The sequence below is a fragment of the Sorex fumeus genome, unplaced genomic scaffold (assembly GCF_029834395.1).
Source record: "Sorex fumeus unplaced genomic scaffold, SorFum_2.1 ptg000128l, whole genome shotgun sequence".
Classification (NCBI taxonomy): domain Eukaryota; kingdom Metazoa; phylum Chordata; class Mammalia; order Eulipotyphla; family Soricidae; genus Sorex; species Sorex fumeus.
The window spans coordinates 20,898,869-22,007,021 of record NW_026606185.1 but is presented as its reverse complement, the minus strand read 5'-3'; the positions used below and the strand labels follow the sequence as shown (position 1 = coordinate 22,007,021).

The following is a 1,108,153-nucleotide window of genomic DNA, read 5'->3' as shown; positions in this document are numbered from 1 at the left end:
TCAAAACCAGAACCCCATATGGTCCCCAGAGTGAGCTCTGAGGGCAGAGACAGTCGGCCATGGGTGTGGCCCCAAACAAAACCCCGAACAAGCCAGTTGTGGCAAGAACAGAGGGGGGAGAGCGTTTGCCTTGTTTGGTCCCAGCAAATAGGGTTCATGGAGCACCATCAGGTATAGCCCAAACCCCAAACACTTCTCTTCCCTGCCCTGGCCAGCGGTAGAAAAGTAGCACTGTCCTCCCGTCGTTCATCGATTTGCTCAAGCAGGCACCAGTAACGTCTCACAACAAATTGTTAAGAGTTTGTTGCTACTGTTTTTGGCATATCGAATACATCACGGGTAGCTTGCCAGGCTTTGCCGTTTGAGCAAGATACTCTCGGTAGCTTGCCGGGCACTCCGAGAGGGGTGGAGGAATCGAACTTGGATTGGCTGTGTGCAAGGCAAGTGCCCTACCCACTGTGCTATTGCTCCAGCCCGTAGAAAAGTAATTGACTTTATTTTTGGTCCATGCCTGGTGATGCTCATGGCTTATTCCTGAGTAAATTAATCACTTAATCACTTAGTAAATTAAAATTAAAAAAAATTTTTTTAAAAAATTGAATCACAGTGATAAACACATTCACAAAATTGTTCATGACTGGGTATCAGTCATACAATGTCCTAACACCTGTCCCTTCACCAGGGCACATTTCTCACCACCAATGGTCCCAGTCCCCCCTCAACTCCCCTTGCCTCTATGGAAGGTTTCTCTCTTTTTCTCCCTCCTTCCCTCTTTCTCTCCCCTTTTGGACCTCATGGTTTGCAATAGGAATCAATCTTGGTGGGACATGGGGACATAGACACACGAGACCAATGCTCAATTTGCTGCCCTATCTCTCTGCCCTTGGTAGTTGACTTTAAACTGTCTAGAAAGACAGTGAAGTGTTGTCATTAATCTAAACTACTGGTTGATAGTTGCAGGTCTGCAGGGGTAGAATGTTCTTCTATATTGGTCTAAACCATCCCTCAGCATCCAAGCTGGGCACTTGCGTTTCATTTGGTTCTGGTTTGTAAAGACACAATTTGTCCTCCTGGGTGGGGGGTCAAGACCCCCATATAATCCTGCAGCTGAAGTGGTGCCCCTTCCTGGCCTGCTGGAGACCCCACCTTCCAGCTGCTGCACAGGTACGGGAGGCAGTTGGGGGCTGGCTCACTGCAGGTGCGGCCCTAAGAACACGCCAGTTCCCAGCCACACGGCCACTTTAACGCTGCTCATGCAGCACCAGGCACAGCAGCCCTTCCTGGGAGTGAGCTCCGGGCCCGCTCTCACAGAAGCTGTTTCCTCTTCCCGGTCGCGGTCTATGCAGGGCCCGGCTCCACACACATTGGGTTAATTGGATCTATTGGCTGGCAGGGCCATAGGGGGGAAAGATTTCAAGTCCCCTAGTCTTGGAACCTCCGCCCCTCTCGGAAAGCCCGGCAAGCTACCGAGAGTATCCAGCCCACAAGGCAAAGCCTGGCAAGCTACCCGTGACGTATTCGATATGCCAAACACAGTAATAACTGTCACAATGGAGACATTACTGGGCCTGCTCGAGCAAATCGATGAACAATGAGAGGACGGTGACAGTGACAGTCTTGGAACAGATAGTTGGTAAAAACAAGGTCTGCTGGCACAAAAATGACTCAATCTTTTTAATCTCCAAGTCAGTTTGCAAATGCACCGAGCACTTTAGGGGGAGCCTCTCAGCGAGGTGGCACCTGCTCCTCCCAGCTTGGGAGCTTTGTGGTGCTTGAGCATCCAGGCCTTTCTGTACAGCAGGGACAGGGACTGACATTGCAACTCCACTTCCCCAGCTGGGAGCTGGTTGGGAATGACACAGGGCCAGCCCAGTGCAGCAGTGCACTGTCACAGAACCCTCATCCCCCCACAATCCCTCCCTACTAGACTCAGGGCCAAGGGGACAGATTCACGCTCAACAGCCGCAAAGGTAGGTCATTAATCCTCTCAACCCTGCACCCATTCCTGGACATTCCAAAACACCAAAACCTGGTCCTCTTAGTGGATCTGGACTCCCTCTAGGGCCCTGCTTCCACTTCAGCCTCCTTGGGGACAGTGTTCTAAGGAGAGAGGCGTCTCTGGCACAGGCAGAAAAACACAAGGTCAGCGGAGCTCTGTTCACACAGTCAAGACGCTCCAACGCACGCTGAGACCAGGTTATGAACCAAGCCCAGGCGCCAGGTCACAACTGTGAAATCTGGAAGGGTTGCTTAGAAAGTCAGGGTGGTTTCTAAGCAGACAGGACCAGAAAATTTCCCTCACATACAGTGTTAGCAAACAGTCTCACTTAAATGACTAAGAACAGCAAGAAATGCAGCAACATTATAGAAGGCAGATTAGTATATATCGTACTTGGAATTATTCCTATTTAAGCACATTCATCATTGGAACAGTTCCTTGCAGTGTGAAGGAGTTGTGTGACCAGAGACACACCCAAGTCCTTCCTTGCTGGTGTGGAAACACCAGTAACACACACACACACACACACACACACACACACACACACACACACACACACACCTCTTTCTCAAACACATATTTCTCCTGTACCATTTTATCAGTGGGCAGGAGGAAGAATATCTGCAAAGTTAGGGGTGCTGCGTAGCAGGAAGACACTGGCCGAGCTGGGCCCTCAGAGCAGGGAGGAAACCCCGCCAATGACCCCAACTTTTTCCTGCAGAAACCCATTTGCAGTGAAAACCATTTCCTTCCTAGGCACCTCCCTGCCATAGCTCTGCCTACTGCTCATTTCACCCTAAAGGCCTGGAGCTCAGACCTCCCTGCAGCCCTGTCTTGGCCCGCAGCCCTGGAATCAGCCTCTTCCACATCCAACACAGGTCACAGCTGCTGGCCCAGAGACTTAGAGGGAGGCAGTGAGGGCAGGACACTTCCCCCAGCTCTTTTATGGAATATGGCTTTTGATCCAAGATCGCACTATCTTTTCTAGGCTGGTGAAAACATGGAGACTGGTAAGTCCTGTTCCCCCTGGGGAAGGGTCTTATGAAAGATGGGGTGATGAGGGCTCTGAACAGGGTTCTCAGAGGACCCTGGGTGGGAGTAAGTAAGCCCAGAGACTAGTGAGAAAAATATTAGAAATCACATATGTATGAATGAATCATTCCCTGGCAGAACCTACAAAGTGAGAGAGGTCACATCCTGTTGGTGGAGTCTCACTTTCAGAGTCAGGTTTTAGAAAATGAAGCCCCGAAAGAAATACTATCTCAACATAGATCTGAGTGTCAGCAGTGAGTCAAAATGCTAATTTATGGAAATGATCCCTTTCTGGCAAGAGTACAGAGAGGATGGTTTTATAATATCTGAAGGAAAGAGTCAAACATAAAGTGTTGCTTTATGTTTATTTATTGTTGTAACATTTTGTTTTGAACATCAAACACTGCACCAAAAAATGAACCATTCATTTTAAGACAACCGTCTCTGCCATAACTAAGAGTATTGAACCGGTGTTACAATTAATTTCTGACAACTTAAAACTTATTAGTGAGGTTGCTAATAATCAAATACTTCATCAAAGACTGTAATCATTAAATTAAAAGAGCAAAGTTCCCCACTCCATTTCTCACTGAAACAAACCCTTCAAAAAGTCATTTCCACCTGGAGAGAGCACTTAAAGAAAAACTCCATCAAACTGAGAGTGCTGAGCTGGGTGAAACAGCGTCCCAGGGAGCCCAGGGTGACACCGGGCAAGGCAGACGGAGCTCCCTGCAGCATTCTCTTCTGGCCAACTTGCAGAACAAGAAAGCATGGACTTTCTACCTACTTTTTAAAGGCCTTGCCTGCACCTTCTTGGACACATCCTTAGGGCCATGCACATCCTGTGTGGTTTGCTGGCAGCTCTGAGGCCAGAACTCAAGTGAGTTTCTGAGAGCTACACGGATGTCTCTTAGCTCAACTGATGCAGCGCTTACACGGGCTGAGTGTGTGTGTGCTGACCCCCCAGCTGCAAAGCCCGGAGCACGGACATGGAGGCACATGGTAAAGTCAGGAGGGGGCACTGGAATGTGGGACACGGCATGGGGAGAACACCTTCCAGAGCCTGCTCTGCTTGCCCTCGTGCCTGGCGCCCAGAGCACAGGCTTCCTCTTCCGAGCTGGCTGCCGGGAGGGTCTGTGTACAAACACACTCACGGTCATCTCTCTTTCACAGAAAGAACAAACGTCATTTGTACCAAATGGCAATGAATTTTCAGCACAAACAATACTTTCATAACACTATAGTAATAGTAATCATCTACTTTCAGCAAGAGGAACTCCTTTAAATAAGGAAAACGATTCATGTTAATTAGCATATGTACCCACTGGATCAATGTGCAGAGACAAAATGACACAGGATAGTGCTTCTGGACATAGGGACAAAGGTTGGGGTCCCATGATTCGGGCTTAGGCAACCGGGGTCACCAGGCTGGGGAGAAGAGTTCATCAAGAACAAGAAAGAAGTGAGTGAGACCCTCCAGAGGACACCTAAAAGGGAGCAGGGTATGGAGAGTACCTCCCGTGATACAGAGGTCAGGAGCCCAGCGGCGACACTGGGGTGGAGCACAGGAAGTTCAGGTGCACTGGGGGCCCTGAGACAAGGTGCCTGCTAGGTCCCCTCGGGGCACTTCCCACCACTGCCCTGGAAGAAGCTTTTAGAAACTGATCCTCCCCTGACTCCCAGAAACGTGTGGGGTCTCTAGCACTCTTGACTGCAACAATCACCACTCCCAACTGCTGGCTTCTCAGGGGGCTGGGGGGCACCTGACAGCATGAGACGGGCCCCCGTGCACGGAGAGGAAGGCAGAGGGGAGGGGGAATGCTCCAAAGTGTGGGCCATAGCTGAAGCCTGGTTCTCCCCTCTCTCCCCACATTGAAGACCTAAGCCTGGTCATCTGTGGTCCTCTGGCAGCCTCCAACCTCTCTGCCCAGGTGGCCATCAACACCTGGCCTGGAATTCCTGGTTCTCAATACCCTGGAGGGCCTAGAGGCCACAGCCTGCCCCAGTGCTGTCTGCGGCTGCGTGCAGCTGGCCGATCATCAGGTAGGGACAATGAGTGGCAGGCAGGGGTCAGAGAAAGACTCTTCTAGGACTCAACTGCCCACCAGCATTTCCCTGGCTCCCCTGAAAGCACAATCTTGTGCTGTGGTTTAGCCGGCGGCTAGAACTGGCCCCTCGGACATCACGGTTACCCTGTAAGATCTGTTCCTGCCAACTACATCCAAGAAGGGCCTCCAGCAGTGCATAGTCAGAGAAGGCCACAGCCGAAGGGGCTGGGGCCAGCAACCCTGGGGGTCAGCGTCCCATTTTAGGGTGGCAGGGGAGGCCACAGAGAACCGTGCGCAGGGGGTGTGAACCTGCCGCTGGCCAGTGCAGCGCAGTTCCGTGGACAGCACCCTCCTGAAGGAAGGCCGGGTTTCCGAGAGAAATACTCTCAACTGCCCAGTGGAAAGAACACTTTACTCGGTGCACTGCTTTGGCCCATGCATGATTTCCTGTTCCATCCTTTTCAAGCACGCAATTCAAGGAGCACCCGGCACACAAGCTCCCCACGCTGTCCCTGCAGGCCCCGAGCCGCGGACCCCAACCAAGCTGCAGAGCTGGAAAGAAGAGGGATGTGGCGGCTTCCAATCCAGGAGCTGGCCCTGTTCCTGCCCCCACCAAGCTGGTGCCAGGGTGTCAGCGTGCGTCCAGTCCTCTGTCCAGCAGAAGTGTCAGTCCTCTTCCCTGTGGTGGGACGGGTGACCCAGCACCTCACGGAGCTGCTGTGCCTCAAGCCAGGTCGTACAGGTCCACTTTGGGGATGGGCTCCCGCCAGTAGCAGAAGGAGCTGAACTCAGGGCACGGGAAGGCAGAATTCTGCTCCTTGTTGAGCAGCGGGAAGACGTGCTCCACAAGCTCGCTCAGTCGGTGGTACCTAGGGGGGCCGGGGAGAGACCACGAGCTGTGTCTCTGCACACAGGCTGCGGGGACCAGAGCAGCGGGCCTTTCCCTGGCACAGCCTGGCCCCCTGCCCCCCGCCCGGGCTACAATGGCCTGCGAGCCTGCCGGGGGGAGACTCCAGGCAAAGGGGTCTCCAAAGGCAGGAGCCTCCCAGTCTGTCCACGCCGACTGGGAAAGGAGGATGCACTTACGATGATTTGTTTCCTTTCGTCCTTTCTTGGATTAATTCACCCTTGGGGTTCACGGTGAATATTCTGCAGTCTGGAACCCCAACCTGTGTATAAGCGTACACATCCTGAAACAGAAGGGACCAGGCAGCAGCCATTAGGTCACGAGCACTGCAAAATGCTTCTCGGGCCCCTGGTGAGCCAGAGGAATGACAGAGGTACGGGAAGCCCTGGAGTGTGCTCAGGCCCCCCTGCTCATCAGGGGTCAGTGGGCAGCACCTTTGGAGCTTCAGTGGCTCCTCTGGGAGAGCAAGTGGGGAGCACTGGTCAGGGGGGAGCACTTGGGCTCCTGGGTGAATGCTGGGACACCGCTTTGAACTGCTTAGAACACGCATTCTCAGAACTGTCTAAGAGCCAGGACAGAACCATCTGGAGAGACAGAGTTGGAGCAGTGGGAACAGAGGGCTCTTTCCTCATGCCAATATTCTGACCCACCCTCAAGGATTCCCCTGATTGCTACTGATACTTGGAATAAAGTGAAAAATGACTTAGCAGAACCCTAGTTTTGTCTATCAGGCTGCTGGTGCGCAGCCCCGTCAGAAGTGCCTTTCTGAGTCTCGCGCATGTCAGAATGTGTGAAGACACTTACATTTGGACGGTTTCCAAAGGCAGCATAGAAGGGCTGCTTGGACGGGACAAAAAGATTCTTGATATCATTCAGACACTCAATTTTGAACTTCTCTGGCTTCTTTTCTATCACTTCCCTAGGGGGGGAGGGGGGAATACAATCACCAAATTAAAAATAAAGGGTTTTCCCTGCTGCATGGTCCTGCAAACTTTTTTTTTTTTTTAAATTAGAATTGTGATTTTATTTTCACTTTCAAAAGAATGTTTGTCACTTGAAAAGTTCTGTTTCATCTACCTGGTTTGGTATGCCTCAAACTTTTTTTAAATTTAATTTTTATTACTGAAACACCATGGGGTACAGTTGTAGACTTACAAACTTTCGTGCTTGGGTTATACAATGATCAAGTACCCATCTCTCCACCAGTGCCCATTCTCTACCACCAATGTTCCCAGTAACCCTCCCACTCCCAACCCCATCCTCCCCCCACCCTGCCTCTGCGGCAGGGCATTCCCTTTTGCTCTCTCTTTCCTTTAGAGTATGTGATTCCTGCAAACATTTTAATACTCATAAGCACCCTAATTAAAAACAAACACAAAATGACTTCTTGCGAGCTGGCTGTATTTCTTTCTCCTTCTTGGCCAACCTGGTAACTAGAAAACTGTGAGTGACAGGATTTAGGGAAGGAGAAGAGTTACACATCGTGCTTTATTTTCACTATGTCTGACACAGGCCCGGTAAGGCGCTGAGAGACACAAACCCCTGATGAATCTGTACCTGCGCCCCATCCCAGTATCCACCACACATACCTGTGGAAGGCAGAAAACAGGCTGCTGGGCGACAGCATCAGGGGGCCTCGGGGCAGGATGGTGCCCTTGTCGTTGACCCAGTGAAGGTAGCCCCGTGTCATGTCGGCCATGCCGATGGCACGGGCAGAGCAGTACAGAAACTTGTAGCCATTTCTAAAAGAGAACACATCTTCTGTCCAGGTGCCTTCGTTTCATTTTGTTTTTTGGGCCACAACTGGTTTTGCTCAAGGATCCCTCCTGGCTCAGCACTCAGGGATTACTCCTGGTGGGCTCTGGGGGACCATATGTGATGCTGGGGATTGTGCAAGCACGAGAAGCAAGCACTCTGCCTGCTGTACGATTACTCTGGTCCCACTTAGAGTTTAAGTTCTGGAGATGGAACCTGGGGCATCACACGGGTGCTCTACTGCTGTGCCACACTCCAACACCGTGTGGCTGAAGGGAAAATGGGGCATTTTTCTTTGAAAAGATCCAAATATATTTTCTATCATTTTCTATAAAAAATTTTTTTGAATTTAACAGAAAAACTGAAATAGAACTCACCTTCCATGGAAAAATATCATGGGGAAACTGGGGGTTTACACAACTACAGATTATTCTAAATGTGGAAGTTTTGATATACTTTTAGGATAGAGTTCATAAAGTCATAGTAAAGAACATATTCCCCATCCCCACAATAAAAGGATCCTGAACCTCCTTTAAATTACCTCCTACAAAGGAAATATATTATAAAAAGGGTCTGAAGACTAGAGATTGTTCTGTAAAACTGGAGCAAAATTATACTTGGGGGGCCGGAGCGACAGCACAGTGGGGAGGATGTTTGCCTTGCACGCGGCCGACCTGGGTTCGATTCCTGGCATCCTATATGGTCCCCCAAGCACTACCAGGAGTGATTCCTGAGTGCAGAGTCAGGAGTAACCCCTGAGCATCATCGGGTGTGGCCCAAAAAGAAAAGAAAAAAATTATACTTGGGTAACTGACCATTTTCGTACAATGTCATTCTCAACTAATGCTTAATGAAATTCGGCAATTCACTTGGGCTTGTATGTTTCACAGCACTGTTTTCCATCAGGCATGCCATGTACTACCCATATAAAGAAACACAAACATGGCAATGCCAGGCACACAGTCTGCTTTCCTAACAGCGGCTGCACTTTTCTTTGTGTGAAGCTCCAAAGGGATGGGGAAGAGGATCTAGAAGGGCCAGGTCACACGCACAGGACAGCCAGATACCTACTCATTGATGGAATGGTAGAGCTTTGCGATTCCCTGATGAGTCCAGTCTTTACCCAGCTGGGGAAGAATCTGTCCCAGAGCATCAGACCTGAGGGGCAGAAATAGGAAAAGGCATCAGGAAATAAGCACATGAAGCCAAGTGTTTCCTATCTGGTTAAACACCAGCTGCCCAAAATGGAGGAGGGACAGGGAGGCTCTATGAAGCCATTTCACCAGGGCCTGTGCCACAGTGATGCGGTGGCAGGAGCCAGATGAGCATTCCAGAGAGAATTCAATCCCCATCACCCTGTTCCCCTCCCTACTCTCCACAGCTTTGTTTTCAAACATCAGAAGTTGGTGGTTAAGTAACTAGGTTTTTCCGAAAGTTATTTTTGACTTTATACTTGTAAAGCTGCACTCATCTACTCCATCCTTTTACGGATGGGAGTTTCTGAGAAAGACTCATTGGTGGCCAAGGCAAGTGTTCATGAGCTCCTGCTTACTTGGTAATTGTCCCATCGATGTCGGAAATGATGATCTTGTCATTCCAGTTCCACAGGTAAATGGTGCCAGCACAGCGGCAGGTACCTTGATACTGGGTTGTGATACTAAATACAACATCATTGGGTCCATCCTGCAGTTTCAGTTTTGCCTTTTGTAGTATGATAAAGAGGAAAAACACTTGAGGGAGAGGTTTGAAATTGAATGGCCCATCCCTGATGAATTATATGCACAATTAAAAGTCACACTTCCCAATAATATGCAGTAACTGAGATGCTGTTAACGATGTAACATGAAGTAAAAAGGCTCCGAAGCTGAAATCTAATATCTGAGTGAACGCACAGAGAATGGGAAGAATTATATAAACATAACTTAGACTAAAAGCAAAGCAAAGCAGCTGGAAACAGAGGGTGGCAGTGTGAGAAAATTCACACACTGGAAGCGTGTCCCAGGGCCCACGCAGCCCAGCGCAGTGCAGTCTTGGCCTTATCGGCCAGTGTCGGCCGGGCTCAGCTGTGCTGAGAAAGTCTTTGACCTGCGCCCCTTCACACAATCTCCCTGCTCCCCCTTCAAGACCAACTCACATGGATAAAGGGGGAAAACCAGGGAGTGGGCAATCAACAGGAAAGTGAGACAATGTCTGTTCTCTCGAGTGGATCCCCGAGATAGCCAGGGGCTGGGGCTGGGACAGCAGTGTAAGAGTCCTCAGGGACCAGGGGGATAAGACCCATTTCTTCAGTTCACTCCCGAAGACCGAGGCAGGAGGTCTGAGTGCCTGTGCTCAGGTGACCCCAGTGCTCCTGGGTGCGGACAATAGTCCGTGATGAGAAGACAAGGCCACACACAGCTGGGGAAGCACATGCACAGAGACTCACGATCTGCTCTGACGAGAGTCGCAGTGACTTCTTATAGGAGGTGGCACTGCTGTGACTCGGGGGCTCAGTGGGTGCAGGGTCCACTTTGATGGATTCTTCCAGTTCCTGTGAGCCGTCGTCACTTGATGAGTCATCCTCGGCTGGCCTATTCAACACAGAATCAGTGACTGAAGAGGCAGCAGCTTAGGTCCGATGAGAACCATCACCGAGGCTCAGCTCCAGGCTATACCTGCTCTGACAGGACACTCGCTTCCTCAGCTAAAGTCTGGCTATTTACGGTGCCCAGTAAAATAAGGACACTCTGCTCCTCTCAAGCTACTTTAACCCAGAAGAAATCCCACTCCCGTCTCTGATATCCTTCATAGTCTCTCCCCTGTGAGCCTGACAGCGGGGAAGTGAGAGCACAGGAACAGCACACAGTGGAGAGCAGGGAGAGCACACAGTGGGAAACAGAGCATAGGAACTGCACACATGTGTGTGCCTCGAGGGCCCTCTCCCCCTCCCCAAGGCCTCCGTTTGGGCACCTGAGAGGGCGTTTCTGGGATGGGAGCACAGTGCTCGGTAAGCCTTACTCCTATCTGCTGAAAACCAGTCTTAGAAAAGCAGATGTTATCAGCCACGACTGACGTGAAAGAATGCCTTACTGCCATGAATTTCCTTAGGTCTTCTTAGGTGAGAGTGACTTTCAACTAAGGATTAAAGTTGCTCAAGTCAACTTGAACTTGGAGCCACCTCGAGTAGCCGAAGTGGAAGGACATGCCTCACCTGCCACTGGCTGGCTCCTTCTCACTGGGCTGCAGCTCACTAGCTGGTGGCACTTCAGATTTCCCTTCCTTGGCCTCCGGCAGCTAGAACAAGATAATCATGGCAAAGCGCATAATTCCTTACTCTGCAGACATGCAGCAAATTCATCAGAAGCCCTCCTCAGAGTTTGATCTTTGACATCGTGGGAAAAGAAATAAACAGGTATGTATGTAGATTAAAACAAAACAAAACTTTTCAGGAAGAAAAACTGCTTTCTCTGGCTTGACAAGCAAGGAAGCTTGAGAGAAATCTTATGCTGCAATGCAGAAAACAGTTACAAGGAGCAACATTCTGAGGTGGGGATTTGGCACAAAGGCCCAGAGCTAACATTCTGCATGAAGGAATCAGTCCCTGCACTCCATGATCCCCAGGACCATGGGAATGGCCGCTCCCGGTCAAGACAAATAAATAGAAAGAGCACCCCTTCAAGTCTGGAAGTAGGGGACCCAGGGCCAACAGGGATTGGAGCAGGGAGGGACTGTGCCACTGCTGCACGAGGGCAGCAAGTCTGGGTTTCTATCTGGGAGGAGACACAGAAGGTGGAGAGAACAGACTTCCCAGTCAGATTCCAAATCAAACCCCAGCAATAGCCCTCACTGGTCAGGCGTCCTTGGTCAGGCACTTGACCAACATGTGCCTGTTGCTTAAAAAAAAATTAAAAACAATTGAATCACTGTGAGATACAGAGTTACAAAGTTGTTTGTGACTGGGTTTCAGTCATAATATAGACAGTGACTGTCTTCTTACCAGTGAAGTGAGAATTCACACATCTCTACTGTTAGGTGAAGGTAAAGGGCGAAGCGTGTTAGGAATCTACACAGTACCTGTAGTGCAGGAGTTATTAGAAAACGGTGACTGTTATACATGGGCATTAGAGACAACCAGACTGGCTAGGGGAAACGATTTTTTAAATTAATGAAATACTCAAGGGAAGGGAAATACTCAAGGTCCTCAAGGAAAAAGCACCTGCCTACATATGAGGCTCTGGGTCCAATCCCTGGCTCCACTAGGTTTGACCAACAAAACAGCAACAGTTGTATGCGTGTGGAGTGGGGCAGGGGGGCTTGCTTCTCCCATGGCAGTAATCATCCCTGTGCGTCTTACCTGTTTGGTCATGTTTTCTCTTTTACGCCAAAACCACCAGCGTCCAGATTTCTTTGGCATCTTATCTTTGACCCAGGACTCAACTGTGGCCTAGAAACAATCAGCGTGGATTAGTCTAGCAATCCGATGGTGAGCATCACTGGACTCCTTCCTACCATCAGCCCACAGGAGGGTGCTTGGCCACAGACAGTGAACAATGCTGGAGAGCCCTGACCTCTGAACACTGGCCAGTGTCCTTCTTTGCAGTGGAACCTGCTGGCCGTGCAGTGCAGGAACAACTCAGTTCAGCCATGTAGTGCAGGCTGTGGTCAATTTTCTGCCCTTAGAATTGTGATTCTCATGAGGACCAGCTAGAATGCTTAGCCATGGCTTCAACTGATGGAACCAATGTCAATACTTCCTCTCTTAAGAGAAAACAGTCTTTAATGCTTCTATATTCTCCTATTTAGATTTTTCCCTTTAAATTTTTGTTGCTTTTGGGTTTTTTTTTTTGGTTGGGGGGAGCACACCCTGCAATGCTCAGCAAGGCACATGCCCTATCTGCTCCTTCCCTTCCCCTTAAACTATTCTTAACTTACTTCATTCTTATTAAGTTTTGCATTTGTAGGATCTATTTCATGTAAATTGTAAAATATATTAGCACAGAATTATGGTATGAATTTAAAAAAATTATACTTGTAAGAAAGTGTAAAATCTTATCACGCCGAAGGTTGTATGTTCACGGGCTCACTGGACGGCACTGTTTCACCGCCTGCGTTTGGTGCTCTTGAGCCACTGTGTGTGGCCTGGATAGGAACGGCTGTTGGCCAAGGGCAGACGGAAGAAAAAACGGGGGCCAGGCCGGTCTATATCAATAGCAGTTTATTCCAATCCTCTTCACTCCTGTCTTTCTCTGCCTCCTTCTCTCCTGGGCCCCAGTCTTGGAAACCCTCTCCTTCTGGCTCTGACTCTGGATCTCTGGAGCCCGAGCTCTCTCACTTCTCACCCCTTTTCCGAGCTTACGTCTTAGTTTATATAGCAGTCACATAAGGCGGTGACATAAAGGTGGGTTGAATACTGACGAATCAACAAAGAGAGGTAAGACCACTCCTCCAGGAGATTAACTCAAGGATAAAATCTCATCTACAGAGATTACTTCAGATTACTAGGAGATGCACCCAAGGGTGGGATCCCAACAAGGGTGTGTTCTTCCTTCAGTTAGTAATCTACTTAAATAGTTGTAATAAATCTACTTCTAATATTTCTAGCAATGTCATTCTGTATGAGCACAGTAAGAGATATAAATTTAGTTTGGTTCTTCCTGAGAACATCTCACTATACATTTCGCAGTCCTCAGGCCAGGTTAATCTTACTAGCTCCAGTAGGGTCCTAGTCTCGTCGTTACTTACTTTTGGATTATGACAGCATTTGTCCATGATCATGCCCTCAACTTATAGTTGAGTATCGTGGCTCTTTGGCCTGGCCCATTTCGATGCCAGGGTAGCTCACTGCTTGCCCTGGGTCCATTCAGTCCCTCGTCAGGACCCTGCTTTTGGGGTGCTAGGAACTAAGGGCAACTGAGTCAAGAAATCAGATGCCCAGGAGTAAATATTATTCGGAGTCAATCAACTCCCAAGTTACAAAGCATAATATTAACTGTCTTCCTGTGTCCACACAGAAAGGACATTGCTTACAATACAAGTTCAGTGTTCTTTAGATGGGTGTGACCTGACAAACCTAAGCTACCTGAGGAAGGACAAAAGAGTGTTATCCTACAAGAAAGATCGCTTCTAATTTTTTAAATAATTTATCATTTACAATGATAATTTATAAGTATCATTTACAATGATTTACAATTTTGTAGAATTCCAGTTTACTTAGTTCTGTTTACCTATGTGTGTAGGTTCATCACCTCCAGCATTAAAAAAAAAGAGTGAGAGATCTAGCCCAATATGGATAAAGAAGAATTTAGGAAGGGGACACAAATGGTCAAAGTCTGGGGACGGTGCAGTAGTAGAACAGGTAGGGGGTTTGCCTTGCACGTAGCTGACCTGGATTCAATCTCTGGCATCTCATATGGTTCCCCAAGCACCACCAGGAGTAATTTCTGAGTGCAGAAGCAGGAGTAACCCTGTACACACTGAGTGCGACAACCGCACCCCCCCAAAAAATTCAAATGGCCAAAGCCATCAGAACTAAAGATTTTGTCGTCAAGACAAAAAAACTGATGATTTTGTCTTCAAGACAAGAACTGAGCTTACATGTGGGAGTTGAAGGGAATCGGTCTTTTTGGTGGTGGGTGTGGTGTTGGAATGATATATCATGAAAAATGAGTAACAATACTGCAAATCCCAGTACCTCAATAGAAACAGTTTAAAAAATCACCACCCCCCCAAAACTATATATGTGTGTAGAAGAAAAAAATGACAAAGATGAATAACCTAGCTTATTTTCAAGATTTTGTGCATGGTATCACTTGAGTGGGCACACAGAATTATTGAATTTTTAAAAATATTAAATTCATTTTATAATATTAAACTAAAACTTGAATAAAAACCAGTTAAGAAATATGTACATTTTTTTTTTTTAAAAACCTAATACACTGTAGATGAGTCAGAAGATCAACAAATGGTGGGTCACCTCACCTTTGGCAGACTTTTCTGGAATACTTGCAAGCTGAGGATCATGGGAGCAGCCAGAGCCCAGTTATAGTAACTGTGAGGAATAAAAATCATATAAAATCATAAGAGGAGAGAGCAAGAGATAAGACAGTAGTGGAAAGGGAGACACACACAAAAAGAGAAGTAGAAACAATAAAACCCCTTTATTCCTTTGTTATTTTCAGTAAAAGGATCATCAGCTCAATTTTTGTTACATAAAACACTTCTGCTTCAAGCAGATTTCTCTGAACAGAAGCAGAATACAAGTAACACTGCAGTGCTTCCTCTGAAAATAAAGGCTTGCCTTTCACTTCAAAATCATTAGCTTACTGTACAGCAAGAGAAACTCTCATTATTAAAAGCAGTACTTGGGAAAAAAACTCGCAAAAGTAAAGTACTTACCGGTTATAGATCCGAATCACAAGGTTAGGATTGTCTATAAGCCCAGGATTTTCTGCAAACTCATGGTAAGTAATAATATGTTCCATGAATTTTTCTGCAAATGATAATTAATTTGATTAGAGATTACACAAATTCCTATATTTTATCAAAATAATCCTGACATTTAGGCTGGAACGATAGCACAGCAGGTAGGGCATTCATTCGCCTTGCATGCAGCCAACATGGCCGACCCGAGTTCGATTCCTCTGCCCCTCTCGGAGAGCCCGGCAAGCTACCGAGAGTATCTTGCCCTCATTGTAAAGCCTGGCAAGTTACCCGTGACGTATCCGATATGCCAAACACAGTAACAACAAAGTCTCCAATGGAGACGTTACTGGGCCCGCTCGAGCAAATTGATGAACAATGGGAGGACAGTGACAATCCTTACATTTAAGGGACTATGAAACAAACTTAAAAAAAAATAAGACATACATCAAAAGTAAAGTATCAGATATACATATATATACTTTTAGTATATAAAGGAACAATTTTTTTCTATTCTTCCTTCTCATTCTCCATAGCTCATCCAGGTTCAAAATATAAAAGAAAGGGACATGCTAGCGATTTTTCAGAAAATAAGACTAGAGATGTGGTTGGAGAGGGGTAGCAACACACAGACTGGAACTAAAATTACATTTCCTTATCAAAGGAACAAACTGCTGGCAGACAACCTCCTAACAAGGCAGGGTCCCCAGTCTTACAGCTCCGGGCCCACACTACGCCGCTTAGAGAACTTGACAAGTGCTTGGGGAAACACACGTTGAGTACAGGGTCTTGAGTAATAAACTCCGAGTTCTTACAGAAAAAGTAGAGTCTGCATGTACTTCTGGAGTCTCTTCTTAAATCTGCAGACCCAGACCTCGAGTAATCTTTACTACTCTGACTTGCCCTCACAAGCAGTAAGCTTTTTTTTTACTTTTTTTTTAAATTCCGACTCCTCCAGGAACAATCTCTACCAGACTGTTATCTTTTACTGAAAGAATAAAAGGTAAAGGTAAAGGCCCTCCCGTTGATCGTCGATTTGCTCGAGCGGGCCCAGTAACGTCTCCATTGGAGACTTTGTTGTTACTGTGTCTGGCATATCGAATACTCTCGGTAGCTTGCCGGGCTCTCCGAGAGGGGCGGAGGAATCGAACTCGGGTCGGCCATGTTGGCCGCGTGTAAGGCGAACGCCCTACCCGCTGTGCTATCGTGCAAATTTTGTATTTTATATACATTGCATTTTTCCATTCCTTGTAGTCATTTTTTTTCCTAAGTGAGGACACAGGAGAATTAGAATATAACCTACTTAATTTTGTCCCTGTATAAAGACCCTGATCATCACAATTTCTTGCAGAAAATAAACAAGAAATAAGACAGGGATAAGAAAGAGGCATAATGAGCATCTTGTGATGCTAAAAGGAAAAATCAGGGATGAGGGAACCAGCCCATGCTGAGGGCAAGAAAAGGAAAAAAAAGATGCTGGTTATGAGGGGAAAAAAAAAAAAGCTTTCCCATAGTAGAAAATTATACCAGAACCAGCAGACCAACTGAGACATATTAGTGAGAGTTTCACTGAGAAGGGAAGGTGAAAAAGGCAGAGGAATTTGGGATACACACACACACACACACACACACATACACACACATACACACACACACAATGGTCTTAAACCCACACGAGGGCCTATGTGTTATGTAGTGACCCCTCCTCCCCCCTGGTTCTTGAGCAACTTGACTTTTGATTCTTCTAGGCTAATCATCAAATTCGAAACAGAGTAGCAGTTCCTTCTACTTTTCAGCCAATGTGATCAGGTACTCCAGGATAGGGAAGTTCGTATGCTTAACCTCTGCCCTCACAGCCAAGGCCCCGTGCTGTTGAGGAGGGCACCCTGACCCCAGTCTCACAAATATTTCAATGACTTTACAGACAGAAATGAACACTGTCCAAATCCAAATACGGGCCAGCAGGGCAGCCCAAGACTCAACCTTCTGCCAGGAAGTGAGAGCCTCCCGGCACCTAAATGAGGGGCCAGTGACCTGGAGCTGCTACTATACAAGGCTAGGAACACAGTGCCTGAGGGTCAGCAGGAGGTTTCAGCCAGGCCATGACAGGTGAGTGTAAGTTACCTTTAGAGATTTCTCCATTCTCACTGAGGCCCCCACAGAGGGAGAGGGTGACGTCCGGCAAGTCCATGGCAGAATCCGAGAGGCACTCGGTGCCACTGTCAGCTGCGGCACTGCCCACAGACTGTGGGGACTGGGAGCCAGAGAATGTGTCCGACTCAGGCCACTGCCTGGAGCCAGGGTCGGATTCACTGCAGGAAGGAGGTGGGAGAAAAGATTTGTCTTGTCATGACTTCTTGTATTCTCTGCTCTGGACTAGATATAGCTCAGCCACCTTGAAACAGAAACTTCATAGCAGACAATCTTTCTCAGTGTTTAAAACTGGATCATAAAGGACTTCTACACAAGCCAATAGCAAGAGTGAGAAATGAACTGTGAACACATTCATGTCATAAAAAAAAATCACAACACTGAGTTCACAATTACATAAACATTTCAACTATGGCCTTTATGACTTTAATTGGAGAAACGCATGGGGCTGGAAGGCAGGAAGGGGATTAGGATGTATGCCTTGCATGGGGCTGATGCCAATCTGATGCCCAGCCCCACATGGCCCCATTCCAGCACTGCAGGGGTAGTCTGGAGACTGCAGGGAGGGTCTGGAGCCCATAGCCCTTCACAACCTCAGCAATCAATTGTAGTCCCACCCATCTGATGGACAAGGAGCATCCTGAGGGGACCCTGGAGATCCTGAGAGCTTGCTTGGGAGTTATCCTCCAAGCCCCTGCAAAAGAAAACCCCAAACTAGGGTAATGAAGAAAAATGTGGTATTTGGAAATTACTAACTTCCTAAAAAAAAGCTACGATACTATATACATCGTGTAAAAAATAATTATAGTTCAAGGCTACATTATGCTTTAGAAACAAGACATTTCTTAATCCACCTGTTATATCACAGGAAGAAAGTAAAGAGAAGATTCTAAGGAGGAATCCCCAGGAAGAGCACTGCACTGAGAGATGAAGAGATGAAGCAGAAGTACTTCGAGCAGTGGTTGATGCACTAGTGTAAGGGGTGGACAAAAGATGAGGCTTGTCAGTGTTCTTGGTTTGAGTAGCTAAAGCATAGAAGGTCATCCTATTTTTTTGTAATGGATATAACTCTGCGACAAAAACAAAAAGTACAGGGTTTGGAAAAAAGTGCAGTGCATGCCTCGAGTGCAGCCAAGCCCGGTTCAACCCCTAGAACCACACAGTCCTCTTCAATCAGGTATGGCCCATTGGCTGGCAGAAAAGCAATGGACAGGCTCTGGGCCTCCTGAGCTCTTTTTGTGAGACCCCTCCAAAACCAAACAATACCACCCAACCCCTCCAAAAGGCACTGGAAGTCCCTCAATCCTCACACCGGATAAACAGCACTCTGTGAAACCAATCAAGCACACCAGAGGACGCTGGCCACCCCTCCTGGAGAGCAGGACGTGGGACTGGAACAGTTCAGTGGGGTGGCAATAGTTTCTGTTCAATTCTCTGTTCAATTAGAGAGGGGAACTTTCTAGGAGTCTTATTATTTTTCTTTTGAAAAGGGGACAGTAGACCAAAAGGTTCAGGACCTCTTTTTCTAGAATTTCAAATTACTTTATGAAAACAGCCAGTGTATTTAGTAATGTTTGTGACCAGTGTTTTTAGTAAAGTTGTGTTCTTAAGGGAAAGATTCAAATCAGAGCAGTAGGTGGCAGCAGAGTATAGCTGTGGCACACAGAAATGAGTTTCAGAACTGTACTTTGGATTTGCCAATAAAGATCAGGTTTTTTGGAATTTTTTCTTTTCATAGCAATGTACACTCCTGTACTCCAATATTGAGATTAATTGGACCAATAATATTCTCCTCATTAGAAATGATGAACAAGCCAAAGACAATGTAAAGAAGCAAAACTTTTCTTACATTGGTGTGGTGGGTAAATCTGATCCTTGGATAACCAGACCCCCCACCCCCTTTTTTTTGTTTTGGACCCATACCCACCTATGCTCAGGGATTCTCCTAGCAGGGTTTGAGGGACCATATGGGGTGCCAAGGATCCAACCTGGGTCTGCTGTGTGCAAAGCAAACACTCTACCAACTGTCCATTGTGTACAAAATTACTCTTACAAAATTAGCTCCAGCTCCGAATCAGACCCCTTGAGATGAAAATTTTTAAAGATCTACTCTTGGCAATTTTCAAATACAAGATATAGTATCATATACAACATAGGCCTTAAGCTTTATTAACAATTTATCCTAACAACCAATGCAACCTCTAACTACCTGGAGGATACACAGACTCTGCAGGGCACAATTCCACAACAGTGACACAATGCAGAGCTCAGCTGCATGCTCTGACACTGTTTGCTCCCCCTCAGCCTCACTGGGGGTAGCTTCCAGGTCCCAGAGTACTGTTGGGGACAGTACCTCAGAGTACTTTCCAATAAAACTTTAAAAACAATATCTGAAAACAAATTCTGACAAAAGTCTACAAGCATACTGCACAGGCATTAATAACTGCGGTAAGTGCTATAGGACATATCCTCTGATATCCCTTATGCAGATTTAACCAGTCTAGCTCTTTGAATGAGAATGAATAGTTTTCATAAAGACAGTGGCAAATTTAGTAGTTTCAAATCAATGAAGTCAAAAATGCGTAATTTTGGCATTTTTCAAAATAGTAAGTGATTATCCAGTTTAGTCAAAGGACACCATCTTCCTAGTCCTTTTATTTTTTTTTAAATCAGAGATGTTTTGCCAAAGAATTAGCTTGCATATTTCAGAGTTAATTTGTTATTCAATATACACGGAAGATATAACTACCTTTTAGGGAAATAGAGTGCTGCTACTTCAGGTTCCAGAGCCTTTAAGTCATCTAGATAAATATCATCAGGCCCCTGGTGTTGACTTCTTTTATGGACACCTGTTTTTACAAGATAAAAAAAAAAGACAAAAACTTAATTATTCCTTGTTTACAACTCATAGGAAAATAAAGGTTTGCAAAAAAAATAAAACAGATCATGATTCAAATCCAGATCCTCCATATTCCAGTAGGCGGGGGTCACACCCACCAACTGGCCCCCTGGCACCATGTAATCCCATCAACGGCCAAAACTCAGAGACTATAAAAACCTGCTCCCGGAACTGCACGGCGAATGCGGCCGCGCTACATCTTATTATGACATCTTATTATCTCATTCCTACTTTGGACAAACTGGCAGGCTACCGAATGTAGCCTGCCCACACGGCAGAATCTCGCAAACTCCCCGTGCCGTACCCAATATGCCACATACCAGTAACAATGATAGGTCTCATTCTCCTGAAGAGCCTTGAATATAACCTCAGGGCTAGGATGAAGGAGACGTTACTGGGGTCTGCTCGAGGCAATCGGTGAATAACAGGATGGTCGTGATTCGTGATGATTCAAACTGGGCTTTACTAATTACATTTTTTTCTTTTTCTTTGGGTTTTATTTTTAAAGGTGACAATGCTTTCACTTGTGTTCAGTTCATTATCCATGTCAAACAATGGGAAATTTAGCATTATACCAACACTGCAATTATTAATGCTGTTTGAATAGTATTGTGTGCTAAGGTGCTGCTGGGCATTCCCTTCTGACTGTAAAAGGACAAAGCCTGAATAAGGAATAAATCTAGCAGTTAATACCTTAACTGGTTTTACATTACCATCGCAAATAGTGGGGTATTAATGTGATACAATATTAAATACCCAATACCAATAAAGTCATCTTTAAGTGATAAAAAACATTTAACTCAAATCTAATCAAGCCTCTAAGTCAGCATTGCCCACTCTGGTGGACATCACTGTCCTGTGGTTAGCAAGCACTTGACCTCATGGGAGAGAGGAATGTGTCAAAAATATGTAAAACATGCACCAGATTTACAAGATACTATCTTCAAATTTAAGGAAACAGAGATTCCTATTTCTCAAAAAACCTATTAGATACACCCAGAAAGTGAGAGAGTATGCACGCCAACTAGCCTTGGTCAGTATCACAGAAATGGAAGCAAACAGACAGGAGAGGTAGTGTGGTTTGAGGTCTGCCGCCGTAGCTCTGGATGTATGGGGCTCTGGGTGCCACCTCACAAGAGCAGAGTCACCACAGTTGGAGGATCAAGTTTGGTGCAAGCACCCTGGCAATCAATTCTTTAAAAAAATATATTATTTCTGAGGGAGCCTGGAGGTCTATGCTGGTAGTAAACATATATAAAATCAGTTTTTAGTCTCTAACCTTTGTTATTAGGATTCTTTTAATTTATATCTGTGGGGGCACTACGCTTGGATGGAGCTTGGGGGGCCATGTAGTGCTGGAGATCAAACACAGAACTTCTTCATGCAAAGCATATATTCCAACCCTAGAACTACAGTGTGGTCCTGGTGGTTGCATTTTTTTTTTTAAATGAAGCAAGTCTATACATGGATGGACATGGAGAGTATCATGCTGAGTAAAATGTGTCAGAGAGAGAGAGGGAAAAAACACAATATGAAATTAATACCCAAGGTCAGTAGAAACAAGGGCCAGGAGGACTGGTCCATGGTTGGAAGCTTGTCACAAGTGGTGGGGGCAGAGGGCAGTTAGGATAGAGAAGGGACCACTACAAGGATAGTTGGAAATGATCACTCTGAACAAGAAGTAAGTGCTAAAAGTAGGTAAGCATGATAACCTTTCGGACCTATAGTGCAAACCATAATGCCAAAAGAGGTGGGTGGGAAGGGGAGAGGAAAGAGGAGAGAGAGGGCAGAGAGGAGGGGGGGGGAGAGAGAGAGAGAGAGACAGACAGACAGACAGACAGACAGACAGAGATGAGCAGAGAGAGAGTGGAGAGAAGGGACAGGAGGGGGGAGAGGGGACACAGAGAGAGAGAGAGCAAGAATGAGAGAGAGAGCAAGAACAAGAGAGAGAGTGAGAGAGAGCAGGAGAGACAGAGAGAGAAGAAAATTGCCTGTTGGGGTTCGGGGGAGGGAAACTGGGGACATTGGTGGTGGGAAATGTACACTGGTGAAGGGATGGGTGTTGGAATATTGTATGACTGAAACCCAATCACTAACAACTTTGTAACTGCGTATCTCATGATGATTCAATTAAAAAAATTTTTTTAAAAGGAAGCCAACTGACTATATATGACAATGAGTACCAGTAGGTAAAATTTTGTTTCCATAAATAGAAAGGCCATGGCACATGATCAGATAGCAAATGTGTAAGCCCTGAGCACTGCCAAGTGTGGCAAAAACATAAATTCTTCCTAATCCCATCAGCGGCCAAGACTCAGAGACTATAAAATCCAGATCCCGGAACCGCGCGGCCGCATTTGCGGCCGCGCAACATCTTATCAGATTCCTACTTTGGACAAACTCGCAGGCTATCGAATGTGGCCTGCCCACAGGGCAGAGTCTGGCAAACTCCCCGTGGCCTACCAAATATGCCAAATACCAGTAACAATGATGGGTCTCATTCTCCTAAAGAGCCGTGAATATAATCTCAGTGCTAGGATGAAAGAGACGTTACTGGGGCCTGCTCGAGGCAATCGACGATTAACAGGATGATGAAATGAAAAAAAAAAATGAAAAATCCAAAATAGTACACAAACACTGACAGTTGACAGAGTAAAAGCAGAGACATTTGCTCTCTGTGGGGACACCACACCACTGCACACAGGGTAGTGCATAGAGGACAAAGACCAAGAATAGCCACCACACGGTATATGAAAGAGACCCAAGGAACTTACTGTCTAAACTTAAACACGCAAAGGCATGAATGAGGCAGTTACCTTTCTTCTTGGATGGCGAGTCTACTTTAGCTGCTGGTTTTGAGTCCGAGGGTGCCTCCACAAGGGACGGGGCAGGCAAGTTGTCCACATCTAACATAGATGAAATCAGAGGTGGCTCCGGGGGGCATTCAAGCGGGTCTGCTGCAGGAGCCGCATCACTCATCTGCTTACACAGGGCTCTGGGTTTGGGTTTCACTATGGTACAGACGGTTTCTTCCATAAAACGATCTTCAACTTCACTAATGAGGTTGTCTTCAGGGGGAATTACCCGAAAATGGGTATTTTCCGATGGTGTAATTGTAGCTGTCCTAGGATGATGATCAGCAGGTTTCTCTCTTTTGCTGACCTAGAAAAAGGTTGAACAGTTTAAAAATCAAACTTTTCTTTTCTTTCTTTCCTTCTTTGGGGCCATACCCAGCAATGATCAGGGGTTATTCCTGGCTCTGCGCTCAAGAATTACTCTTGGCCATGCTCGGGGGATGACAAGGGGTGCCGGGTGCTGTGGGGAGGCCACATGCAAGGCAAATGCCCTACTTCTTGTACTATTGCTCCGGCTGTAAAAGTCAAATCTCTGGAGCTAGAGAGAGAGTCCAGCAGTTTAGGTCCTTGCCGGTCCAACCGGGTTGATCTCTAGCATTCCATATGGTTCCCTAAACTCCACCAGAAGTGATCCCTAAGCACAGAGCTATGAGTATGAATACCCTGCGGCCCAAAACCTCCCCCCAAGTAAATAAAAAAAAAACCCCAACTTGTAAAGCTGTTTATTATGTTCTATTTCTTAATCTGAATGCTGCTAAATGTAATCATTATTAACGCATCCATGAACTCATTAAATCTATTCTAAATGTAAAATATTTAAGAAGTGAAAAAAATTGTTATTTTGTTAAAAAAATTTGTTAGATGTTGCCTACTATGAAGAGTTAACACTGGAGAGGAATAAATAAGTATGACAATTTTCAGAAACTAAAAGGGAAAATACAAATGTTCAAATTATTTCTTCTTTCATTATGAGGTAGCAAAAAGTACATATATTGATTTATATCTTATATGTTTTATACACTGATTTATAATCAATATCCTGTTTCAAATTTCAGAGTGGAAATTTTAGTTACCAAAAGGAAAGCAGATTTTCCATATTAAAATATTAGAGAGGTTGGAGCGATAGCACAACGGGTAGGGCGTTTGCCTTGTACGTGGCTGACCCAGTTTCGATTCCCAGCATCCCATATGGTACCCTGAGCACTGCCAGGGGTAATTTCTGAGTGCAGAGCCAGGAGTGACCCCTGCACACTGCCGGTTGTGACCCAAAAAGCAAAAAAGAAAAAATATATATACATTTAGTAATTAGCAATCAACATTATTTATTGAATAGAATTGCACATAAAATATGCCGTAATTTAGTTGTAAACAGTGTAAAAAAGATTTAAGATGTTAGAGTTGGATTTATTCTATAACCACAAGAGGGCACTATCATTTATCTTCACAGGCGCTTGCTCAGCAACTGCCCACTTTATTCTTGATGACTGGGTCACACAGGGCAGAGCTGGGCACAGCCTCGCCTCCTGCATGCACTCATTGTGCTCCGTGAGCCGAGTGTTTTCCCGTCCAAAGCTGCTCACTGTTCACAGACATATCACAAGACAGTGACTCATGGTACCTTAGTGGACTCCGGGAAGCCTCCCCAAGTCCATTCCATGTGTGACTCTGATCTGAGCAGGCTCTCGCCGGGTTTCACTTCTAGCTCGGAATCGCTTTTAGGGCAGGGCACAGGGGAATAGGCACTGCAACACAGGACAGAGAAATGTCATGTTTTATATACTGATTTATAATCAATATCCTGTTTCAAATTCCAGAGTCAGAAACCAAAGTCTTGTTGAGCTAAACAGACTAAAAAACTGTCTTCTGGGGCTTAAGCAGTAATAGTACAGTGGGTAGGGCGCGCATTGCACATGGCTGATGGGTTCGATCCCCAACACTCCCTATGGTCCCCTGAGCACTACCAGGCTGAGCATGGCTAGGGGTGTGGCCCCCAAACAAAAACAAACAACCCCCCCAAATCCCCATCTTATACCTGAATAAATAATAATAATTAAAAAAACCCCGAAACTCTCTATTGAAGATTTACAGGATTCTCTCTAAATGAATTACAAACTTTATCCCATTTGATTCTCATAAGAAACAAGAGAATGTCAAGAAAAAAATGTGGGAAATTAGTCTAATACATGAAATTGGAACAAGCCTGTCAAAAGGTTTAGCAATATTACTACAATTACAATATTAACAATAAAATGAAAAATACAAAGGGCCAAATTCTAAGCTGATGTACACAAATCTACCCTGACCAACATAATACAAGAACCAAGTTTAATAATTACAGAAAGAAAAGGTCCACATACAGTTTAAAAGTACTCTTCAGTTTAGTTTAAAAGTACTATATGAAGACATGGGAAATATAATTTTTTCATAGAGATAAAGGTATCTCTATAGAGATATCAAAGAGATAGAGTAATTTTGAAATTACTCACCTGTCTAAAGAGGACCAGTCTCCATCAGATAAGGGGTAGTGATCCCCAGAATGGAACAGCAAAGGTTCCTTATATTCTTCTTCCTTTAAGGAAGCATTTGAAGATCCTCTGCAAAAGGAAAAAAAAAATAGAAATAATTTTAAAACATCTCCAAATTGACCAATGCCTAAATAATACAAATGAAGATGGTCAAATGATTAACAAATCCTTTACAAAGGAAAATATGAAAGAGAAGGGGAATTCAGTGAAGCCCCCCACCAAACACTACTGCAATCATGACTTAAAAGGGGTTAGAGGAAGAACGGAAAAGATAGGAGTGTAATAAGAAAATTTTAATTACCAATTCAAAGGCTAGAAAATGAAGGCTTTACATATATTCATTTAATCCTTACACATTTGAAATAGGACTATGCCCTTTTAGATATTAGGTAATCAAGGTCCAAGGAATTTCATATCTTGTTCAAAGTGAAAACGCTAGTGAATAGATGGGTTTGAAGTACATCGTCTTTTCACTTATACTCTCATGAGCACTGCAGAAACCTGAAGACTCTCAATTGATAAGAACCATGGCTCAAAGAAACTCTGGAAACTTGGAAATCCCAGAACTCCTTTCTTCGTCTGGGTCAAGCATTAGTGGACAATGTTCCCTTTACTTATCATCAACGTGAGGTGGAGGTGTGGGCAAGATGGTATGAGAATGCTCTAAAAATTCATACGTGGCCTGAGAACTGGTCCACAGAACTAAGCCTGCTAGAACAGGCACTTGGGTGGAGGTGGGGAGCGGCACTGAGACAATGGAAGAGGGAAGCAGGTATCTGTGGGTGCTATGATCCGTGCAGCTGTATGCATGAGTCTGCTATTAGAATCATGGTGCCTCAAATTAAAAAATAATCAAATTTATACATGGATCTTGGAATTATAGGAAGCTGAAATGTTAGTGAAGTCTTAATAAATTTACCCTTTGATTTTCTTGAATTTTCAGTTAATTAACTTACCAAATAACCTTGAAAATATCCCTCAGAAGCTCTGTGGGACTACTTCTTGTTCAGCTTTTGGAGATTACCTGGCAGTGCTCAGGCTTACTCTTGGCTCTGAGCTCAGGTTCACTCCTGGTGAGGCTCAGGGATGGAACCTGGGTGAGACATGTGCTTTGCATATGCCCTATCCATTGTACCCTAATTTTTCATCTTAGTTGGACATTTATCACTTGTCCTACTACTTCAGAGTTGATGTGAGATATTTGTGGTGTATTATGTTGAAAACTTTAAAAAAGTATGAAATAAAGTATAAAATAAAAAATCTGAAAAGTATAAAGAACTCTTATAAAAACCAGATAGAAGAATAACCACATCACTCATATATTCCATTAGCTGGGATTACGTATACAGGATGTATTAGAAGAAATTTTAATGCATTCTATTGGCAGTAACAGATTAATGAAAGTGCTAACTACTTGACTGAAGATCACTAACTATATAAAGTGTCTGTTGATCTCGACTTTAGCACACTATTAATCAGCGAATTTCAGTGTGCCTTGGCTATAGGACATGTTCTTAATGCTCCATTAAGATAACTCATAATGAACAAGCTGGAAACTTGCACTATTCTTCCGTGACAGTATCAGAAATAAATGGGAGGAAAGCCAGAAGCAGAGCTTCTCCGTGAAGCTTCATGTCATGGAGAACATAGAGAATTCTCTAGTGGCAGTTAGAGATCAGATGAAGTATGCAGCTTCTGGATGACAAAAATTACTGGTGAGAAATCTTAGCGTCCGCATATGATTTACCAGTAAGTCTGTTTCGGGGAATTAGAAATAGAGATCCCTTTCTGATGGTACAGGATTCGTTTTCCATTTCTTCTGGGCCCAGCTACCTACAGTATTTCCTTTGCCACCATGCTCTGTGTATCTGTGTTCAATTGTATACCACTGTGCAACCTGGAAAACCATCTCCTTCCGAAAGAACTTACGACTAGAATTAAATGTTTAAATAAATATGCCCATATATATCCACCCATCCTCTGGAATGACAACAAAGCTTTCAGACTATATTCCAGTTGAAAGTTCATCAGCAGGAGAGTAACTTAATACAGTTTACACAAAGCCTGTGTAGTTTCCAAAGAGTTTCTTCCAAATTGGCAGTAGTAATATGCTATAAAGAATAATTCTTTCATCTGCCTCATTCAAAGAGTCCTAATTAATTTTATTTATTATCAATGAAATTCTTTACAAGTAGACATTCTTTAGGACCAGGAAGATGCCTCAAGGGCAGAAGTTTATGCTTTGCATGCAGGAGCCCTAGTTTTTCTTTTTTCTTTTTTTGTTTTTTGGGTCACACCCGGTGATACACAGGGGTTACTCCTGGCTCATGAATTCCGGAATTACTCCTGGTGGTGCTCGGGGGACCATATGGGATGCTGGGAATCAAACCCGGGTCAGCCGTGAGCAAGGCAAACGCCTTACCCACTATGCTATCACTCCAGCCCCAAAGAGCCCTAGTTTTAATTCCAGTACCGTAGGGTTACTCAAGCACTGCTAAAGTGACCCCTGTGCATCATCAGATTTGACCCTCAAACCAAAACACATGTTACTCCTGTGTTTATGAGTTGGAAAATTACACATTAGTAAACAGCCATCTTACTGAAAGCAATCTACAAATTTAACCAATGACTATCAAAATACCAATGGCTTTTTCTTCATCATTTTTGAAGCTTGTGTGGAATGTGGTGTTGGGCTATACCAACTGTGGATAGTGCTTGGCTTTATGTTCAGGGATCATTCCTGCTCAGGAATTGAACCAGGGTTTTTCTCATGCAAGACAAACCCTGTACTATCTCTCTGCGCACCCTTCCTCCCCCCATGGATCTTCCAGGAAATGAAATTATTATAAAGTTTATATGGGAACACAGAAAACCCTGGAGAGCCAAAACAATTGTGAGAGAAAAGAAAAATGGAAATATTGTTTCACACTATATTACAAAGCAACTGGAATTGAACCACACAGGTCTGGAACAAAAACAGGCACATACCAATGGAACTAGGTAGAATGCACAGAAATAGTCTCCACACATAGAGACTTGGTTGCTTAGTCATAAGATTAGATTTCTGTCTATAATAATATGAAAATAGGAAAAGTTCTTGAACAAAAGATGCTGGGAAAATTGGATGGCCACATGCAAAAAAAAGAAAAGAAAAAAGATCACTATTTAATGCCATATACAAAGATCAACTCCAATTAAGGTCATGAGACTTGAAATCAATAAAATACAGAGAAGAAAATTCAGGTAATACACTTCTGGACCTCAACTTACTTTTGGCTCTGTGCTTAGGGATCATGCATGGCAGGCTTGGGGGATTATATGGGATGCTAGGGAATCAAACCCAGGTCAGCTGTGTACCAGGCAAGTGCTCTACATGCTGTACTGTTGTTCCAGCCCCCATCTATCTTTTATCACACAATTGTTGTGCTTTGTGTCTCTTTCAGTTCTAATTGCTATTTTTTCTTCTCCATCTCTGTTTCTTTTCTTTCTTTTTTTATCACATCCAGGGCCTCACACATGCAAGTAAAGTGCTGTACTGGTGTCTATGTTCTAACTTCTTTTGGTTGGGTCTTCATTTAAGGACATTTCAGGAAAGAGTTCCTGTAAGGGCATCATATGATTCACTGATAACTTAAGAGTGAATAACTCAAGATTCTAAAAATTATTCTAAATTACAGTTTTCATGTGTTCAGACATGCCTGCTTGCCAGGCTGTGGCTCAGAGAGAGAAGTTGACAATCATTTCTGTCAACCAAGTCAATACTGCAGATCTGGCTGATGCTGCTTTTCTCAAAATCCTTTAGAAAAGTCAGGCATATATAAACTATTTCTGCAAAGCATTCACTCAACACTCATTTACAAAATTCCTTCAGAATAATGTTTCTTATGCATCAAGCAGATGACTTCCATATACTTTAGAAATGTTTTAGTCAATGTTGAAATTTCCGTAAGTTGTTTGGGTATTCTGAACTTTGCTTTCCTGTATTTAAAGACATATCAATAAAGCCTTATATGCAAAAGTGTTACTTTAGTGCTTTCTAGCAGATATGAGAAGATCTTAGTTGGCAAAAGTATCTGTAGAAATTAAGATACTTTAGGGAGTAGTATAGTGCTAATCAAAATAAAATTTGGATAACTGTATTTCAAGTTTTTCTCACGTTTCCTTTCCATATTTCATTAAACTCGGCGAAATCTTCTGAAGGAATCATTTACACTTTCATAACAGCAATGAAATCTGATAATGGGAGATCTCAAAGAATTGCCTTGTATAGTTTATGAACTGAAAAGATAAATAACCCTTTAAGAAAGCAAGAGAAGGTGATGGTGAGAAATTTTTTTCTAGGAAAAAAATGACAGTATTTAAGAAAAAATAGTTTAAAAAAATCTTTGGAAAAAAATTACATAGTATTCAAATCATTAATTTTTTTTTAGTTCCCTTTTTTTTTTTTGGCTCTTCTCAGGGCTTACTTTTGGCTCTGTGCTCAGGAATCACTCCTGGCAGGCTTAGGGGAACATATGGGGTGCCTGGGATTGAAGCTGGGTTGGATGCAACTTACCTGCTGTACTATCTCTCCAGCCAGTATTTAAATCATTTATAAATAAGCTCTTCTTGTTTAATAATTTGATTCTTACAAAACTTAGTCAAATTTCTTCAGGAGTTTAGAATTTTGTAAGTATAGTTTACAGTGAACTCTGGAGGCTAAGGCAGAGATTTTCACTATTGACTCTGGCTTTAATTGTTCAGTTCTAGAATTCTTCACCCTCTCAGAACTGAAATCAAAATAACATATTCAAGTGTGGGAGGAATGAGAAAGAATGTCACAACATGACAGCTGAGCAAAAAAAGGTTAGAAAAAAAATTCATGTAAAGAATTACTACCAAATGTAGGACTTTGTTACAAGATTTATAATTCAAATTTCAGAAAAAGAGAAATTTTGCTCTATAAGGGACTATTAAGCCATGCTATTAAGTACAACATACTAGCAACTTTGCCGGATTATTTTATTTATTTGGGTTTTGGATCATACCCAGCAGTGCTCAGAAATTTCTCCTGGCTTTGTACTTGAGATCACTCCTGGTGGGCTAGGGGATCATATGGGAAGTCAGGGAGTAAACCCAGATCGGCCATGTGCAAGGCAAGCCCATACTATCTCTGTAGACTGCCTGGTTATTTGAAATAAAAAGCTTGAGAAATGAAACACATACCAGGCAGTTTTTACTTGGTATACATCTGGTTACTGTCACTAAAGAAGAAATAATTCCCCTTCTTTTTCATGATGAAGAGAACTTTAGCTGCATTAGTTTTCCCAGGAGGTAGGGCACGAGCTGCTTTGGCACACCTGGGAGGAAATCAGACATGATGGCCATCATCTACCTTCCTCCAACACAACTCAAAGGGTCGGGCACCAGCTCTACATGCCAGATACACAGAATCTCTGGGTTTGACACTTGGTACCACATGGTCTCTGTGCACTTCCAGGAATGGCTACTGAACATCATACAGGGAAATGTCTCCAGAGCAAAGCTGGATATGTCAAACAAACACACAAACAAACAAAACAAAACAAAATAAAACAAAACCCAGAACATAATTTCGGAAATTCGTGGTAATCTGTGGACAGCAGCTTCTTATCCAACCAAGCAAGAGAATAGACCCACACACATGGTCCTTCAGTGTCAGAGATCTCGTGTAGTAGAGAAGATTAATTTTAATTTTTTAAAAAAAAATCTTAAATTTGTGAAAACAAAAACCCCACAAATGCTACTTGAGTGTAATTTTAATTCCTGGGCAGTGCTCACTTGGAAACTGGCATGTATTCTGAAGAATGAAATGGAATCAGCAAGGGTTTCTTTGTATTCAGACTGTTTATCACGTGGGCCTTGGCAGCAGCTCCTGTGTACTTAGAACGTGGATGGGAGCCTTGTTGTATGAATGAAACTGAGTTCAGCTGGTTGGTCAATTAGAGGAAAGCCTTACCTGCTCAGTTTTTAACACTGCTACATATGGTCAGTCTGTGTGTGTGTGTGTGTGTGTGTGTGTGTGTGTGTGTGTGTGTGTGTTTAACATTAGATATGGTCTGTCTGTAGGGGTGTGTGTGTGTGTGTGTGTGTGTGTGTGTGTGTACACGCGTTCATGTGGTCATATGGTAGTGGTAAAAACTCAGAGGTACCTCTCCCCACCCAGACAAGAACCCGAGTTGCCGCCCACAAATGGCTCCTCCGGCTTCAGAATGGCCATGATCCCAGAGGCACACAAACCAGTCTCGGAACCCAGCAGCTTCTGAATGTGAATTAAGCTACGGCCCCGTGCCATCCCAGGTGGGAAAGGGTATTGTCCCTTCCGCCTTTTCCCTTTGGCAGCAGCATAGTGACCACCACCTTTCAGAGCCTATTGGACTGAGAGAATGAGCCTGCAGTGAGGACAGACGCAGTGCCTCATGGGATGGGGGATGAAACTGGCCCCTCTCCTTGCCCAGATGAGACCCCGAGTTGCTGCCCATGAATGGCTTCTCTGGTTCCTGAACAGCCAGATCCCAGAGGCACACAAACCAACCTCAGAACCCAGCGGCTTCTTGCAGAAATCCCTCTGGACTTAATTACTAAAATTATCAGAAATCCAAAATTGCACGGCTGCTGTCATGGCTGTGCGACATCATATGCTCTTCATTATTAGCAATCAGTCACTGTCACTGTCCTCCTGTCGTTCATCGATTTTCTCAAGCGGGCCCAGTAACGTCTCCATTGGAGACTTTGTTGTTACTGTGTTTGGCATATCGAATACGTCACGGGTAGCTTGCCAGGCTCTGCTGTGCGGGCAAGATACTCTTGGTAGCTTTCCGGGCTCTCCGAGAGGGGCGGAGGAATCGAACTTGAGTCGGCCATGTTGGCTGCGTGCAAGGCAAACGCCCTACCGCTGTGCTATCGCTCCAGCCCATTATTAGCAATAGAAAACAAATTATCTAATGATGACTTGTTTGGCAGGTCTGATTGTTAGGGGAAAATTCCAAATAATAATGGTGGGTCTTTTGTTGAAAAATTGAATGTAATCAAAATAGAGAGAGAGTGAAGTGGAAATCATCTGCCACACAGGCAGTGGGAGGGGTAGGATGGGGAGATACTGGGGTTCTTGGTGGTGGAACATGTGCATCAGTGAAGGGATGGGTGTTTGATCATTGTTTGACAAAGACTTTTAAACCTGAAAGCTTTGTAGCTGAAAGCTTTGTAACTGTTCTCAAGGTGATTCAATTAAAAAAAAAAAAAGAAAGCTCAGGGAGTAGCTCTTGAGCACTGCTGGGTCTGGCCTCCACAAAGCAACCATTCTAAAAAATAGGACTCTAAGCCTTAACTTTTCTAGAGTTAATATTGTGTCACTTAGTTTAATATAAGCAATTTGCAATCTTGTGGGCAACTTTATTTCCTGCTCTTTTGTTATAGTAACAATATGCATGATCAACACACTACTAAATGATGACCTGATGATTAACACATTACACTATATATGATACAATGTTACAGAGACCTTATGTATGATCAACACATTACATATATGTAATACCAAGATTTTTTTAAAAAAGAACTCCAGAAAAAGTTAAAATTTAAATACTTCATAATGAAAAAAAAAATCTCAGGAGAGATTAAACCCACTCTGCAGTTTTTACAATATCTCCAAGGTCAGGAGCCAGATAACCTCTTTTATGTTAAACTGCACCTCTGGAATTAATTGTGGGGGAGTTCTCACCAGATGAATGGAAACTGTCACAAGCTTTAACCCCATCATTTCTCCAGGAAACCAGACACAACTTAATTGTGCTTTCTACTACTTCATGATATAAATTTGAGCGATTTGTAAATATTTTTTTACTATCTTATGTGCATGCAAATCTGTCACTGCTCACTTACTTGATAATAAATTGTGCTCTTTCCTCTAAAAAAAAAAACAGAAAAACAACAAAATCAGAGGTAGCGGTGGTAGTCACTCAGGAAGCCAGTACCATTCTTGTGGGTGCTTGTGCCTGGTTGTGCTTGATGGCCAGCAGGGTTCCACCAAGTGGTGCCCAATGATCTGGAGCCACACGGTGCTGGGTTTGCACCCACAGCCTCCATGCAAGACACATGCCCATCAGCTGTACCTCATCCAGCCCCTGTTGGTAGCCTTTTCCTTTTTTTCCGGTCTTGGGCCCAAATCCAGGGCCTTACACATACAAGATAAGTTCTCAGCTGATGAATTCCACCTGTAGCTTTCCAGTTTGTAACTTTGAGCTTGTATTTTAAAAAAAGATTTTGAGAAGCACCGCTATCACAAAACGATCACGTTGCTAAAATGTACTTCATCATTTTCTAAGAGGAAAAAAAATAACAACTTCAAAAGTATTTGCCTTTGAAAATTAGTTTGAGAAACATTTCTGAAAAGCATATTGAATAAAATCTGTCACTGTCACTATCCTCCCGTTCATCAATTTGCTCGAGCGGGCCCAGTAATGTCTCCATCGTGAGACTTCTTGTTACTGTGTTTGGCATATTGAATATGTCACAAGTAGCTTGCCAGGCTTTTGCCGTGCGGGCGAGACACTCTCGGTAGCTTGCCGGGCTCTCTGAGAGGGGCGAAGGAATCGAACCCGGCTCAGCCGGGCCGGCTGCACGCAAGGCAATTGCCCTACCACTGTGCTATCACTTCAGCCCCATTGAATAAAATAGTTAAAATAAATTGATAAGCAGTGATCAAGTGCTTATCATTTGAATTGATAAGCACGACTAAATTAATCAGCAGTGATCTAGAGCTCACATTTACAGGCCACAGAACAGCTAGTTAAGATATAAGACTGCATAAAGCTTATCCTTATTTGATCCTCAGCACTGCATGGTTCAATGAGCACTGTGGAGAATAGCCCCGGAGATCCCCAAGCATAGCAAGGGGCATCTTCTTCACCTAGGGGTCTCAGCAGCACTCTGTCCTTTGGCCCTCTCATGAGCTATTGCCTGGCTGGCTGAGCACTGGAGGGAGAATGCTTTGGCACATGAGTCTGTATACATCTGAGCACCAACCACTTTGGGCCATTCCCCCCTTTCCTAGCATGCAAAAATTCTCTTTTAAGTGGGGTAGGGGTAGAGGGGAGAGAAACACCCAAACTTCCTTCCTTTCTTCTTCAACTTCCTAAGATGTTTTGGTCATAAACTCAAGACAACTCTAAAGTTCTTGGTAATGGGGTAAGACAGCAAACCCATGAACAACAGGTCAGAAACACTCCAGGTTGTTTCATCTGCTCACCCAGACAAGTCACTAACTGGGATGTTCCTTTTGCTTATGATTTCTTTGGCTTATGGAAACTCATCAGACAGAAAGAGATACAATGCCGGTCTGTTCTGAGTAGTACACAAATCAGTGCCTGAGTAGGACATCTCTCTGGTGGCAAATGTCAAGTTGCAGAAAGGAATAAAGAAAACGTCTTTCCCATTGGATTCCAAAATGAACTATGAAATGGAAAAACAAGTCCAAGTATCACAAAGCAGATTAGCTACAGACAAAGCCTCTCGCTGACCCAGGGCTGTGCCTGCAGGATGCACGGATATGGACATGGGTATCCACACACAGAGCCCTCACGAACCTCTAAGGGCCTACCTTACTGCTGGGGTGCCCTTGTCTTCATCAGAGCTCAGCTCCACGTCCACGGCATCTTCTGCAGCTGGGGAGATGGCCTGGTCTTCCTTCTTACTGTCCTGTTTACACTTCTTTCTCCTCCTCTTTTTCTTTTTCACAGAACCTGGAGTGAAAACTGTCTCCGATTCTAATTTGTGAGAGATGTCTGAACTCTGCGACGGTCTTTCACTTGCCCCTGGTTTCACCAAAGGTGTGTCCATATCTTTAAAGAATTGATTTTCAGTTGGAATTGGTGAAGTGGCAAGGTAAGCAGGAAGTTTTTCCTTAAAGAGAACATGAGATAGAAACGTTATCCATAATAAACTGAACCACAAATCAAAATGATAAATTCATTGTATATCTAGATTTTCTTAGTGGCAGGAAAAACACTTAGTTGATAAAGATGAGAAAGTCTCACTGAATTCAAGTCACTACTGCTCTATTCTGAATATATCTTTTCAATTAGCGCAAAGTGAAGTGCTAGCCCATATGACTGAATACATTTGTTGGAGGAACCAACAAGCCAAGTAGCACAGAACACAGAAAGCTACAATTAAAGCACAATCAATTAAATCTCTGTTAAGGGAAGTTCAAAATGGTAGCAGCATCCCAAGGATTTCTGTTATAAAACAATCTGTCAAAACTTACAAAGGACAGTAAGAACAGGATAATGCAAAAGGACAGTAAGAACAGGATAATGCAGAAGGCAGTCCCTCAACAATGGGGAGCAGGACAGGTAAGTGAAATGAGGAACTGCACTATTGTCTAAAGTGATTGTCTGTGCTTATGAAATTATTTTGTATATGGAAAAAGGCAATTAAAAGAGAAATAGCCTGTATCATAAAATTATTGGATGTTAAAATCATAAAGTCTATAAGATACATTTTCAAGAATTCAAAATAAAACACAAGGCCCAAAATTTAGAAATACTTAAACTCTTAGCAACCAAATAATCAAGTTTGGTGTTCTAGGAAATAAATCTCTTAGTCATCTGCTTCGTATCTGTGCATCATGGGGGTAATGAAAGGTAAATGATAAAGGTTTAAATTAATTTAACATAATTTGGAATACATGACTAGTCACATGAACATAAACAGGTTTCTACAATTAGTTAACATTAAACTTATGAAATGGACTTTTATAAACATTTAATCTCGGTGAGGTTTTGTTTACTGAAGCAAAATCTGTTTACACCAGTAACAGCAGAGAAAATATGATGGCGGGGTATTATCTGTGCACTTTCAAGGCACCACATGGTAAGTTAGCAGATCTACGTTTTAAGTCCTTTAAATTCAGCATCCTTTGTTCTATAAAGTTTGCTTGTATATCTTGAAAGGTGCTTTGGTACTGGTGCTTTTTTCTGTTTCCATTGATCGCTTCTACCAATGGTTGGGGGCGGGGGGGAATATGTGATCATAGGATGTAGCAAATAGAAATCAGCTGAATATCTATTAATAAAAGAAAGAACAAAGGGTTCAACTACTTACGGGAACAAAAATCAGATCAAGAGTTACTGATTTGAAGCAAATGCTGATGACACAGTTTGAGAAAAGTCTGAGAGAAGTTAGGAAGGTGTGGTAACGTTTAAATCCCTTTTAAACTGTCAATTCCTAAGGGGGGGGGGGGTGATATTTTCCCACACTATGAGATACTGGTAACTATCAGTAATTCAGTCCTCTCACTTCTTCCACTTATTTACATAAAACTCAATCACTGTTTTAGATTATGTATTTTTTTAAAAAGACATCAACATGTTTTGCTTTATTCCCTCATTTGTTGTTTCATTCTGTCATTTGCCTTTGTCTCCAATAAGAAAAAACTTTTTTCTTAGCCCAGGTACATGCAAACAACAATATAAAGACAACCAATTAAGACAGTAGGAAAAACACTGATCTGGTAAAGATTCCCTTAGTAATCCTACAGTTTCAATATTTCTTCACATTATGGGTCACTGGCTTTTAGTCAGCTATCTAAACAAGAAACAATCTCATATTTTTGTTTTTTTTCTTTTGTGAATTTATTCAGTCTATCAGTCTGTCTTTGAAACCAAGAAACAGTCATCCAATATCCTTACATGAAGCTAATTTTTATCTTAAATCTTATTCTTTGTTGATGAAAGACATATGATGCTTTGAAAAACATTGGGGGAAAAAAGATTAGTTTACCATCATTGGGTCACAATAGTGGGGGGCAAAGTGCGCTCCTAGTGGATGAAGTCAAACACTAGACCATTATTTATACAGGGGAGAGGCCAATTAATTTATATCCCTTGAGGCCCTAATAAACTGCTCCATATTACTATCAAGGTTAGGCAAGCAATGTTCCTAATCCAAACGGTAAGCATGTTTTCCAAGGTTAAAGGCCACATGTGGATAGACACGGCCAGAAGAGATATGGCTTGATGACGGAGGTGGAACTAAGAGTAGCCAAGTCAGGATATAAACTGTAACAGACATTAAATAAGGAAACTCATTAGGAAAAAAGAGGTGTGTTCCATTCCAGAAAGAGCACGTACAGGCTTTCTTCGTGTTCTCGGTCCCTGAAATGAGCTGGCTTGAAGCCGTCCTCATTTCTCTAGCTCCTTTTGAACAAATTAAGTTTTCCACCTAAGACTAAAATGTTTATCTAACAACCAACAATCATCTGTACAATTAAATTTTTGTTTGGGGACATACAGCACAGACATGAATAACCCATATGTACAGAAACTTACATATTCCTCTTCGGTCTCCTCCACAAAAAAAGCTTCTCCATTATCGCCTAATTTCATGTGAAGATCCACTGCATCCCCATTAATTTCTATGTCAATCTAGGAGAAGACATAAAGTTTAATTTAACACCAGCAGCTTTCCATTCATACTAAACTGTAGTACTGTCCTGTTGTTCATCGATTTGTTCGACCGGGCCCAGTAACATCTCCATTGTGAGACTTATTGTTATTGTGTTTGGCATATCGGATATGTCACGGGGGGTTTGCCAGGCTTTGCCATGCAGGTGAGATACTCTCGGTAGCTTGCCGGGCTCTCTGAGAGGGGTGGAGGAATCAAACCTGGGTCTCCCTGGTGGTCTGAGTGCAAGGCAAATACCCTACAAGTCATTTTAAACTAAGGCTAAATTTTGGGTCCATATCCTGCCCCCAAAACATCATGACAGACTGGATGGGGAGGGCAGGAGAGGAGCTGGTTAAGCAGGTCTGTTCCCTGCAGGTCCTCACCTGTGGGAGGCACACACTCCATCACTAAGCCAGACCCCAGTCCTAATCTACTTTTAGCACATCTAGGTTTTAAAAATTATTTTAGTTTGCTAAACATCATAGAATATGAGAAATGTCAACATCAACAAATATTTGCACATTAAATTATTTTCAGTTACAGCATAGGCAGACTTCACTTTACACAGTTTACAAATTCCAGTTAAACTGTGACTACAAGCGTCCAAACCTCTGTGCCAATGCTTGCATCCAAAGATCATTACAGAAATCTATGCCGCCCTTCATGACCAGTAACCTACAAACAACACATTCTCTAATCTGCCAGACTGGTCCACGCATATCTGTGAGTCAGCTGAATCATGAACTGCAAACCATGAACTGGGGCTGCCTCCCCATTTCCCAGAGAAAAATGCATGATATTTGTAAAAACGGATCATTGAAAAGGAACATGACCAAGATTCAGATATAGTAAACAAAAACTCAAGATGAGCACCTTCAAGTTAGAGAAGAAAAGTGAACTGTGGGCAGGGAAGTTGGCGAGGCTGCACGTCAGAGCACAGTTGTGATGCAAAGGGTCGATACTGAGGCAGTGACAGGCAAAACTGCCCCACTAATGGAAGTCAGACACTTGTGTCACTAGATGCTCAGAGGATTAAACATTAAATGTGTATACAAACTTTGAAAAGAAAATGTCAATTTGCCAAGACATGAAAAAGAGATGTACTCTGTAAGTTATACATTAATAATAATGCAAGTGCTGCTCAAACTCTTTAAGAAAGAAAACAATTTGGTTTTCAATGTTGTGCCTATATGTTTTTAACTGACAATAAAGATGTTTATAAAGTTGTAACAAAAACTTGTAAAGATCATGTGAAGAATTCTAATTTTTCTCAATGGTCACTAAGCTTACTTCCTGCACAGATGCAGTGTCCCCATCATTTTTATTTATTTTTCATTTTCTGGGTCACACCTGGAAGTCCTCAGGGCTTACTCCGAGATGGGCTCAGGGGACGATACTTGGTGCCAGAGATTAAACTGCAGTCGGCGAGTAAGCATCTATCTCTCCAGCCACCCCAGTCTTTTTTATGGTCGGTCCTACCTTGAAAAGTGAGTATTTATATAATTGCATATAAGTATATATTATTATATGTATATATTGTACTAATATATTACTTTAAGATAGCCTAATTATCTTTAGGCTGTGAATAGTTTTACATATCTTATATTTAAAAATTAACTAACAGCTTTTGAAACTCTTATGGAAAAAAGAAAGCACTGGCCAGGCGGAAAACTGCAGTGGCAAAGAGCACCTGCCTTGCAAGTATGTAGTCCTGACCTCAAATCCCTGGTGTCCACATGCACCAAGTATGATTCTGCCAGATCTGCCCTGCTGATTCCTGGCACAACAAAAAGAGGTACAGGCCAAGTGAGTTCTGCAACTAAAGGGACATGCAAGTGCCACTCACACTGGGCAATCATTACACTGTGACTTTCCTTACCCCAGAGAGCAGGGTGCAAGCACTGCAGCCCGACACATGGAGCCCAGAAAGCTGAAATTGTGCAAGAGCCAACACTAAGTATGTGTTTGTATGTGTGTGTGTGTGCATGTGTGTGTACAACCTTCGTTCAGTGGAAACAACATCAACAATGAAAAGAGGAAGGGTGGTAGGAGAGGGAATGAAAAAGAACTTCATAGAGGAGCCAATCCATCAAGTTACCCATCTGTTCATATGAAGAAAAATTTCGAAAACAGAACAAAGAACTGCATGAAACAGCTTCCATATAATGAGCCTCTACTCTCAGTCATTTTTCAGCTAGAAATTTTAGTGTCTTATATACTGCTTTAAAAAAAAGCCGGGGGTGACATGAAATCAAATTCTTCTAAAACAAAGTATGGCAACAAATTCCCATAGTAAGGAAAAATAAACTATTTTAGCAGATGGAGTAAACACCTAGAGTGATCTAAAATTTATGAAGCAGCTTTTTCCATAATCGTAGGAAGAATGTTTTTTAACTAAAGTTATGCAAGGGGTCAGAGCTCAACAAGCTGAAACTAAAGCTGGTACTCTCACATGCGAAAGCCTCACTCCCCTCTGAGTAATAGCCTTGGCCTTTATCCTTCAAAAATTTCATCTTTGGTGGTTATCCTTTGATCTACAGAATAGCTAGAAGAAAAAAAAAGAACTAATGCTTTAGGAGGCAAATTCAGAAAGATCGAATATGAATTTCTCAAGATGATTAATTTCCTGTATGATAAATGGAGTCTGATTCTTCCATAAAACTGTATCTACTACCACCTGTTCCCCCTGGCGGCTCAGGGTCTGCCATCTTCCAGAGGTCAATGGACAGCCAGGTAGGGGCCCTAAGTGATGAGACACACGTGGCTTCATAGGATGGGGGTGGGTCTGGTCCTTTCCTCCCCCACCCCATGAGAACCTGAGTTGAAACCCATGAACGGGTCCTCTGACTACTCAACAAGCAGCTTAAGACTTGATCCCAGAGACTCAGAAAAAAATCTCAGAACCCAGCAACTTTGGGCAGAAATTCCTCCAGATTTAATTATTAAGATTTCAGAATTCCAAAATCACACGGCCACTATTGTGGCCACATGACATCGTATGCTATTCATAATCAGCAACAGAAAACAAATTGTCTAATGTTGCCTTTTCTGCAGATGTGAGTGTTGGGGTAAAATCCCAAATAATAATGGTGGGTCTGATGTCAAAATACTGAATGTAATCAAAGTAGAGAGAGAGCAATGTGGAAATCATCTGCCATACAGGTAGGGGGAGGGTGTGGGATGGGGGCATACACTGGGGTTTTTGGTGGTGGAAAATGTGCACTGGTGAAGGGATAGGTATTTCATTATTGTAAGCCCGCGACTTAAACCCAAAAGTTTGTAACTGCTCTCATGGTGATTCAATAAATAAATTTACACATAAAAAACTAAACTAAACTTACTATTAAACGGTGTCAATATTAAGAATATTTAGCACAGTATGTCATTAACTCTTTAGGCAACAAATGAAAATTATTTTGAAAGTTTAAGTAAGTACTTCCCGAGGTGCTTATTTTAAACAAAACTTCCATTTTGGTGCACAACTTCTAGAAAAACAGTTCCTGAAAGAACCACTCATTTCCAGAGAGTCATAATTCCTACACTGTACATAATCTTCCTCACAACATATATGAACAAGATACTGAAACAGAACTGCTTTACTTTTGGGAAATACTGGCTGCAGTATACATGCTTTAGCATGCGATTCTGAGCAAGAATATCTATCTGAATGGCAGTTTTTAAAGATTGATTCATCCTCTACTTTAGGAAGTGGAAGTACAAACTAAGTAAATCAAAGTATTCAACTCCCAGCTATGGTGACTGTTGTCCAAGATACGAGACCCAAATATAATGAAAGACTAAATAGTAATAGTTCTGCAGAAAGGAAGATCTCTTTCCCTGGGGTTGTTGAATTAATAGGAAGTAAGCCAGGAGAAAATGCTTTCATCTATATGCAAATAGATTTTACACAAACAAAATATGTACATATGTATGTACCTATATATTAAAGGCCCTCCCGTTGATCATCGATTTGCTCGAGCGGGCCCAGTAACGTCTCCATTGGAGACTTTGTTGTTACTGTGTCTGGCATATCGAATACTCTCGGTAGCTTGCAGGGCTCTCCGAGAGGGGCGGAGGAATCGAACTCAGGTCGGCCATGTTGGCCGCGTGTAAGGCGAACGCCCTACCCGCTCCAGGCCTTTACCTTTACCTATATATTACACACACAAATATATATATATATATATATATATATATATATATATATAGCACTGTCCTCCTGTTATTCATTGATTTGCTCGAGCGGGCACCAGTAACGTATCCATTGTGAGATTTGTTGTTACTGTTTTTGCCATATCGAATATGCCACAGGGAGCTTGCCAGGCTCTGCAGTGCGGGCGGGATACTCTTGGTAGTTTGTCAGGCTCTCTGAGAGGGAACCCGGGTTGGCTGTGTGCAAGGCAAACGCCCTACCTGTGCTCTCTCTCTCTCTCTCTCTCTCTCTATATATATATATATATATGAAAATATATATGTACATTTATATATATCTTCCTACAGGCTCAATTGAAAAATTATGGCAGTATTGGTGAGATTAGTCAATCTACTAATCAAATACTGACATCACAATTAAAAACACCACCTGCCCTGTACCACCAACCTCTCAAAAACCTCTGTCATTTTATAAATACACAGAACCTGGTACAATTAATGAGCTATATGAGAACATGAGCAGTTTGCTCTTAGGTCTCCCAAAGAAGATATAACCTGAAAGCACTAGAGGTTAGTGTTAACTAGAAAGAAAAAAATTCCGGAAGTAGAACTGTGGCTAAATAATAATGCTTTGCAATGGAAAATAAAGTCACTAAATAAACTGCAACTGGCATGGGTTTCCAAACTGAATCTCAACAGAAGTCAAACCACAGAAATCTGCCATCTTGTTGCGTGGTGAAAGTAGACTATAGACCAAACACAATGGCCACTCAATACCTTTAATTGCAAACCACAACACCCTAAAGGAAAGAGAGAGCAAAAGGGAATGCCCTGCCACAAAGGTGGGGTGGGGTGGGGGGTGGAATGGCTTCTGGGATCATTGGTGGTGGAGAATGGGCACTGGTGGAGGGATGGGTACTCAATCATTGTATAACTGAAACCCAAGCACGAAAGTTTGTTAAGTCTACAATTGTACCTCATGGTGTTTCACTAATAAAAAATAAATAAATAAAAAGAAATTCTGCCATCTTGAAAAGTGGATCTTCGGTGGAAAACTGATGGCAAAACATCTAGATATGAAAGAGACATGCAATGTTATTTTGGGAGTGGGGCGGAAATACCTAGTTTGTGAAACACATTAATCTTTTCCTTTTATTCTCAAAATAATATGCTTCATATAGATAATTTTTTTTCTTTTTGGGTCACACCCGGCGATGCACAGGGGTTTCTCCTGGCTCTGCATTCAGGAGTTACTTCTGATGGTGCTCAGGGGACCATATGGGATGCTGGGAATCCAACCTGGGTCAGCTGCGTGTAAGGCAAACACCTCACCTGTTGTGCTATCTCTCCAGCCCCCATATAGATAATTTTTTATGGATAAGAATAGGTAAAGGTAAAGGCCCTCCCGTTGATCGTCGATTTGCTCGAGTGGGCCCAGTAACGTCTCCATTGGAGACTTTTGTTGTTACTGTGTCTAGCATATCGAATACTCTCGGTAGCTTGCCGGGCTCTCCGAGAGGGGCAGAGGAATCGAACTCGGGTTGGCCATGTTGGCCGCGTGTAAGGCGAACGCCCTAGCTATGTCAAACAGCCAAAACCAGACATAAAGCTGTTTTCAATGTGCCAATGTTCTGATATCTACTTCTAACACACCTCAAAATGGTCAGGAACTTTCTGAAACTCTGAGAAAATTTCCTACACTATTTAGACACTGTGGGGCAAGAACAAAAATGAAAATCCTATTTATGTAAAGTTTAATTCTTAGTTCAACTTTCTAACTTAATTGGACATTAGTCACACAAACCTTACAGTTACTTTGAAATAATCAAGGAAGAGGATGAAGAAAAAGGAAGGGTCCAGAGTGACAGTCAAGTGGGTAAGGCACTTGTCTTGCATGCGGCTGACCTGAGTTAGATCCCTGGCACCCCATATAGTTCCTCAAGTCCCACTAGGAGTGATCCCCAGAGCACAATGCCAGGAGTAAGCCTTGAGCACCGCTGGGTGTGGCCCAAAAACAAAGAAGGAAAAAGAAGAAGAATGTGATGAAGAAGAGGAGGAGGATGAGGATGAGGAGGAGGAGGAGGAGGAAGTGGAGGAAGAGGAGAAGGAGGAAAAGGAACAACTGGAGATTATACAAAGGTTAAGCCAACTGCCTAGCGTGCAACAACTGGTTCCAGTCCTGGCATGGCATAAGGCCCCCTGAGCAGAGCCAGCTGTGTGCCCACACCCCCATTCCCCAAAGAAAAGATCAATAAAAATATCACCTTTCTGAAAAAATTTCCTATAAGAGAAAACAAATACTAAACAAATACCAGTCAGTTTACATTTTTAATCAGCTGGGGGGATGAACCCTGATATCAGTAAAAACATTTAGACCATAAGTAACATGTTATAGTTTAATGTCAACAGGTAGTTGACACTAATTTAGACAAATGCAGCATATTCTTAGTTACATCCATATATTCTATATATATTTTGCATAAAGATATTAGCCTAAATATTCCAATATACTTTTAAAAGGCAAAGAAACTTTTCTTCTTTTTCTTTTTTTTATTGAATCACCATAAGATATACAGTTTCTTTCTTTCTTTTTTTTTTTGCTTTTTGGGTCACACCCTGCGATGCACAGGGGTTACTCCTGGCTCATGCACTCAGGAATTACTCCTGGCAGTACTTGGGGGACCATGTGGGATGCTGGGAATCGAACCTGGGTCAGCTGCATGCAAGGCAAATGCCCTACCCGCTGTGCTTCACTCCAGCCCCCAAGATATACAGTTTCAAATTGGGTTTCAGTCATATAATGTTCCAACACCTGAAGGAACTTTTTTTCTAAAAACACTCAACTTCCCACTGTAACCTTAGTTTTCCTATTTTGGTCTTGAGCTGCAATAGAACAGAATTATCAAAACAAATGCGGTTTTTGTATCTCTCAAATTTCCCACAGTGGGGCTTTTCTGAATGTAGAAGCCACTTTGAAAGCCGACTTCTCATAATCATTATCTTCAACATTGTGCAGGTTTAAAATCTGTTTCAAAAATCAGAGTGCCATACTGTTGGGTTCAAAGCCTTTATCTCCCTTCCAACCCACACTTACCACTTTCTCCTTGGACCGCAGGACGCCCAGCTTCCCAAAGCGCACGTGGAAAGGAGAGCACTGATATGTGCCATCCTGCTGCCGCACCACAATAACGTCAATGCACCCGGACAAGGTGGCCTGGTTGATGCCCTTGTAGAGTTCTTTCACGGTGACAATCACCTGCCCTGCCAGCTGTCCCACGTAATTCATGGTCTGAGACTAAAAAAACAAGGGCAAAGAAAGAGGTTAGACGTTAACACTGAATTTGTGACTATGACAATGACAGAGGCAGCAGTGACTCAAATGATTCCATTCAAATTATGTACCTGCACATAACAATCACATAACACTCTTCGCTAACCTTGCTGATTTTTTACACATTTCCACCCAAAGGCAATCCCGGACTTTCCTTCTTTAAATGAGAGGTTTTTTCTAGTCCAAGCCTGGGGAATTCCTTTTCCTTTTTCATTATGCATTCCTTTCGCGTTATGCAGATAGAGCCAGGTGTATTAGGGAATTTCTTCTGAAGCAGAGACCCTGCAAAATGCCTGATCACTGCTTCACCCTTCTGGCCCTAGGCCTGGGGGAACCAGCGACTTCTGTGTTCACTATGGCTACGGAACCCAAGCAGAACACATGCCCAGGAGAAAAATGAAATCACACTCTGTTGGAAGACTAGTGAGTGAAAGGGGCCAGGCAGGTACATCAGTGGGTAAGTCTCCTGCTTCAACTCCTTCTCTAATTAGAAAAATGAAAATAGATCCCCTTTAGTCCCAAGATCATAAAACTTTATTTCCAACTATCAAACAGCACATTTCACTTGCCAGACACTTTGACAGTTGAGCAAAAGTCATTCTCCTTTGGCCAGGAGGGAAGCAGGCCAAACAGTGGAGATGTCCTTCACTATTGGGACTAATCTAGGGTTGACTTGGGTGAACCAGAAGTGAGACTCTTCCCTAGTAATTCACCACAATGCTGCTTCCCCTGACCTGCCTTCTATTCTGCCTTGTGCTTACAATTATATTCTTGGAAAGTTCCCAGAAAGCACATTCAATGCTATCAGGTGAGTCCAGAGCTAACCTGGGAGAAAGAGTTCCATCTCCTTAGGAATACACTGAGGGAGACTACAGAAGACCTCACCCTCCCCTCGAAAGAGAGTGAGAGCCCCTGGCAGTGCCTGGAGCATATGTAAGCATTCTCTTCTACTCTTAGAGGAGCGAATGTGTCACACCAATACTCATCAGTTTTACACAATAAAGCACAGCACAATAATTTCACCTTGGGGAAATTTTTTTTTTACATTGTTTTGTTTGGGGGGTCATACCCAGGTGCTCAGGGGTATTTATGGTTCTGTGCTATAAAACCAGGGGTGTTCTTGGTGGTACTCAGGGGACCATGCAGTACTGCAGGCTAAGCATGAGCTTGACCCAGTGAACTGTCTTGCCAGTCCCAGCCTGGAGAATCTATATCAAAGCCCATATTACCAACCTCCCAAAATGAATGTACAGGGAAACTAACGGCTTTATGAAACACAGGTAACCAGACAATGCAAAACAAAGAAGTGTCCTTTATATGCCAGTGTAGAATATTTACACTTTGGTGAACGTTTTCTAGAATAACTGATTTGAACTTGATAGGTCAAATTAAGTATAATCAAGTGAACAATTATTTCTTTAATTAATCAAATGAACCATCAATAATGAGCTTAAGAATCATGGTATACAGAGGAACTATTCTTTCATCAGATTATTCATATCTTATTTTTAAAACATGAAATCTTCTGAAGATAATTACTGATTCATAAACATGCAGTTGTAAGAAATGACTCATGTGTCCTTTGTCCGGTTTTCCCTAATACACCTAGCAAGACCAGTGCAGTATCACAATCAGGATATCAACAATGATTCAGCTACAATTCAGTACATTTATCATCACAAAGGCCCATCCTGTTGCCCTTTTACATACATACATACATACATACATACATACATACACATACACACACACACACACCCCTGCTTTCCTCCTATCCTCATTTCTTAAGTCTTAACCATTAATGTAGTGTTCATTCCAGTCATTTTACAAAAATTTATAGCAATGAAAGTATAAAAGGTAAAGGTAAAGGCCCTCCCGTTGTTCATCGATTTGCTCGAGCAGGCCCAGTAACGTCTCCATTGGAGACTTTGTTGTTACTGTGTCTGGCATATCGAATACGTCATGGGGAGCTTGCCAGGCTCTGCCGTGCGGGCGAGATACTCTCGGTAGCTTGCAGGGCTCTCCGAGAGGGGCGGAGGAATCGAACTCGGGTCAGCCATGTTGGCTGCGTGCAAGGCAAACGCCCTACCGCTGACCTTTCAAGATTTTCCGCCACACATATTTCAACATGTCATCGTGTCATCGGCTGGGTTGCTGCATGTGCCAATTGTCAGTTTGCATGCTGTGGTAAGGAGGTAGCACAGCAAACCCCCTTCATTTGCTGAGTACTTTCAAGTTTTAGCTATTACAGCAAAATCTGCTACAAGCACACATGTATGCATTTTTGTATGAAAATAAGTTTCATCTGAGTGGGAAAGTGACAGCTGGATTGCAAGGGAGGTGAGTGCTTGGCTTGGACAGACTCTGCCACCAGAGCTTCAGTTACTCTTCAACCTGCCGACATTAGCACTGGCATTGCCGCTAGTTCTCCCTGTGATCATGAGGATAGGTGTGAAGAGGTACTGGTTTTGATTTTACTAGTACTGGTACTGGTTTTGATTTTCATTTCCTAATGAATAATGATGCTGAACATCTTTTCACATGCTGATATGCCATGTATCCCTTTTTGAAGAGTCACTGTATCACTGTCATCCCATTGTTCATTGATTTGCTCGAGTGGATGCCAGTAATATCTTCATTTGTCCCAGTCCTGAGATTTTAGCTGCCTCTCCCTACTCGTCTATCCCAATGCTGCCGTATTGGAGGCTCTTTCAGGGTTAGGGTCTACTTCTTGAAGAGTAGCACTGTAGCACTGTCCTCCTGTTGTTCATCGATTTGCTCGAGCGGGTAACATCTCCATTTTAAGACTTGTTGTTTGTTTTTGGAATATCGAATATGCAACAGGGAGCTTGCCAGACTCTTCATGCAGGCAGGATACTCTCGGTAGCCAACTGGGCTCTCCGAGAGGGACGGAGGAATCGAACTGGGTCAGTCGCATCCAAGGCAAATGCCCTATCCACTATGCTATTGCTCCAACCCAGTAGAACAATTAATTGTATAACTTCTTGAAAAATAGTAAAATTAATACACAGAAAGGATTATAAACACCTTCTTGTTGTTTTTCTTATTTCTGGGGTCATGGTACAGAATTTTTACATAGTAAGAATGTCCCTCCATATACAAAGTACTGGTTGAACTCCACAAGAAGAAAACATCCAACCCCATTAAAAAATGGGGCGAGGAAATGAACAGAAACTTTCTCAAAGAAGAAATCCGAATGGCTAAAAGGCACATGAGAAAATGCTCCACATCATTAATTATCAGGGAGATGCAGATCAAAACCACAATGAGATATCATTTCACACCACAGGGATTGGCCCACACCCAAAAGAACAAAAGCAACTGGTGCTGGCGTGGATGTGGCGAGAAAGGGACTTTTGGAAAACAGTATGGACGATTCTCAAAAAATCAGAACTTGAGATCCCATTTGACACAGCAATACCACTCCTGGGAATATTATCCCAGAGAAGCAAAAATGTATAGTCGAAGTGACATCTGCACTTGTTTGTTTATTGCAGCACTCTTTACAATAGCCAGAATCTGGAAAAAACCTGAGTGCCTGAGAACAGATGACTGGTTAAAGAAACTAGTACATTTACACAATGGAGTACTATGTAGCTGTTAGAAAAGATGAAGTCATGAAATTTACATACAAGTGGTACTACATGGAAAGTATTATGTTAAGCAAAATGAGTCAGAAAGAGAGGGATAGAACACAGAAAGATTGCATTCATCTGGGGAACAAAAAGTAACAAAATAGGAGACTAACACCCAAGAATGGCCGAGATTAGTACCAGGAATTTTGCTCCATGGCTTGGAGGCCAGCCACACATGCTAGGGGAAAAGGCAGCTCAGATAGAGAAGGGAGCACCAAATAAAGGGTGTTGGGAGGATCCTCCCAGGATGGGAGAAGCATGCTGAAAAGTAGACTATAGACCAAACATGATTGCCACTCAGTACCTCTTTTGCAAACCACAGCACCCAAAAGGAGAGAGAGAACAGAGGGGAATGCTCTGTCACAGAGGCAGGGTAGGATGGGGGGGATGGGGGCAGGAGGGATACTAGGATCCGTGGTGGTGGGAAATGGGCACTGGTGGAGGGATGGGTATTTGATCATTGTATAACTGAAACCCAAGCACAAAATTTGTAAGTCTACAACTGTACCTCATGGTGTCTCATTAATAAAAATTTTAAAAAATCTTCAGAATTCAAAAAAAAAGAAATATGATTAATTAATCCAACTAAAATATAATAAATTGATATTTTATAATTGTAAAAAAAAGAATGTTCCCCCAAAACAGTAATAAAATATTTATTTTGTGTAGCTCACTTTTACACTCTTGTACCGAACAGCATTTTCAAGCAACTTAAGAGTTCATAAGAATTTGCTTACAGTGTAAGTAACATATGTCCAAAATTTTCTTGACACTGGCAAGTATATTGATAAAAGTCAATCTCTATATTAGTGCTTGACTAATGGCAGCAATTTCTAAACAGGGTTTGCTACAGTTTTTTTTTTTAATCTAATTCATTGCATAGGTTTCTTTAAAAAAAGAAACTGAAAAATAGTAACTTGTAAGAATCCATTGTCAAAAGACATTAGTTTTATAAACAAAATGCACAATAAGCTAACATCAACTAAAGCACAGAATCCATACTTAACTGTAACTACATCTGTTCAAGATGGTTTTAATTACCATGGGTAAAGAATATGCTGTTATACAAGAAAGTCTACTGTGTAAATGCTAGTTACTAAATGTAGAAAAATACAGGCTGTCAAATAACTGGTTTTCTATTAGCAGATATGAAACAATTCTGCTTATATTACAAAAGCTGGAAAAACAAAAGTAAAGGGAGGTTCAGTGCCTACAAACACACTTTCTATGTCCAAGAACGAGAAGTTCTGCTCTGCCAGGAGGATTCTCCCTCAAAACTCGGGGAGCAGGGGGATCCATGCTGCTTATGTCTTGCAGAAAGCAACTGACCCCCAAGGAGATATGCTAACTGGCTTTCTCTATGAGCAGAATCTAGTGTCCAGATGCATCCAGCACTGGCTGGAACAAAGCAGAGGAACACTAGCCAGACCTTGGGCAGCTCTTGACAGCACTCACAGCGTGGGTAGGACTAGAGGACACCTGAGGACTAGGGGACCCCAGGCACAGAGGGAGATGTGTCATTTTATTATTTGGAAATAAAACAAAGATTCAAAAAATTAAGAAAAATATATACTTAATTGTAAGCATTATCCTATTTTATAGTGAATGATGAGGGGCAAGTAGAAAAGGGGGAAATAAACTGAAGAATGGAGAGTCATAGAGGCCAAGAAGAGGAACACAGAAAGAAGACAGGCGTAATTCAGAGAACAAGCAAAGGCATACATTATCAGAAAGCAGCTGACATAAAGATGCTCACAGAGGAGAAACATGGAACTAAATATAAGGAAGCATCCTTATTTTCAGGATCAGGAAGAGAAGGAATAATAGAAAATCGCATTTACTGATACTTAGAACTGGAGTTTATTTACGCTTCAACCACATCTCTGAAATATGGTAGCATTAACAATGATTGCAGTAGCAGCAACTAAGTTTTCAAGCAATTACACGTACCAATTCAAGCTGCTTCTTTATCCCAAGCATTACAATTTCCATTCTTTGGGGTGGGGGTTGTGGTGAGGTGCCAGGGATCAAACCCAGGGTTTGTACATTCAAAGCATGCACTCTATCACTGATGCACATCCATGGCCAACTACTTCTACTTTTAAAGATAATAAAACTGAGACTTAGAAAGACAAAGCATTGCTGTGGACTGAATGCTTCCCCAAATTCCAGTGCTGAAGTCCTAAAGCCCTCTATGACCCTATTCGGAGGAAAAGCCTTGGGAATCAGGCTTAGATATGGTCACTGGGCATGGCCACATGTCTGGATTAGTGTCCTTACAAAGCGAGAAACAGAAGGGCACTAACACTGCTAGAAGATTCACTCACTTGGCCCAGCTCTCCCCACAGTGCCCTGCTCCATGTGAGGACACAGTGAGAAAGCAGAATGTCAGGAGGAACTGAATCTGCCAGCACCCTGATCTAGCCCCAGTGTTACAATAAACAAATAAATATATTTATATATACATATGTGTATATGTGTAACAACACTACACATTATACTTTATTGTACAACCACAATTGGACTTCATTACCTTGGAATAAGCATTCCTATTCCTTCACATATCTGAAAAGAGCCAGGGATGTGGCCCAGCTGCTGAGCACAAGCATCTCATGTGTGAGGCCCTGAGTTCAATGCGGGTGGGTGTTTGGGGAAGTGAGGGGAGAAAGAGAGAGAGAGAGAGAGAGAGAGAGACAGACAGACAGACAGACAGACAAAGGGCTGGAGTGCATGCCTTGCCTACATAAGGACCTGAGTTTAATCCTTGGCACTGTAAGGCCCAGTATTAAACTGTACAGCCAGGCTGGCCAAGTATAACTGAGTATGGCCACAGGCCCCCAACACTGGAGCCCCTCCTCCAATCCCCAAATCTGATATGGCTGGGTTTACCTCTTGTTTTATTACAAACTGTAAAGATGTTTGTCTTTCCAAAACTATACACAATGGTGTGACCTGACTGTTGTATGCAACATAACAGCCAGGATTTGTGAAGGACCACACACCTGCCTCCCTTGGGGGTTAATGTTAGGTGTATCCAGCATAGGGATACACTTACTGAATACAAAATGGGAAGAACTAGTAGACAGCAAGTAATTACTGGGGGCCAAATGGCCCTTTCTACATCCAATCAAAAGACCAAATAATCTACTGAAATAATCTATACCACTGAAATTAAGTAGTGCCCAATGTCAATTTTTTATATCAAATATTTTAAAGTAAACATATACCAGTATCTAAAGTAAGTGGGTAGCTCTTTTTATGAAGCTATCTATTAAATGATTAAAGATTTGCCCAATGGCTTCTCCTGAGCATTAGAAAAAATATAACAAATCATGATCTGCAGTAATTTATTTTGAAAAGGATCAATCAATAGATTTAAATACAGATCCACATTTTATAAAACTGCCCAATTTAGTTTAAAGTGATATGCTCAGGGAGCCATTAAAATATAACAATTTCTCCCCAAAGCACTGTACAAATTCATTGCGATCCCTATAACAATACCCATGACATTCTTCAAAGAAATGGAGCAAACACTCCTGAAATTCATATGAAACAATAAGCCCCCACGAATGAATAGCCAAAGCAATTATTGGGAAAAAGAAAATGGGAGGAATCAACCTAACTTCAAACTCTACTACAAAGTAGTAATAATTAAAACAGCATGGTACTGGAACAAAGGCAGAGCCGCAGACCAATGGAACAGGGTTGAATATACTGACATCTCCCCCCAAACATATGATCATCTTATCTTTGATAAGGGAGCAAGAAATGTGAAGTGGAGCAAGAAAAGCCTCTTTAACAAATTGTGCTGGCAAAACTGGACAGCTACATGCAAAAAAATGGGCTCAGATCTCTACCTAATACCATGTATAAAAGATAAAAATGAAATAAAGACCTCAATATCAGACCGGAATCCATAAGGTACATTGAAGACAAGGTGGGCAAAACCCTCCACGACATTGAAGCTAACAGTATCTTCAAAGATGACATGCCACTGGCCAAGCAAGTGAAAACAGAGATAGACAAATGGGACTATCTTAAACTAAGAAGCTTCTGCATCTCAGAAGAAACAGTGACCAAAATACAAAGACAGTCTACAGAATGGGAAAGGATATTCGCCCAATACCCATCCGAGAAGGGGTTGATATCAAGGATATACAAAGTACTGGTTGAACTCCACAAGAAGAAAACATTCAACCCCATCAAAAAATGGAGCAATGAAATGAACAGAAACTTTCCCAAAGAAGAAATCCGAATGGCTAAAAGTCACATGAGAAAATGCTCTACATCATTAATCATCAGGGATATGCAGATCAAAACAACAATGAAATATCTCACACCACAGAGACTGGCCCACATCCAAAAGAACAAAAGCAACCAGTGTTGGCGCGGATGTGGCGAGAAAGGGACTCTCCTTCACTGCTGGTACGAATGCCGACTGGTTCAGCCCTTTTGGAAAACAGTATGGAAGATTCTCAAAAAATTAGAAATTGGGCTCCCATTTGACCCAGCAATACCACTCCTGGGAATATATCCCAGAGAGGCAAAAAAGTACAGTCGAAATGACATCTGCACTTTTATGTTCATTGCTGCACAGTTCACAATACCCAAAATCTGAAAAAAAAAAAAAAACCTGAGTGCCTGAGAACAGATGACTGGTTAAAGAAACTTTGGTACATCTACACAATGAAATACTATGCAGCTGTTAGAATAGAAGAAGTCATGAAATTTACATACAAGTGGTACTACATGGAAAGTATTGTGCTTGGTGAAATGAGTCAGAAAAAGAGGGACAGACATAGAAAGATTGCATTCATCTGGGGAATATAAAGTAACAAAATAGGAGACTAACACCCAAGAATAGCTGAGATAAGAATCAGAAGGTTCACTCCATGGCTTGGAGGCCAGCTGCATATGCTAGGGGAAAAGGCAGCTCAGATAGAGAAGGGAGCCAAGTAAAGGGTATTGGGAGGATCCTCCCAGGATGGGAGATGCATGCTGAAAGTAGACTATAGACCAAACATGACTGCCACTCAATGCCTCTTTTGCAAACCACAGCATCCAAAAGGAGAGAACAAAAGAGAATGCCCTGCCACATAGGCGGGGTGGGATGGGAGGGACACTGGGATCATTGGTGGTGGAGAATGGGCACCGGTGGAGGGATGGGTACTCGATCACTGTATAACTGAAATTCAAGCATAAAAATTTGTAAGTCTACAACTGTACCTCATGGTGTTCCACTAATAAAAATTAAAAAAAGAAAATAAAGAAAATATAACAGTTTCTAGGAACTATTAAAATATTGTATGTTTCTAAATTGTTCTCAATATAAAAATGAATATATTCTAAACCATTAGAATCTGTTTCCTAAGTTTAAGTTGATCTTCATAGGTGTTCTCAATACTAGTATTACTAGTTAGCAGTTCTAACAACAAATGCCACTGGCTTTTACATGTCAAGTGCTAGTAGACCTATGCATTAACTTGTGTAATCTTCAAAATCACCCAAAAGTTTTAATCAACATTTCTGTTTAGGAGGTTCAAAAGTGCTGAGTCACTTAGTAGAAGCAATATTCAAACCTGGGTTTTGAACCTAGAGCCGAGGTCTTTAACTCCTCAGTGAACAATGATGGTGAAATTCTTACACACCTCCTGTGCCCCCCAACCCAACTGATTTTTTGCTCCAAGCAGGCTGTATTCGACAACTGAATACTGTCATTGCTGACTGTTATTCAGCCATATACATATAAAATAATTACTGTGGGTTTGATGAAGCCTCACCTACCCTCCATACCTCTGCATAGCACAATGAGCACTGGCTCTGAGCCCTCCTGCCAGCTCCATGCTGCAATATCAGTGAGGTTACAAATGGCTCGGGCTTGCAGACAGTGAGGAATCGTTTTTATAAAAACCTGGCATTTCCTCCAGCTGTCTGCTCACAGACATGAGGAATGTGCTAAGCACAAACGAACACTACTATGTACTTCAGAAAACAGACACTAGAACAAAATGGTTAGCTGGTTCACATTCCAGCTTACACTGTGCTCTGGGAACAAATTCCTCTAGGTACTCAAGCTTATATAGGCAGGAGCAGCAATCAGCACTTTTCAATAACTTTCTGTAACATACTTCATCTTCAAAAAAATCACTGCAAGTCTTGCAAGGCAGATGTCATTCATTGTGTTTGAGATTTAGATGGAGACAAGTGATGCTTACCATCCACTATTGTTCACCAGAACTCAGTTCCTCTCTAACTCAGGTTCCAGTCTTCCTTCTTTACTGACATCATCTTACTCTCAAGGTCAGCTCACTACCTTGAGGCAAAAGACCTGAGGGCTGAAATCAAGTAGTTCGAAGTCCCTTTAGTTGTCCCTGAACCCCTGAGGACAGCAATAAACCTTAAAAAAGGGACCATGAGGGCAAGGAGATGGGTCAATGGGCACAGAGCACACTCTGCATGCAGGAAACCCAGATTTAATCCCTGACGCACGTGGCACACCAAGAACCAACAGGCGCAACTCCTGAGCACAGAGTATAGAGCAGTCCCTGAACACTCCTGGGTGTTACCCCCAAACTAAAAGAACATGGGAGAGGAAAGGGAGCAATGGTACCCAGAAAAATGCCTTCTACACGTCTCTCTCTGGAAATGAAAATCTTGTGTCTGCCCACAAACTTCCTTAATACACCAACTTCCCCTGCTGGTCACCTGTCAGAGTGAAAAAGGAAGTTAGTGAGTCTTACATAGGGAAGGACTGTCAGTGTAATACCGCTGCAGACACTGCAGCTCAGAAACACCAAAGGAGACTGTGTAATTCCTTTAAGGACAACACAGAAGGTTTGTGATGGAGAGCTGTCAAAATAGCTGTCATACTGGCCTGTATCATTAAGATTCATTTCCATACAGTCAAAGCAAAATTGAGTACCTGCTTCAACTCCAGGTAGCAGAGTAAGATCTTTCAATATAAATATAAAATAAGTAAAACACTGCCCTCCTTTCCATGAAGGGTCTAACAACAGAAAGGCAATATTGCCTGACTAAAACTTTGTGAAAGTGTTATTCTGAATAGAGAATTTAGAATAGAGAAAGTGAAGGGGGGAAAAAGCTGCCTGTGAAAGTCAAGGAAGACTTTGGGGAAGACACATTTGTTCTACAACACAAAGGCATGTGACAGGACCAAGGAGGCAAGAAAATGAGCTTCCCTTGGGCAGGGTCAGGCTTGGGAGCACATGTGCAAGAAGAGGAGATGCTCTGGCCAGACTGGGAGCGGGGAGGACGCAGAGCAGAAGCAGAGGCTGCAGATATGCATATAAGGGGACACTAAGGACTAACTAATTTCTGTTTCCTAATTGAAGAAAATAGGCAAGGACATGAGGGATGAGTATTTCTCAAAGCACCCTTTTACCTTGCAATACAATTAAGTTTTGGTGGTTAAGATGCAGATTTCCTGGGCCCCAGGTCAGATCTGAAAACTGGAAGTCAGCTGGTGTGTAAGAATCTGTCCTTTGATTTTGATGGCTCTCCGTGTGGGAACACCCCCAGTTTCTACCACACAGGAGGACTTTCTCCTCCTGATGTTGATGCTTGTTGAGGAAACAGACTAGTTATGAGCCAAAATACATATTCCCTCCTCTAAGGCAGCGTTTCTCAACCAGGGGTCATAGGTGGGCTCCAAGGGCATTCCAATGGGGCCTTCCAATGTGGAAAAAAATCATGAAAATAAGGGGAAGGGCCTCAGACAAGGGCCCAGCCTGTTACAGGGGCCACAGGAAAGAAAACAAGGTCAGAGAGGAGCGATGATTGACAAAGGCTGGCAAATGCTTTTTGAAGGTGTATTTATTACCTCCAGGTCTGCTCCAAACCTAGCAGACCTTGAATTTTACACATCTTAAACAGCAGACCCTGTTTTATTTCGTAAGGCTGGGAAGACTGCTTCCCAAGGGGTTTCTTACCTAACTATATATAACCCAGTATCTCACTTAAACCTTTGATGTTTCAGGGGTCTGTAACGGAGGAGGGTGGGTTTAATTTGAACAGCGATGACAGAATGGCTAGCTCTGAGAGCATTAACAGGGCTCCAGGGACCATGATGATTTTATCTCAGAGAGTTGTCCTAACTGCCTTCTCCATCATGCCCTGTGAAACATCTGACCCAAGCAGGGTGAACTGAACATTTTGAGTGTATGGCACCAAAGTGAGCAGAAAATGAGGCAGCTGAGCCACTGGGGATGCTGGCAGGGAAAGTCCTGGTTCCTCCCAGCACATCCATTAGCTGTGTGATGAACAGTGTTACTGAGGGAGAGACAGCTCAATGGACAGAGCACTTCCTTGCATGCATGAGGTCCTGGTTCAATCCCTGGCACTGCATGCGGCCAGGAGTGAGCCCTGAGCAACAAGTCAGAAATAGCCCTTAAGTACCCCCACCAGGTTGGCCTCCGAACAAACGTAAACAAAATCTCCATGTTTGCCAACAATGGACTTCAAACAGGCTGATACTGATTTTGACTTGGTTTGGAAATTTCCATTACTCTCCCCATGAAAACATACTGAGGAAATCAGCAACATAATGCCTCAAATAAGGCCAAATGAAAGCATTCTTTTACTGAACACAGACTTCCTTTCCCTCTTTTTCTCTTTATTTTTATGAAGAAAGGACCATGAGGCTGACCTCAACATTGTCAACGTTATTAAGCTGATATCTCAAATTTTGAACACCAGAATTTAACTACAGAAGTACAAATTTCTGCTTACTGGACTCATGCCACTATGAGTTCACCATATTATCTACAGAGTAGATAAACAATTATCTTGGACTGTGTAAGGTTCAGGCACTTTGTCACATGGCCACACTGATCTTTAATGCATGGTAGCCCCAGTTTTTACAACTGGTTTTGCCTTCCTAGTGAATAACTATATGAAAGTCTGTAAATGCCCCCTGTTGCATCTATGAGTTTCCTGTCCTGCATACCAGTCACTGAGGCAGTCATTTCCAGGACTTCAAAAGTCAACACCAGGCCTGGAGGGAGAGGGCAGGGCTCCAGGCAGCAGCCCGGCAAACGTATGGCCTCAGCCTGGTGCCTGCTGTCAGAACGTGGCAGTCAGGAGGCAGTCCTATCTACAGCTCCTAGCACCACAAACGAGGTATGTGATCCTTGGCAAGCCCCCAAACCGAAAGATGTACAAGAGCCTTGACCAGGAGGCACGACCTTTGGAGAGCAGGAGTCTGAGTACCACAACCACCATGGAGAGCACAGGCGCCAGCACCACAAACTGATGTTTGACCCCTGACAAGCAGAGCAAAGGAAAATGTGTGAGCACCACTCTCCATCCTAGCAACCGCAGGACAGCACTGAGGGAGTAGGGGGCTGGGGCAGTGATGAGGGGGAGGGGGCTGGGGCAGCCATGAGGGAGAGGGGACTGGAGAACAGATGTGGAGGAGGGTGCTAGGGCAGCCATGAGGGAAAGGGGTGTGAGGCAGTGATGGGGGGTTGGGGCAGTGATGAGGGGGAGGGGGCTGGGGCAGCCATGGGGGGCACTGGGGTAGAGAAAAAGAAAATTAAACACCAGCGTTCTTCTCAATTCCACAAAGACTTCCCTCAGGATCTCAGATTTCCGAAGAGGAGCAAGGCTATTCTCAGCTTCCTGATGTGGAGGTGGACACAAAAAGGAAATTAGGTCCACAACAAACATGACTCCACAAAGCCTAGCAGAGAAGCGCAGAAGGAGCCATGGGGGGAGGGGGGGAGTCCTTGTGGGCTCTGGGATGGAAAGAAAGCAGGAAGCATCAGGAGGCTAGGGATGCCCACAGGCGAGCACGCTCCACAGGATGTGGCTTAACTCACTTCAGAATTCTAAATTCTGAGAGGTAAGAGAAGCACCGTTGTATTGATGAACTCCCCCAAAAGCCCTGCAAAGTGCTTAGCCATAGTAGGTTCTCAATTCATGAATCACCGAATGAAAGAATACAAGCTTTAAAGAACAGAATGAGCAAGGAGATGGAGGACTTGCAGACTACTTTGTTTTGCAACCTGAATGAAAGGACAACTTAAGAGATAAATAAAATACTTGGCACTGAGTACTTAGGAAAATGGCAACATAGCAGAGGCCAACCAATGTTCCAAATATGAGGTTCAGACCTGAAGCAGCCTTTTCCTGGGGGCTTTAAGACCTTGTAGAGGGGCTGGAGCGAGGGAGCGAGAGTACAGCACAGAGAGCACTTGGCTTGCACACAGCCAACCTGGGTTCAATACTGGGCATCCCCTATGGACCCCCAAGCTCTACCAGTAATGATTCCTGAGTGCAGAGCTAGGAGGAAGTCCTGAGCACAGCTGGGTGTGACTCAAACAAACAAAAAATAACCTTGCAGAGGGACTGGAGCGATAGCACAGCAGGTAGAGCGTTTGCCTTGCACGCCGCCAACCTGGATTAGATTCTCAGCATCCCATATGGTCCCCTGAGCACTGCCAGGGGTAATTCCTGAGTGCAGAGCCATGAGTAGGCCCTGTGCAATGCCAGGTGTGACCCCAAAGGCAATAATAATAACAATAATAATAATAACAATAATAATAAATAACCTTGCAGAAAAGATTGCATAGATTGAGGCAGTGTGAGTGACAGGAAGGATATCTTCCTCTGCAGGGGAAATCTGAAACTTTCTCTGTGAGAACAGACTGTGAAGACTGATGCACACTGGGATACCTGGGAGCCCTACCTGGTCCCCTCAGTGCCTAGCAGGGGTTGGGGTGGGGTGGGGCATGGAGATGGCTGATCTGCCAGGGTGCCAATGGAGGCCACTCCGAAGGCAACAAGGTGCAGTCATGGCTGGACACCCAGAAATCAAGAGAAAAAGCCCCAACAAGGGAAGCTCTTAATTACTAGCCAAGCCCTTTCCTGCAAAGGCCCCCCATTCTAGCCCCAGACTGCACAGTTCTGAAGATAACCTACCCACAAAAATGCTTTCACTTAATGCTCAGCAAGAGGAGTCAGAATATTCATCTTCTCTAAAAAGAAATTTGGGAGAGAGCAAGGAAAACCAAATATTCAATTTATACTTTGTACTTCACAAGTTCACTGAGTAAGTCCTAAGTGGTCCCCATCTAGTCCCCCTACCTCTATGTCTCAGTGACTAACGATCAAAGTTCTCTAAAATTAAATGGCTCCTACTTCTTGGAAAGGCTATGTATTTCTCCTCACTACTTCTGCTCTTATTTCCCAAATGCAGAGTAACACCTTGTCACCCAATTTTCAGAATCCAATTCTTATCTCTTCCTCTCATGGCTAATGCCCAGTTCTAATCTACTTGAACATGAAGTAACAGAATGGAGCATAATTTTACAGAGACCCTTTTAGCCTGAAAGGAGACTAAAGAAAAACACAGAAGTCAAGTCATTAGAAAAGGTAATGAGTTTAAGACTGTTTAATTAACCACTAAAGAGCGTGAATATGTAGTCAACCTTTGTATAACAATTCCATCAGCATATAAAATCTGGATGTCCATGCCAACTCTGCTATGAATTGCAATATTTAGACATCAAATATTTATACCTTGAATTAGTCAAGGTTTTTCTTTTTTGGTTAGGGGTGATTTGGGCCCCCAGCAGTGCTGGACTCAAATGGGGTCTACTGCATACAAGACAAGCACCTTAACCATTGGACTATCTCTTGGCCTCAGGTTTTTCTCTCTTTGAAAAATTTAAGGTAGGGCTGGTAGACCCTTTAGCACCAACGGGAGTGATCCCTGAGCAGGAGAAAGCCCCAGGCTCCCAAAGGGTGTTACCCTGAAACAAAATAATTAAACAAAAATTAAGGTATACTTTATACACAATAAGATTAACCTTTATGTAGTATACAATTTTAAACATACAAACATGCAAAAATGTATACAATAAAGATCCAGTACTAGGTCACCTATTAAAATGTCCGTAGGCACCCCAATATTTTTCAGACCTGTGCTCAATGACTACTTTAAATTGGTGTGTGGGGGTCATTCTGGTGATGCTCAGGGGACTATGCAGTGCTGGGGATGGAGCCAGGGTTTCCTACAGGCAAAGCACGTGTCAAGCCCTCCAAACTATCGCTCCAGTCCCTCATGTCCTATTCTAGTCAGACCATTCACTCCATCCTCTTCTACGCATGAACCTATTTTCTGTCCCTACAGTCTTGTCTTTTTAAAAATCAAGTTATATGTTTAATGCCATTTTTTAAACTTGGCATACACACTTTAGATTGATCAACATTACTAGACAAATCAGTAGTTTCTTGGTGGTGTAAAGTAGTATCCTGTTTTACAGACAGATGTACCAAAGTTTGTTTATCCACCCATGGCCACAAAGACATCAGGACTGTGTCTGGATTTTGATTACAATAAAGACCACTACAAACCCTGTGACCAGGCATGCTTTGTCTGTGAACATAATTTTATTTGGTTGAATGCTGAGAAGTGGGATTATTTAGGAGTGGAATTACATGTATTTGTGAAACTTAATTTTGCAACTATTGTTTAAAGATATCTTCAAATGCTCTTACAGGAGCCCACTATGAAAATAAATCCCTCTTGGGGCTAGAGATAGTACAGCAGGTAAGGCCAGAAGAGATTCCCCAGAGCAGAGCCAGGAATACCTCTGAGCACAGCTGGGTGTGGTCCCAAATCAAACAAAACCCTATTTAAGTTATGTACAAACTGGTAATAATTTAGCTGTTCTACTAAGTGTGAATTTCATGTGTGAGATTTGTTTAATAGAGATTGACTTACACTGGTGAAAAGTCAAATTCTTCATTTACCTGTCATAATATTTTAAACTAAACATATCCTAAATAAAGCCACAAACCTCAACTACAAATTTTCCTCCAAATCCTTCCCATTGTCAGTCACCGCAAAGAAACTGGGAAAGAGTAGGACATTCACATTTAACCTTTTAAAACACCATTTTACATTGACCTTGGATTACAAAATTTATCAACAGAGCCTTGATGTCTATGACTACTATTGTGTTGCTACCAATGTCTCTAAGTCTATTAGCAGTTTGTTTCAAGTATTTTACTGCTCCTTCATTAGGTGCACATATGTTTAGGAGTGTGAGTTCTTCCTGATATATGTATGTATCCCTTTATTCTAAACATAGTAATGCTAAATTTATAAACTATTTTGAACAAGGTGTAAGGAGTTGTTTTATAGGACCTGTAAAAGGTCATGATGATCTTCACCTGCAATGTAAGTGGAAAATGTTAAGCTTTTAGATAGACTTAGCATATTATTACACTAGCACTGTAGCACTGTTCTCCTGTTATTCATTGATTTTCTCGAGCAGGCACTAGCAACATCTCACAACAAATTGGGAGACTTGTTGTTACTGTTTTTGGCATATCGAATACGTCACAGGGAGCTTGCCAGGCTTTGCTGTGCGGGCGAGATACCCTGGGTAGCTTGCTCGGCTCTCCAAGAGGGACGGAGGAATCGAACCCGGGTTGGCTGCGTGCAAGGCAAACGCCTTACCTGCTGTGCTATCACTCCAGCCCATTATTACATTATAAAATCATAAACGTTTGGGGTCAGAGTGATAGTACAGGGAGTAGGGCACTTGCCTTGTACATGGCTGACCCAGGTTAGGTTCCCAGCACCCCACATGGTGACCCAAGCAACTCCAGGAGTGGTCCCTGAGCACAGAGCCAGGAGGAAGCCCTGAGCATCACTGGGTGTGGCCCCAAAACAAAAATATATAACAATAAAACCATAAAAGTCTTAAGAAAAATGTTATCTTAAGATTTCTAATATGATAAATATGTAGCTAACTCTTTAGTTGGTGACCATTAACAACCATAAGTAACTTTTAAAAAAAACAGCAAAACAACAAGAAATCTATCAAATGGTTCCTATATGAAAAGTACATGATCTTAACTATCTATGGAACCACAGACAGTATTTTCAGTGATGACCAAGTCTTATTCAGTGTAACACATGGTGAGTAATCCAAGTAGGGAAAAAGACGACAATTTACCAAAAGACTGTTCATCAATGAAAGGTTACTAAACAAAGCCGCACAGGGCTTCGTGAGTCCATGCTGCACCAAACAGGCATGTATCTGAGCCGCTGTTCCCCAAGCTTGGTTACTCAGACACATCCGGGAATTTTCTAAAAATACAACTGCCTAGAAGGAAAGCTGAAATAAACACTGGTGCTGGACTGAAATTACAAGTCTCCAAGAACAGATACCCAAATGTAAATGTGTTTCTACCAGGGTTAGAATACATACGTAATATCCTAGCTCTCTCTCTGTTAAAACCAAGAATCACAGGTCCTCTTAAAAGCAAAAAGCATCCCCTCGAGTCCAGATTGTGGTTTCTAACTGCCATTCTTCAATAAAGGGAACCAGTGGTTCTTGAATAAGGTTCTGATTCTAAGGCTGGAGGAAGAAAATGCAATTTGAGGCTGGCACATTTAATACTGCCAGAAAATTGAAAAGGATTTCAAAATTAAATAACAGGTCATGCTAAAAGCAGTCAACATAAATAAGCTCCTAATACCTAAAGCTGGAACAATCTGAACAATGAAACAACAGGTTTAGATAACAAACCTACAGAGTAAGTTACTTGTGAGTTTACACTGAAATAAATTAAATTAATAAGTAACTAGGGTGAAAGGTCAGTTTTAGTTGAAAACAGAAATAAAAATTCACTTTTAGAGCATGAAAGACATAAGTGTGGTAGGCAAAGGATGTTGAAATATAGGACAACAGTGTGAGAACAAGATGTTGGCATGGCCTCAAAACATATTTCCCCAACACATACATACATACATACATATAAAGGAAAAATACTAAAAACTTCAGAGTGAAGAAACCTGTTAAATACACCTTAACCAAATGATCAACACAAACTTTACCAGAATAAGACCAACATCAGGGACACCTAGTAGGATTCTTTGAAAAGGGAACATGACTTCTGGGGCCTTCATGACACAAACACATAACCTCTATCAAATTAGGAGAGAGTATCAGTCAAAACCAAGTTGAGGAAAAAAATAATCAAGGCTAAAATTATTTACAAAAGTTAAAGGTAAAGTTATTAACAAAATAACCTGGCTAAAGGTCATCACAAAAGACTGAGAAGAACAAGGAACTGTCTACTCACTGTCAGACAAAGTTGCTGTATGTCCTAAGTAAGGTGGGGTTCTGGATTGGATCTCAAAACAGAGAAAGGCCTTTAACCAGGAAAAAAACTGAGTAAAGGATATAATTTAGTTGGAAAAACAAAACAAAACAAAAGCCAAACAACCCCCGAACCCCTGTTCTCTTCCATTCTGATTTAGTCTAAGGCACTGGGATTCTAGTTAATTCTGAGACTCTAGCCTGGGAGTCCAACTTGGGAATCATTCTCCCTGGCTGGCATCAGAATCACCACAGAGCTCTGAGGACTCCCAATGCAGGACCACACCAAAGATTACAGGTACAAGTACTTTTTACAGTCCTTAATTGGACCCTCAGAGAGCATCTGTTGACACAGGTAAGTGGACAATTCCTAGTCTCTTGAAAACCTCAGAAAGCGAACAGAAAGGAAGATGGTACATCTTGTTCTCCCATATCATTCCTCTGAAGGAATTATTTTTCCAAAATAATTTCAATCTTATTACTATCAATCTACAATAACTAAGTCCATGTTTATGGGCGGGGGGAGGAGGATAGCAACTGATTTGCACAGGTTTAAAGGTTTAAATACTGCCCCTTGACTGTGTGGAAAATCAGCTGTCCCCAATTAAGTCTCAGAGAACCCAACAACACTCAGTAGGCAACTAAGCTGATTTCTAAAAACAAAAATTATTACCTATGGAATGAATGCAACACAAAGAGAAGTGTTTTCCTAAAAGAGGGTTTATTAAATCCTTTAAGAAAACTTCCCAGTTTATTTAGAAGAGACCTTATTTGACTAGACATCAGGTAATTGGACTATGATTTATTTTCTAATGCTCAAAACTGACTGACCAGTTTTACAAGGAACCAAACCTAAAATCAACAGAGTGGTTTTAGTTCAGCTAACCGGGACTATGAAATCAGAAACAAGTATCTGGGCAAACTAAAGAGGTACATTGATACAGGCATTTAGTAGAAAACTGTTGAGTTGTGTTACAAGCATACAACAGCAAACTCTTAAGAAATATTAGCAAATACAAGCAAAATATCTACCTGTGATTCTTAGCCAATTTAGTATGGCACAATAAATATTTGCTCAATGAAATAAGAATTTTGTTTTCTTTCAATTACCGATTCTATCACGATCTCTGCACACAGTATAGTGGAGTGGTTGTATCCGTACATGTGTTTTAACTGAGAGCAACCTCAGATTTCTTCCTAACTAAAAACAGAAGGGGGCAAAAATATAAAATTGGACAAAAGACAATTTTCCAACAACCCAGACATGTTTCTGGAAACAATTTAAACTACCTGTGACCAATTCCTGAGATCAATTGTGAAGCCAAGGTTAAAAGATTAAGTTATGAAAACAGAAAGATTCTAGGAAAACTAATGCCCCAAACTGCCCTACTAAATTAATATCCAACATTATTTCTGAAAAAAAATTCCATACAACCGGATATTTAATTTTGCAGAAACTATCCATGCTCTAGTGGAGGAATGATCTAGTGAGGGGCCCACCCACAGTGTGCTGTTCTAAGCAAGGAGAACTGACAGGGTGGGTACTTTTTCATTGCCCACTAGGACTTCCTAACTCAGCATGACGATGCTGACTCAAGCCCTAAGCCTTGACTAAGGGACGACTAACTTGCTATCATCTACCACCTTCTCTGTCACTGAAATCTTACCCTAAATAATATATACAATTTTGTGTCCAGAAAAAAACTTTTCTGGACTTAACCGCATAGATACCAAAGTCCCGAGAGAGAATTCAGAGGGTCATAGGCAGAGAAGCATGGCCTTCAGAGGCACGGGCAGGGCTTCCTGGAGTCCCGGAAGACACAATCCCAAGTGTGCCACAATCGGACTTGTCCATGGATGCCTCACCTCTGTTCTTAGTAATAACTGCCAGATGCTCACTAGAGTATTCAAGTACCTGTCCCACCTGCGTCCTGGTACTGGTCCATGCCCCACCGTGGAAAACCTCAGAGACCTGCTCTAGAATCCCTATTTGTCCTAAAGCACAGAAGAGCTCAAATAAGAAGCATTTCATAGAGTTATAAATTTGGCTAAGTGCTCCATTAGTACATTGTGTCCTCATTTTAAAAATGTGATCAAGTGATTTAAAATAAGTGGGTGTTTGTGTGTGTGTGGTGTGTGGGGGGGGGGGGTGGTGGAAGACCAGTAGAATCTTTTATAACTTCAGAGTATATGAATACAAAGTAATTTGGTCCTTCCATTACCAAAAAAAAAAAGAACAATCTTTACTTGATTAAAATTTATGGAAACAATTTTTAAAGTTTCCTATTTCAAAAATTGCTTGAGTCTTTTTTTTTTTTGCTTTTTTTGGGGGGTCACACCAGGCAATACACAGGGGTTACTCCTGGCTCATGCACTCAGGAATTACCGCTGGTGGTGTCCGGGGGACCATATGAGATACTGGGAATCGAACCTGGGTCGGCCGCGTGCAAGGCAAATGCCCTACCTGCTGTGCTATCACTCCAGCCCTTAAGTCTTTTTCTTGTTTGTAAAACAATGAAATTTATACATTCCAAACATACAACGTCATGAGTAAAGAGCTTTCTAAGATGGAGACTTTCACCTCTCAACAAGTGGCCATGCCCAGATAGCATAAGAAGAGTAAGGAGTGTCCAGGTCACTGAGGGCCTGAACCCCAAGAGCCAGGATGCCCCCTCTCTCCAGTACACACACCCAGGTTACAAAGTCTAACTCCCATATTATCAGCACAGCTTATTAAGCAGACAAAAAAATCCAGTGTCCTTAACACTAACCACCCAGAAAACCTACTTCTCCAGAAAAAGAGGAAGTGATTCATGGGACTTCAATGTTCTAATGTGAACTTAAAAGGGAACTTCTAATAAAATCTAGTCAAGTCAAATACTCCCTGACTTCCCTCTAGAATACACAAGCAGGAGGAAGAATAAGAACTTCCAGTGATGGGTAATTTGTGAATGTGAAAGCTACTCACCAAGTGAATTTTTTAAAAGCATTTTATAAAGCATCTGAAACTTTTATGTTCACTATTCCCCCAATGGACCTTCACAACAATGTGCATGGAATGAAGATTTGCAGGGTGCCTCACAGGAGCACTTATTTCCACTCACATTTAGACAAAATGTCCTACCAGTGCCCAAGAACTCTGAAAACAAGCACATGCACACCAAAAGGTCCCCAAAAGGTAACAATATTTGATGACAATTTTTTTTATAAGTCAACCTCACTCTGAACCACATTTTTTATAAACTGTCTAGTTATTATCTTATTTTACATTTATTTTCAAAAGAGCACATACTCCTCACTTCCCTAATAACACCTCCACTTTACTGTACTTCATGTTACTTTGGAGGAAAAATGTTCCATAGGCAGAATTATATTATCCTTCACTCGCTAAATTTATTTAATGCAGCCTTCAAAATTTACACTAAGCTCATCTTTTCTTTATATCTTTTATATCTTGCAAGAAGAGAAAACTAGATAAATTCAGATCATATTTTCTCCCCCACACATTTCAAACTTAACATTGTTTAGTTTTCAAACCTTTGCGACAGAACAATAAAAACCATAAAACTTGCAGATGTCTTTTAATCCCTCAAACCACTGCCCTGGTTTCACATTCATCAAAATGAATGTGAAACTGGATACATTTAGTTTGAAAGCTAGTTTTTAAAATAATCTGCTTAAAGCCCCAATTTACTTTTTTTCTAGGAAGCAAGTTACTTGATAAACAGAAAAAGATAGAAAGATGTACCTTAAGGAGGAAAAAGCAGAGAACCCATGATTTCTGTTCCACATAGAAGACCTAATAGAAAACATCAAGACCACATTTCCCCAGAAGAGGCCCATAGCCTCTTTCTTTTGGTGGGTGTCCATCTCTGCAGCCCCCAGACTGCAAACAAAGGGGAGTGAATATTAGTGGGTGACACTCACCAGGATACCAGGAGGGGCCTTCCCATGGTAAACATCTTCTGTCTTGCTTAAAGGGCTTTCATGAATCTTCTCCTCATCTTCACTATCATCTTCTATATAAAACATTTTAAAATGGAACTAGCTTATCAAGCATGTCCCTCACCAAAGAAGTGTATCTAAATCATCAAAACTGAAAGCTATTTTGCTGACAAACTGAATGCAAACTGTGTGCAGACACAGTAATATGGTTAAAACGGAAAGGAAATGGTTCTCTGAAAAAATTAAAAGGGCAAAACATGCACAACTTTACCAATAAGATTTGCTCAAAATGCCTCAACCCCTCTCTCCAAAGTAGATAAGCAGAGGCACGGCCTGCTGGGCCATGTGTTTACGCTGATAGGCACCGAGTCCTGCCCAATCACATGATGGCCACGCAGCTTCCATCTCAAGGGACAGGGATTGAGTTAATGATTCTCTCAGTCAATCACAACTTCATTTCAGAAATTAAAACAAGTCTATGTATGGAAAAGTAATCTCCTATAAACCCGTCATGTAAGGGAAAGCTTTACACATCTTTGGCATTAGAAACAGTCTGGTTATATATGCTCTACTGAACTAAAATGACCCAAGACTGTGTGTGTGGTCAGACTGACATGACCCCAATATAGTTTCATAAAACAGATGGAAGGAACTTCAGTGGATTTTTCTAAAAACCTGAAACATACCACACACAAAACCAAACTAGGTTTTTATGTGAAATACCCTACTTCCACCTTCAAGACTTTGCCTTGGGTTATGCTATCCACTACAAATCATCAACAACCAGAGGGGCTCTATCTGACAGTGCCTGGCACCCATGGAAATATGCTGTATCAAACACACATTTAGAATGAAAACAGAATTGTAAGAAACTCAAAACATTTTTATATACGTTACATGCTGAAGTGTTCCAAATATACTGTTGAAGACACATTTAAAATTAACTTTAAATCCTGTTAATGTTTTAAAATTTGGCTCCTGTTATTAGGCAGGGCTACTCATAGGCCTGGAGACCATCTTAAAAGCATCAGTGGGGGAAAGGGGAGAACAACTCCTAATGGAGAAACAAAAATGACCGAAATTTCTGTCACTCCATAGAAGACATTAAATTCATCAATGATATACTGGCAGCTCAACTATTTAATACTGCTTGCATTACAAGGTGTTTTTCACCTCTTGTAAATCTTCCTCTTCCTCTAAGCATCACACAAAAATGTCAAAATTTGCAATGTTTGTCCAATTAAGACAAGGGAGAAGTAGGTAACATTTTGTACAGAAATATAGCAAACCAAGGGGCTGGAGAGATAGTACAGTGGGTAGAGCACTTGCCTTGCATGCAGCCAACCAGGGTACAATCCCCAGTATCCTATTATATGGTCCCCCAAGCACTGCCAGAAGTGATTCCTGAGCACTGCTGGGCATGGCTCAAAACTAATATAAATAAATAAAAATAAAAATAAATACAGCAAAACAAGATACATATAATAAAGATGGCAAAATGAAAACAAATCTCACCACAATGGAAATGGGGACATTTTTCTTGCATTCAGCATTTCACTGCTTGCTGCTCAACCTACCAGATCTTGATGTGAACCTGAACTATAGACTGCCCAAGGGTATTCTGAGTCCATTCCAGAGCTTAGTGGATAGCACAGAGGGCTGGAAGCCTCCCAGCATCCTGAGTGTGGTCCTCAAGGCCTCAGTACTATTGGGCTCAAGCAGTATCATCTTGGTAGACCAGAGCATTCACTAGTAGTGCTTCTGGGCCCCCCCGAAGAATGACTGAGAGGGCCCCCAAATAAACCTATTCAATATACAATGTGCACATAAATAAACTCCTTCCAAATGAATTAAAACATTTTGACCTAAATGTCATACAGTATTTAAAAATTTAAGCTTTTTCCTCTATATCCTACTGGTGCTATGAACCTGTATCAGACAGAAGTGAAAAACAAAACAAAAATAAACAATGGTACTGGGATGTTGGGAAAAAAATAGAAAAAGTGAGAGGGTGGGGTGAAGAAGAAGTGAGCAGGAGAGAACAATATTAAAGAGATTAAGAAAAAACTAAAGGTTATGGAAGAGGTGGAAGAGATGAGCAAATACATAAAATGAAAGGAGGAAAGGAATAGGTAGTAGAGGGATGAGGATATTTAAAGAGAAAAACAGAAAATGCTTTCCCAGTTTATATATTTAAATAATACTTTTACCCTTTTAAAAACATTTTTCTTTCCCTCTCCACATTTGCTGGGATACGGGGGGTGGGATCATACTTGTCTGTGGAGTCCTCAAGGCTCTGGAGGTCCCAAAGGCAACATGTGGCTCACACGCAGCAAAAGCTGGGGACCGAACTCACGGCCTCCTGCTCTACTACAGAGTCACATCTGAGACTCTAGGTTTGGGAAATTAGCCAAGTTCATACCTAAGTTCAGCATTTTTTTGCACTAAGAAAAAGAAAAGGGAAAAGAGCTAAGTGGGGAGAGGGGTTGACAAGAATGAAAGAACACATCTAGCCAAGAGATGACTCTGTTCAGGCCATTTTTTACCTCAAACGCCTCTTACACAAGCAGCTGAGATGGCCTTTTTGCTTTCCTGCTCACTGTGGTACTGTTTCACTGTTTAGATCGATGATTCACAAAATGTTCTGACCACAAGGGGCCATAGGCCAGACAGCATGAGCTCATCTCCCCAACACCGATTATGACACCGGCACACACCTCCAGCTTCCCCAGCAGTGACGTGTGGCCCAGCCCCCCCACCATCTGCATGGGACACTTTGCAAGACTTGGTCAATGAAAATTAAAAATGACAACCACTCTTTCATATGACTTCTCCAAGAAAAATGCTACATTCCTGTCAAACTTCTTTCTACATGCTAACAAATGGTTGAACATGAAGGAAAATCACATTTCACTTTTACGTAATGATCTTAATAAACTTCAAAAATTTTTAATCAACTTATTGATTTACAATTGGAGCTTAGCTTTACTCATCTATATGTGTGCAGGTATCATCATGTCCACAACAGTCAACAAAAATGTCTCTTACATCTGCTGGGTATAAAAAAGTATAGTAAGGGGGACAACAGATGGCAACAGGAGGCATGCAAGAACTGAACTCACCTGGGAGTGAGAGTACGAGGGGACGTGTGAGACACTGATGAGGTGAGTGGGCACTCTGGTGATGGTGTGTGTTGGGACGACATCTTCATCAAATATTATAAATCATGGTATATTATAAATCAGTAAAAGTGGTAAAGAAGGGGTCAGAGAGACAATACAGTGGGCAGGGTGCTTGCCTTGCACACAGATGACCCAGGTCAATTCCTGGTAACCCCTATAGTCCATTGAGCACCACCAAGAGTGAACCCAAGTACCTCCAGGAGTGATTCCTGAGCACAGAGCCAAGAGTAAGCCCTGAGTACCTCTTGGGGTGTTGGGGGGGAAGGGAAAGGAAGGGAGGGGCTAAGAAAAAGAAGTAGTAAAGCTTAAATTTTTTCCAAGATTCAAGTCTTTAGGAAAAAATATATATATAGCTTAAGTAAAGCAAAAATGCTTATAAGAAGAAAATCTTATTCATATTCCATAGCTGATATTAGTTGCTAAAATATATTTCTGATTCTTTTTCTACTACTATTCCTGGAAAGATAAGAATTTAAATACAAAGTGTAAGAATTTCTTTAAAAATGACCTAGAAGTAGTACAGCGGATAAGGCTCTTGCCTTGCACGCAGCTGACCCAAGTTCAATCCCCAGAATCCCATTTAGTCCTCTGAGCATCACCAGGAGTGATTCCTGAGTATAGAGCCAGGAGTAGGCCCTGAATTTTGCCAGGTGTAGCTCCCCCAAAAACACACCAAAAAAATCAATCAATCAGAAATGACCTATCTGAAATTTGCTAATTAATTCAGTAGAATACCTTTACAACACAAACTATGGTATGATTTTACCACAAAACTAGAAAGGAAATCACACCCTCCAGTGGCCACACTGTGGAATACCACCATATCTACTGGAATATCAAAGAGAGATGAGAAAACAAGTTGTTTTGATTAGTAAAAGATAAAAATTCTTTTTTAAAGCCTGGGTTGCAAAAATTTCATATACTTCACCACAATTATTCTAGAGCAAGGGACTTAATTTATATGTAGTTCTGCTTTTTTGAGGAGAAAATGCAGACAGTAAACATACAAGGGATCAGAGCGCACCAGAAAATAAGACCGGTTTCATTTAGAGATGGATGGGTTTTTGATCTTCCACACATTAAAGGTTTCTTCCCATTTTTATAACTGTAATTCAGCTTACCTACAAAAATAATCCTAAAGAGGCTGATACGCTTTCTTCAAAACTAAGAAAAAAAAAGTCTTGATACTAAGACATCCTTTTTTTTTTTTTTTTTTAATTTTTATTAGTGAAACACCATGAGGTGCAGTTGTAGACTTACAAATTTTTGTGCTTGGGTTTCAGTTATACAATGATGAAACACCCATCCCTCCACCGGTGCCCATTCTCCACCACCCAGTATCCCTCCGACCCCTCATTCCCCCCATCCCACCCTGCCTCTGTGGCAGGACATTCCCTTTTGTTCTCTCTCTCCTTTTGGGTGCTGTGGTTTGCAAAAGAGGCACTGAGTGGCAATCATGTTCGGTCTATAGTCTACTTTCAGCATGCTCTCCCATCCTGGGAGGATCCTCCCAACACCCTTTATTTGGTGCTCTCTTCTTTATCTGTGAGCTGCCCTTTCCCCTAGCATGTGCGGCTGGCCTCCAAGCCATGGAGTAAACCTCCTGGTACTTATCTCAGCTATTCTTGGGCGTTAGTCTCCTATTTTGTTACTTTATGTTCCCCAGATGAATGCAATCTTTCTATGGATACTAAGACATTTTTGAGGTTTCACAACAAAAATGTAGTAGTGTAACTTACTACTGAGTTTACTGAGGTTTCAGTGTTTCATTATATCTTCACACAAACCCCAAACTTTGAACAGGATAATATCAAATACACACAATTCTACAGAGAAAAATAGGAACAGTCCCTTGAGTTGACTTTCAAGTATATAGTGACTTCCCCTCCTAAAGATAACCCTCCAATCTTGAACACTTATATTAGCTCCTTAAAACTAAAACATTTTGCTTTCTACTCTGGTATGTTCATTCTTTTTCACTTATGATAAAGTGATGTGTTTAAGTGGCGGGGGGCATTTATGGTTCTGGTATAAATAATTATCTCATCTTCTGATAAACCAAATCTTCTAAAACTACATTGTAAAAGTGTTTTCAACCAAACCCACCATTAATATTCAACATTTACTACTCTTTGGCTTAGAATATCCTCTGCATGCACTTCAGTTTAAGGAATCTGGGTCTAAGCCAAGTTCTGACCTCTAATCCTCTGGACAGTAACATTGCAGGGATACTCTCGCCCAACACTGTGACACCCCGGGAACAATACTCTGAGTGAAGTCCTAGGTTCAATTCTGGAAACCCTCAAACTGAACCAAACCCTGAACCAAAAAAAAAAAAATTCCAAATATGGTGCTACAGTGATAGTACTGTGGGTAAGAGGCACTTGCCTTCTTGTATGCAGACAACCCTGGTTCAATCTGCAGCATCTCATATGGTTCCCTGAGCAACACCAGAATTGATTCCTGACAGCAGAGCCAGGAGTGAGCCTTTGACTCAACATCCTGTCCCCCCCCCCAATAATAACACAATACAAAAAAAATTTCCATGTGAATGCTTTTCACATGTACACCACTAAGTTAAATCCCCAGCATGGGGATTCTGTGGCAGCACACACACAGAATTTCTAGATTACTGTCTTTCAAAAGCTCAATGTATTTACTTCAATCTACAATTCGCCTATGAGGTACAAAAAGTGAGATGATATTTTGTTTATGTAACATCAGTAGTCTTTGCAGCATATTGACTGCCCTCAGTTTTTCAACATGCAATTTTGTATAATGTATAATTTTTCAATGTATAATTGGTAATATATAATTACCAATAAGCAAATATTGATAATTCAAGCTAAATGTTCATAATAAAACTGCACAGTAACTCAGTATTTATATTAAAAGTGTAAGAAAATGTAATACTGGTAACTTAGCACTGTTATCTAGTTCTTAACTAAGTCACACCCCGGAACTAGTCTTTCATATATTATCACTGATAATATATTCACACAACTCTTGTGAAAGAAATATTTTCTAATTTTACAGAAGACAGAGATGCAGACTATGTGATTACCTGAGTTACAAGGTCACCAGATAGTTATTTGCGGGGGGAGGGTTGGGAGGTGGGCCACATATCCAGTGTGGGGGAAACATGGGCTGTGATGGGAATTGAACCTGGAGCAGCCATATGCAAGGCTGCCTTCGCCCCTGTTTTATCCAGCCCAAGAGAACTTTTTAGAAGTTACAAAGTTCAAATCTTTATTACAAAGGTACAGTAATCAAAATAGAGAGGCCCTGGCAAGATCAAAGGAATCAAAATACATGCTCAGATATAAACCCATCAATGGTCAATAGGTTTCTGACAAGTATTCCAAGTCTATCAAATGGGGGAAAAAAAATAATTCAACAAATGATGCAGAACACTGGATTTCCAGATACCAAAACAAGAAGCTTAATCTCAGAAAGAAAGAAAGAAAGAAGGAAGGAAGAGATAGGAAGATAGAAAGAAAGAGAAAGAAAGAAAAAGAAGTCCTCCATATGGACCAATAAAGGCCCAAACTCAATAAGCCCAGAAAGTAGGTATAATGGGCTTAATTAAGATAAACAAACCTTTTTAGCATCACAAGACATTATCAAGAAAACATCCAGAAAGAAAGTATTTGCACGTCCAGTTAAGAGTTTTTCATCCACAATTATAAACTCTGAAATTCAACAACAAAAAGACCAACAATTCAATTTAAATATAAACAAAAGACATGAATAAACATCTCTTCAAAGAAATCAGTAAGTACAAAGGAAGTATGTAGCCAGTAAGTACATAGGAAATTCAAATCAAACTAATTTAAAACCATCATAACACCAATTCACAGTCATCGAAACACTATTAAATGAAAAACTAAATATTTTTTTAATTTTTGGATTTTTTCAAAGAAAAAATCTTTGAGAAAGAATTAAAACCTTTGAAAAACTAGGTGAAAACTAAAATGGTGTGTTCAGTGTGAAAAAAAATTTAGAAGTTCTTCAAAAAACTAGCATAGGGTTGGAGAGATAGCACAGTGGGCAAGAATAAGACACTTGCCTTGCACTAAATCACTAGGGTTCAATTCCTGGTCCTACATATGATCCCCTGAGTCCTGCCAGGATTCCAGAGTGCAGAGTCAGGAGTGAGCCCCATACACATAAACATAGCCAGGAGTGGTCCAAATCACAAAACAAAAAGTGAAAAGTTGACACAGAATTACCATAAAATTCAGCAATTCCTCTCCTAAGGCCATATCCCTAAATTTAGAATGAAAAACAGAGACTCAAACACATTATTCTATACCGGTGTTCATGGCAACTTTATTTCTAATATAGAAAAATAAAAATAATCTAAGGATTCCTCAACAGATGAACAAACAAAATGTAGCAGTCAGGTGATGCTTAACAGAGAGAGACTCTGAGCCTGCGTCATTAGACTATTTCATCATCATGCATATATTAAAGAGTGAAATTACACAAAGCTAGCTGATATAAGGTCAGTGTTGTTCAGTCTCTGGTTCATGAACCACTACCAGTCTGCAGATACAGAAAGGCTGAACACCACTGGTCTGCTGCTTTGGATCTAACTGCTGGTGACTGACCAGTGTAGGGCAAGGTGCTGGTCCACAGGTATAAAAAGATAAAAGAACACTGATACAGTTTACTAGCCCATATAAAGCCCACCCTAGATCAAAAGCTAAGCTATTCGTGACTTATGTTTTATATAATGAAATATTATTCAGCCTTTTTTTTTCTTTTTAAACCTGCTGGGGATATGCCAGGGGATGGGGAGGGGGGAGGGGAGGGGGGATTGAGCCACACTGGGCAGAGCCCAGGGGTTGTATCTTTACTTCTCACTCTGAGCTCAGGGATCACTCCCTGGAGTGTTCAGGAACCAAAATGGAGTCAGCCATGTACAAGGCAAATGCTTGGCCCTTCTACTAACGCCCCTGGGGCCTCTATCTTAAAAAAATAAGTTTTAATAGAACTTTGAAAACATGCTAAAAGAAACAACCCTAGACAAAAATGGGCAAATACTGTATGATTCCCCTTGTGTATCAACTAGACAAATTCATACAGTAAAAAAGATTAGCAATTGTCAGGAGCTATGGGAATGGGAATTAACGGCAGAGTTTCTGTTTGGGATGCTTTTGGAAACAGTACTGATAGTTGCGCAACACTGCAAATGTAACTAATGCCACTGAATTACACTTAAAAAGCAGTTAAACAGGCAAACTTCATATTATGTTTTACCACCAAACATATGATGCAATTAAATTCAAATTGAAACTTGAAGCATTGTCAACAAAGCCCCAAGGTAGAAATAAGAATATATTCACTATTAACTATAGATATCACCATCTTCTAGTCAGTGATTATCATTAGGCTTAATTTTCTCATCTAAAACAGGTCTTTTCGGAGTCCCTGGGGCTGTGTGCCTGATCGCTGGCCTGTGGTGAGTGAGGCACTGGGACCTCTGTCACCTGTGGTCCTGGGTCACAGCACCGTGTGCACTCACTGTCTGGTGAACTCAGCCAGCAAGGGGATTTAGCAAGGGACCCAGGAAAGTTTGAAAAATGCTCTAAAGAGCCAGAGTCATAGTACAACAGATATGGCGTTGCTTTGCATACAGCCAGCCTAGATTTGACCCCTGAGCATCAGCATGAGCAATTCCTGAGCAAAGAGATAGTAATAACCCCTGAGCATTGTGGAGTGTGCCCAAAAACCAGGGGTAAAAAGCTTTAAAATCCAAGTCTCACTTCAATTGTCAATTCTTTTCATTTGCTTTTGCTTCCCATGAATAAAACCCATTTAGCTGAGGTACACCCTTCAGCTTATTTGTGTAAAAAGTACAAATCTAATTCAAGTTCTAGCCCCAAAGACTCCACACAAGACTATCCTGGGTCAGAACTCTGTAAATACAGGGAACGGTCTTAACGTAAAAATTACTGGCTACAGCTACCTAGGTCCAAATCAGACTGGCCTCAGTAAGTTTTGGTATAAAACTTTAGTTCTGTGACACTCTACTTAACTCCATTGGCACGTGGGCTATCTTTAAGTCATCTCAGAAGGCTAAAACATAGCAAAACCATTTGCCACTACTCAGCATCTTAGTATTCTTCGCCCCCCCCCCCCCCGAACCATCTTAAATTTAGGTGCTACACAGGACAAAAATCAGTATTAGAGGACTGGAACGACAGTATAGTGATGGGGAACCTGCTTACCATATGTGGCCCAAAACCAAGAAATAAAACTAAAAAAGTTCTGGAGGATTCAACTTTGAAAAAAATTATGTAATATCATTAACAGGGGAGGTAAAGCACTAGGATCTAGCTGATCATGTATCTGATAGAACATTGTTTAATTTATTTTACTTAACATTGCATTTTCCAAGAATCTGTGGAGTTCTACAATAAAGTGCAGATTTACTGCAGTCAGGATTTACTTTCTTGAAACACTACTGCTTTCTTTAATTTTATTCTGCCAACCTTCAAATTACTTTAGAAATAAAGCAAGAGTAGAAAATGTGGTGACTCACAGTTTTACAAGTTATTAAACATGCAGGAAATGAGCAGAAATTTAAGCAGTCATACAAATCTCCAGTTATAACCTAAAAATTACTTTCCAATCTTCCATGAAGTTAAAAGCATCTTTAAAAAAAATTACGATGACTAGACAATCTACTAAGCACAGAGGATGTCATACATTTTATACTCATTCCTCTCTCACTTTCACAATTGAACTGTGGTTCTCAGAAAATTGGAACAATGAAGTTCTAACCCTCAGCACCTTAAAAATGTGACCTTATTTGGAAACAGGCACTTTACAGAGTTAATCAGCTGAAAATGAGGTCACTCAGACCTTATCTTAACCTAGTATAACTGGTTTCCTTATAGAAAGTAGAAATTTAGACAGTCCCCCCCCCTTCCGAAACACACAGAGGGAAAACTCTGTATAAGATAAAGACAGGCTTCCATGTGCCACCCAGAAGTCAAGCGACACTGCCAGGAGCTGAGAGAGCAGCGTCACTGCTGTCCCTCACCGCACTCAGGATAAGCCAGCCTTGCCTGATGATACCTTCTGTATCCAACCTCAGGCGTACAGTCTGGGAGATTGAGTTTTTGTGGCTTAAACTCTGCAATTTGATGCACTTTGTTACAGGCAGCCCTAAGAAAGCCACGTACTCACTGACTTAACTGTAAAGCAACCTACAAGAAATCATTTACAGAAGTACAAAGAAGATGGTTAGAGGACATGATGGGAAATGGAAGAGCTGTCAAGTTTCTGAAGACGGGGAAAAAAAATCAGGCAGTACTGGTTTTGTTTAGACCAAAGCCTACCCAATGGGGCAGGTGCATCAAAGCTCCAAGACAGAGACATGCATCTCCAAACGGAGAGCTTCTGCTAATTGTCCTCATCATAAAGCTCAGCAGCAGCCTTGGGCCACCGCCTCCCCAGCTGTTTGTGAGCAGAGCAACTCTGCAGGAGACTCGACAAGGAGAAGCACCCACTACATTCTCCCAGTGCTTCTCTGCCCTTCTGATCTGCACTCTGGCCTTCAAGCCAGGTGCAAGTGTGCAGGACAAAGCCAGGACCACAGGTTCATGGGTCAGCTAGGTGTGAGGGCACTTCCCTGGCATCCCCGGAATGGTGTGGGGACTGCCTGAGCTGGACCAACACAAAGAAAGGCAGTTCATTAAAGATGAGATGAGACAGTAAGAAGAATCTATAATGTAAAACAGGGAGGGAGAGGCAGGGCAGAGGACAGCATGAAGCATGCATGAAGCCCAAGCTTCACTTCTGCATGATAGGGCCCCTCCCCCCCAACTCCAGTACCACCAGTAAAGGGCCCTGAGACTTCCTTCCGCCAGCTCCAGTGGAGAAGGCCTCTATTAACAGAAGTTAACCTAGGGGGCCAGAGAGCTAGTACAGGGATGAAGGTGCTTGCCTTGCACACTGACCCAATCCAGGCCCAACTCCGCCTTCCCCCACCCAGAAAAAAAAGTCTACGTTGGAAGGAGAAAAAGCATGAAAAGAAGTAAGGAGAAGGAAAGAACTGAACTTTTAAAAGCTTGGGATTTCCCAAAACAGGTAAAAATTCTAAGGAAAAGCAATTTCCATTCTAGCATTCTAAAGTGGCCCCATCAATTAGGTTTGAAGCCAGACTAAAGGAATGAATGTTCAGACACGTGGAAACTCAAGAGTTGAACTCCTGTGATCCCATTTTCACAAAGGTGCTGGCAAAACAAGGAGGCATGAGGAAAAAGGAAAATGCAGGACACAGGTGGGAAGTAAACGAGTCAGGGGAGGCTCTGTGCTCTGGAGAGTGCAGCTGCCAGCGAGAGGCCTGGGCTTGGGGCTGTGAGCACAGAGCACAGAGCGTGGGCAGTGCTGGAGTACTTGTCAGCAAAAACAATTAGTTCCAGAGAAAACCGAGTTAAACTGAAGAAGAAATAAACCCATGATGCCTCCTTAGTTCTAAGCATTATTCATAAAAATATAAATACTAAATATTGTGAAAATTAAAAATTCTGCCAGGCATATCTAGAGGGTAAAAGAAAATGAGTGTGAGAAAAGTTATACAAAAGACAAATCTTCCTAAGAGCACAGAATGGAGGAAGGAAACCCTCTTGAACAGTTACTGCTCGAAAAACTGATTCCTGACATGCGAAAGAATGAATCTGGACCACTATCTCACACCATAAACAAATTTGGATTCCCAAGGCCCAAAAATTTAGATATCAGACTTGAATCCTTAAAATATATTGAATGAATACAGCCAAAAACTCCCATGATATTGGTTTTAGTGGTATAGGTTTAGTGATTCAACTCCATTAGCAAAGAAGGAAAATACAAAAATAAATGGGATTACAAACTAAAAACCTTCTGAAGGAATTTATCACTACAACAAAAAGCATCCTGCTGAGTGAGAAAAGATACTGGCACTCCATGCATCTGAAGAGCTAATATATAAAACATATAAAGCATTTACAAACTCAATAAACTGACCCCCCCCATGCAAAGAAGAATTGAACAGACAGTTCTCCAAATAAGGCAAACAAATGTACAACAGGCTTATGAAAAAATATTTCAGCATCACTGATGATCAGGGAAATGCAAATCAAAACAATGAACTATCACCTTACACCAGTGTGAATGTTTTATGCTTAAAAACCCTCAGTCACAGGAATTTTATAGGATTCCTATATGAAATCAATAGAGAATGTCAACATCGGTAGGAATGAAAACTGATTCAGTCTCTAAGGAAAACAGTGTACTGTTACGAAAAGATTAAAAAACAGAATTACCATGATTCAGCAACCCCACCCCTACATATCTACCCCAAAACACTAAGTCAAAAAGATACGTGCACACCTATGTTCATTTACCACAGCCAGGATCTGGAAATGACCCAAATGCCCCTTAGACACGTAAATGGGCAAATAAACTGTGGTATATCTACAAATGCAGTACTACTCAGCTGTAAGAAAAGACGACTTCTTGTCTTCTGCAACAACACAGAACTGGAGGGGATCACGCTAAGTGAAGTCAGAATGATAACAACCACCATGTGGCCTCATTCATATCTGGTAGGTAAAGAAACAAAGCAAGAGAATAAACCGTGCCCAATGAAAGCAAACCCTTAAACTCTTGACAACAAAACTGAGGTTACAGAACAGGCAGGGGGTGTTAAGAGAAGGGGCCTACGGGAGCAGAACAGTAGGTATTGGTGGGTGTGGGTGTGGGTAATCACAATTCAACCCAACAAACATATGAACATTAATACTCTTGTAAACCAGTATTACTCCCAATAAATAATTTTTAAAAGAGATTCTTCACATGGTATAGTAGAAAATCTATCGAGAATATCTAACAGAAAAAACGAGCCACAACAGTTTAAGAATACAAACATGGAGTTAAATCCTGCAAGAAAGAGATAAAATAGTTCCAAGAGGCTGTTTCAGGAAGCAGGCATCAGTTAACAGAACAAACAAATTAGTGTTTTCATTATATACCCTCAGAACACTGATTTTTTAAAAAAGAGTCTATTAAAAAATTATATATATATATGTATATATATTTTAAAAAATAAAGATCAACAGAACTGTTAGGTGGTAATGCTCCATAAAAAACATTACAGGAATGAAAGCAACTAGGGAAAAGAAACTGAACATCAGACAGATATAAACATGGAATGGGGGTATCTGCTGCTGTTTCACTGATAATTAGGAAAAACTCTTTCCAACTCTCAAGATAGCACCTGCTAGTCCATGTGAGTTTCAGGTTATCTCATTAAAGAGACAAAAGAACCAACTCAAACTTTAAATTAATCTCTACTAAGGCATTAATTACTTGGGGGAGAGGCTTTTCTAACATAATAGGCATTTTACTTCCTTTGGCCAGAAGACAAGTAAAAAGATTGAGCTTTCAATTAAACATTACAGTCTTGCACTAAAGTATAAACAAAGCTCTGCCCATAATACATGCTTTGACTCTTTTCTAATCACTCACGTAGTACTTCCTTATCAATCCCCCCCTGCTCCAGTTTCATAATATTCTGCTTTAGGGAAGTAAACTTTGCCCTACAGAGCTCTAAGTTATTTCAGAGAAAGAGAGATTTTTTCCTGTTTCCCTTTTTATCCAATGCTCTGGGAACTAGACATTGGTGCTACAAGAGACCGCCCAGCCTTTGACCCTGCACCTGGTGGTGGTGGGGGGGGGAGGGCGGGTGTGTCACTGATCCCATCACGAAACCTCACCAGATCCTGAGAAACAGTCCACCAGATGTATTATTCCCTTACTCAAGATGAAAAATGAATTAACAGTATATCAAAAGTGTACTTGTGAATCTGGGAATTCCTAAATATCTATGAAAGCATTTGTATCATGAGTGGTTCTTCCTATTGACAAGTTCATAAATACCGAATTCAATACACTAATTCAATAACAGTATAAGAAGACCATGGGAACTCCAATAAAGAGGCAAGAGACAAAAATAAACAAACAAACAAAAAAAAAAAACTCCACTGGGACAGATCTTATCTGAAGATGTGGTGATCAAGACAGTCCAAATGAGTAAAGAAAGAGAACGACAACCTCAGAGCCTCGACAGTATTAGCCGTTTTATTTATTTATTTATTTATTTTTACCCGTTTTAAAGGGTCACACTACAGGTATTGTGACGAGCTCTGTGAGCAGGCAAGAAGCTGGAAGTGCAGACCAGCAAAGAAATACTAAGTCAACACTGGCACAGTGCGGTCCTGCACAAAGCGGAGTTTAAAAAGCTCATCTCTCTCTCATTAGCAATGTCAAAATCACCAGGGAAAGCCCTGAAGATCACATGTCGCACACCAAGGTACCAAGTCTCAAATAGTATCCTAATATTCTAACACTTTCCCCAAATGACACAGAACCACCTTTCTCTCACACAAACCTGGGCAGTTGCATCTGGCCTGAGTTTAGTGGCTGGCTGTGTTTACTCCAGACTTGGCCAGCAATATGGTTGTGTGTTGGAAGGTAGATACGGAACAGTGTTGCATCATCTGGCTTATTCCAAGCAGGGTGCACAGAAGTCTTAGCCAAATTCCTTCTACTAGTTTCTTGGCTAGTTTTTGTCTGATATAGTCTGAGTGTCATTCAAAGAAACCCAAGGCCTCTCCTATAGAGCAGCTAAAAGATGCCCAGCCCATAGTATGAATGAGCTGTTTTCTCTTATGAGATCAAAATAAAACCTTGAAATTGGTTTAAGCATGCCAAAGGGTACTTATTAACAACCAATATTTATGAGAACTTTTCTTTAGTCCTTGGTGTGGTGGGAACAGGGGTAATGGGGTCAATGGGAGTCAAAGGTACTACACGGTTGTATGGCTTCAATAACTTTTCCAGTTTCAGTGTCTTCCTGTAGAAAATGCAACTATTGGGGCCCAAGAAGTTGTTCAGCCAGCAAGGTGCTTGCCATGAGTGCAGCTGACCTGGTTCAATTCCCAGCGCCACCTGGAGTTTCCCAAGTCCTGCCATGAGTGATTCCTGAGCAGGGCCGGGTGGGGGGGGGGGGGGGCGAAGCATAATTCCCACCTAGCTCAAAACAAACGTCCAAGAATATTTACCTGTAACAGTAGAAACCCTTACAATAAAAATTAGTTGTTTCTGATAAAATAATTGCTTAACATATATTAAGTGATAGTTCCCTACATAAGCACTGTTCCTGTTTAATTCTAAGGTAAGAAGATGTTATGATTATAACCTTCAATAGTTACCATTACTTATACAAAATATGTTGAGTATTTTTTAAGAAATAATGTAAATCAACATTTTAGAGTATTTTGCAAAGAAAAATAAAATGCACTTGGCATCCAAAGAAAACAAAAATTGTATTTCCTATGTTCTTCAGTAATCCCAATCATTCCTAGACTCAGGTTCTTTAAGAAGACACAGTGCTACATTAAGGATGTCCACTTTAGAGACTGGACTGGTAGGTAAGACACCAGAACCCAAGGAGCACCAATTCAGAGTTCTTAAGTACCTGGTGATTTTGCTTGGCTTGTTTTCGGGTTTTTTTGGTTTTGATTTTTGAACCACACCCACTATGCTGCTCAGGGCTTACTCCTGGCAGTTCTCACGGAGTGTATGCAGATGTAGGGATCACATCTGGGCAGGCCTAGTGCCAGGCAAGCATCACACTATCTCTCTGGTTCCTACGTCAGTCTACATCAGTGGTTTTCAATCACCATTGCTGACCAGTGTTGGTCCTGGGGCATCAAAAGGGCTAACACTGCAGGCCCTGACTGGAGTAATAGCATAGAGGGTAAGGTGGTTGCATCGCATGAGCCAGGTTCAATCCCTGCCATAGGATCTGTACACGGTATCTGGGGCCTCGTCAGGAGTAATCTCTGAGCACAGTTGGGTATGCCCCTTGTCCCTCCCCCCCAAAAAAAGAAAAGAAAAAAAAAACCGCAGGCCTAGCTCTGTAGTTATTAACTGCTGGTTCTTTGGTCAGTAAAGTAGGGCCTGTCAAAGGTGGTCTGCAGGTAGGTTGAAAGGACAGGTTGAGAACCACGGCTTTAAACTGTTTCAACAGGCCTCCAAAAGTCAGAAAAGAGCAATCCACCAGGCATCCAGAACATCCCAAGAAATGATTTTCTGTTAGTGTTTCCTTGTAGAAAAAACTGGTGTGGACATAAAGGTAAAGGTAAAGGCCCTTCCGTTGATCATCGATTTGCTTGAGCGGGCCCAGTAACGTCTCCATTGGAGACTTTTTTATTACTGTGTCTGGCATATCGAATACTCTCGGTAGCTTGCCGGGCTCTCCGAGAGGGGCGGAGGAATCGAACTCGGGTCGGCCATGTTGGCTGCGTGCAAGGCAAACACCCTACCCGCTGTGCTATCGCTCCAGCCCTCAGGTGTGGACATGCTTATTGAAAATGTCACATGACTGGGACTTGGCTCAAAGGGCTGACGTGTGAGCTTTGCATGCAGAAGACCCAGATGATCTCTTCCAGCACCCTCAGAAGTTCTGCCAGAAGCAACCTAAGCACCATTGGTTGTGAGCACAAAACAAAACCCAAAAATACAAAGAAAATGTATGATACTAAAAATGGGTATAAACTGTACACAATGAAGTTCAAAATTCAAAGATGACAAAAGTAGCGACCCTCCTTCCACACTTCTGTAGGTGTTGTGGACAGAGCCCAGGGCTGCACTCACCGAGGTCCTAGCCCCAGACGCAAACAGGTTGAGTCCACTTTCTAGCAGACCCTCCTTTCTTAAACACACTTGCATAGTCACGCAACTAGGAGATACTAGACATAAGTAACTAAAAAAGTTCACATTACTAACCACTGTACCAACCATCTTGCTTTCTGGTCTTTTTGTATAGCTCTAAAATGAAGGTAGTGGGCTGGAGCAGTAGCACAGCGGGAAGGGCATTTGCCTTGCACACGGCCGACCAGGGTTCTATTCCCAGAATCCCATATGGTCCCTCAAGCACCGCCAGAAGTAATTCCTGAGTGCAGAGCCAGGAGTAACCCCTGTGAATCGCTGGGTGTGACCCAAAAAGCAAAATAAATAAATAAATAAATAAAATTAAAAAGTTAAATGAAGGTAGGAAAAGGAGTTGATGCTCTGTTCATTTGGTAGTTTTATTAATTTCTGGCTCTTTTTTTTCCTCTCTTAATTTTAATCCCACTCTTGGGGAGCCAGGAAAGTTAGCTTCTAAGGCTGGGGGGGAATGAATGGAAAGGGCCGTTGGCAATTCAGGCCGAAAAGGAGTACACTGTGTCACTCTAGCTCGAAAGGGCAGAGCAAGAGCTGCTTTATCTCACAGCACAGCATGGCTTATCTCTGGACAGTTCTTTTTCTCTTCTCCCACTCAACAGAGGACAAACTAAGGCATGACCATCCAGTCACAGGACTTCAGGGCAGGGTGTAGCCATCTGGGCCACGGCTGGCTGTTGATCAGGAAGGGACAAGGGCTGAAGAGGACAGCAGAGGCTGGTAGTAACCCAGCATACACATGCTCGCATCTGACTCCTGGGAGGGAGGGAGGTCACTGCTTGGCTGTCTTGAGTACATGGAAAAGCGGTGGACAGAAGCATGGACAGGGCATTCAGCGCCTGGTGTTAGCAACAGTGCCACCAAAGAATCAGCTAAAGGCCAGGGGAGGTAAATTCCTCAAACCCCACAGAGCTGCTAGCTAAATCACCAAGAAAGCAACTCACTCCAATACTCTATTACCTACATGTGACATAAAGCTTACTACTCCTGTCTGTAATAAACAGTGTCAAAGTTATAATAAGACAATATATACAGGATTCTGCCAACTGGAGACCGCCTACCACGTTCTGAGCAGTTTCACCATAAAGAAAGCAAAAGGCAGGTCAAAAAAAAAAAAAAACCTCAAGGGCTCTGTCTGAAATATGACTTACTTAGCAATGAAGGGAATGTGAGGTAAAAGAGGAATTTCAAAATTAAGATTCCAAATCACCACGGAGCACAAACAGTGACAGCCATTAAAAGGAAAAATATAGGACATCTCAGGTCAGACTTGGGTTGCCAGTCACCTTAGAGGTATAAGCCGAGTCTATCCCCAATATATTCAATGTCTATAAGTATGCATACCAAGATACTGACACAGGGAACCAAGCTATATTTAAAATTAAACCCAAGATTTTCATTGTAATGCTCACTGGCTCCACTTAACCTTTTGCCACCACTAAAGGTAAGGCTGCTGCCAGGATTATTCACCCAAAGTTACCAACTCAGGAAAAGTTGAATGAACTTATTCAGGAAGTGCCACCAGCGCTCATGTCATAGGCGAGGTCACACTGCCGCCTGGATTCTATGGACCTCTATGAAGGTTCTTGCAAAAGTGGCTCCGCATCTGCCATGGACAGCTAGATTTGGCCTTCAAGGGCCCCATCAAGTGCATGAGGCAGGGGGGCCAGTAAACCAAAAACTACAAGGTGATGAGTATCTTTAATGCTACAAGGATGCAGCAACAAAGGCCATCAAGTCCCAGCAGACCCCGTGATTTGGTTTTGTAACCGTGGCTTGATTTTAGAGTTCCATGGTTTTCAGATGCTGCCATTTCCCAGCCCGTTAGAGTTCCTCTGCAGGTTTCAACCACACCATCATCTATTAAAAGACCCCCACTTCCAGACTCTCATCCTCAGCTTCCGAAGACCAATTTCTCCATCAACATTTGGGTGTGCAGATGCTTCGGTAGGGTACAGCAGAATCAAACGGAAGCTGCCCACACTGCCCAATCTCTCTCACACCCAGCCTTGGCCTGTGCTGTTCACAGTAGAGCTTTTTAGTACTAGGGCTAGGGATGGCCAGCTCAAGACAAGTCTACAGGCAAAAACTACGAGAGAACTTCGGGCAGGGCGCGTGCTGTGCACTGGGTGATCTCGGTTCCAAACCCAGCAAGCCTAAATAGTCTCCTGAGCCCTGCCAGGAGTATCCCAAGGTGCAGAACCAGGAAAAACCTTGAGCACAGTCGGGTGTGGCCCCCAAACCGAACCAAAACAAACCGAAAACGCTGCACTAGAGGAGCCGCCCAGTACAGACTGCACCCTCAGCCTTCCACACATCACCCTGCCTCTACCCACCTGGCTCCACCTGCGACTCTTTCTGCCCTGTGCCGGCTTTCAGCAACACAATTCCATCAGAGCACCAACACAGAAACCATTATGCGCCACTAAATACTTTGTAAATATTCTCGGCAGACTCCGTATAGTCAGAGTATCAAGTAGCCGAGTCAGATTTTTAATAAACCGTAAGGCCTGGTTCAACACCAAAGCAAACATTTTTGCGTGCGTGCGTGTGCGCGTGTGTCTCAATCAGAAAATAAGTGAGGGGGGGGGGGGGGGAAATGATGCCCAGACTGGTGTTTTCAAATTAGCCTTAAGTAATCCTGCGGGGCATTTCCGATTATTCAGAATTCCAGCATTTTCGGAAAAGGCAGGGTGATCTTTCTGATTCCGTGGGGTTATTCCCCCCCCCCCCCCCACTTTTTCTTAAGAATGCCTTCAAAATGCCATTCCAATTTTCCAGCGAGGTCAAGTGTCTTCGTGTGCGAGTGAAGGAAATGGAGAGGCGCCGGGGGCTTGAAAGTTGGGCGAGACGCCACGGCCGGCGAGCACGGGGGGGGAAGGAGCCCCCGCCGAGGCTTCCCCGGGTCGCCCACCCCTCCGCGGGCTCTGGGCGCCAACTGCAGCGGGCAGCCCCGCGCGGGTCCCGGGCCGCGGCGCCCTCCCCCCGGGACGGGGGCGGGCAGAGGCGCGGGCCGCGCGTCTCGGGGTGAAGGGACGGTGTCCCCGGCGGCGTGAGGGGACCCGACTCCCCGAGAGCCGCCGCCGCAGCCCTCCCCGCCCGGCCCCCCCCGCCCCTCCGGGCCCGCCCGCCCCGGCCCCCGACTCGCGCCGACCCGGCCCCCGGAGTCCCCGAGCGGCCCCGGCCCGCTCACCTGAGGCGGCGGCTCCGCTCCCGGCCCGAGCCCGCGTCCCGCGGGCAGCTGCGGAGAGACGGCGGCGGGACAGCGACGGCGACCAGCGGCCGGGCCGGGCGGGCCCGCGGGCAGCCGAGGGGGCGGGGCCGGCCGGGGGCGCGCGCCGAGCCGGGGCTCCCGCCGCCGCCGCAGCCTCCGAGCCGCCTGGGCCGCAGCCGAGCCGGGCGGCCCTCATGAATGGGCCGCGGCGGCGGGATCCGCGCAGGCCCCGCCCCGGCCACGTGACGCCGCGCTCCGCCGCCCCCTGGCGGCCGCTGCCCGGCCGCCCGGCGCGAAGCCCTCCCCCCTCCCCCCTCCCCCACCACCTCCCGAGACTGGGAGCGGGCCAGGGCGACGCTTCTTGAAACAAGTGTTTGTGTGAAGTTTCTTTTGGGCCCCGGGACAATCACGTGAAACTTAACGGCCCAGTTGCCAAAAAAAAAAAAAAAAAAAGAAAAGAGGCTCAAGTGCAAAAATATATTTGCTATCATTAATGTATAAACATTACATTTTTACAAAGTTTTATGTATTTTATATAAAATATATAACACAAAACTATAAAACAAAATAAAATGTATATATGATATATATTAAGGGGCAAATGTTTTTTTTTATTTTGCTATTGATCACCAAGAACACGTCTGCATTGTTTGGCTAATTCTCTACCCAGTCCGTCCTTTTTCCCTTCCCCCGCAATGCTATTACACACCTCATTTAAAAATACATTTGTAGGCCCCAGAAAGAGCCCGAAGGACTGGAGCATCTTGGAGGCCAGGCTTGATCTTTGCCCCTGGCCCAGGGTCACTGGGCATGACCCTGAGTCCTGCCAGGAGCAATCTTTAAGTACCACCAGATGAGGCCCAGAAACTATATGTATACATATATAGTGAGATATGGATTGCTGGCACAAGATAAAGGAATTTTTGCCTTCAAAAGCAAAAAAAAAAAAAAAAAAGTAAGTGCTACTCTTTACAATAGCCAGAATCTGGAAAAAACCTGAATGCCCGAGAACAGATGACTGGTTAAAGAAACTTCGGTATATTTACACAATGGAGTACTATGTAGCTGTTAGAAAAGATGAAGCCATGAAATTTACATACACGTGGTACTACATGGAAAGTATCATGTTAAGCGAAATGAATCAGAAAGAGAGGGATAGACATAGAAAGATTGCATTCATCTGGAGAACATAAAGTAACAAAATAGGAGACCAACACCCAAGAATGGCCGAGATTAGTACCAGGAATTTTGCTCCATGGCTTGCAGGCCAGCCACACATGCTAGGGGAAAAGGCAGCTCAGATAGAGAAGGGAGCACCAAATAAAGGGTGTTGGGAGGATCCTCCCAGGATGGGAGAAGCATGCTGAAAGTAGACTATAGACCAAACATGATTGCCACTCATCGCCTCTTTTGCAAACCACAACACCCAAAAGGAGAGAGAGAATAGAGGGGAATGCCCTGCCACAGAGACAAGGTGGGGTGGGGGGGTGGGGGGTGGGAGGGATACTGGGATCCATGGTGGTGGGAAATGGGCACTGGTAGAGGGATGGGTATTTGATCATTGTATAATTGAAACCCAAGCACAAAATGTGTAAGTCTACAACTGTACCTCATGGTGTCTCACTAATAAAAATTTTAAAAAAAAAGAGTAAGTGCTAGCACTTCCCCTCCTCTTTAAAAATATTCTATTTATTCCAATATAGATGTATGGTAGCGATGCAAGAAAAAGAACTCCAGCCAACAATAAATGAAAATGGCAATGCCTTTCTCATGGGGTTTGGGGATCCAGCAGGATTACCTGCAAAGAGTCTTGGTTAGCTTCGTGTCTGGAGCCTAGGCCTTGCAATAACTGGGGCTTGCATTCCTTTTGTTCATTTCCCCAAGTAGAGTCCTCCCCCTCAGCTATACACTCCCTTGGCAGCAACGCTGCTGATCACCATTCGGCAAGTCCTGAGCATCCTGAACACCCCTTCTGCTGCACATCCTACGCTTTGATGCTTGACTCTGAAGGACCCTTTGTGACGGCCTCATCCTCTGCCTGCCAGTTAAGCAATGCAGGGACTCATTAAATATGTGTCAAATGCAACTCCTTTGCTTCCTGACCTTGACACCACAGAAGTGTGTGGAAATCCTGAAATTCCCTTCACTCCACAGGGATGTCGGGGGAGTCCCGCCACCTTCCAGCTCAGCACAGTGGAATCTCGTTCCTCCAAGTGTCATTTTTGTTCTCCCATCCCGGATCTATCTCAGCTATGGCAGGTTGAGGCTCCCACAACATAAGAGGAAGCAGAGGAAAAGCTAACGTCTCTTTCTCTCTCCCTTCACCCATGGACTCTCCTCACAGCTTTTCCTCAGACAGGCCATTCTGTTCTTCCTCATCTTCAGATTCTCTTTCCCTCTCCTCTACCCCTGAAACTGCTCAAGCTAAACCCAACCAAGACTTTCTGTTTTGCTGAACACCCGGGACCCTTTTCAGATCCTCTCTCACTCCCTTCATTTGGCTTGACGTGACTGTGACTGACCACAGTTTCCTTCTTGAAACTCCCTCTTCCTCTCATTGGCTGGAACTCTTCTGAGGAGCAGGGCCTGAGCCCCAGGGCTTCACACAGCGCCACAAGCATCAGCCACAGTGAAGTCCAAGTCTGACCCATCCTGTTTGTGCTTCAAACCTGCTCCTCCTGAGTTTCTTCCCTGACACACTGCACCATGTGCCAGTTAGTCATCCTCGCCAGAAATGACTCTTTCCCTCTCCTTCTAGGACACAAGTTCTTCAAATCCTATTTTCCCTTTCACTCATTCATGCTCTCCAGAGCATTACTGGCTCAGCCTTCGGGGTCTTCCATGCTTGAACCCCATCGTGGCCTCAGAATGACTCCAGAATACGGACATCCAAGCTGATCTCTGACCTTCCAGATCTTTGGTTACTTTTTCTTTCGAAAGGTGCTATGCGCCAGAGTGCTCAAGGGCCACTTCTGGTTCTGCACTCAGGGATCACTCTTGGCAATGCTCAGGGGACCACAGGCAGTACCAGGGATTCAACAAAGATCAGACACATGCAAGGCAGAGACCTTACTTGCTGTACAATCTCTTCAATTCACAGTCGACAGTTCTAGTCACCCTCCATCTTGGATTGCAGATCTGACCCTGAAACAAGTTATTGGCAATCATTTGCTTAAAGAGAAAGGTCCAGGTTCGCTAGCACCATATCTATGACACATTTTCTCCCCATCTTTTTCTCCTGCTCCTTCTACATATATGCTTCAACCATTCCCTTTCCAACAGGATTTTTAAAATATTGACTTTTTTTTCCTTTGCATTTCTACCTTTCTTTTCCCTCAATAAGTATTCATCCAGGCATTCTCCTTGTCTCATGCAGCTCTAGAAAATAGAAATTGCCAGTAAGACATTTCCTTCCTATCTTTAATTTCCAGCTCTCTAAATTTTATGAAGGAGTCTAGTTAAGAAGGAGGGTCTGACCTTCTTTCACTGCCAGTATGTTCACTGGAATGTTCACTGGTCCAACCTTTTTAGAAGACAATGTGAACATTCCTCAAAAAATTATAAATTGAGCTTCCATATGACCCAGTAATTTAAGTTTTGGGAATTTACTCCTATAGGACCCAAAAACTCAATGCAGAAAATACATCTACACACCTATTTTCAGTGAAGCACTGTTCACAGTACCCCCATCTGGAAACAACCCAAATGTCCAAGAACAATGACTAGATAAGGAAGCTATGGTCCACAGATACAATGGAATACTCCTCAGCCTTACAAAAAGATGATGTCATGCAATTTCCTGATTCATGGATGGATTTGGAGAGTATCATGCTGATACATCAGAGGAAGAGGGACAGACCAGAATGACTTCACACATATGTGGGATATAGCTACTAAATGCCCAAACGCAATAGAAATAAAGAGCTGGAGAACTGGTCCTTAATAGAAATCTTGGGACCTTTAGGGGAGTTGAGGGGTAGCTCAGGGAAGGGGCCACTATGGCAATGACAGAAGGAAGTCTGGACGATAAAAGAAGGTAAGTGATATGCATGATATCCTATCAGTATTGTAAACCTATCAGTATTGTAAATCTCAGTGCCTCAAAGGAAAAAAGAAAAATTAAAAAAAGTGCCTGCTATAGTGAGGCAGGCTGGTGAGCAGAAGGAAAACTGGTGACATTGGTGGAGGGAAGTGGATACTGGTGAAGGGATCAGTGCTGAAGCATTGTACAACTGAAATCCAATCATGAATAAATTTGTAATTCATGGTGATTCTTTTTTTTTTTTTAAGTTTTCTTCAAAAGAAGGAGGGACTAGAAAGATAGTAAGAGGTCAGGCACTTGATTTAGTGATGGCCTGGGTTCAATCCCCTAGCACCCTACATGGTCTTTCAAGCCCTCCAGGAGTGCTCCCTGAGCACCAAACCAGGAGTAATCTCTGAGCAGAGAACTAGACCCAAGCACCACCAGGTATGGCCCCCAAACGAAAACAAAGCAAAACAAAAATGAAGAAGGAGAGAATCTGAGAGTTGAGGTTTGTTTGAGGAAATCCTGAGTGGGGAAGGGTTTTCCCTAGAATAAGGCTGTAGTGTAAGGAGTGTGATTTCTATTTGGCAGCCAGAGGGGAGGTGATTAAATCTGAGAAAACTAACATTTTTGTTTCCAGTGTATGTATTTTTTTGAACAACAAAGATCCATTGGTCCTAGGCTTCCTCCCCAGGCCTGTGGACTTTCAAACTTGTGTTCTTAAGTACCAGTTCCCACCATCCTCCCTTAGTTGCTGCTACTGAACTACCATTTTGAGTATGTCCTTTTCTTGTGCCATTTACTTACAGACGACAATCACAGCACTTGTTCTATACATAGTATGCATTCAATAAATATTTAATAAAAAACAAACAAGCATTTTCATCTTTTGCAATATGGTTTGCTCGGCAAGTTTCCGCTGAAAACAATCACAAAAATACCGGGTCAAATGTTTAAAATATATGCTAGATGCCACACAGGACAGAATAAAGAGAAGAACCTGGAGAAGGAAACAGAACCTAAATCTGGCATCTACCAGGAGGGTTTTTCCTAAATTGAACCTATTTTCAATGAACTTTGGTAGCCTTGAAAGTACCGGGCCTTAAGTGGAGGGGTTAGTAGATGACTCAATGAAGGTGGGATGCCAAAAAGGGAAACTGGAAACTAAAGAAAACATTTTTTGCTTCTTTTTATTTTTTGAGGCCACACCCAACCATGCTCAGGGATTATTCCTGACTCTGTAGCAGGAATCAGTCCTGGCAGACTTGGGGAACCATATGGGGTGCCAGGGATTGAATCCAGGTCTAATGTGTGCAAGACCAAAAAGCCTTCCTCACTGTACGATCCCTTTGGTGTACCCCCCCCACACACCCCACTGTCCCATCACTGAAACATTTATTTATTTGTAATTTTAAAAAAATTTTAATTTAAATTGAATCACAGTTATATACAGAGTAACAAAGTTGTTCATGATTGGGTTTCAATCAAATAAAAACATTATTTTTTAGTTCACCTAGAATCTTTACACAGCTCACCTATACTTGATGTTTTGGGGTCACTCTTGATGTGTGACTGAACCTAGGTTTGTAAACATGTAAGGTTTCTGCCCCTCTAGCCACACCTCTGCCCCAAAGTAAGTACTAGATTGAGCCATAAAGCAAACTGTAAGAAATTCTAAAAATTTTGTATCATGCAGATCTTATTCTGTGACCACAAAGCAATGCAAAAGAAGCATTTCTTTAGGAGATCATTGGTCAAAGAAAAATCATGCAAATGTGAAAATATTTAAATGCTATATATCATTACATTTGATTCTAATATGTCAACGTTTGAGAGATAGAACTACTAAAGTAGCTTAAAAGAAATTTTTAGACTTAAAATTATGACGGAAGACAAAGTAGTTATACCACTCCTGGGAATATACCCCAGAGAGGCAAAAAAGTATAGTCAAAGTGACATCTGCAATTGTTTGTTCATTGCAGCACTCTTTACAAAAGCCAGAATCTGGAAAAAACCTGAGTGCCCGAGAACATATGACTGGTTAAAGAAACTTTGGTACATTTACACAATGGGGTACTATGTAGCTGTTAGAAAAGATGAAGTTATGAAATTTACATACAAGTGGTACTACATGGAAAGTATCATGTTAAGCAAAATGAGTCAGAAAGAGCGGGATAGACACAGAAAGATTAAATTCATTTGGGGAACATAAAGCAACAAAATGGGAGACTAACACCCAGGAGTGGCTGAGATTAGTACCAGGAATTTTGCTCCATGACTTGGAGGCCAGCCACACGTGCTAGGAGAAAAGGAAGCTCAGATAGAGAAGAGAGAACCAAATAAAGGGTGTTGTGAGGATTCTCCCAGGGTGGGAGAAGCATGCTGAAAGTTGACTATAGACCAAACATGATTGCCACTCAATGCCTCTCTTGCAAAACACAGGACCCAAAAGAAGAGAGAGAGAACACGGGGGAATGCCCTGCCACAGAGGCAGGGTGGAATGGGGGTATGGGGGGTGGGAGGGATGCTGGGACTCGTGGTGGTGGAGGATGGGCGCTAGTGGAGGGATGGGTACTTGATCATTGTATAACTGAAACCCAAGCACAAAAATTTGTAAGTCTATAACTGTACCTCATGGTGTTTCACTAATAAAAAATTTTTTTAAAAAAGTCACAAAAAGAATTTCCAATATGATTCTCAAAAAATTAGAAATTGAGCTCCCATTTGACCCAGCAATACCACTCCTGGGAATATATCCCAGAGAGGCAAAAATGTATAGTCGAAGTGACATCTGCAATTGTTTGTTCATTGCAGCACTCTTTACAATAGCCAGAATCTGGAAAAAACCTGAGTGCCCGAGAACAGATGACTGGTTAAAGAAACTTTGGTACATTTACACAATGGAGTACTATGTAGCTGTTAGAAAAGATGAAGTTATGAAATTCACATACAAGTGGTACTACATGGAAGGTATCATGCTAAGAGAAATGAGTCAGAAAGAGAGGGATAGACATAAAAAGATTGCATTCATCTGGGGGACATAAAGTAACAAAACAGGAGATTAATACCCAAGAATACCCGAGATCAGTACCAGGAGGACTACTCCATGGCTTAGAGGCCAGATAGAGAAGGGAGCACCAAATAAAGGGTGTTTGGAGGATCCTCCAAGGTTGGGAGATGCATCTTGAAAGTAGACTGTGACTGAACATGATTGCCACTCAATGCCTCTTTTGCAGACCACAACACCCAAAAGGAGAGAGAGAACAAAAGGGAATGCCCTGCCACAGAGGCAGGGTGGGATGAGGGGGTGGGGGGTGGGAGGGATATTGGGATCCATGGTGGTGGAAAATGGCCACTGGTGGAGGGATGGGTATTTGATAATTGTATAATCGAAACCCAAGCACAAAAATTTGTAAGTCTACAACTGTATCTCATGGTGTTTAACTAATAAAAATTAATAAAAAAAGAATGTCCAATAAAGTTCAATACAATTTGTTATATTGTTTTTATATTAATAAAGTAATAAAGATAAAATAAAATAACAAAGCTGAAAATAGAAAGAACCATAAGCCAAACAAGGGATTTATGAAAACCCAATAAATTAATAAATTAATAAAATTTTAGTGAAAAATGATAAAGAAAGGGATGCAGGACCTAACTCAGTGGTAGAGCATTTGCTTTGTATATGTGAGGGCCTGGATTCAATCCTGCTCCTCAATAAAAAATTGTTGAGTAAAGAAGCAAAGATTAAAATATGAGGAACAGAGAGATAGTACAAAGGGTTGGGCACTTGATTTGAGTTTGATCTTCAGCATCCCACATGGTCTCCTAAGGACCTCCATGAGTGATTTCTGAGTGCAGAGCTGGGAGTAATTCCTGAGAATCACTGAGCCTGGGCTTATTTTATTCTCCAGATTATTTTTATTTTATTTTATTTTGCAATGCACAGGGATTACTCCTGGCTCTGCACTCAGGAATTACTTCTGGCATTGCTTGGGGGACCATATGGGATGCTGGGAATCGAATCGAACCCAGGTTGGCCACATGCAAGGCAAATGCCCTACCCGCTGTGCTGTCGCTCCAGCCCCCAGATTAAAATTTTTAAAAAATAGATTGTTGCTGAAGGATTAAAAAAAGGAGATTAAAACTAGAAATAAAAACAGGAAGAGAGTAAAAGAAATTGAGTATTAGGTAGATTTTGATAAGAAATTAAGAGCAGTGCATTGTGAAAGGAGGTGTCTTTGTCAAGGTAATATGCTATTTCCTGGATTCAGTAATAGGTACATAGGAGTTTGTGTATCTTCTTTTCATATTTATAATAAAAATAGATGATGGACAAATGGAATTGAATTAATAAGTGAATACATCTATATGTTTTGTAAATGTTCATGCCTAAAAGCTTTGTTAAGTTTAACTTCAAGCCTTGTGAGATAAATTTAATAAGTTTTTGTCTGTTGAATTTAGTAAATCTTTTTTTTTCCTTTTTGGGTCACACCCGGCGATGCTTAGGGGTTACTCCTGGCTTTACACTCAGGAATCACTCCTGGCGGTGCTCGGGGAACCATATGGGATGCTGGGAATCGAACCAGGGTCGGCCGTGTGCAAGGCAAATACCCTACACGCTGTGCTATTGCTCCAGCCCTAGAATTTAGTAAGTCTTTTGAATTTCAGTTTGTTTTGCAATAAATTCTTCTAAATGATGAGGAAGAAAAATTATGTAAGATTGATCAGAAGTACAGAAGGAAATGGTAGAAGCATGAAACTCTCAATACCTTGTAGACAGGCATATCTATGAGAAACCTTCCTGAGGTCTTTTGGTATCACTTTGGAGAAAAGATCTCTCCCCAAACCATTATCTTCTTGAAGAATCCACCATATTCTATTGTTTTCAATTGGGCAGTTTAATAGAAACTTTATAAATTCAGCAAAAGAAGGACTTTATCATCAATAAGGTAAAAGGTAAAGGCCCTCCCGTTGATCATCGATTTGCTCGAGCGGGCCCAGTAACGTCTCCATTGGAGACTTTGTTGTTACTGTGTCTGGCATATCGAATACTCTCGGTAGCTTGTCGGGCTCTCCGAGAGGGGCGGAGGAATCGAACTCGGGTCGGCCATATTGGCCGCTTGTAAGGCGAACGCCCTACCCGCTGTGCTATCGCTTCTCGGCCTTTATCATCAATACCTCAATATTTTCTGCTTCTTGGTCATGCCAAACGTTCATTAGCATGCATTCTATACTACAATCACACAAATAATGACAGTTGCATTTAGAAGTTTGACTTTTCTGTTTGTTTTGTTTTTCTTTTTTGGGCCACATCTGGTGATGCTCAGGGCTTATTCCCAACTCTGTGCTCAGGAATTACTTCTGGCAGTGCTCAGGGGGAAACCTATAGGCTGCCAGTTGAAACTAAGTTAGCCCTGCGCAAGGAAAGTGTCTCATTCACTGTGCTATTTCTTCAGCCCCTTAAAAGTTGCTTTGTGATAAGATTTCTCTTTCACCTTTTACTAATGAAACCCACCACCTTCTTTTGATACCTGTCCAGCCTGCCTCCCAAAACTGCCCTTTTCTCTGCAGATAAGCATAGCTCTGTTATCAATGTTTTTATTTTATTTTACTTTATCTTGTGTGTTCATGAAGTTTGTATCATATTGTACTCATGTTTGAAAATTCATTTCAATACTTTCTATTTTTCTTACAATTTATTTTCTTCCTATAATTCCCTTGAGTTCCTTTCATTTTGCCACCCATGGCAAACATGTATCTTTTCGATAACTAAGGAGTATTCCATTGCATAAATGCACCCATTCTCTTTATCCCATCATCTATCAATTACATTTAAGTTGGTTATTGCAAACAACACTGCAGTAAACATGGTTGTGCATAGAACTCTTTAAAAATGTTTTTAAAAGTTTTATCACTGAATTACAAGGTTATAAAAAACTGTTATTTGTAAAACTCTTAACAAATTTAAGTTATTCATAAAGCTTTTAATAACTTTCTGTTCTTCTAACAGGTACTCATAAATGGTATTGCTATTTCATACTAGTTCTACCTTTAGCTTGCTTTATTTATTTTTTTGGCTTTTTGGGTGCTCAGGGGTTTCCCCTGGGGCTCTGAACTCAGGAATTATACCTGGCAGTGCTTGGAGGACCATATGGAATGCTGGGGAATTGATGCTGGGTCAGCCATGTGTAAGCCCTGCTCATTGTACTATTGCTTCGTCCACCCTCTCTCCCCCCATTAGCTTCTGAGCAAGCAAGTTAGTCACTGAGCCATCTCACAGCCATACTTTTGCCTTGTTGAAGAAGCTGTATACCAATTTCCAAAATGATGACTGCTTCACAGTACATTTTCACCAACAGTGAAAAAGGTTGCTTTTTTCTACACCCTTGCTGACATTTATTCCTTTTTTTTATTCAGCCACTGATTAGCTGATTTAATTGTACATGAACTCCACCTTACTCTTTTTTCATTTTTTATAATTTTATTTATTGAATCACCATGAGAGCAGTTACAAAGCTTTCGGGTCTTAGTCTCGGTCATACAATGAAACATCCGTACCTTCACCAGCGCCCATTCTCTACCACCAAAAACCCCAGTATACCAGTATACCCCCATCCCACACCCTCCCCCTACCTGTGGGGCTGATGATTTCCACATTACTATCTCTCTATTTTAATCGCATTCAGTATTTTGACACCAGACCCACCATTATTATTTGAGATTTTATTCCAACACTCAGATCTGCTGAAAGGAAACAGTAGACAATTTGTTTTCTATTGCTGGTTATGAATAACATATGATGTTGCGTGGCTGCAGTAGTGGCCGTGTGATTTTGAAATTCGAAATTTTAACACTTAAATCTAGAGGGATTTCTGCCAAAACCTGCTGGGTTCTGAGATTTGCTCCTGAGACTCTGGGATCATGGCCGTTAAGCAGCTTGATCAGGCCAGAAAGGCTGTTTGTGGGCGATGACTTGGGGTCTCCTTGGGATGGGAAGGACAGGACCGGCTCCATCCCCATCCCGTGAGGCCCTGCATGTCTTGTCACTGCAGGCCCAAACCTGACTGTCCAGTGGCCTCTGGAGAATGGCAGCCACCGGGCCGCCAGGGGGAACAGGCCAAGGCACCGAAACCTCTTCCCACCTGAGTTGGCTCAGCACCAGTAACCTACTGCAGGGACCGGACACATTTCTGCCAAAGGCCACTGGGTTTCAAGGTTTGTTTCTGAGTCTCATTAAGCAGTTCAATTAGGAGCCAGAGAGGACATGCCTCCAATTATATAGCTAACCCGGAGGTGGTTTGTGGGTGTGTTTTCCACATACCTAACTTTTGACTGTTTACTTTCTTGGTAAACTTTGCCCCAAGTTTTTGGGGTCTGGCCAAAGGCACAGCAGCAATTTTGGGGTATCTGGAAGTCTGAAGGTAGCCATCAGACTGCTGATGCACTAGCCTCACAGGTACAGATTGACCTGCTGGCGGCACCATACCCCGGGACATTTGATCCTTTTGATGTAAGCCATTCATTCTCACAGATATGAGAATTTCATTGTAGATTTTGCTGGGAGTTGCTATGGTGCTCACACATGTGCTCATTCACTGGGTGTTGCACTCCTAGTTCTAGTGGTCACACATCTGGTTTAGTTGTGGTACTTACGGGGGGGGGGGGGTCACAGACATCTGCCCTAAATGACAGAAGTAGCAAGAGACTCCTAGGCACTAAGTTAGGAGTAGCCATTGGGCACCAGTGGCAAGATGTGACCCCAAAACCAAAAATCAAAACAAAAAAACATAGGACATGGGATACTCCAGAGTAGAGTGATGGGAAGTGCCTTCCTGTTTTTCCATATTTGAGCCACAGCCAGTGGTGTTTAGGACTTAACCTTTGCTCTAGATCAGGACTTGGCCAGCCATATGGGGTGCTTGGAATCAAATCCAGGTTAGCTGCATGCAAGGTAAGTGCCTTCCCCTCACTATACTGTCTCTCCAGCCCTAAGTTGTGCAGTAAAATGGAGACATTACACAAACTGGGATGAGGGCGACCTGGGGGAGTGCTGGGAACAGGAATTTTATTTTTTTAAGATTAAATCGGGCTGGAGCAAGAGCACAGCGGGTAGGCTGTTTGCTTTCCAAGCGGCCAACATGACCGACCCGAGTTCGATTCCTCTGCCCCTCTCGGAGAGCCCGGAAAGCTACCAAGAGTATCACACCCGCACAGCAAAGCCTGGCAAGCTACCCGTGACGTATTCGATATGCCAAACACAGTAACAAGTGTCACAATGGAGACGTTACTGGGCCTGCTCGAGCAAATCGATGAACAACAGGAGGACAGTGACAGTGACAGTGAAGATTAGAATCATTTTATTGAATCCCAAATTGTGTATTTTTCTCTTTTTCTCAAATTTTATTTTATGAAAGCACCATGATTTGCAAAGTTATTCTTAGTTGGGTTTTAGGCATTAAAATTAAATTCCATCACTACCACCACTGTCAGCTTCTCTCCACCGGCATTCCTAGGCGTGGTTACCAAGAAGAGCTCTGTGTGCAAGCATGTTGGTGGCCCCCAGGAACTCGGTCACGTTGGACCACAGATTCTGAAAGCGGCCTGGAAAACTCCCACAGCGTGAGGATGAACATTTCTATGCTTTCAGATTATTTGGGCAGTCACTGTCCTTATTTCCTTGCAGAAGAGCCACTACTGTGACATGACTGTCCACAGGCGCACACTGCTCTGAGCAATGTGGGCAGAGGGGTCTGGGGCCCGTCTGCCCTTCATTCCTTCTCAGCTGGGGAATACTCACTCCCAAAGTGAACCTTGAGGAAACACACACACACTCCTTCCCTTCTTTTGCCCTCTTCCTGTTTTCTCCATTGTGAGAGATCTCCTAGTTAAAATAATTTTCTTGAGGACATAAAATATATTTCAGAATTTCTTTGAAATTTCTCTAAATGACTTACTAGCATGAGGTACATTTCTCTTAATGCTAGAAAAATCAGGGGAAAGTGTAGGACTTTGTAGATTGTTTTCATTCTTCTTTAAAAAGATTTTTTAATTATTAATTTTTGGTTTTGGGTCACACCTGGTGATGCTGAGGGCTGACTCCTGTCTCTGTGCTCAGGGATCAGTCCTGGCAGGCTTGGGTGACCATATGGGATGCCAGATTGAGCCAGTTGTTTGCAAGGCAAATGCCCCACCCATTGTACTAACATTCCAGCTCCTGTGGATTGTTTTCTTGTTAAAAATTGGGTTTCAATGTTCTTGTTGGGAGAGTTTTCATCATTAAGCAACAATCTCCAGAATTTATGAATAACACTCAGCAAATACATAGCTCAAAGGGTGATAGTGATAGTTATTAATTAATTAGCTAATCTATGAAGCACCCCAGGAGCTGGTTAGCTGGTATGTTTCCTGCACACACTTTTATGTAGAAAGTGACTACTTGGGGATGACAGGTGAGTTTATGAGTGTTGACTTCTGGGTGGAGAAAAATGCAGTGAATGTGGAAAGGAGGAAAAGGGGGGGACAGAAAGAAGGAAAAAGAGAAAGAGGGAAGGAAAGGAAGAAGGAAGGGGAGGGAAGGGAAGGGAAGGGAAGGGAAGGGAAGGGAAGGGAAGGGAAGGGAAGGGAAGGGAAGGGAAGGGAAGGGAAGGGAAGGGAAGGAGGGAGGGAGGGAGGGAGGAAGGAAGGGAGGGAGGGAGGGAGGGAGGGGGGAATGGGGAGAAGGAGGAAAAAAGGGAGGAAGGGAGGGATTATATGGGGGGCTGGCAATGAGTTATCAGAAACTAATAAAAGCAAGATGTGATTCAAAGAAGTTACTCTGTCACTAGCACTAAAGTAGCCAAAAAACATGAAGACCAGACCCACTCTGTGGACACAGGAACAGAGGCCAATAGGACTCTGACTGGTGCCAATACCAGACCTAAAGAAGGCTAAACTGACCACCAAAGTTTCAGGAGGAACAAAAAGCTGTGATAAGGACATGGAGAAATCCACTAAGAGTTCAAAGCTTTTCCCCAATGGTAGTGTTCTGATTAACTCTTAGGCCTATATTAAACTCCAAGTCAAGGCAATTTAAAAATATCTCTATATAAAACCCCAGTCTAAAAGCCACCCAAGGAGGGGCTGGAGCAATAGCACAGCGGGTAGGGCATTTGCCTTGCACGCGGCCGACACGGGTTCGATTCCCAGCTCCCATATGGTCCCCGGAGCACCACCAAAGGTAATTCCTGAGTGCAGAGCCAGGAGTGACCCCTGTGCATTGCCGGGTGTGACCCAAAAAGCAAAAAAAAAATTAATAAATAAAGCCAGAAGCCACCCAAGGCTCTCTCCTCTGAGAAGCTTATGTTCTGTTAAGTCTTAAGTGCATTCTCTGTTTGCCCTTGAATGTATTCCTCTCATGTCTTCCTTACAATCACCAAGTAAAACGGTTTTGTTTCACTATTAATCTCATCCTGAAATTCTTTTCAGGAAAAGTGACAGACTGGTACAGAACCTGGGGAGGGTTAGAGCTGCTTTTCCTGTAAGCTAGAGACATAGTTCCAAGGGGAAGCCATTTGTCTTGCATGCAGACCACCCAGATTTGATCCTCAGCGCCACAAACATTCCACAGGAGTGGTCCCTGAGCACAGTACTAGGAGTAAGTACTGAACACAGTAGTGAAGTGTGGCTAAAACAACAACAACAACAAACAAACAAACAAACAAACAAAAAACACAAAGCAAAGTTTCCTTTTCCTGCAAAGAGCAATTCCTCACTCCAACCTAAGTTTCACAGCTCCCTGAGAAATCAGGTGGCAAAGATTAACCCCTACATGATACATATCAGGTGGGACTCAGGTGCAGTCTGACCATTGGCAAGGGGAACTGGTGGGGTGTAGGGGTTCTGGCAGTCTTTCTCAGTCCTGAATTTCCCAGGTAGGGTGGAAAGGAAAGTGGTAGACTCCCCTCTCGAGACCACAATTTCTCTTCTCCCCACTTCACATAAGTTACCTGCAGTGGAAGGAAGAGGAAAAGGGAAGGGAAGCGGGGAAGAAAGGAAAGAAGTAATTAAGGAAAGAAAAGGAAAGAAAGAAGGAAGGAAAGGAGGGAGGGGGAGAGGGAGGGAGGGAGAGGGAGGGAGGGAGGAAGAAAGGGCAGAAGGAGAGAGGGGACTCTTGAGCACATCATTATTGGAACATCTGCTATTCCTCCACCTTCGCCGACACCTCCCACCCCCTTTTCATTCTCCCTGCAAAACACACCAGCATACTGGGGCTTTTTTGTTTCAGCCTAGAAGGGAAAAGATAAAGGAATCTTTCAAACAGAGGAGTGTAAAGAAAGAGAAAGCCAAGCAGGCCAAAATCAGTTTTGATACATAATACAATCAGAATGCCAGGGCCAGCCAAGTCAAGCAGGTACTTGCAAGGGGCTGTTTGGAAATTCTTGATCTGAAGTCTGAGCTGAGGAGATGTCTGGGTGACCTTGAGAGCCTGGGCTGTGAACTAGCTATGGAACAACTTTTCAGGAAAAAGGAAGACAAAAAAAGACAAGGGCAAACCTTTGACTGATGGGAACTACCAGGGGCATTTCAGGAAGAAATGTAGAAAATGCTCAGGAAGAAATGTAGAAAGAAGTGTAGAAAGAAGTCTCCGTAGAAAAATAAAAACAGTTTTATTTAAAATAAAATTCAAGGCCAAGCCCGAAGAACATTAAAAAAATGTCAACTTTAATAACTGACAGCCCCAAGAAACCAGTGCAGCTAGTGGGTGAAGGAAAGATTCTCCCTGTGGAGAAAACCTATCCTAGAATTGATATTATATATCAATTGCCCACTTTCTTTTTTAAATCTCATGGCCTCTTGGACTTTCTATAATGGTTTTAGGATCCTCCTCCAGATAAAATCCTCAGGCTGGAAGTAGAGGTAGCCTGTGGTAGTTGGGGTGGGGCCCCCTTTGGAAGGATTCTAAAGACAGCAGAGGAAATTCAAACTGGAAGGTGAAATTCACCATGGATTTGGGTTTAAATTTAGATGCAGTGTAGAAGAGATGGTGCAGGCTTCACCAGCCTTTCCCTTCCAGCTTCTCCTGACCTCTCCTATTTTTAGCCTCACAGAGAAGTTTTATGATATATAGTTTTTTAATGTTTTGGAGATCTTAAGAGTGGTCTTAAGCATGGCTGTGACTGGAACCGAAGGTCTTCAGCTGCCGGAGCTCTGCTCCGGGTTGGGAGGGAAACTCAACCCACCCTCCTCCAAAGGGTTCTGGTGAGGACAGCCAGACACGGAGGCAGGAGACTCTGCGCTGTTCTCTTCTGGGAGCTGGGTTTTATAGTCTCTGGGTCTTGGCCATTATGGGATTACACGGTGCGGGGGGGGGGGGGGGTTGGTGGGGGGCAGTTGATGGGTGTAACGCCTTCTTACTGGAAGATGGGGGATCTGGTTAAGACCACTCTCCACAAGTTTGGATGAGCCTCATGCATGAAGGAACTAGCAGAGGAACCCAGGTGTGTGGGATCCAGGCATAGATCTCCAAGCCTGCTCGAATTGGGACTGGGCCTCCTCCACCCAGATCCCCCATCTTCCAGTATGTAGGCATTACACCCACCAACTGCTCCCAGCACTGTGTAATCTCATCAACGGCCAAGACCCAGAGACCATAAAATCCAGCTCCCAGAAGTGCGTGGCCACATTCGTGGCTGCTCAACATCTTATTATCTAGTTCTTACTTTGGAGAACCTGGCAGGTTACCAAAATTATCCTGCCCACACGGCAGAGTCTGGCAAACTCCCTGTAGCATATTCCATATGCCAAAAACCAGTAACAATGTTGGGTCTCATTCTCTCTCTTTTTTTTAATGTATGAGTACTGCTATTTATTCAGCCACTGATTAGCTGATTGATTTGGGCATGCACTCCACCTTACTTTTTTTTTCATAGTTTTATTTATTTATTTTTCTTCTTATATTTATTTATTGAATCACTGTGGGAAAAGTTACTAAGCTTTCAGGTTTAAGTCTCAGTCATACAATGATCAAATACCTCTCCCTTCACCAGTACTCATTTTTCACCACCAAGAACCCCAATATACCCCTTCCCACCCCTCCCAATGCCTGTGAAGCAGATGATTTCTACTTAAATCTTCTCTACTTTGATTACATTCATTATTTCGACAAAAGATGCACTATTATTGTTTAGAATTTCCCTGCCAACAATCAGAATTGCTGAAAATGCATTGTGAAATACTTTGTTTTCTATAGCTAGTTATGAGAATCATATAATATTCCTCGGCCGAAATAGTGGCTGTGCAATTTTGGATTTCTGCAAAGAGCCAGATAATTACGAGATTGGTTTCTGTGTGTCTGGTGTTATGTCTGTGCTGGAGAGCCGCTCATGGGGGAGCAACTTGTGACCTTGGTAGGGCATGAAGGACGAGCCGGTACCGCCCCCCCCTTCCCATGAGACTGCAGTTGCCCTGTCACCACCGGCTCATACCTGGCTTTTCTATAAGCTCTGAGGCGGCGGCCACCGTGCTGCCGGGGGGGTGGTGGTGGTGGTGGTGGTGGTGGTGGTGGTGGTGGTGGGAAAGGCGGAAAGGAGCAACACCCTTTCCCTTCTGGGAAGGCATGGTGCCATAGTTTAACGCTTGGTCCATTCACTTTTCTGCCACAAGCTGTTGGGCTCTGGACTAAGTCCTTTTTCCTCTGGATCCATAGCCGTGCCAGAGAGCTGCTCGTGGGGGGCAACTAGTGACCTCAGTAGGGTGTGAAGGATGAGCCGGTACCATCCCCCTTCTCATGAGACTGCAGTTGCCCCATCACCGCTGGCTCATACCTGGCTTTCCAATATGCTCTGAGGCAGTGGCTACCTTGCTGCCGGTGAGGGGAGAAAGGCAGAAGGGAGCAACACTCTTTCCCTTCTGGGGAGGCATGGCACCGGAGTTTAACTTATGGTCCATTCATTTTTCTGTTGGAAGCTGCCGGGCTCTGGACTAAGTCCTTTTGTCTCTGGAGCCATGGCCGTGTTGGAGAGCCACTTGTGGGGGGCAACTCGTGACCTCGGTAGGGTTTGAATGACGAGCTGGTATGGCCCCTCTTCCCATGAGACTGCAGTTGTCCCTGGCTCAAACCTGGCCTTCCTATAAGCTCTGAGGCGGCGGCCACTGTGCTCCTGTGGGGGAGGTCTCATTCTCTTGACCCTGAAAGAGCCTTGAATGTGGCACTTTCTAAAATCTCAGGGCTAGGATGAAGGAGATGTTACTGGTGCCTGCTCAAGGAAATCGATGAACAACAGGATGACAGTAATATAGTGATACAGTTTTGGAGATAGACAATGCCAGAAAAGCCAGCCCCCACGTACTTCAGGGTCTTAGCCACTCCCTGTGAGCTTGCAGAGGGAGCACTCACAATCGAGTCTGCTCAAACTCTACCAATAATCCTGTGGGAGAGCAGGCTCCAAGAACGTTTATGTGGGCAGAGCCAACACAATTGTTTGATACCAACCATTCCTGGGGATCATTGCCTTGCAGGCGGCTGACCTGGGTGTGATTCCTCCATCCTTCTCGGAGAGTCCAGCAAGCTACCACGAGTATCTCGCCCGTATGGCAGGGCCTGGCAAGCTCCCTGTGGTGAATTAGATATGTCAATAACAGTAACAACAAATCTCACATGGAGACATTACTGGTGCCCGCTCGAGCAAATCGATGAACAACTGGACAACAGTGCTACTCTCACTCCAGCCCCTGAGCTGGTTTTCAGAGAAGAACCAGCAGCCTGGACATAGATGCAGCAGCACCCAAGAGGAGCCCGGTGGGGGAGGCTTTGGAAATCCAGGGGGTGGAGTCAGCCTCCCTGGCTCTGTCTTCATCTGCCATTCACCCTTCCCTACCCTTCCATGGAGGTTCTCCCAGTTCTGTTCAAGTGGTTCCCTCTTGCCTGAATCTTCTCTTCCTTCATCAGTTCTACTTGTTCTTGAGGTTGATTGGTTTTTTTCTGTTATTCACCTCCCTCAATTTCCCTTACTCCTGACCACCCTGAGCTGGGAATTGAAATCCAGGGTCTCATATATGGAAGGCAAGTGCTTTACAAGCAGTGACACACTTACCTTTTCACATCTAAGCAAATGCTGCTTCTCTGAGGTTTCCCTAGTCTCATTAACTAGCCTTTCTCTTCTTCCATTGAATGACAAAGCATCATGTCCTTATCTTCTGTAAGTGTCACACTTTGATTATTTTTATGTAAATGCAAGTCTCCCAGATTATCTGACAGCTGACTGCCTGATACATAGCCTTATTTCTTATCTCTTCTTCTATATTTTCTAACACCATGTCAAAAGCATTGCAGAAATAAGCTAAATTAATATTTAACATACAAATTCATGAATGTAGCTTAAACAAGAGCAAAGATGAATCTACTACACACTCAGTTAATTGTGCCTACAGCAAGTGTCATATAGGAAGAGAGTGCATAGTGAACCCAGCCCCATCCCCAAATAGAACTTAGAGCCCACCAGGTTTTCCTCCGTAAGTCCAACTTTGTTTCCCAGTTTTCTCAGCAGAATGCCAGACTCATCTCCTCATTACTGGTAAATTTGCTCATTCCAAGATACACAGGTTTATTATGAGTTTCTATTTAGCTGAATGTACTACTTCTCTGCTTCTAATTAAGTCTTAACCTTTCTTTGAGGCTCAGTTTTAAGTCCATCTCTTTCAGAAAGCCTTATAGATTGGCTGTTGGTAGCATAATATTCTGGAAAGGACAATAGATGACAACTCACTGTCTCTGAACTCTAGTTTCTGCTCAACTGTTGAGCAGAATCAAGTGGCAAGCAATTGATTTAATCTCTCTTGGCCTCTTATTTTTTTAATCTATAAAGTAAGTACTAAGTAAGTACTTGGATTATATGACCTATACAGTCCTTTCAGGATTATTACAATCTTAATACTAATCACTCCAATTTTAGAACTTATAGCACATATAATATTGCAATCACTCATTAAAACTAAACTGTAGTCATGTGCATTGTTTATATATATATATTTATATACATACACACACACACACACACACACACGGGCTGGAGCGATAGCACAGCAGGTAGGGCATTTGCCTTGCATGCAGCCGACCAGGGTTCTTTTCCTCTGTCCCTCTTAGAGAGCCCGGCAAGCTACCGAGAGTATCCCACCCACACAGAAGAAACTGGCAAGCTCCCCATGGCATATTCGATTTGCCAAAAACAGTAACAACAAGTCTCACAATGGAGACATTACTGGTTCCTACTCTAGCAAATTGATGAGCATTGGGAGAATAGTGTGACAGTGCATATATATAGATATAGATATCAGGTCTGGTTCATTCAACTAATTTGTAAATCCCTCAAAAAATGTGTTCTTTAATTATTTTAGACCATGCAGTTTAATATAGAAGCTTAAAATAATGACAATAACAGAAAATTACTAATGTCTATTCTATGACTTTTTCCCTTGATGCTACTGCACTCCCCTGTCCATCCTTCTTCCCCTTTTCCTCCACAAAAACCCTTGAATGTCAGGAACTTGATAGAATGAGAAAATTATCTGCCCACACAAGAGCAAAATTGTTTCTTAAAACCACAAGAATACTTATTTTGTGTGTGGGGGGGTTTGTTCCTTATAATTTAGTTACTTAATGTAATTGAATTTCCTTTAAAAACTCAGAGAGAGCTCAATGCACTGAGAGTGAGTTTTGCACGCAGGAGGTCTGGGTTTGATTCCTGGTAGACCTAGACCCCTGAACACACTCAGGAGAGTCCTTGCTGAGCACAGAGTTCAGAGGAGACTGAAACACTGTCAAGTGTGTTTAGATGTCAAGCAATAAAAAAAAAAAACCAAAAAGGTCTTTTTTTTTCTCTTGAGTCTTATACAAGATATATAATCCTAATATTGGCAGATAATATTGGTTAACCAACCTGGTCTTGACGTTTAACTCCCTTCTCTTTGTTTACAGCTCCTTCACTGACCATAAATTGTGGTACATTGCATTGCAGCTAGCGTTGGTAGAGGGTCACAGGTACCATCATTAAGACATATATGGAAATCTGTAGTGTTGTCACTCTCTGCTTGTTCCTTTGTCCTATGTGTAACACACCAGAGCTAAATAACTAGACAGCGAATACTAATAATACTAATGTAACTTATACTAACAGTAACTAAATAGCTAGATAACTGTAACAGCTATTTTATGAACAAACTAAGGGAAAAACAAAAAATAAAAACCAACATGATGAAACTGACAGAGCAGACATGTGGAGAGATCCTGGTTCTTGGAAAACATCATTGAGCAGCTTTCCTAGTCCTGGACTGGAACTCAGGGAACTTCTTGTTCTAGGAGGAAGACACCCCCTCTCCATCAGTTGCACTACTGTTTTTGAGGTTTCCTATATGTTTCATCAGGACACTACTCTACTCTGTATGTAATTGATTCATTTGTTGTAAGGGCAGATGAGATCATGTAAGTCCCTTAAACTTTCCCATAGTATTCCCTCCACAGATGGCTGCTATTCTTCTTCTTATTATTATTAATTATTAAAAATATACCTCTGTTACCACCTCCTTTCTCCCTAGCCTCTACCTGCACAATATGAGTCTCATAAGGAAGGCACAGAGGTGCTAATAACCTTTTTATTTTTATTTTTCATTAATCTTTGAATTCCCATCTGTCTCTTCAGGCAGTTATAACTAAGCACTACAGGCTGGGTTGCTTATAAACTGATTTCAGAGCTCTGGAATCAGTACTCAGCATGGTGTCTGAAGCTCTCTCTGAGTTGGAGACACCAATCTGTTGTTTTCTTACATGCTGGGGAAAAAATTCTGATTTTCCTTTATAAGACATGAACCTTGTTTAGGAGGACTCCATCCTTGTCATCTATTCCCCTCTTATACGTCCCAACTTCTAAAACCATCACCTTGACGGTAATGATTTATCATGTGCATTGAGGGGCATGGCACAAAATTCAGGTCACGTACCATGTTTCAAAGATGACATCAGCAGCGGCATCTTGTTAGAAAGTAAGAGAACTAGAACATTGAGTCAGGACATCAGCCCCAACTGTCTGTTTCAGGACTGTGAGAAAGCTCATGCCCAGCAGAAAGAATCCCTTCTCAGTTCCTTCCTTTACTCCTGCATTGATAGCCTTTCATCCCAGACCACACCTGCATGTCCTTGCCCAGCCCTTCAGAAGCTGGTTCTCTCTCAGCCTTCAAGCCTCAGCCTGACTGGACCCTTCTTGGAGACAGTTGCCCTGGCGACCTTTTCTAACGCTGCTTCCCCACTTACTCTCCATCTCGCCATCTGCCTTGCTGCTGTAATATCAGGTTATCATTTCTCTTCCCTATGAGGGTGAGCACTTAATTAGAATGGCACCTTGTTTGTCTTGTTCACCACAGTGCCCTTGTTTACCACATGCCTGGCTCTAACTAGGTGCTTATTATGGACCATATGGAGAGGACACAGCAGGAAGGTGGCTGCATGAAACCAAAATGAAGACTCCCATAACTCAACTGCAATGCCCTCTGATCTTAGTTCTGGTCCCCAAAAGTGTGAGAAGGAAATTTTTGCTGTTGAAGTGATCTGGTCTGTGATACTCTCTAATAGTATCCGTAACTAAGGTCAGGTTCAATAAATACTTGTTAGTTCAATATACAAACTTCTAAGGGCTCAACATAGTTTAAGTTTTTGTTAAAATTCTGGAGAGATGGCACAGGGGTTAAGGCACTTGCCTTGCATGTGGTCAATATAGTTTAATCCCTGGCACTACATAGTGTCCCATGAGTACTGCCAGAAGGGACCCTGAGCCAGGAGTAAATCCTGAGCACTGTCAGGTGTAGCCCCCAAAATTAAAAACACAAAAGTAAATAAATAAAACAAAACATGTGCTGAAGAAAGGGTTAAAACATTGACTTATTTTCCACATGTGAGAATAATTATATTTTTGTTTTGGGGTTATACCTGGAGTGCTTGAAAGCTACTCCTGACTTTCTGCTCTGGGTACTGGGGATCAGCTTCCTCATGCCAAGCATACTCTCAGTCTGTTGAGCTCTCTCTCTGGCTCCAGAAAAATTATTTATTTTATAAAAAGAGTATAGAGAGACTTTAAAAAGAATTAGACTGCTTTTAAAAATGCCCTTTATGTTCATAATTTCAGGAATATGGCAACAATATTACATGAAGCAGAGTACATCTGTATCTCTCCCACACATGCAATATTTAATTTGCAAAGATTAGCCAAGACTCTTAGGACTTCAAAATTTAGCATCTTTCTGGGACTGGACAGATGGCTCAAAAGGGGAGAGCATGCATGTGCGCAGGAGGCCTAGGTTTGGTCCCATGAGCACCAAGATTCCTCCATTTTTTTCTGAGCACTGCCAGGGGTGACCTTTGACCCCTGAGCACTGAGGAGGGAGTGACCCCCAAACCAAAACAAATAAGCAAAATCCTCGCAAGTGTAGGAGACTCACCCAACTCCACTCATTGTATTGGAACACCGATAGATAGCAGGTTTACTGGAATCACATCACCACGACTTTAGAGATAAACACATGTATGGGGAACAGGTCTGCTGCATTTCATGATTATTTTATGACAGCAATCTCAGAGATGGATGAATGTACAAATGAAAGCATAAGTTGAGAGTTGTCTCTGTATGTGTGTCTTCTGAATGTGGTATATATGTGCAAGCATGTTAAAGGAGAAACTTGGTTTATTCAACCTTGGGTCACAAATTTTAAAAGACCTGGGTTCTGAAATAGAATTACAGGCATCTTGGGAAATATTAAATCCACATTTTTTTTCAAGAAGGGCTGCTTACCCTCTGGCAGTACCTCTAGGAAAAGCAATGGGGCTGGGCTGGGGGTATGGCCCAGTGGGAGAGGGCATTTTGTGAGATCCTGGACCCAATCCCTAGCTCAAAGAAGCAAAAAATGAAAACAAGCATGGAAGCTGAATATGGAAGAAAAGAGTAAGAAATATACCAGTTACTAACTTTTAAAAGGAGGTAACTGTTAAATATTTTTTTAGCTAAATTAAAAGGAAAATTGATGAGGATGGATATTTCCTAAATGTCCAAAAACTGTAGTTATGGAATTTGAACACATGGGAGTGATTTGTCTTTCAAAATATGCGAAGGATAATATTAATTGTTTGTAGCAAGATATCATTTAGACATCTATCTATCTGTAGGAGCTTAATTACACCAATCTAAAAACAGTTATAATAGGACTACCATTTTTGAGTTAAACTCATTTTTTATCTTTCTATCACTTATAGAAAAAAAATTTTACATGGGTATCCCTGGCAAATTTCCAGTCACTGGTTAATTAATGCTTCCAGTGTTTCAGTTAAGTTTATTTACATTTTCAATACACGGATGTAGGAAACAGTAACTGACTCAGCAAGTTGTGTGACTCTCAAAAAGATGGTCATTTAGTCATGGTGAAGCCCCTGGGGAATATGAAACCCTGACTCACAGTATAAACTTTCCTTGTTGTGAAACGGTTCTTCTTCCTGTTTGTGTTTTTGCTGAAGCGCATACATTGTCCACCTGGGAGTTTCTTAACATGGCTCAAGGCTGAGAGAAATAAATAATTGTTCTCTTTCTGACTCCTAAAAAGACTCACGGAGTGGGGTCGTTCCTGAACATAAAATTTGGAGCCTGGGGCCAGAGAGATGTACACTGAGGTCCTTCCCTTGGATATGCCCAGTCTGGGTTCAGTCCCAGGCACTACCTATGGTACCCTGAGCACAGTCAGGAGTAATCCCTGAGCACAGAACCAGGAGTAAGCCCTCAGCACTGCAAGAGGTGGCTCCAAAAGCAAAACTAAATAGAGGTTTGAACGTTGGACCGAGAACAGATGAAAAATGTTTGTCTCAGGGCTGAAACTCTTAGCAAATTTGAAAGTAAAGGCGAATCTTTTGCTCCTTGAAAGCTTTTTTTCATTGGCAGTTGATGCCAAATACATGTTACTTCTAGCTACTGTGTAAGCTGAGTAGGTTTCCCATCAATCACATTGCTTGGTATTTTTATATTTGGACTCTGGGGCAAGTTTCTTGCAAAAGAAATGAATAGTTTTACATAATGTTATTTATCCCAGTAACATTAATGTATATTAAATCATATGTTTACCTAAACTTTGTCTTCTAAATATTAAATTGGTGTATGGGTCCAGCTTCCAGTGCTTGCTTCGGCAGCACATATACTAAAATCGGAGTGATACAGAGAAGATTAGCATGGCCCCTGCACAAGGATGACATGCACATTCGTGAAATGTTACATATTTTTAAAAGATTACGTAGATGAAATAAAAAAACACAGTGGGTCCAGCTTCCAGATCCATGGCAGGGTGGGGAGGAGCTTAGTGGTGGGGGCTGAGTGGTGCGTTTGTGGGCTCTGCCCTCCCTTTCCCATCTGGGAAGTGGAGATCGTTCCTGGGGAGTCTCTGGGTGTGGAAGATGAAGCAGTCAAAGGAGCAGATCAGCCGACAGGGAGGAATGCTGCACCCTTTATTGGTGTCACGCACCTTCCAGCTGTCTTACACCGTTGTCTCTGCTCTGAATAAATAGTCTCTGTCCACTTTTTCCAGGGTCAGAGTGGCCTACGGCTCTTAGGACTCTCCCAAGATCTTCCGGAGCCCAGATAAGCAGTGATCTTAATTGACAGTAATGGTGGTGATGGGTGTCCCCTCTCCCTGTTCTCTCTGAATCTGTCTCAGAGGCGCCCACTCCTAGCTGCCTCGCTGCTCTATCTTTTTGCACTTTGTCCTGGCTTCTATGACCCTGCATTAGACTTGCTTAAATCTCTCCTAGTTTCTCATCTTTGAGGCTTTCCTGCTTTGCTGCCTCTGCTTTCTCTTTCTCTGTCTCTCTCTATCTCTCTCTCAACAAGGCAGTTTCCCCTCCTTCCCCTGGCTCTCCAGGCTCATCTAGATGGCCAGGGGCTGCGTGCCAGCACCCTTTAGCTGCCTGTGATTTGCTATCTTGTTCACTCAGGAGTTCTTTCTCCCTCTGCCTTGAACATTCTCTGCCTGTCTCCCCCTCCAGTCTTGGAGACTCTTTTTTTTATAGGGAAATAGGACAAAGGCATCCCTATGCTCAAATCTCTTTCCCTACCAATGCTCTGACAGTCACGTACCCAAGTGCTCAAGGCTCTACTGTTTCGTGCCCCTGCTAGCTCTCTGGCCCCAACATACTATAGTTAAAGTGGTAAAAATAAACATAAGGAGAAACTACCAAAAGGATATAGAGGGAAAAATATGCAAAAGAACTTATATATGATTATCAATGGATTTCAAAAGAACTCATATATGATTATCAAGAGGAATTGAAAGAGCTATGCTTGGAGTATCACATTTCACTCAAATGAGAGAAAGAATCCGGAGTTCCTACCTCCATTGATGATCAAGAATCAGGGATGCTGTCTTGTTTGCCAAGACATTTTTGTCAAAAATCAGATGGGCTGGACATGTAATGAGATTTAGAGATGACCACTGGACTAGAGCCGTTACTGACTGGATTCCACAGGACTTTAAAAGACTACGTGGCTTCCCACCTACCAGATGGTCAGACTTCTTCATCAAGATCATGAACGATCAGTTTGAGGCTCTTCATATTCCTAGAATGAACAGACGCCGTTGGGCTATACTAGCACACGACAGGGATGGATGGAGACGTTACTGGTGCCCGCTCAACCAAATCAACGATTAACGGGAAGTCAAGTGATCACTGTTCTGTCCTGTCCTCCCGTTGTTCATCTATTTGCTCGAGCGGGCCCAGTAATGTCTGCATCATGAGACTTGTTGTTACTGTGTTTGGCATATTGAATACGTCACGGGTAGCTTGCCAGGCGAGATACTCTCGGTAGCTTGCTGGGCTCTCCGAGAGGGACAGAGGAATCGAACCCAGCTTGGCCGGACTGGCTGCAAGCAAGGCAAATGCCTTACCACTGTGCTATCGCTCCGAATGGATTTCTTGGGAAAATCTTGCAGATCAGAGGGGAATGGTGCAATATATCCAGAGTGTGTGTATGAATATATATATATATATCTGATTATCATTCATAACTGAAAGAAGGGAAAAGAACTTTACAAACAAATTAATAGTGTGTCACCCTAAAATTGGCTTCATAAGAGCTCGTAAGGAGTGTGACAAAACATTGGATGATTTCAATCATGAATACAATATAAAGAAATAACACAGAGAAATGGACAAAATTAAGAACCATCCACGGGATACTGACAAAAACCTGAAGTTACCAGAAGAAATAGGGCTGTAGTAAGGACAAAGAGGAGGAGTTCTAATAGGCTGCAGTGGGGTTTTGTTTGCTTGTTCATAATAAAAAATGTGCACAGCTTTTCAACACTAAGTAGAGCACACCTGGTCATCTCTCTCTGCATTTTGCAGTCAGGGACTCACCCTGAAGGTCTATCTAAGAAAAGTCTGCTCAACCCACCACAGGGTATGTTCAGAAACTTCCCATGGTTTCCCCATCTTGCTTCTAATTCCACTTCCTTTGTCTGAAGTTGCCCCCGCCCCGGAATGCTGGGCGGCCATCTTCCCATAGTTTCTTTTTGCTATTTGTGCTTATCGATCTTTTTTTACTCATTTTGGTGGGTGGGAAGCCAGGGAAGGAACCCACAGTCTTGCACACTGGAAGCAAGTGTTGCATCACTGAGCCATATCCCTTTCTTAATCTTGTCCTTAGTTTGCCTCTGGGTCTTTGTGACCCAGCTCTTGTCTCATTATGTTTCAGTCATTTGTGTTGGGCAGTGCTTTGTTAGGTGACACATCCAGTGTGAGTCGGATGAAGAGACACTCTTGGCTTAAGCTGTGTTGCCAGCAGGTGGATTAAATGTCACTGTCTTCCAACTGCCTGGGAGCTCCTCCGCCACAGACCAGATCAGATATAACAGGATAAACCATACAAGAGAGCCCGCATGGGCATGGCCCTGAAGGCCAAGGCTTTTGGAGATGGTGTCCATGCAGAGAGAACTGTGCTGGGAAAAGTGGAAGCCAAATGACCAAGTGCTACAAGGAAGTGTGTCAGAGTTCAGCTCATCAAGAATGACAAAAACAAACAAAAAATAACACCACAATCAGGAAGGCAATAAAGTTATTGTGACTGAATTATATATACTAAGGCAAGAAGAAAAGGCCAACACACTAAATTTTGACAGTGAAATTCAGTAGTGGTGAGTTTCCATGTGGAAGGAGAAGAAGAGAAAGAGCAGAGGGGAGAGGAGTGGAGGGGAGGGAAGGGAGAGAGGAGAGAAGCGGAAAGGTAAGAGGAGGGAAGGCAAGGGGATCGATCAGAGAGAAGAGGAAGAGTGGAGGGATAGGGAGGAAAATCTCTTGACAACTGTCAGTCAGAGTGAGGTGGTCTCTAGATTAGGAGGTGGTTTGTGGGGTGTGGGGAGGGAGGTTCTCACCATTTGTTCTCCAGCAGTCAATCCCACAGAGCAGTGTGACTAGAATCAAATCATCTGTCTTCCCATAAAGCATGTTTCCTACTGTGGCCCCAGATTTTAATAGGAGCCATTGTCAAAATAAAACTTTTTTCCACGAGGTTTATCTATTCCTCTGAGAGCCTCATGACTGAACTGGGGGACAAAGAGGGGATGGCGAATGGAGCTTGGGCTGGTTTTGGGGACAAGTGGGCTGGGAAGAAGACACATTGCCGTGTCTCAAAGCCAGAGGGGCTGTCCCTGCTTCTGTCTATGCATGGTCTCTTGGTAGGATGCACAAAATGAAGATGTGGAGTTCAAGAATGGAAGAAACATAAAGAAAATTCCCTTACTTGATAAACTACTGGGGGCTAACTCTGATTAATTCTATTATACTGGGAACAGTTACTCTTGAAGAAACATATCATGACCTTTTCTCTCTGCCTCCCCAGCAAATCTCAGAAAAAAAATCAGAGTCAATCTTGCTTTGCTGAAAGAATTTTATTATTTTATGTAAAGCTAATGGAGAGATTTATGAGGGAGCTTATTGCTATGTCTAGTCCAATAGGCAGAGAGAAAATATAATCAAATCTATGTATATATTTGCCTAAACCTTTGTTTGGTTTTCACAGTAAACCAAAATGAAGAGGAAAGGAGGATTTGCAAGCATATTTTATAGACAGCCACCATCTGTTTTCAGGAAACTATTAAAGCCTCCTCAAGAATAAGACTCTTGCCCTGATTCTTATCTCCTACTTATCCCCTCCCACATTTCCTCTGTCCCTTTGGAAAGAAAGATTTCACTCACTTCAAATAAGAGAGATTACGCAAACAGTGCTAGACACATGGGAAGTTGGATTTTTTCAGGGGAGCTTAAAGAGGAAATCTTTGGGAGTTCAAGGCAGTTGACATTCACGACTGCCATTTCTGTTCCAAATGTTCTCTTTATGATCTACTAGTAAGTCATGACTTCATCTGTCTGAGCTCAGTCACCCTTTTGAGTTTCTGGGCTTTCAAACACCAAGTACCTCAGGAGGGAAATATCCAGGAATGAGGGGCTGAGAAATGAGGTTCATCCTTCCTGCTCTAACTTGATCTGACCTTGAGTAAAGTACTTTACCTCCCTGGATATTAGCTTGCACATTTATAAAAATGGGCACAATAACTTGAACCTGAACAGTCTCCCAGGCTACATATACAGATTAACATATGGGAATCAAAGTGCCGTCCTGATGAGGAGTCTCTTAGCACATATTTCATACAAAAATAAGAGTTCCAGTAAAGTTTTTAACTAAGCTAAATAAAAAGTTTTATAAAAAAGGAAATATAGATTTCATCCCTTAAATAATTTTGATTTTTTGTTGTACAAAAAAAAGTGGTGGTAACAGAGTAAATGGAAAGCAAAATTTATAACACAAAGTACTTACTTTTTGGATTTCATGGTCTTTAACTAGTCAAACTTCTAGGAAAAGACAAAGAACTTTTGATTTTGTGTGGCAACAGTCATTTGACAGATTCAGTTTAATGAAATGGATACTCCAGCTATATTGCAATATTTAACAGAGCAGGATGTGATGTAAGAAATCTCATAAACCACCTCTGCCCCAAGTCCAGATTTTTAGTCCAGCCTGGTAATAGACTGTATAAAGTATCTTTTTCTGTGCTACCTTTCAATAATCATAATAGCAGGATTCCTACTCAAAAAACCTAGGATGTTCTTTCTAACACTGTTCAGCCTCCAGAGATAAAGGTATACTAAAAGACTTCACAAATGACCTCTGCTAAAGCAGCCAGCTCGTCTGTTGTGCTTTCCTTACATGCATATTATAAATCCTAAAAGCTTTATCTAGATTGCCTCTTAACAGTCTGAAACTGTCTCCTTGAAAGGGCCTCCCCAGAGGAAAGCAGTCAGTAAAATCAGAATAACAGATTGGAAAGGGTTGAGAATTAAACTAAACAGGTCTGGTCTAGTTTCTGTTTTTGAAATGGGTAAACTGGAATATCCACAGATGTCTTAGGGTTGGGTTGAAGAGGGGCAGGTATTTACTTAAGAATGAGCTTCCTACAGGGGTGTGGCTTAAATAGACTCAGCCAAAAGCAGTATTAGCAAATAATCTACAGTATAAGATTCCTGTTATCCCTTAAGGGAACATGGCACTGCCCAGGGTGCAGGTTTTGTTGCTGTTTGTTTTTAGTTTGTTGCTTTTATAAATTCAAGCCATTGTCTTACTTTTTGTATGATAATAAATAAATAAAACCCTTAAAAAATGTTCAAAGCCCAAATCCAGGTGGAATATAGTCAAGATCCAGAGGAGCCTCTTGTGCAGAGAGGGCAAAGGCCCTGTCTGTGAGGAAGGATGGTGGGAAACGTCTCGCAGGATGGAAAATGGGCTGCACCAGTGCAGAAACATATAGGGCACAAATTGTAAGGTCTGCGTATGGTCCAGAATGGAGGGATTATACTGAGTCTGCTGAGGCAAGTCTGAAATGAGCAGGACGGGTTGCAGAATGAGGCCAAGGAGATAGACAGAAGCAGAAACTCCTGTGTTTCTCGGGCTTCAGGCTCCCAATCCACAAATAAATAACCACTACCAAAACCCAGTCATGGCTTGGCTTGCATTCAATCCTGTACTATGCAGGTTGAATAACTCTTCTGTATAAGACATGATGTTAGATGCCAAAAGGAGGAATTAAATAAGTCTATTAAAGTCACAAAAAGACTCTAATATAAAGTCTCAAGAGAAAAGACAGAAGGGCAAACACCACCAGTGAGGGAGGAAAGCCAAGAGGAAGTCTATGCAGCATTTCCACAGCTGCCTGGCCCGCCTCTGTCCCAGTGACCTCTCTGCCTCTGGATCTATTACCCAGGAAGCATGTGTTTGGGGTTATAGATTTTTTATACTCAGTGCATTCCCTGATAGTAAAATACTTACAGAAAAGCTACTGTGTGTCAAAATTGGAGGATATCCAAGACCTCATTACGCCTTGGACGCAGTTTCGGTCCTCCCAGGTGGGTCTTCCCTGGTGGTCCCTCATCTTTTCCTTCCTGCCTGGCTCCATGGGTCAGGGACACATAGACTTTTCAGCTAAGTTTATGGCTGGAGACCTCCATGCCATGTCAGGAGACACAGAGATGATTTTTGGGCTCCCTACCTCAGTGTTCACACATGGCTGAGACAGTCTCACTCCACATGGGACTGTCCTTGGCTTGCCCATGGCTGTTCACCCTCCCCACCCCCTCTATTTACCGTGTTCCCAGCTTCTCCCATACTCCCCCAGCCATAAGCACTCTTTTGTGCACTTTTATTTCATTTACCCCCTTCTCAGATTCCTCGAAACCCAAATAAGAGAAACCTGGTTTTCTCAGTTTTCTCTCATCTTCCTCCTGCCTCATTCTCCTATGTCCAGTGCCAGAGGATAACTTTCCATTCTTTGTCTTTCGTCTGGCTTCTCCACAGCGTTCTCTCTGCTCACCAAAAAAAAAACCCTCAACTGAAAAGGAGAAGCTTTCCTCTGTTGTGCAACTCCTGTCTGGCTTCCTTCCTCCCCCTCCATCTCTATGGGCATTTCCACTGGAAGGGTGTCCGTTCACCAGGATCTGCTCCTGGTTCTTTCCATCTCTGTGGGTTCACTGCAGTTCAGTCCATGAGGCTCTGAAGAGCATTATGGATAACGCTCCAACTCCAAAGCAACCGCCACTCACTTTTGGGTTGTCTCGTGATTTCTGCGAGGTGGTGCATTCCTGTCGCTCTTCTCATTTTCTGACAGTCCATGCCCAGGCTCTGCCCTACTTCCTCATCCATCTCCCACCCCTGGAACAGGGGCATTTCTCTGTTGCTTTCTGGCCATTTCTCTGGCCATTTCTCTTACCTCAGGCTTCTTGAGGAATCTCAAGCACTGCACGACTTCAATCACACTCACACTGTCTGGTAGCTTCTTGAAGATATGTTTTCCTCAATTTCACTCCAGCTTGAATGCTTCTGTGGAAGCTGCTAGTCAAACATTCCATCTTGTCTTTCTTGTTCCATCTTGTTCCAACTGACAGATTGAGGCTTCTGAGTGAAAATAACCTTACTTTGTTCTTCAGCTACTAAGGCAAAAAAAAAAAAAAGAGCATCTTTTGATCATAATTGCAAAACCTCCACACTGCAGCCTTATGCCCAGGGACTTTCGCCCGCCAATTAGAGAGAGACATAGGGACTTAAGGACCAATCCAAAAGTTTCACACCAGTGACCTTACCTCAGACTACCACTGCTCCTGGTCCTTTATGCCCTGACTAACAGTCTGTTCCTTGGTTATTAATCCAGATGTAAATAAATCCTCTTGTTGAATAAAGGCCCCATTATTTATATCCCAGTTTGATTATTCCTCTTGGGCTGACTTGCTGGACATAAATTTTAATGCCATAAATCCAAACTCAAATGCATTCTGACCCCAAACCTTTTTTCTTTTTCCTCATGTCTGGTATATTTCAGTTTAGTCTCTTCCTAGTGCTCAGGCAGAGGGCTTCGGTTATCTCTGAGTCTTTTCCTGGCCCTTGCGCTTACCCATTCACACCACTTAATTATCCACCACAGTCTTTTGTTACAGAGCATATTAATATCTGAACACTTTTCCCTATTCCTTTGACTATTCTTATCCTTTTGGACTTGGAAGCATATGGTAAAATCAAAGTATGGAGTCTTTGGAGGCCAGCAGAGCAAATTCAAGTTCTTTTTCAATTCTCTCTCTCTCTCTCTCTCTCTCTCTCTCTCTCTCTCTCTCTCTCACACACACACACACACACACAGACACACACACACACAGACACACACACATCAAGTCCAGGCAAGTCACCCAGGAGCCTTTATTTCCTTGTGTAAAAATCAAGGTGATTTTATACATCTAAACAATGGAACACAATGCAGCTGTTAGAAAGGATGAAGTCATGAAATTTACAAACAAGTGGTTCTACATGGAAAATATCATGCTAAGTGAAATGAGTCAGAAAGAGAGGGACAGACATAGAAAGATTGCACTCATCTGGGGAATATAAAGTAACAGAAGTTGGAGATGAACACCCAAGAATAGTTGAGATAAGTACCAGGAGTTCTGCTCCATGGCTTGGAAACCAGCAGCACATGCTGGGGGAAAAGGCAGCTCAGATAGAGAAGGGAACACTAAGTAAAGGGTGTTTAGAGGACTAGCTCAGGATGCGAGATGCGTGCTGAAAGTAGACTATAGATTGAACACGATGGTCACTCAATACCTCTGTTGCAAACCACAACACCCTAAAGGAAAGAGAGAGCAAAAGGGAATGCCCTGCCACAGAGCTGGGGCGGGATGGGGGGGGGATGAGGGGGTGGGAAGGCTACTGGGTTCATTGGTGGTGGAGAATGGGCACTGGTGGAGGGATGGGTACTTGATGATTGTATAACTGAAATCCAAGCATGAAAGTTTGTAAATATGCAACTGTACCTCATGGTGTTTCACTAAAAAAAAAAAAAAAACCAAGGTGGTAAAACCACCTTTTGGGATTGTGATGAGGATTAATGTAGGATGTAACATATGGAAGCCCACAATGTACACATCACTTATATTAGTTCTATTTTCTTTCTTAGTACTCAGATTATTTTGAATGAATCCATTTTATTATTTAATTTATTTTTATTTTATTTTCCTCCTCCCTTCTCTTCTGCTGTGGCTGTATTGATGACTGGAGTTTACATACAAGATTGGCATTGGGGTCTGCTCCTTTGCTGGTGGTGCTTGTTAAGAGTCTAACATTTAATGTGGGTCTCACATACCTGGTCAGGGTGCACTCAAGGGTAGTGGTGCACATTAGATAGATGATGACAGGTTTGCACACCAGCTCTCACACTCCTTTAGTTGCAGTGTTTGCAGGTCATTTGATTTAGTGGTGGTGCGCATGAACACCTGGCTCAGGAGCTCTTGGGAATCAGACACTCCACCCACAGGACTGAAGTTTCCACATACAGAGCTGTTGGCATGAAACTTGGCACACGTGGATGGCATCCCTTGAATTCATGGACTTAAGCTTGCTAGGTAAGTGCTTGGGTGCTCTCTATGAATAGCACACATGCCAGGCCTTTGAGTTATCTCCCTGGCATCAAGACTCACTCCTGGGGTCAGAGAGATAGTATGTGAGTAAGGCATTTGACTTGTATGCAGCCAACCTGGGTTTGATGGCTGGTACCACGTATGGTTTCATGAGCTCTGCCAGAAGTGATGTCTGAGTTCAGGGCCAGAAGCAAGCCTTAAGCATCGCTGGGTGTGGTCCAAGATAAAAAACAGAAAGAACAACAACAAAACAACAAGAACAAAATGCCCATTTTCTTCTATGAAGTTTTTGGCAATTCTTCTCATTTTATGTTTTGGTTTTGGGGCCACATCTGGTAGTGCCCAGATCTTACACTTGGCTCTGTGCTCAGAGATCACTCTGGAAGGGGCTCAGGGTCCACTTTGGTTCCGGGGATTAAACTTGACCCCAATTATTCTCATTTAAAATTTATCTTTTGCTATTGTTGACTCTACCCAAACCATCTTGTTTGCTATTTGCACAGCAAGTAGGGTGTTTGCCTTGCATGTGGCTGACCCGGGTTCGATTCCCAGCATCACATATGGTCCCCCAAGCATCTCCAGGAGTAATTCCTGAGTGCATAAGCCAGGAGTAACCCCTGTGCATCGTCAGGTATGACCCAAAAAGAAAAAAAAATAGAAGTTGAAGAATAAAATAAAAGCACATTCTGAAATCCTTTCTGGTTATAATCAGCTAAATGCAAAGATGTTTTCCTTTTTTGCCATATCACAAGGCCTGCATCTTTGTGAGAGGCCTAATGTGCATTTGTTGTAAGAATGAATAAATAAGTGAACGTATCTTTTATAATAAGTATTATTACCCTCTCTTCTTTATTTTAACAAGATGCAATAAATTACAAGGCTTTATCTCTCCCATGTTTTTCTTTTCAAAAGTCTTTTCTGCTTTTCTACTTTCTGATTCATTGCCCACCTTTCTCTCTCTTTCTGTCCATCTTGATCTGTTTGAGTCTAAAATAGAAGAGCAGGAAATGAGATAGAAGGCAGTGCAGAGCCTGCTGCTTCCCGGGGCCAGCAGGATGGATGGCAGTTACTCAGTTATTACCTGCCATTTCCTCCCACAAATGTTCCTACTCAGCTCCAGAATGATGCCAGAACAATTAGTTATTGGAAGAAGCATGTTTTGGAAAAAAGAACGTCGTATATTTTTGTTTATCCATGGATATTATTTCCTGATAGGCATAATTTCTCCTTCCAATTAAATACTTTGGTTTGAGTCAGTTACTCCGTTGTAATAAATGATGTAAGGATAAATATTTTGGAGGGAAAACTTTGTCAAAGTTAATTAATTTCTATTGTAGGATTTTAAGACTGATTGATAAATTAATTTTTGCATATGACAGGGAACAAAATCATATCACATCTTTCCATATTTTCTTTGGTGACTAAGTATACTCACATTTAGTTTTGCTTTTACAAAAATAAAACAAAGAAAGCACAAAGATGAGGGAAAAAGCAAAGTGTCTTCCACACATAATCATATCATTTGTAATATGTCCCTTTTACTTTTTCTCTGCCTTTAAATCACTGTCACTCTCATCCCGTTGATCGTCGAACTACTTCAGCGAGCTCCAATAACGTCTCTATTGCTCCCAGCCCTGAGATTTTAGCAGCCTCTTCTTACTCATCTTTTCTCAATGACTGGAGGCTTTCTCAGGGTCAGGGAAATAAGACCTGTTACTGAATTTGGCATATCAAATACGCCACGGGGAGCTTGTCAGGCTCTGACTGTGCCAGCAGGATACTCTCACTAATTTGCCGGGCTCTCTAAGAGGCATATATTTATATATTTTTCTCTATTATTTGTTGCCTACTCTCTGAACACCATCAGATATGGTATAGTAATAGTGGAAAATGGGTAGGAAGTGTCTTATGTGCCTTTAAATATATATTTATAATTTTTAAATTATGATTTATATGATTTTAAATTAATTATATGATTTATATATACATATATATGATTTTAAATTTAAAATTTCACTTTATTGTCCAATTAGGCAATATATTGTGCTCAATGATCAGACGTTGCTCCTGGCAGTACTTAGGGGACCATGCAGTGTTATGACTCCAACAATTGAAATAGCGGCTGGAGAAACAGTCAAGGGGTTAAACTCTTGCCTTCCATCCCATTGACCCTGGTTTGAATAACCGATACCATTGCTTTTCTGAGCAATGATAGGAATCACTCCAGAGCACAGAGCCAGGAGTAACCCCCGAGGATTGAGAAGTGTGCCCCCCACAAACAAAACAAAATCCACAATAAGCTTCTCAGAGATAAAAAATAGTAGAGGTTAAGGAGCTTGCCTTAGGCCATCTAGCAATAAAAATAAAATCTGTGATGTAGCAGAACATGTTTAAGGAAAGAAATTTGGGGGCTGCAGAGATAGTACAGAAGATAGAGAAGTTTGCCTTGAATGCAGACAACCCTGGTTCCATCCCTGGCACCACTTATGATCTCCACAGAACTGCCAAAAGTGGCTCCTGAACATAGAGCCAGTAGTTAGCCTTCAACAATACTGGGTGTGGCCCCAAACCTAAGTTAATAAATATAAAAATAACAATAAAAATGTTCACTAGCCCCGTGAACCATCTTTCTGACCACTACTGCTATAGTTTTCTTAACTAATGTATTTTTAGCATACATTTTTAATATTTTGATATCAATATCACTGCGATGGACATTATTACTCAAATATTTTAGCACATCATGTATTTCCTAAAATAAATTGTTGATTTCTCTCCACATTTCTTATTTTTATTTCCTGTTATAAAATTTAAAGTTAGGGGAACAATTTCAGGCCAGGAAAATTGTGAAAACCAAACTAGGTGCTTTCCCAGCTAAAAATCTGTTCTCTGGAAATAATCTGACAAGTTAATTCTCACCAGGGGTGAATTTTTGAGGACAGTTGTTACAAGACTGGGAGTAGCATCAGTCTTAGAAGTGGCTATTCTCACAGATCAGCTGCACATGGCCTTTGGCTGAGAGCTTCTGACTGAATACTTACTGCAAGGAAGAGATGAGGTGGCCTTGCTGACAGCAGTCAACTCGCTCAGAGGATTTAGTAGGAAGTTTCTTGATGATGGAGGAATGTTTTTCTAATTATGTAATTTTATCCAACTGTGAGGAACTAAGAAGATATATTCTGGTCAAGGCAAAAGCATTTATCCTTTCTTGTATATAGCTTGAGAAAACTAATACCATGATACAGTGATAAAGAATGGGTAAGTTTTCAAGAAATGTTTATTGTTCCCTCTGATTTTTTTGCTCCCAGCTCTCCCAGACCTCAGGCTCGGGGCATGTTGGAAGAAGACTAGTCATAATGTGTGCCCATGTGGCTAAGCTGCGCTGTGATCTGGAGCAAGGTGGGGACTCCAAAAACCAAATCAGCTTCAAATGACAGAAGTGTCTGAAATCTCCATGGTGACTGTTTTCTGGAGCGACCATAGCAAATTACCTCAGACTGGGTGGGGGCTAGAAGTACAAGATCAATATATCATCACAGTTGGTTTCTTTTGACGTGTTTGTCCTTGACTTAAAGAGGACTGCTTCCTCCCTGTGTTGTTCTCCTCCTCCTCCTCCTCCTCCTCCTCCTCCTCCTCCTCCTCCTCCTCCTCCTCCTCCTCCTCCTCCTCCTCCTCCTCCTCCTCCTTCTCCTCCACCTCCGCCTTCCTCTTGCTCTCTTCCTCTTTCTCTTTATTCCACCTTCTTCTTTGGCCTTTCTCTTTGATTTCTGGGCTACACCCAGAGATGCTCAGGTACATATGTGGTATCATGGCTCAAACTCATGTAGGCCACGTACAAAGCCTTATCCACTGTACTATTTCTCTGGTCTCACTGTCTTCTTACTAGGACATAAGTCACATTGGATCAGATCTTATCCTAATAATCTCATTTTCTCTTCGTCAACTCTTTCAAGACCCTTTCTCCAAATACAGATGAACACATTTGATGGTACTGAAGATTAGCATAATTAGTGGATGATCATTTTTTAAGAGTGCAATTCAGCCCATGACAAGGACAGAGAGAATTCTGCTGGACACTTCTTTCTCTGGAAGCATTTCCTCCATCTCATTTCTGTGTAGACTTCTCCACACAGAATTATTTCGCAGTGCCTTGTAATTTCTAATAAAAATATTCATCCCTTATTGCAGTTACAAAATGGCTAGAACCTACCTGTTCACCAATGCACAGATAAAATGTTTTGGGCCCCACTCTTGAACTATTTTCTTGTGGTGTCTTTGTTTCCTTTTGTTATTAGAGAGATATGAGCTTCATAGAAACTGGGAAAGTTTCTGTTTCTTCAATTTCCTGGAAAAGTTTGAGAAGAACTGGCAATAGGTCCTCTTTAAACGTTTGGAAAAATTTGCTAGAGAATCCATCTGGACCTGGACTTTTGATTTTGGGAAGACTTTTCATTACAGTTTCAATTTCCTTGATATTAATAGGACTATTCAGGTATTACAGATCTTCTTGATTCAGCCTTGGGAGATTATAGGAATCCAGGAGTTTATCCATTTCATCTAGGTTCTCTTGTTTCGTGGAATACAGACTTTCAAAGTAGTTCTGATGATGTTTTTAATTTCTTTGGTTTCTGTTGTGATATCCCTCTTCTCATTTCTGATTCAGTTTATTAGGGTTCTCTCTCTCTCTCTTTGTGAGTCTTGCTAATGGTTTGTCTATCTTGTTTATTTTCTCGAAGAACCAGCTCTTGGTTTCATTGATCTTTCGAATTGATTTTTGGTATCCATGTCATTGATTTTTGCTCTAAGTTTTATGATCTCTTTCCCTTCTGCCTGGTTTGGGCTCCTTTTGTTGGTCCTTTTCTAAGATTTTGAGCTATGAAGTCAAGTTGTTTATGTGGGCCCTTTCTTCCTTCCTGAGAAATGCTTGCAGAGCTATAAATTTTCCCCTTAACATGGTTTTAGCTGCGTCCCACAGATTCTGGTAGCTCCTGTCTTCATTCTCATTTGTTTCCAGGTATCTTTTGATTTTTTTTTTGCTTTTTTTTTTTTTTTTTTTTTGCTTTTTGGGTCACACCCGGTGTTGCACAGGAGTTACTTCTGGCTCATGCACTCAGGAATTACTCCTGGAGGTGCTCAGGGGACCATATGGGATGCTGGGAATCAAACGCAGATCGACTACGTGCAAGGCAAACCCCCTATCTGCTGTGCTATTGCTCCAGCCCCTCTTTTGATTTCTTTCTTGATTTCTCCTGACCCACTCATTGTTCAACATTGAGTTGTCTAATTTCCAGATGTTAGATTTGGCTTTCTTCATCTGTCCATGATTAACTTCTATCTTCAGTGCATCGTGGTCTGAGAAGATAGTTGATACAATGTCTATCTTCCTGATTCTGTTGAGGTATGCTTTGTGGCCCAGCACATGGTCTATTCTGGAAAATGTTCCATGTGCACTGGAAAAGAATGTGTATTCTTTTTTTTGGGGGGGGGTTTATAAACTCCTCTATAGATCTATTATCCCTCTGTCTTCTATTTCTTCCTTCAGAGCCATTATTTCCTTGCTGAGTTTTAATCTTTATCTATCCAGGGGTGATAAGGCATTGTTGAAGTCTCCCACTACTATTATGTTGCTTGTAATTTCCTTCTTAAGGTCCGTATGCAGTTGTTGTAGGTATATGCCTGGACCCACATTGGGTGCGTATACGTTTAGGAGTGTGAAACGTATACGTTTCTTCCTGCTGTACATATCCCTTGATTAATAAAAAATGGCCTTCACTGTCCCTTCTAATCTTTTTCAACATGAAATCTAGGCCACTCAAGCTTTTTTGAGGGTGTTGTTTGCTTGAAGGATTGTTTTCCATCCTTTGACTTTGAATCTGTGTTTGTTCTGATTGTTCAGATGTGTTTCTTGTAGACAGTAGAATGTTCGGTTCTGTTTGTGAGTCCATTTTGCCACTCTGTGTCTCTTAATCGGTGAATTTAGACCATTGACATTGAGAGAGATTATTGTTATGGAGTTTTGTGTCATTTTTCTGTAAGGGTTTGTTGTACTTGTAGGGGTTTGTCTTGTCTTACAGTGGTCCCGTTAGCCCTTTTTAAGGTTTGGTTTTGAGTTTATGAAGTTCCTGAGCTGTTGTTTATCCAGAAAATAGTGTACCATTCCTTCAAGTTTGACTGAGAGTTTAGCCGGATAAAGTATTCTTGGTGAAGTATTCTCAGTGAGAATACTTGGTGAAGTATTCTCAGTGAGTTTTTCACTATATCCCACCATTGCCTTCAGGCTTGGAGGGTTTCCTCTGATAGATCTACTGTGAATCTAAGGGGTGCTCCTTTGTATGTGATTTCCTTCTTTGACCTTGCTGCTTACAGTATTGTGTCTCTATCGGTGGCATCAATCATTCTAACTATGTCTTGAAGTGTTTTTGTTAGGGTCTCTTTTAGTTGGCACCCTTCAGGCTCCTTAAATCTGGATGCCTGCATTATCCAGCTCTGGGAACTTTTCAGCAATGATTTGTTTAACTGTGGCTTTTTCATTAGGATTGTTTCCCTGACCTTCTGGTACTCCAATGATTCTAATGTTGTTCCTCTTCTAATCATCCCCTAGGACTCTGATTTGCACTAGAGCTATTTTGAGGTCTCTTGCCATTGTTGTCTGTAGGCTTTGTGCAGCTCATCTTTCAGCTCACTGATTCTGTCTTCAGCTGTAGCCATTCTACTGTTGAGGGCACACACTGAGTTTTTTATTTCATATACTGAATCCTTTATTCATGACATTTCTGTGTGTAGCTTTCCAATTTTTCCTCTCATTTCTTCCTGTATTTTCTCAATTTTTTTTAATGTCCTCCTTTAATTTACTGGATATCTGTCTCACTGTTTCATTGAGTTCATTGAACATCTTCATTACTTCATATCTGAATTCTTTATCAGAGAGCTTCCTTATGTGAGTAACACCTATTGAGGCTTCTGGACTCTTTCCATCATCCTCTCGTCGTGGAGGGGATTTGCGTTGTTTCTTCATTTTGGTGTGATGGTATGGAGACTGAGATGTTACAGGAGATTGCTGGGTATGGGTACTTTACCTGTGACTGGGAGAGCCCCAAATAGGCCACGCCCACTCCATCATAGGCCATACCCACTTCTGTAGAGGCCACGCCCCCTTTGGGAACCTGGTATGTGTAGGGGTAGAGACCTGGAAGAAGGAGAAAATCGGCGCATGATTGGGGACGAGCAGGAAGAGGCTCAGAGATGGTGGGCGGCCCAGGGTACCAGAGGATGCCTAGGGCCTGTGCGCTGGGGAGGCAGATTCCCAGGTTTTAATTTTGACTGACCTGCCCACCCCTGAACTCAAGCAAATCTTTCCCTGATGATAGCAAGTTGCCTGTGCTGCCCTTAGGAATTTCTTGTTTGTATTATGATTCTTTGTATTTCAGTCATTACATCAACCAGAAGGAAGAATCCTGAGGACAACTCTCCATCTATTTTTATCTTTATATTCTCCCGATCTCTGCTTTATAAATGTTGTAAGAATAAATGAAAATAGCAATTAATCTATATTTCACATCTGAAGTATTGAGAAGTTCTAAAAAATCTCTGATCAATAATTGATCACTCAAAAATGTTATATTCTTGGCAGAATATTTACCAGTTGTTCAAAGTGAGCACTTTGAAAGCCTGGGTGAAGAGGTATGAAACTGATTGAACTGTAGGAGGAATCTTTAGTAAAGGAGGATTATGTGATTCTCATAGTTTGTATGAAAGGGCCATAGGAGAAGAGGATTGAGTTAGAAGTATTTTGGGTTTTGTTTTCTAAAAAAATTGCAGTGATTTGCCTAATTTATTTACATAACTACTCTAAAATATTAAAATAAACACCTTTGACATTTTTCATTTCATTTTCAAGGGCATTTCTAGAGTTTGACTCTTGTTTTGAATGATCTCTTTGTAAAAAAACAAAATTTCCTATGTTAGCAAGGGATATGTTTCAGTTCCAAAACTACCATAGAACAGTGAAGCATTTACAAATGTTTAACTATTGTGAGGATTTCATGCATTTTTTAAGTCCAAGTGTTATAAAATTTATCATATTTGTATCTCTATAATATATAACTATAACATAATATGATATTGTTAATATATAGCTGTACCTATATAAAATAAACATATATTTCTATATTATAGGCAAATAATAAAATTAATAAATTTTATGTCTGTAACATACCATTATAATGGACAGCTCAAATAATTTTTTTAACTTTCTCTAGTCTCTTGACTTACTTTATTTTAAAATATCAATTGAGGTCTGAACACTTATGGAACATCTTGGGAATTCCAGTGGTAAGTGCTTCCATTTTTTAATTTTTATACTATTATTAAAGGATAGTGGAAATAGACAAATTAACTCTGCATCTCTGCTCTGCAGATGATTAACCTGCTTCCAATTTATATATGTTGTTCAAATGTCATTGGTTTTTATTCTAGCAGAACTAGGAATACTCAAGTGGTTTTGGTTTTAGTTTGGGGGCCACACCTGGCAGTACTTAGGTCTTTCTACTGGTTTTGCACTCAGAGGTTACTTTTGACAGGGCTGGATAATCGTCTGGTGTACCAGGGATTGAACCCAGGGCAGATGTGTGCAAGGTTAGCACCCTACCCACTGTACTGTATCTTCCACCTTGTCTTTATTTTACAAGAGTGATTTTAGCATGCATGACTGCATTTTAAAACCCAAATAACAAGTTTTGTTTTTAGTTTGGGGGGTCCACACCCGGCAATATTCAGAACTTCCTCCTGATTCTGTACTCAGGAATCACTCCTGGTGGTGATTAAGGTACTACATGGGGTACTGGGTATTGATCAAACCCCGGTCAGTTATGTGCAAGGCAGGCACCCTACCCACCGTGCTACAGTTCTGGCCCCCAAATAAAATTTTACTATTAATTTAAGAAAAACTTTGCTATATTGTTGCTCACAGTTTGTATATTTCTTTGACAACTGAGATTTTAAGGCAGTAGCTTTTTATTTTATTTCATTATTTTTGGTGAGGGGCAGTGACCTTTAAAAATACAGTTAGAAGCAATTTTAAAAAAACAGTGAACACCCCTAAGACAAGCTAGATAAAAAATAAAAGTTAGAGTATAAACCCAAAGAAATGCAAATTTGAAAAAATCCAATAAAAACCTTTTTCACAAAATATCCCAATTCTTTCCAGATATGATGTTTATGTATGGAAGCCAATGCTTTTCCCCCCTGTCTTCTCTCCCTTCACTTTCCAGCTAACAACCACCAAGTCTCTTTCATCACACCTGACAGTCCATCTAGTGAGGCGGAAAAAACAGTTCTCGTTCCAGCTCAATCCCATGACTTCCGGGAGTGTTCAGAGGTCAAAGCTGTCTGTGATTTTCCACTTATGTCAGACATAAGCCCAGAAAAAAGGCAGGAATTTGAGAAACTGAAGGTACTGGGTTCTACGTGTCTAGCTGAAGGACCTCTGGGGAACAGGATCAGTTTCAATCCCAGACTGAATAAACATTTGTTGAATAAATGAGTAGAAGCCACAGCTTGGATTTTCAACTTGTATAACAAATAGGTAAATGTCTTCTCCTTCAGTTCTGAGAGCAAAATAATGTTTTCAATTTTCATCATTTCAAGGTCTTTCCTTCAGTACTGCCGAAACCTTCTTTGGAAAGAGGATTTTACATTTTGTGCTTTGGTCCAAGTAGTGACTTATTCTCTTCTCCCTCTGTGTGGTTTCTTTTTAGTGCAGTGAAATGCTTCTTTTGGTAATGCTCTTTCAGGTTGTGGGTGCCACTTCTCATTTGACGTTCAGCTGACAGGGGGCTGGCCGGTGTAGTAGCTCCTGAACTGGAGGTGTCCTGGTTGACAGAAGCTGGAGAGCAAAGGTCCGATGTCTTGTTAGATTTCTCCAGATGAACAGATTAAGCAGTACAGACAGAAGGGAGTGGATGGGGGACACACTTTCTATGGACATCTGGTGGCACACTCACTCACTAGGAAAGTGTGTTTAGAAAACTACTATCAATCCTGGGACAAGCAGAATAGATTCTACATCCTGAACTCTCTGATGCAGAAAGGGTCATGCTGGTGCCTGAAAGGAGACCTTCACTCGGGCCCATTCCACCAGTGTGGCTCCTTGCCAGGCATCTTTCCTCTCAGCATAGACTCAGCTCTGGGGCAAGCAGAATAGATGCATAACATGGGATATCGCGGGCACTAATAGTAGCTGTACAGTCATGACTTATATTCCTACAGGCTATATAACTTATTCTTATAGACTATGCACTGTAGCATTGTCCTCCTATTGTTCATCGATTTGCTCAAACAGGCCCCGTAAGGTCTCCATTGTAAGACTTGTTATTACTGTGTTTGGCATATTGAATGCATCACGGGTAGCTTACCAGGCTTTGCCGTGCGACCGAGATACTCTCGGTACCTTTCAAGGCTCTCCAAGAGGAGTGGAGGAATCGAACTTGGGTCAGCCGAGTCTGCCTCATGCAAGGCTAATGCCCTACCCGTTGTGCTATTGCTCCAGCCCTCCTATAGACTATATAGACTTTTATACAGTGAGGAAAAGAGACAAGAGAATGTAGAGACTTTAATTCAAGGGAAACACTACTTTCATCATTTTTTCAAAGCAGGGTCTATGTTAGTGCCAAAGTGCCTTCAATGATACTTTACTCTATGTTATTCTTTACCCTTTTCAGAATTAAGCATTTTCCCTTCAGTGGAGACAACAGAGCAGAAGTCCAGAGAAGGGTTTCCAAAGCATGTGTGTGAGTTTTGTGACACTATTATTCTCCCATCTTGACACAGAAAGACAATAAAGTGTATCTAAAAATTGTGTGAAAATGTAACTTCAATGTTAATAACTTCATGAGAAGTCATATTGGAAATTTTCATGGTACATTTTAGAGATTAAATTGGCTCTCTCCATTGTTTCTTGATAAGCATTTTAAACATCTAAGACTTTTTTTTTAACATAATTTCATCTCTAAATCCCAGTGAGGTCAAAATGCAAATACCTAAAGATCACAGGATGTCATGCTCAATGAGTGTTTAATCTTGAATACAATTTATGGCTTTTATCTAAACAGTCTGGCTGTAGACAAGGGAGTAGGGCACTGGAATAGAAAAAAATAAACTGTTTTGAAATTGTGCTGGTGATATTATGCCATTTATTTTTCAGTTGAAAGCAGTTGCTACTTAGAATTAATAAGAACATACAGTTTGTGCTAATAATACAGCATTAGTTTGTACCACAAACAATCAAGTGCCAAAACAGTAAAGAAAATTTTTGATCTTTAAACTAAGAAAACTGAGTTTTAATCCCTTGGAGGCTCACTTTTAAGCTCTGTTGGTGCAAAGAAGTTTTCAGACTGTGGTTAATTTATCTCTAGGACTAAGGTGAGACACCTCCCATAACTCCATACTTTGTTTCATGTACCTCAGTTTTTTTCTTTCTGGCTGGTGGAAATGGAAACTGTTTCCAACCTGGGTGAGCTCGGACAACCAGCTGTCTACTTCCCAGAGGCCCTTTCTCCAGGACTCACAAAGCTGAGCTCAGTGGACGGGCTTTTTCTCAGTCTAATAACTCCCTTTCAGGACCCCTTCCTACTCATTCTAGCCACCTCAGCCTCCTGCACTTCCATTCCTCTCTTCTGCTGAGTGATAAGATGGAACAATCACAGATCTCTCATTCCCAGGACCTCTTCTCCCAGGGATTGTCATTCTGCATGTCTGCAAGCCAATGCCCCCATTGTCTTCCCACATTTTCTTGATTTTCTAATTATTTATGGTAGGAGGACAATTGCTGGAAGAGGAATCCTCTGTGGACAGATCCAGGGTCCCTTTAAGAGTTTTCCATTTGCTTCTCTGGGGCCCCAGACACCAACCTTATTTATTGGAACTCTTGGCTTAGGATTCCTCTACCAGTCCTATGGACTGGGACCCTACAAGCACGCAGTGCTGGCGAAGGAGTCCGGTAACTCTGTTTTCCTGCCTAGAACACCCTTACACATATGGTGAGCTTCACATAACTTCTCTATGTCAATGGTTGGTGTTTTCATTATTACAATTTTTTGGTTTCTGATTAAGACACACTTTATGGAGAAATCTTGGTACCAGCTCCCCATCTAGAGCAATTTGAGATAATACCTATTTTTCTCTTCGATAGCAATGTCCACCTGCCCACATACCAAATTCCACAGGATGGATATGTCATTCCCAATGTTCTCCCTTCCAAAATCCAACGCGCCATTTCGTCAGTAAAGAAACGAACAGCACCCGGCCCAGACAAGGTCAGACCAGAACACCTGAAGAACCTGCCGTCAGTACTCATCAATATGCTGGCTCAGCTCTTCACATGCTACCTGTCTGAATGCAAGGTTCCGTCCCAATGGAAAACCAGCAGGACTGTACTACTGTACAAGAAGGGAGACATCCACGCATTGGCAACTATTGCCCGATCTGCCTATTGTCTGTCATCTACAAGTTGTTCACTAGAGTCATCCTGAATAGGATCAGCAGAACACTAGGTGAAGGACAACCATGCGAGGAAGCCAGGTTCCGCAAAGGATTCAGCACCATTGACCATATCCACACAATAACCAAGCTCATTGAGGTTTCTCGGGAGTTCAAGATGCCGCTCTGCCTAACGTTCATTGATTTAAAGAAGGCCTTTGATTCTGTTGAGACGGAAGCTGTCATTGAAGCCCTAGCCAATCAGGGCATTCAAACTCAATACATCAGGATCCTCTGTGAGCTGTATTACGGATTCACTACCAGGATCTCACCATTCTACAAAGAAGTAATCATTGATGTCAAGAGAGGGGTTCAGTAGGGTGATACCATTTCACCGAAACTCTTCAGTGCCACCCTCGAGAACATCATGTGATGACTGGAATGGGAAGGAATGGGAGTGAAGATAGATGGTCGGCAACTACACCACCCCCGCTTTGCTGATGACATTGTTTTAATAACACCAAACATTAGCCAAGCGGCACAAATGCTGGCCAACTTCAACTGTGAGTGTGGAAAGATTAGACTACAGCTGAATCATACAAAGACAATGTTTATGAGAAACAGCCTCGTTCCTGACACTCCATTCACTCTCAACGGAACGACCATCTCCGAATGCAACAGTTATGTGTACCTAGGTCGAGAAGTCAACATGACAAATGACCTGGCACCCGAGCTGCACAGGAGGAAAAGAGCGGCTTGGAACGCCTTCAAGATCGTCGAAGAAATAGCTAAGAGGACAAAGAACCTCCTGCTCTGGGCACATCTCTTTGATTCCACTGTTCTTCCTGCATTAACATACGTCTCAGAGACCTGGGCCGTATGCAAATAGAATGAGAACGCTATTCGGGTCTCCCAAAGAGGAATTGAAAGAGTTATGTTTGGAATATCATGTTTCACTCAAATGAGAGAAAGAATCCGGAGTTTCGACCTCTGTCAACGATTAAGAATCAGGGACGACGTCTCATTTGCCAAGGCATCAAAAATCAGATGGGCTGGTCACGTAATGAGATTTAGAGATGACCGCTGGACTAGAGCCGTTACCGACTGGATTCCATGGGATGTCAAAAGACCGCATGGCTGCCCACCTACCAGATGGTCAGACATCTTCATCAAGACCATGAACGATTGGTTTGAGGCTTTCCTAGAACAAACAGACGCCATTGGGCTACAATAGCACGCAACAGGGACAAATGAAGACGTAACTGGCGCCCACTCGAGCAAATCGACGACTCATGGGAAGTCAAGTGATCAAGTCAAGTGACCTATTTTTCTGGTATAAGTATTAGACCTTTATATCACAGATGCTCTAAGGAGGCAAAATTAGGAATTTTACAGCACAGCAAGTAGGGCGTTTGCTTTGCACGAGGCCAACCCGGGTTCGATTCCTCCGTCCCTCTTGGAGAATCCAGCAAGCTACTGAGAGTATCCCGCCCACACAGCAGAGCCTGGCAAGCTCCCCGGGGCATATTCGATATGCCAAAAAACAGTAACAAGTCTCACATTGGGGAAGTCACTGGTGTCTGCTCGAGCAAAATTGATGAACAATGGGTGGACAGTGCTACTGTGCTACATTTTTATAGTATGAAATTTTATATCATGGAATCTCTGAATATTTTATCTTTATGTAATGTGATAGTTTATTTTGTATCATTTCCGTTTATGGTTTTAATTAAAAAAATCAATTGATTGTGATTCTATGTTGAAGTCTTACTAAGTCTGTATATAGAAATTATTTTTTTGTCTGTGGGCCACTCTGTACTCAGGCCTTACTGCAGACTCTGTACTCAGGGGTCACTCCTGGTGGCACTCAGAGGAACATATGCAGTGCTGGGGATTAAACCAGAGTCTCCTGTTTGCAAAGTACTGTTCCTAAAATGAGAATGTTTATGAGAACTTTATCACATTTAAATACTTAATTTACAAGGGTAATTAAAGTGACTTAAATTTTTAGTAAATTTTTGTTAAGTCAGTTAATAGTAGTTAAAATGCAAATTAACTTATAACTTACAACATTTTCACAAGTCATAGAGAAGGCAGTCGTGTTTTTTAAGCATTCAAAATGAATTTTTTTGATGGCCAGAGTTTTAAATAGAAGATGAAGATGTTTTAAAGAAAAACTTCAAGGATTTAAGAAGGCCTAGGGCTTATTTTTTCTTTAATATGTTGAATACTAGTGTTAAAAATTAAATTATGAATTAGGGCTGGAGTGTACAGCAAGTACAGCAAGGAGAGGGCTTGTCTTGTGCATAGCTGACCTGGACTCAAACCCTGACACCACATATAGTAGCCTGAGTCCTCCACGAGTGATCCCTAAGCATCTGAGCATCACTGTGAGTGGCCCAAAACCAAAACCAAAACAAAAAATTGAATTCTGAATATTCTGTATGTCTGTATGACTAGTATTTTCAGCATAAGGAAATCTGTTACTTAGAAGGTGACAGATTTCAAAATTTTTATCATCTAAAAGCAGTTTTAGCCTTATTAAACCAATAGATCTATAGCTACTAGTCTATTTTCCTCTGTAGAAACAGAAGATGCTTACCAAAGTCATCAAACCATGATCTGTTGATTCAGTTTGGTCATTATAATGACTGAAATAATTTTCACCCTCATTTCATTGAAGTGGTTTAGCTTATAGAGCTAGGAATATGAGAGTGGTTTCTCTCTCTTATCACTACATTCCATCAAGTCTTTCTCTGTGGGACGACTGACAGGAATCCTAGTGATAACACATTTTAACTTAGGACTCTTTAACATGTTGTCAGAATTTAGAGCATACTGTTCAAAAATTAGATTCAAAATTCTGCTATTCTAAACTCATTAGACCTTGCTCTGGCTTCATTCCTTTATCTGCTTGCCATGTGGGTCCACTCATTCAGAGAGAAAGGGAGTTTGGAAAACCTGAAGTTTCTCAAAATCAGGGTCATTTTTAGGGTCTATTTGACCCTTGGGGTGCTCAGTACCACACTCATGGTGCAAATATAGTGTTTTGCTCCTGCTGAATGTTCAATGTCTCTGCAATAGCATGCGGTAGATGTCTGAACAAGAGATTAGCAAAAGTCAGATAAATGGCATTTCCAGCCCTGGACTTTGCAAAGGAGAGTGTAAGTCTGTTGTCCTATCATTGACTCTTGATAGGAGGAAGGAGTAGAATAAGTCTTTTACCCTTTCTTCTTCCTTCTATTACAATTTTCTCCATGGTATGCATGAGTGGTTGTGTGTGTGTGTTTGTGCGTGTACAACAAACACGCTTGTGAGGAAGGGATGGGAAAAGACCAAATATCCTAAAGCAGAATGATCCTCTCAAAAAGCTCTGCAAGGAAGGACAGGTCATGAACTTAGAATGAGTATTCTTAGTACCTCTTATTCTAATTTTATTCTGAGCTGTGGAACCCTAGTTGCCAACTCTTTCACTTGACATCCCACACTGCCTTGTTATTTATTCTTAAGCAGAACTTCACAGTCAATTACTTTGGTTATCTTGACAATGGAACTAACTTAATTGATATGGTACCAGATGACAGTGATTTCACATCTTTGAACATCCATATACCTGGAGTGCATTGGATCATGTGACAAAAGTGCTGCTTGAACCAAAAGGATGCTTTTTTGTGCCACACCCAGTGGTGCTTAGGGCCTATTCCTGGCTCAGTGCTCAGGGAGGGCTCACTCCTGACAGGCTCGGGGAACTATATAGGGTTTTGGAGAGCGAACCCAGGTGGGGTATGTACGAGGGAAGTGTACATACTATACTATCTGCCCAGCTCTAAATCAAAGGACTTTAAATCAGAAGTCATGGTGCATGAAGTGGTGAGAAAAAATGGGGCAAAATTTCCCGACTTAGAAATTAAAGAGTGAACTGAAAGAAAGACAGATGGGGAAATGGAAAGTGTGTCAACTGTTTATTAATACTGAGGGGTTCCACATTACAAGAACACCAAAAGGAAGCGCATCACAATTGTACAACACCTGAACCACACTGGTTGACTTAACAGCTTATCTCTGATTTGACAGAATGCTGATGCCTAATCCCAAACCACAAGATTCCACTAGTGAAAGTCTAGCACATCCAAACCCTTCCCAATACATTTACCTGCTTCCTGCTACCATCATTCAATGTCCCTCTAACTCAATCCCAATCTCTTCCTTAAAACCCTTTTTTTAAATAGTTATGCTACCAGGGATCTTCCTTAACACAGTTTATGTGTGAATAGTAACAATTAAAATATGGTTAATTGGTGCACTTTAAAATATGTAAGATAAAGATCTGACCATTTCCCCCACACACACCCAACATCATCACAAAAATGAGTAGAAAGCACAAAAATTGACTTCTACTGTCCTCAAACCATCTGCACACCAGACCCATCAACACTGCCCTCCTCCCATGCCCTCCCAGGGACCCAATCTCTAGGACTTCTTGTTCTTCTGGGGCTCCGAATTGGCCTTCCTCGCCTCCTCCTCTGGGATGAACACACTGACAGTGAAGTCACTTGTCTCTGAGCCATACTTGTTCTTCACCACTAGCCCATATTTGCCGGAGTCAGAGGTGCTCACGCCGCGGATGGTAAAGTAGGCCGTCTTGCCATTCTCGAACGCAAGGCTGCAGTGTTCATCTGGTTCCAGAGTCTTCTCATTCTTCAACCAGGAGATCTCTGGAGTTGGGTCACCCCACACGTTGCAAGTGAGATTAAGGGCCTGCAAAACAGGTTTTAGGAGACAAAGATGGATCAGCTGTAAGGATCCAGCTTCCAGGCCCCTTCTAGGGGTTGGAAGCAAAACAGGAAGGAGCCTCCGAGACAGAGGTTTACAGTGATACGTTCATGCACTTGTGTGTGATTTCTACTCATTTTTGTGATGATGTTGGGTGTGTGTGTGGATGGGGGGATGGTCAGATCTTTAATATATATATATATATATATATATATTTAAAGTGTACGGTGTGACAAAAAACCCAGAAGGGTTTCTTTAGTACTCAGATTCCTGGCTTGATGAATTTGTATCGTCAAAACTATATGGAGGAATAGGTGTCCACTTACCATCCTAACTTTTGTTTTCATAAACACAGAAGGTATTTACTCATTGTCGCATTTTGGGTTCAGTCTCAGAAGAGAAATCTCTCTGCTGTAATCACCACCAAATCACTTGCATTTATTTAATTTGTGTTCTAGAACCTACTGGCAGAATCTAAACAACTACTTGAGATCATGTGTCAATTTTCAAACCCCATCTTTCTCCTTTTAGTTCTCCCCCAAATGCCACCCAACCTGTTGCAGTTGCAAAGGTTTTCTACCAAAATGCATTCCTATTTCCGAGTACTATATATTCCCATGCATGCTAAAATTTTATTCTAAAATATCAATGTTTGGGCATACAGTTTTACTTTATTTGGTAGAATTCATTTTTTGATAATTGTTGACTTATGAACAGCTATAAAATATAATAGAGATTTTATGTCTTCTTACCCATCTCCACCCACTAGTAACACTATATAAAACCACATATAATATATAACATTACATATTAGCATTAATAAAATTAATCTCATTTAGATGTTTCCATTTTTTTCATGTTAGCATTTGTGTTTGTGCATGTATTCAGTTCTAATTCTATCCAATTCTCTATTATTGTGTATTTACCATCCCTTGCCCTCACAAAAAAGATCCATCATTTTCTCTTTTAGAAACACAAACTCTTCCCCCTCCAGTCTCACCTGATACTAATTCTGGTAGCCACTGATCTGTTACATGTTTCTAAAATTTTGCAATTTCAAAGACATATCAATAACATTTCATACTATACAACTTTTGGGGTGGGTAACCTTTTTCACTCAGGATAATTCCTTGCAGATTCACCAAGTTACTGCATAAATTAGTATATCAATCTTTTTTTCATTGCTGTATACAAACACTGTGGGTTCATGGAACTGTTTATAGTTTGGGACAATTACCAATAATGCTTACTTGAACACTTACATACATGTTTTCATGTGATTGTAATTTTTCTGAGATAAATGTCAAGGAATGCAGATGTTAAATGGTACAGTAAATGCATGTTTCATCTTTTAAACAATCACTAAACTCTTTTCCTGAGTTACTGTACAATTTTGGTTGGCATTTCTGCCAGCAATGTAAAATTTATCTGTTTCTCTGGATCTCACCAGCGTTTATTGTTTCTAGTGTAGCCCCATCAACGGCCAAGATCCAGAGACTATAAAACCAAGCTCCCGGAAGAGAACAACGCAGCCTCCTGCCCCTATGCCTGGCTGTCCTCACTGGGGCCCCTTGGAGGAGGACAGGTTGAGTTTTCCTCTCCGCCCTCAGGACCCAGCCACAGCCATGCTGACACCACTCTCCACACGCTAGGACAGCCTCACGCATGAAGGAACCTGCAGAGGAACCCAGGTGTGTGGGACCTGGGTCTGAGATCTCCAAGCCTGCTGAGTTCGGGATTGGGCCTCCTCCATCCAGATCCCCCATCTTCCAGTAGCTAGATAGTTATACCCACCAACTGCCGTGTAACCCCATCAATGGCCAAGATCCAGAGACTATAAAACCCAGCTCCCAGAAACGCGTGGCCGCATTTGCATTTGCTGCCCTGTGACCTCTTATTGTCTAGTTCTCACTCTCAGAGAACCAACAGGCTACCAAGAGTATCCTGCCCGCATATATGCCTGACTGAGAACACCTGTAAAGGTGATTAGAGGCTTCCCCAAAAGTCTCCATCCCTCTCAGAGAGCCCGGCAAGCTACCAAGAGTATCCCGCCCACACAGCATAGCCCGGCAAGCTACCCGTGGAGATGGTCCCCATTCCTCTGACCCTGAAAGAGACCCCAATATGCCATTGGGCTACACTAGGGATGAATGGAGACGTTACTGGCACCCACTCGAGCAAATCAATGAACATCGGGGTGATAGTGATAGTGATAGTTTTTATTTTAGCTGGGCCACACCTGGTGGTGTTCAGGCTTACTCCTGGCTTTGTACTCAGGGATCACTCCTAGCAGTGCTTGGGGGATCATGTGGGAGGCTGAAAATCTGGGCCAGGCTCATACAAAGCAAGTGCCCTACCCACTGTACTATTCTTTCCCAACCTTATGTTGGCTTTTAACAAAACCAAACACATTTCCAAGCTCTTTTGACATTATGGAAAATGATTTATACCCAGATAGAGTTAGAGGTCACAAAATGTTTTGCCTATATTTTCTCTCTTAATTCTCACGAATACAGTAAATTGAGTTGCATTAAGTGAGGATAATGTAAAACAGAGTTTAAAAACAAACAAACAACCCCCCCCAAAAAAAATCCTGTAAAAACTGAGCTTAATGTCAACTGTGCTTATATTTTCCACTCATGAAAAAGGAACAGAGCTCAATAAAACCTACTCCCACCAAAGATTTCTGGTTTTATTAACCTATTTCCCACCAGTCACCATATGTCTTCAATCCTTTTTTGAAGTGGGCAAAGAATTTGTTTCACCACAAATACTCTGCCTTGATGACTTGTATATCAAACTTATCTTAATAAAATAGAAAGATAGGGGCTAGAGAGATAGTACAGCAAATAGAGTGCTTGCCTTGCAAATGGCCAGTCTGGATTCGATCCTGGGTATCCCATATGATCCTCTGAACACTTCCAGGAATAATTCCTGAGTGCAGAGCAAGGAATAACCCCTGACCCCAAAACAAAATTTAAAAAAATAAAGGGATAAAGTGAAGCCAGGGCCAGGGAGAGAATATAGGGGGAGGCACTTGCCTTACAAGTGGTCTCCCCTGATTCAATTCTCAGCACCGCATATGAGGCCCCTTAGCACAGCCAGGAGTGATCCCTAAGCACCGTGGGTTGTGGCCCAAACCCCTGTACCACAAATTATATTTGTCATATTATTTTGATAAAATATTTTCCACTTCTTAAGATTTTAAAAGTAGACTGGAAAGATACTAACATGGGAATATACCAACTGATATATGTTCATCTCAGTAAACATGCATCTTCATGCTTGGCTCATAAAACATTATAAGGATTAGAAAATGAACTGTGTTTTGATCGATGACTTTGATTTCTGAAATCAAGTATGAGGAATCATGGCATAAGGTGGAGAGGAATTAAGTATGTCTTAAAAAGGTGAGTTGCAGGAGTGAAGAGTATCAGATGATACAGGGGGTAAGGTGCTTGCCTTATACATGTTATTACTCTAGTTTGATGCAGCACCCCATACAGTCCTTCAGACCCTGTCAGAGGTCATTCTTGAGCACAGAGCCAGGCAAAGCCTCTGAGCACAATCAAGTGTCCCTTTCCCACAACCAATAAAAAATAAAAATAAAAAGAAGAGTTTGAGGCACTAGAATCCACTCCTAATATGGCAGGAGTGGGAACCCCTGAGCTCCCAGCTTACCTTGCCCTCCTGGATGGTGACCACATCTGGGAGACCACCCAACACCCGGGCACGATCTGCAAGCAGAAGCATTTCTAGTCAGTCACTGAAGGGATTGAGCACCCGAGGTCACACTCCCCAAACCATCCCAGGGAACTAGTGTCCAGTGGAGTTCCTCTCTTCTGTCATTATTTTACATCCATTTTTTATGCAAAGGAAGGAAACAACCCAGTGATCTGGGGGATACTCTTGCAAACACCTGCATTTTGCCGTTTGGACTCTCTGTCCTAAGAGATCAGCCCGAGACTGGTTGTAATCAAGAGCCGTGTTCTCATTTTCATGGTGACTTTTTTGCCCTGGCTCTTCTGCAGCTCAGCAAGGATGGGTTTGATATTGCACAGTGGATCTCTATGGACAGACTCCAAGCCTGCCTTGGCTTCTCTTATGGGGTCCTTTCTGATTAAAAAAAAAAGTTGTACAGAGCCTGACTGGCAGGGTGATCTGGAGGTTCATGCAGATGAGGGCTTTCTTTGAGAATTTCCCTTGAGAGCTTCCCCTTCTATTCTGTTCTTTATGGTGCTACACTACCTATGGCTGTTTAGCACAGGAATTTCTAACTGTGGGGACAAGACACAGGAAGGACACCAAAATCTGGGGCTAATTCCTGGACCACACCATGTGCCCTGCATCAGCCCCAGGGAAAGATCTTCCTGTAATTCACTCCAACCCAATCTTTCTGGCATGAACTCAGTTGCTGCCATGTTCTCGTTTTAGGTTCACTTCAATCAGTCTGTTACTCTTGACCTTTATTTCTACATTTCCCTTCTCTGCCAAGTCAGGTTCAAGTTTTGACCGAGTCTTGACAGCATTGCGCCGCTGATTCTGAAACCCACCCAAAGAAATTAGTAACAGCACATGACTAGGCAAAGACAGTCTCCTTGTCTCATTTTGTCCTTATTTTGTTAAAATTTGTAGATAAGATGAGGTGTGCCTCAGAAAACCTGCCCCTGAAGGGACACTTTGTTCTGGAGCCTGCTAATCTATAACTCTCCTTTTCTTCCATACTCTCTTTTTCTACAGAATCTCCTTTTGGTGGCACAGGATGGTTGCTTTGAGATGTGAGTCCAGCATCTTCCTGCCTGCATGTTGCCAAGAAAGCCCCTTCTTGACCTGTGTCTCACATTTGATTGGCCTTTGAATGTCAGTGGAACCAATCCTCTATGTTTATATCACTTCTAAGTCCAGCTTGTCCTTTGGCTCCTGATATCACTTGTTGTGTGATAACAGATGTTACTTCCCTGTGACCTCCATCTCCTAATCTGGAGAACAAGTGGAGAGGGTGGCATGATCCCTGCAAATGTTCAGTTTCCAAACTCAGCTCTACAGCATCCACAGAATTCCTCTGTGGGGCCTGAGAGGAATTTGAGAGGGAACTGAGTCAGGCAGCAAGGCCCAGGCAACTTCTGGAAGAGAACATCCTTGACCTAGTGTGCACAGTGTGTCAGTGGAGAAGACTTTGCTGGAATGAAGAGCTCCATAGCTGAGAAGAGGTTACAAATACAGACGGCAGAGCTCTCAGGTTTCTTCCAATTCTCAACTCTCCAATGCAGAGATCTTGGAAAAGATTTCATGAACTGCAGGGGGATCAGATTCCTCACCCAAAGAGACTTTGAGAAGTGCCAACAGCTGAAGATATTGGCTTTGTTCAGGATTAAAAAGGAGGGAATACTCCTTCTTGACTTGGGGACTCCTTTGACCCTGCCTCCATGCTGGCCTTAGTGGACTCCAGAGCCAGAGCATCAGTGAGGAGTGGGAAAGAGGAGAAAAGAGAACAGAGCAGATCGATGGTGAAAAGTCCCGTCCTAATGACCCAGAGTCAATGGCTTGGTTTCTCTGTTTTTTTGCTCTCCTCTCCTTCATCCCAGCTCGGGACTGACTCAGTAATTATAGCCCTGAAAAGGAGTCAAAGTTGACCACCCACACTAAGAAGGTACATGCAGGCTTAGGTTGCATTAATCCTGGCCGCCTGTAAGGACGTGTTCTGGAACTCCTTTTGCTTGCAGTTGGCAGTTGATAGTAAGCATACTCCTGGGTACCTGAACTCAACAGTTTGGTGTTTATTGACTTTACTCTGATTATGTGCCACGGAATGAGGAAGGCCTTATTTGTCATCTTTTCTCCTACTAGGGTTCTCAAGAAAATGAAGTAGTGCTTGGTGTGTGTGTGGGGGGGGGGGGGCAGGGGGAGGGGAGGATGAGGGGGGAAACTTCTGATATTTATAGATCTCTAATTTACAACATTTCCTCCCTTCCTTTTCTTTAATACATATACATTTGTCTGATAAATTGGTGCTTACTGCAAACGAACACCCACTTATTCTGCGATCTGTAGCCAAGACATTTCTTACAGTCTTATGGGGGTAGCTCAGTTCAGAGTGGGTGGCTTCTTGGGTGACCTGAGACCTTCTTTCATTGACATTCTTATACAAGAAACTAAATGGAAAAAAACGTGTAGAACACCTAGCATTTAAAAAACAAGAGAATTGAAATAAAAACTGCAGAAATCCCACTTTTACTCCCTTTAGTCTTTCTATTGTTAGACTAACAAAATCAATGTTTCATTTTGAACGTGTGCCAGGAGTAATTGGGAAGGTTGTCGGACTTACTTTTCTCTGCAATGGCAGCTTGTCTGTGGTTGAGAGAAACAAACAAACACACAAAGAAAGAAGAATCTTGGTTTAGTGTTACTTCAAAGTCCGCTAACCTTGACTGCATTTCATTGCTTGACAAAGCAGAAGGAAGCACCACTTTCCCAGAGCTGGTTGGAAACACCCCCCCCCCCCCGCCCCCGCTTTCCCTTTTGAGGGAGTAGCATCTTAATTTCAGAGAAATTAATGCAAGCAAGTCACATTCACTGGAAAGGGGGACTTACTTTAATCTCTCAAACTCAGCGAAGGCTTCGTCGTAAGCTGTAGAGGGGAAATGAGAAGTTAGAACTTTCTCATCCATAATATGACATAGGGACTGATTAAAATTCATACCACAGGGTCAGTATGATCAATCCAGGCTCAAATAAAGCTGTTTTTGAGAAAAACTTGTGCCTCTGTGTCCATTCTAGAAGTTTGGGGGCTAAAAAAATAAATACTTTCTGGGTAGAAAAAGTGGATTTTATAAACTTTAAACTCAGCAAGAGACATTCCTTCCAATAAAAAGGTCAAAATGAGTTCCACTAAAGATAAAGTGGACATAAAGGTCTGTGGTAAATAAAAGTTATTTCTCTAGTAAGGAACCTGAGCCTGAGAAAAGTGTTTAAATCACCCCACTCATCCTAGCTAGCTGATTCCATGGTTATACGTGCTGCCTGGCTGCTGTTAATTTGGGTCAAAGAGTGAAGTAAGAGCAATCACCTCAAGAATCAGTGTTCGCCTGTAGCAATGCTTCTCTTGTGCAAAAAAAGAACATAGAAGACAGAGATAAGATGAGCAGTTTAGAGTTCTAGCACCCACTGACCCTCATCCTGCCAGCCTGCAGTGTAAGTCACTTTGACGACGGGTTAAAAAGTCAGACTTGTTTTGAAATAACTGGTTTTTTTCTGTTTTTTTTTTGGGTCACATCTGGCAATGCACAGGGGTTACTCCTGGCTCATGCACTCAGGAATTACTCCTGGTGGTGTTGGGGGGACCATATGGGATGCTGGGAATCGAACGCAGATCAACTACGTGCAAGGCAAACACCCTACCTGCTGTGCTATCACTCCAGCCCCTGGAATGACTTTTACCTAGTTTTTAAACTTTTTGGTGGGCCATGAATATTTTAAGTTAAGCAAAAAAAAATGGATGTAATGTGAGACCAGGGTCCTTCTTTAACAGATGGAACAAATCAACACAAAGTTAAGCTTAGTCTCTGCAGCTCAGGCAATGAGACTCTCCTGCTGGCCCTCCACACAGAGCAAGAGCTGGACATGGTTGAAGGCAGTTGCTATGCTGAGAAGACTATCTGCACTCTTTGCGTAAGGTGACATTTAACAGTGGGATAGTTAAGAAAGTTTTGGTGGGCTGAAACATAAAAGTGATGATTTTGGGAGCTCTCAAGCACTGTTTAGGAAGCCTGGGGTCCCACTGATGATTCTCAGATAAACAGGCTGAAGGCTCAGTGCAAGGACCTCAGGATGCTACCCTACCTGTGTTGGGGGCTCCCTGAAACACGCCAGAGGTTGTGGGGGCCTCTGAGGCTACAACTGGAGGTGCTGGAGGTGGGTGGGGTTGGATGAAGAGCTACACCATGCTCAGGGGACCATATGCTGCTGGGTCCATATAGCTTTTGCCAGGCATATGCCCTGGTCACTGACCTATCTCTAAGTCCCCAGAGTGATTTTTCAAATAAGTTAGAATGCATCTACCGACTTCTTATTTCTCCTTGCTATTGTGTCTCCAAACCAGCAGCAGTGGGCTGCAGGTGAAATCCCCGTAACTGCAGATGAGACAGGCCCATCACTGGACAATCCTAGGGGAAGCTGCTGCCAGCCCTGAGGAGACCTTTGGATGGGCAGGGTTGAGGGGAAGGGGAATCAGCACAAAATAACTCACTAAAGGTTTAGAGATGGCCCTCTATGCTATGACTTATTCTGAGGATTGAAAACACAGGGAATAAATGACATAGGCCAACAGCGGAGGGTCTTGGACTTTGGATGCCTGTGGTGCAGAAACTATCCAAACTAAATTGCAATAAAACTGAAAATCAGTGAAAAACAAAAACAAAAAAAACAAAGCACTGAGTTCTATGTTTCTAACTATGTGTATCTTTGAGAAAATCTAATGATTTATTGAACATCACTTTCAGAACTACGTTCTCAGAAACGTTTTGTCTGAATCACTCATTCTTTTCTTCTCTTTTCTGTTCTCCCCAGAGCACCTCCAGCCCCTGCCATCAGCTCAACAGACCAAGAAATCTAAGATCAGACAGATCCTCCTCTCCTCTTCTCTGTCTTTGTGCTCTAGTTTCTGGAGTCCCCCTTACTCCGCCACAAAGTCAACACTCTCCCCTCTGTCCTGGGTCATAAATTTTACATTCTTCAAATTTTTGATACTTTAACTATTCCTTTTCACTCAAATCTTCAATTTTACAGCTCAACAGATTTCTTGAACTCTGTGAATAAGCTCGAATTTCAATCACCAAAGAACAATTCTTTTTTCCGATGTTTGTTCTTACTCACATGATTGTAAATGAATCTGCCCTTTTTGGTATGTCTTCTGAAAGAGAAGTAATTTATTTCTGTTTATTGTTTCCACTAAGCTTTCCACTGACTCTCCACCCACTGAATTTTCGCTTCTTCCATGACCTGGCCCTGTTGAATTTAACCTGCTTACTTTATCAAAATCTTCAATCATTTTTGAGTAGTCAAACGTAATGACGTCTTCATTCTTTCTTAAAAATCCCATTCCTTTAGAGTAAATTTGAATCTGCAGAATGTCCATTTACTTACCTTGTCCAGAAAGATCCACACTCTTCAGATGTCCAGTTTTGCCATCAAAGAGCTCCATGACATATTTCCCTTTGTCATTCGGAGTGGGCTCATTAATTTGCAACCAGATCTGCTCTCCAGTGACCCCACTCTTAACTCTGTCTGTGTACTTAATAGGAGTCCCGCTGTTCAAACCAAAGAAAATTTCATCAGTACTTGCTGCTATCCAACACTGATTTTCATTTACTTTGTCTCTTATTGACCGTCTAACCATAAAGTTTATAGACTTTCAAATAACATGGAATCCACATACGTTATTCTTTTGCTACAGAGCAATCCTGGACCCTGAAGCACTTGAATTCTAAGATTTTCGAGGGGGTGGGTGGGCATTGGGCTCTGCAGGGAGAATGGAGTATCAGGGGGTCTAATGATCCACACATTTAACTCAAAATAGCAGTTTGGGTGTCCAGAGCAGATGGCAACAACAACACTGAGCAGTGGTTTTAATTATCTTTGTTTTTATTAAGGATTATTTGTAGGACTAAGGGAATCTTTATGATCCATGACTATAAATCAAATTTTACAAGAGTCAGAAACAGATGTAAGGAAGGTATTCATCTTGGCTGACAGCAATTGACATACGTGGTTACAATACTATTTAAAACATATGTGTATGTGCATTGGATAATAAGGCTACAAGTAAATTAAAAGCACATTGGCTGCAAAAAAAAATAAGGCATATTCTTTCCCCTGGAATGTGACTTTCCTCACTTTTCTATAGAATATCCAGTGCAAACCCATATACAATACTCTTTATAAGAGAATAAGTAGCACTGTAGCACTGTCTTCCCATTGTTCATCAATTTGCTCAAGTGGGCACCAGTAACGTCTCCATTGTGAGACTTGTTATTACTGTTTTTGGCATATCGAATACACCATGGGGAGCTTTCCAGGCTCTGCCATGCGGTCAGGATACTCTCAGTAGCTTGCCGGGCTCTCTGAGAGGGACAGAGGAATAGAATCCTGGTCGGCCGCGTGCAAGGCAAACACCTATCTGTTGTGCTATCGTTCCAGCCCAAGAGAAAGTAGTAAATACAAGTAAATAGAGTCCTTTGGCTGTGAGATTAATAGTAGAAGTGTTACTATTATGGATAAAGTGAGACAAAGGCAAATGTAGATGTGCTTTAAGTGGTATTAAAAGGAGCTTTATGAAAAGTTTCTAAAACTGGAGGGGAAAAAAGATGCATGGGAATGATTTTAATACAGATCATTTTAACAGTTATAATGATCATTATATTATCAGTTAATATAACAGGTATACAGAAAGACTGAATTATTCCAAAATATTCATACACTGTCTAGGAAAACTGTAAATAAACAATATCATATTTTATTTCTTATTTGTTACAGGCTATTATAAATATATTTTCTAAAATAAACATGCATTTTAAGTTTGCAGTTCTAATAAACCAAGTCACTGTCACTGTCACTGTCCTCCCGTTGTTCATCGATTTGCTCGAGAGGGCCCAGTAACGTCTCCATTGGAGACTTTGTTGTTACTGTGTTTGGCATATCAAATACATCACGATAGACTTTTAAAAAATAGGAAAACCAAAATCTCCATAAAAAATTTTAAATTCAAAAATAATCAGTATTTTATTATTCACTAAATTTTTTAAAAATAATAAAATTTGAATATTATAAAATATAATTGAAGGAACCCATCTGTGCTGATAGCCCAAGCAATATATTTATCTTGAGCATTAGAAAGATGGAATTTTCTGCCTTGCTCTAATGAATTTGCTTGAATTCTTTAATCTCTGCCAAATATGCATAATAGGATCTTACATTTATAAAGTACTTCATGGTTTACAAAAACCCATTTATTCATTCATTCTGTCATTGGTCTATCAGTCTTATGAGACAGAACAGGCATTATTACTTCCATTTTAGATGAGAAAAACCTGAGATTAAGATAATGAAACTAGCTTTAGACAAGAGAAAAATAGGAGTAAAGACACAACTAAAACCCATCTCAAGGTTTTTCTTCTTTACCACATACCTACCTAGACAGAGAAGACAGTCTGATTTCTGAATCTTTCATAGGTACAAGGATAGACAAAACACTGATTATGTCAACTAATGTGAGAACCTTGTGCTTTGCTAATAGCAATTTCTTTAAACTTTAATGTTCTAATCACTTAGGGTTGCTTGCTTGTTTGTTTACTTACTCAGGGCTTACTCCTGATTCTGCACTCAGGGTTCAAACCTGGCAGGTTTGGGTGACCAGATGAGGTGCTGGGGACCAAACTTGGGCTGGCTACATGCAAGGCATGCCCCTGACCCACTGTACTATGTCTTCAGCCCCACAATATTCTAATCTTTTTTTGAACAAGTAATTCTTTCAGAAGTGATATAAAAGTTTTTGACTTATGACTCAATTAATTTATGTTTTTTTCTTCAGACAGATATATTACATGTCCTAGATGTCACAGAGCAATTTCCTAGAATTTGATATTTTAAAATTTATAATTACTTTCCTAAAATATATTCTGAAAGAAATAGATCAGAGAATTGAAACTCCTAGTCATTCTACATTTTACACTGAAATTTTACTTCATGATTGTTACTTATTTTTTTAAAGAACCTGAGAAATAAATGATGATGATAATAATAACGAATGATGATAATAAAAAAAACCTGTTCGATACAACAGTAAAACTATTCTAAAGAAAATACTAAACTGTTTTGTAGAATGCAGTAATGCAGTTTTTCTTAAATAGTTTTTCCATTTAGTTTTTTGAGTTTGGGAGGGCATGGGAGGGCACATCCAGAGGTACTCCTGGCTCTGTGTTCAGGAATCACTATTGGAGTGCTTGGGGGAGCACATTTGGTGCTGAAGATTGAACCTGGGTCAGTCACATGAAAGGCAAGTGCCCTACCCTCTGTATCATATCTTCAGTCCTGCAATCTGTAGTTAGAAATGAGAGTTGGAGCCAGGCTGCCTGGGCTCACCTCATACCCACCATATAGATGGAGTGACTTCAGGCAAATCTGAGCCTCCTCTTCACTAAAGTATGTATCAAATATATCTGCAATTGGTCCAAGAATTTCTGGATTCAATGGCTTTAAAGCAATGCCCAAACACAGCAGGTGCTTGCTGGTGGGTAGCTGAAAGCAATCATCATTATCTGCCTCCCCTATCATTGTCACTCCACAGTGACCTCAGTTCAGCAGGACCCTTCTTAAGAACGGGTGCCTTTCAATGGGATCTGGGAGTGGACATCCTCCTCCCATTTCCCCCAGTCTCCAGAGACCCGGAGGTCACATCCAGAAGCCACCTCCTGCTGGCGCCAGATAATTTCATCATCGGTCACCATCCAGATCACACGGCTACTTCTCCCAGAAGGGAGTATAGCATGAGGCCCCCATAGCCATGCCACCAGACTCCATGCCAGGCTCGGGGCGCCCTAGAGGGGGTCAGGTGAGAGCCCTCCCTGCCACAAAGGACCCAGCTCCAGCAGCCGAAAACCTCCACAACTTAACCACCACCATGCTCAAGGTAACTCCCCACACTCTCAGCTGAGCCTCACATATGAGTAAACATATTCTTGGACCGCACAGCCATAAAAGCAGCTGCACAACACATCATAAGACACTCTCTAACCATACTCCATAATTACCACACCATATTTGATGGGGTTCAGATAGTAGGCAACAACTCATAGAGGGAAATATATATATGTGCATATATATACATATTTTCAGATACATATACAAAAGCTCACATCACCCAAACTTTAACAACATGTTATTGATATCCTATAGAATGCCTTAATGGCTCCTGCCAAAATAGAACAATCTTCACACTGTTTCCCATATGAACACTTTTTTGTAAGCATGTTCAGCAGTTCTTCATAACAGACAATAGAAAATATATTATTTTGGTTGTAATTTGGGACAGGGATTGGGGCTTGGGATGGAAACATCCCGAATTTGGTGGTGGGAAGGTGTAATGGTGGTGGAATTAGTGTTTGAATATTAAATGTAATCAAATATTGTGAACTAACTTATAAAATAAAAAAAATTTTAAAAAAAGGAAAAGGTTTGTGGGTATGACCTCCTGGGTTCTACGAAAAATAATAGAATAAAATTAACATACTGAATAAAAAAAAAGAATGGGTGCCCCAGGAGTGGCTGAAGGTGACACTGTTGCCTCAGATTTCTCTTAGTACATGCTATGTTAGGGGAGGTTGGGTTTGGAGGCCAAACTTGGCAGTGTCCAGAGGCTATTTCTGTCTCTGTGCTCAGGAGTGATTCCTGGCAGTGCTCAGGGGACATGTGTGGCACCGAGAACTAAGAAAAATGTAGAAGAAAGGACAAGGATCTGATGCAGGGTGCCTTGCAAAGCTGAGAGAGTCCATCTGGTGGCAGAGTTCAGATTATAGAGGGTTTTACTAAGAATGACTTCCCGGGCATGTTCTCTCTGGCTGTCTCAGGCTTCACCATGGACATGCTGAGGGGCGAATCCAAACTTGGTGCAAAGGGATTGATGTTTGTTTCATCAATGTCATCCTTGATCCTTGTCAATGTTAGAGGATTTCTTTTCTGAGAGGAAAACAAAATTGTTTTTCCCATTTTTTCAATGAAGAATCTCTCCTTCCTTCCTTCCTTCCTTCCTTCCTTCCTTCCTTTCTTTCTTTCTTTCTTTCTTTCTTTCTTTCTTTCTTTCTTTCTTTCTTTCTTTCTTTCTTTCTTTCCCATACCTTGCTGCACTCAGGGTTTACTCATCTCTGTAATACTCAGGGATCACTCCTGCAGAAGGTTGGGAAACTATACATAGAACTGGAGATTAAACTCAGGTTGGCCATGCGCAAGCCAAGTGCCCTACCTGCTCTACCTGCTGTACAATTCCTCCAGTCGTCTTTTCTTTTCTTTTCTTTTCTTTTCTTTTCTTTTCTTTTCTTTTCTTTTCTTTTCTTTTCTTTTCTTTTCCTTTCCTTTTCTTTTCTTTTCTTTTCTTTTCTCTTTTCTTCCTTCTTTTAGGGTCATACCTGGTAGTGCTCAGGGTTTAGTTCTTATTCTATGCTCAGGGAACACTTCTGGCACTGCTTAGGGAATCATATTTGGTATCAAGGATTGAACCAGGATAAGTCGCATGCAAGGTAAGGACCCTATGTGCTATATTAGCTCTCCAGTCCTCATAAAGAATTTCTATGCAGCGAAGAAGTTACCAATGTACTTACTCGTGGGACCAGTTAACTTTCAGATCATCCAGGTAATAAGTAACAAAAGAGTATAGACGGATACCCTCAGCTGTGCTCTGGATTTTCAGGTCTGTAGCAGACAATGCTGTAAGAAGAAAACAACATATTTCATACACCTGTAGCTTTCATGAAACCTTGGACAAGATAATAACAAAGCATTATTGTGAGAACATTTTAACTTACCTATTATTTTACATACTTCACTCATCAGTTCATTAAAGGCTGTGGATAGAGATTCAAAGAGTAAACTTTAGCATAAAATGTTAAATGTATAGACAAATCTCAAGACGTTAATTGGTTTTATAGTTGTCACAAGGTGAATAAGTGATCTTTGATGGAATAACTGAAGTTTTAAAATCAAGGTTTAAAAGGTTGCTGACTTTTCTTTATATTCCCCCACCCCCTCTATTCTTGTAACTGTTAACATATTTACGTTCTAGAGAAAGAACTACCTGAGATTTCCAAGAAGGTTCTTGGCTTTAAGTCCCAGGAAGTTTAGAGAAAGCATGTTCAAATTTATAATGGATTAACCATGTAGGCTTCTGATGTGTCAGTCTAATAATGCCCTTTGCCAATAAGCTTATTTAGTCCTGCCTTTCCCAAGAGTAGGGAGTTGAAATTTGGAAGCAGATTTAGGCTCTTTGTCAGCAACACCATTCAAGATCTAGTATAGAAAGAAAATTGCAAGTCTGAGGGGCATATATAGGCTTCATTATCATGACGAATTCATCCAGAGTAGTCTCTAAAAATGAAAATTGTTCTCTTGCTCTGCTAATATTGGAGAGGGCTTGTGTTTCATGCATAAACCTTTATTGCCACCTTTTAAAAGTGGACTATTCTGTCACATGCTTTTCATAGCAGCTTTTGATTCTGGCACATTTTTATAGACTTGAAACAAAAATAGTGATATAATTGGAAACAGACCCCTTGTGAACTATGGTCTGCAAATTCCCAGGGAATCAAAAGTACATATCTGATTTCTAGGAAGATTTAAAGTGAAGCATTTTTGAATAAAAAGGCAGCTCACTCAATTGAATTTCAATTAAAACAAGTCTGTGGACCAAAAATGTCAGCATGATTTCAACAGCAGCTCAGCCCCAACAATAACTCCATGTTCGGTCTATACAACACAGAAGTGCACTTCAGCAATTGGTGCACTGACCTTCATCCACAAGCTTCAATCTGCTTTTATCTTTTCCTCGGTCATCTTTCAAGATAACTTCATAAATTCCAGCATCTTTCTTGGAAAACTATGTGGGGATGGGGAGAAAAATAGAATATTTTATAGCTTCTTGTGGAATCAGGCATTTGTATTTTTCCCTTCACATTTCCCTTACCATTTTCCCATTACCATCAGCTATCACAACTTACAATATGGTCAATCATACTTTTATGCATACGTCATTCCAACACCACAGCCACCACCAGAGTGCCCACCCCTCTCTAGTGTCCCTAGGGCTCCTCCCTGTTACCTTCCCTTTCCAAGTAAGCTCAGGTCTGTAGAGTCTGCGTTTAAAATTGTAATTTAAAATGTGATTATGAAACTGCCATTAAAACACACTGAACAAACATTTAGTGACATGAATAATGAACAGTTCACATAAGAACCTTTCAACCAGAATTTGGTCAGCTTGCAGTTGTGATTTTTCACTGTAAGCTTACACTGAATTTGAGACTTACAAGTCCTCCTTTGCTCTGCCTTATTAAAACTCATGATGACATATATTTGGAAGGTAGGCTCCTGCCAACACAAACTAGATAAAAATCTACACTTAAGGTGAATAATGTATCTGTCTCTATTTTTATCCTCAGGCTAAAAAGTAAATGTAGAAGGAGCCACTCACCCACCTATTAAAAAAAAAAAGCAAGTGGACCAGAGGCAAAGTGGTGGTGTCAAGCCAACAGGGGCTGCACATCCAACAAATCCATGCATATCACAAGGTGAGGGAAACTTTTGTATATGTACAGTTAATCTGGGTATGGTGGGTGTGTGGAGATATATGAGTGCAGGGACCTCTGGAGTTAAAAGAAAGTAAAGTATTACAAGTGTCTGGGACAAAGGAACACTGCATCTAGTCTCTGTTTCAGAAGAATGGAGTGTATATTCTTACTTAGTTAGAGTCACCTACCTCTGTTATCAGCAGGGTACATATTCCATCCTTAAAGTCATGCTTTTCATCCACTGATATCTCCCTCTCATCTTTGTACCATACAATATGAGTCTCCTTTGTAATATTTGCCACCTAGAACATATAATATATAGTTATACTATATAGTTATATAGTGAATCATAGTTACACTTCTTGAAATATGGGAAAGATTTATTCATTAAATAGTTCTTTTTGATGGGCAGGTATGAATCACACTGGGCAACACTTAGGGGTTATTTGTAACTCTATGTTCGGAGTCACTCCTGGTAGTGCCAGGAATATAACTGGGTTTAGCCACATGCACGGTGAACCCTAGTACTATCTCTTAAGCACAATAAAATAGTTCTGAATGCAGCATTGATATTCTCAAAGAAAAAGCACTGAATATTGAGTCAGAAGATTTCTAACAGAATTTCTAAAGGATTTCTAAAGGAATCAACTAAAGCCATTTGAATTGCTAAAGAATCCCTTAGCACTATTGTATGTGGTAAATTCCCCAAAGAGAACTATAACTATACAACAGATGAAGAAAATGTCTTGTCTCTTTAAAAGATTTCAAAATGCTTAAAAAATATTTTTAGCTGGTACTTTAATATAGGAACAAGCACTGGTAACTGCAGTTAAATCGGTACACCCTCTAAAAAGGTTTTATTAAAGAAACAGAAATAGTAAACCTCAACCTAACTTCAAAATTTTTCTTAAAGATTAAGGGCATTTTACAAAGAAATCTAATAATATTACATATAAAAATAGTATTGCTTACATACATTTTATAATGCTATTGAACTATAATTAGCAAACAACTTTATATAATTTAAAAATTTGGTATGTGAAAAATAATGTTCTAAAATGATGAACACAAAAATGTTAGTTAATATCCATTACATATGGCTTAATAAATTAACTGGGTAGCACTTTTGAGGAAGCTCATTTAAAGCCAATAACCACATGCCATGTATCATAAATCACAAAGGCTAGACAACTTCATTTAGTGAAACGGTTCTTGAGCTTCAGCTACTGAATTTTTTATGGAGACCATATTAATGTATTTCTTGTGTAATTAAAATTTATGAAAGAGTAAAGACCATGAAGATCAAGAAACAGTGATAAATATTCTAACAAATTACTGGATAAATATACATTAAATTCTCCAAAGAGAACTATAACTATACAACAGATGAAGAAAATGTCTTGTCTCTTTAAAAGATTTCAAAATGCTTAAAAAATATATTTTTAGCTGGTACCTTAATATAAGAACAAGTACTGGTAACTGCAGTTAAACCATACACACACAAACCTTCTTTATTACCCTGCAACCTGGTTTCTGAATTACAGAAAGGAACGGTGCTACAGTTCCTTGTTTCTGATAAAAATGGGTCTGGATTAGAGACTCCATTAGAACCGGAAGAAAGTAGAAGTGGACTCCATAGGTTTGGGCTTGCTTCAATATAATGACCAGTATAATTGGCCACACCTCTTGTGGAGACCCTGAAAGAGGATTACTGGCTCCCCAGGTTTTCATTTTTTAAAGCCACACTAATTTAGGCACTTGCCTACAGTACATTTTGTCTCCTTGCACCTGAGCTATCATCTGGAAGGGGCCAAAGGAACTGTTCCTGATGTAGACTCTTGCAGGAGAGGAATCCCCCGCACTGTCTAACAGGCAGTATTATTGTAACTGAGACCAGAGAGCTAGTAGAGTGGGTAGGGTGCCTGTGCTGCTTATGGACCTCCGAGCCCACCAGGAGTAAGACCTAAGCACAGTTGGGTGTGACTCCTCTCCAAAAAAAGGGGAAAAAAAAGAACCACACCCCCCAATGTCATACACATATATAAAATTGTAGTCAAGATAGCAAGGCTACAGTGGTGTTTGTACTCATGCTTATGGGGACCATATTGCTGCCCTCTAGCACTAGCTAAGCACCCAAGGACTCTCCACCAGTGTCTTCCTGTCGTTTCTTGTTGACGTCCCTCTTCCTGGCTTCTCCTTTGGTTGCCTGGTAACCTCAGTTCTGTATTCAATGTTCAAAGGGTCTAGCAGGGTCTTATGCAAAAAACTTGGATGATAACAATTTTTTTATTTTAACAATAACAATGCTTAACAAAAAGGAAGAGAAAGAGCCATTGGCTTTCTCTTATTTTTGTTTTTTATAATCAATAATTATAGCATCATTTAACAGTAAATAGGTATCACGCTAAATTGTGATTCAAAAGAAAATAGCAAACTGATCTCTTCCACATTGTATTTATCTTTGTATAATATATTAAAATTTTATCTAGTTCTTACCTTGCATTTCAATAGTACATTACATTCACCAGTCACTTCCCAGCTCAAATACTCAGCAAAATGTGGACCTATGAAATTTCAATGACATCAGCGATTATTATTAATCACATACATAAACATCAAACTTTACTATTTAATTCTCAGGTGATTAAAGTGTGGTCAATTAAAAATTTAGTTTTTTAATATTTTAATAAACTTGGGGGCTGGAGTGATAGCACAGCAGTAGAGCGTTTGCCTTGCACGTGGCCGAATGGGCGAACCTGGGTTCAGTTCCTCCACCCCTCTCGGAGAGCCCGGCAAGCTACCGAGAGTATCTCGCCCGCACAGCAAGGCCTATCCGAAGTTTCACAATGGAGACGTTACTGGGCCCACTCGAGCAAATTGATGAACAATGGGAGGACAGTGACAGTGACAGTAATAAACACATATTAGCAAATATTTTCAAATCTTTTTTCATACCAGGTATTATGAGCATAAACATTGATGCCCATTTTAATTTTCTTTCAAGATAATATAGTATTTTGTTCAAGAAATTAAAGATTTTCTCTTATTCATTGCCTATGTTTACCTTGTTTCCTGATCCATTCTTGCCTCTGGAATTCAGCTTCTTTCTGGAGCTGTTTATAAACTAAAAATTAAAAAAATAGGGATGTATAAAATTGAACTGACTAGTGTAACTATTTATGTCTATCAGCATGCAAAGGATTTACGATAACCATCTTTCTAATTTTCAGACCTTATAGTTGAAAAAAATTAAGTAACTTGCTAAGTCAAGAGACTAAGTAATAGTGAAGTCATTATGGAGATGCATGGAGCAGGCCAGCCTTCTCAGAGCTTTGTTAATGCCTCATTTCAAATCTTCATGGTTTCCATTTCAGCTTATGGAAGCTAAATTATTGTAACTGCGTTATGATGTATGATTTACAGGCTTGGCATATTCTACTTTTGTACATTTTTCTTTTCATTTAAATAATTTAGAGTAAGAACTCACTATAACAGATGCTTAATTTGCTTTTGATACCTACTGGTATTTTGCAACTTCATTGAAAACTTCTAATAATAACTACCTTCTTTATCTATAATTTAAGTGGAATCCTGCCTGTGGGCCAGGAATAAATTTGATATTCTTTAAAATTAACATTCATTTCTATGAAATTAAGTACTATGAAAGTAATAATTAAAAGTATTAGCTGAAAATTGTATTCTAACCCAAACAAGAAACAGTTCCTAATATTTTTTCACAGAACATTAAATAAAGTAATAAAGGCTTCTAGTCAAAGTTCTATAGACTTCTTACCATCTCCAATGAGAACCAGAGTTGAATGGCCAGTTGCTTTTCCATCTTGAATTTGGAAAGTATATGTTCCCTCATCCTCATCCTGGAGCTTTTCCATAAACATTTCAATTATCCCAGTGTTTCGATCAATATGCATCTTGTATTTCTTCAATATGAAATAAAGTGAGATAAATTGGTAATACAGACATTTTTACTTGGGTGATTATATGCCCAATAATGTAAAAACAACCCTCCCAAAGAAGCATAGTTTAGTAAGATTTCTTGGTAACACTCTTTTAGAAAAGCACATCCTCAAAATCCCTGTATTCAGAAAAGGAAAAATATTAGGTAGAGTATATGGATTTGGCCAGAACTGATTAATAATCACGGTCACAGTCCTCCCGTTGTTCATCGATTTGCTCGAGCGGGCCCAGTAACGTCTCCATCATGAGACTTGCTGTTACTGTGTTTGGCATATTGAATACATCACGGGTAACTTGCCAGGCTCTGCCTTGTGGGCGAGATACTCTCGGTAGCTTGCCGGGCTCTCTGAGAGGGGCAGAGGAATCGAACTTGGGTTGGCCATGTTGGCCGCTTGTAAGGCAAAAGCCCTACTGCTGTGCTATAGTTAAAAATATATATTTCTTGTAAACCATCACAAAATTTTGCTGAAAAGTTGTTTTTAGCTTCCCAATTTACCTTCAAGATTACATTATTTTTAATTAGTAGAATACCCGAAATAGGCATTATGAGAGAAGTTGATGGCATCATTCAGTGCTAATATCCCTCATACCTGCTACCTGCAAGGTATACAGCAGGCAATAAATATATGCTGAATTAACATGTGAATAGAAGTGTTTCCAGGGGCCAAGTTCACTTGCTTTATATATGAATCCTAGGTTCGCTCACCAGCACCACTTGGTCCTCTAAGACCACTGTGTGGCCCTGTTGGATTCCAAGAACCATCCAGTGAGCCATTTTGCTAAAAAATAAATGCTTCTAAACCATTTGAAGTCAATTTTTTCCTAAAGAACTGAAATTGTGCTATTAGAACTAAAATTGTCCTATTATGCTTGTATTATCATATTATCATTTTGCTTTAACCATATATATTTTTCGTCTTTAAAAAAATAGTGTAAAGCTAAATCTCAGTTCCAGGGCACACAAAGACAAATTCCATAACAGATATGAATTGATGAAGTTTCCCTATAAAATAGAATAAAGGCTCAGCTTTGGATCAATTCTGCAGTACAACTCATGTCCCAGAACTTGCCCTGAGGGAAGCCAGACTCCAACTGAGACCACATTCACCACATTTTTATTTAGTTTTTCTTTACTTTGTTGGCTTGTTGCCAATCCTACTTCTAAGAGTAGACCTATCCTCACTCTTCACCCAGCCCTGACCACCCCCCACCCACCCACCTCATACATACACACACTCACACAAATCACTTGAAGGACAAACTGTTCAGAGGCTCTTTCCAGGTAATTTGACCTAAGTCAGGAATGGCTTCCCAGCAAAATGGATGATTAGATCCAACTGTAAGAACTGTAGACTGCTCTCCATGTTTAGTCTGTGTGTCTATGCTGTGTGTACACAGCAACATGTCAGTGTGCGTGGACACAGAAAGGGGTATGTTTCTGCTTGTGTTTATGTGAGTGTGTTCGCAAGGGTTGTGAGGCTGAGAGTTGCTGTTGGTGCTTTGCCTTCCACTCCACAACCACATGGTGAATACAGTCAGTGGTTGTGGAAAATTTTAAAGATAAGTTACAAGAAGGAGAAGGGCCACAATAGACCCAGGTGTGACTTTTGCCAGCTCACACACACAATTACTATGTGGAAAGGAATGTATTGTGCAGTCTTCTGTTGTTAATCTTACTCTTTCTTTCCCTCACTATACTTTCCTCCCATGGTCTGATTTCCTTATACACCTATGATAGCACAAATAAGAGCTAGAAGCCCTAAAGCCAACTTCTTTAGTTCCATTATGTACGGATCCATTACTATATTAGTGAGCAGTGCAAAGCTCAGATATTGTTTATCTATAGAAATATATTTACATCAAAGATAATAAAATAGTTGATATAGACAATCAATTATATAAATAGACACACTAAAAGAAGTGTAGAAAAATACCCCAAAATATAAGATGTTATTGTGTTCTGTTTTTCTGTGTGTGCATGTTTGTGGTACGATGCATGACCTCTACCCCCTGAGCCACAGCCTCAGCCCTTGAGACCTGGTCTTAAGATGAATGCAGGTATCTGATTCGAGAAGAAAAGATGTGCAGGCTCTCTCCTAATTACAAGGAAAGTGGTGCTGAGTTGAATTCTGAAGATGAAGTCGCATCAAAGAATTCTGGATTTAATTTACAGGGGAGGAGGAGGAGGAAGTGGAGCAAGAGAAGGAGGAATTCTCAACAGAGGAGGAGAGGGAGAGGGAAGGGAATGTGACTAGAAAAGGAAGTGTGAAGGGGAGAGGGAATGTGAAGGGACAAGGTATGGAGAGGGGAGGGGAAAGGAATGGTGGGGAGAGGGAGAGTGTAAGGGGAAGAGTGAGGGGGAGGAGGAGAGGGAGAAGGAGGAGAAGGAGCAGATGGATGAGGAGAAGGAGGAGGAAGAGGAGGAGAAGAAGAAGGAGGAGAAGGAGAGGGAGAAGAGGAAGAAGAGGAAGAGGAAGGAGAAGGAGAAGAATACTTGCATGATGGGAAATCAAAAAGCAACAAGAAATACATGTAACTTGCCAGTGTTCAAAATATTTGCACCCTTACTTGACTATTTACTTGAGTCTTCAGTTACTCAATTTACAGAAAATGTTTTTCTGCTTAAATTTAATATAAATAATTTATTTATATAATTCTATAGAGGGATGCAAACATAAGCATAAATTTGAGAGTTGATTATCAATCTCTTCGGCCTTTTTCTAAAGCATTCGTCCTACTGGCATGAATAAAATGACAGTCTATTACTTATACAAACAATTTAAGTATATATTTCCATGGGGGCGATAGACAAATGTTTATTAATTTATTTACATAGACTTCCAGTATAATAGCAATTTTACTTTTGTGTAGCATAGTCAGTGAGTTATTTTACTTTCTTATTAGTACCCTGTGTAAATACACTTACTCTTAAAATGTGTTTTTAAAATTTGCATTTTGTTTCTAATGGATTAGTCACAAATACAAGAAAATCTCAAGTGCTAATTGTCATTCCAAATGAGTTTAATGATTATCATGTAATAAAAATAATGTTTTTTTAACTTTTTATTTATTTATTTTTTAATTTTTAGTAGTGAGACATCATGAGGTACAGTTACAGACTTACACATTTTTGTGCTTGGGTTTCAATTATACAATGATCAAATACCCATCCCTTCACCAGTGCCCAAAAAATAATGCTTTTTTATTGGAGGCAGTTAAGTTTGTATTTTAGTCACCAAGGGAAGCATTGATTAATTTTTGTGTACCTTTAGAAAAATCATAAGAAGAGCCAGAATATTATATATAAAAATGATATATACCAACATATACATCAAAAGATTGTAAGAGTCTTTTGTCTAAAAATGTCATAGATTGTCATTTCTGAGTTTTTAAAGATCTATTAAATTGTTTAACCACAAAAGTAGTGCATTCATTACTTTTTTCCTGCATATTTTGGAGCCATTGGAATACCAGAAACTATTTTTTTGCTGATTCTTCGAGCTATGTCCCTATTGGAGTTTCCAAAGCAAGTATACAAGTTCACTTTTCCTGCATTTTGGAAAGTTATTGGGATAAGCATATAAAAGTGGCTATTTTTTCCTGGGCCTTCAAACCAGGTCCTAGTTGGGGTTTCTAATTCGTGTATTTATATAACTCCTTGACTTCTCAAGAAAGGCAGCTCTGTTTGCATGGGCTGCTATATTTCCTGATATGCTTAAGAGAGTTTGGTTTATGGCTGCCGTCCTGGAAAAATTATTATTAAAACCCCTTTCATTCTCAAAAGTCTTCCAGTTTGAATATGATATAATCAGGCTATACTTTTCTCTACATTTTCACATGTGAAAATGATTTAAATTTCCCTGCCACATATCCAGTGGTTTTCATAACAACATATGTGTTAGGACTTCTCCAGTGTATTAAACAATGATAGGCTTAGAAACCCAAAAAGTACAGAACTTACCGGCCCTTCAAAGATTTCTTGGTCATTAAATACGAAGTTTACTTTGGCATTGCTGGACAGCTTTTCAGCCTGCATCCAAAACCGTACCTGGCCTTTCTCCAAAATTTCAACTGCCAACTCTGATTTTGCTGGGACAGCTATGAAAAACAGAAATAGGAATGATAATTACACTGGTAGCCATTTTTTGGGTGCAGATTTTCCCAACTCAATAGAAATGAACGGTTAACACCTTGCAGTGAGAAAGCATTGTAGGGAAAGCATCATATTGAGAGACAAGAGATTAGAATCCGAGTTCTAATACTGTCAGCTTGGGAAAATCATTCGCTTTCTCCAAGTCATAGAAGTCTTCACTGTATAAACAAGGAAAATGAGGATATCTCCCAAGTGTTTGGTCATGAGTGCAAATTCCTACTATCTACATCCACTGAACTCAGTACTCACAGTTTTGCTGCTTGTGTTTGGCAGCTCTGCAGGAAACTCCATTATTAACAGTACTATAAATCATGGTGCTTAAATAACAATTAGAGAGGAGAGAGGAACACGGGAACACTTATGGAGGGAACTGACACTGATGGTGGGATTTGGTGAAACATTGTATGTCAAAAACCCAACTATGAATAGCTTTGTAATTCACAGTGCTTTGATAAATTAAAATTTGAGGGAAAAAAACCTGAAGAGGACAAAAAGAGTCTGACTTCTGTTGAGTATGTGAGTATTAAAACCCCTTTCATTCTCAAAAGTCTTCCAGTTTGAATATGATATAATCAGGCTATACTTTTCTCTACATTTTTGTTTGTACATCACAACTGAAGGAGTGAAGGAGTGCAAACCTCAGTGAACATCTCTGCAAGGCAATGTGCAATTCCCAGGAAGCAGCATAGTCAAGCATATTTGGGACCCCAATCACTGCAACATAGACAACAACAATGAAAGGAAGATTTTTTGTTTCCTCAGCAACAAAAAAGCTGAGAAGAGTGAATGTGTCTTCTGTCTATGTCTTTGTGACTCTTTACTGTGACTTGGATTAGGTTTATTTAGGGACACTAACAAATGTGATTGATTTTTTAAGATGAGCTTTGGAGGACTGGAGCATAGATCGAGTCTGCTCTTAACAACTGTGATATCAGCAGGTTACTGATCTCTGAGTCTTAATTCGCTTGTTTGCATATAAATAGAATTGAACTGAATGTCCTTATTGGACAACACATTTTCCAGCTCCAACATCCTATTATATTAATTAATTCAAAGTATTTGGGAAGGAATCACATTTTGTTTTTCAACACTTATACTCACTTTAGAGGTTTTAAAAATGGTTTAAAATATCCATCTAAATAATTGATTTTTCTTACATATACGAAATAAACTAGCTTGTCATTTAAATCTTATCCTACAATAGTATTTAACATTCATTTACTTCTTCGAACAACCAAAATTTTCAGAGGCAAATAATGGAGTCCCAATCCAGAAACAATATCAGCACACAGCATTGCCTGCATCTCATACAAAACAAGGAAAATCTCTGATTTATACCTGTGTTGGTTAAGTTGTTTGTGTCTGAGTGAAATTTAAAGTACTGACTGACAACTCTCAAAATCAGTTTCTGAATTTCTTACAACTTGGAAATGTTCTTCACAAAGTCTTGACCTCCAGCTTTGGAGCCCCCTGTCAGAGGTGGTTCCAAGACATATATTATAGAAATACAAGTTTCTTTTCAAGTTTAGAAATCCTAAGCTTCTTGGTGGTTCAGAGCAATAGTACAATGGGTAGGGTGTTTCCCTTCCATGAGGTTGAACCAAGTTTGATCCCTAGCATCCCCTATGGCCCTCAGAGAAGGAATGATTTCTGTGCACAGGAGTAAATCTGAGCATCATTGGGTTAGGTCCAAGTCTCTCCCCCTTTCCCCCAAAGAAAACCTAAGCTCCTGTCAGGAGCATTTATGAAGGAAAATTTCATCAACCTTTGCTTTTAATGTCACCTTAAATTTTTTAGCACACACTACATTTTAAACCGTAAGGTTCACAAACTTGTACCAAGTGTTCATTTTTCATATGTTCAAATAACCCTTTTTGGAGCAATAGCACAGCAGTAAGGCGTTCGCCTTACAAGCGGCCAACATGGCTGACCTGAGTTCGATTCCTCTGCCCCTCTCGGAGAGCCCGGCAAGCTACCGAGAGTATCTCGCCCGCACGGCAGAGCCTGGAAAGCTACCCGTGACGTATTCGATATGCCAAACACAGTAACAACAAGTCTCATGACGGAGACGTTACTGGGCCCGCTCGAGCAAATCGATGAACAACGGGAGGACAGTGACAGTGAAGCTTTAGAGAGTATTTTCCTTTCACCATAGTGTTTTCATTGTTTAATTCTGCTATAGCATTGTTCCAATGCATAATGAAAGGAACAGACATCATCTCCTGAGCAGTGCATCCAGGTGGGCGGATATGAACTCCTAAGTCGCACCTTATGCTCTGAACATTGATCTCCTCCTTACCCTAATATCACTCACTTGGTGATAGATGTTATTGTTCCTGTTACAGGCCACCAAGGAGAGTGAATATAGCATCAGAACACACTGAATATAGAATCACCTATCACCTATCATCCTGCTGCTCATCAATTTGCTCAAATGGGTGCCAGTAATCTCCACTTGTCCCTGTCGCGTGCTAGTGTAGCCCAATGGTGTCTGCTCGCTCCGGGAACATGAAGAGCATGGATTTAGAATACTTTAGATATTATAAATGATGACCAATACTCAATGAAGCCAGATTTTCTTCCTCTCCCACCTTTGTTGATAACAAACTGAATTTCAGGAAAAAGTAAAAATATCTCTGAGTCCCCAGGTTGCAAAGCTAGACAGGTTTTGTTAATGAAAAACTTAAATAAGGCTTCAGCTCTCTAGGATCAAACTCAAGAATATTTCATCACACTTTTTCATTATCCCTAAATAAACCTAACCAAAACCACAGTAGAGAGTCACAGAGACTTACCCAGAGAGATAAATTCTTCCTATTTATAAAATTTTTCCCCACCCCACACTGCTTTCCCTTTGTTGGTTGTGATGTTGTTAGAATAACAGGTCACTTGCCTGGCTATAGTTGCATGCACACTAATTGTGGTGCTTTCGGGGATGGAACACCAGGTCACACAATTGGCCAAAATGTTCATTGATGTTCCAATTCCTTTAGTTGTTGTTCCACACTTAAAATTCACATGGTTTGCATTCTGCACTTATACCTCATGCTCTGCTGTGCTGTTTTGGTTGAATAAAGTTTGTTTTGAAAATATTATAGCTGAGACAAAAAGTCACCAGTACTTGGTAATATACAAAGGAGTCAGGCTACTGGTTCTAGGGCAGTAAGTTTGTTTTGAAATCAGTGCTGTTGAAATTTTGGAAGAGTGATCGTCTTCCTAGAAAATTGCATATCTATAGATGTAGAAAGCTTTGCTAATAGTCTGGATTAGGATATAGCTTCTGGATCCCTGTGTTAGAGAAAAAGCAAGTAGTGAAAAAAACTAAAGAGTAAGGAGTGAAAAAAATTCTGAGTTTAAATAATAAATATATAATGTTAACCTTCTATTTATTTCTCAAATACAGTTGAACTTTCTCAATAACCCACTACTTTGGCCAATGAGAACAGATTGTATCAGCTTAGTGGAACTTTCCAAGTGTCATTTCAGACTTTCTCATCTTCTCACAGTTCTTAAGTGAGAAATTTAATCATTTATGTGGAAAGTGCTCTATTGAGGGGTTTATAGAAAGTTCAGAGGTATTATTTTTCTGACCAAGGCTTCTTTACCTTATTTTCTAGGTGTTCAAAATAGAAGCAACTATCTTTATGTCACTTATGTAAACTGATACTTCTTTATGTAACAGAGCATGGAATATATTTTGTATGTGGTATTTCTTATGTCAAAAAACAGTATTTCCAGAAAATACATCTGTCGCTAAGAATATGTATGTCCCATTGAATGTTCTCAAGAGCCTCTGAATTTCATTAGCATTGCCATCTGACCAATTCCAGAAGTCACCACCAAGCAGGAATTCTAAATGGTGAATTCTAAATGGTGAATGCACTGTGAATACTTACTTGGGAACTTGTGCTCCTGGCTGAGAGCAAGTAAACGTTTCATTTCTGTAGGAAAATAAAATAACAATTAGGGCTAGAGATGTGACTCAACAGTAGAGTAGTTGCCTTGCATGCATGAGGCCATTGATTCAAGTCCTTGGCACTGTACCCCTCCAAAATAATAAAACTAAAACAAAAAAATAAATAAGATTTATAAACTTTTAAAATGGTTAGAAGATGGGACTGGAGGAATAGCACAGCAGGTAGGGCATTTGCCTTGCATGTGGCCGACCCGGGTTCAATTCCCAGCATACCATATGGTCCCCTGAGCACCGCCAGGGGTAATTCCTGAGTATAGAGCCAGGAGTAACCCCTGTGCATAGCCAGGTGTGACCCAAAAAGCAAAATTAATTAATTAATTAATTAATTAAATGGTTAGAAGAATAATTATACTGTACTACTGAAATGAGAGTCATCTGATCTTGGGGAATTGTTCAGGGGGAAAAAACAATATTAGACTTGTGAATTAACTGGTTTTGGACTTACCTTCTTCATCTATCAGGTAGCTTGATGCTATTCCATCAGTGTCTGTTACATCACAGGAGTAAATGCCCAGGTCCTCCGTACCAAGGTCTTTAAAGGTCATTTTTGTCCTTCAGAACAAAACACTTTTTAAAATGGAGGCACTCATGTGTATAGCCTGGGGCCCACCCTCCTGAGGCCTTTACATGTTTTACCCCCTCATCAGGAGTACTTGTTCCTATCCCCTTTCTCCACCTTAAACTTACTCACTATCACTACTTCTGGGAAGACTTTTCTGGCATCCTCCCAGGGGTGCTGAGTACACTAGGGGATTCTGGTACAAATCCTCTATCCTCATAGAAGATATCTATCCTCATTTATACTATGTGGTACATTGATTTTCATCCACATAAAGACACTTGGTTTATCATCTCTTATTGAGAAGCTGGAAATTGTCGTCACAAAGCAGTTTGCTGTTGCTAAGTATGGGTGGGTCTATAAGTCACCACCTGCATTTCCCCCTTCACTCCCTAATTTTAGCACTTCCTCTATTGTCTTCCTCACTATCTGTACATTCTGCACTCCCTCATATATAATTACAGTGCTTTAGGGACAGGTTAATTTCATTTATTGTTGTATCTTTGTCTGACATAAAACGTATAATTAATACATATTTGTGGAATGAATAAGTGAATAGGTCAGTGGTGCAGTTTTTGATATAAATTTGGTGACTAATATGGCAAATCATATTGCTAGTCAGTCATTAAGATCAGCCACACACTTAAATGTTACTCAAGTGGACAAGCTAGAAGAAAAATTCATATTTAGTTTTTTTTGGCCAAATTTATATTTTTCTCAAGGGACTTTTAGAGCCTAGTGGCACCAAGATGTCACTAAGTTATATTCAATATTTCCTTGTCATTCATCAACATAATTATTATTTATTTTATTTCTGAGATATTCTAATAATAGAAATACTTATGAATATTCTGCTTTACCAAATATAATCCAATTTGTTGGTTTTATATAAAACATAAACCTTGATAAGCAAAGTGAAAGAAACTCTTTTCTAAAGCAAAAAGAAAGCAAAAGAACATAAAATAATACCCTTTCCTGTCTCCATTTTTATTTAAGGAAAAAAATCCAAAACCCATTAAAAGTGGTTTTATAGGAAAGGAAGGGGAACTGGGGTTGAAGAGATACCTCAAAGGGCTGAGTGCTTGCAAGGACTGTAGGAAGCCTGGCTGGGTTCCACCCAGATCCCAGGCACAGCACCTTATATTCCCCAAGTAGTGCTAGCAGTGAGCACAAAGTCAAGAGCAGCCCCTAAGCTACTCTTTCCCCCCAAGGGTACCCAGTATGCCCCTTCACCACCAAAGGAAAATGAAAGAAATGCCAACTGAGTACCTCTATTCTGCGCTTCTGAGATAGAGTTCTTGTTTTGTTTTGTTTTGTTTTGTTTTGCTTTTGGGTCACACTGGGTGGTGCTCAGGACTTATTACTGACTCTGCACTCAGGGTCTCCCAAGCCCCACTGCTGGTCTCCCAAGCAGTGGGGCTTGGGAGACCCTAAGTGGTGCCAGGGTTGGTACCCAGGCCAGATGAGTGCAAGGTAAGTGCTCTACCTGTGTTACTATTGCTCTAGCCTCCAGGTAAAGTTCTTTCTAATGTTTTATTCTTTACTGTATATTATTGTGGTAGTGAAAAAAAGCATAAAATATTCCTAATCCCTTTAATTGACCTTATCTTACTTAAACAAACAGTAAGTTCTTCCTTGTCCCTCAGAAGAATCTTTCTTCATCATTACTTTCATGTTTTCAAATTCTTATAGGATAATGAGAATAATCTTTGGCTTTTATGTCAATAAAGGTTTTCCTAATTTTTTTGGTTTCAGGGTCATACACGGAGGTGTTCGGGGACTTATGAGAACTTTGTACTTAGGGTATGCTGTGGTGCTGGGGATGAACTTGGGCTCCTGCATTGAAAGCAGGCACTCTAGCCAGCTGAGCTCTTTCCCTAGCCACCAAGCTTCTCTAATAATTTAAATGATATAATATATGGGAAAGCACTAATTTGTTTGTGTTTTAGCCCATGCCCAATGGTGCTCAGGGCACCATGCAGTGGCAGGGGTTGAACTCAGTGTCCCTGAATGCACGGCAGCCTCCTAAGCCATCTCCCTGATTTCTCTGACAAAGCCCCTTAAATGATGTGGGAAGTACTTTATAAATCTAGGAAGTATTTTATAAATCTAATAATTTTTAAATATTTATACAAGTTATTACTTTTTGTATTACCAGACATAAAATATTTGTGATTTTACTTGCTTATACCAATTACTTAAAATGGAAATCAAAGAACTTACTTTGTTTTTCTCTAATAAAAGAAAGCCCCTCCCTTATTATGATCGAGACAGTTCATACTTGTTGCCTTTGCTTTCCGTTTCTAATCTTGGAGAGTCTTTTGTGGATACATAATCTTTGGACCAAACGAATTCAGAATTTGGACCCATCTGATCACATTCGTAGTTCAAGGAAATGACTCCATCATCATCGACAGTGACAACAACCTCTTTGGTTCCTAGGTGATCAAAAACAAGATACATTTTCAGGTTAAAAAGCAACCTTTTAACTTCAGATTGAAAGGGAACAACCCAATTTTTCACTGAGGACTTCTGCTCTACAATTTAATTTGATACACTAACATGGAATTACACAAAAGAATGTTTCTTAGAGGTGATGCTGTGGATAGTATTGTTTGTCCACGAGTAAATAAAAACTGGTTGGTGTGACTGATGGCACAGCTGTGGGATTGGGTTGATAAACAATAATGGTGATGACAGCCTGAAGAAAGAGGAACTCAGTGATTCTCCTCCAAAACCAATTTACAACATTTGCTTCAATGAAACTCTATCCAACTAATCATCGAGGGAATTTGAAGGGGAAAACGCAGAGGGAATAAGAATTTATCTATATTTACATGCTAAAAGTTTGTAAATTATTTTAGAATGAGAAAATATATGAAAATACACCAGGAAAGATAAATCAACTTAAGGATGTTCTTCCAGAGACTAACAATAGCAACGGAGAAACAACTGTTATTAAACTATATGGAAAGTCAAATTAACATAAGATTCCAGTGCTTTGAGAAGATTGATATTAGATTAAAATATACCATTCAGTTGATGTTTTGAATTCATTTTTTAGCTTAATAAATTATAGCTGCATCTAACAGTGAAATTCTGAGAGTTTCAACTGCATATAAAACGTTCATTTTTATGCCTAAACCTGTTTTGAAGGGTAAAATATTCTTTCAAATTGACACTCATTTAATTGCCAGTCTAAACTTGATTTGTTAAGGTAGGTTTATTTTTGTATGCTTATTTAAATATCCATTTGGAAAAATAAGCTCAATCTCAGAAGTGTACAACTTTACTTTTTAAAAATGCATAAAAATCTTCCAATACATACTCCCCAAGTGATTTATAGCATTTTCTCAAGATTGTATTGTAAGAAGCAAGCAGATTAGCTTGCTGTTCAATGTCCAATAATACTTGTATGGGAAATAATTGCAAAGCTCCACTAAGAGAATGCCCAAAGGAAATGAGTGCCCTCAGATAGTGAAGAGTCCATGAGAGTCTTCATTCTTAGTCTGCCAATTCATTAAATTTATGCACTTACTCTCAGACATGTGTGTTTCAATTGTAAATCTTCAAAATGTGAAATTACTTTTTGGCTGTGTAATATTTCCAGCCATATCTGGCGGTGCTGAGGGCTAGTCCCAGTTAGGTGCTTGGGGTATCTGACCTGGGTCTCTCACATATGCTCCAGCCCTTTGCATCAAGCTCTCAAGCCCCTGAGAACAGAACCAGGAACAAACAGCCCGAGTACTGCTGGATGTGATCCCCCCCACACACACACACACAAAAACCCAAATTCTTAAAGCGTTATTCTTGTATTTATCTATATACAGATTTTTTTATTCCTTATGTGACATGTCCACCAAAAACCAAACCAAGCAAAAAAGGGTTATAATATGGGATAGGCACTGCTAACTCGAAGTGTCAAGTGCAATCCTGCATGCAGGAAGCCCCGTTTGATCCCTGGCAGCCCAATGGTCCCTAAAGCACCATTAGAAGCAATGACCTGAGCATAGAGCAGGAGGTGCTCTGGAGCATGGCTGGATGCGGCTTCCAAACGAAAAATAGAATTTTACCGAACGTGAGTGCTATTGAGTAATATTTTGTTGTTTCTGTTTTAGTTATTTGTTTAGGAGGCCATACCTGGTGGTGTGCTGAATTATCACTCCTAGTAGTGATCAGATGATATGGGTTGGCCATGCAGAAAGCAAGTACCTTATCCCCTGGGCTATCTCTCCAGCTCCATTGAGTAATATATTTAAGTAAAATGAAAACAAAACCACATTAATTTTGAACTTATAAAATCAAATACTCCTTAAGCTATTTAGTTGCATTTTAATTTTCCAAAAACTTACACTGGATGTTTAACTTTATTTAAATTTAATTTTTTTTTTAGTTTAGGCAGTGTGATTTACAATACTTTTAGCGATACAAAAGGATGTTTAACTACTTAAACACTTTACTATAGGGTGAAAGGCAGAAATTTTGTCTTCAATATTTTCTGTAAGTGACAAAGACTAGATTTAAAAACAAATTTAAAAGAAAAAATAAGTTTATAATTAGAATGTTTATTATATTGGAGGGCTGGAGCAATAGCACAGCGGTAGGGTGTTTGTCTTGTGCGTCGCCAAGCTGGTCCAGCCGGGTTTGATTCCTCCGCCCCTCTCAGAGAGCCCGGCAAGCTACTGAGAGCATCTCACCCACACGGCAAAGCCTGGCAAGCTCTCCGTGACATATTCAATACGCCAAACACAGTAACAAGTCTCACAATGGAGATGTTACTGGGCCCGCTCAAGAGGATGAACAATGGAAAGACAGTGCTAAAGTAGACAGTGCTAAATTATATTGAAACTTGTTTTACAAAACTTAAGACCAATATTTGATAAATAGACAAGTTAGAATAAAGCTGTCAACAAATAAAATATTATAATTGAGGTGTATTTTCTATTTATAGTGAATTCAAAGTTTGATTTTCTCTCTGACAAATCAATATTTCTCTCAGTTGGTTAAAATATAACTGTAAAGGCACATTTCTAAAAGGTGAAAACTTTGTAAAATCAAATTCATTGAAAATATTTAAAAGCAAATTATTTAAGCTAATTTTTGAATGCAAATAACAATTTTATTAGAAAATAATGTTTAAAACACAACATGGCAAAGAAGGAGTGCAATTTAAACAATAATTGTGTATATATATGACAAAATTATTGAATTAAACTCATCAATAAAAATTTTACAGCTTCCCTATTATCATGAATGTCATTACAATGCTATTGTCATCAGACTCTTTCAATATCGTGTTTCAAATTTGAAGCCTTGTTTTCTCAATTATTTTGTGGGTTTTTTTTTTTTTTTGCTTTTTGGGTCACACCCAGCAATGCACAGGGGTTACTCCTGGCTCTGCACTCAGGAATTACTCCTGGCAGTGCTCGGGGGACCATATGGGATGCTGTGATTCAAACCCAGGTCGGCAGCGTGCAAGGCAAGGCAAACATCCTACCAGCTATGATATCGCTCCAGCCCCTCAATTATTTTATCAACACAATATTTTGAATAAAGACAATTTAGCTTCCTACAATCATTATTTGGGCTCCTGTTGCTGTAATTGTGATGACCAGATCCCTTGGTGCTCAAGGATCACAGCTACATCCAGCTTACCCAACCAGGCAAGGCATGTGCTCTCATACTTGATTCACATTCTCAGACCCCCAGTAAGGACATTTTTTAAAAGTGGCTCATTCTTTGACAATAATATCTATTATAGGAAATGGTATGGGGGACTGAAAGACAACTCAGTGGCTGGGCATATACTTTGCATGTAAAAGGCCCAGATTTTAACCTGTACTGCATGGTTCTCTGAGCACCACGAGGAGATGGAAGGAGAAGGGAGGGGAGGAAGGAAGAAGGGAAAGGAAAGAGAAAAAATGAAAGAGAGAGGGAGAAAAAAGAAAGGGAGAGAGGTAAAGGAGAGCGAGAAGGAAAGAGAGAGGTAAGAAAGAAAGAATGGGAAAGAGAGAAAAGAGAAGAAAAGAAAGGAAGGAAAGGAACTGAAGCTGCCTTTGAGAAATAAAAGCATACTTTTTGTATTCTGCATCTACAAAGAGAGAAGGTGCAGTGGTTTTGGGGACTACACAGAACAAATGTGAAAGGTTTAAGACAAAAGACATTACTTGGAAAATTTAAAAGTAAATAAAACTAAAAATAAACTCAGAGTTATCTTCTTTCTTACAAGGAATGATATGTTGGATGGTAGGTTTCTTTTTTGTGTAATAAAGGGTATTTCACAATTTATTTTATTATCCTAATCTTAACAATAATAAATAGTTGTTGATAACTAGGCAATAGTAAGTAGTAGTTATAAACAATGCTAGTGATAAGGGAAGTAGTTTATTTTTTGGAGGACGAATTTTTCCACATACTAAAATCTATGAGGAAGTAATGATAGAGTTACTTAATTAAGAGATTTGGGGTTAAAAAAAAGTTCTATCACTGTTTTGCAAAGGATAAATTATATCCAATGGATGGATTTTAAAATCTACTCAAGGAAAAAACTGAGAACAACCTATGAATAACCTATGAATTAATGACAAGTCTAGCTAACAGCTCCCAGGTTCATCTGCTAAACAGTATCTGTGGAGATAAATCTGGAAAAGAGGCAGAGACGAAAAGTAGAGCATTCTCAGATTTTCTTTTTAATTTCCTGCAGTCTAACTGAGCTCTTGCCAAGTGCTGAGTTACTGTCAATCATGGTTGAATTCTGATAAATACCTAAAGTATCACATTCTGTAAAATTAATTGAATGTTATGATCAAGATGGTTCACTTAACCAAGTTTGAGTCTAAAGTACAATTCACAAGCTCAATTTCATTCTAGAGTAACCCAGGTAGCTAAATAAGCTAACAAAAATAAATCTAGGTAACTAAATAAGCTAACAAAAATAAATCTAGGCCAGGGTTAGTCCTAGAGATTCCCATTTAATTGCTCTGGAATTGAATCAGTGTTTTTCAAGAAGTTCCTAGCATGATTCTAACATGCTGAGAACAACTAGCTGAATGAGATAGGCTAGTAAGCAAATATAAGTGCCATTTTCTAAATTGCCACTTGAGCTCATCTGGCTTCCTGGTGCATAATCTCTCTAATCTCTGTCACTAAGCCATTGAGCACATATTAGCATTTTGGACTATACCTGCTACTGGGACCAAACAAATTTTTAGCAACTGGGATTGTTATGGGTCCTTATTTAGTAGATCAAAGTATTATATTCTTCTAACCTATCTTATTCCAAGGTGGACCCCCAACCTAATTTCCTCTGGCCAACTATCTGCTGGAGCCTCAGCCTGACTTTGCCTGCCTGCTGCTGGGTTTCTGCTAACAATGCCTACTATTCTTACTGCCAGTGATGTGTGGTCCTTCAGACCAACTGCCACACCTGGTTCATCCCAGCTCTGCTCTACCATCTGATCTGGCTCAACCTGCCTCCACTTACATAATACTCTTAGACCTGGGCGACCAATATATTCTGTTTCTGAAATGTCAAAAATAAACTATTGAAGTGTATTTTATATAGCAACAAATCCACACTCAATATTTTAGCTTATTTTTCAGCTTATAAATTTCTTGGTAAAACCTGACAGAGACTGATTATTCTATTACTTGTATCTTCTTTACTAGCAAGATCAGATTTTGCATCTGTGGCTAATCTACATCTGCTAACATATTCAATGACTTCAAAGAGAGACTACTAACTGAAGTGGATTGGGTTAATTTTTAACTGGAATTCAAATTATACTTGAGGTATCTTGTTTGATGCATCTGAGGACTGCTATTATGTGAGCTTTATTTTCTCTCTGTGTTCCTATTAATGTATTATAAAATGTATTATAAATAAATTACTTTATGAAAACACTTGATCACTTGACATTCCATTACTCATTGGTTTGCTTGAGCAGGCGCCAGTAATGTCTCCATTCATCCCTGTTGAGTGCTAGTGAAGCCCAATGCCGTCTGCTCATTCTAGAAACACAAAGAGTCTCAAAACGATTGTTCAGGGTCTTGACGAAGAGGTCTGACCATCTCTTAGGTGGGCAGCCACACGATCTTTTGATGTCCCCTGGAATCCAGTCGGAAACGGCTCTAGTCCAGCGGTTGTCTCCAAATCGCGTTACGTGTCCTGCCCATCTGATTTTCTATGCCTTGGCAAATGAGACAGTGTCCCTAACACTTGACCGTCGACAGAGGTTGGAACTCCAGATTCTTTCTCTCATTTGACTGAAGTGTGATATTCCAAGCATAGCTCTTTCGATTCCTCCTTGGGAGATCCGAATAGTGTTCCCATCCTGTTTTCGTAGGGCCCAGGTCTCTGAGGCGTATGTTAATACAGGAAAAACAGTGGAATCGAAGAGATGTGCCCAGAGCCAGAGGTTCTTCATCCTCTTAGCTATTTTTTCGATGCTCTTGAAGGTGTTCCAAGCTGCTCTCTTCCTCCTGCGCAACTCAGGTGCCAGGTCATTTGTCATGTTGACTTCTCAACCTAGGTACATATACCTGTTGCATTCGGAGATGGTAGTTCCATTCAGAGAGAATGGAATGTCAGTAACGAGATCATTTCTCATAAACATTGTCTTCGTGAGATTCAGCTATAGTCTGATCTTTCCACACTCACGGTTGAAGTCGGCCAGCATTTGTTTCACTTGGCTAATGTTTGGTGTTATTACAATGATGTATCAGCGAAGTGGAGGTGGTATAGTTGCTGACCATCTATCTTCACTCCCATTCCTTCCCATTCCAGTCATCGCATGATGTTCTCGAGGGTGGCACTGAGGAGTTTTGGTAAAATGGTATCACCCTGCCAAACCCCTCTCTTGACATCAATGATCACTTCCTTGTAAAATGGTGAGATCCTGGTAATGAATCTGTAATACAGCTCATGGAGGATCCTGATGTATTGAGTTTGAACGTCCTGTTTGGCTAGGGCTTCGATGACCGCTTCAGTCTCAACAGAATCAAAGGCCTTCTTTAAATCAATGAACGTTAGACAGAGTGGCATCTTGAACTCCCAAGAAACCTCAATAAGCTTGGTTATCCTGTGGATATGGTCGATTTTGTGGAATCCTTTTCGGAACCTGGCTTGCTCGCATGGTTGTCCTTCATCTAGTGTTCTGCCAACCCTATTCAGGATGACTTGAGTGAACAGCTTGTAGACGACAGACAACAGGCAGATTGGGCGATAGTTGCCAATCAATGTCATGGATGTCTCTCTTCTTGTACAGTAGTACAGTCCTGCTGGTTTTCCAATGGGATGGAAACTTGCATTCAGACAGGTAGCGTGTGAAGAGCCGAGCCAGTGTATTGATGAGTACTGACGACAGGTTCTTCAGGTGTTTGGGTCTGACCTTGTCTGGGCTGGGTGCTGTTCTCTTCTTTACCAACAAAATAGCCTGTCGGATTTCGGAAGGGAGAACATTGGGAATGACATATCTATCTTGTAGAATTTGGTATTTGAGCAGGTGGATGTGACTATCAAAGAGATTTGAGTAGAAATCATGGATAATCTCCATTGCCCTTGTGGAAGATGAGATGGATCCATCAGGATGTCAGAGGGCAGTCATCTTGGTCTTATAGTTGACGAAGGACAGGCGGGCATTGCAAATGCTTTACCCGGCCTCTGCCGCATCTGCCAGCACTTCTTTCTTTGAGGTCTTCCTTTATCACTATTCTTCACTGCTTTGCAAGCTCGAATGTTCGCTTGTGGTTGCCTGAGGCTTGTGCCAAGCCACTTTGGGGAGTGAGCGCGAGAGTTTTCGAAGACAGGCATCTTTTTGTGGCTATCTCTCTCTGCGTTCCTCGCACAATCATGGAGGTGCTCCACCAGTCAACTGTATTCCTTGTCAATGTTGTCAACAATGGCATCTTCCCATGTTGCTGCAATAGTGCCAAAGAGCTCCCAGTTGGTGGTTGTTCTGTGAGTTCTCTTCTTAAACTTTGCAGCCCTTTCTCTCTGCTCTGTGAAGTATAATTTTGCATGAAGGAGACAGTGGTCCAATCCTGTTTGGAATTTTGCAACAACAAGCAACATCAGTCAGGCAAAACCATCGATTGAATATGATGTGGTCAATTTCATTGTGAAACCATCCACCAGGAGACTCCCATGTCTAATGTTTATATTCGGCCTTCTGGAACTGTGAGTTACCATGGATGGTCTTGGTTGACATGATGAACTCAAACAGTCTCTCACCCTGTTCATTCCATTCTAGGCCATGGGTCCCGATGTGGAGTTCTTTGGCTGATCTTCTCGGTCCTATCTTGGCATTAAAATCACCAACAATGATCTTGTAGAAGGTGTGGTCTTCTTTATAGAACTTCTCCAGCTCCTTGTAGAACTTCTCAATTTCTCCTTCATCATAACTGGATGTTGGTGCATAGACAATGAAGATAGAAACTGCCGGCAGTGAGCCACATCTATTCAAGTGTAATCGTCCAATTCGAGTTGTTAGGCATTCGAATGAATCAATGCTCATGGCCAAGTTCGTGTTGACAAGGACACTGACACCACCAACTCCTCTTTTGTTGCATGTTCTGAGGAACAGTTCTTCTCTAGTGTCGAAAACGGCGTGATGTGATTGATGCCTTCTCGTCTTGGTCAGACCAATGATGTCGTACTTGATCTTTTGTGCTTGTACCATCAGGTCTTCCATGGATGCATCTGATGCCAGTGTACGTGCATTGAAAGTACAGTCATTTTTGTCCTTCTTTGTTTTACCACCTAGTTTGGCCTTGAGATTTTATCAGCCTCTCCTTCCTCATCCTTCTTAATGCTGCCTTATTGGTGGCTCTTTCAGGGTCAGGGGAATGAGACCCATTGTATTTACTGGTTTTGGCATATCAAATATGCCACGGATAGCTTGCTAGGCTCTGCCGTGGGATATTCTCAGTAGCTTATCAGGCTCTCCGAAAGGGAGAGAAGTTTCTAGGGTGGCTTCTAATAACCCTTGCAGGTGTTCCCACGGTTCAAAGCATATTTGAACCCTATCAAATATGGTGCAGTAATCTTGTATTAAGTGTCTTATGATGTCTCCAGAAAGTGTCCTGGAGCGTGGTGGCGACTGGGTGGAGGTAGTGGAGGTAATGGATGTTTGCCAATGAGGTATTTATCTGGTATCAGTAGGGTGGGTCTTCTGTTTATAATCCCTGGATCATGGAGGTTGGTGGAAGCAGACAGGGACTTCTTTATGGAATAACAACCCAAATTTCATATCCCATCTCTTGAAATTGATATGCACCCATTCTCATGCCCCATCCATTCTAACACAAAATAAATATCTGGGTAAAAATAATATATCATATAGTTAGCAAAATCAGTAAATACAGATTACCATAGACTAAATATATATATATATATATATATATATATATATAGTTTTTTACAGGGACATATATAACTTTGGTACTTAGTTTATAGCCTATTCAGCCATGGGAAATATTTTATGAAAAACAAGTTTAAGTGTCTCCTAATTTACATGTTTCTTATTTTATATTACTTTATTTTATTTTATTTGGGGGCCATACCTAGCTTCACTTGGTGCTTACTCTTAGTTCTGCACTCAGAGGTCACTCCTGGCAGTGTGGAGATGGGGTGGGATGGAGAAGCATTTGTGGTGCTGGAGAATCCTGGGATTGGCTTGTGCAAGGCACTGGACTTTAAACATCCCAGGATCTGTTTTTATATTATAAGCTCTGGGTGAATTAATTTAGAATCATACCATATAGATGTTTATGGGGCTTATTTGTCCTTACATACTAAGAATAGAATGGTCACAGTCTGATAGGTGTCTTACTCCAGATCAGTAAAACAAGCCTTTCACCTAGGAATTTGCTAGTAGATTTATAGTGATGGATTTGCTATTGGCATGCCTTTCTGAGACAATAGCTGTATACATAAAGAATCAGCTTAAGTTTTGATTTTTTTGGTCACTCAAACTTGGAGTATGCTGCTGACAGGGTGCTTTAAATTTTTTAGTAATTAGATTCAAAGTTTAGGATTATCCAAATGTTGTTCTTTCATTCTGCAGTTTTAGATTTTGCATTTCTTTTGCATGTCCATTAGGTGCCTTTTATTTCCTCTCACTTGACAACTAAAGTCTCTGATTTATATAGAAATATGTGCTCTGTAGTCTTCAGCACCACTTTTCCTTAGAATTTATGTTCCTAGCATTTTTCTGCTCTCTTATGAAAGTTTGCAAAGGGAAGTTGTGGCGTGGCACTCTCTCTAGACATGCCTATCCCAATTCTGTATAGCAGGGCCCACTCTAATAGCACCTAGATCAGAGGGTAGTTAAGGGTGTGTTGAAATAGGGCTATGAAATAATTGCGCAAAAGGCTAAGGTATGTTCTCAAAGGGTGCATAAAAGTGATACTCTTTTTTAGCAGATGAAATGGGAGTAGGGCTTTGTGTGTTTACATTTTTTTCTCATCATAAAAGCAAACATTTCATATGTGTCAGTTCTTCATTTAAGTTTGAAAATAAAGTAAAAGAGCTTGGGTTAGAATGGATAAAACAAATAAGTGGTTAATATTTTTTAAATCCTCTTTCATTTCTACACTTCTAGGGTATTCTCTTATGTATCTTTAATGAAGTGAAACATATATCTTTATAAACCGATAGAGATTAGACTAAATAAATATGATGTAACATTCTGAATCTATTTTTCAATGACCACTATAAACTTTGTTTTCGTAACAAAGGGAAGATTGTCTTCTCTATTCCAAACATGGCATGGACTCTATAAATGATTCAGTGAAGACTGCTGTTAGTTTAACCCAAGAGTCAGCAATCTATAGCCTGTGAGCTAAACCTGGCAAGTTGCCTCTTTTTTATATGACCTGAAAACTAGCAATAGTTTTTCTATTTTTAAGTATTCAAAATAAATCTGAAGAAGATTAAGACTTTAAGATTTGAAAATCATACATAATTTAAATTTTACAGTGCATCACATGATATAATGCATATAATATGCACAACAAAGTTTTATTGGAATAGCCATTTTTTTAATCACTGTGAGATACAGTTATAAATATTTCATGTTTGAGTTTTAGTCATACAACAATTGAACATCCATCCCTCCATCAGTGCACATTTTCCACAACCAATGTTCCCACTATCCCCCCACATCCCACCCCTCCCTCTGCCTCCATGGCAGACAATTTGCCCCATACTCTCTCTCTACTTTGAGGCATTATGGTTTGCAATACAGATACTGAGAGGCTATCATGTGTCATCCTTTATCTACTTTCAGCACACATCTCGCATCTGGAACTATCCCTCCAATCATCATTGACTTAGTGATTCCTTTTCTATACCAGTTGCTTTCTCCCTCAGCTCATGAGGAAGGTTTCCAAACATGGAGCAATCTTCCTGGCCCTTGTCTCTACTGTCCTTGGGTGTTAGTCTCATGTTATGTTATTTCATATTCCACAAATGAGTAGAGTCATTCTGTCTGTCCCTTTCTTCCTGACTCATATCACTTAGCGTGATACTCTCCTTGTCCATCCACTTATAAGCAAATTTCATGATTTCATCTTTCCTAACCACTGCATAGTATTCCATTGTGTAGATATACCATAATTTCTTTAACTAGTTGTCTGTTCTTGGGCACTTGGGTTGTTTCCAGATTCTGGCTAGAGCTGCAATGAAAATACAAGTACAGATGTAATTTCCACTGTGCTTTTTTGCACCTTCAGGATATATTCCCAGAAGGGGTATTGTGGGATCATGTGCAAGGTCAATTTCTAGTGTTTGAAGAAACTCTCATAATGTTTCCAAAAAGACTGTACCAGTCAGCATTCCCACCAACAATGAAAAAGAGTCCCTTTCTCCTCACATCCGCACCAGAACTGATTGTTCTTGTTTATTTTTTGATGTGTGTCAGTCTCTGTGGTGTAAGATGATATCTCATTGTTGTTTTGATTTGCATCTCCCTGACAATTAGTGATGTAGAGCATTTTTTCATGTGCTTTTTAACCATTCGTATTTCTTTTTTGAGGAAGCTTCTGTTCTCCCCATTTTTTGGTGTGGCTAGATTTTTTTTTCTTGTGCAATTTTACTAGCATCTTGTATATCCTTATACAAGATGGATATTAACCCCTTATCCGATGGGTATTGGGTAGGAGCAGTCATTCTTATCAATTTGTTTATCTATGATGGTTTTTGTGTCACAGAAGAGTTGAACATGTGTGTCACGGGCTTTCAAGTCTATATAGAACTGTAGAATTGAGAACACTGACTATCTGGGCTTTCAGAGAAAATGATTGTTTCTTTCCAGTATAACTTAATAACCACCATTACTTAAATCCTACAATTGTTCAGGACTGACTCTACTAATTGGGCTGTCCCAGTTTGCCTGAAGATTGGGGAGAAACTTTGTGAAACTTAAAAGACACTGAATAATAAGAATAATATTTTTAAAATGTAAGCTTAACATAATTGGTTCAGGAAGCATAAGCTGAACAAGAACCTCTGTTTCTTAGGAATGAACCAGAATATCCACAGGCCACTTCAAACCTTACTCATACTGTCCTGAAGAACTTGTGACACATTAAATGATATCATGTGCTTGCCCAAAAGTAGAGAGAGAGTAAGAAGGAAGGTGCCTGCCACAGAGGCAGCGGGTTGGATGAGGTGGGGGTGTCAGGAGGGATACTGATACACTGGTGGTAGAAAATGTACACTGGTGAAGAGATGGGTGTTTGATCATTGTTTGAATGAGACTCAATCATGAAAGCTTTGTAACTGTATTTCACTGTGATTCAATTAAGAAAAATGAATAAAATTTAAACCCTTGGGAAAAAATTGTCAAAAAAAATGATATCATGTCCTAAGGTCATGCTTACTAACTCTTTGTATAGCACAGCTTGATGGTTTTAAAAATTAGGAAAAGCACAGGAAGTTAGGTTGTATCTTATAAAGGAAAGACCCACCTGGAAGGGTTTCTGCTACAACAGGCCCGGCAAGATCTGAAGGCTTCCCAACCCCTGCCTGGTTTATGGCTCGGACGCGAAACACGTAGCTGATACCTTCCTTGAGGTTTTGCACCTGAAAGAAGCAGGTAGAGAAGGATGGGTATTTATGTGTCATTTAGATGGTGGTGATTTTCTCTGTAGTGACAATTTAAGTTATACAGAACAAAGGGTCCAAGACTTGCTGTCTAGGTCTGATTGTATTAAAGACTAGACTTGTGTCTTTAGCTTTAGACTTTCTTTGCTCTGAACAATGTAGATGAGGTGTTTCTTAGAACTCTTGATTCTATATCCCTTCATAGGAAATTTGTTGGCCATTAAGTATCAGAAACAAAAGGCTGATGCATATGCATTATATTCACATATACATGTATATGTATCTGTTCTTACTATATATATTCATATTTATGTGTGTATGTGTATACAAAGTACTCATAAGTGTCTTCTATACTTACACATATGCATACATACCAAACATATATGAACACTTTGTATTTTGTTTAAAGTATGGGCTTTAAACAAGTTAACTACCTTATTCTTAGGTGAAAAAAAAACAATTTTTTTAAATAACAAAACATTTTTATTCTATATTTCTCCCCAAAGAATAAGGACTGTACTTTAAACAAAATACAATGTGCTCATAGGACTTCTATATGATGCATTTTTTTATTTTTTTGAGACACGTCATGCATAATTTCAGCTAAAATTCTTGACAAGAAAGGGGAATTACAAACATAGACATAGACATTTCTCATTAATTTAAAATCATTTAGAGCAACATATTTCAAATATTAGTCCCAGGACTGCTGCAGGTTCAAAGCAGTAAAAAAAGGTTGAAAAATACCAATTTAAAGCCCTGAAATTAAAATGAACAAAAATTGTACCAATTGATTTAACAGATGAATGTTCCACTGAATATACAAGTTACTTACAGATTTCTTAATTTTAATAATCTGTGAATAATCACAATGGTTTCAAATTCTATAACATCATATTTCTAATAATCAAGGTACTTGATGAAAACATATTACATGTGTTCAATTAATGAGAGTGTGGTTTATAAAAATCATTCACAATCTGTTTTCCCTAATTTTTAAAACAGTCATTTTATTTTGGGGGGCACACTGATGATGCCCAAGGGTCACATCAGTGGTCCTGGGATTTTAACCATTGTCATGGCTGCAGCCACATGTAAGACAAGTGCTTTAACTTCTGTACTATCTTTCTATCCCCTAACATACTGGGGCTTTTGGTTGTTGTTTGTTTGGGGGGCCATGCCAGGTTGTATTCAGGACTTATCCCTGGCTCTGTACTCAAGGATCACTTGTAACAGTATTCAGAGGACCATAGAGGGTGCCAGGGTTTGAACTCAAGTAAACCACACACAAGGCAAGTGTCACACCCACTGTTCTCTCTGTCTCTCTGTCTCTCTGTCTCTCTGTCTCTCTCTCTCTCTGTCTGTCTTTCTCTGTGCATGTGTGTGTGTGTGTGTGTGTGTGTGTGTGTGTGTGTGTGTGTGTGTCTGGTCTCGTCCCATGATTTATTTTTATAGGAAAGTTCTACTTCATAACTTCTGACTTTCTTTGGGCTCAGCACCTTTTCATTTCTATTATGAAAAGTTAATATTTTTTTTCTTTTAAAAACACGTCTGGGCTAGAGCAATAGCACAGCGGGTAGGGCGTTTGCCTTGCATGTGGCTGACCCGGGTTCGATTCCCAGCATCGCATATGATCCTCTGAGCACCACCAGGAGTAATTCCTGAGTGCATGAGCTAGGAGTAACCCCTGTGCATCACTGGGTGTGACCTAAAAATTAAAATTAAATAAATAAATAAAAACATGTGACTTCTGGGGCTGGAAGGATAGTAAAGCAGGTAGAATGCTTACAGGCATGCTGCCAATCTGGATTGATCTGTGGCACCCCATTTGCTACCCCAGTACTGCCAGGAATGACCCCTAAGCACAGAGCCAGAATAAGCCCTGAGCACTGCCAGGAATGGCCCCAAATTCAAAACAAAACAAAACAAAAATCCCACGTAACTTCCAAGGATGGAGAGACAGTACAGGAGACAAGTTGTTTGCCATCCATATGGCTGACCAGGGTTAGCCCCCAGCACCCCATGTGGTCCCTCATGGACTATCTAAGGTCATTCCTAAGCATAGCACCAGAAGTAAAGCTCTGAGCGTTGCCAGGTTTGGTCCTAAAACAAAATAAAAGTGACTTTAAAATGCAGTATTTATATATTTCCCCCTTCATAGTGCAGGGAAACAAATCCAGGGTTTCACAGGTGTGATGTATCTGATCTGTCATTAAGTGCCATCCTTGGCCCTGTATTTTAATTAATTTATTTATTTTTAGTACTTACTGATATTTTTGGTACACAAATGTCAGTTAATGCTCAGGACTTACTCTTGTCTCTGTTTATGACCATGTAATTAAGTGACTATAAATTAAGGGACTTCTTTGAGTCTAATTATTTGATTGTATTGCATTATGACAACAGGACATAGTTCTTTCTGTGATAGCTTTCACTAGCGCTTCTGGCTTTTAACCCGAAACAAACTTGAATTTAGGCATGGGTTAAATACACAGAGTTTGTTGTATTTAAATTCCATGTTTAGAAATAATGCTGGTAAACTGTGAATTTAAGAGAGGAACAAAAACATTCCTTGTCCTGATAAAAGCCGATCGGTTTCCAGGTGCCTGCTTTACCTGCACCTGCCACGTGAGTAATAAGTGGTGGGAGTCCACGGCTGCAAAGCAGAGCAGGAAGTGACTCCACAACTCAGTGTCCAGTTGCTTGGACAATGGTCACGAGCCTCCCAGCATCAAAGAGGCATAATCCATGCAAATCTCTTTTCCTTTCTAAAATTTGCTCTCAGCAGCCCACTCCGCTCCCCTTCCCCTTCCCCCCCCCCCCCCACACACACCACATACATACAATCTCTTGTGTAATTTCTGAAGGAACTGCATTCCCTTATCTTCTCCATCCATGTTCCCAACCCGTTGACTCTTCCCACCACATTATCTCCTAGGCTGTAATTAACGCCAACAGCACACAAGGAGCCTGAGGAAATGTGAGCTATTTAGTTAAAAAGGCTTGTGCCTCTGACTCCCTCTAGGAACCCCGGTGAGATGCTTGGTACAGAAATAAATGATTATGGGTGCTTCCAGCAGGAACCAATGAACCGATATGTTCTGACAGTGATGGTGTGAAATGCTCCTATTCACAGAGCTCTCTGTCCTGCTGTTAGTGTCACCAGGCTATATTTTTCTAGCATGTTCATTTATTTGAATCTATTTTGTGGTTGAAATCTAAGTATAAAAAGTTTGGAATAGGGGGCCGGAGAGACAGCACAGCAGATAGGGTGTTTGCCTTGCACGCTGCTGACCTGAATTCAATTCCCAACATCCCATATGGTCCCCCGAGCACCTCCAGGAGTAATTCCTGAGTGCATGAGCCAGGAGTAACCCCTGTGCAATGCCGGGTGTGACCCAAAAAGCAAAACAAAACAAAACAAAACAAAAAGCAACAACAAAAGTCTGGAATAACAAATATCTATCAAAATGACCGTGGAAATTATAGTACATCGTTGCTTTTTTCCTTTAGGCGTTTTATCTGAATTTTTCATCATGACTGCCTGCACGTTGTATAACAAAAAAAAATTCTATTTTCATTTCGAAAACTGTCAACACGCATAGCACATTCCAGAGTTCCCCAGAAATACAGCTCAGGATGCCTGATTTATATTTAATTATTTTGTAGGATTCTCTGTGTCTCTCATATTTCCTAAATAAAACTATTTGCCAAAAAAACTAAAAATAAGGGCCAGAAAGATGGTATAGAAGGTAGGGCACTTGCCTTACAGATGGTTGACTCAAGTTAAATTCACAGCACCTCATATTGTCCCTCAAACCCCACCAGGGGAGATCCTTGAGCACAGAGCCAGGAGTAATCCTTGAGCACAACCAAGTTTACTCTGATTATCTAATAAGGCCCACCACCTGGCAGCCGCCTCCTCTGCCAAAAGAGAGGGCTACACACTGAATCTAGCTTTATGTTTTACTGTGATGACTTTATTCTAATTTGGTGAGTTTCAACTTTTTGACACCTGTATACTGGTAAAACAGAAATACTCAGTGACTGCTAAGGCAAAAATAAAAATATTATTTACAATAGGATTTTGTGTATTTATTTTAAAAATCTAATTTATAAAATGAAATTTTTATCTGGGCATACCATGCGTAAAGCAGCAATAATTTTTTCAGAGACTGGTGGAAATTTCTGTGAACAAATATCATTATGTGCACTAGTGGTTGAAATCATTTTTCCAAGCAATAACAACCAGAATCAGTCTCCACAGTTTCTACAGCGGATTCCAGGTCTCCAGTTACCACTATTGGTAACAGGGGAGCATGTTGTTTGACATTTTCATTTGGTGCAAGTGAGAGAGTCAATGGCTTGAGCTGAATATCTTGTAGAGCTCAATTGGGGCACTCTAGAGGAATCTGAAAGCTAGTGACATAATAAAAATGAGGATGCAGCCAGGCATTGAGTTAACCTATTTTACTAAGCTCTAAGAGCGTACAAGCATGGGGCAAGCAGGTGAAAAAATACAGGGTATGGATTGAAAACTCAAGAGTTAGACTTACTGGTGTGAACAATAAAAGTAGCTCCCTCAGAATAATTGTGGAAGGGTTATGAAAGTCACTGCCTTTTGGGAATAGTCATCAACCACATCTTAAGACAGAACTCTTAAACTTTTTCCATTGTGACCTTGTTTCTCTCAAGAAACTTTCACCTGATCCCAGGTATAGTAGGTATACAAATAAAAATGTGTTGACAATGAGAAAGAAATTTAATTTAAAGTTTGAAAAACTTGCACACTCCCATATGAGGACTCCTCTCACAGTCAAGAAAGCTAGGTCTTAAGACTGCCAATAACAAAAATGTGAGGTGAGTATGAGAAGGCAGAGGAAAAGCAAAGCAAAGAGGGAGGCTGTGGATATTTTCAAAGCTAGGCTCAGCAAATAGATTAAACATTACCATATTGCTTGCTTGCTTTCTTTCTCTTTTTTTATTAGGACACCATGATTTACAAAGTTATTCATAGTTGAGTTTTAGACATATTATGTTCTAGCACCTGTCCCACCACCAGTGACCAAATTACTTTAAACACCATAAACCTACCTTAAACCTTCGTTCACTGGCAAACAGAATCTTACCAGGGGCCGATCTATACAGTGAGCAAAGCAGCAGTGTTGCTTTATCTTGCTAACCTGAAAGCTTCTACCAGTAGATATAAACTTTATATTAGATAGAACATTTTTTTCCTCTTTTAGAAATAAAATTGTTTTCAAACTATGTGCATCCTCTTACCTTCAGATACTTGTTTTTAAGGACTATCTCGTTGAGACCTCGCCATTGGTCATCTTTGGCACTGGCCTCCTTCATATCCACAAAGTACCCAGTGACTGGAGTCCTCCCAGAGTAGGTTGGAGGTTCCCACTGCAGAACCAGAGAGGTATTCCTCACCTCACTGTACTTGAGACTATGTGGTGGTCCTGAGAGGGGAAAGGGAGGGTGTCAATGAATAGAAACCAATGTGTGGATTAGAACTCAAACATGCAAATCTAGAACAATAAGATCTTCAAGCTGAACTTGATGTTAGTGTATTTTTGTTTTTTGTTTTTTAAGAAATCAATCATTTTCAAAGAAATAGGTATTTTGTGGTCATTTCATATCAGGTTTCCCCAATTGTCCCTCTGTGGATTAAGGCTAGTTAAAGGTGCCTTGCAAATGCTTGATGAAAACATAGTTTGTCTTGTTTTGTTTTTATATTTTCTTTATTCTAGCACTTAAAGCATCTCTGCAAGAAATACTATACTTCCCTCAATGCATAGGGAAGGAAATTAGTGCTTGTACAAGAAATATTGTCTGTCCCTTGGTCATAAAAATAGCCTATAGCATTACCAGGATATGGCATAGTATAGAGAACTGTTTTCTGAGGCCTTTAAAATGGAGTAAAAAGAACTACTAATTTTTAATCATAAAATTTGAAAACATATTCTTGGGCTGTCTTCAGGCCTGTGTTCAGCACCTCTGATCAGAATAGTTTAGTTATAGACTCAGTTTTAAGTTGATTTTTAAATAATATTCTAAACAGTCCCCCAAGTCTCAATTGAACAGGTAACTCTACTCAGTGATACATAATAAAGATAGCATTTCTTCAAAGAATAGCACTGGAGCACTGTGGAATGCTCATCGATTTGCTTGAGCAAAAGTCACCAGTAACGTCTCCATTGTGAGACTTGTTACTCTTTTTGGCATATCGAATATGAATATGCCTTGGGGAGCTTGCCAGGCTTTGCCGTGTGGGCAGGATACTCTTGGTAGCTTGCCGGGCTGTCTGAGAAATATATATATATATATATATATATATATATATATTACTGTCTGTCATTCTGCATGATTTGCCCAATGCAGAAAACAGACCTGACCACTGCGTGGGGGAGGTGGCGGGGGCAGGATGTGCTCCCCTGTGTCCTCCACTGTCCTCCTGGACACCCCCTGCTCCTCCTCCTAAGGTAAGGGAGGGGTCATCTCGGCTTTGGTGAGAAGACCATTCAGACGGAATGACTGGTGTGGGGCGGGGAGCCAGCCCTAAGCCCAGCACCCGATAGATCCCCCAGATCAGGATGATGATCTGACTCCAGAAAGAAGGCGAAGCCTCTGACCAAGGGACCAAGGGACCAGGCCAGGCACAGAAGGCAGATAAGGGGACAGGGCGTCTGTCCAAGGGGCAGGAATATATTACAAAATAACTCCCCACTGAAGGAAAGCATTTCCCAGAAAGCATACTTCCCATATGTGGCTAAAACCACAGATACAATCAAGCCCTTGTGTCCTGGATTCATGCTAACCACTACCAAGAACTTTTACGTTCTTTTATTTCACTGAATCTTAAGAAAGTGAAGGTTCAGAAGAGCCAACTAACCTGTTCAATCTCTTTAGGAGAAAGACAGCTGGTTTCTCTGTGTATGATCTTTGCATTTCTGGTAGCGTCTAAACTGCTAAATTATCTATATATCTGCAGGAGCACTAGCTACTATGCAGATGATTCAATTTTCATGTTTTTTCTTCCTTTACTTATTTAAGTGACAAATAAGTTTTAGCCAACCAATCAAATCACCTGAATTGACTTGCGGTGAACTAAAAGCCAACTATAAGCATAGTCTCTATCATGCTATGCTTTGGTATTTTTCAACTAATAGCTCAATATTTCTCTGGCTCTTTGTCTTAACAGTCACAAGTCTTAATGAATCATTCTTGTCTTTTGATTGCATTTGGTTGAAATAGTATAAATAATAATGCAATATGTTGCACCTGTGGGGAACGTTCAGCTTGGAATGGTCTTTGATGACCATTTTGTAGTGCTTAGAGAACCCTGTGAAGCATTCAAATAGCTGGCAACACACCAGACACACAAAGTAAGAACTCTATATTACTGGTTGCTAATGCTGTTTAACTAGAAGTAGACTAACTTCCACTTGCTACTTGAAGGGACCTTTCAGGTGTCATTTCATCGGAGAATCAGCTTCTAAAAAAATTTGGAAGCGAAGTAACACGAAGGTCTTACTCCTGGCTCTGTGCTCAGAGACCACTCCTGGTGGTATTCAGATGATCATAGGCAGTGCCAGAGATCAAACCTGGGTCAGCAGCATCGAGACAAGTGCTAGCACTTGTACTCTATCTCCAGTCACTGAGATGATAAGCAATTCTAAGAAATTATTTTTTCGTTAAGGTACGTAGAGCGATAGCACAGCGGTAGGGCGTTTGCCTTGCACGCAGCCAACATGGCCAACCCGAGTTTGATTCCTCCGCCCCTCTCGGAGAGCCCAGCAAGCTACCGAGAGTGTCTCGCCCCCATGGCAGAACCTGGCAAGCTCCCCGTGACGTATTCGATATGCCAAACACAGTAACAACAAAGTCTCCAATGGAGACGTTACTGGGCCCGCTCGAGCAAATCAATGAACAACGGGAGGACAGTGATACAGTGATAAGGTACGTGGTGTTTTAGACAATATTATTATTGTACATCTAATGGATTATAGCAATGGTTTTCATCTTTTACACCTGTGTAGCGGCTGTTGACAAGTGGATTAAAAACCACTGGATTTTGGTATAATGAAATCTTTTGTCTGCTCTGGGAACTCAAATAATTTATGTACTTTATCTGGAGTGGAAACCAAAATATTCCTAAGGTGTGCTTGTCATGAGGAACTAAAGGTCAGGGTGGAAGAGATAACAGAGAAGAAAGTCTATCTTGGCTGGGTTTGAAGAGAGATTTAGTAAGGCCTCCTCTGGGCTGGAGCGATAGCACAGCAGTGGGGCATTTGTCTTGCATGAGGCCGACCCAGGTTCGATTCCTTTGCCCCTCTTGGAGAGACTGGCAAGCTACCGAGAGTATCTCACCTGCACGGAAGAAGCTAGCAAGCTCCCCGTGGCATATTCAATATACTAAACACAGTAACAAGTGTCACAATAGAGATGTTACTGGGCCCACTTGAGTAAATCGATGAACAACAGGAGGACAGTGCTACAGTGCTACAGTAAGGCCTCCACTCCAGAGCAATGGAGAAAGTGAGAACAATGGAGAACAGAAAAATATTTTTGATAAATTTTGTTGAGGTATATGGATTGGAAGCCCTTTAAGAAACAAAAGTAAAAAATTGACCTTCCTTTTTATTCAAAAGGGGTCTCACACATGGCAGTGCTATACCCTACTAGTAGGGTTCATGCAACACCAAGAATGGAACTTATGGTCTCCCAAATGCTCTACCACTGAGTCATACCCCTGTTCTCTGGAATTGTTTTCAATAATCATGTAGCCCTAAGCTATGTGCTTCTATCAATCTCATTCCATGTACAAGCATAATTATGGGGCTTCTACAATTTACTTAGAATGCAAGCATATTTTGTTTTACATTGGTATCTATTGTTCAACAGTACTGTAAAATATTATATAAACATTAGAGGCCAAGAGAAGTCACTTATGCAGAACTTAAACTTTTTTCCCTAGTTATTGGCTTATTAAAAGAAACTTGGTTCCTTGGTGCTGAGACAGAGTTTACATAACTTACCTGGAACAGCAATTGTCCACTCTTCACATTTGAAACATTCACTTACTTCAGAGGGCTGTCCCACCCCGGCCAGGTTCATAGCTGACACTTGGAACTGATATACCATGTTCTCCTTCAGGTTGCTAATCTACAACATGCACAACACATCACAGAGAGTGAATTTTTCAGGTTGGTGGGGTTTTTTTTGTTTTTGGGTTACACCCAGCAATGCTCAGGGATTACTCCTGGTTCTGCACTGAGGAATTACTCCTGGTGGTGCTTGGGGGACATATGGAATTCTGGGGGTTGAACCATGGTCTGCTGCATGCAAGGCATATGCCCTATTTGCTGTACTATCACTCTGGCTCCCAGGTTTGTTTTTTCAGATGTCTAGTTGTCCAGCATTATATTGATTCACTTCCAGTGTCAGGCACCCTCTTGATGATTCAGTCAGTCACAACTTTTTATATATCCCCAAGCTTCTTGGGTGTGTGTTGAACTTGTGACCTGTTACTATCCAACAGTTTATGGCAAAGGTATGGGCACATCAGTTCTGTGACTGTTGGTATATAATATGGCAAAGGAGAGTCATCGAGATGACATGGGGGTTAGGGTGCATGCAGGGACTGAGGTTGGATCCCTGGCACTACATCGTCCCCTGAACATTTTTGTGTATAGCCCTAAAGGACCTGCTATCTCTGGGTGGCCCAGGTGGTTCCTATCAACTCGGGTCCAAGCATAGTACATCCTCAGACCCTACCACTAAACTATTAGCCTAGTTGACTGGGTATCACTGGGAATGATAACCCTGCTCAGGCTTCTAAGCAGAAAGCCCATAGGTCTCCCACCACCCCGAACAACAACAAAACATGGCAAAAGAGGAGGGATAGTTATATCAATCAAGATTGTAATCAGTTGATTTTTAATTACTCCTCAGGGGGCATGTGTTTATGTGATATATAGTAAGAAGTATCAACTGATCACTTGACTTCCCATTAATCATCGATTTGCTCGAGCGGTCGCCAGTGACATCTCCATTCTTCCCTGTCAAGTGCTAGTGTAGCCCAATGGCATCTGTTTGTTCTAGGAATACGAAGAGCCTCAAACCGATCATTCAGGGTCTTGGAAAGGAAGTCTAACCATCTTGTAGGTGGGCAGCCATGCAGTCTTTTGACGTCCTGTGGAATCCATTCGGTAACAGCTATAGTCCAGCGGTTATCTCCAAATTTCATTATGTGTCCAGCCCATCTGATTTTTGATGCCTTGGCAAACAAAACAGCATCCCTGATTCTTGACCATTGATGGAGATCAGAACTCCTGATTCTTTCTCTCATTTGAGTGAAGTGTGATATTCCAAGCATAGCTCTTACTCTCATTTGAGTGAAGTGTGATATTCCAAGCATAGCTCTTACGATTGCTCTTTGGTAGATCTGAATAGCGTTCTCATCCTGTTTTTGTAGGGCCCAGGTCTCTGAGGCATATGTTAATGCAGGAAGAATAGTGGTATTGAAGAGATGTGCCTGGAGCCAGAGATTCTTCATCCTCTTAGCTATTTCTTTGACACTCTTGAAGGCGTTCCAAGCTGCTCTCTTCCTCCTGTGCAACTCAGGTGCCAGGTCATTCATCATGTTGACTTCTTGACCTAGATACACATAACTATTGCATTCAGAGATGATCGTTCCGTTGAGAGCGAATGGAATGTCAGGAATAAGACTGTGTCTCATAAACATAGTCTTCGTGAGATTCAGCTGTAGTCTAACCTTTCAACGGTCACAGTTGAAGTCGACCAGCATTTGTGCCGCCTGGCTAATGTTTTGTGTTATTAGAACGATGTCATCAGCAAAGCAGATGTGGTGTAGTTGCCGACCATCTATCTTCACTCCCATTCCTTCCCATTCCAGTCATCGCATGACGTTCTAGAGGGTGGCACTGAAGAGTTTCGGTGGAATGGTATCACCCTGCCGAACCCCTCTCTTGACATGGATGATCACTTCCTTGTAGAATGGTGAGATCCTGGTAGTGAATCCGTAATATAGCTCACGGAGGATCCTGATGTATTGAGTATGAATGCCCTGATTGGCTAGGGCTTCAATGACCACTTCCGTCTCTGGCAGCTTTGAGAAGGATGAGGAAGGAGAGGCTGATAAAATCTCAAGGCCAAACTAGGCTGACAAAATGAAGAAAGACAAAAATGATTGTCTGTACTTTGAATGCACGTACGCTAGCATCAGATGCATCCATGGAGAACCTGATGGTACAAGCACAAAAGATCAAGTACGACATCACTGGTCTGACCGAGACGAGAAGGCATCAATCACATCATGCCATTTTCGACGCTAGAGAAAAACTGTTCCTCAGAACATGCGACTAAAAACGCGTCGGAGGCGTTGGTGTCCTTATCAACACGAACTTGGCCATGAGCATTGATTCATTCGAATGCCTAACAACTCGAATTGGACGATTACACTTGAATAGATGTGGCTCACTGCTGGCAGTTTCTATCTTTGTTGTCTATGCACCAACATCCAGTTATGATGAAGGAGAAATTGAGAAGTTCTACTGGAGAAGTTCTATAAAGAAGACCACACCTTCTACAAGATCATTGTGGGTGATTTTAATGCCAATATAGGACCAAGAAGATCAGCCAAAGAACTCCACATCAGCACCCATGGCCTAGAATGGAATGAACAGGTTGAGAGACTGTCTGAGTTCATCATGTCGACAAAGACCATCCATGGTAATTCACAGTTCCAGAAGGTCTAATCTAAACATTGGTCATGGGAGTCTCCCAGTGGACGGTTTCACAATGAAATTGACCACATCATATTCAATCGATGGTTTTGCCTGACCGATGTCGCTGTTGTCCCAAAATTCCAAATGGGATCGGACCACCATCTCCTTCATTCAAAATTCTACTTCACAGAGCGGGGACAAAGGGCTGCAAAGTTTAAGAAGAGAACTCACAGAACAATCACCAACCTGGAGCTCTTTGGCACTATTGCTACAACATGGAGATGATGCCATTGTTGACAACATTGACAAGGAATACGATCAACTGGTTCAGCACCTCCATGATTGTGTGAGGAACGCCAAGAGAGAGATAGCCACAAAAAAAGTGCCTGTCTTTGAATATTCTTGAGCTTATTCACCAGCGTGGTTTGGCACATGCTTCAGGCAACCACAAGCAAACATCCGAGCTTGCAAAGCAGTGCAGAGATGCAATAAAGGAAGACATCCAAGAGAGAAGTGCTGTAGTGCTGGTAGATGCAGCAGAACCCAGGAAAAGCATTTGTAACGCCCGTCTGTCCTTCGCCAACTACAAGACCAAGATGACTGCCCTCCGATGTCCTGATGCATCTATCACATCTTCCAGAAGGGCAATAGAGAAGATTATCCATGACTTCTACTCAGATCTCTTTGATAGCCACGTCCACCTGCTCACATACCAAATTCCTCTGGATGGATATGTCATTCCCAATTTTCTCCCTTCTGAAATCTGTTGGTAAAGAAACGAACAAAACCTGGCCCAGACAAGGTCAGACCTGAACACCTGAAGAACCTGCTGTCGGTACTCATCAATACACTGGCTCGGCTCTTCACGCACTACCTAACTGAATGCAAGGTTCCATCACAATGGAAAACCAGCAGGACTGTACTACTGTACAAGAAGGGAGACATTGGCAACTATTGCCTGATCTGCCTATAGTCTGTCATCTACAAGCTGTTCACTGAGTCATCTTGAATAGGATTGGCAGAACATTAGATGAAGGACAACCATGCTAGCAAGCCAGGTTCTGCAAAGGATTCAGCACGATCGACCATATCCACACAATAACCAAAGCTCATTGAGATTTCTCAGGAGTTCAAGATGCTGATCTGTCTAACATTCTCTGATTTATAGAAGGCCAATAAGAAGTGTATATATATATATATATATATAGAGAGAGAGAGAGAGGGAGAGAGAACTCTTAAAAATAGAATTACTTAAGTGAAGAGAACCATAAAATGAGTCTTTCCTTATGTTAATAAGACAAATATGGGGAAGACCCCAGATAATCTAGGGTTGGAGGATGGTCGTCAAGAGAGCTGACCTTGTGATTTGAGTTTTTTAGCACATCCATGATTCACTTTATATTAAGTTCCATCATCAATGGCTAATGATTTCATCAATCCTGAATATGTAATGAAGAGTCCCTCTGTCCAAAGTGGGGCTTCAAGAAAACACTTGCCCTACATGCAGAAGATTCCTGTTCAATCCCCAGCACAGTGTGTCTCCATTGCCCCAGAGCCATCTGGGGCAATCATGAACACAGAACTGGAAATAGATCCCAAGCACCCCCAGGTGTGGGTTCTCCTAACCTCAGGTAACCTGCATGTAAAACAAGTTCTTTACCCACTATACTATTTCTCTGACCCCACCAAATACACACTTTTATTTATTTATTTATTTATTTATTTATTTGATGGGGCCACTCCCCAGAACCAGTTTAAATTATTACAGCTTGAGGCTAGAGAGATAGTATAGTGGGTAGGGCACTTGCCTACCTGAGTTTGATTTCCAGCACCACAAGGTCCCTGAGCCCTGCCAGGAATGGTTCCTGAGTGCGAAGCCAGGAGTAAAAACTAAGCACTTCTATGTGTGGCCCAAAAACAAACAAACAAATAAGCATATTGAGATAAAAGTAAAGTAAAAAAGTAAAGGCCCTCCCGTTGATCGTCGATTTGCTCGAGCGGGCCCAGTAACGTCTCCATTGGAGACTTTGTTGTTACTGTGTCTGGCATATCGAATACTCTCGGTAGCTTGCCGGGCTCTCCGAGAGGGGCGGAGGAATCAAACTCGAGTTGGCCATGTTGGCTGCGTGCAAGGCAGACGCCCTACCCGCTGTGCTATCGCTCCAGCCCATTGAGATAAAAAATTAAATAAAATCTAAACAGAATAAAAATATTCAAATTCTAATGTTTCTTCTCTTTATATGGTCATATAAGCTACTGAGAGTATCCCGCCCACACGGCAGAGCCTGGCAAGCTCCCTGTGGCGTATTTGATATGTCAAAAACAGTAACAACAAGTCTCAGAATGGAGACGTTACTGGTGCCTGCTCAAGCAAATCTATGAACAACAGAAGGACAGTGCTACAGTGGTATGGTCATATAATAGATTATCATCTAGTAATTAAATCCTGATCACACATATCAAGATGACGAATTTTAAAACCTTATTTTTATTTTATGTATTCTTAGTATGTGTGATATGTCAGAAAATGTAAATGTTAAAATGAAAGAGTATAATGTTGGGTTAGGGAAAACTCCATTATCCAACCTCCTTCTACTCTTACCCTCACAGCTTGGGATTTTATGAGTACTGAGGGTGGGGGTGGGGGGAAGTGGTGATAATGTAATGTAGCTGTTGATGTTCCAACCAGGAAAACCATTGGTTTGTTAAGAGTGAAATCCTTCAAGTGCTCTGAGGTGATCTGAGCCTAGGAGGCCCACACGTAGAAGAGCAATTAGTTAATAGATATATTTGAAGTGTCTGTCTGTGGCCACTATAGTTCCTAAAACATCGAGCATGGCAAAGTGAGTCTGGCCAGCAGGCCCACTTATCCTTTGAGGTGGGAACATGAAAACTAAGAATCCTGAGCCATATTGATTCTGACACTGAGATTCTGAAGCTAGTGTATATTGATTTCAGAAATTTTATGAGTTAATTTCAGGGGAGAAGGCTTGATCCACATGGGGGCTAGTCTGGGCTCTGTGTTTAGGGATTTCCCCAGTAGTGCTGGGGGGTGGGGACAATGCGGTGCATGGGATTGAAATGGGGCCAACCACATGCAAGGCAAGTATCTAAACCCCCGTACTATTTCTCTGGCTCTCTATTGATGTTTACAAGAAATACTGGACCAGAGAGATAATACAACAGGCATTGCACCAGACATGGGTTCAGTCCCCAGCACCACATATGGTGCCCTGAGTCATGCATATTATGTCTTTGGGTATGAACCAGAAAAATATATGTCCTGTCTGGTCAACCAAACTTCTATTTATCTTTATGTTTTCAAAAAAATAATTTCACTGCAGACAACACACATTGGAGAAATGACATATTACAGAAGCCAAGGCATTTGCATGTATGTGCATGATTGTGCATGTAAAACTGTCATAATGCATGAACACTCCAGAATACAGAAGGTTGCACACTTACCTTATATGCTGCATCGCTGACAGCTTTGATGTTGGCTTCTCTCCACATTCCAGGAACCCCATCAATTACTTCACGATAGTTCACATAATAGCCAGTAATTTCAGCCCCTCCAGTCTTATCTGGTTGCTTCCATCCAAGAACCATTGAGTCACGACAACTTTCAAGACAAGTGATATCACAGGGTGGAGATGGTGCCGCTGTAGCAATATGAATAGTTTGTGAGTAGATTTAAATGCATTTATGATTCTACTGATATCTTGTTTCATGAATACCATACTTAAGGGCACTAGGTCTTGCATAGTAGAACTAAAACAGGAGACTGTTAATAAACTTTGGCGTCTGATCTGGTGCATGAGGAAAATATTGACACTCAGTAGAAAGTGATGGCAATTACTACTCCAGAGATATAAAAAGAACCTGTCCCAAACTCCCAAAAGTGACAATAGGTTGAAATATTAGCAGCAAAAATGGCACAATATTCTGAAAAATGGTTCTGTTCCATATGAGAAGATTACTTTCTTCAAGATAAGTAATTTTTGTCTTTATATGGTTTTGTTTTTATGTTCTATTGTGGAAAATTGAATGTATATACATATTTATCAATTTCTGCTTCAATATTGTTATTAAGAAATAGCTAGCATTTTAGCATTACTGATATACCCTTGTGAGACTTTATATACAGATTTGTCTACACACAGGAAAATTCGCACTGGAATTCAATTAAGTTTTACCTTTGGAAATTGTCTGTCATAGAGGCAGGGGGTAGGGTGAGGTGTGGCTGGAGGAATGGATACTAAGGATATTGATGGTGGAAAATGCACACTGGTGGAGGGATGGGTGTTCTATCATTGTATGACTGAAACTTAATCATGAAAGTTTTGTAAATGTATGTCATGGTGATTCAATAAAAAATTTTACCTTTGAAAAACTATTTTTAAATGTAGGTTCAATATGTCATAAGATTTTCTCTCAACATATAATAATTTTTGTCACATTATTTTTATCTAATGTTAGAACATAGTTCATATATGACAAATACTACATAACTGTCACTGTCTTTAAACCTAAACAGAAACATTTTCAGGGATGTTTTAAGAATCTTTCTTCACATATGTGGCTTTGTCAATGAACTTTGCATTCAGTTACTGAAATAAGTTTTAAAAATGAAAGAAAAAGAGTGTTGGGAAAAATCTTTATATAGGTATAAAATATAATATTCTAAATATTTATTTAGATTATAGAAGTTGAAGGAACTATCTCATTCACAGGAAAACTCTCAAAACTATATAATTTTTAAAAGATAAGATGTTTCTCCCTGTCATCATCTTCATTATTTACTCTTTTTTTCATTCTTTACATTTAAGAAAAAAAGTCTCCATCTTCTATCTCCTCCTCTCTTTTCCTCTATTACAGCAATGGTGAACATGAACTCTCAAATGAATATCCCATTTTATTTTGAGTTTAAGTTACAATTGTATCAGAAAAAAGAGAAGATATCACCAAAGTTGGAAATGGTGTAGAAATAGATGACAAATTTTTCAATTTGTCAATATATGCATTCCATTTTTTATTTGATAAGAAAAACATTATAGCCTAAAATAGTTAAGTAACAAGTACCATATATGCCTATCAGAAAATTCTGAACTGGTTTAGAATTTATTTAAACAAATTAGTTATGGCAATGTGAATCATATACCATGGGAGATAGCTAAATTGCAATGCCCTGTTAAACTTGTATTGCAACTGAGAGTAATGTTACTTATGTTAATTAGAAATAAACATGAAGGGTAATTTGAAAACTTGAGGATGAACAAGAAGAGTGAATAACTGTGATTCTGATAGGATGCCACTTTCTTATGAAATATTTATCCTCTACATTCACCTCACATGAATATTTCAAAGAATTTGATAATCAAATTCTTTCTTCTCTCAACTCCAACTTTCTTAGGAAAAAGCCTGAATGTTTGCCTGAGAACCACCCCCCATAAAGACTCTAGAGCCAAATTTCTGTAAATATCCTATTGTCATTAAACACAATAATTATGTAAAGAATTATATAAAATTACTTCCATAATTCATTAGACAAAAGTATCGAAAACATGAAAGTAAGAAAAAACATTGATGAAAGTGAACACAGATGGAAGAATGTGATCCAGACAATGAGGTGAGGACACTGATGGAGACAGATGGAACAGTTTCACTTTTTCAACTCTCACCTAGATCCTTCTTCTGTTTCAGAGGCTCAGACTTACTTTCCCCCATAAGAGCTGTCTGTGGTGGTGGGGTCAGCTCTTCCTGAACTGTTTCACTTACGTTACTCACTTCTGTCTGGACCAGGTTGGGAGAGCTACTGGGTAGTGAAGATTTGTTAAGTTCACTACCAAGCAAAGCATCTTTCTTAAAGGCTGGCTGGGAGGCTTCATGCAAGCCAACCCTGGAGTCTGTTAGTCCAACAGGTGTATCACTCAGTTCAGGCCACACATCTGGAGACACTCCTCCCCCTACAATTACCAGATAACAACAGGAAAACTTTGAGCCTGGACATAATACAAATTGCTCTTAAGAGAACAAAGAAAAACATTAGGACACAAACAGAACAAAAACAATTTTGGTTTAACGAAAATCACTTGACTTTGCGAGAAATATGGAAAGCATACAATTTACATCAGTGACACCAAATAACTACTTCGACTTCTCCATACTTTGGAAGAAGAAGAAATAAGGAAAACAAAAACAAAACTCAACAATCACAGACAGAACAAGAAAATTTTGATTTGCAGAAGCATATGTAAGAAACAGCAAATCCTGGACATTTCTTCAGAAGTATGAGCCCTATTACTCAACAGAATGAGGATGGGGCAAACTATAAAGTATACAAAAGATATCCTATTAAAGATCCTTACTTTATACAGTTAGAATTAGGTACATTTCTAAAATATTAATGATCTGCACCTCCCAACCTCAAAGAAAAATGTGCATTATTGTGCATATTATAAAGAATATTAAAATGTATGTAGTTAGCTGAAGACCATTGATATTTAAAAATCTCTCTCTTTAACTCTGGGCTACTACAGCACTGAGTATATTTTTATTGCTCGAAATGGCCTGGATCACTGCCCCACTTTATTTAAGATTGAGAGGTACATCAGTTACTTAGATAAAATTACTTTACTACTATTTTTATTTTCTTGATTACTTTAGAAGCACGGATGAAACATGACTAAGCAGCCACTAGTGTCTTGCAGGAATTTTAGAGGAGTTAATATGTTAGTGTGGTATTAGTGAAAAGAAGCCAGGCTCTGAAGCAGATGAAATGACTTTCAGTTAAAAGATTATGGGTAATTATGTGTTATGGGTAATATACCACTTCATGGAACAGGTGGCCCTCCATAGTCCCAGGATGAGCCCGAAGTTAGAACAGAGTCTCTTTCACACAGTGGGAAATATCTGAGGATACTTGAACTTGTGGAGATGAAAAGGCTACATATGGATGCACATCTGGATGAGTGGAGGCAATCTGTGAAATGACAGCTCTGAAAGGTTAGATGGCACCTGCAATCAGGGGAATCAATCATCTGAGGACTGGGCAATGTCAGACACTTTAAATGACTTCTGGAGAGGACGTTATCTTCCTCTGTTTCCTAGAATTCCTTTCCTGCTCCAAAATTATGAACCAAGGACTCACCAATAGCTGCTTTGACTTGAATCACTTCTGAATCTTGAGAACATTCACTAAGTCCAGCTGCATTAACCGCTCTGACCCGGAAAATATAACTTTGACCAGCTGCCAACCCATGACAGGTAAATCTAAAAAGAAAATTTTAAAAAAACATTTTCATAGAAGGGAAAAAAAGATTATTGTTAGCTTAACTGAATGATCCAGGGGTAACAGTGGAATGTCTTAATTCATGGTATAAACGTCACAAACTCTTGGGTTCCTAAGAGAATATGTTGGAGAATGTGAAGTTACTTAAGAAATTATATTAGAATTTGAAAATAAATTGACAAATAGACTCAAGAATTTCAATATAAAAATCCAGCAATAAGGTGTGAATACATGGGCAGTTTCAAATAGAAAACAACATTCTTGAATACCTTTTATGGATATAAATAGCTCTTTTCTGAATCACTGCAACCTTTAATCCACCCTAAAAACTATAGAGGAAACAACAGGTCTGTTAATGACTCTAGTACAATTAACATGTTGAACTATTAAATAAAGGCAGCTATAATCTAGGCCAAACCTTTAGGCCAATTCAGTTAGGCAAATATTTCCTAAACCTTTTACAGTGTTCCAGACTCTGAGCTAGGTATTGTGAATACAAAGATGAATAAAAATACCTGCCCTTGCATAGTTCCTATTTATCTGTGGAAAGGCAAATTTTGACCATTTTGAAATATCCATGAAAATTTCAAAATAGACAAGGAAAATTATGGGTGAAAGTGATATGCACAAACAGTAAAATGCTACGTGAACCTCTTCTCTTGTAAAACACACTGCCTTCTGTGATTTACTGATAGGTCTCTGTTCTCTGATATTTTGCAGAAGTACCAATTCATCCTAGAGGGGTCCAGTCCTTGGAGTTAAAAGCGACTCAAGCCAGAGCCCACCCAGCAAGTCTGTTTGACATTTGGGAGTCGGTGCATATTCTCTCAGATTGGTTCCAAATCAAAGGAGGCTCAGTCTTTGGCTGCAACCCAGGATTCACCATCAGCTGGCAGAGTTGATTGATAAAAAATTTGAAATAAGAAAAAATAACCAACCCTCCCACACTATAACATACAAAAAATTTCAAGGTATTTTAAAGGTTCTTGTTTGAGTATTACTGATGTCCTCCTCTTAGTAGGGTGTTGTTTCATCATGCATACGTTCCAGAATTTATAAAATATAGATGCTGAGTTTTTCTCTACACTTAAAATGACTCAATCATTTATGTTAGCTAGTGTCTATCAGATCCTTAAAATATAGTAAGACCAAAAAGGAGTAAAGAGGACAAAGATCATATAGGAACGGAATCATGAAAAAGCTATAAAGTACATTCTTATAAAAGTTGGTATTATGTGTTTTTAAGTGTTTAATAACAGAAGTAAACATTTCTTCAAATGCTTATAGTTGGAACTTCCAATTTTAAATTCACCTGGAAATTTAAAGAATAAGGTTTTAAAGCTTTGCCTCCGTTGGGTGCTATATGGATTCATGGTTTTGTTTCCTCAAAGTAGCTTCTATGACACTAGAGTTGGATCCCCTCAACTCCCAACACCCTGAGGTTACCGTGGGCCCTTTACAGGGTTGTTGTTGCAGGGTTCCCATTTGCCAGAGCCAGCTACACTGGATTCTATGTAGTATCCGACCACCTCTTTGGAATCTTTGGACTCCTCCCATGTAACTACCACCGATGTATCTGTATTTCGGCTTGGGATAATTTTGCCTGGGGGTTTAGGAATATCTGAGAAAAAAAGAAAGTGATGACAAAGTCAGGATAGTTTAAAAAATTTCATTTTTCTACTATATGCACAAACACATATATAGATTCACATACACATGCTTCCAACCACATATATTAGGAAAGTAGTCAACTCAAATATACATTTGCTTTATTTTATATTGGTTAAATCAGAAAATACAAAAATAAATATGTTAGTTTGGGAGCATAATGATAAACTAAATCTTATGGGCACATAGATCTGCTCCAGAAAAATTAAAAGATTAGTAAATACTTTTGAAACTTGTAGAGTTCACATTTCAAAAGTTCATAGTTCATGAGAAATAATTTTTTTTTTCTTTTTGCGTCACACCCGGCAGTGCACAGGGATTACTCCTGGCTGACACACTTGAGAATTATTCCTGGCGGTGCTCGGGGGACCATATGGGATGCTGGGTATCAAACCTGGGTTGGCCGCATGCCAGGCAAATGCCCTACCCACTGTGCTATCACTCCAGCCCCATGAGAAATAATTTTTTAAAAATTATTTGAAAGTTACAAAACAAATTGAAAATATGATAGAAAGATATCTTCATTTGGAGGGAACACATGTGACAGTGCTTAGAGGCCACTCCTAGCTCTGTGCTCAGGGCTTACTCCTGGTGGTGTCTAAGGAGCGACACGTGGTGCCAGGGATTGAACTAGGGTTGACTACATGCAAGGCAAGTGCTCTGTACCAGGAAATCACCATTTTTTATTTATGAATAGATATTTCAGTTAGAGTTTTGTTTTGGGATATTTTCTTGAATAAAAATAAGATTCTAATGGTTCAACTAGACTAGATTCCACACTTACCAAGTTTGTCCCCTACCACAGTCACTTCCGTTGCTTCTGAGGGCTCACCAACTCCTGCCGAATTAGAGCATCGGACACGGAAACGATAGGATTTTCCCTCAACCAAGTCAAAAAGAGCAAAGTGAGGAGACTTCACTGGGAGCTCTGTGTTCACCCGCTGCCAGTTTTCTGTCTCAGCATCACACTACAGCCAGAACAAGGAAAGTTCAGTAAGGATAAGCAGGAGCTTCAGGCCAGGCATCTCAAAGTTTCATTTATCTGCCAACAAACTTCAACCTATTATTAAGTTAGACTGGGAAGACTTTTGGAGGAAATGGGGGAGGAGCAGTGAAGCATCTGAAGTCCGTAGAATTGTCTTAATCAGATATGACTTTATTGCTTGAAAAATATTTGGCTTTACTATGCCAATGCCCTTTATAAATAAATAAGATCATCAGTCTACTTAGGGATGTCGCTCAATTCCTGGCACAGCCCCATATGCCAAGTGCAAGATCATTGGAATCCCAGTTTTCCAGTCAGAGTGAAGAGACTCCTGGTCATTACAAGAAGAAAGAAGGGAGGGGGAGAAAACCCTTCAATTTATTTATAAGACAGTTTGGTATCAGATACCTTCTTAATTCTTAGGATAAACAATTAAATGTACAAACTTTGTAATATTTTGTTGTATTTCCATTTCATTGTTATAAATTGATAATTTAAAATATTTTATTAAGATTCCATATTTTAAAAGTTTTTCATGGTTGAGTTTCAGGGATATAATGCTCCAACACCAATTTTATCACTAGTGTCAATTTCCTTCCACCAATGTCCTCAGTTTCCCTCCTGCCCAGTCTGCCTCCTTGATAGGCACATTTTTGTTTCATTGTAGTTTGAATCTCATGCTTTCGGTTTTATTGGTTTTGTGGTTCAGATATATAGATATATCACATCTCTACACCAGTGATGTGTCCAAGGCTCCACCTCTTGCCCCTGTGCCCTCAGTTTTTTTTCTTCTGTATCCTCAGTTCTATAACTAGGGAAGAGGGTAATATAGATGTTCCTTTTTGATATCTTGCATTCTCTTTTTCTGTTATTCTTATGCCACAGATAAATGAGATCATCTGGTATTTGCTTTTCTTCTTCTGACTTATTTCACTTCACATGATTCCTCTAGTTCCATCCAAGTTGCAGTGAATGATTTTATCATTCCTTCATCTGCATAGTATTCCATAGTATACCACATCTTCATTATCCATTCATCTTTCATTGTATACCTAGGTTGATTCCATAGCCTAATTATCCCTCTAAGTGCTGCAATGAATAAAGCTTGCAAATGTTTTCTTTTAGATGAGTTTATGTATCCTGAGGGTAGATAACAAGAAGTGGAATTCTAGGTTATAACCTAGAATTATATATATATATAACAACTTTATTTTCACTTTTCTGAGAAATCTCCATACTGTTTTTTGTAGGAGTTGAACCAGACAATATTCCTTCCAGCAGTGCAATAAGTTCCTTTTTCACTGCATCCTGGTCAACACAGATTGTTCCCAGACATATATATGTAATTCTCACTGTTGAAATCTTATTGTTATCTTGATGAGGATTTCTCTAAAACTAAGTGATGATAAGCACTTTTTTTATGTGTCTATTGGCCATTCATCTGTCTTCTTTAGAGAAATATCTATCCATTTTTTTCTTCTCATTTTAATAGGATGTTGAATTTTTTGTTGATCTTTGTGAATTCTTTATATATCTTAGATCTTAAATCTTTATCTGACATGTCGAGTGTAAATATTTTCTCCCATTCAGTGGTCATTTTTTAGTTTTATCCTGCAATTAAAGGGCTGGAGCGATAGCACAACGGTAGGGCGTTTGCCTTACAAGCGGCCAACATGGCCAACCCGAGTTCGATTCCTCCACCCCTCTTGGAGAGCCTGGCAATATACCCAGAGTATCTCGCCCACATGGCAGAGCCTGGCAAGTTACCCGTGACATATTCAATATACAAAACACAGTAACAACAAGTCTCATGATGAAGACATTACTGGGCCCACTCGAGCAAATCGATGAACGGGAGGACCGTGACTGTGGACCGTGACCATGATCCTGCAATTATTTTACCGTGAAGAAACTCTTTAATTTAATATAATCCCATTTGTTTATTTTAGTTTCTTTGTCTTCTGCCTTCACTCAGAGAGAATGCTTTCAGTTTTTCACTATTAATAATGATACTGGCTGTATGTTTATTATAGATACTACTATTATCTTGAGGTACCTACCACCCCTATTTTTTGAGCAATTAATCATTGAATCATTTATTTTTTTTAATTTTTATTACTGAGACACCATGAGGTACAGTTGTAGACTTACAAATTTTTGTGCTTGGGTTTCAATTATACAATGATCAAATACCCATCCCTCCACCAGTGCCCATTTCCCACCACCACGGATCCTAGTATCCCTCCCCCCCATCCCCCCCCATCCTACCCTGTCTCTGTGGCAGGGCATTCCCCTTTGTTCTCTCTCTCATTTTGGGTGTTGTGGTTTGCAAAAGAGGCATTGAGTGGCAATCATGTCAGGTCTATAGTCTATTTTCAGCATGTAAAATACTATTTCTCTACTAAGTGACATACTCTAAGTTTACTAGTATACCACTTAGCATATAAATTCATTGATAGTAAATTGGGAGAAACATAATATGGTGAAAATAACCTAGAGTTATCTGTGTGGTCTCATTTCTGTTAATAATGACCTATAGGATATATAGAAAAATACATGATTATTCTTGGACTCAGTTTCATCATTTGTTTTCTTTTTTTTCAAATTAAAAAAATTTTCAAATAAAAAAAAGTAATTCTAAAAGTCCTTTATAGTATCTTTAATGATAACATGTCATTGCATGGAACATCAAGAGGATAAAATCCCCCAAATAGTCAATGTGCTGCCCATTGAAGAATAGAACTCTAATCCTTTATTTGATCGCTTATGGATATCTTTATGCATTTTTCCTCGATGAGCATATAAGCAATTATCAATCTCTCACACTTTTATAAGAAAAATTATAAAAATGATAAACTTCAAAACTTTTTAATCATCTCTATTATGTTTTAAAGTAGAGATTGTAGAGGTAAAATTCTGTTATTATGAAAACTTTATTTTTAATTGAATCAGTGTGAGATACAGTTAAAAATCTTTCATGATAAAGTTTCAGTCATGCAATGATCCAGAGGAAAACTTTAACTTGGGAAGGCCAAATGGCAGAAAACTGTAACGGTTGGCTCCATGAACTGAAGCTAAACTTGTTCATTTGACTAGGTTCAAATCTGAACTCTGCCATGACCTGGTTGTGTGACTTGGGTAAATTATACACACCAATACATGCCTCAATTTTCTCATCAACAAATGGGCACAATGAAAAAGAAAAGTATTCCCTCTTAGGGTTACTGTAGGTTTTAGGGTTAAGAGGTTTTACATTTGTAGTGGCTTGTAACAGTATGTGATCCTTCATAAATGTTAGCTATTTTTACTCCTGATGGTTGAAACAGATTTGTCATGTGATACAATGCTTCTCTTTGACATAACCACATTTGTGACGAAGGAAAGGAAAGAAGAGCCGAGGCATAAGACAATTGAGAGAAGTTGAGGGCTGTAAGGAATATAGGAAGAAAGGGAAACTGGGAATGTTAGAAACCAATTCCTTTGACCCTCTTGGGAAGAAACTCTTCAGTTTCAATCATTTTAGGGAACATGGTTTAACTGCTTGTAAATCTTTAGCTGTGATGTGCAAGTTTGTGTTTTGCATACATGCAAATCCTAGGTTTAAAAAAAAAGTTCAAAAAGATGTCCGAAGCACCAGATACAGAAGACAGCACAGCTTTGGTCTGAACAGTCTGGAGATGAAAATGGCCACAAAACAAGAGCATGGGAAACTCCTCCTTTTTTGAAAATCCAACACTTTATAAGTGGTTTATCAGAAATAAACTGAGTTCAGGAGAATAAGTTAGCAGTTGAATAGTTCTTTCAGCACACATCTTCCATCCCAAGTGATCCCTCCAACTGTCATTGACTTGGTGATCCTTTCTCTATCCCAGCTACCTTCCACCTCAGCTCATAGAAATGAGCATTTATCATTCTATTCTCATCCTCTATTTAAACAAAAATAAATAAGAAAAATTTAAGTTGAGAATGTTACCTAAATTATATTTTATTTGATGCTCTATCCATAAAATATAAATATATATTTTTAAATATAATTTTAGCAATTTGTACTCTCTTGAAAAGTACCCATATAGAATGCTGAAGAGATGATCCATTTATCATGACCAATTCTCCAGGGGCCAGAGAGAATAGTACAGATGATAAGGTGTTTGCCTTGACAAGATAAGGTTGCCCACTTTTGCCACTGCTATGTCATATAGCACTGGAAGCACTTGCCATAACAATTAGGCAAGAAAAAGACATGAAAAGCATCCAGATAGGAAAGGAATAACTCAAGCTCTAATTATTTTCAGATGACATGATACTTGAGAACCCTAGAGATTTCACAAAAAAAGCTCCTAGAAAAAACAGATTTGTATAGTAGAGTGTCAGGCTACAAAATCAATATCCAAAAGTCCATGGCTTTTCTATATACAAATAATGAATGAGAAGAGGGAGATTAGAAAAACAATACCATTTATAATCATGTCTTAGAAAATCAAGTACCTCAGAATCAGTTTAACTAAAAAGTTGAAGTACTGATACAAAGAAAACTACAAAATGGTACTCCAAGAAATAAAAGAGGACATGAGAAAATGGAAATACATCCCCAGCTCATAAATTGGAATGATTAACATTGTCAAAATGGCCAATACACACCAAAGCATTATACCGATTCAATGCAGTCCCTATAAGTATACCCATGACACTTTTCAAAGAACTAGATCAAACAATTCTGAAATTTATATGGAAAAACAAATCCCCATGAATAGCTAAAGCAATTATTAAGGAAAAGAAAATGGGAGGTAACACCATCCCCAACCTTGAAACTGCACTATAAAGTGGTAGTAATTAAAACACTTGGAATAAAGACAGACCCATAGATCAATGGAACAGAGTCAAATATCCTGAAAACAACTCTCAAATACACAGTTACCTAATGTTTGATAGAGGAGCAAGAAATATGAAGTAGAGCAAGGAAAGCCTCTTCAACAAGTAGTGCTTGGAAAAACTGGGCAACTACATGCAGAAAAAATGAACTCAGACCGCTTTCTAACACCAGGCAAAAATTCAGATCAAAATGGATTAAAAACACCTCAGTATCAGACCTGAATCCCTAAGGTTCATGAAGGAAAATGTGGGCAGAACCCTCCATGACATTAAAGCTAAAGGCATCTTCAAAGATGAAACACCATTAACCAAGTAAGTGGAAGCAAAGATAAACAAATGGGGCTACATTATGCTCAGGAGCTTCTGCACATCAAAAGAAAACAGTGATCAAGATACAATGACAGTCATTGAATTGGGAAAATATATTCACCCAATACCCACCTGATAAGGGGTTAATATCCAATATATATATAAGGGCACTGGTAGAACTTACAAGAAAAAAAAACATTTAACCCCATCAAAAAATCGGGAGAAGAAATGAACAGAAACTTCCTCAAAGAAGAAATACAAATGGTCAAAAGACACATGATAAAAAGTTCCACGTCACTAATCATTAGGGATATGCAAATAAAAACAACAATGAGATGTCATCTTACTCTACAGAGACTGCCACACACCAAAAAGAACAAGAGCATCAAACGCTGTCACAGAGATGGGAAGATAGGTCTCTCCTTCATTGTTGGTGGGAATGCCAACTGGTCCAACTTTTCTGGAGAACAATATGGGTGTTCCTCAAAAAGTTAGAAACTGAATTTCCATACGACCCAGCAATATGACTTCTAGGAGTGTACCCCGGGGGCCCAAAAACATACTGCAGAAAACCCATCTGTACTTCTATGTTTATTGCAGCACTATTCACAATAGTCAGAATCTGGAAACAACCCATGTGCCCAAGAACAGATGACAGGTTGAAGAAACTATGGTACATCTACACAATGGAATACAATGAAGGAGTTAGGAAAATTAAGTTATGAAATTTGCCTATAAATGGATGGACATTGAGAGTATCATCCTGAGTGAAATGAGTCAGAAGAAGGACAGACATAGAGTGATTGCCCTCATTTGTGGAATATAAAAAAACAACAACAACATAATATGAAATAGTAGAAACAAGGGCAAGGAAAAGTATTTTATGGTTGAAAGCCAGCCTCAAGTGTCAGGGAAGAAGGCAACTGGAATAGAGAGGGGACCATTATGACAAAGATAATTGGAAATGATCACTCTGGACAGGAACTGCATGCTTAAAGTAGGTAAACAAACACGATAACCTCTCAGTATCTGTGTTGCAGACCATAGTGCTCAGAAGGAGAGAGAGACAGAGAGACAGAGACAGAGAAAGAGACAGAGAGAGAAGGAAAGTGCCCCTCTTAGAGCCACAGAGGCAGGCTGCAGGGAGTAGGTGGCAGGAAGGAAACTGAGGTCATTGGTGGTGGGAAATGGACTCTGTGGAGGGTGTGTGTTGGATCGTTTTGTGACTGAAACCTGATCATAAACCACTTTGTAACTATGTACCTCACAGTGACTCAATTTAAAAAAATGCAAGAAACATACTGCCAAAAAAGAAAAAAAGGTGTTTGCCTTGCATGCAGGAACCCAGGTTTGAGCCCAGCACCACATATAGTCCTGAACATCACCAGCAGTGGCCCCTGAGCACAAGCAGGTGTGGCCAAAAAAACAAACAAAAAAATTGTCAGGGCCAAGAAGAAAATGAGCTATGTTTTTTACATAAAAAGTCACATGATAAAGGAAAACCACGGGCCCCAGAATTTTTAGCTTCTATAAAATTTTCTCAAGTCATTTAGTTGAAATAATTTAAAGTCATAGATAGGTGTGTCTCACTTTTAAAATCTAATTTTCTGGTATTTTCATATATTATGATTTCTAGACATCTGTGGTATCTATTGTCTTGTTATAATTCTCAGTAAAAGTGATCCAACAGATTTTTTAAAATTGATAATCAGAATATCAAAAAGGATATAAGAAGAAACCTTAATTGAGTTCTCTGTTTTTATGGAAAAAAATACAAATAATAAGCTTTTTCTATGATTTTTCTATGAAAGCACAATATAAAGTAAGTGATACTCACCCTACCATAAAATGATTTTCTTATTTGTGTTTTTAAGTTTTGGGCCTTGGCCTCAGTGCTCAGAAATCACCCCCAGTGCTGCTAGGAGACCATATGAAGTACCAGGGATCAAATACCGGTGGGCTTCATGCAAAGCAAGAGCCTTAACCACTGTATAATTTCTCTGGCCCTATGACAAAATTTTGTAAATATTAAAGAAAAGGTACAAACACTCATTTGATTCATTGTTCATAAAATAGTACATATGTCGTTGGGGGTGTGTCTCGGTGGTAACTCTTGTGCCTTGCATGTGTGAAGCCCCATCCCCAACATCTATAATAAGGTACTCTATAAATAGAGAAAGAAGGAAAGTGCCTGCCATAGAGACAGGCAAAGGGCGGGTGGAAAGGGAGAAACCAGGGACATTGATGGTGAGAAACGTGCACTGGTGAAAGGGCGGGTATTGGAACATTATATGACTAGAATGCAACCATGAAGAACTTTGTAACTGTGTATTTTGCTGTGGTTCAATAAAAGTAAAAAAATAAAAGATATATACATGGACTTTACAACCCCCCCCCCATAACCTTCCCTTTTTATTGAGATATAATTTATATACAGTAAAATTTCCTCATTTAAAAAAATAAGGTACGCAGTTACCAAAAACATGTTATCTTATATATAAGATAAACTTCCTCTTTTTAATATTACATCCTGACCAAAACCTTGATAACATATAAATTTTTAACTTCATATTGAGTAAATTTCTTTTATTTTTAAAATATTTAAATATTTTAGGGGTTTGTGGCCATATGTACCTGTATTCAGGGCTTACTCTTGGGCTCTGTGCTCAGGGATCATCCCTGGTGGAGCTTGGGGGACCTTTTGGGGTGCCAGGAATCCAACCAGGGCCTTAAATTATACAAGGCAAGCACCTTACCCACTGTACTATCTCTCCAGCCCAACAAATTTCCCTTAAACACTGTTGCAGTGTCACTCATCTTGTTACTATTCTTCCACCCCTTATACTCTGTTCATTGTCTACACTCCCACCTGTGATTCTGTACTTGTAGCTTTGTCAGTTTCCCCAAATTTCCTATCCAGGTCTTGGAATTTCTCCATTTTGGGGGCATAAATACTTTAAAACTCCTCTCACATGTAGGTATATGTTAGATTTACATGAAATTCTCATCATTTCATCCCTTTTAGGCCTTTACTGCATGTTGCTCTCTAATAAAAAGGTAAGATATTTTCAGTTGAAAGTCAACTAGTAGTTCATGGTGATTGCAATCCCAGAACCCACCCAACCACTTGCACTTAGAGTGCTAGCCAAGCACATGGTAGCAAGTAAGAACTTGTTTTTAACTCTCTCAGCCATTTTAAAAGTACCATTGTTTATATTCTTCTGCCCAACTGTCCTCGCTAATGTTCAATCCCTAATGCAGCAGAGATGAAAAACCATTAGAAGAGCAAGGCATACAGAGGAAGTATCTAGAAAACATATAGGCAACTTTAGGAACATTTCTTTTTCTACAGGATTATGACTTTGGGTCATGACCTCTGAAATACCTAAGCATAAGCCTCAGGGATCAGTAATACCCTTGAACTTTCTGGTAAAGCTCTCTCTCTCTCTCTCTCTCTCTCTCTCTCTCTATATATATATATATATATATATATATATATATATATATATATATGTATCAGTTGAGAACATTCCAAAGTTGTATCTAAAACACAATGGAAATGTTTTGATGTTTTGTTGTTTTTGCATCACACCCAGCAGATCCAGCAATGCTCAGGGCTTACTCCTGGCTCTGAGCTCAGGGATCACTCCTGGTGGTACTCAGGGGACCATATGAGATGCTAAGGATTAAACCTGGGCCAGTCATGTGCAAAGCAAGCACCCTACATATTGCACTATTGCTCTGACCCCACACAATGAAAATTTAATCTATTTAAAAGACATGTTTAGGAAGTTGTGCAAGGTAACATTGGTCCCAGAGTCTTACCTTTTCCACAAAGTACAGAATACCCTCATGGCCACGCTGGCCAGGGGGCTTCCAGTTTAGCACCACATAGCTCCGGGTAGCCTCAGTGACAGAGAGATCTGTAGGGGGGCCGGGAACAATGCCCTCTGGAAAATAACAAGAAAGAGTAATCATATTGTGGAAATCCCAGGAAACTCAGTCACTGGTGCTTTCTTCTACTGGAGGAATGCTTAATGACTATTCCATAGCATAAAGAAGTAACTTGTCCGAAAATTCTTCCAAGTACATTAACTCACTCATTCCAAGCCAAAAATTTAACTTTCCTTGCATGACTATTTGATTTCTTTGTATTGATCCACAGAAGAGTAGCAATGATGCAAATAATGTTTTCTATATTTACAAAGAGAAGTAGAATTATAGATTTCAAGTGCCATTTAAAATGGGATTCTTTATTTCTGTGTCCCTCCAAAATGAAATAATCATATGGTGACTGAGAGATAACTCTCAAGGGGTTTTCTGCACATCTTTTATTGACTTTTATTTCCAAACTATATTTCTGATGATATTTGGATAGCAAACATTCTGGGAAGTGAAAACTTCTCAATAGTTACACAAATCTACTATGTATACACAAATCTATTCTGCTGTGCCATATCCTATTGAGTTGAAAAGAACTAGAATCCCAGGGAAAGGAAAGAGAAACCAAAGATTCATGCTTTGTGCTTTGAGACTGTTGTGCTGTGAGTAGCCAGATATTTGTCTATGACCCGGGAATCTCTAGTCTTTTATGAAATGGTGGCACTGAATTTATCCAGTATAAGAGAAAATTTTAGATCTCCCACAGTTCAAGTCAGAGAACTCTTTCCATGCAAAACAATTCAAATCTGAGCAAAATGTCAAACTACTTTTTGGATCTTGGACATTGGTCAGCATAGAATAGTGGTTCTTAAATAGATGGGAAACAAATGAGGTGAGCCCCACTCCTGGAGAGTTTCAAGGCATCGGTTCAGAAAGAACTAGGGAGAGCCTGAAAATGTTCCTGGGTGGAAGAGAAGCAGCAGAAATCCTAGGGAGGGGAAGATATTCACAGGGTCCCAGGCACCACCCAGAGAGGCTTCAGAGACTGCAGAGCGACCCTCTGCTACCAAGCATATGTGCACAGAAGGAAATCACAAAAAGCCAGGGAAAATCCACCCAAAAGAACTGCAGGGAAGAACCCGTTAAGCTTTTTTAGTGGGAGGGAGAGTTCATGTTCCCACTAGCCAGAGTGGAAATCTAACTCGTAGGCCATTCAGTGGAAAGTTCAGAAGGGCATTGCCTCTGTAGTATTGCCAGTTTCCCCACAAGAACAAAGTGTTTTATCTATGAAAAGCAAACTTTAAAAGGATCAAATTACTTCCTCCAGAACAAACCTCAAGAGTATTTATAGAAATACAAAAATAACAGCCCCCAAAAGGTAAATTCAAATGTATAAATATACAAAATCAAGAAAATAAAACCATGACAAGGGAGAACCAAATAGTAGTAACAAAATTAGAAATTTATGATAATTGAATAATTAGACAAGTATACAAAGAAGTTATTATAAGTATATTATAATAATATATGTTATGTTATAGAGAATAAATAATATATGTATGTTATAGAGAATAAATATTTAACATGTTAATTTAAAATATAGATAAAAAGGACCAGGGCAGGAGAGATAGTACAGCAGGTAGAGTGCTTGCCTTGCTTGACCTGGGATAGATCCCTAGCACCCATTATGGTCCCCCAACCACTGCCAGGAGTGATCCCTGAGCACAGAGCCAGGAGGAAGACCTGAACACAACTGGGTGTGGCCCAAAACCCACCTACTCCCATCCTCCAAAAGAAAATAGGATCAAAGAGATAGCTTAGGATATAGGGATTTCGCATGCAGAAAGTCTGGATTCAATCTCTAGAACCACATGGTCCCCTTAACACCACCAAGAGTGACCCTCAAGCCAGGAGGGTTAATAGAGTAGTCCCTGAGTACCACAGATTATGGCCCCAAAACTAACAAAAAGTATACAAATTAATTTTTAGAGATGAAAATAACAAAATCTAAGGTCATTTTAAAATTTCAATGGCTAGAATTCACAGAATGCTACAATCTGAAGCAGAAAAAAATAGTAAAAGTCAGTGGCAGTAAGAAGTATCCTGAATGAAACACAGAAGAAAGGATGCCCAGCATTAGTGAGCTGTGGTTTCATGTGACATGGAATCAGGATTTTTGAAACAGATAAGAGGAAGCAATGGAGAAAAAAAATACTTAAAGAAATAGCGGTATGGGCCCAAGAGATAGTACAGTAGGTAAGGCACATGCCTTGCAAATAGCCCACCCAGGTTCAATCCCTAACACTTCATAACATTGCCTGAGCCCTGTCAGGAGTTATCACTGAATGCAGAGACAGAAGTAAGCCTTGAGGTCAACCAGGTGTGATCTAAAACAAAAGAGAAAAGAAGAAAAGAAAGAATGGTTTTAAAAAAAACATTCTTTCATCAGATATAAAAAAAAGTTTATATCTGATGAAACAATAATTTTATAGTCTTAAAGACTTTATTAGTCACACATGATGTATAATAGAAATAAAAGATGTATATTTTTATACAAGATGTATAAAAGAAACTAAAAACATGCATTTTATGTTTTTGAATTTTTGAAACAGTGATAAATAGAATATTAAAAGTAGACAGAAGAGGGGCTGGAGCAACAGCACAGTGAGTAGGGCTTTTGCCTTGCACGCAGCCGTGCCCAGGTTCAATTCCCAGCATTCCAGATGAGAACTTCCAGGAGTAACTCCTGAGTGAAGAGCCAGGAGTAACCCCTGTATATCGCCTGGTGTGACCCACAAAGCAAAAAAAAAAGTAGACAGAAGAAAAATATGCACACTGTACTGAGGAACAAAAAAGAATAACAAGGTCTGAGGAATGACTCAGTGGATAATAGCACCTGCCTTGTAAGCTGAGGCCATGAGTTTGATTCCCAGAGTCACCCACCTGTACTGAGCCTAGTTCTAGCAGCTCTGCACTCCAGGAGTCCCAGCACCACAGCAGATGTGCTATCTTGGGTTCACAGCCAGTTGCATGCACCACAACTAAATTATGTAATCCCTGGTGATCACTACCACTAAAATATATGCAATTACCATGGCCAGCAGTGTGACCTATGGTGAGCATATGTGTGAGCACCAGCAACCCACAAAGACACTGAATCCTGACTGTATGCAAACTCCACAAATGAATGTGGTCCTCAGTGAGCACATGTATAAGCACGCAACTAACGTGTGTGAACCCAGGTGAACACTGTGACCAAGTGGTGAGCACTACAACAAGATATATGACCCCTAGTGAGTACAGCAACCAAGTATGTGCTATCATTGTGCAATAACAACAGTGATAGAGGAAAGAGGAAGGGTAAAAAATAAGGATAGTGGCAGTCATTCTTACAAGTGTAGGTGTGCACTACAATGACTCAACTCTTTAGTAAACTTAAAAACATTTATCAACCTAGACTTCTATATCCAGTGAAGATCTATTTCAAAAGTAAAGGTAAAATAGACATACACACACAGAGAGGGAGAATGAGAGAGAGAGAGAGAGAGAGAGAGAGAGAGACAGATTTGTTAAAGTAATTGTCTCGGGAAAAAAACAATCTAGTTTTGTACAAAGAAATAAAGAGCAATAGAAGATAAAAATATGAGTGATTATTTAAAACATTTTTCTTACTTTTTAAACCTCTGAAAGTAAACTGATCCTTAGAACCACAATAATAACATTATATTCTACAATTTAAAAAACAAATAAAACATATTCAACAATGGCAGCAAACAGGCCAGAGAGATAACATAGCACCGGCATCCCATACGGTCCCCAAGAACCTCCAGGAGTAATTCCTGAGTGCAGAGCCAGTAGTAATCCCTGAGCATCGCTGGTGTGATCCAAAAAAGCAAACAACAACAACAACAACAACAACAGCAGCAGCAAGGCTCAGAGTGAAATGCAATAATTCTGTTATATAGAAAGGAAATCTGTATATATTATACAGAATTTACATATAGGATATGAAATTAATAGAACTATTACACCATAGGTGAAAAAATATAATATTTGCTAGAGGTAGGTTGTAAATATTTTAAACTCCAAACTGCTAAAAAGGCAAGACAAATAATTTTAAATTAATAAGGTAACACATGAAAAATTAATCATAAAAAATATTTAATCAAAAATAATGTAGGAAAAAGAAAAGGTAAATCACAGAAATAGAAAACAAATGGCAAAAAAGAAATAAGAGAAAACAAATAACAGCAAGGTATTTCAGTATATCAGTGATCACATGAAATAAATGGTCAAAACATCCTATTTCAGAGACAAATATTAAGAGAAATGATGAAAAAAGACCAAACAAGATGATTCCTAAAAGAGATACAATTTAAGTATTACAAAACTTGGGGCTGGAGTGATAGCACAACAGGTAGGACGTTTGCCTTGCATGCGGCCGACCCAGGTTTTATTCCCAACATCCTATATGGTCCCCCGAGCACCACCAGGAGTAATTCCTGAGTACAGAACCAGGAGTAACCCCTGTACATTGCCGGGTGTGACCCAAAAAGAAAAAAAAACTATAACTATTACAAAACTCACAGGTTTAAAGTAAAAGAAAGCTGTACGACACATTAATGCTAATGAAAAGAAAGTTCAGATGATTATATTAATATCAGACAAAGTAGGTTGACAACCAGCAAAACATTGCCATTTATTAAGGAAGTAGCTCTGCAATAATGAAGTGATTTATTCATAAGAGAATAAAATAATAAAATTTCTTACGTATCTAATAAGACAGCCTCAAAATACATGAAGAAAATCTGAAAGAACTGCAAGAAGAAACAGTAATATCCACAGTTTTGTCTAAGAATTCATCCAAACTTTATCCATAATTGATAGAACTGTAGATAGTAAATCATCAAGAATATAAAGACTTAATTGAAATCAGAAAGTTTTTGTATAAATTGATAAGCTAACTAAAAATTTCTATGTAGAAATGCACAGACTTAAAATAGCCAAAACAGGGGCTAGAGTGATAGCACAGCGGGTAGGGTGTTTGTGTTGCATGCGGCCAATCCAGGTTCGATTCCCAGCATCCCATATGGTCCCATGAGCACCGCCTGGCTAATTCCTGAGCGCAGAGCCAAGAGGAACCCCTGTGCATTGCCGGGTGTGACCCAAAAAGCAAAAAAATAAAAAAGTCAAAACAACTTTGAAAACGAAAAGCAAAATTAGTGAATTTATACTATCTGATTTCAAAACTATGAAGCACATATGAAAGACATTTAAAAATGAAGTTGGGGGGCTGGAGTGATAGCATCGCGGGTAGGGCGTGTGCCTTGCACGAGGCTGACCTGGGTTGATTCCCAGCACCCCACATGGTCCCTCGAGCACCGCCAGAAGTAATTCCTGAGTGCAGAACCAGGAGTAACCGCTGTGCATCACCAGGTGTGACCCAAAATGGAAAAAAAATGAAGTCGGGCCGGGGCTGGAGAGATAGTACAGTGGATAAGGCTCTTGCCTTGTACATGACAGGCTCCAGTTCAATCCCTGGACTCCATATGGTACCTGGAGCCTGCCAGGAGTGATCCCTGAATGCAGAGCCAGGAGTAAGCCCTGAGCACTGCTGGGTGTGGCCTAACAAAACAAAAAAACAAAACAAAAAAATAGATAAAAATGAAGTTGGGGAGCACAGCAGGTAGGGTGTTTGCCTTGGACGCAGCCAATCCAGGTTTGATTCCCAGCATCCGATATGGTCCCCGAGCACAAAAAAAAAAAAATAGTTGGGCTGGAGAGATAGTATGGAGGTTAAGGAGATTGCTTGGTATGTAACTGCTCCTAGTTCAATCCCCAACATTGCATATTGTCCTCCAAGCACCACCAGGAGTGATTCCTTAGCACAAAAACCAGAATTAAACTAAGTGCAGCTGTGTGTGTGGCCCTAAAACATAAATAAATAAATAAATAAATAAATAAAGTCTAATCAGAGAAGTGTGGTATTGATTAGCGCACCTCCCCCCAAAATAATCAATAAAAATTCCTTCCATTTCTAGAGAGAGAGTCACGAGTCCGCAACCTTTAGTTCTAACAATGGTGCCAAGACAATTCAAGAAGTGGAGTTCATGCCTAGTTCAATCAGCCAAAATCAATGACTGAATAAATAGCAATACTTCTACATAAAAAAGACAATTCAAAAAGAAATTGATAATATTTTCAACAGATATTGCTGAAATAATTGTATAAGCATATGTAAAATAACAATAACTTAGACCCTAACTTTCCACAACGCAGAAAAAATAATTTAAAGTAAATTATAAATTAAAATGTAAGAGTTCATGATATAACATATCTAGACAGAGAAAAAATATCTAAATAAACTTGCATAAAGCAGATATAAAATATGATGCAAAATGATAATTAAGCATATTAAAATATTTAGCACTATTAGAAAATTCAAATTATGACTGCTATACACTATGAAATGAACCACCACTATATAACACCGGAAAATAAAATTTTTAAAGACTGAACAGAAGAAAGTTCAGTGATTAAAAAGTCTGTCTTTCAGGCATCAGTACTTGCGTTCTATTCCTGGCACTGTCCCACATGCTGAGTTTGATCCCAGTGGCACTGTCATTTAGGATCCCCAGTACCACAAGAAAGTGTGTGAGCACCACAAGTAGTCTGCAACCCAGAGTGAACACTTCAACCAAGTGTGCAACTCCCAGCCAGCACCACAACCAAAGTGCACAAGCACCACAACTAAAGTGTGAAACCCCTGGCAAGCACTGCAATGAAACTGTGCACAAGCACTGCAACCAACAGTGTGACTCCCAAAGGAAGAGAAGGGAGAGAAAAGTAAAAACTAAACTAATTTTTTTTAAAGAGTTATCATACCAAGGACAGCTGATACTGTGGAAGAGTTGGAACTCTCACATACTGCTGATGGGAATGTAAAATGTTACAACCATTTTGGGAAGACAGTTGTTGAACGGTTCTTTAAAAATTAAACATATATCTAACACATCATCTATCCATTCAACCTCTAGATATTTATCCAACATAAATGATGGCATATATCCACAATAACATTTAACAAAGACATTCACAGAAGCTTTTAATAATCATGGATAAACAAATGAACTGGAAGATGTATCAACATAATAAATTTTAAAATAATTATGCAAATGGAATTAGACAAGAATGAATATAATTCCTTTTCTTTTAATTTATGGACAATAAAACTAGTGACAGGAAGCAGATCAGTAGTGAACTGGAGATGGGAAAAGGTTAAGAGGAAAGAATGATGAAGGGGCATGAGGAAATTTGAGGGGGGATAGATACATTCACTACTTTTATCAAAGTGATAATTTTAATGGTGTTTACACATGTAAATTTTATCAACTGATTATTATGTTATAACATAGAGTTTGCTAGATAACAATTGCACCTCAATAAAGTTTTTAAAAAGTAATTCTCTCAAAATATCTTTATAATTTCCAAGTATTTCAGAAGGTCTTTACCAAAACATTAAATAATCTACACTACACCCTCTAACAACAAAAGCTAAGCCATATGATAAAACATTGGCAAAAAGTATGTGAGAAAACTGTTTCTTTACCTGTAGGTTCTTCTTCAGTGACAATGATCTGTCCAGTCCAGGGTGCTGAGGGACGACCTGAACAGAGTTAAAGAAAAACACACAAGGTTTTGGGGGTTGGAGAGGTAGTACAGCAGGTAGGGCGTATGCCTTGCACACAGTCGACTTGGGCTCAATCCCTGGCATCCCAAATGATGCCCCGAGCACAGTCAGGAGTAATTCCTGAGTGCAGAGCCAGGAGTAACCTCTGTGTAACACTGGGTGTGACCCAAAAAGCAAAAACAAAAAACAAGGTTTTATGAGTATCATTTCCAGTGCACTGCTTAAAAGACCAAATTAATCATACATGCATTGGTTACTAGTTTACTGACATTTCCCCCTAATCAATCTTAGCATATATGTGATATTGCATCCTCAAGGGATTCACAATCTGTTAAAGTCCGGAATCTGCCTGAAGTGAGTTGATATCTCTAGAATTGAAGTCATGCATTGCTAATGACACTTTATTCAATAGACTGCACACACAGTAGGGATCCTAAGAGGTTATACTATATTATCTAGGTATGTCAAAGGCTATACTGGCTAGGTAGGTATAGTTATACTTTAAGAGGTTTATACAAGAAAATCACCTATTAATGCATTTCTAGGATGTAGACCAGTTATTAATCAACATATGATTGCATTAGCACAAGTCATGTAAATAAATAACTCATATTCCTTTATTGCTTGCTATTAATCTTCTGATATATATGCTTTCTTGGGCTGGAGCAATAGCACAGAGGGTAGGGCATTTGCCTTGCACGCAGTCAACCGGGTTCAATTCCTCCATCCCTCTCGGAGAATCCGGCAAGCTACCAAGAGTAACCTGCCCGCACAGCAGAGCCTGGCAAGCTCCCTGTGGCATATTCGATATGACAAAAATAGTAACAAGTCTCACAATGGAGGCATTACTGGTGCCCACTCGAGCAAATCGATGAACAACAGAACAGTGCTACAGTGCTATAGTGCTCTCCTGAAGAAATAGCATGTCTTTAAGTGGAACATTTCTGGAACAAATAAAAACCCAGTAGGTCTTTGTTATAATGAAGATGGAAAAAGTGAGGAATATTGATTCTGGGATAAGTCTCAACTAGAGCAATTTCCATTACATTTCAAATCTATAAAACGTCACAACTAAAGAAACCAGTTATAAATAATAAACATAAATTCAATAAGCTGTACAAAGTAAAGGAAGAAAAATTCATCTCTGTGATATTATTGACACCAGAAAAATTTCAACTCCTGAAAAGATCAAGAGGTTTTTCACAGTAATCTATGCAAGAACAGAAAATCAATAAATAAGAAAATTTATTTTAAATACAATCAAATTTCATTTATATTGCAATTCATAAAAGATGAAAGTATAATATGGAATTTTCAAGCTTAGGGAGATGGAAGGGAAATTGGATGGTAGATGAAAAGTGATAGGAGAGCGATCTTGGAACCTGACCAGACAGTCTACAGAGGAAAAGGTCACATTGCTTCATTTCGCTTACTACAAAGTGAGCTATTACATGTACTTAAGGCAAAGAATAACACTGCAAATAATTCACAGCCAGTACTCTTTAACTAGAGTGAATCTGTTCCCAGAGACATTAGGCAATGTCTGGAGACATTCTGGTTGTCAAACTGGAGATGGGGGGAGGAAGATACTGGCTTTCAGTGAATTAAGTGAGGATGCTGCTAAGACTTCAATTAAGTACACATGTCTAATACTGTAAAATGTTCTATGGGTTCCCAAAAACCAAATACAAAGCATAAGTGCCATGGTTTTTACATTAATACATGCAGGCCAAACCTAAGAAAAGACTATTTTTGACTCTCTGATATGAAAACTTAAGTATAAGAGGATATAATGTTGTAAATGATTTTTAATGCAAAGAATATCATGGTATTGAGATATCCATACTCTAAGGGTGAAATTCAGGATAGAAATTTTATTTTTAAAATTAAATTTTATTTATTCTAAAATTTGAGGCCATACCTGGTAGCTCAAGGCCTTATGAGGTTCCAGGAATCAAAAAGGGACTCCTGAGTGCAAAGTGTTCCTTCCAGTTCTTTGAGCCATCTCCTTGGCTCTCAAGGTTAGGAAATTTACCTTAAAATTTTCACTGAACCAGAAAGAAAAGTGGTCTTGGAGTTAGGAATTATAGAATTCTCAAGATTCTTGACTTTCATAACTGATTTTAAATAGAATCCCAGAATTTGACCTCAGAAGGCAAGATTTTCTGAATCAAATACAAAATTGAATAGGATAATGCCCTTGGAAAGTTGAATCAGTAAATCAAAACTTGGCTTTATCCACTCTGGAGACACCCACCATCTGTCTGTCTCTGGCTCTGCCTCTGGCTCTCTCTGCCCTAACATTTCTCTAAGTGAATTTTTTTAAAAAAACTATTTTACTTCAAAATAAGACACTTTTTATTTATTTAATTTATTTATTTTTGCTTTTTGGGTCACACCCAGCAATGCTCAGGGGTTATTCCTGGCTCTGCACTCAGGAATTACTCCTGGCGGTGCTTGGGGGACCATATGGGATGCTGGGGATCAAACCCAGGTCATCCACGTGCAAGGCAAATGCCCTACCCTCTGTGCTATCCCTCCAGCCCCTAAAATAAGATACTTTTTAATTTTCTTTTTGCCCCTTCCCCAGGATTAGCCATCAATGAGATATTTCCTATTCTCTTCTCCCTCTAGTGGAAGGAGGAGGAATAACCTTGCAGTGTGATCTGTAGTTATTTAAAATAGGTTCAGAGGAGAGAAAACCTGCAAGATTTAAAAGGAAAAAAAAATGCTTACTTTTAAGTCTAGCTTTCTCAGCCGGATCCAGAGCTGCAACAGGCTCCGAAACACGAGATGGTAGACCGATTCCAGTTTTATTCACAGCTCGGACTCGGAATATATAGGAGCGACCTTCTATTAATCCAGTGACTGGAAACCGAGCAAACTTCACAGGTGTGTCATTGCATTGAGACCAGGTCTCTGTGCCCACCTCACATCTAGGAGATACAGTGATTGACAAAGAGATTAAGAGATGTGTGGTTAAATGAGTTTCTCCAAAGGTGCAGTCCTATTCATTTATTTCAGATCTCTACTCTAAAAATATCCTGCTCAAGTGTGGTTCGACAGTTCTATAAGGGTCAGGCATTCCATTCCATCCTATTGCAAAGTGTCTTCAACCACAAAAAAATACCTTCAGGAACATGTGCATGTCTTTGAATTCATTCAAAGAAATCCAGTGAGGGGCCTTAGTAGGGAAGATTCAAGGGGAAAGCAGACGCCTACAATTTTTATATTGGAAATACTAAGGAGGAGGAGAAGCCACTCATTCCATGTTTTATGTCTTCAATTTCACCACTAGTGACTTACTTATTTGTCTTTTTTTAAAAAAATTCATTTTAAATGTAACAACTATAGAGAGCCAAAAGAGAGAGTTAAAAGACTTACTAATTCAGAAGGACATAGGCACTCATGATCAGTGCAGTGCTATTTACACTAGCTAAAGTAATAAACAACAGGTTAGTGTATGAAGACTTTTTGGTATTTATACACAATGGAATAGCCTCTTAATAACAAAAGATAAACTCTTGCCATTTGCAACATCATGGATGGAATTGGAAGTTGTTATGCCAAGTGAAATAAATCAGAAAGATAAAAACCAATACCAAACGATTTAACTTATGTAGGATATATAGGATGTATAGGGATGGAGCAATAGCACAGTGGGTAGGGCATTTGCCTTGCACATGGCTGACCCTGCTGACCCAGATTGGATTCCTCTGCCCCTCTTGGAGAGCCCGGCAAGCTACCGAGAGTATCTCGCCCACAGGGCAAAGCCTGGCAAGCTACCCGTGACGTATATGCTAAACACAGTAACAAGTGTCACAATCGAGACGTTACTGGGCCCTCTTGAGCAAATTGATGAACAACAGGAGGACAGTGACAGTGACAGGATAGATAGAAACAGAGCAAGACAAATGAGGGAGAGAACCTTGGGTTCAAGCTACAGAACTGAGGTGGCAGAGGGGAAGGACCAGGGGCATAAGGTTAAGACAACTCTTCACACTGATTTTGCCAAGTTTCCTTTTCCTGTGCAAATACTATTGTGACCTAAGTCCTGAGTAACTTTAGCTGTGTGCTTTGCCTTATGTGGGTAGAAAGAAAGGGAGAGAGGGACAGAGGGAGAAAGGAAGGGAGAGAGGGAGGGAGAAAGAGAGAACTGAAAGAGAGAGAGATGGAGGGAGGGAGCACTAGATCTAAAGCTCTAAAGACTTCTACAACATGATAGAGTAGGAAGAACAAAAAATTACAACCAGGCTGTACTCTAGTTCTGCCAATTACTACTGGTTTATTGTATCCTCACTAGTATGAGCCTTGGGTTAACTACCAGTTTTATACTGTTTTGTTTCAAAGGGTGACTATTGTTAGTGGTTAATATAGGCAAAGTGTTTCTAACAATACTAGGCACATGACAAATACTTAATAATGTTATCAATAACATTTTCACTGATCAAAGCTGGAAAATACCTTGGAAACTTGCTGAAGACAACAAAGCAGATAATATAAAGATGAAAAAACTACCTATCCAAAACCTCACAGTTCTACATTAAATGGTGCAATAATGACAAAAGCATTTAATTGTACAGTAAAGTAGTACACAGTTTATGATAAGTTTCTCTGGATAGTATTGAGCCCAAAGTTATACTTATGCTATAAATATCAGCTTTAATAACCTTGACACTCTCACTGGACCATAGCGGCACAGATTATCTATCCCCAGTGATTTCACAATCAAGGTTGTATTACCCAAATCTGAAAAGAGAATTGGAGCAATGATTTTAACAAAAATCAAGTCATGAAATAACATATTTAGGTCAATAATCTAAATTTATTGTCTATGTTAACAAAAATAATTAGATGATTAATGTTCAAGATTAACTATAAATATCAGACCTTGTAAGTTTTGGTATAATAAAAGCAGCAAGATACTTATAGATGGAATATAATTTAATATATTTATTTTTGTTATTTCTTTTTATAATATAAACTACACATGTAATGTGAATAAAATTTTGTTAGTATTCCTAAAATAATTTAAAATTATTAGTATAGCAGGAATATGGATATTAAATATATTGAATACTGGCTTTTTTGCTTCCAAAATAACCTCTATTCTATAAATAAATTTACATAATTAATTCCGAATTAGTGACTTGCATCGGTCATCAAAATCAAAGATGATCTTCAGAATTTAGTAAAGATATAACTAGGAAGAATGAATAGTGAATATATAGAGAGATATTTATACACAGAAGTGAGACAGATAATGAGAGAAACCTTAAAAAAGATAAGGGGAAGAGGAAGCCATAAGAAAAACTAATTTGACTAGAAAAGGTAAGAAAAATGGAGCATGCAAATCTAGGGCCAAATAACGCTAATTAAAGTTGAACTCAGTACTAACTTATCAATAAAGTATCCCAGAATAGGACTTCCTCCATCCACAACTGGTTGTTTCCAAGAGACAGTGATATAATCTTTATTGGCATCCAAACAAACAACATCCAATGGAGAGGCTGGGGCTCCTTCTATCTCTGCATCTGCATCTGTAGACATAGAAAGATCCTATTAACCCTCTTAGACTATCCTGCAAGCAAGCAGGTTGTTCTCACTGCACAAATTTCTTCTTTTAAAAAAATTTAATTTAATTTAAAAATATTATACTGTGGTTGAGGTAATATGGTTACAATAGTGTCAAAATTTATGCTTTTGGTGAACAAAGTTACTGGACCTTCACCACTACCAAAGGGCCAAATATCCTCTACCACCATCCTTGTGTCACTTCTAGTCTGTCTCTTCCTTTCCCTCCCCAATGCCCTTTCCCCTACTGCTTAGTAACTTCAGATCTGTGATTATATTTCAAGAGTTGTCTGACATTTGTTTGTTATTTATTTTCTTGCTTTCCCTCTTGATATGCCACATATGAGAGAGATCATCAGTATTTGCTCTTCTCTCTGACATTTTTCATTTAATACAAAACCTTCTAACTTCATTCGAGTTGTAGTAAAAGGTAATGTTTTATCTTTTCTCATAGCTCAGTAGTATTCCATTGCAAATTTGTACCATTATTTTATCCAAATGTCAACCAACATTTTGGATGTTTTGACATTTTTTAAAAACTTTTCATTGAATAACTGTGAATAGACCATTGCAAAGCTGTTCATGATTGGGTTTCAGTCAAACAATGATCTAACACCCATCTCTCCACCAGTGCATTTCCCATCAACAATATCCTTCATTTCCTTCCCAGTATCTCCCAACACACCACCCTAGGCTGCCTTCTACAGCAGGCACTTTTCTTCTTTCTCTCTCTCCTTTTGTGCATTGTGGTTTGCAATACAGATACCAAGAGGTCATTGTGTTTGTTTCCAGAATTCAGTATTTTTATCAGGAAGGTTAAGGTTGAAGTTGCTGGGTAGCAGCAACTGGGTAGCAGCTTTGGGGTATGCATATGACTGCTGAGGCTTCTGAAAGTACAGGAAGATGAGAGGAGGTAGCCCATCCCAATCCCAAGAAATCCTGGAGATTTCAGTCACCACAAAACCCACATACCCGCAAATTTAGCAATTATATCTCAATGAGGTCCATCCAGAAACAATTGAATCCAGCCAGGGGCATAATTGAGATTTTGGATTTGGGGAGCAAGCAGCTGCTTGTGTGGGGCTGACCTGCCCCCCTCCATTTTATCCCCATTTGTTCAGCCTTGCATGGGTCTGAGATTAACTGCATCTTCTGATTTCTTCCAATATTTATTTATGGGTCTCTGAAGCAAGGCCAATAAAAGAGCTTGTATAGCTGAGTCAGAGATGGTTAGTGGGCATGGCTCCAACATACCTAACTTTTGGTCACTTGATTTCTTGGGAAAGTTGGTTGGTCCCAAGTTGTTGGGGTATGGTCAGAGGCACAACGACAATTTCGAGGTATCAGGAAGCCTGAAGCCACCATCAGGCTGCTGATGCACTCATCCCACAGGTACAGGTTGACCTGCTGATGGCACCCCTGTTGTTACTTCTTAACTATAGTTGAGTACTTAGTGTAGTACACTTAATGTTCTTGGTATAGTTGCCAAAGAATGAGATTACTGGATCAAATAGAAATTCTATTTTTAATTTCTTGGGAAATTTCCTTGTCATCTTCCATAGAGGCTGAACCAGATAAAATTCTCACAACAGTGAACAAGCGTTCCTTTTTCATAGAATCCCCTCCAAAAATTATTGTTTTCCAGTCTTTTTGATATATGGCATTCCCACTGCTAAGATGTTATCATTGTTATTTTTCTTTTCTTTTCTCTTCTTTTTTAAATTGAATCACAGTATATACACATTTTATAAAGTTGTTCATGATTGAATTTTAGTCATATAATATTCCAGAACCCATCCCTTCACCAGTGTACTTTTCCCACCACCAATATCTCCAGTTTCCCTCCCAATCTCTTGCCACCTAACACTATAGCAGGTACTTCCTCCCGCCCCGCCCTTCCCCTTTTGGGCCTTATGGTTTGTAATACAAATAATGAAAGGTTATCAGGTATATCCCTTTACCTATTTTCAATACTCAGTTCCTGTCCAAAAATGTTCATTTTCAGCTATTACTGTCACATTGGTCCCTTCTCCATCCTAACTGCCATTTGCCCCTCCCCTCACAAACACTCTTATGGCAAGCTTCAAACCACTGAGCAGTCCTTCTGGCCCCTCTTTACCCTGGCCTTGGATATTTGTCTCATGCTATATACTTTTTATATCCCACAAATGAATGCAGTCACTCATACCAGTCCCTTTCCTTCTGACTCATTTCACTCAGCATGATAATTATTGTAATTTTGATTTGCATTTCCTTGAATAATTGATGAAGAACCCTTTTTTCACATATCTATCGATTATCCACTTGTGTTCTTGAAGGAAGTAGCTGCTTATTTCCTCTCCCCATTTTTTGGATGAAGTTATTGATATTTTGTTGCTGTGAGTGCTTTATGTATCTTATCTAATATATTAACTCTTTATCTGATAGTATGCAAACATTTTTCTCCTATTTAGTAAAGTGTTATTTTATTTTCACTTGGTTTATATTGCCATGAAAAAGTTTTTAGCTTGATACTGTCCCATTTATTTGTTTTCCTTTGACAGTAAAAAATCACTGCTGAATCACTGATGATATCTCAGAGGTCCATATCATGAAGAGTTCCTCCTATGTTTTCTTGAATGTACTTTATTTATTCTGGTATAATATTGAAATGTTTAGTTCATTTTGAGTTTATTTTGTGCATGGTGTGAGAGAAGTGTTTACTTCTAACTGTTTTGCATATAGTTGTACAGTTATTCAACACTATTTGTTGAAGAGAGTTTTCTTCATGCACCCAGTTCCTTTGTCATATATTAACTGTCCATATATCTGAGGGGTTATCTTTGGATTTTTAATTCTATTCCATTGAACTGAGAGTCTGCCTTTATTTTTTGTTTTGTTTTGTTCCTGGGTCACATCAGTGATGCACAGGGTTACTTCTGACTCTGTGCTCAGGCCTGTCACTGACTGGCAGTGCTCAGGGAACCACATATAGTGTGAGGGATTGAACCCAGGTCAGCCCTATTCAAGGAATGTACCTTATCCACTGTTATTATCCTTCTGGCCCCACTGCCTTTATTATTGTATTACACAGTTTTAATAGCTGTAAATTTATAGTATAAAATTGTCCCTCATCTCCTTTTCAATCAGAATTTCTTTGTATATTCAGAGAATTTCATAATTTATACTGCCACAAGAGATAAAATTTTGGCCCCAGTAGAGCAAACTTCAGTCTTGCAACTTGCTTATCAACATAACTATGTGTGTTTCTCACTATGAGTATGACAAACTCTGTTAGAAAGCGCTCTGAAAAGAACACCTAACCTTTGCCTCCTGATCCATGCCTGTACAGTGTTCTAAAGAAAATAAATAAGTCTATGTCAGGGATTTCTAACTAAAAAGTCTAAGGTAAGTTGCACCAGAAGTCTGATCCTAAGGTATTTATTGAGCAATATTACTAGGAAACTGAACGCCTTAAAAGGGAAAAAATAGCTCTTTCTCCTAGACGTGTCTTTAAGCATTTAAGAATCATGAAACTTTGCCCATTCCAATTCAGGGCATTACCAATTTAGAAAAGAAGGGAAAATACTTATTCCAGTGAAATGTTTGTTCCCAAATTGAAGATAATTGTGAAAAGAAATCTGATGTAACACTCATATCTCCGCTTAGTTCATCTGAGTTTAGTAAAAGTGCAGGTTTAAATAAGAAACAGGACTTAAACTGTTTATGAACGGGGATCCTCAGTTAGTCCTCTCAGCAGTGTGTCCTCAGGCTACATTTTTGAGTGAAGAAAGCGTTTGGGAAATAAAGGAGATTGAAAAAAATAAAATAAAATAAAGGAGATTGAAAATAGCTAGTTATAGCCTTTTAAGTGAAACTTAATAAGATGAGAGCCAAGCCTGGAAGCGGGGACGTAGCTCATTTGTCAGTCTTTCTGGCATCTGTTCAACCCTTCTCATAACAGGAGTTAGAAGAGGCTGATACATAGAGGAGTCACTTACCCCATCCCACCCCCCACCAAAAAAGAAAATACCCTCAAGTGCTGTTAGGTGAATAAACACTTTCTTTTCCTATGAGCTAAGCATCTTAAACTATTACTAAAATTTTTGATAACCCAGCAGAACTATTTGTACACTTCTGAATTTAATAGGCTTGCATTATCTATTATTAGCTTAAGTCATTCATCTTGAACATTTTGTTTCTTGCCCCATGGAAGCATGAGAAATATTTCTTGTATAAATACCATAGGACAATATGCTAAATCATGACAGCAAAAATATAATGTAGAATCTCTGTGTGCCATATAGTAGGAAATGAGCATCTTACAGGGTAAAACTCTTTTATTTTTCATATGAAAGCACTGGAAGTGAAGACACTACAAACTAATAATTATAGTTTGTCTTAATAACTATATTGAAGAACTTTTTTTCCTAGTTGACTAAAGCTAAAACTATAAAGAAGGAGGCGAGAGTGATTGAATAAATTTACTCCTTGAGAAGACAGAGATAATATAATATAAGGGTTAAGGTGCTTGCCTTGCATGTGGCCAATCCCAGTTCAATCCTTACCACCAAGTGGTCCCCAGAGTACCACCGTGAGTAACCCCCAAAACAGAGATGGGAGTAGCCTCCTCACAATTCCTGACACTGTTGGTGAGACCCAACCCAACCATTCCGCCCTAACATCGAAATAAATGTTAAGAAGTAAATTCCAAAATAACACATTGCTATAACTTCCAAAAAATGAGAGAGCATATAATTTAGTTATGGCTTAGTGTCTCTACTGGGATATCTACAGAGAACTCTACTGGCGGCTCACTGAAGATGAGAAGTACATTGGTGACAGTGACATAGCCTGGAAACTGGATGCCTTGAGTTGATTCTTTCAGGGCTATCCTTTGGCCCGAGATCCAAATTTTACTAGAAGTTAATATCCCTATATTGCATAATAAGGAAGACTTTTTAAACAGCTCTTTCAATATTATGAAAACCATGTTTGGATAGATTAATCTGGCTTCAGCGTTTAAAAGTCTTGGGAATACTGCTTTTTGCTAGGCCTTACCTCGAACAAAAACATATGCGCTGTACTGCTCATAATAATCCCCCATTTGCACACGTATTGAGTACAGGCCTTCATCTTCTTTGTTGAGATGAGAAAAGGTCAGAGCTGCCCGATCTCCACTCCACTGTGTTTGCACCCATTTGGATGGAGAAACAGGTACACCTAGAAATTAAAACATATCCAAGAAAATTGAGGGTTTTTTTCTTCATTACTTTCTTCTTCCCTTCCTTTCATCTTTTATCTACCTTTTCTTGTAAACTGAAAGTTATTTAACTATTAGTGGAAGTCTCTAAAGTTTTTAACCATTATGACATGTTTATAAGATGAGGGGACATAGGTGATTGAAATATGTATATGTTTATAATGCGCACACACACACACACATACACACACACATACACACAGTGCCAGGCAACTGAAATAGCAAAACCCCACATTTTAAATGCATAGGGGTCTTGTACCCAAACTGGCCCAGGTGCCCTTGTGCACAACTAAAGTTTAAGACAATAGCTTGATGTGTTGTAGCCTACCCAGAGCAAAGAGCATATTTCATTGCCCTATTGAACTTTATTAGACCTCATTTTTTACCAAATAAAATCAAGATACTAAATCAATATATATTTTAGAAAACAAGACCATTTTTGTTATTCTTTCACATTTACTTGGTGATAGGAAATCACCTCTATACATATAGTATTAAAATTATGCTACCTTGATATATATGTATAAAAGCATTTTTACAAAAAAATCAAGTAAGATCAGAGAGATAGCATAACAGGTAGGGATTCCCGGCACCCCACAATTCTGTGAATCCACCAGAAGTGATCCTGAGCACAGAAGCAGGAATAAACCCTTAGCATTGCCAATTGTGGCCTAAAGAACATGCATATATATAAGTATATATATATATATATAAACACGTGCATATATACATGCACGCATATATATATGCCAGGTGTGGCTCCCAAACCAAAAATTCACTACATTAAATAATTCTATTAAATTAAATAATTTAATCTTCAAAGACCTAGGATGTGGTTCAGCAATATATATATACATATGTATATATGTGTATATGTATATATGTAATCCGATATCCAGATTTTGCCAACTCTGAGAAACAGATATCCAGTCCTTTTTTTCCCACTTGGGATCAGGGACACTCGGGGATCATTCCTGGTGATGCTGGTTGTGGGGAGGACCATGTGTGATGCTGAGGATGAACAGGGATTGTCTGCATGAGAATCAAGCATCTTAACCCTTGTACTCTCTCTACAGCCCATATCTATAATCATTAGGATATCCATGCTCTGATGTTAAGCACAGATAATAACCTTCAAATAAGAACACAAAAGAGAATTAATTAAAATCTTACCATTTCTGTACCACTGGATCTCAGGCTGGAATTGTTTAATTTCAGGTGTGATAACTACACGGCAGCCTAGACTCATAGTCTCACCCTCTCTCCCAAAAGACACATCAAACTTATCATCAAAGTGGATCTCAAACTTGGACGAATAGCCGTAAGGAGTCACAGCAACTGAGTACAGTGGAAAACAAATGTCAGTAATTCATTTTTCTCATCAAAAGATACAAACATTTTAATAAACACAAACATAAAACAGTCACAACAAAGAACAATCAAATTATTTGTATAATTGAAACCCAAGCACAAAAATTTGTAAGTGTGCAACTGTACCTCATGATGTCTCACTAATAAAATAAATAAATAAATAAATAAAAGTAGACAGATAAATTTTTAGAAAAAGACTTCTAAAGAAGTATTCAGAACATTCAGATATGCTATGATCTTGAAAATAATGGAAGTTCTGTTTATGTTAATTCTTGGTCAAATAATGGAAGTTCTGTTTATGTTAATTCATTGGTCAAATAATCCGCTTATTTTCATTACTACAATAACTAGAATGTAAAGGTTATGTTAAATGCCTTGCAAAATGTAAATTCTACCACTTTTTAGTAAGTTGCAATATATGAACTCATAAATTTTAGATTCTGAGCTCAATTAAACTGTAGCAGCACTTGTACTCTTAGAAAAAACAGCCATATCAGTTACTCATTAAAAATACATGTTAAAGTTGTTTTTCTTGTTTGGGCTATACCTGGAAGTACTCAAGGATAACTCCTGACTCTCTGTTCAGGAATCATTCTTGACAGTGCTTGGGGACCATATGTAGTGCTGGGGCTCAAACCTGGGTTAGTCGTGTGCAAGGCAACTAACTAACCCCTGTACTATCTCTCCAGCCTCATATTGTTTAAATTTTTTAATGATGAGTAAAAATATTATTTAAAATGTAAATGTGAGGAAATTGAATGCTTAAAATAATTAAATTGTGCTGGAGAGACAGTACAGCAGGTAGGGTACTATCATGACTTTCATGATCTGGGTTCTATCCCCAGCATCCCATATGGTCCCCCATGCACTGCCAGGAGTAATTTCTGAGTGCAGAGCCAGGAGTAACCTCTGAGCATTGCCATATGTGGCCACCAAACAAAATTAAATTAAATAACTTTATTCAGTAAAATAATTTAATCTTGAAAGGCCTGGGATGTGGTTCAGCAATTATACACTTGCCTTACGTATGTGAGCCCTGAGTTTGATTCCTGGCACCACTAAAAATTTAATTAAAAAAAAAAAGTGATTCTTGGTACTACATGGAAAGTATCATGCTAAGCGAAATGAGTCAGAAAGAGAAGGATAGACATAAAAATATTGCATTCATCTGGGGAACATAAAGTAACAAAATAGGTAAAGGTAAGGCCCTCCAGTTGTTCGTCGATTTGCTCGAGCGGGCCCAGTAACGTCTCCATTGGAGACTTTGTTGTTACTGTGTCTGGCATATCGAATACGTCACGGGGAGCTTGCCAGGCTCTGCCATGCAGGCGAGATACTCTCGGTAGCTTGCCGGGCTCTCCGAGAGGGGCGGAGGAATCGAACTTGGGTCGGCCATGTTGGCTGCGTGCAAGGCAAACGCCCTACCGCTGTGCTATCGCTCCAGAAAATAACAAAATAGGAGATTGATACCCGAGAATAGCCGAGATCAGTACCAGGAGGATTACTCCATGGCTTAGAGGCCAGCCGGGCACTCTAGGGAAAAGGGAAGCTCAGATAGAGAAGGGAGCATCAAACAAAGGGTGTTTGGAGGATCCTCCCAGGAGGGGAGATGCATGATGAAAGTAGACTGTGGACTGAACATGATTGCCACTCAATGCCTCTTTTGCAGACCACAACACCCAAAAGGAGAGAGAGAACAAGGGGGAATGCCCTGCCACAGAGGCAGGGTGGGATGGGGGGATGTGTGTGGGAGGGATACTGGGATCCATGGTGGTGGAAAATGGGCACTGGTGGAGAGATGGGTATTTGATCGTTGTATAATCGAAACCCAAGCATAAAAATTTGTAAGTCTACAACTGTACCTCATGGTGTTTCACTAATAAAAATTTTTTTAAAAAGTGATTCTGTAGATTAACTTCAAAACAATGATATACATATTTCTACTGAAAATACAAATTTATAAGGTAACTGAAAGTTCGGAAGATACTTTTCTTAGAAATATTAAAATATCAACTAATGAGTTGTATCATAAACTCTCCTAGATTCTATATTCTCTTCTCAAAGGAAAGGCTTGGGAAAATATTTATTGTTTATTCATGTGATGGACTATTATAAGCCAGGCTCCTTATATTTCCCTCTAATATATGTCCTCTGATACTTATGAAGGGCTGGAGAGATAGCACAGCAGTAGGGCATTTGCCTTGCGCACAGCCAGTCCGGTCAAGCCGGGTTTGATTCCTCCGCCCCTCTCGGAGAGCCCGGCAAGCTACCGAGAGTATCTCACCCACATGGCAAAGCCTGGCAAGCTCTCCGTGACATATTCGATATGCCAAACACAGTAACAAGTCTCAAAATGGAGATGTTACTGGGCCCACTCGAGAAAATCGATGAACAACGGAAGGACAGTGCTACAGTACAATACTTATGAGGATATAATAATAAAAAATAATAAAGATTTTCAAGTTTGTATTGTGCAATTAAAATTCCAACTCACAATTAGCCAACTTTAAAACATAGATCCTTTCTTTCAAATTTCACCCCTTCTCCTAAGACCTCTTATGCAAAATATGAAAATGCAAGCTAACTTTCAGACTATTCCAATTATGTTTCTAAGTGTTTTCTTGAATTTATCTATTAACTCAAAAGGAAGCTAAATAAATGCTCACAATCATACTGCAGAATCACACTGACAGCTGTTTCCAGAAGCTGTGCTCTCAACCAATAAGTGATATTGCCTTGAATTTGTGTGTTCCCAGACAACCACTAGCATAGAAATCCCTTCTCATAACCACAGGTCCCATCAACTTCACTTCTATAGGACCAAAAATGGAAACAACTTGTCCACACCTATCTGACTCTGAGGCTGGACTGGCAACTTAAGAAATAATGATAAGTTGTTTCCAGGAGGAAATTCCTTATTTAAGGTGATTGGCAATTCTACAAGTCAAATCTGGACCTCTGTATTCTACCTTTAAGAATTGTTTTAAAATTTCTTAATTTCAGGTAAGAAAAAAAACAGAGAAATAACATTTTATCAAATGAAAAGTCCCTGGAAATTCCAATATCAGTATTTGGAAACAAAGTTTAGTTGGAACACAGTCATTCCTATTGATTTACTCATGGCTGCTTCATGTTTCATTGGCAGTGTTGGGTAGTTGTAACAGGGCCTGTAGAACTCATAAAGCATAAGTATTTACAATTTAGTCCTGTGCAGAAAATGTATGCCAGGTCTATATATGGTTTAGAATTAGAAAGATCATGGGCTGAAAAGGCAATACTGTGGGTAAGGTGCTTGCCTTGCAAGTGGTGACCCCTTAGTCATTCCATATTGTCCACTGAAAATTGCCAGGAGTTATTTCTGAATGTGCAATCAGGAGTAACCCCTGAGCATCGCTGGGTGTGCCCCTCAACCTCCCAAAATTAGAATGACCAGGTTACAAGTTCTGACAGACCATCATGAGTGGTTTTGACACACTAAAGTCTCCAAACTATTTCCTTATCTACATAGGACAGAATCTTTTTAAGTCACTAATTTATTGGGAAGCATTAAATGAATCAATACATGCAGGTCTGGGACCACAAGGTTTATAGCAGGCCATACTAAAGAGGGGGTTGAACTCTGTGCATGCCTTGCATGTACTTCAATTCTTTCAGATATTGCCCTAGCCCAGACATAGGTTCTATAAGTAAATGATGTTGACCTTATATTTAAGATTGAGTAAGAGTGATCCAATACAGTTCATACTGGAGTGTGTGTGTGTGTGTGTGTGTGTGTGTGTGTGTGTTGGGGGGGCAGGTAATCATAAAAATGAAACAAAACAATTACATTTAGAAAAAAATAATAAGCAAAGAGTTAAAAAATAAAACCAACCACAGATAGATATTATATAAGACTGGCATATTTTATACTACTTTTGTATAACATAAATATTTTTGTCAGCATTATAGAATGGTTTATTAAATGAATTATTTATTTGAAGTAGAGATGCCACTTAACAAATACATTTGTGAACTTACAGCTGGGGGGTGAAGTAGAAGCACGGAAGCGAGTCTCATCATAATCTCCCTTATATCCTAGAGAAAAAATGGAAATGATTTAGATGTCTTCATGTTCATTTTTTATAAAGTTAAATTTCTAATAATGCACATACACACTTTGAATAAAGCATGTTCAGCAAACCTACTCTTTACCACAACTGAAGCATAAGCAGAGAACTCTCCTTTAGCATTCATCGCCGAGGCCCGGTACTGAGCGGTATCTTCGAAGTCACAACTGAAAAAACGTGTAGAAGAGAGTGGCCATGAGAGTGACACTCCTTGTAATGACGAGCTGTGCCACTAAGAACCTCTGCCAGCACTGCATGCAGCGAGGTAGCCACTAACACAGAGCTCTGGGGACCTTGATAAAGCTACACTACCAGCTCCCTGGCTCTTGTACATCATCCATGACAGAGACTACAGTTTCAGGCCAGCAACAGACAACAGGAGAAGAACTCCTACAGCCTACTAGGATCCTAGCACAGGTTCATTTAAACCCTCCCACCCACCAATTTTTAAAAGGGCTAAGCACATAACTAGAATGGGTAGTGTTATGTTGGGTTTTTCCAAAGCTGCATCAGATGCAGAATAAGTCCATCTGTGGCCATCCTCCCTACTCTCCCGCCAACCCTCAGGGGGAGTGCTGAAGGCAACAGGAGACCGTGGTGAAGAGATAGCCTCCCCTTGCAGACTCCCACAGGCTCTCTGAACCACAAACTTGATCCTGGGTGGTGTGACTACCAATTCTGCATTCTGGCCTCAAAGTTTTTAAATTTGTTATTTACCCCCAATGGTACTCAGACTCACATCTGAAGTTTTAGCCCTTAGCATGACACCAGATGTGCCAGTTGGGATTTCCTTTCCAGTTATAATTCACAGAAATAGCTATCTTTATAAAATGGGGTTAGGGTAAAACTCTGCCTCAAACATCTGTTCAACACACAGAGATGAAGGGGTTAAGATTTCAAAGCAGGTGGGTTTTTGTCTTATCACAACTGACTCCCATTTTTGTTATTATTATTAAGGGTTTAGTTTTTTGTGAGAAAATATATTTTCTACTGAAATTTCATATGTATCAATAAAACTCCAGGAAAGTTAAGTTGGTTGCTTTTCTCATAACTAATTCATTACAAGCAATTTTAGAGCTCACTGTTGCCTCCATGGAATCACCAATTGATAGAAATGATGTGACTTTTGTTCAGGGTTGAACTTAGTGGCCATTACAGGGATCCTATTGGAAGCACAGCTTTCACTGTGTCCATGCTTCTGATAGGAGAAGGGTAAATCAATTAGTGTGATCAAAATAATGTCAGTTTTACTTTTACATCTCAGCACATAAAAGTTTTATGTGAAGGAGCTCTTTTAATTTTTTTATCCATATAACTGGAGTTGGATTTTAAAACCATCTTTAGGAGACATGAAAGACCTTTGACATGAGAGAAATATGTTGTGAATTCTTGCTTTCAATTTTTACTTTGGGATTGGCTTCATACTCAAACATCCTAGTAACCTATTCTCTCTCACTTCTGTAGGTGAATAGAGAGGTGCATGGTGCCCCATATTTCCTGGTTACCTGAAGGAAAGAACAATTATCTCCACGTCCAGCCTTCTTTCAATGCCACACACTTCAATCTCCATGCCCTTTACTGATAAAAGGCAGAATGGGATGATAATGATGTGATATTGATACTGATATGGAATGCTTAAAGAATAAATATAAATGATGTTTTTGTTTGTTTTACTCATATGCAGGGAAAACTCTTGAGTATATTGTCACAGTCACTGTCCTCCTGTTGTTCATTGATTTGCTCGAGCGGGCCCAGTAACATTGTCAGACTTGTTACTGTGTTTGGCATATCGAATACGTCACAGGGAGCTTGCCAGGCTTTGCCGTGGGGGCGACATATACTCAGTAGCTTGCCGGGCTCTCCCAGAGGGGCGGAGGAATCGAATTCGGGTCGGCCATGTTGGCTTCATGCAAGGCAAACTCCCTACCCACTGTGCTATTGCTCCAGCCCTTGAGTATATTAAAGGATAAAATTTATAATCTGAATTACTTTTTCCTCATCAACTCCAACTAGATTCAAATATAAGGGCATCTTGGATGGTACTGAGGCATTAAACAATGTGTCATAAACATCACATTTAGGTGAGCACTAAGGGAAGCAATGTATGTGAACATTTCGACTGTGATCACAGCACAGGAAAGAAGTAGGGATGGTGTCTTGTTAACTAGAGTTTTAAGGCTCCTTCCTGAGCAACTAACATGCAACACACATGTTCTAATGTCCTCTTACTCGTTAATCTCCAGCGTGTGCATTCCATATCGGCTTTCAATAACATACTTTCCAGGGTTTGTATGGATATTTATTGGAACCTGGTTTTTATACCTATGAGACAATGAAAAAAGTTGAAATAAGGTGAAGTGCAAGTAGCTTTACAATTAACTTCACAGAGTTCTTATTCCTGTGAGAACACCTGTGAAGACAACAGAGGTTAGCAGCAGCATCTGCCCCATACATGCATATCCAGGGAAGAGGAAATAACATTCATAACAATGAATACAGTGAACCCTATTAACATATGTGCTTTTCTCACATCAATCACAAAAATCACATTTAAGAAGTCACATAAATGTAGATGAATCTCAAATATATAATGTTGAGTAAAAAGAGTTGGTCATAAAAAGGTATCTAGGTATAATAATTGCTTTTATAGGAAGTAAGAAATAGGAAAGACCAATGAACACTTCTAGAAGTTGAGTCTAGGACCAGGAGTGAGGAGACAGCTCAACAAGCTAGAGTGCATGGTTTGCATGTGGAAATCTCAGATTTAATCCCTGGCATCATATGGTCTGCTAAGCACTGCTGAGTGTGTTCCAAAACCAAAACAAAGCAGAAGATCAAAACAACATAATACAAGAGAAAGGGCATAGAACTGGGAGAGAGTTCAAATGATATAGCACATGTTTTGATTGTATAAGATTCTGGGTTTAATCCCTAGCACTTCACGCCCCTTCCCCAACACTGCTGGGTGTTATTCCATTAATCTTTTTTTTTTAAGGACTCGATGATAAGAGATAAGAAGGAATTCTCACCTACTATGATTTGTATAAAAGTGAAGGGTGCTTTTCCATGGGACTGTTTTGCTGGGTGCTTTTAATGTTTGACTTCTTTTTTTGGGTGCCTGTTACCAAGGTATGGTATGTAGTCTACAAACATTCATCAAAGTTCGGGGGTATGGTACCACCACAGGTCAGTCTGTACCTGTGAGGCGAGTGCATCAGCAGCCTGATGTCACCTTCAGACTTCCAGATACCCCAAAATTGCTGCTCTGCCTTTGGCCAGACCCCAAAAACCTGGGGCAAAGTTTACCAAGAAAGTAAAGTAAAAAGGCCCTCCCGTTGATCATCGATTTGCTCGAGCGGGCCCAGTAATGTCTCCATTGGAGACTTTGTTGTTACTGTGTCTGGCATATCGAATACATCACAGGGAGCTTGCCAGGCTCTGCCATGCGGGCGAGATACTCTCGGTAGCTTGCCAGGCTCTCTGAGAGGGGTGGAGGAATCGAACTTGAATCGGCCATGCTGGCTGCATGCAAGGCAAACGCCCTACCGCTGTGCTATAAATGGCCAAAAGTTAGGTATGTGGGAGACACACCCACAAATCACCTCCAGCTCAGCAATAAAATTGGAGGCGAGGCCTCTCTGGTTCCTGATCAAACTGCTTACCAGCCATGATCTCAGAGACTCAGAGACAAATCTCGGAAGCCAGCAGCTTTTGGCAGAGATGTGTCTGGTCCCTGCAATGGGTTACCGGTGCCAGACCACCCCAGGGGAGAAAGGGTGTTGTCCCTCTGCCTACTCCCCCTTGGCAGCTCAGTGGCTACCATCTTCCAGAGGCCATTGGACAGTCAGGTTTCGGTCCGCAGTAACGAGACACATGAGGCCTCACAGGATGGGGGTGGAGCCGGCCCTTCCCTCCCCATCCCAACGAAACCCCTGAGTGGCCGCCCACAAATGGCCTCTCTGGCTCCTGATCAAGCTGCTTAATGGCTATGATCTCAGAGACTCAGGAACAAATCTCGAAACCCAGAGACTTTTGGAAGAAATGCATCCGGTCCACACAATGGGTTATCGGCGCCAGGGCACTCCAGGGGGGAAAGGGTGCTCTCCCTCTGCCTGCTCCCCCTTGGCGGCTTGGTGGCCACCATCCTCCGGAGACCATTGGACAGTCAGGTTTAGGCCCGCAGCAACGAGACACACGGAGCCTCACAGGATGAAGGTGGAGCCAGCCCTTTCCTCCTAGCCCCAATGAGACCCCTAAGTCGCCGCCAATGAACAGCCTCTCTGGCTCCTGATCAAGCTCCTTAATGGCCATGATCCAAAAGACTCGGGAACCAATCTCGGAACCCAGCAGGTTTTGGTAGAAATCCCTCCAGATTTAATTGTTAAAATATAGGAATTCCAAAATCGCACAGCCACTACTGCAACTGCGCGACATCATATGCTATTCATAACCAGCAATGGAAAACAAATTGTCTACTGTTGCCTTTTTGGCAGATCTAAGTGTTGGAGTAAAATTCCAAATAATAATGGTGGGTCTGGTTTCAAAATATTGAATGTAATCAAAGTAGAGAGAGTAATGTGGAAATCATCTGCCCCACAGGTAGGAGAGGGTGTGGAATGGGGGTATACTGGGGTTTTTGGTGGTGGAAAATGGGCACTGGTGAAGGGAATGGTGTTTCATTGTATGACCAAGACTTAAACCCAAAAGCTTTGTAACTGCTCTCATGGTAATTCAATAAATAAAATTTTAAAAAAGGAAAAAAAGTTCATCAAAGCTCTATATTAATACATAATATGCATTTTTGTGTGTATTATGCTCCAAACAAAATTTTTTAAAGAAAAAAATAATTGACCACTACTGACACAACAGAGGAAGGCCTGTGTTGGAGTTTTTAGTGTTAGCTGTATATGTAGAATGAAAATAAAACATTATTCCTCCTAACATGCCTCCATGCCATTAAAAATAAAGCAAAAACAACGCGTTATGTTAAACATGTCATAGTCATAAGAAAATATGGCTCTTAGTATGAAAGTTTTTGAAATATCAATTATGAAATAAAACCTCTAACAAGTTAAACTCAAAGTGACCATTTGCAGAGGAGGGGGCACCTAGAAGCTCAGTCTGGACTCAGGGACCACACTGGAAATGTTCAGGGATCTATATGCAGTACCAATCATTGTAAGGTAGCAACTACATGCAAGGCAGTTGCCTCAATCTCTTTACACACACACACACACACACACACACACACACACACACACACTTTCCCTCTCTCTCTCCTTCTCTCCCTCCCCCCTTTGTGTCTCTCTATCTCTGTCTCTCTGTCTGTCTCTCCCTCCCAAAAGATGCCATTTTTGATGGTGCTACTGCTGGTTGAGCCTCCATCTCAGAGGTAGACGTACTGAGAGGAGCCCTTCCTGAGACTCTGTCTCCTAAATCCACATTGTTCACCATGTCATCCTGACCTCAGCAGTCACTGGATTTGGAGGGGACCAGGCTTTTCTACTGAAGCACAATCTGCACCAAGGAACAGGTTCTTTCCTTTATTTCTCTTTCAGACAGCTCAATTTATATTTACAGATACTGCAAACAAATAACACTGGTAACTCCAGCCCACATGTGCCAGGCCCTGTCCTAAAAGCTCTGTGTCTATATTAATAAATTCAAATGATGTGAAAGTAGAACTATTTTTAACATTATGTTTCAGGTAAAGAAACCACGGCATAGAAAAACAAAGGAACTCCTCCTTGCTCACACAGCTAGGAATAGAAGAGCTGGAATTTTTCAGCTAAGCAGTCTGACTGCTGACAGTGTGTGATGCTTACACTTACCAGTTGTTCTTCATTTAGGTGCAATTTACTCTCCAGATTTTGGCTTTGTTTTAGGGGCCACAGCAAGTGTTACTCAGGATTTACTCCTGGATCTGCGCTCAAGGATCATACTTCATTTTATCGCTGACTGTGTTCTAGGGATCATTTATGGTACCAAGGATCAAACCAGGGTTGGCCACATGCAAGGCAAATGCCTTAACCCTATACTCTATCTGACCTCTTCATATCATTAGGAATGGCTATAGGAGAGAGGGAGAAGAAGAGAGAGGAAGAGAGGAAAGAAGGAAGAAGAGAGGGGATCCTCTGGTTACTCTTTCCCTTCCCCAACTTTCTTTCTCCTCTCTCTCTCCTCCTTCTCCCTCTTTCTTTCACACTACCCCCCCCCCTCGCACACATGCCCTACGTCCCTAAAACACATGTTTATTTTCCATACCTTTAAGGCTTACATCATCTTCCTCCATATAGTAAAATCCCTACTCATGCCACTTCTTCTCTCAACTCCTTCCTGTAATCCTACACATTACTAATGTGAATTTCAATGACAAGACACACATTTATTAGTTTAGTCAGATATATCACTTCTACAAAGCTATCCATGCCCTAAAGACAGTAATTGGGTCTCAGCTGTAATTACTGTTAACTCTCCTCTCAGGGGAAAAAGGGTAAGTCATGGACAAATACTAAATACTCAGTGTTTTTAAGTTGAATTGAACATAATTATTGAATAACACAGTAGATTAATTGTAGCTTCTTAATTTGGGGGGTGAAGGAAGGGAGTACTGACAAACCCATACTTCATGATATGGATGACTTAAAATAAGTGTGTACAACATAATAGGGGAAAAGGGAGCTCAGATAGAGAAGGAAACACCAAATAAAGGGTGTTGGGAGGATCCTCCCAGGATGGAAGAAGCATGCTGAAAGTAGACTATAGACCAAACATGATTGTCACTCATTGCCTCTTTTGCAAACCACAACACCCAAAAAGAGAGAGAGAACAAAAGGGAATGCCCTGCCACAGAGGCAGGGTGGGATGGGGGGAGGGAGGAATACTGGGATCCTTGGTGGTGGGAAATGGGCACTGGTAGAGGGATGGGTATTTGATCATTGTATAATTGAAACCCAAGCACAAAAATTTGTAAGTCTACAACTGTACCTCATGATGTCTCACTAATAAAAATTTTTTTAAAAAAGGAAACTTAAATAAAATAAGTGTGTATAAAGAGAGTAAGTTAAAGAACATTGCATTTATTTCCAAAAATGTGGGGGAAATGGGAAATTGAAATTATCTTAAGAATTCAAGTTGCCAGACCAGAGTAATAGTGCAGATGGTAGGTGCTTCATTGCATGAGACCAATCTGAATTTGATCCCTGGTGCCCTATATGGTCCCCTGAACCCACTAAGAGTGATTCCTGAGCAGAGAGCCAGGAGTAAACCCTGAACACTGCCAGATGTGGCCCCAAAATAAAAACAACAGCAATAAAAAGAATGAGTTACGTAGGAGGCATGGTTGCAAAAGTCACATGCACAGCCTACTAAGTAGCTGTTCCTTTGCTACTCAGAACTGCCCGCAGACAGCTGTCTCACCAGAGGCTTGAAGCACCCCGGCTATTTAATCAGAGATGGTCTATAAAAAGAAACTTGCTGGCTGCTCCTAATTTCAAACATTCCTGATTTTGATGAACGGCAGGGTAGGATATTAATTGGCATGCTCTTCTGAGAGAATTGGTTTAGGTCATTTCACACTTGACTCAGAAGCTCTGTTTGCTCAGTTTTTTCCCCGTACAGAGATGTTTTCAGTAGTCCCTTTTGGCAAAGAGGACAAATATAACACCAAGCATGTGCTACTTGACAAAACAGCTGAGTGACACCTGGCTTGGCCTCTAACAAAAAATGCTGTTCGTTCCTCTATAAACTGTGTGTTAAGACAGTATTTTGCAGCTCCCAGGGTTCCCCAACTGCCCTGCTCTCCAGTACTACCTAACTTGGCACTGAATACTCATGACTTTTCAATAATCATGACTTCTAATTATAAACTGGACAAGTGAAATAGATCTCTCTCTTCTCTCTCTCTCTTTCTCTCTCTCTCTCTCACACACACACAGACACAAACACACACACACACAAGCACATACACACAAAAAGATTTTGAGGCAATTCTACTCTTTACTCTGTAACTCAAGATGTCAGTGTAAGATGTTTTTGTTTTTTAGCGAGGAGGGAGGGAGGGAGGGAGGGAGGGAGGGATTAGGAAGGAAGGGTGGGAGGAAAAGGAAGGAAGGAATGTTTGTTAGTTGTCTCTAGTAAAAAAGAATTTTTGCCTTTCTTACTGAATAAAGTTCTTCCGTCCCTCCCTTTGTCTCTTTCTTATTTTCTAAATTCCAGAATAAACAGAAAATGTTATAGACTACTTCCCACCCTGAAATTTTATCCAGAAGATTCTAATATTCTCCTGAATATTCAGATTTGCATCATTTTCCTTACCAATTTCAGTTGCATCTATAAACTACCACTTAGGAGTTTCTATTATACTTTGAGTATTCTTTGATATTTCTTTGATATTCTTTGATATTTGATATTCTTTGATATTTCTATTATACTTTAGAGTATTCTTTGATATTCTATAATATTTGTAACTGATGTGTAGAAAAAATACTTTATTATTCCAAGCAAATATCTGTTTAAATATAGTGAAAGATTTTTGGCAGAGTAAAAGTATGGTTAAACAAAAAAGCTTCATGCTAAATGGGGCTTATAGCTCTGTGGTAAAGTACTTGCCTTGTATGTGTGAACCCCAGCACCACACACACACACACACACACACACACACACACACCAGGATTTTCTCTAGAGCCTGGAATGTGGCTTAGCAGTAGGGTCCCAGCTTGCAGGTGTGAGGCTGAGAGATCCACCCTCTACCTCATCCCACATTTCTGAGTGCAAACCTGACAGCACTGACATTGGAGTCTCTGGGATCACATATGAATGTTATCCCTTGGACACAGAAAGTCTGTGTGAGGCGAGCCGTGCTGGTGAGCCGTACAAACTAGTCTATGGCCCACGAACACTATAGCAGGCATAAAAGGAGGGGAAGTGGGAAAGACCACCCTCTACTCTTTTCCTATCAGTATTGAACAGTGTATTGTAAGTTACAGGACCTATAGCTAGCCCATCATGTAAGTTACTAGAGAGATATAACCTCTAATAACTATGGAAAGACCAACCGTGGTTTCTTCACCACATGTACATTTTGTCTTCTGTTTGACAAAAGACAGTATCCCCTTCACAATTTAAAAAATAAACAAAGCCCTTTAGTGGGTGTTGGTGGGGAATTTGGGTTGATCAGTGCTACTATGGTGATGGTGCAATGTCCTTCACGGACGTTTCTACTGTGACTGATGCCAGGCACCTGACTGCCTTCTGCTCTCAATGTACTGGACACAGCATGGCTCTCCTCAGAGTTTCTGCACTGGTCACCTGGCTGTGGTGAGTGATATGTAAGCCTGCCATTAGCACTCTGTGGGGAGCCTCTGGATTACCTAGTAACATTAGGAGTAACTTGGGGGGATTGGGTGAAGAGCAGCTGCTGCCTGTTTGTGTCATTTATTAGCTCTCAGGGGCTCCTATGACTTGAGTGGAAACTTGGAAGCAAATCCTGAGGGCTGCAGGTACTGGGGCCACACGTGCCTTTGAAAGACATGGCTGAGGGTTTAACTGGAGAGGAAAGGCAGCATGACTACATGCAACATTTCTGTAGTTCACCTTCCTCTATTCAGGAAGGTCATACCCAATTATAGATGGCCTTTGAATATTATGGGGGTTGGCAGAACCAACCCAACCCCCGCAGTGCAGTACAGAATTTCTGTATAACTTTTTTATGCCCCTCAACCCCCAAATTTCACTATGAATATCCTGCTGTTGACCAGAATCATTACTGATAACATACACAGCAGATGAATGTATATGCTATGTGATATATACATATATATTCCATATAGTATTATTATAATCAAGAATTATAATCAAGGAAGTCACTGTCACTGTCCACCCGTTGTTCATCGATTTACTCGAGCGGGCCCAGTAACGTCTCCATTGGAGACTTTGTTGTTACTGTGTTTGGCATATCGAATACATCACAGGTAGCTTGCCAGGCTCTGCCGTGTGGGCGAGATACTCTAGGTAGCTTGCTAGAGAGGGGCGGAGGAATCAAACTCGGGTCGGCCATGTTGGCTGTGTGCAAGGCAAATGCCCTACCACTGTGCTATCGCTCCAGCCCAAAACAAATGTTATTAAGAAAACCATATGAGAATATACTCACAGGACTGTGCCACAGTACTATGTGCATTTTTATCCACGCCATCACTTTATGTTGTGTATTCACAAGGAAATTCATGCTTTAAGTGGACTGCATAGTTCAAACCCTTTGTTATACAAGGGTCTACTATTAATTTTATACTTGTACTCAAGAAAAGGCCCAAAAATCTACAGTTGGGCATCAAAATGACAAATTCCTGCAAAGTAATCATCAAAAACTTTCCTTTCTACTTGGGTTAGGGAGTTCATAAGGCTTATTGAAGGCCTTATGGAAGTTTGCATACTCTGTACCAGCACTGCAAAGTAAATTAGTACTTCATTTAATGATGGGGAATAGGGGGCTGCAAGCAATGCTCAGGGAACCTAGGAGCCACCCAATGCAATCCTCAGCCAATCAGCCCAGCTTCAATGCGGTAGAAGCACCTGTCTTCCCTTACAAAAAATATACACCCCAGAATCCCCTTCACAATTTAAAAAAATCTATACAAACTTTCAGAGCCTTTCATTGAATCTTGCATATTCATAATGTCACATGTTTCACTAAAAGTATAATTAATTTTGTTTAATGTTATTATGAAAAGTTTTCTTAAAGATAACATACCAGGTGACACGAGGTTCCGGCCAGCCAGCTACAGAGCAATGTAATTTCACACTTTCTTTCTCCCAAACAGTGTGGGAACGAGGTTTAATGATAAACTCAGGAGCATGGAGAAGACCATCTTCATTCAACTTTCTACGAAATGCCCCAGTTTCTTCTAACTGAAAAAGATATATATCAAAATGTTATGAAATTAATGTAAATATAATACAAGCATAACAGAAACTGTAGCACTGTCCTCCCGCTGTTCACCAATTTGCTCAAGCAGGCACCAGTAACATCTCATAACAAATTGTGAAATTGTTGTTACTAATTTTGACATACCAAATACGCCATGGGGAGCTTGCCAGGCTCTGCTGTGAGGGCAGGACGCTCTCGGTAGCTTGCCAGGATGGAGGAATTGCACCTGGGTTGGCCGCATGCAAGGCAAATGACCTACCCGCTGTGTTATCACTCCAGCCCATAAAGAAACAAAGTTTTTTTTTTATTTTTCCATTTGGATTTTATGTTTATATTTAGATCAAATGCCCATCATCCCCTTTGAAAGTTGTCACCATCATTTTTTTTAATTCTTTAAAGGGGGTTGGATCAAACCCACAGTGCTCAGGGATCACTCCTGGCAGTGCTATTCCAGCTGTCTTCTCCTCTTTGTTCATGAGGCAGGCTTCCAGCTATGGAGCAATCTTCCTTTCCCGTGTATCTACTGTTCTTAGGTGTCAGCCTCATGTTATGTTGTTTTATACTCCACAAATGAGTGTAGTCCTTCTATGTCTGTCCCTCTCTTTCTGACTCATTTCACTTAGCATGATATTCTCCATGTCTACCCATTTATAAGAAAATTTCGTTGACTTCTCTCCTAACAACATAGCTAGCCATCAGGTAGATGCAAATCAAAACAACAATGAGATATCATTTCACACCACAGAGACTGGCACACATTTTAAAGAACAAAAATAACCAGTTCTGGCATGGACGCTCTTTCACTGCTGGAGGGAATGCTCACTAGTCCAGCCTTTCTGGAAAACAATATGGAGAGTCCTTCAAAAGCTAGAAATTGAGCTTTCATATGACACTGCAATATCACTTCTGGGAATATATCCCGAGGATGCAAAAAAGCACAGTAGAATGTTCATTGCAGCACTGTTCACAACAGCCAAAATCTGGAAACAACCCAAGTGCCCTAGAATAGATGACTGGTTAAAGAGACTTTGGTACATCTAACGCATAGATTTATTTAAGGTTCTGACTTAATTTTTACAGAACCTTAATTTTCATGGAGTTTGACTAGAAAATTTGTCTCTTTTTATTTGGCTATATCTTTTGATGTCTTCTCCTTTTTTCTTTCATTGTGTTTATCTCTAAAGGACCATAAATTTCTTGTTTTCAAACAGATCACTAAATCAACAAACAATCCCCAACAGGTACACACACAATATAACAGGCAGTCCTATTTTTGTAAGACTATTATTTTTGTCTTACTGTTTTTTTCAGGGACAGATTTTCTGCCTTTTCTCTGATTGCAGCTTTTCTGGACTTCTTCTCAAAAGCTTCTTCCTGGTATAGTGAGGACAGGGACTGTTTGGACACTGTGGACTGTTTGCTTGCCATGATTCCTTCTTCTCTAGCAAGAAGATTCCTCTGGGCTATGTAAGCAGCAGCTTCTTTAATTCGTTCTTCTTCTGTGTCTGTAATACCACTGACATGCACTTGGCTGAAATAAATATAACAAAATATGGTTATTGTGAATGGCAATGATATGACTGTCTCCTGCTACTAAGATCAAAATAACATATTTCAGACAGCAAATCTGACATAGAAAACTCTTGTAAACTAAGAGCTAACCAGTTACATATGGAGATAGTTTTCACCTTAACAAAGGATAGTAATGACAACAATAATATCTATTAAGGCCCTGTGCTTTCCCAAGAGCTTATTGTATATTTTGTCTCATTTAATCTCCATAACAACCCTCTGAGGTAAGCTGTGTTTTGTTTTAAATATGGTGTAACAAGACTGAAATAGTTAGAAAACTTGTCCAAGATGATTTCATCAGTTTCCTTGGTGTGTTTAAATATGATTTAGTTATAATAAAATATTTAGTCATAACTTTCTTCTAAAAGATACTATTATAAAGTGAAATCATTTCTGTGCCTGTGACTGATAAATGATGCATTCTATCTGAATTCTTTAACTTACTGCTAGAATGAATTGGCTATGACAGCTGCATGGATAAATAATTTCTAAATTCACATGAGACCCACTATGGCTATTGAATTTTTTTACAATATTATAAAGGACAGGCGGGGATACTCACCACTATAATAGGGCTGGAGCGAAAGCACAGTGGGTGGGGCATTTGCCTTTCACGAGGCCAACCTGGCCGACCCGAGTTCGATTCCTCCGCCCCTCTCGGAGAGCCTGGCAAGCTACCAAGAGTATCTATCCTGCCCTGAAAAGCCTGGCAAGCTTGTACGGCAAGATGTATTCGATATGCCAAACACAGTAAGAAGTCTCACAATGGAGACGTTACTGGGCCCGCTCGAGTAAATTGATGAACAACGGGAGGACAGTGCCACAGGACAGTGATCATAAAGGACATGCTAGAATGTTGTCTAGTTTTGTCCTTATTTAAACATACCAGAGAAATATTACAACAGGCAAGATGCTGGCATTATATGCGGCTAGCCTGGGTCCAATCCCCAGCACCACATAATGTTCCCTGAGCACCACTAGGAATAATCCCTGAGCTCAGAAGATGGGGTAAGTCTTGAGCACCGCAATGTGTGACCCAAACTTCCCAAAAATATCAAAGAGGGGAATTAAGAAAACAAATTTCACTGTCCAAGTCTTGCCATCTCTTCTAAACATCTAAATAAATATCAAACTAACTGTGAGAGGTCATGTCTGGGTAAACACACTTAGCAATATAAGCATATTTCCCTGAAAAGTTCAGTTTCAAATATCAAAAAATCAAACAAAAAGCTAAAAATATTATTTATTCCCCTTACATTGGACCCAATAGAATAATTCTAGCCTCAAAGAAAATATCAAAAGAAACTTAGAGAAGAGTGAGAAGAAAAACACAGGAACATAGAAGTGGGTCATCAAAACTGAATATCATAATATTGCCCACTGAATTTTCCTCATAATTTCCCTAAGAGAATTACTTCATTTTGAACTCCACCTTAACTCTATGAATAATTCTCTATTTCATTGTCACTGTCCTCCCATTGTTCATTGATTTGCTTGAGTGGGCCCAGTAATGTCTCCATCAGGAGCCTTGTTGTTACTGTATAGGCAAACGCCCTACCACTGTGCTATCACAAACTTTAACTTGGTGTCTTGGTCAAATTTCCTTTTAAGATTCTTTCAGACAAAAGTTTTTAAATGTTCATATTATAAACAAAGGAAATAGACATTAATAGACTTATGACGGGCTGGAGCGATAGCACAGCAGTAGGGTGTTCGCCTTATAAGCAGCCAACATGGCCGACCTGAGTTCGATTCCTCCGCCCCTCTCGGAGAGCCCGGCAAGCTACCGAGAGTATCTCGCTCACACGGCAAGCCTGGCAAGCTGCCCGTGACGTATTGGATATGCCAAACACAGTAACAAGAAGTCTCACAATGGAGACGTTACTGGTCCCACTTGAGACTTATGACTTAGTTGTTATTTGTTTGAAGCTTACCTCAAAGCTAAATAGCTATCTATTTTACATTCAATAAATATAAACCAGGTAGTGAACAATATGATGCAATATGTTTTATTGCAGTTTCAAAATTCTACTTGAATAAGAATGAAAATCACACTTGCGGACAAAATTGTTTGCATCTATATAAACATATCATCTTTTTTTAGTTCATTCAGCATTTATAGTTTAAACTTTCTTCTTTATCTGAAGTTTTTACATATATTGTTCAACTCTATAATCCATCCTGTGTTTAAATTTAATTAGTTTCATGATTAGAATTAAAGTTCCCAATCATGCTCTTGTCATGTGATCAGCCTACAGGAGGGCAAAGATTTTTACAATCAACACTTCTCCTTCACTGTAGGGTTCCCAGATTCCTCAAACTGTTCTCAGTCTGTCCATCCTACGTGTTCAGTGAAAGTAAGACAGATAACGTACACATACCGTCCTGAGAAGATAGGCACCTTGAAGTCACTTGGCAGATTTTCCTTCTCATCACCAGAGAGAAGACTCTTCCTGGCTCTCTTTGTTTGAGGGCTCAAGCTGGATGAATAATCTAACATCATACTGGCATCTGTCAGTCTGTAACAAGGAAAAGTACACTTAAAATTTTTAAAATACTTATCAAAGGAAACTTTACCTTGGGGGAGATATCACTGAATCCTAGATCATCTTTAAAGCTATCATTATCTTTTAACATTAAAATGAAAGTGGAATGAGGAAGACCTCACATAATGGATGCAATTTAGGCACAAAAGAAAAATAGGTCAATAGTAATTTCAGGGCTTTCCAATTCTCTCGAAGTTTCAAGGGATAATAGCAGTACCTTTGTAACAGTTCTAAATACCCTTCACAATTAACACTAGAAATTTAAGAAGTTTATATAAATGGTTTAGATGCATTGTACATTAAGATTCTTTTGGGGGTAGGGAGGGGACACACCCAGTGGTTCTCAGGGGATCATAATATGGTGCAGGCATTTTAATCAGAGTCAAAGCAGCTGCAGTTACATTCTAAGCAAGTGCCTTGCTTTTTGTACTATCTTTCTTGTCCCTGTACATTCAAATTCTTTTAGAGAACTTATTAAAATGCAACCATTTCAGGTAGAAGGTATGGATCAATGATAAAGGGCATGTCTTGTGTGTAGGAGACCTGGATTTAATCCCCTGAATTTAAAAAAAGATATATATGGAGCACATGATTTTCACACTTGGAGGCCTAATTTTGGTCAATGGCACTGTCCCTGAGCATGGGAACAACCCCTGCACAGCACTGGATGTGCCCATCTTCCCAAAAAGCCAAAATCAAGCATTCTGGAGAGGGGTCCAATATTACAATATTTAACAGATAGTCAAAGTGATTCTGATGAAGGGCCCTTAGATCCAAATCTGAGGTTTTTATGTAGAGAGTTCTTGTTGTAGGACACAGGGCAAGCAACAGAGCTCATGTATTTTATGTCAACATCCATAATCAAATGACTCAGAAAATTGCAGGGGTGTGATAAAGAATCCTTTGGTCAGGTCTGCAGGTGAACAAAAAAATGCCCAAAAAAGCTAGTATAGATGTGCATTTGGTGATGGTGAATATTTTAATAAACCAAAAGTCATTAGTTGTGGGGAAAAACATAAAAGAAGAAATTTTATCTAGAGAAAAAGGACTGATAAACGTGAAAGTATGGGGGCACTGTGATAGTACAGCAGGTAGGGCACTTGCCTTGCACTCAGCTGACCCAGGTTCAATCACCAGCATCCCATACAATTCTCCAAGTCCACCAGGACTGATCCTTGAGCACCAGGGGTAAGCCCAAAGTAATGCTGTGTGTGGACCACAAACAAACAAACAAGAGTGAAAGTATAGTGTTGGTAACAGTGATTATTATTTATTTATGGATTTCTTGTTGACTATAGGAGGGTCATTCCACACAGTCCTCAGAACGCCACAGTGTTTGGAATCAAACTCACCATCTACCATAGGCAAGATGTGAGCTCCACAACAAGCCACATTCCCAGCCTTCAATATGATTCTTCAATGAAGTCAAGTGCAATTCCATACAAACATAAACAATTGACATAAATTCCAGGCATTTACAGGCTGTCTAAGATCAACCCCTCAACCAAAACCTCCCTCATCCATTCAGCAGCACGAGATGTCCCCAATAGCAAATTGTATGGGGATACTCTGTGCTACTCTTATAATTTTTTCTGTTGCTCAAGAACAATTGAAATGGCCCTTGGTCTAGAGAAATTTTTAAGATAAAGTGAAGTATGTGGATGGCATGGGTAAAGCAAGATGCCAGTTGAAACAGACAGTTCTTCCAAACTATCCAAACTAAGGCCATTTCTCAATCTTTAAAGCACAAATTACCTGGATGCAAAGCAGAAAACAAGCCAAATGTACCCAGAGAACAAAACAAATATATGTCATCATGCAGGTATTCCTGTCCTCAGCTTTGCAAAGTAGCACAGAACTATAAGCGTTTCTAGGACACGCAGGGTGCAGTGGCTCTGTGTCTGGTGAAGGAGGATGGGCTAATGCCTTTGATCCTTGGGCCAGAGTGGAGTGGAAGCATGGCAAAGACAAACTTTGTCATTCCCCCCACCCCCACCCCAGGACGAGTATCTGGCTCTTACCCAAGATTGGTATTAACATTAAAGGTTATAATCCTGAACTCATGCTGTGGATTAGTTACCAGTTGGAAGACTCAGTGAAATTTGTTCCTTGCTAGCTGTTCCAGGTAGCAGGGAAATGACTGCTATACCACAGCAGATTTCAAAGTACATGTTGTACTTACACAGGTCCATGTTTAAAATGGTATTTTCCTCTACTTCTTTATTCCATTACTATTACCAAGCTAAGTAATTATAGAGTTTAAGAGTTTTCTTTTTTCTTTTTAATTTTCTAATTTCTCTTGCTTTTTGGGTTTTGCTCTGTGGCTTAACTTTCATATTTATGTCTACTCTTCTATTCTCATGACTCATATTTGCAATGTTTATTTACATAAAAGTAGTTATGATCTGTCATTCTTTTTATTGTGTTATTCCTTTTTCTGTCATTTTTCCTTTAGGATAAATGTAGTTTTGTTTTACTGGGTTCTGAATCACACCCAGCTGTGCTCAGTCCTTACTTCTGGTTCTGTGCCCAGTGATCACTTTGGTGGTGATCACGGGAACATCTGTGGTGCCAGGGATTGAACCCAGGTTAAATGGCAAGAATCTTACCTGCTGTACTACCTCTCTAGCCCTAGGATAAATCTTTAAGTACCAGGCTGTGATTATTCTACTCTCACAGGTAAATCAGCAGCATGTTTTAATAACTAAGATTTGCTATCAGTTATATTCACTAAAGAATTCTTTCTAACCCTTAGAGGACCTACTTTCAATCTTTTTCAAGATTTTCCAGGAAATTGAAGAAACATTCCCAAACAGTTTCTATGAAGTGAACATCACTCTGATATCAAAAGCAGACAGAGACACCACAAAGAGAGAGAGAGAGAGAGAAGGAAAGAGTGAGAAAGAGAGAGAGGAAAAGAGAGAAAGTGAGAAAAAAGTTAGAAAGAGAGAGAGGGAAAGTGTGAGAGAGAGAGAAAAAACTACAGGCCAATATCTCAATATCGCTAATGAACACAGATGCAAAGATTCTCAACAAAATACTGCGAATAGAATCCAACAACTCATCACAAAGACCAAACATCATAACTAGATTTCATCCTGGGGATACAAGGATTAAACATTTTCAAGTCAATCAACATAATACACCATCTCAATAAAATGAAAAAAATTAAAATTATATGATCATGTCAATAGATGCAGAAAAGGCATTTGACAAGATCCAGCACCTATTCATGGTAAAAATTCTCAACAATATGGCAGTTGAAGGAACTTTCCTCAATAGAGTCAAAACATCTACCACAAGCTCACAGCAAGCATTACTACTAATGAGGAAAAACTAAAAGTATTCCCTTTTAGGTTTAGGTTTAGTTTTAAGATCAGGCACAAGACAAGGTTGCTCATTCTCACCATTCCTCTCTAATACAGTACTGGAAACACTTGTTAAAATAGGGAAGAAAAATGATATTCGGGTCATCCAGATAGGAAAGGAAGAAGTCTGGCTTCTACTATTTGCAGTGACACGATACTATATTTAGAAAATCCTAAAGGCTCTACAATAAAACTCCAAGAAACAGTAGGTTTTTATAGTAAAGTGGCAGGTTACAAAATCATTACCCAAAAATCCATGGTTTTCCTATATACAAATAATAATTTTAAAAAATGCTTTTTAAAAATCCCATTTACAATTATGCCTAAGAAAATCAAGCATGTTGGAATCAGCATAATTAAAGAGGTGAAGGACGTATACAAAGAAAACTACAAACACTATTTTAAGAAATAAAAGAGGAAACAAGGAAATGGAAACATATGCACTGCTCATGGATTGGGAAGATTAACATAATCAAAATGGTTATACTCCCCAAAGCATTATACAGATTCAATGCAGTCTTTATAAAGATACCTATGACATTTTTCAAAGAAATATATCAAACACTCCTAAAATCCAATATGGAACAATAAACCCTCAAGTATACCTACAGCAATCTACAGAATGGGAAAGAATATTCACCCAATACCCATCTGATAAGGGGTAGATATCAAGTATTTACAAGCACAGGTTGAACTCAACAAAAAGAAAACATCCAGACTGGAGTGAGTAGTTCCTAAGTGCAGAGCCAGGAGTAACCCTTGTGCATTGCCCACAAAGGTGTGACCCACAAAGCAAAAAAAAAGGAAAATAAGAGAGAAAACATCCAACCCCATCAGAAAATGGGGTGATGAAATGAACAGAAACTTTCTCAAAGAAGAAATCCGAATAGCCAAAAGGCACATGAAAAAATGCTCTTCGTCACTAATCATCAGGTAGATACAGATCAAAATAACAATGCGATATCATCTCATACCACAGAGACTGGCCCACATCCAAAAGAACATAAGCTACCAGAGTTTGCATGAATGTGGGAAGAAAGGGACTCTGCTTCATTGCTGGTGGGAATGCCAACTATTTCAGCCCTTTTGGAAAACAGTATGAATGCTTCTCAAAAAATTAGAAATTGAGCTCCCATTTGACCCAGCAATACCACTTCCGGGAATATGTCCCAGAGATGCAAAAAAGTATAGTAGAAATGACATTTGCACTTACATGTTTATTGCAGCACTGTTTACAATAGCCAGAATCTGGGAAAACTTGAGTGCCCAAGAACAGATGACTGGTTAAAGAAACTTTGGTGCATCTACACAATGGAATACTATGCAGCTGTTAGTAAAGATGAAGTCATGAAATTTTCATATAGGTGAATCAACGTGGAAAATATCATGTTAAGTGAAATGAGTCAGAAAGAGAGGGACACGGAGGGGAAAGGGTGTTGCCCCATTCGCCCTCTCCTCTCTGGAAAGAAAGATGGCGGCCGCACGGGAGCCTTGTGGACAGCAGGTTTGAGCCGGGGGTCAGGGGCGGCAGGGACCTCATGGGAAGGGGGGCGTTCCAGTCTGTCCTCCACGCCCGACCGAGGTCACCAGCTGCCCCCCATGAGCGGCTCTCCGGCACGGCCACGGCCCCAGAAGCCCAAGGACTTAGCGCAGAAAACCAGCCGCTTGGAGCAGAAAAGCGAATGGACTATGTGTTAAACCACGCCATCATGCCTGCCCGGAGAGGAAAGGGTGTTGCTCCATTCGCCCTCTCCTCTCTGGAAAGAAAGATGGTGGCCTCCAGGGAGCCTTGTGGACAGCAGGTTTGAGCCGGGGGTGGGGGCAGCAGGGACCTCATGGGAAGGGGGGTGTTCCGGTCTGTGCTTCATGCCCGACCGAGGTCACCAGCTGCCCCCCACGAGCGGCTCTCTGGCACGGCCACAACTCCAGAGCACAGAAACCAATCTCTTAACTATCTAACTTTTAATAGAAATACTTCCAGGGTTAATAAGTAAAATAACAGAAATCCAAAACTGCGCGACCGCAATCATTTAACTCTTAAACCCAGCTGTAGAAAGCAAATCATTTCACAACGCTTTTTCAGCATGTCTGATTGGGGGGGGATCGTAAACTCTAAATAATAATGGTGCATCCTTTATCGAAACAATGAATCTAGTCAAAGTAGATAGAGTGTTAACTAGAACTCATCTGCCTCACAGGAATTGGGAGGGATGGGAGGTGGGGTTCTATTGGTGTTCGCGGTTAAAAACAAGTATTGGTAAAGGGAAATGTGTTTGATATTTACATGACTGAGACCTAAACCTGAAAGCTCTGTAACTCTTCCCACAGTGATTCAATAAATAAATTTTAAAAAATAAAATAAAATAAAATAATCACTTGCTGGGAAAAAAAAAAGAAAGAGAGGGACAGACATAGAAAGACTGCACTCATTTGTGGAATGTAAAGTAACAGAATAGGAGACTAACAACCAAGAATAGTAGAGATAAGTATCAGGAGGATTACTCCACAGCTTAGGAGCCAGCCTCATGCTGGAAGGAAAGGCAGCTTATATAGAGAAGCGACTACCAAGTAAAGGGTGCTAGGAGGACCCACTCAGGATGGGAGATGCGGGCTGAAAGTAGACTATAGAGCAAACATGATGGCCACTTAATACCTCTATTGCAAACCACAACACCCAAAAGGAGAGAGAGAGAAAAAGGGAATGCCCTGCCACAGAGGTGGGGTGGGGTGGAGGGGATAGGGTGGGTTTGGTGGGAGGGATGCTGGGACCACTGATGGTGGAAAATGGGCACTGGTGGAAGGATGGGTACTCGATCATTGTATGACTGAAGCACAAGCACAAAAATTTGTAAGTCTGTAACTGTACCTCACGGTGATTCACTAATAAAAAATTAAAAATAAACCAAATATCTCACATTCTGGGGAAAAAAAGAATAACTAAAGCAATCATTGGAGGGAAAGAAGATCCCCAACTTCAAACTGTACTACAAAGCAGTAGTAATTAAAACAGCATGGTATTGGAATAAAGATAGACCCTTAGATCAATGGAATATAGTTTAATATCCTGACACAGACCCGCAATTATATAATCATCTAACCTTTGATAAAGGGGCAAGAAATATGAAGTGGAACAAGAAAAACCTCTTCAATGAGTGGTGCTGGGATAGCACGGCGGTAGGGCGTTTGCCTTGCACGCAGCCAACATGGCCGACCCGAGTTCAATTCCTCCGCCCCTCTCAGAGAGCCCGGCAAGCTACTGAGAGGATCTCGCCCGCACGGCAGAGCCTGGCAAGCTACCCATGACGTATTTGATATGCCAGACACAGTAACAACAAAGTCTCCAATGGAGACGTTACTGGGCCCTCTCGAGCAAATCGATGAACAACGGGAGGGCCTTTACCTTTACCTTACAAACAAAAAAATTAACTCAGATCTCTTCCTAATGCGAGGCACATCAAAAGTGGAATAAATATCTTAATATCAGATCTGAAACCATAAGGAACATAGAGGAAAACATAGGCAGAACCCTCCATGACACTGAAGCTAAAGGCATCTTCAAAGATGGAACACCACTGACCAAGCAAGTGGAAGAAAAGGTGCAAAGTGAAAGCAAATAGGACTGCATTAATCTAAGAAGCTTCTGCACCTCCAAGGAAATGGTGGCCAGGATACAAAGAAAACACACAGAATGGCAAAAAAATATTTATCCAATATCTATCTGATGAGAGGTTAATATCAAAAGTAGATAATGCCCTAGTAGAACTATACAGGAAAAAAAACTTTACAGGAAAAATGGGGAGAAAAGATGAACAAAAGACACATGAAACACTATGTCTATATCACTAATCATCAGGGAGAGGCAAATCATAACAACACCCAAAGGTAGTAGAAATGAGCACCAGGTCCATGATTGAAAGCTTGCCACAAGTGGCTGGGAGTAAGCAATTAGGACAGAGAAGAGACCACTATGACAATGACAGCTGGAAATGGTAATTCTGGACCAGAACTGAGTGCTGAAAGGAGGTAAAGTGATATACATGATAAATCTTTCAGTTCCTGTATTGCAAACTGTAATGCCTAAACGGAAAAAGAGAGAGAGAAGAAAAGTATTTGCCATAGAGGCAGGCTGGGATGTGGGGGACATTGGTGAAGGAACAGGTGTTGAAACATTGTATGACTGAAACCCAATCATGAACAACTTTGTAACTGTGTATGTCACTGGGATTCAATTTTAAAAATTTGCCATCAGCTTCCATTTTATATTTCACTTGAAATAAAAGACTTTACAAGGAACATTGTATCAAGTGTCATACAGGATTATAGAAAAATCCAACTTATTTAGAAAATACAAATCTTTATTTTGCTCTTTACTTTCTTCATCTTTTTAGATCCAAATGAAAGGAAGTGTGTAGAAAAATTATGTGTTAAAATACTATGCCAACAGATTGTAGATTTTCCTTGTCTTAAAATATGATTACCACCCAGTTGAAAATGCCATAAGTTGAAAAAACATTTAATATGCCTGAGTCAAAGTAGGTTTACATCCTCCTCCAATTCTAATACTGAACAAGGGATGACCTCCTCTAAAATTATAGCTCTAAAATTATTCTTGAAAGAAAAGACAAAAATAAAATCACTTATAGAACGTCAGATCTGGAAGAGATCTCAGATAGTTGTACCAGATATTTTATAGATGTGGAAAACAAAGCCTGGAGAGTCTTCTTGATTTGCCGATGTTCACTTTACAATTTAGTAGCTGAGCTAGAATTAGCACCATATTTTCTTAATTTTCAGGTTACTGCTCTTTTTGCTAAAGTGTGAGCCCCAGAAAGACATGCCTGCTGACACTACATCCTGCAAGCACTATGACTGAGAGAAACTCCCCATGAGTGTGTGTACAACACCACAATGTAGGGTGTACAACTCCTAGCATACACCACAACTGAGTCTAAGAGCATAATAATCAGATGTATGACGCAGTGAACACTACAACCAATGATGTCAATACCACAACTTAGTATGCAACACCCATTCATCACAATAATGAATAGAAGAAATAGGAAGGAAGGGAGAAAATGAATACATACTGATCACCAAAGTTATGTGGACAATGTTTAACTGTGCTTATTATGAAAATAAAATTTTAAAAAATATGAGATATCCTATCACACTTCTGTCAATAACCTATATCAAAAAACACTAAAAACAACATGTATTGGCAGAGTGTGAGGGGAAAAGGAACTCTTGTACACTGTTGGTGGGGTGCATGTGTAAACTGGCACCTACTCTATGAAAAATGCTATGAAAATTCCTTTAAAATTTTAAAAATAGAGCTCGAGAGATCAGACAGTGCTAAAGATACTTGTTTTTTATGAGGCTGACCCTGGTTCAATTCCCAGTACCACATAAAGTCCTCCGGAGAACCAACAGGAGTAACCCCTGAGCACCACACCTTCTTCAGTTTTTTCTTTAATGCTTTTTCTTTTGTGCAATCTCCTCTTTGGGTTTAAGAGTGATTTGTTCATTTTCAGGAAGGATCATCTCCTTGTGCCATGGAGAACTCATGTTGGGTGACTCCACGCCCAAGTCCTGTAAGTTCTGCTGCACATCCGGGAGACTTTGTTCATCTGGAAATGCTCAATGTGCAGAGATTCTTAAATTCAACTTGGCTCTGCATTTTAAAGCCTGCATAGTAGAAGTTCAGAACTTTCCTTAGGCCACCAACCTTATTTCCAGCTCCACTTTTGGCCTGGAAAACCCTTCAGTGCCACTATTGTTACAATCAAATGGCACACATTGCTTCTGGAGAGTGACAACATTCAGAGACTTAGTGACTTTTCAGATATGTGTGACTTTGGTGGCCTTTGCAGTTTCACAAGTGAAATTGAACTTCTTGATTTGCATGGTTTTGTAGGAGTTTCTGGGTCAAGAATAATGAATCCTGTTGAGACCATTTAGGGATGCTTATGGGAGGAGAGCAAAGATTGTTCTGTTTTGATTTAGAGCATTTTGTTCTATACTCATTCTTTGATATGTCATTATAATCTCAGTGCTCTCTACCAACCTCCTTGCCTGAACACTCACAAAGCATTTAGGAAAATATCAAGAGTAGTGAACAAGTATGCAGCTGAAGAGTCCTCTCCCTATCCTCTCCTCCCAAACTGCATAAAATTTCTCCAAAGATACAAACATGAATTTAGTTTGACTAACACTACTCTTGAAATATACAGACATGCAATGGTGTAAGCAACAGCCATCCCTGGATTCTCTTGTTATTCCTTGTTTTTATTATTTTCACTAAGTTTATCTTTTTCTTTATCTTATTCTAATTACTACATCATTATCTCATTTTTAGTTTTAAATGCTTTTCACTATTTGTGGTCAGGGATGTGGTTCAGTGTCAGAGTACTTCTGCTTCTCTGAGGACCTGGGTCCAATTCCTGGCATGCAAGTACCCATGAACACTCCAAAGGGCAACTTTCAAGAACTGAACTGGGAGTAATCTCTGAGTACAGTCAGGTGTGGCCCCAAAAGTCAACAAAACCTAAATTTTTAAAAAAGTATAACTATTAGACAGGAATATTATCACATTTTTTCTCCTTTTTACTGCTTGATTTGTGGGAATGCACACCTAACTGTGCTCTGGGTTTATTCCTGATTCTGCCTCAGGGATCACTCCTGGTGGAGCTCAGGGGACCATATGTGGTGCTGGGAATTTAGCCTGGGTTGGTTGAGTACAAGGAAAGAATCTTACCCACTATAATATTTCTGAGCCCAAATTCTTGGTGCCATTTCTGTTCCCTATTCTCTATTTTTATTTGTTTTGTTTTAGGACCATGCTCAGCTGTGCTCAGGGCTTACTAATGGCTCTGTGCTCTGGCTACTAATGACTCTGGCTACCAATGGCTCTGGTGCACTCATGATAGCAGCATTGGCCACCATACCTCCTATGGTATCTCTCTGGCACATTGCTTGATTTTTCTATTGAAATAGAAATAAATGATTACTTTTATTATTCTATCTTTTATTTCTATTGGCAAATAACATTTTATATTCTCTTTCAGTCATTTTCTACAACTAATACCTAATATTAAGGCAAATATCATAGGGGTGGATGTCCAAGTCACTTCTCAACACAAGTGTAGACTGATCATGTGTTCTAGAAAGAGCTGTTTGGTAAAACACTAATATTTAAATCATCCTCTCCCTACCATTTCTCTCTGTTGATGTGATGATGCAGGGTTGAACACATGCTTGGTTGTGATGTTCACACCATCTACTTGTGCTGTTCACTGGGAGATGCGCATCAGGCTGCAGTGTTTCCACACTCCACTGTGCCACTCTCTAGGGTCAACATTACCATTTTTTATTATGGTGCTCACACAGGAGGTTACACTCATCAGCTGCGGTGCTCATGCACATTCTGCTTATGGGGTTCTCCAGGGGTCATTGCAGTGCTCACACATGTGCCCACCAGGGATCCAAGGATCTGGCTGAGGTGCTCACACATATTTTAAGTACTTTTTACTTATTTACTTGTTTGGGATTCACACCTATCAGGCTTTCTCCTAGCTCTATGCTTGAGAACCAGGTGATGCTCAGGAGACTATACTGAGTGCTGGGAAATGGCTACACTGAAATGAACACCAACCCAAGACAGGTAGGTGAGATCAAGACACAAATGCCCAAAAAGCAGTAGGTTTGTTTTGTGACATCTTCTGAAACCATGCTGGATAGAAGACAGCAAGTTTCCTGACCCCTCTCAGTCAGTCCCTGCTATCAAGAGATCACCAATAGAAGATCAAAGGTTCTCTCTTTAATTGTTTCTACTTTTGGAATTGATATATTCTGTATGAATTATAATTGGTTTGATCACTAGTGTGTTGTTCTCTGAAAACAGTAGTAATTCCAAAAAGAGGTTATTGTTTGGGCCACAGTTTAGCTTCAAGAAACATCTTATGGAAGTGTGATCATGGAAGTTCTTAACTATTATTAGCACTGGGCACCTGTGAGAAAGGTGGTGGACTTAGAGTAGAATGGGCTTCAAATTGCTATTCCACCACTTCTTAGAATAAAGAGGAAAAGTAGGGTGGAGTGGTTAAGTGCATACCTTGCATGTATGAACTTGGATTTAATCCCTGGCAGCACCGTGTGTGTGTATACATATGTATGTGTATACATATACACATACTATATGTGTGTATATACATATGTATATATACACACATATATATAGACAGAGAGAGAGAAGAAGGGGGAAAAAACCCAAGAATAGCACAGCAACTAACATAAATTAGGCATGTGCTGCACCTGGGTTCAATCTCTAATACCTTATGGTTTCCCAAGCATCACAGAACAGAGCCCTGGAGGACTCTGAGTATCTTCAGGGTCTGACAGTCTCCAGAATCAGGAGGCTGAAGCAGCACCTCACCCTTGGGTGCTAGGATGAGGATCAAGTACTGCAGAAGTAGAATCCCCCCACCTGAGCCCCCTGAGCATTGCTTTGGAGGCCTAAAGAAAAAAAATAAATAGAAAAGGTTATCTAATCTAGCCTTCAGTTTTGACCTTTGTAAAATAAGGACAATACTTCCTATTTCTCTGAGCAATCATAAAGATACAGTGTTTTAGAAGCTAAATTGCTTCATAAGTACTCAATTTTAATCAGTTCAAAAGCAGACAATTCAATATCTGCCTTTCCATAGAGGGATGAGGGAACATCTAAAATGCTTCCTTTTGTGGGGGACCAGAGAGATAGAACAGTGGATAAGGCGCTTGCCTTGGACTCAACTGACCTAGAATCCTCATATGGTCCCTGAGTCTGCCAGGAGAGATCCCTGAGCACAAAGCCGGAGGAAGCCTTCAACACAGTCCCACTTGGGACTCAAAAAGCAATAAAAATAAATAAATAAATAAAAATTTTCCATATTCCAAGAACTGTGCTATGTTTTCTGATTTTTGAAAGCTATTCCTTATTGCTCGAGCGGGCCCAGTAACGTCTCCATTGGAGACTTTGTTGTTACTGTGTTTGGCATATCAAATACGTCATGGGGAGCTTGTCAGGCCCTGCTGTGCGGGCGAGATACTCTCGGTAGCTTGCCAGGCTCTCCGAGAGGGGCAGAGGAATCGAACTCGGGTCGGCCATGTTGGCTGCGTGCAAGGCAAACGCCCTACCACTGTGCTATCGCTCCAGCCCAGAATATTTCTTTTATCACTTCTCTCTTAATGTGTATGGGCTGGAGCGATAGCACAGCGGTAGGGTGTTTGCCTTGTGCACAGCCAGCCCAGCCGAGCCAGGTTCGAATCCTCCGCCCCTCTCGGAGAGCCCAGCAAGCTACCTAGAGTATCTTGCCTGCGTGGCAAAGCCTGGCAAGCTATCCGTGATGTATTCAATATGCCAAACACAGTAAAACTAGTCTCAAAATGGAGACGTTACTGGGCTTGCTCTAGAAAACCGACAAACAATGGGAGGACAGTGCTACAGTGCTCCTAATGTGTGGTATAGCTCACTCAAAGGAAAGAAAGGTACCCTGGTTTCACTAATATTACATTTCCCTAATACCACTTTTAAATTTGGTGTTAAGAAAGGAGTCCTCAGGCCTCATGCCACTAAGCATCTGTAGACTTCCCAGTGCATGTGGTGACTTCGCTGAGTCACAGAATTCTCTGGGAATCTGATGAAAGCTGCAGCTCTTCTCAGCCAAAAAAGCATCTGCACCTAATTTCAGATTATCTGAGACTGTGGAAGTTATCCACAGACAGAAGTAAGAGCTCTTGCATATTGGTTACAAAGTGGTCCCAAGTGTCATTTCCCCATTGATAGTATTTGTACATTACAAATTAATTACATTGTACAAAATAATGACCTGTGTTTGTTCCGTTTTCTCTTAATTATTTGTTTAAGGGATTTTTCCCCTCACTATGGTCAAGAGCAATAACATTTAGAGCAAATCTTCCAGAAATTATATTATGGCCTTGATTCAGAACTGATTGAACCAATCTGCACTATATCCACATTGACAATGGAAGAAGTCATTATTTTTAAGACTTACTGAGAAACAGCCAAGTTCAGAGCACATGTGATTCTCCAGACTTCCCTTACTATTGGACTTCTAACTACATAGCAGAAGCTAAAAATAGATCAAGCTCTGGTTTACATATACGCCACAAAACTATACTTCCAAACAACACTGTTCACATTCCAAAAATAAATCTCATTTAAAAAAATCTTTTTTCATTGTGGAAAAAAAGCAAGCTAAAGAAGTGATTATGATTTTCAAACATTCAAAGAATACTTTATACACCTGTTAGTACTAGATCTAAAAAAAGAAAGACTAAAATATCCCAGGATGGAGCGTGCAGTCACAAATGCAGCCATGCAACATCCCATACTCTACACCACTGATGTACCAAGAGTAGCACACCATATCTGATGGGTGTAAAGTAGAAGGTAATTCATTTCAGGGATGAAAAAATATATACATAATATGTATGTATATAAAAGTCCACAAGGCTCAAACTTTAACATGTTTGTAATCTCATACAAGGGTTAATGGCTCCAGGGTGAAATAGAATCTTCACACACCTTCCTCTAAGTAAAAATTTTTGGATTATTTTTAGTGGATTATACATAATTATGGATTATACATAACAAGCTATACAAAATAAATTATTTAGGTGCTTCTTTCGGGACAGGGTTTGGAGGTTGGGGTGGAAGCATTAAAATACAGTGGTGGGTAGGTGTAATAGTGGGATTGGTGTTCAATAGTAAATGTGAAATATTAAAATTTAATAATAAAATATTAACATAATTGTGAACAACTTTATAAAAATAAAATACAATTTGAAATAAATAAATAAATGCCCCAGCATCAGATTGACTTCTTTCCTTTTACATGACATTACACAAAGTGGAAGTTATTGACATTTTCTTCCCTCTCACTTCCAGGTCTACATGATTCTACCAAGAAGTCTGAGTTTTTCAAACATATCAAGTCATTAATAAATACCTATCTATATGCATAAATACATATGTAGTAGGAGAAACAAGATACGAAGTTCTATGTGGAAAAATAATTTTATAGCTCCATTTCCAACAAAGTTTAACAACCTGAACTCATTATTCCTAAATGGCTATATCTTTCAAAGATCATGTAGAGTGTTTTCTTAATAAAATGTTAAAATACTCACAAACTAATGTCTGATATGCTATATCTGGTTATAAATAACATAAATTCTGATGTGCAATTAAAAGAATTCATAGGCCATAGAATGGCTCAACAGGCTGCAGGAGACTGATCCTCTATACCACATGGTCCCTCTGAATACCACCAAGAGTGACCACTCAGCAAAAATCTGGTAGTAGGTCCCAAGGACCACTGAGTTTAGCTTCACAACAAATAAGTAAAAAGAATGTATATAAAAATGAGTAATTTTAACACAGATTTTAGAAAAAAAGTTGAAGAAGTAAGAATCAGTTAAAAATACAAATTCAGGGGCCAGAGATAGTGCAGAGTATAAAGCATTTGCTTTGCATGTGCCACACATGGGTTGAATCCCTGGCACCGGTATGGTCCCTTGAGTACAGAGCTAGGAGAAGCCCCAAACACAGCCACGTGTAGCCCAAAAGACAAATTTTGTTGTTATTGTTGTTTTTTTTTCCTTTTTTTTGGTCACACCTGGCGATGCACGGGGGTTACTCCTGGCTCTGCACTCAGGAATTACTCCTGGAGGTGCTCAGGGGACCATATGGGATGCTGGGATTCAAACCCAGATTGGCGGCATACAAGGCAAATGCCCTACCCGCTGTGCTATCGCTCCAGCCCCCCCCCCCCCCTTTTTATCAGGGATGATGGTGAGAAAGCGCAAAGGACTGGAGCACATGTCCTGTATTCAAGAGGCCCTGAGTTTGATCCATATACCACATGGTCTCCCAGGACTACCAAGTATGGTTCAGATGCTCTGCTGGTCCCCAACACTGCTGGGGAGCATGCCCCATACAAATCCATGGGCAAGAGGATGTGACTAAGTCTCTCATAACTTCACTGAGTGTTATTCTCAACCCTTCAAGTGGGAAAAATTAAATACAAGTGTGCAAACACCACAACTGCACATTCAAACTTTGGTGAGCACAGCAACCACAGGAAAGACCCCCAGATATCACAAAGGGAAGAGAAAGAGAGTAAAGTAGATATTCCTAAAAGAATACACATTCTACAGCACTAGGGAAATAAAACAGGCACTGTCCTGTTACAACTGCACCACAGTAAAAAAGAGCTATCTTCTATAGACTGAGTAAAGAGCAGCCAGGAAAATCTAATCCTTCTCTAACACAGGAAAGCTGATTTCCTAAATAAGGTTATTGAACATATCTATGGAACATTCTTCAGGAAAACAAAATAATGTCATTACATACACGTGGTGTTGAATCCTCCAACTTTCCTTTGGAAGGCAGTTCATTGGTAGCTAGTGCCCAAAGAAATAACTTTTCCTCAGTGACAAGATTTCCATACTTGCAGCCAATGCAAGGTCCTTATGAATATCCCATTGCAGAACATGACCCAGGAAAGTGAGATTGTAAAACGATCTTGTTCCATTTTAAATAAGACTTCAGAGCACGCCATCAGACATTCCAGGTAACCCCCAACAAACTCTGGCTGTTCCTGAACATAGCAGAAACTCCCAAGAGGTTGATGACAGTCCCTCACATAGCAGCTGTCAATCTGGAGCTGCTTGAATCCAAGAGAGATTCTGGAATTTCTGCCTCAAACCTTTCTCATTCCTATTTAAGTCAGCCACTGTATTGTGTCCTCAATAATTTTTCACTGCCAGAAATAAATACATTTTCTAGTTGCACTAACAGAAAGTTTCTGGACTCAGATTTTATAAGACAAAATTATCCCATGCTTAGAAAAAAAATTTGAAACCTGTGCCAGATGGTTATCAGAGAAGGAGTTGAGGTAGCTGGCAGTTATTTATTTTCATGAAACCAAGACATTTTTACATTTTGAAGTTCATATTTATTTCTGTGAACTATAAACAGATTTAGAATAAAATCACATGATTTCAAAACTATTTTATAATCCCTATGAAATATTTTGTCCTGAATATTGAGAAAATAAAAGTTGGCTTGAACAAACCTGCCTAGAATTCATCAGACACAGGAAAAAAATTAACTATAAAGTTCACAGGAAATATTTTTACCCTGAAACTACTGTGGTGAAAATATCTTTGAGAGACGGTAGAGCCACAGATGAATTCTCTTCTCTAAAATCAAGACCAGAAGGAAGTTCAGTGTTTGAAATATTTTCAATGAGCGTAAGATTTCACACTCTTGACTGGAGGAGTTCCAGCACTGCTGGCACGAAAAACAGCCTCAGTTCCCCTTTCTGGCGCTGAGCTCCACATAAGGGCATCTGAATACAAGTGTGAGCTTACTTCAGTTTTTCTGTTTGCAAAGAAACAGAACCCTGAGTTCACTTTTGAGGACAAGCACTGCATCAAAACTCCGATCTCCCTAGAATGCCGTAACTGCCTATTTTCCTTTAGTTTCTAGTCTCCCTCAACACAAGACAAAATATATATTTTATCAGCATAGAGATTTGTTCCTAGTATTGGAAATAGAACCTAGGACCTTATCTAGGAGTTGTGTGCTCCTTCACTGAGCTGTAGCCCTGGTTCCTGTTCCTGGCATTCTTATGCTGACTGAGATAGGGCTATATTTTGTTTTGTTTTTGTTTTGTGTTTTTAGGGCTAGAGTGATAGCACAGCGATAGGGCGTTCGCCTTACAAGCGGCCAACATGGCCGACCGGAGTTCGATTCCTCCGCCCCTCTCAGAGAGCCCGGCAAGCTACTGAGAGTATTCGATATGCCAAACACAGTAACAACAAAGTCTCCAATGGAGACGTTATTGGGCCCGCTCGAGCAAATCGACGATCAACGGGAGGGCAATTTTGTGTTTTTTATTGTTATAGTGGCCACATCAACAGAACTTGGAATCATGTTGTGCCAGAGATTGAACTTAAGTCTCTGTATATACATTAGAGTTGCTCTATCACTTGAACCATATCTGTATTCCAGGGGACATGTTTTTGCTTAAGATAAATGCTTGCTAGGCTGGAGAGATAGTACAGATGTAATGGTTCCTGCCTTGCATGTAGCCAACTCCAGTTTAATTCCCAACACCTAATGGTCCCTTGGGTTCACTGCTGGGTGCAGTCCTGGAGGCGTCCAAGCACCACTTGATATGGTCCTAGAGATTTCTGAGGACTACCAGGGTGACTCCAAAAATTCCAAGCACCACATGCTCAGGGCCTTGCACTGAGCTAACTGTTGGTTGACTAAGAATTTCTGGGACGGGTCCGAGGTACCCTTAGGACTCTGTGTGAATCCTCCCCCCCAAAATGAAAATATTTGTTCAATGAAAAATAGCTCAGAATTTTGATACTGGCTTTCAGATTATTGGAAAAAGTAGAACACATCTGTGCCATAGTTTAGTCCTCTGTGACTTGAGAATTTTAAATTCTATACTGCTTTTTCAATCAAAATTGAAATCTTTCTTTGTGCCAGGAAACCTGCCATGAGTGTTGAAATGGCATGTGCTGGCTCTACTGCTGCTAATGAAAACCTCCTCAGCAGCAAAACTTCTCTACTTCTGGAAGTATTACAGTTGGCAATTCAAGCCAGACACCCCGCTGTGACTGTGCAGCTCTGTGCAAAACTCAACGAGACGGTAATGGGAAAGAGGAAGACAGAAGTCCCAGTTTTATCAGATATGGAGCCTAGTGCTGCAGCTGCTTTAAACATCCTGCTGTACAGAACTGAAGATTTTGTCCCTAGAACTGAGCTGCCTGCGGGGAGGTGGAGTTAGGCGGGGTCCTTGAGACACTAATGGAGGGTAGCAGCTGTGGTATTGGAATAAAAAACACAAAAAGGTATGATTAACCGTAAATCCCAATCCTTCGATAAAAATGGATTTAAATAAATAAATAAATAAAATAAACATTCTGCTATCCTGTCCAAACAGTGATGTGAGTGGGTTATTCAGAGAACATGTCTTTGGCCCAAGACTGAAAAACTGCTTTTGACATACCCATGGGAGTAGCCATAGTCATAAGTGGAGGCTGCTCGCCGATGAGCTGCAGATTGGAGGGAGGCCTGCTGCTGGTAGGAGGCTGCAGACAGTTGGCTGTAAGCTGCCGATTCCTGGCGGTGTGCAGCAGAGGAGCGGCTGCTATAGGCTGTTGAGCCATGGGTATAGATGGCAGAACGTTTCTTCTCCTGCTGGTACTGGCTCATGGTGGTACGAAGGTCCTTACTGCGGTAGCTGCTGTCATAATGCTCGTGGATCTTCTGATAAAATGGCAGTGACATCGTGTGCCCCCAACACAATCAGGCAAGCTATGAAAAAAAAATACTGTTTTTGAGTCAGCTATTATGGAACAAATTCCACAGAACCAGTCATTTCAACCAACATGTAAAAATCAATATTCCAAGGGTCCAGGGACAGCTCAGTGGTAAAATTGCCTTCCTTATTGGCTTTTGGGGTCACTCCTGGTGATGCGCAGGAGTTACTCCTGGCTCTACACTCAGGAATTACTCCTGGTGGTGCTTGGGAGACCATATGGGATGCCAGAGATTGAACCCAGGTTGACCGTGTGCAAGACAAGTACCCTATGCGCTGTACTATCACTCCAGCCCTAGAAAGGTGCCTTTCTTGAAGGCATGTGGCCTCATGTTCCGTCTCTGGTGCTTCCCTGTATGCTGACTACTCTCCTTGTGACACTGCCATTGGAGTTCCTGGCACCAAAACCAAAGCAAATGATCTCCAGCACATTGCAAGCAAAAGGTGTGAGCATTACAACTAAAGTGTGCAACCCCCAGTAAACCCTGCAACTGAAAAGTGTAGAAACACCACAATCAAGTGTACATGCACCCAAAACCAAGTGTGCACAGCCCCCAATCATCACAACAACAACAAAAAGCAGGAAATGGGGGCAAGTATCTGCTATATCTAAGAGTCAATACTCTTGTTTCCCCAAAGAATAAGTGATTTGAACATCTGATTTGCTTGTTACTCAATAAATGCTCTGCTCTGTATTCTAGATGTGTCCCCTTCTGTCATTGTGCCTTCTTCATCTAGGCAGTCATAACATAAATTCTTCTCTCCTGACTCTTATGCTTTCCCCCAATCATTCATAATACATATTCTAGTTTTCTGACATTATATTCAGATGATGATTCCATAAGGGGGAAGGATTGAGTCTGTGAATAGCCAATGTAGTTTTACTGAATAGTCTCTGAACATCTATTATGAGCTAGTACTCTCCCCACACAGGAAATACAGTGATTATCAAAACAAAATCCTGACATGATTATCTTATATGGAACATTATATTCTATTGAAGTAGGTAGACAATAGAGAAAATAAGTAAAATATAAGGTATGTTAGTATATGCTGGATGTTACAATAACAAATAAATGAGGAAAAGAAGATTGAGAGATTTTAGCCAGCCTCGTCAGTGATGACTTCCTTGGAAAGGGAACTCCGAGTATAAGATCATCTGAGGGGGGGAATATCTCATGCAATAGAGCTCATAGTCAGCATTTGCAAAGCCCTTAGTTTGATCCCAGGCACCACATGCCCCATCCCTCACATGCAACCCCCAGCGCACCAAGTAAAAGCCCCTATTCCAAGCACCATTGAGTGTGGCCCTGGTAGCTCCCAGCGCTGCCATGTGGCCTTGTTGGCCCTTAAGCACCTTTGGCCTAAGCACTTCCAAGTGATCCTGCCGGGAGCACCAGATGTCAGAGGAGAGAGGGAAGAGGACGTATAAACACTGTATTTATTCCGAAAGTGTGCAAGAAAACATCAGCAAGTTCTGAACTGAGAATTACACTCAATAAAACCTGAAAAATAGACAACTAAAAATGAATCATCTAGGCCAGGAGACTGATTATAGGACTGCTCTGGGATGAACTGTAACCCCCGAGCCCTAAAATTCCTATATTGAAATTCTGACAATATTTCAGATGTGACTGCACTTAAGTTCAAAAGAGGTCATTAGGGTGAGACCTCGCGAAGTACGATGAAAGCCCCATGAGAAGAAGAAATTAGGACATGGATATGAATTAGATTCATATTAGAGACAAGAAGACAAAGAATATAGCCATCTACAAGCCAAGGAGAGAGGCTTCAGGAAAAACTAGACTTGATCTCAGATTTCTAGCCCTAAGAACTATGAGAAAATAATTGCTGAAGCTGCCCTAGAGTAGTACTTTATTATGAGAGCCCCACTAAGTCAGAACAAAGACTCCAGGCTACAGATGACACTGGAAGCACTGGATGTGTGAGAAGTGAATAACTTTACACATGTTTTTGAAGGTAACCCAAAATCACTTGCTAAAGGCTCTGGAGTAAGAAAACATAAAGAAGAGAGAGAGATGACTCCAAGGTTTTTACCTCAGTGATTTGAAGTTGCTACTGAGTGATATGGAATAAGGGAATGTGAGAAATGAAATATGAGAAAGCAGTGAAGTGGAAGACTAGGAATCTAGTTTGAGATGTTCTACACTGAAGAATCCTGCTGGACATCCAAGTGCAGATGATAAGTTGGATGTTACATATGTGACCTTAGGGTATAGAATGAAGAGCTACATTTAGGACTAATCACTTAGGAATGATTATTCCTAAATATATGATAGTGGTGCGTGGGGGACCATATGGGAAATGCAGGAGTCTGGTTAAAAGAGCCAGGACTGAGGCCTAGATTATACGCAAGCCTTACCATATAACAAGTGCTCTGAAATCTAACAATGTGAAAAGTTAATGTTTCAAACCTAGAAAACTAACTGCTCCTTTAAGAATATGAAGGCTTACTTTAAAGAGTGAGTTTTGTCTTGTATCTAAAGTGGATACAAGTGCATGCTTAAACTGCAAGATTTTTACTTGCTAGAGAATCTGTTTTAATATAGTGGTTTGCCCTCTGATTATTTATAGGTTTTATAAATTTTAGAATCAATTTCTCTTTAAGTTGGCTCAGATTTTTCAACTCTTGTGCACATAAAATTGAGCTGAAGTTCATTGTGCCTTTTATTTTTAATCCAAGTTTTGAGTTAAAGCTTCATATGGTAACTGCATCCTGTATCAGACACTGTAGTCTAAATTTCTCAAACTGTGTGGTATTCACTCAAAGTAGGAATAACAAAGTCAAAGTTATTAAGGTCACAAACTTTGGTGAAACCCTTCAAAGGCCACTGGCCGAGCAAGTGAAAACAGAGATAGACAAATGGGACTATCTTAAACTAAGAAGCTTCTGCACCTCAAAAGAAACAGTGACCAAAATACAAAGACAGCCTACAGAATGGGAAAGGATATTCACCAAATACACATCCGACAAGGGGTTGATATCAAGGATATACAAGGTACTGGTTAAACTCCACAAGAAGAAATCACCCAACCCCATCAAAAAATGGGGTGAGGAAATGAACAGAAACTTTCGCAAAGAAGAAATTCGACTGGCAAAAAGGCACATGAGAAAATGCTCTACATCGCTAATCATCAGAGAGATGCAGATCAAAACCACAATGAGATATCATTTCACACCACAGAGACTGGCCCACATCCACAAGAACAAAAGCACCAATGCTGGCGCGGATGTGGCGAGAAAGGGACTCTCCTTCACTGCTGGTGGGAATGCCGTCTGGTCCAACCCTTTTGGAAAACAGTATGGATGACTCTCAAAAAATTAGAATTTGATCTGCCACTTGACCCAGCTATAGCACTCCTGGGAATATATCCCAGAGAGGCAAAAAGGTATAGTCGAAGTGACATCTGCAATTGTTTGTTCATTGCAGCACTCTTTACAATAGCCAGAATCTGGAAAAAACCTGAGTGCCCAAGAACAGATGACTGGTTAAAGAAACTTTGGTACATTTACACAATGGAGTACTATGTAGCTGTTAGAAAAGATGAAGTTATGAAATTTACATACAAGTGGTAAAGTAAAGTAAGGCCCTCCCGTTGATAGTCGATTTGCTCGAGCGGGCCCAGTAACGTCTCCATTGGAGACTTTGTTGTTACTGTGTCTGGCATATCGAATACTCTCGGTAGCTTGCCGGGCTATCCGAGAGGGGCGGAGGAATTGAACTCGGGTCGGCCATGTTGGCTGCGTGCAAGGCAGACGCCCTATCCGCTGTGCTATCGCTCCAGCCCACCTACAAGTGGTACTACATGGAAAGTATCATGTTAAGCGAAATGAGTCAGAAAGAGCGGGATAAACACAGAAAGATTGCATTCATCTGGGGAACATAAAGCAACAAAAAGGAAGACCCAGGAATGGCTGAGATTAGTACCAGGAATTTTGCTCCATGACTTGAAGGTCAGCCACACGTTCTAGGTGAAAAGGAAGCTCAGATAGAGAAGAGAGCACCAAATGAAGGGTGTTGTGAGGACCCTCCCAGGGTGGGAGAAGCATGCTAAAAGTAGTCTATAGACCAAACATGATTGCCACTCAATGCCTCTCTTGCAAAACACAGTACCCAAAAGAAGAGAGAGAGAACAAGGGGGAATACCCTGCCACAGAGGCAGGATGGGACGGGGGGGGATGGGGAGTGGGGGGGATGCTGGGACCCGTGGTGATGGATGACGGGCACTGGTGGAGGGATGGGCACTTGATCATTGTATAACTGAAACCCAAGCACAAAATTTGTAAGCCTATAACTGTACCTCATGGTGTTTCACTAATAAAAAAAGAAAAAAAGAAAAATAAATAAATAAAAAATTAAAAAAATAAAAATTAAACAATAGGGAAAAAAAACAACAAATCTTCTTGATATTGTGAATTATACCCCTTCCAGTTTAGTTTCCTCTAGACTCTCCATATTTACCAACAGTTACCTTTTAAATTTTGCACACATTGAGATTAAATTGGGCCTCTTCTTACGTCAGTTCCTATTTTCCTTTTGTGTTTTAGGTACAAATTAACATACGTAAACATTAGCATCAAGTAGTGCAGACTTATGTATGCATTTGCTTGATTCAATTTGTTGTGACCTTATCATTTTGGAATTGGAACTGCACCATTTCATAGATAAAGGAAAAGAAGTATTTCGCTGCACTTTTAAATTTTCAAAACAGTGTTGGAAAAAATTGCATTGTTTTTATTTTTTTAAAAAACTCAGTTTAAAAAAAGACTAAAAAGTTCTTTCAAAAGAGGCATCTAAATCTGTTCCTAATTTTGTATATGAGCTTAGGCTTTGTAACCAATTAAAAAAAAGCTTCTATCAAAAAAAAGAAAAAGAATATGGAGGCTTAGGCAAAGAGATAGCCCAACGTGCTGAGTGCCTGCTTCCCATGCAGAAGAACTGAGTTTGAGACCTAAGTATTATCCTCAGCATTAGCACGGTCCCCTGTGAACAACCGTGAGTAGCCTCTGTGTATGGCTGGGTATGACACCCTTTAAAAAAATAATATGAAGGCTTAGAGCAGGGAAGTGGCTCAGTGGGAGAGCATTTCCCTTTCATGTGTGAGCTCTGGGTTTGGTTCCCCAAATGACATACACACAAAATTGAATAGGAAGAAGAAGAGTTAGAATCGTTCAATGCTAAAGCACATAGTTCTAATGTAAGAGGTCTAGGTTTTGGTCCCTGCCAACAAAACAAAATAAAGAGTAAATAAACTCGTCATCATCATAACAGTTTACATTATGAACTTAAACTAATAATTCTAGTGAAAGTAAAAAACATATGTTTGCTTAGCATTGGGAGAGAGAACTTCACATTACATTAGCTTTCCAGCATAACCTATACACGACAGGAACCTATCAGACATATTGACAACTTTGGGTAAAGCAATAATTTCACAGAAGCATGTTCACACCTTGAATCTTTTATGCATTTGTTTGTGCTCTAAAATTCTAGATTTTCTAAGTACATAAAATAAAATGTTAAAGTTATTAAAAATAGCTATAAAGTAATCTATTTTGAATCACTTTTCACTTGCTATTATTTTTATCAAGCTTAAATTCATTCTTTATTTTAAAAGTCAACACATAGTTCCTTAAGAAGAAAGCCAAGCAAACTTTATTTATCTTCAGGCTCATGGAATATATCAGTCTATGTTTGTATTTCTCAAGGGAAAAAAATAGCTACTAGCAAGCAATCCTTAAATAGATCGCTATTTTCCATTCTAAAATATGGATAACAATTATTACATGCAATAAATAATTATTATGCATATTATAATAAATCAGTATTCAAATATAATATTATATAATCATATTATGTTAGGAAGTTAAAAGATACTAGATAAGTTCTGTAATGATACATAAAATATCAGACATGGAACATGTTATTTGAATAATTTTCAAATAAACAATGAATTATTTTCCTATGTACCATGTAATAAGCTAAGTTTATAATTCAGGAAATTTGACATGTTATTTTCAAAAATAAAGTATTTAAATATCTCACCCCTATCTGCTTTTGCTCTTTGTTTCCCCATGTAGTTATATTTTTTAAATCATTTAATTTTACAAGCACATAGATAATGTACCCACAAGAAAACTGAGTTTGGTTTTAAGTCAACAGAACTAATTGTCTCATCTCTGAACTCAGGAACAAAGATACATATATATCTTCTCATCATCAAGTAAGTAAGGATTATCCGTAACATCTGACACCTAGAATCAATTGGGAAGAAAGATCGTTTGATTGCCTCCTGTTGCTTTAAGTCCTGTTATTTCCTTCCTGAAAATAATTAGGGCACGTAAGTAAAAATATTAACTCCAGAGTCATAATCCTGAAATGAAATTTTTGTAATAAAATTAAAGGTCAAATGCTGATTAAAATGATTTTGCACAAAGTGTTACTTTAAGGATCATATTTATTTCTATGTCACTGAAATATCACCTATCCACTTCCCTTAAGAGTATCATAATGCACCCTTACATGCATGCAGATGGCACCATTAGAAATGACTGAGTTATAAAAAGGGACATAAACATTAATTTACCTTCTTTTCAGTCTAATTTGTAATCATGAAGTACTACAGGTATAGGGAAAATAGAAAGTACATGATTGCCTGTCATCTGCTATTTCCAGATTTCAGCTAAAACTTGGAAAGAGTACTTAACTCAAACTCACAGTTCCATCCGACATGGATTTTTTTCCTTCTTGTTCCAGGAACAACAGTAGCTAAATTTTAAAGGAATACAGTGGTTTGAAAGAATAATTGTGCCAGCAAAAACAAGCAACCTGCCACTCTGGTATTCTTTCCCACTTTCTAAATTCTCTGCTATTCTGACAACCCTTGAAAAAATTGCTGAACTTAGAAGAGAAAGAAACCTCATACACACACACACACACACACACACACACACACACACACACACACACACACTGCAGGGTCATTAAGCGCATAAAATCCTCAGTTCATTCTTGTTCCTTGGTATCACACTTACCAGTTTCCAAAGGAATGATGGTGGTAGAGATATTACAAGGTGGTTGTGGAGCTGGATGAGAGAATGTACAACCCACACAGGTTGAATCCAAAGCAAAGTGAAGAGGCTGGGCTAAACACAGGACCTAGAGGCCAGTTCAAAAATAATGCATGTGGTCAGGCAGTAGAATGTCAGAGTCACACAGCCAGCCTTTTAAGGCTACGAAGACAGATAAATATAGCAGCAAATGGAAAGGGAAGCCCTAGCAGGAGGGAGAGAAAGGCCCTCATTGGTAGTCGCCTCAAGCAATGTACAGACAATAATGCCACTCAAACACTTGGGTCTGACTGAACTGAACAGAGGAAAATTTTTATTTGTCTTTAAGAGCTTTTTTTTTTAGTATCATAGTATTCCTAGATATTTAAAAGTGTAATGGAAAAAAGTGGTTTGTGATGAGAACTAAAAATAGTTATAGTAATCTAATTCCTAAATTGGGCTTTATGGAATTTTAATGCCAAGATATGATTCTGAGTGTGCTGTTCATAACATGTACATTTAAAAGACACAAGGTGAAAATAAGAACTTGAGGTTAACTAGATGCAAGCCCAAACAAGAAATGAGTGACAGTATGTGGGTCCCATGACACACAGTCACTATTTTTCTCATCTCTTATAAAGTGATAGCCTTAAGTTTGAATATTTGAATATATTCCGTAGTCATTATTTAAAGCCTTTGGAAAGCAGCATGTTTTATCTAGTCTAAAATTAGACTGGGCTAATCTGTCTAAGCAAAGATTCTCTTTCTTTGTTTTTTGGATTGAATAACAATTTAACAGGAGTAAAACTTGATAGTTAGACACTGCTTTCGAATTCAATTCAGAACTAGATTCCAGCTATCCATGGCACAGAATAGTCATTTAGACTGAAGCAATTTATTTCTCCTTCCTAGTTTTCATTTTCTTTCTCTACAAAATGTGGTTAACAATATACAACCTGTGGAATTGCTGTGGAGATTAAAAGTGATAATGCAGATGTGGTACTTATTCAGTAATTAATACATAATACTGCAAATGTCAACTAATGTTACTAATAAAAAATGTGTAAAAGGTCATCAGTCATCATTCAAATTTTGCGTACTAAGTAGGGTGGTATTCTGATTTGTTAATTTTCAATTCTGAATACATGTCCCTATGTCAAAACATAGAGCAAATACTCTACTTTTAACTATTTTCTTGATAATAACTATGGATAAACACTGTTGAAGTACTATCAAGTGCTACAGATTGTGATAGTTATCTTTTTTTCAAGATCTCATTTAAATATCAAAATACACATCCAGCTGGGTCAGAGAAATAGTACAGTGGATAAGGCTCTTGCATTTCTTGTGGCCAAGCCACAGTCAATTCCTGACATCCAATATGATCTCCTGAACAGTGCCAAGGAGGGCCCCTGAACATCATGCCAGGAGTAAGCCCTGAATGCAGCTGGGTATGGCCCAGGCCCAACTCCACCCCCAAGAAAAGCCAGAAAGATAGTTTTATTACACAGCTGGGGAAGTCAAGGCCTTCAGAAATAAAATCACTTGTCAAAGATCACCACCTTGTAAATAACAAAAATGCATTTTATTCAGAGGTATTTGAAGTTTGACAGAAAAATGTGTGAAATATTATTTAGTCTTCAAAAAGGAACAGAATACTAATAAAGGCTAAAACTTTTTTAAAATATGCTAAGTTAAATAAGTCTGACACAAGAGAATAAGCAGAATAAATATTCCATTTATATAATTATTCAAATGAATAAAGGTGGAAAATAGTACAACAGACAACAGAGGGTAGACTATTATCTAAGAGTTTCAGAGTATTTTGTTCCATTAGAATTTTTTTATTGTTATTGAGGTCACATGGTTACAACAGTGCTGCTGTTAATGCTTTTGGTGTACAACTTAACTACACCAGAACTATGCTGCATCCTTAAGCCCCAGTACTAAACCTTTGTCCTGGCTGGCTGAGTATTATCAGGAAGTCCTCCAAGCTCTCCAAGTACTGCTTGAAAGGTCAAAAATAATAATAGTTTATATATATGTACAAATATATAACAAAATTTACTGCCTAAAAATTAATACATTAAACTGTTTAGTTTAGGGGCTGGAGTGATAGTACAGCAGGTAGGGCATTTGCTTTGCACGCGGCCAACCCAGGTTCGATTCCCAGCATCCCAGAAGGTCTCCCAAGCAGGAGTAATTCCTCAGTGCAAAGCCAAGAGTAACCCCTGTGCATCACTGGGTATGACCCAAATATGCAAAAACAAAAAACTCTTTAGTTTATTAATTTATCAATAGTTTTAGTGAAAACCAAATAGCTTATTTCAAACAAACAATAAGATTTGGCAAAGTAAGTAGCACTGTAGCACTGTCCTCCCATTGTTTATTGATTTACTCAAGCAGTAGAGGCCAGTAATGTCCCCATTGTGAGTCTTGTTACTGTTTTTGACATATTGAATATGCCACGGATAGCTTGCCAGACTCTGCTGTGCGGATGGGATACTCTGGGTAGCTTTCCAGGCTCTCAGAGAGGGACAGAGGAATCGAACCCTGGTCAGCTGCATGCAAGGCAAACGCTCTACCGCTATGCTATGAGGTAATTTGGTAAAAAATTAACATTCAGGATAAAAAAATGTAATGTGGAGTTCATGCCCAATTCAATCAACGTAATCAATGACTAAATAAATAGCAGTACTCCTACATTATATATATTTAAAAAAGTATTAGCTCTAATCTAACTATTCTCCTAAGTAAACTTTTTACTACTATGTCATTTGGATTCAACCTTTTAAAAAATATATTTATTATAAAAATTGAACAATATGATTAAAAAATTACATTAAATATGGGGGATTGGGTAAAATATGAGAGGCGCCTGGGCACCAGCACATGCATCCCAGGTCCCCAATTCTTGTGCTTTGCCAAGAACAATTTCATAGAAAGCATGAAGCCAGAAGTAGGCCCTGAGCACTGCCAGTTGTGGCCCCAAACAAAAGCAAAAGCAAAGCAAAATCAAAAACCAGCATTTATGTCCAAAGGTAAAGCAAACAAGTATCCAGTAGGGTCTAAGTAAAGTGTTTGTTTAAAGGAAAAGAGAAAGTAGCACAGACATTGGGGCAAGAAAGAGAAGGGAATAGGGTCTCAGTTGGGGGAGCAGCAACAATGTTTCTTTGTTTCACATCTTTTCATGGTTTTCCTATGGGGGGATTATCTGAAATCTGAGAGCCAGTTCTTGTTTGGTCACTTCCAGGGGCCATGTACATATTAATGAATGTAAATTCATTAATATACATTTTGAATGGATATTTACATGTTAGTAGTTTGGGGTTATTATGAAAAATTCTATCTTAAAATTTTAAATACATTTTTCCTTATATAATTATAGACTGTCATGGCAGCAATGGGTAGGATTTTGTATTGAAATTTTTCCGTTTTTTACAAAATGGATGGAGCTCAAGGAAATTATGAAAAGGAAAATTAAACAAAGGGAAACTACATATGAAATATACAGATATAAGACTGATGAAGAGACAAAAGAGACAAACAGGTGGATGCTGATAGTAAACTAAGGATACTTGAGAAGGAGTAGGGGATAATAAGGTGGGGGAAGGAGAAGGCATTTCATGCCAATAAAATAAAATAAATAACTTCCATCATCTGCAAAAATTTCCCTCATACCAGTTTACAGTCATTCCTTGGTCCCAACTAGTCCAAGGCAAGACAGTCCTGTTACTGTCTCTGTAGTTGTACATTTCCTAGAAATATAATCATCTAATACTTAGTTTGGGGAGTCTGGGTTCCTTCACTGAGCAACATGTTTCTGAGATCCATCCATGCTGCACATGATTAAGCAGCATGATTCAGCAATTTGTTTCTTTTTATTACTGAGAAGTATTCCACTGGAAAACACAACATGTTTTGCTTATACATTAATGAATGGATAGTTACATTTCAGTGGTTTGGGGTTATTATGAAAAATTCTATCTTGAAATTTTAAATACATTTTTCCTTATATAATTATTAAAATTTCATATGGCAGATAAAATAATCATCAAGACACGAGTTAAGAATAACTGACATCTCGGGGTGTGGTGCCGCCAGCAGGTCAACCTGTACCTGCAGGTTGAATGCATCAGCAGCCTGATGGTACCTTCAGACTTCCTGATACCCAAAAACTGCCACTGTGTCTTTGACCAAATCCCAACAACTTGGGGCCAAGTTTACCAAGAAACTATCAATCAATCACGATCACAACCACCCTGTTGTTCGTCGATTGCCTCGAGCAGGTGCCAGTAACGTCTTCTTCGTCCTAGCCCTGAGATTTTTTTTTTAAAGTGCCATATTCAAGGCTTTTTCAGGGTTAGGAGAATGAGACCCATCATTGTTACTGGTATTTGGCATATTGGGTATACCACGGGGAGTTTGCCAGACTCTGCCGTGTGGGCATGTTACATTTGGTAGCCTGCCAGTTTGACCAAATTAGGAATGAGATGATAAGATGTCGCGCGGCCGTGAATGCGGCTGCGCGCTTCCGGGAGCTGAGTGTGATAATCTCTGGATCCTGGCCGTTGTTGGAGTTAAACGGCAGTTGGTGGGTGTAACTGTCTAGTTACTGGCAGGTCCAGTCCCAAACTGCAGGCTTGGAGATCTCAGCCCCGGGTCCCACACACCTGGGTTCCTCTGTCAGTTCTTTTATGCGTGAGGCTCATCCAAGTGTGTGGAGAGTGGTCCCAGCATGGCCTTGGCTGGGCCTCGGTGGTCTTCAGCTGTTGGGCCCTGGTGGAGACAGTCAGGCATAGGGTAGGAGACTCTGCCTTGTTCTCTCCCAGGAGCTGAGTGTGATGATCTCTGGATCCTGGCCGTTGTTGGAGTTACACGGCAGTTGGTGGGTGTAACTGTCTAGTTACTGGCAGGTCCAGTCCCAAACTGTGCAGGCTTGGAGATCTCAGCCCCGGGTCCCACACACCTGGGTTCCTCTGTCAGTTCTTTTATGCGTGAGGCTCATCCAAGTGTGTGGAGAGTGGTCCCAGCATGGCCTTGGCTGGGCCTCGGTGGTCTTCAGCTGTTGGGCCCTGGTGGAGACAGTCAGGCATAAGGTAGGAGACTCTGCCTTGTTCTCTCCCAGGAGCTGAGTGTGATGATCTCTGGATCCTGGCCGTTGTTGGAGTTACACGGCAGTTGGTGGGTGTAACTGTCTAGTTACTGGCAGGTCCAGTCCCAAACTGCAGGCTTGGAGATCTCAGCCCCGGGTCCCACACACCTGGGTTCCTCTGTCAGTTCTTTTATGCGTGAGGCTCATCCAAGTGTGTGGAGAGTGGTCCCAGCATGGCCTTGGCTGGGCCTCGGTGGTCTTCAGCTGTTGGGCCCTGGTGGAGACAAGAAACTAAATGGCCAAAAATTAAGTATGTGGGAGATACGCCTGCAAAGCACCCCTGGTTCAGCTATACAAGCTCATTTATTGGCCTTAGTTCAGAGACCCATAAATCTCAAAAGAGATCAAAAGCCGCAGTTAGGGCTGGTGGCATGCCGCAATGCAGGCGGGCGAGCCCTGCAGGGCATATACCAATAGTCTATTTCTCTGGAAAAGATGGAAACAAGGGCCATGATCCAGAGACATACAAAAGTATCTCTGAACTGAGCAACTCACTGCAGAGATGCCTCCAGACTTTAAGTCAGGCCGACTTCATCGGGGTGGACTTCATCCACCTGCCCCCTAAAAGCCCTGCCGGCGGCCAACCTCCAGAACCCAATGAGAAGTGCAGGTATGTGGGTTCAGTGATGGCAAACTCCAGGCCTCAAGGGATAGAGTCCCTGGAGGTCACACCCACAAACTGCCTCCAGCCACTACTTGAGCTTCTTAATGGCCTTGATCCAGAAATACACAAAGGGATCTCTGAACCAAGCAGCTAGCTGCAGAGATTTCTCCAGACCCTAATTATCTAAAATTTTACAATTCTAGGAGCTCGTGGCTGCTCTTGAGGCTGCACGACATCTTATGCTATTCATAACAAGCAATACAAAAGAGAGTATGGGGGAGATTGTCTGCCATAGAGGCAGGGGGAGGGGTTGGATGGGGGGAGATAACTGGGGACCTTGGTGGTGGAAGATATGCTCTGATGGAGGTTTGGGTGATTGATCATTGTATGGCTGAAACTCAAACAGGAAAGCTTTGTAATTGTATCTCACAGTGTTGAAAAAATAATAATAATAAATCACGACGATCACGACCACCCTGTTGTTCGTCGATTGCCTCGAGCAGGTGCCAGTAACGTCTTCTTCATCCTAGCCCTGAGATTTTTTTTTTTAAAGTGCCATATTCAAGGCTTTTTCAGGGTTAGGAGAATGAGACCCATCATTGTTACTGGTATTTGGCATATTGGGTATACCACGGGGAGTTTGCCAGACTCTGCCGTGTGGGCAGGTTACATTTGGTAGCCTGCCAGTTTGACCAAATTATAATTAACTGTTCAACAGTGCTTATTCATATTTAAATCATTTCTGGTTTGGAGGGTTGGGCAGAGGAACTGTTCCTAACATTGTTCAGGGGACCATGTGGCGCCAGTGACTGATCCTGGAGCAAAGGATGGACTCCAGTCCTTTGATCTATCTCCTTGACCCCTGCAAACTTCCGCTGGTAAAATTCCATAATTTCCCTCAACTCTATTAATATTGTAAGAAACATTTTAAATCTAAGTAACACATATGTCTCTAAGTATTCATTTGACAACATTTGTTTCCTGGTTTTTTTCTCTTTATACTATGGACATCCTTTCTTCTTTCCCAGTCCACAATGAGGCAGAAAAGAAAAGAAAAATGTTGAAAAAACAAAATAAACCTTCAGACTTGGCAGTTTGAGATATAAACTTACAGAGCTAGTTTTCTCCATTCTGCCCAGTAGAAAGACTCAAAAAAAGAAAAGAGGAAAGGAAAGGAATGGGGTTTCTAATACTAGAAAGAAAAAGAACTTTGGAGAAAATCAAGGCAGTAGAAAGAAATGCAAGGAATAACATATTCAAAAATGAATTCAACTTTGAAAACATTAAACTAAATGAAGTAAGCTTATCACAAAGGACTTGCACTCTGTGATTTCATCTATATATGAATCTTAAGTCAAATTTATAGAAAGCAAAATGATAGTGCTACCAGCCAAACTGGGTTTATTGCTAGTCATAAAGAAGGCCAATCTCACTGACAATGAAGAGATTTCCACAGAGGAAATTTATTTCAGGATTGCCAACATGGGAAAACAGAATTTATAGTTGTGGGTGGGCGGGGGAAGTTACCCTAGTGTAAAGGTACAAAGTGCTTTTTAGGGGTGTGAAAGTTGTGAAGAGGTCCAGGTGTTCCTCATAAAACCTCTTTCATGCCACCTTGCCTGATGAACTCATTCTGGTTTACTTGATTCACTCTCATCAAACCAAATCCCTGATGTTATCAGTTTCTGATTCTGGGAACAAAGACTCAAAAGAAGATTAAAAGTCAGACCACCAGTGAATTGATAATAACAAGGGTGCTGTTTTAAGTAAAAGGTTAACTAGTCTCGGAGAAAAGAATGTGGCTTTCTCAAGGTTCAGGCAGGGACAATCAAAGTGTTGTTAATGACAAGCTTTATCACTACTAATTTCCAAGATTTTCTGACCAGCATTTACCAGAGGTTGGAGAGGTTGGAGCAGTAAGTGGGGAAAATAAAGAATTTCTGTTTAATGAGTACAATTTTTTGTTGAGAATGATGATAAAGTTTTCAAGATGGATGGTAGCAACTGTAGAACAGTGTAAATGTGCTTTGTACCTGGGAACTGTGCACTTAAAAATGGTTAATGGTTTACCTGGAAGGCTTGTGAGATAGTTCAACAGGCTGGAATGCATGATTGCAGGATCCTGGAGTACAATCCCCAGTACAAGCATGGTTCCCCAAGTGCCCCTGAATGCTACACTGGAAGAAGCCCCCCATGCACCACCAGTGTGACCCCAAAACAAAACAAAAGTTACATAAGACAGAAACTTTATTTTATGTATATTTCACTATAAGTTTTTAAAAATGAAATTCTGCTGAGTCATGACCATTTCATATGGACAACTGACCATCCAGCAGTACTGGACACTGCAATGTCTACCCTTGTAACAGATAGGTGGCATAAGCATCTTGTGTAGAAACAAGAGCATGAAGGGAGGATCATGCCCCTCCCAAGAGGAAACTCAATAATCCCAACAGTTGGGAATCTCTCAAGAGGGCAATCTGCACATACCATGGTCACACAGTTCTCAACAAGCCTGCACCATACTCTACCATGTTTGTAGATAATCCTTTACATAAGCTTTTTCATCATTGATAGCAAGTAGTGAATGAAATATATTAATGCAATAGCTCTTGTTTTTATTTTCCATTAAAATCATATTTATATATACAGGGGCCTCAGCCCCTGTATAGCACAGCAGGTAGGACATTTGCCTTGCATGCGGCCAACTGAGGTTCGATTCCCAGCATCCCATATGGTCCCCCAAGCACCACCAGCAGTAATTCCTGAGTGCAGAGCCAGGTGTAACCCCTAAGCATTGCTGGGTGTGACCCCCCAAAAAAGAAAAAAAATCATATTTATATATAAAGATCACTTGATCACTTGACTTCCCGTTACTCATCGATTTGCTCCAGTGGGCACCAGTAAACGTCTCCATTCATCCCTGTCTGTCGCGTGCCAGTGTAGCCCAATGGCATCTATTCCTTCTAGGAACATGAAGAGCCTCAAACCAATCGTTCAGGGTCTTGACAAAGAAGTCTGATCATCTTGTAGGTGGGCAGCCACGTGATCTTTTGATGTCCCGTGGAATCAGTTGGTAACGGCTCTAGTCCAGCGGTCATCTCCAAATCTCATTATGTGTCCACCCCATCTGATTTTCAATGCCTTGACAAACGAGACAGCATCCCTGATTCTTGACCATCAACGGAGGTAGAAACTCCGAATTCTTTCTCTCATTTGAGTGAAACGTGATACTCCAAGCATAGCTCTTTTGATTCCTCTTTGGGAGACCCGAATATCGTTCTCATCCTGTTTTCGTAGGGCCCAGGTCTCTGAGGCATATGTTAATGCAGGAAGAACAGTGGAATTTAAGAGATGTGCCCAGAGCTGGAGGTTCTTCCTCCTCTTAGCTATTTCTTCGACACTCTTGAAGGCATTCCAAGCCTCTTCCTCCTGCACAACTCAGGTGCCAGGTCATTCGTCATGTTGACTTCTCGAGCTAGGTAAACATAACTGTTGCATTCAGAGATGGTCATTCCGTTGAGAGTGAATGAAATGTCAGGAATGAGACTGTTTCTCATAAACATTGTCTTCGTAAGATTCAGCTGGAGTCTGACCTTTCCAAACTCATATTCAAAGTCGGCCAGCATTTGTGCCGCTTGGCTAATATTTGGTGTTATTAGAACGATGTCATCAGCAAAGTGGAGGTGGTGTAGTTGCCGACCATCTATCTTCACTCCCATTCCTTCCCATTCCAGTCGTCGCATAACGTTCTTGAGGGTAGCACTGAAGAGTTTCGGTGGAATGGTATCACCCTGCCAAACCCCTCTCTTGACATCGATGATCACTTCTTTGTAGAATGGTGAGATTCTGGTAGTGAATCCATAATACAGCTCACGGAATATCCTGATGTATTGAGTTTAAATGCCCTGATTGGCTAGCGCTTCAATGACTGCTTCCATCTCAACAGAATCAAAGGCCTTCTTTAAATCAATAAATGTTAGACAGAGCGGCATCTTGAACTCCCGAGAAACCTCAGTAAGTTTGGTTATCGTGTGGATATGGTGAATCATGCTGAATCCTTTGCGGAACCCGGCTTGCTTGCATGGTTGTCCTTCATCTAGTGTTCTGCCAATCCTATTCAGGATGACTCGAGTGAACAGCTTGTAGATGACAGACAATAGGCAGATCAGGCGATAGTTGCCAATGTTGTGGATGTCTCCCTTCTTGTACAATAGTACAGTCCTGCTGGTTTTCCATTGGGACGGAACCTTGCATTCAGACAGGTAGCATGTGAAGAGCCAAGCCTGTGTGTTGATGAGAACTAGCAGCAGGTTCTTCAGGTGTTTAGGTCTGACTTTGTCTGGGCCAGGTGCTGTTCGTTTCTTTACTGACAAAATGGCGTGTCAAATTTCAGAAGGGAGAACATTGGGAACGACATATCCATCTTGCAGAATTTGATATGTGGGCAGGTGGACGTGGCTATCAAAGAGATCTGAGTAGAAGTCATGGATAATCTTCTCCATTACCCTTCTGGAAGATGTGATAGGTCCTTCAGGACATTGGAGGGCAGTCATTTTGGTCTTCTAGTTGGTGAAGGACAGGCAGGCACTACAAATGCTTTTCCCGGCTTCTGCCACATCTACCAGCACTACCGCTCTTCTCTCTTTGAGGTCTTCCTTTATCGCATCTCTGCACTGCTTTGTGAGCTCAGACGTTTGCTTGTGGTTGTCTGAGGAATGCGCCAAGCCACGTTGGTGAATAAGCTCAAGAGTTTTCGAAGAAAGGTGTTTTGTGTGTGTGTGTGTGTGTGTGTGTGTGTGTGTGTGTGTGTGGCTAGCTCTCTCTTGGCGTTCCTCGCACAATCATGGAGGTGCTGAACCTGTTGATCGTATTCCTCATCAATGTTGTCAATGACGGCATCTTCCCATGTTGCAGCAATAGTGCCAAAGAGCTCCCAGTTGGTGGTCGTTCTGGGAGTTCTCTTCTTAAACTTCGCAGCCCTTTCTCCCCACTCTGTGAAGTAGAATTTAGCACGAAGGAGATGGTGGTCCGATCCCATTTGGAATTTTGGGACAACAGCGACATTGGTCAGGCAAAACCATCGATTGATATGATGTAGTCAATTTTGTTGTGGAACTGTCCACCGGGAGACTCCCATGTCCAACTTTTATAATCAGCCTTCTGGAACTGTGAATTACCATGGATGGTCTTGGTCGACATGATGAACTCAGACAGTCTCTCAACCTGTTCATTCCATTCTAGGCCATGGGTCCCAATGTATATACAGATATACAGGGGCAATCGCGGGGCTGATGAATTCCAGAACAAAGAGCAAAAGAAGAACACCTGTCCACATAGGTGAAAGTGGCAGCTGGAGGCTCCCTATGGAGAAATGTTGAGGAATATAAGTGGCGATGCCTCCTGCTCTCCAGGCAGTTACTGACGTGGAGGTGCTGTGTTGAGGGACTATAAAAGGGTAACATGGGGCCCCAGCAGTTGATTCAGAGGGCCAGAGCCAGCCTTCAATCCCTGAAAAAAATTAGCATCCATGGTGGCTCCAAGGCTCCCCAGAAAGTACCAAGTAAGGAGCTCTGGATTACCTCCATCATAGCTCCTCCTACACTGGTCCAGAAGATGGAGGAAAAGGGCCAGGCCTCAAAGAGAGAATAATGACACCTTCTGGTTTCTTGGAAAATCTGAAACCTAGCAGCACTCAGCTTTGCTGAACTGCCCCTGAAAAGACAGCTCTGAGACCAGGAGTGTCTGGGAGGAAACTCCCAGGAGCCATTTGAAGATGCTTCCTGCAGAAGGCTTCTCAGTAGGCTGTATGCTTAGAAAGGGCTGTGAGCACCACCAGACTCCAACAATGGTATAAGTTCAGGGGTCTCACTTACCCTCCCACTCAGGGCCACAGTGGAGCCAAGTGTGCATCAGTGGAAGACAGTGGTGTGGTGGCTTCATAGAATTCTTGCTAGAAACCCATTATTATTGTCCTGCATGCGTGCTTTGTTTCCAAGCTCCAAAGGTTCAGGGAGCAAGTTTTGAATTCCTTATACCCAAGGATACATTACTGAGGTCCATTGCTAAGTAGGTGACTGCATCCAGATGTGCAAGCACATGGAGAGTCAGGAAGTAGGTGCCTCTGCACTCATGGGTTATGATGGTGAGCGGATGACTCACCATCATAACCCACCAGTGGATGACTGATCTGGATGACTGACCTCCTGGCTGATCTGTGTTGGGTTGCGGTTCCTCCAGAACTCCAGTATGAGAAGGCTCCACCAGCCATCAGGTCACACAGGATGGCATTACCAGAGTGAAAGGAGATCACAAGGTGTGCAGGTTTGATGCAGGTGAAGATGGAGAATCCCATGATGGTTATGTGAAAGATACAGAAGTAGTTTGACTTCCAGTGCCAGAACTCCTAGTGCTGACAGTACCATTGGCCAACTGGAGCAACATAGCCCAGACTATGCTAGGTACCAGTTACAGTTTCTTTTCATCCAGAAAGTTGGTGAAAAGTCCTTGGAGTTAGACCTGAGTATTGCAGATTATCTGACTAACTTCAGATTCTTGTGTGCAAGGTTAGAAGCAGGTAAGATTTATAAGCAGTCTATATAATTATGCATCTCAGGAACCAGAATGATAGTACAGTGGGTAGGGCATTTGCCTTGCAGGCAGTTGACCCAGGTTTGATCCCTGGCACTGAAAGAATCCGTATTAGGGCATCAAATTTTTGTGTACTTTAGCTAACTTGCAACATTGCTTTCTGTAAAACTGCTTGGCTGCTTTGCACCTGGGGGGAGAGGGTACTTGGAAAGTGAACAGGGCATAACTTCTTTCTTTTTGTTTTTATAATTTATTTATTTATTTATTGAATCACTGTGAGAAAGGTTACAGAGCTTTCAGGTTTAGGTCTCAGTCATGCAAATATCAAATACATTTCCCTTTACCAATACTTATTTTTTTACCATGAAGAACCCCAATAAAACCCCACCCCCCACCCCTCCCCGTCCCTGTGAGGCAGATGAATTCTAGTTAACACTCTATCTGCTTTGATTAGATTCATTGTTTCAATAAAAGATTCACCACTATTATTTAGAGTTTACCCCCCCCCAAATCAGACATGCTGAAAAAGCATTGTGAAGTGATTTGCTTTCTACAGCTGGGTTCAAGAATTAAATGTTGGTTTTGGATTTCTGCTATTTTACCTATTGACCCTGGAAGTATTTCAACTGAAAGTCAGATAGTTAAGAAATTGGTTTCTGTGTTCTGGAGTCGTGGCCGTGCTGGAGAGCCGCTCGTGGGGGGCAACTGGTGGCCTCGGTAGGGCGTGAAGGACGGACTGGAACGCCCCCCTTCCCATGAGGTTTTAGTCGCCCCCACACTCCCGGCTCATACCTGCTGTCCACAAGGCTCCCATGTGACCGCCATCTTTCTTTCCAGAGAGGAGAGGGCGAATGGGGCAACACCCTTTCCCCTCCGGCAGACTTGATGGCCTGGTTCAACGCATAGTCCTTTCACTTTTCTGCTCCAAGCTGCCGGGTTCTGCATTAAATACTTGTGCTTCTGGGGCTGTGGCCGTGCTGGAGAGCCGCTCGTGGGGGGCAACTGGTGGCCTCGGTAGGGCGTGAAGGACGGACCGGAACGCCCCCCTTCCCATGAGGTTTTAGTCGCCCCCACTCCCCCGGCTCATACTTGCTGTCCACAAGGCTCCCATGCAGCCGCCATCTTTCTTTCCAGAGAGGAGAGGGCGAATGGGGCAACACCCTTTCCCCTCCGGACAGACATGATGGCCTGGATTAATGCATAGTCCGTTCACTTTTCTGCTCCAAGCTGCCGGGTTCTGCATTAAGTCCTTGTGCTTCTGGGGCTGTGGCCGTGCTGGGGAGCCGCTCGTGGGGGGCAACTGTTGACCTCGGTAGGGCATGAAGGACGGACCAGAACACCCCCCTTCCCATGAGGTTTTAGTCGCCCCCACACCCCCGGCTCATACCTGCTGTCCACAAGGCTCCCATGCGACCACCATCCTTCTTTCCAGAGAAGAGAGGGTGAATGGGGCAACACCCTTTCCCCTCTGGGCAGAAATGATGGCCTGGATTAACGCATAGTCCTTTCACTTTTCTGCTCCAAGCTGCTGGTTTCTGCATTAAGTCCTTGTGTTTCTGGGGCTATGGCCGTGCTCCAAACTTAACTCTGATTTTCAGGGAGAAAGATTGGGTGGTTTACTTCTCATTGATCACTTTGTATAGAGAGAGATGTCGCGCGGCCGCATAAGCGGCCGCGCAGTTTTGAGAAAAAGTCCTAGTTCCCGCACACTCGAGCTGTGTTTGTAGAGGCTTCTGTTCACCGGGGTTCCATCTGGGGGAGGCGGGATGCGGCACCTACCCCATCTGGAACTTGCCGGTGATCTCGGCTCTTTTTGGAACCTGTTTTTTTTTTTTTTCCCTCCGGGATCTGTGGTTCCCGCACCCTCCATGTGGTCCTTCTCTTCATAACTTCTTTCTAAACCAAGTGTGACAGGATTCAGGTGTATTTACTGTTCCTGAAATGTATTGTCTCAGTAAAGCACCCTGCAGATTTGGGTAAAGGATAACTCAGGATGCGGGTGGTTGGGGGAAATTGCCCTTTCCTGGAGTGTATTGTCTCACTAAAGCACCCTGCAGACTTGGGTAACTCAAAATGTGGATGGTCAAGGGAGATTACCTAAGGCTTAATGATTCTGGCTATAACCTTGCTTGTGCTGACAATCGATGTACGATGTACGTAAATGCTGATCTTTGAATCTACAGGCTAAGGAGTGAGGTACTTTTAAATGGATTGGTTAAGAAAGATATATGTTGTTACAAATCTATTGGCTATGAAATGTGCGGGCCTTGCTGTAATGGCCAGTGAAGGCCTATATAAGATCCCCTTTGAAGAAGCTCGGGGCTCTCAGCCACTGCCCATTTTGGGGTATGCTGTGGAGCCCCAGCATGCTGGTCTAAATAAACCCCGTTTTTACTCCTGCAGGAATTGTGTCTATTTGGTCTCTCCACGCCTCCCAGGGCTAGGGAACTCCCGATCCCAACAGCACCCCATAGGGTCCCCCAAACCTGCCAGGAGTGTTCCCTGAGTACAGAGCCAGGAATAATCCATGGGCACTTTGGATGGCCAAAAATAACAAAAACAAAAACAAAATTATCGTCTTCAATGTTATAATTTTTATTTTACAGCTCATGTAGGAATATCTCTGCAGTTTGACTCTTTGATGTCAGTGGATCCCACGGGTGGCTCACATGAGTCGAGAGGAGAGAAAGAGAGTCACCCTCTCTCACTCTGCCTTGCCACCCAGGAGTCCCTGGGAAGACTAGGACCGGTAAAGTCTGCAGTGAGCCCTTGCTTGGCACGTGCCTAAGCCCCGCCAGCCCCACAAGGTGGCCATCAGGCCACACCTGAAGTCTTCTTGGTCTTCTTGGCACGGGAGTTGATCCCCGCCACCGATTACTCAGGGAGTCACAAACTCAGGTTGGGGCAAGGATTGGCTATTTGCAGGAAAGGAGAGGCCAGTCCCAGGCCTTACCCAGGGTTTTCAGGGTTCTTGTCTCGCTCACAGAAAAGAATTTCAGGAGTAGACAAGCAGTGAAGTAACAGATTTTATTTGGAGGTTTTTTGGAGAGGAAGAGAGTGGGGTAAGCAGATAAGTGGGGGAATGGAGAGTGAGAGAGAGAGAGAGAGAGAGAGAGAGTAACGCACTCAGGGAGAACGTAGGCTCTCCAAGAATGGAGAGAGCCCCTACACACATTCTAGCATTAGATACAAAAGCACAAAAGTACTCATATCAAGAGGGGAGATGTGGACGATATTCGGCACCACATGTGCACAAGCAGTACATGGGCTCAAGCACCACTTGGGCACAAGCAGCACATGGGCTCAGGCAGCATATGCGAGCCTTTCCTTTGTTCTAGGTGGCTTTTATAGGGTTTCTCCCCTGCCCCCAGGTGCCCGTTGCTAAGGAGGTTACCAGGGGGGTTGGGAAAGGTGATGGTCTTCTTTGAAATTCCTTTCCTGGCCTTTTGTTCCTGCAGGAGCTTCTTTGGTTCTGTTGCTGGAGACAGGTGAGGGTCTTATTAAGCCTTAGTTCCTGTTTTCCTATTTTCTGCAGGGCTGGCTTTTGTCATTGCCTCAGGAGGGGGCCTTCCCTGTCTACCTGCCTACACCATCTTGAATTTAATTCTCAGCAGCTGCAATAATAGAAATCCAACATCAACCCCCATATCCCAGACTGTAAAAGCCCTCTATGTGGGACCTGAGTTTATACAGGTGATACAACTATCCCCACCCTTTGCAATTTGATCAGTTATGTCAATGTAAGAGTTTGTGAAACTGATTAAGCAGGTCAAATACTACCTAAGCAAAATAAGAATTTACAAGACAACATATCTCTCCCTCTCCCTCCTCATTTTCTCCGTATTGGGAAGGCCTTTCCGTTCAGTGCAATCCGAGGAGCTGGAGAGCCTTCATCCTCTTCTCTCCGAGCCTAGAAGCAAACTTATCAATGGCATCCTCATTGTCAAGCTCCACATCCTCATTTCCCACACTAGGGTAGCAGCATCACACGCTGTCTTCCGCTGCACACTGACCAGTTCCGGGTCTTCTTTCCTGTCATCCTATGGGAGGGAGAGCTGCGCCGGCACCCAGCCCAGAAATAGCAAGGCTCTTCACTGCAATCCTTTTGATCTGTGCCTGTTTCACCAGCAGCAAGTCCCTGCTGCTGAACCCATCTTCCCTTCCCATCTAGGGTCCTGTCTGTGCGCCAGGGACTCTAGAGAGAGGCAAAGCAGGAACCACTTGTCCAAGAGGTGTCCATGAAGCCCAGCTCTTCCAGGCTGCCACCCACCTTCACATCAGCAGGCTGTTCCCCTGGGGCACCTCCAGGGCTGGGTCATGGGAGACTTGTTCCACAAATCTGCTTTCTTCCTTTCCTGGCTCAGGTCTCTCCCAACTTGATATACTTGATGCTTTCCTGTTTCCGCTCATACTCGACATTGCTCAATCAGATCTCTTCTTTCCCCCTGGAGCAGAGAAGGCCACGCCTGCCTTCAGCCAGGTGCGCTCCGCCTCCCTGCAGTCCACTCGGCTTTGAAGCGCGCCCTCTAGTGCTGGGTAAAGGTTCCCACGCCGCATTCCTCACTGGACCCACGCTGGCTTACCCAAGCCAGCGCCAAACTTATTCGGCCCCTCCAGGGTCGTGGGAGGGGCAGAAGGAGGCAAGAGGTGGACGCAACAAGGCAGATCACTCCTGGACCAAAGAGTCCTCTCGAGCTAGTTCTTATTTTGGTTTTATTTTTTTTCACCTAGTCTTAAATGTTAGGTGTGTGAATATTTCTATTTATTCTCCACGACCAAACGTCAGAAGAATCATGAGCAGCTTCCTTTTGAACTCAGCCCTTACATCACATCTCTGTGTCTTCCATTGACAGGATTTTTAACCTTGCTGGCTCTGGTTTTTGTAGTTTCAGAAAGGAGTGGAACGGGGTGAGTGGTTTCTTCCTGAATACACATTAGACTCATCTACGTAGCTTTTAAACCCTAATTATGCTCAGGCCATATTCTAGGGCGATTAACTCAAAAACTGGGCATGGGGCATGAGTGCTTTTAAAAGCTTTTAGATGATTCTAGTATGCAGCCCAAGAGGAAAAATAATTTCCTTCAGTCCTAAAATAACAAAAACTTCCGAATTAAAGTGAGTTATAAATATTTTGTACAAATAGAAGTTTACCTTTTCAATTACCTCCTTGATAAGCATTTCCCCCAGTAAAAGGCTATGAACTGAAGAATATGTTGTGTAAGATTGCTATTTAGAACAATTACATGTGGGCTATTTTTCAATGCATTTAAAGAATTATTTATGAAATTCAATGGTTTCTTTTAAGGTTTACTAAAGCTTATCCCCCCCAAGCTCTCTTTTGACTTTGCATAGCATTGATTATTTTTTCTTGCAATAATTATTAATCTCTTAATATAATACAACCAATTATAAAAATAAAACCAGCTGCTATCTGGCTGGAGGTATAATGTAAAGGTTAGGGACTTGGCACTCTGCTTACCCCATCTGATCCTGCACAACATGTGATCCCCTGAGCACCACCAGGTATGACTCCTGAGCACAGAGTCTGGAATTATCTCTGAACATGGGGAGTTTGAACCAACAACACCCTCATCCCCAAATCCCCACTGTTCAGACCTGCAGTGTCTGAACTAAAAACTCTATATGGTATACACATATTATTTAAATTTTTTAAAAATTCTATAAACCAACGGCATCAAAAAATGGGGAGAAGAAATGAACAGACGTTTCCTCAAAAAAAAAAAATACAAATGGCCAAAAGGCACATGAAAAAGTGTTCCACATCGCTAGCCATCAGGGAGATGCAAATCAAAACAACAGTGAGATCTCATCACACACCACAGAGATTGGCACACATTCAAAAGAACAAAAACAACCAGTGCCGGCATGGCTGTGGGAAAAAGGGACACTCATTCACTGTTGGCGGGAATGCCTACTAGTCCAGTCTTTCTGGAAAACAATATGGACAGTCCTTCAAAAACTAGAAATTGAGCTTCCATATTATCCCGCCACTTCTGGGAATATATCCCGAGGATGCAAAAAAGCACAGTAGAAATGACATCTGTATCTATATGATCATTGCATCACTGTTCACAATAGCCAAAATCTGGAAACAATCCAAGTGCCCAAGAAAAGATGACTGGTTAAAGAAACTTTGGTACATCTACACAATGGAATACTATGCAGCTGTCAGGAGAGATGAAGTCATGAACTTTGCTTATAAATGGATAGACATGGAGAGTATCATGCTAAGTGAAATGAGTCAGAAAGAGAGGGACAGACATAGAAAAACTGCACTCACTTGTGGAGTATAAAACAGCATAACATGAGGCTGACGCCTAAGGATAGTAGATACACAGGACAGGAAGAAGCAAAGGTCAGTTGGAATAAGAAGGGATCACTAAGAAAATGATTGGGCTTGAAGTGATGGGGCACATGGGGCCTCATGGGATGGGGGGTGGAACCGGCCCTGCTTCCCGCCCTGACAAGACCCCAAGTTGCCACCCATGAATGCCTCTTCCGGATAATGAACGGTCATGATTCCAGAGACACACAAATCAACCTCAAAACCCAGCAGCTTTGGGCAGTAATCCCTCCAGACTTATTACTAAAATATCAGAAATCCAAAATCACATGCACCAATAGCGGCCACACAACATCATGTGCTCTTCATAATCTGCAATAGAAAACAAATTATCTAATGATGCCTTTTTGGCAGGTCTGATTGTTGGGGAAATTCCAAATAATAATGGTGGATATTTTGTCATAATATTGAATGTGATCAAAGTAGAGAGAGAGTAAAGTGGAAATCTGCCACGCAGACAGGGGGAGGGGTGGGAGGGGGGTATACTGGGGTTCTTGGAGGTGGAAAATGTGCACTGGTGAAGGGATGGGTGTTTGATCATTGTATGAACGACCGAGACTTAAACTGGAAAGCTTTGTGGCTGTTCTCATGGTGATTCAAAAAATAAAAAATGTAAAAAAAAAATGATGCCTTGAGGAACCGGTCGGTATGGGTGTTGTGTGCTGAAAGTAGATAAAGGACCAAACATGATAACCTCTCAGTGTCTGCATTACAAACCATAATGCGCGAAAGTAGAGAGAGAGTATGGGAGGGTGGGAAAGTGGGGGGTATACCGGAGATATTGGTGGTGAGGAATGTGCACTGGTGGAGGGATAGGTGTTTGATCATTGTATGATTGTAACCCAAACATGAAAGCTTGCAACTATCTCACAGATTCAATAAAATTTTAAAAAATTATTCTATAAAGCAGTTATCATTCCCAAGTTATAAATGAAAACAAAAAATAAAGATTTCTGAGAGTAGTATTAGGCAAGTTACACAGAGCTGGAATTTGAAACCAACATTAAAGCTCCATTTTATTTACTGGGCAGATAATGCCAGTCAGTAACATCTGCCAACATTCTATACCACGTAATTCCTGCTCTTTGGATCTCACAAGACTTAGATGTGAGTTACAGAGTTATTGTATACATCACGATCATGATCATCCTGTTGTTCGTCGATTGCCTCGAGCAGGCACCAGTAACGTCTCCTTCTTCCTAGCCCTGAGATTTTAAAAGAGCCATTTCAATGCTCTTTCAGGATTAGGAGAATGAGAACCATTAGCACAGCGGTAGGGCGTTCGCCTTGCACGCAGCCAACATGGCCGACCTGAGTTCGATTCCTCCGCCCCTCTCGGAGAGCCCGGCAAGCTACTGAGAGTATCTCACCCGCACGGCAGAGCCTGGCAAGCTCCCTGTGATGTATTCGATATGCCAGACACAGTAACAACAAAGTCTCCAATGGAGACGTTACTGGGCCCGCTCGAGCAAATTGTTACTGGTATTTGGCATATTGAGTACGACACGGGAAGTTTGCCAGACTATGCCGTGCGGGCAGGATACTTTTGGTAGCCTGCCAGGTTCTCCAAAGGAAAAATAAGATAATAAGATGCTGTGAGGCTGCGAATGCGGCCATGCACTTCCGGGAGCTCGGTTTTATAGTCTCTGCATCTTGGCTGTTGATGGGACCAACCTGGCGCTGGTAGCAGCTGGTGGATGTGACGCCTACCTACTGGAAGATGGGGGGTCTGGGTGGAGAAGGCCCAGTCCCAATCTGAGTAGGCTTGGAGACCTCAGCCCCGGGACCCGCATGCCTGGGTTCCTCTGCCAGTTCTTTCATGCATGAGGCCCGTCTGGACATGTGGAGAGTGGTCCCAGCATGGCTGTGGCTGGCTCCGGAGGTCCTCAGCTGCTGGGGCTCTGCTCGGGGCGGTGAAGGGGGGGGGGCGAGAAACTCAACCCTCCCCTCTCCAAGGGGCCCCGGTGAGGACAGCCAGGCGCTGGGGCAGGAGACTTTGCACTGTTCTCCTCTGGGAGCTGGGTTTTATAGTCTCTGCGTCTTGGCCGTTGATGGGACCAACCTGGCACTGGCAGCACCTGTATACATATGTGTGTTACACATTGTATACATATGTGTGTTATATAACATATATGCCTCTCCTCACCAGGGCCCCTTGGAGTAGGGAGGGTTGAGTTTCCCTCCCCACCCCGAGCAGAGCCCCGGCAGCTGAAGACCTCCAGTTCCAGCCACAGCCATGCTGAAGACTACTCTCCAGACGTTCAGACAAGCCTCACGTATGAAGGAACCAGCAGAGGAACCCAGGTGTGCGGGACCTGGGGCGTAGATCTTCAAGCCTGCTCAGATTGGGACTGGGGCCTCCTCCACCAAGATCCCCCATCTTCCAGTGTCTAGGCGTTACACCCACCAACTGCCCCCCCCCCCGGGCGCCATGTAATCCCATCAACTGCCAAGACCCAGAGACTATAAAACCCTGATCCCGGAAGTGCACAGCCGCAAATGCTGCTTATTATCTATTATCTTATTGTCTAGTTCTTACATCTTAGTTCTTACTAGATATTACTATCTTAGTTCTTTACTATATATTACTTAGTACTTTACTATATATATTACTATATATAGTACATATATATATATATTACTTAGTTATATATACTTAGTTCTTTACTATATATTACTATCTTAGTTCTTACTAGATATTACTAGATATTATCTAGTTCTTACATCTTATTATCTAGTTCTTATTCTGGAGAACCTGGCAGGCTATCCAAAGTATCCTGCCCCCACGGCAGAGTCTGGCAAACTCCCCGTGGCGTATTCAATATGCCAAAAACCAGTAACAATGATGGGTCTCGTTCTCCTGACCCTGAAAGAGTCTCAAATGTGGCACTTTTTAAAATCTCAGGGCTAGGACGCCGGGGTCCCTTGGAGGGGAGCGGGTTGAGCTTTCCTCCCCGCCCTGACCAGGGTTCCGGTAGCCGAAGACCTCCAGGACCAGCCACCACCATGCTGAGACCACTCTTCACACACATGAAGGTACTGGCAGAGGGACAAAGCCACGCGGGTTCCGGGGCTGAGATCTCCAAGCCTACTCAAATTTGGAGTCGAGCATCCTCCACCCAGATCCTCCAAATTCCAGTAGGCGGGGGTCACACCCACCACCTGGCCCCCTGGCGCTGTGTAATCCCATCAACGGCCAAGACTCAGAGACTATAAAATCTAGCTCCCGGAACCGCGCGGCCGCATTTGTGGCCACGTGACATCTTATCAGGACATCTTTTTATGATATCTTATTATCTCATTCCTACTCTGGACAAACTTGCAGGCTATTGAATATAGCCTGCCCACAGGGCAGAGTCTGGCAAACTCCCCGTGGCGCACCAAATATACCAAATACCAGTAACAATGATGGGTCTCATTCTCCTAAAGAGCCTTGAATATAATCTCAGGGTTAGGATGAAAGAGACATTACTGGAGCCTGCTCGAGGCAATCGACGAATAACAGGATGATGAATGAATGAATGAATGAGGACGAAGGAGACATTACCGGGACCTGCTCAAGGCAATCTATGAACAACAGGATGACAGTGATACAGTGATAACATATATGACATTATATATATATATATATATATATATATATATATATCATGATTAGTAACCTGAGCCCAAAAGGTGAGCCAAGCCAATCACATTATAACATTACTCTCATGAGAATTTTTATTTGGAAAATGAAATATGTGTTGGTACTTAATAAAAGGAGCAAAAATCAAAAAGGTTAAACCAAGGGATGGCATGAACATATCTATAATCAGAAGAGAGAGGCAAACTGACATTCTGAGGGTCCAAAAACTAAGGTGAGCAGAAGGTGGTTAGGAGAGAGAAAACAAAAAAGCTAAAGAAGCAGAGGTACGTGCTCGCTTCGGCAGCACATATACTAAAATTGGAACGATACAGAGAAGATTAGCATGGCCCCTGCACAAGGCTGACACACAAATTCGTGAAGCATTCCATATTTTTTGGGGTGTTTGATCATTGTACAACTGAAACCCAAGCACAAAAATTTGTAAATCTACAACTGTACCTCATGGTGTTTCACTAACAAAAATTTTTAAAAAATTGTAAATGATGGAGAATGGGCACTGGTGGAGGGATAGGTACTGGATCATTGTATAACCCAAACACAAAAATCTGTAAGTCTACAACTGTACCTCATGGTGTTTCACTAATAAAAATTAAAAAAAAAAAGGCAGAGGTACATTTTGAACCAAGTGAAACTGGAATCAATCCCTCAGCTACATATGTTTTCAGCAACAGTCCAGTTCATGTATAACTCTAAAGTTAGTATTCTTTTTCATTTTTAGAGGTAATACTGATTTATAACATTGCATAAGTGCACAGCTTTATATCTTTATGCACCACATTATAATCACCACCAAAATTCTACTGACCCCTTTTAACTTTTTACTGAGCTATCCTGATTTATAATAGGTCAGTATTAATATTTTAAGCATAATACATGTTACTGCACTGCACTCACAGCCAGAATGACAATATGGAGCGATAGCACAGCAGGTAGGGCTTTTGCCTTGCACGCACCTGACCTGGGTCGAACCAGGTTCGATTCCTCCACCCCTCTGGAAGAGCCCGGCAAGCTACCAAGAGTATCCCACCTGCACAGCAAAGCCTGGCAAGCTACCTGTGACGTATTTGATATGCCAAAAACAGTAACAAGTCTCACAATGGAGACATTATTGGTGCCCACTCGACCAAATTGATGAACTGATGAACAAAGGCAGGACAGTGCAGACAGTGCAGTGTTATTCTGAGTTCCCTTCATTTATTTATTTATTTATTTGTTTGTTTGTTTTTAAATTTTATTGAATCACCGTGAGATAGTTATAAGCTTTCATGTTTGGGTTACAATCAAACAATGATCAAACACCCATCCCTCCACCAGTGTACATTCCCCATCACCAATATCCCCGGTATACCCCCCTCCTACCCTTGCCCTGCCTCCATGGCATAATCCCCATAATCTCTCTCTACCTTTGGGCATTATGGTTTGCAATACAGACACTGAGAGGTTATCATATTTGGTCCTTTATCTACTTTCAGCACACATCTCCCATCCCGACCGATTCCTCTAGGCATCTTTTTCTTAGTGATCCCTTCTCTATTCCAGCTGCCTTCTCCCCTTTGCTCATGAGGCAGGCTTCCAGCTATAGAGCAATTTTCCTGTCCCGTGTATCTACTGTCCTTAGCTGTCAGCCTCATGTTATGCTGTTTTATACTCCACAAATGAGTGCAGTCCTTCTATGTCTGTCCCTCTCTTTCTGACTCATTTATTTCACTTAGCATGATACTCTCCATGTCTATCCATTTATAAGCAAAGTTCATGACTTCACCTCTCCTGACAGCTGCATAGTATTCCATTGTGTAGATGTACCAAAGTTTCTTTAACCAGTCATCTGTTCTAGGGCACTTGGATTGTTTTCAGATTTTGGCTATTGTGAACAGTGCTGCAATGAACATATAGGTACAGATGTTATTTCTACTGTGCTTTTTTGCATCCTCGGGATATATTCCCAGAAGTGGTATTGCGGGATAATATGGAAGCTCAGTTTCTAGTTTTTGAAGGACTGTCCATATTGTTTTCCAGAAAGGTCGGACTAGTGGGCATTCCCGCCAACAGTGAATGAGTGTCCCTTTTTCCCACAGCCATGCCGGCACTGGTTGTTTTTGTTCTTTTGAATGTGTGCCAGTCTCTGTTGTATGTGATGAGATCTCATTGTTGTTTTGATTTGCATCTCCCTGATGGCTAGTGATGTAGAACACTTTTTCATGTGCCTTTTGGCCATCTGTTTGTTTTTTTTTTGAGGAAACTTCTGTTCATTTCTTCTCCCCATTTTTTGATGGGGTTGGAGGTTTTTTCTTGTACAATTCTACTAGTGTCTTGTATATACTGGATATTAATCCCTTGTCAGATGGGTATTAGGTAAATATTCTTTCCTAGTCTGTCGTCTCCTTGGTCACTGTTTCTTTTGAAGTGCAGAAGTTTCTTAGTTTGATGTAGTCCCATTTGTTTATGTTTGCTTCCACTTGCATGATCAGTGCTGTTTCATCCTTAATGATGTTTTTACACTTGATCTTAGCCAAAAGGCCGAGAAGCGATTACTGGGCCCGCTCAAGCAAATCGACGATCAACGGGAGGGCCTTTACCTTTACCTTTACCTGATGTTTTTAGCTTCAATGTCGTGGAGAGTTCTGCCTACATTTTCCTGTATGTACCTTATGGGTTCATGTCAGATATTGAGGTCTTTAATTCACTTTAATCTGACTTTTGTTCCTGGCATTAGACAGAGATCATAGTTCACCTTTTTGCAGATAGTTATCCAGTTTTCCCAGCACCTCTTGTTGAAGAGGCTTTCCTTGTTCCACTTGACATTTCTTTCTCCTTTGGCAAAGATTAAGAGGTCATATATTTGGGGGTCTGTGACAGAATATTCAACTCTGTTCCAATAGTCTGAAGGTCTGTTTCTAGTCCAGTACCATGCTGTCTTAATTACTACTGCTTTGTAGTACAGTTTGAAGTTGGGGAGGGTGATGCCACTGAGGTCCCTTCTTGTCCTACCCCTTTCCTGTCGCCCTACACTGCCTGAAATTTATTGTTCTCACTCATTTTGCCTAATTTGACACCTTAAGTTCCATCCAAGCTGTAATGAAATGCAATATTTATGACGATCAATGGGAGGGCCTTTACCTTTTACCTTTATTTATGACTGCTGAGTAGCACTCCAATATAATTTATCAATTCATCTGTCATTGGCATCTGGATTGTTTCCCAGCCATAGATCTTGGCTATGATAAATAGCACTGCAATAAACATAGTATATCTTTTCGAGTTAGTGTATATCCTTCTCCTTGAGCCAACTGGACTATGTCTCTGTTCCTTTCTATCAAAGAAGCTAAAATAAAAACTTCCATTTTATTCATTCTAAGTCCATACAAAGCTTTCACCCAAGCTTATAACAAAATAAAATATTTGTAACTATATCTCATAGTTTTCACAATTATTCTCTGCACTTGGCATATATAGAGCTCTAAAGGTTTTTTTAAACTTTCTTATTGAATCACTGTGGGATAGAGCATTACAAAGCCGTTCATAACTGGATTTCAGTCATACAGTAGTCTAATACCCATCCCTCCACCAGTGTACATTTCCCAGCATCAGTGTCCCCAGATTCCCTTCCATCATTCCCCACCCCCCACCTCCTGCCTGCTTCTATGGCCCATGATTTTTTTCTCTTCTCTCTCTCTCTCTCTCTCTCTCTCTCTCTCTCTCTCTCTCTCTCTGCATTGTGGTTTAAAATACTAATACTGAAAGTTATCAAGAATATCCCTTTAGCTACTTTTAACACTCAGATGTTATCCAGCATGATCATTCCCAACTATTATTGTCATACTGGTCTCCTCTCTATCTTACCTACCCTCAGCCCCACATACTGTAGCACTGTCCTCCCGTTGTTTATCAATTTGCTCAAGCGGGCACCAGTAATGTCTCCATTTGTGAGACTTGTTACTGTTTTTGGCATATCGAATACGTCACAGGTAGCTTGCCAGGCTTTGCTGTGTGGGCGAGATACTCTGTGGGCTCTCCAAGAGGGGCAGAGGAATCGAACCCGGGTCGGCTGTGTGCAAGGCAAACACCATTACCTGCTGTGCTATCACTCCAGCCCAGCCACACACACACTTGTGGTTAATTCCAAGCATTGATCAGTCCCCCTAGCCCTGTTTTCCCTGGCCATGGATATTAGTTTTTTACTACGTATATTTTATATACACAAATGAATGCAGTCAGATATAGAATATCTATCCCTCTCCTTCTGACTCATTTTACTTAGCATGACACTCTCCATGTCTATCCAGTTATAGGAAAATTTCATGAGTTCGTTTTTCCTAACAGATCCATAGTATTCTACTGTGTAGATGTGCCATAGTTTCTTTATCCATTCGTCTGTTCTTGGATATTCAGGTTGTTTCCAGATTCTGGCCATGGTGACTAGTGCTGCAGTGAATAAAGAATTGCAGGTGGTATTTCTACTGTGTGTTTTTGGGCCCCCAGGGTATATTTCCAGAAGTGGTATTGCTGGGTCAAATAGGAGCTCAATTACTAGTTTTCTGAGGTATGTCCATATTGTTTTCCAAAAAGGCTAGACCAGTCAGCATTCCCACCAACAATGAGAGTCCTTTTCTTCCCACATCGGTGCCAGCACTGGTTGCTCTTGTTCTTTTGGATGTGTGCCAGTCTCTGTGGTGTGAGATGATATCTCAATGTTGTTTTAATCTGCATCTCCCTGTTGATAAGTGATGAAGAATTTTTTCATTCATTCTCTCCTATCATCCAGGCTTCTGTCAGAGAGTACTCAGGGAGTGATAATGTTCAGGTTAACCCTGCTTCAGAAGAAGTCGTTTGACCATTTGAATTTCTTCTTTGAGAAAGTTTCTGTTCATTTCATCACCCCACTTTCTGATGGGATTGGATTTTTTTTTCTAGTAGAATTTAACCAATGCCTTGTATATCTTTGCTATTAACCCCTTATCAGAAGAGTGTTAGGTGAATATCCTTTCTCATTCTGTAGGCTGTCTTTATATCCTGGTCACTATTGAAGAAGCAGTTCTTGGCAGTACTTACCAAGCTCTGCAGTGCAGTGTTTTGGAAGTTCATCCTAGTGATTTCTCAGGGTCATTGTGTAGGAGGATTCATTTCAGGAACTGACATTTTCTTATGGCTATGGCTGTTACTGAAAATATGCAATCTCCCAGAGTAGAGCTCTACTTCAAATGAAGGGAGAAAAGAAAAGGGAACAGGAAAGAAAAGAGGAGCAATTAGACTCATGTTGACATCCAGTCAAGGCAGGCTTGGGTATCCCCCAGAAGGCAGGTGAATAGGCTTTTAATCTGCATCTCCCTGTTGATAAGTGATGTGTTTTCTCCCTGTTGATAAGTGAACATCCTTTCCTATCCTCCAGAATTCTGTCAGAGAGTGTTCAGGGAGAGCTAATGTTCAGGTCAACCCTGCCTCAAAAAAAGACTTTTCTTTGGGGGTTCAATGCAGTAGGAAGAAAGCCATAAAGCTGATTCTCATCCTAGGCTTTTTTTTTTTTAGGAAATGGGGTTCAGGTGGAATTGGAGAACTTTCATGTAAAATGCCTCAAATTATCTTAATCTTCAGTACAGTATCTTGTAGCTGGTGTCACATCTTGTAAAAGCTGTCCACCAACAACCAGCAACAATACGGTGTTTACCCCCGCCCCCCCCCCCACACACACACTTGTCAAAACTCTCACACCAGCTCCACAGGTCCAGAGCCAGCCGCCATTGTATCTGCAGGGCAGGAGGTGAGAGCTCAGAAAACAGGTGAACATGATGTCTCTACGGTACCTAACTCATATTTGGCCTTCATAACCAGGGACAGACCCTACTGGTGGTCCCCCATGGCGACGTGGTATGGGGGGTAGAAATAGCCTCCTCTAGGAAGCCAAGATGGCTACCTCTTTAAATATTCTTAATTGATCCAGTTTTCATTACTTCTTTTCATCTTAGCATTCCAGAATTTAAATTAATTTAAAATCACAATCACAAAATCACAAATCATCCTGTTATTCGTTGATTGCCTTGAGCAGGCCCCAGTAATGTCTCCTTCATCCTAGCCCTGAGATTATATTCAAGGCTCTTTAGGAGAATGAGACCCATCATTGTTACTGGTATTTGGCATATTGGGTACGACACGGGGAGTTTGCCAGACTCTGCCATGTGGACAGGCTACATTCGGTAGCCTGCCAGTTTGTCCAAAGTAGGAATGAGATAATAAGATGTCATAATAAGATGTCGCACAGCCGCAAATGCGGCCGCGCAGTTCCGGGAGCTGATTTTTATAGTCTCTGAGTCTTGGCCGTTGATGGGATTACAAGGCGCCAGGGAGCCAGTTGGTGGGTGTGACCCCCGCCTACTGGAATTTGGAGGATCTGGGTGGAGGATGCTCGGCCCCAATCCCGAGTAGGCTTGGAGATCTCGGCCCCGGAACCCGTGTGGATTTGTCCCTCTGCCAGTACCTCCATGTGTGCGGAGAGTGGTCTCAGCATGGTGGTGGCTGGTCCTGGAGGTCTTTGGTTGCTGGAGCCCTGGTCGGGGCGGGGAGGAAAGCTCAACCCGCTCCCCTCCGTGGGGCCCCAGCGAGGACAGCCAGGCGCGGGGGCAGGACAAAACAATTCTTTACCGGGGGAGGTTTGAGACCATATCAGAGGTGCTCAGAGGCTATTCCAGTCTCTAGCCTCAGAAGTGAATGCTGATAGTGCTCAAAAAACCCTACATGTTTCTGGTGCCAGGGGCTGAACTGTGGTTGGCCACATATAAGGAAAGCAGCACCTATTTCTTTCTACCACATAAAAAGCAGTTATTTTTACAGAATTTCCTTAATTCATGATTGTATATTTGGTACTTTAAATCTAATTTCTGTGCAGAGTGATTTAATACTTTAACTTCATTTAAAAGAAAGGAGCTACTTTAAGGAAACTTAAACTATGGTATATCTACACAATGGAATACTTTGCAGCTGTTAGGAAAAATAAAGTTATGAAATTCACTTATAAATGGATGGACATGGAGAGTATCATGTGGAGTGAAATGAGTCAGGGAGGGGTAGACAAGAAATAATTGGACTGTGGTGGGATAGAAAGAATCATGATATGAGACTAACACCGAAGGATAGTAGAAACAGGAGGCCAACTTGCCAAGTGCTGGGGTGAAGGCAGTTGGGAAGGAGAAGGGACCACTATGACAAAAATAGTTGGAAATCATCACTTTGAATAAGAATTCTTTCCTGAAAATAGGTAAAGGAACAAACAGGATAACCTCTCAGTGTCTATATTGCAAACCATAACGCCTCAAGGCAGAAGGGGATGGGGGGGGGGAGGAGAGTGTGAGAGAGAGAGAGAGAGAGAGAGAGAGAGAGAGAGAGAGAGAGAGAGAGAGAGAGGAGAGATGCCTACCACAGAGGAAGGCTGGATGGGAGGGATTAGGAGGGTGGTAGGGTGGTAGGGAAATTGATGCTGGTAAATGTACTTGGGGAAGGGATGAGTGTAGGAACATTGTATGGCTGAATCCAATCATGAACAGCTTTGTAATACCCTATCTCACGACAATTCAATAACAAGTTTTTTAAAAAGAAAAATATCAAATCACTCTTCCTTGCAAAACTATTAAAAAAATAATAAAATAGCATGAACCATCTCATCACAGTGATTGGCAATGCAGATGCTGATGAACACCTGTTGATTGAATGTATGAAAAGAAGATAAGCAAGCCAACTATCTTACACTATAGGCGGAAAAGGAAATTGTTACTCTCTTTCAAGCTCAGAGGAAAAGGGAATGATCCATACCACTAATATGGGTTAAAGTTTTCTTTGTTAAGAAGAGGACAATATGAGCCTGGCTCTGTGTGTGCGCCCTTCAAGACACTAGCACTATAACAAGTCAAAGTCCAAGAACTGCAGACACCCCTCAGCCATTTGGAGTTTGAGCTGTCCCTGCCTATTACGCCAAAGCCTGAACCCCCCTTTCATGACCAGAGTCACTCAGGAACCTGGTTAAATTGATGACTTCCCAGAACTCATGCTGTAAGATTCAGATTCAATTGGATTGGACACGATGTACGCAGTAATTTGTATTTTTAATGAGCATCCCAGTGATTCTTATCACCTAAGAAGTTTGAGGAATCAATCATTGTTTCTGTCCTGTTCTACAATCAGGGCAGTTATTTTCTGGTACCTTTGATTTCAAAAGATCTGTAACTTATTGGGTATATTGCACTGCAGTTCTACCTTTCATTTTCCTCTGGATGACTCAAATGTGAGCTTCTGTTTATAAGGCAAGAAGAGGGCACTCCAAATTTCAGGGGTGTTCCGGCCACAGGAGTCACTTAACTTTAATACTAGGATGCGTATTGGTGCGGCAAATTTCATCGCTAAGGTCAGAGTTCAGGTAACCAGTCATCACCAGTCACCAGCCTTGGGAAGAGAATGAATCAGGGAGGTTTCATTTAACAAAGGCCTGTTGTTAATGGCCATTTTAGGTCAAAGAAGCTAAGAAAAAAATAGGCTCTACTTTAAAGTTTGCACCAGTAAGGGGCGGGGTGGGTGAGGGTGGGGTAAGATTAGTAAGGTTTTGTTGCAGTTTGCCTGTTTTCCTTCTTCACTGAATAGAAATCGGGCTCTCTTTGAAAGCAGGGTCAAGAGGTCTTGGTGGAAAAACAGGAAACGCTTCCAGAGAGGAACTCGCCGGCCTCTCGGGACTTTATTAAAGCCATCTGAGCCAACACGGTAGTGGCTGCGTGGCTGGGGTGCTTCTCACTGGGCACTCTCCTTGCGTACACAGCCAGACCGCAGGCACCGAGGCCCGCGTCTCCTCCCCGAGGTGTCACACCCAGCCCCGAGCTCGCGAGAGGCGGCGGCACCGGCGGCAGGGGGCGGGTCGGTCCCCGCGATTCCCTTACAAGGCGCTGAGCGAGCCGGCGCCGCCCGGCCCGCGCCCCGGCACGTCGCGCCCAGCCCCCACGCGGGCCCAACCATCTAGCTGCCGGGGAGGGGGGGCGCGCGGCCCGGGTGGGGGCGTACGGAAAGCCCGGGCCGCAGTCCTGGGTTGCAAAAGGCCAGCGCACACTCTCCTGCATCCGAGTGCCACCCCGTCGGGCTGCCCCCCTGAGCACGCGGCCCACCTAGCGCCCCTCGGCCACGGCCGCGCCGTCGCCACCCCCGTACCACCGCTAGGAGGCGGGACCCGCGCGCGGGCGGGGAACGGGCCGTAGCCGCTTCCTTCCGCTGGGCTCCGGGAGGCCGGAAGTGCTGTGTCCAGGACCGGACGGCAGCGCTCGGGCGGTTCCCAGGACGTTTCTCAGGTGCTCGGCTCCTCGCGTCTGTGCCGGTGAGTGCTGCTCGGAGTCGGGCATCTGCGGGCCCAGGAAAGCGGGCCGGGGGGGGGGGGGGGGGGCAGCCGCTTCCCCGGGTCGGATCCTGCCGTCGCCCAGGCTTGGGGCACGGCAAATGGAGCTGGGCGCCTTGGCGCCGGAGGCCGGGCGACAGCCGCGCCCGCGAAACCCGAGCCGGCGGCGCCGACTCCCCGCCTAAGTTTAGTTGCTCGCGTCAGCTGGTGGGCTGCCTTCCGCGCCCACCCGCCCGCAGCTGTTGCTGCAGCTGTGTGCCTGCATGCTGGAGGAGCAACCAACTCAAGATTAGCAACTTCCTCAGCTCAGGCTCACTTAAGTAATTAGAACAGTGGGGAGAAAGGAGTGACGTGGACGGAGAATTCAGGGTGTAGTCTGCGGCTTGAGAAAAATTCCGTAGCGGGCTTAGCCCAACTGCCCAGAGGTTTCTTTTCATAATGGGCTGAGTAGGTGTGTGAAAAAGCATGGATCAGTTTCACAGACCCTTGGAACACAGGGGTACATTCCGTTGAAATTTTACAGGAACGGTATTTTTATATGTGAGGGTGACCAGAATGACTTACTTCTTTGATAGAGTGACTGTTTCCTTTTCTGTGTTTAATCTTGTGGGAAATGTTAGATAAATCTTAACCCGGAAAGCTTTCTTCTTCCAAAAGTGAGGCTTTGCTGGTACAGTGAACCTCGGGAACCCATCGCCTTTGTCAAAGGCAAAGAACTTTTTGGGTGTGGCAGTCAAAGAGCACCGAGACTGCCTGCCACCGGAAGTTTGCGCAGAAACTGAAAACTTGGTGTAGTTAGAACGTGCCAACCTAAACATGTATTTTTAAGAAACCTGTGGTTGCCATCAATTTACGTACACTTAACTTAGGGAAGAAAAAAAAATAATGATTAAATAAAACTACTTTTGGAATGAATTTGGAAAGCCCACCAAACACTGTGTTATACATAAGACACAGTGAAAGTTTTTCTTAGAGACTAAATGTTAACCCAAATATCCGTTTGAAGTTTCTTTTAAAAAGGCTGTCAATTACTTTATATTTATTATAATTACAAGTGTTGGATTCTAACTAAAGGAATCTAATGTTAGTGTAGATAACCCCATTTTATATTTAAAATATCTAGATTTTAAATATTCTCAGGTTACTCTGTGTGGGGAAAGTTTTTGAGTATTTTAATTTTCCAAATCTTTGTTGTAATTTAGTCTTGTATCCTTCCTTTTGTATAATGATTGTCTTTCTGGCTAAATCAGCCAAAAAAAATTCTTCTATCTCGTCTAAAACTAGAGTATCAGTTTGTAAATTTAAACTTTTTATCACCATAGGGTTTCATTTTCTCATCTAAAATATTACATATTTCGTAGAATGCTATTCAGTAGGTCTGCTTCAAGTTTAATAGTTACGTACCTGTACATCTTAGGATGCTTCAGAGTAGACTCTAGACTAATTCAGAACCAGCAGAAATTCCAGGTTTACATAGGAATCTGGAGTTTCACCCTAATTTTCTAAACTTCTGTTAGAAGTGTGCATTTACTAAAAGTTTATTAGGGGAAGAGAGTACAATCTCAATTTGAGCAAAATGAAAATGAAAAGTGAGCTAGAACTATATAGCAAAGGAACAGTAACAGTATCATAAGTAATCTGCTTTGGGGATCAGAGCACTGGACCTGATTTTGCTTTCTTGTCAGCAGTGTTGATTTCCTTTAAAGATTGATAGGTAAAGGTAAAGGTAAAGGCCCTCCCGTTGATCGTCGATTTGCTCGAGCGGGCCCAGTAACGTCTCCATTGGAGACTTTGTTGTTACTGTGTCTGGCATATCGAATACTCTCGGTAGCTTGCCGGGCTCTCCGAGAGGGGCGGAGGAATTGAACTCGGGTCGGCCATGTTGGCCGCTTGTAAGGCGAACGCCCTACCCGCTGTGCTATCAAAAAAAAAGAAGCCACAGTTTGGAACAACTGTGAAGCTAAACTCCCTAACAATGAAAAGTTCCAGGTTTCTGGTGCAAGACCGACTCCTAAATCTGAATCTAATCCCATTGAACAAATAAAGGCCAGATAATAACTTGCCCAAAATTACATTATTGATTTTGGTAGGATTAAAGCTAGACACTTTGTGCCTTATAAATAGCTCGAGATTATCAAGGTCTTCATCTTTGCTCCACCACTCTAATCTTTTAGAAACATTCAGTGTTCTTTTCTGGACGTACTATATTTGATAATTATGTACCACCGTTAGTTTTTTCTTTGTCACCTGAGAGTCATATCTCTGGAATGAAACAGTAATGTCTAGTAAATTAAACCAATTATCTTACTTTTTAATGGATATATTTACCAACAATAAAACTCACTGAAGATAGAACACTGATTTTACATTTCTTAATTCTTAATAGTATTATACAATAGGGACAATTCGTATACCTAAGGTGCTGCCTTGTCTGCAGCAGAACCCAGTTAGATCCCCAGAACCACATTTGTGCCCTTGAGCAATGCTAGAAGTGATTCCCTGAGTACAGAGCCGGAAGTAAGCCTAAACACCACTGAGTGTGGCTCAGGTTGAGTTAGGTTCAGCTTCACATACCAGGCAGCACCACCCATTTGTGATTTCCTGGCACCCAGCAGCCAGGTGTGTGGTGAAACCAAAGTGTGAGTGAGATCTCACTACTTGTTCCCATGATTCTGGATCGTTGCAACAATAGCAAAGGGGAAGGAAAAACTTTAGAGGAAATACATCAAGACTGAAATACATATATATTACTTTCTAACCAGTATTCACCTTCTGGTTTGTCACTTAGCCCTCCATAGCTGCAGGCCAGCAGGGCTGCACTTGGTGGTGACTGGGGCGTGAGGGGTTTCCCATGGTCCTGGGGCCTCTATGTACAGTGTACCCACTCTAGCACCAAACTCAGAGTTTAAAGAAGGTATCAAGTACCCTCACCAGATTTAGTAGTATTTTATAGATTAAAAGATAGGTTGTCTTGGCCTTTTGTTCTTTTATTCTCATTGTCTTAAAAACAAACTTAAAATTCTGCAGCTTGGGGGGATGAAAGTATCTTCAGGCAGAGCAGACTATTTTGAAAGATGTACATTAGTTTGCAGACATGGCATGCCTAGACTGATAAGCCTCTTCAGGGCTCAACTCTCACAAGTCCTTTGAGCATATATGTATATATGAGATGGAGAAGAAATATGAACCTTATGTACATCCTGCTCTTTTTAAAACTCTATTTTAGAGACTGGGCTGGAGCGAGGGTGTTTGCCTTGCATGCAACTGACCGGGGGTTTGATTCCTCTGCCCCTCTCAGAGAGCCTGGCAAATTGCCTAGAGTATCTTTGCCCTTAGGGCAAAGCCTGACAAGCTACTGCTTACCTATTTGATAGGACAAAAACAGTAACAACAAGTCTCACAATTTGTTGTGAGACATTACTGGTGCCTGCTCAGGGCAATCGATGAACAACGGGAGGACAGTGCTACAGTGCAGTGCTATTTTAGAGACAAAGTACAGCACTACCTAGTTTAGGTATTCAAGGGATTTACTGCCCCCAAGCACAGAATGAAAACATGCTTTCAAGGATGTGTAGGGGGTCAGAGAGATAGCATAAACTTGGTAAGACAATTGCCTAGCACATGGCCAACTGTGGTTCAATCCCTAGTACCATATTATAGTCCTCAGAACACCACCAGGAGTGACCCTAAGCCCAGAGCATTTGCTGGGTGTGGCCCAACCATCCCCATTCTCCAATAACTATAAATAACCTCTGAAAGGATGATTAGAGGAAACTAGGCAATTAGGGAGGAATGTTTATCATGGCTGCTGTGTCCTGTAGTTTATATCTTCGCAAAACATGTTCCAGTGTACCACTAAAGCTGGAATATTGGATGGAATGTGTGACTATCACTTGTGGAATTTCCTGCTAAAATACGAGAACTGATTTGGCTAAAAAAATTTTCTGGGTAGAGCTTCTCTGATTATTTCCATAATTGAATTTAGTCAGAGTAATGCGGTTTATCCCAGAAAGAATCTAAGAAATGTCATATTTAACTGATGTGACAGACACATTGTATTCTAAGGTCACTTTGCAGTGCTGAGATCTAGGTAGCACTTCATTCTTTGCGGTCCACAGATTTATTTATAGAGCAAGGGCTTAGTGTTTTGCTACATCACGGCTAAATGTTGTTTTCAGAACGTAAGCTTTAAAATTGTTAGCTTGGTCAGAGAGTGAAATCAATAGCACCTATTTTAGACCTGCTTGGAAGAATATAACTCAATACAGTGTCTTAGTCTTGTGAGAGGTTTTGCAGACTACCACTCCAACATTAGAAGGATGGTACGGTAAAATTTTATTACCTGATGATTAATGAGATTTTTCTATTTTAAACAAAGTTTTATAATCTTAAAAATTGAATGTTGAAATTGTCATTTTATTATGTATTAGTCACTTTATGTTTAACTTAAAACTTAGAGATAAATATAAATTGTTAGCAATAAGTTTTCTGTTCTTAAAATGTTTCTAAAGGTCTTGAAAGTTAATTTCTTAAAAAACTTCAGCTGATTTTTGTAGAGGATTTAGTTATTTTAAATTATTTAACTTGACTGCACACCGTTGGTTTGAACAGAGTGAAAATAAGCATTTTAAAAACCTTTTCATTAGCTTTTCAACAGATAAGTCTCTTGAAACTATTTTGGTTCCAGAAGTGAGAGCATTAAAATAAATGTTAGTTACAAGTAGAAGAGTGAAATTTGGCAATAAAGATAAGGAGCTGAAGCCCTGTTGTTCCTGTTTCTACTTTCTGTCTACTTGAAAGGGGACAACTTTAATTTAGGGCAGGGCTATTAAAAAAATAGATCTTACCAGATAAATTTGTGTTTCTCAACATTCCTGGCACTCTTCTATACTCAGAAGTATAGATCTAGCACTTTTTCCTCAGTACTTGTGTTGGGTTTTTTATTTTGTCTTCTGTTATATTATTGGGTAGTAGTTTGGTTATCCTTTATTAAATTAGGCTGTATATACACCAGTACTTGGGACATGCAATCTGCAATACGCTCTGAGCTATGAATGTTGATTGTAGTTTGGAATTTGAAGATACTGATGAATTGACTTATTTAATACTAAAGTTAGTAAATGTTAAAGCTACTAAGAATGTTGAACCTTAAAGAATTTTAAGTTAATTTTCTCTATGCAGTTTGGTTCTGTGAGTAATGTTATTATTAACTGTGAAGTTTTTGCTGAGTGCTGCTATCATGAGTAGTTTTTAGACTCATAGCTAACTTACTTACACATACCAGATTGATTCCATTTTTTTGGGTCATACCCGGTGATGCACAGGGGTTACTCCCGGCTCTGCACTCAGGAGTTACTCCTGGTGGTGCTCAGGGGATCATATGGGGTGCTGGGAATCGAACCTGGGTTGGCCGCGTACAAGGCAAACACCCTACCCATTGTGCTATCTCTCCAGTCCCAATTCCATTTTCTTCTTAACCTTTTCTCTTGAAATCCTTTTCCTAGGATTTAACCGCCACCATGTCGAGCAAAAGGGCAAAGACCAAGACCACCAAGAAGCGCCCCCAGCGCGCAACATCCAATGTGTTTGCAATGTTTGACCAGTCACAGATTCAGGAGTTTAAAGAGGCCTTCAACATGATTGATCAGAACAGAGACGGTTTCATTGACAAGGAAGATCTGCATGATATGCTTGCCTCCCTGGGTAATAATCTAATTAATATATTAGAATTTTGTGATACCTTTTATGTTGTGAAACCAATCTAGTGTTGTGGTTGACAGAGTCAGATTTTTAAAGAGTAAATAGTGGCCAGACTGATCGCATAGTGGGTAGGGGGCTTGCCTTGCATGAAACTGACCAGGATTTGATTCCCATCACCCATATGGTTCCTCAAACATTGCCAGGAATATATTCCTGAGCACAGAGCTAAGAGTAACCCCTAAGCATCACAAATAAAGAAATGAATAAATACATTTTAAAAAGTAAAAGGAATGATCTTTTAACAACCTTCAGACTTCTAAGGATGGAGTGGGGATTGGCATTGTGTGTGGGGGGGGGGCGGGAAACACTGATCTGATTATAAAACTGTTATCTCTTGTCACCCTGTAGAATAGTAAATAATCTATAGGCTCACTATAAACCTGGTTCATTGAGAATACTTACCCAAGTATTTTTACATTTGTGAATTCAAGCAGCATAACTGTGTAAACAATATTTCTTGCTAAATATGCATGTGATTAATAATTGATGCATTTTGTGGTACAGTTAAAATTATGACTTTTTTGTTAAGGGAAAAATCCAACCGATGAGTATCTAGATGCCATGATGAATGAGGCTCCAGGTCCCATAAATTTTACCATGTTTCTCACGATGTTTGGTGAGAAGTTAAATGGCACAGATCCAGAAGATGTCATCAGAAATGCCTTTGCTTGCTTTGATGAAGAAGCCACTGGTAAGTCAGAGACAACTTTTAATTACCAAGTGAGCCAATTTTTATAGTAACTACATACATAATAACTAAAACTGTGATATATTACCCTTAATACCGGCCGCTCGACATCTTATCAGAACTTTTTTTTATGACATCTTATTGTCTCATTCCTACTTTGGACAAACTTGCAGGCTATTGAATGTAGCCTGCCCACAGGGCAGAGTCTGGCAAACTCCCCGTGGCCTACCAAATATGCCAAATACCAGTAACAATGATGGGTCTCATTCTCCTAAAGAGCCTTGAATATAATCTCAGGGCTAGGATGAAAGAGACGTTACTGGGGCCTGCTCAAGGCAATCGACGAATAACAGGATGATGAAATTAAATGAAATGAAATACCCTTTTACTTGTTTTTAAGTATTTGTCCTCCTTTCCCCCCATTTTTGCTTTGTTTTGTACTGGTTTTTTCTATGGCATATTAATTACTTCTACCCCCAAATAATATTCAATTTAATGGGTGTATTTTAAAGTTATTTTATAAACTTACTCCTTTATTTGAATAACTTCAAAAGTATTTAATGTTAGTGAGTATGCTGAATGAATAACTTTTAGTTACTCTTAGAACAGTCTTAGAGTTTAAATTACTATGGGCTGTGACACCAGCACAGTCCTTTGTTTAATTATCACATATCTCTCAGCTGTCGTACAACAATTTTAATCTGATATATAACTTTCTTGCAAGCTCCTCTACTAATAATTGTGCTAACTTGAGGGATGGGTGTTAGATCACTGTGTGATTGTAACTGAGACATGAAAGCCTGTAACCATATCTCACGGTGAATCAATAAAATTTAAAATAATAATAATAATTGTGCTAACTTGCGCCTGCCACTTCTGTTTTTCTCATTACACCATAACTCTCTTGTAATGGAACTCTCTAGATTAAGAAGGGGTTAAGGTTGGGAAGGGGCAGTCAAAGAAGACAACTTTTTTTTCTCTTAATGGCATAATCTTTTATCAAGAGATGAGAAGGATGTGAATGCAAGCTGATACAGAGAAGAGCGGGTTCAGAACATGCTGCTAACAAAGGCTGGAGAGATAGTACAGTGAGGGGCTTACTTTGCACTTGGGGCTTACTTTGCACTTGATGACCCAAGTTCAATTGCCAGCACCGTTTTGGTACCTGGAGCACTGCTAGAAGTGATCCCTGAGCACTGCTGGGTGTGACACATGTTGCTAAGTATGTGGAAACCTCATATTTCATATATTTACATATTGATAGAATGTGTTTGGTCTCACATAGATATTCCATACAATTTACTTTCTTGTTAGCATGAATTTTGATTCCCATTTCTTTATTCTTTAGGTACCATCCAGGAAGATTATCTGAGAGAACTGCTTACCACAATGGGAGATCGATTTACAGATGAGGAAGTGGATGAGCTGTATAGAGAAGCACCTATTGACAAAAAGGGAAATTTTAATTACATTGAGTTCACACGCATCCTCAAACATGGAGCGAAAGACAAAGATGACTGAAAAGAACTTCACTTTCCAGCCAAAAGCTCCTTATTGCCAATTTGGGTATTTCTGAGATTTTCTCTTAGAGCCTATTGCATGTTCTTAGCTTTTGCCTTTTCTTATTGTATTTATTCTCAGCCATTTTGGGCACATGCATCTCTATAATCAGACTGGAAACGGGACTTACTGTCATTTACAGAATAGAAAATAGGGTAATTTAACTTACCATCTCCTCTCCCCCAAAATAACTGCACACAAAATCTGTACACAGAGTCAATATATTTTTTCAGAGAAGGTTATTCACCCAATTTTTTCTGAATCATAATTAAACTTTATGATAAAAACTTGTTTGTTTAAAACTTATTTATGAAAACTATCTTAACAAAAAGTCATAAAACTCGTCTTTTAAAAACTCCTAAGTCATATCGTTTTAAAAAATTCATTCTAGAATTTATTTATATATAATAGCTTTGGTAGCTTTAAATCCTAAAGTTTATATCTGCCAACTCTCTTCCCTCTTTGTCTGCTAAAAGCCTTTGTAAATTACTTTATGTCTCATATTTTAAAGTTAGGGTATGCCACTGAGTCTAATTTTAATTTCTCCTAACTTTTAAAAAAATTTTCGCCTTAAAGGTTGTGTTTTAATTCTACCAAAAGGACAGATTTTTATGTTGTGTTTCAAAATGTTGAAAATACAATACAGTATTTTCTACTGTATAAACATAACACATATATACATATAATTTCTCTTTTAAGTAGTGTTGAATACCATGTTTGTTTAAGCAACATCTACCAAGTGTCCATGTATGTACTTTAGACATTGTTTTAACCTGCGACAAGCAAAACCACTAAAATAATATGATGTCGAAAGCAAGATCGTTATTTCAGTCCTAAAAATAACATGTATTGCAGAAAGCGGTAGGGCGTTTGCCTTGCACAAGGCCGACATGGCCAACCCAATTATGATTCCTCCACCCCTCTCGGAGAGCCCGGCAAGCTACCAAGAGTATCTCGCCCGTATGGCAAAGCCTGGCAAGCTCCCCATGACATATTCGATATGCCAAACACAGTAACAAGAAGTCTCACAATGGAGACATTACTGGGCCCACTCGAGCAAATCCATGAACACTGGGAGGACAGTGCTACAGTGCAGAAACACTTCTTTTAAGAGTTGGGAGTTTTATGGGACTGTAAAAATCTAACTCAGATACATTAAGGACACTCTTAAAATTTGGGAGGAAAGTTTCTGTGAGGTCATCACAGAAAATAGTGATGACCTCAAAGATGAGTAATTGACAATTACTGTAATCATGTTTTACCTAGTAAGAAGGCTGATTACTTACCTCATTCAGTAAACAATTACTGAACGCCAGAGGGCAGCAGGCCTTTCTACTTAACTGGATAAGTGAACTAGATCCTAAAACCTGATGGCCACTTTATAGCAGTTGAAAGACTAGTTAAGAGACTGTTTTTGCCCTCTTCGAGACTAATATCTTAGCACCTGTCTTAATTCTTTACCTTTTTTGTGTTGCTGAATTTCCTTCTTTAGTTTAATAAAGAACTTTTGGAGGCTTATTAGCCGTTATGTTAGAATCTTTCAATTAACTATAATTGCACTTTGGAGGAACCTCATTGGCTATGATACTGCCACTGCGCATGGCTTGATGTTAAAATCTTGACTGAATTTCCATTGCAACTGAAATGATTATTTCTGAAGTGTTAAATTTCAGTGCAGAAGAGTGGTATATTTTCACTACAAAGGAAAAGTGGCCTCTTCTAAAATTATTCTCTCATACAATCCCAATTTCCCAAACTTTGGAAATGATTGGGGGGAAAAAGCCTTCATTAGTAATAGTGAGTGGTCTAAATGAAATAATGTTACTAAGTAATAGCTTCCTCTACATCAGTATTTCTCAAAATGGATGATAGTACTATCAGGTGCGGTGTAGGGTGGGGGCAGGTGAGGGAAGTAAGGGGCTGGAGTGATGAGGTATAGAGGATTTGGTTCAGTTAGGGGATGCTTTATTCATTTAGATGGTAGATCTCCAAAGGGTGCTAAGGGTTTTCTTTTTTTCTATAAAAGGGATGATAGGCCAAGTAAGACTGGGAACCCGTGTTTTTACATATTCACCAGTTTTGCTTAAGTAAAGATGTTTGCCAACAAAAATCTCAAACAGTGTACTCCAATAGTAGGTTTCACATGCTGAAAGATAGTTGAAACAAACTCAGAAATTCTGATAAAAGCAATCAAATGGAGCAACATCCTCCCTCACTTGAACTCATTCGTCCAAGTTGGACTCATTGCGCAACTTTTGACTCAGTTGTCATTTGGACTTCTAGAGGCAAAACTCAGGAACATTCAAGCCAGGGCTGGCCTCGTGCAAGGCAAAAGCTTTATTATTCCCTTTCCCATCTCTCTGCCCCCTCCCCCCCCCCAAAGAACATGTATAGTATGTTCTAATATAGGATCAATGAGATAATTCAAAGGGCTGGGACTCTGGTAGGTGCCCCTACCTTGAACAACCCGAGAAAGGACATCCCTGCCCCAAGCTCCAAGCAGGGTCATATCTTAGTGCTGTACACATGCTTCCTGCCATCTAGAACTTTCTGAATCCCAGTATCTATAACTTAAAACTAGGGGCTGAAGTGAGCTGACCCAAATTCGGTTCCCTGCATTCCGTATGGTCCCGAGTACCGCCGGGAGTAACCCCTGTGCACTGCCGGGTATGACCCCCCCCCAAAAAAAAAGAAACCTTAAAACTAAAATTCAAAATTCATTCACCACCACTTGAGGAAATAGAAACTCAAGTGCCTTGTGCTAACGACCCTCCATTATCCAAGAATATCCAGGTCCCCAGGCTAAGGTCACAGACGTTAGAGCCACTGAACGATACCTAGGACAGCACTGGAATCCTGTAGCCGCGCCGTTTCCTTTGTTCTGCCAAGACCTCTGGTGTGTGGGGTCTCGAGTGCGTGTAGCTGTCGTTGCTTTATGGACCCAGGGGAAAGCAAAGCATGTGAATAAAACTGGTTGAAGCGGACGAGCAGTCAGGCCGGCCATGGACGTCGCAACGCCGGCTGTGGCCGGAGACTAGCTAGGGAGAGTCCCGGACGCGTGGGGCTGGAGTGTGGTGGGCCCACAGCTAAAGCCCCCGAGCCGCGGTGATGAACCACACGGGCCCTTGGAGCCTGGTTCGACCCGAGTCGGATCCCACCCGGCGAGCTGCGCTCCCTCTCGCCAGGCACACGACTTCCGGCGCGACGAGGCCCGCCTCCTTCCCAGTCGGGCGCCCCGGGCCAGGAACGCGGAAGGGTCTCGGGAATGCTCTGAGCCGGCGCGGGAGGGGTGCGCGCCGGGGGCCGGCCGCCCGCGGGGAGACGAGCCGCGGCAGGTGGGGGCCGTGCAGGGCCGGCAGCTCAGGAGCAGGTTAGGTTCGGCAACTTCGGAGGACGCTGCCTCAGCTGAGTGAGGACCAGCCGCATCGCCTCCCACCCGCGCCTGGAGTTGGATCCTGCCGCGCCTTCCGGTCCGCCTCCAGGAAGTGCCGGGCGCCGCGACGCTCGCGACCCAGTCTAGCGTTCCTCGGCGTCGCTCGGCGTCTCCTGCAGGGCATCCCGGGTTCTGGCGACTGGCGGCGGTGAGTGCGCCTCGCCCCGCGCGCGACACCCCTGGGACCACCCACACCTGTCCCCCCTTCCCTCACCGCCTCGCGCCCGGCACCGGACCCCGCTGCCAGGGACCCGGGCGGGGACGGCGAAGGGCGGGGCCACCTTTCCAAGGGGGTGGGGGGGAGGGCGCAGCGCGACCTGCGTGCCGAGGGGCCGGGAAGCGCCCGGGGCTGCTGGAGCTAGGCCGAGGGACGCCCTGAGGAAAGCGGCTGCGGGTTCCCGGCAGCGCGGCCGCCGCCCCGCCCTGATGACTTCACCTGCCCGGGGCGTGGGGCGTGCGGCGCTCGCGGTGGGCGCCCCGCGGTGCTGAGGCTCCGAGCAGATCTGGAGCTCCGGTGCCTGGTGCAGGTCGTCAGTAAAGTGCTCGAAGCAGCGGAGAGCACTGGCCCGAGTGCACGCTTGGTACGGTCTCGATGGAAGTGGTGACCGCGCACCGTTCTAAGCAGCTTGTTAATGATGTAAATTTCGCGTTGACTACAAGGATCGATAACAAAAGAAAGGGTGCCCGAAATACTTGGAATTCCAAGGCAGACCTTGAATCCTCACCCCCACCCCCACCCCGAGAAGGGGGAATTCAGTGTTTTCTAGTCAAATCTGCGAAAGGAAAAGAGCGTGAGCGAAAAGCAGCAGAGGCGGGGCAGGGGTGGGAGTAGGGGTGTTTTTCGTGAAAGGTGGGGAGACCAGCGGGGATGAAAAAGTTCTGTAGGGAACCGGTGGAGGTAGGGAAGTAGACCTTTCAATGGGAACGTGAAAACTTTTCCGAAAGGAGAAATAAAACTATTTCGAAAACTTTGGGAAGGAGTCGTAAAATATTACCTGAGAAGCATTAGGGCGCCCCATTGAACTCAGCAAGGGAGGAACAAGAGAAAAGGAGTGTTCAAAGGATTAATCTGGCAGTCTTTGTTTGAGATGGATTTGTAAAAGTGCTTTGGTAAGAGGAGCATTGCAGCATTTTAAATTCAAAAGCACGGTTTGGATTACTGTGAGAAAACAAACCCAGAGGGGTGAGGTCATGTCTTGTCCTAGATCCTCGGAGGTAGGGGCTTCCCATGATGCTCTGGGTTTTAGTCTTAGCACCTGGACCCACCAACTCTGCACGGCCTCCTATTTGTTCAAGCTCTGTGACTTGAAAGTACTGTGGTGACTCAGTCCTCACTAATGCTTTCAGAAGGCTGCTACCGCTGAACAACAGAGCCCTGGTGAGAAAGAAGTGGGACTAAGAGCTTCTAACTTGATCTGGTGCCCCCCTTCTTCCAAGGTTCATAGATGCAGCTGAAAGTGACTTGATTGCCCCAAAATTTGATTAGATTCTTCCTTCCTTGTTATATACTTACTCTGTGCGTAGCTTGTTAGTCCTAGTGAGCTTTCCCCAGATGTGTGGTAGAGAATTTCTTCTACCTGTATTCAGTGTATTGGCTGGAGCAATAGCACAGTGGGTAGGGCCTTTGCCTTGCACGCCGCTGACCCGGGTTTGATTCCTCTGTCCCTCTCGGAGAGCCTGTCAAGCTTACTGTGGCTTATTCGATATGCCTAAAACAGTAACAAGTTTCAGGATGGAGACATTACTGGTGCCCGCTCGAGCAAATCGATGAACAGGAGGACAGTACTACAGGGGCCAGTGGTGCCGTTTCTAAAGCTAGACACTACCAAAGCTCCACCATCTGCAAATCCTTGCTCAAATCCCCAGCTCACAAATTATACTCCTGCTGGAATATCTTGTCTACCATTTGAAAGTAATTTGACTAAAATTTGATTTACCTTCCCTTTGCTTACAAAATCACTTTGTCTTTCCCATGTTGCCTCATTGTGAGTGGTCACTCTAATCACTTTCTCAACCAATTAAGAAAAGCAGAGTCATTTAAGGATTAGAACTTTGAAGGAAAATCCAATTAGGAAGCAGAAACTTAACAAACCAGCACAGGACTACTGCAGTTAACCACATTTTGCCACATAATCATTGCAGATTTTATGTCTATTTTTATTTTTGCAAAAAAGTGTGGTCTTACCATCATGTGGACCTTAAAATATTTTTGGTTGGGATGGGGCCAGGTTGGGTCACGCCCTGCAGCTTTGAGGGGCTATACCTCCTATATGCTCATGAATGAGTCCTGGCAGTGCTCCAGGAAATAAAATAAAAGTAAGTAAAGGCCCTCCCGTTGATCATCGATTTGCTCTAGCGGGCCCAGTAACGTCTCCATTGGGGACTTTGTTGTTACCGTGTTTGGCATATCGAATACGTCACAGGGAGCTTGCCAGGCTCTGCCGTGCAGGTGAGATACTCTCTGTAGCTTGCCGGGCTCTCCGAGAGGGGCAGAGGAATCGAACTCGGGTCGGCCATGTTGGCTGCGTGTACAAGGCAAACGCCCTACCACTGTGGTATTGATATTACACTGCTATCAGGAACTAGCAAGGCAATACCTTAATCATTGTATTATTCCAGCTGTGAGGCTGAAATAACACAAAAGCAAAACAAAAAATTTAGCCGTTGGTATTACTTTAAAACAAGGTGTTGGTGGCTAGAGTGATAGTACAGCAGGCAGAGTGTTTGCCTTGCAGGAGGCTGACCCAGGCTTAATTCCCACACTGCATCTGGTCCCATGAGCCCTGCCAGGAGTGACCTCTGAGCAGTCAAAAGTAAGCTCTAAGTACCACCGGTGTGGATCAAAAATCTAAATAAAACAAGGTAAGAATTTTAGGATAAAAAATGGCACCAAATGAAATAGATTAAACACACACACGCACAGAGAAAGGGAGAGAGGGAGAGAGAAGGACCTGAGAGCTAGAGCAGTGGACTGGAGTCACATTCTCTGCATACAGGTAGCCCAGGTTCTGTCCTTAGTACTGGCAGTCTTGTCCCCTGACCATAGCAGGAGCTACTCCAGCACAGAGTCAGAAGCAGTCCTTGACCATGCTGACTGCTGCGTATGGCCAGAGCCCACTCCTCAAACAGATGAACCCCACAGAACCAAAGAGAAGGTTATTTATCTGATACAAACTAGACTGAAGCTTTTTTTGATCCTTTTTAAATTATTGGGTTCTTGAAATACAGGCCCAACTGGCCCCCTGGCGCCGTGTAATCCCATCAGCGGCCAAGACTCTGAGACTATAAAAACCAGCTCCCGGAGGAGGAGGAGAGGAGCGCAGTCTCCTGCCCCCGCGCCTGGCTATTCCTCGCCAGGGCCCCTTGGAGGGGAGCGGATTGAGCTTTCCTCCCTGCCCCGGCCAGGGCCCCGGCAGCCAAAGACCTCCAGGATCAGCCACCACCATGCTGAGACCACTCTCCGCACACCTGAAGGTACCGGCAGAGGGACAAAGCCACGTGGGTTCCGGGGCCGAGATCTCCAAGCCTACTCAGATTGGAGTCGAGCATCCTTCACCCAGATCTTCCAAATTCCAGTAGGCGGGGGTCACACCCACCAACTGACCCCCTGGCGCCGTGTAATCCCATCAGCGGCCAAGACTCTGAGGCTATAAAAACCAGCTCCCGGAACCGCGCGGCCGCAAATGGCCGCGCAACATCTTATTATAACATCTCATTCCTACTTTGACAAACTGGCAGGCTACCGAATATAGCCTGCACACACGGCAGAGTCTGGCAAACTCCCCATGGCGTACCCAATATGCCAAATACCAGTAACAATGATGGGTCTCATTCTCCTAAAGAGCCTTGAATATAACCTCAGGGCCAGGATGAAGGAGACGTTACTGGGGCCTGCTCAAGGCAATCGACGAATAACAGGATGATTTGTGATTTGTGAAATACAGGGAAAAAAAGAACAAGGCAGAAGCTGGAATGTCTTATTCTGACTGAGTCACACACCATCATTTTTTGCACTGCTGTGGTTATAAAAGGCTAGTAGAATATGTACTTCAGAATAAGGATTACTTGGAGCTTAGGATAATCGAGAAGCTCACACAAGAATAAGCTCTCTTGCCTTCCTTCTCCTGTTGCCTAAAAGCAGACAAAAATTTTATAGTGGTTTTCTTTCATATCAGGACAAGGATTGCTATCAGTAGGCCAAAAATTCTTTTTAAAAAAAATGTATTTTGTTTTAATTGAATCATAGTGAGATACACAGTTACAAAGTTGTTAATGATTGGCTTTCAGCGTTCATATAATGTTCATGTAATGTTCCAACACCTATCCCTTCACCAGTGTATGTTTCCCACCACTAATGTTCCCAATTTCCCTCCTTCCCCCACTCCCCCGCACACAGCTCTATGGCAGATCCTTCCCTCCCTCCCTTCTCTCTCTCTCCCCCCTCTCCACTCTCTCCTCCCCCTCCCTCTCTCTCTTCCTTCTCCCTCCCCCATTCCCTCCCTCCTTTTGGGAATCATGGTTTGCCATACAGATACTGAAAGGTTATCAAGTATATCTCTTTACCTATATTAAACACTCAGTTTCTGTTCAAAGTGATCATTTCCAGTTTTTACTGTCATACTGATCCATTGATCCTAACTGCACTCCGTCCGTGTCGTGTCTGTCTCCCCCCCCCCCCCCCCCCCCCCCAGTCTTGTGGCAAACTTCCAACCATTGACCTGACCTCCTGGTCCCTGTTTTCCCTGGGAGCCAGGAATTCTTAAACTTTTTTCACTAGTTGCCCCTTTTTGCCTAAGAATTTTTATGTGACCTCTGAATATAATTTCATTCAAAAACATTTCTTTTAAAGATGTTAGCATTCTCTGTGGCATCAGGACTCATAGGCTATAGGCAACTGCCTCTACATAGTAAGTCTTAATTTTATTTGTAGTGCCTTTCTTGATAATCTCCCATAACTGGTCTCCCCCTCATATACACACGCTCAGTCTTTTATCTTCAGCTGAAGATGGTTGTATTTTTCTTTTGCTCTGCCAGCAATCAAACCAAAGTTGGTTGCATGGAAAGCAAGTGCCATACTATCTCTTTGGCACCCTTAAGTTGATTTTTCTTTTATCTCATATTTGTTAGCTAGAGGATGATTGTTTTTCTTTCTCACAAGCCAATCAGTATACTAGTATAGTATTTAGGAGTCTCCCTCATTAGTGTGTGAGGTCTTCAAGATTGGGAGCCTTGCATTTTTGTCTTTTCATTGGGACAAGAACTAAAGCCAAGGGTTAGCCCTCTTGTTGAAGAAAAGAGGGTAAAATACAGCAGCTTGGCTCAAGATTTGGGCAGGGTTTGTCAGGTTGCAGTGGAGAAAAGAAAGCCACGTTGTGAATTGTTAAGTGGGAAGTGAGAAAATGCAGACAGCCAAGATAACTTCTCTCAGAGGTAAAGAGAAAGAACGGTATTTGTGAGGGAGGGAGGGTGGAGGAAAGAGCAGAGTTCTTTTGAACTTTATTGTTTTGATACAGCTGTGTTCTTCATATGTATGTACCGTATATAAATTTAGGCATTGCATATAAAGGTGTTTGGCAGCGAGGGTGCTAAACAGGGTTACTAGAGGTGCTCTTGGGAGCTACTACTGGTTCTGGTTCTTTGCTTGGGAAACCATGCAATGCCAGAGATCAAACTCGAGTTGGCTACATGCAAGGGAAGTACCTTAACCTCTGCTCCCTGCACTGTTTTTAAATGAAGGGTTGGGGGGGTGAGTTATTTGTGTGTATGGTGCCAGGGATCAAACTGAGAGCCTGATAGATGCAAGGGAAGTGTTTTACCGCTGAACTACACCCCCAGCCCAATATTTTACATTTTAAAAGACATTACTATGTTCTATTGTGTGTATATTTGCAACATTTTTATTAGGATCGAAAGTAAATTCTCCCTTTTCGACCAAATTTACTTCCCTTGGTAGGGGTTAGGGAGTCAGAATCGCCTGACATAATGGCTTTTCTACACATAACCAGGCTCTTTTTCCCTTTTAAAAATACTTGTACATCAGATTCTATCTTGGCATCAGTTTTTGGAGAACTACAAACTGATCTTCAAGGAATGTTTAAGTACAGTGTGCTTTGGTGTTAGCCATGGCATGATTATTAGCAAGATGCTATTGATTTTTTTTTTTTAATTTGCTGTGTGAAGTTATTCTAAGTGGTTTTTACAAACATCTGCAGCTGTTGATACAGCAAATTCTTGGTTTCAGGAATAGCTTTCTTTTTTATATATATTGTCTTTATTTGTTGCTTTTACAAAGAATATTTGGGGGGCTGAAAAGTAGTATAGTGGGTATACTATACTATCTTTGCATGCATTTGACTCAGGTTCAATCTATGGCATCCCATATTGGTCTCACTAGGCTTGCCAGTAGTGTGCCCTGAGCACTACAGAAACAAAAAGTTAACATTTTGGAGATAAGAGATACAGTACAGGAGTTAAAGCACTTGCCTGCTATTCCTTGGACCCTGGTCTGACTTCATGACACCCATTTGGTCCCTAGAGCACTATCAAAGGTCTCCTGAACACAACCAAGAATAGCCCCAAAGAACCCCCAAACACAGTTTTTATAGATCTATAATAAACAGGCAGAAAACTCTGATAATCCTAGGTATGCATGTTGTTGCATCAGTATAAATAAAAACATACATAAAATCACAAATTTTGTAGCCTTTGTGCACTCACCCTCCCCCCAACACACACACACATACACACATACACACACGTACATCCTCCCTCTAGGCAGTTACTGATTTTTATTTAGTACATTATAAATGGAATCTTACAATAAACTTTGGTATGTCTGTCTTTTGTTTCATTTTACTGAGACTTTTATCCATATTTTATTTAGCAAGAAATCATTTTTGTTACCATATAGTATTTCAATTCTTATATTGAATCGAACTCGGGTCGGCCATGTTGGCCGCTTGTAAGGCGAACGCCCTACCCGCTGTGCTATCGCTCCAGCCATGCAGCGGGTAGGGCGTTTCGCCTTACAAGCGGCCAACATGGCTGACCCAAGTTCGATTCCTCCGCCCCTCTCGGAGAGCCTGGCAAGCTACCGAGAGTATTCGATATGCCAGACACAGTAACAACAAAGTCTCCAATGGAGACGTTACTGGGCCCGCTCGAGCAAATCGACGATCAACGGGAGGGCCTTTACCTTTTACCTTTTTATATTGAATCAGGGCACACTCCTGGCACATGATTTTATTGTCTCCAATTTGGGACTGTTAGGATCATACTGTTGACAAGCATTTTTGTAATTGTTCTTAAATTCATATTTGTATGAAGCTGATTTAGTGAAGCTAAGCTCTTCGGGGAAAAAAAATAGAAGAAGGAAAAAATGTGAAAACAGACAGTGTTAGCTTGTGGTGCAAAAGGAAACCTCATCTTTTGTTGGTGGGGATATTGTCTGTTTCATTCTCTATGGAAAACAATATGGAGATATATCGCAAAAAAAATAGGAATTGATGGGGCTGTAGCGATAGCACAGCGGGTAGGGCATTGCATGTGGCCGATCCAGATTCGATTCCCAGAATCCCATATGGTCCCCTGAGCACCACCAGAAGTAATTCATGAATCTGAGCCAGGAGTAACCCCTGTGCATCGCTGGGTGTTACCCAAAAAGCAGAAAGAAAAAAAAGGAATTGAACTCCCATACAAGTCAGATAATGCTTTTGGCATCTGTCCTTAAAACAAAAGAAAAACAACTGTCCTCCCCTTGTTCATCGATTTGCTTGAGCAGGCCCAGTAACATCTCCATTTTGAGACTTGTTACTGTGTTTGGCATATTGAATACTTCACGGGTAGCTTGCCAGGTTTTGCCGTGTGGGCAAGATACTCTTGGTAGCTTGGCAGGCTCTCTGAGAGGAATCGGACCCAGCCCGGCCGGGCTGGCTGCGCACAAGGCAAACGCCCTACCACTGTGCTATTGCTCCAGCCCACGGCCATTACCACCCTGAACGCGCCCAATCTCGTCTGATCTTCAAAACTTCAAAACACAAAACATTAATTCAAAAAGATAAATGCACACTCGTGTTTATCTTCACACTTAGTACAATAGTGTGTATATGCAATGCAGAGCTATTACAAATTCCCAACTACAATGAATGGATCAAGAGATTGTGGTATGTATGAACTGTGAAATACTATGCAGTTCTCGAAAAAAGAACAAAATCATGCAGTTTGCCACAACATGGGTCAAACTAGAGTGCCAGGAACCAGCTCTGGGTGAACAGACCTGAAGCAGGGCTCCACAAGGATTAAGAAAAGAGACAGAAATAAAAGAAAAGGCCTGGAATCGGGGAGCGAACAGTCTCATGAACTGAGCCCCGACTGCCCTCAGCATGCTGTATTTATTGCTTAGTAAACATTAAAACAACAAACATTTTTAAGTTGGAGTAGACTTTTGCATATCTGAGGGTATTGGTCAAATAAAAAATATAAGCATAAACTATATTAATATGGGTATAGTTGAACATAAACTGATATAAAGCGCTTGCTTCAAGAGAAATTCTTCTAGAAGATCTGCCTAGGGGTGGTACTCCATCTTGGGGCTCTAGCATTCTGGATTCTGATCCCCAACACTAGAGGATATGCTGGGTGAAATCAGAAAGAAAGGGATAGATAAAGAATGATCTCACGTATAGTAGGATCTAAAGATACACAGCAAGGTGGCAACAAAGGGCCAGTTACGACACAATGGGAGAACTGATTGAAACAGTTGAGTTAGTGGGAGGTTAAAGGGGTTTGAAAAGTAGGGTCTTGGAGGGAGGTGAGTACACTGGTGATTGTATAGTACTGGAATTAAGTGCATGGAAAGCCACCAATAACAGTATTGTAAATCACAGAACCTCTATCAAAAAAATTAATTTTAAAAAGTAATATATAAAAAAAGGCCGGAGCGATAGCACAGCAGTAGGGCATTTGCCTTGCAAGCGGCCAGCTCGGCTGACCCGGGTTCGATTCCTCCAGCCCTCTTGTAGAGCCCGGCAAGCTACCGAGAGTATCTCACCTGCACAGCAAAGCCTGGAAAACTACCTGTGATATATTCGATATGCCAAACACAGTAACAAGTCTTACAATGGGGATGTTACTGGGCCTGCTCGAGCAAATCGATGAACAACAGGAGGACAGGGCTACAATATATGAAAAATAAATTATATATATGTATGTATGTAAAAATAATAATAGTAATTCCCATGCCACCACAGATACTGAGAACAAACATGGTGACTTTGCTATTCAAAACTACTTTCAGGTGTCTCTAATCTCTGTTGCTGCCAGTAGTTCCTGGTTGTTACACAGCCAGGTGTGGGTAAGCACCACTAAAGATGTGTAAGCAACTTTGACACATAAAGCAGTACAACCCCTGAAGAGCATCATGTGAACGTCACAGCAACTTCTGGTCAGCACATGTGCAACCCTCACAGTTTAAGGAGTACAACCTTGACAAGCTCTGCAGCCAGGGGTGCAGACACAACAACCAGGCATCTGCATGACCCCCAGGTTAATACAGTAGGGGAGGGAGAGAGGTACTAATATATTTTAAATGAGATCCATTCTGTTCCAAAAGGCATAATTTTATCTCTAAATAAGAATCATATTAAATATTTATAGATACTTTGTGTATATACATATATATATATATACATTGTATATGCCACAGTTTTGTTTTTAAACGCCTCCCTCTTTTTATAACCCTCCTCATTGTTGCAATGACCAGGAAATAAATACCTGACTGTGGTGCTCACATTCTTTTTTTCAGATGTTTTGCTGGCTGTCAAGAGCATCCTTTCTTTAGTTGCAGTATTTGTGCACTTATTGCTAGGGTGCAGCCAGAGGTCACTTACAGTGCCTGGGATCTCAGACAGAGCTCTCATGCACAAACAGCAAGGCCATTGGTGCTGTACTCAGTGCCGCGGTACACCAGGGATCATATACAGCTCTCTTGAACCACTGAACTACCCCCAGACCAGAGCTTCTTTATTAAGTCATCTGTTCATGGGCATTTAGGGTAATACCAGTTTTTTGCTATTGTGAATAATGCTGCTGTGAACATGAGTGCAAACTTTCATGTTTTCTTATCCTTAAGCTATATGCTTCAGTGATGTTGCTGGATATACAGTATTTTAAGATTTCCTCTACTCTTTTCCAGAAAGGCTTCACCAATATGCATTACCAACAATAACTATCAGATCTTAGGGTGATAGAAAGTAATTTTAATTCTTCAGAATGTGAAGTTAAAGCATAGGTAGCTTTGCTAGAAAACCACATTCATTCTTATCTATCCTTCAGTATTCTCAAGATCAAATGATATGCTAAATTATAGGATGAGGAAAATTAACATTTAGGTCAAATATGTGGGGAAAGGAAATGTTAGAGTAAGGAGAGGAGGTTTGTTAGAGAAATATGGGTATGCTTAAACTATACCACTAGCCAAACTTCAAACTTCCTTTGCACTCCTGTTAAAATTGAATGAAGAGAAGTGATAGACCATGTAGTTTTGTTTTGGGGGGCAACCTGGCTATGCTCAGGGCTTCTGACTCTGTGCTCAAGTATCACTTCCGGTGGCTGGGGCGGGAGAGGGGACTATAGGGATGAGATTGGATAGCAAGCACCTTACCTACTGTATCTCTAGTCCTCATCTCCACTGTTCAGACTATGGTTTTGGTTTCTTTTGGTGAGAGGACCAAAATTAAAATCAACTAAGAGGCACACGTGGCAGAGTCCAGAACAGTTCCAAATACAGAACTCCATCTGTCCTTTCTGAGGAAACTCTGAGACAGCATTGATTCTAGCAAGAAGTGTAAAAAATATCCGTGGATTTTGCCAGCCAGTGAAACTCAATTCCTAACTATGCATAGTTCTGTTTTGTTTTATTTATTTATTTATTTATTTTATTTATTTATTTTTATTGAATCACTGTGAGGACAGTTACAAAGCTGTCAGATTTAAGACTGGGTCATATAATGATCAAACACCCATCCCTTCACCAGTGCACATGTTCCACCATCAAGAACCCCAGTATTCCCCCATCCCAACCCTCCCCCTGTCTGTGTGGCAGATGATTTTTATTTTTCACTCTCTTTTACTTTGATCACATTCAATTTTTCGAGAGAAGACCCACTATTATTATTTGGAATTTCCCCCCAACAATCAGACCTGCTGAAAAGGCATCATTAGATAATTTATTTTCTATTGTTGATAACGAAGAGTATATGATGTCACATGGTTGCTGTTGGATTTCTGGTATTTTAATAATTAAGTCCAGAGGTGAGAGGACCAAAATTTCTGCCAAAAGCCTCTGCGTTCCGAGATTGGTTTGTGTGCCTCTGGGATCATGGCCATTCAGGAGTGGAGGAGCTGTTCGTGGGCGGCAGCTTGGGGTCTTGTCCAGGTGGGGAGAAGGGCCAGTTCCGCCCCTCCATCCCAGGAGGCCCCACTTGCCCTGTCACTGCAAGCATGTACTTCTCTTTCCAATAGGCTCTGAAAGATGGCAGTCACCATGCTTACTCCTAGAGGGAAAAGGCTGAGGGACAAACATGTTTCCCCTCCTGGGGCAGCACGAGGCCATAGCCTAGTTCACAGTCCAGAAGCATTTCTGTCAGAAGCCACTGGGTTCCGAGATTGGTTTGTGTGCCTCTGGTATCATGACCATTCAGAAGCGGAGGAGCCGTTCGTGGGCAGCAACTCGGAGTCTCCACTATGCATAGTTTTTATTAGGACTTTATCAAAAAGGTACCCTCTACTGAGCTACATTGACTTCACTCTCTGGAGTCAAACCTGATAATGATATGTCTCAAAACCCTTTGATAAATCACTTTCTGAGACTATCTGGTATTCTGGTGTGATCCAAGACTTCAGATATTGGGTAAAACATTGCAGGAACAAAGATTACTTCCCAGGAGAGAAGGGCAAAAGCCTGATCTTTCTTTGCATAACATTTACTAATTCTTTAGTAATTCTTCATTAAAGGGCCTCCCCGTTGTTCTTTAATCTGTATATTTGTGAAGATTGAGTAAAATTGGGTTAAAAAATTGCTTTGTTGTAACAAAATAGGAGACTAACACCCAAGAATAACCAAGATAAGTACCATGGATTAAGTTTACTCCATGGCTTGGAGGCCAGCTGCGCATGCTAGGGGAAAAGGCAGCTCAGACAGAAAAGGGAGCACCAAATAAAGGTGTTGGGAGGATCCTCCCAGGATGGGAGATGCATGCTGAAAGTAAACTATAGACTGAACATGATTGCCACTCAATGCCTCTCTTTCAAATCACGCACCCTAAAGGAGAGAGAGAACAAAAGGAAATTCCCTGCCACAGAGGCAGGGTGGGATGGTGCGGGGGGGGGGGGGGGGGGGGGGATGATGGGTGGGAGGGATATTGGGATCTGTGGTGGTGGAAAATGGGCACTGGTGGAGGGATGGGTACTTGATCATTGTATAACTGAAATCCAAGAACAAAAATTTGTAAGTCTACAACTGTACCTCATGGTGTTTCACTAATAAAAATTTTAAAAAATTGCTCTGTTCATGTTTTCAATATAATTTGTGGCTAGTAATGCGGAGCTGAGAGTTGAATTCGGGATTTTCTAAATTTCAAAGTAAGTATTTTTTGTTGCAGAGATCAAACACAGCAAGCAGTATTTGGGTGCCTAACAAGTGCTAGAGATAAAACCCAGGGCCCCATATATGCAAGTGACTCTACCATTTGTGTCACATCCCCAGTCTCCCAATAGCATTTTTGTTTTGTGTTAAATTATTTAAAACTTCAAATACAAAACCAAAACTGAAATTCATTTTATTAGGCATTTAAGTGATTGCTGGTTTTAATAACCTCCAGTGCAGCACAGCCAAGTAAATGTAACCTAGTAATGATGGCAATGAAAGAAAGTAGAATTAATCAGTTTACTAGTTGGTGCCTTTCAGTAGAGTATTGGAGACAACTAATTTCAAAGTCATTGAGGGGGCAGAGCCTGGCAAGCTCCCTGTGGCGTATTCAATATGTCAAATACAGTAACAAAAATAGGTCTCATTCCCCTGACCCTGAAAAAGCCTCCAATCTTTGGAAAAGCTGAGTAAGAAGAGGCTGCTAAAATCTCAGGGCTGGGAGGAATAAAGACGTTACTGGTGCCCACTCGAGTAATTCGACTTCAACCGGATGACAGTGATACAGTGATACAGATAATTGATGACAAAATGAGAAGATAGGAAAACAGCCAATTGAGTATAGGCATTCCAAGGTTTTTCAAGAGAAAGGGAGAAGGAAAGATTAAAAGGTAGGTTTGGTCGTTTTTTAAAAGATAAAAGCCTTTTGAACACATACCACAGAATAAGTTTACTAGTCATTGTATGTGTTACCTCATATAATTTTCACCAAAGTAGATAATTATATTGTTTTGCCATGAAAAAAAAATACAAGGCTCAGAGAGGCTACACAATATTGCCAGTTAAACAATTATAAAGATGCTTGTGAGGATTAAATGAGGTAATTCTTATAAAAGTATATGTTAACTTTGGAGTTATTGTTACATATTTCAGAATTGATTTCTATTTAATAAAAAATGGGTCTTAGGGGCTGAAGTGAAAGTACAGCAGGTAGAGCATTTGCCTTGCGCACAGCCAACACGGTTTGATCGTCAGCACCACCCTAAGCATCCCTGGGAGTGATTTCTGATCATCCCTTGAGTGTGGCCCCAAACCAAAATATATAAACAAATGTTTTGATTTTTTTCCTGTGTGTTTTATGCATTTCCATCCCCTCCCCTTAATTCTAGGCTTAAAACAGCCATCATGTCAAGCAAAAAAGCAAAGACCAAGACCACCAAGAAGCGCCCTCAACGTGCAACATCCAATGTGTTTGCAATGTTTGACCAGTCACAGATTCAGGAGTTCAAAGAGGCCTTCAACATGATTGATCAGAACAGAGACGGTTTCATTGACAAGGAAGATTTGCATGATATGCTTGCTTCACTGGGTAGATTTTTATATTTTTATATTTAGATTTTGATATAATAATTTAACACTTCGGAATTATTTCCTACTGTGATATACATATATTACTCTCTACATTAAAGGCTCTTTTAAGAGATGGCCTAATGTGGAAAGAGGCTTTGGCAGGCACTGTGGCCAGCCAGGATTCTATTTGCATTAGCTAAATTTAATAAGTCAGCTAGATGAAAATCTAAGTGATAGCTTGATTGCAAATTATCAGAATTTCACACAAAAAGCACAGCTAATAGGGGCCAGAGCAATAGAACAGTGGGTAGGGCTTTTGTCTTGCATACAGCCAACCTGAGTTTGATACCTCACATCCCATATGGGCCCCCAAGCCCTGCCAGGAGTAATTCCAGAGTTCAGAGCCATGAATAACCCCTGAGCATGGCTGGGTATGACCCAAAAAGCCTCTTCCTCCCCGCCCCCAAATAATGTAGCTAATGATAAAGGTTGAGAATAGTGCATAATTAAGGGGGGAAAATATTAAGATTATGAGATTTAAAGCAAACTACAGTATTTTTAAATTTTATTTTTACGAAGTTATTCACAATAATTCATTACATTTAATATTCAAACACCAATGCACCACCATTGCGCCTTCCCACAACCATAAGAGGATAGTTTGTGAAGATTGTTGTATTTCATCCTGGAGCCATTAAGCCCTTGTATAAGAAATCACAAACATGACAAACTACACTCTTGTTATTTTAGTCAAGTGGATGTTATTATTCCTTGTATGGAATTTTTTTTTTTTCACTTTTTTTGGGGGGGGGTAGGGATCACCGTGAGATACAGTTACAAAGCTTTCATGGTCGAGATTCAGCTGTACAATGATCAAACACCCATCCCTCCACCACTGCACACCTACCACTAGTGTTCCCAGTGTATTTCCTATCTCCTCCCCACCGCCATCCCAGTCCTCATACTGCCTCCATGGCAGACAATTTCCCCAATCCTCTCTCTCTATTTTTGGGCATTATGTTTTGCTCGAGTTTTCCTACCATCATTCAAGCCTGCCTGCCAGGGTCAGATGCTGATCATTTATTGTCCATTGCTCATTTTGAATATTACGGGTGCTGCAGCCGTACACCCAGTCTGGAATCCTAGATTGTAAATGGTTGGGTTCCGTAGGGTACTAATTCATTTGGAATTCAGTTGGGCGTCTCTGGACCAGGGCTGTTGGTGCACTAAGATGGCACCTGGAGGCACATTGTGGGTGTGACAGCCAAGCCAGGGGGCAGGCGGGGAGCAGGGGAGGGACAGCGTGGTACCTCTGCCTCTGTGCAGCATGGAGATTTAGTCCTGGAACCCATATACCTTTTTCACTTTTTGGGGGGGGGGGGGTAGGGATCACCGTGAGATACAGTTACAAAGCTTTCATGGTCGAGATTCAGCTGTACAATGATCAAACACCCATCCCTCCACCACTGCACACCTACCACTAGTGTTCCCAGTGTATTTCCTATCTCCTCCCCCCCGCCATCCCAGTCCTCATACTGCCTCCATGGCAGACAATTTCCCCAATCCTCTCTCTCTCTACCTGGGCCTTGCTTGTGGAAACTCTTGGTCTCCCGGATTTCACTGGAGTAGGTCATGAGACTGCACCTGTTCGTTTGGGGTGACCCAGTGAAATTGGCTTGGTATGGGGCCCAGAGAGATCTCCGGCTCTGTGGTGTCTTTCTGGACTCACTGCTGTGTCTCTCGCTTTTGATCTCTTTCAAGATTTATTTAGGGTGTCTGAAGCTAGGCCAGTAATAGTTTAAAAGGTGGCGCTGGAGTTGATTTGTGGCGGTGACTGCCAGTGTTTCTATGTTTATTGGGAAGTGGGGGCAGGTAGCCCACCCCAACTCTGTGAAAGCTTGGAGATTTCAGTCATAAAACCCGCATACCCGAATTTTCATCAGATTATATCTTGGTGGGGTCCCTCCTGAGACAGCAGAGTAAGGCCAAAGGTATGGTGGTGATTTTGGATTGTGGAAGCAAGTAGCTTCTGGGGGCTCTGCTTGGGCAGGCTCAGGCCAACCTGCCCCCCTCCTATTTACCCCAGTCTGTTCAGCCATGCGCAGATCTGAGATTAACTATGACTTTGTTATTTTAGTCAAGTGGATGTTATTATTCCTTGTATGGAATTTGTATGGTCTCTGAAATAAGGCCAATAAATGAGCTTGTATAACTGAGCCGGAAATGGTTTGTGGGCATGGCTCCCACATACCTAACTTTTGGCTGTTTAATTTCTTGGTTAACTTGGTCCCAAGTTTTTGGGGTCTGGCCAAAGGCACAGTGGCAATTTTGGGGTGTCAGGATGCCTTGAAGTCACCAACAGCCTGCTGATGCACTCGCCTGACAGGTACAGGTTGACCTGTTGGCAGCACCTTACCCCCATTTTTTTTTTAAATCTTTAAAAGAAGAAAGGGGTGGAAGATCAATGTATTCTTCCCCAATCAGCATTGCATTTTCAGTTGGGAAGAAAGGAATGGTAATCATCTGAGTTTGGGGTAGTCTAAAGTCTGGGCAAGAAGTGGGCTCTGGTTAGAAATGGCCTACAGTTATGCTTCACCCCAAAATGTTCTTGTGCTTGACAGAAAGGGCAATTCAGGGGGCAGAGGGCTGAAAGCTTACTACTTTTTTCATTCAATAAACATAAAGTAAGTGGTTTGCTTTGTTCCTCTTTTCCTTTTTCACCTAATATTTTGAAATTTTTTAAATCTATTTTTAAAAAGTTGAAAGGACAGTATAGCACTGTAGCTGTCTCCCTCCCGTTGAGGGACCTCCTGTTGTTCATCATTTTACTTGAACGGACACCAGTAATGTCTCACAACAAATTGTGAGACTTGTTGTTACTGGTTTTTGTCATATCAAATACGTCACAGGGAGCTTGCCAGGCTTTGCCGTGCAGGTGAGATACTCTTGGTAGCTTGCTTGGCTCTCCGAGAGGGGCGGAGGAATTGAACCCAGGTCAGCCATGTTCGCCACGTGCAAGGCAAACACCTTACCAGCTGTGCTATCGCTCCAGCCATAGAACCTACACTTTCAGCAGAAAGGACAGGATAATGAACATGAATAAATTCCTTACCAAAGTTCTTCCAATTCATTCAACTGTTAATATTTTGAAACATTTTTTCCCCTCTAAACATGATAGGGGCCACTTCTGTACAGTGCTGGAGTGCCCTTATGGCCAGGATTGATTCTAGGCACTCATACATTTACAGAGCATGTGGCTGGCACTTGAGCCACAGTCCCACTCCTCAACATTTTTTATAGAATGAGAATAGAATCATCCAGTTAGTTGACATTTTTTTGGGGGGTGGGGGGGTCGCATCTGGTGGTGCTCAGAGGTTACTCCTGGCTCTGCACTCAGGAATTACTCCTGGTGATGCTCGGGGGACCATATGGGATGCTGGCGATTGAACCTGGGTTGGCTGCATGCAAGGCAAACGCCCTACCCGCTGTACTATAGCTCCAGCCCCCAGTTGGCTTACATGGAGGTGTATGGCAGTGTTTTTCACTCAAAATGGCTAAGTATTCCTCTGTTTTTTGTTTTGGGCACCCTCACCCCTCACCCTCCCCACCCCCCAAGATTAGTCTAGCTCTGTGTTTGGGGATTTAGTTCTGGGGGAACCTGCATGTACTGCAACTAGCCTGTTTCTCTTTCTCTGGGCCTAAGTAAGTATATTCTTTTTGAGCATATTGCTACTGAAGAAGGCCACTGAAAAAAATTAAGGTTGTTGATGATGTTCTAAAAATTGAACACTCATGGCTAAATCCTTCTCATTATAGATGCATGATAAGTTTGTATTGAATGAATGGTAATAGACTCATGAAATGATAAAGAGGCAAACTTCAATTTTGAAGAACCCTTTGCCTTGATAGGTATTATCCTTTGAAATCAGCCAATTATTTTGTGCATCTTGAATGGTCCATAGGTGCTAAACCTAACCCAGTTCATTCTAAGTTGGTGTGTGTATTCTGCCTATTCATAACACCGATCCACATTCCCAGTACCCCTTTTCTTGACACTTTAAGTTACACTTTTTCCAAGAAAAGTCGCTGCAAGTCTCAAGGACAGATGACTGGTTAAAGAAATTCTGGTACATCCACACAGTGGAATAATATGCAGCTGTTAGAAAAGATGAAGTCATGAAATTTACATATAAGTGGATCAACATGGAGAGTATCATGTTAAGTGAGTCAGAAAGAGAGAGACAGACATAGAATGACTGAACTCATTTGTGGAATATAAAGTAATATAATGGGAAACTAACACCCAAGGATAGTAGAGATAATGACCAGGAGGATTCCTCCATGACTTTAAAGCCAGCCTCACATGCTGGGGGAAAAGGCAGCTGAGATAGAGAAGGGACCACCAAGAAAAGGATGGTTGGAGGGCTCCCTTAGGATGGCAGATGCGTGCTGAAAGTAGAATGTAGACCAAACATGATGGCCACTTAATTAGCTGTATTGCAAACCATAGCACCCAAAAGGAGAGAGAGAGAGAGAGTAAAAGGGAATGGGTGGGGGGGAGGAAGGGGCTGAATGGGAATGGGGGAGTGGCGGGAGGGATACTGGGAACATTCGTGGTGGAAAATGGGCACTGGTGGAGGGATGGGTACTCAACCATTGTATGACTGAAACATAATCACAAAAGTGTGTAAATCTGTAATTGTATCTCACAAAGATATCAAATAAAAGAAAAATCGCTACAAGAAAAGTAAGGTTAAATATAAAATTAGGGGCTGGAGACATAGTACAGGAGATCAGGCCTTTATGCCTTGATTCACTGACCCTAGTTCAATACCCTCAAACTGACTTGATTCCAAGCACTCAGTATTCTCCAGAAATCACTCCTGAGACAGCTAAGAATAACCTTTCAGCACCAGTGAATATGACTTTTCTTTTATCTTTTTTTAAAAAAAAAAGTTTAGAAGTATCTCTTCCTACATTTCACTTAGCAATTCAAGATTTATTTTTGGTTACTTTTTGTATTGATAATATTGTTGAGTGATGTAGTGAGTGAGGATTAAAGTGCATCAAAACAGATGCCAACTTGGTTCATATTTTGCTTAAATTCCCAGGATTTAAATATGGAACATAATTTGGGATTTCACCATCATTAGCATTTAGTTATTTATAATATCAAGAGGCTTTCTTACATAAGAATACCTAACTTGCAAATGTGCTTTCCGCGTAGAATCCTATGAACTTTTATTATCAAATTTACCCAGGTTATTTTGCAGATTAAAAAAGGTAAACCTAGACAGCTACCACTATCCTCCAGTCAGACAGCCAGTGGCAGAATGAGATTCGAACCTGTTGTTTCAAACTCTTGGTTCACTGCTACTTTCCCACCCGTGAGGTCTCACAGTGCCTGGGAAAAGACAACAGGAACCTTTTGTTACTCCTACCTCACATAGCCATTATTACATGGGGATTTCTCTCACCTTCCAGAGAATGGTCAGAGGATTGCCCTCCCTGTTGTACTACCGTTCTTTTCCTTTTTTTCCCCCCTGAGTGTGTGCTTTTTTTTTTAATTTTTATTTTTTAATTGAGTCACCATGAGATACACAGTTGCAAAGCTGTTCATGATTAGGTTTCAGTCATACAATGATCCCTTTACCAGTGTCCGTTTCCCACCACCAACGACCCCGATTTCCCTCCTTCCACCCCACTACCCAGCCTATCTCTATGACTCTATGGCAGGCACTTTCCTTCTCTACCTCTTGGGAGAAGTGTTCTTGGCTGAAATTGAGATTAAGATTTCCCATTATAAACAATACTAAGTAAGACTGCAGTGTGTTATAGTAATAGTAAACAGTGTTTGGGTTAGGTCCAGGAGTGAAATTGTTTATAATATAATTCAAAATGAGCTTCTATTTATAAACCAATTTAATAGTTTAAACTTAAATGATCAATTTATAGATGACATTCAAAAAAAACATTTTCAGGTCACATCAGAAGGTACTCGCAGCTAAGTGCTTAGGGGCCATAGGTGTTACTATTTGAACCTGGACCCCTGCATGCAGAACATGCACTCCAGTCCACTGAGCTATCTCTTCAGCCCAGTAATTGTTTTAAAAATTGATTTATTTTTTTTGTATGCTGCCTCTCTTTTGATGAATTTTTAATTGAGGTATCATAACCCAGTTACATGTTTAAGGTATACTACCAGTTTACTATTGGAAAATTAATGCTGAGACATTTAAATAGCTGGTTTTAAAATTCTTACTACTTCAGGATGATGGAAGGGAAACTGGGAACAGTTTGATGATGGGGAATATACACTGGTAAAGGGACAGTTGTTGAAACATTGTATGACTGAAACCCAATCATGAACAACTTTGTAACTATGTCTCATGGTAATTCAATAAATAAAATTTAACAAATTAAAATACACAAAATAAAATTCTTACTAGTCTACTAGAACAATAACGAAAAACTACAGAAAGTTACTAGTAAATGAAACCAATATATGCCACGTAAGCCTCAAATGAAATTTTATAATGATGGTTCAATGAGGTTTTTTTATGTTGTTGTTAAAAAATGCCTTTTGTAAGGGGTATCAATGCAAGTTAATTGAAATACTAATTTCATCTGATAATACAACTTTCTAAAATATGTTGGGGTATTACAATAACAAAATGATTATTTCATAAAGAGGCAAAGTTATGGCTCGATGTAGGGCAGAGACCTTGCATGCATGAGGCTCCAGGTTCTATTCCTGGCACTAACAAAAATGTCTTATAAAATAATTATTTGTTAAAATTAGTTCTCTTCCCTTAAATTAAAAAATTTTAAATCTTATAGGGAAAAATCCAACTGATGCATACCTCGATGCCATGATGAATGAGGCTCCAGGACCCATAAATTTCACCATGTTCCTCACAATGTTTGGGGAGAAGTTAAATGGCACAGATCCAGAAGATGTCATCAGAAATGCTTTTGCTTGCTTCGATGAAGAAGCAACTGGTAAGTACTCTGTTTACATTCTGTCTCATGAACACTATATGATACCCATTTTAGGAAATGAGGATTATATTTAAAAGTAAAAACTCATTTACATCGAGATTCTACAACCCCATATGACAAATATTTATATTGTTAATTTTTTAATTTGGTTCTTTCCTAAATTCCTGAAAACCAAAATGAGAATTATAACAGTATTTTTTTTTATATAGTCAAACTATTTTAGGGACTTTAATTGTTACCTAAAAGCATAGTTAGCAAACATAAGCGTTTATAATCTTAGTTATTTTAAAGGACTGGAGCGATAGCACAGCAGGTAGGGCGTTTGCCTTGCACGAGGCCGACCTGGGTTTGATTCCTCCATCCCTCTTGGAGAGCCTGGCAAGCTATCGAGACTATCCCTCCTGCACGGCGGAGCCTGGCATGCTCCCCGTGACATATTCAATATGCCAAAAATAGTAACAGCAAGTCTCACAAGGGAGAAGTTATTGGTTCCTGCTTGAGCAAATTGATGAACTGGAGGACAGTGCTGCTGTGCTACAGTTATTTTCTTTCTTTCTTTTTTTTTTTTTTTTTTTTTTTTTTTTTGCTTTTTGGTCACATCCGGAGATGCTCAGGGTTACTTCCAGCTCATGCACTCAGGAGTTACTCCTAGTGGTGCTCAGGAGACCATATGGGATGCTGGGAATCAAACCCGGGTCGGCCGCATGCAAGGCAAACGCCCTACTCGCTGTGCTATCTCTCCAGCCCCGCTACAGTTATTTTAAACTGTTAGTTTTTTAAAAATTTTTTTAAAACTTCTTTATTGAATCACTGTGAAATATACCCTTACAAAGCTGTTCAGGTTTGGACTTCAGTCATACAGTATCCCAACACTAATCCCTTCTCTCCACCAGTGTACATTTCCCAGCACCGGTGTCCTCAGGTTGCCTCCTATAACCCCCCATGCCTTGCCTCCCTCTAAGGCAGGTGCTTGCGCTCTCTCTCTCTCTCTCTCTCTCTCTCTCTCTCTCTCTCTCTCTCTCTCTCTCTCCCCCCCCCTCTGTCTCTTGCTCTCTCTCCCCCCTCCCACCCCTATCCCTCCCTCTGTCTCACCCTCCTCCCCTCTCTCTCTCTCCCTCTCCTTTTGGGTATTGTGATTTGCAATATTGATACTGAAAGGTTATCAAGAATATCCCTTTACCTGTTTTTAACTCTCAGATCTTGCCAGCATGATCATTTCAAGTTATTAATTGTCATACTGGTCTCTATCTTACCTATCTTCAGCCCCACACACACTTGTGGCTAGTTCTAAGCATTGACCAGTCCTCCTAACCCCTGTTTTCCCTGGCCATATTAGTCTTCTATGATATATATTTTTATATACCACAAATGAATACAGTCATTCTGTATTTGTCCCTCTCCTTCTGGCCACACATTTTTAACTTCTCATTTTGCCCTTTATTTTTATTTACTTATTTTCTTTTGGGCTGGAGCGATAGCACAGCGGGTCGAGTGTTTCACCTTGCACGCAGCCAACATGGCCGACCCGAGTTCGATTCCTCCGCCCCTCTCGGAGAGCCCGGCAAGCTACCGAGAGTATCTCACCCACATGGCAAAGCCTGGCAAGCTACCCGTGAAGTATTTGATATGCGAAACACAGTAACAAGTCTCACAATGTTACTGGGCCCGCTCGAGCAAATTGATGAATGGGAGGACAATGACAGTGACTTTTGGGCTGGAGCGATAGCACAGCGGTAGGACATTTGCCTTGCGCGCAGCCAGCCTGGCTGAGCCGGGTTGATTCCTCTGCCCCTCTCGGAGAGCCTGGCAAGCTACCGAGAGTATCTCGCCCGCACGGCAAAGCCTGGCAAAGTCTGGCAAGCTACCCGTGACATATTCAATATGCCACACACAGTAACAACAAGTCTCAAAATGGAGACGTTACTGGGCCCATTTGAGCAAATCAATAAACAATGGGAGGACAGTGACAGTGATTTTATTTATTATTTTTTCTTTTGCTTTTTACATCACACCCGGCAATGCACAGGGGTTACTCCTGGCTCTGCACTCAGGAATTACTCCTGGCGGTGCTCAGGGGACCATACGGGATGCTGGAAATTGAACCTGGGTCGGCCACGTGCAAGGCAAATGCCCTACCTGCTGTGCTATCGCTTCAGCCCCCTTGCCCCCTTTATTTTAATCCTTTATGCACCTATACCTCCCTGAGATACTCCTTTTATCATTTTTTCCTGTCCTTTATCTGTCAAAACTGTATCACCCATTTATACACAATTGTTCATTGTATCTCCACCTTTTTTCTGGATCTCTGCCCCCAGTAAACTCATTTCAGAATAGTTTTGTAAGCATAGTATTTATTGACAGATTACTTTAAATAAAATTTTTAATATAATATGAATAAGGAAGATTAAAAATATTTAGAAAACACTAGTAAGTTACATCACATTTATTTTGCTTACATAAATATGGCCTTTACATAAATATGGATATTCAGAAATAATTTTTGAGACTAACTTAGTATAGAAATGATACTTTAAAGTGTCTGAAATCAGGGCTGGAGTGATAGCACAGCGGATAGGGCGTTTGCCTTGCATGCGGCAGACCCAGGTTCGATTCCCAGCATCCCATATGGTCCCCCGAGCACCGCCAGGAGTAATTCCTGATTGCAGAGCACCACCAGGAGTAATTCCTGAGTGCAGAGCCAGGAGTAACCCCTGAGCATTGCCGGGTGTGATGCAAAAAAAAAAAAAAAAAGTGTCTGAAATTGTTTCCCTTCTGTCTATTCCCTTCCAGGAACCATCCAAGAAGATTACCTGAGAGAACTGCTTACCACAATGGGAGATCGGTTTACAGATGAGGAAGTGGATGAGCTGTACAGAGAAGCACCTATTGACAAAAAGGGAAATTTTAATTACATTGAGTTCACACGCATCCTCAAACATGGAGCAAAAGACAAAGATGATTGAGAGAACCTTTGTTGTGTCTTCCTCTGTTTTATTTCCCAGAAACTTTTCTGCTCCTTCACAAATCTGTTGCATGCAACTTAGTTCTATAGCTTTGCCTCTCTTTTTGATGTATTTATTCTAGAACTTTCTGCCACTTAGGACTTGTGTAATCAGTTGGCATTTGGGAACAAGTTTGTAAATTGTGTTGGAAAAGAGATTGCAAATAAAAATCAACCAATGTGAAAGCCCAGGAAAATATATTTGGTATTTCTGGTTTTGCTGAATTTTTTAATTTTTATATAATAAAATGCTATTTTGAAGTAAAGATATGCTGACTCAAATGGAATATAATGGAAAGTTAAATAAGTAGTAGTTGGGAGTAATCCTTTATTCAGTTTTTCAGCATAACTCAGAGCTCATAACAAAACCAAATTTTTGTATATGTGGCGTAGTATTTTTAAAACAAGTGTAAGTTAACATGCTGTAAAGGCTAATTATGCCTTGGCTTTTTCACATTTCCAGTAAGTCATTTTTAAACTGTTGAAATATATAGAATCTATCTAAAATGAATCTTAGAAAAATGAGTCTAAAATAATTTAAAATGAATCTAAAATTTTATATTAATCTGGTTCTAAGAAGATGAGACAAAATTCTGAAGAGATTGTCATCAAATCTATCATGTTCAAATTTTACAGTTTCTCAACCTTGAGAGGATGGAATTTTATTAGTCATGCATTTTGTTTGATGATGGAGTGGAGGTGAGTAAGTTCCAAATAGTTGAGCAATTGATCAGAAACACTATTAATTAGAGTTGAGATTCTAGCCTCAAGATTTTGGTGCTAAAAAACCATACTAAGGGAGCAGCAAATGGCTAGAAGCAACATAGAATCTAAGAATTTCTCTACTGAAGGGAATTTATCAGAGAGGTGATATGTGGAGGTTGGGGTGGAATAATGAGGCAAGGGAGTGGGGAGACCCTGAGACAATGGTGGAGGGAAATGAAGGATCTGATATGGAATGTATGCATAAAACCTACCATTGGGATGAGGCCTCATGGGATGGGGGTGGAGCTGGCCTTATCCTCCCCGTACCAAGAGATCCCGAGTCGCCGCCCATGAAGGGCCTTTCTGGCTCCTGATCAAGCTGCTTAATGGCGATGATCCCAGAGACTCAGGAGCAAATCTTGGAACCCAGCAGGTTTTGTCAGAAATCCCTCCAGATTTAAGTGTTAAAATTTCGGAATTTCAAAATTTCGCGGCCACTATTGTAGCCACGTGACATCATATGTTATTCATAACCAGCAATAGAAAACAAATTGTCTACTGTTGTCTTTCAGCAGATCTGAGTGTTGGGGTAAAATCTCTAATAATAATGGTGGGTCTGGTGTCAAAATATTAAATGTGATCAAAGTAGAGAATAATGTGGAAATCATCTACCCCACAGGTAGGGGGAGGGTGTGGGATGGGGGTGTACTGGGGTTGTTGGGGGTGGAGAATGGGCACTGGTGAAGGTACAGGTGTTTCATTGTATGACCGAGACTTAGACCCAAAAGCTTTGTAACTGCTTTCATGGTGATTCAATAAATAAAATTATGGAAAAAAAAAAAAGAACCTACCATTGGGGACTGGAATGATAGTACAGAGGGTAAAGTGCTTGCCTTGCACATGGCCTAGCCGGGGTTTGATCCCCGCCACCCTGAATGGTCCCCCCGAAACATGCCAGGTGTGATCCTTGCAGCACAGAGCCAGGATTAAGCCCTGAGCAAAACCAGGTGTGGTCCAAAAAAAAAAAAAAAAAAAAAAACCATTGACAGTATTGTAAAATTGTAAATCATGGTGACTGAAATACAAGAATAAAAAATCCTCAAATGCCTAAAAGGTGAACACATCTCCATTACTTTTAACATAATTCTGTCATTATTGCCATAATTTGGATAAAGCAGTTTATATGAACATAATGTCACAGAATTCTATGTAGTTTAAAAACAAGACAAGAAAGCAGTATGCCTGAAGGCAGTTCATGTGGCATAGGTTGCAGGGAAGGACAGCACCCTCAAATCAAGCAATATTAAAAGGAGGAAAAATTTTCAAGGAAAAAGCCCATGGATCTAGTTTCCCAATGTTAGTCAACACGAACTCTTCTCTTGAAGTTCTATTAGAGGGGGGTATGGTGCCACCAACAGGTTGCATCTGCGGGGCAAGTGCATCAGTAGCGTGTTGATGCCTTCAGGCATCCTGACACCCCAGAATCACTGCTGTGCCTTTGGCCGGACCCCAAATATTTGTTACCAAGTTTACCAAGAAATTAAATAGCCAAAAATTAGGTATGTAGGAGCCACACCTACAACACCCCTCCAGCTCAGCTATACAAGCTCATTTATTGGACTTATTTCATAGATAAATTTTGAAAGAGATCAAAAGCCACAGTTAATCTCGAACCCGTGCATGGCTGAACAGACTAGGGTAAGTCGAAGGGGGGCAGGTTGGCCTGGTGGCCTACCCAAGCAGAGCCCCCAGCAGCCGCTGCTTCCACAATCCAAAGTCACCACCAAACATACCCTCGGCCATACTCTGCCATCTCAGGACGAACCTCACCAAGATACAATCTGCTGAAAATTCGGATATGAAGGTTTTGTGACTGAAATCCCCAGGTTTTCTCAGAGTTGGGGTGGGCTACCTCCCATCACTTCTCAATACTCCTGGAAGCATTGGCAGTCACCCTCACGAACCAACTCCAGCACAACCTTGTATGTTCTACTCAGTACGCTTCAGAGACCCATAAATAAACCTCAAAAGACATCAAAAGCTATAGTTAAGCTCCGACCCACGCACAGCTGAACAGACCAGGGTAAATTGGAGGGGTGTGGGTTGGCCTGTGCCTGCCCAAGCAGAGCCCCCAGCAGTCACTTGCTTCCACAATCCAAAATCACCACCATACCCCTGGCCTGACTCCACCGTCTTAGAACAGACTTCACCACGATATAATCTGCTGAAAATTCTGGTATGCGGGTTTTGTGACTGAAATCTCCAGGCTTTCTCGGGGTCGGGATGGGCTACTTCCCCCCACTTTCCTCTACTTCCAGAAGCCTCGGCAGTCACATCCATACCCCAAAGCTGCTACACAATCAAAAAGCTACTCAAGCCTTACCATCCCCATAAAAATACCGAATGCCCTGAACAAACACCATGACTTCTTAGTACCAGTATTGCAAACCATAATGCATAAAAGGAAAAGGAGAGAACAAGAAGGAAAGTGCCTCCCACAGAGGGTGGCAGGGGGATAGGGGGTGAGAAGTTGGAGGATGGTGGTGGAGAAACGGGACATTGGTGGTGGGAAATGTACTCTGGTGGAGGGATGGGTGCTGAATCGTGGTATGACTAAAACTCAATGATGAACAGCTTTGTAATGGTCTATCTCACGAATATCCAATTAAAAAATTTAAAACAAAGTAATGTGGAGTTCATTCCCAGTTCAACCAGCTTAATCAGTGGCTGAGTAAATAGCAGTACTCCTACATTTAAAAAAAAATCTATTAGAAACTAGGGAGATAGCTCAAGGGGCCAGGAGCACATGCTTTGCTTTCATTCCATTACTTTTTTTTATTGTTTATCATTATTACTCACTATTTAATAGTGCTCTTAGTATAGCCAGCAAGTACTAATTTGCTATCACTTTATGGAGTGAGGCTGGGGCACTCCCTTTCTGTTACAAAATGAAAGTTTCTGTGCACCATCCCCAGTTGTCCTCATGATAGCCTCTAGGACACTCCAATTTATAAGCTGTTTACATGTTTTATTTCATACTGCCCAAGAGGTAAGTGGATTCCAGAAAAGCCAAGGTAAAGGTAAAGGTAAAGGCCCTCCCGTTGATCGTCGATTTGCTCGAGCGGGCCCAGTAACATCTCCATTGGAGACTTTGTTGTTACTGTGTCTGGCATATCGAATACTCTCGGCAGCTTGCCGGGCTCTCCGAGAGGGGCGGAGGAATCGAACTCGGGTCGGCCATGTTGGCCGCTTGTAAGGCGAACGCCCTACCGCTGTGCTATTGCTCCAGCATCTGTAAAGCCCACAATTAAAGGAATTTATCAATCTTTCAAGCTTACATGTAGGGCCTTATGTAATGCCCCCTTATATACTTTCAAGCTTAAGATCACCATACACATACTAAATGAGGTAGGTCATCACTATGTTCAAGGAAATGGGAAAGTAGAATATACCAATCTTGATAATGAGATAATATCAATCATCTTATGTGCCAGAGACTGTTCTAAGTGTTGGGGGAAATGGGAGCAAGGAGAGAAAAATATGCTGTGCTCCTGGAGTTCACATTTTGTAGCTTGAGCAGAAATAAGCCATCCCAAATAAGGACCAGACAGCCAAGCAAGAGCAATGAGATGTGAGCCTAGGCTAAGATCTAAATAACGAGATCAGGGTGAGAATTGTCACTTAAGAGGTGTTTCCCCTTCCAGGGTTGGAGCGATAGCACAGCTGGTAGGGCGTTTGCCTTGCACGCGGCCAACCCGGGTTTGATCCCCAGCAACCCATATGGTCCCCTGACAACCGCCAAGAGTAATTCCTGAGTGCATAAACCAAGAGTAACCCCTGTATGACCCAAAAAGCTAAATAAATAAATATTTTTTTTTTTTAAAAAAAAGATGTTTCTTCTTCCAAGCCTTGTATAGCAGGGTCCCTGGGAGAGCACCCAGGGAGAATGAGATTTGTTGCACAATTAGCGTTAGGGGCAAGAAATGAGTTTTATCAAAACAAAAAACAAAATCCCTCAACATCGCTTGCTACAGGGAGCAAGAGGAAAAACAAGTACACTGTTAGGATATTCTCTCTGTTGTCCAGGCAAGCCCCTTCGGGAGATGGTGAAGAAGGTTATAAAATATCTCCCTCTCTGTCCTCTCCAAGCCTGCTTTACATTATTCAATTGCATTTATTCTATGCTCTGCTTAAAGCTAGATTTAAAAGATTAGTGGGTGGAGACAGAGATTTTCAATATTCAAAACAAAAGAAAAATTTTAATTTCTTGAAAATTCTGTTATCCTGATGTAGGGTCATTAATGTTATCAATAGAGTAGTTATAAGGCACCTAGGCAATAAATGTGACAACTCTAAGAATAACATAGTAATGTTATCCTAAATTGACAATTGATTCCTTCAGAACTGGAGATAGAGTACAGAGGCTTAGCATCATAGAATGGGTTTAAAGGAGTTCATTACTGCATTTAATCCTCAAAGCTCTAGGAGATGGATAAAGTCGGCAAATATTACCCACTAGGTAAGAATACCAAGTTAAAAAATGGCTGGCTTAGTCAACTTTCTTTAAGTAGGCAACATCCAAGCCAGTACTAGTCTCCAAGCTTTGAGAGTGGGATTAGATGTCTCCCTAAATCTATAACTCCCTAATTAAATAATATTTGTAGTATAACTAATTTTTTCCCTGATTTCTAAATTTATGTATACTATAGATCCTAGTTTTTTTTTTAAAAAAAAAGGTTGCAACTCCATATAAAGTTGGAAACAGTAAAGTTTCTCAATATACAATGACCAAAAATTAATTAAAAATTGGCTGTGCCGTCCTTCACGCCCGACCGAGGTCACCAGCTGCCCCCCACGAGCGGCTCTCCAGCACGGCCATGACTCCAGAGCACAGAAACAAATCTCTTAACTATCTAACTTTTAATAGAAATACTTCCAGGGTTAATAAGTAAAATAGCAGAAATCCAAAACCGCGCGGCTGCTGTTGCGGCCGCGCGACATCATTTTATTCTTAAACCCAGCTGTAGAAAGCAAATCATTTCACAACGCTGTTTCAGCATGTCTGATTGGGGGGGGGGGGGGGGGTCGTAAACTCTAAACAATAATGGTGCATCTTCTATCGAAACAATGTATCTAGTCAAAACAGATAGAGTATTAACTAGAACACATCTGCCTCACAGGAATTGGGAGGGGTGGGAGGTAGGGTTCTATTGGGGTTCGTGGTTAAAAATAAGTATTGGTAAAGGGAAATGTGTTTGATATTTACATGACTGAGACCTAAACCCTAAAACTCTGTAACTTTTCCCACAGTGATTCAATAAAGAAATAAATTATAAAAAAAAAATTGGCTGTGCAAGCCAAAGTACTTTTTGGCAGTGCTCAGCTGTATTTGTATTTCTCTGGTGAAAAGGGGTCACAACTGGAAAACTCTAAGAAGCCCTGATATCAACCTGGTTAAAAGAAATTGATATTTACAAAGGTGGAATTATATTTTATTTATATTTTATTTACATTTAATGTATTTCTCTATCCTGATAAAATGCAAGAAATCATTGTTTTTTTAGTAGAAATATAATTGAATATTTGATAATGCATTTTCTTAAATAGGTTTTTCTTAACATTTTAATGTTTTTGAAAACAAAAGTCTTACAATCAATGTTGTTTAGTCTGAAAAGTAATTGCAATAATGTTGCACCTCAAGATTAGTACATAGAGGGACTAGAGTGATAGTATAGCAGTTAAGGTACTTGCCTTGCACAAAGCCTACCTGGATTCAGTCCCTGCACCCCATATGGTCCCCTGAGCCCACCAGAAGTGATTGTGGGAGCAGAGCCAGGATTAAGCCCTGAGCACAGCTGGATGTGGCCCCCCAAAACCAAAAAGACAAAGATGAGTTGTTGGTTTTAAACAAGAGACAGTCATGAAAATACGTTTTCTTATGTGAACAGACCCCAAAAACAAGTCATCTGGAAAGCCTAAGCGAGGTTATAAAAATTTATCACATAATGAAATTATGAGGAAAGGGTTTGGCGTAGAAATTTGGGGACTTTGCACACATTCACTCTGTTTTTAATCTTTAGTGAAAGTTTGATGCGGTGTCATGTCATTTGAGAAACAAAAACTAAACATGTCACTAGATGGCACTATTATTCTTACTTCTACTTAAGAACTTGAGCGATGATAAAGCTTTTAAAATCCTAAGAAAAGAATTTGTCCCAATAATAAAACTTCGTCAAACTTTTTTTTAGCGAGAATTAAAAACAAAGTGTATAACATAAAGTGTTTGCATTATTTCATGAACCCATAAATATAGAATTTCTAGGACTTCTGTATTTCATTCAATTGTTCTTTCACTTACTTAGATCTGTTTAGTGTTTGGAAAGGGCCTGGATCTTGATGATACTCTGGCTACTTTCACAATGAAGCATGACTTTTGTTGAAAAGAAGATCATGAACTTTATACTCACTCACTGACTGGATTTTTCTTGTGCCAGTCATTTATTACTATTATCACTTTTATTTAGAGATAAGAAACTCAGAAACAGATCCAGTGGATGTGTTTGAAAATGCTTTGTAAAATCATGTTCTGTGTATGAACATTATTAATGACTCAAGAATAATGATAACTGTGTGTGTGTGTGTGTGTGTGTGTGTGTGTGTGTGTGTGTGTGATTTTTGGACCCTCACAAGAGTACCCGAGAGCTATTCCTGGCTCTGCGGGATTGCCCTTGGCAGTGCAGAGGACCATGAGGTGCCAGGGATAGAACTAGGCCTCCCTCTTACAAAGCATGTGCTCAGTCAACCCTATCTCTCCATCTATTTATATTAGGGTCCATTGACCCTATTAAAAATAATATATTCTCTGTTAAGTTGCACCATTTAAGCTTATGAAGATAAACATCAATAAGTATGAACTGAAGAAACCATTTTCTTTATTTATTTTTGCTTGGGGGCTATACCTATTTGTGCTCAGGACTCACTCCTGGCTCTATGCTCAGGGATCACTCCCCATGGTGCTTTGGAAAACCATATGTGATGCTGGGGATCAAACCAGAGTTGGACTGTGTGCACTGTCCAAACTTACCTCCTGTACTGTCTCTCTAGCCCCAAAGTAGCTTCTTAAAGAAACTGTTCCCGGTACTACAGCAATTGTCCAGTGAACTATAAACATGCTTTGCACATAGGAGGCCTGGTTTGAATCCCCAAGTTGCACCACCAGGATTGATCTGGCCCCAACTACTGAGTCAGTAGTAGTTCTTGAAAAAAAACTGAAACAAACTGATAAAAAGAACTATTCCCTGCTTTTACCTACCTCTTGGAAATATAATAAAAAGTGATGTAGATAGATCTAAGTGTTTTGTTATAAAGGTACTAGAAATTTTGTGAGAGCATATGTGTGGGTGTGTTTAAACATTAAAAAAAAAAAAACGGTGTCAACTCTCTGGCAGGAAACCAATCTAATCTGTTACCTCTCCCGCCGTTGATTTGCTCCTAGAGCACAATACTTCCTTTCACTCATTCTGAACGAACATGATGACAATGCACATTTCCTAGCTAACTCAATGCAAAAACCTCATATTTTAGTAAGCTGGGTATAATTTGACAATAGCTCATTTAGGAGTATATGTTCATTGTATGGTTCTTGCTATGTTTTGATGGTTATGGAGGGAATCCCAAAGCAGTATTCAAATGTGGGGCCACTCCCAGCAATTCTCAGCCAACTAGAACAGGGGTCCAACATGAGGCCTGAGGGTGCAGTAGTATTGTTTGTGCCCCGTGGAGCTGGGGATTACCCAGGTCATCCTGGGGTGCTCAGGGACCTCAAGGGTCATACTCAGCATTGCTTGAGTACCTCTAGGGACCTCTAGCCTATACCCAGTGTTGTTCTGGGGACCACTCATCCTGGGATTGAACCAGGTTGGCACATGTAAGACACCACCATAAGTTTGTAGTATCTTTCTGGCCCCTTACTGTCTTTTTAAAAATTACAATAGCACAGTAGTAGGGTGTTTGCCTTGCGCAGTTGGCCCAGACAAGCTGGGTTCAATTCCTCCACCCCTCTCAGAGAGCCTGGCAAGCTACCAAGAGTATCTCGCCCTCATGGCAAAGCCTGGCAAGCTCCCCGCAACATATTCGATATGCCAAACACAGTAACAAGTCTCACAATGGAGATGTTACTGGGCCCACTCGAGCAAATTGATGAACAACGGGAGGACAGTGCTATATACAGTACATACAAATTAGTATTACATTATTTTCTTTTAAATTTAAATTTCAGCACTGTAATTTACAGTATTGCTCATGATATGGTGTTATGAGTACAATGTTTCAATGCCACATCCTCTACCAGAGCTTCCACTGCTCTCTGTATTGACTCAGGGTCCCCTCCCGAACACCCAGCCAGTTCTGTAGACCAGTTTTCAGGCCTTTGGTCATTTGTTATTCCCTTACTTATGTTTCTTTACAGCTCACTTATGAGAGAGATTATTCTGTGTCTTTCCCTCTCTTTCTGACTGACCCTTGCTATCTTTTTATGTGAGATCTATATTTTAATTTGTTATTTATTTGTAATTTCGAGGCCACACCCTGTGGAACTCAGTTACTTGGGGTTATTCCTAACAGTCCTCCAGGGACCTGGAGGAGTCAGGGATTGAACCCAGGTTTCCTGCTGGAAAAGCACCTGCTAGTTCTATTGAGCTATCTCTCTGGCCATCATCTATTATTTATTACATTGAAGTTGAAATTATGTCTGAGTACTATGGCTGATACACAGATTCTAACCCTACTCTCTAAACTGCCTGGAACATTGGACACGTATACCAAAGACTAATTTTCTCCTTTTATCAGAACCCCAAACAGATGTGTGATAGAGCAATGGCAAATATCTTAGTACAATGAAAGACAATGTTTAGTTCACTCTGATAATGATGTCTTCTTTCAGCACTAGTGCTGTTTGCTTTCATATCAACTATATACCTAAGAACTCAAGTAAACACATGGAAAGAAAGATATTAAAACTTATCTAAGATTTTCTGCATATTTTAAAGACAGTTAACAAAATTTAAGAGGTTATCTGCCAGATCACAAACATCTGACAGCTGAGTCCAGTGGCTGAAAGACATCATGATATACCAACTCTGACTTCTCAAATTTGAAGACTGAAAGCCTCAAAGTCTCTCTCTCTCTCTCTCTCTCTCTCTCTCTCTCTCTCTCTCTCTCTCTCTCTCTCGGTATTGCAATATTTTGTCTTCTTGGGAAGGAACGGGCTTCCTAAACCAGGTTTATGCTTGTCTCCCTGGCTTCCTCCTTCCCACCCAGCCTATCAGGCAACAATACCTGCTAAGCCCTTCCAGAGATTTCCCTTTGTTTTAAGTCATCCTGAACTTCAGCATCAACCTTCCTCCATGCAATGTCTTTACACCTTTGGCCCCAAATCTTGAATGTAAATACTGAGAAAAGACAAGTGTCTCTAAAATAAGAAGCAATTAGGGAACAATGCTTATATTCATGGGAATAAACAGAGCAATCTCAGAAAGCAATCAGGTTGGAAAATTTCAATCAATGATTCCAAGGAACTCTTTACCAGCAGTCATTGATATCAGTCTCACCCCAATTCCAGGTCTTAGTTTTCTGTTCTGAGATGGGAAAGGGGGGGGGGGTGATCAACATACTTATTTTTGAATTATATCATAGCAAAAATCACTTGTATCACTTGTCACCCCATCGATCATCGATTTGCTCAAGTGGGCACCAGTAATGTCTCCATTAGTCCCTGTCACCTATCACTTGTTAGTGTAATGGCGTCTGCTCGCTCCAGGAACACAAACAGCCTCAAACCGTTTGTCCAGGGTTTTGACAAAATGTCTGACCATCTAATAGGTGAGCGGCCGTGTGTTCTTTTGACATCCCATGGAATCCAGTCGGTAACAACTCTAGTCCAGAGGTCATCTCTAAATTGCATTATATGTCCATCATAGTAAAAAAAAAAAGTTTTATTTTATTTTTTTGGTTGGGGTCATACCCAGTGGAGCTCAGAGCTTAATCCTGGCTCTCTTCAGGGCTCATTTCTGGTGGGGCTTTGGGGTATATATGCAGTGCTCAGGATTCATACAGCAACAGCTGCATCCAAGGTGTGTCCTTTTCCTGCTGTACCATCTCTCCAGCCCCGCAAATAACATTCACCCCTACTTTATTTGCTATGGTAGTCAACACTGTTCTTTATAAAGGCCCTCTCGTTGATCGTCGATTTGCTCGAGCAGGCCCAGTAACGTCTCCATTGGAGACTTTGTTGTTACTGTGTTTGGCATATCGAATACTCTCGGTAGCTTGCCGGGCTCTCCGAGAGGGGCAGAGGAATCGAACTCGGGTCGGCCATGTTGGCCGCGTGTAAGGCGAACGCCCTACCACTGTGCTAAATAGCAATGCTTGGGGACCACCAGGACTGCACTTGGCAGTGCCCAGGGAGTGTGTAGTGCCAGGATCGAACTCAGGGTCTAGCACTGACAGACCAAGCTGTGTGCTTTACCACTTGAGCTATTTTCCTGTCCGTTCTGCTTTATTTGTGAGCCTGGTTATTTCTTTCTCTCGCTGTTAAAAGACAAAAAGAATTTATTACCCCTTTTCACATAACATCAACCCAACTAGAGCAGGAAACTCCCATTATCTAAGGGACTTTCCTGCAGAGCAGGCAGCTAATAAACAGTAGTTGATGGACTGACTGGGAGTAAATCCATCTGTTGCTTGCTGGAGAAAGGACAAAGGCAGAGCCCTTTTCTGTCCCAGGTGCTTACACTGGGGAGACGCACAAATGCAGGCTGATTCCTTAGACTAGCAGGTAAGTGAATAGAGTGAATGTAATAAAGTGAATAAAGTGAATGCATGTAATCTGCCAGCAAGGTCATTAAAAGAAATGAAGAATAAACATTTCCTCTCCCGCCACAATGTTGGATGTCATTGCAGGTGTGCCTGAGGCAGTTGAAGATATGACCAGACTACCTCCATGCATATGTCATATCATGCATAGGCAGTGACCCGGAAGCCATGCCCAAGGCATTGAAATATAACCAAGAGGAAGGAACTTAGGGATAAAGCCACATGGGTGGATCCTGAAGGAATGAAGTGCAAGCAGATGCCACAGTCATCTGTGGGACAACTATGATAGCTGGTGAATATTTTAAGAGCCCTAAAAAATAGCATGGAACACAAATATCAGTATGGAGGAGGTAAGATTATTTACTACTAGACTTCAGTAGCTGGATAAATAGAAGTTTGTAGAGAAAAGTAGAAGGTTAGAGAAGAAATATTTTTGACAGAAGATGACTTTTGAGTTGTCTGATTATTAGGTTATTGGTGACCACCTGATCCACGTTGACTTTAGGAAGCATCTACGTCAGTGGTTTTCCACTGTTTTCACAGGCAGTTGAAAAGCGCTGGCTTAGGTAATGCAAGAGTTGAGAATCTTAAGTGTCTCAAGAAAAAAAAAGTCATATGCTCAATGAGACAAAATATGTATTCATTTACTCTGACTAGTGGAAATAACTGGTGATCTTAGTGAGGTTTTGAAGTGTTGAAAGAAATCAGATTACAATCACTGAAGAAGGAAGGAGGGGTAAGGAGATTGTTGTCGGAGATGAATTTGAGGCAATGGTTACCTTCAAGTAGAGTGACAAAGTGCTTCTGTTTGCTGGGTTTAGTGAAGAAGATCTTCCCAGGATGCTGGACTTTTTGTGCTAAAACTGGAGGCGTTATGGGCAAATCAAAATAGGTTGGTCACCCTTTTCCCGAGATCAATCTTAAACAGACTCTCATTCACTTGATAAGTTGACATCCTGTTACTCAATTGCTCAAGCGGGCGCCATTACTGGCATGTAGCCCAATAGCGTCTGCTCATTCTAGGAACACAAAGAGCCTCAAATAGATTGCTCAGGGTCTTGAAAAAGAAGTCTGACCATCTCGTAGGTGGGTGGCCACGTGATCTTTTGACGTCCCTTGGAATCCAGTCGGTAATGGCTCTAGTCCAGCAGTCATCTCCAAATCTCATTACGTGTCCTGTCCATCTGATTTTCTATGCCTTAGCAAATGAGACAGCATCCCTGATTCTTGATCGTTGACGGAGGTCGGAACTCTGGGTTCCTTCTCTCATTTGAGTGAAGCATGATACTCCAAGCATAGCTCTTTCAATTCCTCTTTGGGAGACCCGAATAGCGTTCTCATCCTGTTTTCATAGTGCCCAGGTCTCTGAGGCATATATTAATGCAGGAAGAACAGTGGAATTGAAGAGATGTGCCCAGAGCTGGAGGTTCTTCATCCTTTTAGCTATTTCTTTGACACTCTTGAAGGCATTCCATGCCGCTTTCTTCCTTCTGCGCAACTCAGGTGCCAGGTCATTTGTCAGGTTGCGTTTTCGACCTAGGTACACATAACTGTTGCATTTGGAGATGTTCATTCCATGGAGAGCAAATGAAACATCAAGAACAAGACCGTTTCTCATAAATACTGTCTTTGTGAGATTCAGCTGTAGTCCGATCTTTCCACACTCATGGTCAAAGTCGGCCAGCATTTGTGCTACTTGGCTAATGTTTGGTGTTATTAGAACTATGTCATCAGTGAAGTGGAGGTGGTGTAGTTGCCGACCATCTATCTTCACTCCCAATCCTTCCCATTCTAGTCATCCATGACATTCTCAAAGGTGGCACTGAAGAGTTTCGGTGAAATGGTATCACATGCTGAAACCCTCTCTTGACATGGATGATCACTTCTTTGTAGAATGGTGAGATCCTGGTAGTGAATCTGTAATACAGCTCATGGGGGATCCTGATGTATTGAGTTTGAAAGCCCTGTTTGGCTAGGGCTTTGATGACCACTTCAATCTCAACAGAATCAAAGGCCTCCTTTAAATTTATGAATATTAGACAAAGTGGCGTCTTGAACTCCTGAGAAACCTCAACGAGCTTGGTTATCGTGTGGATATGGTCAATTGTTCTGAATCTTTTTCGGAACCCAGCTTGCTCACATGGTTGTCCTTCATCTAGTGTTCTTCCAATCCTATTCAGGATGACTCGAGTGAACAGCTTGTAGACGACAGACAACAGGCAGATCAGGCGACAGTTGCCAATGTCATAGATGTCTCCCTTCTTATACAGTAGTACAGTCCTGCTGGTTTTCCACTGGGATGGAACCTTGCATTCAGACAAGTAGCATGTTCACATGCCGAGCCAGTGTATTGACAAGAACTGGTGGCAGGTTCTTTAAGGTGTTTGAGTCTGACCTTGTCTGGGCTGGGTGCTGTTTGCTTCTTTACCAACGAAATGGTGTGTTGGATTTCGGAAGGGAAAATGTTGGGAACGACATATCCATCTTGAGGAAATTGGTATGTGGGCAGGTGGACGTGGCTATCAAAGAGATTCGAATAGTAGTCATGGATAATCTTCTCCATTGCCCTTCTGGAAGATGTGCTAGATGCATCGGGACGTCGGAGGGCAGTCATCTTGGTTTTGTAGTTGTAGTTGGTGAAGGACAGGTGGGCATTTCGAATGCTTTGCCCGGCTTCTGCCACACTGGCCAGCATTGCTGCTCTTCTCTCTTTGAGGTCTTCCTTGATCGTTTCTCTGCACTGCTTTGCAAGCAAGCTTGGGTGTTCGCTTGTGGTTGTCTGAGGCTTATACCAAGCCACACTGGTGAATGAGCTCAAAAGTTTTCGAAGAGAGGCACAAGGACTTAATGCAGAGCCCGTAAACTTGCGGCAGAAAAGTGAATGGACTATGCCTTAATCCAAGGTACCATGCCTCCCCGGGAGGGAAGGGGTGTCGCTCCCTTCCGCCTCTTTCCCTCTGGACAGCAAGCAGGCGGCCACCTCAGAGCTTTTTGGAAAGTCAGGTATGAGCTGGTGGTGACGGGGCAACTGCAACCTCGGTGGAAGGGGGGGGATGTTCCCGGCTCGTCCTTCACGCCCTACCAAGGTCATGAGTTGCCCCCCCCCCCCCCCCCAATGAGCAGCTCTCTGGCACCGGGCATGGCTCCAGAACCACAGAACCCAATCTCGTAATTGTCTGGCTCTTGGCAGAAATCCCTCCATACTTAATAAGTTAAATATCAGAAATTCAAAATCGTGTGGCTATCGCGGCCACGCAACATCATATCGTTCTCATAACCAGCTGTAGAAAACAAATTATTTCACAATACCTTTTCAGCAATTCTGATTGTTGGGTGTAAATTCTAAAAAATATTGGTGCATCTTTTGTCAAAATAATCAAGGTAATCAAAGTAGATGGAGTTAAGTAGAATTCATCTTCCTCACAGGCATTTGGAGGGGTGGGAGGGGGGCTATGTTGGGGTTCTTGGTGGTGAAAAATAAGTACTGGTGAAGGGAAAGGCATTTGATCATTGCATGACTGAGACTTAAACCTGAAAGCTTTGTAACTTTTCCTACAGTGATTCAATAAATAAATAAATAAATAAATAAAAAGAAAAGAAAAAAAGCAGAATTTTTAGAAGACAGGAGTCTTTTTGTGGCTCTCTCTCTCTCTCCCCCCACCCCCGTGTTCCTTGCATAATCATGGAGGTGCTATACCAGTCGATTGTATTCTTTGTCAATGTTGTCAACGACGGCATCTTCCCATGTTGCAACAATAGTGCCAATGAGCTCCCAATTGTTGGTCTTCTTAAACTTTGCAGCCTTTCAGTAGATACACAGGACAGATAGATTATTCTGTAGCTTTAAGCCTGCCTCATGAGCAAAGAGGAGAAGGCAGCTGGAATTGAAAAGGGATCACTAAGAAAAAGATGGCTGGAGGAATTTGTCAGGATGGAAGATGTGTGCATAAAGTAGATAAAGGACCAAACATGATAACCTCTCAGGGTCTTCATTGCAAACCACAATGCCCAAAAGTAGAGAGAAATTAGTGGTGGGGAATGTGCACTGGTGGAGGAGTGGGTGTTTGATCATTGTGTGAGTGTAACCCAAACATGAAAGCTTATAACTATCTCACAGTGATTCAATAAATTTAATAAAACAAAACAAAACAAAAAAAAACCTTTGCAGACTTTTCTCCTCGCTCCGTGAAGTAGAATTTTGCATGAAGGAGATGGTGGTCCTATCTCATTTGGAATTTTGGGACAACAGCGACATCAGTCAGGCAAAACTGTTGATTGAATATGATGTGGTCAATTTCGTTGTGAAACTGTCCACCAGGAGACTCCCATGTCCAATGTTTAGATTTGACCTTCTGGAACTGTGAGTTACCATGGATGGTCTTGGTCGACATGATGAACTCAGATAATCTCTCACCCTGTTCGTTCCATTTTAGGCCACGGGTCCCGATGTGGAGTTCTTCAGCCGATCTTCTTGTTCCTATCTTGGCATTAAAATCACCAACAATGATCTTGCAGAAGGTGTGGTCTTCTTTATAGAACTTCTCCAGCTCCATGTAGCACTTCTTAATTTCTCCTTCATCATAATTGGATGTTGGTACGTAGACAATGAAGATAGAAACTGCCGGCAATGAGCCACATCTATTCAAGTGTAATTGTCCGATTTGGGTTGTTAGGCATTCAAATGAATCAATACTCATGGCCAAGTTTGCATTGACAAGGACACCGACACCTCCGACGCCTCTTTTATCGCATGTTCCGAGGAACAGTTCTTCTCCAGTGTCGAAAACGGCATGATGTGATTGATGCCTTCTTGTCTCGGTCAGACCAATGATGTTGTACTTGATCTTTCACGCTTATACCATCAGGTCATCGATGGATGCATCGAATGCCAGTGTATGTGCATTGAAAGTGCAGTCATTATTTTCCTTATCCTTTTGGCCACCTAGTTCGGCCTTGAGATTTTATCAGCCTCTCCTTCCTCATCCTTCTTAACGCTGCCTTATTGGTGGCTCTTTAAGGGTCAGGGGCATGAGCCCCATTGTATTTACTGGTTTTGGCATATCAAATACACCACAGATAGCTTGCAGGCTCTGCCGTGCAGGAGGAATATTCTCGGTAGCTTGCCAGGCTTTCTAAGAGGGACAGAGGCTTTTAGGGCAGCCTCTAATTGCAGGTGTTCCCATGGTTCAAACCATATTTGAACACCATCAAATATGGTGCGGTAATCTTGGAAGATGGGTATTAAGTGTCTTATGTGTCTGGAAAACAGCCTGGAGCATGGCGGCTTCTGGGGGGTGTTGGAGGTAGTGGAGGTCTGTCGATGAGGTATTTATCTGGTACTGGTAGGGTGGGTCTTCTGTGTGTAATCCCTGGGTTGCCAGAGATTGGTGGAAGCAGACAGGGCAGGGTAGGGTGGGGCTTCTGGGTTTAATCCCTGGGTCATGGGAGATTGGTGGGAGCAGGCAGAGCATCTCTGTTCCCGGCTCCCATTGAGCCTGGAGTCCAAGGTCACAGAGTTCCGCTTACCTGGTTCTGTGGGGCTTCACTCATGTGTGAGTCTTGGCCCGAGCGTCTGGAAAGCATCCTGGAGCGTGGCGGTGGCTGGGTAGTGAAGGTAGTGGAGGGTCAGTGAAGAAGATCTTCCCAGGATGCTGGACTTTTTGGACTAAAACTGGAGGAGTTATGGGCAAATTAAAATAGGTTGGTCACCCTTTTCCCGATATCAATCTTAGACAGACTCTTATTAAGCTTACAAAATCAGTTCGTAGGTTGAGACAAAATGGAGATGTTTGAGAGCCAGAGATATACTACAGTGGATACGGCACTTGCTACCAGCCGACCTAGGTTTGATCCCTGACACTCCCTGAAACCACCAAAACTAGTCCCCGAGCGCAGAGGCAGGAGTAAACTCTGAGCATTGTTGGTGTGGCCCCCTAATTTTTCTTTTTTTGAAAGGGAGATGTTTGAATCATATTTATTGACTATCTTTAAAATTACATGACAATGGGCCTGGAGAGATAGCACAGCAGGTAGGGCGTTTGCCTTGCATGCGGCCAACCCAGGTTCGATTCCCAGCATCTCATATGGTCCCCTGAGCATCGCCAGGAGTAACTCCTGAGTGCAGAGCCAGGAGTAACCCCTGTGCATCACCAGGTATGACCCAAAAAGCAAAAATAAATAAATAAATAAATAAAATAAAAATACATGGCAAGATGGGGGCCAGAGTTATAGTACAGTGGGTAGGGTGTTTGAGCACCACTGGGTGTGGCCCCAAAACAAACAAACAAACAAATGTTTTAGTAGACAGCAAGAAGTAAAATAGGAGCGAGGATGTAGTTTGACACAGTGAAGAGAGGGGCCAAGTCAGTTGGGTCTTTCTGAAAAATACCTTTGTCCACCAACTCTCACTCCCTCCCTTTCTTACCTTCCTGTCTGATGGTGCGGGCACAAGAGTTAGACTTAAGATTAAAACAGAGACTCAGCGACTGAGGGTGCTGAGAATCAACACTAACTTTCTCTTTCAAAGAAACAGCAGGACAAGAAGCCTGACAACAGCTGACACTCACCAAGACCCTGCAGAGGGATTGGTTATGTGTTTCTGGCATAGGTCACATGAGGCAAAAGTTTATGATGTATAATCTGTGGTTTATTAATATGTTTGGCTTACTCAGTTCTTCTATACCTTCCTGTCTACCAGTAGTATTCTTGTTTGTTTCTTTTCTTTAAATTCACCAAACATATGCTCTCTGTGCGCTGTTTATGCTTAATTTAGCAGATTTTGAACACATTTGCTCTCATTCTGCCACATATTTTATGAGTTACACCTGTTGTGTTACTGTTTGTTTCACTAGCTACTGGTGGAGATTTTAATATTATTAAATAAGATAACAAAATTATAATATAGAAGTGACAAAAATACCAGTAGATGCTCTTGATTAAAATTTAAATAAAAAAAGAAAAAAAGAACAGTAATAAAGTGTATTTGCAGAGGATTTGCAGAGGTATTTATAAAGTCATGAGGAGGGGCTGGAGCAATAGCATAGCGGGTAGGGCTTTTGCCTTGCACGCAGCCGACCTAGGTTCAATTCCCAGCATCCCATATGGTCCCCCGAGCACTGCCAGGAAGAATTTCTGAGTGCATGAACCAGGAGTAACTCCTGTGCATCGCCGGGTGTGACCCAAAAAGCAAAAATAAATAAATAAATAAAGTCATGAGGAAAAAAAAATTGTTTCCATTAACTGAGATTCTGAATCAGAACAGAAGATTTAAACTAAAGACCCAAGAAGTTACTTGATAAATTATATTCCTTGGGAGAGCATAAGAAGCTGAACTTCATCAGATGAAAATTAGTGTGAGAACTCAACCTCTTGTACTAAAAGGGAGGAATAATAGTAGGTGATGAGGCAAATATGTTTCCAAAAATAAGTGAGGTTTACTTTGTAGGTTTCCTTTTTCTCTGTGAAATGGTTTTAAAAATTACTTTTAGAGGCCAGAGAGATAGTACAATGGGTAGGGCATTTGCTTTGCACACAGCCAAACAGGGTTCAATACCCAGCACCCATATGGTCCCCTGAACGCTGCTAGAAGTAATTTCTCAGTAGAGAGTCAGAAGTAACCCTTGAGCATCACCAGATGTGCCCCCCCCGCAAATATTTAACTTTCAGCACCACAGATAGAATGATAAGTGTTTACTTTTAATTAACCATGATGGCCTTATAATGTATCATTTGGCTATACTGAGCTACTTTTCCCAGAATTTTTTGTTTTAAATAAGAACTACACCCAGCAGTACCCAGTGGTCTTCAAAGTCACTCCTGGCACTGCTGAGAGGTGGAATGAAGAAGCGGGTATCAGACGACGCCAGAGATAAATTTCAGAGCCTCACATGTTAGGCATGTGCTTTTTACCACCAGAATTTCATTGCTTCTGTTTCTAGTATAGGAGGGAGATACTGTAAGATTCAGAAAGCAAAAGGCCACCTTTCCTTTGGGTTTACCACCTGACACCAAGCTCCCATATCAGAGAAGAGTATTGCCTGACATTTTGTATCTTACATAAGCTCTTGCCATGTGTTAATGCATCTCATGGTCATGGAGCAGAGTAGGACTGCTCTACCTTCCATAAATCCTCGCTCAGCTACTCCAAACCCTGAATCAGATTTAAAAGTGTGTTCCATGAAGAAGGCTCCTTACCACCAACATAAGCAGCATGAGCTGACTTAGGTTTCAATATGTCCTTCTGGATTCTAACTGGTCCTGTGGGTTCTGGCTGGTTCTCAATCTTTTTCATCTTAACACTCATCTTCCTTTCCTATCTACCACCTAGATGCGAAGATCTGGTGTCAGGTGAGCAGATATTGCTGAACCATTTCCAATGAATGTGTATAGCCAAATCTTTATAATAGCTCCTTGGACCATTCTCGAGTTTATATGAGTGAAATGACTTTTGATGCAAAAGACCAGTCATATGAGTAGAGGATTGGGTTTGAGACACATGATACACACCAGACTCCCACCTTCTGGGAGGTAAGGGGACTGCAGATTGAGTTCATTCTATTGAACAATGATTCAGTCAACCATGTCTCCATAATAAAATGCCAAAAGAAACTTTGGACATGGAAGCTCAGACGAACTTCCTGGTAGTAACATACCAGTAGATCAGGAGGGTCCCAAGACCATGCATCCTAAGAGCATGGGAGTTTCCTGCTAGTGACACTCTTACAACTTTTTCTATGTGTCTCTTCATTTGACTGGTCCTGATTTATATCCTGAACTGTAATTTAAGTTGAGGTTTTCTGAGTTCTGTGAGTCATTCTAGCAAATCATTGATTGAAGAGGGACAACAGAACCAAGGAGCTTATAACTAAGTTGGTGAGAGTGGTGGTTTGGGAATCTTGGATTTGAGATTCTTGTGGCAGGTTATGTGCTTACACCGTAAGATGTGACCCCAAATCAGGTATTTGGTGCTATAAATGCATTGCAAAGATATAATATAATGGATCGCCTCTTCAAGGTGGGCATCACCTACCTACAACATTAATCATCTGGTGGACAATCTTATTTTATCATTAATGCCTACCCCACCTACCCGGGGCCGAGACCTCCACGCCTACTCGAATTGGAGTCGAGCATCTTCCACCCAGATCCTCCAAATTCCAGTAGGCGGGGGTCACACCCACCACCTGGCCCCCTGGCGCCGTGTAATCCCATCAGCGGCCAAGACTCAGAGACTATAAAATCCAGATCCCGGAACCGCGCGGCCGCATTTGCGGCCGCGCGACATCTTATTATCTCATTCCTACTTTGGACAAACTTGCAGGCTATCGAATGTAGCCTGCCCACAGGGCAGAGTCTGGCAAACTCCCCGTGGCCTACCAATTATGCCAAATACCAGTAACAATGATGGGTCTCATTCTCCTAAAGAGCCGTGAATATAATCTCAGGGCTAGGATGAAAGAGACGTTACTGGGGCCTGCTCGAGGCAATCAATCGACGGCCTACCCCACCACAGAAATATTTCATAAGTTTTTTGAGTTAGGACCACCCTTGGTTATAGCTAATGTCAGCTCAGTGTTTGGGGGGGTCACTCCTGGTGGTGCTTGGGAGACCATGTGGTGCCAAAGATTAACCTAGAGGTCCTGCACGCATTCATTCAACCCGTTGAACTATCTTCCTGGCCCATCACAAAATTACTTGGAGCAAATCCCTGGTGGATCACAAAATCTATTAAATCATATTTCCTTTATATTATATAACATAAGTTTTGATCACTTGACTTCCTGTTAATCACTGATTTGCTCGAGCGGGCGCCAGTAATGTCTCCATTCATCCCTGTCACGTGCTAGTGTAGCCCAGTGGCGTCTGTTCATTCTAGGAACCTGAAGAGCCTCAAACCGATCATTCAGGGTCTAGATGAAGAAGTCTGACCATCTTGTAGGTGGGCGGCTATGCGGTCTTTTGATGTCCCAGGGAATCAGTCAGTAACAGCTCTAGTCCAGCGGTCTTCTCCAAATCTCATTATGTGTCCAGCCCGTCTGATTTTCGACGCCTTGGCAAATGAGACAGCGTCCCTGATTCTTGACCATTGATGGAGTTATAAGTTTTATTATAACTATAGTAAATTAATTATTATATGAATTTTATTACATATAATATAAAGTATATTAAAGCAGATATCTAAAAAGTCTCCCTCTTTATTTAACTATAACAGTATTACTTTGGGACTGCAGTGATAGCACAGTAGATAGGGCGTTTGCCTTGCATGCAGCCAACCCGGGTTCAATTCCTCTGTCCCTCTGGGAGAGTCTGGAAAGCTACCAAGAGTATCCCACCCACACAGCAGAGCCTGGCAAGCTCCCCGTGGCATATTTGATATGCCAAAAACAGTAACATCAAGTCTCACAATGGACACCTTACTGGTGCTGGCTCAAACAAATCAATGAACAACAGGAGGACAGTGCTACAGTGGTATAGTATTATGTTCTCTTTAAAAATTATCTGAATTCTTATTATCATCACATATTAATATTCTACCAGTATTCAATGTTCACATTTCCAGTGATTGTCTCAAATTTTTTTTTATAGCTGGATTATTCAAATCAGGATCCAAATAAGCACCCACATTCTGTCTTGTTGATAGATCTCCTAATCTTTCTTTCATCTATTTCCTCTTCTTTTTTCTTGCAATTCACTTGTTGAAGATTCTGTGTCTTATCCTTATAAATTTAAGGCACACACAAATCACCTACAAATCCTTTTAAAAAGAAGTTCTGTGTTAGAAAAAAGGTCTGGAGTGGGACCCAAGATTCTGTGTTTTTAGAAGTCTCCCAGAGAAGGCTGCTGCCACAGATCCTTGGCCCTCATCCTCATCAGCAAGCTAGAGCTTCCTTCCTCCTGTCTGATTTTGGATGTTGTCTTTCCATGATGCCAGTGTATACTAATCTATCCTCTTTCAGCTAATGGTTAAATCTTCTAGATTAACTAGAAATCCTGGTGTATAAAGCAAAGTTTTCTTATATAAGTTTTAGTAGTCTTTTCAAGTGTATGCTGAGACAATTTTAAAGTTTTCCATTGGTATCCTTATGTTCACAAAATTCTTCCATAGTGTCTCCAACTAAGTTTATGACGAATTTATACTAATATCTTTCAGAAAAAAATTATATGTAATTCCTTGTTAGGGAAAGGAAGGAATACATTTGCTAGTTAGTTGTGATGTTGAAAGGATTTGCTAGTATAACAAGAAGGCTTCATTTGAAGATAACAAGAAAAGAGGCGACAACAAGTTTTACTTGGGCAGAATGGAAGAACTCTTGAGCAAGAGAATGAGGCCAAGTAAGGGCTCGGTGGGTCAGTGGGTGGGCATTGGGTCAGTAGGTGGGCACCAACCACACAGTCTCAAGAGCTGGCACCAAACTTTGAAAGCATAAGCATAAACAGAGCTGTTAAAGAATAGTTTCCTATTCTGACCCATCAAATCAGAATCTTTAGAGAAAGATACTCACGAATCTCTGGAATATGCTCAGGTCCCCTCTGGAGATTTCAAGATAGAATAAAGTTGATCAGTGAGTTTCATCTGTTCTCCCCATTTCCACAGGGCCCAGGGATTCCAGAGCACTTCCTGTCTGACATGTGCTAGGTCATCTGGCTAATAGTTATTTCACACAAGTCTGAGACATTAAAGCACAATGGCTAAGCACTCTCATCAGATTTCCCCATAATCTAAGCTCTCGGGGAGGAGTATGATGTTTATATTTTCACATACCAATTAATCTAGATTTTCAGATTAATTATAAGTCTGAGTGTCGCAGGTTATAAGGGAATGGACAAGAAAAATGAAGATAAAATTTGTAAAGTTTTTAATCTTCAATACTTTTTTTAGTCATAAAGCCAAAATTCACCCAAAGAAGGTAAAGGCAGAGGGACTTTGGAACATGATGGGCCACTTCAACCTGTGTGTCCTTGGACTTTCTCCTGCGCTGTCTTACACAGCTCTCAATTGCAGTAACTGCTGACTTGGTGAATGTTATTTTTATATAAGCTTTGGTTATTCACAAGGTCAACACGGCTTTTATGGATTTGAGGTGTGTTAATGTAAATGTTACTAAAACATCTACATTGTTTCCTCTTTGCAGCCACACCTGCCAAACACACACATTGCTTTGGACATCACAGATAAAACTCCAGCTCCCTGACTCCAGCACTCATCATTTCCTTCAGTGCTGCCTGTTGCTTCTTTCCTTTCAGCACATCTGACTCTCCTTCAAGGTTAGCCTGCTTCAGAATGAGTGCTTTGTTGCTATTCCTTAGCCTTCTGGGGAACCCTGTGGCATTTCCCTGTATTAGAGAACATTAAGGTTGGATGAGGAATGGAACTGATGATGTTGGTTTTTTTTCCTCATTACTTTTTTCTCATTATTTTTCAGTTAGCATGTCAGTTACCAGAAGTGATCTCTGAGGACACCCAGGTTAGGCACCCTCACTGCCTCCCAAAAAAAGAGACAAGATAGGAATTGTTATCAACTATTTGTTTTCAGACCATGTTCCTTTGAAAGTAGAAGTTAACCACAAACATAGAGCCAGAAAAAACTCAACATTTGGAAACTGAATACTTCTATAAAAAACCATTGGGGCAAAGAAGAAATAAAAGAAGAAATCAGGGGCTGGAGAGATAGCACAGCAGGTAGGGCGTTTGCCTTGCACGCGGCCGACCCAGGTTTGATTCCCAGCATCCCATATGGTCCCCTGAGCACTGCCAGGAGTAATTCCTGAGTGCAGAGCCAGGAGTAACCCCTGTGCATCATTAGGTGTGACCCAAAGAGAAAAAAAAAAAGAAGAAATAAAAAGAGTCCTGGAAACAAATGACAATGACAATATGACTTACATATGTACACATATAGCACGGCAAAAGCTCTTCTAAGAAGAATGTTCATAAAAAGCAAGCGTTCTAACTGAAAAATGTCTAACTACACAAGTAAGTAACCTAACTACACATCTTTAAGACCAAAGAAGAGCAACAATGGGAGGCCAAAGTAAGCAGCCGGGTAATAATATAAATTTGAGATTAACTCAATGATGTAGATATTTTTTTAAAAGCAGTACAAAACATCAGTGAAACTCAGAGTGGATTTTTTCAAAAGAATAAACAAGACCAGCAAACTTCTTTTTGTAAAGGGCCACACTCACAGTGTTGAGGTGTTACACCTGGCTCTGCATTCAGGAATCACTCCTGGCAGTGAATAGGGGACCATGTGGGAGGTTGGACATTGAATCCAGGTCTGCCACGTGCATGGAAAATGCCCTACCCTCTGCACTAACTCTTTTGTCTGAGACCAGCAAACTTCTTAACTAGATTCACAAAGAATAAAATAGAGAAAACTCTAAAATTAGATCAGAAATGAAGTGAGGAAAATACAACAGACAAATTTCTTTCTTTCTTTCTTTCTTTTTTATTTTTAATTTTTGGGGGGCTTTTTGGGTCACACCCAGTGATGCTCAGGTGTTACTCCTGGCTCTGCACTCAGGAATTACTTCTTTTTTTTAATGCCATACATATATGCAAATCTATATATTTTTAAGATAATCTAAGCTTTTTTTTTTATTAGTGAAACACCATGAGGTACAGTTGTAGATTTACAATATTTTGTGCTTGGGTTTCGATTATACAATGATCAGATACCCATCCCTCCACCAGTGCCCATTTTCCACCACCATGGATAATATCCCCCCACCCTCATCCCCCCATCCCCTCCCCCCGCCTCTGTGGCAGGGAAATCCCTTGTGTTCTCTCTCTCCTTTTGGGTGTTGTGGTCTGCAAAAGAGGCATTGAGTGGCAAACATGTTGAGTTCATAGTCTACTTTCGACATGCATCTCCCCTCCTGGGAGGATCCTCCAAACACCCTTTATTTGGTGCTCCCTTCTCTATCTGAGCTGCCCTTTCCCCTAGAATGCCCCGCTGGCCTCTAAGCTATGGAGTATTCCTCCTGGTGCTGATCTCAGCTATTCTTGGGTATTAATCTCATATTTTGTTACTTTATATCCCCCAGATGAATGCAATCTTTCTATTTCTATCCCTCTCTTTCTGACTCATTTCGCTTAGCATGATACTTTCCATGTTGTACCACTTGTATGTAAATTTCATGACTTCATCTTTTCTAACAGCTACATAGTACTCCATTGTGTAGATGTACCAAAGTTTCTTTAAGGAATTACTCCTAGTGTTGCTGGGGGGACCATATGGGATGGCAGGGATCAAATTCAGATCAGCAGCATGCAAGGCAAATGCCTTCCCCACTGTACTCTAGCAAATGCCCTCCCCACCATACTATAGTTCCCCGCTGTACTATGGCACAGAATTTCAAAAGATCAGATGAGAACACTATGAACAGCTTTATGCTATGAAATGGGAGAATCTAGAAGAAATGGGCACTCTTTTGGATTCCTATAGCCTCTCAAGACTGAATCAGGAGGAAGCAGGACACCTGAAAAGACCAATTGTTCACAGGGAAATTGAAGCTGTAATCAAATTTCCCCCAAAATAAAAAACAGGGCCCAGATGGATTCACTAGGGAGTTCTTCCAAACTTCCAAATAGACCCTTCTTTCTATCCTTCTCAGGCTTTTCTAGAAAGTTGGAGAAATAGGAATTCTTTCAGTTTCTTGGTGGGATCTTGCCTTGCACACAACTGAACTGAGTTCAATCCCCAGCATACCATTGAGTCTTGCCAGGAGTGAGTCCTGGGCACAAGGCTAGGAGTGAGCCCTGAGCACTGTCAGGTTTGGTCCAAAATAAAAACAAAAAATCAGTTTATGTGAGGCCAACTTTACCAAATTTATAACTTTACCAAAAGCATATGAAGATATCACTAAAACAGAGAAACGAAGACTAATATCCCTGATTCATAAAAATACAAAGATCATCATCAGAATCTTAGAAAACTGAATCTAACAATACCTTCCAAAGGGTCATGGAGCCAAAAAGATAGTACAGAAAGTAAGGTGTTTGCCTCCTGGGACTGATTTAACTGACTCTGATTTGATTCTCTGCACTGCACGTGATCCTGAGCTCCTCAGCACCATGCTGTGTGGGGTTTGGTCTCCCCAATATCACCCCAAAATAGAATCATACTATGATCAAGTGAAATTTATCTCAGGATGTAAGAACAGTTCAATATATAAAAGTTAATCAGGATATACTATATGAATACTTGGAAAGATAAAAGCCATATAGTCATGATGAGATTGGAAAGATATATCAGCAGGCTGAGTACTTGCTCTGCCTAACGGAGACCTTGGATCAATCCCAGCAGCACATGGTCCCCCAAGCACTGCCAGGAATGAGCCCTGAGCAAAGAACCCTGAGCAGCTCCAAGCACCACCAGGCATGACCCCAAAACAAAAAAACAAAAAAGAGACAAAAGTTATATGACATGTTGAAAAAGGCAGAGAAAGCATTCGGCAAGATCCAACACCCATTTTTTTTTTAAATTTTTATTAGTGAAACACCATGAGGTACAGTTATAGACTTACAAATTTTTGTGCTTGGGTTTCAGTTATACAATGATCAAATACCCATCCCTCCACCAGTGCCCATTCTCCACCACCACTAATCCCAGCATATCTCTCCACCCCCCATCCCCCCAATCCCGCCCTGCCTCTGTGGCAGGGCATTCCCTTTTGTTCTCTCTCTCCTTTGGGGTGCTGTGGTTTGCAAAAAAGGAATTGAGTGGCAATCATGTTTGGTCTATAGTCTACTTTCAGCATCATCTCCCATGCTAGGCAGATCCTCCCAACACCCTTTATTTGGTGCTCCCTTCTCTATCTGAGCTGCCAACACCCATTTTTAATAAAAATTCTTTTTTTTAAATTTCTCCCCTTCCCCCACTCCTTAAAAAAATTCTTAACAAAATGGGCATAGAAAGAACTTTCCACAACTACACTTTAAAAAAAAATTATCCTTACTGTGTAGGAAAAAATATTTTCCTATAACACATCTAACAAAGGGCTAATATACAATACTTAATACTTATCAATCACTCGCAAAACCATTGAATAAACAACCTTTTCCCAAAATGGGTGATAAAGAGACACTTCCTCAAAGATCTACTGGTGACCAAATAGTTGTATGAAAAAGTGCTCTTCATCATTTATCATCGGGGATGTGCAAATTAAAACTACAATAAGATATCATCTGACACCAATGAAAATAGATTTTTTTAAAACAAAAAAAGAAAGAAAAGAAAAAAGAATGGAAACAACCAGTTCTGGGAGGAATGTGGGGAGAGAGGGTGAAGGAAACCTCATTCTTTTCTTTACTATTGTGGCAACATTGTCTGGTTTAGCTTTTATAGAGAACAGATTTCTCAAAAACTTCAAGGAACCAGTGGTTCATGAGCTTGTGGTTCTATGTCTTGGCATCTACCCCAGAGCACAACAACTTTAATTTGTAAAGATATTTGCACACCTATGTTCATTGCAGTGCTGTTCATAGTAGATGAGATCTAGAAACAACCCCACTGTCCTACAATCCAAAGAGTGGATAAAGAAATTGTGGTCTACATACAAGTTGGAATACTACTCAGGCACAAGAAAAGAGAAAACTTCTATGGATCTAAAGAGGATGCTCGGGGGCTGGAGAGATAGCACAGTGGGTAGGGCGTTTGCCTTGCACGCGGCCGACCCAGGTTTGATTTCCAGCATCCCATATGGTTCCCTGAGCACTGCCAGGGGTAATTCCTGAGCGCAGAGCCAGGAGTAACCCCTGTACATCGCCAGGTGTGACCGAAAAAGCAAAAATAAATAAATAAATAAATAAATAAATAAATAAAGAGTATGCTCAGTGAGTCAAAAGGAGGGAATAATTCTATTGTCAGACTTCTTGTTACTGTGTTTGGTATATCGAATACATCACGGGTACCTTGCTAGGCTTTGCCGTGAGGGCGAAATATTCTTGGGAGCTTGCCGGGCTCTCCGAGAGGAGAGGAATTGAACACAAGAGGGGCGGAGGAATTGAACCAGGCAAATGCCCTACTGCTGTGCTATCACTTCAGCCCTTAAAGACCCAATTGTAAAACTTTAAAATTGTGGGAGCGAAAGAGCTATTCCAGTGAGAAGGCACTGACTTGCATACAGCCCTATGGGTGGATTCTGAGTCCTTACGGTCCCCTGAGCCAGCTAGGAGTGATCCCTGAGCCAGGAGTAATAAGCCCTGAATGTGTGGAGGGCAGTGGGGAAGGAGAGGTGGGAAGAAGGAATGACTTGAATATATAGCTAAAGAGGGGAGGGGCTGAAGATGTTACTGGGCCCGCTCAAGCAAATATCGATGAACAACGGGAGGATAGTACCACTTCTGGGAATATACCCTGGAGGCCCCAAGACACACAACAGAAACACCATCTGCACTCCTATATTCACTGCAGCACTATTCACCATAGCCAGAATCTGAAAACAACCTGAGTACCCCAAAACAGACAAATGGTTAAAAAAAAATCACACATCTACATAATGGAATACTACACAGCTGTTAGGAAAAATAAACTCATGAAATTGTCTATAAATGGATGGACATGGAAAGTATCATGCTAAGTAAAATGAGTCAGAAGGAGAGGGACAGATATAGAATGATTGCATTCATTTGTGGTATATAAAAAATATAGAGTAGAATACTAATATCTGTGGCCAGGGAAAACAGGGCTAGGAGGACTGGTCAATATATGTGGGGAGTGGAAGGTAGGTAAGATAAAGAAGAGACCAGTATGGCATTAATAGCTGGGAATGATCAGGCTGAACAAGAACTGAGTGTTAAGAGTAGGTAAAGGGATATTCCTGATAGCCTTTCAGTATCTGTATTGCAAACTACAATGCCCAAAAGCAGAGAGAGAGAGAGAGAGAGAGAGAGAGAGAGAGAGAGAGAGATACAGAGAGACACAGAGACAGAGACAGAGACAGAGACAGAGACAGAGACAGAGAGAAGAAAATCACCACCCTGCCGTAGAGACGGGCTGGGGGAGGGGTGTGGTGGGAGGAAAATTGGGGCATTGGTGCTCGGAAATGTACAGTGGTGGAGGAATGGGTGTTGGAACACTGGATGACTGAAACCTAATCATGAACAGCTTTGTAAGGATCAATATCATAGTGATTTGATTTTTAAAAAAAAGTTTAAAAAGAAAAAAAGAAAAATCTGCATCTTCTGTCATAGTAGACATACATTCTACACTGTTAAGGTCTCTACGTGCCCTGTCAGCATCTCAAACTCAAGTTCATTATGTGGCAGGATAGTCATGCTAGCTCCAACCATCACATCTGCCTTACAGCCTGAAAGTAAGAAGAAAAGAAAATGGAAATTCCACTCCACTTCATTCTTCGCTACAAGCTGTACACTTTACTTCAGCTTACATGTCATAGCTCAGAACTTAAAGGCTATGGGTCCCATGCAGCTAAAGTGGGTTTTGGAAAAGTTATTTTTTAATTGGTGTGGATTTTTTTTCTTTCGTGACGCTTTGAAGATTCTGAGCTTTGTCCCACACACAATGGCTGGAAATGGAATCCGACTCAGGCTCTCAAAAACATTAGGCAGGTGCTCTTCCCCTTGAGCCATAACCTTTCCCCTGGTGAGGATTTTCTTTTTTAAATTTAACTCAGGAAGAAGGCAGAACAGAGCAGAGTACGGAGTTAGTCACTGGAGTCTGCAGGGAGGACAAGAGCAGCCACCGCTGACCTTGAGTTGTGAGGACTGGTGGACCCTGTCATTGCTCTTTTGCTGTATTTGAATTAAAACTACGGCACCAAAATTCATTACACTTTATTTGCACAGCATATTTACTCTCAGATTGTAGCTGCTCTCCAATTAAGAGCAGAACCACGAAGTCTTTGTTTCAGACCAAGGTGGGGGAGGGGCGGGGGGGACCGTGGGTATTTCTTTTCGCCTCTTCACCTCTCCTTCACCTGCTAGGTCCTCTCGCAGGCAGCCACACCACGCCCTCCAGCTGGAGGGAGGGAAAGATAAAGAAAGGTTTTGATCATCCGCGGTGGAGAAGGAGGGGCTTCAAACCTAGTTTTCTATGTCTTTCTTCTCTTTTGTTCACTTCACTTGATTTTAGGGGGGATTCTGCGGTTTGGCGCTACAGGTTTTTCATTTTATTCCACATCCTTTTCAAATTCCTGTAGCTGGAGACGAAATATGTCATTGTGAACTCAGTGATGAATTTATCAGAATAAGAGAAACTCATCTCGTTAAGGGCTCATGATGCCCATTTCATGGGCATTCTGTCTGTGCAGACTGACATGGAATGGTCCGTCTAAAGATTTACAATTACATTTTTTCCGTAGGAAACTAATTACCAGATCATTTATCAAATTAAAAATTTATCCAGCAGCCAGAATACTATTCTTCCTTGTGCTATTGGCTATTTTTCAACTCCTAACTCTCTTGGTGATGGTTACCCAAAAGTATTTTCACTCAGTAAATAAAGACATTTTATGACATTTTAAAAAGACCTTCAGGGAAAGTTTGAAAATGATCTTAATGATGGATTTTATAGCATGATACTCATCTTTTGTATTTTCTATCTTATACAGCAGTCCATTGAAATGTTAGACTGGTCTCTTTGCTTGGCTTATTTAAAAGATCTGATTATAGTAAAGTAAAGGCCCTCCCGTTGATCGTCGATTTGCTCGAGCGGGCCCAGTAACGTCTCCATTGGAGACTTTGTTGTTACTGTGTCTGGCATATCGAATACTCTCGATAGCTTGCCGGGCTCTCCGAGAGGGGCGGAGGAATCGAACTCGGGTCGGCCATGTTGGCCGCTTGTAAGGCGAACGCCCTACCACTATGCTATCGCTCCAGCCCTGGAGCCCTGATTATAGTGAATAATGATAAATAAAATTATCATAACTAACATTTATTGAACCCTAAGCAATAATTCCCTCGCTTAATTAAGCACAAATCAGTGCTACACATGAAGTAAAAATGTTGATTTCAAAATTAGACTCATACATTATGAAAGTTTCCATCCTTTGTCTTCTTTATTTTAATGGAACATTTATGACATACATATTTTCTAACCACAAACTGTATTAGGGTGCTTAGTGTCCAGAAAGCTGTCATATATTGCATGTTAATTTTGCTCACTCCAGAGGGAGACAAAAATTGCAACTTCCTCATCAGGTACTTACTTCTATTGACTCCACTCCTCCTTGGGTCACCATAACATGGTTGGTGATGGAAGCAATTTGATGTTCCAGTAACGCTATTTAGTCACTTTGCTTTGGGGGATAGGCATTTATACTTTATATCAATCTTTTGAATGTACAGTGGTAGATAAAATGTGTTTTCTTACCTCATGGGTCGGGGGGCGCTCCGGTCCGTCCTTCACGCCCTGCCGAGGTCATAAGTCGCCCCCCGTGAGCGGCTCTCCAGCACGGCCATGGCCCCAGAAGCACAAGGACTTAATGCAGAACCCAGCAGCTTGGAGCAGAAAAGTGAACGGACTATGCGTTGATCCAGCCCATCAAGTCTGCCGGAGGGGAAAGGGTGTTGCCCCATTCGCCCTCTCCTCTCTGGAAAGAAAGATGGCGGCCACATGGGAGCCTTGTGGACAGCAGGTATGAGCCGGGAGTGTGGGGGCGACTAAAACCTCATGGGAAGGGGGGCGTTTCGCTCCGCCCTTCACGCCCTACCGAGGCCACCAGTTGCCCCCCACGAGCGGCTCTCCAGCACGGCCACGACTCCAGAACACAGAAACCAATTTCTTAACTATCTGACTTTCAGTAGAAATACTTCCAGGGTCAATAGGTAAAATAGCAGAAATCCAAAACCAACATTTAATTCTTGAACCCAGCTGTAGAAAGCAAATCACTTCACAATGCTTTTTCAGCATGTCTGATTTGGGGGGGGGGGGGGGAAACTCTAAATAATAGTGGTGAATCTTTTATTGAAACAATCTAATCAAAGCGGATAGAGTGTTAACTAGAATTCATCTGCCTCACAGGGACGGGGAGGGGTGGGGGGTGGGGTTTTATTGGGGTTATTCATGGGAAAAAATAAGTATTGGTAAAGGGAAATGTGTTTGATATTTGCATGACTGAGACATAAACCTGAAAGCTTTGTAACCTTTCCCACAGTGATTCAATAAATAAAAAAAAAAAAAAAAAAAAAAAAATGTGTTTTCTTTCTTTTTTCTCCAAGTAAGTATATATCATAGACCAATGTTTTCATTCAAGTGCCAATCAAGATCCAAGAGATGAATTGCAATCTTGGGTTTTTGACTTAGACTTAGAAATTCCAACTTATAGAAAATTGGTTAGAAACAGAAATCTTTGCAGAAGAGCTGTGATTAATACAAGTACTAGAATGGTCAAACCTGAATGAAGTGGGACAGGAAAGCAAAAACAAGTAGGTAACTCATACCCTCATTCCAAGCCACCTTGGGAGATCAATATGAAGACAAACATCAGTGCTTGCCTTCTAATTTTCACTTCAAGAGCAAACTATCTTTTCCTGTCAGCCTAATTATGAGCATTTTGTTTGTTTATTTTAACCTCTTCAGGTTTGCATTTATTCTTCAACAATGTGGAAAAAAAAATGTATCTGTATAATGATTTAAAGAGAAAAGTAGTTTGGGTTGGGGTAGGGGAGTGATAGGTTTTAAATAAAGATTAGAAGGAGCCAGAGAGAGAGTTCAATCCGTAGGACACTTGCCTTGCACATGTCCAACCTGGGTTCCATCTCCACCACCCCATATGGTCCCACCAACCCCACCAACAGTGATCCCTGAGCTCAGAGCCAGGAGTAAATCCTGAGCACTACCAAGTGTGGCCCAAAAAACAAAAATCAGATCAATATTTCCTTCAATAATTAGAGCTTTTTCTAAAAGTTGTCTATAATGGTTTGACACCAAATCTATGATAAATGTGGCCTTTGCCATTCGCTCTAATCTTGCAAGACTTGTATCTGATTGTTGAGTACATCTGGTCCTGCTGACTGCCTATGGATGGGACCCTTGTCCAGGGAAGTTGTGGCTATTTTGTCCCTCCAGTTCTAACTCCCTAAAATGATCTTAGATTCTTTTAGCATAACTGACTGGGTATGGGGTTGTTTTTCTAATCCTCACACACCCATTACTCCAGATGGAATCTGGTCTGGGCTATAAGATGCCACGAAGTCTGCTGAGAGCCAGGTGATAAAACCCTGGGTTTGATTCTACTCCACTGGGAGCCCCCATCCCAACCCATCCCATACTGGACCTTGAGAGCAGAGTCCAGTTTCATCATCCTTTAGGGCAGTGCTTGGGAACTCTTGGATAGCTAACTGTACTTGACACGAAATCCATTTCAGACCCAACTTTCTCCCAAATAATTTGTGTTTAAACTTGAATGTCTTACATGTTAAATAAGAAAAATAGAATTTTTATATGCACATTCTGAGATATTACACAAATAATTACACAAATATACAAATGTATCCTGGATGAGAGCAGTGAGAAATGTGGCACGCATGAAAAACAAAATTCAAATAAAAGAGTAAATATCCCTCTGTAGTTCTTTTCCTCCTTCCACATTAAGTTTTCTCTGATTTCTAAAGAATTCCAAAAGTTCAAGTAAAAATCAACAATGAGTAGTCTAGAAAAATTCACCCTGAAAAAAAGATGCTTTAACTGTAACATCTTTCCAACAACATTTTTCCCAAGAATACAGTGAAAAAAGAAGATAAGATAAAAGATAAAAAAACCTTTTTAATGAATTAGATTAAAATTAGATTAAAACACTCTTGGCCCCCTTAGGGCTGGAGCGATAGCACAGCGGTAGGGCGTTTGCCTTGCACGCAGCCAACATGGCCGACCCGAGTTCGATTCCTCCGCCCCTCTCAGAGAGCCCGGCAAGCTACCGAGAGTATCTCGAGAGTAACAACAAAGTCTCCAATGGAGACGTTACTGGGCCCACTCAAGCAAATCGATGATCAACGGGAGGGCCTTTACTTTACTTACTTTTACTCTTGGCCCCTTATCTAGTTCGCCACCCTATATCATCATTAGCTACTTCCCTCTCCCACTCCCACTTCTTCTTTCTCTTCCTTCTTCTCCTTCTAAGGCTGCATAGCACTGTAGCACTGTCCACTGTCCTCCTGTTGTTCACCAATTTGCTCTAGCGTGCCCAGTAGCGTTTCCATTGTTACTGTGTTTGGCATATTGAATACATCACAGGTAGCTTGCCAGGCTTTGCTGTGCGGGCGAGAAACTCTCAGTAGCTTGCCGGGCTCTCAGAGAGGGGCAGAGGAATTGAACCCAGCTTGGCTGGGTTGGCTGCGCCCAAGGCAAATGCCCTACCACTGTGCTATCCTATTGAATTTGTTTAAGTCATCTCTAATTTGGGGACAATAGACCAATGATTAACTTAAGATGTGAGAAAGAACTGATTTTTAAAAAGCTTAATAAACATGGAAAAATAATGTAACTGTACAGAAATAAAAGAAATCTACATCCACTTCTACTCAACTGTACAGAAATAAAAGAAATCTACATCCACATCCACTTTACTCAAACATAATTAGTATCAATAATTATTTATCTCCAAAAAATTATTATTCTAGTATCTGTGTATAAGTGTATAGTTTTTCAAATGTTTACACAAGTGACATCTCATAAACACTGCCTATATTTTGCAAAGTTTTAAAAATGTTTATACAATTGCTATCTTACCAAACACTATTGTTCTTTACAAAAAAAAAATGTGCATAATAGCATATTTTGGAGATCTTTCTACATGAGACATGTAAATTTACTTCTTTTTCTTTGTTTGACCACACCTAGAGGTGCTCAAGGATTACTCTTGGCTCTGTGTTTAGGGGATCATACGCAGTTATATATAACTATAAGGATTATATCAAGATCAGTCACATGCAAGGCCAGTACCTTATTTCCTAGTCAATCTCTCTGACCTACCTCTTTCTTTTTAACCAGAGTTAACTAACATGAATAAGATTTATGCACTGAGATAAGAAAATGTACATTCTTTCAGAATTTTCAAGGTTGCCCTCAGGAAGAAGTCAGATTATTCATACAGCTTCTTCACTGTTTAAGCACAAAATTTCAGGTCAATATAATTATTGATAAAACAGAATGCTAGAGGAGAAATTTACATTTGAAGTAAGTTGAAAAGAAACAAAAGCATTCATGGTCTTGCATATGTGTGGCCCTGGGTTTGATGCTGAAACATGTGTATGCACATGTATGCATGCACACACTCACACACACACTCACGACACACACACACACACACACACACACACGAAAAATGAAAAAGCATTTGTCTTTTGGTTCCTGGAAATTCCAGCACCCTAACTGATCAAAAACTGCTTTATTAACGTTTTCAAAATCTGAGGTAGGACTATTCTAGCCATGAGCCAAAAAAACGAATCTCAAGAAAAGAATTTTAGCATTCATAAAATAAGTTCCAAGAATACCAGAGCCCAGGGCCTAGTTAGTAAGCAGCTATTTATCAGAGGAGACTGGAATTATAAATTGGATGGGAATCATACTACCTTTCTCAAACTCCAAAGTGTAAAAACAAAAATCACTTTGCTTCCTTTAAAGGAAGAAAGTCTTTCAGAAAATTTTCATTTGCCCAATGAAGATTTTTCTGCACACATGTATTGAATTGCATGGTACATCATAGTTTCTTCAGCTTACTATCTTACTATTAACAGGTGTTTGAGTTTTTCTTTACAATGAATGCTGTCAGGAACATCTATGTATTATTAATAGACCTATATTCACAAACACATCCTATAAGGCAGATTTCCAGAAGTCAAATCATTTGCTCAAAAAGTAAGTGCATTTTAAATGTTGGTAGACTGTTAAAATTACCCTTCCAAAAGATTTCTCCTCTAATCATCCATGTGTTTTATTTCTTTCCACCCTTGCCAACATTTTTGTCAATCATATATAAAAATATGACGAGAGGTAAATTTTAAGCTAAAAAATAAATAATGTAGAATTACTGACCCCAATGTATTTTCTTGGATATCTACCAATAGAAAGTTCTCTTTCATCTTTGATTGTTTGGTGTTTTGCATTGCTCGGCATGTCAGTTTATTCTATGATCACTTTGAATGTTTAATAATTAGCCAGGTTTGCTTATGCTACAAAGGACTATGTGAAACACACTTGAAATTTGTATTGTATTTCAGTCTCTCATTTATTTTCAGAAAATTGGCCTGAATGGACATATCCACCGTTTAACTGACAGAGATGGAAGCCATAATGTACACATCGCTAGCTACAGTGTCCTGAGACTACAACAGCCAGTGACATGTCAGCACCCACACAAACAGGTTAAAAGGCATAGACAGATTCTTCTTCTTTGCATAATTTTGTCTTAGGCTAACTCATTTAATACTCTGTCTGATCTGGTAGGACTCATCTTAAGAGCTCTCAGCTAATCCTTCCACATGGGGAGAAAGCAACACTCTATCTTGATTTTGTTTCAGGCAGAATTATAATTGTTGAATATCAACAATGTTTTATTTTACATCTCAATTCCCAGTCATAGTGATAAGGAAAACACTCAGCAACAACTGATGACTTTATTATTATTATTATTATTATCATCATCATCATCATCATTATTTGTTTGGGGGTCACAGCCAACGGTGCTTAGGGCTTACTTTTGACTTTGTGCTTAGAGATTACTCCTGGCAGGATTTGGTGGACTATACAGAATGCCAGGGATTGAACTTGAGTTTGCCATGGCAAGGCAAGTGTTCTATCAGCTGTACTATTGCTCAGGTCCCAACAAGTAACAAATAATTAGATTGGATTCACTTGAAATTTGTTTTCAGATTGAGAAACTTAGGTGTTCTAAGAATTATCTCTGAGGGAGGAAGTGCATGACTTGTTTGTGGGAACCAATAATTTCACCACTGGCACCACGTAATTCCCTAAGCACCACCATGTGTGACACTCATAATTTTTTTTTTATTAGTGAAACACCATGAGGTACAGTTGTAGATTTACAATTTTTTGTGCTTGGGTTTCGATTATACAATGATCAGATACCCATCCCTCCACCAGTGCCCATTTTCCACCATCATGGATAATATCCCCCCACCCCCATACCCCCATCCCCCCGCCTCTGTGGCAGGGCAAGCCCCTGTGTTCTCTCTCTCCTTTTGGGTGTTGTGGTCTGCAAAAGAGGCATTGGACACTCATAATTTTTTTTAAAAATTTATTACCCAGGGGCACAGGGATGTGACTCAGTGGCAGAGCACCTTCCTTGAATGTGTGAGGTAGTGAATTTAATCCTGATAAACCCATCACTGAGGGGTTACCACAAGTGTGTGATCCCTGGACATTGCACTGTCCTCCTGTTGTTCATCAAGTTGCTTGAGTGGGCCCAGTTGTTACCATTGTGAGACTTGTTACTGTGTTTGGCATATCAAATACATCACAGGGAGCTTGCCAGACTCTGCTGTGTGGGCGAGATACTCTCGGTAGCTTGCTGGGCTCTCCGAGAGAGGTGAAGGAATCAAACCTGAGTCAGATGGGTCAGCCACGTGCAAGGCAAACACCCTATGGATATGCCATCGCTCCAGCCCTGGACATTGCACCAACTAAAATAACAAAGGAAAGGGAAGAAGGGAAGTTATCACACTGAACTCCTACAAGAGAATTCTAACAACCTCTGGAAATTTCAACTTTCCTTTGATCTATAAAAATAAGCATCGATCAGCCATGAATAAATCTCAAGCACTGTTATAAAATGTCATTTTAAGTCCTCTAAAAAGAATTTGAGAGAATATTTTCCATAGGCATGTTTTAAAGACAGACACTGTCCACTGTCAAACACTGTCCTCCTGTTGTTCATTGATTTGCTCGAGCAGGCCCAGTAACATCTCCATTTTTTTTTTGAGACTTGTTGTTACTGTGTTTGGTATATTCAATATGTCACAGGTAGCTTGCTAGGCTTTGTGGAGCGGGCGAGATACTCTCGGTAGCTTGCCGGGCTCTCCGAGAGGGGCAGAGAAATTGAACCCGGCTAGGCCAGGCTGGCTGCGCGCAAAGCAAACGCCCTACCGCTGTACTATCGCTCTAGCCCAGGACGTGGCTCAGTGCGGGAGCTCATGCCTCGAAAAAATTTAAAGACAGACACAATAAAAATCTGGGAGATAAGAAATAAAAGGAAGAGAAAGAAGGATGAAGGGGGAGTCTGGAAAGGAACTAAAAAAGACATAAAGAAGATGGAGCAAATCAGCAGCTAACAGGCAAAGGTGCAATGATGTTCGTTTGTTTTATCCCGCATAATTATTTTCTTTTTTTGGCCCTTTGGGGTCATACCCAGTAATGCTCAGCAATTTCTCCTGACTCTGCACTCAGGAATTACTCCTGGCAGTGCTGGAGGGACCAAATGGGATGCCTGATATCAAACCTGGGTCAGCCACGTGCAAGGCAAACACACTCCCGGATGTACGTTCGCTCTGGCCTGTCAAATAATTATTTTCACCAGTTACGTAAGGTCATGTGTGTCTATTACAATACCTACTCAAGTTATTTCTGCAAAACAAAATTTGTAGATATTTAGGTAATCTTACTGAAAATAGAAAGAGCACGTGCTAACAAATTGGGAGAGAGAGACTTGCTTCAGAAGCTGTGGAACAGAAGCATTTTTACTTCTTCTCTCACTGTTTTCCCGGGTCCTGGGCATTATATACAAACTGGAGAGAAGTCTGCACTGTGTAAAGAAAGCAGGCCAGCTAGGGAATCTCAAGGTAAAGGTAAGGTAAAGGCCCTCCCGTTGATTGTCGATTTGCTCGAGCGGGCCCAGTAACGTCTCCATTGGAGACTTTGTTGTTACTGTGTTTGGCATATGGAATCTCAAGATACAAGGAAAAACCAGTGGTGAATTCGCTGGCTTGACTTTTTGCTTCAGATACCCAAGATAACAAACAGAAGAAACCACGAATTCAGGAAACAGACAATAGCAAAAAGCCTGTTCTTTCTAATCAAAGGATTAGATTGATTAGTGAGAGTCCTCCTAGAAGAATAGAACATATTTAAATAACAACCATTTGAGCCAACCAAATACTATAAAGTATGTTCTGTGTACATATGTGTATTAGAATACGCAATGGAGTAAACTATTAATTCTTTCCATATTGATTTATAGTCATGCATTGCTTAATGGAGAGGATATGCTCTGAGAAATGTGTCATGGTTTGCACTGGGATGCAAAAGGAAATTAATCCCAGCACTTTCTGTCTATCTTGGTGACAGCAGGACTGAATACAGGAGAACATTTGCAAAAAAAAAAAAAAAGTAAAGAAAAGAAAAGAAAAAAATGTGTCATTAAGTGCTTTTGTCCTTGTGCAAACACCACAGAGGGTAACACACACAGGATAATAATATATCCCACTACACACCTACAGACTTTATGGTGTAGTCAGATGGGACCCTGGCTGTATATGTGGCCTTTCATCAAAAGGTTGTTGAATTGCTAACTGATGTGTGGTTGTATAGCTTTAACATAATTTTCATGAAAACCTCAGTATGATTTTTGTAGATTTTTGTAGAAATTTATTTGGAAGTCTCAAATTTACTTACAAAGACAAAAGAAGGTAGAATTGCTAAAACAACTTGGTAAAAAAGGAACCCTAAACAAAGGAATCAGGCCAATCTACTGGCTTTCAACCTTTTTAAACCGGCAGACCAGAGAAAATAGAAATATTTATAAATTGCTAAGGCAGAAATAAAAATCATAATTTATAATAGCATTTTGTCTATTCATTTTTAAACCTAATATTATTAAACAGAAACCATTAAGAAGTGCAAAAAACTTTCTCTTAGACTGACAGAAATTTCTGCGGACTGGCAATATTCCATGAAGCAGAGGTTGAAAATCATTGGTCTAGCCATTTCATTCAACAGTAGAATAAAGAAATAAAGTGTGACAGTCTGACACGGTGAAAGAGTAAGTCACAGTAAGTGGATTAACTACAGATACAGGCATGAGAAGAGAAAACTCCTTGTGAATGAAAGAAGCTAGACACAAACTATCTGGTGGTTAACATTATATAGAAAAATTAAACCAGCAGGACCTAACTAATACTGTAGAGGGATAAATATTTAGATGATGTAAGTACAAAACGATGCACAGATGCATTTTCATAAAGTCAGGAGCACTGTGAGTTCTGGTGGGAGACTAAGAGAAAGAATTAATTGGTGAAAGAACTGAGGTGACATCTGGAATACTGGCAAAATAATTTCTTTTGGCGATATAATTTTTAAGGATAGTCATGTCCTTTATTCATTATATGGCACAAACTGGAAACTTCTCAAAGGCCTGTTAACAGCGGAATAGGCAAGTTTATTATAATACATATCCACTCAAACCCTGATATGTTTAGCAGGGGATAACAAAATATTTCAGTAAAGGCTGAGACAGTAAAATATTTTAGGTTTTATCAGTCTCTGCTCCAACACTCAACTCAGCCCTTGCAGATGGAAGCAACCATACACTTTAACCTAGGGAGTGAAATCTGAATTTCATGTTATTTTCATGAGTCTTACACACAGAGAGAATTTTTAAACACTCTAAAACTGTAAAAAAAAAAAAAATTTACGTAGTAGAGGTAGGGGGGGTGGGCTCGAGTATTTCCCAGGGTGGGAGCTCTCCCTGTGATTCCCAGCCCACTGGGCTCAGTTCAGTTTGAAGGCCAAGGGATACAGGACTGCTCAGGGTTGCCTGTGGCAGGGAGTAGTTGCAGGAGACGCCACAACCCGGGGACTCCAGGACTCTACTCGGTGGTGCCAGAAATTAAACTGGGACTGACAACATGCAAGAATGTTACTGTCTCTCCAGTCTCATAGAGACATCTTAACTCACTGGCTATACCAAAAAATGGTTGGAACCAGATTTAGTTGACAATATTTTCTTTCTTCCTTTTCTTTTTTTTTTTTTAATTTCCCCTCCATTCTATATTGATTGTTGCAAACAATTGCACACACTTCATTGAGGTGCTCCCACGTTGAGTGCAGGACTCACACACTCTAGGTTAATTTGTGTCAGGGATTGCCACACTCTGCCTTGTGAGGCCTGTTTGGGACAAGGCCAGTCCCAAACAGCAGAGTCCCTGGGGTGGACCCTCAAGCATGTGGGCTGCTTATGGACTCAAACTCACAGTCTCGTCAAGCAGACTTGCAAGGCTTTTACCACTGAGCTGTCCCTGGACCCCAGAATTTTATTTCCTGAGGTTGTAGAAAGACTGCATCATAAATGTTTTACATTATGCATTTATTTTATGCACTTTTCCATATTCAGAATAGTTTTTTCAATATATGATATTTCTTTTTAAGGGTTACTTTGGGCCAGAGCAGTAGTACAGTGGCTAGGGGGTTTGCCTTGCATGCAGCTGACTTAGGTTCAATCTCCAGCACTCTTCTCTTAGAGGAAGAGATTTGGAAGATGACTATAGAGAAACATAAGAACCTCATCCACATGGGCTGGAGTGATGGCACAGCGGTTAGGCATTTGCCTTGCTTGCGGCCGACCCGGGTTCAATTCCCAGCATCCCATATGGTCCCCTGAGCATCACCAGAAGTAATTCCTGAGTGCAGAGCCAGGAGTAACCCCTGTGCAATGCTGGGTGTGACCCAAAAATAAAAAAAAAAAAAGAACTTCATCCACCAAAGAAGTCAGACCTGTTAAATCTTAGTCCAAGCTTTGTCTTCTTTAGAAAAACTTTGCTAGAGTATTCTGTTTTCCAGATGCTAATTATTCCTCACCTACTAATTTGGTAGTTTTTCTAAAATATCCTTTTTATATTCTTTTCCATACTGTCTTATAATGTATAATTCACATGTCTGTCTTCCTCACTAAGTTGTGAAGCCATCTAAGAAAAGACTATTAACCCAATGTCTTTAATTAATTTATCTTTTGCTAAAAGTTGTAAATCTGCAATGGATGAATGAATGAACAAATGAATGAAGAACTGTCTATCTTCTATATTGCTATCAAATAAATGTATAAGTACCCATCAATAAAAAGATTAATTGATATTTGTGGCTTATATTTTATTGAATAAGCTAATATCCCACTATGGTAAAGTACAAAAATAGTGCAGTACATGTAGAAGATAGAATTGAAAAGAATTAAAGATATTTTATTTCTTTTTTTTAGTTCTCCTTTCCAGTGACTATTTCTAATAACATAAATTTATAATCTGTTACTTAAGCAGGAGAGATTTTTCCCACTATGTTTTCAAATTGTATTCTGAAAATATCCTCCTTTTATGCCTAAATTAAGTTAGTAAAAATTTTATAAAAACAAAATGCTTTAAAATTTTGTGAATTACAGAGAGCAATCTTTAAGAGAGTTTAAATGAATTAAGTGGTTTATGCTCATCTTTTATCTATCATATAGATTATTTTAGGAAATTATTAGAACAATCCTACTGTAAAACATTTAATTTATAGAAAATAGAGTACAATGTATTTATTTAACCTAATAAAATGTCATTAATTTATTTAAATTTTAGACATCAGCAGAAGAATTTAAACTATATGTCCTTAACTACCCTATAATTTTAGTTTCCTACTTTTCCCATGAGTAAAGAAAACAGCTGCATTTAGCTGTTCATTGCTACAAAAGCCATCTGCTGGTATTGCACTACCAAAGTTATGTTTATAAATGCAAAATTGGGGCAGCCTTTTAGTTTCAAAGGGTTACTGAAAGTAATAAAATATTCATCAGACTTGAGGTTTGCCAATCACTTGAAGATTCCAAATGCTTTCTCACATTACACATTAGACACAGAAGATTTGAGGAATGTTAACAAAATGACTAGATAAATCAATATAGATATACTTTTGACAAACTCCCACATACTGTACTCTCTCTGGATCCCTCGTTGCTTATATTTTTTGTTTGAAAACTGAACTACTGAAATTGGGAGTTACTATAGCTTTATCTGATGTTAAGGATTGTTAAGGAAGTGTCTAGGTTGGTCAACATAGACTGTTAGTGATCTCTGTTACCATGAAGCTAGTCAGACCTTAGTTTGGAAAACTGGAAGAATGGAGACACAGTTAATGAGTCTCTAAACGACCGCTAAAAAGTAATCTAACTAGGACAACTATTTTGTTATTCATTCTTTTTTTGTTTTTGTGTAATGCTTAAGTCTTATTCTTGGCTCAAGGATCAGTCCTGGTTGGGCCATATGGAGTGTCCAGGTTTGAACCTATGTGAACCTCATGCAAAGCAAGTGATTTACTTATAGCTGTACTATCTCCCTGGCCCAGATTATTCATTCTTTTGTTGTTAGTTGCTCAGGAAAGTGGAGAGCAAGGGAGGTGGACTAGAAAAAAAAAAGTTCTTCCACCTCTCTACTTCATGCATCTTGGCTGCTGGTGCTGAGGGAGATTCCTGACTTGGGTCAGGATTGGTAAAATCTGCTATGAGCAGCTATAGAGCATGGGTGTCCATGTGCTGCCAGCCCCACAAGGCAGCTGTCAAGTTGTGCTTGAAGCCCACTTGTTCTGCAAAGAGTGAGAGATGACCCTGGCCACCTGATTATTGGGGAGCCATGGACTCAGGCTGGAGAGAGGAATTGACTTTCCAGGAAAGGAAAGTCAGTCCTTACCTCAGCTCAGGCATTCTAGGTCTTTCTCTTTTCCTCCGGCAAGCTACCGAGAGTATTCGATATGCCAGACACAGTAGCAACAAAAGTCTCCAATGGAGACGTTATTGGGCCCGCTCGAGCAAATCCACGATCAACGGGAGGGCCTCTTTTCCTCACAGAATGGAATTTCAGGAGAGGGAGAAATAGTAAAGCAAGATAGTTATTACTGAAACTTACTTAGATGTGAAGGGAGAGAAAAAGAGGAAATATTTGTTCAAGAGAGAATACAGCCTTCTCCCGCAAGGAAAAAGCGAGCAAAACATTAGAGACAAGCAAGCAAGATGCTGACACACAAACAAATCTCCGGCCTGAGTGACTTGTTGCAGAGATGGCCCTGGACTTTGCAATATGCCGTCTCTGCTGGGCTGCTCCAGATGGGGGCAGGTGCTGTCCCTCCGCCTGCCCTCTAAGAGCCCTGTTGTTGCCATTTTCTATAAGTCAGAGAGAAGCTCCAGGTACAAGTGGTGGTGATGGCAAATCCCAAACTTCGCGGTACAGGGGAGGAGTGAACCCTTCTCTCCCCACCCCCACCCCGCCCCATGGGACAGTCTCTCAGGTTTTTCACTTATCAGGCTTGCTTGAAATCTCGGATCTGCACTTAAAAGCATCAGCTGTGACATAAGATATCTAAGATAAAACAATCGGACTGCTAAGTGTCACTAGATGCTGATGATTCCCATCTCACCAGTTCTTGCCCAGTATCGGCAGTTGGAGATACATCACTTTTCTAGGAGAAAGGAGACATGAAGACTAAGCACCATGCTTGCTGCCTGTAGTGCTGTGGGTCCTTGTTTTCTCTCTTCTGCCAGTCTCTGGGCATGGGAGTTACATCATCTGAGCAGAGTTGTGACATCTCTTTTATGCATGTTTAATTCATTAAATAAAGCTTGTTGGGGCACTGAAGAGAAATATAGCAGATAGGGAGTTTAATTTGCACATGGCAGACCTTAATTCAATCCCCAGCACTCTTAACACTGTAATGCTAGATGTGATCCCTGAGCTCAGACACAAAAATAAGCCCTGAGCATCTCCAAAAAAAAAAAAAAAAAAAAAAAAAAAAAAAAAAAAAAAAGCAAGTTTCTTGCTTTAAGTCCTATTTGGAACAAGTATAGTCTTTGAAATTGAGCTTTGTCTAATGGTATCTTCAAAGATGCCACGCCACTGGCCGAGCAAGTGAAAACAGAGATAGATAAATGGGACTATCTTAAACTAAGAAGCTTCTGCACCTCCAAAGAAACAGTGACCAAAATACAAAGACAGTCTACAGAATGGGAAAGGATATTCACCGAATACACATCTGACAAGGGGTTGATATCCAGGATATACAAAATACTGGTTAAACTCCACAAGAAGAAAACATCCAACCCCATCCAAAAATGGGGCAATGAAATGAACAGAAACTTTCTCAAAGAAGAAATCCAAATGGCAAAAAAGCACATGAGAAAATGCTCTACATCATTAATCATCAGGGAGATGCAGATCAAAACCACAATGAGATACCATCTCACACCTCAGAGATTGGCCCACATTCAAAAGAACAAAAGCAACCGATGCTGGCGTGGATGTGGCGAGAAAGGGACACTCCTTCACTGTTGGTGGGAATGTCCACTGGTTCAGCCCTTCTGGAAAACAGTATGGACGATTCTCAAAAAATTAGAAATTGAGCTCCCATTTGACCCAGCAATACCACTCCTGGGAATATATCCCAGAGAGGCAAAAATGTATAGTCGAAGTGACATCTGCACTTGTTTGTTCATTGCAGCACTCTTTACAATAGCCAGAAACTGGAAGAAACCTGAATGCCCAAGAACAGATGACTGGTTAAAGAAACTTTGGTACATCTACACAATGGAGTACTATGTAGCTGTTAGAAAAGATGAAGTCATGAAATTTACATACAAGTGGTACAATTTGGAAAGTATCATGCTAAGCGAAATGAGTCAGAAAGAGAGGGATAGACATAGAAAGATTGCATTCATCTGGGGGATATAAAGTAACAAAGTATGAGATTAATACCCAAGAATAGCTGAGATCAGCACCAGGACGATTACTCCATAACTTAGAGGCCAGCGGGTATCCTAGAGGAAAGGGCAGTTCAGATAGAGAAGAGAGCACCAAATAAAGGATGTTTGGAGGATCCTCCCAGGAGGGGAGATGCATGTCGAAAGTAGACTATGGACTGAACATGTTTGCCACTCAATGCCTCTTTTGCAGACCACAACACCCAAAAGGAGAGAGAGAACACAGGGGATTGCCCTGCCACAGAGACAGGGGGGATGGGGGGATGGGGGTGGGAGGGATTTTATCCATGGTGGTGGAAAATGGGCACTGGTGGAGGGATGGGTATCTGATCATTGTATAATTGAAACCAAAGCACAAAAAATTGTAAATCTACAACTGTAAAAAAAAATAAAATAAAATAAAATAAAGGGAAAAAAAAAAGAAATTGAGCTTTGTGTGGAAGTTCCTCCTGACTGTTTTGGAGATGCCTCTGTTCCCCTCACTAATGTCTCAAGGAAACTTCTCAGTTGACTGACACCCTCCCTGTGTCTTGAATCCCTGTTCACTACTGTTCTGCCACTTTGGTGCTAACTGTCCCCTTCCTTTCTTATTGACATGATTTCACTAACAATCATTTTGAATTTCCATGGCCCCTTTGGGAAAGTTAAGATCTCCCTAATTTGTTTCCTCTATGATCTCCCCTTCCTATTATATCCACCCTTCCTTCCTCCCTTTACCATCTTTGATCTTCCCTTCAGCTCCTTTGATATGTTCTCCTTTAAGCCCCTATTTGCTCCATCTCTCTGTCCACCACTACCAAATCTTTTCCTTCCCTCTCCAGCTCCTGAAGTCACTTAACTCTAGGTCACATCCTTGTCTGAGCCACTTGAGGCTGAAAAGACAGTTGGAACCATGCTGGACTTTTTATCCACTCAGATGAGCGCTAGCGACATCAAACAAGCTCTTGGTGTAGTCTTAGTCCTTAGTCAAAACCCTGGCTCTCAGTTTCCAGAAGATATTGTATTAGGGAAAAAAAAAAAATTCTTGGAAGTCTCAACCCATAAACTTAGGTAGAAGTTTTAACCTTCAAATTAAGGAATATCAACTTGCTCCACCTGCCAAAAACATAATTCAGATAAAAAATGTAAAATGGAATAAAAATAAGAAACAACTCTTAAATAAACTAGTAAATTTTGTTTTGTTGGGGCTGGAGCAATAGTACAGAGTAATATTTATACATTATAACAGAGGCTAGGGCATTTGCATTGCATGCAGGGCCAACCCAGGTTTGGTCCCTGACATCCCATACGGTCCCCCAAGCACTGCCAGGAGTAATTCCTGAATGTAGAGCAAGGAGTTATCCCTGAGCATCAAACCAAACAAGCAAAAAACTAAACCGAAATAAAAATTTGTTCTGTTCTGTTAATCCCTGACTCATGACTAAAATTATAGAATGAAAGTCATGAGTTTTTTAATTGTATTTGGAATAAAACCATATCTTTTGGGGGGTGGTGGTGGGATGTTTGGGTGACACCCAGAAGGACTCAGAATTGAATCATGGCTCTGTGCTCAGAGATCTCAGGTTCTCTGAGGCAGGGTTCTGCGAACCACATGGGATGCCAGGAATCGAACACTAGAAGGCGCTCATGCAGGCAAGCACTCTCATCACTGTACTATCACTCAAGACCCTATATCTTTATATAAGTATTTATATTATATATAGGTGACATTTCCAGATGATACTGCTCAGTTTCCCAGATCTTTTATAGGTTCTCCATTCTGGGGTTAGAGTGGTACTGCTTGGATTAAGGTTCTTGGCTTATATGTGGTCCAAGTTCAACAACCAGCCCCTCCTGGTCCACGGGGCCATCACAGGGAATGACCTTGAGCACAAAGCTGGAAGTAACCCCTGGGATATCACTGGGTGTCACCCAGCCCCCTTAAAGGAGCTCCATTCTGAGTCACCTAGAGAGCTAAGATGAATATGAACAAACTGAAATATTACTCACATTTCCTAAGTCTAGAATCTAAATAAAATGTGTTTTATATACTCCTTTCAATAATATTTATACTTTATAATGCATCTACCTTAAAATGGTCTGTAAAACTTAAGAGTTATGTTGTTGATTAAGTTGTAGGTATTCGTTATGTGTATATGTTGGGAGTCCATCCTGGTGGTCCTCGAAGGAGCCATGTGCTGCCAAGAATCAAACCCCGGGCCTTGCCCAGCCATTTAAGCCACACCCCAGCTTATAAAAGAATTGGTGGGGGATGGGGGACCAGAAAGATAGTACAGAGGTTAAGGGACTTGCTTTGCATGCAGCCAACCCTGGTTAAATCCTCAGACTCATGTATGGTGCCTGAACATCACCAAGAATCACTCCTAAGCACAGAACCAGGAATAGCCCCTGAACTCTGCCAGGTAGCTCCCCATTTAGGAAAAATATATATAAATATAAAAATACATATATATTCCTATAAAAGTCTAGATCAGGGTTGGTGCAAGCCTTGCAAGCACCTGACCAGATTTCAATATTGAGGCCCACCATGGCCTCCTGGACATCACTGGATATAACGTGAAGGCCCTGGAGTGAGAAGGTGGCCCTGTAGGTCCCACTCAATGCATGGTCTGAACAGCACCTCAACACTGAACAGCTGACCCAATGAACTGAGCAGCTCTGGGAGCGGCCCCCAAATTCCCTGATCATCACCTAGGAAACCTGCCTCCCAAAATAAATATAAATAAATGATAAAAGGCTAGATCATTTCTATGCAAGACATTTCTGAAACCTTACTTGTTGTCTACAACCATATCCCACTGAACTAAAATAAAACACAGGTTGATACTTATGGTTTCTTATTTTTCAGAGAGAGACATAAATATTTTGGTCTGTTAATAAATATGTTCTTTTCGCCATCAGGAAGCATATAAAATTTTGAAACAGTATTAATTTTGCTAGTCTGCTACATAACATTGGCATAAAATGAGCCATTCATAATTGTCTTCTTTTTAGTTTTCTCTGTAAAAGACTGAATGGTGAAATTTGCTGTAATCAATACTTTCAAACAAAAGTATTAGAAATAATTATAATAACATCTTTGTATGAAAAGTATGCAAGGAATGTAAGACATGTTTCCTTTAATGAAAAAGAAGAGTACTTTTGTCTTAATATAAATGACTGGTTGTTCCAGAATGAGAAAGAGAAAACACAGGACAAAACCTGTGCAGACATAAAAAGTTATAGAAAGTTTCTGAAGAGGGTATTTTATGTATCGTGGTTAAAACTGCCAATGTATTGGTAGGCTTATTTGTAAGATTTTTAAAAATGAATTTCAGTGGTCAGAGTGAGAGCACGTGAGTAAGGCATTCACCTTGCGTGCAGCCAAGCTGGGTTCAATCCTTGGTATCCCACATGGTCCCCTGAGCACTTCCAGGAGTGATTCATGAGTGCAGAGCCAGGAGCAAACCCTAAGCATCATTGGGTGTGCCCCCTCCCCAAACAAAAATAAATGAATTTCTTTTTTTAAAAAAATGGAGTTTCAGGAACTGGAGAGATAGTACAGGGGTAAGATACTTACCCTGCATGTGGCTAACCCAGGTTTGATCCCCGCACCCATGATCCCAGGAGCAACAATGGGAGTGACCAAGAGGACAGAGCTAAGAGTAACCTCCAAGCATCACTACATGTGGTCTACCTCATCCCAAAAGGGTTTTAGTGTTAATGGTACCCAAACATAAAACAGAGTTTCCTCTCTCTCAAAATCATGAAGCTTTTTGCATCAATAGCCTGCTTTTTTCTTATCTCTTTTCTTTCTCCTCTTTCTTTTCTTTCTCTTCCTTCCTTCCTTCCTTCCTTCCTTCCTTCCTTCCTTCCTTCCTTCCTCCCTCCCTTCCTTCCTTCCTTTCTGTCTTTTTTCTTTCTTTCTCCTTCCTTCCTTCCTTCCTTCCTTCCTTCCTTCCTTCCTTCCTTCCTTCCTTCCTCCCTCCCTACCCCCTCCTTCCCTCCCTCCCTCCCTCCCTCCCCATTTAATACAGTATTCAAAATTTTGATAGTTCGCGGGGGTTTGGTTCCGCCAGCAGGTCAATCTGTATCTGTGAGGTGAGTGCATCAGCAGTCTGATGGCACCTCAGACTTTCAGATACCCCCAAATTGCTGCTGTGCCTTTGGCAGACCCCAAAAACTTGGGGCAAAGTTTACCAAAAAGTAAACGGCCAAAGTTAGGTATGTGGGAGACACATTCACAAACCATCTCCGGCTCAGCTATATAATTGGAGGCATGGCCTCTGTGGTTCCTGATCGAACTGCTTAATGGCCATGATTCCAGAGACTCATAAACGAATCTTGGAACCCAGAGGCTTTTGGCAGAAATGCATCCTGTTCCTGCAGTAGGTTACTGGCACTGGGCCACTCTAGGTGGAAATAGGTTTCGTGCCTTGGCCTGTTCCCCTTGGCAACCCAGTGACTGCCACCCTCCAGAGGCCACTGGACAGTCAGGTTTGGGCCTGCAGTGACAAGACACACGGGGCCTCACCAGATGGGGGTGGAACTGGACCTTTCCACCCCATCCCAGCGAGACCCCAAGTGGCCTCTGGCTCCTGATCAAGCTAATTAGCAGCCATGATCCCAGAGACTCAGAAACAAATCTCAAAACCCAGCGGCTTTTGGCAGAAATGCATCTGGACCACATACAAGGTGGCCACCACCTCAGAGCTTATTGGAAAGCCAGGTATGAGCTGGCGGTGATGAAGCAACTGCAGTCTCAAGGGAAGGGGGTCAGTACCAGCTCGTCACACCCTACCGAGGTCACGAGTTGTCCCCCACGAGCAGATCTCTGGTATGGCCATGGCTCCAGAGGCAAAAGGACTTAATCCAGAGCCTGGCAGCTTGCGGCAGAAAGGTGAATGGACCATGTGTTAAACTACGGCGCCATGCCTCCCTGGGAGGGAAAGGGTGTTGCTCCCTTCCGCCTCCCCCCCCCCCCCCCCCCGCAGCAAGGTGGCTGCTGCCTCAGAACTGATTGGAAAGCCAAGTATGAGCTGGCAGTGACAGGGCAACTGCAGTCTCATGGGAAGGGGGGTGGTACTGGCTTGTCCTTCACGCCCTACCGAGGTCACGAGTTACCCCCCACAAGCAGCTCTCCAGCATGACCATGGCTCCAGAGGCAAAAGGACTTAATCCAGAGCCCGGCAGTTTGCGGCAGAAAAGTGAATGGATCATGCCTTAAACTACAGCACCATGCCTCCCCAGGAAGAAAAACGTGTTGCTCCCTTCTCCCTTTTTCCTACCCAGCAGCAAGGTGGCCTCCACCTCAGAGCTTATTGGAAAGCCAGGTATGAGTCGGTGGTGACGGGGCAACTGCAGTCTCATGGGAAGGGGGACGGTACCTGCTCGTCCTTTATGCCCTACCGAGGTCAAGAGTTGCCCCCCACGAGTGGCTCTCTGGCACGGCCATAACACCAGATGCACAGAAACCAATCTCGTAATTATCTGGCTTTATGCAGAAATCCAAAATCACGAGGCCGCTATTGCGGCCATGCGAGATTATATTATTCTCATAACCAGCTATAGAAAATAAAGTATTTCACAATGCCTTTTCAACAATTCTGATTGTTGGGGGGGAAATTCTAAACAATAATGGTGCATCTTTTATCGAAATAATGAATGTAATCAATGTAGAGAAGAGTTAAGTGGAAATCATCTGCCTCACAGGCATTGGGAGGGGTGGGAGGGGGGTATATTGGGGTTCTTGGTAGTGAAAAATGAGTACTGGGGAAGGGAGAGGTGTTTGATCATTGTATGACTGAGGTTTAAACCTGAAAGCTTAGTAACTTTTCCCACAGTGATTCAATAAATAAATATAAGAAGAAAAAATAAATAAATAAAATTATGAAAAAAAAAAGTAAGGTGGAGTTCATGCCCAATTCAATCAGCTAATCAGTGGCTGAATAAATAGCAGTACTCCTACATAAATAAATAAATAAATAAGTAAAATTTTGATAGTTTGAAACTTCTGATGTTTTGCCAGATTCATTCATAAATGAAATCTTGATTTCAAACTGACATTGAGATTTCCTGCTTTGTTTTTTCACCTTGGAAAGAAAAGAAAGTTTAAAAATAGTTTTATTGAGGCCAGAGAGATAGTACATGGGTCAAGGCGCTCGCCTTGCTCACAATCAACCCAGTTTTGATCCCCAGAGCCACAAATGGTCCCTTGAGCCCCATCAAGAGAAAGCTTTCAACATCGCTGGATGTGGTCCCCAAACAATCCCCGCAATAATTTTATTTAAAAGTTTTATTTTATTTATTTATTTTTAATGAAGCCACGATCATTTTTATTGAAAGGAACAGAAAAACATGAGGGGAGAAAGAGAGATCCGTGTTCAAGAAAGAATATGAGCTTCTCCAGAAGGGAAAAGCCAGAACAGTTTTATATGTTGAATTGAGTATAGACATTGCCTAATCTGAAGAGATACTTGGTCTTTAGATTATATTTGTATGGAAAATTTTCTAATACAAACATTTCAGAAAATATGCAAAGTTCCTGGAAATGTGCCCATGTCCTCACAGTCCATGGCTTGTTCTGGTGTAGCTTTGACAGACACCAGTAAACAGTCTAATGTTATCAGCAACCATTCTAGTTATTATTTGGAAGTTTGTATATCACAAAAAAGCATAATTTCATTGTCAAAATGCTTTATTTTTATAACGCTCTCTCAGCAGATCATTACCATGGCCTTTATAAGTCTTTTGTCATCTGCACACTGTTACTGCCTAGTCTTTGCAATCTGCTGTAGATCACAGTTTCTATCTTCAACACGATGAGACTTTCTCAGAGCCACATGAAAACGACTATAGTGGATGCTCTAGACTTTTTGATGGTCCTTCTAAATAACCCAAAGATAATACTAGTGAATTTCATAAAGATTGCCAGAGTCTCCAGAAGAAGCTCTCTCATAAGACCACCAACCCAAGATCAAGCAGAACAAGATGCAATTACAAGAAACTGATGAAGACAATGATGAATTGTTCAGAAAACCATTTCTTTCTTTTGTGGCATAGAGTTTGGGCCACACCAGGTGATGCTTGGGGTGGGTGGAATGTCATTGTTCTGGTGTCACTCAGGAATTTATGTGGAGTTGAGGATAAGAACCCAAGCTTCCTGTAGGCAAAGCATGTGCTAAACTCATTGAGTTATTTCTCCTACCCTCGCTACTGATCTTTTCTTTAATTTTCTATCTTCTGGAGTTTGTTTGTTTGTTCGTTTGTTTGTTTTGTGAGTGACACACCTGATGATGCTCAGGAGTAACTCCTGGCTCTGCACGCAGAGATCACTCTTCACAATGTTCAGGAGTCCACATGGGATGCCAGGGATTGAACCTGGGTTAACAGCTTGCAAGGCAAGTGTCCTACACACTGTACTCTTTCTCCAGTCCCTGATTTCCTATCTTCTGGATTTAAGAAATCTCTCTGATAGAGGAAAGTGGACAATGGTGATGGATTAGTGTTTGAATATTGTATTCCTGAAACTCAACAATGAATAACTTTGTAAATCACAATGCCTTAATAATATATATAACAAAAAATCTCTTTTCTATTAAATTATTTATAACATATTACTTTGGCAGATTATTTACTTTTATATGTAAAAATGAACTATTTATCTCTCTGTCCTATTCCTTTCAGAATTGAGAAACTCTTAGTATTCTTATTTTCATCAACATATATTTTACACATTTATTAAGAATCTTTTCTCCAGGGTCTGAAAATCTTTTCTCCAGGGGCTGAAAATCTTTTCTCCAGAGGCGATACAGCAGGTAGAGAGCTTGCCTTGCATGCAGCAGAGCAGGTTTGATCTCCAGCGTCTCATATGGTTTCTCAAGCACTGACATGAGTGATCCCTCAGCACATAACCAGGAGTAACCCCTGAGGTCGAGGGGCGTAGCCCTCCCAAAAAAGAATCTTTTCTCCAGGTCAGAGAGATAGTGCAGCAGGAAAGGTTTTCGCTTGCATGCTGACCCTGGTTAAATCACCAGCACCCCCAATAAACCCCCAAGCACACTAGAAGAGATTCCTGAACAAAAATAGGAGTACTCCCTGAGCACTGCTGGATGTTGCCCAAAAATAAACTAAAAGAATATTTCCCCCAATAATAGTACATAATTGAAAATATTAGTTACATAACAATACTTAAACTGAGGATCATATTTCAATAATGTGCATAGAATCAGATAAAATCTTGTGTGAGGGTCTCCTCAGTGAGACTAGGTCCAGCAGTGCTGGAGGCCACCAGGGTCATCCGAGAGGTGCTTGATACCTACCAGGACCTTATCCAGCAATGCTTGTAGAACACTTGGTTCCAGGGGTCAAACTCGGGACATCATGTTTGTGTTGCATCGTTTTGAGCTACCTCTCTGCATTTTTTCCACCCATCACAAGAGAGCTTTAAGGATTTCAAATGACTTTACAGAGCCAATACTTAACACATCAATCTTGAAAAGATACTGTCTGGCTTTAAAAGTACCTAGACTTAGAGGTGAGTAAAAAGGCTCACAGGCTCAGGAACATAGAATATTTTATAAAATGCAAGAAGAAATGAATTCAGCCATATCTCTAGTTACTGCGAGCAAAGGTTGATGATGAATTCTTGGTGTCCTTCCTGTGAGAGATTTTTGAAAGCCCCATTTGAAAGCTCTGACTCCTACCACTGCTTGTGCTGCATTTATGTAAATTATCAGGCAAAATTGAATAAGACAATTCATTTTACAAACAGAAATAATATCACTTATATTAACTTTGATGCCTCTCGGAGAGCCAGCAAGCTACCAAGAGTATCGCACCCGCACAAGCAGAGCCTGGCAAACTCCCTGTGGCATATTCGATATGCCAAATACAGTAACGACAATAGGTCTCATTCCCCTGACCCCAAAAGAGCCTCCAATCATTGGAAAAAGACAATTAAGAAGAGGCTGCTAAAATCTCAGGACTGGGAGGAATGGAGACATTATTGGTGCTCTCTTGAGTAATTCGACGATCAATGGGATGACAGTGACACAGTGATGACAGTGACAGTGATATACTTTGATCAGAGTGAGGATGACTATTGAGAGAAAAAATTGTTTTAGTAGTAATATTGTGGATTGTCAGACTCTAGTCTTGTTCATTGAGGTTTTTTCTTTGTTTGTTTGTTTGGGGGACCATGTCCAGCAGTGCTCAGGCTTTATTCCAAGAAATAAAATAATAAATTAACCATAGTAACATTCACATCATACATAAAAAATAAGATGACTAGGACTGTTATTAAAGTAAAAGTTATGAATAGCATTAAAAATGAGAGCATAAATATATATTGCTATTCATTTATTTTTGTGAGCACCATTCTTAAATTCTCACTATTAGTTATTTGCAGGGCTGGAGCGATAGCACAGCAGTAGGGCATTTGCCTTGCACACAGCCAACATGACCGACCCGAGTTCAATTTCTCCACCCCTTTCCAAGAGCCCAGCAAGCTATGGAGAGTATCTCGCCCGCACGGCAGAGCCTGGCAAGCTACCCGTGATGTATTCGATATACCAAACACAGTAACAACAAAGTCTCCAATGGAGATGTTACTGGGCCCGCTCGAGCAAATCGATGAACAACGGGAGGACAGTGACAGTTATTTGCAGTCAGTTTCTTTTTTCAGTCAACAGATTTGTGGCCCCCATCTCATTACATGTGATGAAGGAAATGAATTTAAAACCTTGAACTATAGCCCATGATATAGGACTCAGTGTATGTGTCTATCTTTGCAGTGTAATTCATGGTAGTCTTTTTTTTTTTTTTTTTTTTTTTGGTTCTTGGGTCACACCTGGCAATGCACAGGGGTTACTCTTGGCTCTGCACTCAGGAGTTACTCCGGGCGGTGCTCAGGAGATGATATGGAATGCTGGGAATCGAACCCGGGTGGGCCACGTGCAAGGCAAACGCCCTACCCGCTGTACTATCTCTCCAGCCCCCATGGTAGTCTTTTTAAATTTAAATTTTATTTCCCCATTTGTCATCACTTCCATCAATTATTTTTCTGTTTGAACTTGAAACAGTATCTAAAACTCAACTAGGCATGTTTATTTTAAGAGTGTTTTCAAATAATTGATTGAAATCATACTGGAGTGTCTCCAAGTGCTGAAAATAGATAAGCAAGCCTTCATCTTGTTTTTCTACTGTTGATGAATTTTGAACATAGCTGAATTCATAAGTTTTGCCACAAATGTGGAATAACAGTTTTGTTTGATTAAATTTTTTTTTTTTTTTTTTTTTTTGCTTTTTGGGTCACACCCGGCGATGCTCAGGGGTTACTCCTGGCTCTGCACTCAGGAATTGCCCCTGGCGGTGCTCAGGGGACCATATGGGGTGCTGGGAATTGAACCTGTGTCGGTCATGTTGGCTGCGTGCAAGGCAAACGCCCTACCCGCTGTGCTATTGCTCCAGCCCCTTGATTAAATATTTTTATTAAATCTATAGCTCATCACCTTGGAGCTATAGATTTGTTTTTCCTAATTTATTGAATAAATCTTTAAATAAACAATGCAATTGTTGGAATCAATTGATTGCCTTATAAAGTATCATCTTTGTGATGAAGTCATGAACTTTACATACATGTGGTACAATATGGAAAGTATGATGCTAAGCGAAATGAGTCAGAAAGAGAGGGATAGACATAGAAAGATTGCATTCATCTGGGGGATATAAAATAACAAAATATGAGATTAATACCCAAGAATAGCTGAGATCAACACCAGGAGGATTACTCCATAGCTTAGAGGCCAGCCGGGTATTCTAGGGGAAAGGACAGTTCAGATGGAGAAGGGAACACCAAATGGAGGGTGTTTGGAGGATCCTCCCAGGAGGGGAGATGCAGGTTGAAAGTAGACTGGACTGAACATGTTTGCCACTCAATGCCTCTTTTGCTGATCACAACACCCAAAAGGAGAGAGAGAACAAAAGGGAATGCCCTGCCACAGTGGCAGGGGGGATGGGGGGGATGGGGGGTTGGGGGGAGGGATATTATCCTGGTGGTGGAAAATGGGCACTGGTGGAGGGATGGGTATTTGATCATGGTATGACCGAAATCCAAGCACAAAAATTTGTAAATCTACAACTGTACCTCATGGTGTTTCACTAATAAAAAAAAAAGTATCATCTTTGTTTTCTAGGAAATCTAGTATTGAGCCAGAGTTTATAAAATAGATCCAAACAGGCACCTTTTTGGTAGTCAAAGAATTTCTGTATGAAGCAGCAAGTGATTGAACTCTTCATTGTCTCCAGTACAAAACAATTGGTCATTCAATTAATTTCTTTTGATACCTTAACATCTTTAATGACATAATATAACATATGTAGGTGTTCACTCAGATTTTTAGCAACTAAATGTTGATGATGAATGACACAATATATAGCACTATGGACATTTGGAATCCCTTCTAAAAAATGCAAGAAATCCCTGTAATACCCTATTTTTACTAGAACACCATTAGTAGCAACTAGTAAGATATAATTCAAGGAAACTGTTTTTCCTTTTTTTTTTTTTGCATCACACCCGGCAATGCACAGGGGCTACTCCTGACTCATGCATTCAGGAACTACTTCTGGCCGTGCTTGGGAGACCATATGGAATGCTGGGAGTCGAACCCAGGTTGGTCATGTGCAAAGCAAATGCCCTGCCCGCTGTGCTATCACTTCAGCCCCGGAAGCTGTTTTGTCTTTAATTTTTAAAAAAGAAGGAGGAGGAGGGGGAGGAGGAGGAAGAGGAGAAAGAAGAAAACTGGGGCCAGCGTACAGTGGGGAAGGTGCTTGACTTACACGTGGCCAGTCTGGGTTTGATCCCTGGCATCCCACATGATTCCCCAAGCCTGTTCAAATAAATTAGGAGTGACCCCTGAGTAAAGAGCCAGGAGTCAGTCCTGAGCACTGCTAGGTGTGACCCCAAAACTAAAATAAACTCTAACAATGCATGAAATTTACTTCCATTTTAGCAAGCTTGCAATTGTTTAGCAAATAATAATTCTTGACAAATCTGTTGGGGGGTAGGGGAGCACCAGGTGATGCTCAGTGGTTACTCCTGGATCTGAGCACTAGAATTCTCGTGGCGATGCTGGGGGTACTATGTGGGATGCTGGGATCAAACCCAGGTCTACTGCGTGCAAGGCGAGCACTCTGCCCATTGTACTATCTCTCCAGCCCTGGCAACATTTTTCTTCTTTTATAAATTGTGCTTATACTAAAAGTAGGGCTTCATTTCCTGGCAAATTGACCCATCAAGATGAAGAGAGCATGAATATGTACATTAATGCTGCTGGCAGGGTGGAAAACAGAACACAAATCAGAGTCACCCACAAAATAGCCACTAGACTATCCCACAAAGTCATTTCCTCATTATAATCTCATTAAAGTACTACATCTCTCTCTCTCTCTCTCTCTCTCTCACACACACACACACACACACATACGTACGCATGCACACACGCACTAGCATCCACATCATGACAGTTCTCGGGCAGACCAAAAAATCAGTGAATATCAAATACCAGGAATGGCCCACCCATGAGAGAATTCCTGAAATTCCTATACAATGGTTTGAATAATCCACATCTAAATTATTAGAAGCAAATGAGCTCACCACCTAAATTTCCTAGGTAGTCTCTGAGGTAAGTGATTCTGACAGTCTGGGAAAAGGAACCCCATCAAGAAACAACCTGGGGTGCCAGAACGGTGGTATAGCAGGTAGGCACTTGCCTTGATTGCAGCTTACCGGTTTGATCCTCTGCCCACTATATGGTCCCCCAAGTCCACCAGGAGTGATTCTTGAGTACAGAGCCAGGAGCAGTCCCTGAGCATTGCCAGGTGTTACCCCCAAAACAAAAGCAAATCAAGAAAGAAAGAAGCAGCCAGGAAAATGGCTCTCAGTGGCTAACTTACTTACCAAGTGCCCAGTGCAAATGTGACGACCTTAATTTAATCCCTGGCTGAGTCCATGCCAAGTTGATCCTGATTGTCCAAGTCTGGGTCCCAGGTGAGGGGTTGGGTGGGGGTGTGGTGGGAAGAGTTTTGGTGTCTACTAATATGAGAAGTTCAATGAGCTAGAGCAGGGAAATGGGCAGATATGGATGATAGCTGCACCTCTGTAAAGAAGCCATTCTAATAGAAATACCAATGGCAGGCCAGCAGGACGGCCAGCATTGTTCAGTAAAGGGGGATGAGATGTTCATCTGAAGCTGCTCTAAGACTATGATATCAGAGACTATGATATCAGAGCCATCAGAATCAGATAATGCAGTGACCCACTGGATACTGCTATTTCTTTATTGCCTAATTTGATCTTTCCCAGAATTCTTACACCTTCTGTAATCATTTTTTCATGGGGGAGGAAGGGAGAGAGGGGTACACCTGCTGATGCTCAGGGATAAGCTCCTGGCTCTGCACTCAGAAGTCATTTCCTGGCAGTGCTCAGGGGACAATATGAGGTGCCAAGGATCAAAACAGGATCAGCTACATGCAAAGCAAGTACCTTGCCCACTGTACTATCTCTCCAGCACTCCCTCTGTAGTCTTTATGAGAAGAGAGGGATCCAAACAAGAAAAAAAAAAGAAAAGAAAAAGAAAAAAGAAAAGAGAGAGAGATCAGAAATTGCTCTTTCAATAAGCAAATGATGTCATGGTCTACTAAAAGCAATATTTTAGATTTTTTTGGAACATAATGAAAGTAAGAAATAATCTCTTTCACACTGTGTACTCACATTCACAGAACAGATCTTACTCTTTTATTTAAATTTTTATCTGTTTTTTTCCTTTTAAAGAATATTTTAGCCCTGATTTCTTATTGTCATTTCGGGACCTCTGGGCTGGAGCAATAGCATAGTGGGTAGGGCGTTTGCCTTGCACACAGCCAACCCGGGGTCGATTTCTCCGTCCCTCTCGGAGAGCAGGGTAAGCTACCAAGAGTATCCCGCCTGCACAGCACAGCCTGGCAAGCTCCCCGTGGCATATTCTATATGCCAAAAACAGTAACAACAACAAGTCTCATAATGGAGACATTACTGGTGCCTGCTCGAGCAAATTGATGAACAACTAGAAGACAGTGCTACAGGGCTACAGTGCATTTAGGAACCTCACACTAAGGGAAAGACAAAGGGAGTGGGACCCTGCAGCTGTGGCTATGAGCTGGAGAATGTCCCAGGGGCCCTGGCTCAGCCACTAGCCTCCCTCCTTCATCTCTTGTACACTCTTAAAGGAAGTTCAGCGCTTTCAGGAGATTTCATCGGAGATTTATTTCCAAGGACCAAATGTGCCAATCAATCAACATGAGTATCTATTCCCATTGATACACTGTCCATTCATTAACTGAAATTGTATTTTAATTAACCAATTGGTATTAATTTATAGCCTAGCGCATTCACCTATATTATATATATGATCACTGAACCAGAATTTAAGAAAACAATTTTAAGTGTACTGATAATGTGATACTTTTCTTTTTTTCAATAGTTTTTGTTTCAGGGCCTCTCCCAGTGGTGCTGGAGATGGGCAAATAGGGCTGTTTGCTTGGGGTGGGGACTGGGGGTGGATGGCCACTGTCATTGATGCTCAGGGACTATGCAATGTATTTCAACCCTTTGGGCTATCTCGAGACCCCAACAGTTCCTATGTCAATAAAGAATAGACCCCAAAATGGACACAGAGCAGGTCAGTTCTGTGATGTAAAGGGAACAGTTCTTTGGGGAGAATAAAATGCTTACAGCACTATGTAAAGAGGGCCCAAGATCTATTGGATTTTCATATTGATTTTACTGTAAAACCTTTTGTAAACACAAGTAAACCCTCTTCCTTTACCTAAATAAGAATGTTTTGCAGCAGGACCGGAGAGATGGAATGGCAGATAAGGTGCTTGACTTGCACACAGCTCATGTGGGTTTAATTCCTGCCTTCCTATATAGCCTCCAGGCCCAGCCAGGAATGATCCCTAAACATAGTGCCAGGAGTAAGACTTGGATACTGCTGTTTTCTAATCTCAGAAAGGCCTGAGCACCACCAGGTGCAAAAAAACAGATGACAGGCTTAATGTTTGTTCTCCAAAATTCACTTACAGTACTTGCCCTTGGGGGCTCAAGCACAGAGCTCTTTTCAGTTAATTCAAAGACAGCACACAAACGCTTCTTAGAGCATTGGTCCTTGTCCTTGGAGACTATAAGAAGTGGAACTTCCAGACAGTGCTTCCCAAAGAGGGTAAGACCATGCCTGCAGTGGGGGTCTGCAAGGATCCTATGTGGTAGTGGTTGGTGGGGGAGAAAAGGGGAGAGGGCAGTCTTGGGCACAGTTGGAAGGATGCTTTTTGTTTTCTTAAAGAAGGTGGATGTCTAGGGGACACTCAGAATTTTTTTTTTCTGAAAAGGGGCAGTATGTTAAAATAAATTTAGAACGCTCTGCTTCAGGGCAAGCTAAACTATTAAACAGTATACTGATCTTTATATCCACTTATGTGATGGTGCTTTGCATATAGATAGGGCTTACAGTGCAGACTGACTTATTTCTTGAGAAAAATAGAAGAGGTTGCATTGTAACTGTGATTCTGAAGACTTAATTCACCAAAGGCTGCATCATATTAAGTACACGGAAGGAACAGACAAGCTTTCTCATCAAGAGTTCAGGCCCCTTTCTATGGCTTCACAACAGTATTTGAATATGGTGATTCTCTTCTTAAGGTTTCTCAACCTCGGTCATGTCCAACATGCTCATGAACTTGTCCCAACTTGCTGCAGACCTTTTCTGGAATCTACTCATCCTTCCAACCTTCTGCCTCCTTGCGATGCACACAGAAAGAAAAAAATCTTACTAATTTAGCAGAAAGTCAGGCTCAGAAAGTAGTTCACAATTGTTCATTACAGATAATATTCAAACACCAATCCCACCACTGAGCACCTTCCCACCACAGTAAGAGGAAAACGTGTGAAGGTTGTTGTATTTCATTCTGGAGCCATTTAAGCCGAATATAAGAGAATACAAGCAAGTATGTTATAACCAAACAAATGTGTGCTACTTTCGATGAGTAAGTGAGAAGGCTCAGAAAGTTTTATGCAAAACTATAAACAATGCAGAGAAGGTTTCTTGTGCCAATTTCCAATTTGTCTTTACTAAAACAAATTGAAAAGGGGTGTCTTTGTTCTATTTCACTTCAAGTATCACTTTGCCTTTAGACTGTTTTTTTATAGTCAGGGTTCTGCTAATCTATTCTCTGGGGAAAAAACAATTTCCTCTTACTCTTTGACACAATAGTTCTCACACTAGATGTATAGGATTTTTTTTCCTCACTAGAGAGTTCTCTGACACTGGCTGGGAATCAACTCGATTCAATTCTGACACTAACCTGGAGTTACCACAGACCTCACAGACTTGGTCCCTCAAGACTTCAGACACTAGTTGCAAGAAGTTAGTTCCCAGATTACCCACAATTTCTGTCCAACTTGACTAGAAATCAAAGGTTCCTAAAGCACTTCAGTGGGTTCAATAAATCACTGCAGTAGCCCACAGAAGCCAGAAAAACAATTTAGTGGGCTGGAGAGAGAGTACAAAAAATGCCTTGCACATAGCCAGCACTACTTCAATCCTCCACACTGTATATGGTCTCCTGATCATAGCCGAGAGTGATCCCTGAGCATAGCAAGCTATGGCTCAACGCCTTCCCCACCCCCAAACAAAACCAACAGTTTACTTACTACTGTTGACTGACTATAAAAGATATTTCAAAGACTGCAAATGAACAGCCAGATGAAGAGGGATCTAGAACAAGGTCTGGATGGCCTCCGAGGACAGATACTCCGGCTCTGTGGACCCTCCATATATGCATTCACTAACCTTGAAGTTCATTGAACTTCATACTTACCTTGAGATTTTTTTTGGTTTAGGTTTATTTTTATCTGAGGATGGGGGGAGATCTGGAAAGCAGAGGAAGGGCTCACTCAGCAGTGCTTAGTGGATATTCCTGGCTCTATGCTCAGGCATGACCCTTGGTGGTGATGAGGGATTAGATCCTGCCCACATTTTAAACAAGCTAACTGCAGAGACTAGGAGCTTCCAAGAAAGCAGTTGAGTCTGGGTAACATGATGCATCATAGAATGCCTTTTGGATGTCCTTGTGATGGTCATAGTCTCGCTTTGTAATCTTGGTAACCTGGGATTGTCCTTCAAATGTGCTCATGTCCTTGAGATGGTCTCTCCCTTGCTTGGCAGGTGATATCCTTGAGAATTTCTGCTTCTGTTCTCTCATGCCTACTGCCTACAGATGGCCCACGCCCCATCAGATAGTCGAGAAAACTGAGCTCTAGCCTTTGCTCCGGGTCTAGTTTCTCAAGCATGAGCTCTGCTGGGTCCTGCAACGTAATAAACTTGATTTCTCCCAACTTTCAGAGCCTGTCTCTTGTTATTTTCCTCTGGCACTGAGTTGAACTTCTGTAACATTTGCTGGAATATCCAACCATACTTGTGGGATTTGTGGGGTGCTCAAGGCTTAGTCCTGACTCTGTGCTCAGTGATCGCTCCTGACGGTGCTCAGAGCTCCATGTGGGGTGCTGGGAATGAAACCAGGTAGGCCCTGTGCAAACTCCCTTCCCACTTTGCCATCTCCCTGGCTCCAATGTTTGGGATTTTAAGAGGTTTTGTGAGGTTTTCATGAGCTCATCTATCTTTAATCCAATCTTCCAGTCCTTTTCCTCTTCCTAGAGATAGGTTTTAGAGCTGGAAGTTCCAATCTTCTAATTATGTCATGGACTTTTTGGTGACAAGTTCCCATCTTGAAAGCACCCAAGAGTTGGGGCTGGAGTGCAGTGGGTAGGATGCTTGGCTTGCAAGTTCAATCTCCCACAGCATATATGATCCCTCGAGCCCAGCAGGAAGGGTAAGGGGGTGCAGGGAAGAGAGGAGAGAAAGAGATAAGATGTGGAGGTGGGGGAGATGGGGGTAGAGAGAGAGAGTGACAGAGACATAAGAGAGGAGAAAAAGAGATAAGATGGGGAGGGGTGGGGGATGTGTGTGGGGAGAGAGAGAGAGAGAAAGAGAGAGAGAGAGAGAGAAAGAGAGAGAGAGAGAGAGAGGCTTCTATTATCTATTATTCTATTAAAATTACAAAGGACTTAGGAGGAGCTCTGTGTCAGGAACTGGTGTCAAAGACCAAGCATTAAGACAAAAGATGCTCCCCATGCTCTTATCACTTAGGAAATTACGAGGGTTTTAAGACATTTGTATTAGAAACTGGGAACAGAACCAATATATATGTTCTCCATTATTTCACAAGCTTCAGTTGTCTCCCCTTGAAAAATTGTTTCCTTGTGTCACTAATTGTTTATCTCTGCCTAAAACTACTCAACACAGATTTTAAGGGAGAGGTTTGACAAACTGTTCTGGTGAGCATTTTGTAAACTACTCCCTTCCTTGCTATCCATGAGGGCACTGAACAATCTCTAGTCCCTGCTCAGTGGTTCTTGGCCTGTCTCTGACATCTTTCTGCCACCTCTGAGCTGTGCCCCAGAGCAGACTAGAATGAAGATTACCACAGTATTCCTAAAGTGAGAAAGATTGTCTCCACAGGGCCCAAGCTATAAACAGTTTTCTCTTCATGGGCCTCTGAACAGTCCTTTCTCTGTACCACATTGGGCTTCTTTGGCTGCGATAGAGATGTCCATTTACCCCTGTGCTCTGTCTCAGTCACACCATCACAGTCTTCCTCCAGAGTGGAACTGACTGAAGAAGTGGGAAACCCATGCACTTCACATAACGATCTCACGGGGAGTCAGGGCAGGAATCCACTGGTGGAATTTGCCTGTGATAATTCACATTTTCCTTGGTTTCCTGAGGTTCTCAGGGGAAGATAAATTGAGTGGAACTGATGGGGGAAGTGAGTCTGCGCTTCGCTTGAAAGAAGGCGGGTGACCTTGAGGTCACACAGACTGTAGGAATGCTGAGACAGCGGCCAGATTTGGCGTGGAATTATAGTCTGGGAACTAGATGAAGCTCAAATCTGAGAGCATTCAAAATTAACTCACTTCTATTTTTATCATCTAGTAATTCTAAATCGTACCTAACTCCGCAAATCTAACAACATCATAGAAGCATGGCATATTTTTATTTTATATATGTATTAGGTTTTTTAATTTAAAAACAAAACAAAAAACTACTCCAGGATCAGAGATATAGTATAGGGGTTACGGGTTGTGCCTTATATGCAGCCAAACTCTCTGATCCCTAGTACCACATATGGTCCCCCTGAGCACTGCCCAAGTGACCCCTGAGCACAGAGCCCTGAGTACCCATAGGTATGGCCCCCAAACCCATCTCCTCCCCCAAAAAATACCCTCCCACTCCAGACCACAATTCGTTATTTATGACCAAAAAATTCTATAAAGAAACAAATCTCTATGTAGAATGCTTTTCTTTTTAAGTTTGGAAAATATGAGTCCAAAGGTAGCTCTGTGTTGTTGCCACTTCTTGACATAACCTACATTTCACTGGTGTTGATTAAATTGCCTTCCTTCATGAAGCTCCATGCCTGTCTCTCCCCTCCTGCTTACAGATCACAAGCAATTTCTATATATATATTTTTTACTTTTATTTTTATTTCTTCGCTTTTTGGGTCACATTTGGCGATGCTCAGGGGTTACTCCTGGCTCTGCATTCAGGGATTACTGCTTGCAGTGCTCAGGGAACCATATGGGATGCTGGGAATTGAACCCGGGTTGGCCGTATGCAAGCCCTACCTGCTGTGCTATTGCTCCAGCCTCAAGCAATTTCTATTTATGCTGCAGGTGATGTTTGGATTTTCAACTTAATTATTATCAAGTCTTCTCTTTGCCAGTTTGGTGATAATATCATGGAGGTGAGAAAGGAAAGGTCTCGTGGTAGTCAGCTCTACAAGAGAAGCGGGACAAATTTCAACAGTACTGTCTGTGAGGCCACAGTGCCCCCGATGTGAGAGGCCTACTTCTCTGTGTGACCTGGGAGTGATTCACAGTCAGGGATTCTGCCTCCACCATTGCCTTCTTTGTGACTTAGAAAAATCCTCCAATTAAAAAAACCAGAAAGTAGCCATTCCTGATGCGAATAATAGTGTGTCCCTTTCCCAGAGGGAGTGGCCACAATTTCTAAAAACTGCATTTGAACATGTCTAAGAAAATGAGCTCATTCCCTTAGGAAACTCATAGATGAAGTGAAATTGTTAAAACCACATTGATACAGTTACTGAGTTCCAAATTAAAGAGGGACCATACCTAGAATTACCAAGAGCCTACTTCCACTCACATTCCAAGAAGGCAAGGTGTGATGTGCTGATCAGTGTGATGGGAATTGAATGAGCACTGTTCCCGAAGCTCTGCCTTTACCAACTCCTGCAGCTCCCATAATCACAGCACCTTAGTCTCATTTTATACATGTGAAAACGAGGTAGTGACTTTCAGACTCAGAAGTGGCTGGTGGCAAAGTGTTCCAATGATGGCGGCCAAGTGCTTGGTCCTGCCCTTAGACTACAGGTGCTGTGTTCAGAGCTGAGGAGAGAGCCCCTCCTCTCTGTGCAGAAAGGCAACACATCCCAGATGCTAAGAAAGCAACCGCTCCTAATCTCCAACCCTTCTGTCCCATGGGAAGAGATTAAACATGAAACATTTAATATAATAGAATAATGGGACCTTTGCCTAAACACTGCTCAAAGTCTAGTCCTCCAGTAAAGAGTATGCAATAAAATAAGGAGATCAAATAAGGAGATAGAATAGCCTTATTCAAAGATCTCCTTCCTGGGACTGGAGGAAGGTGCTGGAAAAGACTGCTGATTTAAGAGAGTTTCTAGAAAGCAATATCTGATTACCACTTCCTCTGGTGTCTTGGTAAGTAGATTCCTGCATGAGGGAGAAAGAGAGAAGGTCATCAAATCCAAATAACATCAAACCAACTCAGAAAGTCAGCCTGGCAAAGTCCTGCGCTGGCAACTCAGAGAGTTCCCAGGAGTAGAACTCAGCTGGGCCGTCCCACCAGGGGCTGCCCACACCAGCCAACACAGAAGCAGGAGAGCAGCGGAATTTGCTTTTTGGATAAACAAAGAGTACCATTTTTTAAAATTGTGATTCTGAAGTTTACCAATTCAAATTTAGGAGGTATTTTTTTCTGGTAACCCTACCCTCAACTCAGGAAAAAAAAGAGTGCATAATATAGTTTCTCTAGATGCATTAACCTTCCTTCTCACAATGGAAGAACTAAGTATCTTTTGGCGGAATAGCTCAGCAGTTCACAATGGTTGCCTGCAAATGTAAGGTTAAGAGTTTAACCCCTGGTTCCACCATAGCGCAGAACAGGCCCTGGAAATTGCTATTTGAGCCTGGCAGCTCTGCTGTGTATGGTCCCTGGACTGTTGATGATTTCAGTCAAGTGTGTGTGAGCATCATAACTGCAAGGATACACCCCAGATGAATACCACTAAAAGATGTGAGAACACTGTGGCCAAGAATCAGACTCCTGACAAACAGCTGTGTGAATACTACAGTGAACCCTCAGCCAGCTGACAACTGGAATGTATGTGAGCACCACCACAAGAAGTGTGGCCCCTGTTAAATATGTGTGTGCGAGTACCACAACTGAAAGAACATGGACCTTGCCGGGCACTGTCGCCTTATGTGCAACCCCCAGACTTATCACAACAACAACGAAGGAAAGAAAATGGGGTGAAAGCGGTGGGAGAAGACTGAACTTCTTTCACTAATAAAAATAATTGTTCTTGGGGGCTGAGGTGATAGTACAGTGGGTTGGGCACTTGCCTTGCAAGTGGCAGATCCTTTGCACTTCTGGTCCCCAGCCAGCCAGAAATGAACCCTGAGCACAAAGCCAGAAGTAAGACCTGAGCATAGCAGGTAGGCACCCCCCCACCCGCTCCCCATCCAAAAAAGAAGTTCATGGAGGTACTAGAAAGATAGTATAGGGTTAAGGTGTTTCCTGTCATGTGGCGGATCTCCAATACCATGTGGTCCCTTGAGTACTGCAAGATGCAGCCACAGAAGCTCTGAGTACCATCAGCTGTGGGCCTGGAGGCTCCTGAGCGCTACAAAAAGGCCTGGGGCTCCCTGAATTCTTGGGCCTGTACATTGAGCCATTGGCCCTAGTCACTCAAGAATCATTGGGAGGAACTCACTGAGCACTGCTGGGAGACCCCACCAAAAATATTGTTTATGGGGAACTGGAGAGATAGCTTAATGGGCTGAGTATATGCTTTGCTTATAGGAGACCAGAATTTGGTCCTAGGACTTCATGGTTCCCTGAGCACTACTCCAGCACTATTAGGTATGGTCCAGATACAAACAAACAAGACTTATTAATGGAGTCAGAGTGTGACTCAGTGGTAGAGCACTTTACTTTTATGTGAAAGACACGCGGACATTTCTGGCACTGAAAAAAAATATATATATATATGATTGTATGATGTAGGGGCTAGAGCAATATATGTGAGTGGATTGCTTTGTACACAGCTGACCTAGTCTGATCCCCTGTACCCCATATTGTCCCCAAGACTCTTCAGGAGTGATCCCTGAGTGAAAAGCCAGGAATCAATCCAGAGCACTGCCAGCTTGGCTCCCCCACAAAAAATTTATGATGTAGGGAATTTATACATGTCTGATAGTAGTCAAAGCTAGTACCATGATTGTAGTAATTTTTTTTAATTTAGTGAGTGAAGCAATTTGCTCTTTGCTAGTGAGTAAAACAATTATAAGTTGTTTTAAAACTGGAGCTGGGTCAGAGTGAGAGTACAGAGGGTAGGGCGTTTGCCTTGCACAAGGCCACCCCAGATTCAATCCTCAGCATCCAATATGGTGCCCTGAGCACCATCAAGAGTAATTCCTGAGTGCAGAGCCAGGAGTAACAACTGAGCACTACCAAGTGTGCCCCTCTCACACCAAAAAACAAACACACAAACAAACAAAAAAACCCTTAGAACTGGATGGCCCCAGAGCAATATAGTACAGGTGGTAATGGGCATTTGCACTGAACACTGCAAACCAGGGTTCTACCCCAGGCATCTGATGTGGTTCCGAGTGATCCCTGAGCACAGAGACAGAAGTAAGCCCTAAGCACTGCCCGGTGTGCACCCTCCACCACCAAAAAATACCAAGCCTGGACTGGGTGGGAGGGGGTGCTTGTCTTGAGTGCAGCTGAGCTGGGTCCAATTCCTGGCACCCCACATGTTCTATTGAGCCCCACCACAAAAGGAAAAAAAAGCCCTGAGCACAGCCAGCTATGGCCTCAGCTGTGGCCCCATATCTAAAAATTAGCAAATAAAAATTAAAATTAGAGTAATATTAAGATGTAAAATAAGATGAAGAGTAAGGAGTTCTAGTTATCAATAACCAACTCAACAGCCTCCTGTGCCTTTTTCCTTCCTCAGATCCTGGGGATGCTTTGTCCACTGTTTCTTTCACTTGCCTCAGGTGCCTGCTATGACAGAGACAGAACAGGAAGTGGGGTACTTGCAGCTTGGGAACAAACTCTTGCTTAATATTTAAAAGTATAAATATTTTTAGGAATGGAGAGATGGTACAGTGGACAAGGCACTTCCCTTTTATGTGGCCAACCTGGGTTCAATGTCTAGCACTACATATGATCTGCCTAGCTCAGCAAGGAGCAATCCCTGAACACAGAGCACAGAACCAGGAGTAAATCCTGAGCACTGCATGGTGTGGTACACCTCTCCCAGAAAAGTCCACATCTACTTAGTAAGATATTTTAATTGTTTGACAATAATCTATGTGACTGTTATTTCCGTTAAAAATAAAAATTCCTCATGTCTGTCCTTGAAGAGACCGTTAGAAAGAAACAGGGGTCAACCCAGATCTGTCCTTGGTTAGTTCTGAGAGTTGGATTCCTCTCACTGGACGGGCAGGGCTGAACTGAAGGTCTCTGAGTTCTCCTGTTCTAGAACTTCCTGCTGTGACAACTCTCCAGTAGACTTTTTCAGGCTGCAGAAAAATCTGTAACTCAGAAATGCGCATTAATAGCATTACTTAGCCAGCTGCTGCTGAGGGACAAAATCATTCCAGTTTTTCTGCTGAATTACAATAATAAAATAGAAAAAACAGAACCTTAGGCCAAAAAAAGAAGAAAAACCCATATAATATAATAGTGGCTTTCATTCTTCTGCATTAGCAACAGTTGCCAAAGGAGCATTTGTTGAGAGGCAACCACCTCCCCTTGCCCACTAGGCTACTTCTCAAAGAAAATTAACCCCTTTGAATCATGACCCAAGCATTTTTACACTCTGAGTGGGAAAAGGCTATTGTAAGAAACTATAATCATAAACTTTCTATCCCTAACTATCTAAGTGGATTCAAAGGATTCTGAAGTAACTTGCTTGGGGCTATCTCCATGGTGGGAAAGATATGCACACAGTCACTGAGCTCACCTATGCGCTGTCAGCGTCTGTCAGAAGGATTCAGACCTCCCGGCCTCATTGCTCACTGGGCAGATGGAATGAAATCATCATTCTTCTGTCCACATTTCTTTCTTTTTTCCCTTTCATGTCAATGGCCAGCATTAACAGCAAATGCCACTGATGTCTGCCTACAATAACCCGTTGTCTTTTAGCTGGCTTCTTCAGTTTCCTCTCCCAACAGCGTAGATCTAGAATCAGCTTGGGGGTTGGAGCAGGTGGGGCACTTGCCTTGAATGTGGCTGATCAGGGTTAGATCCCAGGTAACCTATATGGTCCCTCAAGACTGCCAGGAGAGATCCCTGAGTGTAGAGTCAGAAGTAAGTCCTAAGCACCACAGGGAGTAGCCCCCAAACCTAATTAAATTATTAATCATAAATAAATAACAGTGCAGTAAGATGCTTCCATCTGGGGCTCGAGCAATAGCACAGCAGGTAGGGCATTTGCCTTGCAAGTGGCCGAGCTGGGTTCGATCCCTGGCATCACATATGATCCCCAAACCGAGCACTGCCAAGAGTAATTCCTGAGTGCAGAGCCAGGAGTAACCCCTGAGCATCGCCGGGTGTGACCTAAAAAGAAAAAGAAGCTTCCATCTTTAGATTCTTCCAGATCAGATGTTTCCAGGAACCCTGAGGCCAGCCAGGTCAGAGGTAGCGCTGGTCTATCACTTCCTGAGTGTCTGACCCTAACTTCAGTCATCTCGGAACCCTTACCCAACACAGCTAAGATAGCACAGTTGTTCTATGTGATCTTATTGTTCCTTTCATGTGGCCACCAGAATCCAAGGTTACACCGGCCTTTGGTTCTTTTACCAATGTCTGAATCTTTTTATGGCAACAAATCAAAGCGTTGCTAAGATTCGTGCCTGAGAATGGGTTTTCCCAATGGAGGTGTCCAACCCACTCTCACCTGCCCCTCCCTTGTTGTCTTTGTTTTAGCCAACAGCAATCTTTAAAAAGCCTTCAGTCAACAAACTACTTTTTAAAATCCAGTAATTGTGTGAGACCCCATCAGCAGAACATTTGTAGTGGGGGAGATGGGTGCAGGACAAGGGTTGGGGGTCACAGCTGGTCATGCTCAGGACTTACTCCTAGCTCTTTGCTCAGGGATCACTCATGGTGGGGGACCAAGTAGGGTGCTAGGAATCAAACCCTGGAATGAGACATGCAAGGCAAAGATTCTACCTGCTGTCATATCTCTCCAGGCCCCAACAGAGCATTTCTGCTGGTGTCAGAAAATATCTTAACATTAATAAAGTTTTCTCTGCAAACCTAAGAAGTGGTAGTTATAATGGAGCTGGGTTTTCCCCCAAAATGTTACAGATCAGTTGGAACACACAAAATGACAGCCCTCAAGGTCTCTCTGCACTACTGACTTTGATAATAGCAACCTCATATCCACATTCATACCTTGTCCCTTGGTTATGTTATTGATTTATTTGGTTTTGGGGTCACATCTGGTGATGCTCAGGGATCGCTCCTGGCTCTGTGCTCCAGGATCATTCCCTGGAGGGCTTGAGGAACCACATGGGGTTTCAGGGTTTGAACACAGGTCGGCAGCATGCAAAGCAAGTTCTCTACCCACTGTCCTACCTCTCTGGTCTCTATACTTTTTTGGTTTTGTTTGTTTGTTTTGGAGTCACACCCAGTGATACTTTAGGTATGCTCCTGACTCTGTTCTAAGGAATCACTTCTGGCAGGGTTCCAGAGACCATATGCAGTGCTAGAGATTGAACCCATGTGCAAGGCAAGTGCCCTACTCTCTGTACTATCACAGCATTCTCTGGTTCTTGTACCTTGGCTATTCAATTCTAAATATAGACAAGACCTACTAGTAGATGACCAAAACCCTTGGGAATCCTATAACTTCTATGTATTTTATACTATGAGTAATACAAAACATGTGACTGCTTAAATACAGTGAGGCATAGCCAATTGTGTTGAATTGCATATGTATAAAGCTCTACTAAATATAAACTTAAGATTTTTTGTTCTCAAAGTTCTAAATCTAAGAAGTATTTTTAAAATTACTTTTAAAAATTACTAAATTGCATATGAAAGAGTTCAAGTTAGGAAAATGGCATTGTCCTTAAAGTAGCATTAATGTTTAGAGTTAGGGTAGGATTAGGGTTAGGGTCACGGTCCTCCTGTTGTTCATCAATTTGCTCGAGCGGGCCCAGTAACGTCTCCATTGTGACACTTGTTACTGTGTTTGGCATATTGAATACGTCAGGGGTAGCTTGCCAGGCTTTGCCCTCGGGCGAGATACTCTCAGTAGCTTGCCCGGCTCTCTGAGAGGGGCGGAGGAATCGAACTCGGGTCGGCCATGTTTGCTGTAAAGGTAAAAAAGGTAAAGGCCCTCCCGTTGATCATCGATTTGCTCGAGAGGGCCCAGTAACGTCTCCATTGGAGACTTTGTTGTTACTGTGTCTGGCATATTGAATACTCTCGGTAGCTTGCCGGGCTCTCAGAGAGGGGCGGAGGAATTGAACTCGGGTCGGCCATGTTGGTCGCTTGTAAGGCGAACGCCCTACCGCTGTGCTATCGCTCCAGCCCTAAAGGAGGAAAAAAATTAAGTTGCATTAATAATAATAGTATTAATGCAACTCATATAATAAGAATTAAGATGAAAATGTTTGGGGGCCTGAAAGCATCCTTTTTTTCTAATAACTTGAAGTACTTAATGTTTATCCACTTATCTTTATAGCAATAAGAGTAATAGAGGGTAGGGCCGGGGAGATGGTAGAAGGGCATGTGCTTTGCATGTGGAAGTCCTTGGTTTGATCCCTGGAAATCCTTGGTTTGATCCCTGACACTATATGCTTCCTCAAGTATTACAGAGAGTGAACCCCAGGTACTATGCCAGGAATAACCCTGAAGGATTACTGGCTGTGACCTGAAAAAGAGTAAGCAGGAGTAAAAAAAAAATTATGAAAAAACAAAGGGCTTTGGGGGTCAAAGAGATAGTATGGCAATAAGGCCTTTACCTTGCAGATAGCCAACCTGGGTTCAATTCCTGGCATCCCATATGGTCATGCAAGCGTGCCAGGAGTGATCTCTGAGTGCAGACTCAGGAAAAACCCCTGAGCATCACCAGGTGTGGTACACACACACACACACACACACACACACACACACACACACACACACACACAAAATTTTAAAAAAGGAAACAAAGGGCTTTTAGAGTACTCCAACTGTATTTAAGTGCTAAAAACAAAGGAGAATATTTCTATTTTTTTAAAATCAAGATAGCTAACAAACCGTAAAAAAAAAAATCCATAACAAATCTACAGTAGTTCTGTATTGCTCACTTCTTTATTAATTAATTAGCAAGTCTCCCATCCCCCTAAATTGTATTGAGGCACACTTGGCAGTTCTTGCTGCCATCCCTGGTGATGACAGTGTGGAACCTGGGCCTTCTGCATGTGAAGCATGTGCACTGAGCTACATCCCCAGGCCATCCCCCAGATTCCCATACTTTTCCTCCACTCCATCTGAGCTTAATTATCTAGCTTGGGATAAAAATACTGTTAAAATCAAGAGTAGGGTGATGAGTGTGGTGTTGGAAATGATGTATGCACAAAATGTATACTTAATCATATTGCAGATCCAGGTACCTCAATAACAATTAAAAGTAAAGTAAAGTAAAGGCCCTCCCGTTGATCATCGATTTGCTCGAGCAGGCCCAGTAACGTCTCCATTGGAGACTCTGTTGTTACTGTGTCTGGCATATCGAATACGTCACGGGGAGCTTGCCAGGCTCTGCCGTGCAGGCGAGATACTCTCGGTAGCTTGCCGGGCTCTCGAGAGGGGCGGAGGAATCGAACTCGGGTTGGCCATCTTGGCCGCGTGCAAGGCAAACGCCCTACCGCTGTGCTATCGCTCCAGCCCGAACCTAAGAGGGGAGCTCTCTCCTAGCCAATTAACAGTCTCATTGACAAAGAAACAACCTCACTGTTTCTCAATTGTCCAGACCTACTTATGTTCCAGGGGGGCAGGAAAATGTCATTTATACACACCCAATTTTCAGGCTATATTTCATATTAAGATTGTCTTGATTTAGGCACTAGTAAAATGCGACAAGAAAAAAAGCATTCAACACCATCAGAAAAATGGGGAGAAGAAATAAACATAAACTTCTTCAAAGAAGAAATTCAAACGACCAAAAGGCACATGAAAAAATTCTCTTCATCACTACTCATCAGGGAGGTGCAAATAAAAACAACAATGAGATATCATCTCACACCACAGAGACTGGCCCACATCCAAAAGAACAAAAGAAGCCAGTGCTGGTGTGGATGTGGAGAGAAAGGGACTCTCATTCATTGTTGGTGGGAATGCTGACTGGTCCAGCGTTTATGGGAAACAATCCGGACATTTCTTTAAAAACTAAAAGTTGAGCTCCATTTTGTCCAGCAATACCACTTCTGGAAATATACTCTCGGGGTCCAAAAACACCCAGCAGAACTCCATTTGTACTCCTATGTTCATTGCAGCACTATTCACAATAACCAGAATCTGGAAACAACCTGAGTGTCCAAGAACAGACAAATGGATTAATAAATAAATAAATAACAGAAAAAAAAAACCTATGGCACATCTACACAAAGGAATACTATGCATCTGTTAAGAAAAAAATCAACTCATGAAATTTGTCTAAAAATGGATGAACATGGAGAGTATCATGCTGAGTAAAGTGAGTCAGAAGGAGAGGGACAGATATAGAATGACTGCATTCATTTGTGGTATATTAGTAGAAAGCTAATATTCACGGTCAGGGAAAACAGGGGGTAGGAGAACTGGTCAATAGTTAGAATCAACCACAAGTGTGTGGGGGGCTGAGGTTAGGTAAGATAGAGAAGATACCAGTATGATAATAATAGCTGGGAATGATTACACCAGACAAGAGCTGAGTGTTAAGAGTAGGTAAAGGAATATTCCTGATAACATTTCAGTATCTGTATTGTAAACCACAATGCCCAAAAGGACAGAGAGAGAGAGAGAGAGAGAGAAGAGAAGAAAAGTGTCTGCCATTACTGCAGGCTGGGGTGGGGATGATGGGAGGGAAATTTGGGGATACTGGTTCTGGGAACTACATACTGGTGGAGGGATGGGTGTTGGAACACTGTATGACTGACACCTAATCATGAACAGCTTTGTAAGGGTCTATCTCACAGTAGTTCAATTAAAAACAATTTTTTTCAATATTGTCTTGATTTGTTTGGGTCTTTTTTTGGTTTGGAGACCACACCCAGAGGTGCACATGTTCATCTATATGTAAGGCAGCACCTAAATCCTGTACTATCTCTCAGCTACTCATTTTAAGATTTAAAGCTAACTTAAGGTCTTGCACAAGGAGTTGGGGGTCAAAGCAATAATACAGCAGATAGTGCACTTCCTTTGCACATGGCTGGCCCGGGTTTTATCCCTGGTACCCCATATGCTTCCCTGAGCCCTACTAGGAGTCATCTTTGAGCACAGAGCCAAGAATAAGCCCACTTCCCCCGGCAAGGGAGTTCAAACTGACCAGGATACTGAGAGCACCACTATAAACTATGGCAGGTGGTAGCCATTAGGAGACCCACCTTACATGAGTTAAAAAAAAAAAAAAGTTACTAAAATTTGAAAAAAAAATATGCTTACCTCAATCACTTTGGGGAAAAGTGTGGAAGTTTCTTTATAAACTAAGCATAGACCTACCCTATGACCCAGCACTTCCACTCCTAGGAATTTGCCTAAGAGTATTAAAAACACATGTCCACACAAAGCCTTGTTAGAACATTTATAGCAGCATTATTCATGATGGCTCCAAACCAGAAACAACTACAATTATCCATCAGCCTGGGACAGGATAGCAAACTGCAATATACTCATGCAACACAGTTCTAACCAGCATAAAGCAATAAACTGCTGATGCATTCAATGATAGGGAAGATATTCAAACAATCAGCTGGAGACCCCCAGGGTATATCATCCAATTTATACAAAATTCCAGACTGAGAAAAGTTTAACTATGGTTGAAAAGATTAGAAAAGCGACTGGTAAACGGGGATGAGGATTTACTGGGTAGTGTTAGATGATTTATATTCTGTGTCAAAATTCTAGACACTCATTTTCCTACCTGCTTGCTCCAGGAAAACATCACAGGCAGCCAGAGTGTATAGCGTTAGGCACAAGATGAACTACACAGGCATGCACAAACATTTCAGGCTAGAACATTTTTATTTCCTTATTTTTTAAAATATTGGGTACCAGAGAAATAGTACAGAGGGTGCTCGCCTTGCATTTGGGCCAGCCGGGTTTGATCGCCAGCATCCCTTTATGATGACCTGAGTATTTCCAGGCGTGATCTGAGCCCTGAGCACAAAGCCAGGAGTAACAAGATCTTTAAAGTGGTCACCCTTCCTATCGGTGAAAAAGAAGTCACTAGTATAGGCCAAAATCCAGCAAGACCGGTGTCCTTGTAAGGAAAATAAATTATGGGTCAGAGAGATTGTCCAATGGTAAGACACTTGCCTTGCATGCATCCAATGCAGGTTTCACCCTCCACATCACTTATGGTCCCTGAGAACCGCCAGGAGAGGATAAACCACTACAGACTGCCAGGTGCAACCTCTCCTGCCAGGAGGGAAAAAGAAGACCCAGAGGGAGGATGGTACGAAGATACAGGGAGAGGAGAGTTACCGACAAGTCAGAGGGGAGGATAATCCAGCCCTGTGACACCTGGATCTTAGACTCCAGTCTGCAGAAGCAGCAGAAAAGCAATCCTGTTGTTTTAGTCACTCGTATCTTGTTATGGAAGCCCAAGCAAACTAATGTCAGTGAGAAGGCACTGAGTATGTCCAAGTCACCTTAGATAGTTGTTAGTTTTGGTTTTTGTTTTAATGAGGTTAACTAGGGCTGAAGCAATATCACAGTGGTAGGGTGTTTGCCTTGCACGACGACCTGAGTTCAATTCCTCTGCCCCCCTCAGAGAGCCGGGCAAGCTACTGAGAGTATCTCGCCCACAAAGCCTGGCAAGCTACTGTGACATATTCGATCCAAACCCAGTAACAAGTCTCACAATGGAGACATTACTGGTGCCTACTAGAGCAAATTGATGAACAACGGGAGGACAGTGCTACAACGCTACAGAGGTTAACTAGTGAATCTGAAAAGATAGTACAGCTAATAGGGCATTTGCCTTGCACGGAGCTGACCTGGATGTGGTGGTCTCCCGAGCTCCACCAGGAGTGATCCCTGACCACAGAGGCAGCAGTAAGCCCTGAGCATTGCCAGGTGTTGCCCCTCCAAACCAAACACAGACCAAAAAGAAGTTTCCTTAGTAAGCATTTTTGCTATTATCGTTGTATTTCCCTTACATCCAAGGGACATCGGTTGCATGTGGTACAGATTGAAACTCGGAGGACCCTGGCTGACCACATTTCTCTGACCACAAGGATTTCAGTGAGACATTTCTGGCAAATGTCATTGCTAAAATAAGTCATTTCAGACTAGTTGTTTTCCTATTCAACCGCTCGAGTGTTACAAAACTGAATTAAGGTTGGTGGGCGTGCACTCAAATTCCAGGGTCCTCTGGAGAGCTCCTGCAGTCACCACCTTCCTTACAAATGCACACAAAGCCCCTTCGGTCATCCATTCTGGAGACTTCTCAAGCTCAACCTGAAACTTAAACTGTGTGCAGATCCCTAAGTCACCTTTCCTGTTATGTTGGAAAATCTGGAACTCATTTGCCCATCTCGGTCTTTTCCCATTTCCCCCCATCTCTCCCATCCAGATAAGCCTGTGATCACATCTGTGAGTTCTCTCTGGGCTCTGGGGTGTCATTGATCTAAGCCAACAAGTCTGCTCCCATTTTAAAGAGCTCAATGCTCTCTTCGTCAGTCTTGGACGGAAGATCATTCTGCTGGAGAGAGAAGGCAAAGATTTATCACTTGTGCTCTTTTATCATAAATGCAAGACTCATTTTTCATTTGTAATGTAACAATGTTTTTGTTTTCTGGTTCTTCCAGTGAAAAAATTTATGTCACAAACATTCTTTATACTGCAAAAATCTCAGTATGTTGATATCAGTTTAATTTGAAATATATTAATTATTCCCCTTCTATGAGATCCATTGATATGGATGATATAATAATTTATATTTTTATAAACTCGGTAATTCCGGTATAGCCCTATTTTTCCCTCCCTCAGGTTTGGAACTTTTCTTGAAACTTTGTCAGATACTACAAACAATATTCTTAGAAGTAGAAGTTTCCAAAGTAAGGCTGGAGAAGTAGTACAAAGGCCAAGGCACTCAGCTCTGGCTGCAGCAATCCTGCTTTGAATCACAGCACCCAGTATGGTCCAGATCAGCTCCAGGAGTGATCCCTTAAGTGCAGAGCCAGGCATAGTCCCTGAGCACCTCCGGGTGTGCCCCCAACCGCAAGGGATCAGAAGTACCAATTATCATGTACTAACTCATATCATGCTGCTCTCCATTAAATAATTTGGAATGTACATGCTTCTTCCCCTCCATGCTTCCTGTGCATACTAGGATTGCATAACCAATGGCTGGTGGCTTACCTAGCACGACTCTGACACAGAGAAGGCTTGCAAACCAACACATTGGTCCCTCCACGATGGAGCTGACTAAAAACCTGACCTGCCCACCAGATCTCCATTCATGTGGGTGAAATAGTCCTGCCACATGGCATTTGTGTTGCCGGCTTCTTCCAGTGGAGGCTTCTTTTTTTTTGCAGGGAAGGGGAACTTATTGGGTCATACCTGGCAATCCTGGCTCTGCATTCAGGAATTACTCCTGGAGGTGCTGGGGGATCATATGGGATGCCGGGCATGGAGCCCTGGGCCAGAGGATAGAACACCAGGTAGGATGCTTGCCTTGCACCTAGCTAGGTTGCCTAGTTTTACAAAGAAAAATATAAAATATTCAATTACACTTGAATTTCAGATGAACAACAAAATTTTAGTACAAGTGTGTCCTATATACTTCAGTAGAGATTTTTAAGCTGAAGAATAATAAGGGATTAGGGATGGAGAGATAGTACAAGTTGTTTGCAGATAGTAAGATGTTTGTCACACCCAGTGGTACTCAAGGCATACTCCTAAGGCAGTCTTGGGAACCATGTGTTCTGGGGATAGAATTCAGGATGGCTGCATGCAAGACATAAGATACACTGTAAACTATCATTCCAGTCCAACCCCACTCCCACAAATGAGGGAGAGAGGGAGGGAGGGAGGGAGGGAGGGAGGGAGGGAGGGAGGGAGGGAGAGAGGGAGGAGGGAGGGTGGGAAGGAGGGAGGAAGAGAGAGAGAGAGAGTTGTCTTGCACATAACTGACACCAGCTCAATCCTTGGCACTGCATTGGTCCCCCAAGCATAGCCAAGAATGATCCCTGAGCACAGAGCAAGGAGTAAGCCCTAGAGAAGTGCAGAGTGTGGCCCTACCCTCAAACAAAACAAAACAAAACAAAAGAATGATCAGGGATAAGGAAGATATAATTTTTTAAGTTTTTCTAAAGAATAATTTTAAAACATTTTAAAGAATAATTTTTAAAAGAATAATTAAACGGTTTTTGATTGATTTCCGTTTTGTTTTGTTTTTAGCTGCACCCAGCAGCGTACAGAGCTTACTCCTGCCTCTGTACTCAGAAATCATTCTTGGAAGTGCTCAGGGGATCATATGGGATGCCTGGGATAAAACCCAGGTTGGTCATGTGCAAAGCAAATGCCCTACCCACTACTTATCTCTCCAACCCCTCAAGAAGATGGTTTGAAGGGCTAAAACAATCTTAGCATGCAGTTTAATCCCCAGCTCTATCTGGTAATCCCCAAATATAACCAGGTATTTCCTTCCTTCCCCCCACAAAAAAAAAAAAAAAAGAATGAATGGTTTAGGGTACTGGGGAATGGTTTTACAGCTAAAAGCAACGGCCCATCAAGCACCCTTTGGATTTCCCACAGCTCTGAGTACATCTCTCCCAGTTCAGTCCCTGAGATGACTAACAGCTCTGCTGGCTAGGACCTCTGACACTGCAACAGAGGATGTGATCTCTGGACTACTGCAGTCAGGTGGATGCAAGCACTACAGCTAAAGTGTATGACCCTGGGGCTGAAGTAATAAAACAAAGGGTAGGGTGTTTGCCTTGCACGCGCAGACCCGGGTTCAATTCCCTGTCTCTCATATGGGCACCGCCAGGGGTAATTCTTGAGTGCAAAACCAGGAGTAACCTCTGTGCATCGCCAGGTGTGACCCAAAAAGCAAAAAATAAAAATAAAAAATAAAGCGTATGATCCATGACAGCACTATAACCAAATTATCTGCAAGTAAAGTACCATGGCCAAGAGTGTAATCACATGTGAGCACAAATGTAGGTACCCAGCAACCCCCAGCAAACACTACAACCAAAATATGCACAAACACCACCATTAAATGAGTGTATGTGTATAAAAGGAAGAGTCTAGAAAGTGTATTGAGGAAGGATATTGTATGAAGCACCCAAAGCATTTGACACTATGCTTCTAATCATTTTCACCAGTTCTCCAGCATACGGCAAAAGAAAGAGCAAGGCAAGTCCTTGTTTGAGAGACTGCAGGAGCTGCTAAAGAAGCCAGAAGCAGGCTATGGAACTTCTGGTCTTTTTCATCCATGTAATGGGAACCATGTGTCTATTCGGCTGGGCTTCAGCACGCACGGAATTAAATGCCACTTACAGTGGGGCTCTTTTCCTCCTCTTTCTTCCTGGTCTCCAGTTAAATGATTTCATCTGCCCCAAACAAAATAAATATAATAATAAAACTGATTATAGTTTGAAGAGAATAAAATGAGGGATAGGAGTATTAATCCTAAAGAAAATGTTCCAAGGAGACAGAAGAATATGGAGAGATTCTCTCTCTCTCTCTCTCTCTCTCTCTCTCTCTCTCTCTCTCTCTCTCTCTCTCTCTTGCAGCCACATGGTTTTAGGGATGAACTCCAAGCCTCGTGCATGCAACACTTGTGCTCCAGCATCTTTCTCTGACCCTCCGGATATTCTTTAAGGAGAGAACGCACACCTTTACTATTTGGCCTTTCAGAATCAATTGAAATGATGATGGACAAAAGCCATAAGTCTACAGAGAAAGGAGGAACAGGGAAGAAAATTGTAATGAAATCTTGTATTTCAGGACATTAAGATCAAAACTTGGGGGCTGGAGCGATAGTACAGCGGGTAGGGCATTTGCCTTGCATGCGGCTGGCCCGGGTTCGATTCCCAGCATCCCATATGGTCCCCTGAGCACTACCAGGAGTAATTCCTGAGTGCAGAGCCAGGAGTAACCTCTGTGCACTGCCAGGTGTGACCCAAAAAGGAAAAAAAAATCAAAACTTGTGATTTGCATTTACAAAGCGATCCCTCCTAGAGATAGTTGATCAGGAGACAAATGCAGGGCAGGGGCTACTCTTTTTCACTTGAAAACTCAAGAAACCTCATTTCCATTCACTCCTGAAAATGATATAGAGGATTTTTAAATTTTTATTTTCAAAGAGTTGTTCACAGTAATCGATTACATCCAATATTTCAACACCAATCCATTATCATTACACCTTCCTACCACCATGATTACAAATTTTTCCACCACCACCCAAGCCTGCCCCAAAGGTAGGTACCAAATAATTTATTTTGTGTATGCTTGTTATGAATAATTGACTAAAAATGATGCAAAAAGATTTTGTTGTATCTCATATTGGAGCCATTAAGCCCTGATATATAGGATTTTTAAAAGTTTAAACAAAGGCCAAATACTTGGAGATTAGGAAAAAAATAAATAAAAGAGACATTATGATGAGGAACTCACCAGAAAAAAAAAATAGTCTATGTCCAGGTCTTTTGTTGTTGTTGTTGTTGTTGTTGCTTTGATTTTTGGGAGCTTCACAGATGGCAATGCACAGACTTTACTCTTATTCTGTACTTAGGAATTACTCCTGATGGGCTCCAGGGACCATATTGGATACCAGGGATCAAACCCGGGTCTGCAACATACAAGGTAAGTGACTTATCCACTGTACTATCTCTTCAGCCCCAACTTCAAGATTTTTTTTTTCTTTTTGGGTCACACCCAGCGATGCTCAGGGTTTACTCCTGGCTCTTCACTTAGGAATTACTCCTGGCAGTACTGGGGGACCATATGGGATGCCAGAGATTGAACCTGGGTCGGCTGCATGCAGGGCAATCACCCTACCCACTGTGCTATGGTTCCGGCCCAAACTCCAAGTCTTATAACATTACTGAGACTTGAAATTTCCTCACCTATAAAAATTACATATGAACTCTAATTTCCTGGATTGAGTGCAGTGGCGGCTAACTATGAGACAGTGTGTATAGGAAAGGCTTTGTAAATGTAAAAAATATAACGAAAGGAAATGTATTTATTAAGTATGGGGCACTAAATGTAGCACAAGAAAGGTAGTTTAGGGGCTGGAGCTATAGCACAGTGAGTAGGGCATTTGCCTTGCACGCAGCCAACCTGGGTTCGATTCCCAGCATCCCAAATGGTCCCCTGAGCACCGCCAGAAGTAATTCCTGAGTGCATGAGCCAGGAGTAACCCCTGTGCATCGCTGGGTGTGACCCAAAAAGAAAAAAAAAAGGGGGAAGAAAGGTAGTTTAATATAGACAAGTACTCTTTTGATATTTGTTTGTAGTACACTGAAAATGTTGGCCAGAAAATCACTGCTATGGAGTAAAGGCTAATCCTTATGGCAAAGAGAATGCGACCAGGGAAAGAGCTTCAATCCAGAGCACATATCTAGCATATTCTAGGCCCTGAGTTTGATACCCCATCCCACCTTCTCCCCCATCACATTGAGTATCCCTGAGTACCACTAAGAGTGGCCTTGGTGGTGCCTGAAGATTAAATTCTTCAGATCTATACCCTTGGGCCTACCATTGCTGGGAGTTACCCAACCCCCATGCATTTCTGGATCTGATCTCCATGAAAGAAAAAAAAAAGGAAATATTATTTCCTCCCCACAATGCTAAGAAACCTCTTATGGAATGTTCATAGAACTTGAAGCCAAACCTGTGTACCAAGGTGTGTGTTCGCTCTATATTATTAGTGTCCATGTATGCCTCCTGCGGTGGTTTCTGAGACATCTTCTAGTGGGTAACATTGGGTTGTCACTGCTCCTCCCGCAGGATGCTTAGGTTTATTGAGTTACTCCCACAACAGTGCTCCTGAAGCACACGCAATTCCATTAGGCACTCCTAATTCTATATTGCTTTTCTCTTTCCTTTATGTCCTTTGCACGGTTTAGCAATGTCCTTTTTGTATAGACACAGGAAGATAGTTGATGATATGCATCTGTAATGGACTAATTGACTTATTGTCAATTGAAGCTAACTGACTCCGAATAATATTCACTCCTGAGCATCCATCATATTTACCTGAATTAAGCCTCAGTTGCCGAAATAGAGTGTTCTTTCTCCAGATTCTAACACTCCCAAAAGGAGGGACCTGGCAAGGGACAAGGAGAGACCCAGGGCAAGCTGCAAGCTACCCTGGCATCATAAAGGGACAAAGTGCAATAAGAAGTATAAGTTAAGAGCACAGTCATGGAACAAATTCTGTCATGACCCTTAAAAGAAGTAATTGAATTAGGACTGTGCTGGGATTAGGAAAGACTAACCTGGCCTGAGGACTGTAGTCTGGGCTAGATAGTGAGATATCCCCAGGAAGAGTCTATCTTTAAGCTTAATATATCTTTTACTGTGTTCATATAAAATGACTAGAAATATTAGTAAGAAGTAAATTCACTGTGATTGTTTAAATGGATTACTAGCTGAGGAAAGGAGAAAGCAAAACACCCTAGATGGAATCCTACCTTTCTCCTAGTAATCTAGAATGCTGAACCCTCAGATGAGATTTTGAAACTCACAAATAAAATTTTGAAACTCACAATCTTCCCTGGTAACCACACAAAATATCCAAGGATTTTTAATATAGAATTGCACTACAGGAATTTCAGTTTCCTGGTTTTGTGAACAAATTCAAGTGAGATAGATGTTATTATTGAGGGAAGCTGGGGGAAGGGTACATAAGAATGCAGTGCACTATTTTTGCAACTTCTTGTGAATCTGAAATTAATTTGAAACAAAAAGTTTAAAGATAAAAGAATCCACATCCAATCGATGCTCCAATTTAAAGAGAACCCAAGCTACATCTGGCATGCAAATGGGCCATGAACCTTACAAGATCGCTGAATTACGCCCCAGCAAGAAAATGCTGCCTCAACACCCTTGCACGCTGCTCTTCTCCGAAGTGGAGTGTTCTTTCTCCAGATGCGTTTTCCTGAACCATTTGCTCAATGCCTCCCCTCAAATCCTTCTTCTATTCCTGCCATTTAGAAAAATTACCAAGTACATTTACCCCACCTTGAAAAAGAAAGACAGTCTAATTATTTTTGCTGGCTTTCAATGAATAAAGTAGAAAATCAGAAGACTGGGGTAACCAGAAAGAAATTCCACTTCATTTTACTTGAGACATGCCGAGACTCCTTGTGCCACCGGCCTGGTGGGTGGAGGGATTTCCTGCGTGCTAAATCACTAATGCAAGACGCATTAGCCCATCGCTTTAGAAGTTCCAGATTTCTTGGCAACAAAGAGATCTGAATAATCCTCTCCACTCCCCTTGACTGTTGGGGGCCTTTCAACGTAGTTCCTAGTGCTCAGCCCTCTTGCCCTTTGATCTTTTCAGGGAAAATGCAAAATACCAAGTTGTTTATACCCTGAACTAGTGGTAGAAGTTCTCCAGTTTTAACAACACAGGAATAACCTGGTAAAAATAGATTCCCAAACCTCACTTCCTGGAATCCCAAATCCATATCCAGGCTGGAGCAAGTTCTATTCAATATGGACAACAGACAACAGAGATTTACACATTGAAAATCACTGGTAAAGAGTGTTTGCTTGTAACAGATAGATGAAATGAGATGAACAGGAGAAGAGTTAAAGCAAAGCAAAGAAAGTTTGAGAAATAATCATAATGCTAAGAATAGAGTATATGAATAAAAGAAAAAGCAGAGGAACTTAATAACAGAATGGAAGAAGCTGGAAATAGAATCAATCTGGGTTAAAGGCAAAATAGTAGAAACCATTTAAGAAGACCAGCAAAGTAAAAGAAAAAAAGGTGTTTGCCTTGCATGTGGTCTACACTGGTTTGGTCCCTGGCACTGCATATGGTCCTCTTAGTCACACCAGGAGTGGCCCTGAGCGCAGAGGCAGGAATAAGTCCTGAGGACCACCAGGTGTGGCCGCAAACTCTCCCCTCACCCCCAGTTAAGTCAGTATAAGATAACTTAAAAGCTATAGAGGACAGATTCAAGAGGAGTATTTGCATCTCAGGAGTTCCAGAGGAGGTGATGGGAAGAGGGAGGAAGAGGAAGGGGAGCCCAGAGGTGGCTCAGTGATAAGACATCTGCTTTGAAGACAAGTTGCATCCCAGACACTGCCACACCAAGCGCAATGCTGGTGGTGCTGCCCTTTCTGACTTTTAACAGAGCTATGCAAGCACACAAAATCGTTGTGATTTAATTTAAGCAGGGAGCAAGGGAGGTAGCCTCTAGTAAACAGTGCTCTACCTTTGTGCACAGCCTACCTCCGCGACCCAGAAAAATGCCTGACATGAGTCAGAACTGGCAAAGTCCGCTAAGGTGCAGGCGCTCACGTGGCAACAGCTCCACAAGGCAGCCAGGTGCTTAAAGCCCACTTGTTCCAACCAACCAAGATCTAGTGGAGCCATGGACACAGGCTGTAGGGAGCAATTGTTCCCAGCAGCAAAGGCAGGAAAAAAACCTTACCTCACTTGGGCTTTCTAGGAATGTCGCCTTCCCTGCAGAAAAGAATTTCAGGAGGATAAAGTTAATCTGGGTATTGTCACAGGGAAAGTCTTGAACTTGGGATGGTCCTTCTACTTCCATAATTATCAGGACTTGAAGAGTTTCTTTCTTTCTTTCATTTCTTCTTTCTTTCCTTCTTCCCTTCCTTCCTCCCTCCCTCCCTCCCTCCCTTCCTTCCTCCTTCCCTCCTTCCCTTCCTCCCTCCCTCCCTCCCTTCCTTCCTCCTTCCCTCCTTCCCTTCCTTCCTCCCTCCCTTCCTTCCTCCTTCCCTCCCTCCCTTCCTTCCTCCTTCCCTCCCTCCCTTCCTCCTTCCCCCCTCCCTCCCTTCTTCTTCTTTCTTTCTTTCTTTCTTTCTTTCTTTCTTTCTTTCTTTCCTTCCTTCCTTTTCTTTCTTTCCTTCTCTCTCTTTCTTTCTTTCTTTCTTTCTTTCTTTCTTTCTTTCTTTCTTTCTTTCTTTCTTTCTCCCATTTGTGCTTAGGGATAATTCCTGGCACTGAACTCAGGAATTAACTTTTTGCTGTGCTCAAGGGACCATAGGAGGTGCCTGGGATCAAAGCCAGGTCAGGTAGTGCGAAACAAGCAAGTACCTGCTGTACTATTTATTGCTCTAGCCCCACCTATAGCTTCTTTTGCTGAGGGATCCAGCCTTTTCTGAGTGGTGCCTCAGTTTCTCCATCTCCAACAAGCTCAGGATTTGCATCTTAAAGATATGTGATTTTCATGCCTTTGTGCTACTTCAGAGCTGGGCATTTTCTTCTTGCGTTATTAGTTTCAAAAAAACTTATTCCAAGGCCTCAGTGTCTATCTGCCAAAAATAAGTATTTGGAACTCTTGGTTAGCACGAGTGTGTGTGACCCTGCTCATCAAAAGAATAGCACTAAAGGGGATGGGGGGAAATTGGCAAATACCTAAATAAAGAGAGAATCCTAAAAGCAGCAAGAGAAAAGCAAAATCATATAGAAGGACTCCTCTGTAGGACTATCAGCAGATTCCTTCATAGAAATTTTGCTAGCCTGGAAGAGTTAAGAGGGAGGACATGCTTTGTATGTGGAAGTCCAGGTTTGATCCCTAGCATTACATGTTTACCCAAGTACCACACGCGAATAATCCCCAGCACCCTAGCATGGCACATTGCACTCTCCACAGAAAGAATTCAACATGTCCAAATAGAAAGGCAAAGTATTCCAAGTATTGAAAGGGAAAACCAAGAATATTCTCCTCAACTAGGTTATCTCCTCAACTAGGTTGCTCTCATGTGATGGAAGACCCAGGTTTGAATCTGGCACAGCATATGGTCCCTTGAGGATCATCAGATATGACCTCTGAGCACAAAGTCAGATGTGGCCCCAAAACAAACAAGAGACTTTAGCTGAGAGACTGCAGGGAGAAAGGTCGTCCTGGGTGGTTACCTGTGAAAGTACAGTAAACAGAAGTGGAACTGTGGAACTGTTATGCAGAATCAGTTTCTGCTTCTCTATTGAAGACTTAGGAAACTTGGTCTTGCCACAACCTGGGGGGATAATACCCCTTACTGGGCTTTCACAGAAATATAAGTTTGAAAATGTCACTCCCAGGAAATAAGATTTCTATGAAAAAAAATTATATATTTGGGAGACGGGAAATTTTTATTCACCCTAAAAACCTTGAGAGCCTTTATTCCATTTTAGAGGATAGGTTTGATTTTAGTTCTTGTTTTCCAAGGACTGGCTTGAACTATTTAATAGTTTTTTTTTTAATTAATTGATTTGTTTTGAAAGTATCAATAGAAATTGATACTGTCTATTTTTTTGGAATATTGTTACACTTTTTAAAATGTCATCAGTGATTAATTTATTGGATAATTTGTATCTTTGCCCTATAAGGAATAAGAATGAATAAGGAGGGGGCTGGAGCCATAGCACAGTGAGTAGAGCGTTTGCCTTGCACATGGCCAACCTGGGTTCGATTCCCAGCATTCCTTATGGTCCCCTGAGCACCACCAAGATTAATTCCTGAGTGCAGAGCCAGGAGTAAGCCCTGTGCATCGCCAGATGGGAGACAAAAAAAAAAAGAATAAGGAATAAATTTCTTATCTTATATAGTATAGATCTTGCTAACTTTGCCTTTCATATGGTTTGATCTGTATTGTTTTTATTATTAGCTATTAATCATCATAAAATGTCCAAGATAACGGGGTTAAGACAGTTGCCACACAGGTGCTTAACCTTGCTCGATTACCCTGAGCACCCTTACAAATGATTCCTGAGCACACACTGGGAGTGGCCCCAAAACCAAACCAAGACAGAACATTTTTGTTATTGAGGTGGTTTAGCGCCCCTTTTTTTAATTGTTGTCACTTTAACTCTCATCCTGTTGTTCATCGATTGCCTGGAGCAGGCCCCAGTAATATCTCCTTTGTCCTAGCCCTGAGATTTTAAAAAATGCCACATTTGAGGCTCTTTCAGAGTCAGAAGAATGAGACCCATCATTGTTACTGGTTTGGGGCATATTGAATACGCCACGGGGAGTTTGCTAGACTCTGACGTATGGGCAGGATACTTTTGGTAGCCTGCCAGGTTCTCCAGAGTAAGAACTGGATAATAAGATGTCGCGTGACCGCGAATGTGGCCACGCGCTTCCAGGAGCAGGGTTTTATAGTCTCTGGGTCTTGGCTGTTGATGGGATTACACTGCATCGGGGGCAGTTGGTGGCCTACATACTGGAAGATGGAGAATCTGGATGGAGGAGGCGTGTGGAGAGTGGTCTCAACATGACTTTGGCTGGGTCCCGGAGGTCTTCAGCTGTCGGGCTCTGGTAAGGACAGTCAGGCACGGGGTAGGAGACTCTGCTTTTTTCTCTTTCGGGAGCTTGGTGTGATAATCTCTGGATCCTGGCCGTTGTTGGGGTTACATGGCAGTTGGTGGGTGTAACTGTCTAGTTACTGGAAGGTCCAGTCCCAAACCGTGCAGGCTTGGAGATCTCAGCCCCGGGTCCCGCACACCTGGGTTCCTCTGCCGGTTCCTTTATGCGTGAGGCTCATCCAAGCGGGTGGAGAGTGGTCTCAGCATGACTTTGGCTGGGTCCCGGATGTCTTCAGCTGTCGGGCCCTGGTGAGGACAGTCAGGCACGGGGTAGGAGACTCTGCTTTGTTCTCTTCCGGGAGCTATCATTCACTTTTTATTATATTATATCACAGCACTATCATTCACTTTTTATATATGATATCATATTATTGCTTTTCTCTTACATTCTTAAAAATATCCGTATTCATTAATTTATTAATGTTATTATTTATTCTGACAGGCTTTTATTCAGATGTTTGATATCAGGTTCCATAAAATAGCTTATTAATGATAGAATTGAGTTTTGGTGGACCATACCTCATGGTGTGAAGGGGCTAATTTGTACTCTGTACTTGGAGAACCATGTGATGCTAGGAATTAAACCTGGGCCTCCTACATGAATAGCATGCCTCTGTTATCTATCTCTCAAGACTTTAATGATAAAATTGAAATCACTGCTGATAGAGTTAGCAAAAACATGCAAATTAATAGCAATAGTTTCAATATTCATATCTTGCTTAAATATGTTATTTTAAAATTATATATATTTAGTTTAGTTGTTAATTATTCTAATAGTCCTGTTATTTAGGCACATATTAAAAATTCCTTTGAAATTAAAAATGCTTTTGATAAAATGTATGCAAAAATAAATGACTATATAAAGACATGGGTGGAGCGATAGCACAGTGGCAAGGCGCTTGCCTTGCACGCAGCTCACCAGGGCTGACCCCCGTTGTACTCCTCCGTCCCTCTTGGAGAGTCCGGCAAGCTACTGAGAGTATTGCTCCCTCACGGCAAAGCCTGGCAAGCTAACCCTGACGTATTGGATATGCCAAAAACAGTAACAAGTCTCACAATGGAGACATAACTTGTGCCCGCTTGAGCAAATCCATGAACAACGGGAGGACAATGTTACAGACAGTGCTATTTTGTTTCAACAAAATACAATCTCTTCTTTGGAAATAATTTTAAGTGTTCTTTGTGTTGAAATATACATGTATAATAGGGCAGGAGTGTTTGCAAAGAAAAAAGAGTGGGGGAAGTACAACCAGGATCTAGATTTCAAAATGCAAAATGCATCTAGGTTTATGAACTTAAACTTTTTTTATTGGACCATTTTCTTTTTTTTTTTCTTTTCCTTTCTTTTTTTTAAAAATTTTTTATTAGTGAGACACCATGAGGTACAGTTGTAGACTTACAAATTTTTGTGCTTGGGTTTCAATTTTACAATGATCAAATACCCATCCCTCCACCAGTGCCCATTTCCCATTGCAGCACTCTACAATAGCCAGAATCTGGAAAAAACCTGAGTGCCCGAGAACAGATGACTGGTTAAAGAAACCGTGGTACATTTTTTTCTTTTTCTGCTGCTGTTTTAGGGCCACACCCCGATACTCAGGGTTTACTCCTGACTCTGTGCTCAGGGATCACTCCTGGCAGTGGTTGCGGGGGTGGGCACATGCAGGGCTGGGATCAAACCTCAGGGGGGCATTTTGCAAGGCAAATGCCTTATTCGCTGTACTATTTCAGCCCTGACCATTTTTATAAAGCAAAAGGTAAATCCTACTTGCTATATTTTATTACAATAAATAAAGATATATATATATATATATATATATATATATATAAATGTCCCCAGATTCCTCTTAAGACTGAGGAAAAGATCCTTCTATCTTTTCATAAAAAAAAAATCTTTAATAATGCTTGTGTATTGTGTACTGGCTCGGCTCTTCACTCGCTACCTGTCTGAATGCAAGGTTCTGTCCCAGTGGAAAACCAGCAGGACCGTACTACTGTTCAAGAAGGGAGACATCCATGACATTGGCAACTATCGCCCGATCTGCCTATTGTCTGTCATCTACAAGTTGTTCACTCGAGTCATCCTAAATAGGATTGGCAGAACACTAGATGAAGGACAACCATGCGAGCAAGCAGGGTTCCACAAAGGATTCAGCACCATCGACCATATCCACACGATAACCAAGCACATTGAGGTTTCTCGGGAGTTCAAGATGCCGCTCTGTTTAACGTTCATTGATTTAAAGAAGGCCTTTGATTCTGTTGAGACGGAAGCGGTCATTGAAGCCCTAGCCAATCAGGGCGTTCAAGCCCAATACATCAGGATCCTCCGTGAGCTGTATTGCGGATTCACTACCAGGATCTCACCATTCTACAAAGAAGTGATCGTTGATGTCAAGAGAGGGGTTCGGCAGGGTGATACCATTTCACCGAAACTCTTCAGTGCCACCCTCGAGAACATCATGCGACGACTGGAATGGGAAGAAATGGGAGTGAAGATAGATGGTTGGCAACTACACCACCTCCGCTTTGCTGATGACATTGTTTTAATAACACCAAACATCAGCCAAGCGGCACAAATGCTGGCCGACTTTGACCATGAGTGTGGAAAGGTAGGACTACAGCTGAATCTTACGAAGACAATGTTTATGAGAAACAGCCTCGTTCCTGATGCCCCATTCGCTCTCAACGGAACGACCATCTCCAAATGCAACAGCTATGTGTACCTAGGTCGAGAAGTCAACATGACAAATGACCTGGCACCCGAGCTGCACGGGAGGAAGAGAGCAGCTTGGAACACCTTCAAGAACGTCGAAGAAATAGCTAAGAGGACGAAGAACCTCCGGCTCCGGGCACATCTCTTTGATTCCACTGTTCTTCCTGCATTAACATATGCCTCAGAGACCTGGGCCCTATGCAAACAAGATGAGAACGCTATTCAGGTCTCCCAAAGAAGAATAGAAAGAGCTATGCTTGGAATATCACGTTTCACTCAAATGAGAGAAAGAATCCGGAGTTCTGACATCCCTCGACAATCAAGAATCAGGGATGCTATCTCATTTGCCAAGGTGTCAAAAATCAGATGGGCTGGTCACATAATGAGATTTAAAGACGACCGCTGGACTAGAGCTGTTACTGACTGGATTCCACGGGATGTCAAAAGACTGCGTGGCCGCCCACCTACCAGATGGTCAGACTTCTTCGTCAAGATCATGAATGATCGGTTTGAGGCTCTTCATGTTCCCAGAGCGAACAGATGCCATTGGGCTACACTAGCACGCGACAGGGACAAATGGAGACGTTACTGGCGCCTGCTCTAGAAATCGACGACTAACGGGAAGTTAAGTGATTAAGTGATTAAGTGAATAATGCTTATTTTCCTTTTAAATGTATGCTATTTGTTTATTGGCCTTGGGGTTCACAGCTGGTGGTGCTCAGGGGACCTGCTCAGTGCGCAGAGGTTGCTCCTGGAAGTGCTCAGGAGACCAACAGTGCAAGGCACAGAGCATTAGCCCATTAAGATTTCTCTCCAGCACAATTATGCAATTTTTCTCTCCTATTTTTCTTAGCTTTTCTTAATACTATCTCAAAGATATATTAATGGGGGGAGGGGTTGTTGATTATTTTACCTTTTTCCCCCCATTTATTTATTTAAGTTTTTGGACCACACCCGGTCATGCTCAGGGATTACTCCTGGTTCTGCACTCAGGAATTACTACTGGCAATGCTTGGGGGACCATATGGGATGTCGACAAGGCAAACAGTTTACTTACTATCTCTCTGATCTATTGTTCTATTTCTTAAAGTCTGTGTCTTTTTGTTGGTTCTGTTTGTTTGTTTTGGGGACATACCCACATGGGACTTCTTCTGGCATGATGCTCAGAGATCACTCCTGGCAGTGCTTAGTGAGCTAAGCATGAGGTATGCGAGGTCAAACCTGGACCTTCCACATGCAAAGCCAGTGCTCTAGCCCTTTAAACAACCTCTCTGGAGCTGCGTGTCAGATTTTGATACTTTATTAGTTGTACAGCTTCATGACAGGACCTAAAGGAATAGCATAGTGACTTGGAGCTCATGCTTTACAAGCGTATGAACACAAGATGAAATCCCTGGTGTTCCACATACACTAAGCATTATCCTGAGGCGTTGTTTCAGCCTGACAGATGAGCTCTCTGTGATTCCCTCCACCACTAATAATTTCTGGCCACCCAGCAGCCAAGTGTGTGTAAGAACGTCAAAGAAGGACTACGTTTCTAGCCAGAACTATAACAAGCATAAATGGGTGAGTCTCCTCACCAAGAAATACAACCTCCGGGGAGCACGTGTGCACACACCACCGCAACCCCCAGAGCACAACTAGACCTGTGTGCCTCAGCTAACAGTGAGTTAGTATGCAAGCACAGGACAGAAACAGCAGAGCTCGGTGAACACCATGGCAGAGTGTCATGGAGCTGATGTGTGACTCCTGGGGAGCACCAGAGTTAAAGCAGAGCTAGCAGTATGGCCCAGGTGGGCAACCCTTAGGCAGCACAACAGTATCAGCAACAAAAACAACAATGACAAAAAAAAAAAAAGTGGGGCTGTAGTGATAATACAGCGGGTAGGGCTGCACCTGGCAGACTAGGTTCAATCATACATGGTCTCTGCAAGTCTGCCAGGAGTGATTCCCTGAGCACAGAGCCAGGAATAAACTGTGAGCACTGGGTGTAGCCCAAAAACCAAAAAGGGAAAATCTTATCTATCTACTAGCCAGGGGATGTGTGATGATATTTTGTATTTTGCAATATTTCCCTTTATTTTTTGTGTAGTTACTAGCTTTTTTAAAATAATCAGTATTTGGGATGGGGCACCCTGGCATTGCTCAGGGCTCACTCCTGTCTCTAGCTCAGGGCTCACTTCTGAAGAGACTGGGGTGATCAAATGGAATGCTGATGGTGGAACCCAGGTTGGCTGTATGCAAGGCAAGCACCCTAGCTGCTCTGGCCCCAGTCAGTAATACTTCACTGTCACTGTCCTCCCATTGTTCATCGATTTTCTCTAGTGGGCCCAGTAACGTCTCCATCGTGAGACTTTGTTGTTACTGTGTTTGGCATATCGAATACGTCACGGGTAGCTTGTCAGGCTTTGCCGTGTGGGCGAGATACTCTCAGTAGCTTGCCGGGCTCTCCAAGAGGGGCGGAGGAATCGAACTCGGGTCGGCCATGTTGGCTGTTTGCAAGGCAAACGCCCTACCGCTGTGCTATCGCTCCAGCCCCAGTAATACTTAAAGACATAATATGTATTTCTTTGAATATAAGGAGACTAAAATAAAATATGTAAGCTATCTTCTGAAGTATCCCTATCTTTCTTGGTCTCACTCTCTAGAAAAACTTGTGACATTTTTCTCTGTTTAGGGTTTTGGTGTTTTGTTTCTGCTTTTCAATCACACAGAGTAATGTTTGTGGTCTTGGTGCTCGAGTGCGAGGGATTGAGTCTGGGTCTCTGCACGCAGAGCATGCACTTGACCCATCAACTCTCTGATCTGGGAGAATCTATTTTCACTAATTCCTTGGTCAGTTTTCTGTTTGTTTCCCTTTCGATCCTCTTCACTGAGCCCACGAGTCCTCTGTGTTGATTCTGCTTTGTTTCTCTTCACATAAGTGTCATCTCAGATGCTGGCTATCCACAAAGCAGACAGAATGAACTAAGTCACTCCAAGACCTATTCAAGGCCCCAAACATCACTATATCAATATCGACTAAATCTGACTTTTGGAGCTGGGAATGTGACCCTGTGGTAGAGGGGGTTTCTGCATGTGTGAGTCTGGGGTTTGATTCTCAGCAGAGGGGTGGGGTAGGGGATGCACGCACGCACGCGCGTGTGTGTGTGTGTGTGTGTGTGTGTGTGTGTGTTCCTGTTTCTCTCCATGTGCTCATAGAAATACAATTATGGGCAAACAAGACAACCTACTCTTTTTAAAAATTGATTTTCCCAGGAATTTGCTGACATTAATAGCAGTTTTCAGTCAAATTTACGTAATATCTGAAAGATTTGCAGAAGGGTTCCATCACAGGTAGCTGTGCTCGTTACTTACTCTCTCTGGCCAGCAGGCCCTTCTCCCTTCTCCTCCAGAAGAAATATTTTTGCATATTTTCTTCATCTTGAATAGCTATCCCTCTTCCAAACTCTTCCCTCTCTAAAACAGTGTTAGGGAGGCTGGAGCGATAGCACAGTGGGTGGGGTGTTTGCCTTGCACGCAGCTGACTCGGGTTCAATTCCCAGCATTCCATATGGTCCCCTGAGCACTGCCAGGAGTAATTCCTGAGTGCAAAGCCAGAAGTAACCCCTGTGCATCGCCAGGTGTGACCCAAAAAAGGACAAAAAATAATAAATAAATAAACAAATAAAATAAAATAGTGCTAGGTAGAACTTTATTGCTTTTAAGGAAGTTGAGGTAAGGTTGGGCCACACCTGGTGGTACTCAGGGACTAGTTCTGACTCTGTGCTCTGGAGTCATTCCTGGCAGTTTTAGGGGGCCAGGTAGGTGGGTACCAACCACAGGAAGTTACAGGGATCAAACCAGGGCTGGCTACATGTTAGGAAGTGCCTTATCCACTGTACTATCTTCTTTGGCCCCTAAAAACTCATCAGACCTGGAGTTGAAAGTGGGATGGAAGCAGAACATTAGAACTTACTTTCTAGGCTAGAGTGATAGCAAAACACGTAGGCGTTTGCCTTGCACATGGGTTTGATCCTTGGCATCCCATAAGGCCCTCAGAGCACTCAGGAGTGATTGTTAAATGCTGAGCCGGAAGTAAGGCCTGAACACCTCTGGGTGTGGCCAAAACAAAAAGAACTCACTTTCTATTCTGACAATGCACTGACATAGGTGCATTCAGGTGTCTAAATAATGTCATCAAGATTATATTTCCCACTCTCCCTCTCAGGTTATATTTGTCTCTGCCTTTCTCTTTCTCTCTCTCTCTTTTAAGATGGCCTCATTCTCTTCTGATAGAAATAGAATCATTATAGATGACAGTCAGCCCCAGACTTCAGTACGACTTTATAATCCGCTGTACAACAGTGAGATCGCCCTGCCTTTCCTAATATTTCATACACTAACCTCTCAGGAGACATATGACTGCACTTGCTTGGTCCATGCCAACATTTGCATTGTGCTGACAGAGCTGGGGGATCAGAATTGGGTGTAATCCACCCCCATAGCTGCTCCCAAGGAAATCCTATGGGATCTGAACAGACTAATTCCCCACTGTAAAGAAGAGGGCCTTGTGGGAGAGACAAAAGCAGCAGATGTTTACCACACCTCGACTCTTTGGTATGGAAATGTGCCCTCCAGGGCTCCCTTTCTTTCCCATGGTTCATCCTGCCTCTCTTTAAGGATTATTTCTAGGATTTTTCAGAATCTTTTCACTAAAATCTCTGTATTCCTATGCTGTAAAAGATTTAGAGAACTGGCATTAGTTTATGTTTTCATCCCTTTGTGATTTTTTTTTTGGGGGGGGGCTTTCTTCAATAGATCTCAGGGAGAAGGTAACGTGAGAAGTTACTGTTATAAAAGGCCTTTTGTTTTTGTTTTGCTTGTGTTTAGGATATAGTGGAGACCCAAGAGCAAAGGAGAATACATAAGAATAAGGGGAGAGAAGGAAATGGCCTTGTAAATCGCAATCTTTCAAAGGGAAATGATAGTGACTGCCGTGATTACACACACAACAGCTCAGTGAATTCAGGAAAATTTGACAAGGCAATTCCTCCCGTAAAAATACTCTGTCAACTAGGTATCTGAGTGGTCTCAGAGTCAAAGAAAAATCTTGGCTTTGAAGCCCTAATACACCATTTATGGAGCACTTAAGATGTGCCGAGTAAGTACTGAGTTTCAACGTCTTTGATTAAAACAATGTATTAGCAAGTTAAAGTCTAGCTATTGTGCTGTATAAATCCTCTTCTTTTTCTACACAATATTCTTATTATAAGTGATGATTTCAGAAAAGTCTATTGTATTGATTTCTTTGTAAAAAATTCCTTTCATGTGTAATAAGAGTTGCCTTTTGGTGACATCTTATTCTGTAATATACCATTCATGTAAACTATAATTCTCCCAGTAAGTGCAAGCATAACTGATTCATAGAAAGAACAACGTGGTTTGAAGACATCTCAAGTGGCAAATCAAGAATTGGAACTCAAATTTCCAGTTTCGCCAATCTTCCCTGCTCCCATCTTCTACTTGTTGGTTTGACTAACTACTTCTTTTCCACCTGGTTCACACCATGATCTTAGGCTGCCCTTGGCTCTGTAGGGAAGAAAAAATAATTTTGTTCCCCCCATCTATGTTCTTTACTTACCTGACCTCATAATAAGACAAATCAGCGGCTAAAATAATCAACAAAAGTTTAATAATATGTATGCCTCCTGTACACACAGTAGACAAGCTGAAAAACTTCCTGAAATGGCTTTTCATGAAGTATTAAGAAAAAAGTTCCTAAGTTTGTAACTGTACCTCACGGTGATTCGCTAATAAAAAATTTTTTAAAAAAAGACTCAAGGTGTCAAAAACAGAGAAAAGTAGAAGTTGTATTTCATTTTCAATCAGATAAAATTTACCTGTTTGTTATAAGGTTACAAGTTAAAGAGAAACTGTTAAAAAAATAGTTTTGATTCAGTTTGAGTATGACTGATTTTAGTATTATTTGGAGTTATTACAATCATGCACTGATGGTTGACTCTGGAATCAGAGAGATTGTACAAAAATTGCAACTCCAGCCATGACCCTGGTTCAAGTCCCAGAACTGCTTATGGTTCCCCAATCACTGCCAGGTGTGGCCCCTGAACACAAGGTGTGGGCCCTAAACACATACCCAGGAGTCGCCCCTGAATACCGGAGAACATACCAGAAATCTTTGACATTTGCAACCAATTTTAGAATACCCAAATTATTTAATTACATTTATGTTAATAAGTTCTAAGATGTTTGAACCAGAGCAATAAAACCGGTAGGGCCCTTGCCTTTCATGTGGCTGACCCAGGTTAAATCTTGGCATCCTGTGTGGTCCCAGTGGCCCACCAGGAGTGATCTCTGAGTGCAGAGGCAGGAGAAAGCTCTGAGCACCACCAGGTGTGGTCCAAAAACCAAACCCAAAACAAAACAAAGACAGCAGTCTGCATTTTAAACAGACTATTCCCCCCTCCCACTGACCCTCACCCCGCCCTTTTTTTTCCTTCTTTATTCTGTTATCAGTGTAAATTTATTAGGTAGCAGAACCCGTTTTTTGAGACAATAAGGGATCTTGCTGAACTGGCTCCCTCAACCTTAATAGGCCCAATAGCCAGTGTCGAAGTCTTTCAGCTTAATAGTGATTCAACAAATTAATAAACACATTTTTGTTTGTTGAGCCAACAGATCCAGGACAAAAGGGGAGGATCAGCATATCAACAATCTTGGCGAAACCATGGATCTCCTGGAATCAGAAGAACTGTCTGCCTTGGGCTTCCTTAGGATTAACAGGAAAAAAACAGAGCTACAATGACACAACACATGTAACAAATCATGGATGTAAATGGTCAGACACAGGGTTGATCAACTTATCTCACTACTTGCCTGACCAATTGGGAGTGGCTTGAAAAGGCAACTAGTCCCAGAATCAGGAAAGAATGACAGTCCCCAGGGCATAAAGCACCGTCAGTCAAGAGACTTAACCAGAAATTTCTGTTTCTAAGTGACCACTGGTCCCACTCTTGACTGACATAGGCATAGGTTGAGAAATTTTTTTTTCTTCTTTTTTCGGGGTTTGTTTTGGGACCACACCTAGCTTTGCTCAGGGCTTATTAGTGGCTCTGTGGTCAGAGATAAATCCTAGTGGGGCACTGGAAACCATATGAGGTCCTGGGGATCAAACTGGAGCCAGCTATGTGCAAGGAAAGGGTCCTACCTGCTCAGCTATCTCAGGCCCCAAGAAAGAGAATTCTGTATCATTCCAGCTTTAATGAAGATGGTGGCACAAGGAGGCAATTTTATTTAAAGAGAGGAGAGAGAGAGAGAGAGAGAGAGAGAGAGAGAGAGAGAGAGAGAGAGAGAGAGAGAGAGAGAGAGAGAGCATAGGAATACTTTTACACTTTTTGGAAAGGGATCACCAGATTGGCTCCGTGATGAAAAAATAGAACCCTCTGTGGGTTGATGCCTGAAAAACACTCCCCACAAAGGGGAGGTGAGGGAAGGCAAGCTTGCTTTAGGACCCGTGATCTGGGCACCTGGTGATTAGCTACAGCTACGGGAGTGTGATAGAGTCACGTCTGGGCAGCCAGAGGCAGTCAGAGAGAGAGAGGATAGTGGACAATACACAGCATCTCTGGGCAAGTTTAACTGCTCCTGAAACCTTTCATATACAAAATAGGACAGACAGACCAGACACAGGCCTGGGATTTTTTCCAGGGGAACTAATTCAGGCTGGTTGGTGTGGGAAGGACCTGTAAAGCAGAAGTCCCTAAAGAAGAGCATTAGACGTTTGATGAAGTTGACTGTAAACCCAGTGAATCAGCAGGGCATACCAGCCTACTTTCTCTGTCATCTAAAACACACACAGAGAGAGAGAGAGAGAGAGAGAGAGAGAGAGAGAGAGAGAGAGAGAGAGAGAGAGAGAAAACAACTGAATAGGAAATTAAAAAAGATAATGCATTGGTTGGGAAACACGTCTCCTCAGCACAGGATATAGAACAAGCTTCGGAGAGGCGATGGGGTGGGAGAAGGTGGTTTCAAATGTCCTGAAGCACATGCTCTGCATGAAGGAGATCTGGATTGGGCCCCTTGTGCCACGTGATCCCCCAAACACCCCTGGGAGCAACCCTTAAGCTGTGAGCCTCGAGTAGGCTCTGAGCACTTCTGGGTAGAGCACCCCCACACCCCTGACACTCTACCCCAAATGAAAGGGGTTTCCCCATCCCTTCTCCAAAGCTTGTTCTATATCCTGTGCTGAGCAGACCCAGTCTCTTCAGTCTCTCAGTCTCAGTCTCTGCCTCAGTTTTTTTCAGGAAATTATATTTATGACAGGGAAAAATAAATATAATTTTATAAGAATAAAAATAAAAATAAATATAGTTGGGCTGTAGCGATAGCACAGCAGGTAGGGCGTTTGACTTGCATGTGGCTCACCTGGGTTCTATTCCTCCGTCCCTTTTGGAGAGCTCGGCAAGCTACAGAGAGTATCCCTTCCACACGGCAAAGCCTGGCAAGCTACCCGTGGCATATTTGATATGCCAAAAACAGTAACAAGTCTCACAATGGAGACGTTACTGGTGCCCGCTCAAGCAACTCGATGAACAACGGGAGGACAATGCTACAGTGCATGACAGGGAAGAGTGAATGTACATAGTTGAGGAACATAAAATGAACACACATAAACACTCATCAGGTGTGTAGAAAAAGATTGTTTGAGGATTATTTTGAGAAGCAGCAGATTGAGGACTCAGGGGTGGGACACACCAAGGGTTGCTCAATGCTTCCTCCTGTTGGGGCGGCTGGGATCAGAACCTGGTCAGCACACAGCAAGCTCCCTTCTCGCTGCAGGATCACTCTGGCCCCAAGACAAACTAGGTTGAAGAAAAACTCTCTGCTTTCCCCCTAACACCACAAAATAGTTCAGAAATTTGTAAGGCTGTCCTCTTCCTTTTTCTACCAAGAGGTGCAGAAGTTAATCACCAGAGAGTACTCTAGATACTTAACCAAGAGAGTACACTAGAAAACCTACATGACGAACTTCTCTAACTCACCTTCTTTAATTACCCCTAAGCTGCGCCCCACAAAAGCCCATCGTGTCTTCCCTTTGTCACTTCTCTGCAGAATTATTACTCTTTTAGAGTTATTGTATGATGTTATATAAACCTAAATTCTATCTACCCTCTCATATCTACCTACTCATCACTGGACACTACCATGCACAAATGATCCCATATTAATAAACTTGCTTGTTTTTAATCTTCATAATCTGTCACCACAATCTGGTTTGTAATCTCAGTCAATGGACAGTAAATTAGACAAAAGATATTTTTTTCTTCCCTAAAATGGACACATCTGAATGACATGCTCTTACTTACTAATAATATAAGTTTTTCTTTTCTTTTTTTGTTTTTTGTTTTTTGGGCCACACATACCAGTGTTCAGGGCTTACTCCTGGTTCTACACTCAGGGATCCGCCCTGGTGCTCAAAGAACTATATGGAGTGCCAGGGATCAACCCCACATTAGCTGCCTACTGTTCTCTCTCCAATTCCTAATACTATAATTGAAAGTGTTTCACTTCCCTTGATTTTCTTGCTGTGATGATAGGAGTCAATACACTGTAGCTGTGGTGCTCCCCAGAGATCACTCTGTTGTACCTGGGATCCTAGGTGACAGTCCTGTTGACATCATGCTTGACACATGCTGAGCAGGGATCAAACTTGTAGCTTCACGTTTGCAAGGCAGGCATTTGCCATTTTGCCATTTTGCCTGAGCCTCTCTATGACATAATTTTAGGACTGGAGAGATATTTTACTGTAGGTAAAACACTTGCCTTGTATGCAGCTGACCTGGCTTTAATTCCTGCATTGGGTTCCTTTAGTACCACCAGGAGTGAGACCTGAGCACAAAGTCAAGAATGAATCCTGGGCACCACCAGATATGATCTAAAAAGCCAAATTATAATTGTGATAATATGTTTCTTTTTAAACCTGGCAATACACACACACACACACATACACACACACACACACACACACATACACCCACACGCGCGCACGCAGCAGAATAAAAAATTTAAACGAATGTCGTAATTTGTAAGGGACTTTCCTAGAGTTGTCCTACATAGATGAGAGAGCAAGCCAATATCTGGACTAGATGCAATATTGTAAAGAGAGATTTCAGGGGGGCCAAAGAGATAGTAGAGTGTGTAGGATGCTTGCTGTGTATATATGGCCAACCCCAGTTCAATCTCTAGCATCTCATATTGTCCCCCAATCCTTCAGTAGTGATCCCTGATTGCACAGCCAGGAGTCAGCCCTGAGCACAGCCAGGCGTGGCTTAAACACAAATGAAAAGGGGATGGGGAGTAGGCGGGGGGGGGGGGGGGGGGGGGGGGGGGGGGAGAGAGAGAGAGAGAGAGAGAGAGAGAGAACTGAACACATGGCTTGCATGCAAGAGGACCAAGTTCAGTACCTCGCATCTCATGGATATCTAAGCACCACTGGGCATAGTCCCAGAGCATCATTGGCTATTACCCTTCTAAAAAGACGAGTACAGTGGGGGTAGTGGGTAATCCAAATGTTGAAAACTCTGATTAAGCAATCACATAGATAAGGTTTTTGTTTTTGTTTTTTGTTTTTTATCATAACATAAGGCTAGGTCAGATATATTAAGGGAAAAAGAAGTAGAATAGGACCAGGGATTGGCTCAGTGGTAGTGAATTTGCCTTACAAGTTTGAAACCTGCCCCCCCCCACACACACACGCAGCAGAATAAAAAATTTAAACACATGATATATTAAATAAAGATAATGCACATTTGTAAATGAAGTTAAAACTAAAAAGAGGGAGAAAATAAAGTGTGTGCTGCCCTGAAAAAGTGATAATTAGAAATGGGAAGGCAAGAAACACTCAGTTCTTTTCATTAGGATTGAAAAAGGGGTTCCAAGCCAAGACACAGATGATCCCAGAGCAGACAAACATATTACATGTTCTTCTAGTCTGGTAAACATATTAACAGAATTAGCTCCCTTTGTCAAAGTTTAACATAGCAAATGTGAGAATTATTTTCAGTGCTTGGGATCAAACCCAGTGTTTCATATTTGTGAAACATATGCTTTACCACTAAGTCATATTCTTGCTCTAGTTTATGACTGTTTTTGTGGGGAGGGAGGGGAATCACCCCCAGAGATAGTCAGGACTTGCCTTTTGGAGGAGGGAGGAAGGATGTTTGAGTCACACTGAGTTCAGGCTGCTGAGACCACATGAGGAGCCCAGAATTGAACCAGGTTGGTGCCATGCAAGGCAAGTGTCTTTAACCCTTTTACTACTGCCCACTTCCTCACCCACAGCTCGTGATTCTGAAGCTTTCCGCATACTTTGACCAGGATGATAACTTTTGCAGTTGGTCTGCCTGCCCTTTTGAGAACATACCCTTCTCTTATTAGAATACTGGGTTGGTTGTCTGAATTACAAAGCAGCCCCTGTTTAGATAAAGGGAGACAGTTACCTCATTCACCTTGAAGTCCACCAGGGAAGCTCTGAAACTTCAGAGCAGAGAAAGCAAACCCTAAGTGTGGTTACTTTGCTACAGCAAAAAGAAACCAAACAGGTTCAACCTGAAACAGCCTATCAACCCTTCCCATTTCTTCAGTTCCAGAGAGCTTGAGGTCATTCAACTAAGGGACATGCTTTTTGTATATGTAACCGACATTCGGCCCAAAGTAAATGCTTGAGCTCTAGGCTCTCAAGACAGCATATAGGTTGGTCCCGAAATACAACATCTCTACTGTTCGTCCCTGACAGTCACACCCACATACATTTTGAGGTTACGGGGGTAGATTTTTCAGCATAAGGAAGGAATCGATTCCATAAACACAAATTGAGAAACCAATTGTTAGAGTAACCAAGGAAAAAAGTTTAGTAAGAAAGCAGACCACAGTGGGCTATGATTCAACAAAGCAACACACACACACACACACACACACACACACACACACAAACAGTCTCTGTTTCTTTGTCTGTTTCTCTCCCTCTCACTCTCTCTTGCATGTGTGGGCGCACACACAAGGCAGCGTTTAAGACTGTTCAAAGACAGCATTGTTTGCTGCCGCTTCTCTACTGAAGACATGAATGGCAAACTGCTGCAAAAAAGAGCAATGATATTAACATGAAATTTGAGAAATAAACTATAAGGAGTGTATAAGAAATCAGAATAGTTGTGTTTGTTTTAGGGCCACACCCGGCTATGCTCAGGGCTTATTCCTGGCTCTGCACTCAAAGATCACTCCTGGCAGAGCTCAGGGGAATACCTGGGGTGCCAGGATAGAACCCAGGTCAGCTGCGTACAAGGCAACGGCCCTATTTTCACTACTAATTTGGAAAAAGAAAGGTGTTCTATAGAAGTCATGGCAATAAGATACTAGTAATTATATTGAAAGAAAAAGAGAAGATTGAAAGGAAGTGATTATGGAAGCTGGCTTAAAATGTCACAGGCAGAAACATATAGTACAAACATCAAAGTGAAGGATTTTAGTTAAGGTTTCTGAACTTGAGTGAAAAATTTTCCCTACACTGGGATAAATCATCATTAGGCTGTCCAAATAAAAAAGTGGTCAATTTTCATTGAGTTGTATCATTAGGGATCCAAAGTATTAATTTATTTAATCTGCACAAGGGACTGGAGCGATAGCACAGCGGTAGGGCATTTGCCTTGCACGTAGCCAACATGACCGACCCGAGTTCGATTCCTCCGCCCCTCTCGGAGAGTCCGGCAAGCTACCGAGAGTATCTTGCCCGTACGGCAGAGCCTGTCAAGCTCCCCGTGATGTATTCGATATGCCAGACACAGTAACAACAAAGTCTCCAATGGAGACGTTACTGGGCCCGCTCGAGCAAATCGATGAACAACGGGAGGACTGTGATTCCGGACCGTGAATCTGCACAAGACACTATTTACTTTCTTAAATTGCTCTCCTTTTCTGGGGGGAAGGAGGTGTTTGAGCCACACCCAGTGGTGCTTAGAACTTACTCCAGACTCTGTGTTTGGGATCATTCCTGGAAGGGCTCAGGGGAATCATGTAGTGTGCTTGGACTAGAACCCAGTTCAGCCACAGGGAAGGCAAATGACTCTTGCCAGCTGTACTATCACTCTGACCCCAACTGTTCAACTTTTAAAAGATCCTGAATGCAGTCAGAAGCTGATACTATTCTTTCCACTTTGAAGGAGAAATAAGTAAAATTCTGAGAATTGGAGTGACTTGTCCAAGGACACATGTCTAACATGTGAGGGACCCTGGAGTGCGGCCATACCTTCACGTGATGGAAACTTTGAGATGAGAAAAACACTTCCTTTGGGGCCCCTCACATCATTATAGAGCCCCAAATAGATCCTCCCTAATGTTGAAAGATTTTGGTAACAGAAAGAATTTTCAAGAGTTGGTACAACAGGACCAGGATATGAATTTTGTATGGAGACTTGTAAGAGCTTTTGTTTTGTTCAAGAAGGAACCTTTCCGGAGCTCTTTCAGTCCTTTGTTTTCAGGGAAGGCTAGTGGTTGTGTAATCCCCACACACCAGATAGGGATGGAAGGGCAAGGGCTATTGAATGATGAAATGCGGTTATTAGTGTGCCTTTCAGTAATGGAAAAGGACAAGGCCTTTGATCTGAGCAGAGCCTTTTTCTTTCGTTCCATTGTTAGGGGATTTCTGCTTACTTTACCTGACAGTAGTGGAGGTGAAGTGGTTGAAAGGATGAAGAGGGCCCCAGCTAACAGAGGTGGATTGAGGTAGAGAACAGATGGCTCAAAGAGACCCCAGCTGAAGGGGTGTGACCAGAGGAAGACACTAGCAGAAATGAAAGCGAATCTAGCTTTGTTTCCCTTTTCTGCAAAATAGTTGCCTTGGGGCCACAGAGATAGTACAGGGGGTAAAGTGCACGTGGTCAACCCTGTTCCACTTCAGGCACCACACACGGTCCTCTAGCACTGCCAGGAGTGACCCCTGAGCTCAGTCAGGAGTAGCCCAAGGGCACTGCTGAGGGTCCACCCCAGACCTCCTCCTCCCACAAAATTGTTGCCTTGTTTTAGCTTCAAACCTTGGGGAAGTCTATTAAACACGATGGCCTTGCCTTACATCCTCCGAGAGATAAGAGAAAGGGCTCTCACATGATGTAAGAAAAGGGAAGAGATTAGAGAGAGGGCAGTGGTGTAGAGAAATAACTCTGAGGCAGTCAGAAGTGAAGGACAGGGAAGCTGTGAGACGTGCTGAGAGAGACAGCTGAGAAGTGACATCCAGGAAGGACGGGGGAAAGGCTAAGTAAGAGCCCTCTCCTACCCAAAGGACATAAACATAGATGGGAGGGAAACTGAACATGCTGCAGACCAGCCGGCCTTTCAGGCTGTGTGAGTAGATTTGAAGGAGAAGCTTTCCTTCTGTGCCACACACACTCCCAAGTAGGCTCCAGGCTCAGGGAACACGGAAAGTCCTGAGGAGGACTCAGGTTACTTTCCTCACTCAGTGAGTGAACTTCCACATGTCCTGAATCTCCGAGGACTAATGTGGATAACCAGAGAACGATGCAGCCTCTCACTGAAACTGTCTCTGTGGAAAATGGGGGTGGTGAGTGATAGCAAATTATGGGAAATGAAACCACACAAAAGTCACATAACTGCAACCATAAGGAAAACGATTTACACAAGTCACAAGGAAATGTGTGCTTTTTTTTTCTTCCTTCTCCAAAAATGACTTTGTCCCTCTTGATGATCTTAGACATCTGGAAAGCAAGGCTATTATCTGGATCATTGCTCGCATCAGAAGAATTCGGATCCAGTAGGCAGTCTTTTGTCTCAAGAGTACAGTAGGAATCTTAATCATCAAAACAGACTTTAATTACTTACTTTTGAGAAAGTTCAATTTATACCTCTGACATTATCCATGAGGGGAAAAAAAGCCATGAACAGTTGGTGACTACTGTTAATAATAGTGTATTACATATTTAAAAGTTACTAAAAAGTTTTGGGGGGAGGGGTCAGAGATGAAATCCAGGACCTCACATATGGAAGCCAGTCACTCTGGGGCTGAGTCAGTCTCAGCTCATGAAAGAGGTTAGGTTTTTACTTACTTAATCTTCTTTTTGTTTGTTTGGTGAGCTCTCCCAAGTGATACCCCTGAGGAACCTCAGGGATTTTCAGGCCACCAGCCCATTGGTTCAATGGGAGGTGCCCGGGGCTGTGAGCTCCTCAGGCTCTGGTACTGCCTGCCAGGGATCCCCAGGGCTCTCCCAGCAGTGCTCGGGAGACTCCACAGCTGCACACAGTGACACTTGTGTTGAGGATAGATTTGGGGCTAAGAGGTAGCTAGGAGATAGTTAGTACCTGACTCACTGTACTATCTCCTAGCCCCAAACTACCTAAATTGGAGGGGGTGGGAGGGTTGGGTCATATCCAGCATTACTCATTCCTTATTCCTCACATGGTGCTTAGGGATCAAGCAAAGTGCCAGGGCATTCAATCTCTCCAGCCCTATCTCTCCAGCCTAGAGGGAGATCTGAAAAGTTCTCTGTTGGGACTAGAACAACAGTACAACAGGTAGGGCACTTGCCTTGTACACAGATTCCATCCCCAGCACTCCTCAGCACTGCTACGAGTGATTACTGAGCAGTCAGGAACAAACCCTGAGTGCAGTCGGGTGTGGCCCCAAACAAAGAAAGTTCTTTTTTCTTTTCTTTCTTTTTTTTTTTCTGGCCAGGGAGATAACTTTGAGGACTAGTGTGCCCGAAGCCCAGCTTTGACCCCAGGCGCCACTGGGAGTGTCTCCCCTAGGGGAAAGCTTGGTCCACACCCAGAAGTGCGCAGGGCTTCCTCCTGGCTCTGTGTCCAAGGATCAGGGGATTGACCATGTGTGGAGCTTGGGGATAAATCCAGTTTGATTGCCTACAAGGCAAGTACCTTACATACTCTACTATTTCTCTGACTCTATGTGTACATATCTGAGAAATCATCCTCTGAAATAAAACATTTAATTGGCATTATTGCAACATAGATTCTAGAGTTAAAATTCCATTTTTCTGGGGCCAGAGCGATGGTGCAGTGAGTAGGGTATTTGCCTTGCATGGGGCTGACCTGATTTGCTCCCCAGCACCCAATATAGTTTCCCAGCATTGCCAGAAATGATCCCTGAACACAGAGCCAGGAGTAAGCCCTGAGCACTCCTGGGGTGGTCCAAAGACCAAATAAACAAAACTAAACTTCAGGATTCCTTCAAAAGGAATCTTGACTACTTTTAGATATGTGTAAACTAATTTTGATAATTTTTAGCTACTGATGCCATTAAATTAAATCAGGTTTAATACAGTCCTTGTAGGGAAGAAAATAAAGATTTTTAATGGAATTATTAAATATAAAAAAGTTTTGTAACATATAGTAGGCTATCAATAAATGCTAATTAGCATCCTCAGGTATCTGCGCACTAAATGGAGTGTGAACACTCAGCTATTTCCATTGTTTTTTTTGGGTTTTTTTTTTGAGAAGGGTGCCCCCACGCTAGTGCTTAGGGGGCCCAGGAGCTTCTCCCAGAGATTCTCAGCCACTGAGACAGCAGTCAACATGAGGGTCCAATGTTCTTTGGGCCAACCTGGGCTGGAGCCCTCCAGGGCCATGCTGGCCATGCCCACAGCTTCTGGGTTGCACCTGCAGTTCATTGACTCAGCTTGAAATAATCATGGGCAAACTCACATGGCCAAACGTGGTCAACCATCACCACCCTCACATTGAACCCATGTCCCAATTGGAGCAGAATCACTGGGAGTAACCTCCAGACCATAGCTCTCTCCCCAGCATTGCTTGGAGGCTCTTTCCAAAAGGGTCTTTTTTTTAAAATAAAAATAATTAATGGAAAATCAACAACAGGGAACCATCTGGAATAAAAGGGTAATGGGTGGCCAGGAGCAACCCAAACACCTTACCCAATGTGCTCACTCCAGCCCCGTAGACTGGGCTTTGCTGTAACATGCCTTCCTATGGGGCTTTAACTGTCCATTATTTCTGGCTGAGGTCAATGAGGACCTTCCTCCTGCTCATAGAAAATGTCTGCCACTCCTTCAACTGCCTAGACAAAGAAAACTGGTATAGTCAGAATTAGAATTTTTACCAAAAATATTCTTGCTATCAGAGAAACCAATCTATTGGGCAAGTCAAACATCTAATTCCAAAGCATCTGTGGTCCCTGCATCCAGTGTCACCTTCTCATGCTGGGAGTTCCAGTCCTCTCTCGTGGAATCCTCAGTGCATGCCTTAGCTCCAAATGAGTCCCACTTTCTCTTCATTTACTTTAGCATTTACAGCCATGTTGATTCTCCATACATTTATAATCCAATTCATTCTTTTTCTGATATTTTTATTTTGGTGTCTAAGCTATACCTGGAGGAACTCGGGGTTATTCCTGGCTCTGTGTTCAGGGATCACTCCTGGCACAGCTAGGGCGGCCCATGTGGGTTACCTCTGATCCAATCCAGGTTGGCTGCATGGAAGATAAGTGCCTTCCCATTGTCCTTTCTCTCCTCCCCCCACATTCCTCTGGACAGCTTTCATTAGCTCTTGTGGCTTGAAGAAGGAATCAATGAGGAGATTTATTGGCAGCTTCTGTTCCTCTTTGCAAATTCTCACCCCCTCTTTTGTGTGTGTGTGTGTGTGTGTGTGCGGGGGGACAAGAATTTGAGGTCACAAACAGCAGTGTTCAGGGTTTACTCCAGGCTCTGTGTTCAGGGATCAATCATTCCTAGCGATACTAGGGCTTCTTGCATGGTGCTGGGGGTCAAACTGGGTTCTGCTGTGTGTAAGACAAGTGCCTCCAATTCTTTATCTTTTTGGCCCTCCTCTCTTTTTTCTGCTTTTGGACCTTCCCAGAGGTGCTGGGTGCCAACTGGAGAAAGTACAGTAGTGCAGAAAAGGGGGGACGGGGGAGGGGGGGTTAAGAACCCCCCTGTATTCTGTGCATGACAGGTATGCACGCCAGCCCTGAGAGTTATCTCTGGCCCCCAAGTCCTCTTGACCTTCTCTGGGCTCTCATTCACAAGTAGCACACAGCTTTAATCCATACAGATGTTTTCGGCAGAAAATCATTCTTATCAGTCTCTCAGGTCTAATTGGACTACTGAAAATTCGCATCATGAAAATGAAAATATTTGTATCTATTGACCTCCCCCTACGAGCACTGTGTAGATGGTGATGCTAATGTCTTGTAAGAGGGTAAGTGAAATTGTGTGTGTGCCTTTATATTTGGCTGGCATGCTTTCTCTTACCACATCGTCTCTTTTGTGATTTATAGTGTCTGAAATTACTTGTCTAGTAAGTTGGTGTGACAAAAGCTTTGTTATCAACTCCAAGTAATTAAACTGGAAATAGAGAGGCTGAAGTGGTTTGGGATTTGCTTGGTATAGGGTGATGGTTTAATGATTATTTTGGTGGAGCTACTTCTAGGAGGTGCTCCAGGGAGTGGGGTAGATGAATTACTAGTTGATCTCAGCCTGCCTTATATTTGACCCGGGGTGGAAGTGTAAGGGTAGGTTCTAGAAAGAACTTACTTGAAACCACCAGTAAGTGGTTTATTAAACACTGTGAATTAAACATATTGAATAGCTGGCTTTCTCTGTGATTTTTCTTCTCTACTTGTAGCTCAACAACCCCAAGCAGTTCCTATGATTTCTTTGATTGAGTTTCCTTGTAAAATAGTTAGTCCTTGTAAATAGTTTCCTTGTAACTGAGTTACTTGTAAAATACAGATAATGCTTCCACTACATCACTGGATTGATTTTGCAAATCAGATAAATATGATAAGGCTAGTCTCAGAAGAGTTAATATGATTTAATATTGATGGAGAACTACCAGGGCATATTTATATAAATTAGAAGGGCTTGAGCAATAGCATAGTGAGTAGGGCGTTTGCCTTGCAAGCAGCCAACATGGCCAACCCGAGTTTGATTCCTCCGCCCCTCTCGAAGAGCCTAGCAAGCTACCGAGAGTATCTTGCCCGCATGGCAAAGCCTGGCAAGCTACCCGTGGTGTATTCCATATGCGAAACACAGTAACAACAAAGTCTCCAATGGAGACGTTACTGGGCCCGCTCGAGCAAATCGATGAACAACGGGAGGACAGTGACAGTGACAGCTACAGAAAAGCAGTTTTTTAAGGGCTGCCCCCCTGAGCAATGTTGGGAGCTACCCTCAAACTCTAGGTCATGAGTAATAGCCCCTGATGACCACCAGGTGCAGCACCCCCCCAAAAAAAATAACTTTTTTAAAAAACGTTTCTTCCTAAATTGCATTAAATTGTAATTAATTTCTCTAAAGACAATAGTGAGCATCCTGAAATATATCAGCTATATTATACCCTACGTGGTGTCAGTGTCCTTGTCAACATGAACTTGGCTGTGAGCATTGATTTATTTGAATGCCTAACAACCCGAATCGGACAATTACACTTGAATAGATGTGGCTCACTGCTGGCAGTTTCTATCTTTGTTGTCTATGCACCAACATACAATTATGATGAAGAAGAAATTGAGAAGTTCTACATGGAGCTGGAGAAGTTCTATAAATAAGACCACACCTTCTAAAAGATCATTGTCAGTAATTTTAATGCCAAGATAGGACTGAGAAGATCAGCTGAAGTAATTCCACATCAGGACCCTTGGCCTAGAATGGAGCAAACAGGGTGAAAGACTGTCTTAGTTCATCATGTTGACCAAAACCACCCATGGTAATTCACAGTTCCAGAAGGCAGATCTAAACATTGGACATGGGAGTCTCCTGGTGAACAGTTCCACAGTGAAATTTGCCACATCATATTCAATCTCCGATTTTGCCTGACAGATGTTGCTGTTGTCTCAAAATTTCAAATGGGATCAGACCACCGTCTCCTTCGTGCAAAATTCTACTTCACGGAGTGGGGAGAAAGGGCTGCAAAGTTTAAGAAGAGAACTCCCAGAACAACCACCAACTGGGAACTCTTTGGCACTATTGCAGCAACATGGGAAGATGCCATTGTTGACAACATTGACGAAAAATATGATCGACTGGTTCAGCACCTCCATGATTGTGAGAGGAACACTGAGAGAGGGTCTTCAGACAATCTCAAGCTCATTCGCCAATGTGGCTGGGCACGAGCCTCAGGCAACCACAAACTAACATCTGAGCTCGCAAATCGGTACAGAGAAGCGATAAAGGGAGACCTCAAAGAGAGAAGAGCAGCAGTGCTGGCCGATGCTGCAGAAGCCAGGAAAGCATTCACAATGCCCGCCTGTCCTTCACCAACTACAAGACCAAGATGACTGCCCTCCGACGTCCTGATGGATCTATCACATCTTCCCGAAGGGCAATGGAGAAGATTATCCATGACTTCTACTATGGATCTCTTCCATAACCACGTCTACCTGCCCACATACCAAATTCCTCAGGATGGATATGTCGTTCCCAACATTCTCCCTTCCAAAATCCGACACCCCATTTAGTCAGTAAAGAAGCGAACAACACCTGGTCCAGACAAGGGCCGAAAGAACTATGCTTGGGGTATCACGCTTCACTCAAGGGAGAGAAGGAATCCGGAGTTCTGACCTCCGTCAACGATTGAGAATCAGGGATGCTGTCTTGTTTGCCAAGGCGTCGAAAATCAGATGGGCTGGACACGTAACGTGATTTGGAGATGACCGCTGGACTAGAACCATTACTGACTGAATTCCACGGGATGTCAAAAGATCACATGGCCGCTCACCTATGAGGTGGTCAGACTTTGTCAAGACCCTGAATGAACGGTTTGAGGCTCTTTGTGTTCCTGGAGCAAGCAAACGCCATTGGGCTACGCAAGCACGTGACAGGGATGAATGGAGACATTACTGGAGCCCGCTTGAGCAAATCAATGAGTAACGGGATGTCAAGTAATCAAGTGATATTATACCCTCAGCTTCCAAAGACTCACTAAATTGTTTTGTTTTATTTTGGCCATACGCGGGTACTTGGAGACACTGCAGTATCAGAGATCAAACCGGAGGCTGCCATATGTGAAGCCTACATGCGCTGGGCCTTTGAACTATTCCCCCAACCCCGGGACACTTCATTTTTCAGTTCCCACAACTGAGGAAACAGGATGGAGCAAGGAAGTCATGAAATTAGACAACTCAGGTGTGCAGAAGAATTTGTCGTTTATTTTCACCATGACTACCCATCCAAAGCATACCTTGTTGGGCACACCCACCCTTTACCTCTCAGAAAGTAGCGGGGAAAGCTAGATCTCATTCCTTTCCAATATTCCCATTCTTTTCCATTTTTACAGGCGTGTTTCAGGGCAAAGATTTGACCTATTAAAGTTCAACTTTTCCAGTTGAAGAGGTAGCTGAATATGCTGAGTGTATGCTGTGCAGGCAAGAGGCTTGGGTTCATTTCCTGGCACCACGTACTTCTCTAAGCACTGCTAGGAATAGCTCTCAGAGTAGTGCTAGGAGTATCTCCTGAGCATCACCAGATGTGAACACCAAACCAAACCAAACAATGTTCAACTTCCAATTAGAGATGACTAAAATCTTTGTGGGCTAGAAAGATAGTAAAGGATGTAAAGAATTTGCCTTGCACACAGCCAACTTGGATTCAAACCTGAGTTCCCCAAGACCAGCCAGGACCACTGGGTGTAGCCCAAAAGCCAATCAACCAAACAAAAATCTGGTTCAATGAAGGTCTCTCTATTTAATTTTGGGCCTTACTGTACTCAGGGCATACTCTTAACTCTGTGCTCAGCGATCACTCCTGGCAAGTCTCCGGTGGAACTATATTGGGTGCCAGGGATTGAATTGAACCCAGGTTGGGTGTGTGCAAGGTAAGTGCCTTACCCATTGTATTATCTCTCTACACTAGTGATTGTCTTTAAAAAACAACAACAACGCCACTCCTTCTCTTCCTTGAACTAGGAGAATGAGGAGAACCTACTGCTCTCTCTAGAGACCTGTACGATAAAAGGATGCTTACAATGTGAATGATTAGGCTGCCTCTGGTCTTGGCGGCAATGTCCAAGCCTGTTTGGTTGCTACTTGCTCTGCTGGGATGGGTTTGCTGGCCTTGGTCAGTGTACAGTGGGCTCTCTGGAACTGTCTATCTATTGGGCCTATGCCAAAGCACCCTGCTAGGTTCTCACTCGGTGGGTGCATCCAAACCTCTGCTGCCACGTGCCCTCTCCTTTCAACTCACAAAGTCCTCTGGTTCTCAAGCCAGCTCCCCTGTATCTTCCTAATCCATAAGACCTGCAGGATCTTCTGGGCCTGGGAAGCAAGAGCATCAGAGGAAGCCAGACTTCATCCTCCATGATCCCTGCCACAGTGGGTTATCTCACCTCGGCAAGACAGAGAGAAAACAGGGGCATCGGGATTGCTCAGTGACAAAGTTCTTACTTGCTTTGTGCACTTTTGTGAGTGTGAAACTAAGCAGTGCACAACTGGTACTGTCCCGAGTCCTAGCACCAAACCAAGTGCATTACAATCCCCGGTCCCAGCAAAGAAGTGTGTACACACATTGCAACTGAAGTGTACAACCACCAGTAATCACTCATGATAGCAACACAAGAAGGGAAGGAAAGGGAAATTATAGATGGGAGAGAGAAGATGAGAGGAGCTTGCCATTCGTTCCCTCCCCTTCACTTCTTTTCTCTCAGAAAAGACCCCAGAATGAAAGGCTTTGTCCTGCCTCTTCCAGCCTGAAGAACACTCCTCTCCATCATATCCTCTTTCTTCCAAAGGTGACTCGCCTTGGCCTCAGGGTGGGAAGGATTCAGGAAACAGAAGCCAGCTTATCATAAGGAAACACAGGCAGGCAGCTTTCAAAATCATCCTATCTGTTTCAAGGGAGAAAGAAGACACTAGGACAGAGTAATTTCCCTCTGTGGGGAGGTGTCAGGGCCTGAGGGAAGAGAGGGGCATCCAGAGACAACTGGATCCTGGAGCTCACTTTCTGCCACTCAGGCAGGAGGGATTGTTGCAGACTCAGGACCTCAGGACTGTGGTGCTTTGGGCTCTGGCACCCTAACCCACTCAGTCAGTTCTCAGGGAATGTTATTAACCAGGATGGACTAATTTTGGGCTTTGCCCTGACTCATTCTTTGATCTTGTCAAGCTTCCTTGCATAAGTCTCATTTTCCTTCTTCCACAGTAGAGCTGATAAAAATAAAACTACCTTGTAATGTTCATACAATAAGGAGAAATAAAATATATTACAAGGCCCTCAGTGAACTTAGAAATGTAAGAGATAAAAGTTTCCTGATTCATGAGGCTGAAGAGATAATACAGCCGTGTTTGCCTTGCATGTGGCTGTCCCAGGTTTGATCTCCGGCACCTTATATGGTCCCTAGAACCCTGCCAGGAGTGATCCTATTAATAGTTAATTCAAAGGAATATTTCTTTCCTGATACTACACTTGATCTTAGCCAAAAGGCCGACACTACTTCCACTACCCAGCCGTCGCCACACTCCAGGACGCTTTCCGGACCCGCGCGGCCGCTCCAGCCGAGACCCACGCACAACTGAAGACCCACAGAACAAGGAGACCCACCCTACCCAGATAAATATCCCACTGGCAGACTTCCACTCTCGACACTACTTCCACTACCCAGCCGTCGCCACACTCCAGGACGCTTTCCGGACCCGCGCGGCCGCAAGCGGCCGCGCGACACATCATAAGACACTAAATACCCGTCTTCTGGAATTGTCGTACCATATTTGATAGGGTTCAAATATGGTAACACCTACAAGGGTGATTAGAGGTCACCCCAAAAGCCTCTATACCTCTCGGAAAGACTGGCAAGCTACCGAGAGTATTCCGCCCGCATGGAAGAGCCTGGCAAGCTATCCGCTGTGTATTCGATATGCCAAAACCAGTAACTACAACTGGTCTCATTCACCTGACCCTGAAGGCTTCACCGACATGGCAGCACTGAGAAGGATGAGAAAGGAGAGGCCGACAAAATCTCAAGGCCGACCTAGGCTGCCACAACGAAGGAAGACAAAAATGATCGTCTGTACTTTCAATGCACGTACGCTAGCATCAGATGCATCCATCGAGGACTTGATGGTACAAGCGCGAATGATCAAGTACGACATCATTGGTCTGACCGAGACAAGAAGACACGAATCTCACCATGCCGTTTTCGACACTGGAGAAGAATTGTTCCTCGGAACATGCGATAAAAGAGGTATTGGAGGCGTTGGTGTCCTTGTCAACACAAACTTGGCCAAGAGCATTGATTCATTTGAATGCCTAACAACCCGAATCGGACGTTTACATTTGAATAGATGTGGCTCACTGCCTGCAGTTTCTATCTTCGTTGTCTACGCACCAACATCTCATTATGATGAAAGAGAAATCGAGAAGTTCTACATGGAGCTAGAGAAGTTCTATAAAGAAGACCACACCTTCTACAAGATCATTGTGGGTGATTTTAATGCCAAGATAGGACCGAGAAGATCAGCTGAAGAACTTCACATCGGAACCCATGGCCTAGAATGGAACGAACAGGGTGAGAGACTGTCTGAGTTCATCATGTCGACCAAGACCATTCATGGTAACTCACAGTTCCAGAAGGCAGAATCTAAACGATGGACATGGGAGTCTCCCGGTGGACGATTCCACAACGAAATAGACCACATCATATTCAATCGACGGTTTTGCCTGACTGATGTCGCTGTTGTCCCAAAATTTCGAACGGGATCGGACCACCGTCTCCTTCGTGCAAAATTCTACTTCACAGAGCGGGGAGAAAGGGCTGCAAAGTTCAAAAAGAGAACTCCCAGAACGACCACCAACTGGGAACTCTTTGGTACTATTGCGGCAACATGGGAAGATGCCATTGTTGACAACATTGACGAGGAATACAATCGACTGGTTCAGCACCTCCATGAATGTGCGAGGAACGCCAAGAGAGAGATAGCCACAAAAAGTCGCCTATCTTCAAAAACTCTTGAGCTAATTCGCCAGCGTGGTTTGGCGCATGCCTCAGGCAACCGCAAGCTAACGTCCGAGCTTGCAAAGCAGTGCAGAGATGCGATCAGGGAAGACCTCAAAGAGAGAAGAGCAGAAGTACTGGTAGATGCGGCAGAAGCCGGGAAAAGTATTCGTAACGCCCGCCTGTCCTTCGCCAACTATAAGACCAAGATGACTGCCCTCCGACGTCCTGATGGATCCATCACATCCTCCAGAACGGCAATGGAGAAGATTATCCATGACTTCTACTCAAATCTCTTCGATAGCCATGTCCACTTGCCGACATACCAAATTCCACAGGATGGGTATGTCGTTCCCAACGTTCTCCCTTCCGAAATCCGACACGCCATTTCGTCAGTAAAGAAGCAAACAGCACCCGGCCCAGACAAGGTCAGACCTGAACACCTGAAGAACCTGCCGTCAGTACTCATCAATACACTGGCTCGGCTCTTCACTCGCTACCTGTCTGAATGCAAGGTTCCATCTCAATGGAAAACCAGCAGGACCGTACTACTGTTCAAGAAGGGAGACATCCATGACATTGGCAACTATCGCCCGATCTGCCTATTGTCTGTCATCTACAAGTTGTTCACTCGAGTCATCCTGAATAGGATTGGCAGAACACTAGATGAAGGACAACCATGTGAGCAAGCAGGGTTCCGCAAAGGATTCAGCACCATCGACCATATCCACACGATAACCAAACTCATTGAGGTTTCTCGGGAGTTCAAGATGCCGCTCTGCTTAACGTTCATTGATCTAAAGAAGGCCTTTGATTCTGTTGAGACGGAAGCGGTCATTGAAGCCCTAGCCAATCAGGGCATTCAAGCCCAATACATCAGGATCCTCCGTGAGCTGTATTGCGGATTCACTACCAGGATCTCACCATTCTACAAAGAAGTGATCGTTGATGTCAAGAGAGGGGTGCGGCAGGGTGATACCATTTCACCAAAACTCTTCAGTGCCACCCTCGAGAACATCATGCGACGACTGGAATGGGAAGGAATGGGAGTGAGGATAGATGGTCGGCAACTACACCACCTCCGCTTTGCTGATGACATTGTTTTAATAACACCAAACATCAGCCAAGCGGCACAAATGCTGGCCGACTTTGACCGTGAGTGTGGAAAGGTAGGACTACAGCTGAATCTTACGAAGACAATGTTTATGAGAAACAGCCTTGTTCCTGACGCCCCATTCGCTCTCAATGGAACGACCATCTCCGAATGCAACAGCTATGTGTACCTAGGTCGAGAGGTCAACATGACAAATGACCTGGCACCCGAGCTGCGCAGGAGGAAGAGAGCGGCTTGGAACGCCTTCAAGAACGTCGAAGCAATAGCTAAGAGGACGAAGAGCCTCCGGCTCCGGGCACATCTCTTTGATTCCACTGTTCTTCCTGCATTAACATATGCCTCAGAGACCTGGGCCCTACGCAAACAAGATGAGAACGCCATTCAGGTCTCCCAAAGAAGAATAGAAAGAGCTATGCTTGGAATATCACGTTTCACTCAAATGAGAGAACGAATCCGGAGTTCTGACATCCGTCGACGATCAAGGATCAGGGACGCTGTCTCATATGCCAAGGTGTCGAAAATCAGATGGGCTGGTCACGTAATGAGATTTAAAGACGACCGTTGGACTAGAGCTGTTACTGATTGGATTCCACGGGATGTCAAGAGACCGCGTGGCCGCCCACCTACCAGATGGTCAGACTTCTTTGTCAAGGTCATGAACGATCGGTTTGAGGCCCTCCATGTTCCCGGAGCGAAGAGATGCCATTGGGCTACACTAGCACGCGACAGGGACAAATGGAGATGTTACTGGCGCCCGCTCGAGCAAATCGACGACTAACGGGAAGTTAAGTGATTAAGTGATTAAGTGATTTCTTTCCTATAAATATTCCTTAAGTGAGTAGAAAAAAATTAAAAGATTTTTTTAAAAAAGGAATTAATAAGCTATTTTCAGGTTGAAAAGAGGAAAATGTGTTGGAATGGGCATTTGAATTTTTCTTTTTTTTTTTATAATTTATTTCTTTATTGAATCACTGTGGGAAAAGTTACAGAGCTTTCGGGTTTAGGTCTCAGTCATGTAAGTATCACACACATTTCCCTTTACCAATACTTTTTTTTTTTTTTTTTTTTATTTATTTTTTATTAGTGAAAAACCATGAGGTACAGTTATAGGCTTACAAATTTTGTGCTTGGGATTCAGTTATACAATTTTTAACCGTGAACCCCAATAGAACCCCACCTCCCACCCCTCCCAATTCCTGTGAGGCAGATGAGTTCTAGTTAGTACTCTATCTACTTTGACTAGATACATTGTTTCTATAAAAGATGCACAATTATTGTTTAGAGTTTACGACCCCCCCCCCCCAATCAGATATGCTGAAACAGCGTTGTGAAATGATTTGCTCTCTACAGCTTGGTTTAAGAATAAAATGATGTCGCGCGGCCGCAATAGCGGCCACGTGGTTTTGGATTTCTGCTGTTTTAATTATTAACCCTGGAAGTATTTCTATTAAAAGTTAGATAGTTAAGAGATTGGTTTTTGTGCTCCGGGGCCGTGGCCGTGCCGGAGAGCCACTCGTGGGGGGCAGCTGGTGACCTCGGTCGGGCGTGAAGGACGGCCCAGAACGCCCCCCTTCCCATGAGGCCCCTGCCGCCCCCCGCCCCCGGCTCAGACCTGCTGTCCACAAGGCTCCCGTGCCGCCGCCATCTTTCTTTCCAGAGAGGAGCGGGCGCATTTGAATTTTTCTGACCTGGATTTTATGCAAAAGTTTGTTAATTGGCAAAATCCCCACCTTATTTGAGACTTACTCTTTCAAAGAGATTAGTTTAGGTAAAAATTTTCCTCAAAAGCGGAACTGTGATATAATTGGATTTTTGCTAAAACTGACATTTATGGAGTTTTTCCATTCAGGAATATTATAGCTTCATTTTGTGAGTGTGAGGCTGAGCCTTCTTCAAATTGTTGTTTTTCTCCAGTTGCATTTTGGAGTTTTCTATAGAGACCAAATCTTTTTTGCCTTATTCTGTTTTGTTTTTGAACCACACCCAGCGGTGCTCAGAGTTTCTACTGCTGGCTCTGCACTCAGTAATTAATTACTTCTGGAGGTGCTCATGGGACCACGTTGATGCTGGGTATCAAACCCAGTTTGGCAGCGTGCAAGACAAATGCCCTACCTATTGTACTATCGCTCCAGCCCCCTACAAAGTCATTTTTATTACCATATTTTACCATATAATCATTACCAACAAATAAACATGGCACCATTTATTTTATTAAAAAAATTGGTTTCTGACCTCCTTGCATATCATCTTTGCATAATTATGTTCATCAAACCACCTTAAAGGTTCAACAGCCACAGTGGCATATGGGTCCACATTGGTCTTACTACCCCCACTGTTTGGTAATCTCAGTTTTGTAACCAAATGTCTAGAACTTGTCAGTCATGACTGAATACTGTCTATTCCCTTGTTTTTGTCCCTCTGCATGCCACTGATGAGTGAGATCATCTTTGAATGTACTATAATTTATTTAGTAAAGCATTCATTTTGAACTTCTAGGTTATCCTTCGCCAGTGACTTATTTCACTTAACATGATATCTTCCAGTCCCATCAAAGTTGCTGTGAGCCTAGAATTCTCAGTGCACATGCATTGTCAGTTTATTTCCAAAAGAGCACTTATGTGGTTTATTCAGAGCTTTGTAGTACCAACCCATGAACAGTAGGTGCAAAGAAAGCCAGGAACCTGAGTGTCCAAGAATAGACGAATGCATAGAAAAACCAATATGGTACATCTACACAGAGGAACACCACTAGGAAAAATGGAGTCATGAAACTTGCTTATACATGGATGGACATGAAGAATATAATTTTGAGTGAATGAGTCAGAGGGAGAGGGACAGACATAGAATGATTGCACTTATTTGTGGGATATAAAAGAGCATTGCATGAGACTAATGCCCAAAGACAGTAGAAATGAGGCCAGGGGGACTGGTCTGTGGTTGAAAGCTTGCCATATGTGGTGGAGGGGGAGTGTAGATAGGGCAGAGAAGGGAGCATTATGACAATGATAGTTATAAATTATCACTGGAAAAAGAACTGAGTTCTGAAAAGAGATAAAGTGATATACATGATAACCTTTCAGTACCTGTATTGCAAATCACAGTGCCTAAAAGGAGAGAGAGAGGAAAAGTATCTGTCATAGAGGCAGGATGAGACGGTGGTGGTAGTGAAACTGTGGGTGTTGAGGGGGGTGCACATTGGTGGTAGGAAATGTACACTAGTGAGGGGATGGGTGTTGGAATACTGTATGACTGAAACTCAATCATAAATAGCTATGCAACTGTGTATCTTACAGTGATTCAATTCAATTCAATTCAAAAAGAGAGGGTGAGGGGACTGGAGCAATATCACAGTGAGTAGGGTGTTTGCCTTGCACGCGGCCGACCTGGGTTCGATTCCCAGCATCCCATATGGTCCCCCGAGTACCTCCAGGAGTGATTCCGGAGTACAGAGCCAGGAGGAACCTCTGAGCATTGCTGGGTATGACCCAAAAAGCAAAAAAAAAAAAAAAATGAGGGTGAGGGGTGTGGTGCTGCCAGTAGGTCAACTTGTACCTGTGGGGCTTGTGCATCAGCAGCCTGATGGTGACTTCGGGCTTCCTAATACCCCAAAATTGCTGGTGTGCCTCTGGCTGGACCCCAACAACTTGGGACCATGTTCCTGAGAAATTAAACTGTCAAAAGTTAGATATGTGGGAGCCATGCCCACAAACCACCTCTGGCTCAGCAATAGAAGCTCATTTATTGGCCTTGCTTCAGAGACCCATAGATAAATCTTGAAAGAAATGAAAAGCCACAGTTAATCTTGGACACACGCAAGGCTGAACAGACTGGGGCAAATCAGAAAAGGCCAGGTCAGCCTGATGCCTGCCCAAGCAGAGCCTCCAGCAGTCACTTGCTCCCACATACCCCACAAACCAAAATCGCTGCCATGACCCTGGCTAGACTCCACTATCTCAGGAAAAACCTGACGGAGATAAAAATCTGCTGAAAACTTGAATGTGCAGATTTTGTGACTGAAATCTCCAGACTTTCTCAAGGGTTGAGATGGGCTACCATGCCTCACCTCCCTGTACTTTTGGAACCCACAGCAGTCACATCCATAACCCAAAGCTGCTACCCAGTTAAAAAGCTACTCCAGCCTTACCTTCCTGATAAAAATACTGAATGCCCTGAACAAACATAATGACCTCTTAGTATCTGTATTATATTACAAACAATAATGCATAAAAAGAGCGAGAGAAAAAAGAAAAATGCCTACCATAGAGGCAGGCTGGTGTGGGGGATTGGGAGGTGTTGGGAGATGGTGGAAGGAAAACAGGGGACATTGGTGATGGGAAATGTACACTGGTGCAGGGATGGATGTTGGATCATTGTATCAACAGCTCTGTATGGCAGTTCATACACTCACTAACAGCTTTGTAATGGTCTATCTCACATATACTCAATTGAAAAACTTTTTCAATGAAAAAAATTGGGGGGACAGGGGAGAATGAACAAATAAACAAACAAAAGCAACCAAAAAAAAAAGCACAACAGCAAGCAGCCAAAGCAGCTGTGAGATTGCATGACATGGGAATACTTGCATCTTCCTATAGAAGTTAAACTGTACAGTTCATCTGTTGGCAATATGCTGAAACAGCCAACTCTACTCATTTTTGTTTCTGAGGTCACATCAGGAATGAAGAGAAATGAAGCAACTTCTCTGTGAATATGAGATGCAACTGCCATATTACAGTCATTGGAACATATATGTGCAAATAAACCCTTAACACTTATGGGCTGGAGAAATAGCACATCTGGCCTTGCATGTGGCAGACCCACATTTGATCCCAGCACCACATACGGCTCCCTGAGCATTACTAGGAGTGACCCTGAGCAGAGAGCCAGGAGTAAGGCCCTGAGCACTGTTAGGTGGGCCGAACCTTCCTCCACCCCAAAAACATATTAAAAAAAACTACTCGAGCCATTTCTATAAGAGGGTGCTGAGTACTGACCATCAGTGGACATCCATGAGAAATATTAAGTGTCCATCCTTGAAACTGCCATGTGCACAGATAATTATGCACATGAGACTTTACAGATTAGGGGAAAATGGAAACGTTGGGAACTTATATCAAAAGAAACAATTATCAAAAGCTTCAAAAAGACAGGAATTCCGAATGGAGAAGATGGATCTGAGGAGTACACACTACAGCAGAGCCATGAAGTAAACATGTTTTGGCATGAGTGGCAGTAAGAACAGGATGGCAGGTAGCAAAGCCAGTGACAGTGCAGGTCCTGTGCAGACACAGAAGAAAAAATTTTCCAAGTTCCTACTTAACAGACTCCTAAGTTTTCTCAAGTGTAATATTACAACTGTAATGTACAAATCAGCAACAATTAATATCTTAGCTTTTTTTTTTCAGACCACAGAAATGTTCACTGAACTATCATGAAGAGGACCAGAGCTATAGTTCAAAGGGCTGAATACAAGCTTGGCATGTGGAAGTTCTGAGTTTGATTCCTGACACCAATATAGTTTCCTTAGCGTTATTGGGAGTAATCTCCAAGAACCGGTCAGGAGTAGCTCCTGAGCACCACCAGGTGTGGCCCTCCCCCCTCAAAAAAAATATTGAGGAAATGATGTGCATTGATTTAGACTATTCAGTTTTAATGTGTATTCATAAGTATTCCATGCATCCTAACTTGCACAGGACAATGTAGCAATAAATTATTTTTAAGTAATACATTATGTGGGAGAGGAAATAAACAAATATTTCCCTGAAAAAATGACATGGATGACAGTAGGCTTTTGAAAAAGTGTTCATCAGGACTTATTAGCGGGAAAAATCAAAACGACAGTGAAACATCATTAGGTTGGTGAGGATGATATAGGGACAGAGCAAGAGTAAAACAGGTAGGCCTCTTCCCTTACGTGCAGCTAACCCAGGTTTAGTTCCTGGTATCCCATACAGTTCCCTGAGTTGCCAGGAGTGATTCCTGAGTGCCGAGTCTTGAGCACTGCCAAGTGTGACCCAAAAACAACACAAAAAAACAAAAAAAAACTTTACCAATCTGGATGTCCAAAATGTGTGTTTTGTTAGACAAATCATACTTCATTGAAAGGAATATTTCATGACATGGAAAAGTCTATGATGTATACTGTCAGGTAAAAAAAAATCATAACTCTTAAAGTAGAATCCATTTTGTTACATATAACTATTTCCATATAACTGTGGTATAAATATTTTACCTCCCATTGGTATAGATATATAGCTATTAGCTATACATATCTATAAGCATCAATATATATTATTCACCATAGAAAACAAATACATATAATTTTTTAAAAATTTATTTCTTCTTTTTCTTTTTATTCTTTTTTGTTCTTTGTTTGTTTTGGGATCACACATGACAATTTCTGGTAGTGCTCAGGGGACCTTATGGGGTGCTGGGGATCCAACCCGGGTTGGTTACGTGCAAGGCAAGTGCCCTACCAGCTTTATACTATCTTTCTAGTCCCTGAAATTTATTTGATTATGCAATTACTTCTGGATTAATTGTAGCATAACTATGTTTAGTATAATCTTGGGGGATGAGGGAAAATGTGTAAAAATAAAAAATAATCACAATAGTCTTATATGTCACATTCCACTATCTAGTTTTGTGTATGTCCAGCTATAAATTGTTGAGTTGTATGAATGGGATGGTGCTACACTATTGAATAACACTGGTTTGTCCTTGATCCTTTCACAGGGAGCTTAGGTTTATTGAGTTACTCCCACCACAGTGCTCCTGAGGCATACCCAATTCCATAAGGTACTTCTAATCCTATATTGCTTTTCTCTTTCTTCTATATCCTTTACATGGTTTAGCAATGTTCTTTTTGTATAGAAACAGGAAGACAGTTGATGCTATGCTTTTGTATCATGGGAGTTAATTGACTCCAAATAATATTTACTCCTGTGCATCCATTTACTTGACTTAAGCCTCAGTTGCCCTTACTGCCTAACATCCCCAAAAGGAGGGTCCCAGAGAGGGACAGAATGGACACAGGACAAGCTGCGAGCAACTCTGGCATTGAAAAGGAATAGGCTCAATGCCTTAAGAAGTATTTAAGAGCACAGTCATGGAATAAATTCTCTCATGACCTAGAAAGAAGTAACTGAATTAGGACCCTGCTGGGGATAGGAAAGACTAACCTGGCCTGAGGACTGTAACAGCCTGGAATATATAGTGAGATGTCCCCAGGAAGAGCCACTCTTTAAACTTAACGTATCTCTAACTATGCTCATACAAAATGACTAGAAATATTAGTAAGAAGTAAATTTAATATGATTGTTTAAATGGAGGTGTTCGGCTGCCAGAGCTGTCTTCAGGACGGGGAGGGAAACTCAAGCCGCCCCCCTCCAAGGGGCCCCAGCGAGGACAGCCAGGCCAGGGGGCAGGAGACTCCAGAACCAGCCACCACCATGCTGAGACCACTCTCCACACGCATGAAGGTACCTGCAGAGAAACAAAGGCATGCGGGTCCTGGGGCTGAGATCTCCAAGCCTGCTCGGATTGGGGCTCAGCATCCTCCACCCAGATCCTACATCTTCCAGTAGGGAGGGGTCACACCTACCATCTGACCCCCAGCGCCATGTAATCTCATCAATGGCCAAGACCCAGAGACTATAAAACGCAGCTCCCAAAAGTGTGCAACCGCATTTGCGACGACATCTTATTATCTCATTCTTACTTTGAAAAACCTGGCAGATTACCAAATGTTACCTGCCCACATGGCAGAGTCTGGCAAACTCCCCGTGGCGCACCCAATATGTACCAAATACTACTAACAATGATGGGTCTCATTCTTCTAAACCTGAAAGAGCCTTGAATTGGCACTTTTTAAAATCTCAGGGCTAGGACGAAGGAGACTTTACTGGGACCTGCTCGAGGCAATCGACGAACAACGGGATGATTGTGATCGTGATCGTGTTTAAATGAGTTACTAGCTAAGGAAAGGTGAGAGCAATATACCCTTTGATGGAATCCCACCCTTGAGCATATATCCTAGTAATCTAGAGCTCTTAACCCCCAACCCGAGTTCGATTCCTCCGCCCCTCTCGGAGAGCCCGGCAAGCTACCGAGAGTATTCGATATGCCAGACACAGTAACAACAAAGTCTCCAATGGAGACATTACTGGGCCCGCTCGAGCAAATCGATGATCAACGGGAGGGCCTTTTAAACCCCCAAATGAAATTTTGTCCCTGAGTTAATCTCCTAGAAGAACTTCCCCGAAATAGGGGTTTTGCATCTATTTAATGTTGTGATAGTGTTCAAACTCACCTATGTGTACCCCCTTCACAATTTTTGTATAACTAATGCTTTGAAAATAACAAAAGGTCACCAATTCCCAACCAGCCTGTGGCCCTATTTCTTTATTCCTTATTCTCTCATCTGTCCATTGCTATTGCCACCGGAGGGGGTGGGTAGATGGGTGGGTGGGATGGGGAGAGCTGTTCTCAGCCACCAAACGCACTCACACTTTGAACTCACAGTGTACCAGCTAATCCCTGAAACTTAAGCCAGTACCCCTGATATGGTCCTCAAACAAAACAAAGGTATAAAATTGAGAACCAGTGATATTTCTCAGCAGAAGATCACTTGCCTTGCATGTTTGAGTCCCTGGGTTCAATCCTTAGCACAGCAAAACAGTCAAAAAACTATAACAGATAAATTAAAAGAGCAAAAATTGTCAATATAAAATATTTGTTTAAAACCCAAAAGAAAGAAAAGGCAAATGAAATAAAGAATAGTATATAAAGTAGTGATAAATGTGGGAACTATTAAACCAATTATATCTTAATCATTTAACTTTAATTTTAAAATTTAGTTTTTAAAATTAAAACTAAAACTAAAACTAAACCACAGCTGACTCCACCCAGATTTGTTTAGGGATTACTCCTGGCAGTGTTCAGGGAATCCATTACCTAGTTGTACTAGTTATTTGGCCCTTCAGTAATTGCTTTAATATGCGTGGTTTAAAGACATCAATTAAGAGAAAGAGGGTCAAGTCATATGGCAAAGTACATGACTTGAATGCATGAGACCTGGGTTTGATCCTTAGCACCACCAAAAAAGTTTAAAAGAGAGACTATCAGAGTGGGTAAAATAACAAGACCCAACTATATGTAATCTATAATACACTCCAATTTAGTCCTGAGAGATAGCATAGGGGATAAGGGGATAAACCTTGCATGCAGAAGACGCTTGGTTCCCAGCACTGCCTGGTCCCCTGAGCATCACCAGGAGAAACTTCCAAGCATAGAGCAAGGAGTAACTCCCAAATACCTCCAAATATAGTCAACTACCCACAAACAAAACAAGAAAATTCAGCTTAAATACAGAGACAAAGAGAAAAAGTTATGCTGTACTAATACATCCAAGGGGGGGAAAATGCTTATAGCTATGCTAATTTCAAATTATTCGCATAATATCATGAAAAGCAATACTCATGCTAATCAGGCCCATGACTCTAGGAAAAATGTTTGAGGAAAGTAGGAATATCAATGCATGTTGACTATATTTTAGCTGAAGCCTGTGATGGATGAGTCCAGGCAAACATCGGCCACTTTGAAAGCAGTGTGGAATGCAATATGTTTCCAACAAGAGGGTTTTGTAAAGCTTTTCTCAGCATTTTGTAACACAGGATGGAAGCCAGCTAGATTAATAAATTGCTTTCCAACCCAAGTCTGTTGCTTCACATAGCCTCAAGGTATCCTACATAATATTTCTAGTATGACTTAAGAAACTTTCCAGAAAAGATGTAGGTTGTGGTTATTTGAGCAAAGAATTGAAGAAAATATACCAGAAATGATTAAGAATCTACAAAACTGACCTTCAAGAACCCCTAATTCTTCAATCTCTAAAACAATTCTCATGGGTCCTGCAACCAAACCTACAAGAGAACAGTCTTCAGTACCACTTCAGTTGTGGCTATAGAGGAAAATTGATGGAAGAACATCCAGAAGCAAAGCCAGACCACAGAGGACAATGAATTGGAAGATTCCTTGATAGAGTCAGGGTGTAATGGAGACAAATGCTCTGTTGGCAGGGCAGGGAGTCTTCACTCAGTGGAACTTCATTACTGCAGTTTGATCTCTGGCACCCAATCTAGTACCCCAAGCCCCACCAGAAATGATCCCTGTGCACAGAGCAAAGAAAGCCCCGAGCACACCAGGTATGAACCTAAACCAAAAACCTTAAAAACTTAAAAATAAAATAAATCACAATTGTATGTTTTCCTTTGTTCCTTTGCTCCTCCCAGTGGTTGAGGTTGATAGATAGTAAAGCCCTCTTAGATAACAAAGAAGTCATGATGGAGAAAAAAAGTGGAAGGAGCTGGTCCCCAGCACACCTACGAGCTACCAAATCACCCTGAAGTAGCACTGTCCACTGTCCTCCCGTTGTTCATCGATTTGTTCAAGCGGGTACCAGTAATATCTCCATTGTGAGACTTGTTACTGTTTTCGGCATATCAAATATGCCACGGGGAGCTTGCCAGGCTCTGCCATGTGGGCGGGATACTCTCAGTAGCTTGCCAGGCTCTCCAAGAGGGACGGAGGAATCGAACTCGGGTCGGCCACATGCAAGGCAAACACCCTACCCGCTGTGCTATCGCTCCAGCCCCTCCCTTAAGTAATTATAGTCTAATAGTAACAGAAAGGAAAAAATTATTTCAAGTCTATTTAGGTCTGCTAGAGAAACTCAAACTTAAAGCATAACTAATGTATGCTTGTGAGTAAATATGTTATTATTACTATTTTTTCTTAATTGTTCTTTTTATTATTACTAATCACTAATAATAAGAATAAAAGTAACATCAGCAAAAAACAACACGAACAAAGTCTCTACTGTAATCCAAGGGCTGGAAGTTCAGCCAAACGTTGCAGGATATAAAACAGGAAACTGAGACGTCATCAGGAACTGAGGTTATTCTCATCTCTTTCTGCAGACCTGTTTCCTCTACTTGGGTTGGTATATAACCCAATATAACTGAACTAGCCCTGACTTTACATCATTTCCTAACAAGGATAGATAGGGACCTCAAACCTAATTTTTGAGTCCCCAGAATAGAAGGATTAAAGTTTTGTCTAAAAGTCACAAAATTCAGTCAACCCATAGACTGATAGAGGAAGAAAAAGGTCTTAGGAGAGGCTATTTGTAATCACAGGCTAATATGTGATTAATTTATATTTCCGTATTCTGTGTTATGTGGCTGAGATCTTGGGTGGGGGAAGGAATACTCATCCATTGCTGGTAAAATTGGTATTATCATTCTGAAGTGTAACTTTGCAATATCTAAAATCCAAACAAGAAGGGTTAGAAAGACAGCATAGTGGGTAGGGCCCTTGCTTTGTATGTGGCCTACCCAGGTTCGATCCCTTTCATCCCCTGTATTCCCCAAACACTGCTAGAAGTGATTCTTGAATGCAGAGGCAAGAGTAATCCCTGAACATTGCCAGGTATGACTACAAAAAAATTAAAACTGGGGCTGGAGCAATAGCACAGCGTGTAGGACAATTGCCTTGCATGCAGACAACCTGGGTTCAATTCCCAGTATTCTATATGGTCCCCTGAGCACCTTCAGGGGTAATTCCTGAGTGCAGAATCAAGAGTAACCCCTGTGCATTGCCAGGTGTGACCCAAAAAGCAAAAAAATAAAACTACATACGTAAATTTTTGACATATGAAATGAACTTCTAGGGGCTAGATAGATAGTATAGCAGGTAAGGCACTTGCCTTGCATGCAGCCAACCCAGGTTCAAACTCTGGCATCTCATATGGTTTCCTGAGCACCACCAGGAGTGATTCCTGAACAATGCCATGTGTGTCCCCAAAAGTAAAAAAAAAAAAAAAGAAGAAAATGAACTTCCAAAAAAGTTGTTCCCAAGATACACCTTTACTAAATATGAGACTACATATGCTTGATATTATTCACTGCTAAATGGTTTTTGATTGCTGTTTAAATGTTCAAACACAAGAAAATGGTTGAAGTAACCTCATATACACAATAGAGTACTATGCAATCAAAAAAGATAAGGGCAATGCCTATGGACCAATATGGAGTGATTTCCAAAATGTATTCCTTAGGGGTCAGAGCAACAGTATAATGAGCAGGGAATGTGTTTTTCACACAGTCAACGCAGATTCAATCTTGGTACCCCATATAGTCCCCCTAGCACAGCCAGGAGTAATCACTGAGCACAGAGCCAGAGAAAACCCTGAGCAATATCAGGTGTAGGTCCAAAACCAAAAACATAAGAAAACAAACAAAATGTATTTCTTAAATCTTTATTTATGCATTTACTCATCTCTTTACTTATCATTCTTCCTTTCTTCCTCTCTATTGAGGTTGTTGGGATGACCAAGGTCATACACTCCAGTGTGTTTGCAGAGGTCAAACTCCTTTAGTTTTAATGCTTATATCTAGACTCACTAGGGTATCTCTCCTAGCTCCACCCCTAACCAGAGTGGCTGTACTCTTCACTTGTCACACTTACACACCCTGTTCATCATGCTTACTGGGGGTGTCCCACACTTTAGTTGTGGTGCTCACACACGTGCTCACCAAGGGGCCATGCGCCCTCACTTTAGTTGTAGTGACCTCTGGGAGTTGCATCTTTTGGTCGCAGTGCTTGCTCACATCTGGCTGTGCTGTGCCCAATTACACTTTGTATCTGGGGCTGGCAGGCACAAACAACAGAATTGCTACGATGACCCTTGGTGCCTGTGGGAATCCAACAGCACCACCAAGTGTGGCCAAACACCAAATTAAAAAGAATAGGGGCGGGGCCAGAGCAATACTGAAGCAGGTGAGACACGCCTTGCACATGACTGACCCTGGTTCTATCCCTTGCACCACATATGGTCCCTCAAGCCCCTCCAGGAGTGATCCCTACACACAGAGTCAGGAATAAGCTCTGATGACCACCAAGTGTGCTGCTGTCTCCTCCCCCCAGGAGAGATAATGCAGCAGATAAGGTGCTTGCCTTTCTCCCTTACTGATAGCCGACTCAGTTCAATATCCAGCACTGCATATAGTCTCCTGAGTGCCACCAAGAGTGATCCCAGAGAGTAGAGCCAGGAGTCAGTCCTGAGGACTGCCTGAGTGGCCCAACATTTTAAAGCAATTTAAAAGCTTGAATAATAAAATTAAAAGATTATATTTCGAGAGGCTGGGAGGGGATGGCTAAGTAGCTAAGGGGCCTGTTTTACAAGGGTGAGGCTGCAAGTTCCATCACTGGGGCCACCCACATGCACTGCACACAGTCTGAGCATGTCCAGTGTTTGGAAGCCAGGCACCACAATACTGCATGTGGTCTCCAGGGCATGCATCCAGGCATATGAGCACTACAATTAAAAATATGTGAGCACTATGACGAGGAGTCTGACCCCCAGCAAGCACATGTGTGGGCAGAGCAACAACCCCTCCCCCATCCTGGCAAGCACTATAACCTGAGTAAGAATGACCCCAAAGGGAGTACTGCAATCTGATGTGCAAATCTTGGTCATCACAAGGAAGGGAACTGAAAAGAAGAGAAGGGGAGGGAGGGAAGAAAAGGAAGGGGAAGAATCTTTTCGATTGCTTAATTTTTAACAAAAGGTATTCTGACAGTAATTTTCAAAATGTGTTGCAAACATATCTGGGAGTCCCTAAGACACTGTCAGAGACTACAGGTGGTTCAGGGAGTCAAACTATTTTCCTAATAACACAAAGATATTGTTTGTCTCTTTCACTGCACTGACATTTGCACTGCCAATCCAGAAGCAATAGGGGTGAGAACTGCTGGGCTCATCACAAATGGAGGCATCAGCAAGTGCTTTTTATGGTGGGGAGTTGGGTTACCACCCACAGTTCTTGGGGCTCCTCCCAGCTTGATGTTCAGCGGTTGCTTCTGGAAGAGCCCTCAGAACCCTGTGGTGCTGGTAATTGAGCCCAGACTGCCTGTACACAAAGCACACATTCCAGCCTATTGTGCTGATTTTCTGGCCCCTACGGCAAGTACTATTCTCTTATATATACTTTGTTGGGTTTTGGTTTGGTTTGGGGGCCACACCTGGGGGTGCTCAAAGGTTAATCTTGGCTCTGAACTCAGGAAATACACCTGGTGACAGGGAAGAGACCAAATGGGGTGCCAGGGATCAAAGCCAGGGTGAACATGTGCAAGGCAAACTTCCTACCCATTGTACTATGTCTCAGGCCCATAATACATGCTCCTGATATAAAAGACACTGTCACTGTCACTGTTCTCCCGTTGTTCATCAATTTGCTCGAGCAGGTCCAGTAACGTCTCCATTGTGACAACTGTTACTGTGTTTGGCATATCGAATACATCATGGGTAGCTTGCCAGGCTTTGCCATGCAGGTGAGATACTCTCAGTAGCTTGCCGGGCTCTCCGAGAGGGCTGGAGGAATCGAACTTGTTTCGGCCATGTTGGCCTCTTGCAAGGCAAACACCCTACCGCTGTGCTATCACTCCGGACCATAAAAGACAAAGAAGACAATTTCCCTGCCAGAGTCTATTATTACTGATATACACTCTAGGTATAAAAAATAAAATACGAAGAAGACAACTTCCTTACCAGTGTCTTTTTTCTTTTTTCTTTTTGGGTCACACCCAGCGATGCTCAGGGATTACTCCTGGCTCTGCCCTCAGGAATTACTCCTGGTGGTACTTGGGGGACCATATGGGATGCAGGGGTTCGAACCTGGGTCGGTCTTGTGCAAGGCAAACGCCCTATTCACTGTACTATGGCTCGGGCCCGACCAGTATCTCTTATGGTCTGCTGAGCAGCCTTAGAAATCTTTCTCACGATTTTACCAAACATGCCCGCCTAGACTCCAAAACACCTGCTACCCCCAGATTTATGTGAAAGCACAGAGAGGAGCTCTAGAACAGTCTTCAAAAGAAGTGCTAAGATGATCTCTGGCAGCAGTGCATAAACTGTGAAAGTGAATAGGAAATAAAGGCCTCCTGACTAAAGTTTGAGATGTTTGTACGTTTGAAATGCTCCACTTTCAGTGCTACAACTAACACCTGATAGTGTATATTGCTAATTATCTATTGATAATTAGAACTTTTAATAACTTCCATCCACTGTCATGGGCTTTTCAGCTTCTTGATCATTTTCTGATGGGTTGAGAGATGATAGTAAATCAAGGCTCTCTGGTGCAGTGAAGTGTTCTAGCATTTGAAAACTCCTTATTTTTCAGTGAATTACTATTTCCCACCAAATGACCAAAGCATGATGTTATAAAATCAGATGGAGGGCCAGAGTTATAACTCAAAATATTAGTTCATATACTTTGCATGCCAAAGGACTGACAATACATGATCCCTAGCACCTCTAGATCTGACCCCCTAGCCCTAAGTCATCAGAAGCCCCCAAGTATTGCCATGTTTAACACAATTACTAGAAAACAAAACAAACAAAAACAATGAAGAAAACAGTTCAAAGAGTTTTAATGATTTAAGTAACAGAATTTAAAAAAAAAATCATATGATTTATGATTTCACATTACAATTAACTGGTAGGAGGCGGGGCATACACCCAACGGTGCTCAGGGATTATTCCTGACTTTGTATTCAGGGGGTCCTCAGGGGTACCTATGGGATACTAGAGATCAAAACCATGTGTGCCATGTGTAAGGCAAGTACTTTACCTTCTCTGGCACCCACATTAAAACTTTGAAGAAATTTTCACTATTGAGTTTTAGAGTGACATCAAATAGTATGTAATTATCAACAAAGGCTAAAAAATACTCTTTCTCCTTCTTCTTCTCCTCCTCCTCCTCCTCCTCCTCTTCCAACTCCTCCTCCTTCTCCTTCTCCTTCTTCCTTTAATCTCTCTCTCTCTTTTTTTTGGAGGGGGCTTTGCTTTTGGGCCACACCTGGCAGTACTCAGGGCTTACTCCAGCTCTGCACTTGGGATCACTCCTGGCAGACTTGGGGGATCATACTGGGGACTCGACCATGTATAAGGCAAGTGCTCTACCCACTATACCCGAGGTCCTCTTTTCTTCCTTTAAAATTTTTAATTTAATTGTACTTGAGACTGGAGCGATAGCACAGCAGGTAGGGCGTTTGCCTTGCACATGGCCAAAGGGGCTGACCCAGGTTCAATTTCTCCGCCCCTCTTGGAGAGCTCGGCAAGCTACCAAGAGTATCTTGCCCACACAGCAAAGCCTGGCAAGCTACCCGAAAGCCTGGCAAGTTACCCGTGACGTATTCGATATGCCAAACACAGTAACAATTGTCACAATGGAGACATTACTGGGCCCACTCGAGCAAATCGATGAACAACAGGAGGACAGTGACAGTGACAGTGATTGTTCTTGAGGAGGGGCTAGAGCAATAGCACAGCGGGTAGGGCATTTGCCGTGCATGCGGCCGACCCAGGTTCGATTACTTTGTCCCTCTCGGAAAGCCCAGAAAGCTACCGAGAGTATCTCGTCTGCACAGCAGAGCCTCGCAAACTCCCTGTGGTGTATTCAATATACCCAGAACAGTAACAAGTCTCACAATGGAGACATTACTGGTGCCTGCTTGAGCAAATCCATGAACAACAGGAGGACAGTGCTACAGTGCTACAGTGTACTTGAGGTAACATGTTAACAAAACCATCATGTTTATGTTTTTAGTATAAAAAGTTAAGTGCCTCTTTCATCTCCAAAGGGTCAAAGACTGCCATCACCATCCTTACTTTTCCCTTCTTTAATTACATATCTGTTTAATTTCCTGTTTTCTTTTTTTTTCTTTTTTTGTAGGAGTACTGCTATTTATTCAGCCACTGATTAGCTGATTGAATTGTGCATGAACTCCACCTTACTTTTTTTTTCTTTTTCCATTTTTTATAATTTTATTTATTGAATCACCGTGAGAGCAGTTACAAAGCTTTTGGGTCTAAGTCTCAGTCATACAATGAAACACCCGTACCTTCACCAGTGCCCATTCTCCACCACCAAAAATCCCAGTATACCCCCACCCCACACCCTCCCCCTGCCTGTGGGGCAGATGATTTCTACAGTACTCTCTCTCTACTTTGATCACATTCACTATTTCGACACCAGACCCACCATTATTTAAGATTTTACCCCAACACTCAGATCTGCTGAAAAGGCAAGAATAGACAATTTGTGTTCTATTGCTGGTTATGAATAACATATGATGTCGTGTGGCTGCAGTAGGGCCATGTGGTTTTGAAATTCTGAAATTTTAACACTTAAATCTGGAGGGATTTCTGCCAAAAGCCACTGGGTTTCGAGATTTGTTTCTGAGTCTCTGGGATAATGGCCATTGAGCAGCTTGATGAGGAGCCAAAGAGGCCATTCGTGGGCGATGACTTGGGGTCTCATTGGGGTGGGGAAGACAGACCGGGCTCCACCTCCCCCCCCATCCCGTGAGACCCAACAAGTTTCGTCACTGCGGGCCCAAGCCTGACTGTCCAATGGCCTCTGGAGGATGACAGCCGCCAAGTCGCCAAGAGGGAGCAGGCAGAGGGACAACACCCTTTCCTCCCTGGGGTGGCCCAGCGACAGTAACGTACTGTGGAGTCCGGATGCATTTCTGCCAAACGCCACTGGGTTTTGAGATTTGTTTCTGAGTCTCTGGGATCATGGCCATTAAGCAGCTTGATCAGGAGCCAGAGAGGCCGTTTGTGGGCGATGACTTGAGGTCTCGTTGGGGAGGGGAGGACAAGCCCGGCTCCACCCTCATCCTGTGAGGCCCTGTGTGTCTCGTCACTGGGGGCCCAAATGTGACTATCCAGTGGCCTCAGACAGATGGCGGCCACTGGGCCGCCAGGGGGAACAGGCCAAGGCACGAAACCTATTCCCACCTGGGTTGGCCCAGCACCAGTAGCCTACTGCAGAGACCAGACGCATTTCTACCTAAAGCCACTGGGTTCTGAGATTCGTTTCTGAGTCTCTGGGATCATGTCCATTAAGCAGTTCAATCAGGAACCAAAGAGGCCTTGCCTCCAATTATATAGCTGAGCCGGAGGTGGTTTGTGGGTGTGTTTCCCACATACCTAACTTTTGGCCGTTTACTTTCTTGGTAAACTTTGCCCCAAGTTTTTGGGGTCTGGCCAAAGGTACAGCAGCAATTTTGGGGTAGGTATCTGGAAGTCTAAGGCGCCATAAGGCTGCTGATGCACTCGCCTCACAGGTACAGATTGACCTGCTGGCGGCACCATACCCCCTAATTTCCTGTTTTCTTTACATGAGTCTACCAAAATACATTGCAAGATTATTTGTAGAAGCAGAGGATTCAGTTACCTTCTATTAAACGACACATTAGAGAAATATGGGAGGAAAAAGCAATTCTATCTTCTACTCTTTTTTTTTCTTTTTATTTGCTTTTTGGGTTACAACTAGCGATGCACAGGGGTTACTCCTGGCTCATGCACTCAGGAGTCACTCCTGGAGGTGCTCAGGGGACCATATGGGATGCTGGGAATTGAACTCGGGTTGGCCGCGTGCAAGGCAAACACCTTACCTGCTATGCTATCACTCCAGCCCCTATCTACATATTTTTAAATGCAATTTTTTAAATTAAAATATCCACATTTCAATTTCATACCATTATTGTTAATTTAAATGGGCTAATAATATTTCTCACTCTTAATTTCTAATACAGTAAATATAATATGGTCCATATACACACAAATTCTGTGGCTCTTCTATTTTTTTGTTCTTATTATATTTGAGGAGGGCACACACAACGAATGTTCAGGTGGTTCTTTAGAGCGCTTAGGGGACCATTGTGGTGTCAGGGATCAAACTGGGGTCTGAGGATTTAAACTGGAGTAAACTCCAACCAATGCCTTAACACCTGGAATAACACCTGAACTATCTGTAGAACCCTTTTCAGTAATTCTTTTTTTTTTCTTTTTGGGTCACACCTGGCGATGCACAGGGGTTACTCAGGAATCACCCCAGGCGGTGCTCAGGGGACCAAATGGGATGCTGGGAATCGAACCCGAGTCGGCCGCTTGCAAGGCAAACACCCTACCCGCTGTGTTATTGCTCCAGTCCCTTCAGTAATTCTTAATAATGGTAAGAAGTTCTGATTCTAAACTGTTTGAAATTAGTATTCTAATAGAGTGCTATCTATTGCACAATAAATAAGCATACACCTGGGGAGGGGTTGTTTTTTCCAAAATAAAAGCAAGAAGGAGATATTAAAAGAATTGACTTTGATTACCTACATGGCAGGAGCCTACAGAACTAGCATTTCTCTGGGGAATTTTCCGACTTGTAAGACATGAGAGATGGTACAAAGTTGGTTGGCTGGGTGTTGGTGTTTTTTGTTGTTTTGTTTTTGTTTTTGTTCTTTTTTGGCTTTTTGGGTCACCCAGTGATGTTAAGGGGTTACTCCTGCTCTGCACTCAGAAATTGGTCCCAGTGGTGCTTGGGGGACCTATGGGATGCAAGGAATAGAACCTTGGTAACGTGCAATGCAAATGCCCTACCCCCTGTACTATTGCTCCAGCACCCACAAGATTTCATTATGGCACTTGCTTTGCATATGGCTAATTCCATTTCAGTTCTCAATACTGTGTATATTCCCCTAGCACTGCCAGGAGTGATCCCTGAGCACAGAGATAGGAGTATGCCTTGGGTACTGCTAAGTGTTAGACAAAAACCAGACAAACAAAATTTTTTCTCACATTGTATTGACTTCGGTTTCATATTAATGAATGATTCATGATAGGGCCAGAGAGTAGTACAGTGAATAGGGCATTTACTTGCAGATGCCAACCCACTCCACATAGGGTTCCCTAAGCCCACCAGGAGTGATCCCGGAGTGCAGAGCCAATAGTAAGCCCTGAGCACTGCCGAGTGTGGCCCCAAACCAAAAAGATGAAAATCTTGAGAATGTGGGGGAATCATAAAATAAAAAATATATTTTTAAAAATCTAAGTGATTTCAGAAGATTAATAGTCATAGTGAAGAGGGTGGAAGAAAGAACAAACTTCCATAACACTTGAACATAGTATTTTGACCTTATACCCTCAGAATTAAAATTTTAAAAAGAATATTAAATTACAATAGAAGGTTTGTTCTTTGCAGAGAGTCGGCTGGTATATTCTAGGACTGAATAAGTAGTAATTATCCTGGGAGTAAGGGGAAACAGGTTTCTCACTGTCAGATAAGAGAGTTATAAATATAAAAAGTGGGAAGATTGAAATGAGTCCTGCAATGCTGGAATGACATTGGCAAGTATCAGGATGATTTTATGGTTTTCAGCATCTATAGTGATGTGTTGCGTCTGCAAGCTTGCGCATGCGTCTTTCCTTTTTTTCCTTAGAGGAACCAGAAGCAACAACCACGAGTAATAGGCGTACCTACAAATCAGATTTTGGTTTCTAAACAAACAAATGGAGAAGATAAAGCTGTCCAAACAGTGGAATTCCAAAGAGTGGAATGGCAATAAAGAAATATAAAGGAATGGTGTTGGAATTCACCCATCTGTGAGTTATGATAGTATTTGATTCAAGTTACAATCACACTAGCTTATGAAATTAGGGTGACAAGTTTTAAGAAGAACGGTTCATCCCCCTTGTTTCAAAGTGGTTCTTAATTACAGAGGGGAAAAAAAATAATTTCACAGTGGAGACGCCTAGCAGACACCTCCTGACCTAAGGAGCAATTAAAATTAACATTACTGGTAGGGTGACAGGTAAACACTGAAATTATTCACCAGTGATATGATGCACTGAGAAGGGTACAATGCTGCTCTGTGCTGTGTCGAAAATGTTTAGCCTCAGCCCAGCTCTGAGAAAACACTAGACTAACCACGCTGAGGGCAGTTCTAGAAAACAGACCTTTAGGAGTCAGGGGTGTGCCCAGTGGAAGAGCCCTGTGTTTGTGAGGCCCTGGGTTCCACCCCAGCCGCACCACCAAAACAAACAAACTAATGGCCTTTACTCTTCAAAACTGCCAAGGTCGCATATGACAAGACAGACGACTTCAGACTAAAGAAGACTAAAAATAAATGCTGAATAAATATAATATGTGGTTCTGAACTGGATCTTAGCATAGATATCTTTGTTTACTTATGAAGGACTGGAAAAATAAGAATCTGTGGTCAATGTATTTAGGTAATAGCACCATATCAGTGTTAGTTTCCTAATTTTGATCTTTGCATTATGTAAGAGAATGTCCTTCTTCTTAGGAAATTCACACTAAAGTATTGAATTCATGGGACCAGAGTGATAGTACAGTGAGCAGGGCATTTCTCTTGCATATGGCTGACCCAGGTTCCATCCCCGGCACCCCATATGGTCTCCTGAGCGCACCAGGAGTAAGCCTTGAGAATTGTCGAGTGTCCTTGCCAAACCCCCTCCAAAAAACAAAAACAAAAACAAAACACACACGCAGAAAAAAAAAACAAGAAAGGAAAAGAAAGAAAGGAAAAGAAAGAATTCAGGGCACAAGGGATAATATATCTGCAATTTATTCTCCAATAATTCAAGAGGAAAAAACTGTGGGAAAGTTATGAAGGGTGAGGGAAAAGAGAGGGAGACAGAGTTTTGGTGTGTGTAAGGGAGAGAGGCAGAGTCAGAGAAGAGATTGGGAACACCTCTGTCAGTGTTTCGGGACCACTCCCAGCTCAGTGCTGGGCAGACAACATCTAGTTGCATGTTATGGCAAGGATCAAACCTGGGGTTCCAGAATGCAAAATGTGTCTTCTAATTTATCAAGCTATTTCTCTATTTCTCTTTGTTGTATCCTCACCACTTTCTCCTCAGACTAAAATGTTGAAATTTAAAAAGGGGACTGACGCGATAGTACAGCGGGTAGGGCATTTGCCTTGCATCCGGCCATCCTGGCAGTATTGGAAGGTTCAATCCCCTGACATCCCATAGGTCACCCGAGGACAGCCAGGAGTGATTCCTGAGTGCAGAACCAGGAGCAACCCCTAGGTATTGCTGTGTGTGTCCCCCTCAAAGAAATATGAACAAAAGTAAATACAAAAGTGATGAAATTCAGACATGTGCTAATCCATGGATTTTTAAAGGATGCTAAGTAAAATAAGCCAGACACAAAAGGACTGATACTCTATGATTCTTTTACCCAGGATACCTAGAGCAGTCAAATTTATAGAGCCAGAAAGTAGAGCAGAGTCAGATGCTGGGAGCGAGTGGGTGGGAAAACTGAGAGTTGTTTTTTAATGGGTCCAGAGTTTCAACTGGGGAAAAGGAAAAGTTCCAGAGGGTTGGGGAGATGATGCAGGCTTAGCATTTTAGAGGCATGGGTTTGATCCCCAGCACTGTATGGTCTCCTGAGCCCTGCGAGGAAAGATCCCTGAGCAATAAACAGGAATTAGCCCCCCAGCACTGAGCTACAGACACCCCAAAAATAAAACTAAGAAAAAGCAAAGGCCCAGGAAATGGGTGATGATAAAGATTGCATAACGTGAGGTGCTTAATGTCACAGAACTGCACATTCGAAAATGTTTGAAATGATGTTCTATCTTAGAAATATTTTATTATACAAAAAATAAGGCAGGTCACACCTGTCCAACTTGGTCTGGGCTGCGGAGTGGGGATGGGGAGGAAGGTGACTTTTGGTGATGTTTGGGGGCCAGACAGTGTTGGGATGGAATTGAGCTCTTGCGTGTAAAGTGGTTGTCCCCCCAGCTCCCAGATTCATATCTTTATCCTACACATTAGTGTGTGCGCTTGCCAGAACAGATTACATACAAACTGTGGTTTCATTCTACAAAAACATTCAAGGAAGGGCCTCCTTTCCCACCAGTGATCTTGTAACATCTTGCCAATCAAAGTGAGAAACAGCCTATTTAAATGATAGTTATGAGCTGGCACCGGCGGTAATCTTAATCACCACAGTAATTAGCCAACAGCCTGTTTGTAGGATAACGCTTCCCAAGGATGCTGGTGACACCAAGAAATTAAGCATTTTGCAGGCTTTTTCCTTTCACACTCTTTGACCTCTGCAGTGTGAACAAGAAAAATAAAGCAAAAATAAAATAGCTGACCTATGCAATCTAAATTCTGGCAAGGGTTCTGGCCCAACATGGGTTTATGTTCTCATCTAAGTCACTCATTTATTTTTATAGTATAAACAAGAGGAAAATGTTTTCTATACTTTAATTGCCTGGGTAGTATCAAATATCAAGGAACAGTAAATCTTGTCTTATTTTTAGAAATGCGAAGTGTCAAGTGAAAAAATCATTTTTATTTTCATGGGCAAAATGAAAATTTAAAACCTTATTAAACAGACTCTACTAATTTTTTTTTCTGGAGAAAGTTATAAACTTCATCTTCTCATAGTGTCACCCAAGAGTCATTTCCTACAAAATCAGACCCAACCTCATCTAGGTTTAGGAATCTGAGCTTATCAGACCTTTTGAGGTTTACCTTCCATGACTTCCTACTGTATTTGCCAAATTAGATCAGCACATTTAGACTAAGTCTCCAAAGTGTAATTGAGAATAAACCAGTATACCTATTGTCCAGACTTCTAATAAACACTGGGTAGTTGTTCTTCTAGTAGCTTAGAAGAAAAGGCCGCCTTTTCCCCAAATCCTTGTCAGTCCTTGTCAGTCCTTGTGTTTTTTGTTTGTTTGTTTGTTTGTTTGTTTGTTTATGAACTACACCTCGTCCCAGGGCTGTGTTCAGGGCTTTACACCCAGCTCTGTTCCCAGGGATCTTTTCTGGCGGTGCTCAGTGGACCACATCGGATGCTGGAGATTGAACCAGGTTCGGCTGCATGCAAGACAAGCACCCTACCTGCTGTACCATCTCATTCCCGTACACCTTCTCAGTCTTTGAAATTTACAGAATTTTTTTTCTCCCCTTTCAGACTCCTAAATAAATTCATTTTCCCCCCAATTTTTTTTTTCTCTTTTACACCAATTGGCTTAATGCTTCATGGGCAGGAAGTGGGACTACTGGCCAGCACTTATGGGAGTACCACAGTGACCTAGGCAACCTCCACAGCTAAATGTAGGACCATTACAGCCAGGCCTGTCTGCAACCCCTGGGCCTCACTACAAGGACAAGGGGAAAACAAGGGCAAGAAACTGTTTATCCACCCCCTCCTGCACCAAAGTTTGTTTTTGCATTTTCCACCAGAAATTGTTTGATTGCAATTCATAATTTTTTAAATAATTTGTAAAACTATAAGAAGAAACATATTTGGGGAGTGGGTGAGAAACAAATGGGAAAGAAGTATATCTTTAAGTCACATTAGAGACTGAAATTGTCCTGAACTACATTATTAGTAAGAAAAATAGGGAGGCTCTCTTGTGGCCCCAAAATAATAAGTGATCAATCAAATAGTTTATGTATGCTTTTGCTATATTCTTTCTCATGAACAATCTGTCACTGTCACTGTCCTCCCGTTGTTCATCGATTTGTTTGAGCGGGCCCAGTAAGGTCTACATTGTGACACTTGTCACTGTGTTTGGCATATCAAATACATTACGGGTAGCTTGCCAGGCTTTGCCGTGTGGGCAAGATACTCTCAGTAGCTTTCCGGGCTCTCCGAGAGGGGCGGAGAGATTGAACCTGGGTCGGCAGGGTTGGCTGCGTGCAAGGCAAACACCCTACCCACTGTGCTATCGCTCCAGCCCATGAACAATCTAGTAGGATGAAATTATTTTGTAAATAAGAACAAAGTCAGGCTGAGGATATAATTCAGCGTGAAACCTTGAATGTGAGAAGCCCTGGATTTGATCACTAAGATCACCAAAACAAAAAAGAAAATACAAAACAAAACAAAACAAAAAAAGCAAAATGAATCTGACTAGTGTTGTTTGGGAATGGGTGACCAGTGCCATTGCTGACCAAGTTTCTTTTCCATTATTTGCTAGAAAACATAATTCAACTTTATTTACAATCATTATCAATATTCATGAAGACTGAATATCAGTCATAAGTACATACTATAACCATAAATTGCCTCTTGCTATTTCCCAAGTAATAGTTACTCCTGGCTCTGCACTCAGGAATCACCCCTGGTGGTGCTCAGGGGACCATATGGATGATGGGAATTGAACCCGGGTCGGCCGTGTGCAAGGCAAACGCCCTACCCGCTGCGCTATTGCTCCAGCCCCCAAATAATAGTTTTATGTTTGGTTATGAGGATCAATTACCAGAATCAAATTTATTCTTTTCCTCCTTTTCTCTTCGATCTTTCTCCTCACCCTCCCTTTCTCCCTCACTCTTCTCCTCCTCCCCCCATTTTCCTTCTCTCTCTTTCCTCCTCTCTCTTTCTGCTTTTTGGTCACACCTGGCTGTGCTCAGGGCTCCCTCTTGACTGTGCTAGAGGTCATTCCTGATGAGGCCTGGGAGGTCACTCCTTAGTGTGGAACCAGGGTCAGCTGCATAAAAAGAAAGTGACTGGAGCTAGAGCGATAGCACAGCAGGTAGGGTGTTTGCCTTGCATGAGGCCGAGGCTGACCCGGGTTTGATTCCCAGCATCCCATGTGGTCCCCTGAGCACCGCCAGGAGTAATTCCTGAGTGCGTGAGCCAGGGGTAACACCTGTATCGCCGGTGTGACCCCAAAAAACAAACAAACAAACAAACAAACAAAAGTAAGTGACTTAACCCCAGTAATATTCCTCCAGCCCCCCAAAATATTTTTAACAAGCAGAATTTTTATTCTGGGGCTATTCATTTGTAGAAAAGAGCAGAAACTGTAATAAAGTTATGCATATGTGGTCTTATTATTTAAGATAAAGAGAGTGACTTTCACAGGCTGGGAATGAGGCTCAGTGGTAACATGGGAAATGTGTCTTTCATGCCTATGCAATCCCTTTAACCTCAGAAAAGGTAAAAGAAAATGATTTGCAACAGAATTCCTTAGAGGAGGTCATTTGTGCATTTGTCCATTCATGTCCTGGGTCAGCTTTGGCCAGAGAGCCTTGATCTCGGGTGTCCAGCTCTCTCACTAGCTTCCAGCAGTCATGCTCTTGTTAATTTGTAAAGTGCCCCAAGACTCCCCAGACGGTACATAGTTCATTGTACTTCCCAAGATACATCACTTTAGCATGTGTATTCTTTAGACTTGAGGCCATCCAAGGTCCTAGAGAAACTGTAATACCTCCTTTAACTATCTAGAAAAATGAAACTTAAGGTACTACCTTGAATTGGGCTTTTTAATTAGAAATAGACTTTCTAGCCGAATACCCCATCTAAATGGCTGGGTAGGCACCTCATTCCAGCGTATCTAACATCTATCCTATGTGTCATCTTGTCTTTGCTTCTTCACCTTTTCTGTCCTTGAAACCAAGACTCCTCTCCCCTTCCTACTCTCAGGATATAAAACCCATTTTGGGGGCCAGAGAGATAATACATCAGGTAAGGCACTTGCCTTGAAACCTAAGCTTGTTCCCTGGCAACATGTATAGTCCCTGAGTACATCCAGGAGTGAACCCTGATCACAGCCAAATGTGGCATGTGTATTCTTCAGAGCTGAGGCCATCCAAGGTGGTACCTTAATTTTCATTTTTCTAGATAGTTAAAGGAGGTATAACAGTTTCTCTAGGGCCTTGGATGACCTCAGCTCTGAAGAATACACATGCCACATTTGGCTGTGATCAAAAACACTCACAAAACAATTTTTTTCCCCTTTGGCCTCACCAACTCTGGAATTCATAAAAGCTACGTACATTTCAAATATGCATTTGGAATACATATCTGAATAAATTCATAATTAAATACAAATATAATTAAATTTGTTCCTTTTACTAATGTGTGGGCTGGAGCGATAGCACAGCAGTAGGGTGTTCGCCTTACAAGCAGCCAACATGGCCAACCCGAGTTTGATTCCTCCGCCCCTCTCGGAGAGCCCGGCAAGCTACCGAGAGTATCTCTCCCGCACGGCAGAGCCTGGCAAGCTCCCCATGACGTATTCGATATGCCAAACACAGTAACAACAAAGTCTCCAATGGAGACGTTACTGGGCCTGCTCGAGCAAATTGATGAACAACGGGAGGACAGTGACAGTGACAGTGACTAATGTGTGGGATGTTATTTTGAATATTCAACCAGCATATGAAGACCCCAGAAAGATAAGGAAAACTTTCTTTTTCTTTTGGGGAGCAGGGTCAAATATGAGGATGCTCAAGGGTTACTCCTGGCTCTGCACTCAAGAATCACTCCTAGCAGACTCAGGGGACCATATGGAATGCCAGGGATTAAACCTGGGTCAGCTGCATACAAGATAAGCACCTTCTTTGCTGTACTTATGTTCTAGGCCCCCCACCCACATTTTTTTTTTCTTTATAGCCAAACAAGTATAGTTAAAGTAGCAATATTTCTAGAGACCTTAAAGAAGATACTGACTTGGTGAATGTATTTATTGAAAAACAACAAAAGAATCAGGGATCATAGTCCTACAAATTCAAACAGAAAAAAAAACCCCAAAAATAAATATTTGAAGCTTGTACTGTTCCAAAGAGAATCTTTACCTCAGTTAAATAGGCTTGCAGAACTTGAAGTAGTCTTGAAGTATTATCTAAAGATAAAATCTAATTGTTCTCTCTGGCAAGAAGAAAATGTTTAACCACAGGAACAAACGGCTGAAAAGAAAATACAATGGGGCAAAATTCTGGGACTCTTTTAAGCCCCATTAGTAAACAGCCCATTTAGACTAGACAAGCCAGAACATTACCTCTAGGAGTTTATTCAGAAATGACGTGTTAGGGATTTGTTTCAAAATAATACAAAAGAGAAAAAAGCATATGAGGGTATAGAGGAAGTGAGAGTGGTTGCTGGTGATAATGGTTGAGGCTGATATAATAGGTATATGGAAATTCATTATACTAGGATCTCCACTCCAGAAACATTTAAATTTTCACAAAAAGAAAAAAAATTGAGCACAACAAGGTTCTTTTTTCTGAGGTCACACATCTTAACATTTTGCAGATTGTTTAAAATAAAATTTATGTCAGATTAGTAGATGTGTATTGAAATTGTTGCCAAACACAAGCAGAAGGGGAGAGAAAAAAATCTGGATTGATTTAATCATCTATTTTATCCTTAAAGAGAAGCCTGCTAGTGTACTCTGTGAATGCATTGCTGAGGAAAGCTTCCAAAATTGGATGAGAAAATAAATGTAAACTTCAAAAATGAAGTATAGGGAATCCTTCTCTAAGAGATCCCTCCCATAATTTGGGACCTTTCCTACATTCCTCCCCTCCCCCCACCCCCGCCCCCTTTCTCTAATTAGTCTTCTAAATTCAGTGAAAAAGAAATGAAATGAAATGAAACATATCCAAATGGCCTGGGAATATGTCCTCTTCCCCCCCTTTTATATGGTATAAGGGATGGAAAACCAAAAGGCTTAAATATGTAAATTATAGGGGCTGGAGCGTTAGCACAGTGGGGAGGGCGTTTGCCTTGCACACAGCCGACCTGGGTTTGATCCCCGGCATCCCATATGGTCCCTCAAGCACCGCCAGGAGTAGTTCCTGAGTGCAGAGCCAGGAACAACCCCTGAGCATTGCTGGGTATGACCCAAAAAGCAAAAAAAAAAAAAAAAAAAAAAAAAGTAAATTATAGGAATCATGGAATTATGTGCTTACAACTCAATTATACTACTGGACTTTTCTGCTTCTGTATTTTGTTTTGGTTTGTTTTGATTTTTCTCTGCCTCATCTGGCAGCCCTCAAGGCCCACTCCAGACTCAGGGACCAATCTTGGCCCTGCTCAGATAACTACAGGCAATGCTGGGATGGAACTTGGTTTCTTGCATACAAAGCATTTACTCAGCCCTTTGAGCTCTCTCTGGCCCTTTTCCCTCCCTTTTAAGGTAATATGGAAGACTTGTTTTGTTTTTTTCATGACAACCTGCAAGGGCCTGATGAAAACTAGGAGATAAGAGATTTCTGTTCTCTTTTACAAGTCTACTGCTAGGAAAGAAGCCTTTATTTAAATAATCCGTGTCTTTGGTGATGAAATGACTCTACCCAAACACTGGTTGCACTCAGCTAATTTATTTTGGGGAAAGGCATCTTGTCTTGTTTTTATATGTAATACTTGGCCAAATTTTCAATAAAAATCTCCTGCATTGAGATTAACTTCTCTAATTTTGCAGATGTGATTATCTAATTCAACAACGTTAATGATTTCACAGTCTACTTCTTGAAAAAAATGAATAATAAGAAATGAATAATGAGCGATCAGGGTGTCACTGGGGGCTATTCATACTTGCTAATGATTAACCACCCAGGACTCCTGCACAGCAGGCCCAACCTTAAATGTCCCCCAATACAGCTATATCTTATTTTATATTCCCTGCTTAGGTTTTGATATGACTTGCAAAAATCTGCTCTAACTTAAACTAATCAAAACTGGGGCCAGAGTGATAGTACAGTGGGTAGGATGCTTGCCTTGCACATGGCTGACCCGGTGCCATCCCTGGTACTCCTGGTACTTGAGTCCTGCCAGGAGGGATTCTTGAGCACAAAGTCAGAAGTCCTGAGTACTTCTTCATGTGACCCAAATAACAAACATGCAAATAAACAAGCAAAACCTCCCAAATGAAAAAACTAGATGTCTAATAGCCGGAGAATGGTACATAATTATATGGATTATTATGATAGGTTATAATTTAGACATTTTAAATGATGTGGGAAGAATGATCTTACAAAAATTTTTTTAAAGAATTTCTTTAGAAAGAAGGAAAGTAATTTAAGTTAGATATATAAAGCTCATAGAGGAAGAACGCCAAAGAAGGGATAAATGAAGGAAAATAGAATATTGCAGACCCCTGTACTTGTCTATTCTGGGTGCTACATTCTCCAACTCCACCCACACCTCTTTCTTGCAAGTGCCATATGTAGATAGAAATATCTGGAGGGGCTTCCCCTACCCTCCTTCACCCCAACTCTACTCAGTGAATTTCCCTAAGTGATGAATTTTCCATGTAAGTGGTAAAACTTAGTGCTGCTGATGATTGTGGCAATTTTCAAGAAATCCTGTTTGTATGTGTGTTAATAAATGTGTGCTAATAAAAATTACGTTCAATTTAAAGGGGGAAAATAAACATCTTTACATTCTTGCTATTAAATTTTGGTAAAAAGAACAAGTTATATATTTCTTACTTAAGTTTTCCTTTATATCTCTCAGGAGGATTTTAAAGTTTTAGCTATAAAACTTGCACATATTTCTTGTTGTTTTTTTTTTCACTGTTTCATTGCTATTATAGAGGGGACCTCTGTAGGTCCTGAAAGAGGTAATAGTAATAAATGGAAACAAGTGAGTGAATTCACTCTTTGATGAAAAGAGGAAAAGGAATGTTATAAACCATTTTGACTGGGGGAGCGAAATCAGTAAGGAGAGGTGTAGAGATAGTAGAGATAGACACATCTCTCTCCTCTTTCTTTCTTTCTTTCTTTCTTTCTTTCTTTCTTTCTTTCTTTCTTTCTTTCTTTCCCTTCCTTCCTTTCTGTCTTTTTTCTTTCTTTCTCCTTCCTTCCTTCCTTCCTTCCTTCCTTCCTTCCTTCCTTCCTTCCTTCCTTCCTTCCTTCCTCCCTCTCTCCTTCATTCCCTCCTTCCCTCACTCTCTGTCTGTCTGTCTGTCTGTCTCTCTCTCTCTCTCATGGGATATAAAGAAACATAATAGGGGAATAACAAATAACTTAAAGCAACAGAACCTGAGAACTGGTGTACAGAACTGAGCTTATTACCTTGGGGCGACTGGAGTAAGATATTCAGGGGGAGATCCTGAGACAAAAGTAGAGGGAAGCTAACTCTGGTGGAGGGTGTGGTGTTATAACATGATCTGCATGAAACCCTAATATGAGCAATATTGTATATCACAGTGACTAAAACAAAATAAACAGCCCTTTTTTTGTTTTGATGTTCCTGGCTCTGGTGCAGAGATTCAGACTCGGGTCAGCAAGATTCAAGTCAAGTGCTTAAAACCCTGTATTAGGTCTTCTGCACCAAGTTCAAAGAAATTCTGAAGAATTTCATTCATTTATTCATTTATTTGATTTATTTTTGTCATTTTGGGGTTACTGCCTGCAGTGCTCAAGTCTTACTACTGGCTCTGTGCTCAAAGATCAGTCCTGGTGTGCTCAGGGATCTATGTGCAGTGCCATGGAAGGAACCAGAGTTTGCTTGTACAAGGCAAGTGTCTTAACCTCTGAACTACTCTCTGGCTCCTGAAAACATAATTTTTATCATATACATATGGTACTTATTCTAAACAATGAGAAAAAAAAAGATACTGATTCACCTAACTCTGTTCCTTTGATATTAGTTCTCTGCTTTCAGTTCTTTATCACATTTTAAACTAATACAAAATGGAGGGCCCTTAGTTTAAAAGAGAAGGGAAAAAAATGAACAGAAAAACAATCAACATAAATAGAAAGCTTGATCCGAGTTATAAATAGGTAAAAAGAAGAAATAAAAATGATTAATAAATAAGATACAAAAATGTGCTCACAAAGTAAATTAGAAGGACAAACATTCATCTGTTGACTATTAAGAGAGAGATGGTACTGAACAATGACAAGCCTTTGGCTTTAGCACACAGAACCGATGACCAAACAATTGGCGTGGGGATGGGGGAGTAGAAAACATGCAGGGATAGTTGTAGAGGGTCCTGGGCATTTTCATGATGGTAGGGTATAATGACCTTTTATATCAATACAATAAATTTTAACGTGATTATAACTTCTTAAACGATAACTTCTTTTTTTAAAAAAGTGCTCACTTAAGGGGGCTGAAGCGATATAGCACAGCAGGTAGACCCATAAAGCAAAAAAAAAAAAAAAGTGCTCACTTAAAAAAAGATTGGGGCTGGAGCCATAGCACAGCAGGTAGGGCATTTGCCTTGCACGTGGCCAACCCGGGCTCAATTTCCAGCATCCCATATGGTCCCCTGAGCACTGCCAGGAATAATTCCCGAGTGCAAAGCCAGGTGCAACTCCTGTGCATCACCAGGTGTGACCCAAAAAAAGCAAAAAACAACAACAACAACAACAACAACAAAACCCAAGCGCCCTACCCGCTGGGCTATCACTCCAGCCCAATAACAACAAAATAAATAAATGATGTAGGGACTGGAGCAATAGCACAGCTGAGAGGGTATTTGCCTAGCATGCAACCAACCCAGGTTCGAGCCCCAGCATCCCATATGATACCTTGAACACCGCCACGAGTAATTCCTGAGTGCAGAGTTAGGAGTACCCTTGAGCACTGTCAGATATGACCCGGTCACGGTCTTCCCGTTGTTCATCGATTTGCTTGAGAGGGCCCAGTAACATCTCCATCGTGAGACTTGTTGTTACTGTGTTTGGCATATCGAATACATCACGGGTAGCTTGCCAGGCTCTGCCATGCGGGTGAGATACTCTCGGAAGCGTGCCGGGATCTCCGAGAGGGGCGGAGGAATCGAACTCGGGTCGGCCATGTTGGCTGCTTGTAAGGTAAATGCCCTACTGCTGTGCTATCGCTCCAGCCCACACGTCAGATGTGATCCAAAAGCGAAAAAATAATAATTTAAAAACATTTTAAATTTAAAAAATAAAAATAATAAAAGATGTCATGACTTTTCCTAACATATTGTCAGATATTAAATTGGTAATGTGTGTTGTTAATTAGCAAGAACATAGCGATGAAGGGCTTCTCATATACCTTTAGTGTGATTTTCATTTATTTGTGTTTTATTTTTTTGGTTCTTGGGCCACATCTGGCAATGCTGAGTAGAGTTCCTGGCTCTGCACTCAGGCAGCACCCCTAGCAGTACTCCGGGGACTGTATGGATGCTAGGGATCAAACCTGGGTTGGCTACATGCAATGAGAGTGCCCTACTGGCTGTCCTATCTTGCCTGTCCCTAGTATGTCTTTAAATGGAGATATTTGAGAATATTTAGAAAAATATATGAACATTTTGAATGCACATGCCTTTGACCTATCTATTCTACTTTTCAGAGACTTTACAAATAAACTCCCAGAGATTTGCATGCATGAAGACATGCTCCTGAGAGATGAGAATCAAGCATTCTCCACTTCACTTTTTGTTTGTTTGTTCGGGGGCCACACTGCGTGGTGCTCAGGGCTTACTCTTTGCTCCGTTTTCAGCAATCACTACTGAAAGACTCTGAGGACCATATGTGGTGCCGTGATAGAATCTGGGTGGGCCAAATACAAGGCAAACGTCCTACCTGCTGTACTATTGTTCTGGTCTCTACTATCAGAATTCTTTGCAATTGATTGGTGCCCGTGTTCTGTCAACGAATATTCTTTTGAATATTTCCAATATAACTGAACCCTCTTTTGTGCTTAGTTTCAAATTAGAAATTAAATGCTTATTTCTAGGAAAGCTGTTACATAGATAATAAAGCAAAGTGCAGAATATTCTTATTTGGGATACTGACAAGGGATCAGAATGATGGAACCAACTATTTAACTGCCCTAGATTTCAATTTCATTTATTAGGTAGTGAAAATGAATGCTTCTTGGAGTTGTTTTCAAAAAACAAGACAAAACATGTAAAGTCTTTGCACACTGGCATTCAAGAAATGATTGCCTTCGTATTGTTAATGAAAAATGATTGCTTTCTTAATGTTAATCTTAACTCTCCTATTTTTGTTTTGCTTTTTTTGGGGGGGGGCACACCCAGAAGTGCTCAGGTCTTACTCCTGGCCCTTACTCTCCTTTTAATGCATTATTTTGATTAATATATTTTCATTTGGCACTTATCGTGTTTGGGCTGGAGCAATAGCACAGAGATAGGGCCTTTGCCTTGCACGCGGCCGACATGGCCAACCTGAGTTCGATTCCTCCACCTCACTCGGAGAGCCCAGCAAGATACTGGCAAGCTCCCCATGACATATTCGATATGCCAAACACAGTAACAAGAAGTCTCACAATGGAGACGTTACTGGGCCTGCTCAAGCAAACAGATGAACAATGGGAAGACAGTGCTACAGTGCTACTTATCATGTTTGAGGAACTGTGCTAAGTGCATGAAGATTTAAAATAAGCATACATTTTAGTGGGGATTCAAGGAAAATAAGCTAACAAGTTAAATAATAGAAAGAATTAAAAAATGGTGGAGTTGTAGAAGAAATAAAGGCTTTTTCTCTGTCTCTTAACCAGCGATGCCCCCTCCCCCAAACCACCTCCATTTTGTTCCCCCTGGAGAACTTCCTGGCAATAACTGGGGACTTTTTTCATTTGTTCATCACAATTTGGGGGGAGGGTATTACAGTCAAGTATTGGTTAGGAGTCAGGAATGATTCTAAACATTTTACAATGAATAGGGAAACTACCGCAACAAAGAATCATACCCAGATACTAATAGGGTGATTGGGTAAGAAACTCTGGGTTAATGAATGGTCCTATTTGGGGAAAGAGTGAGATAGAGAGAGAGAGACAGACAGACAGACAGACAGACCCAGAGAGACAGCGACAGAGATGGAGAGAGACAGAGAAAGAGAAAGAGAGAGACAGAGAGAGAAGAGAGAGAGAGACAGAGAGAGAGGCTATCCCAGGCAGAGGAGATTTGAAAACAATGAAAAAAATACTTGTATATGTAGAAAGTGAAGGGCACAATTATGGGGTCACTCACATTTTACTTTGTGTACTTTTCCATTTTTTTTTTTTTTTTTTTGCTTTTCGGGTCACACCCTGTGAAGCTCAGGGGCTACTCCTGGCTTTGCACTCAGGAATCACTCCTGGCGGTGCTCGGGGGACCATATGGGATGCTGGGAATCGAACCAGGGTCAGCTTCATGCAAGGCAAACACCCTACCAGCTGTGCTATTGCTCCAGCCCTCTCCCTTACTTTTTCTTACTTGGATTTTTTGAGAACAGTCTTTTTTAAGAAAACAAATAAGGAAAAAGGCACAAAAAACAAGTAGGTTGGAAGACTCCTATAAAATTAAAGGTTTTTAGAGCAGAGATTTCAGAGAGAATCCCCATGTTCCAGACATCCAGGCATTAAGTCTCAACCCTGTGCCACCTTCACAGCCTCAGAAACCTCCATGAAGAAATCACACAGTTCATTTAGAGTCACACAATCTCTGCCTGATGCTTCGTTTTACAGATTTTAGCTTTATTATACTTGGATATGGTATTTACATTACCTTGACATTAAGGAAATAATAACCTCCTCACTAGTCTGAATTACTTTTAGTCTGAATTATCAGAGATACTGTTAAAATAAAGGGAGTTAGAGCTTGCCTTGCATGTCGCTGATATTCTGACTAACGAGTTTATTATTTTTCTTACATGTCGCTGACCAGGGTTCAATTTCTAACCCGAGTTAAATCCCCAGCACTCTATATGGTCCCGGAGCCCTGCCAGGGTGCAAGAGCCAGGAGTAACCCTTGCACACCAGGGGTGTGTGTGGGTGTGTGTGGCCCTCCCACCAACCCCTCCCAAAACTAAAAGGAGTGAAAAGCTAGGCTCAACAGCAACAAATTTTTTTTTTTTTTGCTTTGTCTCCTTGTTTCAAACTCCCCCTGAAAAGACAAATGAGGAAGGGTTGGGAAGTGCAGGACAGAAGAAAAATGATTTAAAGAACCTGACACGATTCAATTAACTAAGAAGAGAATAATCTTTATAGGGTTGATAAAATTGCTAAAAGATGGTTATAGCCTAGTTCTAAGGCCCTGGAAAAGACAATGCCCAGGGCCTCATGCTGTCCCAGGCCCTCAGAAGTGGGATATAAAGGTATCATAGAAACTTATGCAGAACTTCTTGTGCAGGGGCCCAGAAATTTGCATATTTTACATAAATATCCACCCAAAGAGACTAACAGCAAAGGGGATTCAATGATTGTGTCATTTCTCCCTCCACCTAGGACACTGCCATTAATTGGGATTAATCAATGAATGCCATGTACTGAGACACGCTTCTGGCTTAGTTTGCCTTCCTAAACCTCCAGTTGAGCTTTTTGTCTTTGAAGAGTTCACAGGCTGCGAACAGTAACTCACTTAACTGTTTTCTTTTTGTCCTTGGAGCAGCCTCAAATGCTAAGATACCAAATGAAAGGAACTAAGTGTGCTTCCAGGGTGGGGGAAATAGTGAAAAACGCAATCAGCCTTGCTTTCAAGAACAACGCTTTTACTTCACGTTTATTCACGCAATTTTCCAACATAATTTTATTCGCCGAATCGAGCTAATCTAGAGCAAATGTGAATCTATATAATTTATTATTTTTATTAGAACTGGGGAAAATTTTTTATTAGAACTGGGGGGAAAAAGAAAGCCCGAAGCGTAAAGCAGGGGCTCCAGCCCCCCGTTTCCCCTCCCCCCGTTTTAGGAAAGTAAACAAACTTTACTGAAGTTTAAATTGTGGGCTCTCCAATTTTAAATCAACCCATCACAAAGAAACCCTGCCTGGGTCATTAAGGGTCCCACAGAGGCAGAACAGAAACTTGTTTTTCCATCCGGAGCAAAGCAAATAAACAAAAAGTCTCCTAAGCAGTGGCTGGGGCTTGGAGCCCCCTCTGGAAGGTGGTTTTCCTCGCCTAAGTTACACAGACTCCGGGTACCTTCTTTCCAGAACGCATCAACAATTCAAAGGTCCCAAGGAATTTGGGCTTAGACGGGAGTGGGCGGAGGCCTCTGTTCCCACCTGGGGAGGCATCTCACAATTATGCTGCTGTTCCTTTCCCGAGCATCTCCCCAGCTCTGATTACTTCTTCGATATGGTTCGCTGCAGCTTGGAAAGGGAGCATTGGCCAATCAAGCTTATTGATTGCTGCGAGTTTCAAGTTAGACTTTGCCCCCTCCCCCTCCGTTTGAAAGAGGCCTTTCTCTGTGCTCCACCTCCCTCTCCCTTCAAGTTTGTTTTCTAGCTATAAACCCGCTTCGACTCTCGGTTTCCATCCCGGTTGGTTGCCTGAGAATCGCGATCACTGGCCAAGTTCCCTTAGACGAAGAAAAAGATACCTTTGTGTACATAATGAGAGCCACCGCGTGGCCAAGGATAACCACGCGGAAGAAGGAAACATTTTTGTCTCGAGCTGCTGAAAGCGGGCAGGGGGAGGGTTAAGGCGTCCCAAAGGCGTGTTTTGTGGACTGGCGTCGAAAGCGCCGAGGCAGCCGAAGCCGCTTTCGAAGTTAGCAAACAAAGCGTCTCCCCAGTAACCTCCCGGGTGCAGACGAGGCTCCTGCCACTCAAGACTGCCGAGTCGCAGCGACGGCCGGCCCCCGGCTCCACCTCCCTGCGTCTCTCCTCCCTCCTCTCCCGTTCTCCAACGGTTCTGAGCCACCAATCCCAGCAACAAACAACCCTTCAAAAGTAAGGTCTGAGCGGCCTCCAACAGGCGGCCCCCACCCTCTCCCCGCCCCACATCTGTCCTGCACTCGGGCGCAGCAGCTGATTCATCTCCAGCCAGGCCCGGGGAAGGAACTGCGCTCCAGCAAGCTGCAGGGTACCTTCCAGGCTGGTGGGCCTCCCCCAGCCCAGCCCCCAGGACTAGTTTCTTCTTTTTGCTGCTGCTGGAGAGGTGTGTTCTCGGAGGTGCCGACCACAGAAGGGAAAAACAAAACCCCAAACCCCAGCCCCCAGGATTGCTGCCTTAAGACCGACGCCTTTGCTCTTGTTTATTCATTCTAAGTCCTGTAATTGACGAAACCACCCAAGCTTTGTAAACTCTGGCCTTGATTCACTCTCCAGGCGGCGCTGTCTTTTTAGAAAGGATGGGTGAGTGGGTGGGAGGCTGGCTTTAATTTTCGGCGTAATTCTGAAACAGAGGTTCCAAAGTCGAGTTAGTCATCGTTTGGCCGCCTGAGCCCTCCTCGGTTTTAACTTCATTTCCACGGAGCTTCTGCCGTTTTCTCCATCGAGGTTACAAAACGGAACCAGCACAGGGCAGAGCCGAAGCCCGCGGCGGACTCTGGCGCTGACGGCTCCATCGGGCTTATTTAAGTTTTGTTTGTTTTTAAGTGTTAAGAGCCGCCTTGGTGTGGCTGGTGACAGCTCGGTTACTTCACCAGCGGGGCAGAAACTCGGAAAGCTTAGACCTAGAGGAGAGGATAACCAAGGCGTCCCTCTAAGTCAGCCACAGCGCGCCCGGGCTTTGAAAAGGATAGATTCATCAAGAATCCCCCCGCTCGGAGGCCTGCGAACTCCCAACCAAACTCCCATCGATAGGAACATGGGCTGATTTAGGGGCTAGTTTTTGTTTGGAATGCCGGCTGGGGAGGCGGGGGGTGGGGGGGCGTCCTCGAGACAGCTGACCTAAGCAAATCAACAACCCGGGTGTCCAGATCTCTCTTTTCGTTGCCCGGGTCCGGGGGTGAGGTGTCAGGGTGAGTCGCAGCGGGCAGGCGGTGCTACCCGGCCGTCCCCAGGCAGGGACTTTTAAAGAGCATGTGAGCATGACAAGTGTCTGTCCGCTACGTGTAAGATTTCGAAACTGCTCTGCAATCCAGTCCGGAACTCGCAGTTTTAGCCCGGGGAAACAGACATTTGCCCGGGGTGTCAGTGTCTCAGCCCCGGTCCCCCTCCTCCAAGCCCCCCCCCCACACGCACAACCGTCGCCGTGGAAGGAAGGGCCCCGAGTGAAGAAGGGTGCGACGCGCCGCGCCCGCGTGTTAATGGCAGCCGCGCGTTCTGGAAGAAGTTGGTTCTTGTCGGGAAATACTTTTCCTGCGGCGCCCCGCCCCTTGAATCACCCGCGGCCGCCTCCCCGGGCGGCTGCAGCCGGGATCCGGGAGTTTGGGGCAGCTGTCAAAAAGGAGAGGGGAACCTTCCCTTCCCTGGGGGCAAGGAGCGGCGGCGGCGGCCTCCCTCCTCTCCACCCCCCCCCCCCATCTGTTGTCATTTCCGACCCCAACGCTCGGTCGCGCACCCGGGGAGAGAAAGACCCGCGGGAGGAGCCCCGGGGCGCGCGGCCGGGGGTCGCGGTCCCCGGGAGCGGGCGGGAAGGCTCGGGTTTCGGGCCCGCCGCCCTCCCGAGAGCAGCGGCGAGAGCACTGTCCTCCCCGCCGGGAAGGTGCGGGGGAGGGGCGGAGAGCGGCGGGGCGGGCGGCTGGGGGCGGGCGGCTGGGGGCGGAGGCAGGACCTCCTGTACCTTCCCTCCTCGCCTCGCACTGACAGCGCCGAGGTGCGCCGAGCAGGAACCGGGAACAAAGGAGCAGGGTGGGGAGGGGAGCCAGTTGGGCGAGGGAGAGCCCCCGGCCGCTTGCCAGACGATTCCGGCCGGAGGAAGCGCAAGTGTCACTTGAATTCCATCCCGGGAGCGGGCGCCTGCGAGCCGGGCACCTAGTTTAGCAATAACGGCTGGAGCGCGTCCTATAAGTTACGGGAGCGTCGCCCGGGCAGGGGGACGATCGTCGGTCCCCTCCGTGCCCGACTCCGGACCCCAGGGGACGCCCCCCCCCCCCTTGCCCGCCCCCAGCCTCTGCTAGCGCGGGACCCGGAGCTCCAGAATGAAAAGCAAGAAAGGTAAGGCCGGGCGGGGGTGTGCGCCGCGGGCGCCGGCCGGGGACAACGTGCTCGGGCCGAGAGGGACTTGCGGGACTTTTCCGCCCCTCGAGAGGCTCCCAGGCTGGGAGCCGCGGCCGTTCCCTTTGTTGACGCTGCGCCTGCCATGGCAGTGGCTGTTTTCTTTCCAGACACCACACGAGGGGCTGTTGTGGGGGAGACGGGCCGCTCCACGCTGCTGGCACGTTGTCAAGAAACACACTCGCCTCCTTGTTTGTGCGCCTCCCAAGTTTCATTGTCTCGGCCGACACCCCACTAGCCGCCGCGCCGCCGCGTGGCTTCTCCCTTTTTCCTCGTGGGCGGGCGGGATGTGAACCCGGTTCGTGGACCCCGAGATCCACTTTTCCTGGTCGGAACCCGGGGCGGCCGGATCGCGGGACTGGGGGTACCTTTGTTTGAAAGTTGGGACTGGCGGGGGGGGGGCGGGGGGAGGGAAAGTCCCATCTCGCTCCCCACCGAGGCGCGGAGGACGCTCTTCCGTGGGGATCGGGTTCTTTCAGGCAAAGGAATGAGACCTGGGCCCCCAGAGGCTGTCGGGGGTGGATCGCAGGGGGCAGTCAAAGTTGATCCAGTTTCTCAGCTTCGGAAAGTTTTCCCACGATGACTTGGGGGCAGAGATGAAGCGTTAGGATTGGAAGGGATTTGCGGCTTCGGGCAGGCGTGTAGCCGGAGCTGCCCTAGGCTGTGAGAAGTGCAAAAAAGAATCGGCCTGTCATTGTTTCCACGCGGCGTTCTGGAAGTGTTACGACTAAAACTTGCCGGCAGTCTGGTTTCAAAACAAAATACACCGAAGGGGGTGCGGGGGGAAGCCCCACGGCGAAAGGTCAAAGAACGTGAACTCCCTTTGTCAAGTGAAACTTTTGCGTCCGTGCCGGGGGACGGCCCGAGCGTTCCGTGGGGAGGCGAGTGGGTTTTGCTGTTGTGATTTATGTGGAGTGGTTCAAAACAGAAGTTAGTGGCGCGGGGGCGCGCGGGGGCGGGGCGCGCATGCGCCGCGGCTCCGGGCCCGTCGGTAACTGCACATTCTTGCAGGCGCGCCGGCAGCGCCGTTACGGCGGGTGTCGGCGTGGGCCGAGCCGCTCCGCCTGCTCCTCAGAGTTCTGTCCGTTTCCTCCGGGGCCCGCCTTGGAAACTCGCCGACCGTCTCGCCTCTCGGCTTGCCAGCCAGAGTAAAAAAAAAAAAAAGAAAAAAAAAAAAGGAAAATCCTACTGTGCCAACCGCGGGGCGTAGACGTAGTTGGTGGTAACACGAACTCTCCCGTGTCGCCTCCCTCCGGGGGACCGAGAGAGAACGTTGGGGGGCTTCGGGGGTGGCCATGGAGCCGGGCTCTGCCGAGCCGCTCGCGGGGCCGGGGGCCGCGGGAAAGACTGACAGGTCCGGGGTCTCCCCCCCGCCCCCGCGGGGCGTTCTTCTCACGGGGGGAACCGGCGGGGGCTCGGTTGGCGAGTTCGTGTTTTGAGGGGTTCGGCGAGCCAGACGTCTTCCGCCGGGTGGGGAGGGCTGCGGGCTCCCCCCCATTGTTAGGGCACGGGTGGGGGCGTGGGTTAGCTTCTCGGGGTGCCCCCCAGCGTTCTGGGGGACCTTCCCAGGTCCCCTTGTCCGCCCGGTCCGCCCCCTCCCCCCACCGGTTGCCCCTCGCTCCGCCCCCCGGCGCCCCTCAGCCCGGGCCGGGTCCCTCCCTCCCCTCAGCCCCCCTTGACTCTCCACCTCCGCCCGCCCGCCCAGGAACGCGGCAGGGAGCCGCCGGCCGCTCGCTGGGGAAAGTCGGGGTGCGCAGCCTGGCCGCTGCGGGTCCTGCTGCCGAGCGCCGACCCATGGCCACGACGAAAGGTGACGGGGTGAGGGGGCGCGGCGGTGCAGGCGACCCGGGCTTCCCCCCTCTTCCCCTTCAGGCTGGCCAGGCGAGTCTTCGGGGGGTGGCGGGCAGGCCCCTCGGAAGCCCGGGACGCTCCACCTGGTTTCTCGTTTCTTGTCATCGGAAACTCTCGAAAGCCGTCGGGCTGGGCTCGCTGCTGTCGGGGCTGAGGAACTCGCCAGAACAAAAGCTCCTTGGCTCGCTCCTCCCTCTCCCAGCGACCTGGGCCGGGGACTTGGGACGCGCCAGACCTGCCGGGTGGTTTCTAGTTGGTTGGAAAACTAGAAACCACCTTCAGCTCGCTGGCTGAGCCGGGCTTTAAAGGGCTGCTGGGGAGGAGGCTCCACTTAGAAAGCTGCGAATGCCCCCCCCCCCCCCAAGGTGGCCCAGATGGCTTTAAAAGCCGCGGAAATAGAAAAACCTCCTTTCTGCACTGGGCTGCCCCGGCTTCGAATTCCTCGGGGTGGGGGGGGTGTGTGTGTGTGTGAAGCCGTTAAGAGTTTGGGATGGAGGCAGGAGTGGTCCAGTCATGAGAACTTTTGGTCGAGAAACTTTGAGACTTGCAACTCTTTGTGTCTCGGCCCTCTCGGCGATCCCCCCCTCCCGCCCCCCATCTCCTTACTAGCCGCTTCTAGATTTTTAAAAATCCCGACAAGTTCCATCTCTCTGGCCTTCACTGTCTCCAGCCTTCCCTGGCACCTCTTAACCGCCGCCCCCATCCTCGACACCCCCCACCTTCCAATCCGAAAAAAGTTCTTGCAGAGCTGCAGACCTAACCGGCTTTTCCCAACTTGTCCTTGTAAGTGAATACGAGTGAAAGAGGCTGGTGATCTCTGCCTCCCCTTCCCCCTGCCACATTTTTTTTTTTAAGAGTAAGCAAAGCAGAACGTTTGGAAACAAGTCGTTAATCGGGAAACTTTTCAAAAGCTCTGTTACAATAGGAAATGAGTAACGTGGAAAAGTCTTTTGTTTTTCCAAGTTGAGCCACAATCCCTAGCGAGTTTTAATGAAAACAGCCCTGACAGCAGCAAACGTGGTTTGCAGTGAAATATCAGCTGGTGTAGTCAGAGAACTGAAGTCTTAACTTCCTGTTACTTCAGCTTTTGTGATCATATTGGAAATATTTGTCAAGAGGTCCAGTGGCCTAGCACTCATTTATTTAAATGAACTGAGAACAGAGTCAAGTCGCTTTGTAATTTGGTGTTGCTTAACTGAAATCTGCTTTTGTGTGTCACTAACCTATTCTTAAAAAATCAGACTTCTTGTCAGACTAAGTAAGCAGATCAAAGGGCAGGCTTCCGGGTTCTTTTTTGTTGTTGTTGTTTCAAACTCTGTTATCAATTTACAGTAAGGAATTCACTGTTGAATGTGCAAATTTTCACTTTTCTAAAATAAGAAAGGGAAGGGAATAATAACCTTGAAGAATGTTTGGCTTTTTAGACATTAAAGAGTTTAAACACACTACTTAATTCAGACTTGCTTAAAAAGCATTCAATTACTTGACAGATTTTAAAAGATTTCTTTCATTATCAGGGTAAATGTAAAACAGGAACTCCTTTATAATATCTTAAGGTGTTTGTTAATAGCTCTTTAGCCAAATTTCAGCCTGGACTTTTTGTTTCTCATTTTCTCCACAGTGAAAGCAGTTTCAGTTTTAAATGTACCTAGTTTAATTTTTTTCATGACTTTAATGAAGTTTTCCAGGAAGGGAAACATCACATACCTGGCAGTTCAGATTTGGGATTATTGTGTGGTTTTTTGATGACGGACGACCGTTTCTTCCGCTTTGAGCTCAAGTGAATTTGCAAGATCATCCTCTATTGTTAGAACTTGCTTTACTTTGTCTTTGGAAGGCTCTGCCCTTTCAACTGACACTCTAGACAGCACCTTCTGCCCCCTGCAGTCCAAAACTAAAAGTGTGTCACCTAGTAAAGTCATACTCAATTAACTGGCCAGTTATCTCAAGTCTTAGATCTGAGTGGCTTTTTGAGTTTCATTGTGTTAAAGTGCTTGTGTTAAAATGCTTTGAAAGGATTTTTAAGGGAAAATTAAAAATTAATTTCATAGTTTATCTCCGAGGAATGATTTTGGTTTTATTTCCTATCAAGGTGAATCAGGATTTAGTCAAAGCTGAGTGCATGCTTAATTTAACTTTTGTATCAGTTTGAATTCCCCTGATATAGAAATACTGTTGTTCCTACACATTCTATAGTTTGTAAAGTGCTTGTTTTTAAATTTTAGATCGTCTTCTGAAAAGAACACATTTCTTTAGTCATTATACTTGCTTTTTGTAGTTTGGAAAGGGGAGCAAGCCAATAAGTAGCATTTGTTATTCAAATTTTTTTAAGTTCAAAATGATGTTTAAATGCCTGTCTGGGCCAGGTTTTAATTTTTATTGAATTCCGTCTATTTGTGATTTAAAGATTTTCTGCGGCTTGTAAATTCCTCAAACTTCTGGTGGGATTAGGGAGTTCCTCTAGGGGCTGCATATTCAGTTTTCTTTGTCATGTAACAGTTTAGGATTTACTGGCTGTATTTGCTAGTTCTAGGTTGGATAAAACTGCGGTGGGAATTCATGAAATTTTTTGTTTTTTCAGCATTAAGCATCTTTTCAATGATTAGATCAACCATTGTGACTAGATCTCTTTTTAAGTTTAAGTGTCTCCAACTGCAGAGAGCTGAAAGGGCTGAGAACATGGTTTGCAAGTAGAAAGCCCTTAGTACAGCTCTAGGATAACCCAGCACCACGTGTGGCCCAGTATTCACCCTTGACACCCCAAAAGTGTCTAATTCTGAATAAATGCAGTGAATTTGATAGGACTAGTGGAATTGACAGGAAAAGTTTGACATGCATTTTATCTTTAGAATACTGACTTGATTGTGTAACTTTTCTCTCATCTGTGAATGAACATATGAATCTTTTATTTTAAAACTTTAGTGAAGTTGGAAGAAAAGTGTTTAAAACTTATATGGACATTACGGTAGTTATTAAATTGTTTTTTCCTAGTTAATAATGACCTTTAAAAAGGGTATTAAACTTTCTACCCTTGTAGTCTGTGACAAGCTCCTCACCTTGGGTGTTGCAAGCTTTATCTTGAGCTGGGAGACTTTTTGAGCTTCCGTGAAGAATGTGAGTTGTTCATTTCTTTACGGAAATGGATGAGTGGACATCTGAAAATTGTTTGAGACTCTTAACAAGTGCTCTGGTATTTCAGGACAGAAAATGCTGGCTGTTCTCCTAGCTCACGATTAAAAAAAGTTACTTTGGCACTAGTGAAAAGGAATGTGCTTTGGAGAAAATGCTTCATATGAAAAATGTTGACTAGCTGGCCTTGATGCTTTCATAGGTGTTGTTGCGGTGTCTGGCAGTGAGACCGAGGATGAGGACAGCATGGACATCCCTCTGGACCTTTCCTCTTCTGCTGGCTCAGGCAAGAGAAGGCGAAGGGGTAACCTGCCCAAAGAATCCGTCCAGATTCTCCGAGATTGGCTGTATGAACACCGATACAACGCCTATCCCTCGGAGCAAGAGAAAGCATTGTTGTCCCAACAAACACACCTATCTACGCTACAGGTAAGGGAAAAGAACATTAAGTGAATTCTCACAGTTGGTTTGTTTCTCCAAGGTAATTTTCTAGCATTCCTGTAGGTCAGGCTATCCCTCCCCACAAAAAAAAAAAGGGGGGGGGGTACCTTTTTCATGTAAACTTGGTAGTTTTAGAAGCTAATCTTGGCTATTTAAGAAACAGAAACTCTTGACAGTTAACTGTCAAATAGCATTTCCTTTAATGTCTTTCTGTATGTAACAAACATTAAAAAGAGGTTAAGTCTTACTCTGCTGCCCAGGAAGCTGGTTTGATATTTAAACAAGGACAGACTTCAGTGAGGTAATTCATGTTTTGTCTGTTGACACAGTTATTCGAACTGGGAAAAATCAGTAACTGGGAGGAGTGGCCCTTTTCATACAGGAAAGGTTTTTTGTAGTTGATTAACTTTAACTCTGGGGCAGTAGTAGGTAAGAGGTTAATATGGGAAGAATTAAAAAGATAAATTTCCCTTCCTAAAATCAATTTCATGCATTTGAGGATTTATCTTATTCTTCCTCATGGAAAGGTTTAAAGGATGATGAGATAAAGTAGGGAATTATGTTATAAGAAGAAAAGGAGGTTGAGACAAAGCTGCTCTTTTTTTTTTTTAATGAATCACCGTGAGGTACAGTTACAAACTTTCGTGCTTATGTTTCAGTCATACAATGATCGAGTACCCATCCCTCCACCAGTGCCCATTCTACACCACCAACGATCCCAGTATCTCTCCCATCCCCCGTCCCCCCATCCCACCGTGCCTCTGTGGCAGGGCACTCCCTCCTGTTCTCTCTCTCCTTTTGGGTGCTGTGGTCTGCAAAAGAGGCATTTAGTGGCAATCATGTTCGGTCTATAGTCTATACTTTCAGCACGCATATCCCTTTCAGAGCGGGCCCTCCAAACACCCTATTGGTGGTCGCAAAGCTGCTCTTTTGACACCCCCTTCCCACCAGCCCCCCTCACCCCATATGTCGTGGTACTCAGGTCCTACTCCTGGCTCTGCTCAGAGATCAGCTCTGACAGGGGATCAAAACAATGGGCTTCCCAAAAGGCAAGTGCCCTACCAGCTGAAATCTTGAAATAACTGTGTATGGATAAACCTTCTCATGTTTGTGTGGACAGAGAGAGGCAAACTTCACCCCCCACTCCCACCCCATTCCCTGTGTTTGGTTGCTGAATGTTAAAGCCGACTCTTGTGATTTTAGGTCTGTAATTGGTTCATCAATGCCCGCCGCAGACTTCTCCCCGACATGCTGAGAAAGGATGGCAAAGATCCAAATCAGTTCACAATTTCCCGTCGTGGGGCCAAGATTTCTGAAGCAAGCTCTGTGGAGTCAGCAGTGGGCATCAAAAACTTCATGCCAGCTCTAGAGGAGAGCCCATTTCATTCCTGCACAGCCGGTCTAAATCCAGCCCTTGGGGGGCCATTGTCCCCTAAACCATCATCTCCAGGATCAATTTTGGCACGTCCATCAGTGATCTGCCATACCACTGTGACTGCATTGAAAGATGTGCCTTTCTCTCTCTGCCAACCGGTTGGTGTGGGACAGAACACAGAAATACAGCAAGTAGCAGCCAACAACTTTATAGACACCTCCCTCATGTACCCGGATGACACATGTAAATCTGGACCAAGTACGAATACACAGAGTGGGCTTTTCAACACTCCCCCTCCAACTCCACCGGACCTCAACCAGGATTTTAGCGGATTTCAGCTTCTAGTGGATGTTGCACTCAAACGGGCTGCAGAGATGGAGCTTCAGGCAAAGCTTACAGCTTAACCCTTTTTCAAGCAAAACAGTTATCAAACATGATTGCCGGGGTGATGGCAAGAGATGAGTTGCATTATTTTATATATTTTTTTATTAATATTTGCACATGGGATTGCTAAAGTGAAGCTTTCTGTTACTGAAATGTCTTCAGTGGAATACAGTCATTCCAAGAACTATAACTCAAAAGCTACTGTAGAAACAAAGGTTTTCTTTTTTTATGTTTCTTGGTAGATTATTCATAATGTGAGATGGTTCCCAAGATCATGTGATTTTTTTTTTTCCTTTTCCCCTTTTTTGGTTGGTTTTTCAGACTGTGCAATACATAGAGAACCTATAGCATCTTCTCATTCCCATGTGGAACAGGATGCCCATTGTCTAATAAATTTTCCTTTTTTTTTTCAAGCAAGTATGAATCTAGTTGATTTATGATGTCTTTTTTCACGACATAATAAAGTATTTTCTTTAAAAATTACAGTAATGCAGAGTATTTTGTTGAGGGTAGCACTTCTTACAAATGAATAGGAATATAGCACCCCTATGTGCAGGAAGTTGGGGGTGGGTGGGGTGTGACTTGGTGGGGGGTGTCACTAGTTTTTTGAAGAATCATGGAGAACAAGCCAGTTTGTATAAACAGGATGTGTGATATTTACTTTTGATGGGAGGCATGACAGACCCTTCAGCCTTTTCTTAAATTGGATTTTATGGGACTGGAGCACGGGTACAATGGGTAAGGTGCTTGTTTTCCATGCACGCAACTAACCTGGGTTCAATCCCCAGCACTGCATTATGGTCCCTGGAGCACAGTCCTGGAGTGATCCCCAAGCTCAGAGCCCTGAGTGAGCCCTGAGCACAGTTAGGTTTGTTTCCCCCCCCATGCCCACCCCCCAAAGAAACCCCAAAGTGCATTTTATTGGCATTTAACTCCTAAATTCTCCTTTTCTCACTTTTTTCTTTTTGGGTCACACCTAGTGATGCTCAGTGGTTACTCCTGGCTCTGCACTCAGGAATTACTCTTGGCAGTGCTTGGGGGACCATACAAGAAACTGGGGATCAAACCCAGGTCGGCCATGTGCAAGGCAAACGCCCTACCTGCTGTGCTATTGCTTTAGCTCCAACTCCTAAATTCTCTTGGTGATTGGTTGGTCATGTGTATATTAAGACATGGCCAGTGTTGAAAAGAAAGGTATGGAAGTGCCTAATTGATTATGACTTAACTTTTCAGAAAGAAGCAATACTCCAACCAAACTCAGTATTACCTCAGTTTTATGTTATACTTTTAATTTTTGTTTGTTTATATAACACCATTACATTCAAACAGCAGCATAAATTTGTACAGAAATCATATTTTAGGATATAAACATAGTTTCTTAAGTGAGTAAATTTGTGGGGTTCAGATTCCATAGGACTTGATTGCAGCAAGTCTACCATGTTAATTTATTAGGTTTGTTCTTTAAGGTCATGGTTTTTGAAAAATTGTGTCATAAGTGGAGTTCGTTAGGATAGACAATTATGATCGGAGCGAGGATAGCCAAAAGGTAATTGATGTTCCTTTCACTTACATGGTTGAACAAATTGGTCACATCCTATGAAATTTATCGTAGTCATGCTTAGTATGAGGTTTCTCTGTCTTTCTAGTCCTTTCCAGTCATACCCAGTTTTGAGTTATCTATATTTGAGGAGTATCATAGCTTCAGTGTTGTTTGAAAATGTAGAAAAATTCTTTCAAATTTGTTTAGTTGTACACCCTATTTTGATAATTCCTACATTAGAGTTAAAAGATTTTTTTGTAAATAAAAACTGACGAGGACAACTAAAATATATAACAAGTAGGAGGAAAATACATGATGCTTTCAGACCTGGGAGGACGAGTGTGTGTGGTGCCTTGAAGAGCTGCCCAGTGACTGTTAAACTCCAGAGGGTCACAGGTGGAAGAAACCAAGAGAAAAAGTATGTACATGGTACACAATCAGAAGAAAGGTAAATTAAAAATCACTGCTTAAGGAACCGGGGATATAGTTCAGTGTATATATATTTTTTGGGGGGTAAGGGGACAGGTTACCCCCTGTAGTGCTCAGAGGTTACAACTCCTGACTGGGATCTGCTCAGGGATCACTTCTGGCTGACTCAGGGGTGCAGGGTTGGAATCTGGGTTAGCCTCGTGCAAGGCTGCTGTGCCGTTGTACCTTCTGGTCCCTAAAGCACTTGTCTTATATGTTGAGGCTTTAGGTTCACACTTCCATTCCCCATGCCCCCACCAACCCCCAAACCTATTTGGGCCAGGAAGAGAGAAGGCTGGATCTCATGGAGTTGCGTCAGTCACTGATAGCATATGGTGCCCCTAACACTGTTGGTAATGCCTCTCTGTCCACCACGACCTCTAAAATCATTACTTGCTCTAATAACTAGAGTAAAACCTAAGAAAAATTCTCTGAGCACAAACAAGGATCCTAAAATGCTTTTGTGTTTCATGAATCATGAGAGAGAAAAGGAGTCAGAAGTGCCTGTTTGCTTGACTCCATACTGAACCCAGAACCAGGGCTTTCTACGTGTGCTGTATGCACTCCGCCATTGCTTAGATCCCTAGTCAGGCCGATCATGAGTGATTTCAAAGAAAAAGTGCCAAATGAAGCCCTGATGCCCAAAAACAAAATTAAAAAAATACCCAAATTTGCTGTATATTTTTTTCTTTTTCTTTCCCACTTGAGGTTGTATCTTGGTTAATGACAACAGGTATGGGCCAGAGATACAGCAGAGTTCTTTCCATGCATGAGACCAACCAGATTTAATGTTTGACATCACTTATGTTCTCCTCAGTACCAGGAGTGAGCCCTGAACACAGATAGGTGTTGCCCCAAAATAGACAACAACAACAAAATTCTGTATGTAATAAATAGGAGGGTTTTTTTTTTCAAATTAAAAAAAGGGTTAGGAGATGCCATAAATGATGGGTGTATTCTTTGCATGTGGGAGCCTTAGGTTTGATACCCAGTAACTCAAGGTCTCTGTACCACTGGGTATGTCGTCACCCACCCCTTTCCCCCCCCCAAAAAAACCCTTCTACATATTGAAGTTAAAAAAAATGGTTTTTTAAACTTAGTACTTACATAATAAACCGTCTTTTCCCTCTCATTTGTGTATTTTTAACTTATTTGTGATTTTGTGTTTAAAGTTTATCTTTTGGTAGCATAAAAAGGTCTTACTTTTTGTTTTGTTTTGGGACCCGCAGAGCAGTGTTGAGTGCTGGGGAGTAAGGGACCTATTTCCAGCTGTGTGCTCAGTATCAAATAAAGGATCCAGGTATCCTGAATGCAAAGCATAGATGCTCAGTACATTGAGTTGAGTTATTAGAAGAAATAATGGCCAGTATTTTCCAAGCTTGGTAAAAAATAAATATCCTATGCTTGATACATGTGAATATATGTATACACACACATAAATAGGATATATATATATTATATGTATATATAACACCTAAGATCGTCCTGTATGTTTTCAGGACTCTATTTTTCTTAGGTTAGAGATAATGAATTAATAAGTCTAGATTCTGCTATATGCCTCTGAAGACTTAATTTTTGTTCAGTCACATATTTCATTGGCTGGTCAAAACTTCAAATTCTCTCCCCTATAGTGAAAAACAGTCCAAAGATCTCAAGGGGCTGGAGAGAGATCAATGGACTGAGCACATGATCTCATGTAGGCGGCCTCAGTTTGATGCCCAGCACCACATATACCCCTTTCCTACTCCCTGGCACTGCCAGGAGTAAGTCCTGAGCATACCAGGTGTGGCCCTCAAATCAATCGATCAATATCTCATTAATCTTTGTATTTGGTGAGGGAAGGGGCTTACCAGGTTGTGCTTAAGGCTTACTCCTTAAGTTCTGTGCTCAGGGATCACTCCTGGTATTGCCCAGGGGGCCAAAAGGGAAGCCTGGGATTGAACCTGTGTTAGCCACGTGCAAGGCAAATGCCCTACTCATTGGACTATGGGTCTGGCCCCTATCTTACTAATTCTTCAGCCAGTTGCTATTCAGTGGATCACTGGAATCTGCACAGCATTGGTCTGGAATTTAGACCAGTTTAGATTCAGAATCCTTTCCAGGATTCTTAACTTCTCAGTTCTTCTGCCAACCCTAACTGTGTCCTTAGTACTCAAGCCACCACGTCCAGCTCTCTGCTACCCTCACTTTCTGAATAATGAGAGTTCTCTTAGGCATTAAAGCACAGACTTGCATGTCTTACTCAATCCCCTTCCTTTAAGGATAAAGAGCACTGGTTTTTGCCTACCTTACTTTGTTGACTTTTAAAATTATTATCTGTAGGGAAGTAAGTCTGAAAAGGGTTAGCCCTAAAAGGAAATGATTTAACCATTACTAGAAACTAATTTTCCCAGTTACTTTGGGTTGGGGGGTGGGGATGTTGGGGCCGTACATGGCTATGCTTGGCTTACTTCTGGCTCTGTACATAGGAATCACTCCTGGAGGGACTTGAAACCATAAGTGGTGCTGAGGCCTGAGTGAGTCAAGGCAAGTGCCCTACTTGTTATACTATGGCTCTGGCCCCCCCGGAGTTACTTTTAAACTGTAAGTGGGGATCCCCAAGCTTATCTGTACATCGGACTTACCTGGAAAGCTTTAAACATACACAATGGCTTGAGGTTAAGGATTTTTCAAACAACTCTTGGTGAGTTTAGTGCCTAGATAAGTTTGGAATACTGCCTTAAATAATTTTTTTAAACTAGTACTTGACTCATAAGTAGAACATTGGGAAACAACAATTCTCTTTTAAAACCTAAGATATAATTGGTTGGGGCATCTGCCCTGGTTGTGGTAAGGGGACCTTGTCCTAGCCCATAATCTTTTTCCTTTGGTGAGGAGTAGGGTGGGGGTGATTTGGGTCATACCTAGCAGTGTTCAGGGCTTGCTTCTGGTTCTGTGTTTAGGGAATCACTCTTGGCAGGGCTCGAGAGACCATATGTGGTGTTGAGGATCGAACTGGGGTTAGTTGTGTGTTAGGTAAGTGTCTTACCATCTATAGTTGTATTAATAATAAAATACTTTTTATTAGAAAGAAGACCCATAACTTATTTATTTTATTTTTTATTTATTTATTTTTTAAGTTTTATTCGTGAAACACCATGTACAGTTGTAGACTTACAAATTTTTGTGCTTCGGTTTCAATTATACAATGATCAAGTACCCATCCCTCCACCAGTGCCCATTTTCCACCACCACAGATCCCAGTATCCCTCCCAGCCCCATCCCCCGTCCCACCTTGCCTCTGTGGCAGGGCATTCCCTTTTGTTCTCTCTCTCCTTTTGGGTGCTGTGGTTTGCAAAAGAGGAATTGAGTGGCAATCATGTGCAGTCTATAGTCTACTTTCAGCATGCTTCTCCCATCCTGGGAGGATCCTCCCAACACCCTTTATTTGGTGCTCCCTTCTCTATCTGAGTTGTCTTTTCCCCTAGCATGTGTGACCGGCCTCCAAGCCATGGAGTAAACCTCCTGGTACTTATCTTGGCTATTCTTGGGTGTTAGTCTCCTATTTTGTTATTTTATGTTCCCCAGATGAATGCAATCTTTCTATGGAAGACCCATAATTTTTATTAAAAAGAAATTTGCTATAGCTTTATCACTCAGGTCAATTTATCAGATTAAGAGTTTAATATGGGGGGGCTGGAGCAATAGTACAGCGGGTGGGGCGTTTGCCTTTCGCGCACACGGCTGACTCAAGTTAGATTCCCAGCATCCCATATGGTCCCCTGAGCACTGCCAGGAGTAATTCCTGAGTGCAAAGCCAGGAGGTACCCCCTGTGCATTGCCACGTGTGACCCAAAAAGCAAAAACAAAACAAAAAACACCAAACAAAAAAAAAGAGTTTAATAATAGGGTTTGTCTTATTTCTGAAACTATGGGATCCAATTCCACATGTGGCTGCTAAATATGGGGGTTCATGAATTTTTTTTTTTTTTTTTTTTTTTGCTTTTTGGGTCGCACCCGGCAATGCTCAGGGGTTACTCCTGGCTTTGCACTCAGGAATCACTCCTGGCGGTGCTTGGAGGACCATATGGGATGCTGGGAATTGAACCCAGGTTGGCCGCGTGCAAGGCAAACGCCCTACCCACTGTGCTATTGCTCCAGCCCCGTGTTCATGAAATTTTTGATGATAGTAAAAGGTTTCTGAATGCACAAAAATAAATTCAAACTTAAATACATAAATCTGAAGTGTTTCTAGCAGCATTTGCTCATGTTGTATTTCTCAGACAAAAAAAAAGGAGTTGCAAGTAGAAAAAGTTTAAAAGCCCAGCCTGGGGTGAGGGTGGGGCATTCAGAGTGTGACCTCAAGCTACTGTGCTTATGATTGGCATGCAGAGACTCTGAATTCCATCCCCAGACCACCAGAATGGACCTAGTGATCCTGAGCACTGCTGGACTTGAGCTGATTATCACTGAAAGCAGACCCTGGTCCCTGGAGCACTGCTTGGGAGGATAGCCCTCCCTGTCAAAGTAGCCTTTAATGTGGGAAAGGGGATGTAGTTCCGTGGTCAGCAGAACAGTGCATGTTTGAAGCCATGGATTCAGTTCTTGGTAACTGTGAAAAGAAGGGGTTAATATAAAATTGATGTTGATATGAGACCGGACTCATACTAGTACACACACAAAGGCAAATACAAACTATTACAAAAAAAACTATAGGAAGGTGTGTTTATATGAAGCCAAAAGATAAAGTCTTAAATTTGTCTCTGGACACTGGCCAGAGAGTAAAAAGAAATGTTCAGAAATCAGGTTTTAAGTCTCATGAAGCTAATTAAGAGAAGGATGTGTCACGTCTTGACCTTTAACTGAAAACAGGCTTCCATCTGAAAAGAATTTTATGATTCAGAGGCTGTAAAGAGAAAACATTCAACAAGTGTTTTGCGGCTGAAGAAAGGCTAATAACTTAATGCTTGATGATCATAAAGGACAGCTGACAAATAAGGAAAAGATGATAAGGAGATGACTACAGTAGGTACTACAAGGACTTTACCAAATGTCAATAGAGCTTTGGAATGAAATGTTTTATATGCCAATAGAATGTACAGCCTTTGATGTTTTTTGTAAATGGCTTACAAATGGAATCAAATCACATAAGGGGAAATTTATTTAGACCTGGAGAAATGTATTTGTAGAAAGACATTTAATGGCATAGAGGTAAGAAAAACGAATGTATAAAGGAATTTTATGAACTAAATTGTTATCCTAGGAAGTTTTTTTTTTTTTCACTGTTGGGGATCAAACCCAAGATCTTGCCAAGGCCAGACAGTCTTCCACTGAGCCACATTTGCAGCTCTGTAACTAAGTTTTAATAGTCTAAACTATTGTCTTTACAAATTACAAAAACTTGAACATATTTGTATTTCATTGTATTAATCAAATATGTGACAATAGAAATATACACATGCATACATATACTTATACTTGAAAGGCACAAATTCTTTTCATGAAAATTTTAATAAGGTTTTTTAGAGGCTGTAATTAGAACTAAATAATTTCTGACATAAGCTTTTACATTTATCTTGTTACCAAAAAAGTTACCTTATCTTTTGACCTATTACCTAGTTTGATCATTAATGTTTAGTTGCTTTAAAGTTCTTTCTAGTGACTTTTGCTTTAAAATTTTACTTATAAGTGCTTCCATGAAAAACTAGTATGTATTATATTAGCTTACATGTTTTTTCAGTCTCCACGTACAATAATTTTTCACAATCTGGGACTATAATTTCTTTTAAATTCACTATTGATTAAATAGTCTTTCAAGTTACAGTGTTTTTTATTATAATCATAAATCCATTATGAAAATGAAAATTCATTTGAAATGAAAAATTGCGGTTAAATATGTGATTTTCTATTATAATGTGCTATTATTACATTAGAACTTCATATGGCTATCCCATTTTACTCAGACAGCATTGACGAGATGTTATTACCACTGCGTAGTGGAGGAACCCATAGCTCATCAGAGTTGAGTTTGACTCTTCACCAGTTGTATGCAACTGAAACTTCATTCCCTGTGTCTATAAGCTCCCGCTTTCCCTATACTGAACCCAAGAAGGAATAACTTGGAAGCATTCCATGTTCATTACACTGTACAGTAAAGATCTGATGATTGCTTTGGCAGATGGTCATCTACCAGTCTTATTTTTCAAGTAGCTCAACTTACCTTTCTGCTGCTTTTATTATCCTCTTCCTTCCTTCATTCCATCTCTCTTTGGCCACATCTGCTTTCAGGGAATCTTGCAGAATCTGACACATCTTCTTGCATTCCTAAATCTTACTATACTAGTCTGGACCAAAAATAATGGACAATCCAATGCCAAGAAACCTGTTTTCTAGCTTCTCTGTAAGTCATAATATAATACATTATTAATATATTTCAATTTTGTGGGCCAAGTGATAGTACAGTGGATAGGGCATTTGCTTTGCACATGGCCAACCCGGGTTCAATCCCCGACATCTTGTATGGTCCCCTGAGCATTGCCAGGAGTAATTCCTGAATACAGAGTCAGGAATAATCACTGAGCATGCCAGGTGTGACCCAAAAAGAAAAAAAAAATATTTCATTTTTCTTACAAGTATCAGCTTTCTAACTCATCACCTTTAGTGACTCCTTTTATTAAAAAGTTTCTGCTACTTATTTCAATTTACTCTACAAAAAATTAGGTCTTTTGAACTGGGGAGATGGCTCAAAGGACAGGAGCCACAGGTTTGCTGGACCTCCGCAATCTCATGGTCCACAGATCCTCACCAGAAGAGCTGATAGTTCCTGAGCACAGGTGGGTGTGGCCTACAAACCAAAATAAAGTCTTTCAAGCTGTTTCCCAAGAGAGATGAGGACTACTGTGGGATGAAAGTAGAGTTTCATCGAATAACTATCTGTTTTCCAAGGAAAGTGAAGATTTATTCCAGTCAGTGCCTGCCCACCAGTCTCTCCTCTAACTCCAGACATTCACTTTTAAAAAAAAAAAATTTTATTAGTGAAACACCATGAGGTACAGTTGTAGACTTACAAATTTTTGTGCTTGGGTTTCAATTATACAATGATCGAGTATCCATCCCTCCACCAGTGCCCATTTTCCACCACCACTGATCCCAGTATCCCTCCCACCCCCAACCCCCCCATCCCACCCTTCCTCTGTGGCAGGGCATTCCCTTTTGTTCTCTCTTTTTGTGGTTTGCATTGAGTGGCAATCATGTACGGTCTACTTTCAGCATGCATCTCTCATCCTGGGAGGATCCTCCCAACACCTTTATTTGGTGCTCCCTTCTCTATCTGAGCTGCCTTTCCCCCTAGCATGTGCGGCTGGCCTCCAAGCCATGGAGTGAACCTCTTGTTACTTATCTCAACTATTCTTGGGTGTTAGTCATTTATTTTGTTACTTTATGTTCCCCAGATGAATGTCCCTCTCTTTCTAACTCATTTCGCTTAGCATGATACTTTCCACGTAGTACCACTTATATGTAAATTTCACGACTTTATCTTTTCTAACAGCTACATAGTACTCCATTGTGTAGATGTACCAAAGCTTCTTTAACCAGTCATCTGTTCTCAGGCACTCAGTTTTTTTCCAGATTCTGGCTATTGTAAAGAGTGCTGCAATGAACAAACAAGTGCAGATGTCACTTCAACTATACTTTTTTGCCTCTCTGGAATTTATTCCCAGGAGTGATATTGCTGGGTCAAATGGGAACTCAGTTTCTAATTTTTTGAGAATCGTCCATACTGTTTTCCAAAAGGGCTAAACCAATCGGCATTCCCACCAGCAGTGAAGGAGAGTCCACATCCGCGCCGGCACCGGTTGCTTTTGTTCTTTTGGATGTGGTGTGAGATGATATGTCATTGTTGTTTTGATCTGATCTCCCTGATGATTAATGATGTAGAGCATTTTCTCATGTGCCCGTTTGCCATTCGGATTTCTTCTTTGAGAAAGTTTCTGTTCATTTCATCACCCCATTTTTTGATAGGGTTGGATGTTTTCTTCTTGTGGCGTTCAACCAGTACTTTGTATCCCCATGTCAGATGTGTATTGGGTGAATATCCTTTCCCATTCTGTAGACTGTCTTTGTATTTTGGTCACTGTTTCTTTTGAGGTACAGAAGCTTCTTAGTTTAAGATAGTCCCATTTGTCTATCTCTGTTTTCACTTGCTTGGCCAGTGACGGGATATCTTTGAAGATACCATTAGCTTCAATGTCATGGAGGGTTTTGCCAACTTTGTCTTCAATGTACCTTATGGATTCCGGTCTGATGTTGAGGTCTTTAATCCATTTTGATCTTACTTTTGTACATGGTGTTAGTCAGAGATCTGAGCCCATTTTTTTTGCATGTAGCCATCCAGTTTTGCCGGCACAATTTGTTAAAGAGGCTTTCCTTGCTCCACTTCACATTTCTTGCTCCCTTGTCAAAGATTAGATGATCATATGTTTGCGGGGAGATGTCAGTATATTCAACCCTGTTCCATTGGTCTGCAGCTCTGCCTTTCAGACATTCACTTTGTGAAACAAGGTGATGTATCCTGTCTTGACCTGGAGGTCATAAATGGTAGACACCATGGAGACAGAATCAGCTTTAAAATCAATGAAAACCTCCATGTGAAGAAGAGAAAGCAGAGCATTATTTTCCCTTCAGAGACCTAAAATTGAACAGAAACATGCTTAGCTCACTCTGCTTTATGAGAACTGCCACTTCTATGCTTGACTGAAAGATTAACTTGATTTGGTGAAGTGCGTTGTTATTCGCAGGCAGGTGCTGTCCCTATCCACCAGCTCCCTGTTAATTTGAACCTGCAAATATACCTTTGATCAGCTCTCAAAGTGCCTCCCTGGCTTTGAGTTGGCTTGAGAAACATCAAAAGAACTGTAAAGCCTCCTCTAATCTCTGCCTTCCTGTTTCAATGTCTGCCTGCTGGCTTCCCACAACAGCCTGTTTTCCTTGAAGAGAGTTTTCCATGACTATACTTGATGTCGCAAAGCCAAACCCAGGTACATACAGACAGACGATTACTCCTTTTTTGTAAATAATTCTCAGGTTTGCGGTTGCAGTGACAGTTCTGTGGCATTGTAAATTAATGCCTGCTGGCCTGATGCTGAAAATAGCCAGTTCAGTTTAGGGGAGCTCAATTGCCAAGTAAGTTGCAGGTCAATGCAATCTGTCCTGTGCATGAAGATGGGCTGACGAAGCAGGCTTGGGTGCTGTTAATCGAGACCCTGTGGATTGGGAATTCTGAGTCTTAACTGGACACATTTATATTCAGGTGGGGCAGGTCAGACCACATTCAATCTTTTCTGTTTGTTTTGTTTTGAACTGGCCTCTCATCCTTTTTATGCTCTATGGCAAGTCAATACCTGTTCTGGGCTTTGAGTTCCCTTTTGAGGTGGATACAGTTTGGGTCTCCAGAATTTTTACACCCATGTATTTTAATTCTGAAAAATGCTTTGTGTTTTACATTGGTTTGGAAAATATTCCAGAACATCTGGGAGTATAGGGGTGAAAGAGAAATGAACTTATACAATTTTGAGCAAGTTATTTGATTTCTCTAAACCTAGTCTTTATGTCTAAACTTGATAAAAACAATTATGTACATCTCAAGAGTGTTGAGAGGACTGTAGTAACAGTCTTCAGTGGAGTAACATGAGAAATGTCTAAAAAGTTTCAGCACAAAGCAGACTGACCTGCAAATGTTTTTTGCTGTTGCCTCTTAGTCAGAAGGACCCTACCTCTCTCCACAGTTTCCTGAGCTGGGTTCAGAGGCCTGATGCCTGGGCAGGGGAATGTTCTAATCCGTTGCAGCCTTTGATATTTCTTGCTCAGGTCTAATCCCACTGATTCTTCCCACCTTCAGACTGCCTTGCTTTGGTTGCTTGCTACTGTAGCACTTCAGTTCCCTTCCCCAATCCTAAATGCTATCTCTACTTCCTTCTCTCCTAGGGTGTCATCCTAGAAGTCCAGAATGTTCCCCCTTCCATCCCCAGGGCCATGATTGAACCCAAAGCTATGCACATGTGAAGCATGGGTTTTACCATTGAAATCTCAGCTTCTCTGAGGATGGTGGACAAGAGAGTAGCAGTCTCTTCAGCAGACTGGAGAGAGGATGGTCACTGGCATCTCTCCAACTACAGTGCTTAAAGGATTCCCACTAACTTCATTTCTTCTTCCATGAGGTTTTGTTCTTCAGCTGCAAGTTTCTTGCCTTCTGGTTTTGGATTTCTTTCTCTGTTTTTATATACCACTGAAACTGCTGCCTGATGTAGAAGAAAGAGAATTGAAATTGAATTTAGAAGAGTTTAGTATAATACCAGAACAACCTGATCCTTTAGGAGTAAACTTAATTCTCTGAAGTACTTTTCTGGGGGACTGATGTCTGGCTTAGGGACTAAAAGTGCCTGTTCAGTAAGCATAAGATCATGAGTTCAAGTCCTAGTGCTGCCTACATGTGCCGAACATGGTTCTGGCAACTATGTTATCTGGGACCCCTAGTACCACAGTAAGAGTGTGTGATCTCTGGTAACCAGCTGTGCGTGTACAAGCTGAAGTGTTCCACCTCTGGTAAGTGCCTCGACTTAAGATCTGTAAGATTAGACTTAAGTGTGCTGTCCTGGCAAGCATATGTTGGAGCATGATGGTATTCAAGAACCAGCATGCAAGTGAGCACCATGGCTGAGTGAAACTCCCAGCACGAATATATACAAGCATCACAACTACAAAATATTTGATCTTGGTCATCACAACAATGGCACAAAAAAAATAGGGAAATAAACTAATGAAATCTTTTTTTTTTAATTTAAGTTAACCAAAAGTTAGATTAGATGACTTCTTCAACCTCTGGAAATTTAAATTTTGAGAGACATAAATATTAATTCATGTATATTAGATGATAGTGTAAGTTATTTGAAGACAATAAAATTCAGATCATCAGAAGTATATTTGAATGTTTACTGTGTGGGATAATACAAGTAAAAATGTCAAACACTGAGATTTCAAAATGATGACATGACTTTTTCCTTGGCCAAAGTTTTAAAAGGGTGATTGTAAACTTTGGGAGTCATAATTGACCAGGAGTAATATAGTAATATTTCATGATAAATATTAAGTTGGGGGTGCTGGAACAATTGTACAGCAGATAGGGAGTTTGCCTTGCACACTGCTGACCTGGATTCGATCCCTCGTACCCCATATAGTTCTCCAAGCCCACCAGGAGGAATCCTTGAGTGCAGAGCCAGGCATAAGCACAGCCAGGTGTGGCCTCCCTCCCCAAAAGAATTAAATTGGAGAGTTCAGTTGTTTTGTTTCAGGGGAAAGTGGGACCAAGAAAGAATATGGTGGAGTAGAGCCAGAGATAGTATAGTGGGAAAGGCGCTTGCCTTGCACTTGACCAACCTGGTTTGATCCCTGGCGTTCCCGAGCACTTGAGCACTTCCGGGAATAATTCCTGAGTGCAGAGTCAAGAGTAATGCTTGAGCGTCCCTGGGTGTGGCCCCCAAACAAAACAAATAAACAAAGAATATGGTGGAGTGACTTGTCATTATGTTTCTTGCACTGAGGTTGCTTTCCTTCTGGTTGATATAGAGGGGGGCTGTCAGTTCTTCCTATTACTCTATTCTAGACCTGGGACCTTCCCTGGCCCTCCTCAGTCTTGCAGGTCTCAGGCAAGGTGAGCTCCCTGGAAGCTTGTGCCTTGGGCCATGGGGACCACTACAAGAGAGTGAGGTCTTGCTAGACTTTACAGAAAACCTGCACACATATATGATGTGATCTCTTGCTCGTGTGTGACCACTGCTGTACCAGGCAATGCACACATTGGAAGCTACAGCTATTAAGACATTTTAAATGGGATAGGCCCAAGAGATAGTACAGGGGTTAAGGCACTTGCCTTGCTCATGCTGACACTAGTCTATAGCCGATATCCCTTACAGTCCCCGAAGCATCAAAAAGTGATCCCTGTGCATAGAGACAGGAATAAACCTTGAGAACCATGGAGTGGGCCCCACACTCATCTTTAAATAAAAGGAATTTATAGATGAGGTCATGAGATAATACACTACAGGCACTTGTCTTGCATGCCACTCACTCCTGTTTGATCCCTGTCACTGCACATGATCTCACATGATCCCCATTTCGCATCTTGCATGATATTCCAGCACTGCCTGCAACAGCTCCTAAATACTGCTGGATGTGGCCCTCAAACTCCCCCCACCTCCTTCACCCCCATTTTTTTGTTTTGATGGGTATAGAAGTGTCCCATTGCCCTGGCCCTTCCCAGCATGGTGCAAGTTTGTGACACATTCTACACACTTGCACACCTGCTGTGCCTCTATGTCTCCAGGCAAGACTTTGCTTCCAGATGGAGATTTATCTAGATCAGGGCTTCTTAGTCCTTTTGCTGACTTGTTTTCTGACTTCTAACCTTGTTTCCTTTCTGTGGCCTCCCTGTCCTACCAGTTATCACCCTAGCCAAGTGCTGGGGCTCCCTCCACTTATATGGTGTTCACCTATGGTCCCCGTGGAATATCCTGGGGACCCACAGGAAGCTGTTTGACCCTTGGTTGAGAAACGTTGACTTAGATTTCCTTACACTGGCCTTTGAAACAAAGGCAAGGTAACAGATAAATGAGGAGCAGCCAGGTTTCAGGCAGGAAAACCTTCCTTTCCCTGCCTGGCCCCCTGTGCTGTGTCAGCAGAGCTGATTATTTTTTCTTTAAGAAAAAAAATGGGGGGAAGCTGGGCATGGACCCACAAGTGGTGGTGGTCAGGGCTTATTCCTTGCTTAGTTAGTGTTCAAGGATCACTCCTGTAGGGACTTGGGACCATATGATCTTATGGGGTGCTGAGGATCAAACTGGAGTCAGCTGAATGCAAGGCAAGCTCCTCATCATGAAGCTATGGGTCAGTACTGGAGAAAAGTCTGATTTGGCCTTGTAGAAAGTCCCAAGGCTGGAGTGTATGCCTGGCAAACACCATGGGTGACCCTGCTGGTACCCAGCATTGATCCAACCAGAAGTGACTCTAGAGCTCGCTTAGCACTGTGGGAATTTCTCCCAATCCAGTTAAGCAATATTAAAAATAAAAAACCCCTCTGAATAGTTGCTAACATTTTGTAACTCAGAGTTAGAGACAGGACCAGAGTTCCACCCAGGATATATACTTCCTCCTTCCCCTGCATTTTACCTTTGGCCGTTAGAAGCCAAAGGACCATAATAGGAGCTAGGCTGAGTCAGGGGCCATCCCCAAATAGAAAACTCTAATCTAATAGTGCAGTCTAATAAGATTAACCCTAAACCTCACATTTGGGAAAGGTTGGTGAACATTCTGGCTAAGCCTGCTGTCAAAACTACTGTGTACTTTACCCTATATTCAGACTTAAACCAAGATTAGATCATATCCAAACTAGTTTTTCCACAATCTTTTCTGGAAATGGAAATTTAAGATAGTAGAGTAGTTCCCAAAGCTTTACTGTCAGGAGATTGGACAAATATCATAGGGAGATACAGGTAAGGCACTTGCTCTTCATGCAACTGATCCCAGTTCGATCCCTAGCACCACCCATAGTTCCCCATGGTTCCCCCAAGCACCACCAGGAGTGATAGTCAGGAATAAGCCTTGAGCCTTGAGCACTATGTGGCATCCAATCCCAAACTCCCCTCAAGATCCTAAAGAGTAGTACTGTCAGGAGAAGGTGCCTGGTTTACTATTATTGTGAACAAATTGCTTTTATGGAGGAAGAGCAGCAAAACGGTTTGGTTGTGCCATACTTCCCCGTTCTTTATTAACATGGCAGAAGTAGAACCCACCCAATCACGTTTATATTTACAGGTCAAGGCCAGCGAGCCTTCCTGGGAACTCCACTGCCCCCACCTTGCCTAGAGTTTGGAGGTCTCTGAGCATTCCTTAACCTGGTAGCTCCATGGGTGCAGGCACACAGATATGGGAACATCTGTTATGATAGATGCTTGTTGCTTCTTTTCTAATAACTATTTCTTCTTTCTCCTTTCCAACAGCATACATTTTCCATTTGGGGAACCAGATGATTTTGTGGAAAGCAATACTGCCTGTAGATCACAGAGCAAGGGTAAAGTCAATGGGAGCATGCCATTGCTCTAGCTTCAGCACATCCCCCCACCCCCCCGCCCCATGCAATTGGGGTTGAACTTACCTAGTGTGCTGGGACAAGGTTAACCTCTCCTCCTTTAGACATTGTGTTTGTGGGTATGATAGGAGAAATTGATGGTTAAAGGCCCAGAAAACTTACTTTGTATACTAGAGACCTGGGTTTAATCACCAGAACATCAGGGTATCCCAGTACTGCTGTGAGTAACTCCTGAGCACTTCCCTGGAAGTAATCTCTGAGCACTGCCAGGTGTGGCTCAGAAACTAAAACAAAGAAAGTTACTGACTCCATGGAGCAAAAGTCAGACCAAAGAAACCAGTGCTTGGAACTAAGTCTAGAAGCCACAATTCATCCTAAACCTCTGGGAAAATTCCAGAACTGAGGTTGAATGGCTTTTAATCTTGGCACTGAAGAGAATCAATTATTTTGTTGTTTAAGTGAGTTTTAATTGCAATCTCTTCATGTAGTTGACTGCATTCTAACAGACTCATTCTAACCATTCTACTTCTAGCCCAAATAGTAGCAGGATGGATACAGGTATCCTTTTAAAAAAAAATCCATATAAAATTGCTTTTAAGAAGATTCATTTGAGGTGGACAAAAAGATAGCCAATGTTCTGGAACACATGTTCTGCTTGCAGGAGGCCCTGATTCTTCCTCCAAGTATCATAGGAAGCAACTCCCACCCCCACCGCCACAGAAGCAGAAGAAGCATCTGAACACTCTTGGGTGTGGCTCCAATATAAAAACAAACAAAAACCAAGCAAATAAGCATCTGTTTGAAAGATGTTTGACTAAGGTTAGACCCATTGTCACTGAGCATGAGGTGCAGTAAAACAAATGTCTGTAGAGAAAACAAACCACTGACACCGGTGGGTTGAGTCATGATAAGTGGTTGATCTGTGAGACTCATGACCCAGCTGAATTATAGATACGTGTATTATAACAGTCTATAAGTCCCAAGAGCTGAAGGGGTGACTTACTATTAAGGTGACTTATAATTAAAAGCCAGGTGCAGTTAAATGATCTATTTTTTTTTTTTTTTTTGCTTTTTAGGTCACACCCGATGATGCTCAATGATTACTCCTGGCTCTGCACTCAGGAATCACTCCTGGAATTGCTTGGGGGACCATATGAGATGCCGGGGATTGAACCCAGATTGGCCAGCATGCAAGCAAAAGCCCTACCTATTGTACTATTGATCTGGTTTGAAATGATCTAACTCTTAGAACTAGAATATTGGTCGCTGACTCCTGACTGTAATTCCCTTGTCTGAGTTTCAATCTTTTATAAAATAGGAGTAACAGGACCTTATTTGTTCACAAAAACTTTGTAAAGATAAAGCAATAGATGCTTTTGAACTTCATCAACTTTGTGTAAACATGGTAGATAATTAGTAAAGTGTTTTTAGGAGAACTAATAGATATGAAGAACAAGGATTTCCATTTTTATTTAAGAGTAATTAACTGTTATGTGACATTTCGTTTTATTGATGTAGTGTATACATATTGAATTTTACCATTGCAGCCCTTTTTTAATATATGCAGTTCTTTGGCACTAATTATTCACATTATTGTTTTTCTATCATCATCATTCATCTCTAGAACTCCTTTCATCTCACAAAACTGATGCTCTATACTCATTAAGCAACAAATTTCCATTTCCAATCCCCTTAGAACCTTGTAGTCTTCATTCTCCTTTTTGTGTCTATGTATTTGACTACTTTTGGTCTGCCATGTAAGTAGAATCTTTCAGTATTTTTATTTCTGTGATGAACTTATGTTTGACATGATGTCTTTATGCTTCATCTGTGTTGTAGAGTATATCAGACTGTCCCTTCTATGTATGTACTTTTCCATTGTCTATATATACATATTTTGTTATCCCTTTGTCAGTTGGTATATACTCAGGATTCTTACACACTTTGACTAATTAGGGATAATGCAAAATATAGACATGGATGTACAAATATCTTAGATTTTCCACTCCCCCCCATTATTTAGGATAGAGGCCTGGATGAAAAAAATACAGACACTTGTTCATCCTGTTGTTTATTTTTGAGAACCTACCTATTGTTTTCCAAAGAGGAAAAGACACTATTTCCCCCCAAAACTTCTCTATTTTATACACCTGTCCCCAATGCACAACGATTCCAATTCCTCTCCATGCTTATCAACATTTACTCATTTCTTATTTCCTTTTTTTTCTTAATGGTTGTGAACTGTTGGATATTTCACTGTAAATTTGATTTGCATTTCCCCAGTGATTAGGGGTATTACCTTGCATGTGGTTGACCCTGGTTTGTTTCCCCAGAATTGCATATTTTGCCCTGAGCACTGCCAGGAGTGATCCCTGAGCACAAAACTAAAAATAAGTCCTGAGTACCTCTGTATGCGGCCTACACTACCACCACTACCTCATCCCACTCCCGAACCCCCAAAAAGGGAGGAGGAAATGTGAACCTGCATTGCATGTAGCACTGTCCTCCCGTTGTTCATCGATTTGCTCGAGCGGGCCTAGTAACACTGTGAGACTTGTTGTTACTGTGTTTGGCATATCAAATACATCACAGGGAGCTTGCCAGGCTTTACCTTGAGATTGAGATACTCTCAGTAGCTTGTCAGGCTCTCCGAAAGGGGCGGAGGAATCAACTCGGGTCGGCATGCAAGGCAAACGCCCTACCCGCTGTACATGTACTTTAGGAAACTAAATAATGCAAATTAAAAGAAGGAAATACGACTACACACTTACCAGAATGGTCAAAATTTTAAATGTTGACAACACCAAGTGTGGTGAAGATGTGGAACAACAGAAACTCTCATGCATTGCTTCCTTCTGCAGAGGTACCACAAACAGCACTTGAAAATTGATACTTGAAGATTTTTACAATAGCAGGGTTTCTTGAACTTTAGTCTCTTAAACAAAAGCCTAAAACCCTTTGGGCATATCTTAGATTAGCTATTAAATTTATAGCTTTTAAAATAGTTGAATAGATGACTTTGTGTTTTTCATTTTTTCTGCCTCAGTCATGAAGATGGGTTGCTAAATCTCTCATTTTCCCCCAGCATTGCTTAGTGGCATATTTTAACCATACAGCTAAATAGGAAATGTTTACAATGAACACCCTGACACACACCCACTACTGGAATCCCATATTAACGTTTTACTATATTCTCTGTATCACCCATTTCTTTGTCATACATCCCTTTCACCAGAGAGCTATCACTGTATGCAATTCAAAAATCAACTGCAAATCTTTCCTTGTGATTATATCAGCAACTTTCAGTGTTGAGTAGCCATGGTTTATTTATATAAGCTTTTACAAATTGAGAGTGGCAGTGGGGGTGGGAGGAAAAACATAAAAATCATTGAATTTTGACATAACAGGTCCACATCCAACATCCTCATCTCACATTCTTCCTCATACAGATACAGAAACTTAGGCTGGTATGCCTTTTTTTGGAAGTAAGTGAGATTGGGTATGTGTGGGGTGGGGTCGGGGGGAGGCAGGGAGTATAGCTCAGTGGTAGAGCTCTTGCCTTGTGATGTGACGCCCATCCTGGTTCAGTTGCTGATACCCTCCCCCCAAATGACAAATGGCACTGTAGCACTGTCATCCCGTTGTTCATCATCTGCTCGAGCAGACACCAGTAACGTCTCCATTGTGAGACTTATTGTTACTGTTTTTGGCATATCGAATACGCCACGGGGAGCTTGCCAGGCTCTGCTGTGCAGGCGGGATACTCTTGGTAGCTTGCCAGGCTCTTCGAGAGGGACAGATTTGGAAAAATTGTTAAATGTATTCTAAGCTTTCATTTTGTATTTCCCCTTTTTATTGATTAGTTATCAGTTTATAATATTATGGTTTATAATATTGCAGTTTATAATATTATAGACTTCTAGAGGAATCGCTCCACCTATATCTATAAGATCCATTACCAGATTTCCAGCATCACCCATCACCACAGAGACCCAAGTCCCTTTTCTTCCCATCCCTTTGCCTCTGGTAATCTCCATCACTTTTTTTTGTGTGTGCTTTTTGGGTCACACCTGGCGATGCACAGGGGTTACTCCTGGCTCTGTACTCAGGAATTGCCCTTGGCGGTGCTCGGGGGACCATATGGGATGCTGGGAATCGAACCTGGGTTGGCCGTGTGCAAGGCAAACACCCTACCCGCTGTGCTATTGCTCCAGCCCCAATCTCCATCACTTTTACTGAGTCTAGAAATTAGTTTTGTTGGTTTTTGCCAGTTCACTTCTTTTTTTAATTAATTTTTTCAGTTCACTTACTTTATTCATTTTTATTACATATATGATTGAAAAGTAAAGGCCCTCCCGTTGATCATCGATTTGCTCGAGCGGGCCCAGTAACGTCTCCATTGGAGACTTTTGTTGTTACTGTGTATGATTGAAACCATCTAGTGATTATAATTTACTTCTTGACTAAAATTGGTTTACATAGATAGGCGTTGGGGAGAGGGGCGGGTGGAGGGAGCTACTGCCTAAGACAAGGGCCGAACCATTAGGACTGGGAACCACAGGATGTACACATGGTGGCAAGGGTACCATAGCCAGAAAAAAAAAAGCATGAGAAACACTGTTCTAGAGCGTAATCTAGCATCACCCAATATTTCACCTTTGTTCCATTAGTATACAGAATCTCTCCTTCCCTCTCTCTTTGCCTTCTTCTCCCTTCTCCCCATTAAATTGTGATGTGTTATAAAGTTAATTATCTTCTTTGAAAATTAAAGCTAGAAATAATCCTAGAAAAACTCTTTGGAGCTTGATCACTTGAGATGTGCTCCAGTTAAAAGATGAGACTCACAGGAGAGCAAAATTGTACTGCATGGAACAGAGAATCTTACTTGCTTTTTGTCAAGGTAAGTGGTAGAATCTTTAGCACGAATGAAGAGAGAGTAAAATATTTAGCATGAGTGAAGGGAGAGGGAACAGCAAAATGAGTCACTCAGAGTCCATGCTATGAAGTTGATAAACAGCCCTCTGTGGAGGTAGGCTGGATGAAGACTGCTTTAAGAATCCTCTTGGTGGGCTGGAGCACAGTGGGTAAGGTGTTTTGCCTTGCACTCAGCCAACCCGGGTTCGATTCCCAGCATCCTATATGGTCCCCTGAGCACCGCCACAAGTAATTCCTGAGTGCATGAGTTAGGAGTAAACTCTGCATCGCTGGGTGTGACCCAAAAAGCAGAAAAAGAATACTCTTGGTTGGGACCGGAGATAGAGCACAGTGGGTAAGCCCTTATGCTGCAACCCTGTTTGATCCCTGCCATCTCATATGGTCCCTGCCAGGTGAGGCTCTAGGACAAAAAAGAATAAACAATAAAGAATACTGGGTCAAAAAGAACAGAAAGAGCCAGTGTAGGTATGGACGTGAGGAAAAATAGACCTTCACTCACTGCTGGTAGAAATGTCAACTGGTTCAAACTTTTTGGAAAATAATATGGATACCTCTCAAAAACTTAGGAATTGAGTTTCCATATGACCCAGCATTTCTACCCAAAAACATTAATCAGAGATGTTTGTGTTCCTATGTTCACATAGCACTATTCTCAATAGCCAAAATCTGGGAGCAACTCAAGTGTACAAGAACAGATGACCGGATAAAAAAAAAACTAAGGTAAATACAGTGGAATAAAGGAAAACAAAATCATGCAATTTGCTACATGTGAATGAAACTGGAAGGAAGACTGAGTGAAGTCATCTGGATGGAGGGACAGAGAATGATATAAACATAGTAAGGAAGCTAGAGCAATAGTGTTGTAGGTAGGACGCTTGCTTTGCACACAGCCCACCAGAGTTCAATCTCTAGTACCACACATGGTCCCCTGAGACCCGCCAGAAGTGATCCCTGAGTGCAAAGCCAAGAGTAAATACTGATCACCACCGGTGTAGTAAAAAAAGAACAAAAAACAAAAACCCAAAACCCAAACAAACAAACAACTCCTCCTCACCCCCACTCCCGCAAAAAAAAAAAAAAAAGGTAAAGGTAAAGGTAAAGGCCCTCCCGTTGATCGTCGATTTGCTCGAGCGGGCCCAGTAACGTCTCCATTGGAGACTTTGTTGTTACTGTGTCTGGCATATCGAATACTCTCGGTAGCTTGCCGGGCTCTCCGAGAGGGGCGGAGGAATCAAACTCGGGTCGGCCATGTTGGCCGCTTGTAAGGCAAACGCCCTACCCGCTGTGCTATCGCTCCAGTTAACATGGCAATAAGACATGTTGGGAAGAAATGTGTTGAGGTGTGTGTGTGTGTGTGTGTGTGTGTGTGTGTGTGTGTGGCGGAGGAGAGTGGGGGTGGAGGGCATGAGGGAGACCCTGAGAAATGGTAGAATGAAAGGCAACTCTGGTGGGGGGTTGTGGTATTGGAAGGTTATATTCAGGAAACCCTATTGTGCTGAATAGTGGTTACTTAAAAATGAAAGGCAACTCTGGTGGGGGGTTGTGGTATTGGAAGGTTATATTCAGGAAACCCTATTGTGCTGAATAGTGGTTACTTAAAAAAAAATACTTTAGGCCTATAGGAACCATATTTAGGAAACACTTTTGTTCTATGCAAATTTCTTTTTTCTTTGGGTCACACTCAACGATGCTCAGGGGTTACTCCTAGGTCTGCACTCAGGAATTACTCCTGGCGGTGGTCAGGGGACCATATGGGATTCCGGTGATCAGTGATCAAACCCAGGATGGCCGCATGTAAGGCAAATGCCCTCCCTGCTAAACCATTGTTCTCACCCCTTCTTTGCACTTTTTAATCCTCTCTAGGGGTCGGGAGACAGTACAGTGGTCAGGGCAGATGTCTGCCATTCACCTAATCTTGGTTTGATCGAGTACCATGTGGCCTTTTGAGCAATGCCTGGGTGGTCAGCTAACCCCTGGTACCACTGAGTTGAGCAGCACCACATCCTTGGACTCTACACTGAGCCTCTGGTTAGTTGCCTGAATATCACTGGTAATGACCTCAGCTCCCCCTCTTCCTCCAAATTAAATAAACCCACTCTGGGGCCCCAGTGATAATACAAAGCAGGGAATTTACCTTGCACTGGTCTCTCATGTTCTATCCCTGATATCCCATATGGTCCCTGAGTGGTTCCTGAGTACAGAGCCGAGAGTGACCCCTGAACATCACAGGATGTGGCCCTCCCACTCCCTGCCTCCCCAGAGAACAAAAGCCACTCTGTCTCCTTACACCCTGTATCCTGAATTTATGAGGACTTGAATTGCAGGTGTGTATATGTCTCTGTGTGTGCGTGCGTGTAGTTATGATGTAATTGATCTGGTATGTAGAGTTTTTGGAAACTTCCCAGATTGAAACCTACTGCTGGGTAGTGTCTCAGATGTAGCCTGATGATCTGGAGTGAACTTGTTAGAAACATAGATGGACTCAGAGCTGACCTGAGTCAGGATCTGCCAGGGGTGGCCGGGGTGGGGTGGGTAGGTGGCTAAGTGGTTCCTAAGTGACTCTTAGGAAACTGAAGTTGGAGAACTATTGTTCTTGGGGCTATTAAAAGCCTAAAAACAGTCAAGCCACACCTCCCATAAATCTTCGTCTGTCTCCTTCTAGTGAATCACTATGTGTTCTGTAAAATACACAGAGTGTTGGTTTGTTTTGAAGTTTTCACTGTTTACTCCTTCCCCTTGCAGCCTGGGTCCTCTTGTCTTTCCCTTTCCCCACCTCTCACAGAGCAGGAAGTGGCTAATAGAGGGTAGAGACTGTTCAGCCCTGTGTTTCACTCTTTTGTATTAAAGATTTTTGTTGTTGTTCAACGTCAAAACATGCTTGTTTCAGGGTTGGAGCTGAACTATTAGCCAGACCTCAGAGCTGCTGCCATGTGAAGAGTTCTGTCTGCTTCCCCATGCAGAGCAAGAACCCTCAGTCCTGACTTCATTACGTCTGTTTGCCTAACTACAGCCGAAATGACTCTCTGGTCATCAAGGAGGGGGCAGCCCAGATGGAGAGACAGCAGTGTCTTCTCAGTGACTACATGAGAGGTTCTGTGGGGGCTGGAAATGGCAGTGGCTGCTTTTATTTATTTAGGTTTTGGGGCCACACCTCGTTGTACTCAAGGACCATAGATAGTACCAGGGTCGGGGTGGAACCCAGGACTCCTGCAGGCAAAATATTTATTCAGTCCATTGAGTGCTCTCTCTCTCTCTCTCTCTCCTCCCCACTCTGTGCCGCCCTCCGCCCCCCCCGTCCCCCCCCCCCCCCCCCCGCCTCTGGGGGCTGAAACTTTCTTTTTTGTTTGTTTTGAAGCCACACCAGTCCGTGCTGAAGGAATCACTCCCAGTGGTGCAGAAGAACCATATGCAGTCTGCGGACTGAACTCTGGTTGGCTGTGTGCAAAGCAAATACTTTGTCCACTGTACTCTCCCTCCAGCCCCAAAGGCTGCAACTTTTAGTTTGACAAGGGGATGAGTTTGGGACAAAGAGGTTTCAGAAATCAAGTGCTCTAACACGATTCTGTATGAATCAGGAAAAGAGTGATTTGTTTGTCAAGGGTATGCTTAGAAGGATAGTAAAGGGGGAAAACCCCTGTGAAGTGCCGCTCACTTCCTAGAGGGAAGGACACATTCTTGGAATAAATTCCAAAGGATGTCAGACTCAACAAGCATGTTTATTCTGAAATCATTGGTTTGCCAAGAACCAAAATTTGTGCAAACCAGTTCAATCAAAGAGACTTGGTTTTAAGACACATGTGTTGTTCTTCATTCTCTGTGGTTGGTTGTAGTCATGGTGATTAGCAAGGCATTAGTGTTCACACATTGGGTGTGCAACATGTGTAGGAGTCATCTGGCTTCTTGAACATTAAAGGGCTTTTCAAGTTTTGGTGTGTCCAAGCTGAAGACAAATGGTAGGACATGTACATGTAGAACTGGAGAGATAGCAAGCCAGTAAGGCTCTTGCCTCAAATGCTGTTGACCTGGGCTCAGTACCTACTACTGCATACAGAGCCCTAAGCAAGACCAGGAGAATCCATTATTACAGAATCAAATATAAGATCTGAGCACCAATGGATGTGGTACCAAAGCTAAAATAAAATTAAAAAAAAAATTTAGAGATAGTACAGAAGTTAGGGTACTTGCCTGGCACAGGGTTAACCCATGTTTAATCCCTGACACCCATATGCTTCCCTAAGATTCCCCAAGAGTGATCCCTGAGCACAGAACTAGGAGAAATCCGTGGATCCAGCTGTATGTGATCCAAACTTTTCTCAAAATTAAGGTAAAGGCCCTCCCGTTGATCGTCGATTTGCTCGAGCGGGCCCAGTAACGTCTCCATTGGAGACTTTGTTGTTACTGTGTCTGGCATATCGAATACTCTCGGTAGCTTGCTGGGCTCTCCGAGAGGGGCGGAGGAATCAAACTCGGGTTGGCCATGTTGGCCGCTTGTAAGGCGAACGCCCTACCGCTGTGCTATCGCTCCAGCCCTAGAGAGAAAGGGTTTTGTTTTTTGTTTAGTTTGGACCACACTCAGAGATGCTCTGGAGTTACTCCTGACCTTGCTCTAGGGAATTATTCCTGGCGATGCTCAGGAGACCACATGGGATGCCAGGGATGGAACCCGGCTCAGCTGCATGCAAGGCAGGTGCTCTACATACAGCACTACCACTCCTGCCCTAGAGAAAAAGTTTATATTCAGTTGCTGTCACTCAGAACCCCAGGGACTTAAAAGTTTGAAGTTATTAATCCTCATTTATTTTTGGTTTTTATTTGTTATTATTTTTTGTTTGTTGGGGGGCCACACCAATGGTGCTCCTGGCTCAGTACTCAGGAATTACTACTGGTGGTGCTCGGGGGACTATTGGGATGCGGGGATTGAACTCTGGTTGGGGGAATGCTAGGCCTACGCCTTAACCCACTTTACCATCTCTCCAGCCTTAGTTTTTCTTTAAACATTTTTTCAGTGTTTTATTTATTTACTTTTTTGACATTTTGTGTCACACCCAGCAATGCTCAGGGGTTACTCCTGACTCTACACTCAGGAATTATTCCTAGCAGTGTTCAGGAAACCATATGGGATGCCGGGGATTGAACCTGGATAGGCCACATGTAAGGCAAATGACCTACCTACTTACTATTGCTCTAGTCCCAAATGTTTTATTTTTAACCTATAAATTATCTTAAAACCATATTAGGAGTTTCAATTAAAAAGTAATTATAACAATAAAGTTATCATTGCGTAGAAGCTGGTGGCCTTAGTAGGATCCAGTTAACTATCAAAGTGCTTCTACTCTGTTCCCATGCTGACTTGGAACCCTTGGATAAGAGAGAGTTTCTAGGCTTTTATCTAAGGTGTATGCACATAGCCCCAATTTTGGTTGAGTTCTCTCCCCACCAGCCCCCTACATACCCCGAAGGCATTGAGTTTACTTTATTAATTTTTTTTTCAGTTCTAGCATCTTTGTCTAGAATTAAAGGAAGAAAACCTCTATTTGTCTAAGAGAAAAACATTCCTTGCAATTGCTGTGATGTTTCTAGAGACATTTTCCTTCTTCCTTCTTGGAAGCCATTTGGAAAATACCTGGGACTGTCTGTTGTTGCTGTTTAGTGCGACTATGAATTTGCTTTATGAATGCTTTGTTTCATTGATTGATCATAAAGGTAGGTGCCAAGGCACACAAAATGTTGGGTGAATTGGAAATTAAGGTAACCTTTTCATAAAGTCAGTGGGCATTGTTGCCCAAACGAAACTCCATACACTTTCAAACAAAGAATACAATAAGAAACAATTTGCAGGGGCTGGAGCAATAGCACTGCGGGTAGGGCATTTGCCTTGCACGTAGCAGATCCCGGTTCAATTCCCAGCATCCCATATGGTCCCCTGAGCACCGCCAGGAGTAATTCCTGAGTGCAGAGCTAGGAGTAACCCCTGTGCATCGCCAGGTGTGACCAAAAAAGCAAAAAAAAAAAAAAAAAAAAAAAAAGAAACAATTTGCATTGCTGATTTTTGTCACAGCAAACATTGGAGACAGACAAAATGTCCATCAGTAGGGGGTCATCCATAAAATGGAATGCTATGAAATCACTAAAGACATTAGGGATTACAGGCCAGATACTACAAGGGTTAAGGTGCTTTTCTTGACCATGGCTGACCCTGGCTCAATCCCCAGCAACACATAAAGTTCCTTGAGCACTGTCAGCAGTGGTCAGTAAGCACAGAGCAGAATAAGCCCTGGCAGTATTTAGGAGTAACCCCAACCATCTTCCCAAGGCAGGGGGTGGGGGAGGAAGGGATCGGGAGACAGGGAGGAAAGGAGAGAGGGAAGAAGGGAAGGAGGAGGAGGGAAAGGAGGGGAAAAGGGAGGGAGAGGGAGTGAGTGAGAGAGATATTAGGTGAGTTATCATGTTTCCAATACTAAATGATTAAAACCGGTGAGTAGAGGAATGTGTATAGGATACTCTTATTTGGGGGGAAAATATATTTATTTACTTAAGAATACATAAATAGCAGAGTGGTAGGGCATTTGCCTTGCATGCGGCTGGCCTGGCTGACCTGGGGTTCGATTCCTCCACCCCTCTTGGAGAGCCCGGCAAGCTACCGAGAGTATCTTGCCTGCACGGCAAAGCCTGGCAAGCTACCTGTGACGTATTCAATATGCCAAACACAGTAACAACAAGTCTCACATGGAGACTTTACTGGGCCCGCTTGAGCAAATCTATGAACAACGGGAGGACAGTGCTACATAAATAAACTTGAGGAGGTTATACAATAAAGATGTTGAAGATCATAGAAAAGAATCAGATTGATAAATGTGCTTATAAATATGCTTGTTTTCCTTATACTCCCTTTCGTTCTGTTTGAATATTTCATATATGTGCTTCAGCAGCAAAGAACAAAAAGAAAAAAACAAAACCAGAGAGGGGTTGGAGAGATAATACAGCAGGTAAGGTGTGTGCCTTGAACATAGTCAACCTGGGTTTGATCCTTGGCATCCCATATCATCTCCTGAATCCACCAGGAGTGAACCCTGAACAAAGGGCCAGGAGTAAAATTTGAGCACCACTAATGTGCTGCCCCCACTCCTAAAAACACACATACACACACACACACACACACACACACACACACACAAACCAGATTATTGGTGTTGTATGAATTACACATATGAACAAAGGACTTAGTATTAGATTGGATCAAATACTAGCTTTCACACTAATCACTTTGGGGTACTTCCAAATTTCTAATCTAATTTGGAACCAGCAGTGACTATCCGATCAGATTATTATAAGGATTGTTATGAATGCATAGAAAGCACTACAATCAGGGCATAAACTCTTCTCAGTAGGTATAAATGTGCTATAATAGCAATAATGTTGGGGTTAGAAAGATAGAACAGGGATTAAGACCCTGCTGTGCATCCAGTCAAACTCTGGCTCAAATATTAGGCACTACAAAGGGTCCCCTGAGTACCACCAGGGATCACTTCAAAGCACAGAGCCAGGAATAATCCCCTAACACTGCTAGGTGTGGCTTCACTCCTCACCCCTTAAATAATAACAGTAATGTTAAACATGTATTTTGTATTTGCCATGTGCTAAGGATAGCATTAAAAGCACTACATATACTATATATAAGTGAATATTTGTAACAACTCTCGAGCGGGCCCAAGAAGTACTAATTTTATCCTTATTGTACTGATAGGAAAACTAAGGGACAAAGAAGTTGAGTAAATGGCCCCAATAGACACAACAGTGGTTGAACTGCGATTCCCATCCATACAGTCTGGCTCCATAGACCAAGCTCTTCCTTTCTTGCACAATAGCCCTACTGAGCAGACCAGTTCACACATAGCAGGATTTTGAGGCTCGTGAGAGGGTTAGTTTTTTTTAAGAGAATTGCTGGATATATTTGTAGATACCCTATAAATGCATGCAGCACTTTTCTACCCAGTTAGAATACTTCATCAAAATGACACCTGGTGCGCTGGAGAGATAATAGAGTGTATAGAACATTTGCCTTGCACATGGATGACCCAAGTTGGATTTCTGGCACCCCATATGTTCCTTGAGCCCCGCTAGGAGTATACCCTAAGCACTGCTAGGTGTGGCCCCCAAACAAACGAAGACACTTGGCTGTTTACAGAGGAATGTGTAGGAACTTTCCCTTCTGCCTTGTTTTCTCCCAGCAGAATGCCCTGTCCTTGTGAATCTGTTGCCGCTGACCTAAAAACCTTTAGGAAAACCATCACTCCTAAAACCAGTAGGGATCACTGGATGTGGAGGGAGTTGAGGCCTTCCTTTTCTATATAATCTAATTCACACGTTTAGACATTAAGAACCACAGTGGGCCTTCCCTTTTTCATGAGGATCACCTGGGGACTTGGTTCTGTCAGAATAACTTCCCTCAATATAGTATAGTTTCTCAATGCAGTCAAGACGTAGTATTTTCTTTAGGCAAGCAATTCCATAGTATTTAACTCAAGATCTCTCACTTGAGTATTTAACTCAGTTCGAATGTAAGTTTGCTAGAAGGAGATCTGATCGTGAGCTTCCTTATAAGTTATTTAAAAATAAGGAATGCCCTAAAGAACCATAATAATGAATTCATTCAGCCACTGATAGATACTGAATGATCGAAAGCTGAAACAACTTATATCTGAATCAGTAGAGTGTTCTATTGCTTTGTCTCCAGAATTTCATAATTATCTGATTAATGTTTGTTCTTTTCACTTTGATTTCCAAGTATCTAACACTTCTTCAGTATGGAAATCTCTCTGTGCCAGTGGCTCTTCACTGCTCCAGTTTTTTCAACTCTTGATACATTTTTCATTCTTGGTAAATTTTCATTGTGAGCAACCTGCTAGCCAAGGACTCCTTGGTGCTCCAGTTCAAGACTGGACACACCATCTCCTTGGAAAGGATTGCCCTTCAATCATTAGAGACTCATTAGCTCACTTGACTAATAAAAAAACAATTTAGAAGTCCTGAGTGCCTTAACTGTGTTTGCCAAAGCTCTGTGTTGGAAGCTGAACTCACCCAGACCTCCCAGGTTACTGCTCTGACCTGAACCAGGAAAGGGAAAATGTCAATGCCCGCCAGAGAACAGCAAGGGGAGAAGTTCCCTCTGAGCATGGGAGTCAGGGGAGGAGCTCGGTGAAAATGTTAGATTGAATCCCTCTGAGATGAAATCAGGGGTAAATGATTTAAACCATCTATTTCTCACTTTTGTTCAAGTTGCTTCTATTCTTTAGTAATGCTGAATTATAAAGTTATTCCTATTTGGGTTCAAGATGCTTCTTGACTTCTCATATAGGGCATTTTACATTTTATTGACCGAGATTGCAAAAACACATTGGTTCTTATTCTAGCAAGGAAATGATGTGATAGAACTGGTATTTAGAAAAGAAAATTGCAGAAGTAAACATGTTCCATAATGAGGTTATTTCCTAAGACTGTAGGAAAAAAACAACAAAACAAACAAAAAACACTTTTAAATGGGCCTTCTCTTTTCTAATTACTTGAATATTTTAGATTAACATATTTTTGTGTTTTTGGCTTTGGGGACACACCTGATGAATGCTCAGGGCTTATTCCTGGCTCTGCAATCAGGGATCACTCATGGCAGACTGTGGTTCCTTATAGGGTGTTGGGGATCGAACCTGGGCCAAGGTAAGTGCCCCACCTGCTATACTATTGCTCCATCCCTGAATATTTTGATATTCAGGGATGGAGCCATGGGATATTTTTTTTTCGATCGACACTCACCAGCAATGAATGGAGGACCCTTTCTCCCTGCATCTGTACCTGCACTGGTTGCTCTAGTTCTTATTAATGTGTGCCAGTTTCTGTGGTGTGAGACGATACCTCATTGTTGTTTTAATTTGCATCTCCCTGATGATTAGTGATGTAGAACATTTATTCATGTGCTTTTTGACCATTTGAGTTTCTTTTTTGTGGAAGTTTCTGTTCATTTCTTCTCCCCATTTTTTGATGGGGTTAGAGGATTTTTTTCTTGTCAAGTTCTACTAGTGTCTTGTATATCCTGGAGGTTAAGTCCTTATCTTATGGGTATTGGGTGAAGATTTTTTCCCATTTTGTGGGCTCTTTTTGTATTTTAGTCATTGTTTCTTTTGAGGTGCAGAAGCTTCTTAGTTTAATGCAGTCCCATTTGTTTATATTTGTTTCCACTTGCTTGGTCGGTGGTGTTTCCTCCTTAAAGATGCCTTTAGCTTCAATGTCATGGAGGGTTCTGCCTACATTTTTCTCCATGTACCTTATGGATTCAGGTCTGCTATGAAGAGATGTTTCTTTGATAGTTTATAGTGTATCATAATATCAACTTCTAGGACATTTCTCCTCTTTTCATTGTAAGATAACGTTTATTTGTCCTTTCTCCCTTGCTACAGGGAGCTTAGGTTTATAGGTTTATCGGGTTACATCCATTACAGTGCTCCCGAGTCACTCCCATTCCTCTGTGTTTATCTGTAAACTTCTCTGTGCTCTCCTCCCCAACCAGTTAATCTTTCTCCCTTAATCAGATTCTGTTAACTTGTAAGGTCAGATCCTTCTAAGGACACTGAACTTGTATTGTAAGTTAAATATTGCTTTTCCCCATCTTTTGCATAGTTTATTTTAAAGCAATGTCCTTTTCGTATGGACACAGAAAGACAGTTAATATTATGCTTTTGTAACTTGGAAGTTAATTGACTCTGAATAATATACAATCCTGGGCTGGAGCGATAGCACAGCGGTAGGGCGTTTGCCTTACTAGCGGCCAACATGGCCAACCCGAGTTTGATTCCTCCACCCCTCTCGGAGAGCCTGGCAAGCTACCGAGAGTATTCGATATGCCAAACACAGTAACAACAAAGTGTCCAATGGAGACGTTACTGGGCCCGCTCGAGCAAATCGACGATCAACGGGAGGGCCTTTACCTTTACCTTTACCTTAATATACAATCCTAGACCTTGTTTCCTAGACTTAAGCCTCAGTTGCCCTTAGTTCCTAGCACCCCCAAAGCAGGGTACTGACGAGGGACTGAATGGATCCATGGCAAGCTGTGAGCTACCCTGGCATCGAAATGGGCCAGGCCAAAGCGCCACAATACTCAGCTATAAGTCAAGAGCATGGTCATGGACAAACTCTGTCATGACCCAAAAGAGGTAACTGAATAAGGACTCTGCTGGGGTTAGGAAGACTAATCTGGCATGAGGACTGTGGTCTGGAATATATAGTGAGATGTTCTCAGGAAGAACCAGACTTTAAACTTGATGTATCTCTTACTGTGTTCATACAAAATGACATTGCTAGAAATATTAGAAGTAAATTTACTACAACTATTTAAGTGGATTACTAGCTGGGGAAAGAAGAAAGGAACACACCCTGAATGGAATCCTGCCCTTGAGGGGATCTCCTAGTAATCTGGAGTAATCTCTTTAGATGAGATTTTGTCCTTAAATTAATCTCCTGGAGGAGTGACCTTACCTCTTTTTTGTTGATTTGTTAATGCTCAGCCCCACTATGTATCCCCACCCTACATGATTTCTGTATAAACTAGGTTGTAAGCTGAGCTGTGGGGGATCCAGAGAGAGAGAGAGAAGCAGGAGAATCAGAGGAGATTGGAATAAACTGCAATTGATACCAAGCAACCTGGCCCTCCTTCCTTCGCCTGCTCATCGCCATCAGCCTTCCCGGGGTGGGGGAAGCGGAGACCACTGAACACAGGCGGCGAGAGACATAGAGCTCTGCTGTCCTTTCCTATATACACATTTCATAATTGAAAATGCTGGTAGGCAATGGACTTGGGAACCTTTGAAAGAGGAAGAGTTTACTGACTGATGGTTTTATGTGCAAATCTTAGAGGAATAGCCTACAGTAATGTTTTACTATTTGCAAAGCATTGGATGTCAGAAGCAGTCAAAAATATCAGGATTTAGAACTGTGAAACCTGTAAGGTAAAGGTAAAGGCCCTCCCGTTGATCGTCGATTTGCTCAAGCGGGCCCAGTAACGTCTCCATTAGAGACTTTGTTGTTACTGTGTCTGGCATATCGAATACTCTCGGTAGTTTGCCGGGCTCTCCGAGAGGGGCGGAGGAATCGAACTAGGGTCGGCCATGTTGGCCGCTTGTAAGGCGAACGCCCTACCCGCTGTGCTATCGCTCCAGTGAAACCTGTAGCCATTGTTTACAACTCACCCCTCATCCCATGGAGTCAGTAGGTAAAATATGAATTCTACTAGATAAAATATGAAGCCACTGTATAGAAGACAAAATTAAAACCCTGCTTCCCCTCTTCAAAGTGAAAGGGAGAGTTTTTTCATAGACAGTGGAAAGGTGACAGTGGTGAAATCGGTTTTGGAATATTGACAAATATTGAACTGTAATAAATCATCATGAACAACTTCGTAAACCATGGTGTTTAAATAAAGTGGAGGCGGGGAAAGAAGTGTGAAGAGGAAGAACGGCAACCTTTATTGTACTTGTGAAAACATTTGATACAACAAATATAAACAACTCAATTTGCTCAATCACCAATCAGAGTTGACTTTTGATGGTTAATAATTATTGCTTTCAGCTGCTTTCTATAAATTCAGTATTGGCGAATTTACAAAGCTGATGTATAAGAAAATGTCCCTGGCTGGTTAAACAGAGATCCATGAATCAGGTATCCCAATGAGACTTCACAAGTCTGTTGTTTTTCTTTTTTCTAGTACAGAGCCTCATGCAAACTATTGAGTGATACCCACAGCATTTCTGATTTAGTTGATGATGTCTGTGGGCCAGCAGTAGGTTCAGAAGAAAGCAGTTGGACCAGTAAGCAGCTCATTCTTTCTTTTTCTCTTCTTTTTTGTTTTAATTTTTTTTTCTTTTGGTTTTTGGGCAGTACTCAGCCATGCTGAGGGCTTATTCCTGGCTCTGTGGTCAGCTCCAGGGACTATATACAGTGCCAGGGACCCAACCCAGATTATCTGCATACAAAGCAAGGTACTGTCCCTTGGTCTTTTCCATTCTTTTCTTCAAGGGTAGTAATGAGTGATTTAGAGAGAAGTTTAAGATCTATTTTGTAAACTTATTCTAGTGATGGAGTTAGGACCCAGAGAAGGCTTTTTAAACTTTTTGCCAAAAGAGCTTGATCTGATCTTAGTATAGCAGCTTAAAGTCAAAAAGCAAACCTGAGGTAAATTTTGACACCTGTGCACATTAGTGGCATTTGTGAATGAATATATTCAGACACTAAGATTTTTTAATATGGCATTTACTGAAACCAAAAATCAATTTATATTTGTAAGGGGGTGAATTTCAAAGATAGAAATGAAGAATCATGTTCAGTGCAAACAATTTTGTTATAAAAATGGAAACTATATTTGTCTAGGTGGGAGATCCTGGAGCATAGGGAGTTGTTTCACTGGAATCCAGATTTCTACATGCAAAAAATGAACTCATTTTGTTTGGAGACCTACAGCAAAAACAGGACCCCCATGAAATATAAGAATTAATTTGTTAAAAGAGAAGAAATGCAATTAAGCTTCAGGCAATGTGAATAGTCAGTGCATGAACCAAAGTAATGAGATTTTTGCAGCCTTATGAAAATTCAGTGGCATGACCATTTCTCCTTTGAAGCAGTTTCAAAAGTACATTGTGTTATCTTCGTAAGTGGTATAGGCCTTGTGTAAAATTCTGAAAAAGTGACTTAACTTTTTGCTTATCTGTTTAATCTTAACAATTTTCAAGTTTATTGTGTACAGATAGTACATTAGCTCAAGACCTTGGTGAGATTTGAGGAGAAAACACAGTAAACACAGGTGTTGGACCTGTGGTATAACCAGCTAAGTACACATAGACTTCAGAAACATTCCCCTCTCCCCACCTCCAGTTTTGTTATATTATCATTTGGGTGAATAAAATTTATAAATATGAAATATTTAGAAGCCAGAAGTAATTGACACTGGCAAATAATTACCTTTAAAATTTTTGGTGCTGGGGGCTGAAGCCAGGACTTCAGCCCTGGAAGGCTAACAGAGCTAGATCCCTGATCTCATCGGTCTTCAATGTGGAAAGCCTGATAAGGATCTCATTGTAAAAGTAGTTGAAGAAGGTTTGAATTTTGAATCTGTCACTTTAAACTGTCACATTGCAAGTCAGTCATTAAATTTATTGTTTCTTATGACTCTGAAGATGGAAAGACAACCACAGAGGATTATTTTGATTTTCCTTGGGGAACTATGTAGGAAGCAAAATTGAGGACACATTTGCAAAGACATCCACGGGGTTAAAATCTCAACCGTTTTTCATGTGCTTGAGAGGCAGTCATTTCTTTTATAAAATTGCTCTTGACCTGAAATTTTCACATATGTGTAATCATTATTATAAAGTTCTTTATTAAAAAAATACCTTAACTTTTGCACCCCAGTGGTGCTCAAGGCTTACACCTGGCTCTGTGCTCAGGGATCACTTCAGGTGATGCATGGGGAATCATAAGTAGTACTGGGATTGATCCTGGTTGGCCAAGTGTAAGGCAAGCACCTTAGCTGCTGTACTATTTCTCCAGCCCTAAAAGATCTATTTAATTCTGCAGTATTTAAATCTTTCACACAGGATACAGGTCTACCCATCTCCTGATGGTGACATGCACATGTGTTGTTTGAATGAGTGATCTACTTATTAACAGCTTAAAGATTCTCCCCCCAAGCAAATTATACTCTGGAAGAAATAGGACTGTAATTAAAAAACACACAGACCTGAAAGCAGTGCATTAATTATTTTATTAATTTCTTCTTTTTACATTATGGGAAACATTCATCTATTTACAATATTTTTCCACACACAATCTTGGTAAATAAGCCTATGAAATTCCAATTCATAAAGCCATAAAAATGTTCCCCACCCCTCCATCTGATGGCTTTCAAATGAATCATTTTTTTTCAAACCAAAATAATTTTTTAAAAATTACACTTGGGAATTCAGATATGCTAGTGATTTACATTCCATTTATTTAAAATATGCATCTAGACATGTTTTAAAAAAAGAAATGGTAAATTCACAAGGGTAAGGCTTAAATTAAAGTGGTAATGCACAGTAAAACATTAAGGAAACATCTATAAATAACAGAAATATATTACAAATAAATTAGTTCTATTTACCATTTCAAATATTAAAAATCTTTAATCCGTTTCTTCATCTCTCTTTACAAAAAGGTTATGTGAATTGTATGGAAACATCTGCAAAAAATATAATAAATACTTAATTTCTTTGAACGTTATCTTGATGTGGGAGACAAACTTCTTTTGTAAACCCCATCCCCGAGAAAATGCCCAAACACCTTTATACCAAAGTTAAACAAAATAAGTAATTTTCAGGGTACATACTTTTTTCCATTATGAACTAAAAAACATTTCTACAAATCACATCAAAAAGAACAATGTAACAAAGGTTATGTTATGCTGATGGATGTCAGTGTAAGAGTGATTGACAAGCAGCTCTATGTGGGGTCATGTTTTAGCATCAATAATTGACTTTTTATTTTTATAAAGTATTTGTACAATTTAAATTTGTTTAAGGAAGGCAAAGGTCATAATGCCTACAGGCATTTAGCTTAAAGATTTAAAATTCTTACCAAAAATAGCTTATGAATATATAAAGACCATTCATACAGACAAGATCAACAGGTCTTGTCTCTCTTGAAAATATCTTGGGCTAAACCAATTTCCAAAGAAAATATTCTAGGACAGTCTTGAATTTCATTAAAAATCTATTTCTTCCAATCTTATCTCTACCTCAGGGCATAGAGCGGTAGTTGGGAACATGGATCTCAGACTGATGCTACTTCTTTCATGCTAACCTGTTAATTCCAAGTCATTTTCAGTATTGACTGTGACCATGGGCTACCCAAGGCGGCAGTTGGCTTTACTCAATGCAAACTTTGTGTGACTTTCCATTACTGCTACAAAGTAAAGAACAGGTGTGTTCTTTTTAAAACCAGCAAAATTTGAGGCTCAGAATCTCTCTGTACACTCCAAATTTACAAAGCACACAAAGTGCTCTGCTCATTCTAGTTAAAAAATTGGTTGGTTTGTTTTGAAATAAGTTAGTAGCCCTTTTCTCATAAATCACAGCAGTAAACATTTGTGCCCTGTTTATAAATATAGCTCAAAGCATCAATGGCTCTGAGAGGTAGCGAATTCTCTAGTAGTTTTAGAATATGTCCATGAAAATAGTTGTTGCCAGAGCCCAACACGTCTCTTAGTTTCAGAAATAAAATCAAATTAGCACCTGGCTATGAGAATGTTTTTTTGTATTTCTTTTTTTAGAAAAAGCTCCTCTGATGCAAGCATATTTGATGTATGTTTTTAAAAAGCCTTTCAGTTTTCAATAGTAAGCTCTAATGCTTTTAGTGTGGGAGCTGGGTGGAAATGCCAGTGATACTTCAAGATCACCACATTCTAAATGTTTGAACTGCTACAAGTCAGGGCACTGGCTTCAGTCAGACGCAAAGAGCACACCACTTGTCCATCACTACCAAAAACATAGATTATGCCATTGCCAAAAGCCTGGGTTTCTTTTCCTGTTTAGGAATCAGTCCTTTGCCCATTGTGATGGTTCCTGAACCTTGAGTCAAACGTCTTCTCTCACTATCCCAGACCTCAAAAGACTGTTGCAGCTCTTTGGAATGAGGCAGCATTATCTATAGGGGTCGAGAATTTACTTTGTTTGGCGTGGGACAAAATCCTTATGCTGGGGTATGCTAGAACTCTGTTGGAGTGAGAATAAAGTAGAAAGTACGTCCGCACGCCTGAAACATGAACTACTAGGTTAAAACAGATGTACAGCCTTCTAAAGGATGTCAGGAAAACGCAATCGTTTCTCTGAAAACAACCTGGTTGCCCTTTAAAGCGCTCCCCAAGCAAATGTGTACTAATATGTGTGTAATTAGGTAGGTCCCCCCACCCCAGATGGACTAAGAAATTAATAGAACCAACACTTTCCCCTTTAAAGAACCCCCCACCACCACAACAGTAGAATATACATAGTACAATAAAAGTTGAGAAAGCATTTCAGGTCTAAATAGTCTTAATAGGACAAGAGGAAAAAAAAAAACACTTTATGCAGTTTCTTAAACTATCAGCGCTTCCTTTGCCTTGCCTTGCCTTTCTTCATTTTATTGCCTTTCAGAATAGATTAATTTCCCTGAAAGATCGAATTTACAATCTTCTGCTGATTGAAACATTTGAAGCAGTGAACGAGAAATGACAGTGAGGCAGTTTGTGCAGCTGAGTGGGACAGGTGCCCCGCCCTCCCCTCCCGCACCTGCAGGGCTTCGCGTCTCCCTTCCCGGCTCCACGGCCACGATCGCCGCCCCCCCCCCCCCCCCCCCCGCCCCGACCTCCTCCCCACCCTCAATCCGCCTTTCCCCTCTCTTGGTGTGTCACTCTTGGATTCCAGTGAGATGGCGTGATTTCTGAGCTTGGAAATAAAGTGCTCCCTCTGCAGTAGAAAGGAACAGCCACTTGGGGGGGGGGGGGGGGGGACTAGAGGGATGGGAGCCCTGGTTCCTTTCGGGGAGGAGGACGGAGGATGCGCCCAAGGATCACCCTGTGATGCTGGATTTCTGCAATATCCTACGGTTGTATATTGCTGAGCTCTAGGAACGGACTAGCTGGAGAACTGAGGATGCTGGGTGACCTACGGGGGCCGTTTCTACAGGGGCGGGTGGCGTGGGGCGAAGCTCGGTGGAGGACACGGGCCGAGCTTGGGGCGCGGGGGTGGGGCGGCTCCCGCCGGAGGCCCGGGCGGGGCTCAGAGCCGGGTCTGCGCCTCGGGGATGTAGATCTCGATGCTCTCGGCGCTCTCGGTGGCCGAGTTCTGGCGGACGGACGCGGCGCGCTTGGCGGCCATCAGGCGCTTGCGGGCCTCCTGGCGCTGCGAGCTCTCCAGCGAGCGCTCCCGGATCAGCGGCGCGGGGCCCTTCGGCGGCTTCTTGGGCACGGGAGGAGGGGCCCTTCTCTCCTGATCAAAGCAGAAGGGACATTACACAGCTTCTCAGGACAAGCTTGGGGAAAACTGGGAGAGGTCAGTGGTTAGAGCACACTTTTCCTGATTTTTATTGATTGATTGATTGATTGGTTGTTAACCTACGGATGGTTAGTTCTGATCTGCACGCACACACACACACACACACACACACACACTACATTTATTTTAAAAAATTCTTCATTGTGTGGGGCATTCAAAAGATGCAGGAAAGGAAACAACAACAACAAAAACACAAGTAGCGGTAAACTGATGGCCAGGGGTAAGGCTGGATTGCAGAACTAGATACTGGTGGGTATTTAAATTCACCTCCCATCTCCAGGCCCCGCCCGCTGAGAGACTGCGGCTCCCAGCACTTTTTTTTTCCCTTTTCCTTTTTGGGGCACACCTGGCGATGCACAGGGGTTACTCCTGGCTCTGCACTCAAGAGTTACTCCTGGCGGTGCTCAGGGGACCATATGGGATGCTGGGAATCGAACCCCGATCGGCCGCGTGCAAGGCAAACGCCCTACCCGCTGTGCTATCTCTCCAGTCCCAGCACTTTTAAGCTTGGCTGTCTGCACGCTCCGGACCCTCCCGGGCCAGACGGGGAGGATCTGCCGCGGCTGTAGCATCTTAGCATCTGCCTCACGTCTAAGGAGACCAGGAGGCGGTGCACACTTAAGTTTAAAAAACCGCCTTGACCCACTCCTAGCCCGTCCCCGACTCTCAGTCCAACTCCTGGCATCCCTCCTCGTCCCTCTCCTCCCCACCACCCCGCCCTGAAAAGAAGAGATGATAAGAGTGTTTCTTAGCTTGTCTGAAGCCACAGTGCGTTGTCTACCCTTTGCACATCACACACAACACACACAGCAACCTACGGGGGAACGGGAAGCGAGGACGCTGAGATTACTTCCCTCCGCAGAGCTGGGGTGCAGTATCCGCTCCAAAATCCTCTGGCTGGGGCCCAGGTCCCCGCGGTCCAGAAAGCAATTTAAATCACAGGGACAACAGACACTGTACCACGAAAACTGCACACAGGACTGAAAACGTCACCCCACTTAGCAGCGACAAATTCTAAAAAAAAAAAGTTTAGGTGTTTCTTTGGCCGCAGCCCAAACTTCTGGGGTGGGGTGGGGGGGAAAGTGCAAGGGGAAAGAAGGGTATCTAAACCACGAAGTTTTTTGTTTTTTTTTAGGAGAAGGTTGGTTAGTTTCCAGGCTGCAAAAAGATCCACATGAATCTGTTGTTTTCATTTAAAATACACCCCCCCCCCAAGTCTTATGAAGCTAATTGTGAACATGTTCTTCAGATTCCCCAACGGACATTCTGTGTCCTAGCACCTGTGCTCATCATAGCAGCTCCAGCTCCTCCCGCATGCCCGGGTAAAGTGACTAGCTAGACTCATGACATTGCAGTTGCCCAAAGGCTGCTTAAGGTGCCATCTGTGTGGTCAAAAGGATAAAAGAGAAGCACAGAGGCAAACAGTCTTTTGTTGACTCCGAGTGGGCTAGTTCGTTCCTCCCCTCAAGTTCATGGGAATTATGGAAGTCTCTGAGCATAAATGTATTAAAATTTAGAACCGATGAACTAATTTGACTTCTATGTAACCTCCAATAGGCTACCCATATCAACTCTTAGCAGCATGACTCTTTTTAACTTTCAAATCTTCCTGTTGGACAATTCAGAGGATATCTTAAGAAACATGAATATTGGTAATATTTAGTCATAGTTTCCTTTCCTTATATATTTATCTTTTAACAATGATTAAAAAATGAATGAGGAATCAGATGGGACAGCTATAAAAGCTAACACACCAGTAGATGAGAACATCGGAAATGTTTTCTTAAAATAAGGCCAACTTAAAAGCTTATTTAGCAGACAGTTTTAAACAGACATGAAAGAAAATTAAGCTGAGGGCAAATATTTGTCTTCCCATTGAAAGGCTACTACACACACATCAGTGGTACTACTTTGGTGCTTAATACTAAAATACTCAGGTGGATGACCACAGAATTGGAGTTAAAGAACAATGACATTAGCCTTTGTCCATTACTCACCTACTTGGAACTGAATCACTCCTGGGAGCCCACTGACCCCAAGAGTCCTGATATTATCATGAACAGAATGGACTGGGATGCTGTCAGGGATCTGATAGGTGAAGAGACTGAAAGTGGCGGGGCCACCAGTGCACTTTAATAGCAATAATTATACCCAGTTTTTACAAGTTGAATTTCCTCTATTTAACTGCAGGCCATAGGAAAGCAGCCATATTTTTAAAGGCATGCTTGGCAGGCCAGCTTCATGAGGTGGAACTGGACATTTGACATTTGTTTGAGCCTCGTGGAACCGCCATCATCAAATATAAAAATTCCAGTTTATGAGTTAAAGTAAAAGAAATTGTGTCTTTATTTCTAAACTGCTGCATGAGGAACCCAGTGAGCAATATTCCTGAAGGTAAATTAACCTAAAGTAAATTTAAAAACAAACCCAACATTTATGATTACTGTGAAATTTCATGGTGTATATTTTTAGACTTGAACAACAGTCGTTTATTACTATATTTCTGAAATGATCAAAGTTGATTACTTTTCAGGGCTTCCTATTTTTCTCAGAAACACAACCTATGGGTGTCAGGAAGTTGAACTCTTGATCTATGTAATCATGTGCTGAAAATGTCATTTATTTTAATTTAAAAAGCAAAATGGAGGCAATTCCTTCCAGTAACTAAGATGGTTTAACTTAAAGTTTAATTAACAAAAAAGCCACATTCCCAATTTTCCAATTCACAAAGACAGGTTTTTCTTTAGAAATATGCCTGAAACATGTACAGATAATTTCCCAGATGATTACTACGTAAACATCATCATTACAATGAAATTAATATGCTATCAGCTCCATTTCACGTTGTAAACAGCAATACTGAATGCGAAGCCTATTTAGACTGTCCGGTATTTGTGCAGGTTTTTAAATGAACCATACAAAATCTACATTGTTCTACCTTCTTGTCAAGAGGATCCATCTGTTTCCAATTATTGGCCTTTAACTGATGAAGTTCATCAAATTTCATACTAATATTTTCTATGGACAACTGCAGCATGTCCCAGAACCCCGCCAAATCCTGGGAGGTGGGCCTCGGATGAGCATTGGGATTCTGTATGAGAGAAAGGAAAACATCAATGCTTTAGAGGCAATCCATGACAATGAGCACAGGGCCAAAATGATCTTTTCAAATATTTCAAGTGATACCAGGAAGCTAGGTTCTCCTTTTGGTTTTCAAATAGGAGATAACAGCAAGGCAAAAAATGGTAGTTCTATTTTGGTATTTTCAGCTTTCTAGAGGTATAATCGATAAAAAATAATTGCAGCTATTTCAAGTGTATAATATGACTATTTGCTGTATATTGTAAAAAGCTGAGTTAATTAACATATCTATCACTTCATATCTACCCTTAATTTTTCTTGGTGTAAACATTGACATTCTACTCATAATAAATTTCAATCATATAATACAGCCTTATCAATTACTCTATACAGTTTTATCAGCAGCTTATACATACATCTTAAGATCTTATTCCCCTTTTCTTATTTTTGGGTCATGCTTGGCAGTGCTCAGGACTTATTCTTGGCTCGGTGCTCAGGGATCACTCCTGGAAGACTTGGGGGACCATATAGGGTGCCAGGTATTGAACCTGGGTCAGCTGCATGCAAGGGAAGCACTTTACCTATTGTAATATCTCTCTGACCCCTCTTATAACTAAGTTTGCACCCTTTTACCAATCTTTTCCTATTGCCCTCATCCCAGCTACTTTTCTGTTTCTATGATTTTTGCATTCTTTTTAGATTACTACAAATAATAATTTTACAAACTCATTTGTTAATTATTCTCAATTATCAAGATTGTCAAATTCTTTTTAAATCTGACATTGATAATATTTGAGGTGAGATTAAACATTTGAAAATTTCCAGAATGTGTAGTCTATGATAATATGCAGTAACAGCATATTACAATAACGATATTGATCCCCTTTGAGGACTGGGGATGTAGTTCAGTACTTGTGTGAAGCACTGGTATCAATCCCCAGCATTGAAAAAAAGGGTGAAAAATATTATCTTTGAAAAAACTAGTACATTGTTTTTCTAGTAGGTATTTGATACAAGGCAACCAAATTATTCAGAGAATAAATAAGGAATCTAAAATAAAACTTAAGTATAACTGAAACCCAAGCACAAAAATTTGTAAGTCTACAACTGTACCTCATGGTGTTTCACTAATAAAAATTAAAAAAGAAAAAAAAAACATATGAAGTCTTTTAAAGAAAAATAAATAAATAAAATTTAATACTCATATTGTGCATTGTATCTGGGTAAACAAATGATGAGTGATATAACAAATTAATTTTCAAAGTACTTTTCCAATTAAGCTGTCACGTATTTTTTTATATGAAGCTTAACAAAAAAATCATTTGGAAATAAATTGACTTTAAGTTGACCACAACTTAACAAAGCAAATGGGAGAACACAGATCTCACAGTCACAAAGATTCTATGATCACCCATTGCTGGATAATCTTAAACATTGCTATTTGAAGCAAACATTGTTACTTCTTTTATTTTTATTTTTTTGCTTTTTGGGGTCACACCTGGCGACGCACAGGGGTTACTCCTGGCTCTGCGCTCAGGAATTACCCCTGGCAGTGCTCTGGGGACCATACGGGATGCTGGGAATTGAACCCGGGTCGGCCGCGTGCAAGGCAAAAGCCCTACCCGCTGTGCTATTGCTCCAGCCCCAAACATTGTTACTTCTTTGGCTGAAGAAGAGATGGTAGATAGATTTATTGCAAGATCAATTCACAACGTATACAAACATAATTTTGTTATATACCTAAAATAAAAATAATGATGTACATCAATTATACTTCAAAATATGCTAAACATCATTCATGCTTAAGAATTGACTCTCCAGGGGCTGGAGCAATAGCACAGAGGGTAGGGCGTGTGCCTTGCATGAGGCCAAACTGGGTTCGATTGCCAGCATCCCATATGGTCTCCCTGAGCACTGCCAGGAGTAATTCCTGAGTGTAGAGCCAGGAGTAACTCCTGAGCATTGCTCGGTGTGACCCAAAAAGCAAAAAAAAAAAAAAAAAAAAAAAGAATTGACTCTCCAAAAGGGAATGCCCTGCCACAGAGGCAGAGTGGGGTGGGGGTGGTGGGAGGGATGCTGGACCATTGGTGGTAGAAAATAGGCACTGGTGGAAGGATGGGTACTCAATCATTGTATGACTGAAACGCGAGCATGAAAGTTCGTAAGTCTGTAATGTACCTCACCGTGATTCACTAGTAAAAAAAAAGAATTGACTCTGTCTGACCTCATCCATGTATCTTTGACTAGTATTAGAATGTATGAGCCTTGAATGTACAAGATCTATGATGGGAAAAAAAGTAGCTAAGTCATTAAAGATGGTTTTTTTGGGGGTGGGGAGTGGGGGGTTACCCAAATATGTTCAAGGCTTATCTGGGGGGTCTGTGCTCAGGAATTAGTCCTGGCAGGACTGGAAAACCATTTATAGTGCTGGGTATTGAACTTGAGTTGATCTTGTTAAGTGCAAGGTAAAATATATTACATGCTATACTATCTCCCCAGGCCTTATCATGTTCATTGTTTATCACAGGCTAAAGCATAAGCTAATGGCATTTATGGTGAGATAAAAAGAAATTTCAATCTGTCAGAAGTTTCCAGATTGAGTCAGGTTAAGATTGTTTCTGCATATTCCACACAAGTGGACAGCCTGTGAAACCTCATGCTTTATAATTACCTGAAGTCAGTTTGTACTTTTAAAACCAAGTTTGATAAAAGGGGTATCATCAAAATTTTTGTATGGTCAGTGATATTAAGATTAATAGATTGGAAAAAACTTTCTATCCTTTGATGAACTAAATTGGTCTGATTTAAAAATAAATACAAGTCAAGGTGCATTTATAAACTACTCAGAGTTTTGAAATTCATTGAAATAACTAAATTCCGAACTTTGTAAGTGCTTGGTTTAGTATTAAAAACTTTTAAAATAACATCTTAATTAGTGTAAGAGTTTCTCTGAAGAGCTTTGACTCAGAATACTCTTTTTATAGGATCAGAATAAGTAGAGAATAACTTTGACAAATTACCTTTCAGGTTGAGTTTTATGATCTCATAATATATTTCCTTATTTCATTGGTAACTGAACACTAAACTAATCATATTTTGGAGTTCACTAAAGTCTCTTACATAATAAGTACTATTAGCTAGTTAAATTGTTTCAGTGCACCAGTACATGAGCTCAATAGACTGAAAGAGTTTGTTAAACTCTGTATCATGGACAATTTGTTCCCTTTTCACCAGGAATCTCCTTGCTCCCACACCCCAAATGATGTGGCTAGATTTGGGAACCAGATGGGGAAGCAGTGAAACATGGAGGGGGGAGAGAGAGAGAGAGCGAGAGAGAGAGAGAGAGAGAGAGAGACAGAAACAGATAGATGGAGAGACTGAGAGAGAACTTAGTCTCTCCACCATCTTCAGATCTCTGAGTAATGTGACATTCCTTGCATAAGGAGTGGCATCTTGGTTTGAAACATCCACATGGAGGGCAGAGGTGGTGGAAGTGTATAGAGATGAGGAGGACTGGGTTTCTTGGTTTAGTTTTTATTGAAAAAGCAATCCTTATTCACTCATTCTATGCCTGAAAATCTAGTCTGGGATAATGTACAAGTGTTTTAAAATTAAAAAAAAAAAACTATGATTATTGTTCTTTCTTTGGCTTAAAAACCTCAAGAAAGAAGAGGTGAGTCAGGCTGTGACCAATCTCAATGTCACTTCTTTGCAGTTTGTAGACCCAGACAATGCCACCACCCGGTGACCTGTGAGAGCACTTCCTGCTGTAGGAGCTGACTCAGGTCTCTCCCAGAGAGTAAAGTCTGGGATTCCAATCATGGGGTGAGGGGGCTGGAGTGGGTGCAGGTGGTGTGCAGTCAAGAGAGACTGAGTTCAAACAGATGCAGGGGTTGGGGTGGGGGTGTGGGGGTGGGGTAGGTGTGGCCACACTTAGTGCTACTTGGGGGCTTCTCCTGGCTCTATGCTCACAGGATCATGAGTCAGTTAGGGATAGGATGCATGAATTCAAGCACCTTAAACCCTTACAATCTCTCCAGGCCTGGGATTTGAATCTTGATTGTCGCTCGCCATATGACCTTAGAAAATTAAAAAAATTTATAAACCTTTTCATGTATATTTTTCCTTATGGTTAAGACCATCATGAGAAAAATCCATTTTGAGCTCTATAAGATGGCTTTGATTATAAACATAACCAGGTCAAAACGGTAAAAGTTCCTAGTGTGGTGTCTGACCCAAAGTGGGCTCCTGACCTCCTTTCAGGGATGGTTTGACCAGCAATTGCCTTCTGCTTCACTGTAGTTCTGCTTGGCCCTGGCCCTCACATGCTTCTCACATTTTGTCATCTAATTTCCCTGAGTGGGCAAAGACTATGAGCCCATCAGGTCCTAGAAAATATCAAAATCAGCTACAACAAGGTTAACTGTTCCTAGAAGTCTGAACAATGTTCATAACATTTTGTCTATCATTTTATCTTTAGAATCTGTTAAGTGTTGTATTCTGTTCCATATTCTGTTCACTGTACAGTTCTTTGAAAAGGTGTGTTGTTGGCCCTGTTGCAGATACTACTTGTATCTGTTTACCAGTTTAAGGAATATGAAATGTGAGGTGCTGGAGAGATGGTACAGTGGAGAGGGCATTTGCCTTGTGCGTGGCTGACCAGGGTTTAGTACCCGGGATGCCATATGGTCCCCTGAGCCTGACAGGAGTAATTCCTGAGTGCAGAGCCAGGAGTGACCCCGAGCATTTCTAGGTGTGGTCCCAAAGCAGAAAAACAAACTAAATACAAAACCAACAAAAAACCTTGAAATGTGGCTCCCCTCCCTCCCACCCCAGGTGGTGTGGACCATGAGATATCCACCCTTGTAATGTGGTGGATCAACCCAGGACCGGATGGACAGTCCCTTAGGTACTATCTCTCTGGCCCATGTTTTATATGAACATTTAAAGAATAAAGAATTATGCCAAGTAAGATTTGTGGTACTTTGGCAGATTTACAAATTAGTAGCAATTCTATACATGGCATGTAGTGAAGTTCAGTAAAATACTGTTTTATTCACTCAGCAATACACTTACCAATATAAAGTCAGATATCTGGAATAAAATTTGGGGAAAGGTAGAAAAGAGTCAGGAAATTTTTTTCTAAGGGAAAGATTTGGCAAACTGTAAATATGAGAGAAGGAGGTGTGAAGGGAGAACTTCCCAGTAGTTTTCAAGGTGCCTGGAGACCAAGCAGGGAGGCACTAAGCTTGTCAGCCTTTATATTGTTTCTTAGTTGAAAGCTGTCTAGAGAAATCGTGTGTAGTCTATATTTGTGCATATTAAATGTCTAAAATTGTGGGATTGGGGCCAGAGCAATACTACAGCTGGTAGGACACTTGTGAGGGTTCAATCTCTGGTTCTTATAACGTCTCTAGATTCCCTCTAAAGAGTGATCCCTACTACAGAGCCAGGAGTAAACCCCGAACACTGCTGTTTGTGGTCCAAAAGCCAAAATAAATAAATAAAATTAAATCATGGAGCTATAGCATAAGTCCAGTGGGTAAGGCACATGGCTTGCGTGCTTAGTGCATCCCTAGCACCACGTGGTCTCCAAGCATTACAGAACAGGGCTCTGGAGCACCTCAGAGTCTTTGCAGTACCTCATCCTCAGCTCCAAACATTGCAAATAGCCAGAGAACCACAGAGAGAGGCTTGGGCTTCCTGAGCTCTGCTTGGGAGACTTAAAAACAAACAAAAAACTGGTTCAGAGAGATAGTACAGCAGGTAGGGCATTTGTCTTGCATCTGGCTTACCAGGGTGGGCTCGATCCCCGGCATCTCATATGGTCCCTTGAGCACCCCCAGGAATAAATCCTGAACACAGAGCCAGGATAATCCCAGAGCATCACTGGGTGTGGCCCCAAAACAAAACAAACAACAGTCCTGCTCTAAAATACTAAATTGGATCATTTTGATTGCAAATAATCATGGTTTGCTCTTCAGAAAATAAATCATTTACTTTTCCAATATATTTTTTTAGATCTAACTTGTGCAATTTACTATTCTTATGAAATGACACTTATGGGAAGATTAGCTTTTTGATCATTTGGGATTTTTTTAGTCTTAATTTACGTTCCATGATATATAATATTGTTAATAATAAAAGTTTCAGTCATACAGTGTTCCAACTCCAAACCCACTACCAGTATCAGAGTCCTTCAATTCATATTCCAAGGCCCCCTTCCCTCCCATTCCTCCACATAGCAAACTCATTAAATGCACTAATTATGAGAGTTTGCATCATATGCTTCCAATCAGTTGGTTTGTTTTTAAGGCATATGTGAGGAAGCATTTGACTTTTTATTTTGCAATTTAAAAAATATGGTTGGGGTAGTGGTGTTTTTCTTTCTTTTATTTTTTCCTTCTCCCCCCCCCAGCTTGTATGTCCAAGAAGGATAAAATATTCATTTATCTCAGAAAGATTAAATATAGATATTCTTGGTGATGACCCACCCCCACTCTATCCCCCTGGCCCTTTCATGAAAACAGAGAACTCTGGTGGGGAATATCAAAATCACAGATGCCATGTGCAAGTCAGGAAAATGGAAAATTTTACAAGCTACAAAAAAGCAGGAAATGGAGTTTTAACTTGACCGATCTCTTCTTTTAAGATTATGTAACTATCAAATAAATATTTTTAATTTTAAGAAAAGCAGGAAATAAGATTCATCAGAAAACTCCAGTCCAGGTGAGAAAGTCCTTTGGGCCTTGGTATGACTAAAAATCAGCTTCACCGTAAGTGGCCAATGGCCCAAGGCAGAGAGAGGGCAGTGATGGGGAATGTTACCTACCAGGTTTTCTTCACACAGTTCTCTAAACTGGTAGAATTTCTGGGCCATGAGAAGTTGGGCACTGCCCACAGCAGTTCGGATTTTCCCTAGAACTGAAAAGAGCAAACATACAAGAAGTTTACACATTATGCCTCATCAGCGAGATTTAGTCTGGAAAAGTAAAGAGGAAGTTAGCCTATAATAGGAAAACAACACACACATACAGTGTGTGTACACTGACACACCACACACACACACACACACACAAACACACACACACACACACACACACACACACACACACCCATCCAGTCACACCGTGGTCACATAGTTCTCAGAAATTAACGGAGCTTTCCACCACAGTTCTGGTGGCAAATGGGTATACCAGGAGGCAAATGGTTATTTTGTTTTCTTTCTGCTGCAAAGAAGAATTTCAAGTTAAGGGATGGATTTGTGTTAGCAATCAAGGCTGACTAACTTGTTCAAATCGAAATCCAAATGCAGACACAAAGCCAGCCGAACAGGAGTGGGGAGGAACCTCTTGGCACTCACCATGTCCCATCCATAGCCTTCATTATTTGTCTGCAGCTCAGCCACTGGTACTGTCGGGAATGAGCCATGCTAGCTGAAAGACTTTCTAAGGAGTGAACATTTGCAGCCTGTTGCCTAGGGAACGCCAGCACCATCCCAGCTTTTTTTCTCCAAAGACCGGTCTGATTGTTCCTGTAGGTTTAATTCCCTATGCACGGTCCTGGAAATCCTCCCCATCTGCAAGTCACTTCTTGACCGTGGAGCAGAGGAGTTGGGGCGAACCTTTCAAGGGCTGGGCGTGCCGCGACGGGGCAGTGCTGCACAGAGCGGTCCTCGGGTCAGCACTGTCCCCAAGGCGGTCTCAACCCCGCCACCCGGCAGTTCCCAGCACGCCCCCAGTCAGGAAGGAAGGGGGACGGCACCGCGCTTCCCGTCTCAGAGAAACCCGAAGGAAACTGCAGATGGCCCCGTTTGGAAGCCCTCGGGGAAGCACGGAGGTGTCCGATGGAAGCAAAGTTTTCGCAGACGCCCTTTGCTGACTGTATGGAGCCTGAGACTCAGATCGCAATTAGGTGTCCCTTGCTTGACCGCATTCCCCGCAAAGTGTGAGGAGAAGCAGCTTCATTTTGGCTCAGGATTTCAACCCCCCCCCCCCCGCCCCCACCTTCTTCTCTCTCCCCTCCCTTCCTCCTCCCCGCTCTTCCAGCTCTTCTCTTCTCTTTTTATCCTCCCTCCCCAGGCTCCCGGTTTTCTAGGAATCTGCTTCTCTGTTGAGAACCATCAGGTTCAATAAAAGCTCAGTCAAGTTACTACAGAAATGTCTCTGTGTTCTTCATGCACCAGAACATTTAGGAATGCTCTAGACTAGTCACACCAAACAGCGTGTTTGTGTGCACGCGCGCGTGTGCAGGAATTGAGCTTCCAGCCATAACAAGGGGTCCCCTGACAACCATTTGACATTAATTCCAAAGGTCTTTTTTTCTGTGTGTGTGTGGGGGGGTGGTGGTGAGCGGGCACACCCCACATGCTCAGGGCTTACTTCTAGTCTGTGGTCAGGGCTCACCCCTGGTGGAACAGGACTCATGCAGCACTAGGGATGGAACATCAGTTGGTTTGCATGTAAGGCAAGTGCCTTCCCTGCTGTACTATCCCAAGATCCAAGGTGGTTTTTTGTTTTTGTTTTTTTACAGTGAGGTCACACCCAGCAATGCTCAGGGCTTCTTGCTGTGCTCTCTGCTCTCAGGGATCACTCCTGGCAGGGCTATGGGGTGCCAGGGATCGAACCTGGGTCGACTATGTGCTTACCCTCTGTACTGTCACTCCAGCCCCGTGAGGTGTTTTTTATTTATTTATTTTTAATTTTTAAAAACACTTCTTTAAAACCCTTTCCTCTTTGAACAAACAGTTAGTAGTGACCTTTCCTTTCTCAGCACTCCATGCAAAGGTCCTTGGAGCAGTTGAGGATTTAGTCCCAAGGACTTCGATTCTAACACTTCTCAGGCACCAAGGCCCTGGACAAGCCATTCAATCTGCTTTTTCCTCATAAGTAAGTGGTGCTGATTGGCCCGTTTGTAGGGCTACTGTCCAGTCTCAATGCATCAACATGAACGAATTGCTAAGGACAGATTCAAATATGCAATGAACACTCAATAAATAGGTATTATAAGGATCAGGACACCGTACTTCCGCAAGGTGTGTGCTAACCATGAGCTCACTTTCGCTATTGTTCAGAAGGAAGAGGAAAACAAAGTTCATTAAAAGGTGAGCAAACACTGCCTTGGTTGCCTGAAGCAGGCATGCAATGTGGATGACCCGCCACAGATCTGAGACATATCTAAGTCACTTCCCAGTAGGATGTGTGGCTTTTCACAAACACTAAGCTTTGTGGCAACTTTAGCCACTAACTTATCTGACTAAAGGAATGGTCTGTTTCACTAGAAAAATCTCGTGAGATTTACATTCGATTGGAACTCCTCATAATTATTACCTAGGTCTCCTGTTTGCTGACTGAAATTGCATAGTGACTAGGACCTAGAGCTAATGGCTTCTCAAACACCAGAGCTACAGAGCAGGCTGTCAGAATCAAGTGAAGTGGGGAAGACCATGACTCTCATTACACACCAATTTAAAAAATATCCATTCTAGCCAGAACCTTGGAGTCACCAGGGTCACATCCAGTGCTCTGGGGGTGGTTGGGTCATGTTATACAGGGACACTCAGGACTTATAGATGCTAGGTTTGTGCTCAATCACTTCAACTATGTCATTCCAAGTCTATGATTCTCAAATGAGGAGAAAGCCCTGCTCCAAACAGTTCAGATAGGTAGTGCTAACTTATGCCTCTGAAAACAAGGCTGGGCCATCACTCTCTACTCAACAGGGGCTGCCCTAGCTCTGAAATACAAATATTTGGGCTGGACTTGCAGTCTCTGTTTCTCACTTTTTTGCCATCATAGTTAGGTTTGTGGTCACGCCCAGCAGTGCTCAGGACTTACTCCTAGCTCTGTATTCAGGGACACTTCCTGGGGAGGTTTTGGGGAATCACAAACAATACTGGGGGTCGAACCTGGGATGGCCACATGCAAGGCAAGAGCCTATCTCTGGCCCAGCCATCCTGTTTCTTGAGTGGGAATTTCCTACTGTCTCCAGGATTCCTTGTATTTCTCGTGTCCAGATGGTAGACTTTTCTGGACTCAGGTCGGGAGAAGATGATTTAGGCCTAGAGCAAAACCAACTTAGGACAAGCAAAGGAATGTTTTAGAACAAAGAAAAAGGTAACCTCTATGTTCCTACCCTCCAGAGTTTATTTTCTGGAGAAATATTACTTTCGTGGTTTTGTTTTAAGAAGCTCTAATGGAGTTTTCTTTGTTTTGACTTCCCAGTATTTTTCGTGTGGAGATAACTTCCTCTGAAAGGAAATTTTTATATTTGTTACATCAGGTTTGAACTAAAAGTAAAAACAAACAGGAAGTGGTCAACACCAGTGGAAGTAAAAAGTAAGAGGAAAAAGGCTGAAAGTAAAGATGTTAGACAAAGAAGCATATAATGGCATTTTGAAATAGTTCTAAAATATTTCATACCAGCCTTCAGCAGGGAAGATGGGAAGAAAACTAATTCTTCTAAGTCTGCCAGGAAAAGAAGAATAAGGGAACAGCAATAGAGGGTGAAATACATAGGCTACCACTATGATTGTGAGTTTTTCCGAGTGTATAGTGGTCTAGCCAAGACCAAAACAGCTAGAGAAGTCCGAGAGAATACAGGAATCTACATGAGAGCTGGTGGGCAAGGCAGACCTTGACTTTACCTTGTCGTGGAATATGGACAGTCCATGCAGGTTTGGGGAATTCATTAATTCAACAAATATCTATTAAGGGCATATTCTGTGCTAGATGCTATGCTGGATGATTATGACATGAGGGTGAGGGAGGCAAAGTCTATCCATATGGATTATATTTCAGTGAGAGATGGTGGAGGAAATTGACATCAAGTATACAAACACAGGGGCTTGGAGGTAGCTCAGTGGTATATGCCTTTCATATATATATATATATATATATATATATATATATAAATACCACAGTACATTTAACTATTTAGGATTTGCTAGGTTACTTGTATTGGGACAGATAGGACTGAGCATGATTGAACAATTTAAAGGAGAATGAATTATTCAAATGGTGACTAGAGAACATGATGTATTCTGTATCTCTTTCTTAAGAAATACACAGTTGGCGAGTGCAAAGCATGGTTTGGGTGGTTTCAGTTGCAATATTAAAGTTGGCTGTTAAACCATTCATTTTAATAAGAATAATTTGAAAATACTACTTTAAGAAAATTGGAAAACAAAAATATTTGAAAGTATAATGAACTAAATATAGCAAGCCACTATGTATGTCTCCACCCCCAACTCAAATTTTGCTTCTTTTTTTCAAATTTCTTTCTGAATTTGTTTCCTTTCTTCCCCTCCTACCACTCACCAATGAAATGAAGCTCTCTAGAGGTTCTCTCTTCCTGCCCCATTTCCCTCTCCAGAGGAAAGCCTGGATTAGAGGTGGCTATTCCAGTCCTAACCCTGAGCAAATGGAAATTGCTTCTCTGGTCCCAGAATGGTGACAAGCTAAGGGTCTTCTTGAACACAGACAAGAATGTTAAATGCTAACCAACCAGCACAGGTAAATTCCTGAAAGTCAGAATAAAGAGGTGGAAGGCTCCATTGAGCCTTGAGGATGTGCTCCTGAGGTTTTGTGTAATCGATTACCTTCACCCTCACTCACTGTAAGTCCTTCCCAATTGTCCAACCTGAATTTAGTTCATAGTTTTACTATCCATCTCCTTCAGGCACATTCACTCCATCACTTACAATCTCCACATCTATCTCTGCTGCTTTTCTTCAAGCATGTCATTTAACCATGATTTATACCATCGATTTGTGTAATATTTAACCATACACACAATAGGTCTTGTTTGTCTATCTCACTCTTGATACAGTCAGGCTAATCTCTCCATGCAGCTTCTACACATGTTGATACTGAAGTACTTAACTCTCTCTATTCCTTTCCCTTCTTCCCCAGCTCCTCTGTTACTCTCTCTCTCTCTCTCTCTCTCTCTCTCTCTTTCTCAGAAGTACAAAGCAGTCCCCAAACTGCTGAATTCAATTTCTTTATTCATATCCCTCTTATCCTAGAAAATTCTCATCCCCAAAGAGATGTTTACTGAGGTTTACAATTAAGGGGACAGATTTGGTTTAGTTCACCAGACAAAGCCAGGAAGAGAATCTTTTGGAAGACCATCACTCTTTGTGTTCTGTCAAATAAATAAATAAATAGCTTGCCTCCTTAAATTGAATTATATACTCACAGACCGTGCGAGGTAGGATAGATGTCACTTTATTGGAGAAAACTGGGTTCAAACTATGAGGTGCCTTCCCCATGGTGCCAGACTGCCTGTTGTTTGTCCAGTGGAGAAATTTTTCTCTCACCTTTATAGCCAAATCAAGTCACCTGACTGATTTCTTCTTCTTCTTCTTCTTCCTCTTCCTCTTCTTCTTCTTCCTCTTCTTCTTTCTCTTCTTCTCTTTTTCCTTCTTCTCCTTCTTCTTCTTCTCCTTCTCCTCCTTATTCTTCTTTTCTAAATGTAGGAGTACTGCTATTTATTCAGCCATTGATTAAGCTGATTGAATTGGGCATGAACTCCACAATGATTTCCTTTCTTTATAAGGAAGGAAGCTAGCACCAGGGACAGCAGGGGCGCAGCAGCAGCAACCAATGGTGGAATCTGATGAGAGTCACCAAGCCCCCACCCACAGCACAATGGAAGAGCAGAGCGCATCTGTGGTGGTGACTATGGCACGAGAAAGTTGTGCCACTGAGGAACCCGGAGTTGCCTAATAGTGAGGGTGGGTGTAAGATTCCAGCTCTGGATTTTGTTTTTTCAATATTATCCTTAGAATGAGAAGCTGAGAAGGACTACTTTGGATGTTTTCTTTTTACAGAAAACCATGATTTTAAATCACCGACTTGTAGTAAATAAACCCCATTTAGGACTAGAGAGATAGTACAGGGGTTAAGGCACTTGTCTTGCATGTGGTCAATCCTGGTTCAAATCTTTATAACCATATAGGGTCCCTGGAGCCCAACCAGGAGTGATTCCTGAGCACAGAGGCAGGAGTAAAGTCCTGAGCACTGTTGGGTGTGTCTCCCCCAAATCCAAAACAAAGCAAAAACTACACTTAGAAAAGGGCATCCCCTGTCTCCTATTTTCCCACCGACTCTCATGGGTATGGATTTTATTTGGGGAAAAGACAATGCTGTAAAAGGCCCAGAGTTACAGAGAAAACAATTTCCATTGACCCCAATGGTGAATTTACAACCAAGCTCAGTGGAGCTTTGTACACTGTGGGGTAAAACAAAGACGGTTTCCTTTGGGGAAATGCCTGACTTTCTGCTGACTCAAAGTCAGTGTTTCACACCCTGAGGTATAATAAATCTACAAATTATCTCACTCTCAAAGAGGAACTGCATCTCTAGGACTGATAAGGCGGACACTGGTTTTCTCACTACTAATTCTGAAATTGCCCCACACAGGCCCCAGAAACAGAAACAGAAATGAAGGCACATACTTTTCTCTCACAGATGCCCGTTCCAGTGGTGATCTGACCCTGATAGGAAGCTCAGGGTTTAAGCTTGGTGGTGTAGTTCTTGGGGCTACCAGGCCCATACCCGCTGGCAATTGGGGGTTATGCAGGTTGGGCATAGCCCACCTCATATCCACCAGGTCTGTGTTGTAGCACTGATGCTGTCTCCCTAGCTTCCATCAGTCTGATTTCTTAGCATGGCTTCCCTGAAACCATGAATTTCCCTGAAATACTGAGGGGCCCCGCCTGAATTACCACGAGGTGGTGTAAAAGTGAGATACGTTCTGCAGGAAAAGTACTTTGAGGGTTTTATTTTTCCCCTTCAATTTGGAAGCAGCTGTTCATTTATTAACTGACCAGATTACAAAACCATGTAAATATCCTTCTAATCAGTTGGTCGATCTGTTGCCAGCATTTCCACCTTCTACAAAACAGGTAGTCTTTTCCTCCAGCCCACTTCAGGGGGAAATAAATTGAAGGGGCCAGAGGAAGTTACTTGCCTCTTTGAAGCATTTTTCCCAACAGCCAGATCTCATGAGTCAGTCGATGCAATGTTTATCAAGAGTTTGAGCAATCAGTGCAGCATCTTGTAGGGTAATTTGCTTCTTGTGGATTTGGCCATAACCTTACTTATAGATCATTTCATTTACTCATTTCAGATTTGGGTACCCATGCAATATAGGGTTCCACAACTTGTGGCATGTTAACTGAAGCCTTGTTGAGCTTAACAAAGGTGCCACTGAAGATCTAGCGAAGGTGGAGAAGCTGCAGAATCATTAGGGCCTTGGAGCTGATCCCATTGATATGACAAAAGTCAATATGGTTCCTTGGTCAAAGTTTCCAGCTTCTCTACCATTTGAGCCATTTGAATCTCTGTACTGCACATCTGCCTATGTTCCTTGCTTAGCCTTTTCATAGATCAGCTCCCTCTTTGCCTTTCAAAGCATCTTTGAACAAACTTTTTTCCTCAGGTTCTTAATCTTTAACTCTGTGATATTTTTTTTTTCTTGTTCAGGGCTTTCAGAACACCAGTAATCTTCTTTCTCTTCTCGGGTTGCTGCTATAGACTTAGCAGGAACCTTTTTCTTGTCTTCTGCATGCTCTATGGTTCCAGTTGGAAAAGAGTGACTTTGAGATTTGTTTGCTTATTTGCTTGGTGTTTGAACGCACATGATAGTGCTCAGGGATTACTGCTGGCTCTGTACTCAGGGATCACTCCTGGAAGTGTTCAGATTATATGTGTTACTGGGATCAACCCTAGGTCAGCTATATGCAAGGTAAGCACCTTACCTGCTAGTCTCTCTCTCCAACCACTACTTTGAGTTTTGATGTTTTTCCTGTGGTGCTGTATAGTGGCACATAGCTGCTGTTCTCAGTTAGCCACAAGGATGCCAGGGGAGAGGACCGTCTCTCTACTGTGTTGTCAGTATTTTTTTGGATACCATATTTTGCATTTTCTCATCCCTTCCTGAATACAAATCACCCACCCGGTTCTACTGCTTCTGAGATAGTCAATACTCCTTTAGGAAAGAAACTTTCCTAGGTGATTTTTCCACACTAGAGCTAAGACAGTGTCTTAGTACCTAGCCTATGTGTTAGGTAGACTAGGTTAATTTAGGGTAGGGTACAAGAAGGTTTGCTCTATTAAACATACTTTCCAGTGGTTTAGGCTTAGGACTAAAGTGCCTGCCTTGTGAGCACGAGGCCATGAGTTCAACCATGGGTTCTACCTTGTAGTCTGGCTCCATGGCAGAATGAGTCATCCACCAGGTATGGATGAGAACCATCAACAAGCTCCATGACCCCAGGGACTAATATGTATGAGCACTATAGCTAGAAGGGCAACCCATTCTCCCTATGGCAAACACATATATGAGTGCCTCCAGGGGCCCCTTGGAAGCACAGCAAGCAGTGTACATGCAGAGAGCATCACAACCAAGCCTCCATCCTCAGTGGGCACTGCCATCGAGTGTGTGAATGCCACTACCAAGCATGTGAAGACCACTACCAGGCCTCTAAATAACAGCAGCAATAAAGAAAGGGAGGTTCTGGAGCAATTGTACAGCAGGTATGGAACTTGCTAGTGCACTGCCAACTCCAGTTTGATCCCCAGCACTCCACATGGTCCCCTCAGCCCTCTGGGTATGCTCCAAAAACAAACAGAAGACAGAAGGAAAGAGAAAAAGTGTTGAAAAGGGGGAAATATTTATATACGCTTTCAACTTAAAATATTTTCAACTTACATGGGTTTATCCGGATGTAAGCCTTATAACTCTAGGCCATCTAGACAAAGGAGGATGCCTGGCCATCCACTAGGGTCAAAGCTTCCTCCAGTGTTGTGCGGGCGGAGGGCTCTTTCCCCTGGGTCCAGTGCCATGATTCCTATGACCTCACTTCCTTCCTCTGCTCCCTGTTCTAGTTGGTCCCACTATTCATATACTATGCCCTACCCCCGTTATGTGAATTTTCACCTGAGGCGCTCCTTGGGATACCCTGGGATTTCCAGGAAAACATTTGAAACCCAGCTGAGAAATGCTGGCCTACATGATAATTCACTTACTAGGCTTCTCTTCCTGTCAAACTTTCTGTCTGTGATATATGAGAAAGATATTGGCATTGAGTCAGGAATCATCAGCTCTGACATAACATCAACACCACTGTAAACACATTCTCTTCACTATAGTAAATTTTGGGGGGTTGAGGGGTCGGTCATACCTGGTTATGCTCAGGGATCACTCCTGGCAGTGCCCAAGGGACTATACAGGATGCCAGAGATCGAAGTCTGGTCAACTCTGTGCAAGGCAAATGCTATCCCTGGTGTACTATCACTCTGGCACCTTAAAAGTATGAGCCTCATAGGATTTCTGATTGTTTTATGAAATACCATGTGAACATTGTAGAAATCACAATTCTTAGCTCATGTTAACAATCTTTAGTTCACGGATATCTGTTAGGAAAAGTGAAAGTTGACCTGATTCAGAAGACGGAATTATTTCTTTTATTAATCTTGACACTCTGATCTTTTCCCCCAGCAGTGTAGATTGATGGAAAGTACTCCTCTTTTTTTGGGTGATTTTCACTCAGGCAGATGTCCACAAGGGCCAGTGGGTGAATAACGTATAAGGGATAATTTGATCCGTGTGTATGAGGAAGCTGTGATCATTATTCAGGGCCCCAGGCTTTCATGACTGTATAGATTATCCCCAACCAATCAGAGCTGGGACAGAGGCCAACTGACTGCTCAGAACAGAGATACCCTTAAGAGGCTGGTCCGAAACACTGCCGGACGCCTCACCCACTCATCCCGAAACACGCGCAGAAAATACCCTGACTGCATATCCTCATCTCATACCCTCCTGCAAAAGACCTGCCAAAGAAATCCTTCTTTGCTGATGGGCTATATTCCACACTCCATCCAAGATAGTTAAACCTTGGGTTTAGTGCCCCACACAATGGTCTGCTTGCAGCTAATATCACTGCTGCTCACTAGCCCTTTGAGACGGCTTCTTAATTTTCCTCACTGACCCTCACTCCCTCACTTTCTCAAAACTCATTCTCTATTCCCTCTTTTTCACCAAGACCCTTGCCTTGAGGAGCAGAAAACAATGGAGGCAATCAGGCAGGAATGGTCTCACTGTTCTGCTTCTGCTTTCCCAAGGTCACTAAAAAGTGTAAAGGGTTTAGATGACAAGCAAGTAGCAGATCCCTTGGTTATGCAGACAACAGCTGCAAATCAGGGGTCAGCAGAGGTAGGGACATTCACTTGGCATGTAAGCTGTCTGTGACCGTTAGCTACCCACATCCTAAAGACTTTTATAAGAGGGTCAAAAGAATAGTACAGGGGTTAAGGCACTTGCCTTGCACAGCGAAGCCTGATTTGATGATCCCCAGCGGGGCATATGGTCTCTGGAGCACCCACAAGCATGATCCCTGAGCACGAGAGTCAAGAGCAGGCCCTTAACACCACCGGGTGAAGACCCCCAAACAAAAATTCTGTCCTGTCCTCCCATTGTTCATCAATTTTCTGGAGCCTGCCCAGTAACATCTCCATTGTGAGGCTTTGTTGTTACTGTGTTTGGCATATCAAATACGTCACGGGAAGGAGCTTGCCAGGCTTTCCCTTGCAGGTGAGACACTCTCAGTAGCTTGCCAGGCTCTCCGAGAGGGGCAGAGGAATCGAACTCGGGTCGGCCATGTTGCCTACGTGCAAGGCAAATGCCCTACCCACTGTGCTATTGCTCCAGCCCCCAAACAAAAATAAACATGCACATATCCTTGATCTAACTCCCACCTGGCTGCTCTAAGCATCAGCTCCATTGAGGCCGTTCCCCTCTCTGCAGCCTGCTTTGTTATGAGGCATTCGGTACCTGAGATGCCTAAGAGGGGAAATTCCTCTCAACCTCATGACCCCTAACAGTTATTATAAAATTCCTCTTCTCTTCTACTAACGGCTGGATGGTATCCTTCCAAAATTCATGGATTGAAGTCTTACCCTAAATTCTCAGTATGTCACTTTACCTGGAGGCAGCTCCTTTCAAGTCAGTAACAAAGCTGTTGGGTATGTTCTATCACTGGGCCCTAACCCAACCAGGACTAGTGTCCTTCTAAGAAATGGCAATCAGGACATAACACACACACAGAGGGAAGGCCATGTGGAAAAAGGGTAAGGTGAAGGTCATCTGCAAACCATGTGTTGACCTTGATCTCAGACTTCTAGTCTCCAGATTGTGAAGATTTCTTTCTTTTGGAGTGGTTTATTTTATATCCAGCTCTGCTCAGTGCTGACGACTGGCTCGATGCTCAGGGATCATACCTGGCAGTGTTTTGGGGACAACACATGGTACCAGGGACCAAAGTAAGGTTGGCAGTATGCAAAGCAAGTGCCTTAACCCCTGTACTATCTCATAGGCCTGAAAAAATAAATTTCTGTTGTTTAGGTCACTCACCCTTTGCTTTTCATCAAGGCAGTTCTAGCACTCAAACACACTCCCCGCAAAGCTCAGTTCTCCCAAAGGTAGAGTACCTCCTCAACTCCCATTTGCTTCACTCCCAGCAGTGTAATTCTTCACCTCCCTCCTCCTAGCTCCTCTGCAGTTGCCACAAAAGAAATTCATCTCTGCTGGCTCCCACAACACAGCTCTGACTGATGCTACCTTCACTGTTCTTTAAGGACTTGTCTCTTACTCTGTCTTGCAAACACTCAACACAAAATGCAACCTGGAGCTAACATTCCCTGCTCCCCTTAAGGCAGCTCATTCATTCTCAAATAGTGGTTTCAACTTTTTTGGAAAAGCATGTTTATGTTTTTAAAAAATGTAGTCTGAATTTATGCCCAACTCCTTCAGAGTTGCACATCTAAAGCGCCATCCATATATACCTCTCTCTCTCCCAATCCATTTCTCCTCCCAAAACCCCTAGATGAGGGTTGAAGAGATGGAGCAGAGCACCTGTTCATCAATTCTCTAGTTGATTACGCTTAGAGTGAGAGGTCACCACCTCATCCATACATGATGAATACTTCCCCATCCCTTGCCAACCTTAAAGGCTTGCTTTTATTCAGGGAACTTCTTGTGTCTTGTAACTTCCATGTTTGCAGCTTCAACTCTGTGATTCTCGGGAAATAGCTACATACCTTCCTGCACGCACAGAGGCTCACCTGTTTAGTTTTATCTCCATTCCCTCCCTCTGTGGGTCCTGTTTCTCAGTCCATAGAATGTCTTCCTTCTTGGAGTCTTTGCCCATATCAAATTCGAAGTTCCCGCCAGAGCACTGACTCTAAGCCCCACGTACTCAGTTGCACCTCTCCAGAAAGCACAATTTCTTTTCAGGGCTGCCCCTGCACTGCTCCTCAGATTCCCATGAAGAGTTCTGTTTCTGGCTCTCTTCTTTCTTCCTAGCATGTCTGTCTTTGTAACAAACCATAAGGTTTTTTTTTATAGCAATGAATGTGCCCATATAACCCCCAGAATATTGTTGAAAAAGTAAAATTTTGTTTTGGTCATACCTGGTAGTACACCCAGGCTTACACCTAATTCTCTGCTCAGGGATCATTCCTGACAGTGCTCTGGGGACCATATGTAGTGGTGGGAATTGAATTTGGGTCAGACTATGCAAGGCAAGTGCCTTACCTGAGGTATTAACTCCTGCTGAAGGAGTTAAGTTTTGAAACTGATTCCTCTATAAATTCTGTTAACCAGAAAAAAACAAGCAGACAACAACAAACACAATACACAAAACAACATTTTAGGTCTTAAGCATTTTTTTTTAAAGCTGTGCTGTATCTCTGAACACTTTCAGTAGTATGATCTTCAGAAGGACTGGTTAGGGCACTTGCCTTGCTGGTACCCTGAGCTTGCCAGGAGTGATTCCTGAGTGCAGAGCTAGGAATAAGCCTTGAGAATTGATAGGTGTGTCTCCCAAACAAATAAACAAAAAATTAAAAATAAATTTGATCTTTACTAATTAATTAGCTAATATAATTTTGATTGGGCTCTTCATCCTCTTGTGTTTTTCTTTATAACACTAGCTGTGTTAAAAAGCCAAGCGATTTGGAGTTAGTTGAACACATTTATAAGTGAATTCCACCTTATCTTCAACATTTGACTTCTTTTTTATACACCTGGCTTTTTTTCAGGGTTGTAGACTTTAGGGCTAGAAGGGAAAAAATTATTTAAAACTGAATTCCCCTACTTACTTCAAAGTCCTGGGAGTTACTTGACTAAGTCTTTGTGATTTCAACCTGATTATTCATTGGAGACTTTCTTTTTTACAATTGTGGCCTCATGGAAAAAGAGTTTCTCCGATTGACTGTCCAGCTGCTTCTCAAACACATTTGTGACCCAGAGCTGCGGTCGACAAAAGGTCTCTGTAGAAAACATAGATCTGTTTCATTCCTGCCTGGCAGTGGGTGCTCTCCATTTAATAAGAATGGTTTGCCCCATTTTTCCCATTTTTCTATATATATATTTTTAGGAGCTTACACTTGGAGGTTAATGAATAAAGAATAGAATTTTCAAGTAGAAGGCTTCCCATTGTCTAAACCCAGAGCTTCCAGAGAACTAAACATGTGGTAGTGGGGAGACAGATACTGTTTTGTTTGTCAAGAAATTCAGCTACTTTCACTCTCTCCACTCCAAACCCATAATCCTGACCAAAGGACAAACAGATGCCTCTAGCCACATCTCAATTTACTTCAGTTATGAAGTAGTAAATTACATATCTCACACAGATACTGTTCTGTGACTAGAGTTTGAAGAAATAAAATCAGATGACATTTCCCTCAGTGATACAAAAGAAAGGAAGGGAAGACTTTTTGAAGTTTATTGCAATTATATTCCACAGAAGTAGTTCTTGTGAGAGTTATTGCTTGTTTACCTGCCTCTGAGAATCAGCCCTGAGTGTACTATCTGTCAGTCAGGACATGGGACACCAGTGCTTTGGGAAGTGAGAATCCATCTCTTGACCTGATTTGACTTTTTCGTGCCACATCCCTTTACTTCTCCATGCCTCAGTGCTCTCCTGAGCCTCCAGACAACACCCTAGGAAATACACCTCACCAAAGGATACTGGGTAATGTTCTCCTCTTACCCACAACCTTCTGGAAGGTTCTTCAAAAGGTACATTGCATGCCATGTCATTTTTACTACTGTCATTCTCAGAGGCAGGTGAACAGGCTACCATCTATCTACTAATTTTAGATTAAGAAAGAAAAATAAAGAGAGAAACAGAGAAAATAGAGAAAAATGAGAGAGAAAAAGGACGGAAGGAAGGAAGGAGGGAAGGAGGGAAGGAGGAAAGAAGGGAGGAAGGGAGGAAGGAGGGAGGGAGGGAGGGAAGGATGGAGGGATGGAGGGAAGGAAGGAGGGAAGGAGGGAAGAAAGAAGGGAAGGAGGAAGGAAGGGAAGGAGGAAAAGAAGGAAGGAAGGAGGGAAGGAGGGAAAGAAGGAGGGAGGGAGGGAGGGAGGGAGGGAGGGAAGGAGGGAGGGAAGGAAGGAAGGAAGGAAGGAAGGAAGGAAGGAAGGAAGGAAGGAAGGAAGGAAGGAAGCAGTGTGTAATGCGTATGTCTTTTGCAGGAACTGGTATGGGAAGTGAGCTTTTGAAGCTCACCTCACAAGGCAGGTGAGAATGAGAGAGAGGAGGAGAGTGCAGAGGCTTCTCTCCAATAAGAAACACCCAGGAACTTCCCCTGAGGGAGGAGTCTGTCTCTCACTGTCTCACAGGCTGAAGGTGACACTGGGCAGCGGAAGTTTGGCCAATTCATTGTTAGATGGTCACATTGCGGACTGTGCACAGCTTCTGTAACTCAACCTGAAACCAGGCAAACCCCATTTCAGGTTTCATCACCCACCTTCTCTGCCAACTCACACCAGTCTTCATGGACAGACTTGGAGCCAAGTTTCACTAATTTGGATGCTGTTACGCAGCCAAGCGGGGGTGGAATTCATCTGCCCCTTGCACACGTATCAGTTCGTTTCAGATAAAGCCTGAAAATTCCCCATATGACGTGCCCACAATTCAGGAGGCAAAGATAGATTTCCCAGCACAATCAACCAGTATTCCATTCAAAGGCCACTGAAACCCGAGCCCATGTTTTTTGCCTGCAGTGGTAGACTACATTTCTAGTCAGAAGCATTCAGTTCCATCTGGTCATTTCATAGCCATTCAGATAATACCAGACGTATCTATGTAACATACAAGCCCCTGTCAAATAGCACTGAGCCATCTCCCTGAGACAGCTGTTTCACACAAGGGCTTCATTGTTTGGGGAAAGCTTGGATCATTTTACTTCAAGTGTTGCAGGATCAACTGCTCCGTCAGCTGCTGACTAGGAGGAAGCCTCGTACCACAGATTTTCATTATTTTCTTATCAAGCCCAATCCTTTCATCAGTGCCTAAGATGCAAGTTTAAAACAAGTTCTCACTCTGCTTACATTTACTATTTTTTTAGTTTTTGTGCTTGTTTTTTTCCTCAAGGCTTGCCCCTGGTTCTGTGCTCAGGAATCAGTTCTGGCAGGGCTCAGGGGATCATACGGGGATCTCAGGATCAAACCTGGCTAACCACATGCAAGGCAAGTGCCCTACCTGCTATACTATCTCTCTAAACCTCTGCTTTTTAAAAAATTTTTTTTGTATGTTCTGAGTTCGATTCCTCCGCCCCGTTCGGAGATCCCGGCAAGCTACTGAGAGTATCTCGCCCGCATGGCAGAGCCTGGCAAGCTACCTGTGACGTCTTCAATATGCCAAACACAGTAACAAGTCTCACGATGGAGACGTTACTGGGCCCGCTCGAGAAAATCGATGAACAACGGGAGGACCATGGTTCCGTGGTGTTTTTGGGTCACACCCAGCAATGCACAGGGTTACTCATGGTTCTGCACTCAGGAATTACTCCTGGTGGTGCTTGGGGGACCATATGGGATACTGGTAATTGAACCTGGGTTTGCCACGTACAAGGCAAACACCCTACCCGCTGTGCTATCGCTCCAGCCCCTCTGCTTTTATTTTTATGTTTTTGAGAAGCACTTTACACAAAGTACTTATACTTCAAGAGATAGCCCAAGGTGCCTGCAAGCGCTTGCTTGCAGTATGTCCTCCATTCTATGCATTCGTTCTGTTTGGGGGAGAGAGAAAAATGGTTTAATCCCTGGCACTGCAAGATCTCTTGAGCACAGCCAGGATGGACCGCTGAGCACAGAGCACAGAGCAGGGAGTAACCCCTGAGCAACACTGGTTGTTGCCCCAAAACACAGACAAGCTAAAACAATAACATCTAGGAAGCAGTTGTCAGAATTAGGACAATGTAATCATAAAAAAGTGGGCAACAATAATTATTCACATTTAGATGTCACCTTTCTTCTTCAGTTCCCTCAGCCTCCCTTTTCCCTGGCCAAATGTGTACTTCCGGGGACCTGGAATAGCCCACTTGGTAGAGTCCCTGCCTGGTAGGTGTGAGCCTGTGAATCTGACCCCTGACCTCACCCCCACATCCTGAGTGTGGTCCCAGCTTGGCTATGTGTGATCCTAGTACCACAACCAAGTGTGGCTCTCCACCACGAAAGGCATAAGCCCAGCCATCATGTGGTGTGCCCCTGGGACATGATGGCAACAACAGCAACAACAAAAGGAAGGGGAAAGAGGGAGAAATCATTTAACAACAAAAACAGAATACATTAGTCACAGAGTATAGGGGTAAGGGGCCTGCCTTGAATGTGGCTGGCCCCGATTTGGCTGGCCCAGGAAAAAGCTGAGCAAAGAGCCAGGAGTCTGAGCACCAGCTGTTTCACCCACCCCAATAAAAACAAACAAGCAAACAAACAAACAAATGAAAAAAACAAAAAGCAAAAGGAGCAAAAATCCAAAGAAAAAAACTAACACAACTTTGTACCTCCAGTTCCTATTGTACAAATAAATTATATTCCTAACTTTTATTTATTTTTTTGCTACAGATATACTATACTTTGCATTCATGAAGACATTTCACATTCACAAAGACAGTTAATCTTGCATTCATGAAGACATGTAGTCTTATTAACTTGATGAGTAACTATGAACATGATGATAGCATGATTGTTCCATTTTCAGTTACTGCAAAGTTATTTTGAAAGTGATTTTCTTATTATCGCTAAATACACTTCAGTTTTCTCAGGTCTCCCATTTAAACAGAAGCATTAGATACCTTTACCAGACATTGTAAAATATCTTAAAATTGGGATAATTTGGTATCCCACAAAATAAATTAAGCACATATGGTTAGAATCTCCCTTTATTTTTCTCTATCCTGTTTGTTTTTCATGATGACTTTTTTATTACTTATATTTGTTGTTACTTTTTCACCATACCTGGAAATGCTCAGGGTTTACTCCTGACCCTGTGCTCATTCCATTCCTAGAAGGGCTCAGGAGACTATATGTGGTCAGTATTGAACCCACCTCACCTGTTGTACCTATCTTGCTGGTCCTCCAAAATGAATTTAAAGATTTTCTTACCTGGGAGGGACTTGTCAAGAGATTTATTGAGAGGACTCAAAAAAACCCACAAGACGACCAAGAGAGAGATATGTCTGCTTTGACCCATTTAGCAAAGTTACTTTTTCATGTATGTAGATTTTTTTTTGCTGGGGTTCATTCCTGGAAGCAATCAGGGGAGACATTTGGTGTCAGGGATGCACAGGATGAGCCCTGGACCTTTGAACTCTCCGTAGCCCCTATCAGATTGGATTTGAGTTTTTAAAAGCTGTGTAACTCAGAAATGGACTGTGTCTGTCAAGCAGTATTGGCCTCTCTTCCTTACCACCCTCTAATCAAAAAGGAAACAGTTAAATTAAAGAATTAGTAAGACAAAAGCCCTTTGCAGCTCCTTGCCCAGTAATCAAAGAGAGTTGTGGTTGCCAAGGAAGCAGAGAAAGATGTGTTGGGCAAGCCAGGGAGGAGAGCATGAGGGAAGCAGAGGGTATCATTATCTTGTCAAATGTTATTCATGTTGTATCTGTTCCACCAGACACTTCTGTGTTCTGCGACCTTGGATGAGATTCTGCTAGAGAGCAGTTTTGAGGGCAAATAAAACAACACCTGTCTCTAGCCCCCCATCAGGAGTATTATGAGGACAAGGCAGATACTTCTTATGTGCTCATATTCTCTCTTCCTCCTGTGGCACGGAGGCTGATGACAGCTTTCTGGTTAGATTCTCACCGAGATTATAATTGGGGCCTCTGATCTGGGAATTGGCATTTCCTGATACACAGGTTGGAATCTGGAATATTCTGCAAGGAAGCTCCTGTTTTGTGCCTCTCAGAAAGACAGAAAGAACTTCAAGCCCATAGTGAGGAAGAGCATCAGGAGACTGGAAAAGACACGGGGTTCATCTGGATGGTGCAGCTGACCCACCCAGAAGGCCTTTCTATTGTGACTGCGACTGAGGCTGTTTACCTCTCTGACAAATCTACCCTTTGACTAGAGCAGACTAGCACCTTATAAAGAAGAGCATACTCTTCCAGCTGGTGGACACAGTTAACTGCTAGTTACTCACTGAGTAATTTTTAAACTGTGTGGGAAATGAAGGGCTTTGCTACATAAAAGACTTTTGTAAAACAGACTTTGCAAAATAGTTCCAGCACTCAGATTACATATTCACTGACCCCATCTATGATCCAGGAAGAGTACAAGGAACTCTGGGTATAAAGATAAATGAGACAAGACTGAAGTCTCCCCTCCCAGCACTCATATTTCAGTGGAGCAGAGAGAGACATAAAGTATCATAAAGTGATGTTGGAAATATCCAATAGACAAATGTACTGGCTAATCAAAGAAGTCCCAGAGAGATGCACTGCAATTTAGTCAGAGAGGAGGCATTCCACAGGAACCTGGGGAATGTGCAACCCAAATCAAGACTTGAAAGAGAGCCCTATTTTGTAGGCTACTTGGGCTTTTATGAGTAGATGTTACTACTAACTAGAACCAACATTGGATATTTTTTAAAAAATGCATAAAAACTCAAATCTCTGTTAGTAGTTTTATCTACAGTGATTAAATAATGTTTTAAAATATTAATGATTTGAAATTTTCACTGAAGATCACTGACTTTCAAACTGTTGTAGGGATCCTGCTTCATCAGCCCCCTCCACTTCTTTTTTTTTTTTTTAAGCCTTTTGGGTTATACTCAGTAAAGCACAGGAGTTACTTCTGGCTCTGCACACAGGAATTACTCCTGGCGGTGCTCGGGGGACAATATGGGATGCTGGGAACCAAACCCAGGTCGGCTGCGTGTAAGGCAAATGCCCTACCCACTGTGCTATGGCTCCAGCCCCCTGCCCCCTCCACTTTTTTTGAGCACAGCAGATTTATCAGGGATTATGACCCAGGGGTGGAGAGGTCCAAAAATATGACTTAGGGCTTTGTTCTTTCTCTTGTATTTACTATATTTTGTATATATTTTTAATTAGAAAAGAGAACTCTGATATCACTGTCTTTCAAACTACAAAGGGAGACTGACTCCCCAGTGGAGCAGGCTTAATTGCCTCTTTTTCATCTAAGACTAACTTACTCAGTTGGGTACTTTTCAAGCAAAGCATAGAAAACTACTCCCACCCTTAATTCTCTTTGTCTGTTTTCCAACCATAACACTCAAACTACTCCCATGTTCCCCCACAGGAACCTTGTTAAAAGGAAGAAGCTGATAGGGAAAAAATTCATCTCTGCTCTGAAGAAAATGTCCTCAAAAATATGCTGTATTAAAGAAGTGGGTAGGGGGATAGAAAGATACTATAGCTGGTAAGGTGCTTGCCTTGCTCACATTGGTCCTGGGTTCGATCCTTAGATAGCCCAAATAGTCCACAGATCCCTGCCAGGAGTGATCCCTGAGTGCAAAGCCAGAAATAAGTCCTGAGTACTGCTGGTTGTGGCCCAAAACCAACCAAATATAGTAAAAAATAATAAATAAAAAAAGGGGACAGTGGCAGTATTATGGAACAAGATAGCAAATGATTGTACTTCAGAAGCAATCTTATTCTGACAGATACATTACAACAAAATATCTTCATAGAAAATAACATCACAATTCTTAAATTCTGGAACAACAAAGAACTGGAACATCAAAATACATGCATGGGCCTGTTTTCACAATATCCTCTCTCTTGAAGTATGCCTCAGGTTAGAGCTTCCCTGGAGACTAGGGAAACTCACCCAGAGACTTAAATGAAGCCTGAATGAAAGAACCAAAACCAGAACGCAAACTCATCCAAGTCTGGTGGTGGCTCGATCCTACCTTTGACACCAGCATTTTTTTTTTAAAGAAAAATCTAGCAAACTTTGAGTGTGCCTGTATGGAGAGAGATCAGATGATTCCACTGCCAAGACCTTACTGATTTATCCCATCTACAGGTGATGCCCCAGTCACCTCTCACCAGGGCAACATACTGGTTCTCGATGGAGGTCAGCACTCAGATGAGCCCACACTGCACCAGCTCTTGGGGGCTGAATTAAAGAAAAAAGTCGAGGAGATTGACTTTTTTGCTGTTATGTTATTTTCCCCTTGTGATAGGAAGGAACAAAAGAAATGTTCCAGAAACCCATTTACGGATTTTCCAACTTCTTATAAAGGCAACTCCAAGCAGTTTAGCTGCCCAGATGTAGAATCCAGGCAGGGGAAAAGAACAGAGAGAAGGGCTATAAGCCAGAGAGATGAAAACACAGAAGAAAACCCCACTACTGACTTGGAAAGATAGTACAGTCGGTAAGGTACTTGCCTTTCATGGTGTTGACCTGGGTTCAACTTCTGGCACCCTATATGGTCCCCTGTATTCCAATAAGGAGTGATATCTGAGCAGAGAGTCAGGAGTAAGCCCTGCTGAGCTACCTCCCCACATCTCCCTGTTCTTTTGAAAGCCTGGCAGTCAAACCTATAAACTGCCTCTGGCACCAAATAAGTTCATTAATAGACCATGCATAAATAAATCTCAAAAGAGATCAACAAGTTGCAGAGATGACTTCTGGATCTGCACCTGTCTCTGGGACACCCAAAGTCACTATCCTGTTAAAAATATTACCCCATTCAAAATCTTTGAATTATCAAACTTTACACCAGTGATAAACCAGGAGTGGCACCACACATTGGATTGGATGTAAAGTAGAAGGCAACAAAATTCAATTAGAAAATACAAACACACGAAGTTTAACCAATAACATGTTAGTAATCTTCTACAAGGGCTTAATGGCTCCATGGTGAGCTATAACAATATTCACACACTTTCTTCTAAGGAAATCTTTTTTTTGGATCATTTTTAGTGAATTATAACAAGCAATATAAAATCAATTATTCAGGGCCTGCTATAGGGGCAGGCTTGAGGGGTGGTTGGGAAAATTGGAAATAATGGTGGGGTAAAGTGCAGTGGTCGTGGGATTGGTGTTGAAAAATGTAATAAATTATGAACAACTTTATAATAATAAGTTTAAAAAATCCAGGATGGGAGAAATATTTTTTAAAAAGAATAGTGGAAGAATTCATGCTCTGCATGTATATAGTTCTGGGCTCAATCCCAACAATTTCTCCACCAATGCTAATAAGTGGGCAAAGGTAAAACTGACCAGTTGTTGAACTGGGTGATGGATTCATTCAGGTTTGTTAAACTCTACTTTTGTTTAAAAAAATTGGGGGGAAGTTGTGGGGGTTTGGGCCATATCTGGTGGTGCTCAGGGACTATTCTTGGCTCTATGCTCAGAAATGACCCCTGACAGTGCTTGAGGGACCATATGCAGTTCTGGCGTTGGCTGCATACTACTCTACTACTTCTCTGGCCCTTGTTTATGTTTTAAAACTCTGATGATAAAACAGCAAAGGAAGACTTTGAAAGTAGATTTTTTTAAAAACCACATTGCAATAATAATTTTTCAGGTGGTTCCTATACAAAAATGGGGCAGGACTTAATGTATACCATTGCATTTCTTAGATCAAAAAAATATCATCAGGGGTCAGAGCGATAGTCCAGCAGGGAGGGCATTTGCCTTCCACGCAGCTGACTCGATTTCCATCCCTGGCATCCCATATGGCACCCCAAGTCTTGCCAGGAATAATTCCTAAGTGCAGAACCAGGAGCAACCCCTGAGCACTGGTAGGTGTGACCCAAAAAGTCAAAATAAATAAATAAATGTTAAAAATCAGTTGAAAAATCTACCATTTATTTAGAAATAGGTCTACAGAGGAAAATAAATATAACTTGAACTAAAATGAATAAGAAAATGCACACTTGAGTGAGAGAGTTAATACTAGGTTTAAGTGCCAGTCCTGCATGCTGCAGACCCTGCTTCCAACTTGGCATCACTGCACACCCTGACCTCCAACTCTTCCAGTGAACCAACTGCATGGTTGGCAGAATATTCTGGGGGTGCCCCTATGCCTCCTGAGCCTGGGGCTCCTCCCAAAAGGACACTAATTATCAACTGCATTCATCTCAGGATTTCGACAATGTAAGGCATGCTCCAGAATGAAGGCAACCTGATACTTTTTGGTATTGTTAAATAGAATTGTTGTCTTTAGACAGTCAAAGATACCGTCTTCTTATTAAAGATACCGATGTGCACAACCCTCCATTCATTCTTTCACTGATTCATCAATGTGTTGTTGCTGTCATTGTTGCTTTTGTTGCAGTGCCAGCATCAGACCCAGGATTACACATACAAAGCGCATGCTGCACCTGGGGCCCCCACCATATTTTATTTTAATTATTTGTTTCCATATATTAGGCTAGAATTTGTGTTGAAGTTAGTGGCAGAAAGTTGGCCCCACCCAAACCCAAGAGAGCGCATGCATGTTAAACAGCCTTGAGAGTAACAACCAAGGTTGGAGCCAGCTAGCCTAGCTGTGATTAGCCTGGAGTTAACATCATGTGCTCATGAAAAATGCTGTAACATAGCGTATAACATTCCTATGTGAATGCCCATTCCCCATGTATCCGTGGCCTTGGCACCAGTAGGTATTATGGTCTAGTCTTTGCAACTCAACCTCAGGACCAACATAAGAAGAAATGAGGCTAGAAACCTGAGGCCATCCCACGTTGAACTGGGTGGTTTCCAGAGAAGGGATGGCTTAGGCCGAGGCCTGGAGTGAAGCAGTGACATCTGCCTAGTGGGCAGCGGCGGGGTGTCCGCACTCTTCCTTGGAACTACCGAGATCCCCCACCGGGGGTCTGGGCTGCAAACTACAGGAAAGCGAGCGACAGGGCAGGGAGGGAAGGAGGCGTGCACAGACTTACTGTCATCGGGCAGGTTGTTTTCCCGCTCTTCCCGCTCCATCTGCTGGCACCAGCCTTCCATGCGGTCCCGCTCAGCCTGGAGAAGCTTCAGGAACCAGTGGCCGTCCCGGTGGCACACCGACCTCTGCACGGCCTCCAGGGGGTCTTCGGTAATGGAGTCGATCCAGGGATCGGGGGGCGGCAGAATCGACGGGTCAAAATCGGCATCGAAGTCATCGTCGGCAGCGCAGGCGTGGTAATGGTTCCCCGAGCCCTGAATGCTGACCGTGGAGGTGCTGGCGTCCCGGGAGAACTGTCTGGCCATTGGGCCTGGGCACGAACTGTCCTCTAGAGACTCCAGAGAGTTCTCCAGGTTATCGTGGAAGTCCAGGTCGGCCTGGACTGCTGTTGTCACACTGTTGGAGCGAGTGAACCTGCGGAAGCTTGGAGGAACAGAGAAGGAAGATTTAGTTGGAGGATGTTTCTTTTCTCTCTTTTTCTTTTTTGTTTTTTGGGTCACACTCCATAGTGCTCAGGGGTTACACCTGGCTATATGCTCAGGTATCAGTCTTGGTAGTGCTCTGGGGACCACATGGGGTGCCAGGGATCAAATCACCTGCATGTCAGGCAAATACCTCATCTACCCCCTGTACTATCTCTCCAGCTTCCCTGGAAGATATTTCTTGAAGCACAACCACATTCTCCCTTCCCTTGTAGATGTGACAATAATAAGGACTCTCATCTCCGTCTTTTCAGGGAGATCCTGATGTGAACAACCCAGATCAGAGTTGCAATTAGAGAATACTCATCTGCTATCTTTGTCCAATATGGAATATTTGTCCAAGACACGGCTGGAGCAATAGTATGTTTGCCTTGCAGGTGGGTATTTGCCTAGTGTAGGGAATTTGCCTTGACACACCTGACCTGAGTTTGATCCCTGGCATCCCATATGGTCCCAAATGGTCCCCTGAGCAATGCCAGGAGTAATTCCTGAGTGAAGAGCCAGGAATAACCCCTGAGCATCGCGGGGTATGACCCCAAAAGCCAATAAACAAACAAACAAACATCATCAATAAATAAAGTATGTCTAAGAAATTTTAGGAATAGAACAACATGGACCAGCTATCAAGGTCAATGTCCAATTTCCTCTCTTATTCAGGGTGGCTTCAATTTGGGTTGGTGATAGTTAGGCAGCAATACACATATATCTTACTCTGGGTCACATGCTCAGACACAGGGTTGGAGTTGAGGAACCAACTCGACTTGAGCTAAGAGACTCCATGAATCCTGAAAAAACACATTTTACAAAGGGCAGTTTTTTCCAAGACCTCTCGAAAAGAAACTCAAGTGTTATGTAGGTCCTCTTCAAGTTTTTCTTTTCCCTGGATTCACCTGGATCCTTTGACCTTTTGATCAATAGACCATCATTATCATTTGGTACAAAGTCTCTGGGGCAAAAACTGAGCACATAATTCAACATATTCATGTAACCAGAGTTTCTCAACCCAGTAACACTATGTGTCTTGAATTGACCCCCTATAATAAGGTAAGGTAAAAAATGTGGAGAGGTAAGGAAGAAAGGATGAGTATTGAATTCTTTCACAGAAAAGGGACAAAGAATAGGGTGGGGCTGATGGCATTTAAGACATAAGAAAATCTTCTTTGACTTTTTTTTTTTTTTTTTTTGCTTTTTGGGTCACACCCGGCAATGCACAGGGTTACTCCTGGCTCATGCACTCAGGAACTACTCCTGGTGGTGGTGCTCAGGGAACCATATGAGATGCTAGGAATCGAATCCGGTCGGCTGCATGCAAGGCAAATGCTCTACCCACTGAGCTATCGCTCCAGCCCTTTCTTTGACTTCTGGAGCAAGCAGCAACCAAGAATGGGGCTATGAGTCCATTGAAAACACATGTATCTATTAGCCTTTTCTGTATTTCCTTTTCTGAGGTAACTTTCTGATCTGATATGCTATTTTATTATTGTGTGAAATATATAATTGACACAAAATAAACCATTTAAAAAAAGTTTAACTGGGTAGTTCATTTGCATTAAATACACACACAAAAATAATATAATAATTTCAGTGAATATGTTTTCTCTCTAGAGAATAAAGGGCAAGAAACAAAGATGCCAAGACTTTTAAAATCTCTGTTAGTTGTTAGAGTGATGAAAAATGGGGGCTGGAGCAATAGTACAGAGGGTAGGACATTTGCCTTGCACACAGATAATCTAGGATTGATCCCTGACATCCTTTATGTTTCGTCAAGACCTATCAGGAGTGATCCCTGAGCAAAGAGCCAGGAGTAAGCCCTGAGCACTGCTAGGTATGACACCAAAACAAATTGCGGGTTGTGATTTTGTTTATTCATCAAATAAAGCCGAAGTTGACTGATCTCAATGTTTGCTGAATTCGAAAAGTTCCTTCCTGGGCTGGAGAGAGTACCACATGTAGTGTGCTTGTCTGGCCTGCTGCTGGCTGGGGTTAATCTCTGGCACCCTATATAGTCCCCCAAGCCTTGCTAGGAGTGTGATTCCTGAGCAAAGAGCCAGGTGCATTGCTTGGATGACCATGTCGTCCCCTCGCACCCCAAAAAGAAGAAAATGAAAAGAAATCACTTTTGTTAAACAAATTATACCTGGTCATCCTATAAGTTCTTTTGCTTTCAAATGGGACATAAAGAAAAATTATGTAGGATGCTGGGGAGGTAGGCCAAAGGGCAAGAGTGTATGCTGTCCAAGCCAGAGACCTGGATCCAATCCCTGGTCTTGCACCACAGGAAGCAACCCAGGGACTAAGGAACCATGAGTTATCCCCAAGCCCTGCAGAGCGTGGACCCTCCTGCCTTCACTCTCCAAGTCACATATATAGATATAAGAGCAGTATTTCAGATTTCTTTACTAGCAACAAAGATTACTAAAGTAATCTTAATAACCACTCTCTTCTTGACTGCAGTTAGCCATTTCTACATTCTTGTTCATTCCGAAGATGTTCAATGTCATCTCCTAAGCTAAGCATTCTCTTCAGCTGCCTGTGTGTAAATCGGACAACTCTCCCAACCATTGACTTTCTAGCTGTTCCACTAACACAAAATCCCCACTATAAAAACCATTAGGTGCCCCTCTCCAAAGACCATGCACTGCCACACACAGGCATTACATCTCCAAACTTAAAGAAGTTCCTGGGCTATATTGTTTTCAGTGGATACAACCTTGCCAGAGACAGTCTCCTCCACATACAAAGTACAGTGACCTACTTTTCCCAGGCCTGTTTTTATCTATGCAAAACCCTACTACCAGCATTCCTGACAGAGGGCTCCTGGCCATGAATCTTGTAAAGTATCCACCTTCTTCAGAAAAATTACTTGGCAGTAGATTAATAGAAGCTTGCAGTTTAGTCACCCAGAAAGAAATAAAAGTTAAGTGAAATGAAAATGGTTTGGGATTAAAAGCGGTGCCTTTGAACTCAGGTGGTTTGACCAAGCTGCACCATTTCCATTAGTTAAGTTCCTTAAGCAAGTGCCTTTTCCCACCCAGAGCTTTCAAAGAATGTTCTGCTCTGCAAAACTGTTTTATGTCTTTCATGTACAAAGTTCCTCCCGAGTGAAAGGTGCAAGCAGGTTGTCTTATTGTTTCAATGTTTTTTTTTATAGGAACACAGAAGTCACCAAACAAATTTCTGAACTTAAAAATATATATATATTTTTTGGATCAGTTGCTGGTAAAAAAAATCCCACAGCTGAAGCTAGTGACTGGCTCTTTTTGAACCCACAATTTTCCCATCTTGGGAGTTCCTTAGTCTTTCATGCCCTGAAGGTACAATGCATAATTACAACTTCTGAAAAGCACCAGCCAGTATTCTGGCCTTAGGAGCAGAAAACCACGTGAAACTGAACCCACTTGTAAGGGGACAATACCCGGCCTGTTCTAAACAGCAAGAAGAAAGTCACCGTCTGGCCTTCACCTCAGCTATGGCTTGTGCTGCTCCTCTGAAGCAAGTTTATATTTCTAATTAGAGGGCTTTCGGCTCCCCTCCCATGATTTTTTGGTACAGAAGCTACAAGTCCACACATAGAAGTAAATTACAGAGACCCTTGTCCTCCTCTCAGATGGGACTGTAGTTTAAAACAGTGATGAACACAAAGCACAGTTGGTGTCTTTAGAACAGACATGCTTTGGGCCCGGGAGGCATTCAGCCAGGCGAGACTCAAGAAAGAAACTTGTTTGAGGGAGATAAACTCAGCAGTCATTCTGTTACAGAAGTTGCTGCTTTGGTTATCTTCTTTATTCCTCTCATTCATAAATTGGTCGCTATTCAGGGCTAAATCTAGTTCAAAGGGAGCAAGGATTAGTCCTGTGCTATTCTTTCTTGCTAGGAGTCTTCAGACATTTTCTGCTAAGCTGTCTGCCAAAACTGAATATGTCTGGGATCTGAAAATGCTCCTCTTCAAAAAATACAACCAACCTGGTGATATTTCATGAAACTGTGCTGGTTCACTGAGGGGAAAACCAAGATAATTTGTGAAAAAGGCAAGAAGATTAAGGTGCAACATTAAAACCTTCAGAAGCGGCTTTTTGGACTGGAGAGACAGTATTGTAGAAAGGGTACTTGGTTCGATCCCAGGCACTACCCATGGTCCCTTGAGCACCATGAGGTGTGACTCCCAAATTAACAAACACACAAACAAACAAACAAATGAGGCTTGTTTAGGGCTGTGAGAGAACGTAGGGCTTTAGGGTACATGCATGGGACACTGGTTCCATCCCTTACAACACTAGGGCATCTCTGGCACCTCGGGGCCAGAGCAACATTGCATCCTGGGGCCCCTAGCTTTGAGTCTTCCCTTCTGGTTGGCCAAATATCACATGGAGTGGCCCCCAGGTCCTTCCCACAAAAAGAGTTTTACTCTTTGGTCAGGGAATGTAGCTCAGTGGTAAAATGCTTCTCTCCCACCCGTGGAGCCTTGAGTAGGATTCCTGCTGTCAGCCCACACCCTAAATGAGATCCCAGAGCCACTGCTATTTGTGATCCCTGGGATGTCACAGCCAAGTGACAATTACCAGTGCACCACAGGTAGGTGTGCACAATGACTCCAAGTCACTGAAAAAGCAATGATAAAGACAGAGGAAGGGATGGGGGAAGGCCAGAGACTTACTCCTGTCAGATCAGCTCCCCTAGTTAGCATGGCGCCTGGAGGAAGTGACAGAATGCTGCCCTTGGCACAAATTCAGGCTTTACTTACCGTGAGCACTGTCCTAGTCACACCAATTTAAAAGTAAACCAAACATCTATTGGTTACTTAGAGCTTTCTGTGAAAAAAAATCATTTTTTGGTTTGTTTAAAGATCTCTTTGGAGGCTAGGGAGAGTACAGGGGTTAAAATGCTTGCCTTGTATGCAGCCAACCCTGGTTTGATTTTCCAAGACAGCATATGGTACCCCAAAACCTGCCAGGAGTGATCCCTGTGTACGGAGTTAGGAGGAAGCACCGAGGTGTGGCCGTCCACACAAGAAGGATATCCTGAGGAGGACAAGATGATGAGTGAATGTCGTGGCTTGCTGGAGGCCCATGTTTGCTGCCTAGCACTGCATGGTCTTCTGAACACTGATGAAAGTGACCCTAAGCACAAAACTGGGAATCATTCTGAAACATGGCCAGATGTGGCCCCTCAAAAAGATAATCTAAGAAAGGAAGCATTGAAAATAAGCAAGTGCCCTTGCTCCCACTGATAGCACATCCCCAGCATCATTTAAGTAGCAGCTACAGCTGATCAGCTGGCTGGGCTATCACTGTGAGAACGTGGTCCCAACAAAAAGGCATTGAACTGACTTTACCCCAAAGAAACTGCTTTCCCTTAACAACCAAGCTTCAGGTCACTCCTGGTTTCTGCCACCAGGTAGCAAATGAAAGCCCCAGAAGTCGTCTCTTTCAGTCTTTTTGTTGCTTCTTTCTTTGGATCTAATGAGGACCAGAAGCTTGTGACTAAAATGGTCTCTTGTAATTATTTTTGCAAGCTAAGCTATTTGGGAAAGTATGTTTAAAAAAAAATGAAAAAGAGGGAAATAAAGGGAAAGAAACATAAAAGACCAAAGGAAAAATGGAAAAAGAAAGAAAGAAAGAGAGAGAGTGGGAAGAAGGAAAGGAAGGAAGGAAGGAAGGAAGGAAGGAAGGGAGGAAGGAAAGAAGGAAGGAAGGAAGGAAAGAAGGGAAGAGGGGCTGGAGAGATAGTACTGCAGATAAGGCACCTGCCTTGCACGTGGCTGACCTGGGTTTGATTCTAAGCATTCCATATGATCCCACAAGCACTGCCAGGAGTTAATCCTGAGTGCAGAGCTAGGAGTAAGCCCTGAACATTGCCAGGTGTGGCCCCAAACTACCCCCCCCAAAAAAAAAAGAAAGAGAGAGAAGGAAGGAAAGAAAGAAGGAAGGAAGGAAGGAAGGAAGGAAGAAAGGAAGGAAGGAAGAAAGAAGGGAGGGAGGGAAGAAGGGATGAAGGTAAGAAGGAAGGAAGGAAGGAAGGAAGGAAGGAAGGAAGGAAAGAAGGGAGAAAGGGAGGGAGGGAGGTAGGGAGGTAGGGAGGGAGGTAGGGAGGTAGGGAGGGAGGGAGGAATGGAGGAAGGAAGGAAGGAAGGAAGGAAGGAAGGAAGGAAGGAAGGAGAGAAAGACTTGAGTAGTCTATAAGGAGTAATACCAAGTTTCAGGATTTTGAAATTTGAAACACAAGTACCACACCTTTAAAATTCCAGTGTGCATAAGGAACTACTTGGCTAGGTCATGGTATTGTTATTTTGGCAAAGGAAAAAGGCTGTTTTGCGGGATGGGAGCTGGAACCGGCCCTTCTCCCTGCCCTGACAAGACCCCAAGTTGCCGCCCACGAACAGCTTCTCCAGCTCCTGAATTGTCATGATCCCAGAAGCACATAAACCAATCTTGGAACCCAGTGGCTTCTGGGAGAAATCCCTCCAGACTTAATTACTAAAATAACACAAATCCAAAATTGCGTGGCCACTGTTGTGGCTGCACGACATCATATGCTCTTCATTATTAGCAATGCATTATAGCACTGTAGCACTGTCATCCCGTTGTTCATCGATTTGCTCTAGTGGGCACCAGTAATGTCTCCATTGTGAGACTTGTTACTGTTTTTGGCATTTCGAATACACCATAGGGAGCTTGCCAGGCTATGCTGTGTGGATGTGATACTCTCGGGAGCTTACCGGGCTCTCAAAGAGAGACAGAGGAATCAAACCCTGGTTGGCCGTGTGCAAGGCAAATGCCATATCCACTGTGTTATTGATCCAGCCCATTATCAGCAATAGAAAACAAATCATCTAATTATGCTTTCTCAGGAGGTCTGAATGTTGGAGGAAAATTCCAAATAATAATGGTAGATCTTCTGTCATAAAATTGAATGTAATCAAAGTAGAGATAGAGTAAAGGTGAAATAATCTGCCACACTGGCAGGGGGAGGGGTGGGATTGGAAGGTATACTGGGGTTCTTGGTGGTAGAAATTGTGCACTGGTGAAGGGATGGGTGTCCGATCATTGTATGACCGAGACTTAAACCTGAAAGCTTTGCAACTGTTCTCACGGTGATTCAATAAATTAAAAAAAATTAAAAAAAGAAAAGAGGCTGTTTGTTAAATATAATTTCAAGTGTGGGTACTAGGCCTCAGTAGAGCTCTAAGGAAGCTATTGGTAGTGGAGATTGATCCAAGCTCTGACTGGCAAAGAGGAGACGTTTCTGACCATCAAAGCCCTTCCAAACCTATAGTCCCTGAACTATTTTAAACATTCTATTTAACTGAAAGCACAGATCACGAGAAACAAATGTTTATATATTAAAGTCACTATAATTATGTCAAAGAGATACTACAGGAACTAAGGTGCATGTGGTCAACCCCCTTTCAGCCCTTGGTACCAAATATGTTCCCCTGAACACCACCAGGAGTGAGTCCTGAGCACAGAGCCAGCAGGAGGCCCTGAGCACCACAAGGTATGGCCCACCTGCTCCCCTCATACACCAAATAAATAAATTAAATAAAGTCACTGTTATCAAAACATTTTTTATAGTAGCCAATAGCAGCCAAAAGAGAAAACAATATTAACTTTCCACTTGTTTGTTCTGCCTGGTTTAGGCCATGAGTTTTGTTTTGCTTTGGAAGTCATACTCAGTCATTCTGGATGCCTCTTCTGTCTCTTTGCTTTTGGCCAGGGTCTGGGAGTCACACCAGTGGTGTTTGTGGGGCCATTTGGTGCCAGTGCTCAAACTGAGGCCTTCTGCATGCAAAGCATGCACTCAGGCTTTTGAGTTATTTCTAGGCCAAGAGTTTGAAGAGGTGTTGTTTAACTATATATCTGATCCACAGAACCAACAAAACTAAAAGCATGAGACCCAAACTACAGTAACCATACTTAAAACTGTGCCTGTCGAGGAGGCAGGTTGGGGAATAGGAGGGAAAATGGGGACTATGGAGGAAAGTTGACATTGTGATGGGATTGGTGTTGGAAACTTGTAAACCTGAAATTCAACTATGAATAACTTTGTAAATCATGGTGCTTAGATTAAAATATATAAGGCCCTCAGACTTTCATAGAAACAGATAATTTAGTGAAAAAACAAAACCTTATTCATGGAGGCATTTCTTTCTAGAAACGCAGCACCTCTCTTCATAGATCAGTGGTGCCCCCTTCAAGACCTGTGACTTAGTCTGCACCCCAAAAAGGAAAGTGCCCTCCTGTAGAAAGAATGACTTTTCCTTTACATCCACACCTCCTAACTCACAAATCCTGCTACCGATATGCACAGTGTGCCCCAACATCACCTATTAAACAGAGGAATGAGGGGCTGAAGAGTTGATCGCAATGTGACTTCCTATTTAATTTAGGAAAGTCTCCTCCTTTACATCATTGGACCTTGAGGGCCTAGCTCTTGCAGTGAGACTCACTCTCAGCTGGATAAGCTCTGGAGATAACCCAATTGGTTAAGAACTAGTTACAAAGACACAGAGAGAAGTAGATGGACACCAGAAAAATAACACTCCATTCTGGAGTTTTCTCTCCAGAAAAGAGCTGTGAGAGCAATAGCTTCTCTCTAGGTCTCTAGGAACAGATATCAGTTTCTCAACTTCACCGTGTTAATAAATAATTCCTAACTATATATTTGCAAAGCTTTTCAGTCCCCTTAACACTTTCAGTTGCGAAGATCAAAGGGGATTACTTTATAAATTATTCCCCAAAACATCATAAATATCTAACCTTATGAAAGGTGTCCGTGTCAAGTGGAGGGCAAGAGGTCAGAATCTAGCCCATACACATTCCCACACTTATCTTTTGTCTAAGCTAGAGATTATAACAGCAATAAAGCAACCTGTGAAATATGGCCATAAAAAATACAAGTCAAGATCAAGATTGGGTGCAGACCTCAAAGACGAGACTCCAGCTGTTCTAAACTTGAGGAAACACTGCTGAAATGTTGGATCCATGAAATCACACTTAAATGAAGTTCTAGAAAGTCATCGTCTTCAACTCCTAAGTTCCAGATATTCAAAAGTAAAACTGTGGATGATTGACCAGAATGCTCTTTTAAGGCCTAGGGTGCTGCCATGCCCAGTATGTTCCATGACCTTCTGAGTCAGAGAGTTGTGCTAAATGATAGGGTTTTCCCCAACTTTTTATCCCAAATAGAGGCTAAAAAATCCTTGCTGCATGACTCCTGTTCTAGCCAAGACAGAATAAAAACTGTTTAGGGCAGCTCTATACAGAAAGTCCAAAGGTAAAAACAATCTAAATAGTCATAAGTAAGGAATGAATAAACACAATGTAGCATAACTACACAATAGTTATTAAGCCATAAATATTAAAGTACTGATGAAATATTTTGGAACTAGATAGTGGCAACAATTTTTATGTTTTTTACCACAAGTTTTTCCCCAAAAGGGAGGCTAAAGAGAGTACAGGAGTTAACATGCTTGCTTTGCACACTGCCGATGCTGGTTTGATCCACAGCGCTACCTGCTCCCTAAGAACTGCCAGGACAGGTCCCTCTGCACCACCAAGTGTGTCTGGGAATAGAATCGGGGTGAGCATACATGTAAGGTATCATCTTAACCCCTGGACTATTTATCTGCTCCCTAGAATTCTTATATAGGAGGAATAATATGAAACAGCTGTAGTTTCCATGTGGTGGAAATATAAAACGGAAAATTCTTTGGCTGTTCCTCAAAATGTTAAATCCCTACATCCCATAAGCCCCAATCATTTCACTTCTAGGTTTTTACCTGAAAACAATGAAAGCACTTGTACTAAAAGGTTTATGGTAGCAGCTCTATCTATTTCAAATTTAAAATGACCTAACTGCCCATCAGTGAATAAGCCAATGTGGTATAACAGACATCAGAACACTAAACCAGTAGTAGAAGTTACAAAATATCGATGCATGTAAAATATGGATAAATTTCAAAATAAGATGCTGACTGAGAAGAAACAGACTCCCCAACCCCAAATTGCATATTGCATGATTCTATGGAGATAAAATTTTAGACAATGCAAACAAGTGTGAGCTAATAGAAAAAAGGATAGGGTAAGAGACATGATGGGAAAGTGGGGGCTTACTCTATGGTGATACTTTTTGTTGACAAGCGAGGGGGGCCACACTCAGCAGTACTCAGGACTTACTTCTGGCTCTTCACTCAGTGATCACTTCTGGTTGGGTTTGGAAATTATATGGGGTACCAAGGAGCAATGTTCAAAGTGTTATCGTTGTCATAATGATCCCTTCTCTATCTGACAAGCTTCCAACCATGGACCAGTCCTTCTGGCCCTCATTTTTACTGTCCTTGTATAATAGTCTCATACTATGCATTTTATATCGCACACATGAGTTGTCATTCTGTTTGTTCCTCTCCTTCTAACTCATTTCACTTAGCATAATACTCTTCATGTACATCCATTTATAGGCAAATTTCATGACTTCATTTTTACTGGCAGCTTTGTCATATTTCAATTTGTAGATATGCCATACTTCTTTATCCAGTTTTCTGTTCTCGGACACTCAGGTTGTTTCTAAATTCTTGCTGTTGTGAATTGCACTGCAATGAACACATAAGTGTTTCATGAACGCAGATGGTGTTTCCATCCACATAGTTTAATATATCAAATGGTCTTATGGTATCTGGTAATTTTTTTCTTTCAAAAATAATATTTTGATTTTCTGAACTGATTTTTTGAAAGTTTTGGGCCACACCCTGTGGTACTCAGAGCTTATATCTGGCTCAGTGCTCAGGGATCACCCCTGGCAGTGTTTGAGAGATCAGGTGTGGTGCTGGGAATTTAACCCAGCTTGGCCATGTGCAAGGTAGGAGCCTTACCCACTGTACTATCCCTCTGGCCTCTCTGAATCCTCTTAAAGCTGTTCCCCGCCTCCCCCAATTGCTAGGGATGAAATCAAGAGCATCACATATGCATGGCAAATGTTCTACCACTAAGCTATGTCCCATTCCATGCCCATTTTAGGTTTTGTTTTATGGAGCTTGTCTGAACCCTCTGAGTTTACTGATCCTTAGCGGTGTGCACATATTTGAAAGGCACAAAGTCTACTGAGAAGTTGTGCTTTAGGGAGAGGCTGGTCCATTATGATCCTCAATGAATGGCTAAGCAGGCTTTTATCTTCTTTACAGACCCCAGATTTTACTTTCAATGAATTTTTAAAATCAGGCTGGTCATATCCCTACAATTGACTCTCACATTCTTGTCTGGAAAACTGTGCTGTCAGTGGGACTCTGGGAGCTTCATGAGCAGAAGAAACAGGAGCTTCAACATACTGTTTGTAAATTTTCACTTGTTTCCTATTTCCAGTCGAGGTAACTTTGACCTCAATTGTACTAATGTCCTCCAGACACACAAAACCCCTCTGTTTTAAAGAGCAACCTCCAGTTTTTTTTTTGTTTGTTTGTTTGTTTGTTTGTTTTTTTGCCAGAGCAGGAGGGGCTGTGACTAGGCTCTGCAGTTCAAGGTTTTGGCTCCATCTTCATCCCTCCACTGTTGTTCAGTAAAGCCAGTTTTGTTGCTAATGTGGGTTCTTTATTACTATTTTGTTGGGTTTGGGGCCACACTTGAGATGCTCAGGGCTTACTCCTGGCTCTGCGCTCAGGTATCAGTCCTGGCGGGGCTTCAGGGACCATCTGGGCTGCCAGAGATGGACCCTGGTGGGACTGCATGCAAACCAATTCCATGGCTCCCTGTACTATATCACTCCCCAAAATTAAAAAAAAATAAAATGCTGTTTTTGTACCCTCTCTGATTCCATTCATCATTGGCACTTTATGCCAAAACAAATAAACAAAAAAGCCATACTTTTGCTTAGTTTTAGAAGACCTTAAAGACAGATGTGCTGGGGCTGGAGTGATAGTACAGCGGGTAGGGCGTTTGCCTTGCATGCAACCGACCCGGGTTCGATTCTCAGCATCCCATATGGTTCCCCCACCCCCGAGCACCACTAGGAATAATTCCTGAGTGCCGAGCCAGGACTAACCCCTGAGGATCACAGGTGTGACCCCAAAAGCAAAAAAAAAAAAAGATAGATGCATATATTTTTGTTGTCTGCTATTTTTAATCAAAAGTTAATCTAGGGTCCAGAAAGAGAGTTCAGAGAGTTAGTGCACATGCTTTTCATGACAGTGGCCCTGGCGCAATTCCCAGCACCATATGGTACAGAGCATTTAGGTATGGTTCCAACAAGCAAATAAGCAAGAAGTCAGTACTGGGAGGAAGGGGAAACAAATATGGCCCATCCATATTCTTGAATACTGTATGACCACAAAATAAGTATTTTTCATAAATTTATCATAATAACATTTTGTGTTACAGTGATTCTTTAAAATATTAAATTTTATATATAGGATGATTTCACAGCTTTAAAAATGCTCATGGATAAAAGTAGAGTAAGAAATATTAATTCAAGGTTCTAGGAAATTTTATTTTGCTTTGGTAATTTGCAAGTTCTTATAATGTATAAAGATTGTATACTTTTATTTATTAGGTAGTTTAGTACAAAATTATAAGAATGACTGTGGAGTTCATGCCCAGTTCAATCGGCCTATCCAATGGCTGAACAAATAGCAATACTTCTGCATAAAAAAAGAATGACTATAAAAAGTCTTTATAAGACCTCTTATGGGCTGGAGCGATAGCACAGCAGTAGGGTGTTCGCCTTACAAGCGGCCAACATGGCCAAGCCGAGTTCGATTCCTCCGCCCCACTCGGAGAGCTCGGCAAGCTACCGAGAGTATTCGATATCCCAAACACAGTAACAACAAAGTCTCCAATGGAGACGTTACTGGGCCCGCTCGAGCAAATCGACGATCAACGGGAGGGCCTTTACCTTTACCTTTATAAGACCTCTTATAAAGTACTTTATAAGACTATCTACACAAATATAGATTTTTTTAACTACTGAAAAGCTGATCAGTTATAAAATGTTAACATGCTGTTCGTTCGCATGTTTTATCCCAAGTAAATTTATATATTACATTCATAATGAAAACATCATATTCATCTTTGTGTCCAGTACAAGACTGACTCACTTAATGGGCTACTGTAAAAATTTAGTTTTAGCCATCCTTGACACACAATGATTACTTAGAATTAAAGGGAAGATCCCTGGGGGCCCTAAGCCTTTCTCTCACCTATGGAAAGGACTGGTTGAGGAGATTTGATAATTACTAGTTTGAAAGACAGGAGCACCTCAGGTGAACTCCTGAGGAATCATCAAAAGGATAAGTGGGACCAGGATGCTTGGTAGCATTAGGATGGGGAGTTTCTGAGGAAGGTGTGGGCAAGAATTGTCCCCTTTGCTTTAGATCAGTACTGTTATCTGCAAATAAATGTTGTGTGTCAACCAGCGCCTCAAGTTCATCTGTAAAACAAGAATTGAAGCTAACTAGCCCAATGTTTGTTTGACAGAGACAATTTTCTTCACCGACTTAAGAAACACAGTCTTATTTGAAAATCACATAGATTCATTATCTCTAGCTTGAGATTACCAGGGCATTTTAATTAGTGATTTTACATGGCATTTCACTCTGCACTAGTGTGCCATTAAACAGCCCTGGAGGATAGATGGGGCACACCTATTATTAACAGTTTTTGTGTTTTGTTTTGTTTGGGGGGCCATACCTGGTGGTACTCAGGGACTACTTGCAGCTTGGTGTTCAGGAACCATGTGATGCTAGAGATTGAATCTTTGGCTTCAGCATGCAAAACATGTGCTTCAGCCCTTTAGCTCTCTCCCTGACCAGTGATACTTTTTGAGGATGTCCTAATTGCTTATGAACATACCAGGAAGACTTGTAATACTGAGTTTTATTTTCTCCTTGTAGCTGATTGGTTTCTTAGTTATTGTCTTACTCCTTTTGTTTTAAGAACACTAAGATCACCTATATTTACAAGTCTATCTCATAACAGACAGATGATTTGGCTGTGTTAGTTTTGGTAGTAATATTTGTAATGGATTCAAAAGGTGAGAATGAGTCTTTTGACCTGTTAGAGAATCTTTTAACCTCCTTTCTTTTTTCTGGATCTATCTTCTTTTTTTCTCACTTTTTGTTAGGTCACAGTCATTTATCAGTTTCTTTATTTGGGAAAGGAAGAGATGGATTGTATTGGCCATTCAATGTAAAAACATCTTTATCACTCGATAATTAAAAATCCTACCACCCACCTCATTAGGTAGTATTATCTTCTCAATTTTGCATTTCAAAATTCTATCTAAACACTACCAGCAAAATTGTAAAAACAATAATAACTAGACATAGAAAATGTAAGATCTCTTTTTGCTTGGCAATAAATTTCTTTGGGAAAGATAAAAAAATAAACTAAGTTTAAATGCTTGTTTATTTTGCAGAGGTTCACTATAAAATGAAAATGAAATTGTGAATGTTTGGTTTGTTTGGGGTCACATTCAGTGGAGCTCAGGGCCTGCTCCCTGCTTAGTGCTCTGGTGGTAAGTGGTGAGTGGAAGAGATGGGTTCACCTCCCATATGTGAAGCATGTGCTCTAGCCTGTTGGATTATGTCCCTGGCCCTGAGGAATAAATTTTAAGTAAATCATATGAGTTTTCTGTGGACCCGACCATCCTATATACTTCCATTGGTTGGTTCTGTTGGTTCCACTGAAATTTGTATATGACTTATCAAGTATGTACAAATAACAACAAATAATGCAGTATTTAGCATTCCTTAAATAGATATGTGTCGAGTGTTAATTTGGTAAGACAGAATAGCTAATTATAGGGGAAATTTTTTTTTTTTTATAAAATGTTGTTTCTGTTTTGTTCTTGTGTATTTGGTTTGGTGCCAGAGATCTGGATCCCAGACCCTCACATCATACATGTGAGTCATATATCACTGAGCTGCATCCCTGGCACCACCGAATGTACTTGAAGTCAAAATATTAAATTGAGAACAATTTTTGTTGTTATTGCTGTTTTTTGGGGACACACCCAGCCATGCTCAGGGGTTCCTGGTTCCTTACTCAGAAACTACTCTTGGTGTGGCTCAGGGAACATATGAGGGGTGCCAGGAACTGAACTGGAGTCAGCCACATGTAAGGCAAGTGCCACACAAACTTTATTCTCTCTCCAGCCTCCAAGATAAATTTTCTGATCTACTTCTTTCTTCATTCCTGTGTGGTCACATGGCTGTGCTTAGGGTACCCTCATACCATGTGGTGGTGCCTGGGATAGAATCTGGCTTCCACAAGCACTCACACACTTTTGAGTTCTCTTCCTGATCCTAATATTCTTGATTTTAGAAAAGCACTTGCTTTAAGTTCTCCTATTCTTAATTCCCCACATATCAACCATGACCCAAAGACACTCTTGTTTGTAATCCTGATAGTATATGATCTCCAGTGTTTGCAGCTCATGGGCGAACTGGAATACCATGATGAAGTATCTTCAGAGTCAACAACCACAAAATAGGCAGAAAAGTATGGAGAAATACAGTATCATTGCATTTGTGAGCCTTTAATCTACAGAGGTTCTATAGGTACACAGTTAATAACAAACAGAGGGTTTCCAGCGCCTCAGGTATTTTTCTAAAGTTTTCTATATACGAAACAAAGCAGTTCAGGAAAAACTCAGTTAATGTTGTTACAAAACTTATTTTTAGTGAAGGTTTAAGTTCACAGCAAAACTGAGTAGAAGGCATTGCAATTTCACATATATTTTGTCTCCCCTCCCCACATCCAACTACCCCACTAGCACGACACATTTGTTATGGTGAGTGAACATACACTGACACATCATTAGCATCCAAAGTTCAGAGATTAGAATATAGCTAATTCTTAATGTCATATATTTGATGGCAGTGTTCTTCAACCACCTGTCCATAGACCAGTGCCACTCCACAGGTGGAGAAAGATGTAAAAGCCACTAATTTCCTGCCCTGTTATAATTGCTGGTATGAAGAACAGGTGCCAGAGCTCAGGTGCAAAAAGGTTGAAGAACACTGTCCTATAAATTTTGGTACATATACAATGATCTGTATTAGCTATGGTCGTATTACATGGAATACTTTCACTGCCTATTCATTTCTTCCCTGTTCCATTATTTTACTGTCTTTATTGTGATGTATTTCAGAGAATGCTAAATGTAACTATTTGTAGTTGGCATAAAGTCGTTTGCTTTCCCAGATTGCCTTCTTTCATTAAGTAATTTACATCTGTTTCCTCTATGTCTCTTTGTGACTTGGTAGCTTCTTTCTTTATTTTTCTTTCTTTTTTATATTTTGGTTTTGTGGTCACACCTAGTGATTCTCAGGGCTTACTCCTTGCTCTGTGCTCAGATCATTACTGGTGGGCTCAGAGATGGAAGTTGTCATCTGCAAGGAAAGTCCCTGACTCCTTTACTGTTCCTCAGACCCTGAAATATTTTGAAATATAGCTCAATTTGCTAAAGAAATCCTGGTAAGAAGTTCTACTGGGGCTGGAGAACTGGTACAGTAGATAAGGTGCTTGGCTTGCACACAGCTGGGGGTTGGATCCCCAGCACCCATTTGGTTCTCTGAGCCCTACCAGGAGTGATTCCTACTGCAGAGCCAGGAGCAGGCCCTGACTACCACCGGGTGTAGTCTAAAAATAATAAAAAAAAAAAAACAATAAAAAAGGTCTTACTAATGGGGGTGGATGTGGCTCAGCAATAGAGAGAATGCCTTACATGCATGAGACCTGGATTAAATCTCAGGCATTATTAAGCGAATAAAAACACTAATAGAGGTCCTATTTATATTGCTGATAAGTTCCAAAAGGTGAAAATGATTACTGTATTAAAAAGCAACATGGTAGTGGTGGGAAGGATTGTGAAAAACAAAACAAAATAATTAAAGCCAGGAAAATGTCATTCACTGTTGCTCATCCAACTGCATTCACTGGTCCATTTTTTTTTTTTTTTTTTTTTGCTGCCAGCACAGCTCCAGTTAAGCTACCACTTGTAATGAAGAGCTGGATACCTTTTTCTCTGGCCTAAACCATGCTTCAGTCACACAAGGCAAGCAGAGATCTCTCTCTCTTTATGGCAACAGTGAATCCCTGGCTTACATACTTGTCAAAATTCCTCATAGATATGGCTTACTCTCAATAGAAAACTGCAAAAGTGTGTGGAAATAGTAACTGGAAAGTTACTATTACCTGTGTTATCACAGGCATCGCCACAATTATCCATAATCTGTCTGGGCCCAGATCCTGTGCATGCCATCTTGACTCTGGCCGCCACTGTGGTAGGATCTCTCCATTTCTAACAGAGAGATGTGGCAGTTGCCAATTATAATAGAAGATTCACCTTTTTCTCCTTGAAGTGTCTCAGTTTTGCTTCATATATTTGGACATTCTTGTTAGGCCTATAAACATTATGGGTTTCTCTGTCTTCTGGGAAAATTGACTCTTTATCATTATGCTCTTCTTTATCCCTGATAACTTCCATTACTCTGAATTCTGCTCTGTATAAATGACCCAAAACTCTGACAAAGTTTTCACAGTAAGAACCAGGAGGTCAGGAGGGCTCCTGGAAAGGCAGAAGAGAGAGAGAGAGAGAGAGAGAGAGAGAGAGAGAGAGAGAGCGAGAGAGAGGCAGATAGAGATAGAGACAGCAAGACAGAAACAGAGACAGAGAGAGAGACTTCTTTACCAGAAATGAAGCCCACCCCACAGTTGTGTGCTGCCATCAGGAAGAGGTTCCTAACGTGTGGAACCTTATCCTGAGTAGCAGGTGTTGCACTGAATCTCAGGAACCCCAATAATACCACCATATACTTACACTACTGGAACAGGAGGCAAGAAACTATAAACAGGGGTGGAAACATTGGCAGGCGCCACCTCAGTGACCTCTGGCCACCTCACTGAGAGCAGTGCCATTGGTCTACATACTGGGTTCACTCTAAGCAACAGACCCTGAGGGTAAACCCTTGAGACGAGCTGCCCTTACCCTGGCATACAGCTGTTCTAGCTGGAGGCTGAGTGCCAACTAAGAGGCTGGCTTCTACCAGACCAACAGGCCGGCTCCTGCCAGTACTTGTCTGACTGACCAGCAAGAAAGTCATATCCCTACAGTCAGAAAGTGCCCCTGAAGCATATCCAGTTAGCCACTGCTTTGCTCTCCTGTCAGTCACAGTCCCTAGATTCTGCCTTCTGCCAGCTAGGAGTATGTACATCCTTACCACTTCAGATTGAACCTTGAATCTCCTCTTCCACCCTCCCCGGCATACATTTCCTTGTGGCTGGAAGGCTGATGGGTGCTAGGCACTGCTGACTCGGAGCCTCAGATCACTGTCCAGAGTCCTCAAACTGGGCGCACACATGCGTCCAAGCATTTACAATCTCATACCCCTGGTGACTGCCCAGGCAAGCGTGGAGCACCAGACATAATATGGAGATAGAGGAACTGATCCATATCAGTGATCAAGACAACCGTCTGGAAAGAACTCCAATACTACAGACACGCAAGCTCCCCAAAGACTTCAAAGCTATTGTCCTAATGATGCTTACTGAAATGAGGAGATCAATGAACAAGAACTTAAGAAATGCAGAGAAAATATGAAGACTGAACAAAAATTTTTAAAAATCACAGAACAAAAAACGTACACCAGTGGAACTAAAAAATACAATAGAAGGGCTCAACAGCAGATGGAAGAAATGGAAATGAAGTTGCTCAAAGTTAAGAGTGGGGGTAAAACAGCAAAAAGAGAAGGAATTAAAAGCAATGAAGATTATATAGGAGTTATTTGGGGTAGCCTCAAGAAGAGGTCCCAGAAAGTGGGGGGGGGTGGAGAGAGGGAGGGGAGAGAGAGAAAGAGAGAGAGACAGAGAGAGACAGAGGGCAAAGTTTTGCTTGTTGATTTGGTTTTTGGTTTTTGTTTTGGGGCTACATCTGATGACTCTACGCTCAGGCGTTGCTCCCGGCAAGGCTTGGGGGAATCATACAGTGCCAGAGATCAAATAGCCTTTATTCAAATAGAATAGAATATTCAAATAGAATCTTCATTGGAAGAAATAATAGCTGAGAACTTTGAGAACTTCTAGGACTGGAGTGATATTACAGTGGTCAGGGTGCTTGCCTTGCACAAGACTGACCCAAGTTCAATCCCAGGCATCTCGTATGGCCCACCGAGCACCACCAGGAATAATTTTTGAGTGCAGAGCCAGAAGTAACTCTGAGCATCACAGAGATCAATGAACAAGAACTTAAGAAAGGCAGAGAAAATATGAAAACTCAACAAAAATACAAAAAAAACCCCCACAAAAACCACAGAACAAAAAAGTACACCAGTGGAACTAAAAAATACAATAGAAGGGCTCAACAGCAGATGGAAGAAATGGAAATGGAGTTGCTCAAAGTTAAGAGTGCGGGTAAAACAGCAAAAAGAGAAGGAATTAAAAGCAATGTAGATTATATAGGAGTTATTTGGGATAGCCTCAAGAAGAGATCCCAGAAAGTGGGGGTGGGGGGGGTGGAGAGAGGGAGGGGAGAGAGAGAAAGAGAGAGACAGAGAGAGATAGAGGGCAAAGTTTTGCTTGATTTGGTTTTTGGTTTTTGTTTTGGGGCTATATCTGATGACTCTATGCTCAGGCGTTGCTCCCGGCAAGGCTTGGGGGAATCATACAGTGCCAGAGATCAAATAGCCTTTATTCAAATAGAATAGAATATTCAAATAGAATCTTCATTGGAAGAAATAATAGCTGAGAACTTTGAGAACTTCTAGGACTGGAGAGATAGTATAGTGGTCAGGGTGCTTGCCTTGCACAAGGCTGACCCAAGTTCGATCTCAGGCATCTCATATGGTCCCCTGAGCACCACCAGGAATAATTTTTGAGTGCAGAGCCAGGAGTAACCCTGAGCATCACAGGGTTTGGCCCAAAAGGAAAACAAAACAAAACAAACAAACAAACAAACAAAAAAGCTGAGAATTTTCCCCCAAGCTAAGAAAGGAACTTCCAGATCCAGGAAGATAAAATAGTTACAAGCACAGTAAACCCAGACGGATTTAAATGGAGAAAATGAAAGATAAAGAAAAACCGATAAACAAGAAAGAGAAGCAAGCTGTCACAGGGAAGGGAATCCTGATCAAACTAATGTCAGGTTTGTCCATAGAACCTGGTTACAGAACTTGGTAAAGGTAAAGGTAAAGGTAAAGGCCCTCCCGTTGATCGTTGATTTGCTCGAGCCGGCCCAGTAACGTCTCCATTGGAGACTTTGTTGTTACTGTGTCTGGCATATCGAATACTCTCGGTAGCTTGCCGGGCTCTCCGAGAGGGGCGGAGGAATCGAACTCGGGTCGGCCATGTTGGCCGCTTGTAAGGCGAATGCCCTACCGTTTGCCATAGTGGGGATGGTGAGAGATGGGAGTTCATGTCTGGTGAAAGAGGGGGGGAAAAGGGTGGGGAGGAGGACGAGGAGGAGGAGGAGGAGGAAGAAGAAGATTTCTAAAGCTAGAAGGGAAAGACATGATATACACCAAGTGCTGTATGGAAAAGACTGATTTAAAGGAAGAATTCAGTTTTTTTTTTTCAGACAAACAAAAGTTAAAGAAATTCATCACCACTAAATTGGCCCTTTAAGAAATAATTTACAATTTTTGTTTTGTTTTTGTTTGGGGCCACACCCCCCAGTGGTGCTCTGGGAACCTTATGGGATTCTTACCCCCTTGCCTTGCACAAGGCTGATATCTCCCCATCCCCCTAAGTTAAGATTTAAATTTTTTTTTTCTAAAATAATTGAAGGGACCTGTGCCAGAGAGTTGTCTTGGGGGCCAGAGAGATAGTACTGGATAAGGCTTTTGCCTTGAACTTCGCTTATCAGGTTGGATCCCTGGCACCCCATATGGTTCCCAACACTGCTGGGAGTGATCTCCAAGTACAGAGCCAGGACTGAGTTCTGAGAGTAGCGAGATCTGGCCCCCAAAACAACAACAACAACAACAACAACAACAACAACAACAACGAGCTGTATTAGAACCAATGGTTACAAATCTTACAGTTCACTGCAGGTTAATGGAACTAGAGGGTATAAATCAGAAGTCAGAGGACAAATACTGGATGATCTCAATCATCTGTGACATACAGTAAGACAAAACAAGGGAATAAATACAGAATGAGGACAAACCCTTGGCCTTGGATTAAATACTCATCAGTGGGAGGGTATTCTGGGAGTGGGGGGAATGAAGAGGTGGATTATAGGTGACATAGAACAGTGGCCAAGGGTTTTGTGCAGTTTGGTGGTGGTAGAGTGACTGTACATCAACACCACAAATGCTAATAGTACTGTAACCAAGCTACCTTAATTATAATTAAATTAATTATAAAAATTCATAAAACTCATAAAACTAGGCACAATAAATAAAAATAAAAATCATAAAAAATAAGAAAGACACAATAAGTAAACTTCTTAGAATAAAAAACCCCTTAAACTCATCATTTTTACATATTTAATTTCAGTCCTCATTCATCTTCATGACTATTATATATGAGTGTCATGTATTCAAATTCTTCACTTAGCACTGAATCATGGGGGCTGTATCACTATGTCTCGGTGACAGAATGCAAGCCTCATATTTCTGAGGGCCTGGGTTTGATCCCAGCACCAAGAGGGAAAAAAACAAAACAATAAAACCACCTCAAACATTATAACATGAGAATTTCCCTATTTTTGGGGGGTCTGTTTGTTTGGGGGCCACACCTGGTCATGCTCAGGGCTAATTCCTGCTCTGTGGTCAGGAGCCATTCCTGGCTAGGTTCTCGTGACCATATGGAGTGCTAGGGATCACACCCAGGTTGGCCACATGCAAGGCAAACACTCTAACCCTCAAATCCCTCTGTATTTCCCTTATGTTTGCTAATGTAGTATAATTTACAAATAATTATCTTTTAAAATATGATGATCATTTTTACAGTGATAGATAATTTATCGCTTTTTTACCAATGAAGAAAGAAGTAAAGAAGTGACCAGCACCCGGTCCGGACAAGGTCAAACCCAAAACCTGAAGAATCTGTCATCAGTACTACATCAATACACTGGCTCGGCTCTTCACACACTACCTGTCTGAATACAAGGTTCTGTCCCAATGGAAAACCAGCAGGACTGTTCTATTGTACAAGAAGGGAGACGTCCACGATATTGGCAACTATCGCCTGATCTGCCTGTTGTCCGTTGTCTACAAGCTGTTCACTCGAGTCATCCTGAATAGGATTGGCAGAACATTAGATGAAGGATAAACATGTGAACAAGCTGGGTTCCGAAAAAAATTCAGCACGACTGACCATATCCACATCGTAATCAAGCTCATTGAGGTTTCTCGGGAATTCAAGATGATGCTCTGTCTAACGTTCATTGATTTAAAGAAGGCCTTTGATTCTGTTAAGACTGAAACGGTCATCGAAGCCCTAGACAAACAGGGTGTTCAAACTCAATACATCAGGATCCTCCATGAGCTGTATTATGGATTCACCACCAGGATCTCACAATTCTACAAGGAAGTGATCATCGATGTAAAGAGAGGGGTTCAGCAGGGCAATACCATTTCACCGAAACTCTTCAGTGCCACCCTTGAGAATGTCATGCAACAACTGGAATGGGAAGGAATGGGAGTGAAGATAGACAGTTGGCAACTACACCACCTCCGCTTCGCTGATGACATCGTTCTAATAACACCATACATTAGCCAAGCGGCACAAATGCTGGTCGACTTTGACTGTGAGTATGGAAAGGTCGGACTGCAGCTGAATCTCACAAAGACAATGTTTATGAAAAACAGACTAGTTCCTGATGCTCCATTTGCTCTCAACGGAATGAACATCTCTGAATGCAGCAGTTATGTGTACCTACGTTGAGAACTCAACGTGACGAACGACCTGATACTGAGCTGTGCAGGAGGAAGAGAGTAGCTTGTAATGCCTTCAAGAGCTTCGAAGAAATAGCTAAGAGGACGAAGAACCTCCGGCTCCAGGCATATCTCTTAGACTCCACTGTTGTCCCTGCACTAAAATAAGCCTCAGGGACATGGGCCCTAGGAAAATAGGATGAGAACGCTATTCAGGTCACCCAAAGAGGAATCAAAAGAGCTATGCTTGGAGTATCATGCTTCACTTAAGTGAGAGAAGGAATCCAGAGTTCTGACCTCCATCAACGATTGAGAATCAGGGACGCTGTCTCGTTTGCCAAGACATCGAAAATCAGATGGCCTGGACACATAATGCAATTTGGAGATGACTGCTGGACTAGAGCTGTTACTGACTGGATTTCACAGGCTGTCAAAAGAACGCGTGGTCACCCACCTACGAGATGGTCAGTTTCTTCGTGAAGACCCTGAATGTTTGAGACTCTTTGTGTTCCTAGAGCAAGCAGACACTATTGGGTGCTAGCGTCAAGCTACACTAGCACGCAATAGGGACAATTGCAGACACTACTGGTGCCTGCTCGAGCAACTCGATGAGTAACGGGATATGAAGTGATCAAATGATTAAGTGATCAAGAAAATTTATCACATATATCCTTCATAGAGTGATCTTATTCACAATAGTCTCATGACGTGATTACTAAGACAATAAGTATGAAGAGATGCAAAACTATTGCTAACTTTAGTTGTACCAATTTACTTTGTTTTAGAAGTATAAAACCCTATCAAATATAATCATAAAAATATCATGTATATATGTATATTGAAAACCTTTAAGAACAAGTACAGAAGCAATACCACAAGCTGTAAATAAGGACCTCTTCCATGATATTCTTTTCAGAGTTTTAGTTATGCTATGTGAAGACTTGCATGTAGGAGAGATTACATATATAATGGTGATAAGCGATGATAATAAATTGGTAACTGACAGATAGATGGGTGACTCTCATCCAATTATTTGTGCTAATTAACACACAGCAAGTTGGTGGCAATGTTGGAATGGTATCCAATTTATGATATAAAGCTCCTTTTCTCACTTTAAAATTTAGTATATGCAAAGCACATTTCTAGAAGATGTGGGTAATATTATCAATAAAACAGTTCCAACTGCCACAGACTCCAAAACTCAATGAAGAATGTCAGGTAAACTCTCTCAACTAAGGTTTCATTTATTAAACAAAAATACTGACCTCAGAAGTCTCTTCCAACAACCAAATTACACGATCTCTGAAACTCTAAATGTCTTACTTCAAGATACTAAGACTTTAGAGTGATCTAATTTTAAATTTATTTTAAAGAGCAGTCTAAAGGAATCAGAGATCCAGGATAATGATAAAGAATCTCCCTTCCCCTCCTCATTCATTCATCAATTCATTCATTGCATTTAGCATTCATTGAGCATATGCTAAACAAAAGACATTATTAAAGACTAGGAATTTTTTTAAATGGAATATGATAAATCCTATTCTTAAAAAAAAAAAAAAGACCTGAAATCTAAAACTGAGAGATTTTCTTCCGAAGAGGAATAATTTGGCAATATAACTGAGTTTATGTGCATGTATGTGAATGATGTTTGGTTACTCTGCTATTTTAGCTAACTTAAATAGACTGGTATTAAATTAGAGAAGGGAATCAGTAATACTACTTCAAACTTGGGCTGGAGCGATAGCACAGCAGGTTGGGCATTTGCCTAGCATGCAGCCAACATAAGGCCGACTGGAGTTTGATTCCTCCGCCCCTTTCGGAGAGCCCGGCAAGCTACTGAGAGTATCTCGCCCGCACGCCAAAGCCTGGCAAGCTACCCGTGACGTATTCGATATGCCAAAAACAGTAACAACAAGTCTTACATAATTTGTTGTGAGACATTACTGGTGCCCGCTTGAGTTAACTGATGAACAACGGGAGGACAGTGCTACTTCAAACTTACCCTATAAATGCTTGCAAACGGGCTCCTTAAATGGTAGAGCACTTGCCTTATATGAGCAAGGCCTTGGATTTGCTCCCAGGCACCATAAACAAATATATAACACCAAAAGGTAATTGAGAGTATCATTGAATCAAGGAAGTGTATGGGGAGACATATTTGTACCATCCACTTGGCCATTCACTTGGCAATGTTGTAGCCAATGACAACAAATACATCTGAACTCACCACTTTTCTTCTTCTACTTGCACTCCTATGGACTGGAACTTACTGGGCGCTTTATTATCCCCGATTTTGTCAGGTTCTTCAGCATCATCCACCTGAAGAAACAAAGAGTGATGTTCCATTTAATCAACTTGCTTGGAAAACAATATCATATTTTGTCAGACATATCTGTGAGATTACATAATGTCTTGGGATATGTAAGCTCTTTTGTTTGTTGTTGGGCCACACCCAGTAATGCAGTAATGCTCAGGGCTTAATCCTGTCTCCATGCTCAGGGATCACTCCTGGCAGGATTGGGGGAACCATAAGGGATGCTGGGGATTGAACCTGAGTTAGCCGTATGCAAGGTAGGGCCCTATTCACTGTGCTATCACTCTGGTCCCATGGGGTATGTAAATTTTTTGTTCAGTATTTGTATATCTGATGACAGTAACCAGCTTATTATTAGACAGTGCTTTGACTTGCTGACCTTTCTGTTGATGCTTAGGGAGCCTAATTGACATGTATGACTCCTACAGATTGGAGGGCAATTACTTACCTCTGAGCAACATATCAGAAGGGAGCACTATATGATTCTAGGCATTTTTAATTTTCAGATAATAAAATACAAATGAATCAAGACAATTTTTTATTGCATTTAGAATTGTGGATTTTTTGAGATTTAGTATTATATCTTATTAACATAAGGGGTAGGATGGCTCCATTTTCCCCTCCTTACATTAAGAAATTGACTTTGAGGGGCTGGAGGGAGAGCATAGCAGGGAGGCACTTGCCTTGTACATGGCAGACCTGAGTTTGATCCCCGGCACCACAAATGGTCCCCCTGAGCCCATGAGGAGGATCCCTGAGCATAGAGCCAGGCTTAAGGCTTAAGCACAGCTGGGAATGGCCCCCAAACAAAAACAAACAAAAAATTAACTTTGAGTTTCAGTTAATATTCCCTGTAGTTCATCTATTCATGTAGAAAATGTGTCCACATATATAATTAGGAACCAATGTGACAGATCAACTTTGTTATAGATTTTATATATTTTTATTAGAGCAATTAGATTTATTGTTCTTTTTTATATATAATAAATTTTTTTCTAAATAGGAAAGTAATTCAATGCAATTTAGATATATATAATTCACTGTATCACTGTATCAGCCATCCCATTGTTCATCGATTTGCTCGAATGGGCGCCAGTAACATCTCCATTTGTCCCAGCCCTGAGATTTTAGCAGCCTCTCCTTAATTGTCCTTCCCAATGGTGCCATATTAGAGGCTCTTTCAAGGTCAGGGGAATGAGACTCATTATTGTTACTGTTTTGGCATATCGAATACGCCACGGGGAGCTTGCCAGGCTCTGCTGTTTGTCTTCGATATACCCATAAATACTGTGGATGGAGGACTAATTATTCTATAGATTTGTTAAGTTTTAAAAAATATATAATTAAATTATACATATAATTAAATATATAATTAAGTTAGAGGCTGCGCCAAAAGCCTCCATCCCTCTCAGAGAGTCTGGCAAGCTACTGAGAGTATCCCACCCACATGGCAGAGCCTGGCAAGCTACCCGTGGCATACTCGATATGCCAAAAACAGTAACAATAATGGTCCTCATTCCCCTGACCCTGAAAGAGCTCCCAGTATGCTATCGGGCTACACTAGCATGTGACAGGGATGAATGGAGATGTTACTGGCGCCTGCTCAAGCAAATTGATGAACAACGGGGTGATAGTGATAGTGATAATTAAATTAAATAGAAACAAAATATATATAATTGAAATACAAAATTTTTGTGTAATGGAGAAAGCTAAAATCTCCTAAGAATCACTATCAATCTGTTGATGTATATATGTCCATCTCTGAATATATGAAATATAAATTATGATTGGGCTGGAGCAATAGCACAGTGGTAGGGCATTTGCCTTGCACGCAACCAATATGGCTGACCCGAGTTCGATTACTCTGCCCCTCTTGGAGAGCCCAGAAAGCTACCAAGAGTATCTTGCCCGCACAGCAAAGCCTGGCAAGCTACCCATGACATATTCGATATGCCAAACACAATAACAATTGTCACAATGAAGATGTTACTGGGCCCACTTGAGCAAATCGATGAACAATGGGAGGACAGTGACAGTGACAGTGAAATTATGGTTACAATAATAATATTAAGTGTACACAGATGAGATTTAGCTATGCACATATTTTTGCAATCTATTCATTACCAATTACTTCTGGACATTTTATGATGTCAGTGTATATAGCTCTACATTAACCATTTTATGAACCCAATAAGTTATCCTTTTAAGAACTATGTAAACAACATGGCATCAGGGTAATTTTTTCTTAGCGCTACTACATAAAGTATTAGACTTAATATTGCCTCTTAAAAAATGTTGGGGGATTATAAAGAATTTACTTTTTATGGGTTGAGAATGTTGTCAGGTAAGGGTGTCTCATAATATTTCTTTTTTTGTTGTTGTAGTTTTGTTTTGGGGGGCCACACCTGGCAATGTGTAGGATCACTCATGGTGGTACACTGGGGACAATATGTATTACTGTGGATCAAACCCAGGTTGTCCTCATGCAAGGCAAATGCTTTATCCATTGTATCACACCAGTCCCATAACAATATTTCTTACATGTCTTTACAACAATGCTGCCAGTGTCATTTGTGAAAAAAAAAAGTCTTAGAAGCATAACTGTTAGGTAGAAGGTACTGAGCATGTTTAGTTGTAAGGGATATTGCTAAATATTTTTTCACCATCCTCCTATGATTAGCACATGAGAGTATCCATTTCCCAACTTCTCATCAATACTAAGTATTTGCAAATTACAAATACAGGCAAAATATATGTATAGTTCTCTTGTAGTCCTATTTGTAAATTGCCTCTCTTTATATCTCTTACTCTTAATATCACTTCAAAGAAAACCATGGTTTATGGTTTTTTCTATTGAGTTGTTTAAATATTTTATGTATAGGATCCCTTTATTGCATATGAACTTTCTCAATTATTTATATTGCAATTACTTTCTCTCAGTCATATTTCAAACTTTGTCCTTCATTGTAGAAACTGTTTGGTGGAATTTTTTTTGTCTCCTAAACGGTGCTTTGGAGGCCCAGGAGATTCTGGTAATCTAAGCCAGTGGTTCAATAAGCAAGAGCCTGAGTATGCTGTGCTGATCTGGTCTATGCAGTGCCTGAGCCAGCATCATGGAAGACCTTAACCTCATCCTCTCTCTCTCTGGCCCTGTTCTGGAGACTCTTCATTGCTGTGCAATACAATCTAGTATCGTTTGAAGCACTTTTGGTCTTTGCAATTCTGGAGCTCACATCCAAGGCTACACACACACAAGGTAAACACTCTATTGCTGAGTTATATCTCCAAACCCTAGCTTCAGCAGATTAAATTTTTTTTTCTATTTGCTTTTTCACCACATTTAATTTTTAAAACCACTATCCTTTATTTTTTGGCTACATCCTTTATTTTGGCTCTGCCCTCAGGGATCACTCCTAGTGGAAACTGGGGACCTGTGTGAGGTGTGAGATTGTACCTGAGTTGATCCTATGCAAGGCCAGTGCCCTACCCACTGTATTCTCTCTTCATTTCCTTAATCTACCATTCTGAAAAGCTTGTTCATGGTAGAGCTGGGGCCAGAGAGAGTTCAGCGGGCCTCCCACATGGCCTGGGTTGGATCCATGGCATTGCATGGTACCCTGAGCACTGCCCGCAGTGACCCCTGAGCACAAAGCAGGAGTAGCCTTCAAATACCACAGGATGAGGCCCAGGAACACAAAACAGAATAACATTTTCCCCTTAGCGGAGCCACCAACTAATCGACTTCTTTTTGTTAATTCATCTTTTTTATTTTAGATGACTACTTTGTCACACTAAACTTTACTCAGATATTTATTCCCATATAGATACATATGAATGCAATTTTTTTTTTGTCTATTTAACTACTGGTCTTACTGATCCACTCTTATTTTCCTAATAGAGTTTTATAATAAATATTGGTATTTTCTGTGCCAAGTCTTTAGCTACAATTATTTTTAGCATAATTAACTCCTCCCCAAATTTTAGGCTATTTGGAAGATTAAACCTCCTGTAAATATACTTGAACAACAAATTGTCAGGTCCCTTCTACTAGCTTCTGCTAAGGGATTCTGATCACGTTGGAATTTATTTATGGAGCCAAGCCCAGGGATACTTGGCCCCACAATGTAGAGCTTGGGCCCACCAGGAGCAATCTACTGGGCTGGGGGGAGACATGGAGTTGGGGGGCGCATATGCTGTTGGGGATTGAATTTACACGAGTGGATAGCATATGAGGGAAGCATGCAATCTACAACTTGAGTTCTCTTCCTGAAATCCACATAGAAATTTTTATTGGCATTTCTTTAAATATGTTAATGCTATGTTAATTTGAGAGGAATATGTTAATGTTAATTTGAGAGATCATTATAAATACTACATTTTCTTTTTTTTTCTTTTTTTGTAGGAGTACTGCTATTTATTCAGCCACTGATTAGCTGATTGAATTGTGCATGAACTCCACCTTACTTTTTTTTTCCATTTTTTATAATTTTATTTATTGAATCACCGTGAGAGCAGTTACAAAGCTTTTGGGTCTAAGTCTCAGTCATACAATGAAACACCTGCACCTTCACCAGTGCCCATTCTCCACCACCAAAAATCCCAGTATACCCCATTCCCACACCCTCCCCCTGCCTGTGGGGCAAATGATTTCTACATTACTCTCTCTCTACTTTGATCACATTCACTATTTTGACACCAGACCCACCATTATTTAAGATTTTACTCCAACACTCAGATCTGCTGAAAAGGCAACAATAGACAATTTGTGTTCTATTGCTGGTTATGAATAACATATGATGTGTGGCTGCAGTAGGGCCATGTGGTTTTGAAGTTCTGAAATTTTAACACTTAAATCTGGAGGGAGTTCTGCCAAAAGCCACTGGGTTTAGAGATCTGCTCCTGAGTCTCTGGGATCAAGGCCGTTGAGCAGCTTGATGAGGAGCCAAAGAGGCCATTCGTGGGCGATGACTTGGGGTCTCATTGGGGTGGGGAAGACAGGCCCGGCTCCACCTCCCCCCCCATCCCGTGAGACCCAACAAGTTTCGTCACTGCGGGCCCAAGCCTGACTGTCCAATGGCCTCTGGAGGATGACAGCCACCAAGTCGCCAAGAGGGAGCAGGCGGAGGGACAGTACCCATTCCCCCCTGGGGTGGCCCGGCGACAGTAACCTACTGCGGGGTCCGGACACATTTCTGACAAAAGCTGCTGGGTTTCGAGATCCGTTTCTGAGTCTCTGGGATCAAGGCCGTTGAGCAGCTTGATGAGGAGCCAGAGAGGCCATTCGTGGGCGATGACTTAGGGTCTCGTTAGGGTGGGGAGGACAGGCCCGGCTCCACCTCCCCCCCCCCCCCATCCCGTGAGACCCAACAAGTTTCGTCACTGCGGGCTCAAGCCTGACTGTCCAATGGCCTCTGGAGGATGACAGCCACCAAGTCGCCAAGAGGGAGCTGGCGGAGGGACAACACCCTTTCCTCCCTGGGGTGACCCAGTGACAGTAACGTACTGTGGAGTCCAGATGCATTTCTGCCAAATGCCACTGGGTTTTGAGATTTGTTTCTGAGTCTCTGGGATCATGGCCGTTAAGCAGCTTGATCAGGAGCCAGAGAGGCCATTCGTGGGCGATGATTTGGGGTCTCGTTGGGGTGGGGAGGACAAGCCCGGCTCCACCCTCATCCCGTGAGGCCCTGTGTGCACCGTCACTGGGGGCCCAAATGTGACTATCCAGTGGCCTCAGACAGATGGTGGCCACTGGGCCACCAGGGGGAACAGGCCAAGGCACGAAACCTATTCCCACCTGGGTTGGCCCAGCACCGGTAGCCTACTGCAGAGACCAGACGCATTTCTACCTAAAGCCACTGGGTTCTGAGATTCGTTTCTGAGTCTCTGGGACCATGTCCATTAAGCAGTTCAATAAAGAACCAAAGAGGCCTTGCCTCCAATTATATAGCTAAGCTGGAGGTGGTTTGTGGGTGTGTTTCCCACATACCTAACTTTTGGCCGTTTACTTTCTTGGTAAACTTTGCCCCAAGTTTTTGGGGTCTGGCCAGAGGTACAGCAGCAATTTGGGGGTATCTGGAAGTCTGAAGGCGCCATGAGGCTGCTGATGCACTCACCTTACAGGTACAGATTGACCTGTTGGCGGCACCATACCCCCTTAAATACTACATTTTCTATGTAATAATATTGACTAATTTTCCATTTATTCATACTTATTTTATATAAGGAATGATTTTTATGTTGCTTTCAGATAGGTATTATATACTTTTTTGAAAACTCAGTCCTGTCATTTCATAGTTTTGTGAAAGGGTTCTTTTTACTTCATTCCTGTTTGTTAATATGATAAGGAGGGTTCAGCGAGATTGTTTAAAGAGCCAAAGCTCATGTTTTGAACGTGAAAATGAAAGATTCAATTCCCTGATACTGCATAATCTCCTGAGCACTGCCAGGCGTGACCAGAAGTGGCACCCTGTCACTGCTAGGTGTGGCACAAAAAATAATGGTACATAATAATATCGAGAAAAGTTGTGGGGCTGGAGAGATAGCACAGCATGTAGGGCACTTGCCTTGCATGCAGCCAACCTGGGTTCCATACCCAGCACCACATAGTGTCACCCCAAGTCCTTCCAGGAGTGATTTCTGAGTGCAGAACTTAGGAGGAAGCCCTGAGCACCACCGGGTGTGGCTCAAATATCAAAATCCAAACCAAAACAAAATAAGGAAAAGTTTTAATTTTCTCTATTATTATTTCTTTCACACCACTGAACTTGAATGGGTTTTAATTAATTTTTATATTATCTGCAAATAAGAGAAAACTTGTTTTCATTGGAATATTTATACCACATTTCATGTTCTTGCTTTGTGTTTTGGTTAATAAGGGCAAAGGGTTCCAAATAAACAGGAATTCCTGTTTATTCTTACCTGGTAGATCCTTACTAGGGAAATCCTCACCTGGGGGCTGTAGAGCTAGTACACTGGAAAGGAGCTTACCTTGCATGTGTCCAACCTGAGTTCAATCCCTAGCCCACCAGGAGTCATCCCTGAGTGCAGTGCCAGGAATAATCCCTGAGCACAGCAAGGTGTGGCCCAAAACACAAACAAAAAGAAATCTTTACTGGTTTTTGATCTGAATTAGAATATCTATTTTGCTATCATATTTTCACCCTTTATACTAAAATAACTGAAAATATGCAGCATCCACTACCACTACTTAGTACTGGAATGCTTTACACATCATATATCACTCTTCAACAAAGAGTGCTGGAAACACTGGATTGGCACATGTAAAAACAAGGACACGCCATATCCATGAAGTAGCTCAAAGTGGATTAAAGACTTTAAGATTCAACAGTGGGGATTCACTCGTGGGTGAGGTTCAGCTCGAGTGTGTGGAGAACAGCCTTGAGCATGGCGGCGGTTGAGTTCTGGAGGTTTTCAGCTACAGGGGCTGGGTCCCTTGGGGCAGGGAGGGGTCTCACCCACCCCCCTCTGGGGCTCCTTGAGTGAAACAGCCTGAGGTGGAATCCTACGGCATGGTTATGGCGAGAGTTATGTTATGCTCCCTTCCAGGAGAGAATGACATGTGATCTGGATGGTGACCAATGGTGAGATTATCTGGTGCCAGCCAGAGGTGATTTATGGGCGTGACTGCTGAGTTGCCAGAGACAGGGGGATACGGGCAAAGGATCTCCATTCCAGGTCCAGTTGGATAGAGAGTTTTCAGTCACAAAGTACTGCATACTTGGGGGTCAAGCCTTACCCACTAGTGAATCCCCAGAAAATTCAGGTATGCGGGAATGCGCAAATGCAGCCACGTGACACTTCATACAACACTTCATACAACACACCCTACTGTTACTCCATGAGTACTGCACCACATTTGATGGGGTTCAAAGTAGGAGACAACCAATCTTTGAGGGAAATATTTTTTCTTTACAGATGGGCTAGAGCAATAGCATGTGGGTAGGGTGTTTGCTTTGCATGCGGCTGACCCAGGTTCAATTCCTCCATCCCTCTCAGAGAGCCTGGCAAGCTACCGAGAGTATCCCGCCCACAAGGCAGAGCCTGGCAAGCTCCCCGTGGCGTATTCGATATGCCAAAAACAGTAACAACAAGTCTCACAATGGAGATGTTACTGGTGCCCACTCGAGTAAATTGATGAACAACGGGAGGACAGTGATATATACATATATATATACATATATATATATCTCCACATAAGGCTCAACCTTTAACAAAATGTCAGTGATCTCTTATAGAAGAGCTTAATGACCCTTGGGTGAAATACAACAATCTTCACACTCTTCCCTATAAGGATACCTTTTGTAGCATTTTCAGTGGTTTTCAATTCTACTTTGGGCAGGGATTGGGGTTCAGAATGGAAGCACTCGAAATACGGTGGTGGGAAGGTGTAATGGTGGTGGGATTGGTTTTGAATATTAAATGTAATCAAATATTGTGAACTACTTTATCACTGTATCATTGTATCACTGTCATCCTGTTGTTCATTGATTTGCTTGAGCAGGCACCAGTAACGTCTCCATTCATCCCAGCCCTGAGATTTCAGTAGTCTCTTCTTACTCATCCTTCCCAATACTGCCATGTTGGAGGCTCTTTTAGGGTCAGTGGAATGAGACTTGTTATTGCTACTGGGCTTTTTTTTGTTTTTTTTTTGGTTTTTTTTGCATTTTGGGTCACACCCAGCGATGCACAGGGGTTACTCCTGGCTCTGTGCTCAGGAATTACCCCTGGCAGTGCTCAGAGGACCATATGGGATGCTGGGAATCAAACCCGGGTTGTTTGGCAAGGCAAGGCAAATGTCCTACCCACTGGGCTATTGCTCCAGCCCCTATTATTACTGTTATTTGCATGTCAAATACGCCACGGGTAGCTTATCAGGAACTACTTCATAAAATAATTTTCTTAAAGGATTACAACAGTAGACTGGAGAGATAGTACAATGGGTAGAGTGCTTGTCTCGCACAAGCTAGAGCCGGGTTAGATCTCTGACATTCCACATAGTCACCCAAGCACCAGCTGGAGTGATCTCTGAGCACAGAGCCAGGAGTAACTCCTGAGCATCACTGGACATGGACCCCGAACAAACAAACAAAAAGGATTAGAACACAATCCATAAATACACTGAGGAAAGGCCGAACTCTTCAGAATACAGACCTCAGAGGTGTCTTCAATGATTTGACTCCACTGACAAAGAAAACAAATACAAAACAAAAATAAATAGATCCCATCAAATTTAAAAAGGTATTACATGGAAAAAGAACAGGCTAAAATAAAAGATACCCTGTTTGATGGGGAAATAGTCACATACAATACAATAGATAAAGGGCAAATATTAAAGACAAATAAACCACTAGCAAAGCTCAATAACAGCAAATTAATAACCCCATCAAAAACTGTGAAAGAGATGGGGCTGGAGCAATAGCACAGTGGGTAAGGCATTTGCCTTGCATATGGATGACCCGGGTTCGATTCCCAGCATCCCATATGGTCCCCTGAGCACCGCCAGGAGTAATTCCTGAGTGCAGAGTCAGGAGTAACCCCTGTGCATCACCAGGTGTGACCGAAAAAGAAAAAAAAAAAGAAGAAGAAACAAAAAAACTGTGGAAAAGAGGATGAGAAGACATTTGCAGAAGGAGGGCATACAGATGCCAGTAGGCATATAAAAAAGTATTTGTCACTCATTATCAGGGAAATATAAAACAAAACGACAAACTGATATTATGTCACATGCTACCTGTGCTGGTGGGGTTATGGTGAGAAAGAAACTATCATCCACTGTTGGTGAGAATGTCGACTGCTTCAGACTCTAAGGAAAATGGAGGCATCTCAAAAAAGTGAGAACAGAGCTTCCACATAACCTACCTCTGGACATCTAGCTGCAAAATACAAAAACACAAACTAGAAAAGATATATGCCCACCTGTACTCATTGCTGAGCTTAGTACAATAGCTAGGATATTGAAACGATGCATATGTCTGACTGATGACTGATGAATGAAAAAACAAACTGTGGTGTACATACAAAACAGATTACTAGGCAGGAACAATGAAGAAAGAATCTTACAGTTCGCTGCAACTTGGATGGCAGTTGAGGGCATCATGGTAAGCAAAATTAGTGAGAGGGAGAAGGACAAATACCAAATGATCTCACTTATCTTCAGTATATAGATAAAGAAAACAAGGGAATAGACATTATCTAACGATGACAAACCTTGGCCTTGGATTATAAAACTGAGATTACCAAGCAGGTAGAAAAGGTGTTGACTGGAAGCAATATAAAGACGCTGGTGGAGGATCTGTGGTGGTGAGATGCAGCAGTAATTCTAAATCAGAACCATAAACATTAACACTATTATAACCATGTTAACTAATGTAGTCATTTTAATATGGATGTATTTAGATCAATTATCCAAAAGTTGCTAAGATAGGTTTTTTTTACATCTATAAAGTATCCTTTTGTTTTGTTTTGTTGTCATACGTGGCTGTGCTCAGGGCTTAGTGCTCAGAGGACTGAACCAAGGTCAGCTGTGTGCAACATAAATGCTTCAAACTTTATACTTCATCCCAATAAGTATATTTGACTACAATTCTTTTCCCTGTGTTCTTTCAATTTTGGGAATCAGACTTACATTTTTTTGATAAAATAAAAATGCATCTTGACTTTTTATCTTATATTATCTAATATTAAATACTTAGAAATTACTTGCTTGAATGCTGAGGAAAACTTACCTGCAAAATTTTTTAAGTTCATATCATTTTGTAGTCTATATAAAAATGTGGGTTTACGTATGTGTGTGTGTGCATGTGTACATATACATATTTTGCAAATTACTCTCTGGCTATTTCCTCCCCACATTTTATAACTTGTATTTGTATTAGTCATTATATGCATGCTTATTTCATCTGAACTTTACAATTTATTAATATGAAGCTATTATAAAAATCTCAAAGCAATTTTTAAAAGATTTTCCTCAACTCTAATATAGCTGATTAATATTTTCTCTTTTTCTCAATCGGACTTGTGTATTTATTTGGTCTTTTCAAAGAAACAATTTTGGTTTAATTTATCGATTTAATTTTAGTTACTATCACTACTTCTCTGTATATTTTTTCCTGATAAATTTGTCTCTATGGAGAGCTCGGCAAGCTACCGAGAGTATTCGATATGCCAAACACAGTAACAACAAAGTCTCCAATGGAGACGTTACTGGGCCCGCTCGAGCAAATCGACGATCAACGGGAGGGCCTTTACCTTTACCTTTACCTATGTTCATTATTAGAAATTCCTACCTTCTATTACTTATTGTCAAGGGGGAGGCTGAGGACCAGATGTAGGACTATACAAATTTAAATTTGTATAGACCAGATGTAGGACTATACAAATTTAAATTTGTATTACAGAGAAAAAAAACGAGCTCCACTTTAAAGATATCGAAGAGTAGCACTTACAACTAAGGAACAGGGACAGGGAGATTGCTGAGTGATAAATTACTAAGAGAAAACAGAGAGGCAAGGGGGGATGGGGGTGGGGCAGATTCTTGCCCAACTAACCTAACAGGATTCTTGCGGAAGACAGGCTAGAATGACCAGTTATCACCTGGGGGAAGATAGAAGACAAGGAAGCCATCAGATACTGGGTTCTCAGACATGGGGGTCAGATTCTGGCTAAACTGACGTAGCAGGATTCCTGCCAAAATTGTGCAATATAAAACAGTTACAAAATTTCTAGTTGGGAAGAGACCCTTCAACAATACTATTTCCACAGTTTTCCTTACTGGTTTAAGTCAATTGATCATTAATCAAAGTTGATGGTTAATGTGATTTTGGGAGTTGGGGGGGAGACCAGAACCCAGCTGCACCCAGGGGCCACACTTGGTAGTGCTTGGGGAACCATATACTGTGGTGTGAGGACTTAAACCAGTACCATGGGGCAGTCATGTGAAAGACAAGTGCCTTAACCTCCGTGCTATCTCTCCAGTCTTTTTATGTGACCTTTTAGTGTGACCTTTGATTTCTCATTCAAATCATGGCAACCACTTATTTGGTTTCAACTGCTCTAAAAAAGTTCATTCAAATTCCTAGAGACAAGTTTTGCCATTTGCTGTTGGACTAACCTCTTTACATAGGCTATAAAATTGGTCACTTGGTCACTTGGACAGGTATGAAAGGAATAAGTAAATTTCAGGACTAGAGCCATAGCACAGCGGGTAGGGCGTTCGCCTTGCAAGCGGCCAACATGGCCGACCCGAGTTCGATTCCTCCGCCCCTCTCGGAGAGCCCGGCAAGCTACCGAGAGTATTCGATATGCCAAACACAGTAACAACAAAGTCTCCAATGGAGACGTTACTGGGCCCGCTCGAGCAAATCGACGATCAACGGGAGGGCCTTTACCTTTACCTTTACCAGGACTGCAATCTGAAATACACATTTTATTCTCTTTAATTAAAACATAAGAAAGTGGGACTGGAGAGATGGCACAGCAGGTAAGGCTCTTGCTTTATACACTGCCAACCTGAATTTAATTGCTGGCACTGCCTAGGTCCCCTGAGCCCTGCCAGGAGTGATCACTGAGTGCAGAGCCAAGAGGAAGCCCTGAGCAATACTCAATGTGGCCCAAACCAGAAAAACCAAAAGAAAACAATCCAATACCTGGAGAGGGAGAGATTAGGCTCTAAAGCTAGTGTATTAAACTTAAATGCAGTTGAAGTTATTTTTGAGAAACTAAAAGACAGTGCAACCCAAACCCACCAATGGCCATATTTGGGGGACAGAAGTAGAAATAAATGGGAATTGTATGCTTTATTCTGATTGCCTTTAGGGTATACTATAAGTATTTTCCAAGACTACTAAGAATGCTGTGTGCATAAATTACTTGTTTTCAATCTTAAGGGAAAAACAATATCTATTTTAATGCTACCCTTAACATCTTAGCAGATATATAACCAAACTCAAAGAAAACAAGTGCTCCCTCCCTAACACCAGCTCAGCAAAAGAAACCGGGGGCAGGGGGCGGGGAAGAACAGATAAAGTACTGACATGACTTTGAAATTATATTACATAAAGCATATGTTACATATCTTTATTATGTAAATATTCTAGACTCAAAATTAACACTACGAGACATTCCACTAGAAGAACATAGGTGTCAGGGCTACACATACTCATCCTCTATTTCAGACATTTTTAAATAGCACGTTTATTTATTGATCAGATAAAGTGTCTTGTTCTGGCCACTTCTTGCTGGCAGCTCTAAGACAAGCTTTGTCCTAGAACCCATCTGTTCTCAGGCATAGTGGGGGTCAGAACTCCAAACTACATTTCCCAGGTTTCCTTGCTGGCTGGCTTCCAGTTATTTTTTAACAAAGAATGGTGGGAGGAGGGAAGGAACTTCCTGTTTCCACCTTCTGCTGGCATCACTTCAAAATATGAGGGCCACTCTGGCTCCAACCCTTGTGAGCCCAGCATCCTGGACACCAGCTACTCTCAGACGATTCAGCACCATCAGATCACACCTTCCTGTCTATATACACGACTGGCTATAGTGGAGCCTTTCCTCTGAATTCTGAGTTCTAAATACTGCTGAACACACCCTTTTCCAATCCTTGCCCAAGGAGAGGTAAATGCTTACTGCATCCTTTTGTTGCTCTCAGTTCCCCCGTGCCTGTTGAACCAGTTTTGTATATTTAGCTGCCTCATTCTAAGACAAGAATGTCTTAAAGCTTCTGTTTTCCTGAGTTAGGATCTAATTGAGTCCATATGGCTACTTTCACATAAACTAAAAATGCTTAGGAAAAGCCAAAGTAGGGGTAGTACAGAACTAACCACGGAAATTTCCTTCAAAGGAACATGATCTGGGGCTGGAATGATAGTACAGCAGGTAGGGAGCTTCCTTCCATGTGACTGATCTGGGTTAGATCCCTGGTACTCCATATGGTCCTCCAATGGGGCCACCAGAAGTGATCTCTGAGCACAGAGGAAGGAGTAAGCCCTGAGCATCACCAATGTGGCTAACACCCACCCCCACCCCCTCCGTCCCCCCCACCCCCCCAACACACACACAAAGGAAAACATGGTCCTAAAGGTAAGGAAAAACAAAGTTATATGAGAATGAGGGAACTGTATTTTGCAGTGTTACTTACTCAAATCCAAAATAAGTCTTGGTCCAAAATATTGCCAGTGTTGCCATCTTCTAAGTTTTAGCCATTGTATGTAAATTTGTCAGTATCACTTTCACCAATTCACTTAGACCCAAATATTGAAAAACTCTACTTCTGTCATATAGTAGCCATGATAATCTTAGTTTATGAGGAAAACTTTCAAGCTTTCCTTTTTTAAACAAGGACACTCCTGATGGTTCTCAGTTCTGGAGACCACATGATATCAGGATAAAACTCAGAACTGCATACATGCCAGGCATGTACTTGAGCACTAAACTGTGTCTGCGGATGTTTTTCATCCTTTTGTCTTGCTTTATCTTTGGGCTACACTCGGCAGTAGCTCTGTGCTCAGGGATCACTCCTGATGGGACTCAGGGGACCACATGGGGTGCCAGGGATGGAGTCTTGTACTCCATCCTGATCCTTGTACTATCTCTCTGGACCTTTTTAATATTTTTTGGTTAAAATCATAGGGGCTGAGAGATAACTCAAGCATTAGAGCACCTGCCTAGCATGTTTGAATTCCTGAGTTAGATCCCCATCACTGCTTGTCCTTGACCCCAGGATCTGTGGGTTTCTCCCTAGTGACAACCCAGAACCACACTGTAGGGTCTGTACTGACAGGACAAACATCCACAGGAAGAGCCCTAGGCCTCCTGGTATTGTCCTTATTTTAAAAAAAAGAGAGAAGGAAGTAAGGAGGGAAGGCAGGGAGGCAGGGAGGCAGGGAGGCAGGGAGGGAGGGAGGGAGAGAGGAAGGAAGGAAGGAAGGAAGGAAGGAAGGAAGGAAGGAAGGAAGGAAGGAAGGAAGGAAGGAAGAAGGGAGGAGGGAGGGAGGGAGGGAGGGAGGGAGGCAAGGAAGGACAGAGGGAGGGGAGGAGGAAGGGAGGGAAGAAGAGAGGAAAGGAAAGAGGGAGGAAAGGAAAGAAGGAAGGAAGGGAGGGAGGGAGGAAAGAAGGAAGGAAGGAAGATGTTGGTTATTAATTCCTGAAAAAAATTAAAAAGTATAGGTAAGTAATACAATGTAGGGTCAGAGAGTATGGCAGGGAAGGTGCTTGCTTGCATGCACTTGACCCAGGTTCAATTCTCAGCACTACATACCCTGAACCCTGCCAGGAGTAATCCCTGAGCACAGAATTAGGAGTAACCCCTGAGTACCACTGGGTGTGGTCCCCAAAACCAAAAAATACAAAACAAAAAACTTTCAGTGTATTTGATCAATCATGGTCTTTCAATAATAATAATAACAACAACAACAACAACAACTAAATGTGATATTTTTTTATTTTTAAATACCTGTCATGCCAGGCACTATACTTTGAGCTTTACATATTTTGTATCAGCAAATTGCGGGGGGGCACCTAGCTGTTGTCAGGGGTTACTCCTGGTTTTGCACTCAGGAATTACTCCTGGTAATTAGGGGATCAATATGGGATGCTGAGGTGGAACCCAGGTGAGCCACATGCAAGGCAAATGCCCTAGCTGTTGTACTGTCACTCCAGCCCCTCATCAGTCAATTTTTAAAACGGTGTCCTTTAAACGATATGATTTTCCAGTAATTGAACCTGGGTCAGCTGTGTACAAAGGAAATGCCCTTCCTCCTGTCCTAATGCTTGGGCCCTGAAAAGTTGTTTTTAAATAAAAGTAAGAAAAGATTTGTGGAGGATCCAGCTCCATGACTTGGAGGCCAGCCACACGTTCTAGGTGAAAAGAAAGCTCAGATAGAGAAGAGACCACCAAATGAAGGGTGTTGTGAGGACCCTCCCAGGGTGGGAGAAGCATGCTAAAAGTAGTCTATAGACCAAACATGATTGCCACTCAATGCCTCTCTTGCAAAACACAGTACCCAAAAGAAGAGAGAGAGAACAAGGGGGAATAGCCTGCCACAGAGGCAGGATGGGACAGGGAGGATGGGGGGGGATGCTGGGACCCGTGGTGATGGATGACGGGCACTGGTGGAGGGATGGGTGCTTGATCATTGTATAACTGAAACCCAAGCACAAAATTTGTAAGCCTGTAACTGTACCTCATGGTGTTTCACTAATAAAAAAAGAAAAAAAAAAACAGAGGAGAGGCCAGATCAGTGGTACTTGGCACCTTGTTATCTTCTAGCACTGCAGGGTGTGGCTCAAAAACGACACAACACACACACACACAGTAGAAGAAAACAAACATTTCTGTGTATGGATGCCAATTGTGTGCCATAAGTAGTTGGTAGCAGTACAGAAAAAGTACAGGAAAGTAGTTTCATTTTGTTTTGGTGGTAAAATACATGTTACGAAAATTTCCATTTTAACTATCTTTGAGTGTACAGTTCCAGGGACATTAACTACAGGTACATTTTGGTGCCATCATCTGCTCCCATAAATCTTGTTTTGTTTTGAATAATCCCAAATGGGAACTCCATACCCTTATTTTTTAAAAAAGTGAATTTGGGGGGCCATGGGTGGCCTGGGCCACACTCAGCTGTGGTTAGGGATCATATGGGGTACAAGGGACTGAACCTGGGCAGTCATGTACAAGGTCAGTGCCTTACCCATTCTGCTATATCTCCGGCCCAGAGGGGTTGATGTTTATAAACCCAATCCTTAAAATAATCCTGTGAGAGATCAGTGAGGAAACAGGCTCAGAAAGACGAAGTGATTTTCTGGGGACCACACAGAGAATTGACCTCTGCTCTTCCTCCTCCTCTAAATCCTGCAGATGTGGGGAGGGAGCTGCTTCCTGCAGGTGGGTGGATGTTGGCTTAGGGCCCATGACTCCTGCTGTGTATAGTCCTGAGCACCAGAGAGAGACACAGGTTCTTTGAGGACACTTGACAACTTGTGCTATGTCAACCCGCAGGTTACAAAAAAGCATTTGACTCATAGCTTGTAGAGAAAGTGTAACTGCCCTTCAACATGGGCTTTGCAAAATGACAGTGAGCATGCATCACTGTTGTGAAAATGTACCCTGGATCCGGCTTGAAAATGTGCCTCAGTCTTAGTTCAGTGTGGACAGATTTACTGGCTCCCACGTCAGGAAGTTATTATCCAAAGGGCACCTGCTGAATGATGGGGCATTACAGAGATGGTGGCAAGGAATAGCTCTTCTTCATCGAGAGAAGGAATTTTCTGGCAGGGTAACCGGGCTGCACAGATTTAAAAGAAAAATTTTAAAGCAACAAGAATTAGTCTGATCTTATCTTTGAGAAGCAGAAAATAGTGAAATGAACTGAGCGATCTGCTGTATTATCTACCGTTTCTATGAAATGCATGGTTAAATAGACAACAATTACACTGAAATGGCTGCACATTCTTTCCCCATGATGCTGTGCTTGAGAATTATTACTTTCCACACTATCAATCACTCTGGTCTTGCTCCCCCACTCCCACATCTATGAGAAGTGATTCACAGTTTTGTTCTCACACAGTTACTCAGTGATGCTGAACCCACCATAATGCAACCAGATAATCACCATGATTCCTGGACATCCGCTTCGTGTTTGAGAATCAAAAATCAAAATGAGGAGCTGAAGGTAGTTTAGATATGATTGTGTTTGAATTGATCTAATTATCTTATTCTTTAAGCCAACATTCAGTTTAGGGAGAGAGAAAATTGTTAATAAAGATCATACCTTCAGAATGTCTTAAAAATCACATTTAACAATCATAGGGAGTCAGTCAAGACTTGGAAGAGCTGGTTTCGACACACAGTGGTAGCACCTAACATGACAAGGTAATAAAATCCTCTGGCATGTGTTGGAGGACTTTGCATTTCTTACTTTGGGGTTCCTATTGTAAAGGTCAAAAAGGGAGGCTGTTACCTGTATCCCGATAGACAGGCATCGGTTCTTCTTAAAGTGATCCTTCTTCTTGTCCTCGGTGGTGACGGTAGCTATGGTGGTCGTAGTGGTGACAGTGGCAGGGTTGTTGCCCATGTGTTGACTGGCAGGGCCGTGGATCTGGGCGTTTGCAGCTTCGATGGCGGCGGTCAGAGCCTTCATACTGTCCAGGCTCTCCGTGGAGTTGCTCAGTCCGGACTGGCTGATAATATCTCCTCGCTGGCCTTGTCCGTCCATGTAGGCATCCTGGGCAGACTCTGTGCTGCTCTGGGCTGTGATAGAAATGAAAGGTTTCGTGGTAGTTCTGGGTGGGACTGGAGGTGGTGTCTTCTTATATGTTGTAATGCAAGATGACACTGGAAGACAGTGAGAACAAAGACACTGTGATTTCTGCATGGGTGTTCATTTCTGATACCATAACTGACATCCATTGGAAATTAGGGCACACGAAACACACAAAGACATTTAACATGAGAATAGGTTAGCTGAGAGAGTGACATCCCTGTGTCTGGGGGGTCAGCTTCGAGTGAAGAGATTAACCTCCCCTGAGACCCCCCACACTGCTAAGATTGAGGGAAACAAAGACTGGATAACACCACGTCTTGACATGGAAGTTTCAGAAATGGAAATTAATGTTGATTCCACATAGACTAGACATGATTAGTCATTGTAGAAATCTTCCCGGCAACAGTGTTCTAGCCTGAGGTAACCAATCCACATGGATAAGATCAAGCAATCTCAGGCCTCTCAGAAAGATATTAAATACAGTCTATGTTAAACAAAGTCACTCATTAGAGAAGATTCTGGTGGTTAATAATAAACACTGGGGAAAGAAAGAAAGAAGGAAAAATTGTGTGTATGCTTAAATCCCAGGAACTGTGAGAGGTGTTTGGGAAGGAATCCAGCCCCTGAGTTTCCTGGGATCTCTGACTCGCTTTTCTCAACAGCTCCATCCCTCTCTCCCTTTCTAGACAGGTTCTCACTACATAAACATTTGTTATGTTTTGTTGTTTCTGAGCAAATGTACTGAGTGGTAGCACACGAAGCAAAGTGTCTTGTTACAAAGTGAAAATAAACAGGATCAACCAGTGCTGGTGTGGCTGTGGGGAAAAGGGTCCCTCCTCCATTACTGTGGGAATGTGGACTGGTTCAATCTTTTTGGAATGCAATATGGACATTTCTCAAAAGAACAAGGAATTGAGTTTTCATATGGCCTAGCAATTCCACTTCTGATAATTACCCATACAGGTCCCAAACTCCAATCAGAAAAGACATTTGTGCTTTTATGTCCATTGCAGCACTATTTATGGAAGCTGGAGTCTAAAACAAGCTTTCAAGTGTCCAGGAATGGATGACTGGATAAAGTGACTAAGGTATATATACACAATGGAATACTACTCAGCTATAGCACAGTGGTAGGGCATTTGCCTTACAAGCGGCCAACATGGCCGACCCGAGTTCGATTCCTCCGCCCCTCTCGGAGAGCCCGGCAAGCTACCGAGAGTATTCGATATGCCAGAGACAGTGACAACAAAGTCTCCAATGGAGACGTTACTGGGCCCGCTCGAGCAAATCGACGATCAACGGGAGGGCCTTTACCTTTTACCTTTACCTTTATATAAAAAAAACTCATGCAATTTATCATGACATGGATAGATCTGGAGGGTATCATACTGAGTGAAGGTAGCCAAAAGGGGAGAGACAGAAACAGTGGACTCTCTCATGTGTCAAATAAAGAAGCATCGTAGGGGAATAACAAAAGGCCAAGAGCAGCAGAATCTAAGAACTGGTCTACAGAACTGAGCTTACCACGGCAGTGAATTTTGGCAAGAAGTGGAGTGTTGGGGTAAAGAAGGTAACAGGAATTCTTAGACAATGATGGAGGGAGGCAGATGCTCTGGAGGGGAGTACGGTGTGAATACTGTAGTCATGAAACCATACAATTAACAGTAATGTGAACTTGTAAATCATATTGGTTTAAATAAATAAACTTAGGGACTGGGGTTGGGGCCCATTCATGGGGCCTCTCATGAGTGAGTTCAATCCCTGGTGATGCCAACAACACACACATGCACACATACACATACACACACACAACATTTAAAAATCTGTGTGTTTGCAAGAGAGACAGACAGAGAGAGAGAGAGACTGAGAGAGAGAGAGAGAGAGAGAGTGAGAGAGACTGAGAGACAGAGAGAGCATATGAACCTACTCTCTAAGATTTGTCCTTCAGGGCAAATGGAACATTCCCTTTTTTGCCTGAGGCCTCCTAGGACTCTGTCATTGAGTACTGGCCCTTCCTGAGGTTTCAGGAGAAGACACTTCTAGCCTCTCTCCAACCCTCTGCTTCTGATCCTGAGGGCCTTGAAGTTTTACACATAAGGTTTTGGCTTTCCATTGGTGGGGCTTGATGTAGGAAAATACAGATCAGAAAGAATTATGGAGTTTCCAAGTGGAAACTCCCTGCCAGTGGAGAACAATTCCTTAACCTGCTTTCCAAAGACTTTTGCTCAGTCTTTAAAAATAAAATCATTCTAACTATTGTTTTCCTTGCTTCCCTCCACACCCTCCTCCCACCCCAAGTCTTTTCCACTGACAGCTGACAAGCTGGCATCATTACTGTGACACCAAATCAACTGGTTCTGGCCACACAATTCCAGTTTGTTCCCCAGGTTCTAGCTATACTCTGGCCATGCCCCTGAATGAACAACTTGCTTCAATATTTCGTATGTTTCCTGAGGCCACTTAAAGGAAGCATCCCATTATGAACAGTAAACAGAAGGATCGCATGACACTGCCTTGTGACTCAGAGTCATTTCCTTCTTCATAAGAGAGGGACATAAATGTGTGGCTATTTCCCAGGGTTTGTGTGAGAGATGAAGGAAGAGAAAAGCACACAGATGTCACATTACAATATTCTATGTGTGAGGAGGAGGGGTGTGAATATGAATAATGCAAACTGGAGCCAGTTCTGTTACCCGGATGGACGACAGGCAGAGGCACACCCCTTCCTTCCCTGTCTGGTTATTGTATGAAGCTTGCATGTTAGCCTGTAGACACAGCACAGCAGCATGTGACCCTGAGAGGCAACAAGAGGTCCTTATGGTCATGCAGAGCCAGGAGTAGCACCAGAACTGTGTCAGCTCAGAGATTCTCCCACAGCACAAGAGTGCTCCACAATGAGCAACTCACCAGCACACACTGTTGATTTTTCAGCTGATTTCTAGTTTCTTGCACCATAATCAACACACAGTTACCTCCTGCTTATCAGGAAGGTTTGAATTGGGGACAATGGTCAGTCTTAACCCCTACCCCACCCCAGTTCTTCCCAAAAGGTGTACCACAGAGCCTGGATTTGTGTGATTACACTTGGTGAGAAACAGATTTCTCAAAAATTATCCCTAGGTGGCTCTTGATTGTAAAGCTTTATTTTATTTACTGTGTTTTATGGTAAAAAAAAAATCCTTCTATGCTGTGTGGGAATTTTTTTTTTTATTTCTTTCAGGACCATACCTGACAGTGCTTATGGCTTACTCCTCGTGAAGCTTGGGGGAACCTATGGCTAAGGATTGAACTCAGGTTGGCTGTGTTCAGGGCAAGTGACTTACCTACTGTACTATCTCTCTGGCCCCAAGTGTAATACATTTTTGTCCAACAAAACAACAAGACTTAGGGACATTCTACCCCCCCACCCCCCCACCCCCAAACTGTAATTTGGAGCCATCTCAAGGCTGCTGTCAGCTCCTCTTCCAATTGAATAGGGCTAACTAAATGTTCTACTCAACCAGGACTTGAAGTACAGGGGTTGTGAAGTCAGAATCCACTAGGACAGCATGATGACATGGCCTCCTAGTGGCTGGGAATGCCAGAAAAAATGTTTGCTATCGTCTTACTTTGAAATTGGGATCCAGTTGTTGGAGCGATAGTACAGTGGATAGGGCGCTTGCCTTGCATGCAGCCAACCCGAGTTCAATTCCTGACATCCCATTAGTTCCCTGAGCTTGCTAGGAGTAATTCCTGAGTACAGAGCCAGGAGCAAGTCCTGAGCACCACCCACAGTGGTCAGGGGAGAAAAAAAAGGAATGAACTTGGGATCCAAACAGAAGTCAGGAAACTTTGATGATGGTGTTTTGTATGAGGGCCCTGTTATACATTTAAAATTTGAGACAGCTATGCTAGTCAGACTCAAAGAAGTACCATTGATCTGCCATTAAGTTGGAATTTTAAAATTAATTCAAATCTTTCAATGTCTTTTATTATTGCATGGTTTTAAGGCCATATCCGGAAGTATTCAGTATCCTAGCCCTGTGCTCAGGAATCACTCCTGGTAGAACTCAGGGAATCATGGAGTGCTGGGGGTCAAGCATCAGTTGACCATGTGCCATGAAATACCTTCCCCAGGGGGGCGTATTGGGCTGTCCTTCACTCCCGACCGAGGTCGCCAGCTGCCCCCACGAGCAGTTCTCTGGCACGGCCACGGCCCCGGAGGCACAAGGACTTAGCACAGAGAACCAGCCGCTTGGAGCAGAAAAGCAAATGGACTATGTGTTAAACGCGCCAGTATGCCTGCCCGGAGGGGAAAGGGTGTTGTCCCGCTCACCTGCTCCTCTCTGGAAAGAAAGATGGCGGCCGCACAGGAGCCTTGTGGACAGCAGGTTTGAGAGCCGGGGGTGGTGGGAGCGGCAGGGGCCTCATGGGAAGGGGGGCGTAATGGGCCGTCCTTCACGCCCGACGGAGGTCGCCAGCTGCCCCCAACGAGCGGCTCTCCAGCACGGCCATGACTCCAGAGCACAGAAACCAATCTCTTAACTATCTAACTTTTAATAGAAATTCTTCCAGGGTCAATAAGTAAAATAGCAGAAATCTAAAACCATCATTTTATTCTTAAACCAAGTTGTAGAAAGCAAATCATTTCACAACGCTGTTTCAGCATGTCTGATTGGGGGGGGGGGGGTCGTAAACTTTAAACAATAATTGTGCATCTTCTATCAAAACAATGTATCTAGTCAAAGTAGATAGAGTATTAACTAGAACTCATCTGCCTCACAGGAATTGGGAGGGGTGGGAGGTGGGGTTCTATTGGGGTTCGCGGTCAAAAATAAGTATTGGTAAAGGGAAATGTGTTTGATATTTACATGACTGAGACCTAAACCCGAAAGCTCTGTAACTTTTCCCACAGTGATTCAATAAAGAAATAAATTTAAAAAAAAAGAAAGAAAGAAAGAAATACCTTCCCCTCTGTACTATGTCTCCAGCCCCTTGTTGCCATCTTTGGTTTGTGTTTTTTCTGGGGCCACACCCAGTGGTTCTCAGGGCTTACTCCTGGCTCTGTTCTCAGGGATCATGCCGAGCAGTCAGAGGACTTTATGAGATGCTAGGGATCAAACCCTTGGTAGGCCATGTGCACCAGTACTTTACTGCTATACTATGGCTCAATTCCCCTTTGCTACCTAAAATTATTTATTTATTTATTTTTAATTGAATCCCGGTAAGGTACACAATTACAAGGTCGTTCATGATTGGGTTTCAGTCATATAATGTTTCAACACCCATCTCTTCACCAGTGTATGTTTCCCACCACCTTGTAGTCTTTTGAAGGAGATGAGAGGACACAGGACACACTTCCCACTAATCTCTTCCCTCATGCACAATTATTTGGCATTTGAGGCATCCTAGTTGGCCTACACTTAACTGCCCCCAACCCCTGCCAATTTCTTTCCAGAATCAGTGTGTTCCCTACATTGACAGGCAAAACTTTAAGCCTTTTCATATCTCTGAAGGCAATTTTTGTTTTTCAATTCTGTGGGCTGGAGTGATAGCATAGCGGTAGGGCGTTCGCCTTACAAGCAGCCAACATGGCGACCCGAGTTCGATTCCTCCGCCCCTCTCGGAGAGCCCAGCAAGCTACCAAGAGTATTCGATATGCCAGACACAGTAACAACAAAGTCTCCAATGGAGACGTTACTGGGCCCGCTCGAGCAAATCGACGATCAACGGGAGGGCCTTTACCTTTACCTTTTACCTAATTCTGTGGTCATGATGGGCTGGAGTGATATCACAGCGGGTAGGGTGTTTGCCTTGCACGAGGCCAACCCAGTTTTGATTCCTCCATCCTTCTCAGAGAGCCCAGCAAGCTACCGAGAGTATCCTGCCCGCACGTCAGAGCCTGGCAAGCTACCCGTAGCATATTTGATATGCCAAAACAGTAACAACAAGTCTCACAATGGAGACGTTACTGGTGCCCGCTCAAGCAAATCGATGAACAACGGGAGAACAGTACTACACTGATCATGATTCAGCACCAGTAATGACTTAGAATTCAATGAGATCTGTATGACAGAAGCACATGATAGAGCAAGGCTCAAAAACAGTGAAACATTAGTTAATAAATCTTGTCTGGTTGAGACAGAAGAGAAAATGATTGACTTATATCCAGTAAGTGACACACTATTTTTTGAAAGCAACATTCTCAGAAAGGTTGATTTAGGAGTGGTTGGAGTTCAATGCACTGAGCATGTTTGTCACGTGGGAGGTTCTGGTTCAATACCTAATAGTTCAGGCTCCCAATGCCTAGTAGTATAATAGTCCCCCTGCTATTAGACTGCTAGGAGAGGTCCCTGAGCACTATCAGGTATGGTCCCAAACCAAATGGAATTGACAGACAGGATGGTTGATTTTAAAATACTAGTGCTGGGGCCTGGAAATAGTACAGCTTTTTGCCTTTTCACAAAGCTGCTTCCAGTTTAATCTCTGGTATAGAGTCCCCTTAGCATTAGATCTGATCCCTGAGCACAGAGCCAGGAATAAGCCCTGAGGACAGCCGAGTATGGCCCAAAACAAACAAAAAGAAATGATACTTTTAATCATGATTTTTGCTTTCTTTTGCTCTTTCTTTTGCCTATTTGATCATTTCAAATACAATGACTTCTTTCTCTTGTCCCCGACTTTTCTGGGTACTGATGACGTGCCATCAGAGCTCAAAGTTGATGCAAGCCCTTCTATCCATTAATAAAAGTATGACTGGATTTCAATTTCAGTGACTCACTCCTGGCTCTATGCTTAGGGTTACTCCTGGAGAGCTTGGGGGACTCTATGGGCTGCTGGGATTGAACCCGGGTTGGCTAAGTGCAAGCCAAGCACCCTACTTGCTGTAATGTTGCTCTGGCCCCCAGTGACTTTATTTTCAATCATATTATTCGGCTCCTCGCCGGGGCCCGTTGGAGGAGAGCGGGTTGAGCTTTCCTCCCCGCCCCAACCAGGGCTCCGGCAGCCAAAGACCTCCAGGACCAGCCACCACCATGCTGAGACCACTCTCCGCACACATGAAGGTACTGGCAGAGGGACAAAGCCACGCGGGTTCCAGGGCCGAGATCTCCAAGCCTACTCGGATTGGAGTCGAGCATCCTCCACCCAGATCCTCCAAATTCCAGTAGGCGGGGGTCACACCCACCACCTGGCCCCCTGGCGCCATGTAATCCCATCAGCGGCCAAGACTCAGAGACTATAAAATTCAGCTCCTGGAACCGCGCGGCTGCAAATGCGGCCGCGCGACATCTTATCAGGACATCTTTTTATGACATCTTATTATCTCATTCCTACTTTGGACAAACTTGCAGGCTATCGAATGTAGCCTGCCCACAGGGCAGAGTCTGGCAAACTCCCCGTGGCGTATCAAATATGCCAAATACCAGTAACAATGATGGGTCTCATTCTCCTAAAGAGCCTTGAATATAATCTCAGGGTTAGGATGAAAGAGACGTTACTGGGGCCTGCTCGAGGCAATCGACGAATAACAGGATGATGAAATGAAATGAAATGAAAATTATTCTGCAGAGCCCAGAGAAATGAGTTAAGGCAACAGGTCTCCTCTGCTATCAGAAAGTAGACATTCTGGTCAGCAGGATTCCATAGGTTATATTCAGGACCTGGAAATGTTAAATTATTTCTCACAGAATTAATAATGATCATTTTCCCAGCTTCCCAAAATAATCCTATGAAATCCTACTAAATAGGAATGTTTTACTTTGGGCTAGCAAGGGAAACAAGTATTAAAAACAAAAAGGGAAGTCAAAAAGAGAAAACAAATGAAAATAAATTTTATCCTATATCCTCTTAATGATTACTTATAATATTGTTGGTTGTTGGGTTGACTGTTTGTTTGTTAGTTTGGTTTTGGTTTTGGGGGGTTATATCTGACAGTACTCAGGGATTACTCCTGGCTCTGCTCTAAGGAATCTTTTTTGTTGTGTGCTGGGGATCAAACCTGGGTTGGCTGTGTACTAGGCAAACACCCTACCCACTACAGTAGCCACTGTAAGCTCCAGCATCTTAATATTGTTCTTATTCACATATAAATAAAATGCTGGTATTGTTTGTCTTAGAAAAGGCTATGACAGAATAATTTTGTTTTATAGTGGTGTTCTTTTAGAAAATTATCTAGAGTCTCTTAACAGAGGGCCAGAGAGATTGTACAGCAGGTAGGGTGTCTGCTTGCTGGGTTTGTGGTCAACCTGGATTCAATCCCAGGCACCACAAAGGGTTCTTGGAGTGATTCCTGAGCACCACTAGGTGTGGCCCAAAACACACACAAAAGGGAACGAAACAGAGTCTCTTAGCACATAGATTTGCCCTTGTGATCAGGAGCATACATATGTCAGATGACCATAAAACTTACATATGTTGGGCCAGACTTCCTATCAATATGTTACAACTGGTTAAGGACAATATACTACTATAACTCTATGTGAAGAATTATTCAGCAGTTCCTGGTTATTTAATTTTAGAAATTCTTTCAAATATGAGTACAAGTATATAAGGAACTACTACAAAAACCAGAAAACAATAACAAAATCATCCCCAGATACATAGTTACATGATAGGCAAACATTCTTCAAGTTGTCCTGAATGGTTAGTCACCACAGGACAGTGGGGCAAAGTGTTAGGTCTTCAGAGGGAACAGTTTTCTACACAGAACTCATGCTCCAAGACATTTTGGATTTGTTGTAGGCTGGGGAAGATTGTCTGATATTGTATCAGATTCTTCCAGAGCTGCAGTCTACTGTCTACTTCAACTCCTTGTCTAATTTTTGTTGAGGGCAAAGGTCTCCTGATTTGGGTGAGTTGGTTCAGCTGAGCATCCATTTAAGAAGCGCTCTAAAGGAAAATAAAGGAAATGCTTTATTAAAGAGTTGATTTGAAAAAATGCAGTGAGAGGGCCAGAGAGATAAAGACACTTGTCTTGAGCATGGCCAACTTTGTGGATTCCTAGTATCATAGATGGTTCCCTAAGCACCACCAGGGAAGAACCCTAAGTACAGAGCCAGGAGTTAGCCTGAGTGTGCGCCTTGTAGCTGGGGCTTGCTCTTATCAGCTTGCTAGACAATACTGTAGACATCTTTCTTCAAGTCTTTGTTCTTTGACATGTCATTGGCTGCTTGGAACTGACCTTGGGATGAGCACTTACACCACAGTAATTGGTGTCAACACTGTAAAATGTTGTCAGTCATTGGTGGTAGTTTCTCTCCTGGAGATCTGTTTTTAATTTTCAGTAAGAAATATAATTTTAATTGAATGAAACCTGCTTAGAAATATGTGAGAGGAGGGAGAGAGGACATTTGTGGTCAAGAGAGAATCCAGGCTTCTCCAGAGTGGAAATAAGCAAGCAAGTAGGATACGTGTTCAAGGGAGAAAGCGGGCTCAAAGAGCAAGCAGGAGAACTGGTTGTTAAGCATCTCCAAACACACCTCTGTCAGAGAAAGTACTGCTCTAACTGTGAGTCACACACAGAATGATTCATAACTGATCTGACAAGGGCCTGCTAACACAGAACCTAATAATGGAGAGTAAACTCTTGGAAACTTCCATAGTAATTCTATAGAGTATTTTGTGATTGGGCCTAACTAAAAAGAAAAGTGAGCTTGTTTTAGTGTATCTTTGATGCCTTAATTTTCTTTTTCTAGAAATCTTTCAAAATTAAAATTTACCAATGTATTGGATTATAATGGAGTGGACATCCAACAAATTGTTGGATAACCAGAGATAGTTTGAGAAGTACTTATAGGAATATTACCAAATCCAGAGGATAGAAAGAGGCTCATTCATGAGGCAAAGAACATATTACGGAAACTAAAGGCGACTTTACAAAGTAAAATGTTGATGTGAAGAGGCTAAATGGAAAAACAAAAAGGTGGGTAGAAGAATTTACACTTGGGTTGTAAGGAGATAGTGCAAGTTGGGAAGTTTGGGCTTCCAGTTTAGCATCTGACTTCCAAGAAGGCAGGAGAAGTAGAATGGTGAGATCAGAACAGGCAAAGGATGTGGTGCCACATACTGGGCCTGTCTTGAAGGGCAAACTAGGAGAGATGATGAGTGGATTAGGGAGAGAAGATGTTTCAGTTGCAAAAGAAGGAAGAGAGGTTCCCAGTTATTTAAAAAACTATTATATAGGACTAGACCCCCAAACTTATTTTTGCCTACTACTTCCTTTTCAGAAAAAAAGAAATCCCTTAGCACCCACCTAGAGATCCGACTTCTTTAGGCAAAACCAACTGAAAGTGTCCTCAGTTGCTTTCTGAAACTTTTCCCACTCACAAACCCTTTGGTCCAAGAAGTGCAACGTGGGCAAATCCTGTCAGAAACACCTCCGATGCACTTTATGTTTGATTCTGAATTAATTTTTGGACATTGCACGTTCAGAAAACTTTTCCTCTTGCCAGACTTTTTGCCAGCCCCACACTGGGGTGGCAACCCACTGTTCCCAGCTGAGTCCCCATAACTGCCTTTGGGAGGCCCAGCACTACTGCAGTGTGTGACCCTGGCAAGCACATGTGTGAGCAGCACATGTGTGTGGATGACCCAGGGCATCACAACAACACCAAAGGGAGGTAAGGTAAGGTAAAGGCCCTCCCGTTGTTCATCTATTTGCTCGAGCGGGCCCAGTAACATCTCCATTGGAGACTTTGTTGTTATTGTGTTTGGCATTTTTCAAAGTAATGAAAAATCGACTGGTTCAGCACCTCCATGAATGTGCGAGGAACGCCAAGAGAGAGATAGCCACAAAAAATCGCCTATCTTCGAAAACTCTTGAGCTAATTCGCCAGCGTGGTTTGGCGCATGCCTCAGGCAACAGCAAGCTAAGGTCCGAGCTCGCAAAGCAGTGCAGAGATGCGATCAAGGAAGACCTCAAAGAGAGAAGAGCAGAAGTACTGGTAGATGCGGCAGAAGCCGGGAAAAGTATTCGTAATGCCTGCCTGTCCTTCGCCAACTATAAGACCAAGATGACTGCTCTCCAATGTCCTGATGGATCCATCACATCCTCCAGAACGGCAATGGAGAAGATTATCTATGACTTCTACTCAAGTCTCTTCGATAGCCATGTCCACTTGCCGACATACCAAATTCCACAGGATGGGTATATCGTTCCCAACGTTCTCCCTTCCGAAATCCGACACGCCATTTCGTCAGTAAAGAAACAAACAGCACCCGGCCCAGACAAGGTCAGACCTGAACACCTGAAGAACCTGCCGTCAGTACTCATCAATACGCTGGCTCGGCTCTTCACTCGCTACCTGTCTGAATGCAAGGTTCCGTCCCAATGGAAAACCAGCAGGACCGTACTACTGTTCAAGAAGGGAGACATCCATGACATTGGCAACTATCGCCCGATCTGCCTATTGTCTGTCATCTACAAGTTGTTCACTCGAGTCATCCTAAATAGGATTGGCAGAACACTAGATGAAGGACAACCATGCGAGCAAGCAGGGTTCCGCAAAGGATTCAGCACCATCGACCATATCCACACGATAACCAAGCTCATTGAGGTTTCTCGGGAGTTCAAGATGCCGCTCTGTTTAATGTTCATTGATTTACAGAAGGCCTTTGATTCTGTTGAGACGGAAGCGGTCATTGAAGCCCTAGCCAATCAGGGCATTCAAGCCCAATACATCAGGATCCTCCGTGAGCTCTATTGCGGATTCACTACCAGGATCTCACCATTCTACAAAGAAGTGATCGTTGATGTCAAGAGAGGGGTGCGGCAGGGTGATACCATTTCACTGAAACTCTTCAGTGCCACCGTCGAGAACATCATGCGACGACTGGAATGGGAAGGAATGGGAGTGAAGATAGATGGTCGGCAACTACACCACCTCCGCTTTGCTGATGACATTGTTCTAATAACACCAAACATCAGCCAAGCGGCAAAAATGCTGGCCGACTTTGACCGTGAGTGTGGAAAGGTAGGACTACAGCTGAATCTCACAAAGACAATGTTTATGAGAAACAGCCTTGGTCCTGACGCCCCATTCGCTCTCAATGGAACCGCCATATCCGAATGCAACAGCTATGTGTACCTAGGTCGAGAGGTCAACATGACAAATGATCTGGCACCCGAGCTGCGCAGGAGGAAGAGAGCAGCTTGGAACGCCTTCAAGAACGTCGAAGAAATAGCTAAGAGGACGAAGAACCTCCGGCTCCGGGCACATCTCTTTGATTCCACTGTTCTTCCTGCATTAACATATGCCTCAGAGACCTGGGCCCTACGCAAACAGGATGAGAATGCTATTCAGGTCTCTCAAAGAAGAATAGAAAGAGCTATGCTTGGAATATCACGTTTCACTCAAATGAGAGAACGAATCCGGAGTTCTGACATCCGTCGACGATCAAGGATCAGGGACGCTGTCTCATTTGCCAAGGTGTCGAAAATCAGATGGGCTGGTCACGTAATGAGATTTAAAGATGACCGTTGGACTAGAGCTGTTACTGATTGGATTCCACGGGATGTCAAAAGACTGCGTGGCCGCCCACCTACCAGATGGTCAGACTTCTTCGTCAAGATCATGAACGATCGGTTTGAGGCCCTTCATGTTCCCGGAGCGAACAGATGCCATTGGGCTACACTAGCATGCGACAGGGACAAATGGAGACATTACTGGCGCCCGCTCAAGCAAATCGACGACTAACGGGAAGTTAAGTGATTAAGTGATTAAATGTTTGGCATATCGAATACGTCACGGGGAGCTTGCCAGGCTCTGCCGTGCGGGCGAGATACTCTCGGTAGCTTGCCGGGCTCTCTGAGAGGGGCGGAGGAATCAAACTCGGGTCGGCCATGTTGGCTGCGTGCAAGGCAAACGCCCTACCGCTGTGCTATCACTCCGCGCACACATAGCCTGGCTGCGATAGCATAGCGGTAGGGCGTTTGCCTTGCACGCAACCAACATGGCCGACCAAAGGGAAGGGGAATTCAAAATAAAACAAAGGGCGCTGGAGAGCTAGTGTAGCAGGCATGGTGCTTGCCTTGCGTGTGGCCAACCCAAGCTTGATTCCTCCTGGTACCAGGAGGTCCTCCAAATACTGACAGGAATGATCCTTGAGGACAGACAAGCGTGGTCCCAAAACAAAAGGAAGAAAGAAATAGCAAAGTTAAGTAGCAAGATTTGGAAACTGGTGGAAAGGACTTGGGGACGATATTTAAAATTGCTTAGGGATTACACCCAGCACAAGGAGACCCACGATGTGCTGGGGTTCAAACCTGGGCTTCCTACATATAAAGCATGTTTTCCAATCCTTTCAACTATCTCCCTGGCCCCAAGTGGGTACAGTTAAGAGTCTATAGAATCATTTGCGTGGAGTCTCATTAGAAATGATGCAGGGTAGCTGAGAGCCAGGAAGGGTGTCAGGAGAGTTACCAATAAGGCTGTTTTATAGCAGTGAGGAATGTTCTAGCATCTTGAGAACATTTTTTTTTTTTGACACAGATGAGGTCAAAACTGCTAAGAGAAAAGTTTTTTGCTGTAACTTTGTATTCAGTATACCTACAGTAGTATCCTTACTATGTATTATGGGCTGGTATGCCTCACAGGACCAACTGGGCTCCCCACAAAAGATCAGACCAACCAGGGAGCTGGGTCAAGCCCTTCACTAGGTTACAAAAAGCACAAAGATGCTGAGAGATAGAGAGCCTGGAGCTGTAACTCAGAGGCAGACAACATGCCAAGCAGGTATGAGGTCCTGGGTTCTATACCAGCAAAGAAAGAGAGGAAGAGGAAGAGAGAAAAAAGGAAGAGAGAGAGAGAAAAAAAGAGAGACAGACAGAAAGGAAGGAAGGAAGGAAGGAAGGAAGGAAGGAAGGAAGGAAGGAAAAAGAGAGAGAAAGGAGGGAGGGAGGGAGGGAAGGAGGGAGGAAGGAAGGGAGGGAAGGAGGGGGGATGGGAAGAAGGAAGGAAGGAAGGAATGCAGCCAGGCAAGCTCAGGGCAGGGAGGATATGACTCAAAGTTCAAGGGAGCAAACACTGCATGTGAGAAGCTTGAGTTTGATCTCCAGCACAGATGGTCCCAGAATCAATCCCCAGTACTGAGCAACGGTAGGTCCTGAGCACAGCTGGGTGTGACACTCCCTCCACAAGCTCATGAACACAAAAGATGATCCTGAGATCTAGCCCAGACCTTGAAGTGATATTAGATCCTTACCAGAGAGAGAATCTTCACTGTTCAGAACTTAATAGACCTGATCTATCTATTTTGTGACAAAAGAAGAGTTTATCCCATTTCTCTGATGGTAAGACTGAGGGCCAGCGCAGATAACTGGCTTCTTTATCTTACAAGGCTACTCACTGAGGGTGCTGGCAAGATAGTAGAGGGTAAAGTCTTCCCTTGCATGCAGCTTACTCAGGTTTAATCCCCTGGCACCCCCAAGCCCCTCCAGGAGTGATCCCTGAGCACAGAGCCAGGAGTAAGCCCTGAGCACTGCTGGTTGTGGCCCCCCAAACAGACAAAAAGCCTTCCCCAGGAGATTGCTGGAACAGCCTAGCACTTCTCTCCCTGCAAGAACTCACTTGAGGAAGGGTTGGCAAAAGAATTGTTTGCTTTGGGTTTCTGGGCCATACCCAGTGGTGCTAGGGGGCTACTTCCAGTTCTGTGCTAGGGCTTGGGGGGGGGGTGTCACCCCTCATGGGGCTCAGGGGAGGAATGGCACAGTATGTGCTCAGACTGGGAGGGGGGTGCACTCTTTCTGACCCCAAATGAAGGAATCTGGAATTGTCAACAAGGCACGGTGTGCTGCTGGCTGCTAGCTTGAAAGTATTGAGAGAGAGAGAGAGAGAGAGAGAGAGAGAGAGAGAGAGAGAGAGAGAAAGAGAGAGAGAGAGAGAAACCAGGAAGAGGTCTGTGGAGAGAGAGGGACACACACACACATACACACAGACACACAGAGAGAGACAGACAGACTGATAAACCAGGAAGAGGTCTGTGGAGAGAGAGGCAGAGACACACACACACAGAGAGAGAGAGAGAGAGAGAGAGAGAGAGAGAGAGAGAGAGAGAGAGAGAGTTCCTCATACAAAATAGACATGGCAAAAAAATCTCTTCCTTTGTTTCAAAATATTTACATCTTGAACTTTACAGGCCCCCCAAAGTGTGGCGCTCAGTGGTCCAGAGGCCCTTCCTCGCTGGCTTCACAGGGAGAAGGGGGTGAGGAGATTTGGGGGGCACCTGGCCTCCGGGAGGGGCCCAGGGCATTCCCCAGACGCCTTTCCCGGCGAGCCTTGGCTGCAGGGACCCAGCTCGGAGGAGAATTTCCAATAACGCCATCCTTCACGGAAGCCGCAGGGATTAGCTAACCTTCTCTGTCAAAAAGCATGCCTGTGTGAGCGTGTCGGGAGAGGCGGGGAATGTGGACAGAGGGAGGGGTGGTGCAATGACTCCCGGAGTCATAAGACTCGCCAGTTGGTAGTTGCGAGTGTTCCAGACACTTCCTAATGCCAGACAAATGCCCCAAGCCTCGGCTTGTCTGGCTGCGAGATCTCTCCCACTGATAGCCGCGGCTCTGCAGGGCGAACAGACGCTTCCGAGCGCGGGACTCGGCCTCCCCACATGCGCTGAGCTCGCAAGGAAGAACAGAAGGTCGGTGTCACAGGCACCCCTGCTTCTCCAGCGTTTGCTTCTTCTTCTATTTTTGTTGCTTCATTTATTTATTTAAGAGGCGACCCACGTGGTTTTAACAAGTTGCAGCACAAACTTGTGCTTCCCGAGGCGCAGCTGCTGTGCGCCGTGGCGGCGCTGCACCCCAGAGGGAGCGAGAGGAGAGTTAGTTAGTCACGAAATAAAGAAAGGGGAAAGGGGAAAGCCGCAGGCATCCGTGCCTGGAAGTGATGTCAGCGCCCCGCTCCCCGGCGAGGTCCCGAGCACAGCCCGGGCGACGCGCAGCTGCTCCCCGGCGTCAGCGCCCCAGGCCTGCGCGACCTTCCCCTCGAGGCCTAGGAAACAGCCAGGGACAGCATCGCTGGCCACAAATGGAGTCGTTTCTCCCCCTTTTTTCTTTTCGAAACAACAGCTTCTCTCTCCCGACTCCCCCTCCGCCAGGCTGAGCAAACAAACGTTTTCTGGAGGCGACCAAAACCGCTCCCGAGTGCCTCCTGGTGGCCACGCCCGGAGCGTCACTGCGGCTCAGCTCCAGGGAAGCCGCCCGGAGAAACGCGTGCGCGCGTCTCTGCCGGGCTTGCTTGCAAAGAATGCAAAGAAGGGGAAGCCAGCCCTCAAAACTGCCTTCGCTTGTCACTTGTCACCTTACAAAAAATCTATCCTAGCTGCAGGGTAAGGTCACTGTTGCCGAGTCCTCCCCCCCCCAACCCCCCACCCCCGGCAGCGGCAGCTGGAATGACAAGTTGAAAAGTGAGAACTGCTTGCACCACTGGGTCCTGCGAGTGAATGACGGTGAGGAGTAGCAGCCAAGAAACAGCGTCCCTGCTGCACGAAACTTGCCTTGCTTTTCTTTCCTTCCTTCCTTCCTTCCTTCCTTCCTTCCTTCCTTCCTTCCTTCCTTCCTTCCTTCCTTCCTTCCCTCCCTCCCTCCCTCCCTCCCTCCCTCCCTCCCTCCCTCCCTCCCTCCCTTCCTTCCTTCCTTCCTTCCTTCCTTCCTTCCTTCCTTCCTTCCTTCCTTCCTAACTCCTAGCTCTGTGCTCAGGGATCAATCCTGGCGGGGCTCAGGGGGACCATGTGTGGGATGGAGCCCGGGTCGACTACGTCAAGGCAACCCACTACCCGGTACACTATCTCTCCAGCCTGTGTTTCTTCCATTTTTAGCTGAACCTTTGAAAGCCGAAATCTTCCACTGCTAGAAGCGTTACTGATCCAGTTTTCCCTGTTTGCAAGGTCTGACTGCATAGGATTTCCAGACAGCCGGCTCAGCTTCCTCCTTCCCAGAGCCTAGCGCCAGCCTCAAAGCCCCACCTCAGCTCTTTGATCTCGGTGTGAGGCTACCCAGAGTGCCAAGGGCAGTCTGTGACCAGCCTCCTTCCTCTTGGGTACTGCTTCCTTCAAGTGCTCTGGGTTCGGAGAAAAGACTCCAGCTCAAAGCTGTTGCCATCCAGTGCTTTCTCCCTTTGGAAAGGGTAACTGCAGGCTAAGAAAGGGGCTCAGATCAAAGTCACTGTTTTCTTCAGAAAGTTCCATTAATTAACTAAATTAAAGGAAGTTACACGATGTTTGGAGCAAAGTCATTTTGAAAGGCACCCGTCCAGGGGCTGAGGTCTATAACTTCTAAGGTGGACTTTTGATGAAAATTGGCACAAGTTAAGTAATATTAGAAATTGAGGGTTACCATATGTGAAACCAGTTGGTGCCTGAAATCAATCATTCTAAAGGAATGTCTTGAAAGTAGGCAGACATTAGACTAGTATTTTGCCCAAACCTAGGGCTCTGAGTAAGGATCATTTGACCGGTGGCTAAGGTGATTCATAGCTGTCGAACTTAAGCACAAATGTTGAAGTCAGGGTGGTGGAAACATCGGGCATTTGCTTCCAGTAGGGAATGCATTCAGGATTTCACGGCTCATTTTCCTGGCCTTTCCAACAGGTGCTACTGAGTCATTCATGTACACAAGTGACTGCCCTGACCGTTTCATCTGCTGGGATTAAATTTCCATTTGTTCCCGTACTTTATGTGGTGATTGCTACCATTTAATCAGGTGTATCACTTCCTCTAGGGCTTAGGGATTTTTTTTTCAATGTTTATGATGTTATGTGTGTTTTTCAAAATTTCTCCCAATCAAGTCCATGGGTTTTCCTGGGTTGAATGGATTGTTTACAGGAGGGGAAAACGCAGGGCCCAAGGTCATGGTTAGAGAATTATATAAGGCTTCCTGTTTGGGCAGCTGGTCCCCCAACTCCTCAGACTAGGGTGGAATTTGTTGAGAGCATGTTTGGAAGATGTGGGGGTAGGGATGGGATGATGCCAGGAAAAAAGAAATGTTCTTTTCTTGGGGGTAGGGGAGTTTTGTGCCACACCTGGCTGTGCTTCCAAGGCTACTCCTGGCTCAGTGCTCCAGGACCACTCCCAGTGGTGCTCTGGGGACCATGCAGTTCAAAACATGTACTCCAGCCCTTTGAGTCATTTCCCTAGCCCTGAAAGATGTTCTTTTAAGTTGATCACCCAACGTTCATTTCTTGTCTGATGTCCCTTTTCATCAATATTTTTCTACATTTACTATCAGGTGACTAGTTGTCACTGTTATTGCCCTAACCTGACTGTGAATTTGCTAAGGATGCAACAATTAAGTTCAAGGTCAGGCAATGTTGTCTATTTTATCTGGGATGTCATTATAGTACTTAACATTCATGGCACACAGTAGTACTCTGGGGTGGGGTGGGGGGGACATGAAATGAACATGAATGTGAAGAGATTTGTTGGGCAAACATTAAAAGGGACTATTAAGCCTGAGAGGAAGTCACCAGATAGATGTAAGATGAATACTCAGCAGAGCCATTTTCTGTGGCCTTGAGGACTGTAATACAATCCCCTGTCACCAACACCCACCTCTCTCAGGCACTAGCAGGTGCTGGCTAAGGGGCTACTGTGATTGGCCAACTGCTGATATGTAAAAACCTAACCCAGTCTCTGAAGGCCAGTTGGTCCCATGGATTCCAGCTTCTAGTGTCCTACTTCCTTTCTACTTGGTTTTTACCCAGAGTCACTGAGCAGAAAGCAGTATAGAGGCCCCTGATGCTAAGTACCCTTTCCCCCTGCAGCTGGTTTTCTTTTCTTTAGTTCCTTAGAAATCTCTTATTCTATGCTGTCTGCTTGCAGAAGATAGATCTAAGAGCCAGAGCCAAGAAAATCTTATCTTTCATGAGAATTTAGATTCTGTTGTACAGGGGCAAGGTGCTTGCCTTGTGGGCAGTGACCCAGGTTCAATCTCGGTACTCCATAAGTTCCCTAACACTAAGGGCAGAGCCAGGAATAAGCCCTGAGAACAGTGCCTGGATCCAAGCATACAAAGAAGAATCTGGAATAGAATCAGGAAACTGTGTGAGACTTCTGGACCATGCTGCTGTGTATCTGGCAAACTAAGAATTCAGGTGTAGTCAACTCTGAGCCTGTAAGGAATAGCTAGGCTCAGAGTATGGGGCATGTATTGCCAACTTGTTCCCCTGCAGGAAAGAGATGATGATGCAGAGTGAGAGGCCTGTGTATGGAGCAGAGCCTCCCATTTGAAGGAGATAAGTCAGGCTAAGTCCTAGGCTGGATTTATCTGTGCTCACTGAAAACTCTGGCCTTTGAAGGGCAAGCAGAGCATCCTATCAGGAGCCTAGTCTGTGCCTCATGAACAGGAGGTTTGGAGGAAAGCTGGAACTGGACAAAGCCCATTCACACTCCCAACCATGGAAAACAGGATGTGTGGGGAAGTCAAGAAAGAAAATACTTCCGCCATTCTTTCCTGTTGGTTTCAGCATGATGGGGAATAATTACCTGGGTCTGGAGAGCGGGCATGTGGGCGGTGGGCGACCAGTGAAGGACCAGCTCTTTGTAGTTAGGTAGAAAATTATTCATCCTCCTCTTCTCCCTTTTCCTCCCAGAAATCCCCTTTTCAAAGGGGAGGGGAAACCCAGGAAAAACCAGGTGGTTTAACTTGGGGAATATTGTTTCAGCTGTTCCCTTTGGCCAGGCCCCTTACTCAGAATGGGCATTTTCAAATGGGGCATGTATTGCCAACTTGTCCCCCTGGGACACATCTAGGGAGGAACCTAATTCCCAGAGCTCCTCTCTGCTGCTGCAAACACGTCTCTGACTTCACAAGGACTGTACAGTTAGTATTTAAGCTGCCACTTAAACACTGCATTCAGTTGGCAGGTGGTGTCGTTGGGTTGTTGTTGTTGTTGTTTTCCTGTCAGTAGTAAATATCAAATAAAAGTCATCTAGAAAACTGGTGAAGCCAGGTCTTAAATCTGTAACTATTTTCTCATTCCTGCCATCATCTGTAACTAAGAGTGTTTCATAAAGCCAATGGTTCACCATAAGTGATGTGGGCTGCAGAATTTAGGATGCTCCATTCTCCAAGGGAGGACTTCACTGGAACTGAAGCTCTTCCATCCAAGTCTCTTTACTTGGAAGTGGACCTTAAGATTCTTTCTTGGGGCCGGTGAGATATAGGAACATGGCATGTAGCCCTAAAGTAAAAAAAAAGTTTAAAAAAACAACAACAACTGTGGATCCAGAGAGATCACTGGGCTGGAACACATGCATGCAGGAGACCTGGGTTTGATCCCCAACACTATGTGGTTCCCTGAGCACTGAGAAAAGAGCCCATGACTAGTGCTAGGTATACACCCCCTGCCCTTTCCCTATCCAAAAATAATGCCAACATACTAAAGCCCTCATCTGAAACTTTTTATTTATTTCTTTTTGTTTACACCCAGGGATACTCAGGGCTATTCCTGGTTCTGCACTCAGGGATCACTCCTGGCAGGGCTCGGCATACCATATGGGACATTGAGAATTGAATCTGGGTCAATTGCATGCAAGGCAAACATCTTACTTGCTCTATCTTCACTGCAAATCTGAAACTCTTGATCAGAAATGTGTAGAAGTTAGAATCATTTGGCTTATAAACAGCTAATGAATGCACATGACACAGCCCAGGAATGAGCTGGCATCACCTGGTCCCCTACTCTCATGGTTTTGGGAAGAGGGTCACCAGCTGTCAGAATTGTAGCCAGCAGCTCCCCAAAAAGCCTGGAAGCAGGAGCTTCCAGTTCAGAACCTCCTTCCACAGAGGCAATGTGGGTTCTTGATGGAGCCTCTGGACCAGCCCAGTCTAGAAGGAGAGTGGCAAGTAGGTAGTGATAGGTGAGTGAGATCCTTTGAGAAAAGAGAAAACCATGACATAGTTGATTATGCTAAGGGTGGGGAAGGTGACTGACCACAAATAGGGTTACCTGGAGACCTATGTAAAGTGGGGAGGAGAGAGGCAGCAACCTGAGAAGGGTGTCTAGGCTTCCCCTGCTACCCAGTTTGGTCCCTAGGGAAGTGCCTGGGGACAGTTGAGGTGGGTGAGAATCTCTGATGAGTTCCTGCACTGTACAGACCTCACATTCCACCAGCCACCTGTGTCAGTTGTCAAACCACCTCTGAGTTTCACTGGTTGTACCTGGTGTGGGAAATGATTCCTACTACCCAATTCTCTTACATATAATATTTAATAAATTTATTACATTAAATGGGCTGGAGTGATAGCACAGAGGGTAGGGTGTTTATGTTGCACACGGCCGACCTGGGTTCGATTCCTCTACCCCTCTTGGAGACCCTGGCAAAGCCTGGCAAGCTACCCGTGACATATTTGATATGCGCAAAATAGTAACAAGTTTCACAATTTGTTGTGAGATGTTACTGGTGCCCGCTCGAGCAAATCGATGGACAAAGGGAGGACAGTGCTGCTATTAAATTAAATAATATTATATAAATTACATATTTCCTTATATAATTACCAGGCTGGAGTGATAGCCCAGCAGGTAGGGCGTTTACCTTGCACGCGGCCAACCCGGCAGACCCGGGATCGATTCCTCCGCCCCTCTTGGAGAGCCTGGCAAGTTACAGAGAGTATCTCGCTCGCACGGCAAAGCCTGGCAAGCTACCCGTGACATATTCCATATGCCAAACACAGTAACAAGAAGTCTCACAATGGAGACGTTACTGGGCCCCTCAAGCAAATCGATGAACGGGAGGACAGTGCTACAATGCAGTGCTATATAATTATTATAATTATAATTATTATATTCAATAAAAATTTTCCTGGAGTTCTGGGTATTCACTGGTTTATCACTGTGAATGTTTCATATGTACATACACTCTCAGTGAAAGAATCCATATTAGGGCATCAAATTTTTGTGTACTTTAGCTAACTTGCAACATTGCTTTCTGTAAAACTGCTTGGCTGCTTTGCACCTGGGGGAGAGGGGACTTGCAAAGTGAACAGGGCATAACTTCTTTCTACAAGATTCAGGTGTATTTACTGTCCCTGAAATGTATTGTCTCAGTAAAGCACCCTGCAGATTTGGGTAAAGGCTAACTCAGGATGCTGGTGGTTGGGGGAAATTGCCCTTTCCTGGAATGTATTGTCTCACTAAAGCACCCTGCAGACTTGGGTAACACAAAACGAGGATGGTCAAGGGAGATTACCTAAGGCTTAATGATTCCAGCTATAACCTTGCTTGTGCTGACAATCGATGTACGTAAATGCTGATCTTTGAATCTATAGGCTAAGGAGTGAGGTACTTTTAAATGGATTGGTTAAGAAAGTATATGTTGTTACAAATCTATTGGCTATGAAATGCGCGGGCTTTGCTGTAACGGCCAGTGAAGGCCTATATAAGATCCCCTTTGAAGAAGTTCGGGGCTCTCAGCCACTGCCCATTTCTGGGGTATGCTGCGGAGCCCCAGCATGCTGGTCTAAATAAACCCCGTTTTTACTCCTGCAGGAATTGTGTCTATCTGGTCTCTCCGCGCCTCCCAGGGCCAGGGAACTCCCGATCCCAACATTTGGAGGTTCCACCGAGATCACCGAGGACCCTGCCCCAGGGACGCAGGATTGAGCCGCGGGGTAAGTTAAGGCGCCTCTTTCTCTCTCTTTGTTTCTCCGGTACCGTTTTACTGTAGTTACCGATCGGTGACACAAGCACAGTGGTGTGCAAGCACAGTGACAGTGGTGTGCAGCACACTGTTGTGTGTGCGAGCCTTGTGTCTGACAGACGTGTCGGGAATAGACACGGGCCGCAGCCCTGGGGGACGCCCCGGAGGTGGATGAGGGCCAGGGACGCCTGGAGGCCTCTTTGGTGGTAGCCTCGGAGAGGCTACATCTGGTGTGTCAGGAATCATCGGCCGCTCTATTACTTCTCTATTCTTCTTTCCTCTTCAAAAGGCCTTGCGCTTGCGTCATTCTTTTTTTGTAGGTTGGATCACGCTCGTCCTTTTTCTCTACCGAGACACCGTCTTTGGAACCATGGGACAATCTCCGTCCACTCCTCTCACTCACTCTCTCCCACTGGTCAGAGGTCTGCTCTCGTGCTCAGAATCCTTTTCTGATTGTTAAAAAGCCTAAATGGCAGACCTTTTGCTCTGCAGGATGGCCGACGTTCCAGATTGGTTGGCCCCCCCCCCCCGAGGGATCGTTCCACTCGCCGCTTATCTTCCAGGTCAAGGGAGTCATCTACCAGCCTGCTCCCCGGGGGTACCCGGACCAGGAGCCTTAGGCAGGAGTGCCAGGCCGGGGGGAGAAGGGGCCCCCACTTACTCTGCTCCTCCTCTGCCCCTGAACCCCGAACTCTCTATTGCCACTCCCGGGCCAGCACTGGCCTTTCCCTACTTCTGATCTCTTCACTTGGAAGAACTAAACCCTCTGGAGGTGAAAAATCATGTGCATGCCCTTTGGGCATATTTGGGAGTCCCAGGGTGACTGGTGAGTGTGGTGCACACCTGTGTGAAAGAGTGGACCGGTCCGAGCGAGTGCCTAAGTGTGAGCTGTGCGTGTATCCATAGTGTGTGTATTTATTATCTTTCTCCTAATTGTTTATTAAGATTGTTTAATATGGGTCAGAATTGATCACTTCTCTGAGATCCACAGGAAAGCTCAGGATCTGGGCTTGACGATCAAGAAAGGTAAATTTGACACTTATTGTTCATCAGAATGACCTTCCTTCGGTGTTGATTGGCCCCCACGAGGTTCCTTCTCTCCAAACCTTGTGACTCAGATAAAGGAGGTAATCTGTGGAAGATCTGCTGTGAAGTTCTCCAGGCAAGCATCTGAATAGTCTCTGCAAAGAGGCACCCCTCCTTTGTCTGTCTTGCATCACCATCCACTATTGGGGGGATGGGAGGAAAGCCCACTAGTGAGAAGATTCTGGGAAACTAAGGCAGATCAATTTACAGGCAGAAAATCCTTTTCCCCACCCAGTCTCAGCTAGAGGTCAATTCAAATGCTAATGAAGGCAGTCCAGATGTAAGGCAGAAAGAAAAAAAAAAGGGGTAAAAGGCAGGTAAGAAGCCTAAGAAAAGCAGCAAGCCAGCAAAAGCAGGGAAGATGTAGCAAGCTGAGAGAAGGCAGAACTGTTTTTTTTAAGAAGCAGAGTTTTTAAGACCACAGCACTAAGTTCGGCTCAGGCACACAGCTGTGGGTCTGCCCAAAGCCAGGCCCACCGAGGTAGAGATGAGCCTCTGAATAAAGGCCAATTTAAGGGAGGTTAGAGTCCCCTTAGGAGAGGCAAAAGTGATAGACCTGGAGAAAAGTTTTGCCAAGGAACCATCCCTTTTCATAGATTATTGCTTGCAATTAGGAAATCATCTGAGGAGCTTCCAACTAGGTAGTTTTAGATAAGGAGATCTTATTGACCTCTGTAACACCATGTGGCCTGAGTATATTGGGGAAAGATAGCCAGTGAATGGCAGTTTGCATTACCAGATCATTTTGCAGTCAGATCTTTGCAGGTAACAAAAGAAATAGGAGAGTATCAAAGCAGAGGAGGCAGGAAAATGCGAGATCTTATGATTAACTGTTTGACATCAGAAACAAAGAAGCCTATCCCCATGTCTGATAGGAAGGTACTAGTTCCCTGCCTCAGAATTAGCCTTGGCGAAAATATGGTAACATCTTTGTCATAGTTTATTTTGCCGGCTTATATCAACAAAAGCGCTTTCTTGACCCATTTTTAACAAGTGGGAGACTGACTAGTTAGGCTGGGAAATGAGGAGCAGAGTTCCCAATCAGCCGCCCTGGGAGCTGTCCCTTCCTTTCTCAGTCCATCAGTTTCTCCCTGCCATTTTTTTGAAGGGTCAGATTGATCGATCAACTACAGATATGTGCACATGTACGTGTGGTGTTTTCGTCAGTTCACTGTCTGTCTGTCTGTGTCCGTCTGTGTCTGACTGTCTGTCTGTCTGTGTGTCTGTGTGGAACACTTGAGTGTTAGAACCAGGCTGAAATCAGAAGTAGAAATTTTAGAGAAGTTAGTGACATGCAACCCAGTGATTTAAGAAATGCAGTTGTTTTAGGAACCTGTTAGACAAGGGTTAATCCTTATCAGAAGGTTGAGCCTACAGAGAAAGCAGAATTCTCAATCTAAATTTCTTGTTAGAAGAACATTGATTATATTATTAACAGTTGAAATCCTTTTTGAACTTAAGAATCTTGTACTGTCTAGAAGAGCTATGGAACTAGAGCCTGAAACTAAAGTGAAATAAGAGTTCAGAGAAAGCAAGAACTTGTCTTACAAGCCTCAGCTAACTTTTATGAAAAATTTGTAAGAGGCAGTTTCCCTTTTTCTCACAGAACCTAGCAGGTCTTAGATACGGAGATCTCAGGTGCTAGCCAGGCCTGATCTTTGGGTTGCAGATTCCCAGCTCTAGGCAGGCTAGTCTTTGGTACGAGAGTGGAGAGAGGATTGGAATAAACTGCAACTAAGATCAAGCAGCCTGGCCATAAGGTTTCCTTCCTTTTCCTGCCCATCTCCATCTACCTCCCTGGAGTGGGGGAAACTACAGAACGCTGGCGGTGGGAAAGATAGATTGTTGCCATCCTTTTTGTGCTCACACAACAATTCAAATATTTTCTTATGCTGATATCAAAGTTTGGTTAAAAAAAATCCAAAGGGCTTTTTCTGTGTCTGAAAGCATGTTTGTATTTCTGTGGAATTGTTAAAAAGTATCTGGTGTAGAAAGCTCATGATTTTAAATAATTAAGGTACAAGAACTATTGAAATTAAGCCAAAGAAGGTTTTATCATGTTTTATAAAAATTGATTGTTTATAGGTCTTATGCTGTTATGTTAATGTACATATTTGTATCTGCATTGGATTAGAATATTTGACCTAGAAAGAGTTAAAATAACTATGACACATTAAAACTGGTTTAAAAGTAATGGTTTAGTTTAATCATGAGTTTCTAGAGTTATAAAATTGGTTACAAAGTTTGTCCTACCAGTGCTCTATCTGATCTCTGAGACTCTTGGTAACTAAAATTTCTAGGGCTACTTAGTAATAAGTTGTATTGAATTAGTCTCAGATGTCAGCCTGACAATTTGAAGCCATAGCATTGCTTGTCTAGTGCTTGAAAGTGCATGCTATTATTTTGATAATTTTATTTTATGCCAAGGTTTGTCTCCAGGTATCAACCTAGCCCTGACCTGAGATGCTTTCTGTTTCATGGTAATATATGAGTGTTTTAATCTTTTTGTATTTGTGTTTTCCTCGAAATCAGAATTTTAAGATGTCTCCTGGTTAGTTTCTAATGTAAAGTGATCTTTTGCCCAGTGGATATACCTTGTAAAAGCTTTAATTGTGAGCATTTTTAAGCATTTTGAATATCTATGGAACTGATCTAATGCTTTTGAAATAGTACTGCAGAGTACAGTTTTGTCATGTTAAGTGAGATGGTTGGTAACTTGTGTCTAAATTTGGGAGATCACATTGTACATTGTACTACTATAGATGTATGCCATAAGTCAGAAAGATAATGGATGGAGATATCGTCAGTGGGAAGAAAGGAAAGGAATTCTGTTAAAGTGAAATTGATTTTTAAATGAATGAAAGTTACAGAATGTATGTAAAGGAATGTGTAGAAGGTTTGAGGTTGTTCTAAAGAAAAGGAACTGGTCAAACTGTTATAAGAAACGCTTTAAATCACATGCAGAATTCTTCTAGCACCTTTGTGGTAAGATCTATGGTAAAGATGATTGATGGATTATCTGGACTCCTGTTACAGTGCTCTTAAGATCATTGAATTTTTCAAAAGTTGCAGAAATCAAGGGTTTTGACATGGGATTAAAAACACGTTAAACGGTATGCTTTATCTCTACAGATTTTAGCTTCTCTGACTAGGACCCACAGCAAACAGGTGTATTACATCTCTGTGAGTAAAGTGAAATACTTGCTTTTCTCTTCTTTTGTACCTTCAGTATGTTTTTTGATGTTTCACGGCACTATGTTGGTTTGCATAAATCCAGATAAGTCTTTCCTCTCTGTAATAGGGTCTACCCCTCATGCAGACAGGAAAAACCAGCCATGGGACCCCAAAGCCCTCTTCCAGGGAAACAGTCAGGGGATCTGTCTAAATGACAGGAGCAGGGATTTAACAGGTACTGTTTCAAGAACCCTACAAACCTCAGAGCGACCCTAGAGGCAGGCTGGCTCGAGAAAAGACTGGAAACCATCACTGCTATGGAGAATGAGGAATCTAGGACTCTGCAATGACTAACTCAGTCTGGGCCTACTCTCAGCGTCAAGGAAAAACCTGGAAACCAGGATTTCTCCCAGCCCTGAAGAAGGGATGGGATGGATTCCTTTCTGCCAGGACATCTCTGTGGAAAACGAGGACCAAAGCCACAACCCAAGGGCTCGAGACATCGCAGGACATCTTCTGGCCAGGCCTGGGTAGCTCTGACGTGCCAGATAAGATTAATGAAGATTAATGCCACTATTGTTGTGTCTCCTGTCTTTAGCTGATCCCCAGGACTTCTCAGTAAATAATTGGGTATCCCAAATGGAGAGTTCTCTAATCTTACTGTGTTTATGCAAAAGAACAAGCCAGGTTTGTTAAACTATCTTGCAACGTTTTAAAATGAAGGTGGAGAGAAAACCATGTTTCTGTAACTTGCTTTTTGTAAGAATCAGATTCTAATTCTACAGAGGTGATTGAATAAATGTATTCTAATCATGATCTAAAAGGTACCCCCTTTGGGGAAATTTAGATAAAACTTAGTTTACTGTCTGTAGGTAAAACAGCCTAATCTGTAAAGGGAACTCAATATTATACATGCTGTCACTAGTCTGATACGAGCATTGAAAGCCAGAGCTTTACTAGGGTGAAGCTCATCTCAAAGTGCAGAATTGCTTTCCCCCGGTCTGAATTGGCCAAAGTGTCGAGAAAGGCATCTAAACTGGTTAAATTAGAGTAGATTAATATCTAGTTCTAAAATACTGTGAATTTTCTTTCTATACCTTATTGCATCTCATTTTCTGTGAACAGTCATTTGGAGAGAACAAGAATATTATCAGCTCTTAATTTCTGTTGCATCATGGGATTAACAACTCCTGAACCAATGCAATGGAATATTATTAAAGGGTTATGTTTTAACACTAGTGAGAACCATCTTCCATGGGGAGGAACTGAACAGCAAGTAAGATAGAAGTAATTCAGAACTGTGCTTTCTGTGCCATTAATGAACCTAGTGGAAATCCTGAGCCTCCTCTCCTAACACCTGTTCAGCATCAAGGAACTTAGAGGTGAATCGGCAGCTTGACCTTATACAAATGATCAAATGTTCATATGTTCAAGGTATAAATATATGTTGGTTCTCATTGATAGCTTCAGTATATGGGCAGAAGCTTTTCCAGTCTGTACTGAGAAAGCCAGAGAATGGCTTGGTGTTTCTGTGACCATTAGAAAAATCTGAACACAGGAAGTTATATTATCAACCAAACCTGTTTGTAGAGTTAATCCTTTTCATTGTTTTAATGATAGAGATGGGTATGGCATTATGTTGCTTTGGTTTCTGTTGCTTTAACTCTTTTTAAGACCTCATCGAGAAATCTCTCACATCCCTGTTCGAGATAGTCTCCCAAAACCTGAGAGGACTCGACCTTCGACCTGTTGTTCCTCAAGAACAGAGGGCTTTGCTCTGATCTGGTGGAGGGATGCTGTTTCTACGCAGACCACACTGAGGTTGTCAGAGACTCTATAGCCAAGCTACGGGAAGGCCTTGAACGACGTCGGAGAAGCCTGGGAGAATTGGTTTGAGTCTTGAAGATCCTCCTAATTCTGGGCAACAATACCGGACTCTACCCACTGAGGAAAGCTACTCTTAACCACGGGTCCTCGAATTAGGCCCCGACCCCCTCATGATCTCTAGGATTAGAGATGCTCATGAAAAGAAGTGGGGAATGAAAGAATCCATATTAGGGCATCAAATTTTTGTGTACTTTAGCTAACTTGCAACATTGCTTTCTGTAAAACTGCTTGGCTGCTTTGCACCTGGGGGAGAGGGGACTTGCAAAGTGAACAGGGCATAACTTCTTTCTACAAGATTCAGGTGTATTTACTGTCCCTGAAATGTATTGTCTCAGTAAAGCACCCTGCAGATTTGGGTAAAGGCTAACTCAGGATGCTGGTGGTTGGGGGAAATTGCCCTTTCCTGGAATGTATTGTCTCACTAAAGCACCCTGCAGACTTGGGTAACACAAAACGAGGATGGTCAAGGGAGATTACCTAAGGCTTAATGATTCCAGCTATAACCTTGCTTGTGCTGACAATCGATGTACGTAAATGCTGATCTTTGAATCTATAGGCTAAGGAGTGAGGTACTTTTAAATGGATTGGTTAAGAAAGTATATGTTGTTACAAATCTATTGGCTATGAAATGCGCGGGCTTTGCTGTAACGGCCAGTGAAGGCCTATATAAGATCCCCTTTGAAGAAGTTCGGGGCTCTCAGCCACTGCCCATTTCTGGGGTATGCTGCGGAGCCCCAGCATGCTGGTCTAAATAAACCCCGTTTTTACTCCTGCAGGAATTGTGTCTATCTGGTCTCTCCGCGCCTCCCAGGGCCAGGGAACTCCCGATCCCAACATCAGAAGCATCTTTCTTTGCATTTTATTATAACTGTAAGTGCTGGTAAGAGCTGTTGACAGACTCATTTTTTTCTGCCTATGTAAATTAAAGCAAAAGGTAGCCTGATATGTCCTTACACTGATATGTCCTTATATTTTATATCTTAAGGGTCATTTGTGTGTGTGTGTAAGCCATCCTTTACATCATTTGCATCCCCATTCTCATCCCATGCTCTCAAGCTATGATCTGATATCACCCAAAATCAATACAACCAACTTTCTTTACCATAATTTGGTGGGTGACACAGAACTAATTTGATGCATCTCAAAACACTCACCTTGGGGCTGGAATGATAGTACAGCGGATTTTGCATGCAGCTGACCAGGGTTCGATCAACACATGATCTCTGAGCCCTGCCAGGAGTGATTCCTAAGCACAGAGCCTGGTGAAGACCTGAGTGTCACTGTTGGGGGTGACTCAAAATTACAAATAAACATAACAATGTGAGTGCAGAGTGCTACTTGCTTGTGGTTGACATGGGTTCGACATGAAGCACCCCTTGTGGTCTCCCTAAACCTTACTATAAATGAGCGTATGGCACAAAACAGAAAAACTCACATCAATTTTATCTTCAAGGATACTCTGTGTATATACTCATTTGAAAGTTATTAAAATTATTTTCAAAAATTTTATTTTTACACAACATTTCCAAACCAAGAGATAATGAGATAATCCATATACTTGCCTTGAGTTAAAGATTAAACTAATAGGTGGTTAGACATAAGTTAGTAAACTGTAGACTTAGTTAGCTCAAGTATTAGAAGTTTCTATTATCTAAAAGGTACTGGGCTAATAGGCTAGAGAATATAAGCCAATGAAACTGAAATGTTTTGTATTTTGTATTTCAATGAACTGAGTGGGTAATCGTTACTGTAAAGGTAAAGGCCCTCCTGTTGATCGTCGATTTGCTGAAGCGGGCCCAGTAACGTCTCCATTGGAGACTTTGTTGTTACTGTGTCTGGCATATCGAATACTCTTGGTAGCTTGCCGGGCTCTCCGAGAGGGGCGGAGGAATTGAACTCGGGTCGGCCATGTTGGCCGCTTATAAGGCGAACGCCCTACCCGCTGTGCTATCGTCCAGCCGTGGGTAATAACTACATGAACAAACTGCAAATCTACTAAATTCAGAGGACCTTAAAATATTTGTACTATAGGGGATGGAGTGGTAGTACAGTGGATGATAGAGCACTTGCCTTACATAGAGCCAACCCAGGTTCAATCCTCACCACTCCATATAGTTACCCCACCAGAAGTGACTCCTGAATTCAAAGCCAGCAGTAAGCAATTATCGCCTCTGCGTGTGACCCAGAACCTACATGGCGCCCCTCTACCCCAGATATCCTTTATGTTGTATGTTTACGGTTGAGGTTGGAATTTTCTGTCCGTGCTTTGGGCTTGGTTGGCTCATGGTTGCAACCATGTGTTCATAATTATGACAGCAATGAGAATCCGAAAGTGCTACGGCAGCAGAATGAGGATAAACTGGGAGAAACAGGCACTAGCCTTTGAATCAAAATTTTCTACTAAGAAAGAGCTGAGAAACTGAGTCCCAGGGAAGAGAAACATTTTGGCAGCTGGAGCTCCAAGTCCAGCCTATTTGCACTTGTTGATAACCTTGTCGGTCTCCAGATAAAAGCACCTCGTGTCACTCTCAGGCACCTGGCAGAGAGGTAATAAAACGGCTGCCTTATCTTTTCAAGTGAAGTGTGTCCAACCTCAGCTCTCAGTGATTAGGTAGAAATTTCCTGTCTTACCCAAAAAAAGAGGGGTGAAGGGAGGAAAATGACGGGAAATGGCATTTGTCTCTCTCCTGGGACTGAAAACAGAAAGGGCAAGAAGCCCTGAACGGAGCAAGGCAGTCCCCCGCCGCAGTGGAGGGCCCAGAGCTTGGGTCCATGTGATCGCTTATAAAAGAGGCTCAGGCTGATGAAAACTGGTGAAATCTTCTTAGGAGCTTTCCTTTCTAAATGTAAATGACTGAGTCAGAGCTTTGCAGGGGAGGAAGTCGCCGTCACCCCCAGTCACCCTGACTGACTCACTCGGTGCCATTGGCTAGGCGAGTCACAGAAAAAGTTTGAGCCAAAGCAGCAACAAGTCTACTTTAAATACTCGCACAGTAAGGAAATTCCTCACTTTCGGGCTGAATGCCTCTCAGACAAAAGAGCTCCTGTTGACATCTCATTTACAATCTCCCCCAGGACACAGACCAGACCGTTTCAGTAAACCCGCCTCAGAACACCTATTGTTGAAAATCTCCAACTCCCGACAGGCTACCACCACTCCCTATTGTTTTGTAAAAGAAAAGATTTAGAAGGAGCAAGATTGGTACTGTAGAAGCAAAGAAAAGAGGAAGGGAATAAAAAAAAATTGTTTTTGGAAAAAAAAAAAGAAGAAAAGCCCTTTGACTTGTTGCTGGACTGGAGTGATAGCCCAGCAGTAGGGTGGCCTTGTGTGCAGCCAGCCCGGCCGAGGCGAGTTCGATTCCTCCTCCCCTCTCAGAGAGCCCATCTCGCCGGCGCAGCAAAGCCTGGCCAGCTACCCGTGACGTAGTATTCAATATACCAAACACAATAACAACAAGTCTCAAAATGGAGACGTTATTGGGCCTGCTCGAGCAAAATCGATGAACAATAGGAGGACAGTGACAGTGACTTGTTGCTGTTTGAGAACCTGCCTGGAGAATAAAGTTAATGGATTTCCTTTTTTTTTTTTTTAATAAGATGTACACAAGAAATTTGTTACATTCCTGAACTAGTGATTGTGAATGGCCAGACTTGATGCCAAGTTGGGGCATAAAGAAGCAAATTCCTGCCAACATCTTGGTTTAATGAAAAACCAGAGATGACACTGACCCTCCAAAGGTCCCGACTGCAGCCTCTGCGGAACACCAGGTGAGTCTGGGCCGGGCCGTTTCCCCAAGGACTTAGCATTCCACTGTCTTTCCCAAGTGGAGTGTTTGGAACCCGCTTACCCCATTAGTGATCTCTTCCTTTCTGTCACCACCATTTTCCCCTTGGAGTAAAATTTGAACATTTTCTGCTTATGTCGTCCTTAGATGGTTTCCCTTCAGCTGTATCACATAACTGAGAGATGCATCTGGGGGCAGGAAGGTAGCTCAGTGGCTAGCTTGCAAACTCTGCGTGCCACAAGGTCAGAACACGTAGGAAGCAACCCCCAATTGCCACCCCAGCGCTAAGGCAGGAGTAGCCCCTTGGCATCACAAAAACAAACAAACCTTAAAAAAAAAACCTAGAAAACTGGAAAAAAAGAACTGCGTTTCTGTTTACTAAACTAAATAGGCATTTATCAACTACTTTTTCCCTTTCCATCGATCTCCTAGTTAATGTTCCCTGGCAGCAGGAGACCCCTTTGTCTACATAAAGCCCAAGTCAGAACTCTGGGAAATCTGTCTCACTTCTTTGGCTGCAACTATTTTGGAATCATTCCACATCCTCCTACCCACCTTTCTGCTTGCCTACGTTCTTTGATCTTCTTGGCAGGTCAAAGCAACTTCCTAACTCAACGTTTCTCCAATTACAAGTTGTGATTTCCGAGTGGGTCATGCAATCTACAGAGATGCATGAAGCAGCTCACCACCTACACAGTGAACTATGTCAGAAAATTGAAGGCTGCATCAAGCCAAGGTAAATGCTATTTCCCCAAACTTTTTTGGTACTGAGTGTCCCGATCCCTGCATATTCTGGTCAAGAGGCAAAATGGACTCCGCATGTCAAACTACTTTGAGAAATGCCACTCTAATTGGTCTCACTGGATCTCACCTGTCCCTGCTTCCAGCCTGTCGTGCACTTTTGGAGAAAGTGTTTTAGACAGAACCACTCTCCCGTTGACAGTCCTGCCCTCAGGATAAAGCTGGAGTGTGGGACTTGAGGGATAGTACAGTGAGTTGGGCGTTTGCCTTGCACGCAGCATCCCATAGGGTACCCCAAGTACTGCCAGGAGTGATTCCTAAGTGCAGAGCCAGGACCTTGAGCATTGCCAGGTGTGACCCAAAAAGAAAAATAATAATAATAATAATAATAATAATAATAAAAAGCTGGAATCTGGGGCTTTGCAGATTCTGAGGAACTTGGTTCTTGCTCACTTGGTTCTAGCGCCTTTCACTTTCAGTTATTCAAACCCTCAGGTTCCCTGGCTTTTTCCTAGAGCTCTTCAGTAGGGACTTTCTTTTCTTCTTTAGGTATCAGGTTGGCTGTCCCCTCTTCCCAGAAGGCTTCTGAAGTCACTTCTAAATGCCTGAATTCTCATGAGAACTGCACTCTTGATCATCAGACACTTCTTACATTATAATCACCTTCTCAGTTTAGCGTGAGGTCCAAATGGGCATTCAGTAAATATTTGTTGAGTAAATATTGTTTAAGGAATGTTCTCCAATTGTAAATACACATGGTCTTCCTTTAAGTCAATTGGGAAATAGTTATTACAGAGTTTCTTCCTTATCTCTGTTTCTGAAAGTTTTGGTTTTTATTCTTCTAGATTTCAGAGTCTCCTGCTCTTTTGTTTTTCAAATACAATGGACTGGACTCCATAAAAATCAAGAGGAAAGCTCATTGGTCTTCCCTTGCTGATTCACCCACTTGCTGATGCTCAGATCCTCTGGTGGAAGAGTGGGCAGCACACTAATCCAAAGGGCTCTTCCTACCGGCCCCTCTGAACCTCTGGTTTGAATGCTCTTCCTTCATCAACCAGAGAGGTGCAGTGATTTCCCCCAGATGAACAGCTGTTTAGTGTCAGACTGTAGGACTGCACTGTCTTTCCGTTGTTCATTGACTGGCTTGAGCGGGCACCAGTAACGTCTCACAACAAATTGTGAGACTTGTTACTGTTTTTGGCATATTGAATATGTCACTGGGAGCTTGCCAGGCTTTGCAGTACAGGCGAGATACTCTTGGTAGCTTGCCAGGCTCTCTGAGAGGGGAGGAGGAATCAAACCCGGGTCGGGTTGGCCTTGTGCAAGGCAGATGCCCTACCAGCTGTGCTATATCTCCAGCCCAGTGTCAGACTATTATTTGTAAATTTGTTATGTAAATTTATGTAAATTTCTAACAATAAGCAACAAACAACAGTTACAAAAACTTGGGGCTGGGAGATTGACTGAGTTGAACATATGCTTTATATGCTGGAGACCTGGGGTTCTATCTCTGGTGCCACATGGTCCCTGAGCATGTCTAGGATTGACTTATGTTACAGGGTTTGAATTTAGATAAAGTAGAAAGTTGTTGAATAGAAATACACTGCATTCAAACAACATAAAATAAAATAGCAGCAATAGTATAATTTTTTGTCTCTTTTTTTTATGTTTTTGGGCCACACCTGGCAGTGCCCAGGGCTTACTTTTATCTCTGAGTTCCCGAGCCCCTCATGATGGGGCCCACAAATAAATTAATTAAATTTAAAAAATTTGATCATTTCTGATGGTCCTGGGGGACCACATGTGGCGTTGGGGATGGAACCCAGCACAGAAAATTTTCAAGGCAAGCACCTTAATTGCTGTGGCTGTATCAAATTTATTTTTGTTTTGATTTTGTTCAGGGGCCATACTATGTTGTGCTCAGGGATCACTTCTGGTGGTGCTTGGGGGACAAATGTGGTGCCAGGGATGGTCTGTTTCACAGACAGTCAGCGTAGGCAAGACAAGTGCTCTACCTGCTGGACTATCTCTCCAACCCCTTAACCATTTAAACCATTTATTTTTGAAAGAAAAATAAGGGGACAGAAGATAATGCAGTGGTCTCCAACACCACATGGCCATGTGGTTTTGGTGGAGCCCAAAACCCTGGGTCTGGCGCTGCAGATCCATCTGGCACTGCCAAGTGTGCGCCCGAGGGCCCGAGCATCAACAGCAGCTCAGTCCACGGAACTGCTGGCCCTGTTGGCTGGGAGTTCCCAAAAAAGTCCCTAGGCTCCTCATGAGAGGGCCCCCAAATAAATTAATGAAATTAAAAAATTAGTAAATGTTTAATACTAAGATTTCACTCTCTTTTCACTCATGTCAGGGCAGCCGAAGAGTGATATTATTGTGCTTTTACAGTCTGGCAGAGAGATTTTATTAGCTTCTCCTGATATTCTCACACCTGACTACTGATCATTTTCTAGCACGTCCGCTCACTTTCTGTGCCTTCATGCCGCAGTAAACAGTGCTGTGTGCTGTCTCATAATCTCTGCCTTGCCCACAGGCCTGCCACGAGCAGCCAGGCCTCTCAGGGGGAAGGAAACTCCCTGGAATTGGGACCTAGTCATTGGTCTCTACCACCAGTAGACAGAGGAGAAGAGAGTGAGGTGGGCATGCTTCAGCTCAGCTCCTAATTTAAAGAGACCGCCTGGAATGAGTCTTTTCTTCTTGGGCACCCTGACGAAACCCTGGGCTGTGGCTGCCATCTGGAGTCCACCAGCAGCACCAGCGAAGGAAACCTGCCTGGGCTGAGGAGGACTCGGGGCAGGATGGCAGGATGCTGCTAGAGGCGGATTCATCGGTCAGTTCAGCTGTGAAATTCCTCGTATTTAAGATAAGAAATGCCTTTATCATGGTTGGGAAGGACAGGCCTCCCCAGAAGGACCAGAGCAGGCTTTTCCCAGGACGTGTCACTTTGGCATGTGGAGCTACGGTCAACAGGTCCTTTGGGCTTTCTGAGAAACTCTTACGAGTACCTCCAAGAATGAAGATGATCCAGATGTCAGGCCATCTCCGGAAAGCACCTTCTTATCAAAGGGTGGGGCCAATATCCAGAACCTCTGCTTATCCTACTGTTTTTGTTTTATTTAATTTTGCTGTTCAGTTTCATTTGCTTATTTCTTTGTTTGACTTGGCACTTATGCAGTAGCTCTCTATATGCTAAGTGTCCTTCCTTCGCCAGAAAATTCTTGTTCACTCATCAAGGTACACTCTGTGTTCTGCTTGGCCTCTCGACAGATCCTAATTACAGAACATATCACTCGGGTCATGTTTTCATTTTTTCCCAGTGCTCTGAGATGAAAGTAGAGGAAAATTCATCACCAGGTAGATCATTGCTTACTGGTTTTTTTTCTTGTTTGTTTTGGGGGCCCACATAGGGAGATATGCGGGAGCTATTCCTGGTTCCGTGCTCAGGTTGATCCCCAGTGATGCTGGGGTGGGGGACCCTAAATGGTCTCTGGGATTAAACCCGGGTGAGCTGCATGCAAGGCAAGTTCCTTGACTCCTGTCCTAAGTCTCCAGCCCCTCTTTTTTTCTTTCTTTCTTTCTTTCTTTCTTTCTTTCTTTCTTTCTTTCTTTCTTTCTTTCTTTTTTTGGGGGGGGGTCATACCCAGCGATGCACAAGGGTTACTCCTGGCTTTGCACTCAGGAATTACTCCTGGCAGTGCTCAGAAGACCATGTGGGATGCTGGGAATCGAACCCGGGTCGGCCACGTGCAAAGCAAACACCCTACCCCTGTGCTACCGCTCCAGCCTTCCAGTCCCTCTTATTGTATATTTTATTACTATTAAACTATTGTCTTGGTGATAAATTCTACAGATATATCATGAGACCAATTTCCTTCTCTCTAAGAGAGTCCCAGCTTTTACAACTTTGCTCGGTTGTAATTTAAGTTAGGGAAAGCAATGCTCTGATGTCAGTCAGACCTGGTACAAGCCCTGACCTGCCAATTGTGGTACAGTTCACCTTACTAACCTCAGATTCTTCCTTCACTGAGTTGGTGAATGGCACTAATAAGCTCAGAATGTACAGGGATGAATGGAGGAGTTGGTGTGGATGAGGTGACACAGTGTGCACTCTTTGACAGGGTACAAATAGTCTCTTTCTCCCACACCTCCCCCCCATTATTTTTTTTTTTTTTTGCTTTTTGGGTCACACCCAGCAAAGTAGGGCTTACTCTTGGCTCTGTACTCAGGAATTACTCCTGGCAGTGCTCAGGGGACCACATGAGATGCTGAGGATTAAACCTGGGTCCGCTGAATGCAAGGCAAATGACCTAACCTCTGTACTATCGCTCTGGCTTTCTTTCTCCTTTCTTTCCTACAGAAATCAAGTATTTTAGAAACCACACTGACAAGTCCCAAAACAGAGTTTATCAAAGTGTGTGTCTGTCTTTGTGTGTGTATGTGTAAGGTATTCTGTAATTTTTAGATAGTTTAGTTTCTACAGCACAAAAAAGTGCTGCACAAATATTACATGCACTTTTAACATCCTTTTTCTAGTATCTAATATTCAAAGTTAATCTTATTACTTGGGTCTGAATGCATTAAGTTTTTCCCCTTAGGGACTCCTTCCATAACCCCCAGCCTTGAGCAGGTCCATATTCCCCAATTCCAGTCCTGATGCCCCAGCTGAGAAGAGATGATTCTTTGGCATGCGTACAGAGGTGTCACCACACTAAGTTTTCCTTTCCTTTAAAGAGACTTTCAGAAAGAAAGAAAGAAAGAAAGAGAGAGAGAAAGAAAGAGAAAGAAAGAAAGAAAGAAAGAAAGAAAGAAAGAAAGAAAGAAAGAAAGACTTTCTGATTTGCCAAGTTCCTTTGGCAGTAGGAAACAGAATTGACTGTGAGATGTTATATCTTCTAAACTAAAAAAAACTCTTTGCATCAGGAGAGATAGTACAGTGGGTAAGATGCATACTTTGCATGAGTCAACCCTGGTTCCATCACTGGCACCAAATATGGTCTCCTGAGCCCCACTAGGATTGATACCTAAACACTGGGCTAGGAGTAAGCCCTGAGCACAGCTGGGCATGACCCCCCCCCCAAAAAAAAAAAAAAACCAAACCAAGAAACAAAACCCCACATAAACAATAGTACACACTTTCCAAGGAAGTGTGTGTGTGTGTGTGTGTGTGTGTGTGTGTGTGTGTGTGTGTGTTGTTCTGCTCTTCAGCTGAACCCTTATCAGTTTGGGGCCGCTGTGCTCTATGACAGTCCTCCACACCTTCTAAATGCTGCTGTCTTGAGTGGCCCCTTTTTTTCCCCTTAAGTCATACAACATGATTATTGCCAGGAATGCTTCTTGAGCCTTGAGGAAAACAGAGATTACCAAACTTTTTCTTGGATCCCTATCCCTATAAAAGTTTGGTTGAAAACTTTTCCGTACTGTTTATCAACCATCAGTCCAGAAAAAAAAATCACTTTCAAGCAACTGTATTTTCATGGTGAGTGATTTCTAGCTGGAAAGGTTTGGAGGGCAGGATGTGGATCTGTTCACTCTTCTTAAATTCTAATACTTGATAATTTAAAAAATCACACATTGAAGGAGATGGCTCAAGAGCTGGAGCTCATGTTTGCATACAGAACGCCCAGATTTGACCTCTAGCACTGCATAGCCCCCAGCACTTCTGGGAGTGATTCCTGAGCACCAAAGAGTATGAAAACCACACTAGAATGTGTGATCTGTAACCAAAGAATGTAACCAAAGCACCACATGCAACTTTGTGTCTTCACAACAATAAAGGAAAAGGAAAATTAAAAACCAATATAAACTCAAAACTTTCCTGTCAAATGTAGATACATGATAGTCTAGGTCTCATTTTAGTCCATTTAGCCCATATTTCTATCATAATCTGAAAGGGATTAAATTAGGGACTAGGTTGTAGAAATATTTTTTTAGAGCTTCAGTGAAATGTGAGTAGCATTTTATAAGTGGTATAAAGTAGGCAATATATTTTTAAAAAAGTTTAGCCTTCCTTGACCATACCCAATGGTGCTCATGGATCACTCCTGGTGGGGCTCAAGGGACCATATGGGTGGCAGCGATTGAATCTGGGCTGACCTATACTATTTCTGTGGCTGCTCCGTCAACCTTCAAGAAAGGAGTGGACCCAGGGTTTAGTATGCTTGAAAGTATGAATCGGGGACCAGTGGGTGTGGTGCTTGTTTTGCACCCCAATGGGGCACCTTACATGTTTCCTTAAGCCCCACCAGGAGTGACCAATGAGCTCAGAGAGAGCAAGAAGAAAGCCCTGAGCACTGCTGGGTATGGCCAAAAAATAAATAAACAAAGAGAGTATGAAGGTAGGAATTTATGAACAAATGAAGTACTTGGATAAAGGCTGGATAAATAAGACAGGGGTTAGGAAAATCTACTCGCATGCACTGACTCTAGTTCAACTCCCCATCACTACATACTGTCCCCTAAACACTGTCAGGGATCACACTGATGGCCTCCCACCACAAAAAAAGTCTATGCGTTCTCAGGTATATAAATTAATTTGTGAATTAGGGCAAAGGCATTTAACTTTTCTGTGCTTCAGTTAATAACATACTAGACTGGGACCATAGCTATGAGATGGTTGGTTATACCAAGCATTAGAGAGACAGCAAGTGTGAAAGCCTTTATTCAGGTGTCCTAGTAGCAACAGCAATAGCTGTAGGAATATCAAATTGTTCCTTTTGGGGAGCCAGCTGAATTATGTTTCTAAATCACACTTTCTGACATAAATGTTGAATTGGTCATTGGCTGAAACCAACTCTTTAGACACAGAGTAGACTCTGGAAGACCACAAACCATTGAAAAAACATTTGTATTAAATTCAAATTTAGGTCAAATAGGATGGGAGGATGCTGTAAAATTTAACAGGCTTAATGGGAATGGACTCTAATCATCAAATTGCTATTTCCCAACCACTCCTAATTTTGATATAAAAATAACACGGTAGAGCTTGAGGTGGCTCAAAGGTCTGAGTAGGCTTTCATGTGGGAGCCTTGGGTTTAATCAGCCTTGCACTATACAGCCCTCTACTTTGAGCTGTGTCCCAGGTCTCATTGCTAGTGTGTCTGTTTATATGCGTACGCGTGAGTGGCTGGTTTTTATCTTGATTTTTAATATCTGAGTCATATCCAGTGGTACTTGGGGGCTACTCCCAGTTCAGTGCTGGTGATTGATCCTGACAGTACTCAGGAGATGCATGTACTCATGCAATGCTGGACCAAAACCCAAATTAAACCGAAACAGAACATGATGACAAATAGTCTCTTAAAAGAGGAAAATCCAGGGGTTAGGGAGATAGTGAGTCCCAGGTTCAATCTTTGGCACCGAATGGTCCCCTAAGCACTGTTTATAGCAACTCTCCCTGCATTCCTCCCCCTGAAATTTAGGGCTAAGAAGATAGTTCAAGTGGCCTAGCACATGCATGCCTGCATGGAGACTCGGAGTTAGATCCCTGACGCCACGTGGTATAGATGGCTCTCGTTAACCTTCAGCACACGTAGTTTGGATTTTACTCTTAAAAAATATGCATTCATATTAAAATTAAAAAGGTGCCATTCTTCCAACATGATTAGGGTAAAGTTAAGTAGATTTTCCTGGGGTGGGGGGAGGAGGGTACTTGGGGATAGAAATTGGGTCAGTTGTATGCACAACTAACCCCTTAGCATCAGCACTATTTTTCCAATCCAAAGCTAATAGGTCTTGGAACATGACTGGAATCAAACAGCAAGTGTGATTTGGCACAAGTGGCCCCCAAACCAGAATGTACAAACAAAAGTCTGGAGTGAAGACAGAAAATTATTTCGCTTTGTTTTGTTTTGGGGCCTTTCCAGGCAGTGCCAGGGGCTACACCTGGGTCTATGCCCAGGGCTTACTCCAGGCGGTACTCAGGGTATCATATGGGATGCAGATGATCAAATCTGGGTCATCTGTGTGCAAGGCAATTGCCTTATCTGCTGTACTATCTTTCTGTCTCCTAAGAAAAGAAAATATTTCTGTGTTTGTTTTTGAGAGACACCTGCAGAGCTCAGGGCTTACTCCTGATGGTGCTCAGGAGACCCTATGAGGTGCTGGGGATTGAACTCAGCTCAGCTGCATGCAAGGCAAGCTACGTGATGTCCTAACACTCTGGGCCTGAAAAAATTTTTAAGAAAGTAAACAGCTGGTAGGTTTTTTTTTTTTTTGAGTGTAAAAAAATTGGGACTGGAAATGTCGAATAGAGTCCGTGCCAGCTAGGGTGTGTCTTTGTCTCTGCTTTCTTTTTGTTGTTTTTGGGTCATTCTGAGAGGTGCTCAGAGGCTACACTTGGTAGGTGCTCAGGGGTCACTGTCTGTGCTGCTTAGGGGGACCAGGCCCCCCTACATGCAAAGCATGTGCTTCTGCCCGTGGAGCCCTTATCTCCATTTTTCATAGGCAGACATTTGCTTCTGAAGAGAAAAAAATTCAAATACATGCTTAGGCTCCCTTGAGCTCTTTGAATTTGGAGCCGAGAAGGAAGCCAGGTCATAAACAGAAAATCAGGGAGTTGCTGGTTGCTGAAGGATTGACCTTGCCAACATCCTGGGAGGAAAGCAAAATCTAAGGGAGATGCTGGCAAGTGGGAGGAGGTCACACTGGAGATAGCAGGTCTGGGCACAGGAGAGGGAGGCCAAGAGAACATATTTCACAGCTCTGCCTGGGGCCGAGACAGGCTGTCTGAGCGTTGAGATGGGACTGTTTCTGGAATATTTCTCTACAAAGGCACCCAAGAAGTTCTCTGCAGCCCACTCTTTCCCCCTCTCTTAGTTCCAGATTCTTTCTCATTCCTTTAGGTTTGTGCTTGTTAGTAGATAAAAATCTAGCTAATCTGGGGGAGGAGATTGAATTTTTAAAAGAATTCTTGCAAACATTTCTTCCCTCAAAGAGAAATGAACATGCAGATCAAAAGGGAACATGCAGATCAAAAGGGACAGTCTCAACTCCAAGGAGTGACTGAAAGTGGAAATTTCTAAGAGTTACAGAATTAGAGTGGCAGCAAATGCCTTTCCAGGTTTTAATATCTAAATGGAGACTCAAAGGGAAGAGTAAGATCTATCCTTTGAGGTAGAAGAGATAGTATAGCGGGTTGAGAGTTTACCTTCCATGTGTTTGACCCAGGTTCAATCCCTAACATCCAGTATGGTCCCCTAAGCACTGCCAGGAGTAATTCCTGAACACAGAACTAGGAGTAACATGTTTCCTACAGTCCAGCTTCTTAAATGGTGGGTGCGGTCCTGTAACTTTTTAGGTTTTTTTTTTTTGCTTTTTGGGTCACACCCAGCGATGCTCAGGGGTTACTTCTGACTCTGCACTCAGGAATTACTCCTGGTGGTGCTTGGGGGACCATATAGGATGCTGGGAATGGAACCCAGGAGGGCCGCATGCAAGGCAAATGCCCTACCTGCTGTACTATCACTCCGGCCTGGGTCCTGTAACTTTTTAAAAATCTGTTTAAAATAGGGCTAGAGAAACAGACCAGAGTTGAGGCATTTGTTTTGCATGCAGCCACCTGGCTCTGACCCTGGCTCAATGCCTGGCACCACATATGGTTTCTGGAATACTGTCGGGGGTCAGTCCTAAGCACCGAGCCACGAGTAGCACCTGTCCACCATACCACCAACCTCCATAAAGAAATAAAAATGTAAGATATAATTAAATTTCATTATGAGTTACTATCAGTAATTGTGTGATTGATAACTTATTTTCTTACCTATACACCCAAGGTTACAAAAGAATATCTCTAGTGTTTCACACTACAGAGCCTGACACACATAAAAAAAAAAAAAGAACAACGAGTGCTGGAGCAGATATGAAGCGAAAGGAACTCTTGTTCACTGCTGATGGGAATGTTGATTGATCCAGCCTTTTTGGAAAACAATATGGACATTCATCAAAAAACTAGAAAGTGAGTTTTTATATCACCCAGAAATAAAACTCCTGGAAATATACCTGAATGGCCCCAAAACACAATGCAGAAATGCCCTCTGCACTCGTATGTTCATTGCAGCACTATTCACAACAGCCAGAATCTGGAAACTACCCTCGTGCCAGAAAACAGTTGGAGGAATAAAGAAACTATGTTATAGCTATCCAATGGAACACTACACAGCTGATAGGAAAAATGAAACTCCGAAATTTGCTTATACATGGATGGACACAGAGAGTATCATGTTGAGTGAAATGAGTCACAGGGAGAGGTACAGACATAGAATAACTGCAATCATTTGTGGGATTTGTCTGTCTGTCTATCTATCTATCTATCTATCTATCTATCTATCTATCTATCTATTCCATTGTATGTGAATAATACCCAGACAATAGAAACGAGTGCCAGGGGGTCTGGTCCATGGTAGGAAACCTGCCACAAAGGGGGAGGGGGAGTGCAGTTAGGACAGAGAAGAGACCACTGTGACAAAGATAGTTGGAAATGATCACTCTAGACAAAAATTGAGTACTGAAAGGAGGTAAAGTGATATGCATGATATCCTTTCATACCTAAAAGGGAAATGTATGAGAGAGAGAGACAGACAGACAGAGAGACAGAGAGGGACAGAGAGACAGAGAGAGACAGAGAGAGATAAAGAGAGAGAGAGAGAAGAAAAGAAGAAACATGCCTGACAGAGGCAGGCTGGTGGAGTGGGATGGGCAGGTCTGAGGGAGACTGGGGATAATGGTGGGAGAAATGTCCACTGGTGAAGGGATGTGTATTGGAACATTATAAACCTGAAACTCAATCATGAACCATTTTGTAACTGTATCTAACAGTGATTCAGTTAAAAAAAAAAGTATCTCTGATGCAAAGGGTTTGTGAATGAAACAAGTTTAAGGCCTATCCTAGAGCAGAGATCTGCAACCATTTTATATCTGCTCCTGGGCCCAGAAATGAGTGATTGAGAGGATAGAGATGTAGCTTTATGGTAAAGCAATTGTCTACGTGAGATTCTGGGTTCATTCATTCCCTGCCATTGCAGAAGCAAAGAAAGAAATCAAAGGGAAACAAGAAAACCATTGTTCTCCTGCTTCATCTTGCAGAGCTGCCCTGCAGACCCCAAGAATACTAGCAATCTTCAAAGGGTAAAGGTGATTTTTGTATTATTTTTATTAGCTGCTAAGTCTGTGGTAATTGTAGCCACAATGGGGAAACTAATGTTGACAGTGAAGCTGAAAAGCTCTGAAAAGAGCAGCCATTACACATAAGTAGGCAGCAATATGCTCCCAGAAACGAAATAATAGAGAAAGCTAAGCTTCCATCCTTGAAAAAGAGTGGCCCTACAGCCAGCAGTGCTGACAAGCACTTGGAGCTTGAGGGTCAAATTCCCAAATCCCCAGCTCAGTTCTACTGAGCTTAACACGAACAAGGGCCTGGCAAACTTAAGACAAGCCCTTCAGGAATTCTAAAGAAATCTGAAGTTTCACCTGAAATGTAAGTGGTCCGGCTGATTCTTCACAAATAAGGTGACCTGTAGACCTTCAGACATGTGTCTTCCTACTGGAGCTACAATTAAATTAGTCATGTGATGATTTTTTTTGGGTTTAGAATCTGGGAGCCTTGAGCCATGTGGTCTCTTAAGGAGAACGTGGGAGGAGGGGAGCTCAAGTTCCATTTTTTCACAAGACTCCCACACCCCCAATACACACACACACACACACACACACACACACACACACACACACACACACACACACAGAGTCTGTGGGAGAGACTGGCAAGATTCAGGGGTCTCATCCCAGCAGCAGGTGTAGGGGGTCTGGGGGACACAATGGTAGTTATTCTTTTCATCTTTTCCCAATTCCTTGCCGACCTCAGGCAATCCTGATCTGACTATTTGGAAAATGTAAGTGAAAACATCTCTTCAGTCACAGTGTATAAGGTAAGGAATCACGAACATGATGTCAGCCTGGATGTGCCTCCTCTGAGCTGAGCAGCCCCAGGGCCTCCTCTCTCGGGCCTCCGAGCTGCAGGCCCCTTGGTGTAAATGGGCAGCTGTGAGAAGCCCAGTGAGATAAATTACTTAAAGGTCTTGATGTTGGACCTAGAGTAAAGTAAGTGCCCTCTACTATTGCTATTTAACGGTCATGTCTATCTATTCTTCACACCAGCCTGAACGGTAAACATCTATTTCCAGGATTCACATCTGACAGTCACAAGATGACCTATACAAGGGGTTCCACATCTCTCTTTGAGGTCTTTCAAGGCAGTGTAGTGAAGACAAGCCCAATCAAATATGTCCATTTCTCATTCCTTCTCAATTGATGAAACTTTTGGCAGTGGTCAGACCTCAGTGAGGATGTTCCCCACTGACTGCATTCCTCTGGCCGGTCCAGTCAGATCTTGTATTTTTCCTCCCTCTGCCTCTTCCTCCTCCTCATGATCATCCTCTGGATCACCAGAGAGCTGTCACCATGGCCCACTGCTTCAGAAGAGGAAGTAAGACCCCTGTAGAACCTTTCTGGTTGAGTGACTGCATTTGTAACGAGCTGAATAAAATACTAGTGGTTGGGGTAAACCTATCCTTCACCTCCCCTCTGTCCTGACACCCAGGACAGAGAGTTTCATGCTGAGTCTGATAAAGCTGTGTGGTCATGTTAGCCTCTGCTGTGAGGTAGTGGACATTGTTGATGTAGGGCAAGTGTGGGTTTGAGGTACTGCTGAATGAGCCTTAGAGGAAGGGCCACTTGATCCTGGGGTGTCACTCAGGATCTGACCTCTGATGGCAGATGAGGGATTTATTCTAGCTCACCAGGGAATACTGAAGGTTTTTTCCTCAGCTACCACGACAGGTGAAAGTATTCCAGGAAACCAGAAGACTGGGAGATTCTCTGGAATTTCCAAGCAAACAGCTTGGCACTCATTCTTGCTGAGTCTTTTCTGAGCCATCGGGCACGTTTGGGAGGCCCACTTACTGAATGAATCCTGCTCATTTTAAGATGGAATTTTTGGATGGACATGGAGAGTATCATGCTAAGTGAAATTAGTCAGAAAGAGAGGAACAGACATAAAATGACTGCACTCATTTGTGGAATGTAAAGTAACATAATAGAATAACACCTAAGGACAGTAGAAATAAGGGCCAGGAGGATCACACCACGGTTTGGAAGCTGGCCTCACAGGCTAGAGGAAAAGGCAGTTGGAATAGAGAAGGGACCACTAAGTAAATGATGGTTGGGAGGATCACTCGGGATGGGAGATGTGTGCTGAAAGTAGACTATGGACCAAATATGATGACCTCTTAGTACCTGTATTGCAAACCATAATGCCCAAAAGGAGAGAGAAAGAGGGAATGTGCCTGCCACAGAGGAACGGGGTGGGAAGGAGTGGGGGTGGCAGGAGAGAAACTGTGAACATTGGTGGTGGAAAATGGGTACTGGTGGAGGGATCGTTGCTGGATCATTGTTTAACTGAAACGTAATCATTAAAGTTTGTAAGTCTGTAACTGTACCTCACAGTGATTCAATTAAAAAAAAAAAAGATGGACTTTTCTTCAAAGGGAAGGTAAAGGTAAGGCCCTCCCGTTGATCGTCGATTTGCTCGAGCGGGCCCAGTAACGTCTCCATTGGAGACTTTGTTGTTACTGTGTTTGGCATATCGAATACTCTCGGTAGCTTGCCGGGCTCTCCGAGAGGGGCGGAGGAATCGAACTCGGGTCGGCCATGTTGGCCGCTTGTAAGGCGAACGCCCTACTGCTGTGCTATCACTTATTTTCTTCTGCAGAAATGGTTTATTTTATTTTATTTTGCTTTTTGGGTCACACCTGGCGATGCTCAGGGGTTACTCCTGGTTCATGCATTCAGGAATTACTCCTGGCAGTGCTCGGGGGACCATATGGGATGCTGGGAATCGAACCCAGGTCGGCCATGTTGGCCACGTGCAAGGCAAGCACCCTACCCGCTGTGCTATTGCTCCAACCCCCTGAAATGGTTTATTTTTAAAAGAAAAGATTTAAGATGAAAAAGCTCTTTTTTCAAGAATAAAAGAAAATAACAGATGAAGGATACTCTACACCACTGTTAGTGCAAATTAATTTTACTCTCTAAGTAAAGGGAGGGATTGATGAAAATATTAATTCTGATTTGGGCCAATTGCTCCCAAGGATATTTTCTTAAGGACAGGATGTTTGTGTCTCCCCCAAATTCATAAGCAGAAGTCTTACACTCAATGAAATGTGACATTTGAAAGTGGGGCCTTTGAAAGGTATTAGATTTAGATGGCAATGAGAATGGAGAATTCCTCAGAATGAGATTAATGATCTTAAAGAAAAAACAACAGTGAGTTCTCTCTGTCTCTCTCTCTCTTTCCTCTCTCCCCACTCTCATTAAGACACAAAAACAAGGCAGACATCTGCAACACAAGAGGTGAGCTCTAAGGAACATCCATCCTCCTGGCACTCTGATCTGGTACTGTCCCATGTCAAGAACTGTAAAAAAAATAATAATATCTATTATCAAAGCCACTCAGTCACTATAGCATCCCAAGCTGACTAAGGCAGTATCTCAAAACCAAAATAATTTCAACTCCAAGAAACACTTTAAAAATTATATTTGTTGAGGGCATTTGGACTACACACAAAATGGTGCTCAAGGGATTGCCTGGCTTTGGGCTCAGGAGTGATCCCTGGTGTTGATCTATATGGTACCAGGGATGGAGTCAGGCTGGTTGCATGCAAGGCAAAATTGCCATATTTCCAATGCTATCTCTGCTGCTCAAGAAATAAACCTTAAAAAGAAAAGAAAGGAAATAGACCTTAAAGACCCACTGATTGCTCCTCTCTGTACCCCGTCTTTTTACCAAATCCTCTCAGGAGCAAAGCCAATCACCACACGCAGAATATGCAAAAATGGAAGTACCAGAGCTGTGCGTCCTTGATCTGTACTTGAGAGTGGCTGCCCAACAGGTTCAGGGGTTCAGCCTCTTCTCTGAACGCACATAATTCCCTCAGATCATAGCTCTTTATGATCTTTCCCAAGCAGACTTCATTTTCTGCTTCCTGAAAATCAGCCCCAGACATCATGTACCAATGATTTTATGATGACAAAGTTCTACAAATATGCAACAAGTGATTGAAGGAGTAGGTACTATCTACTTACTAGATTTGGGACCCAAGGCCTTTGTGCAGGTTTTTATTCTGTTTGGGGGCAGCATCAATGGTACTCAGAGACAACTGCTGACTGAGTGCTCAAGAATGACTCCTTTCAGTACGATATGTGGTGTCTGAGATTTGAATGGGGTCAGCAGGATGCAAGGTGAGTGCTCCTGTACTATCTCTTTGGTCCCTGTGTGCAGTTTTGTTGGCATTTTCTGTCATATCCTGTTAAAGGGAAGTGTGTGTGTGTGTATTCTTAACAACCATAAGCTGCATTAGTAGCCTATTTCCAAGAGATTGGATTTGGGGCAACTTTGAACATTCACAATAGAAAATTGCTTGTTTTAAGTCAATTAAACCAAACATCAAAAACAGGATTAGTGGTGACCTAAATTTGGGAGAAGGGGGTAGGGCCTGGAGAGTGACAAACTGGGAGATGAAAATGTTTTGAACTTAGAGATAGTACGGTGAGTAGGGCGTTTGCCTTGCACGTGGCTGACCTGGGTTTAATCCTGGGCATCCATTATGGTCTCCTGAGCCCACCAGGCATGATTCCTGAGTAGATAGCTAGGAATAGACCTGAGCACTGAAGGGTATGACCCCAAAACAAGACAAAAGAAAAAAATGATCCTAACTTAAAGTATGGGCACCTTACTTGTGACTATGTGAAAATTTCTACTTATGTACTTTAAAGGGATGAGTTGTTGTGGTATGTGAATTCTCAATAGAGTGGCTACACATTAACTTCTGAATAAAATCAGTTTGCTGCACTGTGGATTGTTCCAGAAGCATTATGTTAAGTGAAATAAGTTAGAGGGAGAAGGACAAATACTGGATGATCGCACTGACTTGTGGTACAGAGGTAAAACTAGGACTAGATGGTATCAAACAACGGCAAACCCTTGCCCTTAGATATAAAACTCAGATTACCAAGCAGCAGGAGAAAGGGGTGGACTAGAAGTAAAATTGGGATTATGCGGGAGGCCTGGTGACAAGCACAGAGGTAAGGCCTTTGTCCTGCACACGTCCAACCCAAGTTTGATTCTGGCACTGCATATGGCACCCTGAGCAGTACCATGAGATCCCTAAACAGAGGTAGATGTAAACCCTGAGCACTGTTAAGTGTGAACCCCAAACCAAAATTGTGGTGGAGGGTCTTGTGCACTTTGGCAGTGGTGAGTGCAATAACCTTGTACCATAAGTAAGTTTCAGTGTTAACATATAAATACCACAAATACCATAAGTGTTAGGGCTGGAGCGATAGCACAGCGGGTAGGGTGTTTGCCTTACACTCAGCCAACATGGCTGACCCGAGTTCGATTCCTCCGCTCCTCTAGGAGAGCATGGCAAGCTACCTAGAGTATCTTGCCCGCACGGTAAAGCCTGACAAGCTCCCTGTGACATATTCGATAGGCCAAACACAGTAACAAGTCTCACAATGTTACTGGGCCCGCTTGAGCAAATCGATGAACAACGGAAGGATCGTGACCCTGACCTTGACCATAAGTGTTGGGCTGGAGCGATAGCACAGCGGGTAGGACGTTTGCCTTGCACGCAGCTGAGCCGGGTTTGATTCCTCTGTCCCTCTTAGACAGCCCGGCAAGCTACTGAGAGTATCCTGCCCACACAACAGAGCCTGGCAAGCTCCCCATGGCATATTGATATGCCAAACACAGTAACAAGTCTCACAATGGAGATGTTACTGGTGCCCACTCGAGCAAATCAATGAACAACAGGACAGGACAGTGCTACCATAAGTGGTAACACTATTGTAACCAAGTTTTCTAAAGTAAAATAAAAAGAAAGTTAAAGTCTGCAAAAATGAGAGAGTCTCAGGGCTGGCAGGGTTTGTGTGGTTCCTCTTGTCTCCACAGTTATTCCCCCTGCTCCACAGTCAGAAATGTCCAGTTGATTCACAAATACAAAAATCTTGATAGAGAAAGTGGGAAGAGGGGATTTTTAAATTTGAAGACGCATTGTAATACGCTACTTCGTTGAGGGTCCCCTTTTCCTTTTGGCAGCATTCTTATGAATAATTTCCGAATGAGTATCTTCTAAGCACCATGCAGTCCAAGGTATAAAGTACATCCATAACTTCCTTTACTCCAGAAAGAACCCCACTTTTGAAAATCCCCTAGTACTCTTTTTATTTCTTGTTTGGTGTTGGCCACACCTGGTAGTTCTTAAGAATTGAATTGGGATCATCTGTGTGCAAGACAAGTGCCTAAACCCCTGGACTACTTCTCCGCTTCTCCCCTAGTCATTTAAAAAAAGTGTCTTGTAGCTCTTATAGAGCTTTTTTAACAATACGTAGTGTTTACAAATATATTTCTATATTTAATTCTATTCTAATAAACAGCTTGTTCCCCAGTGTGAAAGGTCCCTACTTATTCATACTGTGATGTTTCCTTATGTGCTTGGTCGTTTTTTATAGTGAGCAGGTTGTTTTCCTTGGAAAATTATTTATGGCTTAATAAATGCTTTTTTTTTTTCTATAGAGGGTTATACTTAGAAATATTGATAGCTTGTGGTCCTTAGGCCCATTGAAATGCAGTAAGTGTGGACTGAGAAAGTATCCATGTATGAGCTAGGACAACCCTTACCTCAATATCTGGAGGATTCTCCCTTCTGCTTGTGTGTTCTGCTTATTTTGGGATATTGGGGAGGTGGAGGGAATCATAAGGGGATGGCTACCTTTTGTTTTACCCTCACTTTATAAGTAAGGTATATTCTTTTGGTTTGTCAGCTTATAGGATAGTTTTCCTAGCAAACCTCTCCTTGGCAACTTGTGGGTTCTAGTATTTGGAGGACTTTCTATGCAGGATACCATCAAAGGGCCAAGGGCATGACATGGTGGAACAGCACCTATATCGCATGTATGAGGCCCTAGACTCGGCTCCCAACACCCCAAGGAAGGAGAAAAAACAACAACAAAGATTGATAGGAGGAGATCAGCAAAATATAAATTTATGAGCAATCTGAGTCTGTAAATGCTCTCAGAACAGAATTATAACTTTGTCTACCTGTGTTCCCACTTTCCTTTTTACCAACTCATTAGATCTTTGATGTTTTTAAGGTTCTAGATGTATGTCATAGACTATTTATAGAGGTAAAATCCTCTCAGAATGTAGTTTTATTTTATTTATTTTTTGCGTCACACCGGTGATGCACAGGGGTTACTCCTGGCTCTGTGCTCAGGAATTACACCTGGCGGTGCTCAGGGAACCTTATGGAATGCTGGGAATCGAACTCGGTTGGCCTCATGCAAGGCAAATGCCCTACCTGCAGTGCTATTGCTCCAGCCCCCAGAATGTAATTTTAAATTGGGAGAATGAAAGGTCCCTTGCAATAACTGAAAAGAAAGTCTTCCCAAAACTTATTGCCCACAAGTGTGACTGAGAATGACTCTTCCTGTGGTTAAAGGAAGAGACAGCAGAGAAGAATAAAGCAGGGGTCAGGGTGGCGGTTTCCTTTAGGAAAATTTACCAGAATTTGAGAATAGATGAAAAGTTGATTGTGGGGGGTGAAGGCTGGAAATATAATACAGCGGGTTGGGAATTTGTCTTGCACGCAGCTGATCTGGATTTACTCCCTGGCAATCTATATGATCTCCCAAGCAATGCCAGGAGGGATACTTGAGGTCAAAGCCAGGAGGAAGCCCTGAGCACCCCTGGGTGTGGCCCAAAGCAACAACACCAAAACAAGAACCAAAAAACAAAAGAGAAAAGATGGTCTGAATTTTTAAAAAGTCAAGAAACATTATTTGATAACAGTTCAATCCTGTTTTTAAAACTTTCACTAAATACAACTTTATAAATCTTATAATGAAGAGGTTCTTTTATATTTTGTGTCATACATTTTTTTTTCCTTTTTGGGTCACACCCAGCGATGCTCTGTAGTTACTCCTGGCTCATGCACTGAGGAGCATGGGGGACCATATGGGATGCTGGGAATCAAACCCGAGTGGACTGCGTGCAAGGCAAATGCCCTACCCACAGTGCTACTGCTCCAGCCCCGTGTGTCATACATTTTTTATAATATCCTGGTAGCACTCAGATATTAAATCTAGTGCTCTGTCAACATAAGCACACACTCCAGTCTTCTCTTATTTTGTTTTGGCGCCATACCCTACAGTGCTCAGGGCTTACTCTTACCTGGCTCTGCACTCAGGAATCACTCCTGTCAGTATCCATGGGACCACATGGGGTGTCAGGAATCAAATTTCAGTGGTCTGTCATGTGCAAGGCCAGTGTTCTACCCATTATACTTTCTGTCCCTATCCCCACCCCCAACCACGGCTCCAGTATTTAAGCTATATCCCAAGCTTATCTCTTGAAAACTATAAACACTCTTCTCCAGAAATAATTCACATATGCACACATATACAAATATCAATTGCTTATAATTTTAGATGATATAAGACATTCTCCATTTACCCTAATTAAGAAATTTTAGTTCCAGGGTCAGGGGTAGCTCAAAGGACAGGATAGCATGCTTTGCATGCAGGAGGACTAGGTTTAGTATCAAATGGTCCCCCAAAGACTGCAGAGGGTGATATCTGAGCAATTGTGGGTGTGGCCCCAAAAACATAAATAAAATAAACAAAAAAAAATATTCAGTTGTGGAGCCAGAGAGATAATACAGTAGGCAGAGGGCCTGTCTTGCACGTGGCCAACCTGGGTTTTATCCCTGGTACCCCACATGGTCCCCAAGGCCCAGCAGGAGTGATTCATGAGCACAGAGCCAGGACTAAGTCTGAGCACCAATGGCCAGGAGTAAGCCTGAGCACCAAAAAAAAAAAACCCAAAAAATTCTTCTGTAAAATTACTGAATCCTACTTGAATTTCTATAAGGAATAATTAAATAAACCATGACATTCACAAAAATAAGATTTTACACAAACATTGAAATGAACATATGAGGGGCTGGAGCAATAGTACAGCGGGTAGGGCATTTGCCTTGCACACGGCTGACCCAGGTTCGATCCCTGGCGTCCCAAATCCCTGAGCACTGCCAGGAGTAATTCCTGATTGTAGAACAGGAGTGACCCCTGAGCATCACTGGGTGTGACCCAAAAAGACCAAAAAAAAAAAAAAAAAAAGAAAACCCAAACAAAATCAGAACATATGGAAATAAAGTCATAAGACAGATTCAAATAAAATAATTTTGATTGTATATATACATGTAATTTGGCTTCCATTTGTCTACGTTAATAGAAAATATCTGCCCATATATGCAAAAAATTTGGACAATGTGAATAGGCATTGAATAAACATTTTTTCTCTTTTTTTGGAGGGGTGGGTCTTGGGCCACATCCAGTGGTATTTGTATACTGATCTTGGCTCTGTGCTCAGAGGCTCAGGGGTCACTCCTGGAGATGTGTGTGTGTGTGTGTGTGTGTGTGTGTGTGTGTGTGATCTTTAAATCAAGTAATCTTTCAGCCCTTTTCCTATCATAAATCTGTTTTTGTATATTTATAAAGAACATTATATTAATTAGAATAGAAATAATTTTTCTACAAATAATGTTTGTCCTCTTAATCTACTCCAAAGAAAAACTACTTTGTAGTTATCCAAATGAGATTCCTTTCTATACTTAAAAAAACTTTTATCTTTACTTTTTTGTTTTTCTAAAGGTCTTTTAAGATCTTTTGCACTTAATCCTCCTTTGACTCATCATTGTCCAACTATTTTGTTTTTACTTCTCTCTTTTTTTTTATTTCTGTTTCTATGTTTTACCCTAACATTATATGAATAAAATCCAGACATAGGCAAGTTATGTTGAGAATGTTGCCTGGATTTCTATCCAAGTTCTCGACCTACTAAGTTACAGATTATAATTTTTATAGAAAAAGTTTTATAGATTATTAACCCAAATTATGCTCTTATAATCAACCACATGAGATGAGCTCATTGGAAAGTTATCCTGTTCTTACATAATGATTTTAAACTTAAATGTTGATAGACAGAAGGGCTTACTGATTTCTTATCTTCTATTCCAGGCCAAAAAAGAAAATGATTTACTTTACTTTATTTTTATTTTAAACAAACTTCCTAAATTTATCATTTGATACGATGCATTTGGAGTAATATTAGAAAAAAGAACCCTTTCCTAGCATCCTTCTTACAGCAGGACTTGGAATGGAGTAGGAAATGTGTCCAATAATCATGTGAATCACAAAAATATAAGATTCATAAGAAGTTCAAAGATTCAAAAGAAGTTTAGCCTGCTGACTGCAGCAAGTTCATATATAATCTAGTCAAGATGCTGGGGCCAGGGAAGTAGCTTGAAGGACTGGAATGCATGCTTTATGAGCACAGCCCTGGGCGATATCCTGAGCATTGCCCTGTCCCTACACACACACACACACACACACACACACACACACATACACGGACACGCAGTACTAAGCCTGTCACTTACCCTCAGTCACACCCACTGCTCAAGTATGAAGGAACTGATTGCACCAGTGAGGTATGCCTCTGTGGACTTCCAAGAATGTGCTCTTTGTCCATTGAGAAAAATAGGGCAGAGAACCAGATTCTCTGTGTGTGTGTATGGGGGGGGGGGGGGGGCGGTACAGAAAGACTGCTCGGGGTTTTTTTCCCCCCTCTCCTTCCCTTCCCTCTGTCAGTGGGGTCATTGGTGCTCAGGCATATACTCACCCAGGTTGCTCTCTGGACTGAGGGGCTCAAACAGCTTTGCTTGTAATGCTCACCAACAATGATACACTTTAGTTGTGCTTGCATATGTCTTGCTGTGTGCTGCGGATCACACACTCTGTGGCCCTATTATATCTGAGGGGCAACAGGTGGTGTCCACAGCCTCACGTTCACTGAGTCAACCCCAGGGCCCTGTCTGGGATGTGGCTTTTCTTTGAGTGGAGGTTTTGGGCCACACCTTGTGTTGCTCAGAGCTCTGTGTGTGTGTGTGTGTGTGTGTGTGTGTGTGTGTGTGTGTGGAGGGTGTCATTTATTTGCTGCGGGCTTCTCCCAGTTCTGTGTTGGGAGTGAGGTAGGGCCCTTTCTGGCAATTCTGGGGCCATGAGGTGCCCCAGGCTCCTGCATTTGAAGCAGGTGCTCAGGCCCTTTGTGCTATCTCCCCATCTTTGGATGTATCTCACTGTGGCTCCCTGGAACAGAAAACCTTCATCTACATCTTGGAATTGGTTTCTTGCTAACAGTTCTTAATTTTCACCCAGTTCTCTCTTGCTTAATTGAACTCCCTTATATTTAATTCTGGACTGGAGCGATAACACAGCAGGTAGGGCGTTTGCCTTGCACGCAGCTGACCCGGTTTGATTCCTCCGCCCCTCTCGGAGAGCCCGGAAAGCTATCTAGAGTATCTCGCCCACATGGCAAAGCCTGGCAAGCTACCCGTGACTTATTTGATATGCCAAAAATAGTAACAAGTCTCACAATTTGTTGTGAGATGTTACTGGTATCCGCTCGACTAAATCGATGAACAACAGGAGGACAGTACAGTGCTATACTTAATTCTAATCTTCAATAATAAAGACATAGGTAATATTCAATGTAAACCTACATTCCTCTTCTTCATGCCTATGTTTGAATAGTCCATCAACTATTTTAAGTAACATTTTAATTTAGAGAAATGTGCTGGTCCATGACTTATTCTTGAGCCCAGTCTTCAGCCTACAGTCTTGATCTTTTTTTTATTTATTTTTTTAATTTTTTAATCACAGTTACAGACTTACAAACTTTGGTGACTACGTTTTAGTCATACAATGTACACCCTTGATCTTGACTGCCTTCTTATGACAGTCCCTGGAGCCGCTGCCCTAGGCAAAGTCCTTTGGTGCACATGCTCTGAGTTGCCTTCTTAGTTATACATTGAAGAAACAAACTTGAGTATTGTCATCACTGGATTAAAGATTGTCAAAGCCTTCTCACTTTGTAAAGACTGAACTCCAACTTCTTGTTGGGGTTTTTGCTACTTTTAGCTTTCTCCTATTTGGGGGGATGGGTAATCACACCTGGCAGTGCTCAGGGTTTACTGCTGTTACTCCTGGCAGTGCCCGTGGGACCATATGGGGTGCTGGGGATCAAACCAGTTCTGGCTGTGTTCAAAGCAAGTGCCCACTGACCTGGGTTTGAATCCCCAACACCAGACATGGTTACTCTTGAGCAAAGAGTCAGGAATAGTCCCTGAGCACGACTAGTGTGGTCAATCCCCTGCCACCACCATGAGCTTATTTATATTTTGTCCTTGAGTTCAGAAGAACTTTCAGCTTCTCACAGCACTTAACCTTAACCATTGAAACCTTGTAGGAGCTCAGGATGTGATGGTAATGAACACCAGGACTCCAATGAACTTTTCAAGAACATATAAAGTACTTGAGCTTTGAAATAAAAAGTTACTGGCACTAAGTTAGAGGTGCCCAAAATTAATTGGCCTACCACTCCGTTTTCATGGGAAAAAAAATCACTCAGTGCTCCCTGGAAATATACTTTCTTTAAGTAAAAAAACCAGAAAAGAACCTAGTTGTGTGATTGTGTTGCCTGTAGATCTTTGTTGCCACCTCACTGTGTATCTTTAAGTCCCACACAGAAGAGCTCATTCTATATCTGTCTTAATCAGAATTCAGTTGAGACCATATTCATAGTCCTCCCCTCCAAAAAGGAATAAAGAAAGCAAGCAAGCAATTAAGAAAGTTGTACCTGAGGCTATTTCCTGCTCCCCATCATTCCAAGGCTCCTGGCATTATCCACTTTGGGAAGCACTGCTAAGCCATTCAGGAAGTACAAAATCAAAACAGTAAACATTTAATAAAATACTGTATTCGGTTAACATCATATCATTAGTCTCACTAACTATTAAACTATTAGAAAAATCCCAGTACTTTTGAAAATACTTGTAAATCATTTTTTCTTTATTTTTTTTTAATTTTGGGACACATATGGAGACATTCAGGGCTTACTGGTGGGCATGAGGGACCAAATAAGGTGCCAGGGATCAAATAGGGGTTGGCCATGTGCAAGGCAAATGCTATACTATTGCTCTGGTCCTTTTTTCCATTTTTTAAAAAGAAAAAATTTCAAGTATGTGTGATTTCCAGGAATGACAGTTAATTAAAAAAAAACTGAGTTTTACATGTGCAATTTTAGTCACAGAAAAAAACTGATAAAAGTTCTTTCTGAGGGGGTATGGTGCCGCCAGCAGGTCAATCTGTACCTGTGAGGCGAGTGCATCAGCAGCCTGATGGTGCCTTCAGACTACCAGATACCCCCAAATTGCTGCTGTGCCTTTGGCCAGACCCCAAAAACTTGGGGCAAAGTTTACCAAGAAAGTAAACAGCCAAAAGTTAGGTATGTGGGAGACACACCCACAAACCACCTCCAGCTTAGCTATATAATTGTAGGCATGGCCTCTCTGGTTCCTGATTGAACTGCTTAACAGCCATGATCCCAGAGACTCAGAAACAAATCTCGAAACCCAACAGCTTTTGGCAGAAATGCGTCTGGTCCCTGCAGTAGGATACCAGCACTGGGCCACCTCAGGTGGGTTTTGTGTGTTGGCCTGTTCCCCCTGGTGGCCCGGTGGCCGTCATCCTCCAGAGGCCACTGGACAGTCAGGTGATGAGACACGCGGGGCCTCACAGGATGGGGGTGGAGACAGCCCTTTCCTCCACGTCCCAAGTCACTGCCCACAAACAGCCTCTCTGGCTCCTGATCAAGCTACTTAACGGCCATGATCCCAGAGACTCAGAAACAAATCTCAAAACCCAGTGGCTTTTGGCAGAAATGCATCCGGACTGTGCAGTAGGTTACTGTTGTCGGGCACTCCAGGGGGAAAAGGGTACTGTCCCTCTGCCTGCTCCCCCTAGGCGGCTCGGTGGCTGCCATCTTCCAGAGGCCATTGGACAGTCAGGTTCAGGCCCACAGTGATGAGACGCACGGGGCCTCACAGGATGGGGTGGAGCCGGCCCTTTCCTCCCCACCCCAAAGAGATCCCGAGTCATCACCAACGAACGGCCTCTCTGGCTCCTGATCAAACTGCTTAATGGCCATGATCCCAGAGACTCAGAAACAAATCTCGAAACCCAATGGTTTTTGGCAGAAATGCGTCTGGTCTCTGCAGTAGGATCCTGGTGCTGGGCCACCCCAAGTGGGAATAGGTTTTGTGCCTTGGTCTGTTCCACCAGGCGGCCCAGTGGCTGTCATCCTCCAGAGGCCACTGGACAGTCAGGTTTGGGCCCTCAGTGACAAGACACACGGGACCTCACGGGATGGGGGTGGAGCTGGCCCTTTCCTCCCCATCCTGAGACCCCGAGTTGTCGCCCACGAATGGCCTCTCTGGCTCCTGATGAAGCTGCTTAACGGCCATGATCCCAGAGACTCAGGAACAAATCTCGGAACCCAGCAGGTTTTGGCAAGAAATCCCTCCAGATTTAAGTGTTAAAATTTCAGAATTTCAAAATCACGCGGCCACCACTGCAGCCACACAACATCATATGTTATTCATAACCAGCAACAGAAAACAAATTGTCTACTGTTGCCTTTTTGGCAGATCTGAGTGTTGGGTTAAAATCTCAAATAATAATGGTGGGTGTGGTGTCGAAATGTTGACTGTAATCAAAGTATAGAGTAATTTGGAAATCATCTGCCCCACAGGTAGGGGGAGGGTATGGGATGGGGGATTTTAGTGGTGGATAATGGGCACTGGTGAAAGTATGGGTGTTTCATTGTATGGCCAAGACTTAGACCCGAAAGCTTTGTAACTGCTCTCATGGTGATTTAGTAAATAAAATTATGTCACTGTCCTCCTGTTGTTCATCGATTAGCTCGAGCGGGCCCAGTAACATTGTGAGACTTGTACTGTGTTTGGCATATCAAATACGTCACTGGGAGCTTGCCAGGCTTTGCCGTGCGAGTGAGATACTCTCGGTAGTTTGCCAGGATCTCCGAGAGGGGCAGAGGAATCAAACTCAGGTTGGCCATGTTGGCTGCGTGCAAGGCAAACGCCCTACCTACTGTGCTATCACTCCAGCCCAAATAAAATTATAAAAAATGAAAAAGAAAAATAAGGTGGAGTTCATGCACAATTCAATCAGCCTAGTCAGTGGCTGAATTAATAGCAGTACTCCTACATTAAAAAAAAGTCCTTTCTATTTACAGAAAGCAAATATAAGCTGTGGGGAAGTAGATCATTATAGTATGCTTGAAGTTATATTAGAGATTGTATTCTGCAAGAAGTTCGCCATAAGCCTGCGCCTGCGTAGTTCTGAAATTACCCAGTAATCCCATGGTAGATTAAGAACTCCAAGTACAGAGAAAATGATTTACCTGTATTTTCTTGAGTGATAGAAAGACTTTGGTTTCACCAAAGTCCAAGTGGTTTAGCAGTACCAGGGTGTTTGGTAGTGTTTACTATGCACAAATATGGGGGAAGCTTGAAGCTTTTCCACATCCAGAACTGTCTGCTGCTTCTGCTCAGTGTCCCAGGGACTCCTCCCAGGTAAGTAGCATCACATGCTCTGGTGCCCATCACTGCAAACACATATTCTATATTGATTTCACTTCTTTATTTATTTGGGGCCCACACCTGGGGGTGCTCAAGGAGTCATTCTTGGTAATGCTCAGGGGACTATTCAGTGGTGAGGATTAAACTGAGGCCTCCAACATGTAAAACCTGCTCTCTACCCACTGAGCTATTTTTCTACTTCATACTCATTTATTTGTGCTCTACTTTAATCAGCACAAAAACTTAGAAGCAACACCATCACCTCATGAGACTGCCTGGGAGTAGCTGGTTCTCCATGTAAACTTGAGATTCCACCATATTCCAAGCCCCTTAGTTTATAATCAACCCAAACAAAACCACACTGAGCCCTATCCAGAAACAATGTTGAAGAGGAGGAGAGTGCTGGAGAACTTTGGGTCCATGGTTGGGGTTGCACTTCTACAACCAAGTCTTTTGTTTGGTTTTGGGGCCATACCCTGTGATGCTTAGGGATTGTTCCTGGATCTGCATTCAGGAATTATTCCTGGCAGGTTTGGGGGACCTATGAGATGCGGGGATCAAATCTTGGTTGACCATGTGCAAGACAAGTGTCCTACCCACTGTACAATCTCCCACTCCTTGTGAGGTTTTAATATACTCCCCGTTCTTATTAAGTTCTAACAAAGATATTTTTAAAGTATCTAATTAAACTTTATTTATTTATTTATTTTTTGTTTGTTTGTTTTTCTTTTTGGGTCACACCCAACGATGCACAGGGGTTACTCCTGGCTCTGCACCAGTAATGTCTCCATCCTGGCGGTGCTTAGGGGACCATATGGGATGCTGGGAATCAAACCATATGGGATGCTGACTAAAACTGGCTGTGTGCAAGGCAAATGCCCTACCCCCTGTGCTATCACTCCAGCCCCTGTAACTTAACTTTAGTGAGGTTAGAAGCATTTTAAGAAATGACATTAGTTTGTCCTCCCCCCACCTGCCACAGAGAGCTTAGGTTTATTTTCTCCTGCCCCCGCGCCTGGCTGCCCTCGCCGGGGCCCCTTGGAGGGGAGCGGGTTGAGCTTTCCTCCCCGCCCCGACCAGGGCTCCGGCAGTCAAAGACCTCCAGGACCAGCCACCACCATGCTGAGACCACTCTCTGCACACATGAAGGTATTGGCAGAGGGACAAAGTCACGTGGGTTCCGGGGCCGAGATCTCCAAGCCTACTCAGATTGGGGCCGGGCATCCTCCACCCAGATCCTCCAAATTCCAGTAGGCGGGGGTCACACCCACCAACTGGCCCCCTGGCGCCGTGTAATCCCATCAACGGCCAAGACCCAGAGACTATAAAAACCAGCTCCAGGAACTGACATCTTATTATGACATCTTATTATCTCATTCCTACTTTGGACAAACTGGCAGGCTACCGAATGTAGTCTGCCCACACGGCAGAGTCTGGCAAACTCCCCGTGGCGTACCCAATATGCCAAATACCAGTAACAATGATGGGTCTCATTCTCCCAAAGAGCCTTGAATATAATCTCAGGGCTAGGATGAAGGAAACGTTACTGGGGCCTGCTCGAAGCAATTGACGAATAACAGGATGGTCGTGATTTGTGAAAATACAAAGGTTGCTTTTCCTCTCTCCTTTATGTCCTTTTTGTAGAGGCACAGAAGACAGTTAATGCTATGCTTTTGTAACATGGGAGATTATTGGCTCCAAATAATATTTACTACTGGACATACATCATATTTACATGACTTAGACCTCAGTTGCCTTTATTTTCATACACCCAATAAAAGGAAGGTCCTGGCAAGGGACTTGGATGGAATCAGGGAAAGCTATAAGTTACCCTGGCACTGAAAAGGGACAGGCTAAGTGCCATAAGATGTATAAGCATGGTCATGGAACAAACTTTGTCATGACCCAAAAGAAGTGACTGAATAAAGACCTTGTGGGGTTAGGAAAGACTTTCCTGGGTTAGGAAAGACTGATCTAACTGTAGTCTGGGATATTGCGAGATGTCCCCAAGAAAAGCCACCCTTTAAGCTTAATATATCTCTGACTATGTTCATACAAAATAACTATTGCACTGTAGCACTGTCCTCCCGTTGTTCATCAATTTGATTGAACGGCACCAGTAATGTCTCCATTGTGAGACTTGTTATTGTTTTTTGGCATATTGAATATGTCACGGTAGCTTGCCAGGCTCTGCCATGTGGGCAGGATACTCTTGGCAGCTTGCCGGGCTCTCAGAGAGGGATGGAGGAATTGAACGTGGGTTGGCTGTGTGCGAGGCAAATACCCTACCTGCGGTGCTATCGCAACAGCCCAGAAAAATAACTAAATAGAAATAAATTTAATATGATTGTTTAAATGGATTACTAGCAAGGGAAAGGAGAAAGCATATGCCTTTACATGGAATTCCACATTGTGCTGATCTCCTAGTAGGAATCTACAGTGCTAGAGCCCCTGAATGAGATTTTGGGTGGATCTCCTAGAAGATTTGCTTGAGCGGGCCCAGTAACGTCTCCATTGGAGACTTTGTTGTTACTGTGTCTGGCATATCAAATACTCTCGGTAGCTTGCCGGGCTCTCCGAGAGGGGCGGAGGAATCGAACTTGGGTCGGCCATGTTGGCTATCGCACAGCGGTAGGGCATTTGCCTTGCACGCAGCCAACATGGCCGACCTGAGTTCGATTCCTCCGCCCCTCTCGGGGAGCCCGGCAAGCTACCGAGAGTATCTCGCCTGCACGGCAGAGCCTGGCAAGCTCACCGTATTCGATATGCCAAACACAGTAACAACAAAGTCTCCATTGCCTGCTCGAGCAAATCGATGATCAACGGGAGGGCCTTTACCTTTACCTTTACCTCCTAGAAGAACTTCCCCTGAAGGAAGGACTTTACATCTGTCCAGTGTTTATAACGTTCAACCTCACCTATGGGTAAATGCCACCCCCAACTCTTCATGATTTCTCTATAACTACAACTGTAATACTTAAATAATGACCACTAATCCCAATCATGGGCTGGAGTGATAGCACAGCAGTAGGGCGTCTGCCTTGCACGCAGCCAGCCCCGCCGAGCTGGGTTCAATTCATCCGCCCCTCTTGGAGAGACCTGCAAGCTACGGAGAGTATCTTGCCCGCACAGCCTTCAATATGCCAAACACAGTAACAACAAGTCTCAAAGTGGAGACGTTACTGGGCCTGCTCGAGCAAATCGATGAACAACGGGAGGACAGTGTTGCTATAGTGTTGTTGCTAATCCCAATCAGCTGGTGGTTCCTGTTCCTTTGTCTATAGGCTGGCCACGGGGGACAATGATTGGCCCCAAATGAACCAGGGGATCCTCAGGTTACTATGGGATGGTGACACCCTGGAATAACAACAGGTCTCAATGGTTATTCCTGACTATGCTCAGGGATCACTCCTGGTGGATTTCAGGGAACCATAATTAGTGTCGGAAGTCAAACCATGTGGCTGTACTATCAACTGACTATGGCTCTGGCTCCCTACTTCTTTGCTTTTAAAATTTGGTTGGGGTGGTGAGTCATACTTGGCAATGCTCAGGGGTTGCTCCTGGTGGTGATTGAGAAACCATATGTGGTGCCGGGGGTCGAATGTATATTGGCCTTGTGCAATGCAAGCCCTCTACCAGCTGTAGTATTTCTTCTGCCCGTTTCTCTAATTAAAGCATCACTGGCTTCACTGAAACTTTTGTAGAAACTGCTGTGGCAATATTTAGATGCAAGTATCTTAGTTGAATATCAAGTGGACATAAGGTTAACATCGGCTCATTTTATAGTTAATTTTCATTGTGTGATCAATCATTCAAGAGAGTGTGATTTCCAGGTTGATAATTCAAACTAGAGAACTAAGTAATTTCAGAAGTTGATTAAATTATGGTGTGGTCCAAAACTAACTATATATTCAGACTATAATTTTAAGATAGAAAATTTAAAGACCATTTTCTAATTTGGGATTGGCATACTTGTAGTGGCTTTGATATCACCATTGAATTTGCTTCAAAGAATGCTAATTAGACCATTGCATTAAAAGCTGATGTCTTACGCAGCTGAATAGAGTTGGTTATTATTGTTAAGAACTTTGTTTACCATAAAAAGGTAAGGTAAGGTAAGGTAAAGGCCCTCCCGTTGATCGTCGATTTGCTCGAGCGGGCCCAGTAACGTCTCCATTGGAGACTTTGTTGTTACTGTGTTTGGGCTGGAGCGATAGCACAGCGGGTAGGGCGTTCGCCTTACAAGCGGCCAACATGGCCGACCCGAGTTCGATTCCTCCGCCCCTCTCGGAGAGCCCGGCAAGCTACCGAGAGTATTCGATATGCCAAACCATAAAAAATTTCCAGAAAATTGCTTAAAAAAAACCAAAACCAACCAACCAAATAAACAAAAAATACAAAACAACCAACATCATGTCTACACTGGAACTTGCACTCTTAGAAAACAAACAGAAAGGAAAGAAAATAAATCAGTGACTGAAACTGGTCAGCTTTTCTTTTCACCTTGCCTTTGATTTATACATTATTATTTCCTATCCCTGGGTGGTAGGCTCTGTTGCTTGGGATGCAAATTGTCTTTGGGGTTATGCTAATTTGTTGCTAGGTGCTCAAGGCTGCTTATTCAGCACAGACTTGATTCATTTTGGTTACAGAAGTTCAAAGATTTATAGCCGGCTACTCCCTGGATAGCTGCAGTTCTAGTCATTTTAGTTCTTATGCAAAAAGCTTTGATATTTTTCCTCCCGAAGCATTCAAGTCTCTTATAAAAAGTCAATGTGAAGAATCTTCTCAATAAACATTCTTTTCAAGTGTTCTATACATCATCATGTTTACACATCATATGAAAATTTTGAGACTATTGATGTAAAAGAGAAGATTTATCTTCAGTATATTGGACCTTATTTTTAAAATCTAAATTAAATTAAATTAAATTAAAATTTTAATTAAGTCACCATGAGACACACAGTTACAAGGCTGTTCATGATGGGGTTTCAGTCACATAATATTCCAATACCCATCCCTTCACCTGTGCAGTTCCCATCACCAATGTCCCCAGTTTTTCTCCCACCATCCTCCCCACCTACTTCTAACCCTTCCAACTTAATCACTGTTGACAAATAACCTGCTCAGGACACTGCAAACTTATAAATGACTTCATAAAACATTGTCCGGATTGATGCGATCAGTCTTTATCTCAGTTTTCCTGGGGTCGGGGAAGGGGTGGGAGGAATGCCAGAGATGAGACTCAGAGCCTTAGACACGAGAAGCACGGACCCTACCACTGAACTACTTTCCCAGTCAAACTGCTGTACCAGACTGACTAAATCCTCTTCAGGACTGTAGAGCAGGTAAGAGGGCCAGTTCATGTGGTGGGGCCCATTTCACATCCCTTGAATTATTGTTAATTCCCTCCTGGTGAGGCTCATTTGGGCAGTGGTTCCTTCTCCATAGAGATGGTACGGCTTTATGGGAGGTGCTCAGGGACTCTACTCTGATATGAGAAGTTGCTTCCCTCTACCTTCTCTGACAGCAGAGAGCTGTAGGGAGTTTTGGGGAGGGCAGAAAAAGAGGAAAGAGAAAGGAAAAGAGCTTATTGAGTGCCAAGGGGAGTGCATGCTTTGTATGCAGGAACCGTGGACTCTATCCCTGGTGCCACATAGTCCCTTGAGCACTGCAGAGAGTGATCCCAAGCACTTTATGGAGTACCCACTTTATTCCATACACTGTATTGGCTTTTACATACAACAGCTTATTTACTCTATACAGTTGTCTTGGGAATTAGAGGTCTCTGTTTTATTGATGGCACCCAGGCAAATAGTCGTCACTTAACAAGCCCATCCAGCTTGTTTATTTATTCATTTTGGTTCTGGGCTCATTCTTTGATGGTCAGGAGGCTGTCAGCTCTGTGCTTAGGGACCATACATGAAGGGGCTGGAACCTGGCCTTCTGCATGCTCGGGACACACTCAACCCTTGAGACATCTTTTTAGTCCTCCCATTCAGTTTAGTGGGTGGCTTCCTACTGACTCAAGGGCTACTCCTTTGCTTTCTATTATGATGTACAGGTGTAAAGAAGTGCAGCTGGAATAGAAGGAAGAGGAGGAAGAGGTATAGATGGGGAAAGAAAATATAAAAATATAAAATGAATAGATTTCATTTGACACCAGTGTTCAAAGAAGACAGAGAAGGAAAGAAATCAAGGGGTAGAGAGAACTTGGAAGTCACATGTGAACGGGAATCAGTACTTTGGCTATACTGTGATCTGGGTGAGGGGTACAGCTATATATCCAAAACACCGACTCCATAACACTGAAAACATGAGATCAAAGCTGCAACCAGTGGAACTTTGTAATGTGCCTGTCAAGTTGACAGGTAGGGATGGGGTGGGGATTGTGGTGGGGAGGGAATATGGGAACACTGGTGGAGGGTAGTTGACACTGGTGGTGGGATTGGTGTTGAAATAGTATATGCCTAAAACTCAACTATCAATAACTTTGTAAACTACCGTTCTTTAATTAAATAAAAAAATCTATACAAAAAAAAGAAAAGAAAAAAATGGGAACATTCTGAAATGTGTCACCCGAAGTTAACCCAGAGATGGGCACTTTCCCAGGACATCCAATGAGGCTGACCTTGACCCAGCTCCTCTAGTTGCCAGAACCATCAGCTCCATCTTTGCCACTGCAGGAAGGTACTAATTTTGGGAAATTGTTTGGTAAATGTTCACCATCATGTTCATTCTTCAAAGAGACATTATGGTTTCCTAAGAGGCCTTTGCCAGGCGTGTCCTGACAGGGCCCTGCCTGCAGCCCTTTGAGGGGACACGGGCATGTTCCGGAGGAGGCCCCAACCCAGGGTTCACCTGGGAGCAGGAGGACTGGGTTTCTTTGCAGAAACAAGTCTCCAGTCTAGATTTCAGTTTCTTCTGTTTTCTGTCTTTAGGTTCTTGCCACACACTGGTGGAAGTGGAATTCCTCCCCCGAGGCACCCTTCTCTCTCTCTGTTGCTATCTGATTTAAACTATGTCAAAGTGCCTTACAGTAGACTTACTGTATACTTACTGCACGTAAAAAATGTCTTTAGGACATTCTGGTTTTCTCCCCATGTCTGATTTAACATGCTGAAGCTTCAGCCTCAATCAGTTTCTAGAACTATGTCCCTGGCAGTTGAACCTGAACACAGAGCATGTGGTTTTGCTCAAAAATTCAAAAGACAGCCACAACCAGAACACCATTCATCTAAGGAGAAATGGTATCAGTACATTTGGAATGCTTTATTGATGTTAAATTCATTTGAAGTTGCAGTATATTGAATGGGTTTTTTTTTTGTTTTGTTTTGTTTTGCTTCCTTTTGTTTTTAGGTGGGGATGGGAATTGTTTCTTTGGGTGCTACCTGATGGTGTTCAGGGCAACTTGCAAGTTCCAAGGGTCAATGTGGTCCTCCTATGTGCACTTTGGCTGACTCCCTGGCTCTTTCTGACTCTATACTAGTCCCTGCTTCTCACCTCTGCTCAATTCCTATGTCCAAATTTGGGGGGGAGGGGTTAGTGGAGGTTGGGTCACTCCAGTGCTCAGGGCTTACACCTGACTCTTTGCTCATGGTCACTTCTGGCTGTGCTTGGGGAACTAGATGTGGTGCTGGGGATGGCGCCAGCTGCCTGCAAGGCAAGTGACCTACTTACAGCAGCAGGTTGCAATCATGGTCTCTAAGGTGCTGGTACTAGGTGGAGCTTTGTGTTGATTAAGTACCCTGATCTACTGTAATTTGTTATAGCAGCCAAAACACACCAAGATAAGTACTTTTCTTTTTTAAAAAATACACCGCATATAATATTACAGGAAACAGTTTCTTAAGCAAACTAAAGTGAATATAAAGTCAGATCAGTTTTATATGATAAAGATTTTTTATATATATAATATGCAACTTAACTGTGAATCTTGAAAGTGACTTAAAAGATCAAGTCAAGCTTTTATTTTATTTTTTCCTAGAAGAGTCATTTAATTTGCTAGTCTGAGCTATGGTGTGGTAGCAGCACCACTGTGGATGTACCAATAGCTCTGTAGCTTCTACTCTGAAGGGGATTAATAACTCATGAATCGTTACTGTAGAGATAAGAGACACTTTAAAAATATCTTCAAAACTGAATGTCAAGAAGAAAGAATGAAAATAAAAGTTTCATGTGCTCAGGGAAACCTTTGTGTTTTGTTTTGGTTTGGGGACCATACCTTGCAGGGCTAAGGGGCTACTCCTTGTGCTGAGGGATCACTTTTGTCAGGGTTGGGGGTCCATGAGGTGCCCAGGGATCAAACCAGGGTAGGCCACAGACAAGGCAGGCATGCATGAAAGTTTTAGGGCGAGTTGAAGAGAGCTCAGAGAAGTTGTTCAGCAAGTTTACCCTGTAGCTAACCGACCCCCCCCCCCCCCCATCCCAAGTGACAGGCAATAAAGGGGCTGAGAATAATCACTTCATTGAGGAACTGGAGAGAGAGTTCAAAGGGCGGAGATTTGTTTCAGGATGCCTGGGTTCAATTTCCAACACCTCCGGGAAAGACACCAAATAGAGCCAGAAGTAGCTCCTGACAAAACCAAAATTTTTTTTCATGCTCTGAGGTCACTCCTGGCTGTAATGGGAGGCAGGGAGCCGTCACGGTGCTGGACCTGGACCTCCCCCCGCCCCCCTCCCCCCCCCACTAGAGAAAGCTCCCCTGTTGCTTGGAGCTATCTCCCTACCTCCTATCTGCTTTTAAAGACATGATACTTTTCCCAAAAAAAGCAAACTTCATTCTTCCACAGAAACTTTCAAAAGACTTTGATGTCATCATTTTGGAATTTTGGATTCTCACCTACCTGCTAACAAATTGTCTTTGAGGCAAGTCTCATCAAGAAGCACACCCTCCCGATTATCAGTTGCAAAGACCTGCCATTGCTTCCACAGACAATTCTTGTCCTCCCTGCTCCAATGGTCCCTACTCCTGGCATGTCTGAACAAACCTGTTGGACAAAGAGCTTCCGGTCGGGGCTTTAATTCCCTGTTTGAAAAGAGATTGCTTTGGACAGACTATCAGAGCAATCCGAAGTCAGCCGTGACTCAGTTCTTCCATGACTTACGATCCCTCTTGGGTAGGCTACTCTGCTCACCCTATTTGTGGAAACTCCCGCCCCTTTTCCTCCTGGCTCCAACTCCAAGAGGGAAAATCCCTTCTGAGAAAAAATATTTTGAAGAGTCTGTCATAAAATGATTGCCTTGTATCTCTCTCCATTGCTCCAATTCTCTCTACTTCCCTCAATCTGCTGTTTGGATGTTTCTCTCACCTCAATTTTCTGAGGGTCTGGGTTTATCAATTTAAAATTAAACCAGTTATTTAATTTTCATCAGTGTTACCAGTAAAACTTAGCAACTATCTCTTTTTCTATTTTTTTATTATTTTTAATTTTTTTTTTTTTTTTGGATCACACCTGGCAATGCTCAGGGGTTACTCCTGGCTCCGCACTCAGGAATTACCCCTGGTGGTGCTCGGGGGACCATATGGGATGCTGGGAATCGAACCCGGGTCCGCCGCATGCAAGGCAAACGCCCTACCCGTTGTGCTATCACTCCAGCCCCAGGAACAATCTCTTTCAATTTAAATGTTTTTTTTTTTTTGGTTCAGATATCTTTCTTCATTGTAAAATGATGAAAACCTTGATGTGCTTTAAGTATGAATTGAAGTCTTTCGAAGGACATTTCACTTTTAATGTTACCATGAATGTGATGTAAATGACTTCTGAAAAAAAATTCTGCTGATTGAAAAAGCTTACGTGAAACTGCACAATGCTTCATAAAAAGGGTACGAACTAAATGCAGGACAGAAATACTTGGTAGCAAATGGAATCTTTGTTGATCTTCTCTTAAGATTTCAATTGCTTTTCCTTGAAAAGAAGACAAAAAGGAAAAGAGAGCCTACCCACACCGTTCCCGCTACTTTCAGAGATCTGGGACACCCCCAGCAGTCATTTATAGTCAAAGAGAAGGATTTCACTGAATCCCCTCCCACACTTTGCATATTCCTTGATAAACAGTATGAAGCTGCCTAGAATTCATTCCCCAGATGAAAAACAGCAAGAACAGAAATATTAGCCGAGCATTCAAGAGGACCCCCGTCTGAGGTTTGATTTTGAATGAAGAGCGAGTGTCAGACACACATTGCATTGAGCATGCTGGTCAAACCCTTCACATTCCAGATGCACAAGAATGCAGGCACACACCCCGCCCCACCGCTGCACCCCAAACGGCTCTCTGCACGCACAAGTCTTAACACAGTTACAACAAAGCATGCTCCCAAGCCTTGAAGCGTTAACAGTCGACAGCCGTAGCCTATAAACTGTCAGAAGATGCTGACGCAGCAGTGAAAGTGGGCCTGACCTCGGGTCCCCACGGCGACTCCAGAAAACTTCCTAGGAGTCCCAGTGATGGAAGGAAATCAGTCTGCTCCTCCCATCCCACCCCTCCCCCGCTGTCAGTACGCTTCCTGCCCTCGGTTCCTCACTCCCACCTTTAGAGCCGAAAGCTCTGCTGCTCAGTGGTGCCCCCTAGTGAGCGTGTTTAAACTGTCCTCTATTTCCTGGCTTCCACATCTTTTCGTTTCATTCCCTCCCTCCTTTTTGTTGTGAGTGGAAGGCTGTGTGTGTAAGTCAGGCAGGCAATTTAAAGCTCTGACTTCAAAGTCAGTCCTTGATAAAAGACTGGAACAGCTCAGGGTTGGCCAATCGTTATCTGGGATTCTATAGATAATTAACTAAACCTCAGCGCTCATTTGTCCGCTGGGAGTTTCAGCAGCCAAGGTCATCCTCAGGTCCGGCTTAGTTTCGTTGCCTGGTCTCTTCTGTTTTGTTAAGTGGGAGAAGTTTGAATCGTTCCCATAGAATTCCGTTTGGCCCTGTAGAAGAGCGTGAATTCCCGCCTGACCTTGCAGGAGGTTTGGGCCAGGCCCTGGGCCTGCTTTTACTCGGGCAGAACACGCTGCCTGCATCTCCTGCTCCTTACTTCAGAGTATCAGCGCACTGGCTGTTATGAGCGTCAGAAATCTTGCCATTTCACTGTGTTTCATAAGATGTGTGGATTCAATCCAAAAAGGAGACAGAAGTGTCCCCCGACCCTTGGCAGCTGATGCTTCCAAATCACTAAACAATTGTCTCCCTGTCTCCCAGATGCTGCCCGTGCAGTCCCTTTGCTGATGTCCAACACGTGGCCTCTGCTCTCCAGAGTCCCTGGTGTTTGTTCACTCCCCACCTCCATGCAGTGCCCCTCCATCAAGCCGCAGACCCCTTTGAGCTTGAAACTCACCTTAACACCACCACCTCTTCCAAGGAGCAACTCTGGAAAGAGGGGATGGAGAAACCTTCCAAGCCTGAGATGAGAACAGACACTTCCCGCTCAAACAAAGACAGAAACTTACAAAACCACACATTCTGTGCTTTTGAATTATTTGCACCTCCGAGGGAAACGAGATAAATTTTTTTTTGTTTTTAATAAGTTTTGGGGTCATACCTGGAGATGCCCAGGGGTTACTCCTGGCTCTGCACCCAAGAATCACTCCCAGCAGCACTTGGAGAACCATATCGGATGCCAGGGAGTGAACCCCGGTCAGGTGCAGGTAAGCGATTAATGCACTGTACTATAGCTATAGCTTCACAAGATCAATTTTATACCAATTACCAATGAATCATTATGCATAATAATTTCTTTAAAAAAATTTAAAACAAATTTTTCTTGGGGATCTCTCAAAAATGTTCTTTCTCTCTCACTGATCCTTCTTTTCGGTTTTGCCCAACTCAGAGGGATAGCCACACAGAAATATGGATGCCACAAAAGGAAGCTGGTGGTTGCAATTCCTCTGGATGGTACCTCAATTGCCTAGGAAAAATGGCATTTGAGGTTGATAAATGCCTTACCCACTTACTTTTCTCACCATGAAGCTTTAACGACTCCATGCTAATATACTTTCTGGGCAAATGTATCTTCTATCATCGGAGCAAGGAACTAAAATACTCCAGAGAAGGATTTTTTTCTGAATGGACAGTAGGGGAAATGGGGAAAGGGTCCCCCAAAAGGCTCAATGTTCAGCCTGAACAAGGCAGTTGAACAAAGGATCTACAAAGAGTATGAGACCAGTGGCTGTCCTATCAGGAAACAGATACAACATGTTTTCTCCTAAGCGCTGCCCTTTGTTGGGGGTCAGGGTTAAGGCCACGTAAGGAGCACCAAGAGACTTGTGGCATAAAATGACAAGAATGAGGAGAAACACAGATGGAATGGTGTCAGCTGGCAATCAGAACATGGCATCAAACACCACTGCCACAGAAGCTTTCTAGCTGCAAAGCCACGCTATGCAACCTTTAAGCAGAAGACATCATTGACTTTGCAGCTGTAAGAACGTACCTTCCACTGCAGAACTCAGTTTTATGACACCTTGAATAAAAACAAAAAGTGGCAGTTATATGAAGGCCCCAAGTTACTTTTCCCAGTCTTCTCATGACGCACACAATCTTCAGATTGGGATTTAAGGGAGTAGGTAGGAGAGGGGGCTGGGATCCCAAGAGTATAACTCAAATATATATCAACTTCAAAAGAGGAAAAAAGAAATTTATTTTAGAATTTGGGGACACACCTGGGTTTCCTGAGGCTCATTGTTTGGGGGATCACTCCCAGCAGTGTTTGGGGTACCTTGTGGTGCCAGGAAAAAAGCCTGGGGCTCTCACATGCAAAACATGCATCCCCACACTTTGAACTCTCTGCCTGGCCCTGAATAATTTCCAGTCCTTGATTAGAGATTATGAATGTTTTCATTCCTCCTCCCCCTTGCTTCAAACAATTTTGAGAGTGATTCCCTGCAATGAGGGGTCTCGGTTGGGGATGAAACAAAGGTGAACTCTGAGTGATTGTTTCTGTAGATAAATGACACAGATTGGGAAAACTTCATTCAACATGGCGTTGGTTTTTAGCACTCTCTATTTAATATTGTACACGGAGATGTTTTCATACGTGTTGGGACAGAAACCATGGAGTTGAGGCAGTGCCCAAAGGGCTGGAGACCCCGGTTTCATCCTCAGACACCACATGGACTCTTGAGTGCCACTGGGATGCCTTTTTTCCCCGGCCCCAAGAAGGAAAGAAACAACAACAACAAAACTAGCCACCACCACCACCTACAAACCCATGGTATGATCTAGCAACTTCTTTCTTCTTTCTCTGAGGGTTTAGCTGAGGAAGTCTAATTGTTCCTGACGCATCCAGATATTTTTCCCCTGATTTGATTATTATGCACCGTTCAGTGAATTTAAAGGTGAAAATGCTAAACTAAAAGAACTCACACCTATTCCAATAATTTTATTTAAAAAGCATTTGTTTTGAAGTCAGAATTTTATGTAAATAACATTCCCCAAATTCTATGTTTGAAGAAGATAACCATGTTACTAGAGGATGAACAAAAATGTTTACAGTATTTCTTTAAAACTGGAGGGATTTCAAATTTAAAATAGAAAAAAATCCCTTTTAACATGGTTCAACAAATTGGTATCAGCATGAACACACATGATTTGAGCAGGTCTTGTTCATAAGGAGACAAACAGGCTCTCCAGCATAACTTGCTAACAAACTTGCTACTTAATTTTTTCCTTTTTCTTGCAGAAATAGTAGTGTCAGGTGAGATTAATGAAGGATTTTAATGAGTGTATATACAGCGTGCATATACTGCATGTGTGTTTATTATAAATTTCATTGAAACATACCATAAATAATAATAAAACATGTAGTATTCTAAGTTTCACAGAGCTGGTTCATTTTCACAAAATGCTTTAAAAATATTATTTTGGCCAAACTCTTGTATCCACAGGCAGCAATTTAACATGATTTGATAAAATCTTGCATTAAATTAAACCCTAATATACTCTTTCTTTCCAATATATTTATCATTAGTACCTCTTTTATCTCATCTATTGTTAAATGATTCTTTGCACTTTTACATAATTTATTTTGAATAAGTTAGAACTGCTTTCAGTTTCAATACTATGTAAATACATGCATGCTCTATTTCAGACTAACAGCTTGCCTTTACTGAGCATAGAACTGTGAAGAGATGGTTGATAGCAATATTTTTATGTAATATTCCTATCATGCAAGTACAGTGAATAGAAGTAAACTTAAGAGCACAGTAGCAAAGCATAGTCAAATGATTGTGGAGTAGAATCTTTGGTATTTATTGTTTCAGTTGTTAACATAATTTCATTGCAAGCTCTTACATTTAATTTGCAATAATATCTGTGTTAATAATGTGCTCACAGAAGTCCTGAAAACATAACTTTTGGCTCATGAAAACAGATATAAATGTATCAAACAACAAGTTTATTTCTGAATGCTTTCTGAAATATTTACAATTTCCCCCAATTTAATAATTATGCCCCATTCACAGCGGGTAGGGCGTCTGCCTTGCACGCAGCCAACATGGCCGACCCGAGTTCGATTCCTCCGCCCCTCTCGGAGAGCCCGGCAAGCTACCGAGAGTATCTCACCCGCACGGCGGAGCCTGGCAAGCTCCCCGTGACATATTCGATATGCCAAACAGAGTAACAACAAAGTCTCCAATGGAGACGTTACTGGGCCCACTCGAGCAAATCGACGATCAACGGGAGGGCCTTTACTTTTTACTTTTACTTTACTTCAGTGAATTTAAAGGTGAAAATGCTAAACTAAGAGAAATTACACCTATTCCAATAGTTTTATTTAAAAAGCATTTGTTTTGAAGTCACACGTCAAATATGAGTATACCTAGGATCCATGATTATTTCATCAGTCATTTAAAAACTGAAAAATTGTCATACATGAACATATACTACACATAGGGGACCTTGGAATTAACAGTCTTTGACAATTAATAAGAGCATCATCTAAATGGCCCTGACATTCTTTCGGTCAGTCAACTATGCCAAGTGGTATGAGTCTCTGACTTATTAAGCAAAATCTGTGTTTAAAAAAGCTGTGGAATAGAGAGGGGATTGATTATGATACTTATTTATTTTTACAGTCACATTTATTTTTGTGTATAATCATAGTGTTAGCAATTGTCGAAAGAACATGTTCCCTAATTAATCAATAGAAAGAAACAGCTTTTCTATAAGCAAAACAGAAACATCTAAGGAAATTCTTATGGGGGATGTAGGTGGGGATGGATCGGAGCCCAGTAATGCATCTTTGAGTAGGGACAGAAAGAAGAATAAAAGTATGATTTTGGAACTCTAATTATAAATATTTTAATTAAAATGTGAGTGATTCACTAGTTTCATGTGGGCTTCTCTAATTTCTTGATACTCCCAATCAACTTTTGCTTAGAGTAAGCTAGGTCTTTATAATGCAAAGAACCTGTGGTATGGTGAAAATTTACAATTAGTGAATTAGTTAAATCTAGCTAGTTAATAGCTAACAAGAATATCATACAAAACACAAGGGAGAGATTTATCTTAATCTTATAATGTGATAGTAGAATAATTTGAACATTTACAAAGTGATTGATGTTGATGCTAGAAAGCTGCACATAATAATGCTGACTTCCAGGACGCACAACAGACATTATCTGATGAATGGCTGACATTGACATTGCCTGTAATTCAGGGAAAGCCGTAGCATATACATGTATGTATATACACACACAGTGGACCCTACCTTCCTCTATCCCTGTTTAATTCTTCAGAATCTAGAAAAATGCTTAACAATAAAATAGAAAGAGAGAATAGCATAAGAAAACCAGTTGTTCTTCCTTCAGCTCGATACCCTTAACATAGCAAAATTCCTAATTTTGTGGGAGATTAATGCAGACCAGGCCCATTTTCTTTCTTTTGGATCAAACCCGGCAATGCATGGGGTTTACTTCTGGCTCATGCAATCAGGAATTACTCCTGGCCGTGCTCAAGGGACCATATGGGATGCTGGGAATAGAACCCGGGTTGGCCATGTGCAAGGCAAATGCCCTACCCGCTGTGCTATTGCTCCAGCCCAGGCCCATTTTTTTTCTTTTTTTTTCATTTTTTATAATTTTATTTATTGAATCACCATGAGAGCGGTTACAAAGCTTTCGGGTCTAAGTCTTGGTCATATAATGAAACACCCGTACCTTCACCAGTGCCCATTTTCCACCCCCAACAACCCCAGTATACCCCCATCTCACACCCTCCCCCTACCTGTGGGGTAGATGATTTCCACATTACTCTCTCTATATGTATATGATCACATTCAATATTTTGACACCAGACCCACCATTATTATTTGAGATTTTACCCCAATACTCAGATCTGCTGAAAAGGCAACAGTAGACAATTTGTTTTATATTGCTGTTTATGAATAACATATGATGTCGTGTGGCTGCAATAGTGGCCATGCAATTTTGAAATTTCAAAATTTTAACACTTAAATCTGGAGGTATTTCTGCCAAAACCTGCTGGGTTCCGAGATTTGTTCCTGAGTCTCTGGGATCATGGCCGTTAAACAGCTTGATGAGGGGCCAAAGCTGTTCATGGGTGGTGACTTGGGGTCTCGTTGGGGTGGGGAGGAAAAGGCTGGCTCCACCCCCATCCTGTGAGGACCTGCGTGTCTCGTCACTGAGGGCCCAAACCTGACTGTCCAGTGGTCTCTGGAGGACATCAGGCAGCAAGTCACTAAGGGGGAGCAGGCAGAGGGACAACACCCTTTACCTCCTGGGGTTGCCTGGTGACAGTAACCTACTGTGGGGTCTGGACGCATTTCTTCCAAAAGCCACTGGGTTTTGAGATTTGTTTCTGAGTCTCTGGGATCATGGCCATTAAGCAGCTTGATCAAGAACCAGAAAGGCCGTTCACAGGCCATGACTCGGGGTCTTCTTGGGGTGGGGAGGAAAGGACCAGCTCCACCCCCATCCCGTGAGGCCCTGCGTGTCTCATCACTGAGGGCCCAAACCTGACTGTCCAGTGGCTTCTGGAGGATGGCAGCCATTGGGCCGCCAGGGGGAACAGGCCAAGGCACGAAACTTATTCCCACCTGGGGTGGCCCAGAGCCGGTAACCTACTGCAGGAACCGGATGCATTTCTGCCAAAAGCTGTTGGGTTTCGAGATTTGTTTCTGAGTCTCTGGGATCATGGCCATTAAGCAGTTTGATCAGGAACCAGAGAGGCCATGCCTCCAATTATATAGCTAAGCCGGAGGTGGTTTGTAGGTGTGTCTCCCACATACCTAACTTTTGGCCGTTTACTTTCTTGGTAACTTTGCCCCAAGTTTTTGGGGTCTGGCCAAAGGCACAGCAGCAATTTGGGGGTATCTGGAAGTCTGAAGGCGCCATCAGGCTGCTGATGCACTCGCCTCACAGGTACAGATTGACCTGCTGGCGGCAGCATACCCTCACCAGGCCCATTTTCTTCTACCAAAAAACCAATCACTCATCAGGGATACTTTCTGCTGTGTTTCTCTATTAAAAAGAAAATTATTCTAAACTCTTTCTTTTTACTTATAATTGATTTTAAGTGATATAATTCTTAGGAGACAGGGCAAGATTCATGCTACAGTTTGAACAAATGAGCAATTCAGACTTATTAAAGGTCTCCAGGGATATGTTATTGTTGAAATGCCCATAAAATTTAATCCTGGCCATGAAGGTTCTTGAAGGATTGGTCTCTGGAAAATATTCAGGATAGACCTCCCCAAGACATGAGGGTCACATTAGCATGTGGATTTTTTTGAACTGAGGTCAACTGAGATCCTGCAGTGTCAACAAAAACTTTTACAAAGTCAGGGATCCTACACAGAATTAGGTCTCTTAGCAGAAATGTCCTTCAATCAGAGATGTCTCTCTCTGTATGGCAAAACAAACACCCAATTAAAGAACCTCTTCTCTGTCATATGAGTTCTTGTCCTAGGTTCCCTTCCTCTCTATTTGTAGCTTCAAGCCCCTGACCCACTTTCCAGATCAGAATATATACCCCAATAGTGCCTAATAGGCTTTGAAAACTGATTTTGAAAAATGAGATTCCCTGCACTACTTAATTAAATGTGATCCGCCCCCCTGCCACTCCCCCAATTGTCTGATGTACTTTTTTGTTTGTTTTTGGGCCACACCCAAAAATGCTCAGGGGTTACTCCTGGCTCTGCACTCAGAAATTGCTCCTGGCAGTGTTCAGGGGAACATATGGGATGTCAGGGACTGAATCCAGGTTGGCCACAGGCAAGGCAAACGCCCTACCTGCTGTACAACTGCTTCAGCCCTTCTGTCTGATGGGCTTTTGATTACTCAGTCAGTTGAAGAAGAAACTAGAGGGTTGGAAGATATTTCGTCTCCTCGTTATATGGTATATTTATGTCAGCTTTGCTATTCCTTCAATTTCCTTTCAAATGACTTGCTGCCTTATTCAAGAGGCCTCAGTGATTTCTGTCTTGGTATTTTGCAATGTTAATTCCTTTCTGCCTCCTAATTGGTCTGGTTTGGGGGTTCACTAACTAGCAAGATCTTCCTATCACTAGTTTTTTTACTCCTATCAAATATCATTTTCCAGAGTTCATCCTTGACTACTGTTCAATCATGTGTTGCTGGATGTGATACATTTTGAGAAATGTGCTATTAGGGAATTTCATGATGATGCAAATACCATAGAGTGTATTTACACAAGCCTAGATGGCAGAGTGACCCCACCGAGGCAATGTTGATATAGCCTACTGAGAACACCGATACATATGCAGCCAGTCATTGATAGAAATTTTAAGGGACAAGTTACTACATCCAGAAAAAACTCAGTAATAATTATCTAACTAAACTCTCTTTTTTCATTTTACAGTAGTACCTACCACTGCTTGAAGTCATCTCATTCATTTATGATTAAGTTACTTGTTCAAATCATTCTCTCTCATTAAAATATATACAGAATTAGAGCAGGGACCTTATCTGATACGTTCTGGTTATTGTCTTGGCTAGAATAGTACCTGGCATAGAGTTATACACAATATTTATTAAATGAATAAGTGATCTTCCCCAAGTGTTTCCAAAAGTTCTAAAAGAGGACTTAAAAAATCAACTCCAGGAAATGTAATTCAAATAAGTTGTCATTGTTGGCGGGTGTGTGTGTGTGTGGGTAGGGGGGTAGGTGCTGATGCTGTGGTTTGGGCCACACATCACTGCAGGGGAATTCTTTCTGCTTTGTGTTTGGGGGCTAACCCTGGTGATACTTGATACTTGGTGACTTTTCCGTACCAGGGGTTGAACCAGGGTTGACTACTTGCAACGCAAGCACCTTAACCCCTATATTATCATGCTGGCGCCTCAAACATGTTGTTTTATCTGTATTTTATTGAGCAGAGTTCTCAGATTTTACTTACACTGACCACTTTTTTTTTCTTTGCTTTTTGGGTCACACCTGGCGATGCACAGGGGTTACTCCTGGCTCTGCACTCGGGAATTATCCCTGGTGGTGCTCAGGGGACCATATGGGATGCTGGAATGGAACCTGGGTCGGCCGCTTGCAAGGCAGACACCCTACCCGCTGTGCTATTGCTCCAGCCCCACACACTGACCACTTTTATCTCCACTCAGAGGCTGGTTTTCATTGAGGTCAGTGAACATTGGCATCAGAAGTGAATATACACTTTTTACAGTTGATATTTAAGTTTTAGCATTACAGCCATATTTACAGCATTCAGCCGAAGAGAAGGACAACATGGAGGGGGGGATCCACAGACCCCGAAGGAAAAAAAAAAACAGGTTCCAAAAAGAGCCGAGATCATCGGGAAGTCCCAGATGGGGTAGGTACCGCATCCCGCCTCCCCCAGATGGAACTCCGGTGACCAGAAGCCTCTACAAGCACAGCTCGAGTATGCGGGAACTAGGACTTTTCCTCAAAACTGCGCGGCCACTTATGCGGCCGCGCGACATCTCTCTATATACAAAGTGATCCATGGGAAGTAAACCACCCAACGTTTCTCTCTGAAAATCATAGTTAAGTTTGGAGCACAGCCACAACCCCGGAAACACAAGGACTTAATGCATAACCCAGCAGCTTGGAGCAGAAAAGTGAACAGGCTATGCGTTAATCCAGGCCATCATGTCTGTCCGGAGGGGAAAGGGTGTTGCCCCATTCGCCCTCTCCTCTCTGGAAAGAAAGATGGCGGCCACATGGGAGCCTTGTGGACAGCAGGCATGAGCCGGGGGAGTGGGGGCGATTAAAACCTCATGGGAAGGGGGGCGTTCCGGTCTGTCCTTCACACCCTACCGAGGTCACCAGTTGCCCCCCACGAGCGGCTCTCCAACACGGCCACAGCCCCAGAAGCACAAGGACTTAATGCAGAACCCGACAGCTTGGAGCAGAAAAGTGAAAGGACTATGCGTTAATCCAGGCCATCATGTCTGTCCGGAGGGGAAAGGGTGTTGCCCCAGTCGCCTTCTCCTCTCTGGAAAGAAAGATGGCGGCCGCATGGGAGCCTTGTGGACAGCAGGTATGAGCCGGGGGACTGGGGGCGACTAAAACCTCATGGGAAGGGGGGCGTCTCGGTCCGCCCTTCACGCCCTACCGAGGCCACCAGTTGCCCCCCACTAGCGGCTCTCTAGCACGGCCACGACTCCAGAGCACAGAAACCAATTTCTTAACTATCTGACTTTCAGTAGAAATACTTCCAGGGTCAATAAGTAAAATAGCAGAAATCCAAAACCAACATTTAATTCTTGAACCCAGCTGTAGAAAGCAAATCACTTCACAATGCTTTTTCAGTATGTCTGATTTGGGGGGGGGGGGTAAACTCTAAATAATAGTGGTGAATCTTTTATTGAAACAATGAATCTAATCAAAGCAGATAGAGTGTTAACTAGAATTCATCTGCCCCACAGGGACTGGGAGGGGTGGGGGGTGGGGTTTTATTGGGGTTCTTCATGGTAAAAAATAAGTATTGGTAAAGGGAAATGTGTTTGATATTTGCATGACTGAGACCTAAACCTGAAAGCTTTGTAACCTTCCCCACGGTGATTCAATAAATAAATAAATAAATTTAAAAAAAAAAAGAAAAAAAAGTTTTAGCATTACAATGCTAAAAATGTCCAAAAGACCGCCTTTTTCCCCCTTGTTGGAATGGTGGCCATCACCTCAGAGCCTATTGGACAGTCAGGTATGAGCCGTCAGTGAGGGGGCAACTGTGGCCTCATGGGATGGGGGGTGGAACTGGTGCCCCGCCAAGACCACAAGTTGCCCCCCACGAGCGGCTCTCTGGCACGGCCATGACCCTATAGGCACACAAACCAATCTCAGAACTATGTGGCTTTTGGCAGAAATCCCTCCAGACTTAATTAGTAAAATATCAGAAATCCAAAATCATATGCTCTTCATAACCAGCAATAGAAAACAAATTATTTCACGATGCCTTTTCAGCAGGTCTGGTTGTTGGGGGAAAATTCCAAATAATAATGATGCATATTTTGTCGAAATAATGAATGTAATCAGAGCAGTGAGAGAGAGTTAAGTGGAAATCATCTGCCTTACAGGCAGGGGGAGGGGTGAGATGGGCAGTATTGGGGTTCTTGGTGGTGGAAAATATGCACTGGTGAAGGGATGGGTTTTTGATCTTAAACCTGAAAGCTTTGTAACTGTTCTCACGGTGATTCAGTAAATAAATTAAAAAAAATTACACAATAAGAGTTAAAAGCATTTGCAAATAAGCTAGGATTGATAAACACAATAACAGAATCAAGGAGTGATTGTAGAAAAAAAATGTTCAAAAGAAAAATTTTATCAACTACTTGAAGACAAGGTTATATCCTAAATAGACATCAGTAAATATTTGCTAATTATATATTCATTTATCTCTAGAAACTGCATTTCTCTTTTCTCTACTAGCATCATTTGAGGTCAAATTATCATAGCAGTGTTCACATAGATTTGTATGATAAGACCCAGATAGAGAAAGAGGAACTGAGAAAGAACTATTCAGTGCTTAACATTCTCTTTTTAGTGCATTCTCATATTTCAGCTGGAGAGATCTCAACAAAAGGCACATTTAGTTATGTGATATCCCACACCCCTTTAAAATTCACAAATGGCTTTTCATTATTCTTAAGTGAAGATTTAACATGATTTGTAAAGCCCTCATGATGATGATGTCACCCATGACAGATTTTAAAATGGCCATAATTTCTTCCATACATATCCATAGAAAGGAGGTGGCTATTACTCCTCTTTTCAGGGGGATGAGGGGGGTCACACTCGGTTGTACTAAGGGATCACTCCTGACAGCCTCAGGGGACTATATGGGAAGCCAGAAATCAAACACGGGTTGGCTGTGTGCAAGGCAACCACCCTACCTGCTGTATTATCCTTGGGTCCATAGACCCCATCTTGTTGACCTTAACAAACTCTATTACTGCTTGCAGTTTTATGAAACAGTGGAGATGATGTGCTTCCAGTGTTTGTACCCAGACCTCAGAAGATGGGTGGCTTCTTCCTATCTCTGGGAGTGCTGCATCTGGAACCTGGAGATAATTGATCGCTAGGTCATCTGTAAATGCAAGCTGTACTAGCATCTGGTCTGGACTTCAATCCTGGACAGAGGAAAGAGGCTAGGAGGCTTTGAGGAAATTTGATGAAGCTTTGGAGAACACAGAAAAAATGTATTCAGGGATTGGAAAAAAGGCACTCTTTTGAGTATTGGCAGGAAGTTTGGCAACCTTTTCAACTGTAGTCACATAAAAAAAATTTACCCAGCAAATTTATAGTTTTACTAAGGAGATTTAATGACAGAATGCTTAAAGTACTAGTTAATTTTTCAAAAAAGTTGCAATGGTAAATATGTATTTTAAATATGTATTTTAAAAAGAAATGTTACTTTCAAGTAAAATCTAAAGAAAGTATTGAGCTAGTAAGGAGTACTGAGCTAGTATTTGTGGCTTAAAAAAATGCTGAAAGGGCTTCACATTTCTGGTCTTTTCAAAGACAAAAGGCACACATAGTGAAGATTATCTCAAGGGGGTGGCTATAAGTACTGGCCTTCCCCCTTATTTTGATTTTTATTTGTTTTAGGGCCACACCCAGGCCTAATGGTCCCCTCAGCACCATCAGGAGTGATCTCTGAGCACAGAGTGAGGAGTAAGCCCCAAGTAGAGCTGGGTGTGGCCCAAATAGAAAAAAACAAACCAACAAAACAAAGCAACTCCCTGCCCCCCCCCCAAAAGTTCTTATGAAATAAATTGTCCTAGAGAAAAATGTCAAAGCCTCATCAAAATGTGAACTTTATTGAGATGGTAACTTAGACCTCAAACTTGAACGAGATGAGATTCAGAAAGGCTTCTGAAAGAGAAAATATAATTTACTGCTGAGAGAAATGTAAATAAATCTGTGTTCAGAAAATGAACCATATTTGACTAAAGGTAATTTTACGTTATTTGAATTTGTCCCTATTATTATCTCTGTCACTGTTTCCTGATCTGTGTCTGCTTGATCAGTAGAATGTGATTCTTGTCACTATCTGGGAACGGTTCTTGAGACTTCCTATCTCTTCCTATCTCTGTCTGTCCCTGGAATCCCTGAGCTTCCATTTCTAGGAGTGGCAGGGGTGGTTGGGCCACACCCTGCAGTTCTTATGGGCTGTTTCTGTCTGTGTTCATGCAGCTGACTCCTGGCGTGCCTGACTGGTGGTGGCGGCTGGTGTGTGATGCCAGGGATTGAACCAGGGTCTTCTGCATACTCGCAAAGTGTCTTACCTCCTGCGCTATCTCTCTGATCCCTAATGCAAGTCTTGAAGCCACAGAGCTGGAGGTGTGAGTTTGGTATGTCTGTTGACAATCTCAAGTGAGCCATCCTCTCAGCCATGGAAAGAGAAGGGCAGTGTTCCCTGCCTTGTTCAGGATTGGTGTTCCCAAAACATGTCACTGTAAGTGGATGATTTGGGGTTCATTTTAATTGGGGTCCAGCAGGCACATAAGAAACATTTACTGCTCACTTAATTATTTAGCACAATAAAAATTGGGAGTCTTATCTAGAATTAGAGTTGTTATAGAAATGACCTTTCTATTTAGTAAGGCCAACATATCTACACAGCAAGGCAAACAACTAATGAATAATGTTTGGTCTTTATCACAGGCTTCACCCTCTTCTGGCCCAATGAGCTCTCTCTCCTATAAGCCCTGGCTCTGATCTACTTCTTATCCCAAGATATATGCACCCTCCAGCTTCTTTCTCCCCACACCCCACTCCCCTCTCAACACACACACTTTGAGTTACTGTCTTCAGAATCTACATCCTGGTACATTCCCTATTATCTATGTCCTTAAATTTGTTTTTCTCCTACTAATCTATTTGAAGTTAACTTAATTGCTTGACAGGCCTAAGAGGAACCGAGAGGGAAGTTGTTTCTTTCCTCCCAGACTAAACCAAGGTGTCAGCATATGAATGTTGCCAGCCTGGATCCCCTAATAATACCAACCTCCAACTGAATATGGGATGGAAGAATCACCTAGCTAAAACCCACAGAAATTTGATACCCATAAAATCACAGAATGTAACACTGTAGTTTTTCCAGCTACTGTGCTTTGGAGTAATAGGTTTTGTGGCATCAGGTAACTGGAATGGAAATGTTTACATTCTCTGTGCTCTCCACACTCAACCTCATCAAGCAGTCAGTTTTTTGAATTAACATGCTCCTCTCTGGCCTTTCTTGATCCTTCAGCTTTTGCTTATGACGATTTTTCTCACGGAAATTCTTCCTGTCCCTCTAGTTTCTTTGTTACATGAAGTAACAAAGAAACTGAAGTAATTTTCCCATCTGATCTTCCTTTTCTTCAAAGGAGTGGTCTCTGATTATTTCATTTATGGCTATCTCCACTTTTAGTAGGAAATCTTCTTGATAACAGAGAGCAAGACTCCCTTTGATCACCACTGAATTCCAGCGTGGCATGTGTCTGGACATAGTAAATGCTGAATAAATATTTGTCGAGTAGATGAGTGAAATATTTGATGCAGCTGAGAAGGGTTCCTTTCTCACTATGGCCTTTAATAACTCTACCACTACTTTCAATAACTCTCACACACTGGAAACATTTGGATTCAAAGCCATCATAACTGGGAAAAGAAAGAGTGACTTAACACAAGGCCACTGTCCCAGTCTTGCTTTTGACTGTGGTGGCAGCTCAGCACAATTCAGTTGCTGAAACTCCTTCTTCCAACCCCCTGTGCAGGTGAGGACAGGAGGCAGAGAGTTGCTTCTGGGCATGTGTGGGCACAGGAGTGCAGAGAGGAAAAAACAACCAGTGCCTGCTCACTGTTGCGTACTTGTTGGCGGATGTAAGATGAAAAAGGAAATTTCCTAAGAATCTCAAGGAAGATATGTGGCTCAGAATTAAAAATTCTTTCTGTATCGACTACCCCCTCCTCTAATCCTTCTCTCTCTCTCTTTCTTCAGAGTGCCAGGGACCAAACCTAGGGTCTCACACATGCAAGGCAGATGCTCTACCCCTGATTTTAACTTATCTTTAAGTTTAAATTTAGAAATACATTTTTGCTAGCTTTTACATCTTACTCTTCTAAGTAAAATTGGAGGAAATAAATGCTATGTATATAAGTGCTGATATCTAGATAAAGATTCCATTTCCTTGCATAAGCAAGTTTTACTTCTGCTTTGGGCGCCATACCTGGTGGTGCTCCCTGTTCCATGCTTGGGGTTCACTCCCAGAGGTGCTTGAGGGATCATGTAGTGCTGGGTATCAAGCCCAGGGTTCCAGCCTTATCCTGATGAGTGGGTGTCCTTAGCCTCTCTCCCCATTTTTTCCATAATCCCTAATTTGGGTTCTCTTCTTCTTCCTTCTCCTTCTCCTTCTCCTTCTCCTTCTCCTTCTCCTTCTCCTTCTCCTTCTCCTTCTTCTTCTTCTTCTTCTTCTTCTTCTTCTTTTTATTCTTTTCTTTTTGGGTCACACCCAGCAATGCATTCAAGAATTACTCAGGAATTACTCTTGGCACTGCTCAGGGGACCATATGGGATGCTGGGAATCGAATCCAGGTTGGCCGCATGCGAGGGTAACACCCTACCCACTGTGCTATTGCTTTAGTCCCTCTTCTTTTTAAATTTACTTTTCTATCAATATGGAGATTATTTTGAAATAGTTTTCCTTAAAAATTTTCCTTATTGGGCCTGGAGAGATAGCACAGGGATTAAGGAACTCACCTTGCATGTGGCTGACCTGAGTTCAATTCCTGGCACTGCATATGGTACCCTGAGAACCCTTAAGGGTGATCCCTGAGCACAGAGCTAGGAGCAATACTTGAACACTGCCAAAAGTGGCACAAACCTCTCCCTTTCTTCCTTCCTTCCTTCCTTCCTTCCTTCCTTCCTTCCTTCCTTCCTTCCTTCCTTCCTTGTGCTTGGCTTAGGGGACTGGAGCTTGGGAAATTAAACCCAGGGTCCTCCCTTCTACATTCTTTGTATTTTGCCTTCCAGTGTGGCTTCAGGGGTGTTCAGGGGGTGCTGGGGGCTACTCCTGACTACTCCCATCTACTGGGCTGGCAGTTCAGTGCTCTAGCCCGAGGATTTGGTGTTGCTCGGGCCCTTGGGCCCTGGGAGATGGTCTGGTGCTGGGTGGGCCCAGGCCCTGTGATGGACCCCTGGGCCATCCCCTCCACCCTTCTCCTCTATTTCTTTATTAGTTTTGATGTTTTTGCTGTGAGTGAAATAAACCCATGTCGCTGTAAATGTTCTACAGTCCTGCTCATTTCCACTTAATAACTTAAATAGTATTTCCCTTGGCTCCATTATTTTTCTCTTCACAACATTCTACAATCAGTCCACAGGACACTTGATGTGTGGGTTTAGCAGGGCTCCAGTTAGAAAGAAAGGAAGATCTCCACAGACTTCTGCTAGCCTGTCTTTCAAAAAAAAACCCCTGAGAGAGTATCTGGGCTACTTGTAGACAGACATCCACGATGCCATTTTCAGGAGCTCTCACACCCCGGGACTTTGCCCAGCTCCATTGCTTGGCTTCATCCTCCTTCCCTGAGTGTACAATACCGCACTTGTCCCTTTTGAACATGGAATAGATTAAAGAGCCGGGCAAGAGGCAGATGTAGGCACACCTTTGATCTCTCATCCTTGGGGGTTAAGGGAGGGCAGACACCTGGCGGCTGCAGCACTGGAAACAAAACACAGGCCCAGACTGGAATTACTTTAAAGGGGGCCCAGCTTGAGCTAAAGCGGCAGCTGGGTGACTGAAGGACGCGGAGGGAGGAGCGCCTGGGGATGGGATGGGTAGAGCACGGGGGAGGAGCGCCCGGGGAAGGGATGGGCTGAGCACGGAGGCGAGGGGGGAGCGGGGCGGAGGAGCTCCCGGGGATGGGCTGGCCTGAGCACGGAGGAGGAGCGCCCGGGGATGGGATGGGCAGAGCACGGTGGGAGGAACCCCGGCGGAGGGGTAGAGGATGCAACAGAGTGCGGACGACAAGATTCGGACTCGCGGGGGATTGGTTTGACCAACCATTGATTAGGCAACACTGAAAAGAACAGACGGCTGTAATGAGAAAGGGATTATTTCCCCCAAAATATTGCAAAAGAGCCGTGCAGAAATGCTGAGAAGCAATTTTGATGGCAATTTAGGAAGCTTCCAGAGAAAGGATTTAAAATTTTTTTTCTTAGCATTAGTCTCTTACTCTGGAGGCTTTCCCCTTTGCCCTGGGATGCCGTGGCTAGCAGAGATGTAGTGTTCTTCTGACTTTTGTTTAAACTGCACTGCCCCCTCGTGCCTGCAGGCTGCGTTACACCACTACACAGATTCATTCTTACGCATTCTTCCTGGTACTAAGTGCGTTCTTATTGGCATTTTTACGACAACGGAGCTGTATAAAGCTGCAGATTTCAATATTCTCTGGGGTACGTAATTTAAGTCTCAAATATAGACGCGGTTTGACATGTCATGAAATAAAGTGTGTGTGTGTGTGTGTGTGTGTGTGTGTAGTGTTGGAGGGTTGGACCCAGGGTCTCACATGTCTGAAGCATGCACTCTAACGTTGAGCCACATAGCCGGCCCATGAAATAATCGTTTGAAATCAAGAATCCTTTCCACCCTGAGTGCGATTTCCTGAGACTTTCAAGTAGCTCTTAAATCGATCAGATGCAAAGATGCCAGTTTTTAATATACAAGTGGTTAGGTGAGTGGCTACACACTCAACTCCCCATATGTTATTTATTTGGGGGGAGCTGAGCCACGTGGTCAGTACCCAGGAGAGCATATGTGTTGCAAGGCAAGTGCCTTCAAGCCTGCACTAGGTCTTTGCAAGCCAGGTTTGATCTCTGACATCACATGTTCTCCTGAGCACTGCCAGCAGCAACATTTCCCACCCGCTGAAAAGAGCCCCCCAAGTAAAGCCAGGCAAAACAAAACAAAAGGGAGAAAAGAAGACTACATCGCCATGAGGTATCCTCCAAGAGTGTCACCTTGCATCCATCCCTGCCAACGCTGAGCTGACCGATCTTTAAGGTGTGGGTCAAGGGCAGTCTTCTGTGACCCTGGTTCCTGGGGAGGGATTGACCACAGGCTCAGAAACTGGTTTTTCAGCTGAAGGCATTTGAGAATAGACTCACTCTAGCCCTAACTCTTCTTTACCTCAATGTTGGCAACCCTCTCCGGAGGTCTTTAGCCACTCAGCTGAGTCCTGATGTGAGGAGAAAGGTCACATCATGTGCCACCCTCAGGCCCTGAGTATCTTGTTTGAAGTCATTTGTGAGTGTCATTTCATCCCTCTCCTTTCCCTACTAAGGTGGCATAAGTAAGCCTCTACCTCTATCACCTTGTGGCTTATTTTTCTGTGAATTCCCATAGGCACACAGTAATAAGCTGCTTTTTCTCTTGTAAGTTTGTCTTTTATTAGTATATTTTAATTAATTTGTTTTTTTTTTTTGGGGGGGGGTCACATCTAATGGTACTCAGGAACTAATCCTAGCTCTACACTCAAGGATCACTCCTGATGGGACTCAGGGGTGCTAGGGATTAAACCCAGGTCCTGTACAAGGCAAGTGTACCCACAATACTATCTCTCTGGCTCCTCTTTTGTTAGTTTCATTCACAGGTTTCAATGAAGTAACCTAAGAGGGTAGGGGAGAAAGTTTTCCTTCCTTAGCACTTTCCAACTTTGGTCTAACACTGGAATCAACTATCTTACTCAGGTCCTCAGAACTAGCTTGGCACCTTGCAAGAGGAAATCTTATTCAAGGCGCTGTGGCAGGGGATGGAGTGATAGTACAGAAGGGGGAGCTTGCCGTGCGCGCAGCTCAGGTTTGATCACCGCTACCCTCCCTCCGCCCATATAGACCCCCAATCCTACTGAGTGAACCCTGAATGCAGAGTGAGCTCTGAACATAGCTGGTTGTAGTCACCAAACAAAACAAACAAAACAAAACAAGGAGCTGTGGGGAGCTGAAGACCAACAAAAATCAGGAATAGAATGCTCTGTATAGGGGCCAGAGTGATAGTATAGCAGGAAGGGCCTTTGTCTCACATGTGACTGACCCAGGATTGATCCCTGCACCCCATCTAGTTCCCCCCAAGCATTCCAGAATGATACCTGAGTGCAGAGCCAGGAAAAAGCCCCGAGCATCCCTGGATGTGGCCCACAACAAAGAGTACTCCATGTATTATTTGATGTGTGTTAATATTTGAAGAGCATCTTTGAACAAGGGGTAAAAAAATAAGTGTTATATAAAAATAATTATTCATTGGGACCAGGGAAAGAGTTCAAGCACCGCTCACCATGTTCAAGGCGCTGAGTTCGACTCGTGGCAGTACCTGACCTCTCCCTTTACTCCTGCTTGCCCTTGTAGCTCCTGAAAATCACTAGAGGTGGCTCCTATAAAAAGTATTCACTGTGCGGCTGGAAGAATGGAATAGAAGAACGTACTTGCTTAATAAAGCAGCCAATACTAGTTTGAATCCTTGACACGGCTTATGGTCCCCTGAGTACAGCCAGGGGGCACTCCTGAGCACAAAGCTAGGAAGAGCTCCAAACCAACCAAACAAAAATGCTAACCTTTATGACAAGATAATGCAAACCAGTTTCTAGGACTCTAAGCCTTCTAGATATTTTTCTTATTTAGCACTATATCTTTCAAATCTTGCATGTATGATGTGGCAAGAATGAATATTATTAAAGCCAAAAATTTTCATTGTTGGAATAAGATCATCAGAATGTAAGTTATTTTGGCCATTTACTGCCTTTTTGAAGAACAGCTGGGAATTGTGTTTTTTAAACATGTGCAAGTCATATTCAGACTTCTGCAAAGTGGAACGGGTGTCTCACTGAAGAGAAAAATGGTGCTAATAACCACAAACAGTGGTGCAAAATAATACATCCTCTGGAAGCTTGGAAATATATATTCTTTTGAAAAGTAAATGAGACTTAGGAAATTGGACCCTCTGATGTGATTTCAAAAAGCACACACTCATCAATGAGCTGAATGGGACTGGCAGGACACACTTGGCTTCCTGGGAATTCCAGTGCATTCCAAGCAAACCTGGCAGTGGATAACTTCCTGGACAGCTGTTTCTTCCATTTATTCCCCAAATTCAATTTTTGTGAGTTGTCAGCTGAATCTTTATATGAATGTAATGCCCACCCTGCAGAAATAAATTCATCTGCAGTTTTTCATTTTCATTTGGATATGAATTGCAAAACTGTTGACTGGCATTCTCTAATTCTAAAGCAAAAGTGTAAGAGAATTATTTTCTGTAGGTGTAAACAAGCATATCATGTATTATGTTTCTGAGTAATTCCTAAGTAATTTCTATATTGATGTTTCTAAATGTTAAGAAAATTCTGATTACACATACTTGTATGAACTTTACCCTGAAATTATTAGTTGACAATTGTCAGGTAAGTAAAATGGTCACTATCTGGTTAAAAGTTTCTTAACAATAATTTTTCAAGCACACTGAGACAAAGCCAGTCTATTTAATTAAAAAAATTGTGGTTTATTTTGGGAGGGGTTGGGAGGACTACACCTGATCACCTGATAGTGCTCAGGGCTTATTCCTGACTTTGTTCTAAGGGACCACTCCTGGAGATGCCCAGAGAAATATATTAAGCGCTGGGGATCAAACTGGGGTTAGCTGCTTGCAAAGCAAGCGGTATAACACCTGTACTATTTCTCCAGCCCCAGTTAAAATGTTCACATTTAGAAGATCTGGAAAATTAAGCTACTTGACCCTTGTATGAAATAATTTAATCACCTATCATAGCTCCTACCAACCATTCAAACTCCTTTCCCTGGTCTGTAACATTCTGGGTTATTACTTTTTGCTTCATCTAAGACCCCTTCCATGTGATCTCCACCTTCTTGTTCACCAGCTCTCGGTGTCGGCTATACCAGGCTGCTTTAGTTAGTCAGCATCTTCCTCTCAGCTCAGCCTCTGGCCTATGCCATTTGCTCATTCCACACCTGGAATTCAAGGAAGACTTCCTTGAAGGAGCAATACATTATTCCTGACCACATACTTCCTGTCTGCTCTAGGATCTGGACATTCCATTCCTCTCTTTATAACACTTTATGAACACATATCTAGAGGAGATAATTGTTTGTATGTTACCAAATATGTCTCAGATTTTCTGCTCCTTGGAGTCAAGGCAGTGATTTCTTCAGTGTTATCAGGAGAGCTTTGGGTCAGCACACAACAGGTGCTCAATTATTGCTTGTATATAAGGGAAAAAATTCTTTTGGGGAGGAGGGTTGAACCACACCCTGAAGTGCTTAGGATTTACTTCTGATTCTGTTCTTAGGTATCACTCCTGGCAGTGATTGGGGGGACCATATGGGGCACTAGAGATTGAACCTGTGTTGACTATATGTAAGGCAAGTTTCTTAACCCCAAATTATACCTCTAGTCCTATAAAGGAAAAAGTTTTTAATATTGTTTTTGTTTTTTGGGCCACACCTGATGATGCTGAGGCGTCACTCCTGGCTCTGCACTCAGGAATCACTCTTGGAAGTGTTCAGGGGAGTTCAGGGGATGGTATGCAATGACAGGGACAAAACCCGGATCGGCTACATGGAAAGCAAGTGTCCTACCCATTATACATACTATCTCTCCAAACCCAAAAGTTTTTAATTATACCTGATTATTTTTCTTTGGGCCATACTCAGTGGTACTGAGGGGTCAGTCCTGGTAGTGCTAAGAGGGCCGTATGATTACCATGTCATTAAATCTAAGGTAGAACTGTTATTTTCATAAAGGTAAAAACATACTTTGAACTTGAACTCTGCAGGAGCTAGTTTTCTGAGCCAATAATTTCTTCCACAACATATACATAGCTGAGGGCGTGTAATGTGTAAGACGATCTAAGTGAAGACAATCTTGATGAAATTATTCCATTAAAAAGTCCATGTTACATGCTAGGGGAAAAGGGAGCTCAGATAGAGAAGGGAGCACCAAATAAAGGGTGTTGGGAGGATCCTCCCAGGATGGGAGAAGCATGCTGAAAGTAAACTATAGACCAAATGATTGCCACTCATTGCCTCTTTTGCAAACAACAACACCCAAAAGGAGAGAGAGAACAAAAGGGAATGCCCTGCCACAGAGATAGGGTGGGATGGGGGGGATGGGGTGTGGGAGGGATACTGGGATCCATGGTGGTGGGAAATGAGCACTGGTGGAGGGATGGGTATTTCATCGTTGTGTAGTTGAAACCCAAGCACAAAAATTTGTAAGTCTACAACTGTACCTCATGATGTCTCACTAATAAAAATTAAAAAAAAAAGAAATCAGTCATAGATGTTTTTCACCTTGTTCACTTACAACCTATTCCTAGTAGAGCAAGAATAATCTTTCAAAAACCAAGATTCATTTTCTAAAATCTAGAAGTGTCTCCTATTTCATTCAGGAGACCAAATTCTTCTAATTGTTGACAAAATCCTGCATAATTTGTGTTATTTATGAATTCCATGTCATTTTTTCTTTGGGATTATCTACGAGGTTTAATTTTGTTCAGGGGAAACAAAAGCATCATTAAGAAGAGAACTGTGGGGGCTGGAGAGATAGCACAGTGGGTAGGGCATTTGCCTTGCATGCGGCTGACCTGGGTTCGATTCCCAGCATCCCATATGGTCCCCTGAGCACTGCCAGGAGTAACTCCTGAGTCCAGAGCCAGTAGTATCCCCTGTGCATCGCCAGGTGTGACCCAAAAAGCAAAAAAAGAAAAAAACAAACAAAACAAAACAAAACAAAAAAACCCAGAGAACTGTGTTCTCCAGAAAGAAACTTGGAAAAGTTTATATTCTGTTTCTTTTCTTCCTTAAAAAAAAAAAACCCTACCACCATGAGTCCCAGTATCCTTCCCACCCCCCATCCTCCCATTCCACCCTGTCTCTGTGGCTGGGTATTCCCTATGGGCACTGGTGGAGGGATGGGTGTTTGATCATTGTATAATTGAAACCCACGCACAAAAAAATTTGTTAATCTACAACTGTACCTCATGGTGTTTCACTAATAAAAATTAAAATAAAATAAAATAAAGTCAGAAGCAATAAATAAATAAATAAAACATGCACTGCATAGCACCAAAAAAAAAAAAAGAAAAGAAAAACCCTATTATTGGCACATATCTTTCTGAGCCTATGTACTGCTTGTGCTCATGTGTTGCTGAGTGCTTGTGGCGCTCGAGTACATGTGTCATCTGCTTCTTCTCTCTTGAGATATGGACTTTTATACACAATGCTGGGATGTATGTTGGGGCTCCCTCTCTACTCTGGAGAAGCCCTTATTCTCTTCTGAGAATGTTATTCTCTTTTTCTGTTTCTCTCCTCATTCTTCTCTTCCTCCTCTTCCTTTATCCCCTTCCTCAAAACTTCCAAATAATATCTCTCATACTTCACAAAAAAATCTATTATTTATCTATTTTGAAGAATTCTTCCCAGCAGTGTGAGAGTCCCCATGGCTGAACCTGCTGTGCTGGGCAGGCCATGTGCTGCTGGGACAACATTCAAGGTGCATGCCAGGCATGTGCTCCAGCCCTCTGAGCTACCTTCAGGGGCCTGGTTTCTTTTCTGTTTAAAACAAATAAATTGTGGGTGCTGGGGGAGGATGTGGCTTAGAGGTACAGGTCATGCCTTGCACGTATGAGGCCCTGGGTTCAATTCCCAACATTGAAATAAAATTATGAGGATTCCAGATTTTTTCAGCTCATTTTAGTAAGTAAATGTGGTCATTCAGATACTGATGAAACAGGTACCAACAAGAATTTGCAAAAGTGCAACTTGAGAGACAGCACAGTGGGTCTCTTGCCCTGCACGTAGCCGACCAGGGTTCGATCCCCAAAACCCCATATGTTTCCCTGCCAGGAGTAATTCCTGAGTGCAGAGGCAAACCCTGAATATCAACGAGTGTGACCATAGAAAACAAGCAAAATAGTAAAGGAGAATTTTCAAGAGGGGTATCAACATCTTGGTGAAGAATAGCATTATCACCATTTCTCTTCTTCAGAGTACATATAAGGGGACTGGAGAAATAGTGCAGTGGGTAGGGTGCTTGCCTTGCACATGGCTGACCTGGGTTCAATTCCTGGAACTCCATAGGGGTAACTGAGTCCTACTAGGAGGTGTAATCTCTAAGCATAGAGACAGGAGTAAGCCCTGATCACCACCGGATGTGGCCTAATTTTTTTTAAAGGACATACAAAAATATTTGTTTAAAAACATTCATTTTTTAATTAAGGTTTTTTTAGTTTGTTTTTGGGACATATAATGCTGAGCTTGGAGGCTCCTCCTGACTTGGTACTCAGGGGTTGCCCTTGACAAGGCTCAGGGTATCATGTGATCATGTGATGTAAGGGATCAAACCCAGGGCTCCTACAGTCAAAGTAAGTGCTCTAGCCCTCTGAGCCACCTCTCAGTATCCAATAAGACAGTAACAACACAACTCCATCATACCAAGGTCAAGGAGATAGCTACCTGTCCATGCATCCACAGATGAACTCTAGCTGAGCTAACAGTGGCTTTGCAATATTTGAAAATCAGTGCCTGTGTCTTATGTACTACAAGACATGCTGTATGTTCTATATGCATACCAACTATTTCTCAATAAAGTTGGAAATAATAACAACAACAATAGTAACAACAATAATAAAATATTAACTCTTTGGGTAATGAGAACTACGGCATACCAGGGAGTATTTATGACAGGGCATTTATTACTAAGCACAAGGCCTTTGTTTTTTTACTTTTTGGGTCACACCTTGCCATGCACAGGGGTTACTCCTGGCTCTGTGCTCAGGAACCACCTCTGGCGGTGCTCAGGGGACCATATGGGATGCTGGGAATCAAACCTGGGTTGGCCGCGTGTAAGGCAAATGCCCTACCTGCTGTGCTATCACTTCAGCCCTGACTAAGCACAAGTTCTTATTCTGTAATTTGGGGAAATAATTTTCTGTCTTTCTTTCCTTACTCTGATCTGTTTGTCAATAGTGTGTCAAGAGAGTTAATTGCAGTAACGCAGTGAAGAGGTATCTTCTCCGGACTCCTTTTCTCTAATTCCTGCTTCCCTCCAAATCCATAATACTTCTTTGGGCAAAAGGTTGGGGGCCACATCCAGCGGTGCTCAGGGCATACTCCTGGTTCTGTGCTCAGGGATCACTCCTGGAGGTGCTGGGGACGATATGTGGTGCCAGGGATCAAACCTGGGCTGGCTGCATGCAAGGCAAGTGTCTTACCTCTTGTTCTATGTCTCTGGCCCTCACTGATTCACTTTTATATGCATTATTTCATCTCATCTCTACAGCATGAAGACAGACCACTGCTATGCTGTGCTTATGCTACTCTCAAATTCCATATTGGAATCTTAATACCATTGTTTTATGTCAGCAGGGGTGTTAGGAGGTGATTAAGCCATGAGGATCTCTCATAAATAGGAGCACCCTAATAAAGGGTCTAAGAGTGCCCCTTTAACCCTCCTGCCCTATGAACGTACCCTGTGAAGTTACCCTAAGGCTGCATATGAACCATAAATTAGGCCTTCAGCAGACACAGAAAACGACAAGGCTACTCTAACCCGAGCCTCTGCCTCTATTGTTAGAAATACATTTCTGCTGCCCACTGACCACTTGTTCTTGTATGTTTTGTTAGAGCAGGCTGAGGGTCCAGAGACAACAAGAAAACCAAAGATCAGAGAGATTAACATCCTGTGATTACTTGGCTCCAGGTGAGAGAGTTTGGCTTGCCTCTGACTTCTTCATAATCTGAGCACTTTACTTCTAGGAGAAACATGTTATGCAAACCAATTCCTTGGATAATAAGTTTATACATTTTCACAGTTCTTCATTCAGTGCTTTGCACATGGTAAGAATATAATAAGTGTTGAGCTTTAGTATGATGTAAAAGGTAAACATTCAGTTTGCTGACTCTGTGACTCTGTGTGTGTGTGTGTGTGTGTGTGTGTGTATGTTTTATTTAAAAAGTCATATCAGTCCAGAGAAATAACTCAGCATACTTTGATGTGGGAGGCTGTGTTTGGTTCTCAGTACCACGTGGTTCCCTGAGCACCACCAGGAATGAAACCAAACACAGAACTGGCAGTAGCTTCTGAACACCACTAGGTGTGACCAAAATACCAAAAACAAGACCAACCAACCAAACAGACAAAAAGGAAATCATGTCACAAATAATTGATTTTGGTTTTTCTCATTAGGGGTCTGTTTAAAAATCACTGACCTGGAGCGGGAAAGACAGTACAGTGGGTAAGTTGCTGGCCTTGCATGTCACCAACCTGGGTTCAATCTCTAGCATCCCCTATGGACCTCTCAGGACTTCCAGGAATAATTCCTGAGTGTGGAGCCAGGAGTAACCCCTGAGCCCAAGTCCTTTCCCCTTCACCCACCACCCCCCGCACCCCTGCCACCCCTCCACCTCTCCACCCCCCCCCCCCCCCCCCCCGCTATGGAGCATGTAACACAAGAGAAGAATTAAAATTAAATCTGAACTTTGTAAAAATATATATGGCTAAAAAACAGTGACCTGGTTTTGGCGTTTCATCTCTTTTCTCTTCTGCGATTATATCTAAGACATTTTATCTTTGCTTGAGGCAAGAGAGAGGGTCATCTCAGTCACCATTTTCTATGTCTCAAATGTGATTACAAAAAATCCTGTAAACTCAAGATCAAGAGTAATTAAGCAGTTCAAGGAAAATAATGAGTCCTTATCACCTATTGCCATAAATTGGGCAGATTTATGCAAAAGGAGGTAGTACATTGTTTTAACTTATAACCGTGAGATAATCTTTGCAATGAACAGCTTTATCACCTGTTTGTGATTAACTCTGAAGCTGCAAACCATGAACAAACCAAACTTTATACTGGGAAGACAAATTTTCAGAAGCTTGGTCAGAACACCAGTACTTCAAACTTAAAGAAATAGATCTTTTCTGTTACTAAAAGGATTATTCTACTTAAATTTTTTACGGATTTGTCTCTGCGTTGAAGCATCATTGATTTAAGATCCAACTGAGTAACGCTTCCTTCACCAAATCTAGTGCAAGACAAGCTTACCCCTGCAGTATCTTTTTGACCCCATCAATACTTACTTCTGCTACACATGTGACACTGTGGCCTGTCTATCTCTAGGCCTGGGCAGACATCAGTTAAAGAAGTTGGTCATGGAACAAGAACACCTATAACTGTCACTGGTAGTCAAAATTTAACTTTTGACTTTTGTGTTCTCAATCAACAAGATCTCTTAGTCTTGGCAATAAATGGCAGACTCTTATTTGCCTTCCAGAGTGATCATTACTTTTTCACACACATGAAAGTTACTGATTTCGGTGCTGGAGCTATAGTACAGCGGGTAGGGTGTTTGCCTTGCATGTGGCCGATTGAGTTTGACCCCCTATATCCCATATGGTCCCTCGAGCACCGCCAGGTGTAATTCCTGAGTACAGAGCCAGGATTAACTCCTGTGCATTTCCAGGTGTGAACCAAAAAGCACAAAAAAAAAAGTTACTGACTTCTACTCTCCTATCATTATTGTGTCATTTTTGTGCTGAGTTATCATTCCTGTTGTAAGAACTAATATCCCAACTAATTCCTGGAAGAGGCAGCCCTGTGCAGAGGCATGCCACCAGTGCCGCCTCTCTGCCGACCCAACGAAGCTCCAACCGATGGAAAGAGTCTCATGGTGGCTGTCTGCAGAGTTCATCATTCTCACATTTCAGCCTTCATGGATTACTACATGACACCTTTCAGCAGGGAGCAGAGTGTCTCCAGGAGAATAGTTATGTCCATCAGTCACAGGCTCCATTAGCTCCTTAGAAGACCTCCAAGTGATGCAAGGACAGGAGGATGGAGGACCCTTGGAGCACTTTGGTGGTCTGATAGTGCAGAAAGTTGGTACATCGAAACCACAAACATCAACACTATTGCAACTATGTTGTCAAAGTAAACATAGAAATGAAAATTAAAAATATAAAATCCTAGAGAATAAAAGTGCCTGTGTAGAGGCAGGCTGTGTGTGTATGTGTGTGTGTGTGTGTGTGTGTGTGTGTGTGTGTGTGTGTATGTGTGTGTGTGAGACAGGGGCGGGGGGGTTGGCAGGAGGAAAACTGGGAAATGTACACTGGTGAAGGGAAGGTGTTGGAATATTGTATGACTAAAACCCAATCATGAACAACTTTGTAACTGTCCATCTCATGAAGATTAAAAAAAAATCCTAGCAGCAAATAATTGATGGCACCATGTTCTTCTGACTTATTTTCAGTTTTGCCAAGGCACTAACACAGCATTTATTCACCAGCTGGCTCAGTTGAGGCTATAGAGTCTGTAGAGACCATAATGCCTCTAGCTGAGGGTAAAATATTCATGTACTTGGGTCAGCAGCCTGAGAGAGCTGCCTCTGTTGTCGCTATTCATTGAGACAGCAGGACTGGAGTAAAACCAAACAAAGAGGGTCCCTCCTGAGTGCTTTGGGTTAAAGGCAGGAAAAAAGAACTCGCCTCTCAGAACTAATCCAGGGCCTAGGAAAGGCAGGGAGCCCAGAAGACTGTAATGGTGCCTGCAGACTTGAAGATAAAAGAAAGCAGGACAGTTTGGTATAGTGCTTAAAAAATTTAGATTTCAAAACATTCTACTCTGTTGCCAGATGGGTTCTTTTCTTTCAACCTCAAAGCTTAGTTATAGAAGGTTAGGTTCTCTCCACAGATTAAAGCTGCCATGGATACACCCAAATCAAGGATTTTAGTTCTCTGACAATTGGCATATTTTAGTACAGAAATTCTTTGTTTTGGGGTCAGTCGAACTGTGTTCAGGACTTACTCCTTGCTCTGAGCTAAGGGATCACTCAGGGTGGGACTCAGAGACCATATGGAGTGCTGGGAATTGAACTTGGGTTTACTGTGTGCAAGGCAAGTGCTCTAACAGCTGTACTATCTCTCCATCCCTAGAGACAGATGTTCTTAATTAAGTCTACAAAAACACTCATAATATGGAACTCCCAGTTATGCTCTCCATTATTTATGAACATATTTGATGGGAGACTCGTAGTCAAAGCTTTGTCAAAGAACCACACTGACTCCATATTTCTTATTATCTACTTTAACTAATTAGATATAAAGAAAGTATTGATATTACTGAAGTAAAGATGAGAAAAGGCCAACTAAAGAGAAAACATGCACTCGAGGCGCCCTGAAGGAGGGTGGGTGAGACCCCTTACCCAGCCCCAGCAGCCGAAAGCCTCCAGAACCCAGTCGATGCCATGCTCATGGCTGCTCTCCATATGTTTAGGCTGAGCCTCACCCATGAGTGAATCTCCAGAAAAACCCAGGTATGCAGGACTTTGTGAGTGAGAACTCTGGGTTCAATGGGAACAGAGACCCTCCGCTCATACCCCCTTGTCTCCACTGACTTAGCAGTCATGCCCACAAGCTACCTCTGACTGGAACCAGATAATCTCATCATCAGCCACCATCCAGATTGCATGTCCTCTTCCGGAAGGGAGCATAACATGTTGCTCGTCATAACCATGACACCAGACCCTGCGCCAAGCTGTTTCACTTGGGCTCCCTGGAGGGGGGTGGATGAGACCCCTCCCTGCCCCAAGAGACCCAGCTGCTGCCATGCTCACAGCCGCTATCCATACATTCTTCTGAGCTTCACTCATAAGTGAATCTATTCCTGGAAGGCGCAGCTGCATTTGCAGCCATGCGATACTTCAAACTACATATGCTACCCATACTCCAAGATTACTGCACCATATTATGGGGTTCAAAGTAGGAGGCAACCAACCTTAGAGGGAAATATACTTTTTTTTTTACAGTTATGTACATAAAAATCACACGAGGCTCAACCTTTAACAACATGCTAGTGATCTCTTATAGAAGGGCTTAATGGCCCCTGGGTGAAACACAACAATCTCCATACTCTTTCTTCTAAGAATACTTTGTAGCATTTTCAGAGGGTTTTCATAACAAACAGTACAAAATATATTATTTTGGTTCTGCTTTGGGGCAGGGATTGGGGTTCTGGATGGAAACGTTCGAAATATGGTGGTGGGAAGGTGTAATGGTGGTGGGATTGGTGTTTGAATATTGAATGTAATGAAATATTGTGAGCCACTTTAAAAATAAAAAAATTTATAAAAAAAAGAGAAATCATGGAGATCAATTTGGATTCTACTTATAATAAGCAGTCAAAAAATACCCCACCGAAAAACATCGAAAATCTACAGGCAAGAATGGTTCTGATGTAGTTTTATACAGAAAATGAATTTTATTGAAACCTAGCCTGAGGATCTAAGGAGAAAAGAGAAGCCTCCAAATCTGTTGAGACAATTTTTTCATCTCTATTTGGGATGATAAATGATGCATTTAAGTTATAGAGGCCCAACTAAAGCCCCAAAATGAAATAATAAGTGCTTAAGTGACTAGGAATAAACATAGCCACAGCTTTCTCCATATGAAGCATGTACAAGTGATAATGAGGATGAGACAAAGGATTATATCAGAGAGGAAATGGAGTGTGAAGCAAATAATTAAGGAGTATTAAGTCACTGCATAGAATACTAGTCCCACTGGAAAAGGCAAACAGCAATGCTATGGTAGAAATGATGATAGAAAAAGTGATTTATTTTTGTTTATTTATTTTTGGTTTTTGAGCCATACCTGGTGATCTCAGAGATTAATCCTGGTTCTGCACTCCGGGATCACTCCTGGCAGGTACAGGGGACCGTATGTGGCATTGGGATCTAACCTGAGTGGCTGTGTGCAAGGCAAGCACCCACTATTGCTCTGGCCCCAGAAAAAGTGATTTAAATTCAATTAGTCTTTGACTGGGATTGTGGTACTGTGTTCTCTTACAAGGTGTAAACACTTAGTCAAAGTACTTATTTGCTAATTCTTTGTGGGGTGGTGATGCCATTCATCACGATACTCCATTAATCAGGCCAGGAGGCTCACTGCAGCATAGAATCCGCATAACTGATTTAACCTTGAAACTGTACAAGACTACAGACCACTCCATGCTCTGGGGCCTCTATGTTATTCCTAGCAGGTGCTTGAGGTCTTTTGGTGCCAGGAACCAATCCTGGGTCCTTCACATGATAGGCAAAGTGCTCCTAAGTTCTGAGCTATCTTTATGGAGCCTCCAAGATTCTTAAATTTTTTTCTTTATATTTTTGTTTTGGCTTGCGGGAAGGGGTCACATCTGGTAGTGCTCCGGGGACCATATCCAATGCAAGACAAGCATCTTAACCTCTGAACTATCTCTCTGACCCAAGAGTCTTAATTTTTATTTCTCTGTATGGTAGAACAAATAATTTCTTCTTCATTGGGAGAGTGAGTGACACAAGGGTTAAAAATAGAGGAATCAATGAAAAGCACATATTTTTTATGTTTTTTTTATATAAAATAGAGGTATAAATGAAAAATACATATTTTTTATATGTTTTAAAAACATATAAGGGACAAATAAACAGTGCCATTACTATTTGAGAATAAAGACAAGGTGATGTTTGGAGCCAGAGATAGTGCTAAGGCACTTCCTTGCTGTGGTTAGACCCATCCTGGTTGGATCCCCGATGTGTGCAGAGAATGAGCCAGGTGTAACTCTAAATACTGCTGAGTGTGGCCCTAACTCATTGCCTATGTCATCCCCAAACATGAGAATATGTTTTATTCAACTGGTCAACTAAGTTTATTCTATTGATATGGGAGACCAAGTATACAATTTTTATTTAAGGTAGAATCTTCGAAGTTGGAGATGCTGTGTTTTCTTTTCTTCTTTTTTTTTGTTTGGTCACACTAGGCATTACACAGGGGTTACACGTGGCTCATGCACTCAGGAATTACTCCTGGCGGTGCTCGGGGGACCATATGGGATGCTGGGAATTGAACCCAGGTGGCCATTTGCAAGTCAAATGCCCTACCCACTGTGCTATCTCTCCAGCCCCAGATGCCCTGTTTTTAATCTATGAAATAGTTTTTCCTGTTCAGACCAGGAAAAGTAAATGCACCCAAGATTCTGTGATAGGATAGTAGTTTTCAACTCTGCAGATAGAACAGAAGTGATTTTCAGACCACTAAGTCAGAAAAAATTTATTTATGATCATCTTCTGTATATTAGGATTTTAAAGTTTTTGTTTGTTGGGGAGCCCCACCTAGCAGTACTGGAGTACTACTGTCTCACTCCCTGGGGTGGCCATGCAGTGCTGGTGACTGAACCCAAGGTTCTTGCATGCAAGGCACGCACTCTTGTACTGAGAGTTCTCTTAGGCCTATTTTAAAATCTACTATGATAACATCAAAATTTTATTGAAGTATGCCATGGGCTAAGCGTCAGTAACTTTTTTTTTGTGGACTGGCTACAGATTGTGCAGGGACAGGGTGGGAGCATCCCAGCTATGCTCACGAAACCCAGGACCTGTACCAATTCTCAACCAACTGGGCTGGTGTTTCAAAGCAGGGCAATGCAGGAGTCATCTTGATGGTGCTGGGGGACTGCAGGGCTGCATTGGGGAAGGCTCTAGGGACTATGTGGTGTCAGGAATTGAGTGTGACTTGGGCACATACTTAACTGCGGGACTATCACCTTATCCCTGGTACTAAGTTTTGCAGCATAGCATCAATCCAAGGATGAGTTAGAGTAATTCATCACCTCTGAGAAACTGAAGGAGAGAAGGGAAGGAGATTTCAGGGCAGTTGGAGGCTTCTGAGAGATTTCAGGCAGAATCTGGAGAGAGAGGACTTTCTCTCAAGTAAACAGCTGCTGCATCTCAGAGCCAGAGAGATAGTACATGGATGAAGGTTCTTGTCTTGTAGACAGCCAGCCCTGGTTCAATCCCTGGCACCAAAATTGGTCCCCTGAGCACTATAGGAATTATTTTTTGGGTGCAGAGCCAGGAATGATACCCAAGCACCAACAAGGTATGGCTCAAAAACTGAAAAAAGAAAAGGAAAAAAAGGGAAAAGATACCGCTGAGTTTTGACGAAATAGGAAAAGAAAAACAGAGACAACTGGATGAGAAAAACCATGATTTCTGACAAAAGTCATTGCTTAAACCACAATGGTATGTACAAAGTCATTACCTGGCCACATACCAACCAAAATAGCAAGCAAAGACCTCAAGGTCAGTCAACATCTGGTAAAGTCAAGCAAATATCTGAACTCAGTGAGAAAAAGGCCCAATAACTATTTAAATTAATAAGAAAGCTACAAGAACAGAATGTGTGGGATTTTTCTTTTGGTAGTCATAGTTTAACATCTGGCATTATTTTAAAATGATTAATATTTCCCCCTAATCATATGAAATAAAAATAGCCATTGTTCATAAGAATCCAGAAAACTTAATAAATAATAACCACCTCTTCCTCATTCCTTGATGCAATTATTACCTTGATAAGAAGGTTCTTTGATGAAGAAGTGGATCTAAGCATGATGCACTATCAGCAACCAAAAGAGAAGAACATAAAAAAAATGATTCTCTGCTTCTCAGTTTCATAACGCACATCCATAGAGCTCCCCTATAGGTCCTCACTCAAGACAAGAACACACTGAGAGAGCAGAGCTGTGGCCAGTCCTAAAAGGCATGTGTCTTGCTTGTGCGATGCCCTGGGTTTGGTTTGTGGTATCTTTCACACACATAACACACACATAAACACACACACACACACACACACACACACACACACACACACACAGAACCTAGGGGATTTTTTTCTTTTCTGGGCCAGGGGACTACTCTTGGCTCTGTGCTGAGGGGTTGCTTCTGGCAGTATTGGGGGACCATGCAGTGCTGGGGATCAAAGCCAGACCTCCAGTATGCCTTGCAGATGTTCAGACCACTGAGCTCACTAGTCAGCCCTTAAGTGTGTGTTTTTTAGGTTGTTTCCTTATAGTGTCTATTCTTTTTGGCTCTCATATTTTCCTCTTAAAATGTTCTAATTTATTAAGATTATGCTCTACCACCAAGAGAACTGGGATTTGCTGTTCCTGCAATTCACCGAGATCAATGCCAAAGGTTCAGATGAACTCAAGGTGGCTGGTTAGCGAGATGTGAAGAAGAAATGAGTAACAACTAGAAAATGGGACAGTATTGGAATTACATACCAAACTGAATGTTGTAGAGAACTATGGCAGTTTTGTGGGTTTTGTTTATTAGGATTCCCCCAAAGCACCCACATAAGCACAATTCCTGAAAATGGGACCTCACTATCATATTTTGGGTCAGTTAATCTCCATAGTTGTGTGACAAAACAGTCAGTCAAAAGTTATCCTGAAAATTTAAATTCCTGAGTATGACTCTGAGGGAGTGAACATTTAAAAAAAATCTTTGTATTTATTAGCCTATGATAATTATAATTATTGCAATGTAATAATAAATACTGGCATTAATAATTCCATAATTCCTCCATACAACATATTTTTTAAAAGGGGTAAGGAAAATTGTTTAATATTTCACATAAAGAAAGAGAACCACTGGGGGTGGCGAGATAGTATAGTAGGTAAGTTGATTGCTTTGCATGTGGTTGACCTCAGTTCAATGCTGTCACCGCATGTAGACCCCCGATCATGACCAGGAGTGATCCCTGAGCACAGAGTTAGGAGTATGCCCTTGGAACTGCTGGGTGTTATTTTCTCCCCTCACCCCCCCCCTGCCCCAATGATAGAGAATCCTGGAAATCCTGCATTTTCACAAACGACTGTTTTCTTTAACTCTTCTTCGTGTGAAATGAGTTATCCTTGGGTGACCTCTGAGAAATTACTAATTATTTTAACGTATCATCAAAACAATACCAAGGGAAACAAATTCCTGCTGCTTACAAGCCGCCTCTGGTAATGTGATTTAGCTCGAGATCAAAGGTTAAGTGCCTCTCACCAGAGGAGAGAAGCAATCATTTCCATTATGCATATTTTGGGAGTGTTTTTATTGTTAATATCAAATGAAATGGATTTCTCTCTCTGCTTCCAAACCATTAATAGTTGTGTACAGGCATGCAAAAGCACATTATACAAGTGAGTTATGAAGTTCTCATGTTCTCCAGAGTTCAAATGCAGTTCTATCATTTTAATTAGCAGTAAATACTTCTGCCAGACACCAGAACTGTAAGACAACGTATCCAGTGTCACCTTCACTCCCAGTTACAGTGGTAGGGGAAACATTAACTTTCCCAGGTTACTCAACACCTCTCCCTCATTTATTTCCACTGACAGTGGTTCAGGCCCTGGGAAGTGAACCCCATTTCTACGGGACAGGGTCAAATGACAGTTTGACCGAGATGTGCAGATGGCAGTTGTTTGCAAGCTACTCAGCACTTTCAAGTTTTCAAAAGGTCTCCTGTTATGAAGCTCTTCTGCTACACTTGTGGGAAGAGGAACATTTGTTCTGAATTACCATTGTCAGCTAAACTACTTTATGAACTTCCTTCTTGGGAAACCAAGAAGTTGTGTCCCTGGATATGCAGTCAGTTTCCGCAGAGATACAGAACTAGTGAGTCAGGCAGAGTGGCTGGCCGAGGGGAGCCAGGTTCTGGGGTTCTGCTTTAGGCTTGCTGGAAGCCAGGCTATGTGGACTGTCATGGAGTCAACACCCGGGGCCACTAGTAAGGTTCTTCCATTCTATTTCAGCTGTTCTGTGTTTCTCAGAATAAAAACCATCCTATTTCCTGGTACCATAGATATCAAGGACTCACCATGGGGCTAAATATATTTTTTCTAGCACCTAATTTTATTATCTCAAGATATGCATACGGAAGAAATGCAAAAATTTTTCATTATATCATGCAGAGCCATAGACTACACAGAAAGCCTATACTACCATAAGGCTAATCACTATGTGGACATATGTCAGTCAGATTAGTGGTGCAGCAGCTTCTTGCCAAATGTCATTAGATGAAGAGAGAAGGGGAAACTCAGATATCTAAGTAACTGATATGATACAACTTGTTACAGGCTTATACTCAGTGCCACAAATCCTGTGATTTCACAGTTGAAATCAGAGTGTCCTAATGAAATTAAAAGGGAAACATTTTTCTACATTGACAATCAGTTTATTTGAGAAGCACAAAAAGAATGTATGATGACAAGAAGGCTACTGGGGGTGCATTTCACCTTTGCATCCCTACTGAGTCGCCTGCAGTAACTGCTGACAGAAACCGGTGCTCAGCTTCTGGATATATAAATGGTCTCATTTCATCAGAAGAGCCACATGCTCTATAAAAGGGGGAAAATGATCCTGTGTCTATCCGGGGTGAAGGCAGCTATTTATTCTGGAGTGTCAGAGTGTGGCATTCTAGCTAATGGGGACAAGGTAGGACAGGGTCCTGAGCCAATTCTTCTGAAGCAATTCACAAGGAAGTGAGTACTCTGGGTACTAAAGAGTGTCTCAATTCAAATACAGAAGCAAGAGGATGAAAAGGCAGCAAAGTCAAAGAAAACAGCAGCGCCAGGTGGAAGGGGATGAAATGGGTGCCAGCCCGCTGAGTTGGAAGCTGTTAGAGAATGTGGGGTTGACTACTTGGGCCTGGAACAGAGAGGAAGCTGCTGCAGATAATCTTTAATTTTTTTTCCTTTTTGTGTCACATCCAGCGATGCTCAGGGGTTACTCCTAGCTTTGCACTCAGGAATTACTCCTGGTGGTGCTTGGGGGACCATATGGGATACCGGGGATCGAACCTGGGTCAGTTGTGTGCAAGGCAAACACCCTACCCGCTGTATTATAGTTCTGGCCCCTAATCTTTGATTTTTAAGGGGTCCAAACTTCTGTGCAGAGGTACCTGGTGTCCCCAAGTCTCTGCCTGAACAAGCTTCTTGGGTTTCAGAACCAGTGGGGTGAGTCAGATTGAAGATCCTCTAACCCCCATCCTAGACATGTTTGGTTTCAATAAGGCAGTGGTGGACAGCCAGAAGGCTCAGACTCAGGAGCACACGGTAGCTGTGTGGAACAGGTAATAGCCCTAAAGGCTGAGAAGTCCTTAATCAGCGTCACTGGTTTGAGGGAGGGACAGAGAAGAAGAGCTGGTGATGTGGCTCAGTGGTAGAACTTGTGCTGACAGTAGGTGGGGCCAAGGAAGGAAGGAGGGAGGGAGGGAGGGAAGGAGACTCTCCTTCCTGCTACCACTCAGGGACTAGGAACTTGTCTGGGGTAACAGTAGGGCACAAGAGTCCACTATGGAACCCCGGCTTTAGAAATAGCCAGGAGACCTACATGCTAGGATATAGGCATGAGTCATTCAAGCTCTATGAAGGCAGGCACTGAGGAGATGGCTCAATAACTGGAGCATGTGCTGTGCATATGGATGTCCCAAGTTCAACCACTAGCTCTCCATGCTCCCCTGACCACTGCCAGGAGGGACTGCGGTGGACGTGACTCCCAAGCACCACAGATGTGGCTCAGAAACACAACTAAATAAAAACAACAACAAACATATATCAGTAATCTCCACGGGTGAAGGGATGGGCCAGCCTGGAGATGTGAGGTTGGAGCCTGACGGTGCTGCCTGCTCCCCAGTCATGCTGAGGAGAGGGACTGTCAGAAGGGGCCTGGGGCCTGGGGATCTGACTGAATCTTGGAGATGGGGTCATTAGGATAACCTGAAATGACTGTTCCTTGAGTGGTCATTGTCATCGTCCTCTTACTTCTTCTCCCAGTGGTGGTGGTGGTGGGGGGAGGGCTAATCCCAGTTCTCTGCTTGGGGCTCAGTCCCAGCAGTGCTCAGGAGACCAGGCAGTATTGGGAATTGAACTGGGGTTGACCACATGTGCCTTACACCTTCTCTGGCCTCCCTGGCCCCTGGGCTGGAAGTTTGGAGCTGACAGAACTCAGTGTCAGCGAGGGCCTCTGACCACTGCTGGGAACCTGCCACACTGACTCCAGATGCACCGGGGCAGCTGTCTGTGCACAACTGGGGAGAGAGCACAGGAGGGTACTAGGAAGGACAAAAGGGGGACGGGCTGAAAATGGGTCAGAGAAAATGGAGAGAAACTGCCAGAACGGCTCTTAAGCGTGAGAGGAGGGTCATGTGATGGAGAAATAAAATGAGGAGGGAGGAGAGAGGTCTGAGCAGAGTGACTGCCTGTCTCCCTCCCGCCGCCACTGACTTCCTTTCGGAGGAAGGAAGTCCATTTGACATAGCTCACCAGCGATGCACCGGTCTTCCCGAGCAGCAGCAACTGTTACTCAGCAGCCAGCAGGGGGCGACATTGCCTGCCGGCTGTCAAAGGACGCCCTTCCCTCGGGAACTGGTGTGCCCTGCATTAAACAAATGCCTCCCCAAGTTCTCCTTCTCACGCAGAGTCTCGAATCTTGACAGCTCCCGGAGCAGCAGTCTTGGCTCTATCTTGGCAATTACACCACCGGGAACACTAAGAATGCTTTGTAAAACCACAAGCACCCAGAAACAGATGCTTCTCAAAAATGTGAAAACAACACTGCAGTGATAGCAGATATGATTATGGAAGGTGAGTCACCTCACTGCATTTCCCACACCGTGTGTGTGTGTGTGTGTGTGTGTGTGTGTGTGTGTGTGTGTGTGTGTTGGGGTTGGAGAGTAGCTTCATGAGAACATAGGAACACTGGACTCCCTCTGGTGGGAAAAATGCTGTTTCCCACACGACAGAAGACAAAGAAAAGTGCACCTCTAAGTTCAACAAATCATTTTCGAGGTGCCCTGCTAGGTTTTCTTTCAAATAGTTGCAAAACCACTTTAGATGAAAACCTCTTGGAAGATTCACTGACTCGCACCCCTTTCATCCACCCCTACCCCCCAGCTGAGCAGCTCTTTAGATCATAGTATCCTGCAGATAGAGGGGAGTATTTTATTAATTAAAAACATTTTTTTAAAATTGGATCACTGTGAGATACACAGAGTTGTTCATGATTGGGTTTTAGTCACACAATGTTCCAACACCCTTTCTTCACCAGTGTGTATTTCCCACCACTAATGTCCCCAAGAGGGAAGTATTTTAAATTTGAACTTTATTTATTTGTTACCAGCTGATGTAAAAGTCATGGGCTGGACCACATTGATAAAGGGGAGAAGAACACCTATAGGATTTATTATGAACAGAAGTTAGGTCTTTCGGATATTTCTGATAGGAGCCTTCTGTAAAGAGAAGAGACATGACTATATGGAAAAGTAAATGGGGAAAAATCATATTTATAACACTATAGTTTGAGGTGCCAGAAATAGGAAAGAAAATACAAATGTGTGACTCTTTAAAGAATTAGTTCTATAGTTCAACTCACAAGCTGCAGATTGAGAATAAAGCTTAATAGATTAAAAATAAGCAACTTGTTTTTTTAATACAGAGAAATGCAGATAATTTGGTAGGGTTATTTTAATTTTTTGAGCCAAACAGATTTTGTTGGCATGATGATTTCAGCAAACCATCTGCAAGGCTATCTGAAAGGAATTTAAAATAAATGAAGAGGTTATTTCAGTTTGTTTTTTGGAAAGAAACATTGAAAACTTTTTAGACTACATGTCTCAGGAAACTTTAAGGGAGGGTGGGTGGGACGGCAGTTTTGCTTTGCTTTGTGTAGATCTGGATTGAAGAGCATTATACTTGGACAACAGGGGAGCTGGGTGTGCAGGGCTTTGAGAGGGCCTCTTAAAAGTATCACCTGTAGCAATCACTCTGCTGAACTGTCCTGAGAGGTTGCTTGCTTGAGCCATCAGGCAAGGACCATCAGAATGAAGCTGATCAGAACATTGTGGTCAGATGCAATTCCTAACACAAAAGGACTTTTCAGTAGAAAGGCCATGTATCTTGGCATAATTATTAATGATGCCATGCTCACTCTCAAGTGACCAGGATGAGGAGAAATTAAATGGCCACCCTACACTCAATACCAGTTCCCGAGCACACAGCATCCTATGAGCCTGAGGGTCGTGGCATCTTCATGCTCAGGATCAATGTTGGCGGACTCCAGTGGCACAGGATACCTGTCTTTCTTTCATTCTCCCTGGGAACTTCAGCCATGAGCAGCTCCGGAGCAAAGCCAGAAGGGCATGATAGAAAAACATGATAAAAATTATTTTCCTCAGGGGTCTAGGGGAAAGCTCAGCAGCAAGGTATGTGCCTTCTGAGTGTGAGGCTGAGAGCTCGGTCCCTGCTGCTGCTCACATGTGCCAAAGTGGAGTCTTGGTAGCTCACCCTGGACTGCAGTGGAGTATATGGTTCTGGTGCATGGCCAGGCGTGTGCAGACACATGACTGAGGTGTGACACGGCCACTAAAATAGAGGTGTGAGCTCCCAGACTAGGGGTATGACTTCAATTGAGCTTCCATATGACTCAACAATTGGTGAATAAGTGTATGAGCACTCCAGCGGCACCCCCATCCCCCATCAGCACTATGGTTTGAGTGTGCTCAAACACTGTCACTGAGTGAGCTCAGCCCCTGGTGAGCAATTGTGAACTTTATCCTTAAACATCAAGTTAAATATTATGATGCGTCATGCTTACTGTTGTGGAAAAAGAAAGAACCGAAGAACTAAATCTTTAGACCAAGGATGCGAGCCCCACTGCCCAATGTGCCAGCACTGTCACCAGTGTGTGAGTGATTCTCCCCGCTCCCCCCACCCCATAGAAACAACTGTAAAGGGAAGGGAAGTGGGAAATCTTTTTACTCTGTGTTCTTGTAGTTAGGAGAACATAACCAAACCCTCAAGGTACAAAGTTGACTCTGAGTGAGTGGGGAAGACAAGGCCCACATGCATCGAAATGAGAAAAAAACAACCTGTGTAGGCATGGAAGTGGGGAAAAAGAAGCACTCATCCATTCAGGCTTGGCATGTTGATGGCTCAACCACCTTGGCAAACAACATGAACACTTCTCAAAAAACTAAGAATTGAACTTTCATATGACCCAACAATTCTATTTCTTGGCATCTACTCCAAGAACCTCAAACTCTGTTCAGAAAAGACATTTACATTCCTGTATTCACTGTATAGCACAGCAGTAGGGCGTTTGCCTTGCAAGCAGCCAACATGGCCGACCCGAGTTCGATTCCTCCGCCCCCCTTGGAGAGCCCAGCAAGCTACCGAGAGTATCTCGCCCACACGGCAGAGCCTGGCAAGCTGCCCGTGATATATTCGATATGCCAAACACAGTAACAACAAAGTCTTCAATGGAGGCGTTACTGGGCCCGCTCGAGCAAATCGATGAACAATGGGAGGACAGTGACAGTGACAGTATTCACTGTAGCACTATTCAAAAAAGCCAAAATCTGGAAACAACCCACGTACCCAAAAACATGTGAGTGCATAAAGAAACTGTGGTATGCATACACAGTGGGGTACTACTAAACTCTCTCTATCTCTCTCTCTCTCTATGTACATATATAAATGAAATCATGCAATTCGCTACTACATGGATAGAGCTAGAGGGTATTATGCTAGGTGAAGTCAACCAGAAGGAGAGAGACAGATACAGAATGACCTTTCATATGTGGGAGATAATGATGCAGAGTAAGGGAACAACAAATGCTCCAAAATAACAGAATCTGGGAATGGTCTATAGAGTTGAGCTTGTCATGATGGGGAGATTGATGTGAGGGATGGGATTAGAGAAGGAACCCTGAGACAATGGTGGAGGGAAGTGACCTCTGCTAGAAACTGTGGGGTTGGAACACTGTATGCATGGAACCCTAGCCCTGGCAGCATTATAAATTACAGTGACTAAAATAAAATTTAAAAACAAGAAGACAATGACAAATGAAGACTTTTTGAGTGACATCAGTGACTTGAGGCTTGTCATGATGCTACTGCATAGATAAAGAGGAAGGAAAGAGTTGAGACAGAGCCAGGGCTCCCAGTAGAAGCATATGTTCCCTTACTGGAGGCAATCAACCAAGAAATATGAGGGAAGCACAAGCACGAAAGTGATATCTCTCAGCAGAAAACATTCCTTGGTCAAAAAAACTGATAGTTTTTCCCAAGACAATAGAGGAGGTCGTTGTACTGAGTTTGGAATGGGCACAAAGATAAATTTGATGTGAAATGGAAGAAAAGACCTAAGTTTGGGGAGGGAGCAATAATTTTGCCAGGTATTACAGATGAAATTGTGCATTAGCTATATGGGAATAAAATGAAGAAATGATCTGTTAAAAGCATGGTTAATTAATAAGTTAATTAATAAGACAGAGTGTGTTTGCTTGCTTCTGATTTACCCACATGAGCCTACCTATCAGAATATGGCTCATATCTTAATATTTCAGAATACATCACGGGTGGCTTGCCAGGCTCTGCCGTGCGGGCGAGATACTCTGGGTAGCTTGCCGGGCTCTCCGAGAGGGACGGAGGAATCGAACTCGGGTCGGCCATGTTGGCTGCGTGCAAGGCAAACACCCTACCGCTGTGGAGCAATAGCACAGCGGTAGGGCATTTGCCTTGCATGCAGCCAACATGGCCGACCCGAGTTCGATTCCTCCGCCCCTCTCGGAGAGCCCGGCAAGCTACCGAGAGTATCTCGCCTGCAGGGCAGAGCCTGGCAAGCTCCCTGTGACGTATTCAATATGCCAAACACAGTAAAAACAAAGTCTCCAATGGAGACGTTACTGGGCCCGCTCGAGCAAATCGAAGATCAACGGGAGGGCCTTTACTTAATATTTCATGAATCCATGAAAACAAGTTCTTTGTAAATATGTCAGTTTAAGAAAAAAAATGAAGAGGGGTCAGGGAGATAAGCACAGTGGTTAGGGCACATACCTAGAATGTACCCAAGCTGGGTTTGATACCTGGTATTACATGGTCCCCCTGAACATCACTGGGTACAGAGCTGGAGGCCCCAGAGCACTGTTGAGGTAGTCCAGGTAATCCTCAGCACTGTGAGATCTGAGCATTCTTACACTGAATTGCAGGTCTAGTGACTGAAAATCACCAGTAAGGCCCCAGGGTCTCCTGCTTGGAAGGCTCCCAAAGAAAGAAAAGACTGTTCATCCATGATAACCCCTACATACCACCCCTCACTCTGTGCTGTTCCATTCAGCCTCCAGCTATGCCAAAGACGCCGCTTTTGAAGTCCTCCTAGGAATCTGAAGGATGCATTTTAAGAATCCGCCATGGAGATCAGTGCTATTGAGCTGGCTCTCTGATCTGGTAAACTGCATTCGAATGTAAGCTGAACTGTTAGTGCTTGTAAGAAGGAATTGAATTCCTAACAAGATGCCAGTGGACTTGAAAGTAATTGCACATGGCAACTGTATAAAATGCTCTACTAACTTAAGGAGACAGATTAAACAGAGACTGTTTGCAGTCTCTCTCCTGCCGCAGAGAACATGTATGTTTAACTGGGTCCTAGATAATTCTGTCAGTCTAAAAGCAGTGCAAATAATGCAAATTTAGTAAATAGTGTTGAAATAAAAAGTTTTATTTTTGTGTGTGTGTGTGTGTGTGTGTGTGATAGAGATCATTTGCAGAGTGTTGTGCATACCAGGCATGTATGCTGGCCCTTTGATTGCTCTCTCAGCCCTGAGAGATGATTTTTAAAAATTGTGTTTGACTTAGTCCTAAAGTTTGGTTGGCAGAGAAGAGTTTAGTCTTTGTAGGACTGAAGTTCTAGGAAATATTTGATATCTTTTCTTTATCCTTATTGTTACCCTTACCTGCTATTTGTGTGTGTGTGTGTGTGTGTGTGTGTGTGTGTGTGTGTGTGTGTGTGTGTGTGTGTGTGTGTGTGTGTAGAGGAGAGAGACAGAGACAGAGACAGACAGAGACAGAGAAATTTCTTGTGTGGCAGACAGCATTGGCCAAGGATGGATTTATGCTTTTCTGGGCAATATGTTCCCTCCATAAATTCCCCAGGAGTCTTTCATTTTACGCTAATAGACATGAACTAACATCGTATCAAACTGTGTCTTAGAGCCAGAGAGAGATAGGATAGGAGTTAAGCACTTGCCTTGCATCCTGCTGACCTGGGTTTGAATCCCTAGCACTACATAGATTCCTTGACCAATTCCAGGGATCTCTCTTAAGCACAGAGTCTGAAGTAGCTCCTAGACACTACTGGTTATAGTCTCTCCCCTGCCCCTCTCCCCCACCAAGAACCTACAGTCAAACTATCTCATCTGTTCAGTTTCAGTTCCCTGGCCTGCAAATAGTCATGTTTTCCTTTTTCACTTGAGATTAATTTTTTATTTGTTTCATTAAAAGACATTGATAGAAAAGGCCAAAGACTCTTGTCAGATGGTCTCCACACATAGAACAAAATACCTACCCAGGTGAGCCTTTGCACGAACATTCAAGCAAGTGATGTGTTGTGTGCTGACACCAGTAGAACTGAGAGCACCAAATGGGAAAGCAGTGAGGCTATCCCAGGAGAAGGGACCATATAGAAAGGTGCACTGCACCAGGTCCAAGAGATTGAGTCTTGGGCCAGAGAAATGGTTTAGTGGTTAAGGCACTTGCCTTGCCTTGCATGCTGCTGACCTAGTTACAATCCCTGGCACCACATCAGGTCTTTTGAACCCTTCCAGGAGTAAGTAAGCCCAGAGCACCAGTGGATGTGGCCCCCTGCCAATAAAAAAGAGAAAAAATTCTACTTTAGCAAGTTCACACTGGGCTTAGGGTCTGGGATGAGGGCTGGACATGGAGGGAGAACAAATAATTAATGGCTAGAAGTGTTGGTTCTCATTCTGCTGTCCTAAAAGTTGAAGGTGCAAACCCCTATTGCTAACTGAATGGGTATGAATTGGATCTCGCTCTGTACTCACTGCCGTCTTCCCCCACCATGAGAAATGCCCCCACCTTTGTCTTTTGGAGGGGAACAAGACAGCAGGATTATCACAAGGGCAAGAATGGCAGCTTCTTTGGCAGTAAGCTAGCTGTACTGGGGAGCATGGGGTGTGCCAGGGGTGGGTTTGTGCCTGGTCTCTGCTTCACAGGGGGAAGCACTCTGTTCCCTGGCTACCAAAGGATCCCACTAGGAAACCTTAGTGGGGGCTCCTGCTTTTCTGTACCTGTTAACTCCTTGGGAGCTCTCCTTAGAGAAATACCTGACTGTTTTTAAATCTCAGTTATTAAGAGCTGATAACTGCCTGCATACTATTTTCACCAACTAACAAATAGGCTCTGATTCTGAACAGGCCTGTTAAAGAGAACTAAAGTGGGTGCCAAATGGTAGGTAGCTGGGGAGCTAATTATTGGCAAGCCTTTGTCAAGCCACAAAACTGCCCTTCTAATTACTTCTTGGCCCATTGTAGCTGAAATTGTAGGGCTCTCCAGCAGAGAAAACACGACAGCAAAGGAAGTGATACCAAGTTTTAACTAAGATACTTACCACTCTTTGCAGCTCAGGAAATACATATTTGTGTGGGTGCATTGACGAAAGAAGAAATTCTTACTAAAGAGAACTGACCTCTTCATTTGTTTGCCAGTTTGAAATCCAAACGTATAACAGTACGGTTATTCCTTTGATACTTTGCCTTACTAGCAACCTTCTAGTGTGTTTCTAATTGGAGCTGGAGGGGATTGGGAAAGGGATAGAGGTGGGGAAAGATGAAGCAAATATTTGCAGAAGCTCCATGATTAGTATTTAAATGTTATTATCTTCAATTAATCCTTTATTTATTTATTTTTTGGGGGCCACAAAACCCAGTAGTGCTCAGGGTTTACTCCTGGTTCAGGGATCACTCCTAGAGGGACTTAAGAATGTGTGCAAGGCAAGTGCCCTACCCACTGTACTATCTTCCTAGCCCCTCAAATTAACCCTTCACAGTGACTTGGAACAAAAATTAGGCATTGATTATTGGAAGAGTGATACAGGCAAAGCAGTACCTGAACCACCACAGGAGCAATGAGGCTTGGTTTTGAATCAAATCAGTTCTGTCATTTTTACCGCTCTGTGCTTCTCTCTCACCCTTTACAGCTTTTCAACGATGCAGGTAGTCACAGAGATGCACTGATTGGACCTACTCAGGTATTTCCAGAATGCTAATAGGTACCAAGCAAACTGCTATTAATCAGGCATCTGAGAAGAATAGGAGCAAGGAAGCAGAAGGATGAAGATAGGAAAATCCAAGATGGATGCAATCAGAGGCCAGTAGACACATTACCCAGATTAATGAGGTTTATGAAATAATTGGAAAGATTTGTCAAGCTGGGGGTGCTTCAGTTGTAAAGAGGAACTGAGTAACTTTTCCAGTAGCACGAGTATGTGCAATTTGCCTTTGGGGATAAAGTGAAGGCATATGGTCTGGGATAGAAGCATGCATGGTGGAAAGAGAATAAGCGGCAAACAGATGAATTGTGCTTTAGCTTATACTTCTATTCTTAAAACTCAGCTTTTCCTCCATCTTTCACCTGTTTATAAGCTTTAGTTAACTGTAAGTATTTGGTGGGTCTTTTTTCAGATGTACAGTGTAACCCGTGTGCTAAGCAAAACCCAGTGCTTGTGAAACAGAGCATGTAGGAAGCCTGGAGTGCTACAGATGTTCTATCTGTAGGGGTCTATGGTTTGACAGATGTGCAGAGTACCCACATTTGCTCATGGCATGTTCAAATGATGAGTGCTGGAAGCAGAACAGATCAAAATGCCTATTCATGAATGCTTCAGTTGTTAGATGGCGTCTCAGCTTTAGTCTATGTGGAATGAGGGAAAACTAACATATGGGAGATGCAAAAATAAAAAGCTTTTGAAGATGACTTATCATTTTGAGTTATATAGAAAAATATAGCCAAAAAAGTAGGGACACTATCAAGATTCTGCTCTATTCTGAAAAGTCCAAATGCTTCTGGAGGTGTGGTGTTAACACCAGAAATAGATCATGAAAGAACTTGATCTGAGGAGCATAAATTTTTTATCCCTCCCACTTGAAAAAAAACATGATTTTGATTCAGAACACATTTGAGGGCTGAGAAGTGTGGGTGTCCTGTTCAGTAATATCCTATTAGATCTTTCTATGGAAGCAAAACAAAGGAATACATGCTTTTCTAAGGGGTTTAGGGCTTCCCTGTTATGCAATTTAGACCAAGAAGAGTGATATAAGAAAAAAATCGTTATCAAAAACACACAGGTTTAAAGTCAACCATTATTAGTCACATCATATCAGAAGCTAGGTGCCAGTGGATGGACATATGACCCCAGAAAGAAAACTGTTCTTTCATTTCCAGTTATCATTTAAGTCCAAGGCAAAAACCTAAAAACAGAAGCAGGAAATTCTCAGTATTCTTTGATTGAATTCTCATCATCTTCCAATGCCACATACTTAGCTCAAATACTATAGACAAATGGGATGGAACCATAGTACAGTGGGTAGGGCTCTTGCCTCGCCCGCCATCCACCCTTGTTCGAACACTGGCACCTTGCACAGTCTCCTGAGCTCCACCAGGAATGATCCCTGAGTTCAGAGCCAAGACTCATCCCTGAGTACCACTGGGTGTGGCCCCCAAACCAAGACCGAACAAATGCAAATGATAGGTTGACCAATAGGTTCAAAAGTCTATATTTGGGTTTTAAAATTTGGATTTTTGTTTTTGGGTCACACTCAGTAATACTGAATGCTTACTCACGACTCTCCCTTCAGGGATCACCCTATATGGGATACTGAGGTTGGAACCTGGGTGTGCCATGTGCTATGCAAGACTAGTCTGGTGTATTATCTCTTTAGCCACCCAAACATTTATAGTGTTTCTATTTTCTTGCTGTTTTGTTTTAGGGCTACACTTCCACGGTGCTCAGGGTTTAACTCCTGGCTCTGTGCTCAGTGTCCACTTCAGGTGGGGTTTGGGGGACTATATGTGGTACTGGGGATCCAACCAGGTCAGCTGTGTGTAAGGCAAGTGTTCTCCCTACTATATTATCTGTCCTGTCCCTGAGTTTTAAAATCAGTCAACATAATAGCAATTTACTTTCTCTTTTCTGTTGTACCCCTTTGGACATCACAAAGTTTCTCAACATGTTGTAGAGATATTTGCACTAGGGTACAGCTGTTTGCTGTAACCTTGTCCGAGGCAACAGTCCATGTAAATTAGGGCAAGAATCCTTAAACTTTCTACTTGCCATCCCTTTTTATCCAAGAAATGCAATTCCGGTGAGTGCTGCCAGAAACACCTCAGATTCATGGTGTATTTGATTCTGAATTAATTTTTGGTTGCTGTGCTTTCAGTTTTATAGTTGCCAATTTTTTCATGACCCTAACACTCAACAACATGATTCCCATGAGGGGGTTCAACCCACAGTTTAAGGAGTTAGGAATAAAGTGCTCAACCACTCTTTTGCTCTGGGGGCTTTATTCTTGTCATGTTCCCATAGACAGTTCCAGAAGAATATGTGAGGAAATGCGTTCCGTTTCCCAGTCGGTGGGGCTATTTTGACCTTTCCCAAAGTCTCTGTTAAGGCTGTTGGAATGGGTAAGAAGTGATTCAGAGTGGGTAGAGAATTAGTACAGTGGGTTAACACTCACCTAGCACCACATGTTGTCCCCTGAGCACCACTAGGAGTGACCCTTGGGCATTGTCAAGAATAAGCCCCTAATGAAATGGCAGGAATAATCTCTGAGCAACTCCAGGTATGACCAACTCCTCTATACCTTGAAACAAAATGACCAAGAGCTTTGAGGATTTTTTTTTGGGAAAAGAGTAAAGTAAAGGGTAGGGACAGAAGAAGTCAGTATAAAGGCTTGGGAAAGAAAAGGACCAATGCTGAGATAAACATTGCCAAAGAACCCAGAGCTGGCACCAAACTGGATAAGCTTTATGGGTATTCAAAAAAGCAATACCCTGCATTTCCCTGCTCAGATGTGTCACACAGAGCAAGAGTTCTTGCTTGTTTCATTGTAAACTCACCAACATCATTTTCACCCTGAGAGAGAGTAATGGTGGTGAATATTTTCTATGACTCTGCCATTCTACCTAACACATTTCTTTCTCTATATTCTAAACTCATTCTCACCATTTGAAGCACACAGGTGGTCCACACTATTATACTAGCTTGTCACTGTGGCAGAAACTTTTCTCACCATAATTGCTTGGGGAGTTTTGTGGGCTGCCACACAACCTCTGAGGGCTGGTATTTGTCAGAGTATGAATGACAAAGGCATGAGTTGATATTTTTAAAGATTCTGTATGCTAGTTTTATGTAGCTTTTATTCATTTGTCCTAAAATTCCCTTTCCTTCCAAGCCACCTGCAACTGTCATTTTCAGCTTAACTGCCTCTCACATCTGAAGAGGGGAAAAAACAGAGAAACTACACAAACCTCACCTGCTATGCAATCAGGGAAGACAAATAAAGGAATCTTTATGTACACTTATACAAAAGAATTCATTCCTTTTTGGAAGGAGATACTATAATTTTAGATAAAATAATGCCGATATACTGAAAACTTCTTGGAGTCATCATGGGCAACCTCTTCCAACCTCCTCATACTGCCTGAAGCACCTGCAGCCCCGGCCACTTCTCACCACCAGGGCTATGTAAGCTCACCTACTGGCCTTGTTCCAGAGACTCATAAATAAATCTCAAAAGAGAGCAAGTAGCTACAAAAATTTCTTGGACACCTGGACCTGGTTGAGACCTCTGGGGTGACCGCAGGAATGTGTGTATGTGTAGGGGGAGGGGTCTGACTAGATCTTCGCCTTACCCAGCAGCCACACTCACACCCAACAGCTGCCACCATGCCTTCAGCTGGACTGTCCAATTAAATGTTCCGGATTTCCCCAAACTACCATACTAACATTAGGAGAACACCAGATTGGATGAACTGTAATAGAGAAGTCACCTAATCTTGACTAACAAAAACATTAACACAGAAGGCTTAACTTTCAACAACAGCTTAGTAAACTCTCAGATAAGGACTTAATGTCCCCATGGTGAGATACAACAATTTTCATAATCATTCTATTAGCCATTTAGTGGTAACAAGCAATATAAAATTAACTATTATGGGCCTGCTGCAGGGACAGGCTTGAGGTGTCATGCTTAGGAAAACAGAAACCATAGTGGAGGGAAGGTGATAGTAGTGGTGGGATTGGTGTTGGAATATTAAATGCCTGTGACAAATCATCATAAACAACTTTGTAAAGCACGGTGTTTAAATAAAGTGGAAAAAAGAAAAACATAGAAGTAATAAATAGTGATGTAAATCTTTTAAATGTTTTCTTACTAATATTTCCTCCATAGATATGACCAGCACCAACAACGTCTCTTATTCATATAATCTTAAAAATTAGATTCAGTACATCTGAGAACAGGTTAGGAGTAAGACTACCTCTGCCACAATTTGCTTATTTACAGATAAGGAGGAGAAATGTTGGGTTTCAACCTACATGGGTCTTTGGGAAGGGGAACTGGGGAGAAAGAGTGGAACCAACAATCTGAGAATAAAGGGAAGCCTTTAATGTTGCTTGATTCTTACTGTTACCCATTTCTGTAAGTTCTTCCCCAAATAAGAAATTATTGACTTCAAGATGGTGCGGGGGTGACTCCATCCCACTCTGAAATGAAGTGATTTATTTTCAGGTGCATGAAAAAATTAAAGAACTTTCTGCTTCTGTGAAGATACTCCATAGTTATGAAATTGACAGCATTCACTGAAACTGAAAATTTCTCAAGGAAATCCAACAGTTTTACAAGTATTAACGGGGCAGAGTGTATACATTTATGTTTTGGTGGCTAATTGCTAAACCACTGCTAAGCTCTGAAGTAGGTGGTATTAAGACTGTTTCTCATTGTTTGGGTCATTAGGTCCTTATCTGAATAGTATCTATAGACTGAAGTCAGAAGCTCACACTCTTGATTTAAGTTATTAGAAAGTATTAACGGGTTTTTGGAGTGTGGGCTTTGCTTCCTGATGGACAGCAATTCCTATTTTAGGATTTTAGGAATACAAAATAGAACTGATTTTGTACTATTATATTTTGTGTGGTAGGAATTAAACTCATGGTCTCACACATACAGGTGTTTTACTGACAAGCTTCATCCCCAGCCTGATAATTAATTTTATTTTTAAAAAATTTAAATTTTAGGCACATCAATTTAGTGCAGTGGGTAGGTGTTTGCCTTGCACGTGGCCGACCTGGGTTCTATTCCTACATCCCTCTTGGAGAACCCAGCAAAGTACCGAGAACATTGTGCCCCCACGGCAGAGCCTGGCAAGCTCCCCGTGGCGTATTTGATATGCCAAAAACAGTAACAACAAGTCTCACAATGGAGACATTACTGGTGCCCTTCAGGCAAATCAATGAACAATGGGAGGACAGTGCTACAGACAGTGTATATTAATGTTTCAGGAATGCAATGTAGATACATCACACTCAACACTCTCCATACATCCCTTTTTATCCCCTACTCCCTGAGCAAACCCAGTTCCATGGGCAGGCTTTCAGAGTCTGCTACAGTTGGTCAATGTTTATTCTTTTGGTAACTAATTTTAAATGAAAAGAACATTACTTAAGTAAGTTTCACCCAGATTTACATCAACATACTTTTTATTTAATGAAATACAGTAAATGTGTTGCCAATAAAACTAGAAAAGAAATTTAGGTAGCTGTCATTTGAATCTAACACACAAGAAAATTCCATAAGCTGTATAAATAGACTACGACTGGTATTTGTACTATTTTTTTGTAATGAGTTCAAATATTTATTCAGGAATGATTTTGTGTCTTGGTACTATGCTGAAAACCCAAAGACTTGGCATAGAAAGTAAAACGGCAAATAATCATTCAATAACCGAAAAGCCTGAGATCATGGGACCAAAGAGATAACACAGGACATAAGACCTTACATGTGGTCAAACCTGGTTTAAACCCCAGGCAACATATATGGTTCCTCAGCATTGCCAGGGGTCACTCCTAAGCACAGAGCCAAAAATATCCATTGAGCACTGTGAGCTATGACCCAAACCACCTCACCATCTCCTACAAATAAATGAGATTGTGCAGAAAAGAAAAATGGACCAATCCAATTGGAGAGGAGGAGAAAACTGAGCTATATATAGGTTTGCAACAGCAACCTTTTTTTTTTTTTGCTTTTTGGCTCACACCCAGTTGTTGCACAGGGGATACTCCTGGCCTTGCACTCAGGAATTACTCCTGGTGGTGCTGTGGGGATCATATGGCATGCTGGGGATCGAACCTGGGTCAACCGCATGCAAGACAAACACCCTACCTGCTGTGCTATCGCTCCAGTCCCAACCTTTTTTTTAAAAAAAAAATTTTATTAGTGAATTACCGTGAGGTATAGTTACTGACTTACAAACTTTTGGGCTTATGTTTCAGTCATAAAACCATTTTTAAGACAAGTTATACTCTAACCACACTACTCTAATCTCTAAAGCCAGTAGAGATTAGTTGAAAGACAAGAGATACTATGGCTTAGAAAAATTGTCTTTCTCTATTTCCAAATCAAAATAATTGAGCTGTTGTTTGGAGTAGTTGGATATTTTAAAAGTATGTACATTCAGAATGAAAAGGAAAAAAATACCATGTGGACAGGATAACTACAATAATGACTTCGACATAGCAAGAAGCCAATCTACAGAATGTAGGAACTAAATGTGACTTTGGGCATTCTATTTGTGAAAATTGGGTGGTATTAGGTGGGATATCCTCTGTATGGAAAGAATTGCTTTTGTGTTTGACAGGTAGATTATATCATATAATGGAGATGAAATAGCATTTGTCCAGCATTTTTCCTTCTAAGGAAAGCACTCTGCCTAAACCCCCTGCTGAGGGAATTTTAGCTACCTTGTCTGAAGAAGGAGGGCGGGCAAGAAAAAAGTAATAATTTTCAGCCATAAAAATAATGGCTGAAAATTTCCCAAATTGGGTAATTTGGCAAAAAAAATTAAAAAAAGACCAAATATGATAGATTTTCCCTCATCTCTGAGATGTTCTAAATTAGTTTTGGCATTTGAGGCAAAAAATAAATTATTTCAGGTGGCTCTCAGTGTGAGAGAAAATATTTAAGATAGCTATATTACAGCTGGGAAAGGAATGATAAAGTTCTATACTTCATTTAAGTGGGTGAAACAACAGCAGGTCTTTGAGGTCATAGGATAGTTTGGTTCTTGATTGCAGAGATACCTGCAGGAAACAGACCTGATAAAATATGAACTATTCATATACAGTGTGCTGATGTCAATATCCTGATTTTGCTTTGTATTATGGTTATACCAGATATAAACACGAGGGGAGATTTTGGTGGGGACTAAAATTGGTTACTCTGCACCACCTATAAATTCCTAAAATCTAGGATTGCATATTTTTTGATTTTTTTTTGTAAATATCCAGTGGTGATCAGGGCTTACTCCTGGCTTTACACTCATTGATACTCTTAGAAAAGGGATGGTGGATGACCTGGGATGCTAGGGATCAAACCCCAGTTGGCCAGAAGCAATATAAGAGCCCTACCCACTGCACTATCTCTTAAGCCCAAATCTAGGATTATTTCTTAATAAAAAAGTTAAAAATAAAGAATTATGGCAAGAACTTCCTTGAAAACAATAAAACAAACAAACAAAAAACCTTATTTTGTTATGATTCTGCGGCCAACACAGACATTTTGGAAAGAGAATGGTTGTTAGAAACAAAGCAATGGCTGGTGTAAACTCAATGAGTTTTCTTAAAATTTTAAATTTAGTTATAGGGTAGTAGAATAAGATGAGAAGAAGGAAAATATGGAAAAGAAGCTCATGGCTGTGCTTTAAAAGGAATAGAGTGGACATCCTATCTAGAAATTCAGGATGGGTTTCTGATGTTTTTAGAGGCTATAGACTTCAAAATTATGAAATAGATTAAGTAAAAGTGATTTTAATAATATCTGCATCTCAGTGAAAATATAAAGTATTTTAGAGATAAAAACTAATCAAATTGTCATAGGTCATTTTTTTTTCATTTTGGGTCACACCTGGTGATGCACAGGAGTTACTCCTGGCTCTGCACTTAGTAGTTACCCTTGGCGGTATTCAGGGAACCATATGGGATGCTGGGAATTGGACCCAGGTGGGCTGTGTGCAAGGCAAATGCCCTACCCACTGTGCTATTGCTCCAGCCCCATAGGTCATATATATGTATATATTTAATGTAGGAGTATTGCTATTTATTCAGTCATTGATTAGGCTGATTGAATTGAGCACAAACTCCACCTTACTTCTGTTTTTCCTTTTTATAAATTTATTTATTGAATCACAATGAGAGCAGTTACAAAAAGCTTCCGGGTCTAAGTCTCGATCATACAATGATGAAACACCTGTTCCTTCACCAGTGCCCATTTTCCACACCCTCATCCCACACCCTCCCCCTACCTGTGGGGCAGATGATTTCCACATTACTCTCTCTCTCTACTTTGATTACATTCAATATTTCAACACAAGACCCACCATTATTATTTGGGATTTTACCCCAACAATCAGATCTGCCGAAAAGGCAACTGTAGACAGTTTGTTTTTTATTGCTGATTATGAATAACATATGATGTTGCACGGCTGCAGTAGTGACCACACGATTTTGGAATTCCAAAATTTTAACAAGTAAATCTAGAGTGATTTCTGCCAAAACCTACTGGGTTCCGAGATTTGTTCCTGAATCTCTGGGATTATGGCTGTTAAGCAGCTTGATCAGGAGACAGGCCATTCGTGGGCGGCAACCTGGGGTCTCGTTTGGGCAGGGAAGAAAGGGCCAGCACCACCCCCATCCCGTGAGGCCCCACATGTCTCGTCACTGCGGGCCCAAACCTGTCTGTCCAATGAACACTGGAGGATGGTGACCATCAAGCCGCCAGGGAGAATAGGCCAAGGTATAAAACCTATTCCCACCTGGGGTAACCCAGCACCATTAACCTACTGTGGGGACCAGATGCATTTCTGCCAAAAGCCACTGGGTTCTGAGACCTGCTTCTGAGTCTCTGGGATCATGGTCATTAAGCAGCTCAATCAAAACCAGAGAGACCTTTCCTCCAATTATAAACCTGAGCCGGAGGTGGATTGTGGGTGTGTCTCCCACATACCTAACTTTTGGCCATTTACTTTCTTGGTAAACTTGGTCCCAAGCTGTTGGGGTTTGACCAAAGGTACATCAGCAATTTTTGGGTATCTAGAAGTCTGAAGGCACCATCAGGCTCCTGATGCACTCGCCTCACAAGTACAGATTGACCTGCTGATGGCACCATACCCACACCCCATAGGTCATATTTTTAAAGATAGTTTAAAATAGATATTTTCTTCTATATGTTAATCTATTAGAATTAACATTATCAGTAATATGAACTTTTCTTGCCTTTCTCTACCAATTATATTGTATAATATTATATTGTTAGAATTTGGATGCCAGAAGAACACCAACAGATGGTCAAAAAAGTTCTAGAGGGGCTGGAACTATAGGACAGCAGGTAGGGCACTTTCCTTGCATGCGGCTGACCTGGAGTTCAGTAATCCCATATGGACCCCCAAGCACTGGCAGGAGTAATTCCTGAGTGCAGAGTCAGAAGTGCACCCTGAGCACAGCCAGGTGTGGTTCAAAAGCCCAAATCAAAGAAAAAACAAAAGAGGTTTCCAAGTGTTGAGTTCAATGATTATTGATTTATCATTATAACACATATGAAGTTGTTTATTTGCCAATATAATAAAAATCATGATACTATTCATCTTGGTCTTCTCTTTTTTTGGAATGGGGGGAGTAGAGATGATTTGGAGCAGAGCTAGCAGTACATCTAGGCTATTCCTGGCTCTGTGCTCACTCAGGAGTGACCCTGGCAGTACTTAGGGGACCATATACAAGGCAATGCCTTAACACTTGCACTATCTCACAGGTCTCTGTCTTCTCTTTAACTGATGCCTAAACATCAATGTCAAGCATAATAAACACAAATGCAAGAAATTTGGATTTCCCTTTAAAACTAAATAATTCTGCTACCAAAGTGGCTGTGTAGGATTGTCCAATTGCTAATCTCTATTACATGTATGTTTTCCCCTTGCTATTATATTGATTTTTGTATTAAAGTTCTATATAAATTTGACCAAAAAACCCTGAATAATTAAGACCTAAAGTTACAAAAATATTTTTACCAAAAAAGTCATGTTATTAATTTTTTGGAGTAATTTCCCATATAATAAATATTCAAGGAGCCTAACTTTTAAAAAAGTTATTTTCTAACCACGTTGGTAACTAGACTGTCAATGCAAAACAGCTGTTATTCAGGATGAAATTAATTCTGCTGTTCTTTGTTTTTTATTTAGTGCAAAACAGAGACCCCTGATCATTTTGTTAGTTATGAAACAGAACTTACCACCAGCTTAACTCACATATGAGTTGACAAAAATTCTTTTTCCATTAAACACTATAACTAGATCAAGGGATTAGATATTTGAGCTTTTAAATCTAATATAATGCTAAAATGACAAAGTATATGAAATTTTAAACCCAATGAGTATTTTCATTTTATAGGCATTTTCCTTGTTCATTTTAATTTCTACTTTTTACATCTTTAATTTAACTTTAAACGGGAATTCTAGACTTAGACAAACTAACATGAAAACCATATAAAAATCACTTTCTTTGGGTAAAGAAAAAATGAATTTTCAGAAATTTTAATAGAAAACTTAAGGTTTCAGTTACAAAATAAGTATTTGTGGGGAGAAAGAATGAAAGAAAAGAGTTCTATCTAACGACTCTTATTCTTCAGACAGGTTTCTCTGAAATCATTTCTGGGCCTACGATACTATGTGTTTCTATATGGGAAAGAGAATTAAAAGCCTGATCTCTCCCTATTTGTGGGACATTGGTCAAGTTTCTTTGGTAAACTCTCTAAGGCTTAACTTTTTTTTTCTGTGGTGAAAATGATAACATGTTACATACAAGTCATGGAGTATCTGAAGTCATGGGTTCATCATTTTAATTATTAATAAACTAAACCAGATGGAAGGATTTCCAACTGAAGCCAGGGTAGAGTCATTCTAACTTGTAATTTTCACAATATTTCTATTTCAATGATTTCGTTTGAAGATCTTTTAACCCTAAAGGTCAGGGACCCCTGAAGACCCTTCAGACCCTTCACTGTTGTCCTGTGACAACCCCTCAGATGAACAATGGGGGCCCATGTTTGCAGGACACCCCAAGGCATGACACTCTGTTTCTGAGAGGAGTACGATACACTGCCAAACAATAGGGAGGTGAAAGCATAAAATTTTCTCCAGACTTTGTATCTTTCTCAATGTTGTTTGCATTTTACAACTTTATAATATTTCTGTTAGAAGACAGAACATCACTTTGTGTGAAAAGACAAAGAAAAAGCTATCATCAAAATTTTTTTTTTTTAAATTTAACAAAATTTTATTTACATAGTCTGTGAGTGCAGTTTTTCTACTAGTTTATAATATGAAGAATCAGTTTACAGTAGAATTTGTTGTTTTAAAGTAGCTGTATTTGGAAAAACTTCACTGTAAGAATTCTCTTTTGTTTTTGTTTTTTTGTTTTGTTTTCATTTGTTTGATTGTTTGGGGGCCACACCTGGCTATGCTCAGAGATCACTCTTGGTGGTCTCTGGTGGTCATATCGTGTCCAGAGAATTGAACCTGGGCCGGGTGCATGCCTTACCTGCTGTACTATCTCTTTGGCTCCTGTAAGAATTCTTTTTTTTTTTTTCCTCTGTCTTTTTTTTTTTCCCTTTATTTTATTTTATTTTTTTTAAAGTTGTAGATTTACAATTTTTTGTGCTTTGGTTTCAATTATACAATGATCAGATACCCATCCCTCCACCAGTGCCCATTTTCCACCACCATGGATAATATCCCTCCCACCCCCATCCCCCCATCCCCCCTGTCTCTGTGGCAGGGCAATCCCCTGTGTTCTCTCTCTCCTTTTGGGTGTTGTGGTCTGCAAAAGAGGCATTGAGTGGCAAACATGTTCAGTCCATAGTCTACTTTCGACATGCATCTCCCCTCCTGGGAGGATCCTCCAAACATCCTTTATTTGGTGCTCCCTTCTCTATCTGAACAGCCCTTTCCTCTAGGATACCCGGCTGGCCTCTAAGTTATGGAGTAATCCTCCTGGTGCTGATCTCAGCTATTCTTGGGTATTAATCTCATACTTTGTTACTTTATATCCCCCAGATGAATGCAATCTTTCTATGTCTATCCCTCTCTTTCTGACTCATTTCGCTTAGCATGATACTTTCCATATTGTACCACTTGTATGTAAATTTCATGACTTCATCTTTTCTAAGAGCTACATAGTACTCCATTGTGTAGATGTACCAAAGTTTCTTTAACCAGTCATCTGTTCTTGGGCATTCAGGTTTCTTCCAGTTTCTGGCTATTGTAAAGAGTGCTGCAATGAACAAACAAGTGCAGATGTCACTTCGACTATACATTTTTGCCTCTCTGGGATATATTCCCAGGAGTGGTATTGCTGGGTCAAATGGGAGCTCAATTTCTAATTTTTTGAGAATCGTCCATACTGTTTTCCAGAAGGGCTGAACCAGTGGACATTCCCACCAACAGTGAAGGAGTGTCCCTTTCTCGCCACATCCACGCCAGCATCGGTTGCTTTTGTTCTTTTGAATGTGGGCCAGTCTCTGGGGTGTGAGATGGTATCTCATTGTGGTTTTGATCTGCATCTCCCTGAGCTATCATCAAAATTTTCCCAAGAGTTATCAGTCAGTTTTCTTAGATATAAAAATAAAACAAGTTTCCTTGTCATTGTAGGTTTTGTTGTTGGTATTGGTGGTGGTGTTATGTGTGTGTATGTGTGTGCCGTGTGCATGACTGCACGTGAGCAAGCGCACGTGTTCAACTGCTCACACAGCAGTAGAAGTCTCTAGTTCTGCTTGGATGCTTGGAGTAATTAAAGGAAGGGAACCTCATTAGAGAGGGACAAGGAACCCATCTAGGCAGTTTCTAAATATTTATTATTAGATCTTATCTTAAATAAAAAGAGAAAAGCCCTTTGTTTAAAAAGTTTCAGACTGTTATCTGTGGCTTGGACTCCTGAACCTTTCCCTCTGAGCTTTAATGAAATGACCTCTTAATTAACTTAGCACCTGGTGTGCTTTCTCTGAACTTTAAGAAGGCTGCCAAAGTGGTCATTAACGTCAGTAAGAGAAGCAGCATTATAATTCCATTTTATGTGTGGAGAAAGTAAAGTTCAGATTAGCATTATAATCATGCACTAAACTATAGAACAGGCACCCAGATCAAGCCAAGGACTTTGGTGGGGAGGCTGGACCCTTATAGTAAATCTGTCCTAGCGCCTGGCCTTAGTGTTCTCACCTTAACATGTGTTTGCTACACCAGATCAGTATGTAGCTTCCTCAGTAAAGTGCCATAAAACAAAGTCTTTTAACTCTCCAGACCATGCAATCTCTTTAGCAACTACTCAGTGCTACTGTTGAAGAGTAAAAGAACTATAAAGTGTAAACACAGGGTTGGATGTGACTTTGAGCCAACAAAAAAAAGAATTATTTTTTTCTTCACAAAAATAACGGCCAGGAAATAGTGCAAAGTGGCAGAGAGTGTGCCTGGCATACTGAGGCCGTGAGACTGATATCTGGCACTGGAAGCTCCCTCCCCCAGTACTACCAGGTAACCCCTCAGGTTCTGGGTCCCCGAGTACCATCAAAGTTATTCTAGTGGCTCCAGCACCAGCAGGCGGAGCAGCATCACGTCCCCAGGCCCAAGTATACTCAACTCACCACAAGAACTGCTGGAAGCGACCCAGAAGCCCCAGCACTGCTGGTGAGGCCCCCCACCCAAAGCAAACAAACCCAAATAGTCAGTGGATTGGTCTTGGTTGGATTTGGTCCCACAGACTCTAGTCCGCAAATCTCCTAGACTAGATAATGTAGAAATTTCCTCTGCTAATATTTTATGATTTAACTTATTTAAATAGCAATGCTATTTCCATAGGCAAGTTACCTTGATGAGTCAATTATCTGTCAATTATGCAGATTGTGAAGTACTTAGAAGCATGTTATTACTTTTCTGTTGTTTGATGATGCATTAATCATAACAGTCAAAGTATGGAAAAACTATGTTGATTGGCAGGTGAATGGATAAAGAAGACATGGCATATATATGCTCCCCACGGGGGGATACCTCTGGTTCCTGCCTCCCTAGGCTGGAAGGACAGGAGACTAATACAATTCCATTGGCCTTTATTTTTTGCCACACTTGTTAGTGCTTGGGAACTAATCTTGACCTGATGCTTGGAGGATCTGAGGTCACCCCTAACTGTGCTGGGTCTGGGGACCACGTAGCTCCAGGACTGAAACCTAAGGCAACAGCACGTAAAGCGTGCCCCCCACTCCTGGAAAAGCCAGCCCTTCCCTCCCCTCTACTCCATGAACTCTGAGGAGCATCCCTAAGCATGGATAAGGAGAATGTAGCTCACAGACCAAACTTCAAGAGCAGATTAGATGAATAACTAACTTACTCTTTCCAAAAATGATTTCTGTCTAAAGCTTCTTTGAATAACTTGTCACTTTAAAGTGAAAAATGTTTCTTAAAAGATCAGAGACTTATATGTCATGATTATTTGCTCTGCATAGGGAAAAAAATTCATTCTTGAACAAGGATGTCATTGCACTGGCATGTTCCATAATTGGCAGATTTAATCCAATACTCTAAAATGGAGGTTGTGATTTATCTCTGGTGGCAAGTTTTACTTCTTCCTAAAAGATGCAGCTGAATGATGGCATGCCTGTTGTCCCACTGTCACGGTGGGAGTATCACTGCCTGTTTTGTTTACTTTTCAGTTGGGGTTCACATTTTAACCCAATAGTCCCAGCTGCAGCTGTTTATGTAAGAATTTATTCTGTCTATTGGATGCAGTGATATCTGGTAACACGAAACATCCCAGGTTGAGAGAATGTAAGATTCTATTACAGGAACATCCAGAAGCTGGCTCAGTGGCTTAAAGCACTTGCTACCAAAGTTCAAAACTGAGAGTTCAAATCTTAGTGGTGCTTGCATGCACCCAGATATTCTGATAGCTCTGTTTGTGGTCCCATGAGGAAGGACCTGGAAGGTGGGCCAGTGGTTTAGGAAGTGCTCAGGGCAGGTGTGAAGTTTAACTGCTTAATTCCTGGGACTGAGCCAGTGCCAAGGTGATCCTGGCCACCTCACAGTCTAGGTTTCTGGTGGGGAAAAAGAAAATATTTTATCACAGAGAAGTCAAAGAGTAAATCGAGGAATAGTAGCTGTAAGTTACTCTCTAACTCAGAGTAATTCTAATTGGCTCTAATTTGCTGGAACCAGACTCCATTAATTCTTGCTAATATTGCTGGAGGTGGGAAGATGTTTTGAGCAATTTTTAGGGACTTTCTCTTGCGTGGCATCAGACACTACTGTGAATCACAGACTTTTGTCAGTGATTTCATATTATTCAGTAAAGAATGGACAAAGCTGTCAACGAAAGGCTTTATGGCATATTTTACTAAATATTCAGCTGGATTGATTTGGCATATGCATTGTTGTAAGGAAAAGTTAATAACTGCAGTTGACAAAAATTAAGTTTAATTTTAGGCAAGGGGAAATTTAGGAAAAACAGAATCTGTGGTGAGTGTTCAAGAATAATGAACAAAGGAAGAGAAGAAAAATGAAGAATTAAAACCATGCCCTACTGCATGCCCGTGTAAATCTGACCGTGTATGTGGGGGAAATGGTTGACTTAGCATAAAGTCATTTCCTGACTTCCCAGATGAGTATAACAATAATAAAAAATAATAGGTCTTCCTTGTGAGGGAGTAGATGCTGTGTTTCTACAGAAAATTGTGTTTGAATTAATAGAAGAAGAAAGAAACCTATGGAAGAAGAAAATTAGCATGATAGTAATGAGGTCATGTGTGAGAGAAAAGAAAAGGAAAATGTGTGTAGGGTGTGTGTGTGTGTGTGTGTGTGTGTGTGTGTGTAAGAGAGAGAGCTACCCAAACAGCACATAAAAGAAATAGGAAGAGTTCAGTAAAAGAGAAATCTTTTTTCTCCAACTTTTAAACTCCTAAATTATAAAATATCTAATGATCTTATTTAGAATCTGCTACAAAGTTTTATCTACTTTTCCCCTTCTTAGTGCTGGGGATCAAACCAGGGCCTCATATATGAAAATCAGACACACTAACATAGATATCCTGAGTGAAAATATAGTAGGTAAGGTGCTTGTGTTGTGTGAGTCGACCTGGGTTCAACCTCCCATGCCCATGTGGTTTCCTGAGCCAGCCAGGAGTGATCCCTCAGCACCAGAGTGTAGCCCCCACCCCCTGCAAAAAAACACAAAATATAAATATTTCTCTGGCCCAAAGATTTAATGCTTAAGTTGTTGTAAGTTTTTTTTTTTGTTTTTTTGGTTCCACAAGAGTAAAAATGATATGTCAAGTATTTAATTTGATTATTATGAATGAAGTTAACAATTGTCCTAGGTAAACAACACCTTCCTGACGCTCCCCACCAGCAGCTGCAACCAAATTAGGCATTTGCAAGGCATGTGGCCCAGGATCAGGATGAGACACACCCATTCACTTCTCCCAGTTCAGTTACTGAGTGCCTCTGCTTAGGGCTTTTGACCAAGACCCCTCCCAACCAATTTACATTATAAATGGAAAACAGTACACCTCAGACCCTCCCAGTCTTTGACAGGATTTTCAGATGGGCGAATACTACACACACTAAAAATTATTCTGTAATACAAAAATATCCCAGACAAAATTTGGAATATCCTAATACTAACAAAATGACTCCCAAGTGCCTGAAATTCAGATTGAATTGGCAAGTTGGATTTCATCAGGTAACTGTATTGTTTGAACTCTCAAAACTGCTGGAGTAGCTGGGTAGCTGAGGTGAAAAGCACGGCCCAAGAGCTACCCAGCAAATGTGAAGGAATTATCTCTTAGGTGACAAAAACACCAAATCCTCTGAGAGGTGAACAGGAAAAGTCCTTTCCTGTTTTATTCACAACACCCTTTCCTGAGAGGAAGGAGGAGATGCATTTTGTGTGCTTCACAAGCATTTTCAGCACAAAAGACCAGTCAGCAGGCAATGAGGTTGCTTGAAGAGGCACAGGTCAGGCACTAGGAAAGGGCTCTGTGGGATGGGGGAGATAAAGCGTGCAACGCCAAAAGACACTGCGACAGGCACACCTACAAACTACACTCATGGCAGGATGGACAACACACAGAAATACACCCAAGGATGAGATTTTAAAAAGTTTTTTCATTTTAGAACTCAACCTTATTTAATGGATTCATCTTTTGTGTGGCAGTTCTTGCAGGATGCCTTAGGGAGGAGAAACGTGCGCAGAGTCTCTATTTGGAGATGCAGCTGCTTTGGCTAAGGCAAAACAGCCTCCTACCAACCCTGGGAGCTTAGTTGGCAGCCCTGGTGAAGAGCAAACTAGTGTTGTTTAGTCTTTAAGCAAATGCCTAAGATAAACTCGTATTTCATTCTAGTTAGTACGGGTTTTAACTCAGTTTAAAGATCTACATAACTCTCAAGCCTGCAAATGTTTAATAATTACTGGCTGAATAATAATTACTGACATTTGATATACTGAGAACCAAGATTGTACAATCCAATGTTTTGGCATCGGCTTCCCTTCTAATTAATTTATCATTATTTATTTTGACTTTAGGTTTTGATGATCTCTGTATTGGTGTTATGATGTGTTTAGTCATAAAGTTAAGCCTAGTTAAAATGGAGAAAATTTTCTTCTTGGACCCAAAGGTTGTAAATACTAAAAAAAAAAAAACCCCAAAAAAGCAAAACCAAAAAAATAATGAACACTATTGTACAAGATCTACAACTGTATTACTATATTTCTATGCCAGTTCCTGTGTCATAAAGATCAGTAAACTCTCTCTTCCGTGCCTCTCTGCTTACAAAGTTTAATGACATCTAGCTAAATTCAGTGTAGAGAAAAAAGGTGCTTTAGATATGTGATGGAAGGTTTTAAACAATGAAATAAGTCTGCCTTCTTCCATAATGAAAGAAAGCTCAAAAATTACTCAAGCAATACTGAATCAATTGTTTCTTCTTTATATTCTCTGAGTGGTATTTCAGGTCTTCTGTGAGAGTTATTTATTGGATAGCTTAAAATTTAAAAAGCACCGCAGCCCCATAATGTTCAATAATCAGGGTGTTTGAGTCACTTAGGGGGTTATGCCCTTCAAAGTCAGAGCCCGATTAAGGTGAGGGGGAATTCACTGGGGCCCAGATTGCTGGTGGGTTGCTGGGTGCCTATACTGGGAAAACCACCCTCTCCGCTACCCCGCAGTCTGTCATTTCTCGCTGTCATTTCTCCTGATGACAGGGACAGAGAGAGAGATGTGCTCAGAGACTGAGTTTTAGGCAGGCAGGAAAACACAGCCAGCAGTAAGCCCTGCCTTGCAGTATACCACAGGTGGGATTTTTCTTTCCAATAACGACTGGAAGATACGCCGTGAGTCTGTTGGGACAGTTGTCCCATGACCTGAGCGCAGAGGCCAGGTAGTTGGTGGCACACAGCCCATGCCCGGGGGTCACTCACCAGTGCTGCTCTGGATGGTCCTCACGGTGGTGGTGGTGCGCGGCGGGGAGGAGGACCTCAGGGACACACACTCGTCGTCCTGGGAGCAGCCCTTCTCGATGGCCCGCACGTAGCTGTGGCTCCGCATGCGGAAGCAGCCGGGCATGGGCAGGTCCAGGGCTTCCACGGCCTGTGACTCCAGCTCGCTGAACACTGATTCGCACACGGACTCGAACTGCCCATTCACTTCCATCTCGCTCACCTATGGGCAGAGACAGGGGAGCACAACACCGTGAACTTCCACAGCCGGGTACCTCTCAACTTCTACCTCCCCCTCCAAGAAAACTTCCATCAGTCAAGTGAAACGCCAGTGCGTTCTAATCTCGTCGTCACACATTGCAATGAATAGCATCTAGCGGGTACATCAATGAGTGGATGGAATTATGAAGGAGAGAGATGAGTTTTTAGAATGGAAGCACAGAAGGGCTTGGAGCCTTATTCCAGTGCATGCCAAGCCGTGAATTTCCTTATTTATGAATGAAAATTATGGCTCATAATTATAGTCAGAGTGTACATTTCAATGGGCCCATTAATAACAATAACTTTTTGATTTTCAGTTTGTAGGGTTTTTTTGGGGGGCGGGGCATATTTGGACTGGATTCATGCATCACTTTTGGTGATGCTCAGGGAACTATACACAGAGGAGCAAGCTAGGTGCCTTAAGCAACGTACTATCTCTTTGGCCCCAAGCACAAAAAATTTTTCAGATAGGATTTAAAAAAAATAATTGTGCCTTTGGAGGTGACTAGTTCACCAAACACATTTTAATGTTGACTGAAACTTAATTTAGTGAAAAGTACAGAAGCAAGCCTTATACTTTCTGGAAAGATACCCACTCTCTGTACAAAAATAGACCAAATCCACATATGCCAAACTCTTGAAGAGAATAATTATGATTCCCAAACAATCTATAACCCATTTAAGGAAAATTCCATTCTTCTTTATAATAGTTGATGCAGTACACAAATAATTTATAAATGAATTTTAAAATATTCCAAATGAGGTATTCTTTTTCTTGAATCAGCTTTTACTGACTTCTTCCTGGTACTTAGCTGGCACTGACTTTGAGCACTACTTGAGACAGATTTGTCACAGCAGGTGCTTCCTTTGTAACTGATTTTCTAGACAAGGGAGCATTCTTCAAGTTTCTGCTGTATTCTAGAACTTCAGAGTCTAATTTTACTAAAATCATAAATTAAAAATGAGAATTATTGAGAACAGACTAAATAATTCTCTGGTCATGAGTTCAAAGCCCTGGTGTCCCTCATGTGCAAAGCACAGTCTAAGCAGCTTTGCCACAAGACTGTCAGTGATACTCATCACTGTAAGTAATTTCTAGCCACACCACAGGCAGCTGTGTGTGTGTGTGTATCACAACAAAGTGTGTGACCCTCAATAAGCATCACCAATAATCTCAATCAGCTTAGACATGTACTGAGAAATAATAATAATTTTTTAGTTTTGTTTGTTTGTTTGTTTTGGGTCACAGTAGTTGTGCTCAGGGCTTACGCCTGGCTTTGCATTCAGCGATCATTCCTGGTGTCACCATGTCTGCATGCCACAGACTGCCCTTCATCTTCTTCTTTTTTTTTTTAAAATTTTAAGTGTAGGAGTATTGCTATTTATTCAGTCATTGATTAGCCTGATTGAATTGGGCATGAACTCCACCTTACTTTTTCCCCCCTTTTTTATAATTTTATTTATTGAAACACCATAAGAGCAGTTACAAAGCTTTCAGGTTTAAGTCTTGGTCATACAATGAAACACCCGTCCCTTCACCAGTGCCCATTTTCCACCATCAAAAACCCCAGTATACCTCCATCCCACACCCTCCCCCTACCTGTGGGGCAGATGATTTCCACATTACTCTCTCTCTACTTTGATTACATTCAATATTTTGATACCAGACCCACCATTATTATTTGAGATTTTACCCCAACACTCAGATCTGCTGAAAAGGCAACAGTAGACAATTTATTTTCTATTGCTGGTTATGAATAACATATGATGTCACGTGGCTGCAGTAGTGGCCATATGATTTTGGAATTTTGAAATTTTAATAATGAAATCTGGAGGGATTTCTGCCAAAACCTGCTGGGTTTTGAGATTTGTTCCTGAGTCTCTTGGATCATGGCCATTAAGCAGCTTGATCAGGAGCCAGAGAGGCTGTTCATGGGCAGCGACTCGGGCTCTTGTTGGGGCAGGGAGGAAAGGGCCAGCTCCACCTCATTCCGATGAGCAGCGCATGTCTCGTCACTGCAGGCCCAAACCTGACTGTTCAATGGCCTCTGGAGGATGGCAGCCACCAAACCGCTAAGGGGGAGTAGGCAGAGGGACAACACCCTTTCCCCCCTGGGGTGGCCCCGCAATAGTAACTTACTGCGGGGTCTGAACGCATTTCTGCCAAATGTTGCTGGGTTCCGAGATTTGTTTCTGAGTCTCTGGGATCATGGCCATTAAGCAGCTTGATCAGGAGCCAGAGAAGCCATTTGTGGGCTGTGACTTGGGGTCTCATTGGGGCAGGGAGGAAGGGCCAGCTCCACCTCCATCCTGTGAGTCTCCGTGTATCTTGGCACTGTGGGCCCAAACCAGATCGTCCAATGGCCTCTAGAGGATGGTGACCACTGAGCCACCAAGGGGGAGTGGGTGGAGGGACAGCACCCTTTTCCCCTGGGGTGGTCTTGCGCCAGTAACCCATTGTGGGTACCAGATGCATTTCTGCCAAAAGCTGCTGGGTTCCCAGATCTTTCTGAGTCTCTGGGATCATGGCCATTAAGCAGTTCGATCAGGAACCAGAGAGGCCTTGCCTTCAGTTATATAGCTGAGCTGGAGGTGGTTTGTGGGTATGTCTCCCACATTCCTAACTTTTGGCCATTTGCTTTCTTGGTAAACTTTGCCCCAAGTTGTTTGGGGTCTGACCAAAGGCACAGCAGAAATTTTGTGGTATCTGAAAGTCTGAAGGCACCATCAGGCTGCTGATGTACTCACCTCACAGGTACAGATTGACCTGCTGGCTGCACCATACCCCCCGCTCCTCATTTTCTTGAGTGCATTTTGCAGTCTTCCAAGTCACCATACCTGCAAGTGGTGACTACCCCCCTACTCCCCGCTTTGCCATGTCTGCAAGCCACAAGCCCTGCTATGCAGTGTCTGCATGTCAGGGATGAGTGGAATGGAACTCAGGTTGGCTGCATGCAAGGCAAGTGACCTACCTGCTGTACTATTGCTCTGGTCCAGAAAATAATCACATTTTTCACTGCTCATTTTAAGCTCTCTGAATATTCACTCTAATAATGGCTAATTTCTTTAAGCTTTAGATGAAAGTGACCAATTACCATCAGGCATAGTTAGTGTCAGATAGACATGTTTTCCTTAATGATAATTATTTATAGTTTCAAATACTATTTCCAGACTTGGATTAATAGTGTTGTGGCTTAGAGCCTCATAAGCCTCTGGTCATGAGTTCAAACCCTTGGTGTCTCTCATGTGCGAAGCACAGTCTAGGAAGCTCTGCTGTTTGAGCCTGGCCACAAGACTCTCTGTGATCCCCTTCACTGTAAGTGATTTCTAGCTACACCACAGCCAGGTGTGTGTGTGTGTGTGTGTGTGTGTGTTGTATCACAACAAAATGTGTAACCTCCAAATATGCATCACCAATAATCACAATCAGAAATAGAAAATTTGTGTCATGGCCACGAAGTGTGATGTCTGGTGAACAATGTGTGAGAGTGCTGCCACCCTCAGAGAGCACCGTGACCATAATACGTGCCTCAGGGAATATGTATGCATGGACCATGGCCTGATGTGGAACCTCTGTGAAGGCCATCACTGCAAATGTGTGAACAGCACAACAAAGTGCATGTGTAGTCCCTGGTCATCCCAACAACAATGTGGTAACAGAGAAGAGGAGGGAGGAGCTAGAGATGGAATTTTTTAAAAAGTATTTTATACATTTTGTCTGATTTGATATAAAATTACTGCTTGTTTTCAAGTTCATAATTAAAGGTGTAAATATTAAAAATTAAATATGTATTTACACATAACATTAATTTTAAATTTTAACCATCTGGGGGGCCACACCTGGTGGTACTCAAGGTTTACTCCTGACTCTGTGCTCAGGAGACACTGCTGGCAGGCTTGGGACTACATGGGATGCCATGCACAAAAATTAAATTAAAATAGATTAAAGACCTTGGTGCCAGAACCCCTGAACCCATACGGTACATAGAAAAAAATGTAGGCAGAACTACCCATGACATTGAAGCTTAAAGGCATTTTCAAGGATAAAACACCACTGACAAGCAAGTGGAAGCAAGAATAAACAAATGGGACTACATTAAACTCAGAAGCTTCTGCACTTCAAAGGAAACAATGACCAGAATACAAAGATAGCCCATAGAATTGGAAAAATTATCTCCTATCACACTCATCTGATGTGGGGTTAATATCCATTACATATAAGGCACCACTGCAAGAAAACAAACAACCCTATCAAAAAATGGGAGTAGAGATGAACAGAAACGTCATCAAAGAAGAAATACAAATGCCTAAAGGCACATGAGTAAGTGCTCTATGTTAGTAGTTATCAGGAAGGTGCAAATCAAAACAACAATGATGTATCTCACATCCCAGAGACTGGCACACCTCAAAAAGAACCACCAATGAGGGCACAGATACAGGGAGAAAGGGGATCTCATTTACTGATGGTAGGAATGCTGACTGGTCCAGTCTTTCTGGAAAACAATATGGACATTCCTCAAAAAACTAGGAATTTGAGCTTCTATAAAAGACCCAATGATACCACTCCTGGGAATACACAGTGGCCCCAAAACACAATGCAAGAAAACTATCTGTGTTCCATGTTTATTGTAGGACTATTCAGAATAGCTGGAAACTGTAAATAATCCAAGTGCCCAAGAACAGATGAGTGGATAAAGAAACTATGGCATATCTACACAAAGAACACTATAAAGCTGTCATGAAAAATGAAGTAATAAAATTTGCTTGTACATAGATGGACATGGAGAGTATCATGCTGAATGTCAGAGAGAGAGAGAGGGACAAATATGGAATAATTGCACTCATTTGTGGGATATATATGTATATTATATATATTTTGTGGGATAACACATACATAATATATATAAAATGCAAAGACAGTAGAACAAAAGGACTAGTCCATGGTAGGAAGCTTGCCACAAAGGGGGAGGGGGAGGGCAGTTAGGACAGAGAAGAGACCACTATGACAAACATAGTTGGAAATGATCATTCTGGACAAAAACTGAGTGCTGAAAGGAGGGAAAGAGATATGCATGATACCCTTTCAATAATAGTACTGCAAACCACAGTGCCTAAAGTGGAAATGAAAGGGCTGGGGGAGTATCTGCCATAGAGACAGGCCATGGGGGAGAGAATGGGGGGGGAGGGCAGGAAAGAAACGGGGACACTGGTGGTAGGAAATGTGCACAGGTGAAGGGGATGGGTCTTGGAACATTGTATAATTGAGCTGAAACTCAATCATGAAAACATTGTAAATGTATATTTCATGGTGATTAAATAAAAATTAAAACAAATATGAATTATAATTTTACTGGATGGGGTTCAGACAGTAGACAACAAACCATAGAGGGAAATATATCATATATATACATATATATATGCCTCTTGAAGAGCCCAGGAAGTTACCTGCCTGCACAGCAGAGCCTGGCAAGATACCCGTGGCATATTTGATATGCCAAAAACAGTAACAATAATGGGTCTCATTCCCCTGACCCTGAAAGAGCCTTCAATATGGCAGCATTGGGAAAGACAAGTAAGGAGCGGCTGCTAAAATCTCAGGGCTGGGAGGAATGGAGACATTACTGGCGCCTGCTCGAATAAATCGATGAACAATGGGATGACAGTGATACAATGATACAGAGTACTGCTGGTGATGTATTTATTTCTATTGTTTCTATTGTTTGTTTGTTTTTGTCTGTTTGGTCTTTTGTTTTTTGGGTCACATCATGTGGTGCTCAGGGATCACTCTTGGCAGACTCAGGGAACCATCTGGGATGCCAAGGATCAAACCTGAGTCAGCTACATGCAAAGCAAATGTCCTACCCATAAAAGCATATTATTTTTTTCAAGATTTTGAGTGATTTTATTTTTTTCAACTATAAAATTGTTTCTGATTTTTATTTTTATTAATTTGTTAGTGAAACATCATGAGGTACAAAAACTTTCGTGCTTGGGTTTCAGTTATACAATGATCGAGTACCCATCCCTCCACCAGTGCCCATTCTCCACCAGTAGCCCATCCCCCCACTTCATCCCCCCCCACCCCGCCCAGCCTTTGTGGCAGGGCTTTCCCTTTTGCTCTCTCTTTCCTTTAGGGTATTGTGGTTTGCAATAGAGGTATTGAGTGGCCATTGTGTTCGGTCTATAGTCTACCTTTAGCATGCATCTCACATCCTGAGCGAATCCTCCAAACATACTTTACTTGGTATTCCTTTCTCTGAGCTGCCTTCCCCCCCACCCCCGCATCTGCTGCCGGCTTCCAAGCTGTGGAGCAGACCTCCTGGCACTTATCTCAACTATTCTTGAGTGTTCATCTCCCATTCTGTTACTTTATATTTCCCAGATGAGTGCAGTTTTTCTATGTCTGTCTTTTTCTGGATCATTTCACTAGCATGATACTTTCCATGTAGAACCACCTGTATGTAGATTTCATGACTTCATCTTTTCTAACAGCTGCATAGTATTCCATTGTGTAGATGTACCAAAGTTTCTTTAACCAGTCATCTGTTCTTGGGTCCCAGGAATAGCTAAAGCAATTCTCGGGGAAAAAGAAAATGGGAAGAATCAACCTCCCCAACCTCAAACTCTACTACAAAGCTCGAGCCCGGCAAGCTACCAAGAGTATTCGATATGCCAGACACAGTAACTTCAAAGCTATAATAATTAAAACATCATGGTACTGGAACAAAGGCAGAACCACGGACCAATGGAACAGGGTTGAATATATTGACCCCCCCAAAGCATATTATTAATAGTATTATCCTTAATTCTTATTTTACTCAGGGATCACTCCTAGTGATGCTCACAATATCAAACGCAGTGCTGGGGATCAAACTAAAGTTTAACACTTTTAAGGCAAGGGTCTTCATTCCTGTACTGTCTCTTCAGAACCACACGCACTCTTCATTCTCTCTTTCTCTTCTTTTTGGGCCACATAGGCAGTAACTCCTGGCTCTACATCCAGGAATTATTCCTGGTAGTACTCAGGGGACCAAATAGAATGCTCAGGGTCAAACCCAGGTCTCTTGCTTACAAGGCAAATGCCCTACCACTGTAATATGGCTCCACCCCCTTATTCTCTCTTAATTATTGCTCCTTTAATATATGAATATATACATACACACACTTACATATAAACCCATACACATAACAAAAATTTCACAAAATAAATTTTCTCGATGTGAATTTTAATACTTTGTGGCATGTTTCAATTGTGAATTTTTATCTACCCATTTGGCAGGGTACTGGGTAGATCCTCTTGCTCTGAAAACATGTCTTTTAATTACAGAACCTTTAAATTCTTTTTTTCATAAGTGATTTCCTTCATTCTGTCCTCTCTCTTCTTTCTGGAACTCCTGCTAGACACTGGAATCTAAGAAGTGGAAAGACATCTTCTTATCTGTCCCTCTCCTTCTGATTCATTTCACTCAGCATGAAAATCTCCATTTCCATCCATTTATAAGCAAATTATATGACTTCATTTTCCTAACAACTGATAGTAGTCTACTGCGTAGAGTACCATAGTTTCTTTATCCATTAGTCTGTTCTTGTTCTGGCACATAAAAATATATTATAGAAGACTAATATCCAAGGCCAGGTAAACAGGGGCCAGGAGGACTGGTCAATGTTTGGAATCTACCAAAAGTGTGCATGTGGGGAAGAGGGTAGGTAAGATAGAAAGATACAGAAGAGGCCCTTATGAAATTATATGTCATAGAATATGACTATTATTATATGACAATAATAGCTAGAAATGATCACGCTGGACAAGAACTGAGTGTTAAAAATAGGTAAAGATATATACCTGATAACATTTCAGCATCTGTATTTCAGATTACAATGCCCAAAAGAAGAGAGAGTGAACAAGAGAGAGAGAGAGAGAGAGAGAGAGAGAGAGAGAGAGAGAGATGGAGTGTGAGAGAAGCGGAGAGAGAAAGAGAGAGAAATGAGAAAGTGAGAGAAAAAGGGGTGAGAGAAGGGGAGAGAGAGAGAGAGAGAAAGAGAGGGAGAAAAAGAGAGAAAGAGAAAGAGAAAGAGAAAAGAGAGAGAGAGGAAAAGTGCCTGCCATGGCAGGCAGGGATGAGGTGTGCAGGGGGAGGCAGAATTGGGACCATTGGTGATGGAGAAATGGGAAAAGTACACTGGTGAAGGGATGGGTGTTGGAACATTATATGACTGAAATCTAATCATGAAAAACTTTGTAAATGCGTATATCACTATGATTCAATAAAAAATTAAAAAGTTTAAAAAATATAGTGGCAGAAACCTAAGGACAGATATAATGACCAATGGGACAGAATAGAGAAACCTATATCCCTTTGGTTGGGTTCATAGAAACAATATGGTATTCATACATGCTTATAATATTTGCGCATGCCTGTTAGATGTTTTTTTCCAAAAATAAAAACTTCCTTTACTTTTCATTTTAAGGTAACATCTTCAGAAAATAGAAAAAATACAGGAAAACAAAAAAGCATAATAGTATCAACCAGACAAATGTTTTCATATATAACTTTGTTCCTTAATTAGATCAATTTTTGAAATAAAACTGTGCTTTTGCTTGAAACAACTTATACAAAATTAAATATTTTTTACCATAGCATTTTTAATTCAATTTTATTTTAATTGAACTGATATTGCATCATAAACTTCAGGTGTGCATCACTGAGAAATCAACATTTACATATATCACAAGATCAATGAAAGCCCAATTCTGTCCTTCTTGGCACAAATGTGCCCATTGTCCCAATTTTTCACCTCCTTTACCCTCTAGTAATGACTAATTTGTCTTATAGTCTAAAACTTTACTTTTGTTTTATTTCAATATATCACATAAGAGTGAAATCATCTGGTGTTTGTCTTTGATTAATTTTACTAAGTCAGGGGAATGAGGCCTATTGTTTTTACTGTATGATACTAAGTATCATACCCTCTAGACCAATCTATATTGTTACAATGACAAAATTTCATTTTAAATTGCTAAATAGCTTTTCAAGTTTTTTCTTTTCATTTTTTTGTCACACTCAGCAGTGCTCTGGGACTACTTCTGGCTCAGTGCTCAGAGCTCAGTGTTCACAATCCCTTCAGTGTTGAGGCAACTACGTGGTGCCCAGGACTGAACTTGGGCCTCCTACAAGCAAAGCATGTGCTTAGCCCATTGAGCTAGCTATTTCTTTGGCGCCTTCTCATTTTAACTTTTTTTTTAAACTTTATTTTTTAAGGAAATAGCATTTGTATAACAGGTGTGCATTATAGTTCAACACTGGCATCTGCTATATTACCATCTCCACCAGAAGTTGAGCTGGTTTTTCACCTATCACTAAACAACTGAGCCCACCTTATTCGCAAATCTCCAATCCATTCCATTGCCCCTTTTGTGACCACTGAAAGTGTCCATCCGTTGACCCTACTGAGGATCCCTGAGTTTTCTTGCTACTTGAGTAGGTAAATTCTTTCCAGTTTCAGATGTTTTTCTCACAAAACCCATGGCACTTTCCACTGAATACCAGCTACTTGTTCTGCTATGTACATCAGGAGAGACATTGTCTTTTGTTTTGATTTTAATTAATTTTTTTCTCTGGTCCTCCTACACAGATATGCAGGCTTATGACTATTGCTGGTTTGCTTCATATACTTATGAAGTTATCTTGTCATCTTGTTTTGTGTTAAATATTCTTTTTGAGTTTTTGTTTTTTCTTTTTCTTTTTTTTTTCTTTTTGGGTCACACCCAGCGATGCACAGGGGTCACTCCTGGCTCATGCACTCAGGAATTACTCCTGGCAATGCTCAGGGGACCGACCATATGGAATGCTGGAAATAGAACCCAGGTCAGTCACGTGCAAGGCAAATGCCCTATCTACTGTGCTATCGCTCCAGCCCCAAGTTTTTAGTTTTATTTATTTATTTTTTTATGTAGGAGTACTGCTATTTATTCAGCTAATGATTAGCTGGTTGAGTTGGGCATGAACTCTACTTTACTTCTATTTTTTTCATTTTTTATAATTTCATATATTGAATCACTGTGAGAACAGTTACAAAGCTTTCGGGTTTAAGTCTCAGTCATACAATGAAACACACGTACCTGCACCAGTGCCCATTCTCCACCCCCAAAATCCCAGTATACCCCCGTCCCACACCTTCCCCCTACCTGTGGGGCAGATGATTTCCACATTACTCTCTCTCTACTTTGATTACATTCAATATTTTGACACTAGACCCACCATTATTATTTGAGATTTTACCACAACACTCAGATCTGCTGAAAAGGCAACAGTAGACAATTTATTTTCTATTGCTGGTTATGAATAACATATGATGACACGTGGCTGCAGTAGTGGCCGTGTGATTTTGGAATTCCGAAATTTTACAATGAAATCTGGAGGGATTTCTACCAAAACCTGCTGGGTTCCAAGATTTGTCCCTGAGTCTCTTGGATCATGGCCATTAAGCAGCTTGATCAGGAGCTAGAAAGGCTGTTTGTGGGCTGCAACTTGGGGTCTTGTTGGGATGGGGAGAAAAGGGCCGGATCCAACCCCACCCCCTGAGGCCCTGCATGTCTCATCACTGAGGGCCCAAACCTGACTGTTCAATGGCCTCTGGAGGATGGCGGCCACCAAGCCGCCTAGGGGGAGCAGGCAGAGGGACAGCATCCTTTCCTCCCTGGAATGGCCCGGCGACAGTAACATACTGCGGGGTCCGGACGCATTTCGGTCAAAAGCCACTGGGTTCTGAGATTTGTTTCTGAGTCTTTGGAATCATGGCCATTAAGCATCTTGATCAGGAGCCAGAGACGCTGTTCATTGGCCGTGAATCGGGGCCTTGTTGGGATAGGGAGGAAAAGGCTGGCTCCAACCCCACCACGTGAGGCCCTGCGTGTCTCATCACTGTGGGCCCAAACCTGACTGTCTGATGACCTCTGATGGATGGCGGCCACCGTGCTGTCTAGGGGGAGCAGGCGGAGGGACAGCACCCTTTCCCTTCTGGGGTGGCCTGGTGACAGTAACCTACTGCACAGTCCAGATGCATTTCTGCCAAAAGCTGCTGGGTTTCAAGATTTGTTTCTGAGTTTCTGGTTTCATGGCCGTTAAGCAGCTTGATTAGGAGCCAGAGAGGCTGTTCATGGGCGATGACTTGGGGTCTCATTGGGACGGGGAGGAAAGGGCCGGCTCCACTCCCATCCCATGAGGCTCCACGTGTCTCGTCATAGTGGGCCCAAACCTGACTGTCCATTGGTCTGTGGAGGATGGTGGCCACTGGGTCGCAAGGGGGAACAGGCCAAGGCACGAAACCTATTCCCACCTGGGGTGGCCCAGGGCCGGTAACCTACTGCAGGGACTGGACACATTCCTGCCAAAAGCTGTTGGGTTTCGAGATTTGTTTCTGAGTCTCGGGGATCATGGCCATCAAGCAGTTCGATCAGGAACCAGAGAGGCCATGCATCCAATTATATAGCTGAGCCAAGGTGGTTTGTGGGTGTATCTCCCACATACCTAACTTTTGGCCGTTTACTTACTTGGTAAACTTTGCCCCAAGTTTTTGGGGTCTGGCCAAAGGCACAGCAGCAATTTTGGGTCATCTTGAAGTCTGAAGGCGCAATCAGGCTGCTGATGCACTCGCCTCACAGGTACAGACTGACCTGCTGGTGGCACCATAGCCCCGTCCAAGTTTTTATTTTTTCTTAAAAAATATATTTTCAATGTTTGAAGGCTTAGATTTTTTTCCTCTCTAGCTGCTATATTTCTTTTACATGGAGTCTCAGGGAGAGGCAAAAATGAAGCCATGGTCTTCACAAAACTGTATATGGTAACTCTTCAACCTTTCCTTTGTGGATAGGCTGACCCTCTCACACAGGCTTTGAAAGCTTCACTTGGAGACACTGAAGATAAACTATCCAATTAGCCAAATACCGTTTGGATGCAACACTAGCTCACCTTTATTGAATCTTTCTCCTTAGTCCTGTGTACCAGTTCTTAGTTGTAGCTTCTGTCACTTTACCAAGACCTAATATTCACCTAGGAATGAGTTGAGGGAAATAGATTGAACTTGTTTCCTCTGCCCATGTCTCTGTCTTGATAAACTACTTATTTTTACAACTAGACACTGCACTAATTTTGTCCCCTTTATTTAATTTAGTTTTTTAAATTTTTGGCTCTTTTTGGGTAATACTCAACAATGCTCAGGGTTACTCCTAGCTCTGTGCTCAAGAATTACCCCTGGCTGTGCTTGGGGGACCATATGGGATGCCAGGGATTGAACCTGGGTCAGCCGCGTGCAAGGCAAATGCCCTACCCACTGTGCTATTGCTCCGGCCCCTGTCCCCTTTACTCTATTTAGACAACTTTAGAACTCAGGTCATCAGTCAGTCTCTTTTTAATGATTTTTAAATAAATTATAGCTTAGGGTTATAATAGTGTTCAAGTTTCTGGTATTGATGTACAAAGTTACTGCCTACCTTGCCACCAATGCATCCATGATCCCTTTCTCCCACAACGCCCATCCCTAGGTCTACTTTCAGTCCATTATTACTTTTTTCCACCTTTCTCCCTATTATTTGTTGATCAATAGTCATAGTTTACCTCCTTAGTCCCACCCATGTGCGGAGATCCTCCACTTACGTTCCTGAATTACTTACTTCCCAACAACATATTTGCTCCCCTCACTCTCTCCCTCAAACTGGGTACTCTCAGGTCTGTATTCTATTATCTGAGGTTTATTAAGGATTATTAATCAGTTTCTCAGTGACATATTTTCTGGTTCTGATTGACTTCTAATAAATTCCTCAAACTCTCCCTGCCAGTTTTATCTAAATACAGAGGCCCACATTGCTGCTGGTTATGCCATGCCTCACCCATCAGGGGTCTGGTCTGGAAGTGCCCTCCTTCTCACTTTGCCCTCTCAGTTTCTGCTAAATTAACCCATGGCCTTGTGCTCACCTGGCTGATGGTGCTCATGGCTCGCATGTAGCTTTCATTCCTGGAGCGGAACTTTGGTGACGTAAGCAGTCCAGCAGGATCAAGGCTATCCAGGCTTCGGTTGATGGAGACTTCACTGACTGCCCTCAGGTAACTGTGACTCCGGATCTGAAGTTTGGGGGAGTGTTCATTGGAAATTCTGGAGGAGAACAATGCAAGGGGCACATTTAATCATATTCTCAAACAGAGGCAGTACAGGTAAGCTCCACTTCTTCAAGAGAGACCTATGTCAGTGTCTGTGTTTCCTAACACAAAGAAATCTCCTTTAGGCTTTACCACAAAAGTTAAAAAGTAAAATTCCATCAGTATATGTTTTGCATCAGTGGTAGCTATTGGCAGCCTGAACCCCATGGAGCACTGTTGCAGCTCTGGGCGCTCCCTCAATCAAGGACAATACACAGACTGTATTTCTCGTGGCTTTCCTACTTTCACCATAGGTTAGTGTTATTTTAGGTTTTAGGGATAATTGTGTGGTTTATTTTTGGAAACACTAAAAAAAATTCAAATAAATTCATGGTAATTGCTTCTTTGATTTCTGCCAATTCTTCTTCACGGCTTTCCCAGGAAAACTCTATTTTGGGACAGCTCAGTGGGGGAAACCTGTAGTAAGATGCTATAATATATTGTTCATGTGATGCCCTAAATACTCAGGCAGTATCAGTTCCCTCCTGTGGTTTCAAAACTCTCCTGTGGTGTCTCAGAAGAAATATTTGAGAGAACAGAGTAAGAATTAATGGTATTAAAGAATAGTTAAATTTTTTCCAGCTAATGAGATAATTTACCAATTCATAATTTCCTTGGAATTCTGCTAAGAAAAATAATAGTTTCCTGGACCTCCCCCAAAGTCTGATCTCTAATTTGTAAACTTTTACTCTGAGCTCATTTTTTTCTATAGTTATCTTTTGATTTTTGGACTTTCTAATAATGACAAATAGATACATATATTATATGTATATTTGTTCAGTGAAGTTAGAAGGAAAGGGATAGACACAGAATGATCTTTCCTGTATGTGGGAACTAAAGAAATTTAGTAGGGGAATGATGAATGCCCAGAGGCAATAAAAATGAAGAGCAAGAAAACTGATCTTCAGTAGCAAGCTTGCCACTGGGGTGGATTGAGGGGAAAGGTAAGGAACACGAGGAAAATGGTGGAGGGAAAAACGTGTCTGCCATAGAGGCTGGCTGGGGAGCGGGTGGGAAACTGGGGGTATTGATGATGGGAAGTGAACTCTGTTGAAGGGATTGGTGTTGAAACATTTTACACCTGAAAATAACGCTGAATAACTTGTAACTCTGTAAGTCACAGTGATTCAATTTTAAAAAGAAAAATATAAAGGAGTTTGGAGGGATTTTTGCAAGTGATGAAAACATTTTTTTTGTTTTTTGTTTTTGGGTCACACCTGGCGATGCACAGGGGCTACTCCTGGCTCATGCACTCAGGAATTACTCCTGGCGGTGCTCAGGGGACCATATGGAATGCTGGGGATTGAACCCGGCTTGGCCGTGTGCAAGGCAATTGCCCTCCCTGCTGTGCTATTGCTCAAGCCTCTGAAAACATTTTCTTAATGAAAGTATGTAACAACAAAAAAATTTACATTTGCATTAGCTAAAGTAGACTTAGAAATGAAAAATAATAAAGTAACCATGTCAATTAAAATGGAAAAAGACTACAGAAAGATAATGGAATCTAGACATATAAAAGTATAGAAAAATAAAATTATGTCACCAATCCTATGGAAAGATGCTAATCTCACTAATAGTAAGATAAACGTTGATAGAAAGATAAGATGTGGTTTATATATGAGACATTATGCCTATACTCTGATGGTAGAGGTATTCTGTATGTTTTAAATATTTTCTTAGTGTATAAGATTCTATCTTAAAATTTATATGAAATTACTTAAATATGACAGTTGAAAAGATAGACTCAATAATATTAAAGTAAGAGAACTGAATTAGCAGCCACATTTTCTTTCTTTCTTTCTTTCTTTCTTTCTTTCTTTCTTTCTTTCTTTCTCTCTTAATTTTATTGAACCACCATGAGATAGTTACAAGCTTTCATGTTTGGGTTACAATCACAATGATCAAACACCCATCCCTCCACTAGTGCACATTCCCCACCACCAATATCCCCAGTATTACTCCTTTCCCACCCTCCCCTGCCTCCATGGTAGACAATATTCCCCATACCCTCTCTCTACTTTTGGACATTATGGTTTGCAATACAGACACTGAGAGGTTATCATGTTTGGTCCTTTATTTACTTTCTGCACATATCTCCCATCCTGACCGGTTCCTCAAGCCATCGTTTTCTTAGTGATTCTTTATTCCAGCTGCCTTCTCCCCTTTGCTCATGAGGCAGTCTTCCAGCTATGGAACAATCTATATGCCCCGTGGATCAACTATCCTTAGGTGTCAGCCTCATGTTATGTTGTTTTATACTCCACAAATGAGTGCAGTCCTTCTATGTCTGTCCCTCTCTTTCTGACTCATTTCACTTAGCATGATACTCTCCATGTCTATCCATTTATAAGCAAAGTTCATGACTTCATCTCTCCTGACACCTGCATAGTATTCCATTACGTAGATGTACCAAGCAGACACATTTTGTAACTACATGCAGAGAAGGATCAACCAAATTAAAATCAATCTTGAATTTAACACCGAAAGTTAAACCTCATGCATTTTACTCTCATATGAAACTGACTTGTATAGAAATGCTCTTTAAGTAACACCCTAGGATAGTAGAGATAAGGACCAGGAGGATTTCTCCATGACTTGGAAGCTGGCCTCACATGCTGGGGGAAAAGGCAGCTTAAATAGAGAAGCGGCCACCAAGTGAAGGATGCTTGGAGGGCTCGCTATGGAGGGGAAATGTGTGCGAGCACAATGGCCACTTAACACCTGTATTGTAAACCACAGCACCCAAAAGGAGAGAGAGAATAAAAGGGAATATGCCTGCCACAGAGGCAGGGGCATGTGTTGGGGGGTGCGATGGGGTGGTGGTGGGAGGGGTACTGGGAACACTGGTAGTGGAGAATGGGCACTGGTGGAGGGATGGGTACTCGATTATTGTATGACTGAAACGTAAGCACGAAAGTTTGTAAGTCTGTAACTGTAACTCACAGTGATTCACTAAAAAAAATTTTAAAGACAGTGATTCACTAAAAAAATAAAAAATTTAAAGAAAAAAGAAAAAATAGAAATGCTCTCTATGGGATTATTCAAGTAGCTGCCAAAGATAATATCTCTGCTAGGTCAAGTAAATATTTTCCATGTGTTATGTGCTATTATGGAGATTCACAATGGGGTCACTTAAAAATGCCCATGCCAACGTTCTCACCTAACCAACAAATACATGAAGAATCTATTTTCCCTGTAAGCTTTCTTTTAGGGAAAAAGAACCTTAGCTAGAAGCATTTATAACATAAAGTTCACTTCCCCTTAGATCTTGAGTTAGGTGACAAATGTGTTTCTTTGGCTATTTTGCAACCTGACCTAGGGCAACAATATTGCCAACATAAATGATGAAACTGTTCCAAATGATTATCAGGGCAGCAATGGCGATGACAGTTTCATAAATGGTGTATATTCAAAAGAAGAAGCGAAAGTCCAGTGTTTTGAAAAATGAGTGTCTGCTGGCTGAAATGGGGAAATGAGGCATCATTGCAACAATCATTCACTGCAGCTATTTGCTATGAAATAAGGCATAATTCCCACATTTCAAAGTAAAAAAACATTCAAAAGGGGTAGAATAGTTCTACTTTGGTGAGTCATTCCTGATTAAAATAAAAAAGCCCCACATACTTAAATAATACCCTACATATAAGGAAATAAACTCTTTTTCTCTTATCCACATAGAAAACAGAATATGTATATCCTCGATAAAAACAAGAGAAATACAAAAATGTGGGAGTGTGTATATTCAGAAATATTAGCTGTCACATGAGATTATTTTTCATTTTTTTCTATTCAAATGACAATCATCTTTTCCCATTTTTCCTCTTTAAATTACTTGTGCTAAATTAATCATTCGTGGTGTATACCAAAATTCAGCTCAGATGGGGCTGGAGCAATAGCACAGCGAGTAGGGCATTTGCCTTGCATGGAGCCAATCCAGTTTCGATTTTTAGCATCCCATATGGTCCCCTGAGCACAGCCAGGGGTAATTCCTGAGTGTAGAGCCAGGAGTAACCCCTGTGCATCGCCAGGTGTGACCCAAAAAGCCAAAAAAAATTCAACTCAGATTTTGGCCTAGATGTATCTGCTTATCATGTCCTTTATTGTATTCAAAGATAAAATATCTTGAGGGGGCTAGAGGGTGACCACAAAAGACATCTATCACTAAGGTTTCCACAGAAAAACAGAGAAAATGTAGTAATACTTATGACATGCATTTTAAAATAGCACTGTACTGTCCTCCCATTGTTCATCGATTTGCTCAAGTGGGTACCATTAACATCTCACAACAAATTGTGAGACTTGTTGTTACTGTTTTTGGCATAATGAATAAATCACAGGTAGCTTGCCAGGCTTTTCCATGAGGGCGGGATACTCTCAGCAGCATGCCGGGCTCTCCAAGAGGGGTGGAGGAATCAAACCCAGGGTTGGCCACGTGCAAGGCAAAAGCCCTACCTGCTGTGCTATTGCTTCAGTCCATTGTATACATATATTATTGAAATTGTCTACACTGAATGTATTTAGACAAGCAAAGCTGAAAAATGCACTACTTCAGAGGAAACACTTTTCTTCCAGATCATGGCTCATGATCCTGGATCCAAGAATTTAATGAGAACATTCTGGAGTCAATGATCTATTCCTTTGATATATGCACCCTATTTTTTGCTTAATTTTTAAAAAAATATTCTTATTCACTTTGACTATATTGTCTTATAAAATTATTGAAAAGTAAGATCATCCTACAGGACTCTTTTTTTTTTATTTTCTTATCCCTGGGGGTTAATTCAATGGCTCTGCCTTGAAAATGAAGGTATTTTTGTCTAGTCATAAAATACACCAAACCATTCTCACAAATATTATAGCTTAAATTGAAAGCCCATTTCTTGGCATTCAGTAGAACATTAGTACTTAGGGTGAAACTGTTCAGTTACTAGTTTTTGGAAATTAAACGCAGGGCACTTTACCGTTAAGCCTTCTTTGGAAAATCTAGCTTTTGTCTCAGCTAATTGCAGGTGTAATGCCTTTATCATCCCTGTCAAAGTATAATGCTCAATTAAATTGTCCACTTTGATAGATGTTGAGTAATTTCTATTTCATAATAATATCTGGCATTTAATAACATTTATAAAATGCTTCTCTATAATCAATATCAATCTATAGAGAAATCATGTTTACAAAAGAGTAAGTGGTAAACAATGTAATTCAAATAGAATCTTTGCCTTCTCCTGACTTTTTATTTCTATATTTTGGAAAATTTTGTCTAGAATCTCATTTGGTTTCCTATTACTCCACATTTCCCTAAAGCATTTTTATCACCAAAACCTCATCACCTCGTGTGTGTGTGTGTGTGTGTGTGTGTGTGTGAGTGAGTGATTGGTGCCAGGGACTTCAAATGTGAGGTGTGTACTTGCCACTGAATTACATCCCAGGCCTAACCATTAAGTGGTCTTTTCATTTTGCTATATAGTATTTCCTTGGACAATCATCTTTTATAAGCAATTTTAGGGTGCCACTTATAAATCTACTTATGACTCTTTTGGTTACTTCAACTCCAAAAATAACCTGTCAGGGCTCTGAAAGATAGTACAGGGTTTGAATGTTTGCCTTGCATGTGCCAACCCTGATTCAATCCTGGCACTTCAAGGTCTCCTTTGAATAACTGAGGGTGGTCCTGGTAGTTTCCAGCACCACAGGGTTCCTGCAGCATTGCATGCTCAGGCCCCAGAATTAAACTGGCAGCTGTTAGGCAGAGAATTGTGAGGGATGACTCCAGGGTCCTCCGAGCAGCAATTGGGAGATCCCCTCAAAATTAAAAGTAAGTTTTTTGTTTGTTTTGTGGTTTTAGCAGTGGTGCTCAGGGCCTAGCCCTGGCTCTGTGCTTGGGAGTTACTCCCGATGGTGCAAGAGATTGAACTCAGGCTGCTACATGCAAGCATGTATTTAGCCCTTTGTGGTCTCTGTAGTCCCATGAACAATTCTTTTTTTTTTCTAATTTTCCTAAAGTTGTTCATACTAATGGGTTACATTGAATATTTCGACACTAGTTCCACCACCATTACACCTTCCTATGACCATTATTTGGAATTTTCCCACCACCACTCAAACCTGATGAAAAGGTATCACTTGATCACTTGACATTCCATTATTCATCGATTTGCTCCAGTGGGCACAATGTCTCCATTCGTCCCTGTCACATGCTAGTATAGCCCAATAGTGTCTGCTCGCTCCAGGAACACAAAGAGCATCAAACAATTCATTCAGGGTCTTGAGGAAGAAGTCTGACCATCTCATAGGTGGGCAGCCACGCGATCTTTTGGCATCCTGTGTAATCCAATCAGTAATGGCTCTAGTCCAGCGGTCATCTCCAAATTGCATTACGTGTCCAGCCCATCTGATTTTTGATATCTTGGAAAATGAGACAGCGTCCCTGATTCTCGATCGTTGATGAAGGTTGGAACTCCGGATTCCTTTTCTCACTTGAATGAAGCGTGATACTCCAAGCAGAGCTCTTTCGATTCCTCTTTGGGAGACCTGAATAGCATTCTCATCCTTTTTTCGTAGGGCCCAGGTCTCTGAGGCATATGCTAATGCAGGAAGAATGGTGGAGTTGAAGAGATGTGCCAGGAGCCAGAGGTTCTTTGTCCTCTTAACAACTTCTTCGAAGCTCTTGAAGGCATTCCATGAAGCTCTCTTCCTACTGCGCAACTCAGGTGCCAGGTCATTCATCATGTTGACTTCTCGACCTAAGTACACATAACTGCTGCATTCGGAGATGTTCATTCTGTTGAGAGCGAATGGTACATCAGAAATGAGTCTGTTTCTCACGAACATTTTCTTCGTGAGATTTAGCTGCAGTTCAAACTTTCACCCTCACGGTTGAAGTCGGCCAGCATTTGTGCCGCTTGGCTAATGTTTGGTGTTATTAGAACAATGTCATCAGTGAAAGGTACATGCTAGATAATTTATTTTGTATTGATCATTATGAATAAAATAAGATGTCGTAATTCTAAAATTTTAGATAATTTGGAGAAATCTCTGCAGTGAGCTGCTCGGTTCAGAGATTCTTTTGCGTCTCTGGATCTCAACCTTAAGGAACTCAAATAGTGCTGGGAGCAGTTCGTTGGTATGACCTCCAGGGTTCCACAGGTACAAGTATGGAGGTGGTGGGAGGGAATGAAAAGGACCTGCTGATCCCCTATCCCTTGAGGCCTGGAGTTTGCCATCACTGATTCCATCTACCTGGGCTTCTCATTCGGTTCTGGAAGTTGGTGGCCCTGGGATTCTTAGAGGGCAGGTGGAAGGACAATGCCTGCTCGCATCTGAGGCTCCCAGGTGAAATTGGCCTGGCTCAAAGTCCAGAGGTATCTCTGCAGCGAGCTGTTTATTTTTGAGATTCTTTTGTGTGTCTCCATGAACAAACTTTTAATTGGATGTTCTACACTTCTACCTGGATGCTGCATAAAAAACTCTGAGATGAATGACACTGAAACATACTTGTCAAACCAGCCAGAAACCTAAAGCAGTTGTTCTATATTATTTTCCTAACTATCCAAATCTGGTTGATCATCAGATTCCTCAGTTTTATTTCCTGTGTCCATTTAAAATTGCTTTCCCCCTTATTTTGTCAACAATATTTGCTACATTACTTCTTTAGTTCAAGCTTCATCTTGATTCTCCTAAACCAAGCTTCCTGTCTCTAGTTTTGTACTTAAAAACATATCTTTCTTTTTGCTAGAAATTAAAATGCCTTCCTGCTTAAAATTCTCCTAAGAATCAACTGAGAGAATCTAAATTCTGTATCCATCTTTCCTGAGTAATCTTTTCTTTTTACTCATATTGATTACACATATATTCTCAAGCTTTATCTTTGTAGTATTGATTCTTTTGTTTGAAATACACTCACTCCTTCACTTTCATCCATAAAACTTACTTCAACTCAGCAGGTCACTAAGTACTGGAGTATCTGTTTAGGTCAGTATAAGTTAGCTCTCTTTAGAAACCTTTTATTTTCTGCTTGGTTAAGTATTTCTCAGTCTATATTCCTGTAGTGCTTTTCATATTTTCCTTTCATATACTTAGCCCTGCTGTAGATTTTGGTTACGTGACTATGCACACTTAGATTTTTGAATCCTTAGATGTTAGAATAAGTATACATTTATTTTCTTACATTGGCACTCACTGTTTTTTTTTCCTGGGCCACACCAGGCAGTGCTCAGGGACTATATCCATTATGTGCTTGGTAGTCACTTCTGGCAGTGCTTGGCGGTACATGTTGTGCTGGGTATTAAGCCTGGGCCTCTTGCATATGGACCATGTTCTCCAGCCCTGTGAACTATCTCCCTGGCTTGTCACTTACATTTTAAAGGATGACTAACAATATCTAACACTTACTTGTGGGTTTTCTCTACCCAAGGAACTGCAAATGAATCATCTCCTTATCATAAAACAAATGAGTGATATGAATGAAAACAAATGAAAATGAGTTATCATTGATCATCACTCCATACCAAAAATAATTTTTAAAGTTTTAAGACATTTTTTCTAATGTAAGTTAAAGGTATTATGAAGAACCTTTAAAAGCTTTGTTGTGATACTGTCTTGAGCAGAGTGATAGTGCAGAGGGTAAGGTGCTTGCCTTGTATGTGACTTCTGAGAAATCTAGTGGTGGAGATCAACTCCCATGCCCAGAAGACCAAGAGGATGTCAGCTTCCTCTTACAGCCAGAATTAGTTCATTTTCCAAAGAAGTATGCTCCAAATAGTGTGCACCAGGTGAAGTAAGGTCGTGGAAGTGGACTGATAAAAGCAGGAGGGTGTACAGAGCTCCACATGGTCCAAGGTGAAGACAGACCAACATCCACCCTCATAAGCCCACAGGACTGAAAGAGCAAAGCGGGAAGAAGTTCCACAAAGAGCACCAGCTGGTCTTTGTCCTTATTTGGGTATTTTGTTAATCACGGTCACATTAAGTTGACATTTTAAAAAACATTCCATGAATGCTCTTCTTTTGGGGGATACTCCCAAGCATTGTTCAGAGGACCTGGGGGCCACACTCAGTGATATTTGATGGTCTGAGGATGAAGTGATGCTTAGGTCCACACATATTACTAAAGGAGCATTGTAGTGCCTGGGATGAAACTGAGGCTGGACAAATGCAGTCTGTGCTCTAATCCCTGGGTTATTTGCAGCCTTGAACACTGTTGTTTTTCTTGATTCCTGAGTGTTTAGGTTCTGAGGGTCAGGGCAAGAGTTCTGATGCAGCTCTGTTGACAGTGAATCTTTTTTTTTTTTTTTAAATTTTTGTGTTTGCACTACGTCTGGCTGTTTCCAGTCCTTGCTCCTGACTCTGCACTCAGGGATCACTCCAGGTGGGCTTGGGGGACCATATGGAATGCAGGGGATCAAATGTAGGTCTGCCACATATAAGACAAGCTATCACTCTGTTCAAGACAAGTATCTGTTTTGGGACTGGGATAGGTTTGAGCTTTGGGTCCTTGTGCTGTGGGAACACTCCAGTTTATTGAACCAGGCCCCACAGCACCAGGAAACATGTAGATTTGATGGTCACATTAAAGCATTCCTTTTTTACTTTTTCTTGGGGGGGGGGCTGGGTGCGAGGGGGTGGCTTTCTTGGTGATTCCACAGTGCATTTGCATTTTCCAACTGTGTTTCTTATTTTTATTTTATTTTTTTCCATAAAAAGAACACATTTAAAAATACATGTGCTAAAAAAAAAGAAAATACATGTGCTCACTTACATGCACTGTATTCAGTGAAGTTTTGTTTACAATATGAATATAAAAAACCAACCCCATATGCCTAACAACAGATTAGTGGACAAATAAATTGTGGCACTGTACTCACAATGGAATACTACTCAGCTATAAGAAAATATGAAATACTACCTTTTGCTACAATGTTATATTCTCTAGAGTTTATTACTCAGAAAATAATTTTAAAACATATACTATAAAATAAAAAGTAACTTAAATGGTACACTAGAGGCAAAATACATGAAACAAAAGGAAGCAACAGAGGAAGAGCAGAAACAAAATATACCATGATATAGCACAGCGGGTAGGGCATCTGCCTTGCACGCAGCCAACATGGCCGACCCGAGTTCGATTCCTCCGCCCCTCTCGGAGAGCCTGGGAAGCTACCGAGAGTATTCGATATGCCAGACACAGTAACAAACAAAATAGTAAATAGAATTATGTAAATAATAATATCAAGTACAATTATCTGCCAAAGGCAGAGATTGCCAGTCTAAATTCAAAACAGGAACCTCCTATGGAATATTTAGGGCATGTAACACATTAAAAAATGCAAATATGCTGAAAGTGAGAGAATGGCAAATATGTAGAGAATTTGAATGACTATATTATACATTATATTAATTTTAGATAAAATATAACTTATAACCAAAACTTTTACTCAAAATATGTGTTATTTTAGAAAATAAAAAGTATGACTATTTTCAGAAAAATACAATTATGAACATATGTGCACCCTACCAATGGAACTTCAGAATACATGAAGCATAAACAAATTGAAAGTATAATTGAAGAGAAAAGGATGACTCAAGAGTAATATTTGAAAACCTCAATTCTCCACTCTCAACAATAATTTACATAATTGTGAATAAAATCATGAAATATATATATATATTTAATTTTTATTAGTGAAACACCATGAGGTACAGTTGTAGACATACAAATTTTTGTGCTTGGGTTTCAATTATACAATGATCAAGTACCCATCCCTCCACCAATGCCCATTTTCCACCACCACCGATCTCAATATCCATGGGTTTTTTTTTTCCACTAAAAAAAATTTTATTTTTTTTCCAGACTTACACATTTTTGTGCTTGGGTTTCAATTATACAATGATCAAACACCCATCCCTCCACCAGTACGCATTTCCCACCACCACGGATCCCAGTATCCCTCCCACCCCCCAGCCCCCATCCCACTCTGCCTCTGCCCTTTCTCTCCTTTTGAGTGCTGTGGTTTGCAAAAGAGGCATTGAGTGGCAATCATGTTTGGTCGATAGACTACTTTCAGCATGCTTCTCCCATCCTGGGAGAATCCTCCCAACACCCTTTGTTTGGTGTTCCCTTCTCTTTCTGAGCTCCCTTTTCCCCTAACATGTGTGGTTGGCCTCCAGGTCATTGAGTAAAATTCCTGGTACTAATCTCTGCCATTCTTGGGTGTTAGTTTCCTATTTTGTTACTTTAAAAATCATGAAATATATTAAAGTCATGAACAACACTATGAACAACACTATCAACCAATTAGATATAATAAATATCTGTAGAATATACAAAGTCAGAATATACTATTTTTAATATGCACATGGAACATTCCTTAAGACATTCCTTAAGACAGATCAGACACTGGGCCATGACACAAACCTGAATGTACTTAAAAGGATTGACATTATAAAATGTTTTTAATAACAAAGATCTGAATTAGAAATCACTATCAAGGGCCTACCTACCTCAGTGGTAGAACACTTGCCTGGAATATGTGAGGCGGCTCAATCCCTGGCAGTACAAAACAAAAATAAAAAGCACATGGACAAAGAAAGAAACCAAAAAGGAACCACTAGATCTCCATACTGTTGGGAAATTAAATAGCACATTTCTAAAACCCAAGTATCGTGCTTTGGCAGCATGTATAATAGGAACAATATGGAGAATATTGGGATAAAGATTACATGCAAATTAGTTGACTATTTTTCACATTTTAAAAGTCAAAGATGAAGAAATATCCTATAAGCAGCAAAGAGAGAAGAAAAGACTCATGTAAAGGAACTTGCATCCAAGAAACTGCAAAAATAATGTTTTCTTCTACTTTAAAATGAATAAAATAATATTTACTTTATAGAGTTGTGAGAAATAACTGCATCATAAGAAGCCTCTTCTCTTAAGTGTGTAACATGCATATAGCATAAAATCCTCTATTCCAATCTATATTTCTGTGGCATTTATTCACATTGCTGTATAACCATCACTATTATCCAGCCACAGAACTTCTCATCTCAAGCAGAAGCTACCCTTTAAACACTAATTCCCCATTTTCCTCTTCTCCTATCTTCTAGCACCTACCATTCCATTTCTATATACAAGAGACCACTCTGGGGACCTTATACAAGTGGAATTGTGCTGTATTTGTCTAACTTGTTTCACTTAGAATAATGTCTTTGAGGCTCACCCACGTTATGGCATGTAACAGAATTCCTTAAGTCTGAATCACATTCCATTGTATGTATACAACACATTTTGTTCATCATTCATCGGTCTATGGACATTATATCTCTTCCAGTTTTTGGCTTTTGTGAATATGTTATGAATAAGCTATGAATATAAATGTACAATTATTTGAGTTTCTTAGTTATTTTAGGTATATATTTAAAAGTAGAACTTCTTCTAACAGAACCATTAGCCTAGAATTTCTTAGCAATTAAACTACCAACAAATTGGGAAACAACATAGCAAAAAACACTCCTGCAAAAGAGATATTTTATTGACCACTTAAGGTATATTTTAAGGACACTAAATATTACATTAGCACTTCAGGGGGTAATTATGATTCCCATAGCTAAAAACAAAAATCATACTAGTATTATATAGCTGAAAGTATCATAATAAATATCAGTATAATTTTACTGCTTTAGTAATTGCAAAATGGTAAAACAACTGAATCTCATTACAGTGTTACTGAGATTAACCCTGATATGATTAAAAAATACAGAATACTTTCATAAGTAGAGACTGCAGAAAGACTATTAACAATAGTGCCAGTTTATGAACTATTGAGAAGGAAATAATGTCATCATTAAAAAAACATGTGATGGCAATTAAAATATTATTGAAGAGCCCACAATAGCAAACTGTTAGGATGGGTAGAAATAGTGACCTAAATTCTGCTGTATGTTCAACTGAATATAGCATTTCTTTCTATTTAAAGTGTCAGGGAAGTGTATATATGCTTAAAACAGGTTAGGTTGACACTGACCAATTGGAGGAGACACAGCCTGTGTACAAGTATTTTAATGGACTTTTAGTGCTGACTGCACTTTAGAAAAAAAAAGGCAACCAAAGACAGATTCTTAAATAACTCTTTAAATGTTGTGTTTCTTCTCATTTCCATGCCAAAGGTTCTGTATCTAAACTCATTAGGAGAATGTCAAAAGGACACACACACAAAAGACATCTCTTCCACGTCATCATAATGCAGCTATCTTAGCTAAATCTTCCTCCAGGGGAAGACAGGTAAAGCTTCCTTTACCGAACGAACCCTCATATGTCAAGATTTTTCAGGTTCTCTATAACCTTGATGACTTATCTTTAAAGTTGGTACAATTCATTGCTCGAGTAAGTAAAGTAAAGGCCTTCCCGTTGTTCGTTGATTTGCTTGAGCGGGCCCAGTAACGTCTCCATTGGAGACTTTGTTGTTACTGTGTTTGGCATATCGAAAACATCACGGGGAGCTTGCCAGGCTCTGCCGTATGGGCGAGATACTCTCGGTAGCTTGCCGGGCTCTCTGAGAGGGGCGGAGGAATCGAACTCGGGTCGGCCATGTCTGAGTGCAAGGAAAACGCCCTACCACTGTGCTATCGCTCTAGCCCTACAATTCATTAGTTTATTTATTTATTTATTTTTTTTATAACAGAACACCTGGAACCAAATGTAGGTCTGAAAGTGCAGAATGAAGAGCAGTCATTTGTCAACTATTCTATTGAAAATTCTCCTGGGATGCAGCCTGAGAAATCTTTGGATTGTTTTTCCTATAATCACACTATTAGCATCTTGTAATTCACTTAAGACAACTTTCAGAGCTTTCTCATATCAAATTATGTATACTCATTCCAATTTTTTACCCTTTTGTTTCTGCTAAAATAAAACCCAAAGGTAATTTTATCATTCTGATGCAAAATATGCAATATATAAACTAATCTGGCCAGTTACCTGCTCAGCAAGTGAAAAATTAGAAACAAATTTAACAAAATTATGTTAGAATATTATAAGATTCCTTGCATTTAAATGCTTTACTTACAATGTCAATTTTAGTTAGACAAGTTATCATTCTTATAAACTCAGAATTGAAATCTAGGTCTAAGAGTGCCATCAATTTCTTACTTAATGAGTGGCAATTTTTTTTAAAGACAAGAACTGAATAATTAAATCAGTGACCTGAGTTGGCTCAGTCCATTAATAATATTGTTTTTTTATAAGACTGTTTAGTATATGCCTGTATTACCCAACTCATGTTTCTTTGACTTTTATTTTCCTTGCAAGTCTACTGTGAGCCACTGTTTTAGTGTTTTTTTCCCTTGAGTGGGGGAACCAGGGTTGCCCTGTCAGAGTTAGGGGGCCACCATTTGGCAGTACTAGGGAGGGCTATGGGGTGCTGGGAATTGATATATGCCAGGTGTGTCCTTCCTTTAGCATCATCTGCAGTCTCTGTAATCTACTGTTTTAAATGCTATTCTAAATTCAATTAAGTACTTTAAATATGTCTTACTCAACCATTTAAAAATATGAAGTATAGCTCAGAGTCTTCTGCCCCCACGCCTGTCCTTGCCAGGGCCCCTTGGAGGGGGGCGGGTTAAGTTTCCCTCCCTGCTCCGAGCAGAGCCCCAGCAGCCGAAGACCTCCAGAACCAGCCACAACCATGCTGAGACCACTCTCCACATGCGTGAAGGTACCGGCAGAGGAACAAAGGACGTGGGTCCTGGGGCTGAGATCTCCAAGCCTGCTCGGATCTGAGCTGAGCATCCTCCACCCAGATCCTCCATCTTCCAGTAGGCAGGGATCACACCCACCAACTGCCCCTGGTGCCAGATAATCCCATCAACGGCCAAGACCCAGAGACTATAAAACCCAGCTCCTGAAAGTGCGCAGCTGCATTTGCAGCCATGTGGCATCTTATTATCTTGTTCTTACTTTGGACAACTTGGCAGGCTACCGAATGTAACCTGCTCACACGGCAGAGTCTGGCAAACTCCCCGTGGTGTACCCAATATGCCAAATACCAGTAACAATGATGGGTCTCATTCTCCTAACCCTGAAAGAGCCTTGAATATGGCACTTTTTAAAATCTCAGGGCTAGGACAAAGGAGACATTATTGGTGCCTGCTCGAGGCAATCAAGGAACAACAGGATGATCATGATTGTGATTGTGATTATGATAAATAAAGGTAAAGGTAAAGGTAAAGGCCCTCCCATTGTTCATCGATTTGCTCGAGCGGGCCCAGTAACGTCTCCATTGGAGATTTTGTTGTTACTGTGTTTGGCATATCAATTATATCACAGGTGGCTTGCCAGGCTCTGCCGTGCGGGCGAGATACTCTTGGTAGCTTGCCGGGCTCTCTGAGAGGGGCGGAGGAATCGAACTCGGGTTGGCCATGTTGGCTGCGTGCAAGGCAAACGCCCTACCGCAAATAGTTCTAATATTTTGCTAGTAAATCTATGCTGACTCCCTTTAAGAACCATAACAAATCATCTGTAAAAAATTAATTTTGAATTTCCCCTAGGGATTCACAATATAGTAACTATCTGCAATTTTTAAGAGTCTTCTCTTTGGAAAATTATCTTTTCTTTTCTTTTCTCTTTCTGCACTTCCTCCACGGCTCCTGAAATATTGCCAATAGTAAGTCTGTAATCATATCTGTATTCTTTCAGATGAAAATTGATCTTTAAGAGCTTTATATGTTTTCTTTTTATTTGTGGCAATTACCTGGTGCTGACTCTAGGTTAGGCTAACGTAGTAGGCCAGGGTATTTTTTTGTTTGTTTGGGTGGAAGCCTGAGTGGTGCTCAGGGGTTACTCCTTGTGGTCCTCAGGGAACAATACAGTGCCAAGAATCAAATCTGGGGTTCCTGCATGTGAAGCATGTGCTCTAGTCTTCTGAGTTATCTCCTGGCCCCAAGTTGGCCATGTCTTTATGGATTCCTGGTTTAATTAGGTTCAATTCACCAGGTAATCACACATTAAAGAATTAACTTGTCACTTAATAAAAGAAAATATGGTTCCTATACATATTTGTCTAGGTTTGCTACAAACTGCTACTGGCCCAAGTAATTTGCTTTCACAGATTGTAAAAAGTTGTTTTTTTTTTCTCAAATAAAAAAAAGTTTTTAAATTTTAGTATTCCTGTATAATCTGAATAACTGATTATAGGCTCCAGACTAACATGACCTTAAAATATTTGCAACTCATATACATATAGTGCAGTTTGTTCCAAATCACCCCAGACATCACTTTTAGATAAATTACTACAGTAAAAAAACAGAAAAAACTCTGGCAATACTTTCACCTATGCCAGGCAAGACTCAATGGGGAACTCAGACTTCTACTCTCCTGCTGCTGCCCTGATGTGCGTTAACGTTACTCTAAGGTGGTTTCAGGGAAGATGAATTGGAAGCTACGCTTTCATCCCAATAAGGAACTCTCTGTTCCTGTGGTAATAGTGGAGATCACCCATGGAGTCTGAGCTTTAATGAGGCATCTCTCTCTTGCCTTGCAGAAGTAATTTCAGAAGAAACTTAGTAGACAGTCAGGTCTTTGATTGCCATGTGCTAGTAATCAGGCCACTTCTACAGTGGCATCGTTGGAGATCATGTGGTGTTCTGGAACTCCCAGCCCCAGTAGTAATGAGGAGCCCTCCTTTAAGGTGTCAACAGAATTTGAGTGGGAACTGGACTTGAAAATCTACTGTCAGAAAGGAGGTAGGGACTCCTCTGTCACTGCGAGAACAGTATTTTGAAAAGCTAGATAAAAAAGAAAATTAAAATGATACAGTCTTATAAAATGACACAAAACTGTCCAGGTTTTACTAGTGATAACAACCAGGAAGATCTAAAACTGAATGGATAAAAAAGTGGTGGCATATATATACATATGTTTGTATATATGTATGTATATACAAACATATATATACATACATATACACACACACATATATATGTTGGAATACTATGCAGCAATTAAAAACAAAGTCTTCTAATTTGCTGGAAGTTGATTTTACAGGAGGGCATCATGTTAAATGAAATGTCACAGTGAGAAAAAAAATATAAGGCACTCTCACTTGTGTGTATGTGAAGAAATAAAACAAGGGAATGTACAGTATCAAACAATGATAACACCTTATTCTTGTATTATAAAATTGAGTTTACCAAACTGGATGGTAGGAGGGTAAGGAGAATGACAAAGAGGACTAGAAGTAATCTTAGGACACTGGTGGGAGGATTTGGGGACTTCGGTGCTGATGAGTTTAACTGATAAACATCAAGATCTTAACATTAAAATTATTGCGAACATGCTACCTAAACTATTATAAAACTGAAGGACTATTATAATAACAGTCAATAAATGTCAAGACTGAGATTACCTGAATTATCTGAAAATCTAGCAACAAGATAACAATGCTTCAAAGGGCAATTTATGAGCACACCTGAAACTAAAACCAGCCTCAATAAATAATCTCAGTAAAAAAACAAAGACATATAGAACAAATGAAAATTTATCATTGAAAAATGCAATCACTAAAATACATAGCTTATTGTGAACAGTGCTGCAATGAACATATAGGTACAGATGTCATTTCTACTATGCTTTTTTTGCATCCTTGGGATATATTCCCAGAAGTGGTATTGCGGGGTCATATGATCAACTTCTAGTTTTTTAAGGACTGTTCATGTTGTTTTCCGTGAAGGCTGGACAAGTGGGCATTCCCACCAACAGTTAAAGAGTGTCCCTTTTTCCCCACATCTATGCCAGCACTGGTTGCTTTTGTTCATTTGAATGTGTGCCAGTCTCTGTGGTGTGAGATGATATCTCATTGTTGTTTTGATTTGCATGCCCCTAATGGCTAGCGATGTGGAGCATTTTTTCATGTGCCTTTTGGCCATTTGTATTTCTTTTTTTATTATTAATTTAATTGAATCACCGTGAGACAGTTACAAGCTTTCATGTTTGGGTTACAATCACACAATGATCAAACACCCATCCCTCCACCAGTGCACATTCCCCAACACCAATATCCCTGGTATATCCACCCCCCTTTCCCACCCTCCCTTTGCCTCCATGGCAGATATGATTCTCCATAATCTCTCACTACTTTTGGGCATTATGGTTTACAATACAGTCCCTAAGAGTTTATCATGTTGGTTCTTTATCTACTTTCTGCACACATGTCCCATCCCGACTGATTCCTCCAGCCATCTTTTTCTTAGTGATCTCTTCTCTATTCCAGCTGCCTTCTCCCCTTCGCTCATAAGGTAGGATTCCAGCTGTATTTCTTTTTTGAGGAAACTTCTGTTCATTTCTTCTCCCCATTTTTTTGGATGGGGTTGGAGGTTTTTTTCTTGTACAATTCTACTAGTGTCTTGCATATCCTGGATATTAATCCCTAATCAGATGGGTATTGGGTAAATATTCTTTTCCATTCTGTGGCCTCTTTCTCTATTTTGGTCACTGTTTCTTTTGAAGTGAGGAAGCTTCTTAGTTTGGTGTAGTCCCATTTGTTTATTTTTGCTTCCAATTGCATGGTAGTGATGTTTCATCCTTAAAGATGTTTTTAGCTTCATTGTTGAGGAGAGTTCTGCCTACCTCAATGTACCTTATGGCTTCATGTCTGATATTGAAGTCTTTAATCCACTTTGATCTGACTTTTTTGCCTGGCATTAAACAGAGGTCTGGAAACAACCCAAGTCCCTTAGAACAGATGACTGGTTAAAGAAACTTTGGTACATCTACACAATGGAATACTATGCAGCTGTCAGGAGAGGTGAAGTCATGAACTTTGCTTATAAATGGACAGATATGAAGAGCATCATGCTAAGTGAAATGAGTCAGAAAGAGAGGGACAGACATAGAAGGACTGCACTCATTTGTGGAGTATATATAAAACAACATAACATGAGGCTGACACCTAAGGATAGTAGATCCACGGGGCATATAGATTGCTCTATAGCTGGAAGCCTGCCTCATGAGCAAAGGGGAGAAGGTCGCTGGAATAGAGAAGAGATCACTAAGAAAAAGATGGCTGGAGGATTCATCGGGATGGGTGCAGAAAGTAAAGGACCAACATGATAACCTCTCAGGGTCTGTATTGCAAATCATAATCCCCCAAAATAGAGAGAGAGTATGGGGAATCATGTCTGCCATAGAGGCAGGGGGAGGGTGGGAAGGGGGGTATACCAGGGATATTGGTGGTGGGGAATGTGCACTGGTAAAGGATGGGTGCTTGATCATTGTGTGATTGTAACCCAAACATGAAAGCTTGTAACTTTACAATCTCGTGGTGATTCAATAAAATTAAAAAAAAATACACAGCTTAGTGGATGGGTTTAAAAAACAGAGTGGGGATTCAGCCGAAGAGAAGAACATGGAGGGCGGGATCCAGAGATCCCGAAGGAAAAAAAAAAAAACAGTTTCCAAAAAGAGCCGAGATCATCGGGAAGTCCGAGATGGGGTAGGTACCGCCTCCCGCCTCCCCCAGATGGACCCCCGGTGACCAGAAACCTCTACAAGCACAGCTCGAGTATGCGGGAACTAGGACTTTTCCTCAAAAATGCCGGGACTACACCTCCCAGGTAACCTCAGATACCGGAAGTCACGCCCACAGCCCGCCCCCCAGCGCCATCTTGACAGCATTCAGCCGAAGAGAAGAACATGGAGGGCGGGATCCAGAGATCCCGAAGGAAAAAAAAAAAAAACAGTTTCCAAAAAGAGCCGAGATCATCGGGAAGTCCGAGATGGGGTAGGTACCGCCTCCCGCCTCCCCCAGATGGACCCCCGGTGACCAGAAACCTCTACAAGCACAGCTCGAGTATGCGGGAACTAGGACTTTTCCTCAAAACCGTAAGCGGCCGCGCAACATCTCTCTAAATACAAAGTGATCCATGGGAAGTAAACCACCTAACGTTTCTCTCTGAAAATCATAGTTAAGCTTTGAGCATGGCCACAGCCCCAGAAGCACAAGGACTTAATGCAGAACCCAGCAGCTTGGAGCAGAAAAGTGAACGGGCTATGTGTTAACCCAGGCCATCAAGTCTGCCAGAGGGGAAAGGGTGTTGGTCCCTTCCGCCCTCCTCCCTCTGGAAAGAAAGGTGGCGGCCACATGGGAGCCTTGTGGACAGCAGGTATGAGCCGGGGGTGTGGGGGCGACTAAAACCTCATGGGAAGGGGGGGCGCTCCGGTCCGTCCTTCATGCCCTACCGAGGCCACCAGTTGCCCCCCACGAGCGGCTCTCCAGCACAGCCACAGCCCCAGAAACACAAGGATTTAATGCAGAACCCAACAGCTTGGAGCAGAAAAGTGAACGGACTATGCGTTAATCCAGGCCATCAAATCTGCTGGAGGGGAAAGGGTGTTGCCCCATTCGCCCTCTCCTCTCTGGAAAGAAAGATGGCGGCCACATGGGAGCCTTGTGGACATCAGGTATGAGCCGGGGGTGTGGGGGTGACTAAAACCTCATGGGAAGGGGGGCGTTCCGGTCCGTCCTTCACGCCCTACCGAGGTCACCAGTTGCCCCCCACGAGCGGCTCTCCAGCACGGCCACGACTCCAGAGCACAGAAACCAATTTCTTAACTATCTGACTTTCAGTAGAAATACTTCCAGGGTCAATAAGTAAAATAGCAGAAATCCAAAACCAACATTTAATTCTTGAACCCAGCTGTAGAAAGCAAATCACGTCACAATGCTTTTTCAGCTTGTCTGATTTGGGGGGGGGGAGGGTAAACTAAATAATAGTGGTGAATCTTTTGTTGAAACAATGAATCTAATCAAAGCAGATAGAGTGTTAACTAGAATTCATCTGCCCCACAGGGACTGGGAGGGGTGGGGGGTGGGGTTTTATTGGGGTTCTTCATGGTAAAAAAAAAAAAAGTATTGGTAAAGGGAAATGTGTTTGATATTTGCATGACTGAGACCTGGGCCTGGAGGCTTTGTAACCTTTCCCACGGTGATTCAATAAATAAAAAAATAAAAAAAAAAAAAACAGAGTGGAGGAGGTAGAAATATGAGCAGATTGGAAGATGGAGTTTTAGAACTCACTAGTTTTTTATGTTTTTTTCTCTTAATTTTTTTGGACTACATCTGGCAGTGCTCAAGTCTTCATCCTGGCTCTGTGCTTAGGGATCACTCCTGGTGGGGCTTGGGAGACTATATTGGGTTCCAGGGATTGAACCAGGTAGGACACGTGCAAGGTAAGTACCCTGCCCACTGCACTATCTCTTCAGTACTTCTGTTTTCTGTACACAATAACATTGGTTTGCAACATTTTATATGTTTTATGAGGACAGTTTCACACCTTTTAGATATGTTGTCATGCCATACCACCACCAAAGCAACAATTTCCTTCTACCATAAAGTACCAAAATCCTTCTTCACCGTTTGATGCCCCTTCCCTGCTTTAGGTCTGGTAATTTCAGTTATATGGTCAGAATCCAAGGGTATTTTACGTTTGAGTTTGTATGTTTTCTTGCTTTGCTTCTTTACATTCAACCATTAAGTAAAATCATCAGATATTTGTTTTGATCCTTCTGATAATTTTATTTAGCACGACTCCAGCTTTATTCATGTTGTCACTAAAGTAAGATCTTATGTTTTCTTATAAATGAGAATCCCATTATGTACACATTTTACATCATTTTTCCCGGGGGGTGGGGTCCTGGGGATAGAACCCAGCAGTTTGTACATATGAAGCATGTGCTATACTATTGAGCTTACCTCGTTCGTCCTATATATCATATAGTCTTTATCCACTCATCTGTTTCTGGTCATTTTCAATCATATGGGTTGCTTCCATATCTTGGCTATTTTAATAATATTCATATGTTCTTTAGATAAATAGCTAGCAGTGGAGTTAAGTCATATGGTAGATATATTTTCATATTTCATAAACCTCCACACTGTTTTCCATAACAATTAAATCTGTTGTATCTTCACTAAAAGTAAATGAATTTTCCTTTTTCCAATGCTCTTTCTCTCATGTAACCACATATGGTCCCCTGAGCACTGCCAGACATGATCTTCAAGCACAGAGCTAAGAACAAGCCATGAACACTACCAGGTATGGCCCACAAACAAAATAAACAAACAAACAAAAAGAACAGTGTTGGAAGGTTACAGGTATGTTGGTAGTGGTGGCGTTCAGTAACTTTGCACACTGACACTACAAACTTAAACGCTATTGAAACTATAGTACATAAACTGTAATAAAAATTCATAAGAGAATACAAGAAACAATTAACTTGTGAAAATGTTTCACATTTCTACCAATCAGCGAAATAAAACAAAAATTGACATATTTTCACCTATCAAAGATCTGGAAACTAAAAACCACTCCAGCATTGGCATGAATGTGGTGAGAGGTTGTTAATTTGGGGAATTTGGTAAGAAGGTACAGAAGTTAGACAGTGGAAAAAATAAATCAATATTCTCATCTATGAACCTCTCCTAAGGAAGTAACTTCAAAGTGCAAACAATGAAGTTATTGTAGGGTTATTTATAAAGTGGAAATAGCAAAATGATAAAAATGCATGGGACATAAAACACATTTCAGACAACAAAAACACAGAGATAGGAAAGGAAAATATGCTAAAATAATATAAGGATTATTTTTGGTTTGGTGAGAATATGGTTATTTTTTTATTATTGCTTCCATATGTCTTTTTATATTTCCAAATTATTTTACTCTGTAAGCAGAGTCCTCACATACTTATGTTCATGTATACACCACACATGTACAAAAACAAATATATTTGTGGAATATACTGGCAGATATCAAAGACACCATCCTTTACTTCCTGCCAGTGAGACAGAGCTGTTACTAGAGAGAAAGGCAGAAGTCAAGGGATGTGTTGGGACTTTCTTCTTTCTCTCAAACAGCAGCACTTTGTTATTCTCTCTTTCTCTGGGGAGTGCAGGTAATATCCAATACCAGTCTGTTCTGAATATGCCTGCTTTTCCAATTCATCACTAGGAATTACAGCTTTTTTGTAGCATTGTAACTAAGGCATGAAAAGACTGGTGGTGACTATAGGAAAAGGTATTTAAAACACTACTTTGACTTGCCATGGAATAAACATGAATGCATATCTGTCAGCTGTTTTTTACATCTCTTTAGCTGTAGAAATGCAGCAGTTCTAAAACTTAAATTTAAAGAAAAGAACTACTTATTCATCTGAACAAAAAGGCAAAAAAAGGTTTTCCAGGAAATGTGAAGAAGCATTAACGTCACAGATTCTGAACAGAAAATATAATTGCCCAGGATATAAGGCAGAAACATTAAAAGTATTTGTTAGCAAAATAGAAACATGACCCACCTATCCATTATCACCAGAATCAAATCGTATTCAAATGAGCTCACGTACTCTGACTCAATCAATTAGGTACAAAGACAGTAATAATTAGGACTGTTCGTAGTGAAAAGCTTCTCAGAAATGTGCTTAGATGTTGAAAAGATGACTTCTGCCCACTTCTATTACCTTTATGTCATGGTAAATTATAGTAATTTCTTGTGCCTAGATTGAGAGAGGATGGAAAGATAATACCAACTCAACTGAGGATGGTTTAACACTTCTAAAGAAGAACAAACAACCACTTACTAACACATTAAAAAGGAATAAAAGCTTTATGGTCAAAATGTACTCTATTTTCGTAGCCACAAAATAGATCATACATACTCTACTGTGGAAAATCCCAAGATTCTGGGAAGCAATATTATAAAACAGAGTGAGGGAGGGAGAGAGAAAAAGAGCGAGAGAGAGAGAAGAGAGAAGAGAGGAGATGAGAGAGAGAGGAGACTAAAGAAAGAAGAAAAGCACCTGTTACGCAGGCAGGCAGGGGGTGGGGGTGGGGGGGATAGGAGGGAACCTGGGGACACTGGTACTGGTAAATAAACACTGATGGAGGGATGGATGTTGGAATACTGTATGACTGAAATTCAATCATGAGCAGTTTTTTAAATGTCTATCTCACAGTGAGTCAATAAAAAAAGTTAAAAAAAAAAAAAGAGGTGGTTTTTCCTAAACAGTGCCTGTAGGGGGCATCAGACATCAAGTAATGTGCAGAAGATGCCTATTGTTTTGGTCAACTCCTCTTGCAGGGCAAGTGGGAGACAAATTTCTATGACTGGAAGTCTAGAAAACCTAGTGTAATTCAAATCAAATCAAGGTAAATGTTCGCCATTCATTGTTGATTTGATAAAAAAAAAATCGCAGGGTGTCAGGGGCCCAAAGTGACATGGTATATTTTCTAAGGCTGATCTTTTGCAGATGAAAAATCAAGGCTGAGCAGGGCTCTCAGAGAGTGACTAGCTAGTTAAAGGCAGAGCTCACCTTGTGCTTCTAAAAGCCTGCTTCTAGATCTTTGAAAAACTCCAGGAGACATTGCCTGTTATAACACAAGACTAATGTCACCCTAAAGAACATTTCTTTCTGATGGCGGCCGCACGGGAGCCTTGTGGAGAGCAGGTTTGAGCCGGGGGTGGGGGGCGGCAGGGGCCTCATGGGAAGAGGGGCGTTCTGGGCCGTCCTTCACGCCCGACCGAGGTCACCAGCTGCCCCCCATGAGCGGCTCTCCGGCACGGCCATGACTCCAGAGCACAGAAACCAATCTCTTAACTATCTAACTTTTAATAGAAATACTTCCAGGGTTAATAAGTAAAATAGCAGAAATCCAAAACCGCGCGGCCGCTGTTGCGGCTGCGCGACATCATTTTATTCTTAAACCCAGCTGTAGAAAGTAAATCATTTCACAACGCTGTTTCAGCATATCTGATTGGGGGGGGGGGTCGTAAACTCTAAACAATAATTGTGCATCTTCTATCGAAACAATGTATCTAGTCAAAGTAGATAGAGTATTAACTAGAACTCATCTGCCTCACAGGAATTGGGAGGGGTGGGAGGTGGGGTTCTATTGGGGTTCGTGGTTAAAAATAAGTATTGGTAAAGGGAAATGTGTTTGATATTTACATGACTGAGACCTAAACCCGAAAGCTCTGTAACTTTTCCCACAGTGATTCAATAAAGAAATAAATTATTAAAAAAAAAAAGAACATTCCTTTCTTCTGGGTTAGCATTGCTAAAATGTAAGCTCATTAGAGGAAAATAAGCACATTTCAAAAAAATTAGAACGGAAATATGACAATATCTGACTATTTTATAAATGCCATAAACTTTGATATTAAGAGCCACTAATAAACTAGGGTTCAAATTGCTATAGTTTTATCTTTGCCTATCATCATTAAATAGAGTTAGAAACAATTTCACTATTATTTTCACCCCCTCCTTCATTTCTGAACTCTTTCCATTCAAATTTAACTTGGGCTTTCACAGTATTTTAAAAAGCAAGCCACCCAAAATCTGAACATTGTTATTAGCATGGGTGTCAAGTGGGATCTTGTTAGAAGTATAGAATCACAGGCCCTGTTTCCAGCTACTGGATCAGCATCGACATGTCAACACTTTCACAGGTGATTCTTTGCGCAATTACAAAATAAATAAGTGATCAGAGGCAGCAGTGTTGGTCTCTCTCCCCCGTCACATGCGTTCGGTGGCCATGTGCTGCTTCCCCACCCTGGCCGGCTGCTGCTGCCAACAGATACATGGAGGTAACAGGGCTGCCAGGCTCATTGGTGATCAGTTGCCGCTTATTCCATTCTCCCCACGCACCTGTTTCAGTCTCACTAAGCTCCCCATTTCAGTCTCATGCTGCCCTTCATTCCCATCTCCTCCTGTCCTCCATGCTAGTCCCTCAGTGCTCCTTCCGGCCCTTGGTCACACACTCCAACCTCCCAGCCTTCCAGGTAACAAGTACACCCAGGTGAAGTAGCACAATCAACATATGAAAGCCCTTCCTTCCCAGGGAAGACAAAGATCTCCTGCAGCCAGAAGATCCAGTCATGGGGTGTGTTTCTCCTTTCCTTAGTCCAACAACCATCTTGAATTTACTTACTTCTAAATAATCTTTCTAGTTATTTTGTATGGACACAGTAAGAGATACATTAAGTTTGTAGGGTGGCTCTCCTGGGGACATCTCACTATATATCCCAGACTACAGTGCTCAGGCCAGATTAGCCTTTTCTAACCCTGGCAGGGTCCAAATCCAATTGTTACTCTTTGGATCATGACAGAATTTGTTCATGAACCATGCTCTTTGATCATGATCATCCTGTTGTTTGTTGATTGCCTCGAGCAGGTACCAGTAACGTCTCCTTCACCCTAGCCCTGAGATTTTAAAAAGTGCCATATTCAAGGCTCTTTCAGGGTTAGGAGAATGAGACCCATCATTGTTACTGGTATTTGGCATACTGGGTACGCCATGGGGAGTTTGCCAGACTCTGCTGTGTGGGCAGGTTACATTTGGTAGCCTGCCAGGTTGTCCAAAGTAAGAACGAGATAATAAGATGTCGCATGGCCACAAATGTGGCCGCGCAGCTAGGTTTTAAGGTCTTTGGGTCTTGGCCGTTGATGGAATTACCTGGCACCAGGGGCAGTTGGTGGGTGTGACCCCTGCCTACTGGAAGATGGAACATCTGGGTGTAGGATGCTCAGCACTGATCCAAGCAGGCTTGGAGATCTCAGCCCCGGGACGTGCATGCCTGTGTTCCTCTGCCGGTTCCTTCATGAGTGTGGAGAGTGGTCTAAGCCTGGTTGTGGCTGGTTCTTGAGGTCTTTGGCTTCCGGGGCTCTGCTCGGGGTGGGGAAAGAAACTCTACCTGCTCCCCTCCAAGGGGCCCCAGCGAGGATAGCCAGGCATGGGGGCATGCTCTTAACTTATATTTAAGTACTATGGCACTTGGCCTGTCCTGTTTTGATACCAGGCTAGCTCACAGCTTGCCTTGGGCATCTAGTCTTGCATCAGGACCCTGCTTTTGGGGTGCTAGGAATTAAGGGCAACTGAGTCTTAAGTCGAGAAAACAGATGACCAGGAGTGAATATTATTCGGAGTCAGTTAACTCCCAAGTTACAAAAGCATAGCAATAACTGTCTCACTGTGTCCATACGAAAAGGACATTGCTCTGAAGTAAACTATGCAAAAGGACATAAGGGAAGGAAAAAAGCAATATTTCACTTACACATACAAAACCTAGAGTATTTAGAAGGATCTGACCTTACAAGTCAACAGGGTTTGATTTGGGGATAAAGGTTTTTGACTGATTGGAGAAACAGCACAGAGAAGAGGTTAAAGATAAACACAGGAATGGGAGTACCTTGGGAGCACTGTGATGGGTATAACCCAATAAACCTAAGCTCCTGGCGGCCAGGGAGAAATGACAAACCAATGTTATCCTAAATTCTTCTGTGCCTTAAAGATTGAAAAGAACATCTCTGAGCTCTCCAAATCTCTAACACCCATTTGTACAAGGTTTCTTCCTCTATGATCTTTGTACTCGTGGGTTAAGCTGGGCTTCAAGATCTTATCCTCCATCTTTTTTTGAGGGGCTACACTAAATGTTGCTCAGGGATTATTCCTGGGTTTGTTCTCAGGGATCACTCATCTCATGGCTTGGGGGGATCATAAGGGATGATGGGAATCAAATTCAGGTCAGCTGTATACAGTTCAGGTCAGCTGTATACAGGGCAAGAACCTTACCCACTGAACTATCATTCTGGCTCCTTTACCCTCCATATTTCTGCCAACAACAAATTTTAGTATGATCCATTGCAAAAAAAAGAACATTACTACTTTTGCTTTAAAACCAGGGTAGAAGAATAAAGGATAAAATGAATAATGAGTTCCTTGTATATTTTTAGATAGGACTGTTTGATATGAAGGGACACTATGAGACTAAAAGGTCTGAGAGTTCTGACCTAAACAGACACTGGAAAAGCAAACCTGTTTCTCGATGGGCTCTGTTCCTAGAACTTGACCTGTTCACTGGTAATGGGTTAGGCCCAAACTATAACACGAGCTCTGTCAACTCCTGGGATATAAAGATATTTACTAATACAAAAGAGCTTATCGTTTTGCTCACTCTAAAACGATGTATAAAATTCATCTCGTATATAACAGTTGCTTAACTACTCATCACGATCACGACCACTCTGTTGTTCGTCGATTGCCTCGAGCAGGTGCCAGTAACGTCTTCTTCGTCCTAGCCCTGAGATTTTTTTTTTTTAAAGTGCCATATTCAAGGCTTTTTCAGGGTTAGGAGAATGAGACCCATCATTGTTACTGGTATTTGGCATATTGGGTATACCACGGGGAGTTTGCCAGACTCTGCCATGTGGGCATGTTACATTTGGTAGCCTGCCAGTTTGACCGAATTAGGAATGAGATGATAAGATGATAAGCTTCCAGGAGCTGAGTGTGATGATCTCTGGATCCTGGCCGTTGTTGGAGTTACACGGCAGTTGGTGGGTGTAACTGTCTAGTTACTGGCAGGTCCAGTCCCAAACTGTACAGGCTTGGAGATCTCAGCCCCGGGGCCCACACACCTGGGTTCCTCTGTCAGTTCTTTTATGCGTGAGGCTCATCCAAGTGTGTGGAGAGTGCTCTCAGCAAGGCCTTGGCTGGGCCTCGGTGGTCTTCAGCTGTTGGGCCCTGGTGGAGACAGTCAGGCATAGGGTAGGAGACTCTGTCTTGTTCTCTCCCAGGAGCTAATTAAATAATCTAGTTAATTTCTAGATTAACTACTCATGTAGTTAATTTTTTATTGTTAACACTGAAAAGGAGAAGAACATCTTTAAATGATCTGTGCTGTGATCCAATCTGACACATAACACCACATGCTTGTTTACTCCTTCACAGATTTCTAGACACTTATCAGCTAGAGAGATAGTAGAGTGGGTAAGATTCTTGTCTTGCATGTAGATGACCCATGTTGATCCCTGGCATCCTATTTGGTCCCCTGAGCACTGCAAAAAGCAATCCATTAGCAAAGAGCCAGAACCTCGACTTATCTATTAAAAAATCACTTTGATTTGACTTATAATTTGTCTACTTGTTCCAACTTACACATTAAAATTACAAGAAAACTCCACTAATTTAATATAATCTTCAAAAGCATTCATCTTTCTATTCAATATCTGTCTGATATTGGTAGTTTTCTGGTTGTATCTGACAGAGAAATCTTGGCAGGTCCAAGAAGTCATCTTAAAATACAAAGAATTTATTTCAGATAGAGATGGTGGGGAGCTAATCCATTGATTTGCTTATTTAACAATTGTAGATGAATACATGAACCATGTTCTGTACTTGGTGCCAAGATACTAGGGAATAAATCAATCTATTTTCATGGTGCTTATGATTTAGTGGGGAAGCAAGAACAGATTTTAGGACTGGTGGAGGCAAAATCATAAGCACAAACCGCAAAGGGGGAATATGAATAAAAATTTCCAATAATGAACTATGTTATAGATAAGCAGAATTTTTTGGAATAAAATAAAACTCTATAGGTTCTTGGCTTGAGCAGCTGGGTAGAGTAAGAACTGCATAAGGAACATTCAGATGGGGCGGGGGGAAGAGCATATATGCAAATGCCCTGCTGTGGGTGTGTGTAAGGCATGGGGCTGGAGTAAGCAGAGGAAAGTAATGGGAGGAAGTCAGAGAAGAAGGGTGTTTGTGTGCGCGCGCGCGCGTGAGTGTTGGATGTGTGCATGTTCGTGTGCGTGTGCATGCGTGTGTGTGTGTGTGTGTGTGTGTGTGTGTATGCGCATATGCAGACTGTTGATTTTAAATCCTTTGTTAGGACTGAGATGGAGAGCTACTAAGCAGGGAAAACATATGACTGAAGTTTTCACAGGATTATTTTGGTGATTGTGTGAAAAATAGAGTAGGAAAACATAGGCAGAAATAGGGAACTCATTTAAAAGTGACAGCAGTAATCCAGACAAGACAAGATCATGACTCACAGTGAGGAGTTAGAGGTACTGTGTGTTCCAGATTAATGGTGATATTAGGACCAATTAAACTTATTAACAAATTAGATGTGGAATGTGAGGGAAAAAATAATGTGGATAACCTTATGGTCTGGGGTGGAACGATAGCACCACGGGTAGGGTGTTTGCCTTGCACACGGCCGACCCAGGTTCGATTTCTCCGTCCCTCTCGGAGAGCCTGGCAAGCTACTGAGAGTATCCCTCCCACATGGCAGAGACTGGAAAGCTCCCTGTGGCATATTTGATATGCCAAAAACAGTAACAACAAGTCTCACAATGGAGATGTTACTGGTGCCCGCTTGAGCAAATTGATGAACAATAGGACTACAGAGCTACAGTGCTAACTTCCAGGTCTGAGTAGCTGGAGAGACTATTAGATAAAGCAGGGGAACTGAAAGAGGGAGAAGCCTTTTCTGCTTTGAATGTGTTAAGCTTGAGATGATACAAATCAAGATGAAAGAAGAAACTAGAAGTTTCAACATAGAATACAGTACTGAAGTCTAGGCTACATAATATCTATCTATACAGTCCAAGGAATACATGATATTTATTTATTTATTTAAAAATATTTTTAATGAAATGTTTTGAAATGTTTTTAAAAAAATGTTTTAGTGAAACACCATGAGGTACAGTTGTCGACTTACAAACTTTCGTGCTTGGGTTTCAATTATACAATGATCGAGTACTCATCCCTTCACCAGTGCCCATTCTCCACCACCAATGATCCCAGTAACCCTTCCAGCCTCCCACCCCGCCCCACCTCTGTGGCAGGGCATTCCCTTTTGCTCTCTCTTTTCTTTACAGTGTTGTGGTTTTCAATAGAGGTATTGAGTGGCCATCATGTTTGGTCTATAGTCTACTTTCAGCAGGCATCTTGCATCTTGACCGAGTCTTCCAAACAACCTTTACTTGGTGTTCCCTTCTTTATCTGAGCTGCCCTTTCCCCCAGCGTCTGCTGCCAGCTTCCAAGCCGTGGAGCAGACCTTCTGGTACTTATCTCAACTATTCTTGGGTGTTTGTCTCCCATTCTGTTACTTTATATTCCCCAGATGAGTGCAGACTTTCTATGTTTGCCCCTCTCTTTCTGACTAATTTCACTTAGCAAGGTACTTTCCATGTAGAACCACTTGTATGCAAATTTCATGACTCCATCTTTTTAACAGCTGCATAGTATTCCATTGTGTAGATGTACCAAAGTTTCTTCATCCAGTCATCTGTCCTCGGGCACTTGGTTTTTTTTCCCTAGATTTTGGCTATTATGAACAGTGCAGCAATGAACATAGAAGTGCAGATGTCATTTCTACTATACTTTTTTTGCCTATCCTGGATATATTCCCAGGAGTGGTATTGCTGGGTCAAATGAGAGCTCAATTTCTAATTTTTTGAGATTGTCCATACTGTTTTCCAAAAGGGCTGAACCAGTCGGCATTTCCACCAGCAGAGAAGGAGAGTCCTTTTCTCCCCACATCCACGCCAACACCAGTTGCTTTTGTTATTTTGTATGTGGGCCAGTCTCTGTGGTGTGAGATGATATCTCACTGTTGTTTTGATCTGCATCTCCCTGATGATTAGTGATGTAGAGCATTTTCTCAGGAATACATGTTGTTTAAATACATGAGTTTTTGATTGCACCCTGAAGAGGTGGCTCTTCAGGGTGCAATGGCTTCAAGATACTCATAAGGAAAGGTGTCTGGTGAGGTGAGAAAGCAATAGAAATCAGGATGCAAAAGATGTCAGGCCTGAGAAAATCTCAAGAGCTTCCCAGACTGAAATATTTGCCTTATATGACAGAGGCTCAAATTTCTTCACCAGTATTGCCTCGTTCCCTGAGCACTCTCAGGAGTGACCTTTGAACAACAAATAGAGAGTAAGTTTTGAGCACCACCAGGTATGAATCCCCCCCCCCCCCAAAAAAAAACCAATATGAAACAAAACTGTCACTGTCACTGTCACTGTTATCCAGTTGTTCATCAATTTGCTCGAGCGGACCCAGTAACGTCTCCATTGTGAGACTTGTACTGTGTTTGACATATCGAATACCTCACAAGTAGTTTTCCAGGCTTTGCCATGCAGCCTAGCAAGCTCTCGGTAGCTTGCTAGGCTCTCCAAGAGGGGCGGAGGAATCGAACTGGGGTCGGCCGTGTAGGCTGTGTGCAAGGCAAATGCCCTACCCACTGTGCTATCACTCCAGCCCATGAAACAAAACAATAAATATAAAACTTTTGGTGAGGGAGGAGCAAAGTCTGGAGAATATGATTCTTGTGGAGCAGATAAAGAAGATGTCATGGGGACCTGGAATAATGAACTAGCCAAATACCATTAAGGTAACTGGTGATGTCCTGCTGAGTTGGAGAGTTGACTATTGGATTAACCAATGGAACATCGCTGGTCACCTTAGCAGCAGTAGCTATAGAGTGTCCTGGGAGCAAATGCCTGATGAAAAGAAAGACTTGGGGAAGATGACCCAGAGGTACTGGGGTACTTTTACTTTTGATAGGAAGCTAACAGAGAAACATGGCAAGAAGCGTGAGAAGAGAGGTCAAGAGATGAGTAGGTTTGGGTGGGTGGAAAAAGAAACATATTCAGTTTTGAATATGTTATGGTTGAGTTTTTTAATAGAGCACCAGAAAGAATGTGCACACAGCAGACTGTAGCTTAGAGCAAAGGTACTTAGTACGAAATGTTGGGACTTAAAAAAAGAACATGCCTTGGCTCTAAGGATAAAATAAAAGTGAAAGAGTAACAATAGGTCACCCAAATAGAAATCTTTTAATTCCTGTTAGGCCTTTCCCTGTTAAATGATGCTTTGCTGATTACCAAAAAAAAAAAAAAAAAAAAAAGCTTACTCTAGGTAATCTCAGCTATGAGTGAGATAAATCTTTGCCCAAATTTGGTCTCTTTCTGTCTGATTGCAGTCATCCCAGCAAGAATATGGTAGAGGAAACTTTACGTAATTTTTTTTACATTTCAGTGAGCATTGGAAGAAAGAGGAAACTTACTGAAGTCTTGTGGGAGTCTATAAAACTTGGTTGAGTAGGACTGGAGTTAAAATAGTTTAGCAGGTAGGTCATTTTCCTTGCATGCAGCCAGCCCAGGTTTGGTCCCTGGCATCCTACATGGCTTCCTAAACCCACCAGGAGTGATTCCTGAGAGCAGAGCCAAGAAGTAATCCTTGAAAACAGCTGGGTGTGGCCCCCAAACCAAAACAAACAAAAACATCCCAGAAAACAGCTTCCTCCCTGCAAAAAAACTTGGTTAAATAAAACTGGCTTTGTTTCTAAGTTAGTTATTTTTAATTTAGTATATACTTTGGATATTCTAAGAACAAAACAACAAAATTTGTGACACTCACACATAAAACTTCAGGCTAATGTGACTCCTTCTCATTCAAATATAAAGTAAGCTGTGTGTGGCTAAGATCAGAAGCGCTAGATATGATGTGTAATGATAAGATGGCTGATTATTTTATTTTTTATTTATTTTATTTATTTAATTATTTTTAATTTTTTAAATGAATCATATTACAGACTTACAAACTTTCATACTTACGCTTCAGTCATACAGTGATCAAGTACCCATCCCTCCACCGGTGTCCATTCTCCACCACCAATATTCCCAGTATCCCTCCCCCAATCCCTATCATCATATTCTGTCTATAGTCTACTTTCAGCATGCATCTACCATCCTGAGCGAGCCCTCCAAGCATCCTTTACTTGGTGGTCCCTTCTCTATCTCTGGCTGACTATTTTATTTATTTATTTATTTATTTATTTATTTATGTACTTGCTTTTTGGGTCACACCCAGCGATGCACAGGGGTTACTCCTGGCTCTGCACTCAGGAATTACTCCTGGCAGTGCTCAGAGAACCATATGTGATACTGGGAATTGAACCTGGGTTGGCCACATGCAAGGCAAATGCCCTACCTGCTATGCTATTCTACTGCTCCATCCCCACTGGCTGACTATTTTTAAAATGCTATTACCTGTTAAGCATTTGGTATATGGAGTCACAACCTCATTTATGAAAGACAATCACAAACTACAAGTTGTTGAGAACACATGTGTCAACGAGACTAAATGTCCTGGACTTGGGAAGCTTCTGGTCTTTAAGCCAGAAACTTTAAACTAGTCTGAAGTGTGGTTTGGATTAAGACAATGTAGTTTCTTTCCCAGAAGTAGTGAGAACTAGGTGAAATAATACTAAATGAACTCCTTAAAAATACTAAGTATCATCTTTAAAAATAAGCACTATGGGGCAGGAGATCCCAGAGAAGCCCAGGGGTGACCTGTGTAATCTCAGAAATGGAGGCTCTGAGCAGCACTGCATCCTCAGATCCTGGCACTGAGTTGCCAGGACAAGAATTTTTGGGAGAAGTTCCCGGACTTCCTGAACACTGTATGGAACATTGTTCCCCCAAGCACATATAGAGAGACACTAACAGAAACACACTAAAGCATGAAAAAACACAGAGAAATATTAATGCATGCTAGTGAAAGAAGTAGTATTCTAATCATGTAACAGATAAAACTATGAAGACAGTACAAAAAATAGTTATCAGTATGGAGAGAGGGATAAAGAGGTAGAGTGCAGAGATTTTTATGTTAAGATAACCATTCTGCATGATTCCTGAGTGGCAGGTTATTAGAAAATTGTCACAACTCATAGAAGGCACAATGTAAAGAGTAAATCTTGATGTAAACTATGGACCTTAGATAATGATGTTTCTAAGTAGATAAATCAATTGTGACAAATGCTCTATTCCAGTATGAGATGTAGAAAATAAGGGAGATTATGAATTCATGAAAGCAGAGAACATTGAGAAGTCTGTACTTTTTATCCATTTTGTTGTGAATTAAAAATTGTTCCAAAGAGGTTGTGCATGTGAAAATATACAGAGATGAAGGGGAATTGGGGGGATTTTTTTAAATTGTCTTGGTAGAATGTAATGATGGTGAAACAAGCTGTCAGAATGATCTGAGTTGAATCAATTTTGTTTCTCTCCATAATACTAGTCAAACAAGTTTATTTGTGCACTCAACAAAATGTACTATCAGCTGTGTGCCAGGTATGATACAAGAGCTTATGATATATAAATAAATCTTTTACCTAAAGAAGTCATTACTCATCACAGAAAAGAGAGAATTGGACCATAAAAGTATTGGATGATAAATACGAGGATAAAGATTTCTCCCAGAAATTGCTAATACAATTCTATCTTGACAAACTCTATCAATGCTTCCAGCTATTCTGTTTTGGGATAAGATTACTATTGATCCTCTAGATGTGAAGACAAGCACTGGTCAACTAAATTCTGTTATAATTAATGGAATAACAACTTTTTCTACTGATAAAACTCTAATCAGATTCATTTTCAACTGATTGCTGTTATTTTTAACTGACTTTATAAACTATGTATCAGTAAATATATTCCACACAAGTTCTACGGGAAGCAAAAACTGGTGTGACATTAATTTAAACAAATTTAAAAAGGAAATCGGTTCAGACTCTAATATTTCTATGTAATCTGAAAGTCAGGTGTTAGGATGTGGCCAGAAGGTCCCAGGGCACCCTTTATAAATGATTTAACATTTACAAAATACTAAATAAAAAAGAAACAAGGTTGAGCTCAAGTGCTGGAGCACATGTATGGCACACACAAGTTGGATCCTGGCATCACATGGACTCCAGAGCACTCCTGAGGGCAGCCCTGGGAGTCCCCAGCACCACTCCAGTGGCCTCTCCTTGAAAAAAAGGAACAGAAGGAACCCATGCAATATTTTTCTGTTATTGGGAACTTAAACTGAGAAATAAGATTTCTTTTCCTTGTATCCTACCCCAAAATTAGGTTGCTCATGTCCCCCACCATCTCCCAGCAGCTGCCACCCCACCTCCATCCTCCTACTTTTTAGAAATAATTCGCAGCAGCTGTCTGAGGAAAGTTCTGCAGCAATTGCCAACTTCTGGGGTTTGGTAACATCCATAAGCTGTTCAAATAACTCAATGCCAGAACTTTCTTCTTGGTGAGTGCTGATAGAAGAAACTCAGGTTTTCTGAGTAAGCCAATAGCCTAGTCTGCTGGCACCCCAAACTTCAACATCCGATTCCTCCTAGTGACAGGTAATCAATTAGTCTGATGAGTGTTCGTGATAAGAGTACATTGTTAATTGGGCATTTTCATAAGCAGGAGAACCAAGAAGTCACTTGTGCTATGATTTTTAGCTGGAATGTTAGGAAGTATTGGTGGACCCCTTTTGAGTGCTTACTTAGAAAGCCTGTCAGTAATATTAAGTAAGCTCCCATTCAGATGGCAGAATCATAAATTGGAAGGGAAGCAGTCTCTTCTTGCTCTGGACTGAAGATAACTTTTACCTCTTACTTTATTCACTAATAAAGAGGATGGTGGTGGTGGGTCCGGTCAGTGCATTCTGTCTACTGGGTCAAAGCCATTTTTATTAAAAAAAACTGATTTACTGAATGCAACCTATACACAAAACAGTACACAAATTATAAGTTTATAGTTGAATGGATTGTCACAAAGTGCAAACACCCATGCACCTAAGTCTCAACCAAGAAAGAACACATTAGAGGCTCCTAGTCAGTCACTACTTCCTTTCTTTACCCTAAAAGTAAGCACAATCCTGGTTTCTAACACCATAGATTTATTTGATTAGATTATTATTTTAAATATTGCAAAATCCTTTTGTTTTGCCTCCTTTCATTTATCACATACACAAGAATGATCTCTGTTGTTTGATATGGCCTCATATATTTATTAGTATAACTTTCATTATAAGAATATTCAATAATTTATAATTCTATTGCTGGTGGATATTTTAGTCATTTCCAGTTTGGAACTAATAAAAAATGTACTAATATGATGGTTAGGAAGATAGTTCAGTGGGTTAGGGTGCATGCTGTGCATACAGAAAGCAGGGTTCCATCTCTGCATTGTGTGGTCCCCCAAGCATCGCTAGGAGCTATGAGCAAGCAACATGCAGGGAATAGGTCCCGGTTCCCACTAGGTGTGGGCCTCAAACAAAACCAAGGGCTGAAGAGATAGTACAGGAGGAAGGGACTTTCCTTGCATGTGGTTGCAGTTGCCCTGACCCTAGTTCAAGTTCTGGAACTATATATGGTTCACCAAGCCAGGAATAGCCCTTTGGGCAATTTCTGGATGTGGCTTACTCCCTCCCCCACCCCCAACCTCCAATAAATGAAGTAAAAAGTTTAAAAAGTATGGGGTTAACAAATCAAATAGGTACAGATTGCTTTTAATGTTTTCATATTTTGGGGTGTATGTATTTTTAATTGGGTATGTGCTTAGGAAGGAATGACTGGCTCATGAACTACGCATTTTGGGGGAAGTGACAGTTCACCAGGTGTTCCAACTGTTCCTGCATGTTCTTTTCACATGTGCTGCAACCCATATCCATTCCTGATACTGGGCAGTACTTACTGCTAGTCACATAGAGACTAAGGAGAAGGAACAGCCATACTCACTATGAAGGGTTACTGCTTGTTTATTGCTTGCTACAGAAGATGCTGAGCCCCAGACTTAGTATTTCTCAACTGCTACAAAACCATTGTGTGAACATCTTCCATCTGGGCCTGTCATATTGCTCAGTGGTTTGGGAAAGAGGGAACCAGCACAACTATCTGACATTCCTGCCATTTACTAAAAGTAATTTACCATTTTGCCCTATGGCATTTCAGGGTTTCCTTTAGCAACTGTAAATTTGTGGCAAGTCACCCTGCTTGTTTGTTCTGGCATCTCCTTTGGACTCATTAACCCTTATTCCTTTATATGGGTGGGGTTCTTTCCTGACAGTGCCTAAGCAGTTACGGTAAATGTGCTAAATGATTTCCCAAAGCGGCTGTGAAATATCTTATTAATATTCTAACTTTTTAAAAAAAAATTGCTATAGCTAGCACTTTGCTTTTTTTGTTGCTCATTATGTGCAAGGAACTTTCATATTATCAAAGAAGATAATTCTTACAGCAACGGTTATGTAGGTATTAAATTACAGATTACTGTTAGGGTACCGAAAACAGAAGGTTAAGAGAAACATTTGATTTTACAAATTATGTGAACAGTAGTGATTGCTACATGTGAAAATAGTTACCTAATGCATTATAGCCCACAGGTTTGGTGTTTTTTATGTGAATGTCTCATTACAATGCTATGAGATAGTATTTATTATAATTCACAGTAAATAGATCAGTCAGCTGAAGCTTTTTAGAGTTAATTCACCTGTCCTCTGTCAGACAAAATGTAAGTGGTGGAGCTGAGGTTTCAGTGGAGGATAATGCTGATCTCACATTTTTCTAGCTGGCAGGAGGAGTGACTTGGGGCTGAAATTCATGGTCTCAGGATCCAGAATCAGTGCTCAATTCACTGTATGCTTTTTTGAGACATTGCAATCTTCCATAACACCTGCCATCATGAGATCCTCTGCTCCTCTCTGGAACATTATTGAATGAGCTATAAAATAATCAGTGGACTAGGCAGAAAGAAAAGGAGGAGAATCGAAGGTTTGTAACTTCCTGTACAGGATTTTAGTCATACAATGATCCAGCACCCATCTTTCTATCAGTGTACATGCACACATAAGCACAAATCCAAATGAAATAAGTATTCAAAAAGTTACAAGTCACGAGTTGCTCATGTTCTTTTTGGTCACACCATGCTAATGTGCCCTCAACCTAGATCCAAGACACTGGCCTCTGTGAGAAACAGATACATAATTAACTTTTCATATCAACCCAGTTCTTGGCTTCTTTGCTTAGGGACCTCGGTCACTCTTGGGGCTATCGTGACTCTACATCATAACCCAAAAGTGAAAATTCTTTTCCTATTCATTTCCCCTCTACTTCAGTGTCAATATATTTGGTGAGGGGTCGTGGGGGTGGTGATGGGGAATGTACTATTTCTTTAACCCTTAAAGTGACAAAGGGGAAATTATATAAAATTTCCTCAGTCACCCTTTCAAGAATCTGATCCTTGGTAAAATTACTTTATGCATATGTTTATAAAAATCATTTTCAAGGTCCCACACGTCAACCCTCCCTCCCCCAGATTTCAATGAATGTTCATAATTATTCTGTTTTTTTTTATTTTTTGGTTTTGAATCCCATCCAGCTGTGCTCAGCTCTGCACTCTGTCCTTGATTTGCACTCAGGGACCACTTCTGAGCTTGGTCGGAGCATATGGAGTGATAAAGATTAATCAGCCAGGTCAGCTACAAGTGAGACAAGCACCTTATCTGCTATATTACCTCTTTGGGCCTCACTATTTTCCTTTATGTTCACATTTATAAATGTGGCTGGGGTACTTTGGTAGACAGTGGAAAAGGGGTAACATAGACATTCAGAGGAAAATTCAGAAATATTTCCCACTGAATATACTTTCTTTATAAAATGTATCTTGACCAGGAAATGACTATTTCAATATCAGCACTTATGACACAAAGCAATCATTTTAAGGATTAAGTTGAAGAAAAAAGTGTATCTAACTTTACAGGGTGGAAATTATAGAGTAATATGCACGTGTGACTGGGAGAGGGGGTTAGTCAGGTTGTCCAGCTTTGTAGTTTAGAATTTTTAGAGTTGTGTTGGTTATTATTTCATGATGAGTATAAGAAAAATGAAGCAACTATCTACATTTTCATTTGGAAGTTTTTATAAAATATCTTGGTAGTCATCTCTCTCTCTCTATACACACACACACACACATACACACGTATGTGTATATATCATACCAAAGATGTATGGAAGAGAGATTACATATGTTTTTTATTTTTAAAGTATTTTTGATATTATTATATACTTCTTTCAGCATGATAAAACAATTGAGCTATAATTAATTGGTTTCTTAGATCCCTGAGTATTGAGACAAAAAGGTTGATGAGAAGCAAGTTCTTCAAATTTAATGTCAGAGTCTGGAGACAAGCAGTCCTTTCATCCATGGTCAGGGGATGCACTGAACCCAAATGGAATGAATCTGCCTAATCAAGCAATCTATCACATTCATTCTTTTACTTAAAAAAAAAGCCAATTTCTTACTTTACACTATTGTCAAATGAGATCCACTCAACAAGAATTTCTGATTAAAGATACTATATCTACAAATGAAAAGTTTAATTGTGCACATCAGGGTCTTGAACTAATTACCTTTTATGATGCACATCAAAAGCAGGTCACGCCTCTCATTTTAGCAAATGTAGAGAAGACAAGATCTTCCTGACGTAAGGATGTAGGTTAGCAATAAAAACAGGTTTCCAGATTATGTGGGCTGAAAGTTCAGTTTTCTCTCTGTTGCTAATGCACCTCTAGCATTAGTAGTGAGACTGGCAGAGATTGGTACATAGGAGCAGTAATGTGAAAAGAGCTGCCTACTAGGTATAAAAATTCACTGTGAGATTGAGCAGGGAATGCATGTGGATAAACAGAGGGACAGGGGTGGGACAGGAAGGTAGATTCTGCCTTGGAGAAGCAATTGGTGCTGTCTAAGCTCTCACCCTGACTTTGTCTCCAACTAGACCTTGAGCCACATAAGGGTCTAGTACCCTGCTGCTCACGTTATCTGCATAGGGGACACCCTGTTATTGAAAACTCTCATCCTCAGGTTTCACATTACTCTACATTCTGTGTACTAATTTACAGCTTGGCTGGGATTAAGCTTTCCAGAAATGACTTTCAATACCTTCTTAGCTTCTGTCTGCACTGGGCCTAGACTCTAATGGGGCTGTCCGTTCCAGTCCCCCTTTATCTATCTATACTGAAGGATTAATCTTAAACAGCAATGTCATCACTTTCCTCCCAAACTCCAAATCCATCACAGTTGGTTTTCATCACCTACAAAATCAAAACTAAGCCTATGGTAACTCATCCAAATCCAGTGGGCTCTAAGTTCTACCACTGTTATATTTACTATGATAATTACATTCAGTGTTTTCAACCTATTTGGATCATCGGTTACTTCTTGATGCTTCCTCATTTCGATATTCTCTATATTTGCTTGTTAATATTTCATTGAGACCCTAACAAAAATCACAAATCATCCTGTTAATCGTCGATTGCCTCGAGCAGGCCCCAGTAACATCTCTTTCATCCTAGCCCTGAGATTACATTCAAGACGCTTTAGGAGAATGAGACCCATCATTGTTACTGGTATTTGGCATATTGGGTACGCCACGGGGAGTTTGCCAGACTCTGCCGTGTGGGCAGGCTACATTTGGTTGCCTGCCAGCTTGTCCAAAGTAGGAATGAGATAATAAGATGTCATAATAAGATGTTGCGCGGCCGCAAATGCGGCCGCGTGGTTCCAGGAGCTGGTTTTTATAGTCTCTGGGTCTTGGCCGTTGATGGGATTACACGGCGCCAGGGGGCCAGTTGTTGGGTGTGACCCCCGCCTACTGGAGTTTGGAGGATCTGGGTGGAGGATACCCGGCCCCAATTTAAGTAGGCTTGGAGATCTCAGCCCCGGAACCCACGTGACTTTGTCCCTCTGCCAGTACCTTCATGTGTGCGGAGAGTGGTCTCAGCATGGTGGTGGCTGGTCCTGGAGGTCTTTGGCTGCCGGAGCCCTGGTCAGGGCGGGGAGGAAAGCTCAACCCGCTCCCCTCCAAGGGGCTCTGGCAATGGCAGCCAGGCGCGAGGGCAGGAGACCCTAACACCCTATTTTAATATTACCTAATGTGGGAAACTTGCTCTGATGCAAACAGAAGGAAGATCTCTTCTATTTCTAATCCCATATTACTGAGAGTAGTTGGCACACACTTTCTTTACTATTGAGGTCTGTCTACTTATCTCTCACAGGCAATCTTGCAGATTAAATAATGACTTGTCGTAAAATGTTTATATATTAAATGTAAAAACACAACAGATAATGGTTTTCAATACCTTTTTAGTTTCTTTCTGCATTGGACCTGAGCTCCAGTGGGGGTCTCCTGTCCAGTCCCCCTTTACCTTTCTAAACTGAAGGTATAAAAAGGTATTATCTCTATACATTAATTCTACTCTTTCAATATAGTAATTATTGTTAGATTTTTAGACATATGTACTCATTTCCTATTGCTGTTGTAATTACCAAATGTCAGTGCATTAGACAACACTAACTTATTACCTTAAGATTGTGTTGGTCTGGGACTGGAGTGATAGTATAATGGGTAGGGTGCTTGCTTTGTACACAGCAGACCCAGGCTTGATCACCAGAATCTCATGTGATCCCCTCAAAACTCCAGGAGCAATTTCTGAGTGCCGAGCCAAAAGTAACCCTTGAGAATTTCCAGGTGCAACCTCTTCCCAAATAAAAAATCAAAAGTGAAAAAAAACTGTGTTGTCTGAAGTACCAAGAGGTCTCTGTGGGCTGAAATCAGGGTATTAGGTTGGTTCTCTTCCATATGCTCTACTGCAGAACCTGTTTTGTTGTCCGGATTCCAGATATTTTTGAATTCCTTGCCTGGTGGCTTTTTCCTCCATTTTTAAAGCCAGCAATGACTGGATAAATCTGTTCCATGCTTCATCCTTCTGATTCTGACTCTGACTCTGACTCTCTCTTTTCATCCTTTCATTACAAGGACCCTGAGAATACAATGAATCCATCCAGACAATCCGAGATAACATTCCTATTTTAAAGCAAGCTGGCTCTAGAGGCCCTCCCTTCAATACTTTTATTTACAATGGTTGTATAGCATCTCAAGAAACAAATTCCTTCATGATTTAAACATTTTCCTTTTAATAAACATTTTAGCAGCTTTCTGCTTTTATCCTTGAATGTACAGATTTATGTCTTTAGACACAACTGCATGGATGTCCAAATTGGACTCAATGAAAACAAAAAAATGCACATATGTTTTCAAATGGAATTAAAAAATTAAACTATATATATTTATTGCATACCATAAAAAAACTAGACATTTGAAGACTTGAGATTGTTTCCTGTGGAGCCAGAGAGATGGTATAGCATGTAAGGCATTAGCCTTGCATGTTACTGACCCAGATTTGATCTCTGGCACCATATATGAGCTCTACTCAGGAGTGAACCTGAGCACAGCTAGGTGTGACCCAAAAATTTTTGAAAAGGAACTTTTTTTTGTATAAATAAATAAATAAATAAATTCAACAGCTTTATATCTTTTATCTTTTGATTATTTGATTATATTACTCATTCATGTATAAGGTACTGTTTGTTACTTTGATTTGATTTAAACACTGTGATCCTTATTACTACTCCTGTTATTTACTGAGTCACCAATTTAAAAGCTTTCAGAATATTTCTGGATGCAACCTACGTATATCAATGTATTCCCAATAACCACCTTGTACTGCAGATGCAAAAGATGTTTTAAAGATCATCAGAATACACTTGCTCCATGATTTTGAATAAGAAATATAAGTATAAGCCTATATTTGCACTCAATTATCATATAAGGAGGGATTTTACTGGTGTTTTGGATACATATATTAATATAGCTTGAAGAGATCTTAAGCAAAGACTCAAAATGCTATGTGAAAATATAACTAAATGAAAATATGCTCAATATCAATTATGTAAATGCAAATTAAAACTATAATAAAATACTACTTCATTCCGACTAGGATGTGGAGAAATGAGAATCCTTATATATGTTTCTTTGGAATGTAGAATATTGTAACCAGTTTTGAAAAACAGTTCCTCAAATAGTTAAGTAAAAAGTTACCCATACAGCATAAATGCCATCTACACTTCTATGTTCATTGCAGCACAATTCACAATAGCCAGAATATGAAAACAATCTGAGTGTCTGAGAAGAGATGACTGAATAAAGAAACTATGGTACATCCACAAAATGGAATATTATGCAGCCACCAGAAAAAATGAAGTCATGAAATTTTCTTATAAATGGACGGACATGAAGAATATCATGTTTAGTGAAATGAGTCAGAAGAAGAGGGACAAACAGAATGACTGCACTTAGTTGAGGGTTATAAAAGAAACATAGTATAAGATGAATATCCAAGGACAGAAAAAACAGGAGCCAGGAGGAATGGCCCACTGCTGGAAGCTTGCCACAAGAGATGGGGGAAAAAAAGAGATGGGGGGGAAGGCAGTTAGGATAGAGAAGGGACCGTTATGACAATGATAGTTGGAAATGATCACTCTGGACAAGAAAGTGCTGAAATTAAGTGCTGATTGTTGAAAGTACATGATAACCTTTCAGTAACTGTAGTGCAAACTACAATGCTAAATAGAAAGAGAGAAACACTGTATCACTATAACCCAATCACTTTGTAACTATGTATCTCATTGTGATTTAATAAAAATAAACAAAACAAACAAACAAGAATAAAGATACCACAGGTCTATCCAAGACATTTATTTAGGAGAAATGAAAACATAGGTCAATTCAAAAACTTAAATATCAATGTTCATGGTAATACTATTCCTAACAGCCCAAAATCATGGAACCAATCCATATATCCACTTGCTGATAAATAAAATGTGCTATATTCATGCAATGAAATATAGGGAAATGGAAGCATTAATGGGAATGGAAGCATTAATAATATGGATTAATCCTAACCTGGAGGTGGAAACATATCAACTGAAAGAGATTAATCACAATGGGCTACACAATATAGAATGTTATGTATAACACATCCATAGAGATAGGAAGTATATAGGGAATTGTTTGGGGCTGGAAAAAGTGTTGTGGAGGAAATAAGAAATGACTACTAATTAATAGGCATGGGAAATAGGGTGATGAAGATGTTCTAAAATAAGAAAATAATGATAGAATAAGTAAAAATTGATGGTACTGTCGGGTGCTGTTTGCTTCTTAAGAAGCAAACAGCACCCGGCCCAGACAAGGTCAGACCTGAACACCTGAAGAACCTGCCGTCAGTACTCATCAATTCACTGGCTTGGCTCTTCACTCGCTACCTGTCTGAATGCAAGGTTCCATCTCAATGGAAAACCAGCAGGACCGTACTACTGTTCAAGAAGGGAGACATCCATGACATTGGCAACTATCGCCCGATCTGCCTATTGTCTGTCATCTACAAGTTGTTCACTCGAGTCATCCTGAATAGGATTGGCAGAACACTAGATGAAGGACAACCATGTGAGCAAGCAGGGTTCCGCAAAGGATTCAGCACCATCGACCATATTCACACGATAACCAAGCTCATTGAGGTTTCTCGGGAGTTCAAGATGCCGCTCTGCTTAACGTTCATTGATTTAAAGAAGGCCTTTGATTCTGTTGAGACGGAAGCGGTCATTGAAGCCCTAGCTAATCAGGGCATTCAAGACCAATACATCAGGATCCTCCGTGAGCTGTATTGCGGATTCACTACCAGGATCTCACCATTCTACAAAGAAGTGATCGTTGATGTCAAGAGAGGGGTGCGGCAGGGTGATACCATTTCACCAAAACTCTTCAGTGCCACCCTCGAGAACATCATGCGACGACTGGAATGGGAAGGAATGGGAGTGAAGATAGATGGTCGGCAACTACACCACCTCCGCTTTGCTGATGACATTGTTTTAATAACACCAAACATCAGCCAAGCGGCACAAATGCTGGCCGACTTTGACCGTGAGTGTGGAAAGGTAGGACTACAGCTGAATCTTACGAAGACAATGTTTATGAGAAACAGCCTTGTTCCTGACGCCCCATTCGCTCTCAATGGAACGACCATCTCCGAATGCAATAGCTATGTGTACCTAGGTCGAGAGGTCAACATGACAAATGACATGGCACCCGAGCTGCGCAGGAGGAAGAGAGCGGCTTGGAACGCCTTCAAGAACGTCGAAGAAATAGCTAAGAGGACGAAGAACCTCCGGCTCCGGGCACATCTCTTTGATTCCACTGTTCTTCCTGCATTAACATATGCCTCAGAGACCTGGGCCCTACGCAAACAAGATGAGAACGCCATTCAGGTCTCCCAAAGAAGAATAGAAAGAGCTATGCTTGGAATATCACGTTTCACTCAAATGAGAGAACGAATCCGGAGTTCTGACATCCGTCGACGATCAAGGATCAGGGACGCTGTCTCATTTGCCAAGGTGTCGAAAATCAGATGGGCTGGTCACGTAATGAGATTTAAAGACGACCGTTGGACTAGAGCTGTTACTGATTGGATTCCACGGGATGTCAAGAGACCGCGTGGCCGCCCACCTACCAGATGGTCAGACTTCTTTGTCAAGGTCATGAACGATCGGTTTGAGGCCCTCCATGTTCCCAGAGCGAAGAGATGCCATTGGGCTACACTAGCACGCGACAGGGACAAATGGAGACGTTACTGGCGCCCGCTCGAGCAAATCAACGACTAACGGGAAGTTAAGTGATTAAGTGATTAAGTGATGGTACTGTCCAACTTGAAAGTTGGAAGGTATACACATTTTATCTCAAAGTTGTTATTGTTTTTGTTTTTGTATTTTAAAGCAATATTCTTACACTAGTTTGAAGTTGCTTGTTAGTATCAAGAAGGTGCTTTTTGTCTGGGGATCCCTAAGCCCCCTCTGGAAGGGGTAGTGATGGTGGAGGATTGGGTGGTTTCATGAACTCTCATTTGTAAAACCAAGGTGCCAAATAAGGTTGACTGCTTTTCTGCCAGATTGGCGGTGGGGCTGGCAGGGGTGGGGGTCTGGAGTTGTTTCCGTATGAAGATTATGAGAGTACCACACACAAAAAATCGATTTCAAAATGTTGAGTATGTAATCTTATCTGCAGAGCAGGAGTCACGCCAAAGACAAGAGTGGGAAGAAACACAGTTCCCGCTTGGTGAACATGTGTGGAAGAGGGGCTGATTAGGGCAGAAGTACGGCCCCTCCAAACCTTACTGCTCTGAGCACTGCACCCGGAGATACCCAAGCTGGTTGGTTCTTTTTCCTCTTCTAGACATGGGAAATTGGTGCATCCTGTGGGCTGCTTCTTACTTCCCCGAGCCCATCCTCCGTGCCCACAGCAGCCCCGGAAGTGGGTCCCGGTGCAGTCAGTGTTCCGGGGTTCGGTGGAATCCCCATCCTCTTCCCGAGTTTTCTCTCCTAGTTTGCCTCCATTTTCTTCTTTGTTTCTCTCAAGCTGTTATTGTCTCAGGAGAGATTGGGAGCTGCTCTGTGTGTGTGTTTTCTTTTTCAAAAATCCTGGAGATTCTATTTTTACTCATCTGTTCAGGTGTCCAAACTATGAAGATATTTTCTCCCAATCCACGGCAACCCACCCACAGTGTCAGTGTGTTCTGTGATTAGGCTGCTTAATGACGGCCCCTTCCTGCCGGCAAGGCCGCCTCCGTGCTGCTCTTCAGGCGCCCACACGGAGCTGCTGCTGACAGGGGAGCCGTGGATGCTGGAGGCCAAATCTGGATCCAGTGCACTGTGCCAGAACCAGGGGAAGGGGCATTGTGGAAATTTTTAGCTTGCAGAAAAATGACACCAAGAGAACACAAATATGCACTGAAAAATTTTAAAATTGAAATTCTTGATGAACAACCATAAGCTGCACAGGCCCTAGGCCTCTTGCCCCAGCCCTACCAACTCACCTTCCCTCTCTTATATCCATGGGCATATTACTGCTCCAAGACCCATTTCGAATTTATAAAATGGATATAAAAGCCATCCCTGGGCCCCTTTATAAGACAATCTTTATGATTGTCTTATAAGACAATTGTCTTTATCTGATATCACCGTCGTTGTCCTCCCATTGTTCATCGATTTTCTCGAGCGGGCCCAGTAATGTCTTCATCATGAGACTTGTTGTTACTGTGTTTGGCATATCGAGTACGTCACGGGCAGCTTGCTCGCTCTGCCGTGCAGGTGAGATACTCTCGGTATCTTGCCGGCTCTCCGAGAGGGGTGGAGGATTCGAACTTGAGTCGGCCATGTTGGCTGCGTGCAAGGCAAACGCCCTACCACTGTACTATTGCTCCAGCCCATAATTGTCTTTATAATACATTTTTATAAGCAATTATTTTTATTGAGGTCTCGTGGTTACAATAGTATTAATACTGTCTTCTGCTTACAATGCTACTGTACTAACACCCACCACCAGATTGTCAATGTCCCTTCATCATTTTCCCAATATCCCTTCTTCTCCATCCTCCAAAACCTCAGTTCTCGGTTATGTTGGCATTATTGTAGGCTTCATTTCCATTGAGTGTTGTCTATTCCCTTGCTTTGATTCTTTGTACTCCACATTACGAGCTAGACAATTTAATATTTGTCTTTCTCCTTCTGACTCACTTCACTTGGAACAGCATCTCTCCTTCCATCCAGGTTGAAGCTGAATGCAAGATCTCATCTTTTCTCATAGATGAGTAGTATTCCATTAGCATCTCAATTTCTTTATCCCATCATCTGTTATCAGACACTTCAGTTGTTTCCAGATCTTGACTATTATAAATAGTGCTACAATGAACTTAGATGTCCATATAGCACTACAAATTAACGTTTTTGTGTTCATGATATTGATGACTCTGAGTGGAACAACTGGGTCAACTGGTAGTTCTATTTTTCATTTTTGAGAAGAATTTTTACTATTTTCCAGAAAGGCTGAACCAACAGTGAATGAGAGTTGCTTTTGAACCACATTCCCACCAACATTATTTCTGAATTCTTTAATATAGACTATTCTCACTGATGTGAACACTCCTCTAAAATCAATATTATGGACAATTCTTCTCTGTTTCCCTCAATATATATAAAGTACGTAGATCTTATTTGGAGGTGTTTAGTCTATTTTGAATCAATCTTTGTGTACCGTGTGAGATAGGAGTCGTTTCTTTTATTTTCTTTTTACCACGAGTTTTCCCAAAAACCTTTTGTTGAAGATACTTTTCATTTTCCAGTTATATTCCAGATCCTTTTGTCATAAATTAACTGTTCACACTTTTGAGGGTTTACTTCTGGGCTCTTAATTCTGTTTCATTGGTTTCTGAGTCTGTGTTTAGTCCAGTACTACACAGTCTTGATTACATAGCTTTATAGTACAACTTTTACATCGTGGACTACAATGCCTCTGATCTATTCTTCTGAAAAATGCTTTGACTAGTCTGGTAATTTTATGGTAGGAAATGGTAGACACGGCTTGTGGCCTCTTCTTTACCTCTGAAAACTGTTATGTAGTATTATCCAACCTATATCTCTCTCTCTCTGACTTCTGACTTCTGCTTCTATCTCTCTCTTTACTTCTGAAATTCATATCTCTCTCTTTTTTAATAAGATTCCTTTTGATTACATCTTCATTTCAAGATCTTCCATCACATTTCAAAGTTACTTTTCCACATAAGTTGGCATATTCATGTTTGCATATTCTGGGGATTAGGACATGGAAATCTTTGGAGATCACTATTCTGTCTTTTGTTATATTAAAGGATTAGATGGTTCCAGTGCATTGCTTTTGGATAGTTGCTTCCATTTCGTTTCTATGATAACAGTTATATAGTCATATATTTAGTACTGCAAATGAAAAAGTGGCTATAGATAACAGAAGCAAACCAAGAAGAAATATTAAACTTACTGAAATGTAGGGCATGGAGATTACTCATTTGTTGGGATATTTTAGAAAGACTACTTTTGTTAAAATATCAAATAAAAATAAATAATATTACAAAAAAAGTAGATTTGAGTCCAGTTGTAAACATCTGATGAAGTTTTTATTAGTGAAGAGCCGACAGTAGTATGTAACCCTTAAACTAGAGAAATGCAAGCAAAGGATTAGATTAAGTGTGTTCTATGCAAACAGGGAATTCTCAAACTTTAATAGTTCTTAATTCTAATTAGGAAGTATCAACATTTGAGCAATCATCTGCTGATTAGGTGAGAACATGAAGCTCTCATTAAGCAAAAACAGTGTTTCTATTGCACCTCAGATATAAGCAAAGTTAATGGACACCCTGAGAAATCTATACAATTTTCTTTGGAAACTGCTTTCAAGTACTTCTTGTATAAAACAAGGCTTAAGAAGTTTTTGGTCATGTCTCATCGAGTGACCAAAAGCTTAATATTTATGATGAACTCTGGCTGTGGCTCAAAGGTGCTTGTAAAATAGGCATAAGGAACATACATTACTTTGGGCTGGAGCAATAGTACAGTGGGTTGGGTGCTTGTCTTGCATGTGACTGAGCTGGATTCCATCTCTGCACCCATTATGGTCCCCTTAGCCTGTCAGAAGTGATCCCTGAGCACACAGCCAGGAGTAAGCCCTAAGCACCTCCAGATGTGGCCCAAAACAACAGGAAAAAGATAAGTTACCAGTTACTCTCACTATGCGTGAAATTTAACTGAAGTGGGAATCGTGGAAGCAGAGTGTAGAGGAGAGGCCACCAGGATCTGGGGAAGATGCAGTTATATGACATGAATAATTTAGGGAATGAATGTATAGCACGATGACTGTGTTTAATAATATAATGTCGAATGCAAGAAATATGCTGAGAGTAAATTTCACATTCACAAGTAAAATCCACAAGAAGCAGTAAACAAATCATATGTTAATTAGCTTAACTATGATAATTATTTTATTATGTATATGTATATCAAATCATCATGTTGCATGCCTCTTGTACATTTTTGTTAAAAATGGCAAGTAAAAATGCTTTTCGATGGGGAAAGCAATGTAAAACAGATTTCATAGAAATTATTTAATTTTTACATAGTCATACAAATCGTCATAACTAAGAATTGAGCTTTCATATGATCCAGCAATTTTACTTCTTGGCATCTGCCCCAGGAACCTAAAAACTCTACTCAGAAAAGACATTTGTGCTCCCATATACATTGTAGTAATTTTCACAGTAGCCAAAATCTGGAAACAACCCAGAGTATAAGAACAGATTGATGGATAATGAAGCTGTGGTTATATATACACAACAGAATATGACGCGGTTATAAGAAAAAATTGGAAATTGCTAAATTATGCAATTTGCTACTATATATATGGTTCTGGAGAGTACCATGCAGAGTGAAGTAAGTTAGAGGAAGAAAGGCAAAAAATGTTTAAAAGTTAAAAGATAGAATGATCTTTCATATGTGGGATCTAAAGAAACATAACAAGGCAATAACAAATAGCGAAAGGCAGTAGATCTTGAGAACTAGTATACAGAATTGAGTTTATCAGTGTGGAAGTAGTTGGGGGTCAGGTGATGTTTGGGTGGAGAGTTAATAATAGCTCTACTACCAGCAGTTTTGTAAATCAAGATGCTAAAATAACATTTAAAAAACTGTCATTATCAAATAGTTGATTTCGAGAACAAAGAAAGAAGAGGGGCCTGAGTGACAGTACGCTGAGTAGGTGCTGTCCTTGTAATCCATAGTTGACCTGAGTTTGATCCCCAATATCCCATATGGTTGTCCAAGCCCACCAGGAGTGATCCCTGAGTGTAGAGGCAGGAATAAGCCCTGAACACTGCCAGGTGTGGCCCCAAAACAAAAACAAAAAAATGAAAAGATAGAAAATACAGCAATGGTTATTTATGCAACAGGAAGAGATACAAATTATGGTTCCACAGCAAAGTTTAGGAAAACTGTCAGTGATAATTAAAATAGGAATATCAAATAGCCAATATGGCTTTGCCCTATTTTGGCACAAGAGTATTGTTAGATTCAGGAAACAGGAGGAAAGTGATCTTCTATTGAATAGGATGCATTTCTCAAGATTTCACTGTCATTTCCATTATTTAAAAATGAGTCCTAAGAAAAAAGTACTATCATGAGGACCAAGGAGACTAATCATTTTTTGCAAGGCTTTTTCATTTTTCACTGATTATAATTTCTTCTAAAAATTGCTTGAAAGTATCCAAAGTTTGGTGTTTTTTTTTTTTACTGCAGATTTCTCTTAAAAATGGGTTGCTCTTCTAGCAGCATGGAAAGGGCATAAGAAGACATTAAAATTGCTTAACTTTTACTGAACTCAGTTTTTTTGACACAAGAGCTGGACTGATGATAGCTCATCAGCTTCCTTCAAGTTCTAACATTTGATAACTTCATGTAAAAATAATATTTTCATGGGGAAAGTGAAGAAAAACACTTTTAAAGCTTGAAAATATATGACTCCAAGCAACAAAGGAAGTTAAAAATGTCTGCCTTGCCTACCCTACTGAATCCTCTCCATTTTGCTAGACTGGAAAAGGGTTAGTCCTCAAGTATTGCCTTCAAAGGAAGAGAAAAAGAAAGTTTACTTATACCTATACTGTAATAAATCTCAAACCTATAAGATAGTAAAAATAATTTCTATTTTTGTAACACTTTGTCTAAGGGTTCAAATAACTATGATTAGTCTTATTTGTAAAATAGGAAAATTTGGATTTAGTTAGGCAGTTTTTCAAAGTCATTAAACATTGGCAGGCTCCTCTGGCACTCATATTTGCACATTATACGTTATCTTTAAAGGGTTGGCTTGGCAACCCTATTACTATCATTTTAGAACCACTTTGCCAAATAAGCTAGCCATTAAAATCGAAGCATAGCTGTACAGTTCATATGAACACACGGAAAAATGGCCCTGAATCAATGTACAAGGGGAAAAAGAATGCAAATTATGTATCCATTATTATTAGAACAACATAAAATCTGGGTGTCTATAGACCTACTGAGAAGACAGAACAACAATAAAACCAACCTTGTTTGATGGTGATATAAAAGCCAAAATATCCATTTTCAAAAGTCTTATGATATTACAAACTACACGTTTGTTCTGTTCATCCACACAAAACATTACCTTCTAAGTGCCAACACCCACAGTGTTAGTTATTGAAGGAACACAGATGTATAATCAAGAGTCCATTCTCAATGTATTTCAAGTTTCTTGTCTCCTAAGGGAAGGTAATGTAGAGCTATAGTCACAATGCAGCAAGATTAGTCCTATAACAAGTGACTTTAAGAAAGAATCAGATGTGATATGATACTATCCTTACAGAACCCTAAAACCTCTACCAAGAAACTCCTAGGGTTGTCTAGTAAAGTTGCAGGTTATAAAATCAATACCCCAAAGTCCATGGCTTTCCTATATGCAAATAATGAAAGAGAAGAAAGTGACATGAAGAAAACAATCCAATTGTGCCCCAGAAAATCAAGTACCTAGGAATCAGCTTAACTAAGAAAGTAAAGGACCTCTACAAAGAAAACTACAAAACTCTACTTCAGGAAATAAAAGAGGAAAGGAGGAAATGGAAAAATATCCCCTGTTCATGAATAGGGAGAATTAACATTGTCAAAATGGCAATACTTCCCAAAGCACTGTATAAATTCAACACAATCCCTATTAGGATACCCATGACATTCTTCAAAGAAATGGCGTAAACACTCCTGAAATTTATATGGAACAATAAGCCCCCACGAATAGCTAAAGCAATTCTTGGGAAAAAGAAAATGGGAGGAATCAACCTCCCTAACTTCAAACTCTACTACAAAGCAGTAATAATTAAAACAGCATGGTACTGGAACAAAGCCAGAGCTGTAGACCAATGGAACAGGGTTGAATATACTGACATCTCCTCCAAAGCATATGATCATCTAATATTCGATAAGGGGGCAAGAAAAGTGAAGTGGAGCAGGGAAAGCCTCTTTAACAAATTGTGCTGGCAAAACTGGACGGCTACATGCAAAAAAGTGGGCTCAGATCTCTGCCTAATGCCATGTACAAAAGTAAGATCAAAATGGATTAAAGATCTCAACATCAGACCAAAATCCATAAGGTTCATTGAAGACAAAGTTGGCAAAACCCTCCATGACATAGAAGCTAATGGTATCTTCAAAGATGTCACACCACTAGCCAAGCAAATGAAAACAGAGATAGACAAATGTGACTATCTTAAACTAAGAAGCTTCTGCACTTCAAAAGAAACAATGATCAAAATACAAAGACAGTCTACAGAATGGGAAAGGATATTCGCCAAATACACATCCAACAAGGGGTTGATATCAAGGGTATACAAAGTACTGGTTGAACTCCACAAGAAGAAAACATCCAACCCCATCAAAAAATGGGGAGATGAAATGAATAGAAACTTCCACAAAGAAGAAATCCGAATGGCTAAAAGGCACATGAGAAAATGCTCCATATCATTAATCATCAGGGAGATGCAGATCAAAACCACAATGAGATATCATTTCACACCACAGAGACTGGTCCACATCCACAAGAACAAAAGCAACAAGTGCTGGGTCAACAGTGTAAAAATTACAGATTTGTCAACAAAAGATGAGAACCCAGAAATATCCCTTGACTGTAGAACTTGAAAGGACATGCATAATATTAAGAGGAAGATAAAGGTAAGGTAAAGGTAAAGGCCCTCCCGTTGTTCATTGATTTGCTCGAGCAGACCCAGTAACGTCTCCATTGGAGACTTTGTTGTTACTGTGTCTGGCATATCGAATACTCTCGGTAACTTGCCGGGCTCTTCGAGAGGGGCGGAGGAATCGAACTCGGGTCGGCCATGTTGGCTGCGTGCAAGGCAAACGCCCAAACCGCTGTGCTATGATAAAAGACTTAATGATAAATACAAAGAGATAACAAACAATACTGCACTAAAAATATAGTTGAGGGTTTGAGAGATAGTTCACAGGACGAGAGCATGTGCTTTGGTTGTAGAAACCCTGGATTCAGTTCCTGGCACTGCATGGTTCCCTGAGCACTACTGGATGTTGCACTGAGCACTGCAGCTATGGCTGTCATACAAAAACTAAAAACAAACCAAACATTAGATCTGAAATAATTAAAAAATAATAAAAATAAAATAGCAAATTTAGGTAGTCATACCACTTTGAGCAATCAGAACTATATATTTAAAGCCATTATAAGCATAAGTAATAGGCCTTTTACATAAATTATTTTAGCATCAAAGAAGATTAATTTTTATCCTATAGGTGGTCAAAGGTCGATAAATTCTTCATGACTAAGTACAGTTGGCTTTCAGTTTGGGAAAGTACTTTTAGGCACCCAGATTGTTTGTTGGAATCAGCAAGAATTTAAATATTCTAGGTATCCAAATATATTATAGAATGAGCTTCCTTATTTTAGGTTAGATATAAAAAACAAGCAGACACTGGTAGATGGTGCCACTTATTTGCATGATTAGATTAAAAATGTCCTTGAGTGTTTTTTTTTTTTTAGTTTTTTTTTTGTGCCAGGGCCTCACAAGCAAGCCAAGTGCTCTACCTCTGAGATGTATCCCCAGTTAGTTTTTGTATCTTCAGACTACAACAGGGAAGTTAGATTGGATTATGATTTTCATAATCTAGTTTTCTCAGGAAAAACAGGAACCTGATAGCAGCTTAATAAAAGGAGGAGATATGATTTTTTTAAATCTGAGAGTTTATGATGGAATTGGGGAGAAGGGAAGGACTCATGGCTTTTAGGAAATTTGACACTGGCAATGGGAAGAGGGGAAAGTTTTATTATAAGGCACTGGCAAGGTGTCAGCATCTGTCACAGGGGGTGGGTAGATTTATATGCTCTCAGGGAGGACCCTATACTTGCTTTCAGTGCGAGATAAATCACTGTCACTCTGCAGACAACTGCAGACAAACATGGAATCTACTTTTGCTTCATTAAAACCAAAGAACCAATCAGGCTCCCACAGACACATTTTTTTTCCCTCTTAGAAATGACAGAATCAATTAGTGCAGGTTCACTTCGGTGGTATGCCATGGGCATGGCTTTTGGGCTGAGACAATAAAGACCTGTCAACTATGATGATGTTTCTGGAGAACAGGTGGAGAATGTGTGGCAGCTCATCAGGATATGAAAAATGATATTCCTTGAAAAGGAGGTGCAGCCATTGTAATCATATACTTGACAAGCTCCTTATCTTCTAACAGCATTGCAAGGCACAATGATAATTACTAATCACAACTGGCTCATTATAGCATACCTGCACTCAGCAGAAATCAGTGGAGATAAGAAAGTTGTGAAAAGCCAGTATTTTCTTTCATTTCATGCACTTTGGTAACTACAATGGGATCAGAAAATTCTCACCAGAACACCAGAACAATGGAATTGGATGCACAAACTGGGCTTGAATCCAGGGCTGTCAAAGTTTAGTTTGTGTTGTATGGTTCTTCTTACTGAAGAAAGGTGATACATGTGTGAAATTATTTTCATGCACACATGTGTGGTTATGTGTGTGTGTGTGTGTGTGCACAAGTGTACAAGGAAGAAAGGAGGGAAACAGAGACAGACTGTATTCAGACCACACAATATGTATAGAAGGGATAGTTGCTAATGATTATGTAATATAGGATATTATATAGAGAGTCAATTAAAATTTACTTTCCTTTCACTGTCACTGTCCTCCCGTTGTTCATTGATTTTGCTCAAGCGGGCCCAGTAACATTGTGGGACTTGTTACTGTGTTTGGCGTATCAAATATGTCATGGGTAACTTGCCAGGCTTTGCCGTGTGGGCAAGATACTCTCCGTGGCTTGCCAGGCTCTTCGAGAGGGGCGGAGGAATCAAACTCGGGTTGGCCATGTTGGCTGCGTGCAAGGCAAATGCCCTACCCGCTGTGCTATCACTCCAGCCCAAATTTTACTTTCTTAACAGGTATTTTTTAAAATTGAATTTTTTATTATTTTTTGTATTTTATTTTTAAAATCTGAAGTATTGTGATTTACAGTACTGGTAATGCAAGCATATTCTAACACTATACCCTCCACCAAAATGTCCACTTCTCTCTGGGTTAAGATAGAAAATATGACTTGACCAAAGGAATGGCCTTGCAGAAAGAAGGATGGTTCATTGTTGGGCCAGCCAACCAAGACTTGACTGTACTCATTCACAACTTCTGGTTATTTTGGTAATTGTTTTATGTGTTTGTGAGGGCCTTATGTCATACAAAAAGGCTTGACTTAATATTTCTAATCTTATACTGTCCAAAATGGAATAGCCCTGTCCAGAGTGGTCACTGACTGTCTCATAGTAGAGCTCCACCTTGGGCTGCTGACTGGTCTTGGCAAGACAGCATGAGGTAGTAAATGTACAGGCTTGATTCTGTGTGAGAACCAGCTTTGTAAAAAAATTTTGTGTGTGTGGCACATATATTTTCTAAATCATGAAATCTTAAAAACTTTCTGTGTGGACAATCCCCATTCTTTGCAAAAGTGTGGCTGCCTTTGTAGGTCCAAGACACAGGTGTATGGGTAGTAGCCAATGAATTTCTTGGTTCTGTGGGCACCTTCCTCCTTCCTTCCTTCCTTCCTTCCTTCCTTCCTTCCTTCCTTCCTTCCTTCCTTCCTTCCTTCCTTCCTTCCTTCCGGCTTGGGAGGGGGGTGTCACACTTGGTGGTGGCTCAGGACTTACTCCTAGCTATGTGCTTAGGAGGATCACTTTTTTTTTTTTTTGGAACTGGACACTGGTGGAGGGATGGGTGTTGGATCATTGTATGACTGAAACCCAATCACAAACAGCTTTGTAACTGTTTATCTCACTGTGACTCAATAAATAAATAAATATATAAAATTAAAAAAAATTAAAATAAAACACAAAAGCAATCAAAATTTTTTTAAAAAAGAACTGGCACCAGCCCACAGATTAGCAGTTGGAAATCAGGCTAGAGACTATCATCATCACCATCAACATCATAATCACTCGCCCCAACATTGAGGAGGATCACTTTTGGCATTGCTTAGGGGACCATATATGGAGCTGAAAACTGTACTCAGAGAGGCTAAGTGCAAGTTCCCTGCCCAATGCACTCTCTGGCTCACATCTGGTCCAGTCCATAAATCCCAATATCAGCTCTGATTTCAGAGTAGATACCGTGTCTGACCCTTCCCCGTGCAGTACCTGTTCAAGCCTTCCACTCCCTGGAATATAGCCAGCTTTCTTTTTGTTCTCCTTTAGATTTTTTCTGGCTAAATAGTGGTCATATAATTTCTATAAAACACTACTCCTTCACTCAAAACTTTCTAAGATCTATCCCAGTAAAATTTTTGGTTTTCACATGGCCCACAGGCCTGCTGCCACACTGACTCCAGTCTTCCTGGGACTTGTCCCTTCTGCATCTCCTCAGTTCACCCTGTTCTGGTAACACCAGGTTGTGATCAAGCACCCCAGCCTCACCCCAGAAAATAAGCACTGTGTCTCTGCAATTGAACCTTTTTCCCTCTGGCACCTGCTGGTCTCACCCTCTCACCCAAATATCCACCAGATATCTTAGGATATGATCTCTAGGGTCACTCTGCAAATGCACCTCCCTCACTGAAGTTCTTTTTCACGCTTATACCATTCACCTCTCCTGCACTTCATGCATCCATCTAGCTTATTCTTGTCTCCTGTGCTGCAATGCCAGGTCTGGGAGGGCAGGGGTTGCTGTCTGTTTTGTTCACATCAGTATCCTCAGGGCTGAGAATAGTGCCCAGTCTAGCACAGTCTGACATTTGTTCAGATTTATTCATTTGAATAAAGGAATAAGTAGGCATGTACCATGAATTTGTAGGTTTCATTCTTAAATATATGTGTCTCCTCTTTCTCCTTTGAAGAGTAGTTAGGTTAGGTAAGATTCCAGGCTCTGTTAGTATTGTCTCCCCTCCTGCTCCCCGATCTGGCTGTCCCCTTTCCTTTAATCCTTTTCTAAGTGAAAAGTGACAGCTTGGGGTCAGCAATAATACCGGAAGTTTGTCAGCTGGTATGCAGTTTATAAATAAGAGACTGTGTAGTTGGCAACACACATTATTGTGATACTTGCTCAAAGTCCATTTTAATTATGGACAGAAATTCATTCTTCCCTCCCCTCTACCCTTCAGGTCTGCATGCTCTGTGTTAAACCATTTTGGTTCTAATACCTGATGGACCATGACTCTGTCAGTAAGAAGTGATGTCACAGGAAGAATCATGGGTAACCAATTCAGGATGTTTCTTTTCAGCCTGGACCTGCTCTGATGCTGAATATAGAGGGTTCCTCTATGTACAGAGTTTTTTACCCTGGCAGATTTTGTAGGAGGCAGGAAGGGGTGACAAGGAACAATGAGACTGAATCATTTACATGAGATCACAGATGGCTGCAAGGCAAGGTTTGGCCTGTGTCTCCTAGAGGGCAGGATGCAAAAGTTGGCAGGGATTCCACCTAATTACCAAGCTAGGTGTGTGGCTGGGAATTACTGTCCAAGGCATCACAGCAGCAGATGACCTGCCAACTCTTAACACACAGGATTTGATTAATTTGATAGCATATGGTGGAGAGTCAGTGCACCAGTCCTCTCTTGCTTTATCATTGCTGCCGTCTTCAAAGCTGCTGGCCGAAGGAGCACCAAATAAAGGGTGTTTGGAGGATCTTCCCAGGATGGGAGATGCATGTTGAAAGAAGACTATGGACCGAATATGATTGCCACTCAATGCCTCTTTTGCAGACCACAACACCCAAAAGGAGAGAGAGAACAAAAGGGAATGCCCTGCCACAGAGGCAGGGTGGGGTGGGAGGGATGGGGGTGGGAGGGATACTGGGATCAATGGTGGTGGAAAATGGGCACTGGTAGAGGGATGGGTATTTGATCATTGTATAATCGAAACCCAAGCACAAAACTTTGTGAGTCTACAACTGTACCTCATGGTGTTTCACTAATAAAAATTAAAAAAAAAAAAAGCTGCTGCCCTATACCTCCTTCTGTGAGGCCTTGTGGAATTTCTTCCCATGCGAAGAAATTAGCAACCCAAAGAATACAGACTATCTTAGACATTGTAGATTGAGTCAATGCAAACTGATTATTTAATTCCCTTTTCCCGTGACTGCTATTATTGTCACACTGCTCATCAGGACATTTTACTTGTCATCTTACACACACAAAGGGTATGTGTGTAAAGGGGCCACTCTTATTTGGTGGTGGCTGTTGTAGCCCACAAATAACTAGAATTTGTTCTTGACAATTTAAAAATGCTTTTCCCACTTTCTTCCTGTGGGCTATCACAATTATTTCTTGTGATTTTGTGTTCAAGAGAAATAAAATAAAGGCCAAGCATGAGAAGGGCAAAAACTATATGAGAAGGTTTTCTGCCATTAAGGGCTTGTGAGCATGGGAGCAGGATATCTGAATGCTGTAGTGGTGGATCGGGTAGATCAGCCCAGGTACTACCGGAGGGTATGTTCAGTCCAAATGGATCAAATCAAGGAATCAGTGTGTCATGAACTACTAACAAAAAGGATCTGGTTCATGGAACTCTTTCCTTGGTCCCTGATTACCTAAAATTATGGACAAATATACAAATTTAGAACAGTAAGTAAAAATCTTGGCATCACCAAACCATAACTCAGTCTCAGCATGCTGCTCTTGAAATGTTCTGAGGGGACAGATGAGTGAAAATGGATAAAGGGTAGAGATAGGACTTTCAGGGGAACTATATGGGCCCTTAGTCACAGGAGTTCATGTGAGGGAGGCTCAGAGTTGGTGGAAGCAGATATTTCCTTTTGCTGGGAAGCTATTTGGGTCAGTCAGAGAAGGATCTTTTTTCTGGGCCAGGGAGGAAGGATGACCCCACAGGAATCAAAGTCTGGGGGCAGATGATTGGAGAGGGGGTGGGGGAAGAAGTGGAATTTAACTCTCACAATTTTATTAAATTCTAGATAGTAGAAGCCACTTGAACATTGTTTTCCCCCTAGTGTTCTGAGAATTTAAGTATCTTATCTTAGATTGCAAACATCGTAAAGTTCAGGTCTGTGCCCAGGTATTCAAGCTGCCTCTCCATCACATGAAAGGTGATCTGGTTAGCACCGCTGGCCAGAAGAAAGGATGAGGACGGGAGGGAACAAGGTGAGGGCGGTTGCCAAGGACACTGTCCCACGGGCTGTGGTGTGTGCAGGAGCCCCTCTGGTTCCTGAAACTATCACCTACCTCTCAGAGGACAGGGCAGCCAGCAGACTCAAGGGACAATAAATCCAGCCTTTTATCACACTATTTAAAAAATTCCATTTCTTTCTAGGTGAAAGAACACACACAATTATAAATACACAAAGTGATCATTTAATTTTAAAGAAGATACCCCCAGGCACAGGAATTGAGCATGGAATTCACCCGTTTTCCAAGCTGTTTTCTGCAATCCGCAGCTCAGAAACTTACAGTGTGGGCGGTTGCTATTAGCAACTATATAAATAAAACCCAGGCCCTTGGGGGTGGGTGGAGTAGAGTAGCTTAGGAGTTAAATGGAATCACCTTGTTTTGGGAAAACAAAACAAAACAATCTAAGGTTTTTATGGGAGGGTCATTTCTCCTGCTAAGGTCAGGAAATTTATCTACCCCTAAAATAATAGTTGTGTGCCCTCCCTTCACCCTCTCCCCCAAGATAAGAACAGGGTAATAGGGCTAGAAAGGAATATCTTTGCCTGTCTTCTAAACAGAGCAAACAATCTCAAAATATTAAAAAAAGAAAAATATGCTGAAATTTCTGGCTGATCAAATATTACCATGACTCAAATTTAAAAAAATGCTTATTAGCTGTTAGGAAAGATGAAGTCCTGACATTTGCATATAAGTGGATGGACATGGAGAATATCATGCTAAGTGAAATGAGTCAGAAAGACAGGGACAGACACAGAATAACTACACTCATTTGTCGAATATAAAATAACATAGTACGAGCTTAATACCCAAGGACAGTAGAGAAAAGGGCCAGGAAGATTTTTCCATGGTTGGAAGCCTGCTTCATGAGCTGGGGAGAAGGCAAATGAGATAGAGAAGGGATCACTAAGTCGATGATGGCTGAAGGGATCACTTGGGATGGGAGATGTGTGCTGGAAGTAGATAAAGGACCAAACGCGATGTCCTCTCATTATCTATATTGCAAACCATAATGCTCAAAAGTTGAGAGAGAGAGAGAGAGTAAGAGGGAAGTGGTCTGCCATACAGGCTGGGGAAGGGGTGGATGAGGTGGGGAGGGACACTGGGGACATCAGTGATGGAAAATGTGCACTGGTGGAGGGACAGGTGTTCGATCATTGTATGACTGAAACACAAACATGTTAACTGTATCTCATGGCGATTCAATAATTTTTTTTTAAAAAACACTTATTTTTACAATGGCTTCTGGGTTGTTTTTCTAATGGTAGAATGTTTATATTCAACCAGATTCTTAATGCACCCAATTATATTTACTAAGAATGCAAACAGCAAGCTTTATAATTGTAGTTTGGGGTGTTGGTGACTGAGAACATATTGCACTTTATAGCCTGCTTTTTGCTTCATTTTCTTTCTCTTCAAATGATCCAGGGATTTGAGATCCTAAGCCTTCATGTTTATTAAAATTACCTTAAAATTCTTAGCCCATTCCTGGATTCTTATCCAAGATCTACAATCTAATGGCCATTTTATGATATGCTATATATCTTTTTCTTGTAACTACTAGGCCTTTTCCTCATGACCTTCTAGTTTTGCATAAAGAATATTCTTCAAAGAGGAAAGTAGTTACATAAATTATTGTATGCATATACAAAATGCACTTATATAAAACAATGTTTAAGATATTTTAAGTGAAAAGAACACTGTGTAAAAAAAGTAGACATGTGTATATATAAAATATTCATAGAACATTGCTGAAAGTATATAAAAGCAATGACTAAAGTTATTACCTCTAAGATGGGGCTAAAGAGAGTGAGTTTTTACAAAATATTATTAAAATTTTCTTTAGTGCTGGTGATATTTGAACATTATTTTTTATGGTAGCACTGTAGCACTGTCCTCCTGTTGTTCATCGATTTCCTCGAGCGGGCCCAGTAACATCTCCATTGTGAGACTTGTTACTGTGTTTGGCATATTGAATACATCACGGGTAGCTTGCCAGGCTTTGCCTTGCAGGCAAGGTACTCTCAGTAGGTTGCCAGGCTGTCTGAGAGGGGTGGAAGAACCGAACCTGGCTCGGCCGGGTTGACCACGTGCAAGGCAAATGCCGTAACCGCTGTGCTCCCCCATTTTTTATGTTAATAAAAGATAATATCTTCTCATTATTCTGAAATTGACATGTTTTAGGTATGGTGTTGATTGACATACTTAGGTGCAGAATACCATTAAAAAAAACACAAGAAGAAAAAATTTTATTCCCTTCTTCGGTGCCCTTGAAGTTTTGTATCTTCATTTTTATCTATGTAATTGCATACTTACACATTCTGGTATCATTGTAGTCTATGTTTCTGGAGTTTCAGGCCTGAACAACTATAACTTTATCTTGGCTCATTTATTTTACTTCAACCTTCTTGGCCCCAGTTTGTCTTTTTCACACTCAGAGACAATATATATATATATATATATATATATATATATATTATTAGTGAAACACCATGAGGTACAGTTGTAGATTTACAATTTTTTGTGCTTGGGTTTCGATTATACAATGATCAAATACCCATCCCTCCACCATTGCCCATTTTCCACCACCATGGATAATATTCCCCCCACCCCCATCCCCTCCATCCCACCCTGCCTCTGTGGCAGGGCAATCCCTTGTGTTCTCTCTCTCCTTTTGGGTGTTGTGGTACTCAGAGACAATATTAAATCGTGGCTGACGATATTAAATATTGATTAAATAGTAAGGGCTGTTGATTCAAAACCTGACTATGATCCTTCTACTTCTATGACTCTTGGAAAATCAGTTGACCTCCTGGGTCCCTATTTCTTTATTGTTTAACTCAGGAAAATAATTCCTGCTTTACAGAAACCATTTGAATTACACTACCTACTGTCCGCCTGCTACAGCAAATTGATGAACAATGGGAGGACAGTGCTACTACCTACCATCAGAATTACTGTATGAATATAGGATACTTCATGATATCGGTTATTATTTTTTTGAGATGGTATTTTGGGATTAGGATTACTATTATAAGACAAGACAAAAAATCCCCAAAAAGACAAAAATAGAGAAAAATAAAAAATACAAGAAAGAAATTAAAAATAACCCATGAAATCTTCCCAAAGAAAGAAACTACTTAGAGGTCAGAAAGCATCCATACCTCTAGACCGAGAAGCCCATGGCATTACATAGGACATGCTTTTATCTAAATGAGAAAAAAGCTTTCCTACTTTCCTATGCAGCCTATTTTTCTAAAACATTATATCAATTCATTTATCTTCTCCTTATCAACATTGTTCTGTTACTGGCTTAAAAAAACAAATTCTCCTGATAAAGAATTTTCTTACAAAAGCTTTCACTGTCTAAATACAGTTTCATGTATATATTTTTTCTTGTTTTTTTGTTTTTGTGCCAAACCAAGTGGTACTAGAAATGTACTCCTAGCTCTGCACTCAGGAATCACTTCTGGTGAGGCTCAGGGGATCATATGTAGTGCTGGGGATCAAATTAGGTTGGCCATGTACAAGGAAAACACCTTAACCTCTTATTATCTCTGTTCTCATACAGTTTTTTATTTAAAACATTTCTTCTGAAGACCATAAATGTCAATACCACTATATCATTACCTTAACTATAATTAATTTAAGATAAAGTTAAAAAATACTTCTCATGGTTGGAGGGATAATGATAGTCCCCAAGTATTATTCCATGCAGTTCTGAAGGACTGCTGAGCGCCTTTTGGGGTGATCTTGCACAACGGGTGAGAGCATATTTCAATCTTGAACCCTTGCATTGAGACACTGGCCCCATTGGTTTCAAGTCACTGGGAGAGGTCTCCAGTCTCATAAGTATCTATTGGGAGCCCCCTACCCCACCCCACTCAAAATACTTTTTAATCAGTCAGCTTGGTTTCTTATGCTCAGACACATCTTCCCTCCCCAGACTATTTAAATTCCTTGTTCAATTCTTTTTTTTTTTTATGAAGTCATGTCTTGCTGTTTTTACTTTAGAATAACTTTTCAATTTTCTGAACAATTACACCATCTTTTGTCTGAGGTAACATAATTTTGAGGATGACAAATAATTATACAAAATTGTTTTTGTCACTCTTGATGTCACTTAATCACATAAGTGCAGTAGAGGCAGAGTCATATTTTTGTCTACCTTCGAGAATATAGTAACTTGAGGACTGCAGTTTCTCCAGAAAGAATTCTTGGTTGAGAGTGAGAAGAACTGGACTCTAAAACTTGCCAATGTGGCCAGTGTCTCAATGCAAGGGTTCAAAGTTGCAGTGCTGCTCTGATCCTGCTGTGCACGATCACCCCAAAAATTGCTCAGCAATCCTCCTGGACTGTATGCAGTGACTTTTGGGGATCATGTAGTTCCTTAACCTTTATATTACCTTTATATTGAAACAAGCTGCTGCTCATTGGTAGTGTAAGAGTGGTAAAATCCTCTCCATGATTTCTTTCAGGCTTGTTTCTAAGGGTTTTCTTTTATCTTATACCTAAAGAAAAGTTCTATGAAGATAATATATGTGGCAAAAACATATATGTTTAAAAATTGACTCTCTAGTAGGAAAGAAAAACCTGTGCTTTGTAGGGTTGTGGATTTCCATTACGGCAACAATCCCATTATGGTCAGTATGGAGTTTCCAGTGTGACAAGACCAAATGAGTTTAGGAGAAATGAAGAACTTTGGGACATTTTAGCCAAGAGGACTTATGACATAGTCGAAGGGCTCCTTCAGCTTCAATGAAGAGCAGTCTCAGACTTGATGAACATGGCAGCTATTATACTCTCTAGATTTGTTCACTTTAAAACCCCAACACACCAACTGAAAAAAACATAAAAAAAAATAAAACCCCAACACAAATTTTTCTTCACTGAGTGGAAGAGAACAAGTGAAGGAACAGGGGGAAGTGGTTCTATCATGGCTTTCAAATTCCAGGCTCTCCAGCATGTGTTCTTGGATCAGGTGAGTTTTGTTAGGTGACTCTACAGGATTTTAAAATTTGGTGTGAGGTAGTTGCTTGCAAGGTGGTGACAATTTCATGACCTATTGCTAATTTAGAGTTGTGTCTAAAGCATTTTAGCTTTGGTTTTCTGGGGAAAGGAAAGTGGTCCAGAAAACTAACAGAAGGTTCTGAGCTGGAAGACAGAAATGATGTCCAGATGGTGAAGACAGTGTTGTTCAGGGAAAAACTCTCCAGAATTCCATAAGGCAGTAGGAGGAAGAAAGTTGAAAGGAAAGGTAAAGAACTGTGGCTAAAAACCAGGATCAAGACTAGTTTCTACCTTATCAACCCCATAAGCAGGCAAAACCCTTATTTGGGTGTGTGCAAACTCTGTCAAGTATTGGTTAAAATCAATTCTACATTCTTTCTTTTACATTTGGGAGAATTAAATGAAATGCACTGAAAACAGTTAATTAACTGCCATTTATCATTATTCTGAAAATAGACTTGGAAGAAAATAAAAATATTACTACTTTTCAGGATTAATGGTCATATGTATACATATGCTTTCTCTTTGGTTTATTTGGTTTTTCAAATATGCTTAAAAGAATGCTACCTGACTACCTTAATCACTTATACACACCCTTCTCCAGTTCTGGAAGAACCCATTACTGCTGGTTTCTACAGCCACTCCCTCCTCTTCAAGGAACTATAAAGAACAGGGATTCCCCCTGATGAAAAGGGAAATATGTTAATCTCCAGAGTGGATGACAATGCTAGGGATGGCTGAACAGATATTTTTAACATGCTAATGCGTACCTGCCAGACTGAGTGCCAAGCCTCCAGGTGGGCTGGCAATGCTAAGTAGTGTGGAGAAAAACAGGGAGCTTTTCAGAGAACGCAGGTTCTGAGGCATGGGGGCTGGGGAGGGAGGGTTCGGAGTAAGGCATCTGAGAAAGCAGATACAGCCAAAGGATGACGGGCAGATGCTAGATGACTGTTCAGCTCAACAATTAAGGCTTAGATTTACTCAGGGAAGCTGCTGTTCAGGGCATCTAAGACCTAAAAGGATTGCATAATGGCAAGTTAGCATTTCTTAAGCAGCTGCTGTTGGTGGCTCCACACCGAGTGCTTCACTAGTAATAGGACTGCACTTAGATCTCCTTTGGTGTGGGGGTCAAAGGAGAGAATAAAAAGTGTGCAAGAAAGCTCTATCTTGAGGAATGTTTCACATAGTGATCAGAAATTTTTGAAAGATGGAATAATATTAACTATTTCAGAAAAATATTATTTTCCCTGCTCTCAGGTTTATTTGTACAAAAAGGAGAAGACCGATGCACGAAATAACCCAGAGGTCACTCCAGTCCTTCCACACTCACATTGGGAGATGGGAGTCTCTTAGGGAGCTCTGGCAGGACCTGGACACCTTTGGAAGCTTGGCTGGTACAGGAGCTGCAGACACCATCTGGGTCTTACGCTGGGCCTTGGCTTTAGCCTTGATTGGATCCTTAGTTTCAACCCTGGATTTTGGCCTGCAGAGTTTGAGCCCCTTGGCAATGCAGGCATGGGGATTTTTCTTAAGCTTGGGGTGAGCAATGTATGCAAGTTGACTGAGCTTGCAATGGTTGTTCTTTATGATAATGGGCCTGGCCTGCTTGGGCTACACAAGGGTCTTCATGGCCTTGACACGGGCACTCACAGCCTTGGCATTGTTGGCCTGCATCTTCTTTTTTTTTTAAATATTTTTTTATTTTATTGGATCACCATGACATAGAGCATTACAAAGCTGTTCATGATTGGGTTTCTGTCATACAATGTTTCAACACCCATCCCTCCAGCAGTGTAATTTCTCAGTGCCAATGTCCTCAGTTTCCCTCTCATCTCTGCAAATGACCCCCCACCCCAGCCTGCCTCTATGGCAGGCCCCCCCCCTCTCTCTAACTCTTTCACCTTCTCTCTCTTATTTTGGTTTGAATCTTCTTCAGGCCCTTCTTGTTGTGCTTCTTGGCAAAAATGCATGTTCCTTAAGAATTTGGGGTCCATTCCATTAAGAGACTCGTATCTCTATGACCGAGGCTCCTTAATGCCATTTCTGTGACATTTTTGAGACTGGTTGTCTATGGTGTGGTTCTTGGATTTGGCCAAGTCTGCACCATGACTGCAGTTCCCTCAGCACTGGAACCAGAAGGGAAATGGAAGACCCCCTCCTTCAATATTTTTAAAAGTTGGAGATATTCTTCTACTCTTTTGGAGAGAGGGAGGATTTGGATCATATCCAATAGTTCTTAGGGACTACTTTTGGCTCTGTGCTCAGGGGTTATGCCTAGTGGTGCTCAGGGAACCATGTGCAGTGCTGGGGATCAAACTAGGGTTGGCCACAATGCAAGACAAAACCTTCACCGTTGTACTATCTCACATCCCCTTTTGTTCTTTCTACTCTTCTCCTTCATTTTTAAGTTATATTTCACTAGGAATCTTGACTATCAATATATACTAATGTTTTACACATAGTGTCACTGTCAGTGTCCTTCCGTTGTTCATCGATTTGCTCGAGTGGGCCCAGTAAAGTCTCCATTGTGAGACTTGTTGTTACTGCGTTTGGCATACAAATACTCTGCGCCCAGCTGTCCTCACCGGGGCCCCTGGGAGGGGGGCGGGTTGAGTTTCTCTCCCTGCCCCGAGCAGAGCCCCGGCTGCCAAAGACCTCCAGAACCAGCCACAGCCATGCTGCGACCACTGTCCACATGTCCGGACAAGCCTCATGCACGAAGGAACTGGCAGAGGAGCCCAGGCATGCGGGTCCTGGGACTGAGATCTCCAAGCCTGCTCGGATTGGGACTGGGCCTTCTTCACCCAGATCCCCTATCTTCCAGTAGGCAGGTGTTACACCCACTAGCTGCCGCCGGCACCAGGTGGTCCCATCAACGGCCAAGACCCAGAGACTATAAAACCCAGCTCCCGGGAGAGAACAGTGCAGAGTCTCCTGCCCCTGAGCCTGGCTGTCCTCACTGTGGCCCCTTGGAGGGGGGCGGGTTAAGTTTCCCTCCCCGCCCTGAGCAGAGCCCCAGCAGCCAAAGACCTAAAAAGATAGGTCTTTAAAAAGGCTCTTCTGAATCTTTTCTTTCTCTTTTGTGTTTTTGGACCATGTCTGCTTGTGCTCAGACCTTATCCCTGGCTCTGCACTCAGGGATCACTTATGGCAGGGCTCTAGGGACCATATGGGGTTTTGTGGGTTAAATCCTGGTCAACTGTGTGTGAGGCAAGTGCCCTACCCACTGTACTATTGCTCCTTATTGAATGCTCCTTATTGAATGTCTTGAGGTAGGAAATATCATCCCTGTGTAAATGAGGAGGAAAATGAGGGTTTATAGGATTGAAGTACTGGAATAATAACCAATTTCAATCTAATTTATAAAAGATAACATGAGGAGAAATCCTTTAAGTGATAGAGAAAGGAGGAAAACTGCCCCTTGAGGAAAGGCTTAATTCAAGAATATGGCCATCTTGTCCAATGTCCCAACATCTGCATGGAGTCAGTTAAGTTAGAATGAACGGACAGTTAAGTAAATCATTTGGTTAGAGAAATAATGCATAGGAAAGAACCTAACATGTTAATAAGTTAACCTAAATTAGAGTGAAGTATATGGGTGAAAAGGTAAGCCAAATTTAAAAATGATCATTTTGTTTAAGAGAAGAATGTGATGATTGTTTCACTGGCACAGGCAGATCAGCATCTGATGACAGTAGTGAGAGGATGTATTGCTAAATGACATACAAGCCTGATGAAACAGACACACCGATAGCAGGAGTGAAAAATGTTCCTTTGTCCTTGGGATCAAAGGAACATAATTCCCTAATGTGTGTTTGAATATGATCAAGCAGGACATTCAAATGTTTGACAATATAAACAGAAAACTCTCCCAGAGAAGGAAGCTTAAGACACAGAACCATGAATAAGATAGTAGCTCCAGGGGTAGGGCATTTGCTTTGCCTGTGGTTGATCTGGGTACTTTCAGGAGTAATTCCTGAGTACAGAGCCAGAAGTAATCCCTGAACATCCCTGGATATAACCCCAAATTAAAAACAACACCCCCTCCCTGCAAAATTGTAGCACCCTTCTCCCCAACAGAATAATAGTCAAGTCAAGAAATATTCCCTACCCCAGTGAGGAGTGCCTGAATATCTTAACCAATAGGATCACAGAACTGTTAGGGATCAGTGACTACTGTTATTGCCCATTTAACTTTTTTTTTTTTGAATGGAAATGCAACTTGTGAATATTTTGCACTTTTTGGTATGTATATTGAGCGTATGGAAGGCAGATAGTTTGTCAGTTTGAGTATGTCAATCTCCAAAGAACAATGTACCATTCTCAGATGTGCATCTCACACAGATGTGAGGTTTACCAGGGCTTTGTGATTTCTCCCTTTGATGGTGGTGGTGGGGTATGAATGTACTTTTTTTTTTGCAGTAGAGAAAGACTGAGCCAGATATTTGATGTCTGGAAGAATAAAATTTGATAGTCATTAGTGCTTATTGGCAAACATTGCTTTTTGTGTCCATTTTCTGAACACATAGTAAAATTATCTTTCTAGATCTCTTTGGTTATACATTTTCATGCACTAGCTTTAGCCCCTGAAAGGAAAATGAAGAAACCTATTCTACTTGTGAGTGGAAATATTAAAAAAACCTTAGGAGCATTTGTTGATAAAGAGTGTCTACAACATGGTACTGTGTGACTATCATAAATAGAATTCCCCATCGGCCCAAGAGACATATGCAGTATGAGCAAGACATAAATATTTGTTGTTAGAAGCTTCTATGATTAGTGTTTTGTTTTGTATTCTAAGAATAATCTAGTTTATCTTGCCTAACATAGGCCTGAGGCCAGCAAAGTAAATTTGAGGAACACTTGTTAGCTCTGTTTAATGGAAATCTCAAGCGAATATCCGAGCTTGCAAAGCAGTGCAGAGATGCGATCAAGGAAGACCTCAAAGAGAGAAGAGCAGAAGTGCTGGTAGATGTGGCAGAAGCCGGGAAAAGTATTCGTAATGCCTGCCTGTCCTTCGCCAACTACAAGACCAAGATGACTGCCCTCTGATGTCCTGATGGATCTATCACATCTTCCAGAAGGGCAATGGAGAAGATTATCCATGACATCTACTCAAATCTCTTCGATAGCCATGTCCACCTGCCGACATACCAAATTCCACAGGATGGATATGTTGTTATCAATGTTCTCCCTTCCAAAATCTGACACGCCATTTCGTCAGTAAAGAAACAAACAGCACCTGGCCCAGACAAGGTCAGACCTGCACACCTGAAGAACCTGCCGTCAATACTCATCAATACACTGGCTCGGCTCTTCACACGCTACCTGTCTGAATGCAAGGTTCCATCCCAATGGAAAACCAGCAGGACTGTACTACTGTACAAGAAGGGAGACATCCATGACATTGGCAACTGTCGCCTGCTCTGCCTATTGTCTGTCATCTACAAGTTGTTCACTTGAGTCATCCTGAATAGGATTGGCAGAACACTAGATGAAGGACAACCATGCGAGCAAGCCGGGTTCCGCAAAGGATTCAGCACCATCGACCATATCCACATGATAATCAAGCTCACTGAGGTTTCTCGGGAGTTCAGGATGATGCTCTGTCTAACGTTCATTGATTTAAAGAAGGCCTTTGATTCTGTTGAGATGGAAGCGGTCATTGAAGCCCTAGCCAATCAGGGCATTCAAACTCAATCAGGATCCTCCATGAGCTGTATTATGGATTCACTAGCAGGATCTCGCCATTCTACGAAGAAGTAATCATTGATATCAAGAGAGGGGTTCAGCAGGGTGATACCATTTCACCAAAACTATTAAGTGCCACCCTCGAGAACATCATGCGACGACTGAAATGGGAAGGAATGGGAGTGAAGATAGATGGTCAGCAACTACACCACCTCCGCTTTGCTGATGACATTGTTTTAATAACACCAAACATTAGCCAAGCAGCACAAATGCTGGCCGACTTCTACTGTGAGTGTGGAAAGGTCGGACTGCAGCTGAATCTTACGAAGAAAATGTTTATGAGAAACTGCTTTGTTTCTGATGCTCCATTTGCTCTCAACGGAACAACCATCTCCGAATGCAACAGTTATGTGTACCTAGGTCGAGAAGTCAACATGACAAATGACGTGGCACCCAAGCAGCTCAAGAGGAAAAGAGCACCTTGGAACGCCTTCAAAGGCGTCAAAGAAATAGCTAAGAGGACGAAGAACCTCTGGCTCCAGGCACATCTCTTTGATTCCACTGTTCTTTCTGCATTAACATACGCCTCAGAGATCTGGGTCCTACGCAAACAGGATGAGAATGCTATTTGGGTCTCCCAAAGAGGAATTGAAAGAGCTATGCTTGGAATATCACGTTTCACTCAAATGAGTGAAAGAATCCGGAGTTCTGACCTCCTTCAACGATTAAGAATCAGGGATGCTGTCTCGTTTGCCAAGGCATCAAAAATCAGATGGGCTGGTCACTTAATGAGATTTAGAGACGACTGCTGGACTAGAGCCGTTACCAACAGGATTCTGCGGAATGTCAAAAGACCATGTGGCCGCCCACCTACCAGATGATCAGACTTCTTCATCAAGACCATGAACGATCTGTTTGAGGCTCTTCATGTTCCTAGAATGAACAGAAGCCATTAGGCTACACTAGCATGCGACAGGGACAAATGGAGACGTTACTGGTGCCTGCTCGAGCAAATCGAAATCAAGTGATCAAGTGATCAAGTGAACGGAAATCTAGAACAGTTGTAAGGTGCTAGCAGGGAAGTTTCTTTCTCAAAGTAGAAAAGTCTAACTGAGAAACTGAATGCTGGTGAGAATATGTGTATACAACATGGAATTCAAAGATGATTTCTCAGAAACCTGATAGTAAGTTTATAAAAGGAGTTGATGTGGAAAGAAGTTGGTGGAAAGACAAATTGGTCCATTGCAATCACTCATGTGAGAATGAAGCTCTGAAATTTGAAGAGGTATGAGGTGGCAGCAATGAATCAAGACTGAGTTTAGGAAATGGTAAATTTGTTGAAAGAAATAGGGTGTTAGAAAGAGAAGTGATTTACTTAGGAAGCAGCAGTTTAACGCATGCCTTGAAATCTCATCTTCCTGAGTGCTTAGCCTAAACATATAGAATTGATGTATGTGATGATACTATAGTGCTGGTTTGATTCTATAGCTTGAAAAATCTCATACAGACACTGTGTCTGTGCCTCCAACTTTCCAAGGAAAACAATTTATATTTTCAGAGGCATTTCAAGTTATTTGAAAAGATGCTCGGAAAATTTTCTCTAGATACCCTAAAATAAATTTATAATTGGATGATTTACACTTGCTGTTAGAATTTCCTCCTAAATTCTTTGATTTGCAATTGTCGATGAATTTTCTACTGTTTTAGATCAGAGACATTGCTATAGAAATGCCCATGATTTTATTATTTCATAGGCATTCTCTAAAAAGGCGCATTTGGTAGGACTTAGACCCAATGAGTTTTAATGAAAGGATCACTTTGCATGCTCTCTCTTCTCTCTTCTCTCTCTCTCTCCCCCTCTCTCTCTCCCTCTTTCTCTCTTTTTGCATCACACCCGGCAATACACACGGGTTACTCGGCTCATGCACTCAGGAATTAGTCCTGGCAATGCTAGGGGGACCATATGGGATGCTGGGAATCGAACCTGGGTCAGCCATGTGCAAGGCAAATGCCCTACCTGCTGTGCTATCGCTCCAGGCCCTGCATGCTCTCTTAAGAAGTCTGCTGTGGTTTCTTGTTAAAGTGGTTGTTCTCAGTTTTGCATAGTGTGCTGCCATCTGAGGTGCAAGAGGAGGGTTTCATCAATAAAAAAGGAAGTCAAGCAAATAACTTGAACTGTGGGGAAAAACCAGTAACCTTCTATTTCATAAGAACAAAGGACAACAGAGAGTCCTTCCTATGACACATACAAAAGAATCATATAATTGTGTGCAATATATTTTTATATTTATATTGTTTTCACTAGGGATTTTTAAATCCTCGTTTTCTTTCTTTACACTCCCCATATGAGTGATATCATCTGGTGTTTGTCTTTCTGATTCACTTCACCTAATAGGACAACTCCAGTTCCATCCAAGTTTTAGAAAACTGCAAGATTTCATGTTTACTCAAATCTGAGTAGTATTCCATTGTGTGTGTATGTGTATATATATATATATATATATATAGTGTATATATGTATATTATGTATGTATATATGTATACCATCCACAATTTCTTTTCTACTCATCTATTACTGCACATTTGAGTTCTTTTCAGGTCTAGGCTATTATAAGTAATGCTGTGATTACCAAAGGTGTGCATATGTTTTTTCAAATTTATGTTTTTATGTTCTTGACATGCCTACGAGTGGAATTTCTCGGTCACATGTAAGCTCTATTCTTAATTTTTGGAGAAATCTCTAAACTGCTTCCTAAGAGGTTGAACCAAAAAGTATCACCAAGAAATACAATCTGACCAACAGATATTTATCGGGAAACATAAGCAGGCACACAAAAAGAAGTGAACCTCACATCTCAAGAAATAGAAAAAGAAAAAGAACAACTAAGAGAGCCCCAAAGAGAAGGTAGGTTACAATGAAACTCTTAGCTGAAATAAGTGATGTAGTATGATTTAAAAAAAAATACAAAAGATCAGTCAAAGCAAGAATTACCAAAAAAAAAAAAAAAGAATCAATTAAATCAACAATTCCCTGGTTAGACTCACAAAGAAGAGAGAAAACTCCAGAACAGAAACAAAAAGCCAGAACAGAAACAAAAGGAGAGAAATGAAAATAGACATCTTAGAAATACAAAAGATTATATGAGATTACTATGAAACAACTTTATGCAACTAAATTGGAGAATCCAGAAGAAAGAAAGACATTTCAAGTGTCTTCCAACTTCCCAAGACTAAGTCAGGAAGAAGAACACAACTTAGACTATCACTATCCAGAGAGTTAAGAGAGTTACAGAAAATTTCTCCAAGAACAAAAGCCTGGGTCTAGATAGATTCACTAGTAAGTTCTTCCAAACCTTCAAAGTGGCCTTAATACCTATCCCTCTTAAGCTCTTTCAGAATGTGAAGAATTTTCTTAGAGTTACAAGTTTTAAAATTTAATTTCTCTGTGATGGGGATTCCCAAGCAATGCTCAGAAGGCCTGGGGGCTCCTCTCTGTGATTTTTGGCAGTGCTCAGAGGACCATGTGATGCTGAGGACTGAACAGGGGTTGGTAAGCACCTTAATTCCTGTATTATCTCTCTGGCCCCAGCGTTTTGTTGTTGTTGTTGAGGCACCATGACATTGCCATTGCTATTAATAATAACAGTTTCATGCTTGCAATGTTCTACCAACACATGTACCACCAGGATGTCTATTTCCCTCCACCAATGTCCTGTGATTCTCTCCTACCCACCATAAGCCCCTTCTGCTTCTTGGTAAGCTCAGTTCGATAGATCAACTCTCAGGTTCTGTTGCCACTGGCTTTGTTTATTCTGTTTTTTATACTGCACATATGAGATAGATCATTCTTTATCTATCCCTCTCACTCCAAATGACTTTGTTCAGTGTGATACTCTCTAGTTTCATGCACATATCAGTAAATTTGATACGCATACTTGTAAATTGACATATTTTTAAATTAAAGATATGGTAGCTAGTGGATGGAAAAGGAAAAGGAACTTGAGGATTCTCTGCAAACAGAACTGTTTCTGGAAGTGCAGAGGGCCATACTTTTATTTTATCAATACAATCTAAGAAAGGCAAGGCCTACACAGCTGGATTGCATGTTGAAGGCTTGAAGTGTATGCACTCCTCAGTCAGGGAACAGACACAGAGACTGGATTTGTTGCTACAGTTGTCTGGATAAGCTTTTTTTTCCAGAAAAAAAAAAACAGGCCTCAGAGATCCTCACTTTCCCCACTGTCATCTGTCTGGGAGGTTGGCTCAGAGAGGGTTTAAGACCCTTTCTGTTTCTGCTACTGTTGTGTCATGTCTACTTGCTGACACTCCCAAGTAAGAGGCGACACGCTGTAGCCTCTGACACCTACTGGATACTCTGAAATGTCTTTGGCAGTCTCTTCCGTAGGTATGATTTCTCAGTTGTTCATCTCCATTGCTCTTTCTCACTTAACTTTCTTTTTTTAACAGAACTCAATCACTGCAGTGTTGTTAAATGCATTGTCCCTCCAAGTTTTTATCTTTTCCGACTATCAGCACTTGGGATCAAACCCTAGCTTGAAAGTTGAGTTGACAAAATACCTTGGGCAAGTTACTTGAGCTCTCTGGGGCATAGACATGTAAAGTGGGGGACTATCTCCTGTATAGTGTGGTGATGCTAAATAAAAAAAAAAGAAAGACATGCAAAAGGTTAGCAATTAAGCACCCTGAACAGAAGAAGCCTCCCACTTCCCACCCCACACCGCTGTGCCAAAAGCAATGAACCTTGTAGGGACAGTTCTGTAGCACTGTAGCACTGTAGCACTGTAGCACTGTCATCCAATTGTTCATCAATTTGCTCAGGCGAGCATCAGTAACATCTTCATTGTGAGACTTGTTATTACTGTTTTTGGTATACCGAGTACGCCATGGGTAGCTTGCCAGCCTTTGTAGTGTGGATGAGATACTCTTGGTAGCTTGGCAGGTTCTCAGAGATGGGTAGAGGAATCGAACCCGGGTTGGCTGCGTGCAAGGTAAACCCTCCCTGCTCTGCTATAGCTCCAGCCCAAACTCCTTTCAAAACAGGTGTTTTTTTTTTCTATAACATTCACATTATTCACATGCCTGAATGATTTGGAAGAGACAATTCATATTTCAAAGAAATCAATTTTTTCAAAACTGGACATGGTAATCAGTGGTAGACTATAATGAGCAGTTTCTTGTAACAGTTTCTGGTTGTTTTATTTTAAATTAGGCTTATTTCTAGCAGAGATTTGAAAGATAGATAAATTTTCATTTTTTTTTATGAAAAGTGGGGGAAATTTAATGGCTTCAGGATAATAAAATAAAGTATTATGGCCAAGAAAGAATGAGAAAATATCCTGAGTTATATCACGAGGATGCAAATTCATAATTTTGTAGGACTGGGTGGTGTAATTCTGTTCTATATCTTTGCAAGGGGCTGTCACTGCTATATGTTATAATAAGAATGAGAGACAGGTAGGAAAGGAAAGGGAAGGTATTCGAGGTGAAGCAAATAACAAAGGAAAAACAGATATTTTAGGACATTTTGGGGATATTTTGCTGTGTTCTTCAATGTGATTTTCACTTTAGAGAAAATAAGTGTGATACTATCACCATAACCCATCCCACCCTTCTCTCTTTTGGAAATAGGAGGAAATAGGAGGAATTAGGAGGAACATGAGAAATTATAGGTGAGTAGGAGAGTGGAATTTGAGGGATTCCCCAGTAGAACACAAATTGGAGTCTAAAGAGAAAAAAAACAGAAAGAAACTTAGGTAAAAATACTGCTTCCCTCAATATTAAAGATATTCTAGCAGGAGGCTACAGTTTTGTGTTCTTGGTGTACAAGTTATTTTTAAAAAAAACTCATGGCTAAAGTTGAAGAAGAAAACTCCCATCTACCCCTTCTTGAATTATTTTATTTACTAGTAGAACTTTCCTTTGCTTTATTTATTTTTAATTTTTAAAATTTAATTAAATTTTTATAAAGTTATTAACAATAATTTATTACATTTAATATTCCAACACCAATCCCACCACCATTACACCTACCCACTACTATATTTCCAATGTTTCCATCTCGACCCCTGGATCCTCCCCCCAAAACAGGACCTAAATAATTTATTTTATTTTGCTTTTTATGAATAATCCACCAAAAATGATCAGAAATTTTTTCCTTAGAGGAAAGTTTGTGAAGACTGTTGTATTTCACCCTGGAGCTATTAAGCCCTTGTATAATACACAAACACACACACATTTATTTTTCTTTTCCTCGAGATGGGTTGCTTTCTACTTTACACCCCATCAAATGTGGTGTGCTAGTCTTGGTATATCAGTGGTATAGAGTATGAGATGTTGCTCCAGGAATTCTAAAATTTTTAATCCTGTAATATAGCTGAAGTTAATTCAATTTTTTTTTAAAACTGGATGGTGACTTTGCGGTCCAAAGGTCTCTCTCTTCTGAGAGATTTGTGAGTCTCTGGATCATGACCATTAATGAGCTTATATGGCGCCAGAGGCAGTTTGTGGGGGTGACTGTCAGGCTAGCAGAAACACAGAGTGTTGGGGCGAGTTCGCCCATTCCTGACTCCATGCAAGCCTGGAGATTTCAGTCACAAGTCCCACATAACTGGGTTTTTCAGCAGATTCACTTATGAATGAGGTTTGTCCAAGCCTGTAGAGATTGGCTGGGAGTATGGTGATGATTCTTTGCTTTAAACTCTGAACTAGCAAGTTTTCTTGTCTTTTAGCTTTATAATTATGCATGTTCCTATTGAAAGGATTTTCATAGGCCATGCAGATGAGGAAAAACACTAATGGCATCATCAGTCAACAAGTGATGGATGGAACACTGTCAAGATGGGTTCAGAGGTCTGCCCAGCATTAGTTCAGTAGGAAGGTGACTGGGATCTATTTATGCTGGGATCAGCTAGTGTTGTGGGCAGTGGGCAGTGGAGGGATGGTGGCTGGTATGTGTGGGGTAAGGAGGAAGAGCTGTGATGGATGCCATTAGTTGTATACGTGTGTGAGGACAAGGATTTAGACTAATTGAGGAAAGGGGTGGGGGTGGTTCAGAGACATTACACCTGCTTCCCAAAGCCACAGAGAAGTTTAGTCATTCACTACTTTGTTTAGGATCAGCAAAAGAATGAAGATGAAAAGAAACAACCATCATGAGAAATAAAAAATGATCTGACTTCTAGAAATTTAAAATAGGAAAAAAACCCTAAAGCTTGAACGGGTTGGGACATCCTGAGCTACATATAGATGTAGAGCTCTACAACTGATCAACTGGGTGCAAAGGCTGGGGAATGGGTACTGTTCCATTCCTGCAGGGCCAGGAATGATCACCCCAGTGGTGCTGAAGGCCTTCTGTGTTGCATCCAGTAGTACTTGGTGCATGCCATGTACCCTAACTACTGTACTATCGACCTCCTGGCCCCTTCCTGAAGATTTTTGTTAAATACTTTATCAAAAACGCTAGGACGTTTAGTAGAGTCTCTCCACAGCCAAACATTCAGAAAAGTCTGGGGTCCTTTTTGTCATTTTCCTATTTTAGGAGAAAAGTTTTATTTTATTTTTCTTTCTGTTTTTTTTTTTTTTCTAATTGAATCACCATGAGATACAGTTACAAAGTTTTCATGTTTGAATTTCAGTCATACAATGATCGGACACCCATCCCTCCACCAGTGCACATCTTTCACCACCAATGTCCCCAGTATAGCCCCCCGACCTCCCCGGCCTCTATGGCAGACAATTTCCCCAATATGCTCTCTCTCTCTGGGCTGGAGCGATAGCACAGCGGGTAGGGCATTTGCTATGCATGCAGCCAACATGGCCTATCCGAGTTCGATTCCTCTGTCACTCGGAGAGCCCGGCAAGCTACCCAGAGCATCTCGCCCACATGGCAAAGCCTGGCAAGCTACCTGTGACGTATTCGATATGCTAATCACAGTAACAATTGTCACAATGGAGACATTACTGGGCCCACTCGAGCAAATTGATGAACAACAGGAGGACAGCGACAGTGACAGTGACAGCTCTCTCTTTCTCTACTTTTGGGCATTATGGTTTGCAATATAGATACTGAGGGACTATCATGTTTGGTCCTTTTTCTACTTTCAGCACACATCTCCCATCCCGATCAATCCCTCCACCATCGTTAGTGATGCCCTCTATTCCAGCTGCCTTATCCTTCCCCTCATGAGGCAGGCTATCAATTATGGAGCTATATTCCTGGCCCTGTCTCTACTGTCCTTGGGTTTCAGTCTCATATTATGTTATTTTATATTCCAAAAATGAGTGTAGTCATTCTATGTCTGTCCCTCTTTTTCTGACTGATTTCACTTAGCATGATACTCTCTATGTCCATCCACTTATAAGCAAATTTCATGACTTATCTCTCTTAACAGCTGCATAGTATTCCATTGTGTAGATGTACCACACTTATTTTATTTGTGAAACACCATGAGGTACAGTTGTAGACTTACAAACTTTCGTGCTTGGGTTTCAGTTATACAATGATCAAGTACCCATCCCTCCACCATTGCCCATTCTCCACCACCAATGAACCCATTGGCCCTCCCCCCCCTCCCCCGCCAGCTCCCTCCAGCTCCCCCCACCTCAGGGCATTCCCTTTTTCTCTCTCTTTCCTTTAGGGTGTCCTGTACCACACTTTCTTTAACCAGTCGTCTGTTCTCAGGCACTAGGATTATTTCCAGATTTTGGTTATTGTGAATAGTGCTACAGTGAACATATTTCTACTGTGTTTATTTTGCATCCTTAGGATATATTCCCAGAAGTGGTATTGCCAGGTCATATGGAAACTCAATTTTTAGTTTTTTAAGGAATGTCCATGATGTGAGAAAAGTTTTCTTAATTTTTAGATAAAGAAAAAGATAAAGAAGTATGAAGAAAAATGTAATATGTTTGCCTAGAGTAATGGACATTTGAATTGTTTTTGTTATTTATTTTTGGTTTGGGGGGGCCATACCTGGTGATCCTCATGGGTTAGTGCTAGGGATCTACTAGTGGCTTTCCGTATACAAAGCATTTGTTTAGCCTGTGGAACTATCTACCCGGGCAGTAAATTTGAACATTTGCAGTGTAAGGTTCACTTAGAATTTTTTTTGTAAGCCATATTCAAGATGGCAGCTGGATATGATTTTTATGAATATTGGTAGCAAACAATTTTCTCAATTTCAGAATAATGGCATTATACAGTAAATCCAAGTAAAATACTTAAATCCTTTCATGAGAGCCACACTGTGGGGTCATGCATCGAGGGAATCCTGAACCCCAAATCTCTCCCCTGCCTGCCTAAGAATTTGCTGTTAGACATTCAATTCTTTTACTAATTCTAATACTTTTTACTTAATACCAGTACACTTGAATAGTATGTCATTTTAATACCATGTCATATTGTAGTCATAGCAAGGTAATAAGAAAAAATGTAAGGTGAGATGAATGGATTTGTGGTGGTAAAAAAGAATGGTAGGAGAGAAATAATGGTCCTAGGAGTGGAGATATAAGGGTATGAGTCCACTGTCCCAAGAGAATGCTCAACTAGCATAGACAGGCTTTAGAGAACTAAGGACTATAACTAATATTAAGCATCTGATGAAAACCTTAAACTGATAAACCTTTTGAATTATTTTGGAAAATAGAATGGGTAAAAGAAAAAAGGAAAATAAAACAATGTAAGAAAGTGTAGGAGTGCTTTCTCTCCAACCTTTTGAGAAAAGATGGGAGTTGAAAACCTCAAACAAAATGTTGCCCCAATCTCCCATGGATAATTTTAGTTATCTTAGTTCATGGCTATGATTCATCCCAAAAGCTGTGAATTGCTGAGGAGGAAGGAGGAAAAATTGACTTAAATGTCAAAGAAGAAGGAACAAAAATATAGTTTTCTTTTTTGGGGGAACTAGAATTCAAGAATATGGGGATATTTTTTCTGAGGAAGAACTGAATGTTTCAAACTTGAAAACAATCTCCAGCCAAAACACCATCAAAGAATAAAAAAACAGCATTGAGTATGAAATCATGTCATATCTGAAATTTAATTTTCATAGAATAGTTCCCTTTTTTATTCTATGTACTTCCTTAAAGCCCAATGAACTAGGTAGGTAGAATTAATAATCCAAAGTTGGGTATGACAGAATTTTGGTATATAGAATGGAGTGAGAAAAGAAACTCAAGCAGGTGGGGAAGGAAGGAAAGGAGACAAGCAGTACCATTGTGATGGGGAATGGGATGGTAGCACAGTGAAGAAAGGCTGTGATGAAAACGAACCTTAAACTGATAAACCTTTTTTTTTTTTATCAGTTTAAGGAATGATTCACTTGAACGATGGCAGACAGAGTCTTGACTGCTAAAGAACACAGGGAAATAGACAAACATTAGAGAAGTTCCTCTGCAAATAAAGCATTTCAAATTAATAGCTGTCCTTTTACAAACGGGTTACCATTTCGAATTCCAGAGGCTTGAAGGACAAAAACAGTAATCACTAATTCCTATATTCAACTTGGAATGATTGATTTCGTCATGGTATCTTACTTGTTTTATCAATAGTGTAGTTACTCTGCATGCTTCCCTCTTTTTTCTCTCAAAATTTCTGAGCAATAAAAGAAATATAAGATTGTAAAAAAAATAGGACACAGAAAATTAGATATAGAGAACAGATTGATCTGAGTGGCAGCAGTCGGGATGTAAACAAAATGGGTTGCAGTGTCACACTGTTGCACTGTCTTGCCGTTGTTCATTGATTTGCTCGAGTGGGCCCAGTAACATCTCCATTGTGAAACTTCTTGTTATTGTGTTTGGCATATGAAATACATCACGGGTAGCTTGCCAGGCTTTGCCGTGGGGGCGAGATTCTCGGTAGCTTGCTGGGCTCTCTGAGAGGGGTGGAAGGATAGAACTTGGGTCGGCCTGGTTGGCCGCGTGCAAGGGAAATGCCCTACCCACTGTGCTCCAGCAGTTGTTCAAAATAATATTAATTTCTAATTACAAAACAGATGTCAAGGGAATCTATCATTAAGTACTGAGATAATAGTTAATGATGTTGCTATACTGTGTATTCATAGGATGCTAAAGGAGTAGATTTTACAAGTTCTCATAAGAAAAAATTATAACTGTATAATGATGGGTATTAAATATTAGACTCTATGGTGATAATATTTCAACATATATAAAAATTAAATCACTATGTTGTTTATTCTGAAATATAATGCTAAATGTCATTTATATCTTGTAAACAATTTGATTTGAGGCCACACATGGTGGTACTCGGGCTACTCAGGTATCTCTCTTGGTGGTGCTCAGGGAACTATAAGGGGGTGCTAAGAATTGAACTGGCATTAGCTGCATGTAATGAAGTGCTTTTTTTTTTTAAAGCTTTTGGACCACACCCAATGTTGCTCAGGATTTACTTCTGGCTCTGTGCTCAAGGATCATTCCAGGAAGGCCCAGGGGACCTATGTACCTTAATTCCTGTACTATCTCTCCAGTTTCATATTCCTCAGTTTTGAAAAAAAAAAGAGGTAGGAAGAATTTCAAAGATTTCAGGGAAGACTTCCCACATCCTGAAACTATGAGAAAGGTGCCTATGGCATAGCTGTGATCTTGATTTCTGCACCTACTCCCATGCTCAGCCTCCAGAGTTCTCCCCTCCCCTTCCTTATGAATCTGCTCCTTTCTCTTCTCAATCCTGGTACTCCAATGAACAGCAGCAAAACATCACTCAGTCTCATCACCCAAAATATCATTCAGCTGATAAGACAAATCTTGATAAACTCATGTAACACTTAGGATGTGAAAAGGACTGTAAATATTCTCTCTCTCTCTCTCTCTCTCTCTCTTTTGTGGGGGTTGGGGGGGTCATACCTAGCGATGCTCAGGGGTCACTCCTGGCTTTGCACTTAGGAAGTAATCCTGGCAGTGTTTGGGGGGACTATATGGGACACCGGGGATTGAATCCGGTCAGCTACGTGCAAGGCCAACCGCCCTACCCACTGTACTATTGCTCCAGCCCTGGGACTGTAAATGTTAAGAAATCCCATGACTTGATTTCCATATGTAGAAACTGATACCTTGAAGGTCTGAATGACTTTCCAAAAGAATGCCCTCTGTTACTTCTGGAAGGTGCCAATTAATACCATGGGTATAAATACCTATTAATATCTCTAGCTGAATGAGATAAAATTCATAGAAAATATCTGAAAAATGTTCTTTAGGAACTTGCATTTCAACTATCTTGTCCTACTGCTTTTATCAAAAATCCGGTTCTTCCCATACAGAATCTATTTAACTTATCTTCTGTGAGATATGCTGGGCTGGAGCGATAGCACAGCGGGTAGGGCATTTGCCTTGCACAAGGCTGACCCAGGTTTGATTCCTCCACCCCTCTCGAAGAGCCTGGCAAGTTACCGAGAGTATCTGGCCTGCATGGCAAAGCCTGGCAAGCTCCCCGTGACATATTCGATATGCCAAAAAAACAGTAACAAGTCTCACAATTTATTGTGAAACATTACTGGTGCCCACTTGAGCAAATTGATGAACAATGGGAGGACAGGGACAGTGACAGTGACAATGAGATATGCCTAATTGCAATGAAGACCTGTGTCCATTTTTCATATTTATGATCAACTTTTATCTTGTGTGTAATATTATGGATTAGATTGTGTCCCTACATTGATATGTTGAAATCCTATTCCCTTATATCTGTGAATGTCATCTTACATGGAATTTTTTTTAAGTCTAATGAAGGTAAAATGAGGTCATCAGGGAGGATCATAGTCCAATATGACCGACATCACAAGAAGACAAGCATGTGAATACACAGAAGGGACAAAGTCCTTTGCCAATTCTGCCTTCTGAATCAAAGATCAAACTATTGTGGTTGCAACTCAAAGAATAAATGGCAAGGACTTCCAGTCACAACTGGAAGGTAGGAGCTGGAAAAGAAAGGTGATTCTTTAGAGGTTCCAGAACAAACATGGTTCTGTCGACACTTTGGTTATAAATTTCTTGCTCCCAGAACTGGAAGATACCAAGCAATTTGTGCAGCCCACAGAAACTATTGCATGTAGTCATAAAGGGAAAAAGGACGTGACAATGGAAGTCAAAGAAAAGAAGGAACAGTTTTCCCTACATTACCAATGTCATTAGTATTAACGTTTGCTAGACTCATTCTACATAATCCCTTGAAAAAGGTCCCGAGATCCACTTCTCTCTTTTTTTCTTTTTTGGACCATTTTATAATTTATTTATTTTTATTATGGTAAGAACACTTTCAAAATATAACCTTCCTAATGGTTTTTAAGTTTATTTTTTAAACAAGGTAGCACAGTTTATACTACTATTAAAGTCAACAGTAGAATACAATGAAGAGCTACTACAGCAATCCCTTCACTACCATTTCAAGGTCCCACCACCATTATCCCACAGGCCCTTTCCCTCTGTCTGCCCCCCAAAACCTAGTTCCCTCTGTTCCCAGTTCTAGGTCATGTCTCAGGATTTTTTCCCTTCCCACATTGAAGATTGTCGATTCCCTTTCTTTGTTTCTTTATATTCCACATATGAGCAAGATCATCTGGTATTTAGCTTTTATTTTCTGACTCACTGCACTTAGCATAATACTCTCTAATTCTATCCAATCACTTCTTTCTAGTATAATTGAATTTTCTACTTAAATAAATTTCCACCAAAGAATAGTCAGTTGTTTTCTAGTGTTCTGGGTTAATAATCTAACTGATTTACTTTAGCTTCATGGCATTGTTTTATTTTCTGATTTATTTTGTAATAGGAATGCATGAATACTAATAAGTATTTCCTAAAAATGTAGAATCAAAGCCACTTAAAAATACTCTTCACCTGTAATATATATTTTAGGTTCAAATAGGCATTCACATGTTATAAGGATCTGTTTACTTCCATAAACAGTATTAAAAATCATATGAAGTCCTGCTGAAAATAATTTCAAAAGTTTCTTTTGTAATTTTGTCTCTGTTATAAATATCACAGATTGTGGTTTGGACTACTTAAATAATATTTTTCAAAACAACCATTAAAATCATTTATAAAACAACTATTGTATCTTATATTAAATGTACATTATGTTCAGATTTAAATGCATTAAATATTTCACATATCACCCAATTTTAAAGCATAATAACATTAGTAAATTTCTACTCAACAATCTTCTCTATTTTATGAAAACTTTAAGGATATGTAAAGGAAGAGTTACACTATAGATTTAGTGGTTAAACCAATGTTCAAGAGCTGGATACATAGTTCTTTTCTTTGACAGAAATTTACTTCTTTTCAGAAGCCTTTCTGGATTATTTCAAACCCTTCTTGGACATTGGTAGAGGGGCAAGGTGTCCAGCTTATGATTTATGCAGCATATACCTGGCTCCCCAGATGTCTGAAGGCACTGAGAGAATCAAGTCAGACTCTGTGTCTATATCAGCAGGCTGTAGCATGTACCGCACTGCTCCATCCATCAAATGTTTTCTGCCCCATTTACTCTAGAAGTCACACAATCTGAACCTAGGTGACAGAACAAGGAGATGGACTACCAAAAGTAGTGTTGGGAACACTTACTTGAGTGTGGTGAGTTCTGTAAGGGATGGCTGAGTAGCTTTGAGATAGCTTTCTCTTCTTGCAGCAACTTTGGGAGAAGGCTTGGGACTTGAGTCCGAGTCCCCACTGTCTTCATCTCCCATGGCCTTGATGTAGCTGCCACTCCGCATTCTTCGGCAGGGAATTTCATCATCTTTACCTCTAGGGGTATATCCTGCCCAGTCATCTTGAGGAACCTAGTCAGACACAAAACCAGTAATTTATTTTAAATAAAATGCTGCAATTTCTTTTCTTTTTTTCTCCTTCTCTCTCTTTTCTTTTTATTTTTTTAATGTGTATGTGTGTGTGGGGTACAACCCTGAGTATGGACAATACAGACATTTATCTAAAACTTTTCACATTAAGTTTTCAATAATAGCACTTTGCTATTATGAGATTGGAAATATTTTATAATAAAACGCATATCTGTGTCTCAATCTTTAAAACAGCTTGTGTATTAGAAAAATAAAACATGATTGGCTCTGATTCAATTATATTTCTCAGTTTTCTCTTGCTGCAACTAATTGAGTCAAGCATGAAAATGCCATTGGAAAGGAGAACAGTTTTATTTGAGCTCTTTCAATAATTTACTTTTAATAATTATTCTAAATTAAAAATGTTTCTGTTTTATCTACCTCTCCCCTGCCACTTCCATTTTTCATTCCCTCTTTTTTCTAAACCAGTCTTCTATGCTAGCTACATTCGCTTTTCAATCGTCTATTCTTTCTAAACCCCTTTTAATTTGAATTCAGCCTCCATAGATTTACCTGAAGCATTCTTTAATGCTTTCTAATAATCTCCCAAGAAAAGTGAGTGATTTTTTTCTTCATCTAATTTTTTTTTTTAATTTTGGTTTTACATAATACACAACACATCACCTCTGAATAAATTGTTTATTTACCGGGGTACTGAATTGTTCTTTTCTTCTTACTCTGCTAGATTCTACTCTACACCCTTAATTGTAGATACAACACAAGATAATACTCTGGGTACACTGACCTTCCTTCTTTCAAAGAGTCACTTCCGCTCAGTTCAACAGAGCATTACACTACACACTAGAGAGTTTCTTATAATGTGATCTTGAGTTGCTTTTAGACATTTTTTACCTCAACATATACTTAATCTAAGATCTCTTTCCTCCCACATTTGGTAAAAATTTAAGAAGTTACAAATAGCTTATAGCACACAGAGTGCTACATAGGGCTTAAATTAATTAAAGGAGTATCAAACAAAGGAAGGCTCATTCTTTTTATTTAATTTTTGGTGTGTTTGGGGGCAACAAACCTGTCTCTGATTATCCCTGGCTCTATGCTTAGATGTGACCACTGGTAGTGCTTAGGGAACCATATCCCCTCAACGTACTTATAATAGACAGAGAAGATAAAGCATAAATAAGTTTGTGAATGACTCCAAATCACCACATCAGCAAGTTTCATGTATAGTGTCATAAATCTATCATGTATTAAAGAGACTATAACCAGGAGTTAAAGCGGGAAGGGAAGAGAAGAATTCAAGGGCTCCCTGAAATTGGTAAGATTTTTCAACCTGAAAGTAAAAAGGTGCATTTTGATACTATTAACTGTTTATTTATCAAATACTACAGTGTTTCATCATTAACATTAAACTCTGCCAGGAAATCTGTTCACAAGATCTTTCATCAACATAACTATATTTTTTCCTCCTACATTTCCCAAGTAACAAGTTGCTCAAAATTGCTAAAGAAATCTGCCATAAAAACATAGCTATTAAAAGAGCACATATAAATTCTAGGGGTCAATACATTTTGGTTTAATGCTAGAAACAATACTTTACTTAATATAAGCTTTATGATTATTATGATAAGAATTTTAAAATCTAAGGTATCCAGAAAACTGTCCAGAATAATACACACTATAGGTTTCTATACATACTCGGTTATAGGAATTAAGAATAGATGTTCAATTAAAAGCACAAATGTTGTGCCAGAGAGATATCTTGACAGACTGGAGCACAAGAGGTCTAGTCTAACCCTGGCACTGTGTGACCCTCTGATTTCCACCTCATCTCCCCTCAGCACTGAGCTTGGAGTAGCTCTGGAACCAGTGGGTGGCCCTCAAAGCTGAAAAGCAAGCAAACAAACAAAGAACTGTTTGTTTCTCTTTAAATTATGGATTAATCTATGTAATTTGAAAGCTTTTAATATAGAAACATCAGTTTAAGGAGGTACTAGCATTAAGAGACCTGAAAGCAGTGCTTTGTAAGTTCTAATTGTAAAAACTACCACGATTGTTACACTTCACTATGTAGTTTATTTTATTTCGCCAACAATTAAGTTATGCTTCCTATGTATAGATGCTGTTATAAGTGCTATACAAATGTCAACTTATTAATCTACAAAACTGAGTGATGGTAGTATTACTACCACCATTTTACAACAAAGGAAGCATAAGCATACAGTAAGTACTTAATAAAGGTCTGATTACAGGAGTTCTGCATTAAAGGCAGCACTCAGAGCGTTTCCGAACACAAAACCATCCCTCATTACATTGGCTTTCCAAAAGGGCAGACTTGCAACCTGGAAGCTTCTAGGGCCTGTTGTTTATCATTATCAGACATTTTCTCTTTTTTAGGGTCTGATCTATGGCACCTTCAGAAACAAGTAATTTTAGTCTCCAGATACCTTCATAATCCCCCATGTCTGATTCCTTCGTTGTTTATTAATGATGGTAGAAATGAAGTAAGTGCATTTGCTTTCTGAGCTAAAAAAGCATGAAAATCACCATGGTAACAAGAGTTATTTTTTAAGGGAAATGCAAAATATTGGGAATAGTTTTGTTTCCTTCAATTGGCAGGTGACTCATTGCAAAGATATGATCCTGTTCAGAACATTATTGACTTGGTAATTACGTTTTAAAAAATCAAGTGGTACAGCTGAGGGTCAGTGATGATGCATGCAACATTTGTCATTTCCCAGAACATATATACAGCAAGTATTGCTCCCTGAAATAAGTCAGAGGCTAATGACTAACTTATTAACTCATAACACTTATGAAACTAAACATGGGAAATTCTTGTTTCTATTTTTTTCCAAAGTTAATTTCTTCAAAGACTTGGGCATACACTGGAAACAGGCTGAGCTGCTGCTAAGCGAATTTGCTGGGACATATTTGACTGCGACACATTTCAAATGAACAAAATTTCAAATGAAGTTTATGGAAGTGACTTACAATGGAATTCAAAAATTTATATATATGATTTATCTAGTTAAAGAAAGTCTACAAAAAGATTATGTACAAAATGATATTGGAAGAGCTGGAGAGATAATATAGTGAGTAGAGCACTTGCTTTGCATGTGGCTGACCGAGGTTCAATCTTTGGTACTCCAGATAGCCCCCCAAGCTCTACCAGGAGTGATCACTCAGTGCAGAGCCAGGAATAAGTAAGCCCTGAGCACTTCTGGATGGCTTCTCCTAATAATTTTAATGATAATAATAATAATTAATAATAGGAAGAAACAGGTGTCAGGTAAGTAATTTTCAAAGACGGGAGTTTGGATCCCTTAATGTTACTGCTTTTTGATTGGAAAGGAGAGTGGCATGACTGCAGCTACTATTATGAGATCTGGGGATATATTTTTTTAAATGGGCTTTTCAGCTATCTGCAAAAGTCATATTTTTAACTGGTCCTAGAAGTTTAAAGGTATGGAATTTTTGAGAAGAAAGGGAACTAAAAGATTATGTACAAAATCTAATTATGTAAAAGATTATGTAGCCAGCCCAGTGGACTGTGGTTGGTAATTTGGTGAGTAGGGAGAACATACACAGTTGAAGAGGTACACATTTGAATTCAAAATTATATAGTGTTATAATCCATACTAGGAAGGAAGGAAGGAAGGAAGGAAGGAAGGAAGGAAGGAAGGAAGGAAGGAAGGAAGGAAGGGAGGAAGGGAGGAAGGGAGGAAGGGAGGAAGGGAGGAAGGGAGGAAGGGAGGAAGGAAGGAAGATAACCTAGAGCAGATAGAAAGTCAGCTTGGGCACTTGTCCAGATGTCCTCCTTGTCTTTACCAGCTGAGGAAAAAAAAAACTGTTAAGGGTATAATAAAAACCTCAAAATAATAAAATTTATGTATTACACAAAAAGAGGACATTTTTCTTAAGTTATGTTTAAGCATTGAAGCTACACTTGATCTTAGCCAAAAGGCTGAGAAGTGAAGTTACAATTAAAAGCTTTATTTTTGATTACAAATTAAGATAGTGTGCACATTTTTCTATTTTAGGTATAGCCAGTCTATAACTTAAACCAAATACTGTCATTTTTTTTTCTTTTTGGGTCACATCCGGCGATGCACAGGGATGCACAGGGGTTACTCCTGGCTCATGCACTCAGGAATTACTCCAGGCGGTGCCCCGGGGGGCCATATAGGATGCGGGAATGGAACCTGAGTTGGCCACGTGCAAGGCAAATGTCCTACCCACTGTGCTATCACTCCAGCCCCATACTGTTATTTAAAAGTTCAGAAAACTTACCTCTTAACTGAGAATGACCATAACCAAGTATGATCATCCTCTAGTTTCAGTATAGATACACGTTTGCTGCACTGAAATAGCATCACGGGCACTGAAAGATGGGCCGTGCTAATAGCAGCTATTGTGTTCATTGCAGAATAGGTGACAATACAGCACAGACTAATGAAATGCTTGTATTTTCTCTCTCTCTTTGTCTTTCTCCTTGTTGCTCTTCTCCCTCCCTTCATATCTGCAAGTACGTTTTGCTTGCTATTTTCCAGTTATGGTATGGGTGTCAGAAATAAGCAACATGAAATATAAATGCTAACACTGATCCCATGCTATGGAACTAACAGGAAATAGAGCAGGAAGAGACAGATGATTGTCAAGATTATGTGTGAATACACAAGATTCTTGCAGGAATTACATATTTTATTTTGAATTTTGGGTCATACGTGGAAGTGCTTAGTGCTTGCTTCTGGCTTTGAACTCAGCAATCTGTTCTGGCAGGGGTTGGGGGACCCTGTTTGGTGCTGGGGATCAAATCTAGTTGAATGCATGCAAAGCAAATTCGTTACCTGCTGTACTATTTCTTTGTCCCAATTTCAGGAATTTAATATGCCATTAAAAAATAGGGCACTGTGACAAAGTGATTGTAGGGGGATTTCTTTAACTTGTTCCTCAGAGAAGCCACGAGCAAGGAGAGAAATGGTGCCTGGAGGCACAATCTTTAAGATATCCCAGGCAAAAGGTTCAGCCAATGCAAAATTTTTGGGTAAGAATAAGTTTAGAGTAATTAAAGCTTTAAAAACAAATATATCAGTAAGGTCAGAGAGCTCTGTGCAAAAGGAATGTCAAAGAAGAGAATCTATAGGTGAGCTCCAGAATGCATAGGAGCTTGAAAAACCCAAATTCTGGTCATCCTTAAAGACTGAATGAGCACTCCCAAAGCTTCCTCCTACCTACGGGCCAGCCTTAACTGGTTCCCTTATAAAGCAAGTATCCATGATTTCAGCAAACTATAACTCAAACTATAACTAAATTCAGCTTGCTATACATACCAATAATTTAGTGATATTGGCACATAGCTCATTCACTATGCATTGGCTATGAATGGTTTTCAATTGTAAGGGTTAAAATGTATAGTTTCAATGGACCTAAGCCTGATCTAAAGCTAGAATGAGTTACAGGGGTCTTTGAAAGATTTTTTCCACTGGGGACCTTTGAAGACAATTTAATTTATTCAACAATTACATTTGAATGTCTCAAATATGTTTTTATTTTGGGGGATGGTGGTAGTCCGATACTCTTTTTGATCAAGAGTTTCCATTTCAACAGACAAGGCATACCTGTGGGAGGAGACACACTTGTAGGCAAAAGAGGCTACTATACTTGGCTCAGTGCTTGATTTGAGGGTAGTGATTTAAGGGGGCAGTGCTTGGAGGATGACCATGTGGAGTTGGGGATCAAATTGGGGTTCCTGCCATGCATGTACTCGACTATTTTGGCAATTTACCTGGTCTGGCACTTTTTTTTAAATTGAAGCACTGTGAGATACAGTTACAAAACTTTAATATTTGAGTTTCAGTTATACAATGATCAAACATCCATCTCTCCACCAGTGCACATTTCTCACCACCATTGTCCCATTGTCCCCAGGATCCTTCCCCCTATCCTATGCCTTCCCCTGCCTCTATGGCAGACAATTTCTGCCTTACTCTCTCTCTATTTGGGGACATTATAGTTTGCAATACAGATAGTGAGAGGCCATCATGTTTGGTCCTTCCTCTACTTTCAGCACAGATTTCCCATCCCGAGAGATTCCTCCAACCAGCATTGACTTATTTATTTCTTCTCTGTACCAGATTTTCTTCTCCCTGAGCTCATGAGTCAGGCTTCCAACTGTGGAGCAATCTTCCTGGCCCTTGTCTCTACTGTCCTTGGGTGTTAGTCTCACATTACGTTATTTTAAATTTCACAAATGAGTGCAGTCCTTCTATGTCTGTCCGTCTTTCTGACTCATTTCACTTAGCATGATACTCCACATGTCCATCCACTTATGAGAAAATTTCATGACTTCATCTTTCCTAACAGCTGCATAATATTCAATTGTATAGATGTACCAAAGTTTCTTTAACCGGTCATCTGTTCTTGGGCACTCATGTTGTTTTCAGATTCTGGTTTTTGTTGAACAGTACTGCAATGAACATACAGGTGCAGATGTCATTTCTACTGTGCTTTTTTTGCAGCCTTGGGATATATTCCCAGTTTGGTATTGCTGGGTCATAGGGAAGCTCAACTTCTAGTTTTTGGAGAAATGCCCATATAGTTTTCCAGAAAGGCTGTACCAGTCAGCATTCCCACCAACAGTGAAAAAGAGCCCCTTTCTCCCCACCCACACCAGCACTCGTTGTTCTTGTTCTTTTTAATGTGTGCCAGTATCTGTGGTGTGAAATGATATCGAATTGTTGTTTTGATTTGCATCTCCCTGATGATTAGTGGTGTAGAGCATTTTTTCATGTGCCTATTGACCACTTGTACTTCTTTTTTTTGAGGAAGCTTCTGTTCATTTCTTCTCCCCATTTTTGATGGATTTGGAGGTTTTTTTTTCTTGTATAATTCTATTAATGTCTTGTATATCCTGGATATTAACACCTTATCTGATGGGTATTGGGTAAATAATTTTTCCCATTCCGTAGGCTCTCTCCGTATTTTGGTTACTGTTTCTTTTTTGGGGGGGGGTTGCAATGGAAACATTTTATTTATTTATTTATAGTTTGGTTACTATTTCTTTTGAGGTGCAGAAGCTTCTTATTTTAATGTAGTTCCATTTGTTTATGTTTGTTTCTGCTTGCTTGGTCAGTAGTGTTTCATCCTTAAAAGATGCCTTTAGCTTCAATATCATTGATGGTCCTTCCTACATTTTCCTCCATGTACCTAATGGATTCAGGTCTGATATTGAGGTTTTTAATCCCTTTGATCTGACTTTTGTGGCACTCTTATTTTGATCCTCCTTCAGCTCTCCTCTAGGTATAAATTCCTACATTTTATAAATTCCACTACATCATACAACACCCTCAACATTTTTTGTTACATTAAGAAAGAAATCTCATCAATTAAACTCTGAAATTCCACAGATCATGTGATGTATCTAATATTCAAGATACTATAATATGAAAAATATCTTTAGAATAAATTAAAAAACTATCTTTCTTCTTCTGTATCCCTCCCTTCCTTCCTTCCTTCCTTCCTTCCTTCCTTCCTTCCTTCCTTCCTTCCTCCCTTTACCACCAGTCACATCCTTTGCCCTAAATTTAACAATAGATGCTAACATTTCAGGTTTTGGTAAACTTCATCATAACCACAATTCATAGGACCTTCCACCCCTGTCCTTATGTCACTCTAGTCTGTCTCTTCCTTCCCTTCTTGCCCCTCCCCCTAATGACTGGTAACCTGAATCAAACAATTTTTTAAAAGAATATGTGCAAAAATAAGAACACAAAATGGCTGTGTTCTGGGACTATCTGTACAGAACTTAATGTAAATATTTCTAAATGATAAAATTATCAGTAATTTGCATTAATCTGTGCCATGTCTCATGTGATCTTTACATGAGACATTTCCTAGACCTGCCTGAGAGATAGCAAAGGTATAATCTTAGCTAGCTAAATACAGAATCTATAGGTAGGTAACAACTTCATAAGATTTTAAAGTCCGAATGGAGGAAAAATTAAATAGACAAAAAATCGAAAGAATTTCAAATAAAAGAATGCTTTGAAACAAGTTAAAAGAAACAATATTCAGTCATGCAAAGGCCTACTTTATAATACATCATTCCAAGGGCCAGAGAGCTATTACAGGTGTTAAAATGCTTGCCTTGCATTTGGTCCACCGAGGTTCAATCCTCAGCATCAAACATAGCCCTCTGAGCTCAAATAGTCCTGTGTATCCCCCAGCCCAACTACCCTCTCCCCCACCTCCAAGCTCTCTCAGAGTTGGAGAGATAGTACAGGGGACAAGCAACTTACCTTGCATGTGGCTGTGGAGACCACAACCCTGGTTAAAGTCCCTCACACACATATGGCCCCCTTGATCAGTGCCAGGGGTCACTCTGAGCACAAGAGCCAGGAATAGTTCCCGAGAACCACTGGTGTTGTCCTGGCCTCCAGTGAAAGAAAATGCCCTGTGGCTTGAGCGCTCCCCCCACCCCTGCCCCCTTGGGCTAGGCTGTGGTCACTTGTGTACATCTGAATGCAGGGAGAAGAAGACTTTCTGTGAGAGGTAATGGCCTGGAGATGAAGCATGTGTGAGTCAGTCTTGAGAGGGGATTTTCTCAGGATGGGGAATTGATGGTGAGGTATGTAGTAATGAAAATGCGTGAGATTTGGGGAAATCTGAGAGCCACAAAAGGAATGCAAACACTTAGAAAGCAGAAACAACTGAAATGGAATATGGATCTTGTCACAGACCAGAGCAATCCTGGGAGTAGGTCAGTTCTAGTTCATCAGAGAGGCTGGGAGTAAAACCTCAAGCCTCTGAGTAGTTTTAAATAAAGAGAACTTGGTCAGGGAAAACAGTGACTAAAATGGTGGGGGTTATTAATAGATGTATATTTCAAGACTACCTCTCAGAAGCTGTTTCCCCAAACTTAGGATACCGGCTAAAAGCCTCTAGGTAAATGAGGGTATGGACTATGAATGAGGGGTGTCAACCCACCTGTTCTTTCTTAGACTTGTTAAGGAAGGGTAAATATGAGGAGAAAAACTATTTATAAAAGGAGGACAAGGGGTTGATATTTACGAAAAAAATTGACGTTTATGGAATAATCTCTCAGAACTAGAAGTAACACCTAAGTTACACTATTTTAATATTTTCAGCTGTTCAATGAAATAAGCATGAACATGTTCCTCTTACTGCTGGAGAACTGAGGCTCAAAAAACTCAAACAAGTTGCCCAAGTCATAGTAATGAGTGGGAGTTTACATTTGTCTGACACCGACATTTTTGATAGTATCATTCTGTTCCTTATGAATGTATGTTGATTGAGTGAATGAATAAGTAGATTTCAGAAAGGGAGCACATACTCCCACTCCAATCGTATTGTTTTTTCAAAAAATAAAATGTGCTTATTGAAATAAGCATAAATATTATCTTGGCAAATTTGCTAGCCCTGATAGAAATTCTGAAGTAATACATAGCTAAATAATTATGAAGAATACAGTACTTGCTGTCTGACTGTTCTGCACATCCCTTACAAATTGTTGTCATTAACTATGTAAACACAGAGACAGGAAGATACCAGACAACAGGGAAGAATCAAAAAACTTGCATGATGATTACATCTTTCAAGGGGGCTCTAGGAGTCTTTTTTGTTTTTAGCAGCTATTTAAAAAGTCTTCACTCTGGATTTCAGGCTCCTACCTACAGTTTTTTTTTTGCAGCAATGGCTTTAATGTATTGGCCTTCTAAGCACTTTTAGTGAGCTCTCAGATTCCCTACTCACTCTGCTCCTTTGCATCTTCTTTGCAGCTGGGAGAACTGCTTTTCTGCTCCACACAGCTTTCAACTTGACAAATGCGACTTGGCATAAATGTCCCTGTAGCCTTTTTAGCTTGCTCTTCTCATAGCAAAAGCAGAAAAAAAGAGCAAGAATAGGAAAATTACAATTATGTGAGTGTAGATCCCAAGGCCTGATTGTTTTCCAATCAGATTTCCTCGGCAACCGTCCTTCCTAACTCCCCTTGAAGCCCCAAGCTGATGTAAAACTTCATTTCCTTCCAGTTGCTTAAAAATTACCTTTAAAGGACAGGAGTATATACATGCTTCTTTTAAAGCAGGATTTACACCCTTTGCCATCTCTCCCTGCAAATAACATTTTTAAATGCTCTTGAGTTAATTTGTAAACACTCTTTAAAAACGGTGATTCACTTGCCATGACCCAGTGGAATCATTCTCACCCATAACAACCACAGGTATCTGCAGGGTACTGACCACCATTGCAGCACCAAGTAAATATACCAAAGCATACTCAGTCTCCTGTCTCAAAGGGACTTAAAAGTTTTAAGTAGATCAGGCAGATCTGGGGGAATGGATGAAGAAAAAGTAAAAATAGCTTAAAAGTAAGTCAATACTGAATTGAGTATTAAATTTCAGTGCCTCTGAATTACCTCTGGGTTTGTACTTTGTACTTATAAATCCTCTTCCCTGGTGGTAAAACTGTTTCTTAGGGATTGAATGTGATGTGTGTGCATTGTGTAGACCTACTGAGTGAGAAATGGCATTTCTGGAGAATTGCAGAGGCATGAGGCCCATGACCCTCACAACAGTGGACTACTCTTGGGTCTCTGTTTGTGGGTAGAAAATATTACAGAGCTGATGGCTGACATCAGATGGTGCACCAGCTGGATGAAAGAGTCCCTGAGGACACTACATCAAGAAATAGTTTCTAGGGACTACAGAAATTAAGACAATTGCCTTACATGCAGCTGACCCTATTTGATCTTTGGCACCACATATAGTCCCGTGAGCAGAGCCAGAATTAGACTCCAAGTGCCAACAGATATGCCTCCAATCTCCCTTCACCTCCCACCAATCAATTTACCCCCACCAAAAAAAAAAAAAGAAAAGAAAAAAAATAAAAAACGAGAGAAAAGTGTTTAAAATACTGTAATCTAGAAAAATGTGGGATCAGGAAAATGCTTTTTATTAATTGTCCTCTTTATAGTTTCTTTTACTTGTGGTTCTTGTGGTCACATCCTACTGATTCTGCTTTGAGAAATCCTTCCTGGTGTCTCAGAAGTAGTACAGGGGTGGGCGCAGCCAATAAGCACGTTACATCTCCCAGTTCTGCTGTTCTGACTATGGCTTACTTGGAGTGTGATCAAAGTATGCTCAATCAGCAAGTATCTAGAAATGGTGGGCCAAAGGTATTTTCTATCTCATTCAGTAAAACAGTAGAGGCTCAGTTAACCTTAGAATCTGCTGGTAAATGTGGTCTTTTTTCAAACAGATTTTCACTAGGTGTTATTGTTTTGCTGCAAAGTGGAACCTCAGTGCTCCTCATTCCACAATATAAGATGTATCAATTAATCAATCTTTTTCACTATGTTTTTATTCCTTTAACAATATTTCCCAAGGGCTGGAGTGATAGTACAAGAAGGTAGGGTGCTTGCTTTGACCCTTGCACTATTATATATATATGTATATATATATAATGATCTAAATTTTATTTATTTATTTATTTATTTATTTTTGGGGCAAAGAGTCATTTATCCAAGAACAGCTACTAGACAAGCATAAAGAAAGTGTGTGTGGGGGGGGTGGGGGAGAGGGGGAGCTGGTGATGTGCTTACTCTTGGGAAATAAAACTAAAGAAGAACTTTCCTGGCCTTAAAGCAGTCCCCAAAGCAGTAAGACAATATTTCTTTGAAATTCAAATCCTGAGCCCTTTGGAGATGGAGAAACTGAGGCATCCAAGTGTGCAGCCTGTCTGGGTAATCCCTAACACTACAAGGCCTGAGGAGCAGAACCACAGCTATGAGACCTTGTCTTGAACTGCTGGCCTGGCTGGTTGAGAACCGACAAGAAAACAAAAGCAAAAAATGAAGGAATCCTGCTATAAATTACAAAGGGGGAACTGTGAGGACATTTTGTTAAGTGATGATAGTCTCAGAAAGAGATTACACAAATACCACATAACTGAGGTAAGGGAAGTTGAATTTGTGGATACTGAAAGAGAAAGGTTGGTTCCCAGAGTCTACGAAGAGAGGAGATGAGTTGTTCAGAGTACAGTTGCAGTTTGCAAGATGAAAATATTCTGGAGGTCTGTACACAACCCTGCCAATATAATTAACTGGGTTAGGTTTGGTTTTGCGGCCACACCCCATTTAGTGCTCTTGCTTCTTGCTGTGCTTGAGGGTCACTACTAGTGGCGCTCAGAGGATCCTGCAGTACCAAGAATCAAAGCTGGTCCTCCTGCATTCAAAATAAGCCCAGCCTGCTGAACCTATCTCCCCGACTGAACTGCACACTTGGAAAGGGTTAAAATGATGGAGTGTGTGTGTGTGTGTGTGTGTGTGTGTGTGTGTGTTTGTGTGTGCCATAATTAAAAATTAAAAATAGTTCAAACTATTGACTTTCCCAAGATTTTAAGTGATAACATTAAATGTTGGTGACAGTTTAATGAAAACAGTAGCTTATTCCAGTACAAGCTAATTTTTAGCAGAAAGCCCTGGTAGTATATTTTAGAGACTTAAAAATATTGACAACATGGTATTGATGTACAAAATCACTGCATCTCTCCACCGCCAAGGTGCCTGTGATGAATAATTTTTTGAGGTGAACTGTTTATGATCAAATGTTTATTGTGTTAAAACATTTTCTGACGCAAGGTAAAAAAAAGGCAACCAAGCTCAATTAAAAAAATTAGCACACAAGGCTCAACCTGTAATAACATGTTAGTAATCTCTTATACAAAGGGCTCAGGGTGAGATACAATAACCTTTACACACTTTCTTCTAAGAAATCTTTTTAAAAATCATTTTTAGAGAATTATTTATAACATGCAATACAAAATAAATTATGTAGGGCCTGCTATTGGGCAGGCTTGGGTAGTGATTGGGAAAATTTGAAAAAATGGTTGTGGGAAGGTGTAATGGTGGTGGGACGGACTGGTGTTAGAATACTGAATGTAACAAATTATTGTGAACAACTTTATAAAAATAAAATTTAAAAGATGAAAAAAAGAATCTGCTGGTAGCCACTTTATGTTCTCTAATATACAAACACTCTCTCCCATACTACTTTGTAAATCCCTGTTTTTATTAATCCTATTGCAGAGTTGACAAAAATTGAGACAGTACTATTAAATGACTTGGCTAAATTTTGCAGCTGGTAAGCAGTAGTCAGAATTGAAAAGCAGGTGTGTTTTACTCAACTCTTTATGCACTTTTCATCACATTCAGTAAGTTTCCAAACCTAGTTAACAGTAATTTTCCATCTAACATAAAACCCAACTATTTAATTTCTAGGTGACACAAAGTTAAACATTTTGAAAACTGTCACACGTAGGGCAGGTTAGATGCCCGAAATAATCAAAATACTTTAAAAAATAATGTCCTCAGAACATCCATCATTCAGTACTTATAGCTAGGTACAAATTTTATTGAAATATATGGAAGAATACAAATATCCTGAAAGACTGCAAGATAAAAACAACATATTCAGGTTTGTGACAAATAAATCACATTTATCTAGATGAACTATACAAACTAATTTTGAATCCTTAATTTTTTTAACATAACTGTTTATAACATGGATTTATGGAATATTTGAGGTTGAATCAGAAATCTCTAGCTTAACCATCGTGTTTTTTGCCATTATTGCTGTATTCACTAGAACAGGGATGTCTGTCCGCCACTTGCCTAAAAGTTTGTAGCTGTACATCCCAAAATTGAATTCCCTCAGACATTAGAATTCTGGGAATAAGATGCATAGATGTGAGTAGAAGTCATAGATTTTCCACTTGAAGTCTATAGAAATTCAGTCATCAAATCTGAACTTTGACATTGGCTAAAATGTCTCAGCCATATCTGAAAACCCACTACCTGCTAAATACTTACGAGTATGAATGTTTTGCCTTTGGATTGAGTCCGAAAATATTTTTTTAAAAAATGTTTTATATTTTAATGAATCACCGTGAGGTACAGTTACAGACTTACAAATTTTTGTGCTTATGTTTTAGTCATGAAATGATTGAGTAGCCATCCCTCCACCATTGCCCGTTCTCCACCACTGATGTTCCCAGCATCCCTCCCATCCCCCATCCCCCCTCCCCTTCTGTGGCAGGTGCATTCCCTTTGACTCTCTCTCATTTAGGGTGTTGTGGTCTGCAATGCAAGTATTGAATAGCCATCATGTTCGATCTATAGTCTACTTTCGGCACGCATCTCCCATCCCGAGCGGGCCCTCCAAACACCCTTTACTTGGTGTTCCCTTCTCTATCTGAGTTGCCTTTTTCCCAGCATGTGAGGCTGGCTTCCAAGCCGGAGCAAACCTCCTAGTACTTGTCTCTACTATTCTTGGGTGTTAGTTTCCCATTCCATTTATATATTCCCATTTATATTCCACAAATGAGTGCAATCTTTCTATGCCTGTCCCTCTCTTTCTGACTCATTTCATTTAATATGTTACTTTCCATGTTGATCCACTTATATGCAAATTTCATGACTTCATCTTTCCTAAGAAGTCTGACAATCCTATTGTAAGCAAATAGTATAGTCAGTTGTGAGTCTATAAAGTACCAAAATAATAATCTCTAGAATTAATATTTAATTTTAGAAATTATTTTGAGTTCATCATTAAGAATATTAAATTTCCATTATAAACAGTATTGTAAATCACAATACCTCAATAAAGATCTTAAAAGTTTAAAAAAAGAATATTAAGTTTCTAAACTATGTCTATAATAATCAGATTTTTGAATCATTAACTATCATTTATTAAAAGTCAATAATTTTAGGAAGAGACACAACTGAAATGTTTCTCCTTTTCATCACTGACATTTTCTTCATCTGATTACTAATACATCTTGGTGCTACTTTGACTTTTCATTCTAAGTTACAGTTATACCTAAAAGCATACTGCATTCAGGGGCAGTATGTATAGTATACTCCAGTATTGTATAGGGACAAAATGCTATCCTTGCCTGTGACAGACCCAGGTTGGATTCATGGCACCACATATTGTCTCAAAAGCATTTCCGGGAGTGATTCTTGAGTACAGGGACTGGAGTAAGACCTGAGTCCAAGGGGTATGGCATAAGCCTCCCTTTGTAAAGCGTATGCAGTATTGCATTCAAATGGGTCAATAAAGAATCTTTCCTTTTTGAATCATATTCACTTTAATCCAATAAAGCCACCAACTTTCAAGTTCTAAGCCTTTAGTTCTTGATGTTTAGAAAACACTGAATGATATTTCTGATCCCCTGATGCACACACATAACACAAGATTCCACTCCAATCATTATCATACAAGAAAGCTCTTTTGGGTATCTATCCACTAGGTTTGTATCTCAACCCACTCCCTCCAGGTAGCATACTATCTAGAAATAACAGCAATTGCCATACCACCTTAGGCTCAGATGAGTGCTCAATAGCTATCTAAATCAGTTTTTCCAGTCTAGCTCAGCTATATTGAAAGGAGTGTCCCAATTCCATTATTCATTGTAGCATTTGAGATAAAGTATCTTAGAGGACACTTCATTATGGCATTCTTCTAATGGTCAAGTGAGTCAAAAGTGTTCTTTCTTTTGTTGTTGAAAAAATTTTTGAAAGCAGTGATTTGATGAGTTAGGGAAACCTAAGGGTGATGCAAATTTGGGGTCACAGATTAGATGTTTTGTTCAGGACACAATCAGTTTAAGATGCTTATGAGACATCTACATAGAGAGATTAAATAGGAATATGGATGACACGGATATTGAAATCTGATTTTAGGGAACCAGTGCTAGAAAAAGAAAAGTGGATATTCACATGGTACTAAAAATTCTGAGAGTGAATGAGGTAGCCTGAGAAATGTATGGCAGCAAAGAGAGGCGACCCAAGAAAGACTTGCTCCATTCAGCACTGATTCCTCTGTAGCAGTTGGAAGTTAATAAGGGATAGGCAACAGAACCTAAGAAGGCTCAGAGAGATGAAACCAAGTGCCAGGAAGTTTTTGTATTTTTAATGTTCAAGGAGAGAGGAAGAGTGAACAGTGATTTCTCCCTTGTTCTACTCCCACCAGGACACTACATCAAGCGATGTTCTTTCTACCCCTTAGTCATTAGCTGCTATATACAAATTGTTCTGCTGTCCACTAATTAGCTTGATCTTCTCAGCAAGATGCACACTTCTTGAGAGCGAGGCTTTTTTCTTCTCTATCATGAGAGAGGTAGCTTTTATATGTTCTTTTTAAATTACTGTTTCATAGAAGAAATACATCTTACTTTACAATAGAAAGACTTAGCCTCTCTCCCTGCTATTTTTTTTCTACTGTGTTCTAGTTAGTGAAAAATAATGTCGTACATGACCCACTGAACTGAATTCACTAACCACTAATTGGTTGTGACTATTGGTTTGAAAAACATTGCTCTTAGAGCATGCAGCTTGGAGTACAGCCACATTCATTATCAATCAGAGAGATTGTGTTATTGTTATTCATCTTCGTTTCTCGCAAAGAAACTCTGTGACCTTGGACTGCAGGCTCAATGGACCCAGGAACAGAGATCCTCTGCCTGCTCCCATCAATCTCTGGAGACCAAGGGATTAAAACCAGAAGCCCCACGCTACCCTGATTCCACTAACCTCCAGTGACTCAGGGATTACACACAGAAGACCAACCCTACCGATACCAGATAAATACCTCATCAGCAGACCTCCACTACCTTCAGTACCTAGCCACTGCCACGCTCTAGGACGGTTTCCGGACACATCATAAAACACTTAAATACCCATCTTCCAAGATTACGCACCATATTTGATAGGGTTCAAATATGGTTTGAATCATGGGAACACCTGCAAGGGTGATTAGAGGTCATCCTAAAAGCCTCTAATCTCTTGGAGAGACTGGAAATTTACTGAGAATATCCTGCTCACACGGCAGAGGCTGGCAAGCTATCTGTGGCATATTTGATATGCCAAAACAGGTAAATACAATGGGTTTCATTCCCCTGGCCCTGAAAGACCCACCAATATGGCAGCGTTAAGAAGGATGAGGAAGGAGAGGCTGATAAAATCTCAAGGCTGAACTAGGCTGCCAAAATGAAGAAGGACAAAAATGACTGTTCTTTCAATGCACATACACTGGTATCAGATGCAGTCATTGAGGACTTGATGGTACAAGAGTGAAAGATCAAGTACAACATCATTGGTCTGACCGAGACAAGAAGGCATGAACCACATCACGCTGTTTTCGATACTGGAGAAGAACTTTTCCTCAGAACACGCAACAAAAGAGGCGGTGGTGGTCTCGGTGTCCTTGTCAACATGAACTTGGTCAAAAACACTGATTCATTCGAATGCCTAACAACCCAAATTGGACTATTACACTTGAATAGAGGTGGCTCACTGCCAGCAGTTTCTATCTTCGTTGTCTATGCACCAACATCCAATTATGATGAAGGAGAAATTGAGAAGTTCTACATGGAGCTGGAGAAGTTCTATAAAGAAGACCACACCTTCTACAAGATCATTGCCAGTGATTTTAATGCCAAGATAGAACTGAGAATATTAGCTGAAGAATTCCACATCAGGACCCATGACCTAGAATGGAACAAACAGGGTGAGAGACTGTCTGAGTTCATCATGTCGACCAAGACCATCCATGGTAACTCAGAATTCCAGAAAGCCAAATCTAAACGTTGGACATGGGAGTCTCCTGTTGGACGGTTCCACAATGAAATTGACCACATCACATTCAATCGAAGGTTTTGCCTGACTGATGTCACTGTTGTCCCAAAATTCCAAACGGGATCAGACCACCATCTCCTTCGTGAAAAATTCTACTTCGTGGAGTGGGGAGAAAGGGCTGCAAAGTTTAAGAAGAGAACTCCCAGAAAGACCACCAACTGGGAGCTCTTTGGCACCTTGCAGCAGCATGGGAAGATGTCATCATTGACAACATTGATGAGGAATATGATTGACTGGTTCAGAACCTCCATGATTGTGCAAGGAATGCTTAGAGAGAGATAGCCACAAAAAGATGCCTGTCTTTGAAAACTCTTGAGCTCATTCGTCAACGTGGCTTAGCACAAGCCTCAGGCAACCGCAAGCGAACGTCTGAACTCGCTAAGCAGTGCAGAGAAGCGATACAGGAAGACCTCAAAGAGAGAAGAGCATCAGTGCTGGCAGATGCGGCAGAAGCCAGAAAAAGCATTCACAACTCCCACCTGTCCTTAGCCAACTACAAGACCAAGATGACTGCACTCTGATGTCCTGATGGATCTATCACATCTTCCAGAAGGACAATGGAGAAAATTATCCATGACTTCTACTCAGATCTCTTCAATAGCCACGTCCACCTGCGCACATATTAAATTCCGCAGGATGGATATGTTGTTTCCAACTTTCTCCCTTCCGAAATCTGACATGCCATTTTGTTGGTAAAGAAGTGAACAGAACCTGGCCAGACAAGGTCAGACCCAAACACCGGAAGAACCTGCCATCAGTACTGATCAATACCCTGGCTCGGCTCTTCACACGCTACCCGTCTGAATGCAAGGTTCCATCTCAGTGGAAAACCAGCAGGACTGTACTGTACAAGAAGAGAGATATCCACGATATTGGCAACTATCGCCTGATCTGCCTGTTGTCTGTCGTCTACAAGCTGTTCACTCGAGTCATCCTGAATAGGATTGGCAGAAAACGAGATGATGGACAACCATGCAAGCAAGCCAGGTTCCGAAAAGGATTCAGCATGATCGACCATAACCACATAATACCCAAGCTCATTGAGGTTTCTCGGGAGTTCAAGATGCCACTCTGTCTAATGTTCATTGATTTAAAGAAGGCCTTAGATTCTGTTGAGAAGGAAGCAGTCATCAAAGCCCTAGCCAAACAGGGTGTTCAAACTCAATACATCAGAATCCACCATGAGCTGTATTATGGATTCACTACCAGGATCTCACCATTCTACAAGGAAGTGATCATCCATGTCATGAGAGGGGTTCAGCAGGGTGATACCATTTCACTGAAACTCTTCAGTGCCACCCTTGAGAATGTCATGTGATGACTGGAATGGGAAGAAATGGGAGTGAAGATAGACAGTCGGCAACTATACCACTTCCACTATGTTTATGGTAAAAGGTAAAGGCCCTCCCGTTGATCGTCGATTTTTGCTCAAGCGGGCCCAGTAACGTCTCCATTGGAGACTTTGTTGTTACTGTGTCTGGCATATCCAATACTCTCGGTAGCTTGCCGGGCTCTCCGAGAGGGGCGGAGGAATCGAACTTGGGTCAGCCATGTTGGCCGCTTGTAAGGCGATCGCCCTACCCGCTGTGCTATCGCTCCAGCCCATGTTTATGTCATCTTTCTAATAACACCAAACATTAGCCAAGTGGCACAAATGCTGGCCAACTTCAACTGTGAGTGTGGAAAGGTCGGACTACAGTTGAATCTCATGGAGACAGTGTTTATGAGAAACAGTCTCATTCCTGACATTCCATTCACTCTCAACAGAATGAGCATCTCCGAATGCAACAGTTATGTGTACCTAGGTCAAGAAGTCAACATGACGAATGACCTGGCACCTGAGTTTGTCAGGAGGAAGATAGTGGCTTGTTACACCTTCAAGAGTGTCGAAGAAATAGCTAAGAGGACGAAGAACCTCTGGCTCCGGGCATATCTCTTCGAATCCACTGTTTTTCCTGCATTAAAATAGGCCTCAGAGACCTGGGCCCTATGAAAACAGGATGAGAACGCTTTTCAGGTCTCCCAAAGAGGAATTGAAAGAGCTATGCTTGGAGTATCATGCTTCACTCAAATGAGAGAAAGAATCCAGAGTTCTGACCTCTGGTCGATGGTCAAGAATCAGGGATGCTGTCTCGTTTGCCAAGGCATTGAAAATCAGATGGGCTGGACATGTAATGAGATTTGGAGATGACTGCTGGACTAGAGCCATTACCGACTGGGTTCCACGGGACATCAAAAGATTGTGTGGCCTCCCACCTATGAGATGATCAGACTTCTTTGTCAAGACCCTGAATGATCGGTTTGAGGCTCTTCGTGTTCCTAGAATGAGCAGATGCCATTGGGCTACATTAGCATGTGACAGGGATGAATGGAGATGTTACTGGTGCCTGCTTGAGCAAATCGATGAGTAATGGGATGTCAAGTGATCAAGTAATTCATCTTTGTTTCTCCCAAAGTAAATGCTTTCACTTAAGCAAATGCCTAATATGCACTACTTGATTGACTAGTTTTGAGACCCTAAAGTAATATTTTTTGAATCAAATGCACTAGATCGTTTCTTTATTTTCATTTGTTGCACTTGTAGAGAAGGTCATTTCTCAACATTTCCCCATTTTCAGAAAAACAGACAGGAGATCTTTACTGAATGGACAATATGTAGCTGATAATCAGAGAGCACACTACTCAGGGTTGTAAATATGAGTTTAGAAGGAGCAAGTTCAATAGCTGGGTTGGTATAAATGTGCGAAACAGGAGCAGATAGCCTAACAGTTCAATGAATTTATATGTTTTTATATATTAACTTCTGAGTTCAGAACATTTTGAAAAACTAAAGCAAACTAACATAGTAAATCACTCATCAAATACAATAATTTAAAATATCCTCTAAATATCCTTTTTTTTCCTTTTTAAAAAATACAAAACCAAAACTCAAAATGGGGTGAAGGAGATAGTATAGCAGGCAGGATACTTGCCTTGCACTTGGCTGACCTGGGATCAATCCCTGGCACCCCATATGGTACTTTTAGTCCCACGAGGAGTCATTTCAGAGCATAGTCAGGAATTTCCCTAAACAATGCTGAGTATGCCCCCCTCCAAAGAAAGAAAAAACACAACTTTTATTCATGATGGAACAATCTTGTCTTTTTTCCCTATTCAATATGGAATTTGGTATCAATATGAAATATCTATTATTTAAGTATGGGGGAAACACGTTAAATAGCTATAAATCAAAATAGATGGGGCTGAAATAAAAATCACTGGTCATGGTCACGGTCCTCCCATTGTTAATCGATTTTCTTGAGCGGGCCCAGTAACGTCTCCATCGTGAGACTTGTTGTTACTCTATTTGGCATATTGAATACGTCACGGGTAGCTTGCCAGGCTTTGCCGCATGGGCGAGATACCCTCAGTAGCTTGCCGGGCTCTCCGAGAGGGGTGGAGGAATCGAACCCGGCTCGGCCGGGGTAGCTGCACACACGGCAAATGCCCTACCACTGTGCTATCGCTCCAGCCCTTAGAATTTGAAGTGTTCTATGACAGAAATTATTTAGAACCCAAACATTTTATTGAAAGAGTCTTTATAACAGGAACCCATAGTAAGCCTTAAATAAATATTAGACAATGTCCAAATTGCTCCCATACAACATATATAGAAAATGGCAATTATTTTCAGGTACTTTTTAAAATCTACAGTGAAAAATTATGGTTGTAGTGGACATATTACAGAGTGGGGAAATTAGGTAAATTTGATGTCAGGTTTGGTTCTATGACCTATGCCTGGCAGTTACCTTGGCATCTTTTATTCTCACTGTTTTAAAATAAAATGGAGATAGTAACACATATTTCAGGGGCTTACTATAAGAATAAGAATGCTATAAAATTATATATAATGAAATTAGAAAACTTGCATTTTGGAATTGTACCACAAGGGATCAACTCCTCCAGCCTACTTAATCCATAGGCATTGAATCACGATAGAATTTGTAATAGTTCCCAGCCTCTTTGAACCTGAAAGTGGAGAAGATAAATGGGGAAAACTTTCTGGAGATCTGTGTACAAGGGGTAGTGAGATAGTCAAGGTTCTCATAGTAGGATTCATGTTAAGGTTTGCATGATTGTGGTGGGGGGGGGCAAATGTGAAATCCATAGGAGAGTCTTCAGATAAAATCTCTTCTGCCTAGAAAAACTTCAACTTTGCTCTTGGGCCTTTCAATGAAAAGAATGGGGCTCACTTACATTGTTGAGGGCTATTTTTATTTATAATCAGCTAATTGTAGATATAACCACATCTACAAGTCTCCTTCACAGGTATTTAGATTAGTGTTTGATTAAACTGGATGCTCTAACCTAGCCAGGTGGCATACAGAACTAATCATCACAGATGGGAACTTTAAAAGTAGCTTTAGGGGAGGAGGGGAAAGAGTCAAGGCACAGACAAGGTTACACAGTGTATAATCCACAAGCTCCCTGCAGTTTTTTTTTTTCTTTTTGGGTCACACCCAGCGATGCACAGGGGTTACTCCTGACCCTGCACTCAGGAATTACCCCTGGTGATGTTCAGGAACCATATGGTATGTTGGGAATTAAACTGGAGTGGGCCACGTGCCTTACCTGCTGTGCTATCGTTCCAGCCCCAAGCTCCCTGCAGTTTTGAGTCATATGTGCTCTGTTCGGTCATCTAATGAGTTCCTTTGGGTCAAATATCTAAGTGTAAAACTGCTCAGGATACTTCTAACAAAGTCCATTCCAACAAAGTGAGTTTCTACTATATTGCTTGTATACATCATCCAGAAAAGTACAAATTTAATTGACAGGTTCTTAAGAGCAAGGGAGTTATTCCTAATTTTTTTGTTTCTTGTTGACAAATGAACACAGAACATCTCATCCCATAAAATAGTGGAATTCTGGTGATCATGTTTTCTTTAAGTCCTTCTGCTTTGCAAAAGACCAAAGAAATCTATAAGGATTTGCCTTACAAACTATAAAAATGGCTAAGAACAAATAAATATTTGCCCTAACCTGTATGCACTATGAATGTAAAGCTTAATAATTGTTTATAAAATCGTTGCCTCACCTATTAAATCTGTTTAACCTGCTGCTCCCTCTGTACAAGGGATAGTGAGATGTATGAAAATGGAGAGGAGGAATGACATCATCTGTCTGGCAGTGACTATGTTCTATTTTTGATTACATTCCCAGTGCCAATCAGAGTATCAAATAAGATAAAAAATAGCTAATGAATGTCTTATTGTATCATATGAGTTATATCTGATTTACTAAAGTGACTCAGTTATATATTTTTGTTTTGTTGTGGGGCACATCTGGTAGTGCTCACTGTTTGGCTTACGTATTGTTCAATGTGTTGATCCCTGCAGTATTCCAGGGCTTTCCATATGCAAAATATGCCTCTCAACCTATTATGCCAAAATGGAAACTTTTAGCTCTGACTTTCCTCCACAATTGCCATGAAGAAACTCAGCATCTGGCGTGGGTAAGTAGGAAGGGCATCAGCTTCACGGACTGAAGGAATTCCAGTGTGTAAAGCTGTTCAGGTACTAGAATAATATCACAAAGATGGAATTGAGAATGGACACATGACTTCATAGACATTGTAGACCTCCAGATACTCCTGTTATATCCTTCTGAGGAATCATGACCACATCTTAGAAAAGGACCAGCTGGACATTCCCCACTCCTGCCAGCCCCACAGAGCCCATTACTATTAGATCCTAGCAGGACAAGAGAAACAGAATCCTAAAACTATCACCTCACCCAAAATATTCCAAAGCATACTTTGTGGAGGGCTTATTCTTTAATTTTACAATTTTTAAATTTTAAATGTGCTTGTCTTTTATTAAAAACATTTTTATTGAATCACCTTGATATAGGGCTGGAGCGATAGCACAGCGGGTAGGATGTTTGCCTTGCACGCAGCCAACATGGCTGACCCGAGTTTGTTTCCTCTGCCCCTCTCGGAGAGCTGGGCAAGCTACTGAGAGTATCTCGCTCGCATGGTAGAGCCTGGCAAGCTACCTGTGACGTATTCAATATGCCAAACACAGTAACAACAAGTCTCACGAAGGAGATGTTACTGGGCCCACTCGAGCAAATCCATGAACAACGGGAGGACCGTGACCTTGACCTTGAGATAGACCCTTACAAAGCTGTTCATAATTAGATTTTGGTCACACAGTATTCCAACACCCATCTGTCACCAGTGTACATTTCCCAGCACTAGTGTTCCCAAGTTCCCTTCCATCACACACTCCCACCCCCTCAGCCTGCCTCTATGGCAGTTGCATTTATTCTCTGTCTGTTTCTGTCTCTCCCTCTCTGTCTCTCTCCTTTTGGCCATTATGGTTTGCAATATTGAGATTGAAATGTTATCAAGAATATCCCTTTACCTACTTTTAACACTCAGATTTGTCTGGCTTAATCATTCTCAGCTGTTATTGTTGTACTGGTCTCTTCTCTATCTTATCTACCCTCAGCCCCACACACACTTGTGGTTGATTCCAACCATTGACCAGTCCTCCTAGCCCCTCATTTCCCTGGTCATGAATATTAGTCTTCTACTATATATATTTTTATATGCCACAAATGAATTCAGCCATTCTATGTCTGTCCCTCTCCTTCTGAATCATTTCACTTATGTCCATTCTTTTATAGGCAAATTTTATGATTTCATTTTTCCAAACAACTGCATATTATTCCATTGTGTAAATGTGGATGGCTCATTCTTGGAAATGCTCTGTGGAAGCAAGATGGGAGAAGGTAGGCTAGATGTACTCCACATATTTGTAAATCTGTTCTTATTTCTTATATGTTTATATAGAGGGCAAAAAAAGTATGATGTTGATTTATAGAACAAAACACTCTAACAAAACCTAGTCCTCGGTGATTTACACTTTTTGCTAAGCCTATGCCATTATTTCACTCAAGAAATCTGTACAAATGAAATACAGTCATAGAGAATTGAACATAATGTGAAAACAGTTGTGTATCACAGGTCTTGAATGTTATATCACGAATCTAGCTGGAGGTTTCCAAGTTTATTTGTACTTCACCTTCTTTTTAGGAAAAAATTAATCAGCACACCCCAGATATCTTTAAGTTCATTTCTTTTTTTTTTCTATTTGGGTCACACCGTGCGATGCACAGAGGTTACTCCTGGCTCCGCACTCAGGAATTACCCCTGGTGGTGCTCAGGGGACCATATGGGATGCTGGGAATCGAACCCAGGTTGGCTGCATGCAAGGCAAACGCCCTGCCCACTGTGCTATTGCTCCAGCCCCTTTAAGTTCATTTCTTTAAGTGAATTGTACTTGAGGCTATTTTCTCTCTCCCGGACCCTTCCAGTGATATTCTTCTATCCTCTGCCCTACTGCAGGCAATATTGCTCACTTTGAGAAAGACAATACTAACCTTTTAGAGTAGAAACTTAGCTGCGTTACAAAACTAGATGCATTACATAAGATGGACTTATGACCATCTTATTCAAGACCATAAATGATTATCTTTGGATATAACCTTTGCTAATAGTACACATCTCCTGTTATTTCTTCTATCACCAAAAACTGAATGGAATTTCGTCTTCAATATTCTCTTTTCATACACACATTTTGCATTCAAGGACAAAGTTTTTACTATGACAGAGGTTGTGAACTACTAACTAACAGTAACAATGGAGCTATGGCTGGTAATGAGTCAAACTGACCTGATTTAGGTTTTTCAGACATTCACATTTTCTAGAAACAATGAACAATGCCGGCTTTCTGCAACTTACATATACCTTACTACCACTGGAGTTCGGTACATCACCTCCCACTCAAGTTTGCAATTGCTTGAGCAGAGAAAATAAGAAAAGTATTGAATTAAGCTCAATTTAGGCAAATATCCTACCCGCTGTGCTATTGCTCCAGCCCCAGGACCTAATCATTAAGTGAGAGAAAAGCATTTTAAGTGGATAAATAGTTTTCACTCAAACCAGCCAAATATCTCTGATATTACTAGAGAAGCCCAGAATGTATTGTGGAGTGGGTGGGAGTGGGTGGGCCATGTGTGACAAGAGGTATGGGGTCACCTCAGTGACCCTCACCCACATTCCACTGAAGTAGAGTTGGTTAAGATCAATTTTTTTCTGTTAAAAATCTATTTTTTATTGTATAAAGTAGTTCACAATATTTGATTACATTTAATATTCAAACACCAATCACACCACCATTACACCTTCCCACCACCATTACATCTTCCCACCACCATGTTTCAGATGTTTCCATCCCGAACCCCAACCCCTGCCCCAAAGCAGAACTGAAATAATTTATTTTGTGTTGTTTGTTATGAAAAAACACTGAAAATGCTCCAAAAAGTTTCTTTAGAGGAAAGAGGGTGAAGATTGTTATATTTCTTCCAGGGGCCACTAAGCCCTTCTATAAGAGATCACTAACATGTTGTTAAAGGTAGAGACTTGTGTGCTTACATATGTATCTGTAAAAAATTTTTTTTCATTCTAAGATTGGTTGCCTCCTACCTTAAACCCCATCAAATGTGGTGCAGTACTCTTGGAGTATGGGTGGTGTGTGGTGTGGTGGTGTGAGGTATGAGATTCTGAGCGGTCCAGAAATAGGTTCACTCGTGGGTGAGGCTCAGCTTGAGCATGTGGAGAGTGGCTGTGAGCGGGGCAGCGGTTGAGTTCTGGAGGTTTTCGGCTGCCAGGCTGGGTCCCATGGGGCAGGGAGGGGTTTCACCCACCTCACTCCTGGTCACCCCAAATAAAACAGCCTGGCGTGGGATCCAGTGACATGGTTATGGCGTGATATGCTCCCTTCTGGGAGAGAAGAACATGAGACTCTCAAGATCAGTTTCTTTTGTGTATACTGGACCATCCAAAACTCAGATTCCTCTTCTTTTCCATTTGAGATGACTCTAAGATGTAAATTTTGACTCAACTTTAGTCATAATAAAAAATGTAGTGTTGAGGCAGAATAAACCCACAAATGATGTTCTGGGTTCTTTATAGAAGAATGGGAATTATTATGAACACTTTTTTTTTTTGCTGAATTTTGTATAAGGTGATTTCTACAAATTATGTCACTGTCACTGTCCTCCCATTGTTCATCAATTTGCTCGAGCGGGCCCAGTAACGTCTCCATCATGAGACTTGTTGTTACTGTGTTTGGCATATTGAATATGTTACATGAAGACATATGTTTGTTTTTTGATTTAAAATACATTTTTCTTTTTGTTTTTTATGCTACATGGGAATCAATACATAATATAAAAATTGTGTCCAGGAGCCATTTTATTTCTGAAGCTCAGAAGATTCTAGCACATGTAATCAAATAGATAGAAACTGGGGCATTTTATCAGATTCTTTTTTAGCATGATCTCATTCAGGAGGAGTCATTCAGATAGTTATAATATATTTATTAAGATACTTAAGGATTATAAATAAGAAAGATACCACATTCTATTGTAAAATTCTATTACTACACTAATTAATAATGACAAATTCACAATCTATATGTAAAGACAGGATACTATGAACATTGGAATATTATTTTAAAATATCTGTAATTTATTCAACTGATAAGCTGTTATAAATATTTACTTTCTAGGTGATTCATTCCGGCACAGTCTGTAAAATGTGTTAGCGATTAATGTTGCTCACTAGTATTGTTCTGCTCATTCCTCAATATGTGATGCTAAATATTTACAGAATGTGGCTTTCCTGAAGATAGAAGCTTTGGATGTATTCCTGGCACATGGCGTATGATCATTAAACATTAGCATAGTGATTGAACTCTCCCATAGGGTAAAGCACTTTATAGCTACTAAAAAAATGAGGTCGTATATGGATTAACATGAAAGGAAGACCAATATATATTATAAAGCAAAAGGCTAAGTGCTAAATAGTATTTATGATATGAGATTAGTTTGTGAAAAAAAGAACAGAATTCATAAAAAAGATATAACCCACACAATGGAACACACTCAGCTATAAGGAAAGACAGGCAACTGGAGCGATAGCACAGCGGTAGGGGTTCGCCTTACAAGCGGCCAACATGGCCGACCCGAGTTCGATTCCTCCGCCCCTCTCGGAGAGCCCGGCAAGCTACCGAGAGTATTCGATATGCCAGACACAGTAACAACAAAGTCTCCAATGGAGACGTTACTGGGCCCGCTCGAGCAAATCGACGATCAACGGGAGGGCCTTTACCTTACCTTTACCTATAAGGAAAGACAAAATCACTGGGCCAGACTGACAGGACAGCCAGCCTATAGAGCCTTACATGTGGCCAACTGGATTGGATCCCCAGCACCTCATGTATGGTCCTTAAGCCTTCCAGGAGTGATCTTTGAGTGCAGAGCCAGGAGTAAGTCTTGAGCACTGCAGGTGTGGCCCAACCACCTTCTATCCCCTGCCCTTCAGGGCCACACCAAAAAAAAAAAAATGAAAGAAAAGAAAATACAAAATCATGCAGTTTGCTGCTGTGTGAATGGATCTGGAATATGCGGAGTGAAGTGTGAAGTCAGTAAGGAGAGGATCAGATACAGAATGATCTCTCTCATGTGTGGGTATAAACAAACACTGCAGAAGATTAACAAATGCCCAAAGGCAACAGAAACTCAGATCTGATTTTCAATAGGAAACTTACTACAGGGGTTGGGGTAGAGGGGGTGCCTTGGAGTGGGGGTGGTGGGAGAATGCATGGAATAGGATCTGGAGGCAGGACACTTGGGCAATGAAAGGAGGGAAGCAGCACTATGGTGGACGGTGAGGTGCTGGAATATTTAATGCAAGTAACCCGTCATTACATAAGGCAGGGCTTTAGCGCTGAACCATCACACCTGTACCACCAGGTGAGGCACTGCTGGAGCGAGACCTGTCACCACCTCTCACCACCAAACACTTCAAGGTATGGCACCTAGTAAAACAAGAACAAGAACATTGTGTACACCACACACACACACACACACACACACACACACACACACACGCATGCATGCATTTGCATATATATGTTATATAGTATTGAAGGAAAAGATTTCAATAAGTCATGGTTATTTTTTATGCTTCTTCATATGTAAATGTGCTTACTGAAGAGTAAGGATCTTTCACTTTTAACTCTATACTATTCTGTATTGTTTGTATTTTTTCTGTATTTGACTCATTTTAAAAATAAGATACATAATAAAAAATACATAACTCTTAAAATAAACTCTGTGAAAAAAACAAATCTATTTTATTTTTTAGAAATATGAAATCTATGGAAGAGACTGCAAATTTATAACCAAGACAACAGATCTCTCTCTCTCTCTCTCTCTCTCTCTCTCTAGATAGAACTTGTATGGTCCTTGTAATACTTCAATGTACAGATGCCATTTCATCACTTGGAAAAAAAATGATGAAATAGATTTTTGCTGGAAACTGATGAAAGTTGGATAGGGGATTCAGAGATTATAATGTTTATTAAAGAACATATTTGTTCATCTAGGGCTAGAATTTTATATTCAAAGTTAAGAACATTTACGTGTAACTGTATGCAAAATTCCATATGTTCTGTGTCAGTTTGCACTACTTATTTTCAACAAGATAAAATATCTTTTTTAAACTTTAAATTTCCCTCTTGGGTTTGGGCGATTCAGCTGTTTATCCAGCAGCACTCTGCTTAAAAATAGATGGGGTGACATTTGTGGGTGCTTTAAAAAATATCCTTCGGAGAAAGAAGCAGAACTCTAATGCCACATTTACCATTTATATTATATAAGACAATTTTTATGTTATGAGAACTTCATATATATTTATTATTCTCCTTTCCAATGTATAAGCTATAGTTTTTTTTAAACAAGTCACACACACTGTACATATGCATGTATTTTACCAAAGTTCTATAATTGACTATAATGGATTACAGTCAATTTTATGGAAACCAAAGTTTCTAATAATTGGTTGTGCAGGATTTTCTCTTCTTTCATCCTTTTATTTATGCAGTTTCCCCCATTATTCTTTGCAAGTTTAAGTGCCTGGTGTGTGGCAAGTATTGTAGCTACAAAAATAGAAAGATGATCTAGGTTATATTTTATTTGAATTCATAGACCTACATTATAATGCTTATACCAACCTCTTAAATATAAGAAGTGGTTGATATCAGCCTTAAACTTGCTGTCATACAATTCCACAGAGACTGGGATAAAAATTTAAATAGGTTGAACTGAAAATACACTGTTACCCAAATTTCAAACTGAGTAGATGTGCAGGAGAGCTACAGTCAATTACAGTATGAAATATTAAAATCAGTATTTCAATCTTGGTAGCACTGCTGATAACAAAGGATTACGACACCAGGAGGAAATGAAACCAAAAGCGTCACTTTTCCACCCTGAAAAAAATACCTGTCTGAGGACCCTAGAGTTTATTTTTAAAAATACACATTAGGAGGAAATTGCATTTATTGGGTACTATGAAAAAAGGAAATCAGGTCTGTCTGAGGCCTGCATATATGCAATAAATTTATCCTCAGTTTCCACGGAATTTTTTTCTACCACTCATAAAAGTTAATGGGATTGGATGCTCTCTCTTCATTTGTCAAGTGTCCTCCTGACTCTGAAAGCTGTCATACAGACCACTGGTGAATGGCATTTACCCACAAGAAGAAGCATTGTTGCACTTTTATGTGACTTGAATACCTGGCTTGCTGCCTTTCCAACTTGCCACCTGCTCCTACTCTGAGACAGGCCAACCACCAAAAGTCATGACAGTAGGTGGTTGGGTTAAGAGAGAGAGAAGTGCTCAAGCACTCATTCCATCTCCGCTTGGACTCTCCCTCTCAGAGGTAGCCTAAGTGGCCCTCCTCCAGCACACATTGTTTCATTGCAACTCTATTTTCTTTTCTTAGATCGGGTTGCTGCTTTTAATGGTTTGGTCTCCACACCTACCCTGAGCAGGGATTCTGTGTTTGCTTTTGAATAGGGCAGCATATTCCGAGCACCCTGTGGCATCTTATAAAAGTGATAAACACTAATGATGAACCCCCATGCAGGCTCTTGAGGTCCTGGGGTTGTCTGCAGGAGAACTCAGAAGGAAGGAAAGATTAAATCAATTTTTAACACAAAGGCAAGATTTAGCCTCTCATTAGATTCAAGTGCTACATGTGAAAAAGTATGTTGATAAAAAGGCACAGGGATTTCACAAGGAGGGACCAAAGAGGATTTCAAGATTTTGTTTTCTTTACAATTTTGGGTGCCATGATCTAAGAAGGTTTTGGAATCCAAACATACGTTATTTTCTTTCTTTTCCTGTTTTGCTTGAATTTTCACTATAATGAACTAGCTCTCCTTCCTCAGATAAGGGGAGTTTGCTTTGTATATATACGAATGGAGTACTTAGACATAAGGTGATATTTAAGTATATTCCCAAAGACTTCTTTCAGCTATCTTTGTATGTGATTTTTGATTGAGGTAAGACTTCATTAATTTTATTAAGCAGTTCAATGTTACTGCATTAAAGATGCATCCACTTCAAAATGAAACTTTGCATTTTCTTTAAATAAAACTCAGAGATAGCAAACTTGAAAAAAAAGACATCATTTATAATTGTCTTGAGAAAGCAAAATACCTCAGATTATAAATTTGGAAAAGAAACCATCTTTCAGACTAGGATATTACTAAGTGATGACATATAATATTTTAGTAATTTAAAAATAATATCAGTGGGGGGTGGAGCGATAGTGCAGCAGAAAGGTGCCTGTGTTGCACATAGTCATCCTGGGTTCAATCCCCAGAACCCCATATGGTCCCCCAAGCACTACCAGGATTAATTCTGAGTGCAGAGCCAGGAGTAAGCCCAGAGTACCACGGGATATGGCCCAGAAACAAAACAAAACAAAATGAACAAACAAACAAAAAATAATATAGGTTAAAATGGAACCATAGAACGAAAACAATGGAGGAGACGAGAGATAGAAGCAAAACTATCATAGAAATGGATAATCATCTGTGGCAAAAAAGGCTACAAAGAATGACTAAAGAGAACTATTTTAGTTAAATAAAATTGATCTTTTACTACAAGCGGTAGGGCGTTTTGCCTTGCGAGCGTCCAGCCCCTCTCAGAGAGCCTGGCAACCACTGAGAGTATCTCGCCTGCATGGCAAAGCCTGGATGCTACCCGTGACGAATTCCATATGCCAAACACAGTAACTAGTGTTACAATGGAGACGTTACCGGGTCTGCTCGAGCAAATCGATGAACAATGGGAGGACAGTGATATAGTGCTACAGTGCTACTACAAGCACAGAACTTGATTAGAATAATAAAGGATACTAAAAATATAATCATTTTCTTTGAAATAAGGAATACAACTTATTTTTGTAAGAAACAATTTTTGTGTGGGGGGGGTGTGGTTAGTTCATCAGTAATCAAGCTAAGTGATTTATTTATTTTTTTTTTTTTTAGTGGTATTAGGAATCAAACTTACTCTCACGTATACAAGACAGGCATGTTCTCTGTAGCTTAACCACACTCTGACCCTTCAGGGCAGTTACAAAGCACTGAAGGTGAGTTGATGCAAATATTTGTATTAATTTTCTACATTGTTTGGAACTACATCCCACGCCCTTGGTGTTCAAATCAGACATATTTGACGTATGAGAGTTTTACTTTCTCTACAGTATAGGGAGTACACTGTAGCACTGTAGCACTCTTCTCCCATTGTTCATCGATTTGCTCAAGTGGGCACCCATAATGTCTCACAACAAATTGTGAGACTTGTTACTGTTTTTGGCATATTGAATACATTACAGGGAGCTTGCCAGGCTTTGCTGTTCAGGCGAGATACTCTTGGTAGCTTGCCGGGCTCTCCAAGAGGGGCGGAGGAATCGAACCTGGGTCGGCCATGGAGGGTAGTGAGTTACAAATTTTTCTACTTATAGTAGTAGGGAAACTCTTACAATCAACTTGTTAACTATCTCATTCTAAATTATCAAAACATTTCAGATAGATATAGAATGAGGATAAAGTAGTTCTCTTAATTTTTTCTGGACTTGGACACATTAAGTGGGTCTTTTGATTTTCTGGCTTATGGTGGGTAGACAGTGAGACTATTGAAAAAAATTGATAATTTCTTAGTGATGTGCTCGATTCAAAAGTGGTAGTTTGTATCACAAATATGAACAGGTTTCACTATAGCAATTTCCACCTATTTTTGTAGTGAGAGAATAATAGTAGCATCCACTTATTTATTTTGTGATGAATATGACAAATTTGCCTTTCCTAAGGAAAAAATTATTTTAATCACAAAATTTGGTTTTAAATATGAAATACAATAAGCCAAAACCAAGTTGCAGTTTTATTATTCTTGAAATTAAATTAGCTTGCATTGAATATAGTATTTTTTATTCTTCTTGTATATTCTACCTTAGTAAAAAGAAAATCTTGTCTGAAAGAGGCAGAGAATTAGAAGAAAATATTTTCTTAAATTATAGCACAGATAGTAAGTTATAGTTCTGAACTGTACAGTTGATGGTAAAGGGATTAATACCTTCCCATAAACAAAACAGTTCTGGTGTCTTTTCCTTTTATAACCGTTTATTTGCTTTGAGAGAACTGGGTGAAAAATATTTAATTTCTTTAGACACTGACCCTAGGGTTTATGTACATTATTATTCTCCTTATTCCACGATAACTCACCCTCCTGGGTACAATTAATGGATCAATTCATCCACTGTTTCACATTTATTCAGTGCCTCCTTATATGCCAAGACTTGTGGAAGCAGAAGACCAAGTATCAGTAGACTGATATATACTCCTAGAGATCTCTTTGGCTATTAGTGGGAATTAGACTAGGGGAAAGAGTAGTCAGTACTCAAGTATGGTTACAATAAAGTGTAGAAATTGCCTTTAAAAAGCAATTGCATATTTAGGCAATAAATTAGTGAGGTAGCTGGTTTAAGGAGATCATACTTGAGACTTGAATGATGGACAAAACATGGACAAATGGAAAAGCCGATTGTATCACAGAAGAGAAAACAGCTTATGTGGCGGTGTAGACAAATGAAAAGGTACAGTATGATTTGCAAGAAATATTGAATTATGTATAAATCATGGAGCATTCCAATGAAACAAATCACATTAGGCCTAGGCCTGTCTGGGTACCACAAGACAGTGTGTTGAGGGGACTCAGGCCCCTGCCAATAATCTTAAATCACAAGTGGTTGGTCTTTTTTTGTATTCTTCTTCTAGAATTATCTTTTTCAATTGCTAACATGATTCTAAAAACAGTGCAAAATGACTCCCTTTGTTTGGGGAATGTTCCTCTTAACTAAGTCTGTACTCCCTATCTCTACAACTTTTCGTGCCTGGGGAAACTGCACTCACTTTATTTCTCAGCTGACCCCTCTTTTCTTTTTTATTTTTTTTAGAAGTATTTTTATTTTTATTTATTTTTTATTTTATTTTACTTTATTAATTTTTTAAATTTTTATTAGTGAAACACCATGAGGTAAGTTGTACACTTACAAATTTTTGAGCTTGGGTTTCAGTTATACAATGATTGAGTACCCATCCCTCCACCCTCTTTTCTGAACAAGGCATTCTACCATCTGCTCAGCCATTTCCTCTGTCACAACCCAATCAATCCTAATCACATCAATCACTATTCATCACCTTGTTTCTCTGCAAAACCTCATTTCTGTTTATGTCTAAAATTCTCATGAATGGTCTTTCCCTTAAGCTTTTTGTTTTTCTTGGACTTCTCTGAAACATTTCATACAATATTCCCATCCCTAAATATACACATCCAGGTATATTTTAAATACAGAGAGGGTTTCTGCACCCCATCCATGAGTCTTTTTATACCCCCCTTTTATATCATTTTATGTCTCTTCATTTTATAATATTTCAACACTTTATCAGTTTCTCATGGGCTCTGGACCAAATGATCAATAACACAGTTCATTATTTCACACTTTATAGCTCAAAGTCCAAAAGTTGGTTCACTGAGCTGAAAGCAATAGATGGCAAGGTTGAGTTCCCTCTGAATGCTCTAAAGTAGAATCCATGCTCTTGCCTTTTCCACCTTTCGAATTTCTTACATTCTTTGATTTAGCCTTCTTCATTTCCTCCTTCAAACATCAGTATCACCTTTTCTAATATTGCTTCTATGGGCACATGGCCTTCAACTGTGGTCAAGTCTCTTCAGTTTGTGGTTACATTTAATGCCTACGTAGATATCCAGAACCATGTCCTCTTACCAAGATTCTTAATCACATGTGCAAAGTCACATTTGCTAAATAAAGTGACACCCACTATTTCCTGGCAATAGCATATGGTCATATTTGGAGTGAATTTTCGACCTACTACAATTACCGGCACTATCATCTTTTCATAAAGTAGGCACCATAATTATCTATGCTTTCCTGATGAAAAAACTGAGGCTCAGAAAGATGAATTTATCTTCTCAAGTCCACACTGATAGAAAAATGAGAGGAAGAGATTTTAAACCTACATCCACCCAAATGAAGGACTGCTTCACTGTTTACAATAGCCAGAATCACTGTTTACTATAGCCAGAATCGAAAAAACCTGAGTGCCCGAGAACAGATGACTGGTTAAAGAAACTTTGGTACATCTACACAATGGAGTACTATTTAGCTGTTAGAAAAGATAAAGTCATGAAATTTTCATAGAAGTGTTACTACATGGAAAGTATGATGCTAAGCAAAATGAGTCAGAAAGAGAGGGACAGGCATAGAAAGATTGCATTCATCTGGGGAACATAAAGAAACAAAATAGGAGACTAATACCCAAGAATATCTGAGATAAGTACCAGAAGGTTTACTCCATGGCTTGGAGGCCAGCCACACATGCTAGGGGAAAAGGCAGCTCAGATAGAGAAGGGAACACCAAATAAAGGGTGTTGGGAGGATCCTCCCAGGATGGGAGAAGCATGCTGAAAGTAGACTATAGACTGAACATGATAGCCACTCAATGCCTCTTTTGAATACCACAGCACCCAAAAGGAGAGAGAGAACAAAAGGGAATGCCCTGCCACAGAGGCAGGGTGGGACGGGGGGAATGGGGGGTGGGAGGGATACTGGGATCCGTGGTGGTGGAAAATGGGCACTGGTGAAGGGATGGGTACTTGATCATTGTATAATTGAAACCCAAGCACAAAAATTTGTAAGTCTACAACTGTACCACATGGTGTTTCACTAATAATTTTTTTTTAAAAGAAAGTCTTCATCTCCATTCATTGCTGTCTTGTCTCTCACAATTTGTGACCATGTATCTAAGTGTTGGTTTGGACCACAAGGATACTAACGACCATCATGGTCTACATAGAATGAGATATTACCCAGAAATTGTATTATGTCTTATTTCTAGCAATACTTCTGGGAATTTATTCAGCAGAGAGCACTGCTAATAAAGTGGTCAGGTTGTAACAAGCAACAGTTTGCTTCACCCATGAAAAGATCAGTGGGAGCCCCTATGAACATTATGCATCTGAGCTAAGGCAAAAGCACTGTGGGAAGAGTAATCATAGAGCAAAATCAGAGAAAAAAAAATCCATGTTGAAAAGAACAATGGAAAGAAAACAGAAATTTGAGGCCCAGATCCTTTTATCATGCAAAGAGAAAAAAAAAGGCAGAAAGTACCAATTGATATAGTGACTTTAGAAGAAATCTCCAGTATAAACTTATAGCACAAAGAATGTGCTTTCAGATTAAAAGTAAGGGAAAACACACTCAGAGAAGACTATAGGAGGTTAAAGAAGCAAATGAACAGACAGCAATGAAAATTCAAAAAGCTTTTAAAAAATAATTATTAGTTATCAAAGACCTTTAAAAATAATTCATTAATTTTGCAGGCACCTTCCAAGCAGTTTAGGGGTTCTAGGGGCCACTCGTTGCAATACCCAGACAACTTCAATGGCTCAATACCTGGATTCATGGATGTAGCACTGCTCAGGCCCTGCTATATTAGAAGCTCTGGTGGTGCTGTGGGACCTCCAGTTCTATAGTCAGTGATAGCCAGGGCTGAGTAGCGGCTGGCGTTCAACTCTGGGTGTGGGAATGTATATGCTGAATCCTGGCCAAGTCTTTTTGATTTTCACATTTATTTGCTTTATTATTCTTCTCTGATGCTGGGGGTACTGGATTCCAGTGTCACGCACTGTGCCTTGCTGCTGAACCACATCCCCAGTCTTCACTAGTCGTTTTAATTAATGAATGAATTAATTAACTTAGGTCCATTCTTGCCAGTACTTATGACTTACTCCTGGCTTTGCACTCAGGGATCACTTCTGGCAGGCTCAAGGGACCATATGTGGTGCTTGGGATCAAACCCGACTTTGCCACATGCAAGGCAAGCACCCTATCTGCTGTACCATTGCTCCAGCACCACTAGTCATGTTTAATAAGAAAATGTTTTCCCTAGCTAAGGAGGCAGTGGACCATGTAGAAAATGGAAAGAAGTGGCATCTAGAATCCCACAGAACAGAAATTCCATTCCTTGGTATCACTTAGATTGAATAGAACATGAAATTAAACAATGTATGTGAACCACTTTAGTATATTATTTAGATGGGGTAACATAGAGCTTTTGCAATATCATCAGGACAGTAGGTAATAAGATCTTGTTTACGAGCCCTGCTATCCATGCATTTAGACAGAATTCACCCTATACAAATGTCAAATGTTAGAAACAAATTTTTAACAGGACTATGGCAGGTGGAAACAGAAAATGTAATGGAAATAAAAAGCATATTAATTTGTGAGTTTTCCACTTATTCAGTCAATCATCCAACTTTTCTTGAGACTATTTTGGAGGTGTGATGGTGATTTAGAAGTAAATATTAACACTGTCGCCTGTGATTCTGGGTTGACGAAAACTGTAGGTGTGTTATTTATAGAAGTAGGAAATACAGGGCAAGGGGGTCTACGGGGGAAGCGACTGAGCTCCATTTAACACAGGGCAGGTTTTGAGTACAATGCCTTTATTTTGTAACCTAATATTCTTGGATCTTCCAGCCTGTGAGCAGAAATGAGAGAACATTAACAGTACCAAGCAAACCTAGTTATATTTCAGTTCTCTTTTGTGTTTGCTCCACCTCCACTTCATACTGATAGCACCAAAGAAAAGCTTTACATGTGTTGGGGAACAAATCTGTTTGCTGCCTTCTGCTCAGGCCTCCTTCACTGTGCCAAGAACTTCTTCTGATGGCAGGCCATCTGGGACAGCGCTTCTGCCGAGGTCACCACTGGCCTCTTGTTGATGACTGCTCTGTGTTATTTGCTAAATGTGTGTGTATTACATATGTCATGTGTGCAAGGAAGGTAGGGGTGTAACTTTCTTTAGTTTTCTACATTAGATAAAACAGAATGAATAACATTTACCTGGCATTTGGTGTCACAAGAACACCTGAACTGGCCGAACAACTGCATTTCATCTCAAGGCATGCGTTTGGCTTGACCATTGCAAATGGAAAAAAAAAATCAAGAAAACAATGGGGTAGGTTCTTACATCTTTTCATCATCAGGGTTTTTTTTTCCCCTCATAGTTGGGGGCAGGTAGTCTCCCAAACAGTGCTTAGGAGGCCCGGGGTCCCTCCTGCTGAGTCTTGGCCAATCAGGCCAGCATTTCTATGCAGGAGCCAAGGATTCAGTGGTGCTCAGACACTGTGGTGCTGGGGATTACCTGGGCCCTGCACCAGTGCTGCGGCCTCCAGAGCCATACTCAGCTGTGCTCAGGCCTTCTAGTATTGCACCTAGTGATATCCAGGGGACCACGCATTGCCAGTTATAGGACCAGTGTTGTTCACAGACCTTAACCCTTAACTCTTGTACTGTCTCTCTCACCCTGACAGGTATCTTTTCTTTCTTTATTTTTTTCTTTTTGAGTCACACCCAGCGATGCTCAGGGGTTATTCCTGGCTCTGCTCTCAGCAATTACTCCTGGTGGTGCTTAGGGGACCATATGGGATGCTGGGGATCAGGTTGGCCGAGTGCAAGGCAAATACCATACCTACCCCTGACAGTGGTTTTAAAGCAAAAATAATAGATAAAATTGATACTATTACATAAGGGCTTTTAAAAAAATTGTACTAAAATGTCTTATTGTACAAATGACAGGAAATAGAAGATAACAATTTGGTAGTTACAAAAGTTTGTTTGCAGGGTTGTTTCTTCTAGGCTTAAAAGGGACTTAGGGTAATTTATAGATTCTGGACCAATGATACCTGGGAGAAGGTAGTCATATTTTAGGAAAAATATCAAAATTAAAGTAGAAAAATTACCATAGGGAGAGTCAAAGATTGTTTAGAGTAATACAGTGTGAGAGGGAAAGGGGAGAGAGAGAAAGAAAATGAACATTTAGAAATTCAAAACAATCTACCATATTTGAGCTTCCAACAGTTCTATAAACAGTGAATAATCATAAAATTGAACATATTTTAAACCCATGAAGCATGAATAGGTAGCATATGTCTGTCTTGGTGTTCTTAAAAATGAACTGTGATAGACAAAAATGCTTCTTGTGAGTTTATTAAATTAGTGGTGTTTTAATAGAAATGCTAAATGCTAAAATTTGTAAATAAAATGCGTGATATATAAGTAGAGTTAAATCCTTAGTGGTAGCTAAACACTTGTGGTCCAACTTAATAACACTTTCATACTTTTAGAAAAAACAGACACGGAAAATTTAAACAAGAGGGGAATGAAAGTTCTTTCTTTTCCAGAAAAGTCTTACTGTGATGTTTAAAGGTTTTCACAAAGTAAAAAATTTTGAATGCTACAGCTTACTTCCTATCCATCGGGGGAAAAAATGGGAAGATTAAACAGTAGCAATAGGGAAATATTTTCTTTCCATTTCTCTAAAATTTCCTACACACTTTAGCTGTTTTTGAAGAGTCCTTCTGATTTATCTTTTGAGGTCACCTACTTTAGAATAGTCCCTGATTTTTCAGGTGACATGGCACTGAGCCCAGAAAACATACATTTTAATCACATTTTTTATTTTTGCTATTCTTCTAAAAAAGAAAAGATTATTATTTCTTACCCATATTTCTAAGCTTTTGCTAGTTTCAGTAATTTGTGCTATGACTAAAATAAAGATTCCTATGTTAAATACTGAACAGCTCTATCATAAAAAGCAAAGCCAAGCTAGTAACTGTTTCATCACTTCTTATTTTTAAGCTATAATAGCCAAGGTAGCAATGAAAGTCTTCAAAATCATAGTTTTTAATTCCATGAATTTCAGTAGATAATTGAATATATTTCAACAAGAACTGAAGTCACTGCAGTCATGGTAAAATCAAGACAAAAACTGTAAGAACAAAAAATTAACATCACGAGTATGCTTCTATCTTAAAAATAAAATCTCACAAAATAAACTCCACCTAAACCAAGCTGTGGAAGAATTTTAGCAATTGAAAATTACTACTCTCTTCAGAATAACATGTACTTAGAAATGAAATGACTCAAGCTAACATGATAAATATATTCTGTTTTCTTTAGAGCAGAGTCAACATCAATTTACAATATATCAGATTAAATTTTAAAAATCATTTCTTAAATAATTCTGTCTGCTTCACTTGAACATTTTCTGTTTAAATTCACATTGCACTATAGATGACAAAAATACTAGTATACATATGCATTCTTCCTAAAAAGCTGTAATTCTCCCTCAACCTCTCTATTATCATAGGCATCCAGTCAAAGGAAAGGGGTACATTGGGGTTACTCTTTATATAAAATTGTTCATCCCCAAATCATAGATACTGTGAAACATGAAATTAGCTTCAGCACATTAAAATAAAAAACATGGACTAGCAGAGAAATCAAACAAAAAGAGAATATTTTTCTTTTCATAGCCCAGAAATGATATTAACTTACCTTATTAGCTGGAATGCCAAACAGAATGCCTTTATGGAAAATTAAGTTCATTATTCATCTCTCAGCTTTGATTTGGTAGAGTGCAGCTGAGAGCATTTAGCTTCTCTCTATGATTTGCCGATGCAAAATGGGTGAGTAAGGCAGTAAACACAGAACTTTGGAGGTGGGGAGTGGTTGGCCATGGCTCACAACTCTGCACTTGCTACTGCCCATTTTCATTCATATCATGATAAAGTAAGATAAAAATCATAAAATTGAAGAATAGCAACTAAGTGCATATTTAAAACCTCTGAATTTTTTGCACAGTACTTGCAATTAGAGTCCTGCATGCTTACTGTCCAGCAATTTATACCTTATGTTTCATGATCTCAGTGGATTCTTTAGTCTTTAATCACTTTAAAGCATCTACAGTGGATAATGTATATTCTGTCAAGGAAAATTCCTGTTTAAATAGTGATGTAAAGAAAATATATCTTAATATTTTGAAAGTGTGCAGATACACACAAACTGAATACAATATCCATTTAGTTAATAAAGAAAACTATTTTAGGTTTCCAGGAGTAAAACAACAGTAGTAATAGTAAAACAATAAGAAATGTTTTCTGGGCATCAAATTATTGATGAACTTCAATAATTTGGCTGAACATACTTTTTCTCAAAAATAACATCTATAGAAATAACTCAGAAAAATCATGTATTGGTAAAGTGCATTATTTCCAGATGGGAAATGGAAGTATTGCAATTTCCTCTCCTAGGTGATTTATTTCATAGAATATAAGTAGCCATTAGTTATCAGAACCCAGCCTTACCATGCAAGATATGTGATCAGAACAGCAAGACCAGTTTTAGATTACCAACAAGACAGTGCTGAGTGGCAAAGCACTTTTAAAGACCTTTAAATCTTTTGATTTTTTCATATGTAAAACCAAAATGTCTAACTTTACTGACCTGAATTAATCATGACATGGCTGATCTAATGATAAAAAGTCATAGATAAATAGTTGATCTGGGGCTGGAGCGATAACACAGTGAGTAAGGTATTTGCCTTGCAAGCGGCCGACCCAGGTTCGATTCCCAGTATCCCATATGGTCCCCCGAGCACTGCCAGGAATAATTCCTGAGTGCAGAGCCAGGAGTAACCCCTGAGCATCGCTGGGTATGATCCCAGAAGCTAAAAAAAAATTATCTGTCTCAAGAAATTAAACATAGAACTACCATAAAACCCAGCAATTCCAACCATGAGAAATGAGAAACTCTACCCACACAAAAATGTGTATGCAGTTATTCATTATTCAAAATAAGTAATTGTGGAAATAATCTTAACATTTATCAGTTGACGAATAATATAGAAATGTGGTATATCCCTACAATGAAAAATTACAATGTATTAAAAATAAAGGAACTATCAGTTATGATAATACAAGGAATATCACATGGATGAATCTTGAAACAGTATGCTGGTTGGAAGAAGGCAGTTACATAATACATATTGTATAATTCTATTTGTAGGAAATGTTCAGAAGAGGCAGAATCTCTAAAGTACACAGTTAATGTCCTGGTTTGGGGGATTCAGAACACGGGAAAGTGAAGGCTAATGCCCAGGATTTCTTGGAATAATAAAAATTTTCTTATCTTACATTTTGGGGATGATTGTACAATTTAGTGAACATACTAAAAATTGAATTATATGCTTTAAATAAATAAATGTTATGTTTTGGAAACCAATAAAATAAGTAATAAAGATATAAGTAGTATTAATTTGTCACAGAAGCATTGTTACATAGCACTGAAGAACTGTCCTCCCATTGTTCATCGACTTGCTTGAGCAGGCCCAGTAACGTCTCCATTGTGAGAGTTGTTGTTACTGTGTTTGGCATATCGAATATGCCGCAGGTAGCTTGCCAGGCTTTGCCGTGCGGGCGAGATATTCTCGATAGCTTGCCGGGCTCTCTGAGAGGGGCGGAGGAATCGAACCTGGGTTGGCCGAGTCGGCCGTGTGCAAGGCAAACACCCTACCCACTGTGCTATCGCTCCAGCCCATTGTTACATAATATTTGCAATTATATAAATTATGTAATTTATCCTGAAGAAGATAAATAGAAGAAGTTTGGGAAATAATTTGAGGATCTGTGAACTATATATCTACCTAAAGAGCCATTTGTGTTATATTTAATCATCATTTTTGACAAAGAAAAAAACAATTTGAGAATAAAAAAGAAAAAAAAGGAAGAAGAATAAAGAGGAGAGGGTAGAGAGAGTAAGACAATTACTCTTCATGATTAGATAAGACAAAAGGCAGAGAACAGAATAGTCAAAGGCCTTAATTCTGATTATGTAATATAAATTATCTATATGAGAAGAAAGACTTTAGAGAAACTCAAATAATTGTTTCAAAGAGGATTCTGAAGTTTAAAATTTTGAGGAAGATTTTGAATTTCTATATTTCACATAGAAATTAGAAGTGTTTAAATTAAAGAAGCTTATTTTGAGCATAGGTTCATAATTAAGGAATATAAAAAAAGGATGAGAATCAAATGAATTGCCCCAAGAGGGCTAAAGTCCAAGAAAGAAAGAGAGAAAGAAAGAAACAAAGAAAGAAAGAAAGAAAGAAAGAGACAGATAGAGAAAGGAAAGAGAAAACCAGGACATAAAAACGGAATCCCTTCAAAAATATGAATTGGAACAAACAGAAGAATAAGGACAATCCCAAAGCTTGGACCAGATGGTATAATGTGAACAGATGATGATGAAGGAGGAGGAAGGGTAGGAGGAGGAGAAGCAGGAGGAAGAGCAGGGGCAGAGAGAGGGGGAGGACAAAACATACAATTCTCAAACTTTAGAAACTTCTCTATAAAATAAAATGATCTTCAGTTGAAAAGAATAGGAAGAAAAAGCATGGTGAAGAATAATTCCAATCCTAGAAAATTCTTATATGCAATAACTTATACATTTATATTTTATTCTGGATCTCCCATGTGAACTTTAGGTACATAACAATTCACTTCAAAGTACTTGGCACAAAGTTGCTTAAAAATCAACTCTTTACACTCAATGCCACTTTTGCAAACCATAACACCCAAAAGGAGAGAGAGAACAGAGGGGAATGGGAGGGATGGGGGGTGGGAGGGATACTGGGATCCATAGTGGTGGGAAATGGGCACTGGTGGAGGGATGGGTATGTGATCATTGTATAATTGAAACCCAAGCACAAAATTTGTAAGTCTATAACTGTACCTCATGGTGTCTCACTGATAAAAATTTTAAAAAAACAACCCTTTAGTTGTCCCCCTCCCCTTTATAACCTCCATTCCTCATCCCCAATAAACATCTGGTCTCTATTCTGAGTTTTCTTCTTCAGAGATTAGAAGTATAGATAATATCCTGAAAGCTTTCCTCTCCTTCTTATCATCAAGTCCAAGTTTTATAATCTCTGAAAATTATCATTTTCTAAGTATTACTGTTACTGTTTGAGTCTCATTACTATATTCTTCTACCTGGAAAGGTCACTGAGAGGTCACTGTCCTCCCATTGTTCATTGATTTGCTCGAGCGGGCCCAGTAACATCTCCATTGGAGACTTTGTTGTTACTGTTTTTGGCATATCGAATACATCACGGGGAGCTTGCCAGGCTCTGCCGTGTGGGCGAGATACTCTCGGTAGCTTGCCAGGCTCTCTGAGAGGGGCGGAGGAATCGAACTCGGGTCGGCCATGTTGGCTGTGTGCAAGGCAAACGCCCTACTGCTGTGCTATCACTCCAGCCTGGAATATTATATTTATTTTCTAATCGATTCTTCTTCCATTTTACTTATTTTTCATTTCATCTAAAGATATCTTTTCCGAAGGTGAAGTTGATATCAACTTTCTTTACTTCTATTCACCAACACACACAAACAAGAATATGAAGTTTGAGATTTTAAACACAACCTGGAGAAGTCACTATAAGATGTCTATATATTACCTATATATAGGACATATATGTATGTATGTATGTATATATGCATGACAGTAGTTTTGTGCTGTATACAGGGCACCTTGCATTATCTTGACCTAGACACATTTGATTTTTTTTAATTAATTAATTTATTTATTGAATCACCATGGGAAAGGTTACAAAGCTTTCAGGTTTAGGTCTCAGTCATGCAAATATCAAGCACATTTCCCTTTACCAAAACTTATTTTTTACCATGAAGAACCACAATAAAACCCCACCCCCCCATCCCTTCCAGTCCCTGTGGGGCAGATGAATTCTAGTTAACACTCTATCTGCTTTGATTAGATTCATTGTTTCAATAAAAGATTCACCACTATTATTTAGAGTTTACCCCCCCCCCCAAATCAGACATGCTGACAAAGCATTGTGAAGTGATTTGCTTTCTACAGCTGGGTTCAAGAATTATATGTTGGTTTTGGATTTCTGCTATTTTACTTATTGACCTTGGAAGTATTTCTACTGAAAGTCAGATAGTTAAGAAATTGGTTTCTGTGCTCTGGAGTCGTGGCCGTGCTGGAGAGCCGCTAGTGGGGGGCAACTGGTGGCCTCGGTAGGGCGTGAAGGGCGGACCGAAACGTCCCCCTTCCCATGCGGTTTTAGTCACCCCCACACCCCCGGCTCATACCTGCTGTCCACAAGGCTCCCATGCAGCCGCCATCTTTCTTTCCAGAGAGGAGAAGGCGACTGGGGCAACACCCTTTCCCCTCCGGACACACCTGATGGCCTGGATTAACGCATAGTCCGTTCACTTTTCTGCTCCAAGCTGCCGGGTTCTGCATTAAGTCCTTGTGCTTCTGGGGCCGTGGCCGTGCTGGAGAGCCGCTCGCGGGGGGCAACTGGTGACCTCGGTAGGGCGTGAAGGACGGACCGGAACGCCCCCCTTCCCATGAGGTTTTAGTCGCCCCCACACCCCTGGCTCATACCTGCTGTCCACAAGGCTCCCATGCAGCCGCCATCTTTCTTTCCAGAGAGGAGAAGGCGACTGGGGCAATACCCTTTCCCCTCCGGACAGACCTGATGGCCTGGATTAACGCATAGTCCGTTCACTTTTCTGCTCCAAGCTGCCGGGTTCTGCATTAAGTCCTTGTGCTTCTGGGGCCGTGGCCGTGCTGGAGAGCCGCTCGCGGGGGGCAACTGGTGACCTCGGTAGGGCGTGAAGGACGGACCGGAACACCCCCCTTCCCATGAGGTTTTAGTCGCCCCCACACCCCTGGCTCATACCTGCTGTCCACAAGGCTCCCATACGGCCGCCATCTTTCTTTCCAGAGAGGAGAAGGCGACGACACATTTGATTTTTCTCTAATTTTTTTCCTGGATGTTATTCCACTAATACCATTATCTAATTAACTCTAGTTCTTTCAGTCCTAATCTCAGCCAGGATTTCCTGGAGTATGTTTCCCTGATCTTCTTAAATCAATACCCTATTACAGAACCATAATCTATTTTGTAGGTATCATACAAAGTGATAACCTGGGATAGACTAATGACTCAGAAGTTTCACGAACCACTATACTTGTCATCTTTGAGACTAACTTAGGGTGAGCCTCTTGGTCAAGTTCACCATCTCCTTTATGGCTTCCTAATAGGGCAAGTATAGAGGATGTGTTTCAGAGAGGGTAGATAAACAGTAAACAGTTTGGGCTCAGGAACCCAGGCATTTAATCTTACATACCAAGTGTTTTTTTGGAAAGCTAAAAAACACCAGTTGTCATTTTCTAGAATTCACTGGGGTGCTACACTAATACCATGGAATTCTGAATCTGACTAGGTGTTTCCTAAGAAGAAAAGGACAGCCCTGATTGTAGAGGGCACTATCATAGAAACACAGGAAGAACATCCAGAATAATTCACCAATAGTCCTTACAGTGATAATAATTTAAAATTTCTTGGTGTGATTGAGTAATGTTTAGTTTTACCATCAACAAAACAGAACATAAGTGTAGGAAGCATCTGTTTATCATTATAGTATCCATTTTATAAACACATGCACCATGATAGTAGGCATTTATTGAATAATTTTTTAATGAATAATTGAGAGAGCTCTTAAGTTGTCAAAGTATGGTAGAACTGTAGCACTGTTCTCCCATTGTTCATAGATGTGCTCAAGTGGGCACCAGTAGTATCTCCATTGTGATACTTGTTGTTACTGTTTTTGGCATATCGAATACTCCATGGGGAGCTTGCCAGAGTATGGTAAGAAGGTAATAATAGCATCATGATAACGATCATCCTGTTGTTCATCGATTTCCTCAAGCAGGCACCAATAACGTCTTCTTCGTCCTCACTCTTGAGATTTTAGAAAGTGCCATATTCAAGGCTCTTTCCGGGTCAGGAGAATGAGACCCATCATTGTCACTGGTTTTTGGCATACTGAGTACACCATGGGTAGTTTGCCAGACTCTGCCATGCAGGCAGTATACTTTCGGTAGCCTTCTGGGTTCTCCAGAGTAAGAACTAGATAATAAGATATTGCACGGCCACAAATGCTTCCGGGAGCTGGGTTTTATAGTTCTTTCTGGGTCTTGGCCATTGATGGGATTACCTGGCACCGGCGGCAGTTAGTGGGTGTGACACCTACCTACTGGAAGATGGGGGATCTGGGTGGAGGAGGCCCAGTCCTGATCTAAGCAGGCTTGGAGATCTCAGCCCCAGGATAATAGCATAATGCTAGAAAAAATAATTCAAGCATATCTTCTGTGTCTGGGATCAGTTTTCGTGTTCTTATTTATAAAGTCTGACCATTTTTTCTTTCTTGGATCAATAATACTGTGATGTCACCATACAACAAAAATCCACTACCAGTTAACCAAACATACTTTTTTCATAGGAAATCACAACATCATTTTAAAATATGATAAGATTTATGGAGTTAGGGCTTAGTGAGTACTGGACTGCATGAGAGAAGCCCACACTACTGACTGCAATTTCTGGTATTACTGTGTGTAGTCCTTGGCACCACAACAACTGGGAGCCCCCATCTCCTGGACTCTTAACAACAACAATGAGATAATAATATTCACTAGTTTAAAAATTTAATTTAATTTTTCACGATGAAGATATATACATATATATATATTTAAAAAGAGATACACTGAAAAACACTGACTTTAAGTTTTTGTATCAAGACAAATAAGATCTTCATGTCTTCAAAAAACTTTCAATAGAGATGAATGGGTAATATTATCTAAATAGGTAATATGAAATATGGCAAAAAGAAATTTAGAGGTAAAAGACATAGATTGAAAAGTCTTTTGAATACGATGTTTTCATTTGCAACTCATTCTAGGACAGAGGTCAAATGAAATATTTTTGAAAACTAAGAGCAACTGACTTCGTTTATTTTTATTTTTATTATTTTTTTATTATTTTTTAATGAATAACTATGAGGTACAATTACAGACTTACAAACTTTTGTGCTTACATTTCAGTCATACAGTGATTGAGTACCCATCCCTCAACCAGTGCCCATTCTCCACCACCAATGATCCCAGTATCCCTCCCACATCTCCACCCCATCCCCCTCACCTCACCCCGCCTCTGTGGCAGTGCATTCTCTTTGGCTCTCTCTCTCCTTTTGGGTGTTGTGGTTTGCAATTAGAGGCATTGAGTGGCCATCATGTTCGGTCTATATTCTACTTTCAGCACGCATCTTGCCTTAGTTTATGAAGTAGAATGCTAAGCCAGGCTTGCTTTACTATTACCCTTTTATTTATTTTTATAAACTTGTTCACAATAATTTATTACATTTAATATTTTAACACCAATCCCACTTGTTGTATTTCACCCTGGAGCCATTAAGCCCTTCTATAAGAGATTACTAACATGTTGTTAAAGGTTGAGCCTCGTGTGCTTATATAAATAAATAAATAAATGAATAAATGAATGTATTCCCCCCCCCCCAGATTGGTTGCATTCTACTTTAAATTCCATCAAATGTGGTGTTCTACTCTTGGTACATCAGTGGTATAAAGTATGAGATGTTGTGTGGCTGCAAATGTGGCCACACACTCTAGGACTTAACATACAGTTACACAGCAGATTCACTCATGAATAAGGCTCGTTTCAGACTGTGGAGAATGACTGTGAGTTTGGGAGGTTTTTGATTTCTAGGGTTTTTGTTGGGGGCAGGAAGGGCATTCACCTGCCTCACTCTGAGTTGCAGGTGACAGCTTGGTGCGGGGCCTGGAGGCATCTCTGAGACTTGTCATTCTATGTTGCTCTCTTCTGAGAACTTTATTTCTGATTCTATGGATAATGATCATAAATGAGATTATATGACACCAAAGGTGGTTTGTGGGCCTGACTGCCAAGTTACTGGAAACACAGGGAGATGAGGGGAGTACCTTGTTCCCAAATCCTTGTGAACCTGGAGATTTCAGTCACAAGTCCCATATACCTGGGTTTTTCTGCAGAATCACTCATGGGTGAGGCTTGTCTGAGCCTGTGAAGAGTGGCCATGAACACGGCAGTGATTAAGTTCTGGAGTTCTTCAGCTACCAGGGCTCTGCTGGGACAGGGAGGGGAACCCACCCACTCCCCTCTAAGTTGCCCTGGATGGGATAGTACTATTTTATCCTTTAAAAATGTCCTTTGTTTTGGGGCCACATCCAGTGGTGATCAGGACTTTCTCTTACCTCTGCATTCACGAATCATTCCTGGCAGGGCTAGGGGTGCATGGGGATGGAACCTGGGTCAGTTCTGTGCTCTATATGCTGTACTATCCTTTTGGCTACAGTGGTTTATTTTTGAAAATTTATTTGGCTGACAGGGAAGCACAAACACTGAACTTACTTATGCAAAATAACTCTTATAGAAAGAAACTAGGAAAATAATATTAAGTGTTAATGGGAACTGGTTTTCATAGAAACAATTTTTTCTCATTTCTCCTACTGGAATTTATTTCATTGTAAAAAATCAACAATATAACTAAGTAAAAAGATAAGACTCAGAAATGACATTTTTCAGCAAAACTAGTAGAAACCTCACAAGATCCAAAGGCAAGAAGTCATGCACAGAAGATATAATTACATGGCAAGTGAACATATAAAGGGACCTAGACATAGCAGAGTTCAGAAAAATCTATCAAGTATTCACTCTCCTAGAGGGAGGACTTTAATCTCAGAGGAAAGTGCTGCAGAAAAGGGGAACTAATAGATGATAAATGTGGTAGAAGATAAATAGACAAAACTCTTTTAAGAGCCAGACAAAACTTTCTAAAAATAGCTATCACTTGTATTCCTAACTTGTGAGGTCTTTTATGAAGCAGTTGAGTGAGAAAAGCATTAGGTTTCTTCCCAGAATCAGATGACAAGTCACTACATATATACCACTGCACTGTCCTCCCATTGTTCATAGATTTGCTAGAGCGGGCCCAGTAATGTCTCCATTGTGAGACTTCTGTTACTGTGTTTGGCATATCAAATACATCATGGGTAGCTTGCCAGGCTTTGCCATGCGGGCAAGATACTCTCAGTAGCTTGCTGAGCTCTCTGAGAGGGGTGGAGGAATCGAACTTAGCTCAGCTGGGCCGGCTTCACACAAGGCAAATGCCCTACCGCTGTGCTATTGCTCCAGCCTCACTACATATATATTTCATATTATTAAAAAAAAGTTATAATGAGAGCAGCAGAATCAGAAGTCATTGAGTCATAAATGCTTTAAAAACTACTGTCCATCATTACTTCTACAGAACTTTCTAACTCCCTAGGAAAATGCAACTCACTCAAATAGGAATAACATAAAAGTAATACACAGTGGTACTAAAAGAAATATGGAAAAGGACCTTACATATTTCTTGTAAATAATAAAATACACTGAAAACAATGAAAATAAACCAAAAGATTAAAAGCATAGTCACCTCATTAAAAGTAAGAATTAATGAATTAGATATAATGGTAAAGGAAGATCACAAAGCAGAATGATAAGATCTTGGGGGAGGAAATAAAATGAGAAAAAACAGGAGGGTGCTGACAGCTGGGAGATGAAAAATATGAAGTGGCAGAATTGAAGAAAAAGAAGGTAAATTAAGGGACATAAGAGATAAAATTGAGAAAAACAAAAATGTGGCGTAGGGATAAAAATGATGAAGGAATGGAAAGAAATTACATAAAATAAGGATGTATGTTTTACACACACACACACACACACACATACAGAGAGAGAGAACATAGCTGCAACCCTCCCCCCCCCCCCCCAAAGAAAAGTTTAAAATATGCAATTGAGGTGCCAAAGCGATAGTACAATGTGTATGGCACTTGCTTTGCATGCAGCCGCACTAGGTTCAAGCCCTAGCACCTCATATGGTCCCCAGAGCACCTCCAGGAATGATCACCGAATGCAGAACTCTGAACACTGTGGTGTGCGTGGCCCCCAAACAAACAAGAAACCAAAAATATGTAGTTGAATAATTATTTTAATCTTTTATCATTCCATACTCAAAACCTTTGTGGGTTATTTAATATATCCAAAATATATTAAAGACCCTATAGCAAGCCTGTCTCTATAACAAGCACTGAGGCAAGCAGAGGCAGAACTCAACATCTTTGCTTCAGTGGAGTCTTCAGGGACATGATCCTATTGGCAAATAAAACATATGGGTATTAATCAAACCAAAGAACTCTCAGTATTGAAAAAGAAATGAGGCCTTCAATTAAAAGTCAACTTACTGATTGGGAGAAAATTCCATACACCATATATCAGACAAAGGGCTAACAATCAAGATATAGAGAACTAAGAATCAAGAAATATAAAGCACTCTCAAAGTTCAACAACAACAGAGAAGCACAGTAGACACATTTGGATGGTAAACAGGAACATAAAAAGTATTCATCATCAGTGATTTTCAGTGAAATGCAAGTCAAAGCGACAGTGAGATTATCACCTTAACACTAGTGAGAATGAATGGTTTGTATCAAAAAGTCAGAAGCGAAAAGTGGGGATCTGGTGAAAAAAAGGAGTTTGTTGGACTACTGCCTGGTTCATCTTTGGAAAATGGTTTGGAGACCTCCTAAAAATTATAGTAAGAACTCCCATATGACTCAGTATTCTACTCCTGGACATGTATACCCCAAAACATAAAAACATAAATTCAAAAGCACATATACATGCATGTTTATCATGACATTGTTCACAATAACCAAAACTTGGAAACAATAAAAGTTCCAGACAACAGATAAGTGGATAAAGAAATGATGGTATATCTACACAGTGAAATAGTATTCAGCAACTGCAACTCCATACTACTCAGAAAAGATGAAATCTTGGAAGTTTATTGCAACTTGGATGGAATTATAGGGTGTCATGCTAAGTAAATTGAATCAGAAAGTAAGAGATAAATGCTGGATGATGTTGCTCACAGGAGTTCTAAAGAAACAAAGCAAGGGATTAGACAATTCCCAGTAGTAACAGATAATGAAACAGGATCAACAGAAATGAGAACTGAAGAGGTTAAGAGGGTGGGGAGATGGGACGATGGGGTGATGGTAGAATTATCTTGACACATTGGTGGCGGTATTGGTATAGCAGCACTGCAAGTATAAAATGCTTTCAGTATTATTGTAAATGATGATACTCAATAAAAATTAAAAAGAATAATTATCTTAAAATATAATTGAAGAATCAGGTAGAGACTCACAGGAGCAGGAACACAGATTTATATACTGTAGCGTTAGTTTTGATATCCAGCACCATGTGTCGCCCTGGGCACTTGCAGGGTGTAACTCCTGAGCATGACTGGGTATGAGCAAACAGACAAAAATATATATAAAATGATTATAATTTTCTTGAAAGTCTCACAAAACCATTTGGGTTTAGTTTTTTTTCTGAGTAAAATCTAAGTTAATATGTCATTTTTTAAAACTATTAGAGATACATTAAAGATTCTCTTCGTGCTGTTCTGAAGAATTAATTTTTCTAAGAAATTGTACATTTAAATTTCGAATATATTGGTAAGAAGTTTATTTCTGTTGTATTTGTGTATATATTGTTATTTACTGTATATTATCTGGATTCCTTTAATTCTTAATAGCATTTATGTTATGTTTCCTTTATTTTTCTTTGGTGAGTTTATTCTGAGGTTTATCATTGTAATCAATATTTCCAAAGATGAGAAACTGTACAAAATGTTCATGGTGATTTCTTCTGAGTTACTTCTGTTATCCTCTTTATGTTTGTGTGCATTTTACAAAATCTCCGGTAAATGTACATTAACTTTATGAACTTCACAACAATTCATATAAAATGATATAATTTTAAACAAAATAAATGTAGGTTGCATAGGAAATTCATAACTGGTCAAATGACTTCTATACATGACATACAATGATGTCATGAAAGCTTATACATGTTCTATTAAATTCATTCTAGTTTGCTTATATTCTAAAAATATATTTTAAACATCAACCTTGAAAATGATATTAGATCATCTTCAAGACTTAAAATATGATACATCTTTAAAATATTTAAAATTTTGATTCAGATTTAGTGTTTTTCTAATATTGAAAGTGAAACCTTATTAGTAGTTCCAATAACACTTTTAGATGGCTAAAATAGTAACAGACTGCCCTTTCTCTGAAATTCTTTTACCATTTGCTGCAAAATTATAGTAACAAATAATACTAAGATGACCATTAATATAAATTATTTTCCTTATAATTTGCACATATCCAGAACAATAGCAAATGGTGATCCTGTAATAGAAAGACATACCTTGATGATGACATTTAATAAAACTAAATATAATGTTCTACTTTATCATCCAAGAGTGAGAGAAACAAGTCAACATGATTCCATATGAAAATGTCTCAAAATTTTTAGCTGAGTAGAGGCAGGTTGGCATGGTTGAAAACCATGCACATTGATAAGCTAGCACATTGATAAAGTAAGGTGTTCATGCACAAAAATTTCTGATAAAAATGAAAATCCTCATTTCAGCTAAAGTATGGTTCAGACAATTATAGTACACGTTAAGAGAGATGGTAATTTTAAAGTCTAGTTCTTAGAGAACTGTTAAAGGAATGGTTCTTTTAAAGATAAGAAATAAAAAGTTATAGGCTAATAATATTTTTCAGTAAACATTTGATAGTCACTTGGAAGAACAATTAGACTGAATTTACTGTGTTAAAAGAGTGCTAAGAATGGAAACTTGCTTCTGGGGTGAATCACCTTTTCTAGCTAGGGGTCATTTGGTAATATGTATAAAAATCCTTAACATTTTGCCTACTTACTGGCTTAGCTCGTCTATTTTCAGAAATTTCTACTGAGCAAGTACTTAGAGGTTTACTGATATATTTGTAATAGCAAAAGATTTGGTATGTTACTGTTAATAAGAGGAAAAGCAAAACAAGTGTGAAAAAATAGAATCAGAGCAAAAAGAACTAGGGAAAGAGAATAGAACTTAGTAGGACAGAAATTAATGTTATAAGTACAGGGGTGGAAAGAGATGAAGACATTATTAGAAGATTACTAGTCAAAATAAGATTGAATGCAGGCCACTGAGGCAATGGCCCAATTTTTTTGTTAATTAGATGAGAGAATTGTGATTGCTAAAATAAAACTTAGATTGAGGATCTATACTGAAGTGAGGTCAACAAAAATAGCTAACGGTGGGAAATTACTCTTTAGCATTTGAAAATGAAGAAATCTATTACTAGTATGTGTCATATTGCTCGTAATTGCTCGTAATGTTGAAGAAGGAAATTGATTAGATTAGTCTTTAAAGCCACAACAATAGAGGACTTCAAGATGTAGTAATGTAAGGAAATGCTAGTTTTAAGAGTATGCATTCCGCATTAAGAAAAGAGTCCAGATATGAGATTATCTCCATTTAAAAATAAAAGAAAATGAAAAGCAAAAATAATTTCTACAGAATAGTATTCAAACATTTTATCTACTCAAATTTAAATTAATGTATATTTGGGAATACCAAACAGAAATATATCTCTATTCTTTATATAAATATTTCATGTAAATATTTGAAAAATAAAAAATATAACTATGATATGTAGCCATGGCAGAGCCTGGCAAGCTCCCCCTGGAATATTTGATATGCCAAAAAGAGTAACAATAACGGATCTCATTTCCCTGACCCTGAAAGAGTCTCCAATATGGCAGTGTTGGGAAAGATGAGTAAGGAGAGACTGCTAAAATCTCAGGGCTGGGACAAATGTAGACGTTACTGGCGCTCGCTCGAGTAAATCAATGAACAACGGGATGACAGTGATATAGTGATCACTTATCACTTATCACTTAATCCCCGTTATTCATCGATTTATTCGAGCGGGTGCCAGTAACGTCTCCATTCATCCCAGTTGTGTGCTAGCGTAGCCCAATGGTATCTGTTCGTTCTAGGAACATGCAGAGCCTCAAACCGATCATTCAGGGTCTTGACGAAGAAGTCTGACCATCTTATAGGTGGGCGTCCACGTGATCTTTTGATGTCCCGTGGAATCCAATCAGTAATGGCTCTAGTCCAGCGGTTGTCTGTAAACCTCATTACGTGTCCAGCCCATCTGATTTTTGATGTCTTGGCAAATGAGACAGCGTCCCTGATTCTTGAGCGTTGACGAAGATCAGAACTCCGGATTCTATCTCTCATTTGAGTGAATCGTGATATTCCAAGCATAGTTCTTTCGATTCCTCTTTGAGAGACCCGAATAGCGTTCTCATCCTGTTTTCATAGGGTCCAGGTCTCTGAGGCATATGTTAATGCAGGAAGAATAGTGGAATCAAAGAGATGTGCTTGTAGCTGGAGGTTCTTTGTCCTTTTAGTTATTTCTTCAATGCTCTTGAAGGCATTCCAAGCTGCTCTCTTCCTCCTGCGCAACTCAGGTGCCAGGTCATTCATCATGTTGATTTCTCGACCTAGGTATATATAACTGTTGCATTTGGAGATGGTGGTTCCATTGAGAGCGAATGGAGCATCAGGAACAAGGCTGTTTCTCATAAACATTGTCTTCGTAAGATTCAGCTGTAGTCCGACCTTTCCACATTCACGGTCAAAGTCATTCAGCATTTGTGTCGCTTGGCTGATGTTTGGTGTTATTAGAACGATGTCATCAGCAAAGCAGAGGTGGTGTAGTTGCCGACCATCTATCTTCACTCCCATGTTTTCCCATTCTAGTCGTCGCATGATGTTCTCGAGGGTGGCACTGAAGAGTTTTGGTGAAATGGTATCACCCTGCCGAACCCCTCTCTTATATGGATGATTACTTCTTTGTAGAATGGTGAGATTTTGGTAGTGAATCCGCAATAGAGCTCACGAAGGATCCTGATGTATTGAGTTTGTACGCCCTGATTGGCTAGGGCTTCCATGACCGCTTCCGTCTCAACAGAATCAAAGACCTTCTTTAAATCAATGAACGTTAGACAGAGCGGCATCTTGAACTCCCGAGATACCTCAATGAGCTTGGTTATTGTGTGGATATGGTCGATGGTACTGAATCCTTTTCGGAACCCTGCTTGCTCGCATGGTTGTCCTTCATCTAATGTTCTGCTAATCCTATTCAGGATGACTCGAGTGAATAGTTTGTAGATGACAGACAATAGGCAGATTGGGCGATAGTTGCCAATGTCGTGGATGTCTCCTTTCTTGTATAGTAGTACAGTCCTGCTGTTTTTCCATTGGGATGAAACCTTGCATTCAGACAGGTAGTGTGTGAAGAGTCGAGCCAATGTATTGATGAGTACTGATGGTAAGTTCTTCAGGTGTTCAGGTCTGATCTTGTCTGGGCCAGGTGCTCTTTGTTTCTTTACCGACGAGATGGCATGTTGGATTTCGGAAGGGAGAACATTGGGAACGACATATCCATCATGTGGTATGTGGTATGTGGGCAAGTGGATGTGGCTATTAAAGAGATCTGAGTAGAAGTCATGAATAATCTTCTCAATTGCCCTTCTGGAAGATGTGATAGATCCATCATGATGTCGGAGGGCAGACATCTTGGTTTTGTAGTTGGTGAAGGACAGGCGGGCATTACAAATGTTTTTCCCAGCTTCTGCTGCATCTACCAGTACTGCTGCTCTCCTGTTTTTGAGGTCATCCTTGATGGCTTCTCTGCACTGTTTTGCTAGTTTGGATGTTCGCTTGTGGTTGCCTGAGGCAATATAGTGATACAGTGATGATATGTAGCATACTTTATAGCCACGGATAATTTTTTTTTTTATTAGTGAAGCAACATGAGGTACGGTTGTAGATTTACAAATCTTTGTGCTTGGGTTTTGGTCATACAATGATCAAATACCCATCCCTCCACCAGTGCCCATTTTCCACCACCATGGATAATATCCCCCCCTCCCGCCCCCCCCCCCCCACCCTGCCTCTGTGGCAGGGCATTCCCTTTTGTTCTCTCTCTCCTTTTGGGTGTTGTGGTCTGCAAAAGAGGCATTGAGTGGCAAACATGTTCAGTCCATAGTCTACTTTCAACATGCATCTCCCCTCCTGGGAGGATCCTCCAAACACCATTTATTTGGTGCTCCCTTCCCTATCTGAACTGCCCTTTCCCCTAGAATACCCGGGTGGCCTCTAAGCTATGGAGTAATCCTCCTGGTGTTGATCTCATCTGTTCTTGGGTATTAATCTCATATTTTGTTACTTTATATCCCCCAGATGAATGCAATCTTTCTATGTCTACTTTGATGACATTCAGTATTTCAACACCAGACCCACCATTATTATTTGAGATTTTACCCCAACACTCAGATCTGCTGAAAAGGCAACAGTAGACAATTTGTGTTCTATTGCTGGTTATGAATAACATATGATGTCGGGTGGCTGCAGTTAGGCCATGTGATTTTGAAATTCTGAAATTTTAATACTTAAATCTGGAGGAATTTCTGCCAAAAGCCACTGGGTTTTGAGATTTGCTCCTAGTCTCTGGGATAATGGCCATTGAGCAGCTTGAACAGGAGCCAGAGAGGCCATTTATGGGCGATGACTTGGGGTCTTGTTGGGGTGGGGAGAACAGGCCTGGCTCCACCCCCATCCTGTGAGGCCCAACAAGTTTCGTTACTGTGGACCCAGACCTGACTGTCCAATGGCCTCTGGATGACGGCCACAGAGCTGCCAAGGGGGAGTAGGTGGAGGGACACCACCCTTTCCCCCCTGGGGTGGCCCGGCGACAGTAACCTACCGCGTAGTCCGGACGCATTTCTGCCAAAAACCACTGGGTTTCGAGATTTGTTTCTGAGTCTCTGGGATCATGGCCATTAAGCAGCTTGATCCAGAGCCAGAGAGGCCGTTCATGGGCGATGACTTGGGGTCTCATTGGGGTGGGGAGGACAGGACCGGCTCCCCCCCCCAACCCGTGAGACCCTGCATGTCTCGTCACTGGGGGCCCAAACCTGACTGTCTGATGGCCTCTGAAGGGTGGCGGCCACTGGGCTGCCAGGGGGAACAGGCCAAGGCATGAAACCTATTCCCACCTGGAGTGGCCCAGCACTGTTAACCTACTGCAGGGACTAGACGCATTTCTGCCAAAAGCTGCTGGGTTTCCAGATTTGTTTCTGAGTCTCTGGGATCATAGCTATTAAACAGTTCAATCAGGAACCAGAGAGGCCATGCCTCCAATTATATAGCTGAGCCGGAGGTGGTTTGTGGGTGTGTTTCCCACATACCTAACTTTTGGCCGTTTACTTTCTTGGTAAACTTTGCCCCAAGTTTTTGGGGTCTGGCCAAAGGCACAGCAGCAACTTTGGGGTATCTGAAAGTCTGAAGGCGCCATCAGGCTGCCGATGCACTCACCTCGCAGGTACAGATTGACCTGCTGGTGGCACCATACCCCCTTATTATGCATGATATTTTATTTAAATTAAAAAATTATTTTGTTTTGTTTTTGGGCTATCTACAGAGATACTCAAGAGCTACCCCTGGTTCTACATTCAGGAATTCCTCTTGGTGGTGCTTAGGGGACCATATAGGATGTCAGAAACTGAATCTGAGTCAGCTGTGTGGAAAGCAAGCACCCTATTCACTGTACTATCTCTCCACTCCCCCCCCCCCCAAATTTTATTAGGGGCTATTCTGATGATGTTTACTCAGTCTACACATTGCTCCCTGATATTGGGCTGGTGAAATGTGGTATCAAGAATCAAACTCTGGGCTATGCACAGGATAGGCATATGCTTTACTGCCTGAGTATATTGTTGTTACCTGCCTTGTCTTCTTTTTGCAGACTTTAGGGACTTTCAACATGAAAATTATTTGTATTCTCTCATTCATTCATTTTCTGCCCAAGGATTCCAATTGAGGATAATAGGTGGCTAGAGCTCATCCCAGCAGCTCAAGACATAAGCTTGTCCACCAGTCCTGTACCATTGCACCACCCACACACCCATCTCGCTGGGACTTGAACAATGGAGCCATGCCAATGAACTGATACTGCACATCTTTGGAATGTGCAAAGAAGAAATCAAGTTCCTGGGAAAACCCATGGGAACATAGGGAGAACACTCAAGTTCCATACCAACGGTGCCCCGGGTACTAGCTGACCTCTATTTATTTATTTTAAATCATCAAGTTATAAAAAGTGTGTGGGATTTATTTTAAGGACCTTCCAAACAACACAGGGAGCTTAGGAATTAATTACTTCCACCCATACTTGCTCAACCCCATGTCTCATCATCTAACTGATGCATGCCCTGTGTAAGCTCACTCACCCTCAGTCTGTTTATTTATTTTTTGTATTAACTTCAGATGAAGTTAATACAGAAAAGGATGAAGGAGACGTTACTGGGGCCTGCTCGAGGCAATCGATGAATAACAGGATGCTTTGTGACTTGATTTGTGATTGTGATTAACTTTAGAAGAACCTAACAATTTTTAAATTGGTTCACAACCACTGATACTAAAGGGAAGAGGGATGGGCCATTGCTGGCCATGCTTTACCTGATTGATTGGACTTAGCAGTGTGGCATTCAGAGGCCACGCAGACTGTCCCATCAGGGAGCACGGCAGTACCCAGGATCAAATGTGGCTTCTCATCTGCTCAATATGTGGCCTATCAATTAAGCTTTCTCCAGGGCCTGACATCTTAAGCTCCAGAATAGTAAGTTTGGCTGCCTTCGTTTTTCTTTTTCACTGGAGAATGTTGACTAATCTGATATCTTAAGATATATAGAAATATCTTTACATTTTTTCTTTATTGTTTCTGTCCTAGTCTGAACCACAGCATCTCTTGTTTGTATCATTATCATAACTTCCAAACTAGTGAGTGAATAAATGATTGCTGCCCACAGGACATATTCAATTGGGAGTTCTACAAGTGGTAGCTTCTGCAGATATCCTGGATTTAAAATGTTTAAAATGACACCATTTTATTCATTCAGAATATGCTTTCTCTTGTGTTATCTATCTCCATGGGAAGTACTGACCAATTTTTCTGCAAACCATAAATCAATCATCATTTCTATTTTTCTCTTCACACCTCAGCCACTTAATACCCAAATTTGGGTGATAAGTATCAAATTCTCCAATATATTTATCCTTATATTTTTTTCTCATAAGGCCCAGGGATGTGATTCAGTGAGAGTACTTGCTTTGCATGTGCGAAGCTGCAAGTTCCTTCTCCAGCATTGCTTCACATCCTTGGGATCCAGTAATCCTGGCAGTGATCCCAAAGGGATCCCTGGAGTAATCTTCTCAATGCAACCAAATGTGTAAGTCCTAGATATCAAAATATTAATAAATGGAGGAGAAGGGGAAAAAACCTCTTCCATCAGTACTTCTCTGCATTTCCACACAGTGAGAGGTCCTATAGGAGAGAAGTCTTATTTTCTCAACTTTGCATTCCCAGTGCCTAATGCATTTAGTGCTCATATGCACTTGAACTAAAAGCTGTATTGTGTATTTTCAGAAGACATTTTCAATATACAAGGTTGGGAAAAGTGATTAGTGGTTGGGAAAAGTGGTAAGACAAAAGAAACTGGACTACTATCTTACACTATACACAAAAATCAATTCAAAAGGAATTAAAGATGTCTATTCTAGACCAAAATCTATGAAATACATAGAGGAAAATAGAGAAAGACTCCATATGATATTGACTTTGAAGTTCTTAACAAATAAATTCTATTACAAAGAAAATAAAAGCAAAGATAAGCTAATGGGACAACATCAAGTAAAAAAGTGAAAGAAACTTCAGCAATAGTATAGCAGGCAGGACACTTGCCTTACAAGTGACTGATCTGTATTTGATCTCTGGGACACCATATGGTCCCCCCAAGTCCACCAGGAGTGATCTTTGACTCAGAGTGAGGAGTAAGCCCTGAGCATTACTGGGTGTGGCTCCCAAACCAAACCAAACCAAACCAAACCAAACCAAACCAAACCAAACCAAACCAATTCACTATATGATCTTGTAATTCCATTCCTTGGCATCTACCCTAAAGACATAAAAGCACCAATTCATATATATATATCTCCTCCTGCCCCTGTGCCTGGCTGTCCTTGCCGGGGCCCCTTGGAGGGGAGCGGGTTGAGTTTCCCTTCCCGCCCCAACCAGGGCTCTGGCAGCTGAAGACCTCCAGGACCAGCCACCACCATGCTGAGACCACTCTCCACACGCATGAAGGTACCAGCAGAGGAACAAAGGCATGTGGGTCCCGGGGCTGAGATTTCCAAGCCTGCTCGAATTGGGGGCTGAGCATCCTCCACCCAGATCCTCCATATTACAGTAGGCAGGGATCACACCCACCAACTGGCCCCCTGACGCCGTGTAATCCCATCAACGGCCAAGACCCAGAGACTATAAAATGCAGTTCCCGGAAGAATCTTATTATCTCATTCTTACTTTGACAACCTGGCAGGCTACCTACCATATATAACCTGCCCACACGGCACAGTCTGGCAAACGTCCCGTGGCGTACCCAATATGCCAGATACCAGTAACAATGATGGGTCTCATTCTCCTAACCCTGAAAGAGCCTTGAATATGGCACATTTTAAAAAATCTCAGGGCTAGGATGTAGGAGATGTTATTGGGGCCTGCTCGAGGCGATCGATGAACAACAGGATGGTCGTGATCATGATCGTGATATATATGCACCTATATACACATATTTATATTTGCATTTTTTACAGTTCATCCCTTTTATTTCTTTATTTACCAATATGAGTGTGGTCCTCCAGCTTTACCCTTCTCCTTCTGACTACTTTGCTTAATACAACACCCTCTAATTCCATCTAAACTGAAATATTGTATCTTTTATTTTAACTGAGTAGCTTTCTATTATGTATATCTTCCAGTTTCTTTGTCCACTCATTTGTCATTAGACATTTTGGGTTGTTTCCAGATTATCATGACTGCGGTAAATAGTGGTACAACTAACATCAGTACTTGTTAATTGGACTCCAACAATAGAACTGAAGTGATCAAGTAGGGTAGGGAGGGATGGTGCAGACTAGAAGGACATAGGGACAGTTCTGGAGGGTTTGGACACTTTGATGGTAGTGTAGGTGCAGTGACTTTGTACACCACAAGCATAAGCATTCATACTGATATAACTGTTTAATGGTAAAATAATAATAATTAAACAAAGTTGTATTATGCAAGCCAGAGCAAAAGCACAGCGTGTAAAATGTGTGCCTTTCACACAGCTGACTTGGGTTTAGTCCCCAGGACCCCATATGGTTCTCTAAGCCCTGCCAGAAGTGATCCCTGAACCCCACGAATATGTCCTTCCCAATTAAAAAAAGTAGAATTATATACAATTAAGGACATAAAAATGTGTATATAACATAAATTGCAAATTTTCAAACTATTTTACTTATAGACATTGAAGGAGAACTCAAGAGATATAAATAATTGATGTTTTACTATAAAATAAAAATTTAAATAAAAAGCAGCAAATATGCAATCTATAAGCAGAAAAGTCTAGATGCTATGGTTCAAAATCATTTAAAATAGAATGAAATTATTTAAATGGATAGTTTAAATAGTCTAATAGCTTAAAAAACTATTGCTGTCTCAGTACATTCACATAATGAAAATTACCATATTTTCAAACTTGATTTAGATGATAAATGATGTACATTTACCAAGCATTGTTTTATGCCGTATGTATAAATTAACTCATTTAATACCACAACCCTGTGATAGACATTGTTATTATATATTACAGGGATCCCAGGACAGTAATATGTTAAATAAATTAAGGAAGTTGCATAATCAGGAAAGCATACACTGTAAATACAGCTGTCTGACTCCAGAGCTGTGCTTACACATCCTAGAACTAATGATTTAAAAGTGAGCTGCTGACAATGAAGTTGCTCTCTTCACTAATTTACTAATTATACTGGCTCTCTTTATAACTATTGCAATAGATAGAATTCTGGTTCCCATGATCTCTACCCTGATGTTATGACTGTGAACAGATGATGCTTTGCAGATGCCAGTAACTTTTGGGCTTTGGAGATACTTCAAAGGAATGAAGCATATATATTGCGTGTACAAGGCTCCAAGTTCCATCCTTAGCACCTCACGAACCCCTGGCACTTCCAGGGTTCCCTCCCCCAGTACCACCAGGTTTAAAGAACACTGTTTTGCTGAGTATCACTGTGGATCCCACCACTAACCTCCCCCTCCAAACAAAAGAGCTTTATGTTTTATATATTTTACAACAACAAAATAAAATTTAAACAAAGTAGAGCTTTCTCTAGGCTGAGGGCAGAAAAAATTATCCACCATAGAAAAGATTAAGAGCATAATAAAGAGTATATATGGTGTTTGTTGGTTTGAAGATGAAGGCAATTTAATTGCATGACCTCAAGCCATTCAGCCAATCAGCTGATGCATCTGGAAGATGACTTCCCTAGATCATCAGGATAAAATCCTAGGACAGAAGACATTTCTACTTCCAATTGAGGAGATTTTGAGCATGGTTCCTCTGCTCCAAAACTTCTGAACCATAGAATGTTCATGTTCTAACCTCCTTACCATTTATTCTCCAGCAGTACTCTGAACTGGCAGATCAAATATTATGATATTGTGGTATCTATTTTTCTGTCCCTCCATTCACATTTTGACTTCCTGTCTTCTACCTGTGACCCAATCTCCATCCATTCATCTATCCATCCATCCATCTTTATATCTACTCACCCATCTATCTATTCGCACATATAAGGTGTTTTCTAGGCACTACGTTTGACAAAGTTCCTGCAGAGGATTACTCTATTTCAGGTAAATCTACCCACAATAACAATACCCTTAAAACTGAACATTTCTCTCAATATCCAAAAGTCCATGGCTTTCCTATATGCAAGCAGTGAGAGAGAAGAAAGTGACATGAAAAAAAAATCCCATTTACAATTGTACCCCAGAAAATCAAGTACCTAGGAATCAGCTTAACTAAGGAAGTAAAGGACCTGTACAAAGAAAACTATAAAACATTACTTCAGGAAATAAAAGAGGACACGAGGAAATGGAAAGATATCCCCTGATCATGGATCGGGAGAATTAACATTGTCAAAATGGCAATACTTCCCAAAGCATTGTATAAATTCAATGCAATCCCTATTCAGATGCCCATGACATTCTTCAAAGAAATGGAGCAAACATTCCTGAAATTTATATAGAACATTAAGCCCCCATGAATGGCTAAAGCAATTCTTGGGAAAAAGAAAATGGGAGGAATCAACCTCCCTAACTTCAAACTCCACTATAAAGCAGTAATAATTAAAACAGTATGGTACTGGAACAAAGACAGAGCTGCGGACAATGGAACAGGGTTGAATATACTGATATCTACCCCCAAGCATATGATAATTTAATCTTTGATAAAGGAGCAAGAAATGTGAAGTGGAGCAACGAAAGCCTATTTAACAAATTGTGCTGGCAAAACTGAATGGCCACATGCAAAAAAAAAAGGGGGGGCTCAGATCTCTGCCTAACACCATGTACAAAAGTAAGATCAAAATGGATTAAAGACCTCAACGTCAGACCAGAATCCATAAGGTACATTGAGGAAAAAGTTGGCAAAATCCTCCATGACATTGAAGTTAATGATATCTTCAAAGATGTCATGCCACTGGCCGAGCAAGTGAAAACAGAGATAGACAAATGGGACTATTTTAAACTAAGAAGCTTCTGCACTTCAAAAAAAAAAACACTTCAAAACCAAAATACAAAGACAGTCTACAGAGTGAGAAAGGATATTTGCCCAATATACATCCAGCAAGGGGTTAATATCAAGGATATATAAAGTACAGGTTGAACCCCACAAGAAGAAAACATCTAACCCCATCAAAAAATGGGGCGACAAAATGAACAAAAACTTTCTCAAAGAAGAAATACGAATGGCAAAAAGGCACATGAGAAAATGCTCTACATCATTAATCATTAAGGTGATGCAGATCAAAACCACAATGAGATACCATCTCACACCTCAGAGATTGGCCCACATCCAAAAGAACAAAAGCAGCCAGTGCTGGTGCGAATGTGGCAAGAAAGGGACCCTCCTTCACTGCTGGTGGGAATACCGACTGGTTCAGTCCTTTTGGAAAACAGTATGGATGATTCTCAAAAAATTAGAAATTGAGCTTCCATTTGATCCAGCAATACCACTCCTGGGAATGTATCCCAAAGAGGCAAAAAAGTATAGTTGAAGTGACATTTGCACTTGTTTGTTCATTGCAGCACTCTTTATAATAGTCAGAATCTGAAAAAAAACCTGAGTACCTGAGAACAGATGATTGGTTAAAGAAACTTTGGTACATCTACACAATGGAGTACTATGTAGCTGTTAGAAAAGATGAAGTCATGAAATTTGCATACAAGTGGTACTACATGGAAAGTATCATGTTAAGAGAAATGAGTCAGAAAGAGAGGGATAGACATAGAAAGATTGCATTCATCTGGGGAACATAAAGAAACAAAATAGGAGACTAACACCCAAGAATGGCCAAGATTAGTACCAGGTATTTTACTCCATGGCTTGGAGGCCAGCCACACATGCTAGGGGAAAAGGGAGCTCAGATAGAGAAGGGAACACCAAATAAAGGGTGTTGGGAGGATCCTCCCAGGGTGGGAGAAGCATACTGAAAATAGACTATAGACCGAATATGATTGCCACTCAATGCCTCTTTTGCAAACCATAACACCCCAAAGGAGAGAGAGAACAAAAGGGAATGCCCTGCCACAGAGGCAGGTTGGGATGGGGGAATGGGGAGTGGGAGGGATACTGGGATCCATGGTGGTGGAAAATGGGCACTGGTGGAGGGATGGGTACTTAATCTTTGTATAATTGAAACCCAAGCATAAAAATTTGTAAGTCTACAACTGTACCTCATGGTTTGTCACTAATAAAAATTTAAAAAAAGAAAACATTTCTCAAATTATTCTGTTTTCAAATTAAGCATTTTTTGCGGGGGGGGGACACACATGACACTCTTTAGGCATCACACTTGGCTCTGTACTTGGGGGGCCATGTGTAGTACCAGGATTCAAACCATTGTCATGCTCACAACTGCATGTAAGGCAAGTATCTTAACCTCTACACTCATCTCTCTTTCCCAAATTATTCGAAGTTTATAACTCTAAAGACATTTTAATGTAAAATTATAAAGTAGAAGGGATGACAAAAAATGTTAGTTTTTAAGGGAAAAGTATGCAGTTTAAAGATTTAGTAATTTAAATTTGGTAGTTTTCTTTATCTCTTTTGGAGACACAATAAAATCTAAGGACTATTCTCCAAGTCGGGTGAATACAAACATTTCCCTTCCCACTTAAAAAATAAATCTTTTGATCAAAGGCAATAATATGACAGAACAAAAACCATGATGTACTTTTGAATGCAGTCTTCTGTTTTACAACAACTGGTATTGTCAACAACATGCTGTCTGACTTCACTTGGTCACATTCCACAGTTCAAAAGCTGTTTTCCCATATTGCTCTCTGACATCAAGTTTTCTTCGGCTAAAGGATTTATGAAGCTGAGAAAGAAAAAGATTGCTTCATTCAGCTAGCCAAAGCTATTCCATTTATGATAAGCCATTTGGAAAAGCTTACAGTCTAGAAAAGAACATTTTTTTTTCTTTTTGGGTCACACCTGGTGGTGCATAGGGGTCACTCCTGCCTCTGTATTTAGGAATTACTACTGGCAGTGCTCAGGGGATCATATGGAATGCTGGGAATTGAAGTCAGGTTGGCCTTGTGCAAATGAAATGCCCTACCTGCTGTGCTATCACTTCTTCCCCTAGAAAAGAACTTTTGAGAAAAACTTAAGGCAATCCCACCCCCCCCAAAACTATAAACAGGTTTTCCCCTGGGGCCTTCATGAAAGGCTATTGCCTGCGTTCAGCCAGGAAGCAGAATAGATGGGATTGGACTTTGATTTCTAAAATATTCTTGCTTTAAGAGAATGTTGGAGGGCTACAGTGAGGGCTAAGGGTATTTCATAACTCAAATGCAGAAGCATAAGGCATACTCATTCACCCAGTTCAAGTGTTGGGGACTGCAGATATTTAAATCCAAGAATTCACTGACCTCTAAATAAATAAAAATCAATTAGAACAATGCTGTCCAATAGAACTTTCTGTAATGATGGCAATGTTTTATCTGGGTTGTCCAGATGGTAAACACCAGTGACATGTGGCTACTGAGCATTAGAAATGAGGCTATTTTGATGGAGAAAGTGAATTTCTATTTTTACTGAACTTTAATTACTGTAAATTTAATAGTCAGACTTGGCCAGTTGGGTACCATATTGGTGGCACAGAACTAAACTATTTGCTTTAGAGGGACCCCAGGGACTATCTGCCCTCATTTCACCAAACAAGGCAATTTTCTTCATCACTGACCCATTCATCTAGCCTCTCATTATATATTTTTGTTTGCTTGTTTGGAGGCTCACCAAGAGGCCTTCACAAGGTCCAGGGGCCCTACTACAGCAATTCTCAAGCAGACGTGTGGTTTAATGCAAGGGTTTAGGGATGTGTTGTTACTCAGGCCCTGTGGCACCAGGAATTACCTGGGCTTGCTGGAGGTGCTTGGGACCCTCCAGAACCACAGAAAGTGGTTTTCAGGAACTCCAGGGCTGTATTCTGTAATACTTAGGGCACAATGTGATGGTGGGAACTGAACTGGGGGTGGCCACATGCAGGTTTGTGCCTTAGCGCATGTTTTATCTCTTAAAGTCTTGTTAGTGAAAAAAAAAATCTCCCCAATCTAATAGGTATATAATGTTGGATTATTGTTGTTTTAGGGTGTAAAAGTCACCCACTCATCATTCCTTAGTGCTCTCATCTGAGTTGCTCTTCCCCTCCCCCCCATTTTTTTTTCTTTTTGGGTCACACCCAGCGATGCTCAGGGGTTACACCTGGCTCTGCACTTAGGAAATACTCCTACCGGTGCTCGGAGGACTACATAGGATGCTGGGAATTGAAACTGGATTGACCCTGGGCAAAGCAAATGCCCTACCCGCTGTACTATGGCTCCAGCCCCTCTCCACTTTTGTCATACTTTGAATCTGTTGGTCTCCCAGAGTGCTGCAGCATCATCTTAATGCTGTCAGTGCACAGGACTGCCAAGCCAGCCTCAGCATCCCACCAGCCCCGGTCCGCAGGCCTGCTGTGGAGCTAAGCGCACAGCTGCACGGAAACGGAGTCTGCATCCTCTCACGGGTGGTGTTCTGGTGTCTTCTGCTCTTTCCAGGTCTGGGTAACCCCACCGCAGGTCAGGAGACTGATGCGCTGCTTCTCAACCTCACACATTTACTTGTCTTTGGAAATAATGCCGGGGGTGGAGGGGTGGGGGTGGGGATCAGTCACTTGGGCTTTGAAGTTAGACCATATCCTACCCCTCCACGAAACTTGAGAATATTAGAAAAATACGTTCCATACCATCTTGTCGGACACTCAGTCATGTTCTTCATTTACTGATTCTCACCAACACTGAGGGTTAGAAGTGACTCTGTTTCTTTCCCCAAAGTGGTCTTTGCCTTTCCCACATTTTTCTAGCTATGTGTCCTAGAGATCAGCCTGAAACAAAGGGGCGCTAACTAAATCGTGGTTGAATGAAAGACTCGTTGAGAGCGGCAGATCTATTAAATCATATCACAAATTTTCACTGTACACTTGTGGTGAGATAAAGCAAAAGAACTACATATTATGATAATTAGGAAGATTCATCACTGGTTGAAGCTAAGAAATACAGTGCTATATTCATCTATTAGTCTAATTAAATGAGATTAAATTGGCATAGTTTTATTTTAGTGAATGCTTTCATTTCTTAGTTACAGGTCCTGGTTAAGTGAATAATTAACTTTTTTATGCATAAGGAGGGTTTATAAAATATTGAACCAAGAGAAAATGGAGGCTGTAGAACATATTAAGACTGCATCCATTAATTTAAATTAACTTCATCTGGGCTAAAACAAAGAGGAGAGAGCATTAAATAAGAGCTCATTCGAACATGGAATTATCTGTGATAAGATACCTATACTCAGGAAAAATCCAAAATGAACTGAGAAGTAGAATAATTAAAACTATATTGGGGGGCTGGAGCAAGAGCACAGCGGGTAGGGCGTTTGCCTTGCACACAGCCAACCAAGGTTCGGTCTCTGGCATCCCATATGGTCCCCCAAGCACCGCCAGGAGCAATTTCTGAGTGCAAAGCCAGGAGTAACCCCTGAGCATTGCTGGGTGTGACACAAAAATGAAAAAAATAAATAAATAAAATAAATTGGCTTCTTAAAAAAAACTATATTGACTTTTAGACTCATAACCAAGTATGGTAACATTTATGCTTGGATTTCAAAAGTATGATTATTCTATATTGTGATCTGTTGTTTAGAAATTTGATTTCAATTGCACTAAGGTTTCCTGACAGCAATATCCATGCATTGGCAATATGTGAGCATATTTAAACTCACAACATGAATGCTTTGTACTATTATATAATTCACCTAATTTCGTGATAGTTTCATAGGCAATCAGGAAGCATTCTGAAGATAGATCTTAAGGGAAACATATCTTTTCCTTTGAACCTGGAGCAGCAATTTAACAAATAATAAATTGTTGAACATCCCAGTTATTTAGTCAGCATTTTGAGAATTATGAAGTTCATGTACCACACTGAATCCTGGTGCACACAGTGCCCGAGAGAGAGCTAGATGGTCTCCCAAAAGGCAGGAATAGACAAAAACAGAGATCTTTAGTTTACTTCATCATCATTTCAGTAAAATTGTGTCTTGTGGAAGTAAACATCTCAAAACTAAGCAAAGAATATTAAGTAAGCAGACAGAGTATTTATATCCCCCCCCCTTTTTTTTGGTTTTTGGCCATACCTCACAATACTCAGGGATAACTCCTCGCTCTGCACTCAGTAATTGCTTCTGGCAGTGCTCAGGAGACCATATAGGTAGCTCGATATTGAACCAGGGTTGGCCATGTGTTCGGTAAGTACCATACCTGTCTTATTTCTCTGGCTCCTTTGAATATATTTTAATGCTTGTAACTAGAGAGGTAAGACAGCAAATAAGGGGCTTGCCTTGAATGCTGCTGATTTGGATCCCTGGCACAACAAAGAGTTCTCCCAAGCACTGCTAGGAGTAAGCCCAGAGCACTGTCAGTTGCAGCCCCAAAATGAAAAAAAAAATACAATATTGTAGTCAGCTACAAACAGGTTGATGGTCCCAAGGGGCCAAAGTTCTTTTCATAAATACAAATGAATAAGCAAAGGCAGTCTTAAGCAATGGTTCTATTGCAAATTGAATATGATTTTACAATTATACAAAATATTATTGCTCTATGACAATTTGACATTTACATTATTAAAATTAATTCTCATGAAGAAACAAGAGCTCATGAGATGACCAAAGAGAACATTTGCCGAGTAGAAGTTACCGTCCATTTTGTGTAAAACAATGACATGAAACAGTTAACTCAGGATAGGCTGGAGCGATAGCACAGCGGGTAGGGCGTTCGCCTTACAAGCGGCCAACATGGCCGACCCGAGTTCGATTCCTCCGCCCCTCTCGGAGAGCCCGGCAAGCTACCGAGAGTATTCGATATGCCAGACACAGTAACAACAAAGTCTCCAATGGAGACGTTACTGGGCCCGCTCGAGCAAATCGACAATCAACGGGAGGGCCTTTACCTTTACCTTACCTTACCCTGGAATAAGGAATATATATTAGACATAGAGTTCTAAAAGTTTCTAGATCTGCTTATCACTCATTTCTCTCCTTTTTCGCTTCTTTATCTTTCTGTCATCATTCATAATAACCTGGCATCTCTTCAGCATGGTGCTTCAACCTGGTGCTGCAGGAAGGGCAGTAGACTAGGGACAAGGGTCCGGTGTCTCTTTGGGCTATATTAAAGAAAATAGAAAGCTGACAAATGTTTGTCAAGCTAAGAAGCATTCTTAATTTGGTGGTAACCCAAGCAGTGCTTGGGAATAGGGAGGTTGGGGGACTATTCCTGACAACTCTGACCAGTCTAAGAAATTCAAATGCTGGGGCTGGAGCCCTGCCATACTGGGGACTACCCAGCGGTGTTCATGGATTTCCAGGACCACCCCAGTACTGCTTGGGTGAAGCAGTGCCTCCAAGGTCAGGGCAGTGATAGGGATGACCACAATCTCAGGTGCAGGAATTGAACTCAGATCCACTGCTATTGGTCTCCAGTCTCCAAGATATGATTCTCCAGAGTGGGTCAGTTGGAAATCTGTTACCACACCTAATTTGTTTTTTATGAGGTACAGGCACCAAACTTCCATGGGAGAATGGCTAATAAAATTCAACACAACTTGAACAGATAACTAACATTCTTTGAACTTTAAAAGGGTGTTCTGAGACAGAAAGATGGTACAGTGAAGTGGTTAGGACACTTGTTTTGCATGTGGTTGACAAATGTTTGATCCTGGGCACCATATCCCAAGGCACATATACCATTTTCTATGCCCCAAAAGCCACCAGAAGTAACCCATGAGCTCTATTGCATATGGCTCCCCAAAACAAACCAGCCTTCCAGAAAACAAAACAAAATAGGTTTTCTGAGATATCAAGAGTAGATACGGTCCTTTCCTTGCTGCAACGAAACTCTGATACAGGGCAGTGTGCGGGGGAGTAGGACAGAATTTGGACTTGAATACTCCTATTCTTGCTTAAGTGAGCATGAATCTGCTTTCAGTTTTTTATATATATTTTGATTTATATGAATGAGGAATTCCATAATTAGAAAACATAAAAGGCACTGAACTGACTTTTCAAGTCTTTCCCAAACCTGCTTATATTGACTACATGCTTATAAAGAGTTCATAAAGAATAAAAGCATATTGAGATGCACTTTCTAGAAATACTTCCATTGTTCCTGCTTTTGTACACTCCATATTTTAGAAGCCCAGGAGTATCAGTTAACATTACCAGGGTCCTTAGCTTTAATGATTTGGAAATAGCTTCCCATTCCAAATTCTATAAAAAGACATCTACTTAAAAAGTAAAGGTTCAGGTTGGAGCTATAGTACAGCAGTAGGTGCTTGCCATCCATGTGGCTGACCCATGTTTAATCCCCAGCTCCACAATGGTTCCCTGAGCCCCACCTAAAATTATTCCTGAGTGCAGAGTCGGGAGTAAGTCCTGAATACAGCTGGGTATCCTCCCAAAATAAAGAGAAATAAAAATAAAGGGAATAAGAAAGAAGAAGAAAGAGAAAAGTGGAAAAAACGGCTACACCCAGTTCTCTTTTGTTAAATAAGGTGCAGAGGATGGGGAGATGTAGTAGGAGTATAATTAATCTCATATATCTGATTTCTAAGGTGGATCTTAGTTACATGAAGTTACATGAAAAATCTTATCATACCTGTCTCGGAGCCTTGGTATGATATGCGATAGACAGAGCACAGAACACAGAGAAGGGTAGCATACCAATAAAAGCTCTCTGCAAGCAAGTACAACTTGGAGGAGAACTGGTTAGCTATTTGAGAAATAGAAACTAATAAGAATTGGTCTTGAGATATTTTTTTAAGCTGTGTGAATGTCAAAATATGTATTTTTTAAAGCATGAAAGCTCATAGGAGACATTTCTGATTGATTGTTCAGTTCATGAGATCATCCAGCATGAAATAAATATTTCTTTGTCCGTGTAGTGATTGCATAAGTCAAACACAGCAAAGAGTCCTACACATCAGATTTTGGCCTATGCATCTGATTTTTCATAAACCTCATCACACACCACTCAAAAGGTTCTTGTTTCTGGTAGATTTGTTTCAACTCCTTTGTGGAAGTCTTAGAGAGAAGGCAGCAAGCAGGAAAACCAGCTATTTATAGGCATTTTGACTAAAAGTGTCTGCTCAGCGTGCCATGGAATACTTCCAAGAGGTGGGAGAACAGGAAATGATCTAAAATCAACGAGAAGGTTGGAGGAGTGTTAAGGGGGAAAGATTTCATATGGGAGTCATTTTCAGAAAGCTCAGGTTTCATTTGCAAATAAGTGACAGTTACTTTTTCTGACACCCCCTGAATTACCAAAAAACTCAGCTAAACTTTTCTACGAAGTTAATGAAAGGGGCAGATTGGGAGGGAAGAGGGAGAGAAATAGAGATAGAGATAGAGATAGATAGGTAGATAGATAGATAGATAGATAGGGAGAGAGTAAGAGAGAGGGAAAGAGAGAGAGGGGGAGAGAGAGGAGAGGGCACATAAGTTCTTTGAGGATTATAATAGTTTGGACCCTTATTCAACTCCTGGGCTGCAGGTGTAGAAAGGTTAGAAATTATTGGTCTACCAACAAACACTGTGGGTCTAAATGATGGTGCATGGACCAGTATGCAGGGCAGGTGCAGGTGCTCAGAACTAAAAAAGATTGAAGAAGACTTTAAAGGGAAAAGTTTTATAAGAGCACGTCTCTGCAAACCTGTTTACCAGTCAGATTGATACCCATAGCACAATGTGCACTAGGACATGTTCTTTTATGTCTTCTGAGCTTTGGGATTTAATGAAAATTCATAGTGCTCATCTTTTGCCATCTCTCCTTCAATTTGCTTGTTTTAAAAACTAATATCATAATTGTATTGAATATAGTCTGTTATCCCTATGAATCCAGATGGACTTTGTATTCATAGCTTTGGTAGTAATAGCTAAAAGCATGTGAGGACTGGCGTGATAACATAACGGGTAGGGCATTTACCTTGCACATGGCCGACCCAGGTTCGATTCCTCCATCCCTCTCGGAGAGCCTGGAAAACTACTGAGAGTATCCCACCCACATGGCAGAGCCTGGCAAGCTCCCTGTGGCATATCTGATAGGCCAAAAACAGTAACAAGTCTCACAATGGAGACATTACTGGTGCCCGCTGGAGCAAATTGATGAACAACAGGACAACAGTGCTACAGTGCTATCCCTATGAATTCAGATGGCCTTTGTTTTCATAGCTTTGGTAGTAAAGGCTAAAAGCATGTGAGGTAGAGAGTCTTTAGAATAACTAAAAGAAAAATGACTGACTTAGAAAATGTGAGTATCTAGAAGTTCTTTGGAGAAAAGAGATGGAGAACTAGCTTCATTGTTCATTTGCTTTGTCCAAATTTTGACATCATTTTTAAAGTGATGTCTTCAGAGAATGGAGAGAACTAATTAGGGACTCGAGTATGGATATATATATATATATGTATAAATATACATATATATAGTGAGAGAGAATAACCAATTGTCTTTTATTGGCTGTGGCGGAAGAACTCCCATCTATCAAAGCTGCTGCTGTGGTGGAAACACAGAACCTGGATAAGACAGACAACAAGGAGCACTATTCACAATAGCCAGAATCTGGAAACAACCTAAGTGCTCAAGAACAGATGACTGGATAAAGAAACTATGCTAACTCTACACAATAGAATACTATGCAGCCACCAGAAAAAAATGAAGTCATGAAATTTGCTTATAAATGGATGGCCATGGAGAGTATTGTGCTGACTGAAATGTATCAGAAGGAGAAGGGCATAGAATTATTGCATTCATTTGTGGAATATAAAAAGCATAGGATGAGACTATTATCCGAGGACAGTAGAAACAAGAGCCAGGAGGAGGACTGGCCCATGATTGGAAGCTTACCACAGCCATAAGTGTGAGTAAAAGGGAGTTAGGATAGAGAAGTTACCACTATGACAATGATAGTTGAAAGTAATCACACTGCACAAGCACCAAATGCTGAAAGTAGGTAAAAGGACATACAAGATAGTCCTTCCGTATCTGTATTGCAAACCGTAATCCCTAAAAGGAATGAGACAGAGAGAGCAAGCAAAAGAGAGAGGGAGAGAAGAGAGAGGAGGGAAACTGGGGACAGTGGTGGTGGGAAATAATGTACACTGGTGAAGGGTTGGGTATTGGAACATTGTGTGACTGAAATCCAACCTGAGCAACATTGTAACTGTGTATCTTGCTTTCAGGCTTCCTGCCTTCAGACTTCTAGATTACCAACCCCCACCTCCCCTCAAATGCCTCTGCTCTGGCCAGACCCCAGAATCTCACGACCAAATTTCCCGAGAAATTAAACTACTAAAAGTTAGGTAAGTCTCATAATGGAGCTGTTACTGGTGCCTGCTCGAGCAAATTGATGAACAATGGGAGGACAGTGCTCCAGTGCTCCAGTGAGAGCCACACCCACAAACCACCTCTGGCTCAGCTATAGAAGCTCATTTATCAGCCCTGCTTCAGATACCTATAAGTAAATCTCAAAAGAGATTAAAAGCCACAATTAATCTCAGACCTGTGCAAGGCTAAACAGACCAGGGTAAATCAGAGGGAGGCAGGTCAGCCTGATGCCCACCCAAGAAGAGTCCCTGGCAGCCACTTGTTCCCATAATCCTAAATTGCTGCCATGTCCCAGTCTGGACTCCACCATATCAGGATGAACCTCACCAAGATATTAATCTGTTGAAAATTTGGATATTCAGGTTTTGTGACTGAAATCTCCAGGCTTTCTTGGGGTCAGGATGGGTTACCTCTTTCCACTTTCCTATACTCCTGGAAGCATGGACAATCACCCCACAAACCAACTCCAGTGTCACCATATAAACTCTTCTACTAGCCTTGCTTCAGAATTTTAAATAAAATTTAAAAATAAATCTCTAAAGAGATCAAAAGCCATGGAGATATATATATATATATATATATATATATAAATAAATAAATATATATATATATATCTTTTCAGGTCACATCCGGCGATGCATAGGGGTTACTCCTGGCTCATGCTCTCATGCTCTCAGAAGTTACTCCTGGCAGTGCTTGGGAGACCCTATGCGATACTGGGAATCGAACCCAGTATGCTGCATGCAAGGCAAATGCCCTACCCGCTGTATTATCACGACAGTCCCCACCACAGTTATCTTGAACACATGCAAAGCTGAACAGATTGGGGTAGATAGAAGTGGGGCAGGCCAGCTTGGTTCTCTACCCCCCAAGCAGAGCCCCCAAGAAGCTGTTTGCTTTCAGCATCCAAAATTACCTCACTGCCCCCAGCCAAACCTCACTAAGATATAATCTGCTGAAAATGTGGGTTTTGTGACTGAAATCTTCAAGCTTTATTGAGGCTGGGATGGGCTATCTTTCCCCACCTTCCTGTGCTTCTGGAAGGCTCAGCAGTTATATCCACAACTCAAAGCTGCCACACAGTTAAAAGAGGTACTACAGTCTTACCTTCTCAATAAAAATACTGAATGCCCTGAACAAACATGGTGACATCTTAGTACCTGCACTGCAAACCATAATGCACAAAAGGAGACAGATAAAGACAAAAAGTGTCTGCCATAAAGGCAGGCTAGATGTTTAGGGTGTTTGGGGATGGTAGGAAGGAAACAGGGGACATTTGTGGTGGGAAATGTACACTGGTGGAGGGATGGGTGTTGGATCATTGTATGACTGAAACCCAATCATGAGCAGCTTTGTAATGATCTATCACATAGATATTCAATACAAAAATTTTAAAAATGATTATTCTTTTTTATCACAAATTTTAATCACAAAATTAACTGTTATGAATCTGTATACTGAAAAAAGAAAAAAGGAAAGGTAGCAAGAAAGAGTGTATGTATCTCCCTTGTAGAGAAGTCCTGTTGACTTAACAACATTGCCTGTAACAAGGTGGGGTGCTTTTGCGATTATGATTTAAAAACAGAAGCAAATTTTATCTGAACAAATAAAAGCTCACGGAGGCCAGAAGAAATGTATTTTATGTGTAAATACTGAGCCACAGGATAACCTGATCTACTGAAATCGAGTTATCAAAAATTCACTTTTTGTGATCTTCTCACATGCCTTATTTGCTTAGGTGATATATGGAAAGACGTTTAAAATCTACACTGTGATGGCAAAATGGCATCATCTGATACTGGGAAAGCATCTTCCTTTATCACTGAATCAGATATGTTTATCCTTATCCCAGTAAAATGAAATATAAAAGAAAATATAGAAGAATATGAAACTCATCACAAGGTGAAACATACCAGTACTAAGGATATAAAACTCAAATCCTTTCAGACTATTTTTTCATTTGCTTCCCAAATTTGAAAAGAAGCTTCCCCCCATCAATATCTGAACAAGCAGAAGAGTCATAAGATATTGTGTCCATTTCACAGACACGGAAGTTGAGGTACTAGAGGCAGCCCAAGCCATGCCTGTTGTCAGTGGCAACGTTAAAGTTAATGGATTGCGGGAAGCCCATATTTTCATCTGTTAGGTTCTACTGCCACCTTCAGCAATAAAGTGAGATATTTAGTCTGACAGTCCTCTGGAATTGGGCTAATGGATAATTCTCAAATTGATCTCTATATCTGAATCAAATATACACAATCAGAATTTCTTGGGTTGATGTCAGAAATCTTCATTTTATAGACACTCTCAAGGCGACTCTCAAAAACTTGTCTTAAGCATTTTATTACATGACAGGACAAGTGGCCACACATATAGCTGATTCTATATATGCAGAAGAATGAGGTATAGTATAATAGTTTTTATCCGATGCATACCACTATCTAATATTTTATAAGGTATATTGAAGTTTAGATCTACACGTTTTTTCCATTTACTCACATTTTTAAATTCAAAAGCAGTGACCAAGAGATTAGCCTGTAGCATTAACATCTCCTATGCATAACCCTTTTAAAAAATATCTAGAGTTCATCTGATTTAATGTATTTGGTCCCTTTGTCCGAATATATTTTCTCCTTTGTTACAATACCTCCTTACTTCCACCATATCACTTCTTCCACCATACACTCATTTGTAAATTTATTTTTGACTTTGGAAATCTTATAAAGAGATGCATCATATTCAAAACCCAGTCTCAGAATAGTAGCCCAGTTAAACATGGAGCACTTCTAACCATTTGTAATCTTTTGGAGGGATTTACTCATAAGGAAACCATTTAGTTACAGGAGAGACGTCAGAGGAAACAGGAGAAGCATGCCCATTTCTTCTTCTTTTTTTTTAGAAGCTAAAAACACCACCCTTCCCTTTCTAAACACAGAATTACAAACTGCAGATCATTATTTAGTTAACAACTGTCTTCATCTCTCACAAACCTTTTAGGACACACACAGGTTCAAATCTCACTTTCAGATCAGTTATTTTCTCCCTTCGCCTCCTTGTACTTTGACCATAGAAGACTCTCCAAGGACTGTTCTATCAGTACACAGTAAGAATACTGAGTCTGAACAAGGAGCTTAAAAGGTCTTTATAGATATGTGGGATGTAATGGAAACGAGTTCACATGTACCTGTGTAGCAAGCATGTAAGCTTGTCTGCTACCAACGAAATGACTAATCTTGTTTCAGTCAAGATATTTACTTCAGTTTATTTTTTTCATTTTTGTTTATTTTGGGGGCCATATCTTGAAGTGCTCAGGGGTAACTCCTGGCTCTGTACTCAGGAATTGTTCCTACTTCTGGTGGGACTTGGGGGACCTTATGGGATGCTGGGGATGGAAACTGGGTAGGTCGAGTGCAAGGCAAGGACCCAACCTGCTGTACTATCTCTCTGTCCCCCATATTTTTCTTATTATTCAGATGGAGTGTTCAGCATAAATAATCTTCAATAAATTTTCTATAAAGTAATTATGAAATCACTAGAGAAATATCTAAAAAGAAAGAAGCCATGACCACGTGACAGGGAACAGTTGAGAATGAGAAGAGACACAGGTTGACCTTCCAATGAGGACTTTCTAGAAAGTTAACACTATCCAGTTAAATAAAAAGGTGACAACAAAAATGAGTAAAAAAAGCCTGATTCTTTAATCACATGCCTAGAGGTATTAGAGATCTGGTAAACAAAATCAGAGAGGAGTGAAAAAATGCACAGATTTATATTAAACAAAAATCACTTTTGAAAAAAGGGAGCAGAAGTCATTTCCTTCCATTGTTGTTGGGTGTGACTTTGGACATGAGAGATGCAGTCTCACAGTCTTACACCAGGGACACAGGTGTTCTCTATCTGGTTCACATTAATGGCCTGTAGTTAAGTTCAGGATAATAACTATAAAAATAAGGTAAAGAATTTTCTATTGAGTCTTTGAAAAATATTTTTCTTCCCATAGTAATTTTTCTTAGATGAACTTCATGAAATGGCACATTTAAAATGAACCATATGGGGGCCAGAGTGATAGTACAGTGGACAGAGCACTTGCCTTGAGTACAGGCATCCAAGGTTCAATGCCCAGCACTACATGTGGTATCCCAAGCCTGCTAGGAGTCAGGAGTGATCAATGAGCACAGAACAATGAATAAGTCCTGAGCACAGAACAATGAGTAAGCCCTGAGCACAGCTGGAAGTGGCCCATCAAATAGGATAATAATAATAAATTAAATCATATAAGTCAGAAATTAGAGGAAGCATTAATAAATGTATATTTGACAGGTACAAGAGTACTTTTGCAGACGTAACCTGTATTTGTACACATGCATGCAGGCTGTAGTAACATCAGCATCACAGACAATTCTAATATCATCAATCTATGTTTTATAGGAATTTTGCTAATTCTGTGGGAACAATGATTAAAACAACAATTGATGGAGAAGACAGTATCAAATACATACAAAAACTGCTCTGTCCAGAAAACTTTCACAAATATAAGTAGAAGTCTCTTTATCTTAGAAATGGGAAATAGGCAGGATGCATTGCTAAACTTCAGCAAACAAACAAACACAAATCTAATTTTTAAAGACAGTTTTACACTTGAAAGGTCAGAGACTCAGAAGAGGAATTTCCTTGGTCATTTGAGTTTTCATCAAGAAATAAAAAGAAGTGAGAAACAGTAAAAATAAGAAAATGGCCAAATGTCACAGACCGTAATATGTTCCTTTTACACTTGATTACCTCACAGTAATAATTGATTATTTATAATTTTACCTTTTCATTATAAAGAGGACTGGGTTGAAAAGAATAAATTATCTATTGAAAAAAACTCAAACCATCCTCCTGCTGTGCTTTTAGTCTATAAATTTATTTTAAAAACTACTTAACTAAATATTTACAAAAATAAGGTAAAAGAAATTTCCTTGCTCCATAGTATATTTTAAATGTCAGTTACTGTTGTTTGTGGATGAAGCTAAATGGTTGTAAGAAGCAAATAAGTAAGTAGTAGAGGGGGGGTACATGCTATTTTTATCCAAGGTTAAAGTTATGTTTTCAAAATCCCACATGAGTAATACAAATCATAGTGAAGTCATATATCTTCATAGATCTTATTAATAAAGAACTGATTTTTAGCTAGCTAATAAAACAACTCAACCAAGTTTCTTAGGAAGTGACAAAACAAAAATCTGAGAGGTACTGTAGTTTGAACTATATAAAGTTTCTGATAATAAATGTTTAGATTTGCAAAGACGGGCTTCTCTATGGTTAAATTCTAATTCTTTGCACTCTATGATCAGAAACTCTAGCAACACATACTCTTCTGAAATGATAAAACAATACCAAGCTTAATTAGGTGATAAATTGTTTTCACTGAACTTTAAACTCACAATACTTTATTAAGGCAGTTGCCTTTGAACTCCAAATCTATTTGATCACTAAATTGAAGTTATATTAATAAGATTCGCACATATTTGAATGACTGACATAACCTCAAAACAAAAAGACCACTTAAAACTCACTGTGCAGGGTTCTGTAAAGGTATGATCTCATATGGACCAGAGATTATGTCTAAATTGTTCTCTGAAAAATACCAGCACCTCAGTAAATTCTCACCTTGAGATACTGTCTTTAATGTAAAACCAAGCAAATCATTCTCTATTGAGACTGCAGAAAGAGGAAAGAAATAACATCTACAGAACACTGCAAGATCCAGGCAAGTTTGTTTTTTTTTTTTCCTCTTTACTCTTGCTATACAATGAGATACTACCTATTAGTAGAGTAGAGCATAGACTTGATGGGATCAGAAAATATATGCTACAAAACCTTCAGCAGTGGCTAACAAGCAATATTGGTGTTACTAGGATGCTTCTAAAATAATGAAATTGAAAGCCAAGAATGATAAAGTCTCTTTAAGAACTTCCAGGAAGTATTTTTCTTTTTTTTTTTCTTTCAAATTTCCCTAAAACTGTCACAACTCTTTCTGAACCTCTGCTCTCTCATATGCTCTATCAGTTACTAGCATTTTGCTGAGGACCAATTCTACATTCAAATTTAACAGCAGGCAGGAATAAGTAACCTCATTTTTCTATCAACGGAAAGGAACATCTCTACTTATATCAGTCCAAAACAGAAAGACAATTGCTCAGGTCAAACAGGAAAGGCATTCAAGAATCTTAACGTTCCTTGCTGATGAGTTAAGGCAATTTAATTTAATATAATAAAGAAAATGATCAGTTAATGTAGTTTTTTTAAAGGCAGCAAGGAAACATCACAACAACCAAAATCACTAGCAGAACTGTTCAGTACTACATACATTTCACATTGAATAGTTTGAACTGATTTCACTATCATTTAAATTGTTCTAAAACAACAGGAAGGAAAACTCAGCAAGGGAAAGAAAATCCCCACAGGGCAAAATCCAAAATAATCTTACAAAATTAAAAAAAAAGTTGTACCTGTCTTAAAAAAAAATTCTGTGTTCATGCTTATCTTGGATGATGCTTTGGTAATCTTTGTGGAGTCTTATTTACCAGCAGGATCACCCTCGCCAACAAAACAATATCCCCAGTCATCAAGATACTTTAATTTTGCAAAGGAACAGTAAGCATTCAGAATTCTTGTCATGCAAAATGACTGGTCACATTTCAATCATCAGCCACATTATGTCCTTAATAGCTCCTAGTACCTTAGATAATCTGTGTCAATTTAAGATTTTTATGAAGCCTATTTGGAGATACAGATTTATAGGTAACTTGTGTCTGAACCTGTTTTCTTACCATCTGCATACTCATCACTTTGTCAGCTTTCAATCTTACCAGCCATTATTTAAGCAGTAATAAAATAAGAGAAGTACCCCCACCCCCATCAAAGCCACCCAAATCAACAACACACTATCACCAAATACAAAGTAATAAGAGTTCTCCCCAAACCTGGTCAGTCCTTCCATTTCTTGAAACTTGCACACAAACCGAAGAAACCCATTCAGCTTTAAAAAGGTCGATCATTTTTCTCTCTTAAAATTTCATTTCTGATAGTGCTTTCTTTCTCGGCTTCTGTCTTGCTCTCTTTTACTCTCTCTCACTCTGTGTGAGTCTCTCTCTCTCTCTCTCTCTCTCTCTCTCTCTCTCTCTCTCTCTCTCTCTCCTCTTTCCTCTCTCTCTCTCTACTACCGGAGAACGTTTTGTTTCCCTTTTCCTGTTTCTGCTGCTGGATGAATGCAAAATACATGATTTGGAAGTTCTGTTATTTTTTACATTAACAGTTGGAAATCTAAAAGCTTGCTCTTTTAAATGGCTTTATATGCCAGTCATTCAACACAAAACATTTACATAAAGAATAATATACAGAACCAAGAATTTTGCTTTATTGTGTTGAAAGAAAAGCAACCACAAAAATTCCTTTTACTCCTGTGAACTCTTTCCTATCATATTTACTTAACTATTAGCACTTACCCTGAGATGTGCCATAAGTGCTCTATTCCAAGTGTGTAAAAGCCAACCACATCTCAACTGAGAATTAAACAGTTTTAATGTCTTCAAATCCATGTCTGCTCCAAACCCTGATACAGACAGTCATTGGCAGCGGTACAGTAGTTCTAAACAGCAGACATCTGATTCTTGACATTTAAAAATAACAATAATGGGGAAAAGGAGAGTCTTTTTAAAATTAACTACAAACAGCCTGGGAGTGAGTACATAGCACCAATTGACTGTATTAACTCGAATGTGCAATGACCTCAAACTATAATATTTTATTTCTAAATCACTGTCAGAGAGATGTTAAACACTCCTGGACTTCTCTCACTTTCTCTATCATTATATCACTGTACTAAATTAAATAAATTCTAAGTGACAGTTCTACAAAGGGAATCAGAACCTTGCAAGTATTTAGATTCTATTATTGGTGAATATTAATTTAACCTTCATTCAGTCTAGAATCAAATTAGGAACTTATCTGTCATCCCCTTGTTTGTCAAAGGTGAGTTACAGCTCATATCATGTCTTCTTCAGTGCACATAATACATATGAAATAAAAATGAATGCATGTGTTAGAAAATAGGGCAATTAATGAAGCATTTTAAAAAATGCATTTGCTTCTATTTCTGAAACTTAATGCAGACTCAGACAGCTGGGGCAGTCTTCAACTTACTATCTCAATGCAATCCTGGAGAAATGATTTAATCTTTTGTGCCTTCAGTTTTGTTTTTTATCTATAAAGCTTACATCTAGTCTGAAAAACAAGACTAAAGAGTAACATTTACAAAGTTGTTTTGCTTACTAAAGGAAATACTCTATAGTTGCTGGCATATAATAGGTATTTAATAGAAGCTTCTTTTTTCCTTTGTTTTGTATTTGTGAAGAATAGGCATTAGGCAGAGAAAATGGAAAAAACCCAGACTTTGAAGGCAGATGCATCAGTTTTGATCCACCATATTGCTACCTTCTAGCCTGGTATCCTAGGGCAAGTTACTTAACCTAATTTGCTAAATCTCAGTTTCTTCAACAGTAAAACACCTTAAAGAGTTTTAAAGAGCAAATTAGAGAACATTGGAAAAACATCTACTTTTAGTAGTCATTTATTAAATGAGAGCTCCAGGCCTTACAACTCTTGAAAATTGCTTTAATTAGTACTCTGCACATGCAACTTAGGATTTTAAATATGTGGACTGTGATCACAGGCCTTTTAGACTCACTGAAACATTGTATAGCAAAGAAATGAGACGCATTCAGCTGATATGATGGTTCCATGCTAGTATACATTAGCTAGCTAGTGACTCACTAGTTAGTGGCAAATATGGACTAAAACAGTGATACTTTTAAGGTTCAACTTGGCTACTGAAACTTGTGATGGTAAATCAAATGCATTTATAAATGCAGCTTCAATATTAGTTTATACTTATAATTACCCTCCCACTATTTCCCTGATTACCTCCGAAGAATGAGTTTATAAGTGACACTATTTAATGGGCGTACCAAGGGTTGGTTAAATCTATCTCCCCCAAAGGAGATTCTGTAGGACTGCAGATTTTCCCTTTTCTTTAAAGAAACGTGAGAGCTGAAAGTCTGGATTGGAAGTGTTTCCCATTCTTCCCATTCCTGTGGGCATCCAGTTCCTCCTGCCCTTTATTTAGAGCAATTTTCAGTCTCACATTCTGGTCTGGAAGAACATACTGTTTTATATTCAACTTATTTACTATATTTTTTCAGTTTGAATGACTTGCACAGAATAGGAACAAAATGCACAAAATAAATGTCAATATTTGATCAAGAAATTGTAATTTGGAGCACAGTTTATGAAGGCATAGAACTACATTGGTTAGGGTAAATGATTGTTCAATGTTGGCAGGAAATCTACATGTCTTTCCATCCTTAAGAAATTTTAGAACTGAAAAAAAAGGATCTTCATGTATCAAAGTCAGATTAACTTTATGTACCATGATACTCTCTAGTTCTATCCAGTAGTGGTGAACTACATGATTTTTATCTTTTCTTATAACAGAGCAGTTTCCACTGTGTATATATACAACAGTTTCTTTAGAGTATTATGCTAAGTAAAATTAGAGGAACAAATATGATCTCTTTTTTTATGTGGAATTCAAAGAAACATAGTAAGGGAATTACATTTGGGCACTGGCAACAGATCCTGAGAATCAGTCTGCAGAATTGAGTTTACCAGAAGGGGGTGGGGGTGGGCGATGAGGCAGGAGGGATCTTGAGACACTGTTGGAAGGATGCTGACACTCTTGTTGGAAGGATGCTGACACTCTTGTAGTGAGTGTGGTGTTGGGACACTGTATTCCTGAAACTTTTAATACTGTAAATCACAGTGCGTAGGTGGAGGGATGGGTACTTCATTTTATAATTGAAACCCAAGCACAAAAATTTGTAAGTCTACAACTGTACCTCATGGTGTTTCACTAATAAAAATTTAAAAAAATCACAGTGCCTAAGTAGAAATGGAAAAAGTCAAACAATCAAATAAAAACCTGCAGAGTTAGATTAACTGTTACTTGGGGGGAAAGGGAAGGAAATAAGATTGAGAAAGGTATGTGTGCAATCTATTGTATTTAATGTTGTGTTTCTTTACTTCTTTTGTTTGTTTCTTTTCTTTGCTTTGAAGTCACAATCAGCAGTGTTCAGGGTTTACCCTGGCTAAGCTCTCAAGGATGCACTCCCTCTGATGGGCTCAGAGGACTATACAGGGAGACAGTGATTGAACCTGGGACAGCAAGTGCAAGGCAAGCCCTAACTGTACTACTGCTTCAGTCCCCTCTTTTTTTTAAAAAAGTTATTTATAGAACTCTTAAGCATTTTATTTAAAAAATATGAAAAAGGTAAATAATTTGAAAATAGAATATCCAAATCTTCATGAGATACAGGAACTCAACTATTAAAACTTCCATTTTACTTAAGAATTTTAATAAAAGTATATCAATGTATGCTTCCCTCCTTGGTCACTGTTCTCATAACAGTGATTCCAGGGTAATGTAGGGTGTCAAGAGCTATTGTATTTTATTTATTTACTGTTTTTTGGGTCATATCCAGAAAGAACAAATTTTTAAACATTATTTTAAAACCATGGTTTACAAAGTTGTTATTAATGCTGCTGCTATTATGGGCTTTGTATGTCCATCACCAATCACACCATCTGAGTGACTGTCCTATTTTATATCAAATAGATCTGAATCTCAATATCAATTCTATACATTACCGGCCATGCGGTTTTTAAGTCACTTATTATTTTTAACCTTCAGTTTTTTTCGTGTATAACCACCGAACTATTATATTTAGGTCTAAGGATTATGAGGATTAAAAGAGATAAGAAATTCAAAGTACTTTCTATGGATTCTGGTACACAGTAGATTTTAAATTAATATCAATTTTCTTTAATATTTTCACTTTTTTACCACTACTTGAGCTTTTTACTTCAAAATGGTATAAAAGGAAAAGATGAATTCAAAGTAGAAAGAACATGGGCAATAAAACAAGCATAAAGAAGGCAAGTCATTACTTAAAAAAAGCTGTTTTTGGGGTCATGTAAAACAACTTCCTCAAATCTTTCTTATCTAATCACAACAGCATTTGTTGTAGGTTTTTAATTTATTGTAGGTTTAATTTCTCCCAGTGGCTGAAATTGGGGACAGGAGGTGACACCCTGAGATGCTCATCCTATCAGCCTTGTGGCATCACCCTAAAGGGTCTGTCTTCGAATAGTGCTACAAATGCTGTTCATTCGCAAGGTACTTAGGGCCAATCAGAGCTAAAGCTTCAGTGAGACATGTGGCACCAGAGGCCAACTAAGGAACCTACAGACCCAGGCATAAACTCCCCCACTTTGAGACTAGCACAATTTCCCTGGTCCCTAGGTCTAAACTATTTTTATTAGTTCATAGTAACTTACATGCATAGCAATGATTAGTAAGTTAGGCAATGCTATCTTCAGTGGGAAATACTGACATTGTAATTGTATATTTATTGTGGAAATTAGATTCTGATATTCTGTTAACTCTGGGCTTTGGCACTATCTTTGCCCAGTAACTACAATATTTGAGGACGTGGTGGAGGCATTTCCAAGGGAGTCATATTTTTCAGGAATAACTCATAAGTAAAAGTGAAAAGAAAAGTAGATGAACTTGGTGAAAGATATTTTCCTTTCTTTCTTTCTTTCTTTCTTTCTTTCTTTCTTTCTTTCTTTCTTCCTTCCTTCCTTCCTTCCTTCCTTCCTTCCTTCCCTCCCTCCCTCCCTCCCTCCCTCCCTCCCTCCCTCCCTCCCTCCCTCCCTCCTTTCTTTCTTTCTTTCTTTCTTTCTTTCTTTCTTTCTTTCTTTTCACGGGGGGGGGGGGGTTGAGGGCACACCTGGCTGTGCTCATGGATCAGTTCTGGCAGATCATAGGTGACACCAAGGATTGAACCCAGGTTGGCTGTGTGTAAGACAAGAATCCTACCCACTGTACTAACTTTTAGGCCCTGAATTTTTTTAAATATTGGGGTTGAAAGTGATTTAATTTATATATATATACACACACACCCATATATATGTATATATATATTAATCACGATCATGACCATCCTGTTATTCGTCGATTGCCTCGAGCAGGCCCCAGTAACGTCTCCTTCGTCCTAGCCCTGAGATTTTTTAAAAAGTGCCATATTCAAGGCTCTTTTAGAGTTAGGAGAATGAGACCCATCATTGTTACTGGTATTTGGCATATTGGGTACGCCACGGGGAGTTTGCCAGACTCTGCTGTGTGGGCAGGTTACATTTGGTAGCCTGCCAGTTTGTCCAAAGTAGGAATGAGATAGTAAGATGTTAAATTAAATATATATATATATATATATGTATATATATATATATATCAGTGAGGCACCATGAGGTACACTTGTAGACTTAAAAACTCTTGTATTTGGGTTTCAGTTATACAACGATCGAGTACCCATCCATCCACCAGTGCCCATTCTCCACCACCAATGAACTCAGTTGCCCTCACCCCCATCCTCCCCACCCCGCCCCACCTCTATGGCAGGGCAATCCCTTTTCCTCTCTCTTTCCTTTAGAGTGTTGTGGTTTGCAATAGAGGTATTGAGTGGCTATCGTGTTGGGTCTATCGTTTCAGCACACGTCTCGCATCCTAAGCAAGTCCTCCAAACACCTTTACTTGGTGTTCCCTTCTCTATCTGAGCTGCATCCCCCCCAGCATTTTATTTACATTTCAATCTGTATTTTATATATATTTTGTTTGTCATCTTGATTTATTTCTGGGTCATACCTGGTGGTGCTCAGGGCTTACTCCTGACTCTGCTTTCAGGGATCACTCCTGGCAGGGCTCAGAGGAGAAGCTGGGGTTCTAGGATCAAAGCCAGGACACTTGTGTGTAAGGAAAGAACCCTGCCCCCTCTACTGTATTTCCAGCATCTTGATTTTAATTATTTTTAAAATATGGGGATAGCAGAGAAAAACAGAGAAAAAGGAAATTCTAAAAAGGAAAAATATGGAAAGGGGCGGGGTAAGGGGGAGAGCAAATAGGTCAGCACAGGTGGAACACTTGCTATTTTTTATGCAGGTGAAATTTAGTTTTAGTAAATTGGAGGGCAGTAAGGGAAAACAGAGGAGACCGTGGGAGGGGAAGCGCAGCCTGCCTTGGTTCTGGACGTGTGTGGGATTTATACCATGACACTAATTGTATTTTATTGTGCAGATGCTTCCCTCTACTTCACCTCCTCTTCCCCGTTTCCTAGGTCTCTGCAGCTGTGCATGTCAGGTCCCAAACTGGCTCCTTCTCCTCCTCCTCGGAGCTCCCTGTTCTCTCAGGAGTCGGATCTTGGGTAATGGCATAGAGTGAGGAGGTGCTAGCAATGGTGAGAATTGTTATGGTGAAAATGTCCATCAATATTCCTAGGCTAATAGTTTCTCTTCGATTTTTACAATAAAAAAAAAACAACCAAAAAACCGAACCCTGACTTAATTAAACCCTTTCTAAAAATCAAAAGATCATGTGGACTTATATATAAAAAGGTGGCTTTATTTAAAAATTCCCTTTCGATTTTAAAATAGAGATTTAGGAGTCTTGGTAGATTGCTCCTTTGTTGCCTCTCTGCTCCATGATGCCTCCTACAAAAGCGGAGTACTAAACATTAATAACGCCTTGCCTGCAGGTAGGCGTGCTTTTCAGTGCACTTGAATATCTCTCGTGTGCTTTTCAACACGCTGGAATATCTCTCATGACAATGGGATGGGGTTGAGAGAAGGTATTCCCTGACGGGATAATCTGGTATTGGATTATTCATATTAGAACCAGATCGTGACCAGGAGAAAAACAAAAACAACACCATCAAAGCAAACCAAGGCCCCACACAGTTATGCGCCCGTTTCTAAGCCTCTACCGCGCGTCTTTAGTGTTACCTGGAGATACTGGCAGGAGCGTTCTTGCTGACAGGATTCTGACTTCACCTTGGCCTGCTCAACGTTCACCGAGGCTTTCTGGTACACCTCGCGGGCGCGGCTCACGGTCAGGGTGGAGGACCAGGCGCTCTTCTTCAGGAGCGGCGTGTCCAGGCTGACGGGCAGGTTGGCACATGTGGAGCACTTGACATCGTTGCTGCTCCGGGAGGCCTTCACCGCCTGCTCACTGATGGTATTGTAGGCCTCCATGAAGTACTGCGACGCCGAGCGATCGGGGCACCTGCCCATGGTCATCACGCCCGACGGGGCGTGGTAGATGCACATGTCGCTGTCCAGGTTGTCGTCGGAGCTCCACCACCCAGGGGAGGTGTTGGGCCGGGGTTTAGGTTCAGCGCGCCGCTCCTTGCTCTTGCTGCGCTTGCCGTAGCGCACCGTCTGCGTCTCGTCGGGGCTGCCTTTGCCGCCGTTGATGCTGCCCTTGGACGGCCCCTCCAGGGAGTGCGACTTGGTGAAGAGCTTCTGCACCGAGTGGACCAGATGACGGATGCGGCCAGGGCTGTCGCTGCGCTGCTCCAAGGCCGTGCGCTTGTACTGCAGCGTGTGATAGCCATCGCGGCCGATTGGCAGCTGCCTCTCAAACTGGTCCAGGAGGTTGGTGGGGAGGCGATTGGGCTTGGTGGCCAGGGTGCGGGGCACCAGGGCACACTCGTCCTTCAGCTCCTGCTGCGAGGCATAGTGCCTGCGCGGGAAGGTGCTGCTGGCCAGCGGGTCGCTGAAGGGGCCCACGCACTCCGCCTGGAAAGAGTTGCGCTGCGTGTAGTAGGGGTGGTCGGCAGGGTGGTGGTCTACCGGGCTCAGCAGGTATGGCTTCGGGTCCGAGTGGTGAGACAGCGAGTCACAGGCCGAATCGCAGGTGACTCCGTGGTGATGCCTACGGCTTCCCGATAAGCCTTTCATTGCTGATGGGGTGCAGCCGCAGGGGTCATGGAAACCCCGTGGTTAGGTTCCAGACCTGTGTCCCGCAAAGACCTGGGATGGGGGAGAGCAAGAGGGGGGAACTCGGTTAGCACGGCTAGGTAAATGCAGCCGTTCTTTTAAGTGTGCTGCTGCCGCCCTGTTCCTTGGCTGGTAACAAAACCCATCCTGGTTCTTTTTTATTTTTTAATTGAATCACCGTGAGATACATAATCACAAAATTGTTCATGATTGGGTTTCAGTCATTGAACATTCCAATACCCATCTCTTCAACAGTGTAATTTCCTACCTCCAGTGTCTCCAGTTTCCCTCCTGTAACCATGCCCTTAGCATGTCTCTATGACAGGCACTTTTCTTTTTTTTTCTTCTCTCTCTCTCTCTCTCTCTCTCTCTCTCTCTCTCTCTCTCTCTCTTTCTCTCTCTTCTGGGCTTTGTGTTTGTACTATTTTGAGCACTCAATTTTTGTACCCTTTACATATTTTGAGCACTCAGTTCTTGTCCCGAGTGATCATTTCAGCTATCATTGTGACAGTGTTCCCTTCTCTATCCCATCTGCCCTCCCCCAGCCCTTCCACTTGCGGCCAGCTTCCAGCCATGGACCAGGCCACCCTACTGCATCAATGTGAAACCACCACCTCTGTAAGGCTGATGCTTGACATCAGATCTGAGTCAGGGAGGAGGTAGGACTGAAAGCTAGTCAGCCTCACAAAGAAACATAGAACAATGTGTGCTGGGGGGGGAATATTTGTTATTATTTGAGAAACAAAAATTCATCCCAGTTTCCCAAGTGTTCCTATGTTTCTCATGTCCTAGAGAGAAGGAAGCATGCCTCTCTGGCTGCGCTGGTGGGCTTAAAGCTGGCACAGCTGAGGGGTTGTTGCTCTGGGCAGCACTTACTGATCCCTTCCAGATAGGTGTCAGTTCCTTTACCCTCTGTGCCTCCCCAGCATCTTCACATGGTCAGTTTTTTATGGGATGCTTTGATTTTGACTTCTCTGAGCTTCAGGCTGTGCCACGTCACTTCCATACCTCTCCCTTTTATCTAGCACCAGAGTAGATAGGAAAATACTTGGCCAATGTGAGTGCAAAAATATTAAGAGGCAGTAACCTTGTAACTATAGAAGATAGCTTCTCATATTTCCTCACATGCTTTCCCATGAAACATTTTTTTCTGGTGATAAAATGAGAGTTGGCAAAAGAAGAGAAAAATTTAGCACAAACCTACCTTGAGATATTATTGTATGAATTTCTGGTTCTAAAGCTAATTGTTGCAAAGAGGATTAACACATGTTTGTAGCCAAACTGTTCCACAAACTAACTTAGATGGAAAGATTTATTGATTGTAAGAGTCTCTATGAAACAGATGAGACTGAAGACAGTCCAGTAAAATTTATAGTCATATAAAGGGTTTCACGATTATACCCATAGAAAGGTCTCAATATGTAAAGTAAAATGAAGCAAATGTTTCAAAAGTTCCTTTTGAGGCTGCAGGTTCTTGGAAAAATATTCTGCTAAATAATCTGATAAGAGCTAAGCACATGAATTATACTCCAAAATGTACTAGGTTTTCTGAATAATTTATTCAATATTTAGTATCTTTATTATGTAAATAACCTTTAATGTACGACAATGTTACCTGAGGACAAGCAGAGCAAATGAAGAGCCTTTTAAAAGCCATCAATGGTCATGGAGAGTATCATGGTAAGTGAAATGAGTCAGAAAGAGAGAGATATAGAATGACTGCATCATTTGTGGAATTGTGGAATATAAAATATCATAATGTGAGACTAACACCCAAGGACAGTAGAGACAAGGGACAGGAAGATTGCTCCATGACTGGAAGCGTGCCTTATGAGCTGAGGGAGAAGGCAGCTGGGATAGAGAAGGGATCACTAAGTCAATGATGGTTGGAGGGGTCGCTCAGGATGGGAGATGTGTGCTGAAAGTAGATAAAGAACCAAACATGATGACCTCTCATTATCTATATTGCAAGCCATAATGCCCATAAGCAGAGAGAGAGTAAGAGGGAAACTGCCATAGAGGCAGGGGGAGAGGTGGGACTGGGGGGGGGGGTGTTAGGGATACTGGGGACATTGATGGTGGAAAATCTACACTGGTGGAAGGATGGGTATTTGATTATTGCATGACTGAAACTGAAACATGAAAGCTTTGTAAGTGTAGCTCACAGTGATTGAATAAAAAATAAAAATAAAAGCTATCAATGATGAATTAAATGAAGCTACCAATGTTAATTTTTGCAAATTTAATGTTTACAGTAAGTTTTTTTAATTAAAATATAAGTGGGCTAATGTTTAGAATAATAATACATACTTATATATTTCAGAGAGTAATAAATTGCACCACACAGAAATAAGTTAACCTTCCTTTCACATATTGTTTTAAAGAATGTTGAGCTTTTGATCCTTCTCACTGATGAAGACAAATAAATTCACGAAACATTGGTATGAAATAATCAAAAACATTTCTAGATAGTCAATCTAGCTGTTTGGTCAAGGCTAAATTAAAGAACTTAGTGTTCTAACTCTTCCTATAGTAAATCTTTTACTATGTTCTACTCTTTTATATGAAAAGGAAAATAGATTAATTCGGTTTATAAAATAAAACAACCCTTCAGTGACCTATGACGATAGAAACAGGAGTTCTAAAACCTACAATGGCTAGACAAAAGCTGGGGGCAACTATCATGGAGTTCCTATTCTTCATTCTCCCAGTTTTCAGTTCCCCTCCCCTTATTCTTAACTTTCCTTTCTGGGAAACTCCCCCCGCCCCCCATCCTCCTGCCGTTTCTTTTCTATAATCTTCTAATGGATGTAGATATGTGACATCCATGGACAACTTGCTCCAACTTGTGGTGTAATTACCAGTTATGCTTGGGAGAATGCACATTGAGGGCTTGGAGCTTGCCCACTTGTAAACAATCAAATGCAGGAAGCACATCCTAACTGGCAAAGAGCTCATTATATGTTCAACGATACATGATTTAGTCATGAAGAAGGATAAATCACCACTCTCATCTCCATTCTTGGGGAAGTAAGCTTCTAGCCCCTGGATTACATTTTAAGTGACTATAAATTATCTTTTTTCTTTTCTTTCTTCCTTTTTATTTGCAGGGGGGGGGTATGAAAGTGCACAGCCAGTGATGCCCAGTGCTTAAACCTAGCTCTGTGCTCCCTCCTGGTGGGTTTGGGGGTCCATATGGAGTGCCAGATATCAAACCAGGGATTTCCGCATGCAGGGCAAGTACCACTGCTCTGGACCCAACTGCAAATGATTTCTGAAAAAAAGGAAAGAAAAATACCGTCTTATGCGTTCTCTTTTGGCAAAGCTGGGGCATTTGGGTCAATAGAAGTGTTTCTGCCTACTGTGATCATCTCTTATTTTTGCTGTTCACTAGAAGTTCAAAATTCTATTTTGCAGTCTTCTTAAGTTCAACTTTACCACAAGGCTCTATGTCTTGATTTTTGGCCTGGAAAATGTGTTGACTATTGACAATAAAGGAAGTTCTGAGTGTGTGGTGCACTCAGGTTTTACAGAGTACCCACAGCTGAAGCAAAAGCATTGTTATACAGATGATGACTAAAAGACTATTCAGCTCTATAAATTACCTGCAGGTAGACCCAAAGAAAAAAATCAAACAAGTCATAAATGAGAAGATACTGACAAGGAAAAATGGTTTTGGGAAGCTGGGAAGACTTCATTCCAATGTCTGTGCATGTATTTATTTAGAAGAGCTGTTCTGGAGTTTTCTTTACATGCAGTGAGATACTCCCAGATTGAAGATTCCTTCACTCTTTCACTTAGTAAGGATTGACAGCCAGGTTGTTAGAATGTCTTTTAGAGAGAACAACATGGAGCATTCTGCCCAAGAGAATAGGGAATTTATTTGCAAGACAACAGGAAGAGGAAAATTCCATAAAAAATTTTCAGGGTCGAATCTCCTTTCTGGCTTCCCTTCATCTGCCTATGACCTGCCAGTGTCAGGTTATAACATCCAAAGAGGGAAAAAAATCTAAATTAAATAGTATAAAGTAATCCCAGAGTAATTATTATGCTTTCAGTGTCCCTAGATATACATAGGTGATTGTTCTGGCTAATGAAATAAAATTGGAAATGGCAGGTGCAACTTCTGGAAAATACCTCTAAATTGAAGGGTAATACCCTTCTCCCCTTATTCTAGCTAAAATGCAAATACAAGTACTTGCTGAGAGCAGAAATCTTGTACCTGTAGCAGAAGTTACAGTTTGGGATAAGGGGAGATAAAATAAAGGACCCGAAAACAGTGAAGTGCCAGATAGGTCTTGCACCTGTACCTTTACATCTTACATATGTGGGGGAAAATAGGTTTTTATCTTTGTTTACATCAACAGAGTTACTTTTTCTTCTGACACTTCTGAGGCACCTATTCTTAACAGTGATGAGTAATTGGGGCTAAATCCTCAGAGCCTTTATAAACTACCTGTGTTCATAGGTCTTTATTTGGCAGGTGGTACAGTTGCAGAAGAGTGATTTAAACCAGGAAATTCCAAGTCACACTTGTAAAGAGTCTCTGATTGTAGTGAAACAAGACATTTATAGTGGAAAGGGGAAGAAGATAAATAGGAAGCAATTACTTCTCGTTTGGGCAATTCATGGGAGAATACTGAAAGGGAGGAAGAAAGCACCCCTTTCAATCTATGAAGACAGTGCCCTGTCAGTTGTGATGATATTGCCTCCCATTTCTGGGTGCTTTGTTTCTTGTATTTTAACCACACTTCAAACACATATGATAATTTTTGTGGACAGAACAGAATTCTGTACAAGATGAATGCAGATTTTATATTAGCAATATTTTCTCTCTACACCAAGAAACCCCAATTCTTTGGAGAATGAAGAGCTATATGAAGGCTTAGAGACTCAACAATTTAAATAATTTTTCAAAAATAAGAAAATTATTCTTTTTAGTACACTTCTAGAATACTTTTGTAGCATGTTAATAAGAACCATTCTCATCCATTTCTCATAAAACTGATGAGAAAAAAGAATGAGAATGCTATTTGGGTCCCCCAAAGAGGAATTGAAAGAGCAATGCTTGGAGTATCACACTTCATTTAAGTGAGAGAAGAAATCTGAAGTTCCGACCTCCGTGGACGATTGAGAATCAGGGATGCTGTCTTGTTTGCCAAGGCATCGAAAATCAGATGGGCTGGACACATTATGTGATTTAGAGATGACTGCTGGACTACAGCTGTTACTGACTGGATTCCATGGGATGTCAAAAGAATGCGTGGCTGCCCACCTACAAGATGGTCAGACTTCTTCGTCAAGACCCTGAATGAATGGTTTGAGGCTCTTCATGTTCCTGGAGCGAGCAGACCCATTGGGATACACTAGTGCACGACAGGGATGAATGGAGAAGTTACTAGCACTCACTTGAGCAAATCAATGAGTAATGGGATGTCAAGTGATCAAGCGATCAAGTGATTTTCTTATCCAGTGTAAAAGTTTTTAACAAGAGAGGTGAGAATGTGGTTGAGGTTGCTGAAAGACCAGATTTTTTTCTGCTTTCTAAATTTGAATGTCATTTCTTTTTACTTTTTTAGGCTTCCCTGCTTGAAACCTTTCATTATTTTATATTCTTAAAATCATACAAATAAAATGTTAGCTTTGAATAAGCACAGTTTAAAATAAATAATAATTTTATTCAAAGTACAACATTTAGCCATTTTTGTCATAGAATGTGTTTTGATTTTCAATTAACATTGTTATCTATCATCTGTAGATTGATTTTATTTGTGAACACCTTTTTGTTTAGTCTGTTTCTACAAATAAACTACTGTTGGAACATTTCCTTTTCAAAAGATATGGTATTGCACAAACATGACAAAACAACATAAATCTCCTACAACTTGGTCACTGTAGAGAGTATAGTTACAATCATCTTTGTCTACATTAGAAAAGCTAAGTAAAAAAAGCTTCATCATGGTTTTTAGAATTAAAAAGGTGAAGAGTGACAGTCCTTGACAAATGGCAAACAATCATTAATATTGCTATATACTTATAGCAAAACATCACGACTTCAGAGAGGAGCAGTATAAGACTTCAAAACATTATTTTGGATTGACAAAGTAAGAAGGAGACTTGCTTTGACTATATGTAACATTGGAGATGTGTTCTGGAATTATTTTCATTTGGATTTCTAGGAGAAAATCCCGTTATCTGAGCTAAGGCTTCAGATAGATACCTATTCTTGGGAGTCTATAAGAAAATGTGGTCATCTCAATGAATCATGGCCAACAGTTCTTCAGAAGACTGAAGACAGGGCACACCTATTTTGTGAGGTAAATTAGATGTATACAGAAGTTTCCAGAAAAGATCAAAAGTCATTCATGTATATATTAAGAAAAGATGAAGAAAACACGTAAGCCATTACTAGGAGAAACAGATGATAGAAAAACAAAATTAAACAAAACAAATAAATAATAATAGAATAAAATGCCTTACAAGATAAAAATAGTCAAGATTAAAGATGGAAAAATGCAAATGCAATATAAGAAAAATGCCACAACAACCATAAAGAGTGGAGATAACCTCTGATGAAAACTGACTTGTCTTTGCTTATATCTCTCATATATTAGCTGAATAGTCTTGAGAATTATGTAGTACATTCTAGAAAACTGGCAAACAGCAGGACATCTATTTACATATATATAACATATACATTTATAGATAGATAATAGATATAGATATTCTGTATCAAAAGTTTTTCTTTTTGTTTTAATTTTTTATTAGTGAATCACCGTGGGGTACAGTTACAGACTTACAAACTTTCATGTCTCAGCCAAACAATGAATGAATACCCATCCCTCCACCAGTGCCCATTCTCCACCACCAATGATCCCAGTATCCCTCCCACCACCCACTTCATCCACCCCACTCCACCCCGCCTCTGAGACAGGGCATTCCCTTTTGTTCTCTTTCCTTTTTGGGTGTTGTAGTTTGCTCTAGAGGCATTGAGTGGCCATTGTTTTTGATCTATAGTCTACATTTGGCTCGCGTCTCCCAACCTGAACTGGTCCTCCAAATACCCTTTATTTGGTGTTCCCTTCTCTATTTGAGCTGCCTTTCCCCCAGCATTTGAGGCTGGCTTCTAAGTAATGGAGTAAACATCCCAGTCCTTATCTCTACTATTCTTGAATATTAGTCTCCTCTTCTGTTACTTTATATTCTATAGATGAATGCAATCTTTCTATGTCTCTCCCTCTCTTTCTGACTTATTTCACTTAGCATGATACTTTCCATGCAAAAGTATTTCTTTCATAAATTTTCCCCATTTACATATTGCTTTCTGTCAAAGTTACTGTACAAATCTATGTTACTACCTAAGTAGTAATAGGTAGACCTCAAACTACCTATTATGGCTTATTTTCTGGTAGGTATTCAGCTGACATCTGAGAAATTTTTCCTTATCCCCACTGTTACATGAGAGTGAAAGGAAGGGAAAGCAGGCAATCTAGAAATTTAACATGTCTTTTTAAATTTCACCAAGACATTTCCAATTAAAATAGATAATGCAATACCTGGGAGGGGAAGTAACAAGTCATAAAAGAAAACCCCCAGTTAGGCAATTCACTCTGTGACCCCATATTTGCATAGTAGACTTTAGGGTTCTCACCCATAGGCATGTGGTCATAGCCAGAGGGCAAGAACAGGCAAAGGGACAGGGAGCTACTCAGCCAGGGTCCCTGAGAGCCCAGTGACACACTCCACATGGTAAGTCCCAGAAAGGCCACAGGATTCCAGCTACAGATTTTAAACCATGAAAGTATAAACTAGATAGAACAATGTAGGGACAAGATCATAGTATACTGGAGAAATGTAGATGACACATAGCTGGCACAGGGAAAGGACCAAGGCATCAAGATACCAGATGAGTGATGCACACTGGTAAAAGGAGAGACCAGGACATCATGGAGACCTAGAACTGTATAATAAACTAATTTAATAAGTATCTGGAGATTTGTATGAAAATTTTTTGTGCAGTACTTCAAGAATTCATGAGCTCAGGAGCAAATTCTCTTTTGTAGTAATACTACAGCATCTGTTGATAGCTGGTGATAAAGTCAACAGTCACTACAATCTCGAACTTATTAAAATGGGTTTGAAGACCTAACTCAGGAATGACCATGCAGAGGCTTATCTGTGGCCACCAGAAATATAAACTAAAATATTCTGAGGATCACTTTACCCTGATGAGCAGATCTGAAAGGTCACTATAGGAAAGACCAGGGTTGGCATCATGAGAAATTAGAATCATTGCACTCTGAAACTATGCAGCAACAGAGACAGGATCTTAGAGGGAGAGTACAGATGTGAAGAGGGAAACAAAATGTGTGAGAGAGGCAAATGCAGACTCAGACTCCAGATAGTCCAGGGGTGAGGTGGGGATGAGAGGTGAAGGTGGAGTGGAGGCAATAAATTCATCTACAGCAGCTGAGACTTTGTAGGTCATCATCACAGGACTTTGGTGGCCCCACAAAGTTTGTTCATCCAAGTAAAGGAACTCTCCTGGCACTTTTGCAAGGGCTGAATATGCCTTGGATGCATCCGCAGCAGAATTATCTCAGATATCCTAGAATGACTTTTTACATCAGTTTAAATGTGTATTGACTGTAAGAAATTATGCACACTCATTCAGACATTATATTCACCCTTTCAAAAATTATCACCAGAGTCGCCTGTGTGCATGAGAGGGAGGCAGTCAGACAGCACCCAGCAGGTGAGGGAAGGTGGTCTCTGCTGCAGCCACCTCCAGAGTCCAAGAGTCTCTTTCTATGGGTACAGCTTGGTCTTCTCTGGCCCCTGCCTTGGCTACTATGGATGATAAATGGATTGTTATTCCTTCAACACCGCTCCCTCCTTCTGCTTCCATTTCCACATAATATTAATGTACCCAATTTTTAAACATAATCTTAATGTACCTAACTCTTATTCTTCAAATATCCAGGCTTCAGACTCCCTTTAACCTGTCTTTTAAAACTTTGGAATGAGTTCTATTTCCATGTAGATTTCTACATGGAAATCTACTCTCAATCTTAAAATTTAAACAACAAAAACCCTTGTCTCCACTAAACTTTCTGAAAACACCCTTTTCATGGGAGAGGGAGGGAGGGGAAGAGAGAGAGTGAGGGAGAGAGAAAGAGTCAGAAACAGAGACACACACAGAGAGAGGGAGGGAGGGAGGGAGGGAGGGAGGGAGGGAGGGAGGGAGAGAGGGTAAGAGAGAGAGGGAGAGAGAGACAGAGACAGAGACAGAGAGCACAATGACATTCACATTCACATTCACTTTCCTTGGATTAAAGTCATTTTGTTGTGGGGTGGGGTCAGTGAGTTCCAAAAGATGCTCAGGAGATCTGGACTCCCTTCTGTGGATTCTCATCCAACAGGGCCATGGTGAGACCTGTGGATGCAGGGCCCTATTTGGCACTGTGTGCTGGGGATTACCTGGATTTGGGACTGAACTGGGACTGATCACATGCAAGGTATACACTGAAATCCCTATAGGATCTCTCTGGCCTCTAAAGTAATTTTGTTTTGACAAATATGGATGTTAGTCTGTAAGACAGAAATCAATATAGTCTTTAGGACATTCGGGAATGAAGAAAAATCTAATCAATACATACAAATTTCTATCCATTTAATTATAGATAAAAATTCCATTTATTGAAAGAAGTAGAAAATCAATGTCTATTAATTGAATAACTATCATTTGCATGCAATTACATAGCTTTCTGCAAGTTTTTGTATTATTTGTTTTTCTTTCTGTGGTTTCTTCATTCTTCCCTTTCCTCTGGTTCTATCAGTCACTGATAGACTTCCTTTCCCTAGGACACAGAACATTTCCTTTCCCTAGGATACACAACATTTCATATATTTTTTTTATCACCCCTAGTGCTCTGCTCTGTGATCTTGCTTTTTCTGGGCAATGGAAAACTAAGGATGCCATAGTTCTGTCATTTCCACATGGACATTGCTGTGTATCATGATGCTGAAAACCTGGGCCACAGCAATTTCCCATGTTCAGTCTCGGGTCTAGTACCAAAGCTGATGAGGAAAAGAATTCTCAGTCTCCTTTTTCTATTATAGCTATTCAAGTCTTGACTACCACTCATTATTTCTCATCTGGATTTGGTTGGAAAACAGAAACTGTAATCAATAAATACAATGTGAATTTTAAATAAAAGGTTTCTGTGCCTCTTGTTAATTTTGAATCCAGTAACCTACTAATTACTAATCTATGACAATATTCTCACCACCTCCAACAGACACAACCCTGACTCCAGTATTTTTCATAATGTCAACAATGATTTTTAATATTATCTTTATTTTCTGATAATTTCTAGTTTTATATTCTCCTTAGGTCCCCTACACTTTCACAATATAACTTAAATCTTTGACTTATTTTTTTGATCAAAGCAGAGATATGTGTGACTTATATTTCATCTACTGGACAGCCCTGTTTCCGGTTACTCCATCCCTTACCCCAGCAATCCTTAACCCACATATTCTTCTCCATACACTGCACTCATCAAAGTCCTCGCATTGTATGCTCTCAAAATACAAGCAATTTCTTACTCTTCAAGAGGAGGCACAAATATCAACTTATTTCAAAACATTATCTGTGCTAAAGAAACATAGAAACAAGAGGTCTTATCTAATTTATGATTTACATGAGGAAACAAAATATACACATAAAATAGAATACTACAAGTTGTTATTCATCGATTGCCTCGAGCAGGCCTCAGTAACGTCTCTTCATCCTAGCCCTGAGATTTTTTTTTTTTAAAGTGCCATATTCAAGGTTCTTTCAGAGTTAGGAGAATGAGACCCATCATTGTTACTGGTATTTGGCATATTGGGTACGCCACGGGGAGTTTGCCAGACTCTGCCATGCGGGCAGATTACATTTGGTAGCCTGCCAGTTTGTCTAGAGTAGGAATGAGATGATAAAATGTTGCGCAGCCGTGAATGCGGCCGCGCGGTTCCGGGAGCTGGGTTTTATAGTCTCTGAATCTTGGCCATTGATGGGATTACATGGCGCCAGGGGACCAGTTGGTGGGTGTGACTCCCGCCTACTGGAATTTGGAGGATCGGGGTGGAGGATGCCCAGCCCCAATCCGAGTAGACTTGGAGATCTCGGCCCCGGAACCCAAGGTGGTAGAGCATTTGACTACAAGTTGTAATCTACCCAAATTCTACACTATGTGAACATGTTGCCTATGTAATATGCCAAGTAAAACTCTTCTGGAAAATCAAGTTTAGATTTTCAAAAGTTAAGGAGTGCTGGGGCCAGATTGGTATAGTATAGTGGGTGGGGTACTTGCCTTGCATACGACTGACCCTGGTTAGATCTCTAGCATCCCAAATGGTCCCCCAAGCCCATAAGTAATGATTCCTGAGAGCAGAGCTAGGAGTCAGCCATGAGAACTGTCTATTTTACTTTCGCTGTGGCCCCAAAGCCAAAAGTAAAATAGTTTTTAAATATAATTTTTTTTCCTTCCTTCAAACCATTCATAAATTTTAACAATGGCTCTCAAACTTGAAGGTGCAGCAGAATGGTCTTGGCCTTCTTGGCATGGAGTGGTTACTACAGGCTGCAGGCTACTTAAGGTGAAAAAATGTCACAAAGAGAAGAATTTACAAATATTGTACAAAATTCCCTTTCTAAGCAAATCTCTAAGCATGGTCTGGAAAATTTCAATTTCCACCTTCCTCTCACCATCTGTTAATGCTGACAGGGGGAGGGGAGTGGTAAATTCACACCATTCATGGAGACATCCTACACTTCAGTGATAAGTAAAGTCGGATAAGCCAAATGCAAGAAATAAATAGGAGGGAAGAGCCCAAAATAAATATTTCAATATGCGTCATTCCAAGGTCAACCTGCACTTTTGTTCACTATAGTAACCACTGCCTGTTTTGACCAGGAAAAATACAGTCTCTCCATCTAAATTTATGTCAAGATAAAATTCCATAGAAGCAGATTATGAAATTTCATTTCTTGAATCCAATAAATGCTAAGCTAAAAAATCCAGTAGAAAATATCTGAGCATGAGCAATTTGTGACCAGAGTAAGCTCACATGGGTAGATCTGATGAGAAGTAGATTCAAGTGGGAACAGGGCTATGAAAAGGCTAGAGCTTAAGAGAAAAAGGCTAACTTTAGACAGGAAGAAAATGTGGGAATGCTTACTTAGAAAAGAGGTCCAAAACTGAGAAGCTTTTGTTCTACTTTTTCTATACCTTTTTTTAATACAAGATGCCAGGCTTGATCTAATTTCAGAACATGTTCTTGCCTTTGTTTGGGCTTCAGTCTAATTTCATTCTGGCCCTTGGCATATTTAGTTAGAAAAAGATGATCTGACTAAATTAGAAGCAATGGATGAATATTTAGAATCATACTACCTCCCAAGAATTGAATCAAGAGGAAATAAAAAATCTGAAAAGACCAATTATAAAGCAAGGCAATTAAAATGATCATCAATTTTATTTTGCCACCCAGAACAGAAAACAAGGTGAAGATGGATTCACTAGTGAGGTTTACCACTTCTTAGTTAATGCCCAAAGAGTCTGTCTTCAGACTGAAGCTCTGAAGACAGAACTGAGGTAGGGCACCGGATGGTCTAAGGTGGAAGAATATTGGCAGTTTGTTGGTGGGTGTGATAGTCATACCTCTAAAACAAAAGCATTTTCAGTTATAAACTATTTTTATCTCAAAAGGAAAGAAGGAAAGCAAGCAAGAAAGAAAGCATTTTTTTTTCTTATCCCACCTCTTGCTTTTGTGAGCATAAAAAAGGTGTTATTTCTTGGTCTTTTTTTTTCTCTTCTAGAGAAAAATCCCAGCTCTATAAATGGCAACATTTTCTATCTCAGGTCCTTGGCATACAATTGGTAGCAATGTCACTGGTTTCTCAACATGGCCAGCATTCTGAGTTCATTAGATGAGGAAATCCCTTTAGAATAACTTAAGATTTCTAACAAGATTTATTTTTATTTTCAGACCACGAGAATTGTCGTGGGTTACTGAAGGTATTTTTAAAAATGCCGAGGAAGTACATTCTGGGGGAAACAACATTTGTAAGTAGGAACTCTATAAAAAGGTCTGGAATCCCACAGCACTAGTTGTAGTGTAAAACTGGCTCCATAAGGAACACAGGACTGGACTAGGGAATTCTCTACTTCAAATGAAAGACAAACTGGGCCAGGTGAAAAGGCAACTTTAATGGGAGACACAGGTGTCTGACCTGTAACTTGGTGGAATTTAAGGCACTTGTAAATGCACCAATACATGACAGTGTTATTCTTTAGTTGGGCACAAATGCCCTGCTTTGTACCTGGGCACTCATGGTGCTTTAACTTTATAAAAATTAAAACCAGCACCAACCCACCCCACCCCCCGGCAATAAAAAAATATCCGTTTCACAGAAAATCTATTTGCACATTATTTTGTCTTTCATCCAAAACCATCCTTAAGGGACTTAATTGCTCAACTAGCCAAAGGCCAGGCACAAAGTTAAGTGTTCAGTAAATGAGAAATAAATAAAACAAAGGAGGAAAAGAAATTCCTTTGCTGGCTATTTACACATCTCCTAAATGAATGAGATTGGATACTTTAGGAAATGCAGAAGAGGAACTGCCTTAGGGAAGCAGAACTCCACTTCCCCTACCCCAACACACACAAACACACACAAACACACACACACACACACACACAATTGTGTTAGTCTACATTCAGTTGGTAAGAAGAAAAAAAGGAACTTGATTTCAGGAAGTTATTTTCTCCAATGTGGGAGTTTGGCATAACAGAATTTCCCCTTGAACATCCTTTATTTGGTTTTTGAATATTCATATATTCATAACTACAAAATAGGCAAAGATACTTAAAGCTGTCAAAAAAAATTTTTTTTTCTGTTTCAGCCTGGGTGCACCTTCAATTTCTCTAACTTCTCTTCTGCATTCCTCCAGAATGATTTTCTATTGGTTTTGGGCCACACCTGGCAGTGCTCAGGGATCACTCCTAGCAGAACTCAGGAGGCACCTAGGACCAAACCTGGGACTACAAGGTCCAAAATAAAAGGCTTACCTGCTGTATACTATCTCTCCGGCCTCAGGTTTTTTGTCTAATTTCCTAATCTGATCACTCCCCTTCCTCGTACAAACTGTTTTGCTGGAAACAGAGTAGCTCACATGGTCCTTCAAAGCTTTGAGGTGATATCCTAATCTCGCCCCTCCCACCAATCACCCAACTCCTGGCTATAACCAAGGGCCCAGGGTCAGCTCCCTTTTCTGTCCTACCAACGGCTTCTGTGGGCTATTTTTCTATAACCATCTTCCTTCTTTCTAGTGCTTCTCCCATCCGGGAAGCCATGGTCACGCTTGAGGTGAATACCTTTGAACTTTATATTCAGTCCACTGCACACTGACAGTCAGCTTTATAATCTGCTAAAATTATGAGAGTTGAAGCACATGAAGGAACTGAGGAATCAGTTCCTCCATGCTGCCAGCTCTGAGACCTTACTTGCCCTACTACCCCTCACCCTCCACCCCACCCCCCTCCTGCGGGCCAGCAAGACCTGCTCAGCAGGTGTCATGGTTTCATTTTTGCTCATCAATAAAATCCTGACTTTAGGCATTCAAGGTCTTCTAAAAACTAGATAAATATCTTTTTTTTTCCCCCCTAGATGTATCAGCTTAAGTTCCTCTGCATAGACCATGTGGATACATGTGATGCCCTGATCATATCTGGTACTTTCTTGACCCTGATACTTCCTTAAGTGCAAAGCCCTCAAAATCCTATTCCTTTTATAATCTTCCTTCCAACTTGAAGCCATTTTTGGTGCGGGCAATCTATCTCTCCTCTGAGCTCATACAGCATATTACCTCGGTGAAAATATTCAGCAAGTGGTACATTATTTAAAATATCCCCCCAGAGTTTTCCTAAATAACATTTTCTCTTTTAGATCACAGACTCTGGGATGGTACAAAACCAATACCTCACTCCTTTTTTGTTGGCTCAAACATTTATAAATGGCTGAATTCTCACATGAATGAGATATTTAGAGACATATTCAAAGTCAGTGTACTAAAGACTGAACAAAGGAAAGAAAACTCAACATAAAAAAAACTTACTGGGAATTTAAATGTGGTTATTTACCCAACTTGTGAAAATCTATATTCCTTTATTCCTTTAAAAATTTTAGGAAACTGAGGATACTGGTGGTAGGAAATGTGCACTGGCGAAGGGATGTGTGTTGAAACATTGCATGACTGAAATTCAATCATGAACAATTTTGTAATTGTAATTGTAAAAAAAAAATTGTTGATTTATAAAAATAGGAAATAGGAAACATTTTTCAAATGGATGTTGCTTATCATATCGTCCACATTCTTATATGTCAACACAAGGAAATTCAGATAACTTACAAATATAAATAATAATATAATATATTACAAATATAATATTTAGATAAACATAAATTTATATACGACCAGCAATGTTCACATTGCAAAAATATATGGAAAACATGGTACTTTGGTTCCTCGTAGCATATAATTCTTTCAAATCTCAGAGTAATACACTCCTTAAAATCGTCCTAATCTGAGATAAAACTATAAATAGCAAGAGTATTATAGTACATAGTCTATTCAATGGGCTGGAGCGATAGCACAGCGGTAGAGCATTTGCCTTGCATGCAGCCAACATGGCCGAGCCTAGTTCGATTCCTCCGCCCCTCTCGGAGAGCCTGTCAAGCTACCGGGAGTATCTCGCCGGCACGGCAGAGCCTGGCAAGCTACCCTTGATGTATTCAATAAACCAAACACAGTAACAACAAAGTCTCCAATGGAGACATTACTGGGCCCGCTTGAGCAAATCGATGAACAATGGGAGGACAGTGACAGTGACACTATTCAATATGCTCTAATATTTTTGGTTTTTTAGAAACATTGGAGAAATTATAGGCTATTTACACTCATCATTTCATCAACTTGAAGTAACATTATGATTGGATATTTAATTTTTTAAAAATTTTTGGTTTTGAGGCTATCCTTAAAAGTATTCAGGGCTTACTCTTAGCTCTATGCTCAGGGGTCACTCCTTATATGACACATTTTGTGTGTTTGTTGTTGTTTGGTTTTGGGGTCACATCTGGTAGTTCTCATACCTTACTGCCAACTTTGTAGTCAAGCATCATTCCTGGTGGTGCTCAGGAAACTATGTTCAAATATAAGAATCAAATCAGGGTTGTCCATGTAAAAGGCAAGTACCTTAATGCCCGCACTATCTCTCTGGCTTCTCTATGAGACACTTTTAAAAGAAAGTCCTCCTATAATATCTCCCTCTAATGTTTATTTATTTATTTTTTAGTGTCACAAAGAAACCTTGTCAGAATGGCAACAGATCAGGAGAGATAGTATCCTTGCCTTGCATGTGGTTTGCTCTGATTTAATCCCAGCATTACTTACTTGCTCTGAGTACCATCAGTAATAAACCCTGAGCACAGAGCCAGGGTAAGTCCTGTGCACTGCCTGGTGTGGCCCAAAACCACTCACCCTAATCCCCTAAAAGAAAAGATAAATGGCAATATTGAATAGTAACGGCAGTAATAATTTATTTACAACTTTTCAATAAAAAACTGAAAAACTAGAGACTTTGCTATGCATATACCACTGGTCTTAGTGAATTTATATCTGCAGAATCTCCCAGAGATGTTGATCATTTACATAAGGAAACACTAGTGGGCTGGAGAGATAGAAGAGCAGGTATGGAACTTGCCTTGCATAAGGCTGACCTGTGTTCAGCATCGTATATGACCCCCCATGAGCCTACCAGGAGTGATCCCTGAGCAGAGAGCCTGGAATAATCCCTAAGTACTGCCAAGTGTGGACCCAAAACTTAAACACCAATAAACAATCTTACATCTCTAGGTTGGAGAAAGTATGTTCCTCCTTAATCCTTACATCCTTAGAATTCCTTTTTGCTTTCCCGTTCACATCAGGACAGAATTATATAAAATGGAGCAATCTCCAGATTACCCAGATTGTGAAGAGTCACACTGAGATCAGCTTCTTTTAGTTTGGAAAAAACCCAGACAGACCAATGCTGAAGAGTGTGACTCTTGCTCCTCGGATTATAGGACCGCTTAAGCAGTGGCTGGTATGGGAGCTCGAGAGGGCACTAGACCTAGTTTGCAAACTGAAGCAACGTTAGCTTGGCTTCAGAGTGATAGAAACTTTGAAGGAAACAAACTTTTAGAAATTCTTTCTGTTAGAGTCTTCAAGTTTGGGGGCAAGTCAAAGGTAAGCTGAGGTTGCTGCTTAGAAAGCGGGGCCTGTGGTTGATGTCATCTGGGCCTGTCTTTGCACTGCAGTTTATAGTTAGACCGTGATGATAGCAATCCTGAACTGTCAGATGCATGGGTGGTTCGGTGCTAGAATTCTCATCCTAAACTACCTCAGAGTTGCCATTAGGTGAGTTTTCATTAGGTGATGATTGAAGAGTTTATTTAAACTAGGAGAAAACACACTTGATCTTTACTAATCACTTCATAAATCAGTGTTTAAGGGACAGACCTAATAATTAAAGCAAAGCTATCAAAACTAAGTATTTTAATTTTATAGTGGCATATAATTTATAGCAGTGTTTTTCAGATTTTTCACACTTGCAAACCAGAATGAATATATGAAATGGTGGTTATAAAACACTGATTTATACACTTTTAAGCTGACAATGTATTAAAATGTTAATCAGTCTTCAGAAGATTTGAGATAATTCAATCTTTCAAGATATACTTTGTTGCTCAGATGACTTTTGTACATAATATATAAAAGGAATAGATGCATTTATTTTTACTCATAGATAAATACATTTTTCTGAACTACAGAATATGCATAAATTTGCAATATTTATGAATAGAAGATCCCACTCTATTCCTTATTATTGCTATCACCATCATCATCCTTTTTTTCTTCTTCCTCAACCTCAGTTTCATTCTCTTTTTTTTCCACTGGTTTTACAATAGCAAATAAAAGTAGTTGAAAAGATATGAATATAGGGATGGGCCAAGAAACTTATAAAGATAATTAAGAAGTCATTTTTTTTTTCCTTTTTGGATCACACCTGGAGATGCACAGAGGTTACTCCTGACTTATGCACTCAGGAATTACTCCTGGTGGTGCTTGGGAGACTATATGGAATGGTGGGAATCAAACCTGGATTGGCCATGTGCAAATCAAATGCCCTACCCACTGTGCTATCACTCCAGCCCCAAGAAGTCATTTCTTTATATACCAACACAGCACTCTAATTTCTTTATAATTACCAAGTATAGTGGGTAAGGAAAATATCAGAAGAAGCTCACGTAACTTTCCATCTCACTTCTTGACTCCTCTCAAAGTTTTGTCTTTTAAAAAACACCCCCATGTCATCTCTGTGGCCATTTCCAATACTGTATTTGTTAAAAGCACATTGAGTTTATAATGCAACTCCCAGGAAAACTGAATTTGGAGCTTGAAAGAGCCATAGAAATACTTGGGTCAGAAATTTCTCAGAACACATAGGGCAGTCTATGGATCTCTAATCCTGTGACAGGTTATATGAAAAAATGTGATTTGATGTAGAATGATGGAGAAGAGGTGGCTTTTAGTGGACTTGCTTTAGAGATTTACAATACCTATTATGGGCTATGAAGTTTTGCAGTAATAAAATTTCTTTTTTGCCATTTTTATCTAAAAAATTTATAAAACTACTCACTGAATTTTTTGAAGAATATCTCTTGACATTTCTCGGAATGAACATTGCACAGAATGCACCAGAATAATTGTTGATAGATTCCAAGCATCTCATTTCACAGATGAGGGAATTAGACATGAGACCCTATTTTTACATTTAAACCACATTTACCCACAAGAACCTTGCATATATATGGCTAATACATTTTTGAAGCTGAAGAGAATTTAGTCTGTATTTATCAATGAAACAGTAAGTAAATTTCAATTTACTTAATGTAAATTTAACTGATTTACTCAAAGTTGCCAATTATCTATAGTGCTCATGTCTAGAACCTAGTTCCTTATTTTTTTCCTCCATCAAAAATGTGCTCTCTATGAATAAAATAATGCAATTTGAAGCAACATGGGTGGAATTAGAGGATATTATGCTGAGTAAAGTCAGTCAGAACAAAAGAGACCCAAAATGATCTCTCTCATAGGTGGCAATTGATACACAGTGAAGTACAGCAAAGACACAAAGGCAAGCTAAAGCCGGAATTGACTCACATCATTGAGTTGGGGGTTGAGAGGAAGGGGCTTGGGGTCCTATTGGGCGAGAGATGGGTACACTGGTGGTGGATGTGGTGTTGAAATTATGTTCTTGAAAAATCATTAGTAACAGTATTGTAAATCAAAAATTAAAATAGAATAACATTTTAAACTATGCAATATGTGCTCTTTTCTTTTTATGAGGACACTTTGGTAAAATTATTATGGCTTAAATTTTGCTTTACTCAATCATCTTTTTCCTCATTACAGCAGACATTCTTCTTATAAAACACCTAAATTACTTAATGGAAACTATCCTTTCTGAAAGAACAGTCAGACTGCCCAGGACTAATAAATGCTTAAACTGACTACTAAGCTGGTCTAGAGCTTTTCTAGACTTTTTAAAAATCAATCTGTTAGGTTAATTTGGAATCATAGGCAAGTAATTTAACCACATATTATATAGAGTGTTGAGTGCAAAAGTCAACTTTTTTCTAAAGTGTCTTAAAAATATTTCTCTTCCCTATAGAAATCTTTGTAGAGATTGATTGCATAGACAAGAATTATTGAAAATTGTTGCTAAAGAAGTTGTGGGTTGATGGGCTGGAGTGATAGCACAGCGGGTAGGGCATTTGCCTTGCACTTGACCGACCTGGGTTCAAATCCCAAAATTCCATATGGTCCCTTGAGCACCACCAGGAGTAATTCTGCATTCAACTAGATTTATAAATCTAAAGAAAACTGGAACTCAAATTTATAGATAGCATACTATGAACATGATTCCTGCAAGTAAGACATCTTTGAACTCCAATGAGTGCATTTATTTTTTAAAAAGTCTTTGAAACTTCATGAAAGATTACTGAACAAATATACACTGACACATTTTAAAGTATTTCTGGAAAGTACTTTTTAAATGACTGCTTTATTATCTAACTTTTATAAAGAGATGGCAGCCAGTATAAATAAATCACTGTAAAGGAATTGTCACTATGTGTTCAAACATTTGTAAATATTTAGGTGTTAGAGAAGTCTATCATCCAGTATGGTGACATGTTTATTTAATCATTATCTGCTGCACTTTACACCTTTTGATTCCCTGGGTCCTTTGTTAAAGGTTGTTACTGCCCCTGGTTAGGAGGACACAAAGAACACAAATAGAAGATTGAAAACAATCTGTTTCCACACGGATATTAGGAATATTCTGCCTTTTGACTGGGAAGATAAGTGGTTACAGAAGAGTTTTTTGAGTGAGTATGTGTTATTGATCAGAGACCAGAGAGCTTGAAGGATAATTCTACTGGAATGTTTGTTATTGGCAATGTGAGAGATCAGTGATTAAGAATCTTTTTCGGACAACAGCAAGTTTGATTTATTTTTAAATTTTGGCTTTTGGGGCCACACCCAACTATGCTCAGGGCTTACTCAGGCAGGTTCCGGGAACCTTATAAGATGCTATGAATTGAATCTAGGTTAGATGCCCACCAGGAAAGTTCATTATCTGATGTATTATGTCTAGGAGTTGATACTAGCAAGTTTAAAGAGGTCAAGATGAAATATTAAAGTTTCTGATCCTGTTTCTTAAAAATCTTTTATAACTAAAAGTATGGTCAGAAAAATATAGTTTAACTTCTTGATTGAGCATGTAAAAATGAACAGAACCATATGGTCTTTTCTAATTGAGCCTAGCCTGGCCTATACATCCAATTATAATATACTGGCTATGAACACGAATGAACTTCCTTCTTGAGCCACAGTGCATAATAATTGATGCCATCATAAACTTCACTGATCACCAATCAACTCTGAGGATTATTAGTCGCTGTAGCAATAAGAGCACTCAGGTGAAACCAGTGTGGGAGTTTCCTAGATCTCTAGCCTGAATTCAAAGCTTGGAAAGGTCATGGGTTTACCAAGAAGTTTCATATATTAGGATTGATTGTCACAGCAACTGACCAAGATCTAGGGCTGATTTGACCTAGGGGAGAATCTCACCTTTTGGCTTAGGGAGGATGGAATACATGATGGCCCTGAGTAGTTGCAGAAGTAAAATAATCAGATATCTGCAAAGGGAACTAGAAGATACAGGTGTGCCCACTTCATGGCCTGAGACTTCAGTAGAGTCTCGGGCATTCACAAGGGGCAGTAGTCAGGACTCCTAAATTTTGCTAATTCTCACCTCAATGTAGGAGACAAACTTCAGTTCATAGGCCAAGGAGGAACAGTTACAGGAGGCACCAACAAATTGAATGCTGAGTAAGCTTCCCATCACGATGAAGTAGTATTTAGACTGGCCATATATCTATCTGAAAGAGAGGACCTTACTCAACAAGACTCTTTCCCCATAATACTAGTAATACAAGTTCTGGAACTTTACAGAAATTGGGGTCTCAACAGATAAGTTTAATTTACTTGTAGAAAATAAGAAGTTCTGTAGCTAAACCTATGATTTGTAACAAGATTTAAAACTGATACCTGTACTGACGTATTCAATATGCCAGAAACAGTAACAACAAGTCTCACAACTTGTGAGACATTACTGGTGCCCACTTGAGCAAATCTATGAAAAACGGGAGGACAGTGCTACAGTGCTACCTGTACTGAAAAGATTTGGGGGATGAAAGCAACATGCAGTTCCTACTGTTATTTTTAACATTTATTCAGTGCCAATGTTCTAGACACTGTACTGAACACTGAATGAGACAAAAATTCCCTCTTCACTTGGCTCATGAGAAAAATGAGAACACAATATACAAAAGGACTATGATGGGGAAAGGACTGTATCTATGATTCTGAATGTGGACATACTTAGGAACTAGAAATGATCTTATGATGTACTATTTAGAGGTAACTGATAAAAACTGCATTCATAAGTTATGGGTTAAATTGCTGAAAAATAGTGCATTAACTATAGAGTTTTACTCTAAACTCTGGCTGACTGTGACTCAGTATTATCAGTACCATGAAAGAGATTTCTGTCCCTCAATTCTGAAAACCAGGGGTTTGGCTTGGCCATCTGTATTTTCAGAATGTTCCCTTGCTATTACTCCAATTGGTAGCCTCATGCCATCAGAGGTTATGTTTTTTAAAGCCGAAATATGTCTAATTGTGTGTGTGAGATATACTTAGGGTAAAATTATTTTGGCCCTCACAAATGTTTCGTAGTAATAAACTTATAAAATATGCTTAAGCATTATGCGATGGGACACCAATTCCTAAGTTTTGAATAGTGTTATGAAGTATTTCAGTTTCTAAGATAATCAAATAATTGTTGGAAGCTTTATTCACTTTCATAGTTTTAACAGCAAAGCGTAGTTTGCAGAGAAAATTTTAACCTGAGTTGCTGAAATCAGTATATACAAAACACTAAAAATATGATGGTGGTATTTGGGTGAATCATAGCTTTTTTCCTACAATGGAAATCTATGTAACAGTGCTGATGCTGTTCTTGAAATCACTTGGTGTTTTTCACCACAACAGTCTTTTGCTATAGAAGGTAAAGTCCTTCAAGTACTTTTTGTTTTAAACAGTTGAAACCAATTGCTGAAGATCTTTCCTGAGTGAGACGTTTAGCCACAGGCAAGACAGATTTGTCAGAGTGACATGTAGGGTTGTAGCACCTATTCCTTTAAGACTGGGGCTAACATAAACCAAATGAATGGATAGAAAGTGAAGTTCCAGTCTCTCAGTAGTAATCAAGTTAATCCACATTTAGATATAAAAATGTCATTGGTCATCTCGGCCTTAACAACCATGTAATCCCAGGGTGAGTCTTAAATTTTATTTATTGAGGGGTGAAGAGGATGTTTGCCACACCTGACACTTATGGTGGTGCTTAGGGGGACCATAAGTGTGCTGGGGAAATAATCTGGCAAGTGCTTTACTTCCCATACTATCTCTCTGGCCCCTCAGGATGACTTCTAGAAGGAACCAACCTGATTAATGATGACACTAAAGATCCCTACCTCTTTATGGATTTTCTTGAAACAGATACTGTCTTTTAATAGTTGTCATATTATTTCACTGAAGTATATTCTAAATTAAAAAATTACGCTCGAAACTATAACACTTCATAGGTTTCTTTTCCTCCCCAGTAAACATTCTTCCAGTAAACAGTATTTATTAACAGTTAGTAAGTCTGAACAGCCGGGACCATACAGCTGCTCGATTACTGGCTTCTCTCTGGTGTATCGTACACAGGAGGAGTTCAGTTATTGTTCATTGACAGCCTTAAAATAAGCCTATGCAATTTCATCTTTCTACTTACCTAGAATATGAAAAAAATCTACAATAGGAGTAGATATTTCATACAAAATTTTCTCTTGCCTTGCTGTCCAACTGATTTTGAATTTTTAAAAAATGTTTTTGCTTCTATTTTAAAACTAATTTATGTTCAAGGATTACATAAACCCCAACTCTTTTGATCTAGCATGATTTCTGATGGTCTGATGAACTGTTATCAGGCATGCATTCTGTAGCACAAGATAAGAAAATTATCTTTTGCTAGTTTTTTATGGTAAAAAAAGTTTTACAAGTTGGTGGGTGAAATAAAAATAAACTGAGTGCTTGGTATTAGATCTTGGTATATTAGTGCTTGGTATATTAGACCTTAAATATCCCTCAATAATATGTGGCATATTTAAAACATGTCCAATAAGCGAGTATATTTTCATTGTTATTCAAATGCTAAAAGAGTCACAAATGCAGTAATTTAGAGATAAAAATGCAATCTGCTTTTTCCATCAACTACATTCCCATTCAAAGAATATAGGAAAAGGTCATATATTTGCTGGCAGTTTCACCATAGACAGAGTGAATTGAAAGAAAGTGATTTAAGGTAAGACATGCAGAGTGAATTGGACTTAAAGAAAAAAAAGGAAAAAGGTCCTAGTAACATTTCCATCCACTGAAACCTGCTGTTTCCTGTAGACCAAATTCAAATTGGATAAGTACTTTGAATGAAAACATTTGGGTAAGTGACCTCAGGTGGATGAAAGTTCTACCATCTTCCTAGTGGACTTTAGATCAATTAAAACTCTATAAATGACTAGGAATGAGGGCAACACGGGTGATTAGGAATCATTGCCATCTGCGAGGGCCTTTGCAGCATTCGGGGGCTGTTGATTATGGAGTTGGATTCATGGTGAGTTTCAATGGAGTGATTCACCTCCTGGATAGAATAAAGGATTGAGAAAAGATACCTATTTTTTCTAAATATATGAAAATATTTAAAACGAGAATAGTAATCTTTCTGATTTCACAGATGCTGCTTAAAAACATGAATGCTAACAGAAGAGGCAGAGTGGAGGCATAAGAAAAATTCTGTAAGACTCACAAGGATGATTGCTGGAAATTAGGGATCATAGTTCTAATGCTGGTTTTGACCCAGAAATTGCTTGAGGACAAGACTTTTATACATTCCAGAGTTTAAGTTCTACAGTGGTGAGTTAAGAAAGCTCTAGCTGAGTGAGCTGAATGTGAACATACTCAGTATGCCATTTCTATCGGAAAAGTTTAGATGAAAAATGTTTTATCAGGTACATTTGGCTTCTCTGTGAAGAAAAAAGAAATATACTGTACCTCCACTTGAAATCTCATTTTGTAGACACTTGTAACTTTATATGTATTGTGCAAACCTTTAGAATAAAGGCTGGATCTGACACAGATTATTAGTACTGTGGTTGACTTTTTTTTTATTAGTGAAACATCATGAGGTACAGTTGTAGACTTACAATATTTTGTTCTTGGGTTTCAGTTATACAATGATTGAGTATAACTGAAACCCTCCACCAGTGCCCATTCTCCACCTCCAGTGCTCCCAGTATCCCTCCCACCCCCCATCCTCCCACGATCTCATCCCACCCCTGTGGCAGGGCATGCCCTTTTGTTCTCTCTCTCCTTTTGGGTGCTGTGGTATTCAAAAGAGGCATTAAGTGGCAATCATGTTCGGTCTATAGTCTACTTTCAGCATGCATCTCTCATCCTGGGAGGATCCTCCCAACACCCTTTTATTTGGTGCTCCCTTCTCTCTCTGAGCTTCCTTTTTTCCCTAGCATGTGCTGCTGGCCTCCAAGCCATGGTGTGAACTTTGTGGTACTTATCTCGGCTATTCTTGGGTGTTAGTCTCCTATTTTGTGAAATGAGTCAGAAAGAGAGGGACAGACATAGATTGTGGTTGACTTTTGAGTAGTATTCAAATATTTGTTGAACTGAAAAGATTTTGTACAGCTAGAGAGATAGTAGCGCGCGTGGGTGATAGCACAGCGGGTAGGGCGTTCGCCTTACAAGCGGCCAACATGGCCGACCCGAGTTCGATTCCTCCGCCCCTCTCGGAGAGCCCGGCAAGCTACTGAGAGTATTCGATATGCCAGACACAGTAACAACAAAGTCTCCAATGGAGACGTTACTGGGCCCGCTCGAGCAAATCGACGATCAACGGGAGGGCCTTTACCTTACCTTACCTTACCTTACCTAGAGAGATAGTACAGTGGGTGTGGGTCATTTTCTTTGTATGCAGCTAATCTCTGTTTACTCCCCATCACCCCGTATGGTCCCTTGAGCATGATCAAGAGTGATCTCTCAGCACAGAGCCAGGAGTAAGCCCTGAGCATACCTAGGTATGGCCCTCAAACCAAAAAAAATGCATTGATTCTTAAACAAGTAGGTGAAAAACCTGTTTTGTCTTGGGCTACACCTGGAGATGCTCAGGGATTACTCCTATCTCTGCACTCAGGAATTACTCCTGGTGGTGCTTAGAGGCCATATGGGATGCCAGGAATTGAACCCTGCCATGAGAAAGGCAGGCACCCTACCCACTGTTCTGTCTCTCCAGTCCCAGAAGATCCTGTCTTTATAGTGGGTGAAGGGATGATGTATAAAGAAAGTAATCATATAAAGAAAGTCAAGATCGGAGCTTTATTAAAAACAACCATTTTCCTTTTCTCTAAAGATCTGAATTCACCTTCCTTTTGTATGATTATCAGGAAAAAATATATTCTCTAGACCAGTGTTTCTCAACAGCAGGGGAGGATCATACAAATTTCACTGTGGGTTGACAGTATATTCCAGTGGGCCATGAGTGAAAATTTTATACATGGGGGCCATGGAATGGAATGAGACTAAAAGGATTGGGGCAAGGGCAAAAGAAGGAAACGAGGTCAGAATGGGGCACTGGCTGGAAAAATGTTGAGAAGCAACTGCTCTGGATTGCATTCTCAGATCAAAACACAGAATACAATCTCAAGTTGTTACTCACTTTTAAGTTGTTGAGAACCTAGAGTATTACTCATTGAGGGGAACATGGTGACATGATATGCTCTGGCTAACTGAATCATCCAGAACAGAAATTACATAATTTTCAGTTCTGTGGCATGGCAAGTGAAGTCAGCTTCCTAATGAGCTGATTGACTTCTTTGTGAAATATTAAGCAGGGATTCAAATAAACAAGTCTTGATTCATTCCACTGAATCATAGCACTCCCATTTCCTCTTCTATTACAACTTGTCTGTCAAAGAGGTTAATTGATTACATCTACTTAGCTGCTACAGGCTCAGTATGTACCAGAGACTGAAATCTACTTAATGTCAAATTAGCGTGCTGCAATAAAAGGTCAATAACAGTTTGTTCTCAAAGCGGGTCCCTTGGTATACAACATGGGCCTCACTGGAGAAGTTGTCACTGTCATTGTCCTCCCGTTGTTCATCGATTTGCTCTAGCGGGCCCAGTAACATTGTGAGACTTGTTACTGTGTTTGGCATATCGAATACATCATGGGTAACTTGCCAGGCTTTGCCGTGCGGGCGAGATACTCTCAGTAGCCTGCTGGGCTCTCCAAGTGGGGTGGAGGAATTGAACTTGGGTTGGCTGCATGCAAAGCAAATGCCCTACCCGCTGTACTAGCCTTTTGACTAAGATGAAGTGTAGTGTGAGAAGTTGTAAGAATGCAAATTCTCAGACTCCAGACTCCTGAATTAAACTGTCTTAATAAGCACTTCTGTGATTCTGAGAACAGCTAATACTTTGAGGACAATTCTGATATGCATAGCTCCAATGAGCAAGTTAGTGTTATTAGGCCAAGTTTTATTTTAAAAATAAAAGATTATCAACCTGTTAGGCATGGAGATCTACAGTGAAGCAAAATGAGATTCTTTTTAATTCTCAGGAAGTCTATACTCAGATCTGGTATGGTTTTTAGATAAGGCATCTTCAGTTCACAGTAACTGTGTTCTGACCATCTACTCCATGCAATATACTCCGCAGGATGCTGTGAGTGAAACATGCAAGAGTAAGACTAGCTTTTCCTTGGGCTTCAAAACAGTTTGTGCATTTAAATATGTCGATTCATAAATGGGCAACATGTCACAGGTGTCCTAGAGAAATGCAGATCTAGGAAGGGGATTGACTGAGCCTCTAATAGAAACACATGCTATGGGAAGCCTGTGTGTGTGTGTGTGTGTGTGTGTGTGTGTGTGTGTGTGTGTGTGCGTGCATGTGCCTGTGAGCGTGTGTATGTGTATATGTAAGTACGTACGTGTGTACAAAGGCCTGACCAGACCAAAATCTCAGTCCTCTGTGGGGATAGAGAGGCTGGTTAAGAGAAGGTCAATCTCTTTTTTGGCTTTTGTTTCCTTCTACAATAGTCTGGGGGCTGGAATGATAGCACAGCAGTAGGGTGTTTGCCTTGCGTGCAGATGGCCCGGCTGAGCCGGGTTCGATTCCTCCGCCCTTCTTGAAGAGCCTGGCAAGCTACTGAGAATATCTCGCCCGCACGGCAAAGCCTGGCAAGCTACCCGTGATGTATTCAATATGCCAAACACAGTAACAACAAGTCTCACGATGAAGACGTTACTGGGCCTGCTCGAGCAAATCGATGAACAACGGGAGAACCGTGACCGTGACAGTAGTCTGGTGTGGACCTACTACTGAAACTGGAAAAGGCCTCTTACTCTTATAGCTTTGAAGTTATGATAATTGAAAGAAGCCACTGTACCGAGACTGGTACCAGAAATTTTGCTCCATGACTTGGAGGCCAGCCACACATGCTAGGGGAAAAGGAAGCTCAGATAGAAAAGGGAGCACCAAATAAAGGGTGTTGGGAGGATCCTCCGAGGATGGGAGAAGCATGCTGAAAGTAGACTATAGACCAAACATGATTGCCACTCAATGCCTCTCTTGCAAACCACAGGACCCAAAAGGAGAGAGAGAACAAAAGGGAATGCTCTGCCACAGAGCATTCTCAGGTGGGATGGGGGGGATGGGGGGTGGGAGGGATGCTGGGACCTGTGATGGTGGAAGATGGGCACTGGGGGAGGGATGGGCACTTGATCATTGTATAACTGAAACCCAAGCACAAAAATTTGTAAGTCTATAACTGTACCTCGTGGTGTTTCATTAATAAAAAAAAATAAATTAAAAAAAAATTAAAGTAGGTTGCTTCAGAGTGCTGTTTGGCTCTTTAACTCTTTTGTCACCTGCAAAATTCCTTGTTATAGATTTCTTTGGAATGAAATATTTAAAGGTTTTTTTTTTAAAAAAATAAAAACAGAAAATCCTTAAAAAAAAAGAAAGAACCCATTGTAGCATTGTAGCACTATCCTCCCGTTGTTCATCAATTTGCTCGAGCGCACCCAGTAACATCTCCATTGTGAAACTTGTTGTTACTGTTTTTGGCATATTGAATATGTCATGGGCAGCTTACCAGGCTTTGCCATGAGGGTGGGATACTCTCGGTAGCTTGCCGGGCTCTTTGAGAAAGGCAGAGGAATTGAACCTGGGTCGGCTGTGTGCAAGGCAAACACCCTACCAGTTGTGCTATTGTTCCAGCCTTTGAAAGAAGCCAATTTGGGGCAACTCTTAGGTTTCTGGCTTAATCCAGCTAGCAATTTGTAACTCTGTGTAGTAGGCTGCTTCACTATAATATGTTTTGGAAGAAAATAGTTTCTCAGCTGATCAAAACCATAATCTCTGAAATAAAGGCATGCAAGTTAGGCGAGCTCTGATTCTAATAGTCTTGATTTCATTAGGTTTGTGGAGGATTTACTAGGAGGAAGAGATTTCTGAAAGTATTCGGAGGAAGTTATTTTTATAAGTAGAAGTTTCAGTTAAAAAGTTTCTATTTATCACTCAAACTAGGATATTAAAATAGTGAACTACTAAAATTTCCTTAAGCATATAATTATCTACTGTACTTTCTACTCTGGTTTTTAGAACAAAAGACATTTTCTATGGCAGAATTGAAATATGGAACATTTTGGACATAAACCAAAATTTCTAAATATATTCTCAACTAAATGGAGAAAAATTTCATACAGTTCAAGTTATCATTACTATTACTCCTGAAGCTTAATCTGACTCTTGGTGTATTTATGAATATACAGTGACTGAAATTATGTTTTCTTTAATTTACTAACACATGTCTTGCTAGCTTAAAACATTATAATAACAATGAAATTTTCTTTTCCAAGAAGAAACCAAGAGAATAGTACTCAAAGAGATGACAAGCAGGAGACCCACAATTAGTTTGTACTGGAAAACTGTTATATTTTACTTTTACCAACTCAGTCTTAATTAAGAGCCCTTCCATTGGTCACTATGACTTCTTTTTAATGAAGAGAATTTAACAGTTTTCTGATATACTGAGTGTAATCAGCTCAGTTATACCAATTATGGATAAGAATAACGAGGAATATTTAAAGAAAGCACACTGAGCTCTAGCCCTAGTCTCTTTGAAATCAACCCCATGGAGATTTAAAGTAGTGGATGACCTGGTGAATAAAATGGTTATTCCCTGCAACACTGCTCAAGGAATGAGTAGCCCAGTTACAACCTAAAGAGGTAATCAAGAAAATTGAAAAAGAAGCAAAAGAAAGCTTGAAAGAAAACAAGTAATAAAGATCGAAATTGCTAATTGCAACTGAAAAAGGCATTGTAGAACAAAATCCCAAACATAAGATGTGATTGATCTGCTCCTGGGAATTCTTTTGTAAATGTGGAGAGTTTCAAAATCAATTGAGTCTTTAATTTTTGAAAATAATGAGCACAATGGGGGTGGGAGGGGGTAGATAAAACAAGGAAATAACATACCAAGACAGAACAGACTATTTTTGTAATATCAGCTACATTTGGATGTAAAAATTGCTTGTTGGAAAATTTTATTTCTGAAGACATATTTCTGCCTTTATGAAAGAATAGAAATTCTGGCAAATCTTAAACCTCAGAAGAACTGAAAACAGAAAATTCTTTACTCTTTCCTATAGCAAGCTGTCCAATAGTGTGGAGAAACATATACTACAACAAGCCGTTTTGCTAATTAAACATGCTGAGATAGCCATAGACTTAAAATCAAACATCTTGGAACTTAGTTTTCTCTCAGTGCTGACCACCACAGCATGTCTTCAACTTACTGAGGCCTTGTGTAGTGCTAAAATAGCTCAAGGCCAAGGGATATCTTGGGCACAGTTACACCAGTCAAATCTGTTTATCTGTTTGTGCCTCTTAGAACAGAAGAACATATGGAAATTTAGGGCTCTTTGCCATCCACCAGGAGTGGGTAGGATTGCACACACAATCCCAATTGGCACCAATGCTTGGAAGATAATAATTTCCAGTAAATGATCTGCTCAGCTCAGATAAGAGCTTTTTATGAGGACTGTGAGAAGTCACACAATAGAAACAAACGTTCCAGTTCTCAGGTCCTACACCAAAGCTTCTAGATAGACGATGCACATTTAATTCACAAAGTATGTGGTTTTACAGTTATTGTAAGTAATAGTATTTTCCGAACTTCTGCCCAGATGCTCTCCCCAATAATTTCTTACAATTTACACAGTTCAATACTCCCATCAATAGATTAGATCCATTTATCATTCTCCATTTCTACTTGTGCACTGAATCAGTAAAGTATGAAAGTGGTAGTGAAAACTGTGTACTTTTTATTAGAAATGTAGATTTCTGACTTATCTACTACCTCCCTGCATCACTCTGAAACTGTTACTTTTTATCTTACCATATAAATGGCCTAATAAAATGCAGAACATACAGTTATCATGGGCACATTGAATAAGGAAGTGGCTGGTAGAGGGCGGCCTTGAAAAGGATCCAACACTGGGCACTCGAAGACTTCTGAGTTTTGTTCACAAAGTGTCAAGAGTTTCTTACTTATGGAGCCGAATAATCTCGGGAACTCTACACCTATATTCGGATATCCTGCCCAATTTTTAAAATGGTGCTAACTCATTAAATCTTGCTAAAAATTCTACAGTGCAGATACTACTAATGCCTATTATGTATTATTTAGTGGTACTGACAATTGGATCCAGGACTTCACAGATAAGACAACTGCTCTTCCTCTGAGCTGCAGCCCCAGCCCAATTTCTCCATATAAAAATGAGAAAAAATGAAATTGGAGAGATAGTTCAGAGGTAAAGGTACATGCTTCACATGTGGTTGACCCTGGTTTAATTATTGGCATCACATGGTCCCCTGAGCATTTCAGGGTGCAGCCCTGGAGTTCTCCAGCACTTCCTGGCTGGTCCTGGATACTCCCCAAGTACAGCCAGGGTGGCTACAGAACCCACAGCATGGCAGGTCCTGAGCATTCTGCATCCTTATGTCCTGGAATGGAACCATTTTCCTGGTTGGTTGAGAAGCTTCAGAAGGGGCCTCCATCTCCTGAGCACTGCTTAGGAGCCCCCTCCCAAATATAAATGCCTACATAAGTAAACACGAGAAAAGTATAACGTAGTACTCAAATTTTCCCACAGTCATGCAGACTTATGGGCAGACTGTAGGTCTCATCACCTCCCACCTAATGTGAAAGCACTGATTTCAGAAGGGTGTCAGGGAGCTGGTCACTGGAGTAGGAAGTATGGATGGAGGAAAGGGTAGGAATGGAAAAAAAACACAGGAGATGCATGGCAATGCTCTTTTTCATGTGCTCCAGGAAGTTACACAATTGAAATTTCCCAGGTATGGTTGCAGTGTTTGTTAGGCAGTGGTTTGTGGAATGGGCCAAAGTACCGTAGGATGCTTTCACTCTGGATAAGAATAGTGGAGCTCAGTCAATGAATGCTGGCTACAGTCAGAGAAACCACGTATCTTAGTTTTCTTACTTTTATGTTCTTTCTGAAAGCCATTTACAATATATTCTATGTTATGTTATAGAATGGCAAACCGGAATAGTATTTTTTTGAGGATTCCTTTCTCAGTTTTGGTTTTGTAGGATGCTGAAGATATGGACATATCTCTCTATATTTGAAGTTCTTAAATTATAGTAACAATAATGGGTCTCATTCCCCTGACCCTGAAAGAGCCTCCAATACGTTGAGAAAGACGAGTAAGAAAAGGCTGCTAAAATCTCAGGGCTGGGACAAATTGAGCTGTTACTGGTGTCCGCTCAAGTAAATGGATGAACAGGGATGAATGAATGACAGTGATACAGTGATAAATTATAGTTTAGGTAACATGGCTACACTAATGTCAATGTTTATGGGATGGATGTACAAAGTCACTGTGGGCTACAGTAACTTGGCATTACTATTTATAAATGTGGAAGGGAACTTTGTTGTGTCATTAAACATACATAGGCAATATCAATGGGCTGGAGTCATAGCACAGTGGTAGGCGCATTTGCCTTGCACATGGCCAACACAACCAACCCGAGTTCGATTCCTCCACCCCTCTCAGAGAGCCCGGCAAGCTACCTAGAGCATTGCGCCGGCACGGCAAAGCCTGGCAAGCTCCCCATGACGTATTTGATATGCCAAACACAGTAACAACAAGTCTCACAATAGAGATGTTACTGGGCCCGCTCGAGCAAATTGATGAACAACAGGAGGACAGTGCTTCCAGTCAATATCAAGAATTGGTCCCTTTCCACTTATTTGCTACTGAATAAAGTACCACAGATGAGAAGATTTTGGCATTGGCCACTTTTATCAAATTGGGATAGTTTTTAATGCAGTTCTGTGTAATGATACATAGCAAATATTCTGCAAGAGCAATAATAATCATACTACCATATACTGCAAAAATCAGTAACTGGGGAAAAGCAAAAAATGTCAGATAAAGCTATCAAAAATAAGCAAATAACATGATTTCCTGCACAGATTGAGGATATGGGATGTTGGTAGTAGCAAAGATTGTCTGGAGGAGGTTAAGAGAAGTAACTCAATTTCAAGGAGCTTGGTTCCTCTTCCACCCACCTTAAACAGTTTTTAAAAGAAAGGAAACAATTTTACAGGTTTCCTCCCAATTGACAATAAAGCTAGAGGATCTGGTAGAGCAGGAAGTGCTGGGAAATTAACATTCTAAAGAATGAAGGTGCTGCCAGCACATTTGCATTCTTTGGGATCTTTGCAATCATCTCTATTCAAACTGAGCTGGGAAACAAACCATACCTTTTATTTCCAGGCTCGTGGACTAGCTGTGTGCTTTGTTGTTGTTATTTTAATATTCAGTCTGTTGCTATGAAAACGAAGCACTCCAGACGAAGAAGACTGGAAGTGCAAAAGCTGACTACAGTAGAAATCAACAGAATATTTCTAGCATTGAATGAATCTTGTTTTATTTCTCTGAGTCTCAGTTTTTTTTGAAAAAAAAAACCTGCATATATATGTACATATATACATATATACATACATATATGTCACTGTCACTGTCTTCCCGTTGTTCATCGATTTGCTCGAGCAGGTCCAGAAACGTCTCCATTGTGACAATTGTTACTGTGTTTTGGCATATCGAATAATGTCACAGGTAGCTTGCCAGGCTTTGCTGAGCGGGCGAGATACTCTAGGTAGCTTGTGGGCTCTCCGAGAGGGGCGGAGGAATCAAACTTGGGTCAGCCATGTTGGCCGCTTGCAAGGCAAACACCCTACCCGCTGTGCTATATTCCTGGTTCTCTTTAGCCTCTAGCAGTCAGGAAGAGGTATTTACGGAAATTTGGAATAAAATGACTAGGTACTATGGAAACTTTTATATTTTTTTAAAATGAGGTAACAGGCCAATATTCTATACATTTTAGATAGTGTATCCTTATGACAACAGTATATATCAATTCAGGCTCACCACTAAAACCGAATTCTATCTTTCACCAATTAGCACTGTTCCTTAAATTACCTCTTTCTCCTTTTCCTTCTGGTAGCCAGTAATTGGTTTTATAGTCTAAAAGCTTTTTATTTTTTAAAAACTTTTTGGGGGTTTTCTTATTTTAGCAAATGTGAGTGAAATTGTATGATGCTCATCTTTTCTCCATCTGTTTTATTTCCCTCAGAATAATACCCTCTCCATCCATGATGTTGGAAGAGCATGAATATATGTTTAATAGCTGAGTAGAATTCCATTGTGTAAACTTTATACCACATCTTTATTGTTTCTACTCCTTGATATTGAAAGAGGAGGCCTCAGTTTACCCTTGCCAACTGCCAAGAGCAATCCCTCTTTTGGCTGGCCCATCCTACATTTTTGGCTCCCTGCAAACTCCTGGGCTTTTTCTGATAAACAGGGAGTTCACAATTGTTTATCATAAAATCCTGCCCCAGAGCTTAGGCTTATAGGGAGACTAAGATAATTAACAGTTCCTGAGGCAGATGACCAGAAAGACTCAAAGCAGCCCCACCACCTTGTAGATTCCCTGCATTTGATAAGAAATGCAAAAGGCCTTTAAAAAGCATCCCCCACACACAGCCTACACAAAACTCATACTTTTAATTTAGTCTTATACTATTTAGTCCCACTTGGGGAACTCTTTTTTTTTCTATCTTCTATTTTCCAATAAACTTTTGTACTTTCCGACTCTAAGTCTGAGCATCTTATTATTCAACACTTTCATTCTTGTTATGTTTGTTAATCAAAATGATGATCCTGACTAAATCAATACTTTAAAATAGATGTATGTAAAATATTTGTGATAAAGAGCACAGATAGTTATGAAGAAAAACAACAGTATGGAGATTTACTCATAGAACTGAGCTTGAGAGATAATTGGATAAATGGAGTTTCTATTTATATGCATTTTTGTGTATTTATGTGTATGATACTGGGTCTAATACATGCCAGACATGAACTTTATGAAACACACTTCTGACCTATTAACTTTAAATGAAACTATGTAAAGTTTTTATAGAAGTATCAAATCAGAAAGTAGAGGGGCACCATGGTAAGCCATGGTTTCTGTAAACGAAGATTTCTGTAGCCTTTCTGAATACATCTTATTTGCTGAGTGATCTCTATCTGAGTTACAGATTTCTGTGTTTCATGTCTTGCTTTCTGAAAAGTGGAAGCAGGGAAACTTTTCTACTGTGAGAGGTTTTTGTGATGGGTCTTGAGTTAGGCTGGCTGATACTGGACACCTGTGAAGGGAGAGGCAAGTGGGAGGCATACTGTGAAGGAGTGGGAAATGGAAGGTCAGGAGAGAAACTGCAAGTTTCTCAGGGGTTATGCACAATCTAGATGTGTAGAATAGGAAAAAAGTTTCTATACTTTGTGACATGCACAGCCCAATGAGACTTGCAAATAACATAGATGCCCTATCAATGCCTAACTGATAATAGGTAGAGTTGATCAATAAGGAAGATTGGAGAAGGAAGGGCTTCCATTTTGTAGGTATCTTGAGTGATTTTGATTTTCCTGATAGGCACTTTGTAATGACCTAAAATTCACATGTCTCAGATCCCTGGCACAAAAGCTTTCTTTCAGCAAATATATTTCCCGTTTTTGATCGTTAAGGGAAATTGATATTCATCCACTGATGCTACCAAAGGTTCACCTGGAAGGGGAGTATGGTACCGAAGCACAGTGCATTGGTAGAGATTTAATTGGCAACAGGCTGGAAGATTTGCTCAGTGTTTTGCATGATAGGTAATTCTGCAGCAGGGAGGGAACAGTGGTAAGGTTCAGGAGATGGAAGAACCCTCAGGTGCCATTTGGGGCACTTTCTGTTTGCTGAAAGCAGGTAAATTTTCAGGCGGCCAATAATTGTTTTTCACTTTTGGAAATGGGATGATAGACCAAATAAATTTGAGAAATTCTGCAATTATAAACGACTTTACATTTTTCAATTTACTGGATTGATAAAAGGGAATAATGGATAGAGTATGCCTTAGTGACATCATTACATTAGCAAACTAACAAAGCAGCAGTGCAGAAATGGACCTGTCAAAGGAAATTTTGAGTCATGATATCTTTATCAGATGGGAGCCTACTGAATCTTTTATTTGTGCTAGGTATAAAATGACATGATTATAGCAAGTGATGGAATGATATGCTATCCCAGAAACTATGCTAACTATAGTGCATGTCTTTATTATCTCATTTGGTCCTCATTGTAACAGCACAATCAAACATGCATTTTAGAAAAAGTAAATAGAGGCTCCAAATTTAGGGTACCTGCCTAAAAGCACACAGAAAGTGGCGAAATCAGTTTTTAAAAAAGACCTGTCTGGGTCTGAGCCGGGGGTGGGGGCGCGACTGAAACTTCATGGGACGGGGGGCGTTCCGGCACACACCATGCCAGCTGTATATATGCCTCCTACAGTATGATACAAAGCACTAGAGAGTATAATGGGTAGGTGCTTGTCCTGTATACACAGAGACCCAGGTTTGATCCCTGACACCTGACTCCTGAGCCCACTAAGAGTGATCCCTGGGTACAGAACCAGGAGTAAGCCCTGAGCACTGCCCTCCCCCAAAACACCCCGAAACAGAAGAAATAAAGTTTGTTTATCCATTATCATTTCTCTGATGCATTATTAGCCAGGTTACTCTGTAACACTGAAGCACTGTCCCACGTTGTTCATCGATTCGCTTGAGCAGGCCCAGTAACACCTCCATTGTGAGACTTGTTGTTACTGTGTTTGGCATATCGAATATGCCACGGGGAGCTTGCCAGGCTCTGCCCCAGGAGGGATGGAGGAATCAAACCCAGATCGGCCTACGTGCAAGGGAAACGCCCTACCCGCTGTGCTATTGCTCTAGCCCAGGTTACCCTGAAGTCTAATAAAGTAGCGGATCATGTTCATGTTTTCTACCTCTTCCTCTGTCCACCTGGTATATTCAGTTTATGCCCTATTTCTTTTCTAGAGCATATTTAGTGTTTTTTATTCTATATCTCTTGCTCTAACTTTCTTGTTATTATGAGGCAAATATATCTTACTGGATATTTTTGCACTGGTTTACACTTTCTATTAGTGCACAGCTCTCTTTCTCTTATCCCACCCATTCAAGGATACTAAGATGCTATCTATGATGTAACACATATTGACAGCGGTAGGGCATTTGCCTTGCACGCAGCCAACATGGCCGACCCGACTTCGATTTCTCCGCCCCTCTCGGAGAACCCGGCAAGCTACCGAGAGTATCTTGCCCCCACAGCAGAGCCTGGCAAGCTACCCGTGACGTATTTGATATGCAAAACACAGTAACAACAAAGTCTCCAATGGAGACGTTACTGGGCCCGCTCGAGCAAATCGACGAACAACAGGAGGACCTTTACCTTACCTTACCTTATTGACCATACAACGACCATTATCTCACACCCTGTATTAAGAGATTACTGATAATGGATTACTTTTTTAAGGTGTTTAACTAAACTACTGAGTGCTACATTTTGTTTTATAAAGTAATTTTATGTTCATTTTCTATGTTCTGTAAAACTTTCAGTGCAGATAAAGCATTAGTAATTTTTGTCTTTCAACAACAGTCATAACCATAAAATTCCAACTTTCATGTTTATAAAATTTTAGTTTTGCTACAAATATAACTACTATGTGGCAAAAAGAATGATTTGACTTCCCAATATTTTGCTATAGATTGGGATGATTCCATAGCTCTACAAAACTGCATGTTTCAGGGGAGCATTATTTATAAGCTACAAAAATAAATAATATTAAATTTGGAACCCTAATACCTCATATTCTGTTCTGTCATTTTCCTATCTGAGCAATACGGGGCAACATAACTCAATATTCTGAGCCACAACTTTTCTCGATTATAAGACGGGAACAGTGCTTGAAAGGGTTGTAAGAATTTATTTGAGAAAAAGAAGAATGGATATCTCTATGCAGATAAAATCAACTCAGGAGAAACTTAAATAGTGCTGCAAGTCCCACACAGGAAAATTGAGGTGTTGGAGCGCTTGCCTTGCATGTAGCCAACCCGAGTTCAATCCCCAACATCCTATAGGGTCCGCCAAGCTCACAGTAGGAGTAATTTCTGAGTGCAGAGTCAGGAGTCACCCCTGTACATCACATGGTGTGGCCCAACCCTACCCATCCTCCCACCAAAGAAAGTTGAATATCATTGAAAGAAGATGATGTCAGATGGTCCAAAAGTTTGATACCTGACTACCAATTTCTCTAGGTGAGAACATGAGAATTCTATTGGGCTTGTTGATCTCTCGTTAAAAACAAGAAAACTGGGCTAGAGAGATAGTACAGTAGGAAGGTGCTTGCTTTGTACCACATATGATCCCCTGAGTGATACCACACATGATACCAGGAGTGATACCCTGACTAAGTCAGAAGTAATCTCTGAGCATAGCAGGTATAGCTCAATACCCTCATGCCGCCCCAAAAGCACAGAACAGAATACACAGTCCATTTAAAATAAGGAAGCTCTTACATGAAGAATGTAAGAGGAAAGAATGAATGTAGAAATGATAATTCCATCACTTTTGCCTTAAGATCACATCCATTGGTAGTAATTGATTCAAGCTAGTAAGAAATTATTCAGACAGGATAATCAATGGATGCTAAAACTAGCAGGTCAAAATGTTGAATAGCAATATATTTATATCTTAATCTTTTTAAAAAACCACTGGCTTACTCAATGCCTCTTTGGCTGATCACAGCGCCCAGGAGGAGAGAGAGAACAGGGGGGAATGCCCTGCCACAGTGGCAGGGGGGCATGGGGGGATGGGAGGATGGGGGGGAGGGATATTATCCTGGTGGTGGAAAATGGGCACTGGTGGAGGGATGGGTATTTGATCGTGGTATGACCGAGATCCAAGCACAAAATTTGTAAATCTACAACTGTACCTCATGTTGTTTCACTAATAAAAAATAAAAAAAAAAAAACCACTGGCTTGATTGAGGAACATATAATTGGATTGTATGAATGTTTTAATGAAAGTTAAAAAGAAATCTTAATTATGGTACATTCCAAATTCACGTTAGCATATATAATTATGTTTGTCATCATCAGTATCTAGAAAAATATTTTTAAGTGAATGATATATGCCTACTACAGTATGATACAAAGAACTAGAGAGTATAGTGGGTAGGTGCTTGTCCTGCATACAGAGACCCAGGTTTGATCCCTGACACCTGACTCCTGAGCCCTCCAACAGTGATCCCTGAGTGCAGAACCAGGAGTAAGCCCTAAGCACTGCGCCCCCCCCCCCCCACCAAAAAAAAAACACCTCAAAACAGAAGAAATAAAGTTTGTTTATCCAATCATACTCCATGTCAAGACCTTCCAAGTCAAGACAAAGATATCATCCCCATATGTTTACAAGTGAAATTGAAATGAATAATCTGACCAAACAAATCTAGCAGTTCTCACAAAGTCCTGGAGTTAATGTATCTGTGTCACAGCAAAGGATCCCACCTGCATTCACTGGGGCTCAAGTGCATGGTTTACTAAGTCAAAAGCTATATTCATGGTTTTCTTCTAATTAGACATTAACTGCAATGTTGGGCAGAGCTCTCATAACAATTTTTTGTCTAATTACAATGTTCTGGGGCAGCGAAGGATATCGGCGTACACACTCAACACTGCCCTGTCTACAGCTGCACACCAGGAAAGAACTCCAGAGAGTTCTCCTTCAGGGCAGATGAATCTACATGAGCATCTTCTATCCCCGTGGTATGTGTATTTTAGCAGAAGAGCCAGTAATACGAGTGCATTACCTCTTCTCCATAGAATTTTAATGAGATTCTATGCTGTGGCTTTTTTGTTGTTGCCCACTGCAAAACTGTTCTACTGTATTCAACAAAGTTGTTTTTTGTTTATTTTTTTTCCCTCAAAGAGGGGTATTCAGTTGATAAGAAATGCGTAATGAGGGCTTGGTGTAGAAATTGGCTTTGAAATTACAAAAGAAACAAGTCAGAGAACCCAAAGTGAAAGTTCAGAAAATTTCAGGGGGACACATCATGGAGTTCTGGAAGAATAAGGATAGTTCCCATAGGCTGAGCTGTAACAAGATCCTCCCTAGGAAATTGGGATTAAATATTAAAGGTAATAATAGGGACTGGGAACAGTATTAACCTCAATCCAGCTATACACTGTGTCTTCAGATTGGCAACTATCTGGACTATTGAGGTATTTGGAACTAATAAAAACTAACACCTACGGGGACCAAATATATATAGATGAGTAAGAGAGCATATGACACAGTCAAGTACCCCACACACCTGCTTCCTCTCCTGTTGACCTCTTCCCCTTCACCCCCTGCTAGCTCTCTCCTCCCACCCCACCTCCAGCATCTTCACCATCCTTCACCTCCACCTCCTTCACTATCTAATTTTAAAGCTTGTAAATCCAATTAACTCGGATCCCTATTGTGCCACAGCTCCTTTACTGAATTACCTACTATGCCTTCTGCCAGCAATACTGACTTAAACTCAAGCATCACACTCATGCGGCAGCCCCAGTGTTCTGGTTTCTGAAGTCTAGGTTATTGATCACTTCGTGCTTCCCACTGCGTTTGAACATACAATACTGCAATGACCCGCTTCTGTATCTGCACCAACTTACTTTAAAGAACATCCACTTTGGAGCTTGACATTCATAATAATACAAATGATATTACTACTAATAAGCATGTAGTCAGCTAATAGTTACTAGCTAGCTTGGCTTTGTTTGGGGGTCACATCTGGTAGTGCTCAGGGATTATTCCTGGCTCTGTGCTTAGGGATCACTCTTGATGAGGCATGGGGAGTCAAATGGAGTTCTGGGGATTAAACCCACATCAGCTGTGTCAATGCAAATGCCCTACCCACCATATCTCTCCTACCTTTATTTCTGTTATTGATACAAAAGCTAGACTTAGCAAGATAAAAGGATCCCAATTCAGACATGCATTTAACTATCATTCACAATCACAATCACAATCATCCTGTTGTTCCTTGATTGCCTCGAGCAGGCACCAGTAACATCTCCTTCGTCCTAGCTCTGAGATTTTAAAAAGTGCCACAACTATCATACACTATTAAATTAAAATTACTTTATCTAATTTTTAAACTGGATATGCACTATAAGAAAATTAAAAAGACAGCTAATATTTTTTAAGTTCATATTTCTACCATCTGCAGACAATCATTGTTATCTTTTTCTATACATCATTTTAGATTTTGTAAGTTTCTTTTCCCAGTACTAGTGATACAGACCATCTGTAACATCTGAGATAGGTCTGAGTATCTTAACATTGTCCTTAGTCAAACTCCAGTGTTGACTATTTAGAAAAATCATAACTTATTATTTATAGACAACAGAGTAAAAAATTATTCATAGGCAAATATTTGTGCATGTTCTATATTTTTCTTAGAATGACTATCCTAGAAGTAAGCTCACTGTATCAAAATAGCAGAATTTCTGAAATATATATTTAACATTTTTATTGAATTTCTAAAATATATATATTTAACATTTTATTGAATCACATTACAAAGCTGTTCATGATTGGATTTCAGTCATATAGTGTTTCAACACCCATCCCTCCACCAGTGTACATTTCCCAGCACCAGTGTACCCAGGTTCCCTCCATCACCCCTACCCTCTACACCCTCCCTGCCTGTTTACTATCTTTGATATTAATCCCTTATTAGAAGGATATTGAGTGAATATCCTTTCACATTCTGTAGGTTGTCTTTGTCAAAGTATATATTCTTGTGACACAAATTGATAGTAACTCCGTGAACAGGGTGTGAGGGTCCTGCTGGCCAAGACTACTGAGAAGGCAAGTGATGTTAAAAAATCAAAACTATGGAAAACCCCTGGCCAAGCAGAACAGAGTGTTATCTAATCCAGGGTGTGAAAAAGGGTATCTTGTTATTTTGTTTTAAAAATAGGGCCTCCCCAGAAGTGCTACGGAGGCTGGGGGACCACTCTGGGCACTTGATCACGGGTCCTGTGATGTGGTGTTGCAGAGGCTGGTGGAGCAGGGTGGCTCACCAAGTCCATACCCAGCAGTGCTTCGAAGAATCTACGTGGTACTTGTGGTCGCATGATTAGCAGGCATCCTCTCCATCCCTTTGAAATATCTCCCTGGCCCTGTCCTATTATTTTATGTTATTTTAATAGAGATAACCCTTCATCTGCTTTGTGGGCTATATGAATCTCTTTTGTGTGATGTGAACATTACTTCCATATCAACTTGCAGCAAGGTCCGTTTTAATGACAACCACTACACCTTATAGAGTAATTACTGTATGCCTGGCAGTACTGAACCTACAGCTCTCAAACACAGGGGGAATATTTTCCCAGGTGGATTATTTTAAATACTCTCCTAAGAAATCATCATTTCTTGAGAAGGTTTTTGGGGAAGTCTGTTCAGAAGTCAGCACAGGTTCATTTTTAGCATTTAACATCTTGTGTGGGGGATTGAGGTACAGCTCCTAAGTCTTTGCCCCCAAGTTTATGCATCTTCGATCATATTTGCATATTCCTTATGCATTATTCATTAGGTAGGCACCAGTGTGACAGGTTTCACTTACTCTCAATTACCACCCCAAGGCTCTGGCCTGTGACTTTTGGGTTTGACCTCAGAATTAGGTCCCCAGTGCTCTGTGAGCATCATTCTGTGCCTGTACTTCCTATCAACTCCAAAGAACAGAATCCCAGGAATATACTGAGGAGAGGATATTAGTATAAGTTCCCAATAATACCAAAGCATCCAGAGACTTTTATTCAAGCATCTGTAGGAAACCACATTTGCATGAGGAAGAATAGCTACTACCCACTGACAGTTGAAGGATCATGAGCCTAGGTGCTCCCATTTGGTAGCTTTGGAAGCTCTTCTCTGCTGGCATGGTAAGATGAAACTGGTCTTAAACAGCCTCTTCATTATCTTGTGGGCAGGGTCATACAAAAGACCTTCTTCATTTCCTGTATTTCTTCCTCTTCTTAATCCTTAAGAAACTCCCAGGGCCATTGTACAGCTTGCAGGTAAAATCACTGTGCTAGGATAGTAGTTGGTTCAGGCCCATGAACACCCCCAAGACTGGATGTGGTAGCAGATTCACTGACACCTATGACCCTTTCAGCCTCTCACTAGCATCTTGCCTTGAGTGGTAAAATGCAGCTTTGGAGTTGGTAATTGGAGTTGAAAAAAGGCAAAGTCAGCTTTCCCATCTACTCTAACTCCAGTTCAATAGGCCGACAGAACTGCAGCTCTTCTACAGCACTGTCCTATTATTCAGTTCTGACCCTGGGAAGGAGCAGTCATTTGCTTCCTCTTGGGTCACATGCTTTCCTCAGGACTGCAGGTGAGGGGCAGAGCTGGATGATGGCCAGAGAGATGTTTCTAAATCTGCACATATTACAGATTGAAGCAGGGTATTTGTTTAAAAAATATATTTCTTGACACTTTTTTAAATGGACTCAATAGCAAAGGGTAGGGCTTGGGAGTCTGTGTTTATAAATAACTAATTCTTCCTAAGGTGATCCTAACCCAGGCCATCTGGCACTTTGAAAACAAGGATGTGAGGAGGAACTGGAACATTCACTCATTCTTGTCAAAATAATCCAAAGATGTAACACTCAACCTACTTCTCATAAATCTAAACTGATATTAGCATTACTTTTGTTTTTTTCTTTTTGGGTCACACCCGGAGATGCACAGGGATTACTCCTGGCTCATGCACTCAGGAATTACTCCTGGCGGTGCTCAGGGGACCATGTAGGATGCTGGAAATTTAACCCAGGTCGGCCGTGTGCAAGGCAAACACCCTACTCATTGTGCTATCGCTTCAGCCCCTAGCATTACTTTTGAAGATTCTTTTTCAAAATGATTCAGGCAAGAATTAGAATGAGTGAAAGAAAAAAAGCCTTTTACAAGTATTGAAAACAACTTCCAGGAAGGCATTTGAGAGTTTACATTTTGCTTTCTACATCATTGTGGTCTCAGTTGTGATTCATCTTTGCCAATTTCAGCAAAGTAGATGCCCCATGACTCCACTTCTGTGAGGCTCTGTAGCAGGTCAGAGTCCCTGCCTGCTTCTCCAATTATCTCTTCACCTGCATCTCTCCCATTCTGAGCAAACAGTAAGCTCTCACAGGTCCATCATCAAAGTAGGAAGATTTATGCAGGATTTTCTTCAAATGTATTTACATAGCCTAGTAAGATTTTTCCCCAGTTTGTCCCTATAGCTGAATCTACAGGTACTCATCACACCATTGTCCATTTGGAAAGTGTCACTTGAAAGTTATTGGACTGGTGGAGGTTGACACAGCCGCTTGAAGTAGGAAGGAGGAGTGAAGGGATTCACCTCAAACCAAGGAACTCATGAAATTCCACTTCCCAGAGAGTATGGGGGTCAACATGTCCCCTGAGACATTTTAAAGTAAAGATCTTTTAATAGTTTATTTTTAAATAAAAAGTGCCACCGAGGTATCTACTGAAGTTCACTAAATGAAGACAACACTACCCTCTAAATCTATACTTGAATGAATCTGTGGGTGAGCCTCAAAAATGAATACTGCAGGAATACTTTGGAGTAAAGTATCAGTGGAGCCAGAACCATATTTGGAGGAGAAGGGCTCATCTCTGTCCAGTAGATTTCACAGATAAAGATGGAATCAAGGGTATAGCTGAATCTTGAGTAGGACTTACAAAAATCACTTTAAAATGGACTGCCCTTGCCTCAAATTCTCACTTTATTTCCACTTGACCACCACTAGTTTCTAGCAGTAGCTGGCTAGAAAAATAAAACACATCAGTTACTGCATAGGTCATTAGAAAATAACTAAGATTAGGATTCAAGAATATACACCTGGAAGCAGCTAAGGAACTCTAGGCTCAGTTGGATTCCCATTGGAGGAATATTCAAAGCATAGGTAGGCAATGTGGGTAGATGGAAAGAATAAAAGTTAGGAGCTCAGTAACTGTTCAAATGGGCTCTATAACATAGAGGATGAAAGAGAAAACATATGACTTGGGAGTGGGTAGTGAAGCCCTGGCTGATGCCTTGCATTGGAAATTCATTCGCTTATGCAACTAACATTCTGTGAACTCAGATCTACTAACTGCAAAGGTTGTTTTCTTTTTACTTTACTACCTGTCCTCAAGCAATTCTGTAGGGAACACATTGAACAGGATGCTGAGGAGTAAAAAAATATAGAGTGCTTCTGTCTTCCTATAGCTTGAAGTCTTATGAATAGAATGGATGGGAATAGACCCAATATCAAATCTTTGCTGCAGGGTCAGATTTTATGAACATGCTTCAGATTGAAGAAGTATAATGTCCTGTTTTTCTATATCTGAATTCCATTTATTCTCAAGACCCCATTTTTGCTAAGGAGTTTAAAGATCTTTTCCATAACCTTTTTGGTAATTTCACAGTCAATTTAGAAAACAGGCTTGATTGATTCTAAATTTAAACTCCAGGAAAAACATTTGTCCATTTTGTGGAGTTATTCTCTCCATTCTTCGTCTCTAAGTTTACATCTGGGAGCAAAGAAGATTACACAACAGGAGTTTGCAGTTTCTGACTGCTGATTGGTCTCTTTCTTAAAGTTGGGCTCTCTTGGTCACTGACCACTGGCCACAATCACAGACCGCTCACCCTTGTGCCCAGTATCCCTCTGGTTGAGGAACTTAACCAGATGAGAATATTCATGCTCATTATCATGCTGTGATAACCTGTGACTGCACCCTTTTTCATAATTATTGGTTTGAGTCCTACCTATTTAGATGAATTGAAGGTCATAGAAGGGATTAAGTTGACTCTATTCTCTGCTTAATTGGATAGAAAAGCTGCTAGGCTCATCAAATGGATTGATCAGAAAGAAATGGCATTTTCTGACACAGTAATCTACAGACTGTCTCAGAATAAGAGGTTTCTTGAGTCTGGGATCATTTGTGATTGTTAAAAACACTCAAGTAGATACTTAATCATGAAGTTGTGGATCTGGTATTCTGTCATTTCAGGCACAGAAGCAATCATGCAGGAAGAATTTTTTCTGGATAGATCTGGTAGCAAAGTGTTAACTTTCATATAATGACTTTGCTTAGTCACTTAAAATGTCCTGCATTTTTTGAAAACAAAAACAGTGTACAGGTAATTCTGTTTCAGCTTCTTCATTTAGTTAGTGACAATATACACAGCACTGTAAAAAATTGTTGCTTATGAATTTCCCTAGAGTCTGAATGGAAGGTGCTCCTTGGGAAGAGAGATTCTTCAGAAGAGACTAAAGATGAGAATATTCATGCTTATAATCAATATTCAATACTCATCCTTTGATTCAATAAATGTATAAATACTGTATATTGGTGTAGATGGACTGATCAATAGATTTCTGCTAGGCATTAGAGAGGAAAAGAATAGCCTTTACTTCCCAAAATCCTTTAGAAATATTGGTGTCATACAATTACATGAACACACAGTAAAATAATTTTTCAATAAATATTAATGCCAGACAATAATACAAAAGACCCCTGATGCTCTAGTATGACTCAGTGGTGATGAGTGTATAATCAGGAAACAGTCCTGAAGAGAATAAAATTTGGATGGACAGCAAAGAAAAAATGTGTCCAATTAGCCGTTATGAGGTAGGTCTAGCTGGAGATCTAAACCCAGTTCTCATTCTAAGACTAAGACTTTTCCATGCTGCCAATTTTTCTTCAGGGTTTGGGAGATTGTCTTTTACCAAAAGGGGGAAATTGTTCATAAAACCCTGTACAATAGTGAAATTCACAACGGAAACAACTCCCTATAAAGATTAAAACCTGGGGTCATACTCTAGCGATCAAGCCATCATTTAGAGTCCTATGTTGATAGGTGGGGAGGTATAGCCCAAACCCTTCAGAGACCCATGGGATGCTCCTTGCCTCTAGCCCTTTGCAGCTAAAATCTCAATGCAATCCTAAGACTATGCTTAAGACATGATATCCTCATGACACAAATCTGCTAAAAGCCTCAGTTCTCCCATGTCTTCAGCATAACTGAGGCTACATAACCAGGTTTATCTTTTCTTCGCTTACTGTTCTCCTTCTTTTGCTGTCACACATGAGTTTATGATTATTCTCACATATCATATAAGTTTAGGCTGTACTAAATTTTCCCTTCCTTGTATCTTGCCCAGCCTCTCCTAACACACCTGTCTTCCTGTTGTTCATCGATTTGCTCGAGCGGGCCCAGTAATGTCTCCATTGTGAGACTTGTTGTTACTGTGTTTGGCATATTGAATATGTCACGGGTGGGCGAGATACTCTTGCTAGCTTGCCAGGCTCTCCAAGAGGGGCAGAGGAATCAAACCCGGCTCGGCCAGGCTGGCTGCATGCAAGGCAAACGCCCTACCATTGTGCTATTGCTCCTAGCATTTTTAAAGGAGAATTTTCCTCCTTATACCAGGAGAGAGCCACACCAGCAACCCAGATGCCTTTATAGTTCCTTACAAATTTTAGTATTATTTCACTAAAATGCCTAGAAAAATCTCCTTTGTAAATATTATCCTCACTAGATTGTAAATGTCTTAAAGAAAAGCACTATTTCTATCTTCTCATCCCAAATGAGTCGCTGAATAGTGTCCTAGGCAATTTTGGATATTCCATTTATAAAGTTATTTTCACTTTTGTGGTACATATGATTCCTTACCTTCACAGTGGTCCCCAATAATCACTACCTCCTGACACCCAAGTCTTTATTAATCTTTAAATATCTGAATATACCTCTGAACCAGTGGAACCAAGGGATATCATAGAAATTCCCTCACAGACTTTAGGGCTTGGTCACCAATAGCATGTGGGCTTGTGCCTTGCTCTATCAGATCATTTGCTCAGGAAGAAGCTTTCATATTGTCAGGACACTCAAGCAGACTGTTCATTCACAGGGCTAGGAGTCAAGGCCAACAGTCAACCCCACGGAGCCAAAATGAACTTTGCTGCCACATGAGTAAACCCAATCAGTTCCTTCAGGCCCCAGGAAGTTGCAGGACTCGGTGAAATTAAAAAATGCCTAACTTTTCTGCCACAATCTTAAGTGCAGCCTCAGGTGGGATTACCAGCTACAGCATGCAAGTCTTTACTACTCTTGGAATTCCTATCAGAATTTTCTATAGAAACTGTGGATAAAAATGGTTATTTATTTTTGATTTTTGGGCTACACCTAGTGGTGCTTATGAATTATTCCTGGATTTGCACTCAGGGCAAAAAAATTTCTGGTAGGGCTTGAAGGACCATATGCCATATTGGGGATTGAACCTGGGTTGGCCACCTGCAAGGCAAGTGCCCTACTCACTGTACTATTGCTTCGGCCTTGACGATGTTGCTGTAAATGGTTAAGTTTTGAGTAATTTGCTCTGCAATAGCAGATAAATTGACCCCATATATATCAGAGGCTATTTGTTCACTGGGAACTGCGTAGCCAAGCCAAAGCATTGTCTGTTTTAAGATTTATCATTATCTTTTCCTTCTTAACTATTGGGAAGGTGCTAAAAGCAGGACTACTTCAGTCAAAATAAAGAACCGCTTGATTCTAGCAAAATCAAATCCTATCAAACTGTTCCTTGGAAAGGAAGTGTTGGGATTGCAGTTAACTTTAGAAGCATCTTTAAAAGACAAAGTAGTCTGAATAAACAGTGGTTTTCACTAGTGCTCCCTTTCTTCCATCATTCATCCATCCGAAAAAATTTTCACCTTGATCTGAAACCTCTTGTCTTTGTTTTGTTTGTAGAGATCTGAAGACAGAGTGAATATTATAAGCATATGCATGAAACTATTTTTGTATTTCCGGATTTTGAGTACTTAAAAAATTCTCACAGAAAGATTAGAGAGAAGACAAAATTATGTCTGAAGGATCTTTTTAATTTATTAAGGAACTTGACAGGAGCAAATGAACACCTCAGTGCCTTAGAATTGAGAAAGCCACAGGCTTCGAGATAGGAATAGCTTTTTCTTCTCTTCTTGGAAATGATGCCTGCTGGTTTGCCACAATAATTTAAAGATAAGACAAAACTGTAATGATTAAATTATAGTAAATTAAAATATCTTGGAACTTGTCACATGAAGCAAAAACATTCACCTCTCATTGAACTTAGAGCTTGGCTGTGATCTATGCTTGACCATGATTTGCTCTTGTCAGAGAGGGAACATAGTGCAATACAGCAGGCTCAACTAGAAATGAAAACAGCAAGACAAGGAGAGATGCACCCTGGCTACCTGGCTAATGGAAAATTCAGGTTTCAGGGATGTGCCACGCGTCCACTGGGGTGGCTGGACCTGAACTGAGATTGTGGCAAGATCTCTGGGGACAGGATCCAAGATCTCTAAAGGTAAAAGGTAGAAGGACTCTTGAAAACTGAATGATAAATGAAATTGGAATAAAGCACACAAAAAATAGGTTGAGACAAAGGTTATATCCCAGAATATGGAGTCAGGGAAATCCAGAAGAGGCAGAGGAGAAAACTGTAAGATTAAAAGTTGAAGAGGAAGAAAGAAGTGAAGGGGAAGGAACTCCTCCTCCTGTTTTTCCTCCTTTTATTTTTTGGGTTTTTTTTTTTAGGCCTACCTGCCAGTGCTCAGGGGTTACTCCTGGATCTGTGCTCAGGAGTCACTCCTGGTGGTGGTCAGAGGACCTTATATGGTCCTGAGGATTGGAATCTGCCACATGCAGAGCAATGACCTTGACCCCTCTACTATCTCTCTAGCCTAGGAAAAAACCTTATGTGAGAGCAGTTACCAGGGTTACCCTATCCAATCAAGAATAACAAAAGTTAATTTTTTAATTAAAAATTGTTTACTTAGACATTGTGATTCACAAAGTGTTAATAGCTAAGTTGCAGGCATCTGTTACTGTCACTGTCTTCCCATTGTTCATCGATTTGCTCGAGCAGGCCCAGTAACGTCTGTGAAACTTGTTACTGTGTTTGGCATATCGAATACGTCACGAGTAGCTTGCCAGACTTTGCCGTGTGGGCAACATACTCTTGGTAGCTTGCCAGCTCTCTGAGAGGGGTGGAGGAATCGAACTCGGGTCAGCTGCATGTAAGGGAAATACCCTACCTCAGTGCTATTGCTTAAAAATTCAGTCCCGCCACTAGTGTCTGTATTCCTCCACCAATCTACTCAGGGTCCCTCCCACTGCCTTAATATACACATTTTAAAGTTCAGTTACCCTAGTTTGGGTCTCAAGTGTGTAATAGTGTTGGTTCTAATGGTCTTGATGTAATCACCACCTTCTCTCTAAAACCTGTGTCCATAGCCCCTTACCTCCAGGCCACCTTTTTCTACTTGCCCCTTTATTGCTCTCTTTCCTTGCTATATTCATTTCTGTTATCAAGGGCCAGAAGTTAGCATTTATTGGGGAACTTCACTATATGGCAGCCATAATCCACACACATGGGTTCTGACAACAGAGTCATTGCTTTTTCAAATGTAAATGAAGAAACTGAAGCTCTAGATGAGACTGCCATACCCTAGTACTGAAAACCCTGGTGTTGAAAACAGGCCTCCTATTGCAGTGCCTGGGTTTTCCATTCCCAACTGACATGAGCTCTTTGCTGGGAAGAAAAAAATCTTCCCTGGGAGGGAAAAGTATTGTGGTTTTAGAGATAGAAGATATTTTTGAGGAAAATCATATTAAGACTTGGAAGGCAGTTCTTGGAAGGATGAGTAAATCTGTTAGATCTGAACTGGTGACAGCCAAATCTGCTTTAAAAAGGATCTGCCTTTTTTTTTATTCTGCATGTAACCCAAAGAGAAAAAAAGAGAACACAATGGGGCATCCTTGCCCTTTAGTGTCATCTAAGCCAGTGTGTAACAGAGGTAAGACCAAAACCCTTTGTCTGTTCTGCAGAAATGCGGTTTTGCAAACTGTAGCACTGTCCTCCCGTTCATCGATTTTGCTCGAGTGGGCCCAGTAACGTCTGCATCGCGAGACCTGTTGCTACTATTTTTGGCATATTGAATACGTCATGGGTAGCTTGCCAGGCTTTTCCGTGTGGGTGGGATACTCTTGGTAGCTTGCCAGGCTCTCGGAGAGGGGTGGTGGAGGAAGCAAACCTTGGCTGGCCACGTGCAAGGCAAATGCCCTACCAGCTGTGTTATGGCTCCAGCCAATTAACATATTAAGTAATTTTTAAAATTAATATAATTTGTTTTCAAAATTCTTGTAAAAGTTCTTTGTCCAAACTAAGATTATGATTTTTTCCCCAATAAGGATTATCAAGGAAGTGATTTGGATAGGTTTTTGGAAATAGAAATTCTGTTGGCTGTTGGGGGGAAATAATCCTAAGAATCAAAGTGTAGAACATAATATTTTTAGACTTTTTTCTATCTAAGCCATCTTTTGATGTAGTTAATATAAAAGAGAAATAAGTTAATTCATTTTATGTTTTTTTTTTACTACTCGGAGAAAAAAGTTTACTTTTTGGCTCTCCCTTCAGTTTATTTCAGATCTTCTTCGCTCCCCACCCCCACCTGCTCCCCCTGATTGTTTAGTCCTCTAAGATCTATCTTCTGTCTTAATTTTACCAAATATGATCATCTTCCATTTGTGAATCTGCCCACTTCTGTCATTTTTCGAGGAAAAAAAGGTTAATTATACCAATAAATATTTTAGGAATGAGAAAGAGGGAAAACACGGAAAAACAACACAAAGTTTGAAAGTTAGGTTTGTAAACTTGCCAGGTTTCCCAATATGAGTGTGAAGCAGTTTTGATTTGGGCTTCATCAAAGGACTCACTCATATCAATTTGAAAGTGATAAAATACAAAGATGGAGGATTAACGACTGGGAAAGAAATTTTATTTTTCTGGCATGAGGAAAAGAAAATCACAGCCAGGAAACAGTCCAGGCTTAACATAACATTATTCTCTTTGTAAATTTGCAAGTCAGTACAACTGGTCAGCCATTGGAATAGGGAGATAAGTTAGTGACTGTAAAACATACCAAAGGAAAAAAAGACATTAAAAATAAACCACAATTCAAATAAAATACTCCATGCCTCAAATTTGTTCAAAATGATTCTACTCATAAAATAAAATAAAGTGATAGTCTTTTTGTTTTCTATGTCTGCATGAGGATTATAGAAAATTCCTGTCTCTTTAGTATTACTGTTCTCAATGTTAGGCTTCCATTTGGGATCAATTGTATCTCCTCACCAAATTCATAGTTTGAAGTCCACCAAACGCACTATTCCCATCTCAATGTATTAGAATGGACCATATGAGGTAGGTCATCAAAGTCAAATGAAGTCACTGAAGTGGACTCTAAATGAATATGACTGCTGTTCTCATAAAAAGGCAACATTAAAATACAAATACATGAGAGAGACCACAATGTGTGAATAGGACAATATGATCATTGACAAACCAAAGAAAGAAGCCTGAGAAAAACAAAACAACCCTGTTGATCCCAAGCTTTTGGTCTCCAGAACTGTGAAAAAAGTGAATTTCCTGATGTTTAAGCAAGCAAACTGTGGTATTTTGTTATGAAAGTCCTATAAACCAATCCATACTTAGTCTTTCATGCAGATTTCATCATCTTTATTCCCATTACATGCGTACCAAAAGAAAGAAATGTCAATATTACCCAAAGAAAAAAGAAAAAGGAAATGTTTTTATATAAAAGGTAATTTTGGTAGAAAAATGCAGATATATTTAGTTATCATCATCATTTGTCTGATTAGGGATAATACAGTCTGGGATACTTTTTCAGTCCCCCCCCCCATATCTACTGATGCACAAATATATTTAAAGAAAGAAAAACTGGGGCTGGAGCGAGGAGTAACCCCTGTGCATTGCCGGGTGTAACCCAAGAAAGAAAGAAAATTACCTTATCCCATTAAAATATCTTCATTTTCCATTGTCACTATAGATGGCACAGTAACTTCATGGGTTTGCTGTCACCCATAAATAGCTCATTGGAATAAAATGGTGATTGGATATGAAGCAAAGGGAGTCTAGATTTGCTCACTATGCTTCATAATGTTGATCAAATCAGGTTATTCCTGAGTTTTGTGTAGTACGGATTAATTCAACAATTTATGTTTAAATCCCTAAATGATGAGTTAAATCAACTCCCAAACAAAATAAAATATTTTGATCAAGGATGTTTTTATTAGTTGGAAGTATTATGATAAGTAAAGAGATTTATCTGGAAATCTATCAACTTTTAAAAACAAGGAAGCTGAAAATTCTAAAGCAGGATATTGTTGAAGAAGACTATCAAGAACTAATATAATGTGGTGTCTGATAAAAATTTCTGGAAAAGTCCCATTCCCCTTGTAGACTAAGGTTATCATAAATAAAGGTTTTGACTTTTTATTAAGTGATACAAAAATAATGTCACTGCTAAAATTAATGCTAACTTTTAAGGAAAAAACCTAAACAACATTCATCTCATTTTGTTTTAAACCCTGATATGATCATTTTGAACCTTACAACTTTAATTTGAAAGTATAGTTGTATGATTTTTCCCATTAAAATGTAGAGTTTTTTAGGGAGCAATCTTGTATGATGAAGAGGAAAAGACTTCTAATCTTTTCATGGCTCTCCAGCATACAAAGAAAGCAGTATGTGAAGTAGGAGAGATGCCTCTGCACTCAGGAATTACTCCTGGCATTGCTTGAGTGGCCATGTGGGATGCCAGGGATTGAACCTGAGTTGGCCTTGTGGAAGGCAAATTCTCTACCTGCTGTACTATTGCTCCGGCCCTAGCAAAGAAAATCTTTTTAAAAAAATTTATTTATTGAATCACCGTGAGGACAGTGATTTACATATACAAAATTTACATATTTTAGGTTTAAGTTTCAGTCATACAATGATCAAACACCCATCCAGTGCATATTTTCCACCACCAAAAACCCCCATATACCCCCCATGCCACCCCTCCCTGTGCCTTTGAGGTGGATGATTTCCACTTAACTCTCTCTCTACTTTGATTACATTCATTATTTTGACAAATATGCACCATTATTATTTGGAATTTTCCCCCAACAATCAAACCTGCTGAAAAGGCATCATGAAGTAATTTGTTTTCTATTGCTGGTTATGAAGACCATACAATGTCGTGCGGCCACACAAAAACATCTGATATTTTACTGATTAAGTCTGGAGGGATTTCTGCCAAAAGCCGAATCGTTCCGAGATAGGTTTGTGTGCCTCTGGGTCCATGGCCATGCTAGAGAGCCGCTCATGGGGGGAGCAATTCGTGGTCTCAGCAGGGCAAGAAGGACATGCCAGTTCTGCACCCCATCCCATGAGGCCGGAGTTGACTCATCACTGCTGGCTCATACCTCACTGCCCAATAAGCTCTGAAGCGATGGCCACCATGCTGCCAGGGGGGAAATGGCGGAAGAGACAGACATAATTTCCCTCCCGGGGGGCACAGCAACATAGCTTACTGCATAGTTCATTCACATTTCTGCCAGAAGCTGCTGGGTTCCAAATTCAGTTCGTGTGCCTCTTGGGCAATGGCCGTGTTGGAGAGCCACTCATGGGGGGCAACTCATGGTCTTGGCAGGGCAAGAAGGAAGTTAGTAAAGATAATCTTATCATGAGCAGCCCTTCAATGGGACTGATCGACTGTGACCATGTGGATAGAACTAGAGGGCTTCATGTAAGTGAAATGAGTATAAGGACAAATACTGGGTGATCTTACTTATATGTGGAGTATTGAGAAACAGACCAAGGGGAAGGGGATGGAAAATGGCCAATGAAATTAAGCACTCAGACTCTTACCACAGAATTGCAATTAGCAAGGGGAGGGGAGGAATGGACTAAAAGTGTCCAGGAGATGATGCTGGAAGGGGCACATTAGTCAATCATGGTGCCACAAAACAGTATCTCTAAATAGAAATAATTACACTCTTGTGAAATAATCTTATTTCAATAAAAATATTTTTGTCAATAGATTCTATGCAGTAACAGAAGGAATCTCAATGAGTTCTCATTTGATTTCCCTATTCTATAAAGTCTAATGCAATTTATTTAGAGTTTATTCACACATTAATCTTTCAGTTCATAAGCCTAGCAAGCTACCTGTGACATATTTGATATGCCAAACACAGTAACAACAAGTTACAATGGAGATGTTACTGGGCCTGCTTGAGCAAATCGATGAACAATGGGAGGATAGTGATTGAGATCATACCTTTCAGGAAGAAAAACCATTTCCCTTTCTTCAAAACAATTTTTATGTGTTCAGTTTTTAGTGCCAGATGAAAAAATATCAAGAAAGTTTATATCAACTCCTTTCCTCTTTTCTATGACGTATCAAATAATGTGCTCAGCCACTGACTCCACCATTGAAGTTATGCAGCAGGGTTAGCCAACCATCTCTGGGAGTGACCTAAGCATTGCTTAGGAAGTCCCCTTGCAAAATAAATGAAACTGCACATCTACAAAAATATAATAATATGCTCTGGCAATGGAATCATGCCTATAATCTCAGAGTAGGGTTTCCCATTGAAAACAGCTGTTTGAGTGAACACTGCCCCCCACCCTCCCTCCTCCCACCCTCTTCCTTCTCTGCTCACCACATTATCCAAGTTCCCCTGTGGTATGCAGTGAATGAACAAAGATGACTAGGAGGACTCTGACTACTGCAAAGGGTTTATAATTGAGAGAATCAGGTTAGCCTGACTACAAACCTGCAACTTAAACTTCAATTCCAACTCCAATAGACTTGTATTTCAATTGGCTGAACAGAGAGGTGTTACAAAAGAGTAGACTGAAGAATAAATTAAAAAACCATTGCAAATACTGGTAGTGGAGAGGATAAATTTGACACATATACTCATCTGTCAAACTTACATGAGATTGCTTTCAGAAATGTGACCCAGTGAGTCATCTTTACATACCACTAAGTAGGTGAAAGCTTTAAGAATATAGAACAGGTTGTCTTTATTGTGACAGAATCATAAGTAACAAAATATACTGATAGGCAGTGGAGCTTTATAATAAATAAGCAATTAGATTATCTTTAAGCTATTTAGGAGAGTTTGCTACACACTGTTCCCTTAATGTCCAAGGCCATTTGCCTAGTTATTCATAGAAGGATTTATTTAACTATTTTATTTAGATCTACAAAGGTTAGGCTGTATGTCTACTTTCAGAAGACTGAAGGTTCTCTCCAAGTTTGTGGTAAGCCAGATATACAGCATAGGAAAATGAGCAAAATCTTTTTCTTTTTCTTTTCTTTTCTTTTTTTTTTTTCTTTTTGGGTCACACCCAGCGATGCACAGGGGTTACTCCTGGCTCATGCACTCAGGAATTAATCCTGGCCATGCTTGGGGGACCATATGGGATGCTGGGAATCGAACCTGGGTCAGCCGCGTGCAAGGCAAACGACCTACCCGCTGTGCTATCACTCCAGCCCCGAGCAAAATCTTTTTCAAAAATATTCTAAGAAATTTCTTGATCCATATTTTTGAGTTAGCAAGCCTTTAAATATCCTTAGATCCTGTGGTATCCAGAGGAAACTATTTAAAGCATGAATATTAATGCTTTGATTATGTAAAATATCTGATATTTCCATCAGTATGACAGACTAAGCTTTTATGTCATTATGTATTTAAAAATATATACATACCACATATATTTGATATTTACTCCATTTTCCAAAAACTTTTGAATTTCCCAAGTAGCACTGTAGCACTGTCCTCATATTGTTCATCGATTTGCTTGAGTGGTCACCAGTAACGTCTCCATAGTGAGACTTGTTACTGTTTTTGGCATACTGCATATGCCCTGGGGAGCTTGCCAGGCTCTGCTGTGAGGGCTGGCTGGGCTCTCTGAGAGGAATGGAGGAATCGAACCCAGGTTGGCCATGTGCAGGCAAATGCCCTACCCGCTGTGCTATCACTCCAGCCCAAATTTCCCAAGTAATAAAAAAAGTATGTTCTCTTATGTTAAATGATTTTCAGTATCACCTACAGAAGAGCTAGTTTTGACAATAATCAACCTTATGACAATTAGAACAGTTAGAATTTTTAGTTCTGCCCTGACCTCTGTGGGATGGAAGAGATATAAATGAATACCAAAGCCCAGTGATTTAATGAACCATGCTGTGTGATGGAGTCACTATATAAATCCCAAAAGGGCAGGATTAGAAGAGCTTCCAAGCTGGTGAGCAAGAGTTGAGGAGATGAGTCACTCAGAGCAGACCTGGCAGCTTTCACATTTTCCCATCCCCTACTCTATGTTTGTCTTTATTTGGTTGTTGATTTGTATATGTTAAATATATTTTGCGGTAGACTGGTAAGCTTCTGAGTAAACTAGAATTTCAAGTTATTTCCTTGAGTGCTCTAACAAAGTAATCAAACTCATAGAGGGGGCCATGGGAACACTTGAGATACACTCCTTTGGTTATAAGGAGTGTATATCAAGTATATAAACAATCTGTATGTCTGAAGTGAGGGAGAGAGAGTGAAGTAGTCTAGTGGAACTGAATCCTGAGTTTGTGGGGTCTGACACCATCTTCAAGTAGATAATGTCAAAATGAAATGAAATTATTGGCCACTCAGCTTGGTGTAAGGGAAAATGGACTTCATTGCCACTGCAATTGTGTGCAGTATCATGTTAAGATATCTCTGGAATGTTTGTGAATAAGACTAGAATACTATAAAGCATGGCCAAGGGGACTTCAATGACTTGGATGAAGTGATTTTGTCAGGCTTTTTTTTTTTTAGCTTTTTTTGGTGTCCCTGACTGTAGTGAGAAAGAAAAGCTATTTTTGAAATTATTATTTTGAAAGACAATTAATCTCTTATCCACATATTTGGTAAATATCAATATTAGCTGGTTTCAATATATGAAAGCTATAGCAATTGTTCACCATTTAAAAATGCAGTGACATTTTAAGGAAGAGAACTGTTAAATGGGAAAAAGACAAAGACTTTAAAAAATAAAAGATAAAACATATCACAGAATAAAGCTCTCATTCAAAATAGATTATCTTAAAAGCATTTCTTATTTTTATCCCAAATTAGAACCATGTTTACATGATGCCACTCAGGAAAGCAAAGGACATGAGGACACTGCCTCTATTCCAAAGCCTCTAATACTAAATTGCTAAAACACAATTTTTGATGTAAAATGGTGTGAACAGATTTTATTTTAATTGACACATTTTAAGATGAGTAATAAGACGAGTGAAGAATCAAACACTGAATGTACTTCAATGAAAAGTTAAACAATTTAATATTTTTACTAATAAGAAAAATAACAAACTCATACCAGGAAGTCCCAGTCACAGTGATTTTAAAGCAAAAGATAATTTGACTTGTCTCCTTAGTGTCAAGAACTAAATTAAAAATAAATAAAACACTTCAAATGGTAAGAAAGATATGAAGGAGCATTTGGAGATCATACTAAATGCAGATTAGGAACTTCTCAAAGGATCCATACTTGCTTAAGAGATGAAGTACTTGCCTAAAGCAGAGTCCCAAGAAATGGGCTCTTCCTTCTGCCTAGAAAATAAAACAATGGAAAGAGTGAAGTGGATTTTATGAAAGTTTGTATAAAATAACACCTTTTAAAGCACTGGACAGCAGGCAATGAAAGTCAGTGATCCATCCCTGGGAGATGGGCAGGAAATGAAACTAGCTTGACAACTGTTCTTGCTTATGCCAGAGGGTTTTTAAGCCATGGTGCAGGCAGATCCCAACAGACTCTCTGACTTGAAGAAACAGAGTGCAGTCAGGGAGGGAGAGAAAAACAGAGGGCAAAGTTGAAGGAAAGAGAGATGGAGAGGGAGGAGACTCACTGGGAGCTCCAGAGACACACAGTCCAACCAGCACATCCTAAGAAGAAACTAGAGAGAAGAGTGTGTGGTGACTGTACAGGGTGGGACAGCAGGAAGAGTCATCAGGAGGGTCTGGCAGTAGCTAGCCTTATATTATGATTGCTCCAGACTTTTCTGACCAATAGTCATAAAAGCAAGACTCCTTATATAAAATGTTTTCAAGCAATGTAACACTACCACACAATGGTAAAGGTAAAAGGTAAAGGCCCTCCCGTTGATCGTCGATTTGCTCGAGCGGGCCCAGTAACGTCTCCATTGGAGACTTTGTTGTTACTGTGTCTGGCATATCGAATACTCTCGGTAGCTTGCCGGGCTCTCCGAGAGGGGCGGAGGAATCGAACTCGGGTCGGCCATGTTGGCCGTGTGTAGGCGAATGCCCTACCCGCTGTGCTATCGCTCCATTGAAGTTCAAGAATACTTCTAGGAATCAAAAAGTTAGTCTAGGGGCCGGAGAGGTAGTTCAGTGGATAGGGAAATTTTTCTTGCATGCAGCTTACCCGGGTTCTATCCACGCATCCCATATGGTACTCCGAGCACCACCAGAAGTAATTCCTGAGTGCAGAGCCAGGACTGACCTTGAGCATCACTAGGTGTGACCCAAAAAAAGCTAAAAAAAAAAAAAAGGAAGTCCACCACCCAAGAAGGTACAAGTCAAAATATCTAGTAACTAAGCACAAAAATGAAACAGAGGCACAGGTCTAAAAGAGACCCAAGTGGGTTTTCTAGAAAAAAAAAAGAACTAGTATATGTGAGGTGAAAACATACTACATGGGATTTATGTCATGTAAGAAAGAGATGAATCTGAAAATGTAGAAGTAAAAACTATCCAAAATGAAAGCACTGATAGACAAAAGGAAAAACATCTATAAAAACAAACACAAAGCATCAATGAGCCTGAATTACAATAAGCAGAAAAATATATGTATAACTGGAGCCTGAGAATGAAGTTAATGAAGAAAGAATGGTTAACTCTGATGAAATAATAAATTGTCTAACCTGACACAATGAATACTAAGGTATAAGCATAACTATATTTTCTACAGAGTGGTGACAGGCAATCTATAAATTAGCCCAAGACACAGCACTGCAGGGGTGGCCTGGTGGTCCCCAGCATTGCAGGTCCCTAGCCTTGAACTATTTGATAGTTGGTCAAGTATGATTAGTAGTGGCTCCTGGACCCTGCTGACCACTGCGTGGGAGGGCAACCCCTGTACATTCCCCTCCCGAATTCTAGTAGCCAATATCTTTCAAGTCAAAAAAGGCCAAATTTTAATAACTTTAATTCAGTATACCAGAAATAGATATTTCAATATGTCACTATCACTGCCACTGTCCTCGCGTTGTTCATCAATTTGCTCAAGCGGGCCCAGAAACATTGTGAGACTTGTTACTGTGTTTGGCATATCGAATACGTCACAGGTAGCTTGCTAGGCTTTGCCGTGCACGTATTCAATATGCCAAACACAGTAACAACAAGTCTCAAAATGGAGACATTACTGGACCCACTTGAGCAAATCGATGAACAATAGGAGGACAGTGACAGTGACGTATTTCAATATGTATTCAGCATAAAATTATTAATGGAAAATTGTTAAAATTTTTTTATACTAAGGTTCAGAATCCAGTGTGAAATTGATGAGTTTCTGTTCAGATGAAGCTCTTTTCAAAGTGCTCAATAGCCACATGGCAAATGCCGAATGTAGAGGCTCAAAAATCCATCCCTTCACAGTCCTGTGGAAAATCCTTTTGTGATTATTACTTTATATTCAGTATCTTTAGGTTTTCACCAGATTCTTTCTCTTTACCTTTAAACTGTTCAGCTCTCACAAATCCTTCACTTGAATTAGAACTACTTTCAGTTCCATTTCTCAATTTCCTATGCCCGATTAGTGCTTTCAAATACACCAGCATGCTTTGGCTGCATTTGCCAATGCCAACATCTCTCTCCTTCCAAGGCTCTTGTTGCCTTTAAGGCTGTTTATTAATTCCCACTCGCATCACTTCTGCAGATACATCTTAACAAAGGGGTGGGGGCAGGCAGAGGCTCTGAGTTTTCAGAGTGCTTTGGAATCCTCTGCAGGGATTGCTGAAACATTGATTGTTGGGGGCTGCTTCCAGAATTTCTGATTCTAGAGATTTGCAGTGAAAACAGAATTCACATCCTATTCTAATGCTGCCATGGGTCTACTGCTGAAGATCCCACTTCACTAGATAAAACATCGAACCCCATCAAAAATGGGGAAAAGAACAGAAGCTTCCTCAAAGAAATTCAAATGACCAAAAAGCACCTAAAATGCTCTACATCACTAATTATCAGGGAGATACAAATTAAAACAAAAATGAAATATCATCTCATACTGCAGAGACTGGCACACATCTAAAAGAATAAGAACAGCTAGTGCTGGTGTGGATGTGGGAGAAAGGGACTTTCATTCATTGTTGGTGGGAATGTCAACTGGCCCAGCCTTTTTTGGAAAACATTAGGGACATTCCTCAAAAAACTAGAAGGTGAGCTCCCTTTTGACTCAGCAATACCACTTCTCGGAATATACCCTGGAGGCCCAAAAACACACAGCAAAAATACCATCAGCCCTTCTGTGTTCATTGCAGCACTATTTAAAATCTGGAAACAACGGAAGTGCCCAAGAACACACAACTGGATAAAGAAACTGTGGTATATCTACACAATGGAATACTATGCAACCACCAAGAAAAACAAAGTTATGAAATTTGTTTATAAATGGATGGACATGGGGAGTATTATGCTGAGTAAAATGAGTCAGAAGGACAGGGACAAACAGAATGACTGCACTTAGTTGTGGGATATAAAAGGAACATAATATCTAAGGACAGAAAAAACAGGAGCCAGAAAGACTGGCCCACTGCTGGAAGCTTGCCACAAGTATGTGTGGTTGGGGGGGTGTGGGGGAGGGCAGAGCGGAGGGCAATTAGGATAGAGAAGGGACCACCATAGCAATAATAGTTGTAAATAATCACTCTGGAGAAGAATTAGTGCTGAAAGTAGGTAAAGGGATATACATGATAACCTGATAACTTTTCTGTATTGCAAACCACAATGACCAAAGGGAGGGTTGGGCAGAGAGGGAGAGAGAGAGGGAGAGAGGGAGAGAGGGAGAGGGAGGGAGGGTGTTATTAATAAGCGTTGTTAGAAGGAACCTTGACAAACCTGTATATAACATGACCTAGCTTAGCAGTGGTATAGGGTAAATAATTCTTGTGGCCAACAGCAGCTACTAATACACTTAGTGTTTTTCAAGAATTTCTAGAACACGAAGCATATTCTAATCAGTGGAAGTTTTCATCAGTCAAATGTTTTTAAGAAGAGGCACATAAATAAAAGGAGAAAACACAAACCTATGAACAAAAGGGCTTTGCCATGGAAACAAGGCAATTTTGCTCCTCGGTTTATATTGGGATGAATGAATCTTGCTTTTATTCTGCATGCTTATCAAAGACTCAAAGAGAATTTACGAGTTGTGGTAGGAAATGTAACCAAATTCATGTTAATTCTAAACCAAAAGCAGAAAGCTAGGACATTTCAGATTCTCAGTACCTGACAAAAGGTGATTCCCATTGTTTGTAAATCTTAAAGCAATAGAATTTAAACATGGGATAAGAATAACTTTGTAAACAGCTTCAAGAATATATTTTTATTATTTCTTTTGTGTACCCTAAATCTGGAACATAAAATGCTGAACAATATCACAAAGCAAATAATCAAGGGAAAATCTGAGTTGAGACTCTAGGTCAGTATGGAACTTCATTAATTTTCACGTTGAAGCCTATAAAATATTCTGGCGTACCTGAATGAAAAGTAATTTTGTTTTTAACAGTTTGAAAATACTAGCCTCAAGGCTTATTCTGAGTTGAAAACATAGCCTATTATCTGAACTAAAAATATTAAGGACAACATAAGGACATGAAATTTCTGGTTATGTAATCCAAGCATTCGTCTTTAGGATTCAAGAAGGACAGATTTAAGAGTATGAAACTGTCAGAGATAGGAACAATTCATTAATCCACATATTTGAGTCAATTCTGATAAAATTTGAATAAATTCCTTCAGAGGCACTATCACATTGTAGAAGAAAAGACTTAGTAATTCAACGTGCATGTGTATTATGCTCTTTTTGAAATAAACCTATGGTAAAGAAGGAAACAATCCCTTCCTGCTTGGAGTTTTCAACCTACCTGCCAGATACAGATCAATATTTAAACAAATATTACATATATAATTTCAAAGAAATGTTCTGAAGAAACTACAATGGAATAGTGATGGCTAATATGGTTGGGAAAGTCATGGGTTGGAGATGACCCAGGAGACAAAGGAGATAGCAGCAATGAACGAAGAAAAGTCATTAGGTAGGAGGAGTTTGCTAGCTGGAGGAGGAAAAAACCAGAGTGGCAGACATTAAAAAGGCTGGGTAGATTAGAAGTGGTAAGAAATGAGGGGAGAGAGCAGCGCCTGGCAGTGTAAGAGATGGAGAATTTAGTTTCCTAGATGGAGGCATTGCACTAGCTGGTTCTGTTAATTAAGGGCCTGGAACTAGATGAGATCACAGAAGGGTGGAGAAGACAGTGAGGTAGAGTTTCAGGGCATTGCAGTATTTCAAGTTTCTCTTCCTCAGGAGAGGGAGAGAGAGAGCAATAATTTCTAAAAGAAGCAAAAGGCAAACCAGTTGACAGAAAGTCTAGAGAAAAGAGTGATTTTAAAAGGACCACTTAGGAGGTCAGCTAGAGCACAGGAGGTAAGGCAACCTGTCTGATACGCGGCCACTTCAGCTGACTCTGATTCCATCCTGGTACTGCATAAGGTCCCTTGAGCATGAGCCAGGAATATCTCCTGATACCACCAGGTATGTCCTGAAATTCTTTCTAAATAAATAAAAAGAGAGGACTGTCAGTTGATGGGTCAGATGCAGAGAGAAAACTAATCAAAGGATCTAGCAAGATATAGACCCATGGTGACTTTATAAAACTTCAGAGACTATAGTCATGGTTCTGCCAGTAGTTATGCACAAGTAATTTAAGATTTCCCTTCAAAATGGAGATTATAATATTAAATATAATGCTATGCTTAAAGGAGCAAGTCATATACTTTTTGACATTTTATAGTTTAAAAAGATTTACATTTTTAGTTAGTTGTGACCTTTAAAAATCTTTATATAGCACTAAGATCATATTCTGAAGTAAAAGCTATTAGTATAGAGCTTAGATTATGTCAATAACTTGGTACTTTATTCCTTTGGGTCAGAAATGAATCATTCACAAGCAATTTTTTGTGAGTGAGGAAGTGCTCTTCACCGTCACAGGCAGAACACACCTGCTTATTTGCAGAGAACACTCAGGAAATGATATTTTATCTTCAAAACAGTTAATGGCTTGATAAAGAGGCTGCATATGGTTAGTGGTGTCCATCTCATAGGATCCAGGGACATAGTAATTCCTTGTTCGTTCTCATGTGACTATTGTTCTATGCCTTTGTCTGGTTCATGCCCCTGAATACAGAATGAAAAAAAATACCAAACAGCTATGGCTACCAATGTTGCCAGACACAGTGATAGGCACAGATACAATTGGTCATGAATGAAATACAGAACTGAGCTCTAGCGACTAGGGCCACTGCAAATATCTAACCTGGTGCTTTGGTGATTTAGAGCAGTAATTGTCAAGATCTGTTGTTTGCATCAAACAGTCTCAACAGAGCATGAGACATTATTAGAAATGTATACTCTAGGGACACATCCCAGGTCTAATGAATCAGCATCTCATTTTGACACGTGTTCCAGACATTTCTCATGTGTGTTCAGGGTTGAGAAGCTACAAAGAAGGCTATATCATCTGAAGAGTCCATTTATTAAGCTATATTTAAAAATGACAATATCTAGAGAGAAGATACCCTTTACTAAGTATGGCAAGACAGCGTTTATCTCAATTTTATTACCGAAGCTTATACTTAGTTATTTTGATTTCACACTTATTTCAGTCCACTTTTGACTTCAGACTATGTGGAACTATTTAAAATGGTTGAGTTTATTTATTTCCATTATGTAAGTAAAACTGTTGAGAGCTTCTGCGAAAATCACTAACTGCGTTCACTAGTCCCAGGTCCAGCAGACTGCTCTGGACTGCATGGGACCCTCAGCACCACGTGGGAGCCACATTGTTTGCCAGTTCCCACCAACAGTTGTGAACATTTGCTTATTATTCCCATCAAAGAATCCTGCCCCAGACTCTTTCTGAACTTAATCCTAAAAATTTCCCAACTCTAACCCATCTTTCCTCTCTATCCTGAAAGAGATATAACTGCACTACTGCAAGCTGGAGGTGACTAGTCCAACCCATTCCTAATCTTCTAATATTAAATCTGTAATGTAGCACTGTCCTCCTGTTGTTCATCGATTTGCTCGAGTAAGCACCAGTAACGTCTCCATTGTGAGACTTGTTGCTACTGTTTTTGGCATATCGAATATGCCACAGGGAGCTTGCCTGTGGCTTGCTCTTCCATGTGGGCGAGATACTCTCGGTAGCTTGCCAGGCTCTCCAAGAGGGACAGAGGAATCAAACCTGGGTTGGCCACGTGCAAGGCAAATGCCCTACCCGCTGTGCTATCGCTCTAGCCCAAATCTGTAATACCTGTAATATTTCCATCTGGCACATAAATCTGCTGAGTCATTCAAAAAGAAAAGAGCAAATTCTTGTTTCAACTTTATGTCATTTTGAAACTTGTGATCTCAACCTTTCAGGTATCAAACTTTTTAGCACTCACCTGTCTCTCAATAGTCCCTTTAAACCATTTCACTTATGGCAGGTAATTTACTAATATTGGTACATGTGCTGCTCAAAGAAACATGAGTCAACTAATGTTGGAAAAGGTGATGAATGTGAACCTAATAGAAAACATGAAAATACAATAAAAACCCTACCTGAAATGTATAATATCTCAAAATGATGATGGAAGTTTTAAGTGATAATATCTTTGTAATTACATTCTATGTCTTATCATTAAAAGATAATAATTTATGACACTTTAAAAGAACATAGTAGTGTCTGGAGGATGAGCCAGTACTCAATTTGAACAAATACTATTTAGAGAGATAATTGAAATTCAAAGAAAGTATTTTTCTTTGAAACTTTAATTATAACTAGTGAAACCTGTATTTGGAACAGTTAATAAGTTATTTCATGTAAAGAAGTTTAACCATTTTTTACTTCTCCCTTGCACAATTGCATGGAGCCCATGATAAAAGCAATAACATTTTGTATCAAAGAGAGAAATAATGAAGGGTATAGAACCCCTTTGTTATGGGCTACCATAACAAATAGCAAAAAAAAAAATGGTAGCAAAACATCTGATTTTTATTTTAAAAATTCTTCTGCCAATTTTATTTAAAAGTCTGAAACAGTACAAAATATCCCGCTGCAAGTTTACCTTCCTGCCTTTACCTCCCATCCCCCACCCCTGCCCCGCTATACCTTTGGACTACACTTAGCACTATAGCACTGTGCTCCAGTTGTTCATCGATTTGCTCCAGCGGGCCCAGTAACGTCTCCATTTTAAGACTTGTTGTTACTGTGTTTGGCATATTGAATATGTCATGGTAGCTTGCCAGGCTTTGCCGTGCGGGTGAGATACTCTCGGTAGCTTGCTGGGCTCTCAGAAAGGGGCGGAAGAATCTCACCCTGCTAGGCCGGGCAGCTGCTTGCAAGGCAAATGCCCTACCGCTGTGCTATCGCTCCACACCTAGTAATTTTCAGGTTATTCCTGACTTTGCACTTTAGAATCATTGATTGTTTTGCTACCATGAAAGAGAAAAAATTAGAAGAGGAAGATATTTTTAACTTTCAGATCAAAATATTTTAATTCAATGTTATCAAAGTTTGCAGTTTCCTAGTACTATTGATTTCTACTATCTCACTGTAGGTCAACACACAATTCACACCTTGAAAGAGACTTTTTTCACTCCTTGAAGACTAAATGACAGAGAACAGTGAGGTCTCTTGTTACAAAATCACCATCAGGATTTTGTCAAAATATCCTACTCTAAATTCACCTCTGTCAGTATTTAATATGTTATATTACTGCAAATTACAGCCCCAGGAAAGGAACATTAAAAAAGACAGGGTGTTTAAAACAATAACTTACATAAATCAGCATGGTTGAACTGGGCTAACCCTGATTGACCCTACCACCCTCAACCCCAACAGTACTGGATTGTTAAGGCAAGTGAATTGGCTGTAGAACCAACCCTCAGGCAGCATTGCCAGGCAATGATTCCCTGCTGAGCCCCAGTTGCCCCAGTACTGATGGGGAAGTCCCTGTAAATAAAATAAAAACAAAGAGTGGTCAAGGACATAAATTATTAAAGGGATAATAAACATACCCATACTAACAAAAAGGAGTACCATTTTGGTCTTTTTCTAGAAAAGCAATTAGCATAGACATGGCATCATATTTATTTATTTATTTTTGGCCAGGAATATCCACAATTAAAGGCAAAATAAAAATTACTGACCTTAATAGAATACAACTTTGTTCTAGAAATTGTTGTGTGTCTTTCTAAAGACAATATTTAATTCTTTTAATGTGCTTTATGTTATAAGGTCTTTCATTTAAGTATAGAGGAGGTAAATGAAGATTCTAGGATTAAATATTCTGGAGAAAAGGCACTCTCAGGTCTGTTTTATTTGTATGTTAAGAAGGAAGGCACAGTGGAGAAAAGCTGGCAGATTTGTTGTGTTAAGATGTGGGCGTTTAAACAGTGCTTAATAATAATGGTAAGTTTGATTAATGTTTGTCACTGTACATAGAAAAACAGAACACAAAAATTTCAGAACATGATGAAGCGCACATTCAAAAATTAAAATGCAGAATTTAAGCAAAATTAAATCTCATTGCTGTTCTCCATTTACCCTTTCCTCTTTCCTATAAAAATATGATTGCATTTAAATTTATTTTGCTCAATGATGAGTACTTTGGTTTAAATTTCATGAAGAATACATGAAAATATATGAGCTATTACCAGGAAAATATGGTAACTGAAAAATTATTTGGCTATTCTAATTGGAGTCATTATAATCAGTATTATAGCTACAATATATAAAGTTTCTTTAAAGAGTGTGTTAGTAGCAAATATATCTTGTACATCAATTCAACTACAACTAGTAAATGCTATTTTACTGCCAATGTGATTGCTATAAATCATAGATATTATATATGGGAGATGAGAGAGAAATATTGTACCAATTAACAAAACAAATCAAGTGAATCATCTTTTAGAAATTTTAAAATAAAAGGGGGTTAGAACCAAGAGGAGAATAAATATCTTGATCTGTTAATCAGGCTTCAAAACAGTAATACAGTTTTGATTTGGATTTCAAACAAATAACCTTCAAACTAGTACACAATTTAGTATTAATTTTAATTTGAATTAATGAAAAAAAAAACAAACCCTTCCCCCAATGTAACAAAAATCTTTTTTAACATCAAGTGAGATTCAGGAAGCGAGTGTACAGAAACTATGGAAGTCCAGGGCTTACAGTTTCAGTCTATTCTAGTACCAGGACTGGGTTCACATTTATTTGCTGAAACCAGGGGCATAATAATATAGGCTTACGGCCTAATTCAGCACTGAGGATATTGTATTTGCTTTTTTTAAAAAAAAAGATTGAATCACCCTGAAATACTGTTACAAAACTCTTTGTAACTGGGTTTCAGTCATACAATGTTCTAATGCCTGTCCCTTCCCTTCCCTAGTTTCCCACCACCAATGTCACCCGTTTCCTTCCTGCCACCCACCATCCCTCACCCCCAGCCTGCCTCTATGGAAGGAACTTATAGTCTTTCTCCTCTCTCTCCTTTTGGGAATTCTGGTTTTGACTACAAATCTGCCCTGATAACGAGGCCCCCGCCCAAACACACACCAATTTCTATTTCAGACTATTGCAACCAAAGCATAGACCTCTGACCTGACTTCTTTTTAACTTAGCAAGTACTTCTCTCACTCAGATTTCAGTGCATTGTATAGATCCAGAATACAGATTAGATCCTGTATATCCACATTAATTAGATTTGGTGCTCTAAAAGGATAACAGAGAAACATGCACTTAAGCAAGCAAAGTTGTTTTTCCTTTTTTTTTTTTTTTGTGGCAGGTTTGTGAAGTTTCATTTTGTAAAAAGTCTCAACAAAACTGGGACACTGGTAGATGGTAGTGGTCACTGCTAAGGACTAATTTTGGAACAATATATTGCCTTAACTTATTGTTCATCAATATACTTGTAACTTTGTAATTCAGGGTTTTCCGTTTAAAAAATCTCAATATATCACTTCCCAGGAAGACCATGATTTTGGCAGTATTAAGACAGCATAATTTTGCTTTCTTCATTTGAACTCAGTAATCAGATTTATTTATTGAACAGCTACTACATACAAAGTATTTTTCAAGGTTCCTTAAGGAACATAGAGATAGAGAAAACTGAGTCCCGTATTTAAGCTGCTTATATCTCTTTTGCAGAAACAAGATAAAAGAAAAAAGCCACGACAGGGAATTGCCTAGCTTTTCTTATTTGCATAAGTCATACTTCTTTAGAGAAATAAAAGCAATAGGGTGTATATAAGTATGTAAACATACATTCATACATAATATTTAGATGCAGATTTAGCTTTAGGGATTTGTTCAGATGACTGAGGGGACTAAGTCTCCAATCTTGAAAGTAGACCAGCAGGCTGGAGCCCCAGGGAATAGTGTTGCTAGAGAAAACAGACTGGAGGCAGAGCTCCCTCTCCTTGGACACCACATCTTTTATTTTTCCATTAATTGATTGAATTGAGGCCCATTGAATTGTGGAGGGCAACTTAAATCTACTGGATTTAAACATGAATCTCAAGTGAAATGAAACTTCATAGCTCATTCAGGTCAAGGTTTGACCAAATATCTTGGCACAGTGGTACACAAAAATTGGCTAAACACTGTAGCACTGTAGCAATGTTGTCCCATTATTCACCTAAACAATTAGACATTATTAATTTGATATGAAATGCCTTCCGTGAAAAAATATTCAATAAATTTAAATTAGGCTCTAAGATTTTCTGGGGTCAATAACAAATAATTACAATCCACCAATTATTTCACTGTGGAAGTCACAACTTAGTTGGAAACAGGTCTATCACCTTAGTGTTCAAATAGTCTAGTCTGGGAATCCATCCTCTTTCAGGAGGAAGGAGCAGTAATTGGGCCTGGCTCAAGTGTCAGCTGCTTCAGCATCCCGTTAGTCAGTGGCCTCCTGAGAGAGCATCCCAAAGAGAACATGCTGGTAGGCACCATACTACCATTTATTTATGCCAGTGCTGCTCATAGGCCAACTATGAAGTTTTGCCAAGTCGCCTGCCAATTGTTAGTGATTGTTTGGCTCTCCCTTAGACAATTTTCTTATGACACTTGACGAAATGGAAGTAGGCTACACACTTCCAAGGAAAGCCCAGGGCTCTGTACCCATGTTGGGCAGCAGTGAATTCAGGAAAGAAACAAAAACCATGTTCATGTACAGGGCTTTATGTATTTTTGAATGGACATATCACTTTCAAAGGTAAGTTCCAGATTTCATTATCCTATAATCAGGAAGTTGTTGCTGTGGGCTTCTCCCTCCCATGTGCCTTTCTGAAAGTACACCTGAGTTATGTTTGTCTGTTTATCTGCCTCTATCTCTGATTCTGTTTTGGTCTCTCTCTCAGCATGGTTACTGATCAATTTTCTAATTTGGTTAATCATCTAAAGTTCCTTATTTGGTTGAGGAGAAAAAATATTATTAAGAAGTAAATGAGAGCATGACACTAAATAAAACGTTAAAAGACTACAGAAAAGGAGTTCTAGATAAATAAGAGAAATAAGTATAAGACTTCCACAACTTGGTAGGAAGGTAAAATTTATCAATAAAAATATAAAAACTACATATAGATGGAAGTCAGCCTTTGAAACAAAGGAACTCCTGTCACATTCAACAGCATGAACCCTGAAGACATTATGTCAAGTGAAATAAATCACAGCAAAGAGACAAACACAGCATCATTCTACTTAGATAATGTAACCCAAGTTAGCCTAGAGACAGGATATAGAATGTTGATCACTGGAAAATAGAGTTATAATTTAATGAGTCTGGAGTTCTCATTTTGTAAGATGAAAAAGGTCTGGAGATCTGTGCACAATGGTGTAAATTTATAGAATGCTGTTAAACTGTATACTTAATAGTTAAAATGGTAATTTTCATATCACAGATATCTTACTATAAGAATGCATTATAGAAAATACAAAGGATGGAAACATAGTAAAGAGAAAAAACCTGTAATTATTTTTGTGGGGGCAGGTGTGTAAACTCTACTCAGAAGGTCTGGGATACTGAACAGCTTTTCACTGTATTTCCGGACCTGAGGATGAGGGCTTGCTCATGTCCTGTGGTGTTGGGGATTATCTGGGCCACACCCAGCAGTGTTTGGGAGCTTTCAGACCTGCACCCAGTGATGCCTGGAGGAACCATGTAAGGCCTTGGATTGATCTCTAGTTGGCAGCATGCAAGGCATACACCTCAACCTCTGTGCTATCTCTTGTGATGAGAATTTTTAAGATCTTTTCTGTAGATTCTTGACTGTAGTACAATACTGTAATTATATTACAAAACTGCTTATATTATAATGAAGTTTGGAACTTTTGACTATCCTTGTTCACTTAACCCCAATCTTTGGCAGTTACCAATGTACACTCAGTATCTACAAGTTCACTTTGATTCAACATATAAATGAAGTCCTATAATATTTTTACATGGTTTATATTCACTAAGCATACTAGCTTCAAAATTTATCCATAAAACTTATTAAAATTTGCAGTTTTTGTCTTTTATGGTTGAATAAAAACCATTAGTTTAATATCATGTATATTTATGCATATATACATATACACACACATACAAAACACATCTTATCTATTCACCCATTGGTGAATACAGTCCATATTTAGTGGACACAGGTTGTTTCCAAATTTTGTCTCTGGTGAATAATGCTGCAATGAAGATGGAGTGTAGGTATCTTTCTGGGAGAGTGAGTTCATTTACTTCGGCTATATGTCCAGAAGAGAAATATCTGGATAATATGGTGGTTCTATTCTAATTCTTAGGGGAAATTCCCAATTGCTTTCCACAACAACTACACCAATTTATATATAATCAAATAGTTCACAAAGGTTCTCCCCCTTCTTGCCAGCATTTGTAATATTCTGTCTTTTATAATAGCTGGTTTGACAAGTATGAGGTTAGATCACCTGTGGTTTTGCTTTGCATTATGATGCAGTAAGTTCCTGATAATAAATTATGTGAAACACCTTTTTCTATTTATTTATATATAGTACTTGTTTTTCGCACTGCAGGTGAGCAAATACAGGGCTTCATACTTGTAATTATTTATATATATATATTTGTTTTGAAAAAATGTCCATCAAATCCTCTTCTATTTTTAATAGGATTTATCATTGAGACCTGTTTTGGTTATTAACACATTATCAGAAAAAGATTGCAAATATTGCTTCTTATTCTGTAGGTTGTCTTTAAATTTTATTAAAGAATTCTCTGCTATACAGAATCTTCCTGTTTAATGTAGTTCTACCTATCTGACTCTGCTTTTTGTCCCCCTTATTTTTGGTGTCATCTCTTTGCCAAGACTGTTGTGAAAGAGTTTATTCTGTTTTCTCTTAAGTGTTTTTGGTTTTATACTTTCCGTCCTTTAATCATTCGTCTTATACTTTCCAAGACTTTGAACCAGGAGCTGGAGAGAGAGAGTTTGAGCTTGAGTACATGTAAGAGGCCTGGGTTCAGTTCTAGCAGTACTCAGTAGAGCCATGAGCATTGCTGGGTGTCACATTAAAACCAAAAAAAGAGAAAAAAATTCCATTTGACTTAACATTTGTATATGGTGTAAGGTAGTGATTCAGTTTTATAGTTGTATTCTTTCACATGTGGCTGTCCATTTCTTCTTAATAAAAAAAACCATCTTGTTTTCTTACAATAATATATTGTAATGAAATCATTAAGTTGAAGACATGAATCTGTTTTTAGCAATTAATGTATGGGTTTAATTGTTTATCAAGAGTTCTTATTCAAATGCTATCAGCAAGGTCTAAAGATACTATTATCATCATGAGCTAATGACTGATACCATATTTTAATGTATCTTAATTTAATAGAAAAATGTATCTGATTTAAATTTGCACTTCCTTTGAATTACTAGTAACACTGAAATGTTAACATTCTCTAGATGACTCTTTAGAAGCTAAATTTTCTCTCTATAATTCTCTATTTTTCAATTTTTTTTTGCTTTTTATGGATCACACCTGGCAATGCTCAGGGGTTACTCCTGGCTCTGAACTCACTAATTACTCTTGGCAGCACTTGGGGACCATATGGGATGCTGGGGATTGAATCCAGGTTGGCTGCATACAAGGCAAACACTCTACCCACTGTACCATTGCTCTAGCCCCTATAATCCTCTATTTTTGAGACATGCTAAAATATTAAGCTGTTATGTAATAAATTGTATCAATCCCTACTTTTATTATTACTTCTATCACTCCAAAGTTTTAAAAATCATTTCTATTTTAGAACTTTTGGAAGGTCATCTCATTCTTTCTACACTGGTTTTCTTAAAGTTTGATTGTGCATTTAAGCTTTCTGTGGAGGAGAAAATTCAGAATTTAATGTGGGATCTAGGTCAAATTTTGATGGACAGGGAAGCAAAGGCAGTTTCATAAATCTGGGAAGTAAGATGGCAAAATTTGGGAAATAATAAATGAAAATTATGTGGAATGCATAAATATAATCTACTAGTCTGGGCACAAAAGTAGTGCAGAAATAATGAGAGGAAGAGATAGTAAAAAGAGGCAAAAGGAATGGTCCAGAGGGCTGATCTGGTTCAGCACTGTCTACACCTGAAGTGGTACACGCTGCAGTTACAGGTTTCGCCTATTAGAGGTGGTAGGACCTAGAAGGAAAACCCAGATTTTAACAAACTTGAGCTAGATAAGAAAGATTATGCCAAATTAGGGAAATAAGGTTTTGGAAAAGTTCCTGATGAGTAGGAATAGGAAGTGCTTAGTGCTTTACAGTTACTTCTGTCCAAAACGAAGTGGGATTTTAATTTTTGCCCATGGTAATTATATTCAATGTGATTTAAATTGTGTTTTCAAAAAAAGGATGTTTGTCTAATTTCTAGCAGAATAATTAAGGTTTGCGTTAGATGTGCAGGTGTTAGTGGCATAGAGCTTTCTCATTTTCTGAAAAGAAAAATAACAGGAGTATTCTTTGTATTGTATTTTTACTGGGAATTTAGGTAATATATACATATGCTCACTGCTTTCAACTTTCTTGGGTTACACTTGAAAGATCTTTGTTCATTTTTATATACAGTCCTAATATAAGGGACACTCAAGTAACAAATGCATTGGAAACAGTGAAATTTAAAATTATATGCTAATTAAAGAATTGAAATTTAAAAATATATGCCAATTAAATAATTTCAGTCTACAATTAGCCCGTATTTCTGAAGAGGGAGAATATGCTATTTTCTTCCATGGGAAGATGTGATTTATCAAATTAGAGAATATTTGTAAAGACTTGGCCTAGGCATCCTTCACGCCCTACTGAGGTCACGAGTTACCCCCCCATGAGCGGCTCTCAGCACGGCCATGGCTCCAGAGGCACAAGGACTTAATGCAGAGCCCGGCAGCTTGCAGCAGAAAAGTGAAAGGACTATGCATTAATCCACAGTACCATGTCTCCCAGGGAGGTGGTGACAGGGCAACTGCAACTTCATGGGAAGGGGGGTGTTCCTGGCTCATCCTTCATGCCCTACTGAGGTCACAAGTTGCCCCCCACAAGCGGCTCTCCGGCACGGCCATGGCTCCAGAGGCACAGAAACCAATCTTGTAATTATCTGGCTCTTAATAAGTAAAATATGAGACCGTACGTCATCATATGGTTCTCATAACCAACTATAGAAAACAAATTATTTCACAATGCCTTTTCGGCAGTTCTGACTGTTGGGTGGAAACTCTAAACAATAATGGTGCATCTTTTGTCAAAATAATGAATGTAATAAAAGTAGATAGAGAGTTTAGTTGAAATCATCTGCTTCACAGGCATTGGGAGGGGTGGGAGGTGGATATATTGGGGTTCTTGGTGGTGAAAAATAAGTACTGGTGAAGGGAAAGGTGTTTGATCATTGTATGACCGAGACTTAACCTAAAAGCTAATACTTCCCACAGTGATTCAATTAAAAAAAAAAGACATGGCCTAAGGACAGAGGTGGAGGGATATTAACACTTTGATCTTGGGTGTGGTACAATAATATTGATTGCCTTAAGCATAAATATTAACAGCATTATAAACCATGTTACCATTATTTAAAAAAAAGGACTCAATTATTTCTGGAGAAGGCTTGAATTTACTCCCCCACTTCCTTCTGTCACATTTTCTGATATGATTCAAAGCTTGCAAGGAAATGGACACAATAGTATAAATCAGACTTGACTGAGATGACAGTCCCTGCTAGGATCCTGTTCAAGACGAGCAGGACTTTGACATGATGAATTCAAGGAGAAAATGTAGGAACCACAAGGAAATGGAAAAAATAAATCCCAGGGGAATAACTTCTGTCTACTGGAAAGTACTGACCTGTACTGCTTTAGCTTGGCAAGCTCTCCATGACGTATTCAATATGCCAAAACCAGTAACAAGTCTCATGATTTGTTGTGAGATGTTACTGGTGCCCGCTTGAGCAAACTGATGAACAATGGGAGGACAGTGCTACAGTGCTACAATACTGCTTTAGAAATTTCTGTAGCTAAGTGCAGCAACCTGGAAAGAACTTAGAGAGTGAGTTGACTAGAAGAGAAAACTAACCTCAAATCTGTAATTCTCCTTAGGTTCCATATGGGTTGGAAGAAAAGCCTTGAAATTGCAATAAATAAATGATCAATTTCTCTCTGGAGCGATAGCACAGCGGTAGGGCGTTTGCCTTGCACACAGCCAACATGGCCGAGCCGAGTTCGATTCCTCCGCCCCTCTCGGAGAGCCCGGCAAGCTACCGAGAGTATATCGCCTGCACAGCAGAGCCTGGCAAGCTCCCCGTGACGTATTCGATATGCCAGACACAGTAACAACAAAGTCTCCAATGGAGACGTTACTGGGCCCGCTTGAGCAAATTGATGATCAACGGGAGGGCCTTTACTTTACTTTTACTTAAATGATCAATAATTAATATATGGTGTTCAGTAATGGACTGGAGAATTTGTGGTATTTTGGATCGTGTATAGTCTACATATACATATATAAATAAAGAGAAGCTATGGGTTATATATATATATATATTATTCATTTAGTTTAAAGAGACTACTATACATACATGAGGCTGTCCTCGCCGGGGACCCCTTGGAGGGGAGCGGGTTGAGTTTCCCTCCCCACCCCAACCAGGGCTCCGGCAGTCGAAGACCTCCAGAACCAGCCACCACCATGCTGAGACCACTCTCCGCACACATGAAGGTACTGGCAGAGAAACAAAGGCATGCGGGTCCTGGAGCTGAGATCTCCAAGCCTACTCAGGTGGGGGCTGAGCATCTTCCACCCAGATCCTCCAAATTCCAGTAGGCGGGGGTCACACCCACCAACTGGCCCCCTGGCGCTGTGTAATCCCATCAATGGCCAAGACTCAGAGACTATAAAACCCAGCTCCAAAGTAGGAATGAGATAATAAGATGTCACATATCAGGTAGATTCCTGTGAAATTATCTTACAGAAAATATTTAGAGTATTATTTATCAGAGAATTTTTTCTGGTGTTTTGAGGTGCATGGCCCTAGTAGTTTAGTGCTTGAGTCAGAGATACAGTGCTGGGGCCAAAGTTGTGATACTCATTTAGTACTACGGACTAAACTCAGGGCTTTGTACGTGCAAGGAATGCACTCCTGCCCTTTGACCTAGCTTCATGGTCCTACGGATTTATTTTTAAGAGTACAAGAAATATTGATGGCTTTAAGAAGGAAATACTGTCATATGTAAGAATAAATGATGGTGTTAAGTAAAATAAATGAGTCATGGAGGTAAGCATATGATTTTACTTATAAGAGATCTAGTCAAACTCATAGCATATGTGTGGAATAGTGATTGCTAGGGGTTGGAGGAAGGGGAAATAGGGAGTTCCACATTCTTGAGTAAGTAATTTCAGGTATGTAAGATGATTTGTTTCGAGAAATCTCCTATACGATATTGTGTCTATAGTAAGAATACTGTGATGTGCACTAAGGAATATAGTATGGTAGATTTATCTTGCTTTTACTTGAGATCTTAGAGGAAGACATCAGTTCATTTTTTGTTGCACATCCTTTGGTGCTGAGGCCACCATCAGTGCTGCCAGAGACAAAACCTGTGTCAGCTGTAGTATCATTCTGGTCCTACGCATAAAATCATTTTTATTGTACTCATTAATATTTGTAAAAGTTTAGAGGATCCGAGAAGGAAAAGAAGAAAATGACTACTGAAAGAAGTTCACATTAGGTAGGTGCTCAATTAGTCTCACAACAATGCGTGAAGAACAGATTTTTCAAATTGAGCAAGTGTTTAATGACTCTGCTTTTTATTTTTTAAGTATTTCACTTGAGGCACTGTGATTTACAATACTGTCTATGATAGGAATTCACGCAGTGTTCCACACCCTCCATCATTTTCCCAGTGTCTCTTCCGCACATTAGTTCAGTAGATCAGTTCTCATTTCCTCATTTTAACAGGATCCCAAACTAATCATTTCTAAAATAAAAACTTCCCTTCTGTACTCAGCACCGTATTCATTCCTACTTTCAGCCGATGAAGCAAGTGAGTTCCACAAGGAACTGCCACTTTCCAAGTTCCCACTTGCGGGTTATTAGGGATGAAACTGTAGTTTCCACAAAATATGCAACATGAGCTATGTCTAGGGTAAAAGTTTAACCAAGACATATTTAGTTTAAAAATGTTTGGGTTCTCCACTGAAAGTGAACATCAGAATAAATCTATTAAAGAACACAAAATGAGCAAGGAATGAATAATACCACAATGTAAGATTATATTTCCCACATTCCACCCTCATTCCAAGAACAAAAATGCTAAATTCACAAAACCATATTCTTCCATTGTGAGAGAAACTTGTAAAATTTATCAAGAGGGGAAAACAAATTATTAGTCTGTCCAATCTCTATGTATGTTTGGAAGAAAGGAAGGAATGACAAGAAGGGTTGGAGCTGGTCAGTTTTTTCAGCTGATGATCCTTCTGATAATGACAGGTACTGATGATATACTCCCACGGAGCCAGGAGATAGAAAATGGCACAAATGGGGGATAGGAAATTCTGAATGCAAAGAAAGGTACACAGAGCCCAATAGGTCTGAAATATGAGAGGAGAAGAGTCAGCTCCTATGGATACACAAAAGAATATTAAAACAAACAAACAAAATTCTCTCTGACCATAAAGCTTTGGAAACTTCCCAAGTTATGTATTTTGAAAGGACAAAACATCAAAACCATAAGATATAGTTTATAGTATTTAGCCATTTCTCAGTGTGACATTCACCTTATAGGATACAGATTTCATTGATATAAAAATACATGAAATAAAAACTCCAGTTTTAGATTTTATTTATGTTTCTCCACAAGACTAAGCAATGCTTCATTTGGGTTATTAACATCTTTCCCCACCCCCCACTCCCCCATATCAGGGTCCTATGCAGCTTTGTCACAGTGGCTGTAGAAAACAAATTTAACACCTGAGGTAGGTTTGACACTTTCCAAGAGTCCTTCCTCGTTTTAGGGTGCTTTTTTCCTGAATATTCTCAGATCCCATCACTTTAACCAAGTCTCCACCATTGTTGAGTGTATGAGACTGTTCAAATAGCCATCCCAGATATCCTCTGATTCACCAAGTGATTCCACACATGTGACTGCCCCGGGGTTGTTTCACATGTATGCGATTAGAATGAGCTTTGTCAGCACTCTAAACTCAGCATGTCTGACAGATCTTCTTATCCAATGAGAAGGAATCATTTGTGACATTTTCACTGGTGCACTGAGGCACAGATGTGCTGTAAGCAGACATTCCCAAATCTATTTGACTTACTGTCCACTTTACAAACATCTCTCAGCACTCCCTTGCAAATCAAACTTTAAGCAGTTAGTAGGCTCAATCCAATAGTACCAGGAATGAGACCAGCCCCTGGGATCAGTTCCCACTTCCCTCTGTGGGAAGCTGCATGAACAGGCATCTTTAATTTCTCTCTAAAATGCTTCTTGCAACTTGAAACATCATCACCTTTATGTAACTGGGGATATGGCTCGGCAGTGGGGTACTTGCCTTGGATGTGTGAAGCTCTGGTTTTGAGTTCTGGCAGTATATTTAAATAAAGAAGCTAGCACATTTCCTCATTGTTTCTTTCCTCTGACATTTGCTCTTCCTTGGCTTTGGTCAGTTCTGTTGCAGCTTCTTCCTTTGTCTATGATAAGCACTAAACTATGCTCCCTCTTCCAGTCTTGCCATGCAGCCCTGAGAGTTGGTCTCAGCACAGAACAATCCCCCTGCTGCAGATTCATTTCAGTATGTGAGCCTTTTGCCTGCCCTGAGGGACCCAGAGCATTTAGCTCCTGACAGCCCTTGAGGCCCATTATTCCCCTAAGCAAAGGGCTTTCCACCTGTCTGCTAGGCCAGTGTTCATTCAGCCGGTGAGCATGGATGTCTCAGAACTGCCTGTCTTTATTCAAGGCAGTTTTCTACCTCCAGAATCCCTTTCATTTATCAAATCTTACCCATTCTTCAAAGGCAATTTCAGATCTAATTCCTGTGTGAACTCTTGTTCTAAGACACTAGCTAAATGTATCTGCCTTCCCGAGCCTTATCACACCCTGTTGCCTGTTCTATCTAGATTGGTGAGGAGTTATACTCTGCAAATGGGACACTGCTGACACTCCATCCCAAGGGCCTCTTGTATCTTGGCTATGCTTACATTTTCTCAGTGCAATGCATTTATGTTTTTGAATCCCATTATCAATTCTTTAGAAAAAGACATTCTTTTATAATAAGTGGCTTCAAGGGCATAGGGCCTTCCTGACAGTAAACTTTCAATAAATATCAACTATTAATTATGTGCTTATACTATAAATTACATTGTATGTTATGTTAATATTATAGATTTATAATAATTATACAATTTATGGATATACCTATATGTATATAGTTATAGAATAAAAATAAAAATTTGAAGTCCATAGCATTCGTATGATGTCACTAAAAATAAACTCAAATTTGGGGATTATATATTACTTTCATAGTGAAAAAATGGTTTAAGAAGTTGGGACCTAGGATGGGGAGAAAGGAGAAGAAAGAAGAGAGGGAGAGAAAGGGAGAGGGAGGGAGAAGGAGAGAAAGGAGAGGAGAGAGAGGAAGGAGAGGAGACAGAGAAAGGAGAGGAGAGGAGAAGGGAGAGAGAGAGAGAGAGAGAGAGAGAGAGAGAGAGAGAGAGAGAGAGAGAGAGAGAGAGAGAGAAGTATCTGTCATATTGAGGTGGGAGGGGGGCTATGCCAGAGGAAAACTGGGGAACCGGTGGTGGGAAATGAACACTGGTGAAGGGGCAGGTGTTGAAACCCCCAATCATGAACAACTTTGTATCTGTGTATCTCACTGTGATTCAATTAAAAAAATATTCAAAAAGCTGGGATCGTGGTCTTTCCCCCTTTTTTATTTTTTTGTTTTTGTTTTTGTTTTTGGCTTAGAATGCTTGACATTAAATAAGTATTCTAAAAATACTCTTTGTTTAGTGAAAATGAGTACAGTACTTCTTAGACTCACATATGTTTTAATAGCTAAATTGATAAACCTGGAAGCAGGATTTACTATTCAGTAGGCCCTTTTCATAAATGCAGAAACATCTGCTTTTAGATCGAAGGGAAACTTTTTTCCTTTACAGTTTTACAGGCTTGAAAAATAGTTGTGCTTCTTAAATATCCCAGTATGAGTCATTAGCTTAACCAAACAGCTGCTTACTCATTAGCCAAATGCTCTCCATTTTAAGTCCTACAGTTAAATGATTTTTTCCCCCATGCTCCTCTCTTTTGCCTAGAAGCTGGAAAAATGTTGTGTAGCTATTTTCCTGGAATACTAAAGAAATACAGATCTACCTTTGACATGGGGAAGTCTAAATTTCATCAAAGTTGTAGGAACTCACTTACCTCAAATTAAAAGCAGTTTGTATATACTATGACTTTTGTTCTAGGATGCTCCCTGTATTATATCTTTTCCCTGACAACCCCTGGACACCTTCACATTCAAATCCGATCTACCTAGTCTCTTACATGGAGCTCTCTGTAATTCTTTGTCATTTTGGCCCAAGTCATCAACAGTGGCATATTATATATAGCTAGGGAATCTGACTCAAGAACCACTGGCAGAAGTAATTTACTATAGTAAGTGCATGGAATTGACAATATATATATATATATGTATGTATACATATATATTTTTTGTGAATTCTTTGTGAAGTGGAGCTACATATCAATTTGTATACCTAGCAGCTTTCAGCTATCACTTAGAATGTTTCAGCTTATTTTAAATAATAATTGCACAGGACCTTTTTTTTAAAAAAATCTAGGATAACTATATTCAATTATCTAAAATGACTTGGGCTTGAGAATTTATAATTCAATAATTTGGGGGTTTTTTGGTAATAAATATCAATGAATATTTGGCCCATACCACAGAATGTAATTAATATCACTGTTACATTCTTTATACATGGGGACTATCATCAGTTCATAGTCAGTTGAATTTTTTTTTTTTTTGGAAGACAGGCAGGGCTAATTGTTCTTTTCTGGAAGACACAGAAAAGAACAAACTTTAATGTCTGGAAGAAAGAAGAAATGAAAGGAAATAGATAAAATTGTCAAGAATCCTCATTTACAGCATAGCTATTCTCCACAGGGTTCCAATCTGACACGAATTCTTCCACTCTGTGGAGGCCAGCACAAGCCCCAGAGCTGACATTAGCTGGAATGCATTCAGTATGACTATACAATGTTCAAATCATCAGTTGTAAAAATCAATTTATACCATTGTCCACAATTCCCTGGCTTCCAAGCCCTTCTACTGTGATACCTTATATCCCTCAAAAATACCCTGTGAGCTCGTAAGAAATGAGTCGATATCTGACCTGGGAGAGAATAGTAGCATCAGGCTGTAGCCAGGCAGTACCCATAACCAACCCACAAAGAGCACCTGTTCCTAGATAGATCAATCATCTGTTTTCTGGGGAAAGATCTGAATGTGTTAGCTCTGAGAATAAGAGCATGTACTTCTCTTGCACTTATTTTCCTTATCTATAAAGCAGTGGAGTGCTCTGGCTTAGTTTTCAGAGGGGTTCCAAAATTGCCTCCAGGGGGAACAGCTGCTGCTGAGCTGTTGTCCCTAATGAGGAACAGGACTCTGTTTATCAGATGTACTCACTGGGGTGGACTCCATCTTCTGTTTGCTTGTAGAAAAGGTTTTGAAAAATGGATTCTGCTGTTATTTTTAAATTTTATTATTAAAAGGTTGAAGAGTATATAAGTTGAAATGAATACTAATCTCTACTATTATGAAATTCTAAAATTAAATGATAGTTATTAATTGCCAAAAAAGTTTACATGATATTATTATGTACTTGCACTGTACATAATAGTCTGGACATCATCCCAAGTGACTTACATAGTTAAGTTTAATCAATAAAATAACATCATGAACTAATGCTGTGATTATCATCACTTTTAAAGTATACAACAGTAGCTGCCCTGTGTGACTCAGCACCCCTTCCCCACCGTGCACCCCCACCGCCCAGCAGCCTGAGGAGGAGCGGCTGCCCACCACGACGAGGCGTCTCCCTTCTCTAGTGGTTCTTCGGTCAGCACATCCCTGCCTTTCACGCCCCACACGCCCCTTCCCCACGCCACGCCCCACCCCGCCGCCACTGCTGGGAAGCCTGACAGGACTGGGGACTAGCATCTGGGACTGGCTGGGGGTGTGGCCTCCACTGTACTGGGGTGTGGTCTCCGCAAAGTGCGCATGGTCTTCTGTGTGGCCAGTGGCCACTTACACAGCCTCAGTTATTTTCAACATTCCCAGCACCCTCAACTCATATGCCAACCTATATCACCTAATTCTGTGCAAAACATCTCAGCTGCCTCAAACAACTCGACAAAAATCCTCTGGCCTACACCAACTCCATTAAAAGACCTGTGTCCTATATAAGAGAGCACATCCCTATATAAGAGAGCACATCCTCCAATACTTCACTATATGCCTATCATAAGTCACAGAATAATGTTTGACAGGAAGGACGTATTCTAGAAGTATGGAAGGATGACCACCACTGACTGAGCTCATTCAGAACCCTTTCCCGCAATAAGAGGAAACAGTACTAGTGAACTTGAAGGTTCTACCTCTATACAACCACCACAACATGAAGAAACAACGCAAATCTCCACTGTGAGGAAGGACAAAGAAAAGAGTCCCAAATTCTCAACAGGGGTTACCTACAAATAGGATCTCTCCGATAAAGAATTCCGAGATGAAATACTGAGGATGTTCAAGGAACTCAAAGAATCAATGGAGCAAACATACAGAAAATTGGAAAGGAAAAAATGAAAGAAAAGTGGAACAGATAGTTGAGAAAATACAGGAAGAAATGAGAGCAGAAATAAAAAAATCTACAAAAAGTAGTGTCACAAATAAAGGATTCGGTAGATGAAATTAAAAACTCAGTGGGTGCTCTCAAAAGTAGAATGACTGCAGCTGAAGACAGGATCAATGAGCTTGAAGATGAGCAGCAGAAATTGTATAGACAACAACAAACAATTGGAAAAGACCTCAAAATAGCTCTAATGCGAATCAAAGACCTAGGGGATGACACCAAGAGGAACAACATTAGAATCACCTGAGTACCAGAAGGACAGGGAGGCAACCCCAACAAAAAACCACAGTCAAAGAAATCATTGCCAAAAAGTTCCCAAAGTCAAAGAATGCAGACATCCAGATCCAAGGAGCCAGAAGGGTGCCAGTTGAAAGAGACCCTAATAAAAACACTCCAAGGCATATCATAGTCAGAATGATGGATGTTGTGGATAGAGACACAATACTACAAGCAGCAAGTTCAAAGAAGGAAATCACATACAAAGGAGCTCCTATTAGATTTACAGCAGACATATCAGAGGAAACCCTCCAGGACCAAAGACAATGGTGGGATAAAGTGAAAAAACTCAATGAAATGAATGCCTCACCAAGAATAATTTAACCAGTTAAACTCTCACTCAAACTTGATGGAATGATACAACATTTTATAGGTAAACAACAGCTCAGGAACTTCATAGACTCAAAACTAAACCTAAAAGAAGTACTAAAGGGACTCCTGTAAAACAAGAAGGAAAACACCTATAAGCACAAGCAACCCCTACAGAAAGATGGCACACAACCCTATGACAATAATCTCTCAATGTCAATGGTCTAAATGCACCAATCAAGAGACACAGACCGGGAAAAATGGATTCAGAAATTGAAACCATCATTCTTCTGCCTACAAGAAACACATCTGAACAGTCAGAGCAAACATAGACTCAAAGTTAAAGGATGGAAAACAATCCTGCAAGCAAACAGCCACCTCAAAAAGCTGGGGTGGCCATACTAGTATCCAACAACATAACTTTCAGGTAGAAAAAGATTAGAAGGGACAGCGAAGGCCATTTTCTATTTATCAAGGGATATGTACAACAGGAAGAAATCACACTCTTAAAAGTATGTGCACCTAGTGAGGGACCAGCTAAATACTTAAAGCAACTGCTAACAGATTTTAAGGAGGACATTCTAACAATACAATAGTAGTCCGGTACTACAGCACCACCTTATCACCTCTGGATAGATCAACAAGAACAGAATTCAGCAAGGATACATTGGCTTTGAAGGAAGAAATGGAAGAGAGAGGGCTAAGAGACCGATACAGGGCTTTACACCCCCAAAAGAAAGAATACACATTGTTTTCCAGTGCATGTGGAACATTTTCCAAAATAGATCACATCTAGGTCACAAAACATACCACAATAGAATGAGGAAGATAGAAATAGTATCAACAATGTTTTCAGACCACAATGCACTGAAAATAGAAGCAAATCACATAAAGACATGGAGAACCCAATCAAATTGGGTTCTCCAATTTGCAATTAATTTCCCCCTGGAAATTAAACAGCTCAATGTTGAACAATGAGTGGGTCAGGAAAGAAGTCAAGGAAGAAATAAAAAGATATGTGGAAACAAATGAGAATGGAGTCACGAGCTACCAGAACCTATGGGACGCAGCTAAAGCCATGTTAAGAGGAAAATTTATAGCTTTGCAAGCATTCCTCAGGAAGGAAGAAAGGGCCTACATAGATAACCTGACCTCACACTCAAGATATTAGAAAAAGACCAACATAAGGAACCATACCCGGCTGAAGGAAAGAAATAATAAAACTGAGAGCAGAAATTAATGGCATAGAAACCCAAAACAACAATCCTTAAGGTTGAAACCAAGAGCTGGTTCTTTGAGAAAATAAACAAGACTGATAAATCACTGGCAAGACTCACAAAAAAAGAGAGAATCCTAATAAACCAAATCAGAAATGAAAGGGGGGACATCACAAAAGAAACCAATGAAATTCAAAAGACCATCAGAGACTACTTTGAGAGTCTGTATGCCACGAAACAAGAGAACCTAGAAGAAAGGGATAAATTTCTGGATTCCTATAATCTCCCAGCATTGAACCAAGAAGACTTGGAATACCTGACAAGCCATATTCATATCAAGGAAATTGAAACTGTAATCAAAATTCTTCCCCAAAACAAAAGCCCAGGCCCAGATGGATTCACTAGTGAATTCTTCCAAATATTTTAAAAAGACCTGTTGCCAGTTCTCCTCAAGCTTTTCCAGGAAATTGAAAAAACAGAAACTCTCCCAAACAATTTCTATGAGGCACATATCCCCCTAATATTAAAAGCAAACAAAGACACCACCACCACCACCACCAACAACAAAAAAACTATAGGCCAATATCCCTGATGAACACGGATGCGAAGATCCTCAACAAAATGTTAGAAAATAGAATCCAACAAGTCATCAAAAAGATCATACACCACGACCAAGTGAGATTCATCACAGGGATGCAAAGATGGTTTAACATTCGGAAATCAACCAACATAATCCTTCATATCAACAAAAGTAAAGATAAAACCATATGATCATCAGTAGATGCAGAGAAAGCATTTGACAAGATCCAACACATGTTTATAATGAAAACTCTCACCAAAATGGGTTTAGAATGAACCTTCCTCAAGATAGTCAAAGCCATTTACAACAAACCTATGGCAAGGATTATCCTTAAATGGAGAAAAAGTAAGGGCTTTCACTCTGAGATCAGGGACAAGACAAGGATGTCCAATCTCACCATTTCTGTTCAGTATAGTACTGGGAATACTTGCAATAGCAGTTAAGCAAGAAAAAGATATTAAGGACATTCAGATAGGAAAGTGAGAAATCAAGCTCTCACTATTTGCAGATGCTATGGTACTATATCTAGAGACTCCAGAATCCTCTACCAAGAAACTCCTAGAAACAATAGATTTGTACAGTAAAGTTGCAGACTATAAAATTAATACCCCAAAATTCATGACCTTCCTATATGGAAATAATGAGACAGAGGAAAGAGACATGAAAAAACAATCCCATTCACAATCGTGCCCCAGAAAATCAAGTACCTTGGAATTAGTCTAACTAAAGAGGTAAAGGACCTCTACAATGAAAACTACAAAACGTTACTCCATCGAATAAAAGAGGACATGAGGAGATGGGAACATATCCCCTGCTCATGGGTAGGAATAATTAACATTGTCAAAATGGCAATACTCCTTAAAGCATTATCCAGATTCAATGTGATGCCTAAAAGGATAACAACGAAATTCTTTAAAGAAATAGATCAAGCTCTCCTGAAATTCATATGGAATAACAAATGCCCACAAATAGCTAAAGCAATTCTTGGGAAAAAGTTGGGTGTCATTACCCTCCCTAACCTTAAACTATTCTACAAAGCAGTAATAATTAAAATAGTATGGTACTGGAATAAAGGCAGAGCTGCAGACCAATGGAACAGGGTGAAATATCCTTATACACAACCCCAAATGTATGAACATCTAATCTTTGATTAGGGAGCAAGAAATGTGAAGTGGAGCAAGGAAAGTCTCTTTAATAAATGGTCCTGGAATTACTGGACAATCACATGCAAAAAAACCTGCTTAGAACTCGACCTAACACCATGCACTAAAGTCAGATCAAAATGGATTAAAGATATCAACATCAGGCCAGAATCCATAAGGCACATTGAAGACAAGTTCAGTGAAACCCTCCATGATATTGAGGCTAATGGTATCTTCAAAGATGACACTCCACTGACCAACCAAGTGGAAACAGAGATAAACAAATGGGACTATCTTAAACTAAGAAGCTTCTGCACCACAAAACATACAGTGACCAAAATACAAAGACAATCTACAGGAGTGGAAAGGATATTCACCCAATACCCATCAGACAAGGGGTTGATATCAAGGATATGTAAGGCACTGGTTGAATTCTGCAGGAAGAAAACATCCAACCTCATCAGAAAATGGGGTGATGAAATGAACAGAAACTTTCTCAAGGAATAAATAAAAATGGCAAAAAGGCACATAAAAATGTTTTTCATCACTAATCATCAGGAAGATTCAGATCAGAACAACTATGAGATACCACCTCATACCACAAAGAACAAAAGCAACCGGTGTTGGTTTGGATGTGGGAAGAAAGGGACCATCCTACACTGCTTTTGGGAATGCAGACTGGTTTAGTTCTTCTGGAAAACAGTATGGATGCTTCTCAAAAAATTAGAAATTGAACTCCCATTTGAGCCAGCAATATCACTCATGGGAATATATCCCAGAGTCACTGTCACTGTAACTGTCCTCCTGTTGTTCATCAATTTGCTCGAGCAGGCCCAGTAACGTCTCCATTGTGACAATTGTTACTGTGTTTGGCATATCGAATACGTCACTGGTAGCTTGCCAGGCTTTGCCATGCGGGCCAGATACTCTTGCTAGCTTGCCAGGCTCTCCGAGAGGGGTGGAGGAATCGAACTCAGGTTGGCTGGAGCGACAGCACAGCTGGTAGGGCGTTTGCCTTGCACACAGCCAAGATATTCCAAAGATGCAAAAAAAAAAAAATACAGTCAAAGTGACATCTGCACTTATTTGTTCATTGCAGCACTGCTTATAATAGCCAGAATCTGGAGAAAACCTGAGTGCCCGAGAACAGGAACCAGAGATGTCATTCATGGATGGCAATTTGGGATCTTGTTGGGGTGTCGAGGATGGGGCCAGCTCCACCCCATCCCATGAGGACCCATGTGTCTAATAACTGCTGGCCCAAACCTGACTGTCCAGTGGCGTCTGGAGGATGGCAGCCACTGGGCCACCATGGGGGACAGGCCAATGCACGGAACCTATTCCCACCTAGGGTGACCCAGTGCCAGTAATCTACTGCAGGGACTGGACACATTTCTGCCAAAAGCTGCTGGGTTCTGAGATTTGTTTCTGAGTCTCTGGAATCATGGCCATTTAGCGGCTTGATCAGGAGCAGAGAGGCTGTTCATGGGCTGCGACTCAGGGTCTTGTTGGGACGGGGAAGAAAGGGCCAGCTCCACCTCCATCATGTGAGGCCCCGCATGTCTCATCACTGCAGGCCCAAACCTGACTGTCCAAACCACAACACCCAAAAGGAGAGAGAGAGAACAAAAGGGAACGCCCTGCCACAGAGGCTGGGTGGGATGGGGGATGGGGGTTGGGGTGGTGGTGGGAGGGATACTGGGATCATTGGTGGTGGAGAATAGGCACTGGTGGAGGGATGGGTACTTGATCATTGTATAACTGAAACCCTAGCACAAAAAATTGTAAGTTTAAAACTGTACCTCATGGTGTTTCACTAATAAAAAAAAAAAACATAAAGGAGAAGTGAAAAAAAAGCATACAACAGTAGGTTCAGATATATTTATTTTTATTTTTATAATTTCCTTAGGTATACTTTAAGATAATAATTTATGCAAAGGTAATTATCCTACAGTGACTATAATAAAATATAAATCATGATAGTCTTTATGTACTATAATTACAGATTTCTGTTAGACATATTTTAAAGAGCATTTTCTCTTCAACTCTTGGATTTCATTAGACTAATTAAATAGCAACTATGTCTGTATTTCCTAGCAGATTTGTATTGATTTTTCACTTTGATGATAGTCCTAGGCCATAGATCAGGGTCACTATAAATGTGCTTAAGAATTTTCTGATTACTAGGTCTCGTTAATGCTGAACTAGATAAATAATTGGATATAAATATGAGCACAAAACCCTTCCTTGATATCTTTTGCATATGGGTTCTTGGAGACTGTAGACCCTATGCCTAGCCCACATACTCACTATTTAGTCTTCTTAGGGCCATGGGTGCTCAGTACCTTCCCTTAGCCCTCCAAAACTATGCTCTGGAAGACTCTATCTTTTTTGAATCCAGGAGAGGTGGGAAATGGACTTTGTCACAGAAGAATGAAAAGTTTTATGGAATGAAGTGGGGTGAAATTCTAATGAGTCCTCTGTTATAATTTGGTGGATACACTAGAGAGGAAGTATACCAAGTCTTGTAGTGGACTCTGATCAGGAATTGAACTGATAAGTATTAGGATATCAGTAGAAGAGAAGGAAAATGAGACTGTTCTCTTAAGGAATCCACACAGAGGCTATCCGATGGCTTCCAGTGATCATAAGTATATTCAAAGAGCAAGTATGAATGGACCAAATAAACTCTGTGCATCCATTCATCCTGATGTTAACTATTCAGTCCTACTGATTCCAAGACTGCTTTCATCTGTTGTAATCCTGATTTTAGTTTCATTTCTTGACTTTCTAAAGCACTGATTACATTTGGGATTTTACTCTTTTTACCCACTACCTGGCTTAGTCTTTCTGAAAACAAAAACCCCACAAAAATCCAAAACAAACCCATTAAAATGATTAGAATTAAATCCTGATTCTTACACATTTGCATTTGTATGCAGAGTCTGGCAAACTCCCCATGGTGATACGATATGATATGCCAAAACCCAGTAACAATGATGGGTCTCATTCCCCTGACCCTGAAAGAGCCTCAATGTGACACTTTCTAAAATCTCAGGGCTAGGATGAAGGAGATGTTACTGGTGCCTGCACAAGGAAATTGATGAACAACAGAATGATAGTGATATAGTGATGTTTCTCTCTATTTTTGGTGGTAGGATAGTGTTGAAAAGCCAGGCAAAGGAACTGTAGTGATAGTACAGCAGGTAGAATGTTTGCCTTGCATGTGGTTGACCTAGATTTGATCTCTGACCCCTCATATATTTCCCCAAACCCTTCAGGAGCAATTCCCAAGTGCACAGAAAGGTGTGGCCCCTAAATCCAAATCCCCTCCAAACAACAACAACAACAACAACAACAACAACAAAACAAAACCAAACAAGGAGTTCAAAGATCTCATTGTGCTAATACTGGTAGTTGAAAACTTCTCTAGGGAGCAAGGTCAGCTGGAGAATTGACATCACTGGCCAGTAAAAGGATGAGACGCTGTGGCTTAGGGTCCTTAAGTCATAGAGGCATTAGCTAATCTGTCTGTTCCTGGAGTCAATGTGTTTTGACTCAATTGGGTCAGATCACTTTTGAGGACTTGAGCCCCAGGAACTTGGAGTATGAGAGATAATTTGTGCTAGGGTTGCATTGTACTTCTCACAAAGATAGATTTGGGCTGATAAAGGTGAAAACATACAATGCACATTTCAGCATATTCCTGCCATATTCCTGACATCATGCCCACCTTCAGACATGATGTCAATAACTTACGGTTTCCTCCCACAAAGAGAAGAGTGCGTGCATATAGGCCCTTTCAAGTAGTTGTTAGTTATTTCACAATTAACCACTTTAACTTCTTTCTTTTTTTTTGTCCTGCTTTGATATACATTCTATATTATAAAATGAACTTTTTTTTTAAAGTAGTACACTCAAGAAATTTTATCTATGGAGTCTGGACTTCTTCTCTATCACTGATACACTTCCACCCTGGTGGCTAATCCCATCACACATTTCCACAAGAAACAAGAAAAATTTGGTTTACTAGTAAGGGGCATGCAGAAAAGTTCTTATATGCTTGGCACTTTTTCTTAGATGATCAGTTGAAAGATTTGTTTTGTGTCTCTTAGGTCCATTTTCCCCCCTCAAAACTGGAACTATCTGAGACCCTTGTGCAATTATTTGAACTGAGTTTATCTGAGTTTTGGGAGCATTTCCAAACCAGCATTCAGCGGGGCACAGGTGGCCCTCCCAGATATCCTCGTCTGGCTCTATTAGTGCTGATAGTTTAGGTTCAGGCCAGCACTGTGGTGTGATTGAAGATATTTTTAAGGTGCTGACCTTTTACTCTTTTCATTTATTTCAAAAGTAAGGGTTCACACGAACACTGCCTATTTTAAGTTCAATCTTCTTTTGGGTGACTTGTGAAAACTCTTCAAATTAAATACTATAAGTAAGTACTGGCATATAATTCACAAACAAAAAACAGTAATTCTTTGGTTGTTTTTGAGTGTCACAGTCAGTGACGCTTACTCAGGGCATACTCCTGGTAGGCTCAGGGTACCACATAGGGTGCCAGAGATCCAACCCAGGTCAACTGCATGCAAGTCAAGCACCCTATCTACTATACTATTACTTTGGCCCCAATACATATTAATATTTAACTGATAATGGGTCCAGGGAAGTCCTTTGAGATCTTTCTGTAGAAGATGTGAGAAGATATACCCTGATAATTCATAAGGGAATTCAGATTTTCACTTTGCTCAGAATTATTGAGAATATAATCAAGTGGGTTTTGTGATTGGATTATAATATAAGAAGACGTAGAAAATCACAAAATAGCTTCACCCCTGGCAGAAATGTCCCAACTGTGAGAAGAGTTGTCCCCCAAAGGTTCAGATAGACCTTCAGCAATATGCCCAAAGTAGGCCTCTTCCAATAAATGCCAACTTAGTGTGAGGACCCAGGAGGCCGATGAGTGTGGGCAATATTTTTCATGACTTATGAATAAAGATTATTTTAAGTTAAGAGCATTAAAGTTTCTAGGGTCTGAGAAGCAGCTCTGGTCCCTGACCATGTCCTTTGCCCTTTTCCCAATTAAAAAAATTTCCAACTGTTTCTTTTCTCATAACTTAGAAAAATGTAGTGTGTGTATGGGTATTATGCAGAAATGGATTTGTCAGTGAATAGGCCCTTTTATGTAGCAAACTTATCTTTTTATCCTTAGAGAAAACATAGAGTAATCTTTGTGAAGTCTACCCCTCACTGGATGCCCCAGGTCTCTGAACACAAGTTTCGAATCCCAGGTCAATCTCAGCTTCCTCTATATTTACTGCCTTGCAAATTCCCTATTCATGTGATTAAATTGATCTTTCCCATGGATGACCTGTCTGATGCTGTTTGCTTACTCATCCAGTCCCAAATGAGAACTCAGGGATTGGAGTGCAGCAATCTTTATGCCTCAATAAATCTCACTGCACTTGTTTGCATTTCTGTAAGGATGGGTCCTTAGTAACCAACACTTAGATGTAAAGCCCAACGCATGGAATCACTCAGAGCACCAGGAAGACAAGTGGGAAGAAGACAGAGCTCCACAGTGCAGGGGAAAGAAATGTAAAAGAGGTTCCAGGAAAATTTAAGACAAGGCTTTCTTTGAATAATGCAGAGAAGACTTAGGAAAGGAAAAATAACAGAATAAAATTTATTTGCTGATTACATGTCAGGGAAAAAATCTGCATTTTGGAAGGGAGTCATAGGCTTTAATCAGTTGCTTTCTTACAGAAGATGTGTCCATGTATATATCCATATATAGCCATATATATATATACACATCTATACATATTTGTATGTATATCACTGTATCACTGTCATCCCAATGTTCATCGATTTGCTCGGACGGATGCCAGTAATGTCTCCATCTATCCCTATTGCATGCTAAGTGTAGCCTGATGGCATATTGGGGGCTCTTTCAGGGTCAGGGGAATGAGGACTATCATTATTACTGTTTTTGGCATATCGAGTGCAACACGGGTAGCTTGCCAGGCTCTGCGATGCATGTGTGTGTGTGTGTGTGTGTGTGTGTGTGTGTGTGTGTGTGTGTATGACAAAATTATTGGACACTTAATGAAGGTTTTATTAGAATGAAATCATTGAGATTTTCTTTTCTTTCATCCTTTCAGTGAAATCAGGAAGGGGAGGTGGGGAGGGATGGGGATAAGAATACACAAGAGCAATATTTTATGAATATGACAACATATTTTACATTTGAGTTACATTTTTTCCTCTTGGAGTTTTAAGTAGATTATAATAAGGAAAGAAAGAGCTGTAAATGAGCTAATCAAGTAGGTGAGATTTCAATGGTCCAGACTGGGAATGATTAGTTTCGAGATGGGATTTGGAAACTCCTTAGAGCTACAAGAGGAAATGAATCCAGTCTTATTCCTCAGGATCACTAAGCTCTCTGAACTCCAGGAGAGTATCTTCATTCAATCTCTCAAAAGCTTGTCAGGTTGAGATACTGAGGAGAAAAACTTCTAGGCCTCTTATAATAGAAAATATTTCTTCTTTAATCACACAAGGAAAACAAGCAGTATGAGGTAAAGATCAAAAATTTCCATATGAAAATCTGCCATTAGTAAAGAAGATCTTAAACTATCTTTTCCCCTTTGTTTTTGTCAGAATGTGGGGAGTAAAGTAAAAATCTAAGAGTATCCAGACAACTCTGACACTAAGACTGTCATTATTGAGTTAGTCTATTCAGCAGTTCTCTCTCATCTATTTGCTGTTGCCGTTGCCTCCCAGTTGTTCACCCTTCCTGATCTGTCTCTAAGTGGCCAAGCGGGGAACCCAGCCAGAGAGGAAAGGGTGGAGGATGGGGAATTGTGTGTCTATCTGGCCTACTTCCTTCCAGCCTGATTGTTCCAGGACAGTAGATCCTCCACTGCTCTAGTTCCTACAGGCTCTTCAAACCTAGGCTGGGAACTATTTTCCACAGTACCAATTCTGAGTAATTAAACCTCACTATATGCTTTCTCTTAACTTTGCCTGCGTCCCTGAAAATAGATTTAAGGGGGCCAAAGTGAGAGTACAACGGGTAGGGCATTTGCCTTGCACAAGGCTGATTCAGATTCAATCTCTGTCACCCATTGCACCCATTCTTGTCCTCCAAGCCCACTGGGAATAATTCCTGAATTGCAGAGCCAGAAATAAGCCCTGAGTAACCAGTGGTATGGCCCCCAAACTATGTATATATATATGGGCTTGAGCAATAGCACAGAGGGTAGGGCATTTGCTTTGCACGTAGCCAACATGGCTAACCCGAGTTTGATTCCTCTGCTCCTCTCATAGAGCCCAGCAAGCTACCGAGAGTATCTCACCCGCATGGCAAAGCCTGGCAAACTACCTGTGATGTATTTGATATGCCAAACACAGTAACAAGTCTCACAATGTTACTGGGCCCGCTCCAGCAAATCGATGAACAATGGGAGGACAGTGACAGTGATTTCAACCTTCTGAAGTGAAGTCTCATTCCCATGAGATTCTGATTGATGTGGTAAGCTAAACAAACAAAAAACCTCAAACGGGATAGAAACCAAACTGCACCTTTCAAATGGGAAAAAAAACCCCAAACAAACAAAAAACTGGTTTGTGATCAAATAGAAGAGTGTAAGTCATTTATTGTTCATAAATCTCAAGACATATAAGCTATAAGTTCCAGGTACCATTTCAAAGTCAACAAGATGTGAATGAATGAATAAAAATCAACTAGGACTCATTATATGAATTCATTTTCATAATCACCAGGACCTTTTACTGCTAAATTACATATTCCTAACAGATTTTAAGAATTATTAAAAACTTACTGTGAACACTCTAGAATGATTTATTACAATGTAAGTAGGTCAAACCAATGAGTCAAAGTATATAGCTCATATAACATGTTATTTAGATTTTTAACATCTTAAAATTTTAAAGTGATTTGTTGACTACTATAAAATTCACTGCATAAGATATTAGAACTAGAAAGTGATTTGTTATGACTCTGACAAGTAATTATTTATATTATATAATAAATGTATGTAGATTATGCTTCATATACTTTACAAAATATATTATAAAGTCACTACTCACAAGAATTCTGTTTTGTAAAAAATGACAAATATATTATTTTAGAATTATAAAATGAGTCTTATTGTCTTTAATTTTAGATTGGACCATATTCTTTTTTGTAGGTAATAGATGTCTTTATGGATTAATTGTAGCTAATAGTTGCTTTATTTTATCAGACTTTTATTGATTTGGGCTGGAGCAATAGCACAGCGGTAGGGCGTTTGCCTTGCACGCAGCCAACATGGCTGACCTGAGTTCGATTCCTCCGCCCCTCTCGGAGAGCCCGGCAAGCTACCGAGAGTATCTCGCCCGCACGGCAGAGCCTGGCAAGCTCCCCGTGACGTATTCGATATGCCAAACACAGTAACAACAAAATCTCCAATGGAGACATTACTGGGCACTCTCGAGCAAATCGATGATCAACGGGAGGGTCTTTACTTTTACTTTACTTTACTTTATTGATTTGGAATTCAACTCATTTGAATTGAAGATGTGACATTGTCACCAAGCACAGAATTGAGAATTTGAAGTGTTTCTTATGAGAGGTTACAGTTAAACTGTATATTTTGCATATAATTTCAGGAAGTCTAAATAAATTATTTTGTTATTATTTGACCCCATTTACTGTATTAGAACTTAGTGACTGTAGTGGTCCTTTCTTATCTCCGAGAGTTTTGTGTTAACTGCACTGCCCCCTAGTGTTTTCTCACTTTGGTGCAACATAGGTAGAGAAAAAAAAACCCCAATTTTTATATGGCTCTGTAAGGTCTTTTTGTATATTTTATTACATGTGTCCTTATAAAAGTGTGACCTCTTAAATTGAATATTTTCACAAATGTGTAAAGACAACATTTTAGTTGCCAGTTAATAATTTATGACTTACTGGAGAGACCATCTCATTTTCTGAGGTGCCTATTAGGTATATAAAAATGTTATGTTAAAACTGAAGTCTGCCCAATGGAATAGGGTTGAATATCCTTACACACTGTTGAATATCATTGGATTGTCTTTGTTCCTTCCACAGGGAGCTTAGATTTATTGAGTTACTTCCACACAGCAGTGTCCCTGAGGCACATCCAATTCCATCAAGCACTAATGATCCTATATTGCTTTTCTCTTTTCTTTATGTCATTTGCATGGTTTATTTAGCAATGTCCTTTTTGTATAGACACAGGAAGACAGTTGATGCTATTCTTTTGTAACATCGGAGTGACTCCAAATAATATTTACTCCTGGGCATCCCTCATATTTACTCAACTAAACCCTCAGTTGCCCCTACTTCCTAACACCCCAAAAGGAGGGTCCCTACCAAGGGACTAGATGGACCCAGGGAAAGCGGTAAGCTACCCTGGAATCAGAGAGGGACAAGTTAAGTGCCATAAGAGGTATAATAAGTTAAGCACACAGCCATGGAACAAACTCTGTCATAATCCAAAAAAAAAGTAACCGAATAAAGACCTTGCTGGGGTTAGGAAGTCTAACCTGGCCTGAGGAACATGGTCTGAAATATATAGTGAGATGTCCCCAAGGAAGAGCCAACCTTTAGCTTAATATATCTCTTACTGTGTTCATACAAAAGAACTAGAAATTTTGTAAGAAGTAAATTTATTTACTTTGTTTAAATGAATTACTAGCTGAAGAAAGGAGAAAGCAATATACCCTAGATGGAATCCCACCCTTAAGGAGATCTCCTAGTAATCTAGAGTGCGGAACCGTCAAATGAGATTTTGTCCTTGATCTCCTAGAACTTCCCCTGAAGAAGTGGCTTTACATCTGTTTGTTGTTATGACAGTGTTCAATCCCACCTATGTGTACCTCCACCCTTCATGATTTCTATATAGCTATGCTTTAAGGGGAAAGTGGGGACTAGAAATAGAAGGAACAGAAGATGAGGATTAGATGACTGGGACCATGACCAAAACTACAACTATGATTGTGCTGTAAGGGGAGAGATCGGTATACGTTGGTGAGGGGAGAGAAATAAACTGACTACCAACAAGACCAGGGCCCAGCCCAGTTCCTGTTAATTTATTCCCCCTGGTCCTTTGTCTGTCCATCCCAATGGGCTGGTCAGGGGAAGGGTTCTCGGCCACTGAACACTTGAGTCCCATGTCTGCCTATGTGCTTTTCTTTGAAATTCACAACACATACCATCAAATATATGATGATTTAATATTTGATAAGGGAGCAAGAAACATGAAGTGGAGCAAGGACAGCCTCTTTAACAAGTGGTGTTGGACAGCTATGTGCAAAATATGGGCTCACAAGTCTACCCAACAGCATGCATGAAAGTCAGATCAAAATGGATTAAGGACCTGAACACCAGACCAGAATTCACAAAGTACATTAAAGAAAAGGTCAGAAAAACCCTCCATGATATTGAAGCTAAAGGTATCTTCAAAGAAGAAACACCACTGACCAAGCTTGGGGAAGTAAAGATAAACAAATGGGACTACATGAAACTAGGAAGCTTCTGCACCTCAAAAGAAACAGTGACCAGGACACAAAGACATCCTATAGAATGGGAAAGGATAGTCACCCAATACCCTTCCAATAAAGGATTTAATATCAAAGGTATACAGCGCACTGGTTGAACTCTACAGGAAAAAACATCCAATCCCATAAGAAAATGGGACAATGAAATGAACAGAAACTTTCTCAAAGAAGAAATTTGAATGGCCAAAAGGTACACGAAAACATGCTCATCACTAATCATCAGGGAGATGTAGATCAAAACAACAATGAGATATCATCTTACTCACAGAGATTGGGACACAGTCAAAAGAACAAGAGCAACCAGTGCTTTCAATGTTGGTGGGAATGCTGGCTTGTCCAGTCTTTTTAGACAATAATATGGACATTTCTCAAAAAACTAGAAATTGAGCTCCCATTTGACCCAGCAATACCATTTCTGGGAATAAAACCTGGGGGCCCAAAAACACACAGAAGAAACACCATCTGCACTCCTATGTTCATTGCAGCACTATTTACCACAGCCAGAATCAGGAAACAGCCTGAGTGCCCAAGAATGGATGAATGGATAAAGAAAATAGGGCACATGTACACAATGGAATACTATGCAGCTGTTAGGGAAAAATGAAGTAATGAAATATGCCTATAAATGGAGAGTATTATGCTGAGTGAAATGAGTCAGAAGGAGAAGGACATATATAGTATGACTACATTCAATTGTGGTATAGAAAAAATATATATAGTAGAAGACTATAACCATGGCCAGGGAAAACAGGGGTTAGGAAGAATGGTCAATGGTTAGAACTAACCACAAGTGTGTGTGGGGCTGAAGGTAGGTAAGATAGAGAAGAGACCAGTATGACAATAATAGCTGGGAATGATCATGCTGGGCAAGACCTGAGGGTTAAAAGTAGATAATGGGATTTTCTTGATAATCTTTCAGTATCAATATTGCAAACCCAAAGGGGAGGAAGGAAGGGAGGGAGGGGCTAGGGAACTAGGGAAGGAAGACTGAGAGAGAGGAAGCGAAAAAGAGGGAGAAAGAGGGAGGGAGAGGGAGGAAAAGCACCTGACATAGAGGTAGGTAGGGGGTGGAGGGTGATGGGAGGGCACCTGGGGACCCTGGTGCTGTGAAATGTACACCGGTGGAGGGATGGGTGTTGGAATACTATATGACAAAAATCCAATCATGAACAGCTTTGTAAGGGTCTATCTCACAGTGATTCAATAAAAAAGTTGCACTGTAGCACTGTCCTCCCATTGTTCATTGATTTGCTTGAGCGGGCCTTGTAACGTCTCCATTGTGAGACTTGTTGTTACTGTGTTTGGCATATTGAATACATCATGGATAACTTGCCAGGATTTGCCGTGCGGGTGAGATACTCTTGGTAGCTTGCCGGGCTCTCCGAGAGGGGCAGAGGAATCAAACCTGGCTCGGCCAGGTCGGCGCGTGCAAGGTAAACGCCCTACCACTGTGCTATCGCTCCAGCCCAGTAAAAAGGTTAAATAAAAAAATTGAAGTCTGCTCTGCATAAAACTTCATTCAACACCCAACTTTTATAATATTTATTAATTTAATATATAATATTGGGGAAAATAGTAGAGGAAGAAATAAAGATGATAGAAAAGACTTTCAATAGTACAAAAATAATAGATTTGTCTAATATTACCGAGATACTAAAGTTTAAAGCTTTGAAATTATACCTTAGTAATTTCTTCTTCCTGCCATACTCTGCAGTGCTAAAAAGACCATGCAGTGTCTGGAATCAAACCTGGCCATGTCTCCGACCCTGAATTAAGCCATATCTGTGTTCCTCATTGAGCACTCCACAAATCTCTGGTAAGGACATATTTAAATTTTTGTATATTTGCTATGCACTAATTTTTATAAGCAATAATGAAAATACAGCAGAGGTGTCAAATTGATAATTTCATAGCTTAACATGTAAAACTCTAGGGGCTGGAGCAATAGCACAGTGGGTAGGGTGTTTTCCTTGCATGCGTCCGACCTGGGTTCAATTCCCAGCATCCTATATGGTCCCCTGAGTACTGCCAGGAGTAATTCCTGAGTGCATGAGTCAGGAGTAACCCCTGTGCACTGCCGGGTGTGACCTCCCAAAATGTAGAACTCTATTGTACATAAATTATAATGCTCAGCACAAAACATTTTAGAAATGGTGAGTATCAGAGCAAGATGATTGCAGTTTCTGAGTCACATTTGATAATTTTACAGGATAGAGAATTCATGGCAGGAGGTTTTTAGCTTTAAGAATTAGAAATTCTGGCATTGTAGTCTCCCTAGATTGGAGAGTTTATGCCGAGAAATTTGATCATAAGCTGATCAGGATGCCTTTGTATGTTACATATATTTCCTCTCCTAGCAACCTTTTATTTAATCACTGATGTTTGAAACTTAATGATGTGTCTTGGTGTGTGTCCTTTTGCTTTTAGTAATTAGGGTGTTTTCTTGGCTCCCTGGACTTCTATGATTATTTACTTTCCTTGTCTAATAGAATCTAATTTCTTCATTTTCCTAATTTGTCTTTCATTTGAGTCATTACTGGAATTTTAACTTAAACTTCACTGACTGTTTCCTCTGTGAGACTGAGTCTTATTTTGCTTTCCATGGAAATTTTCCTTTTATTTCATTTCTCATATTTAGCATCTTTATGGATTTTTGGGGGGTAGTTTTAATCTTTTTTGGTGAAGACTCTCTGCTCCTGCATTTCCTTTCTTCCCCTACTATATATTTTATCCCATAAAGTAAACATTTGATATTTCTGTGGTACAGTTATGTATAACTATATAGTTATAGAGAAATCACTGATATATAACTTTAATACTGAAAATTTTACTGTTGTTTTAAGTTTTCATTACTTTTGAGGAAGAATTTTCTCAGTCTATTGCCAAATTTAGCTTTATACATTTTTTTTTCTGTTTTTAAACCACACTATATGTGATCACCATGTGCAGTACTGTAGACTCAACCTGGGTAGGGGGCATGCTAGCAAGTGCCTTACCCATCCAACTATATCCAACAGATGACCTTTTGACTGTTGATCTGAAATTCTGCTTTGCTTGTAAGGACTTTGGTGGTATAAATGAGTAGTAAGGTTGATTCATCAGAATTTTCTTCTAAGGCTGTGCTGAGTGGGAAAGTCAGTAAGTAGGAAATTTCTCATTGTCCTCTCTCCTCTAAGCAGGCCTGTTCTGAGTTCAACAATCACCATATCCTTCCTCTAAACTCAATCATTGGAGTCAGCCACTGTTGGGGGTTTTCTGTGGAGTTAATTTTATCTGATTCTTCAGTGATTAAAGGAATGGTCTCTGCTTTTGTTGTTGTTGTTTGTTTGTTTTGTTTTGCAGGATGACAATTCTCCGTCTGCTGGTTACAGGGATGATTTTTGGAGCCTAAAGTTTTGGAGGCTTAGCTCTGAAGGCACACTACACAAGCTCTGACATGCTATGGCTGCTGGAATCATTGGGACTTACATCTTGTCCCAAGTCCAGGTGGATCTGTCTTTTTTCAGTAAAGGAATTTTCTGGTTCCCTGGATACTTGCCTGATAACAAGGTCTAGGCACTTTCCTTGCTTCATTTGCAGAGATTTCTTTCTGTGTAACGAACAGCTTGGCTTGACTATCTAGTCACTGTTAGCAAAAGGATCTGTCACTCTTTAGAGGATGATGTTCACTGGAGTCCTAGAGAATCAAAGTCTTGACACCTAGTCCCAAGTTGGTCTGTAATTCACACCATTACAAAGTTATTTACCTAGTTCCATCTCCCTATTCCCCCCAAACTACATTTTTTGAGCATCTACTTAAAAATGTAGGTATCTAGAACTGATTAGAACTCAGCCACTGGTCAACTGATGTGAGTTATAGAGTTATTTTCTAGTTATCTTTTAAGAAAGTCATCCCAAGACAGGACATATTCCCCTTTTATGGGTATGACCTAAAAGAATGTATTTCATGGTCTGTTTCTTTTCTATTCTTTTGCTGTCATTTTACATGCTGCTCTCTCCATGATATTTCCTATAAGTAATAAAACTAGGTTAGTATTGTTCATATAAAATAGAAAGTGAGTTAATTTTACATTCATTTCAAAATATTTTATATGATTTAATAAAAATTTTAAGCAAGTATCTAATATTCTTTTATTATTGTTATGCACCCTGGTGTATACTTTGCACCTACAGCATATCTTAATTTGTCCTAGACACATTTCAAATGCTAAGGAACCACAGATGGCTAACACTAAAGAACATAGACCTAAGGATGTCATCAGTTCCATTTAGGAAAAATATTCCACACCTAGGGCCTCCATTCTTCCATTCGCAAGTACACAGTGGCTTTTTGGTGATATTTGCAGTTATTGATGACTATTATGTAGACTGAATAAGTCATTAAAGGATGTAAGATTGAATAAAATCTCTCTTTCACTTGTTGAATGGAATACATCCATAATGATTAATAGGCATCACTGACTTGGTTACTTGGAATAGTTTGTACAGGGAAGGCTATAAATGCTATATATCTCTTCCCCCTATCAGTTTGCAAAGTGATGATTTTTCTTTTCTCAAGTTTTCTAAGAATGATCAATAGTTATAATTTCTAATAGTATGATTAAGAATTCATGAATATTGACACATTTGATTTATTTCAATCCATTGCAGCCATTATAACCCAAATTTTTTCATTTATGCCTGACAGTCTTGAGAGCCCTTTCAATTTGGTCTTTTCAGCTCATCTTATTTATTTCCTGACACAGACTTATAATGAGCTATTTTTTCAAGGAGTCCTTGATTACTTCTAGTAGAAAAAGTGTGTGGGGATGAACACTTTTCCAAATAGTTTTTGGGAATGAAGCTGGGGCATATTTGGTTGAATAAAATCATGTTCAACATAACTTCCCATTCAATATCGAAAGTTTTTGTTACTTCGGGGAGGGGAGGTGCTGGGGGTCACTACAGATTTCATACACTCAAGTCATGAGCTTTATCAATGAGCACAGAACATTTTTATTATTTTACTGTGTTCTTTGGCCGTGTCAAATATTCAGTTTGGTAATAACACAGGCATAGTTGCTTATTTATCAAAAACAATCACCAAGAAAATGTTGAAACTTTACAGTTGTTTTGTCTTTATTATAACATTTCACTTGGGATTTAGCAGTCAAATTCTTGTTGGAAATTTCTCATTAGAGTCCACTCGGTGTTGTTATGCCACCTACTGGCTGTACAAGCGCAGTTGTCTTGGTTCAAATGTACAAATCAAATTTCTGTCTTTATCCTCTTCCCCTTTTCTCTCTACTTTTAGGTGATAATTTTATTTCTATATTATTTATGCTTTAATTTTTGACTATATATGATTAGTACCACAGGTTTATATCGCCCTTTTATTAAATGGTAGCATAGTTTGCAGACTTTTCAATACCAAACAATCGTATAGCACTGTAGCAGGGTCCTCTCATTGTTCATCGATTTACCCAAGCGGGCACCAGTGACGTCTCCATTGTGACACTTGTTACTGTTTTTGGCATATTGAATACACCACGGGGAGCTTGCCAGGCTCTGCCGTGCTGGAGGGATACTCTCAGTAGCTTGCCAGATCTTCGAGAGGGGTGGAGGAATTGAACCTGGGTCGGCCATGTGCAAGGCAAATGCCCTACCTGCTGTGCTATCACTCCATTCTCTGCTAAGCTTAGCTTTGCTAACAATTGTATATATATGTATATACATATATAATCAATAGCTACACATATTGATATTTGTAGTATTAAAGTTTTTTAAAAAATATGTGTATTAAGTTTTTATATTTGTTAATAGGATCTAAATTTCTGGCATATTAAAATATGACTAAAGCATATTAAAAATTTGAACACAAACCAATTATATAAGTGGTTTAATACATTCAAGCACAAGCTTTATGAGGAAGACTTACAGAGAAAATGTGGAAGCAATGATTGCTCTAGCTTAAAACGCTACCCTTCAAGCATATTTAAACATATGTGTGTCTATATTATATGTAATAGGGGAACTATCTCTCTTCCAGCATTAAAATTGACAGACTAAAGGGAGAAAAATTTATATGGCATTTTCACTGAATTTGGGACCTGTGTCATGAACAGAATACATGGTTTTATTACTTCTTTGTCTAAAAGTATGTGAAATTGTGAAAGGCTAACAGAATAAAGTTTATTTACATAAGTTAAACTGGCCTAAATTCCTTGGGGCACTAAAAATGTTTCTCCATCTTCTGGAGCAGGAAGGGTGGGTGATTCTTACATGAGAGATTCATTTCTTGCTTTCAGGAAACCAAAGGACTGAATATAACAGCTATTTCTCAAATAACTTTAAATCAAAATATCAATATTTGACATCTTGGGTCACAAAACTCCCTGAATTTATTTATATCCCTATTCTTTCTTTGTATGATCCATGCCAGTGCTGGTCGCCAAGTTTTGAATACATATATTTTACAAAAATATTGGCCTCCATCTTTCTCAATCAATAGTTTTTATAAAATACAAAAAAAAACATGTTTGTACTTTATGGCAATGTCAAGTTCTCCATAAGGAAACATAAATATTTCCACAAACATAAATATTTCTATTATTTCAACTGGAGAAAGAACTGTCTCTCTATATATTTTATAAGTACTTTGGATCTCCTTGCCTCTTTTTTAACATACATGTATAACTTATAGATTATTCTTTACACTTAAATTTTTGTTTGTTTTTAGTTATATTTGACTGTGCTTGGAATCATGTAATATTAAGAATTGAAAATGGGTTTTCCACATGCCTTTGGACATCTCTCCAGTAACCCCATTTTTATTTATTTATTTTCTAGTGTTTTCCAGTTCGGGGGCAGCAGTCAGGTTTGCAATACGTTATGGTGTTCTAAAGTACATAACCTTTTTTTTTCAATTTTTATTTGAGATTTGCTCGAGCGGGCCCAGTAATGTCTCCATTGGAGACTTTGTTGTTACTGTGTCTGGCATATCGGATACTCTCAGTAGTTTGCCAGGCTCTCATGGCCGACCCGAGTTCGATTCCTCCACCCCTCTCGGAGAGCCCGGCAAGCTACCAAGAGTATTCGATATGCCAGACACAGTAACAACAAAGTCTCCAATGGAGACGTTACTGGGCCCGCTCGAGCAAATCGACGATTAACGGGAGGGCCTTTACCTTACCTTACCTTTATTTGAGATACTTGTGATTAGATTGTATTTCTGAGTCCATTTTCTTTTTGGAAACTTTGATGCTAACTTTTAAAATTTATGAATGCTTACTTGACCTAAGTTTTTTAGTAGTACTCTTGGAAGGAGATGTGGGACTGAACGGCTTTCTGCTCTAGAGTTTACTTGAGGTGTTTGCCAATGTGTCCTTACTTGTGTCTCATTTTTGCTGGCTCTTTCCCCTCTATAACTTTCCACTTTTTTCTTTACAGCCTAAATTGCATTTCATTCCCAGTAGTTTCTCCTCAATGATGGTCTATAACTAGGGACAATATTTGTAAAGAGTTACTTTTAGAGCCCCAAGGAACCTATTCACCCACAAATTGGAGCAATATCAGCTCAATATATTCTCATGACCATCATAAATCCTTTGCCTTCTTTTCCTCAAACCTCCATGTACTTGGGGACACATTTATATGGTTTACCAAGCTTTAATGTTTATTATGTTAAATTTCTTATGGTGTCATCAATTTATGAATATCAATGATACTGTACTATATCCACTGCCAATATCCTTGTACTCAAATATAGATATAGACTGGGATTTTGCCATGGAGATCCCTAGTTGCTCCATTTCTGTGGGGCAATTTGGGGAACACAAAAATTACTTCACCTTGGTCTCATTTTCCAGATTACTTTGTATTTTTAAAAAATGTTTGTTAAGAAAAAATACGGGGAAGTTCAGCTATTTGGACACAAACAACTGAAAGCCATAAAACTATATACCCCTGACTATTACATGATTTTAGTTTCCACATAATTATTTTTCAGGTCACACCCAGCACATGATACTATCACTCTGCCCTATCCCCACCCCCATATGTTATTTGTTACGCTGGCCATACTGTTAATACTTGAATCCTTAGTAGTAGATATGTTCACAGTTCTAAAGATCTATTTATTCTCTTCCAGTCTTTGAAGAATCTCTGTGCTCCTCATTCCAGAAACCATCCTGAAGGCTGGCTCTTCAGCAGAATCCCTGCAGAATCCTGGCTCGGCAGCCAGGAGACAGTCATAAACATCTCTTCTGTCTTTCTTTCATCAATAGGGTATTAGTACTAATTCTTCACCAAGTTATGAAGAAGATGAAGCTTTGTCAAGTATGACCCGAGAAGGAAGGTAAAAATAAGATACAAATGCATGGAAAGGTGCTTAAGTTTATAAAAGAACTCAGTTAAGGTTTAATTTTTACTGTGGGAGAAATGATCCCTGGGCCCATGTCAAGACCACCTGGGTGGAAGAATGGAAAGAAAATGACAGATTAAGAGAAGTGAGAAAAGACCATGGTCTAGGATATAACTTATTTTGTGGTTCATTTTTATCTTCTGTAAGGAGCTTAATGAGGCAGATTTATCTCCAAGGCACTGGAAGTTATTAATTTTTTATTTTATTTTATTTTTTTGCTTTTTGGGTCACACCTGGTGATGCACAGAGGTTACTCCTTGTTCTGCACTCAGGAATTACTCCTGGTAGTGCTTGGAGGACTCCATGGGATGCTAGGAATCAAACCCAGGTTGGTCACGTGCAAGACAAACACCCCACCCTCTGTGCTATTGCTCTAGGCCCTGGAAGTTATTCTTGACTAATGTTTAGTTTACAAACTTGGTCAACTCTAAATTGGACAAAAAGTCCTCAGTTTTATAGCTAATGATTGGTCTGACAGACAGTGAATGGGAAAATGTTAGCATCAAAGGTAAATCCATGAAATGCTACAGGGAGGCAGGGTGGATAGAAAGGGATACCATGAATATGTAGAAAATACCCAAGATGAGGAAAAGGAGCAAGAAATGAAAACCAGAAGTTGGCATTACCTTCATTTGTGCACAAAGATGCTGTGTGGGTATAATAATAGTCTATATGGATGCCAGGACTGACACTATCATGAAAGTTTATTTGCTAATAAGGGTTAAAGGGAGACAAAGTGCTGGTGAGTGACTAAGATCTGCACCGAAGATATATTTACCCAGAAAACGATACTAATAAGAGGTCATTTAATACTCAAATAATATATATCAGTCATATGTAAGCAAGACTACAGTTACTTTGACTTCAGAAATTGGCACTTTTATGTTTCTGAGGTCCTGTTTTCTCTGTTTCAGTCATAATTAGTGAAGGAGACAGGATTTGAGGTATCTGAAATTCAATTATTCTCTCCATGAAATGAATATGTTCTTTTATAGCTTCATTAAAAAATAACTGACATGCCTCTCTGTATACATTTAAGTCACATAACACAAAAGACTCCATAAATGTCCATCTTTTCATGTAGATGCAATAGAAGGAAAATTTCTCTTGTGAGGAAAAATATTCGAATTAATTTTAACTTTCATGTCACATAGCAGTGTTTACTCTAGTCATAATGTTGTACACTGTATATCACTGTATATTCACATATATTATATGTGAAAATTTGATCCTATCCTATTCACGGTCACAGTCCTACTGCTGTTCATCGATTTTCTTGAGCGGGTCCAGTAACGTCTCCATGGTGAGACTTGTTACTGTGTTTGGCATATCGAGTACGTCACGGGTAGCTTGCCAGGCTCTGCTGTGCAGGCGAGATACTCTCGGTAGTTTGCCGGGCTCCTCTGCCTATTCTATTCATCCAATTTTTATTTTCCCCACCACTATGATAATGTCTTTTTATTATGGAGTTCATATTTTGTGAAACATATTTTTATCCTTTCTTCTGGTGGAGCAGATGGATTAAGAATCTAGAACCTTCCTCCCCAGTAGTTCACTTTTCTTCTTACTTTAGTTAACTTTTTCAATTAGATGTCAATGCGAGTGTTCTATTTTTAGCACTAAAGCATTAACCTAAAAGAATATTTACTGAACCTTTCTGTGAAAAAGTCACTGAAAAGACCATGGTTTTATGTTATTAATTTCAAGTACATAGTATGTGTCCAGATTTTTAGCATACAATTGCTATAATTATACCAAATGACTAAAATAATAATGTTTTAACTTTATGCATAGCTTAATGTTCAGTTTAGAAGGAGAGAAGATTATATTTATTCTAGTTGTGTACTGACCTTTTCTCTTCAGGCATGCATTTCTGAAAAAGTAAGTCAGGAATTTATTCATTGGGAGCTTTGGAACCATAATTGCTTCCAGGTATGTATGTTTGATGTACTAAATTGAAAAGGCATAGTGGTAATACTAAAAGTGCTTTGAAATCTATATATTCATTCATTAATTAAAAAAATTAGTATGTCCACAGTTTTCCAGAGTGCTCTTACACTGAGACTTACTGTTCTTGTTGTTTTTGTCATCCAATCAGAAATTCTCTGGAGCAAAGAGCAGGACCTCCAGTGGTAAGTCAATGAATCCCAGAATAAATGTAGCCTGTAAAACAAGATGCATATATTTTGGTCTAATGATATATTCCACAGTTTAATTTGTTTGCTTTTAACACAAATATCCAGAAACCCACCTGCTAAGGAGGTGATTCTCCCAAATTACCCTTGGGTTTCTGATATATAGTCAATTTAAAAAGAGACTTAGCTCCCTTGTTTCTTGAATATTTACCCAGTACCCATCTGATAAGGGATTAATACGCAGGATATACAAGACACTAGTAGAATTGTACAAGAAAATCCCTCCAACCCCATAAAAAATGGAGAGAAGAAATAAACAGAAGCTTCCTCAAAAAAGAAATAAATATGACTAAAAGGCACAGGAAAAGTGCTCTACATTGCTAATCATCAGAGAGATGCAAATCAAAACAATAATGAGATATCATTTCACACCACAGAGACTGGTCCACATTTAAAAGAACAAAAGCAACCAGTGTTGGGGTAGATGTAGGGAGAAAGAAACGCTCCTTCACTGTTGATGGGAATGCCAACTGGTCCAGCCTTTTGGGAAAACAATATGGGCATTCCTTCAAAAACTAGAAATTGAGCTTCCATATAATCCTGAAATACAACTTCTGGCAATATGTCCCAAGGGTGCAAAAGAGCACAGTAGGAATGACATCTGCACCTATATATTCATTGCAGTACTGTTCACAATAAGCAGAATTTGAAAACAACCCGAGTGCAGAACAGAGGACTGCTTAAAGAAATTTTGATACATATACACAATGAAATACCATGCAGCTGTTAGAAAGATGAAGTCATGAAATTTGCTTATAAGTGGATGATCATGTAGTGTATTATGCTCATTTCAGAGTCAGAAAGAGAGGGAAATATATAGAATGACTGCTCATTTGTGGAACTTAAGAATAACATGAAACTGACACCCAAGGACAGTAGACACAAGGGCCAGGAATATTGCTCCATAGTTGGTAGCCTGTCTCATGAGCTGGGGAAAAAGGCAGCGGAATAGAGAAGGGATCACGAAATCAATGATAGTTGGAAGAATTGTATGGGATGGAAGATGTGCACTGAAAGTAGATAAAGGACCAGATGTGATGGCCTCTCAGTATCTGTATTGCAAACCATAATGCCCACAAGTAGAGAGAGAGTATGGGGGAAATTTTCTGCCATAGAGGCAGTGGAAGGGTTGGGAAGTGGGGGGAGTGGGAGATACTGGGGACATTGGTGGTGGAAAATGTGCACTGATGGAGAGATGAGTGTTGATCATTGTATGACTGAAACTCAAGCATGAATGCTTTATAACTGTAACTCATGGTGACTCAATAAAAAAGAAAAAAAAAGAAAAGAAAAAGGACATGAAAATTCCAAATAAAGTTTAGAATTTTGTCAGAAAAAAAGAGACTTAGCCTCTGCCTTGTCACCTATCTACCTATCTAGTTAAGCCTTCACCTTGTGCATGCCAGAGTGTCGCCAATCCTCAAAAATGTTATCTTTATCTGTGTCTTTATTCTGCTCAGTACTTAAGTGTTTTTTCCCTCTTGTTAAAGCCCTATTTGCTTTCAACTTTCCAAAGGGTTAAAATGTGTTGAATGTGAAGGATGGTAGAATATGCCATCCTAAAATATGTTCCTTTGTCATAAGATTATTTTGAGCTGAAGGCAATATAAAATAGCAAATGAAGGGAAAGGCTTTCTCTCAGTCCTTCACAAGGGACTCAGTTGTGGGAAAAGACCCATAAGACCAGTTTTTTCTGAGAATGCATAGGGGATCCAAGCTGGGTATCCCATTATGTAAAGCATGGATCTCTCTCTCTCTCTCTGGCCCCTAATTTTATTTTAGGCACCTTGGGTTATGATACTGTTAATGGGTAACGTTTCCTGCACAACGTATCCTGGTACAACACCCTTCACCAGTCTTCTGCCACCCCTACCTGCCCTTCCCATTCCCTCCACCTCCCCCCCCCCCAAAAAAAAAGCCACACACACTTGTGCTAAATTTGATGCTGAAGACCAGTTCTCAGTTTCTGTTGATTGGGGGTATTTATTCCTCCCCTTGAATTTCCCACACACAACCCTATACTTTATGGGATTCTCAGAAAAGTCTCATAATCGCTCTTGAATGTGTGTTCTTTGCTGTGCACTGGTCTTCTGCATTTTCTTTCTGCAATCACAGACCATGGAACCTGGTCAGGATTGCCTTTCCTTTTCCTGTCAAGAGCATCAATTCAGCCTGAGAGCCACAGTGTCTAAAAGCTGTGGGATGCAGGGGGTGGTGGGGTGGGATGAACCAGTTCCTATGCCTTCATGCCAAACAGATGGAATGGGACTGGTCACTGTCTGTGTCGCCCTGAAGAGCAATGGCACTGCAGCTACAGGCAACAAAATCATTTTGCTCTCTTAATATCTCACCTTCATTCACCCAAAGGTGGTATAAAAGCTCTGAAATCTCATATAATTTTAATAATGTACATTTTTACTATGATATTAAAAGTCAATGGGCTGGAGCGATAGCACAGCGGGTAAGGTGTTTGCCTTGCACGCAGCCAACATGGCCGACCCAAGTTCGATTCCTCTGCCCGTCTTGGAGAGCCTGGCAAGCTACCGAGAGTATCTCGCCCACACAGCAAAGCCTGGCAAGCTCCCCGTGACGTATTTGATATGCCAAACACAGTAGAAACAAAGTCTCACGATGGAGACGTTACTGGGCCCGCTCGAGAAAATCGATGAACAATGGGAAGACAGTGACAGTGACATTAAAAGTCAATATGTTTGTATTATTTTCTACTATTAACCTGGCTGCTGTCATAGAATCAGCTTTCAAGACTCAATTAGAGGGAAGTTTTCATCTCTTGCAGATACTTGGTTCCCCAATTCATACCTGGTCTCTAAAAGTATCTCCAGCAATCTCATTGAAACAACTGAGCTTAAATCTGAGCCCATGGGACTCAGCATTCAAGTCTACTTGTCTTACTTTCTATTGTATTTGTATTTTATACCTTCACTGGGCATAGAGATGACCCTGTGACATTGTGTGCCCCTGTACTTCAGACAGTGCACGACACATAAAAAGTTCTTCTGTTTTTTTTTTTTATACCTGTAAAACTTTCAATGACTGATTCAACTCCATTCATACTCTTCTCTTTTCCTTCTACTTATCTAATTTATAATAATAATTGCAATTTATCATACATATATTTTTGGTCTTCCTCTCTGTTTCTAGCAGAGCTCCTAAAACACTTGCACTTCCATGAGAGTGATAAAAGGCTCTTTTGTTATGTTAATGAAATGACTTGTCCAATGCTAGAGAATGGAAGCTGATGAGGACAGGAGGAGTCAACTGTTATTAGAAGACTGGAACCGCACCTCTTATTCCCCTCCTCCAGGAAGGAGAGGAGACCTGGGAATTGAGTTCAAGCATGAGTGACCAATGACTTAGTCAATTGTGCCTAAATACTTGTAAAGTTTCTAAAAAGATGGGGTTTGGAGAGTTTCTGATTGGGTGACCTGTGGGGAGTGTGGTATGCTCAGAGAAGAGGTGGAAATTGTCACTCCAGCAAATTAAAGGAACTCAAGGAGGGGGTAGGGCATCATTTGTAGTTTCTAGACAGTGGCTTAGAATATGGGCAAGAGCCTAGTCATATAGTTGACATCTACTGTGGAGGTTGTGGTATGGGGTCCTTAACTTGTAGGATCTGACTGTCTCCAGGTAGTAGTAGCAGAATTAATTCTACTATGCCAGCAGGTGTCTGATGAATTTGATAGTGTGTTGCAAAAAAAAATTCACATACTGGGATCAGAGTCAGAAATACACATTTCACCTCTCAGACCCAGTGATTATCCTTACACAACCCAGAATAAAGCCACTGTTTTAATAACAAATTCATCTACATTTTGTTTTCAGAATCATACATAGCTATGCTCAGGGCCTCCTGGTAGGGCTCAGGGGACCCATATGTAGTGCTGAAGAATGAACCCAGGTTGGGTGTGTGCAAGGCAACCATCTTACTCGCTGTCCCATTTCTTTTGCCATACAGTCATAGGTTCGAGGAATAGGAATAAGGGTTGTTGATAGCCATTATTTTTTTTCCTACTGTATGATAAAGTCCTAAAAATCTTCAAATTACAAAGTATAAAACAGAAGTCACAGGATAATAATGACTATTGCAACTGATCAGGCAGTGGCTCTAGAGCAAGGACTGTGCTTTACAAATGTGAACTTATTTCAACCTTAATAGCAACCCTAGAAGGTGTTATTCTTAAATAATAGCACTTATAGACCGGGAGTGAGAAGCATGATGAATTCAAAGAACTTGTTTTGTGTTCTGAGCTAATGAATGATTCTACCCAATAGAATGGTTCCATAGTTAGTGTCCTGAAGCCCACACATGTACTTCCTCTTAAAATGATTTCAGAAATTGTGAGTTTCCTTTAAAGGTAGTTCCTTGGGAAATCTCTACTTCAGAGATTATTAAGCTAATACATGATGACTGTTTGTATTTTAGAGGTTAAAAATCCCTGAAACGTGCACAGATAAAGGGGTTTCTCTAGGTAATATAATAAATATCTGAATAATATGGGGGACATCATATCTCAAAAGTGGCTCAGAATCTCAGCTTGATATAGTGAAAAAGGCACCTTGTTGGGGTATTGAGTAGCATATGTATGGTATTTAAACCTGTGACTGAGGAGGCATTGAATCAGGAATCAACTCTGGTTCTATAGTCAGTGCTTGCGTGGCCAAAGCAGGGCCTTTGGCCCTCTTGTTATTTCACTCTCAAATGTATTCCTTCTGCCACCACAGTCATTTTAAAGAACAGTTTTATTATATTAGAACCCCATTAAGAAGCCTGTAGTTCTGCCCAGTGACTACAGATAAAGAATAATCCTGAGGTGATGGTCATCTACCTAAAATTTGCTCTCAACATCATCTCGTTTCTTTTAAGCAGCAGTTGTTCAGTCCTTGAAGGAATGAATTTCCTCAGTCTCTAGATATGTACCTTCTCCTACATCCACATGCCCTTATGGCATTTATCTTCCAAAGGGCGTCCCCCTGCCTATTTCTTCATCCAGTGAAGCATCATTATCTTTCAGTGATAATTTTTATGTATCGTCTGTTATACCTTGTTTATAGTTTATTCTTACACGCATGTGCTCCTTTGTCTTAAACTTATTGGATACAGTGCTATTACTGTGCCTTTCTGTCTTTTCCAGTGTTTCCTAAAATGGATGAAGATGCTTTCCAGGGTGTGCCTGTATGATGCAGGGGGGCTGTAATAGGCCCCACTGTGTAATTTGACTTCTTTCTTGTCCCTTTTAAAGCAAATTTCAGGGAACCATTGAGTGTTTTTTCTCCTGTAGGACACAGTAAGTATAATTAAATGTGGGAAACTCCACTCTAAATTTTGAGAGTTGGGAATAAAAGACATTACCTGACACCTATGTGATTACTAATTTCCAATTATACAAAGTAAATTATGGATACATTTTTGTCAATGGGAAAGTTTGTTAACTATAATGGACCAGCAAAGCTCCTGTACCCCAGTTAGCTTCTATGGCTAGAGCATGATTTAACTGTGTTTGAGACCAAGTTATTCTTTTATTAGAGAGGGTCCTAAAAGTACTTAAAATGCTAGCATGTCTCTCCATCGGAATGACCATTATTAGTTCTTAATTCTTTATTAACATGCTCTCCTCCACCCACAAGAGATATACTGCTATATTCCCACTAAGTTAATTAGGTTCCTTGAGTCTAGAAGTACACTTTAGGACTGCTGATTTTTTTTTTTGCAGTCACAATTATAAACATCCTACTATATCAAAATTCTTGAATTACCTGTCCCAGGAAAAATCAGCTCCCCTATTCCTTTTTTTAAAAAAACAATTTTTGTTAGGGTCTCTTTTAGCTGGCACCCTTTGGGCTCCTTGAATCTGGATGCCTGCATTGTCCAGTTCTGGGAACTTTTCAGCAATGACTTGTTTAACTGTGGCTTTTTCACTGGGACTGTTTCCCTGACCTTCTTGTACTCCAATGATTCTGATGTTGCTTCTCTTGGAATCATTCCCTATTACTCTGATTAGCTTTAGAGCTACTTTGAGGTCTCTTGCCATTGTATGTTGTTGCCTATAGGCTTCCTGCAGCTCATCTTCCACTACAAGACCCTGAAGGAAAGAGTGAGCAAAAGGGAATGCATTGCCACAGAGGAGGGGGTGGGAGGGCTATTAAGATCATTGGTGGTAAGATTATGGGCACTGGTGGAGGGATGGGTACTCGATCATTGTATAACTGAAACCCAAGCACAAAAGTTTCTAAGTCTACAACTGTACCTCATGGTGTTTAACTAATAATAATAATAAAAAACAGAAAACAAACAAAAAAAGACCCCATAAAACTATTTTAATGTAATTGACATAGAGCACTTAGTTTCATATGTACATTTTTAAAAATACTCATTAATTTTTTTTGGTGAAGAAAATCATTATCAACACTGAAGTATACAATACTAACAATACTCATACTGCATATAATATCCCAAGGATATATTTTATAGATGGAAGCTTATATGTTTTGATCACCTCCACCCAATGTTTCCTTTATATAAGTTTTTTTTCAAGATTACACATACAAGATAATATAGCATTTGCCTTTCTCTTGGCACAATGTCCTTAAGATCCACAATTGTTGCAAATGACATAATTTTCTATCTTCTGTATCTCAATGTATTCTTAGGTCCTTATATGTCTTGGTTATTACAAATAATGGCGCAATAATGCCAAGGACATTGACTAAATGCTGCTAAAGTTTATATAAAGTCATAAATCTGCAAATCAATTCCAAGAAACAAAGGTATGTGAGGCATTATGCTCCCTGCAGTACTGTAAAGCTACAGTAATTAAACAGTATAGTACTAGAATAGAATCAGACCAATGGATGTAAGAGCAGTTCATTAGTGAAAAAGGATTAAGTGAAGGAAGAAAAACTGGATAGTCACATGCAAATAACTTAAATTGGCTCCTATGTTACATAACAGGCCATTCAAAATAGATTAAAGACCTCAATATTAGACTAAAAACCATATAAATACATCTAAAAAGCCCCCAGTGACAGTACTCTCTTAAGATACTAACCACAGAGGTGCCTTCAATGATACACAAATGAACTGGCAAATGAAAGAAAGGAAAAAATAAATAAAGCAGGACTACACCAAACTAAAAAAAGTTTTTCATGATGAAAGAAACTTAGGTTAAATAAAAAATACTCTACTGAGTGGGAGAAAATATCTGAAAACCATACACCGGGATAGATGGCTAATATCCAAGATAGATAAAGTATTCAAAAGGTCTCAACAATAACATCAAAATATGATGAAATGAAATCAAAATTATGAGTCATTCCACTTAGAATGGCCTGTGTTAGAAATAATCAGTGTTGGTGAAATGTAATGAAAAAAGTTATTATTGGTAGAAAATGTCATTTGGCTCAGGCTGTATGGAAAATGGTAATGAAAATTCTCAAAAATTTAAAATTTAACTACCTATAACTCAGCAGTTCCACCAAGAACATAAAAAACCACTAACACAAATGTGATAGATATAATCACACCAATGTTCACTGCAGCAGTCTTTTTAAAAAAAATTTATTTTTTAATGAATCACCATGAGATACAGTTACAGACTTACGAACTTTCATGCTTACGTTTCAGTCATTACAATGATCGATTACCCATCCCTCCACCAGTGCCCATTCTTCACCACCAATGTTCCCAGTATCCCTCCCCTGCCATTCCCTCTCCCCTTGCCCCTTGCCCTGCCTCTGTGGCAGGCAGATTCTCTTTTACTCTCTCTCCTTTAGAGTGTTGTGATCTGCAATGCAGGTATTAAGCAGCCATCATGTTTAGTCTATAGTCTACTTTCAGCACGCATCTCCCATCTGGAGCGGGTCCTCCAAGTGCAGCAGTCTTTATAATAGCCAAGATATGGAAACAATCCAAATGACAGATAAGTGAATAAAGATATTATTTTGATACACAGAATACTACGCCACTAGGAGAAAAGATGGAATATTGCCATGTGGATGGAGCTAGGTGTGTCATATTAAGCAAAAAAAATGTCAAGAGAGGAAGACAAATATGGATGATTTCACTCATATGCAGTATGTAACACAGCTAGGCAAGTAAATGGACACCTTCAATATTTACACTTTCACTATATAATGATAATATTAGAAGGAAAATAATGACTAGGAGGAGTATCTTTGGTGTGGAAGTAGAGGAACATTTTACACCAGAAAGCATAGATGTTAACATGAGTGTAATCATATTAACCTCATTTAAAATTGGGGCCGGAGAATGGGAGGGGTATTTACCTTGCAGGAGGCCAACCTGGATTTGATCCCTGGCATTCTATATGGTCCTATGAGCATCATCCAGTATGGCCCCCAAACCACATACAAAAAATAAAAATAATGAGAAAATAGCACTATAGCACTGTCCTCCCGTTTTTCATCAATTTGCTCAAGTGGGCCCAGTAACGTCTCCATTGTGAAACTTTTACTGTGTTTGGCATATCAAATATGTCATGGGTAGCTTGCCAGGTTTTGCTGTGTAGGCGAGATACTCTCAGTAGCTTGCCAGGCTCTCTGAGAGGGGCGAAGGAATCGAATCCGGATAGGCCATGTGGGCTGCATGCAAGGAAAATGCCCTATCCACTGGGCTTTCGCTCCAGCCTGATGAGAAAATAAACACCATAAAATAAATGATGTTCAATAAACAAAACCTTAGCTTTGGATAGTGGAAAAGTAGGGTACTGTGGACAGTGGAAGAGGGGGGATATTGTCACTTTGGTACTGGCATAGTACAGAAATCCTGGAGCTGGGGTGACAGTATGGCAGGTAGGGCATTTGCCTTGCATGAGGCCAATCTCTGGCATCCCATATGGTCCCTGAATACCACTGGGAATAATTCCTGAGAGAAGACCCAGGAGTAACCCCTGAGCATTGCTGGGTGTGACCCCAAAGGGCACTCCCTCCCAAACAAATTATTTACACTCATATAAATCAAAAATATGTACTTTAGGTTCACAGCACATTTGACCTGAAGGATTGATGACACTATTAAATGTTTTATGGTCCTGTGGCTCTTAGATAAGGGCCAATAGCTTGAAGACCTGCTTTTCTCATTATGCATGTGCACAAAATCTAATTTGTAGGCCTACTTAGGGCTGGCAGGTATTCAGCCTGTCAAAGCAGAGAATCTAGCCAGAGTGCACAGAGCGCAGCCCAGTGAGCAGCCCTATGTACAGTGGCACCTGTACACAGAACATAGCCCGGGCCTTCACCCATCCTCAGAGCATTCACCTAACCACTCACTGCACAATGTAGCCAGGTGTGAGTGCTTAACAACTGAGCAGGGAAATGAATTCATAGCTCCATCACTACCTAATGCATTTCCAGGCACAGGCATCTAGTAAACGTTATTTACCTTATAAACTCAGAACAAATAAGCCTTCATATAATGTGAGAACTAAAGGAAATAATACAAAATATCACATCTTTAGTCATTTTGTGCTCCTATAGCTTTACTGGGGAGTAAATGAACACATTGAGGTAATATGTAGAGTTCACACAACCACACGTCACACCAATATGAAAAAATGAAAAGCCTTAAACTTGAAGATTTTTATCATTTCCAACACCTCAGGAGCCTAGCAAAAAATGAATCTGACAATATTATGATACTGAATATAATGAAAACAAAAACTACCCTTACTGAAAGCCTATTAAATGCATTTCCCCTTTTACCCTCAAAGTTTCACACAAATATTATTAATTTATTTCATGTTTCTTTGCTATGGATGAACTGGTCCTCAGTTCAGACTTTTCAATATCTAGTCTCTCCTGAAATGTCAATTGGTCCTATATTTCATTATACATTAAATATCAAATCTGGCCAGATAGTATCCTACTGTGTATCAATTTGTTTTAGATTTCTGGGACTTGTGAAAACAAAAATAATATTGACTTTCAGATATAAATGTTCTGGGTTTTATTTCATAGGGACAGAACTTCAAGGTTGGGGTGGTAGGTATACGGCTTAAATCCCTGGCTTCTTGTATATTTCAGGTGGCATTTTATCCTGGGTGTTTACAGCCCGGATGTTAATCATGGTGAGATTATCTCAACTTCCCCCACCTGTTTTTAGGTAGCTTTCCCATCATTTTCCTGATACAGCTCCAAAGTCAAATAGATAATGAAAAATACATATAGTCATTGCATTAAATTTGGTCTGTGGTGTGAAATAAATGGATTAGTTAAGTATGAAGGATAGCAAACAACTCATGCACTAAATAAGAAGTGTTTCCATCATAGCAAGATAAATATCATTTGTTTATATATTGGTTAACTATTCCATCATTACATGGTGACTTCTCTTAAGAATTTATACATGTTTATTACATAAACCTATGGATCTTAGCCAACAGTCATTTTTTGGGTTCATTTTTCGGTCATACCTGGTGATGCACAGGGGTTACTCCTGGCTCATTTGCTAAGGAATAACTCCTGGAGGTGCTTGGGGGGGGCATATGGGATGTGGGGAATTGAACCTGGGTCAGCCACCTGCAAGGCAAATGCCCTACCCACAGTGCTATCACCCCAGCCCAGCCAATAGCCATTTAAAACATTATTCATGAAATTGAACCTACTACATAATATGTATTAGTTTCCCATTTTTCTGCTACATATGGTGAGATAAAAAATTCAAACATTTCAAACGTGGGTGAATCTGACTATTCACTTGCTTAATTAACACACAAATCATTTGAAAAAAACAAAGAATGTCATAAAAATAAACACCGAAAACAATCTCTGTTCAGTGTTTTCATCTTGTACTCTACCTGTGCAATTTTTTAAATAGAAATTTGACAAGATAGTAAGTAAGTAAAGTAAAGGCCCTCCCGTTATCTATTTGCTCGAGCGGGCCCAGTAACGTCTCCATTGGAGACTTTGTTGTTACTGTGTTTGGCATATCGAATACGTCACGGGGAGCTTGCCAGGCTCTGCCGTGCGGGCGAGATACTCTCGGTAGCTTGCCGGGCTCTCCGAGAGGGGCGGAGGAAGCGAACTCGGGTCGGCCATGTTGGCTGCGTGCAAGGCAAACGCCGTACCCGCTGTGCTAGTAATTATATTCAGATACCTGTAAAATAAATACATTAACTTGCTTTTATAAAATTCGCATCTAATTGTATTTTTAAAAGTATAATTGCAAAAAACAATACTTATCTTGGGGGAGACTCCTAAGAGGTGCTCACAAGGTTTGTGTTACTTGCGGTTCTTGGCCAGCTGGACTAGCAGCTTAATGGAAGGGTCCAAGAAGGCAGCACTGCTAGGGCCTGGTCATGCCCATGATCACTCAGGTTGCTCTGAGGAGCATTCTTAGAACTGAGAGCATTCTTGGGCCATAACCAGTGATGCTTGGGGAAGCATGTGGAGTTTGGGATTGAAACAGTGTTGACTGATAAAAGGCATATGGCCCAAGCCCTGATTATTTATCCTGCCCCTGCAATATTTAAAAGGTGTTTACATTCTCTTGTCATGCTTAAATCCAAGCAGCAAAAGACTTATGGTCAGACTAAACAGAAAGCTAAAGAGTCATTATGCTAAGATTAAAAAAAAAAAAACTCAAGCTTTTCAAAGAGAGGTACAGCTGCTGGATATTAATAACTTCTAAAGATATATCACATCTGTCCAAAAATATAAATAAATTTTCATGCCCAGCATTTCCTAACTTCTGCTTTTTTTTTCCTGTGAAGACAGACCAACCAAAACCAGTGATGGGGAAAAAATAGTGATCACTATTTAGGCAGCAGAAGTGCTCCATATGCCACTTTTTAAACACTTTGTTTTACTTTTCTGACTTTTGTACCAATTCACAAAATGGGTTATTCAAAGGAACAAGAGCAAGAACAAATGTGAAAAGCACCTGACTAAGGAAACTGGAAGGGAACAATACCCACAATCCTCCAATAATTCCCCTTATGTGCCAAAATCCTCTTGTCTTCTGATCACTTCCATGAAGAAGCAGATCACCAGTCTACTGTTTGACTATCTGGCATTAATGTTCTTTTAAAGGATTGACAAAGAATTTACTAACCAGAGATTAGATCAATGATTTTTCACAGTATTTAAAAATTAATATTAAAATATAAACCACATAATTATTGAGTTTATTTTTTAATATATTTTTTACAATATTATACATTTTATTTTCATAAAGTAGTTCACAATAGTTCATTACTGATAATATTCAAACACCCACCCCACCAGCGAGCATCTTCCCACCACAATAAGAGGGAAGTGTGTGAGGGTTTTTGTATTTCATTCTGGGGCCATTTAAGCATATATATAAGAGAATAGGTAGCACTATCCTCCCATTGTTCAATTTGCTTGCGCAGGAACCAGTAACATCTCCATTGTGAGACTTGTTACTGTTTTTGGCATATCGAATATGCAAAAGGGAGCTTGCCAAGCTGTGCCATGCAGGCGGGATACTTTCAATAGCTTGCCGGGCTCTCCGAGAGGGATGGAAGAATCGAACCCAGGTCGGCTGCGTGCAAGGCAAACACACTATTGCTCCAGCTGGAGATTAGATGGCACCGGGGGCACTTTATGGGTGTGACTGCAAAGCTCCTGCAAAATGGGGGAGCTGGGTGGAGGAGACCCAGTCCCAATCTGAGCAGGCTTGGAGATCTCAGTCATGGGTCTCGCACACCTGGGTTCCTTTGCCTGGTTCCTTCATGGGTGAGGCTCATCAGAGCATGTGGAGAGTGGCCAGGAGCATGGCTGTGACTGGGTTCTGGAGATTTTTGGCTGCCAGGGTTCTGCTTGGGGCGGGGACGGAAACTCAACCCATCCCCTCCGAGGTGCCCTGGTGAAGACAGCCTGGTGTGGGGGCAGGAGATTCTGCCGAGTTCTATTTTTTATGTTGAAACCTATGTGAGGGTCATATTAAGGCTGAAATGTCTCTTGTATTTTCCTAGATGATGAGGATAAAGTGGTACAATAAGGTGGAAGTACTTTCTCTCAAGGCATGTGATTTTCTAAGGACACGATAATATGTCTGTGGCAGGATAGGGTTTTCATCTCACTATACTGGTAATGGAAAATTTTAGTGTAACAATACATGGCAGTTGACTATGAGTATGCGCTATGTTCCCATGATTGAATTGGATTTGTCTTGTTATTCCCATTAACGAATGACACAATGTCTGTTTAGGGGAATGTATATTGGTACAGTCATCATGGAAAACTTAAGCAGTTTCCTCAAAAAAATTAAAAATAGAAATACCATATGACCTAGCAATCCTATTTCTGGACAGGCATTTACAGGAAACAATTTCTGAATCTTAAAAGATAACATTGACTCTGCTATGTTCTTCATAGGAGCTAAGACAGGGAAGATACCTAAATGTCTACTGATGACTAAATGCATAAAGGAGATTTAGCATATACAAAATGAAGGGAAAGGAAACCACGCGGCTGGAGATATAGTACAAGAATGAAGGTGTTTGCTTTATATTCTGCTGATGCAGTTTTGATCCCTGGCACCATACATGGTCACCTGAGCACTGTCAGGGGTTACTCCTAAGTACAAAGCTAGGAATATCTCCTGAGCACTAATGGGTATGGTAGGTAGATAACCCTAAAAAGGGGGGAGGAATTGTGCCTGATATAATATGATACATTGAGGGCATTAGATAAAGTGAAATAAGTCAGCAAGATAAAATTAAGTACTATCTGATTTCACCTATATATGAATTCTGAAAAAGTCAGACTAATAGAAGAATAACAGACTAATAGAAGAATAATAGATTTCTTTTTGGCCTGGAGGGGAGGGTGTAAAATGGAGATATATGGCCTAAGTTGATAAATTTCCAGTACAGAAATATGGAATTTTTGAGTATCTCAGGATAACATGATGAAAATAGTCAACAATACTGTTCTAAATTTAAAGTTGCTCTAAGATTGGGACTTCAATGTCTTTACCATTACAAAAATAGCTATGATGTGAAGGACGAGATAACTAACACTAATATGTGAACAATTTCATTATATACATATCAAATCAGCACATGGAGAATTACATTTGGTGAGGACTGGGGGCTCCCAAGTAGTTCTTAGAAGGTGTGGATGTACCACCATGGAATTTTGGATGTCAAGGCCACCAATTCAGTAAAAGGGTCTGAGAATTTAATGCTGCTCAGGCCCTCAGTGCTGGGGCACCACAGAATTGCACTTGGGGATGCTCAGGAAACCATCTGGTGTCAGGAATAAAGCCTGGCTGAGAGTGTGATAGGCACAAAACCTTAACTGTGGTACTATTTCCCAGCCCCACACTGTGTACTTTGGAGAAAAAGCAAAAGTGACAGCCTACTACCATCCTCCAAACAACATAACAATTAGGTAACTAAGTGCCCTCACCAACCTCCAAAGATTGGATCATGTGTAGAGGACAGGAAGGTGAAAAAGGAGATGCACCAAGAAGGAGAAAATAATTTTTGACCAGTTATATATATGACGTGCCTCATGCATGAAGGAACCGGCAGAGGAACCCAGGTGTGCGGGACCCGGAAAGCTCCAAGCCTGCTCGGTTCAGGACTGGGCCTCCTCCACCCAGATCTCCCATCTAGCACTGTAGCACTCCCATCTAGTAGCTAGACAGTTACACCCATCAACTGTTGTGTAACCCCATCAATGGCCAGGATTCAGAGAATATAAAACCAAGCTCCTTGATTCACACACCCTCAAATGTAGCCGCGCAACCTCTTATTCTCTAGTTCTCACTCTCAGAGAACCTAGCAGGCTACTGAGAATATCTTGCCCTCATATATGCCTGACTGGGGACACCTGTAAAGGTGATTAGAAACTGCCCCCAAAGCCTCCATCCCTCTCAGAGAGCCTGGCAAGCTACCGAGAGTATCCCGCCCAAATGACAAAGCCTGGCAAGCTACCCATGGCGTACTCTATGTGCCCACAACAGTAACATGGTCCTCATTCCTCTGACCCTGAGAGAGTCCCCAATATACCATAAGGCTAAACTAGCATGTGACAGGGACGAATGGAGACACTACTGGCACCCACTCGAGCAAATCTATGAACAACGGAGTGATAGTGATAGTGATATATGGCTCTCCTGAAAGTCTAAAAATGAAAAAAGAAGTCAAAAATGATTCACACATGTTCTAGAATTTGTGATGACAAAGAATCACTGTCACTGTCCTCCCGTTGTTCATTGGTTTGCTCGAACGGGCCCAGTAACGTCTCCACTGTGACACTTGTTACTGTGTTTGGCATATTGAATATGTCACGGGTAGCTTGCCAGGCTCTGCCGTGGGGGCAAGATACTCTCGGTAGGTTGCCGGGCTCTTTGAGAGGGACGGAGGAATCGAACTTGGGTCGGCCATGTTGGCTGCATGCAAGGCAAACACCCTACCCGCTGTGCTATCACTCCAGCCCATGACAAAGAATAAACTTATAAAATTAAATTTTCTAGGGCTGGAGTAATAGTAGAGTGAGTAGGGTGTTTGCCTTGCACAAGGCTGACCTGGGTTTGAGTCCTCCATCCCTCTCAGAGAGCCCAGAAAGCTACTGAGAGTATCCTGCCCTCATGGCAGAGCCTGACAGGCTGCCCATGACGTATTTGATATGCCAAAAACAGTAACAAGTCTCACAATGGAGATGTTGCTGGTGTCCACTTGAGCAAATTGATGAACAATGGGACAACAGTGCTACAGTGCTACAGTAATAGACTCTACCTGAAGTCCCTTCCAGACAACACTGTACTTCTCTAATTTGGGGAGAGACAAAAATTTGTAACATCATAGGCATATACTACAGGGAACTGTGCAATCATATCAAAATGAGATGGAGTCATTAAGACACTTCTGTTGTTTAAGAGAACTAAGTTACATTAGATAGTATTAGGTTTGGTTGTTTATAATAGAAATTACAAAATAGTGGTGGCTTAAACAAAACCATGAAGCTTTTGGTTGGTTTGGTTTTGGATCAAACGCAGGGAATCATATGCAGTGCTAGGGAATGAGCTGTGTGGAAGGCAAGTGCCTTACCCCTGTATTATCTTTCTGGCCCAAGATATAATTCTTAATAACGTAGGGTAGTCCAGTGGTGCTTTTTTTTAAAAAAATTTTTATTAGTGAGACACCATGAGGTACAGTTGTAGACTTACAAATTTTTGTGAGTTTAAGAAATCAAGGGTTATCTTTATGTTCTCACTTTCTCAAGCCAGGTTGTGACTTCCCTTTAGTTCTGATAGCACCGTAGCACTGTCATCCCATTGTTCATCAATTTGCTCAAGCAGGCACCAGTAACGTCTCAATTGTGAGACTTCTTACTGTTTTTGGCATATAAAATATGCCACAGGTATCTTGCCAGGCTCTGCCACACAGTAGGGATACTCTTGGTAGCTTGTAGGGCTCTCTGAGAGGGATGGAGTAATCGAACCTGGGTCGGCAGCATGCAAGCCAAACACCCTACCAGCTATGCTATCGCTCCATCTTTAAATCTTAGAGTGATTTGACCTTCTTGAAACTCTGGACTTGTATTGCCAGTTCAGCAATGAGCTCAGCTAGATCTTCAGAGTGGTGTGCTGCGTCATTTGCACTCTATTTTACAGAGATGATTTTTCTCATTAAGCCTTAGAAAACTCTCAACTGCTCTGAACTTTTCTCAACAATTTCCTCACCTCTCTCAGCAGGCAGAGAAAATAAGAGACCTGTAGTCTAGTGTTGAATTAGGTTTGTCTTGAGGGACAAACTGGTTTGGTCAGCTTTCCAGACCACTAAAACAAATAATAGACTGATTCATATTTTTAACCTTGTTCACCAGAGTAATAGTTTTAATTTTCTTTAGGAACATTTCCTTTGCAGTCGCAATTTGACTCACTGGCACAAGAAGCCTAGCTTTGGACTCTCTCTAGGCTTTTGTTTTTCTTTCCTTACTACAGGTAGATCAGAGACAAATGACTCTTCCTTTCACAGTGTAGGGTTTTTAGTAAGTTAGAGAAATGAGATAAAACAGCTTATTGGTAGAGCAGTCAGAAAGTATACAATATTTATCAATATAGTACAGTGGGTAAGGTGTTTGCCTTGCGGCCAACCCGGGTTCAATTTTTCCACCCATCTTGGAGAGCCTGGCAAGCTCCAAGAGTATTCAGCCCGCACAGCAGAGCCTGGAAAGCTCCCCGAGGCATATTCATATGCCAAAAACAGTAATAACAAGTAACAACAAGTCTCACAATGTAAAAACAGTAACAACAAGTTTCACAATGGAGACCTTACTGGTGCCCGCTTGAGCAAAGGGATGAACAACGGGAAGACAGTGCTACAGTGCTTATGAAGTTAATTTGGGCTAGAGTAACGTGAACAGACTTGTTTTAAACTGGTTGACTCAAACCTTCAATTTGTTTTCAGGGCGACACCTGGTGGTTCTCAGGGCACTATGCTAGAGTTGGCTGCATGCAGGCAAATGCATAACACTTGCACTATGTCCTCATCCACTTTTTAAAAATTTTTTTTTTATTTTCAAAAGGGATATCTGTGAATAAAATAACTGTCTTCCCATTGTTCATCGATTTGCTTGAGCGGGCCCAGTAATGTCTCCATTGGAGACTTTGTTGTTACTGTGTTTGGCATATCGAGTACGTCACGGGTAGATTGCCAGGCTTTGCCGTGCGGGTGAGATACTCTCGGTAGCTTGGCGGGCTCTCTGAGAGGGGCAGAGGAATTGAACTCGGGTCGGCCATGTTGGCTGAGTGCAAGGCAAATGCCCTACCGCTGTGCTATGGCTCCAGGGTAATAAAAAAAAAAAAGGCTTGCCTGTGTTTGTTTTCTTAACAATCATTGTGTTTTATAGTGTTGTCTATCTTTTCAGGTGCTGCTATTCGGTCCCCCAATTCTCTCGAGAATGGAAGTAGAGATTATACTATATTCATAGTCTTCTTTGGTTCAATTATTAGTTAGGTCATATATCAAAAACCCAACGAATATCTATTATATCACATGCTTTCTGCTAGTAGAAAAAAAAACACCAAGATAAAAAAAATTTTGACCATCAAATAAACTTTCCATCTATCTGTGGAGATGTCAAATGAGCATGTTGACGTTTTCTTAAGTTCAAGAGAGGTGAGGGCATGAAAGAACAGGTCTTGACTGTAAGTGTAAGAGAAGAAGAGGTGTTGCTTGATGAGAAAGGAAATCTATTTAAAATTTTCCTGCTGTCAAGTTGAGAGGACACAGATTCTGACAAAACAAGCTGGGGAACAAGGAAATATCTAGAAAGCAATTTGATATGAACAGGATGATGATCATAAGTGAAAACATCTCCAAAGTCACTATAATCCTCAAACAAAATATCCATGTCATCTTTCTTTCTTTCTTTTTTTTTTTTAGTGTAGGAGTATTGCTATTTATTCAGCCATTGGTTAGACTGAATTGGTCATGAACTCCACCTTACTTTTTGTTTCTTTTTTATAATTGTATTTATTGAATCACCGTGAGAGCAGTTAAAAAGCTTTCGGTAACTTTTAAGTCTCAGTCATACAATAAAACACCCATCTCTTCATCAGTGCCCATTTTCCACCCCAAAAACTCCAGTATGCACCCCATCCCACACCCTCCCTCTACCTGTGGGGCAGATGATTTCCACATTACTCTCTCTCTCTACTTTGATTACATTCAATATTTTGACACCAGACCCACCATTATTATTTGGGATTTTACCCCAACGCTCAGATCTGCCAAAAAGGCAACAGTACACAATTTGTTTTATAGAAAAACAAATTGATTATGTTGATTATGAATAACATATGATGTCGAGCGGCTGCAGTTGTGGCCACGAGATTTTTGAATTCCAGAATTTTAACAATTAAATCTGAAGGGATTTCTGCCAAAACCTGCTGGGTTCTGAGATTTGTTCCTGAGTCTCTTGGATCATGGCCGTTAAGCAGCTTGGTCAGGAGCCAGAGAAGCCATTTGTGGGCGGCGACTTGGGTTCTCATTGGGGCAGGGAAGAAAGGGCCGGCTCCACCCCCATCCTGTGGGGCCCCACGTGTCTCATCACTGCAGGCCTAATCCTGACTGTTCAATGACCTCTGGAGCAGGTGGAGGAACAGCACTCTTTACCCCCTGGGGTGGCAGGGACCAGACACATTTCTGCCAAAAGCCATTAGGTTTAGAGATTTGTTTCTGAGTCACTGGGATCATGGCCATTAAGCAGCTTGATCAGGAGCCAGAGAGGCCATTCGTGGGCAGCAACTCGGGGTCTCGTTGGGGTGGGGAGGCAAGGGCTGGCTCCACCCCCATCCCGTGAGGCCCCACGTGTCTCGTCACTGCAGGCCCAAACCTGACTGTCCAATGGCCTCTAGAAGATGGTGGCCACTGAGCTTCCAAGGAGGAGCAGGCGGAGGGACAACACCCTTTCCCCTCTGGGGTGGTCTGGTGCTGGTAACCCATTGCGGGTACTGGACGCATTTCTGCCAAAAGCCTCTGGGTGCTGAGATTTGTCTCTTAGTCACTGGGATCATGGCCGTTAAGCAGTGTGATCAGGAACCAGAGAGGCCTTGCCTTCAATTATATAGCTGAGTTAGAGGTGGTTTGTGGGTGTGTCTCCCACATACCTAACTTTTGGCATTTACTTTCTTGGTAAACTTTGCTCCAAGTTTTTGGGGTCCGGCTAAAGGTACAGCAGCAATTTTGGGGTGTCTGGAAGTCTGAAGGCACCATCAGGCTGCTGATGCACTCGCCTCACAGGTACAGATTGACCTGCTGGTGGCACCATACCCCCTCAACTTTATTTCTTATCCTGGCATCTCAACTCCCCATATCTAAAGAAAATTAATTACTACCAAAATTTCTTTGGCATCTACTTCTACTTTCTCCTCCATCGTATTGATGCTTCTGTACCTTGAGCCTTCTCTTTTTATGCCTAGAAAAAAACTCCTAACAAACTCCTACTCACACAAAACTCCTAGCCGCATCTAGTCTTTGCACCCTACCCCTCCACCTGGCCAAAAGATGATTTCCTGAATTCTCGCTGTGGTTATATTCCCCTTTACATAAAATAAATACTTGAGTAAACCCAAAGTTCAAACTCCTTAATGCAGTAATGAAACTTCTCATTACCTCTGCCTAATTTCTTCATACTGCCATAATAATGAATGAAGGACTCTTCAGCTCTATAAAACTGGGCCATATTCTCATAGCATGAATAATGAGCAGTGACACATTTCTTTTAAGGTTCCACTTGCTGAAAATGCAGTCTCACTGGGGCAACAGAATAAAGCTGGTTTTGTAGTGACAAAACAGATTGCCATGTATCTCCTAGCTGATCTGCTAAGTATAACTTTTCACGCCATACATTTTCTTTATCTTGTTAACAGATTGCTCCTGATTTATATTCCTGTTTAATGTCTATAGTATCTTCTCCATTATCTATACCATTTTAAATTCATATTCAGTTTTTCATTTTTAAATATTTTTATTTAATTTATGAATATCTTAGCTTTAATCACGTTTTGGTTTTCATAGCACAATGGTAGGGTTTTTGCCTTGCACGTGGCCATCCTGGAAGACCTGGGTTTGATTCCTCTGCCCCTCTTGGAGAGCCAGGCAAAAGTATCTACCGAGAGTATCTTGCCTGCATGGCAAAGCCTGGCAAGCTACCCGTGATGTATTCGATATGCCAAACACAGTAACAACAAGTCTCACAATGGAGATGTTGCCCGCTCAAAGCAAATCGATGAACAACAGGAGGATAGAGCTATAGTGCTATAGTTTTGCTGACATGCTTAGTATTGTTGGTATTTACATATATCAATGATTTCATATTTCTCTTAAAATATTTATCTAAAATGAATCCTATTATTTGTCCCACTATGCAGATGAAGAAATTAAAGCTGAGGATGTTGTCCTTGCTCAAGATTACACCAAGTGTTAAGCTGGATCAAGTCCAGTTTAAGAATATACTACTTTTAAAGATAGTTTTGGATATCTGTTCATGATTACGTTGATTAATTAAGGTATTTGACATGTTTTCTATGCTTTCATATAGTAAGGACAAAACACAACAATAATTTCTAATGTAATTCCTCTCCTCAAGCCTCTGATATTTTTGTCTCCATACTCATAGGAAGTTCCTCATTCTTCATGGAGGAACAGAAACAGCCATGAGGACTGCCTCACTGCACATATTCTCTAAGATGCTCCTATTATAGAACTGAACACAAGATATATTAAAATTTTTCAATTAAAAGCTTCATTTTATGGTAATCACTAAATATTTAAACACAAGTTTGATTGATTTCTAGTTACTTTCTGAGTAATTCATTCTCCGAATTTCTTTCTTTTCTTTTGTGTGTGAGGGGGAGGTGTTTGAATCACACTCAATGCTGCTCAGAGATCACTTCTGGCAGTGCTCAGGGACCATATGGGGTGCCAGGGCTATAATCTGATTACCTGCTGTACTATCTCACCTTCTCATGCCTTAATTTCTTAAAAATTTATTTTTTGGCCAAAGTTATAGGTAATATACTTCTATGGGGCTAAGCTAGCATGAAGAAATTAAAAACTGATTATATTGTCACAATTATATTTAAATACCCTTAAAGCAATAAGATCATTAATATGCGTCTAAGATTATGGAAAGTAATACTGCATACTTGTCTCTGTTGATAAATTTAGAGGCATGTTTGTTCTCTTGCTTGTGTTCTAGAATTGTGAGCCTGCCTAACACTCACAGAATATAGCCAAAACAGTAATTACTGTGTAATCATTAAAAGAATAAGCTAAACCTATAGAGGAATCTGTTCAACACCATGTCCATACTTGATTATAGAGAATGATTTTTCTATCACTCAAGGAATATTTCTGGACAGCTTTGCAATGTGCTCCCTATCCACAAGCAAAGAAAGGAGTCAGTGCAGCCTGACAGAGCTCTCGGTTCTCATCAGCCTGTGTTGGTTTCATTTAACACCTATGTTAGTGCTTTTAATCAGCGGCACTTACCAGAGTGTTGGTTTTTGGAAAGTTTTTTTGCTCATATTTAACGGAAATTGCTTCCCAAGCATTAAAGAGTGATGTTTTAAAGGACCTGTGGTTAATATATGACCTATTGTGACCCTTTCATAGATTAGAAGTTTTAAGGGTCCCATTAGAAATATACTTATATGACCCGAGATCTAGCTCAGAGATTTGAGTTTATGCTTTATATGTCAGAGCCCAGGGTGCTATCCTTAGCACTGCAGAGTCCTCTGAGCATCACCAACATAAATACATATTTCCAAGCTAAGTGTGTGCACACACACACGTGTGTGTGTGTGTGTGTATGTGTGTGTGTAGAAATACTTATACTAAGCTAACCAGACACAAATGGTCTGTGTAAACTCAAGAGGTCTGAGTATTCTTTATAATATATTATCGCCTCATTCAAACAGGTACCCGCCTGGCACCAGGGCCCCTTTCTGGGCCTGCAGAGCTAACTAGATCCCCTGAGAACAGCTGGTTTTCACCCTTAGTCTGCGCGGGACAGAAATTGAGGCACACCTCACGGAAACAAAGCTGAACTGGTCCGGGCACTCTCTCCTCATTTAAACAGGTACCCGCCTGGCGCCAGGGCCTCTTTCCGGAGTTATTCTCCCACTACATATCCCAAAGGAACCATAAATTACCCTCTTAGATGTAACCTTCACTAGGTTAGCTAAACCACCAAAAACACATTAGCCAATAATTCTTTTTTTTTTCCCTTTATTTTATTTTATTTTTTTAAAAGTTGTAGATTTACAATTTTTTGTGCTTTGGTTTCAATTATACAATGATCAGATACCCATCCCTCCACCAGTGCCCATTTTCCACCACCATGGATAATATCCCTCCCACCCCCATCCCCCCATCCCCCCTGCCTCTGTGGCAGGGCAATCCCCTGTGTTCTCTCTCTCCTTTTGGGTGTTGTGGTCTGCAAAAGAGGCATTGAGTGGCAAACATGTTCAGTCCATAGTCTACTTTCGACATGCATCTCCCCTCCTGGGAGGATCCTCCAAACACCCGTTATTTGGTGCTCCCTTCTCTATCTGAACAGCCCTTTCCTCTAGGATACCCGGCTGGCCTCTAAGTTATGGAGTAATCCTCCTGGTGCTGATCTCAGCTATTCTTGGGTATTAATCTCATACTTTGTTACTTTATATCCCCCAGATGAATGCAATCTTTCTATGTCTATCCCTCTCTTTCTGACTCATTTCGCTTAGCATGATACTTTCCATATTGTACCACTTGTATGTAAATTTCATGACTTCATCTTTTCTAAGAGCTACATAGTACTCCATTGTGTAGATGTACCAAAGTTTCTTTAACCAGTCATCTGTTCTTGGGCATTCAGGTTTCTTCCAGTTTCTGGCTATTGTAAAGAGTGCTGCAATGAACAAACAAGTGCAGATGTCACTTCGACTATACATTTTTGCCTCTCTGGGATATATTCCCAGGAGTGGTATTGCTGGGTCAAATGGGAGCTCAATTTCTAATTTTTTGAGAATCGTCCATACTGTTTTCCAGAAGGGCTGAACCAGTGGACATTCCCACCAACAGTGAAGGAGTGTCCCTTTCTCGCCACATCCACGCCAGCATCGGTTGCTTTTGTTCTTTTGAATGTGGGCCAGTCTCTGAGGTGTGAGATGGTATCTCATTGTGGTTTTGATCTGCATCTCCCTGATGATTAATGATGTAGAGCATTTTCTCATGTGCTTTTTTGCCATTCGGATTTCTTCTTTGAGAAAGTTTCTGTTCATTTCATTGCCCCATTTTTTAGCCAATAATTCTTAAGCCCATCTCAATTCATTCTGAAACTCAAGCAGAATAGTAACAGTGAGCATGAAGGTCTAAACCACACTGGTCACAATGGTAAAGCAACGCAAAAGCCTACCAAGCTTTCTTATTGAAGAGGCTAGCCCAGAAGACACCAACAGTATTGGAGTGCTAGACAACCTCTCTGACAAGGAATTCAGAAGGGAGCTACTTAGGATGCTTAGGGAACTAAAAGAAACAATGGAAAGCAATGCCAATAAAAGACAAGAGGGTTTGAAGGGAGAAATGAGGAAAATGCAAACGGAAATGTCAGACCTGAAAAACCTGGTAGGCGAATTGAAAAGCTCAGTGGAAGGCCTCAGCAGCAGAGAAACAGCTGCTGAGGACAGAATCAGTGAGCTCAAAGATGAAGTCCAGAGACTCACCAGAAAAGAGCAGAAAATGGAAAAGAGATTCACAATTCGGGAACACATGTCAACAGAAGATCATGATGAAGGCAAAAGGGGTAACATAAGAATTATTGGAGTCCCAGAGAGACAGGAAAAAACCCTGATGAAGAAGAAACTGTCAAAGACATCATTGCTACAATGTTTTCAGAGCTGAAGAAAACCTGTGGCCACATTCAGGAGGCCTGAAGGGTACCAGCTAGAAGAAATCCGAATAAAAATACCCCAAGACACATCCTGATCAAAATGACCAAAACCTTAGATAGAGACAAAATTCTGAAAGCAGCAAGATCAAAGAAAGAAATTTCCTACAAAGGAGCATCCTTAAGATTCACAGCTGATTTGTCTGATGAAACCCTCATGGCCTAAAAACCATGGTGGGATATACTGAAAAAAACTCAGTGAAATAAATGCCTCACCAAAAATACTTTACCCAGTGAGACTCTCATTCATAACAGAAGGAACAACAGACAGTTTCACAGACAAACAACAGCTTAGGAAATTCATAGACTCAAAACGATGGTTACAAGAACAACTAAGTGGGCTACTTTAAGACAAGACAGGCCACTCAAATACACCAAATTTCAATAGAAAAATGGGACAAAACCCCATAACAATAATCTCTCTCAACGTCAATGGGCTAAACGCAACAATTAAAAGACACAGAGTGGCAGGATGGATTAGAAAATTGAACCCAACATTCTGCTACCTGCAAGAAACACATCTCAATAGACAAAACAAAAACAGGCTCAGAGTCAAAGGCTGGAATACAATCCTACAGGAAAACAGCTCCCATACAAAACCTAGGGTAGCCATCTTAGTATCAGACCACATTGATTTCAGAGGGAAGAAGGTCACAAGAGACAGTGAAGGCCATTTTTTATTGATGGAGGGATCGGTACAACGGGAAGAACTTACAATACTAAATGTATATAAACCTAATGAGGGACCAGAAAAGTACTTAAAACAACTACTCATAGACGTGGCAAGAAAGGAACCCTCCTCCACTGCTGGTGGGAATGCCAAATGGTTCAGCCCTTTTGGAAAACAGTATCGACAATTCTCCAAAAATTACAAATTGAGCTTCATTTGACCCAGCAATACCACTCCTGGGAATATACCCTGTAGAAGCAAAAAAGTATAGTCGAATTGACATCTGCACTTGTTTGTTCATTGCAGCACTGTTTACAATAGCCAGAATCTGAAAAAAAACCTGAGTGCCTGAGAACAGATGACTGGTTAAAGAAACTTTGGTACATTTACACAATGGAGTACTATGTAGCAGTTAGAAAAGAAAAAGTCAAAATTTGAATACAAGTGGTACTACATGGAAGGTATCATGTTAAGCGAAATGACTCAGACAGAAAGGGATAGATATAGAAAGATCGCATTCATCTGGGGAACATAAAGTAACAAAATAGGAGACTAACCCCCAAGAATGGCCAAGATTAGTACCAGGAATTTTACTGCATGGCATGGAGGCCAGCCACACATGCTTGGGGAAAAGGCAGCTCAGATAGAGAAGGGAGCACCAATAAAGGGTGTTCCCCGGATGGAAGAAGCATGCTGAAAGTAGACTATAGACCAAAATGTATATAAACATTTAGTAAATGTATATACTAATGTATATATATGATTGCCACTTAATGCCTCTTTTGCAAACCACAACACCCAAAAGGAGAGAGAGAACAAAGTGGAATGCCCTACCACAGAGGCAGGGTGGGATAGGAGGGATACTGGGATCCATGGTGGTGGGAAATGGGCACTGGTGGTGGGATGGGTATTTGATCATTGTATAATTGAAACCCACGCACAAAAATGTGTAAGTCTACAACTGTACCTCATGGTGTCTCACTAATAAAAATTAAAAAAAAAAAACTACTCATAGACTTGGAGAAAGACATCGATAGCAACACAATACTAGTGGGACACTTCAACACCGCTTTATCACCTCTTGATAGATCAACCAGAATCAAGCTTAGCAAGGACATGGTTCATCTAAGGGAAACAATGGAAGAAAGGGACTTAGTAGATATATACAGGACACTTCATCCTCAAAAATCTGAATACACATTCTTCTCAAGTGTGCATGGAACAATCTACAAGATAGACCACATGCTGAGCCACAAAACATATCTACATAAAATTAAGAAGATAGAGACTGTATCAACAATCTTCTCAGACCATAATGCGCTGAAATTAGAAGTAAATCACACACAAAAACAGAAAACTAAATCAAACACCTAGAAATTAAACAGTGCACTATTGGACAACGAGTGGCTTAGAAAGGAAATCAAAAAGGAAATCAAAAGATTCCTAGAAACGAATTAAAATGAGGACACGAGTTACCAAAACTTATGGGACACAGCAAAAGCTGCGTTAAGAGGAACGTTTATAGCTCTACAAGCATTCCTCAGGAAGGAGGAGCAAGCCCACATAAGTAACCTAACCTCACAGGTTAAGAGATTGGAGAAGGACCAACAAAAGGAGCCCAACCCAACAGGAGGAAGGAAATAATAAAACTCAGAGCAGAGATTAACGAGATGGAAACCCAAAAGACAATTCGAAAGATCAATGAAACCAAGAGCTGGTTCTTCGAGAAAATAAACAAGATCGATAAGTCCCTAGCAAAACTCACAAAGAAAGGGAGAGAGAAAATCCTAATAAACTGAATCAGAAATGAAAGGGGGTCATTATAACAGAAACTACAGAAATTCAAAGGATCCTCAGGGAGTATTTTGAGAAGTTTTATGCAATGGAACATCAAAACCTCGAGGAAATGGATAAATTCATAGATTCCTTATAGACTCCCAAGGTTGAACCAAGAAGACCTGGAATACCTGAACCTATCTCCATCAAGGAAATTGAAACGGTAATAAAGTCTCCACAAGCACAAAAGTCCTGGCCAGGATAGAAATCCGAATGGAAAAAAGGCACATGAGAAAATGCTCTATCATCAGGGAGATGCAGATCAAAACCACAATGAGATATCATCTCACACCACAGAGATTGGCCCACATCCAAAAGAACAAAAGCAATCGGTGCTGGAGCAGATGTGGTGAGAAAGGAACCCTCCTTCACTGCTGGTGGGAATGCTGAATGATTCAGCCCTTTTGGAAAACAGTATGGACGATTCTCAAAAAATTAGAAATTGAGCTCCCATTTGACCCAGCAATACCACTCCTGGGAATATATCCCAGAGAGGCAAAAAAGTGTAGTCAGAGTGACATCTGCACTTGTCTGTTCACTGCAGCACTGTTTACAATAGCCAGAATCTGGAAAAAACCTGAGTGCCCGAGAACAGATGACTGTTTAAAGAAACTTTGGTACATCTATACAATGGAGTACTATGTAGCTGTTAGAAAAGATGAAGTCATGAAATTTACATACAAGAAGTACTACATGGAAAGTATCATACTAAGCAAAATGAGTCAGAAAGAGAGGGACAGATATAGGAAGATCGCATTCATCTGGGGAACATAAAGTAACAAAATAGGAGACTAACACCCAAGAATAGCCGAGATAAGTACCAGGAGGTTTACTCCATGGCTTGAAGGCCAGCAGCACACATGAGGGGGAAAGGCAGCTCAGATAGAGAAGGGAGCACCAAATAAAGGGTATTGGTAGGATCCTCCCAGGATGGGAGAAGCATGCTGAAATTAGACTATAGAACGAACATGACTGCCACTCAATGCCTCTCTTGCAAACCACAGAACCCAAAAGGAGAGAGAGAGAACAAGGGGGAATTCCCTGCCACAGAGGCAGGGTGGAATGGGGGATGGGTGTGGGAGAGATACTGTGATCCATGGTGGTGGAAAATGGGCACTGGTGGAGGGATGGGTATTTGATCATTGTATAATTGAAACCCAAGCACAAAAATTTGTAAGTCTACAATTGTACCTCATGGTGTTTCACTAATAAAAATTAAAAACAAAAAACCCCCATATTATCAACTCAGGAGAATTTAGATTAGGAAGACAAATAGACCTCAATTTCCCTCAGTTCAAATCAATTGATAGTGATGGTCAAAAACACTATTTTGGAATCAATCTGAGTGAGACTGGCTTTAAAACAGAGTTCCACGATGTAGCTGCACATCCTGTATATGAGAGAACAAAGTGCCAAGCCAGGTAATAGTCTATGTTCTTGATAATCTTTCTCTAGTAACTAAGGCATTTAAATTATAAGCAAGCTTAATAAGCTGACAAATTTCATTTGCCTATAAAATTCTGTCCATGAGAACTGGCTTTGGGTACGATGCTCTCCCTTAGCTTATATAAAATAAATCTTTTTGTTGTTGTTGTTGCTTTTTGTTTTGGGGCCACACCTGGTTATGCTGATGGTATTATATGGGATGCCAGGGATTGAACCCTGGGTCAGCCACATGCAAGGTAAGTATCCTACCCACTGTACTATCATTCTAGCCCCAGAAAAACTTATTTTAAATTCTAGCCCCAGAAAAACTTATTTTAAATTGTTGCTTTTGAGCCACTTCTGGCTGTGCTGATGCTCAAACCTGTGTGTTTTTAATGAAAAACAAACACCTTACTGGTGATGCTGTCTCTCCAATGGAATACAAACAAACAAAAACACCATTTCAAGTTTCCTATGAACCCTGCATTGACTTGTTATAAGAATGTCATAACAAAATGGACACCACGTGTTGAAGAAAATGTTCTTATAAAACTGAAGTATCAGAAAAATATTTGCTTGACATCAAAGAATTTCAAGACAAAATATGAAGGGCAAACAATTTTTGCTTCATCTTTTAGGAGTATTAAGTTAGTGTGTATAAATTTATAATTCTAAAGAATCTAAATTATACTTATATCCCTATTGGCATCATTCCATTATGATCAAAATATCCTGTAGGCTAATCCGAATTCTATGTAAAATCAAGCAGGATATATACAAATAAGTATTCGTATACTTATATTTAAATATCCCATGAAAGCCGTTCTTATTTGTCATCAATTTTAAGCTCTAAATTGGAAGAGCATGAGATCATGCTGTTCACAGATTTATTTCTGTATGGGCTATGCGGCTGCTGCAGGACCCCAAGTCCTCACCATGGGCAGCCGGCTTGGATGGCTGAGCAACTCCAGAAACTCGTGGCCGGTCAGGCGCCCGCTCCAGACCCAGAAGCTGTACCAAGACTGTATACCACTGCCACTTCTTCCTCAGGCCAGCCCTCACCACCTCAGCATATTATGGAGAAAACCTCCCTGAGCACCAACTGTCTAGGGGCCCAGGATGGGGGCATGTGTCCTCTGGACTGGCTCTGTTGGACTGGTGCCTGCAGCTCACCAGAGTGCCTGCACCACCAATGGTAGCAGCCCTGGCTCCCGTTCTGTTTCCTGTGGGGGCAACTGTTGCCATTGCCACCGGGGCCCAGGGAACATGATGCTGACAGAAGGTCAACCTGGACTGTAGGGCAAGTATATCAGCAGCCTGAGGGTGGCTTTAGATTTCCTGATACCCCAAATTTACCACCGTGTCTCTGACAAGGACTCCAACAACTCAGGACCAAGTTTTTCCCCAAAATTAAAATGTCCAAATTTAGGTATTTGGGAGCCACACCCACAAACCACCTCTGGCTCAGCCATGTAAGCTCATTTATTAACCTTGCTTCAGAAATCCATAAATAAACCTCGAAAGAGATCAAAAGCTACAGTAAATCTTTGATTCACATAAGGCTGAACAAACGGGTAGATTGGAGCGGTGCTGATATGCCTGGTGCCCACCAAACAGAGTCCCCCAACAGCTACTTGGTTCCATAATCCAAAATCGCTGCCAAGTCCCTGGCTAAACTCCAATCTCTCAGATGGACCTCAATGAGATATTAACTTGATGAAAATTTGGGTATGTGGGTTTTGTGACTGAAATCTCCTGACTTTCTAGGAGTCAAGAAGGGCTGCACCCCCACTTCCTGGTACCTCTGGAAGTACCTCTGTACCTCTAGGAAAATCCAATGATGCCATCCAATTAAAAAAATGCCACTCCAGCTATGACTTCCCGATAAAAATACTGAATGCCCTGAATAAATATGATACCTTTTAGTACCTGTATTGCAAACCACAATGTACAAAAGGTGAGAGAGAAGAAAGAAGAAAGGTAGCTTCCAAAGAAGCAGGTAGGAGTTTGGGGCGGGGGGTGGATGCAGGGAAACTGGGGATATTGGTGGTGGGAAATGTACACTGTTGGAGGGATGGATGTTGAAACATTGTATGACTGAAATACATTGAATAACTTTGTAATGGTCTATCTCATGTGATTTAATTTAAAAGAAAAAAAATTAAAAGATTTTTTAAGAACCAAAAATAAATAAAAATAAACCAGATTCCAATTACATCTCATGAAGCTTGCATTACCTCATTACCAGAAGATGTCTGATCAATTCAAGGACACGTTTCTGAAGTCCAAGATGCTGGCAAAATAGGGCTATTTGAACTCCGGCCACAAACTCTCAGAGCTGTGTTGGTGAGAAGTACAGACCATGTAGAAAAGGAACAGGACTTTGGTGACACTCATACCAGGGCCCCACTAAGCACCCTCACAGGGAAACACCAATGACACAGAGGCTGAGTACTGTGACCACACAGTATATGAGGACTTTTTGGTGACAAAGCATGGCCAGTGGAATTCTAACCCTCTTTGCTTTCAGAGATGTGTCCCCATTTTGGAGAACTTCAATTTTTAGGAATCTAGCAAACTCTTTCAAAGTGAAGATGATACTTGATACATGTCTATCAATTTATAAGCAAATTTTATGACTTTATTTTTCCATTTTATTTTATTTTTTATTTTTCTTCTTATATTTATTAATCGAATCACTGTGGGAAATTTTACTAAGATTTCACACTTAAGTCTTGGTCATACAATGATCAAACACCTCTCCCTTCACCAGTACTCATTTTTCACCACCAAGTACCACAATATACCCCCTCTCACCCATTCCAATGCCTGTGAGGCAGATGATTTCCACTTAACTCTTCCCTGCATTGATTACATTATTTCGACAAAAGATGCACCATTATTGTTTAGAATGTCCTCCCCAACAATAAGAATTGCTGAAAAGGCATTGTGAAATACTTTGTTTTCTATAGCTGGTTATAAGAATCATATAATGATTTTGGATTTCTGCAAAGAGTCAGATAATTATGAGATTGGTTTCTGTATGTCTGGTGTTATGGCTGTGTCGGAGAGCTGCTCGTGGGGGCAACTTGTGACCTCAGTAGGTCATGAAGGACAAGCTTGTACCGCCCCCCTTCCCACGAGACTGCAGTTGCTCTGTCATCGCTGGCTCATACCTGGCTTTTCAATAAGCTCTGAGGTGTCAGCCACCTTGTTGCCAGGGAGGGAAAAGGCAGAAGGGAACAAACCCTTCCCCTCCGGGGGAGGCATGGCGCCATAGTCTAACTCATGGTCCATTCACTTTTCTGCTGCAAGCTGATGGGCTCTGGATTAAGTTCTTTTGCCTCTGGAGCCACGGCCGTGCCAGAGAGCCACTTGTGGGGGGCAACTCATGACCTCGGTAGGTCGTGAAGGACAAGTTGGTACCACGCTCCTTCCCATGAGACTGCAGTTGCCCCAACATCTCTGGCTCATACTTGGCTTTCCAATAAGCTCTGAGGCAGCTGCCACCTTGTATACAGTCCAGGTGCATTTCTGCCAAAAGCCGCTGGGTTTCAAGATTTGTTTCTGAGTCTCTGAGATCATGGCTGTTAATCAGCTTGATCAGGAGCCACAGAGGCAGTTTGTAGGCGGTGACTCGGGGTCTTGCTGGGGGAGGAAAGGGCCGGTTTCACCCCCATCTCGTGAGGGCCTACATGTCTCGTCACTGCAGGCCCAAACCTGACTCTCCAGTGGCCTCTGGAGGATGGCGGTCACTGGGCTGTCAAGGGGAACAGGCCAAGGCATGAAACCTATTCCCATCTGGAGTGTCCCAGCCCCAGTAACCTACTGCAGGAACAGGACACATTTCTGTCAAAAGCCTTTGGGTTCCGAGATTCCTTTCTGAGTCTCTGGGATCATGGCAGTTAAGCAGTTCGATTAGGAACCAGAGAGGCCATGCCTCCAATTTTATAGCTGAGCCGGAGGTGGTTTGTGGGTGTGTCTCCCATATACCTAACTTTTGGCCATTTACTTTCTTGGTAAACTTTGCCCTCAGTTTTTGGGGTCTGGCCAAAGGCACAGCAGCAATTTTGGGGTATCTGAAAGTCTGACGGTGCCATCAGGCTGCTGATGCACTTGCCTCACAGGTACAGATTGACCTGCTGGTGGCACCATACCCCCTATTTTCCCATTTTAGACCCTTTTGAAACAGGTTAGTTTTACCCTACTGATGATGTGTTGTTGCCATGGTAATCCTGCTCAGTACGAGAGGAACCGCTGGTTCAGACATTTGGTGTATGTGCTTGGCTGAGGAGCCAATGTGGCAAAGCTACCATCTGTGGGATTATGACTGAATGCCTTTAAGTCAGAATCCTGCCCAGGCAGAACAATACAGCAGTGTCGCGGGAGCCCCAGCTAGTCAGACCTCCGCCATCCCCACCAGCGGGTCATGCCTTCCCTGGCATGTCCCCTGCCACGTATTGGGACCAGGATCCAGTGCGGAGAGCCACTCGTCTTGGGAACCAGGACGTGGCTGGAACGGCGGCCGCCCCTTGCCCGTCATACAACACAAGTTTGTGGGGCACCTGGTGCTAAACTATTCATAGATGACCTGCTTTTTCTTGGGCTGGAACGACAGCACAGAGGTAGGGTGTTTGCCTTACAAGCGGCCAACTTGGCCGACCTGAGTTCGATTCCTCCGCCTCTCTCGGAAAGCCCAGCAAGCTACTGAGAGTATCTTGCCTGCACGACAAAGCCTGGCAAGCTACCCATGACTTATCTGATATTTCAAAAACAGTAACAACAAGTCTCACAATTTGTTGTGAGATGTTACTGGTGCCCGCTCGAGCAAATCGATGAACAACGGGAGGTCAGTGCTACAGTGCTACTATTTTTCCGGATGGCTGCATAGTATTACATTGTGTTGATGTACCAGTTTCTTAATCCAGTCACCTACTATAGGGCACTTGGTTAATTTTCAGACTCTGACTATTGTGAATAGTGCTACGTGAACAAAGAAATGCAGAGAGAGAGAGAGGGAGAGAGGGAAGGAGGCAGAGGCATGTGGGGGTTGGAGGATGATGGGAGGGAACCCAGAAACATTGGTACCGGGAAATATATACTTGTGGAGGGATGAGTGTTGAAATACTGTATGACTGAAATCCAATCATGAACAGCTTTGTAAGGGTCTGTCTCATAGTGATTCAATTAAAAAGTTAAACAAACAAACAAAGAAGTGCAGATGGAGTTTCAACTGTCTGATTTTGGCCTCCCAGGGTATATTCCCAGAAGTGGTATTGCTGGGTCAAATGGGAGCTCAAAATATTTTAACAGGGAACTATGGGAAAGACAGATCTTTATGCAAAGATTATGTTGTTAGTTTGCTATTGGAATTTCAGATTTCTAGGAAGATGCTTATGCAGTTGTGGTAATTGTGCAGGTGTGAAGCTTTGCGTCTCCTTTTTTTTCTTTTTCCTATTCTTTTTTTTTGGGGGGGGGGTCACATCCATCTAGCTCTGCACTCAGGAATTACTCCTGGTGGTGCTCGGGAGACCATACAGGATTCTGGGAATCAAACCCGGGTCGACAACGTGCAAGGCAAATGCCCTACCTGCTGTGCTATCACTCCAGCCACTTTGTCTCCTTTTCTTAACTCATGCACAGTGCTGTGATCCTGATGAACTGGTCAGTCCTGCAGTATAGAAGTATCTAGTTTAGTGCCCTTCTAATTAAAGGGGAAAATCATGGAAATATAAGGTGCCCTTTAAATTGCGCAGAAAGTAAATATCCATGAGGTAGGAATAAATTATGCTTATCCAAGGTAGACAGGTGATTCTTAGACAAATATTGTGAAGAGTTAAACAGATATATCTAGAATGTACATATTTAATCAATAAAATTTGAAAAAATGTGCTCACTTGCATAAAAATCAGGGCTTCTAAATATATTTAAATATTTACTCTCAAGTCTTTAATCAGACAAACCTTGAGGGATAGAAATGATTATGGACTAAGTTTTAGAATCCACTCATTTTAAAACCATAAAGACCACTGGAAAAATGAAAAGCATCTTTGAAATTACCATGTAACTTCCTGGGAAAAAAGTAATTTGTTGAAACCATCTAATTTGTATAACATTTTTAAAATGTTGGTGCCAATATTGTGAGAGGTACCTTCTAACACAAAAATGCATAATGTGGGGAAGTGCCTATGATTCCATTTCTAACTGAATATATCCAAGTGCTCATAAGAGATAACACTGGATCAGTAGAGTGAGCAGAATAGATTGTGTAAAAATGTCCTCCTCAAAGAACTCTAAATGACGATTACAGTACTAGAAATAACTGCAAGCAGGAAGAGTTAATTTTAGAAAGATTTTATCAATGATGTTTTTCAGATTTTCTGTTGTTCTACGCAGATGAGTTCTTTGAAAACCAGAAATTAGCTGTCAGAGTCTAATGTAAAAGAATAATTACCATTTTACAATGAGAGGAGTGTACTCATTATTTGATCCCCCAAGTCAGACTCTTTTATGGAGGTTTTATTTATCAGCCAAACTTAACAAATTCTGAAACTGAATATTTTTATAACTATTGTTCCTATGTCTAGGGGTCACACAACTTGGGATATGAATCAGAAGTAGCACCTGTAATTCGGAATCACAGTGGTCATTCAGTGATGTGGGCCTGGGTCAAGGATAGAATTTGAAGACTCGTGTGTACAAGTCAGATATTAGAATTGAATGAATTTAATAAATTTATTAAATGACATGGTCAAATCCAGATATGTATAGATTGAAATTCTAGCCTCTGAGTAGTTTGTCATAATTTTGTATAATCCTTTAACTTTGTTTAAACCTCTTCCAATAATCCATTGATTGTCATTTTTCCCTCATAGAAATCACTCACTCAATAAATATTTATTAAATGTCCTTTATTTTCAAATTAAATGTTATTTTTCTCTCACAAATATGTTAAACTTTCCAGTTTCAGTGTATTCTACAATTGCCACCCAGATACCCCTTTAGGGTCAATGAAGTGTTTCATCCACTACTAAAGTATTGGTAGCTGATTGGCAATTACCTCCTTCCTGGGGAATCTCCTGTGGTTGAAGGCTGCTGCCTCACTCCAGTATGCTTCTTCCCAGCACAACATATACTAAGCGACAGGACTGTAAGGAAGAACAAAATCTATAACAAATGTAACAATTTCAAGGGCACACACAGCTTCAGAGTCTACAGAATCAGTCAACAAATAACCAGAAGTGTTCTTATTTGGAATCAAAGAATTACAATTTGGATCATTTCAATTGAAAATTTAAAATGTGCCTGAGGGACAGAGGGACAAAGGGACAAATGTGTCAGAGGGACAAAGTCAGGAATTTTTACGGATTGAAAGGAGGAATATTTTATAAGTAGCACTACCCTCCAGTTGTTCATCGATTTGCTGGAGCTGGCACCAGTAACATCTCCATTATGAGACTTGTTACTGTTTTTGGCATATTAAATATGCCATGGAGAGCTTGCCAGGCTCTGCCATGCGGGCAGGATACTCTCGGTAGCTTGCCAGGCTCTTCGAGAGGGACAGAGGAATCAAACCCAGGTTAGCTGTGTGCAAGGCAAACACCCTACCCACTGTGCTATTGCTCCATATATAAGTAGCTAAAAAAATAGTTGATTCATGTTAATAAATGTAAACTATTACGGGGTGGGTGGTTAGGGTAGGCTCAACAGGGCCGAGGGTCAAACCCAGGTTCCCACATGCAATGCATGTGCACACCCATTAAGCTATCATTCTGGCTCAAAAGCCATAAACTGTTATTGCCTATAAATAATTGGATACTGATTCTCTACAATGGGTGGAAAAGAAGCTGATTCTATCCTTCAGCTTTAAGTGTCTAATTTTCAATTCCATTTGGATGACTTCTCAGACAAATTTTAGCTTGGTAGCTTTGTAAAATAGTTGCTTTTGGGCCACTCCAAAGATCTTTGACCCACTTCAAGAAGATAGGTAACAGTTTCTCTGTAATGAGGCCAAAGCTTCATACTGACAGTGACTTCACAGTTGTTAGCTTTGTTAATAACAGTTCACTTATTCACTCTGTGTTTCAGTGATGGTTTTTCCAGTAAACATTCACTTCCCTTTTTGAATCATCATCTTGTTTTTCCAATGAATCCACCCTAAGATATGATAAGCCAGGGGACATCACCTGTTAGCATGATCCTTCACAATCCCATTTATTATTTTAGTCATACCTTTGTATCTATATTTTTGCTTGCCAAAATATTATTTATCAGGGGCAACTGTAAAATCTTATCATGCAGAAGGTTGTATGTTTACGGGCTCACTGGATGACACTGTCTCAGCGCCTGCGTTCGGTGCTCTTGAGCCTCTGTGTGTGGCCTGGATCGGAACGGCTGTTGGCCAAGGACAGACGGAAGAAGAAACGAGGGCCAGGCCGGTCTATATCAATAGTAGTTTATTCCAATCCTCTTCACTCCTGTCTTTCTCTGCCTCCTTCTCTCCTGGGCCCCAATCTTGGAACCTCTCTCCTTCTGGCTCTGACTCTGTATCTCTGGAGCCCGAGCTCTCTCGCTTCTGACTCCCTTCTCCCAGCTTACGTCTTAGTTTATATAGCAGTCACATAAGGTGGTGACATAAAGGTGGGTTGAATACTGACGAATCAACAAAGAGAGGTAAGACCACTCCTCCAGGAGATTAACTCAAGGTTAAAATCTCATCTACAGAGATTATTTCAGATTACTAGGAGATCCGCCCAAGGGTGGGATCCCAACAAGGGTATGTTCTCCCCTCAGTTAGTAATCTACTTAAATAGTTGTAATAAATCTACTTCTAATATTTCTAGCAATGTCATTCTGTATGAGCACAGTAAGAGATATAAATTTAGTTTGGTTCTTCCTGAGAACATCTCACTATACATTTCGCAGTCCTCAGGCCAGGTTAATCTTCCTAGCTCCAGCAGGGTCCTAGTCTCGTCATTACTTACTTTTGGATCATGACAGCATTTGTCCATGATCATGCCCTCAACTTATAGTTGAGTATTGTGGCTCTTTGGCCTGGCCCATTTCGATGCCAGGGTAGCTCACTGCTTGCCCTGGGTCCATTCAGTCCCTCGTCGGGACCCTGCTTTTGGGGTGCTAGGAACTAAGGGCAACTGAGTCATGAAATCAGATTCCCAGGAGTAAATATTATTTGGAGTCAATCAACTCCCAAGTTACAAAGCATAATATTAATTGTCTTCCTGTGTCCACACAGAAAGGACATTGCTTACAATACAAGTTCAGTGTCCTTAGATGGGTGTGACCTGACAAACCTAAGCTACCTGAGGAAGGACAAAAGAGTGTTAACCCAAAGGCAACCATTATTTTAAAAAATATATTTGCTAGCTATATAATTTTGAAATAGTTATTGTGGCAGATAAATGATTCTTCATCTCCAGATTAGGTTTAAAGTGATGAAGTTATTGTTTGGTACAGTTGTCATTAGAAAAAGAAAATAACTTACTGGTTTAGCAAAAATACTTTCACTTGACCTTTCCACCGAACCAACTTTATATTCTTGTTATTTAAGTATACTTTGTTGTATTTTTACTATTTAGGAGAGAAAACACTGAAAATTAACAAACCAGTCATCTGAGCATCTTTATTTGTAATACAGATAAGCTGCTTTCCTCAAGGCTCTGCTTTTGCACCTTCTAAGTTCAGACTGTGAAGTAGGTGAAAGTTTCCTAACTAAAGAGACACACGTTTCTGGGGCCACTTTTTGATTTGTAACCTATGGTTCCACTGGGATTCCAAAGCCAGTTCCCTTATATTTTTGAAATGCACTTAAAAACTGACGATCAAGCACATTTCAAAAGTAGTAGTTGAAAATGTTCCCCTATTGCTTCATTTCCCTATTTTTTTAAATTTTCTTTTCCTATTTCTTTACATGTAATGTTTATTTAGACTTTTCTTCTTATAGATGGGGTCATGTATTGCTATTAACTTTCCACTTTACGCTGCTGTTTTGGCTGTATCCAACTAGATCTGATAGCTTCATCTCTTCATTTTTGTTGGTAAATAATTTTTAAATTTCTTTTTTGATTTCTTCATTTACCAAAAATTTGTACAGAGGTATGTGATTTAGTCTCCACATCTTTGGACTTTATTCTAGTTTCTTTTTTGCAGTTCAGTTCCAACTTCCTGAAAACTATAGTAAGAAAATATGCTTGATATGATTTTGATTTGCCTGAATATTTTTTGTGTCCAAGCAAAGGACTATCCTTATAATTTTCCATGCACAATTGAGAATGGATATCATTTTGAAATGATATACATTTATGTGTACGTCTCTTGAGTCTATCTTGTCATTCACATTACCTAAGGTCAACACTTCCTTGTTAACTTTCCGTTTAGCTGATCTACCGGAAGCTATAAGTGATTTTGTTAAAATTTCCTGGTAATATTTTGCCCTTGCATTTATCTTACTTTCAATCTGTGTTTTATATATTTAGGTTTTTTAAGTTCTCAGCTATTATATCCTTAAGTAGGCGCTCTGATCTGTTTTTTCTTCACTTTTTTTTGGCATGCTCATGATCTATGTTTCCTTTACTAATTAAACTTAGTAGTTCTTTTTGTTTAGTTTTGTTTGGGGGCACCACCCAGCAGTACTAAGGGCTTGCTCCTATCTCTCCACCTTCCTTGAACTTGATAGTCCTTGAATTATTTCTCATTATTTTTTCTAATTCTCTCTTATGTCACTTTATCTTCAACTTTACTTGGTCTTTAGATTGCATAATTGAGATTGTTAAACTTTCCATCAAAGTTTTATTTTGTTATTTTTTAAATGCAATCTATGCTTAGAATTTCTTTGAACATCAATCTCTTTGAAGAACACCTGCTGTCCCTGCATTTATTTTCTATTCTACTAATAGTTCATTCTATGTTAACATGCATTTGAAGTATCTCACTAATTTTCATAATAGTTTGTGAATATTTAAAATTCATTATGTTGGACTTCTCATTTCCATATTGTTAACTTGATTTCTGAGGGGTTTCTTTTCTAATTCATTTGGCTACAATATTTAGCTTTTTGTGGCATTGAATTTATTTTTCATAACAGGTTGTTGTGGCTATGGTTTTCAAGATGTGTCTTTTGTTTCCCAAAATGTATGGGGAGAGAGGTCAGTGTGGGTTTCCTTGAGTCACTGTTCTAAGTCAGAGTACCAGCCCCAGTATAATAGGTCCTTTCCCTTTCCTCTATGATCACACACATTCTCTCTCTAAGTTCAGTATCTGTGGTCCCAGGTCTCTCATCTAATGCACATATAGTGCTGCTGACTGCCATTGGTGTCTTACATTAGAAACAGACTGTTATAGATTTCCAAGGAGACAGAGGCTTAGCATGGCATGCTCTATTTAATCTGGTTTAAAGTCTTGACACAGCATCCAGCCAAAGCAGCTTCAGAAATCTGTCTCTTCTGAGTGAAATGAGTCATAAGAAGAGGAACAGACATAGAATGACTGCACTCATTTATGGGATATAAAAAACCCATAACATGAGACTAATATCCAAGGATAGAAAAAACAGGGGCCAGGAGAACTGGCCTACAGTTGGAAGCATATCACAAGTATGTGGAGGGGTGGAGGGCAGTTAGGATAGAGAAGGGACCACTGTTACAGTAATAGTTGGAAACAGTTCTTCTGGACAAGAATTGAGTCCTGAAAGTAGTTAAAAGGAAATACATGATAATCTTTCAGGATCTGTATTCAGTATCAGTATCTGCCCAAACGGAGGGGTGGGGGAGGAGAGAGGAAGAGATGGGGGGAGAAAAAGAAGGGGGGTAAAATAAGAGAGGAGAGAGAGAATAGAGAGAGGGGGAGAGAGAGGAGAGAGAGGAAAAAGAAGAAAGAAGAGAGAGAAAAGAGAGGATAAAGAGAGTGAGAGTGAGAGAGAGAGGAAAAATACCCACTGGAAAAGCAGGTGGGGTGGGTGGGAGAGTAACTGGGGACAGTGGTGCTGGGAAATGTACACTGGTGAAGGGACAGACATTGGAACACTCTATGACTGAAATACAATTATGATCAGCTTTGTAACTATTTCATGGTGATTTAATTAAAACATAAATATGTGAAAATATTTCTGAATAGGGACTGGAAAGAGTATACTGATTTGCCTGCCTTGCATAGAGTTGACCCAGTTTCAATTCCACATCCCAAATCATCTATTGAGCATTGCCAGAAATAATTCCTCAGTGCGAAGCCAGGCGTAATCCCTGAACAAAAAACAAAAAGCCCCCAAGTGTTCTAAATAGGATACCGGTAACATAACAAGGGAAAGCATAAGTAAAATGACATGTTTTTTTCTGTTTTAGAGGGAAGAAGTAAAAATTTTGGCTGAGAGAGATGTCTGATTCATGAGTTAGCACTTAAAGGAATTCAGAATAACCCCAAATAATTCAGAAATAATAATGGAACATTTAACATTATCTACTGAAACACATCAATAAAAGCATCAAATATTCTTTTTAAAAGCCAGGGATAAAATTTAAAAGTCAACATAGCAATATAACATTCATTAATGACGGGGTATTTTTCTTCCCATCTATTGCCTGTAACCTGCACTAGGCATTCAAAAGTGAGAATGATAAAATCTTAAACAGAATGATTCCTTTTGTATAGCCATAAACAAATCTCTTGCTGGTCTACATCTTGCTGTTAATCCAGATTTTGTATAAAGGAAGAAAACAATCTGGATTCCTTTTCTGAAAGATTTGACCTGTAGTCTAAACCAAGGCACAAACACACTGCTCTCAGGGACACTAAATAAATTCAGAACTGCATAAAACTGTTATGAAACTATTTACTCAAGAAAAACCCTTGCTTGTGTTTTCTGATTTGCCCCAGGTTTAGTTACAAGAATAACAGCCTTTGTTTTTGAGATGCATTATTTAAAAAAAGGCAAATGCAACAATAATCTTAGACCTAATGAAAATGATGACATTTACTGGAAAGAAAAGGAGGGGACAGGAGGACAAAGGGGAGGGTCTGTTGGTAGGTTGGCACTAGAATTTAAGAATCAGATGTTACCAGGATGTTAACAAAAAGGGAATACTTCGGAGAATATAAATTTTCAGAGTTGGCAATTCCTGACATGAGATAAGCATTGATTCTAAGCTATCATTTTTGATTCTCTAGGTAAGACAAAGTTGCAGGGCATATAACATACTCTCTGAACAGGAAAATCACCCTTTGCATAGCAGCCAATTTCCTACTTCTTATTTTTTGATTTGCACATATAGACTTTTGGGTCACTTAATGCACTGCTTCATGAAATTTCTTAACAGAAAGGGGAGGTGAAAAGCTTTACCTCACTCTTCATCCTGGATTATACACAAAATGTGAAGTCAGCACTTTTCTCAGGAATCATTCTGAGATGTTTGTTGTTCTCTCAAGGTTTAAGAGCCTACTACAAGATATTAGTTGTAGGGGTCGTAGCTCAGCCCCAAAGGAAAACTCTATTCAAGAGTGCAAGAAATCACCATGGTGCAGAAGTGGGACATCAGACACCACCTATTTCCTTGTCTACCCAAGCTTGACCAGAGCCCTGACACTGCTCTAGGGTCTAGTGTCAAGCAACTGCCACGTTAGCACAGTTGGGTTAAATGATGAGAGTCAGCAGGCTCTGTTTTGGGAAAAACATTTAGAGATTTTAAATGGTTTTACTCTGTACTGACTGTTTGATCTCTCTCTCTCTCTCTCTCTCTCTTCTTTGAGTTTATTGAATCACCATGAGATAGTTACAAGCTGTCATGTTTGGGTTTCAATCACACAATGATCAAACACCCATCTCTCCTCCAGTACACATTCCCCACCACCAATCTCCCCAGTATACCATCCCTTCCCCACCCTCCTCCTGCCTGCATGGCAGACAATATCCCCATATTCTCGCTCTACTTTTGGGCATTATGGTTTGCAATACAGACACTGAGAGGTAATTATGTTTGGTCCTTTATCTACTTTCAGCACATATCTCCCATCCTGACCTCAAGACTGTTTGTTTGTCTTCTCTGTCTCAGGTTCTATACTGTATTTCATTTTGGTTTGGGGCCACACCTAGTTGTGCTCAGGGTGCCATTTGCCAGGTACTAAACCAGGGTCTGCTTTGATCAATGCAAATACCGTATCTTATTCAGTATTTCTCTGGAATGGCTTTCACATTTTAAAATAGGAGTTAAGTGGTACTGTAGAAAGATTAAGTGAAAGCCATATTTTATAATGTAACCCAGAACATGGAACATAGTATATATATATTTATATAAATCCTATTTCTTTGTATCTTCATTGAAGAAGTAACTTCTATAGTTCTTCTTTTTTGGGGGGTCATACCCAGCGATGCACAGGAGTTACTCCTGGCAGTGTTTGGGGGACCATATGGGATGCTGGGAATCAAACCCAGGTCAGCTGCGTGCAAGGCTAATCCTACCTGCTGTGCTATTGCTCCAACCCTGTAGTTCTTATTCAATACAAATTTTCTTTTTTTTTAACAGAACCTACTTGGGGGTTATGGGGCCACTTCTGGTTCTCTCTGCTGCTGGGTCTGTGCTCCAACGCAGTGATGCAGTGTTTGGCCTGGTGCAGTGTTCAGAGGCCATGAGGTTGGGCCTGATATGCATTCTGGAGCATATAGTGGGCCAGGGATGAAATTCAGCCTTTCCCATGCAAGGAATGTACACCATCCCTTTCAACTATCTTCCTGGCCTTTCTCAATTATCATGATTACAGATTATACAAATGAAAAACACTTAAGACCAACATAGAATTTTGTTGTTGATGCTGACAGATATGTAAGATGAAACACTCTTCAGTGTATGGTAACTCAACTCACTTACTTTTCAGTTCAGCAACACTGGGCAGAGTTTGAGTAACAAGCCACCTTGAATCTGATTTACTTCATTCAACACCGAGCTTTAAATTCATTCTCTGGGGTGATTTCATGATGGTTTGGCTATGCCTTCCCTAAATGACTTTTGATAAGCCAGTTTCAGTTTCATTTACTTCCAAAAAATAGGAAAAAACTTTCCATTTAAAGTAGCACATTTCTCTTTTCCTAGAAATAGTTATAAAGTGGAACTAAATGGAAAGAAATATAGAAATAAATCCCAAACTGCTGAGAAAATGCAACTATTCAACTATTTTTTTTTCTGATGAAGAGCTGCTAGTGCAAAGGCTGTCTCAGATCATATAGAATTTTAATCACCAAGAGCCTCCAAAGCAGTAAATAAAGGGAAATAGTTCCAGTTCCCTGTTTCTACATTGATATCTATTATTCTAGTGGCTCTCTGAAAAGCATATTTGTAAATAAATATAAAAGCCTGAGACAGATGAAAAATTAACACCTTAACCATACCAATCCTTTACTCTATAACATTTGCCCCTTAACCTGGTTGTGAATTTTAATTTTCAGTAAATGATTTATTTTCAGACCTTACATTTCCAAAAGTGCACAGAGTACAAATATCCCATGATAAAATGTTTTTTCCTAAACTAAATATGAACATGCTTATGATCAATAATACTGCTCACAAACAAAACCTTCTAACTGGCACACCCTAGTAAAATCATTGATCAGTTTCAGGGAGTACATATTTGGTCTGATTACATTTTCCAGAAAATTGGCATTTAATATTTAATCCCTAAGTCTTTTATTGTATTTACAGTGTAGCTTTTTTTAGGTACATCACATTTACCAGCCTTATGAATTAACATGCTAAATACTAGCTAACTTCTTAATAATTCAGTTGCTAATGTACAAATAGTTACAAAGTTTTAGAGTAGGTAAGAAACTCAGGAATGAATCCACTCTCAGGCCCATTCCATATTTTACACTTGAACTTTAAAGACAGTTAGTGGTCAAAAAGGAGGATGATAGGGGATCCTCAACATTCCAAATTTCAGTGTGATTTTTCTCTATGCAACAATTGCCAATTTTATAGGAATTGTGGAACTTGTTACTTTTCTTGCTTGGCATAGTCTTCCTTTAGATTCACATAATCCTCACTATTATGAATATCAGGGCTTTTGTTTAGTTTTGTTTTTGTTTCTATTGCCTCCTTTTCCAGTAAGGTCCTACCCGGCTGGCTTTAAATACCTTACCCTGGTTGGGTAAGGGTTTAAAATCTATAACCCTTTACTATGGCATTACTTTCACAGTTTTATCTGCTATCACATTTTAACAGCCACATATGCAATCTAGGCAATTTTATTTATAGTAGTATTCCTCTAACCAGAATATTAACTCGGCGATAATAATTTTATTTATTGTGTTCATGACAGTGCTCACTGACAAAGCACTTCCTGCCAAATAGGTCCTCAGAGAATTTTTGCTAAATAAATCGTGTATTTGGTTTGATTTCCAAATAATGTGTGTGTTATATTGTTCATTAATGGAAGTCTCTGGATTATTTTATGTTCATGTTGGTAAAGGTTAAAGAATTTTTTGTTAAGTAAATACCTTTTACTAAAAAAAGGAAAACTGTTTTAACTGGTTAACCTGTATCGTAATATCATAAAGTCAATTCAATTACTTTTATCTGATGCTATAAAAATGTTGCATTTGCAAATATGTTTACAATAAACTACTAAAAGTACTATTATGTCAATAATGAAACAATTTTTGGATTAAAAGGATCACTATTACTGTCACCCCGTTGTTTGTTGATTTACTCGAGTGGCCGCCAGTAAGTCTCTATTTGTCCCAGCCCTGAGATTTTTAGCAGCCTCTCCTTACTCGGTACTAAAAGGGTAACTTCATTAAAAGGGAAAAAAAACTCTAAATGTACCCAGTGATTGTAATGGAATGTCAAGTAGTCTTGCTTGTTCAATAGGAAGATGATGCAGCCACTTTGAAACTACATTAGTGAGAATCAACAACAGTTTGTAGCACTGTAGCACTGTCCTCTCGTTGTTCAATGATTTGCTTGAGCAGGCCCAGTAATGTCTCCATTGTGAGACTTGTTGTTACTGTTTTTGGCATATCGAATACATCATGGGTAGCTTTCCAGGCTTTGTCGTGCAGGTGAGATACTCTCGGTAGCTTGCCAGGCTCTCCAAGAGGAATGTTTGTAAAAGAACTATTTATAAAAAGCCTAGAGGTTTCAAAGTCCTTTAAAAGAAATCTTCATGAAGATATATATGAAAGAGATTCCAAACAGTGAATTTCAAAGGAGGGTGAGTCTTTTAGAAAACTGTCTGAAAATAGTGAAAAATATAGTGAATGTTTAGATGTTCTTTGCAGTATTTTTGGGAGGTGAGGAGATGAGTTATACTTGACAGCTTTCAAAGGATACTCCTGACTCTATGCTTGGGCGTCACTCCTGGCAATAAATGATGCAAGGGATCAAACTCAAATTTGCCACATGCAAGGCAAATATCTTAACCCATGCATGATTTCCTTGGTCCTGGTTTTTGCAATATGATAAAAATAACTGAAAGTTATCTAACAATTTATCAAAATTGAAATAAATAAACCACTAACTGAAAAATTCTGCTTCAACTAAAATGATGACTATAAAGATTATACAATAACTTAGAAAATGACCTGAAATAACAGTATGTTCTCTTCAGATCTGAAACTATGTGCAGTGGCTGTAGTCATGTGAAACACTGCATAGGAACAAATTCAAATGTGCCACTATGAGTAATAAATCATTTTATTTATTTTACAATTTTATAATAATGCTAAAGTATAGTGAAAATATAGTGATCATGAAACAGAGGTGGTAGCAGATTGCCTAATGTATTTAAGGAAAAATTAATTCAGATATAAGATAACTACTGACATTTCAAACTGACATATGAAAGGGATTTCCAAAATTGTGTGTGTGTGAATTTCTGAGAGAGTAATAGCTGCAACACCTTCACACAGAATATCTTTTTGCCAAATAAGGTTTTTTTCAAAAAATTTTTTTCCTACTGGAGATTCATGATGTTACTATTTTTTTTTACAGGAATTATCTCTTTTATTTTATTTTTTTTTGTTGTGCTTGGGTTTTTATTATACAATGATCAACTATTAAAGACTTAAAAATTCTGGTATTAATGTGCCAATGTGGCTTGGCGCAAGTCTTAGGCAA

General features: G+C 41.3%; 6 protein-coding genes and 4 non-coding genes across 26 annotated transcripts; 6 read left to right on the top strand and 4 right to left on the bottom strand.

Annotated features, from left to right (window-relative positions):
- Window positions 1-3,382: 3,382 nt before the first annotated feature.
- Window positions 3,383-88,590, bottom strand: LPIN2 (lipin 2). 2 transcript variants are annotated; one of them, XM_056137947.1, is made up of 20 exons: window positions 88,422-88,590; window positions 45,281-45,481; window positions 37,917-38,012; window positions 35,186-35,487; window positions 25,531-25,638; window positions 24,663-24,786; window positions 23,006-23,351; window positions 20,040-20,139; window positions 17,264-17,451; window positions 15,116-15,209; window positions 14,699-14,768; window positions 12,075-12,164; window positions 10,932-11,014; window positions 10,167-10,311; window positions 9,294-9,442; window positions 8,813-8,899; window positions 7,576-7,728; window positions 6,791-6,905; window positions 6,166-6,269; window positions 3,383-5,948 (listed from the first exon to the last, which is right to left on the bottom strand). In XM_056137947.1, exons 2-20 carry the CDS (start codon window positions 45,470-45,472, stop codon window positions 5,804-5,806), a joined length of 2,691 nt encoding a protein of 896 aa, XP_055993922.1. In that variant the 5' UTR covers window positions 45,473-45,481; window positions 88,422-88,590; the 3' UTR covers window positions 3,383-5,803. The 2 variants fall into 2 exon arrangements, with proteins under 2 accessions (XP_055993922.1, XP_055993921.1); XM_056137946.1 differs by lacking the exon at window positions 88,422-88,590 and adding an exon at window positions 68,244-68,563.
- Window positions 88,591-113,643: 25,053 nt separating this feature from the next.
- LOC130045648 (U6 spliceosomal RNA) lies at window positions 113,644-113,750 on the top strand. Its single transcript, XR_008795613.1, has one exon. It is a non-coding gene; the product is annotated as a U6 spliceosomal RNA (small nuclear RNA).
- Window positions 113,751-139,389: 25,639 nt separating this feature from the next.
- MYOM1 (myomesin 1) lies at window positions 139,390-280,039 on the bottom strand. Of its 4 annotated transcripts, none has more exons than XM_056138266.1 (38): window positions 279,930-280,039; window positions 272,561-272,868; window positions 253,939-254,076; window positions 251,285-251,516; window positions 249,809-249,966; window positions 241,291-241,383; window positions 239,140-239,228; window positions 238,973-239,029; window positions 234,758-234,922; window positions 233,383-233,544; window positions 228,167-228,308; window positions 225,505-225,704; window positions 222,688-222,744; window positions 221,964-222,008; window positions 215,022-215,146; window positions 205,818-206,001; window positions 204,812-204,986; window positions 203,225-203,346; window positions 199,540-199,736; window positions 193,360-193,486; window positions 189,596-189,780; window positions 184,177-184,291; window positions 171,488-171,644; window positions 169,093-169,199; window positions 168,568-168,612; window positions 164,480-164,616; window positions 160,337-160,481; window positions 159,608-159,667; window positions 159,040-159,107; window positions 156,732-156,845; window positions 155,765-155,852; window positions 154,786-154,824; window positions 154,582-154,687; window positions 149,357-149,520; window positions 146,807-146,843; window positions 146,541-146,563; window positions 143,897-143,952; window positions 139,390-140,200 (listed from the first exon to the last, which is right to left on the bottom strand). In XM_056138266.1, exons 2-38 carry the CDS (start codon window positions 272,839-272,841, stop codon window positions 139,913-139,915), a joined length of 4,683 nt encoding a protein of 1,560 aa, XP_055994241.1. In that variant the 5' UTR covers window positions 272,842-272,868; window positions 279,930-280,039; the 3' UTR covers window positions 139,390-139,912. The 4 variants fall into 4 exon arrangements, with proteins under 4 accessions (XP_055994241.1, XP_055994242.1, XP_055994244.1 ...); XM_056138267.1 differs by having other exon boundaries at window positions 221,964-222,005; XM_056138269.1 differs by lacking the exon at window positions 221,964-222,008 and adding an exon at window positions 201,756-202,040.
- Window positions 280,040-302,572: 22,533 nt separating this feature from the next.
- Window positions 302,573-302,679, top strand: LOC130045637 (U6 spliceosomal RNA). The gene has a single exon (XR_008795603.1). It is a non-coding gene; the product is annotated as a U6 spliceosomal RNA (small nuclear RNA).
- An 8,864-nt stretch (window positions 302,680-311,543) lies between these two features.
- Window positions 311,544-319,958, top strand: LOC130045268 (myosin regulatory light polypeptide 9). Of its 2 annotated transcripts, none has more exons than XM_056138022.1 (4): window positions 311,544-311,642; window positions 317,165-317,363; window positions 317,950-318,111; window positions 319,457-319,958. In XM_056138022.1, the coding sequence occupies exons 2-4, from the start codon at window positions 317,180-317,182 to the stop codon at window positions 319,627-319,629; spliced, it is 519 nt and encodes a 172-aa protein (XP_055993997.1). In that variant the 5' UTR covers window positions 311,544-311,642; window positions 317,165-317,179; the 3' UTR covers window positions 319,630-319,958. The 2 variants fall into 2 exon arrangements, with proteins under 2 accessions (XP_055993997.1, XP_055993996.1); XM_056138021.1 differs by lacking the exon at window positions 311,544-311,642 and adding an exon at window positions 315,850-315,982.
- A 3,075-nt stretch (window positions 319,959-323,033) lies between these two features.
- On the top strand, window positions 323,034-347,365 carry LOC130045269 (myosin regulatory light chain 12B). The gene is made up of 4 exons (XM_056138023.1): window positions 323,034-323,249; window positions 336,914-337,113; window positions 343,935-344,096; window positions 346,887-347,365. Exons 2-4 carry the CDS (start codon window positions 336,930-336,932, stop codon window positions 347,057-347,059), a joined length of 519 nt encoding a protein of 172 aa, XP_055993998.1. The 5' UTR covers window positions 323,034-323,249; window positions 336,914-336,929; the 3' UTR covers window positions 347,060-347,365.
- Window positions 347,366-504,425: 157,060 nt separating this feature from the next.
- TGIF1 (TGFB induced factor homeobox 1) lies at window positions 504,426-512,457 on the top strand. Of its 2 annotated transcripts, none has more exons than XM_056138163.1 (3): window positions 504,426-504,748; window positions 509,991-510,217; window positions 511,433-512,457. In XM_056138163.1, the coding sequence occupies exons 1-3, from the start codon at window positions 504,733-504,735 to the stop codon at window positions 512,006-512,008; spliced, it is 819 nt and encodes a 272-aa protein (XP_055994138.1). In that variant the 5' UTR covers window positions 504,426-504,732; the 3' UTR covers window positions 512,009-512,457. The 2 variants fall into 2 exon arrangements, with proteins under 2 accessions (XP_055994138.1, XP_055994139.1); XM_056138164.1 differs by lacking the exon at window positions 504,426-504,748 and adding an exon at window positions 506,531-506,618.
- A 38,019-nt stretch (window positions 512,458-550,476) lies between these two features.
- Window positions 550,477-1,061,610, bottom strand: DLGAP1 (DLG associated protein 1). Of its 11 annotated transcripts, none has more exons than XM_056138347.1 (12): window positions 1,061,534-1,061,610; window positions 951,913-952,941; window positions 862,632-862,846; window positions 776,465-776,642; window positions 763,215-763,455; window positions 700,722-700,751; window positions 628,094-628,467; window positions 610,029-610,120; window positions 584,457-584,878; window positions 561,074-561,165; window positions 554,099-554,251; window positions 550,477-551,094 (listed from the first exon to the last, which is right to left on the bottom strand). In XM_056138347.1, the coding sequence occupies exons 2-12, from the start codon at window positions 952,867-952,869 to the stop codon at window positions 550,885-550,887; spliced, it is 2,964 nt and encodes a 987-aa protein (XP_055994322.1). In that variant the 5' UTR covers window positions 952,870-952,941; window positions 1,061,534-1,061,610; the 3' UTR covers window positions 550,477-550,884. The 11 variants fall into 11 exon arrangements, with proteins under 11 accessions (XP_055994322.1, XP_055994324.1, XP_055994323.1 ...); XM_056138349.1 differs by having other exon boundaries at window positions 628,094-628,383; XM_056138348.1 differs by lacking the exon at window positions 700,722-700,751.
- Window positions 866,647-866,840, bottom strand: LOC130045623 (U2 spliceosomal RNA). Its single transcript, XR_008795592.1, has one exon. It is a non-coding gene; the product is annotated as a U2 spliceosomal RNA (small nuclear RNA).
- LOC130045602 (small nucleolar RNA SNORA48) lies at window positions 1,017,555-1,017,686 on the top strand. The gene has a single exon (XR_008795582.1). It is a non-coding gene; the product is annotated as a small nucleolar RNA SNORA48 (small nucleolar RNA).
- Window positions 1,061,611-1,108,153: the final 46,543 nt, after the last annotated feature.

Excerpts from the sequence above, each read along its gene's own strand:
- DLGAP1 (XM_056138347.1), bottom strand. The coding sequence starts at position 952,869 with ATGAAAGGCTTATCGGGAAGCCGTAGGCATCACCACGGAGTCACCTGC. Across the intron at positions 776,643-862,631 it reads ACAGAACTCACCACACTCAA|AATTTCCAATGAACACTCCC; the intron begins GTAAGTGTTCCC and ends GTTCTCCTCCAG. Across the intron at positions 763,456-776,464 it reads CCATGAGCACCATCAGCCAG|GTGAGCGAGATGGAAGTGAA; the intron begins GTGAGCACAAGG and ends CTCTGCCCATAG.
- LOC130045269 (XM_056138023.1), top strand. The coding sequence starts at position 336,930 with ATGTCAAGCAAAAAAGCAAAGACCAAGACCACCAAGAAGCGCCCTCAA. Across the intron at positions 337,114-343,934 it reads TGATATGCTTGCTTCACTGG|GGAAAAATCCAACTGATGCA; the intron begins GTAGATTTTTAT and ends TAAATCTTATAG. Across the intron at positions 344,097-346,886 it reads CTTCGATGAAGAAGCAACTG|GAACCATCCAAGAAGATTAC; the intron begins GTAAGTACTCTG and ends ATTCCCTTCCAG.
- TGIF1 (XM_056138163.1), top strand. Across the intron at positions 510,218-511,432 it reads CACACCTATCTACGCTACAG|GTCTGTAATTGGTTCATCAA; the intron begins GTAAGGGAAAAG and ends TTGTGATTTTAG.
- MYOM1 (XM_056138269.1), bottom strand. The coding sequence starts at position 272,841 with ATGTCACTGCCATTTTATCAGAAGATCCACGAGCATTATGACAGCAGC. Across the intron at positions 239,030-239,139 it reads TGCTTCAGTTGTGGTAAAGA|GATATAAGGGAGATTATGAT; the intron begins GTAGGTTTGCTG and ends TTTTTTCTCTAG. Across the intron at positions 149,521-154,581 it reads AAAGTTAACTGGTCCCACGA|CGGGACTCCTATTAAGTACA; the intron begins GTAAGTACATTG and ends TGGTTTGAACAG.
- LPIN2 (XM_056137946.1), bottom strand. The coding sequence starts at position 68,348 with ATGTTTTATATAGAAGATGATAGTGAAGATGAGGAGAAGATTCATGAA. Across the intron at positions 15,210-17,263 it reads GAATGGAGAAATCTCTAAAG|AAAAATTCATGGAACATATT; the intron begins GTAACTTACACT and ends TATCATTTGCAG. Across the intron at positions 8,900-9,293 it reads ATCGATGGGACAATTACCAA|GTCTGATGCTCTGGGACAGA; the intron begins GTAAGCAGGAGC and ends TCTGCCCCTCAG.
- LOC130045268 (XM_056138021.1), top strand. Across the intron at positions 317,364-317,949 it reads TGATATGCTTGCCTCCCTGG|GGAAAAATCCAACCGATGAG; the intron begins GTAATAATCTAA and ends TTTTTTGTTAAG. Across the intron at positions 318,112-319,456 it reads CTTTGATGAAGAAGCCACTG|GTACCATCCAGGAAGATTAT; the intron begins GTAAGTCAGAGA and ends TTTATTCTTTAG.